This window comes from Phymastichus coffea, unplaced genomic scaffold (genome assembly GCF_024137745.1).
Source record: "Phymastichus coffea isolate CEN01 unplaced genomic scaffold, Cenicafe_Pcof_1.1 PCOF00002, whole genome shotgun sequence".
In the NCBI taxonomy this organism is placed as follows: Eukaryota; Metazoa; Arthropoda; class Insecta; order Hymenoptera; family Eulophidae; genus Phymastichus; species Phymastichus coffea.
The window spans coordinates 12,889,514-14,042,946 of record NW_026706813.1 but is presented as its reverse complement, the minus strand read 5'-3'; the positions used below and the strand labels follow the sequence as shown (position 1 = coordinate 14,042,946).

The window sequence follows — 1,153,433 nt, the reverse complement described above, 5'->3', positions numbered from 1 at the left end:
TATGAGGAGGAGGTTGAAGTGAGTATTCATAAATTCATAAATAGTCAGCCGGAGACCACTGACGCCAGGTATTTGCAACAATACCAGGAAGTATGCCAAGACTCACACTCTCACCCTACTTGGAAGGTAGTGGGAGGGAGGCTGTATCAGTATCAGCCTGTTGAGGACGGTGAAAGGTCCATCCCACCGAGGCGTCTGATTTACCGGTATCTGCCCCAATCAAGAGAGGTCGAGGTGTCGCCTGTCGATTCGCCCAAGATCTCAAGTCTCAGGTGCAGGAGCACCTGAGACGATTCATGAACCGCCAGGGCGCAGAAGAACTGCTCGGGGAGTGGGCAGAGTTGGCTCAGCGCCAGAGGGCCTACGGAGAGGCCCTGCTGGGACAATGGACAGGAGTCCCCCGCAGCGCTCCCGGCGCCGGCTCAGGAGAAGAGAGCCCCGGGAGCTACTGGCGCTGGACTAATGCTCACGGTCCATGAGGACGGGCGTATGGCTCCTGATACCACAATCATGGTCATGTTGCAAGATGGACGTGCGACCACCACGGTGGGAGGCGTTACCATCACCGCCTCCCAGGGAGTCAACGCCCAGCAGTCTCCTCGGTCTACCGAGCAGACCACTCAAGATAGGGAGTCTGCTCAACCCCGATCGCAACTGGGGGGCTGCTACATATGTGGGGAACCTGGGGTGACCAACTCCTAGCGGTGCCCGAAGAAAGCAACACACTGGTGCTACCCGAAACATCGAGCGCCAGGTATAGCTAAAAAATGATGTAGGCCCTGGAGGGCAAATAAATTAGCCATGTTGAAGAAGGAAAGTTTGGGTTTATTTGGTTCCTTTCCTTCTTTTCTTTCAGGTTCCTGATGGCAGCGAATCGCGGGTATTCGTCCTGCCCGGGTAGTCAGGACTTGGAGGGGGCTGCAACGGTAGTCGATTCAATTAATCGATCCGTTCGCGATCCGTTCGCGTACGAAGAATTAAGAGAGAGAGGGGGTGCGTGATCATTTGAATAAACAGTTACACCTCAGCTAGTTACGCGAGTTTACCGCCGATATTGTTTTGCATCCTGTTTCGCCGTTATTAAAGATTTTCTGGGACATTTACGTACGTGAGTGCAACGACGGTATTGCAGCAGATTAAAGGCAGACTGAGGCAGCGCAGCTGATAAATAGGAGGGCAGCGGCAGTTGATATATTTCATGAACAATTACGCTTGAAAACCGTAATTGCACCGCAGTGTAGGTGCACCTCCCGTCATTATTGCGTGACAAAATACATTCGGTATTTTGTCAATCGTGATAGCGATTTTTTTGTATTCGCGCCGAGCGTTAGTCCGCGGTAAAATTCGAATCTTCTCTCTCTCTCTTTCATCGAATAATATTCATTGTAAAATCCTATTCGCGTGCGTTAGTCTTTCAGCCCAACAAAGACTGTAGTTATTTTTATTAATTAAAGTTAGTCAAATCTATTCGCCGATTATGTAATTTAATTTTCCCAGTAGCTTAAGCAATTTGTAAAAGGCTTATGTTTTAATCCGGTTACATCTAGGGGATTAAGCGGATTAGGCGTAAAGTCGCCCACACCTAAGATTCATCGAGTGTCACAAGGCATGTGACTTAAGCTGAGTTCAACTCCGTTTGATAGAAGACAATTAAGCAAAATCATCTAACATAAAGGCGAATACACGTACGATCATACGTGTTTAACGGAGCGGCGATTAGGCTCTGCATCGTGGGAGTTTGTTCTTAAATAAATTTTCCATTTTTTAGATCACCTCCCCCGTTACAGAGAGTATAAATTATATTGATTACAATACCTCTTTCTTTGCACTTTTACTTTTACTACTAGGCTACATATCGAATTGTACTTGAAAATATATAATCAGTACTTCCCGAGGCTAACATCAATTTAATATGCTGATGACCAAACAACAGCTATATATTGTACGATTGAGAATTTTCTTATTTTCCCTCTTTATAACAAAACTAATTTGAAACGCGGAATTCGGACACGGTATAATTATAAAATCGCCACAAGGTACAACACACCTAGATGCGTTACGAATAGGAGAAAAAGAAGTTTGGGATGGGTGACCGAATGCTCATCGCTGCGTTAGTACATACCTGACGGTTTTTATTATTAAACTTTTTTAATCATTTTTTTCATTAAAAAGAAAATATAATATTTTTAAATAATTTTCAATTTTTTAAATATTTTTCTCGTAAAATATGATTTAAAAAAAATTTTAATTATATATTAAATACTAAATTATTTAAATTAAGGAAAATTATTCTTTATCTTACGATAAAAGATTAAGTCAAGAATTTTTTAAAAATAATATCACACATTTTGTTAAATCTATAAATTGAATAAATTATTTAAAATTTAATAATTTTTATTATGCAACAGTAATCGATTAAAGGAATCGTACCGTTCGCAATCGGTAGCAATCGAGGCGCGCGAGTTAACTAATTGGCGAGAGGGGGGGGCGGTATTTAGATGTAGTATCGTCTAAGCCAGTGTCCAGTACGCATAGCATAGTTTTTGAGTGTCGATTAGAAAAGTTTTCGTGCAGATTTCAATGAGTAGCGACAAATGGCAATAGAAAAAATGTCCAGGGTAAACCGCAGCAGAGGCAGATAAGCGATGTCGGCGCAAATAAGTGCTAGCGGAAAATACACTTGCAACAGTGTGAGGCAGTTCAACGGCCGGTGTCAGCTACAACTGCAGCGCCTAAAGTGACCGGGAGCACGTGCATTAGATCTCCACTTCGGTTACGGCTGATTACCGTAACCGCAATAAAGGGTAGATCCACCTACTTTATTCGCGTCTTTATTTAGAATAGTTTTGCGTAATAGGTAGAGTAAGCAACTGCATTAGTTCGCACCGACTTAGTTTTGTTTTTTCTTTCTCTCTTACTCCCCGATAACATTTGTAAACCTAAGCGCGCACGAAAGATTTTTGGCCCGCTTTCTGTATAACGAGTATTAATTAGATTAAAAGGATTGTCGATTAACTCACCGCATTACATAGTCTATTCACCTTCACATTTAGTAAGCTCGTGTCCCGGAAATATTTGAACGATTTAGTGTAGGGAATTGTAGCAGATCAACATTAACATCTACACACGATATGGAAGACAAGTATCGCAAGTCAGGTAACTAAAAGTGAGTTCAACTAGGAAAGATCTGTAAGGTGGGAGTATGTATCAATCCCAACGGCGAGATCACGTATACTCTATACGTGCTTAACGGAGTGGCGGTTAGTTCTGCATCGAGGGACATTATACAAATATTTTCGCTGTTTGCATGATCTATTCCCCCCCTGTTATAATTAAATTAATTAATTTATCAACTCTAATAATTGTACAATTTAAATAGTTTATAGAAAATATAATATTGAAGATATTAAGAAAATTTTTTATTATATATTGTAACGGTAGTCGATTCGATTAATCGATACGTTCGCGATTCAGTAGCACTCGCGATGCTAGAGCGAACGTCTAAGAGAGAGAGGGAGCGCGCGAGAGTTCAATTTTTCAGTTAAGCCTTAGCTGTTGTTGAGAGTACCGCCAAAAAGTTTTCCACTGTGTTTCGCTATTTGACAATCAAAAGGTTTCTGGTTTTTTGATACGTACGTGAGTGATCGCATGTGGATAATAAAGCAGCATCAATCTCCGTAGCAGCAAGCGAAGCAGCAACATTTATTGGAGCTACAGCCGATTTGGTCGCAAGGAGAATTGGCGCAGAAATTCCAGGGAGGAATTCGTTGGCCAATAATAATTTTCTTCAACAATTACGGCTGATCACCGTAACTGCGGCGTAGGGTAGGTGCACCTCTATTTTTCTGCGCAACAAAATACTTACGGTAGTATTTTGTCTACCGCGACAGTTTGTGTATTCGCGCCGAGAGTTAGTTTTCGGGGTAGAATTTTGAATTCTCTCTCTCTCTATCTCTCTCTCCTCCCGTATTATCGTAACAAGTTGTTAATCCTATTTGCGTGCGTAAGTCTTTCAACCCATCGATGACCATAATTTATTAGTCATAAATGATTTTGATTTTATTCGCCGAATTACGTTATTTCGTTGCCTTTTGGTTTAACGGATTCGTCACCGGTTAATTTTTTTAACCGATTTCATCTAGGGGATAGTTGGAGTAAACATTAGGTCGCTCACATCTAAGATAGATCGAGTGTTACAAGTTAGGTGACTTAACCCATTAAGTGGCAAACGTCCATGACTGCAATGCTTCGATTTGACATTATGCCATTCGTACAATTCTCAATAGATTTGGATGAAATTTGGTTTCCTTATGTTTTAGTGTATGCTCTTTCGAAAAATCACCAAGTTTCTTTGAAAATCTTGACAGAAAAAAAAATATAGCCGATTTTTTCGAAAAAATTCCAAATTTTTTTCAATTTTTCTCCGAATTTCGCTCTGCTGAAAAGAAATGGACCCTAAAATAGGCTCCCTAAATAATTTTTTTCGCGACATGGGACAATTATCTTTCAAGCGCATTCGACTTTATTAAAAAATGTTGATTCGAAAAAAAAATATGGCGGTTTTTGTATCGTAGTGTAATTTAGAAATTCATGATTTTTTTACTCGAAAAATATCAACTTTTGAAAAAAATATTATAGAACAAAAAGTGCTTAGAAGTGATCAAGAAATATGTGAGAATTTTTGAAAAAATTGAAAATTTTTGAAAAATTTTATAATAATTAAGTTTCTCTCTAAACATGTTTTTTTGACAATTCTTAGTGATTTTATGGCTGGTATGTATTTGAATTCAACCGAAAATGTAGCGGAAATACAATCCATGTTTTGCGAATTTACGCAGCTAAATAAAATTTTTTAAATTAAAAAATCTCCACTTTAATAGTTTTTTTTGTTGTATTTTTGTTTGTATTTTTGTATATTGTAATTTTTGTATTTTTGTATTTTTTTGTATTGAATTTTTATGTTTTTAGAAATATTTCTTTTTGACAATCATTTGTTACCAATTAATTATTTACTTGTGTAAATTAGCAAAGCATTGACTACAATAATACTTTTTACACTCTTTGCACATGTAAAACGTACGAGTAGCACATCCTTGTCCATTGCAAGCTTTTCTTCTGATAGTTAGGCTCAAATTGTGGTTTTTCAAATCACCTAATTTAGCATTTTTGACATAACTATCTACAAAACTCAAAGCGAATTTCTTTGCGCTTACTTTTTTTTGCCTGAACAAGCATTATAGAGTATTACTGCATTTGCAATAGAAGACTGGATAATTCTCATCAATGTTGGCCAAGTCCATCTCTTACTTCTAATAATAGGTAATAAAGCACTACAGTACTGATTGTGTAGGTCAACACCTCCCATAAATAAGTTGTAAAGTGAAAACACAAGTGGCATAGAAATGTCAGTTCTCATTTTTTTTTCTTTGGAGTAGCGTTTCACTTCTTTTGTTGGGGTAACACCAGCTGCAGTTGAAATAATCGAAATTTGTTTAGAATCTACCACGGTTACGAAGTTCATTCCGCTATTTTTTTCATATTGAACTTTAAAAGTTCCACGAGGAGCTTTTTTATCAATTTCATTTTTTACTGGTATACGATCTTTCCTAATTACACCAGTAGCTCGTAAGCCAAGCTTTTTTAAATGAACAAGTAAGTCTGGATTTGTGTAGTAATTATCAAACCAAAGACGGTATTCTTCAATTTTCTTTCTAGAAATTGATGAAAGTAAAGCTTCGCTCATAGATCAAACAGCTTGGCTTCCTAGAGCAATACTTGACAGTTCATCATTATGAGTGCCTTTGCCACAGTATATGTCACAGTCAAAGAGGTATCCATCAGCACCACAAATTTCAAACTCTTTTATTCCCCATCGAGTTGGTTTATTTTTTATAAATTGTTTGATCAACAGTCTACCAAAAAATTTAATCATCATTTCGTCTATGGATAATCCTGTCTGAAAAAACCAAACTGTTTTATATTTTTCCTAAAAATTTCTAATATAGCTCTAACTCTCCCAGCACGATCTTTTTTATTTTTATCTGTAGGTTTGGAGCATTTGATTTTTGATTTGATTTTCAAAAACTTTTTCAACGACATCAATGATCTAACTACTGGGGACTCGAGTAACTCATTTTTGGACCAATAATCCTTTTCAGATGTTCTTTTGTTGAACGCAGAAAGAATAATAATGGCAACAAATTTATTTAGTTCTTCTATTGTTATATCTAAACCGTTAAATTTTGAAGCTTCAATGATATATTCCTTTATATTTTTTCAAAAGAACATTTCATATAATTCAACAGGGGTACTATTAGCAATCATTTTACGATCTTTATATTTTAACAAATATTTATTAGATGGAATTTCATCATACTTTTTCTCTCCATCTGTTCAATCGTATACATGATCTTCTTGCAAACGTTTCTGAGTGTTAGAGTAACTTTTTTTAACTTCATGGTACGATAACAATTTTTCAACAATTCCTTGAACATCGTTTTCATCATCAGCGTCGTCATTTTCATCAGCATTATCTTCATTTTCGTCATCATTATCTTCATCACTAACATCTTTAGAATTGTTAGATTCGTTTTCAGATTCTGAATCTGAACTCTCAGGATGTGGTAGCATAACAACATCTACCGTGTCATCATTTTCAGACACTTCACAAGATTCACTTGAAAATGCAATTTGTTTTTTATTTTTATTACACCTTCTGTAAGGTAAAATGCGTTTTTTTCCAGACATAATACCAGCAATTATTTGAGAAAAACAAAATGAAAAAGAAAAAACTAAATTACAAGTAATTGCCTTTTAAGGTTTACAAAATATTTGAATGAAATGGTTGGATATCACACGACCTCAAACTAAAAATGTTAAGTTGATAAACTACAGGGCATACGACAATAATAAAATCCTAAATTTTTTGAAAATATACTTTCACACAAAAAGAAATTTTGTTTGAAATAAATCCCTTCTAAAAGGCTTTCAAAATATTGCTGTAGTAAAATTGCAGGGGTAACTCGAATTACATTTTTCAAAATAGCAAATGCTACAAAAAAATATCGACAATAGATATAAGATTATGATATTTTTGTAATTGATTTTTATAAATTAAAACTGAAGTTTATTATTATTATTTTATAAAGCTTGCTTAGTAAATTAGTAAATTGAAGTAAATAAATATTTCTAAAAATGAACTATTATAGAACTCTTCTGCTCAAAATAATGAAAAATACTTATTAAAAAATGTTATAACACATACATTTACTTAAAATTGGCAAAAATAAGCACTTCCAAAAAAAAGTATAAATATTTTTGGATTTTCGGGAAATTCAAATTTTCAATTTTCCAAAAATTTTCCAAATTATTTAGTAAAAATTCACACGTGTTCCTCGACCAATTCTAAGCACTTTTTGTTCTACAACAATTTTTCAAAAAAAGTTGACATTTTTTGAGTAAAAAAATCATGAATTTCTAAATTACACTACGATACAAAAACCGCCATATTTTTTTTTCTAATCAACATTTTTTAATAAAGTCGACTGCGCTTGAAAGATAATTGTCCCATGTTGCGAAAAATATTATTTAGGGAGCCTATTTTAGGGTCCATTTCTTTTCAGCAGAGCGAATATTGGAGAAAAATTGAAAAAAATTTGGAATTTTTTCGAAAAAATCGGCCATATTTTTTTCCTGTCAAGTTATTGAAAAAGCTTGGTGATTTTTAGATAGAGCATACACAAAAACATAAGGAAACCAAATTTCATCCAAATCTATTGAGAATTGTACGAATGGCATAATGTTAAATCGAAGTATTGCAGCCATAGACGTTTGCCACTTAATGGGTTAAGGTGAGTTCAACTCTGTTGGAAACGAGGCATCGGAACGAAAGTATCAAACGTAAAGGCGAATACATGTACGAGGGTGGTCCGATAAGTACTTAGCCTCACCGCCTGATGGCGCCACTCTCGCAAAAAAAAAATATTTAATCACGTAGTACAACCATCTCGATGGTTACTGTCAAGATTTCAGACGGATCAGAGTTGTAGTCTATTTTTGAGAGCGTGTGAAAGCAAGTGTGTCCGTTGATTTTTGAAAAATGAAAAAAGAGCAGTATTGGTCGGTGATTCGATTCTTGTTTTTGGAAGGGAAATCACGCAGCGAAATCAAAAAGCGCTGGGATGCTGTGTACAGTGACTCTTCTCCTTCGGTGGCGACCGTCAAAAATTGGTTTAACGAGTTTCAACGTGGTCGCACGTCGATTTTTGAAGAGCCACGTCCAGGTGCTCCGAAAACGACTACCACGGAGGATAACGTGACAAAAATTCACGATCTCGTATTGGCAGATCAACGATTGAAGGTGCGCGAGATAGCTAAGATCGTAGGCATCTCAAAAGACGGCGTGGGTCATGTCCTGCATGAAATTTTGAGCATGAGAAAGCTGTCGGCGCGACGGGTGCCGCGTTTGCTCACTCCGGACAACAAGCACAACCGTAAGACAACTTCAGAGCAATGTCTGACGCTGTTTAAGCGCAATCCGAAGGAGTTTCTGCGTCGTTTCGTGACAGTCGACGAAACATGGATCCACTGGTATACACCAGAGAGCAAGGAACAATCGCAACAGTGGACTTTACCCGGCGAAAGTGCTCCGAAGAAGGCGAAGACTGCTCCATCGGCCGGAAAGGTGATAGCCACCGTTTTCTGGGATTCACAAGGTGTGATCTACATCGACTACCTGGAGAGGGGCAAAACGGTCACAGGGCTGTACTATGCCGAATTATTGGGCTGATTCGACGTCGAATTGCAGAAAAAATGGCCCCATTTGGCGAAGAAAAAAGTGCTCTTCCACCATGACAACGCACCGGCTCTCACCTCCGCCGTCGCCAAATTGGTCGAATTATTCTACGAACTACTGCTCTACCCACCGTATTCTCCAGATTTAGCCCCGTGCGACTTCTTTTTGTTTCCAAACTTGAAAAAGTCACTCGCCGGGCAGAAATTTGAGTCGAATGAGGAGATAATCTCTGCCACGGAAGCCTACTTTTCAGACCTCGAGGAAACGTATTTTTCAAACGGGTTAAAGAAGTTGGAGCATCGCTGGGCCAAATGTATCGAACTAAAAGGAGACTATGTTGAAAAATAAAACGCCACTTTTCCAAAATTTTCGTTTTTCTTTTGTAGGCTAAGTACTTATCGGACCACCCTCGTATACGTGTTTAACGGAGCGGCGGTTAGCTCTGCATTGTGGGAGTCTATTCTTTAATAAACCCTTTTTGTACCAGCTAATCCTCCTCTTTACAATATATATATATATATATATATATAATACATTCTTTAATTGATTAGTAATTTTTTAACGAATTAAAAATAAATTTATTGATGTTCTCTCAAATACAATGGGTATAAATCTACGATTTACACCACAAATATTTAACACAAAACATTGTCCAAAATATATTCCAGGTCGACTAACTAATAAATTAATTTGATTAAATGCGACCTGGAATAGCATTAACTTTAATTCCTATGGAAGGTATGGCAAAAGAATGAATTATATGCAAGGATGTAATTAATAATCGAATTTGTCTATTAATTGCTAAAATTAAATTATTATCAACATCTAATAATCGAAATATTCCTTTTTCTATAATCTTTAATTATAAATAATGTAACGGGGGAGGTTATCTGAAAAATGGAAAATTTATTTAAGAATAAACTCCCACGATGCAGAGCAAACCGCCGCTCCGTTAAATACGTATGATAGTATGTGTATTCGCCTTAACGCCAGATGATTTATCCTAGTTGTCTTCTATTAAACGGAGTTGATTTCACCTTAAGTCACGTGTCTTGTGATACTCGTTGAGTTTTAAGTGTGAGCGACTTTACTCCTAATCTTCTTAATCCCCTAGATGTAATCGGATTAAAACCTAAGCCTTTTCCAATTACTTAAGCTACTAGGAAAATTAATAGGATTTTACAATTAACTATGTTCGGTGAGAAAGAGAGAGAGAGAGAGAAGATTCGAATTCTACCGCAAACTAACGTTCGACGCGAATATAAAAAATAACGCTAACATGAATAGACAAAATACCGAATGTATTTTGTATCGCATATAATGACGGAAGGTGCACCTACCGTGCGGTGCAATTACGGTGATCAGCCGTAATTGTTGATGCAAAATTATCAACTGCCGCTGCCCCTCGATTAATCAGCTGCGCTGCCTTGATCTGCCTTTATCTGCTGTAATCTGCTGCTTCTGCACCGCTGCTTTTTACCTCGGGAATACCGTTGCACTCACGCACGAAATTGTCCCAGAAAACTAATTATTCGGCAAAAACAAAGTGCGACACAAATCGGCGGTAAATTCGCGTTCACAGCTGAGGCGTAACTGCTTATTCAAAAGATCGCGCGCCCCCTCTCTCTCTTAACTGTTAGAACTAACGCGCGAGAAGCAGAATCGCGAACGGTTCGATTAATTAAATCGACTACCGTTGCAATAAATTAAAATTAATATTATAAAAATTAATATATTCATATCTTCAATATCATTGATGTCCAATACAATTAATAGAAAATTAAGGATTGTTAATTTCATCTGTTAAATATAAAATTTTTAAAGAAGGCATGGCACAAAAATTAAAGAAATTATAGGAATAATAGTTCAAACTATTTAAATTATTTGTTCTTCAAATAAAAGTTGTTTAAGAAAATTATTATTTAGTATATTATATAATATATAAATATAATTCAAGTAACAATAATAATTAGAACTAATATTGCATGATAATAATTATGCAAAAATCAACGAAACAGACCACGACACGACGGGATATACGCCGACAAAATTACACTTCAACAAAAATCCAACTAGAGTATAGGAAAAATATATAAAAATCAACAACCCCGATGACATGTCATACGAAAAGAAGATATTTTTAGTAAGATCACGAATACATAACAAATAATTAGAAGAGCTAAGCGAAAAAACACAAAAAGAACACACAAAACATACAAATGAAATGAGAAAGTGATGGTAAAAGTAGAGAATGCATCGAGAGACGAATACGATTATGTATTGAAAATAACGGTGGAAACTTTGAACAGTTTATCCGTGGCTAATAAAAGAAAACGAAATAAATAACCTCTCAATAATACTTCAATAACCCCTCGATATGTTTTAAAAGCTACTATTACTGCGACTGCTTCGTCAGAAACCTTGAAAAAATTATTATCCAACTTTTTAAAATTTTGCCCTTGAATTGACCCTCAGAAGGTCATGAAAATAAACTTTTAAATATTATTCCGGACGAATAATTTCCCGCGTTTTCCAAATCCGATGTGAGAAATAGAGGTTTCCATTAAAAAAGTAAGGTTGACCTTGAAAATACTTTAGGGTGGGGTGGGGGTCATTTAGACTCCACACACATATTACACAATTTAATCGTAGATTTGTAGAGATGAAAAGTATGGGTTCTTATTTAAAAGAAACATTGACCTTGGAATTACCTTCACCCATCACGTTCAAGATCAAATTTAAGGTAACCAAAATATGACTCCCTTAGTATTGAGCAACTTTTGTCTGAATTATTTTTCTGTACTCTGCATAGAAATTGAGATATGGGGGTCCATAGATTAAAATGACTCACCCTTTTATAAAAGCGGACGAGCTTGGTACACTCTTATTCTGATTATGGCCGAATGCATTGTTACTCTGTGCGATGGCGTACAGAGTTACCCTGTCGCTAAACGTCGAATTTTATCATCTACTTCGTTCCTTATGGCCAGAAAAGAGGTAGCTAGGAATTAGTGCTCCGTCATCTTAGTCTGACCACTAGAGAGAACGAGCCTAATAATAAATAACAATAAATCATGCCTCCCGAACCCTTTGCGGAACCCGGAACACAGCAACAAGGCTGTTCGCTTGAATGACGGAAACTCAGTAGGTTTTCCATTTACATTTTAATATCGACCCACGCGCGCGTGCCGGGTCTAACCAGCTCGACCTGTTTGATAGGTCACAATAGTGAATAATGAAAGGTACATTAAGACTCTTGGTTTAATGGAACTTTTTTTTTGTAAAGAATCTAATCCTAAATTAATTAGCTCATTAGATAAAAAAAATTATATGAAAATTGTTGAAAACACTAACGCTCATCGGAAGCGGCTTAACTCAAACGGAGAATATGGAAATAAGCATATAAAAAATTTCAAAACCTCTATTGGTCCTAATTTACCTCTCGGCAATGGTGGTGGTAGTACTAAGAATTCTATTGATCTATTGGTGGAAGTGGTCTTTCACCTCGTTACAAAGTCGCAAGAAAAGAAACATCGTTTGACTATGTCTACTGGGATGACACGAAAGAACTTGTTGATCGACTAAGATTATTTATAGCCGAGCAAGTAGCTGGTAATCCTAGTCATATTAATAAAATTTACTCATTGATTGAAGAATTACGTGAGTCAGGTTATATATTATGAGAGAAAACTTTAACTATCACTATTAAAATGATTGTTGACGTGTTAAATTGAACGGTCGTGAATTGAACAAAGAAAAGGGCTCCCGGTATAGCGTATAAAACACCTGTACACGGTCACTTGGATGCAGACGGAATAACAATGGCATAAATAAATGATTTGGTATTTTACTATTAACATTTTGAAAATGAAACTCTTTCCGCGTCTTTTAAAAAAAGAATCATGTTTATATCTTTATTAGTCTCCGAGAAATCGAATTAATAAAAAAAAGTCCAATATTTTTTCAACAGTTGATGTCGGCCTCTTATCAATATTTTGATCTAAAACCCTGCACACATGTTAACCTCTGTATAGGTAATAAGTCTACCAACTTTGAACAAAATTGGTGATTTCATGTTTTAAACTGTTTAAAATGATAAATTTCTATTGATTTATAAAAAACAGAAGTAAATATTAAAGCTAAATACATGTAAAATTGTAAGAGTTCATAGGCAAAACGGCGCTCTATAATTTTCGATGTGAGAAAACAAAGACACTTGTAACTGAAGAGGTGGAGTAAGATTCGCACTCCGGTACTATGTATAAATAGACCAGTGTGCGTCGCTTTGAACAGCATTGACCTGAGCACCACGGAAGCACAATCTTGCCCTTCATCTTAGTTTAGATCATCTCCGAATAGTTATTTCTATCCGAGAGACAGTAGTATCTTTCTAAGATTATTATTAAACAATTATATTCGCATAATTAACAATGTGGAGAGTGACCTTATATTAATGTCCTGATGCTGTGTGGTCTATTTTCCTACGGTGAGGATAGAAATAATTGGTCATACGGTTCACTTAACAAGTTATTGCTCCAAAATAATATTTTGGAGCAACTGCTAATTACTTTTCATTATTCACACAATCATCATCATCAACACATTCGCGAGTTTATATAAAGATTTATTTTTTTAATTTTCGAATAACAATTAATCGATTGTATATGACTGAGTTCAATATCTCTTTAAATGCAGGTTAAGAACAAATTAAATAAATATTGTACACGTTTGATAATATAATTTGAAGCATTACAGTAGAAAAAAGCTTGAGCACCGCTATAATAAATGTATAAAGTTAAAAAGGGACTATGTTGAAAAATAAATTGGGATTATTTAAATAAATAGGGGCTTTTAATTTAAAATCACGGACTTATTGAATGACCCTCATATACAGGATGTCCCATTTTAACTTACCCAGGCCGATTTCTTAAAAAATGATCGGGGTTAACGAAAAATGTTTCAGACAAGGGTTATCCAACTTGAAGGGAGGCATATCATCGTAACTTTTGGTGTGACCTTATGTAATAAGTTTAGGGTCATTTCAAGGTCAACTTTGTTTTTTAAATAGGTCCCCCCTATTTTTGACCCCAGATTCGCAAAGAGCGGTAAATACTATATCAGATGATGTAACATACGTCGGGTGTGGATAACCCTCCAAGGTCATTTCAAGGTCAACGTACTTTCCTATCACTCGAAATGCCCGACGAAGGTAAGATTCAACTATCAGCGTTTAAAATTGAAAGTAATACGACTTTGAAAGGAAGTTATGATATACTCCTTTTAAGGGCTTTTCATAGACAACTTTGTGTTAGAAAAGACCGGGAGTTCTAATATCATAGTACGTATTATTAAACAATCGGTTCAAAGCTTCGAAGTCATGTAGAAGTTGAGAGTGTTCGAGTCGAACGAAATATCTGCTTCGCGACAGACTGGTGCAACTGAGAAAATTCTTGCTTGATACCATTCTCGAAAATATAGGGGTGAATGAAATCGTAAGTTTAAAAAATTACTAAAGTATAAAAAATTCAAATATAAAAAATAATTTACAAATTAATGAAAACTTGTACTAACAATGAAATGCTACAATTCTCATATTTTTTTACACAATGGCTAATTATCCAGCAAATGAACTGGTTGAAATACTGTTGACACTTGGTATATGTCAGTGGAACTATAAAGTTGCTGCTCGGCTCATATGCTGAACATTTTTCTGGCCACCGACGTCCAAGCCATAAACAAAAGGAAAATATTGTAAGACGCAATTGTATAAATAATTTACATCGGCAGCGACGTCCAAACAAAAATATGAATAATAAAGATGCAAGACTCATTGCAGTATTAGTTATAGTTCGTTTGGACCCTCATGTGAGTATGAGGACTATTCAATGCCAATTAGGAATTCCCCGTTTTACTACGTATCGTATGTTACAATCGATGCGTTACCAACCATATCATATAACACTGCACCAAGAGTTGAATGAAAATAATCAACTTAGAATGGAGTTATGTAAATGGGCTTTCAACCAATCTAATCGTGATCCATATTGCAATCAAAGCACCGATGGAGCGTTAATGTTTGGGCCAGAATTTGTAATAGACACATCATTGATCCATACTTTTTTGATCGTACAGTCAACAGTCCCCGATATCTTGACTTTCTAGAAAATCATCTACCTAAATATTTCAAGGACGTCCACTGAATATTAGACAGCGTATGTGGTTGCAACAAGATGATGCTCCAGCTCACTTTGCGATAAATGTTAGAACATTTTTGAATAACAGGTTTAGAAACCATTGGATAAGTCGTGCTAGTTCAGTTCCTTGCCCTTGAGTTCGTTTTCTTGTCACATATAAAATTAGGTTATCATAACATGTCTTACTTGAAGTCAAATTACTTTTATTTGAAACGTTAATAGTTAAAACTTATCTTCGTCGGGCCCATCGAGTGAAAAAAACAAAGTTCATCTTGAAATGACCTTGAACCTGGTCTCCAAGGTCACACGCAAGGTCAGGAGAATATGCCCCTACAAGTTGGACAACTCTTGTCTGAAACATTTTTCGGTAACCCCGACCACTTCTGTGAAACCAGCCTGGGTAAGTTAAATTGGGATACCCTGTATATAGTTTTAAAAAGACGATCTATTTATGTTTGTATGCCTGTGTTATTCATAACAGTAGTCGGTAATGTCCTCCAACAACTCCATCATTCTATTCTGATTTAAAAAGATTGTAGAACCTGACGATGAAGATCGGGTTGATGAATATTAGCTTCTTGAAGTATTCGGTGTCTTAATTCATCGAAATTTTAACGATAAACATATCTTCAAATATATGCAAAAGAATGCACGATCTTTTAAATACTGCCGCAGGCATTATTCTAACAGTGTTATTCCAGAGGATCTTCGAAGCCATTCAATTTTTATTTCGACCTATCCATTTATCGGGAAAATTGGTAACAAGAAACTTATATTTTTTTGTGTGCCTTTGTAATCAATATTTATAACAAAAAAACATCTGATATCGTGAAATGCAAAGGGATCCTATATAAAGGAAGGAAGAATAGCCTAGATCACAAAAGAAGTATTACTAGAGTAATTAAAACAAGATATTATTTAGTTTTGAAAATGTTTACTTAATATTATTAAATATATGCTATCATGAAATGTCATTAATAACATGTTTCCTCAACATTCTTAAGTTTGATCAAACTTTAACCTATTTATCGTATTAGGCTAAAAATCTAAACCATTTGTTTTAAAAATGGTAAATATTACAAAGGAAACAGTAGGAAAATTTATTATCATTTTAGAATGTCCGTAATTTTCAATATTTCTAACCTATTTTTAGACTCAATAAATATTTCAATTTTAAGTAATATCTAATCCGAACGTATAATTTCCAGTAGAATCCAAATCTATAATACAAGTAGGAGTTTCCATTAGAAATTTACCGTTGGATCTGATTTAGAATAAACATTGCAGTCCAAAGAACTTTGTATTATTGTATTATTATTGTATTGTACGTATATGTATGTATTGTATGTTACTGTATTATTAATTCTTGATTATAATATATTTCATTATTGACATAATAAGTGTTCATTCTTAATCTGAAAGTACAAGACACCTTGTCTACAATAATAAAAATATGCTAAATATATATGTTTTTAAATTTGTTATGCATTTATAAATACGAGGTCTGTTCGGAAAGTATCGGGCCTACCTTTATATTGTCGTGCTAGCGTTATTCTTTATCGTCTGATGGGTGGCATCCTTCAAAGTAACCCCCACTTGATTGAATAACACGGTTCCATCGATGTTTCCACTTTTCAAAACAGTCCCGGAACTCACTTTTAGGGATAACCTTAAGTACACTCGTCGCATTGTTTTCAACCGTTGTTTTGTCATCGAATCGGTGTCCTTTGAGTGGTTTTTTTAGTTTTGGAAACAGCCAAAAGTTACTAGGGGCTATGTCGGGACTATATGGAGGTTGTCGAAGCAATGCGATATTGTGTTTGCTCAAAAACTGCTGTACAAGATTGGATGAATGCGCTGGCGCATTATCGTGATGGAGAAGCCAGTCACCTCTTTCCCAAAAGTGCGGCCGTTTTCTTCTTACTGCATCACGCAAACGTTATAAAATTTGAACGTAGTATTCTTTATTGATTGTCTGACCTGTTGGTGCCTATTCGTGATGTACAACACCTGCACAATCGAAAAAAACAATCAACATTGACTTAATATTGCTCCGACTTTGACGTGCTTTTTTTGGTCTTTGCGATTCAGAATGCTTCCACTGTGAAGATTGTTGTTTTGTTTCAGGGTCATAACTATAAACCCATGATTCATCACCTGTAATAACTTTTCTAAGCACATTATCATCATTATTGACCATTTCCAGATTGTCCAGAGCGATTTCTAAGTGAATTTTCTTCTGCTCTGCTGTGAGTAATTTTGGGATGGATTTCGCACACACGCGTTTCATTCTTAAATTTTCGGTTAAAATTTCTGAAATGATAGTTTTTTGTATCCCAAGGTCTTCTTCTAGATCTCGCACAGTCATACGACGATCTTGTTCGATTGCAAGTCGCACTCGCTCAAATATTATCTACGGTTTTTGTCGTCGAAGGTCGGCCGGAACGAGAATCACTATCGACAGAAGTGCGACCATCCTTGAACCGTTTATACCACTCTTTTATTCGTGTTTTGCTCATACACTCGCTTCCGAAGACCTTTTGCATCATTTCAATAGTTTCCGAACTCGTTTTTCCGAATTGAAAGCAAAATTTGATGCAAATTCGTTGATCTTGTTTTTCAGTCATTTTTGACAATATCGAAATCCGACGAACGCGAAAAAGGCACTGTAAACAAAGTCACGCTGCGCATGAACTATACATCCGGCAGGTGTCAGTAAGTAACCAACAGATTCGCGAGGCTTTACTGTTGACGTTTCTGTCCGGTAGAGATCGCTCGAACACTATGGCGCGAAGATATAAATGTAGGCCCGATACTTTCCGGACAGACCTCGTATATGTGTGTGTGTGTGTGTGTCAGTGTGTGTGTCTATTAATGAATTTAAAAATATCAATTTATGTAAATTGAATTTTTTACTTACTCCTTTCGAATTTTTGTCGCAACGAATGTTGGTTGCAGTATTTTCTAGATTATCCGGTATATACTCTTCCATTTCTGTACAAGGAACAACCCTTGATAATTCAGCGCTGTCGAATTCTTTTCCAGATAATATTATATTTTTATCTAATGTAATATCGAATTTGGTTGCTGTATTAATTTTATCCGTTGTTGGATCCGAACACTTTTGATCCTTTTCGTTATCACTCCATTTATGTTTATATAATGCACGTCTCTTATTGCTGTTCATCGTACCTGTAGATCTAGTTTTAAAAATACTACCTTTTCTTATACCAGTTGGTTTTTCTAATTTTTTATCGGTAGGTTCCGGAGGTCTTTCCAACTTTGTAATATGACAGTGAGACTCTTTATGAATTTTACTATTCAAATTAGTACTGGCATTTTCACTGTCATCATCACTAGAACCCCAATCTTGATCTAAATTTTTTGTTGAAGTTCTACCATCTACTACCAATTTTAATAAGTGAGATTTATCGGTTGAAATTATTTTATCAGTATAGTCATTATTTAAATTAATTTGCACTAATGTTTCACATTCTTTAGATAAATTCACTTCGCTTTTGATATTTGACTCAGATTTCTCTACTACTAAAATACTTTCGTCATAGTTTGATCCTTTTATGTCTTTTTTTAATTCATTGTTTTTTGTCAATGGAAGTTTGTTATCACGAAAATCTCCAGTTAATGTATAGATAGTTTTCTCTGCTACAGTAACAAAATCTAATTTTTTCTTATTTATATTTGATGATTTTTTACATGTAATGTCATTTTCGGTCTTAACTATGTCGTAGTTAGAAACCTCTCTATCAATAGAACCTGTTAAAGATTTTCTAAAAGTTAACGATATATCAGTATTCTGTGGAGTGGCAGATAACATTGACTCATTTGATGATACATCTGATCGTAAATATTTAGCTTTACTACGTGTAGTTCTCACATCGAAAGATTCTACTGTTTGAGGAATCGATGGTATCGTGAATGAATCGTTACGAAATATGTGATCTTTCTTGTTATCGAATTTTACATTATGTTGATATATACTTTGTTCAGAATTCGATGTATTTTGCAAATTACTTTTTGAAATCCGATAAGTACCAGAAGCATTATCCTCCGAAGAAACGAATTTAGCAGTGCCCTTGCATATCCTTAATACAATTGGAGGTTTACTTTCATCTTTGCAAGAAGTCTCAGAATACGATTTTAAAATATTATCATTTTTCAGGATTTTTCCATTAATGCTAGCGCCAGTACCGTGCTTTTCATTACAAAGTTGACCTCTTTCAGAATTAGAAAATGAAGTACGTACTTCATTTAGTCGTAAATCTTCAGAAAAGGGCAGAATATTTCTACTTTTGAAAAATTTTTTTGGCTTATACGATTCTGATTTTGAGTCTTCCTTCTTGAGTAGAAGTACCTTTTTTTCTTGGACATTTTGATTTCCATTATCCGATTTCATGCGTTTTACTCCGTGGTTAAAACGTCCATCAAGCAAACATCTCCCTAAAAAACATTAAATATCAAAATTCAATAAATAAATATTAATAAAGGTTAGTAATTAAAATTTGAAAATAACGTTATTTCCAATTAATTTCTACCTCATTATATTAATAAAAAAAATTAACATTTTCGTTGAATACTATTTTCTATAAATAATGATATTGGCCCTTTAATGAATAGTGCTGAATAAAGCAAAAATACTCAAAAATGGCAAGTTTCATAACAAAATTTATTATTGAATATAAGTTCTATTGTCAATTTTACAGAAATTTATAACTCTATTAACCCAACCCTTTCAGAAGTAATAAAGAGTATACTCGCAACCAAAATTTATTAAGTTTTTCGGTACAAATAAAGTTTATTACAAGTGATTAATAAAAGATATCTTCTTCCATACTCACAAATGATTCATTTGAATACTGCTGTATTAATTTTTCCAATATTACGCATTAAAAACTCCTTGTTAACCTATTAACACCCATAACAGAGAAATCGCAACTCTGTTTTCAGGCCTAAATCTATCACATATTCTACAGACAAATTCAAACTAAACGATATTTTTGCCTACTTTCCATTTCTGGTCTCAGAATTGCGAATTTCCCACCTAAAAATTAATTATGGCGATATTTATAAGAAAAGTGTAAAATTTCGATGCCTTTTTTTTAATACAATTTTTAATTGCATTATCGTTAAGGACGGAACTTCTGCTTTCAACTATGGATGCATAAATTAATTGTACTTGAAAGTCAGTCGATTCCCGAATCTTGAAATTCAATATGGCGGCTAGAAAATGGTGCCTCTAGTGCAAAATTTTTGCCATATATTGACGAATTTTTTCTTTGGAAATAATGCATTTGATGAAAAAATTAATAAGAACAAAAATGCGTAGAATCATCCGAAGAATACGTCTGAATTTTTTCAGCGAGCTTTGAGCAACTTTTTTACTTTTGCAAATTAACAATTTATGATAAATTGCAAAAATTCATCGAATCGTCTTGAAAAAATTCAAGTGCACTCTTTGCTCAATTCTAAGCAAATTTACTTCCAATTAGTGACCGAGTATCTGTCACATTTCAGAAAATATAATTTTCTCATTGAAGAATTTTCATTTCTTAGCCGTTGATGTACGTACAACATTGCCCGACACTTATCGCGTGAAGGTGAATGAGTCAAAGCCTCTTGTTTTGTCATTTTTTTTGCTTTGATTTTCTATTTTTTAATATCTTTTATTTTATTTCATTTATGGTTTTATAATTTTTAATTGTCTTTCATTTATTATTTTTTGTAAAACATGATTTACAATAAAAATTGTTACATGTTTTGCAAAATTTATTTGTCCTGATAACACATGGATTGCAACAGCATTTCTTCTATTGTTTGAGGGATATCGTTTTGTGTAGGATATCATTATCAATATTACATCCAGTACAATAATGTAACGCAATATCGTAAAGAAATTCTTTTGTACTTTTTTTGCAATTCGAATTATCACACTTAAAAGGTACTACTGCATTGGTAATAACCGCCTGAATTAATCTAACGCAAACAACCCACGTCCACTTTTTTGATCGGATGCTTCGCACAATATTGTAATGAACATCATGAACGTCAACCCCTCTCATAAACCTATTATAAAATGAAATAAATTAGGGAAAGCTAAGTAAGTAAGAGTGGTGTTACACCAGATGCTGCAAAAATTATTGAAATCGGTTTAGAATCAATAATAGTACTGAAAATCATTCTGCTATTTTGATCTTACTTTGCAGCAAATGCGCCTCTTTTTGATTTTTTATCAATATCATTTTTTTCTTTTATCCCATTTTATCCAAAGTAGCGATGCTACGCAAACCCAGCTTTCTTAAATGTACCAAAAGGTCTAAGCTTGTAAAATAATTGTTCGTGTAAAGATAGTAAAGACTTACTTTACGAACAGTTAGTGTTAAAAAGAAATTCTCTAATAAGTTTATTACTACTCGAGTCCCTAAAGCACATTTGGCTAATTTATCCCTAACAGTTGAATTTATGCCACAGTACAGATCGAAATCTAGTAAAAGGCCATTTAATGTACACAGACCCCAAAATTTCAGACCGAATCTAATTGGTTTGCAACGAATGAACTGTTTCATAATACTTGTAGTTCTAGTGTAGCATTTGGCTATCATTTCATCTAGTGATAACGTGGTTTGAAATTACCCGAACAATTTTATGTTTTTACGGAACAGATTCATGACATGACGAACATTCCAAGCTTTATCATTGCGGTCTTCATTCCCTGGCTTTGATAATTGCAATTTAGATTTCAAATTTTCAAATATATTGCGTCCCACAGCATATATTTCACAACATAACTGGATAAAAAAAGGATCATTAGACTACGAGGGTCGTTTGAAAAGTCCGTGCAAAGTCAGAGAGATGGCGCTACTAGTGCGTATCAAGGTTATTTTTAGTTAGTGGCATATCTTGGAAGAGCACACACCAAGTTTCAGCCAGATCGGCCAATTACTTTGCGTTTTACATTCGTTTCAATCAAAGAAATCGAGTAGAAAAAAATTTCGTGTATTGATTAAACATTACTTTTTCAAAGGCAAAACGCCTCAGGAGATTAAACAGAAGCTTGATAAACATTATGGTGATTGTGCACCTTCGATTAGAATGGTTTATAAGTGGTTTCAAAATTTTCGGAGTGGCTATATAAGCACAAAAGACAATGAACGTTCTGGACGCCCTGTTGAGGTTACCACTTCAGAAATCATTGATAAAATCCATGATATGGTGATGGCTGACAAAAGAGTGAAGGTGCATGAGATTGCTAGTACTGTAGGCATCTCGAGCGAACGGATACATAATATTTTGCACCAACATTTGGACATGAAAAAGCAATCCGCTAGATGGGTGTCGCGATTGCTCACGATTGACCAAAAACGAGATCGTGCAAAGTGTTGCAAGAATGGTTTGCAGCTGTTCCAGCAAAATCTGCAAGACTTTAAGCGTCGTTTCATCACTGTAGATGAAACATGGATACATCACTGCACTCCTGAGACCAAAGAATAGTCTAAACAATGGGTTACCAAGGGGGAATCTGCTCCGAAAAAGGCGAAGACAATTCCTTCGGCCGGGAAGGTTATGGCGACTGTCTTTTGGGATTCGCAAGGAATAATCTTTATCAACTATCTGGAAAAGGGTAAAACCATTACAGGCGAATATTATTCATCGTTACTGGATCGTGTGAAAACCGAGTTGCTAGAGAAACGTCCACGATTGGCCCACAAAAAAGTCCTCTTCCACCACGACAATGCGCCAGCTCATGCCTCAGCTGTTGTGGCCGCAAAACTGATGGAGATAGGGTTCCAACTCGTTTCACATCCCCCCTATTCTCCAAACATGGCTCCGTCGGACTACTATTTGTTCCTTAATATGAAAAAATGGCTGGCGGGGAAAAGATTTTATTCAAACGAGGAGGTGATTGCAGAAACGAATGCCTATTTTATAGACTTGAACAAATCCTATTATTTGGAAGGGATTAACAAACTAGAGCAGCGTTGGATGAAGTGTATAAGTATAAAAGGAGACTATGATGAAAAATAAAAAAGATTTATTAAAAAAAATCAAGCAGTTTTGGTTTTTGCATGGACTTTTCAAACGACCCTCGTAATAATATCTTTGATATTTCTTTTTGTTGAATGCTGAAAAAAGTATTATTCCTATAAATGTATCCAATTCTGACATTTTTAGATGGCAACTACTGATCTTAGTATATTCAATAATATAATTTTTAATTTCTTTGCAAAAAAATCTTACAAATAGGTTAACTGGACTAATATTCCTAATTTCTTTCTAAAACTTGAAAAGCTAATTGAATAAGTAAAAATGAATACTAATACGTACTTGGGGGGTCAATAAGTCTTTAGAAAATCGAAGAGATGGCCCTCGTCACGCTTAAATTATGATGTTTTTGGCAAGCAATACTACTAACTAGATATCGTACAAAGTTTCAGCTCGATTCATTAAGTCGTTTTTTTGTGAGCGTTGATTGAACAAATAGTTACTGGTTTATTTGAAAAATATAAAAAACAGACTTTGAGCGGTGATAAAACATTTTCATTTGAAAGGCCTTACACCGAAAGAAATTACAGTAGAGTTGAACGCCGTTCATGGCAAGTCTGCCCCTGTGTTTAAGACTGCTTCTTTAACTGGGTAAATGAATTTAAACGCGGTTGTACAACAACAAAAGATGAACCTCGTTCAGGACGCCCCGTAGAAGTGAGTACGCCCGAAATGGTCAACAAAATCCACGATATGGTGTTAAGTGATAGAAGATTAAAATTGTGAGAATTTGTTGAGGCTACAGGGGTATCAAAGGGTACAATCATTTCAATTTTGCATGAAAAATTGGGGATGAAAAAAATACCAGCAAGATGGGTGCCACGTTTGCTCAGTGTTGAAAACAAACGAACCAGCGTGGTCACCTCTGAAGCTCTTTTGGCACGCATACGTCGTAATCCGGAAGACTTTTGGCGTCGACTAGTAACTGTAGACGAAACATGGGTACACCACTACACTCCTGAAATCATGGAACAGGCAAAACAATGGATCACCGCAGGAGAACCAGCCCCAAAGAAGGCAAAGACAGTAAAGTCAGTTGGCAAGATTATGGCCACGGTTTTCTGGGATGCGTATGGAATCATCTACATTGACTACTTGGAAAAGGGCCAGACGATCACTGGGCAGTATTATGCGTCATGATTAGGTTAGCTGAAAGAAAAAATCAGAGAAAAACGTCCTCACTTGAACAAAAAAAATGCCTCTTTCTTCAAGACAATGCTCGAATACTCACGTGTACAGTTTCGATTGCAAAAATTAACGATTTAAAGTTCGAATTAATTCACCATTCACCATATTCGCCTGATTTGGCTCCCAGTGACTTTTTCTTATTTCCTAACCTCAAAAAATGGCTTGCCGAACAACGATTCACATCGAATGAAGAAGTCATCACCGAAACAAATGCCTAATTTGAGAGTTTTCAGAAATCATATTTTTCTGATGGCTTAAAAAAACTGGAAGGCCGTTTAATAAAATGTATCGACCTTTAAGGAGATTAAGTTTAAAAATTCAAAAAAAATACATACGCAAAACTTTTTTTTCCTTCTTTTTGCAAACACTTATTGACCCTCGTAGTACACTAATAGTATAGTAGATAAAGTGTAAAAATGCTATAAATTCTCCAAAATACAATCGATTCAACAATTTTTAACTATGGAAATTTAATTTGAATTTGAATTTCAATACAATTTTGAAATTCAAATGAAAACATACGAAAAATTTTTATATATTCGGTTACTTGTAAATCAAAAATAAATTTTATACTCATCTAAATATTAAAATTTTATGACTCATGTGTATTGCGATGTACATGTGATTTTGAATTAGGCGAATTCAACTTTGTAACAAAATTCAGATTTTTTCAACTGAGAATACAATATAGTGTAAGGAGCAATTCCAAAAAGTGCATAATTCAAAATTTTTTAGGTATTTAATTTTTCATTTTATGTATTTAAATTTTTTACGTTATGTAAGAAACAGTGAAAAAATAGAAAACGCTCAGAATAGACGATTTGACTAATTCACCTCCACGCGGTAGGTGTCGGGTAACGTTGTGTAATGACGGGTAACGACTAAGAAATGAAAATTCATGAATATTTAGCAAAAATTTTGGGCTTCAGGCGCCATTTTCTAGCCGCAATATTCTATTTCAAGATTTGGGAATCAACTTACTTTCAAGTAAAATTAATTTATGCACCCATTGTTGTATTTAAAAAAAAGGCATCAAAATTTTGCACTTTTCTTATAAATATTGCCATAATTAATTTTTAGGTGGGAAATTCGCAATTCTGAGACCAGAAATGGAAAGTAGGCAAAAACATACATTAGAAAAATATTGTTGAGTTTGAATTTATCCGTGGAGTATGTGATAGATTTAGGCTTGAAAATAGAGTTGCGATTTCTCTTTTTCGGGCGTTAATGGGTTAAGTAGATAATATCGAAAGATTCTTTTCTACCGTCAATTCACTTTTTGCGTCCGTGTAACGTAAATGAACTCTTAAGTCATGTTATCAAAGCCTAGAGATGATACTCCACCGATAGCCAATAAAAATTTTAAAATATTTTAAATGGCCTTATTTGCATTTCTGATAGTAAAATAAAAAACTATTGTAACTGTAGATTAATACGTTGTATTTTACTTTGAAGTTGGCGCTAGTCAGTTGATAAGTTTATTTTAAGATGACAAGACGATATTAAAACTGTTGAAATGTACTAATGTTTCTGATTAAACTTACAAATTTGGTCAACGAAGCGTCAAAACAAAGTATAACGTATTAGCCTACAACGATCGAATATAATATTTAATTTCCAAACATTCACGAGAGACAATGAGATAAAGTTTCAACAATAAAAACTTTGGATCATACAAAATAGTGGATTCGAATCGAAATAAACTATTATCAGACAAAAGGTTGACGTATTATCTTATTTGAAATGCTAATTACACATAATTTTGGATAGGATTGGCGTTTACAGTCTATCATATTTTAGCAAGGACTGATAGAGCAGTAGCAAAGATGATCATTTGCTTGTCATTAAGTGACTAGACAAAACGGACCGATAGATCTACTAAGTGTATTTTTTTGGCCAACTCTTTCTCATCGTGACATATAACTTAAATCATGGTACAAAGAGATACGAGGGTGGTCCGATAAGTACTTAGCCTCATCACCCGATGGCGTCACTCTTGCAAAAGAAATATTCTATCACGTAGTACAACCTTCTCGATGGCTACTGTCAAGATTTCAGCCGGATCGGAGTTATAGTTTATTTTTGACAGCGTGTGAAAGCAAGTGTGTCCGTTGATTTTTGAAAAATGGAAAAAGAGCAGTATCGGTCGGTGATTCGATTCTTGTTTTTGGAAGGGAAATCGCACAGCGAAATCAAAAAGCGCTTGGATGCTGTGTACGGTGACTCTTCTCCTTCGATGGCGACCGTCAAAAATTGGTTTAACGAGTTTCAACGTGGTCGCACGTCGATTTTTGAAGAGCCACGTCCAGGTGCTCCGAAAACAGCTACCACGGAGTATAACAAAAGTTCACGATCTCGTATTGGCAGATCGACGATTGAAGGGGCGCGAGATAGCTAAGATCGTAGGCATCTCAAAAGACCGCGTGGGTCATGTCCTGCATGAAATTTTGGGCATGAGAAAGCTGTCGGCGCGATGAGTGCCGCGTCTGCTCACTCCGGACAACAAGCGCAACCATGAGACAACTTCAGAGCAATGTCTGACGCTGTTTAAGCGCAATCCGAAGGAGTTTCTGCGTCGTTTCGTGACAGTCGACGAAACATGGATCCACTGGTATACACCAGAGACCAAGGAACAGTCGAAACAGTGGACTTTACCCGGCGAAAATGCTCTGAAGAAGGCGAAGACTGCCCCATCGGTTGGAAAGGTGATGGCCACCGTTTTCTGGGATTCACAAGGTGTGATCTACATCGACTACCTGGAGAGGGGCAAAACGGTCACAGGGCTGTGCTATGCCGAATTATTGGGCCGATTCGACGTCGAATTGCAGAAAAAATGGCCCCATTTGGCGAAGAAAAAAGTGCTCTTCCACCATGACAACGCACCGGCTCTCACCTCCGCCGTCGCCAAATTGGTCGAATTATTCTACGAACTACTGCTCTACCCACCGTATTCTCCAGATTTAGCCCGGTGCGACTTCTTTTTGTTTCCAAACTTGAAAAAGTCACTCGCCGGGCAGAAATTTGAGTCGAATGAGGAGGTAATCGCTACCATGGAAGCCTACTTTTCAGACCTCGAGGAAACGTATTTTTCAGACGGGTTAAAGAAGTTGGAACATCGCTAGGCCAAGTGAACTAAAAGGAGACTATGTTGAAAAATAAAACGCCACTTTTCCAAAATTTTCGTTTTTATTTTGTAGGCTTAGTACTTATCGGACCACCCTTTTCCTTAACGGTCTTTTTTAACATAGAATACGCCTACAAAATTTGAAAAAGTCCGCACCCAGAGACGAGACGAGATATTTCCGAAGAAATTTAATGCGCTGAATCTGAATTTGACCTTAGAATTGCTCTATCACCTGCAGTTTTCAAGATATCCTAACTAAAAAACGTCAAAAATACGTTTTTTTACTGTTTTTCAACCCCTATAATTTTATTTTTTTTTGAAAATTTTACGTCGGCACCTTAAAGAACAAATCTTGCCCTTCAAAAGACATTCGTTATTTTTTTTAATGACAATCAGCGTTTGATCACTGAGGTGAGCACAGCGCTCTATCCGGAAAGCTAAAATATTAGCCAATTAATGACGTGATAGTTAAATTCAATATTTTATTTAATAAACTCCATAAAAAGAAAACAACAGCCGAAATGGCCACTCATTTAGGAAATGACCAGACACTCCTAATAAAAATAACGAAAACTGGAAAATCGAAAACGACAAAAAGCAAAGAAACAGCCCAGGAAACCAAACTCAAAACAAAAAACGATAAACACAATTATCAGATTACTGGCTAAGTAATACAAGAAACAGGTTTGAAATACTTCAAGAAAATAAAGAAAATAAAGAAAATCATATTGAAGAACAAAACAACAAAGCAAATAAGTTAAAAAGCAAATTCTCTCCGATCTTAGTTTATAATGTAAAGAATATCAAACCGTTATAAAATCTACTGAACATAACAGCCAATGAAAATTACACTCTAAAAGTTATAGGATTAAACAAAATTAAAATTCAACCAACAACTTCCGAAAAATATTGACCAATTATTACTATATTGAAAGAAAACTACACGTAATTTTACACCTACCAGTGCAAAGAAAAAAAAGATTTCAAAGTGATATTAAGAAGTAACCACCCGTTAGTTGATATGTATGAATTAAAAACAGTCATAGAAGAACATGGATGTAAAGTATTAATTATTCATAATATAAGGGATCACGTCGCAAAACTACCATTGCCACTATTTACAGTTGAAATTGAACATGATTATAAAAGCCTAAAAATTTATAAATATACCGAATATTAAACACGGTAATCAAATTCGAGTCACCAAACGTTAAAAGAGAAGTTCCTTGAGGTCAAAACTGCCAAGAATACGGGCATACCGAAAAATCTATTTTGCTAATCAAGTTCAATAAAAGTCAAATTAAAATTCAACGTCAACGCCAATCGAGTTAAATCAAATTAACATATGCACAGGTAATATCAAAACAAAACGACCAAAGTGAGATAGAGATATTAAAACCAACAGTTGTTCAAGCAGAGCTACGTAGACATATCGAAGTAAATACAAATAATAAACTAGAACATATGATAGAGCAGCTGGTGCAAAGAACGGATATAATGTTAAATTTTTTAACTATACTAGTAAACAAAATAGAATAATGAGCAGTCTAAAACTCGCTACCTGGAACGTAAATGGCCTTATACAGAGGCACATGGAATTAAAAGCTATTTTAATCTATGAAAATATAGACATCATGTTGATACCGAAAATACATTTTACAAGTAAAATCTTAATATACTAAACTACACTGTCAAAATACCAATCATCGGCTTAATAAAGCACACGTAGATACTGCGATTATAATTAAAACAAAAATAATCGACTACATCCACACTTACACTTGTTAAATCTATTTCCAAGCAACCAGTAGTGTAATCGTCAAGGATAAAGAGGGACTGATAACAATATCAGATGGTTACTGTCTTTAAACAAATTAACCTGTTAACCGGGGAAATCCCTTTCTAATTACGCAACATATAACGGGCGCGTCCTTTTCCACTAAGACGTGTATGAGTGACGTATTACCATAGTAGTAGTAAAATATACGGCCCGCCCGTTCCAGGGCGCAATATAAATATCGAGGACGTATTCATATGTCCTACCTGTACTTATTGTTGTTTACTTTGGACGTATTTATACGTCCCGCTCAGTTAACAGGTTAATTACAAAAGAAAACTTGAAGACTTTTTTAACACACTAGGAAATCGCTTTACAGTAGGAAACGATTATATTGCCAAACTTCCAAAGTTAAAGTAAAGTTAAAATAAAGTGGGGATCAAGATTGTCAACTCCAACATACAGAGGATCCATGAAATACTACAAAAAATAACTATATTCCGATATCTACTGGAGAACCAACATACTAACCTACAGATAGAAACAAGCTTCCGGATTTGATTGACTTTGTTATAGTAAAAGTTGAAAACAAAAATTAATTTGAACGGTCCTCATGCTTAGATTTATCTTCAGATCATTCGCCGGTACTGATTACTCTACACCACGAAATATTTAATAAAAAAAACAATAACATAAAAATCAACCGGAAAAAATATACTCTTTACATAGAGAAACGCATTACATGCAATGTTCCTTTTAAAATAACTAATAATGTAATAAAATTCTCTACTACAAATAGAAATAAAATACGGCAAATCACATCCACTAAAATAACCGAAAAATCAAAGAAAAGAGATTATTATAAAAAAGGTATCAGATAACTGGATTAAATCAAGACAAAACTAAAATAAATAAAGCATTCAAAGGTCTAAAGAAAATGTTACATGAAGAAAAAAACACAAACGCAGAATTATCTCAAATATTAGTCTTACAGAAGGCTACTCATTATAGAAAACTACTAAAGGACTTAAAAGACCAACTTTATATATACCGCCTATCAGAAAACCTGAACGAAGAAATCTTAATAAAAGGGTCTGACATCTAAGAGAGTACATAATCAAATCGATTAAATTAAAGGAAGTATTACAAATTATTAATAATATTAAAAATAGAAAAGTTTCTAGTTCTCAGAATATCGCAGGAAAAATGATTAAAATGTTATCCTCAATTACAATAAGATACCTAACTATTACTTTCAATGCATGCTTGCGTCTCTGGTATTTTCCTTCCCAGTGGAAAGTAGCAGAGATTGTTTTAATACCTTAACTCTATAAAGAACCAGAACTGGTAATATCATATAAACTAATTAACCTTTTATCAGCACTTTCTAAGATCTTTGAAAAACAAATTCTAGTTAAAATTAACCCATTAATACGAGACAGAAAACTTATTCCTGACTATCATGTGATTTCAAGCGCAACCATTTCACGATTGAATAAGTAAATAGAACAGTATTTGTTGCGAGGAAAGCCATCAAAGGTAAACAATACTGTACAGGTATATTCCTAGATGTTGCCCAGGCTTTTGACAAGGTTTGGCATAAAGGGCTACTCTGCACAAACTCAAGAGATTTTTTCCTCTGCGCCACTACGAATTGTTATAGTCTTATTTACACAATAAAACCTATCAAGGTAAAATAAATAAAAACGTTTCAAAACGTTAGTTAATAAAAACAGTGGTACCGCAGGACAGTGTTCTAGGTCCAACATTATATCTGTTATATTCCTTGAACCTACCAAAGTCTATTAATATCTTGACAGCAACATATGCAGATGATATAGCAATTTTAACAATACACCCAGAAATACAATAGCAACAAAAACGTTACAAAACTAAATCAAAAAATGACTTTCAAAATTGGTTTAACTTCTGGAAAATAACAGTAAATAAAAGCAAATCAATACATACGACATTCATACTTTGAAAATATACTTGTCCTCTAATAATATACGATAAAAATATTCCGCACAGCAATCAAGTAAAATATCTAGGTATTCACCTAGACCAAAGACTTACACAAGAAAAACATTTACTTAACACAAACAGTTGGGTCTAAAATGGAGAAAAATATACAGGCTCATCAAAATAAAATCGGAGCTGTCGATTAAAAACAAACTGTTATTATACGAGTATAAAGCTGTACTTAAACAGTCTGGACATATGGCATTTAACTATAGGGTACTGCTTTTATTTCGAATATCGAAATTCTGGAAAGATTTTAATCTAAAGTCCTACGCAATATAGTACTGGAGTATCTGCTATTTATTATATATATATATCTTTAATTGCAACAACATTTGCTTATTGTTTCAATACGTGAAACAGACTATAAATAAACTTGGAGTTTTTTCCAATATAATTTTTCAATATCATTTTTTTCAATAGAGATATGACACATTGAAGTATGATAAATTTGCGTTTTCACAAATGTCCTTAAAGCACAAAAAATTGAAAAAGTTAGTGGAAAAATGAACAGTGTAATTTAAGTTTTTCTTTAAAGTACCGTCGTCAAATATACAGAAAAATATTTTTTTCACAAAATTATAGGGATTGAAAAACAGCAAAAAACGTGTTTTTGGTACTTTTAAGTTAAAATGATTTGAAAGCTAACGGTGATCGAGAATTATATTAGTCACCTTCGCCTCCTAGAAGATCATCCACCAAGGTCAGGTCACCTCTCTCTCTCTCTCTCTCTCTCTCTCTCTCTCTCTCTCTCTCTCTCTCTCTCTCTCTCTCTCGGTCAATTTCTCTCTATCGGTGATATGCGGCTACGCAAACAATTAGGTAGCCACATGAGTGCTCGCCCGCTATCTTTATTTTGAGTACCGGTTGCGCCGGTAAAATGTAAAGAGGCTCCGACTGTCAAGACGATTCCATCGCCGGGCAGTTCACCTCCTGGTACATAGGTAATTAGGTTTAAGATTTCTATGTTAAGTTGGGAGTTACTGAAATACAAGCTTAAGTACGGATATTGGTGTATTGCGCATTTAAGTGTATTGCGAGTTTAAGTACGAATAATGTTAGTATGTTGCGGGTTAAATAAATAATGGTTACATTGGTTTTAAGGTAAAACATGATATTTTTCTGACCTTTTCCCCTCGATATTCTTGACTATTAAGAGTGAATGTGCCTCTCTTACACCCCTTCAAAAAATTGGTGACAAAGCGGGAAGGTAACGCGGCAACTTTGTTATATGGCATCTCTTGTCGGAAATAGTAGTCAGGATTAGTCGAGTAATAGATAAAGGATTTGTTAGCTAAGGGCAAAACGCGCGTGTAACGAAAATTTTTTCTAAAAGGAATTTCGTTGCATTCTTTTCGAGTTGCTTTGTTGTCCTCTGCCAGGGATCTTTTCTCGAGGAGTCGGATGACCGCGTGTGCGTCATTGAGCCGCTTAGATGCTATGTTGTTGTTATATGTGCGCGAAGCGTAGATTTTCGTAGAGCTTGGCACTACTTTTTTTGCACTCTTGCCGGCTGGGTTGCAGCACAAGCAAGGACAGGCGGCGCCGGTAACGAGTACGGTCGTTCCTCATGGGCAAACCCAACCGCCGGGCAGAAGCATGATTGCGCCCAATGAAAATGTTTTGCTGCCGACGGTTCATCTGCCATCAGATCACGCAGATGGACGCACGAGATCACGGTGAGCATAGTACTAGTGCGCTAAGCCAGATCTGAGGAGCTCTTACAGGCGTTCCTCGTTGGATTTATAGGCGAGAAGTCAGATAGGGCATCTCGGATGGTGCGAATACGGTTTTTAGAGTGAAAAGTGGGGCGGTACACAGAAGGGTGGTTCAGGTCGAGCAGCAGGCTTCATTGCCACCTCAGACGACCGTGCGACGCTAAACTTGTCCGCAGCTGCAACTGAGTAACCGGCGTATGCGAGCGCACCGATAACTTGATACGCAGATAGTCCGCGTATCAACGCTGATTTAAGCAGGTCAGCGAGCACGAGGTACGTAGCGCTAAAGGTCAACTCTTGGGTTGAAGATTAGAAACGCTAGGTAGAGGCAGACACTAGAGATGGAACGTGAACACCGGCTTCGTTAGGTAAAGCCTCGGTTGTGGATAAGGAAAGCATAGTTAGTATAAGCGGCCTAGACAAACACAAGTAGGAAAAGTAGGGACTTAAACAATACGAGTACGTGACCATCGGATACCGACAGTTACAATATGTGGAAAGAAAAATCGTTAAAAAGAGATTAGGTAAAAAAGGTAGGGAGGCTGAGCGGAGAGAGAGCAGCCCTCCGTGACTAAAGTATATTAATGGTATACCTGCAAACGGAGTAAGCGTACTCGATGCCTGGTCTCTCCGCTTTTCAGGTAAAGACGGTATGAACGCGTTGAGTTTTCTGTCGAGTTTAAGCGTTTGCTAGCGTTATTATAGCATTTCTGACGAAGAGATACTGATAGCGATAAGTACCGCGTTCTGCGACAAAGCACATTCGTGGTACGAGGTAAATTGCGGACTTTGAAAAATATTGAAAAACTTTAAGAAGTTTTTAGAGTGAATTCTGCCGTCGAGTGAATAGAGAACAGTTGTACAGTGAGTTGCGGCAGAGAACGCAGGGCAAGAACGAAAGATAATTGATTAGGTCAAAGCAGAAATCGGTAGGAGTTATTGAAGGTCTTAACGATGCAGTAGAAGAAATTTCAGTAATAGAGTCATAAAAAAAGAAAGCGCTGCCAAAGAAAAAGCAGGGTAAAAAGCGCGGAAACCAGGAAAGTGAGGTTGCTGTGGCTGTGGCCGGCAGGCAGCAGCTGCCAGCGACGAGCTAACTTGCCAAAGAAGCCGCGATTACTCAGCAGAACCCGCAAGCTTCGCTAGCCCTGGCTACAGGTTCGGCCCCTAGCTTAATTCCGCAGTAACGCGATCAAAGAGGTGGTAATTGTAACATGTGCAAGGGGATACGATTTCGCAACGTATTGCGCTAATGTTGCGCCCCGCGATTTATTTTTAGTGGGTCCTTTTTCGGTAATGGAAGTCGACGCGTACTCTCACGAGCGTGAATCCGACACGATGACGGGGAAATTCGAAGGAAATGAGCAACCACAGTTATTATTAAAACAACATAATTATAAATGGCGATCTCATTAAACCACGCCACCGCAAATACAGAATGAAATCTTAATTCTACAAACAAGCAGGGCGAGAAAATTCGCTCACGCAAGAAGGCGACAGAATAGCACTTTCCGACGCCGGTGATCTATTTCGACAGCGTTGTACCGGGCGAGAGCTCGTGCGTGAGAGAAAGAGCACCTTAAAACTCTCCATACATGTACTACCAGTCGATTCTGTTTGATTTAACTCTATTTAGCTAGGTTTTTCTAAAATTCGGTACTATATTAGATCCGCCATTGTAAATTTTGAAAATCTAACCTCAAATTTACATTCCCCACGTGCATAATTGCAGTCAAGTTGATCGATTTTTTCGCTATTTTTGAGATTTTGGTCTGATATATTGGATCGGGCATTTTTAATAGTGAATATCCGAAAATTGATTCGAATTCAGTGACCAAAATACCCAACAAAGTAGTACATATTTGTAATTAAAAAGCGATAAAAATGTGAGTGTTGTAATCAAAAGCACAAAACATTAATCCAACTTATAGACATAAACTTTCGAAAATATTCTTATTCCAAACGTCGAAGATTTAAGTTTCAAACTTAAATCTATATTATCAAAACACAAATCCAACGTTATTGGAAAACCCATTAATACAATTTATGATTTCATGAAGTATAAGTAAATGAAATAAGAGTGGTACTGTCTATAAAATAGATTATGGCGATTTCAAAATGGCTTATATTGGTCAAACAAGTAGAATGTTGCGCGTACGATCACAAGAACATAAACCAAGTATAAAAAAAATGATAAAAAAGTGGGCTTTAGTAGAACATGTTTCAATAAATAACCATAATATCTATTTCTAGAATATTCTAATTTAAGACTACGAAATTTTTAGAAACAAGACTTTTTTAGAAATAATGTACCTTCGGGGTGTTTCAACAGTCCCGGGACAGCCGGATAACTCGCAAGGTACATTATTTTTTCAAGGGGTTGGGTGTATAGTAATTTTCAACGTGGAATCCACTACTGACCTTTATTTCGATCTTGAAAATAACCTTCAAGGTGATTTCAAGGTCAACTTTTTTTCGAATTGGAACCTCCCTTTTTGTCTCGAGTATATAAATTTCGGAAAAAAATTTGTAAGCATCTACGAACAATAATAAGTTGCTTTAAACTTAAACAGATCATCTCCATTCTTCCTAGTTACCTCCACAACCCTCTCAATTTTAAAAATACTATCATTTGCTAACAGCTTCTCTAATGAGATTTTGGGCATACAAATTTGTATAGTTTAATTAAATAATTCATAAAATACTTTGTCAACTCCCTATCAATTATATCTACGTTTATTTGTAATTTCTCACCATTCTATCTCGTTTAATCAGAGGTTATAGGCATGGACTTATTGTTCTTTGGTTTCAAGAGTATGTCAATACAAAATACAAAATATTTAAGATAAGCGTACCCGACGAGGGTATTTTAAGGTTTTCGACGTTGCTGATTCCAAATTTAGGACTCGTTAACCTGGGTCACGTAACGTTCAAAATGATTTAAAAGTTAAATGACAAAAGTTGATAAAAAAATACCGGCAAAATAGGTCATATAAATATACAGATTTTTGGGGTCGCTGAATCCGACTTCAAGATCGTTTAAATTGTATCACATCTATCTACATTACTACATAGTTAAATAATTAAATATAACAACCAATAATTATTTATAACAAAAAAAATTTTAATACTTCATAAATATCCGCCCAAAATTTATAACAGTATTTACTAATCGGGAAATAATGTGTTTCGCTCCGTGTGATATGTAAACATTGAGTAAGATATTTATTATGTATTATCCGATCAGTTATCATTCACCAAGATTCCAAAACGGACGTCATTAGACGAACGTAAATTGGTTTTGAAACTACACAATGAAGGTAAAACTTCATGTAATATCAGCAACTTTGGCTATGGGAAAATCAACAATTAATGATATACTCAAAAAACTTGAGACAATTGGTACTGTAGAAGCTAAACATAAACCTGGGCGACCTAGAAAAATGACTCAACGTATTGATAAAGTGATAAAATCAAAGGCTGTCTCAGATGTGAAGAAAAATGCTATATTGCACGTGAATTACGTGAAGAAAATATAGCTGACATTAGTCAAAGTACCGTGTCTCGAAAACTAAACGAAGTAGGACTTTTTGGACGCGTTGATGTTAAGAATCCATTGATCAGTAAGAAAAATAAGAAGGATAGATTAGAATTCGCAAAAAAAACAGAAGTTCTGAACTATTGACGATTGGAAAAAGGTTCTATCTCAGACGAAACTAAAATAAATTTATTTGGAAACGATGGGAAAAGACATATTCGACGACCTAAAGGTACTAGAAATGATTAACGATATCAAACACCAACTGTGAAACAGAGTAGCGGAAACATCATGCTATGGAAAGTTTTCTCTTGGAAAGGCGTTGGTCCAATTTTCAAAATTAACGGCATTATGGACTCTACCAAGTATAGGGACATTATATTAGATATAATGCTACTTTATTCACGTAAAAATATGGCAAGAGCATGGATCTTTCAACAGGATGATGATCCAAAACATCGATCACAGCTCCTTCCACAAGTTTTACTCAGAAAAAAGTCCGAGTTTTAGAGTAGCCAAGTCAATCTCCAGATCTAAATCCTATAGAACACTTATGGCAAGAATTAAAATTAAGAATAGGGATTGAAACTTGTCCAAATAAAGCTAATTTGTGGGAAAAAGTTCACGAAGAGTGGCATAATGTCTCTTAAGAACGAATTATAAAATTGATTGAATCGATGCCTCACCGATGTGCTGCCGTGATAGCTGCAAAGGGTATGGCTACTAAATATTGATGAACGACGTGAATCCTTTTATTCAATTGTGAATTTTTGGTACATATACTGAATAATTTCTGTTTGGCCGGATATTTATGAATTATTGATTGTTATTAATTGATTTAATTATCTAACTATGTAATAATGTGACACAATAAATGTACTTTATAATGGTATATGAAAGTTATTATTTTATACTATTTCAACTACATACAGTTAATTATAAAATTATGATTGGCTGGATAATTTTGCACGCAACTGTAGCTATAGCTTTATTTGTACATAGCGAAGATGTGGCTATTATAGTAACTGATGGTACATATGTATATAGTCAAAAGAATAGAATAAAAAGAACTTTTCAACATTGTAGCCTTTCCGTTATAAAGATAGTTCATTGGTCAAACCTATAATTTTCGTTATTACTGTAGGCTATATTTTGGAAATATAAAGATTTCATTGCCGAAGGTAAATAGAATGCTGCTAGTATCAGAGATTAGAAGGGAGATTGCTTACTGCAATGCTTTAGCCGGTGCCAGGTCGGAGCCGCTAGTACGAACGCCCCGTGTTGGCCAAAGACCAAAGCGGTCGCACGAATTCAGTGACGCTATAGAGGGAGCATGCTGTCCACGAGATCACACGCCGAGAGGAGAATATGTCCATGCGATTACACAGACAGAGGGGAATATGTCTCAGTGGAGCAACAGCGTACATCAACTCGCTGACTGGAAAGTATTTTTGAATTTCAGAGCTTGGCTAGTTTGTCGTGCTCGGATTTTTTATGCATATGACCGTATTTTTTCTTTGCATTATCAGGTTCGTTGCGGATTAATTAAGCGATTTATTATGAAATCTAAGCTTAAATACTAAATCCTAATAAATAATAAATAAATAAAAAATCAACATTGACTAATGATAATGTTGCTTCGACTTTGATAGGCTTTTCTCAGCCGAGACTCGGATAGAAGCTTCCACTGTGAAAATTGTTTTGTTTCAGGATCATAACCAAACTTTTACCAAGATTAAAGCAAACTTTTATGCAAATTCGCTATTTGGTTCGTTCTGCTATTTTTACCGACAAACGCAAAAAAGTCATTGTAAATAAATATACGTTGTACCGGAACAAAGGAGTTTCATTTGTATCTCGAGCTACTGAAAAGGAGTTGTTGGTAACATTTATACCCTGCAGACGTTACCTGAGTCTCTCCGCGCGAAAATATGAACGTAGGTCGGATACATTTAGGACAGATCTCGTATATATGCAATATAGATTCCAATGCTAGCAAATGTTACAGATATACAGGGTGTCCAAAAAGTAACGATACACCTGAGAAATTTTCTAAGCCGGTTATTTTTTTAACCGGGTGAAGGTTGTTCTTGAAGTAACTTTTTACGAGGAATCCGATGGTAACCTTGGATTTGACCTTGAACCTCATTTTCAAGGTTATTTTGAGGTCAACCTCATTTTTTTAAATGGAAACCCCTATTTTTTATGGCGGAATCGGAAAGAGCGGAAAATTTTACGTCCAGATATGTATTGAGGTATGAGGTTGAGGTAACCCCTAGAGGTCAACTGGAGGTCAAAGTATGAATTCTTAAAAATCTCGCGAATTCAGTGGTTAACCAAACAAACAAAAGGATAACCCCAGGTAACTTTCAACGGTGCTCTTTAATTTGTCCATGAACCTCATTTTCAAGGTTATTTTGAGGTCAACCTCATTTTTTTTAATGGTTACCCCTATTTTTTATGGCGGAATCGAAAAAAGTGAAGACTCTCACGTATGGATGAGTTGAGGTTTGAGGTTAATGTGACCTCTAGGGGTCAGATGAAGGTCGAACTGTGGCTTTGTAATAGTACCGGGATTTTAATGGTACAAGGAAGCAAATAAAAGTCATGGAAACCCCCATTTTCGACACCGGCAATCGAAAGAGCGGAAAATTTCACATCCAAATATCTACTTAGATCATAAGTCAAGGGCGAACTTAAAGTTTAAGGTCAGTCGAAGGTCATCCAAACTTACAGACGCCCTAAAATTTTTTAAAGTTTTTTTCATAATGGAGAAGGGTATTTATTTAGTTTGCCCATCGGAGAGGTTTTTTCAAGATCAATTTTTTTTACTTTTAGCGTTACCCAGGAACAACGATGTGGACGTAGTAAAATTTGTCCCCTTGGGGTGCTTTATTTTCGTGAGTTCCCCTCGCCTCTCACGATCGGGGTGCTTGATTTTCGTGAGTTCCCCTCGCCTATCAACAATGATTTTTTACGCTTATTTTCTTAATAACTTGATTAGCCGGTTAAACTTTTTAAGGTTACTATCCCATACCTATTCATTGAAAATCCACTAACAATTTCACTTGGTTCTATCCTTAGGAAATGTACTATGCCTAACTTTATCGTTTTGAGCTTATTCTTCGGGACAATTGCATTTTCAAAAATTAATATTTAAAAAAGCAACATATTTGAAAAGATTTTACCATTCGAAAATCTCCATAAAGCATAAGTGCATTAGTCGGACTGTAGTAGAACTTTTTTGTAAAAGTACTAAATTATAATTTTCATTTTTTTTAAACATTTATTTGGGTTGCAAACTTTTTGTTTTTAATTCTGATTGATTTTTGAGTAAATTTCGATTCGCTGACTTAAAATGGAACGCCTCACTGAACGAGAAAGAATATCACTTCTTATGATGAGATGCTGGGGTGAAGTAGAAAGATCTTACAGGGTAGTGAGAAATCTTTATAATGAGACATTTCGGGTTAATAGAACTCCACTTGCTGTGTCTACTGTTCAGATTACTATTTCAAGGTTTGTAAATTTTGGCCATGTCAGAAATCTACCTAAGTCAGGCAGACCACGCTCAGCAACAAATGAAGAGAATTTATTAAATGTTCTATTATCATTCACTGAAAATCCACATAATTCCATCCGCAGAGTTGCTCAAGAGCATGACATAAGTACATTGTCCGTACATATCATTTTAAAAACAGCAAAATTCCATCCGTTTAAAGTACACCTGGTTCACAAGTTGAATGAAGACGATTTCGATCGTCGTGTTGAGTTTTGTGAAGATATGATGGCACGCATAATTGAAAATCCAAATCTTCCATCAAACATAGTTTTCTCTGAAGAAGCAACTTTTCAACTTGACGGAACATTAAATCGACATAATTGCAGGTACTGGGCTGCGGAAAATCCACACTGGATGCGAGAAGATAAATCGCAATATCCGCAGAAGTTGAATGTTTGGGCTGGAATAGTGAATAATCGAATCATAGGGCCATTCTTTATTGATGGTAACTTAAACGCTCAAAATTATGAAGAGATGCTTCGTAATCAAATAGTTCCAGCAATTAGAGAAATAGTCGGAGACAACTTCGAAAATACATGGTATCAGCAGGATGGTGCTGCAGCTCACTATGGACGAGACGTTCGAATTTACTTAGATGAGGTGTTTGATAATCGGTGGATAGGAAGGAGAGGCACAATTGAATGGCCAGCTAGGTCCCCCGATTTGACGCCTTTAGAATATTTCTATTGGGGTTATCTAAAGGATCGGGTATACAAAACTAAACCCCAAAACTTGGACGAATTACGTCAAAGGATCATAGACGAATCAGCTCTCATTCCCACTGAAATGATCCAAAATGCTGTTGATGCTTTTTACCACCGATTAGCTTACTGTCAAGAAGTGAACGGTGAACAATTCGAGCACTTAAAATAAGATGTGCTGATGTAAGATAAATCATACGTGAGAGGCCAGGGGAACTCACGAAAATTAAGCACCCCGATCGTGAGAGGCGAGGGGAACTCACGAAAATCAAGCACCCCGATCGTGAGAGGCGAGGAGAACTCACGAAAATCAAGCACCCTGATCGTGAGAGGCGAGGGGAACTCACGAAAATAAAGCACCCCAAGGGGACAGATTTTACTACGTCAACGTCGTTGTTCCTGGGTAACGCTAAAAGTAAAAAAAATTGATCTTGAAAAAACCTTGATAATGAGGTTGAAGGTTAAATTCAAGGTTACGGATCTCCGATGGGCAATTACTAAATAAATACCCTTCTTCATTATGAAGAAAACTTTAAAAAATTTTAGGGCGTCTTTAAGCTTGGATGACCTTCGACTGACCTTAAACTTTAAGTTCGCCCTTGACTTATGATCTAAGTAGATATTTGGATGTGAAATTTTCCGCTCTTTCGATTGCCGCTGTCAAAAATGGGGGTTTCCATGACCTTTATTTGCTTCCTTGTACCACTAAAATCCCGTCAAAGCCACAGTTTGACCTTCATCTGACCCCTAGAGGTCACATTAACCTCAAACCTCAACTCATCCATACGTGAGAGTCTTCACTTTTTTCGATTCCGCCATAAAAAATAGGGGTACCCATTAAAAAAAATGAGGTTGATCTCAAAATAACCTTGAAAATGAGGTTCAAGGACAAATTAAAGAGCACCGTTGAAAGTTACTTGGGGTTATCCTTTTGTTTGTTTTGTTTAACCACTGAATTCGCGAGATTTTTAAGAATTCATACTTTGACCACCAGTTGACCTCTAGGGGTTACCTCAACCTCATACCTCAATACATATCTGAACGTAAAATTTTCCGCTCTTTCCGATTCCGCCATAAAAAATAGGGGTTTCCATTTAAAAAAATGAGGTTGACCTCAAAATAACCTTGGAAATGAGGTTCAAGGTTAAATCCAAGGTTACCATCGGATTCCTCGTAAAAAGTTACTTGAAGAACAACCTTCACCCGGTTAAAAAAATAACCGGCTTAGAAAATTTCTCAGGTGTATCGTTACTTTTTGGACACCCTGAATATGACTCCATTTGGCATATAAATGATGTCTACTTGCATGAAAATGTGTTATGGTTACTTGGAGGATTGTTCACAAATGGTATCGGTATCATCCTCGATGTGTCTGAATGAATATTTGGTTGACATTCCTCTTAAAAGCTCCGCCTCAATATCAACCGTTGAAATATTCAATTTATTGTTGACGCTTTCAAGGTTCCGTATAGTATCGGTTATTCCCATCGCTGTTCTTCTTTCAAAGATTTTTAGTGGAAGAAATCCGAATCTGTCAATTTCCGTAAAAAGTGATTATAGCTACCGGTCTTCTTATCGTACTTTCTGATGTTACAGCAGAAGGAGTTACGGACATTATTCCCCTCATGGCATGAAATGTTTCAAAGCCATCGAAGAAAATTGTATGAAAGAATTATCAGACACTTTGAATTGCTCGGGATAAATTACACAGGCACACAAAAAATAAAAAGTGGTCTTTATCAAAAACAACACACATATATTTCCATGTATTTTGCCACGCTGAATCCGAATCCGCAGTCAGTTTGACCCCAGCACGTCAGGATCAAGGTCATGTGAAGGTCAAACTTGAATAAAAGTAGTATAAAAAAATGTAACTAGTATTTCTATGGTTTCGAGGGTCGCTGAACATAAATCCGACATCCCCTTGACCCAAGCACGCCAGGTTCAAGGTCATTTCAAGGTCAAACATAGACATTGCACGAAAAGTTGAATTCTGACTACAGATTTTGAAAGTACGGAAAAAATTACGTTCAGAGACAATTTTTTCAATTTTTATCGTGAATCCAGCGGTCATGTCGAGGTCATTGTATTTTGATCCCATGAAAATCAGTATGACCATTTTGAAAAAACAGAAGTACGTCTTCAATGAATAAAAAAACCCTTTCCATACGTTTTGACGGTTGCTGAATCCAAATCCGTGATCTCCGTGACCCAAGCACATCAGATTCAAGGTCATCTGGAGGTCACACTCAAGAAAACGTAGTTTAAAAAAATGTAACTAGTATTTCTATGGTTTTGAGGGTCGCTGACTCCAAATCCAAAATTAGAATTGCTCCGACTACTCGAGTTTGGTGTGCAAAGTGATAGAATTTATACTTCTCTTCTCTTGTAACGGACCCTTTTATCTTCAAAAGATCTATGCAGCGGTTTTCTTTTTCTTTTTTCCGTTTCTGACTCGTTTTCCCTTTTAAGCATCCAGCAAAAATCTGCCATCATATTTACATCCCATCTTCCTTGATACCGGCGTTCCATCTCTTTGATATCTTGATGAAACCGTTCACCCTGTTCTTCGCTATAGTCTCCGAGATTTTCTGGGAAGTAATCAAGATGAGAATGTAGAAAGTGCAATTTTAAATTCATTAAGCATCCTAATTCTTTGTAGCTATTTAATAAATTTTCCACCAAAGTTTCGTAATCTTCACTTCTCTGATTCCCGAAGAAATTTTCTGCTACTTTCTTGAAACTTGACCATGCAGCCAATTCTACAGGGGTCATCTTTGTGATAAAGTCGTTATCTCTGAATAAAGTGCGGATTTGGGGACCATCAAAAACACCTTCTTTTAGTTTGGCATCACTTATGCCTGGAAACTTCTGTCCTAAGTATTCAAAACATTTTCCACCCTTGTTCAGAGTTTTGACGAATTGCTTCATAAGACCAAGTTTGATATGAAGGGGTGGGAGCAAAATTTTTGAAGGATCTATTAAAGGATCCCGGAGAACGTTTTGTACGCCTGGATTGAAATCAGTTCTTTTTGGCCACTCTTTCTGTACATAGTGATGCTTTCTATCTCTACTATCCCACAGACACAAGAAACAGGGATATTTTGTAAAACCTGACTGCTGACCCAGAATCAGAGTTGAAATTTTAAGGTCACCGCACACTTTCCATTTGTGATCCGAGTAATTGATTTTTTCTAATACAACTTCCAAATTCTGGTATGTTCCCTTCAACTTCGTTGAATGAGCTATCGGAATAGGCGCAAAAGAGTTTCTATTGTTCAAAAGTACAGCTTTGAGGCTTCGTTTAGAAGAGTCAATAAATAACCTCCACTCTTCATCTTTATAAATATTAGGTTTCAATTCATTCATTAATCCTCTCACATCTGTACAGAATGTCATCGAGTTCTCTGAATCTTTGGCAAAGAACTTACGAAACTTCTCTTCTCTATTCCGATAAACATAAGCCTTGGTCCCCTTGGACAACAAATTCTTCTTTTCAATACTGCGGCCAGATACTCGGCTCCATCTTTGGGTAATCCCAAATCTCTTACGAGATCATTCAACTCTTTTTGATTGAAAGTTTCGGGGGTATTATTCGAGACAACGCTTGGTAAATATTCATCTTCTTTGCTATCACTTTGACTGTCACTTTCCTCATCTGAGGATTCAACAACTTCCATTTCCTTTGGTGCAAGTGATGTATCAACTTCCACAGGATAAAAAAAATTGAAAAAATTGTCTCTGAACGTAATTTTTTCCGTACTTTCAAAATCTGTAGTCAGAATTCAACTTTTCGTGCAATATCTATGTTTGACCTTGAAATGACCTTGAACCTGGCGTGCTTGGGTCAAGGGGATGACGGATTTATGTTCAGCGACCCTCGAAACCATAGAAATACTAGTTACATTTTTTTATACTACTTTTATTCGAGTTTGACCTTCAAATGACCTTGATCCTGACGTGCTGGGGTCAAACTGACTGCGGATTCGGATTCAGCGTGGCAAAATACATGGGAATATATGTGTGTTGTTTTTGATACAGACCACTTTTTATTTTTTGTGTGCCTGTGTTATTAACTATCGATGATTCGAATAGTAAAGTTTCGCGATAATATGCAGAAAATCCCAAATATGACAATGCATCTAAATGATTTCTCGCAGAAAATATTTTATCAATAAATAATGACAAACTAAGTAAATCGACGACAAAAATGTTTTAGGTAAGACGTAAGATATTAAAATACGAGTATGTGTAACATCGGAAATCGGTTTTGACCATTTATCTTGCTGGGTCTGTTCTGAGCGTTTGTTGGTTTTTACGAGCGTATCTAAAAATATTAGCAAACTTCTGTGTACATTTCTCTGAATATCATATAGGAAGGAGCTTGGTGCGTTCTAAATTTCCATATCGTAATGTTTTATTCGGAACATGTGAAAAAATTCTTGAATCGATTCGTACATTCAAAATCATCTTCAGGAAGCTCTAACCAGAGCAATTGAACAATTTCAATCGTAAATTGGTGATTAGCGCATGCGCAATGACAACATGGCAAGATCGCATGTCTCTCGCGTGCTGTCAGCTACGCGCGAATTTTCAAACGACGTGCGCGCTTGTACTTTACATTTCTGTGGTAGTTTTGATATAAAAAATCGTGTTGTTTGCATCTGAGACCGTAAAATTTTTTGGTCACTCTCTTCTTACCCCAAAACCATTTTTCAACTTTTTTTCTCGTTGTTATTGTCACTCATATCCGACCGTGATCGAGCTATAATTTAGGTTAGAGCGTACATCGTAAACAACACGCGGTAATAGTGGAGAGCGGAGCATTTATACAACGTTGCCAAACTTATGATTGCTCCTACGCGAGTCAAACGAAACTCGATCAGTTCCCTCAACTAACTAGCTACGTACGTACCATACTCCCTTAATGAAAGATGGTACAACAATTGAATGTGTGACGTCGAAGTCACTCTCAGGTACGCTTGGAGTAAGCGTAGACTCAGGGTTACTCTGATTTGGCTTGTGCGTAACACTTTAGCCGGGACGAGCAATATTGTTGCTCCAGAAATTCCTAATTATGGGGATAATAATAACCAAATGTTATTATGACCACACCAGACTTCTAGCTTAATGTGCTCTTAAGGGGGCTTGAATCAAAATCCACCAGACTCAGGTTTAATGGATCTCCGAAAAGTGAGAACTATTACAGAAGGAAAAGATAGCCAAATAAATTTTGTAACTTACTCCTTTTTATTTATTTCGAAGTAAGGAAGATTTCTTTCCTAAAAGTCACTCTTGCTTTCTCTATCTTGCTCTCGCTTTCTCTAAATCCGGCTAGTTTTCTTCGGGCTGACGATGTTTCTTAAAGTAGTTTTGGCTCCTTGAACTTGAAGTTGACTTTATTAAATTTCACTGGACTTCTCAAATAACTTGAACTTGAATCTGACTTTATTCATTTTCACTAGACTCCTTATCGCGGCCTTGTGCGGGGCTTTATATAACCTGGGGGCAGTTGGGTGGAAATCCCCTTCTTCAGGCCCATGGAGTGATAAACTCAAAGTTTTCCGTATTGGCCGAAGGATTTTCTTGATCGAACCGGAATACATAATTGGTCGGAGATCGTGAGTTTTCAGAGAGAGAGGGCGGTTCTTTTCTAAACTTGGGCCCTTTTCTCCAGAGATGGCTCTTAGAGTTTCATTTTTGAGAGCAAGAGTGACGCTATTATTTTTAATTAATTAACGCAAACGAATGTTAATCAGAGTACATAATTGTAATTTTACATTATCACTTAATACTAGGGAATCGATTACAAGTTGAAATAATACTAAAAATGTAAAAATTCTATGATTAATTATTATAAACGAATTTATAATATTTGTAAATTTGTCTGAGCTTAATGTTACGTTATTAGTTACTATAGACTATTGTTGCTTATGATCCTATTATTTAACTTAAATTATATGTTTTGATGTTTGAAAATGGTGAGTCGATAAAAGAATGAGGAGAGCCATACATAATTATTTATAATAGAAGGTGAAAGGTGAAATTTTATAATTTCAATATTTCTATTTCATTCTCTTTGAATGGTACAAAATTTTTTGCCTACTTGAAAGAGAAGAATTCGGTGGGAAAAATTAGAACGGGAAACAGATTGCAGTTTTATGGCCCTCTTGTCTCATCGGCATCTCAGCGCTCACGTGTTCGGAGACTGCATGCACTTCATATGTAAGTGTGAAGGTACGAAGGACAGAATAGCGTATTGAAAAAAATAAATGCACGCTTATATAAATTTAGACTATAGATTTTATTGCTTGGAGACTATCAAGAAGAATTTCCCTGCGACACTCGGCTCGGTTCCCACAGCTCATGGGAAGCGGTCTCAGCTCTGCCGTTGGTCTTAGAAAAATTATTCTTGTGAAATTTAAAAATTTTAATCATATATGGCCCGCCGTCACAAATGCATTGGAACCCATGACCAAATAGAAGATATCACCAACCAAGAACCTATTGAAATTGATTTTGAAACTGTTGGAAAATCTGAACGATTAGTTTATAAGTAATAAATCATTTTTTATTTTTCGGTTCTTCAAAAATCATTTCCTTTGTATAAAATTCTTAAAATTATTTTTTCTAGGCATCAAGGGCATCTCAAGGTAAAATTTTTCAAAGCAAATAACAAATTTGTGAGCAAATAACAAGTTGTGGAGCAATTACTGATGGCACTTATAAGATTAACGTTTGTATCAACAATTTTACAAATCTAGTCTTTGAAAAGAGAGTTCAAGTAAGAGTTGTTGGTGAAGTTGATATATCCAGTAAGTAATAAAAAATAATTTAAACTTCTCTCCATTTCTTATCATGAGATAAAAGAAAATTGATAATTAATCAGTCACAGTCATGACGCTGAGCGGAACGGAGCCGCTAGACGGCTAACTCCTTAAGCACTACAAATGTCACCCTAATGTAAAAGTTATAACGAGCGGCCAGACCCTCGTTATATCTCTCTCTCCCCATACATAATTATAATTATTCTTATATATATAATTGTCTTATAATTATCCCACATGTATGGCAGCCAAAGGTAAGTCAGAGAGAGCGCTAATAGAGGGCGTGCTAGAGAGAGAGAATTCGGGAGGCCGGCGCGACGCGCGCGAGTAGGAGAGTGGGGCAGGACAAAGCCCCGCGATAAGGACTCGCTCTTGTACCGGCGACTTCGAAGCACGTGAACGTGTGACGAGCGGCTATACACGTGATTGCGATCTTTTGCTGTCCGACTTTCCGTGACTAATTTTTGTGACTGACTTTTCGGTTGTCTGCGAATACGCGAGTGTCCACTCGGTGTAAGATATCGGTGCCGAGATTGCCCCTAGTGCCTTTGGCGGGCTAGCTCCTGCGACCACGCGTGCGAGCCTTTAAGGCCGCCCGCCTTTTGACTGCACCCGAGCTGTACATTGTGCGTCTTCGCGAGCCACGTGCGAGGCTGAGGATATCGCCTGCAGGGCTAACGCCGAGACATTAATGTAAGTACCTTCTCGAATACGTGTCTCTCTCGCTAGCTTTTCGCCACTCTCTCTCCCGCTTACGCTGCGTATTAATTTTATATTACTTCCCGTAGTAAACTCGATGTTACTCGTATATCTGTTTTCTTCTTTTGCGCTTCCTTTTACCTATCGTAAACCATCCCGTTCCGTCCGGCTTTCGCACCTGAATTTCGTGATTGTTCCAAAGCGCCCATAGGACTACACGACGCTCTCCGCGGGCCAAGGTAACAGACGCTGCACCACAACGTTCCTGTTGCTGCTGGGATAGGCTTTGCGCAGCCTATTACGAGGCCCACCCCGAGTTGTTTTAATCCCCTCGTAATTTATATAACGAGTGACCCGCGCTGGGTCAAAAATCCGTTATAATGTAGGTGCGGTAATTTGCATAGTTTGTGGAAATTTCTATCACACATCAGAAATAGTAGCAAAAATAAATGCTGGCAGCTTAATTAAAATAATAAGCAACTCTTTTGTGATATGTCAAGACCATACAGACCTGGTACTAACCTCCCAGCTACCATATGGCACACTGACAAAAGAAGCAGAAAATTCGTAGCACAAATAAAAACTGTAAGTAGAGAACAAATCAGACAAGAAATACTAAAAAAAATAGGACATGAAAAACAAGATTCACCTGGTCAAATAATGGAAACAACTACTTTCGGAAATTATGATGAATTACATGCATTAAAACTAGAAAATAACTTATTAAAAGAACTATACAAAGAAACTAAAGAAAAGAACGAATTACTACAAGAATTGCTTACTAAAGAAAGACAAAATAAAACGAGTAACAATTTAAAAAACACATATGCAGAGACTATTGCAAAAAATAAACCTAAAAATAAAAGAGAACCTGGATTAGTTATAAAAAAAAAAATAATGATGATAATTTGAATTAAGAAAATACAATAGCTCATTATCTGATCAAAGATAAAACAATACAAACTAAAAAAGTAATTTCTAAAAACAAAGATATAATTAATAACTATAATTAATAACTGTATGAATGAAGAAAATATTAACAAATTAGAAGATACTTTAACTAAAAAACTCTCCAAATCATGCAAAGTAGAAAAAGAACAAATCAAAAAATCGACAGTCAAGTCACAGGTATAAGTAAATCAATTATAACTAATGAAAAAGATGTTGAAATAGATATAAACCAAAAAAAATGCTGCTCATTATGAGGAGAAATGTAAAGTTTAACATATCTACATTTAACATATTGTAACGGGGTGTGAATTCCGTTTTAATTTCTTTGTCTCGCCCGATGCGCATTCGTACCGGAATGCGCGCGGCGAGATCGAAATAATCAATTCTATTACTAACCGGAGAGCAAGAGAGGAGAGGTGTCAGTCAACCAACTTACTAATAGAAAAGACAACAATAGATTATCGTTTCAATCATACATAGACTAGTTTATTCATCACGTAATCTACAACGCACTTGGACATTTACAATCAGTCGATTGAGTTATTCGTTTGCATGCTCGCTCGCTACCGATTTTCCTGTATTAGCAGATGTGAGGGCAAAGCTAAGATGTTACGCGCGGTCGCTTATCGAAAACAATAACGCGAAGTTGGCCAGCTTACCTTATGCCATTAGCCGCGCTGTCAAGGGAAGCAGTTCAATGTTTCATTGATTTCAATAGTTCAACGTGTGGCTCAGGTTGCCACTATTCTACTCAAACACGAGGCTCTCGCTGTCGTCGTGCTGCTGACGGCAAACGGATTCAGCGATCTCTTGGCTGGCCTCCGATGGCGTTTCAGCTAACCACTTGAACTCGCAGTAACAACAAAGAACCATAGGCCGTCTAACGTTCGCGCTCCTTGTGGCGTTCATACGCACGCACGTAGTTGTCGATGCTAAAGGTACTCCTGGGTTCGGACACGCTATTCGCGATTTCCAGATAGCTGCATAACTCTAGCATTAGTATTCCCGGACTCCTGCACGTTGTTACCGGTATCAAAGGCGCTCTCCCACTGGTCCTTTTCTCTTCCCGCGCGTTCCTTCCCATTTCGGACCGAGTTCCCGTTTTCATCTTACCCGGGCCGGTAAGTGTCTCCCTCGCAGGCAGCCGCGCGATCAAGGCGGTAGCGCAAACCGGACGTTTCCCGTCACAATATATATTTGAGTTTTACATATCTACAGAAATGAAAAAACAATAACGAGTACAGCAATACTTGAAGTACCAGCCAACTTATACAAATACATAAGTGAAAACAAAAATTGAATTTACATAGGCTATCAGAACTGCAGAGTTTTGGACATCATTAACAGAATACCATGTTACAAATACTCCAGAATTGGACATAGTGCAAATAAATACAGAAACGACGCCACCTATATGAAATGCACTAGCAAACACTCAACAGATAAGTGCAGTTGTGACACAGCCAAGTGTCCGAATTGCACTTTTTACAATATCAAATTTCATTATGATGTTACGCACTGTACGAATGACAGGAGTAACTGTGAGATTCTTAAAAACAAAATTAAAAAATTTATAGAAATGACAGATTACCCAATGCAACCTGCTTATCAAAGAATTTTTGGTAAAGTAGAGCGCAATAATTCACAACACGAGGTAACGAATTATGCGACTCAGAATTAACAGCAGTACGACAGTCGACTCTTGTTTTACACCAAGCTCAACTGGTAACTCAATAGAATAATAAAAACGAAATAATGGAATCCGACAATGTAATACTATGTGTAAATATACGTAGTTTAAATGCTTATTATAATAAATTATTAACTTTCATTAATAGCTTAGAAATAAAACCCAATATTATAGTATGCACAGAATCATGGAATCTTGATTATCATGAGCTTTTCAATATAAATGGTTATGTTACACACTATAATAATAGTAAATTGAATAAATCAGATGGAGTTGTAATCTATATAAACAATGAAATTATAGAAACCACTGAAACCATCCAAATTATCAACTGTAAATACTACAACTAAGCTTGAAAATAAAAAAGAACTAGTATTATTAGCTATCTGCAGATCACACGACATACACAAAATCGAATTTCTAACAAACATAAAAAACCTTTTGCTAATACATAAAAATAAGAAAAATTTTATATTAGTTGGCAATTTTAATTGTGGCACACTAAGTCAAGAATTACTAGACCAAGAATATCTACAACTTTTACTAGAAAATGGTTATTACCCAGGATACAACTCCATAACCCGACCTTCTATTGATGATAATAATAAGGGCTCACGTATAGAAAATTTTTTTATAAAACTAGAAGATATTAAATACAATACTTACCTACTCAACATACCTTTTAATGATCATTATCCAATTTTAATGACATTAAAATCCATTAAAAAATATATAACAATTCAAAAATAAATTTCCACAAATTAATAAATTTTGCAAAAACAATAGTTTGGTCAGAAATAATAATTGTAACAGATCCTAACCAAGCTATCACAAAACTAATAAGAAACATTCAATTATGTATAAATGCAGCAAATTACAGTACAAAAAACAATAATAATAGTAACCAATCGAGAAATGCCCGGATAACTAAGATAACTGGATAATTCATTCATGTAAGACAAAAAGATCCCAATAACCTAGTAAAAAAAGAAAATTATAAGTAATATGTTAAAACGTTATACTAGGTAAGTAATAAAGCAAAAGAAAACTTTGACAGAATAAAAATCTATGGACAATACTAAACACTAAATTAGGTAAAATCACTAAAAAGAAACTAATAATATCAATTTCATTTCTGGGAACAATATTAAAATTACAGACACACAAAAACTAGCCGATAAAATGAGCGAATTCTTCTGCAACGTGGGAAAAGACTTAAGTAATAAAATCAATACACCCAACAACAAAAACATAGAAATGCCAGCGATGAACAACAAAACTATATTTTTGAAGACAACAAATATATATGAAAAACAAGAAATAATCCATAAAATGAAAAACAAAAAAGGTGGTGTTGACGGAATAAACTCAAAAGTACTTAAAATTTTAACAAGTTTCATCTCAGCATCCTTGATCCACATAGTAAACACTAGCATAGATAAAGAAAAATGGCCAGATGCACTTAAAGAAGCGGAGATAATTTCCATTCACAAAGCCAAAGAAAAACATTTACCAACGAATTACAGGTCTTATAATAAAAGAAATATATCATCTTATATAATTTATATCGAACTTAACTAAAGTTTTTGGAAAACTAATGCACAAAAGAATAACAAGTTTTGTAAATGATTGCGATCTAATTTCTAACAAACAATATGGTTTTCAGAAAAATAAAAGTACAAAAGATGCACTCTAACACATAACGAATATAATATACAATCAACTTGATCAAGGAGATCCTATCATTATCACCTTCCTTGACTTAGCAAAAGTTTTTGATACCGTAGATCACACCATACCGATAAATAAATTATACCGCTACGGAGTACGAGAAAAAGCTTATCTTATAAAAAGTTGCCTAACCAACAGAAAACAAATTGTGAAAGTAAATAACCACATTAGTAAACCTGAAACAATATACATGGGAGTACCATAAGGAACGATCCTAGGACCCCTCTTTTCCTACTCTACATAAGTGATATTATTTCGAATATGTCAGAAAATTAAATCCTATCTTTTGCAGATAATACAGCAGTCATCGCATTTGGTAGGAATTGGATAGAAGTTGGAAGAAAGATGAATAATCAATTACAAAAAGTAGGTGACTGGTTAGCCTTCAATATACTATCATTAAACATTGACAAAACAGCATATCTCCAATTTGGAAATAACTGTAATAGCACACACAAAAACTTGAATACTCGTATTTCTATACAAGGTAAAACAATTCACAGACAAGACTACATAAAGTACCTAGGTGTAACTTTTGATAGCAATATGAGATGGGACCTTCACTTACATAATTTATACAAAATAATCAAGTATTTAATCTTTATCTTTTACAAATTATCGAGAATAATGAGTACGGAAGTGATCAGGATAATCTATTACGCCATATTCCACAGCATTGCATTTTACGGAACTATTGCATGAGGAGGAACTTATTCTGGCAGATTTAAAGGACTACCAAAATTTACAAAATAGATTACTTAAAACAGTTAATAAAAATAAATTCATCATTTAGAAACAATCTCTTGATGTAGGAAAAACCTTCTCATTAGAATCACTACTGTACCATTACGATGAACTTTTTATAACATACAATAATAAAAACAAGAAAATAAAAAACAACAGTCTACAAGTACCAAGAAGATTGAAACAAATTAGTATCAAAAACAGTTATATTAGGGCTATTATATTATTTAATAAATTACCTAAAAAACTTAAATCAATTGAAAATTTAAGTACATAGAAAAACAAAACTCAAATTATAGATACAACAGAACCTATAAAACTTATTACACCGAGTAAGAAAACTAAGAAACATAAATACAACTGCAAGAATTTACTCATATCATTGGAAAAATGGCAAAATGGAATTATACTCAGAACCGGAATCATCACCTGATAAAAACATTACAAAATATAATACTATAGAAACGGTTTTTGATATAATAGACCAAATGACTGAAGTTAACACATTAAAACAATAACAAACAAAGTTAAGTCAGCCCCAGGCAAGGCAATAGAACAACCAAATTGCATTAGAATGACTTATGTTTACATCAACTCTCTAGACAATAATCAAGCTATTCTTTACTTCTGCAAGGAGTACAAGGTACCCAAATTTATACCAATTCAGTTTACGTACTAATATTCCAACCTAAGCATAAAGATACAATAGTTGTTAATGACAGTCTTCACATCAAACTGTAAGTGCTACTCTTCTCAACAACATCAAAGCATGTTTCCCCATTATAGAGTTACATGTGCAGTAAGACTTACATGTCCGGCCAGACTTTATCACATAGAGAAAATCTGCTACGCTGTAACGTGGTTTTCGGAGACACGTTACACATCGACGAGCGGATAAGGAAGCGTCAGGAGCCGCGCACACGAGCGATTGGTAGCGCGACAAATGTAAGGACAGAGAGAGAGAGCTAAACACAAACGACGCGAGAGAGGGAGTAGCGCGACGCCGAAATCACGAGCGCGACCTCGAGGAAAACCGCTTTCGGACTCCGGCTACGGGACGCATCGTACGCGAACAGCGACAACCGACCTGTTCTAAGGGCGCCTGAGCAACTCTGTAACCCGACGAGTAGCACGCGGTCCAAGCCCTTCCTGGCAGCGCACACGAGGAAGTAAAGCCTGGAGACGAGATCGAGATTCAGCGTAATTCGACGCGCGATGTGAGTCTGTTAGACCGATTACTCTCTCTCTCTCTCCCGAATATTAAAGCTGTAAATACGCTGCTCGGCGGAGCAGCAGAGATTGTGATAATCCACGGCGAAACGAGCGATCAACTGGCGCGAGACAATCTCAGATTTTGTATCATCGCACTACAATAAAGATATTGATAATCGCTACCAAAATCTTTGTCATTGACGACCGCTAATCTAGGCCACGGATCCCTCATCAGTCGACGCATCAGCAGGAGCTCTTCGGACCACGCCTCTCCGCGGGCAATCGCGTGCAGACGCGACTGCATACTATCTGAACGAGCCAGGCAAATATCCTCCTGCAGGGAGACTTTCGCGGATAAATCTAACATCGATTTATTAGGTTCTAGGGGATCCCGCACGCGAAAAGTACCTCCTCACAACGCAAGTGACAGAAAAGTAACTTACAGCAATAGAACGACCGCCAGAACAATGATCATTCAATTTTGGTGATAAGTGTGTAATATTGTGAAGTACATGAAATGAATTATAATAGTTTACTTGACTTGATAGTTTTTGATTATCAAATTTCAAGCTGACTATACAAATATATTTTTTATTTCATTACTTTTATTTTTATTTTATTAATTTTAAATTTAAGTATGTCCAGAACGGCAAACAGGAAATTATTTCCTCTGCTGGATTACACAATTTATTAATTGTGTAATGTATGTATGTTTCCAGCGACTAAGTAATTAATGTATATGGCCCATTCTCGCTTACGGCGAATGCCTCCAGACCTATATGTCATCGATTTTCATGAAACTTGGTAGGATGATTGTTTATATGAAGAACAATATCCGTACAAATTTTTAGGTCAATATATTAATTATTTAAAAAGTTATTAACAATTAAAAAATTTCAACGAAATTTTTTTTTCTATTCATATCTCGCTAACCGCAAAAGCTATCGACACGAATGTTTTTTTAAAATACGCACAAAACTACATACTTTGAAGATAATAATATAGAAAACCATGTTTTTTATTTTTTCAAATGTTATTAACTTTTGAATATAAAAAGTAAATTTTTTTCGATGACGGTAGTTTTGGATTTAAAAAATTCTTTTTCCATTGTATTCCTTGGCCCTTTTTCTATGAAAAACTGTTTTAACATTTTTGTAATCGGCACTTCCAGCCTCGTAATAAATAATAAACTAGTTACGGCGCCGACGCGCCGTTCGGACGGCCGCAGACGCTCGAGCGGCACACTAACCGATTGTAGCTTTCTTGTTGTATTTGTATTTTTTTTTACTACAATTTGGTCTTTATTACCTCTATTTTATTATACTATTGTTAACCTAATATCAAATAAATTCAACTTTTGTATTAGTGATACAAATCTATAATAATTAAGGGCCCTAAGACGCGCCGGTTGGACAGCTTCTTGGCGTCAGGCTTAAGCACCTGGCAATTAGCTGATGTCGCACTAATGACAGTTCTGATTTATGGCCTCATAGATAGTGTAGGTGAGAGTGACAATATTTATTATTAAGAAAATTTGTAGGTGTGAGGTAGGCTGGCCGAAATATAAGTCTCTGAGGTTCGTCCTCCAAATTTAGTTTTCTCGTGAACGTTCACGTAGAAGGTTGTGTCTGCCATTCCAGTAAAGTTTTGTGCTTTCAAAATGGTAAGAAAGAGCCCCATAAGCATTAAATATTGCAAAAATATTTTTGATAAACATGAAAAAGCCCGTAGAGGGAATTTCAAAAAATTGTCAGATGGGATCTATGCTGACTTTTCTTCATTTTTGCAAAGTGGTGAATTTTTGTGTGAAAGTTGCCGAGTAGTATGTTATCGGATCATGAAAGAACGAAAAAATCTGATCAATAATAATCAGACTCCACGTTCGATAGAAGATTATGTGAGAAATATACAGCAAGAAAAGAAGAGCAAAATTGAATCAGAAATTAATAGATCTGTTTCTCCAGTAGGCCAGGAAGGTGAGCCGATGGAGATAGACTCGTGCGATTCGGAATCATTTCAAAATCCATTCATTGATACTGAAGGCACTAGATTTTAGTTTAAGTTTGTGTCAGCAACAAAATGAAGTGCTTGAAACAGTGAATAAATTGTGCAAACAATTGAACATAGATATTATAAGCACAGCCGATAAGAAAAATTCTGAAGCTATACAGAAAAAGCTACATACTGTCACATTAAGTCTCAGTAAGTTATTCCTCAAAGACTCCAAAAATGCCATTACAGATAATCAAAGTGATTTTGAAACAAAATTTACGCAGGATTTAAAATTAAAGTACCATAAAACTGAAAATTATTCAGAAAAAATTAACATTTTGTTATTTGCACCTTCTACTTGGAATCTATCTGAAATGCAGAAAAAAATAGGTTGTACAATGTATGCTGCTCGTGAGTCAAAAAAAATTCGTGAAACTGAAACTATATTTTATCAGCCCGTGCAACGCAATAGGTCATCAGCTCTAACAGATGTTTAAATCAAGATGGTAATAGATTTTTTCTTCAATTTTGAAATAAGTAGAGAATGTCCTGGTATGAGGGATACCAAAACTCTAAAACTAGGACAGTCATCAGAAAAGCTCCAAAAACGTTTACTGCTACACAGTATGAAAGAAATTTTTGCTCTTTTTACTGAGGAACACGGTAAGTTCCTTGGGTTTTCTACATTTTGTCGATATCGCCCTCCGCAATGTATTTTAGTAGACGAATCGAAACGTTTTCATAATGTTTGTGTTTGCATCAGTCATCAAAATATTAAACTGCTACTAGAACCTATACTTAAAATATGTAGAAAATTCAAATTGCAAGACCACATTCCTTTCAATTATCGACAAATTTTAGATGAAGCATTATGTTCAGAGACAACGGAAGCATGTCACTATGATGAATGTTTTGACTGTCCTGGTGTAAACAATATACTAAGTAAGATCCTCGATGTACTTCAATCACATTCAATAGAGACACTTGAATTTAAGCAATGGGCTACTACTGACAATAGATGTCAATTAATTGATGTGCAGTATACAAAAAATGAATTCATTCAACATTTCCGACAAAAATTTATGAAAGAGTTTAGACTGCATAATTATATCGCTAAAAGTCAGGGTGACTTTGTAAGAAAAACAATAGAAAATTTGAGTGAAGATGAAATAGTTGTGATGTCAGACTTTGCAGAAAATTATGTTTGCACCCATCAAGATGAAGTCCAAGCTGCTCACTGGCGTTACACTCAAGTAACGGTACATCCATTTTTTATTTATAGAAAAGTAAATGGTAAGGTAGAGAAGGAATCATTTGTGATAATTTCCGAAAACCTTCAACACAACGTACAAGCAGTGTCGTTGTTTCAAGAAAAACTTATTAATTATATCAAAAGTAAGAACTACAATGTACACAAAATTTTTTATGTGTCTGATGGAGCTGCGAGTCAGTACAAGAATCGATACAATTTTTTTAATTTAGCCCATCATCATCAAAAGTATTGTATCCATGCAGAGTGGCACTTTTTTGCAAGTTACCACGGAAAAAGTCCGTGTGATGGAGTAGGCGGAACTGTGAAAAGATTAGCCCGCCGAGCTAGTTTAAGAGGCAAATATATAAGCAGTGCTGTAGAATTGTACGAGTGAGTAGTGTCAGCATTACCGAATATGACTTTTGCATATTGTACAAACGAAGAGCACGCAAAAATAACAGAAGAACTAAAACTAGATTTCGCAAAAGCTAAGACTATTAGTGGAACACAAATGTCTCATGCTTTTATTCCGCTTAATGAAAAACAGATAAAAATTAAGAAAGTATCATATTCTAATGAATTTATTGTACAGAACGTGTTGCAGTTATTTAATTATAATTCCATTGTTATATCTATAATAAACGTACAAATGTATTTATTCAAAATAAAACAAAAATTAAAGTGAATATTTTATTTAGAGCTTTCCCCATTTTCAATATTAATATAAAAGCTGAATTTGATATTAGGTTAACAATAGTATAATAAAATAGAGGTAATAAAGACTAAATTGTAGTAAAAAAAAAAATACAAATACAACAAGAAAGCTACAATCGGTTAGTGTGCCGCTCGAGCGTCTGCGGTCGTCCGAACGGCGTGTTGGCGCCGTCACTAGTTTATTGTTTATTACGAGGCTGAAAGTGCCGATTACAAAAATGTTAAAACGGTTTTTCATAGAAAAAAGGCCAAGGAATACAATGGAAAAAAAATTTTTGAAATCCAAGACTACCGTCATCGAAAAAAATTTACTTTTTATATTCAAAAGTTAATAACATTTGAAAAAACAAAAAAAATGGTTTTCTATATTATTATCTTCAAAGTATGTAGTTTTGTGCGTATTTTAAAAAAACATTCGTGTCGATAGCTTTTACGGTTAGCGAGATATGAATAGAAAAAAAAAATTCGTTGAAATTTTTTAATTGTTAATAACTTTTTAAATAATTAATATATTGACCTAAAAATTTGTACGGATATTGTTCTTCATATAAACAATCATCCTACCAAGTTTCATGAAAATCGATGACATATAGATCTGGAGGCATTCGCCGTAAGCGAGAATGGGCCATATACACTCTGGTAATAAATAAATAAAATAAATAAATTTATTTTTATGATTTTCAGAATGAGGACCTGTTACTATTGTTTGCAGAGATGAAAGGGCTATCATTCCAGTTGCTGACAGTGAAATTATGCCAGCTGCACAATTAGCTAATGGTATGAAAACGCCTAAAAAAGGATGGGAGATTTAATAACTTTTGTCTAATGGTATTTCAATTATCTTTTTTTTAATTTTTCCATTACAAATTCATGTTTCATTTTATTTTAATCTTATATTAATCTTATATTAATATTATATTAATCTTATATAACTTCTAAATTCAGCTTATTTAAAAAGTTTAATTTTTCAAAAGTATAAAAATACTTACTATTTAAGGATATACTTAATTCTCGATTTTCTCTTAATCATTAAATGATTATGCAAATATTATTTATTATAATTGAAATATAATAGTTAATTTTACGTTTAATATTGACCGATAGGTAACTATTTCAATTAGTATCAAACTGAAAATTGATAATGTACCGAATAATATGCATAATTTATTTGTTTTAAGAAAAGTAGACGCTAAACATAATGTAATTTATAGGTAATTTTTGTAAGAAAAATTAGAATCTGAAATGTAAAAACTGGACGTATTTGAGTACTTTTTAGCACGTAAAAATATTCGTAAGTTTATAATGCTTTTGTACTGTACTGCGTAAACATAACTGTCCTTTTTAATAATTATGTAGTAACATTATGACGTTAGCTTAAAATAGTTCTATAATCGAAAAATATTTGAATAATACACACAGAACACGATGTATAAATTATTTATTTTCATTGTAAAAACATTAAATTTTAAGGTTAAATAATATGGACTTTTTATTATTTATTAACATTTGTCCCAGGAATGAGTTTACGCATGTAACTTTGAACAAATTCAATGGTGACATTTTGAAAATATATTTGTAAGTATATAACAATTTCCATAATAATAATGATTGTAAATGTACTTTTTTATATGAATGTACTTCATAATATAAAGCCAAAAAAATAAACATTACATAAATTTCATGAATTTTTAAAGAATACAGGGTGTTTCATTTTAATCCGACCACGCGCATAACCTAGTAAAAACAAACGTTATCAAAAAATGACCTCTATAAAAGTTGTAGGAGACTGAGTGGGCTACTAAATGCTATCATCAACTTTGATCCTTAATTCGATTTTCAAGGTCATCTGAAGGTCGAAGTGCTGTTTTTAATTGGAACCCCTATTTTTGACCCCGGAATCGTGTAAAGCCGGAAAAATTACAACCAAAATGATATTTAAAGTTTGTATTTATAACTTGAGTTGATCAATTGAAGGTGAAATGCTCAAAAAACATCCTAATAACTGTTTTTTTAAATTTTTTGGTAGAATAAATATAGTAAAGATACCTTTTGAAAGTAATTGTGTAAAATAAAACTGCGTAATTACCAATTAATTGAAATTCTTGAAATGATAGTAGACAGTCCACGAATTTGTACAGCATAGCGTGCGAGATAACAAACGTCGCCTTATTTTTATTATATTTTATTACTACATAATTAATAATTAACTATACTTTCCGGCAGATTTAATTGTAACATTGTTCTTAGTATTAAGTAATATATAAGTTACGTACGGTTGATTAAATTTGTTCTGAATTCAATTATTAAATAATTACAAACTTTTTGAACAAATCTTCGCTGCAAACGGTACTCGAGGAGCCATCTCACGAGCCAAGGCCTGTACCCCTGCGTTCGCGCCTCCGATTTCCTCCACGTCCCCCCTCTAATCAGGGCTCGAAAACCCAGCGAGGAAAAATCAGATGAGACAAACCAGCCAAGTAGCGCACCATTGCATACTCCACCCCTCCTAAAACCGATAGGCTACGAGAGGGACTCACATCAGCAAATATAGAAAGGGTTGTACAAGACCCAAAAAGCAGAGAGTGATTTTTTCGTGCTACCAGCATGAAGTAATCCAAGACGAGAGTGATTTTTTTCGTGCTACCAGCAAGGAGCAAGCCAAGAAAATGAACCAAGTCAAAAGCCAAGTATCCAAGAAAAGTCAAGCAGCCAAGCAGTCAAACAGTCAAGCAATCAAGTAGTCAAACAGACAAGCAGCCAAGTAGCCAGTACGGAACGGAGTGCGCTTGTCCAGAAACTTGAAACTTTTAATAAAAAGTAAACGAACAAACCAAAAATTTTTTGCCTGATTTATCTATCTCTCTTCTATCGTAGAATCAGCTCGTGACTCAAAATTCTTTTGGAGACTACTTTTGATAGGCTCTAGGTACAATTTTGATAGAAAAACCGGGTACAACTATTTATAGGACCCTGGGTACTTCTCGCTTTCGGATTACAACATTTGATTGGAATCCAAGGACAGAGGTACAGGTTCAGTGGCACTATTTCCCTCGGTTAAAATAATTTTCGATTAGTGATCCCGCTAGTCTAGGTAAGAAATCGCACTTCTAGCAACAACGGAAACCTGAGACTGCGCCAAGCCTCAGGTGCACCTGAGATGTGTCGTTGCGACGACGTCATATATTTTTCTTTTTGTTTATAATTGTAGAAAACTTCATATTGTAGTTAAAGTTTCATTGCGTTATTTTAAATCAATCACAAATTATTATTATGAAACAAAACATATTACTTTTGTCATGTCGAAATGAATGAACTAACCTAAAGGGAAATTAAATCTTTACTACTAACCATTTATTCTACGTGGAATTATGATTATTTGAATAATAAAAATAACGTTAGTTGTGAAAATCAGTAAACAATATTCAATAATAGTGCATCATAATGTCAGTTATTGGAGTGGATAGGATCTACACTCTCCACACCCAAGATCATCGTTTTTTTCTCACTCTACGTTGTGCTTGCTCACTGGCTAGCTTCATATACTACGGGTACTGAAATTTATTTTTAATATTTTCGCAGTTTGCAGTTTGGTTAGTTAATATTTTGTTTTTACCATGATAAAATTTTTTCATAAAATGATTTTTCATTACTAATTTCTTTTTTCCGGTTCTCCATTTATTGACGCTAGAAATTGTAAGCTTACGTGCTTTACGACATACGTCACGTGAATATTGAATAAAAATTATAATTGTGATAAAAAGTTCAGCATTGAATTAATTAATTGTCGTTTATATCAGCAATTTTGAATTACATACTCATTGTATTATAAAAAAAAATAAAATTATTAAATTACATATATTTTTTACATATAAGATAATAAGTCAAACCAAACCCAACTAAGCCAAATTAACATAACCCAGCCAAAGCCAAATACCCAGCCAATACCAACTATCAAAAATTCAAATATATTTACTGCAAAATAAAATATAAAATAAAATATAAATTATTTATTCTACTATTACATCGCCATATTTAGGTATATTCAAAATTAGAACAACAAAGAGAAGTAGAATTGCAAAAAATTAATTCATTCATTGATAGAATAACAGATTTTAGTACTGCTATCAATTATATACTATGGGTTGACAAAAAAATACATGTGCTGATATTGAGATTGCTCAACAAAATAAGCGACGCAAAGACACAGAAAATCAACGACAAAATCAGAAATAGACGACAAAATTCACGACAACTCGACTTTCAGTAGTAATCGACTTTCACAAGAGAACATTAATGAAGTTCAAAAAGATTATTTGGGGTTAATGAATATATTATGTGAACAATCCCAAGCTAAACATTTAAAAGATGAGAAAGTTTCTAACAAAAAATTATCTTTCATTGATTGTTGTGGCCATGGATCTATACGAGTACAATTAGATGCATTTCTAGAATGACCTTCTACTCTTTTAAATTTATTCAATGGAGAACACGGTAAGTTGCCAAATTTTTACGAGCTTACGAGCGTATACGTAATTATAATAGCATAACAATAATAACAATAATAATAATTATTATATAGTCTTTCGCATCATTTAATGCTAATTTAGTTCATTTTCAAACGCGAAGAGCAAGTCCATACTGATTCAAAATTCAAGGACAAAATGCATCCAATTTATTGTCACAAGACTCAGAAAAGTCATTTTTCCTGCTAAAACTTTGATTATTCAAAGTTTAAAAGCGCATATTACTGTGATTTTGCAATAATTTCAGGCATTCAGGCGCCATTTTGGATTGGTTAACAATAAAAATTAAAGTTTGTCAAAGTATATTTTTGAAGTACAACTTTCGGGTCCCGCATCTTAATGGAAATTCATTAAAAAAGCATCGGAAATCTCCATTTTTTTTTTGTTTATTGTTAGAAATAAACAACTTGCGCTCATTTATTGATAAATCTGACGATGCCATTCGAAAAATGAGAATTTTATACACCCCAATATTTTTTCCACACGGGTTATAATTGAAAGGCACGAGCTTGAAGTTGACGTTAAAATTTTGGCTATTTGCACGTTGAAGGGTTAATGACAATTTTAGATAGCATCATGCGTGCTAATAACATTTATGCAAAATCTTATGAAATGATGAAAGATGAAATACAGATACAACAAATAATAACAGATGTGAAAAATGAATCAACATCTTCAGAATTGCATTTATTATTTTCATTAAATCCGGGACAAGACACTCGTAGATACAATTTTCAAATAAAGCTACAAAAAATTAGAAACAGTAAGTTCCTTAAATGTAGAAACGTTGATATATCCTCTTTTCTACCCCAAAATTACACGTTTAGATTACACTAAATATAGATTAGCTAAATATAGATTAGAGATGATGAATTCAATTCTATTATAAGAGGACGTAGACTAATAACAATGGGTTGTAGATAGTTAAGTAAAAATTGAAAGAGATAGAATCAAACATTGTAAGTCATCAACAAGAAATACGAGCTGATATGTACGAATATAATGGTTTCCGTGATCACATGAGGAATTGTGCAAATGATGTTAATGGTCAAGTAGGGAAGACTGTAATTCTTCCTTCATCATTCACTGGTTCTCCATATGTGCGACAATGTTATCAAGATGCTATGGCTATTCTAAATGAGACAGGAAAATCGGATATTTTCTTGACAATGACATGTAACCCAAATTTGCCAGAAATAACAAAAAATTTGTTGTCAATTCAACAGGCCGCTGACAGACCAGATATATACTAGCAAGAGTTTTTGATTTAAAAAAAAATAGTCTACTAGATATTGTAATTAAAAAAAGTTTCTTTAGAAAAGTATCATCTTATGTATATGTCATTGAATTCCAGAAAAGAGGATTGCCGCATATGCATTTATTAATTACATTAGAAGAAGAGTACAAACTTACTATACCTGATATAGATAATAAATTTATATAAGCTAAAATACCAATAAATCAGAACGACTCATGTTTATACGGTATAGTTATGAGAAATATGATTCATGGACCATCTGGAGAGTGGTGCAAAAAAAAGACAAATGTTCAAAAAAATTTTGAAAAGAGTTTAAGCCATATACGATTATGGATGAAAATTTTTATCAGCATTATCAAAGAAGAAATAACGGTACTTATGAATGTCATAATGGATATACGGTAGATAATAGATGGGTAGTTCCATATTGTGTTACATTATTACTAATTTTCGATTATCATATTAATGTGGAAATTGTTTCAAGTATTTCATCTGTTAAATATTTATACAAATAAGTCTATAAAGGACATGATGCTGCTACAGTTGTGTTTGGGCAAACAGAAAATGGTAACACTATTGAACACGATAAATGTCATAATTTCATTGAAACGCGTTACGTTGGACCAGTGGAAGAATGTTATGGAATTTTCACTAAAAAAATTCAAGATAAAAGTTACGTCGTCACAAGATTATCAATACATTTACCTAATGAACAAGCAGTGATTATTACACAAAATAAAGATGAAATATCATTGTTGGCCACTTTAAATAATTCGAGTAGTATGTTACTTGATTATTTTAATTTGAATATCAATAACAAAGCAGCAAGACAATATTATTATGCCGAAATTCCTTAACATTTTACTTACAAAAAATCTAAAGTTGATGTTTAAATGATTTCATCGTGAAAAGCTCGAAAAAAACATGTGAATTGTATAGGTCGCATCTACTCGTATTTAGTAAGTCCGACTTAAATTGAATTATTTCATTTCAAATTATTGTTACTTCATGTAAAAGGTGCTTCAAGTTTTAATGACTTAAAAAATAGATAATGTATTACATCAATCCTTCACAGCAGCATGTTTAGCATTAGCAATTATTGAAGATGATGATGAATGGAATAAAGCTATGAGGGAAGCTACAACTTGGATGATGCCTAGACGACTCAGACATTTATATGTTAATATGATTAACATATTGACTCAATGTCTGAAGATTTTTCGCGTAGCAATGAACTGAATATTAGTTATCAAATGGCTTATTCAAATATACATAGTATATTAATTAAGGAAGGAAAAAGTTTAGTTGACATTCCAAGAATGGATCAACACATCATTACTAATGTAGTCCATAATATCAATACCAATGAAATATATAATCTATTACGAATTGGCAATGAAAAACTAAATGCTGAACAAAAAAAAATAGTAGATAAAATTATTGAAGCAGCACGTTCAAACAATTATACTGACTCAAATAGCTTCTACATCGACGGACCTGGAGGATCTGGAAAAACTTTCGTCTACACTAGAATTTATAATCTTCTTATGTCAGAGAATATCAAGTGTTCGACAATGGCATACGCCGGAATTACTGCGACATTGCTGCCTGATGGAAAAACAGTACATAAACTTTTGGTTTACCAGTTCCAATGTTTCATATGATGATATAATTTAAAAAAATAGTAAAGTATATATTTGCGATGAGGCACCAATGGCCCCGAGATACGCATTAAAAATAGTGAACAGAACTTTACAATATATTATGAACAATGATTTACCATTCGATGGGAAAATAATGGTTTTAGGTGGTGATTTTAGATAATTACTTCCTATTACAGTCTGTGGAACACGTAACGAAATATTAAATTTGTCTATTAAAAATTCTCAATTGTTATCACTTTTTTCGAAATTTCAATTGAAAACTAACATGAGAGTTTTACCAAATGAAATTGAATTTGCGAAATATTTATTGAATGTCGGTAATAGAGCATTAAATAATAATTTACAGCTTCCACAGCAATGCATACTATCTGCCAATGAATGCATTGTTCGAAACATATTTGGCGAATACACAGGTAAAAGACAAAAAATATGATGAAATTCGTCATTGCGCTATTCTATCTGCCAGAAATATTGATGTAAATTATATCAATGACAAAATTACCGATCTATTAGATAAAAATATCGAACGTATATACACCAGCATATACAGCATCGACAATTGTGACAACGGAGACATGGAAGAAGTTCTTTTACCTGAATATTTTAATTCATTAAACCCATCTAACTTCCCACCTCATAAATTGCGGTTAAGAACATTTTTATGAACTTTTTAAGAACATAATTATGTTAATTAGAAAGATTAGTCTCAGTGAAGGATTATGTAATGGAACACGGTTATAAATAATGGATTTTTTCAAATCATTTACTAAAATGTAAAATATTAACTAGCGACAAACGAAATAACATAGTTTTTATTAATCAAATTATATTGTGAAAATCTATATTCCTTCATTTACATCCCTTTTAAAAGGCGACAATTTGCAATTCGATTAGCTTTTGCTATGATGATAAATAAATCACAAGGCTAAACTTAAGACAAAATTGGTATAGATCTCCGAAGAGAGGTTTTTAATCACGGTCAGCTTTATGTAGCACTATCTTCAGTAAGATCGTAGAATTCATTAAAAATATAATTAGAGAGCCAAAGATAAACTTCAGTTGTTAAAAGTTATGTTTAGACCGAATTATTTGACGCAATCAATTATTTAGATACATTACAACAATATAAATTTAAACATCACGTAAAAGATAAAATTTTTTAATCAAATTATTCATTTACATTTAAATAAATGACATTGACATCAACTGCGCGCGCGAAGCGCACTGTGATGTCCTAGTATCTGAAAATGACGCAAATAAAGCTACAATGCTTCTTCATATACTACAAATCTTTTTTTGATAGTTTGGCCCTAAAAGAAGAAACAATCGATTACAAGACGGCGATCTCACGCCTGTATGCTACGAGTGGCACAATAACAAACGCGAACGCGAAGGTGAATCGCTGGCTGGTCAGCCTGCCGATTCCCTTTTTTAAAACCAATTATTACAGTAATACCCGACAAACACTTTTTGCCGTTATTCCATCAACGGGGTAACCAGCAGATCTGCCGCGCTACCGCCCATCAGCTGGCGCCCAAACATGCAAGAGAGAGAAATAAGAGACAACACGGCACCGACCTTGACCTTCAGCCTCTCCGACGGCTAGAACGCTTTGCAGTGTGACGCCACTGGTGCGCTCCTTCTTGCTGACCGCCTTGCTGGACCGATGGGTAGCCGTGAACACAGCCGAGAATCGACCGTTGCTCGTGGTGACGATCTGCGGAAAGCCGTACAGTACCTTTTTTAATACAGGAGCGTAGGTAACGGTAGCAGGTCAGTGCATTACGCGAGAGTTCGGCTCGAGGATCCAGGGATCACCAGCGAGGGTTCAAGGATTCATGGGTAGTCCGGTGAGCATTATTGGCCTGCTGCAGTTGTCGATGCAGATCGCCACGGCTGTTTGTACGATTCAGATGTATATTTGCGATCGCCCTGTATTGCGACATCCTCCTTGGGCAGGATTTCATTCCAGCGTTCCGGATCTGCACAGATGCTGCGAACCATGGATGGAGGGTCGGTGAACGTGGACTACCGAACTGCAAAGCTATTGGTGGAAGTGGCAGGATTATCGGTCCTGCAAGGGCAGAAACGAAATCGGATTAAGGCATTAGTGGAGCGAACGGTACGGAAAGTATCCCCGGTGCAGACAAATTTGATTAAGCACATGATTGATGCCAAGGTGCGAGACCAGTGAAAACACTGATGCGTTGCTACACGCCACAGATGACGGAGTTTATAAAACAAGAATCAAGGATTGGTACTCGAAAGGTTTGATACGGCCTCGTAAAGCGAGAGGTATAGTGCACCGGTGGTGGTAAAAAAACACGACGGTACCTACCATTTGTGCATTGACCTGCGGCCTGTGAATAAGACAACACGCATTGATGCATATCCGACACTATCGACATAGGTGTATATTTGGTGCTCGGTCGGTTGCGTGTTGCGCGTTACATATCGAAGATCGATCAGAAAAGTGCATACTTACAGATACCCCTGGCTAAGGAGAGCAAGAAGTTACGGATTTTGCTGCACCGGAGTGTGGCCTGTGGGAGTGCAAATGGATAGTCTTCGCACTAGTGAATGCACCCGCAACTTTGATACGATTAATGGATGTGTTGTTTGATCCTGAATTCGAGCCACACGTGTATAAATACCTGACCGACGTAATTATGGTACTCAAGACGTTTGAGGAACACCTGGTTTGATTAGAGAAGGCTCTGTGACGTATGGTGAATGCTGGTTTGGAAATTAACATAGCTAAGAGTGAGTTTGGGTGTTCCAGCGTTACATTTTTGGGTGATCAGTTGGATAGCGAAGGTCTGCACTCAGTCATTGACAGGGTGAAACCAGTTTAGAAGTTCCCAGTACCTAGAAATGCCGAGCAACTGCGTCAGTTCTTAGGAATGTGTGGGTGTCATGCTCGATGCACCGAGTAGGAATCCGAATTAAAGGTACCACTTGTGAAGTTCCTGCATAAGTATGTGATTTGGAAATGGGGCCAAGACAAACAATGAGCGTTCGAGCTTTTAAAAGCTGCGCTAACAGAAGCTCCACTGTCTGTCTAACCAGACTTTAGTAAACCCGTCTACGTGCACTGCGATGCATCATCTTATGCGCTCAGCGCGTTTTTAATGCAGAAGGACGACGAAGATCATGATCACACAATGTGCTATGCTTGCCATATGCTGAATTAGCCTGAGCGGAATTATACTGTTTTAGAGCTGGAATGCCTAGGGTCGTTGTCCGGAATCAAGAAATTCCGAGCGTATATTGAAGGAGTTCATTTGATAATGGTTACTGATCATAGCGCACTGACTTGGCTCCGCAGCAAAAAGGAACCAACGGGGTACCTTGTCCGTTGGATACTCGAGTTGTAATAGTAGGTTTTTGAACTTGTATACCGATCCGTTGCATCACATCTCCGATGCTTTGTCTCGGGGATTTCAGAAAATAGAGGAAGTTGCGGCAGTCGAACTCATTGCAGATCGCTGGTATTGATAGTGATTGCAGAAGGTTGAACAGCGCTCATCAAAATTCCGGAATTAGAAGATTGATGATGGGATGCTGTACCGCTATTGTCACGACAAACTTCTAGACCCAGTGATGCAGATGAATGCTGGTACTTAGTAGTTCCGCAGGAGCACCGAAGGCATGTGATGCGTGATACGCACCTGAAACGTTTAAGCAAACATTACGGTCAGGAAAAGACATATGATAGGATAGTCCGTGAATAGGTTTGGCACGGAATGTGGTATGATGTACAGAAATTTATGCGGTCATGTCCACAGTGCCAATACAAATTGGAGCAGCGTGCGCCGCAGGGTTGATGAATAAACGCTTGGTTGAGCGGCCGTGGGCAGTTATTCCAATGGGCATCATTGAACTGCCGCACAGTAAAAACCGCTTCAAGTATGATATTGTATTCTAAGACTTGTACACGAAATGGGTAAAACTAAAACCTCTGGTTTCGGCAACTGAGCAGGCAATGGCACGGGCATTGGAAGAGTTGCTTTTGTTTCGGTGAGAAGTTCCGTTACCAATTTACCCGGTGAGTGACAACGGAAAAAATTACTGCGGAGCTGAATTCATCCAGGTTTTGAAGGAATATGGGATTGAGCACGTTCTTTGTCCGCCGTACCGTCAACCTGTGAACTTTTGTGAGCGTGCAATCAAAATCTTAAAAACGATGATAACGATCTTTGCAGATTATGACCATCGTCACTAGAATAAGCACCTTCATGAATTCTGCCATGCCATTAACACCGCGAGCCAGTCGAATACCAACATGCCCCCCCGCGTTCCTGAATTTTGGTCGTGAGCCAGAACCCGCCAAGAGCTTGCGCCGTGAAGTGGAGAAGCACGGCTCTATGCTCCGACTTTAGCTAGAGGTATGGAAAGATCGGATGCAACGATTTAACGCTTTACATAACTTGGTCGTTCGTCACATCGAGCAAGCGCAAGAAACGCAGAAGCGCCATTTCGACAAGGGTCAACGCTACGTTCTGTTATACGAGGGTGACCTTGTATGGCGCCGGTTGCATTCGTTGTTAAACGCTACTGCTGACAGAAATGCGAAGCTTGATCCTGCTACATCGGTCCATATAAGATTCTGGAAGTGATCTCTCCGAAAGTTTATATTTTAATGACCGATAGCAAGAAGCAGGTTGCTCCAGTTTACCTAAAGGAACTGAAACGATATGTGCCTCCGCGCAAAGGACGAGTACATGTTCCGAGAAGCCGCAGAGCAAGTTAGTGGATTCATGTGGTGATTGTTTCGTATTCGTGATGTCTGGGTGATGGTGTGTTTATTATTGAATATTTTATTTGTAGCCCGATCAGCGATGGTGTTCGGGACTGATAAGGAGAAATAAAGCTCCGATCCTATTGTTAAAGGATCGGATGTATGACAAGGAAAACCACTTAGTAGTAATTTTCCCATCGTCCATGGACTCTCGCTATCTGCGCGCGCTATCGTTAAGCCGGGCATTGGTGTAATTCCGTTGGCACATTACTAATGCTCGGTTTATATGATTTGAGGTGACGGTTTAGCAACTTATGGAGAATTAGAGCTGCATAGCTTCTGGCTTCTTTCAGTGTGGCTTCGACCAGCAACGAGCTTATTAGCTGGATTAATCTCGCGACTAACGTGAGTGTGAGCCGCGCGATCACCAGCTCTCTTGCAGAAACTAAGCCAGACATCAGAGGAGAGGACCGACTGCGCTGTGACAAACTCACATTCTTCGAGGACATCAGTCGAAAACGGACGTGGACTTCCTCTACGGCGCTCCCTCCTAAGGTCAGGTACCCTTGTTTTTCCTTGGTGCGCGCTTCAGTTTCTCTCTCTCTCTCTCTCTCTCTCTGGGCATCGTATCGGCCGGACGCGGACGAGTGGTTGTGCGTGCGTAGAATTTGCACCGCATCCACGGGGACTTGTGGGATAATTTTGTAAGGCGATGCTTTGTCTCCGGTGCGTTAATTCGCCCGGAACAGACTAGCCCGGACTTTGCCCGACGCACAAGTCAAAACGTGCTGGATGTGTAAATAGGAAAATTTGAATAAAAAGTATAACTGACTATAGAAGAAAGGATTTCATATAACCCTGTCTCCTCTTATAATTAGATCAAATCGGGACTATTGAGATTTCCCGGTGACAAAAGCCTATCATTAATTTTTCGCGACGAAGCGATTATGCCTTCCACTTAAAATAATTTGTGACGCGACGTTACTTGGGCTCATTTCTGACACGCAAATAAGAAAATATAAACGAACGTGTTACATGGCATGTCTTGTGGGGAAATCACGGAAATCGGGAATTAAATAGTAGCGTGAAAAGAGAGATAGGACGTGATATTATAGTCAGGAATTCTAAAGGAGAAAATTAATTAGAGGAAACAAAAGAATTTGAAAAAGACAGTTGAGGCTGACAGAAGGTGTAATCGAACAATCGGCCGAGCTGCATTGAGTCGTAGCTTGGACGGTGTTTGTTTGCGCTTCTCATCTCGGGTTCAGAGAGCGCGCTGAGCGAGAGAGATACGCGGTCAGATACGTAGCATGGTTGTATTGCCGTTGCTGCGCTCAGGCACGGGTGAGTGACTCATCGACCTAACGTGTTGAAGACTCACCATATTTACAGCATACGGCCAGTATAAGGACGGTCAAGCGTTGGGATTTAAGAAACTGTTGTTGTTAGTTCGACTTGATCTTCACGGCCGTTGAATGGCAATCTGTTTAGATCGACAGATTATCTAAGGTGCGTCCTTGCCTTGGATCCGCGACGAGTGTAAGTAGTTAGAATATTGGTGATTCTATTGTGAGATTAAAACTTCATAAGGGAACCACCCCAACCCTCCGCCTCCGATTTTTCTGCAATTGCCATAGTCAGGTCCTCCTTCGCTCATCTTGAAGGTACCCGACAGATGTGATGTTCGACGGCGGCGCTTGCCGGCGGAAGCTGAACCCGGGGTCCAGCTGATGTTGGTGCAAGGGCACACATGCTATGGCCTCATGCATATGCCGCACCACCGCCATCGTCCTTGCCGAGTTCACCTTAACCCTCGGGGTCTCCTCTTCGGCTAACTCCATTAGTCCATTCGTAAGGCCCATTTTACGGGACTCGTCCGTGACTGCCGTCGTATAACGTACGAGCGCCTCGTCCCCAGCTCATACGGCTGCTCTGGAGAACTCCTTAACAGGAATTTCATCTCCGCAGCATTACTGTCGACCACCAACATGCGCTACTCGAGTTCCCTGAAGCTACCTGTCATGCTTAGGACATAGGTTTTAAGGAGACTCATTAACTCCACGGGCGGCGTCTCATTCATTTGCCGCTTGAGAGCCCGCACCGATCTGTCTTTTAAAATTTCGCGCATAATCGCGTTCACCGTCCCGCTCGGTGGCATCTTGACAAGTCATTTGCTTCTCGCGCAGCGCGAACTTCCGGTCAACCGTTACGCTCGCGATGTGGACACTACCGACGACCGCGTCGCGCAACTGTTACAATTATAAAAATAAAATTAAAACAAAGAGCACTAATAACGAACACTAACTCGTCTTAAATCACAGTCCGACCTACTCCCTCTGTCCACGAATGCGGCTTCTGCGCATTCGTTTCGAATCTCATCTGTCCGTTAGCACTCCAATATCAATAGAATAAAATAATCTTTCAGGCAGTACAGATTATACGCACTCCTCGGATAAGGGACCACAACTCTCCGCCTCCGATTTTTCTGTAATTGAGATATGTTATAGTTCGAAAAAAAATAAAAGACCCGTATTTTTTTTTATCGGCGAAAAAAGCTATCTAAGGGATGAAACCCACCCCCAAAAAACATCCCCAAAAGCAGTTCTATAGCAATATCTTTAGTTTTAATGAATATTTTTTTATGAAACAAAAAAACAAAAGATACTTATAAAAAAAGTAACAGACACACATCAATTTAGTCCCCGGGGGGTTGCACCCCCTAAGTTGTATAGAGAAAAAACTGTATTTATAGTGTATTTTTACTTTACTAAATCAAAAAATTATGTTAAAAAAATTTTTAAAATGATCATCTAGTAGAAAATGAGAAACAAAATTGACGTGTTTCGGGGTTTTCCTATTATCTATTATCTCGAGGGTGAACTAGCCCTTAATGTTATTAATACAATATAAGCAGTTGTTAATCGCAGATTATGCTGGTTATTTCATATTCTATGACACTCAAAAAAGCCAAACACATGTATACTTTTGTTCTGCAGAATAAACTATTTAGAGGGTGAAAGCTCCCCACGAAAGTTACCCCTCAACACCATTTTATGGCGAAATTTTCGTATTTTATGAACAATTTTCGACGAAACAAACTCTAAAGAATTCTTTTAAAAAATTTCAGTTACAGGGGTTCCAACCCCTAAGTCGCCTGAAAAAGAAAGGTAAATTTTCAAATATTTTCTTGCAAAATTTTTTCAGAAGAAATGAACTTTATGAAATTCCCTTTAAAATCTAACTCAAAAGTATACAGTATCCGTCACCAGGGGCTGCTACCCCTTCATTGGAGAGTGAACAGAGCATTCATTTGTTACCCTGATCTCCTACCGACCCCGAAACCAATTTCCTTAAACCTCGAGCTGGTTACCCTGCCACGCTCTAACCCTGAACTCCTACACCAGAAATTTCATCAACCCTCGAGCTTATTACCCTGCAACGATGTAACCCCACATTCATAACCCCAATTCCCTTAACTCTCGAGCTGGTTACCCTGCCACGCTGAAACCCAAAACTGTTGGCCCAATTTCCTTAACATTCAAGCTGGTTTATCTGCCACGGTCTAACCCTGAACTCCTACACGCGAATTTGATAGCTTGTTACCCAGCCACGCTGAAACCCCAAACGGTAGGCCCAATTTCCTTAACTCTCGAGCTGGTTATCCTGCCACGCTCTAACCCCGAACTCCTATTTCTGAATTTCAATAATCCTCGAGCTAGGTTCCCTGCCACGCTCTAACCCCGAACTCCTAAACCCGAATTTCATAAACCATCGAGCTGGCTACCCTGCCACGCTCTAACCCCGAACTCCTACTCCAGGATTATGATCTACCCTCAAGCTGATTACCCTGTCAAGCTGTAACACCAAACTCTTAACCTCAATTTCTTTCACCTGCGAGCTGGTTACGCTGCGTGCTCTAACCCCGAACTCCTACACCCGAATTTCATCAGCCCGCGATCTGGTTACCCTGCCACGCTGTAACCCCAAACTCTTATCGCAAATTTCATAAACCATCGAGCTGGTTACCCTACCACGCTCCAACCCCAAACTCCTACACCCGAATTTCCTTAACTCTCGAGCTGGTTTCCCTGCCACGTTCTAACCCCTAACTGCTATTCCAGAATTTTGATCAACCCTCGAGCTGGTCACCCTGCCAAGCTGTAACCCCTAACACCTACTCCTGAATTTCCTTAATCCTCAATCTGGTTACCCTGCCACGCTGAAACCCCAAGCAGTAGGACCAATTTCCTTAACATTCAAGCTGGTTACCCTGCCACGGTCTAACCCCGGAATCCTACACGCGAATTCGATAGCTTGTTACCCTGAAACGTTGTAACCCCAAACTCTTAACCCCAATTTCATTAACTCTCGAGCTGGTTTCCCTGCAACGCTCTAACCCCTAACCCCTACTCCTGAATTTTGTTCAACCCTCGAGCTGGTAACTCTGCCAAGTTGTAACCCAACCCCAAACTCTTAACCTCAATTTCTTCAACCTTCGAGCTGGTTACCCTGCCACGCTCTAACCCCGAACTGCTACACCACAATTTCATCAAACCTTAGGCTGGTTACTCTGCCAAGCTGTAACCCCAAATTCTTAACCTCAATTTCCAGCACCTGCGAGCTGGTTACCCTGCACGCTCTAACCCCGAACTCCTACACCCGAATTTCATCAATCCTCGAGCTTGTTACCCTGAAACGCTGTAACCCCGAACTCTCATCCCAAATTTCCTTAATCCTCGATCTGGTTACCCTGCCACGCTGAAACCTCAAACTGTTGGCCCAATTTCCTTAACATTAAAGCTGGTTACCCTGTCACGCTCTAATCCCTAACTCCTACTGCCGGATATTGATCTACCCTCGAGCTGATTACAATGTCACACTGTAACCTCGAGCTGGGTATCCTGCCACGTTGTAACCCCAAACTCCTATTCCAAATTTCCTTATCCCTTGAGCTGCTTACCCGGACACGCTCTAACCTCGAACTTCTACACCCGATTTTTATCAATCCTCGAGCTTCTTAGCCTGCCACGCTGTAACCCCAAACTCTTATCCCAAATTTCCTTAACCTTCGAGCTGGTTACCCTGACATGCTCTAACCCCGAACTCCTACACACGAATTTCATCAATCCTCGAACTGGTTATTCTGCCCAGCCATAACCTGGAACTCATACACCTGAATTTCAACAATCCTCGAGCTTGGTAACCTACCACACTGTAACCCCAAACTCTTAACCCAAATTTCGTTACCCTCGAGCTGGTTACCCTGACAAGCTCCAACCCCGAACTCCTACACCCTAATTTCACCTATCCTCGAGCTGGTTATCCTGCCACGCTGTAACCCCGAACTCTCATCCCAAATTTCCTTAATCCTCGATCTGGTTACCCTGCCACGCTGAAACCTCAAACTGTTGGCCCAATTTCCTTAACATTAAAGCTGGTTACCCTGTCACGCTCTAATCCCTAACTCCTACTGCCGGATATTGATCTACCCTCGAGCTGATTACAATGTCACACTGTAACCTCGAGCTGGGTATCCTGCCACGTTGTAACCCCAAACTCCTATTCCTAATTTCCTTATCCCTTGAGCTGCTTACCCGGACACGCTCTAACCTCGAACTTCTACACCCGATTTTCATCAATCCTCGAGCTTCTTAGCCTGCCACGCTGTAACCCCAAACTCTTATCCCAAATTTCGTTACCCTCGAGCTGGTTACCCTGACAAGCTCCAACCCCGAACTCCTACACCCTAATTTCACCAATCCTCCAGCTGGTTATCCTGCCACGCTGTAACCCCAAACACTTATCCGAAATTTCCTTATGCCTCGAGCTGGTTTCCCTGCCACGTTGTAACCCCAAACTCCTATTCCAAATTTCCTTATCCCTTGAGCTGCTTACCCGGACACGCTCTAACTTCGAACTTCTACACCCGATTTTCATCAATCCTCGAGCTTCTTAGCCTGCCACGCTGTAACTCAACCCCAAACTCTTATCCCAAATTTCATCAATCTTCGAGGCTGTTACCCTGGCAAGCCATAACCATGAACTCCTACATCCTAATTTCATCAATCCTCGAGCTGGTTATCCTGCCACGTTCTAACGTCGAACTTCTACACCCGAATTACATCGATCCTCGAGATTGTTTACCTGCCTCGCTGTAACCCCGAACTCTTATCCCAAATTTCTTTAACCCTCGAGCTGGTTACCCTGACAAATTCTAACCTCGAACTCCTACACCCTAATTTCATCATCCCTAGAGCTGGTTACCATGACACGCTGTAACCCCGAACTCTTATACCAAATTTCCTCATCCCACGAGCTGGTTTCCCTGACATGCTCTATCCTCGAAATTCTACACCCGAATTTTCTCATCCCACGAGCTGGTTTCCCTGACACGCTCTAACCTCGAAATTCTACACCCGAATTTCATCGATCCTCGAGCTTGTTTACCTGCCACGCTATAACCCCGAACTCCTACACCCAAATTTCATCAACCCTCGAACTGGTTACCCTGCCACGATGTAACGCCGAAATCCTGCATTCCAATTTTCTGAAATCCGGAACCCAGCTCCCTATCATTCACAATTCCGATTTCATAAAATATTTATAGTATCTTCAAATAAAAGGACATATGCACATTTTTTGTCGAAGATAACGTTTAATTAATTACGTATATTTATGTATAGGTAGGAAATAGCAAATGCAACTACGAAATCATGCAAATTTTTGAAGTTCGAAATAGCTACGGGAATTTCATTTTTAAATCATTATGTTCAACAAATATTACTACTATTCCTGAGGAAATTCGATTATTATGTTATTACAAAAAATTCATTAGACAAACTGATTTTACCATACTAATATGTCTACGTATTTTGTGAGGCGGTTTTAGCCAATATAAAAATACTGACATGAGATAATGTTAGTCTTATTTTCCACCCTAAACACACTCGAGTATGTGCGTGGCAAAACAAAATCAAACTGTGGCATGACGTGGAAACCACAATCAACGAATGTGGTTCATGTCGTTCAAATAGCTAGATTGGATCTGCAACTGTTTTTTTTTCTTGATAGAAACCACAATGAACGAATGCGGTTCATGTGGTTCAAATAGCAAGATTGGAACTGCAACTGTTTTTTTCCTTGACAGAAACCACAACCAACGAATGCGGTTCATGTGGTTCAAATAGCAAGATTGTAACTGCAACTGTTTTTTTCCTTGATAAAAATCGCAATCGTTGACGTATGTGATAAGCCAAGATCTAACAGTGGAAGAACCTCGGGCACCTTGATTTGATATCGGTTTGTTTGGTGCCAACTTCAAAACATGTTTTGTTCACTTACAGTATATATAAGCATATTCGATCAGCATACTTCAGTAAATTAGTAATAGAACTTTGCTTTACATCTACGTTTTTGAATATTAAAATTGTGTTTGAATGGCAATTGAAATTCATAACGTCATTCAAAAATTACTGAAAACATTCCACATAAGTGCGGTTGTAGAATGCATACCTATATTAAACGATGCAGAGAAGCAGCTACACGATTATGTTGAAGATATATTGAGAAAAAGCATTGAAACGGATTCAGGTATTGAATGTGAGACAAGTGAGAACTTATGTTTCCTGGATGATGATTTTGATATTAATCCAGAAGTAATTGACGATCAATTTGAAGAAATACACGGTGTAGACTATGCCGAGGTACCTACTTGTACGGTAACAAATACGGTACTCGACGATGGATATAAAAGAAAAGCTGTTGATTACTGAAAAAGTGGTAAGAAAAAGAAACTGTCTTCAAGTTCCGTCCACAGTAAATATAAACAATTTTCGTCAGAACGTCATTGAGAACATGGAAACAGCAAATTTTGACAGGCGGTACCTAATGAGAGAATCTGTTTAATGTTTCAGAATAAACTTTACAACAACTCAAAGATGCTTTAGATCGAAGTTAACAGTGCATGATTTAGATCTTAAAAGATGGGCTTTACAAAAAAAGTATGAGTTAGATATAGCTTGGTTTAAAGCTTAACCCAATTGGATATTACTATTTTGAAAAAAAGCATAAAATTGTATCTTGTAAAATAACTAAATATGTGACTAAAGTATCTGTGGAAAATGAAGCTAGTTTAAAGTTAGATTGTCAAAATTTTATCAACCTTATAAAAACAGAATTATCAACCAAATGTGCAAGTAAAATATATAATTCCGATCAAAATGGATTCAATTTAGAAAGGCATACTGGCAGAACATTGAATGAAAAAGGTAAGAATATAGTCGAATCAGTAGTACAATCAGTATCATCGACTACGTATAGTTATACGATTCAACCGACAATATCTGCAGAAGGTACATCGCTATCACCCCTTTTTATGTAATTAAAAGAAACAAACGGAGAGTTTGGGCCCATTGTTTCAAAAAAACTATTCAATATACCTAATATATTTTTGCGAGCAAGTGCATCAGGAAAGCCGTCGAGTGAATTACTTCAAACATGGTTGCAACATGTATATTTTCCTAACTATGGGAAAACAGCAGTTTTATTACTAGACTCATGGAGTGGACAGTGTGAACGAACTGTAAGAGAAGTGACACCAGCAGATACAAATTTTCGATTGATGACAATTCCTAAGGATACGACAGGCAAGATTCAACCACTAGATGTATTCGGTTTTCGATTTTGGAAAAACTTTGTAAGAATATCTGATGCCATTATTTTATTCGGATCAGACATTAATTTACATGAGAGGAATAATATTATAAAATTACATTATATCACATAATCAATTATCTTCACCTAGATTCAAAAGGGTATTTAAATATGCTTGGTACAAAAGTGAGTACTTGGATAAAAAACCTGATTCTTTCGACAATCCCGTTGAATATTGCTTCGAAGTTTCAGAACAGCCCATCTGCGAGATTTGTGAGAAAATAGCAATTATAAAATGTGCATGGTGCAAAAATCTAATATGTCTACAGTATTTATTTATAGAGTATCATTATTGTTCACAATATTAACAGTGATAATGAGCGCGGATCGTATTTTTATGTTCAAAAAATGCAATCTCAATATCAGATGAAATGACGAATTAAAATAACGTAAATATAGCATAAAAATAAAATAAATTTAACGATATCTTCTACAATTCTTTCGCCTATGTTCTTTTCTTCAGATATATTAAAAATATTTCGAAATTGGGATTATGAATAACTGACAACCGGGTTTCGGACTAGAAAATTGGAAAGGGCAGGGTAACCAGCTTAAGGGTTGATGAAATTCGGGAGTAGGAGTTCAGGGATAGAGCTTGTCAGGGTAACCAGCTCGAGAGTTAACGTAATTTGGGATAAGAGTTTGGAGTTACAGCGTGGCAGGATAACCAGTTCGAGGGTTGATGAAATTTGGGTTTAGGAGTTCGGGGTTAGAGCGTGGCAGGGTAACTAGCTCGAGAGTTAAGAAAATTGCGGTTAGGAATTTCGGGTTAGAGCGTGACAGGGTAATAAGTTCGAGGATTGATGAAATTCGGGTGTAGAACTTCGGGGTTAGAGCGTGGCAGGTTAACAAGCTCGAGGATTGATGGAATTCGGTTGTGGGATTCCAGGTTAGAGCGTGTCAGGGTAAGCAGCTCGAAGGATCAGAAAATTTGGGATAAGAGTTCGGGGTTATGGCTTGGCCGAATAACAAGTTCGATTGTTGATGAATATGGGTTTTAAGAGTCAGGGTTTAAGGTATCGCAGGGTAATCAGCTAGAGTGTTAAGGAAATTTGGGATAAGAGGTTGGGGATACAGCGTGGCAGGTTTACAAGCTCGAGGATTGATGAAGTTCGGGTGTAGATGTTCGAGGTTAGAGCGTGTCATGGAAACCAGCTCGAGGATTGGTGAAATTAGGGTGTAGGAGTTCGGGGTTGGAGCTTGCCAGGGTAACCAGCTCGAGGGTAACGAAATTTGGGTTAAGAGTTTGGGGTTACAGTGTGGTAGGTTACCAAGCTCGAGGATTGTTGAAATTCAGGTGTATGAGTTTCGGGTTATGGCTGGGCAGAATAACCAGTTCGAGGATTGATGAAATTCGTGTGTAGGAGTTCGGGGTTAGAGCATGTCAGGGTAACCAGCTCGAAGGTTAAGGAAAGGGTCTAGCCGGGTAAGATGGTTAAAAGTGCCGTCGAGCCTCCTGAAAAAGTAAATAGGGCATTTTGTTGGGATTGTTTAGAAACTCCTTTCCCTAAATTTTCAGACCCCTAGACCAATCTGGGGCAGTATGGGACCACATTTTATGTTTTACAGTTATTCGACGATATCTCGGTCAATTTTCGAGCTAGAAAAAATTTTTTTTCTCATTTTGTAGGGTTTTTTAAGCCCTACAAGACCGTTATATCGGAAAAAATTTTGGCGCCAAATTCAAATTTTTATTACGTTCTAAAATATTCAAAAATTTTTTTTTCAAAAATGATAGATACCTCAACGCTGGAAAAAATATATATTGTGTAGTTTTACTCTAGAAACACGCCCATATTTTTTTTAGATTTTTAAAATGTGGAGAACGTCCTTTAAAAAAATAAAAACCCTTAATAACATGGATTTTCGCTTCTAGCGCCGTTCTACGTCAAAAAATACATCGAAAATATATGTCATACTTTTGAAATAGAGTGTCTCTTTCATTAGTTTTTACGAATAACATCATTTTCTACGCCGTTCGTCCCGGCTGACTGCGCCGACACTCAATTTTTTCGACTACAACGTCAACCCAACATTAATTCTACACATAAAATACATGTTTTCGATGTATTTTTTCATGTGGAATACGATGCTGTCATCTATTTTGCCGTATAACTTACTCGCAAATTGCTAATAGCAATAACTACTAATAAAACTACTAATAAACTTCTATCTCAGGATTCATAAAGTCCAATATATGTTAAAATAAAGATCTTTTTACTCATGGAAAATGGTTCATAAATGATGAGGCAACTTATATAATATTAAATAAACAATCTATTCAATTATGATATATTTTATCAATTTTGACAACATAAAAAAATGCATTAATTTATATCAATCCTCATCACTGTCTTCTTCGATAACAGGAATGGTATTATCTTGTTCATAAATCTTCGTAAGTTGTTCTGCAGGTTTTATAATATAGGATTGCATTCTAGCATATGATAAATAGTAGATAACGGTGGCTACGTGAGAACAACACCCGATTGTTCTCTCGCCATTAGGGCACTCGCAGTAATAGCGTAGAATGCCAGCACAGCCCAGAGTTTCTGGTTTATAATGTATATAACATTTGTACACTGTATTTTCTCTATGTCTCGACTTCACTTCTACCTTGAGAAGATCAGATGATATTTTACAATAACCTACATTAAACTCATTTGTCTCACCCATCATTTCAGCCAAGTATGATATCACCTGCTTCATCTGATATGTTCCAGTGAATAATCTTATTAGATCCTTCATTGTCATTTCGGGAAAATCCTGTATATCAGCTGATGTTAATCTTACAAATAAACTGGATTTACGGCTATATTTTCCGGCTCTGACTTCTGTAGCTAAGCTATTTTCTTTAGAGTTTTTGTCAAGTATATAACGTAATACTTCATTATCTGAACAAGCAGTGGTAATAAGTCGTTTTCCAAATTGATTTATTAGAAAACAAACTATCCTACAGTAAAGACCAGCTGCAGGCAGATAGCGGTTGTCCAGTTGATGGTGAAAAAATTTATATTTTTGAGCTACATTACCATGTACAGCTTCCACTACCCAACGCAGTATTGTAACAAGTCGCGATTTGTTTGCATCTTCCGCTGACAGTTGTTTCTCATTTTTGCCTTTCAATGCTGGCATAAGAACCTGATATCCATCGTTTTCTAATTGCGACTTTACATCCCGGAAGCCGCGATCAAGTATGAAAACATCGCCTTCTTTACACATCAACTCCTTCAGACCACTCTCATTGTCATCCAAAATCTTTTTTAAAATCCTAGCGTCATTTTCTTTGGCATAATATGGTCCCAAGATACCAACAACAAGACCATTTGTAGTGCATATAGTGAATGGCTTACATAATGGAAGTTTCTTGTGCCCTGAATAAGATTTTCTTTGATATTCGTTATTGGAGCTCTTTTGATGCTTTAAGTAGGTGCCATCAGCAACAAGAGCAAGATTATTATCACTTATGCCATGAAGTTTTTGGAGAAGATTTGATGAATGATTAAGAATCAAATCTTCGCGATTGACGGCATGTAAACCAAAACGCGAAGGCAAAACATCCTTTTCAAAAGAATTCAAAATAGAGTTTGAAAACTCAGAAACTTGTTGGTGACGTTCAAGTCCGAGAATAGAGCAGATCATTTCATTTGAATTACCTGTTCGCAGTCTGAATAGAAACACAACCAGAGCTTGCGTAACAGTTCGATTTGCTGTACTTCTTAAAGAGACCATCATTTCTTTCAATTCTATTATCTGTTCCCACGACAATCCTGTGAATGCGCGAATTCTGTCTTTAGAGATAGAAAAGTCACCGATTCGGTCATGTAATTCTCTATCGGACGTGATACTTATAGCTTTGAGTAATTTGGTAATATCTTCAGCTGTTGTAGTAAATGAATGCGCCTGTATTTTTAAATTATCCAACTCTTCAACGTAAAACCGTTTCTTTATCAAATGTCTGTGACAACATCGGTTACCTTGTGGGATAAATATTTCCTTCTCAACAAATGCTTGCTGTCGTGCTTCAAAAGGAATATTGACGATTCCTGTTCTAGTTCGACACAGACAGCAATAGTTATGAGCAGAAACAACTCTTTTGAAAGGTAATTCAATAGTTTCTTTAACAGCAGGTTGAACTTGCTGTGGACTATAAACTGGATCATTTTTAGAAGTCTGTGATGATGGATCTGAAGATGATGTGGATTCTTGGCTGTCGGACTGTGGTGTATTAACCACGTTTTTTGATTCTTCAAGTTTACGTTTTTTTGACCTTGCTAAACGTGCAATGCCGCTGCATTTACGACACAGAATATCTCCAAGTACAACAGTTGTAGTTAAATAGTCGGACAAAGAAGAAACTTCACCATCTGTTTCAATTATTTGTTTGTATCCGACCATTCTGTTTTCTGGTAACCCGCAAACAGGACATTTTTTATAAACTTTTGAATTAGCCATAATGATTGATACCTGAAAGATAAAGATTTTAACGATTATTTTACGAATTCAGATCAAGAAAAATCTAAAATATTCAACATAGCTATAAAGTACAATGAAAAAAACAATATTTTTCTTTTCAACAAATGTATCTATTGTAGTGTTGTCAAATAATAAGAAAAGAATTCGATTTACGAGATGAATTAAAAAAATAATCGTTTCTAGAAAATCTATTTGCCTTTGAAATAATTGAAGGATCATATTGATTATTAAAAGGATCATAATGAATCTCCACCTTCAAACTGTATAGAACTTACAGTTTCTGCAGGGCGTAATTGAATTCAAAGGAAACCGTACCCTATTGAAAAATTTCATATGATTAATGATATAATTTTTCGGTCGGCATTATCATAAGATTTATCATATGATTATCGCTAAATTATATGATTAATTATATAACAAATCATGTGATAAATCATATACAATGAATCATATGTTATTGAATTTTTCAGAGAAAACTTGGTTCATTATATGATTTATCATATGATTAATTATGTGATTTATCATATGATGGAAGAGAAAGTGCTTAATATTGCATTTTCTAGACATCATGTGATTTATCATAATTAATTGTATGATTTATCATGTAATTTATCATATGAATTATCGATAAATTATAAGATAAATCATATGATAAATCATATGATGCCAAAAAATGCAATATTAGGCTTTTTTTTTTCTTTCATCAAATGACAAACCAAGTTTATTTCTCTGAAAAATTCAATATCATATGGTTGATCGTATGATAAATCATTTGATCAATCATATGATTTATCACAGATATTTCATACAATTGATCATATGATTGAGCATTGATCATATGATTAATCATATGAAATTTTCAAACCAGGTAAAAATTGTTGTAAACCCCATGAAAATTCTGAGATTCAAAATATTTACGTTATTTATTATAGGTTTTAATCGCAGATCATTGTGCATCAAACCAAACAATGCATCAAAACAAACAGCAAACTAACATACTCTCAATATTCAATAACATGATTATCTGATAGCTTTTTAAACTCAATGTTTTTATGAAAGGATTTGCATTCAATAGAAAATAAGCGGTGAATAACTATGCATAATTATATTTTTTTTTTCAAATCATTTTCCATGTTATTTAAACTAATGGAAATTCAACTACTTCTGACAGTAAAATTATTGAGAATCAAAAAAATGGTATTTTTTTAGCTTTTCAACGATAGCTTTGAAAACTTTCTAATTTACCAAACAATAGGTGTTAATAAGGCGGCATTACCAGTTACAATAATTGACCAATCACTTTTAAGGTGGCTTTCTACTTCAATTTAGGGAAAAATTAATTTTTTTTTCTAATTCACAAAGGTATTCTATATGTATTATAGAATACGGTACAAAGATAGATTGTATTTGTATACTAGATTTTGTTTCAAAGAAAATGTTATTAAATATAGATTACGGTCCAAGTTCAATGATTTCCAGCTTTTTCATTTTTTTTCATCAATAACTAAGTGCTGTGTGGATATTATAGTTTCATAGGAAGGCGAATATAATGTAAATACAATAACTGGAGAAGCAAAGGAGAATCATTAGTTTTCACGAAAAGAAATTTTTATTTCCGTCTGGCAGGAAATCAAATTATTGATTGCTGACACCTCAAGAATATTTATTTTCATCATACAGTATTAAGTGTCGAGGTGCAAAAGAAAATATTACTGAATATAGACTACTGTTCTACTTGCAGTTATTATATACAGTTATATCTAAACATGTGTATAAAACTATATCAATAATATAAGTTTTTATATTATATAACCACCAACTTATAATAAAAAATTAAATAATAGTATATCCAGAATTCAATTTGCATAGAAAGGTTTATTTATAAGGTCGAAGTTTTTATCAGTTTATAACTACAATCAAGGTTAACAAATTTTAAAATTGCCTAAGATTTTCACTTACATATCAAGATTTTTTTATTCATAAAAATCACATAATTTATATTTTCAAGCTTTCAAGGCTTGAAAAAAGTTTTTCTTTCATCATACAAATATTAACCTTAGAAAAGTAATTAAATTAATTTACCTTGTATCGAATGTCTTCAGAATTTCTCCTAAGTCATGATCACTGACTGTTTCAAGCGACTAAATTTCGTTTTTTACTGATTGGTACAATTGATTACTAAGTATGTAAGAAGAAGATTATTTGAAGATTTATTGAAGATTTTTATTTGGAAATTACATGGAAAATCAATCACCATCAACTCTCTAACAAGCAAGCAATCCTTCTCATTCATAGACTATAATTTGCTGTAACATTTCCATGAAATAAAATTAATAACTTATTGCTAGAAGTATACCTAGTTTAACCTTAGATATTAGTACTGCTTACCTTTTTAAACGTTAAGCAACTGTTAAATATATTGCTGTACCATTAAGTGACAACAATAATATATCGAAATAAAACCGAAATATTTTCGAATCTATTTGATAGTCGCTAAAACCTTGCAACAATGCTAATACTCAGTACAAAGTTTTTTCATAACATTATCACTGGATATTCAATTTAAAATGATATTGTAGAATAAAATAAATATTTGCATAACCTCCACAATGAACAGATGTTGATTGTTCCACTTTTTAAGGCAATGCAATTTATATACCGACTACAAGAAAAAAATAAATAGATTTATTGTATGAATAACAATAAAAAATTGAATATTTAGCCATTAATATTTTTTAACAGAGGATTTTTGGTAAGTCCGTTGAGCATTGGTACTGAGCTAACTGAGCGGAACAACTGAACCAAACAATCTTGGCTAGTGTTGGCCAGTACCGCATGAATATCTGTATCCGCCATTTCTAGGCATAGGGTCCACGAAAATAGAGCGCGAGAATTCAAAAACTAAACTAGTAGTTATTGCTATTAGCAATTTGCGAGTAAGTTATACGGCAAAATAGATGACAGCATCGTATTCCACATGAAAAAATACATCGAAAACATGTATTTTATGTGTAGAATTAATGTTGGGTTGACGTTGTAGTCGAAAAAATTGAGTGTCGGCGCAGTCAGCCGGGACGAACGGCGTAGAAAATGATGTTATTCGTAAAAACTAATGAAAGAGACACTCTATTTCAAAAGTATGACATATATTTTCGATGTATTTTTTGACGTAGAACGGCGCTAGAAGCGAAAATCCATGTTATTAAGGGTTTTTATTTTTTTAAAGGACGTTCTCCACATTTTAAAAATCTAAAAAAAATATGGGCGTGTTTCTAGAGTAAAACTACACAATATATATTTTTTCCAGCGTTGAGGTATCTATCATTTTTGAAAAAAAAATTTTTGAATATTTTAGAACGTAATAAAAATTTGAATTTGGCGCCAAAATTTTTTCCGATATAACGGTCTTGTAGGGCTTAAAAAACCCTACAAAATGAGAAAAAAAATTTTTTCTAGCTCGAAAATTGACCGAGATATCGTCGAATAACTGTAAAACATAAAATGTGGTCCCATACTGCCCCAGATTGGTCTAGGGGTCTGAAAATTTAGGGAAAGGAGTTTCTAAACAATCCCAACAAAATGCCCTATTTACTTTTTCAGGAGGCTCGACGGCACTTTTAACCATCTTACCCGGCTAGACCCTTTCCTTAACCTTCGAGCTGGTTACCCTGACATGCTCTAACCCCGAACTCCTACACACGAATTTCATCAATCCTCGAACTGGTTATTCTGCCCAGCCATAACCCGAAACTCATACACCTGAATTTCAACAATCCTCGAGCTTGGTAACCTACCACACTGTAACCCCAAACTCTTAACCCAAATTTCGTTACCCTCGAGCTGGTTACCCTGGCAAGCTCCAACCCCGAACTCCTACACCCTAATTTCACCAATCCTCGAGCTGGTTTCCATGACACGCTCTAACCTCGAACATCTACACCCGAACTTCATCAATCCTCGAGCTTGTAAACCTGCCACGCTGTATCCCCAACCTCTTATCCCAAATTTCCTTAACACTCTAGCTGATTACCCTGCGATACCTTAAACCCTGACTCTTAAAACCCATATTCATCAACAATCGAACTTGTTATTCGGCCAAGCCATAACCCCGAACTCTTATCCCAAATTTTCTGATCCTTCGAGCTGCTTACCCTGACACGCTCTAACCTGGAATCCCACAACCGAATTCCATCAATCCTCGAGCTTGTTAACCTGCCACGCTCTAACCCCGAAGTTCTACACCCGAATTTCATCAATCCTCGAACTTATTACCCTGTCACGCTCTAACCCGAAATTCCTAACCGCAATTTTCTTAACTCTCGAGCTAGTTACCCTGCCACGCTCTAACCCCGAACTCCTAAACCCAAATTTCATCAACCCTCGAACTGGTTATCCTGCCACGCTGTAACTCCAAACTCTTATCCCAAATTACGTTAACTCTCGAGCTGGTTACCCTGACAAGCTCTATCCCTGAACTCCTACTCCCGAATTTCATCAACCCTTAAGCTGGTTACCCTGCCCTTTCCAATTTTCTAGTCCGAAACCCGGTTGTCAGTTATTCATAATCCCAATTTCGAAATATTTTTAATATATCTGAAGAAAAGAACATAGGCGAAAGAATTGTAGAAGATATCGTTAAATTTATTTTATTTTTATGCTATATTTACGTTATATTAATTCGTCATTTCATCTGATATTGAGATTGCATTTTTTGAACATAAAAATACGATCCGCGCTCATTATCACTGTTAATATTGTGAACAATAATGATACTCTATAAATAAATACTGTAGACATATTAGATTTTTGCACCATGCACATTTTATAATTGCTATTTTCTCACAAATCTCGCAGATGGGCTGTTCTGAAACTTCGAAGCAATATTCAACGGGATTGTCGAAAGAATCAGGTTTTTTATCCAAGTACTCACTTTTGTACCAAGCATATTTAAATACCCTTTTGAATCTAGGTGAAGATAATTGATTATGTGATATAATGTAATTTTATAATATTATTCCTCTCATGTAAATTAATGTCTGATCCGAATAAAATAATGGCATCAGATATTCTTACAAAGTTTTTCCAAAATCGAAAACCGAATACATCTAGTGGTTGAATCTTGCCTGTCGTATCCTTAGGAATTGTCATCAATCGAAAATTTGTATCTGCTGGTGTCACTTCTCTTACAGTTCGTTCACACTGTCCACTCCATGAGTCTAGTAATAAAACTGCTGTTTTCCCATAGTTAGGAAAATATACATGTTGCAACCATGTTTGAAGTAATTCACTCGACGGCTTTCCTGATGCACTTGCTCGCAAAAATATATTAGGTATATTGAATAGTTTTTTTGAAACAATGGGCCCAAACTCTCCGTTTGTTTCTTTTAATTACATAAAAAGGGGTGATAGCGATGTACCTTCTGCAGATATTGTCGGTTGAATCGTATAACTATACGTAGTCGATGATACTGATTGTACTACTGATTCGACTATATTCTTACCTTTTTCATTCAATGTTCTGCCAGTATGCCTTTCTAAATTGAATCCATTTTGATCGGAATTATATATTTTACTTGCACATTTGGTTGATAATTCTGTTTTTATAAGGTTGATAAAATTTTGACAATCTAACTTTAAACTAGCTTCATTTTCCACAGATACTTTAGTCACATATTTAGTTATTTTACAAGATACAATTTTATGCTTTTTTTCAAAATAGTAATATCCAATTGGGTTAAGCTTTAAACCAAGCTATATCTAACTCATACTTTTTTTGTAAAGCCCATCTTTTAAGATCTAAATCATGCACTGTTAACTTCGATCTAAAGCATCTTTGAGTTGTTGTAAAGTTTATTCTGAAACATTAAACAGATTCTCTCATTAGGTACCGCCTGTCAAAATTTGCTGTTTCCATGTTCTCAATGACGTTCTGACGAAAATTGTTTATATTTACTGTGGACGGAACTTGAAGACAGTTTCTTTTTCTTACCACTTTTTCAGTAATCAACAGCTTTTCTTTTATATCCATCGTCGAGTACCGTATTTGTTACCGTACAAGTAGGTACCTCGGCATAGTCTACACCGTGTATTTCTTCAAATTGATCGTCAATTACTTCTGGATTAATATCAAAATCATCATCCAGGAAACATAAGTTCTCACTTGTCTCACATTCAATACCTGAATCCGTTTCAATGCTTTTTCTCAATATATCTTCAACATAATCGTGTAGCTGCTTCTCTGCATCGTTTAATATAGGTATGCATTCTACAACCGCACTTATGTGGAATGTTTTCAGTAATTTTTGAATGACGTTATGAATTTCAATTGCCATTCAAACACAATTTTAATATTCAAAAACGTAGATGTAAAGCAAAGTTCTATTACTAATTTACTGAAGTATGCTGATCGAATATGCTTATATATACTGTAAGTGAACAAAACATGTTTTGAAGTTGGCACCAAACAAACCGATATCAAATCAAGGTGCCCGAGGTTCTTCCACTGTTAGATCTTGGCTTATCACATACGTCAACGATTGCGATTTTTATCAAGGAAAAAAACAGTTGCAGTTACAATCTTGCTATTTGAACCACATGAACCGCATTCGTTGGTTGTGGTTTCTGTCAAGGAAAAAAACAGTTGCAGTTCCAATCTTGCTATTTGAACCACATGAACCGCATTCGTTCATTGTGGTTTCTATCAAGAAAAAAAAACAGTTGCAGATCCAATCTAGCTATTTGAACGACATGAACCACATTCGTTGATTGTGGTTTCCACGTCATGCCACAGTTTGATTTTGTTTTGCCACGCACATACTCGAGTGTGTTTAGGGTGGAAAATAAGACTAACATTATCTCATGTCAGTATTTTTATATTGGCTAAAACCGCCTCACAAAATACGTAGACATATTAGTATGGTAAAATCAGTTTGTCTAATGAATTTTTTCGTAATAACATAATAATCGAATTTCCTCAGGAATAGTAGTAATATTTGTTGAACATAATGATTTAAAAATGAAATTCCCGTAGCTATTTCGAACTTCAAAAATTTGCATGATTTCGTAGTTGCATTTGCTATTTCCTACCTATACATAAATATACGTAATTAATTAAACGTTATCTTCGACAAAAAATGTGCATATGTCCTTTTATTTGAAGATACTATAAATATTTTATGAAATCGGAATTGTGAATGACAGGGAGCTGGGTTCCGGATTTCAGAAAATTGGAATGCAGGATTTCGGCGTTACATCGTGGCAGGGTAACCAGTTCGAGGGTTGATGAAATTTGGGTGTAGGAGTTCGGGGTTAGAGCATGGTAGGGTAACCAGCTCGAGGGTTAAGGAAATTTGGGTTAAGAGTTTGGGGTTACAGCGTGGCAGGGTAACCAGCTCAAGGGTTGATGAAATTCTGGTGTAGGAGTTCGGGGTTAGAGCGTGGCAGGGTAACCAGCTCGAGGTTTAAGGAAATTGGGTTCGGGGTCGGTAGGAGATCAGGGTAACAAATGAATGCTCTGTTCACTCTCCAATGAAGGGGTAGCAGCCCCTGGTGATGGATACTGTATACTTTTGAGTTAGATTTTAAAGGGAATTTCATAAAATTCATTTCTTCTGAAAAAATTTTGCAAGAAAATATTTAAAAACATAGCTTTTTTTTCAGGCGACTTAGGGGTTGGAACCCCTGTAACTGAAATTTTTTAAAAGAATTTTTTAGAGTTTGTTTCGTCGAAAATTGTTCATAAAATACGAAAATTTCGCCATAAAATGGTGTTGAAGGGTAACTTTCGTGGGGAGCTTTCACCCTCTAAATAGTTTATTCGGCAGAACAAAAGTATACATGTGTTTGGCTTTTTTGAGTGTCATAAAACATGAAATAACCAGCATAATCTGCGATTAACAACTGCTTCTATTGTATTAATAACATTAAGGGCTAGTTCACCCTCGAGATAATAGATAATAGGAAAACCCCGAAACACGTCAATTTTGTTTTATCATTTTCTACTAGATGATCATTTTAAAAATTTTTTTAACATAATTTTTTGATTTTGTAAAGTAAAAATACACTATAAATACAGTTTTTCCTCTATACACCGTAGGGGTTGCAACCCCCCGGGGACTAAATTGATGTGTGTCTGTTACTTTTTTTATAAGTATCTTTTGTTTTTTTGTTTCATAAAAAAATATTCATTAAAACTAAAGATATTGCTATAGAACTGCTTTTGGGGATGTTTTTTTGGGGTGGGTTTCATCCCTTAGATAGAAAAAATCCCGCCGATAAAAAAAATACTGGTCTTTTATTTTTGTTCGAACTATAACATATCTAAATTACAGAAAAATCGGAGGCGGAGAGTTGGGATCCCTTATCAGACGAGTGCGTATAAGCTGCACTGCCTGAAATATTATTTTATTCTATTGATATTGGAGTGCTAACGGACAGATGAGATTCGAAACGAATGCGCAGAAGCCGCATTCGTGGACAGAGGGAGTAGGTCGGACTGTGATTTAAGACGAGTTAGTGTTCGTTATTAGTGCTCTTTGTTTTAATTTTGTTTTTATAATTGTAACAGTTGCGCGACGCGGTCGTCGGTTGTGCCCACATCGCGAGCGTAACGGTTGACCGGGAGTTCGGGCTGCGCGAGAAGAGAATGACTTGTCAAGATGTCACCAAGCGGGACGGTGAACGCGATTATGCGCGAAATTTTAAAAGACAGATCGGTGTGGGCTCTTAAGCGGCAAATGAATGAGACGCCGCCCGCGGAGTTAATGAGTCTCCTTAAAACCTATGGCCTCAGCGTGACAGGTAGCTTCAGGGAACTCCAGGAGCGGATGTTGGTGGTCGACAGCAATGCTGCGGAGATGGAATTCCTGTTAAGGAGTCCTCCAGAGCAGCCGTGTGAGCTGGGGGCGAGGCGCTCGTGCGTTATACGACGACAGTCACGGACGAGTCCCGTAAAATGGGCCTTACGAATGGAATAATGGAGTTAGCCGAAGAGGAGACCCCGAGGGTTAAGGTGAACTCGGCAAGGACGACGGCGGTGGTGCGGCATATGCATGAGGCCATAGCATGTGTGCCCTTGCACCAACATCAGCTGGACCCCAGGTTCAACTTCCGCCGGCAAGCGCCGCCGTCGAACATCACATCTGTCGGGTACCTTCAAGATGAGCGAAGGAGGACCTGACTATGATAATTGCAGAAAAATCGGAGGCGGAGGGTTGGGGTGGTTCCCTTGTGAAGTCTTAATCTCACAATAGAAACACCAATATTCTAACTACTTACACTCGTCGCGGATCCCAAGCAAGGACGCACCTTAGATAATCTGTCGATCTAAACAGATTGCCATTCAACGGCCGTGAAGATCAAGTCGAACTAACAACAACAGTTTCTTAAATCTCAACGCTTGACCGTCCTTTTACTGGCCGTATGCTGTAAATATGGTGAGTTTTCAACACGTTAGGTCGATGAGTCACTCACCCGTGCCTGAGCGCAGCAACGGCAATACAACCATGCTACGTATCTGACCGCGTATCTCTCTCGCTCAGCGCGCTCTCTGAACCCGAGATGAGAAGCGCAAACAAACACCGTCCAAGCTACGACTCAATGCAGCTCGGCCGATTGTTCGATTACACCTTCTGTCAGCCTCAACTGTCTTTTTCAAATTCTTTTGTTTCCTCGAATTAATTTTCTCCTTTAGAATTCCTGACTATAATATCACGCCCTATCTCTCTTTTCACACTACTATTTAATTCCCGATTTCCGTGATTTCCCCACAAGACATGCCGTGTAACACGTTCGTTTATATTTTCTTATTTGCGTGTCAGAAATGAGCCCAAGTAACGTTGCGTCACAAATTATTTTAAGTGGAAGGCGTAATCGCTTCGTCGCGAAAAATTAATGATAGGCTTTTGTCACCGGGAAATCTCAATAGTCCCGATTTTATCTAATTATAAGAGGAGACAGGGTTATATGAAATCCTTTCTTCTATAGTCAGTTATACTTTTTATTCAAATTTTCCTATTTACACATCCAGCACGTTTTGACTTGTGCGTCGGGCAAAGTCCGGGCTAGTCTGTTCCGGGCGAATTAACGCACCGGAGACAAAGCATCGCCTTACAAAATTATCCCACAAGTCCCCGTGGATGCGGTGCAAATTCTACGCACGCACAACCACTCGTCCGCGTCCGGCCGATACGATGCCCAGAGAGAGAGAGAAACCGAAGCGCGCACCAAGGAATTGGGTCTCGCCCCTAAGTGAAGCTGACGCGGTGGATCGAGAGCAGCCTTCCACAAGTGGAACGGAGACCAGCATCAGCTGCCGCCCCGAGCACGCTGGGTAGGGAAATGCGAGCGTAAATTCGCACCATTTTCGCGACGAAGTGTCCCCGGAGGTGATGGTCTTGGGAAGGCGCCCGCGTCGGCTGGAAATCGGGCGAGCCCGCGGACTGGCGTGCCCCCGCCGCTCTTGGGAAGTGCGTGTCTCGCCTCCGCGTCCTACTGAGACGGCAGTTGCAAGTACCCGGTACGACCGCGCTGGCAAAGACTCCGTGATGTCCGCCCCGGAGCCTCATGAGTCGGCCAGTCGGCCATCAGTGGTCGATTCACCACGATTGGTGTTCCGGGCGAGAAGGTGGGTCCAAGAAACGGATGGAACCCAGCCGGTTTTGGGAATTTTTCCCTATCACCGGCAGATAACGTGGGAGACAGGCGAGAAGAGATCGTCTCCGCCAAGGATCCCGCGCCTGCCGAGTTCGATCCAGCCCGGACCTGGACGAAGAGAGACGATGGTGCTGAGTATGCCGGGAGAGAACTTGCCGGAAGAGAGCCCCCGCTGCAGCATATCTCTCCCGTCAGGACTCCTGTCGCAAGAGCCGAGGAAGGAGATGTCGGAGTCCATCGTTCAACGGGTACTTTCTTGGCCGGTATGGACTCGGTACCGTTTGACCCGGTGTTGGACGTGAAGCCGTTTTTATGCTTCACCTGCCAAACTGGGGTGCATCGCCGTTCGAGGTGCCCGGAGCCACCGAGCCCGAGAGAATGCTGCAGGAATAGCGGACGCTTGGACGTGACGGTCGGCCGGTGTGTGCGATGCGCTGCCGTTTACGCCAGATATCTGCAGGCTCAGGCGGGAACTTGTCGGGTTGCGAAGGCGCCTCTGGAGCAACAATCTGAAGAGGTGGTGAGGCCCCGACAACAGGTGGAGGAGGTTGATAAGCCCCAGAAGGACAAGGCCAAAGACGGGACTACAACGGAGCCGCGCAAGAAGAAGCAGCGACGTGGTGGCCGCCTTCGACGAGAGCAAATCGAGGCGAAGAGAGCTCTAGAAGCCTAGAAGACCGATCCGAACGGCGCGATTGAGAGACTGGAGGGAGGATGCGCGGCAAGAGCACCAAGCCGCTAGCTCTAGATCCTAGCCATCCAACTCCGGCCGAATACATTAGGAGGGTACGGCTGCGACGCTTTGCGTTGCAAGGCTGCACTCCTGATGTCCTGGATACAAAGTAGTGGTGTAGGTTGAGAATTTTTTTCTTTTTGTTATCAGTATGAATGACATGAATTCGAATATTGTCATGTGTGAATGTTGCACTTCAGTTTCTTTGCTTGTCCCTGCGAGTACACAGGACCGTTGGCGGTGATGCTGGGGGAGTGATCAAGGTGGTCGTCCACCGATGATCATGAGGGTATCGTTGGACTTGGGAGGAGGTGTGACGGGCGGAGCGATCGTTGAGTTCGCTCGCTCTGTTCGCCTCTCTCTCTCTCTCTCTCTCTCTCTCTCTCTCTTCCATGTGCTTTCCCCTTCGCCGCTGCCACATCGATCTTGATTGATTCAAACCGAGTATCAACGCACAATGTGGCTCTGTTCCAGGTCTGATTCCTGATCGGCGTTGATGTTTGGCACGAGAGGGATGGAACAAGAGCAGGAAACGAGAGAAGAAGAGAGAGAAATAGTGTCATTGGCATGAGTCGCACATGTGTGTGTAGCCGGCGGCACACGGCCATTTAGGTACCTGTAGGGAGGGGCGCGGAAGACGCCGTGGAAAAAGCGAGATCGCGGGGGCAGTGTGGCTTTGACCAGCAACGGGCCTATTAGCTGGATTAACCTCGCAACTAAAGTGAGTGTGAACCGCGCGAATACCAGCTCTCTTGCAGAAATTACATCAGACATCAAAGGAAAGGACCGACTGCGCCGTGACAAATCCACATTCTTCGAGGACATCAATCGCACCGATGAACGTGAACTTCCTCTACGGCGCTCCCTCCTAAGATCAGGTTGTTTTTCCTTGGTGCGCGCTTCGGTTTCTGTCTGTCTGTCTGTCTCTCTCTCTCTCTCTCTCTCTCTCTCTCTCTCTGGGCATCGTGTCGGCCGGACGCGGACGAGTGGTTGTGCGTGCGTAGAATTCGCACCGCATCCACGGGGACTCGTGGGATAATTTTGTAAGGCGACGCTTTGTCTCCGGTGCGATAATTCGCACGGAACAGACTAGCCCGGATTTTGCCCGACGTACAAGTCAAAACGTGTTGCATGTGTAAATAGGAAAATTTGAATAAAAAGTATAACTGACTATAGAAGAAAGGACTTCATATAACCCTGTCTCCTCTTATAATTAGATAAAATCGGGACTATTGAGATTACCGGGTGACGAAAGCCCATCATTAATTTTTCGCGACGAAGCGATTACGCCTTCCGGACTTTTCCCCTTAAAATAATTTGTGACGCAACGTTACTTGGGCTCATTTTCGACGCGAAAATAGGAAAATATAAACGAACGTGTTACATATTAAAGTGAATGAATATGGTTTTTTCAGGAGCTAAACGTAGATTGATATTAGAGAGATTAATTTTTATCTGCTGAATAGCTTTTACTAAAGCTTTTAGATTGGTGGCATATATCGCGATATCGTCTGCAAATTGAGATATTGAAACTCTACAAGATATGTTTTTCACGATGTCGGCTACAAAGATTATGTATAAAAGTAGACTAAGCACACTCCCTTGATGCCCACCCTTGCACGATAATCTAGGTTCATTAATTTCATTGGCATAGTCTTTCCATTGCAATGAACTTTATAAATTTAATCAAAGATAACAGACATCCAATATTTCCTAACTTATCAAGCAGCATTTTAACATCGACATTATCGAAAGCTCCCTTAACGTCAAGAAATACTGCAAACATATTCTTTTGATTACGAAGAGCCGATTGAACAGAGATTGTTAGGTTGAGCAGATTATCATAACATGACTGGCCTTTATGAAAACCACTTTGACTTTCCGGAAGTATGTTCTCTGACTCTATCCACCATTGAAATTTATTTTTAATCATTGTTTCGAACAATTTGCATAGCGCTGATGTAAGTGCGATCGGTCTGTAACCTTTATTATCAGGTTTTGGAATGACATGGACATGAGATTTTATCCAATCTGTTGGAAAATCGCTTGTGCTATACATTTCGTTATAAATGTCAAGAAGGAAAAGTTTATATTTAATAGGTAGTTTTTGATATGGAGTCTAAGGCATGATTAAATTCGGCGAAATTGAAGGAACTGTCAACAAAGTCGTTTTGTTGGCACTTTAGTAAGTAATTCGGATCAGGCTGTTTGGTAATCGAAGAGCAAAGTTTATTAAGAGCTTCTATTTTTTTGTCTAGCTGTAAATTTTTAGGGACGTGAGAAACGTTAACTTTGATCCATTTATTTTTAAGAATTTTACTAGTATTCCAAATGTACCGACCGTCTATTAAGAAGCTGATGGTATTCGTAAACTTAACGTAACTTTCTTACTTTTTTCTTTTAAAAGTTCTTCTCGATACAGCAAACAGTCTCTTATATTCTGTAAAATCATCGAGATTCTTAGTCCTTTCCCATTTTTTGAACGCCAATTGCCTCTGCTTTTTTACCTCTGAGTACTCTTCATCCCACCATCTTACAGGGTTACGGTGAATTTTAATATTTATAAATTTCTTTTTAGGCGTGTTGCCAGTGACGGCGGTCGTAATTGAATTAACGAAGTAATCATATTTATCGCTTGCGCTTAAGTGTTCGTATTCGCTGGTTAGAAAATGTATGTAAGAGTCCAAAAGAATTTGAACAACGTTGTCTTAGTTAGTTTGAGTAGATCTGATTTTGTGACTTTTTTTATGGTAAATGTTTTTCCGCGCTAAAGTTAACATTGATTGTGTGACGAGAGCAAGCAGTACGCTTGCTCCTCGTCTGCCCTCCTTCTCTCTCTCCCTCTTATCGCTCGGCATGGCGACGTGGTCAGCGTTGGGCGCATATATTTATTGCGCCTAACCACTGGCCTTTATGTTTTCCAGCCGCCGAAGATTGCCGAGCAAGATTGAGAGCGCCCGAAGAAGCAAGAGCGCTGCGACTATGAGGTAGAGAGAGACAGAGAGAGACAGAGAGAGACAGAGAGAGAGAGAGAGAGAGAGAGAGAGAGTTAGCGAGCATGCTAGAGTGCGCGTCTATGCACGCACTATGCAGGTTTGGGCCGGCGTGTGACACGCGACCTATTAGCGCTTTTGTCGCACGCCGCCTAATAAGTGGGCTTGGTGGGAGAGCCCGGCGAGAGCGCGAACGCTGACCATGCGTCAAGGCGCGTGAGGCAGTTCCCGGAAGAAAGTTAAGGAGAGAAGTTGGAAGTAGCAGCGCAATGAGAGAAGAAGAAGTACACGTGCAGCAGTGACCAGACCAGGGCGAGCCGAGGCAACGTGTGGCGGCAACACCTGCAGCAGGGCATTCAGTGTCGCCCTCGCCGCCATGCACGGCATGACTTCCAGTGGGTTCACCACGGGCTACGCCGAGGAAGACGTCCAGCCAGCGGCCAGGTCAACTCCCCGTTGCCGGCTTATCGCCAAGGACAAAGGTCAGGTTATCTCTCTCTCCCGGTATTTCTCTCTCTCATGGTGATGCGCGGCCTCGTAGGAACGATAGGTAGCCAGGCAATCCCTTACCGGCTACGCTTATCGTAACGCGGTAGTGAGGTTTCGGTGTATCTTTTCTTTTTTTACTTGTAAGGAGGCGAATGGTCAAGGCGATTTAGTCGCCGGGCAATTCGTCCTCCCGCGTTAGTTTAAGTTGTTCTGTACATGTGCACGTGATGTAAACTTTATTATAACCGATTTTGTATTTGTTTGTCTGAATAAATTTAAGTTGTATGTTCTAATTAAGGAAAATTATTTATTCATTCGACCTATCCTCTCGTTCCCCGATTGTTAAAGAGCGAAAGTGCCTCTCTTACTCTCCCCTTAATAAATTGGTGACGTCAGTGCCGAATAAGGCGCTGCCCTCGTTACAATTGGATAATGATCAGATCCCCAAGTCTCGTCATTTACTTGAACATCAACTTTTTCAGCTATATTTTTGCTCAACAAAATTAAATCAATATTAGAAGTAGATATAGAATCAATGTGAGAGTACGTATCATTGTTATGAACGAAAAAATTAATGATACACTCGAGTAAATTTTCTCCGTTAGTATCGATTTTATTGCAATTCCAATCGACGTGATGAGCGTTAAAGTCACCGACAACTAAGCAGTTTTCTTCATTTTTAAAGTTCATAAAAATTTTATTCCATTCTTCAAGTGAAATGACGAGACCTGGAGCTCTGTAGCATACGATTAAGCTTACAGCCGGTTCGACGTTATTGATTACAATTCCGCATATTTCGAAAGCACTGTCAGGAAGTCAAAATTTTTTATTTCACGGTGAGCCAACTTAAATCGAATTAATAAAATAATACCACATCCTGATGAGTGTGCTCTGTTAAGCCTGTAACTAACAAAGGCTGGGAAGTTAATATTTTTGCAGTTTTCGTTCAGCCAGTTTTCTACGCAAATGAAGTTGTCCACATCAGAAAGAGCTACTTCTATGTCTTCTTTGTGCTTGCGAAAACTTCTTGCATCCAGTAGAGAATTTTAATCGGTCTTTTAATTGCGTGAACCATTTTAAAGAGCTACTTCAGAATCCGAATCGTTGGGTTCCGATTCTACATTTGAACTAATATTCTCTGTGCTGTTTGAAATTTCAAGTTTTTTAATAATCCTAGTGATGCGATTTTTTAGATTACGATCAACATGTAGATAGGCGTCTCTGAGCATTCGAATGAGTCCGGGAGTATCGCTAGTAAACTTCTGAGCTACGTCTAACGTTTTTGGATTAACAAACGTTTCCTTGACAAAAGAAGCCAAACTGTCAAATTCAAGAGGGTAGTTATTGCTATTTACTAAAAAGAAATTTTTCACCGTAGCCAATTGTTCATCAATCTCTACTTGTGTGCAGCTTTTATCTGATATTTTTTTGATTCGCTTTCTTTATTGCACCTTTTCAGATCGGTTATATTGCGGAGAGAGGTCTTTTTTCTCCGTCCGATTTTGTTCCTTTGCAAACATGGTAGAGCTGGAAAAATTGCTGGCCGATCTCTTAATTGCGGTGTTGACAGGTGTAGTTGAGGGGGGGGGGGGCATCGCTTGAGTTGTTGGAGCATGGCTTTGCTCCTCCATTACTATATCCGTGATTACGGTGTCGATTTGTTTTGGTGACTTTGTAGTTGATTTTTCTATGCTATTCAAGTTATCGTTTTGAACACGTTTTGTGTTATTAAGTTTGTATATTGTTGCGTTATTGACAGTACCTTGTGCTGCACAGTGTTTAGCAAGGTGACCTTCTTCTTTGCATAAAAAGCAACAAACTTTTTCACTCGAGAAGTAGACCCAATACGTTGTATTATCATAGTCTATTTCCATGCTTTCCGGGAGTTTATTAATGTCATCAGGGTTTATATAAACTTAGCGCCTGAAGCTCATGACATGTGCGTATTCAGGGTCGTTGATACTTGCTCTTATGCAAGAGATTTGCGGGGCTGGGGTGATATCAGAGCTTTTATTTTTTCTTCAATTACATAGTGAGGAATAATTCGACACACGTTAGATACAATAATTGTCTTGACTTTACGAGGGTCGTTTGAAAAGTCCGTGCAAAGTCAGAGAGTTGGCGCTACTAGTGCGTATCAAGGTTATTTTCAGTTAGTGGCATATCTTGGAAGAGCACACACCAAGTTTCAGCCAGATCGGCCAATTACTTTGCGTTTTACATTCGTTTCAATCAAAGAAATCGAGTGGTTGTAAAAAAATGGACAAAAAAGAATTTCGTGTATTGATTAAACATTACTTTTTCAAAGACAAAACGCCTCAGGAGATTAAACAGAAGCTTGATAAACATTACGGTGATTGTGCACCTTCGATTAGAATGATTTATAAATGGTTTCAAAATTTTCGGAGTGGCCATATGAGCACAAAAGACAATTCCTTCGTCCGGGAAGGTTATGGCGACTGTCTTTTGAGATTCGCAAGGAATAATCTTCATCAACTATCTGGAAAAGAGTAAAACCATTACAGGCGAATATTATTCATCGTTATTGGATCGTTTGAAAACCGAGTTGCTAGAGAAACGTTCATGATTGGCCCACAAAAAAGTCCTCTTCCACCACGACAATGCGCCAGCTCACGCCTCAGCAGTTATGGCCGCAAAACTGATGAAGATAGGGTTCCAACTCGTTTCACATCCCCCCTATTCTCCAGACTTGGCTCCGTTGGACTACTATTTGTTCCCTAATATGAAAAAATGGCTGGCGGGGAAAAGATTTTATTTAAACGAGGTGATTGCAGAAACGAATGTCTATTTTACAGACTTGGACAAATCCTATTATTTGGAAGGGATTAACAAACTAGAGCAGCGTTGGATGAAGTGTATAAGCCTAAAAGGTGACTATGTTGAAAAATAAAAAAGATTTATTAAAAAAAATCAAGCAGTTTTTATTTTTGCACGGACTTTTCAAACGACCCTCGTAGATATCAGAGGTCGAAGCGTGAGAGAGTACTGCTCAATGTTTATTTTCATGTCAGGCTCTGTGAGCTTGTCGACAAGCTCTTGACTGCTAACGTAAATACATATTCTGCCATTCGAAATTCTTGAGACGAACAACACATTAATTGGTTTAAAGATTTTACGTATAGCAAGTGTGTAGTCTCTAATTGTTAGACCCTCAATTACTTCTGTAACAACTGCTTAATCTCTTTTTGGAAACTGAGTCTTTTGTGTCGTTCTAGCGTACGATTCTTTAGGGTGACTTTGGTACTGTGAGGATTTGGATGCTTCTTGCGTGAGATTACTTTGTAAGACACCGCCCCTGTAGTCAGAGGTTGTCCCCATGGTTATATGGTGCATGATCGAGATAATGCACTTGCACTATTAAACCGTTATGCACTATTACGGCACTGAATAAATTCAGACGCACTCGCGGAGAAAGTATAACTCTATACCATGCGACAGTCAATACACTCGTTCGCGCTCCTATTTATATAAACACGTCAAGGTTCAGACGGGACTCTAACTGATAGATTATTTCATAAATAAAATACTGTGAACTAACTTTGGCTCATCTTGTGAATTAATTTATTCAAAAATTTGTTTTAAATTAAACTTATACATGGAAATATAACCTCACAATGGTTATGGATTAATAGGTAAAAAAAAATCTTGATGAAAGTTAACATGTTGAAATAAAGTTTACGAAAAGTACTACTCCAAACAAGTTTTTATAACTGAATTCTAATATTTTTTTTTTAATTATCAAATTTATTTAGAAACAGAAGGAGAAAGGATTTATAGCTTAGCTAACACCTAAAGATCTACTGCGTTATTAGGTTTGAAATAATTAATAGATCTGTAAATATCAATATAATTAGATTTTTCTTTGTTAATTAATATCGACAGATGTTAAAAATATCAAAGCATAAAACTGTTTTATATATACACTACATTTTAGAATAGTTTTGATTTGATTCAAGCACAAAATTAAGTATTTATACAAACGAAAGATTATCGCGCAAAGCGTACTTGATACTAGTACTACGTATCACATATTACCTATATAATACGCTGGAGTAACGCAGTATTCATAACCTGCATATCAATTACATATTTTGTTTATCAAACTGCAAAATCAGTCTAAATTATTTAAAATGATACTATGGCCTGAATACTAAAAATGTTAGTACATATAATAATAAAATATAAGTCATAGCTTAATGACGATAATGTAGATATATGTACAACCTACAAATATGTGTCTTGAGACACGGACTCAATTAACGGTTCGTATCAAAGATCTATCAATTTCTAATTATAAATGTCATTTAAAAATTTATCTGAAACGACCATCGATGATTTACTAGATACTCAATCATTAGCACTCATATTGATGGATTTCATTTTATATGATCTGGGTACAGTTAACGAAATATCTCCCGTCTCCTTTGTAACACTTTTCAAAAAATAAAACTTACATGTGAGTAGGCTGCTGCTAATGCCTAGAAAATAGAGACTAATTTAAAATAAATTTTGTAATTTTAAATAAGTAAAAATAGTAATTCAATAATTTTTATTATAATTATATTTCTGCAATTTTGGCATGTTATCCGATCAAGATCAAAATTACCATTTCATAATTATAAAAAAAATTGTTAAATAACTATTTTAACTTGGTTCCAATTGTAAAATTAATCGTAAAATAGTCCCCAAGTTCTAAGTAATAGTGGCAGTTTACTGTTACATGTAAGTTTTACTTTTGGAGAAAAGTGTGGAAGGCAGGGGAAAGGAGGCCAAAATATGTAGAAAGATTTGTACTAGCATTTTGGTAGAAATTATTTAACTTTTATATTAATTGTATACAAGATTTGTATATGGTTTGTATAAACATTGTAAACTTTCACACAAAATTTGCACCATTATTTCTTGCAGAAATATAGGCTATTTTTTGGTAGATGACTATATTTTATAACAACTGCCTTGAATGGACTCTAGCAGTCCTTTCTAATAAGTATGTACAATTTTTGTCAATTACATAGGTTATCTAATGTTAGAGTCAATTTTAGACAAGTGATATAACTATCTATGATGAATGTAAATGGACCCAGCTTTTTCAGTAGATAGTTGAAAACCTATTAGGGATACTGAAAATTTTATTTGATTGTATAAAACTTTATTTCTAAACTTATAGCCTTATTTTATATAAATCAAGAGACTGTCTTACATATATTTTTTTACAAATCATCTGTAAGAAATAAAGCAAGAACCTGAAATCCAGTAGCTCTTTAGAGAGCCACTAATTTCATGATTATTCTTTCAAAAAACAATAATCACTCATAAACTTTTCCTTATATCAATATAAATTTGTATTATCCTATTCCAAACTATGCTGGTCTATTTGTGCATTGTTTCACTTGTTAACCCTTTTCCTCCCAAATAACACAAATTTTTTCTTAACTTTCATCCTCATATCTTTATGATCGTATGAAAAATTTATCAAGCATCATATCTTGTAGATTTTGACCTCCTCTTTCGAATGCCGTTGACAAAATTTACCTAAATTGTAAGCCGGAAACGTTATAGGCCGGTTCTCCGGAAAATTCACAAATTTTTCGCGTTTTTTTTTCTAAAAAAAGTATATTTTGAAATGGAAAAAGTTTTCACACACCATTGGAAACACTGTTATCGGTGTTATAGATGTCTTTTCTTTCAAATACCGTTGGATTTTTTCCGCAATTCAAAATGGCGAACACAAAATGGCGTTCGAAAGGAAAAATTTTTTTTTTAAACTTGACGAATTTTTTCCTCCAAAACTATCAAGTTTAGTGAAAAATTTCTAAGAACAAAAATGTCTTAAAATTAGTCAAGAAATACTCTCAAATTTTTTCAGATTTTTTTACAGCGAATTTGGAAATTTCGATTTTCCGATTTTCCACGAATTCGAAAATTTACTCGAAAAATTCTGAAAAAAATTGAGAGTACTCCTTGGTAAATTTTAAGACTCTTTTGTTATTATGAATTTTTTTATTGAGTCAATAGTTTTTGAGTAAAAAATTAATCATTTTTATTCCTATACATATTTTTCAAATTAGTTTCATAAAATTTTAAAAAATTTCAAGTCTAACAATTATTTTTTTTTGCTACCCTCGCTAAAAGTCGATTTTCCTGATCGCGACGCGATAGGACTTTAGGCGAGAGAGTTAATTTTCGAATTCGTGGAAAATCGGAAAATCTAAATTTCCAAATTCGCTGTAAAAAAATCTGAAAAAATTTGAGAGTATTTCTTGACTAATTTTAAGACATTTTTGTTCTTAGAAATTATTCACTAAACTTGATAGTTTTGGAGAAAAAAATTCGTCAAGTTTAAAAAAAAAATTTTTCCTTTCGAACGCCATTTTGTGTTCGCCATTTTAAATTTCGGAAAAAATCCAACGGCATTTGAAAGAAAAGACATCTATAACACCGATAACAGTGTTTCCAATGGTGTGTGCAAACTTTTTCCATTTCAAAATATACTTTTTTTAGAAAAAAAAACGCGAAAAATTTGTGAATTTTCCGGAAAACCGGCCTATAACGTTTCCGGCTTACAATTTAGGTAAATTTTGTCAACGGCATTCGAAAAAGGAGGTCAAAATCTACAAGATGTGATGCTTGATAAATTTTTCATACGATTTTTTCATTAAAAGATATAAGGATGAAAGTTAAGAAAAAATTTGTGTTATTTGGGAGGAAAAGGGTTAAGGCAGAATGAAAGAGATTATTTGAAAGAGACTAAATTCAACGATTATCTAAAACTGATTGCTTAAAATAATTAATTTTATTTTTTTCTGCATTTATTAGACAAACATATTTTGACAATTTGCAATTGATATAAAAAAATTTTTCCACCATGATATTTCCGGAAGTAATATTATTTCTGCATTACTTAGAAAATATAGAAACATAGATCATCATGACTACTAAACTTATATAACCATCATAATGTTGAGAAAGAATAATGTTGAAAATAATGTTGAGAAAAATGATGAATTAATGAAAGTATAGCATATATCATCTCCAACTGAGTGTTATACTTTTTGAAATAAAATGTGCACTTCAAAGTAAACGTATCTTAAGGGTAATAGTTCACAAATAAAAATAATTTGAAGCTTAATTTGAAAATTATTTTAAAGTAAAGTATTACACCAAATGAACTACAATCGATTCATAGTACTTATGTTTACATACTTAAGTTTGCCATAGTTAAGTCACACTTAAGTTGACCACTTAAGTTACATTAAATTACTGGTACTTAAGTTACATTAAATTTCTGGTACTTAAGTTACATTAAATTTCTGGTACTTAAGTTTACTTAAATTTCTGGTACTTAAGTTTACTTACCTAAGTTTCTAGTACTTAAGTTTACTTACTTAAGTATACCAATATGTAGGAAGGGTCTTAAAAATATATTTTTTAATATTTGGATATGTTTAATGGAGAATAAATACTAATTACTTTAGATAAATTACGGATAAACATGAAATAAATTGATCCATAAACTATTAGACAAAATATATAAATACCATTGATATTTGTACTTCTGATAGATGTAAAAGATGTGATTCCCCACTTTCCAACTGTACCAGCAGATTTAGCTGCAGATGGACGGTTGCTATTTTCCTTGAATAATTTATCAAATTGAATATTTCCTGATGCCACACTATTATTCACTTTACGATGGCAAGATTTTGTACAGTTTTTAGATGTCATTTTTCAATTTTTGGCTCTATTCACAATTTTATTATTACACCAAATATGACCATAATATATATGTATTAAAAACTGATTTATTTTTTTCACATTGTGCTGAAAGCTGAAATATTATAAAACATAATTTTAAAACTGTATGCAATTTTAAACCTAACAAGTATAATGAATATTTATGATTATCCTTTATACAGCTTGTATTTAATAACCATGAAAATTTATGGTTATTACACGCAAGGTGTGAAACATGTTTAATTTCAAAATAACTATTCCTGCAATACATCAATTAACTGACACATAGTACAGAATAATAGAGTAAAAGCTTCAATAGTCAGACAAAGATAAGTATCAAACTAATTATTTTGATAAGTTAATTATTTTGACTGACCAACTATTAATGCCTCTACCGTATATAATGAAGAAAAGCGTAAATATTAAAGAAACTTTAAACTTTAAATCCAGCTTTAAAAAAATTATAGTTGGATGAATAATTTTTACATAATATATCTTAATAAGCTGTATCCAATATCTAAATTTAATATAAAAAAAAATTTTGTTTTTATATTTAAAAATGCATTGCCTGAAAAATGTTATTTTTTTTATATAAAAGCTTACCATTACTTCTCACATATACCATTAAAAAGAGCCATTTTTGAATAGTTTCAAAGCAATGAAAAAAATAAGAGATATTAGAAAAACAAGCAAGAAATATAATAAAAATAACAGGACTATGTTTTAAAATAAATCTCATACCACCAAGTTTACTTAAAATTTTCTGAATAAAAACATAAACAGCAAAATAAAAAGTAGGACCTTTTTAATTTTAAGCATTTAATCAAACTTTTATCGTAAATAATTTGCACAATATCTAGTAACTAAATTCAAAATAAATTCTAATTTTTTTCAATAAAAATTAAAAAGTGATAAATAAAAACTTTTTTTCAATTAAAAACCATGGCCTTTTTTCAATTAATAACCTTACAAATTTAAAGCATTATGAATAAAAATTCAGCTCTCTATGATTTTCTGTAATCTAGATTTTAACTTTAGTTCAGCCAGAATCCTTACATAGGTTATTATGTTGTAATTAACAATATAATAAGTAAAAATTAAGATTTATTAAAAATAGTCCATTATAGAATTGCGGGTGATATAAACAATCAGAAGCTCTTTCACAACCAGGTTAATTTCATATAAATTCAAAACATGATAAAAATATAGCTTAATTTCATTTCAACACTGTGATGAAATACTTCTATAATTACAAAAAGAATATCTTTTATATTTGTTTACTCTATACAATTTTTTATTAATTTGCAGTATATTATTTAGTGTAATAAACCTAATAATAATCTAAGCTATGGTATTTGAATTATCGACAACAAATATTAAAACTGATAAAAATATACTAAATTGTTTGGATAATTTATAAATAAATTAAAAAATATATATATATATATATACACACACATAAATTTGGTTAGTTTCTTGAATCCACGAAATATTCAGTTTTTCTTTTATTATGATTACTGACATTACACATCCTAGTAAATATTATTTTATTTATATCGAGGTTACTTAATATCAAAAGAATATTAAGAATATCTGACGACCAAGATAAATCGAAATTTATACAGGATACGTATAGGTACGTTCAACCATACTTTCAATTTCAACAATATGTAACTTTATGATAAATATATAGTTTACACAGGCCTTAAAAGCTAGCACCCAATTATTTAAATATCAATAATATTGATAAACTAATCATACCGTTCAATTGCGCGTTCCTTAATTACTAAAACCTCAATTGTACGTCGTTGAAAATTATAACTATTTTGTAAAAATTAAATAATATAAGTTACGGATGATGGTGTCAGCAATCAAAGTTGATTCTCTAAATTCGGTGGTTTATATCGCGAAAAAAATGTTTTAAAACAGACCAATGTGTCTCACTCATTATTAACACCCGATATAAAATCATTAAAAATTTTTCCACTTAATTAATTAAAATAAAATAATGCCGTTGCGTAATTTGGTACGTTATCATCACATCGTTTTGCGCATGTGCTGTTCCGCGTACCAGGCTTTGTCCCCTGGCTTCGACTGGTTTATTGCACTAACCTCAGCCTTCGTGGGCTCAAAAGCGCGTGATAACGCATCGGGCAATACGTTATAGGCCCACTTTCGATACTCGATCTCAAAAGTATGGCCTCTGAGTTGCAAGGCCCATCGGGCTAGCCGTCCTATCGGGTTCTTCAGATTGTATAGCCATTTCAGACTGTTATGGTCCGTTACCACCTAGAATCGGTACGCCTCTATGTACGGGCGGAACTTCTGTATAGCCCATACGACCGTCAAGTACTCGCACTTCGTGGCAGAGTAATTTTGCTTCGCCGGGTTAAGGAATCTGCTAGCGTACTCGATGATCCGGTCTCTGTCTCCTACTCTTTGAATCAGGACGGCACCGATTCCCGTAGCGCTAGCATCTGTTTCCAGCACGTACTGCCCGTCGGGTTCCGGTAACCCGAGGCACGGTGCGGATATCATGAGTGCCTTAAGTTTGTCGAAGGCTTGTTCTTGGTCTGATCCCTACACATGTTCGCATTTTTTCCCCGTCAATTTCGTTAACAGTTGAGCGTGTGTGGCGAAGTCACTCAAGAATCGGCGGTACCATGAAGCAACCCCCAGGAAGGTGCGCATCTGGCCCGCGTTTCCTGGTCGTGGGTACTCCACGATAGAGCGCACCTTTTCAGGGTCGGGCCTGATACCCTCGCGGTTAATCAGCAAACCCAGATATTTGGCCTCAGGCTTGCAGAAGATGCTCTTCTCTCGATTAATCGAGAGTCCGGCTTAGCATAACCTATCGAATACGGTTTTAAGATGTTGAAGGTGATCTTCGACTTTGGATGATACTACGATGATATCATCCAAATAGGTGAAGGCGAAATCGCCAAGCTCAGGTCCGATCACGCTATCTATTAACCGTTGGAAGGTGGCGCCGACGTACGAGAGGCCGAATGGCATTCGTACGAACTGGAAATGCCCCAATCCGGGCACGGTGAAGGCAGTGATAGGTCGAGATTCGGGTTTGAGTGGTATTTGGTGATATGCACTACTGAGGTCGAGTGTGGAGATATAGCGTGCATTACGTAAGCGCCTCAATATATCTTGCACAAAAGGCAGGGGATACGCGTTTGGCTCGGTGACCTTGTTGACCTTCCTGAAGTCTATACAGAATCGATACGAGCCATCCTTCTTGCGTATCATAACCACTGGGCTCGACCAGCCGGTGTCCACTGGCTCGATCACCCCTTTATCTAACATCTCCCTATCTATGCATTTCTTGCTCGACCTTGTGTGACACCGGATAGTAGCGCTGCTTGATCAGCTTCGTATCACCGACCCGAATGTCGTGTTCAATGCCTGCCGCACATCCCAGTCCCACGGCGGCCTGCGATAAGGCCTCACCGATGGTCCTCTGCAATATCGCCTGTTGAGAGGCTATTACCTCGGCTAGTCTGATCGTAGCTAATCTCGGACCAGCCTCTAAGCTAGCTACCTCTAGCTTCATCTTGGTTCGTGATTTCTTGAGTAGTAACGTATAATCGTCCGGATCAAGTACCACTGTGAACAACCTAACGAAATTCACTCCTAGGATACATTCATCGACGAGAGTTGGGAGGATAGCTACTCTCGTCGGCATCGTCGTATCCCCCACAGTAGATAAGCAATGTATGTTCTGGGAAACAAAGGAGCCGACAAAGGATGCCGCCAATGTATAAGGGATACGTGTATGGTCTGGGACACAAAGGAGCCGCCCGATAAAGGTGTCACGGCAGTGACACCTTTTAATTTATGGTCAGACCCCGTGCTGAGTGTCTAAAAGGCATTTGATGTACCTTTGACACCTTCCGCGTGCCAATGGGCCATCATGCTAAGTGCTTAAAGGGCATTTGATGTTCGTTTGACACCTCCCGCGTGCCGTCAATGTATAAGGGATATGTGTATGTTCTGGGACACAAAGAGGCCGCCCGATGAAGGTGTCGCGGTAGTGATACCTTTTACTTTAAGGTGAGACCCCATGCTGAGTGTTTAAAGGGCGTTTGATGTTCGTTTGACACCTCCCGCGGCCCCTTCCACAGAGCCCCCACCCCCCCGCCCCTCACCCACCCGCCCAACTAAGAGGTTGTTAAGGTAGGATGCTGTAGAAGACGGTAGGTTGTTTGGTAAACTATATGATGGTCTCTCTCTCTTTATCCCTCGCTCTCTCTATCCCCCTCTCTCTCTATCCCTCTCTCTCTCTATCCCTCTCTCTCTCTATCCCTCTCTCTCTCTATCCCTCTCTCTCGCTCTCCTTCGATAGTAGGGCGCTTATGCTGGCTGAGTGTGGACCCTCGGAGAGGGGGTAGCGTCTTTAACTTGCTAGGCGCGTACACCGTAAAGTACGGATGCTGTTTTCTCTCTCTCTCTCACTCTCTCTCTCTCTCTCTTTATCCCTCTCTCTCGCTCTCCCTCGATAATAGGGCGCTTATGCTGGCTGAGTGTGGACCCTCGGAGAGGGGGTAGCGTCTCTAGCTTACTAGGCGCGTACACCGTATAGTACGGATGCTGTATTCTCTCTCTCTCGTTCTCCTTAGTAAGCTTATGCTGATGAGTGTGGGCCCTCGGAGAGGGAGTAGCGTCTCTAGCTTGCTAGACGCGTACGTCGTATAGTGTGGATGCCGTTCTCTCTCTCTCTCTCTCTCTCTCTCTCTCTCTCGCTCTCCTTCGATAGTAGGGCACTTAGTAAGCTTATGCTAGCTGAGTGTGGGCCCTCGGAGAGGGGGTAGCGTCTCTAGCTTGCTAGGCGCAGCCACCACCCACCCACCCACCCACCTCCTACCTTTCGTCTGACTACCCCCTATTCAATCTACAGCGCCGAAACCGCTGCTTTCAGCGCCACCATAGTGCTTAAATCCGTGCTCGATTGGAAAAGAGCGCAGTCTTACGAGACAGCCCGTTTCACTAGCTTTCTTAGCAGTGACAAGCAGTAGTAGTAGTAGTAGTAGTACTAGTAGTAGTAGTAGTAGTATTACTAGTTATCCTACGCGCATTTTCATTAGAATGGCTTCTATTTCTTATTTTGAAAATACAGTACGCGATTTATGGAAAGCCTATTACAACTCAGACGCTAATAAGGATGATTTTATTAGATGGAAAAATATTATAATTACCGCTTTGAATTCTCTTGAAGAATATATGTTATGGCCTAACTTAAGTAGAGCAATACGACAGAGATGTCAAACATGCGCTACTCATTTGAATTCAATCGAAATTAATTTAAATAATTGCATAAAAGTCGGAGGAAATATTAATTCCGTTTGAGTCATTCCAAACTAAATTAAAGGGGACGGAGTTATTTGGCGTGAAATAAATTCAGCATTTGAAAAACGTATCATTACTGCATTCATAGCCAATCAAGAACATACAGATATAAAGTCATACTTAAAAGCAGCAAATAAGCTATTACAACTACAAATACCAAAATATCTTTCAATTCATAATACTCTAAAAATAAATATAGAAATGTCAGCTCAATTTACCGTAATAAAAGATAATGTAGAGGACATTCAAGTAAAGTATTTGAACACCGAAAATGTTTCTATTTATAGAACGAGAGATCTTAAATTATGGTTTACAAAAAATATTGAAGATGTTATACTTAAAAATTTTGAAGAATTTGAAGAAAAAGATTCCGGTTGGACATTAAAAACTGTCATCGGTATTACTGTTAATATAAATAAATTTAATCCTTTCAAACCTGGCTCATATATTCAACTACTAATGAATGTTTTAAATGGGCTGTGCTTGCCTGTCTTCATCCAGCTAGATTTCATAGCGAAAGAGTTCAAAATTATATGCCCTTTGCGAATGAATTGAAATTCGATGATATAAACTTTCCTGTTGAGGTAAAGAATATTCCTAAATTTAAAAAATTAAATAGTATTTCAATAAATCTATGCATACTAAAAAAATACGGTTTTAAATTCGAAGTCTCACTATATTATATATCAACTTTAAATCAAGATAAGCATGTAAATCTTTTGTTACTACAAAGCGATTATATTGATGAGAATGAAACAGAAATATCTAATAGATCAAATAACAATGATAATTTAAAATTAAAATTCCACTATGTATGAATTAAAAACTTATCTGCTCTTGTTAGAAGTCGAATAACGAAACATACTGCACAAATTTATCTATGTGAACGCTGTCTCCACTATTTTAATAATAAAGAAAAATTGAATATTCATGAGACAGATTGTTAAAAATTTAATAAATATAGAGTTAATCTACCTAATTTTCATCTTCTGAAATTTAATCATTATGATCAAAAAGAAATGGTTTCGTTTATTATCTATGCTGATTTAGAGTGCTTATTGAAACCAGTAAATAATAGACGATCCTTCCAAGATCATGAAGTCTTTAGTGTGGGGCTTTATATAAAATGTAGTTATGATGATTCCAAATCAGTCTCTAAGATGTATAGAAAAAAACTGAATGAAGAACAATCACCCGCACAATGGATTATCAAACAATTTCAGATTTTGTTAGATGAAATGAATCAAATATATAACAATGCAATAGAAATGAATCTTTCATGGCGTAATCAAATGGATTTCAAGATGAGCAAAGTATGTCATATTTGTAGAAAATATTTTGAACGTGATGAAAAAAGAGTTAGAGATCATTGTCATTTGACGGGCCGATTTAGAGGTGCTGCTCACGCATCCTGTAATTTAAATTATAAGAATCCTTATTTTATACCAGTCATCTTCCATAACCTTACTGGATATGATTCTTATTTTATAATAAAAGAAATAGCTACTAGCTCTGATCTTGAGGGAAATGTGACTGTTTTAGCTGAAAACAAGGAAAGATATATAGCTTTCACAAAGCACGTGGACGGTAGTACTATACATTTTCGATTTATTGATTCGTTTCGTTTTATGCCATCATCTCTCGAAAAACTGGCTTCATATTTAACCAAACTAAATATCGTAGAGCATGAATTCAAGATAGATAAATATACAAAAACACAAATAGAATTATTGAAGAGAAAAGGCGTTTTTCCATATGAGTATGTTAACAGTTTTAAAAGATTAAAACAGATTCAATTACCACAAGAATTTTTTGTACTCTCCATTTTTATATATCAATTATATTGATAACAAGTTTGGCAGAGCAATCCCTTAAATCCCTTTGGTAATTAAAAACAAACACACCACATCAATTATCGATAACGTTTCGTCAGCATGGTTACTGACCTCCTCAGATCTTTATTGTGTAACGGAGAATTCCGGCCGTACCCGTCTGGGTTGCTCGCGACCGTCCGCACAAATTATTTATTCGGGGATTCGGGAAGCAAAAGACGTTCCCACGACTGAATAACGCGTCGAGCATAAACACGTTAAACGCACAGATTCGAAGTCGAGATGAGGGGTGATACAGCGGCGAATAAACACCACAGCGGATTAATACGCTAGTCTTTAATTGTCAACAAACGATTACAATACGGCAACCTCGGACTTACACACTACGAGCGGTACAATAACAAGCGCGAACGTGAAGGTGAATCGGTGGCTGGTCAGCCTGCCGATTCCCTTATAAAAACTAGATATTATAACAAATGCCCGACAATCACTTTTCGCTGATAGGCTATCAACGGGTAGCCAGCAGGTCTGCTGTGCTACCAGCCATAGACTAACGCCCAAACATGCAAGAGAGAGAGAGAGAATCAAGAGAAAAATACGACACCGACCTCGACCTTCAGCCTCTCGGCGCTGCAGCACGTCAAATTCTTCGCGCGCTCATCCGCGCACCTCGCCGGTTACCCACACGCACCGGTGCCGGGTATCTTTCGGGACACGGCTGGGCGCGACCCAGCCTCACGCTCTATCACTCGTCCGCACACCGGGCGTGTCTCCGAAACGAACAAACGTCGTCGAGGTCGCGAGGCCAACTCGAAAAAACCGTGACCTTTCGGTTTATCCGCGCGCGCGACTTTCTCTGCTCATTGCTTAGCAGAGACTCCCCGAATTTTCCGCGGCGATCGGCAATTCGAGCGCTCTCTCTCTCTCTCTTTCTCTCTTCTTCTGCGCCATCTGCGTCGCTCCAGTCGTCAGCTCAGCCCGTGTTCAGCACCTCGCAAACAAAAGGTCCAAGCATGAGTGTGTGTGCCAAACGTACACACTCTCAGCCTGGCACGGCGCACGGACATTTGCGAGAGCCAAACGGACGAGATCGGCCTAGCTGAGATTCTCCGTCACAATTGAAAAACATTATATAATAATGAAATACAAATAAATACGGTCAATACACATACAATTAAAAGCTTATTTTCCCTACCAAATAAATATTTTCATTTCTCTTCAGTACATCTTCAATCAGTCACATAATCTGTGTAACAAAAATTCGTTAAAGTCAATTACCACCTATCGAAGATTTTCATAGTTAATTGATAGATAGCAACATCTCTGAAGCTGACTATGAGCATGCTCAAAAAGTGTGGAATGCATTTGACATCATTGATTTAGGACAGTATTCTGATTTATATTTAAAAACTGACGTATTACTCTTGGCCGATATTTTTGAAAATTTTCGTAAAACTTGTATGGATGCGTATCAACTCGACCCAGCACACTATTATACTACTCCTGGATTAACATGGGATGCTACGTTAAAGTATACGAAAATTGAGCTAGAACTTTTAACCGATATAGACATGGTCTTATTCATCCAAAAAGGTATTCGAGGAGGTATTAGTCAATGCTGTAATAGATATTCAAAAGCTAATAATCGATATATGGGCTCAGAATATAATGAAAAAGAACCTAGCAAGACTTTGATGTACTTTGATGTTAACAATTTATAGGGATGGGCGATGACGTAATCATTACCATATAAAAATTTTAAGTGGGTCTCTAATATCGATGAGCCTCATTTTTTCAATGTTTCCGATAATAATGAGGTTGGATATATTTTAGAAGTTGATCTAGACTATCCAAAAGAATTACACGACGAACATAAGGACCTTCCACTTTGTCCTGAACATAACACACCACCCGGATCAAGACAAAAAAAACTTTTAACAACACTGTATAATAAAGAACGGTATGTCATTCATTATAGAGCGTTAAAGCAGGCTATTAAATACCGACTCAAAATAAAACAAATACACAGAGCACTTCAGTTTAATCAAAATCCGTGGCTTGAAACTTATGTAGATTTGAATACGGAAAAAAGAAGACAAGCTAAAACTGAATTTGAAAATTTATTCTATAAACTCATGATTAATGCAGTATACGGAAAGACTATGGAGGATGAAAGGAAACGAAAAGACGTTAAATTAAATAGTGCATAGAGTGGCATATATGGAGCAGAACCACGGATCGCCCAACCCAACTTTTATAGTAGTTCAATCTTTGATGAAAATTTAGTAGCAATACAGTTATCATGGACGTCTATTAGTATTAACAAACCAATATATATTGGACTTTGTGTGCTAGATCTCTCAAAAACATTAGTATATGACTTCCACTATGGCTACATAAAAAGAAAAACATATAAAGAAAGACTACCTCATAAAGCAAAATTACTTTATACTGTTACAGATAGTCTCGTATATGAATTTCAAGATGTTGATATATATGATATAATGAAAGAAGATATCAATAAATGTGATACATTAGATTACTCAGAAAATAATCAGTTTAATATGCCGTTAGTTAATAAAAAAGTTCTCGGTATTATGAAAGATGAATGCAATGGTAATATTATAAGAGAGTTCATTGGACTTCGAAGTAAAATGTATAGTATACTAATAGAAAACCATCAAGCAATAAAGAAAGCGAAACGTTTCTTTATTCTAAGCATTCGTTTGACTGGGACAACACAACAATTTTAGATAAAGAGTCTAATTATTGTAAGAGACTAATTTCTGAAATGATATATATTAATTTGTTTAATAACACTATAAATAGACAGGAGGACACTAGTTTATTAAGTAAACAATATAAAGGTTTATTTGACGTTTTATCTGATTATTTTCACAATTTTGCAGTTATAGTTTGGAAGAATGTTTTTGAAAATTTGTTTTGATATGCAGTGATACTGACTGTACCGGTCTTTCCCGGCATATGAGAGGGGATACATTTAATTGTATATCTATATGTGATTTGTTTTGATATAAAAGGCAACAGACACCGGTTGGCTTGCATTATTTCATAGTTGTTGTTTGAGATGAATTTTAAGTATTTGTATGATGGAAAGTTAGAAGATGAGTTTAATATTGTATTTTTGGTTTTACTGTAATGGTTAATTTGATTGTGATTATTGAATTGAGGTAAATGTTCGTTAGCGTGACTTTTATTCATTCTATATGTATTAGTTATTGTAACCATTTTTTCATTTGTCTTTAATAAAGATCTGATGAGGTTGGATATCTACCAACGAACAACCTGAGATGATTGTTTGATTATTAATTTTTGACAACGGGTTGGCTCTCAAAATTGGATTCGAAAATTTTGTTTAAAGAAAGCGAAAGGCGTAAAAACATATACTGTCATAAAAACAATAGATCATGAAGATTTTCGAAACTGTTTATTGGATTTAGAAATTATTAGGCGTGAGCAATGCAATATACGAAGTGTACAGAAAGGGTGCAGAAAGTAGCACTAAGTCCATATGATGATAAACGATGTATATTCGATAAAAATCCTGATACATTTCCATGGGGTCATTACAAAACTATTGAAACGTCAAAGCTTAAAATCAAGAGTGCGGAACAACGCAGGAAAAGAAAGATCAAAGAAATGGAAGAAAATCCTCAAGAAAGTTGTAAGCTTCCTCCAACCTCCGATAGAAGTCGCTCAGAACAGAGTAGTAATAGTGGGGAGGAAGAAGGCTTAGTTAGAAAAAGACTAAGGACAGAATAGTGAGAGAGTGGGGACAACGGTAAAGTGGGGGACAACGGCAGACATGGCGACTGAAGTCGGAAGAGTATGGGCAATGGAATCATATGAGAAATTACTCATGTGGGGATAAGGCGAAAAGAGAGGGAAATTACGGTGGCTCGAGTTCACAGAGAGGGGACGTATGGTACAAAACGGAGAACACACCTCAGTCCGTCGTAGTTATTCAGCAGTAGGTTGAAGCAACACCAGTAGTCTCTCTTCCTAGTTCTCCTATTCGACTTCTAGATTTTCTCTTAAAAGTAAGTTTCTTGTATACGAGTAGCTCTCTAACTATATCCTACTAGTATTAATTATTGATTCATTTTTTTTATTGTAGAATGGATTTTTCATCAATTAACAAAATAGCCAAATCGGCATTCTTACCTAGAAAAACAATGTCGCAATTAGCAAATAACTGCACCTATATGATAACGAAATTAAGATAGCTGAATAATCGTTATGGATTCAGTGTTGTTATAACCGTAGACGACGAATTCGAAATTTTTCTACCTAAGCGAGTAAGCTTAGCGTTAGAAAAAGATGAAGATATGCTGAAAAAATTATTCGAGACTATGGAAAAAAAGGAGTTGTTAATTTACCATCGAGAAGGCTCGAATTTTGAATTTAAAAATTAATCTAGCATAATATGTAAATGTATAAATAGTAAATAAATTAATATTTAAAATTTTAATTATCTCTTTAATCCTAATTTAATTATTCCTTCAAATTCTTTTTTTTTTTGGAGAGGTTGAAGTAATTACTTATACGGTCTTTCTGCTGAGTTTCGACTTAGTGTAAAGGTCTCATAAGCAATGTTAGTAGTGGAAGCACCTCACAGGTGAGAGCGATGGTTGGGGCTCTCATCATTCCCTAACAAAAAAAAATTAAGAAAGAGAGAAGGGGGCGATTTCGGCGGCTCGAAAAGCGAAGTAGTGGGGTTATATTCTAAAATAGCGATAAGATGTTAATAGGAAGCCCATTCTGTTCGAAGTAGTGGTAAGAAGAAGAAGTAGTAGTAGAAGTTTAGCCATGCCAGCTATAAGAGACAACAGGAGATCTCACTCCTCTTCTAAGCATGTATGGTTTGCGAAGAAAGTTAAAATACATCATCTTCCATACGAAGAAAAAGACTCTAGAAAAGGTATTTCGGAGCAGATAGCACGAGATAACGAACGTTTCCAAAGACGTATTGCTGAATTGAATAAAGTTATATCACGAGTATTACTCAAGAAACGTATATTGATGATGAATAGAATGCTTGGTCCTATATTAGAAAATCATCACACTATATATATGTTAAATAAAATGGAAATCTAATTTAAAATAGAGGGAGGCGATTGTGGCGGCTCGAAAACTAAAGTAGTGGGGAAAGGTTTTAAAAGAGCTGTGAGCCTCGAAGAGCTTCATTCTGCCTCAAGAATCGAGTAGTAGTAGTAGTAGCAGCAGCAGCAGCAGCAGCAGCAGCAGCAGCAGCAGCATCAGTACAAACAGCAGTGAGAGCAGTAGTAGAAGTAGTAGTAGATGTAGTATTAGAAGAAGAATACGTAACATTCTAGATCTCTTTACCTACCGCAAGATAAATTTTGAAATGTTGAATAACATTGGAATGAAGCTTTTCGAAATACTTCCTGAAAAAAGTCATTATGAATTGCATGAAGATGAGAATTATCTAATAACATTCATGAGACAAGATGAATCTCGAATTATTCTTGAACTCGATTGTGAGTTCGAAATTGTTATACCGGATTGAATGTCAAGAGCGATAATTCATTATTTGGATCTTTTTATTTATCTTTCTGATAGAGTACAAAAATATGCATTATTTATTCAATATCATGGATGTAATCGAATTTAATTTAATATTAAGTAAATGTATTTGTATATCTTATTATATCTCAATAAAGATTGTATTATATAAATTTATTTTCTGGAGAGGTAAATGAGTCATTAGTGTTTCTATTAAAGCAGGTTTCGACTTGTCTTAATGAACTCACTAGTGTTGAATATAAAAAATGGAAGTACCTCACAGGTAAGAGCGAAGGTTGGGGCTCTTATCCTTAAAATAAAAAAAAAACAATGTAATATTTATAAATGAAAACAATTATTTATTTAAATACAAGCTAGATACACATAAATTTATATTTGTAATTCATTGTTGTATAGTCTCCTTATTTATCCAAGAATTGTGAGTATTATCAAAGCCAAGCCATTTTACAAAGACTTCATTACCCCGTCTTCTGAGAATTTTTTCTACAAGATAAATACCAGGATACATAGCTTTCTGTAGTTCTTGCTCATAAAAACCACCAACAATGGGATTTTCTTGATAATCTAGTAGGTGATATGTTACAGGTTTAGTTCTCGAAATACGATGAATAGTAAAAATTTCTGTAGACCAATTAGGCGTATATCCTTTTTCAAAAACGTGTTTAGACTTGCTTACTCGCACTTTATCTCCTACCTGCAGTTTCGGTTTTTTGAAAAGACGATGATCGTAAGAGAATCGTGTCCAGACCTGCATTTCATTTTCTTTAGTCACGTCTTTAGGCTTCATATTTATTATACGATGTTTTCGATTATTATAAGATTCTATTAAACTGGGGAGAAAGTCAATCCACTTATAATTTCCTATTAAACTGAATTTTTTCCACATAATATTTTTTAGTGTTCGATTGAAACGTTCACAAATTGATGCTTTAAGATTGCTATAAGTAGAATAAAGGTTTATTTTACATTTTTTCATTAAACTTTGAAAATTTGTATTGTAGAACTCTTTGCCTCTATCCACTTGGAGATTTTTAGGAATGCGTCCCTTTTTTAATACAGACTCCATTGCGTTAGTGACATCTGTAGTAGTTTTCTGTTTTACTGGAACTCCCCAAGCATATTTAGAGAACGTATCTATAATAGTTAATAGATAGCGAAAACCTTTATTCTCTCTAGAATAGCTTTGCATCTCAACAAGATCAGCTTGCCACGTCTCATTTATTCCGCGTATATTGACTTTTCGACGAGGATAGTTTCGACGTGCTGGTTTATGTAACTCATCCACCACTCTTTGATGTTTCATTTTAATCTATTTTTTAATTGTTTTAAAAAGTTAAACTGTCCAATAGTTTTTTCTTTCTTCTTATTATTATTAATATTATCTTCTTCTAACTGATTAATAACTACTCGATGCTTTACTAATTCTAATTTTATTGTATCCATTGATTTTATAAGATCATTTATCATACTCATAAGCGTAGTAAGGTTAGCTTCACTAGTTTTTCGCAACGTCCGTAAGTTTACAGCATCGTTACTCTCCTGAGGATCGGCTACATAACAAATTCTTTTGTCATTCGCGTCGTATTGTCCGTCTTTAGTGATATTATACCCTACACCAGGAGGACCTCGATTTCCCTCCTTTTTTTTATTCAATATACGTCCAAACCAATCAACGCTCATTTTATTACTGAGGAATATTTAGGATTCTCTTAATATATATAGCCAGCTTCACGTAATTCTTCAATGATTGATGAATGAATTTCATTAATATGACTGGGATTACCAGCGGTTTGTTCGGCGATAAGCAATCTCAATCGATCAACGAGCTCGTTTGGATCATCCCAATATACATAATCAAATAATGTTCCTTTTCTTGCTATTTTATAGTTGTGAAAAAGACCTCTTCCATCAATAGTCAATTTTCGCTTTTTAGCACTACCACTCAAAGATAAATTTGGACCAATATACTTTTTGAATTTATATACACGCTTATTGCGATATTCTCCATTTGTTTCATATCTCTTACGATGAGTGTTAGTGATTTCAAGAATTTTTATATAATTTTCAATATCCGATGAACTGATTAATTTAGAATTAGGTTCTTTACGAAAGAGAAGTTCCATTAATCCAGGCGTCTTGCTGAATGCTTTATCATTCACAGTCACATTATCGTTTTGGAAAGAAATTGGAGAATTGCCTATGACATATGTATTTTCATGCAAGCGAACGCCAAATGTCATATCTAAATTACTTTTCTGTTGCGGTTCATGCAATAGTCGAATATGGTTTCTCCATCTAAATCGAATCGAGTCATCCAATAGCTGTTTTTGTTGTTTTATAGTTACATTTGAACTAACATTGTCTAAATTTATGCAGTTGTATCAAGTGTTGATTCACTAGTCTTACTAAATTCGTCTTCATCACCATCATCAGTAGCATCAGCAATAGACATAGCAGATTCAAATGTAGAATCAAGCTGATGTAATGTAGAATTTAAGTCATTAACAGTACTATTGAAATATCGAGATTTATAGGGAGTGTCAGCTGATGTTTTTGACTTGAAAACTTTATCGAACGTAATTTTCTTCTCCTTGTTCGTTTCCTGTTCAGTATTATCGTTAGTTTTATCAATAGCTACCTCCACAAGTTTCTTCAATGGATCAACCATAGGTTTAAAAGTTTCATTAAATGTATTTTCTAAATCAGCTTTGTCACGTTTTATTAGTTGATACTTACGTCTGATGGTATCACGAGCCTCAGATAATTCGTATAATATTATTATTCATTATAATACCTCGAACATCTTCTTTTTTTTTTCAAAATTAGTCATGTTGACGCTTGTAATTTCTAAAGTTAAATAATCTTCATTCGTTCATTCCGCTATATTTATAGCAAAAGATTCGAATCCTTTTCTATACGGTCCATGATTGATTGGTCTATCTCTATCAATAACTATAAATCCATGATTATCGTCTCTCCAACATTTTGAACAAATTGCTTTAAACTTCTCAAAAGTCATATCTGAGTTAACATGATCGTTGTAAATATGTTTAATATTCACGTCATCTTTTCGTAACAAAACTAGTAAATTCACATTATCCCGAATGAGATGCTTCAGTATGCGAGCGTATGATTGACAGAGATAGAAACTATCTACTTTTTTATGTCTTCCCATACAGAAGAATGCTCTCACGTTGTCCTGCTTTTCAGTGGCTATATCGTCAAAAATCATGATGGAATTTGGATTAGCTTTATCCGGTGAAACAACTGCCTCATGCTCGCTGAGTGCACAATGCTGTATACCATCAATCGTTTCCAAAAAATCTTTTCAAAACTTATACTTTGGTTCATTGAGGGACTTTGAATAAACATAAACGTTTTCGAATCTAAGTCCATTAGGATGTGTGATTAGTGTTAGCAAACAGTTAGTTTTCCCACAGTTACTAGGACCACAGAAAACTGCTCGTATACTGTCAGGCAGTAGTTCACCATGTCTTTTTTCTCGTTTTTCCGTCTCAACCACATTATCAAAATTTATGACTTGTAACTTAAGTGGTTGCTCTTTGAAGTCCTTATTGTTTTCTAGTCACCGCTCGAACGACGAATGAGACTACTAACTATAAAAAGATTGTTTATATATTTTTTAGTTTCATTAAGACTTTGTCTTCTGATGAGGTATGATCTTTTGTCACAAAAGAAAGACTGGTGGTGCTAGCTTAGTGAATAAGATCATTAATAACTTACCATTCGAAGCTCATTTGCCTGGTTATCACTATTGCGGGCCGGGAACTAAATTGAAAAAACGACTTGCTCGTGGTGATCCTGGAAAAAATCCGCTAGACGCTGCTTATAAAGATCACGATATTGCTTATTCTCAGAATCGAGAGAATATTGAGGCGAGAAACAAAGCCGACAAAATTCTAGCTAAACAGGCCTGGGATAGAGTGCAAGCGAAAGATAGTAGTTTTGGTGAGAAAGTTGCTGCGTTTGCTGTAGCCAACATAATGAAAGTTAAAAGTAAACTTGGTATGGGTGTTAAAATTTTAAAACGAGGAAAGAAACGAGGTAAGGGATTAAAAAATCGCCAACAACAACGACAGCGACGAAAGACACATGTAAAAAGTAAAAATCTATCAATTGCATTGAAAAAAATTATTAAGGCTGCCTCAAGAAGTGTTGTACCTAGTAATAAATCACTCTTTGTCATTCGTTCGGCTATAAAAGGCGCTAAAAAAGCCGTGAAGAAGGCTGGAGGAAGAAGAAAAATAAATATGCCTCGTATTCTACCAATTCCTTGTAAAGTGGGTGGAGCTCTTCCTTTTTTAATTCCATTATTTGCCGCTTTGAGCGCTACTGGAGCTTTAGCTGGAGGAGCTGCTGCAATAGCAAAAGCCATTAACAGTGCTAAGGCCGCTCAAAATTAATTGAAAGAAGCTCATAGACACAATAAAACTATGGAAGCTATTGCTATTGGTAAAGGACTTTATTTGAAACCACATCGTAAAGATTATGGTCTTCATCTGAAACCACATTCAAGTGGAAAAGGTTTAGAAAAAAAAAAGCTCGAAGTAACTTTACCTAATCGAGCACTGACAGATCATGATATAAGAAAATATGCTAAAATACTAAAAATTGCAAATTTTCGAGGTGTTTTTATGCGTGATGCTCTACCGACCGATGGACCTCGATATCAAGAGACAGCTATTGTAAATTTAGATAATAAACGAGGACCAGGTACTCATTGGGTAGCATATAAAAAGAAAGGTGACGAGGTTATATATTTTGATAGTTTTGTTAATCTACAGCCGCCTATAGATCTATTGCTTTATCTCAAAGTTAATAGAATCGTGTATAATTATATTAGATATCAAGATTTTAATACATATAATTGCGGTCATCTTTGTCTCAAATTTCTTTTAAACAAACTATAGAAAAGATAACTAGTATAAAAAATACTCATTTGACGAATGACTATCATTTGATATGAATCTGTCATGGAGAATACACTGACATTAAGTCTCTCGGGAACATCATCCGTACTTGAATCATATTATTTTCCACCGATCGAATTGATACCAAACAAAAAATACGTTCTTGGTCTAGCTGAGCTATTAACATTTAATTCAATACCAAACATTGACGTTGGTTATAATAAATTTTACATTGAAGGTCAAGAAGCTATCACTTTACTGGTAGCTACGAATTAGAAGATATTGAAAGCTTTCTCAAAGAAGCATTAGCACCTAAAGGTATATCATTTAGCCTGAAACCAAATAATAGTACTTTACGTAATGTCATTCAGTGCAGTCAAAAAATACATTTTGAACCAGAAGATTCTATTGGATCAATTTTAGGCTTTGTGACGAGAGCAAGCAGTACGCTTGCTCCTCGTCTGCCCTCCTTCTCTCTCTCCCTCTTATCGCTCGGCATGGCGATGTGGTCAGCATTCGGCGCATATATTTATTGCGCCTAACCACTGGCCTTTATGTTTTTCCAGCCGCCGAAGATTGCCGAGCAAGATTGAGAGCGCCCGAAGAAGCAAGAGCGCAGCGACTATGAGACAGAGAGAGACGGAGAGAGAGAGAGAGAGAGAGAGAGAGAGAGAGAGAGAGAGAGAAAGTTAGCGAGCATGCTAGAGTGCGCGTCTATGCACGCACTATGCAGGTTTGGGCCGGCGTGTGACGCGCGACCTATTAGCGCTTTTGTCGCACGCCGCCTAATAAGTGGGCTTGGTGGGAGAGCCCGGCGAGAGCGCGAACGCTGACCATGCGTCAAGGCACGTGAGGCAGTTCCCGGAAGAAAGTTAAGGAGAGAAGTTGGAAGTAGCAGCGCATTGAGAGAAGAAGAAGTACACGTGCAGCAGTGACCAGACCAGGGCGAGCCGAGGCAACGTGTGGCGGCAACACCTGCAGCAGGGCATTCAGTGTCGCCCTCGCCGCCATGCACGGTATGACTTCCAGTGGGTTCACCACGGGCTACGCCGAGGAAGACGTCCAGCCAGCGGCCAGGTCAACTCCCCGTTGCCGGCTCATCGCCAAGGACAAAGGTCAGGTTATCTCTCTCTCCCGGTATTTCTCTCTCTCATGGTGATGCGCGGCCGCGTAGGAACGATAGGTAGCCAGGCGATCACTTGCCGGCTACGCTCATCGTAATGCGGTAGAGAGGTTTCGACGTATTCTTTCCTTTGTAAGGAGGCAAATGGTCAAGGCGATTTAGTCGCCGGGCCATTCGTCCTCCCGCGTTAGTTTAAGTTGTTCTGTATATGTGCGCGTGATGTAAACTTTATTGTAACCGATTTTGTATTTGTTTATCTGAATAGATTTAAGTTGTATGTTCCAAGTAAGGAAATTTATTTGTTCGTTCGACCTATCCTCTCGTTCCCCGATTGTTAAAGAGCGCAAGTGCCTCTCTTACTCTCCCCTTAATAAATTGGTGACGTCAGTAACGAATAAGGCGCTGCCCCCGTTACAGCTTCACTAAACGCACGCTCGTTGAAAACGAAACACATAGTTCTGACTTACCAGTCACTATACTCAAAGTCAACGCTTTACGTGTAGAGTGCAATATTACTACAGGCTCTTACATAAACGATCGCAAAGTACATACTATATATGAATTTTTCCCAGCAGTCCCACCTGGATATAAGATTATAGAAGTTCCCTCTCACGTCATTTACCTTCCAGTCGCTGTGAGGAGCATTGATCATTTTCAAATTCATATAGTTGATCAAGACAGAAACCTAGTTAACTTTCGAGTAGAAGTCATCATGGTGCGAGTACATATAAAGACCATATCTTAGTAATGGGTATCATTTACAATATAAAGAGCGGCTGAGGCTATATTAAAAGACAAAAATGTCAAACAGCAGCCAGTCAACAGTGAGCTATCAGATCGCTCACACCTCAGAACATTCAATTCCTGAAAAGCTTGAGACTAAAAGACGTCGAAAATCGTGGAAGAAAATATTGTGCATATTAGTGTGTTGTCTAAAACATCAACAACAACAACAACAACAACAATATGGAGGGAATTCTAGACATTCATTCAGCTGTCGCTTTCGATGAGTCTATAGCTCATTATGAAGTTCATGCGCATCAGCCCTATTCATTATCATATTTCAATAATAGCGATGAAATTTATATAGCAATTCAACATCAAGATTTATCTCTGCTTCCATCGCGCAGTATGATTCATATTTGTGGTAGGTTGGCCAAGCCGGACGGTCCTACGCCAGTGGAGAACACTTTATTAGTCAACAACGCCCTCTGTCATTTGTTCGAGGAAATACGATATGAAATAAATGCTATTGAAATTGATAAAGTGATAAATGTAGGCTTAACAACTCTCATGAAAAATTGGCTTTCACTCAATCCATGTCAGAGCTCTATCGCTGAAAATGCCGGATTTTTTGATGTTACTATACCTCTCAGTATGTTGATCGGCTTTGCTGAAGATGATCGGAAAATTGTAGTCAATGTCAAGCATGAACTTATTCTCACAAGATCAAGAGATGATTTGAATGCTATTTTGTGTACTCCTATAAGGAATCCTGCTACTACAGAAAAAACAAAAATTACTTTAACTAAGGTTGAATGGTTGATGCCATATGTGATGGTTGCAGACAAAGAAAAAATCAAATTACTCAATCAGATTGGACGAGATCGTGCAATTACAATGAGTTTTCGTACTTTGGGAAATGTATGAGTATCCAAAATTACCACGTACCTCAAAGCATGTTTAGAGTGTTAAGACTTCCAATCAATTGGAAAAGCCTCGCTTTGTTATTTTAGCTTTTCAAACTAAACGTAAAAGTTCGGCGAGTGTTAATTCTGGTAACTTTGATCATTGTAATATTAGTAATGTGAAGCTATTCCTCAATTCACAATGCTATCCGTATGGAAATCTCAATTTGAATATCAATCAAAATCAGTATGCTGTTCTCTACGATATGTATACTAATTTTCGAAACGCTTATTATGGTAAAGAAAACGAGCCGTTACTCAATAAAAAAGATTTCATTAATAAAGTGCCGCTAATAGTTATAGACTGCTCCAAAAAAAATGAAACATTAAAAAGCGCGCCAGTCGATGTTCGCCTAGAATTTGAAACTCGGACTGATTTTCCTGAAGATACTGCAGCCTACTGCTTAATATTACACGACCGTATTGTACAATATAACTCAATTAGTGGTGATGTTAAAAAATTAGTTTGAAATTAACAAGACATTATGTAATCAATGTATACAATGCTTTTCAATAAAAAAGAAAATAAATTATATATATTGTTGGAATTTAATAAAAACTACCTATAATCATACTATATAGTGACTATGACAACCTATACTTTCGATTGGTGAGGTATGGTGACTATGGCACCCTCTACTTTCGAATAGTGAGGTATAGGCTTTATATAGAACAAACACGTGCCTCTACTCTCATAACGGTTTTGGGAACTAGTAGAGTTCACATTAACTTCAGCATCTTTTCAAATGGATTTCGTAATAGATTTTCAAGGCTTTGAAAGTTTAAACGAGACTTTTGTTTTTAAAGAACTCGCATATCTACCATTAGATGTAGATACTATTCCAACTGTGTTTTTCTTCTAACCACCATATCATTGGTTTCAACTTTCTTTCAAGTGTCGAAAAGTGAATCATTTTTTCCTTTTTTAGAAAAATTTTAGAACTTAAAAGCGAGACAAGATGTCCACGCAGATGAGCGCATTACCTTACCCATTAGAAACAATATGAACATATTATTACAATAAACCAGCTAACTTTGTATGTGCCGTTATGGATGCACAAAGGTTGTTTTTATGGATACAAGCAAGACGGAAGCAATCTGAAATGGAAGGTATTGATGAAGTTGACAATATTACATATAAAAATTCAAATCAATATTTCAATATAGCGATGTCAACTACTGAAAATAAAGATTATAGACAGACTGTATTATATTCAATGTATAGTTGAATGAACAATAAATTAATAATTAAACGAAAATTCTATAAGTTTTATTAATTAATATTCAAACAAAATCAACTGTGAGGTTGTAAGGTTCCCGAAATCTAGTGAAACTACTATAGCGCTTGCTTAGAGAAAGAGAGAGAGAGAGAGCAGCATATACCAAGCGATATGCTACCCTCTCTCCAAGGGCCCACATGCCCTACTATTAAAGGAGAGCGAGAGAGAGAGAGAGAGAGAGAGAGAGAGAGAGAGAGAGAGAGAGAGCAGCATCCACACTATACAGCGTATGCGTCTAGCAAGCTAGAGACGCTATCCCCCTCTTCAAGGGCTATACGGCGCACGCTCCTAGCAGGCAGCTAGAGACGCTACCCCCTCTCCAAGGGCTATACGGTATACGTTCCTAACAAGCAGCTTGAGACGCTACCCCCTCTCCTAGGACTTGCATCTAGTCAGCATATTTACTGTGTACTCTACTGTTGAAGGAGAGTGAGAGAGGAAGGAAGGAGGGAGAGAGAGAGAAAGATATTTTTTTTTTAATTTAAATCAATTTATTTAATTTAATATCAATACATTTTATTAAATGTACAATTTCATTAAATTAAAAAATTTTTAAAATTTTTTAATTGTTTTTCCTACGATATGGTTTGGTAGATCGTGTAGGTTTCCTATTAAAACAAGAAAATACACTAGGGTCCGTGATGCTTTCAATAGATTTTACCTTACGTACCACTTTCTGCGTGCTCGTGGTATTAGCGGTAAGTAAAATCATGTTGCTGCTGCTGCTGCTGGTAGCGATGATTGCTGGTGGAAGGGCATTTTCGATGCTACTCATAGGATGTCTATCCACAGCATCAGTAGCAACATTCATCTAAAAAATAATATTCATTTTTAAAAATTTAGTTATTAAATAAAAAAATATATTTATCTATAATAATAAATAATCTTACCTTAAGAAATTTCTTCTTTGGTGGAAGAGATGTAAACGCTGCTAACGGAACAGCGTTTACACATCTTTTTTTGGCTGCTTTTACGGCGGTTGTTTCGGTCGCAGCCCTCGCAGCCTTTTCGGTTGCAGACTTTGCAGCCCTCGCCGTCTTCTCGGCCGCAGCTTTAGCAGCCCTTTCAGACCTTTCAGCTGTATATTTTGCAGCCTTTGCTGTCCTTTCAGCCGCGGCCATTTCGAGCTCAGCGGCCCTCTCGCTTGCGGCCCTTTCAGCTGCAGCTTTTTCGGATGCAGCTCTTTCGGCTGCAGCTCTTTCGGCCGCAGCTCTTTTGGCCGCAGCTCTTTCGGTCGCAGTCTTTTCTATTCTCTCAACATCGCTCTGTAACTAAGAAAAAATATATATATACTTATTTAAATATACTTATTTAAATATAATTATTTATATATACATACCTTTATAACTACTTCTAATAAATGTTGAATATGTCGCCTATGCGACGGCTCCGTCACGATTATATTTAGCTGAAAAGAAAAAATAAAAAGATTAAAAATAAATATATTTGATATTATATAAAAAATGCTTACCACTCTTAAAATCGCAATCAATAAATAATAAAATATGCTAGTCGGTAAACTAGCTAGTAGCATCGGCGGAGTCTAAAAAAATAAAAAATTTAGTATAAAAACTATCTTGAATAATTAATAGAATATTGTGACGGTAAACGTCAAATTAGCGCTGATTATTTAGCTTAATTGCTGTCTGTGAGGGCAGCACCTGCCGGAAGGATGAAATTCGTAACTAGGGAATTCGGCACACGAGCAGACGGAATGCGCGCGACAGAATTCGAACCAGTGAAGCATTGACCATTATTGTGTCCGCCCGCTTTCGCTATTACCGCCGCCGATTCACGTGCCCTTGACCACCATACGCTGAGACAGTGATACCCAGCTGAGAGCCAGTTATCCAGGACTGTAGCCGCCAAGGAGCCATCCAGCTACCAGTTTGAGGCCAAGCCGAGTGTGTGTGTGTGAGGTTTCGCCATCGAGGGCGAAACCATTCCGTGCGCGCATTCGTGACCCGCGAACTAAACATTATAAACTGTTCCGTGCTGTGCGATTTATCGTTGTGTTCTCCAATCGCCTGCAAATATAAGGTAAGCTGGCCAGCTTCATTTCGCGATCGCGGTTGCGTGATTAATAATCAATTTCTAATATTCGATGCGTGCATGTGACGGCTCTAATAACAAAGAGCAGCGAGCGTACCGGCAAAGCGTGTTGTCGATGAGCGAGCGTCAACGTAAACAAACGCGCGGGCCGACCTTCTGTAGTTTATGAGGAATAATAAATGATCTAGTCCGTATTACTAACAAGTGCTTTTCGATTCACTTATACCTCATAGCTTCCACTCACTTTCCTTCGATAAGAGAACTTACTGGTTGACTGGCGCCTGTCTTTGCATGCTCTCCGATTTACGTATTGAGCATAATTAACTACGCGCGTCCTTTTAGTGTATTTGCGCGCATAAAATAATTAAACGGTTTTACCCCGTTACAATATATACATAAAATACTTACATTAACCATGAAAATAATCATGGCATTTATTGTACTAATTATTTGTGTACTATCCATTTCTTTAATTTTTTTTTTATAAAAACCAAAGAACAGTTACTAAAAAATACTAAATGCTTCGTCGATGTATTCTTCTTGAGCACTACCGAACGATTGACTCCGGAGAAGATTTTCGGAAGAATCAGGATGATTTCTACTCTCCAAAAGAAACTCTAGTCAAATTAATAAAAATCTTTAAAGGAAGAAGAACATTGATTTCGCTTTAGACGCTCAGCATGTGGGGGATGTTAATGCAACTAAACAAGGCTAACTCAAAAACCTTATCTCTAAGGCAAAAAGCAATAAAATGACTAACAGACAATTCGTCATTAAGATTACTCTATCTCCAATCACCTGCAGCGTAATACATACTTTCGAACGCATCTTTATTGAAAAAGGAACATCGAATGCGTTTTAACTCTCAGCATGAGGTCTGACCATAAATTAAAAGGTGTCACTACCGTGACACCTTCATCGGGCGGCTCCTTTGTGTCCCAGAACATACATTCCTTATCTACTCCCCACGGTGAACGGCAACATGGCGTGACCAACAATCGTTAGCTTACGACCATCTGGTAGTCCTGCCGTACCCGCGTGGGTGGTATCTAACCTGATGCCTAGCACAGACGCTATCTACAGAGCATTACTATCCATTGCTGTGGTGGAAGCTCCCGAATCATAGAGAGCCCGTATCTGGAAGTCTCCTATTTTCACCGGTAGCCACCAGCGCGTTTCCTGTTCCGGGGAATATATCGAAACAGATTCGGCGGCTCCACAGCCTTGCACTTTGCACACCATAGCGCCAGCCACTGTGCTCTCGCGTGGTAAAGTGACGCCACTTGTCGTCCGAACCACCTTGGCACCCCCCGAGGGCGTGTGCGATCCATTCGCCACCACCTCGGTTGGTCTAGGGTCTTGGGCTTTACTAACGTCAATATCCCCTCTCTCCGCGTTCACTTTACCTCCGCGTTCATCGTTGGCGCCACCAGGGGAATCCTCGCTCTCGTCGCTCAACACGCTCGCTACTATCGGTACCGACTGTGTTGGCGAAGGCCGCGAGACCTCGTTTACGGGGTTTGTTTTAGGGGATGAAGGAAGGGGGTCAACCCCACCTAACCACTCCTTTCCTCGTTTTCCTTGTTGCATTGGGGACAGTACTTTTTGCTGTACCTCAGTAATCCGCACTCGATGCACTTGAGTGGCTTGGAGAAGTCTCTCTCCCGTCTTCGAGGAGCTTCCGGCTTCTTTTGTTAGTGCGGTCCTCCGAGGTCAAGTTTTTTCCGGCGAAGTTGTGCTTCATCCTTTCCGATATCTCTTTGAGAGATAATAGCACTTGGCTCAGTATGTCAGTGGGTGGAGCCTTCTTCTCGCCATCAACTGCCTCTAGGCTCGGACTAGGTGTCGCCCCCGAGGGCGTCGGTGTGTAGACGACCTGGTGCGTCACCTTCTCGAGCACTTTCTCCATACGATCCAACCTGTCGCTGACCTCCGGCTTATCGCTGGACATCGATGCCACTTTGCCCTTGCGGCCCTTGCTTCCATCGGTGCGAGGGTGGTACGATAACTCCGGGTACAAGGTTGATTATGGATCAGGTACCACCCATTCTGTCTTTCTCTGGTGCGAGCTGTTCTGTGCCGCCGTGCCCAACGCGTTCAGTGTTCGTATGGAGCTCACTTCGAATCTACGCACCTGGCCCTGAATGTCCGGGAGAAGGTTGGCGTGCAGCAGGTCCAATTGTCAATCAGGCGTCATTTGGGAGTTTAACCGCTTCATCAGGCCCATCATGTTGGCGACGTAAACATTAACGGGTTCATCGGGACCCTGATATCGGCTCTTAATTTCTCTCATCAGACGCTGTTGCTGTTGTACGCTGGTCCCGAACCATTCCCTTGCGTCCATCTCGAATTCAGCGTAGGAGAGCCATTCCTCCTTCATCGCTTCGAACCAGGTAAGGGTGGGACCGACGAGTAGCTCCGATACCGTTATGAGCATCTTGTCTTCTGTGAGTTCGGCGCCATTCCTCAAGTTTTCCAGCCTAGATAGAAAGGTGTCAATACTCGCATTGCCCTCTCCTGAAAACTTTAGTTTCCAACCTCGAACAATGCGACCAACATCCCTTGTAGTTGACCAAGGGTTTGTTGTCTGCTGAGATGACCACGTGCTCGGCGGGTGGTTATTCACTTCATCATTAACTCCACTGAGTTAATACTGTCCACCCTCTCCGAAAGGGAGCGTCTGGCGGGGGTCTTGCTGGTGGCCCTCATGGACCTCTGTCCGGATCCAGCTGGAGTACTATGAAGTAACCTGGTGTCGCAATGGTAGGTAAAGGTATCTTGGAATGCGACGCTCCTACGAGTGTTTTCTTGTTGTCGCACTTCATTAAAATTGTTCGCATTATTTTGCCGTAAATTCCTGTTTTCAGCATTTTCCAATGCGCTCATTCTGGCAGATAAGTCATCCAGTTGGCTCTTAACGTTGCTGCAATTGTTGTACTACTGTGGGCAAAAAGTAAGGTGAATTTGTTTGTAAAATGAAAAATCTTTATTTATTCTTCTACATCAATGACATCCCCTTCGAAGTAATCCCCTCCCGATAAAATACACTTATGCCAACGTTTTTTCCAATCCTCGAAACATGCCAAATAGTCCCTTTCTGGTATAGCCATCAGCGCCTTCTTCGATTCAGCTCTTATCTCCTCAATCGACTCGAAACGCGTTCCCCGGAGTGGTCTCTTGAGTTTTGGGAATAGCCAGAAGTCACACGGAGCCAAATCAGGCGAATACGGTGTTTGCGGAACGATATGCGTCGAATTTTTGGCGAAATGGTCACGAAGAACGAGTGCAGTGTGAGATGGTGCATTATCGTGATGCAAAAACCAAGAGTTGTTGGCCCATAATTCTGGTCTTTTTAGACGAATTGCTTCACGCAAACGACGCATAACGCTCAAATAATATTCCTTATTAACAGTTTGGCCGGGTGGAAGGAATTCATAGTGCACCACACCACGAAAATCGAAGAAAACTGTCATCATGACCTTGATTTTTGAACGACTTTGACGTGCTCTTTTCGGTCTGGCCTCGCCTTTAGCACGATATTCGCTTGATTGGTCGGTTGTTTCAGGGTCGTAAGCATAAATCCAAGTCTCATCTCCCGTAATCATGCATTTGAGCTTGTCCTGATAGTCAGAAAGCATTGTTTCACACACATCAACGCGGCGACTTTTTTGCAAGAAATTGAGCGTTTTCGGTACCAAACGAGATTTAAATTTTCGTAGGCCCAAATGGTCTTTCAAAATTGTTTTCACAGATCCTTCTGATATTCCGATCATATCAGTAAGGTCTCTAACAGTCAACCGACGATTTTCGAGCACTAATTCCTTCACTTTATTGACGTGTTGGTCATCTGTTGACGTCGATGGTCGTCCGGAGCGCTCCAAGTCATCAACACGTTCTAGACCCTCTTTGAAGTCTTTGTACCACTTATAAACATTTTTCTACGACATGGTAGAATCACCAAAGGCCTTCCGCAATATCCTCAACGTTTCCGCAGCCGAAATTTCATTCCGCAAACAAAATTTGATGGCACTTCTTTGCTCAATTAAATCAGACATTGTAAAAATCGAAACATGCACTCTTGGTCGTTTGGTAAACACAAGCGTAAATATATTATTGATGATGACATTGACATGAAATTTGTCCCAGATGTCATTCGCAGTCCTACCAACTCAAGAAAAAAAGAACTAGCCCGAAATGTTAAGCCCGCGAAGTTTAAATTGAAAATTCACCTTACTTTTTGCCCACAGTAGTATATCTGGTTTAATACTTTCGTTAGACTCGACACATTTACTCTTAACGAGTCTAGCAACTCGAGCTTCTTCTCATTTTCTCTGGACCGGAAAATGAGGTCTTGGATCATCACAGCGAATGCAGGCGGGAGTTGGAATTGGCTACCATCATTAGCCGTTATAGTAATATTTTTATATACTACTAGTACTCTCGCCGTCGTCCAGTACGATTGTGATGTTTATCGCTGTCTTCTGAATGCGCGATATCACCTCTGCACTTTGCATTAGCTGGGCTAGCAGGTGTTCTCCTTCTTCTTCGGATGCTGTGTGTTCCGCGCAGATGGATACGATCAGCTCCGAGCGTAGGGCTGCCCTTCTTCCTGGATTGCTGTGTTGGTTGTCGACTTCTACGAAATCCGCCGCAGAGTAGTCGCCTAACAACCAATTTTGCAATCGCCCAGCTCTCGAGAGTTTATTCCCGCTTTTCTTGAGCTCCAAGTGTTCGAGGTATTCGTTTATTTCTTCGTCTTGGAGCGTCAACACCCAGTTTTCGACTTCTTTCTGAGTGCAGTCCATTGTCCTCTGTTAGTTATGTCACGACTAATTTTTACACAAATTTACCCGCTTGTTTGACGAATGATGCGAGTGCGAGTGCTAGATTTAATATTTACAAGCAAACAAGCAAAAATTTAGACTTTATTAGCCGACAACAGGCTCAACAAAGGGCATTTAATGTTGTGTTTACCGTAAGACTCTGCTCGCTATTGCGCAATATAATGATCCTGACTATCAGGCGCACTAACTGTTTGTTAGCGCGGCTGTGTTGGTTAGTATCTAAAATATTATAGCGAGCGGCTATATGCGTAGACACCAATAACCGCAGTTGGTAATATTTGAAAAATACATTTACGTTAAGACAATAAGTTACCAAAGAAAACTGTTGATTTGAGTTTCTTTTGTTTGAATGTTGCTGGTGTTAGTTTTCCCCGGGCCAACGGGTACAATATTGTTGATTTGCGGCAACTTTCAAAACCTATTGGTGTTTACGCTATGGCTAAGAGTCGTTCGGTCGCACTCGCACGCGCTTACAACGACTGTTTACAAATTATCTTGGCGACGCGCCTTCGCAAGCTAACTAATAGAGAGGCGATGTCTATTATTTGGCTTTTAAATCAAAGTGTGCACAACAACACTTTGATTGCCACCTAATTTGCTGGTTGACTTAGTGCAAGGTCAATGTTTAGAACCGGCGTTTCGAACAATCATAAACGCTGTAGGTTCTTTTACGTTGGGCGTCATGTAACGGGGTTGATATCCGTCTATTTATTTATGCGCGCGTTCGCATCGAAGAGCTCGTCAACCGGACAGCAGGAGGGAAAGGGCGTCAGTCAACCAACCTTCTACTAGCGAGAAATAAATACATCAAAATTACAGTCAATATCAGATGCTGGTTAGTTTATTTGTCTGTTCTCTATAACATTCTTGGCCTGCGTGTTTACGTTTACGAAACGCGCACAACAATAACACGCAATGTCGGAGCATTCGCCACTCTTTGTTCGCCGCGTTAATACATGCACGCTTCTTAATGAGTACGAGAGATTAATTGTTAACAAGCTTATAGGAAATCGCGATATTAAGCTGGCCAGCTTACCTTATTAGCACGTGCTCCCAGTAGAATTTAATAAATTTAGCCCGAAGCATTTTGTAAATATTTCGCAAATAATATTGGATCTAAATTTCACATGACCTTAGCGATGAACATCGTGAATCAATCGAAACTCAACATAATACCTTATCCAAACGTCGGATTTCGCACTATGTGCGAATCCGGGGTCAAAAAGAGGGGTTTCCATTACAAAAAACACTTCGACCTTGAAATGATCTTCAAAATGAGGTTAAAAGTCAAAGGTTTTTGGTGCATTGGGTGGCCCACTCTGTTCTGAACAAATTTTGTAGAGGTCATTTTTCGATATCTTAAAAATTAAAAAAACGCTTTTAGGCAGTTTTTCAAGCATTTGACCTTAAATCGACCTTCTCAAGGCCATGAAAAAAAATTTTTAAATATCTATGTGGACGTAAAATTTCCCGCTCTTTTCGAATCCGATGTCAAAAATAGGAGTTCCCATTTAAAAAAAACAATTCGACCTTCAAATGACCTTGAAAACGATGTTCAAGGTCAAAACTAATTATACAGATAGATGGCCCCCTTTGTCGTAAACAACTTTCATCTGAAACATTTTTCACAAAAACACGAATTTTCGATTTTAGAATATCTGTACGGATGGTCTAGAATACCCGGTATATATATTTCATACGTACCGTTTTCTATCAATAGTTTATGAAACATTTCAAACTCACTTGGAAAATATATTCTTCAAATAGTTTATTTTCACTCTGAATAGTTTTTCAAATATTCTCAGCATATTACCAACATCTTTAACATTTTCGCAATCATGGAAAAAAACTCAACGGCGTGTATTCTTTTCACGTTATCTTTATTATTTAATGATAAAGTATCATTTCATACCCATATATTCACTGAAAATGAACATGCGAACGTTACGGAAAGTTAAAGTGATTTCCGAAAATGAATTTTCCGTAAATTTTCCAAACATATTTATTTACAATAAATATTTGATACTTAGTTTTACATAGGGTGTATTATCATACCGTATTACAATGGGTAGACTGAAACAATACGAGAATTTTGTTTTTTTTTATAAATTCATGCGATTTTCCGAAGAAAATAATGGATAATAAAAGTAGGAGCGACGTAACGTCTTTTTCTATGTTCTAAAACTATAGACGAAGACGAAAATTAAGGATCTAACAAAGATGCCAATTCTAAAGCTACTTTAATCTGATGCGCGAACTTTTCTCAACATCGAAAACACACATGATTACTGGCAGTCAGTGTCATTACAGTATCAAGAGTGCGTTAATTACCTACTTGATAATTTTATTAAAAATGAAATATTATAACAGATTGTGTTTCATTGACTGCTGATCTGGATAGTGCGAAATTTGTTAATTCTATAGAGTAAGGCTTATGTTTTATGGCAACGTCAAAAACTTTTTTGGGTAAAAAGTCATTAGTCATCATGATGATGAACAGAAACCCAAAGACAACGACGAGATATATGACAATACCACTGAATAATTTGATTTTTGAAGTATTTTTTAGATTTACAAGTACTACAAAAATGAAATTATTCAGTGGTTCAGACGAGAAAGCCAGCAATGAGAGGAATTCCGACATTTCGACGTCGTCTTAAATTATATGGATCTACTTTATTTTGGAGTTACTGTTAAATTACTAGAATTGAGGGTTTAGTGCAGCAAACAGTGAGCTAGTTAATCCAAATTTATGTAAATTTGTGCAATATGATAATTATGCGTTGTTGATTCATTTTGTGCGAAATTGAATGGTTTGATTTAGTATTGCATCCTGTGGGAGTCTAATGTCGATGCCTCGAAAATGCAATAGACAAATCGTCTCATAGAAATCAGAGCAGCTAAAGAATAGAATATTGAATGTTGAAAAATCTAATGCAACGCTTCCGTACGAATCTAATTCAGCAAAAGTATTTTTATCGTAAATTTAAAATTAAAATTAGTTAATGAATTGAATTTGAAATGGTCTGTGAATGTTTAATTGATTGGTTAAGGAAAAAAATTAATGAATACCGAGATAGAATCACAGAAAGCTACGGTTGCTTGTACGTATGAATGAGTGGAATAGTGACGAAATTGTCGTTAAAAGGATACCTACAAATTTTATAACGAGCCGAGGCTCGTTATGTCTCTCTCTCCCCTTAAGTTAATCATAATCCGTTGATAACCCATGTATTCTTTTCCTTATGTATTTTTGCCTTGCCGTAGCTGTGGACGCGGCACGAGGTAAGTCAGGGAGCACCGAGTAGAGAGAGAGAGAGACCCGCGTGTACGCGTGTAAGCGTGGACGCCCGAGTGTCGCGCACGTTGCCTAATTGGCTGAGACGCGCCGCTGCCGAATAGCTAGCGCGAGAGAGGGGGACTACGTCCGCGTGCGAGGCAGAATCGGCGGCCCGTCTTCGCGAGAGGAAGCAAGTTCGGCGAGCGACGCAAGGAAGAAGTACTTTGTGCTACACAGCTCGGGTTTTTCTTACCGAAAAGGACGAAGGGTGCAGCGTACGTGCGTGCGTGCGTGGGTGCGTGTTTGCTGATCTCAGCCGGTCAGCCCGAGAGAGCTGCCTCGTGGCCGAACACCTGCGCATGTCAAGTCTAAAGCCGAGGCCACTGCGAATTTGTCATGTAAGTGCCCGTTCGATCTTAAGACTCTCTCTCTCGCTTGCTTCTCGCTTGCCTCTCTCACTGCGAATGCTATTTGTAGGCTTTCTTTGTTATCTTAGTCTTAATAAATATTCATCCTGCTAATCACTGCGTCTTTTCTCTCGGCACTTCCTCCCTCCCGTGTTACGCCGGCTTGCACGGTCCGCTGCTACCTGACCTACGACGCTCTCCGCGGGCCGAAGGCAAGAGTGTCTTCGAGGGGCATGTCTGAGCCGCTGGGCTGAATCCCGCGTGTTCCCCGTACGAGTTACCCGCAGGCCGAGTAGCCATTTAGCATCACCCTTAACGGGGTAGCAGTAACCCCGTTATAATTTTAGCTAGGATTGATTCGTATGGAAATATTTCAAGATATTTCGTAGTTTTTTCAATGATGTTGATATTCAGGATATCAGATTTTTTAGGACTTTCGTAAAAATCTTGAACTGTTCCAAGTGGATGTTCTTCAACGCGTAATATTCCATCATTGTCTCTAAAAAATAAGTGGCATTCTATATACAGTGCCGGTCAGCCACTTTTACCCCCCCACGGGCAAAATCAGTCTAACTTCAAAGTTTTATATCTCTGGAAGAAATTAACGTACAGAGACGCGCGTGGGTGCGTTTGAAAGGTCTTTCGGAGAGCTTTCAAATGATGTGACTCACGGTTGCCATCGATTGTTTTTTTAAATTTTGCAACAATTATGCAAAATTGAAAATTCTGAAATTTTTTTATTATTTTTGACAATTAGCCAATTTTGGAAAAAAAATCGTACGAAAATTTGAAGTACACCATTTTTTAGCTATTACCAAGCCCTATCTGAATCACTCATCAAAAATTTATTTTCGTCAAATATGACGCGCGCACGGGCATTTTTTCCTGGAAGTGACAGTTTTTTTCAACATTTTTTATCTCCGTCAAATTGTAACAATCGAAAAAAATTTATAGGAGAAAAAATGTTTGTTTTTTCACGTAGAATACTGCAATAATTTTTTTTTCGGTTTTTTGAAAAATTTTTTTTTTCGGTTTAAATTATTTTTCAAGGTCGAAAAAAAAAAGATTTGTTTTTTGATGTAATTTACGATACTTGTTATGTAGTATCATTTAATGGGTGGAAAGAAATTTTTTTTTGTGGTTTCTCATCTTTTTAGCGTACCGACTGTGAGAAAAAAAAATTGAAAAAAACCGAAAAAAAAATTTTTCGAAAAACCGAAAAAAAAATTATTGCAGTATTCTACGTGAAAAAACAAACATTTTTTCTCCTATAACATTTTTTTCGATTGTTACAATTTGACGGAGATAAAAAATGTTGAAAAAAACTGTCACTTCCACGAAAAAATGCCCGTGCGCGCGTCATATTTGACGAAAATAAATTTTTGATGAGTGATTCAGATAGGGCTTGGTAATAGCTAAAAAATGGTGTACTTCAAATTTTCGTACGATTTTTTTTCCAAAATTGGCTAATTGTCAAAAATAATAAAAAAATTTCAGAATTTTCAATTTTGCATAATTGTCGCAAAATTTAAAAAAACAATCGATGGCAACCGTGAGTCATATCATTTGAAAGCTCTCCGAAAGACCTTTCAAACGCACCTACGCGGGTCTCTGTACGTTAATTTCTACCAGAGATATAAAACTTTGAAATTAGACTGATTTTGCCCGTGGGAGGGTACACACCTGTCACCTGTCACCAAGCTACTCCAAAGTATTTTTTTATTGTTCTAGGTTAAAAATAAGAGGACCCGTATTTTTTCTTTTTTCTCTCAGATGCATAGTTCCGTCAATAATGCAATCGGAAAATGCACTGCTGAAAAGGGAAAATTGAGAAAATTTTTCCAATTAAATTTGGTTTCCTCAATATTTTTTTTATTTTTCGATACAATTAAATAATTTTGATGTCATCTATAGTAGAAACGAAGTTCTTCAAGTCTAATTTATCAAAAATATGAATGTATGCATTTTTCGGGAGAAAATGCATGTTTTCGAAAAAGTGCATCTTGGAGAAAAAATTGTGTATCTCAAAAAGGCCATAATTTTTTGCACTCAAATTTTTTTTATATATTCTTAGTACCAATACCTTCAAATCCATTCGATCAAAATTTGCTGTTTTTTCGTTATATCGCTTAAAAAAATTAAAAAAAAAAGTTTTACATTTTCAAGTCAAACGCGATAAATACATAGGTACAGCGAATGGAAATCAAAGCTGAGAAAGAAAGGGTGACGTTAAATTATCAACATTTGCTGATGCATATAGATTTTGCTGAGAATTGATCTGTAATTTTGAAAAATCCAGTTCAAGGGAATCATTGGGTGAATAAACAGATTTCAATTTTCACTGCTGTTTGCTACATAGGCGGAATTACAAAGAGTTATACTGTAATTAGTGAATACTTAAAACATGATTATTCTCATGCATTGGCAGCAATACAAATAATTCTTGAACATATAACTAGATACACACAAGAAACGTATTGAAACTCGATTGATTCTATAACTTTAGTATCTGATGGCGCTGCAAGTCATTTCAAAAATAGATTCCAGTTAAATGAATTTTTAAATGCAAGTATGAGTAAAAAATGGATATTCTCTGCTACTGGTCATGGAAAGGGTGCTGTAGATGGTATAGGTGGTTTAGTAAAGCATTATGCAACAGTGCATAATTTACGCAGTACTGAATCTGATGCTATTCAAACTGCTAAAAGTTTTGTTGAAAATGTATCAAAATACACAACTTCTATAGAGCTGATTTTGATGGAAACTGCAGAGATAAACAATTTTCGTAGTAGTCAAATGGAGCAAAGACACAAATGCCAGAAATATCAGGGTATTCAACGTTGCCACATGTGGAAATCTCTTGTCTCGGAAGGGAGGAGCGAATGTATTATAGCTCGAACGGCTGCGCATCCATGGATTGAAGTGAAAAAAGATGAAAAAAAAAAGAAAAGTACTCATAAGAAGAAAAACGAAAATGTAAACAAGGGCAAGAAAGTGAAAGTTGTATCTAAAAAAGTGAAGAGAGTTGTAAAAGTAATCAACTCAAACAGAAAAAAATGATCGTGTAATTTTACATTTCTTGCAGACATGATTGAATAAAAGTGAGCTTTTTCTTTGAGTTACATGTTATTGTAGTTCAGTTATTAACCTACATAGTCGTTAACATGAATTCCTGAATGTATTTATCGCGTTTGACTTGAAAATGTAAAACTTTTTTTTTTAATTTTTTTAAGCGATATAACGAAAAAACAGCAAATTTCGATCGAATGGATTTGAAGGTATTGGTACTAAGAATATATAAAAAAAATTTGAGCGCAAAAAATTATGGCCTTTTTGAGATACACAATTTTTTCTCCAAGATGCACTTTTTCGAAAACATGCATTTTCTCCCGAAAAATGCATACATTCATATTTTTGATAAATTAGACTTGAAGAACTTCGTTTCTACTATAGATGACATAAAAATTATTTAATTGTATCGAAAAATAAAAAAAATATTGAGGAAACCAAATTTAATTGGAAAAATTTTCTCAATTTTCCCTTTTCAGCAGTGCATTTTCCGATTGCATTATTGACGGAACTATGCATCTGAGAGAAAAAAGAAAAAATACGGGTCCTCTTATTTTTGATCTAGAACAATAAAAAAATACTTTGGAGTAGCTTGGTGACAGGTGTGTGGGGAGCTCTGCATGATCTGAGATGGAATTGGCCAGCTCATGTTTGCATAAAACGGGATTAACTAGTATCGAAATTACTACGTGTAAAGTTAAAAAATGTGTGTATAATTCCTCCGGTAGAATTTCGAAGAGAGCAATTGGACCCGTGTATAACAAAAACGTGCGTAATTCGTGAGCCTTCCAAAGGCGTTTTACGTTTTTAAAATTTTGTGGGCTGCGACTAAAATCGGAAGGATGGTATTCTTTAAAACGACATAAGTTTTCTGAAATTTTGAGACTTTCATACTCTGACAAAACGCACTTGCTATTTTGAATCCATAATTCTATCAGTCTCGTCAAAACACCTAAACTTAAATGCAAGTAATCTAAAACTACATCCGATATAGGGCTAAATTTTTGAATTTTCTTTAAGATAGGTTCCCCTTGTTCGTATTGGTCATTATTGCCCTTAATAGGTTCGTAAACATATTCTTGATTTCGGAATTTTTCGTCAGTTCGCAAAACAGCATTATCCATTTGCCATATAGGAAAATGGAGTTTAGTTTCGTGCTCACCTTTTATGGTACATTTTGAGCAACTAAAGTATCCAGTATGCTGTTTCGTTTTCATAATGTACGATTTAGCTGGGGCATCAAACACGAAACAATGAAAAATGACATTGTATTTTTTACTGTCAAATACAATGCCATCATTAATAAAATTTATCAATTCTTCAATAAACATTTTTACTAAATCGTCGCTATCTTTGGGCTTATACTCTCTTTTGTAAATGCCAATAACTTCAACTAAATTTAACATTGTCTCGGAAACCGATATAATCCAGGTACCGACCTCTGATGAATTAGCAAAGCGCGCGCCATCAATATTTGCAATCAATCGTACACAGTCTACGTCAAGTTCTTTGCGATTGTATGTTATGTTAAAAAATTTGTCAACGTACTCTCGATACCATAATGGCAGTACTCGCTATCACCAACTTTGTGTGTTATTGCTGTTCTCGGTGTTTTCAAAAAAGTTCGAGCATCTTTTGGAAATAGATACCCGGTCCCTTCCCTCAATTTTTCCAAGAGTCGATTGATAAATGTGTGAGGGACAGTGTGAATGTAATCTACACATAAATTTCGTATGTCATTCATGTAAATATACTTAGAATCTTTTTCATCGAGCGACATTAAGACATCGAAAAAATTATCTCTATTGGAATCTACTTCATCACACTCTAATTCGTTATAATCTTCATGTAATGTTTTAATTAGATTAAAAAAATCAAAAGAAGGTTCAACTCGAATGTCAAACATTTCGTTACTGGCATCGGTACTATAAACTGGTTTATGAGTAATTGAGATTTCAAATTCTTTTGATGATTCATTACATTCACCATATGATTTCTCTGAAAATAAATAATCTAGAAGTGAAGCGCAACAAAGACGACTTTCTTGGACAGTTTGATCAACGACAGTTTCATCTTTATTTCCAGTCAATGACGCGGTAACCTTCGTACTCTGACGTTCTTTACGGGATTTCTCAAATGCACTTGTTCTTTTTTCAACTATTTTACAAAACACATCGATGTCACGTGATATTCTCCGACGTTTTTGTCGGTCAGACAATTCGCTTGTAAGTTTTCTTTGGTTCATTTTTGTGATTTACCAAACAAGCTGGAAAATAAATAAGTATTTATCATCGCAATTCATAGAAAACGTTACGTTAAATCTTTGAAAAATTATTGCATACATAGTATGTAATTTACTTAGTATACTTAGTATGTAATTGTGTATTTTTCATACATAGTATTATTGAGGATTGCAGAGGTAGCCTACCAAAAAAAAAGAAGATAATAGGACACAAATTTTGATACATGAGTCAAAGTTTTCTATTTGTCCAGTTAACCTGATGTCGCATGTGCTGACCCACAGAACGAAATTATTGATATGTTGGCGCGTGATCACTACGATATGCGCCAATCTTGCATCCTCACTGAGCTGTAAGCGGTCACACATCGTAAGTTACTCATTCAATATTATAAAACCTGTGGATAGACACACACAAACCACTCATACAACCTCACTACACTGCACCTGACGACGATCACACTGGATAGCCCATCCACTCAACGCGTCATATCACGTCACTCGCTTATTAGGATACCATTCATTTAAACTGTAGCTTAAGAGTAACTTGCGCACCTTACTGTTACAGCTATCCCGATTTACTCTGTCTGGAAGAGACCCTTTGCGTGCGCCGTGCATGTAGGATTTTATAAACAGCAGGGCCATCCTGGATAACCCCATAGTCAAGAGCTTTCGTAAAAGATTGCAAAGTGAGATTGTGCCAAAAGCTTTGCTGATGTTAAATACAAGTAGTAATCTCACCTTCCCCTTGTTAACGACCATACACTTATCATCAGTCAGTCTATAATCCTTTCTGAATCCAGCCTGGAGAGGATCGTATAAATATTCCGCGGTCAAAAATTTCGCGGTCATTTCCCGTGATTAGATCATGGGCGAGCTTCTCCAAGATTTTTGATAGAAAACACCGCAGTGCGATTGAACGAAAATCCAATACGTTGGATGGTGTTGTTTAGTATCGTGCATCAACTACGAATGGTCAAACGAATGAGACTTTCCAATATGTTTAATACTGGTTGATTAAGGCTCACAATTAATATACTTTTATATGTTTTTAAATATGTCTTTAGATAATACAATCATGTCGTGACTATGGCGCTGAGCAGAGCGAAGCCTCCCGACGCAACATTGCATAAACATTACATGTGTCATCCGAATACAAAAGTTGGTGCACTGGTTTGCTTAATTTGTGCAAATTTTTATCATACAGGTAAAATAGTGACTAGATACAATATATACGGGACAGCCGATCAAAATTATAAATAACTCATTCGTGATATGTCAAGAATACCTGAACGTTGCCCTAACCTCAAAGCTCCCGTACGATGAGTTGAGCCAAGAAGCCAAAGAATTCATAACATTAATTAAACTAGAAACAAGAGAGCAAATAAAAAATGAGATACTGAATGAAATCGTTCATGAAAAAATAAATAAAAATGGGCAAGATATCGAAACATCATCCTATGAAAAATTTGACATGATACAAGCACTAAAGATAGAAAATAATTTATTAAAAAAATTATATAATGAAACCAAAAAAAAAATTAACTACTAAATGAATTATTAATGAAAAAAAGACAATCCAAAGCTCTTTTTACTAAACATAACTTTTATTGAAATAGTTATAATGCCTAAACCTAAAAACAAAAGAGTACCAAGATTAATTATAAAGAAAAACAATAGTAATCATAACACACATTTAGAAAACACAGATACTCGCTATTTGATTAAAGACAGAACTTTACAGACTAAGAAATTAATAAACAAGAATAATAATACAATAATGATTAACTCCACGAATGAGAAGAACATAAACAATATCGAAAAAACTCTGAGCAAGAAATTACCGAACACGATAATCATTGAAAGACAACAGATCAAAAAACCAATTGTCAAAATAATAGGCAAAACAAAGTATTTACAACAAATCTTAAAGATATTGAGAGTGATATAAATGTCAGAAATTTTAATAATTATAAAGAAAAAGGAAAAGTAATTCATTGCTACACAAATGAAAGAACAAAAATAGTTCCTGTGGTTTTTGAAGTAACATCACATTTATACAAGTATATCATAGATAACAAAATAAGCTTTTTGTGGGATGTCAAAACTGCAGAGTCTTTGACGTAATAAACACGTATCCATGTTTCAAATGCGCAAGATTTAATCACAGCGGCATCAAATAACAACAGCTCCCACATGTACAAAATACGCAGGCAATCACACAACTGATAAGTGCATGAGTGACATTAATAAATGTCCAAATTGTACTTATCACAACACAAACTACAACAAAAATATGATGTGAATCACTGGAAAAATGATAGTGAATCATGATAAATATTTTAATCCAAAATATATAAATATATCGAAACGACAGACTGTCAAATACAGCCCACCTTCCAAAGATATTTTAACATAAAAGAGCGTGCCCCTGTACGTAAACAAGTATCTAGCCTGAGGTCAAGAATATCATGCAGTAATTCAATAACATCTGTAACGACTCTGAACATAACAAGTAAAACCACATACAACAACATTAGAAATGAATGAAATTAAGGTAATGTAACGGTCCAGTCCGATTCATATATGCCAGCTTTACTCTCCAACTTTTCGATGTGAATTGAGTACCATGGTCGCAAATGATGAATTTTGGCTTTCCATATTTGGGCACACAACGATTAAAAAGATTTTTGAAGACTATGTGCCCAAATATGGAAAGCCAAAATCCATCATTTGCGACCATTGTACTCAATTCACATCGAAAAGTTGGAGAGTAAAGCTGGCATATATGAACATCAATTTGATATTCTCTAGCATACGCCATCCGCAACGTAACACAGTAGAGAGTATACGTAGAGAGCTGAAACGTTTTTTAAGAGCGTATGTTCATGAAAACCAAAAAAGTTGGGCTTCGCTAATACCAAAAATACAAGATATAATGAATTCTATTTATCATGATACAACCGAAATCACTCCTATGGAACTCCACCTAGGACGGAAGCCAGATCGTTTTGGCATCGCTGGTTTTCCCCAAATGATTCGATTGTATCTAACAGAATCACGGATCTTCGTAAAAAGGTCCATGAAAAACTAAACAAAAGAGCTCTAGCGCATAACATCAATTCAAAGCATAAGTCATATAAAATCAACGTCATTGTATTACTAAAAAGCCACAATTCAACGGACAAATCGGAAGAACGATTTAAAAAATTTATGAAACTGTACGAAGGACCATACGTAATACAATCGATTATAGGTATACAGGGTGTTCCAGACCACCCGTACACCCCCTCTAAAATCCAAAATAATGGATTAATCAAAAACTGCTTCAGACAAAAGTTGCTGGGCTTCGAGGGGGACATATCCGTACGACCTTGGCTTTGACCTTGGAGGTCATGTTCAAAGGTCATTTCAAGGTCAACTTTGTTTTTTTAAATAGGAACTCCCATTTTTGACCCCGGATTCGGAAAGAGCGGGAAATTTTACGTCCAAAACGGTATTGTTAAATTTTTTTTCATGGCCTTGAGAAGGTCGATTTAAGGTCAAATGCTTGAAAAACTGCCTAAAAGCGTTTTTTTAATTTTTAAGATATCGAAAAATGACCTCTACAAAATTTGTTCAGAATAGAGTGGGCCACCCAATGCACCAAAAACCTTTGACCTTTAACCTCATTTTGAAGGTCATTTCAAGGTCGGAGTGTTTTTTGTAATGGAAACCCCTCTTTTTGACCCCGGATTCGCACATAGCGCGAAACTCAACACAATACCTTATCCAAACGTCGGATTTCGCGCTATGTGCGTATCCGGGGTTAAAAAGAGGGATTACCATTACAAAAAACACTCCGACCTTGAAATGACCTTCAAAATGAGGTTAAAGGTCAAAGGTTTTTGGTGCATTGGGTGGCCCACTCTATTCTGAACAAATTTTGTAGAGGTCATTTTTCGATATCTTAAAAATTAAACAACGCTTTTAGGCAGTTTTTCAAGCATTTGACCTTAAATCGACCTTCTAAAGGCCATGAAAAAAAATTTAAAAATACCGTTTTGGACGTAAAATTTCCCGCTCTTTCCGAATCCGGGGTCAAAAATGGGAGTTCCTATTTAAAATACAAAGTTGACCTTGAAATGACCTTTGAACATGACCTCCAAGGTCAAAGCCAAGGTCCTACGGATATGTCCCCCTCGAAGCCCAGCAACTTTTGTCTGAAGCAGTTTTTGATTAATCCATTATTTTGGATTCTAGAGGGGGTGTACGGGTGGTCTGGAACACCCTGTAGATACATATTTGCTCCGTTACAAGAATGGAAAAATTCGAGGAAAATTTCATTCCTCGTAATTAAAGCCTTATCACAGTTAGTCGCTAGAGGTCGATTTATTATATGTAATTGAATTCTCAAAACTTGTGCCTATATACTGGTACTCTCGGAGAATAAGTCTAGACAATTTTTGGCTATGGCCTCTTTAATTAAAAATAAAGCCGCCCAGACCGACCTCTCGGATTTGAGGGATTTTATCCCACATCCGCAGGGTCGGCCTTTCGTGCCGTTTTGTAACCTGGTGCCTTGGCTGGAGTGCAAAAGAATGTAAACTCCAGCCAGGTTTCCCCAGGTGGATTTCCTACTAGCCAAACCTGCCAAACCAATGGTGAGGGAGGCACCCCTCAACTTTCTGCCCTCCAGCGTTCCACGACCTGCTAACCCTGAGCCTGTTGCGGAGGAAAAGAAGATTTCCAAACAACAAAAAGAAATAAAAAGAAGTAAACAACAAACAGAGTAAGGAAGCGGATCGCTAAACTGGGGGCAAGGATAACTGAAAGGAAAGAGGAAATTAAGAGACTAAAAGAGGAGACAAACACCAGCACCAAGATTAAAAAAAAATAAAACGTAAATAAAAGAAAAAAAAAAAAAAAAAACACAACAACAAATCAGACACCATTTGTCACATTAGAATGGCTCGTTTTATTCGCCATTTTAATGGGGGCTATGTAACGGTCCAGTCTGATTTGTCCCTTTTTCCCTTTGCAAAATAGCAACCCGTCGTGCACGATAAAACCAAAAAAAAGCGGTGATTGAGCGAAGGCGCCCTTCTCACATATATGTAAATGTGTTAGGGCAATTTAGCGAAAATAAGACCATATAAGGAGCGTGACGTCACGGCCGTGGGAAATTTATTATTTACAATGCAAAATTGACAATTGCAAAGTTTTTCAAATGAACAAAAGAATTTTTTAGTCAATTTTGATGCGCTGATCTTGAATTTCATGTTGTTGTAGTGATCAAATATGTATTTATTAGTTTAATTTAATTTACAAGTTAATAGTGTTAGTTATTTTACAACAAATAATTATATTGTTAATTCGAATATGCAATTGCATTCGTAACGTATTGAGACAGAGAAACAAGAATTTGACACTTTGGTAACTAATTTTTCACTGAAATATCAATAAATAAAAAATTTATAATTTATTTAAACAATTAAAATTGCGTTGTTAGATAGCGATTCGATTGTATATATCTGTAAAATTAATGAGAATGATTGTCACTAATTTGCTGATTTTTAAATGGCTAAAAAAGAAATTTGCAAACTCGTTTTTAAATTATTATTCAAAATTGGATAGTTATATTAATCGTTTTTAATTTAAATAATGTTCCACTAATCACAAGCGATTTTTTTATGTAAAAATTTTCCGTAAATTTATTGTAAAATTGGTGTTATTTGATTATCAAATTGTATCACTTATAACTCTAAAAGGCGATTTTTCCTCGAGAAACGATTTATGTTAAAAAATTCGTTATTTCATACTTTATTTTTGGCAAAACGACTCATCGAAATAGAAAAATTTGTGTTTGCTATTCGATGAATTTTGATATTTCATTTCTTGTAGAATATATGCGTGTCAACTTCTTGCTACTCTCGGAAACGCGATTACAAATATAATAGAAAGAGTCCGCACTATTTATTTGATAAGGCGAGATAGACTCAAACGTTACAGTAAATATATTTATAATGAAACAGCTGCTGATGACACTAATACTTTGAAAGAGTATTTAAATTCAGAAAAAGAAATATTGTTATGTGTAAACATAAGAAGTATAAACGTAAACATAAACAAACTTATTGTTTTTATAAACAGCCTCCAAATAAAACCTGCTATAATAGTGTGTACTGAATCCTAGAACATAGAATATCAACAAATTGTTAACATTCACGGCTATATGTATTACAATAACAGCAGAATAAATAAATCTGACGGTGCAGTCATATACATCAGAACAGATACTCAGAGACGTTTGGCTTACCGAGACCCCAGTTTGAGAAGACTCAAGACGTTTAACCTTGAGTCCATTCCGCACGTACACTCTCCATTTACATTTCTGTCATTCCTTGCTATGGTAAACCCTTCAATTTTAATAAGGTGATCGTCAATAATGGATCCCAAACATGTTTCGGTCAAACCGAATACATGGTAAGAAGAATTTTCTGCCAGAATAAACAAAGTTTCTCAATCCTCGCTCTTATCGAATTTACATTGAGAAACCCAGCCCCGCCCTCAGCGCAGCAGCCCATTCCCGTTTCCACGGAACCGAAGCTAATCAGCACGCCGATTGCTGACCCTCCCCACACACCGCATTTTTCATTTGTTTTACGGTCGCTCTCGGAGCGGAAGTTTGTACCCCGGCCCGAGATAACCCCCCACGAGAGCCATCAGTGCATGCAGGTCTAATGTTCTACAAATCAGCTACAGAATCGAAAATATCATGCGCACGTTCACCAGTGCGACGCCGGACTTGAAACTTGACACATGCCAAATATATTTCAAACCAAGCTCCCATGCAGCGGACTTCAAACTATTGAAAAGCTGGAATTTACTGTAAGGCAACATTTCATTAATTAATATCTTCCTTTGTGGCATAAGAGCGGCAACGCGCCACGCGTGATAGTCACGACACACCTTCGCGAAGTAACTTCTTGTCTACGCTCATGTAGATCTGTAGATCATCAGTATAGAAAATGTGGCTAATATCTCGATCACCGAGGGCGTACTGCAGGTCGTAAACGAAATGGCAAAAAAGTAAAGGTCCCAAAACGGACCCATGTGGGATACCTGGATTGGTCTCCAACCATTCCGAGTTGCTCACCTTAGAGGTTATCTGTTGGGTAAGGCCCTGCAAGTATGACTTGAGCCACAAGAGAGCCGATCTAGAGAAGCCCATTGACCTGAGCTTGCGCAAAAGCTTAGACGGGGAAATGGTATCAAAGGCCTTGCTAGAGTCAAATAGTAATAGTAGCGTTACTTTATCCCTGTCAATGGACATACGTGTTACGTCTCGTGCACTAGTTACGAATAACTAGACGTGACATACGTATGTCACCCATCAAGCTCAGCAGAGCCCTCTGTGTACTATCATGCCTTCAGAAACCAGTCTGTTAAGGGTCAAGAATGTTATTGGAATTAAAGTGCTCCTTGATTTGATCGTGAGCAATTAGCTTCTCGAGAACCTTTGACATGAACCGATTTTCGTCTTACGTCTACACACTGCTTCAAGTTTAGTGTTTATAAGAATGTCTATTTTGTGTTGGGAAGCGAGTGCCATAGTGACGTCGGGTGACGACCTGCAGGTCATCGGATCAGCCTGCTCCTCTACTGAGGATGGGCTTTTCTAGGTCAGCCGTCTTGTGGCTCGAGTTGTACTTGCAGGGTCGCACTCAATGGGTAACCTCCAAGGCGGGTTAAAGCGATATGGTTGGAGACGAGTTTGGGGGTCCCGCAAGGGTCCGTTTTGGGACCTTTACTGATTCGTCTACTCGTCAACAACCTGCAGTATGTACTTGAAGACCATGATATTAGGCACATTTTCTATGCCGATGACGGACAGATTTAGACGAGCGTCGAAAAGAAATTGTTTTATGAAGGTGTATCGCGATTATCTCGCATGGCGCGTTTGGTATTTAGCTGGGCTGAGGACTTCGGCTTGCGACTCAATGTGGGCAAGACGAAAACATTATAATGTGGTTTAAGACCAAACATTAATTCTATGAATAGGGAGTGCTCGCCGGGCGTAGAGGTGCAAGATGAGATCTTCATTGCATTTTGTAAGGTGTTTAGGTGTCACACTGGACAGCAAACTGTCCTGGAGGTTGCATATTGATCAGCAGGCCAAGAAAGTGAACAAAGCCCTGTACAGCTTGCGCTTTAATCAGGTCTTGCATAACACTGTCACTTGGGCCGAGATTGGTCGAGTTCCTGGTTTAGCCGCATCTGGATTACTACGCGGTTGTGTGCCTAGATGCTACTAAGGAGCATTTAAAGCGACTGCAGAGACTGCGTAACTCTTGCATTTTTGGTGTTAAGAGGGACGAGCACATAACTCCCTTTAGAAAAAAACCGGATTGGATTCTTTCGGACTCGCGTAGAAACTTCACAGCAGTACTAATTTCTTGCAAATAAAATCTTGCGAACAAAGAAGCTGAAATACTTGCTAAATCTATTTGTGTCTAAGTATCCCGATAGGGGCGGCAACAAAGAGACTGAGCTGGTGGTGCTCTCGATGAGCACCGAGGCTAAGCTGAGGTCTTTCGGGGTCGCGGGGGTGCTTTACTGAAACTCTCTTCCTTAATTCCTTCGGCAGCTCCTAACGCTTGCCTTGCTTAAGGTATCAGTACGAGAACACACCCTGAACCTGGATAATATGGCCTTCAAGGGCAAAGGAGAGTCGTCGATAATTGGGCTGAATAGACCAACTGAAACGATATTAGATTCGGCAAACTTAAACATTTATACATTTAGCTTCTGACTGTACAACAAGCAATTTGACATTGAGTTTACATACCTTGCGATAGTAAGAATATTAATTGACAAATTGATTTTGACTGAACTATTGTTGTCAATTGTTAAAATAGGTAAATTATAAGTTATTACCATGCTGTAACTGTTAATAGATATACTAGATATGTATTATTATCTAAATTGTAATTTTGACCCTAAAGTAAAATAAATATTTTTCTATCTATCTATCTATCTCTAGCTTGTGTCGCATGCTTGTTATCTCTGTACCATATCCAGTGATGCATGATTATATGTTTCATTAGCAGAAAGTAGTCGATTATATTCATGAAAGGATGATTGAAAATGAACCAAACCCATGCACTGTAGATCGTTGATGAACTGATAAATACTTAATATTTATCGTTTTGGAGGAACTTATTTTTTATTAATGTTAACTTTTTGGAGTTGAAATTAGATTTTCGCAATAAAAAATTGTTGGTTGTGCTTTTTTAAGGACTCATATAATTGCATACATTTATTATTTAGACATTGACTTAAAATTATATCTCAATTATTCGATTATTTAGTTAATCTCGCGAGCGCGGTTTACTTGTAATAATTAATTAATTTAAGCTTTTGCGAATTGTGAAAAAAGTGTAAAACTGGCTATCAAGCGTAAAATAGCGCGCCAAATTTCTGTATAAATAAGCGTCCAAGCGTGGCAGTCGAGGTGATAAACGATGGAGATGAAAAATGTCCCTACTCTCCATGCTCTGGGCGCCCTAAAAAAACAATAAAGAAATAATCGTTATACCTTACTTTTTGAGTTGTTCTTTGTATAGGGAATACAGTAGCAATCATCCTTTCTCAAAATCGAGCATAGACGTTCAACTCTCGGGACTAAGAACAAAAGAACATTTCCAAGAAAAGAAGTGTCCAATATCCTTTTATTAATTTAATTTTAATTTCCTTCAATCATCATCCCACTGATCCAGCACCTTCAAGTGATGCGTCGGTGATCGTTTGATTCATTTATCTTTATAAAAAATTACCTTATTTATCGGTATTCTTTTTTCTTTTTTAATGTCTATAAAATTATTCAGTTTCTATTTTCAACGTGAATAAGAAAAGAATCCAACTTTAGAAATATAAAATTAGTATAATGGAAAATGGCATTAATTTCGTGATCTAATTGTCACTTATATCGGTGAAAATTTTCCCTTACTGATCCTTGAACGGCAAATCGGCAAAATATCGATTTTCAGCATACCCCGTGGATGGTTATTATCTCGATAATTCGTTTTTGGATATTTACGGGGAAGGTTTCAAAAAAAAGTGTATGATATCCCTCGTCATCACCCCCTCGCTTTTTCGATTAATTGCTCGAATTTTAAATAAAAAATAATAACAATTTTCGCCGCCTCGGATGGTGGAAAAAAAGCTCAGTCCTCGTTTCACCGTTCGAAAAAGGATTTTTAAGGAGTGAAAATGGGTTAACCAATTAGGCCCTGCTCACATAGGTACATACGGATGCGGACGGATACGGACGCGAATCGCAACTCTAGTAATGTCATTAAAAGTATCTAGTTCTATTATTTAGTACCAACACTACCGGTAGTGAGCAAAAGTGACTTTTGTTTAAAACTGTAGCGCCGAACGTACCAGATTACATGAGTAAATAGTCCTGTATTTTGAGAGAAATGGGTCATGAATTTTGGACAGTAATTTTCATTTTATTTATTTGTGCTGGAAATATAATTTTTAGATTAGATCTCATAGCGAATTCAATATTCGTATTTGGAAAATAAATTATCAACTTTTATTGGAATTGTGAATCTGATTTTGAATCTTTTCCCAGTTGCTTCTGAACTTCTGAATCATAGTTGTGGTGGCAAATTAATAAAGACTTCTCATATTCTTTGCAAATTATAAGATATATACAGAATTTGATCAAATGACAAGTGGTTATTTAAAAATTGAAAAGACAGTGAAACAAAACGTGACTTGTTAAAACGATATCACCTACTTGAATTTTTTTTTAATTTCAGTATCAAAGATTTTTTTTAAGATAAATATATGAATGTATATAATGTACACTACATATTTTACAGTTCCCCATTCAACATATTATTTTCAAGAGTGAAATTCATTAGAAATAAATATTTTTGTTTGCATACCAATTAAATTATAATCTTCGTTGGGACAAAAGTGATTAATATGACACTATATTGACTTATTTTGAACAGTTCCACGGTGTCAGAAAATTTCATTCGATTGGTCTCAAAATAAAAAAATAATAACAAACTGAACCTAGTCGACAGAAAAGAATGAATCTATATATATACACGGATAAGTATGATGTAAATAAAATTAAATAATGCAGTGTCTCTAAAACTTTGAAAGGGATCAAGTTTGACAGGATCAATCTACAGGAATGTATAGGTATCCTAGTTGGAAGTATATACAGTAAGCTGTCTTACAAATACATTATGGTTGGATATAGGATAATTTTTACAGAAGGTAGTAAGGAATACTCACAAGGAAAGTTTGTACATTAAGGCAAGGCATGGAAATAGGCAAATTAGTGTGAGGAAATGGATATCATATTTTTAATTGATATCATTATGCTGATAATTCAACCTTATATATGCAATAATTCAGTAAACTGTGGTAGTCATAAATTTAAATTAGTGGAAACTTGAGAATCTTGCACTATCCACGTACTGAAATTGTGTATTTGACGATCTGAAAGAACAGAAAAATTTATATTAGTCAAATTGAACAAATAAGGTACTGTATAATCCTTTATATCAAGCCTTGAAGGTGTCAAATCCAAATGTGCTGCATATGCTCTGGTAATATTTTCCGATCATTAGAGTGAAGAAATCAAGGAAGTGGTCTTTTTTTTTTGAAGAAATCAAGTGTAATAATAGCTTACTTATATTTAAAAAATGCTTAGGCTCTGTAAAAAATTAAATTAAATTTAGATTATTGATATCAGATTTATTTTTAACTCTAATTTACAATAATTTAATTAAAAAGTACTTCATTATAAAATACTTCAGTTTAAATTAAGATAGAGTACGTTCAATAAGTTAAGATCGAAGTAGGTTTTTATCAAAATTTGTCTTGTCAATATTATGATGACATTTTACCATTATAATTATAAGGAGAAAAAGTTTTGAAAAATAGTAACGTCTTTTCAAATTATTAGCATTGTACTGTACATGCCTCGTGCAAATTATACTGATGACTCCTATATACTTATCGAATTTTTTTAGCAATTGCCATTTCACATTGAACAGGAGAAAATGAAAAAAAATTTGAAACTTTTTTGTTGTTTACAATTATTCAACGTCCTTGTCACTGATATATAATTGAATATAAACAAAGGATATATTGCAAATTTGTTTGTCGACAAATTTTGGGAAACTTTGTGTAGCTCACTACGTTTAGTTTATTAGGCAGTAATAATCAATATGGTTTGTTTCCAACATCCAAAGTAAAATTGCAATTACCTTATGCTTCTTGCTTTAATTGATTTATATAAAATTATAATCGTGGTCTGCTCTTCATTACTTGTGACTGATTCTTGTCTTCTATCAGAACTAATGTGCAAGACTGCTATATCATTTTATAAATATTAAAAGCACCTGAAAATAAAATTGAGTTAATAAGAATTAATAGTTTATAAAAACTTGATATTCACTTTTCTATTGCAAGCCCATACACTGTATTTTCTTTCAATTGTGATGCAAAATAAAATCTCATTTACCTCATGCTTCTTGCTTTAATTGCCCCTATTGAAAAAATCCAGCTGGATTGATATGGATTCCATATGGATTTGACCTGGATTTCCAGGATGGATATCCAGCTGGAATCCAGCTAGATTTCTCGGCAAATCCAGGTGAATTTCTCGGCAAATCCAGTTGGATTTCTCGTCAAATCCAGGTGGATTTCTCGGCAAATCCAGGTGGATTTCCCAACAAATCCATGTGGATTTTTTGGTAATTACAGATGGATTTTAAATATGCACTTTTTAAATATGTAAAATTTCTGAAAAAAATACACATATTTCGACAGTAAAAGTGCATTCTTTGCATTTACTACAGTTCAATTATCTTGTTTATTGCAAATAAAAAAAATTATTGAAAAAGTAGTAATTTTTATCGGTTTTTTGATAATAACTAATTACCTTGTTGACCGATTTTGACGAACGACATCTCATTCGACGAGGATTTTCAAGACAAAAAAATGACTGAAAATACATATTTCCACATTGAAATGCCGCCAAGATATGGCAAAAAAACCGATTTTAAACTCTAAAAACTTTGTTTAAACAAATTGCCCATATGCCAGCGTCTGGCATTTACTAAAAGTTCGTTCTACGACGATATTCGAACAGTTTCATGAAAAAAAAAAGCCATGTTCAATTTAGTGTGGCATCGTATCTAGATTGCCTAGACTAACATAGTTACATGAAATTTTTACTTTGTATCTGTCCAATTGCTACATTAAATAAATGCTACATTAAAAACAGAAGTGGCAAAGTTCAAGGTGCACAAGTACATTCTTGCAGCTTAGTCATCATTATGTATTGATTTCCACTTTGACAGCCCTATTAAAAAAATCCATGAAGAAATCGAGGCTGGATTTCTATATAGATATCTAGCTAGATTTCCATGTAGATTTGTATAGATTCTATATGGATTCTACATAGATTTCCAGAATAGAATTCTTGCATGGATTTCCATGATAGAATCCTCCCAAATTCCAGTACGATTTCTCCGCAGATCCAGGTGGATTTCTCGGCCAATCTAGATGGATTTCTCGGCCAATCTAGATGGATTTCTCGACATGCCTAGATGGATTTCTCGACAAATCTAGGTGGATTTCTCGGCATGTCTACATGGATTTTTCGGTAAATCTAGATGGATTTCTCGACATGCCTAGATGGATTTCTCGACATGCCTAGATGGATTTCTCGACATGCCTAGATGGATTTCTCGGTAAATCTAGGTGGATTTCTCGGCAGATCCAGCTGGATTTTCCGACATAATTTTTTGATTTTTTAGTTACTTTCTAGTAAGATTCTGTCGGGTAGATTTCCTACAGTATATATGTATATTTTATGATTTTCATTAGCAGAGGTTATGAGTCTTAATAATTACATTTAATAATGAAAAAAACATTAATTTTTTTAATAATATTATATTTATTATATCACATAAGTAGAACAAGGTTTTTTAGCGCGATAGTATCGGCCGTAGATAACATAGATCGACAAATTTCTCACCTACAAATGGGATCTTGTGACCTTAGAATTTACCCTATACGTCAGATTTTCAAGACATTCTAACATAAAGAGCGAAAAAAATAATTTTATGTGACGGCATTCAACCGAAAAAATGTACACAAGTTCTTGGGTTGCTGATCACGAATACAATAAAATACAATACTATAAAATTATACGTATCTCAATTTTTTCTAGTTGCAAATTAGTATTAGTTATTATTACATAATACGTTTTACGTATTTATGTAAATAAATAAATACTTTAATTGAGTTACATTGGGTTAAATAAATACTTATTATACTGACTCGTATGAATTATTAAGGAATATTACTTTAGCATATCAACGTCATTAAAAATAAAAATCAATATACTCAATATTTAATAAAATAACGGCATTATCTATGTTAAACCACTTTTGACGTTTTTGATGCAGTCGTTAATTTCGCCAGTTAAGAAAGCATTTTTCTTATTAACGATTAGTTTCATTTGTTCTCCAGATTTTCCGGACTTATGCAAGTAATATTTCAGACACCCTAAAATGAAATGAAGACATGTAATAATGCAAAAAAATTAGCAAGAAGTTAAAAATCACCAATTTAAAATAGAAACGTACGTACTTTTTATCGTTTCATGTTCATATGCATTGACCGGAACACAGCGATTTTGACCATTAGGAGTGTAACATGGTTTGTCAACCTGTACGCACCTTTTGCTTACATTTAGTCGCCATTGTCCATTTTCATCCTTGTGCATCATTCTAAAGAGGTTAATCGTAAACTTTCGCTCGTCTTTTAATTTCAATAACACTTTCCAATCGTCTAGAAGAATTTTTTTTTCTTTATTTAGCCAGATGAAAGACACCTGAAAGAAAGAAAAACTTTTGTAATAATTAATGTAAACAGTGAAGGAATGAACATTCATATGCCAAAAATAGAATACAGACCGTCACATTTTCAGAGTTCGTTAAAGTTTCCTTATGTAAAAAATTGGCAAAGTATGATTCTTCAAGAACTCCACTGCATGACTCTTCACCATTCGAAATAACAGGTTCAGGATCACTGGGTTTTTTAGCAACAAAAGGAGGTTGTTTTGATTGTTTTGCCGAAGGTGTTGACTCATTATCAAATATCAATTTTCCTACAGTTATAAAAAATTATGTTTATATATCATAATAAAATACATTTTTTTATTTACTTTCTATATGAAATGTTTTTATGTATACCTTGTTAACACAGTAATGTATACATATCTGAAATTGAATTTTAGTGTCGAAACAGAGTTTTCAAAATACATAATTTTACTTTAAGGCGACGTCGAACGACTGAATCGACCCGAGTGTAAAAAAAAGATTTCGCGGGTTTTTCCGATTTCGGTTTTTCAAGGTTTCCTCGAGGAAAAATGAATTTTTTGAAGAAACATCGAAAGTATGATTCCAATGGGTGCTCAGAACCCATTTTTTCAAAAATCGACGAAATATAAAAAAGTTTCAGGTTTTTTTCGACTCGCGGATTATTTGGGTTTTTTCCGGAAAAACTTGATAATTTGTAGTGGAACTTGCAAAAAGCATATCATACTTTCGATGTCCCCTCAAAGTTTCAGCCCAAACAAATCATTTTTTTCGCGAGAAAACTTTAAAAACCCGATATCGGAAAAAACCCTTCGTTATAATCTCCTGGACGTCCCTACCAACTTTCAGCGCAATTGGGTAATCATTTACTCGTAAAGTTGGAATAACTGGGGATCCGCTCGGGTCGATATAGTCGTCAGACGTCGCGTTAAAATGAGAATAACCTCCATCTTCAAAGCATTCAGATCTTTACATTACTGTATTCAAATTTTACTTACTTTTTCTCTTTGGTTTTGGCGTGCTTGATTTTATTTCTTCGGTGCACAAAATGCTGTCATCGTTTTCCAAATTTTCCTCTGTATTTGGACTCAATGCAAGACAGTCAGGACTTTGCTTCGTATGAGAAACAATTGAAGTGTCATCATCAAAGTCTTCATTAAAAGAACCATCTATTTTCTGGTTTTCAATTTCCATTAAATCCATTGGAGCTGATGATTTTATACGATTTGCCAAAGGACTCTAAAAATACATTTTACATGTTCATTATATTACTTTTACATACTTAATAATGATGTACTTATAGAAATACTTTAGTTATGGGGACAATAGCAGAACATAGAAATTTATGTGACGCTCTTTCTTTGCGTTTATGTTAAAAAAAATCCATATAGAAATTAATCTAGAGAAACAACGTCGAAATCTATCCGGAATTTACTAATCTACATTCATTTTTAAAATTAAAAAAACTATATCCGTGTAGAAGTTAGTGTAAGAATCCATATGAAACTAGAAATTGTAAAAATCCATTTCAATCGCTGGTATTTTGGATTAGAATCTGTATGGGAATTAGTGTAAAAATATATATGCTATATTAAAACGGTAATGTTTTATTTGGATACTTGCGGGAATCAGCGTAGAAATCCACATTATTTAAAAACAAACCATAACGTAAAATTAAATCCTTGTAGGAATCAATGTTGATGTCTATATAATTAGTGATAACTATTTTACCTGTAACTTGTTTTCAAAAACCACACATTGATTTTTACAAAGATGTTATTATACTTTCTGTTTTTCTGTAAATTATACGGATTTCTGCCTTGACTCCTGCGAGGATTTACATAGAAAATTCCAGTTTTAAAATAGCATCTGATTTCTTAAAATTATTTTCACGTTAATTTGATTCTACACGTTCTGTAAATTTTGGAAATCCATAGATTCAGCACACCCAAAAATATAAGGTATGGTACCCTGGATCAATTTATTGTTCAGTTTTACAAATGAATTTTGTAAATCAAAAATATGTCCAAAAACTGACCTCTTTGGTCGTTAATGGGTTAACTTAAATAACTCGAAGCTTTAATATTCTCCATCGCAAGTCTAAATATGTTAATGAAGGGTCCCAAAAAGTCTCACTAACAGTAACACCTTATTTATTTAAAAATCGCAATCCGCTGCATGATTCCGAAGCTTAGAGTAACCTAGCTGAATAAAAGTTTTTTTTAGTTATTAAGAAACTTAAGAAGAAAAAAGGAATTAAAGTTATTGAGCAGAATGACTATTTTCGTGGAATCTAATTATTTGTAGAAAATTCACGTAGATTGAATGTATTTAAAAAAAATATCAGACTCTTGAAATTTTTGGTTATTCTAGAATGTTAATAAATAAAATACAAAGTTAATTGTAACTGCTAGTAAAGCAGAAGGCCCGTTAAATAGCTTTTATTCTCTCCAATATTATACAGTTTAGTTTCCAATATTGCATAAAGCATTATAAAAGTTCATATGTAATGAAATGCCGCGGAACCTACGACTCGTTTTTTTTTTAATCTACTTGGATTTTTCTAAAACCCATATAGATTTTTAAAAACTGGGTTTCAGATAATTCAGACGATGTTAAGATGTACATTTCGAAAAAGCCTAGGTCGAGAATTTTTTAAACACACATGGACTTCCATGTCGATTTTTCGATGCCTGGAATCCCACATGATAATTTATGCAAACCCATGGAAACCCATGCCAAATATATGTGGATTCCTAGGTAGAAATCTACGTGGATTTCGATATGGGTTTTTTTAACAGGGTCACGTTCGGAATCTTGCAGCGCATTGACATTTTTCAGAAAAGAAGGTGTTACAGTTATAGGGACTTTCTGGGGCTTTTAATTGAGATTTTAAGGCTCCCAACAAAGAAAATAAAAGCTTATTTTGAGAATTTGAAGTTGATATTTTTATTAGGATGATTTTCACTTCACAATGAAGGAAATTGATAGTTTTGCAAGTTACGCTCTCTGGAGCCCTTCAGTAAATGAGTTTTCATCTATTATAATGAAATGGGGGAAATCGGCGCATTACCGAGTGAATGGATTTATATCCTTACCTTGGCATCCAACTTTTTTTTCTCTATTTCAGTTTGAACTAGTTCCAATTCTGTCTCGTATCGAAGGACTTTGATTTGATGTTTTTCATTTATGATTTTATATGTTTCTAATCTTTCATTCAGTATATCCATGTTATGTTTTAATTTTGCGTTCTCGTTATTTATCTTTTCCAAATCTCTTTCTAATGTTTTTATTGTAAAGAGCATGTGCTGCTTTGTATGTTTGGGCAGATCATTATTAATGTCAGTAGTTGTAGTACTGCCACCCTCAAGAACCTCATTTAGTGGTTTTTGAAGTAATAAAGTGTTAGTTTGTACAAATGTCTTTTTTTTTTCAATTAACTTTCTTTGTGCTTCGCGATCGATTTCCTGAAAGCGGTGCATATATGATAATTGAGTTGACAAGTTGCAGTTTTACACGGAGATAATTTATGGGCAGCAAATCTATAAAACCACAGTATTGGTTTTTGCACGACTGCGATGTGTGAGCCTCGTAACTTTCATAGGAGAAACACACCGCCTTGTGTTTTGCATAATACACTCGAACTTTAATAAGGAATATAATATAATAATAATGGCGACTATGTTGAAAAGGAGACTATGTTGAAACATAAATCGGCACTTTTATAAAATTTTCGTTTTTCTCTTGCAAGTCAAGTACTTCTCGGACCACCCTCATATTTTTACTACTCGCACGCAAAACAAATTCTTCGCGCTCGCTGCGCGGATTCGCACGCCAAATCGTTATAACAATCAAAAGGGGAAGGTGCACCTACCGCGAGGATGATGTGGATACGGTGGCCAACCGTATCCGGACGACGAATCGTTAAAACGCCGCTACGCTGCTCGCTGCACCGCCTCTATGCTGTTATTGCTGTTGCTGCTGTCGCCACTGATGTTGTTGCTGTTGATGCTGCTGCTATAGCTGCTATTGCAGTTGCTGCTACTGCTATTCCTGCTGCTGCTGCTGCTGCTGCACCTCACCGAAGCCCGCACTCTCACCAGGATCAAACAGCGCACGAAAAACTGAACGGCTCGGAAAAATACGGAGGTTAGGCGCACGAACTGACTGAGTGGCACAGTCATACTAGCGCTCGGAGCCTCCCCTCCCGGTCATTGCCCCTTACGCGCTCTCTCTCTCTCGCGAACCGAACGCGGCTCACCTCGCTTAGCCGCTTATTACCTCGCGCGAGTCCTACGATTTTCGGCAATCGTTGCAAAGCAATATTACATTATTCAATACTGCTGATGGGTAACTATTTATAAAAATTCTAATTTTCAGCAACAGATAATATGCAAAGGACTGTACAAGATAGCCTTGGTATCTCAATGACAAATAGTAATTTTAATGCTGTTTCAAATACTTCAAATTCTAATCAGGATGTTCGATTAGATTCAAATGGTATTATAAATTATTGATACATAGAAAAAATATTTATTACGCATAATTAACTTAATATTGTAGCATATTTTTTCGGCTGATAATAATATGTTTTATGTTATTTTATATCAAGTGAATGGATCTTTCATTAATGGCGATGAATCTGCTCCTGAAAATATTGTAAGTTACCTTCTACTTATGAATGTTTTATGAGCATGTAGAATATCATTTAATAGTGATTTATATATAAAAATATCATATGCTTTATAACTGCATCTACATTTACACAATTAATTTATTAAACACAAGAAAATTGTTTTCATATTTTGGTTGTCAAATCTGGGAGAGATTTTATGTGGATCAATAGAGCTGCGATAAAAATTCAGTTGTAAGATTTGATTTTCTTTGTTCAAATAAGATTGGTCAAGTGTTATATTTGAGAATATCAAGTTTCAAATAAAGATTCAATAAAAATGAAATTTATGGGATTTTATAAAATAGATAAAGATTTTTAAGTATTAAAATATATAAGAATTTCATAAGTAACAAGTAGACGCACGTAGCTCATTCAAAGGGGAACAATTGCAGTCAGAGTGTACAATACATGACTACATGTAACTGATTTCACAAAAGTCACCAAGTTATAGTTTTGCAATGCCTATTCGCCTGTCAGTTTACCTCCGTAAGGAGGTATGAGGGAAAAAGATGGTCTTTTATTTAGCATCTGCACAGGTAATATGATGTAATCTGTCTTCTGCTTCAGTCAACATAACCAAATGTTTACGTATATACACATTGTCGAACCTCTTTTGTGCTGTCTTGTGCTCTTCTTTCTGTGTATAAAAGTCTTTGATTGTTACTGGTGATTTTGAGGAGACCAATTTTGCCATCATTGAACAAAGTCACAGCCATATCTACCCCAAGTTCTAGTACAGGGCATTCATTGAATGAAGTTTTTGGTAATAGTTTCCAGATACAGTTGGTGAAACTTTCATTATTGTTTTGAGTAAAACCTCCTAAACATCTCTCAAGCAATTCATTGTCTGTCAAAGCCTTATACACTGGTTTCATGGCATCCATCACAGCACTTGGAAGTGATTTTTTGTAATTGAAGCTTTTTTTGTTTTTTCAGCCTTGGCTTTTTGATATCTGCACCAGCTGTTTTACCCATACCCACTGGGCAAAAGTGATGCTGTAGGTTTCCATCAGTGGAACTCTTATGGTAGTACGTGGTCTAAATGGAATTTTTCATTTCTTGCACTGTTGTTGAAGATTTGTCTTGGATAGCATTCCCATAGTAAATTATAAATTGATCAATCACCTTCAAAGTAAGCCTACCTCTTTCATCGATAGTTTTTCCATCTGACAACTTTTGGTTTCCAAGACTTTTTTTCAGATTCCTGAGCCGAGTACCCATTCTCTTGTGCACATGGCACATTCTTTCTTGCTAGTTGTTAATTCATTTCCATATAGATTCCTGTTTTGGATTGCCAATGAAATTTTGCAATCACCATCTCCAATATAGAATTCAAGCATGAAACAATACTTCAAGTATTTCCAAGATGTCATTGACTTCCATTTTGCCAGCACAACCAACATGATTAGCTTGACACTTAGACTGATGCTCTTCTCACCACTCGTTATACTCAGCAGTACCTTTTTTGTTTTCCATCTGTTTACAGTCCAAACAGTAGTTATGTTTAACACATGTGGCAATCACTTTATCAGTTTCAACTCCAATTAAACTGGTCACTCCTTGGAGAGAATTGAATCCTTTCTTGCGCCAAGTCCCAATGAAAATATTTTATAATATATATTTATGTCATATGTAATTATGTAATATATGATGATTGTATCATACACAATTATATAATATACAATATATATTTGAAAATGAATTTTCACTATAACTGATTTAAGCTGACACGGAAAATATTTGAATGCAAAGAAACTTGTAATTTTGTTGATTTTTAAAAAGTTGCGTAAAAAACTGTTTTGGAATGTAACGTATAACTTATGAACGGATTAAAATTTTTGAAAACGGAGAACGGCATTTTATTCTACGTTAAATTTCCTAAAAGAAAGGCCAATAAAAAAATCGAATTCAGACTGTAAAATATTATTCCATGGTTTTATTAATTAATACAAAAATGCTTTATGAATAAATTATATGTTTTGGATATTTGGTTTGTCGCAAATTCATAAATCTCAATCAAAAGAACCCCTAAAATTTCCTTTAAACCAATAACGACCAAAGACGTCATTTTTTGGACATGTTTTTGATCGCAAAACATATATATATAAAACGAAATAATAAATTAATCCAAGATATTGTCTCTTATGTCTTCGGATGTGCTGAATCCGAGTCCGAGCTCAGAATTCAAAAATTTGGCTTAGAAAATTAATTATAACAGGGTTTTTATAAAAAAGAATAGGGAAAGATTCAACAATTCTTTTTTTCACCAATTTTTTTCTAGCATAAATCGCGTCAACATCAAAATCGCTCTTCAACCATAGGTGCACAAAATTGTTGAACAAAATTGTTGAAAAAAATTGGCAAAAAAAAGAATTGTCGAATCTTTCCCTATTTTTTTTTATAAAAACCCTGTTATAATTAATTTTGTTAGCAAAATTTTTGAATTCTGAGCTCGGATTCAGATTCAGCACATCCGAAGACATAAGGGACAATATCTTGGATCAATTTATTGTTTCGTTTTATACATATGTTTTGCGATCAAAAACATGTCCAAAAAATGACGTCTTTGGTCGTTAATGAGTTAACTAAAGGACTTTATTTTTTTGAAAAAAGAAAATGAAGTCAATATAAAACATTTTTTAAGTGCTCATTTTCTTCGTTTGAATTGTTATTTGAAAATGAGAAAAGCCCTTTTTGAAAAAGTCAATTTTTCAAATTATTTATCCATTTACATTAACAAAAATTCTTTAAATAATTATTTCCTAATTTGTCAGAGTCAAAGGAAATGTGCTATCCCAAAATGATTTTTGTTCATTCTATCGTTCGTAATCGTACGACGCTCAAAGATTTTTCAAAAAATAAGATTTCACAGTTAGAAGGGCTTTCTAGGTCCCTTAAGGGGACCAGAGCGGGTCTCACAGTAAAAATTTAAGACTTTGTTTATTGCCGTATAGATATCATTCTACTAAAGATATGGATGTGGGAATTTTTTCATTTGAAGTACTCTTAATAACCTTTAATATTCTTTAAAAATATCGATTGTACACCTAATATGGACACAGTAAACACCAAGCTCTATTTTTCAAAAAATTTGGCTTTGACACGCTTTTCTGAATACCAGAGTGGACAAAAATCGTTTTATGAGAGCTCTTTTTTTTGTCATGAATCGGACTACAGAATGAGCGGAGCACTTTTCTAAAAAAGCCGATTCTTCCTATTCTTTTAGACCAATATATGAAATTTTATTTTTTTTTTAAATTTGTTTTTTTGAAATTTATCTCAAAAAAATAGGAATTATCAACGTTTTATAGAAATGCGCTCCGCTCATTCTGTAGTCCGATTGATGACAAAAAAAATGAGCTCTCAAAAACGATTTTTGTCCACTCTGGCATTCAGAAAAGCGTGGTATAGCCCAATTTTTTGAAAAATAGAGCTTGGTGTTTGTTGTGTCTATATTAGGTGTAAAATGGATATATCGGAACTTATAACAAAGAAAATCAAAGCTTACTAAGAGTAATTTAAGATGAAATAATTCCCACATCCATATCTTTAATAGAATGATTTCTATACGGCAATAAACAAAGTCTTAAATTTTTACTGCGAGACCCCCTCTGGTCCCCTTAAGGAGACCAGACGGGGTTTAACGGGCAAAATTGAGTGTGATCTTTACTTGTGTATTAAAATAGTCCTAATAAAGATACTGGAATGAATCTTTTTTATCTTGAAGTACTCTCTAGAATCTTTAGTTTTCTGCCTTGTAGACTCCAAAATCCTAATTAGAAGACTATCTAAACTAAATAATCCTAATTTTTTATTGAAAAATGATTTACGGTTGAGAGGACTTGCCGGGTCTACTAATTAGGATTTTGGAGTTTATAAGGCAGAAAACTAAAGCTTATAGAGAGTACTTCAAGATAAAAAAAGATTCATTCCGACATCTTTATTAGGGCTATTTTAATGTGCGAGTAAAGATCACACCCAATTTTTCATGTTAAATCCTATCTGGTCTCCTTAATTGATATTTTTGGGTTTGCAACAAAGAAAACTCGAGTTCAATTCAAGTAATGATACGATATATTAACAATTCTATTAAACACCCTTAATAACATAGATTTCCACCTATAAGTCCACCTTGATTTCCAGGTGGGTTTCTATTAATTTGCATTGATTTCCATGTGGGATTCCAGGTATCGAAAAATCCAGGCGGAAATCCATGTGAGTTTAAAGAATTCTTCGATCTAAGTTTTCTCGAAATCCATGTCTTAGAATCGGCTGAATTTTCTATAATCCACCTGACTTTATGAAAATCTTCATGGATTTGAGAAAATCAAAGTGGAATCAGAAAAAAGAAGGCATGGGTCCTGCGCAATTTCATTATCACCTGTCTTTTCAAATTATAGATTTCATATATTTATTTTGATTATTAAAAGAGAAAGAATAATTAATAACTTTAAAAAATTACAAGTTGTTGAGCAGCATGAATATTTGTGTGGAATGTAATTATTTCTTGAAAACTCACGTATAATCTGGCATTGGATTTATTTACAAAAGTTATCCGCCTTTCTAAAATTTTGGGTCATTCTTTATTTTTCAACATTGTAGATCAAACATTTTTAAAGCCCGATAACTTTTGTAACTGCATCCAATGTAGAACTGTATGTGAGTTTTCAAGAAATATTAACATTCCACAAAAATATCCGTGCTACTCAACAACTTTTAACTCCTTGAAGTTTTTGATAATGCTCTCTCGGATAACAATTAAAATGATTATATGAAATCTGTAATTTAAAAACATCCATGTCTCCTTTTTTTCTAAATCCTCCTGGATTTTCTAAAATCCATATTATCAAATTATATGAGTCAGTTAGGTTAGTAAATGAAATGTTCCTTCGCGTCATTCACAAATACACACACATACACACAAACACACGCACGCGCGCGCGCGCATACACACAAATAGCTGTGTATTTGAGCTCATCTAAACACATATCAATTTTTGTTAACTCAGGTGGATTATAGGAAATCGATGTTAAGATTCAGAATTACTATTGTTGAAAATAAATATTTAATAAATTTTTATATTTATTTGTATTTTCATAGATTAAGTTTGATTTCTGTATTTGTAATATAATTAATAAATTTCAGGCCTGATGATGCCAACAAAATAATTAGCGAAACATCGTCTTTAAATGTTTAATAGCATTTTGTTGATTAGTTATAACTGAAATTCTTTAAAAATATTGATAGATAATTCAGCCTATTTTACGACATGGATTTCGAGAAAACCTAGATCGAGGATTTTTTTGGAACCTATATGGATTTCCATGTGGATTTTTCGATGTCTGAAATTCCATCTGGATTCCATGCAGATCTATAGGAACTCACCTGGAAAACCATGTGGATTTATAGGTGGAAAGCAATGTGCATTTCCATATAGATTTTTTCGATAGATTTGTTAAGACAACAGGCAACTCTGTAAACGCTGCGAAAAATTCACATCTGAGTTGAAAAGTTAGAAAAGAAGTCACAGGTAGTGTGTAGTTGCAGTAATAAAATGGAACTATTAAAAAAAATAAATAATAATTTTGATCCGCTGTCTTCACCTCTTATTGCTAATATATATGCATTTTCCAAAAAAAAAACTTCTTCAATTAGGTACCATTTTGCCGAAATTTTTAAATAGGTACACATTCCTAAATCTTGCATTTTTTCATTCTACATTTTTTTATTCTTCCATGCTATCAGAAATAAGGAAATAAATTTGCCTACATCAAGAAAAGCTTGTGAAACACTTTTTTCGTTCGCAAAGTGCTAAAATCATAGAAAAATAGTGTTATTTTGTGTCTTTCTTATGTTTTACAAAAAAATGAGAGACGATAGCGAGAATGTGATTTTAGATTCGGATTCCTTAGATAAATTTCGTGCAAAATTAATGAAGTTTTTTTGTGAAAAAACACGCGGACACACACACACACACACACATACACACACGCACACACACACTCACACACATATATTTGTTATTCTCAATTATTCAAACAAAAATTGTTTACATAGAAAACTAATGTTGATTAATTTATTTAATCTAGGATATAGATCCGCTTCCACTCGACAATGGAGACTATATTGACGATAGCAGTGACGAAAAAGAAGATTTTAATGATTTGTCAACCGATGACAATGAAATTGTTAATAATAGGCTACATGATTTAGAAGAAATGATAAATGATGAAGAATGTAATGAGTGTCTAAATTCGCAGATAACTGTTAGCAAAATAGAGATGATACTAGCTATGATGAAATTTTGCAACAAATATCATATTCCTACGACGGGAGTTGTAGATATGTTCAAGATGCAAAATATGTTTCTCAATCAAAAAATTTTTCCTGAGAATTCTTATCAAGTAAATAAGCTGTTCAATCCAGAAGGAGGTAGAGAGTATCACGCTGTGTGCCCTGTGTGTGAAGGCTATCTAAGTACGTTTGGTAAGGGGCAGCAAATAATATTTTGTAAGACGTGCGATGATAATATAAACTTGAAAGATCCTACATATAGTGATTATTTTGTCACTTTCGATGTGGTGAGGGATGTAAGAAGTCTGATAGAAGCGAATGAAGACTACTGTATTAATGTTATTTCCCGGCGAAACAAAGAATATAATACTATATTTCGAGATTTTTATGATGGGCAAAAATATAAGCAATTTGTGGCATCATTGCCGGCCGATCGTAAGGAGAATTATTGCACTGTGACATTTAATAGCGATGGAAGTCCTACTTTCAAAAGTTCCAAATATTCGATATGGCCTATACAAATTGTAGTGAATGAAATTCCGCAAAATGTTCGTTCAATGAAAACTATTATTTGCGCGCTTTGGTTTGGGCGTGACAAACCAAAAATGACCTATTTTCTACGTCCTTTTGTCGACCATATGAATGAACTTTCCGAAAATGGAATAACGTGTCAGTTAAAAAATTCACCAAGAAAATTATATTTGTATGCATTATGTTGTTGCGTAGATGCTGTTGCACGAGCGCCTATGCAAGGTACCGTTCAGTTTAACGGCTATTATGGGTGCAACTGGTGTTTGCATCCAGGTTTGCGAGTTCGCCACAACACTGGGTATACTATCAAGTATTCTATACTGGATGAAGTTCCTGAAAGACGAACGGCAGAAATTACATTTAATTTAATGCAAAGATTAGTTGAATCAAATATTCCGATGTTTGGTATAAAAGCGGTTACTCCCCTGCTCCTTTTAAATTATTACGATATCATTGATGGATTCGTTCCATGTTCACTTCACTGCGTTGATCGAGGTGTAGGCAGTCAATTTACCAACTATTGGTTAACTCCAAATAAGCCCTATTCTATTCCTCCGAATAAAAAAAAAGCCATTGATCAATTGTTGAAAAATATCAAAGTGCCAACTCAATTAACACGATTGTCACGTTCTTTGAGTGATCGAGCGTACTGGAAAGCAGTAGAGTGGTGTAATTGGATTCTTTTTTATAGTATACCGATATTAAAATTTATATCTCAAGAAATCCCAGCGTTTGAAGTGTATATGAATCACTGGTCGTTGTTAGTTGAAGTCTATTATATACTATTACAAACTGAAATAACTGTAACAGAATTACATAGAGCAGATTTGCTTCTAAAACAATTTGTATTTGATGTAGAAATTTTGTATACAGTTGATGCAATGACTTACAACGTACATCAGTTACTACACTTAGTACAGAGTGTTGCTGACTGGGGCCCATTGTATACACATAGCGGATACGTATTTGAATCAGGTAATGGAAAAATTAAGAAAACTATTTATGCAGCTAACGGTGTCTTAAGGGAGTACCGTCGCTACGTAACTAGTCAGTTGAGAGGGCGCTCAGATTCGTCTTTGACTCACGTTGTTACAGTTGAAAGTTTGGCAACGACGCGCTTCTGCTACGCTTTGTATTCATAACGATAACCTCAATATCGACACCACACATATCAGCGGTTACTGTTCGTCAATATTTAATTTCGAGTGAGACTTAATTGAACCAAAATGTATCGTTGCATTAATGCCATATTTTTAATGTTGTTGTTACTATAATTTAACAATATTTACGTAAAAAATCTGCGAAGATGTTAAATGTTATTATAATAAATATCAATTTTATTTGAATAATTTTTTCTCAATTCAATTTCTATCTTAACAAATATATCAATGACGAGCGGTGTGAATATTTTGAAACATGCGCACACGAGAGAGCACGTGGCGAAAATGCGACGTTGCCATATCTCCAACTCGCTGTTCTCAGTTTCATATTTTGGACAGAAATTATTTATTTATTATTCTCACAGCTTCTGAATGATATTTTTTCGAACGGATATCGTTTTGAGATTATTTTTTGCATACCTCAGAATTTTTTTATAACATTCTCATTTTTAAAAGCTTAAATATTCAGTAAAAAGTGCATTTTCCCATAAGACTACATGTTATTTTTAATCGTTAATTTCTCGTCTCACAGCTTCTGAAGGCTCACGAAATTTGAATCACAGTTTCTTAGCACTATAATACACCTACCATCCAAGTTTCAAACGATTCTCATTTTTAAATCACTTTCCGACGGTACTCCCTTAAGCCAAGTGTGTCGTTATCTTTCATTTGAAGAATGTGTAAAAAAACTAGAAAAACGCGTAGAAATGAAAGACGATTCATTATGTATGGACTTTATAAGATATTTAGATGATAATTATACTGAAAAAAGTGTTAAGTTTGCGTATAGATATTTCGGAAGGACGGAAACAAATGAAAACGTTCTAAGGCAGCACGGACTTTCAATAGAAACAGTCAGAGCTTATAAAAAAATTGTTAAAAACGGGTGTCCATTTAAGTCATGTGAAAAAATATTGTACAGATCAGACAATTCATTTGCTAGTTTACAAAATGGAGATTATATAGAAATTCAATAATTTCTTGTAAATATGGCGGATGGAAAAGAGTACGTTACATTTAAAAAGGTCGAAGTGATAGGTGATGATAATCTAGTCAGTGATGAGTTACGCAACATAAAGCAAGTTACAGAAATACAGCAAAATATTGATATAACATTGACAAAAAATATTGATAAAACGTGTGTTTACATGGAAATTGAATGCGGTAAATTTATATCAAGTGTTCCGAATATGTATTGGAAATAAAGTGATTTACCAATGTCATGTATATATTTTTCTACTTCTACTTTATATTATTTAAATAAATATACCTTTAGTTTTTGCATAATTAATTTTGATTTTATATTTTGCGTTACTAAATTAACAATTTATTGTAGTTAGATATGATTACTTGATTTTATGTACTTTTTTATAATACTATTAACTTATCGTTGAAAGTATTAAGTTTAGCTAAAACTAAATATGTATTTGAAAATTTTTCATAAATTGTCCATATTACTATTCATGTTCATTATGTAATGGACAAAAAAGAAAAAGACCATCTAGTGTTAAATTCTCCATCAATTTTTTGAACATCTCCATTTTCATTGATAAATGCCGATGGATTTCTGTAAAATCTGTATGCGTTCGTGAAAATCTATACTTAAAATTAAAATTAAGAATCTGGATTTGACATCAAATCTACTTGGAACCCTTAGTAGTCTCAAAGTATTTATCAAAGTATTTATAAGGTTCAGTACCTACAATTTTGTAAAAGATTATAAGTTATTATTGATATAACAGTCAGTATTTCACGTACAATTTACCGGAAGTGATAAAATCTATCTAAATATATTAAATACCTACCTAGATTTGTTACGAAATTCAAAAGTTTGTTCAAAGAATTCACCTACAGTTATCAGCGAATCCACCCGAGTTAAAAAAAAAAGTTCTCCTTAATCCACGTATATTTCTCTAGAAATTCATCTTAATATGCCAATAAATGAACCTGAATTTTCGAAAAAAATATACCTAGAACTATTGAGGAATCTACCCGGATTTAAAGGGAAATCTGTCGAGATTTGCCGAGAAATCCATCTAGGCACACCGAGAAATCCATCTAGATTTGCCGAAAAATCCATCTAGGCATGTCGAGAAATCTATCTAGATTTGCCGAGAAATCCACCTAGATTTGCCGAGAAATCCAGCTAGTCATGTCAAGAAATCCATCTAGATTTGCCGAGAAATCCATCTAGATTTGCCGAGAAATCCATCTAGATTTGCCGAGAAATCCATCTAGGCATGTCGAGAAATCCATCTAGATTTGCCGAAAAATCCATGTAGGCATGCCGAGAAATCCACCTAGATTTGTCGAGAAATCCATCTAGGCATGTCGAGAAATCCATCTGGATCTACCGAGAAATCCATCTAGATTTGCCTAGAAATCCATCTAGATTGGCCGAGAAATCCACCTGGATCTGCGGAGAAATCGAGCTGGAATTTGGGAGGATTCTATCAGGGAAATCCATGCAAGAATCCGATTCTGGAAATCTATGTAGAATCCATATAGAATCTATACAAATCTACATGGAAATCTAGCTAGATATCTATATAGAAATCTAGCCTTGATTTCTTGATGGATTTTTTTAATAGGGAGAGTGCACATAATTCATGTACCTGTCAGTGAATCATTTATTTATCAATATTTACAAATATAATTATCAAAATTCAAAAAAACTGCATGTTTTTTAAGTTTTTCGATACACACCGGAAAGATGTTATTATTTCTTGGATTATCTTAAAATTTCTCTTGAGAGATTTTGATAAAAATTCATTTTGCGTAATTAATTACTATAAATTAAAGTAATGAAAGTAATTTTAGTAATTAATTAATTACTATTAATTTAAAGTTTTCTATGAGATCATTTAATTATACGATGTGCTTTCAATTAATTTTAACAGTTCTTATAAAAGATCTCAGAAAGAGAAGTCATCGCCCTGAATCAACCAAGCTTTATGAGATTCCTTATGAAATTCATTATGACAACTCCTATGTGATGGAGGCCAATAAGGATGCATTACGTCTCATAAGAGTTCTCAAAACCCCACATTAAACAGGAATTTTTAATCATAAACTTTCCATAAGCGTGGTGCTTACAGTATACTTACAGTAGAGATACCAAGTCGAGATTCCATAGATACTGGCATGTCATCGTCGCTCAAATCAAATTGATCATCTTCTGATGTACTTATAAACTGGACTGTTGAATGGCTGGCTTCATCACTATTTATAAACTGGCCTGCTGAATGTGTGTACAATTCCTTGCTGCTGTCTGGAATGATTGCCTCTTTATATATTGGTAGAGCACCAAATGACGTTTCATCGTCATAGTAGGTAGAATTACTTTTTCTGTCTGGAGATAAGTTGTTTCCAACTTCACGCAGTTTGATTTTCTGGTGGCGTCTACTATAGATCTCCTATCAAAACATTAATGACAATAAAATTATATAATTGCCTTTTGAAATATGACTATTATGTAAAACAAATTTCTGATATTTTCAGTTTTTGAATAGATTCAAATTGCATTTCATGTACACATAATTTACTATATCGATGAAGTAATTTGAGCAATGCTAATTATTATGTATTAGTTTGGTGAGAGAAGACATTTAGTGAAACCAACCTCCATATCATCTGTATCAGAACTACTGCTACTTGACATCCGCCTTTTTTTCGCTGCATGATCATATTTTGTAGATCTTGGATGACTATCTCCTGTATCTAGATATCGTTTATACTTTTTTGGCCTATTAGCCATGTTCTTATATCAATATGATAAAAATCAGTTTGATATGGCTGCTTCGTCAAAACCAGAGACAATGAGATTATTTTAAAAGCAATGTGAAAATCACAAGCTTCTTATGCCGACTGTACCTACAACGTGAATGAAGTTTTGATAATTCAATTTATTGTTATCGCTTTATAACTCAAATACTCAATCTATCACAACAGTACCTTTCGTATTCAGGACGTTAGATGAATTAATTTTTCGAAAATTCGAATGGCGTCATTGCGTCTAATTTTAATAGCATTGGCCGTTAGCGAGCAGCGAATTGTTGGCCTGAGGTGGCCCTAGTGCGTATATAGAGGTTGCGTTCGATTATCGCTCGGTGTACTGTTCGGTTCGCTCGTTTCAACTGTTCGCTCGTTCGAAAGTCATTTCGAGTCATCGTTCCAACCCATTAATAATGTAATTAATAAATATTTTGACACATGTACCTTGTCCTATGCACTTATTGTCGAAGCAGAATGACAGCAAGGGGTTAAATTACAGTGAAAAATGTCAAGTTCTCAAAAATAACCTGCCAAAATTGTAACCGGAATGAGCGAAAGGAGCGAACCGAAAAGTACACCGAGCAATCGAACGCAACCTCTATCTCTCTCTTTCTCACTCGTCTGTGCTGCTGTGGTCTCTCTCGAGTCTCAAGACTCAAGACTCAAGTCCCGAACAAAGAATAAAAACAAAGAGGGAAGCCGAAGAGAAAGTCAAAAATTGCCGATGGTTGCCGGTGCTGGTGCGTGTATGTATTATGTACGCAAGTTTGTTTATAAATACAAGGTGATTAATAAATAACTTGTTCGTGAATCAACAGTATCTGTGGAAATAAGTGTTGTTTTACACAAACATGGCTCAAACAGTATCGCATGCTTTCGTGTGGATCACAAAGGAGAAAATTCTTCAAGTGGTCACTGTTGAAGAGTTATGCGATTTTCTAGTACCGGAAAATAAGAATGATCTTTTAAGAAACAAATTTGTTCAAATGCGTGCAAGAAAAAAATCAACTAAGGACGCTATCCTTTTAGATTTAGGAAGTAAGTAGGTTATGGTCAGAACTTGCAGAATTTCTTATGAACACATCAAATCGGGTATCTTTAAACAAAATGAATAAAATGAACGTGATCTTATAATCTGATATAAACTTCCCGTGTGTGCAGCATTTTTAAATTAACAATAGCAGTAATTTGTAAGATCATCTTTTCTTATTATTTTCCAGGTCAAGATGAAATGATAGCTGCATCTATTGATAGCGAGTTATCCACAATTAGACATGCTGTAGTTAATTTCTTGAATAAGAAACAAATAGCAGTTATCGATGTTCAAAATGTTCAGCATTTTTGTGATACCCCACCAAAGCATGCACTTCAATTTTTAGAGTATACTACTTACCATGGTAAAGAAAAGGATGAAGATGATTATGAAAAAATATACATCTTTGCGTTAGGAGGTAAGATCTTGGAAAATTGAATTTTATTTAGTGCAATGAAATTACAATATTGTTATTCAATTTACAGATGATGAGAAAGTATCGATAGCATTCAATGAATTCAAGCACAACATTCATCATGCACTTGTACGTGTCATTGATGATGATTCAGTACAAGTAGCGTCCATTGAAAAAATTGAGGGTCTTGAACCAGAGAATAGATCAGATTACAATCAGTGGGAAGTTTATGCTGGACTAGAAATTACCGCTGAAGAATATACCAATTATCAAATCTTAAGATTAGGATGTAAGTTACAATTATTTATATTTCAGTAACCTTTTTTAATAGTTTTTTCTTATTTGTTTCTTAAAGGTTTTCTAGAATGTTCAAGTTTTATTGATATGTATAATGGCTTCGCACATGCTTTGGTTATTTTCAAACCAAGTAATCAGAAGGAAGTCATTCCAATTGATTTTGTGTACGAGTTCAAAAAAAGCCCTCCTGAAACGGCACAAGACTTTGATAAGAATAAACCTTATTCAGGTCGTTTAACTTCTTCTAGCAGATACAGCGCTATACAAATATTTGAATTGGGCCGTAAGTACTGTTGTAGAAGTATGAATTTATAAAATAAACTTATATAATAAATAATTATATTTTAGATGAACAAATATTGAATTTCAAGAAAATGAACGAGTAAAAAAGATTGAACATGAAAAAGTTCAATTCTAGTGATCTTCGAAAATGTGACAGAACTGTATCAGACTACAGTAGTGACAAAGAAGATTTAGAATATGACAGCGAGCAAAGTATCTTTGAACCTGCACCAAAACGAACTCGGCAGACAGTAAGAAAATTAAAATTATGTCTATAACTGTATCTAAAAATCTGAATTTTTTAATTTTTTTAGAAGCATAAGAAAAAACTTAGTTCATCTGAAGAAAGTGATGCAAAACATCAACGGAGGGCAGATATTTTGTTAAGTTCAGGATCAAGGAACATGCCTCAACAAAAAGAGTCTCACGCACATTACGACATGGATGATAATGAAGTTCTGAACAACAGAATTGCGAATCATGTGCATGCAGTTATTCCACCTACTTCCTTAACAATGCCACGTAAAAGAACTCCTTTGGGGCCTAACAATTCATCATACCATATAACAGCAAAGAGTAAAAAATATAAATAATTTACTGGATCATTTTGATATTTTTATTTGATTTAATGTACATGTAAATGAATTTTCGAAACTTCATAATCGTAAAGCACAAAACAAAGTTATCGATCACAGCTCCAATGATGAGAACAATCTTCCAAGTTCAGCAGTGAGACAAACACAAAGATATAGAAAAAAAAACAGAAATTTGGCAAGATTCAAACGTCAAACAAACTCTACCAGGACAGTTTACCGTGAAAAATATTACACAAACGATGGAAATCGATTTCATCTATCATCACAGGATTCTGACTCTGATGATGGGACCACGGAAGAGCGTGAAGTCTTCAAGCGTTTTGATGTCCAAAATCCAAATTCTGAAGAGGTTAGTTTCAAATCAAACGTTAAACCTTGAGTTTAAAAGTAAGAAATAATAATTAACTGTTCTACAGGCTGTGGGATACATTCATTTAGGTTGGAATATCAACATACTGTATTCTGATTGGAAAAGATGTAAAGTAGAGTCTACAGATGAGTATTCTTTTATATCAAATCTATCAGACACGATGTTTGGTAAAGGAATCCTCCAATTATTTTTACAAATCAAACCTTATATGAAAGTGGCTGATGGAAAGCCTAGAAGAGAAGTCACTGAAACTGAGTTGAAAGTTATAAAACGTAAGTAAGTTTCGCTCTTAATATTCGGTACTTTCTATTATTTATCGCACATCAAATAAATTTTTTTGTAGATTGTCTTAGATACTGGATAAATACTAAATGCCCAGTATTATTGACTGAAAGACCAATGGACATTATACTAAGTACCACAAGGGTGATATTATCAAACAAGATATCAGCTGAATTCAAGAAGTATGAGCAAAAAAAACCAAAGAATGTTTCTTACATGAAATCTACAAATTTTATTAGAAATCCAATCACGTCGAAGTATACTGAAGACTGAGTCAATCTACTTTTATAAAAATAGTCAATTCTTGTCAATCCTTGTAGCTAATATTGACGTAATATTATACTAGTTGGAAAAGAAATTCAAGATTATTACAACTAATTCTATTTAAAAGTAAAAAAATAATGTTAGTTTTGATGAAAAATATGTTTTCAGTGCGACTTCTTAATCATTTTATTAGATATGTATTTTCATTATTTTAACAATCATTTTAACTTTATTGAAAAACTCAAATAGAAAACGAACCTGCAATCATATGTCTTGCATCAAATTCTAGTTGTGGAATTAAAACAGACCATACTTTAGCCGTTTATATTGTGTCGAGAATGGAATGGAATCCTAGTGAAATAAAAAATTGAAAAAAAAATTTTTTGCGAGATAGTACGTGAGACTGAATAAGGCATTCATATTCACTTTTTCTTACTGTTGCGATTAGAGTAAACGTTGCATAACTTTTAATAATAATATCGTTTATGTTAAATGACGACGACTGTTTAACTTATCATTGTTAGCGATGTAGGACATGTTTTTACAGACATGCAAAATTTATCACAATATATGTACAACTTAACATAAGTAAAATAAATAAAATATGACTAGTGTTGTTGATTATGAAATATTCATTCTATTATTTTGACACTACCTTATCGATATAAAAAAAAAATTAAAATTTACAATTAAATTATTTTTTTTCTAAAATTTGTATTAATCCGTGCGAAATCCGTCCATTTTCCGTATGTTTTCCGTGCGTTTTCCGTACGGAAACCGTATGGAATTCGTACGGAAAACGCACGAAAAACGTACGGTTTTTTTCGGACAAACACCGTACGGAATCCGTGCGTAAAACGCACGGAAGACGTACGGATTAAGTAGGGAAATCCGTACGGTTTCCGTACGGTTTCCGTACGGTTTCCGTACGGTTTCCGTACGTATATTTGTGGCGGGGTGGTATATACAGAAACAGACAGTGATAACAATTTTTCTATCAGATATAAATTGATAGCTGCAATGAAAGCTCGAATAAAAACTTGTGTGAATAATCAAGTGCTTGTCGTAACTTGACCATGGGCATTCCTTGATTCAGGGAAAAGCCATCGTTCAAGATATTATTCTCTTGAAAATAAAATAATTATAAATACATTTGGTTTTACGCAGTACTTGTTAGTTAAGCAACAATTACAGCTCTTAATTATTTTTGTAGAATATGTATAAATTGGAAATTTGAAGCACTTAATGTCAGACAAGTTGTTCGAGTTTTTGTTATAGCAATCAATTTATATCTAATATAGACACATGAGTTATTGTTATCACTCTGTCTTTGAATCTTGCTATTTCCTCTTCTTAATTCATCTTCTGTAGACAAATCATGACTAGTGTTGTTGATTATGAAATATTCATTCTATTATTTTGACACTATATTATCGATATAAAAAAAAATAAAAATTTACAATTAAATTATTTTTTTTCTAAAATTTGTATTAATCCGTGCGAAATCCGTACATTTTCCGTATGTTTTCCGTGCGTTTTCCGTACGGAATCTGTACGGAATTCGTACGTAAAACACACGGAAGACGTACGGATTATGTAGAGAAATCCGTACGGTTTCCGTACGGTTTCCGTACGTATATTTCTGGCGGGGCATATATATAGCTTGAAATGCAAATACAATCTCATACCTATTCTTCCTATCCAATATACGGACAATTATAATTTGATACCAGCAATAAAAGTTCAAATAATGACTTCTATGAAATGTCAAGTACTTTTCATAACATGATCCTGGGCATTCCTTGGTCCAATGCAAGGCCATCCTTGAAAGATATTATTCTCATGTAAAAAATTCATATATATCCATACAGCAGTGATTGGTCGAGTACCAATTACAGCAATCAATTATATTTGTACTCATACACCTGTGTTGTAAAAGACAGGCATGAAAATAAGTTGCTTTAAAAAAAGGCATTGATTAATGGAGAATATTTCAATCCAAACCTTGTCGTACTTCAAGTTTTTGGTAAATATGTATTAATATAAAGTTGAGTACTTTTACCAATTAATGATAGATTCTGAAACTATAGCAAATGTAGATGTTATTCCATATATATATATCCCTAAAATGAGTCCTTCATGGCCAAAATTCTGCTAAAAAGTTGGACATTTTCTAAAATTTTAAACGTAAATTTTGAACCGTTGAACTGATATGAAGTTGTCCGTATAAATGAATAAATAAATTAATATATAATAAGTCTCATGAAAATTCCAATGTGGAAAAAGCTCAAGTGATATTCTTTTATAGAGCCATCATAGTGTATCTATTTATCAACTGTTCACCCTATGAAAATGTTATCATCAATTGCAAACTTACATTATTTTGTACACTGATTTCATCTCTATTTATATCACATTGATTGCTTATATCTGAATATGCACAGGATTGATTGTTAACATCTGAATGGGTTTGAGATTGATTAACATCTGAATGTATGTGAGATTGATTGAAACCTAAATAAACTATTTGATTTTAATATTTTTCAATTATTTGAGTATAATTTTAAGGAATTATCCAATCATTTTTTATCCAATATTATTTACAAAATGTTAATACTTTTCTATGGCATGTATAACTGAATAATTTTGAATTAAATTGATTCAAACGTAGTTCTGTAGTTTTCAAAAGATTAAAGATTATAAAGTCAATGTTATTTTATCATAAACTTTTCAATATTTTCAATTATACAAGCAGAAAGTAAATCTATGAAAAAAATAGAAATCAGTGATAACTTGATTGTATTACCTTCTGAATTGGATAGGACGTCCACATTGAAACCTGATTGTTCATTATTATCTGTAAATGATAGTTGATCAGACTGCCTTAATTTTATAAATAAACTATTGTGACGTCGGGGTCACTCTCAGGTACGCTTGGAGTAAGCGTAAACTCAGGGTTGCTCTGATTTGGCTATCGTGTAACACATAAGCCGGGACAAGCAATATTGTTGCGTTAAGAAAACTGTATGCTAACGCGGAATGTAATAACCAAATGTTATTACGAACACACCAGACTCACGCTTAATGTGTTCTTAAAGGACTTTAATGAAAATTCACCAGACTCACGCTTAATAAATTTCCAAAAAAAAGGGCGGATTGCGTAAAGAAAGAAAAGGATAGCCAGATATAAGATTTTACTTACTGTTATTTTTTCTAATTACTTATTATTAAGGCTGCGTTCTCTCTGCTCTTTGGCCTCTTTCTCTCTCTATATATTCTGAATATATTTGGGTGGCTTCTTAATTGAATTTTGGCTGACTTTTTCTTCTTTGATGCTTCCTCCAGCACTCACTCACTGGTAATCACTTCTTGTTAGGCACTTCCTGGTGCCCACTCCACTCTGCCCTCCAGTCTTGTACAGAGCTTTTTATAAGCAGTGGGTGGTTGGGTGGAAATCCCTCTCCACAGGCCCATGAAGCGATAACGGCCAAATTTTGTATTGGTGGGAAATTTTCTAATCATATCTAGGATTTCTTTATTGGTCTGTGGGCGTGAATTTTCAGAGAGAGAAATGGCGGTCCCCTTTTAACTTGGGCCCTTTTCTCCAGAGATGGCTCTCGGAGTGCCACTTTTAAGAGCAAGAGTAACGCTATAGTTTATAATTACTTACACAAAAGCGTACTAAACTTAATTAATTTTAAGGATACATAGTGATTATTATAAACATTCAGATAAATCCAAACCTTTTACGATTTATTATAAAATACATTATTGTTCTAATATAAAATTATTTATTGGTTATTCGGTGACAAAAAGATGCGCATTATAATAATTTACAAAATTGATGAAAATCTATTTAATATTACGGATATTTTCTTAAAATTCGGTGGAAAAAAAGATAGATTGCATTTTTATGGTCCCCTTCCATTATCAGCGTGATAGCACTTCATGATGTATACGCGATGATCGTAGGCTCCTGTCAACACATGCGCGTGGGACAAAGTAGGATAGAGCGTTGATTGTAAGGCCGAGTACGCAGGCTCGGGCCACTATAAACACTTTATCTCGAACGCGTTTTCATCGTGGGACATCAGGAAGGTTCCCACTCCGTTCGTCATATTTAATAATTAAATTAAAAAAAGCTAAGTTACGGCTAGCCGTCACACCCCCCACACTTAAACGATTGCTAGAGGAGTGCAACGAGGAAGAGCAATCGAAATTTTTATTCTAATTATAAAGATCTTGCTGTAATCATGCTGTAATCAAGGTTTTATCATTTTATTTGATAGTTTATTAATCTCAAAGATCTTGCCCTAACATGGGAGGAACCCAAACGATGGTTTAACTGCTTGAGATTGTAATGCTGGAATCGAATTACTCTGGTTGTGTTGTGTTATTTCATTTTCTGTTGTACGTAGAGTTGGATATAATTCCTGTCCAGGAGTGGCGGCAATATTTGCTGGTGATTCTACATCCCTTTTCGCTTCTGTAGGTTTCGGTGCTAAATGTATCAGAAACGTAGTTAAACTATTCCATATGGCCCCAATCAGATGAAAAGACTATCCATAAATGCTATGTAGAGTTATTCCATTGATGAGGACTTCTATTAATTTTTTTGTAGTTTGGATAATTAGTATAATTACAAGTATACCGACACTGAAAGTACCAAAGGTCATAAATTTCATCCACATTTTGTTCCAGGTATTGACTACTAACTGCTCCATTACATTCTCGTTCATTAACCTTCCACTTATTCCGTTATTGTCTTTTATGGCGTGTCCACGAATTTCTCGGGTTACATCATTTATTACTGCAGATTGCTCCAAGGGGAACAGGATTCTGTTCATTTAATCTTGTAGATCCTTTTCTGTATATATTCCGCTGGTGGCTAGTGAGGGAATATTCTGGTACTTCCAGGTTAATCCAGAAAAAGGCCTAAGAGTGGTGGGTGGTTTTGCTTCTACTGCTCTTGGTAAAAACTTATACCAGTCATCATTGAAATAAAAGAATGTGGGTAGGAGAGCATTACAATCAACTACTGTCCCATAAGCCTTCAAAATATGTGTTTTGGGAGATAAGAATTTGGTATGGTTGTTATGGATTACTTTTAGTTCAGCATAACATTCGTCTCCTTGCGATACTTTCACATCAACGGGTATACACTTAATGATGTGCACTACCTCTCCTGCTGTCACAGTCATGTATCCGGGTCCTTTCATGAGATTATAGGCAAACTAATCGGGAGATTGACTAGCAATTGCAAGTGCATTTCTCATAATTTCTCTTTCTTGCTTACAGCGATGTACGACAACATCCTTGTACATAAGACTTAATTGTACTTTTATGTGACGTTCTACATATACAAACTTAGAATTTACATACGCAAATATATCTCGGTTGTTCATTGATATTTTCTTACTTAGAAAAAATGCATTATTTTCGACAATATAGACAAATAATTTTGGGTGTTCAGTAACTAAAATTTCGTCACCACATAGATTACGTTTAGATTTGGGTATTAACACAAAAGCAATGTCTTGTGTTACTAACGAGTATAAAGTTTGTTCTATTTCACCTTCAATTTTATTAGCTGTTCCTTCATACAATATTTGATACCGATTAAATTTGCATACATCTTTAGGTATACTTTCCCAAAAAGTGTATCCTCCTTCAGAATCTATACAATGTTCACTACCTAAAATACATCTAACGCCACTACGTAATATTATTTGGTTATTATCTAAATCGACAGAAGCGGTATATTCTTGTAAAGTTACTTTTATTGGGTGGTTGGGTGGAAATCCCTTTCCTCAGGCCCATGAAGCGATAACGGCCAAATTTTGTATTGGTGGGAAATTTTCTAATCATATCTAGGATTTCTTTATTGGTCTGTGGGCGTGAATTTTCAGAGAGAGAAAGGGCGGGCCCCTTTTAACTTGAGCCCTTTTCTCCAGAGATGGCTCTCGGAGTGCCACTTTTAAGAGCAAGAGTAACGCTATAGTTTATAATTACTTACACAAAAGCGTATTAAACTTAATTAATTTTAACGATACATAATGATTATTATAAACATTCAGAAAAATCCAAACCTCTTACGGTTTATTATAAAATACATTATTGTTCTAATATAAAATTATTTATTGGTTATTCGGTGACAAAAAGATGCGCATTATAATAATTTACAAAATTGATGAAAATCTATTTAATATTACGGATATTTTCTTAAAATTCGGTGGAAAAAAAGATAGATTGCATTTTTATGGTCCCCTTCCATTATCAGCGTGATAGCACTTCATGATGTATACGCGATGATCGTAGGCTCCTGTCAACACATGCGCGTGGGACAAAGTAGGATAGAGCGTTGATTGTAAGGCCGAGTACGCAGGCTCGGGCCACTATAAACACTTTATCTCGAACGCGTTTTCATCGTGGGAAATCAGGAAGGTTCCCACTCCGTTCGTCATATTTAATAATTAAATTAAAAAAAACTAAGTTACGGCTAGCCGTCACAATAGAAAAGAGCCTTTTCGAAATTCTCATAAGAACACTTTCATTTTATAGTGATTTTTCTTTTCTATCAATTGCGTAAAGCTTTTCAGTTAGTTTTAAAGTAGTCATTTATTAGACCTACTATGTAAATAAGGCACTAATTTTATTTACAGAATTTATTGTTCGTGCGATCATATACTCTAACTATTATCAGAACAAACCTCCCAATTTCTTTGCGTGGGAATTTCCCTAATAGTTTTAGATACATTTCCAGAAACTGGTAGATCCAAAACTTGCGAAGTCGAAGGTTGTCTCCATAATGCCGTATCAGCTTCACCTTTCACTCTATAATGCATTGCGGCAGCATTTTCCCATAAACACGTTCGAAACTCGTTCAATTTGACGCCGCTACTTTCATAGAATTGAAGAATCTAAAACATAAAAATATATACACATGCTTATTATATTATACTATAATAAAATTATACTATATTATACTATAATATGGCTTTGTACCAATCTCAAAACTAAAAATATTTACTACTTACACTAAATATTAATTGATCACTTTAAGCCAACGTAGCATTGTATGCTGCCAAGTAAAGCGGAATTTGAGTTGTTGATATTAGTGAATGGTTTTTTCTGACTAAAATCCATAACAATTTAATAAGATCGCCTAAAAAATACATGTAAAAAATTAACAGTTTCGCACGTGTTTTTAATAAATAAAAATCTTTGTTTGTTCTCACTTTTGATCTCATTAGATGTTGTCATTTCAAAAATAGTTTTAGTATATTCTTCATTTCCATTGTTTCTATATGCAATGTTCTGTCAGTATCTGATTCCAGCCAGTAACTGAATTTTTATTCGTTGATCACCAAAATAAACAGTATAAGTGGTGATGTTGTTGCACTTTCACCTTACATATAATAAGTTGTTTTAGTGTTTTACTTCCAACCTTCACCATAGGGTCTCTATGAGCTTGATATTCTATCTGATTTTTCAGAGTGATCCCCAACCTCTCCTTCAATTTACGTCTAAAACATGAATATATTGTTTAATGTTACTGCGCTTTACAAATATTATAATTTACTTTTGTTTGAATCTAGTTAAAAGGCGATCCTTCTGATATAAGATTAACAAACGCAAGCTTGAAATAAACAATTGTCTACCCAATCTCCATAACGCTAGCAGAAGTGCCAGTATCTGCAGTCCAAACAGCAATTTCCAAACACAAATATCATCAGAATATTAATTGAAACCTTCACCAATCATACAGAGCAGAATCTCTAGCCAAAAGCAGTCCAGCTTGGTTGATATTTGTTTTTTGTTGACAGCATCTTTCCACACGGACCGTTATTCCTTGCTTAAACATAATGTCATCTCATCCTTGTCTCAGTTATGTTGCTTGTTTGATGTGATTCATGTAAATAAATGTGACAAAAGCAAAAGTTTATTACCTCGAAAAGTCTTCAGCTGCATCAAAGCTGGTAATCTCTCACTGGCTCTCTTCCCATGTCTTGGTCTTGTCCTGCTCATAGTACCAGAGAGTCCAAGTATTTTGCAAGGGATGCTTGAACTCTGGTGGGTAATCTTCTAAAGTAATTTTTAAATAAAACTATTAATTGTTCCATTCACTCACTAGACACTGCAATTATATACAATATATTTTAGTTATATATATCACTGTTTACCAAGTGTTCAGAATGTTGAAGTAAATTCAAATAATTCAACTTGAGTTAAATAATTCATTTCAATAAACTAACTCAGGGAGCTCAGGCACTGAACACTGTACATTTAGCCTCAAATAATACTCTCCACCAACCAAAACAAACTTGAAACGCGGAATTCGGACACGGGATGAAGAGTGAACGGCCATAAGTACACGTTAGACCTAGATGCACTACGAATGGGGAAAAACAATTTTTTGGATGGGTGACCGGATTCGGAATAGTTAACTAACGAAGGTCTGGTCTGTTCCTGTTCTTCTATTAGAGTCTATATTCGTTGATATTAGCTATTTAGCTATAAAGTATAAGCAAGAGTTGGTACATATGTATGTGCAATCAGCACCACCCGGCTTTCTTTATATTCATGGAATCCGCGACCAGTAAGCCTTTGTCTTTGTTAATTCAATTAATGTTCTTACATTATTCTTGTGCCATTAATATTACTATTGCAGTATTATTAATTATTATTACGTATTGATCTTAAAACTTTTTGTATTAATTTGCACCAACAGTATTCGAGTGTGTCATTCATTAATTTCAAATTTATTTGGAAGAAATTACTTATCTACTTTACATATAATAAGCATTGCAACATTTTTCAAGAAACCATGAAGCCTGGGTATTATGCCAAAATTAAATATATAGACGACCATATCTGAGGAGTACTGCCAGTAACACAAATATTGGAATTGCAATCAAACCCCGAAAATGTTAACTTTGATAAAGATGGCATATATACAGTTATGTGGCAAGATAATAGAATGCCAAAAGCCATTGAAGTAAGCATCCAAATTGCTGAAATAAAATGTAAGTAACTTTTGTATCAATAATTTTGTAGTAGAATAAAAACTCGATAACAAAATATTCCATGAAAAAATTTGACAATTAGGGGGCCAATTAATCAGCCAGTGTTAATACTAAAAAAATGTAAATATTGCACTAAAATTGAATGAAGGACATTACACCACGTACAGCTAGGAAAAATCAAATGATAAGTGTATGCAATTGAGTAAAATTCAGATGTATGAAAAATCAAATGACACTAAATTAAATTTGACGAATGCTTCCTTTTTGATATAGTCAGTCCACCAATCTATTAAAAAAATTTTTCACTATTCAAGCATGTATTTATTTGTAATAAATTTTGCCTTTAACTTGTGATAACTTTTTTAATTTTGCTGCGCTTTTTAATAAATTCTGTGATGTTCGTATCACTTATAAATAAAAATAATTCGAACTCTCGTAATTTAGCTAATGAGTAAGAATTTGTTTCCGATGATTTTACTCTAATTTCAAGAAAATAGCTAAGTGAGACAAATACAATAATTAAGTAAATCAAATATATATAAGTAATGATAAAATATCGAGGAAAGTCAGACAATGCCCTAGTTTCTTATGGTGCGAGTTGTCCCATAAGCAGAGCTAAAGTCTTTCTTGGATAGGATATAATTCGGCCCAAGTTTCTTATAGCGCGAGATGTTCTATAAGTCGAGCTCAAATTATAAGGAAAGGTTAGTCTTGCTTAGTGAATCACAATGAGAGAAAGAACTTAGGTGTTGATCCAAGTTTATTCAAACTCATGCGCTCACTTTGCAAGGCTAGAAGTGAATGAATCTAGCCTGTGCAAAGGTGGGCCTATTTATACACAGATTTTCCCGCTTATTATTGCAGGAGAGATTTCATCGAAAATTCGAGAAACATTCCCGAATTTTGAGAAATGATTTTTCTTCATTTACAAGTAAATAACCATTAATATTAAGTTTTTTACACATGTAAATTTTACAGAACTAGTTATTTGTTGATTTTATACAATATATAATTATCGCCAATAGTGTCGTCAAAAGTTATTAACTAATAAAGTTAATTAACGTGATATTACATTATTTACAATAGAAAATTATTAAAATTTCATATAACTTTATAGTTAATTAATTTTGGAAGTATTTTCCAAAATTAATTATTTAAATTAATTAATAACATTTGAATTATGACTAATTTTTCATATTTGTAACGGTTTTCTTTTAATCTTAATATGCGATTATTAGGTTAATTATCTAAGATTTCTAAATCATAAAATTGTCATTATCAAGTATTAACTTAATGTTTTCGTTCTATATATCGCTTATTGTTTAAATAAATTATTAGTTGTTTATTTATTAATAACAGTTGTTATTTAGCTGTTATTAATGAAACCAATTCTTACTCATGTTCTATGCTTATTCATTTTACATATAAATTATTTATATTTTTCTAATATTTCATATGTTAATAAATAAATTAACTTTACATATCGATATTCGTTATAAATTTATGATTGAATAAGATATTGTGAATCTGTATGTTAAAATCTATATAATTGATACTTTGTTATATTCAAATTATCTATAATTAACATATTTTTCTCAATGTTATGATTCATTATATCTATGTCTATTATTTGTGACGTCACGCTATTTGTTTTGACTCGACTCTTATTTGTATACAGTCGCGTAAACAGTGAGGTAGCGCCGCTTAATGTATTGTTTTGACTAAACAGATTAATACGTTAGACTAGTTGCAGTGATTTAATAACAGCTCATAAATAGGACCGTTACAATTCATTAAATATATTCTGCAGTTTATGATCAAAATTTCAGCTCAATCATTTATATGTATAATATATTATAATATATTATAATAAGTCACTTTAACATTTAGTTTTCTTGAAAAATAGACCATTTCTGAACATTCAGATGACTTGGGATTTCAGAAATTTTAATTCTTTTAAAAGATATGTTTGATATTTTGAGTCATTATAATTACTAAAAATGATGCTTCAATTCTCTGATGAATTGCTTTAGTTGTATTTGCGATCATCCTTATGTTACGTCCCGAGACGTAACTATTTCTTCATTTTGATTTCATCAGCAATCAATTGAAAAACGAAATAATGTATAAACAACGAACGGCATTTTTACAAAATATAAACTCAGCGAAATTAAAAGATGAGTAGTCCGAAAATCTGGGGCGCCCGACATTTTGATTTTTTGATTACTCAACACATTAATATAGGCCGAAGAGTCAATATAAAAACAGAAGACTCGACTATTCGGCAGTTGATTCGCGACGCGCGACTACTCAATAACATTAAAATTTGTTAAAGTTCTTACGGGCTGATTCGCGACGCGCGACAGCCGAATAAAGTATAATTCACCTATTGTTATTTTTGAGAAACCATTTCTGTCTTTGAATAAATAAATAATTACTTGAATCGAGTGTTCGTGCATCATTACCGACCGACCTCATATATACTTTATCAAGATAGAGCTAAACAGCCAACTTAACTCGAAATAATAAGCCAGGTAAGTTCCTGTCACTATAATAATTACTAATAAATGAATGATCATACATATTTTAAAACTACACGTCACGGCTACGTAGTCGCGACATAACAAATTGGTTCCGGTACTAAATGGGTGTTTGTTTTATATAAAATAACATCCTAAATGAAATCACATTTTAATGAGTAACAAAAACCTCTCCAGCCCTATTGAAGCAAAACGACTGACGCGGCTTCAGGTAAAAAATAAACCAGAGTTGGAAAGTGATATAGTGCAACCGAGAACATCCGTTATAGATCCTTTTAAACGATCAAGGAAATTAGTACACTCTCCTCCTAAAGGAATTAGTAGGGAAAATACGGAAAAAGCATTAAATAATATAGTAACACCTAACGAAAACACGGTACAAGAAGTACAAGTATTTAATACATTGGACGTAAACAACTCTGTAGAAAATCCACTTAAACGATTAACACAAAATTTTTAACACTCAAATTCATTATTAGATTTGGACTTTACTCTTGATCAGAATTACGAATTTTCATTTAATAATAACGAATACACAGATATTAGTGGTATTTGTAACGAAGAGAGTATTTGCAAAGACGCGAAACGTACAATAGATACGAACGGAACGACCAGACAAGTAGTACTCTATAATCCAATCATCCAAACAAATAACTTTGAACAAGTCGATAACGACGGTATAAAAACAGGCAACAAAATGACGCAACCGTTACGTTTACCACTTAAATACGTTGCAGATTTAGTTCCAAAGTTCAATGGAAAAAATATGACAACTAATGAATATATTGAAAAATTGAAACACGTAAAAACAATTGTTTCTGAGTTAGATGATCCAAGTTTAATATCAATTCTGAAAATTAAATTGGGCGGAGAAGTTTATAAAGCATTAGTAAACATCAAAATAGATAAGATAAATGATTATATCAAAGTGATAAGGCAGCTATTTCCCTCCTTTGACAATATTCATAGTTTATATGGGAAATTTACGGAAATCATCCAAAAATCAAATGAACCCGTCTTAGCATATGCAAACCGTTTACAGGAAATAGTTTTGCAAATTAAAGAAATGAAAAAGTTAGAAGCAGATGTAACTGACGAAGATTTCAAAACGTATGAAACAGTATTAAATGCTGACGCGTTAAAAATTTTTAAACAAGGTTTACAACAAGACATTCGTCTGGAATTAGTAAATCACATTAATTTGGGCACTGCTTTACAAGACGCTATTGAAATTGAAACAAATTTAAAAAAACAAAGATTATTGAGAGGTGATATCGCTAGTCCCTTTCATAGTAATGTAGACTCGGTTACTGCTTCAACAAATATTACTCACATATATAATTGTCAAATTTGTCAGGACTATAATCATGAAGCTTTATTTTGTTACAAAGCAGCTTGTGTATATTGTAAGAACAAAGATCACCTGTCAAACAATTGTAAGATTGTAAATAAAAAGATCGAATTGATATGTAAATTTTGTAATGCTCAGGGGCATTCTATAGACGGTTGCAAATTTAACAGAGTTAAAGGAAATCATTGTCAATATTGTCAGGTGATGGGTCATATAGTTACACAATGCCCATTTATTATAGAATTTGAAGTATGTTGGAAATGTAAGGAAAGCGGACACGCCCCGCACAACTGTTCAAAATCTTTCAAATCAACGAACTTTTGCGCTGTTTGCGACAGCAGCGACCATACGATACGCAATTGCCCAAATGTGACATGCAGACGTTGCAATGAAATCGGTCACTCAGTAAAATATTGCCCAAACGCGGACGAAACGAAAGAATGTAGATTTGCAATGTGTACAATCTGTAAAGAAAAAGGTCATGAAGCCAATAATTGTGAATTGGCAAGAATCCTGGTTAGCTATAGTAAGAACAATAGAAGTAACGATAATAAAATCAGTTCAAATACAAATTCTAGTGACAATAAACGCAGAAATGGAAATTTTAATCACGATAACGGACCTTCACGATTCAATAATTTTGGGAAAAGAAATAATGACACTAAGTGTGATTATTGCCACATGAATAATCATGTAATTGACAATTTTTTGAAATTGAGAGCTTTAGAAAGAAACGCAAAAACCACTAGTATTTGTACTTATTGCAAGGAATCAGGTCATAAAGTCGAATCATGTCCAATTATAAAATCACTAGAAAATAACCAAGAAAAATTTTGTACAATTTGTAAACGTACCGATCATACAGAGTCGACTTGTTTCAGACGTAATAATCAGGGAAACGAATAGATTCTTCCGAACATGAGTGCACGGAGGAAACAAATAAAAAGTCACTCGCTGCAGAATTAAGAGACGAAATAACGACAACACGAAAAATGGACATTGATGACCAAAATGAAACTCACGCATTAAATTCAACAAGACAATATGAGTCGCAAACCAAAACGGAAAAAAATAATAAAGTATGCCTCCGAAATGACAAACAAAAGAAACTCTATAATGAATGTAATGGCAATATAGAACTTACAAGTATCATTGAAACTAAAATGCCAATGTATTTCCAAAGTTAAAAAATTTGTTACAATACATACAGGTACCGAATCCGTTTTCGGGTGTTAATTTTAATTTACTTATAGATAGCGGAGCTCAAATCAATATCATAAAAAACGATTGTATACCATCAAACGCTATTTTGGACTCAGAAAAAATTTCATTATCTGGTATTACTGATAAAACAATTCAAACATTAGGTATGATAAAAATAACAATTAATGGGTTGTTAATTGATTTTTATATTGTACCAAGAGAATTTTCAATCCCTTATGATGGCATTCTTGGCATACCTGTTCTGAAAGAAAATAAGTTAAAATTAGATAAAGGTTATTTGGAAATAAATAGTAGGAAAATAAAACTTGTATCAATACCGTTAACTCAAATGAACTCAATCGTTTTTACCGAAAACAAAAAGAAAGAGGAATCAAGGATAACAGAAGAACAAAAGGGATTTTTAAGTAAAATTTTACATGGCATTAATAAGGAAAATAAAACAAAAAACGAAAAAGAAAAACACTACGAAGAATCGAAAATCTTTGAGGAAATAACAAATTTCATTCACTAGAAAGAGAAAATATACTAGAGGACCCCGAATCTGTTACATTTCCTTGCACAACAACAACGGATAAAATAAATAATGAAATAATGACTGCCAAAGATTTAAAAGTAGAACGCGAGATCGAAAATTGTAAAAACTCATTACTAATACCTTTTTCTTCCAACGGAATAACGAACTTGGAAGCTGAATTAGAGAAAGACCCTTCCAAAATAGAACACATGATTACCGATATAAATGTAGCAATGAGTACTGATGAAATGACTAACACAAAGGATGATTATGCAGACAATTACGATTATAAACAATTTATATCGGTTATAAAAGAAAATATAGGAATAGAATTCCCTTCGGAAAATACTGTTTCAGAAGAAATCCAAACATATCAATATTTATCTTTCGACTTAGAAAACTTTCCAAACAGTATTGAACTAACGGAAAATATAGATTTCAACGTCAATGAAAATGAAATTGTATACGCGGGGAGCATAAATTTTTTAGGAGAGGAACAAGAAAAAATTGAAGGAAATCAATTAAGCCACAAGGAAAGAGTATTAGAAAAAACAAATTTGAGAGATTTAGTCGGAAACAACTATAAGATAATGAAAGAACTTATTGAGGAAAACGAAGATGTATTTTGGGCCGATGGCGACAGATTAGGTACATGTAATATAGAACAACATGAAATTAATTTAACAGACAACAAACCGGTTTACGTCAAACAATTTCCCTTGCCACACAAATTACGGGACATTGCTATTGAAGAAGTAAAATCATTGATATCTAATAATTTAATAAGGAAATCGAAAAGTGCTTTCAATGCACCAACATGGGTAGTGAAGAAAAAAAGCTTAGCAGACGGGAAAGCTAGATGGCGATTAGTAATTGACTACAGGAAATTGAATGAAAAAACTGTTCCTGACCCATATCTAATTCCAAACATAACAGAAATATTTGATCAACTCGGGAAAGCCAAATTTTATCATGTTGTCGATCTAAAATCCGGTTTCCATCAGGTAGCAATGCACCCGAAAGATATCTTCAAAACAACATTTAGCATACATCCATTAGGAAGATTTGAATTTCTCGTTCTACCATTCGGATTAGTAAACTCGCCTAGAACATTTCAAAGAATTCTTAATACAATTTTGGGGGACTTAATCGCCAATACATGCTTTGTTTTTATTGACGATATAATCATCTTTGGAGAAACAGTGGATGAGGTCAATAAACGTTTTTCTGAAATAGCTCAAAAACTAAGAGAAGCTAACCTAAAACTTGAACCTCAAAAATGCGATTGGCTCAAAACAGAAGTATCCTTTTTGGGACATATTATCAGTGAATATGGGATTAAACCAGATAAAAAAAAAGTACAAGCTGTTGAAGCTTTTCCAACACCGACAATTACGAAAAACGTTAGAGAGTTCTTAGGGCTATGCAATTATTATAGACGTTTTATTCCAAATTTTGCAGAAGTAACAAAACCATTAACTCTACTCTTACATAAAAATACAAAATTTTTCTGGAACAATGAACAACAGGAAGCTTTAAATAAATTAAAAAAACTACTATGCGAAGCACCTATCCTACAATATCCACAATTTAACAAACCTTACATCGTTAGAACAGACGCGTCGAATCATAGTTTGGGCGCGGTCCTTTCCCAGGGAGAATTAGGGTACGATAGACCCATCGCATACGCTTCAAGGGTTTTGAACAAAACAGAACAAAATTATATGACTTATGAAAGAGAGGCTCTTGCAATAATTTTCGCTATTAAAACATTTAGAACATACTTATTCGGAAATAAATTTACGGTAGTAACAGACCACAAACCTTTACTTTCATTAAAGTCGGCTGATAATAATAGTAGAGTACATAAATGGCGACTAAAACTAGTTGATTACGACTTTGACATAATTTATCGTCCAGGCAAAGAAAACGGTCCAGCTGACTGTTTATCGCGGATTGCGGTAGAACCAAAAATTTGTGTTATGACACGAGCACAAAGAAAAAGAACCGAGAACTTAGAGGCGGTAGTACAGACAAAATCATTAAATGTTGACAAAAAGGAACAAATTACAAATCACGCATGCATTCAAAAAAAGAGCAAACAGAAACATACATACAAATCCAACAATATAGATAAAAAATGTATAAAAAATAATAGCATTAATAATGATTATAATAGAGGTCATGTCATTTATAGCAAAAGTTCCATACAACTTCGTAATGATAACATTATCCATTTAATCTCTGAAAAACATGAAGGGCTAGACAAAAATACGAGTAACATACTTGTAGAGAAAAATTTGAAAATAAACAAAAATTTATCCAGTAATAATTTAGAAACATTAAACTACGGTAAACGAAAAATATTTATTTTGTGCCTGAACACTGCCGCAGCGACGGAAACAGTAAAACAAGATTTAGCCGAATTGTTCAAAAATTTGAAAAGACTTCTATTACAAAATAAGATCTCTATGCTGAGTATTTCAAAAAATATTGACATAAGAAACATACAATGGTCAGAAATAGAAGAAATCATAAATGATACTTTCATAGGAACTAACATCAAGACTATTGTTTGTATGAATCATGTAGAATATATATGTGAGTTAGACCAGAGAAATAAAATTTTTGAAATATATCATTCTTCGAGATTAGGAGGTCATTCGGGAGTGAATCGAACTTACAATAGAATTAAAGATAAATACTGTTGGGAAAACCTAAAGAACGACATACAAAAAAGAATTTCCATGTGTATAGAATGTCAAAGAAACAAATTAAAACGTAAACCTACACGACAACCAATGATTATAACAGATACACCTTTCAAAACTTTTGATAAAGTTGCCATGGATATAATGGGGCCATTCGATATTACAAAAAGTAATAATCGGTACATACTTTCAATTCACGACCAACTTTCAAAATTTATCACATTAGTAGCATTAAAAGACCAAACAGCGGAAGCTGTAAGCGAAGCTTTTATAAAAAGGTTTATTTGTACTTTCGGAACTCCAAAAATAGTACTAACGGACAGAGCACAAAACTTCAGAAGCAAAATGTTAAAGCAAATTGCCAAAAGATTTCATTTCGAAAAAATTGAAACAACGTCATTTTCACTTCAATCTAATGGATCTGTCGAAAGGGCTAACCATCCGCTTTGCGAATACATCAAACAATTTACATCAAAAAAATGTGATTGGGATGAACTCCTAGAGTTGGCCCAATTCAATTACAACACCAGCATACACACTAGTCACAATTTCACACCACATGAATTAGTTTTTGCTTTTCCAGCTAAATTACCATCTAGCGTACCATTAAAAAAATCCGAACAATTACCAACTTTTAATGGATACCTAGAGAATTTAATAAAAAACATGAATATAATATCACACATGGCTAGAGAAAATCTAATAATCTCAAAACAAAAATCAAAAAATTATTATGACCGATTTACAAATCCAGTAAATTTAAAAATTGGAGATAAAGTATGGTTCATGAAAGAACCAAAACCAGGGAAATTAGAGAAAAATAAATATTTAGGACCTTTTGAAGTATTAAAAATAACTGAAAAAGGCAGTGTTATAATCGATTACAATGGAAAACCAAAAACAATTCATGCCAATAAATTAAGCGTAGCAAAACAAGCATAGTAATCTTATTCTATTTCCAGGAAACACAATGGCGCAACAATCAATGACTATCTTAATCATAATCACCTTCTTTTCAACAAGCAAAGGACTTATTGGCTTCAATTGCGGCTCAACGAACCCTACCATTACAAGATACTCACTCTTGGATGCAGGGGAATGCAATTTTCAAGAAATTCAAGTAAATAATACACAAGCCACTATCGAACTATTACAAAAAACGGAATTCAAATCAATGAAAATTATACAATGTAAAATAGAAATAAGGCGAACAATTTTTCATTGCGGTATGTTTAGTCATTTAGGCCCAACCGAAAATGCAATCCAAGAATACATTTACGAAATATCACACGACAACTGTAAAGCTATACATGATACGGGTATTTTTAAATATGATAACGCACACACAATAGCCGACCTAAGGATTAACTCGACAAAAAGTGTAGGTTTATATCTAGCAGGAAACGTTAAGGGTAAAACTTGTTCAGGGGCAACCTACGCCGACCGATTTGGTACGTGGAGCGATGTTCTCGTACAGGGACTTATAAAAATAACCTTGTTAGAAAGCTATGCAGCAGTCGAATTAAAAAATGATAGATTAAGATTAAATTCGGGTACAGTATGTAAGTTTTCGGACCAACATTGTATCGATATGGAAGGAGGTTACACCTTTTGGTCATTACTAGCGCACGAAGACTGTTTCAAAAATCAATATGATATACTGTATAGGGGAACGGTTACTAAAATAAGCTCACCCGATCATGAAACCATTTTTAGCATAAGTACGAACGAAGTATCCTTTGCATTGTCAACTAGAGGGAACATGAGTTTTTGCAACAGAATGTTAATAACAACTGAACATCCAAAACTTTTTATATATGAACGAACCCAATTCAATATTTTGTACGACAATGATATTCAAACGAAGCAAGGGATACTTAGCTATGATCTATTCACGTACTTCAATAGCAAATTTGTGTATGTAGAAAAGCATTTCAGGGTCGAAATAAAAAGCCTCTATATAGATATATTGCAACAAAAATGTGAATTGGAAAGGAAAGTCCTATATAACTCCTTATCCCTGGCATCCCTCTCACCAGATGAATTTGCGTACAACATCATGGAGAAGCCCGGGTACATAGCTCGCCTGGCAGGGGAAGCCGTACATATTATACAATGTACGCCTACAGAAGTTCAACTACTTCATACAGACAAATGTTTCTCGCAACTTCCAGTCATTTCAAGAAACGAAACATTTTACCTCACACCAAAAACACACATCTTAATGAAAACAGGAACAGAAATAAACTGCAACACAATCATTCCCCAATACTACAAAATAGGAAACGAATGGATAAATTTGACACCAACTCCGAGAAGAACAACCAACGCAGTTCTAACCTTGAAACCGACCACCAAAATAACATGGAAACCGACGGAACTAGAATCATTGGCAACCAGTGGGATCTACTCCCAAGAAGACCTACAAAAACTACAAAATCACATCCTCTTTCCCATGGAGAAAGCATCACTCCTCAACGTAATCGCGAGAAGTATGCGAGGCGACGAAAGTGTAGAGGGAGGATTAGTATCAAACCTAATACTGACAGAACAAACATTAACCAACATCGCTGGAAGCACATGGAATAAGTTCATCACCAAACTAACTAAATTTGGTTCTATAAGTTCTGCCATCATAATGACCGCCATTATATTTCAATGCGGTAAAAGTCTAATCAATGTAATAATCAGAGGCTATACTCTACACTCTATATATGGAATTTCTGCATACTTGCTAGGAGCCATATTTAGTTCAATAACACAATTACTGGTGGCACTGAACAAACCGCTGCTCAAACAGAGAAACCAAACTCCGTCAAAAGAGGAAGAATATGCATTGGATGAAATAGTAATAGACAAACAAAAAAATGAGAACCCACAAGCAATAACCCCATTCACGAATCAGACCTTAAACACCACATCCCCCGTCCCTACTCCTAAAGAAATTTCCACCAGAAAGAAGCAACATATCCCAATTTTCACATTAGAATCACATTAGTTAAAAACACAAATCTGTTATATATATACATATCGAACCCTGAAATGAAGCTCTACTATACCGTGATACGGAGTATTATTGTCCGCGTAACATTAAAAGTACTATTAAGGTAAAATTAAAGCGTATTCAATCGATTGCCGAATAACTAAGAGTAACGCACATTTATTTACTTATTTATTTATTTATTTATTTATTTCTCTCTCTCATTTCTCTCTGTTTATTTTGCGTTGATATCACACCGATATACAACGATCTAGCCACGGAGGTGTTACGTCCCGAGACGTAACTATTTCTTCATTTTGATTTCATCAGCAATCAATTGAAAAACGAAATAATGTATAAACAATGAACGGCATTTTTACATAATACAAACTCAGCGAAATTAAAAGATGAGTAGTCCGAAAATCTGGGGCGCCCGACATTTTGATTTTTTGATTACTCAACACATTAATATGGGCCGAAGAGTCAATATAAAAACAGAAGACTCGACTATTCGGCAGTTGATTCGCGACGCGCGACAGCCGAATAAAGTATAATTCACCTATTGTTATTTATGAGAAACCATTTCTGTCTTTGAATAAATAAATAATTACTTGAATCGAGTGTTCGTGCATCATTACCGACCGACCTCACATATACTTTATCAAGATAGAGCTAAACAGCCAACTTAACTCGAAATAATAACCCAGGTAAGTTCCTGTCACTATAATAATTACTAATAAATGAATGATCATACATATTTTAAAACTACACGTCACGGCTACGTAGTCGCGACATAACATTTAACTCAATTAATAATTTAATAATATATGGCTGATTATGTTGCGATTAATTCTTTCCTGCGAGACATTGATTGGGATTCTCTATCGACAGACCATGATACTGAATCATCTTGGTCCTCTTTCTACAATGTTATTAATACATCCATTTCAAAATTTGTTCCATGTTCAACTTTTACTACCAATAAATATCCTCCCTGGTTTGATTCCAACCTAATCACTCTTATTTTTAAGAAATAAGATCACCACTGTAAATGGAAACGTAGTAGATCCCTTGATGATTATATCATGTTTAAAAAATTGCGTGCGGAATGTCTTAGATCCTCGCGGCGACTGCGTGCCGAGTATATAACTAAAGTTGAATCTGGTATTACGGATAATCCTAAAGAATTCTGGAGTTTTGTTAATAAAATGAAAACAAGTTGTAGTATACCGGATAAAATTTTTCTAAATAAAAATAATTCTAAGCGTTTCTCGACTGATAAACTAAGCATTGTTAATTTATTCGCCGAAAATTTCAGTTCAGTTTACAAAATGCCAAATAGAAGTATCGACCAATTTATTTTTGAATGTGATGAAGATCAATTAATTGATCCTAATGTTAATGAATTGATTATCACCTCGACTTCCTTGAAGCGAGTATTTGATCGCTTCGAAGCTAGTGTTGGTTGCGGTCCTGATGGGATTCCGCAATATTTTTTTAATAAATGCTGGTCTTTTCTTGAAGCCCCTCTTGTCTCCCTGTTTAACTTGTCGCTCTCTAGAGGAATTTTCCCGAGTCAGCTTAAACTCGCTTATGTATCGCTACACATATCTTTAAAAAGGACGACAGACGAGATGTTGGTAATTATCGACCTATTTCCGTTTTGAGCACAATTTCAAAATTGTTTGATGCTATTGTTGCTGACCATTTCAGTGTAATTTTTTCTTCAATTATTGTGTCTCAGCAATATGGTTTCGTTAAAAATAGGTCGACGATTAATTGCAAAAGTCTAAAATGTTCAAATCGTTGTACATTGATCAATTTTTCAAATATCGTGTCAATATTCTCAGAATCAGTACATCTTTTTGAAGTCAATAATATAAAACAAACCCGGTTTCTTGATAGTCAATTGTTTACAAGCTAGAGCGCTGCAAAGTTTCAACTTTGGCGGTGCACCCACTCCATCCTGATTTTTCTTCGACCAAAATAACCATTGAAACACACGAAGAACTATATTATCTATTAATTGTAACTTTTTCAGAATTTTTCTATCAATATTTTGCAATATAGTTTTGCAATGTATAACTCCTCTTGTTATGTACTTATCGGAAAAATCATTGCAGGGTTCGATTTGGGAAATATTTATTTACATACTGAATTTTTTTCAAAGCGTCAGCGGCTTCAGTTCAAGTCGAAAAGATCAGTTTAACAAATTACAAGCGCGGCGTGGCCGCGTCGACCGTCCGCCGCGCTGGTGGGAGTAAGGGGAAGGCGCTTCCCCTACCGCCTCTCGGCGGCTGAGCTCTCTTACTTACAATGCCACCATCAGATTTGACTTAGATATTGCCCTTAATGCTCTAATAACTATTTAACCATGTAAATCACGATAATTTTAATTTATTTTTTGTATTGAACAATTTTTATCTATATTTCAATTATAATTCACTTTCCAAAATTACTATCGGATTAATGGACTCGAATTAATTACTCATTTTATAATTCTCATGTATCCTAAATTATTTTGGGAAAAGATAATAATTTGATAATATTTTACTATAGGTAATATCTGTATTAAATGTATTATTATTTATTATATTATTATATATCATATTATTATCATTTATCATTATTATTAATAGTAAATAGTAATGAAAAAAAAACAAGCTGTTACCAAAAAATATAGATTGAATTATTTTTTCGTACCAGAATGACTGGACTATTACTCATGAATCGATTCACTCAATGTCCTCCTAAATATAGTTGAAATATTCACAGAATAATTTTAGGTTGAAAAATTTTTTTTTATCATTTTCTAAGAACTTACTAGTCCACTCTCGTAGTAATAAATATTTATTTATATTGTTATTATGAAAATATAATATAAATTTGTTAGTATCATACTTCATTTTCAGTGTTGAGAACTGAAGACGATTTAAAGGAGTTCGAAAATAAAAGAGGTGTTTTTAGTGTCCTTAACCAGTCTATTATAGATAGATATTATGACTCTGAAGATAAAGATTCATGTGACAGTGACAATGACAATGAAAATAATATAAACCAAAAGAAATCTCCATCAAAATTAAATGTAAAAAAAGGAGTGAAGAAAGATACCAAAGAGCGAGAATTGAATGTGCGAAGAAAAGTGAATTTTCATATCTGATAATTTAATATTTGTTAGAAATTTATTATTACTATTGATATGATTATGATGATGATCATGATTATTATTATTTATTATTATTATTAAATTATTTAAATCGTCTACAATATTTTTCTCCTATCTATTTCTTGGCCTACCTAGAGGCCTCATGCTAGTTAGTTTTCCCCTCTAAACTTAACCTCAAGGGTGTTCAATCTCAAAGGACTTCAACCTTAGTGACTGTTTCTTCTATCCGCAACCTGAGGATGCGCTACGTAGTGGTGATAGGAATCCACAGAGTAGTTTAGAGATCTATTAATGTTTTCATCTTCCATTATTATTAATATCTATCATTTTTGAACACCATTGTTATTTAGTTTATAATATTATTATGAACTATTAATTATAATAAAATAAAATAACAAAAATAAAAATAATGTAGCTTTTGTGAAATGATATAATGAACTAATTTTAATTTGTAGATGTACGACAAAGAGCTTCAAGATAGCCTTTTAAAAATTAAAGAACAACAATTTACAAATGCACCAACTTTGTTACTAAATAATGAAGAAATAGAACATGATGATAATGTAGATGAAAAGTAACACAGTGCTGTATAAGGGAATTCATGTAGAGATTTCAATATAGAAAATACAAAATATTCTGAAAGAAATAGCTTAGAAGATACGATTAAAAACTTGAGAAAAGAACAATCCGATTTAAAAATGCAGCAAAGCAGATTACTAAATACAATTGATCTACTTAACGAGCGCTTAGAAACCTACAGAATAATTAATCAAAGGTTACAGATAAGAAACCTTAATTTAGAAGAAAAATTGAAATCAATTCATGAAACAAAAAAAAATAACTGTCAACAAAAACCATATGAGGTAATGGTATTTCTGATTCGTAGTAAATTTTACTAATATTATTTTGAATAATTCTAAAAGATAAACAAAAAGTAGATTTGTGCAACCTGAAACACTGACTAAGACCCTTATGGTCAATGCTGAAATCAAATCTCACTAATATGGTTTACTTTGGTAAAGAAGTCATGTTATCAATTTGGCGCATTCTAATAATCGAAATAACTAATTTTTATGCATTTACCTGCAGCTGTACGACTGACGTATCCAAAAATATACTTTGAAATATTTTTTATATTCATTTGCCAGTTTGTGCACTCAGTTTATCTTCTAGGATAACTAATTCCCCACTCACCCCACTTCCCCTATAATGTTACTGAATTGTCGTGGCTACTTTGGGGGCGACACCAAAGCGCCTTGTTTGAATTTTGAAAACTTTGCTGGCTCGGTTTTAAATTCTTCTGACTGGAATGCGTCGCTTCCTTTTGTCGTCTTGAATGCTGAATTCCGAATCCACTGTTTTCAGTTTACTGGTTCTAGGAATTTTGTCGCAAATAATTGAACTTACAGTTTAGGGAAAAAGCCGATCAACGACATAAAAAACCCTTTTATTTAACAAGATACATGAATAGAAATGCAATGAATTAATAATTAGATATAGAAGAATAAGATGAATTAATAATTAAATATAAAAGAATAAGCTAAAACTCTAGACTAAAAGAGTAGAAAGAGAATTACATGGATGGAATTTGATAATTGAAACGAGCAAAGAGAATTGATAAGCTAAAAGGAAAAGGCGAAAGATACAAAATGAACATCCACTCACTTTCACACGTTTAACAACAGATTATTTTACTTTGACTAGTGCAAGTATGCACGCCGTGCACAGAGAACGGCAGGTCGCGAGGGAGCTCCGCACGCTGGACGAATTAGTCGACTACTGCCGGCTCGGCCGGAAGAGAGCAACGTGCTCAGCGATAGCGTCGAAGTACCGCCGTACGGTGCTGTCACCACACTAGGTGTTGTGGGTCCTAGCACCCATTGCGCACACTCACTCCCACATACAATATGGCGAGCGCAGGCGCAAATTTAAATAATTCCGCTGTAATTGCGTACAAACTGTAGCAACGCTACAGTTACCATTATTTGTTTAATTGATAAAGATTTTTTTAAATAATTTTTTTAAGATTGAGATGACGCCAATCAGTAACACGTCGACTCCGACAAAAATGTTGCATATAGACACTATAAAGGAAAATCAAAATCATAAATATGTTACGTCGAATATAGATGGTTCTTATGCAGCTTCAGACGAGAGTAATATAAAAATATTCTCAGATGATGAACCTGAAGTTGTCGATGAATTGAAGGACTCACAATTAAATGACTCAATTGATCACACCCCCCAGATCAGCCCCGAAAAATACTCAAAATTAAAAAAAAAAATTATTTTCAGTAAAGTTGAATTTGCTTAGTGTATCTATGTTGGCCAAATAATTTGCTAAATTTACATTCAAAAGAAAAAAAATATATTAGTCTTTTGATTTAATTCAAACTTTAAATCATTATATCTTGCCGAAATATCAATCTTTTTTTTTCCTAAAATCTTAAAAAATTGCTCACTACTACAAGAAATTTGCTCCGTTATAAAATGCTTCAAAACTAATTTTTTTTCTTATAAAAAAATTAAAATATCGTAATTTATATCGTAAGCAAATCAAATGGTCAGCGCACGCATGCGTCAGCTTACGGATTCTGCGCAATCGGCGCTGCTGATTACTTGTGTGTGTGTGTGTGTGTGTGTGTGTGACGCTGAGTGTGCAAATATATCAGCTGATACTCAGTATACTCAATAAGTCGAGAGCGCAAGTTGGTTTACAGAGATTAAGTAGTTCATTTTTGTTTACCAGTTGTAGAGTTGTAGCGACAAAAGTAGGCAAGTTAAACATGCTTTTAATATTTTTATTTTCAAAAAATTTACAGTTTATATTTCACATAAAAAATAGCACTTAATTTTATAAAAATTTGAGCCTTCATGCTATGTGTTTTACAGTACTTGAGAAGATCATTCCTCTCTTTCCACATACCATTCAATTGTCTACAAAAGGCTATGTAGTGGCCTATTCCTTGGGATGTAAGAGGTGGGACATATTTCACTGCTCCACATAAAATGTACGTCTCATTTTTTATTATTAATTTTTGTGGAATGTCATTTAAGTTTGACACAAGATTTACATTTTCCATTCCTAGTTCTTTAGCATAACTAGAATGGGTATATGCATCATCTATGTCTATCCATAGATAAGGACCTAAATCATAGCGACAACAGGCACTTATGCAGTTACAATTACTACAGGTAAACACTTTATTTGACACATATTCATTTAATTCAGCTTGTAAATTAGTAAAATTATGTTTCCACACTATATCTAAATTTGGCAAGGGAATAATGAGTGAGTTGCTTTCATCTACGATGTTACACAAACTACACTGCATAATTGTTTTAGAGCAATTGTACTGGCTCATCAATTTTGTAAACATTGTAGCTACGTTAATGTTACAGTTAATGATACTGTCATTCACATCAAAATGTGAATACAGTAAGTGCACTCTGGTTGAATAGAGTGATGCTCTGATTCCTGACACTTTATATTCGTTTATCATTGTTGCAAAACATAAATGATCACTATGTAATTTTGGATTTTTATTGTCAATAATAAAATCTTTAAACATTTGGGATATACTGCAGCCATTACCAACAATCTCTGCAATACAGTCATAAGCACATGTGTTCATTAAAAAGATTTTCTTTTTCTTAACCAAAATAGGTTTTAATTTATTTCCATTTTGAATGTTTGAGTGATCATTTTTGTTTTTGCTATGAGGCATTTGGAGACGAATATTAATTTCTGCATCAGGAGAAACAAAAAAACCTCGACTCATTGGATAATTTTTTTTATCTGACTGCTTGTCTAAATTAACCAAGTCTTTTGTAAGATGTGCTGGAATACCTGAATCAGCTTCTTTTGAAAAACTTGACGATGCTTTAATACTTGTTGTGAACTTTGAATAGCTATGATCAGTCAAGGATGCAATTGATTCTTTTGATATTTCCAGGTTTATCTCCTCTTTTTACATTTGAGCTTCATCAGATTTGATTTCTTTCTCCTTACTGTTTCGCATGATCAATTCAACATCATTCATTGGTAAATCTTCAACGTCACTAAGTATAAGGTAATCAGAAATATCTTGCGTATGTTGATTATGCCAAATTTCTATGGCTTTCAGATGATCTTTCATGTTATGTTTTTTTTCTATTTTCTTTTTCAGTTCATTCTTTTTTTGGAAGTTCTCTAATGCGGCTCGACCTAAAATGATGTCTGATTCAATTGCATCACAATGTTCAATGAGAAATTTATCTACTCTTTGGAGGACTTTTTGTGAATCTCTTTTAATTTGGCCAAAAAAAGTTTCAGATCGAGCTGAACAAGCGACACTTCTTGAATTATCAAAATAATGATTCACAACATTTGTCCAGCATGGAAATTCTTTACATAAATCTATGAGAGATTTGGCAAATGATGGAAGGTAATAGTCGTTTTCTTGAACACCAATAAAAGATTTGCTTTCATTTTCAATTACTTTTAGTACTGACATTTCAATTCTTTTTACAAAAGCATACGTTAGTCTATCTTCTTCATTTTCTATATATTTTAAATTGTTGAAATGATCATCATTATTTGAGTCAGATTCTGGACAACTATCAATAAAACTATAAGTTTGTAATGTACATCTAATTTCATTCATTGCTTTGACGTAAATGTTTGTGCAGTATTGACTATGTGCTATAATAAGAATCTTTTTTAAACAAGTCGTAAATTGCGTTAAGTTGTCAATAGTTGTCATGTAACCAACCCATTTTTTAAATAATAATGCCACTGTACTTTTTTTGTTATTAAAACAGGTCCATCTTGTCACTGCTCTAATCAGATGGGCTATATCTGTTTTTAACTGGGTATGTAATACTATACTTAATTTTTCTCCTGTTGACATTCGTAAGCACAAATCATTGTATGTACTAAAACTAACTGAATTGAATGCTTCTGTTACAGAGTTTTGTAATGCTTTTCCCATGTCTGTTACAACTTGTGTTGGGATCTTTGCACCAGCCTGTAGCCAGCAATGCAACCAAAAAATGTAAAAATTGGTATCATTTTTTTCAGACACACATTGAGCTACTGGAATGATTGAATTTTCAATATAGGTACTTAAAATGGTTAAAAATATATTACTTGAGTCTCCATCAGGTCGTTTTATCTTGCATGCTATTGATCCTGTCGCATCTAAAGAAAAAAGGTTACCTATTGTTTCAAGTAGATCATTGTGAATGTCAATCTGTTCTGGAGAAAAATACATGACAAAAAATTTGTTTAATCCAATGTTTCTTATAAATTTGTTATTCAACACTGGCTTTAATTTTCTCTAATGAATCAAACAAGCTAATGCCAGATTTTATCCCCAACTTTTTATTTTTGCCATCTTGTTTTGCAGTTTGCAATTGCTTTAAGCTATATAGTTGAGGGGATTCCACATCTCCATGATTCATCAACTTCTTTGCATTTTCTCTTCTCCATTGCTTTGATGACTGGTTTATTAATTCTTTTTCTACCGTATTCTTAACATTCTTTTTTAATTTTGTTTTTTTCGTATGGGGTAGATGTCTACAATCAAGTGTATTCACTTCAAATTCAATAACGTCAGTGCCTTGCAGAGTATTATTTGGTTTTTCTTTGAGAATTATGTTGATTGGATACAGACTAGTTGTACAAATTCCTTCTGCTTTTAAATAAACATTCATCTTATTCATTTTATGTCTTTGGAAACTATATGCACAAGGTAATTTTTCAGTCTCCCGTATAATTTTTCTAAATAAATCTGTCCATCCTTCTCTCAGGCATTCTTCATCTTTTGACTCAATTTCAAGTGGGCTTATCGTATCCCATTCAGCCTTTGTCAAAGAAATGTTAAAATTTAGCCTTGTACCTTTCCTTGGAACAATTCTTCTTCTTTTAGCTGATGATTCATCTATTTCATTTTCATCTTCATCAATATCAAAATAATAACTCCCATCATTCGGTTCACTTTTAAAATTGTCAATGACTGTATTTTCTATATTTTTATACTTGCAATACTGAGTTAATACGTTATGTCTATCTTGACGTACAAAGTTATATAAATTGACTGGATTTATTTCATTATTTAATGAAGCACATATTTCTGCCCATATTTTGTGGCTTCTACATTTGAGCTGTTCATTTTCAAATAAACTGGAATCAAAATTGATTAATTTATCTAATATGTCTGTAGATGAAACTGCTGCTGGTCTTCCCCTTTTCTTTGGATGCATTTTTATTCAATCTATAAAAAGGCAGATTAATTACTTTAATCTAAAATTTTTTTCTAACTATTACTCTTACAATATATATATTGAATAATAATATTGAATTGTTTTTATTTTTATGGATTTCTTATTTAAAAAAAAAGAACTTGAGCTTTTAAAATTGAATATATACATATGATTATTAATTAAATTTCATTGTATTAAAAAATGAAAAACTATTTGACTTGTTACAAAACATCGAAGGGTCAAATCTATGCAAATATCATTGGAACGGATCGCGAAATATCAAATCTAATTTTATATAGTTATATGACATTTATATGACGTCTTATTTATTGATATGAATTATAACATTAATAGTGTTTGATTTTTTGTATAAAAATAAATATTTATTGCAATATAAATATGCAAACTATAAATATAATTTCTTTTACTTGATTTACCTTTTATCGCTCCATACACAAAGAAAGTTTATACAGCCATATTAAGAAAAACAAAAGACGATCGGCTACAATCGCTGACGCATACTACGTGCAAAGTGGTAGACGTATATTCGATTTCGTTAGTTTAAATTTTAAAAATGGATTCTATACATACATTTTTATTTAATAGAGAAATAGGAAATTTCTACAATCTTAGATGGAAAATAAAAAATAAGATTCCAAAAATAATACAAACTGATATGTGTAGTGTACAAATGAAGGAAAGAATAAAAGCTGCTCATACAACAAACTCAAGAGATCAATGTATCATTTTTTTACATATTCGTCGATTGAAATATTATTCCTCTACATACAATTTGCTTTTTTGGACAACAAATCAGAAAAGTTTGAATGGAGTTATAGACATTGATGATTTTAATGGAATATGCTTTACTTTTTATTTACAACATTTTATAATGTGGGATATAAGCAAGTATTTTCAAGACAACCAAATGGATTTTCCATTATATTATTTTTTTATTCATGAAGACACATTATTGTCAAGAAGTACAGAATTCAAAAATTTTTTTAATCAGATATTTTATATTCAAATCACTTTGCCTAAACATAGTATATCATATGATATCATAAACATGTTCGTAAACAAGTTTGAAAATATATATGAATGCAAAAAAATGGAAGATTTCGACTTGGATACGATCAGGATGTGTTGGTCAATTAGTTCCTTAAAAACACTGGAGAATAATATTGGTGTTATCACAGATTTTATGCAGACTTATTTATCATTAGGTAAATGCATTACATATAACAAAAAACTATTCGATTAATAAAATCTTAATAACTGTTCCGTTTGTAGGGCATGGTCCGTTGAATGTTTCAAAACAGGTTTTTGAATAAATGTTGGCATAGTTCCACTTGTCCAATCATCCAAACGAGACATGCATTCACATTCAAGTCATATTATGTTATTCAATCTTCTCTTTCCGCATAAGAAAAATATCAATGCTGTCTTCTAATTATTTATGATTGGTATACTTCAATGTCGATATTCGATAGCCCAAGTGCTTTTAAATTCATAGTTGCATGAAAAGCTGTTAATAATTTTTGACGAACTTCCTTGGGCACAAAACGATAACTGATGTTCATGTACACAACAAATAACTGAAAATAAATGAATAAAAAATACATGACACATTTCTTAATTGAAAAAAGCTCATGCCTTGTGATTTTCAAAAACCATATTGATTGATAGAATACAAGTATGTACAATACCTGTTCTCCTAGGTATAGGGCGATCAACATAGGCAATTATTTCATTGTTTTCTAATTTTATCAGCACTGTATTAAGACAATAGCTGTGGTTAAAAAGACTGCAGAAAGGGACAGCAACAAAACCCAATACACCTAGTTCAAAATCACTGCAATTACTAGAAAATTGAAAAGAAAAAGTTGAATAATTGTAAAAGAAAAATATCAAATAGATTTTTTTTCCATAAACGGATATAATTATTATTGTCTTATGTTAATACCCCTGGAAAATTACATGGTATTTGGAAATGTAGTCTTGCAATAAGCCAACTAAAAAATAGAGTATCATTTATTAAAAGCAATTCATCTGGATCTTTAGGTAACTTTATTCCAAATAATCTAGTACGTGTAGCTAAATAATACATTAGTGCTACAGCATATAATGGTGTTACTGATCTATCTTCTGGATTCAAATTTGATATTCTATGTACAAAAAATAATAATAAACAATGACGCATAAACAAACTAGCAATATACTTGTTACTCAGCCACTCAGCGTCACACATACACACAAGTAATCAGCAGCGCCGATTGCGCAGAATCCGTAAGCTGACGCATACGTGCGATGACCATTTGACTTGCTTACGATATAAATTACGATATTTTAATTTTTGTATAAGAAAAAAATTAGTTTTGAAGCATTTTATAACGGGGCAAATTTCTTGTAGTAGTGAGCAATTTTTTAAGATTTTAGGAAAAAAAAAGATTGATATTTCGGCAAGATATAATGATTTAAAGTTTGAATTAAATCAAAAGATTAATATATTTTTTTTCTTTGGAATGTAAATTTAGCAAATTATTTGGCCAACATAGGTACACTGAGCAAATTCAACTTTACTGAAAATAATTTTTTTTTTTAATTTTGAGTATTTTTCGGGGCTGATCTGGGGGTGGTCAATTGATCTTGCATAGGTGAAAAAGCCACATTTGGAAGTGAAACGTAATAACAATATATTATGTATTAATTAATAGATAAATTGTCATTAACAATTTTTATAAAGTTGCAAACATATTGTCCAACCTATAAATTTCTAGAAACTATTGTACTCGATTTAATTCAAGTAGTCATTAATAGCATAAATTTTTATTATTCTTCACATGACTATTCAGGCTAGAAAGCTTGAAATATTGAAAAAACATACGAGGTCTGTACAAAAAGTATTGCGAATTGTGTATTTTTTCAAAAAGTATTTATTTAATCATGAATATCCATTTTGTTCCCTTTATAGTAATGCCTATCATATATAACATACTTGTGCCGGAGTTTTTTCAATCTCTTCGAAAATTATTTTTTTTAATTTTCTTGTATAATATAATAAAATAAACTTTTTTAGGAAAATTAGATTTCAAAGGTCAAATATCTCCAGAAAAAATGATACCAGAGAAAAGGTCAAAAGATATGAATGTCTCAAAATCCATAGAAAATGAAGAATCTCTCGATTCGGGTATCTTAGATTATGAAAATATTGATTTATACCAAGCAGGCTCAAGTAACTCTTCTGATAGGACTGAGCTGTCCAAGCGTGAATTTGATATGTTATCACGAAATTTATTAAAAAAAAAACAAAAGCCAAAAAAGATTTTTCATAAAAATACTAGTAAAAAATCTAATGACAACAATATAAATGATTCAAGTAACCTTGACATAGCAACCAATAATGATGAGGACAGTGAGACTAGTATTCTCGATCAAAAGTCATATTTTTCCAACTTTGGTCACAAAGAAAACATTACCAATAATGGTGGCGTTACGGTTAGTATACACTATCTTGTCGTTGATTGCGTTCTAAAAATTAATTTTAAAGTCTACTCGCATGCCAGTTTTAAGTTTTTTGATAATAATATTGCAAAAAGAAATGCTAAAAGGACTACTTGTATTTTAAGACAACGTACATATGGTTCAATGAAAGTTTCAAAATGTTATACGACGACTGGAAGAATTTCCTTAACGTAAAAGATGCTAGTAAATTTACGAAGAACCTGTTAAGAGTAATGAACACAAGAGATGATGGATCTTACGTAGAGGAGCTGAGCAGAAGATGCATAGCTGCAGACAAACCTTCGCTCACGCCAAGAGGAGTGAATCGAAGGATTCCAATTACGTCGTTAGAACACATGACAATAGATAGTAAGAGCATCAGATTATTATTAAGGTATTGAGTTGAGTTGTCTTTTCTGTTTTAAATGTAAATTTTTTGTGTTACAGAATGTTTATCTTATTTTTGCCAAAAGAAACTGAAACTTAATAAAGAAGCGACAAGGAAGGTAATAGCGAAGAAAAATAGCTTCATAACGGAAGACATCAATGCATGTATAAAAAAAATGAAAAAGATGAATGAATCATAATTATTCTAAGTAATACTTTCTTATTTACTGATCTTACTAAATGGATTCCAGATGAATTTTTCAGAAAATCCAGGTGAATTTTATTTGTGTCTTTGATTATAAATATGTACTAAAATGTCTCCTGTTAAATTATTGTTTTAAATATCTTCTACTCCGACAAATATCAATATTAAAAAAAAAAAAAAAAATACTTTCCCTTAGCGGGGCTTCAACTGACGACCTCTTGCACTTTAGCCTGACACTTTACCACCTGAGCCATTGTATCATCTTGATTTCAGTAGTATGATTCACTTACATAGCTTATTCTTGTTGGAGACAACACTCTTCCAGTCATGGATTTTTTTCGAACTTCTCCTACGGCCCTGATTTGTATAGAAATATAATAACGTTGAAGGATTCTGTTCATGGATTATTAAAAAATTGAAAAAATAATTGCTTCGAAAGGAAATAAGGCTACAGACCCCGCCTGAGCAAAATCCATGACCAGAAGATCTGGTTACTGCTTGTCAGTTTACACGTACAAAGAATCATTATTAAATGTAACTAGATTATCATTATTAAATGTAAGTAAATTATAACTAATTTTCATTCAATCCATTCTCCCTTTTTTTTGCAAATTTTAAACTACCTGAGTTTTCTGGAAGAACCAATTGGAAAATCCACATAAATTTTCTAGAAAAACCACCTGGATTTTGGTAGAAAATACACCTGGGATTGCCGATAACAATCCACCTAGATTTTAGGAGAAATCCACCCGGATTTGATGAGAAATCCATATGGATTTGAGGAGAAATCCACCTGGATTTGCCGAGAAATTCACCTGGATTTGACGAGAAATCTACCTGGATTTGTCGAAAGATCCACCTGTATTTGTCGAGAAATCCACCCGGATTTGTCGAGAAATCCAGCTGGATATCCATCCTGGAAATCCAGTTCAAATCCATATGGAATCCATATTAATCAAGCTAGATATCTAGCTGGATTTTTTCAATAGGGTGGTTTATATGAAATGATAAACGTGGCCTGCTCTTCATTACATGCGATATGCGACTGATTCTTGCCTTCTGTCAGAATTAATGTGCAAGGAAACTACTATATTATTTAATAAATATTAAAAGCACCAAAAATAAAATTGAGTTAATATGAAATAAGTTTATAAAAACTTGATATTCACTTTTCTATTGCAAGCCCATACACTGTATTTCTTTTTAATTGTGAATTTCGAAATATAGAATAACAACAAAGTCGTATTAAGAAACGTTAAGATGGTCGTAACAAAAAGGCTCCCAATATGCAGCCAACTTTTCGATCCTCCAAGAACTCCTCCCTATTCCACTTATTCCACGTGTCCAGTTTTCAATGCGGTTTCGCGCGCAATGTAACGCTTCGTACCTCGATATGTCGAACTTCGTACAAATAATTTTAAAGATTTTAACAAAATAATCTGTTTTTTAAAGTTTAAACCCAATAACTAATTACAATAAAAAAAAATAAAAATAAATACACAACCATCCATTTTTCATGACGTTTCGCTGGTCTAGTGCCCAGACTAAATATGGTTGGAGAAGTGCTAATATTTTGCAAAAGTAGAAAAAATTCAAATAATAGTAATTAACGATACAAGGGCGATAAGTGACACTTAATGGCCCGGCGAGTTTGAGCCCGAGCGCCAGCAAGTCAAAAATAAAATTAAAAGAAAAATCATGAAAAAACGTGGTTGCGGTTAGATCCATGAAAACACGCTCTCCTGGAACCATCTGTGTTCATGTTTATATAGATACATATACATGACTTATATCTTCACTCTTCCAAGCAGTAAAGTTGGAAGCTGGTTCATACAAGTCAATTATTTTAAATAACTGTGTAATTCACAAATAGTAATATTTTAAAGTAGTTTTATGATTTCAATAAGATTTTTAAAAACTTGTAGATGTCTTTATGAAATAGCATATATGAAGATTTGATATATCTATATTGTTTTTAGAAAAAAGTTTTATATTTTTGTATAAGTTTTGTAAGTTTTATAGTTTTATATTTTTGCATGTTAAAGGCATGTTTAATAAAAGTAAATTTTGAAAGATAAGCTTTCTTTTCTAATATCACAAAATGAAAACTTTAATGCAATAGGTTTTTGAGATTGTAAATTTATTATTTCAAATTATTTCAAACTACTAAAAAATTTTTTTTTAATTGTTTAATAATTATAAATATTTCAATATTATTAAAAATTAGAATTATACTACACTGCTGTTATTTAAAATCAAAATTTGTTATTACCTTGAAATGAATGAATTTTGCTTGAAAAATTTTATTAGTCAATATAACATACATAAGCTGTTATAAACTAACCTAAAACTATCGATACGGTTGCGCGTTCGTGATTGAAAAAAAGACCGTCATTCTATCGGGCCGTAAGTGTAAGACCGTCAGTGTACCGGGCCCTTATGTTGTACTTATCGCCCGAAAAAGTGGGCTATAGATGCGGATTGATGGCCCGCAGGGCTATAAAAGAATTTTTTTAATTAATATGTGATTTGTAAAATATTGGTAAGGTTTCAATTTATTAAGTCTCGTAGTTTATTAATGTCGAACAGCCGGTATGTTGGTTCGCCCGTCGATATTGGTATTAAATTTTCGGTTTTCATTACTGTGTATAAAATTGCTCCTTTGGGATTTGGAATCTTTTTGGATTAATATTAATCCCCACCATGGATGTTTAGCATTGTGATTACCTCCTGCGAGAAATTTTTCAAGCTGTCAAAATATTTATTGTATTGCTCTTTGGTTATTTTGTGTCTAGGGAAGGCAGTACAACGCTGAGAATATTATTTGTCTGTGATTGTCCGTTATTTGCTTATAATATAGTCGTTATTATGTTCTTTCATTTCATGATGTTTTATGGTGCTTATGATTAGTATTGCTGTCCCTCCGTATACTTTGCCATCAGGATGGTTCGTACTATATATCATGTATCATAGAATTAAAAAAAAACTTTTGAGTGTGAAGTGAGTTTCAAATATTAACTGTAACCGGTGAATTAATTCGAGCTTCAGCCCGCGCGGGCCCTCGCACTTATTACCGTCGCTATGAATTCGCCCGATCGCTGTGAAACAAACAAAAAAAAAGAAATACGCAAAAGGTGCTGGCCAGTCTTCCGTAGGTTTTCTCTCGCCGTTAACTGCGAACGATTGCGGTGGCTTTCGTGTACGCTGTAACGTCCTTCATGCCGCTTTGGCTCACGCGAGCTTCGTAGCTCGTTTTAGTGCACTGGAGTTTCTGTCACCTTGCACGCACAGCTCAGATAATGCGCTCTGATTATCAAGGGCTCGGCATTCGCACGAATTAGATCTCAGGTTTTTACGATGCGGTTTTTGGTTAACTTAAACACAGCTATTTCACCACGTAGCTTACGCAATTATACTAACTTTCCTCTGCCGATTGTAGTTGCGCGTGCATGCATCGCGTGAAGGACCGAGTCTAATAGGTGCTGCCCTTGTAGGCAGCCGCTGTTATCGATAACATGCGCGAATGTAACGAATACTCGTTACATAACATTATATCAATATTATTTTCTATGAGAAAATGTTTTACATCTATGCTTCTAAATTGTTTTGCGCTAAATCGTTACTATTCCAAGTAGGTATTTTTATTTTTATATTTATTTGATCTTGTTTATAAGCGTAGTAAGTATATTTAGCATTTTGTCCATTCTATTCATTAGATGCGTCATCATGTTTACGAGTTGACTGTCGTTGGTGTCCACAACATCCATCAAACGTGTTTTTGCAGCGTGGTATCTCTATCAGGCCTTTTTTTATTTCATTTACTTCGTACGTGCTCGATGCATTTTTTTTAACGTTTCTCTAGGTATTGATAATTCCTGATACCCTGAAATCACAAAATTCATTGTCTTTTCCATTAGAGGTACTGTTTGTCATTGTTTCCCTCTATTTTCGTTTTAAATATACGAGGTGTGTTCAGAAAGTAAGGTGACTTTTCAAATTTCACGGGCAACGTACTTTCGATTATCGATTTTTTTGTTTTGTTATGTTGGTACACTCTTCCCGAACATCTGTACCAAATTTCAAGTGTATAGCATTTTTTTGCTTGGTTGTGAGAGGCGTAAAGGTTATAAGTGTTTTGCGTGCTCGGCGATTTCTTGCTAACGAAAAATGTGGATCAAAGGATTTGCATCAAATTTTGTGTAAAAAATAAAATAAAGTGCTCCGAAACACTTGAAATGTTGACGGTGGCATACGGTGAAACTGTTTTGAGTAAAAAAAATGTTTACAAGTGGTACGCTTCCAAGATGGCTGGGAAGATGCCAATGACGAGCCTCGCTCTGGACGCCCAAGCACGTCAACAACTGATGGAAACGTTCAAGCAGTGAAGAAAATTGTTCTGGAAAATTGTCGAATCACTATCAGAGAAGTTGCTAAGGATGTTGGTATATCGCTTGGCTCGTGCCATGAAATTTTTTCTAACGTTTTGGGCATGAGACGTGTGTCAGCGAAGTTTATTCCGAAATTGCTAAATTTTGACCAAAAGAACCGTCGCATGAGCATCGCTCAAGAACTGTTGAATGACGTCAACGATGACCCAGATTTACTCAAAAGGGTCATAACTGGTGACGAATCATGGGTATATGGTTATGATATCGAAACCAAAGTTCAATCGTCCCTATGGAAGAGCCCAGATGAGCCAAGACCGAAAAAAGCACGCCAAGTTGGATCAAATGTCAAAGTTTTGCTCACTGTTTTCTTCGATTACCATGGCGTGGTGCATCAGGAGTTTTTACCATATGGACGTACGGTCAATAAACAGTATTATCTTGAATTTATGCGTCGTTTGCGAGAAGCAATAAGAAGAAAACGCCCAGAATTGTGGAAAAACAATTCATGGCTTTTGCATCACGATAATGCCCCTGCTCACTCATCTTTGCTTGTGAGAGATTTTTTGGCCAAAAACAATACCACAATCATGCCTCAGCCACCATATTCACCGGATTTGGCCCCGTGTGACTTTTTCTTGTTCCCAAAACTAAAGAGACCTATGAAAGGACGGAGATTTGCAACGATTGAAGAGATAAAGACTGCATCGCTGGTAAAGCTCAAGGCTATACCGAAAAGTGCTTATGAGAAGTGCTTTGAGGATTGGAAAAACCGTTGACATAAGTGTATTATATCTGAGGGGGATTACTTTGAAGGGGACAACATAAATATTGATAAATAAATAAATATTTTTTCTTAAAAATACAGTCACCTTACTTTTTGAACACACCTCGTATAATAAAATATCCACAATTTACTTCGAAACTTTTTCCTATTCTTTTGATCAGCCATCCTACCGCTTAGTAACACATTGAAAATTGGTGGTTTTCGTGGTTGCCGAGAGAGTTAGATTTATATTACGTAATATACATACAACACAACTGGACCGTCATCCGTTTTTATTACTTGATGATTAATAGATATTCTATAAATGAGTTCTTGAATAAATTGAGAACTGATAATGATAAGGAACATCAATCTCAAACAGACGACTAAGTACGAATTTTGAATGTTTACATTAACATTTACATTTTGAATGTTTTTAAGGATTTGGTGTCAAAGCTAGTTAAGTACGAGTTATGGAATAACTATGATCAAGTTTTCACGAATTTGTTGACAAATATATCCACCACATATTCTTCAACCCTACATCTAATACGTCAGTATTCAATTCAACACTAACTTGGACGTTAAATAAGTATATATGAAAAAAATTCCGGCTTTTATCTACTGGAAGTGCTTCTATTACTTGTTTATTCCAAGATTTATAAGATTTTGAATAGATTATATTCACAAGTCATTATTGCTAACGTGCACGCATGCAAATTTTTCAATTTCATTTATTTAATAACTTGTTATTTGCATGAAAGTTTCTTGAAAATTTCTTCGCACGCCTTATTTTTGTTATCGTGTTTTTCCGATCTACTAAAATTGCTAACAAAATATTTTTTTCAATTATATTGAAATGTTTTAGACCAATATGGTATTACTCTAATGGAGTGAGTGCAATATCAGTTAACGCCTTTGTGTGCTTTTTTAATACATTGTATGCGTACTTGTTTCGAATCGTTCTATATCTGAAAGTAACTGAAACTATATATACTGATAGGAAAATATGTCACTTTCAATGATGTATTGCTTAAACAAAATTCTTGATATTCTCAGCATCTACAGATTACTATACCGTAAAGGACTTGCTAGATTATTGCAAAGATAATTCTTCCGGCGCGGAAGAAGTTTTGGAAGCTTTAAAAGATAAATCAAAAAGGAAATTGAGAACAAAAAATCGTAAATTTCTCGAAGATTATTATAATTTGTCACAAGTTCAAAAGGGAAAGAAAAAAAATGACTATAAAAAGATTACAAACTTCCTTTCCGCAACTCCTCGGGTTTTGAGACCTGTATCTTCAGGTTTGTTTCATATTTTGTTTTACTCGAGATAAAATTCAACTGAGACAATTAATGTTAAACATCTTCCGAGCAACAATGTAGGAAAAACTTTATTTTAAACCAATTTTTTTGGTGCAGGTTTAATATTGCTTAACAATTTATTAGAAGAAAATCCTTATAATTATAGGCATATCAAATTACAAGTAAAATAATTGGAAAATATTTTTCAGCCTAAACTACTCATTCTGCTAAAAAATCAGGTAAAAAACTACCAAGAAATCAAATCAAAGATATTAAAAATAAAGTACTGTCAATAAAAGAGAAACCCTGTATAATTGAGTCAGTAATACTTAATCCAGAAAGAAAAATCGAGATTAAGAAAATGCCATTGAAAGAGAAGAATTTAGATATTCAGAACAGAACAAGTGAGTTTAAAAAATGTGACACTAATGATTTCATTTACCAGCGCGTTTTAGGGAATTATACTTTTTTAATAATTCCCACGAGTCAGGCAAGGACCCGTTCCCAAGCGCCGTGTCATAAATTATTTAAAAGGGAAAGGTAAGGGAGGCTTTTTCGCTCCTTTGAACGGTGACGATGGGCCTCGTTACTAAATCGGCGTTTTGGGCTTTGAGAGGAAGGGAATGACGGGCGCACGTAATGATCACTCCCGATATTCTTTAATAATATTTATTCTCCAATGTTCAACAATGAAAAGAGCGACGACGCGGGTTTACGCGTCGTCCTCTGCGGCCGCGTGCCTTCGCTCGTACGGATAAACGCACGGGGGCACGTTACAATAATTGAGAGGACTTCAAAGGAGGGACTTGTCTTGTTCTCCGATTTCGCTGTGCTCGTGGATGATCGCGAGCACCTCGTCGACGCGTCGACGACCTGACCTGGTGAAGGCTGCTGGCAGGAAATGTTGCCGATGCTCCTGGTAGAAAATGCTGCTGATGCTGCAGGCAGGAAATGCTGCTGGAGCTGCAGGCAGGAAATGCTGCTGGAGTTGCAGGCAGGCTTGCGACAGGTTCAATTCAATTCCACGATGCCTCGGGCGTCGCTGGAAATTCTCTCCGGGCTGTACTCTGCTCGGCGTCGTTTCGCTTTTTTGTCTCCGCTTGGCTATTCGGATTTCTAGTGTGCGCATGCTCGGCTGTCACAATCGATCTTTCTGACTCAAGATCTCTGCTTGAGCTCTCTCCCCAACTGTTCGCGCGTCGGCTTGAGCAACGCCGGTGGCTTCGCTCTCGCGAGCGGATCGCCACGGGTCGCTCGGGCTCACTTACTCTCTACGCGCAATGCGTCAATCTCTCTCTCTTCTTCTTGACGCAGCCGCTCTCGCTCCTAATTGGCTCCTAATGACGATGCACTGCTCAGGTATTGGCCCTTAAATAAAGCGGTGCGAGCATCGGTATCGGTTCGTAATTTTTACCACGCTCGCCAGGGCAAAGTGAAGGGAGCGAGCTGCGAGAGAGAGAGAGAGAGAAAGAGAGAGAGCCAGATAGGACCAGCTATTCTAGCCAGGGCCCCGTCAAAAAGATTTTAAATATAGTAAGGAAAGGGGAGTAGTAAAGGTAATTCAATGATTGAGATATTCTGTATTACGAGGGTGGTCCGATAAGTACTTAGTCTACAAAAGAAAAACGAAAATTTTGGAAAAGTGGCGTTTTATTTTTCAACATAGTCTCCTTTTAGTTCGATACACTTGGCCCAACGATGCTCCATCTTCTTTAACCCGTCTGAAAAATACGTTTCCTCAAGGTCTGAAAAGTAGGCTTCCGTGGCAGCGATTACCTCCTCATTCGACTCAAATTTTTGCCCGTCAAGTGACTTTTTCAAGTTTGGAACCAAAAAGAAGTCGCTCGGGGCTAAATCTGGAGTATACGGTGGATAGAGCAGCAGTTCGTAGCCTAATTCGACCGATTTGGCCAAGGCGACGGCGGAGGTGTGAGCCGGTGCCTAGTCATGGTGGAAGAGCACTTTTTTTTTCGCCAAATGGAGTCGTTTTTTCTGCAATTCGACGTCGAATCGGCCCAATAATTCGGCATAGTACAGTCCTGTGACCGTTTTGCCCTTCCCCAGGTAGTCGATGTAGATCACACCTTGTGAATCCCAGAAAAAGATAGCCATCATCTTTCCGGCCGATGGGGCAGTCTTCGCCTTCTTCGGAGCACTTTCGCCGGGTAAAGTCCACTGTTTCGACTGTTCCATAGTCTCTGGTGTATACCAGTGGATCTATGTTTCGTCGACTGTCACGAAACGATGCAGAAACTCCTTCGGATTGCGCTTAAACAGCGTCAGACATTGCTCTGAAGTTGTCTCACGGTTGCGCTTGTTGTCCGGAGTGAGCAAACGCGGCACCCGTCGCGCCGACAGCTTTCTCATGCCCAAAATTTCATGCAGGACATGACCCACGCGGTCTTTTGAGATGCCTACGATTTTAGTTATCTCGCGCACCTTCAATCGTCGATCTGCCAATACGAGATCGTGAATTTTTGTCACGTTATCCTCCGTGGTAGCCGTTTTCGGAGCACCTGGACGTGGCTCTTCAAAAATCGATGTGCGACCACGTTGAAACTCGTTAAACCAATTTTTGACGGTCGCCATCAAAGGAGAAGAGTCACCGTACACAGCATCCAAGCGCTTTTTGATTTCGCTGCGCGATTTCCCTTCCAAAAACAAGGACCGAATCACCGACCGATACTGCTCTTTTTCCATTTTTCAAAAATCAACCGACATACTGGCTTTCACACGCTCTCAAAAATAAACTACAACTCCGATCCGGCTAAAATCTTGACAGTAACCATCGAGAAAGTTGTACTACATGATAGAATATTTCTTTTGCGAGAGTGGCGCCATCGGGCGGTGAGGCTAAGTACTTATCGGACCACCCTCGTATTTAACAAATACAAACTTTGAATCATCTCAGACGAAGCACACCACTGTCTCTGCTTCTTACATCGGTGGTATCTTTTTTGAACTAATCGTAAACGCGCTCTTTCACATATTCGTCGCTCGAGCGTCCATAGATTTTAGAAAAAATATCAGCATATTTTGACAAATTAACATTTCTCACAAAAGAAGCAAAGAATCTTCTACGAGACCGAAATTAGGTTTTTTTCCATCCACATCCCCTAGATTTCTCCCAGGTTATCCATCTTTCTTTCTCCATTATATAGTCTATTCTCATGCACCCTTTCCGGTAGGGCATTCCTACCTCCTATTTTGGGTGCACGCCTGTCTCCACACCCCGCTTGGCCAATTTATCCGTGCTCTCATTACCTTTATACCCTAAGTGCCCAGATACCAATTATACCAGTTATGGTAATGGAGTTTCTCGTAACCAACTTATTCAGCACTTCTTTGGTCTCAATAACCACTGCTGAGATCGTGCCGGACTCTCAAGTGCCTTAATTGACGCTTGGCTACTATACTATTCGGTCCTGGGGTATTATAAGGTTCGAATGTATTTCTTGTCCATTTCATCTTTTTCGGAGTTACTATTTTTGCCGCGGTCTCCCAGTCTCTTGATGCACGATAATAACCATTGAAATGTACTAGTCTATTTTCTAATTCTTGCTTATACTCTCCCTAATTAGTATTCTTGGGTTTGCTCTTAGGCATTTTTATCGGTTTGAGGGCCTCAATTCCGAAAATTATGGTTCTAATATCCGACATGGAGGGTTCGTTTTCCATTCTCCATCCATGTAATTTACCTTTGATGCTCATTGAAACCAGAGTGAGGTCCAAAACCTCCCTTCTATTTGAAGTAATGAAATTTGTCTCCTTCCCTCTGTTTACAATGTCCATTTGTGTATATGTAAGGTATTCCAGTAAGTTTGCGCCCCTTTCATATCGGTTCTTCTCCCCCACACTCAAAGTATGATATGCATTGGCGTCGTAGCCAATAGCCCTTGGTCGAGGCATAAGGGATCGTTACTCCTTCACTCCTTTTCCTCAATTTTCTATCTAAGCCAAACTTTGGAATAGACCGACCCTCCGATACAGCCTGTTGCTTTATAAGCCTTCTATTCTGCACCCCACTCAGGTGTCGATTCAAGCCCGTCCCTTCGTGGTTCGGAGGTCTTGTGATTCAGGGGAGAAAAATGTCTCTAAGGGGTTAAAGTCCAATTCAAAGTCCCGGTCCTCCTTTCCTTCATTGGGGTTTTCAAAATTTTTACTACTTATGATCATTTTGGCCCCACAAGTAATGCGGATTCAAAGTGTCCCCCTGGTTGGTCCATTACACCGGATAAAGCTTATATCTCACACATTGAATTGGGGTGGTGTAATACCCAACCGTATCCATCTTTTTAATTGCGGGTTGTTTGTTGGTACTTCCAAACTTGTGGGTCATCCTTGCCCACTCCTTAGAGTATACAAGGCATCTCTGTCCACAACCACAACCGCCAAAGAGCCGGTTTATAAGGTGTAACGGGGTGGATACCGTTTAATTACTTTTATTCGCGTAACTTTATTGAAAGGCGAATGTAATCATCTATGCTCAATACGTAATCCGGAGAGCATCGGGAAACAGGCGTCAGTCAACCAATAGATCTATTTATCTACGAGAAAGTGAGTAGAAGCAATATGGAATGAGCGAGTCGAAAGCACTTGTTAATGTCACGAATAGAATCTTTTATTATCTATCAAATGCTACATAAGGTCGGCCCGCGTGTTTGTTTACATCGACGCTCGCACGACGACAACATGCAGTGTCGGAACGCTCGCTGCTCTTTGTTGGAAGTGCTATTACATGCACGCTTGAGATGTCGGAAAAATTAATTGTTACTCATGCTATTGTATCGCGACCGCGAGATTAAGCTGGCCAGCTTACCTTAATATCGCAGGCGTACGAAGATGACACGAATAAATCACACTGCGAGGGAACTGTTTCGTGTTTGTGTCGCGGATCGCGAGTTCGCGCACACGTGGTTTCGCCCTCGATGGCGAAACCTCACACACACTCTCTCGATCTCTTCGCGGGCGACGCTTCTCCGTCGGCTCGGGTCTCTCCCCTTGGCAGTTATACGGCACCTTGGCAACAGCGATCACTGCTAGCTGGCACTGATCTGGGCGTTCTTCTCTCGGTTTTTGGTCTTAACGGCACACGGATCGGCAATAGCGAAAAAGAAAAGCGGGCGAACGTGATGGTGGTCAATGCTTCACTCTATGACTCGATCCCTAGCTCACGTATCAGTAATCGGCGTCGTAGTTGCGGGTGAGCGTGACGATGACCAGTGCTTCACTGGTTCAATTTCAATCGCGCGCGTTCTGTCTGCTCGCGCGCCGAATTCCTTCGTTACGTTTTTCGTCTCGCCGGTAGGTGCTGCCTTCGCGAGCAGCAATTAGGTTACCTCATTAGCGCTAATTCGACGTTTACCGTCACAAAGGATTTGGCAGCCTCGCATGGTTCATCCAAGTCCCGGTAGCTGAGATATTATGACTCACGTTCAAAGGTAAGCCCCCCCCCCACCGGCCTGTTAGAGCTCACCTCAAGATCATAAAATTTATAGAGAAGGATGAGGAGGTAGCGATAAATAAGCGAATTTGAGCCCTCCGGGAAAATTAATTTTTTTTGCATTCTGATGCCTTAAATAACTATGACCCCTTTACTAGAATTGAAAGTCTAGAACATGATCTTATTTGAAAAAAATTCTTATGTACTCAATGCTTTACTAACAAAGTTATTTGAGTTATGGCTTATCTTATAGATAAAAGTACCAGATTCATCTCTCTATCCCAAAACTTTATGAAGATTTTATAGGAAAAAAGATGCCAATTAACCTACATAACAACGTGCGCGAAGTTGACCTAGCGACGCGTAGGGGCCGCGCTACTGTTTGAAGATAGTATTGATAGTATAATTTGAACTCCAACCAAGTCACGGATGTAAAGATATACGGGGATGGTCCGATAAGTACTTAGCCTCACCGTCCAATGGCGCCACTCTCGCAAAAGAAATATTCTATCACGTAATACAACCTTCTTAATGGTTACTGTCGAGATTTCAGCCGGATCGGAGTTGTAGTTTATTTTTGAGAGCGTGTGAAAGCAAATGTGTCCGTTGATTTTTGAAAAATGGAAAAAGAGCAGTATCGGTCGGTGATTCGATTCTTGTTTTTGGAAGGGAAATCACGCAGCGAAATCAAAAAGCGCTTGGATGCTGTGTACGGTGACTCTTCTCCTTCGATGGCAACCGTCAAAAATTGGTTTAACGAGTTTCAACGTGGTCGCACGTCGATTTTTGAAGAGCCACGTCCAGGTGCTCCGAAAACGGCTACCACGGAGGATAACGTGACAAAAATTCACGATCTCGTATTGGCAGATCGACGATTGAAGGTGCGCGAGATAACTAAAATCGTAGGCATCTCAAAAGACCGCGTGGGTCATGTCCTGCATGAAATTTTGGGCATGAGAAAGCTGTCGGCGCGACGGGTGCCGCGTTTGCTCACTCCGGACAACAAGCGCAACCGTGAGACAACTTCAGAGCAATGTCTGACGCTGTTTAAGCGCAATCCGAAGGAGTTTCTGCATCGTTTCGTGACAGTCGACGAAACATAGATCCACTGGTATACACCAGAGACTATGGAACAGTCGAAACAGTGGACTTTACCCGGCGAAAGTGCTCCGAAGAAGGCGAAGACTGCCCCATCGGCCGGAAAGATGATGGCTATCTTTTTCTGGGATTCACAAGGTGTGATCTACATCGACTACCTGGGGAAGGGCAAAACGGTCACAGGACTGTACTATGCCGAATTATTGGGCCGATTCGACGTCGAATTGCAGAAAAAACGACTCCATTTGGCGAAAAAAAAAGTGCTCTTCCACCATGACTAGGCACCGGCTCACACCTCCGCCGTCGCCTTGGCCAAATCGGTCGAATTAGGCTACGAACTGCTGCTCTATCCACCGTATACTCCAGATTTAGCCCCGAGCGACTTCTTTTTGGTTCCAAACTTGAAAAAGTCACTTGACGGGCAAAAATTTGAGTCGAATGAGGAGGTAATCGCTGCCACGGAAGCCTACTTTTCAGACCTTGAGGAAACGTATTTTTCAGACGGGTTAAAGAAGATGGAGCATCGTTGGGCCAAGTGTATCGAACTAAAAGGAGACTATGTTGAAAAATAAACCGCCACTTTTCCAAAATTTTCGTTTTTCTTTTGTAGACTAAGTACTTATGGGACCACCCTCGTATGTATGGCAGTTTCGACTCTGCTATGTTCACATATTGCAGTTCACAATGCTTAAATTTTTTTGGTTCTTCCATGCTATATAGCATTTAAGTTACTTATATCTATTAACTATAATTAAAAAAAAAGTAACTATTTGTATAGTTACAAATCGGAATCAATATTAAAAATTAAATGAATTAGTGTTACTAACTGCCTAACAAGTTATTCGGCGCATATCACAATTATTACGCCATACTACTAAACGATACAAACTCAGTTAGGTGCACCTACTGTTGTGATTGAGCTGCGGTTACGGTGATCAGTTGTAACCGTACGTACCAATAAACGTACCGGGAGCTCCTGGTCGATTCGAATGTTGCTGCTGCCGTCGCTGCTGCACGCTAGTTACTAATGGCCAGTGTTGCTGCTGGTTGCTGCTGGTTGCTGCTAGTTGCTGCTAATTACTGTTGGTTGCTCCTGGTGTGATGGTGGCTCAAAAACCAGACACTACACGCATACAAATTTCTAGCGATGCCCTACAACAATTTTCACATGGGGACACTTAGCAAATATCAACACCCGTTTCTCTTGCCAACTCTAACGATACTAATTCTACGTCTCGCGCGCGCCCCCTCTCTCTCCAAATCGCTAGCTCGCGCACCTCGAGTACTACCGAATAGCGAACGAATCGATACTTTCAATTGATTACCGTTGTAAATAATATTGAAATAATTATAATAATATAATAAAAAATAAAATAATATAATTATAAAATTATATAATAATAAAATAAAATAATATTAAAATAATAATTACTTTTTTCGAATCCAATAGTTTTATTCTGTTTTATACTGTTTTAAACAGTAAGAGAAATTATGGCAACTAGAATAGGCGATTGGATATTATAATAAGGGAACATACAACAAAAGAAATAAGGGACATAAGGACATAAATATAGAAACATATTTCAAAGTAATTAATCAATTTTTTTAAATATTAGGTCTGAGTACGTGAAGTATCTTTTCCAACCATTGACTTTGATGCAAAATTGTTTGCATTTGCGCTAGTCGCCCTATAGACAGACCGATTTTAGACTTACCTTTAATATTACATGTTTTACAGGAGTGGAAATGTCGATGCACTACATTGAAGTTACGAAAGAAGAAAAACAGAAAAAATAATAATGCTCTTCAGTCTGCTAATCATGACAAGTATAACCCAAGTACAACAAATTTTGATCCTTTTATCAAAAGACTGAATTTATCTGTTGAAATTATTGATAAAGAATATATTTTCATTTTTAATTATAAGACTATTGGTTCTGGTAGTAGCAGTACAGTTAATTAGGTGTAGTTGACTAAATACTGATATAGCCATAAAATTGATGAAGTTGAATAAATTTAATGAATATAATGTGAGAAATAAAATTGCCATTATGAATAGTATTAGACATTCATGTATCATTTCAATTATGGATGTAGCTACTCAACTTAATCATTGTTTCGTAGTAATGGAATTCTTTGATAGCATAAATTTAAGGTAGTTGATTTTTAATGATGTTTACAGAAACGAATTTGCTTTTACTTATTATGTTGGTATAATAAAAGATATATGTAGTGCTATAGCATATTTATATGATTCTAAACATACAAAAGTATATAAAGACTTGAAACCCGAAATTATTCTAATAAATTCTTCATGTGTAGTAAAAATATGTGATTTTGGCTTTAGTCGTTCATCACTAATGTCACATAATAAATAGGAAAAGACAACTCTTAAAGGCAAAATCCGTGGAATAGTTACATACATGGTCCCAGAATTTATACTTAATAATGAACGTGCAACATGTTTTTCTGATATTTGGAGTTTGTCCTCAACATTATATGAACTTTTTAGTGAGAAGCCCATTTGGCCACAATATATTGATTTTACTGAAATTAAGCTACTTTATCAAAAACTTACAAAACCTATACTAACAGGATTGGAAAAATGTACTAATGTCTATACGATACAATTAGAAAAATGTTTTAACTATTATTCTGTTGAGCGACTAAATATCCACTCCTTATATAATTTCTTCTTACAGGCATGTCAAACTCCTACTTCTGATTTTTCAAATTCAGTTACAGAATAGTTTTTCAAATTTTTGAGTTATATATTGTATTTTTTAAAGTAATTCATTCTTATATCTATAATTGAACTAATTTTATAGCATAAATACAGCATAAATATAGCATACTAATTTTATAGCATAAATATTTATATTACAAAAGTTTGAACCACTGCAATACGGTGGTGATGTCTATGATCAATAGGAGAACTACTATTTTGAAGACGAGCATGAATATGTTCTTGGTCTTGCAGAAAGACAAACAATAATAGATAATTATTTTAACATAATTAAGCAGAATAAAAATGTTTAAAGAGTTTGAGAGTTAAGGAGAAAATAAATCAGCAATCATAATCAATTAATTAATTCTTAATTTTATTAAATCCCTATGAATTTATTTATATAAAATAATTTTTTATTAACAATAAATATTTATTGATTTTTAAGTTCCATTTATAGAAACAAAATTTACAATATGGACAATATAATAAAATAATCTACTCTATGTACTACAACGGTAGTCGATTCGATCAATCGATACGTTCGCGATTCGGTAGCACTCGCGATGCTAGAGCAAATGTCTAAGAGAGAGGGAGCGCGCGAGAGTTCAAAGTTTCAGTTAAGCTTCAGCTGTTGTGCAGTAGAGTACTGCCAAATAAATTTCCACTGCGTTTTTCCTGTTGATATCAAAAGTTTTATGGGTCTTTTGATTCGTGTGCGAATGGTCGCAAGCAGCAAATACAGTAGCAGAATCTATAGCAGCAGCAAGCGAGCAGCAGCATTACGTGCAGCAACATCAGATCTTTCGAGTGAGGCAGCGCAGCTGGTCCCGAAGGAGCACCTTTTATTTCGCGGAAAAATAAAGCAACGAATCTCTCTCTCCCAAAGCAACGAATTGATTGTTTGAGAACTCTCAATTCTCTGTCAAGGAAGACAATCATACTGATAAATGAATTTTCATTTTCAAACAATCACTGTTGTTTATTAAAATTTATATATGTAATATACATATTCAAAATAAATGGAATTTCGTTTTAAATATTTTAAAGTAGTTTTATCGAAAATAGAAAACTGTTATGAAATTTAGATCGACGTTCGACAATAAAATATAAAAAATAATCTCCTTTAAATAACAGTTTTCCAAAAAATTATTTTTGCTATGCGAATTAAGACATATCACATCACAGAAATTTAATTTTAACGAACTAGAAAATACATGAAAATAAAAATTTATTACACCTCATAAAATTATACATTTATACATACTGCAACGGTAGTCGATTCAATTAATCGATCCGTTCGCGATTCTGCTTCTCGCGCGTTAGTTCGAACAATTAAGAGAGAGAGAGAGGGGGCGCGCGATCTTTTGAATAAGCAATTACGCCTCAGCTGTTCACGCGAGTTTATCGCCGATTTGTGTTTTGCACTTTGTTTCGCCAATATAAAGTTTTCCTTGGGACAATTACGTACGTGAGTGCAACGGCATTTCCGTGACAGTTAATAACAGCAGTACAGAAGCAGCATCAAAGTTATATTGAGGCAGATCGAGGCAGCGCAGTTGATAATTAGGAGGGAAGCGGCAGTTGATTCATCATCATCAACAATTACGGCTAATCACCGTAATTGCACCGCAGGGTAGGTGCACCTTCCTTCATTATCGCGTGACAAAATACATTTAGTATTTTGTCAATGGTAATAGCGATATTTATTTTGTAATTGCGCCGAACGTTAGTTCGCGGTTAAAATTCGATTCTTCTCTCTCTCTCTCTCTCTCACCGAACATTATTCATTGTAAAATCCTATTCGCGTGCGTTAGTCTTTCGCCCCAACAAAGACTGTAGTTATTTTTTATTAATTAAAGTCAGTAAATCTTATTCGCCAATTACGTCATTTAATTTTCCCATTAGCTTAAGTAATTTTAAACGGCTTAGGTTTTAATCCGATTACATCTAGCGGATTAAGCGGATTAGGCGTAAAGTCGCCCACACCTAAGGTTCATCGAGTGTTACAAGGCACGTGACTTAAGGTGAGTTATACTCTGTTCGATAGAAGACAATTAAGCATAATCATCTGACGCAAAGGCGAATACACGTACTATCATACGTGTTTAACGGAGTGGCGGTTAGCTTTGCATCGTGGTAGTTTATTCTCAAATAAATTTTCCATTTTTCAGATAACCTCCCCCGTTACAATACTTAGTATTTTATATAAGTAACTTATCTAGACATATTCTTTAATTTTCCTATGTTATGTAATATTAGAAATTATCATCAATGGTCTGAGGAATATTCAAAAAATAAATCCAACTACAAAACATCCAAACTAATTCTTCAACGTTTCGCTAAATGGCGAAACCTTTTGTAGTTGTGATTTATTTTTGGGATATTCCTCACACCATTGATTATAATTTCTAATAAAACTAATCTAGACAATTTTTGTTTTTCGTTAACATTAATTTTCTGTAATCCTTGCTGGAAAAGTTCCATTGGTCACCATTCAAAACCATTCATATTGAATGGTAATCAATTATATTTAATTAAATTAATGGATCAATGTCTAAATGTCGATTCAAATTGAATTTCTTTTAATAGAATTTAATGGCAGTCGTAATGAATGGTGAAGATGACCATTAACTTCAATCGTAATAAATAGTTTTTAATAAGACTTCCAAAAAAAATGAATTCAATAGTATTTTATTGAATGATATTTTATAAATTCTAATAATTTTGTCAGGAAATGATTGACTAATCGTACTTAACTGAACTTTTTTTAATGAATTTCAATAAGTATTAAATAGAAATAGTATTCAATTGTATTTAGTTGAATCATACCTAATAATTTTTAACGATTATTCAAAAAATAATTTCGTAATCGTATTTAATTGAATAGTTTTCAATAAATTTCAATTGATGACGAATGAAGGCAGTACGCAATCGTATTTAGTTGAATCATATTAAATAATTTTTAATGATTATTCCAAAAATAATCTCCTAATCATATTTAATTGAATTGTTTTCAATAAATTTCAATTGATGACGAATGCAGGCAGTAATCAATCGTATTTAGTTGAATCATATTTAATAATTTTTTATGATTATTCAAAAATAATAATTTGCTAATCATAAATAATCGAACAGTTTTTAATCAATTTCAATGGATGACCAATGAAGGCAGTATCCAATCATATTTAACTGAATCATATTAAATAATTTTTAATGATTAATCCGAAAATGATCTTCTTGTTAACATGAAGATGGCGTGAGCTGCGCCACTTCCAACCGAGCGCCTGCCCCCTTCCTTCTTTCTTAGCCCTTAACCCACTCGCCGCCGTCTCCGCCAGCCGCCTCTCTTCACGAAGTATCGACCTACCGAGCACACCTTTTTTTTGCACCAGCGACTTTCAATAACGACTAGTTTCCTTGTTTCAATAAAGCCTTCTTCTTTCTTTCACCATAAACCGTTTTATATTATTGGCGTTACCACAATACCTCTGACAGGTTATGGGCGCAGCACGCTTCCACTGCGCGAGTGAAAAGTGAAATTAAAAAAAAAAAAAAAGGAAAAGAAAAAAAAAAAGAAAGGGGTGGTTAATCAAGAACGAGGGCACGAGAGAGAACGAAAGGGAAAAGAAGAAAAGCAGCCATGGCAGAGGGACAGGAAGAATTGTCTACGTCATCGATACGTAAGTAACAGACCATTGTTTGACCACGGACGCGAGTGTCGTGTTAGAGAGTGTTTTGGCAAAATAGACGCGCGAACGAATTTATATACGGCACGATTGCCGTTTTCGTTTCGTATATAAAACACGTGGCGAATCGACTCAGGAAAAGAAAGGCGAAAACGCGCGGCAATTTTTGCGTGTCGTTTGTGTGGAAGGATGCGGCGCGGCATTGTGGCTTTTAGTACATGGCAATTTCCGGGAATTTTGGCACCAACGCTAATTGGCAAGATGGTCGCCACACTTGCAGCAACCTGTTGCCGATAGGAAAAAGAAATAGCGACCAGTTCTGGCACGCGCGTCGCGCGCGCACACACACCCCTTTTCTTTGTGTGAACAAGCAAAGAAGACGTGCGCGCGCAGGTTGTCAAGTCGAGAGGAGCCGAGCGAGTACGAAAGAGAAAGAGAGCGAGCGTTCGTCATGAAGTAGAGCAGAGTCGAACGCAGCGAGCGGAAATATAAGAGAGAGAGAGAGAGAGATAGAAGCATACACGCTCGTGGGGATAAAAAAAAAGTATACCTGCAAATATGTATATATGTATGTGTATGTATGGATACACATGTGAAATGACTAACGATTAAGACGAGTGCGCGCAAGAGAGATAGGGCGTAATATACGAAGATATTTTAACAAAATTGTTTTATAGAAATACTGGACTCCGTAAAAGCAAAACTCGCTGAGGCTATCAAGTTGTGGGAACAACATCCGTATGAGGGAGCATATACTCGTATAATGAAAAACCCTATGAATGCCACAGAACTGATTGTGGCATATACTAACCGAGAGATCACGAAAATCGGTAAGTTTTTCATTTTATTAACGAGTGCAACGAAGGGTCAATTTATAATGTAAATTGATGGTTTTTCTTATTATATTGAAAAACACGAGAGTGACCGGTCTCAGAGTAAGCGTCTCTGCAACGAAGAGAGCTTACCCGTGTGAAGGGTTCTGGGTGCTCTGGCTCACAGCTGTGCGTGGGTATAAAGACACCCAGTCCTAGGGTGATTGAGAACACGACTAAGCCGTGCTAGTCGTGCGATCAATCGCCTGTTACAGACAGTGCAAGTTGTACTGCACTAGTCTAGTAACACTGATTCCTCTACTTACGAGTGTCGACTGCTTTAAGGTGATGATGTCCTCTCAGCTATGGAACACGGATGGCTGCTAGGATGCCTAGAGAACATGAAGGAGCCTCAACGTCTGGAAATAAGAAAGAAGACGACGGCGACGACAACAACGGACGAAGGGATGACAGCTGCTGTCTCTGAACAGCTCAGGCTGTTGTACGACCAGTGCCAGGAAAACAACAAGGCGGTTAAGGAAAATACGACGGCTATAAACAGCCTCTGCAGCAAGTTGGAAACGCTGCTCGCCGCCATAGTTGGATCAACAGCCACACCTAGCCAACCAACGGAGAATACACAGGCTAAGACGACCGCAGCCACTGCCTTGAAGACTGTCGCCGCAGCTCAAAAACAGCCGGAGCCTCCACGAGAGATTCCGATGTTCGGACAGAGAGGTTTCGGTACTAGTCCAGGTACACACAGCAGCAGGCTCCGCATAATTGACGATAGGAGAGTCAGGGCGGGAGAAAATCAAGGCAACAGGAGGAGCTACGAAGCTCTGGCACCTCTGGCCAACAGTACCGAAAGAGAGACAGCAGAAGGTGACGACAGCCAGGTAACAGAGTCTAATCTCAATAATAACGACCAAGACGAGAGAAACACGAAAGGTATAGTAGAATTCAAAAATATCAATGACTTGACTAAAGCTATTACAGAAAAAATTAGCAATGACTTGTTAGAGAAAATGAATTTGACTAATAGACAAAACAACGCGACAGACTTTAGCAGAGTTAGCGTAGAATTCTCAAATACGGATAGTAGCACAAATCGGAAATACTCATTAACAAAAGATATGAGATTCGACGTTTTTGAAAAATTGCTCTTCACAGAATTAAAAACGCGTAAAACGTTCTACATAATTGATAAAAACGACGAGACGCGAAACAACACCGATCCGGCTAAATTAAAAAACGACGAAACTCGCGTGTTAGACACCATCATGAACCACTTGAGCAAAGACTATCTTGACATATCAACTAAACACAACGACCCTAGACTGCTTCTCGACGAAATTAAACAGATTAAAATTTCAGAATCAGGAATGACAGAGCATGACACTTACCGTAAACTGATCAATATTAAATTTAACCCGATGAAAGAGAATATTATACAATTTTGCTCGCGTTTCGAAGACTATGTAAAACAATACGAAAATCAATCAGGCGCGGACGAATTTTCAGACAAAAACAAAAAGAATCTGTTGTACCATGCAGTAAAGAAATTTATTCCATCGGTAGCAACAGCCGATTGCGTTAACGAACTGGCTAAAGGAGAGAAATTGAAATACAATGAACTAAAAAGAGTCTTATTACAGATAGGACCAACTGATCGAGTGCAAAGCTCACCTAAAGTCAACTTAGTGCAACCACAACGAACAACAACGACTGAACGAGAGAGATGTTTCGGATGTGGAGACGAAGGCCACCATCAAGATAAATGCCCAAACCCTGGGAAATACAAATGTTATAATTGCGGCAAAATCTGCAACCATAAAGCTGACGAGTGTCGAGCCAAGGGTCTGGGAGCACCAGCTGGCAATGACAGGAAGAGGCGATTCGAGGCAGATCGCAAAAACACAGACAACAAACGGACAAGGGTAGACCAGCGAGGAAATCACGAGAGAACGAGAGACAGAGAAACGTCGTCTGCAAACCAAAGAAACGACAGAAGCAGACAGCGTTATCTCGGTAAGAAAAAGAAATATAACAAAACGAGTGCAAAGGCGAATATAGCAAACAAAGTATCGAGCGATAGCGAGAGTAACGAGTCAAACGAGAGCGAGCCCGATAGTAGCGAAAATGAAAAAAGTAGTGCGAACGTTGATAACTTTATAGCAGACACGGGCGCGTCAGATCATATATCTAATAGCTGACTTATTTTCTCTACTCTTGATAAAACGAAAAACGGTTACATACAGTGCGCGAATAAATCACCAACAGCTAAACTAAAATACGAAGGCAAAGGTACAATCAAAGGACAAAATTCCGAAGGTAAAACCGTCTACTTAAACAACGTGATCTACGCAAAAGATTTAACTCAAAACTTGATTTCGTTACGTAAATTTGTAGACCGTGGATTAAGTGTATATTTAGACAATAAAATCATCAATGTATTCGATCCCAAAACCGAACAAATTTTTCTATCCGGAAAATACGAACGACCATTTTGGATAATCTCGATTAAAACGAACGACTGTAATCACAAAGTAAATACGAATAAATTCCGCGCGAATGTAAAATCAAAATGCGCGTATGTAACAACTAGAAGCAACTTAAAAAACAATGCGAATCAGCTCGAAATTCAATCAATTAAAGAAAAATCAACAAAACAAACTAAAGCGATAGGTATAAACAAAGTCAAGGACTTGCTGAGTACAATTCGTGACAGACAAATCGAAAATCTAGATAAGGACGGAGATCCAACAAATATATATACCGAACTTGACGAATTCGTAAAACTCGATAAAATCAGTACCGTCAAAATCTGGCACATACGAATGGGCCACGCGTCAGTTGATTATATTCGAAAGTTAAGCATAGAATACCCCGAAATTAAAAACCTAAAACTAAGCGAAATTGACGAGAGTATTAAAGAGTGCGAGGCCTGTATTCAATCTAAATTAAAGAAACTCCCATTTAGCAAAGCCAGACATCGTGAAAATAAACCATTACTGCGATTACACGCGGATTTAATGGGACCTATCACACCGACATCACATCCGAAAGGCTACAGGTATATTGCGTCGTTTATTGATACTAATTCGCGATATGCAGGAACCTACCTAATAAAACACAAAAACGAAGTACCGAAATGCTTAAAAGACTTTATAATCTCCGCGAGAAATCTCCGAAGAGAAGACTCAAAATTCTGTTATCTAGAATGTGATCAAGGAACAGAATATACGGGTAAACGAACTACAGACGTGCTAAAAGAATTCGGAGCCGAATTATTGGTTGTATGTCCGGGCACTCCACAACACAATGGAGTTGCAGAGAGATTCAATCAAACAATTAAAAGAAAAATATGCTCAGCATTACTAGACTCCGGATTACCGACTGTTATGTGGGATGTAGCATTGGGTGCAATGACGTACGTGTACAACTTAACCCCACATAGAACTTTAAATTTCAAACCTCCTCTAAAATTATTTGCTCCAGAATATAACGTAGATATTAATCAGATCAAAAGATTTGGGTGTGTAGCCTATATAACGAAAGATCCCTCGAGAAAATTTGACAAAATAACGATTAAAACCATACACGTGGGTTATATGCGCATTGGCTATGTTCTGTATGACCCTGTAAATAAGAAAATGTACGAAAGTCGAAATATTAGATTCGCCGAGAGACTTACTTACGGTAAACTCTATAAAAGGCAAGACGAGGTATACGAAGAATTAAGATTCAATCAAGCAGAGAGCTTAGAAACGGAGGGAGAAAAACACAAATCTGATGACGAACGAGAGTTGTGTAGATCGGAGGGAGTAGAATCAGAAAAGACAGAAAAACGAAATCGAGGCAGACCCAAAAAGAACAAAATTGTGTTATTTACGATGACTGAAACGATTGACGATGACGAGGGCGAAGAATATCACGCGTTACTTGCAGAAATTAACAAGGACCCGAAAACGTATAGAGAAGCGATAAGTAGACCTGATAAGCTTGAATGGAAACGAGCGATAGATGACGAACTTGAATCCTTCAATAACCAAAAGGTATATGAAGTCGTAACTAGACCGAAAACTAATCAAAACGGGCAAAAACCGAACATTCTAGACGCTAGGTGGGTACTTAAAACCAAATCGGATAACTCCAAAAGAGCCCGACTCGTAATACGTGTTTATTAAATAATAAAAAACAGCACTAATACCAGCAGGTCCCATAGACCCGGTGTGGCGGTCAGAGAATGGGGGACATTGTAGACATAGCCGTAATAATACAGCCTTGCGTACCGGGCATCGGCGTTCAGCCTGCATTGTTGACTTGAGTGAATTAATAGTGCAGCAACCGTACAGATTAGGCATGCAGTTAAAGCTTTCAAATTTGCGAGAGAAAATCTAACTGTGCTCGCGAAAAATTGTTTAAATTAAACACGTGATCGTGTACATATTAGCTGGCACGACATTTTGCTTTTTGTCCTACTTAGCCTGAAAACTAACCTGCATAACCAACGTGCAACAAGTGCTCGCGCCAAAATCGACTTTTTTTGTAGCGTGTAGGAGTAATAAAAATGTCTAGTTTAACTGATAATCATGATGCTGCTAAAGTCAGGTACATTCGTGTGAAACATCTAAATGGTCAACGAAAGTCGTCTGAGGACAATATCACTACTGACATGATCTATGGCAATCACAGCTTTGCAAACAATGAGTTCTTAAAAAACCATAAGTACAAACTCATAGACAAAGATAATTCTACCAAGAACCCAAAGTTACTGACAAGAGTATTAATTTTAAGCATTGCAGGTATGTAAATAATAAACAGTAAATCAATCATTTTCAAGTAAAAAAATTTATATTGATAAATTTTTATTAAATTAAATCAAACTACATTTTGTTGTCAAATTCTATAATTTATATAAATAACATCTCATTAGTTGATAAAAAAAATATATAATATCAAAACTATATTCACAATATAATATTTATATTTACATCATCAGAAACTATATTATCTTGCGTCATAAACTTTTATTAGTAAATTTGTATATTATAGATACACTAGAAGAACTGGAGCAAAATTTGTCTACTATGTTATCTGTGCGTATACCTTGTCTGAAAAATATAGACACAGCTACAGACTCAGAAGTCGACTGCACTGCCCAAGCTCATGCACCCTTGACCAGCAAAAAGAAATTTCAGGTAATTTTGTAATAAATATAAACAATTTATCTGAAAGAAGAAAAGTGTGAAGGACATGCATAATTTTTTGGCACATAACAGTAATTTTTTCAAATTAGTCTGACATAAATCTTAAATTATAATAATTGTATAACTTACTAGTCTATATTGCACAAAAGAACATGTTATAAAATGTTATCAATTGAAGTAGATTTGACAATCAGTTGTTTATACTTGTATTGAAAGATCCAATGAAAGTTGTAGAATTGCTTTGTGAATGGAACCATACAAAGTACGTATGCACAAGTTGAATTTAATTTTCTAGTGTATCCTTGTAAAAATCCTTGTAAATATTAACGTGTATAAAATTAGAATATATATAGTAATATATCTTTGCACATTACACTATGAAATCAAAATGAACAAGTAATTCTAAAGCTAATGACTTACGAATAGAATTTGGTAAATTTTCATTTACTAAAAACAAAAAATTATGTACATCTTCTCAAGTTCTAATTTTATTTGTAATAAATTTGTAATGCAATGAAATATTTTTTCAATTCAAATCATTACTAAACTATAGAATAAGCATATCTTTTCATAACAAAATGATATTTCTAGAAGAGGATATTTTGATTTTACCAGTATATATAGCTGAATTTGTTTAACAATGTATAAATTTTTATTAACAAATAAAATAATCTGATAAGAAAAACTTGTCAATCTAAATTTCATATAATTTCTTAGAATATCATTTACACTGTTAGATTATTAAAATACATCTTTAAAAAAATTTCTTTCTAAGATAGTTATATACTAAGTTATATATACTAAGGGGATAGTATACCCTTCAGCTCTTTTCCATAAACTCTGCTCAAAATACTAGAAAATTTGAACAACATAATTTTTGTTAGCGCACAGGATCCTGTTACCAAAAACCAACTAAACTACTTTTGCCGAGGCTTAAAATTGTCCTTAAAACTTAAACAATGTAATGATGCTATGGAACTCGATTGTTTCATCCCTCAAGTACTGTATTTCATCAGTTTAAGGCAAAAAACGTGCATCAAAAAGCTAAATTATGAGATTTCTGTACTATTTGATGTATTATTGATCATTAACATATTCTGGGCATAATATAAATAGCTTCACATTAAAGAAAATTAAAACGCACAAAAACTGAGCCCTTGTAAAAGTTGTTTCATTATAAAATCACTCTGGGAGACTGTGCGCAAGACATTAAAATCACAATTCCCAAAAACAAAATGAAAATAAAAGAACTGAATTCATCAAAGCTTTATATTTCAGCTGTGGAGTCAAATTCTCAAATTTTTATTGACAATATATTGCACATTTTTTACACAATAAACAAATTAGTAATACTGATTATATGAAATTTGACTAGAAAACTGGTATATACAGAATATCCCTTGCAGTACCGTTCCCTTGCAGATGTTACTTTCAACTCATACACACTGCATCATTATTTAGTTATAACATTTACTTTTATGTTATGTAGTTGTTTTTCTCTGAATTTCATACAATAGCCCACATAAAAATCACATAAGCTTCTTGATTGTAGTAACTGATCAAATTTTGTATATTTTATTCGCTAATTCTTGTCAATAATTAGTTTCAACTTAATTCAAATTTCAAAAAGTACTGTAAGCTTATTGTGTACCTGAATCAACAGCGTGATTATACTTAATATTCCTTATATTTAATATAATATAAGTTTTATTGACAGGACATATAACTATTTCTAATTTCCCTCAATTTTGAGATTAGGTTCTGTCATTGGCTGCTCAAATTTTATTTAAGCCAATTAGATGGGCTTTTTCTAAAGGCGCTAAACACATGATTTTTTTCAATAAAATTCAATATTTTTCAATCAAATTTAATATTTTTTTAAATAAAATTCAATATTTTTCAATAAAATTTAATATTTTTTAAATAAAATTCAATATTTTTCAATAAAATTTAATATTTTTTCAATAAAATTCAATATTTGTTAATAAAATATGTCTAATTCATCCCGTTACTTATACTTATTCTATTGTAATAGTACACAGAGAGAATTTCGGAACCAAGATGGCATCGAAATTTGATATATTTTTTTACTTTTTTGTTAAAAGTTGTTATAAAGGTGTCTCTGGAGTCACTAATGATGAATGTAATCCGAAATTTTGAGAATTCAAAATGACGATACAAAAAATGAATCAACAGCGACTGTTTTGAAGCTATAATTCGTTGTATGAAGATAGAGGTCAGTGTATTGTTCAAATTTGTCATCAGCGACCTCAAAAACACCTGCATATCAACTTTCAATTCCAAACAAAAAAATTAATCAAATTTCAACCGCCATATTGTATCCAACATTTTGAATTTTTAAAATCTGAGTTCAGATTCGCAATCAGCCACCCTAAAAACTCCTTTACACTATATTTTATCGTAATAGAAAAATATCAGATTTGGTCCACCATCTTGTATCCCTCATTTCGAATCTTAAAAAGCTTCCAGTTCAGATTCATCATTAGCATCTTCAAAAGACCTTATGTATTAATTAATAAAAACAATAATACAAACAATGTAAATGATTGGTCCCCATCTTGAATCCGTCATTCTAAATTTTTTAAATTTGAATTTAGATTCGTAAAGTATTGTCTATAAATTTTGATAATAAAAGTTCCTATATAAAACTACGAAAAATTTCTATTCGATCAATAAAAAACGACTGTATAATCGCAAAAAATGTTATGAAAATTGCTAGGAAAGCGTATTCCTGCTGTGCCAGAAAGGGTTAAGTACGAACTCGAATACTAGCACAGGGGTGTAGCTGTATATCTCCAAATCTTTGCTTTCTGCACTGATAGCTACTTTCGCACCTTCGCCGCCAGAGAGCGCAAGCGACTCCATAGCAAAGCACAAAAGTGCCGCATTCCGAAGCAAAATCCAATCAGAAAGCACGCACTGTCGACCAAAGGATACAGAAAATTATATTACTGTTGCATATATTCATTGCTGACCAAGCAATATTTCAATTATAAAAAATAAAAATGGACTTATTTGAAAAAAAATACTATTTTTTTTTAATTACTTACAGAAAAATAATTTACAATTTTCTATAGGTCAAAGAATCTTCTAAGTACTGTAAAATTAAGATAGAGAGACTCATGGAGAAGAAATTAGTTGCAAAAAGAGGACTCGAGGATGAACAAACAGCCAGAAATGTTAACAAAAAGAGAAAAACTGCTTCTGAATCTGAAAGTAACTTTTCTGATAACGAAAATCCACGTGAAAAAGGATTAGAGAAAAAGAGAGATGAAAACGAAAAGGTTGAAATATATTACTATACACATAATAGATTATTTATGCATCTTAATCCTCTGTCACAACATAACCTAACTTTGTGGTTAGAATAATAAGTGCGATGCACAGAGCGTACGACCGAACTTAGGCTGATTACAGAACGATTCCGACACTTTCAAACAGATACTAATTCTGACACAAAGCCTATACTAAGTCTATGGAGCTTCAGTATCAGAATCTTTCTGTAAAAATTAGCCTTACACATTTTAATCTCGCGCATGGCTGTTTATTTACCATTTCGTTTCGCTAATAGGTGCCCCTCCGTGCATATCCGAAATACCGACCGAGAATCTGAGCATATCCAAGGATTAATTACCCTGTTTTGTTCTGAACTCAATACCGCCCAGGAGCTATCCTCTCCTCTGCCTACTATAGTCCGAACAGCCCAGGCGTTCCTCGCTCGTAAACGATCTAGTCACCGATTGAGCGTCCTCGTGAAATTATATATACATATCTGATGATATACATCTATATTTATCGCGTGCATGTATTTCAAAATTGTAGGATGGAGCATCTCAAACGAATGCGAACGCCAATCTTGATACCAATCTTAAAGAAAGTCCAGAAGAAATTATAGTTGTTGATGAAGAAATTTCAGATTCCAAAAACCAGGCAAAACCAAAGCAGAACAGAAATGATACTGCATTGCCTGTTATTAAAGTAAGATTTGACATGTATGATATCTAAGAGTCGCGGTCGCAGCTCGCAGACTAGTAGGCACAAAATAGCTTCGAAGCTGCGATAGTAGATCGGATTTTCGTCTCAGATTTTGTAATATACGTTAAGTATCCCGCGTCTTTTGTAGGTATAATACCTAAGTCCACATAGAATCGGACTTCGAGCCGCGTAATGTCGGTATGTATATAACCTGCAAATACGCGCCTAAATGTAGAGTGCAGACTGATCAGCTGTTTCTATTGTATATTGATTTAAGTACATATGTACCGTGACCGCGACTCTTGATCTAGAAGGTTCATAATTCTGATACGTTGAGTTAAATCTGCCTTCCTCCGTCATACCTTTTGAAAGAGGTCAGACTTAGCAGGAAAGTAGGCTGTACACGGTGGGTCTGAGCGACATTTAAATAAAAGTGAAAGCAGGTTCCAATTTTTTTGCATATTTCGGTAAAAATACTAATAATTAGAAGATCCCAGAAAGAATTTAAAAAAATCCCTGAGCCCTTTTTGAAAAAATCGATTTTTAAAAATTTTTATCAAACAAAAAAAATAAAAAAATAATTTTGGTTGTGGTTAATGGTATTAATAAATAAATCAATATTTTTTCGATATTTCCACAGATGCACATTTATTAATAAAAAATTCAACACCAGCATTTTGAAAATTAATTTTTTTTTATTTATTGACTGTTTTTACTAATTTTTATCCCTCTATTCTCCCATACACAATCATATTAATGGAGAAACACATGTATATATAAATATCAGTGTTTATTAATAGTATACATACGATAAGGACATAGCAGTATTGTAAACATGTGTGTTTACAGCGCGCACCTGTATCTAAGGAAGTAGTAGCTAGAATAGCGTGCTCAAAAGTTTTCACAGTTGTCCCAGCTTGATTGACCGATCAACAATGAAATCTGCCAGTAATAGTGTTTTCGTGATAAGAAATACAATAAGAATTTTGTTGTAGTTAACGTTCTGTGTTTCTTCAAAATAATTGAATTAGCTGAAAAAAATTTCTCGAGAAATTGGAGAATTTAGTGAGTTACAACATGTTGTAACTCACTAAAGTCTAACTAACTTTCCACACATTTTTTTCAGTTTAGCCTTCTTTTTCTGACAAACCAAACAAATTTTCGAACGATTCTCAGAGTGCGTTAGTGCACGTCGCTTCATGTTGCTAATTCAATTATTTTGAAGAAACACAGAACGTTAACTACAACAAAATTCTTATTGTATTTCTTATCACGAGAACACTATTACTGGCAGATTTCATTATTGATCGGTCAATCAAGCTGGGACAACTGTGAAAACTTTTGAGCACGCTACTCTAGCTACTACTTCCTTAGATACAGGTGCGCGCTGTAAACACACATGTTTACAATACTGCTATGTCCTTATCGTATGTATACTATTAATAAACACTGATATTTATATATACATGTGTTTCTCCATTAATATGATTGTGTATGGGAGAATAGAGAGATAAAAATTAGTAAAAACAGTCAATAAATAAAAAAAAATTAATTTTCAAAATGCTGGTGTTGAATTTTTTATTATTAAATGTGCATCTGTGGAAATATCGAAAAAATATTGATTTATTTATTAATACCATCAACCACAACCAAAATTACTTTTTTATTTTTTTTGTTTGATAAAAATTTTTAAAAATCGATTTTTTCAAAAAGGGCTCAGGGATTTTTTTAAATTCTTTCTGGGATCTTCTAATTATTAGTATTTTTACCGAAATATGCAAAAAAATTGGAACCTGCTTTCACTTTTATTTAAATGTCGCTCAGACCCACCGTGTGTAGATATACCTTAAAACTGTTTTTAAATGAAATATTTCTGAGTGAAAGCAAGTGCATGAAAATTAAAATTTTTAATGATTATGAAGTTTTGAATTTGAATTTTACAAGATAAAAATCGATTGATTTAATTCAATAGCAGTCTTTAAGTATCTACACCATAGTTGCCTACTAAGTTTTACCTTTTTTAAAAGATATGTGATAGGTGACAACTCGCGCGAGGCGAGTTTGTCCCGTTGGAAGGCTCTTTTAACAGCCGAGCGGCCTTGGACTCGGGCGGTAGTCAGGCTTTCGAGCACCCTGGCCCATTCGCGTTTCAATAATAAATTTACGTTAATTATAAGTTGACACTCAATATCGTTCTTGTAAAACAAATAATTAAACGTTTATAACGTTTTTTGGTTATTTGTTTTAAGCAAATTCGTAATGGCTACTCTCTCCGATATAGCGGGGAAGCATATGAATACACTTAAACTTGTTTTACAATCATAATATTTATTCTAATTTCTTTCGCAACATAAGTAGGTTGAACAAAATAGTAGTAGCATATAAATTCGCAGACGCGTAATTTTTGTCTCGCGCTGTCTAGGATTTTTCCCGTTACATAAAATTATAATAGTATTACTTACTATATATTAGTACAATCAATGCAATTTGGTTCAAGTTATTATTTGGTTTGTGATATGGCCAATCACCTTTCCGTTTTATCTGGTCAAATTCAATCGGTCCAATGAGTTTTTACTATGGTGTAGTAATGTGCAGGACAATGATAGTCGCTATAACTTTATTTCTCTAGTATCCTCCTGATCCGACAATGTAACAACACGCAGGAAAAAAATGATTCCCGTAATTTTCTATTTATACAAAATTATTAAAACAATCGTGCTTGATACTTCTAATACACTCAGACTTCTATTACAGTTTTAATTTCCGTAGAAAAATATGCGGCCTTCTTAATTGAGCGCTCGCTTCTAACTGACTGATTCCGCCTGCTCTGCCTTCGCTGGTTTATTATATAGCCTTTGTCCTTACCATGCCGTCTCTCTCCGAAGCGTATACGCTTCGGATGTTTTCGCTTCTCGTGGCGGGTCGTCTTACCTAGCTAAGCACGCGGACTGCAGCGTGCAGTCCCAGCATGCCGGCTCAGCGTGAATCAGCCTCCGCCGCACATTCCCACCAAGTCGCGCACATGAGTAGCGTCAGCTATACTATGTCCGAACGGAAATCTCGGGTCCGAAATATTATTAAGCAAAATACAATTATAATCCAATGAAGTGTCACGTAACAATATGTGACAGTGGAGGACAGATTTTCCTTTATATTTATTCTGAATATTTTCTTAATATTGTAAATATTTCTTACATATTCAGGATGTTACATATGTAGCTTCTGACATTAATACAAAATTGAAAGACCGCCAGATTAGGAATTTAGCTGCAGACAAGAAGGAATTAGAAAAAAAAACAAAAGCTTGAAGGAAGAAAATAAGAAATTAAAAAGTAAAATATTGGAGTTGCAATCTAAAAATGAGAAATGGGAAGAAAATACTCAAGCAGATATAAAAAAAATTCTTGGTATGTAAATTTAAAAATTTTAATAGTTCTTTTGATGGTCCTTTGCGGCATACGTTTTTTCCTACAATTACTTCTTTTACAATCGTTATACTGGTGTTTTCAAATTCCTTAATTACGAATCTTAACTCAAATTTTCAAAATTCAAAATCTCGGAACGATCACGCACTGAAAAGTTGCAGATTAGATTTGTAATTAACGACCCTCGTAAATCTTAAGAATATTTCTGGAATCTTCCTTTATCACAAAAAACGCTATTTTTTGGACGTTGTTCATAATTATCAACAAAGTATTGAAATTTTGAGAGGCATTGTATACACATTTTAATTTCATATCATCCCACGGCTATTAAACTCTAAGAAATATATCGGAGAAATTCATTTAATATTACTTTGATATCGCAAAAAACAGTATGGAAAAATGTGTCATGCAGGAAATACCACACTATGCCGCAAAGGGTTAAATATAATAAATTCCAAGTGAAGTCAACATAATATTTTGATAGCTTAGATTATCAAAATAAATATCTAAAACATTTCAGCGTCAGACGGAATGCTGGACGTTCCAGTGCCATTTGATGCATTTCAATATGATTGGTAATTAACATAAGATAAATCACATTGCTCTTGGTTGTGGCAATTACATTTTCATGTGCTTGTGCATGTTTGAAAAGCGCAATTTTTGTATTTTCTTTAATACATTACAATTTTATTTTAATTTCGATCACTGTATGTCCTTCCTCCAGTGTCATTTCATATTCATACAGCTTAATATTTACTTCGTTAGATATTATTCTAGTTATAAGAATAGAAACACGCTTGAAAAGAATTAAGTCCTATGAAAAAAAAAGTTCAAATCCATTAAATTTTATTAATTATTATTTAATTATCAAGCATTACAAAATACTGCTGATAATCCAGTATTATCAGCAGTATAATATATGTATATAATATAGTAGTAATAAAGTCGATTCAAAGTTAGTTTGATAATATGATGATACATTATTCTCCGAAAATCTTCCGCTTTTGTATATAATCGTATTAATTTTAAACTTTTTGATAAATTTTTTAATTTTTTCTAACACTTCCATTATTACTTCTTTATCAGAATTTCATTTGGTTTTCTCGTCATTCCTCATGGACCATCTTAATTTATCACGGTAAGGTAGCCCAATCATGTGCAACAACTAGATTGCTAAATTAATTTTTGTATTATAAAAAGATATTTTCTATGATTTCATAGTTGGGTTACCGCATAACTAATTTCCCTTGAAAATATCCATTTTGGACATAAACTTTTGACTACGTATCAATTTCCATTTTCACCCGCCCGAAAAACTGCTAGAGCAATAGAAGCTATTTTCAAGGTTGCTCTAGCTACCAATGCTATTTAGAAAACGAAAAACAGTCTTGAAATTTGGCAATAATTCAAAAAATCAAAATTGCTTTATTTCCAAAATACTGTCAACAATCTAATTTAAAAACCTGACCTTAATAATATGAGATTATGGCTCTAATAAGTTTTTTGTTAAGGAAAGGGTGGGAGGAAATGGACATTGATACGTGATGGAAAGTTGATGTCGAAAATGGACATTTTGTGGAGGAATAGGTTAAGCTCTTTTATAACATTGAATATGGATGAGGGTTATTCAAAGAATTGAGCTGTTAATGACTTTTCTACTGGTGGATTTTTCCATTAGAAAGAATTATCTGGTCGAATGTACTAATGCAGTGTAAATTTTCAGTACTTTTAGAACAAAAGAAAGCTATTGCAGATTATGGACAATCAATGGATCCAAAGCTCAACCACATGCCCTGTGGTTATGTAGAAAAAGATAGAGTGAGCAAATAAAAAATAATTTACGCGATTTTCTCTATTTTATTACAAAGAAAAAACATATTTTTTATGACCTCATAGCAAATTCCAACTCTCCTTCTACATTTGTTGGCAGTGTATTGTTGGTAGTTTTTGGGTCTGAGGTTCTGAAAAAAAGTACGATCACAGGTCGAATAAGTAACAGAACTATTGGAAAAAACAGCAAGAAAGAAAAGAATGAAGAACAAAATGAAAAGAATGCTGATTCTGCAGAAGGACCATCAAAGTTAGATGCAAAATTATTGAATGCTTGCAAAGGTATGTATAGTATGACAGAAAAATATTAGAAAGTGTTAAAATATAAGAATTTTGATTAATTATTAAAATAAATCAAAAACTGTTGAAAAATATTCAAAAGTATTGGAAAAAATTTAACACTATTGAAAAATATTTAAAAGTATTGGAAAACATTTAACACTATTGAAAAAATTTTAAAACTATTGAAAAAAATAAAAACTTACTATAAAAGTGAATGATTGAGGAGTGCCTTGATTAATTCTGATTACAATATCTGCATTTTTTAGAGTATTATGATCATTGGCTAGAATTCCATTACGAAAAACAGTTATCAAAAACCAAATTAAGAGAGTATGATAGAGCATGCGAAATTAGGAATTTTCGAGACTATGCGACGCACAAAATTTCTAGTTTGAAGAAATCTTCTTCAAAAAAATTGAAGAATATTAACGATGACATTGATCCATTGGCTTTGGGTGAATTAGAGGGAATGGAGAATCATAATACCAGCCAGAGTAATGACTTGCATCAATTAGACACTGATGTGCAGGCCTCGAACGATACCGATGAAACCTTTTTTGATGAGTCGATTTTAGAATCGTCTTCTGATGAAGATATATTTAATTAGAGTATTAATATTTATATTATCTTAATTGAAGTTTAATTTTAGTTTATTTAATTATTTAGTTAAGTATTCATGGTATATTCATATATCATCACAATTGAAGTTTTTGTAAAGGTGAAAAATTCCTAAACGTTTCGTTCATATCTTACTAATATTTATTTAATATTTATTTAGAAATTTCATTTGAAAAAGAAATTTTACAAAAGAGAATATTATAATTTTTTTTAGTGATCTGACGATTATAAACTAATATTTATTTCATATTTATTTGAAAAATCTATTTGAAAAATCAATGTAAGAATGAAAAAAATGCAAATTTGAATAAACAAGATTTTCGTCAATATTTAACTCTTATCTTTTATATCTATAATATTAGTTTTATTGTTTTATTTAAATTTACATTTATTATATAAATATCACAAATAATGCAGGTAAGTGTAGCATCATGAAAAAATAAAGTCTATCGAGAACACATATAATTACTATGTTATTTTTTTAACATACTAACGATTATTTTGCAATAACATCGAAGATTTACACGAAATCAATAACTTTTAATTCAAATAAAGACTGCTAGTTACGTTACATGCTATTTTAATTCCGAACTTATTCAAGACGGAGTCTTGATTAAAAAAGAATCATTATATTATTCGTATAAGTCTACGATTTTATACTGTATATTTCGATCGTGACTGTTAGTATTAAAATGTATTATAAAGGATTCGTTATAATGATATTAAAAATACACCTGATGAGAGTAGGACTTGTGATTCGATTTTATTGAAAGTGATTCGTAGGTAAATTTTATAATCCATTAAAAAGTATTAATCAAATGCATATCAAAATATTGAATGTCATTGAAAATAATTCTCATTTAATTTATTAGAGTATATTAAAAAGTATATGATAGAGGAATGTGATTGCACGATTTAGTGCTAGATAGCTTATTGGAGTATATTCAAAGTTATTGAATTAAACGTGATTCAATATTGTGCCTAATCAAAGATCATTGAAAAATATAAAAAAGTATTATTTTAAACATGACCAATCGTCCGTTTTTAGAAATGTTTTTAAAAGTGATTAAAAATTATTAAGTTTAATCGTAAATGTGGATATTAGTTATGATTCTTATTGAATATCGTTAAATATGATTCAATTTTAATCGCGCTTTCAATTACGAATCATCAATTTTATTGAAAGCGATTGCATTTTATTATAAGTCAATCAATATTAATGATTCCTAATGCTACTTGAATTGCGGGGAAACATTGAATAGTTTTTAATCATAAATCTGAATACCTAATAGTACTATTGATATCAATAGAATGTAATCTAAATAATTATTAATTGAATTTCATTAAATATTATTGATTTATCACTATATTTCTTATTAAAACCCAAAGAATGTTATTAGATTCCTAATAAATTTTAATGAAATTTTATGTTATCCATTTCAATAGTTTTTAATCAACTTGGTTCACTGGCACGGGAGAAATCGTTTTGAATAGAATTTTAATTGGCATATGAGGGATTCAGATTTATGATTAAAAATTATTCACTTTTTTTAAATAATTTTCAATGGATTATTTTTAGCAGGGTATATTATTGGCATCATCGTCATCATCAGCATGATCAGATGAAGAAAATTGCTCTTCAATTTCGTTTTTACCATTTGAAGTTAATATTTCTTGAGATGGATAATAATCTATTATGGAACCAGTACCATTTTTTGGAGTTCCAAATGGAGCAATATTGAAACTTTGATTTTGTTGATCAAATACATTGAAAGGTGCAACATCCTGGTAAGAGCATTGATTGGTTGTAAAAGCATTGTTATATTCTGTCTTTGTTGTTACTACATTCTTATGATCATGGTCACTATATGCTGATGCTTCACTTGATTTTTCTGTGTCAGAGTTACTCATTTCGTGACAATCATCCGTCTTATGTTGAGGCAGAGCAGCTGCGTCAGTAGACGGTGCCATTGAGCTACCTGTTATATAAATTGTAATCAATGAAAGTGAATATATAGATGCATATTTATATTAGTATTATTCAAAATGGTACTGTACTATTAAATGCTATTCATTATCATTCAAATATTGTTGAGTACTATTAAATGCTATTCATTATCATTCAAATATTGTACAGTACTATTAAATGCTATTCGTAACTATTTAAATATTTTATAGAGGTGAAAATAGCAATCGGAAGAATAGTTTCAATAAGACTATCACAAGCATTATTATTTGAAAATTTATTGTAAAATGATCCAAAACTTGTAACGACGTAGACATGATAACAAAAGTTTTAACCCGTAAAGGCCCAAAACGCCATTCGTGGCATACCATTTTTCGAGGGCTTATATCTAGTGATAATCGCATTGAAAAAAAATCGTTAGGGACATATTTTTATAGTTCAAGATGCGCTCTTTCCAACGGTGTAATCAGAATTTCGCTAAAAAATTATTAACTAAGAAAAAGTTCAGTTTAAAAAAAAAAACGCGATTTTTTCATACTCATTTTTTTTTTTATCGAATTTCCAAGGTGTTTGTCGTCTGGAATGCATCTGGAATATCTCTAACCGGTAGTATAAAAATGCTTGAACTTTGAGAAAACATGATTTTTGAATCGATTTTCCCTTTAGTGTTTTCAAAATGGCGCCTGGAATGCAATTTTTTTTGGCTTAAGTTCACGAATTTTTTCTTTGAAAAATATCAACTTTATGCATAAATCACCAAGAATAAAAAGTTCTTAAAATCGTTCAAAGAATGCACCTGAATTTTTTCAAAACATTCGAAGCAACTTTTTTAATTTTGCAAATTGCAAAAATTCTCCAAGCGCTTTGAAAAAAATCACACATATTCTATGAAATATTTTAAGAACTTTATTCTTGATAATTTTCCACGCAAATACTCCTTTTCCAAGAAAAAAAATCCTCAAGTTCAGTGGTACGATTTATTCGCACATTTTTTTCTTGGAAAAGGAGTATTTGCGTGGAAAATTATCAAGAATAAAAAGTTCTTAAAATATTTCATAGAATATGTGTGATTTTTTTCAAAGCGCTTGGAGAATTTTTGCAATTTGCAAAATTAAAAAAGTTGCTTCGAATGTTTTGAAATAATTTAGGTGCATTCTTTGAACGATTTTAAGAACTTTTTATTCTTAGTGATTTATGCATAAAGTTGATATTTTTCAAGGAAAAAATTCGTGAACTTAAGCCAAAAAAAATTGCATTCCAGGCGCCATTTTGAAAACACTAAGGGGAAAATCGATTCACAAATCATGTTTTCTCAAAGTTCGAGCATTTTTATACCACCGGTTAGAGATATTCCAGATGCATTTCAGACGAGAAACACCTTGGAAATTCGATTCGAAAAAAAAAGAGTATGAAAAAATCGCGTTTTTTTTTGTTTAAACTGAACTTTTTCTTAGTTAATAATTTTTTAGCGAAATTCTGATTACACCGTTGGAAAGAGCGCATCTCGAACTATAAAAATATGTCCCTACCCTGCTAAAAAAGTTCGATTCAAAATTATTAAAAATAAGTTAATAACTTTTAATCGTGAATCTGTCCTCCGAAAAGTCCATTTAAAATCTATTAAAATTGTACGCGGAAGCAAAACGATTAAAAATTATTCAAATTGATTGGATCAAAAACTATTCAAAATGATACGATTATTCATAATACATTAAGCGAAAATTAGCATAAAAAATTTTTTGACATATAATTTATATCCGAATGACGCGATTCAAAATTATAAAAATAAAAAAAAGATATTTGACTTTCTTTCTTAGTCTCAATTTTTAGCGTATGAACCGGGATTCGAACCCCCGATCTTTTGCATATGAAGCTGAAATTCTACCACTAGACGATCGATGACTTACCGAATCTGTTCTCCGGATCGGAATCATGAAGTACATCAAGACTACAAAAATAATAGACTGCATTATCTCTCATATACACTTTTCAATATTTTTCAATATATATATTCTAATCGCTGTTAATAAAATCGTTGATTTTCAATCGACAAGTCGATTAAAGTTAAATCGTTTTTAATAGTTTTTAATCGAAATCACAACCAATAAGGAAATTCACTATTAATTTTAATACTATTCAATCACTTTTAATAATACTTCCAATAGTGAGTAAATCAATGTCATCTTATTTAATATTTCTTAACGTAATTTAATAATGTTTAATAGAACACTCTTTTTAATAGCATTTATAGTAATAGTTTCAAATATTTTTAAATAAATACCACTCGAATTTCCAATCATGTTTAATCTAATAATGTTTATCAATACTTTTCAATATTTTTTTGTCAAAGACACTATTAAATCATTGTTATTGTAATAGATTTAAATATGATCCAATAAGCTGTACATGATGGGTCTATTAAATTGCATGTAATCTAAAATTTTTCAATTTTTTCAGATAGAGATTTAGACCTTCAATTCCCAATCACGTTTTATCCACTTTTCAAAATGCTTTTCAACGTTTTCTTTTTTGTGAAATGCAAAGTGCATTTATAAAAATGAGTTTTATTAAACTTATTAAATTGAATTGACTTTACTTGATTGAATTTACATAATTAAATGTGATTGAATAATATATTCTATGAAAAACTATTGCAAATAGCTAAAAAACGTTTGACAAAAAGTGATTGCTTAATAACAATTTCAATTGGGATTAAAATTTTTTTTAATAAATTGAAATTAATCATATTTTATGGCAAAATATGATTAAAATAAAAAGGGATTAAAAAATATTACATGGGCACATATACAAGCAATATACTACATTACACTTTCCAAAGGGTTAATTTAATTGAAAACTATCAATGACAATTTATCTCGATATCATTGTTATTTAAGCTTATACAAATCTGTAAGATTCTATTTATAACCATTTTAACATATTTATTTAATTTCTTAGATAATTAAAATGTAATTTAATGTGCAGAGTGTTTTAAATACAAATTTTAGGGAATTCATTTTAATTAAGCTTTTTTAATTAGCTAATTCAAAAATGAGTCTCATTTTTTGCTTATAGTTTTTTTGTTAAACAAATACATAAAGAGAAATGAGAATGATCAATTTAAAAAATAATCATATCCAAATAAAAAGTATAGAACAATTTTTCAAGATTTCATAAGTGGGAGAGAAGTGCAAAGCCAAATATCCAAGCCAAGGTTGTTGCAAAACTGAATAAAAAAAGCATTTGATGAAGAACTGTTAATCATTGAAATTTACAAAAATTAATTCGATACTACTTATTACCACTATTACATTTTATTTTTAAAATGAAAATAATGAAATAACAATCAAATATTCAAAAGAATGAATATGGTTGAAACTCTTTTCTTTAATTCTCCTAATATATATCAATTAATTTGCGAAACTTAAGACTGCACATATGTATATAACAACTATTATTGTATCTTAATGCTGTATGGAACATCCAAAGAAAAATATATGTTCTATATTCAACATTGTTTGCAAAAATTATGATTCATAAAAAAGGTGTTATTTGGTCGATTTTGCTATGTCACTGGTTGCAAGAGCTGATATAAAAGTCTATAAGTTTTCAACAAGGATTGAATGGGAATGTATGATACATCAACAATATTTGAACTAAATATAGCTGATAATAAACTCACCGAAAGATTTAAGATAATCTTCTGATTTTTGCTTCCACGTCGCTTGTGTCTGCCGACTGACATCACTTTCTTTATAGTCTGAGTATAGAGGCAGCTTGTAACGCTTTGGTAATTGATTATAGGTGCTATCCTCATTGCTGCTGCTACTACTACTAGTTGACTCATAATGGATTGAGTTACTATCATCTGCATTTGAAGTAATTGTTTCATCCTCATTAGATAGATTGCTATTTGTTTCCATTATACGTGTATACTTTTGATTTATTTGATGTGGTTGTAAGCCCACGAGCAAAAACACTCTGGACTTGGACGGCCAAATGACATATACTTTGTTTACACACAGATTATTTAGTCTCTTGAATAGTCAAAGCATGCACTTACGAGGTCGTGATCAAAAAGTAAGGTGAATTTTGATATTTAGCGGGCTACGTCCGTTCGATCTTCGACTTTTTTATTTGGTTATGTCGGTACACTCGTCTAGAACATACGTTCCAAATTTCAGCTTTGTAGTATGTTTGGTTTGTTTGTGAGAGGCATCAAGGTTAGAAGTGTTTTGCGTGCTCCACGATTTGCTGCTGTCTAAAAACATGGATCAAAGAGTTTGCATTAAATTTTGTGTGAAAAATGGAATCAAATGTTCCAAAACACTTGAAATGCTGAAAGTGGCATACGGTGAGTCTACTTTAAGCCAAAAAAATGTTTACAAGTGGTATAAACTCTTCCAAGAAGGCCGAGAAGACACCGACGACGAACCTCGTTCTGGACTCCCCAGCATATCAACAACTGATGAGGATGTTGAAGAAGTGAAGAAAATAGTGTTGGGAAATCGTCGAATTACCATTAGAGAAATTGCTGATGATATTGGCATCTCATTTGGTTCGTGCCAATCAATTTTGACGAGTGTTTTAGACATGAGACGTGTGTCAGCTAAGTTTGTTCTGAAATTGCTCAATTTCGACCAAAAGAAACGTCGCATGAGCATCGCCCAAGAGCTACTGAATGACGTCAACGATGATCCAGATTTACTCAACAGGGTTATAACAGGTGACGAAACATGGGTATACGGTTATGACGTCGAGACTAAGACTCAATCGTCCCAGTGGAGGCATTCTGGATCACAAAGACCAAAAAAAGCATGCCAAGTTCGATCAAATGTAAAGGTTTTGCTTACAGTTTTCTTTGACTGCAAGGGCGTGGTGCATCATGAGTTCTTGCCACAGGGTAGAACAGTAAATAAGGAATATTACCTGCAAGTTATGCGCAAGTTGCGCGAAGCAATCTGCCAGAAACGTCCGAATTTGTAGAAAAATAAAAATTGGCTTTTGCACCATGATAACGCCCCTGCTCACACATCGTTGCTTGTGCGCGAATTTTTGGCTAAAACCAACTCAGTAACGATGCCACAGGCACCGTATTCCCCAGATCTGGCCCCCTGTGACTTCTTCTTGTTCCCAAAATTGAAGAGGCCCATGAAAGGACGGCGTTTTGCCACGATTGAGGAGATAAAGACGACATCGAAGGATGAACTAAACAAGATCACAAAAAATGATTTTTTGAAATGCTTTGAGGATTGGAAAAAGCGTTGGCACAAGTGCATTATATCCGAGGGGGATCACTTTGAAGGAGATAAAATAAAAATTGATGAATAAATAAATATTTTTTGAGAAAAATAAAAATTCACTTTACTTTTTGATCACACCTCGTATATACTGGAGGATCTCGAATAGTCAAAGCACTTATACACAATAGTCTGGAGTTGTTATTGTAATTGATCAGCATAAGTTCCCTTCTGAAAATAATCAGGCAATTATATAATAATTTATTATTTTTTATAAAAGTGTGGAGAGTATTACACGTTCAGCTAAAGTATTTATGACTTGGATCAATAAAAGTGCATATATTTTAGGAGTACAAATTTTGGATTTTACATTTCAAGTTTCAATTATTCAGATTGTAATTTCACATTATTCTTATAACAAGAAAATATAAAAGAAATTAAGTTATATCAAAATTTCATTTTATTTCATAATATATTATTGGTGTATGGTGTATATTATACTTATAAATTGAAAATAATATACTTATAAATTGAAAATAATTAACCTAAAAGATATATAACATATAACGTTAAAAACTTATTTTATAAGGTATTATGCACATTGTCTGCACTAATTTCTTTTCATAGTTTATACATAATGTATTTTTCTATAATACTTACTGGGCATGAAAATGATCAATATATATTATATCGAGCACTAGTTTTAGTATATCAATAATATCAGCACTAGTATATTATGGTTGCGTTCGATTATCGCTCCGTGAATTCGCTCGTTTGCTCATTCCAAGTCATTGTTCCAACCAATTATTTATGCAGTTATTACAAATTTTCACCTCTACACCTTTTTATTGTATTTATTAAAGCAACAAAATAAAAGAAAGAGCTTGAACAACCATTAAATACATCAAATTTTCAAAAGTAATTGCTCAATCCGTAACCGCGGAACTCAACCAATATTTTTTTCGATGTCCACTGTCCATGGTTCTCTCTCACGCGCGATCCGAAGTCCATTAAATTGGAAGTTGGAATTGGAACACTTTGAATTTTTGTACTGTTAAATTATTCAAGTTAAAATAAGATCCTTAAGAATTATTATTTTGTTGGAGTGAATCTGTTTTCAAATTTAGAAATTTCATTGTGAATTTAATTTGTTAGTGAAGAAAAGGTTCCAATTCCGTGCAATCCAATTCCGTTGTATGCATTTGATTTGAACTATTCGTTGATGGTAAAGAAGAGAGTAGGGGGAGGGGAGCACTCCGAACGCCGAAACCAGAATGCGCATGCATCGCGCAGCCATTTTATCCTAACGGTTTTCTGAGTTTTCTCTTTCTAAAAGCGAACAAATAAGACAACAAATTGCACCAGTTTATTTGCTGCAATAATTGCATATTATCCTGTCGCATTTACGTTTTTATAACACGTTACATTTCTTTTCAAATTCGTGTCTTTATCATAAAGTTTTGTGAATTCAATTTTATTGCCTTTTCACTGAAACAATCAAGGAGGATCGACGAATAAATTATTTGCACGTGCGATTATTTTAATTTTTGCATTTACATCATTACGTTTATAACGAGCGGCCAGACCCTCGTTATGTCTCTCTCTCCCCATACATAATTATAATTATTCTTATATATATAATTGTCTTATAATTATCACACATGTATGGCAGCCAAAGGTAAGTCAGAGAGAGCGCTAATAGAGGGCGAGCTAGAGAGAGAGAGAATTTGGGAGGCCGGCGCGACGCGCGCGAGTAGGAGAGTGAGGAGAGGCGCGCGAAAAGGACTCGCTCTTGTACCGGCGACTTCGAAGCACGTGGACGTGTGACGAGCGGCTATACTTGTGCTTACGATCTTTTGTTATCCGACTTTTCGCGACTAACTTTTGTGACTGACTTTTCGGTTGTCTGCGAGTACGCGAGTGTCCACTCGGTGTGAAGTATCGGTGCCGAGGTTGCCCTTAGTGCCTTCGGTGGGCTAGTTCCTGCGACCGAGCATGCGAGCCTTTAAGGCCGCCCGCTTCTTGATTACACCCGAGCTGCACACTGCGCGTCATCGCGAGCCACGTGCGAGGCTGAGGACATCGCCTGCAGGGCTAACGCCGAGATATTATTGTAAGTACCTTCTCGAATACATGTCTCTCTCGCTAGCTTTCGCCACTCTCTCTCCCGCTTACGCTGCGTATTAATTTTGTATTACTTTCCGTAGTAAACTCGATGTTATCCGTATGTCTGTTTTCTTCTTTTGCGCTTCCCCTTTACCTATCGTAAGCAATCCCTTTCCGTCCGGCTTTCGCGCCTGAATTTCGTGATCGCTCCAAAGCGCCCATAGGACTACATGACGCTCTCCGCGGGCCAAGGTAACAGACGCTGCACCACGACGTTCCTGTTGCTGCTGGGCTAGGCTTTGCGCAGCCCATTACGAGGCCCACACCGAGCTGTTTTAATCCCCTCGTAATTTATATAACGAGTGACCCGCGCTGGATCAAAACCCCGTTATATTATGGCGCCCAACAACACATGGGTTTAATAGCTTTGTGAAAATTCCGAAATTTGAATTATAATTGTATAGCGAAAGCGCGTGTTCGTAGAATCCATCGAGGAATGCGACGCGCGCGACGAGAGAAGAATTGTTTACGCTTAGAAGCTATCCACAGCGCACAACCAAAACAAGGCGCTCGGTTTTCAGCACCTTAAAATTTTATCATAGCGTGCGAGCGAGAGTCGTAATTCTTCGTATTTAGAAACGTATGCGTACAAGCGTAACAACATTTATTTTCCGCTGTGCGTGCTGGCAACAATCGGGCGTATTTGCTTAAAAATTGTTACGCGACCTACAATTAAAATCCACTATTTCAGGATATTCCAAAACTATTGTTTTTCGTTATCAGTTTTATAAAAATTAAAAATGGCCGAAAAAGATATAACCGACTTAACAATTATAAAAGAAAAAATTGACAATCACATTAAAGAATGGATTAAAAGTTTGCCAAGTGATAGAATAGATAACGTTTTGGAAAATCTTGAACTCGTGGTAGACGGCACAATGTACGAACGCGCGAACCGCTTATATAGACAACTGCAAGGTGACTATGAAGAAAAAGACTTCATACAAACCATAGACGCGTGGGACCACGAAACGATAACGCGGCGTAATAACCTCTGTCTCACTTTTATAAAATCAGACGCACTACCGCGAGAATTGCGTGAAGATCTCGTTAACGCCGTTAATCAAGACATAGAAGAAGACATGATAAATAGTCAAGAAATAGAAGAAACGAATAACGGCGACATGTCACTCACAACAACAACTAATACACACGAGACACTTATGCGAGACACGGTACGCACACACACACCGATGTTCGCGGTAATTACGAGCGCCCACGTGCCGACATCGCAGTCAACACCGCCGTGCACAGTATCAGCAGCAAACGTAGGCTCAAGCGAACAACGTCATGCCAACACGAACACAACATGTGCGCACGAGGCGTCGATACCTACAATAGGCACCCCAAGTACGATAAATTATCGGGAAGACCTCATATGGGTTAATCTGCCTTGCGGTGAACCTAAACAAATGCCACGTTTAGCAGCCGAGGAGCTAAAACGAGCAGTGATAGCGGAACGTTCACAGGCTCAACAAATTCTCGATCTTCAAAACTGTTTAGAAGCTATGTCAAACGAACACGACAAACTTATAAGACAAAATGAAGATCTGAAGACCACGAACAATAACCTCCTCGCCAGACTACAAGCAGCTGAAGCAAGAGTTCAACAACAAAACGAGCGCACACGGTTTAACGCGACGCGCGCAGATAAAGCTGTCAACTTTCGCGACACATACAGCCTCATCGATCCGGACTTCGATCTAACTATAACCAGCCCGAACGTAAATCCCCATGCACGAATCTTCTGCTCGACAACGAAGCAGCAGACAACACAATACGCGACAGGGCCAACAATTTATTCAGCCGCACCAGTTAGACCGGCCGACAGGATGCAAGCGGCCACGCGATTAAGGGAAGCTGAGTTTCCCAACGCGATCCCTCACATCCCCGCAAGCTCGAGCTGGGGAATAGGGGTCACATCTTCAAGCCGTCCGCTTTCGCAAGCGACGGGCGTGCAACAAACGGCCGCTGCGCAAGCCCAAATCCCTTCGAGCTTCGGTGTCCCCAATTGGCGATCGAGCCCACTTCTCGTAACCTCCCGTTCGATGAGTTCAACCAGGAATTTAGGGAAAACCATCAGGGAATGGAAGATTTCTTTTGCGGGAGACGGCACCATCAGCATCGAGGAATTTTTGGAGCGTGTTGAAGAAAACTGCTGCCTAGACCGAATAGCGGAAGACGAGCTTTTAGACTCGTTGTCCACCCTGTTTCGCGGATCTGCATTTCGATGGTATCGCTTGCTACGGCCCACATGGTCGTCGTATGAGCAGTCCAGAGATGCCGCGCTATCCGCCTATAGTAAATCCAGGAAGTACAACCGTAACCTATCGGTTGAAGCACACCTGCGGACACAGGGCCCCGATGAACCGGTCCGCGATTACCTTGCAGCGCTGAATACTATTTTTAGCCGCTTCGAAAGGCCGTGGAGCGTCGCAGACCAGGTCAACTTGGCGATCGATAATATGCTGCCTAAACTGAAGAAAGAGCTGAAAAAGACTCAGAACTACTTCGCGTCGTTACCGTAGTTGTTAGCCAAAGCTATGGAAGTGGAGATCGCGGAGTCCGACGAACACTGGAAAGCCCCCCCTCCGCAGAACAGAGCATGCTGCCCGACGCGGCATACCAGCCTAGAGCCAAAGCACCGGCGAGGGCTAAAGCGAGCATCGCGTCTGTGGTAGAAAAGTCTTCTTTCTCTGAGGCCGACTTCGAAAGATCTTTCCAAAAGTTTTTCGATAAAAAGTGGCAGCAACTTGCGGCGGCTAAGAAAGGGCTTCCCGTTCCCCTTAAGGACGTAGCACAGGAACCGACCACCGTCGGCTCTCCGAAAGATGGCAAACCTCCGGCCTACCTGCGTCAACGCGAGGGAAGACGGAGCGGGGCAAGCGGCCGTGGCCGCCCGGCAAGAAACGGTCGGGCCCAAGTCATCACTCCCAAGTCGGATAAAAACAAGGGCAAGCCTCCCGGCCCCGATGCTGAGAGATTACTCTGTTGGGACTGCAGCTGGCCTGGGTACACCAAAGCCACCTGTCCCGAGTGCTCAAAAATCGAGGCACCAAAAAACGTGGAGAGGAACGCGTAGATGAGGTCCCTACCGTTCCGATGGCGACCCGGACCTACGCTACAGATGCCCCCGCGAGAGAAGCGCCAACGCGTTCCGATAGTTTTGCGACGAGCGCGTTGGTAGAGAAGTACCCCAGATGGTGGCTGACGCTTAGCATCGGTCCATTTACCTGCAGGGCTCTGTACGACACTGGAGCCTTGCGCACCGTTCTGAGTCCCATCGCCCTTCAGATTGCTGCCGCGATGAACAAGCGCGTCAACATGTATGTCGGGCCCGGCGCGAAAGCAGTCGATGGTCATTATGTCCCTATCATCGGTAATGTACAGTTACCCTTTACGATAGGTGGTGTTACCCACTCGATCGACGTACTCATTTTGAGCGAGGCTGATGCTGATTGCACCCTCGGAAGTGACTTCGTTCGAGCCTTTTCCGCGTGTTTGGATCCCGAGACCAACACGATAAGGATTAAAGGTTGCGATCAGGAAGTCCCAACCACCGTCTCCTCACTTCGTGCGGAGGAGGCGATGTCGCTGGCGGCCTTGGGTATCGAAGAGATCTCGAAGGAGCAGCGACAAGAAATCGATCGAGTGATGGATGACCTCCTGCCCGAACCTTCCTGCGAGCAGCTCGGCTGTACCGGATGGATCGAGCACGACATCGACATCGGCAGCGCGCGCCCGATTAAACAGAAATACTATCCGGTGTCGCATAAGATCGAAGAGGAGATGCACGTGCAAGTGCATAAAATGCTGCAGATGGGAATTATTCGTAAGTCCCGCAGCGAGTGGTCTAGCCCGGTGGTGATGATTCGGAAACCCGACGGCGAATACCGATTTTGTGTGGACTACCGGAAGGTGAATAGCGTTACTCGCGTGAGCGCATATCCGCTGCCCTTTATGGACGCGATACTGCGAAAGCTTCAGCACGCCAGATTCGTGAGCGCAATTGATCTCGCGAGCGGATTTTGGCAGGTCCCTCTTTCGGAGAGGGCCATCCCGATAACTGCTTTCACCGTCCCAGGACTCGGGCTATTCGAATTTGTTCGGATGCCCTTCAGATTGGCTGGTGCCCCGGCAACATTTCAGATGTTGGCCGACAGGCTCATCTCGCCCGAGATGGAGCCTTATGCCTTCGCGTATCTTGACGACGTGATCATCGCTACTGAAACGTTCTCAGAGCATGTCCGCTGGCTCACGCATATTCTAAAAAGAATACGTGAAGCTAGCCTTACGATCAACCGCAAGAAGTCCAGGATTTGCATGACCAAGGTGCGTCATCTCGGCGTGCTGGTAAATCGCGATGGTACACGCCCCGATCCTGAACGAGTCGCACCGATACTCGAGTACCCAGCCCCGAAAAATCTTCGTGCTTTGCGCAGATTCTTAGGCATGGCCTCGTGGTATCGAAAATTTCTAAGCGATTACGCCACGATTTGTGAGCCGCTTAACGCGCTCACCCGCAAGGACGCCGAATTTGAATGGCAGGAGGCGTAACGGCAAGCTTTCGAGCAAGTCAAAGCCCTTTTGGCAACAGCCCCTGTCCTAGCCAGGCCCAATTTCACTGCGCCGTTCATCATCGAATGTGACGCGAGCGATACTGGCCTTGGAAGCGTTCTGCTGCAGCGTATCGACGGCGAAGATCGAGTTCTGTGCTTCGCGAGCCGCGCTCTGACGGCTTGCGAACGTCGCTTGTCGGTTACCGAGCGTGAGTGCCTCGCTGTCGTATGGTCGACCGAAAAGTTCCGACCCTACGTGGAGGGGTATCACTTTACAGTTGTAACCGACCACCAGAGCCTTAAATGGCTCACTAATCTGAAACACCCAAACGGTAAGCTTGGTCGCTGGTCCCTCGCGTTCCAATCGTATGATTTCGATATTATACATCGCAGGGGTAAGGACAACGTCGTGCCTGACGCGCTTTCACGCATGTTTGAGGCCGACGAAGACGCGCTCGCGGCTACCGCTTCGTTGACACTCGACGAGAGCATTAACGACCCGTGGTACCGCAAGAGGATGCAGGAGGTCCTCGAGCGGCCCACAGATAACCCCTATTGGAAGGTTTTAGGCGACCGGTTATATATTTATAAGCCTGATCCCATCGTCGACGACCTCTTCCGAACCGATGACGATGCTTGGAAGCTCGTTATCCCAAAGGAAGACCGGGCACGAGTCTTATCCGAATGCCACGAGGAGCCGACGGCAGGACATCTTGGCCGCTACAAAACCCACAAGCGCGCGAGCCTCCGCTATTATTGGTCGAAAATCCATCACGACGTAGGACACTATGTTAAGAATTGCCAAATCTGCCATGAGGTCAAAGCCTTACAAGTCACACCAGCAGGATTGATGGGACGACACCTCGTCACGCGACCGTGGGAAATTGTGTCCGGCGATACCATGGGCCCCTTCCCGCGATCCGCGCAGGGCTACGAGCACTTGCTTGTCTTTCTCGATCTCTTCACTCGCTGGATCGAATGTGTCCCTCTCCGTAAGATTACTGGGAAAATCATCCGATGCCAACTGAAAGAACGTGTGTTTCTGCGTTTCGGGATCCCTAAAAAGTTCTTGTCTGACAACGGTACTCCGTTCAAGAATAAAGTTGTCGACGACTTTTTGGACTCGTTCGGCGTGATACACGCGACATGCGCCCCGTACTCGCCTAAGAGCAACCCGACCGAACGCGTAAATCGCACAATCAAAACCATGATTCGAGCGTTTATCGAGGAAAAGCACTCGACGTGGGATGCGCACATAGCAGAGTTCGCGTTTGCCTACAACACGGCAATACACGAAGCGGTGCGCACGAGCCCCGCTTTTCTAAATTACGGACGTCATCCCGAGCTGCCAAACTCGAAGAAACGAGAGGAAGAACGCGCCGTGTCTCGGAACCTCGAGACGGCCGCGGTCAGCGACTGGCACGCTCGAATTAACAAGCTTGACGACTTCCGAGCCGTTGCACTGCAACACTTGCGAGAAGCCCAAGATAGACAGGAGATATACTACAACGCTAAGCATCGCGACGTCAAGTATAATGTCGGTGATAGAGTCTGGGCGAAGAATCGTGTGCTGTCCTCCGCCGCTAACCAGACGACCACGAAACTCAGCCCGAAGTACGCGGGCCCGTTCATCGTTACCGCACGCCTCGGTCCCAACTCATACCAACTTCAGAACGAAGAAGGTTGTGACGTTGGTAAAGTCGCCGTTTGCGACTTGCGCCCGTGTTTCGACGGAGCCCAGTGCCCGATGATGCAGCTGACAGTCCTCTCCTTGAAGGAAACGAAAACGACGAGACGATGTCGTTGAAAGGAATTTTCTCGCCCGATCGCACGCAAGAAAGCGACGAGCGCGATACCTCGAACAACGACGTCTCGGTCACGAAGGTTATAGGGCCAGAGGCCTCAGCAAGCCCACGACAGTACCTTGCGCAAGGCGAAGTACCGACCGCCCCAAGGAGAAGAGGTCGTCCTCGCAAGCAGAAAATGCATGCTCACGTCGACGTATCCCCTCGGCGCTTGCGTTCCAGGAACTAACACCCTACGACTTTGCTTGTTTCCTCATTTTCTTTCTGCTTATCTCACCTTCTATGCTAATAAAACTCTGTTACTGCTTCAAAGCTTCTCGCTTCCCTAGCAGACGCTATCGCTCGATGCAGCTAATTGAGTTCGTTTTCTTGCCTAACATTACGTATGCTTCGCCCTGTAGAAGATGCTGACCAACGCCGAAATAGCTCCCCTCGCCAAGTGGATGGAGGACGTGCTGCATGAAGCACTCACGGCGGCCGTAGCGATCGCATCGTGCCGAAACGCTGCGCCGTCGACGCGAAGGGACGCTTCTCCAGCTCCAGCCCTGGCCTACTCCAATGTGGTAGGGGACGACCCCGCTAACGAGTCGCGGGCCTCGTCAGATGATGACAGCAGCGCAAGTTCCGCAGAAACTACCCTAGACTTCCCCCAGAGGATGCTACGCAGGCCGAGACGACCAGAGGGCAACACAGACCGTAAAGGCGAGGATTCGCCGGACCGCAGCCTGAAGCACGCCAACGAGTCTCCTTGTTCCGCCATGGCGGCCGCAGAACGCTTGGAGGCCACCCTGCGGCAGCGCGGCTACGGCCCCGAGGAACGTAACGTCGCTACGAGCCTCAAGGCCAAGGTAGACCCAGCGCCTGCGACGAAAGAGCCAACTACCCTCGAAGAGGAGTGGAAGGTCCTCCAGGCTCATTTCACCGCCTGCAGAAAGGCGCGGCTAGCCGCGGAAAAAGAGGAGGAGAAGGCCTACCGAGACGGACTCGCCTTCATCGACCGTCATGGGTCCCGCGGTCTCGCTATCGCGGGAACCTACGCGACCCGGCTGCGGGAGGCAATAGAGCTCAAGGCCTACACCCAGGAGGCGACCGCAGAATGGCGAAAGGAACGCGAGGCTCGCAAACAACGCGAGGAGACGCGACAACGCTTACGAGAGGAGCAACGTCGAGCCCAAGAGCACCTCGAGACGGTGAAACGGCAGCTCGCAGCCTTGGGCGACCCACCGACGTCACACTCTCGTCGAGCATCCAACCAGGCCATCCCGAACGACCGGACGCGCCGCACGCCAGGCTACTTTGCCCTGCAAGGAGCCGCAGGAGACGAGCCGTGCAACCGCTGGGCTGGTCCCCGTCCCGACCTCTTCGGCAAGCGGGCTTGCTCCACTTGCGGCCTCACAGGAGTACTTCGAACCTCCGACTGCCCGAATTGGTCGAGGCACGAGCTTTGGAGGAGCGGCAGACAGCAACCGTACTCGTACAGCACGGTCGAAACGCGTCAACGCAGGGAAGCCTTCCTTCGAGATCGAGAAGAGTCGTCGGTCACCCACGCGGACGACGGCGACAGACGAGTTGTATCCGGACACTAGATCTAAACCTAAGTGCTACGACCATCCTCGCGACCTCGCCCTCGAAGTTTTCCCCCAAGGATCAGGCATTGACGCCCATGTTTTTCTTTTCTCTTCTTGTTTTCTTTTTCTTATCACGCGTTATTATTAGATTTGCGATCCGCGCGAGTAGAGAGAGTCGCGGTAAGCTACATTCCACCTAGAGCTTCTAGTGTATAGATAAGTAAATAAAACATATTTTTTTACCACTACGATGTCTTGATTTTTCTTTATCAATTAATTTTCCTTGCTTGGTGGAGAGAGACAGGTTTTTTCGACCTGGTACGCCCTGCTACCCAGTCTGGGGAAGGGGCATATAACGAGCGGCCAGACCCTCGTTATGTCTCTCTCTCCCCATACATAATTATAATTATTCTTATATATATAATTGTCTTATAATTATCACACATGTATGGCAGCCAAAGGTAAGTCAGAGAGAGCGCTAATAGAGGGCGAGCTAGAGAGAGAGAGAATTTGGGAGGCCGGCGCGACGCGCGCGAGTAGGAGAGTGAGGAGAGGCGCGCGAAAAGGACTCGCTCTTGTACCGGCGACTTCGAAGCACGTGGACGTGTGACGAGCGGCTATACTTGTGCTTACGATCTTTTGTTATCCGACTTTTCGCGACTAACTTTTGTGACTGACTTTTCGGTTGTCTGCGAGTACGCGAGTGTCCACTCGGTGTGAAGTATCGGTGCCGAGGTTGCCCTTAGTGCCTTCGGTGGGCTAGTTCCTGCGACCGAGCATGCGAGCCTTTAAGGCCGCCCGCTTCTTGATTACACCCGAGCTGCACACTGCGCGTCATCGCGAGCCACGTGCGAGGCTGAGGACATCGCCTGCAGGGCTAACGCCGAGATATTATTGTAAGTACCTTCTCGAATACATGTCTCTCTCGCTAGCTTTCGCCACTCTCTCTCCCGCTTACGCTGCGTATTAATTTTGTATTACTTTCCATAGTAAACTCGATGTTATCCGTATGTCTGTTTTCTTCTTTTGCGCTTCCCCTTTACCTATTGTAAGCAATCCCTTTCCGTCCGGCTTTCGCGCCTGAATTTCGTGATCGCTCCAAAGCGCCCATAGGACTACACGACGCTCTCCGCGGGCCAAGGTAACAGACGCTGCACCACGACGTTCCTGTTGCTGCTGGGCTAGGCTTTGCGCAGCCCATTACGAGGCCCACACCGAGCTGTTTTAATCCCCTCGTAATTTATATAACGAGTGACCCGCGCTGGGTCAAAACCCCGTTATACGTTACATTTGCGTTACAATTAATCTGTAACAAAATGAATGTGGAAAAAGGAGCAGATGAGCTATCATCAGATGATGATACTGTAATAAGTGCAGATGGTAGTATTATTTTCAAATTTGCTAGAATCAGATATTTAGAAACCAGTAAAATTAGACAGGATGAAACTGTAGATGTGAAGAGACTTAATAAAACGTTTACGTCATACAACTTTAACAAAAAAGTGAAGTACCTCCTTGATGAAAAAATCAAAGTCCAACTGCTTCATTTTGCTAGTAAGTATCCGCATGTTATTATATTTATATATATATATATTATGGCGTGTGTAGTTCAATAATGTATATATTTATTATATATTTTGTTCGGCCAGTTTTTATTAAAATGACATGTACGTTATTTCCTATATTTATATATTTTACAGAAAGCAACAAAGAAATGGACGAAAAACTTGGAAAAAAATCTCATCATTTGCCAATCAAGCAATTGAGCACAGCCAGTGAGTGCGACTCTCCTATTAAAGCAAAATCTAAAAATCCACAAAAGAAAAAATCTAACAGAACAGATAACAATGGTCGTGCCAGTAATGTATGTATTAATTGCATCATTTCATTTTTGAAACTATCATATTCTACATAATGAATTTTTTGGCCTTATGCTCATTGCTTAATTATATATGTTCCAGGAGGAAAGACTAGACTTTTATGCTACACTGTTAAATATGAAGAAAGAAAAATATACAGGAAATGCTTTAGAACGACAGGTAAAATAATTAACTGTTTTATATTTGTGTACATTGTACGGCTTTCTTTTTAAATTGAAAATGTATATATAGCAATACTTTAGCTCAGTGAAGAAGTTACATTGATAGTCAACGACTTATGTTTTTATTTATTTTATTCAGTGATCTTGAAACTTCCACGTTATACTGCTTGCTGCATTTTAAAATATTTATCTGCACAAATAATCAGTACTACTTGTAATTGTTTTTATATGCTTTTCTATATATATGTATATGAAATATGGAGAGTGTATTAACAAGTTGGTTTAAATAGTTGATACAAAAACTTAATATTTCTCGAATTTTATTTCAAAATAATAATTGTACATTTTTGGTAAATTTTTTATATACTTTTCAGAAGACTACTAAGAGTATTGGAATTAAGAAACAGATTTCTAACAAGGATGAAGAGAATGAAAATAAGTCTTCTGCAACTAAAAGAGCTTCAGATCATTCAACAGACGAGAAAGATACGCTTAAGAGATCAAAAATGACTAATAATGATGACGTGAACGAAATAGGTAATGATGTTTTTAACACAGAATTGCAAGAGGAAAAAACATCTGAAAAATCAATAGAAAGTGTATGTATCTGTATGATTATTATGTATTTCCTATTATATATATATATATATATATATATATATATATAATAGGACAAGATTCCTATTATATATATATATATATATATATATATATATATATATATATATATATATATATATATATATATATATATATATATATATATATATATATATATAGACATATATATATATATATATATATATATATATATATATGTCTTGTACATCTTTGTAATTTTTATTTCTATAACAATTAATTTTTCTAGCATGTGGAAGAAACCAATATTTCTCAGTCATCTTCCAATAACGTACAACCAAATGTGAGATAAGAATTGATCATCACTTTATTTTCTTAATAATATTAAGTTTATCTCGGCACTAACAAAAATTAATAAAACAATCAATTTTGTGAACATTTTCAGGAAGATAATAATAAGCCTAGTTCTTCTTCAAAAAGTGGTCAACTGAAGGTGAGATAATTATATTACTTCTTTAATAACAGCAACTTTTTGCCGATACTAAAAAACGTATTTTTTTTACTTTATAGGTAACCTATGAAGGTATAGTAAACTCTAACAATATGTTTGAAAAAGTGACAGAAATTGTACGATTGAAAAAAGAAATAGATAAATATAAAGAAAATATTGGAAAACTTAAGAAAGATATTGGGAAATGTGAGAAAAAATATTCTTCATTGAAAAAAGACATGAATGATATATCAGCAGAGAGAGATAAGTTGAAAGAATTTAATTACGACCTGCAAACAAAAGTTATTGAAGCAGCCGAAGAGCGCAAAACTAAGTAAAACATTAAAAAATCGATTAACTGAACTTTTTTACGAAGTTTAATCAATGATTATGACCACATCAATAGCTATGCGGATAAAAACATATAAAAAGTCAAGTAACGATAGTCTTAGTGAGATATCTATCCGCAATATTTTCATAATTCTTAGTTTTGTATAGAAACAAATATTGATAGAATAATTCAATATACTTCCAGCTATCAATGTGATGCTGAACAAGTTGGGTGTATTTTTTACTGATACAATATCCAATGGTAAACGATATATGGTAAATGAAACGGATTTTTTTTGTTGTATTTATTTTTTGTTCATTCTCTAGTATCTACGCTTCATTATCATTATCAAATGTATTAGTTGATTTTTATTATCAAATGAAAGGATGGGAAATTAAATAATATATGTACTCAATGGGAACAGTAATAAGAAAATGCTAAATATTTTAATACTTAATTATTGTTATTCATTTTATTATTAAACGAAATAAATGTCCGAGATACACAGTATTCTCAAAATCATCACTGTATTGAAATATAAAAAGATTTGTTTCAGATCAAATTTTATGTATAACAGTAAAGTTGTTGTAAAGTATTTAGCATTAACGTTACGTATATTTTACCAAAAATATATTTATGCATGCTGGTTATATAACTTTTCTATACTTTGCGAACCCGTGAATCATTACGTGATTAATTGACTTTGAAAAATAGTACATTGTGTACCTATAGGGCGGAAAGTGGGGGTTTTGCGACTGAGTGTGAGATTGCAGTACGAACCAAGGTGAGCTAGCATGAGCTGCAGGGCGTTTGTGACCCGAAGACGAGTACTGCAAGCACACGAGGGCGAAACCCCACTTTTTGCTCACGGTGCACACTATATTTTTTATGACGCATGTATTGAAATTCGTGTTTTTTCGTTTTTTCGTCTTTAACAAGTGGATCGGAGTCCACGGATTTTCAACGCAGCAACTATCCTATAAAATTATATCATTGTAATAACTATATATATATATATATAAAGCGAAAAAAATATGTATATTTGTATGAATCAAACTGAGCGGGCGCAAAGTATTTTTCTGCTCGTAAATTTTTTTCGGCTGCTCGTCGGAAATACGAGGGTTTCAGCCCGCTTTTTAAGGCGGAAAAAGGTGAATTTCGTGCATGTGTTACAAAAAATTTTTTTATAATACATCAATAGCTAACAAACATTGTTCAATTGACATTTGAAACCATAACTTTTTGAAATCAATAATTAACGGGGGGGGTTATTTTATTATATTATTTTAATATTGCGCTTTGCTTCTATTATTTTTTTCACAAATACAGAAATATAACATTTAATATGCCTATAAGTACGTTGAAAATAATGTAACATCAAATTTTCTTACAGTATATTTTCTTTCTGAGTACAAAAACATGTCTAAGTAATCTTTGATTGTGCATATATAGACAACTTGATAACGAAATTATCCTTCCGCTTTATATACAGTCATGAAAATAGAATCAAATGATTTCAGTATTTGTGATAATTAATAAAGTATATAACACGCAAAGGGCGTTATTGGTCTACGTAGGGGCGGCATTTTATAACTTTTGTCTGTACGCGGTTACCAATTTGTCTATCGACCTATGATAGAAAGAAAATAACTATAAATCAAGGAGTATGAACATCCACTGTAACTCAATCGCCGCGAGGCCAAAACTTATAAAATTTCGTTGTTTATAATGATATTGAATACTTAATTGTCTTCATCCCGTATACCTCACCATGCTCTTATCATTTCGCACTTATATTCATTATTATTATGTGCTATAATATGCTGATTCCTTTGCTACTTAATTCATTTTCATTTTTGTTTATCGTGATAAAAAATATCCGGATTCGAGGTTTCATGATACATATCAAGTAATAGTATTTAATAGTATTTAATAGTTTACTAATTGATTCCAATTATATAAATGATATCCAATGGTTTATAATGGTTTGCTGCTGTTAATAAATTATACAGTTTTAGTGAATAATTCGGTTTGGTTTTCTCATATACTCCTTATTTAGCATGCATACCCTGTTTCTTCATTATTTTGCAATCTTTGCAAGCTTTTTTGTAATTTTTTTAAAATTTTATAGTTATTGACAAACAAATGAACGAAGCTAAAGATGCACCAATGGCATATCCTCAAGATCTCCCTGTAGGCCATAAAAGAAAAAATGGCGACGTACGTATATTTTTTTTATATAAATTAAAGATATTTTGCAGTATATATACACGTATATAAATCAATATTTTAATAGGTTCATTTGGGTCATGATATTTTTATCTCAGAAACCTCCTTAAATAATATTCTCTGCTGTTCAATTACTCCATCCCAATTTGTCGGAAACTTGATTCTCGCAAAGTTTTCTGAAACAGTCTTGATTAACAGTACGCGCACTGGGCGCATAAGTAATAAAACATTAGGCAGAAATAAAACTCAGGACTCAAAAAAGAATGAAAATCCTGTGGATACAGATAGTATTGACCAGTCGAACAAGAAAACTTTACCTGCTCCAAACAAATTGCATGCAACAACCTTAAATGCTTGTCAAAGTAAGCACGCAAAATAAATCTGCCATTCTAGTTTATAGTAAATTATGTTTGTTACGCAAAATCTGCTATTATACTTTTCAGTGTACTACAACTTTTGGTTGCAAACGCATTACATGGAGTCGTTAAGCGATAAAGAAAAAAAAATTTCGATTACTCGACCGAATACAAGCAGTTTAATCATCATGTGATAACGAAAATTTCAAATCTAAAAAAACCAAAAGAAAAACCGAAACTAAAAGGTAATTTAAAAAAAAATCATAAAAAATTAGTGTAATTTAACAAATTTATTTAACAAATATTTTATATGGTAGGTAAAAAGAACGAGTCCGATCTCAATGATGAGATAGCAACTAATATTGTTGTTGAAGCAGAAATGCATGAATTGTCTAGACTGGATTCAATGATTTTTGTACGTGCCAATAAGGATGTTTCAGATTCAGAGGTAAGCGCGTCTGAATTGGTATCTGAGGAAGAATTAGATGATCAAGACCCTTTGAAAATACTGACATCAGCGCCTCAAGAAGAAAAAGATATAGATGATTCTGCAAAAGTGTCTAGCGAATTGGAAGAAGAATCATTTGAAAAGCAAGTTGATAAAAGTGCAGAATAAAGCTCTGCATAAGTCATCAACATTGATACTAAATACGATCTCAGCAACACATCTATAAAGTATTCAATAAATTTCGATTTTTAGTTACCATTAAAATTAGTTTTTGACGTACAAAAAAGTACTTACTCTATTAAAAGATGTATTTATATTTATAATTATTTATATTTATCTTATTTAATCTTCCTTATAACTCATGTGTTTAGATATCATTAAAAATGATGCATTTAGATAGCTTTGTTACCATTAAAAAACATTAACTCAAAAGTTGAACATGTATATTGAGAATTATTTAAATCCATTAATACTACTTGTACTAATTAATATTAAAAATCATTAAAAATTATTTATTTTAGAGTCTAATATTCTATTACAAACCATTCAATACCCGAAACATGGCTATACCATAAAAGCTTATTGGTACTCATTCATTTAGATGGATTTGTTACCATCAAAAAACATTCATCTCATAAAAGTTGAACATGCATATTGAGAATTATTAAAATCCATTAATACTACTACAATTAGTATTAAAAATCATTAAAAATGATTTATTTTGGAGTCTAACATTCTATTACAAACCATTCAATACCCGAAACATGGCTATACCATAAAATCTTATTGTTACTCATTCATTTAGATGAATTTGTTACCATTAAAAAACATTAATCATAAAAGTTGAACATGTATATTGAAAATTATTAAAAGCCAATAATACTACTACTATTAATATTAAAAATTATTAAAAATGATTTATTTTGGATTCTATCTCATATATATTCCATTACTAATCATTCAATACCGATACTACTATATTATTACAACAATTTATTAAAGGCTATTCATTTAATGGAATTTTTTACTGTTAAGTATTATTCAATAATAGTTTCTATACTTGAATGAATTTTAATCCTCGATCTTAATACTAAAAATTACGATTTATAACGATTGAACAGTTATATAGTCAAAAAAATATTTAAAACCATTAAATATTTTTTATTGAATGATCACATTTTATATTAAGTATCATTCAGAATGATTGTACTTCAATGAACACTAATCGTAATCTATCGGTTAATTATTAATAGAATTTAATAGATTCCAAAAATCAAATCCTGGTCAGATTATGAAATGGATTCAATGGTCATATGCACGTTTAAGATCGAGGATTAAAAATCATTGATCTTTTTTTAATAGTTTTTAATGGAACTTTTTCAGTAGGGTATGTTGGTGCTGCGGAAAAAACAACCACATGAAAGATGATTGTAGATTCTGTGACGGAGAATTTCGGCTCGCCGACTTCTCTTTCGTCTCTCTCTCGTCCGTTCGCTACGCCCGGGCTGAGAGTGTGTTGGTATGCACTCTCATGCCTGGTTTTTCTCTGTTTGAGGTGCGGCGAACGGGCGTTGGCGGAGCTGGATGCGGCCGACGAGCTGGCGATCCGTTGCCAGGATCGTCATGCGGGGGAGCGAGCGGAATGGGGAGAGCGCGGCCGAGGGGGAAAATCGGCAGTTTCGTTTGGGCTGGCCGATCGCGTGCGCGCGTTTTGTTTTCGTCGCCGTTTTGGATTTTCGGTTGGTTTTTTTTTGGAAGCGGTGCGGTGCTTCGCCACGTTTTCTTTTGTTTTGTGGATGCGCACCCGGTGTGTGGGCGCGCATCAGTGGTTCATTTTTTTTGTTGTGATTGAGGAGTGAGTGGCTGGGTCGCGCCCAGCCAAGCCTTGCCGCCCAGCACCGGTGTGCGTGGGTAAGGGCGAAGCCCGTACCGCCGGCGCGCGCGTGTTCGGCGAGCGAATCCGGCGAGCGGCTGAGCAACGGGACCAGCAGCAACCGCAGCAGCAGCAACAGTAACAGCAACAACATCAGCAGCAGCAGCAGCAGCAAGCCGCATCCGTTGACCGGGAGCGGCCATCTCCACCTGGGGTCGCCGTTGGCAAGGTCGGTGCCGGTTCTCTCTCTCTCTCTCTCTCTCTCTCGCTCTCTTGCATGTCCCGGGGTGTTCGCGGGTGCAACGGTGCAGGTCGGGCAGTGATGCCGGCCCCCGTTGCCGGGTTTTGAGTTCGCGGGCGCTTAGGCTTGAGCGGATTATCGGGCAGCGATTGCCGATAATCCGATTAAGCGGATTAGCGTTTTCTTGTATTAGGCCGATTTGCGAGACGGAGTGTGCGTGCTCCGTCTAATTATTAATTTGTGTGTCTTTCTTTATTTTTCACTTATTGTGTCGTATTAATAAATTTGTAATATTAATATATTTGTGTCATATATTATTGCGTTAACCCGTTCGTTTTCCCGATTTTCCTTTAATTCGCGCGCGATTGACACACACGCTCGGTGTGCCATTCAGTCGTGGGAGCATTCGTGCCTCCCGAACCCTCCTTTGATAAATATTGTGCGGACGGCCGCGAGCAAATATTCTTCAGTGAATAGTCGGCTTATTTAACTCCGTTACATGGCATCCCTTGTGGGGAGGGCGCGACGCGTGCGCGAGTAGGATGATCGCGAATCGGTAGCGGTGACGGAGGATCTGCAGTGAGACCGACAATCGTTGCACCGGTAAGTGCGCGCGCAGCAGTTTTTCCGTTTCGTTTTCGTTTTTTTTTTTTTCTAGGATCGCTGGGCAGCGATCGCGTCGCGTCTGTCGCTCGGTCCCGTTAAGATGCCGCCCCCCGCAGCCGACGCGAATTTGTTTATGCGCCGATTATCTAGGCAGCCGGAGTTACAGCACCTGAGGGCCAGCATCACCAGGGTTCCGCGTGAGGAACTGGTGAGGTATATGCGGACTCAGGGGCTGACCACAGAGGGTGGGCTCCTAATACTTCAGGACCGCGTTTTCCGCGTGTTCTTAGCGAATACGCGATCCGGAGCTGAGGTGCCCCTTTTCCCCTCTGACTTTATGTCGGGGCGCATCCCCGATCCCTCCTCTAGCGAAGCGCGCGACGTAGTGCCGGACCAGAGTTTGCGCGCACGGTTTGAGGATACTCTGGCCCGGAATCCCTTTTTCGCTCGCACGGAAACGGGTGATGTGTCCTTGCTCAGCTCAACGGTCCAGGGGAAGGTGAAGCACTCCCCTCCTGGAGTTGGGCCGGTCTTGAGCGAGGACCAGGGCAACCGTACCCTGCTTGAGGAGGAAGTCCGGAGCGCCTCGACAGGCTCCGACTCCGGTGATACCGCGAGAGAGGCTGCGGTAGCTGCGGCGTTGCCACGGGGGGCCCACCTGGAGCAGGCTGAGGGCCCGGGGGATGTGGCTGCCGGACCCATCCCGGTTCCAGCGGTGCCAGTGCCGCCTCTTGACCCGCTATTTTTGCAGCAGGTGTTGGCGGCCTTGCAGGTTCTGGGTTATGGGCCTGCTGGTACGGCCCCGCTGGTGTCCGGGATGCCGACGGTACAGCCCTCCCCGCTGCGGCCCCGGCCCCCGATGGGCCCGGGTGGCCCCGCAGCTGACCCCCAGCGGGGGGAGAGGTTAACGGGTCTGGACTCTCCCAAACGCAGGTGCCCTCGCAAGCTCGCACGCGAGTGGCGACAGCACTTCGCCGCCTCGAGTGGATTCGAGGAGGAGCGACGACCTGTCCTGACGGGGCCCCCGCTGCTGCTGTCCTCAGCGTCAGACTCGCCTAGTGAGGCGAGCAAGGCGCATTTGAGGCCCAGGAGACGGCCGCGCAGAGGGCGGCACAGCCGGGAAGCCACGAGTTCCTCCGAATCCGAGCCCTCCATCGCTGGAAGTTCTTCCAGCGATGACGTGAGCGCGTGCCACCGGCGACGCCATCACCGGTGTCGTCGGGGGCGCGTACATTCGGGCCATCGAGGCGCGCGCAGGGAGAGGTCGCGCGGCCGTTTGAATGGCAGGCCCGCCGATGCGATTTCGGCGTTTAGGGCCTGGAACGTGCGGTTCAACGGCGCCGCGGGATCGGGTGCGGAACGCTTCCTGGAGAAGTTGAAGCGCTGCGTGAGGTTATATAACCTCCCCGATTGTGAGGTGCTCCCGGCCCTGGATGCGATCTTCTCCGATCGCGCGGAGGTTTGGTTGGCGAACAACCTTGGAGGGTGGCGCACCTTCCACGATTTTGCGGTTGATTTCCGCCACCAGTACTGCCGGACGTTGGACCGTGAGGAGCTCTACTGTGAGTTGAGCCGCCGGATGCAGGGTGAGGATGAGTCGATCGCTGACTACCTCACCGCATTCCAAAGTATCGTGCGGCGGATGCGGCCTCCTCCGTCCGACAGACGGCAAGTGCGATTGGCGATGGCCGGGTTGAACCCGGAGTATGGGCGCTACCTCCGAGATAGACCCGTACACGACCTCCGCGATCTCCGTTATTATGGAGACAGGTTGGAGAGGCACCAGGATCGCGAGAGGAGATGGCACCCACCTTCTGCCAAGGATAACTTGCTGGTGGAGGATGCTGCGTACCGAGGGAAGGCGAGGAAGACCCACGTTGCAGAGATTGCCGTCGAGGTCTCCCAAACCTCCAAGGAGCAGCCGGCCAGCAAGCCGAAGCAGAAGAAGAAGAAGAGCAAGGGTGCCAAGTCCTCGGGAGCACCGGTTTCGGGGCGTTCGTCGTGTGGCGGTTCGGGGGCTGAGGGGTGCATGGCGAGTGCAGTGATGCACTCAGCACCCGGGCGTTATCCCAACGCCCAGGCCCAAGGGAAGGTTGCCGGTGGGGGCACGAACCCGCGAGCAGCGCCGTCCCTGCAGGCTCCAGCGCGAGCTGTAGTCCTGCAGCAGGGACAAGGTGGCGCAAGTTCTGGAGGCGGCCAGGGTCCATCCCCGTTTCGAGGTCGTTGTTTTGGTTGCAACGGGGAGGGACATAGACGGTCACAGTGTCCGCATAATACTGGCCGCCAGAACGACCAGGCTCGCGGAGCACCTGTGTGCTACCGATGCAACCGGGTGGGCCATTATGCCCCCAGCTGCCCCTTTGGAGCCCCGGTCGAGTCGTGCCAAAACTGCCAGGCGCCCAACTGCACGTTTCGCACGTGCATCAACTGCGAGCCGATTCGTCGGATGGCGGAAAACAGGCCAGCGGGGAACGGTGGCCCTACGCTCTCCGCCATAACTCGCAGAGGGCAGCCGGCGTGGAGCACAGCGGATGGGACATACGCGTAAGACCCCAAGAAGATCCGGGGCCTGAGACGTATGAATACTGGCGACAACTGAGCCGGCGACTCGAGAGCCGTTGGCAGGTGGCTGACGGAAGCGAGTCCCAGGAAGCGCGAGGTGAGCAGGGGAGCCCAAGGTCGCAACTGTGTGTGAGGCGACTTGCGAGCGAGCAATCGCAGCAAGTTGCCCCCGGTTGTCAGACCTTGCAGGGGTTCTTAGAGCGGACAGGTCAACTGCGTGGACGCGAGGTGCCGGGTACAGAGGCTTCCCCGTGCGTGGGAAACGCGACGAGAGAGCTGAAGGCTTCGTCGGTTCCGGCGGGGGTGGGCGTTGTGAGTGACACAACGGGTTGCCCGGGCGCCTCTGACAACGGAGATCCCGCAGTTGACATGGTAACGGAGAACCGTCCTCTGCTCATATTGCTCATCAATGGCGAGCCTTACAGTGCGCTGTTTGACACCGGAGCGCAAGTGTCAGTGGTAGGCTGCCGAGTCACGCAAGACTTCCAGGCTCAGGTGAGGAAAACTCCGGGAGCAGTAAATGGTTTCTCGGGTACATCAGTCAGCATGGTAGGAAAACTGAGGCTGGTGATCGAGATCGACACTGTGGTCCGGTCCATTGAGGCGTATGCGTGCGAGCAGGGATTGCAGTACGATATGCTCCTTGGACAGGACTTCATCCGTGCGTTTGGTTTCCGTATGGATGCCGAACATAATGCATGGAGTGTCGCAGGTCGGGAGAGTTGGCATGATTTTGCCCAATGGCAAGATGGCCGGGTGTACTTTCCCGACCAACCAGGAAAGCTCCAATTGACCGCGGAGGTAGGAGGACTTTCGGCACTGCAGGAGCCCCAACGACTCCAGGTTGAGACGTTGGTGCGGCGAGTGGTGCCGGAGAGGTCCCCTGCGCAAACGGACCTTATCGAGCACGTCATTGATGTGCAAGGTGCCAGGCCAATTAAGACGCCGATGCGCAGGTACTCTCCGCAGGTCACGGAGTTTATTCGCCAGGAGATTCAGGACTGGTATCAGAAAGGAGTGATACGTCCGTCTCAGAGCGAGTGGTGCAGTGCACCGGTGGTCGTGAAAAAGCACGATGGTAGCTACCGTTTGTGCATCGACCTGAGGCCGGTGAACAAGACCACTCGGATCGATGCTTACCCCATGCCGGGGGTAGATGTGATTCTCGATAGGTTGCGAGGAGCCCGGTACATTTCTAAGATCGACCTCAAGAGTGCCTATTTACAGGTGCCCTTGCAGGAAGATAGTAGAAAGTACACGGCGTTTGGTGCGCCGGGTTGCGGGCTCTGGGAGTGTAACCGGATGATTTTTGGTCTGGTCAACGCTCCCGCAACCTTCATGCGCTTGATGGACGCACTGTTCGGACCAGATTTCGAGCCGCATGTATTCAAGTACCTCGACGATGTGATCGTAGTCACGGAAACGTTCGAGGATCACTTGGTGTGGCTCGAGAAGGCGCTGGAGCGCATGGTCCGGGCGGGGCTGGAGATCAACGTCGAGAAGAGTGAATTTGGTTGCTCCAGGGTCACGTTCCTGGGATATCTTCTCGACGAGGGTGGGCTGCGGCCTGACTCTGATCGAGTTCAGCCTGTGCTGGACTTTCCAGCCCCGCAGAACATCAAACAGCTGCGTCGTTTCCTGGGGATGTGTGGATGGTACTCCAGGTTCATCGAGCATGAGTCACATCTGAAAGTACCCTTAACGAAGCTGTTGCACAAGGGCGAAGCATGGCACTGGGACTCCGAGCAGCAACGAGCGTTCGATGCGCTCAAGCGAGCTCTTACGGAAGCTCCCGTGCTTGTGCGACCGGATTTTTGCCGGCCGTTCTACGTGCACTGCGACGCGTCGTCTTATGCACTGGGTGCTTGCCTGATGCAAAAGGACGACGAAGGGTACGATCACCCGATATGTTACGCGAGTCGCATGCTTAATGAGCACGAGAAAAATTACACCGTGTCCGAGCTCGAGTGCCTAGGGCTGCTGTTCGGAATCCAGAAGTTCAGACCGTACATCGAGGGCGCGCATTTTATTGCAGTCACCGATCATACGGCTCTGACCTGGTTGAAGAACAAGAAGGATCCGACGGGACGTCTGGCCCGCTGGATCCTCGAGTTGCAGCAATGGGACTTCGAGCTGGTGTATCGCAAGGGGACACTTCACCATGTCCCTGATGCGTTGTCTCGTGGGTTTGGGAGCGACGTGGAGGCTGCAGCATTCGAAGTCATCAACGACCCGTGGTACCTTCAGCGGATGAAGGACGTGGAAGCGCGTCCACTTAAGTACCGCGGGTGGAAGGTTGAGGACGGAATGCTGTACAAGTACGGCACGAATGAACTCCTAGATCCAGTGACTCATAAGGAGCAGTGTTGGCGACTCGTAGTTCCGGGTGAGCATCGAGAACGTGTGATGCGGGATGCTCATTGCGAACCGTCGACCGGACATTTCGGACGCGAGAAAACGTACGATCGCATAGCGCGCGAGTACTTCTGGCCTGGCATGTGGTTTGACGTGCAGGGTTTTGTGCAGTCTTGCCCGGCCTGCCAGAGGTACAAACTAGAACAACGCGCGCCACAAGGTCTGATGAGCAAGCGTGTGGTGGAGCGTCCGTGGGCAGTGATTGCCACGGATGTTGTCGAACTGCCCCGCAGCAAAAATCGTTACAAGTACCTGGTGGTTTTCCAGGACTTGTTTACGAAATGGGTGGAGTTCAAACCACTGACAGTCGCGACCGGTAAGATGTTAGGATGTGCGCTCGAGGAACTTATTTTGTTCCGGTGGGAAGTTCCGGAGTATTTGGTCAGCGACAGTGGTAAGAACTATTGCGGGGCGGACTTCATGACCGTACTCAAAGAGTATGGGATTGAACACGTGCCCTGCCCACCCTACCATCAACAGGCAGACTTTTGTGAACGTGCGATCAAGACGTTGAAGACCATGATCTCCATTTTTGTAGATCATGATCATCGCGACTGGGACAAGCACCTGCACGAGTTTCGGCATGCTATAAATACGGCGGTACAGGCGAGTACAAAGGTGTCACCGGCGTTCCTCAATTTTGGTCGGGAACCGCGTCAAGCGAAGAGCCTGCGTAGGGAAGTAGAGGTGCGGGGCCCTTTTATTCGGTTGTCTCCTGAGGAGTGGGCGGACCGGCTGAAGCGCCTCAATGCTCTGAGGAGCTTGGTGGTCAGGCATATTGAGCAGGCGCAGGACAGGCAGAAGCGCCACTATGATCGTGGCCGCCGGTTCGTCCAGTTCCAAGAGGGAGATTTGGTCTTGCGACGCTCCCACACTTTGTCCAACGCAGCGCTAGGTAGGAACGCCAAACTTGACCCTTTGTATATCGGTCCGTATAAGGTGCTGGAGGTGCTGTCCCCAGAATTGTATATTCTGACGACGGATAGCAAGAAGCAGGTGGACCGCGTACACGTGAAGGAGTTAAAGCGATATGTCCCTCCGCGTTCGAACCGAGCGACAGCGTGTGTGTAGAAACGGCCAATGGTTTGTAAGTCGGCGAATGGTGGGTCGAGTTTTGCGTTTTCCAGTCGTGCGAATCGTGAGTGTTTTTGTCGTCACTCTTGTTTATGGTGTGTTGGTGTTGCATGCGGTCATTGTGGTGTCCCGACAGAGTATTATTGGGTAGGCTCTAGATTGGGTTGATTGGTTGGTTACAGGTCCAGCAGCATGTCACTGGCGGACGAGATCCGCAAACTGGGAGCCCTCGTCGGGACGGACAGCGGGTCTGGAGGTGAGGGGTCGACCCCGACCTCGACACCGGAGCCATTGGAGGGCTCCGCGGCGGGCAGTGATGCCGCGGCGGAAGTCAGACCGGTGGCCAACTCGGTCGTTGAGGTGAGTTCTGCGCGGTTCGGAGGGAGTGTGGCCTCGGTGGCCGCCGTGATGCCCTCCGAGCCCCGGGGCAGTGGGCCTTTCCCCGTTCGTGGGTCTGGCGGGCCATGTCCGGAGGTGGAGGACGCCTCCATGTCCGCGTCTGCTGGGGACGCGTTGGAGATCGGCAGCGGAGCCGCGCAATTGGAGCTCGCGGCGTACCTGGGGGAGGAGCCAATTCCCTTGGCGACTCCTTCCGGGGCGCCGTTTTCCGCTGTCCGATCTCTGCTGCGTGCTGAGCGGCTGGCGCGGGAACGCCGGGCCAGTGAGGCCTTGGTGGCCAGGATGGTCCCGGTGGAGGCCTCTCCACTGAGGGGTAGGTCGGAGTGGGACAATAGTCTCAACTCCGGCCCGGCTCGCCAGGCACTGCCGTTGCAGAGGGCGCTGGCCAACCTGGCCGCCCGCGGGCCGCGGCAGGAAAAACTGGTGGAGCGCCTGTACGCGGGCTCGCCCATGGGGCTCCGGACGGCACGGACCCGGGGTCTGCAGGCTCTCGTTGAGCCACGTAACCCCGGTCTGAGCACCGAGTTACGGTGTCCAGGAGCCCGGAACGTGCTCCCGGCGATTCGGGAGAAGCCGCGTCCATCTCGCGGCCACTCGAGAAGGGATGAAATCCCTCTCGAGTATCGTTTCCTCCCGGCGTCGGGGGTACAAGCGGAGCAGCCGAAGCGTGTGGCGCTCCCAACTGTCGCGACCAGGGGCCGGGGCCTCTACCCTCCCGCGGGATACAGGGAGGAGGCGACCCCTCAACCGTCTCGTAAGAAGAGGTCTGGGCGGCTGCCCGATTTCACCAGGGACGTAGAGTTCCGCTACATCGGTGAGGAGCCAGCTCCTCGACAGGAGGAGTTTCCTCAGTGCCGATCGTCGGCGGAGCCGGACGCGTCCGGTGAGGTTGGGTGCCCCCAGAAGGAGACGGTGAGGGCCGGTTCCCCACCTGTGGGGAACTCGGACTCGTCTCCACCCGCGGGACTGGTGGGGAAGGTCCCGTCGACGTCTCCATCCGAGGCTCAGGTTGGTCTGGTGCCGGAAGCCGCGACGACCGCGACACCTTCACCCACCCTGGAGACGGGTTTGTCCGTCCCCGCCTCGGCGTCGTCTTTGCGTCGGGTCGTGGGTGATGATGGTATCGTCTACCGCCTTTGCGGTGACGGCCATTTTCGCCCTGTGACCCGAGCGGGGGGGCGGCGCACGAGGAAGGGGATTGAGGCCAAGCGGGTCTCTCCGGCGTGCACCGCGGTCGACCATCAGACCGCCGATGGCGCGCTGGCGAGCCGGTGTCAGCTGCCTCGGCCCAGGGCCGGAGCCGCCGCCGCCAAGCAGGGCGCGCCATCGCCCACCTCAGTGGCGGCTAGGCGTCGGGCTCGACGCCGGCTTCTGGCTGAGGTCCGAGCTCGGGCCGAGCGGGGCTCACCAACCACGGAGCCGCCAGTGCTCCCGACGGCACAAGCGGCGCCATCAACATCTTTGGCGCCGGAGACGCCACTACCACCTGTGGCGTCGGTGACGCCCTCACCACCATCGGTGTCACCAGTGCCGTCGGCGCCGAGGCCGGCCTCTCGTGTGAGGGTCCTGGCTTACCTTGCCGGGCTGTCCCGAGAGGATCGCCTGCGCCTTGTGGAGGAGGCTGATCAGGTCTCGCAGCCTCCCGCCCGTGAGGGTGGCCAGTAGGTGAGGCCACGCGGGACCCAAGGTAAGTGGCGCTCTAAACCCCGCAATGACGCATGGATTCGGTTTCGTTTTTTCTCTTTCTGTTTTGTTGTCCCGTTTCGTAGTGATGACCCACCATTCCATTCCATTCTTGTTCGCTCGTGGTCAGCGAGATGCGAGGCTCCCCGGGCAGAATTGCCGTCGGGCCGAGTTTGCACTCGGGACCCAGCCCGGGTGTGACACACGGACGATGAGAGCGGGGGATAGCTCCCGATCCTGGTGCAGGATCGGTTGCTACGGGGGGGCTGTGACGGAGAATTTCGGCTCGCCGACTTCTCTTTCGTCTCTCTCTCGTCCGTTCGCTACGCCCGGGCTGAGAGTGTGTTGGTATGCACTCTCATGCCTGGTTTTTCTCTGTTTGAGGTGCGGCGAACGGGCGTTGGCGGAGCTGGATGCGGCCGACGAGCTGGCGATCCGTTGCCAGGATCGTCATGCGGGGGAGCGAGCGGAATGGGGAGAGCGCGGCCGAGGGGGAAAATCGGCAGTTTCGTTTGGGCTGGCCGATCGCGTGCGCGCGTTTTGTTTTCGTCGCCGTTTTGGATTTTCGGTTGGTTTTTTTTTGGAAGCGGTGCGGTGCTTCGCCACGTTTTCTTTTGTTTTGTGGATGCGCACCCGGTGTGTGGGCGCGCATCAGTGGTTCATTTTTTTTGTTGTGATTGAGGAGTGAGTGGCTGGGTCGCGCCCAGCCAAGCCTTGCCGCCCAGCACCGGTGTGCGTGGGTAAGGGCGAAGCCCGTACCGCCGGCGCGCGCGTGTTCGGCGAGCGAATCCGGCGAGCGGCTGAGCAACGGGACCAGCAGCAACCGCAGCAGCAGCAACAGTAACAGCAACAACATCAGCAGCAGCAGCAGCAGCAAGCCGCATCCGTTGACCGGGAGCGGCCATCTCCACCTGGGGTCGCCGTTGGCAAGGTCGGTGCCGGTTCTCTCTCTCTCTCTCTCTCTCTCTCGCTCTCTTGCATGTCCCGGGGTGTTCGCGGGTGCAACGGTGCAGGTCGGGCAGTGATGCCGGCCCCCGTTGCCGGGTTTTGAGTTCGCGGGCGCTTAGGCTTGAGCGGATTATCGGGCAGCGATTGCCGATAATCCGATTAAGCGGATTAGCGTTTTCTTGTATTAGGCCGATTTGCGAGACGGAGTGTGCGTGCTCCGTCTAATTATTAATTTGTGTGTCTTTCTTTATTTTTCACTTATTGTGTCGTATTAATAAATTTGTAATATTAATATATTTGTGTCATATATTATTGCGTTAACCCGTTCGTTTTCCCGATTTTCCTTTAATTCGCGCGCGATTGACACACACGCTCGGTGTGCCATTCAGTCGTGGGAGCATTCGTGCCTCCCGAACCCTCCTTTGATAAATATTGTGCGGACGGCCGCGAGCAAATATTCTTCAGTGAATAGTCGGCTTATTTAACTCCGTTACAATTCAAAGACTATAAATGTAAAATTTGTAATAAAGTAGGTCACTTAGCGAAAGTTTGTAAATCAAAAGAGAAAAATTCTAACTATAACAATGAAAATGCTCAAAGTTCAAAAGAAAAAATTGATAAATCTTCAAAGAAAAAAATTTTTGAAAAAAATAGCAAACATAATTATGTACAAGAAAATAGTGAAAGCGATGACAATGTCGATGATTTTAGTAATGAAATTCATAGCATGTATCATATTAAAAATTTTGAATCGATAAAGTCAGTAAAACCAATTGAAATTGATTTAATAGTAGAAAATAAAAATTTAAAATTTGAAATGGATACAGGTTCTCCCATTTCAGCTGTATCAATTAAAGAATATAAGAATAATAGTACATTGTCAAAATTGAAATTATTACAAACGAGTAGAAAATTCAAAACGTATCAAGGTGATATAATTGTACCGAATGGAATTTTAAAAGTAAAAGTTAAAAACAAACAAATAGAAAAAAATTTAGAATTATTTGTTATCAATGGGAACAGTGAACCTATTGTGGGAAGGGATTGGTTAAGTATATTGGGCATAGTTAAATTCAATAATGAAAAGAATGAATTAAAGATAAATTCCGTAAATTCAGTAACTGACACAAATGGAAGTAACTATCTTGAAATAATTGAAGAATTTAGTGAAGTATTTTCAAATAAATTAGGGAAATACAATGGTCAACCAGTTAAGTTACATTTAAAACCGAATGCTAAACCCATATACTGTAAACTATACCCTGTCGCATATGCTATGAAAGAAAAGATTGAAAAAGAAATAGAGAGATTAATAAAAAATGATGTCGTCGAACCCGTTGAAAGTAGTGAATGGGCTACCCCTGTAGTCCCAATTGTTAAACCAAATGGCGAAATTAGGTTATGTGGAAATTATAAAATTACGGTAAATCCTCATTTGAAAGTAGATAGACATCCTGTTTCTAGAGTAAATAACATAGCACAAAAACTACATAAAGGTAAAATTTACAGTAAAATTGACTTAAGACACGCATACCAGCAGTTGAGTTTAGCAGAAGAATCTAGAGAGCTTGTAACACTCAATACTCATAAAGGTTTATTTAGACCTAAACGATTAAAAGATGGTATTGCATCAGCTCCTGGTTTATTTATAAGAGTAATGGATAACTTGTTTTAGGGTAATTCCAGGTACTGCTGCATTCTTCGATGATATCTATATATCAGGACAAACAATATCTGAACATGACCAAAATCTAAGAAAAGTGTTGTCCACTCTTAAGGAAAAAGGGATTACTGCAAATAAAAATAAATGCGAGTTTGCAAAAACAGAAGTTAGTTTCTTAGGATATGTACTAGATAGTAAAGGACTACACGTTTCAAATAAAAAGATAGAATTAGTTCTAAATATGGAATTGCCTGGTAATGAAAAAGAATTGTTAGCTTTTTTAGGAATGATTAATTATTTTTCGATGTTTGTAAAGAATTATTCAGATATTGTTGCTCCGTTATATGAATTATTAAGAGATGAAGTTAAATGGGAATGGACATCTAGACGAAAAAAAGCTTTTAAAGAAGCTAAAGAAATGTTATGCTCCAAGCAAGTATTAACTCATTATGATGAAAAATTACCGATTAAAGTAGGCGCTGATGCCTCACCCTATGGCATAGGCGGATATACTATATATCACATATATTTCCTGACGGAATTGAAAGACCAATAGCATTTGGTTCTAGATTATTAACAAAAGCTGAACGTAATTATGCACAAATTGATAAGGAAGCATTAGCTTTAACTTTTATAGTCACACATTTTCATCAGTATCTATATGGTAGGCAGTTCATATTCTAGAAACCGACCACAAACCATTAATACATATATTTGGTCCAAAGAAAGGAATCCCTCAAATGGCAGCTAGTAAATTACAACGCTATGCTTTGATATTAGCTGCATATGATTTTATTATTAAATATATAAAAGGAAAAGATAATTGTGTTGCTGATAGCTTGTCTAGAAATTTAATAAGTAAGGCTAGAGAAATTTCGAAAGAAGATAATAAAGTTGATTATTCTTTTTTAAATTTTGTAACTGATATAATGTTAAAACATTTAACATAATAATGTTAAAACCTTGGACACTAATGCTATTGCAGTCGAAACACAGAATGATTTAGTTTTAAGTAAAGTAAAAGAATATGTACTACAAGGTTGGCCAAAATCGGCAGAAAATGATGAACATTTAAAACCATATAAAAATAGAAAATTAGAAATAACTATTGAACAAGATGTATTGATGTGGGGACACAGAATTATTATTCCGAAGAAAATACAAAATTATATATTAAATGAGTTACACTGTACTCATCTTGGAATTGTAAAAATGAAAGGGTTAGCCAGGTCTTATATTTGGTGGCCGAACATAGATAAAGATATTGAGAACATAGGAAAATCTTGTAAGCTCTGTTTAGAAAATGCAAACAATCCTGTTAAATCTAGTTTACATGTATGGAAATGGCCTGAATGTCCTAACTACCGAATTCATGTGGATTTCTGTGGTCCAATCAATAATTTCATGTACTTAGTTTTTACTGACGCTCACTCAAAATGGGTAGATGTCAAAGAAATGAAGGATATTACGGCAGACAGTACTATTGATATGTTCAGAGAATACTTTTGTGTTTGGGGAGTACCAAACGAACTTGTTACTGATAATGGCCCTTCATTCACCTCTGAAAAATTTAGTAAATTTCTTGAACAAAATTATGTTAAGCACATCAGGACTGCACCGTATCATCCTCCGTCAAATGGTGCTGCAGAAAATGCTATCAAAACCTTCAAGTATAAATTTAAATTGTTAATGAAATCTGGTCTATCGAGGCATGAAGCTTTATGTAAATATCTATTTAGTTATAGAAGTACACCTCATTGTACAACAGGTTGTACTCCGGCTGAGTTACAATTAGGTCATAAATTAAGAACTAGATTTGATGCTTTAAAACCATTTGTTAAAGAAACTGTATTAAAGAAGCAAGAAAGTCAACGGTATTATTATAGAGGACATAGAAATGTCACTTTTGATGAGGCTGATCCTGTTATGGTTAAAGACTACAGTAAAAACAATTGGCGCTCTGCCAATATCCTCGAGAAGTTAAGTCCTGTTACGTACTCTGTCAAGACTAATGACAATAGAGTTTGGAAACGTCACATTGATCAAATACATAACAGGAATGCTAATTTCAATGAAAGTAACAGTTCTAATCATCCCAAAGATTCGACTGACTCAAATATAGATTTAAGTTTTGTTCCTTCAGTTCTTGATAATGGTATTAGCAATAATACTGATTCAATTAAAATTACTAATCATAATGTGAATACCAAAGAGTCTCCCATGTTAAGTGATGTTTATACTGAATCTATCGATATAGAAAATATGTTGAATAAATCAAAAATTATAGATTCTCCCATGAAAGTTGTACCGTTGCGCAGATCTAAGAGAACAATAAAACCAAGGAAAATTTTAGATTTATAAACTCAACTTATGAGGGAGGAATTGTTGTATCGATACCATGTTAGATGGCGCTACGATGCACTCTCTCATAAGTTGTCCGGCCGTCCGGCTCCCAAGATATCAGAAATAAGTATGGCCGCTGGGAGGTGTGAGCATGAAAGTAGTCACGCCGTTTCGTTCTTTTGTGCAGCCTACAAGTGTTCATGTATAATGGTCCTTATAAATAAAATCTGTCATTTTATTTAAATGTGTTTATTCATTGACTATAATATCCATAACATATATTACATTAATTTAAAAATGAGACTCATTTTTAAATTAGCTAATTAAAAAAGCTTAATTAAAATGAATTCCCTAAAATTTGTATTTAAAACACTCTGCACATTAAATTACATTTTAATTATCTAAGAAATTAAATAAATATGTTAAAATGGTTATAAATAGAATCTTACAGATTTGTATAAGCTTAAATAACAATGATATCGAGATAAATTGTCATTGATAGTTTTCAATTAAATTAACCCTTTGGAAAGTGTAATGTAGTATATTGCTTGTATATGTGCCCATGTAATATTTTTTAATCCCTTTTTATTTTAATCATATTTTGCCATAAAATATGATTAATTTCAATTTATTAAAATAAATTTTAATCCCAATTAAAATTGTTATTAAGCATTCACTTTTTGTCAAACGTTTTTTAGCTATTTGTAATAGTTTTTCATAGAATATATTATTCAATCACATTTAATTATGTAAATTCAATCAAGTAAAGTCAATTCAATTTAATAAGTTTAATAAAACTCATTTTTATAAATGCACTTTGCATTTCACAAAAAAGAAAACGTTGAAAAGCATTTTGAAAAGTGGATAAAACGTGATTGGGAATTGAAGGTCTAAATCTCTATCTGAAAAAATTGAAAAATTTTAGATTACATGCAATTTAATAGACCCATCATGTACAGCTTATTGGATCATATTTAAATCTATTACAATAACAATGATTTAATAGTGTCTTTGACAAAAAAATATTGAAAAGTATTGATAAACATTATTAGATTAAACATGATTGGAAATTCGAGTGGTATTTATTTAAAAATATTTGAAACTATTACTATAAATGCTATTAAAAAGAGTGTTCTATTAAACATTATTAAATTACGTTAAGAAATATTAAATAAGATGACATTGATTTACTCACTATTGGAAGTATTATTAAAAGTGATTGAATAGTATTAAAATTAATAGTGAATTTCCTTATTGGTTGTGATTTCGATTAAAAACTATTAAAAACGATTTAACTTTAATCGACTTGTCGATTGAAAATCAACGATTTTACTAACAGCGATTAGAATATATATATTGAAAAATATTGAAAAGTGTATATGAGAGATAATATAGTCTATTATTTTTGTAGTCTTGATGTACTTCATGATTCCGATCCGGAGAACAGATTCGGTAAGTCATCGATCGTCTAGTGGTAGAATTTCAGCTTCATATGCAAAAGATCGGGGGTTCGAATCCCGGTTCATACGCTAAAAATTAAGACTAAGAAAGAAAGTCAAATATCTTTTTTTTATTTTTATAATTTTGAATCGCGTCATTCGGATATAAATTATATGTCAAAAAATTTTTTATGCTAATTTTCGCTTAATGTATTATGAATAATCGTATCATTTTGAATAGTTTTTGATCCAATCAATTTGAATAATTTTTAATCGTTTTGCTTCCGCGTACAATTTTAATAGATTTTAAATGGACTTTTCGGAGGACAGATTCACGATTAAAAGTTATTAACTTATTTTTAATAATTTTGAATCGAACTTTTTTAGCACGGTAGGGACATATTTTTATAGTTCGAGATGCGCTCTTTCCAACGGTGTAACCAGAATTTCGCTAAAAAATTATTAACTAAGAAAAAGTTCAGTTTAAACAAAAAAAAACGCGATTTTTTCATACTCTTTTTTTTTCGAATCGAATTTCCAAGGTGTTTCTCGTCTGGAATGCATCTGGAATATCTCTAACCGGTGGTATAAAAATGCTCGAACTTTGAGAAAACATGATTTGTGAATCGATTTTCCCCTTAGTGTTTTCAAAATGGCGCCTGGAATGCAATTTTTTTTGGCTTAAGTTCACGAATTTATTCCTTGAAAAATATCAACTTTATGCATAAATCACTAAGAATAAAAAGTTCTTAAAATCGTTCAAAGAATGCACCTGAATTTTTTCAAAACATTCGAAGCAACTTTTTTAATTTTGCAAATTGCAAAAATTCTCCAAGCGCTTTGAAAAAAATCACACATATTCTATGAAATATTTTAAGAACTTTTTATTCTTGATAATTTTCCACGCAAATACTCCTTTTCCAAGAAAAAAATGTGCGAATAAATCGTACCACTGAACTTGAGGATTTTTTTTCTTGGAAAAGGGGTATTTGCGTGGAAAATTATCAAGAATAAAGTTCTTAAAATATTTCATAGAATATGTGTGATTTTTTTCAAAGCGCTTGGAGAATTTTTACAATTTGCAAAATTAAAAAAGTTACTTCGAATGTTTTGAAAAAATTCAGGTGCATTCTTTGAATGATTTTAAGAACTTTTTATTCTTGGTGATTTATGCATAAAGTTGATATTTTTCAAAGAAAAAATTCGTGAACTTAAGCCAAAAAAAATTGCATTCCAGGCGCCATTTTGAAAACACTAAGGGGAAAATCGATTCACAAATCATGTTTTCTAAAAGTTCAAGCATTTTTATACCACCGGTTAGAGATATTCCAGATGCATTCCAGACGACAAACACCTTGGAAATTCGATTCGAAAAAAAAATGAGTATGAAAAAATCGCGTTTTTTTTTTTAAACTGAACTTTTTCTTAGTTAATAATTTTTTAGCGAAATTCTGATTACACCGTTGGAAAGAGCGCATCTCGAACTATAAAAATATGTCCATAACGATTTTTTTTCAATGCGATTACCACTAGATATAAGCCGTCGAAAAATGGTATGCCACGAATGGCGTTTTGGGCCATTACGGGTTAAAACTTTTGTTATCATGTCTACGTCGTTACAAGTTTTGGATCATTTTACAATAAATTTTCAAATAATAATGCTTGTGATAGTCTTATTGAAACTATTCTTCCGATTGCTATTTTCACCTCTATAATCAGAGTTTGAATCTGAAGATGAAAGTCTTGAAGGTAATGATGAAGAGATATTAAAAAATTCGAATTATTTTAGTAAAGTAATGTTTGCTGAGTCAAATCTGACAGTTGGAGATGTAATAATGTTCATTACTTCATTTTCATTAAAAGTCAGCTTGCATGATGAAGGTAAATTGAAATTAGCTGAAATGTTAAAAATTCTAGCCGGTAAACGATTTAGTAATCTTAATCTTTCTAAACATATGATGAACAAATGTTTTTCATAAGAAGAAGAAAATGTTACCTATCATTTTTATTGTAATGATTGTACAAAAGTTATTCTTTATGAAGTAAAAGCAAGCGAACAAAAACGATACAAAGAAAGTTTTTGCAAAGATTGTCAAAAAAAGCTGCGAATATCGAAATCATCGTCAAATTACTTTTTATCGCTTAATTTAAGATATCAAATGGAACAATTGCTGTCAAATCCTAACCTAAAAAATGATATTTTTAATAATTTAAAAACTCGGAATGTTGATGATAGTACAATTTATAAAGATGTGTGCAGTGGATCTATACATAAAAATATTATACGAAATGAAAATAGTAAATCTGAATATATATTAACCGTTAATGTTAGCACAGATGGTGCTCCATTGACGAAAAGTGGTAAAACGGGATTTTGGCCAATGCAAATTGTTTTGAACGATTTATCGAAAAAATTGAGATTTCAAAATGTCTTAATAAGTGGTTTATTTCTTACTTCTACAGAACCGAAAAGTGATATACTCAATTTGTATTTGAAAGAAGTATACGTAAAACAGATTGTCAACTTATTTGTAGAAGGGCTAGAAGTAGAATATGAGGAACAAACAATAATTCTGAAATTTTGTACTCATGCTTTTATTGCCGACGCTATTGCACGTGCAATTATACAAAATCGCGTTCAATTCAATGGGTACTACGGTTGTAGTTTTTGTTATCAGTTAGGAAAATATTTGGCTAGTGTACGTGGAATTCGATATCCTGTAGATCAAGATGGCAACGATCGAACGAAGGAGAGTCACAAGGAAGATGTTAAAATGGCTAATAACTCCGGTTACATTTGTAATGGAGTCAAAGGTCCGTGCGCACTCGACGATCATTCACCGTACTTTGACATGGTTTGGTCTTTTCCATATGAATACCTTCATGCGATGCTTGCGGGAGTAACGTTAACGTCGTGGAAGGAGAAGAAAAATGGCGATTCTAAATTTAAATTAAGCAAAGTTCAGGTAGATGCTATCGAAAAAAGGTTTTTGAACATCACACCGACTAATGAAATACATAGATTACCAAGAAGTGGTATTTTGAAAGGTACAGCAAAGCCAAAGGCCTCTGAATTAAAATCGTGGTTATTGTACTACAGCCTTCCTTGCTTATCAAACATTTTAGATGAAGAAGCTTTAAACCATTTTAGTTTACTTGTGAAATCCTGTTATACGTTATTAACCACAACAGCATCTGATGACGACTTGCATGAGTGTAGAATCGATTTGCTAACCTTTGTTGTTAATTACGAAAAATATTATGGGAACGATAAAATAACGTATAATATACATATGCTACTTCATATAATTGATTCTATTCGCAAAACTGGACCTATTAGTTGTAACTCAGCGTTTCCGTTTGAAAGTAATATTCATACGCTAAAAATGTTGGACCTAATTGTATGGACAGGCAAATTGCAAGAAACCATTTACAGAGTCTAGTTTATAAAACAGGAAATATTAAAAAGTTTACATCATCAAAGGAAATAATCATGTTTTGTTCCAATTTATTTAGATTCAGCAAATCTTTTCGTGATGAACTAGAAATTTTATATTGTGGTAAAAAGCAAATGAAGAATATAGCTGGTTTTGGAATATGTTCTGTGTATAAAAAATGTATCTACAAAGGTACAGTTTATCAAAGCGAAGAATATAAACAATAAAAAAAAACCAATAATTCTATTGTACAACTTCAATCTGGTCATTATGGGCAAATCGTGCAAATCATAGATTATAATAATGAAACATTTTTTGAATTACGTTTTTTCAAACTGTTTCCAAATAATCCTTTCAATGTGCACCATATTAAAATAATTGAATCTGAATATAATGAAACATTTTTAAGAATCATCACTGACGTGAAATGCAAAGTGATGTTGATAGACGTCAAGAATGGTCGTTACTTTTCTCATTTACCAAATACATTTGAAATCCAATAATGTATTAGACGTTTTACAAATACATTCCTCTATAAAATTTTTATAAGCATGTGCTAAAGTTTATTCTTCCTGTAAAAATGTATATATTGTGTATAAAATTGTATATATTGAATATTCTGTATATAAAATTGTATAATAAATAATTCCGATCATCTGAATGTATTCATATGACGTGATATCTTTTCTCCTATCTATTTCAATATTATTAATTCTCATTCAATATTATTTATTCTGATTGAATATTATTAAATTTTGTTTAATATCATTAATTCTCATTCAATTCTCACCGGAAGTATCAATATGTTTCGTATATGTCGATCTACACTATTTTTTTATTTTATTCGTAATCTATTCAAATTTATTAAAAACTAATTAATTTATTATGATTAGGAAGTCATTTTTCGAATACTCATTAAAAATTATTAAATATGATTCAACTACATATTACGATTGGGTGTACTGCCTTCATTCATCATATATTGAAATTTATTAAAACATATTCGATTTAATACGATGAGAAGATCATTTTCGGATTAATCATTAAAAATTATTTAATATAATTCAGTTAAATATGATTGGATACTGTCTTCATTGGTCATCCATTGAAATTGATTAAAAACTGTTCGATTATTTATGATTAGCAAATTATTATTTTTGAATAATCATAAAAAATTATTAAATATGATTCAACTAAATACGATTGATTACTGCCTTCATTCGTCATCAATTGAAATTTATTGAAAACAATTCAATTAAATTTGATTAGGAGATTATTTTTGGAATAATCATTAAAAATTATTTAATATGATTCAACTAAATACGATTGCGTACTGCCTTCATTCGTCATCAATTGAAATTTATTGAAAACTTTTCAATTAAATACGATTACGAAATTATTTTTTGAATAATCGTTAAAAATTATTAGGTATGATTCAACTAAATACAATTGGATACTATTTCTATTTAATACTTATTGAAATTCATTAAAAAAAGTTCGATTAAGTACGATTAGTCAATCATTTCCTGACAAAATTATTAGAATTTATAAAATATCATTCAATAAAATACTATTGAATTCATTTTTTTTGGAAGTCTTATTAAAAACTATTTATTACGATTGAAGTTAATGGTCATCTTCACCATTCATTACGACTGCCATTAAATTCTATTAAAAAAAATTCAATTTCAATCGACATTTAGACATTGATCCATTAATTTAATTAAATATAATTGATTACCATTCAATATGAATGGTTTTGAATGGTGACCAATGGAACTTTTCCAGCAGGAAGAGATACGTGTATGTTCTGGGACACAAAGGAGCCGCCTGATGAAGGTGTCACGGTAGTGACACCTTTTAATTTATGGTCAGGCCCCATGCTGAGTGTCTAAAAGGCATTTGATGTACCTTTGACACCTCCCGCGTGCCAATGGGCCCCATGCTGAGTGTTTAAAGGGCATTTGATGTTCGTTTGACATCTCCCGCGTGCCAGTGAGCCCCTTCGACAGAATGCCCCCCCCCCCCCCCCTCGCCTACCCACCCACCTACAGAGGTTGTTAAGGTAAGATGCTGTAGAAGTCGGTAGGGTGTTTGGTAAACTATATGATGGTCTCTCTCTCTCTCTCTATCCCTCTCTCTCGCTCTCCTTCGATGGTAGGGCGCTTATGCTGGCTGAGTGTGGCCCCTTGGAGAGGGGGTAGCGTCTCTAGCTTGCTAGGCGCGTACACCGTATAGTGCGGATGCTGTTTTATCCCTCTATCTCTCTTTCTCTCTCGCTCTTCTTCGATAGTAGGGCGCTTAGTAAGCTTATGCTGGCTGAGTGTGGGCCCTCGGAGATGGGGTAGCGTCTCTAGCTTGCTAGACGCGTACGTCGTATAGTATGGATGCCGTTCTCTCTCTCTCTCTCTCTCTCTCACTCTCGCTCTCCTTTGATAGTAGGATGCTTAGTAAGCTTATGCTAGCTGAGTGTGGGCCGTCGGAGAGGGGGTAGCGTCTCCAGCTTACTAGGCGCAGCCACCACCCACCCACCCACCTCCCACCTTTCGTCTGACTACCCCCTCTTCAACCTACACCGCCGAAACCACTGCTTTCAGCGCCACCATAGTGCTTAAAAGCCGTGCTCGATTGGAAAAGAGCGCAGTCTTTCGAGACAGCCCGCTTCACGAGCTTTCTTAGTAGTGAGAAGCAGTAATAGTAGTAGTATTACTAGTTATCCTACGCGCATTTTCATCACAATGGCTTCTATTTCTCATTTTGAAAATACAGTACGCGATTTATGGAAAGCCTATTACAACTCAGATGCTAATAAGGATGATTTTATGAGATGGAAACATATAATAATTACCGCTTTGAATTCTCTTGAAGAATATATGTTATGGCCTAACTTAAGTAGAGCAATACGACAGATATGTCAAACATGCGCTACTCATTTGAATTCAATCGAAATTAATTTAAATAATTCCATAAAAGTTGGAGGAAATGTTAATTCATTACGAGTCATTCCAAACTAAATTGAATTGGGACGGAGTTATTTGGCGTGAAATAAATTCAGCATTTGAAAAATGTATCATTACTGCATTCATAGCCAATCAAAAATATACAGATATAACGTCATTCTTAAAAGCAGCAAATAAACTATTACAATTACAAATATCAAAATATCTTTCAAATCATAATACTCTAAAAATAAATATAGAAATGTCAGCTTAATTTACCATAATAAAAGATAATGTAGAGGACATTCAAGTAAAGTATTTCAACACCGAAAATGTTTCTATTTATAGAACGACGGATCTTAAATTATGGTTTACAGAAAATATTGAGGATGTTATACTTAAAAATTTAGAAGAATTTCAAGAAAAAGATTCCGGTTGGACATTAAAAACTATCATCGGTATTACTGTTAATATAAATAAATTTAATCCTTTCAAACCTGGCTCATATATTCAATTACCAAAACAAATAGCAGATAAAAAAGCAATTATCAACGTTCAAATACAGATAATGAATGTTTTAAATGGGCTGTACTTGCTTGTCTTCATCCAGGTAGATTTCATAGCGAAAGAGTTCAAAATTATATGCCCTTTGCGAATGAATTGAAATTCGATGATATAAACTTTCCTGTTGAGGTAAAGAATATTCCTAAATTTGAAAAATTAAATAGTATTTCAATAAATCTATATATACTAAAAAAATACGGTTTTAAATTCGAAGTCTCACCATATTATATATCAACTTTAAAACAAGATAAGCATGTAAATCTTTTGTTACTACAAAGCGATTATATTGATGAGAATGAAACAGAAAAATCTAATAGATCAAATAATAATGATAATTTCAAATTAAAATTCCACTATGTATGGATTAAAAACTTATCTGCTCTTGTTAGAAGTCAAGTAACGAAACATACTGCACAAATTTATTGTTAAGGCGCTGGCGTAGGGGGATGAGGCGGTAATCCCGTCGGAAATGAAGTGACACAGACACAAGACACTTTCACTTAAACACTTTATTGGCCACCACTTGGGGTAACAGAATAGGCAGAGATTACAATAAGGTCGCGTTAAAGATAGTTCTGGCGGTGGAGAACGCAGGTCGATGCTGGCCGAAGGCTCAAGGCAAACTGAGCTTGGAAGCGGCGGTGGCGTCATCTGGCGGGGGGGGGGGGCTCTAGTCTCGCCCCTACTTCAGGGCCCGCGTCGTTGTCCCCTCGTCGGGGGGATAGAAGGGGGAAGCTTGGGCTCGAGCCGCGCGAGGCCAGGCAACTCGACCAAACATCCCGCCCGCCTCGTTCTCAGAATGACCCGCTGGTGTTGTAGTCGCCGTGCGCCCTAGGGTGGCTGCTCGATGAGACCGAGGGCTGGCAGGGGCGCCAAATTGACGACTGGCCGGACATACTCCACGGCGGCGGTTCCGATCTTGGCGGAGCGGACGAGGCCATCCGGTCCTGGGTGGGTGCCGACTATACGGCCAAGAGGCCATCGCCCATCTGGGCGCAGAAGAGTAGGGTCGGTTATGACCACAAGGTCGTCGACCTGGAGGTTAGGTCGAATGGTCCTTCACTTGGGGCGCTGGCGCAGGGTATTCAGGTACTCGCGGACCCAGCGGTCCCAGAACAGCCCGCGCATGGCTCGGACGAGCTCCCAGTGCTGTGTGCTCTCCAGGTTGGTGGTTGCGGGGAGCGGCTGTGGAATTGAGGTGGCAGAGGTTCCGAGGAGAAAGTGGCTCGGTGTCAGAGCGTCCAGATCGTCGAGATCTCCGGTGGGCGGCGCGAGCGGTCGGCTGTTCAGGGTGGCCTCGATGGAGACGAGGAGTGTGGTAAACTCCTCGTAGGTGAGTCTTCTGGGGGCGGCGATGCGGTGAAGGTGGGCCTTCATGCTCTTCACGCCGGCCTCCCAGAGTCCGCCGAAGTGAGGGGCAGCGGGGGGGATGAACCTCCACGAGACGCCGTCCTGTGCTAGCGTCCCTTCGACCAGCCCCCAGTTGATTTCGGCCTCCTGCAGCAGTCGTCGAAGCTCCAGGCTGGCATCGCGGAAGTTGGTGCCATTGTCGCTCCAGATCTCGTTGGGGCGTTCTCTCCTCCCGATGAATCGGGTGGGAGCTCCGAGGAAGCTGGCCGTCGTCAGGTCGCCGACGAGCTCTAGGTGGATCGCTTTCGTGCTCATGCACACGAAAAGTGCCACGTATCCCTTGATGGTAGCGAGTCCCCGTCCGCGGCTTTGGCAGAGTGGAAACGGGCCGGCATAGTCCACGCCACAGTGACTGAAGGGCCGCGAGGGGTCACCCTGACCGCGGGGAGGGGGACCATACCTTGGGCGGTGGTCCTTGCAGAGATCCGGGCGCAGATCAGGCACTGGCGAAGGTGGCGCTTGACACGCGACTTGCCGCCGGTGATCCACGCCTTCTGCAGGACTCTCGCGTAGGTAGAGCGAAAGCCTCCATGCAGGCTGCGAGCGTGGGCCCATCGGAGGACGAGCTCTGCCAGGTGCAAGCGTCCGTCCAGGAGGACGAGGTGGCGCTCGTCGTAGGGCAGTGGAGATTGGGAGAGGCGTCCGCCCACTCTCAGGAGTCCGTCTTCGTCTAGGAAGGGTTCCAGCGCTCTGAGTGAGGCCTGGTGCCGGGGCGCGGGTCCTTGGAGAAGCTTGATCTCATCCGCGAAGGTTTGACGTTGCGAGAGGCGGGCGCAGGTGAGAAAGGCCCAGCAGAGGTCAGCGGCTCGGACAGGCCCCAATGGTCTGGGCGGGTTGGGCGTTGACCTGGTCAGCAGCCGATGGGCCCTCACGGTGCCACGGAGGAGACTCCCTAGCGTGGAGAAATTCTCTATTGGGGGTTGGTCTGTATTGGGCTTGGTCCTCCGTGGCGGCAGGGCTTCGGCGACGAGCGAGCGAGATCAGGCAGGCGGTGGTGGTGTCGTCCGGGCCTGTAGACAATGGGTCGTCGGCGAGGGCGGTCTGGGGCCAGGCGGATTCGGGGCTGGACAGCCACTTCGGCCCGGTCCACCAAAGGTGGTGGTCCTTGAGGGCGTCCGAACGGACCCCCCTAGAGGCGATGTCCGCGGGATTGTCGGTGGTGGACACGTGGTGAAGGGTTGCTCCGGCAACCAATTCCTGGACGTGGGCGATGTAGTTGTCCACGAGGTCGTTCCCCACCGATTCGTCGGACTGCAGCCAATGCAGTGCGACGCGAGAGTCGCTCCAGAGCTGGCAGGCCGAGATCGGGACCTTGAGGGCGGAGGCGGTGGTGGTGAGAAGCTGCGAGGCGATGAGAACCGCGCGTAGTTCCAGTCGCAGGATTGTCATGCGCAGGCGTCCGGTTGATGCTGGCTGGAGACTCTTGATGGTGGAGAGCTTCGTCCGAGCGTTGAGTAGGGCGGTGGTGACGCTTCCGTCCTTGTCGGTGACCCGCGAGTAGACTGCGGCGGCGAAAGCGTGGAGCTGGAGGTTCTTGTCGGGTGCGAGCCCGATCCATCGAGGGATGTCGATCTCGGTGGCCGCGAGGATCGTGGAGCGGAATGCGGACCACTTGTCCTGCCACGCCTGTGGGAGGATCTCGTCCCAGCTCAGCTTCGCTCTCCACAGGTCCTGCACGATCATCTTAGCCACGAGGGTGATTGGCGCCAGCCATCCCGCCGGGTCGAAGATACTGGAGAGCTCGGCGAGGGCCTTGCGCTTAGTCAGCTGAAGCCCGGGATGAGGCGAGGCGGGAGGCTTGAACCAGAATCGGTCGGTGGTCGGGCTCCAGCCTACTCCAAGCTCGGTAATGGTCCGTCCGCCGAGAGATGGACCCAGCTGGGTCGAAGGCGATCGTCCACGGCGATGTCCTCAAGCAAGGCGGGGTCGCTGGCCACCCACTTCCGCAGGTGGAAGCCGCCCGCCGTGAGGCGTCGGGTTGTCTCCAAACTGTGGCCGCCGCTGAGGAAGTCGTCCATGTAGAGGTTGTTCTCAGCGGCCTCTCGGGCGAGTGGAAAGCGGGCGCCCTCGTCGGCGCAGAGCTGTCTGATGATCCGGAGGGCCAGGTAAGGTGCGCAGGCCTCGCCGTAAGTGACGGTTTGCAGTGCGTAGTGGTGGGCGGGGGAGTCTGCGTCCTGGCGCCACAGCACTCTCTGGAGGTGGACGTCCTCTGACCTCACGCGGATCTGGCGGAACATCATCTGGATGTCCGCGCAAAAGGCGTAACGGTGCAGCGTCCACCTAGTGAGCACGGTGGCCACGTGCCCTTGTAGATTCGGCCCGACGTGCAGCGCGTCGTTCAGGCTGTATCCCGAGGATGTGGGTCCAAGGTGTTGAAGACGACGCGCAGTTTCCGTCCTCGATCGTGATGTTGCCAGATTCCGTGATGCGGGATGTAGAGGGCCGGTCCCTGATGTGCGGTGAGCTCCTCGGCAGTGAGACGCCGCATGTGCCCGAGGTACTCATACTCGTGGTAGCGGCCCGACAGTTCCTGGTCCCGCTGCATCCGGCGGTGCATCGAGGCGAGGGCAGAACGAGCCTGGCTCAGGCTCTCCCCGAGGAGAACGACGCGTTCCGGTCGTAGCGGGAGGGCCACGGTGGAGCGCCCTGTGGGGTCTCGGCTGCATCCTCGAGCGAACGCTGCCTCGCACTCGACGTCGGCGGCAGAGATCCTTCTCGCCTGGGGTACCTCCTCCAGAGACCAGAATTTCTGGACGAGACCGAGGAGGCGCTCGTGGCCGGTCGCTGGGCCCGGGATGGACAAGATGGCGCAGGACAGGACGACGCCCTGGTCGGCCTGTCGAGCGGCGGCCACGCGCCCGGTGAGCGTCCAGCCGAATACAGTGTTCTGGGCCAGAAGCGGGCCGTAGCTCCGGACACCCGATTGGATGATCCGGCTGTAGGCGTCCGCACCGATGACGATGTCAATTCCGGCCGGACGGTCGAATTGAGAGTCGGCGAGGGGCAACTCTCCCCGCGGGTCCGGGCGGGGCTTCTTGATGGCTCCGGAGGGGGCGACGATCCCGACATCTCTCAGGACGAGCGCCTTAACGCGGAGGGAGATCCGAGGTGCAGCATCGTCTGGTGTCTCGCCGAGTCCATGGCAGGGCCGGCGACTCCGACAACGTCGACTCGGACGCGGCGCAGCCTGCAGCCGAGTCTGGGGGCGAGGGTGAGGCTCAGAAGGGTTGCCTCGGAGCAGGGGTCCAAGAGTGCTCTGCCCGGCACCGGCGGTGAGCCATCGCTGCTGGTCTGGACGACGGCAATGGGAAGGAGGGACAGTCATAACCGTTCCTCTTCCTTCGCCGCGACCTCTGGACAGGCTCGGGTGACGGCGGCTTGGACGCGGGGGGCCTTTGGCGCGGGATCCATGTCCTCGTCGCGGTCGGCGGGACGTCTGGCCGGCCTGCCTGCTTCCTCGTGGATGAGGGTGTGGTGGGCCCCGGAGCAGCTTCTGCAAGTCCCATTTGACGGGCAGGTCCTGGCCGAGTACGAGCCACTCAAGCAGTTGAAGCAGAGGCCGCGGTCCGAGACGAATTTCCTCCTTTCCTCAGGCGTCAGGCCGCGGAAGGTCAGACAGTGGCCGATATAGTAGGCCTCCTTGCAGGCCGGGCATCCGCTCCGCTTGAGGCCAGTGGTGTGGGCCCGCACTTGTCGGCCGCTCGGCTGACGCCCCTGGCTCTGGTCGGCCTTGCGGGATGCGTCGGATGCGCTGGCCGATTGAGGGTGGGCGGAGGTCGGGGGGTAGAGACCGCAACGTCCGGAACCGCCGCTAGAGGAACTCCCCCAGCTGTTCGAAGGTCGGCTCGCTGGTTTTCTCCTCTCTCTCCTCCTCCCAGACTCTTCGGGAGGCAGGGTCCATGGCTCGGCTGCCGAGATGGGCGAACCAATCGTCCCAACTACCGACTGGCCGGCCGAGCTTCTCCAGCTGGGTGCGGTGACGTCTTATCGTGCAGCAAAGCTCCTGGATCTTCTCCGGCGATTCCTTGGCGAGCGGCGTGGAGTATTACCGTCCAGGTTCGTCTTGAGGAACAACATCTTCGTGGCGTCTCCCAGGCTGGTGTTGGAGTGCACGACATCGACGAACATGTCCTTAAATGACTCCCACTCTTCGTTGAGGCCTCCGAACCGAGGTAGAGTGATGCGGGGAAGCCGGGCCAAGGCGACGTTTCCTCCGTCGTGAACGTCGAGGCCTCCGGCAGCGCTGGATGAGGAGGTCGAGGCGGGACCTGCTGACCCGATCTCCGATGCGATCAGACGATCCCGGAGGTCGATGAGGTTCCCCTTGATTAAGGAGTACAGGTTCTCGACGATGAAGTAGCGGTTGCTGCCGCGGTAGGCATCTGCGTCGTCCTCGGTCGAGGTCAGGAGGCGGACGTGATTGTCGCAGAAGTTGGCCCAGTATCCCTCCACGAGCTGGAGCCGCGTCTGGAGTAGCTCCATCGTCCATTGATCGGCCGGGGAGCCGCGGACCCTATCCGCCGTCTGTCGCTGCACTTCCCATAGTGCTTCCTGGATGGCAGTGAGACTTATCTGGAAGATGATGAGGGTTTAGAGGCCGCGTGGCGCGGAGGAGGGGGACGGAGTCGCCGTCTGTCGGCGGTCGGTTCACCATGAGCTTAAAAGTTCGGCCAATTTTCCTGGAAGAATACGATATATTTCTTAGTATTTTTTGGATAATGATTCTAGAATCATTATAAATGGATAATACGATATTCCTGGAAGAATACGATATATTTCTTATTTTTTTTTTTATAATGATTCTAGAATCATTATCCATTTATAATGATTCTAGAATCATTATCCAAAAAATACTAAGAAATATATCGTATTCTTCCAGGACAATTGGCCGAAATTTTAAGCTCATGGTGAAACCTCAAAAATGGCAAATTTCCATTGATGATATCTTGATGAAAAAAAATGATATCTTAAATTTGAAAAATGGGTTTTGAAGGGTAAGAGTGCTTCTTTAAGATGCCGTCAACCGTTTTTGAAAAGAATATAAACTCACGATGTAATCAAGCCTTGAATATGGCCAAAAAACGTGTTTTTTCGACCTTTAGGGGACGATTACTCAAAAACCTGACGTGATGGAGAAATTCTGATGACGGATTCGAATTCTACGCCAAAAATTACTTCGGAAATGACCCTCAGTTGCAAAAGAACAAAACCTTGCAGGCCTGTGTAATTGTTTATAATTTTTGAGGAAGGTTTCTAGGGCACCTAGTCCCTAGGGCTCCTAGTCCCTAGGGACCCTATACCTAGTGCTTTCAGTCTAATTAAATTTAAATGTTTTTTTTTTTAAAGTTATAAATATATATTATTAACAATTTACTTGCTACATTGAGAATGAAACGAATAGAAAATAGCGACGATTTTTAAAAAAAAATGAAGAGACAGACCGGAGAATCGAACCGGAGTCCTCTGGGTTGGCAGGCTAGCGTTCTACCACTAGAGCCAATGCCACATGTACCTTAGAGGATGCATATTGTGTATATTAGCTACACACGTATACATTTGGTATAGGGCCCGAGCGTGCGGAGGAGGAGGGGAGCGCATGCCGTCTATAGTTCTGGCCTGATGGGGATGCGCTACTATAGTAGTATTAAATGTATGCTCTCTCTCTAGCTCTGACTCAGCGTGGACCACAGTGCGAGGAGGAGGGGAGCGCATGATCAGCTATGCTTACTAACTACCCTATTATCTTAAGTTGATTATGTCTATCATAAATGTAGATCACAGCTGGTTTGAGGGTGATCAAGCTTCTCCACTACTTTCAGAAAGAGAGAGCATCTATGCTTACTACGTTCCCTCTTATCTTATGTTGCCTATGACTATCGCAAATGCAGATCATAGACGGTTTAAGGATGGTCAAACAAAAATCATTAGCGCGGACGCGTGACCTTTTGCGTTTAATGTGTTTTTTGCGGATGACCATAAAGTCAGCGGGACGTCAAGATTTATAGTTTTTAGAAAGTGACAAACTTTCTATCCTACATGGGGTGGAAAAGGGTACACTAAACGTCCTATCTCACTCAAAGAATGTCTACGTTTGTGTGTAGCGTTACATATATTGTAGAAAATTCGTACCTGATAATAGTGTGAGTGTTCAGTAGGATTTTCGTTGGTCAGTCTTAAAGGAAACTTCTAGCTGTTCACAGTGAAATGCTGATTGTTTATTATTTAAACATTAGTAAGTTATTATATTTTTTATAAAGTTTATTAATAAAAAATAAAAACAACAACAATGGAAAATATCATCAAAGCGTGTGAGTTTTTAGAAACTGTAAGTATAATTTTAAATAATTTAAAAATAATTAAAATAACTTTTAGAATTTTTTAATAATATTATTATTCAATTTCAGCTTACTATTCCTACCATGCAGAACGTAGCAAAAGAGCCGTTATATCGGCTTTTAATTTTAATATTAATAACTGTAAGTATTTTTTTCTCATATATTTATTTATTTATTTATTTATTTATTATCATTTATTTTCAGTTGCAACGATTTGTGGAGGAGAGCAGTCCTCAAGGACTGCAAATCAGAGAAATAAAAGCTACTGTTCAACAAGTAAGTATTATTATAAAATTATAACAATTTATATTTTTTATTAATATTTAATTGTCTTATCTCTTTTCAGTGGATCAAGGAATCTATGGCGGCCAGAATGATGGCGCATCAAGTCGCGTATCAAATTGACAAGATTGTCAATGATCGCGTCAAGGCAAAGTTAGAGCAACATAAGCGTGCGGACGCTATGAGGAGGCAGCAAGAATCCGCTCGATTGGAGCGGAAACGGAAAGCCGACTTAGCTAAAGCGGAGCAAGACGAACTTGCTGCGAAAGTTAAGCGAAGGCTTTCCAGCATAAACAAGATTGCTGCACCATCAACAACAGCCATGGTGAATCAAGGTAATGTGCCATCTTCGAGGATGTCAACGTCATCTGCGTCGATGACATTATCATCATCATCAGCAACGTCGAGGTCAACATCACCAGCGACGTCAACAGCAACCTCATCTACAGCAACATCCGCAGGCTGTCAAAGAGGAAATGATACCCAAATCGATAAACTACTCGATTTAATTACTAATGTAAGTAATTACGTTATAGAAAGAGTTAATAAATTTAAATTAAAAATAATAGTTAAAAAATTTTTTTACAGAAAAAAATTCCGTTGGTAAAAAACGTTAAGTGTGTTCGACGGGAAGTAATTTTGATTCCGGCTCAACCAACAATGAGGAAGCCGACTCGCCCCTCTAAGGTCATCGGATAAAAAAAAATTAAATAATAATAATATTCAAAAGAAAAAAAAATTGTATTTTTAATTTTATAAAAAAAGTAATAAATTAAACTAAAATAAGACATTAATAATGTTTTAATTTACTTAGGATCTACCAGTGTCCCCACCCCCATTCACCTATTCCACCCACCTACCTACTCTCACACACTCACCCACCAACATTCACCTACATAGGTTGGTAAGGTAGGATGCTGTAGAAGTTGGTAGGGTATTTAGTAAGCTGTATGATGGTCTCTCTCATTCTCCTTCTATAGTAGGGAGGATAGTAAGCTTATGCTGGCTAAGTTTGGGCTCTCAGAGCGGGGGTAGCGTCTCTAGCTTGCTAGGTGCGTACGCCGTTTAGTGTGGATGCTTCTCTCTCTCTCTATGATTATAGGTAGTTTGTATTAAATTCTAGCAATATATATATTTTATTTTCTTTTTATTGAAAAGCATCGTGTACATTGATGTCTTGTTAATTTTAAACTAATTTTTTAACATCACCACTAATTGGATTATATTGTACAATACGATCGTGTAATATTAAGCAGTAGGCTGCAGTATCTTCAGGAAAATCGGTCCGAGTTTCAAATTCTAGGCGAACATCGACTGGTGTGCTTTTTAATGATTCATTTTGTTTGGAGCAGTCTATAACTATTAACGGCACTTTATTAATAAAATCCTTTTTATTGAGTAACGGCTCGTTTTCTTTACCATAGTAAGCGTTTTGAAAATTATTATACATATCGTAGAGAACAGCAAACTGATTTTGATTGATATTTAAATTGAGATTTCCATACGGATAACATTGTGAATTGAGAAATAGCTTCACATTACTAATATTACAATGATCAAAATTACTAGAATTAACACTTGCTGAACTTTTACGTTTAGTTTGAAAAGCTAAAATAACAAAGCGAGACTTTTCCAATTGATTGGAAGTCTTAACACTCCAACCATGCTTTGATGTACGAGGTAATTTTGGATACTTATACATTTCCCAAATACGATAACTCATACTAATTGCACGATCTCGTCCAATCTGATTGAGTAATTTGATTTTTTCTTTGTCTGCGACCATCACATATGGCATCAACCATTCAACCTTAGTTAAAGTAATTTTTGATTTTTCTGAAGTATCAGGACTCCTTACTGGAATACTTAAAATAGCATTCAAATCATCTTTTGATCTTGTGAGAATAAGTTCATGCTTGACATTGACTACAATATTCCGATAATCTTCAGCAAAGCCCAGCAACATACTGAGAGGGATAGTCACATCAAAAAAACCTTGAGCGTTACATATTAAAACTTCATTGTTATCACCATTCCATCCGGCATTTTCAACGATAGAGCTTTGACATGGATTGAGTGCAAGCCAATTTTTCACGAGGCTCGTTAAGCTTACATTTTTAACTTTATCAATTTCAATAGCATTTATTTCATATCGTATTTCCTCGAACAAATGACAGAGGGCGTTGTTGACTAATAAAGTGTTCTCCACTGGCGTAGTACCGTCCGGCTGGGTCAACCGACCACAAATATGAATCATACTGCGTGATGGAAGCAGAGATAAATCTTGATGTTGAATTGCTATATGGATTTCATCACTATTATTGAAATATGATAATGAATAAGGCTGATGCGTATGAACTTCATAATGAGCTATAGACTCATCGAAAGCGACACCTGAATGAATGTCTAGAATTCCCTCTATATTGTTGTTGTTGTTTTATACAGCACACTAATATGCACAATATTTTCTTACACGATTTTCGACGATTTTCAGTCTCAAGCTTTTCAGGAATTGACTGTTCTGAGAAGTGAGCGGTCTGATAGCTCGCTGTTGACTGATTGTTGATTGACATTTTTGTCTCTTAATATAGCCTCGACCGGACTTTATATTGTAAATGATACCCATTACTATGATATGGTCTTTATATGTACTCGCACTGTGATGACTTCTCCTCGAAAGTTAACTAGGTTTCCGTCTTGATCAACTATACGAATTTGAAAATGATCAATGCTCCTCACAGCGACTAGAAGGTAAATGACTTGAGAGGGAACTTCTATAATCTTATATCCAGGTGGAACTGCTGGGAAAAATTCATGTATAGTATGTACTTTGCGATCGTTTATGTAAGAGCCTGTAGTAATATTACACTCTACACGTAAAGCGTTGACTTTGAGAATAGTGACGGGTAAGTTAGAACTATGTGTTTTGTTTTCAACGAGCGTACGTCTAGTGAAGCCTAAAATTGTTCCAATAGAATCTTCTGGTTCAAAATGTACTTTTTGACTACACTGAATGACACTACGTAAAGTATTATTATTTGGTTTCAGGCTAAACGATATACCTTTAGATGCTAATGCTTGTTGGAGAAAGCTTTCAATATCTTCTATTTCGTAGCTACCAGTTGATAAAGTGATAGCTTCTTTACCTTCAATGTAAAACTTATTATAACCAACGTCAATGTTTGGTATTGAATTAAATGTTAATAGCTCAACTAGACCAAGAACGTATTTTTTGTTTGGTATCAATTCGATCGGTGGAAAATAATATGTTTCGAGTACGGATGATGTTCCTGAAAGACTCAATGTCAGTGTATTCTCCATGACAGATTCATGTCAAATGATAGTCATTCTTTGAATGAGTATTTTATATACTAATCGTCTTTTCTATAGTTTGTTTAAAAGAAATTTGAGACAAAGATGGCCGCAATTATATCTATTAAAATCTTGATATCTAATATAATTATACAAGATTCTATTAACTTTGAGATAAAGCAATAGATCTATAGGTGGTTGTAGATTACCAAAACTATCAAAATACATAACCTCATCACCTTTCTTTTTGAATGCCACCCAATGAGTACCTGGTCCACGTTTATCATCGAAATTTACAATAGCTGCCTCTTTATATCGTGGTCCATCAGCTGGCAGAGCATTACGCATGAAAACACCTCGAAAATTTGCAATTTTTAGTATTTTAGCATATTTTCTTATATCATGATCTGTCAGTGCTTAATTAGGTAAAGTTATTTCGAGCTTTTTTTTTAAACCTTTTCCACTTGAATATGGTTTCAGATGAAGACCATAACCTTTACGATATGGTTTCAAATAAAGTCCTTTACCAATAGTAATAGCTTCCATAGTTTTATTATGTCTATGAGCTTCTTTCAATTGATTTTGAGCGGCCTTAGCACTGTTAACGGCTTTTGCTATTGAAGCAGCTCCTCCAGCTAGAGCTCCAGTGGCGCTAAAAGCAGCAAATAATGGAATTAAAAAAGGAATCGCTCCACCAACTTTACTGGGAATAGGTAAAATACGGGGTATATTTATTTTACTTCTACCGCCAGCCTTTTTCACAGCTTCATTGGCTCCTTTTATAGCCGAACGAATAACTACAAGAGCTCTATTGTTAGGCACACTACTTTTTGAGACCGTCTTAATAATTTTATTCAATGTAACTGACGGCTTTTTGATTTTTCTACATTTCTTTCTTGCTTGGCGTTTTTTAAATCCTCTACCTTGTTTCTTACTACCTTTCTTCATAGCAACACCCATACCAAGCTTACTTTTAACTTTCATAATGTTGGCTACAGTGAAGGCAGCTGCTTTCTCACCAAAACTGCTATCTTTAGCTTGCACTCTTTCCCAAGCTTTGTTAGCTAGAATTTCGTCAGCTTCATTTCTTGTCGCAATATCCTCCAGATTTTGCGCATAAGCAATATCGTGTTCTTTAAAAGCAACGTCTAGTGGATTTTTACCAGGATCTCCACGTGCCAATCATTTGTTCAATTTTGTACCAGGACCACAATACTGATATCCAGGTAAGTGAGCTTCAATAGGCAAGTTATTTATAATCTCGTTCACTAGATCACCACCAGTCTTTCTTTTATAGTACGTGATCGTACTTCTTCGAAAGACAGCATGTTAATGAAATAAAAGATATATAAGCAGACTTTTTATACCTAACAACTCATTCATTGAGGTGTCAATGATGAGTAAACAACATTGATTTCAAAGAACAACCTCTTAAGCTTCAAGTCATTAATTTCGATAGAGTGGTGGAGACGGAAAAACAAGAAAAAAGATATGGTGAACTATTGCCTAATAGTATCCGTGCCGTTTTCTGCGGACCTAGTAATTGTGGAAAAACTAATTGTTTATTAACATTAATCACTCATCCTAATGGTCTTAGATTCGAAAACGTATATGTCTACTCAAAATCCCTTAATCAGCCTAAATATACATTTTTGAAAGATTTATTAGAGCCTATTAATGATATAGAGTATCATGCTTTCAGCGAGCATGAGACAGTTGTTTCACCAGATAAAACACGATCAAATTTTATCATGATTTTTGACGATATAGCCACTGAGAAGCAAGATAACGTAAGAGCATTCTTCTGTATGGGTAGACATAAAAAAGTAGATAGTTTCTATCTCTGTCAATCGTACGCTCGCATTCCGAAGCATCTTATTCGAGATAATGTGAATTTACTTGTTTTGTTTCGACAAGATGGCGTGAATATGAAGCACATTTACAATGATCATGTTAACTCAGATATGTCTTTTGAGAAGTTTAAAGCAATTTGTTTAAAATGTTGGAGAGACGATAATCATGGGTTTTTGGTTATCGACAAAGACAGACCAATAAATCATGGACGATATAGAAAGGGATTTGATTCTTTTGCTATAAATATAGATGAGTGAGTGAATGAAGATTATTTAACTTCAGAAATTAGAAGCGCAAACATGGCTGACTTCAAAAGAGAAAAGAAGGTGCTCGAGCAATTATCCATGGCTCGTGATGCCATAAGACGCAAGTATCAACTAATAAAACGCGGTAAAGCTGGTTTGGAAAAGACATTGCATGAAACTTTTAAACCTATGGTTGATCCATTGAAGAAACTCGTAGAGGCAACTACTGATAAAAGTAAAGCTACTACTGCTGAACAGCCAACGAAAAAGAAAAAGAAAATCGAGTTCGATAATGTTTTCAAGTCAGAAGAAGCAACTGACACTCCCTACAAATCTAGATATTTCAATAGTACTGCTAATGAATTAAATTCTACATTACAACCGCTTGATACTACATTTGAGTCTGCTATTTCTATTGATGATAATGATGATGATCATGATGAATCATGACTTGATAAAACTGCTATAAATTTGAACAAAAGTAGTTCAAATGTAACTACAGAACAGAGACAACAGCTATTGGATGATTCGATTATAGGAAACTATGTTCGACTATTGCATGAACCTGAGCAGAAAAGTAATTTAGACAAGACATTTTGTGTTCGCTTACATGAAAATACATATGTCATAGGCAATTCTCCAATTTCCTTCCAAAACGATAACGTGACTGTGAATGATAAAGCATACAGCAAGACGCTTGGTTTAATGGAACTTCTCTTTCGTAAAGAACCTGATTCTAAATTAATCAGTTCATTGGATATTGAAAATTATATAAAAATTCTCGAAATCACTAACGCTCATCGAAAGAGATACGAAACAAATGGAGAATATCGCAATAAGCATGTAAATAAATTCAAAAAGTATATTGGTCCAAATTTATCTTTGAGCAGTAGCGCTAAGAAGCGAAAATCGACTATTGATGGAAGAGGTCTTTTTCCTAACTATAAAATAGCTAGAAAAGGAACGTTATTTGATTATGTATATTGGAATGATCCAAACGAGCTCGTTGATCGATTGAGATTGCTTATTGCCGAACAAATCGCCGGTAATTCTAGTCATGTTAATGAAATTCATTCAATTATTGATGTGTTTGAACGTATATTGAATAAAAAAAAGGAGGATAATAGAGGTCCTCCTGGTATAGGGTATAATATCACTGAAGACGGACAATACGACGCGAATGACAAAAGAATTTGTTATATAGCCGACCCTCAGGAGAGTAACGATGCTGTAAACTTACGAACTTGGCGAAAAACTAGTGAAGCTAACGTCGCTACGCTTACGACTATAATAAATAATCTACAAAAAACTAGTGAAGCTAACGTCGATACGCTTACGACTACAATAAATAATCTTAAAAAATCTTTAAATATAATAAGAATAGAATTACGATCGTATGGAGAAGCGATTCAATATTTACCAGCAAATAATAATGATAATAATAAGGAGAAAGAAATAAGGATTAGGCCGTCTGACTTTTCATTCATTCAATTATAATAAATAGATTGAAATAATGAAACATCAAAGAGTGGTGGATGAGTTACATAGACCAGCACGTCGAAACTATCCCCGTAGAATAGTTGATGTACGCGGAATAGATGAGACATGGCAAGCTGATCTTGTAGAGATGCAAGGCTACTCGAGAGAGAACAAAGGCTTTCGATATCTATTAACTGTCATTGATATATTTTCAAAGTACGCTTGGGCAGTTTCTGTGAAACAAAAAACTGGTGTAGATGTTGCTTATGCAATGAAGTCTATATTAAAAAAAGGACGCACTCCTAGAAATCTACATGTGGATTATGGCGAAGAATTCTACAATTCAAATTTTCAAAGACTAATGACAAAGTATAAAATAAATCTATATTCAACCTATAGCAATCTTAAAGCAACTATTTGTGAACATTTCAATCGCACGCTAAAAAATGTCATGTGGAAAAAATTCAGTCTTCAAGGAAATTACAAATGGATCAACATTCTAGCTGATTTATTGAAATCTTTTTTTCGAAAAAACACGTTTTCGAAAAAGGATACACTCCTAACTGGTCTACTGAGATTTTTACTATTCAACGAGTTGGGAAGACAAAACCTATCACTTATCATTTAAGAGATTATAAGGGCAATCCAATTATTGGAGGTTTTTACGAGCAAGAACTACAGAAAGCTATGTATCCTGATGTATATCTCATTGAAAAAGTTTTAAGGAAACGTGGTAATCAAGTATACGTTAAATGGTTGGGATTCGACAATTCGCACAATTCATGGATAGATAAGACTTTATACGTATGAAAGAATAAAGACGTTTATGTAAAGTAACTTTTATTCAAATAAATATCATAATAATAATAAATAATTTTTGTTTTATTTTAATGGTAAGAGCCCCAACCTTCGCTCTCACCTGTGAGGTACTTCCATTTGAGCATCATCACTTGTGAGTCCATTAGAACAAGTCGAAACCTGCTTTAGTAGAAACACCTGTGACTCATTTACCTCTCCACAATATATTTTATAATAAATTTATTGTATATACTTTATTGAAATAAAGATACATTGATGTTACATTAAATAATAAATTGAAATCTACCAGCGCTATGATATTCAATCTGTAAACAATATTTTTGTACATGATCTTAAAGTAATATATAAAGATCATAATGTTTCATGATGGCTCTTGAAATTCGATCTGGTAAAATAAGTTGGAATTCACAATCGAGCTCGAGAATGATTCGATTGTTATCTTCTTCCTTAAAGTTTGTTACTAAATAACAATGATTTTCTTCAAGTTCATAATGATTTATCTCCGGTAGTGGATCAAAGGGCTTCATAGCTATTTTATTTAACATTTCTAAGTCCATCTTGCTATCGAAGACTTGAGAATAGTTGAGAAGGAAGTGGATACTACTGGTAATGATTCTTCTAACAGAATGACGTTTTCCGAGCTCTTCTCTCTCTCTTAAGACCTTTACCCCACCTACACTTTTTCTAACCGGCACGGCCGCCTCCCTCCACTTGCTACTTCTTCCACCTCCACTTGCTGCTTCTTCCACCTCCACTTAGATTTTTAGTTTGTTAAGTGTATATACTATATGAATATGATTCATCATTATTATACGTTTTTTAAATAGTGCTAGCGATATTATACTACTTAGTTGCATAATACGACGTTGGAAGCGTTCTCGATCTCGTGCAAGCTGCTCCCACACTCCTTTTCTCGAGTCTTTGTCTTCAATAGGAAGATGATGAATTTGAATATTATCTGAGAACCATACATACTTCGAAGCGCGAATGCTCTTCTTGTTTCTTCTAATAGGCGCCATGATGAACCACAAGAGGATAGTCTTGCTATAGCTATTTCTTCTCACTGAATGATGGTAAAGCAAACTATGCATCCTTCTTATAAATATATTAGAACTCGAATGACTGACCTCTATCGGAACTTAAGGTTAATTATAGGAATAGTGAGAGCCCCAACCTTCGCTCTCACCTGTGAGGTACTTCCTTTCGAATCAACGCTCATGAGTCGCCTTTACATTGAGATAAAATTTAATGGAAATGGCTACATTAAGAACTTTTTTTTTTACCTCTCCACAAAAGGAAATAAGAGGATAGTTAAATAAAGGAAAAAAGACTATTTAATTAGATATATTTTTTTTTATTATTCATAGTGTAGCTATTTACATTAGTATTATAATACATTTAATTATACTATTCGTTGAAAATACAATTATGTTTAAATTCGAAGATTGAACCGACAATATGGTAAATAAATAACTCATTCTTCTCACTAGTCTGATTTAGGTTGTTCAACATTTCTTCATCTTTTACGAGTACTCTGTTAACCCTTTTAGGCAGGAACACATCAAATTCATCGTCAATTGTAATAACAACGCTAAATCCATATTTCGTTGTTAATGATCTAACTTTAGTAACTTGATATAATGTGTTCGATGTTAGTTGGGACATCGCCTTCCGAGGAAGGAAAGTCGTCTTGGAAATTTTATTTATTGCTGAGAAATCCATTCTGTAAAATAAAAAATCGAAGAATTAATTATTTATTTATTTATTACTAAGGTATTAATAAACTAAAATTATTTAAATATCTTACTTGTTTCAATAGTTAGTGGAAGACGTATTAGAGGTAAGACTGTTACTTGAGTGAGAGCTGAGCAACTATTTCGAACAAGAGTGAGCTCTTAGTTTTATAAGTGGCATCCCCACTCTTAAAGCTCAAGCCGCCGTCGCCGCTTCCTTCTCTTTCAGTCTCCCCTCTCTCATGATTCTTCATCTAAAACCATTCTCCCACTCTGTAGACTCAGATATCCATTGTTTCTCCCTCTCCATTACTAGTCATCAGCGCCATCTAGTAACTGTCGAAGAAGTAAAATTCTTTCGCTAGTGCTGCCCTCTAGAATTATTTTCTTCAATTCTGGATCTTTTCATATTACTATTTTCTTCTATCACTTCGTCTTCTTCTCTATACCTCTTTCTTCATAGCTGTTCAACTCTTTCTTTCATTTCAGCAATTTCGAGAGTTTTATAATGCCCCCATGGAAGTGTGTCCGGATTATTATCAAAAATACATCGTTTATCATCATGAGGGCTTAGTGCTGTCTTTTCCTCTCTCTCTCTGTTAATACTTGATGTAATTTAGATCGAATATTACATTGAGTACGTTTAATAATTTCCATTTCGTTTAAACACTTTCGATAATCTGAGTGAGTTATTGTATTTTTTACTGTATGTTTTTTCACTCCTTTTGCCTTTTTCAAGGGATCCTTATTTATTATTTCAATACTGTATAGTTTACTTCGTAACCCAATGTACTCCCTCATAATAGCAGCATTGCACTCATCCTTCATAATACCAAGAACTGTTTTGTTAGCTAGAGGCATTCCAAATTGATTATCAGCTGGATAGTCCGATGTGTCAAATTTATCAATGTCTACTTTCATGATCTCATACATATCGACATCTTGAATTTCATAAATGAGGCTGTCAGTATCAGTATAAAGTAATTTACATTTTTCACCAATTCGTTGCTTCATGTAACCATAATGAAAGTCATAGATTAATGTTTTTGAAAGATCTAATACACATAGACCGATGTATATAGGTTTTTTAATACTGATATTTGTCCACGATAATTGAATAGCAGCTAAATTTTCATGAAAGATGGAACTACTATGGAAATTTGGTTGGGCAATTCGAGCTTCAGCGCCATATCTACCACCCCATTGATTGATCAGTTTGACATCTTTTCGTTTTCTTTCGTCTTCCATTGTTTTTCCATATACTGCATTAATCATAAGCTTGTAAAATAATTTTTCAAACTCATTTTTAGCTTGCTTTCTTTTTTCAGTATTTAAATCAACATATGGTTTCAGCCATTGTTTTTGTTTGAATTCTAGCGCTCTATATATCTTTTTGAGTTTTAGTCCATATTTGAGAGCTTGTTTTAACGCTCTATAATGAATAACGTATCGTTCTTTATCATAAAGCGTTGTCAAAAGTTTTTTCTGTTTTGATCCGGGTCGTTTAGTATGTTCAGAACAAAGAGGTAGGTCTTTATGTTCATCATGCAGCTCTTGTGGATACTCTAGATCTACTGCTAAAATATAGCCTACGTCGCTATCATCAGAGATATTGAAAAAATTTGACATATTCACATTTGAAACCCATTTGAAGCCCTCAAATGGTAGTGATTGAGTCATAGCCCAACCATAAAGGTTGTTTACGTCATAATACATTAAAAATTTGTTTTGCTCATCCTTATTGAATTCTTCACCCATATATTTATTGTTTGCTTTTGAAAATCTATTGGAACATTGACTAATACCTCCACGAATAACTTTTTGAATGAATAAAACCATATCTATATCTATTAATAGTTCAAGCTTCATATTTCTTATAGGTTGATCGAAAATTCTCAAAAATATCAGGTAGTAAAAGTACATCAGTTTTCAGATAGAGATCAGAATACATTCCTAAATCTATTTTCTTCCAAATAGTACCGAAAATATTCCATACGTTTTGAGCATGCTTATATTCTTCAGTAGGAATATCACTATCTGTCAATTGACTATGAAATTTTTCAATAGATGGTAACTCTGTCTCAGTTAGTCTATTTAAATTTTGTATGTATTCATATGGGAAAACTCCTTTTCTTTTGAGTAAATTAATCTGTTCTAAAGTGTAATTATCTTTCTGAAATTCTTTCTGTACAATATCTAGCTGAGGTAAATAATATGCTAATTTATCTCGAGATGTAGGCATAAATTGAATGGAATCAATGAAACGAAAGCTAATTCGACTGTTTGCAACTTCTTTTGTGAAGGATATGTATCGCTCCTTGTTTTCAGCGAGAACAGAGATCTTTCCTTCAAATTCTGAGTTAGTAGCAATTTCTGTTATAATAAAATGTGAGTCATAGCCTGTAAAGTTATGAAATACGACTGGTATGAAAGCAGCATTTTTATAATTCAAATTGCAATGACTGTGAGCTGCACCTCTAAATTTTCCTGTTAAATGACAATGATCACGAACTCGTTTTTGGTTATCTTGAAAATATTGGTTGCAAATATGACATCTTCTTGCCGTTTTGAATGTCTGTTCATTAATAAATGATAAATCCATTTTTATTGCATTATTATATATCTTTTCTAACTCAATCACTAGGGACTTCAATTGCTTCATAAACCATAATGCTGGTGATTCGTCTTCATTGAATTTTTTTTTATATGACTTATATATCGACTTACTATCATCATAACGGCATTTTACATATAATCCAATGCTATAGGCTTCATGTTCTTGGAAACTATGTCTCTTAACATTGAGATTTCTATTCGGATCTTCTATAGGTTTTAACAGACATTCAAAATCCGCGTATATAATAAATGGAACTTCCTCTTTATGTTTAAAATTTTTAAATTCTAAAGTAGCATCGTCAGGTAAATTTATCCGACACTTATTTATTTTGGAACAGTCAACTTCATGAGATTTCAAATTTTCCTTGTTAGTAAAATAATGAAGGCAACGTTCGCAAAGATAAATTTTTTCAGTATGTTGAGTAACTTGTCTACGAAGGAGAGCAGATAAAGTTTTAATCCATACGTAGTGAGTTTCTAATTTGAATTTTTCATCATGTATTGATATTCCTGGTCTATTAGTCTCATTTTCATCAATATATTCGTTTTGTATTAAGAGTAAGTTCACATGTTCAGTTTGTTTTAATTTCGTTATATAGCACGGTGAGACTTCATATTTCGATCCATATTTTTTTAGTATATATAAATTTACACTTATATTATTCAACTTTTCAAATTTAGGAATACTTTTTATTTTTACAGGGAAGCTTATACCATCAAAATTCAGTTCATTCTCATAGGGCTTGTACTTAATTACTCTGTTTGGATTTCTTGCAACTGGATGAAGGCATGAAAGTATAGCCCATTTAAAACATTCATTGTCTTCATTTTTTACATTAACACAGGCTCTTTTATTATCTATGCTTGATGGTAATGGTATATACGAGCGTGGTTTAAATGGATTATACTTATTTATATTAATAGTGAGACCGACAATAGTTTTTAACGACCAGCCTGAGTCTCTTTCTTGAAATTCTTCGATTTGTTTAAGTATAATATCTTTAACGTTATTTTGAAACCATCTATCAAGATCAGTAGTCTTATAAATGCAAACATTTTCTGTATTGAAATACTTGATTTGAATATCTTATTCTTGATTTTTCTTTATGATAAATTGTGATGCCATTTCTGTATTTATTTTAAGTTATTATGGATAGCAAGAAATTGAGGTATTTTAATTTGTAATAGTTGATTTGCGGCAACTAGAAATGTTTTTATATCTAAATTATGTTGATTAACTATACAGACTGTACTAATTCGATTTTCAAAGGCTGAATGAATTGGTCTCCAAACAACTCCATCTCCTAGAATTTCATCCTGAATAGCTGTTAATGGTTGTATACTTCCACCAACTTTTATAGTTTTACTTAAATTGACTTCAATAGAATTCAAATGACAAGCACAAGTTTGACACCTTTGTCGAATTGCTCTACTTAAATCAGATCGTTTCATAAATTCATTAATTGAAATTATAGCATTAACTGTTAGATTTCTCCATCTAATACAATCGTCTATATCTAAATCGTTCGAATGGTTATAAGCTTTCCATAAATTTTTAATTGTTTCTTCAAAATAGGCGATAGAAGTCATGTTGTTAGTTATCTAGTTTTTATTGTCTTGTACAGTCACTTGTCTATAGTTGTATAAAGGATTATTATGATGAAAGGATGGAAAAGGTAGTGAACAGCTCTAAAATGAACTTGTTCTCAGTTGGTAATGAATATTGATTTGTTTAACAAATCAATAAGGATTCAACTAACTACTGAGGAACTACTTGCAAATGGCGTAAGGTAAGGCAAGCTTAGCTCGCAGGCTGTCTCGAGAGTCTGCGCTCTTTTGCTAGGCCAAAGCGGCTTTTAAAGGTTAAGTGAGGGCGCTGTCAGCAAACTGAGGGCGCTGCCAGTAAACTGAGGGCGCTGCCTACAAAGTGTGGGCGCTGTAGGCAGTATATGGAAGGGTTAGCTCAAACGAAAGAGTGGGGGTGAACCGACTGTAGCACCATCTAACTTATTAATTTAGTATTAAAGGGTTTATATATAGATCTTCAGAATAAAAATATAGTCATTATTGCTTTGAGATACGATTCATCTCACATATTATAGAGAATAATGGGATTTATACTCTAAGATGGACTGTATTTTAGATATTCAAGGCTTTCAGAGTCTTAATAATACTTTTATTTGTAAGGAGTTTGCCTATTTACCAGTATGTTCTAATACTTCACCTACAGTACTACTTTTTAGACCTCCATATCATTGGCTCAAACTGTCTATTGAATATCAAAGTGTTAATAAGTGGTTGGAATTACATCATCATGGTATTTATTTTTTGTATCGTTAATTAACATTGATTTTATTTGAAATATTTAATATAATTAATTTTATAGGTATATTATGGAGAAATGGTATTTTACCATATAATTTTTTAAATTGCACTATACGCAGTTATTTACATAATTGTAGAAATATTTATGTGAAAGGATTATAAAAGAAGCAATGGCTCAAAAAAATTATTCCTGAAAAGTAGGTTCAAATAATATACAATATTACAAAATTCTAAATTCGAATTTAATTAGTTTTTTTTTTAATTACAGAAATATTTTAGATATCGAAACTGAAATGAGATGTCCGCGATTGGAAGATTTAAGTCTTAAATTTAAACCATCATGCATATATCATAGTCAAAATCGCGAGAATATAGTATGTGCTGCAGTAAATACACAAAAGATACAAGATTGGATGATGGAAAGACAAAAACAAGCAAAATCAAAAGGGATCGACACAGTCGAAAGATTTGCAGATGACTATAATTCATATAAAAATTCAACTGAATATTTAAAAATAGCTATGTCAGACACTGAACATAAAGATTATAGACAAAGTGTACTCTATTCAATGTATAATTAAAAATAATAAATATTAAATAAATAATAAATGTGTGCTTATTTAAATAGTAAAATAATCATAACGATTGTAAGAAAGGGTGAACGGATCGGAATAAGGTTCTCTCCTAGCAGAGATGTTTAGGAGGAACATCTCAAGGAGGTGTCAGTCGAGCGACTGCATTCGTAGTCTCTAGCATTCTCACGAAAACAGTTCCATTCGTGGAGAGAGCACGTATTAACTATAGACAGCATACGCTTCCCTCCGCGCACCATGGTCCACGCTTAGCTAGAGCGTAGGAGAGAGAGAGAAAGAGAGCGCACGTTTACTACTACTGTAGTAGCGCATCCCCATCAGGTCAGAACTATAGAGAGCATGCGCTCCCCTTCTCCTCCACGCACACACTGTGGTCCACGCTGAGTCAGAGCGAAGGAGAGAGAGAGAGAGAGCATACGTTTACTACTATAGTAGCGCATCCCCATCAGGCCAGAACCGTAGACAGCATGCGCTCCCCTCCTCCTCCGCACGCTCGGGCCCTATACCAAATGTATGCGTGTGTAGCTAATATACACAATATGCATCCTCTAAGGTACATGTGGCATTGGCTCTAGTGGTAGAACGCTAGCCTGCCAACCCAGAGGACTCCGGGTCGATTCTCCGGTCTGTCTCTTCATTTTTTTTTAAAAATCGTCGCTATTTTCTATTCGTTTCATTCTCAATGTAGCAAGTAAATTGTTAATAATATATATTTATAACTTTAAAAAAAAAAACATTTAAATTTAATTAGACTGAAAGCACTAGGTATAGGGTCCCTGGGGACTAGGAGCCCTAGGGACTAGGAGCCGTAGAAACCTTCCTCAAAAACAGTTTACTTACAAACAGTTATTAACATTAATAATAATAATTAACATGGAAGGGATAGAGGCCAGGGAATCATAGGGTTAAACCAAGGGACCCCCCACGAATATTGTTAATAATAATTGTTAACAATAATAATTATTATTAACATGAAAGGGTTAAGCCAGGGGGGGCCAAGGGGTTAAGCCCGGTGGGGTCAAAGGGTTACAGACCCCCCGCAGGTGTGCTGGAACATACATTGCTATACTACTTACCGTGTTAAAATTATGGCTGATGGTGGGCAAGGCTTTTTTAAAATTTGCATGTCCGTGATATCTGGTGTATCTACAGATCCTCCATTAGAAAAAAGAAGAAAAGTAGTTTATAATGAAATAAATCCGATCAATAACTGGACTAGTGTTAAAAAGTTGATAATAGTTTGTACTGGGCCAGAGATAAAAGAATCACATGCAAATATTAAAATTCTTTTCGATTTAATAAAAATAAATGATATTTCGTTCAAATTCACATCAGATTTCAAAGTATTATTGATGGTAAATGGCCAACAAACAGCGACATTTCCGTGTCCTTATTGTTTTATTATGTCCGTTGTCCGTAATTCCGTGTCCTTATTGAGAGCCAATAAAGAAAGAATTAATAATACTGATAGAGACAAACGTTATGCTCTGAAAACATATGGAGATTTGAAAAGAGATAGAAAGAAATATGTTACTACTTTAGGTTGTGAAATTAAATTCTCAAAAGATTGCCACAGTACAGTAAATGAGCCACTGTTTGTAGAGGAAAATGATTTATGTATACTGGAAAAATGCATTATACCTGAGCTACATATTCTGCAAGGGTTTGTCAACCATCTTTTTTGGGACGGTCTAGTACCGTTACTTGGTCGAGAAAAAGCACTACTCTGGCCAATGAAACTGAAATTAGTATCCAAAAATTATCACGGTGAAGTTTTTGGAGGTAATGCAGGCAGAAAATTACTAAAAGAACCCGATGAATTACTGGATCCTAATATTTATAGAGATGTAGGTCAATTTGTTTTGATGCCTTACGTAAGTGCATTCAAGGCCATGAATAAAATAGTCGATTTTTGCTTTTCTACAAGAAAAATTGGGAATATAAATGAGCTAGACAAATTACTTAAAGAACTAGCAAACGCAGTAATGGCAACAGATGTCTCGATCACTTTGAAACTACATGTTTTGTTTGAGCATCTTAAAGATTGTTTAACATTTTTCGAACATTCAGAAGGTTTAGGACTATAGTCAGAACAAGCTGTCGAATCTGCACACAGAGAATTTTTGCGATTTTGGGAGAAAAGGAAAATAAATTAGATAAGTGACTTGTCCTACCCTCAAAGATTGAAAGATGATGTTGTAGAATTTTCTTCGTTTCATTTATAAAACACTGAATTGTACGAGAATAATAAAAATGTTTACTATTTGTATCAAAATTAAGTAGTGTACTTCATTTTCCTCTGTCAAATGTACAATTTTTGATCAAAAATAAGAAAAAATGATATTTTTGAATATTTCTTTGAAAGGGGAGCAGATGCGATTTCGGAACATTTATTTTTGGATTCTACGGGTCAATTACCATAGAATACCATACTCAAAATTTTTCGTCATTTCAGGTAAACCTAAAGTCTTTAAACGATCACCGTGTGGAGTGGCAGATATGGAGCAGAAGCACGGATCGCCCAACCCAACTTTCATAGTAATTCAATCTTTGATGAAAATTTAGTAGCAATACAGTTATCATGGACGTCTATTAGTATTAAAAAACCAATATATATTGGACTTTGTGTGCTAGATCTCTCAAAAACATTAGTATATGACTTCCACTATGGCTACATAAAAGAAAGACTACCTCATAAAGCAAAATTACTTTATACTGATTCAGATAGCCTCGTATATGAATTTCAAGATGTTGATATACTCGTATATGAAATAATGAAAGAAGATGTCAATAAATTTGATACATCAGATTACTCAGAAAATAATCAGTTTAATATGCCGTTAGTTAATAAAAAAGTTCTCGGTATTATGAAAGATGAATGCAATGGTAATATTATGAGAGAATTCATTGGACTTCGAAGTAAAATGTATAGTATACTAATAGAAAACCATGAAGCAATAAAGAAAGCAAAAAGCGTAAAAATACATACTGTCATAAAAACAATAGATCATGAAGATTTTAGAAATTGTTTATTGGATTTAGAAATTATTAGGCGTGAGCAATGCAATATACGAAGTGTATTGCACCAAGTAAGAACAGAAAGAGTGCAGAAAGTAGCACTAAGTCCATATGATGATAAACGATGTATATTCGATAAAAATCCTGATACACTTCCATGGGGTCATTACAAAACTATTGAAACGTCAAAGCTTAAAATCAAGAGTGCGGAACAACGAAGGAAAAGAAAGATCACAGAAATAGAAGAAAATCCTCAAGAAAGTTGTAAGCTTCCTCCAACCTCCGATAGAAGTCGCTTAGAATAGAGTATTAATAGTGGGGAGGAAGAAGGCTTAGTTAGGAAAAGACTGATAGAATAGTGAGAGAGTGGGGATAACGGTAGAGTGGGGGACAACGGCAGACATGGCGACTGAAGTCGGAGGAGTATGGGCAATGGAATCATATGAGAAATTTATATTTAAAATTTTAATTATGTCTTTAATCCTAATTTAATTATTCCATCAAATCCTTATTTTTTGGAGAGGTTGAAGTAATTACTTATGCGTTCTTTCTGCTGAGTTTCGACTTAGTGTAAAGGTCTCATAAGCAATGTTAGTAGTGGAAGCACCTCACAGGTGAGAGCGATGGTTGGGGCTCTCACCATTCCCTAACAAAAAAAAAACTAAAAAAGAGAGAAGGGGACGATTTCGGCGGCTCGTAAAGCGAAGTAGTGGGGTTATATTCTAAAATAGCGATAAGATGTTAATAGGAAGCCCATTCTGTTCGAAGCAGTGGTAAGAAGAAGAAGTAGTAGTAGAAGCTTAGCCATGCCAGCTATAAGAGACAACAGGAGATCTCACTCCTGTTCTAAGCATGTATGGTTTGAGAAGAAAGTTAAAACACATCATCTTCCATACGAAGAAAATGATTCTATAAAAGGTACTCGTATTTGGGAGCAGATAGCACGAGATCACGAATGTTTCCAAAGACGTATTGCTGAATTGAATAAAGTTATATCACGAGTATTACTCAAGAAACGTATATTGATGATGAATCGAATGCTTGGTCCTATATTAGAAAATCATCACACTATATATATGTTAAATAAAATGGAAATCTAATTTAAAGTAGAGGGAGACGGTTGTGGCGGCTCGAAAACCAAAGTAGTGGGGAAAGGTTTTAAAGGAGCTGTGAGTCTCGAAGAGCTTCATTCTGTCTCAAGAATCGAGTAGTAGCTGTTATAGCAACAGCAGCAGTGACAGTAGTAGTAGAGGTAGTAGTAGTAGAAGTAGAAGACGTAACATTCTAGATTTCTTTACCTACAGCAAGATAAATTTTGAAACGTTGAATAACATTGGAATGAAGCTCTTCGACGTACTTCCTGACAAGAGTCATCATGAATTACATGAAGATCAGAATTACCTAATAACAAACATGAGGCAAGATGAATCTCGAGTTATTCTTGAATTCGATTATGAGTTCGAAATTGTTCTACCAGACCGAATTTCAAGAGCAATAATTTATCACCATGATCTTATTATTGATATATCCGACAGAGTTCAAAAATATGCATCATTTATTCAATATCATGGATGTAATCGATTTCAATTTATTATTTAAATGTATTTTTATATCTTCTTATATATCAATAAAGAATGTATTATATAAATTTATTTTCTGGAGAGGTAAATAAGTCATTAGTGTTTCTATTAAAGCAGGTTTCGACTTGTCTTAATGAACTCACTAGTGACGAAGATAAAATGGAAATACCTCACAGGTAAGACAGAAGGTTGGGGCTCTTATCCTTGAAATAAAAAAAAGAATGTAATATTTATAAATGAAAACAACACTATTTATTTTAATAAAAGCTAGGTACATATAAATTTATATTTATAATTCATTTATTTATAGTCTCCTTATTTATCCAAGAATTGTGAGTATTATCGAAGCCGAGCCATTTTACAAAGACTTCATTACCTCGTCTTTTGAGAATTTTTTCTACAAGATAGATATCAGGATACATAGCTTTCTGTAGTTCTTGCTCGTAAAAACCACCAACATTGGAATTTTCTTGGTAATCTAGCAGGTGATACATTACAAGTTTAGTTCTCAAAATACGATGAATAGTAAAAATTTCTGTAGACCAATTAGGCGTATATCCTTTTTCAAAAACTTGTTTAGACTTGTTCACTCGCACTTTATCTCCTACCTGAAATTTCGGTTTTTTGAAAAGACGTTGACCGTAAGAGAATCGTATCAAGACATGCATGTCATATTCTTTTGTCACGTCTTTAGGCTTCATATTTATTGTACGATTTTTTTTGATTATTATAAGATTCTATTAAATTGAAGAAAAAGTCAATCTACCTATAACTTTCTATTAAACTGAATTTTTTCGAGATTGTATTTTTGAATGTTCAATTGAAACGTTCACAAATTGATGGTTTAAGATTGCTATAAGTAGAATATAGGTTTATGTTATATTTTTTCATTAGACTTTGAAAATTTGTATTGTAAAACTCTTTGCCTCTATTCACTTGGAGATTTTCAGGAATGTGCCTCTTTTTTAATACAGACTCCATTGCATTAGTGACATCTGTAGCATATTTCTTTTTTACTGGAACTCCTCAAGCATATTTAGAAAACGTATCTATTATAGTTAATAGACCGACGGTTTGTTCATGGATAAGCAATCTCAATCGATTAACGAGCTCGTTTGGATCATCCCAATATACATAATCAAATAATGTTCTTTTTCTTGCTATTTTATAGTTAGGAAAAAGACCTCTTCCATTAATAGTCGATTTTCGCTTCTCAGTACTAGCGCTCAAAGATAAATTTGGACCAATATACTTTTTGAATTTGTTTACATGATTATTGTGATATTCTCCATTTATTTCGTATCTCTTACGATGAGCGTTAGTGATTTCAATATAATTTTCAATATCCGATTAACGGATTAATTTAGAATCAGGTTCTTTACGAAGAAGAAGTTCCATTAAACCAGGCGTCTTGCTGTATGCTTTATCATTCACAGTCACGTTATCGTTTTGGAATGAAACTTAAGAATTGCTTATGACATATGTATTTTCTTGCAAGCGAACACCAAATGTCTTGTCTAAATTACTATTCTGTTCAGGTTTATGCAATAGTCGAATATAGTTTTCTATAATTGAATCATCCAATAGCTATTTTTGTTGTTTTGTATTTACAACTAGCTTTCTCTAAATTTATTGCAGTTGTATCAAGAGATGATTCAGTAGTCTTATTAAATACGTCTTCATCAGCATCATCATCGTCAATAGAAATAGCGGGTTCAAATGTAGTATCAAGCCGTTGCAATGTAGAATTTAATTCCTTGACAGTAATATTGAAATATCGAGATTTATAGGGAATGTCAGCTGTTGTTGTTGAAAACTTTATCGAACGTAATTTTTTTCTCCATGTTCCTTTCCCGTTCAGTATTAGCATTAGTTTTATCAATAGCTTCCTCCTCAAGTTTCTTCAATGAATCAACCATAGGTTTAAAACTTTCATTCAATGTATTTTCTAAATCTGCTTTCTCACGTTTTATTAATTGATACTTACGTCTGATGGCATCAAGAGCCTCAGATAATTGCTCGAGCACCTTCTTTTCTTTTTCAAAATCAGTCATGTTGACGCTTGTAATATCTAAAAGTACATAATCTTCATTCGTTCGATCCACTATATTTATAGGAAAAGAATCAATCAATCCCTATACCGTCCATGATTGATGGGTCTATCTCTATTGATAACTAAAAATCCATGATTATTGTCTCATTTTGAACAAATTGCTTTAAACTTCTCGAAAGTCATATCTAAGTTAACATGATCATTGTAAATTAGTTTAATATTCACGTCATCTTATCGACACAAAACTAGTAAATTCACATTATCTCGAAGGACATGCTTCGGTATGCGAGCGTATAATTGACAGAGATTGCAGCTATCTACTCTTTTATGTCTTGCCATACAAAAGAAGGCTCTCACGTTGTCCTGCTTTTAAGTAGCTTTATGTCGTCAAAAATCATGATGGAATTTGGATGAGCTTTATCTGGTGAAATAACTGTCTTATGCTCGCTGAATACATGATCCTGTACACCATCAATCGGTTCCAATAAATCTTTTAAAAATTTATACTTTCGTTGATTGAGGGACTTTGAATAAACATAAATGTTTTTAAATCTGAGTCCATTAGGATGTGTAATTAGTGTTAGCAAACAGTTAGTTTTCCCATAGTTACTAGGACCATAGAAAACTGCTTGTATACTGTCAGGTAGTAGTTCGCCATGTCATTTTTCTCGTTTTTCCATCTTAACCATACTATCAAAGTTTTCTGACTTGTAACTTAAATGATTGCTTTTTAAAGTCCATATTGTTTTCTAGTCACCGATCTAACGACGAATGAGACTAATAACTATAAAAAGACTGCTATATATTTTTTAATTTTATTAAGACTTTATCTTCTGATGAGGTATCATCATTTGTCGCAAAAGAAAGACTGATGGTGCTGGCTTAGTGAATAAGATCATTAATTACTTACCATTCAATGCTTATTTGACTGGTTATCAGTATTGCGGACCGGGAATTAAATTGAAAAAACGACTTGCTCGAGGTGATCCTGGTAAAAATCCGCTAAACGCTGCTTGCAAAGATCACGATATTGCTTATTCTCAAAATCGAGAGAACATTGACGCGAGAAACGAAGCCGACAAAATTCTAGCTAAACAAACCTGGGATAAAGTGCAAGCTTAAGATACTAATGTTGGTGAGAAAGTTGCTGCGTTTGTTATAGCCAACATAATGAAAGTTAAAAATAAACTTGGTATGAGTGTTCAAATTTTAAAACGATGAAAGAAACGAGGCAAGCGATCAAAAAATCGTTAACAACAACGACGACGACTAAAGACACATTGTGGCAGGGAATTTCGGGGGTGTTGACCGCGCTCCGAGTTCTTCCGCCACAAGGCCTGTTTGACTCTACCCCCGATTATTTAGGGCGCCAGACCGTCGGCTGATTACGGCGATCGTCGGGGGTAAGGCCAGTCGGGTTGTCGCGTATCCCGGTCTGCCTAACGGCGACTGCGCAGAGTGGGCAAACGGGGGATACGCGTTGTATCCTTACTGCAGGCCTTGGTGTCCAACTCTCGATTCCAATTTTCCTCCTTAATTAGGGTATGCCGGCAGCTCAGGTGATGGCTCCTTGATTCAGGTCGTGAATACGTTCGAAATCGCGCGTATGTTACCTATCGAGTGACCCGAAAATATAGCGAATTAGTGATACCCGATTACGACCGCTCGCGGCTGAAAATCACTAACATACAGTCGAGGCGGGATATCAAAGTAAATTATATATATTTAGATAATTAATCACTTTATTGATATATTAATAATTTACAATTAAGAGGTCGGAGTGAATAGGGTCGGTAAAAATCTGAATAACTATAAACCCGTAAGGATACAATTTAATTGGAACGTTAATGATTTTCCGGTCGGTTTTCGATTAACAAGGAGAGAGGATCAGCGTAAATAACTCAGTCGCGAATTTCCTTTGTCTGATCTTACCGCTCACACTCGGTTTGTAAAATGGCGGAAAGGTCAGCGCGATTATCCTCGATCTTAATTTTCATGGGTTAATCCTAACGCTCACATTCGGTTTGCGACATGGCGGGAAGGTCAACACAAATAGCTAATCAAGACAATTTTATTCGATTAAACCTACGTTCGTAATAAATAACTAACGAAAGGTCAGCGCGAATCCTAAATCGCAATTTTCTTTCGTAAAATCGAACACTTAATAAAAGTTGACGAAAGGTCAGCGCGAATACTAAATCGTAATTTTCTTTCGTAAAACGAACACTTAATAAAAGTTGACGAAAGGTCAGCGCGAATACTAAATCGCAATTTTCTTTCGTAAACCGAACACTCACTTTATATCTACGGAATGGCGGACAGGTCAGCACGATCCGATAGGCACCAGCGTCAACGGATCCACGAGTCGCGACGACCTACGGCACTGAACGATTTATTCCCGCACTCCGCGATTAGATAAAAATGAGTGGCACTTTGCCTACTTACAATTTCTTTCCTGTGGTATTTGCAAACAAAATTGGCAAAATATCTGAAAAGGAGTCTAGCGCTAATAATTCGGCAGCGAGATTAGCTGATAGAGAGGCTCCTTCTATCTAGATATCCAGTGGCAAAATGGACGAGAATCGGCTTCTCGCGGTCAAAGATCGCTTTTCTTCTTCTCTTTCCAAGAAGAAATGTTATTATTGGTCGGTATGCTAATTCGGATATCGGTAGCGCCCTCCGAATATTTTATTATTGGTTCGTATGTAAATTAGAAGGATACAGCGCCCTCTTTAACTCTCCTACTTTCGTCGTTATTTACCCTCTCTCACCCCCCACTAAGGTAGCTATCGTTAGTTGTTGGAAAAGATCTACCCCTACTCTTATCTATTTATCTATCCGGACGGAAATCAAATTTTATTCTAATTTGCTCATTGGTCGTGACGTCACTAGCGAATTTTGTCAGAAGTTCGAATTCGGTCAGTTAAATTATTATTTAAATCTAAAGGGGGTAGTTGTCGCTCGCTATCATAATAGGGGTGTCAGCCGCGTGCGAAATTTACAATTCGATATTTGTTCTACGCTCATTATTTTCCAATTTATAATTTTAATTTATTGTCAGAGATACGTATATAATATACGCCGTTTCATTTGTAGCTCCCTCATCTTCGCATTTGCATATTATTCTATCTATTATTTTATATCGTCTGTCTCGCTCGCTCTTGTTTCGTCTATTTCGCTCGCTCTGTCTCGCTCGCTCTTGTTTAGTCTGCTTCGCTCGCTCTGTCTCGCTCGCTCTGTCTCAGTCTGTCTCGCTCGCTCGCTCTCAATCTGTCTCGCTTGCTCGCTCGCTCTCAGTCTATATCGGCGCTTCAAGATAGCCGCTCAGTTCATAGCGCGTACGTCTCGTGTCCTTGCGCCAGTTGTTGGAGCGCCTCCTGGGGCGCTCCCGTGTCGGTTCTGTGATGTTCCTCCGGGTGTTTCTGTGTGTGGTTGCTAATTTTCGTGTGTGTGGCGCTCAGGATGTCGCCGATGGTGTTCGGCAGCCCGACACAGCTGATTGCCGGCTGCCACTTCATCGGCGATTTTCTGCTCGCCCCAGGAGTGTCAGTGCCTCGGGAGTGTTAGTGTTGGTGTCTGGGAGTGTAACGGATCTGCATGTGTCATCAACATGCATTTCCGTTAACCTCAGTCGTTTTCACAATGTCTGCATTTTCGTTACTCATTTAACACACCAACACTTATAACCGGCAAGTATTACTGGTTCATCCTCGTCGCCACTGTTACATATGCCTGGCAAGGCTATGTTCACGTTAGTTGCTCGGCTTCGTCATTAGGAGGTATTGAATCAGGAGTAAGGTGAATGTTGTATTTTCTAAGTCTACCTTTATTTCATAGTTAACATAGGAGTACAATTAGTTGAGTGTATGCAAGTATGCCAGCGAGGCTCGCTGTGATAGCCATGAGCGCCTGGTGATGACTCCCCGTTTCGGCGACTCGCCTCGGCTCGCACGATAATATGCCCGACTCACGTGGGCAGCGCATTTATACATGCGCGTTATTCGGCGCTCGTGTACACATACATCTGTGTACATCACAGTTTCCTCCGCTTATTAATTTAGCGGCTATGCGCGCGGAAAGCCTGGGATTGCCCACGTCCGTACTGATCAGCTGGTTCTTATGTCGTTTACAGGTATTTCCCGGCGCGACATTCACACGATACGTCGAGGGTGAGACTTGTTTTTCAATCACGCCTGGTATACGCTTTTTTCCGTCGACACTGTAGTTTGAAACAGTGACAGGTTGACCTGGTTCAAATTTGGTTTTTCGTGAGCCATGGTACGATTTGACTTGATCACGCTGGCTTTTTTCTACGACCGATTTGGTGTGAGCCGGACGCAACAAATCAAATCTAGTGCGCAACTCTCGATTGTAAATCAGTTTTGCTGGACTTTTTCCGGTTGAGCAATGTTTACAAACACGATAGTCAAAAAGGAAAATATTAACCGCGTCATTCACGCTCTCTCCCCCTTTCACGATCTTTTCGACTTTGTCCTTAAATGTATGGACAAAATTTTCGGCTGCGCCGTTTGTGGCAGGGTGGTGTGGAGGTGAAAATGTGTGTGTAATTTTGTAATTTTTTAAAAAATCATGAAACTTGGAGCTTCTAAATTGCGGCCCATTATCAGATACAACATGTAAGGGAAATCCAAATCTCGCAAACAGGTTTTTACATTCTTCGATCACGCGATATGTTTTTGTATTATTTTTAAAATTGATTACTTCGGGCCATTTAGAATGAGCATCAATGACAACCAGAAACATATGACCCAAGAAGGGACCCAAGAAATCAAGGTGTATGCGCGACCAAGCTTTTTCTGGCCAAGGCCATGGCGTTAAAATTCCTTTGGGTGGATTTTTTTGCATTTCGTTGCAAATTTTGCACGACTTGACTAAATTTTCGATGTCGTCGTCGATGTTTGGCCACCAGACGTACGACCTGGCGAGGATTTTAATTTTAACCATGCCCATATGTGACATGTGTAATTCACGTAAGAGTGTTGCCCTAAGTTTCTCTGGAATAATAATTCTTATTCCCCAAAATAAACATCCACTTTCGAGAGAAAGTTCGTCTTTTTTGTTTTTGAATTTTTTTACTGACTCTGGAGTCACATTAGGCCAACCATCTTTTACATATAACATTATTTTCTTAAGAGTTTCATCGCGTTGCGTTTCTGTTTGTATAGTTTTACAATCGATTGTCGCGAACCCTTTATCAATGTAATATATAGGTGAAAGGTCAGAGCACAGCGTGTCTGTGTCGTCTTCAATAGGTAATCGCGATAAAGCATCACAGTTTCGATTATCCTTTGATTTAATATATTCAATTTTGTAATTAAATCCGGACAGAAAACACGCTGCTCTCTGTAGCCTTCCGGCCGCTGTCAAGGGAATGCCTTTTTTAGGGCTGAAAATATACTGTAGAGGCTTGTGATCGGTTCGTAATATAATTTCCTTGCCGTAGATGAAATTGTAAAAGCGTTTGAACCCGAGCACAATTGCGCTTGCCTCTTTTTTTTTTTTTTTTTATTTATTTGCCATTAGAAAATACATATAATGTATTATCTCTTACAGAGGTACAGTAGATACCTATACGTAAGTAGACATAAAACAAAAGAAAACAAAAATAAAAGATAACAATACAACAATAACATAATTTATGTACAAAATTAACTATGTGTAAATTAAAATAAGAGGACAATAAAATTAAAGCTTCTCATTTCTTATTTAATAATTCTACATTTTTCAGTAGATTATTGTTCACGAGCAGATTTGAGTTTGTCTTGATCCATTCCTTTATCATCTGTATATTACTTTTCTTGTTGATGTTTAGGCTTTTTAATCGAACTTCCAATATTCTGAACAATTTGACCGCAACGAAACGGTGGCTCCGGAGTGTCAAGGATTTATTTGCTTCAGGCATTATAATTTTATTCCTGGTTTTGCTTGTTGACGAATTGGATTCCATAGATAGCTGCATGTAGTTTTCTTTTATTGTTTCAAATAGATAAGCTTCTTTTATAGAGAGTGGTAAAACAATGCTATTGTCTTTAGTTTTTAAGATCCTTACTAATTTTAATTGAACCTTTTGCAATGAATAAAGTGCGTTACCATAGTCACCACCCCAAGCAATGATTCCATACGTAGCTATGCTATGAAATAATGCATTGTATATTGTTTTGAGAATCTCCAAATCCATGGAATAACGAAATTTTGACATAACATAGACCAAATACTTAGTCCTTTTTGTGATGTAAGAGATATGATGGTTCCACTTAAGGCATGAATCCATCACTATTCCCAGATACTTGTGTAGAAAAACTCTTTTAATTGGGTTATTATTAATATATATATGGAGATCCGTCGGATTACTGGTGTAATAGCATCCAAAGGTCATATATACCGTCTTTAATACGTTTAGTGATAGTCGATTAGAAGTCAGCCAAGTATTAGCTTCTTTAAGACGCCTGTTTGTTTTTTCTTCTGCTTTTTCCCAAGTATCATCAATACTAACTATTACGGTATCATCAGCATAGGCTGCAATTGAAGACTCAGCAAAACTTGTCAGAAAGTCATTCAGATATATTATAAACAATAGCGGCCCAAGTATGGTTCATTGTGGAACACTAAGTTTCACAGTAGCTAAGCCACTGTGATGCTCTTTAATCTTGACATATTGCCTCCTATCCGTTAAGTAACTTTTAAGTAGATCATTGGGAAGACCACGTATTCCATATCTTTCTAATTTTTGTAATAAAATTTCATGGTTTACGGTATCGAAGGCTTTAGCTAAATCAAGGAAAACTGCAATAACCCTTTTATTGTCATCGAGTCCTTCTGTTATTATGTTAGATACATAAGTCAGTGCGTCTTTGGTGCCCATATTTTTCCTAAATCCATACTGTTTGACATCAATTATTTGATGTTTCTCTAAAAAATTACAAAGTCTATTATGCAATAGTTTTTCAAAAATTTTTGCTATGTTTGATATTAAAGAAATTGGCCTGTAATTATTTGGCAGCGATTTCATTCCAGATTTGTATATTGGGATTACTTCAGCTGTTTTAAGTGCGATTGGCCAGCGGGCTTTGAATATACATCCATTGAAAAGATTAACCAATGGTGTGCAAATGTAAGGTTGTAGGACCTTTAGTATTTTGGTATTTATACCGTCAACTCCACCAGCTTTTAGTTTAAAAGATTGTATAATCTTAGATATCTCTGTAGTGTTTGTATATTGTATAAAAAAACAGCTTTCCATTCTATTCGGTAATTGCATACAGTGTCTATCATTTCCCTTGATTTTCTCAGCCAGTTTAATGGCCATATCTCCAAAGAAGTCATTAAAAATACCAGCAACTGTTTCCGGTTCCGTGTAAATAGTACCATCATTCTCTATCGAAAATTGCGAATCATTCGCTTTTCTATTTCTGTTCAGTTTGTTGTTGATGTATTTCCATATACTCTTACTGTCTTGACCGATCTTTTTGAATTGTTTTGCATCATGTATATTTTTAGCAACTTGTATAACTCTTCGAAGTATTTTGGTATAATGTGTATACTTCTGCTTTAATTCTATCGAATTCGGTGCTCTTTTCCAGATTGAATATAAATGTTCTTTTGTTTTGCATGAGTTAATAATTCCCTTGGTAATCCAAGATTTGTGACGCCTAACTTTGTTTGACGTTTTCTTATTATGAATTGTGGCTTTGTTTACAATAATTTTAATTGAATCAATTAACCAATCACAAGCAATATCCGGGTTGTCAAAACTGTCTATGTTCCAGTTGAAGTTTTCAGCAATAGCTTTAAGGCGTTTGTAGTCAATGTAACTGCTATTGTAAATATTATTCTGTTGTTCATTCTTGCCATTTCCTATCTCTAGCATTAAAGGGTAGTGATCTGTGAAAGGAGTATTCACAATAATTGGAAAAATTCTTGTTTCCGTTTTTGCAAAAATATTATCAACACAGGTTCCAATGTTGACATTGTCATGTCCAGGCCTAGTTATAACATTATATAGTGGAATATATTTTTGCTCAAGAGCATTCAACATAAAATCCGTCGCATCACAGTCTTGCTTTAATAGGTCAATATTGAAGTCTCCGACAACAAAGTGATTATTAATTTTACTATTATGTGTGAGATACTCGTTCAAGTTTTTAATGAAAACTTTTTTATTATAATCATGACATCTGTATATACCTGTTATTTTAATTTTTCTGTAATCATGAATAAATATCTCACAGCTTATTGCGTTTAATAGGTGATATTGCTCCTGAAAAACATGGTAATTTAAATTTTCTTTAACATATAGTACGACGCCATCTGCTTTATTTAGATTGCCGCCATTGTAATATATCTTATAATTAATAATCTTAAAAATATTATGGTATTCAATATTCCACGATTCCGTGCAGACTATGACGTGAGGCTTCAGTATTAATCTATCAACAAATATTGCTAAACTATTATGATTAGCATTCAAGCTTCTTACATTCAAGTGTAGAACACATATATTGTCACTCCTTGTTAGTCGATTAAGTTCATCAATATCACTTGCTTCGTAAACTTTAATAGTATCAAATTCAGATTTACTTACGGACATTAGTAGTTTTCTTAACTTGTAATTTCTTCTTGCCTAATCTTAGTGACTTACTCTTCGCTGCTATGTTAGTCTCATCAATGTTATTTGTAATCTGCTTAGTACTTAAATTATTTTTATCTAAGATCAATTCCTTGTTGTTTTCAATTGTTTGTTTATTGTATGTGTAGCTAGGTTCTTTTCCATTATAGCCAAGGAATTTGGGAATAATTGGTTTAATGCCATAATTGGTTTTATTAATTTTCCTGGTGATAATGTATTTTAGGTAATCACATTTGTCTGTGTCCGTTGCCAAGTGGTCAGTTGGTAGATTTTTTCCATATTTTTTGTTGTTAAATATACAATTAGCACATTGGAAAGTCACAGTCTCCTTACATTCTTTTATGCAGTGTGGCCCTGCACATTTAATACATATCTTTTCATTTCTACATTTGGCACCGCTATGTCCAGCTCTGCAACAATTGTAGCACGGTGTAACATTTAGATCATCAACCACCTTACAGCATTGATATCCAACATATAGTTTATTATTATTTTGTCTGATATAACTGTAGGCCTCTCGTGATACACTAATGATCGCAGTTTGTGTGCCTAATTTGCCATTAGTAAAAGTATGTATTACCTCACATGCATAGCGTGTATCAACGAAATTTCTATCATTAATATCTTTTTCGATTTCGTCTTTTGATAGGCTATTATTTATATTTAAAATTTTTAGTCTTGGTTCCTGTAACTTCTCTGTTAGTATCTCATACTCACTACCACTTTCACTATTTAACTGTTTGTGCACAATGTTTATATCCTCTTTATTTAAGCAATTAACAACCACCGAACCATTTTTTGTTTCAACTAGTTTATCTATTGGTACTATTATATCTTTTAGTAATTTATTCGCTACCGTTTTTAGTGTTTGTTCCTTGTGTTGTTCTTTTTTGGGTTTTATAACTATTGAGGGCTTATGGTGAACTTTAATTATTTTTTCCATCCCGCGAAAACTTGGCTGCAAGAACTGTACTCTCGAGCGCCCTTTTCCTTTTCTTTTTTTAACTGTCTTTATCTATGATTGCACGGTTCATCTCGTTCGATGGAATTCTTTTTGACGCGTAAGCTATAGGCCTCTCAGTGCCATCGTCGAAGATATGCGAGAGGATAGCTAACAACCCATATGCCGACGCATCGCAAGCTAGAACAATTTTCTTGTTTGGGTCGTAGTGTGCTAATACACGGGGCGATATCAATTCTAATTTGACTCAGTTAAATGCTTCTTCGCATTTTTCATTCCATTTAAACTTGTCTTTGTTCGCGCAATCATATAATGCTTGTAATTTTATAGCCCTATCTTTGAGGAAACGCGAGTAGAAATTGATCAAGCCTAAAAATGAGTTTGCTTCCTTAAGCGAAGTTGGCCTTGGCGCTTCCATAATTGCTTTAACTTTTGATTTTGATTTGTGGAGGCCGTCACGGTTAATAACAAAACCCAATACGTCTATTTGTTCTTTTAGGAATTCGCTCTTTACTTTATTTACACGCAAGTTACAATCAGATAGACGCTTGCATGTTTGCTCAAGTCGCTGTATATGCTCGGCTGTATTTCGGCCCGTTATAACCCCGGGTATTCCTGCGAGACACTCGTCCATCTTTTGTTGACAAATTCCCGGCCCTGAAGCTACATCTTCTCCCATTTTCGTGTAACGCAACAAGCCTACGTGAGTGGTTATTGTTAGATAATCACGGCAACTCTCTGCGATTCCGAATTGCATATACGCATGCGATAAATCTAACTGCGAAAATAAATCACCGCCTTGTAGCGTTGCGAAAATGTCGTCAATTTGATAGAGAGGATATTTATTGATTATCATAAACGGATTAATCGTAAATTTGAAGTCCCCGCAAATTCGAATTTTTCCGTTCCCTTTTACGATCGGTACAATTGGAGTACCCCATTCACTTGTTTCGACGCGTTCCAAATGCTTTAATTCCAGCAACCGTTTAATTTCCTCCTCAACTGCACTTTTCAACGCATGTGGCACGTGTCGGGCCTTGAGTGCAACCGGTTTCGCATTATCTTTCAGATATAGTTTTACTTCACTTTTATTGTAAAGTCTCGGTGTTGTATTAAACAATAAATCATATTTATTTGTTATACGAGTATATTCTTTGACATTGAGTTTGTCTATTTTGAAAACATTATGATTATTTATTTTGCGTACTAACTTATTTAGAGGCCAGCACTCGAGCAACATGAGTCACTGACGTCCTATAAGCATCGGACCCGATCCTGGCATGATATAACAACGCAGAGAGCGTGTTGTATCGAAGAGCTCGACTTGTACTTCCAATTCTCCCTTTATTACGAACGAGCGATTGTCGTAACCGCGCAATACATTGTTTGTACGCATTAGACTGACTGTCGGAAAATAAGCATTTTTATCTCTCTCGCCAATAATCGTATAATAAGTACCCGTGTCAATTTTCATTGACAGTATTTTACCGTTAACACTTACATCTAAAAACGCTAGGTCTGCTTGTTGCGTCATCATCGTTGTTGTCTCGATGCTTTCTTTGATCTTGTAGAAGTTGTTGTGGTAATAAATATCGTCGTACGCGTTCACTGGTTCGTCGTTTGTTGTCTCACTGATGTGACTGCTACAGTGGCAGCATTTGTTTACATTGCTGACTTCTCCGTCTTCCATGAATTTGATGCTTGGTTATGCCTTAACCCGGCATGCTGCCTCGATGTGGCCTAATTTGTTACAAAATCGACATTTCGCATTTTTGAAACGGCATTCGGGTGCACTGTGATTGCTTCGATTGCACCGGTAGCACTTTCTCCCACTCTGATCAGTGTTGCCGTGTATTCCTGGCGCTTGCATATCCTTTATCCTGCTTTTGTCTTTTTGCGAGTTGAACTTGTATACTTCCGCATTTCTCATTGCGCTTTCCAGAGTCTTGCTTGATGGTACTACATTTTTAACTGCCTGTTCCCGTGCTTGAGCTTCTTTGAAAGCAAGGTCAAAGGTGAGTTTAACAGTTTTGAATAAGGCTATATGTGTTTGTTCATCGCGTATGCCGCATACAAATTGATCTCTGCAAGCAGTTGCCAAGTCTGGGTAATTGCAGTGAAGCGACAGTTTCTTTAATCTCGCCGCGAAGTCCGACAACTTTCGTCGCTTCCTTGACGTGCCCGGTTGAAAATACAATGTTCCATTACTTCTGACGGTGCTGGAGCAAGATGTTTGTCATAAGTTCTGTCAGCTCTTCGTACTTTTTTGTTGACGGTTTGTCTGGCGCGCCAAAGTGTTTAATTAACTTGAACGCGTCTTCATCGAAGCGGGTTAGCATTGTAGCCACTTTTTTGTCATCTTTTGTGTCCTTGGCCGTGAATAAAATTTCCAGCCTATCTTTGAAGGTCTCTCAATCGTCTTTACCTAACACAAATTCCAACTTTATTGAGTCCGAGTGAGCCATGTTTTCGTTTCCTGATTCGTTGCTACTATCCTCGGACTGTGAGTCTTGTGTTTGTTTTTGTTCCTGCTCGTTTGATTTAGGCGGAACTATCTGTTCACGTATGGTCTTCGCGAGTAATTTTCTCAAGTCGTCTAACTTTGCTCCCTCGTCGAATTCTACGTTTCTTGATTTTAATTCTTCAATAGCTTTATTTTTATTTAAATTGTACACCCAGCCCACTTTACCCTCAGTCGATTTCACAATGTCTGCATTTTCGTTACTCATTTAACACACCAACACTTATAACCGGCAAGTATTACTGGTTCGTCCTCGTCGCCACTGTTACATATGCCTGGCAAGGCTATGTTCACGTTAGTTGCTCGGCTTCGTCATTAGGAGGTATTGAATCAGGAGTAAGGTGAATGTTGTATTTTCTAAGTCTACCTTTATTTCATAGTGAACATAGGAGTACAATTAGTTGAGTGTATGCAAGTATGCCGGTGAGGCTCGCTGTGATAGCCATAAGCGCCTGGCGATGACTCCCCGCTTCGGCGACTCGCCTCGGCTCGCAAGATAACATGCCGCGACTCACGTGGGCAGCGCACTTATACATGCGCGTTATTCGGCGCTCGTGTACACATACATTTGTGTATATCACATCAAGATTTTAATACGTACAATTGCGGCCATCTTTGTCCCAAATTTCTTTTGAACAAACTTTAGAAGAGATGACTAGTATAAAAAATACTCATTCAAAGAATGACTATCATTTTATATGAATCTGTCATGCAGAATACACTGACGTTGAGTCTCTCGGGAACATCATTTGTACTCGAAACACATCATTTTTCACTGATCGAACTGATACCAAACAAAAAATACATTCTTGGTCTAGTTGAGCAATTAACATTTAATTCAATACCAAACATTGACGTTGGTTATAATAAATTTTACATTAAAGGTGAAGAAACTATCACTTTACCGACTGGTAGCTACGAAATAGAAGATATTGAAAGCTTTCTCAAAGAAGCATTAGCATTTAAAGGTATATCGCTTAGCCTGAAGCAAAATAATAATACTTTACGTAGTGTCATTCAGTACAGTCAAAAGATACATTTTGAACCAGCAGATTCTATTGGGTCAATTTTAGGCTTCACTAGACGCACGCTCGTTGAAAACGATACTCATAGTTCTGACGTACCCGTGACTATTCTCAAAGTCAACGTGTAAAGTGTAATATTACTACAGCCTTTTACATAAACGATGACAAAGTACGTACTATACATGAATTTTTCCCAGCAATGCTACCTGGATATACGATTATAGAAGTTCCCTCTCACGTTATTTATCTTCCAGTCGCTGTGAGAAGCATTGATCATTTTCAAATTCGTATAGTTAATCAAGACGGAAACCTAGTAAACTTTCGAGGAGAAGTCATCACAGTGCGAATATATATAAAAGACATATCTTAGTAATGGGCATCATTTACAATATAAAGACTAGTCGAGGTTATATTAAAAGACAAAAATGTGAATCAGCGACCAGTCAACAGCGATTTATCAGACCGTTCACACCTCCGAACATTCAGTTTCTGAAAAGCTTGAGACTAAAAGTCGTTGAAAATCGTGGAATAAAGTATTGTGCATATTAGTGTGCTGTATAAAACAACAACAACAATGTGGGCGTAATCCTATACGTTTATTCAGGTATCGCTTTCGATGAGTCTATAGCTCATTAAGTATTTCATACGTAATATATAGTTATTATATTAGCCTTATTCATTATCATATTTCAATAATAGCAATGAAATCCATATATCAATGCAACATCAAGATTTATCTCTGCTTCCATCACGCAGTATGATTCATATTTGTGGCCGGTTGACCAAGCCAATGGACGATACTACGCCAGTGGAGAATACTTTATTAGTCAACAGCGCCCTCTGTCTTTTGTTCGAGGAAATACGATATGAAATAAATGCTATTGAAATTGATAGAGTGAAAAACGTGGGCTTAACGAGCCTCATGAAAAATTGGCTTTCACTCAATCCATGTCAAAGCTCTATCGCTGAAAATGCGGGATGGAATGTTGATAACGATGAAGTTTTGATATGTAATGCTCTAAGTTATTTTGATGTGACTATCCCTCTCAATATGTTAATGGGCTTTGCTGAAGATTATTGGAAAATTGTAGTCAATGTCAAGCATGAATTTATTCTCACAAGATCAAGAGATGATTTGAATGTTATTTTAAGTACTCTAGTAGGAAATCCTGCTGCTGTAGAAAAATCAAAAATTACTTTAACTAAGGTTTAATGGTTGATGCCATAAGTGATGGTTGCGGACAAAGAAAAAATCTAATTACTCAATCAGATTGGAAGAGATCGTGCAATTACAATGAGTTATCGTACTTAGGAAATGTATGAGTATCGAAAATTACCACGTACATCAAAGCATCGTACATCAAGTGTTAAGACTTCCAATCAATTGGAAAAGCCTCGCTTTGTTATTTTAGCTTTTCAAACTAAACGTAAAAGTTCAGCGAGTGTTAATTCTAGTAATTTTGATGATTGTAATATTAGTAATGTAAAGCTATTTCTCAATTCAAATGCTATCCATATAGAAATCTCAATTTGAATATCAATCAAAATCAGTATGCTGTTCTCTACGATATGTATACTAATTTTCAAAACGCTTACTATGGTAAAGAAAACGAGCCGTTACTCATTAAAAAAGATTTCATTAATAAAGTACCGCTGATAGTTGTAGACTGCTCCAAACAAAATGAAACATTAAAAAGCACACCAGTTGATGTTCGCCTAGAATTTGAAACTCAGACTGACTTTCTTGATGATACTACGGCCTACTGCTTAATATTATATGATCGTATTGTACAATATAATCCAATGAGTGGTGTTATTAAAAAATTAGTTTGAAATTAACAAGACATTATGTAATCAATGTATACAATGCTTTTCAATAAAAAAGAAAATAAAATATATATATATATATATATTGTTGAAATTTAATACAAACTACTGTAACAGGCTGTCGCCTAGCCTATAATCTCTAAAAAAAGTGCCCTTATTATAACTAGACGAAGCCTTGTTATCTATGTGCTCAAAGCACAGTAACCTACCTCGCCTCGGAGTGCGCCTGCGCAGAGTCTCTTCACTGTTCCGAGTTGAGTTCCCCCAACTCACCGCTTGGCGGCGCTGTCGCCCCTTGCTAGTAGCGCTCGTGCGGCCGCCGCTGGAACCTAAGTCGTCGACTCGCGTCTATCGATAATCGCACGATTCGTGCTACGCAACCGGCGAATTCGAATCCCCTGAAAATAAACACTGGCGCGACCTCCGGACAAAGGAAAGACTAAATAACGACTATTTAACTCGAAAGTAACGATCAACATGCACTTTATTGATGCAATTTAACTACACGGGAGTTTTGCCGAGAGACTTTCGCACGCTCGCGTGAATGACAAGACACGCTGTTTGAGAGAGAGAGAAAAAAAACCGCGATTACCGCGAACTACCTGCTCGCACGCAACAACAGATTCTTCGCGCTCGCTGCGCGGATTCGCACGCAAATTATAATAATAATTGAAAAGGGAAGAAGGTGCACCTACCGCGATATCGATAAGGATACGGTGGCCAACCGTATCCGACTAACACGCTGTTGATCGACTGTTTCGCTGCTTGCTGCACCGCTTCGATTGCTATTGCTGCTGTTGTTGTTGTTGCCACAGATGTTGCTGCTATTGCTGCTGCTGCTGTTGCTGCTACTGCAGTCGCTGCTACTGCTACTGCTACTGCTGCTGTTAGCACACCCACCCACGCACTCAGGTTCGCAATGTCAATGGCAAAACACGGGAGACTCGGGAAGATTGGAGGTTAGCGCGACGCTGACAGACTGAGTAACACAGTCATACTGCCGGTCGGAGCCTCCCCTCCCGGTCATTGCCCCTTACGCGCTCTCTCTCTCTCTCGCGAACCGAACGCGGCTCCTCTCGCTTAACCGCTCGTTAACCTCGCGCGAGTCTTACGATTTTCGGTAATCGTTGCACTACCTATAATCATACTATATAGTGACTATGACGCCCTCTACTTTCGAATGGTGAGGTATGGACTTTATATAGAACAAACACATGCACGTACTCTCAAAACGGCTTTGGTATCTCGTAGAGTTCACATTATCTTCTTCATCTTTTCAAATGGATTACGTATTAGATATTCAAGACTTTCAAGATTCAAACGAGTCTTTTGTATGTAAAGAATTCGCCTATTTACCTTTATATTGATACTTTTCCAACTGTGCTTCTATTGGAACCACCGCATCATTGGTGTAAACTTCCTATCATATGTCATAAAGTAAATAAATTCTTAGAAATGTTTTATCATAGTATATTATGGAGATCTGGCATTATACCATGTAACATTTTACCACATGTATTAAGCAATCATTTATATATTTCTAGAAATATTTATGTAAAGTATTGCAAAAGAAACAATGGTTACAAAAAATATTACCTAAAAAGTAAGTATAAAAATTATTTTTTGTCAGAAATTAAAATCATTATTAATTATAAAGGGGTCGTCCCTCTACTCTATAGGTATAGTCCGTTCAAGGAGAGAGACAGAGAAGTATCTATACTGTTAGGAACGCACCTAGCCATCATATAGCTTAGCAAGCTAGAGACGCTCCCCCCTCTGAGGGCTCACTATGTCGAGCCAGCATATAGCTTACCTAAGCGCCTTACCAACTTCTTTATGACGAAGGAAACAGAAAGAAAGAGACCGATATTTTTTATTTAAAATGATTTATTTATTTATTAAATTATAGAAAATGTTATTATGCTAATTTTTTTTATTTAATATTTTTTTCCTACCACATGGTTTGGTAGGTCGTGTTGGTGTCCTAATAAAATAGGAATATATGGTGGAGTTCCTTATATTTTCTATATACTTTACTCTAGGTACCACTTTGTGCGTGTTAGTGGTAGCGGTGTCGGTGGTAATCGTGCTGCTGGTGGTAACGGTGTTTGCTTTTGGAAGGGCATTTTCATTGCTACTCATTAAACGTCTAGCTGCAGCATCATTAGTGATCTAAAAATAATATAAATTTACAATTTAATTATAAAATAAAAATTTATTTATATAATAATAATAATAAATAAACTTACCTTCATAATTAATTTTTTTGGTAGTAGATTTGCAAACGATTTTAATGGTCTAGCGTGTTACGTCCGGAATTTACAAATATTTAATTTAATTTACCTGAAAAATCAATCTAGAGCAAGCCAAGCTTGGCAAATATATCGAAAGGAAAAAAGAACCTGTCGTAGCGAGTTACCCTTCGCTACCTTTTCGCCTGTTATTTTTTTTTGCGATTTGTCGATCTCCAGTCCGACGTTTGACAAGTAGTGGAATGTGCCTAAATCACCGCTCACAGCCAGTCACACTTAACAAGTCGAGAGGGATTAACGGAATGTTTCGGTTTGAGTTGAACTTCACTGATTTTAAGAGGTATCGTTTCCTTTATTAGATTTACACCTTTTTACTTCGACGTTTCGCGCAGCTTGTTACCGTCCCCAGTCCTCTCTACAATCGAGGAAAAAGTCCCCTATGGCCCGCCCACTGGCGTACTAACTAATGTCATCGGCCAATAGGTTAATTGCTCAATCAGCTTCGCGAGTCGTTCCTTATCCTATTCAACAATTTTTGCGAAAGCGTGAGAAAAGAGAACTGTCTCTCCCACTTTCGCGACGTGCTTTTGACAAAAGCGCATATTAAACGGAAAGCTATACGTGACTTTCATTCTCCGCGGAAAACGGCATCGGCTTACATGTACATTCCATTTAAAGGTCGATTCGTACCGAAGTTGCTGATCGCGAGGAACCGCGAGAGGGAGGTAATAGAAGGAAATACTAGAGGGAACCTGGAGAGGGAGTGTCTCTCGGTTTTGAATTTGCATTTGTTGGAGAGTAATTTTTAACGGTTTAATTTCTATGTCTAAAGCAACGGTTTTTTTATTTTCTTCTGCGAGGGTAGTGGATACTTGTTCTGCAATTTTCTTAGCCTCTATCTTGATCTGTTGTTCTTCAGCTAGAATAGCCGCTTCTCGTTCTTCAAGTTCTTGTTGTTTTTCAAAAAGTCGAAATTGTAGTTCCTCCAGTTGTTTTTTTATTAATATCACTACCTCTAATTCTTTCAAGTAAGTTTTTGTTTGTTTCTTCGTTATATTGTTCTAAGGGTGACGATCTTCCGCTGCCATTTTCTGACATTGCTATTTTTCCTAAACTGTTTCTGTGAAAATAAAAGTTATTCTTTTGCAAAATGAGGTGTTTGTTTGATTTTTTTGATCAGTGAAAAAAAAATGTTGTAAAATTGCGAGGTGAAAGATAAAGATAAAGTATTAAAATAAAACGAAAGAGAAATAAAACTTCTTTAAGTTTGTAAAATGTCACGCTCTGATAAGCATTATTTCGATTTTTTCTGTTAGTTAATTAATTATTGATTAATTAATTGTTTAATTTTGTACGACAGTAATTATGAGCATCGAATACCTTTGTAAGAAAGGTATTCCACCGCGTGTGTCACCAAATGTTACGTACGAAATTTACAAATATTTAATTAAATTTACTTGGAAAATCTGCCTAGAGTAAGCGAAATGATCGAAAGGAAAAAAAGAAATAAAAGGAGAACCTGTTGTAGCCGGTACCCTTCGCTATCTTTCGAATTGTTGTTTCCTTGTGATTAGTTGATCTGCAGTCCGTCGCTTGCCAAGGAAATGATTGTGCCTAACGCACCGCTCACGACCAGTCACACTTCACAAGACGAGAGGGAATATCGAAGTTTCGGTTAAGTTGAATTTACGAATTTTCAGAAGTATCGACACCTTTATTGGATTAATACTTATACTTTGACGTTTACAAGAAGATTAAATGTTTCGATTTAAAATGTACTTTTCTAATTTAAGAGATTCGACACCCTTTACTTAGACTTTACGCGCACGTTCTTGTTGCTTCACTGCCGGTTACTTAATGTCGCGAGTCCTCCTGCAATCGAGAAAAAAACTTCGCGATGACCCGCCCATTGACGTATTAACCAATGTCACCGGCCAATGGGCTAATTGCTTAATCAACTTCGCGAGTCGTTGTATATTCCATTCAGCAATTCTTGCGAAAGTGTGAAAGAAGAGAACTGTCTCTTCCGCCTTCGCGACGTGCTTTTGTTAAAGCGCATATTAGACGGAAAGCTATACGCGATTTCCATTCTTTGCAGGAAACGGCATCGGCTTACATGTACATTCCATTTAAAGGTCGATCCGTACCGAAGCTGCCGAAAGCGAGGAACTGCGCAGTTAGCCGTTTGCGTGAGAAAAATTAAAAGACACACGCAAACTGCTATTTCGACGACATATCAGCGTCTGATGTCTAGCTTGCTTGGGACGTAAGATAGCGTTTGCAAATCTTTTTTTGGCTACTTCAACTACTGCCTTTTTGGCCGCAACCTTCGCAACTCTTTCGGCCGCAGACCTTACGGCAGTTGCAGTCTTTTCGGCTGCAGCTCTAGTAGCTCTTTCGGCCCTTATGTTCGCAGCTTCAGCGGCCTTTTCAGCCCTTTCAGCCGCAGACCTTTCGACCGCACCCCTCTCAGCCGCAGTCCTCTCGACCGCAGATCTTTCAGCCGAAACCCTTGCCTTCTCTAAATTTTCAACGTCGTGATGTAACCAAAACAGAAAAATATATTCATAAGTGTGTGTGTGTGGGTGTAAAACATACCTGAATAACAAACTGCAAAATATGTTGAAGACAACGCTTGTGAATTGGATCCAATACGATTATATTTATCTGAATAGACAAAATTTAAACGAATAAAAATAAATATATTTTTTATATTTGTATTATATTTAAATCATTATTTTACTTACCATATTCAATATAGAAATTAGTAAATTATAAAATATTGTTGTTGACAAACTTGCCAACAGGACCGGTAGAGTCAATACAAATTATAAAAATTAATTATTAATACGCGAGCTTTCCTAATTAGTAGAATATATATAAATATATAGAAATATATAGAAATACTTACGTTTATCATGAATATAATCATGATATTCACGGTACTTATTCTTTGGAAATAGTTCATTTTTTTGTATTTTTTTAACACAAAAAAGGACACAATAAAAATTCACTTCTACCAAATAGAACGCGGCTTACTCTCATTGAAAACTAGCGAACGATTGACTCTGGAAAAGATTTTCCTATAAAATCAGGATGTTTCCTAATCTCTAAAAGAAACTCTAGTCATACTACAAAAAATTTTTAAAGGAAGAGGAACATCTATTTCGTTTTCGATGGTTTTCATGTGGGGGATTGTTAGCGCAACTCAACAAGAGGCTAACTTAAAAACTTCATTTCTAAGTAAACAGTACGCTCTGTCGAAGGGCCCACTGGCAGATAAACATATGTCAAATTATCGCGATACCACGACACCTTCATCGGGCGGTCTTTTTGTGTCCCAGGACAAACATACGAGGTGTGATCAAAAAGTAAGGTGAATTTTGAAATTTAGCGGGCTACGTCCGTTTGATCTTCGACTTTTTTATTTGGTTATGTCGGTACACTCGTCTAGAACATACGTTCCAAATTTCAGCTTTGTAGTATGTTTGGTTTGTTTGTGAGAGGCATCAAGGTTAGAAGTGTTTTGCGTGCTCCACGATTTGCTGCTGTCTAAAAACATGGATCAAAGAGTTTGCATTAAATTTTGTGTGAAAAATGGAATCAAATGTTCCAAAACACTTGAAATGCTGAAAGTGGCATACGGTGAGTCTACTTTAAGCCAAAAAAATGTTTACAAGTGGTATAAACTCTTCCAAGAAGGCCGAGAAGACACCGACGACGAACCTCGTTCTGGATGCCCCAGCACATCAACAACTGATGAGAATGTTGAAGAAGTGAAGAAAATAGTGTTGGGAAATCGTCGAATTACCATTAGAGAAATTGCTGATGATATTGGCATCTCATTTGGTTCGTGCCAATCAATTTTGACGAGTGTTTTAGACATGAGACGTGTGTCAGCGAAGTTTGTTCCGAAATTGCTCAATTTCGACCAAAAGAAACGTCGCATGAGCATCGCCCAAGAGCTACTGAATGACGTCAACGATGATCCAGATTTACTCAACAGGGTTATAACAGGTGACGAAACATGGGTATACGGTTATGACGTCGAGACTAAGACTCAATCGTCCCAGTGGAGGCATTCTGGATCACCAAGACCAAAAAAAGCATGCCAAGTTCGATCAAATGTAAAGGTTTTGCTTACAGTTTTCTTTGACTGCAGGGGCGTGGTGCATCTTGAGTTCTTGCCACAGGGTAGAACAGTAAATAAGGAATATTACCTGCAAGTTATGCGCAAGTTGCGCGAAGCAATCCGCCAGAAACGTCCGTATTTGTGGAAAAATAAAAATTGGCTTTTGCACCATGATAACGCCCCTGCTCACACATCGTTGCTTGTGCGCGAATTTTTGGCTAAAACCAACACAGTAACGATGCCACAGGCACCGTATTCCCCAGATCTGGCCTCCTGTGACTTCTTCTTGTTCCCAAAACTGAAGAGGCCCATGAAAGGACGGCGTTTTGCCACGATTAAGGAGATAAAGACGGCATCGAAGGATGAACTAAACAAGATCACAAAAAATGATTTTCTGAAATGCTTTGAGGATTGGAAAAAGCGTTGGCACAAGTGCATTATATCCGAGGGGGATTACTTTGAAGGAGATAAAATAAAAATTGATGATTAAATAAATATTTTTTGAGAAAAATAAAAATTCACCTTACTTTTTGATCACACCTCGTATATCTCTTATACATTAGCGGCATCCTTTGTGTTCCAGGATATACATATATCCCTTATACATTGGCGACTCCTTTGTGTTCCAGGACATACAGTGCTTATCTACTTCAATGAAAAGAAGGCTGGTGCACCAGTTTTGAATTTGAACGGTGAACGGCAAAATTGATATAGTCCAGACTTGCATTTAGAGGCTCTTTTGTGACTATGTTTTCTTTTAATTTATATTTAATAGTATGAGAATATATATCAAAAGACGAAAAATAGTTGCACGCCTGTCATTCGTTCGAATAAATCAACTGCTAGCAGTTTTTTGCACGATGAATATGGTTCAAATATGGTAAAACTCCTGGGATGTATCTAATTTAGTATGGGTGAAGAAGGCATAATTGTTATTTCTTATGAAATTTTTTAGGTAATTAATTTGAAATTAAACTTTCTTAGCGCATTGTTTCCTATTAGACTATCTTCTTAAGTAGAAAAGTCATTCGTTCGTCAGCCACTGTACGGATCGGACGTGTTTATGTTTGCTCCGGTATTATAGGCTGAAGGATTAGTGAAAGTGAGACCCAAGTAAATACGGGTATTAGTAATACAGTGCTAGACAGAATTTAAATATCGATAACATTATACGTAAATTAAAAAGCAGTGAAATTGATATCCTTGAAACTGATATCATAAACAAACAAATTATAAGTTGAATACCTAAGTCAAACTAAAACTAAAATGGAGAGAACTCCAGATAAACTAGTCAATGAAAAGTGGAAAACAGTGAGTGGAAAAAGATCAAGGCATAGCCCTCAATCAAGTGAGAGAATAAACAAGTGTCCTGCACATACACTGGACAATTGGCTAAGCGCGAAAGCAAATGTAACTGAAACTTCAAACCGTTTCACACCGCTGAATTCTACGGAAAATTGTACAGACAAGGATGTCAACAAACAGGTATTCAAATCACCGCCAATATACATAGAAAATGTAGAGGATATTAAGCCTCTAGAAGAGCTGTTAAATAGTATAGCAAAGAATAGCTATACTATCAAAGTACTGAGCAAAAACAAAGTACGTATACAGCCTGCTAACTCAGAAAAATACTTGCCAATTGTTAGTGCATTGAAAGAAAAGAAAACTCAATTCTACACATTTCAACGCAAGCAAGGTAAAGGCTTTAAGGTCGTACTGAGGGGATTGCACCCTTCAATCAATACCGAAGAAGTGATAAGCGAACTCGAAGAAAGTGGACATAAAATCATGAAAATCGACAACATCCACAGTAGAATCACCAAGGCACCAACTCCGCTATTCACAATTGAATTGGAGGTAAGAAGTAATAACAAAAATATTTTCGAAATCAACAGGCTGCTCAATTCGGTAGTAACATTCGAGCCACTGAGAAAAAGGCGAGAAATTCCACAGTGTCTAAACTGTCAAGAGTTTGGTCACACTAAAAACTACTGTAGTAAGGCAATAGTGTGTGTCAAATGCGCCGAACATCACAGCTCTAAATACTGTCCAAAGAAAAAAAAAATGACATGTGCAAACTGCAATGGAAACCATCCTGCCAGCTACAGAGGCTGCCCGGTTCATAAACAGCTCCAGCAAAAGTTATTCCCAGCCTTAAGGGATAAAACGGCAACATCACTCAACAGCAAAGTAGCAAATCAAAGAAAGGAAACTTTAGCAACACAAACAACTAATCCAAACATCACGTATGCACAAGCGACAGCTGGCACTCTAAGGACAGATTCCACCAACACAATAGACTTAACTACCACGAACTATCAATCTGAACCAGACAATAAAAACCGCGAATCAAAAACAGAAGCACTATTTGAAAAATACATGGATGTAAATAAAAACAGCGAATCAAAAATAGAAGCACTATTTCAGAAATGCATGGATAGAATGGATACGATGATCAATCTACTGACAACACTGATTGATAAATTAGTAAAATGAATCATGACAAAGATAAAAAATTGAAAATAGTCATCTGGAATGCAAATGGACTAAGTAGAAGGAAATTAGAACTGGAAAATTTCCTCATTCGCGAAGACATAGACGTCACTCTCATTTCTGAAACTCACTTCACAAGTAAGCATTATTTTAAGATACTAAAATATACAATTTATCAAGCAGACCACCCGGATAACAAAGCACATGGGGGCGCAGCAATAATAGTTAAAAACTTTATAAAACATCATGCAATTGTCAATCATCAAGACATAAATATGCAAGCAGCAAGCATAGTGATTGAGGACAATTCAGGGCCGATTACACTATCAGCCATTTACTGTCCTCCCAACCACACAATAGACAAAGGTGACTTCAACTCCTTCTTTAACTCATTAGGACGAAGGTTCATATCTGGTGGTGATTTCAACGCCAAACACCCCTGGTGGGGCTCCAGATCAACCACTCCAACTCCGAGAGGTAAACAATTATACGAGTCTATGAAGGAAAATAACTGCTCTCCCATTTCAACCGGGAAACCTACCTACTGGCCAACAGATTTAAACAAGCTCCCGGACCTCATAGATTTTGCAATAGTTAAAGGAATAAATACTTACTACTTTACGGCGAACACAAGCTTAGAATTAACATCGGATCACACACCAATAATAATAGTATTGCATACCAAGATAGTAAGGAAAGAATCAACAATTCAAACCACTAACTGGAACAAATAGAAACAATTCATTAAAGACAATATAAATAGTAATATACCGTTAAAGTCCAATAGCGATATAGAGAAAAGCATTGAAAAATTTAATACTCTAATTAAAATAGCTTACAACAAATTCACTACCAAAGCAAAGAGGAAAAGTGAGCAACACACATCAACCAATATAACAAAGAAAATTCAAGAAAAAAGAAAGCTCAAGAAAAACTGGCAGATTTCTAGGCTCTGGAAAGATAAGGCAAAGCTAAATACGGCAATAAAAGAACTAAAAAATTTGCTCCAACTTGAAAAAAACAGAGAAGTAGAAAAATTCCTGAGCGATCTTACACCCACAGCATCCACAGATTATTCACTATGGAAAGCCACACGTAATCTCAGGAATCCAACACAATTCATTCCACCTATTCGTCAGTCCTCAGGAAGTTGGGCAAAGAGCAATAAAGAGAAAGCTCAAGCATTTGCAAACCATCTTAGCAAAATATTTACACCAAACAAAAGAATTATTACAGAGTCAGAAGAAAGACAGTTGCTAAATAACTCAAGAAATGAGGAGAATGGTCAGACGAAATCAGTCAAATTAACAGAAGTAACCAAGTTAATAAGTAAAATTAAAAATAAAAAAGCCCCAGGAATAGACAATATAACAGGAAAGATGATTAAGGAACTACCCATTGAAGCACTGAGGCACATAACAATCATCTTTAATGCTTGTCTCCGAATTTGCTATTTCCCATCCACATGGAAAAAGGCTCAAGTTATCGTCATTTCTAAACCAGGGAAAATATTGGAACAAGTTACTTCTTATAGACCTATTAGTCTACTGCCAGTTTTCTCTAAAATCTTTGAGAAAGTCATCCTTGCCAGAATGAATGGGTTTATAGATGAAAAAAATCTGATCCCTGATCACCAATTTGGATTTCGACGCAAACATTCAACAATAGAACAAGTTAATCGCATAGTAGTTCAGATCCGGAAAGCGCTTGAGGACAGAAAATTTTGCTCAGCAGTGTTTCTCGACATAAAGCAAGCTTTCGATAGAGTCTGGCATAAAGGACTAGTCTACAAGATTGGAGAAGTATTTCCAACCAACTTAGCAAAGTTGCTGCATTCATATCTATCAAATAGATATTTTAGAGTCAAGGTGGATGATGTAATCACGGATGAGTTCCCAATCAATGCAGGTGTTCCACAAAGAAGTGTACTAGGGCCTGTACTCTACACAATCTACACAGCGGATATCCCAGTCACGCAAAACATCACAACAGGAACGTATGCAGATGATACGGCACTACTGACCACTCATGAAGACTGCGAGGAGGTATCGCATATTCTACAGAGATATCTCAACGAGATTCAAACCTTGTTGAATAATTGGAGAATAAGAGTGAATGAGGACAAATGTAACCATGTCACATTCACTCTTAAAAGGAAAACTTGCCCACCAGTCCTACTGAATGGTAAAAATATTCCACAAAGCGAGCATGCAAAATATCTGGGACTACCTAGACCGAAGATTGAATTGGAGAGTGCACATCTGGACGAAAAGAAAACAGCTTAACTTGAAACTAAGGAAAATGTACTGGCTGATAGGAAGAAAATCTCAGCTAGCCCTTGATAACAAACTACTTCTATACAAGTCTATTCTCAAACCTGTGTGGACATATGGAATTCAACTGTGGGGAACAGCATCCAACTCCAACATCGAAATACTAGAAAGATTTCAATCAAAGACATTAAGGGCTATTGTGGATGCACCTTGGTTCATTCCAAATGATATTATAAGAAAGGACACAATGATACCAACAGTGAAGGAAGAAATTAGCACATTTTTCAACAATTACAAAGAGAGATTACAAACCCATCCTAACCCACTAGCAGCTCGCATTGTTCAGGATTACATCAGAAATTCTCGTCTCAAAAAACATAAACAACTTATAACAACTTAATTATTTATTTTCATTTATTTTCATTTCTAATGTAACGTAATTATAATCTTTGTTTGATATTATAAAATCAAAGTAACGTAACCATCTAATCCAGGACCGAGTATTCCACTGGGAAGCTCACCTTGTCAAAATGCTTTATTATAATACGTTATAAAATTTACCAAATGTTGAATTGCAGATTGTAAATTTAAATAGGAGAAAAAAAAAAAAAAAAAAAAAAAAAAAAAAAGTAGAAAAGTTATCGGGTAATAGGTATAAAGCTAAATGAAAGTTGTAAAACTGTAATCTTCTTTTACTTAGGGTTTGTATGCTTTTATAGGCATTTCTTCTTAACAGTAATTGTAAGAGATCGTTTGCGTGAATGATAGTATGATAGGTTTTCTTGATATTTCTAATAATGAAACTGCTATATCTGTGTCTAGTAAAAGGCGTAGTGTTTCTAAATAAATAGTCGGTGATTGATTATTGAGAAGTAACAGGATGGTTTTTTATGTCTGGTGATTTATTGTCTGTTTTCCCTGTGCTAACTTTACTGCCATTCTCTGGTCACATTGTTTACTAGAAAATCTATCCCTTTTCCCGTTAATTATAATTTTTCATTGCGTAGCTTACTTTTTTTCGCAATCTCCTTTCCAATAGCCTGATCTTTTGCAGTAATCATAAATAGATTAGTTTATGGTGGTCTTTATTGTATATTATTACTTCTAATTCTTAGATTTGTACTGATACTCTGTATATACCCAAGATAATATAATCTCTAATATATTTTCATACGTTTATTACTCTGTTGATTCGTATTTACCATAGTTTGTAAGTTGTTACTATTGTTACGTCGATACAAAAGAAAAAGTACGTGACGAATTATGATAAGTACGAGGGTGGTCGGATAAGTACTTAGCCTCACCGCCTGATGGCGCTATTCTCGCAAAAGAAATATTCTATCACGTAGTACAATCTTCTCGATAGTTACTGTCAAGATTTTAGCCGGATCGGAGTTGTAGTTTATTTTTGAGAGCGTATGAAAGCAAGTGTGTCCGTTGATTTTTGAAAAATGGAAAAAGAGCAGTATCGGTCGGTGATTCGATTCTTGTTTTTGGAAGGGAAATCGTGCAGCGAAATCAAAAAGCGCTTGGATGCTGTGTACGGTGACTCTTCTCCTTTGATGGCGACCGTCAAAAATTGGTTTAACGAGTTTCAACGTGGTCGCACGCCGATTTTTGAAGAGCCACGTCCAGGTGCTCCGAAAACGGCTACCACGGAGGATAACGTGACAAAAATTCACGATCTCGTATTGGCAGATCGACGATTGAAGGTGCGCGAGATAGCTAAGATCGTAGGCATCTCAAAAGACCGCGTGGGTCATGTCCTGCATGAAATTTTGGGCATCAGAAAGCTGTCGGCACGATGGGTGCCGCGTTTGCTCACTCCGGACAACAAGCGCAACCGTGAGACAACTTCAGAGCAATGTCTGACGCTGTTTAAGCGCAATCCGAAGGAGTTTCTGCGTCGTTTCGTGACAGTCGACGAAACATGGATCCACTGGTATACACCAGAGACCAAGGAACAGTCGAAACAGTGGACTTTACCCGGCGATAGTGCTCCGAAGAAGGCGAAGACTGCCCCATCGGCCGGAAAGGTGATGGCCACCGTTTTCTGGGATTCACGATTTGTGATCTACATCGACTACCTGGAGAGGAGCAAAACGGTCACAGGGTTGTACTATGCCGAATTATTGGGCTGATTCGACGTCGAATTGCAGAAAAAACTGCCCCATTTGGCGAAGAAAAAAGTGCTCTTTGACCACGACAACGCACCGGCTCACACCTCCGCCGTCGCCATGGCCAAATTGATCGAATTAGGCTACTAACTGCTGCACCATCCACGGTATTCTCAAGATTTAGCCCCGTGCGACTTCTTTTTGTTTCCAAACTTGAAAAAGTCACTCGCCGGGCAGAAATTTGAGTCGAATGAGGAGGTAATCGCTGCCGCGGAAGCCTACTTTTCAGACCTCGAGGAAACGTATTTTTCAGACGGGTTAAAGAATTTGGAGCATCGCTGGGCCAAGTGTATCGAACTAAAAGGAGACTATGTTGAAAAATAAAACGCCACTTTTTCAAAATTTTCGTTTTTCTTTTGTAGGCTAAGTACTTATCGGACCACCCTCGTAAATAACGGGTCATGGTAACAAACCAGATATCGGTAATTTAATTTCCTATCGTATCAACCCTCCCAGGAACATTTGTAAATCTATCTAGCAGGATAGATTAGTCTAAGCACGTTCTCCATAATATTTCCACAAATATATTACTCACCGCATATTAATTCGGCGAAAACACAGGAAGGAGCACATCAGCCTATGGTATAAAAAGGCCGGATCGGGATCCGCAAAAGGCACTTCAGCAGTTCAGAGCAGTTCAGTTCGCACAGCATACGTTTCGCGCAGTACTAATTGAGTTATTTTTAAGTCTCGCTATCCGGCTACTCAGAACCGGAATGATACTCTGCTAAGCATTATAAAAATTTTCTTTAAACAACAAATCTTAAATCAAGGGCAAACACCTGAAACTGTTTGTAAAAACCTCTTCTGAAATCCAATCCTAATAAGGTAAGAAACTAAGTTATCTACCTAAACACGCTACATATAATAAAAGCGCTATCCCTTTAACCAACCTCTGCTTAACTCTTGACTAAAATCCGACTTTTACCAACGTGGCAGTATTTTATACATTATTACGTCTAGCAGTAACATCTCCTCGCCTAGACATAACACTATTAAGTTCTGCTTGTATGTTACTTATAGAGAATTTTTTGTATATTTTTTACAAACTCACGTATTTATAGCCGTAGTCATACTTTTCTTTTGTTAGCACCTCTTGTATGAGGCTATATAAAGATAATACATCCAATGCTGTATCTTACTGTTTCTGATTTGTTTTTCATGTTATCTGAATAGCTGAATATATTTTATACCAATAAATAAATTTTACACACAAAAAATAACGTTATTACGAGAGTAAAATATTTATGTTAAGCATTATTAAACGAAGCGTTATGAAATAAAAAGCCAAAAGATGGAGAATTAAAAAAGTTTCTATAATATTAAAAAATTAATTGTTTAAAACATATTTTTGTACTTTAAAACTCTTTTCTTGTTCATGTATTTCTGCAAGAGTTTCAGCACAATGGTTTACAGAATTCTATATTATTTCCTACACAAATACATATATAATTATTTACACAAAGTTTTGTATAATTTTTTGTAAAAATTTATACAAAAATTTCATCATAATATCCATCTACATTTTTCTATATAAATATGCATAAATCAATAAATTGTGTATATAAGTTTGTATAGCATATAACGTATCGATCTATAAAAACAAAATGTAAAATCTCAAGCACTATCCTCATACAAAACGGTGCAGAACACTCACATAGTTGTTTACATAAAATTAGATATAACTATATACACGAAGAATTCAGACAATCTTGCAAATATTGTGTACGAAAATATGTGAAATACCCATTGAAAAATAATTTTTCTACGAAATTTCGTACATGATTTTCTACAAAAGCTAATGCATATGTGCGGATAATGCAGTCTACATTACATCGAAAAATACCAAGTATGTTTAGTATAAATCAAAATAACTAATGAATCACTTTTGTCTTTTGTATGGCGATATTTCAAAGATGACAGGACACAATTGTAATGCTTAACAATCTTAACAACACCGATCTATAATTACAGGTACTTACTAATATACCTTATGTATATGTTTTTACATGTATAATAATTGCGTGGGTAAGAAATAAATAACTAGTTTTGCTATTTTTCAGTTGCGTGTGTATGCGTAGTGTGCATCAACGTATGTGCACATATGTGAATATGAATATTTGTAAATATACACAAATGTAAGTTTATGATTCACAAGGTAAGGCACCTGGGAATTGATTACCGTCGTTGTTACTAATCAAGCAACGGCCGGAAAAATTCTATTTTCCGGACGCTACGCAAAAAATAGAAATTAAACTTGATAAACGGTCTAGTGAATCAAATGAACGGACACACGTTTCATCATTTTGATATAGAAGATATGTAGAAATTTTTAGTAACATCATTGAGTCACCGGTTAAAATCTCTTTTTGTCAGTTTTCGTTCAACGTTAATATTTTGGCAACTAAAATTGAAATAATCAATAAATGTTAAAAAAGTAAAGACGAAGTTTCCATTTATTTTACTTCAATTATTCTTCTAAATACCTGTAAAATATTTTACTCAACAAATCTGTTTGAAAACAAGTTTTCTACTTACAGCTGAATAAAGATTCATAAAAACCGTTGAATAGTAAAGTTGTGTCGATTGACAGATCTCACTGTTAGATATTATAATCTCTAATAATAATTACATAAAAACACTTTATTGAATATCTCTGTATATTTCTAAACTTAATATATGATCGTGGATAAATACATGAAATTAAAATGTTGAAATATGATAATTTTAGACGTTTTTATCATAAAAGTATGAAATAAAATAAAAATGAATTATTTAAATAGTTCTTTAAGAAAACAATGCGTTAAACTAGATAGCGGCTACATTTGTTCATTTATTCCGTAAAAATTTATTAATATTTTAAAAAATATATCAACTGACTTATCGATATATTTTCGTTTAACATGATATAGATTTTTTTATAATTATTTATACTAGCAGAAAGTAGAGTTTTTTACTTAACAAACTATTAAATATTAGATTTTTCATAAGATGAAATTTTTAGTTTGTAAATGCGTTCATATATATTATTCACATCATATTTATTATATTATATACCATGATCATTTCGTTGTGAATTGTATTGAGATTCTTCTTTGATGAATCGTGAGTGAACAAAGTTGTTAACACTATACACAGTTAGTACACATACATATATCAAAGTGAATGGTGGGAGGTCTCAATAAACAACAGTTGTAACGTGATTGTGAGTCAGTGTATTATAAGTGAGCGTCGAGCTGAAGTGTTTGGAGACATTGGATTATGAATAATATTTTTCAGCTAAATTGATAGATACAATTTAAAGTTATAATCGAAAATGGGAATCAAACGTTCAAAAAAAGTAGTGTTCCGCGACTACGCGTATTGAAATTTAATGAGAAAGTGAATGTAATAACATAACTAGTGCGACCGATGATTTAAATTTATCATTTTGGTGGATGGTGTATATGATAACATAAATAAAAAATATTTAGATAAATATCGGAAATATGTTGTATATATTGACGTTTTTTCCGTACATTTTATTTTACAAGTCAACAGAATATCTAATTATATCTATTTTTGCGGTTAATTTTATTCATAGAACTTTTGGTCTTTCCTTAGAACTATCTCCAACGAGTGCAATGGTAAGTACTCTCCTTTGTCAATATATTCAAATTCAACTAAATTTAGTAAATATTTCAATTTAATATGTTTGATTGAACTGGACGGAAAACTGGATTTACTTTGAATAATCACACATACGCGTCTACATGCAACACTCACACACAGACACACATGGATGTGTTAACGAATCTTCATTATGTACGACTTATCTTTTTCGAAATCATCTTATTATAATATTAATTTAAAAAATTATTGTCGAACGAATTATATCCACCACCAGTAATCTTGTGTAATACTCGTACAGAATTCATACACATTTTTAGGGAAAAAATGTATAGAAAATTTGCACAAATTTGGTACAAGTCTTGTATAAGTTTCGTGTACATTTTATACAAAATTTGAACAAAAATTGTACAAAAGTTATTCTCAATAATTGACTTTTTCATAAAAATTGAATATATAAATAATATATGTATATTATGGATAAAATCAAATGGGTAGCTTCTATAGAAGATTAACTATGCATGGAAATTGAAAAAATGAAAGAAAATAATCGACTGGACCGAGATTTGAAATCGAGATCTTCATGTTACCAGATTTTTACTTTATCACTTTGCTACCTATAACTGTTATGGTATTGCTAATTTTATCTATTTTATACGTGATCTGAAAATTTTTCAATTTTTCAATCATATTCATTGAACAAAAATAGATTTGCTGATAATAGCAATGAAACTAAAATTACCTTTTAAATTAATTAAGTTTCTTAATTAGTAATTTTAAAATTAGTATTGAATATTAAATTAACTTTTAAATTAATTTAATTTTTTAATTATTAAGTGTTTTTTTGTTCATTATTTTGTTAAATTTAAATTCATTTATATTAAAAGTAAAAATATAATTCATTGCATACGATCGAATAATTCATAAACAATTTTTAGATGGCATGTAATACAGAATAAAAAATCATATGTATCGTAATAGTTATTAGTAGCTAAGTGGTAATGTATAATTCTTCTAACATGAAGGTCTTAGGTTAAAGTCTCGTTCAGATCAATATGTTATTTTTATTTTTTTAACTTGTCGTATGTAGTTCATCTTTTATGGAAGCTACCGACATTATTTTATAAATAGTGTGTATTATTTATCTATTTAATTTTTAGGAATACGTCGATTATTGATGATAAAATTTGTAAAAACTTCATGCAAATTTTATTTAAAATTTATACAAGACTTGTAACGAACTGCCGTAAATTTTTTTCGGAATATATATTTATAAAATTGATACAAATTTTTTATGAATATTGTACAAGTTTTGTACAAATTTTCTATATATTCTTATGCAAATTTCACATAGAAAATTCGTATACGTATTTTTAAAAGTTTTGGTATGTTTAGAATTGTATTTCTTTACGCGAGCGCCGTAGTAATTTCTGTTTAGCGGGTCTACATTATTCGAATAGTAGGAAAGAGCGTACAAAAATTTTTTATTTTAAAGGGAATACAGAAAAATTTAGGCATTTTATAGTTTGGCACCTAGAATATAATTCATTAAGTACATTAATATATCATATTTGTAGTCATACTTACTAATTTACTGGGATTGATAATTACTACAGTAAACATATTTCTTGATTAGATTAATCGTTGAGTATCATTAAATTTGAAAAAAAGTTATAGCTACACTTCCCATTACATACTTTTACCAACCTTAGGAAAAAATCTGGAAAGCACAAAAGTGTTATATATTGGCAAAAAATTATCACAGCATTAAAATTCAAACGTGATCGTCTTTTGTGAGCCCAAAGCTTTAAAAAAAAATATTACGGACTAAAAAAAATTAAAAAATATGTTTTATTAATAACAAAAGAATGATGAGAAAATCAAAATAATTAACTTTCATGAAACTCTGTATAGTTTTTGAACCTGTTATTGCATTTTAAAAATATCAACAACATTTAAATGTTTATGCATTTAGTTTGAAAATACGTGATCAACCAAGTTTATTCGTTAATTTTCACCCGATTTATAAGTATATTAGTAAAAAATGTATTGTTTTCTGCAAGTTCAAATATCTCAAAAATGAATAAAGATAAAAAAAAGTTGTAAATATAAAGATGTTTTAGATGAAACGAATAAATTCTAAGTAAATTAAGAAATTTGGAAAAAAATTTATTCTCTGCTTTTCTGATAGAGTTAAAGAAAATGAAAATTCTGTTGAAAAAATGTTTCAATTGTATTAAATAATCTAAATAATCAAAATATGCGAATTATTTATTTACAACTAACAATACATCAAATAAATAAAAATCATTATACATTGATCCAGAATACATAGCTATACTACTGATAGATAATACGGTAAATAAATAAGTTTTTATAATAGAACAAGAATATGTACAATTATTTTTATAAACAAATGAAGCAAAAATATGAATACCTACATTTTTATATAAATTATAGCTTTTTTTCATTAAAGTGATTGCCTTCGCTTTTGATTACGGCTTTGTAAATTATAAACAATCTTTCGAACTACACGATCTAGCTCTTTCCAAAGCAATTCAATAGGGGTAAAGTCTTGTCTCTGAGGTAGCGATTCCATAACAGTAAGTTTCTTTTTTTTTTTTAAGATTCACTTAGTAATTTTTACAAATTTTTGAGGTGTCATTGTCGTGCTGAAAAATAAAAGGAGTACCGATAAGCCGAGTGCCTAATGATAAAATGTTCTGTTGTAAAATTTGGTTGTATCCTTTTTTCTTTAAATCTCATCGATTTTTATAAGATCACCAACTTGTGACCCTGTAAAACAGCCCCAAACCATTACGGATCCTCCTCCTTGTTTAACGTTTGCAACTAAACATGTACTTAAGAACTTTTCTTTCACTCTTCTTCTTACATAAACTTTTCTTTTACTTCCAAAAATCTCAAATTTGGACTTATTACTTTAAAGAACTTTTTTCCAGTGATTAATTGTCCAATGTTTATGTTGTTTTGCAAATTTTAATCTTTTTTTAACGTTTGCAGGTCTTAGAAGTGGATTTTTAACAGCCACTCGACCACCAAATCCTTTTCTACTGTCTTCAGCGTACAGTACATTCGATGATTATTTGTTATGTTTTCATTAACGAAAGCAATTATTTCAGGCACTATCAAACGTCTATTCCGTAAAGACATTTGGATAATATACACTGCCCGTCAATCACTTTTGCCATGCTTACCTCATAATTAGGCAAACTTGAAAGTTTTGTATCTCGGTCGGAAATCATCGTATCACAAAAAACAGCATGGCATTTTAAAGGTAATTGCAAAAGCTTCTATTTAAGATGTGCAGAGACTTAAAAATGAAAATATGTGTTTTTTACAGTAAAAAAACTGATTAAAAAAATTTCAATTTTTTTAACCTCGACTTAAATCAATGCCAATTTAGAACCAGGCGGTGGAGGGCAAATCGACCGGAGGGGTTCGGAGGGTAATGTCTTTCCCTTTCAAATTAGCCCCCGCGGGCTTCTATCCGATGTTTTTTAACCGAGTTACGGCGGTTTTTTAAAAAAATAACCTTTTTTTTCAATCCTCAATTACTTCGATTTGCGTACGTTTTGGAAAAAAATGCCAAGGAGAAAAAAGTTTCATTTTGTGCCCAAGAATACGAAAATAAAGTCAAAATAAAGAAATAGAGAAAAAAATTTTTGTTCGGTTTTTTAGAGCATTAAAAAAATAAAGAAATTTAACTTTTTTTTACGCTTCGTTTTAAAATGTCTAGGGACGTAGTAAATCACAAAAAAACTAAAACTAAGCGTAAAAAAAAGTTAAATTCCTTTATTTTTTTAATGCTCTAAAAAACCGAAAAAAATTTTTTTCTCTATTTCTTTATTTTGACTTTATTTTCGTATTCTTGGGCACAAAATGAAACTTTTTTCTCCTTGGCATTTTTTTCCAAAACGTACGCAAGTCGAAGTAATTGAGGATTGAAAAAAAAGGTTATTTTTTTAAAAAACCGCCGTAACTCGGTTAAAAAACATCGGATAGAAGCCCGCGGGGGCTAATTTGAAAGGGAAAGACATTACCCTCCGAACCCCTCCGGTCGATTTGCCCTCCTCCGCCTGGTTCTAAATTGGCATTGATTTAAGTCGAGGTTAAAAAAATTGAAATTTTTTTAATCAGTTTTTTTACTGTAAAAAACACATATTTTTATTTTTAAGTCTCTGCACGTCTTAAATGGAAGCTTTTGCAATTACCTTTAAAATGCCCTGCGGTTTTTTGTGATACGATGATTTCCGACCGAGATACAAAACTTTCAAGTTTGCCTAATTTTGAGGTAAGCATGGCAAAAGTGATTGACGGGCAGTGTACTTATCTTCGCTGGCATTTGTTTTCCTCGAATACTTTATATTACATTTGTTTTCGACTCTATCCGTTTCTATAAATTTTTTAACATTGTAATCTACTTCATGCTTACTAATTTTCAATGTCTTGGCAAAGTATTATTTGATAATTTGAGTTTATGAAGAACAGTGATTTCGGTACGCTTATTATACGATAAATTTTTTTATTTAGTCCTGCTTGCTACACAAGACAAAATTTCATAATATACTAAATCTTATAGAATATGAATTTTCTGTAACTCGTTAATTTTCCTCAAATATGTATAACATTTTTTAAATTATGTAAAGGTTAATCAGAATATTTATTTATTGGTATACAAACAAATATATATTACGTAATGTACATATAACAGCATGTTCACATATAATTTAACATGCATACGAGCGAGTGTTTATAAGAAACATTAATGTAAACACACACACGTACACATATTTATTAATGGAAACTGCAATATTTCTATTTTTAGGATTTTAGGATCCATGAAAAAAGAAGAAAAAATTTCTTTCCGAATTCCTTATTTTACTTAAATTTTATATTTTTCATATAAAATAACATCTTTTTCCTAGTTATAACTTTATCGTATCTTTGTTAATTTTTTAGATTTTTGAACTTGAAAAAAACAATCTATTTTTTACTAATATACTTTCCACACAGCATGAAATGTTGCTACTAATTTTTAATATGGTCTCATGAAAAGTACGAAACATGTTAGCAATATTTCATTCAAATTTTTCAGAAATATTTATATATCCGTGCAGAACGCACTGCAGCAATGTTTTGAAAAAGTTTGCTGGCTGCAGCATGTTCTAAAATGCCTCTAAAATATTTTAAGCAACATTGCGGAAACTTTTATTGAAATATTTCTGTAGCCTCTCTTGCATGGACATATAAATATATACTCCCGGTCAAAAGTTTTTGTCCACCGAAATACAAAATTACTAAGATTTTTAAGTTTTATATCTCAGTTGGAAATCAACTTACAGAGCTCAGCAGGAGCTTTCTTGAAAGATCTTTCCAAATTCTTTCAAAATATGTATGTAACAATCACCTTAAATAATTTTTCTTTAACCCTATCAAAAACAAGTGAAATTTTTTTTTGCTTATCTTCAAGTACTTGTCGTTTTGAAAAAAAAAAATCATAGAAAATTAAAAAAAAAGCAATACGTAGCTATTTTGAATACTTAAGAAAGTGCTGTTGCAAAATTTTGTTTTGTTCAAATTCAGCGATTTTATAAGCATTTTCTTCCAAAACAACATTAAATTTCAACTCTCTGTATCTTTGAATATTCGAATGATACAAAAATATTTATTTGAAAGATAATACAAAAATGTAGCATAAACGAAAGTGGTAAAAGTAATCGCGATATTTATAAAATTTTGAACATTCCGTGACGTACTGTAGACTACCACATAAAAAATTAAAAACTACTGGCAGTGTTGAAGTTAAAATATGCTGCGATAGACCAAGGAAAACCGCAAAGTCTAATAATAAATACATTGTAAATTTAAGTTTACGCAATAGACGTTTTACAGCTAAACAAATCGCTACTGATGTGAATCGTCAAACGAAGAAACTTGTAAGTGGAACATTCGTAAAGTGCAGACTATGTGAAAACAATTTGTTCGGTAGAATTAGAATAAAGAAACCGCTATGGAGAAAGCAAAATGTCATGAAGAGATTAAAATGGGCTAAAGAACGTGAAAATTGGATAATAGTAAATCGGAAACGAGTGCTGTGGACCAATGAGTCTACATTTAAGATTTTTAATTTTAAAAGATCAGTTTATATTCGAAGATGTACAGAACAAAAATTTGCAAAAAGTTGTATTGTATCAACGGCGAAACATGGTGGCGGTTATATAATAGTTTGAAAATGTTTCAGTGAATCACAAGTAGGAGATATTGTAAAACTTGAAGGAAGCTTGAACAAGGAAAAGTACAAACAAATCATTCGGAGACATGTGGTTCCTTCGCGCACGAGTCTAATTGGCTCTCCATTCATTTTCCAGGAAGATGAAGATCCGAAATATTCTTTAAACACATGCAAAAATTATATAGTAAATTTAGAGAAGTAGGGCAAATTAAAAATGATGATGTGGTACCCTTAATCGCCAGACCTTAATCCAATTAAGTTGTTATGGGAGAAATAGATTAGGCTGTAAGAAGGACGAACCTAACTTCTGTATTAGATTTATGGACTGTACTACAAGAAGAATGGAAGCAGATATCTGCAGTAACATTAAATAAACTACCAGAGAATGTCCCAACTGTGCAAGGCTGTTATCCAAAGTAAGGGTCATTATTTTGATGAAAATAAAGTTTGATTTGATTGTATAGTAAAATTAAAATTAATCAGCATTGTGAAATATATTTATTAAAATTTAATTTACTAGGATTTTTTTATTAACAATCTGTGATAATCATAAATATCATTTATAATTATTACTACTTTATTTTAAATGTATTGTTGATTAAGTTTGTTGTCCATCACTTTGTGTAACAATATAAAAATTATGTTTAGTTATAAAATATTTTTTGAAGTACATACATGTCAATTCTATTTTATATGTTTTACCACGTATAAATACAATATTTTGAATCTTTTCTATTAATTTGCTTAAATTAAATTTAAAAATATATAAAAAATTGAAATTTGGTTGCTTTCACTCCCACCGCGACTATAACTTGTGTTGTATAAACACCAAAAATATACACCTTATATCTCCCACTTACTTTGATACGTGTAAAACAAACTAACCAATAAACAAAGTACTGCCGTCGAAACAGTCATCTATTCAAGTGCTAGTCGCGCTCGATGCTGCTTAATTTTGCTGATCGGCCGAGTGTGCATTTTCGCCATACTCCAAAATGTCAGTTAAAAAAAAAAGAAACGGCACAAAGATTTCTTTTGAAATTCTTAAAAAATTTCTGTATTTTCTGCTTATTTTCCATATAAAATAAAGCATTTTTTTCAGACAAGAATTTTTGTATGAAAATAAATTTTCTAAAAATCAAATATTAAAATTTTAAAAAATGCTCTATATTTTCTAATTTTTTTACTTAATATGTTATTTATAGCTTATTTTACTGTATTTCTTATACTCTTTCGAATGCGCCATGCAGAATAAAAAAATATTGAAAAATGGCGGGAAAAACTCAATTTGTCGAAAAAATTTCAAACTCAATTTTCTCAAAAAAGCCATCGTTTTTTTTCAAATTTTTATGATAGATTAAGCATTACAAGACCTTTAAATTGGTATAGGAGTGATCGCGTACTTTTACGTTTTAGTGATAAAATATCGATTTTTGGTTTTTTTTTCCCAAAACATTGATAATTATAGTTTTAACATGTGAAACGTGTTTTTATATATATATATATATATATATATATAGATATTTATATATACATCCATATATACTTATACAAGAATTGTACGTTTGATAGTAGTCTTGCGATTTTGATAGAATTACATTCCTTCTTCTATAAATAGCTTATAAATATACACGTGCTCGCATTGCTGATAGCACATAGTTCAGTTTCTATCAGTCGTAAATTGTGTACACACAGAGAAGCATGCATGCTTTCTAAGTGTGTATTATATATTAAAGCAAGTGTACGTTATAACAAAAATCACTTTAGATCATAACTGAGTGTTTTATTTCTGTGTTTATAATTATGACTCCACATAGTACATATTCAGATAAGAGAGTTAAGTGTTGTGACTTTTTAAAAAGGCATAAATCATGTGTATATAAAACTAAAAACAAGCGATTTAAAAGCCTTGGTGACTTAGCTAATAAATTGAAATTGAAGTTTGGCAGAAAAAAATTTGAACCGTTTGATAATGTGTGTATAACTTATGTGGGGACTGCACAGTCGCGTCCGGATGACGCATCGCGGCAGCATCGGCGAAAGCAACAGCTAGCGCCACGGACGTGCTCGTCGTCGTTCAGTTCGAGCAAGATGGACGCAACACTCGCCCGCCAAGAACTTGCGTCCCGCTCGAGTCTTCCGATAGTTAGACGATACTAATCAGATTAATAAAATAATTATTTATTGCTACGCCGCTGGTTGTCGCCTTCATTTTTTCCCCCGAACACGTCGCGAAAGTGGTGACCCCGACGTGATCTGGGCGGATTACCCTCGCGACACGCGGCTAGGAGAATCACCACGCCGCCGCCATTACAAGGAACGGCGTTGCCGGCGAAAAAACTTTCTCGAGCTTCACGCTTGCCACTACCCCGGGTAGCGGTGCCACGGCCGCAACGCGTATCGCCCGACCGACCGAGGCCTGTCACGCGCGCTTTCGCAAAGCAGCAAGAAGCGGAAGCGAAGAAAGGAAGTGAGGTTATAAGTGCGAGTGCGGTGCTAAAAAAAGAGGTCAACGACATGGACGACATGCCGCCGGCCGGCGCCGGAGGTACAGTCGACGCCACGGCTCTAGCGCAACAGGTCCAGCACCTGCAGCTGCAGCAGCAGCAACTCATGGCCAACAGTCAAAAGCACACCAACTTCAAGATGCCGGAGTTCTGGGAATTCTCGCCGGAAGCCTGGTTCGTGCAGGTGGAGTCGTTATTCGATTGCCACGAGGTGGAGGACGATGCGAAACGCTACAACCTCGTCATCACGGCGCTAAAGTCGGCCCACCTCAAGGAGCTCCTCGACGTCACCCGGCAGCCGCCAACCGACGGGAAGTACCTTAACCTGAAAACAAAAATCCTCGAGCGCTTCGCCAAGTCGCCAGAGCAGCAGCTCCGCATCCTTTTCACCGGCCTCACGTGTGAAGGCAAGAAGCCCTCGCAACTTCTGCGCGAGATGCAAAATCTTGCAGGTGCCCACATCGGCGACAACGGCCTCAAGGTCAAATGGCTCGACCTGCTGCCGGAGAACACGCGAGGCGTTCTGAGCGTCCTGGGCAACAACACATCGCTGGACGAGATGGCAAGGGCCGCCGATCGCATGGCTGACCTCGCTCCAGCCGCTTCAGCGACACCGCCAGCCACGGTCGCAGCGCTCCGCACAGCGAACTCGCGCAGCGGCTCACCGCGTCGCTCGGAGTCCAGCACGTCCAGGGACATTGACGGTCTGACAGCTGCGGTCACGCAGCTGGTCGCAACGACGAGGCTGCTTGTGGACGCCGTCACGCAGGGCAACGGCGGAGGAGGCCGCAGTCGCAGCCGCGGCCGAGGACGTGGCGAGAGCCGAGGACCATCGCCAGCGGCACGGGACGGGTACTGCTACTACCATCATCGATTTGGAACCAGTGCAGAGAAGTGCCGACAGCCGTGCACTTTCAACGAGACAAGAAAAAACTAGCCTCGCTGCCGACAATCCAGGCGGCCAGCGGCAGCGGGCTACCTTCAGAGAACCGCCTGTACATCGTTGACAGGAACTCAGGCCTGTCGTTCCTGATCGACTCTGGCTCAGTGGTCTCGTTGCTACCCCGCTCAGCGACGTGCATAACCTCAGAGTCCCTAGCGAAGCATAACCTCTGCCTCACCGCGGCGAACACGTCGTCGATCGCCACCTACGGCCGCAGGATGCTGAGCCTCGACCTGGGACTCCGTCGAGATTTCTCCTGGCCGTTCATCATAGCCGACGTTCAGACTGCCATCATCGGTGCGGACTTCCTAGCGCATGCCGGACTCCTCGTCGACGTGCAGCGCCTTCGCCTCGTTGACACGGTCACCACTCTCAGCGTGCAGGCTCGCCCCTGCGCCGCCGCCGGACACTCCGTGGCCATCCTCGAGAGCCCCTCAGACGACCCCGGGATCAGGAGGCAGTACGACGCTTTGCTCGCCGAGTTCGCACACTTGACCAAGCCCAACAAGCGACGGGCTAACCTCAACGGCACTACCGTGAGGCACCACATACATACGACGGGACCACCGGTGTACGAGCGCCCACAGCAACTGCACGGTGAGCGTCTTAGGGGAGCCAAGCTAGCCGTACAGGAGCTGCTGGATCGTGGAATCGTTCGACCCTCATCCAGCCAGTACGCTAGCCCGATGCACTTGGTCAAGAAGGCGGACGGCAACTACCGTGTGACGGGCGACTACCGACGCCTCAACGCCAACAGCGAGCCCGACCGCTACCCCCTACCGGTAATCGAGGACCTGCTGCACGAATGCCAGGGCGGCATCGTGTTCTCCGTCGTCGACCTGGAGAAGGCATTCTACCAAGTCCCAATGGCAGAGGAAGACATCGCTAAAACAGCCATAACTAGCTCCTTTGGACTAGTGGAGTTCTTGGTCATGCCGCTTGGTCTGCGCAACTCCGCTCAAACATTCCAGCGGTTCCTGGACTCGCTGCTCAGAGACATGCCTTTCATCCGGTGGTACCTCGACGACATTATCGTCTACTCCAAAACATATGAGGAACACCAGAACCACCTGCGCTCGTTGTTCGGGCGCCTCGACGCGGCGGGACTTTCTGTCAACCTGAGTAAGTGCCAGATCGCTCTTGCAGAGGTCACTTTCCTGGGCTACCGAGTCTCTCGAAACGGATTCCGACCCCCGCCGAAGAAGGTCGATGCCATTGAGCGCATCCCCAGGCCAACGACATTCCAAGAGCTGCGTAGTTTCCTCGGAACCATCAACTATTACAGGCGCTGCATCCCTAACGCCGCGCATCTGCAGGTCCCACTGGACAACATCCTCGTCGGAGCCCCCAAGCGCAAGAGGGCCAAGCTGCCACCATGGACCCCAGAGCAGGAAGCTGCCTTTCTCGCGTGCAAGCGAGCCCTCCACGACGCTGTGACCAATGCGTTCCTGGACCCGGACGCACCGCTCACGTTGTTCACGGATGCTTCGGATTTGGCCATCGGCGCAGCACTGGAGCAGTCCATCGGAGGAGTCCAAATACCCGTAGCTTTCTTTTCCAGAAAACTAACCACCACCGAGAGGAACTACAGCGCCTACGACAGGGAGCTGCTCGCCGCCTACGCGGCCGTGAAGTATTTCCAGCGCTACCTGGAGGGTCGTACGTTCGAGCTCCGGACGGACCACAAGCCGCTGATTTTTGCCAGCAAGCAGTCGTCACACAAAGCTTCGCCGCGGCAGCAGAGACACCTCGACTTCTTGCTACAATTCAACGTCAGCTTCGGCCACGTCAAGGGCGAGGACAACACTGTAGCCGACAACTTGTCGCGCGCCTGTATTGTCGATGCGTCGCCAACCCCACTAGGCCAAAACAGTGAGCACCCGCCTTACGCCTGCGTCATCGGCATGCCGTCCGGCCTGCTCGCGCAGGACATCGCAGCAGCGCAACAGGAGGACAGCGAGCTTCCACAGCTCCTCAATAACGGCATGTTGGAGCTCCAAACGCTGGAGGTCGACGGGGTTACATTAGCCTGCAACGTCACTGCTGGCGTAGTGAAGCCGTTCCTGCCGTACCCGCTGCGGCGCAAGGCTTTCAACGTGCTGCACTCTCCGGCCCACCCCAGTGCACGAGGTACAGTGCGACTCCTCACCGACAAATTCGTGTGGCCGGGCATCAAGAAGGATGCCCATCGTTGGGCCCGTACATGCGTCGCGTGTCAGCGAGCCAAGGTCGGGCGTCACAACAGGGCGAAGCTCGGATCGTTCGCTGTACCGGACAACCGCTTCGAGCATGTGCACCTGGACCTCATCACGCTCCCGCAGGTGGGAAGCCTCCGTTACTGTCTTACCATCGTGGACCGTTTCAGCCGATGGCCGGTGGCCGTACCCCTGTCGGATATTGCCGCCGAGACGGTAGCGTCGGCCTTCGTGAGGGACTGGATCGCCCACTACGGCTGCCCACTGACCATCACCTCGGACCAGGGCACGCAATTCGAGTCGGCGCTCTTCACGGCGTTGGCTCACTTGACCGGCTCGCAGCGCATACACACGACGCCCTACCACCCACAGGCCAACGGCCTGGTGGAGAGATTCCATCGCACGCTCAAGGCCGCGCTCATGTGCGAGCCACAGACCCCCTGGCCTGCCCGTCTGCCGATCGTCCTGCTAGGCCTTCGCACCTGCTACAAGGAGGACCTTGAAGCCTCGCCAGCAGAGCTACTGTACGGGACCACGCTTCGCCTGCCAGGAGAATTCTTCGTTCCCGAGAGCGTTCCTGGTAGCCAGCCAGCCTTCGTTGCCGGGCTCAGAAACCTGATGCGGGATCTGCGAGCCGTACCAGCTTCACGCCACTCGAACTACAAGGCCTTTCAGCACAAGGATCTGCGCACGTGCTCACACGTTTTCCAGCGGATCGACTCGGTGCGCAAGCCTCTGCAACCGCCGTACTCCGGCCCTCACGAAGTATGCCGTCGCATAAATGAGAAGGTCTACGTGATAAAGGTCAACGATCAGGAGAAAACTGTGTCGACCGACGCTCTCAAGCCCGCCTTTCTCGACGCAGCCGACGTCGAGCTCACAGCTACGAACGCAGCCGACGTCGAGCTTTCAGCTACGAACGCAGCCGATCCTTCGCTACTCGCTGACGAGATCCATGTCGACGATACCCCACAACAGCAACCCGCTCCGCAGTCAGCACCCCGCGCTCGCGCCGAGCAACAACAACCTAACGCATCGCAACACACTTCCCCGCATAACCCGACGGAGTCAACGCAGCAGAGCTCGCCCCAGTCCAGGACAAGGCCGTCCATCCTGAAGAAGAGGGTATCGTTCCCTTCGTGTCCAGCGGATCCTACGAAGCTCTCTAAAGGGGGAGTACCTGTGGGGACTGCACAGTCGCGTCCGGATGACGCATCGCGGCAGCATCGGCGAAAGCAACAGCTAGCGCCACGGACGTGCTCGTCGTCGTTCAGTTCGAGCAAGATGGACGCAACACTCGCCCGCCAAGAACTTGCGTCCCGCTCGAGTCTTCCGATAGTTAGACGATACTAATCAGATTAATAAAATAATTATTTATTGCTACGCCGCTGGTTGTCGCCTTCATTTTTTCCCCCGAACACGTCGCGAAACTTGTTACAATCTTTTATGTTTAAAATATGAAAGTAGCAAAACAGGTGATCCTTTTTCAAGCGATGAGCAAGATGATACTGGTAAGATACCCACACAATTAATAATTTATCTTTGTAAAGTAATACATTTTCGTTTTAAAAATATTATATTATGAATAGAGTTTTCAAAAACATATATTTATTAAAATCATATTTTGCAATATCAGCAATACGAGCACGTGTATATTTATAAGCTATTTATAGAAGAAGGAATGTAATTCTATCAAAATCGCAAGACTACTATCAAACGTACAATTCTTGTATATGTATATATGGATGTATATATAAATATCTATATATACATATCTAACTATATATATATAGTCGTAAGGGGGCCTCGGAATCTGATCCCTCCCCCCCCCCCTCCCCATAATTTTGTCCCCTCCCCGTCCCCTCCTCAATTGATATTTTTGAGATTGCATAAAAATCAGAGAAATTCACCGTGTTTTCACCGTGTTTTTGAGTGATTTGATGAAATTTTTAATTTTTCATGGCTCCTCCCCACATCAAAAAATAAAAAATGACCCCTCCCCCCCTCCCCACAATTTTGGCCCCTCCCCGTCCCCCCCCCATTTGTTCATTTACATGTTTTTATGCGAATTTTAACAAAATATATTTATGTTTGCATTTTTTTTAATGAATGTCATGTATTTACTTCTAATATTGATAGCATATCAATAGTAGAAGTTCAAAGAAAGCTTTAGCTCACGTATTGAAACCTCGCCATGCATACAGAAAGGATGAGTAAACTAAAAGTTAATCTAAAAATTTTCAAGAAGTAAAGTTTTATATAAAAATGGCTTTGCCTCCCGATATGCTTAGCTTGATCGACCGAACCGTTCAATCGAATGTAAACTGACTGGGATTTTATTAAGCAGTTGCATTTTTTTTTATTAGTATATATACATAGAACGTTTCGATTACCTTTTGATTCAACTGACATAAAATCAGTATTTTTGAAATATGATAGTGATAAAAGAAAATTACGAGAAGCTGAATTAATAATTTGGGATGAAGCTTCTATGATACCAAAAAATGCTTTAGAAATCGTTAATAAGACTTTGTGTGATGTATGTGATAATGAAGAACCATTTGGAGGAAAATTAGTTTTGTTAGGCGGAGATTTCAGACAAATTTTACCAGTTATGAAATATTCATTCAAAAACACCATAATAATTAATACTATAAAACATTCTTCTTTATGGCCTTTGTTTACCATATTAAAATTACACAAAAATATGCGTTGCAGTAATGAAAAATTTGCTAAGTTTCTATTGGATATTGGGGAAGGAAAAATTGAAAATTTTATAATACCTAAAGAAATGAAAACTGATAATGTTTGTTCAAAAATATATAGAAATTCTAATATTTCTCATTGGTATGACCGAGTGATTTTTGCGGCTCATAATGATGATATCAATAAGTTGAATACTAAAATTTTAAAATATTTGAATGGTAAAATGGAAAGTTATTATAGTATTGATTATGCTACACATAAAGGGGTTGATCAAACAGATCATAATATATATCTCAAATATCCTATAGAAACATTAAATAAAGTAAGAGAAGGTCTCCCACCACATAAATTAGATTTGAAAATAAATGCAACAGTAATGTTGATTAGAAATTTAAATATACATGAAGGATTATGTAATGGGACTAGATTAAAAATTATACAGTTATATAAGTATAATATTGAAGTTCAAATATTAACAGGTGAAAATATGGGGAAGAAAGTTTTTATACCAAAAATAACATTGAACACTGGAGAAAATTCTACGTTACCATTTATTTTATACCGTAAACAGTTCCCTATCGTTTTAGCATTTTGTATGACAATTAATAAGGCACAAGGACAAAGTTTTGACTCAGTAGGATTGTATATTGATAAACCATTGTTTTCACATGGTCAATTATATTTTGCATTAAGTAGATGTCGAAACCGTGAAAAAATTCATATTCAAAATAATTCAAATGATGATAACTGTATTCAAAACGTTGTATGGGAAGAAATATTTTTTGATATTTGAAATTATCAAATGATGAAATGTTAATATAATTAATTAATTAATCCACAAGTAGTACTGTATCGATACTATATGATAAAAGAAAATATGTCAAAATATTGACACTATATGACAAATAAAAAAATTATATTATCATATTATGTATACGCAATAAGCAAATATAGTGAGTTATCGACTTAAAAAAAGGTTTTATAAATCGAGGTATTCAATATAGAACAGTTTATATGTTGAAAAATATTTTCAGTGGATTAGGCCTACGGGGGATACCACTATAAAAATAAACGCGCCATGATATTTACCTCCATGGTGGTGTGGAAATAATATCATTCATTGAATATAATATTATCAGTTCCTATTTTTTAAATTGCAACATGTAACTTAATCTTACTCAACTCTTCTTTGGAGGGTTGACGAGCGGAGCGAGTAGGGAGGCGAAGCCCCACTAGTATATATATATATATATATACACACACACACACACACATATATATATATATATATATATATATATATATATATAAACACGTTTCACATGTTAAAACTGTAATTATCAATGTTTTGGGCAAAAACAAAACGAAAAATCGATATTTTATCACTAAAACGTAAAAGTACGCGATCACTCCTATACCAATTTAAAGGTCTTGTAATGCTTAATCTATCATAAAAATTTGAAAAAAAAAAAAACGATGGCTTTTTTGAGAAAATTGAGTTTGAAATTTTTTCGACAAATTGAGTTTTTACCGCCAATTTTCAATATTTTTTTATTCTGCATGGCGCATTCGAAAGAGTATAAGAAATACAGTAAAATAAGCTATAAATAACATATTAAGTAAAAAAATTAGAAAATATAGAGCATTTTTTAAAATTTTAATATTTGATTTTTAGAAAATTTATTTTTTAACCACTTTTTTAAAATACTCGTAAAAAATGATGTAGAGGTCTAATCGAAAAAAAAAATACGTGTCGGCTTATTTTTGAAGTAGAATAACATACTCCACAGCCTAGTCAATCGGAGATATCATTGCCGTAGGCCTGTCCGATCTGAAATGGATCCGGTCATAACAAAAACTTTCCAGCAGCAATTTAAAAATACTTGAGAAAAGCTACGAAATGCTTTCTTTAAAATGTTTCTATGATATTTTTTGCAAAACGGCAAGTACTTGAAGATAAGCAAAAATTTTCTTTTTATTATAATAGCGTTAAGGGAAAATTATTTAAGGCGATGGCGACATACATATAGTTGTACTCTCACGAATAATAAAATAACTCAATTACTATTTATATAAAAGAACACAAAATATGTATTTATTAAACATAAATACACGAACTTATCAGAATCAGGATAATCGTGATGATAATCGTTTACTCGTGGTTCGGATTTTCTAGAAAGTCGATATCAACATCAACAATGTTACCTAGCAACGCTTTCGTTTTTACTGTGTTTAATATTGTAGAGCGGATCATAACATTATTCTACCATTTTTTAGACCGTCGTTTCGACAATCGAAGAACGAAGCTATGTTCTTAAAGCGGGTTGAACCTTGACCGCGGGCGCAACGACTCGTTTCATTTGTGACGTCCGGGTCACTCTCTCAGGTACGCCTAAGGCGGACGTTATCTCTGGTGCTCTTTTTGGTTTGCGTAACGACGCCTGAACCGGAATGAGCAAATTTGAGAGAAAAATGCTTCTAACTTTGCGAATCCCGATTGTTTGTTTATTCTACTGCAAGACTTCCAGCGAGCACCTTTATTCAATGGTATCGTGTCTTGCGCATGAATATCTTAGATCTCCCTGATATATTCGCATTCAAAGAAAAAGCGAGCCGTGATTCTCCGTTACAATACAGAAAACGACATCGTTGATTTTCTTAACGATCTTATAGGGTTCTTTCCAATCACCTTGTAGCTTTGGTGTTTTATCCTTGATTCGTCGAAGATTATAGAACTAAACCTTTGAACTGTCCCGAAAATCAGCATGATGAGCTGTTCGGGTGAAGCATTTCTTTATTTCTAGGGAAGATATTTTGATATTTTCTCTGACGAAGTTATATATTGTGTTGAGTATTGTCTTGTTTGTGGATGTACTTTCTAACGTCTACTGGTTCAACAGCCGTAGAAGGAACTCCATGCGAAAAATCAAGCGAAAGTCGTAAATCGTTACCAGTCATCATCTCGGCTGACTATTAGTAACTACTGTTGTCAAGTGTATCTAGAATCTGAAAGCTAGACATAGTGGAACCCAAGGAGCTCTATCGTTTTGATTGTTTGATACGTATTTGGATAAGTAATTGAGTATTGTTTAATTCTGTTTTCTACCTGTTTATTTGCCGTGGGGATGTAGTGGTGTTATTCTAGTTTTTTGAATACCTAAAAACCATGATAACTCCTTAACTAATTTTGTATCGAAATTATGTCCCTGATCAGTATGAACTTCTGAAGGAACTCCATATCTACATACAATTTCACGTGCAAATACTTCAGCAACAGTTTAGTCCTCATGTTAGTGATATCATGTCCTCATGATAGTGGAAAGCTTCGACCCATTTAGTAAAATAATCTGTTTTTACGAGGAAGCATTTATTTCCTAAAGAAGATTTTGGGAAAAAGCGTATAATATCGATTTGGATTCTCTCAAAAGGTAACCCGAACCCAAAATTGTAGATCTACATCGCGGTATGACCTTTATCCAAAGGTCCCTTTCTTGCTACGTACGAGGTGTATTCAAAAAATACCCGGAATTTTTCAATTTCACGGGTCGGGAGAGTCCGATTGTCAAAATTTTTTTTTATTGTGTTGGTATACATGCCCCTGAACTATGATAAAATTTTCAGCTATATTCACTGTTTACTTTGTCTGCGGTAGTCGCTAAGGTTTGACGTGTTTTTATGAGCTCGGCGATTTTCGTTTTTTAAAAGAAATGGATCAAAGAACTTGTATTAAATTTTGCGTAAAAAATGAAATAAAGTGTAACAAAGCGTGTGAAATGTTACAAAAAGCCTATGGTGAGTCTGCTATGAAAAAAACAAGTGTTTACGAGTGGTATAAGCGTTTCCAAGATGGCCGCGAAGACGTTGAAGATGACGAACGCTCCGGTCGACCCAGCACGTCAACAATCGATGAAAATGTGAAAAAAGTGGAAAAAATGGTTCTGAATGATCGCCGAATTACAATTAGAGAAGTTGCTGATGAAGTTGGCATATCAATTGCCTCATGTCATAACATTTTTTCAAATGTTTTGGGCACGAAACGGGTGGCAGCAAAATTCATTCCAAAACTGCTGAACTTTGACCAAAAATACGAGGGTGGTCCGATAAGTACTTAGCCTCACCGCCCGATGGCGCCACTCTCGCGAAAGAAATATTCTATCACGTAGTACAACCTTCTCGATGGTTACTGTCGAGATTTCAGCCGGATCGGAGTTGTAGTTTATTTTTGAGAGCGTGTGAAAGTAAGTGTGTCCGTTGATTTTTCAAAAATGGATAAAGAGCAGTATCGGTCGGTGATTCGATTTTTGTTTTTGGAAGGGAAATCGCGCAGCGAAATCAAAAAGCGCTTGGATGCTGTATACGGTCACTCTTCTCCTTCGATGGCGACCGTCAAAAATTGGTTTAACGAATTTCAACGTGGTCGCACGTCGATTTTTGAAGAGCCACGTCCAGGTGCTCCGAAAACGGCTACCACGGAGGATAACGTGACAAAACTTCACGATCTCGTATTGGCAGATCGACGATTGATGGTGCGCGAGATAGCTAAGATCGTAGGCATCTCAAAAGACCGCATGCGTCATGTCCTGCATGAAATTTTGGGCATGAGAAAGCTGTCGGCGCGATGGGTGCCGCATTTGCTCACTCCGAACAACAAGCGCAATAGTGAGACAACTTCAGAACAATGTCTGACGCTGTTTAAGCGCAATCCGAAGGAGTTTCTGCGTCGTTTCGTGACAGTCGACGAAACATGGATCCACTGGTGTACACCAGAGACCAAGAAACAGTCGAAACAGTGGACTTTACCCGGCGAAAGTGCTCCGAAGAAGGCGAAGACTGTCCCATCGGCCGGAAAGATGATGGCCACCGTTTTCTGGGATTCACAAGGTGTGATCTACATCGACTACCTGGAGAGGGGCAAAACGGTCACAGGCCTGTACTATGACGAATTATTGGGCCGACTCGACGTCGAATTGTAGAAAAAATGGCACCATTTGGCGAAGAAAAAAGTGCTTTTCTACCATGATAACGCACCGGCCCACATCTCAGCCGTCGCCATGGTCAAATTCGTCGAATTAGGCTACGAACTGCTGCCCCATCCACCGTATTCTCCAGATTTAGCTTCGTGCGACTTCTTTTTGTTTCCAAACTTGAAAAAGTCACTCGCCGGGCAGAAATTTGAGTCGAATGAGGAGGTAATCGCTGCCACGGAAGCCTACTTTTCAGACCTCGAGGAAACGTATTTTTCAGACGGGTTGAAGAAGTTGGATCATCGCTGGGCCAAATGTATCGAACTAAAAGGAGACTATGTTGAAAAATAAATCACCACTTTTCCGAAATTTTCGTTTCTCTTTTGTAGGCTAAGTACTTATCGGACCACCCTCGTACAATCGCATGATCATCGCTCAGGAGCTGTTAAATGACGTCAACGACGATCCAAGTTTGCTTGAAAGGGTCATAACTGGTGATGAAACATAGGTGTACGGTAATGATGTCCAAACCAAAGCACAATCGTCCACCTGGAAGCATTCAACGTCACCAAGAGCGAAAGAAGCACGTCAAGTTCGATCAAATGTGAAGGTTTTGCTTACAGTTTTCTTTGACTGCAGGGCCGTGGTTCATCATGAGTTCTTATCACAAGGTCGTATGGTTAATAAGGAGTATTACCTTGAAGTTATGCGATATTTGCGTGAAGCAATCCGAAAAAAACGCCCCGATTTATGGAAAAACAATTCATGGCTTTTGCATCACGATAACGCACCTGCTCACTCGTCGTTGCTTGTTCGTAATTTTTTGGCCAAAAACAATACCGTAGTCGTGCCCCAACCTCCATATTCACCAGATATGGCTCTGTGTGACTTTTTCCTGTTCCCAAAGTTGAAGAGACCCATGAAAGGACGGCGTTTTTCCTCGATTGAAGAAATAAAGGCCGAATTGCTGAGAGTGCTCAAGGACATATCAAAAAGTGAATATCAAGAGTGCTTCGAAGATTGGAAAAAACGCTGGCTTAAGTGTATTATATCTGGGGTGGATTACTTTGAAGGGGACCACATTGATGTAAACGAATAAATAAATATTTTTTTGGAAAAACGATAATTCCGGGTACTTTTTGAACACACCTCGTAGTTATGAACTTAAATATGATATTCTGTATATTTCTTTATTGAAATATTGTGAAGCAGTTTTTTGAGCATCAATAAAACAATTCGACTTCCTATAGAAACGTTAGACAAAAGTGGATTTTCCCATTTTCCGGTAAAAGTTTTTTCCACAATATACATCGCAGAAACCGTATATGAGACCGTTAGCGCCACATAGAGACACATTTGGAGTCCAAATCTTATTGCTTTAGTACAAATTTACCATAAAATTTTAGCATCATTTCGTCCACGGACAATGAAATTTAAAAAAATCTAAACTGCATAATACTTTACTGACCATCATTTTTTGTACTCACCAGATCCTATCGTTGCTATTTTGATTTTCAGGTTTCCAAAATTTCGAATGAGCATTTATGCTGTCAAATTCATTTCTAGATATTACTGATAAATTTGGTTTACATTCTAGATGCGGATCGGGTGACTAGTAATCACTTTGAGAATGTCTTTGATTGAATATTGACATTATTATGACCCCTATCAATATTCTAAGTTAATCGGGCGAAAGGTTGAAACCGTGCGAGTTGATATAATATAACTTTTCAATTGTGATGAAAGAAATAGTTTAAGGAGGTCTATGCTAAAATAAGATGATACTTTACTCTTTTCACTGAGTAACAATTCATTTATCAAATCATCTTTATATTTATATTCACCATAAACCGAGGAATATTTATGATCATCTTCTAATTTTTTTTTGTGATTCGTTATAGGTTTCAAAAATGTTGCTGTATGATCTAGCTTGAAAGAGTTCGAGTTCAGAATCTTCTTCATCATTATCAACGTCATTCTCAAAATTATCAATCAAAATCTGAGTCACTAGAATCATCAGCATCTGGGATATAAACCATTTTTATTTCATTACCTTTTTCACAGTTCTCGATGAAACCTTTCTCTTTTTTATTTTCCCTACCCGATAAATTATTACCACTTCATCTTTTCGGTATTTGGATGTTCAAATGAAAGTTGAAAAACAATTGTTTCTATTAGCATAGGAAACAACTCAAATTATTATTGAACACTATATGTATAGGTAGAAGTACGTACAAGGAATACGAGGTATCGGAATACTAAAAGACTATATTCACAATTTGAAACTCAATTATAATGTATTTTTAGAGTATTTTGAAGCGTACGATGATTTTTTTAATGTAATAGATATTACAGCCATTAAAGACAGTAACTTACAAATGAGAATACAAAATTTTAAAATGTCGGTTTTTAGAAGTTTTTCGTCAGAAATAAAGCACTTTACAAAAAAATTACTAAGTATAAAAAATGCTTAGAATTGGTTGAGGAATACACATGAATTTTTTTAAAGCAATAAAAGGGATTTTTTTTAATTTATGAAAAATTGATAATTTGTTAAATTAAGAAAGTTGCACTTAACTTCTCGGAAAAATTCGGGCATATTTTTTCACTAATTCTAAAGACTTTTTCTTCTGAGAAATATTTTTGTAAAGTTCTTCGTTTCCAAGAAAAAAATGCATGAATGTTTTAACGAAAATTTTGTACTTTGAGCGTCATTTAGAAATTTTTAACTGGTCAAACTGACTTCGGCATCTTATATTCTTGAGATTCAGATATCGCGTCTACGCTATATGTCGGTTCTAAGTCGACTCCAAACCGATAGCTCTTTGAAAGCTCGATTTGAAATAAAAAATTATCTTTGAAATTCGTGATATTGTTGTTTTAAACAACATTTTTCGATAGAAAATGAAATTTGGCGATAATTTGAATGGTACCATCGAAAAAAGCACACTCCAAGCAATAAGAGTGCAAGTATTGTGATTTTTTTTACTTCGAAATGCAATAGCTGTGAGAGCGAAAAGCTGATAGACAAAACGTGTCCGGCTAGGCGTTAATGGTTTAAGTCGGACATTACTAATGTCCGGATTGTATGATTTGAGGTGACGGATTAGCGGCTTAGAGAGTATGAGTTGCACAGCTCTCAGCAGGCCCTGGAGGTAAAGGGGCGCGCGGGAAGGGAGGAGAGAGAATATACAGGGTGATTTAGAAGGATTATAGTTCCCGAAAATAGGCTGTAGAAAAAAATTTTATGAATCGATTGCCGTTTTCAAAAAATTTTTATCATCAATACTTTCCGAGAAAATTAATTTCAAAAATTAATAATTTCGACCAATCAGAGCGCCGTTTCAGTCGACTACCAAATATCTCCTCTTTTGCTGTTTTCCCCTCCACTTGGCCATAGCAACCGAAGCGGTGATTGAGACGACGCGGTAACTAATATTGCAAAATATCATTGGTTGCTTAACAACGCATCGAAGAAAGAACCGCCTTGTAAAGACGTCATTTTCTTAGAATAAATGGTCTAACAATGTCTTATAATTTATTTTTTTATAACTTTATAACAAACATACGAGGTGTGTTCAAAAAGTAAGGTGACTTCAAATTTCACGGGCAACTGACTTTCGATTATCGATTTTTTTGTTTTGGTTACGTTGGTACACTCTTCCCGAACATCTGTACCAAGTTTCAAGTGTATAGCATTTTTTGTTTGGTTGTGAGAGGCGTAAAGATTATAAGTGTTTTGCGTGCTCGGCGATTTCTTGCTATCGAAAAATATGGATCAAAGGATTTGCATCAAATTTTGCGTAAAAAATAAAATAAAGTGCTCCAAAACACTTGAAATATTGAGGGTGGCATACGGTGAAACTGTTCTGAGTAAAAAAAATGTTTACAAGTGGTACAAACTCTTCCAAGATGGCCGGGAAGATGCCAATGACGAGCCTCGCTCTGGACGCCCAAGCACGTCAACAACTGATGGAAACGTTCAAGCAGTGAAGAAAATTGTTCTGGAAAATTGTCGAATCACTATCAGAGAAGTTTCTGAGGATGTTGGTATATCGCTTGGCTCGTGCCATGAAATTTTTTCTAACGTTTTGGGCATGAGACGTGTGTCAGCGAAGTTTGTTCCGAAATTGCTAAATTTTGACAAAAAGAACCGTCGCATGAGCATCGCTCAAGAACTGTTGAATGACGTCAACGACGACCCAGATTTACTCAAAAGGGTCATAACTGGTGACGAATCATGGGTATATGGTTATGATATCGAAACCAAAGTCCAATCGTCCCAATGGAAGAGCCCAGATGAGCCAAGACCGAAAAAAGCACGCCAATCAAATGTCAAAATTTTGCTCACTGTTTTCTTCGATTACCATGGCGTGGTGCATCAGGAGTTCCTACCATATGGATGTACGGTCAATAAACAGTATTATCTTGAAGTTATGCGCCGTTTGCGAGAAGCAATACGAAGAAAACGCCCAGAATTGTGGAAAAACAATTCATGGCTTTTGCATCACGATAATGCACCTGCTCACTCATCTTTGCTTGTGAGAGATTTTTTAGCCAAAAACAACACCACAATCATGCCTCAGCCACCATATTCACCGGATTTGGTACAAAATAAAACATAAACTTCATAAATTAAAATCTTGAATTTGACGGAAACTTTTGTATTTAAAATTAAATATCAGAACATGTTTATTGAAAACTTTGATGCGTTTTTGTTGTCAAAGTTTTTTTTTTACAAACATGTGGTGGCGCTATCCTTTACAATAAGTTTCATCATAGTGTGCAACCAATTTTGTTTAAGTTGCGTTCGGTGCGAATAAAAGTGGCAATTTCTAAACTACATTCCCGCATTAATTATAGGTGATCGCGGGGGTTATGGCGGTAGAGGTGGAGGTCGAGCTGGAGGTCGTGCGGGTGGCCGAGAAAGGCCTGTCGGTCGTGGTGCACCGTGTACGGGAGCCGAGTATACGGAGATGATTAATTTTTACGGAGAGGTCGGGCGCAATGCTAACGAAGCCGCGCGTTTGTACGCGGCTGCGTTGGACCGCAGGAACCCGCCTGATTTAAGGCGTCCGGATGCAAATGTTATTTTGGGAGCGGTATATCGTGGTCGAGAGGACGGTAACCTCATTCCCCTTGCTCATCGAGGTGCTGGACAAGGAGTAGTCGGTGCTCCACGTGTTGTACGCAACGTGGAAAATGAAGAAAATGTATTAGAGTGTTTAGAAGAAGATCCGACTAGGAGCATTAGAAACGTGGTAGGCATGCTGAATCTAACCTACTCCACGGTAAGTAACATAAATTATGTTCAGGTGAGGTGGGTGAAAATAATCGAAACATGATTCAATTTTTATAACACTCTAGATTTATTTAATTTCATAAATACAAGGAACCGTTTAACGATGAATATTACGAAAAACAAGCAATTTCAAACTACGAGAATATTACAGATATAAAAAGAAAAAGAACGCTTATACAAGAAAATACGCAAACTTTGAATTACTCAAAAATCGCGGAATCGAGAAAAGATCCATAAAACGTTTGGAAGGTATCCGGCCATCCCTCGCTAAATTTACGTGAAGTCGCCTCCAAAATCGTTAAAGCCCGTTTATTGTTTTTGTCTCTCGATTCGGTTTTAACTACTCCGAAATTTTCCATTTCTATATAGTCATGAACTAATTTTTCTAATTCCGCGAGCTTTTGTTGTTCCGTCATCTCCTCCTCGGTAGCGATAAAACATTTCGCGAGTATTTGCGAATCTCTGTTCGAATTCTGCCTGTTTTCGATGTATCCGCATACCGACCAGCCCAATCGCGTGTGTGAAACAACGAGCCCGCTATCACCAATCCGCCGCGATTCGTCACACAAAATCAACGGCCAATTGTCCTATCCTATCAAGATGCTCAACTTAGCGTCTTTGTACGAGTATATCGGGATATCGTGTTCCTTTTTAACGTCCTGTACGAGCTCTATCGACAACGTTTGCAGAGGCAGATCTAGCTTTGGTACAATTAGCGTATGAGAGATCTTTTCTTGGCCAAACGGCCCGCTGACTAAAAAACTAACTCTCTCGCATCGAACCACACTCATACCATACAAACCGCGTATGCTTGTCCTAAAGGACTCCCCCGTCAAACCGACATGATCCGCGAATCCCCTGTTGATTAGCGTAGCCGTTGCTCCACAGTCCAACAATGCGCACGTCGTCGCTTCCCTTTTTGGCCCGTCGATGTTTAGCGGTCCGGTACGTAAAAGGCCTGAGCGAGCCGCTAGTCAATTTCTTCGAGAAGTTGACTTGCGATCTCGGGTGCGTGATTCGTCGCGACGCCTTCTCTCGTCGCGGTCTCTCTTGTCGCCACGGTCTCTCTCATTGTCGCGACCCCTCTTGTCGCGATCTTCTCTTCGATCAGCATTATCACGTCGGCCTCCGCAGTCAGAATTATTCCGGCTGTCGTGGCTACCGAAAGAATGCAAGAGAGTGTGATGGCGTTTACGGCAAGTTTCGCAAGTTTCCTTCGCGTCGCAGTCCCTTCGCGAGTGCCTGTCGCCCAGACACTTGAAGCAGAGTCGCCACTGCATGACCAAAAACCACCTGCGCCTAGTACTTTCATTTTTAAACTCGCGGCAGTTTCTTAATTCACGGTTCCCGCGGCGACAATGCAGACATCTGTTCCCCGCAGGTGGTCTTTCTTCATCGTCACCTTGTCCCTCCGCTGCAGCGTATATCACGGCAGCTCTCGGCCTCCTCGCTGAACCGTCGCTGCTCCTTGATGACGCGATCTGGATGTCGAATATCCCAACACGCACTGCCATATCCGACTCCCTGCTCATAAATTTCGCGAGCTTTTCCAGAGACAATGCGTCGGACAGCAAGTTGCTCGCATTTTTGACGTATCGATAGATTGTCGATTTCAATTCGTCCGGGATCTTACTAGCCACGCTTAATAGCAAATCCATGCTATGCAAATATTCGTTCAGTTTCAGCAACTTCAGCCCATCAATACTGCATTTCAGCTGAGTCGCGAACGAAACCAATTTGCCTTTGCCAGATTTCAGACACGGCAGCGCATACAGGTCACAAACGAGATTCTGAGCTATCATAAACCTATTCCCGAAGTGTTTTTCTAACTCGGTTATGACATCTTTCGGATCCTCGGTTGTTGCCAAAAGTGTCTTCACGAGGTCGTAGGCTCGTCCTTTCAACGCTTTTTCTAAGCGCCCGATGTTACGACGATCGCTAAAATTACTCGCGGACTCGGCGTATGTCCTATGAAAATGAATCCATTGCAGAGGCTTTCCGGAAAACTCCGGTAATCGCTTGTCATAATCTAATTGATCGCTCGCCAGAACATTATTTGCTGCGCTCTCGCGGATTACATTGGCTGTACTGATTAAACTACCGGATAACAATGATACCGCTCTTTCAAGTAAATTTACGCCTTGAAAATCGCTAACACTTGCGCTACCTTGATCGTGAAGTTGACGATTCGCCTCGCTGGTGATCACGTAACTCGTTGATGCTGCTGTTGAAGACTCTGTACTAGTGACGTTGACCTCCGGCTCGAGCGAAGGACTCAGATACGGTCGTTGCCGTTCATCAGATGGAGTCGATTCTGTCGGTGACACTACAGGTGGCTCGGTTGTTCGCTTCCGTTGACGGCGGGTGGGCTTTAGTGCCCTTTGCACACCACCTCGCCCTGACCTCGTGCGGGTGACTTCCCTTGGCGGAGCTGCTACAGGAGTTGCAGGTGCCGCAGGTGCAGCTACTGGCACAGCTGCGACAACCTCTGGCTGGACTTGCTTCGCAGGTGGCCCCTGCTTGTTGGCCGGCGCGCGTCGTTTTCTCATCACCATCGTAAAGACACAGATGAACTTCACGAACACCAGAAACCGCACAACAAACCACTATAGCAGCAATCTCGACTTCGCACAATTTAAACGATGTTCCTCACCCGGGGCACCAATTTGTTAGGGGTGAGCAATTGTGCGGGAGAGATTGAATAAAGGAGTACACTGAGTTTAATATTTCTTTTTTTTTAATAAACTAAGTTACAATTAAATTAGAACTAAATAGTCGGCGTAAAAAACCTCACCGTGTGAGGAAAAAGCCGCTATTTTACAAATTAAAGATCTTGACTAGGATCGAGTTAACGCGCACGAGTCCAAAGAGAGGCACAACTCGTCTCGTTAGAATCTGGACGTAAAGTGACTCGCATCTCAGTTTCACGTCGCATGTTGCCGAATTTTCTCGCCAGCCTCTGCGTCAACGCTGCCACGCCGCGTGCACATGTTTACTTTTGGGCCTTGCATGCGCGCTTTGGCACGCTGGCACGCTTATCGCGTTCCCGCTCTCTCGCCCTCCGACTCTCTCGCTCGCTCTCACTCGCCAGCCTGCCGGTCCTAGGAGCAATCTCAACATTGCCCTATCCGTAAAATTCATCAAGTAAGATAAGGTGACACACACAACCAAGAGTAAAACTCCAAATGGGGTCTGCAGCCTTCGGGGAGCAAGCTCCGCGAATCTAAAAATTCTAGCTTCACGGCCACGTAACGCATCCCGCGCTCGTGCACGTCCATGTCCCGGTGTACATCCTGGCGACATTCGTTCTCATTTGTCCTTTCACACTCAACATCGACGATCGCACTTGTACGTCCACTTCTATCAAGCAAACGATTACAATAAATTGTCGTAAGCCGCTCGATCCTGAGTTCGTTACAGGCTTATCTTCTAACCGCAAGCTAAACTAACTATCATAATTAAAGTAACTTATCAATTACACAGTCGTGGATTCATTTTTCTACTTGTCGCGCCGCGTGATAATACCCAGACCCGAGAGCAGCAGTTAATTTTTTATGGCGCGTCTTCGGATTTCGGCCGAAGGTTCGAAGTCGAGCAGTTTGTGCGGTGACTATGATTCACACTTCTCGTGAACGTGCATGTCTCATCTCACGCAACCCATTTCGTCCATTCTTTGATTTTTAATGCCTTCCTCGACGTTTTTTACAAGTATTATTAATTTCCTAAATTGTTCTTCGGTGGCTTTAAAGCAATTTCTCTTTTGAGGAAACAGGCGACAACGAACACAACCCTTGCGCTTTCTCTTTAAAAAAAACAGGTGAAAGCTAATACAATCCTTACACTTTCTCTTTAAAAAAAAAACAGCCGAAATTGAACACAACCATTACACGCGTGCCTAACCCGCTCGGGCGCGTTAATTTCCCTATTTCCCAATGTGCTACGCTTTCATTTTCAAAGGCCCGTCCTGCACACCACGTGTACAACTCAAAAACTCTTTCTCGTCTGCATAATCCCTTGCTCGATATTTGGAACGCCAGGAACAAATAATGAATTTGAAGTTCGTAATATTAATTTGCACGTAAAACATTATTTTGAAATTAATTTTTAATTATTTTAGTCGACTCGTGTGACCTTAGTAGTGATATAAAACTACATATTAATCAATAATAACCCTTAATAACAGCCCTGAAATAACTAACCCTAAGAGCCTAGTTCGCTCTATGAAGATATCGGAGTAGACGACTGCGATGGCATTTTTGGCAATGTGTTGCCACTTTTGTTGCAATGAAATCTTTTTCATTCCAAAGATCATAGTGGAAAGAGGCTGTAAAACTTTTGCTGGTACTCGGAAAAGCCTCTGTCTCTTGCAACATAGAAGGGAAAGCGCGCGGCCGAGAATACGAAATTACGCGAATTCGATGGCGTTTTTGGCAGACGTGTGACACTTTTATTGGAATGGCACCTTCTTCATTCGGACATAAAGTATTTGTGAAACTTTTGCCGATGCTCGGAAAAGCCTCTGATATTAACCAGAGATGAGTGGGAGAAAACGTATCCATCTTCAATTTACTCAGTGAATAATGGTAGTGGTATGGTTGTTATGCGATGCCGAATATTCCAAATGCTTAAGACTTTATATCCACGTTCCGTATGGCAGATTTCAAATCGTCAATGATGACCGACGGATGCATAGACTTCTCAATATAACTTTAAATACTTTCTATTCTTTACGCTATTATGTTTTTTTTTTCTTTTAATCCATTTATTATTGGTAGATATTTTTCAGATGCTGTTGGTTGTATATTTATTTTGTTTTGTCCCAATATTTTCAAAAGATAGTTTTCTTTGGCTATTCTGTTTAGTAGTTTTTCCAATGTTCAACGAGAAACTTAGTAATAAAACAATTAAGAGAAAGTGGCCGGCTGCTTAAATAATTTTATTTTGTAGAGCCTTTGTGTATTACATTTACAGCATCATCGTTAAATGGTTTCATTTGTAATACATTAGTAATAGCAGTAAATGTAAATACACAAAACATGTTTTATTTGTCGTTAGATTAATCTAATTTATATTCGATAATTTATATTTAATCACTATTCTATATTTTTAACTTAGGTACAACGGATCATTAAGGACAACTTCCTCCATGCGTATCACTTTCGCAAAGTTCAACAACTGAACGAAGTAGATTACCATGTGCGGGTTAAATTTTGCCAAAGGTTATTACGTAGAATCGAAAACGATGAACATTTTTTAAAAAACATTTTATTTACCGATGAATCGACGTTTGGGAGAGACGGAACGTTCAACATGCATAATAACCATTATTATGCTGTAGAAAATCCCAGATTAGCTATTGTAAATAGACACCAGAATCGATTTTCCTTGAATTATTGGTATGGAATAGTGAAAAATGAAGTTGTAAGTACATACAAATATATTTCTACACAAATATATATATTTTTTATTGATTTAAAAAATTTATTTACAATCTGTGAACCTTAAATAAAAAGGACAATCAGTAAATTACTTTACGATATAGACAATTTTACATGTTATCAGCAGAGTACTCCAGTAAGTATTCTATCTTGATCTTGTAATGCGAAGGTACTGCTTTTCATCTTGAGTTATATTGTGTCTTCTTTATTTTACGTTTCTTAAATCTTGTATTGGTAATCGCTTCCGAAAGAAGTTTGCTAATACGTTTGTTTGAATGGTTTCCTAGTTTTGTGTAGTATTTTGCGAATAAAGTTTGAATTTCTTCTTTCTCTGTTGCGATCTGTACATCATTTGGAATAATTTCGCTTGGAACGAATCACGGCGCGTGTGTTATGCTGTGTAGGACTTTCGATTGGAATCTTTCTAGGATTTTAATGTTCGAGTTTGAAGCGGCTCCCCATAGTTGAATGGCGTAGGTCCAGACTTGCTTGAATACTGCTTTATATAGCAGAAGTTTATTTTCAATTGTTAGCTCCGATTTTTCCTCAATAAGCTAGTACATTTTCCTCCATTTCAATCCTAGTTGTTTCCTCTTTATGAATATATGTTTTTTCCATGTCAACCTTCTATCCAGATGTACGAGGTGTGATCAAAAAGTAAAGTGAATTTTTATTTTTCTCAAAAAATATTTATTTATTCATCAATTTTTATTTTATCTCCTTCAAAGTAATCCCCCTCGGATATAATGCACTTGTGCCAACGCTTTTTCCAATCCTCAAAGCATTTCAAAAAATCATTTTTTGTGATCTTGTTTAGTTCATCCTTCGATGCCGTCTTTATCTCCTCAATCGTGGCAAAACGCCGTCCTTTCATGGGCCTCTTCAGTTTTGGGAACAAGAAGAAGTCACAGGGGGCCAGATCTGGGGAATACGGTGCCTGTGGCATCGTTACTGTGTTGGTTTTAGCCAAAAATTCGCGCACAAGCAACGATGTGTGAGCAGGGGCGTTATCATGGTGCAAAAGCCAATTTTTATTTTTCCACAAATTCGGACGTTTCTGGCGGATTACTTCGCGCAAATTGCGCATAACTTGCAGGTAATATTCCTTATTTACTGTTCTACCCTGTGGCAAGAACTCATGATGCACCACGCCCCTGCAGTCAAAGAAAACTATAAGCAAAACCTTTACATTTGATCGAACTTGGCGTGCTTTTTTTGGTCTTGGTGATCCAGAATGTCTCCAATGGGACGATTGAGTCTTAGTCTCGACGTCATAACCGTATACCCATGTTTCGTCACCTGTTATAACCCTGTTGAGTAAATCTGGATCATCGTTGACGTCATTCAGTAGCTCTTGGGCGATGCTCATGCGACGTTTCTTTTGGTCGAAATTGAGCAATTTCGGAACAAACTTCGCTGACACACGTCTCATGTCTAAAACACTCGTCAAAATTGATTGGCACGAACCAAATGAGATGTCAATATCATCAGCAATTTCTCTAATGGTAATTCGACGATTTCCCAACACTATTTTCTTCACTTCTTCAACATTCTCATCAGTTGTTGATGTGCTGGGGCGTCCAGAACGAGGTTCGTCGTTGGTGTCTTCTCGGCCTTCTTGGAAGAGTTTATACCACTTGTAAACAGTTTTTTGGCTTAAAGTAGACTCACCGTATGCCACTTTCAGCATTTCAAGTGTTTTGGAACATTTGATTCCATTTTTCACACAAAATTTAATGCAAACTCTTTGATCCATGTTTTTAGACAGCAGCAAATCGTGGAGCACGCAAAACACTTCTAACCTTGGTGCCTCTCACAAACAAACCAAACATACTACAAAGCTGAAATTTGGAACGTATGTTCTAGACGAGTGTCCCGACATAACCAAATAAAAAAGTCGAAGATCAAACGGACGTAGCCCGCTAAATTTCAAAATTCACCTTACTTTTCGATCACACCTCGTATACCTAAGGATTTGACATGGTCTTTCTGCGTATGTATTTGTCATTCAACGAAATATGTGGACACGTATTTTTACGGAGAGTAAATGTGGTGTGAATTGATTTACTCTCGTTTACTATTATTCTACACGTATTTAGCCAGTTTTGGAGATAGTTATTAACGTAATTTTATAGTGTTTCCCATGCTATTGTTGTTTCTTCATGTGTTGTTAATATTGCTGTATCGTCTGCATATGTTACTGTTAGAATATTTGGAGACTTTGATAAGTCCGATGTGTATAGCAGGTATAGCGTTGGTCCTAAAACACTGCCCTGTTGTACACCTGCCTTTATTACTTGCCATGTTGATACTTTTATACTGATTTTTACCTGAAATGTTCTGTCTTGCAGGTAAGATTGTAGTAAATCACTGTAACATTTGGGAAAAAATCCCCCTATGTTGAGAAATATGCCTGTATAGTACAGTTTGTTTTCTATGGATTTCCTCGCTGTTGATACTATTCTTTTCACTTGTTCGATCGTGGAATGATGACTTCTGAATCCGAATTGGTGGTCCGGGATAAGTTTTCTATCTATTACGATTTGATTTTTTCTTGCTGGTATGTTTTTTTCATAGACTTTTCAGAGTACAGGCAGTAGACTAATTAATCTGTATGAGGTCACAAGTTCATTTTCTTTACCAGGTCTAGGTATTAAGATAATCTCTGCTACTTTCCATTGAGAAAGTAAATAGCAACGAGGAAGCATGCATTAAATATTATTGTTATATATCGAATTGCTATCGTAGGAAGCTTTTTAATCATTTTTTCTGTAACGATATCTTAACCGAGTGCTTTTTTGTTATTTATGTTATTAATGATTTTGAGTACTTCCTTTAGTTTAACTGGTTTCGATGGAGTGTTATCTTGTGCATTATGATCTTCTAGTAAGATTTCTTTTTCTTTTTTAGTTATTATACGTTGATGTGGTTTGAACACTTCGCTTAGATGATTTGCAAAAGTTGCCATTTTTTCCTCGTCCGATCTGGCCCATTTTCCACAGTTTTTACGTATGGGTGGAAGGAATGAGGTTGGTCTATTTAATCTTTTTGTCGCTTTTCATAGTGAGTAATTCGTTGCTTCGATTGGACAAAATGTTTCTTATGTATTACTGCATTTTTCTGTACGAACAATATTTTCTTCAGTTCTTTAACTGCTCTATTCTAGATTCGTTTTATCCTTGCTCAATATTGTAATCTAATACCTTTTTCTAAGTAGTCGTTTTTCTTTGATTTTTTGTTCTACTACTACTATAAAGATGATTTGTTGATATTTTGTCTTCATTACAGTAGTGGAGCACTGGTTAATAGCTACAGTTAGGAGTGAGTTTAATGTTTGTATACTGTTTTCTATGACAGTAGTTGATTTGAGAGGTACATTACATTTATACGTTCCTCTAGGAAGCTTGTATATTTTTTCCAGTCTGTTATTGTGAGGTTGTTTACAGTTTTGTGCACAGTAGAGTTTAGAGTGACTATTATCGGTGAATGATCTAATGTAAGGTCAAAGCATGAGGAAGCTTACATATGTGTTTTATTCATACCTTCAACTATTGCGAAGTCAATCAAATCTGGTTTCTTGAACATGTCCGTTGGCTAAAATGTTGGTTCTCTAGTGGATGTTGGAATGTATTTGTTTAATTGTAATATTTTGTATAGTACTTTGTTTATCCTCGATTATTACATTGGTTGCTTGAAGGTAAATTTCGCTGGTGTGTGTGTGTGTGAACGTAGTGGATTATTTTTGTTTAGATTCTAGTTCCTCCGTATGCTTTATTGAGTCGATGATTCGTTTTATATAAGGTGTAGTTTGGTATACTAAGATAGTTCTTGCTTGTAAAGTGTATTTCTGATATCAACATGATGTTTATATTTTCATAGTTTAAGAATTACTTTAATTCCAAGTACCATTGCATTAGACCACTTGCGTTACAGATATCGAGTTTTAAACTACTCATTTTGATAGTTTGTTTACTAATGCGGTTAAGGGATTGAGCATAGTGTTCATTCTTTGCATCAGCTGCTGCATGATATGTTCAAGTTTATTTGTGTTATTATTGTTGGAGTGTTTACTGGGCTTTTGTGTAACACTTGTAAATCAGCCTGATAAATAAATACAATAATGAATAATAATAATTAAACTTAAATCTTATTACGTTTGATGTATATACAATTTTTTTTTAAATCAGTCTCTGTATCTCAAGTATATTGAAAATACAATTTTCTTATTATATTCATGTGACGGTGTAGGCCCGTCATGGCCGGCACTCTAGGTAGTGCGTTGCAATAAACGGTTTGTCAACGAGTTGTGTGTGTGAAATCATTTTGCCCGCTGTTCTCCTTCCTGCTTTGCCTGGAGCGATACACCGCCTCCCTTGCCTTCCCCCTTTATAAATAATTGGTAATAGTAGTGAATATATCGGCATTGCACGCCGACGCTATTACATTCACATTCAGATTGGTCCAGTACAAATGCCCAATTATTTGGGTGCTGATAATTACGTAGACTTCTTGCAAAATCAGCTTCCGAGATTGTTGCGCTATTTACCTAATGAAGATCGGCAAAACATATGGTATCAACATGATGGAGCTCCCGCTCATCGAGCTGCTGGAGTGATTAATCTGCTGAACCATATGTTTTCGCACAGATGGATTGGTCAAGATGGAGAAATCCATTGGCCTCCACGATCACCGGATTTAAACCCACTTGATTTTTTTATGGGGTTATTTTAAAGATTGTATATACGGAACAGAGATAGAAAATTTAGAAGATCTGGAAAACAAAATAACAATGGCGTTTGAAAGCGTAACGCCTGAAATGTTAGCAGCAGTAAGACGGAATTTTGTACGCCGATTGCAGTGCTGCATTGAAAACGGAGGAAGACAATTTGAAAACTGTCTCTAAGTTAGTTATTATAATTTTTAAAGTAATATAATAACAAATTTGAGATTATAAACGTGTCGTATTATTTCAGATCAGCATACTCAAGCACTTGTATATATTTTGTTTTTCGAGCTTTGTTCGCGATAAGAGTAGTGTAAATAAAAAGAATTATTACTGAACAAATTGGATAATTCTTTAGTAGAAATTCCAAGTTAAATATAATCAACACAGAAATTCGAATCACCTATAAGAAAGAATTTATAAGTCTCATGTATATCAAGTTCTTTGAAAATTAATACGGATATGGTGCGTGAATATAGAATAAATAAAGGATATGGATTTAATTTTATTATATTTTTATCAAGTATAATTAGGCTCGTATTTATCCGGCATAAAAACCCCAGTCATAAGTAGGGAAAAGCCATCTAAATATGAGCAAATACAATCGACAAATGTACAAAGAGTTATACTACTTATTTACAATTAATAGATTTCGTCAGGTTCGCTTTGCCTGTGAATGGCCATTCAAGTTAAAACTACTCGCTTACCACACGACGCTAATTGCACCTTGTGCGAGAAGGAAGGTCGTCTCCTAGAGCAGCACAGTGCCAACGTCTTGGTCACGGGTACGTCCCGTACTATGCTGCCCCTAAGAGTAGGGTCGAGTTGCTGCTGTTTGAGCTGGCTAGGGTCGGAGACGCCTCAGAGGATATCACGCATATCCTCAGCTAGGCCAACGGTGCCGGTAGCCCTTTTTGGGATCGTGGGTTCGCCAAGTCACAGGATAAAAGGCACGACACTGTGCTCGCACGCAACTGTTGTCCACAGAACGTGATGTAAGACCAGGAACTCGCACTCACATTCAGCACACAGGTTACCAGTGAAGGCTATTACAATAAACTATCACAACGACGTTAACAACTGAAAGCAGCAAGTTAACTGAGAGAGCAACTAGGTAACTGAAAGAGAGTGCAACGAGGTGCCGAGAGAGAGAGATACGAGGTGCAAGGATCGAGTTCTCGAGAACTACTGACTGCTTCCTTCTTCCTGAAGAAGGATCAGAGAATTTTCTCCAGCATTGGGCCTGTTCGTGGGGCCAATTAGAGATGCCAGGGTTATAGTGCCGAATTTCCCTCCAAACGATTACCTGCGCGACAATTACTGGACGACCATACCTTTTTTTTTGCATCGCGCGCGCACCGTTGGAAATGCCGCACATGTTCATATTTTGGGTTTTCCCCATCCGCAAAAAAAAAATATTAAGCGACAAAGGACCGCATCTCCAAATAAACTTTCACTTTTACAACAACCAAAAAAAATGTTATAAATTATTACTCTCTACTTTCGTGCTACGCACATGGAGCGCAGATGCCGCGAACAATTACAAAATTATATCTAATTTATTATTATGACAAAAAATTATTAGTATTTATTAATTATAAATAAACAAATGAAATCAAATTGTAAAAATAAATAATGTCTTTAGACGATCGGAAATTATAAGTGTGTTTGAATCGAGTTAATAGCGAATAGACAACTTGCCTCGCTGATAGCTTTCTGACTAATACTTGAATGATGCCTGCCGAATGAGCCGAGAAACCAAAGCATTATTCTCCTCCATCCTTTTCTTCCCCTCAAAGGGATCTAGAGGTTGAAGGCGTCAGTTTTCGTTTTCAGCTTATCATTTGGACTATACGCGTAGCTATGCACACCATACTGCTCGCTCTATCAATTGATCGTGTGTCTTTGCACGGATTTTCAAATGTTCAAATAATGGTGTAATATTACACGCTAAAAATGCTTAAATGAGAATGTGCCTTTGCACGATAAACATTCAGCAATGATGTGCGTTTGCACGATAAATATTCGAAGGTGGTGTGCCTTTGCACGATAAATGTTCGAGGTTGGTGTGCCTTTGCACGATAAATGTTCGAGGTTGCATATATTGCGGTATGCACAGCTCCCATCCGATCTATGGATGTGCATGCGATTCGAGTTGCAAACTTGAGAGCAGGTGGCAGTAGCTTTCGTATTTTTTGTTTTAACATGATATGTGGCAATTGTACGGTTCTACTTTCGATCAAATTCTACTCAATGTTTGTTATAATTCAACTCGCCTCGGCTGGCATCATTCTGCATAGTTTTAATCGCTCAGTTTACAATAATTTTCGCCAATAAATTATGATTGCGCTCACTCATTCAGCTTATGTCTAGGTGATTAATACTACGGAGGTTACAAGTTATAATCGCAGAGGAAACGTGAAACGGTTTAAAATTAAACAAAACTTAAATACATGGCCGGCATAAAAAACCTCACCGTCTGAGAGGAAAAAACCTGCCATTTTACAAGCCAAACTTAATCTAAAAAGGCGCAGAGACAATATTAAAAGATGGCATAATCGCGTACATTTCGTTGCAATTTATTTTTCTTCTCCGAAGAATTTTTCGAGTGTCGGCTCGGCGACACTTGATTGTACAATCGTAGATTCGAGAGCGAAGGCTTTATCGGATTTTGTATGCGTATACAAGTTGTATCGTATATCGGCTATGAATCATGAGACAACGAGAGAAATTTGAAATAGAAACACACCATTACAATTATCAAAATAGTTAGGATTATTGTAGAACCCATTAGAACTTGAAGTCGTAGTCTGGGAAGCGAAACGCTTTTCATAAAGTGCGTAAATGTGTGTACATCAATTTTTCTAAGTTGAATTAAGAATTATAAATAATAAAAAACTGAAAATTATAAAAGTCGTCGCCACTTTTCGGTGAAAAGAAATTCTAAAAACAAATTTCCATAATTTCTTTTAAAATCAATCTCTCGTTGCCGCTGTTCCGTATGGTAACTTCATCGTTTAAAAAACCGAAATACGAAAGAAGATCCGTAATGAGTCAAAGGTACCAGGCTGCTCGGAAAGAGTAGTGGATGTGGCGAAGGTGCGGATTTTCAGAAGAATAAACGGAACGGAGGATGAGACTGGGGGGCATGAGGACAGACGAACGCAGTGCGACCTAAGAGAATTGCGGACGCCGACGGGGCGGCCCATTGAGGTTTATTTTGAATTTAAAATGAGCAAAAATCTTATCACCGTCGATTTAAGCTCTGAAAAAATTTTGAAAGCAGCAAGTTGTATCTTGAAGGGTCTAGAATGAAAAAGGATACCGATTTTTGCGATTACTAAGTTCGGTGTGATACTTTTTCTCGAGCTCACAGTCAAAAACTGGGAAATTCAGTTTTTCGCTTTCAGCAAGGTCGCGCTGGCAATTGTTTTTCGATCTCTAAAATGTGTTTCCCATTGTATTTTTCATCGCTAAACACGAATCTGAAATTAAATTGTTTCGACAACTTAAAAGTTCGACAAAATTTGATACGCGGAAACAGAAAAAGTCACCCTACTGTTTTCGCGTTTCCTGGACGCAAGTTTGAAGTCAATTGTCATCACAGCTGTCATGACAACTGCTAACTGTCAAACTGGCAATTTGACTTTAGATTTGGGGTCAACGACAAAAAATACAATGGAAAAAACTTTTTTCGGGAAATACTTGATGCTTTCAAAATTTTTTTAGAGCCGAAATCGACAGTCATAAGAGTTTTGCTCTTTCATGATCATAATAAACAACAGTGCGGCCTCAGAAAAGCTGCGAACGAAGCGAGGCTCAAGTAAAAATTCTGATGGCGCCGAGGTTTAGGCGAAGAGGGTAGACGTGCGCTAAGCTGCTCTGAGAAAAAGGTCATACATAGCCGAGGCTCGGGGAGGAAAAGAAGACGAGCACGACGCGGCCTTAGAAATAGGCAGGAGGAAGCTGGGACTTGATTAAGCAGTGATGACTGAAAATACGACAAGCGAAGCAACGGCGCTGGGAAGATAGCAGACGAGCCCAGTGCTGTTCGGGAAAAGTTAAAGGAGCCGAGTGCTGATCTGATGAGGGCGGACGAGCCCAGTGCTGCTCTAAAAAGGAACGGTCGAGCCTAGTGTTGCTACGATAAAGGGGTTTGAGTCCAGTGCGGATCTGTAAAAAGGCAGATTAGCGAGGGCAAGTTAAAAAGTGTAGACGAACGGAAGGCTGCGTCTAGAAGGGCAGAGGGGCAGAAGGCTACGTCAGAATAGGACGGCCGAGAGGAGGGCTCTGTGATGTAGGGCAGACGTGCAGAGACCTAGGTCACAATATGACGAACGAGTGGAGGGCTGCATCCAAAAGGGCAGACGATGAGAGGGCTATGTTAAAACAAGACTGACGAGCAGAGGGCTGTGTAAAATAAGACGGACGAGGGAGGGCTGCGTCCAAAAGGGCAGACGATCAGAGGGTTATGTTAAAATAGGACAGACAAGCGGAGGGCTGTGTAAAATGGGGAAGACGGGCGGAGGGCTGCGTCATAAAGGGCAGATGAGCAGAGGGCTGCGTCGAAATTAGATGGACGGTGGGAGGGATTCGTCAAAATAAGACGGACGAGCGGAGGGCAGAGTATAAAAAGAGGGACGAGCGGAGGACTGAGTGAAATAAAATGGACGAGCTGGGCGCTACGTCGAAATGTGACGGACGTGCTGAGGGCGGGTCGCAATACAACGGAGGGCTATGTCGGAATGGGCAAACGAGCTGTGGGCTTGATGAAATAGGGCAGACGAGCGGAGGGCAGAGTAAAATGAGACGGACGGGTGTGGGGGCCGTGTGAAACAAGGCGAACGCGCGAAGGGCTGCGTCTAAAAGGGCTTGCGAGCCGAGGGTTACGTCGAAGTTAGACGGGCGGCGAAAGGGAGACTTCGAAATAAGACGGACGGGCAGAGGGCAGCGTCATGAGAGGCAGACGAGCAAAGGGCTACGTCGAAAAGGGCAGACGAGCTGGGGGCTGGGCGAAATAGGGCGGACGAGCGGGAGTCAAGGTGAAATAAGACGGACGAGCGGAGGGCTGCATCCAAAAGGGCAGACGATCAGAGGGCTATGTTAAAACAGGACGGACGAGCGGAGGGCGGTGTAAAATGGGGCAGACAGGTGGAGGACTGCGTCGAAATTAGACAGACGGTGGGAAGTATTCGTCTAAATAAGACGGACGAGCGGAGGGCTACGTCATAAAGGGCAGACGAGCTGGGGGCTGGGCGGAATAGGGCGGACGAGCGGAAGTCAAGGCGAAAAAGACGGACGAGCTGTGTGCTACGCCGAAATGTGACGGGCGAGCTTGGGGCTACGTCGAAATGTGACGGACGTGCTGAGGGCGGGTCGCAATACAACGGAGGGCTATGTCGGAATGGGCAAACGAGCTGTGGGCTTGATGAAATAGGGCAGACGAGCGGAGGGCAGAGTAAAATGAGACGGACGGGTGTGGGGGCCGTGTGAAACAAGGCGAACGCGCGAAGGGCTGCGTCTAAAAGGGCTTGCGAGCCGAGGGTTACGTCGAAGTTAGACGGGCGGCGAGGGGGAGACGTCGAAATAAGACGGACGGGCAGAGGGCTGGGTGAAATAGGACACACGAACGGAGGGCTGTGTGAAATAGGACGGACGAGCAGACAGCTGCATCCTCAAGGGTAGACGAGCAGAGCGCTATGTTAAAAAGGGCAGACAAGCTGAGGGCTGGGTGAAAATGGACAAACGTGCGGGGGGTTGCGTTCAGAAGGGTAGACGAGCACAGGGCTATGTCCGTGTCCGAGTCCGCAGAAAAGAGTGCAGATGCGTTGTGCTGAATGGAAAAAACGGCAGAAGAAGCGGTTGCATAGATTGTCGACAGTCGAACATTGGGAGGCCTAGCAAAAGATTCAAGCAGTGCGGACTCGAAAAAATTGGCGAAAGAGCCCAGTGCTGCTTTAGTAAGGGGTCAGTGGGAGTAAAGGTGCGGAAAAACGCTTAGGCAAACGCAGTGCTGACTGGGAATAACGGCACATCAAAGCGAGGGCGCTAGTTGTAGGCTAGACGAGCAGAGAGTGGCCTTAGAAAAGGGTCAGACTAAGTGGGGCTCGAATAAGAAGGTGGTCGAGCCCATTTCTTCTCTGGAAAAGGCTAATTGAGCATAGTATTAACTTGGATTAACAGTTAACGACGAGCAATAATAGCAGGCGACTTGGGGACAAGATAAGGCGGTCATAGAAGGGTCTTAGGAATGGGTCCCCAAACGGAGTGGGTTCTCGAAAAAAGAGGATGGGTGCAGGTTTGAAATAGAGTTAGACGAAGTTGGGTTTGGAAAAGAGAGCGGACGAGGCCATTCTGACTTGGAGAAAGAGTTAGTCGAAGCGGAGTCTCAAAAAATAGGGCGGAGCGAGCATAGTTTAAGAAGATGGGAAGGTAGAGCAACGATTCGGAAGAAAAAGCGGTCAACCTCAGGGCGTTCTCAGAAGTGTGTCAGACATAGAGAGATTTGTGTGAAGGGCAGATGTGCTCAGTGCTGCTTGATAGAAGAGTCAGAGTCAAACATGGACTTTGGTAGAAAGGCAAAGGTGCACAGTGTGGCCTGGTTTAGCCGTAGAAGACGTGAAGATAATATTGAAAAGACAAAAGCAACGGGCGGAACAGGTAATGCAATAGACCAAAGGTAAGCTGTGGTATAAGTGTGAATGATCAAGAGTTAGACGTAGTCGATGTTTTGGGAAATATGGGAAAAGAAGAACGAGAGCGGAAAGAAAGGTAGAATAACGAGAACGGTCTCACCACCCTACGCTTATTTGACCTTTCGTCAGTTGACATTCTCTCACCTCACCCACAATTATTTGTCTTGATTCCAGTTTTAGAAGTTGAACGAGTAAATTATCATTCTTCTTTTTAATTATTTATCTAATTACCTCAATTCTAGAAAAAATTTTTCATAAGTCCACTTATCCATAACTGTTTGTGATGAACTCAGTGGTGTATGAAAATTTAAATAATTGACGCCCGTATTGAGAATAACCAAAACAGCTAAGGGAAATGATTGAAAAAACAGATTTATTTAACAAATCATCTTTATTTACACAGAGTATAACGTTTTATCGAATTATTCGAATTTCGTCTACTATTAGGCTGACTAGTTTTTAGTAAAACCTTAGTAGAAAAGAAAAAATATAAAAAACATGTAAATTCATATCTCCCAATCTGGATCATTGCCAACATCGTCATCATTTTCATCCATCCTAACATCAGCCTCACCGTCTTCGCTGCCATCATTTTCACCATCGTTGTTCATATTATCATCATCATCTTCTCCATTTTCATCATTGCCATCAACATCAACATCATCACCATTCTCGTCCTCCTCCTCAACAATATCATTATCACCATTACCACCATCATCATCATCCAAGCATTGTTCGAAATGCCCCCGTGTTGCTGAATACACAAAATAGCTCTACGTCTTATCTGATGTGTAGCTGCATGTATTTTTTCGGGTTCTAGATGCTGGGCATGATGTTGGATTCTTTGAATCGTTTCATTTGGGTCATTGAGACCGCCATTGTGATAAACTGCTTCTTTGGATGTCCCCCAGTAAAAGTAGTCCAATGGGTTCAAATCAGGAGATCTTGCTGGCCAGCGTACTGGACCATTATTGGATAGCCAATGGATGCCATATACCTTGAAGAATTAAAATATTTTATAAGCGTTTTCAATATACCTGCGTAAAATTTGTTATGAAACCAATAATTTTTCTAGCCGACAGTTGTACATGCAGGTGCATGTACAGACATATACATATTTGATTTCTAGCGCTGTACTGTGAATGCACTCTCACATGCTCCCCGAAGTATACTAATGAAGCCGTGTTGGTTTGAAAACTTCTGTAGACTAAAATAGTACGAGTAATCAAAATACTGGCAGCATTCGTAGAGATTAAAAAATTTTATATTCAAAGTAGAGTTGAAATAAAAGGGAAAGAGAAGGAGAGCGGATTTTAATTGAGATTTGAGAATCTTTGAGCGACGGAAATAAAAATCGTCAAGTATGATACAAAGTAGAACATTTTCATAAGGCTATCTGTCCTAGAACGACTTTTATATTTTTATAAAGAATAATATAAAAGTAATTAAATTTCCTTTCAAGTCTGAGCAATATTCCCTTCAGCAAATAATTGGCATAAAGCCACGACAAAATTATCCTACATGAAATTTCAGAGCGTTAAGACTTTCATTAGGAGAAATCGCGTAATACAATTTTTGGCAAGGAAGGGTAAAGCAGGCAGAATAAGTGAATAAACAGTTGTAGAAAAGAAATACTTTATTCGAGAGAAAGCCTTTGGCATTCGCGTCACGGAAGAGACTAGAACGAATTGAGCGGCAACGCCGCTAGCCGCCAAGAGACAGCGAGACGTGCAGTCACACACATGCGCAGAGCAAAATAGGCGAGACGCCTTTACATATTTCCAACACTCCCTCACGTCGAGTCTATTTTATTAATAATCTTTGGTTCTTTCTCACATTAATGTCTAAAGTCTTCCTTACATTAGTAATCCTTCTAATATTAATATTTTAAATGAATTAAAGTGAACGAAAAGAAAATAGTTATATCTAATGATACCTTAGATTTAAATAAAGTGAATGAAATGAAAGTAGTTATATCCAATGAACACTTAGATTTAAATGTAGTACACGAATACTAAATTACCTATTTCGCAAAATAAACACAAAAGTTTTCACGTGCATCATTGTTATTAGTCAATCGGTATTGAACCGTTCTTATTATTGATAAGCGTTTAATCAATGAATAGGTATATCAGTATGTAGACATGGGAGCTCCGTGTTGCACGACTGGGTTAAGCACCGCGTGCAATCAACGGCAGCGCGCGCCGCTGGCCCCCCCTCACTGCTCTTCGCTCGCCGCCAAACGCCCATTCTTCTAAATCTGTGCGCTGATTGGCCGATCTTTGAAGCTAATTATCTAATTACCTAATTATTTAATCGAAAAACTAAGAACACAATTCTAAATTAATTTTTCGAGACGAATCGAATCGAATTATTAGTTACATATGTTTTTGAATCACGGTGTATGTTTTATTAATTTGGTTCAGTGTTTCATTGTTTTACTTGTTTACTTATATTATTGTTCCTTATTTACACATTCACTTTTTTTTGTTATAAAATATAATGTGTTACAAATAATGTGTACAAATAATATGTTAATTATTTGCATAAAAAATTGCATAAAAAGTTGTAACTGTTTAATTTATTATTGTATACTGTATATTATAATTAATGGAAAATTATTCGTTACTTTTTTTTTTCTTTATTTAACGTCGGAGGCTTACAATGTGTTTGAGAACAAAGCACATGAAACTTTTTTCAGTGGTGCTTATATCAATCAGCAGGCCTCTATTCGTTACTTAAATCTGATACCATTGTTACCTTCTTATCATCTATGGAAACGTGGGTGTCTGATGAACCACAATTATTCAAAAAAGGCATAAGTGCAGCAAACTCCATGAAAAATAACTCGAAAAAGCTATCAAAAAAGTCCAGGGGAAAATCGTTGAAAAACTCCCCAGGCAATTCGTCAGAACAATCCCCAAAAAAGTTCTGAAAAGTCCTCAAAAAAGTCGCCAAAAGTCCTCAAAAAATTCCTCAATAAAGTCTTTAAAAAAGTACTCAATAGAAACCTGGGAAAAGTCCTCAAAAAAAGTCCTCAATAAAGTTCTCGGAAAAGTCCTTAAAACAGTCCTCAAAAAAGTCCTCGAAACAAAATTCTCAATAAAGTCCTCAAAAAAAGTCCTCAATACAGTCGTGGAAAAAGTCCTCAATAAAGTTCTCAGAAAAGTCTACGAATTAGCCCTTGAAAAAGTTCTCAGAAAAGTTCTTAAAACAGTCCTCAACAAAGTCTTCAAAAAAGTCCTTTTTTTATTAATCGACTTTAAAAGAAAAAGAACAACTAATGCAAGTGGATTAGGTTTTCGGCAGGGACTGAGAAAAATAATTTATATTTCCACCAAACGAATAAAGAGATTGACTCAAAAATGTTCTTAAAACTCCAACCGATTATAGTTTGTTAAACAGTCATTAATCAATCGACAATTATATCTATGATGTTATAAAAGCTGAACAATTTTCAATTAAGCGATCTAAGATTTACATCATGCTTGAAAGAATAATTTTTTACTGTTTGGTCAGAATAGTGAAGTTTAGACTTTCTAGACGACTGAAAGACCCTTCGGAGTTTTTCTTGATGACTAAGAATACCTCTGGAGCCCTTTCGATAACTGAAAAAACTTTCGGAGTATCACTCGACAACTGGGGATACCTCCGGAGTATTTTTCGAATTTTCAGACGGTTGTTAAGACCTTCGGAACCTTCCTCGACAACGAAAAGATTTCCGGAGTATCTCTCTAGGACACAAAAGGCCTCCGGACTATTTTTCAAGGTCTGAAAAAATCTCTGGGGTATTTTTAAAATTTCCTGACGGCTGTTAATACGTACGGAGCCTTTCTCGATAGCGAAAAGTATTCTTTGAAGACTGTAATACCTCCGAAATATCTCTCAACGACTAAGAATACCTCTATAGTATTTTTCGAGGGCTGAAAAGCCCTTTGGAACTATTTCTCGAATCTTTAGACTATTGAGTATACCTCTGGGGCCCGTATCGACAACTGGGGATACCTCCGGAGTATTTTTCGAACTTCCCCAGGGGTTTAAAGACCTATGAAGCCTTTCTCGACAACGAAAGATCTAGTAATAATGAAAATATATATTTAAAACATTGAGCAATAAGTTTTATTTATGATCATCGAAAATGTCTTTGAGGCAATGCTTCTAGTATTTAAAAAAAGCGTCTTTCAAAATATTGCAACTTGCATCTCTCAATATAATTCCGAGTACTTATCGATCATCATTTAATTATGTTTTGCAACCAAAAATAGTAATGAAGACTTGCTATAGTCTGGTTATGCAGGGGCACGTCTTCGACGAATGTGACGAGGTATTTTCAGTCGTCGAAAGGTTCAAGAAATACTGCAGCGGTTTTTTCAATCGTCGAGAGGTACTCTGGAGGTTTTTTCTGTCGTCGAGACAGGCTTCAGAGGTATTCTCAGTCGTCGAGAAATACTTTAGGGTCTAAAAGAACACTTGCACTAGTTGTTCTTTCTCTTTTAAAGTCAAATTTATATTTAAGATGAAAAGTGTGAGGAGGACGGAGAAATAGAGAGTAAGTAATTTCTTTTCCTCCAATTAGACAATTTGTTTAGGGCGTGAGGGCCTGAGGAAGGAACTTCTTGCCCTTGTCTATAAAAGTCGAGTTTTTTCATAATGCAGGCAGATCAGTTTTTTTGGGCGTTGAAGGGCCGAGAAAGGGGCTTTAAGTCCTTACTTATAAAAGAGATCAATTAAGTTTTCGAATTAATAAGCAGTACAATTCAATTTCATTTGATTAGTAGTGCAATTGCAGTTGCAGTTTAGTTTGGTTAGTGAGTCAGTTGTACTTTTCATCAAGGATCTTAGAGCAAGAGCAACCTAGGCTATATTTCAAACCATTTATAAGTAAGTCAAAGAATAAATACAAATTAAAATTAAATTACTTTTACTTTTCTCTTCTTCACTTTTCTATTAGCTAAAACGCGAGTTATGATCTTTTCAGTCAACCTTTATAGTCACGAAAAGCCTTATAGAAAACCATTCCAATTATATCCTTGTTGGGTCCTTTTTTATTTTCATTCAATTTTGATGATTTCTACAATAAGCGAGATAAATATGAATGTAAAAATATTTAATTATTGAACCAGTAATTGTTTAGGGCAATGACTTGGAGTAAATTTTATACGCAGTAAACAGGCTAATACAGCGAATCAAATAGTCATTTGAGTCATAAGTTGCAAATATTTTTAATAAATTCATAATAAAATACTTTATTTTTGCAATTATAGAAAATTTATCTGAAGACAAAGACCATTTGGTTTATAAAAACTTGTAACAGGCTGTCGTTTAGTCGGTAATCTCCTAAAAGTGCCCGTGCTTCAACTATACGAAGCCTTGTTATCTATGCGCTCGATGCGCATTAACCTACCTTGCCTCGGAGTGCGCCTGCGCAGAGTCTCTTCAATGTTCCGAGTTGGGTTCCCCCAACTCGCCACTTGGCGGCGCTGTTGCTCCTGCTAGTAGCGCTCGTGCGGCCGCTATCGGAACCTAGATTGAGGATTCCCGCCTAACGTCTCGCACACTTCGTGTTGCGTTACCGGCGAATTCGAATACAATGTAAACAAAGCTAGGCGCGACCTTCGGACAAGGGAATGACAAAATAACGACTAATAAACTCGTTTAAACGAAACAAAGGATGATTTATTTAATCAAACCAATTACACGGAGGGTATGCCGAGAGTCTCACGCACGCACGCGTGAATGACAATACACGCTATTCGAGAGAGAGAGAAAAAACCGCGATTGCCGCGAACTACCTGCTCGCACGCAAAACAATAAACTCTTCGCGCTCGCTGCGCGGATTCGCACGCTAAATTAACACAACGCTAAACGAGTGAGAAAGAAGGTGCACCTACCGCAACGACGGCGTGGATACGGTGGCCAACCGTATCCAAATGACACGTAGTTATTAAACTGCTCCGCTGCTCTGCCTCTAATGCTGTTACCGCTGTTGTTGTTGCCGCTACTGTTGCTGCTGTTATTGCTGTTGCTGCTGCTGCAGTTACTGTTGCCGCTGTTGCTGCTGCTGCTGCAGATGCTGCTGTCGCCCGCACTCACCCGCGCAAATCACAGTGTCAGTCAGTGGCAAAACAAAACGAGAAAACTCGGGACGGATGGAGGTTAGGCGCACAGATCGACTGAGTAACACAGTCATACTGCCGGTTGCTACCTCCCCTCCCGGTCAGTGCCCCTTACGCGCTCTCTCTCTCTCGCGAACCGAACGCGGCTCACCTCGCTTAACCGCTAATTACCTCGCGCGAGTCAAACGATTTTCGGCAATCGTTGCAGCCCCCTCCTAGCTTCGAACTACCGGATCGAACTACCCTATTGACTCGCGACCCCAAGGATAGGATTGGGAAAGGAGAGAAACCAACACATCCTATTCTCAACATATACACTTTATTGGCCCATCCCGGGCCACCGATGCCCCCCCGTCACCAGCCGGAGCCCCCTGGCGCCTTGTGCCTGGGGTAGCGCCAGTGCTCCGCTTTGTTGGGGCATTTTGACGTGGTGGTGATGCCGAGATGGCCGCAAATGTAGCAGCCCCGGCCCGGTCTCCTAGTGAGGCTGGGCTCCGCCCCGTGGACCTGGCTTCCGGACGGTTGTTGGGGCGGCGTGGCTGCTGACGCCGGGGCGGCGATGAAGGTAACGCCGCCCACCGTGGCGGATGTGCGTCCCCCTACGGTTCGCACCACCACGGTCGGGTCGGAAACCGACCCGTCCACTCGGACCACAAATTCCTGCCCGGCACCGGGGGCCCCCGAGACCTTCTTGGGTTGGGTCTTGGTCGGGGGCTTGGCCGGAGTCCTGGCCGCATCTCTATTTGTCGGGGCCGCCGGTGGCAACACTGCCGGCGGGCCCGCGGCCTCTGGGGACTCCAACCCCCGGTCTACGCGCAGGAGGGCCTCACCGTAGGCCCTCTGCCGCCGGACTACAGAAGCCCACTCCCCCAGCATTTCCTGGGCGCCTCGGAAGTCGAGGAACTCCCCCAGGTGCGCGTGCACCTGGCGCTGGAGTTCCCCGACGAATTCCCAGGCATTCTCGAGCTCCTGGAGGCCCAACCTCACGTGCCTCCAGGTGTTCTCGAGACCTACCTGCTGGGGGACTCGTGGGTGGGTGCAGACCCAGTGCTGTCGGCCGCAGGCCTCCCTTGGCCCGGGGCACTGGGTCGAGCTCTCCACTGTTACCGCGCTCGACCCTTGGGTCTGCACACCCTGGTCCGTAGTGGACTGAGACCGACGGCCCTCTTCGGATGGACCGTCGGTCTGGGTGGATGCTTCCCGGGTCGCAGGCCTAGAGGTTTGGGCCCTCATGCCTTCCCGGAGGAAGTCATCCACCCGCTGACGTGAGCGGCCCTCTCGAGCGGTCGCCTCGACCTGGGCCCGGACGAATCTTCTCAAGTCGCCGATCAGCCGATCGGCGCCCGGGCCCAATCCCAGGTCGAGCAGCAGCTGAGTGGCCGTCTCGAGGGCCTCCTCACTGATGACCAGCTTCCTCTCCATCTGTAAAAGAGAAGAAGTGGGGTCAAGGGGTTTCTCAGGTTCAGCCCTTAACCTACCCGTCGCCGTGTACCGCTCGGCGCTATTGTTTACGAGGACGCCCCGGTCCCCGGCGCTTTCCTCGCGAACATGGCCCATTTGCGGGGGTAGCTGGCAGTATCGCCTTCCGCACGTGCTGAGCGGTTCTACGTGGTCTGCCCCTTCCCCTTACCGCATTGCCATCCAGGTCGTCTCCACCTGGTTCCCGAGGTTCGCGCGCGGGGTTCTTGCGCGGCCTTCCTCGACCTCGCTTAACCGGCGCCTCGATCGGTACTTCTGGAGCCGCCGCGGGTTTCTCACGCTCGTTCGAGGGGGCTGCATTCGCGACGCGCTCGCATATCGGATCCTCGCTGGATTCCTCGATCTTCGCTGGCGGGTCGCCTACGCCCTCCTCTTCGTCCAACGGTGCTGAGCCCCCGCCTCCTGGTTCCTCGTCGTCCTCATCAGAGTATGGGCCGAAATAGGGCTTGAGGTCCTTGGCGTGGATCAGCTCGGGCAACTCTTCCTGCTGGTTACCTAGGCGGTAGGTATTTGTCCCGCATACCTCTAGAATCACGTAGGGACCAGCATACTTCGGTGCCAACTTCGCCGAAATGCCCTGAGCTGCGGAAGACAAGATGCGGTTCCGCTTCCACACCCAGTCCCCAACCCTAAAGTCGGCCTGACGTCTTCTCCGATTGTAGTAGACCGCCTGACGAGCCGCCTCCTCCCTAGACTTAGAGCCAGCGCGTTCCCACAAGTTTGGTAACTGGCGCATGTGCTCGCCCCATTCGGTCAGTTCTTGGCCCTCGGACGCTTCCCGAGCCAACTGATCCTGGGCCCTTCTAAAGGTCGAGGGGGGAGTGGGCTGTCTACCGAAGACCAGCATGGCCGGGCTATACCCTGTCGCGCTGTGAGTTGCCGAGTTCAACGCAAAGTTGAACTCAGGCAGGTGCTCGTCCCAGTTCTTATGGTCCCGCTCCACATACGATATGAGCATGGCCTTGAGGGTTCGGTTCACTCGCTCCGTGGGGTTTGCCTGTGGGTGGTAAACTGGGGTAAGGGCGCGCTGGATGCCGTTCCTCGACAGGTAGGCATCGACCTCTTGATTTTTAAATTCGGTCCCGTTGTCCGAAAGAAAAATCTCCGGCGCCCCAAACCTGGTGACCACCCTCTCGTGCAATTCCCGTACGATGGTCCTTCCGTTGGCCTTGCGTACGGGCACGCACTCCACCCACCGAGTGAACAGGTCTAAAAAGACCAAAATATACTCGAACCCTCGTGAGCTCTTTGGGAAGGGGCCAGTGATGTCACTGGCCACCACCTGCCAGGGTCGCGAGACCTCTCGACGACCCATCAGCCCGCAAGGCGGCCTTTGCTCTGCCTTGCATTGCTGACATACCGGGCAACTCCGCACGTACTCTCTGACCTGACCGTACATCTTTGGCCAGAAATACAGGTGCCTAGCCCGGGAGAACGTTCGTTCTCTCCCCTGGTGTCCCGCTGCTGGCGCATCGTGCACCTCCTCAAGTACTTGATGCCTCTTCTCGGCAGGAACCACTAGCTTCCAGGCTTCCTCGTTGTCGATGGATCCTTCGCTCTCCTCAGACGGATGGTAATGGTACAGTCTCCCACCCACTACCTTCCAGGTAGGCTGAGAATGTGGGTCCTGGCATACCTCCCTGTACCTCTGAAGGTACCAGGCATCGGCAGTTTCCGGCTGATGAGTCATGGCACCCACTTCTACCACCCCCTCCTCATAGGCCCTAGATAAAGCGTCTGGCACCACGTTGAGGTCTCCTTTTCGATACTCTATATCGAACACGTGTCCTTGTAGGGCTAGCGCCCAACGCGCTAGCCTTCCTGTAGGATTCCTCATACTGTGGAGCCACTTAAGGCAACTATGATCGGTGATGACTTTGAAGTGGTGCCCCTCAACATAGGGCCGGAACTTCCCGATAGCCCATACAACTGCCAGGCATTCTCGTTCGGAGACTGTATAATTCCTCTCCGCACTGTTTAAGGAGCGACTGGCGTACTCGATTACGCGCTCCTGTCCATCGACTTCTTGCGTCAATACCGCGCTTATCCCACTATCGCTCGCGTCCGTTTGTAACACGAACTGCGCGCTGGGATCCGGCGACTGCAAGATCGGTGCCGAGACCATTGCGTCTCGCAACCGTTCGAAAGCCTGTTCCTGTTCCTGCTGCCAAGCGAACGGGATGCTCTTCTTCGTCAGGCGGTTTATCGGTTCAGCGATTGTTGCGAAGTCGGGTATGAAGCGACGATACCACGACATCATCCCCATGAATCGCTTCACCTGTCTGATCGTCCGTGGTACTGGGTACTCCATGATGGGCTTGATCTTCTCTGGATCTGGCCTTACCCCTTCACGGTTCACCAGGACCCCCAGGTACTTGACTTCCGACTTACAGAAGTGGCTTTTGGTCTTATTCACAGTGAGGCCCGCACCCAAGATTCGTTGTAAAACCAATCCCAGGTGTCGCTTATGCTCCTCAAAAGACGGCGAGATAATAATCACGTCGTCGAGGTACGCAAAAGCGAAAGGATCTAAATCCGGGCCAATCACTCTGTCCATCAACCTCTGGAAAGTCGCGCCGGCGTAGGACAATCCGAAGGGCATTCTCTTGAACTGAAAATGCCCCAGGCCGGGGACTGTAAACGCCGTAATTGGGCGCGACTCCTTTTTAAGAGGTATCTGGTGGTACGCGCTACTCAAGTCCAGTGTCGAGATGAACTTAGCATCCCTGATCCTTCGCAGGATGTCGCTCATGAAGGGTAATGGGTAGGCGTCCGGCTTGGTTACTGCGTTTACCTTCTGGTAATTTACGCAGAACCGATATTTGCCGTCTGCCTTCTTAACCATCACCACTGGACTTGACCACCCGCTGGTTGCTGGTTCAATGACGTCGTTGTCCAGCATGGCCTTGACGAGCGCGTGCATTTCGTCTCGCACCCTGTCGGAGACCGGGTAGTATTTCTGTTTACAGGGTCGAGCGTCTCCGATGTCTATCTCATGCTCGACCCCCACAGCACAGCCTAAACACTCGCCTCCGTCTGGAATTAATCCATCGACGAGGCTAGCCACTTCTTGACGCTGTGCTTCCGTGGCTTCTACCAGGCCTACGGGTGCGAGGCACGACGTACCAGTGACGCTTGCCACTTCCAACGGTACCGCCACTTTGGCTTTCGCCAAGTACAGCTGGTCCGTGTCAGGGTTCAGGTTGGCGCTGAATTCCCTCACGAAATTCGCGCCGACGTAGCAGTCATCAGACAGCAGTGGCGTTATAGCGACCCTTACATCTTTTGTGATTCCCCCTACTGTGAAGGGGAAAATCACATGACCCAAGATGGGACATGGACGGCCGTCAGCGAGCTTCGCCTCTCCCGCTCGAGTGACGTCCAGGCCCAGTCCCATATCCGATGCCAACCTAAGCCCGAGTTGACCCATTACCGTTGATGAGGCCCCGGTGTCGTAGAGTGCCCTTAATTTATAGGCACCTATTCCCACCTGAAGCCACCACCTGGTCTCATCCTCGGGTCTGTACCTGCGGGGAGCTTTCGCCGTCCCTCTCCCCTCTGTGGATGGGAGGCTTTCACGGCTCTTCTTGCCTTGGGCAGCCGCTACTCGCGTCGACGTGCTCTCGCCCGCAGGTGTCTGGGTCGCCGGCGTATCCTCCGGAGCGTCAGGTGGTCTCCTGGAGCTTTTGGGTCCGGTGGTCTCCTCTCCGGCCCACTCAAACCCCTGCTCCACCACCTGAATCCGGCCTCCGTACCCTTCGAGGATACAAAATGCCCGGTTACCCAGGTCTGGCATCTGTTCGGTCGCTGCCGCTTCTAACGCCGCTGCACTGCTGGGTCTCGTGGGGTCCGGTACCCCTGTCGAGACCTCCCTGAACCCTGAGGTCGTTGACGGGCCCCTGCCACGTTCAATGACCTGCGACGAGAGGTCACCTTTACTGGGGACGCGGAGGGGACCTCCGTCCTCCGCTTCCCTGCCCGTTTCCCTTGTTGCAATCCGGGCAGTACCTTCTGGTAAAGCCCAGTTTGCCACAAGACGAGCACTTGATGGGTTGGGAGTAATCTATTTTCCTCCGCTGACCCTCTCGTCGCTGGCCAGGAGACCCTGGCGGGGGTTCTATTCCTCCCCTTTTCTTGCGGCCGACCCCTCGGCCGCCTGGGAGAGTTAGCCTTCCTCTCCTTAAAGTACCGGTCCATATCGCGCCGCAGGGTCGCAATTTGCGACGACAGATCCTCAATGGGGTCTGTTGCCTGCGCTGCAGCGATTGTGGGCCGGTCCTCGGGTCTCTTGGCCGGGGTTTTAACCGGCGACTCGGGTTGCCGCTGCTCCCTACCCCGAGGCTTGTTGAACATGGCCGCCGTACGGGGTCCTGCCCGGGGCGGTGGTGCCTTAGCTGACACCCCCATGTGCTCGGGGTACAACGTGGACGTTGGCTCCAGCCTGGTCCTCGGGCGCTCGTCGTCCCGCAAAGCGGTTTCGATTTCGGTCGCCCGGGCGTGAAATTCGTCCACGTTGGAAAACGCATTCCTTCGCAGCTGCATCCGGATGGCGGGTAGGAGATTTGCATACAGCAAATCTAACTGCCTCTGCTCTGGTAACGGCGGACGCAACTGGGCTAACATGAAGAGGAGGTGGCAGGCATATTCTCGTACCAGCTCTCCTTTCTCCTGGTACCGAGCTTGGGCCTCTTGCAGCAACCTCTGTTGCTGAAGCTCACTCGACCCAAACCAACGTCGAGCGCCTGCCACGAAGTCGGCGTAATTCCTCCACTTCAGCTTGTTAAGCTCGTACCAGGTCCTCGCAACGCCTTCGAGGAGCTCTGATACCGAGCACAAGATTTCGCCATCTGTTAGCCCAGAACCCGCGCGTAGGTCTTCTAATCTCGATAAGAAGGTGTCTACGCACTCTGAAGCCGTGCCAGAGTATCGCAGCTTCCACCCTCTCACAATCCTACCCGCGTCCCGAGTCGCGTAGTACCCCGACGCCGCATTGGCGTCGTACCAGGCGGATCCTTCTGGGATCATCTGCCCTTCACCACTGTCGGAGTCTCTTGGTCCTCTTGTCGGTGGCTGTTCCGTCCTTGGAGGTATCTGCCGTTGGGGAGCTTCTCGAGGTTCGCCAGGGGTCGATCGCTGGGGCTCCGGGGTACTACCTGGTACCCTTGGGTCGTAGTGGCACGTATACGTGGACTGGAAGTCCACGGTCCTCCGGGGCCGCTCTGGTATGACTGTTCGTCGATTGGTGGGGTCCCTGTTTCTCAACTGCTGGACCTCCACCTGCAGAGCGGTCACCTGGTCGCTCCACCGTGCGCATACCTGGTCGTGTCTTTCTAACATCTCCAGTATACGGTTGATCCCGACTCGGTTGCGCTCGATTTCTTCTTTCAATCGTTCAGTTACGCACCGTTCCTCTTCTTCTTCTTGAGGCTGTAGCTCCTCATTTTCGAAGCGTCGGGCTCTTCGCCTGTCCGGCGATCCGGTGGAACCCTTGTGCTCACTACCGACCCCCTCCGTGGGCCCCTTGACCTCGCCGGTCCCCCCTTCCTCTGCGGGCTCTCGCTCCCCCATCTCGCTTTGGCTCTCCTCTTCCAAGTTCTCGTAGACGGCGAGAGTCCGCGTCAGGTTCGCCTCCACCGCCTCATCCCTATATAGCAGCATAAGTGGGTGGGCGACAAGATCCTCTGGTTTGGCTGCTTCCAACTCGCGTCGCTTGGTCTCCAACCACCTCTCTCGGCTCCGTCGCCTGCGTTGTGTGGCCTCCCTATCCAACGCCGCTCCTTGGAAGTCTAGGTCGATGTACTCGCCTAGCAACCAATATGCTAATCGGACTGCCTGCATCAGCCTGGGACCATCTGTGCGCAACTCCAGTTGCGTCAGGTATCTGTCCAGCTGTGTCGAAGGCAGTTCCGAAGCCCACCGGGTTATCGCGTCGGCGGTATCCTCCATAACGCTTATGTTGGGGCGTAGGTGACGGTTGAGGTTAGTTTTCCTATTCGACCACTACCGCCTCCTATCGCCCAAGGCGCGAGCGGGGTGTTGCGATTTTTATCGCCAACTACCCAGTTACGCCTTTATTTACAAGGCAACGATACGCGTGGCTTGTGGGTGTGTGCAGGTATCGCGTAGTCTAAGGAAGTACGAACTTCCGCTTCGCAGCTACCTGCCTATAGGTGGAGGCTAACTGTTTGTTAGCTCCACCGGGTTAGTTAGTCTAACCCTACACACACCCTAATTGCGCGCTCTGCTGGTACTGTCGCTCGGTGACTAACCCCCACTTAACTACTTTAATGTGTAATGAAACACTTAAAAAAGCAAAAAGTTAACCTAAATACGATTAGTCACCTTTTGTTTTCACGTTAGAGCGACTACGGACGTCTCTTCGACCCCTGGGGTTAGTGTGCTCTCGGCTCACAAAAGCAGTTATTATTGGGTCGGAGAGGCGTCTTTCCCCTACCGCAGAGCACGTACCGGACGAGCCACGCGTTATTTTACCCGCTCGCACCTTATTACGCACGCGCGCCAACGTCTCTCTCTCGCGCGCGTTGCTCTCTTTTTTTTTTTTTTTTTGTATAATTTTCCCCGTGTGTGAGTCCTAAATTAGTTGGGCGCCATGTAACAGGCTGTCGTTTAGTCGGTAATCTCCTAAAAGTGCCCGTGCTTCAACTATACGAAGCCTTGTTATCTATGCGCTCGATGCGCATTAACCTACCTTGCCTCGGAGTGCGCCTGCGCAGAGTCTCTTCAATGTTCCGAGTTGGGTTCCCCCAACTCGCCACTTGGCGGCGCTGTTGCTCCTGCTAGTAGCGCTCGTGCGGCCGCTATCGGAACCTAGATTGAGGATTCCCGCCTAACGTCTCGCACACTTCGTGTTGCGTTACCGGCGAATTCGAATACAATGTAAACAAAGCTAGGCGCGACCTTCGGACAAGGGAATGACAAAATAACGACTAATAAACTCGTTTAAACGAAACAAAGGATGATTTATTTAATCAAACCAATTACACGGAGGGTATGCCGAGAGTCTCACGCACGCACGCGTGAATGACAATACACGCTATTCGAGAGAGAGAGAAAAAACCGCGATTGCCGCGAACTACCTGCTCGCACGCAAAACAATAAACTCTTCGCGCTCGCTGCGCGGATTCGCACGCTAAATTAACACAACGCTAAACGAGTGAGAAAGAAGGTGCACCTACCGCAACGACGGCGTGGATACGGTGGCCAACCGTATCCAAATGACACGTAGTTATTAAACTGCTCCGCTGCTCTGCCTCTAATGCTGTTACCGCTGTTGTTGTTGCCGCTACTGTTGCTGCTGTTATTGCTGTTGCTGCTGCTGCAGTTACTGTTGCCGCTGTTGCTGCTGCTGCTGCAGATGCTGCTGTCGCCCGCACTCACCCGCGCAAATCACAGTGTCAGTCAGTGGCAAAACAAAACGAGAAAACTCGGGACGGATGGAGGTTAGGCGCACAGATCGACTGAGTAACACAGTCATACTGCCGGTTGCTACCTCCCCTCCCGGTCAGTGCCCCTTACGCGCTCTCTCTCTCTCGCGAACCGAACGCGGCTCACCTCGCTTAACCGCTAATTACCTCGCGCGAGTCAAACGATTTTCGGCAATCGTTGCAAACTATGTACTGGTGAAAATGAATTCATGAATTTGAGATTAAAAGATGAAATAGACGAAGGTAAATTCAATTTTTTTTCGTTTGTATTAGCTTATAATAATTTATTTAAAATTATAAACACATTTATTGATATTGAATAAAATAATGATAGAATGTTTCAAATTTTCTAATTCGAGAACTCATTCGAGGACTGTTTTGAGGACTTTTCTGAGAATTTTACGAAGACTCATTCGAAGCTTTTCTTACGGACTTTTTCGAGGACTAATTTGAGGACTTTTTTGAGGACTTTTCTGAGGACTTTTTTAAGGACTTTTTTGAGGGCTTTATTTACGATTTTATTGACGTCTTTATTGTGGACTTTTTTGAGGACTTATTTCAAGATTTATTTGAGGACTAATTCGAGGACTTTTTAGAGAATTTTTTTGAGGAGTTTTCCGTGGACTTTATTGAGAACTTTTCGGTTGATTTTGTTGGTGACTTTTTTGAGAATATTACTAGGACTAATTACAGGATTAATAAATTATCCAAATGCTGTAGAGTTTTTCTTATAATAAAACAAAAACATAAATTTACTAATTTAATTATTACATCATTTTAATTCTAACGATATCGCAAGTTATTGCAAAATTTAGTGAGCAGGATCCTGTATTTATTTCTTGAAATTCTCTGGTCCTCTCCGACTACGTCATTTACAAACTCTAGAAGAATATAATATTTTCAGATTTCATTTCGGATTTCATTTAGTTGAATACAATAAATTATGATAAGTGGTATGAGTGCTTACCAAGAACTCCTTCAAATATCGACGTTGGGATTGGTTTACTATCTCCATTGCCAGTTGGCGTCATCTTGATTAAATATATTCGTTTTATCAAGGAATTCATCAGTTTGCTGACCATACGGTCGCTATTTTTCATAAACTTTGACTTAATTTCTTCAATTTCCACCTTCGAAACGTAAATTTCTAGGCTTTGCGTTAATCTTATCTGAATATAGTAATAGAAATTTAGTAATTTTCAGTGTAATAGGACTATAATCGTTTATGATTGGGTGAGTTTTTGTTTACACTACCGTCCATAAAGATTTGCCATCCCCTTGCTGAAATTATCAAAACTTTAGAGTTTTATGGCTCAGTTTCTATAAGAGCTAGAAAATCCTGCGGGGTCTCATTTGAAAGGTCTTGCCAAGACCTTTCAAATGTTGTAAAACATAATTGATTTTATTTGTTTTTTGTCCAAACTTGTGACGTCATAAACAAATTGTTTTTTTTTTTATTCTTTCACATCAATTTCGACCCCGATTTATTTATATAACGGATTCTACGATGGAAAAACTGTATAAGCCATTCGATAGAGCTTTCAAAAAGCTACAAAATCCATATTCGAAAAATTTTTTTACCTTTATTTTTTATGAGCTATATGGTGTTTTATACAAAAACAAAGATTTTCAAAAAATGGGCTGTATTTTTTTTATTTTCAACTCTAAAGAAAAAACTCTCAGAAGAAAAAATGTAGTATTTTGCAAGAGCTATCAAATGCGCCACTCAGAATTTAAAAAAAAATTTTCTTTTTCACATTTTTTAGAATTGAAATTTTTCTAGAAAAAAAACTGCAATTATATATATTTAATAAAATTAGTAAGTAACTAGTATTTATAACTGAATGGGCTTACAAACAATGATAACAAGATACATTTATTGTATTCGACGTTTGTAACAGAGGAATTTGCATTGTTTTCATTTTTAATGACTTTCTACAGTATTGTGCTCACCGATAATCACTGTGATAATCACTGAGTGTTTACGTGGTTTGATTTACTTGACTTTCATAAATGTATACATATAGCAGAGAATACGTATGAAATTCAGTCTCTTATCAGCTTTAATGAGTGAAATATCAATGTGTCCAATCTAGTTAGTAAATTATGCATGTATTTTTTGTTCATTAAAAATGACGAAAAAAAGAAACTTAAGCATTGAAGAGCGATCTGAGATAGTAGCCTTGCATAAAGTGAATAAAAGTAATAATGAAATTTCCAAAATTTTGAATATTCCAAGAAGAACAGTTGATTATAACATTAAAAAATTCATAACTCAAGGAAATATCAAAAACAAAAAAATTTCAGGAAGGCCTAGGAAAACTACGAGCGCTACTGATAAGCACATTTGTAGTACAAGTACACATAATCCGAGACTCATGGCACCCGAACTTGCTGTTGAAACTCAAAAAGCGTATGATGTTAAACTTAGTGATACTACGATAAAGAGACGACTTCATGAAGATGGACTATACGGTCGAATAGCAATTAAAAAGCCTTTACTAAAACCGATTAATAAAAAGAAACGATTGGCTTGGGCCAGAAAACTTATATTCTTCAGTAGGAATATCACTATCTGTCAATTGACTATGAAATTTTTCAATAGATGGTAACTCTGTCTCAATTAGTCTATTTAAATTTTGTATGTATTCATACGGGAAAACTCCTTTTTTTTTGAGTAAGTTAATCTGTTCTAAAGTGTAATTATCTTTCTGAAATTCTCTCTGTACAATATCTAGCTGAGGTAAATAATAAGCTAATTTATCTAGAGATGTAGGCATAAATCGAAAGGAATCAATGAAACGAAAGCTAATTCGACTGTTTGAAACTTCTTTTGTGAAGGATATGTATCGCTCCTTGTTTTCAGCGAGAACAGAGATCTTTCCTTGAAATTCTGAGTTAGTAGCAATTTCTGTTATAATAAAATGTGAGTCATAGCCTGTAAAGTTATGAAATACGACTGGTATGAAAGCAGCATTTTTATAATTCAAATTGCAATGAATGTGAGCTGCACCTCTAAATTTTCCTGTTAAATGACAATGATCACGAACTCGTTTTTGGTTATCTTGAAAATATTGGTTGCAAATATGACATCTTCTTGCCGTTTTGAATGTCTGTTCATTAATAAATGATAAATCCATTTTTATTGCATTATTATACATCTTTTCTAACTCAATCACTAGGGACTTCAATTGCTTTATAAACCATAATGCTGGTGATTCGTCTTCATTTAATTTTTTTCTATATGACTTATATATCGACTTACAATCATCATAACGGCATTTTACATATAATCCAATGCTATAGGCTTCATGTTCTTGGAAACTATGTCTCTTAACATTGAGATTTCTATTCGGATCTTCTATAGGTTTTAACAGACATTCAAAATCCGCGTATATAATAAATGGAACTTCCTCTTTATGTTTAAAATTTTTAAATTCTAAAGTAGCATCGTCAGGTAAATTTATCCGACACTTATTTATTTTGGAACAGTCAACTTCATGAGATTTCAAATTTTCCTTGTTAGTAAAATAATGAAGGCAAAGTTCGCAAAGATAAATTTTTTCAGTATGTTGAGTAACTTGTCTACGAAGGAGAGCAGATAAAGTTTTAATCCATACGTAGTGAGTTTCTAATTTGAATTTTTCATCATCTATTGATATTCGGTGGTCTATTAGTCTCATTTTCATCAATATATTCGTTTTGTATTAAGAGTAAGTTCACATGTTTAGTTTGTTTTAATTTCGTTATATAGTACGGTGAGACTTCATATTTCGATCCATATTTTTTTAGTATATATAATTTTACACTTATATTATTCAACTTTTCAAATTTAGGAATACTTTTTATTTTTACAGGGAAGCTTATACCATCAAAATTCAGATCATTCTCATAGGGCTTGTACTTAATTACTCTGTTTGGATTTCTTGCAACTGGATGAAGGCATGAAAGTATAGCCCATTTAAAACATTCATTGTTTTCATTTTTTACATTAACATAGGCTCTTTTATTATCTATGCTTGACGGTAATGGTATATACGAACATGGTTTAAATGGATTATACTTATTTATATTAATAGTGAGACCGAGAATAGTTTTTAACGACCAGCCTGAGTCTCTTTCTTGAAATTCTTCGATTTGTTTAAGTATAATATCTTTAACGTTATTTTGAAACCATCTATCAAGATCAGTAGTCTTATAAATGCAACCATTTTCTGTATTGAAATACTTGATTTGAATATCTTTTTCTTGATTTTTCTTTATGATAAATTGTGATGCCATTTCTGTATTTATTTTTAAGTTATTATGGATAGCAAGAAATTGAGGTATTTTAATTTGTAATAGTTGATTTGCGGCAACTAGAAATGTTTTTATATCTAAATGATGTTGATTAACTATAGAGACTGTACTAATTCAATTTTCAAAGGCTGAATGAATTGGTCTCCAAACAACTGCATCTCCTAGAATTTCATCCTGAATAGCTGTTAAGGGAACGTCCATAAACCACGTGGCTCCATTTTCGACGTATTTCAACCCCTCCTAGGTCCATGAAGCCTACCGTAGTTTTCCTGAAGACCGCCCCCCCCGTGGCACGTGGTTTTTATGTATAATGATTCGACCCCCCCCCGTTCTATAAAGCCTTATCGTAGTTTTTCGAAAGACCGCCCCCCGTGGCACGTGGGTTTTATAAATAATTATTGGTGGGTTTTATAAATAAATATTTATATTTTTATCAGCATTAGTGTACTAATATCAACAAGTATATATTAACTTTATATATAAACATGCTTATACGAATGATATGTCTTATGATTTTTCAAATCCACTTCAAGATAATTCAAGTTTCAAATCCATCTACATCAGCGAATGGTGAAAGTAGCCACTCATGCAAATCATGAATTAATATTGTAGATTCGTTATTATTGGTTTCAATATCAGCAAAATCAGGAATATCAATGTCAACTTCACTTCCTTCAATCCATTCTATTATTGGTTCCAAAGCGTCTATTTCACAAAGTAACTCTTCATCTCTTTTAGCTAACACTTTCTTCACGCGTTGTTTCTCTGAGCTATTTTTGCCATGCATTGCTTTACAGTGTGTATTTTTCTGTTTTTTCGATGCATAATATTTACCACAGCTATCGCAAGTTCTACCTAAAAATATTTAATATTAATTTATTATATAACAATCGATAAAGAAATAGAATTATTGGATATCTAACAACCTTTTATTTCACTACTTTGTGAAGGGCAGTAAAAGTCATAAGGTACTGGGAATCCAGTTTTTGTCACAGGTTTTAAACCTATAGCTTGTCTTGTAAATAGATCAAGAAAGGAATCATTTTCTTTTGTCTCTTCTGTGCTGGGAATCGTCAATAAACCATTATTAGACCTGCGAAGTGGGAGAGGAGGTGGAAGAAAACCATTGCTCATTGGTAAAATATTTTTCAAATCACTTCGCGATTCTCCACAACAATCTTTATCGTTGCATTTAACGACCTGTGAATAAATAAATCGTCGAATTTTAGTTTATGATAAAGTATAGTTTTGTTCTATACTCATATGTTTTCTCTTTGACATTGTAATATTGCTCGGTAAACAAACGTTTCATTTAAGATAAAGTTAGTACCTGCAGAAGATATTGACTTTCTTGCACATGAACGTCGTACCATTCTGCTGATACTTCTGGTACATCTTCAGCAGGATGGTCCTCAGTAATATACTCGGCGTCCACCGAGTATCCATCGATAATCATTTTACTCCAAATTTCGGCGAGTGCTTGCCCTGCGTACGCAAACTTTTCTTTTTCGAGTTCCTGATCCACTGTTTTGTCCGAATTGTCTAAATGTGAACCGTAATGATCGTGAGGTAAAATAACTCCCGCTAGTTCATTGCTGAACTTTGCCATTCTTCGCTCTACGCGATTGTAAGCACTCCTACCAGGAGCATTGGTTACGATGAAAATAGCATCCAAATTGTATGTTTTAAAGTGATGTATTGCATATGAAATAACTTTTTTGTAGCGCGGATTTTCATCCGGGCCACCATCACTCATTATAATAACAACAGGTTTTATTTGATCACCGTCTTTAAAAAAGTATATAATAACATTTTTAGGAAAAACAATTTTCAAAATCATAATGATATGAAAATTTATGTATAAAATCTTTAATAATTACCATAGAGTATGTCTTTGAATGACTCTAATTCGAGGAGTCTAGCAAAATCGTAAGCGTGAGACGCTGCTGTACTCGAGCAATGCTTAGCGCTCCGAATCGAAACATATGTGGGCCCTGAATTTGTTACACTTTTTGGGTCGCCTATTTTTCCATCTTCAATTACTATACCTGCGTAGACACTGGGAGTAAGTTTATGGCGAGGTGCTACCACCCAATCATGGTCAGGTAGTATAATTCGATATTCGAGATGCATAAGTAAAGGTGCTTGTTTATTTGCCGCCGCGAGACCAAGAGGCACTTTACTTTTATCGTCCTGTGAAATTATTGCCACCTGTTTACTACCCAAAGTTGAAGCTACTTGTTCTAACGATCTATGACATTTAAAATAAGATTTATTAGATTAAAATTTGATAGAAAATTAATCATGTTAAATATAAAAACAATTGAATTCCGTTTTTTATTTAAAAATAAAATAGGTTCCAAATAAATCACCTGATGGATGCTGTGCTAAATTTACTGTCTGCGTGATTCTTTCTTGCATTATTTTGAGCACAGCAGAACTTGACTGGCACTGTATTTACGTGCCTCTTTCCTTCAGCTGTGTGTGAATTTCTAGGAAGAACGCGAAGATAAGTAGCACTTTTAGATATTTTAAAGCCAACATTTTCAAGTTCATTATGCAAATCCTTCAATGTTGTACAACTTCTAATCAAATCCGAACGTCGACGGTCATGGGCTGCTCCACCAAACATTGCAATATCAGCAATTGTTTTTAAAAGCTCTGGTTGGCTTAACTCTAATCTGGGCCATCCTGATTCTTCATGAATCTAAAATATAAAATAGAATAGGTGAATATTCAAATCATCGTTTCGAAACATTATTTTTCAATGTTTCATTGATACTAAAATTTTTACTAATGTTGATAAAACAATAACATAATGTTTTCAAACGTTAAAATTATTTTATTAAAATATAAACTTACTTTCGAAGCGTCTGCTGATTGAGGATTTTCACTTTTAAAATCAAGCAAAATTCGTCTGGTATTGTCCCTATATTTTTTTTGGCGTTTTGCTTTACCAATTTTTGCTTCTAATTGATTTTTTTTATCCTCAAGATCCTTTTTCAAACCAGCGATTCTCTGATCAGCTCCGGGTAGACCAAGAGTACGTCCTTCAATTTCCGCTATTAATTTTTTTTCTAGGAAACTTATTTCCGTTTTAAGCAATTCTTGAGCTGGTTGAGTATATTGACGATTAGTTTTTGGACTAGTATCAGCACTACTCATTTCACTCTCTTCCAATATCATCACAGAATGTGAACGTTTACGGACGTTCTTTGAAAAAATATATCATCATCATCAGAAAAGTTGTCACAAAATATTTTTACTAGCTTGAATAAATAAACATCTGTAAAATACTTGTTTCTAAGGCAGATGACTTTTGTGCAGAATCGTTCGTACTAGATTCACTAGCTAGATTCTTCGATTTACAATGTGAATGTGATACTGACGACGACGTAGCGTCACTGCATATAGCCGATGAAACTTTCGACGATGAGGCATTGTTTCCAGAAGACGTCTTAAAAATATAAACCAGTCGATTATTTTTTAACAATAATACATAATGATTACGTGATGAAACTGTAAATAATTGAAAGAGGCATTGGAAAACGTCAGTCATATTTGTATCCCATGTAGAAGCAGTGAAGTAATGAGTATTTAAGAGGCGTAAAAACGCATTCTCCTAACGTAACCAATATTTTTTTAATAATGTAAATTCCTACCTGCACTACGAAATAATTGAGATAAGCAGTGTTCTTCTTTGTCTTTTTCTCCAATAGTTCTTTGAGTTTAGCCTCAGCGTTTTGAGGGAATGCACTGGTATCTTCTTTAAAAGCTCGCCACATTTCATTAACTTTGCATTGCACTTTTAGTCCCGAAAACTTATCCGAATATAATTCACGATATGCATCGAATAGCTTATGATATAATGATGCCATTATGAATAATATTGCACTAAACACTATAAAACTAACGTTAATATATTAACTCCGTCGACGTGAAAAATCAAGTTAGCTGCTCGTTAACACATTCCCGGGTACGACGTGTTTTGACAGGAAAACAATAGGTACACTACCGCGTGTAGTGACGCAGCAAGCGCATGCGCTGCGCAAAAGTTCACGCGCCGTCTGTCAATTCGGCGCGGTTTTTCAAATTTTGAATGAATATGCATAAAAAAATATTTAATAAAAACTACGTGGTCTCCTATTGAAGCCCCCCTCCCTCTCATGTAGTCTTGACGTAGCTTTTCGTCAACCCCCCCGTCCGTCCTACTTGAGCCATGTGGTTTATGGACGTTCCCTTAATGGTTGTATACTTCCACCAACTTTTATAGTTTTACTTAAATTGACTTCAATAGAATTCAAATGACAAGCACAAGTTTGACACCTTTGTCGAATTGCTCTACTTAAATCAGATCGTTTCATAAATTCATTAATTGAAATTATAGCATTAACTGTTAGATTTCGCCATCTAATACAATCGTCTATATCTAAATCGTTCGAATGGTTATAAGCTTTCCATGAATTTTTAATTGTTTCTTCAAAATAGGCGATAGAAGTCATGTTGTTAGTTATCTAGTTTTTATTGTCTTGTACAGTCACTTGTCTATAGTTGTATAAAGGATTATTATGATGAAAGGATGGAAAAGGTAGTGAACAGCTCTAAAATGAACTTGTTCTCAGTTGGTAATGAATATTGATTTGTTTAACAAATCAATAAGGATTCAACTAACTACTGAGGAACTACTTGCAAATGGCGTAAGGTAAGGCAAGCTTAGCTCGCAGGCTGTCTCGAGAGACTGCGCTCTTTTGCTAGGCCAAAGCGGTTTTTAAAGGTTAAGTGAGGGCGCTGTCAGCAAACTGAGCGCGCTGCCAGCAAACTGAGGGCGCTGCCTACAAAGTGTGGGCGCTGTAGGCAGTATATGGAAGGGTTAGCTCAAACGAAAGAGTGGGGGTGAACCGACTGTAGCACCATCTAACTTATTAATTTAGTATTAAAGGGTTTATATATAGATCTTCAGAACAAAAATATAGTCATTATTGCTTTGAGATACGATTCAGCTCACATATTATAGAGAATAATGGGATTTATACTCTAAGATGGACTATATTTTAGATATTCAAGGCTTTCAGAGTCTTAATAATACTTTTATTTGTTAGGAGTTTGCCTATTTACCAGTATGTTCTAATACTTCACCTACAGTACTACTTTTTAAACCTCCATATCATTGGCTCAAACTGTCTATTGAATATCAAAGTGTTAATAAGTGGTTGGAATTACATCATCATGATATTTATTTTTATTATCGTTAATTAACATTGATTTTATTTGAAATATTTAATATAATCAATTTTATAGGTATATTATGGAGAAATGGTATTTTACCATATAATTTTTTAAATTGCACTATACGCAGTTATTTACATAATTGTAGAAATATTTATGTGAAAGGATTATAAAAGAAGCAATGGCTCAAAAAAATTATTCCTGAAAAGTAGGTTCAAATAATATCCAATAGTACAAAATTCTAAATTCGAATTTAATTAGTTTTTTTTTTAATTACAGAAATATTCTAGATATCGAAACTGAAATGAGATGTCCGCGATTGACAGATTTAAGTCTTAAATTTAAACCATCATGCTTATATCATAGTCCAAATCGTGAGAATATAGTATGTGCTGCGGTAAATACACAAAAGATACAAGATTGGATGATGGAAAGACAAAAACAAGCAAAATCAAAAGGGATCGACACAGTCGAAAGATTTGCAGATGACTATAATTCATATAAAAATTCAACTGAATATTTAAAAATAGCTATGTCAGACACTGAACATAAAGATTATAGACAAAGTGTACTCTATTCAATGTATAATTAAAAATAATAAATATTAAATAAATAATAAATGTGTGCTTATTTAAATAGTAAAATAATCATAACGATTGTAAGAAAGGGTGAACGGATAGGAATAAGGTTCTCTCCTAGCAGAGATGTTTAGGAGGAACATCTCAAGGAGGTGTCAGTCGAGCGACTGCATTCGTAGTCTCTAGCATTCTCACGAAAACAGTTCCCTTCGTGGAGAGAGCACGTATTGACTATAGACAGCATACGCTCCCCTCCGCGCACCATGGTCCACGCTTAGCTAGAGCGTAGGAGAGAGAGAGAAAGAGAGAGAGCGCACGTTTACTACTACTATAGTAGCGCATCCCCATCAGGTCAGAACTATAGACAGCATGCGCTCCCCTCCTCTTCCACGCACACACTGTGGTCCACGCTGAGTCAGAGCGAAGGAGAGAGAGAGAGCATACGTTTACTACTATAGTAGCGCATCCCCATCAGGCCAGAACTATAGACAGCATGCGCTCCCCTCCTCCTCCGCACGCTCGGGCCCTATACCAAATGTATGCGTGTGTAGCTAATATACACAATATGCATCCTCTAAGGTACATGTGGCATTGGCTCTAGTGGTAGAACGCTAGCCTGCCAACCCAGAGGACTCCGGTTCGATTCTCCGGTCTGTCTCTTCATTTTTTTCAAAAAATCGTCGCTATTTTCTATTCGTTTCATTCTCAATGTAGCAAGTAAATTGTTAATATATATTTATAACTTTAAAAAAAAAACATTTAAATTTAATTAGACTGAAAGCACTAGGTATAGGGTCCCTAGGGACTAGGAGCCCTAGGGACTAGGAGCCCTAGAAACCTTCCTCAAAAATTATAAACAATTATTAACATTAATAATAATAATTAACATGGAAGGGATAGATGCCAGGGAATCAAAGAGTTAAACCAAGGGACCCCCCACGAATATTGTTAATAATAATTGTTAACAATAAAATTATTATTAACATGAAAGGGTTAAGCCAGGGTGGCCAAAGGGTAAGCCCGGTAGGGTCAAAGGGTTACAGACCCCCCGCAGGTGTGCTGGAACATACATAGCTATACTACTCAGATTTACTATTAATTTTAAAAAATGTCAATTCTTATTAAGCAAAATCCTTTTTATTAGTTTCGTTTTATGATTTCACGGGATCAAAGCTAACCCGGATCGTATTCAGGTAATAGTGAATTTTTTAATTCCAAGAAACAAATAACGGCTGCAACATATTTTTGACGTATGCAACTACTACAGACGTTTTGCGATAAGATATAACGACTTCATTACCCCTTTTCGTGTTCTATTGAAGGATAATAGTGGCTGGTTTTATACAAAGAAGCATACCAACGCATTTGACGTTTTCAAGCAAAACTTTATAACGCCGTTTGTTTGAGTCATGTCATGCCGAATGTGTAGTTGGAAGTCTTTTTTCAGATTGACGAAAACGGGGATAGATGCATAGTTTCCCTCGGGAGCAGATGTTTGACAGATACAAAAACAAGGTGTACGACCACAGAGCTGGAACTTTTAGCAATCATTTACAGTATATCAAAATTTAGTATGTATCTGATCGGACACAACTTTGAAATCGTGACCGATCACAAATCATTGGAATTTTTGAATTCTACGATTTTTCACAATTCTCGTTTGATCAAGTAGTCGCTTTGCCTTCAACAATTTACATACACAATTGTACATTCCCGGGGAAAGGACAACACAATAGTTCATTTTTTTAGTAGGAACCCCGACGTAAAATTACATTACATGAACACACCAAGGAAACAATCGTTATTTCATCGCTACATAATTACAGCAAACTAATCATAAAAATCATTGGCAAAATGCAAAAAAATGATGTTGCCCGTCAAAAGATTCTAGAGATAATAGAAAGTAAAGGAAATGGAAATAACTGTTTGCAGTTATACAACGAGTACAATGTCATACCACTTATAAAAGAGAATAAAAACAACTGTTGGCTCATAATAGTCCCAAACGAATTAGAAAAAGATTTAATAGAGATAAGGCATTTGCAACTAGAACACCCCGGAGATGGCTTGTTATTTATAAAATAACATGCTATCTGAAACGGTATTACTATTGGCAAGCTATGTCAAAAGACGTACGTCGAACGAAGACCATTTCCCTTATCAACATCTCAAACATCGCATCATCACCAGAAACGCAGCGAACCCGATTAACTTGGGTAAAAGAGGACTCAACATGTCCATGCCATGTAAGCATCTAATCGTCTTTCCGATACGGGGTTTTGATAATGTCTGAAAATTAGCAATGTTTGCGAATTAATGCGCCACGGAAATCCGAATATGATGATAAAGACTCGACTCTAAGATTAATATAATTGTCACGCGATTTTAATGAAAATGAAATGTTTTGTTTGCCGAAATAAAATTCAAGTTGGAAAAGAAAAGTGCTCGCTGATTATCTTTTATAATTGACTTTAAATCCCGTCACCGCACACTCTCTGGCGTCGACTTGCTTTGTGATCATCGAGTCTAATCGCAAATAAAATTTACAGATTGCAAAGACGTAAAATCATCAAAGCGCTGATCGGGTTTAATCTCATACACATCGAAGTTATAAAGTATGTAACGGGGAATGCTCGCTCACGAGCTTGCCCAGTTTCTCGCTCTACCGTGCCTGTCCATATCGTCGCCACAAGGTCATGAGCAAGGAGAATTCTTGATGATGCGTTGTGTTTTCATTTAGGAGATGTGACGTGGCAATGTGGCAACGGACCAACGGCAACGACAACGGCGACGAGGAGAGTAGAGCCAAGACATGAGAGAAAAAGAGAAAAGCATGTGTGGTGCATTCGCATACAGCGGGGTCCGCGCGTTGGGGGCGACTTTACGCGTGTCCGCGCTGCGAGCGGAGATGTTCTTCTCCATCCGGCGGTAGTGGCAAGCAGACGCATCCCGCAGCAACAAGCGAACAACACAAGATTTATGTACGACGACGACGAAGTATCGTGGGCGATACATCTGAAAGGGCAACTAGACCTGAGTGCCGCAGCTCAGCAACAAAAACTCAGCAACAGCTTAGCAACAACAGTATTAACAGCCTCAACTACGGTGAGTCTCTTCGGTCGCTCTCTCTCTCTCTTTCGCTCACGCGCGAACACTAGCAGTCGCCGGATCGCGCCATTATTGCGACATGGTGTGCAGTTCTTGCGGCCACGCGCAGTATTTAACGTTTTCGTCACAGGCTTTCCTCGGGGCAGCCGTCGCAGCGGTACATTAGAACGGGCTGCGATTCGGTATTCTCGGGTGAATCACGACAGCGAAGCAATTGTCGGGTCATCTGCTAGTTCGTAGGGCAGAGTGAATATTTTTATACGGATAATGTCACCAAATAATAATATAATTGTTTTTTTTTATACGATGCAGAAGATACCAAATTAAACCAAGTAACTTGTACATACTGCGCCGCAAAAAGCATAAAGCTCCAGTTTCAGCATAATTTTATTTAATAAAATAATAACTTTAATTACTCACTACTACTTTCTATTATTTCCACTTCAAACCATTTCTTCCCAAATTTTACTTCGATTCTATTCCTATTCTGTCTCACGTTTTTGCTTTGCACAACACTATACTCTTTCGGGTCACCTTTCCACAGAACCAAAATATACTTATTTTCCGCCATAGCTAAAGAAAATACAATTGCCAACTAACCACTTCGCTATCAGCAATTTGGTTATAAACATTTAACAGTTACTAAGACATCGATTTGTTCGAATATTCCCAACAACAAAAGAAAAAATAATTTTTCAATATGATTGAATATATTTCAATATGATATTTTTCAATGTGATTAAATTAAATAGCATAGTATATTTAACGCTATGTAGCATACATTTTCAATTTAATGATCATTCGAATGAAAAAAGTTTCATTCCGATAGAAATGGCAAAGCATTGCCTAAATCAACATCGAAGTCGCGTTCTTTCGTACGCTTGTCCGCGCGCCATTCAGCTTCTCCTCTGTAGCTAATGTCGAAGGCTTTTCTGAGCGTCGGAAAAAGATTGTCGGACACATCTTATCATGACCTTTCTAATGAAAAAGGTTTCATTCGAATAAAAGTGGCAAAATATTGCCAAGATCGACATCGAAGTCGCGTACTTTCGTACGCTTGTCCGCGCGTATTTCCCCTCTGCTCTGTAGCTATCGTGAGAGGCTTTTCCGAGTGTCGACAAAAGTGTCTGTAGAAGTTTCACGAATAATAATGTCACCGTTAGTAATACCGAATGGTGAGCGAGAAACAATTAATCTCATTCAATAAAAAGTTTTATTATTAAATTTTTACTTAAATGTTCATAATTTGTACGAGTATTTCTAAAAATAACTAAAAGAGTCACTTTTCTATTGATTAGAAAAATTACTTTAAATTTATATGTTTATTATAAAGTTATAAGAAAAATAAATTATAAGACATTGTTAGATGGTTTAATCTAAGAAAATAGCGTCTTTACAAGGCGGTTCTTTCTTCGATGCGTTGTTAAGCAACCAATGATATTTTGCAATATTAGTTACCGCGTCGTCTCAATCACCGCTTCGGTTGCTATGGCCAAGTGGAGGGGAAAACAGCAAAAGAGGAGATATTTGGTTGTCGACCGAAACGACACTCTGATTGGTTGAAATTATTAATTTTTGAAATTAATTTTCTCGGAAAGTATTGATGATAAAAATTTTTTGAAAACGGCAATCCATTCAGAAAATTTTTTTCTATAGCCCATTTTCAGGAACTATAATCCTTCTGAATCACCCTGTATAAGAGAGCGAAAGATGAGGAACGTTATTGCACGTGAAGATTCGGCTCGGAATGTTACCGTTGGTAGTAGCACAGAGGAGTTTGGTGTGAATTCGGTGTACACCTCAGATTGCTGCTACTTATCTAAATACGTATCAAACAATCAAAACGATAGAGCTCCTTGTGTTCCGCTATGTCTAGCTTTCAGATTCTAGATACACTTGACAACAGTAGTTACTAGTAGTCAGCCGAGATGATGACTGGTAAAGATTTACGACTTTCGCTTGATTTTTTACATGGAGTTCCTTCTACGACAGTTATTGTACGGGAAGATTCAACTCGGGAAGTGCCCTTTTGGTAGCAGCACAGAGGAGTTTGGTGTGAATTCGGTGAGCGCTACGGATTGCGCAGGACTCTTCGTTTTGGTTTTACTGGCCGGTGATTTAGTGAGCCAGATCGTCCCCGGTCTCTGCAGCATAACCATCGCCATTTTCTCCGTCATCTGCGACGCTCGAGCCCATTGGAAGGAAAAGTCTGGCAGCTGAGACAACCGATACAGTATGAACTCTTCTCTCTCTTTCAGCTCATCAAAAATTAGTTCGAGTACGTGCATGACAGTTGTGATGTCATGGACTCCTGTCAATGGAATACTGCGTGGTGCGCAAGATTGCTTATAAACTAATAGTATTTTCAATCGTGTAAGATGGCTTACAATCTTCGACGTCGCACGATTCGGCAAGAGCTCGTCGAAGAGATGCAGCAAGATCTTTCCGAGGACGAAGATACTCAAGAGAGCGAAGGAAGTGAGAGTGAAAGAGTTTCTAAGAATGGATCTAACTATTCTGACGCTACGGATGCCTCAGAAATGGATGTGGACATGGAAGACGCCAGTTTGGAGCAGCGACTTTTGGAATCACGTGCCCGAGGACGGCCATGCTCTGTTTTGAAGGGAAAAGATGGCTTCAAATGGACGAAGAATGCTCCTCAGCGTCGATCAGCTTAGTACTATAGATACTATATACAGTGCGTACTATAGATATGCATAGTATGGACGGAGAGAAGGACGACACAGGTAGCGGGGGTATACAAGCGCCTGAAAGGAAGAGCGAACGAGCGAGCGAGAGATAATAAAAGAGAAAGCTGGCTAGTGAGAGCAGAAGGCGAAGGGGATCACGAAAGGGGCGAAAGAAAGCAAGAGTGAGAAAGAGGGAACTAGAGCGCAGTTTGAAAATTGAATTTTTTTTTGCAGATCGAGTAAATGATGTTTCAACTGTGTATGTGTCTGGACCAACTGGAGCCGCTAAAGACCTAGACACAATTGAAAAGTTTTGGGAAATACTTTTTAACGATGAGATCATCAATCTCATTGTTGAACATACAAATAATAAGATAGAAGAAGTTTGCGTACCGTTGATTGCCGAGGATAAAGTTGAAAGCTATCAGTATACGACTGATAGTGACGAGATTAGAGCTTATATTGGTGTTTTATATTACCAAAGACTATGGAAATCGGCAGATGTTGATAATAATAGACTTTGGGATAAGTAAAACGGAATTACGCTCTACAGATGTGTTTTCTCGAGACAGAGATTTACATTTCTAACATCTTGCTTGCGTTTTGACGACAAGAACTTGAGAGATGAGAACGATAGATTTTCAGCAATTCGTCAAATCTGGGATATTTTCATGAATAACTGTCGCCAGTATTATACACCTAGTAAGAAGTGCACTGTTGACGAATAATTATTGAGTTATAGAGGCAGATGTATTTTTAGGATGTACATGAAAGATAAACCAGATAAATACGGATTGAAAATCGTCATGCTAAACGATGCTGAGACCTCATACTTGGTAAATATGCTTTCATAATTCGTCTTCGTTTTGTGACTTAAATTTAGCAATTTTTATCAATTTAATTTATTTCAGATTTATGGAGTACCGTATTTAGGCAAGGGATCTGCTATCGTTCGAGATGAGAAGATCCACGAGTATTTTTTCCGTATAGTGACTACTTCTATTCATGGCTCAGATCGTACAGTTACATGTGATAATTGGTTTATGTCTGTACTTCTACTGCAACTTATGATGCCTGCGCCCTACAATATGACAATTACTGGTTCGCTGAGAAAAAATAAGAGAGAGGTGCCAGCAGAAATGAAAGTTGCTTCCAAATTACCGCTAGAGACTAAGTTCTGCCATACAGATACTTTGACGCTGGTGAGCTTCACACCAAAAAAAAAATAAAATAGTACTTCTACTTTCTTCATACATGCACACAACCGAGATTACGGATGATAAGCCAAATATTATTCATCGCTATAATGCAATTAAAGGAGGAACAGATTGTTTTGACCAGCTATGTAATTCCTATTCGGTGACGCGAAGGACGAACCGCTGGCCAGCAAGGATTTTTTACGGAATGCTTGACCAGGCTGCAGTGAACTCTCGAATTCTTCTGAAATGTAAACTGAAAGCCGATAACTCCAAAGATAAGTGTTCTGCGATCGAGTGCCTTGAAAAACTTTCACTGCACCTGATTAGACCGTATCTGGTGAAGAAATACAACGAGACGGTCACTTTGCGTCGTGACATAAAAATCAGCATTGCTGGAATTCTGGGCCTCGATGTTCACAAAGAAAAAGAATACGGACGGGTTAAATTTCCTAAAAGGCTGAGGTGTACTGAATGCTCGCGAAAAAGCGACAAGAAAACAAATGAAGGTTGCGCAAGTTGTGAGCGACCGATTTTTGATGATCACTGTTTGATATTCTGTAGAACCTGTGCTGGAATGTAATAAATAATTTTTTTTCGGCTGAGTTATGATAAAGCATGTTTTTCGATTAACTTGACTATTTTTCTTCATTCCTTGATTTTTTTTATGAATTTTCAGTATTAAATGACGTTTTTAATGGAAAAATGCGGTTTTGAAAAATCACTAAAATTCTAACATTCATTCTTCAAAATAAATACCTTTTTTTCAGCGGGCATTATCACACTATTTTTTTATCTAAAGTAATATGTTTCGACAAAATGCTGTTAAAATTTGAACGTCCAATTCGCAAAATTGAAAAAGTTATGAATTTTTGAGTAAAATTAGTCATTTTTCGAATTTTTCTACAAATTATATTTTTTTTAACAAATTAAATTTACCAATTTTTGCATAGCACATATAGTGCCTTAAAAAGGGATAGTCAATGTACAACTGCGAATTTTTCCACGATGAAAAACAGCTTAGTTCACTCAGAATAAACGATTGTGTTGCTGGGATCAAAAACGCCCTAGTGTGGCAGCTATGATTGGGGTCAGAAGTGTGGCAGCTAAGGGTTAAAGTGGGCAACCACCAACGGCTCCGGCTCAACGGCTAGTCAATATGTCGGGGCAAGGGCCTTTGTTTCAGCAGCGGGTAATCGGAGCGGCGTCTCAGGACGCCACGCTAACGATCCAGGGTAGTAGAAGATTCGGATCGACCGGTCACATAGACTGAAGCGGCGTCGAGGCGTCGACGCGTTAGTTTGTTTCACGCACCCGATTGCGATAGCTACGGGGGATGTGGAAAAATCAAACGGGGTTGAGTCAATGACAACAAGCGTTTAAGCTAGGATTCATTTTTATTAATAATCAAGATTCATTCTACCCGAGTCAGCCCAAGGTCAGTCATATCGTATTTCTTTCTACGCTCAATCTTAAGTGACAATTCGCGGCAGTCTGCCTCGCCTAAATTTTCCTAAAAACGCGAATGACGTACCGCGACGCGATTGCGATCCGCTCTCGTGGCGATCGAGCGGAGATCAGGTAGCATGGGCTAATGCGCAGACGATTTCAGGGATTACGTGACGATCATGTGGTAGTCTATCGATGCGCAAGTATTTACAACAACACAAAAGCATCGGTGGCAATGTAATGCTTGTGCGGAGAATTTGGCGATCGTGAAGGTTAAACGATACTTCTGTTTACGCGAGGGCTTAAGCGATCATACAAAGAAATTCGACGGCAATCTAGCGCGCGCAAGGAATTCGTCGGTCGCGCGAAGGTCCGACGACACTTTTCAATGCGCGAAAACTTAATTGATCGTACAAAGAAAATTCTGTGGCAATCTAATGCGCGTGCGAGGAATTCGTCGGTCGACGGACGTCGCGAAGGTCAGACGGCACTTTTCAATGCGCTAAGACTCAAAAGATCGCACAAAGAGAATTCGGTGGCAATCTAATACGTGTGCGAGGAATTCGTGGGTCGCGCGAAGGTCGGACCGCACTTCCGTTAATGCGCGAGGTCTAAACGATCGCATATAATAAAGAAAAGGTGAGAGAAAGAAGTACTCACTTTTTCGCTTATTCGATGCTGCCGGCTTTTGAATATTGCTACTGCTGAATGTCTGCTCTGCTGCTACTGTCCTTTGTTCTGCACTCTCACTCACTTACGTTCTCTGGGCTTCCGCACGGCTTCAGAGTCTGGCGGCTACTGGTGCGGCTTTTCGCGGCATCGTGTCGCTTCTCCTCATTTACTTCCCCTTACAATCGCGGGATTTTATCTTATTGGTCAATTTTGTTGCTAGGGCGGTTGTCAGCGCCGTTTATTTTAGTATTTCAGCCCGCGCAATTTTACAACTGGTCAGTTTTTGGCGTCTAACTTTCCTATTTGTTAATCAGATAGCGTCGGTTTTGTCCTATTTGTTAACCCACCCTTATCCTATTACCGATTGGTTGGTTAAGTAGTGTCGTTTTAGTTTATTTGTCGATCTACCCCTATCCTATTACAGTTTCGCGTCGTTATCAGTTGTCTCTTTCTCACACGCGCTACCGATTTCCCCTCGCTTGCGTCCGATCGTTCTCGTATCGGTTATCTCGCTCGCTCTCACGCGCTTGGTTGCCCCTCTCTTGGTCTAGCCAGGTCTAACGCGAGCTATTGCTATAATCAGCTGATCTCAGATGCCATCTTCTCCGTCGTCTAGCTTCCTGGGGGAGTATCGGTCCTGGTTGTGAATGCGCGAGTGGTTGTACGCGGGCATAAGGGTTGTGCGCATCAGTTTGATAGACCCTGATATGTATTAAATTGCGAGGTCTCAGATATCCGCAAGTAGGCCATACGGCATCAGCTGATCGGTCACATCCTCTTGTCGAGGGAGGATTGCGCGCGAGCTTAATAAATAATTTGAGTGATGATGCATCATCACAATACATATTTTTATTGTTATTATTAATAAAAACATGGTTCCGCATTCTTTATAAGCTATGTAATTAAATTTTAAGTTACTACTTCTTCCCGTCTAAGGTTCTCTCACGCGTGAAGGTCGCAACCTACTTGTCCGGCAGGTTTTTAATAGCTGAAGCATTTTGCCTTCCAAATTATTAAATAGAGTCGCAGGCAAATTTTATTGTAAAAATCGACTGTTCCTTTACAAAATAATAATATCAATATTAATAAAAATTAAAAAAAATATTACAAAAATTAAGAAATTTTAATAAGTCTTTCTAAGATATTTAATAAAATATTTCCAGAAGAACAGACTAACGTACAGGAAGAGAATTTCTCTGCAAAGTTTCCGAAATCTTTCAAAAATATTTTGGGAAATGTTATGCAAAATATTATTATAATTTGTCTGAAATGTTGTACGGTAACATGGCACGAATCACTACTTTTATGTTTTTCCGATGTTTTGCGGGATGTTTCTATAATAATTGCCAAAGCATTTCATTTCTCTGAAATATGTTTCATAATGTTTCTACAAGGTTTGTATAAAGTTTAATCGAAGTTCTTTAATGCAAATTTCATAATAATTTTGTAAAATATTTACGCATTTTTTTCTAGAAATTATTTCTACATTATATCGGGAAATTCCCATAAAGGATTTTTATGGGAATATTGCGACAATGTTTTTGAAATATTTTTACTCAATATTGCAGATAAATGCTTGGGCTTAAAAATTTAATTAATTAAAAAATCTTAAATTAATAAATTGCAGATAAATGATGATTTGCGCTAATGTTTCACAAAACATTTGTATCGATATTCAAAAAATTTTTTACAATATAATTCTTGCATGTTTCTGAAAAGTTTAAGCAATATTTGAGTTAAACTTTTTGCAATACTTAAGATAATTTACATGAAACATTTTTGCAGTATTTTTTGGTATATTATATGAAACATTTTAATGGATCTTTTATAATTTATTTCATAAATATTTCTACAATATCTTTGCAAGGTTTTTCTATAATATTTCAGTGAGTTTTTCATTGTAATACTTCATGCTATCTGAGTTATAAGTCAGATAAAAATTAACATATCAACTTACTTGATCACGCATTCTCAAGCTAGAAGCTTTTGAATGACGTCGATATTTTTAAGATGCGATAGCCGGTTCAAAAACTATACAGAGTTTTATGAAGGTTGCAACGATTACCGAAATCGTTCGACTCGCGCGAGGTTAATGAGCGGCTGAACGAGAGAAGCCGCGATCGGTTCGCGAGAGAGAGAGGGCGCGTAGGGGCAATGACCGGGAGGGGAGCGTTCAACAGGCAGTATGACTGTGTCACTCAGTCCGCCTGTATCGTAGAGCTAACCCCTTTTTCCAAGCCGTTATCGTGTTTTCTTGTGGTGGTACGAGAGTAGAGGCGAGGACAGTAGTGCGGTGTGCTGGGTGCAGCAACAGCAGCAATAGCAGTAACAGCAGTAGCAGCGACAGCAGCAACAGCAACAGCAGTAACAGCGGCAACAGCAACAGCAGCAATCGTAGCAGCGGCAACAACAGCAGTAATAACAGCGGAGTGCGGCGAGTGGCGGAGCAACAAGTTAGCGACGCGTATATCGGATACGGTTGGCCACCGTATCCTCATCGTTCTCGCGGTAGGTGCACCTTCCCTTTATTATTGTTAATAGCGTGCGATCCCGCGCAGCGTGCGCGAGGCAATTAATTGTTGCGTGCGAGCGGTTAGTTCGCGGCGATCGCGGATTTCTCTCTCTCCTATTTAGCGTGTGTTGTCATTCGCGCTAGCGTGCGCAAGTCTCTCGGCAAAACCCCCGTGTAATAGAATCGGTTAAATAAAGTGAACGATAGTCTTTACTTAATCTAGTCATCGTTATTTAGTCTTTCCTTTGTCCGGAGGTCGCGTCTGTTTACATTCGGTTCGAATTAGCCGGTAGTCTGTCACGGATCGCGCGGAGGTGATTAGAGGCGCCCTGCAAACATAGTTTCCAGCAGCGGCTGCGCGAGCGCTACTAAGCAAGGGCGACAGCGCCGCCAAGCGGCGAGTTGGGGGAACCCAACTCGGAGTAGCGAGGAGACCCTGCGCAGGCGCACTCCAAGACAAGGTAGGTTGATGTGCTTCGAGCACATAGATAACTAGGCGTGGTTTAGTCATTATATAGGTACGTTCAAGAGATATTATAGGCTAAACGGCAGCCTGTTACAAGGTTAAATATGATGAATTCGGAATTTTTGAAAACTGCGATAATTTTTCACCAAGATATAAAATTTTTGTGCTTTCCATATATTTTCCGAAGGTTGGTCAAAGCATGTGACGGGAAGTGTTTAATTTATTTATAATTATTCTAAGTTTACTGCTTATGTTGTAATGAATAAAATTAGCATAATATACCATGTTGTACCGAAAAATAAAATTTTGATAGTGTACTATAAACTATTGGCAACCGTTAAACAGAACATTGTATATAATATTTCCTAGTTTTTGCTTAAAATATCGAGTTAGAAATATACTAAAACTTTTGAAACCAAGAACTCGCATTAAAAAAAAAAAAGATTCTATCTTGTTATTTTTGAGTTCAATTAATGATATTAATCTAAAATCATTGGTTTTTCTAAGTGTCAATGAAAATACTAAGAAGTGTAACAGGCTACCGTTCAGTCGCAAATCCCCGGTAAACGTAATTATCACTACGGCTAAACGGTGCTTTGTTAGCTGTGTGCTTCGAGCACACTAACTCACCTTGCCCCGGTGTACGTATGCGCCGAGTCCTCTCAGCGATCCAACCTTGATGTGCGAACTCTCCGCAAGGGGCGCTGATGCGCTTGCTTACCAGCGCTCCGTGGGCCACTGCAGACAACTCGGTTGACGAACAGCTCCTTCTATAGCTTTCGCGATCTGTGTTGGACTACCGGCGCGTTCGAATCAAAATGTAAACAGAAACACCGACACCGGACAAGGAGAGACGAAATAATAAGATCGTCTCTTATTAATATTTGACCACTTTCTTGGACGAAATTAATCCTGTACAAGGGACGATTTGCCAAGAGTCGAAACGCACGCTGTATCAACAAAATACACCGAATGGGAAGAGAGAAAGATGATTTCGCGGCCGTCGCGGACTAGTCGCACGCACGCTACCTAAAAACTCACCGCGCACGCTGCGCGGGATCGCACGCAAAAGGAATTACAGAGTACAGCGCACTTACCACTGATCTGATGAGGATACGGTGACCAACCGTATCCGATTACACTAAAAACGCGCTGCCCCCGCAACCGCCTTTCGTCGCCGATGTTACGCTGCGCAGTGGATGCTGCCGAGGTTCTGGTCGCTGCTGCCGATGCTGCACACGTTATGCAGTGTGCGCACTCGCCTCACCACTCACAAATTATCTATTTGATCTCCCTGTATATCACTCGGCACGGCTTAACACGTTGTTGCTTCGAATGGAAAAAACTGCGATGTCGCCGGACTAAAGAACACAGTCATACTAACTCGCTAGCTCTCCCCTCCCGGTCATTGCTCCTAACGCGCCCTCTCTCTCTAACCTAAGCCGATCACGACTATTACACTTAGCCACGCTCGACAGTCCACGCGAGGCCTAACGATTTTCGGCAATCGTTGCAGAAGGTAAATTTTCTCATTTTATAAAAGACTGTTTAATATGATGTGTTGATCAATTGTTCTAATCATTTAAACTTCCTTAATTAGAATCGCATTAGAATTAGATACTATGGCCTCTGAATTATATACCGCTAGGCAAAAAAAAAAAAATGAATTGGAACACAAATCATCGTAACGAATTCCCGCTTTTATTCTTTTATATATTCCTTAATATATTACTTACGGTAAGGTGGGGTATATCTGACCGGGTGGGTAAATCTGCCCTTCCTCTATTTGTGAGAAATTACAAAGCGGAGAAATTTCGCATTAGTGCTACCGTATACGAGGTGTGTTCAAAAAGTAAGGTGACTTTTCAAATTTCACGGGCAACGTACTTTCGATTATTGATTTTTTTGTTTTGTTATGTTGGTACACTCTTCCCGAACATCTGGACCAAGTTTCAAGTGTATAGCATTTTTTGTTTGGTTGTAAGAGGCGTAAAGGTTAGAAGTGTTATGCGTGCTCGGCGATTTCTTGCTATCGAAAAATATCGATCAAAGGATTTGCATCAAATTTTGTGTAAAAAATAAAATAAAGTGCTCCGAAACACTTGAAATGTTGACGGTGGCATATGGTGAAACTGTTCTGAGTAAAAAAAATGTTTACAAGTGGTACAAACTCTTCCAAGATGGCCGGGAAGATGCCAATGACGAGCCTCGCTCTGGACGCCCAAGCACGTCAACAACTGATGAAAACGTTCAAGCAGTGAAGAAAATTGTTCTGGAAAATCGTCGAATCACTATCAGAGAAGTTGCTGAGGATGTTAGTATATCGCTTGGCTCGTGTCATGAAATTTTTTCTAACGTTTTGGGCATGAGACGTGTGTCAGCGAAGTTTGTTCCGAAATTGCTAAATTTTGACCAAAAGAACCGTCGCATGAGCATCGCTCAAGAACTGTTGAATGACGTCAACGACGACCCAGATTTACTCAAAAGGGTCGTAACTGGTGACGAATCATGGGTATATGGTTATGATATCGAAACCAAAGTCCAATCGTCCAAATGGAAGAGCCCAGATGAGCCAAGACCGAAAAAAGCACGCCAAGTTCGATCAAATGTCAAAGTTTTGCTTACTATTTTCTTTGATTACCATGGCGTGGTGCATCAGGAGTTCTTACCATATGGACGTACGGTCAACAAAACAGTATTATCTTGAAGTTATGCGTCGTTTGCGAGAAGCAATACGAAGAAAACGCCCAGAATTGAGGAAAAACAATTCATGGCTTTTGCATCACGATAATGCTCCTGCTCACTCATCTTTGCTTGTGAGAGATTTTTTGGCCAAAAACAACACCACAATCATGCCTCAGCTACCATATTCACCAGATTTGGCCCCATGTAACTTTTTCTTGTTCCCAAAACTAAAGAGACCTATGGAAGGACGGAGATTTGCAACGATTGAAGAGATAAAGACTGCATCGCTGCAAGAGCTCAAGGCTATACCGAAAAGTGCTTATGAGAAGTGCTTTGAGGATTGGAAAAACCATTGGCATAAGTGTATTGTATCTGAGGGGTAATTACTTTGAAGGGGACAACATAAATATTGATAAATAAATTAATATTTTTTCTTAAAAATACAAAGTCACCTTACTTTTTGAACACACCTCGTAGAACATTCAAAATAATAAATATGTCACCTTAACAGCTTTTCCGCATTTGACATTGAGACGATAAAAGAGCAACAAATGTGTTCTCGATTTTTTCAATTTAATTTCTATGCAAATTTCATCACTAGTTTAACCTCATTGCATAAAACGAACGCAAAAAGCGGTAAGTGAATTTTGTAATGTATTTAGTGACTTATTCAGTGCGTGTATCGTTTTTGTTGGAAATTTCGTGTAAATTGTTTCTATGTGTGTTAAATGAAAAATGGCATAATGGGGTAAATCCAACTGCATATTTTTTATCGCTTACGTGTATGGAATTATTTATTCACGTAAACAAAGTGAATTTTCATTTATTTTTAGGAAAATGATACGAAATTACAAACGAAAAACGATACAACGCAATCAAAACGATATTTGCCGAGCAGTTGCTGCAATGCAAACGGTTAGTTATTTTTTGAAAACATTTTTTCATTAATTAAAAAATATAATTGCTTATAATTATTCCCCAAAAAACCGTTCATTTAAAACTATTTCTAAGCAAAATCAGCTAAATAAACAGGGGGTCGGATTTACCTCACCATTTTTGAAAATGTCAATAACTGACTTTCTTGAAAATTCCGATATCTTAAAAATTATTAATGGTATAAAAAAATACTTTGCAAAAAGTTGCTCCTTTATATTACCTTTAATTTAACATATATGAAGTTAAGATCCAACCTAGGATAAGCTTTTTATAGCCAAAAGAAATTACTAGGTCGGATCTACCTCGCCCTACTTTATAGTCATGTATATATTAGAAATCTTCTATACTAGTATTAAAGTATACAGTAATATAATAAATGTTATATTTATGAAATATAAACTTTTTATAAAAGTAGGTAAATAAATACAAATATTCTTTAAAATTTTTGTATATATACAAAACATATTATTTAAAAACTATAAATATGACTATAATTATGTATGAATTTTAAAAACTGGAAATATTTCACATAATATTTTACATTAATATCAAATTTAAAAACACGATGAGTGACATTATAAATCACATAATTTGTAATTTCTTAATTGTAATATTGTAAAAATGTATAGTATTAGGTGACTTGTTTTGGTCATGTGATTAATTATATGACATTAGAAGCCTACAAAAAAAAGTTGAGCTGAGTGAACCAGATCAGTATAGCCCAATATAAAATATGAAAATTTCTGTTCAATGTAATTGATGGATCCTACAATTTATATGCCATTCATGTTGATTATCATTAAGTCGATGGAATAAAAATAAAATAATAAAAAATATTAAATTTAAAAGCCAAATGTAATTCGAAAACAACAATCGAATCACTCAAATTGCTATTTCTGCTATTTAAATATAAGTTGTATTAATAAGAAATATAGTGAAAAAGCAATCTATGTAGATGTCAATAGTATAATTAAATCAAATTATATTAACGTACTCGTAAATTAAGAATGGAGTGAAAGAAACATCAAAGCTTAAGAAAGATAATCTAGTCGAAAAGAGTACTAAAGTATCATTTTACCGCATGAAAAAGATGAAATCCTTAAAATACTTTAATGGAAAAATTATTTATATTTTGCTGAACATCAAAGAACTAATGAAAGAAATGATCAATGAAGAATAAGGAACTAGAATATTTTGAACATGATTGGCGAATCTTAGTGGTGATATTAAAATATTTATTATTCTCTTGGGTAAATGAAAGATACATAAAGTACCTATGTTTTCTGAGGCATTGGGATATTAATACTTAAGTATTAGATCATTAAAAACTGGTAAAAACGCGTACGACTTGAATCTGGAAAGAATAACACAGGCACACAAAAAAAAGTAGGCTATTCCAAAGATGGTAACTATGTACCCTTATGTTTTTTGGTAGGCTGAATACGAATCCACCGTCAGAATTGGCCCTATATTCTTCAGTTACTCGTCATCGGGGTGAATTACCCCTAAAATTCAGAAAATTCCTTCTAAATTTGGATTCTTCCATTTATAATACATTTTCGTAGATAACCCCGGTGTAGTATTTACAACTACAATTCTGTATTTTAATGGGCTGGAGTTGACTTTCGGGGTGTCGGAGCCATGCAATCCCCTAAGTCTGCATAAAACCATCCCTATTACGATATAATTCTTGTCACGGCAGAGCATTGTGGGGATTGACGGAATCGGAGTATACAGTGCCAAGCTTAGAGAATAAAGTTGCACGTACACTTAGGCATAGTGCATCTTTTATAGGTTTTCGAAATTCGCAACACCCTAAGTCTGTAGAAAACCACCCTAAATCTGGAAAATTTCCTATCTAAACAAAAAACTGCGGTAATGGTATCAGAGTATCAAATGCTGAATTAAAAGAGTAAAATAGTACGTCCTCTCAGAGGCAGAATAGGATTTAGAAATTTTTGAAACTCGCAGGTTTCTAAGTTTGAAAAAACTGTCCCTTCATCCGAAAAATAATATAGAAATTTCAATTCGAAGAAAAAAGAATTTCCTTTGTAATGTAACGGTAAGAAAAATTTTGATAGTCAAAAAATTACTTTGTGTCTGCATGAAATGATTCTCTATCAAAATAGCCGTAAACTTATTTCAGAAATTCGTCATTTTCTTCGTTTGTACTGAACCCTTGTTTTTACAAACGATCTGTATAGTGGATTTATTTTTCTCTTCTTTCCTTTAGTTTAGTATCCCTCTTTAACATCCAACAGAAATCTGCCATCATATTTATGTCTCATCTTCCTTGGTATCTACTATACGTTCCATTTCCTGCATATCCTGATGAAATCGTTCACCTTGTTTTTCACTGTAGTCCCCGAGATTAGCGAGAAAATAGTCCAAATGAGAATGTAGGAAATGTAATTTCTAATTCATCAAACAACCCAATATCCGGTAATTCTCCAGCAGTTCATTAACTAGAATCTGATACTGATCACTTTTTTAATTTCCCAGGAAGTTTCGCGCTACTGCTTTGAAGCTGATCCATGCTTTCTTCTCGGTATCGTTCATTCTCGTAACAAAGTACTGATCTGCCAATAAGATTCGAATCTGTGGTCCGTCGAAGATTCCTTCTTTTAACTGTGCATCGTTCATTACCGGAAATTTCGTTCCCAAAGTATACTAAACAATCACCATCTTTGTTCAGAGCTTTGACAAACTGTTTCATAAGACCAAGTTTAATGTAAAGTGGAGGCAGGAGGATTCTTGTAGGCTCAACCAGAGATTTGTGAATAGTATTGTTAGAGCCTGCTTCCATTTCTTCTCTCCTAGTCCATTCGTTTTTTTGATAATGGTTAATTCGATCTGTACTATCCCACAAACAGATGAAGCAGGGATATTTAGTGAATCGTGACTGTTGACCAAGAATAAGTGTTGCAATCTTCAAATCACCGCATATTTTCTATTTGTGCTCTGTGTATTTGATCTTTTCTAGAACTATTTCCAAATTCTCATACGTCTCTGTGAGCTTGGTGGAATGTGCTATTGGAAGAGGTGCGAAAATATTTCTATTGTGAAGAAGAACAGCTTTGAGGCTTCGCTTCGAGGAGTCGATAAACAGTTGCCATTCCTCGTCTCTATAAACATTTGGTTTATTTTCATCTACCAAACCTTTCACGTACAAACAATATACCAATGACTTTCCATCATCTTTCGTGAAAAATTTCCTGGAACTTTCTTCTCTGTTTCGGTAAGTATAAGCACTTGTTTCTTTCGATAGCAAGTTTTTCTTCTTTAGTGCTGCCGCTAAATGTTCAGCTCCATCCGAAGGCAGTCCTAATTCACGAATGAGATTGTTCAATTCCTGTTGAGTGAAAGTCTGAGGGGTAGCCGTTTTCGATATGATATATTCCTCATTTCCATCATCTTCTTCACTATCCTCCTCGGAGCTTACCTTATTACGACCATCATCTTCCTCTACTAAAATGTCTATTTTCATAGGTTCATGAACCGTTCCTTTCTCTGTTTCTGTTTTAATCGGCTTTTGCCCTGTTTTTATAAGCTTAAATTCACAAAACCCAAGATATAGTCAAAACCGATTTGTAAAGACGATTGCTATTTCTGCATGATAAACATCGCAGGCTTCAGTGTCAACAACAAATCAAATATCAAGTACGCAACGGTTTCCTAGGTGCAAAAGCCAATTAAAACAGAAACGGTTATCATTACCGCAGTTTTTCGTTTAAACCGGGAATTTTCCAGATTAAGGGTGGTTTTCTACAGACTTAGAGGGTTGTGAATTTCGAAAACCTATAAAAGATGCTCTGCACTTGAGTGTACGTGCAACTCTATTCTCTAAGCTTTATTCTCTTGATACCGGATACTTCTATTCCGTCAATCCCCACAATTTTTTACCATGACAGGAATTTTACCGTATTAGGGGTGATTTTATGTAGACTTAGGGGTTTCCATGGCTCTGACAATGGAAAATTCAACTTTAGCCCATTAAAATACTGAACTGTAGTTGTAAATATTACTCCAGGGTCCAACTTATCTATAAAAATGTATTATTAACGAAATAATCCAAGTTTAGAAGGGATTTTCCTAATTTTAGGGGTAGTTTACCCCGATTACGAGTAACTGAAAGGTGTGGGGCCAATTCGGACGGTGAATTCGCATTCAGCGTATTAAAAACATAAGGATACATTGGTGCCATCTTTGGAACAGCCTACTTTTTTTTGTGTGTGCCTGTGTAATATTATTCGAGAGAAACTGGTAAAGTTTATAAAAATATTTCTTTCACCTCTCCATATAAAGCTTGAAGTTATGAAATAATTCATGAAAGTAATATAAGGAGAGTGAATGTTTTGGAGACGATAATGTCAAGAAATTGCTGATGCTAAGTTGAATAAAAGAATTTTCGGTGGATCATAGATTAGAAAAATAATAAAGAATGACGCTTTCATGAATAAAATGGACAAGAAAAAGACAAAAAACTAGCTAAGTTGTGACGGGCGGAGTGACCGTTGAGTTCGCTCGCCCTGTTCGCCTCTCTCTCTCTCTCTCTTCCGCGTGCCTTCCTCTTCGCCGCTGCCACATCGGTCTTGGTTGATACAAACCAAGTATCGACGCACGATGTGGCTCTGTTTCAGGTCTGATTCCTGATCGGCTTTGATGTTTGGCATAAGAAGGACGGAACGAGCAGAAAACGAGAGAAGAAGAGAGAGAGAGATAGTGTCGCCGACCTGAGTCACACATGTGTGCGTAGCCGACGGCGCTCGGCCGTTTTGAGTACCTGTAGGGAGGGGTACGGAAAGTACGAGATCGCGAACGCAGTGTGGCTTTGATCAGCAACGCACCTTTAGCTGGATTAGCCTCGCGACTAGAAAGTGATTGTGAGACTCGCGATTAGCAGTTTTCTCGCAGAAACTACGTCAGACATCAGAGGAGAGGACCGACTGCGCCGTGACAAATCCACCTTCTTCAAGGACAGAGGTCGAGCCGACGGAGGTGGATTTCCTCTACGGCGCTCCTTCCTAAGGTCAGGTACCCCTTGTTTCCTTGGTGGTTAATTCGCACGGGACAGGCTAGCCCGGACTTTGCCCGACGCACAATTCAAAACGTACCGGATATGTAAATAGGGGAAAATTTGAATAAAGTGTGTAACTGATAATAGAAGAACGGATTTCATATAACCCTGTCTCCTCTCATAATTAGATATAATCGCGACTATTGAAATTCCCGGGTGACGAAAACCCATCATTAATTTTTCGCGACGAAGCAAATACGCCTTCCGGACCTTTCCCCTTGAAATAATTTGTGATGCAACGTTACTTGGGCTCATTTCCGACATGAAAATAGCAAAATAGAAACGATCGTGTCACAAAGTTTTAAAGCATTCATTCAAAATTTCCTAGGAAATAAAAAAGGACTAAAACAGGAAGTAAATTGTCATAAATATGATAAGTAATTTGCAAATGTTAGGTTACAACAATATTTATATTCTTCGACTATAGATTAACAAATTTTTTAATATGCTGAAATTATCTATCATTTTGAGGTCTAGAGTTCATTTGATCGTCTATTGCATGATTTGACGAGACTACGGAATTACAGTTCTTTTTTTTTAATTGTAAAAATGTCAGCAGTTTTGGAATTATTAAGATGATTTATTAAAAATATATTAGACAAATAAGCTGGGTACTACATCTATCCAGACGGAAAATTTTAGAACATGAAAGATATGGTTTTTACGTAATTATTTAACCCACAACAATAAATTTTTCAATAGTTATTTTATCTCACTTTTAAAATTTAAATATTTAAATATTTAATTTTTTAATATTCTTCAAAAAAGTCAGAATCCTTTAACAACTATGTTGAAAATAATATTTTCTCATTGGTCTGAATATATTTTAAACTAAAAATGAAATTTCGTACATTTCCTTTCATTTAAAATGCTTAGTTTGTTTAATTGCATTGTAACTTAAATTTCGTAACTTTCTTGTCATTTAACAAGTTTAGTTTGATTAATTAATAAATTCTGTCTTGCTCACAGTTTGTCTGTTGACTTCTGGGTAAAGCATAAGTTTTTGTCTTTCAATTGGAATCATCTTTATACTCTTAAATCATAAAATATATCGAGTTAATCGGATAAAATAATTTAATTTATCATAAATACTTTATAATATTGTTCCTTCAAAATTCAAATGACAACTATGTTACAATATTCTGAAAAACTTCGATTAGATAGATATTGTAATCCTTTCAATAAAAGTGATCATAAAGGAAAAGATCTACGCCGGGTCTCAAATTCATTTTTGTCCAAACATCCTAATGTTTTGGAAAAATCAATGATTTGCACAAATTGTAGAAAGGAAAGCTACGATTCTTCATAATCATCAAATATTTCGTTAGATGAAGAAATCTTTAGACAACAAGATGTTGATGAACCTCAGCCAATTAAAAAAATGCGTTTATCGAGAGAAGATAAATTGGAACAATTGATGGATGGACTAAAAGAAAAATTGTTTTCTCTTCTCGAAAATGATCCATTAAGAGTATCCATTCTAACTATTTTATCTGATTGTTGGACATTGCGAGATACTATAGAGAAGTTCAATGTTACCATGAGAATGGCTAAAAAGGCAAAGAATTGGAGACACGAAGCGGATATTTTAGCAACTCCTGATCTAAAAAAGGGTAAAACATTACCTGATAGTACTCAGCGAAGTTTTGAAATAGTCGCGTTATGCCAAACAAAAAAGATATGTTAAAAATCAAAGAAAATAGTAAAATAATAACTGTACCAAAAAGATTGCTTTTATTTGACGTAAAGATTTTATTCAGAAATTGTAAAGAATAACACCCAAGAAAACAAATTAGTTTTAGTATGTTTGCAGAGCTACGATCTAGATGGTTTGTTTTAGCTGGGGAAAGAGGCATACACAGCGTTTGTGTGTGTGTAATTCATCAAAATTTTAAGGCAATGTTTGATGCTTCCAACTTAGTTAATCTATCATTAGAATTGCGCAACTAATTACAAGATTTTACGGATTGTATTAAATTTATTCTCTGCAGAAATCATAAACCCGATTGCTTCTTAGATACATGCAAAAACTGCCGAAAACTATTCGATTTCCAAGAGTTTGTAAAATCTTTGCTAATTGAAAATGATATTGGAGACATTATTTATAGCGTCTGGGTGTCAATTGATAAGTGCATTTTAAAAAAAGAGTGCGTCAACATACATGACTTTGAGCCGGAACTATCTCAAAGCCTAGAAAAATTAATCCCACATCATTTCATCTCGAACAAGCAGTCGCAATTTATAAGCAATTTAAAAAACTATTTGAAACCTAATGAAGGTCTCTTGAAGATGGACTATTCTAAAAATTATAAATAAATCGTTCAGAATGCCGCCAACAATTCTACTACAATAACGACTAGTGTATAGTATTCACGTTGTTTTCCTCTATTACAAGGAAGGACTAAAAGACGAGAACTAAAACACTACAGCTTTGTACTGTTTTCTGATTGCACAACTTACGACACGAAAACTGTGTATTGTAACGGGGGAGATAAATCTGAAAATGGGATATTTATTTAAGAACAAACTCCCACGATGCAGAGCAAACCGCCGCTCCGTTAAACACGTATGATAATACGTGTATTTGCCTTAATGTCAGATGATTTATCCTAGTTGTCTTCTATCAATCGGAGTTGAACTCACCTTAAGTCACGTGTCTTGTTACACTTGATGAGTTTTAAGTGTGAGCGACTTTACTCCTAATCTTCTCAATCCCCTAGATGTAATTGGATTAAAACCTAAGCCTGTTTCAAATACTTAAGCTACCAGGAAAATCAAATGACGAAAACGGCGAATTAATTTAACAGACTTTAATTAATAAAAAATCACTACAGTCTTTGTTGGGCCGAAAGACTGACGCACGCGAATAGGATTTTACAATTTAATTATGTTCGGTGATAAAGAGAGAGAGAGAGAGAGTAGATTTGAATTTTACCGCGAACTAACGCACGACGCGAATACAAAAAAAAATAACGCTATCACGAATAGACAAAATACCGAATGTATTTTGTTTCGCTTAATATGACGGAAGGTGCACCTACCATGCGGTGCAATTACGGTGATCAGCCGTAATTATTGTTGCAAAATTATCAACTGCCGCTGCACCTCGATTAATCAGCTGTACTGCCTCAATTCGCCTTTATATGCTGTAAATCTGCTGCTTCTCCACCGCTGTTTGCTGCTGCAATACTATTGTTGCACTCGCACACGTATTTGATCAGAAAACTAATTATTTTTGCGAATCAAAATGCAAAACACAAATCGGCGGTAAACTCGCGTAAACAGCTGAGGCGTAACTGCTTATTCAAAAGATCGCGCGCCCCCTCTCTCTTTCAATAGTTTGAACTAACGCGCGAGAAGAAGAATCGCGAACGAGTCGATTAATTAAATCGACTACCGTTGCAGCCCCCTCCAAGTCCTGACTACCCGGGCAGGACGAATACCCGCGATTCTCCGCCATCAGGAACCTGAAAAAAATAAAGAAGGAAAGGGACCAAATAACAAACTCCCTTCGTTATTTTGGCTAAGCTTATTGCCCTCCAGGGTCTACATCATCGTTTGGCTACACCTGGCGCTCGATGTTTCGGGTAGCGCCAGTATGTAGCCTTCTTCGGGCACCGCTGGGAGTTGGTCACCCCAGGCTCCCCACAAATGTAGCAGCCCCTCAACTACGATCGAGATTGAGCAGCCTCCCGATCTTGTGTAGGCTGCTCAGCAGTAGGAGGGGACTGCTGGACGTTGGCTCCTTGGGAGGCGGTTATAGTAACGCCTCCCACCGTAGCGGTCTCACGACCATCTTGGGACCTGACGACGTTTGTGGTATCTGGAGCCATATGCCCGTCCACATGAACCGTGAGCATTGGTCCAGCGTCAGTAGCTCCCGGGACTCTCTTCTCCTGAGCCGACGCCGGGAGCGCTGCGGGGAACTCCTGTCCTTTGTCTACCCGCAGCAGAGCCTCTCTGTAGGCCCTCTGACGCTGAGCCATCTCTGCCCACTCCCCGAGCAGTTCTTCTGCGCCCTGGCGGCTCATGAAGCGTCTCAGGTACTCCTGCACCTGAGACTGGAGTTCTTGAGCGAACCGCCAGGCACTCTCCACCTCGTTGATCCCCAGACTACGTGTCTGAAGTTGAGGAGGAGAGTAGGCTGCTCCGGGATGCGGGGGTGGTTGCAGACCCAGTGCGATGCCTCACAGGTTTCCCTGGGTCCTGGGCACTGGCTCGAGAGCTTTTAGGAAATGGACCAGTGATATCACCGGTCACCACCTGCCAGGGTCGTGACACTTGTCTACGACCCATCAGCCCGCATGGTGCTTTTTGTTCCATCTTGCATTGCTGACATACCGGGCAACTCTTTACGTACTCCCTGACCTGATCATACATCTTAGGCCAGTTGTACAAGCGCCTAGCCCTGGAGAACGTACGCTCACGTCCCTGATGCCCTGCTGTAGGAGCATCATGGATCTCCTGGAACACCTGGTGACTTTTCTCCCTAGGCACCGCAAGCTTCCACCCTTCATCGTTGTCGATGGACCCTTCACCGTCCTCATCAGGCTGATAATTGACACAGCCTCCCTCCCACTATCTTCCATGTGGGGTGAGAGTGTGGGTCTTGGCATACTTCCTGGTATTGTTGCAAATACCAGGCGTCAGTTGTCTCCGGCTGACTATTTATGGCACTCACTTCAATCCCCTCCTCCTCATAGGCCCTAAATAATGCGTTAGGCACCACATTGAGATACCCTTTTCGATATTTAATATCGAAGACATTGCCTTGCAATGCTAGCGCCCTTCGCGCTAGTCTTCCCGTGGGATTTCTCATATTGTGGTGCCATTTCAGGCAACTATGATCAGTGATGACCCTGAAGTGATGCCCTTCAATGTACGGCCGGAATTTTCCAATAGCCCATACCACTGCCAAGCACTCTTTTTCGGAGACCGTATAATTTCTCTCAGCGCTGTTGAGTGATCGGCTAGCGTATTCTATCACACGCTTTTCTCCATCGACATCTTGCGTGAGGACTGCCCCGATCCCACTGTCACTAGCATCAGTTTGTAGTATAAACTGACCGTTGGGATCGGGAGATTGCAGTATTGGGGCGGAAGTCATCGCCTTCTGCAACCTCGTGAAAGCTCGCTCTTGCTCCTCCTCCCAAGAGAAACGTACATTCTTCTTTGTAAGGCGGTTTATAGATTCAGCGATCATGACAAAGTCGGGTATAAAACGTCTATACCACGAGGTCATTCCCATGAATCGCTTCACCTGTTTGACAGTCCGGGGTGTTGGATATTCCAATATCGGTCGTATCTTCTCTGGATCTGGTCTTACTCCGTCCTGGTTTACAAGAACTCCCAATCACCTGACTTCCGACTTGCAGAAGTGACTTTTGGCTTTGTTGATGGTTAAGCCCGCACCTAGAATTCTCTTTAATACCATGTCTAGGTGCCGCTTATGCTCCTCAAAGGACGACGAAACCACAATTACGTCGTCAAGGTAAGCAAAAGGGAATGGATCCATATCCGGGCTTATCACCTTGTCCATCAACCTCTGGAATGTCGCTCCTGCGTATGACAGTCCGAAGGGCATTCTCTTGAATTGAAAGTGCCCTAATCCAGGTACTGTAAACGCGGATATCGGACGCGATTCTTCTTTTAGGGGAATTTGATGGTATGCACTTCTCAAGTCCAGAGTAGATATGAACTTTGTATCCCTTATCCGTCTAAGGATATCATTCATATATGGTAAAGGGTAGGCATCAGGTTTGGTAATCGCATTTACCTTTTGGTAATTCACGCAAAACCTATATTTTCCATCAGCCTTCTTTACCATTACTATTGGACCATCCGCTGGTCGCTGATTCGATTAAATCTTTTTCCAGAATATCTTTGACCAGCGCGTCCATTTCCTCTCGCACTCTATCAGAGACTGGGTAGTATTTCTGTTTGATTGGTCAAGCATTTCCAACATCTATTTCGTGCTCAACCCCCACGGCACAGCCTAAAGCCTGACCTCCATCAGGAATCAATCCATTAACGTGACCAATTATAGAGCATGGGCGCCCATCAGCAAGCCTTCCATCGCCCGCTCTGGTCACATTCAATCCGAGTCCCATTTCCGATGCCAATCTCAGCCCTAATTGACTCATGACCGTGGATGAGGCGCCGGTATCATAGAGTGCTCTAATTTTAAAGTCACCTATATCTACCCGCAACCACCACCTGGTCTCATCCTCAGGGTAATATCCACAAGTCGCATCTTTGCCTCCCGTCGTCGTGTTTTTCAGCGGCTTTTTCCCTTCCGCTGCTGCGGCGATGGTGGGCTTGTTTCTACTCGTGGATTCCATCGGCAGAGGAGCTTTTTGTGTGGAGAGGCTCTCCCTGGAGTCTTCCCCCTCCTCCACAATTTGTATGTGGCCATCTGGTCCCTCCAGAATGACCATTCCTCTATTCTGCCGAGGGCTGGCATTAGGTTCGATCGCCTTCTGCTCCAACATACCGCTAGGCCCCGGGCTCTTTTGATGCCCTTCTAGTAGGACCTGTTTGGATCCCTAGGTCGCCGACAACTTGCTGTTTCCCATCGGCGATCCGCAGCGAGAGGTCGAATCTACTGGAGGCGCGAAGATGACCTCTTTTATTCGCTCTCCTTGCCGTTTCCCTTGTTACAATCTGGGCAGAATTTACGACTAAATCCCAATTTGCCACAAGCGGAACACTGGAGAGGCTTGGTGAAGTCGATCTTCTGCCTCTGTCCTTCTCGCTGCTCGACAGGAGATCTGGGAGAAGAAGAATTTTTCCTTCCTCCACGCCATCGGCTCTTACGCTGTTCTGGAGGGCTGCCTTGCTTCTCATTGGCCAACTTGCGCAACATCCGCTCGATGCCCTCCAGACACTGTTCCATCTTCTTATAAGAAGTGGAAGCTTGCGTAGCCGATACCGATGCTTGTTCGGTAGGCCTCCTGGCAGGGTTCTCCACGCGCTGTCCGCGCTGCGGATCTCCCTCCTTCTTCGCACGTGCCTTCCCTTCGCTAGCCATTGCAGCGGTTTGGGATGTATTACCAGCCGTTGTTTTACTCAGCTGGTAGGCGTGCTGAGGGAAGATCGTCGAGTTGGGGTCGGCGAACACACGTGGACGACAATCGTAAGATAAGGTGTTCTGTACCTCGGTCGCCCTCCTGTTGAATTCGCGTATCGACTTTTTCTCGCTCCTACGCAGCTGAATTTGGATATTTGGAAGGAGGTTTGCATGGAGTAGGTCTAATAACCTCTCCAAGGGCATCGGTGGTTCCAGTCTATTGACAAGAGCCACCAGGTTGGACACGTGGTCTCGCACTGGTTCGTCCTCACCCTGGAACCGGTTCTGGGCTTCGTGCAACAGCCTTTGTTGCTGTTGCGTACTAGTGCCGAACCAATCCCGGGCGTCAGCGACGAACTCTGCGTAACTGATACGGAACAAAGAACTTCGTCATCAGTTAGCCCTGCGCCCACGCGCAGATCTTCCAACCTTGACAGAAACGTATCTCCGCTCTGTGACCTACTGCCCGCAAACCTCAATTTCCATCCGCGGACAATTTTTCCAACATCTCGGGTTGTGGAGAGTCCTGAGGATAGTTGAGGACCGGTACCAGATGATCCGCTTCGACTCCTCTGTCGAACAGGTGCGGATCTCCTATATTCTTCCGGATCCTCTTCACCTCCTCTTCTTCGGAGGGCTTCCGGTGGGGTGACGTCCCTTCTTCTGGGTAGTGGTCTTGGAGGAGCCGGTGTGCTTCTCGGAATCCCAGAATCGTAGTGACAGGTGAATGTGTCCTGAAAGTCCACATTACGTCCGGAGCGCGGTTGAACTGAGTCGCGCTGAGAAGAACGGCTAGCATTGGCCATCTCATGCATTGTGTCTTCCAGCTCTCGTATTCGTAGGCGCATGTCCTGTGCCTCGCGCTCCGCACACACCTATATTCCCTGCAGAGTCTGAAGGGTTTCTAGGATTCGACCAACCAGCTTGCGGTTGCGGTCGACTCCCTCCTTCAGGTACTCTATTTCCCGGAAAGCTTCACTCAAGGATAATTCTTTCTGAGGTTCCTTCCGGGTGCAGGATTCTTACGACCTGAGAACCGGATTGCTCCGTCTCCTCTCCCCCTCCTCCTGCTCCTGGGTGCGTAGGGCCTTCTGGATGAGCTCATCCTCTTCTTGGCGGCTGGCTTCACCCTCAGAGTCTTCATCCGGGCAGGCGAATGTCCTTGACATATCTGTCAAGGATATTCCCCCCTATTGATGATCCTCAGGGGATGGTCGCTGTTCTCGTCTGCGCTGTGGGTTTCCAACTCGTCACAGACTATGTCGAGCCACTTCTTTACTGTGCGTGGTCTCCTCGAAATCTGTGACGGTGTACTCTCCTAGCAACCATCTCCCAAGCCTAGCCGCCTGCTAGATGATACTTCCATCCTTGCGCAGCTCTAAATCCGCCAAGTAGCGTTCGTGCTGTGCGGAGGTCAGCTTTAATGCCCAATTGTCGATCTGAGCTGACAACAGAGCTATCTTGCCTCCGCACGGGTGTAGGATGCGGTCGAGGTTTGAAATTATCGGCCTAATCGACCACTACCGCTTCCTATCACCCAAGGTATGAGCGGGGTATACAGTATTTAGTGTACCTACCCTTAATGCCTCCTTTTTATAAGGCACAAACTCGCGAGATTATGATTGCGTGCAGTCTCCGCAAACTATCTATAATATTATAAAATTATCCTACCTAAGGTCGGAGTCTGCTGTTTGCTTGCTCCGCCTGGCTAATACTTTCTGGACTCCACGCTTGGGTCGCACTCTCTGCTTTTATCGTCGATCAGGTGCTTCCAACCCCCCTTTATCCACCAAACTATGGCTGGAATGGGTTAACATCCGATTACTCCGAAAGACCTGAAATCACTTCGACCTACTTATAATTATCGCTTTCGGCCCTTTTTACAATCAACTTAACAATTTTAATCAAAAGGTTCGAAGTGGTTTCGTTTTTTTTTCCGACAGAGGGCGTACCACTCACGATCTCGCGCTACCACCCGCTCAAACCTTCCTAAGCGCTCGCGCAATCGTCTCTCTCTCTCTCTCGTGCGTCGATTACCTTCGACGCGCAATCCTATTCGCACGAAACGGGTTTTAATACCAGTTGGGTGCCATGTAACGGGGGAGATAAATCTGAAAATGGGAAATTTATTTAAGAACAAACTCCCACGATGCAGAGCAAACCGCCGCTCCGTTAAACACGTATGATAATACGTGTATTCGCCTTAACGTCAGATGATTTATCCTAGTTGTCTTCTATCAATCGGAGTTGAACTCACCTTAAATCACGTGTCTTGTTACACTTGATGAGTTTTAAGTGTGAGCGACTTTACTCCTAATCTTCTTAATCCCCTAGATGTAATTGGATTAAAACCTAAGCCTGTTTCAAACACTTAAGCTACCAGGAAAATCAAATGCCGAAAACGGCGAATTAATTTAACAGACTTTAATTAATAAAAAATCACTACAGTCTTTGTTGGGTCGAAAGACTGACGCACGCGAATAGGATTTTACAATTTAATTATGTTCGGTGATAAAGAGAGAGAGAGAGAGTAGATTTGAATTTTACCGCGAACTAATGCACGACGCAAATACAAAAAAAAATAACGCTATCACGACTAGACAAAATACCGAATGTATATTGTTTCGCTTAATATAACGGAAGGTGCACCTACCATGCGGTGCATTTACGGTGATCAGCCGTAATTGTTGTTGTAAAATTATCAACTGCCGCTGCACCTCGATTAATTAGCTGCACTGCCTTAATTCGCCTTTATATGCTGCAAATCTGCTGTTTCTGCACCGCTGCTTGCTGCTGCAGTACTATTGTTGCACCCACGTACGTATTTGTTCAGAAAACTAATTATTTTTGCGAATCAAAGTGTAAAACACAAATCGGCGGTAAACTCGCGTAAACAACTGAGGCGTAACTGCTTATTCAGAAGATCACGCGCTCCCTCTCTCTCTCAATAGTTCGAACTAACGCGCAAGAAGCAGAATCGCGAACGAGTCGATTAATTAAATCGCCTACCGTTGCAGTATTTATAACAAGCTTATTGAATTCCTGCTATTTTAACTAAATGTCCACAGTTAACAAAAATTTTTTATACGGCAGACGGAGCAGTTCAACACTTTAAAAATCGTTTTTTAAAAATGGTTACATTAGTTCACCATGAAGAAGATTTCTCTAGTAAGGCAGAGTGGTATTATAATGCTACAGCTCATGGCAAGGGGTCATGTGATGAACTAGGGGCAATGTTGAAGAGTGAAGCCACACGAACAGGCTTATAAGATAAAGGGAATGAGGCAATCCTAATTCTGTTGAACTATATAACTGGGCTAAAAATAAATTTCCAAAAATGACATTTATCTACTACACTTAACAAGACTATGACAAAGTTTCTAGAAAACTTGTAAAAAGGTTTGATACCGCACCTAAAGTACTGAAGATGTCTAAAGCTCATGCCGTTAAAATTTCAAACAATAAGACCCTTAACGCCTTTGGATATTCTAATGCAATTGAATTATTATTTATCAACAACGAAATATTAAAAAATTTTAAATATGAAATAAAAAATTAAAAAACAAAAACAAAAAATAAAATTAAAAAAAAATAAACAAATAAAAAAAATGAAAAAATGTAATGCGGGCTTCACTTATAAGAAGACATTCTCAACCCTGTTAAGCCCTGTTTACAAGCTCTACTTAATGTAGCATTCACTCGGGTTTCCTATACAGGTGTAGGGCAGTTTTCCAGACTACGGAGAGCGTCCCCGAGTTGCGGATAGAGGTGAGCCCACGAGCAATCTTGGTTAGCTGTGAATATACTGAATGAGCAGTTGCGGATAATGGAATCCCATCCCCTGAGCCTCGATTTTGACAGCCTTTCAAAAACACAGCCTAACTAAACTCTGGGAAAATACTTGAGAGACAACTTAGTGATTTCAGTTGCTACTAGCGCCAGTTAAATCAGACGGAAGAAGGATACGCCAATTTTAAGATCTCGTTCTCTCAGCTACGTGGTCATCGCCTTAGTCCAGCTGGCTCGGGTGATAGCATTCCATTAGCATAATAGTTCGGGATAATAGTTAAGGATGGGTCCCCTGCAACAACCCGAACAAAAAAGAGAAGTTAAAGCAAAAGCCATACGGCCAAGGTACAAGAATCAAAAGAGGTCCCGCAAAAGTGTAAGGGCCTCAGCTGAAGCAATGCTTATGTGGACTCAGGTATTGAAGCCTTCCACCAAGACCAGTAAATTTCGAACGAAAGGTTTGCGTTCCATTAGGGTACGGCCAGATAGCTGATAGGCATGCGGAATGAATCGAGATCACGAGGTGCGGTTGGAAACCAACCCATGGCCTGTCTTTGATATAAATCATTGTCTTTTGGAGATTCCTGTTATGTGAGATCATTATAAGGAGTATAATTGTAAAAATTTAAAGTCACAATTTTGATTTACTTCATTCACAAAGATTTTTGAGTTTATGACGCCATCTTAAAGATCCACCATGATAACTTTATGAAATCAAAATCATGGTATAAAACAAAAACAAACATTTTCTGATGAGTTAACCATTAATATATTCGTCCGAGACTATTTACCCAAAATTTTACTATTTTTCTCTGTTTTAATGAAATTTTTGGGTCGATTCGAGCCGTCATTTTACATTTTCCATTTCTGAAAACCTGAATATGAAATTTGTGACCAAATTGTAGCAATTAAGATCAATTTAAAGAGTGTAAGTATCAAAATCTTATGTCACAATCTCGATTTATATCAAAATTTGGCAGTTTTTGGGTTTTTAAACGCCATCTTGAATCCGCCATGTTAGATTTCGAAAACTTGTCTATTCAACTTTTTAAGCATGCTAATAACAGTCTTCTTTCATTTAAATCCGATTAAATTGGGCATCTTATTTGTTTATTTAGCCAATGTTAAACTGCAAAACCTTGATTTTTCCTGATTTCCGGAAGCCATATTGAGCCACCATTATGAATTTTTAAAAAAGGTAACACTAGCCCATGAAGAGGGTATAATTAATAAATACTTTAAGCTCAAGATCCTTAATTAAATATAAATGTAATATAAAGAATATATTAAATTCTCTATATTAAAAAGAATGAGAGTGCATGAAGCGACCGTTCATTATGTTGATAACGACGAAACCGAGGTGTCAAGTAGCGTGACAAGAATACGATAGAACAAAGAACAAAATAATAATTGTACATGAGAGAGAGAATTTAAATTTGAATTAGAGTATACGAGGTGTGATCAAAAAGTAAGGTGAATTTTTATTTTTCTCAAAAAATATTTATTTATTCATCAATTTTTATTTTATCTCCTTCAAAGTAATCCCCCTCGGATATAATGCACTTGTTCCAACGCTTTTTCCAATCCTCAAAGCATTTCAAAAAATCAATTTTTTGATCTTGTTTAGTTCATCCTTCGATGCCGTCTTTATCTCCTCAATCGTGGCAAAACGCCGTCCTTTCATGGGCCTCTTCAGTTTTGGGAACAAGAAGAAGTCACAGGGGGCCAGATCTGGGGAATACGGTGCCTGTGTCATCGTTACTGTGTTGGTTTTAGCCAAAATTTCGCGCACAAGCAACGATGTGTGAGCAGGGGCGTTATCATGGTGCAAAAGCCAATTTTTATTTTTCCACAAATTCGGACGTTTCTGGCGGATTGCTTCGCGCAAATTGCGCATAACTTGCAGGTAATATTCCTTATTTACTGTTCTACCCTGTGGCAAGAACTTATGATGCACCACGCCCCTGCAGTCAAAGAAAACTGTAAGCAAAACCTTTACATTTGATCGAACTTGGCGTGCTTTTTTTGGTCTTGGTGATCCAGAATGCCTCCACTGGGACGATTGAGTTTTAGTCTCGACGTCATAACCGTATACCCATGTTTCGTCACCTGTTATAACCCTGTTGAGTAAATCTGGATCATCGTTGACATCATTCAGTAGCTCTTGGGCGATGCTCATGCGACGTTTCTTTTGGTCAAAATTGAGCAATTTCGGAACAAACTTAGCTGACACACGTCTCATGTCTAAAACACTCGTCAAAATTGATTGGCACGAACCAAATGAGATGCCAATATCATCAGCAATTTCTCTAATGGTAATTCAACGATTTCCCAACACTATTTTCTTCACTTCTTCAACATTCTCATTAGTTGTTGATATGCTGGGGCGTCCAGAACGAGGTTCGTCGTCGGTGTCTTCTCGGCCTTCTTGGAAGAGTTTATACCACTTGTAAACATTTTTTTGGCTTAAAGTAGACTCACCGTATGCCACTTTCAGCATTTCAAGTGTTTTGGAACATTTGATTCCATTTTTCACACAAAATTTAATGCAAACTCTTTGATCCATGTTTTTAGACAGCAGCAAATCGTGGAGCATGCAAAACACTTCTAACCTTGATGCCTCTCACAAACAAACCAAACATACTATAAAGCTGAAATTTGGAACGTATGTTCTAGACGATTGTACCGACATAACCAAATAAAAAAGTCGAAGATCGAACGGACGTAGCCCGCTAAATTTCAAAATTCACCTTACTTTTTGATCACACCTCGTATACTCGTATACTTTCTCTCATATATACGAAAGGTTTTTGATGATATTTTTGGCAAGCAAATCTATTAACTAGATATCGTACAAAGTTTCAGCTCGATTCGTTAAGTCGTTTTTTTGTGAGCGATGGTTGAAGAAAAAGTTATTGGTTTATTTGAAAAATGGAAAAAACAGAGTTTCGAGCGGTGATAAAACATTTTCATTTGAAAGGCCTTACACCAAAAAAAATCACAGTTGAGTTGAATGCTGTTAATGGCAAGTCTGTCCCTGTGTTTAAGACTGTTTATAACTGGGTAAATGAATTTAAACCCGGCCGTACAACAACAAAAGATGAACCTCGCTCAGGACGCCCCGTAGAAGTGAGTACGCCCGAAATGGTCAACACAATCCACGATATGGTGTTGAGTGATAAAAGATTAAAATTGAGAGAATTAGTTGATACCACAGGGGTATTAAAGGGTACAATCATTTCAATTTTGCATGAAAAATTCGGGATGAAAAAAAAATCAGCAAGATGAGTGCCGCGTTTGCTCACTGTTGAAAACAAACGAACCCGCGTGGTCACCTCTGAGGCTCTTTTGGCACTTATACGTCGTAATCCGGAAGACTTTTGGTGTCAACTTGTAACTGTAGACGAAACATGGTACATCACTACGCTCCTGATACCTCGCAGGAGAACTAGCCCCAAAGAAGGCAAAGACAGTAAGGTCAGCTGGCAAGATTATGGCCATGATTTTCTGGGATGCGTATGGAATCATCTACATCGATTACTTGGAAAAGAGCCAGACGATCACTGGACAATATTATGCGTCATTATTAGGTTAGCTAAAAGAAAAAATCAGAGAAAAACGTTCTCACTTGAACAAAAAAAAATGCCTCTTTTTTCAAAATAACGTTCGAGTTCACACGTGTGCAGTTTCTATGGCAGAAATTAAAGATTTAAAGTTCGAATCAATTAACCATCCACCATATTCGCCTGATTTGGCTCCCAGTGACTTTTTCTTATTTCCTAATTTCCAAAAATGGCTTGCCAGATAAGATTCACGTCGAATAAAGAAGTCATCGCCGAAACAAAAGCCTATTTTGAGGGATTTCATAAATCATATTTTTCTGATGGCTTAAAAAAACTAAAAGGCGTTTCATAAAATATATCGACCTTCAAGGAGATTATGTTGAAAAATAAAAAAAATTATATACGCAAAATTTTTTTTTCCTCCTTTTTGTAAAGACTTAATAACCCCCCTCGTACATGTCCCTCACATATGCTCACAGTTTTAACTAGTTTGTATGTTTATTTTTTCTTTTTTTTTGCGAGACAGAAACGTCAAACGTGTTTGTTCTGCTCGGCGATTTTGTGCTGTCGAAAACAATGGATCAGAGTTTGCATAAAATTTGGTGTAAAAAATGGAAATAAGTGCTCTAAAATACTTAAAATATTGACAGTAGCATACAGTAAGTCTACTTCAAGTTAAGAAAATGTTTACAAGTGGTATAAGCTTTTTTAAAATGGCCGAGAAGACACCGACGACGAACCTCGCTCTGGACCTCCCAGCACTTCAATTACTGATGAAAGTATTGAAGGAGTGAAACGTGTGGCAGCAAAATTTGTTCTGAAACTAATTAATTTTAAACAAAAGGACCGTCGAAGGAGCATCGCTCAAGAGTTATAACTGATGACAAATCATGGGCTTATGACTTCGAAACTGTAGCCCAATCGTTTCAATAGAAGACTCCAGAATAGCCAAGACCGAACAAAAGTACGACTAGTTCGATCAGATGTCAAAGTTTTGCTTACTGTTTTCTTTGATTATCTTGGCGTAGTACATAAAGAGTTTTTACCACAAGATCGTACGGTTAATAAAGATTTGTACCTTGTAGTCATGCGCCATTTACGAGAAGCAATACGAAAAAAACCTCCGGAAATATAGGAAAATAATTCATAGATTTTACATCACGATAATGCACCTGCTCACTCATCGTTGATTATGTCAATGATATTAGATATTATACAAGTAAATAATAATAACTTTTCTTCTTGTACTATTCTTACTTACGACCTAAATATCATTCGAATTTGTAACATAGAATGATAGTAGTAACTACAACAATAGTAGGTAAACGAGGCAGGCCACAGATCAGGGGGGCCTCAGATCATGGGCAGGCCACAGATCAGGAGGGCCTCAGATCAGTGATCTGCAGTGCATGATCTATGAGATCAGCACTCTCACACCAGGCGCCCTCTCTCCTCCTGCAGCACTATCAGAACAGGCGCCCCCTCTCCATCAGGCGCACCCGCCGCCGCTCCCTCTGTGATCTGTATAAGCTTTCAGATCAGCACTGTTAGATCAGGCGTCCCCCCCAACGCCCGCCGAATATGAAATGCGTTTTAAATATTAAAATAAATTTATGTAATTAATTGCATTTAATTAATTTGACGCAATTGATTTACGTGTAATGCATAGATTTAGTGAAAAAAATTATATACTCATTATTAATTCATGAAATAGTTGAGTAGAGGGGGGGTTATCATAAATATACACATTGTTTTTTCTTAAATAAAATTTTTTTTATTGATAAAAAATAAATATTTTCTACAACTCATTTAAATTAAAAGAATATTCATAGGAATTCTTCAATAATTTCATCACTCTCTTCCGAATCCATGCAGCAACGATTTAAGTAAAACTTTTTCATAAATTTGACATTTAGATGTACGCACGACGTTACGTATTTACCGTTATGATTAGGACACACAGTAACTGATTTCATATTTTCAAAAGGGGTATATCCCCAATCGTTCAAATCGAAAACTTTGAGGCCATACCGTTATAACCACTCTTTTTTCAGATCTCCGGAAACAAAAATTTTTATGGCATCTTTCAGCATGTCTGTGATGATGAATTTATGCTCTTCGTACTTGAAATCACCAGAGTCCTGTTCTAATCCATGGTAGTAGATTTTCATCCAAAGATTATAACGCTTACATTTTTCAGTTAGTCTTCGCCAAGGAAAGGGAGGTTTGAATAATCGTACGAGTGGTTCTTCGTCGCAGTTAAGTGGAAGTATCGCTAGCTCCTTTAAGACATATGTATTGCCAGGAATCATGAAACCTTGCATATCCACTACGTCCTCCATTCTGGCTTCTACTGAGCTGCTTGAGGGAAGAGTCATCTCTTTAATACATCGATCTCCACTCCCTAAGTAAGTTTCATTACATCCCCACTTATTGGATTCTATTGAACGATACGATCATGTAAAATGAGACAATACGCTGAAGTTCCTTCAGGAATATTTTCCCTTGTTTCAAACTCCAAGCGTATATCCACTGCAGAGTTCTCCATTGTCTCATTTTGTTTAGAGCAATCAATGACAATGACTTGTTTTATGAAGGTAGATTTTTTAGCATCGGTTCAGAGTCCTTACCATAATATTCCTTCTGGAAATTGGCATACATGTCGTATAACATTGCAAAGTGATGCTTATTTATGTCAATATTAAGATTACCATACGGATAACACTGATAGTTGAGGAAAAGTTTTACGTTACTAATGTTGCAATAATCGAATACGCTTGCATTAACTGTTGAAATATTTTTTCGCTTAGTTTGAAAAGGTAAGATGACATAACGTGGTTTTTCCAGTTGATTTGCAGTTTTGACTGTCCATACATGACTTGTGTTCATTGGTAGCATTGGATACTCATATAATTCCCAACTACGAAAACTCATTGAAATGCTTCTTTCTCTTTTCAGAAAATCAAGTAGATGAATTTTTTGAGTATTCGATGCAGTAACGTTTGGCATAAGCCATTCGATGCGTGTTATATCAATCTTGAACTATGTGATGATTGTTTCTAGTTCCACTGATTTTGTTGTTTGGATAACTGCATTTAAATCACTGCTTGATCGTGTGAGAATTAGTTCATTTTTCATGTTTACTAATACTTTGCGATAATCTTCAACGAATCCGAGAATTAAGTTTAAAGGAATAGTGACATCGAAATATCCTTCGTCGTTAATCATTTTCTTATCATTTTCTGTTAACCATCCGGCATTTTCAGCAATCCAATTTCGACTAAATTTGGATTAAGTGATAGCCAATTTTTCATAATAGTTGTTAGACCAACGTTTTGACATTTATCGATTTCTATCGCATTTAGCTCATACCTAATTTCCTCAAACAAGTGACAGATAGCGTTGTTTACAAATAGAGTATTCGTTAAGACTCCATTCTTATCATAGCACAATCTACTGTTACGTCTTACGACGCATCCTTTTTATAAAATGAACATTTGCGAAATTCAAAGCTACTAAACTATTCGCACGTCAGCAAAAAGCTAATTAAACGCGAGGTAAATGACTCTCCGAAATTAAGCCTGACGACGCATCCTTTTTGTAACATATGCACATTCAAAATTGCTAAGCTATTCACACGACAGCAAAAAGCTGTCGAAACACACTCCGAAACTAAGTCACCAAAACGCAAGAATTTATAATCAGCGAAAACAAAATGTCACACATTATCGCAATACTGACCTGAAAAGAACTATAAAAGATATAAAAAGCAACGAACAAATTACTCTCGGCAGTTGATCAGTAGTCCGTCAGTCAGTCAATAAGTACCTGTAAGACTCAACTCCGTACACACCGGTCCGACAATTGGTGATCATTTTACTTAATAAACTCGCGATTGTTACAAAGTAATATCGTGCAAGTATTATTCAACAACCTATCCTATTCAATTCAACAAGCAGTTAGAGCCTGCTACATTCATACAATCCAACAAGCAGTTAGAGCCTGCTACATTTTATCAACAATTAAAGGCTACGATTATCAAGGTAGTACAATTATCAGACATACATTTCCACATATATTTATTATAAGTGAGACATATCCGACCACTAGTCAACATATTGGAACGTCTCATTCATTAGCTATTCGTAGTTGATGCACGAAACGTAACAATTGGTTTCGGTACGAAAAATACATTCGATTGAGATAAAGAAAATTATTTTGATAGTTCTTATTAATGAATTAACGCATCAAACGGAAAAGAGAGAGTTCAAAAACCGCGGATATACGAGTAGGTGTTGTATTACAGAAGTAAACAGCACACGTCACTTTCTTTCATAGTGACCGAATTTCAAAAATTGCTGTTTTGTAAAATTGTGAAACTAAGACAACAGCAGAAATAAGTGACCGAGAAATAATTTTCAGCTAGTAGGTCAAATACCATACGTAGATAGAATTTCCTTTTTTGTTTTCTTTTTCCCCTTTTATTTTTGCCATCTCAATAAGCAATTGTGTTTCCATATACTTCTACCATAATTTTTTGCTAACAATAATTTTTCTTATTTTATATATTTTGCCTGTTTCACTCTATTTTAATTTTGTCGAATTACCTTTGTTTATTCCGTTTATTACGAAAGTGCGTTAAATGAGCAAGAAGTCCAGCACAACGAAGGACACATCATCCATAATTAGTAAACTTACGCGATCACAAATCGACAAGAATCCAAAATTAGAAGACCTTTTAGAAAAAGGACTGGATGAGATAGCTTTCAAAAAGAGTAACAAGCTACAAAGATCGCCGATTAAGACCAAAACCCAAGAAGAAATCGTAAGAAAAGAGAAAAACACAGGAGCAATAAAGAAAATCATACCAACAGTTGACCAATTAGTTGATTTAACAGAAAAACAAACAAATAAAACCGACTACACTGATTCAGACAAATATTCACTATTAGACCAGACGTTTGACACATTTACCTCAGAAAAACACGATAGATACTCAGACATTGGAGGATTTTTAGGTGAACAAAGCCTAATATTAGGGACACCAAAAGATATATTATTCAGCATAAACACAAACGAAGAATCTGTCTACACAAAATACGCATTACCAAAAAACTCTGACGAACCTATTAACCAACAACAGAACATCGAAGATTCAAAAAAAGACATTAGAAAAATAAACAAAACACAATACATAAACGAAAAAGAGAGTGAAAGAAACACTCAGCAAATTCAAAGACAAATTCAAGAAAACCAACGTATCACAAGTCCAGCAACAAACCCAATAAACATGGCAAATTCACACCCAGTCAAATTATCAGTCAAAGAATTGGTAAATTATGTTCCGGACTTCGATGGCAAAAATATGCCACCCGCAAAGTACATCAGAAGACTACGACGAGTAAAAAATTTAGTAGATGACCAAGATGAACACAATGTAGTAGAATTATTGAAAGTGAGAATGAAGGGAGAGGCAGAAGAAGCTTTAGGAAACAGCTGTGTAGAAACAATAGACGAATTAATTACAGCAATACAAAGTCTATACCCAATTCCAGAAGACATACACGAACTACGTGCTAGGATACGCAAAATAACACAAGGAACTACAGAATCAGTTATCCAATACACAAATAGATTATGTCAATTAGTATTAGAAATAAAAGATATATATAGAATACAAGAAACAAATGAAATAGCCAGGAAGAATTTCTACGAAGAATTAGATGCGGACGCAGCAAAATGTTTTAAAAAAGGAATGCGAACGGAAATAAAATACGAACTGGGCAACGAGACAACATTACAAGAAATGTCCAAAAAAGCCATAGAAATTGAAAATGACATAAATATTAGAAAAGCAACAGACAATGTAACAATTAATAACACATATGTCGAATACAATGATTATTATAGACCTGAATTACCAAAAAAAAATCATGATATGTCAAATTTGCCATGACTCCCAACATGAAGCGCTATTTTGCCATTCTGCAGCATGCGTCTATTGTAAAGGATCAGATCACTTTTCTAATAATTGTAAAAATTCATTAGACAAAATCAATTTGATATGCAAATACTGCAGCCAAAAAGGACACTCAATAAGCGCTTGCCCACTGAATAAACGAAGAAATATCCATTGCCAATACTGTCAAGAATTAGGACATGAGGTAGGTCAATGCCCCTACATTGCCGACTACATAAAATGCTGGAAATGTGGAGAAACAGGACATGAAGCCATTAAGTATAAAAATAAGATCACACAAAAGGTAAAAAAATGCGATATTTGTGACGAAGGAAGTCATTCAACGCAAGAATGCCCTGAGGTCTTTTGTAAAAAATGCAATAAAAAAGGTCACTCTATCAAATTTTGCACAACAGGTAAAAATAGATCACCTTATAGAATATGCACCCTATGTCAAGAACAGGGACACGAAGAACAAGATTGTGAAGAAGCGCGAATATATTTCACAGAACAAAGAAATAAATCAAGTTACAAATGCCAATTATGTGATCAATTAGGTCACACAGCAAAGTTCTGCAGAAAAATCGCGAATACACAACAATCTGCAAACCCTCAGCAAAATCAGCAAAACTATAACACCTACAATAGAAACCACAACAACGGCTACAGAAACAATTTTAACAATGATCAAAGAAAAACATTCTGCGCTTATTGCAAAAATATAGGTCATATAGCAAGTGAATGTAGGAAACTACAAGCACTAAAAAATTATCCACCTCAAAATATTTCAATCACATGCGAAGGTTGCAACGAAACTGGACATAACATAGATAACTGTCAAAAAATTAAAAGATTACAAGAAGAAAGAATATTTTGCAGAATCTGTAAAGGTGTCGGTCATACAATAGAACAATGTCGCAAACATGGGACAAACTCGGAAAACTCTGGAGCTCCTTTGGGAAGGAACGCCTAAAGAATGAGCAGACAATAAAAACGTTCCACGACAAAACACTCACTCTCCCAACACAAACAAAACATCACATAGATACATGCAGCAAATTCAAAGAAAATATAAAGGAAATAGAGAGTACCATGCTACAGACAGATATAGCTAAAAATAGTACTGATATTAACCAACAAATTACAAATGACTGTACCAAAATATACATTATCAAACTAAAAAACCTGCTCAAGTACATAGAAATAGTCGAACCAAATTCGAATAATAAACTGCAACTACTAGTAGACAGTGGAGTACAACTAAATATTATCAAAAATAGCAGTATTCCACAAAAGCAGTTAAATAGAAATGAACAAATATCTATATCAGGAATCACAGAAGACGCAATAAGAACAATAGGTTCAACACAAATGTATATTGCAGATGAACCATTTGATTTCCATGTAGCACCAGATAACTTCCCTATTCCTTACGATGGAATAATAGGAATAAATGCCTTATCCAAACACAAATTAAGATTAGACAGAGGATACTTGGAAATAAATAATCAAAAAGTGCCATTAAAAGAAATCACTAGCAGAAATCAAACAAACACATTTACAGTACAAACCTCAAAAGAAATTAATAAACATCATGACACATGGAAACCCATAGCATTTGATAAAAGATACATAGTAAGCAAAAATGATATCGAAACAAATACGATTACACACAGCAAAGAAGTATCAATACATAAAGATGTAATTCAAATCTTAAATATAATAAACGACATACAAAAAGAAACGAAAAATAGTACGAATGATCAAATATATGGGAATCCAGAAACAAAAATATCTCAACCTAACTATAACTCAAGCTTGACACAATTTATTGGAAACATTAATAAAGCCCTGGAAGACGAATCCAATGAAACCAAGGAGAACTATACTATTAATGATTATTCAAATTTTTGCGACACATTGAGAGATAACGTTGCAGGAGAGATCGACAGAAAATATGACAAAATGACGAACCTTTACATTATAAATGATATAGAAAATAACTTCAAAAACATTAATGAAAAATTCACACCTAAAGAAACTAATTTAAAACCGACACATATATTTACAACTACGCACAACGAAATTACACAAAAAGAGACACAAGAACATGAAATAACAATACGACGAAAACAACTGATAGATATAATAAATTTAGAACACCTGACTCAACGAAAAAAAGAAAACATAAAAAATTTAATACTGTCATTTGAAGACATATGCTGGTTAGAAGGAGATAAACTTGGCCAATGCAGCATAGAAGAACACGAAATTAATTTAACTGATGATAAACCAGTATATGTTAAACAATTTCCTCTGCCATATACACTCAAGCAAATCGCATGTGATGAGACAAAGAAGCTAATTACAAATAACTTAATTAGACCCTCAACAAGTGCATTTAACGCGCCGGTATGGATTGTACCAAAAAAGGGATTAATAAAAGACGGAAAGAAAAAATGGAGAATGGTGATAGATTATCGAAAATTGAATGCAAAAACTATTCCAGATCCATATCTTATACCCAATATAGTGGAAATTTTTGACTGCATAGGAAAAAACAAAGTTTTTACCACCATCGATATGGTTTCCGGATTTCATCAACTAAAAATGAAAGAGTCAGATATACTGTGACGAGAGCAAGCCGTCTGCCCGTCTCTCGTCCGCGTTTCTCCCTCCCCCACTCGGCTAAGCGTGGTGGCCAACGTTGGGCGCATTTAAGTATGCGCCTAACACTTGGTCTTTTGTTTCAGCGCCAAGGACGAGCCAGCACAGTTGAGCGCAAGAAAAGTTGAAGAGCGCGGAGAGAGAGTGAGAGAAAGAGAGAGAGAGAAAGAGAGTATTAGGCCTATGCAGGGATTGGCAGGCGCGTAACGCGTGACCGATAAGCAACGCGTCGTATGCCGCCTAACTAATAGGTCAAGGTAGGGAGAGGAGCGAGCGCCGCTGAGCGACTGCAAGATGCGCGCAAGAATTAGTGCGTGAGAGAGTCGCAGCCGAGCCTTACTAGAGTGAGGGAGTAGAAGCCTAGTCCTACTACAGTGCGGTAGTCCGAGCCCAGCAGAGAGAGCAGTTTGGGATAGCCGGAAGGAAGCACGATCAACCCTACCGGCAACGGCCTTGCCAGCGAGGTCAAGCAAAGGTCAAGCCTTCCTTTTCTTCTTTCTCTCTACACTCTCTCTCTCTGTTGATGCGACGACCGGTGCGCATTGAAAGAGATAGCCTGGCACTCACGTGCCGGCTATCTGAAGGTTCGCGCTAAGATTAATTTATAGTGACGTAAGTTGCGACCGGTGAATTGTCCAGGCGCCCACGTGCCGGGCAATTTACCCGGTATTAGCTCGCGTAGTTTTTAAGTAAGTTTGTAATAGGTTAAGTACGCGATTAAGTATTAGTGAAATGCGAAATGTTCATTTGTGATTATCTTAAGTGGTTTATTGTTCTATTTGCAGTTTGTTAGTCGGTAATTTAGATTATGTTATGCGCGCGTTTGTTCAGTGTGTATGATTATTAATAATAATAGGTTGTAAGTGAGATTTGATTCTTGTCTGTGTATAATTTATTTATCAACCTCCCCTCGTTCTTCTCTCTCAATTGTCATGAGCGAAAGTGCCTCACTTACCCCGCAAAAGATTTGGTAACAAAGGATTAAGTTTTGTTACAATACATAAAACGGCATTTAGTATCCCTGGCTTGGGACGTTTTGAATTCAAAGTATTACCTTTCGGACTAATAAACTCACCTAGAGTCTTCCAAAGAGCACTAACAAAAGTACTCGGAGACCTATTGGAAAAAGGGTTCTGCTACCTGTACATCGCTGATATAATTATCGTTGCAAATACGGTTGAAGAACATAATGAAAGATTCAAACTCATAGCAGAAAAATTAAGAATAGCAGGATTAAAAATTGAAACGAGTAAATGCAAATTTTTCCAAAAGGAAGTAGAATTCTTAGGCCACATTATAAGTGAAGAAGGTTTCAAAACAGACCCAAAGAAAATAGAAGCAATAAAGAAATTTCCTATCCCGAAAACTATCAAAAATATCAGAGAATTTTTAGGCCTAACAAGCTATTACAGACGCTTTATTGGACACTTCTCACAAATAGCAAAACCTATCATAGATTTACTGCAAAAAGAACAACCATTTATTTGGACTGAAGAAAGACAAGAAGCTTTTGAAAAATTAAAAAACGCTCTATGCACAACTCCGGTTCTTCAATACCCAGATATGGAAAAACCATTCATCATTACAACAGACGCTTCAAACTACGCCCTGGGTTGTGTACTCTCTCAAGGAGAGATCGGCGACGACAGACCAATAGCATTCGCATCAAGAATCTTAAAATCAGCAGAAAAAAATACTATACATACGAAAAAGAAGCACTTGGCATAGTATTCGCAATAAAAACATTTAAGAATTATATATATGGAAACAAATTTACTGTCGTTAGTGATCACAAACCATTGTTATCCTTCAAATCAGCAGACAACAATTCAAGAGTACAAAAGTGGAGACTATAACTGGCAGATTATGATTATGACATTATCTACAAACCTGGCAAAATAAATACAAATGCCGATGCACTATCACGAAATCCGATAGAAGATATAAAAATAAACTCAGTTACCAGAGCACAAAAAGCAAAACAAGAATCAAAAGAAATAGTAACAAATGAACAAGAAAAACAAGAGGAACAAATCAAAATAATAAGAAAACAAGACAAAGAAAAAGGAAATAGAAATAAAAATATGACACAAACACAAGTACATATGGAAAATGACGAAAATACAACACAGAAACAACATAACATTCGATTTACGAAAAAACCCATCGAATCAAGAAAAGACAACATTATACATTTTATCGACAACAAACATCAATCATTAGATAACGCAACAGAAAGACTAATAAAAATCAAACAGATACAACCAGACAGAAACCTACAACCCCAGGAAATTGAAATAATACAGTCTAGAACAAAAAACATCTTCATAGCCTGTCTTGACATAAGACAGTCCGCTATGAGGATAAAGGAAAATCTCAAAAGTCTCTTCAAATTATTAAGAACATTAATAATTCGCAAGAAAATAAAAACATTCAGCATCTCAAAAGACCTACAATTAAAAAACATATACTGGACCGAAATAAAAAACATTCTAGCAACAACATTCGAAACTTCTAAAACTAAAATTATTATTTGCCTAAATTACATCGACTACGTAAAACTCACAGACCGAGATAATATATTCGACCAATATCACTCAAGCGCACTAGGAGGACATTCGGGAATCAACAGAACATGGAACCGAATAAAGAACAAATACTATTGGGAAAATCTGAAAACTGATATAGAGAACCGTATTAAAAATTGTGAAATTTGTCAAAGAAACAAACTAAAAAGAATAAAAACTAGACAACCAATGATAATAACGGATACTTCCATAAAAACATTCGACAAAATCGCAATGGACATAGTAGGACCTCTACACGTTACTAATAATCAAAACAAATACATTCTTTCTATACAAGACCTCCTCTCAAAATTCATTATAGTTGTTCCACTCAGTGATCAAACGGCAGAAACAATAGCAGATGCCCTAATTAAAAGATTTATATGTATTTTCAGTTCACCAAAAGTAGTCCTCACCGACAGAGGAGCAAACTTTACAAGTAAAATTTTAAAAGCCATTGCTCGTAGATTTAAATTTGCAAAAATAGAAACCATCGCATTTTCACCACAATCAAACGGCTCCCTAAAAAGAGCACATCACCCCCTTTGTGAATATTTAAAAAATTTTTCTAGTAAAAAAATCGAATGGGACAATTTATTAGAATTAGCCCAATTTCATTACAATACAAGCGTTCACAGCGCACATAGATTTACTCCGCATGAACTGGTCTTCGCTTATCCACCACGATTACCATCTAGTGAACCGTTAAAAACTTTAGAAAAATTGCCAACATTTAATAATTATCTATCCACACTTATAAAAAACATGCAGGTTATTGCATGCTTAGCGCGGGAAAACCTCATAATAGCAAAAGAAAAATCAAAAAAATATTAGAGAGGGGAATCAAGTGTGGCTCATTAAAGAACCTAAACCAGGAAAATTAGAAAAGAATCAAAACCTGGGACCATTTGAAATCTTAAAGGTTACAGACAAAAATAATGTTATCATAAATAAAGGTGGAAAAGCAAATACAGTCCATGCAAATAAATTAATTATGCACAAGGAAAAAATCTAACAATAATTTATGTTCTAGGACCATTTCAATATGTATCAACAATTCTTAATAATAATTACAATTATCAAAACAACATCAGCCATCATTGGATACGACTGCGGGACAACAACGCTAAACATCACGACGTACTCCTTAGTAGACACGGGAGAATGCGACTTTCCCAACACTCCCGTAAATAAATCAAATGTATATATAGAATTAATACAAACCGCGGAATTCCGCGAAATTTCCGTACTACAATGTAAAATAGAAATACATAGAACTGTCTCCACATGTGGAATATTCGGGCACTTAATACCCACACCAACTGGAGAACAGGAATACATTTACGAAATAAGTCATGAACAATGTAAATTTATCCATGAAACGGGAACTTTCGTATATGACAATATTCATAAAATTGTTAATCTAAAAATAAACGCAACTACTACAAAAAGTATCGATTTCGCGGGTAGCGCAGAAGGAAACTCCTGCTATGGAGCAGCCTACGCTGATAGCTTCGGATCATGGAATAAGGTATTTGTTCATGGCTTTATCAAAATAACATTAATACAAAGTAGAGCTAAAGTAAACTTAGATAACGATAAATTAAGACTAAACACAGGGACCGTATGCAAGTTCTCTGACAAAACATGTATAGACATGGAAGCAGGCTATATCTTCTGGGATATTTTACCAGGAGAAGAATGCTTCAAAAATGAATTCGATATACTATTTAAAGGCATAGCAACGAAATATTCTAGTGACTACGATCACGAAATAATTTACGCATTAAATCATAGTGAAATAACATTTGCTCTAAGCGCCAGAAACAAAATACAACGCTGCAACAGAGAACTTGTAAGAACGGAACACTCGAAACTATTCATCGTAGAAAAAGACAATTACATAAACGCATACCAACTAGAAAATGACTTAGTAAGCACAAGAAGCACCGTAAACCTAGACCTATTTACATACTATATGTCAATTCAAAATTTGTATACGTAGAAAAACATTTAAGGAGTCAATTGAACAAACTATACTTGAATTTAATAACAGAAAGATGCGAAGTTGAAAGAAAGGTAATACAAAATGCCCTATCCATTGCCACCCTCTCCCCTGACGAATTTGCATACGACATCATGAAAAAACCAGGATACATCGCAAGAGTTGCAGGAGAAGCAGTACACATAATAAAATGTGTACCAAAGACAGTAAAAATAATTAAATTAGAAGAATGTTACAACGAACTCCCAGTAACCTCTGGAAACGAAACATGGTTCCTGACACCAAAAACACACATCCTCAAAAAGAAAGGGGAACAGATAAATTGTAACGCACTCGTCCCAACGTACTACAAACTCGAAGAAGAATGGGTAAGACTCACACCCAAACCTCAACCATGCGCAGCACCAAACACACTTAGACCTAACACAAAAATAGGATGGAACTTCAAATCAATAAATTCATTAGCAACAAGTGGAGTATACTCTCAAGACGAACTAGACGAACTACAACAACAAATAATGTTCCCTATGGAGAGAACATCAATACTCAATGACATAGCAAGAGAAATAACGGGAGACGTGACAACGAGTGGAAGTATCTTCTCAGAAAATACCATAAAAAACATTGCAGTCAGCACCTGGAATATAATCATAAACAAAATGATCACTTGCGGATCAATCTCTTCAGTTATAATTATGACATTGATCTTAATAAACACAATAAAATTAATAATATATACAATAATTAAAAGATACGCACTACACGCAATCTACGGCTGGTCGCTCCACCTACTCGGAGCCATCTTCAGCTCTATTCCACACCTCCTTATCAAACTCGAGAAACCAAGCAAAAACAGAACAGACAACGACAAAGAAAAACACATAGAACTGCAAGAAATCAAGATTATCCCCACAATACCTATCTCAACACCTAAATGCATAACGCCACCTCCTCTACCAAACAGACCACCTTTTACCTTCAACAATCAAACCACTCTTTCAACTACAAATAAACATTTGTTTTCACTAGAATTAAACTAATACAAACATGACACTCCTCAAATGTGGCCACATTTTAAGCGGGGAGGGAAGCGAGATATTCGCTTTAGGAATCTAAATTAAAAACAAATTCCTTATCTACAAAACAAAAGAAAAATATATTTTTACAAAATTACAATTATGTTTACAAATATAATTACACTCATATACAATTACAATTATATCGATGGTCTACACTTGGACCTATGATTACATTGTAAAACTGACTAAAAACCTCCACACATACTCGACGAAAACCATTACAATACACTAACAAATCATAAAAAAAATAATTCGCGAAGATTCCAAGTATCTTCATCTGGACCATACTCCCCCAAGAAGAAGGCCGTCTGCGTCACTCGATCGCAATGCCTCAGAGTACGCACTAACTTCCATCTCTGAAACTAACAAGCAAATAGGAAACAAATTAATCAGACATATCAATATACCAATATACAAACATACATTGTAAAACACTTACATCTATTCTCACATATTTTCGGGTCCCGGGCTTAGGCGCGACTGGTAAAGGCAAGCCCTCCCGTCTGGCTTTCTTTGTCGCACGGGAATACTGCCAATCCGCAAACTAGAATAAAGAAATATAATGATAATAATAACAATGAATAAGAAATCAATTTGTAAAATACTTACGCAGACCATCGAATGACGCTTCCTTGGAAATCCAAACATTGTAAAAATTGAACTGTACAAAGTCGAGCAACCGCGCTCCTCATATACTAAATAAATGCACACACCGCAAAAATTTCTGTATAAACCGCTAGTAGCTTTGAATTTCAGAAGTATTGTTATGCAAACATTGCAATATCTTAGGCCCTGGGGTGTTACGTCTTACGACGCATCCTTTTTATAAAATGAACATTTGCGAAATTCAAAGCTACTAAACTATTCGTACGTCAGCAAAAAGCTAATTAAACGCGAGGTAAATGACTCTCCGAAATTAAGCCTTACGACGCATCCTTTTTGTAACATATGCACATTCAAAACTGCTAAGCTATTCACACGACAGCAAAAAGCTGTCGAAACACACTCCGAAACTAAGTCACCAAAACGCAAGAATTTATAATCAGCGAAAACAAAATGTCACACAATATCGCAATACTGACCTGAAAAGAACTATAAAAGATATAAAAAGCAATGAACAAATTACTCTCGGCAGTTGATCAGTAGTCCGTCAGTCAGTCAATAAGTACCTGTAAGACTCAACTCCGTACACACCGGTCCGACAATTGGTGATCATTTTACTTAATAAACTCGCGATTGTTACAAAGTAATATCGTGCAAGTATTATTCAACAACCTATCCTATTCAATTCAACAAGCAGTTAGAGCCTGCTACATTCATACAATCCAACAAGCAGTTAGAGCCTGCTACATTTTATCAACAATTAAAGGCTACGATTATCAAGGTAGTACAATTATCAGACATACATTTCCACATATATTTATTATAAGTGAGACATATCCGACCACTAGTCAACATATTGGAACGTCTCATTCATTAGCTATTCGTAGTTGATGCACGAGACGTAACACTACCACAAATATGCAATGAGCTGCGAAATGGTAAAAGACACAAGTCTTGATGTTGGATTGATATGCGAATTGCATCGCTATATTTGAAAGATGTATTGACGTACTGTTGATGAGTATGAATCTCATAATGAGCCAAGGATTCATCAAAGGTGACGGGTGACTGTATTTCTAGAACGTTCTCCATTATTTCGTTGAAAGCAGCAAAAAATAATGCAATTTAATTTCCACCACAAATTACTTTTAATCCGAGACTTTTTACGAACTTTATGCTTTGATATATCAATCCTTTTGCTTTTCGATGACGATTGAAACTCAGAATTCGCCGTGTTGTCACTTTTACTTTCCATCGACGACTGATGGTAGGTTTGTATATTTTACTGCTTATATAGCCGACACTACTGTTTAAATTTTAAGCGATTCCCATCACGTACTTTTCAGGTGTAATCTAATTGTTATCACTTCACCTCGAAAGTTTATTAAGTTTCCATCTTGATCAACGATGCGTAATTGTAAATTATCTATACACTTTACGGTAACTGGGAGATAAATCACATTTGAAGGAACTTCGATAATTTTACTCGTATATCCAGGTGGTATTGCAGGAAAAAATTCATGAATATCGTGAACCTTACTCCCATTCATATCGTATATGCACCTGAGGTAATGTTATACTCGACTTTTAGAGCATTTACTTTGAGAATTTTTACTGGAAGATCCGAATGGTGAGAGTTGTTTTTTTCTAGTTTAGACCGTGCAAATCTCAGTACTCGACCAATGGAATTTTGTGGACGGAAATCAATATCTTCTGAACTTTCAATTACACAACATAAAGTATTATCGTTAGGTTTCAAACTCACTGTTATTTCAGGCTCTAAGGTTTTCCGAAAAAGTTTATCAATATCTTCAATTTCATAACTACCCACAGGTAATATTACAGGTGTTTTATCACCAACATAAAATTTTATCTTATTTATATCTATATTGGGTATAGAGTTGAATGTCAAAAATTCTACTAAACCCAAAACGTATCTTTTGTTTGCTGATAGTTCAATGGGTGGAAAATATTGCACTTCAAGTAGAGAAGAATTACCCGAGAGAGTAAAAGTGAATGATTCTTCCACGACTGTTTGAATACGACTGATAGCTTTTTACGGTGTCTTTATTTATATAGCCCTACACAAAAACTGCAAACAAAGATGACCGCAATGATAGGTATCGAAATTTTGATATCTTTTTGGATTGTATTTGACTTCATCTACTCCACGATATGTCATGAGATCAAATGGAGGTCTAAGATCTCCAAAATTATCAATATATGTAACGTTATTTCCAATTTTCCGATAACCAACCCAGTGTGTGCCTATTACGTTAACGTCATCGAGATTAATTATAGATGATTCTCGATAATGTGGTCCAGACTTTGGTAAGTCAATTCTTATAAACACTCCTCGGAAATTTGGTATACGAGGGTCGTTTGAAAAGTCCGTGCAAAAATAAAAACTGCTTGATTTTTTTAATAAATCTTTTTTTATATTTCAACATAGTCTCCTTTTAGGCTTATACACTTCATCCAACGTTGCTCCAGTTTGTTCATCCCTTCCAAATAATAGGATTTGTCCAAGTCTGTAAAATAGGCATTCGTTTCTGCAATCACCTCCTCGTTTGAATAAAATCTTTTCCCCGCCAACCATTTTTTCATATTAGGGAACAAATTGTAGTTCGACGGAGCCAAGTCTGGAGAATAGGGGGGTTGTGAAACGAGTTGGAACCCTATCTCCATCAGTTTTGCGGCCACAACTGCTGAGACGTGAGCTGGCGCATTGTTGTGGTGGAAGAGGACTTTTTTGTGGGCCATCGTGGACCTTTCTCTAGCAACTCGGTTTTCAAACGATCCAACAACGATGAATAATATTCGCCTGTAATGATTTTACCCTTTTCCAGATAGTCGATGAAGATTATTCCTTGCGAATCCCAAAAGACAGTCGCCATAACCTTCTCGGCCGAAAGAATTGTCTTCGCCTTTTTCGGAGCAGATTCCCCCTTGGTAACCCATTGTTTAGACTGTTCTTTGGTCTCAGGAGGGTAGTGATGTGTCCATGTTTCATCTACAGTGATGAAATGATGCTTAAAGTCTTGCGGATTTTTCTGGAACAGCTGCAAACCATTCTTGCAAAACTTCACACGATCTCGTTTTTGGTCAATCGTGAGCAATCGCGGCTCCCATCTAGCGGATAGCTTTTTCATGTCCAAATGTTGGTATAAAAAATTATGTACCCGTTTGCTCGAGATGCCTACAGTACTAGCAATCTCACGCACCATCACTCTTCTGTCAGCTATCATTATATCACGGATTTTATCAATGATTTCTGAAGTGGTAACCTCAACAGGGCGTCCAGAATGTTCAGCGTCTTTTGTGCTCATATGGCCACTCTGAAAATTTTAAAACAACTTATAAACCATTCTAATCGAAGGTGAACAAACACTATAATGTTTATCAAGCTTCTTTTTAATCTCCTGAAGCGTTTTGCCTTTGAAAAAGTAATGTTTAATCAATACACGAAATTCTTTTTCGTCCATTTTTTTACAACAACTCGATTTCTTTGATTGAAACAAATGTAAAACGCAAAGTAATTAGCCGATCGGGCTGAAACTTGGTGTGTGCTCTTCCAAGATATGCCACTAACTAAAAATAACCTTGATACGCACCAGTAACGCCACCTCTCTGTTTTTGCACGGACTTTTCAAACGACCTTCGTACTTAAAATTTTGGCATACTTCATTAAGTCGATATTTGTGAGAGCTCTATTAGGTAAATTTACTTTAAATTTTTTTTTTTTTAAAGCTGATCCCAAGTAAGGTTTGAGATATAGTCCATAGCCTGTTTAAGATATGATTTAAGATCCATCCCTTTACCCAGTGTAATGGCCTCCATCGTTTTGTTGTGTCTTTTGCTTTCTTATAATTGTCGTTTTACAGACTTTGCATTATTTACAGTTTTTGCGATTCCTGCAGCTCCGCCAACTAGAGCACCAGTTGCGCTTAGACCAGCAAAAAGAGGAATGAGAAAGGGTAAAGCTCCACCTATCTTTTTGGAAATTCGTGGAGTTTTGATGTTAGTTTTTCCACCATCTTTTTAACAGCTGCATGAGCTCTTTTTAGAGCAGTGCCAATGATCGTTCGAGCATATTTATTTTTTAGCCATTTGAAATTGGCAGCTTTAATTATGTTTTTCAAGTCTACGAACTTTTGGTTTTTTTTTTGCGACCCTTTGACTTGAGTTTTTTTTGTTTTTTTCTTTTATTCTTGAATCCCATACCAAATTTAGATTTTAATTTCATAGCGTTAGCTACAGCGTAAGCAGCTACTTTTTCACTGATGTTAGAATTTTTATCGAACACCCGCTTCCAAGCTTTCTCAGCTAAAATTCTGTCTGCAATATTTCTATACTCTACACTTTCTCCATTTTTTGAATAAGCTATATCATGTTCTCTACAAGCTGCGTCAAGAGGATTGATGCCTGGATCACCTCTAGCAATTCATTCCTGCAATTTAGTTTCCGGGCCACAATACTGTTAACCTGGAATATGAAGTTCAAAGGGAAGCTTATTGACTTTGTTTATTAATCCACGTCCTTTCTTCACGCTTTGATATTTATATGTGATCATCACTCTATGAAGTTCAACACACGACTAACTTTAAAAACTATAAAAGTGAATATATATATAGCCATTAGCTTAGTTACTGTTTGAACATTGTCTCGCGAGCATGGATTTTAAAGAGCAAACTGTAATACTTCCTGTCGAAAATTTCGACGTCATCGTACGGGAAGATAAACTACCAAAGCTTCATGGGGATTTACTTACAAATAGTATCAAAGCAATTTCTTGTGATACATCTAATTGTGATAAAACCAATAGTCTTTTGGCGTTAATTACTCATCCCAATGGCGTTAGATTTAAAAGCGTTTACGTTTACTCGATATCTCTCAATCAACCAAAATATAAATTACTAGAAGAGATGCTGAAGCCTTTAGACTGAGTGAAGTATTTTCCCTGCAAAGAGCATGAGTCAGTAATTGATCCCGAGCATGCATTACCCAATTTCATAACGATATTCGATGACATCGCGTGCGAGAAGCAAGACTATTCACTTTTACTCTCTCGGGTAATTCTTCTCTACTGTAAACGCAATATTTTCCACCAATTGAACTATCAGCAAACGAAAGATAAGTTTTGGGTTTAGTAGAATTTTTGACATTTATGTCTATACCCAATATAGATATAAATAACAATAAATTTTACGTTGGTGATAAACCACCTGTGATCTTACGTGTGAGTAGTTATGAAATTGAAGATATTGATGAATTTCCTCGTAAAACCTTAAAGCCTGAAATAACAGTGAGTCTGAAACCGAACGATAATACTTTACGTTGTCTAATTGAAAGATCAGAAGATATTGATTTCCGTCTACAAAATTCTATTGGTCGAGTACTGGGATATGCACAGCGTAAACTAGAAAAAAACAACACTCACCATTCGGATCTTCCAGTAAAAATTCTCAAAATAAATAAGAGTCGAGTGTAACATTACCTCAGGTGCATATATGAATGGGAGTAAGGTTCACGATATTCATGAATTTTTTCTTGCAATACCACCTGGATATAAAATTATCAAAGTTCCTTCAAATGTGATTTATCTCCCAGTTACCGTAAAGTGTATAGATAATTTACAATTACGCATCGTTGACCAAGACGAAAATTAATAAACTTTCGAGTTGAAGTGATAACAATTAGATTACACCTGAAAAGTACATGATGAGAATCGTTTAAAATTTAAACAGTAGTGGTGGCTATATAAGTAGTAAATATACAAACCAACCATCAGTCGTCGATTGAAAGTAAAAGTGACAACACGGCGAATTCTGAGTTTCAATCGTGATCAAAAAGCAAAAGAATTGACACATCAAAGCATAAAGTTCTTAAAAAGTCTCGGCTAAAAAGTAATTTCTGGTGGAAAGTAAATTGCATTATTTTTTGCTGCTTTCAATGAAATAATGGAGAACGTTCTAGAAATACAGTCATCCGTCACCTTTGATGAATCCTTAGCTCATTATGAGATTCATACTCATCAATAGTACATCAATACATCTTTTAAATATAGCGATGAAATTCGCATATCTATCCAACATCAAGACTTGTGTCTTTTACCATTTCGCAGCTCATTGCATATTTGTGGTAGATTGTGTTATGATAAGAATGGAGTCTTAACGAATACTCTATTTGTAAAGAACGCTATCTGTCACTTGTTTGAGGAAATTAGGTATGAGCTAAATGCGATAGAAATCGATAAATGTTGAAACGTTGGTCTAACAACTATTATGAAAAATTGGCTATCACTTAATCCAAGTCGAAATTGGATTGCTGAAAATGCCGGATGGTTAACAGAAAATGATCAGAAAATGATTACCGACGAAGGATATTTCGATGTCACTATTCCTTTAAACTTAATTCTAGGATTCGCTGAAGATTATCGCAAAATATTAGTAAACATGAAACATGAACTAATTCTCACACGATCAAGCAATGATTTAAATGCAGTTATCCAAACAACAAAATCAGTGGAACTAGAAACAATCATCGCATAGTTCAAGATTGATATAACACGCATCGAATGGCTTATGCCATACGTTACTGCATCGAATACTCAAAAAATTCGTCTACTCGATTTTCTGAAAAGAGAAAGAAGCATTTTAATGAATTTTCGTAGTTGGGAATTATATGAGTATCCAATGCTACTTATGAAAATAAGTCACGTATAGACAATCAAAACTGCAAATCAACTGGAAAAACCACGTTATGTCATCTTATCTTTACATCCCCAATAAAGAAACTTATTTAGGGAGTGGAGATCGATGTATTAAAGAGATGACTCTTCCCTCAAGCAACTCAGTAGAAGCCAGAATGGAGTATGTAGTGGATATGTAAGGTTCAAAAAGTAAGGTGACTTTTCAAATTTCACGGGCAACGCACTTTCGATTATCGATTTTTTTGTTTTGTTATGTTTGTACACTCTTCCCGAATATCTGTACCAAGTTTCAAGTGTATAGCATTTTTTGTTTGGTTGTGAGAGGCGTAAAGGTTATAAATGTTTTGCGTGCTCGGCGATTTCTTGCTATCGAAAAATATGGATCAAAGGATTTGCATCAAATTTTGTGTAAAAAATAAAATAAAATGCTCCGAAACACTTGAAATGTTGTCGGTGGCATGCGGTGAAACTGTTCTGAGTAAAAAAAATGTTTACAAGTGGTACAAACTCTTCCAAGATGGCCGAGAAGATGCCAATGACGAGCCTCGCTCTGAACGCCCAAGCACGTCAACAACTGATGAAAACGTTCAAGCAGTGAAGAAAATTGTTCTGAAAAATCGTCGAATCACTATCAGAGAAGTTGCTGAGGATGTTGGTATATCGATTGGCTCGTACCATGAAATTTTTTCTAACGTTTTGGTCATGAGACTTGTGTCAGCGAAGTTTGTTCCGAAATTGCTAAATTTTGACCAAAAGAACCGTCGCATGAGCATCGGTCAAGAACTGTTGAATGACGTCAACGACGACCCAGATTTACTCAAAAGGGTCATAACTGGTGACGAATCATAGGTATATGGTTATGATATCGAAACCAAAGTCCAATCGTCCCAATGGAAGAGCCCAGATGAGCCAAGACCGAAAAAAGCACGCCAAGTTCGATCAAATGTCAAAGTTTTGCTCATTGTTTTCTTCGATTACCATGGCGTGGTGCATCAGGAGTTCTTACCTGCATCAGGAGGACGTACGGTTAATAAACAGTATTATCTTGAAGTTATGCGACGTTTGCGAGAAGCAATACGAAGAAAACGCCCAGAATTGTGGAAAAACAATTCATGGCTTTTACATCACGATAATGCCCCTGCTCACTCATCTTTGCTTGTGAGAGATTTTTTGGACAAAAACGACACCACAATCATGCCTCAGCCACCATATTCACCGGATTTGGCCCCATGTGACTTTTTCTTGTTCCTAAAACTAAAGAGACCTATGAAAGGACGGAGATTTGCAACGATTGAAGAGATAAATACTGCATCGCTGGAAGAGCTCAAGGCTATACCGAAAAGTGATTATGAGAAGTGCTTTGAGGATTGGAAAAACCGTTGGCATAAGTGTATTGTATCTGAGGGGGATTACTTTGAAGGGAACAACATAAATATTAATAAATAAATAAATATTTTTTCTTAAAAATACAAAGTCACCTTACTTTTTGAACACACCTCGTACATATGCCTTAAAGGAGCTAGCGATACTTCCACTTAACTGCGACGAAGAACCACTCGTACGATTATTCACACCTCCATTTCCATGGCGAAGACTAACTGAATAATGTAAGCGTTATAATCTTTGGATTGGAATCTACTACCATGGATTAGAACAGGACTCTGGTGATTTCAAGTACGAAGAGCATAAATTCATCATCACAGACACGCTCAAAGATGCCACAAAAATGTTTGTTTCCGGAGATCTGAAAAAAGAGTTGTTAGAACGGTATGGCCTCAAAGTTTTCTACTTGAATGATTGGGGATATACCCCTTTTAAAAATATAAAATCAGTTACTGTGTGTCTTAATCATAACGGTAAATACGTAACGACGTGCGTACATCTAAATGTCAAATTTATGAAAAAGTTTTACTTAAATGGTTGCTGCATGGATTGGGAAGAGAGCAATGAAATTATTGAAGAATTTCTATGAATATTCTTTTAATTTAAATGAGTTGTAGAAAATATTTATTTTTTCTCAATAAAAAAAATTTTATTTAAGAAAAAACAATGTGTATATTTATGAGAACCCCCCCTTTACTCAACTATTTCATGAATTAATAATGAGTATATTAATTTTTTTCATTAAATCTATGCATTAGACGAAAATCAATTGCGTCAAATAAATTAAATGCAATTATTTACATATATTTTTATTTTAATATTTAAAACGCATTTCACATTCGGCGGGCCGGCGGTGGGGGGGGGATGCCTTATCTAACAGTGCTGATCTGAAAGCTTATATAGATTACAGAGGGAGCGGCGGTGGGGGCGTCTGGTCTGAGAGTGCTGCAGGAGGAGAGGGGGCGCCAGATCTGAGATTGTTGATCTCATAGATTATGCACTTCAAATGACTGATCTGACGCCCCCCCCCCATGATCTAAGGCCCCCCTGATCTGTAGCCTGCCTAGTTTACCTACTAACAATAATATTAATATTTTACTCGTATAAAAATAGTAACAGTATCAGTATCATTAATGATCTGTCTCATTACTATCGTTTATTATTTGTCTATAAATTCAACATTGGATCACTATATAGAGGGATATTACTCCTAATATTAGTTAGCTTGATAAGAAAAGAGATGTTACGTTAAGGGAGTAGTGGACATCGTACTATACTCGTAACTTCTAATTCTTGATTACGCAGACCGGCAGCTTTTTGACCCAGAGATCAGACATAACATGTCCGAAGGAATTTGATTCGCTGAATTCGAATTTGGCCGCAGAATTGATTCTTCACACTCAGTTTCTAAGACATCCTAACCTAAAAGTGCAAAAGAGACTATTTTTCACTGTTTTTGAACTCTTTTTACGTCGCTAATTTACATTTTAGTTAAAAAATGAAAAAAGCCTCCGAAACGGTAAGTTATCTAATTTAAAAAACGCTACCTAATTTTTTCAATTAAAATTTTTGAAGCAGAAATATCGTTCTTTGAAATAGAGAATATTTGAGTTTTCAGTGGTACTATAAATAACATGAAAAATGATCTCTAGTGTGTAATAATAGATTTCATAATTCATATTTAATCTGTAAATTTTAGTTAATAATGCAATCTTCTTAAACAACACTTACAATCTTCAATAATTAATAAATTCAAAATGTCTTCAAATTTCAAAGAACGTTATCTCCGCTTTAATTGAATTGAAATTTTAGTTGAAAAAATTAGGAAGTGTTTTTTCAGTTTTTCACTAAAATAGAAGTTAGCGACGTGAGAAGAGTTCAAAAACAGCAAAAAACAATCTTTTTTACATCTAAGGTTAGGATATCTCAGAAACTAAGGTTGATGAATCAATTCTGAGACGAGATTCAGATTCATCGCATAAAATTCCTTGGGGTATTATAGGTCTGGTGTCTGGGTCTGGAATTTTATTTAATTGTTGATACAGCGCAAGGACAAAATGATCGACCGTTTGTTATCTCGGACAGGTGCTTCTATGCGCCTTGTGCGACTAACTTCATACACGTCGGGGTTGGGATATCAATATAGAAATATTATCGATAAATGTTTGCTCATAGACAGCACAGGCACACAAAAAGAAAGTCGACTGTTCCAAAAACGCACTTGTGTAACCTTATGTTTTTTGGTGTAATGAATCCGAATCCATCGTCAGAGATGGCCCTACACCCTTCAGTTACTCGAAATCGGGGTAAACTACACCTAAAATTCGGAAAATCTCTTCTAAACTTAGATTCTTTCATTTATAATACATATTCATTGATAAGTTGAACCTCGGTGTAATATTACAAGTACAGTTCTATATTTAATGGGCTGAAGTTGAATTTTAGGGTGTCAGAGCCATGCAACCCTCTAAGTCTGTACAAAACCATCCTCAATATAATCATTGTGGGGATTGACGGAATCTGAGTATCTGGTGCCAAGCTTAGAGAATAAAGTTGCACGTACACTCAGGTGCAGAGCATCTTTTATAGGTTTCAAAATTCGCAATTCTCTAAGTGTGCAGAAAACCACCCCTAATCTAGAAAATTCCCTGTTTAAACCAAAATTTGCGGTAATGGTATCACGGTATCAAATGCTCAATTAAAAAAGTTAAATTGTACGTACTCTTACAGGCAGCTTTATCTTCCAGGCATCTGCTCTAAGAACCTCTCAGACTTTCTTAGTGACTATGATTGGGCAACTGTTATAGTAAGTCTGTTGAGTCGAATTTGGAGGGAATTATTCGAGATCTCAGTGATAACACAGGCCTGTAAAATAGAGAGTCGTCACTGTTCTTTTACAACTTACGGTCATTTCCGAAGTAATTTTTGGCGTAGAATTAGAATCCGTCGTCAGAATTGCTTCATCACGTCAGGTTTTTGAGTAATCGTCCCCTAAAGGTCGAAAAAACACGTTTTTTGGCCATATTCAAGGCTTGATTACATCGTGAGTTTATATTCTTTTCAAAAACGGTTGACGGCATCTTAAAGAAGCACTCTTACCCTTCAAAACCCATTTTTCAAATTTAAGATATCATTTTTTTTCATCATGATATCATCAATTGAAGTTTGCCATTTTTGAGGTTTCACCATGAGCTTAAAAGTTCGGGCAAATTTTCCTGGAAGAATACGATATATTTCTTAGTTTTTTTTTTTATAATGATTCTAGAATCATTATCCAAAAAATACTACAGTTTAATATAGTCTTCTAGCTATACGTTAGTATTATGTTGCGCAATATAATGACTCTAAATTTTAATAATTGAGAAAATCTCTATATCAATTGTTAAACTGTGATACCTCGATCAAACTATAACTAATGTAATATATATAACATACATCTTACTGTGAATGTTGCGACCTTTTTCTCTCGAATTTTTTGCCTGGTTAAATTCCGTCAACTCCGCTCTTACCGGTTTCTTCACCCATTCACTGACCTCCTCTCCTTTTCACATTTTGGTCCTTTTGTTCGGATGAGCACCACCTCACTCCAATTCTGCTGCTTTATTTTCTTAAGTCCTATTCCATGCCTAATTTCCTCTTTTTTGTATCACCTTTTGCCTTTTTCTTCTTGCTATCTTATCTCTCTACTTCATCCTCCTCTTATTTTCCCTTATCCTCTAACATCCTTGATTTGATTTCCTGAATATTCCACGTTTTTCCATCTTCTTCTTCCACTCTTCTAGCTCTTCAATATTTATACTTAGTTCCTCTTTTTTTTTTCTCTTTTCCAATTTCCTCGTCCTAGTCTTTCTCTATCCTCTCGACTATCCTCTCCAATCTTTCTATATCCATATCTCATGTCTATTTACCTTTGCACTGCTCTCACTTTTATTATCTATTTCCGCTTACATTCGCCTCTCACCTTTCTTCAACTGCAGCCCATATATCCTTCATTTTCCTTGCATTTCACGTAGCCTACTATTCTCTGTTCCGTTTATTATTTTTTTCCATTCTCCTAGATCCTTTGATTCTTCTATTTTCTTATCTATTTTTTATTTATCCACTTTTTTAGAACTTCCTTTACCTCATCTTAGAATTCTTTTGATCTTCTTCCTTTTCTTTCCTTTCTCTGAATCTCGTATTTTTTTCTAGTCTTCTCCTTCTTTCTCCCTTTATTCCCATCTCACGCCTCACTCATTTCATTAGATCTCTCCATAATTCCTTTACTATCGTTCCATCTTCAGCTTCATTTGCTTTTTACTCATACTGCATTACTCTTTTTAGTGCCGTATCTGTTAGCTCCCTCATTCCCGTTTCGCATTTTATTAAGTAATTTAGCGTCATCCTGTCTAATTTTAAAACCTATTTTATACATTTTACCTGCATTGTTTCCACTTCTTCGTATTTTTTCGATCCCCATACTTTCACTCCATATACCATGATACTTTTCATCAGGGCATCAAATAATCCTATTGTTATCATCCAATTTTCTTTGAAAAGCCTTTCTTCTATTACCTAAAGTCTTCCTATCCCTGTGTTTAAAGTCTCCCTATCCCTTTTCTTCCGTCCTTTCGGTGTGCTTTTTGTTTCCATTGTTCTTTCACACCAAGTCTCCTAGGTTATTATATTTCTTTACCGTTTCTATTGTCTCTCCTTTCCACTCAAATTTTTCCTCTGTTCCTCTTTGTTTACCCTTCCTGCTTCTGATCATTTTTGATTTTTCCATATTTAGATCCAGTCCTCTCTCTATCAGATATTTTCCTAATTTTACCAGCAATCAGCCGCTTTATTTATTTTGATCTTGCACTCTGTTTTGATGTATTACTTCCCTTAAGTTTCCTGCTTATTTTTCCCTTTCCATCAAACCCCATATGTTTCTTCTTCTTATCTTATCGAAAGCCGCTTTCATATCTGCAAAGAATATGAATACTTTTATTTCCTTCTTCTTCTTTTATTTCTTTTTCTGTTACGTTCTTTAGTACATATATCGCATTTATTACTCCTCTTTTTCTTTTGAATCCTATTTGCGTATTGCTAACATCCTATTTTCTTCCATTTCTTTATCGAATCTTTTTCTCAAAATTTCCGCATATATCTTGTATCCGTAGTCCATTAATGTTATTCCTCTGTAGTTTCGTACTTTTTTCTTGCTCCTCTTCTTGTAGACTAGCATTATAGTCCTACTCCTCCATTATTCTCGGTATCCTTTTCCATCCTATATCTAGTTCAAACAAACCATAAGATTCCTTGTAAGCTTTGTTTTTTGATTCTTCCACGTTTCATTTGGAATACCATCTCACACTGGAGCGTTTTTCCTTTTCATATCATTAGTTATCTCTATACTTCATTTCTTCTATCTTCGTTTTCTCTTCTTCAATTTCTGTTCTTCCTTGTTCTTCTTTCTCTACCTTCCTCTCTTTCTCTCTCAAATTATTCTCAAAGTATTCTAAACACTACTCTATTTCTATACTTTCATCTATCCTTTCCCTCTTCTTTCTATAGTTGCTTACTTGCTTTCAGAGTACTGTCGTTTTTTGTTTGGTCTTATTTCCTTTACCACTTATAACGAAAGCTCGTTCGTTAACCATTTTTTTAGGTGGGCAAGTGAGGCGCACTCGCTCATAGTAATTGAGGCGAGAAGGGGGAGAAGGCAAAGAAATGAAAGTGGTTAGGGAATTATATACAAAACACAAATTCGCATTTAAATAAATCTAATTCTAATCAACTCAAAATCAATTTACACTTATATTTCAAAACCGTACATGAATAGCCGCATAATAATAAACCGCATTATAAAATAAACTCTTGAAATCAGCTTTTACAAACTCTTAATCTAATAAACACAACGGTGTTGCGAATACATCTTAACACTAAAGAACAATGGAGAACAAGTTAACTAACTAATCGCGCTTACAAATCTATACGAAACACAACGCGCGTCACCCGGCAGATGATCGCCTTGATGACAAACCGACTTAGGCTACTTAGCTAAAAGAGAAAGTCGTCCGACGAGAGATCGCCTGGATAATTTCTATTTGAGAGATTTATGACACCGACCGTAATTAAGGCAGGTAGCCAACGTGTACATGCCTTGCTACCTACCTAATGCTTACGATTACGCTCTGTGCCGTCGTCGAAGAGAGAGAGAGAGAGAGAGAGAGAGAGAGAAAGATTAACTTGCGTGACTTGACCTTGATACTGGAATGGAAGGCCTGGCTGCGCCCTGCGCACGATGTTGCTGGTTGTCGCTGGGCAACTTCTGCCGGCTTCTCCCAGTAGCGTTCCGAGCAGATGCCGGAACAAGGCAGTCATCCTCTGTCCTCTCGGACCTCCTCGGCCCTTGGTGGTGTGTGCGTTCGGCTGGCCCTTTGTCCTCAGCTGCACTTTGACTTCGCACCGCTGACCATCTGATCGACTGGGAACCTTCTTACTGACTGCTCGACTCACTACCGTCTGTGTCCCTCATTTTTCTCTTCCGCGATCGACAGCTTCTTCTTCATTCTTTTTCTCTCCCCACTTGACCTACTTATTAGGCGGCGCGCGACCAATGCGCTAATTGGTTCGTTATACGCCCCTGCCTAATCTTGCATAGGGTACGCACGCCTCCCAACTATCTCTTTCTCCTTCTAACACCTCTATACTCTTGTCGCCAGCGTAACAGCTTCGGGCCGGCTCGGCTTCGCTCGGCAATTTTCGTCGGCTAAAACAAAGACCATGCATTAGGCGCATTCTTAAATGCGCATAACGCTGATCACCATGCCTTGCCGGGAAAGAGGGGGAATTGGGTTATTGCGCACGCTTGCTCTCGTCACACACTTTTCTCCGCCTTTCTTCTTTTGTTTTCCGTATTGTTATTCTGTACTCTTTCTTCGCTTTTATGTAGCCTTCTCTATCGCTTTCTCCTCTTCTTATCTCCTGTAACTTTCCTATTACATTCTGTCGTTTTATGCTGCACTCATCTATCTCATCATTTCACTATCTTTTTCTCCATCCTCTTCTTTTTATTACCAGTGCAGTTGTTATTCTAAATTTCATATCTTTCTATATTTCTGTTCCTTCTACTACCGTTATCTACATTTAAATTCTTTTATCCCTTCTGCACCCTAGTTTATTATCTTCTTTTCTTCATCTTTTTCCTCCAGTTCTTTTCATTTGATTTTACCTGATCCAACTCTACCTATACTAGCATATAATCAGATTTGTGTCTTTCCCCTATCTTCATTTTTTTAATCTTTTTCACTTCCTCCTTGTTTTCTATTACGTAGTCCATCTTAGACATTCCTCTTGCTCTTATATATGTAACACGTTTCGTTTCTTAACTCGATTTGCAATTCGCTCTTCCAGTTAACAGCCTAAAATAAAGTCGAGCTACTAATTATTCAATAAAAAGGTGAAGTACGGAAGGCACATTCGCTTCGTCACGGAAGGCGTCGATAGGCTTTTATCGTTCGGCGGTTCGAATGGTGTAATTGAAAGACAGGAAAGACGCAGGAATAATTCGACTCGATTATCGTTAACAATCTTATTTATTAATTATACAAGGCTATATGCGACTTCGCATAAAAAAGAAGGCCGTGCAAGCCTATCTCCCTGCAGGTGAACCCAGTGGAGACAAAGCTTCGCTTCACACTCACTCGTCCCGTTGTCCAGCAGATGCGATGCGGGTTAACGCATGCACCTCCTGTCCGCGTCCCGATGATTTATTCGAGAGAGAGAGAGAGAGAGAGAGAGAGAGAGAGAGAGAGAAAGAAAGGAAATGAAATCGAGTGGCGCACCGATAATATAAAGAGTACCTGACTTAGGAATTGGTGCCGTCGAAAATCCGGCTTCTCTGGGAAGCCTATCTCTTGCTGAGATGGCTCGTGCTCTTGGACTTCCAGGAGAGTCCAGGAAGAGCTGGTTGCCTCCCGTAGTCCTTTTTTTGCTGCTTCTCGTCGTCAAAGAAGGAACGATGATTGCTTTAATCACTTTCTCACGTGGTTTTCACTCTTTTCCGTCGCTCGCGTCGCTGGTCAGGCCAGTACTGCCCGCGCGCTCTCATGCTTCGCGATATTCCCACCCCTTCCCACAGCACCCAAAATCGACCGAGCGCCGCCGGCTATGTACATACGTGCAAATCACGCCAGCGACACTATCTCTCTCTCTATATATCTCTCTCTCCTTTCCTCACACGGCTTCAACCACCGACACCGGTCAGGAATTAAACCTGAAACAAAGCCACATCGAGCATCGATACATGGTCTGAATCACCAAGACATTGATGTGGCAGAGACCAAGGGAAGGGCACGCGGAAGAGAGAGAGAGAGAGAGAGGCAAACCGGGCGAGTAATCTTAACGATTGCCTCATCCGTCACATATATATTAGCTTGCCCTCCTTATGCCTCTCTTTTTTTCCGTTCATTATTGTCATTCCATTCTCTCCTAGCCATCTTATCATTTCCTCCCCTTCCGCGTTCATTTTTTCATTTTATTCATTTTCATTTTTACATCTGCTTCATCCTTTCCTTTCTCTTGTTCTCACCTTCTGCTTTCTTTTCCCGTTCTTACGTTGAAGTTCTTTTCTATTATCATTATCCCGTCTCTAATTTCTTCCGCATCTTTCTTTAATATTTCATAGTTTTCTTTTTTTATACCTCATATGCACTGTTGCCACTGTAATTGCCTTTTTCTCAATCTCTATTTTCCCTATCACTAACTTTTTCGACTTTCCTTTCCTCCATTTCACCCTCATGCTTCCTTTCTTCTGTCTCAGTGCCATTATACAACTTCCTATTTCTCTTCCTATTTTACTTTCTCTTATTGAGTCTCTGCACTCTATATTATTCCTCTTTAGCCGATTTTCTATCATTTTATACACTCTTTCTTGCTTTATCCATGTTTCTGTGAGTCCCATTACCTCGTGCTGTCTGTCTTTCTTGTTCTATCTCTTTCTGCCCCTCTCGTCGCATTATCTCACTTTTTTATTTGTGAAACCCTCTTCTCCTTTCAAAATCATTTTTTTTCTTTTTCATCTCAACACTATTCTTTCTTTCCCGCTTTTATTCCCTTACGTCATACTTTCACTTCTTCCTCTTTTTCTCTTCTTTTCTTCGTCATCCTCCGCACTGCTTCCTTTATTCTTATGTGCTTCCACATCCAATCGTGATTTAGGTAGACTTTTACTCGCTTAACCGATTCATTTTTTTCATTGTACCCATATACTACGTATCTTGCTTGCCACATTTTTTTTCCTCTTCTTTCTTCTTGCATATCTGCCTCCCCTCTCCGTAGCTTTTTCAGCTATTTCTCTATTTCCCCTTTCCTTTCTTATTCCAACACTTCTTCTACGTCCACTATTATTATATTATTCTTCCTGCTTTCCCTTTCCATTTTTTCTGCCAACAATTCTACCTTTTATCTTGTTTTCATATTTCTTCCTCTTCCACCATTCTGTCCTCTGCTCATTCCGTTTTTTATTTTCTTCGTTTTTTTCCACCTTTTCCAATTTGCTCTTCCAGCCCTCCTCTTTTACCTCTTCTTTAGTTTTAACCGCTATTTTTTTTATTTTCTCTTGTATTTCTCTCACCTCTTCTCTCCAATTCTCTCTCTCTCTCTCTTCTTTTTATTTCCTTTTCAATTCCTCTATCATTCTTTTCCATCTTTCTTCTCTTCTTTTATTTTCCTTTATTAATCTTTCTATTACTTCTTTTATAGTTTCCTCGATTTCCTTTATGCCTTCTTCTGCCTCTCTCAGTACCTTCATTACTTCCATTAGCACTTTTCCTATATTATCCTTTTTCTTTCTTCCTGCCTCCTCTTCTCTTGTCGTTACGTCCATTTTTTTCAACATATTCGATTCCCCTCCGCTCTCTTCGCTCTCACTTCTACTTTTTTTTCTTGACTAATTATCCCCTTTACCTATCTTCTCCTCTCTTTTACCTTCTTTCACTTCATCCCTTCATCCCCCCATTTTTCCCTGTCTTTTTTCGCTCTTTTTTTACCTCTTTTTTCTTGTCTCTTTTTTTTTGTTTATTTTCTTCTCTTCCCAACTCTCTTTCTCCCCCCTCAACACAATCTCATTTCCTACTCTCACGCCATCCACTTTCTCTCACACTTTTCTTAACGCGCGCTAGACACACCTCTCTTTAATTCTCAAGTCAAAAATGTAATTGAAATATATAAATAAATTATCTTTAGTTTATAATTAATTGTATTATTTATTTATAAAACCATAACCACTTGTTACTCAAACACTGAAACGTCATAATATGAATAAATTCTATAAAATGTCGATAAAAAACTTTAAATTAACAAAAAAACAACAGCTGAATTCTAGATTATGATTTCACCTAGGATATTTTTCTTAAGGGTCCTACACTCATATTCAGGAATAAAATCCATAGATATTTACCATTTGATTAAAATTTTTTTAAACTCACCGTGCATACGGTGTATTTAAAAAGCGAATAAATAAGCATCTATCTATTTATCTATCTATCTCTTTTTCTCTTTCATCCGACTATCAACAAAAAAATCTGTTCAACCTCAGGCTGATATATTGCATGTACTTTTCGAAAGTATAAAGCGTAAGAGTAAGACATCAATTCACATTACTAAAACACAGTTGCAATTAATTACTTTTCTCTTTTGTTAAAAAAATTACATGAAATAAAATACAAAAAAAAAAAAGAAATCTTCACGAAATACCAAATCGACTACACACCATAACTCTTGTATACACAGTTATCAGTTGACAAATAAATCTATTTTATAATTAATTTGGTGTTGTGTTTTTCTTTCACGATTGAACTGATTTCTTTTGCTAAATTTGTCTCTTGGCGCGAACAGATGTCCTACTTCTATTATGCTTTTCACGACTTTTTTCTCCCTCACCATACTCTTACCTTCTGTACATACTTATTGTAGTCGTATATTATACAATATGCAAAAAATATTATAGTAATATACATATGTATATTACTTTCTTGCATATAGTCATTCGTTCATATATTGTTAGAAAGCTCATGCACTCTTTCTGCTGTCAATCATAAGAGAAAATTTATATGCATATGCATATGTCACCGTAGAGTTAAATGACAGTTAAATGCGAAAGGTAAAATAAAACGATATTGAATAAAAACATTGTACTGTGGATTAGTGAAATTTGAATGTGCGACTATTAGTGAAGAATTTATATGAAAATAATAATAATAAATAGCTCGGTACACAATTTTAATGAAATGATGAATAAATCAACTACATCACGGTAACAGATCAGCTAGTGAAAGAGTTATTTTCGTCTGTGCACTTTTGTCCAGTATAGAATGATTGTGACGAAAAAATTTACCCGTCACAATATATGAATGCGTGTATAAAATAATATATATAATATAATTAGACACGAAATAGGAAAATTGTAACAGAGAATATACGACCGTTCCCGTCTGGGTATCTCGCGGCCGTCCGCACAAATTATTTATTTGAGAAAGTAAAATACGTTCCCACGACTGAATAACGCGTTCAGCACAACCACATCAAACGCACAGATTCCAGGTCGGGATGAGGAGTGATACAGCGGTGAATAAACACAACAGCAAATTAACGCACTAATCCTTTAATTATCAACAATCGTCTACAAGACGGCGATGTCACACTTATATATTACGAGCGGCACAATAATAAATGCGAATGCGAAGGTGAGTCGGTGACTGGTCAGCCAGCCGATTCCCTTTTTAAAACTAATTATTATAACAAAAGCCTGACAAACACTTTCCGCCGTTATTTCATCAACGGGGTAGCCAGCAGATCTGCCGTGCTACCACCCATCAGCTGCCGCCCAAACACACAAGAGAGAGAAACAAAAAAAAAACACAGCACCGACCTCGACCTTCAGCCTCTCTGACCGCTATAACGCTTTGCAGTGTGACGTCACTGGTGCGCTCCTTCTCGCTGAGCATCTCGCTGGTGTTAATAGCGTCGCTATTTGTTCTCTTGCTCGTCCTCTCGTTCATTCTATCAATCTTGATGCCTTAATCTGTTGTTTCCCTCGTTGATTTCTATTGTTGTTGCTTTTACTGCCCCTTGGTTGTTCGGTACTGCAGCAGCGTCGAAAAAACCCGCGCAACTTGCTGGTTACCCACACGCACCGATGCCGGGTATCCTTCGGGACACGGCTGGGCGCAACCCAGCCTCATACTCTACTACTCGTCCGAGCACCGGGCGTGTCTCCCAAAACGAAAACATTGAAGAGGTGGTGGGGCCAACTCCGGAAAACCGTTGACTTCGATTTCCGTGGTGATACGCAACTAGAGCGTTCTCTCTCTCTTTTCTTCTTTTTCTTCCGCGCCATCTCGATCGCTCCAGCCGTCAGCTCAGCCCGTACGCAGCATCTCAAAACAAAAACCAAGCATGAGTGTGCGTGTCACACGCACACACTCTCAGCTTGGCGCGGCGCGCGGACATTTGCGAGAGCCAAACGGATGAAATCGGCCTAGCCAAGATTCTCCGTTACAAAATTATAAAACAAGTAATTAAGGTATCGTTAATTCCTTCGAAAACTGGTTTGCAATGAGTTAAACTAATATCGAAAAAAAATCAACGAAACCGAACCCAACCCAACCCAACCCTTAGATTCCTTCCAATGCTACGCCAGTAAAGCTAGGAATTTTTTTATTCAATTTAATATATACACAGAAGAAATTGTAAAAATAATGTTACAAAAAATAAAAAAAATTTGTATTAATGTTATATTATGAGAATATAATATAATGAGAAAACGAAAATAAATTTATCATTTAAGTAATACATGTTTTACAAATTTAAGTGCTTTATAAATACGTTTAACACAATTGAATATTTCAGCATTACTTATCTCACTATGGCTATTTACCTTTGTCAAGTCCAGCGACTGGAGGCATTATATCTGAGAAGGCGCTACATCGTGCACTTGCTGAATTTCAGTCGTTTGCCGGTATTAATGTTACAGGTAAGCTAATATTATTAATATATTCATTCATATTTATTTTGTATTTCTAATGTATTTGATTTTCAAGGGTTAATTTCTTTTCAACTTATATATCAACGAATTGCTGCAATTACACTATACTTTTGTATTTATCTCTATTTTATCAGTTCTAATTTACCTAAAATGAATTTTCTTTATTATTTGCAATAAATATAAGTGAAGTCGCTAGAAGAAAATTGCATCAATTTTTCTAAATATAATTTGTTTAGTTTTTCAAAACTTTCCTGTTAAGCTTTATTTATGATCGCTTTCTTTAGTTTTAAATTTTATTCAAAATTAAAAAATTACGAAGTCTGTCCGGAAAGTATCGGGCCTACCTTTATATTTTCGTGCTAGCGTTATTCTTTATCATCTGGTGGGTGGCATCCTTCAAAGTAATCCCCACTTGATGGAATAACATGGTTATCGATGTTTCCACTTTTCAAACCAGTCCTGAAACTCACTTTTAGGGATAGCCTTAAGTACACTCGTCGCATTTTTTTATTATTTTATTTATTATTTATTTACCATTATTTTTTTATTATTTTATTATTTTATTATTTTCATAGTGAGATAAGTAATTTTCAACCGTTGTTTTATCATCGAATCGGTGTCCTTTTAGTGTTTTTTTTTTAGTTTTGGAAACAGCCAAAAGTCACAAGGGGCTATGTCGGGACTATATGGAGGTTGTCGAAGCAATACGATATTGTGTTTGCTCAAAAACTACTGCACAAGATTGGATGAATGCGCTGGCGCATTATCGTGAGGGAGAAGCCAGTCACTACTTTTCCAAAAGTGCGGCCGTTTTCTCCTTACTGCATCACGCAAACGTTTCAAAATTTGAACATAGTATTCTTTATTGATTGTCTGACCTGTTGGTGCATATTCGTGATGTACAACACCTTCACAATCGAAAAAAACAATCAACATTGACTTAACATTGCTCCGACTTTAACCTGCCTTTTTTTGGTCTTAGCGATTCAGAATGCTTCCACTGTGAAGATTGTTGTTTTGTTTCAGGATCATAACCATAAACCCATGATTCATCACCTGTAATAACTTTTCTAAGCACATTATCATCATTATTGACCATTTCCAGATTGTCCAGAGCGATTTCTAAGTGAATGTTCTTCTGCTCTGCTGTAAGAAATTTTGGAATGAATTTCGCACACACGCGTTTCATTCCTAAATTTTCGGTTAAAATTTCTGAAATGATAGTTTTTGGTATCTCAAGGTCTTCTTCTAGTTCTCGGACAGTCATACGACGATCTTGTTCGATTGCAAGTCGCACCCGCTCAATATTATATGCGGTTTTCGTTGTCGAAGATCGGCCGGAACGAGAATCACTATCCACAGAAGTGCGACCATCCTTGAACCGTTTATACCACTCTTTTATTCGTGTTTTGCTCATACACTCGCTCCCGAAGGCCTTTTGCACCATTTCAATAGTTTCCGAACTCGTTTCTCCGAGTTAAAATCAAAATTCGACGAACGCGAAAAAGGCACTGTAAACAAAGACACGCTACGCATGAACTATACGTCCGGCAGGTGTCGGTAAGTAACCAATAGATTCGTGAGGCTTTACTGTTGACGTTTCTGTCCGGTAGAGGTATCTCGAACACTATGGCGCGAAGATATAAACGTAGGCCCGATACTTTCTGGACAGACCTCGTACTTGTGAGTAATGACGTAGCTTTGTTGTTATTAGAATTGTAGTCATCAGAATACTACAAAAACTCCGTACTCGGCTTTTCTCATGATTCAGTTGTTTTCTAAACAGGTTATGTATGTAGCTTTACTACAACATTCAGTGGCAACAATATCTTACCATCGAAAGTCAATTCAAGTTGTTACTTTAAAAGTTACATTCAAAACTCATTACTGCAAATAATTGTAATAGAATAAATGAGATAGTTGAGTTTTATTATTAATAAAAGTGTTTATTGAAGAAAGACTTTTATTTTCCTACTGTCAAAAACTTTTACAGTCAAATGAAATGATTTTTGGCAGTATCTACTAGGTATTAGCAGAGGTCGTCACATGGCAACTTTTTCAAGTCTTTTCTACGAGTTTTTTTGGGTCACTCCTACCCATCTTTAGCAGATACTCAGCATCGGTACGTGTTTGTTACCGGCAAGGCTTCATGGCGCGCGTAAGTGACCATTGCTGCCAGCAGTGCTGTTGAGCAACGGCTACAGCAGCAGTGAGAGCGGCAATAATATCCAAAACAGCAACAACAACAGCAACACTACAGGGAGCGTAGACGAAGGATAGCGAGGCAATCCCTCCTGAAAATAAAGCATTAGATCTTGGATAAGTATTTACGTACGAAATAGAATAAGAAATATCATGAGAACTTATGTAAGTTCTTATTCAAGACCTATCGGTGGGTTTTCTACGTGTGAACTTATATAAGAAATTGCATAAGAACTTGACTACTATTTAATTAAAAAAATGATTGTGATTATTATTTGGCCATAATTAACCTTTTTATTTATTATTCTAATGTTATAAACATGAGTCAATAATAAAGAATAATAGCTATACAACAATAATAGCTATTAATCATATTAATAATGCCAACGACTTCTCTCTCATTTTCTCTCACTTTCTGTTTCTATCGCATGTTCCCAGCGATAGCTTACTGCGAGTATCGTGACAGACCTGCCAGCTACACTGTCGGCTATAATCGTCGATCGTGATACGGTAGGTATCTTGATCAAATATAAGGGTTGTAAAGGAAATCAGTAAGCAGATCTGTCACCTATCCGTCCTCGTAATCCCGTTTTCCTTATGACGTGTGCAAGAGCAGGCATTTTATTCATCGAATATATATATAAATTTTGTTTTTATCGAGTAAAGGTCTCAAGTTTAAATCGTTAGTTATTGCCTAAGTTTCTCCTCATCCTGAATTCTGACCCGTACGATTGACACGTTTGCTCGGCGCGTTATTCAGTCGTGGAGTGTACGCGCCTCCTGAATCTCCCTTTTAAATAATTTGTATGGACGGTCACGAGCTATCCGAATGGGAATGGTTGACATCTGCGTTATATGGCATTCTTTGTGGGAAATTTCGCAACGCGCTTATGATTTGGTTGAAATAAATGAGGAATGACGGTTGCTCGGGCCGCAATCGAGTCGGCGGGTTGTGACAGCGAATGATCGCGATTCAAGCGTACGTTCGCGGAGGCTCAGTGAGTTCCAGCAATTACTCTGAGTACAGAGGCTGACCTTAGCACACGCGATTTGGGTAAATCGATGCGCTGTAACTGGGGTGCTGGTAAACAAGATCAAACAGATACTGCTGAAGTCAAAGGGCTATACTCCACGTAATTAGGTTTGTTGTCGGATATTTTTATTTTCTTTGATATTTTGGTTGTGACTGCCGATCGTAGAAGGATCCATACGGAAAAAGACGGTCTACACTGTGCGTGACATCGAGTATTACGGAGATAAGCTGAAAAAGCATCGTGAGTATAAGATGAGGTGACACCCCTCTTCTGCTAAGAACAATTTGCCATTCGAGAATGCCGCCTACGGTGGTAAGAGCAAGAAGAGCCACGTGGCAGCCAAAGCCATGGCTGTTTATGTAGACGTATCTACTTCGGAAAAGTCGAAGGCGAAGACAAAGAAGGGAAAGGGAAAAATTTCTGATATCGTCACAATCGGACATTTATTAGGCATCGTCTCGGGAATGTAATGGTGCATAGCCGACAGTTCCATCATGTAGCCCAGACTAAAAGAACACTCCAACTCTAGGATCCAAGGGAAACACAGAATATTAGGCGAGAAGCTATGGCAGCCACATCCTTGCAGATACCGGTGCTAATTGATAAACACCAGCAAAGAACGGGCAAATTCGGGCTGCCGTTCATAAGAGGTGCTATGGTTGTAATAGAAAGGGCCATAAAATCTCGGAGTGCTCCAACATTAACCGGCGTCAAAGCAATCAAGCACAGGGAAACCCAGTCTACTTTCTATGTCACAAAGTGGGTCATTATATCCTAGGTTGTGGGTAGGTTGAATGAATTGTAGCAGGTGTGCTACGCTCCGAATTGCACTTTCAGTATGTGCTTGAACTGCGAGTCAATCCGCAGGTGGGCGAAATATTGATCAGCAGAGAACGGATGCTCTCTAATATAGCTCGCGGTGGGTTGTCGACTTCGAAAACGATGAGTTCAACTTAAGAGTGAGAGTCTAGGAAACATGAGGGATGGAGACGGATAAGAAGTATTGGCAGAAGCTCACTAGGCGACTCGAGAGCCATTGGCAGGTGAGTACGACGAGGAGTGCCTGGAAGTGCGTGATGGACAGGAGTACCATAGGCACCAGTCATGTGTGGCAGCTCCCGCAAGTGAGTCCTTGCATTGAATTACCCATTGAGTGAGTTTATGCATTGGATTGCCCTATTGAGAGAGTCTTTGCATTGGATTGCTCTATCGAATGAGGCATTGGGCAGGTCCAAGGAGCTTACGAATGGGACGATAGGATTCTCTGGGTTATTGTTAGAGATGACCTCATATGTTGGAAATATAACATGGGAGTTGAAGGCTTCGTCGGTTCCATTGGGGCAAAGATCGTGGAGGACACGAATAGTTGTTTGGCCAACTCTGGTAGTGAAAATCCTATTGTGAACATGTAACAGGAAAACGTTCACGGCTCATATTATTCATCAGCGGCAAACCGTACAGTGCGCTATTCGACACGAGTCCATAGGTATTGGTAGTAGGCTGCCGAATCATAGACTTCCGAGTTCAGGTTAAGAGGATCCCTGGTGTGGTGAATGGTTTCTCCGGGACACCAGTTAGCATTCTGAAGAAGCTGCGGTTGGTGATTAAGATCGCCACGGTAGTCCAGTCAATCAAGGCATATGCTTGCGAACAGAAATTGCAGTACATGTTCTCGGACAGGGCTTTATCCGGATGTTCAGCTTCCGGATGGACGTCGCGGAAAACGCATGGAGTGTTAAAGGTCAAGAAATAAGGTATAATTTTGCGTGCAGAGTCAAAGATCGCATGTACTTTTTTGACCGGTAAAGGGAACTTAATCTCACTGCAGCAGTGGAAAGACTTTCGTTACTCCAGGAGCCCCAGGGACTCCTGATCGAGGTACTTGTGCGACGAGTGGTGTCGAAAGAGTCACCTACACAAACTGACTTGATGAAGCACATCATTGACGTGCAGGATGCGAGAAGGATCAAGATGCTTAGGCGTAGATACTCCTTGGATGTTACAGAATTCATCCATCACGAGTTTCAGGATTAAAACAAGAAAGGATTGATGCCTCCATCTTAGAACGAGTAGTGTAGTACACCGGTGGTCGTCAAGGAGAACGATGGGAGTTATCATGTGTGCATCAACGTGCGACCGGTGAACAAGACCATTAGTATTGATGCTTATCCAATGCCGATCGTGGATGTGGTACTCGATAGGTTCTGAAAAGCTCATTACCTTTCCAAGATCGATCTCAAGAGTGCCGATTTTCAGGTGTCCTTGCAAGTAAATTGCAAGAAGTATACGACGTTCGAAACGTTCGGATATGGTTTTTGGAAATGTAAAGACGATCTTTGGCCTTGTTAATGCTCCTGAAACCTTTATGTGCTTGATGGACGCGCTGTTTAGACCATATTTTGAGCCATTCGAGATGTCTAAGGATCTTGGACGTTTGGATCTTGAGGACGTTTGGTGTGGCTTTAGAAGGCGCTGAAGCGCATGGTCCAAGCAGAGCTGGAGATCAATGTTGAGAAGAGCGAGTTTGGTTGTTTCAGCGTTACGTTCCTGGAATATCTTCTCGATGAAAACGGGCTACAACTAGATCTCAACCGCATGTAGTCCGTTTTAGATTTTTCAACTCTGTGAAACATCAAACAGTCACGTCGCTTTCTGGGGCTATGTGATTGATAAATCAAGCATAAGTCACATTTAGAGCTATCCCTAACAAAGCTGCTACACAAGAACGAAGCATCATATTGGGATTTCGATCAATAATAGGCACTCGAGTCGCTGAAGCGAGCCCTAACGGAAGCTCCAGTGCTGGGATGCCTAGATTTCACCAGAGTTTTCTATGTGCACTGTGATACATCGTTCTAAGCACTTGAAGATTGCTTACTATAAGAACGCAGAGGGGTACGATTATCCGGTGTGAATATGCAAGACGTACCTTTAATGAGCCCGAGAGAAATTACACCGTGGTGGACTTGAATATCTAGGACTGCTATTTGGCATTCAGAGGTTCAGGCCGTATATCAAAAGTGCTCACTTCATCGTATCAGGGATGTGTTATCTCGTGGAATCGGAAACCAGTAGAAAGTTACAGCATTCCAATTGAGTTGATACCGCTGAAGAATCGGAACTGGAAGGTCGAAGATGGGATACTTTATAATTACGGTACCGATGAAGCCTCTTTCTTTCGGCAGACTATGTAGACAAGGATTTTCCGCCGCCCTCGAGAATAAAGAAGGTTGGATACTTCCCTGATTTCTCCTATGACGTAGGGTTTCGCTACTCAACGACAGTCTTCTTCTGCAGTTAATATCTGATGCGGAAATGGAGCCTATGGACCGATGTGAAGTGGACTAAGAGAGATTGGGTAGGTCCAGAGCTTGGGGGCGGATCCGGTTTCTTTCGAGAAGAAAAACCTAGGACAGTCCGAGCTGTCTTCGTGGGATGCGACTATTTGCAAGGTGCCTGCGACGGACGAGGCTGCAGAAGTACTTGTTTCAAGCTTTGGTTCTAGAGACTTTATAGGAGAATATAGCTGGTGGATTTGGTCGGATCTAGTCGATCGGGTATCAGGATTTACTAAGGAAAAATGTGTCATGAGCTAGGAATGGGTGAACGTAACAAAGGTTTTGTAGACTAGTGTGCCTAGAGACAGTAAGCGCTTGCTACTCAGCGAGAGACAGTTCAATGATGAAGTATAAGTACAAGTTCGAGCAGTATAAGTGTATTTTTTTTGGGTTTGAAAATCGGGCCGAGCTCTGTGAATTACATCGCTGATCACGATTCCACGCGTGTTCAAGAAGCAAATCGCCACAGCTTGAATACTTCCAAAGAGTCTAGAACAGCGAGAAAAAAGGCTAGATTGGAAGAAAATCAAGGTTTCGATCAATCAGAAGGTACTTCATACGGTGCAGGCAATTCAGATTAAATTTTTGTAAGATATTTTTTATATTTTTTGTTTAAAAAAACTTTAAAGACGCGTTTTTCTCAAAACAACGTTTTTTCGGACCTGCAACACGATTTCTCCGGAACCAGTGGACCGATCCTTTTGAAATTTAGACCACATATTCTATACATAATTATCCACAAAGTGGACCACTTACAAGTTATAATTTTCATTTTTACTATTTTTTTTTCCAAAAAATGCCAAAAAAAAAGCCCTTTTTTCAACTTTTCACATTTTATTAAGTAAAATCCACAAAATTAGCCCAAACTTAATAATTATGGTCCATTCTGTAGCTATTATCATACCAAATCTAAAACACTTTGACTTTTTTGTTTCAGATAAGCCGTTGCTGAGAAATCATGTTGCGACTAAACTGTCTTGAAATTACCGCTCAATATTCAACTACGTATTTCGTACAATAAACTTGAACAAAATGAATAAAAAAAAATTTTTTTTTGGAATTTAAGATCTCATTTATTATACCTATGTATTTTTATATCCATATCTTTCATAATCTACTCAAAAAAAAATTCCAAAAAATAGCAATTTTTTTACCCCGCCGACTAGGCAACACCCTTAACTATGCAATGCATTCTGCTGCTAACTAAAAATGACTATAATTCATCAACCGCTTGTCGTATATCTATAGGTGGGAGCTTAAGAGATTTGCATCACGATGAAAAATATTTATAAGTGATTGATTTTACGATTTTTCTGAGCTCTTATTGCTTGAGGGGCTTACAAACAACTAATTTTCGTATTTTTCAATGAAAATTTAGCATTTGAACCGTTATAAACTGCTCGCAAGCAGATAAAATTGTATGTATGTGATCTCGTTTAAAAGCGACCGGTATTGTTTTTAAAATAAAGCATTCAATGTCTTATTATCTCTAATATAAACTGAGACGTTTGTTCAAATAAAAAAAAATCATATATGAGTAATTCCTCAGATTTTTGAAGATTCGAGCGTCGTAAAAATTAAAAAAAAAATTAATGGCACATCTACGAAACATGATTTTTCATATTATAGGCTGTATAAGTACCCTAAAAAATTCAGTGTACATGATTTTTTTTACATGTTATTTTTTCTACTATACAAAATTAATTTACAAGTATGATTAACGAAAAAACTTTATTTATTAAATCAATTATTTTTTTTAAAATATAACAAAATATTTTATATATAAATATATTACAATCACAAACAAATGATCACAATTTTGGTCCAAATTTGAGTATACGCTAATTTTTTGTCGCAATAACTTTATTCTTCCTAGCCTTTTTCAATTTACTATTTGTTTTCGCACCTTTTTTTAATGTATTAACTTTTTTGGTTTGAACAACTTTTTTCGTTTTGCTTTTTGTTTTTTTGTTTGGTTTGTTTTTTTTGTTTGGTTTGTTTTTTGCAACAATAACTTTTTCTGTACGACTTGTTTGTTTTTTAACGCATAAATTCCATCCGTTTTCAATTAATAAATAATGCTTACATGGTGGATTTTTAATGCAGTGTAAACATGACAGATAATTGAGAAATAATTTTTCTGGCTCCTTTTTAGTCCACATAAGTTGGAAAATTTGAGTTGATTTAGGTGCTGTTTTGATATTCGGATTTACTAATTTATCAATTTTTTCCACGCCAGATAAATAAACAGGGAAAATTTCAATTTTACCATCAGGTACACGTTTGACTGCATCTATCATGTCATTAACTGATAACACAGGCCTGCAAGGTTTTGTTCTTTTGCAATTGAGGGTCATTTCCGAAGTAATTTTTGGCGTAGAATTCGAATCCGTCATCAGAATTTCTCCATCACGTCAGGTTTTTGAGTAATCGTCCCCTAAAGGTCGAAAAAACACGTTTTTTGGCCATATTCAAGGCTTGATTACATCGTGAGTTTATATTCTTTTCAAAAACGGTTGACGGCATCTTAAAGAAGCACTCTTACCCTTCAAAACCCATTTTTCAAATTTAAGATATCATTTTTTTTCATCAAGATATCATCAATGGAAATTTGCCATTTTTAAGGTTTCACCATGAGCTTAAAAGTTCGGCCAATTGTCCTGGAAGAATACGATATATTTCTTAGTATTTTTTGGATAATGATTCTAGAATCTAAGCTCATTAATTTAATTTAAGCTCATGGTGAAACCTCAAAAATGGCAAATTTCCATTGATGATATCTTGATGAAAAAAAATGATATCTTAAATTTGAAAAATGGGTTTTGAAAGGTAAGAGTGCTTCTTTAAGATGCCGTCAACCGTTTTTGAAAAGAATATAAACTCACGATGTAATCAAGCCTTGAATATGGCCAAAAAACGTGTTTTTTCGACCTTTAGGGGACGATTACTCAAAAACCTGACGTGATGAAGCAATTCTGACGACGAATTCTTATTCTACGCCAAAAATTACTTCGGAAATGACCGTAAGTTGTAAAAGAACAGTGACGACTCTCTATTTTGCAGGCCTGTGTAATATATCAGTACCTGATAGCACGGCTTGGTCACAGATTCTTTTTACTGTACCTCCTGTTGCATCAGCCGAACTTTTGCCGTGTCCAGAAGTTGAAAAATTCCACGTCGCATGATGAAGGCCTAGTTTTTTACAATGGTATTGGAATAACTGAAAATTAGTCTTATTTTTGTATTGAGTCGATGGGCCATCGCTCTGAAAATGAATAGTATTTACTGATGGCAAAATCCTTTTTATTAATTCTAAAACTGGCTGTAAGTGAGCCCAAATTGCCGCTGCATCATGCCGCAAACATTCTGAGGTAGTACAAAAAGATTTACATTTTAGTTTACCATCCGCAAGATCTATATAATAGAAAACCCCAGTGTGTAGAGAAATTTGTTTTCTAGACGCCCCGAAATGGACTGCTTGAATTTCCTTACAGTATTTGCTGTTGTAGTTTTCAGAAAACTCAATAATAATTTTGACTTCATTCCGTTTTAATCGCAAAGTGTTTTTTTCATGGAATGAAAATTGATGGTTAGTGTCATAGACATGTTCAAAAAATGATGAAGTTTGAGAATTTACTTCATTAATCAATTCAGACACCGTACACATTATTTTCTTTTTCAACGTCACAGTTACATTGAAAATTTTATTTTTCGCGCCAACTCTTGTTTCTTTCTCAGATACCCATTTATAATAGAACGTATCAACATCATCCTTACAATTACTAACTTTTTTATCTTTACATTTACTACATGCTCGATACATACAATCTTTATTTTTCACGTCACAAACAAGAGTCTTAATAAACTTCTGGACATTCTTATACGGCAATAGTTTCAAATAAGCTAATTTGTTTACCAGAAATTCAAAGTTTGCATGAGGTTTGCACAAACAAGTATCTCGAGATGAAAATTTTTTTTTCAAAATCCAAAATGGTCTGTATTTATAAAATAGCGATTTGGATATTTTGAAAGTTTCTTCACTTTTGTATTTTCTGTATAAATTAAACCATGAATCAGCTACATATCTTTTTCTCATAGTCACACCCTTTTTCGTTATTGTTTCTCCTATACCTGCAGCTACAGAAGAATTGTCATCTTTTTCTAAATAATTACAAACATCACTTTCGACTTTTTTCCTAAACGCTTCTTGCTTCTTTCTTTGCCTAGCAGCCATGATTTCATCTACGTCGATCAGTTTTCTTTGATGATACTCACTAGCGATTGATTTCATATTTCCCATTAATTTATATTTTTTAACTATTTTTCCGGATACTAATCGAGCTAACGTGGATTTTTCTGATTGCGTTTTTGTTAACTTTTTATTGTTTTTTAACTGAGTTTCTAAGACTTCGCAATGTATTAACTGTTTCCTAACCGCTTCTGAACCTTTCATTTCAATTTTCTCAACGCGATCAATTATATCATCTTTTTTCAGTGTTCTGTGTTTAGCTAACAGTATATAATATTTTGATTTGTATCGATTGGTTTGTTTACTTGTATGTTTACGCTGAGCAATTATCTTACGCTCTAATTTGGCATTTTGTCTGCGCAGTCGCGTTTCTCTCCTACGCGAAAACAAGAGAGCTCGTCTCAAACGAGTGACTGTCTTTGATTCTTTTTTTTCTGTCGAACTTCCTTTGTACAAGGCACATCAATACTATCTTCGTTGAGTAAACATTCATCTCGGCCGTCATTGAAACACTTATTAGTTTTACTTTTTTTAACAGGAACAATTTCATCGCACATAAAGTCACTTTCAACAGAAATAGACGAGTCATTCACACATGTTTGAAAATTAGAATTTACTTCTATGGTATTATCATCACTTGAATGTTTTCGCTTACGACGAACAACACTTTCACTAATTTTGCACTTTGCGTTCAATTTCGCAGGCCTTGTTGTGATTTGACTACAATTGTTTTCGACAATTACTTCCACTTTATCACAGGCAGTTTTTTGTTGACATTTAAGATCATTTATACTGGTGACTGAACTTACTAATTTTGTTTGATTAAAGATATGCAAACGTTGCTTTTCTTTTATTTTTTTTTCCTCTGCATTTTTTCTTTTCACAGCAATTGCTTCTCTTTTCAATCGTAATTTCTTTTCTTGAGCAGTTTCTTGCTCACTTTCAGTCTGATTTTGAGTCACTGTCATAACGGTATGCTATAATATAATATGAATCAATGAAACGTAAAATCTCGCTTTAGAATAGGCAAAAAATATTAACTTACTCATTTAGAAAATTACGGGTGTTATTCGTACAAAATACCGACAGTAACTGAAGACATAGATTCAAAATATGAGATTGATTTGCTGTGTTTACATTATACACGACCGGTATAATACGCAGCAACATAACTAGTTCATACGAACTTCTGTTATCAATTGCGTCAGATAAATATCAAAAATAATGGTTATTAGTTGTATACTATATATAAAGTTTCATTATCCACTGTGTACGCAATCAATTTCCATAGTTTTAAAAAATTGAGAAAATATAAATTTTTACTAAATTTATTGAATATCACTTTCTCAGAAGAAAAAAATATTTCTGACATAGCAATGCTATTTTTAATTAATATATACTAAAAGCTAACGTTCACAGTTATAATAAAATATTTATGTATATTTTTTTAGATGTGCCCTTTGTTTATGTGTTTTTTTGAAACCGTGTACGTTTGATCATATAGACTTTTCCATGATATATATATGTTATTTATTGAGGCACAGTATTTGGCAAATAAAATTTGCTATTGTTACTGCAGAAGCAACTTTTTCCATATTTTTAAAATTAATTACCATAAATGTTACTTTCATAAAATAGCTAAATAAAAAAAAATAAATTTATTAATAAACGTTAGTACCTGGAAAATTTCGGTCATATCTTTTTTTTAAAAATAGGCACATCGATCTAACCAATATAATATGAAAGTACAATCACTAAATAAGTTTCTATATGATTTTCAGGATATCAGAAACAAAGTTATTTTTTTTATTGCCTTAAGAATTACAATAATTCGAAAGAGTACCCTCAAAAATTGCAAAATTTTGTCCATATTTTCGTGGATTATGGCTTTTTATCATTGGTAACATGTACAAAACTTACAAACCTATGTTTGTGACCATATTTCAATGAAAATACATCATTACTCAAGACTAAAAATACTCAGGTTATAGCTCAAATCACTAGTACCAGCAATCTTAAAAAATGTGGGGAATTACTCATATATTATATTTTTGCGCAAATTAACATTTTTTAGAAAATATAAATAGTAAATGTTTCTTCTTAAATTTAATATAGGTCTGTGAAATTAAAAATACAATAGATTTGTTAAATTCTAAATTATAAACATTGAAACAATTAAATTAAAAAAAAAATAAAACTGACAGATTTTAAGGTTAGATCCCCAGAAAAATCGATTCTCTGTATTAAAAAAAATGAAAATAAACCAAGTTTTCGTGGAAAAATCAAAATGTTTGTAGGTCCCCCTTCCCAGCGCTTGGACGGTAGACGCTATAATCTAGAGGTAGCGCCTTTAGCGGGCCAATTTGGTCTCACGTGGTTAATCTAGTCAGTCTGTGCTGTTCTAAAATCAATTTTCGAAAAAATGATTGATTATGATAAAAAATTGTAATAAAATACACGTACTTCAATCGGCGGATAAAAAAAACTATTTTTAATATAGTATCTGGCGATCAGCGGCAGATGTTAAAGTACAGCTATTGATTAGTAAATGCTGTTGATGAAGATTTTAGAGCGAATTTTATGGATAGATGAGTCTTTTTTTAGACGAGTGGGATAGTGAGCTCATGAAAATCCATTTGCGATGAGACAAGGTAAATAACAATATTGTATTTATGCTCGTATACTCGAAGTACCATATTATATTGTACTTCGAGCTAAATACAATATTAGATCACTAGATATACTTCGAGCTTATATTTAGCTCGAAACTGCGAAAAAAATTGTTTACGCATTTGTCTTATCGTTAAAAAATCTTTCATAGTATTCTAATATTTTTATCAAAATTTAAACCGTTCGCGACATCGGTATGCCGTAAACGTATGGGCTGGCATCATTCATAACCAAATTGTACGGCTATTTCGTTTACCAGGATATCTTAATGCCGATATGTAGTTTAATTTTCTAACTTTCTGCAAAATGATTTGTCAGGATATTTAGATGATGTTTTACCCCTAGAAGAGCAACAAAACAGCATTTTTCATAAAAAGTATGCTTATTCCGATATTTTGACAGTCATATCTTAAGTGGATTGATTGCGACGGTACCATTGAATGGTCAGCACGTTTTCTAGATCATGATACTTTTGATTTGATGTCTGGGAAACGATTAAAGAAGACATTTACCATAATACTCGTAGTGTATCGTCCACTGCTAACAATTATTGGGAATGTATTAGAGAATGGGCACTAAACCTACCACCCGAAGAAATACATTCGGGGACACTTCAAGTGCTGCGGAGAGCATGATTTTCTATAATAATAGAAGGAGGGGGGGTATTTTTATGAGTGCTTAAAAATGGATTATAAGAAAGACAGGCGCCGCAGAGAATACGCCAGTGGATGAAAAGAACAGCGACGACGATGACCATGATAATAACCAAAAGTCAGACAATGCAATTGATCTGGACTTGGATATGGCCAAAAGTTTTGGAAAAGTCGTAAAAACTAATTCAATAACGGAATATCATAAAAAGTCATTTGTTCCATGCCTTTTCTACGATTTTTTATCATATCATCTTCCGTTATTAGGTAATTATATGACGTGGTAGATAGGTTATTGAGTTATTAGGTAAAAAACATGTATAATTGAACATAGCCTAATTACATAACAAACCAATAACGAATAGTTACAGAATATTATTTACAACCTTTTTTTTACATGAATAATTGACTTTTGTAGTGCTTCAAAAATCAAGGATACACGCGAAGATTGAACAATATTGTTTTTTGTTGTTTCGTATTTTTTTTTATTCAAATTTATATATTTTTATATATTTTTTATTCAAATTTACAATTTTAACAACAAAAAAAAGCTAAAAGAAAAAAATAAATAAAACAAATACAACATGAAATAAACTATTTCTCATTCCTACGCGCATTGTCAAAAACTTCGGTCAGCGCCAATCTTTATTTTTCTGTCACTGATCTTCTTGATTTATTGACGATGTTGAGTAAAAACTCTGAAAAAGGAAATAATGAACGTTTGTCTCTGTTAAATTCATTATTTTTATAATACTTACCTAGTACAATGTTGTAAATTTATTCGGGAGTGGTCGCCGAACCGGTTTTCCATGTCGGCGTCATGCGTCGGAGCTCTTTATATTCAGAAGATGGATCACCTTCGTTAAAATATTCTGGTTGCTCTTTCTGTATTTCATTGTTATGTTATGAAAAATCTCAATTTTTACAACATAAACCGCGGAACCTTGGCAAAGTTATACCTATAAAAAAAGTTCATTTGACTATTGCATCAATTAGTTGACATGTATATAGATAAATATAACGATATTTAATCAATCAATTTTTATTAAATAATAAGTGACGTTTTTTCTTTATTGATTAATACATCACTGAACCGCTTAAGGTTATAACAATTGTTATAACTTGAAAAAAGATGGCGCTGTATGTCTCAATACAGTGGATGCGTCGCTTAATGGTTAATAAATTTGATTATAATGTCTTTAGATTTATTCATACTCATATGTTCAATTGTATGAGTGTGCGGGCGTACATGGTTGTGCGTGTGTACAAGCTTGCAAGTGTGGGTGAGTGCATGTGACAATGTGTAAGTATGCAAGCATGAATGGCTATGCGAGCTTGCAAGCAAATGCACGCGTGTGTGTATAAGCGCGCTAGCCTTCGGGTTCAATTATCAGCGGATAATCGGCGTCCGCGTTTCTATGTCGCGATGCAGACTTTTTACCTGCTGCGGTTCGCGACCGAAATTTAAAAACGCTGGGGAGACCTTCGATTCGCCTGAACCGTTGTATTCAGCGCCTGCCTAAATTCATGCAAATATTTATCCTAATTTTTGTGATCCTGATCTACGAAAATTGCCACCATCAGCTTCAGGGTCTTGATCGCTCGCTCGGCGAAATTTGCCTGCTGATGGTACGGTGGGCAGAGTATCTGCTCGATCTTATACTCGTTTATCGTCGCTTGGAACTCATTCCTACAGAAATTTTTACTATTGTCCGTCACAATATACCCCGGTATCTCCCACCAATATAAGATAAGCTCTTCAAGAGCCTGCGCGAGCGCTTTCCCCATAGCCGACGCAAGAGGCTTAAATTCCACGTATTTGGTAAACAAATCCTGAAACACGACCAAATACTTGAATTGATTCTTACTTCTCGGAAGCTCAATCACATCTGCCGCTACTATCAGCCATGGACGCTCGACTACCCGCTTGCTCATAAGGCCCATCGGTAATTGCTGTTCGATTTTATACCGTTGGCACTTTTTGCACCATCGCACGAATTCCGTAATATCATAATACATCCCAGGCCATGAATACTCCCGCGTGACCCTATCATAGGTTTTATCTCTTCCGAAGTGTCCCGCCGACGCACATTGGAGCTATAGAGGCGGGTTCGTTCAAAACCACCTAGATGAAACAATGTTTAATGGAATTAAAAATTTCTTGAACGAGATTATTGGTAATTCAATTCGTCAGAGATCTACGAAGCGTTATTTTTGTAAATCATAAACCTTAAGCCCTGAAACCATGAATTCTAAACCCCAAATCCATAACCCCTTAGCTATATAGTCGAACATATACGAGGTGTGATCAAAAAGTAAGGTGAATTTTTATTTTTCTCAAAAAATATTTATTTATTCATCAATTTTTATTTTATCTCCTTCAAAGTAATCCCCCTCGGATATAATGCACTTGTGCCAACGCTTTTTCCAATCCTCAAAGCATTTCAAAAAATCATTTTTTGTGATCTTGTTTAGTTCATCCTTCGATGCCGTCTTTATCTCCTCAATCGTGGAAAACGCCGTCCTTTCATGGGCCTCTTCAGTTTTGGGAACAAGAAGAAGTCACAGGGGGCCAGATCTGGGGAATACGGTGCCTGTGGCATCGTTACAGTGTTGGTTCTAGCCAAAAATTCGCGCACAAGCAACGATGTGTGAGCAGGGGCGTTATCATGGTGCAAAAGCCAATTTTTATTTTTCCACAAATTCGGACGTTTCTGGCGGATTGCTTCGCGCAAATTGCGCATAACTTGCAGGTAATATTCCTTATTTACTGTTCTACCCTGTGGCAAGAACTCACGATGCACCACGCCCCTGCAGTCAAAGAAAACTGTAAGCAAAACCTTTACATTTGATCGAACTTGGCGTGCTTTTTTTGGTCTTGGTGATCCAGAATGCCTCCACTGGGACGATTGAGTCTTAGTCTCGACGTCATAACCGTATACCCATGTTTCGTCACCTGTTATAACCCTGTTGAATAAATCTGGATCATCGTTGACGTCATTCAGTAGCTCTTGGGCGATGCTCATGCGACGTTTCTTTTGGTCGAAATTGAGCAATTTCGGAACAAACTTAGCTGACACACGTCTCATGTCTAAAACACTCGTCAAAATTGATTGGCACGAACCAAATGAGATGCCAATATCATCAGCAATTTCTCTAATGGTAATTCGACGATTTCCCAACACTATTTTCTTCACTTCTTCAACATTCTCATCAGTTGTTGATGTGCTAGGGCGTCCAGAACGAGGTTCGTCGTCGGTGTCTTCTCGGCCTTCTTGGAAGAGTTTATACCACTTGTAAACATTTTCTTGGCTTAAAGTAGACTCACCGTATGCCACTTTCAGCATTTCAAGTGTTTTGGAACATTTGATTCCATTTTTCACACAAAATTTAATGCAAACTCTTTGATCCATGTTTTTAGACAGCAAATCGTGGAGCACGCAAAACACTTCTAACCTTGATGCCTCTCACAAACAAACCAAACATACTACAAAGCTGAAATTTGGAGCGTATGTTCTAGACGAGTGTACCGACATAACCAAATAAAAAAGTCGAAGATCGAACGGACGTAGCCCGCTAAATTTCAAAATTCACCTTACTTTTTGATCACACCTCGTATATATCCACTTCATATCCGTTCCTAAGCATGGTTCCAGAACATGTTTTAGGCAAAATAAATTCAGGATAATCAGAGTCATCTATTTTGATACCGAATTCGAAAAAAGCGACAAATTTTAAGTCTGAAATTGTACTTTAAAATTTCATTTTTCACAAGTGATCAGAAGCTGTTGCTTTAAATGAGCTAATCTTACTTTTAGCGCTACCCAGAAACAACGACGTGGACGTAGTAAGGACTGTTTCCTTTGGGGTGCTTGATTAAAGTGAGTCCCCTTGCCTCTCACTATTCGGGGTGCTTGATTAAAACTAAAAAGGTTCTTCTTGTAATCATAATTTACCATTATTCCAATATTAACATATTTTTTGCAGCCTTATCTATTTCAAGTTTAGTGTTTTTCATTTTGTATCTCAAACTAGAGATGTATGGATCAGATGAAATAAGTAATTTATGAATCAAATCGGTATTAGTAGCGATTCTACTACACTTTCTTGTATTGAACTTTCGGTAATGCTTCACGTCCGTGTTTCGAGATTCCTGAGATTCTTCAGATAATAAACCTATTGGAATTAGTGCAAAATGGTCAATGATTTTATCTCCATGATAAAGTATCTTATGCACAGATGCTGGCATATAGTACCAATTATATAAATTTATATATAATTGTAAAGTTTCTTTTGCATAAAACTTGAATTTCATGGTGTCAATTTTTATACCACATGCAATAGTTTGTAATATGATTCCAAATCTGACGATTAATTGTTTGTCGACACCTGTTATTTGGGATACCAAGTCAGGATCATGAAAATATCTTCTTGTAGTATTACCGTCATTGGAAGATCCTGTCCCTTGTTTTGGGTAATCTATAAGTAAACCTGTTTTATCTTTGAACATTTTTTGGATCCTAGTTTTAGCTAATTTCATTTGTTCTTTTTCTTTAATCGATTTTGCAGCCCACTTGCAGAAATCTAATCTATATGCTATATGAAGAATACATTCCATAAATCGTATCCATGCATGCAAACTTGATAAGCCATATTTAAAATTATCAAGTATCTCAGTTTTTTTCGATAACTCATTCAAATTATTCATTTGTGATGGTGTTACTTTACATATTACACAAGATGCGGATGAAGGTGTATCTGTTAATGTCTGTACGACTTTTCCATCTATCATAGTTAGATGCAGCGAGTGCTTTACATCTAGTGGCGTTGGTGATAGAGCGTTGATTTCAGATTTTATTCAAACTACTTTATCACGAGTGTTCTCTGGTGTTTCTTTGATATATTCGAAACTGATAACTCGGCAATATCTAGTCGAGCCAGATTGTGGATTAGACCAAATTTTTTTTCTTGGTAAAAATAAAATAAAATTTGGTATATTTTCTTCTAATGTAAGCGGTACCATAGAGATCATAAAAATACTACTGTCTGATGTAGTGCCATCAGTAAATTTTTGTTTATATTCACTCTGATCAGAAGCACCATCACATCCCGATTTACAAGTCATTATAAAAGATACTTTAGTTACATTTTTAGGTATGAGAGAAATAACAGTAGGTATTTGTAGTAACCGCTTACGTGTATGATCTAATAAAGCTTGCAAATCAATGGAAATGTGTTTCTCAGTTATTAATATACTTGAAGGTACAGGATAGCATTCTGCTTTTGCTTCTGCAAGCTTTATATAAGGTATAAAAATATTTGCATTCTTTTCTTTAGATCGTTTTCGAATCGTATCATACTGCCACCGAGATAACTTTGTATCCTTAATAAGAGCTAATGATTCAGTTTCGGTAAATGTAAGTAAGTTGCATTCTTCATTGTTTAAGAGGCCACGGTGGGTCTGAGCGACATTTAAATAAAAGTGAAAGCAGGTTCCAATTTTTTTGCATATTTCGGTAAAAATACTAATAATTAGAAGATCCCAGAAAGAATTAAAAAAAATCCCTGAGCCCTTTATGAAAAAATCGATTTTTAAAATTTTTGATCAAAAAAAAAATAAAAAAATAATTTTGGTTGTGGTTGATGGTATTAATAAATAAATCAGTATTTTTTCGATACTTACACAAATGCACATTTAATAAAAAAAAAACGTTAACACGAGTCATACTTATATATTATAAAAAATTAACAACATAACATTACATAACACAAGAAAATAATCAATCGCCTGAGGCTACAAGACTATGGAAACTCATAAAAAATAACTTTTCTATTCACCAACAAATAAAAATTATAAATGTTTGCTGTTATATTCTTGCACAGCTTTGAGCAAATTATTTGCATAATTAATATGGGTCTTTTTAAGCTTGTATTTATTCCAAATTTGCTTGAAATCTGAATGAACAGACTTCATAGCCTGTTCACTGTAATATCCTAGCCCTTTTTGAGTCTTTTTACAAAAATATTCTACATGGAAAAATACTGCATGCACCTTCGGTGTAATACTAATCCCTAAGTCAGAATAACTTCTTCGAAAATCAGCAATATATAATTATATATTGCTTTATAATATATAATTATATATAATATAATATATAATTATAATTATATATTGCTGATTTTTGAAGAAGTTATTCTGACTTAGGGATTAGTATTACACCGAAGGTGCATGCAGTATTTTTCCATGTAGAATATTTTTGTAAAAAGACTCTACAAATACTAATCCCTAAGTCAGAATAACTTCTTCGAAAATCAGCAATATATAATTATAATTATATATTATATTATATATAATTATATATTATAAAGCAATTGTAACAGGCTGCCGTTTAGTCTATAATACCTTTGGAACGTATCTATATAACTACTAAACGACGCCTAGTTATCTCTGTGCTCAAAGCACAGCAACCTACCTTGTCTCGGAGTGCGCCTGCGCAGAGTCTCTTCGATACTCCGAGTTGGGTTCCCCCAACTCACCGCTTGGCGGCGCTGTCGCCCTTACCTAGTAGCGCTCGCGCGGCCGCTGCTGGAAACTAAGTTGACGATTCCAGTCTACCGGTATCCGCGTGATCCGTGCTACGCTACCAGCGAATTCGAATGAAATGTAAACACTAGCGACCTCCGGACAAAGGAAAGAACAAATAACGATGACTCGTTTATTTAAAACTATTAATCGGTTTATTCGATTAGATCAAATACACGGGGAATCTGCCGAGAGTCTTGCGCACGCTTGCGCGAATGACAATCTACGCAATATGAGAGAGAGAGAGAAAACCGCGATCACCGCGAACTAACCGCTCGCACGCAACAATTAACTTCCTCGCGCACGCTGCGCGGGATCGCTTGCTATAACAATAATAGGGGAAGGTGCACCTACCGCAAGGACGATGAGGATACGGTGGCCAACCGTATCCAATCAACACGCTGCTAATAAGCTGCTTCGCTGCTTGCCGCACCGCCTCAATTACTGTTGCTGTTGTTGCTGTCGCTGCTACTGCTGTTGCTGCTATTGCTGCTGCTGCTGTTGCTGCTACTATCGCTGCTGCTACTATTGCTGCTGCTACCACACCGCACGCAAGTTCGCACCTCTGACCTCGCACTTCGCACCACCAAAACGAAAACGCGATAACGACACGGGAAAGGGTTAGCTACGATGCAGGCCGACTGAGTGACACAGTCATACTGCCTGTTGAACGCTCCCCTCCCGGTCATTGCCCCTACGCGTCCTCTCTCTCTCGCGAACCGATCGCGGCTTTTCTCGATCAGCCGCTCATTAACCTCGCGCGAGTCTAACGATTTACGCTAATCGTTGCACAATATATAATTATATATTGCTGATTTTCGAAGAAGTTATTCTGACTTAGGGATTAGTATTACACCGAAGGTGCATGCAATATTTTTCCATGTAGAATATTTTTGTAAAAAGACTCAAAAAGGACTAGATATTACAGTGAACAGGCTATGGAGTCTGTTCATTCAGATTTCAAGCAAATTTGGAATAAATACAAGCTTAAAAAGACCCATATTAATTATGCAAATAATTTGCTCAAAGCTGTGCAAGAATATAACAACAAACATTTATAATTTTTATTTGTTGGTGAATAGAAAAGTTATTTTTTATGATTTTCCATAGTCTTGTAGCCTCAGACGATTGATTATTTTCTTGTGTTATGTAATGTTATGTTGTTAATTTTTTATAATATATAAGTATGACTCGTGTTAACGTTTTTTTTTATTAAATGTGCATTTGTGTAAATATCGAAAAAATACTGATTTATTTATTAATACCATCAACCACAACCAAAATTATTTTTTTATTTTTTTTTTGATCAAAAATTTTAAAAATCGATTTTTTCATAAAGGGCTCAGGGATTTTTTTTAATTCTTTCTGGGATCTTCTAATTACACAGCCACACAAAAAAAAAAGTGGCAAAACCCACAGACCAGACCATGCAGACTTTATGTTTTTGGGGTCGCTGAGTCCGAATCCGGGGTCAGTTTTGCCCCACCACGTCACAGTCAAGGGCAAATGAAGGTCAAATTTGCAAAAATGGAGAAAATCAATTTTCTCCAGTCTATATATACGTTTTTGGGGTCGCTGAATTCAAATCTGGGGTGACTTTTGTCCCACCCCCGCGGGGTCAAGGGCAAATGAAGGTAAAAAAAATAGTAAAAAAAATAACATAAAGTTATGACCTCAAGGTAAACTGAACGACCTTGTTAGAGAGCCTAGTTTGAAAGATATGAATCAGTTGGCAAGTTCTACTAGAGTATCTTTTTACAGAAAAAGAAGCAAAAGTTTCGAACCATACTTTGAAGATATGAATCGTGATGGTGATAAAATAGTATATTGTAAAGACGTAAAAGGTTTAATGAATGAAATTAAACCTAATGTGTATAAAGAGAAGAATGGAGATTGTTCATAGATTCATCAAACAGAAGTTTGAAAGCTGTATTACTGCACAATAGCAACTATTATGCCTCAGTTCCTATAGCGCACTCCACCACAATGAAGGAAACATACGGTAATCTCAAAATTATACTGCAAAAAATTAAATATGACAAGGATCAATGGCGTATTTGTGGTGATTTGAAAGTTTCAGGAATATTGTTAGGACAGCAGTCTGGTTTTACGAAGACGCCATGTTTCTTGTGCTTATGGGATAGTCAAGATCGAACAAGGCACTATACTGATCATAAATGGCCTGAGAGAAAATCTCTAACTGTTGGAGAACACAACGTTAAAGCTACCCCATTGGTTGACCCTAAAAAAGTTCTCATTCCACCATTGCACATAAAACTTGGTATCATGAAACAATTCGTCAAGGCTTTAGATAAAGATGCTCAGAGCTTCAAGTACTTAGAAAGCAAATTTCCAAGTAAATCGGATGCGAAATTAAAAGAAGGTATCTTTGATAGTCCAGAGATTAGAAAAATGATGGCTGATGATAAGTTTATTAGTTCTATGACCAGCATCGAACAAACTGCATGGCTTAGCTTCAAGGACGTTACCGCAAACTTTTTGGGTAATCGTAGAAGCCCCAATTACAAAGAAATTGTATCTCAAATGGTGGAGAGCTTTAGGGTGATGGGTTGTCTCATGAATTACAAATTACATTTTCTACGCAATCATTTGGATAGTTTCCCTGAAAACTGTGGTGATTATAGTGAAGAACAAGGTGAACGTTTCCATCAAGATGTGAAAGTGATGGAAAAGCGTTATCAAGGAAGATGGGATACATGCATGTTGGCTGACTACTGTTGGATGTTGAAAAGAGATTGTAAAACGGCAAAAAAACGTAAAAGAAAACCTTTGCACCGTTCATTCGATGAGAAACGCGTAAGGTATAGCAGAAAAAATTAGATGGCATGACTTTCTGTTTGTTTTTGATGAATACTACACTACCAAGGTGGTGTGACAAAAGTAACCCCAGATTTGAATTCAGCGACCCCAAAAACGTATATATCGACTGGAGAAAATTGATTTTCTCCATTTTTGCAAATTTGACCTTCATTTGCCCTTGACCCCGTGGGGGTGGGACAAAAGTCACCCCAGATTTGAATTCAGCGACCCCAAAAACGTATATATAGACTGGAGAAAATTGATTTTCTCCATTTTTGCAAATTTGACCTTCATTTGCCCTTGACTGTGACGTGGTGGGGCAAAACTGACCCCGGATTCGGATTCAGCGACCCCAAAAACATAAAGTCTGCATGGTCTGGTCTGTGGGTTTTGCCACTTTTTTTTTTTTGTGTGGCTGTGTTATTAGTATTTTTACCGAAATATGCAAAAAAATTGGAACCTGCTTTCACTTTTATTTAAATGTCGCTCAGACCCACCGTGAGGCATTCAATAATATGTATCAAATGTTTCTTTCCAGAATCTCTTAAGTTTTTATAAAAAGCCTGTTTTATTTCTTCTTCTGAATAACTTTCAGACAGAAGTAGTATTTTTCTGCGCTTAGTAGATGTAGAACTACCTTCGTAATTATCTAATGATGGTCTGCCACCACTTGGGGCATCCTCTTTAAGATCAATAATAACATTTTCTGATAACCACTGGCAATTTTTATTTCTTAATACATTTTCTTTGTAAAATGCAGAAGATAATTTCATTTTGAAGATGCGCAGAAAACTAATACTGAGTTTTTTTTTCACGCGCGATAACTGTTCTTTATCTAAGTCAGGATAAATCGTATTAAAATAACTGATTAAGCAATCAACATTTTGTTCATTTTTATCGACTTTGAACAATACGTCACATAAGTTTGAGTGGGGTAGAGTAAGAGATTCCATTTTAAAATATTAACTGTGATGTAAGTCTGATGTAAGAATACTAATAATACTGCAAGTATGCACAAGTCTTTATTTTTTTAAAAATTAAAAAAAATGGGCTCTCAAATGATTGTGATGAATGAATGTGATGTGAATGATTATAGATAATACAATACAAATATGACTTATAAGTATTACTAATGAATATTACTAATATTAAAGGAAATTATTTAGCAAATTTTAACTTAAACGTTGTTAAATTTTTTATACATCTTATTCTTATTGATAACGACTACTGTTATTCCATTTCATTTACAATTTGAGTTACTTGAATTTGACATATTCAATTTTGCTTGTTCTAATTATAAAAATATTATTTTATCTATAGTTTTTTCTTGGATTATAACTGATTTAGGTTTGTAAATCGATCTACTCGCAAGACATTATAATAAGTTGCATACTATAGAAAGGAAAATAGACAGCCATACATAGTTGTTTTAGATTTTCACCATAAACATAAAACAGTAACTTTCAAACTTTCACCATTATAAGCTTTCAATGATGTAGAATAAATTGGGATTACAATTTACTGTATAAGTATTTAAAATTACACGATTAAGAAATTTAAATTTATAATTGACACAGAGCTTACATATTGAAATCTGTTATTAAAAAAAAAAAAAATGATGAAGTCAGGATAAAAAGACATAATGAAGTGCAATGTGTTAAATGAATTCTACGAGAGAGAGAGGTTTGTTGGTTTGGAGTATTGGGTTTGTGGGTTAGAGGTTTGTGGGTTTGGGAGTTTGGGGTTTTGGGTTTGTGGGTTTGGAGTATTGGGTTTCTAGGTTTGGGGTTTGTGGGTTTGGGGTTTGTGGGTTTGGGGTTTGTGGGTTTGGGGTTTGTGGGTTTGGGCGTTTGGGGTTTTGGGTTTGTGGGTTTTATTGAGTTTACGGGTTTTGGGTTTGTGGATTTGTGGGTTTGGGGGTTTGAGTTTGTGGGTTTGGGTTTGTGGGTTTGGGGTTTTGGGTTTGTGGGTTTGGGGGTTTGGGATTTTGGGATTGTGGGTTTTATTGTGTTTGTGGTTTGGGGTTTGGTGGTTGTGGGTTTGGGGTTTGGTGTTTGTGGGTTTGGGGTTTTGGATTTGTGAGTTTGGAAAATGGGCTTCGTAGCTCTCCTCCATATAGTATAAAAAAGATCCTCACCAAAAATTATAAAATTTAAAATTATAATTTTAAACAAGATTTCTGGCCTCTAGGTGGTTTTGAACCTATTGACCACAATGTGCGACGGTTCACAGTGTGCGTCTCGCATCACTCGAACTCGGTATTCCACCCGTACTACTATGCACCAACACTGCTCATGATTTGTTACCGGGTCTAACAATCTATCCGTCGTAAAGCGATCGAGCATACAGTCTTCTACCCTCCAGTTTCTAAATTTGTCCTAGAACCCATCGCGCCAGTCGACCTGTAGGCTCCATCTTATTGCGTAGCCAAGTGAGTGCCGTATGACCCGTGACTACCACGAAATGCACCCCCTCAATATATGGACGAAACTTTTTAATTTCCATTATTATTGCTGCACATTCCAACTCCGACACTGTGTAATTGCGTTCATGTACATTCAACATCCTGCTCGCGTAGTATATCGGATGCTCAAACCCATCCGCGTCTTTCTGAATTAAACACGCGCTTAACGCATATGACGACGCATCATAGTGTGTAACGTAATTATTTAAGCCGACTATTCAAGGGAATATTTTGCTCGCGGCCGTCCGCACAGTATTTATCAAAAGGAGGGCTCGGGAGGCACGAATTCTCCCACGACTGAATGGCACACCGAGCGTGTGTGCCAATCGCGCACGAATTAAAGGAAAGTCGGAAAACGAACGGGTTGACGCAATAACATATGACACACATATATATAACAAAATTTATTAATACGACACAATAAAAGAAAGTAAAAGAAAAGAAACACAAATTAATAAGTAGACGGAGCACGCACGCTTCGTCTCACAAATCGGCAAAATTCGCTAATCCGCTTAATCCGCTCAATCGGATTATCGGCAATCACTGCCCGATAATTCGACTAAGACCTATTCGCTCGCGAATGCACCCGCGACCTCAAAACCCGGCAACGGGGGCCGGCATCACTGCCCGACCTGCACCGTTGCACCCGCGAACACTCCCGGACATGAAAGAGAGCGAGAGAAAGAGAGGGAGAGAGAGAAAAAACCGGCACCGACCTCGCCGACGGATACTGCTCGCTACTGCTACCACCGCTGCCACTCGCTGTTGTTGCTGTTGCTGACAACCGGCTGCTGCTACTCGCTGTTGTTGCTGTTGGTAACAACCGGCTGCTGCCACTCCTGGTTGCTGCCGCCGTCGACCGCTGTTGCCAACCGGCCGCTCGCCGAACGCGCGCGCGCCGGCGGTACGGGTTTCGCTATTATCCGCGCACACCGGTGCTGGGCGGCAAGGCTTGGCTGGGCGCGACCCAGCCACTCACTCCACGCACGAGAAAAATTACTACCGATGCGCGCCCACACACCGGATGCGCATCCACAAACAAAACGACGACGAAGCACCGCACCGCTTCCAAAACCAACGGAAAAAACAACAAAATCGGCGACGAATGAAAACAACGCGCGCACGCGATCGGCCAGCCCAAACGATACTGCCGATCTTCCCCCCCCCGGCCGCGCACGCGTCGGATGCGTGCGTAGCCCGCGCTCTCCCCATCCCGCTCGCTCTCCCGTATGACGATCCTGGCAACGGATCGTCGCCTCGTCGGCCGCCTCCAGCTCCGCCAATGCCCGTTCGCCGCACCTCAAACAGAGAAAATGTAGGCATGAGAGTGTATACAAATACACCCTCAGCCCGGGCGCAACGAACGGACGAGAGAGAGACAAAGGAGAAGCCGGCAAGCCGAAATTCTCCGTCACAGCCCCCCCGTAGCAACCGATCCTGTACCAAGATCGGGAGCTATCCCCCGCTCTCATTGTCCGTGTGTCACACCCGGGCTGGGTCCCGAGTGCAAGCTCGGCCCGACGGCAATTCTTCCCGGGGAGTCTCGCGTCTCGTTGACCACGAGCGAACAGGAATGGTGGGTCATCACTACCTATAACGGGACAACAAAAGAAACTACAAATGCAGGGGATCGCACGACATTCCCTATCGATACTCCCGAAATATAACTAACAAACAAAAAAAACGAAAACGAGACATGCGTCATTGCGGGGTTCAGAGCGCCACTCACCTTGGGTCCCGCGTGGCCTCACCTACTGGCCACCCTCGCGGGCGGGAGGCTGCGATATTAGGCCAGCCTCCTCCACAAGGCGCAGGCGATCCTCTCGGGACAGCCCTGCAAGGTAGGCCAGGGCCCCCACACGAGAGAACGGCCTCGACGCCGACGGCACGGGTGGTAGTGGCGTCTCCGGCGCCACAGATGTTGATGGCGCCGCTCGTGCCATCGGGAGCATTGGCGGCTCCCTGGTTGGTGAGCCCCGCTCGGCCCGAGCTCGGATCTCAGCCTGAATCCGGCGTCGAGCCCGACGCTTAGCCGCCACTGAGGTGGGCGATGGCGTGCCCTGCTTGGCGGCGGCGGCTCCGGACCCGGGCCGAGGCAGCTGACACCGGCTTGCCAGCGCGCCATCGGCGGTCTGATGGTCGACCGCGGTGCGCGCTGGAGAGACCCGCTTGGCCTCAATCCCCATCCTCGTGCGTCGCCCCCCCGCTCGGGTCACAGGGCGAAAACGACCGTCACCGCAAAAGCGGTAGACGATGCCATCGTCACCCACGACCCGACGCGAAGACGACGCCGAGGCGGGGACGGACAAACCCGTCTCCAGGGTGGGTGAAGGTGTCGCGGTTGCCGCGGCTTCCGGTACCAGACCAACCTGAGCCTCGGATGGAGGCGTCGACGGGACCTCCTCCACCAGTCCCGCGGGTAGAGACGAATCCGAGTTTCCCACAAGTGGGGAACCGGCCCTCACCGTCTCCTTCTGGGGGCACCCAATCTCACCGGACGCGTCCGGCCCCGCCGATGATCGGTATTGAGGAACCCCCTCCTGTCGAGGAGTTGGTTTCTCACCGATGTGGCGAAACTCTACGTCCCTGGTGAAATCGGGCAGCCGCCCAGACCTCTTCTTACGAGACGGTTGAGGGGTCGCCTCCTCCTCGTATCCCGCGGGAGGGTAGAGGCTCCGGCCCCCGATCGCGACAGTTGGGAGCGCCACACGCTTCGGCTGCTCCGCTTGTACCCTTGACGCCGGGAGGAAACGATACTCGAGAGGGATTTCATCCCTTCTCGAGTGGCCGCGAGATGGGCGCGGCTCCTCCCGAATCGCCGGGATCACGTTCCGGGCTCCCGGACACCGTAACTCGGTGCTCAGACCAAGGTTGCGCGGCTCAACGAGAGCCTGCAGACCCCGGGTCCGTGCCGTCCGGAGCCCCATGGGCGAGCCCGCGTACAGGCGCTCCACCATTTTTCCCTGCCGCGGCCCGCGGGCGGCCAGGTTGGCCAGCGCCCTCTGCAACGGCAGTGCCTGGCGAGCCGGGCCGGAGTTGAGACTATTGTCCCACTCCGACCTACCCCTCAGTGGAGAGGCCTCCACCGGGACCATCTTGGCCACCAAGGCCTCACTGGCCCGGCGTTCCCGCGCCAGCCGCTCAGCACGCGGCAGAGATCGGACAGCGGAAAACGGCGCCCCGGAAGGAGTCACCAAGGGAATTGGCTCCTCCCCCAGGTACGCCGCGAGCTCCAGTTGCGCGGCTCCGCTGCCGAGCTCCAGCGCGTCCCCAGCAGACGCGGACATGGAGGCGTCCTCCACCTCCGGACATGGCTCGCCAGACCCACGAACGGGGAAAGGCCCACTGCCCCGGGGCTCGGAGGGCATCACGGCGGCCACCGAGGCCACACTCCCCCCGAACCGCGCAGAACTCACCTCAGCGACCGAGTTGGCCACCGGTCTGGCTTCCGCCGCGGCATCACTGCCCGCCGCGGAGCCTTCCAATGGCTCCGGTGTCGAGGTCGGGGCCGACCCCTCACCTCCAGACCTGCTGTCCGTCCCGACGAGGGCTCCCAGTTTGCGGATCTCGTCCGCCAGTGACATGCTGCTGGACCTGTAACCAACCAAATCAACCCAATCTAGAGCCCATCCAATAATCCTCTGCCTGGACACCACAATGACCACTGCAATACCAGCTCACCATAAACAAGAGTGACGACAAAAAGAAAACACTCACGATTCGCACGACTGAAAAACGCAAAACTCGACCCACCATTCGCCGACTTACAAACTATTGGCCGTTTCTACACACACGCTGTCGCTCGGTTCGACCGCAGAGGGACATATCGCTTTAACTCCTTCACGTGTACGCGGTCCACCTGCTTCTTGCTATCCGTCGTCAGAATATACAATTCTGGGGACAGCACCTCCAGCACCTTATACGGACCGATATACAAAGGGTCAAGTTTGGCGTTCCTACCTAGCGCTGCGTTGGACAGAGTGTGGGAGCGTCGCAAGACCAAATCTCCCTCTTGGAACTGGACGAACCGGCGGCCACGATCATAGTGGCGCTTCTGCCTGTCCTGCGCCTGCTCAATATCCGTGACCACCAGGCTCCTCAGAGCATTGAGGCGCTTCAGCCGGTCCGCCCACTCCTCAGGAGACAACCGAACAAAAGGGCCCCGCACCTCTACTTCCCTACGCAGGCTCTTCGCTTGACGCGGTTCCCGACCAAAATTGAGGAACACCGGTGACACCTTTGTACTCGCCTGTACCGCTGTATTTATAGCGTGCCGAAACTCGTGCAGGTGCTTATCCCAGTCGCGATGATCATGATCTACAAAAATGGAGATCATGGTCTTCAACGTCTTGATCGCACGTTCACAAAAATCTGCCTGTTGATGGTAGGGTGGGCAGGGCACGTGTTCAATCCCATACTCTTTGAGTACGGTCATGAAGTCCGCCCCGCAATAGTTCTTACCACTGTCGCTGACCAAATACTCCGGAACTTCCCACCGGAATAAAATAAGTTCCTCGAGCGCACATCCTAACATCTTACCGATCGCGTCTGTCAGTGGTTTGAACTCCACCCATTTCGTAAACAAGTCCTGGAAAACCACCAGGTACTTGTAACGATTTTTGCTGCGGGGCAGTTCGACAACATCCGTGGCAATCTCTGCCCACGGACGTTCCACCACACGCTTGCTCATCAGACCTTGTGGCGCGCGTTGTTCTAGTTTATACCTCTGGCAGGCCGGGCAAGACCGCACAAAACCCTGCACGTCAAACCACATGCCAGGCCAGAAGTACTCGCGCGCTATGCGATCGTACGTTTTCTCGCGTCCGAAATGTCCGGTCGACGGTTCGCAATGAGCATCCCGCATCACACGTTCTCGATGCTCACCCGGAACTACGAGTCGCCAGCACTGCTCCTTATGAGTCACTGGATCTAGGAGTTCATTCGTGCCGTACTTGTACAGCATTCCGTCCTCAACCTTCCACCCGCGGTACTTAAGTGGACGCGCTTCCACGTCCTTCATCCGCTGAAGGTACCACGGGTCGTTGATAACTTCGAATGCTGCAGCCTCCACGTCGCTCCCAAACCCACGAGACAACGCATCAGGGACATGGTGGAGTATCCCCTTGCGATACACCAGCTCGAAGTCCCATTGCTGCAACTCGAGGATCCAGCGGGCCAGACGTCCCGTCGGATCCTTCTTGTTCTTCAGCCAGGTCAGAGCCGTATGGTCGGTGACTGCAATAAAATGCGAGCCCTCGATGTATGGTCTGAACTTCTGGATTCCGAACAGCAGCCCTAGGCATTCGAGCTCAGACACGGTGTAATTTTTCTCGTGCTCATTAAGCATGCGACTCGCGTAACATATCGGGTGATCGTACCCCTCGTCATCTTTTTGCATCAGGCAAGCACCCAGTGCATAAGACGACGCGTCGCAGTGCACATAAAACGGCCGGCAAAAATCCGGTCGCACAAGCACGGGAGCTTCCGTAAGAGCTCGCTTGAGCGCATCGAACGCTCGTTGCTGCTCGGAGTCCCAGTGCCAAGCTTCGTCCTTGTGCAACAGCTTCGTTAAGGGCACTTTCAGATGTGACTCATGCTCAATGAACCTGGAGTACCATCCACACATCCCCAGGAAACGACGCAGCTGTTTGATGTTCTGCGGGGCTGGAAAGTCCAGCACAGGCTGAATTCGATCAGAGTCAGGCCGCAGCCCACCCTCGTCGAGAAGATATCCCAGGAACGTGACCCTGGAGCAACCAAATTCACTCTTCTCGACGTTGATCTCCAGCCCCGCCCGGACCATACGCTCCAGCGCCTTCTCGAGCCACACCAAGTGATCCTCGAACGTTTCCGTGACTACGATCACATCGTCGAGGTACTTGAATACATGCGGCTCGAAATCTGGTCCGAACAGCGCGTCCATCAAGCGCATGAAGGTTGCGGGAGCGTTGACCAGACCAAAAATCATCCGGTTACACTCCCAGAGCCCGCAACCCGGCGCACCAAACGCCGTGTACTTTCTACTATCTTCCTGCAAGGGCACCTGTAAATAGGCACTCTTGAGGTCGATCTTAGAAATGTACCGGGCTCCTCGCAACCTATCGAGAATCACATCTACCTCCGGCATGGGGTAAGCATCGATCCGAGTGGTCTTGTTCACCGGCCTCAGGTCGATGCACAAACGGTAGCTACCATCGTGCTTTTTCACGACCACCGGTGCACTGCACCACTCGCCCTGAGACGGACGTATCACTCCTTTCTGATACCAGTCCTGAATCTCCTGGCGAATAAACTCCGTGACCTGCGGAGAGTACCTGCACATCAGCGTCTTAATTGGCCTGGCACCTTGCACATCAATGACGTGCTCGATAAGGTCCATTTGCGCAGGGGACCTCTCCGGCACCACTCGCCGCACCAACGTCTCAACCTGGAGTCGTTGGGGCTCCTGTAGTGCCGAAAGTCCTCCTACCTCCGCGGTCAATTGGAGCTTTCCTGGTTGGTCGGGAAAGTACACCCGGCCATCTTGCCATTGGGCAAAATCATGCCAACTCTCTCGACCTGCGACACTCCATGCATTGTGTTCGGCATCCATACGGAAACCAAACGCACGGATGAAGTCCTGTCCAAGGAGCATATCGTACTACAATCCCTGCTCGCACGCATACGCCTCAATGGACCGGACCACAGTGTCCATCTCGATCACCAGCCTCAGTTTTCCTACCATACTGACTGATGTACCCGAGAAACCATTTACTGCTCCCGGAGTTTTCCTCACCTGAGCCTGGAAGTCTTGCGTGACTCGGCAGCCTACCACTGACACTTGCGCTCCGGTGTCAAACAGCGCACTGTAAGGCTCGCCATTGATGAGCAGTATGAGCAGAGGACGGTTCTCCGTTACCATGTCAACTGCGGGATCTCCGTTGTCAGAGGCGCCCGGGCAACCCGTTGTGCCACTCACAACGCCCACCCACGCCGGAACCGACGAAGCTTTCAGCTCTCTCGTCGCGTTTCTCACGCACGAGGAAGCCTCTGTACCCGGCACCTCGCGTCCACGCAGTTGACTTGTCCGCTCTAAGAACCCCTGCAAGGTCTGACAACCAGGGGCAACTTGCTGCGATTGCTCGCTCGCAAGTCGCCTCACACACAGTTGCAACCTTGGGCTCCCCTGCTCACCTCGCACTTCCTGGGACTCGCTTCCGTCAGCCACCTGCCAACGGCTCTCGAGTCGCCGGCTCAGTTGTCGCCAGTATTCATACGTCTCAGGCCCCGAATCTTCTTGGGGTCTTACTCGTATGTCCCATCCGCTGTGCTCCACGCCGGCTGCCCTCTGCGAGTTATGGCGGAGAGCGTAGGGCCACCGTTCCCCGCTGGCCTGTTTTCCGCCATCCGACGAATCGGCTCGCAGTTGATGCAGGTGCGAAACGTGCAGTTGGGCGCCTGGCAGTTTTGTCACGACTCGGCCGGGGCTCCAAAGGGGCAGCTGGGGGTATAATGGCCCACCCGGTTGCATCGGTAGCACACAGGTGCTCCGCGAGCCTGGTCGTTCTGGCGGCCAGTATTATGCGGGCACTGTGACCGTCTATGTCCCTCCCCGTTGCAACCAAAACAACGACCTCGAAACGGGGATGGACCCTGGCCGCCGCCAGAACTTGCGCCACCTTGTCCCTGCTGCAGGACTACAGCTCGCGCTGGAGCCTGCAGGGACGGCGCTGCTCGCGGGTTCGTGCCCCCACCGGCAACCTTCCCTTGGGCCTGGGCGTTGGGATAACGCCCGGGTGCTGGGTGCATCACTGCACTCGCCATGCACCCCTCAGCCCCCGAACCGCCACACTACGAACGCCCCGAAATCTGTGCTCCCGAGGACTTGGCACCCTTGCCCTTCTTCTTCTTCTTCTGCTTCGGCTTGCTGGTCGGCTGCTCCTTGGAGGCTTGGGAGACCTCGACGGCAATCTCTGCAACGTGGGTCTTCCTCGCCTTCCCTCGGTACGCAGCATCCTCCACCAGCAAGTTATCCTTGGCAGAAGGTGGGTGCCATCTCCTCTCACGATCCTGGTGCCTCTCCAATCTATCTCTATAATAACGGAGATCGCGGAGGTCGCGTACGGGTCTATCTCGGAGGTAGCGCCCATACTCCGGGTTCAACCCGGCCATCGCCAACCGCACTTGCCGTCTGTCGGACGGAGGAGGCCGCATCCGCCGCACGATACTCTGTAATGCGGTGAGGTAGTCAGCGATCGACTCGTCCTCACCCTGCATCCGGCGGCTCAGCTCACAGTAGAGCTCACGGTCCAACGTTCGGCAGTACTGGTGACGGAAATCAAAAGCAAAATCATGGAAGGTGCGCCACCCTCCGAGGTTGTTCGCCAACCAAACCTCCGCGCGATCGGAGAAGATCGCATCCAGGGTCGGGAGCACCTCACGATCGGGGAGGTTATATAACCTCACGCAGCGCTTCAACTTCTCCAGGAAGCGTTCTGCACCCGATCCTGCGGCGCCGTTGAACCGCACGTTCCAGGCCCTAAACGCCGAAATCGCATCGGCGGGCCTGCCATTCAAACGGCCGCGCGACCTCTCCCTGCGCGCGCCTCGATGGCCCAAACGTGCGCGCCTCCGACGACACTGGTGATGGCGCCGCCGGTGGCACGCGCTCGCGTCATCGCTGGAAGAACTTCCAGCGATGGAGGGCTCGGATTCGGAGGAGCTCGTGGCTTCCCGGCTGTGCCGCCCTCTGCGCGGCCGTCTCTTGGGCCTCAAATGCGCCTTGCTCGCCTTACTAGACGAGTCTGACGTTGAGGACAGCAGCAGCGGGGGCCTCGTCAGGACAGGTCGTTGCTCCTCCTCGAATCCACTCGAGGCGGCGAAGTGCTGTCGCCACTCGCGTGCGAGCTTGCGAGGGCACCTGCGTTTGGGAGAGTCCAAACCCGTTAACCGCTCCCCCCGCTGGGGGTCAGCTGCGGGGCCGCCCGGGCCCATTGGGGGCCGGGGCCGCAGCGGGGAGGGCTGTACCGTCGGTATCCCGGCCACCAGCGGGGCCGTACCAACAGGCCCATAACCCAAGACCTGTAATGCCGCCAGCACCTGCTGCAAAAATAGCGGGTCAAGAGGCGGCACTGGCACCGCTGGAACCGGGATAGGTCCGGCAGCCACGTCCCCCGGGCTCTCAGCCTGCTCCAGGTGGGCCCCCCGTGGCAACGCCGCAGCTACCGCAGCCTCTCTCGCGGTATCGCCAGAGTCGGAGTCTGTCGAAGCGCTCCGGACCTCCTCCTCGAGCAGGGTACGGTTGACCCGGTCCTCGCTCAAGACCGGCCCAACTCCAGGAGGGGAGTGCTTCACTTTCCCCTGGACCGTTGAGCTGAGCAAGGACACGTCACCCACTCACGTGCGAGCGAAAAGGGGATCCTGGGCCAGAGTATCCTCAAACCGTGCGCGCAAACTCTGGTCCGGCACTACGTCGCGCGCTTCGCTAGAGGAGGGATCGGGGATGCGCCCCGACATGAAGTCAGAGGGGAAAAGGGGCACCTCAGTTCCGGATCGCGTATTCGCCAAGAACACGCGGAAAACGCGGTCCTGGAGTACGAGGAGCCCACCCTCTGTGGTCAGCCCCTGAGTCTGCATATACCTCACCAGTTCCTCACGCGGAACCCTGGTGATGCTGGCCCTCAGGTGCTGTAACTCCGGCTGCCTAGATAACCGGCGCATGTATAAATTCGCGTCAGCTGCGGGGGGCGGCATCTTAACGGGACCGAGCGACGGACGCGACGCGATCGCTGCCCGGCGATCCTAAAAAAAACGAAACGGAAAAAAAACAACAACAATCGCGACAACGACCTCGGCAACCAAAAGGGGGACAAGAAAAGGGGGGGGGAAACAGTGCTTGTCCTACGGGTGCAATGATTGTCGGTCTCGCTGCCGATCCTCCTCCCCCCTATGCCGCGTCGTTAAGCACTTGTCACCGCTACCGATTCGCGATCGTCCTACTCGCGTACGCGTCGCGCCCTCCCCACAAGGGATGCCATGTAACGGAATTATTTAAGCCGACTATTCAAGGGAATATTTTGCTCGCGGCCGTCCGCACAGTATTTATCAAAAGGAGGGCTCGGGAGGCACGAATGCTCCCACGACGGAATGGCACACCGAGCGTGTGTGCCAATCGCGCACGAATTAAAGGAAAGTCGGAAAACGAACGGGTTGACGCAATAACATATGACACATATATGTATAACAAAATTTATTAATACGACACAATAAAAGAAAGTAAAAGAAAAGAAACACAAATTAATAAGTTGACGGAGCACGCACGCTCCGTCTCACAAATCGGCAAAATTCGCTAATCCGCTTAATCCGCTCAATCGGATTATCGGCAATCACTGCCCGATAATTCGACTAAGCCTATTCGCTCGCGAATGCACCCGCGACCTCAAAACCCGGCAACGGGGGCCGGCATCACTGCCCGACCTGCACCGTTGCACTCGCGAACACCCCCGGACATGCAAGATAGCGAGAGAAAGAGAGGGAGAGAGAAAAAACCGGCACCGACCTCGCCGACGGATACTGCTCGCTACTGCTACCACCGCTGCCACTCGCTGTTGTTGCTGTTGCTGACAACCGGCTGCTGCTACTCGCTGTTGTTGCTGTTGGTGACAACCGGCTGCTGCCACTCTTGGTTGCTGCCGCCGTCGACCACTGTTGCCAACCGGCCGCTCGCCGAACGCGCGCGCGCCAGCGGTACGGGCTTCGCCGTTACCCGCGCACACCGGTGCTGGGCGGCAAGGCTTGGCTGGGCGCGACCCAGCCACTCACTCCACGCACGAGAAAAATTACTACCGATGCGCGCCCACACACCGGATGCGCATCCACAAACAAAACGACGACGAAGCACCGCACCGCTTCCAAAACCAACGGAAAAAACAACAAAATCGGCGACGAATGAAAACAACGCGCGCACGCGATCGGCCAGCCCAAACGATACTGCCGATCTTCCCCCCCCCCGGCCGCGCACGCGTCGGATGCGTGCGTAGCCCGCGCTCTCCCCATCCCGCTCGCTCTCCCGTATGACGATCCTGGCAACGGATCGTCGCCTCGTCGGCCGCCTCCAGCTCCGCCAATGCCCGTTCGCCGCACCTCAAACAGAGAAAATGTAGGCATGAGAGTGTATACAAATACACCCTCAGCCCGGGCGCAACGAACGGACGAGAGAGAGACAAAGGAGAAGCCGGCAAGCCGAAATTCTCCGTCACAAGTGAATAAAGAACGTCTTCGCAAAATCGGGTCTCGACAAAACCGGCGCCTCCGTCAGCGCTTTCTTGAGCTTCTTGAAAGCCTCGGTTTGCTCCTGTCTCCAGTACCAGCGTCCGCTTTTGCACGTGAGTTTCGTGAGTGGTACTCTCATCTCGCTCTCGTGCTCAATGAATCGCGCATACCATCCGCACATACCGAGAAAGCGTCGCAATCGTTTGACATTTCTAGGTTGAGGAAACTCAATCACCGGCTTGATCCGGTTTGAGTCAGGTCGCAGCCCTTGGCTATCTAATCGGTATCCCAGAAACGTCACCTCGGCGTAACCAAATTCGCATTTCTTCACGTTAACGTCGAGTCCTGCATCTACCAACTTCTCTAGCGCTCGCTCAAGTCATACTAAGTGCTCATCAAAAGATTCCGTCACCACTATCACGTCATCCAGATATTTAAAAACATACTGTTTGAATTCAGGTCCAAAAAGCGCGTCCATCAGACGCACGAACGTCGCCGGTGCATTTACCAATCCAAAGATCATATAATTGCACTCGAATAACCCCAATCCCGGGACCGCGAATGCTGTATATTTCTTGCTCTCCTCACTTAACGGTACTTGCAAGTATGCGTTCTTTAGGTCGATCTTAGAAATATAACGCACCCCACGCAGTCGATCGAGGACAGAGTTTAGTCGGTATCGGATATGCATCTGTTTTCATCGCTTTATTCACCGACCTCAAATCTATACACATTCCATTCGTGCCGTCCTATTTCCTAACTATTAATGGCCCACTACTCCAATCGCTTGTCGATTTCCGGATTAGTCCCGACTCTAGCCATTTCATTGTCTCGCTTCCCATAAACTCCATCACCTGTGGCGAATATCGCCTTAACCCATTTCTTCCCAATCAACCATGAGACTACCGATTGGTTTATCGTCTTGTAAAATGGGTAGGATCACTTGAAATCAACATGCAAAATACCATTTCCGAAGCAAAAAGACTTGCTCTTTCCGAATCTGCAAACAGATTTTCAAAATTTTGCGATCCAAAAACAATATGGCGGCTCAAACTTAGTGAAAATTTCATTTTTTATTTTAACTGAATTTCCTTTTTTTTCGAGTAAAGTATGTAACGTATACCTAATAAACAATTTTATTTCACTATCAGTATGGTTGTAGAACTTCTGTTATCGATTATTGATATTTTTGAAAATCCAAAATTTAAAATAGCGGACGAAAAGTTGAAAAATTCTGAAAAATGAAGGAAAATGAGAAAATATATATTTCTTGTGTTTTTGAGGGTGCTGATTTGATATTTTATGTTACTTTTTAAAAATTCTTGCATCGAAAATCAATATCGAGCATTCGAAATGGCTGATAAACTTAATTTTTTTTTACTTGAGTTTTTTTTTTATAAAGTACACATTTTTATATTCTTTTGAAGCTAATAAATTGATATTTCATTATATATAGTTATAAATCATTTTCAGTGTAAAAATTATGTTTAGTGAATAGTGGTAGTAAATAATTGAGTTACTGAGATGTTGAAAAAGTTGTTGTAACATTTACAACATATGTATTTATCGCATTTTTCGCAAAAGTTGTTAGTACGTTGGTTATCACACTTTTCTCCTGATTTACATGTTTGTTGTGTATATCTTTCAGAACTTTGATGCAAACCATGGTAGGATCTGAAACATTGAACACAATAATGTTCTTTACAATCATAACAATAATAAGTAGCTCGATCTTTACATACCTTACATACTTTGCGTGCCTTAGGAATCATGACGAGTGAATGTTGAGATAGTGATTCTTCGCTTCGTTTCAAGTATACTCTTATGACATTCGAGACAAACTCTTTAGCTGATATTTTCTTACTATGCACTAAATTATATAAGACCATACCATTAGTTAGTGATGATTGTATAAACCTACAAAACATAGGCCATGGCCACTTTTTACCATGAAAAGTTGGTCGAAAATCACTGCAATGTTGATCGTGAAGTTCAACACCTCCCATAAACTATAATGGGGAAGGTTATCTAAAAAATGGGAAATTTATTTAAGAACAAACTCCCACGATGCAGAGCAAACCGCCGCTCCGTTAAACACGTATGATAATACGTGTATTCGCCTTAATGTCGGATGATTTATCCTAGTTGTCTTCTATCAAATGGAGTTGAACTCACCTTAAGTCACGTGTCTTGTTACACTTGTAGAGTTTTAAGTGTGAGCGACTTTACTCCTAATCTTCTTAATCCCCTAGATGTAATTGGATTAGAACCTAAGCCTTTTTCAATTACTTAAGCTACTAGGAAAATTAAATGACGAAAACGGCGAATAAATTTAACAGACTTTAATTAATAAAAAATCACTACAGTCTTTGTTGGGTCGAAAGACTGACGCACGCGAATAGGATTTTACAATTTAATTATGTTCGGTGATAAAGAGAGAGAGAGAGAGTAGATTCGAATTATACCGCGAACTAACGCTCGACGCGAATACAAAAAATAACGCTATCTCGAATATACAAAATATCGAATATATTTTGTATCTCTTAATATGACGGAAGGTGCACCTACCATGCGGTGCAATTACGGTGATCAGCCGTAATTGTTGTTGCAAAAATTTCAACTGCCGCTGCCCCTCTATTATCAGCTGCGCTGCCTCAATTCGCTTTTCTCTGCTGCAATCTGCTGCTTCTGCACCTCTGCTTACTGCTGCAATACTGTCATTATACAGACGCACGTAATTGTCCCAAGGAAACTTTATTCGGCGAAAACAAAGTGCAGAAAAACAAATCGGCAAAAAACAACAATAGTTCGAACTATCGTGCGAGAAGCAGAATCGCGAACGAGTCGATTAATTAAATCTACCGTTGCAAAACATTATAAATTATAAAAACCAAAGGAAACTCTAGTGGAATTTTTTTTATACTTTTATCAGTTCTTTCCACTTCAGATCGTGGTGTAACACAGCTTGCAGTTGAAATGATAGAAACATTTTTAAAATCCTTTACTGTAACATAGTTTATGCCACTATTTACTTCGTGAGTTACTACATAAGTACCACGCTCAGATTTTTTATCGATGGTATGTTTTTTTTTTAAAGTTGTTTTTTAGCTGTTTGTTTTTTAGCTGATTGTTTTTTAGCTGTTTGTTTGTTAGTCAATCTTTTAACAGTTTTAACTTTATTTGAAGTTAGAGACTTTGTTTTTCTTTTATTTTTCTCTTGATTAGAAGCTAATAATTCATTGAACATATCTTTAGTAAAAACTCGCTCGTCTCTTACTATCCCAGTTGCTCTGAGACCATGTTTTTTCAATCGTACGAGTAAATCAGGTGAACTAAAATAATTGTTAAAACTGACGTGGTATTTCAAAATTTCATCTGCCGACTTTCTCTGAAAAAATTCTTTTAACATTTTTATCACTACTCTAGAACCCAAAGCACATTTTTCTTCGCTACTTGAACGTGACCACAGTAAACATCAAAATCTAATAAACATCCCTGAATTGTACAAAGCGCCCATAGCTTTATTCTAAATCGTACAGGTTTATTTCTTATAAATTGTTTGAGTATGGTACGACCAAAAAATTTAACCATCATCTCATCGATCGAAAGGGCAGAACAAAAAAAATCAAATTGCTGAATATTTTATCGAAAAATGTTTATTATTATTTTGACTCTCCATACTCTATCTACATCATTTCTATCTTCTTTTTTATTCATTTTAAATTTATTTTTTATATTTTCAAATTTATTACGCGACATGGTTTCAGAAACTGTATCGGAATGGTACAAAGAATCGTTAGACCAATAATCCCTATAACATTTACGACTGTTGATAATAGAAAACATAACTATCCCAATGAATTTATTCAAATCATCAGTATCAATATCTAAATCATTTTCAGCACTTGCTTCAGTTATATAATCTTTTATTTCATCTGAAAAAAATAACTCAAACAACTCATCGCATGTTTTTTCACGCAAATTATTTTTTATCTCATCATCCAAAAATATTTCTGATTTTGGTATCGAATCATAAAATTTTTCTCCATCTTTCCATACAAACTCATGTGAAGGTTCTAGTTTTTTATTTGAAGAAATGAGGGATTCGTCAACTATTTGATACCCTTCTGGACAATTGCGTCCTTCAATAATCTGAACACTGTCAGCTGAATCGTTTTCATTGTTTGATTCATCTCCACTTCCAATATCATCAGGAATCACAGCAACGTTTCTAAATAAACTTTCGGGTAAATTAGAAAACGTTTTATTTGTTCCGTCAACATGATCGGAATCTAAATTCATAAGCTCAGTAGTTTCAACAGTAATGCTACTGTCGGATTGCTTTGCGTTTTTCTTTGGCATACTTTACACCAGATGTTATTTTGTAAAGTTATTCAAAATTATAATATTATGAGGTTCAAAAATATTATAATAAATCAATCGCAGTAGTAGTCGAAGTTTTTATATAAATTATTATTATTGTAATACAATAGTAATATAAATTTTGTAGTTTATTTTTTTTAAGTATACAAATTTGCGGAAAATATCGGGTACCTATATGGATTTAGGATTGCAGATTTTACTGCAAGTACAAAAAAATGACTGTTCGCCACCTAGCGGCCGTGTTATAAGTGAAATATGATTTGAAATAATTTTATTGTAACTTTTATTATTTAGAAAATTAATGAATGCTAAACCTGTGGATTTTCGCTAGAAAAAATATATTTATAAAATAAATTAAGTTTATCAGCCATTTCGAATGCTCGATATTGATTTTCGATGCAAGAATTTTCAAAAATCAACACCAGATATCAAATTAGCACCCTCAAAAACACAAGAAATATATATTTTCTCATTTTCCTTCATTTTTCAGAATTTTTCAATTTTTCGTCCGCTATTTTAAATTTTGGATTTTGAAACATATCAATAATCGATAACAGAAGTCCTACAACCATACTAATAGTGAAATAAAATTGTTTAGTAGGTATACGTTACATACTTTTACTCGAAAAAAAGGAAACTCAGTTAAAATAAAAAATGAAATTTTCACTAAGTTTGAGCAGCCATATTGTTTTTGGATCGCAAAATTTTGAAAATTTGTTTGCAGATTCGGAAAGAGCAAGTCTTTTTGCTTCGGAAATGGTATTTTGCATGTCGATTTCAAGCGATTATACCCATTTTACAAGACGATAAACTAATCGGTAGTCTCATGGTCGATTGGGAAGAAATGGGTTAAGGGAGTTTTTACTGGACGCGCGCCCTGCACATCAATCTCATGTTTAATTAAATGTGTACGCGCGGGCGACTTCTCGGGTACCATCCGCCGCACAAGATGTTCCATTAATTCACGCTGCGATGATCGCTGTTGGTATTTATAGCAGCGCACTGGGTCCTTTCCTCGGTTGCGACTCGCACTTTGGTTAGAAGCCCCTCTACCACTCGCGCCCACAGCCCTTAACGACTCCACGCCTGCTCGTGGTTGCAAGTTCTCTAGGCTTAGGTACTTGGCCTTCCGATGCCCCAGCCCCCTGCATTTGTGGCATACGCCCTGAAAAGTTACGCGACCTGCTACATTTCTCGCCGCAAAGCTCGCATTTCCCCTGGGCGCGCCATTCTGCGTTTGAGCTAGCTGCGATAACACGGCTACCATGTCCTTCGGCAACTCTTTCGATGAGTCCGCGGCCTCTCGTCGAGCTACACCTTCCTCGTCCGAATTGCGGCTCCTGCCTGCTGATTTTGTTGTCGATGTACCTTTCTTTCTTTGATGGTCTTTTTTATTCTCGATAAAACTGATGCTGGAACTCATCTAAAAATTCTACAGTGTATCCCAGTTTCCTACCATAAAGCCATTTCCACACTGGTGAACGACAACATTAGCGCCAACTCTCCACGTCATCGAATCTGTAAAATGATTGCATCTCATGCAATCGCCTCAAAAACTGCTCCGCCGTCAGTCCACCCTTCTTCGAGAATGATAATGACCAGCTTTTTCCTGCCGTAACCGCGTCTACTTATCGTCCGTTAATAAATCGGGCCTTCGTCTTACTAGCGCGCTCCTCATTTGACGTGCTTTCCTACCACGTTTCGTCGTCATCGAGTGCCGAGTCATAATCCGTGTCCTCAGCTTCTGTTTCCTCATAATCTCTAATGGTTTCTCGGTTGCCTATCCGCGTACTCGCGGTGTTGTCCACGCGTTTCCGATCGCAATTCCATCGATCCGTCTCGAAAGGTCGATATTTCATCCCAGGCTGCGCGCCATCACACACCGGCATGCTGGTGCTTCCAGGGCCACGCGCTGTCGCTACTCACGATACGCCCTCGCGTGCGCCCCGGCTCTCAACGTTATTCGCCCTACGTGTTGCCGGGGTCAACCATGCTGGCCGAAACGTTCTTACTGCGCGCTGCCAAACTAATGGCTCCTGTCCGTAGAAGCTTTCCGGTTGCCGCCCCGGGCGCGCTCGCACAATTTCTGTTTGCGTATTCGCAACACCCATCGCTGGCGCGAAGTCCGCCGGTACTGAACGATACAATTCCGCTCTTCTATCCTTTCCGTACACCTCCTCAAATGTAATCGCACCATATGTGGCGCGAACTCACGTCTCAGATGGCAGCGCATATGGCACATTCCAGACTATAATGATCAACTTTTCAAGGGTAGCTTTCGGATTTTCTTGAAACTTGGTCTACGTATTGTTTATATGGTAGTGTATTTAAGTATGGATTATTAGATCATTATAATAATTATATTAAAAGTTATAATCAATTGAAAATTTTTGACGAAAAATTTTCAAAAATTTATATCTCCGCAACCATTTAAGTTATTGAAACGAATTTTCTTTTATATTACGCAGAAAAGGATGTACTTTAATGATATTATGTCAACAATATTTTAATATCAATTTTTCCATAAGTTATTTACATTTTTTTTAAACAATTGTCCATATCTCAAAAAGTGTTATTTTTATTTTAAAAATTCTTTTTTTATTGCATTCCTTGACGCCAATAAGTCGGTAAGTTTGATAGCAGTGTCGACGCGCCGTCGAGCGAGCGTCGTAGGGCCTGTGAGCGTCCACTATTATCGCTCACTGTGTCGCATCTAATGATCGCTCGATGAATTTTAAAACTGATTCTTAAAGACAAAATGTCAAGGAATGCAATAAAAAAAGAATTTTTAAAATAAAAATAACACTTTTTGAGATATAGACAATTGTTTAAAAAAAATGTTAATAACTTATGGAAAAATTGATATTAAAGTATTGTTCCCATAATATCATTAAAGTACACCTTTTTATGCGTAATATAAAAGAAAATTCGTTTCGATAACTTCATTGGTTGCGGAGATAGAAATTTTTGAAAATTTATAACTTTTGATATGATTATTATAATGATCTAATAATCCATACTTGAATACAGTACCATATAAGCAATATGTAGACTAAGTTTCAAGAAAATCCAAAACCTACCCCTGAAAAGACAGGAAATCGTCAGCTCTCACTAGCGGTGCCGATTCATGACGCACGCTATACAAGAATGCGCGAAATGCCCTATCTTGCACGATCGGAGTCGTGCCATCCGTGACTAATCCGTTTGAAGTCATCCATATTAGCAGTTCTTGGATTTGCATTGTCTGAATGCGCTCCCATATCGACTTTACTACGGGAATTTTCTTTACTCTTCTCCTAAAAGTTTCCGGCCGCGGCCGTGATTCTGTTGCTTTCCGATGCTTGGGCGATCTCGTCACCGGCATCGTATTATACACGACGACGCGGGATAAATACAGGCACCAAACAAATCCAAGCTTTCCCGACCTATTTCACCTTGAACAGGCCTAAACACGTTTGTCCTCTTTGTTTTCGAGAACAGCTTAGCGTGCTCGAACAATACCTAACAGCAAGAACGCCTTTGGTGCGAACGCGCAACACAAAGACTTAACGTAGCCTATAAACAAACTTAACCTTGAGCTCTAGTTTAACGGAAACTTATACAGCCGAGAATAATCGTTGCGATTCTCGAATTACTCAATTACTTAATTACTCAATTACTCAACTCACAATTACAAAATCAAACATACAAATTTCATAAATCGCCTAAACACCAAGCTCGAGCAGTCGCTATCTGTGTAATAACAGCACGCTCAAATTTACAGCGTATTCGCTTGATCTCCACACCACGATACTCGCTTCAGCCCATTTCACTAGCTCCGAGCTTCCGCGTAACCCGAGCCGAATGTGTTGACGACACAATAATCACGAAAAATAAAATGTCGCGTGCAAATAAAATTTTCAACTTCTAATCTATTTCAACGGCTCTCGTTCGCAACTCCGCGAATCCACCGAAAAGCACTGATTGGCCGAGACACCGCATTGCTCAATACTCAACACAAAGGGAATCCTCGCGATCACCTTTTTTCCAACCAGAACAAAGCGATACGAACACCCAAACCCGCCGAGATTACACAAAGGATGCCATGCGAGTGGGTGCAGCCACCTTGCGCCTTGGCTGAGCTCTGCTAATTGTTAACGGGTTCAATCACGGTAAAGAAAGCCGGTACTGACTTTCACGGGCCGACGTTCGCTATGGTTGGGTGAGGATTCAATAAATAAACTCGTCGATGATAAATTAATACACTTGGCGATCTCATTTATTAACGCCTTTTACATACGTACGCTACAAAGTTTACTTCGCCGTGGTGAGCGCGTTCGCTCACCTTTTTCGCGACCAGAGTTTGCGGGATCATGCGAGCGAAATCGCTCAGCGTGCGCGATAAAGTTCGCTTAAAATCCGGGGATCCCTAACTGTTAATTTTGTAAACGGAAAAATGAAAACTCGGTGGGAAACGCATAAGAGGAGTTTTCTTTTTTTTTTCTTCGTTTTTTATAGGGTTTGGGCATCGGCAGCCCATGCTGTTAGTGCAAGAACATCCTAAGCATATGGACGCATATAACAAAGTCGTAAATTTTTTTATACCTATTTTCTAATCGCAGACTATTTGGTCAGCTTATCTTCTCTTGGAATTTGAAGAAACCATGAGAAGAGAAACTTTCCAACGTATTACGAAATATACAGTTTGATGCATTGAAGTTGTAAGACAAAAAAAAATTAAAAAAATAAAATAAAATGGTATTATTAATTATCCGACGTTACACGTTTAATTACTAAATTATATTGAATTTTAATATGCAAAGTTAATTTATTTATTACATTGAAAATATTAATTATCAGAATAATGTGGATACTCTAAATTCGTGATGATTATCTAAGTAACATGATTAAGAAGTTGTTTCATGGATAACAGCTTAATTATTACTGTTATCAATAAATAAACAATTAATAATTTATTTAAACATTTAATTGTATATAGATCGAAAGCGTTAATTTTGTACACAATAATGACAACTTTATAATTTATTGATCTTAATTAGCTAATCTAGTATTTACATTATAAGATTTTACAAAAAACCGTTACAAATACGAAAATTGATTATAATTCAAATATTATTAAATAATTTAAATATTTCTTTTTAGAAATTACTTCTACTAGTAATAAACTATTAATCTATATAAAATTTTATCATTGTTGTATTGTAAATAATGCGCTATCACATTAATTAATTTTATTAGTTTATAATTTTAGACGATACTTTTTGCGATAATTGTAAATTATACTAAATTGATCAATATTTACTTCTGCAAAGTTAACATGTTTGAAAATTTCATTATTACTGTTTATTCTCTTGTAAATTTAAAAAAATATTTCGCACAATTGCGTAAACAACTCGAAGAGAGCTGTCCTGCGAAAATAGACGGGAAAATCTGCGTAAATACGCTGATATTTGCACAGGCTAGCAGTCACTCCTAGCCTTGCAAAGTGAGCGCATGAGATTGAATAAACTTTGCTAATAACTAAGTTCTTTCTTTTAAGTGATTAACTGAGCAAATTCGCTCTTTGCTATTGTAATTTGTGCTCGACTCATAGAACACTTCGCGCTATGAGAACTTGGGCTAAATTACATCCTTTTATAAGAAAGACTTAAGCTCTGCTTATGAGACACATCGCACCATAAGAAACTAGGATAAAGTCTATCTTTCCTTAAAATCTTGCTCATACAATCATATATACTATTTATTATTTTATTTCAAAGTTAATATTTAGAAGAATTTTGAAAATCGATACAAATACTTACTCATTAACGTGACAAACCACGAAAGTACGAAAAATAATATTATAAATAATATAAATAAATAATAAAAATAATATAAATAAATAATAAAAATAATATAAATAAATAATAAAAATAATATAAATAAATAATAAAAATAATATAAATAAATAATAAAAATAATATAAATAAATAATAAAAATAATATAAATAAAAGGTGATACGAATATCACAAAATTATTAGAATTTGGAATCAAATCACCCTATATATGCATATGTATGTATGCAGGAGGGTTCGTGCGTTATAATAATAGCTATGCACGCAATATCCATGACACATGTAGTTGCAATATGAGTGCCTATGCAACTATTCGTATAGTTCAATAATTTAGTAGGTAGCGACTACGCGACAATGTGCAGTAATTACGTGCGTAATTGCATTATTACATTGCTACTCATTTTTTTAAAACTGATATTGATATTACTATTTCTCTGCACATGCATACGTACATATCGCTGCAGTATTAATTTTATTATTATCGAAATGCTCCAATATAACGGTTGCTAGCGGTAACATATCAAGAATTGAGCACCGCTATCACTTGTTGATTGGCGTGTGCCAGACATATTCCTCCTCCTCCTGCGTAGCTAACATCTGTACGTGTGACTCTTTGGACGTAGCCGGTCACTCATTGTTTGACATTCAATCGTTATTATTCTATTACCTAATTATAAAGAAAAAAAATTTTAATTTTGTCATTTTATTTAATTTTTCAAGGTACGCAACAATATCAAACTAGTCATATGTTTCAGAATATCCCTGTATATTTAAATCGAATCTAATTTTAAATTTAATAAATTTGTATTACCTCGAGGAAATCGATATAGAAACGAAAAAATCTGAAACTTATACAACTCATGAGAACACGCTAAATGATATACGTAATAAGCAGATATGATAAACCGACATAAGAAAATTACCACGTATTATTTGGAATAAACATATGGAGGCTTAAACATCAATGCTATCATAACGATGCTGACATCTATAATTGCTTATAAATAATGCACATCTCGCGAACGGACTTCTCGTAACAGTCATGCGCACAAGAGCCATGAAGATAATTCAAATTCCAATCGTCGTTCATCTACCACATTACGTACTTCTAACCACATTCGCAATAATACTTTAGAAAAACCCTCTTAAAAAAACATATAATAAGAGACTAAATACCTACGCTACTACGAGGGGGGGTCAATAAGTCTTTACAAAATCCAAGAGATGGCACTCACCACGCTTAAATTATGATGTTATTGGCAAGCAATACTACTAACTAGATATTGCACAAAGTTTCAACTCGATTTGTTAAGTCGTTTTTTTGTGAGCGATGGTTGAACAAAAAGTTAATGGTTTATTTGAAAAATGGAAAAAACAGAGTTTCGAGCGGTGATAAAACATTTTCATTTGAAAGGCCTTACACCAAAAGAAATCACAGTTGAGTTGAACGCCGTTCATGACAAGTCTGCTCCTGTGTTTAAGACTGTTTATAACTGGGTAAATGAATTTAAACGCGGCCGTACAACAACAAAAGATGAACCTCGTTCAGGACGTCCCGTAGAAGTGAGTACGCCCGAAATGGTCAACAAAATCCACGATATGGTGTTGAGCGATGAAAGATTAAAATTGCGAGAATTAGTTGAGGCCACAGGGGTATCACAGGGTTCAATCATTTCAATTTTTCGTGAAAAATTGGGGAGGAAAAAAATATCAGCAAGATGGGTGCCGCGTTTGCTCACTGTTCAAAACATATGAACCCGCGTGGTCACCTCTGAGGCTTTTTTGGCACGCATACGTCGTAATCCGGAAGACTTTTAGCGTCGACTCGTAACTGTAGACAAAACATGGGTACACCACTATACTCCTGAAACCAGAGAACAGTCCAAACAATGGATTACCGCAGGAGAATCAGCCCCAAAGAAGGCAAAGATAGTAAAGTCAGCTGGCAAGATTATGGCCACGGTTTTCTGGGATGCTTATGGAATCATCTACATGGATTACTTGGAAAAGGGCTAGATGATCACTACACAATATTATGCGTCATTATTAGGTTAGTTGAAAGAAAAAATAAGACAAAAACGCCCTCACTTGAACAAAAAAAAATGCCTCTTTCTTCAAGACAATGCTCGAGTTCACACGTGTTCAGTTTCAATGTCAAAAATTAACGATTTAAAGTTCGAATTAATTGACCATCCACCATATTCGCCTGATTTGGCTCCCAGTAACTTTTTCTTATTTCCTAACTTCAAAAAATGGCTTACCGGACAATGATTCACGTCGAATGAAGAAGTCATTGCCGAAACAAATGCCTACATATTTTGAGGGTTTTCAGAAATCATATTTTTCTGATGGCTTAGAAAAACTGAAATGCCGTTTAATAAAATGTATCGATCGTCAAGGAGATTATGTTGAAAAATAAAAAGAAATTACATACGCAAAACTTTTTTTTCTTTCTTTTTGTAAAGACTTATTGCTCCCCCCCCCCCTTATACGTTGTGACACGACAAGTTAATTCAATTAATGATAGGTAACTTTTGCTGATCGATGGAGTTATCGTTGTGGGTTCTCATCGTAATTTACTCCTCCGCAAACCAACACAGGCATGGTTAGTTGTCAGGAAATCGTTGTACCCATACTTCTGAATAATATGTTAATATAGTATTGTAATTGGAGAGCTAGCTACGTAAAAGAGTACCGATCAGGTACATAACTTGCAAGTGTCAATAAATTAAGAAAAATAGTAATATCTTAACGAGTTTTGGTCGTAACAAAATAATTTTTCTTAATTTAGTCAAGTTCAATAGTTTGTGATAACAATTAAATAAAAATACATTAATTAAAGAAAAGAACAATAAATAATTATTACCTTAGCCGCCATTTGCGATCGAGACAAATACGTGTTCAACGTTATTGCCGAAACATGTTGATAACATTTTCTCGTGCAAAAGAATTATAAATATCACAATGATGTAATATTTTTCAAAATCATTGCGATGTAGGTTTGAGAAACATGAGTTTGTTTACAATAAATGTTAACGTTGTTCATAATGATAAGGCAATAATTTAAATCACCCAACATTTTACCATATTAACCAAATGGTAGAATTTTTATTCGGACTAAGCGACGTTGTTACGTCGCGCAAGTTCGGTTGAAAAATTCAAATTGGTTGAAAGAATCTGCTCTGACTACAAAGAGTTTGCGTATTTAATTATTTGATTCAACAAAAAACATGTAGATTAATAAGAATAAACACGCTTGATGAATGCATGAACATTCATTTATTCGACCTTTTCATATTTACCGAATTATCAAAATTCAGTTTTTCATTATATGATATTCACAGCGTTTTTAATATGAAAATATGAGCAATTACACGAAAAAGACATCCGGAATTCGGCATAGTTTTCGAGAATTTTCATATTGGTGGTACGCGTTCATTTTTATAAATTAGATTGTCAAAATCCATAAAAAAATTTGACAATATTTTTGGAAGATATCTATTTATTTTTATTCGCTCCTACAGTTCTGAAACGTATGACATTTTGTTTGTGATTTTCACGATAATCAAATGCAACAATATCATAGCTTATAATCAAGATTTTTTATTTGTAAGTGCTCATTTTAAAGAACAAAGTGTACTCTATATTTTGATGTGAAAAAAATAGTTTATATTCACCTATAAGCAAATTTGCGTTAAAATGTAAATTGTTTTTTTCTAATTTTTCGCTATTTTATTTGTTTACGAGGGTATAATTATCTAGCTTTCAAATTCATAATCTGTAACTTAAAATATATAAAACAAGCTTGGGTGGTGCAAACTAACCCAATCAAACACGAAATTTTATGTGTTAATTGACAAATATATTTAGTTAACGAATCAGCGCGGTGATTGTTTAAAAGTCAATAGCTCCAATTGTTTTTTTTTTTTACAAATTTTTTTACAAAAATAAAAGTGCTTATTAATCTTTAAGTAAATGTATATCATGTCGTATCACTTTAAGGTGATAGTTACATTTGAAATGATGATACTCTTGCAAACAAATAAAATAGCGAACATTATAAAAAAATTTTATATTTTAGCGCTCGAATTTGTTTATAAGGGAATATCAAATATATATTTTTTGATATCAAATTGTAGGGAACACTTTGTTCTTTAAAATGAGCCCTTATAAGTGAAAAAAAATTGATTTATAGGCTGAGATATGGTTGAATTTGATTATCGCGAAAATCGCAAAAAAAATGTCGTAACTTTCAGAATTATAGGAGCGAATAAAAAAAAATAGAAATCTGCTAAAAATGTGGTTACATTTTTTTGTCGATTTATACATAATATATTTTATAAAAATGATTTTCGTAGACGGCTGCTCCTAATATGAAAATTTGTGAAAATTGTGCAGAATTATGAACGTTTTTCTGTGGAATTGCTCATATTTCAGTTTTAATAAGTATTGCAACGGTCGATTCAATTAATCGATCCATTCGCGATTCAGTAACTCGCGCGTTAGTACGAACAATTAAGAGAGAGAGGGGGCGCGCGAGCATTTAAATTAAACAGTTACGCCTCAGCTGTTCACACGACTTTACCATCGATTTGTGTTTTGCACTTTGCTTCGCCGATATAAAGTTTTCTTGGGACAATTACGTGCGTGAGTGCAACGGCATTTCCGTGACAATTAACAGCAGCAGTGCAGAAGCAGTATAAAAGCTGATAGAGGCAGATCGAGGCAGCGCAGCTGATAAATAGGAGGGCAGCGGCAGTTGATATATTTCATCAACAACTACGGCTGATCACCGTAATTGCACCATAGGGTAGGTGCACCTCCCGTCATTATTGCGTGACAAAATACATTCGGTATTTTGTCAATTGTAATAGCGATTTTTTTTGTATTCGCGCTGAGCGTTAGTTCGCGATAAAATTCGAATCTCCTCTCTCACTCTCTCTCACCGAATAATATTCATTGTAAAATCCTGTTCGCAAGCGTTAGTCTTTCTACCCAATAAAGACTGTAGTTATTATTATTAATTAAAGTTAGTCAAATTTATTCGCCGATTACGTCATTTAATTTTCCCAGTAGCTTAAACGATTTGTAAAAGGCATAGGTTTTAATCCGAATACATCTAGGGGATTAGGCGTAAAGTCGCCCACACCTACGATTCATCGAGTGTCACAAGTCACGTGACTTAAGGCGAGTTCAACTCCGTTCGATAGAAGATACTTGAGCTAAATCATCTGACGTAAAGGCGAATACACGTACAATCATACGTGTTTAACGAAGCGGCGGTTAGCTCTGCATCGTGGGAGTTTTGTTCTTAAATAAATTTCCCATTTTTTTTAGATAACCTCCCCCGTTACAGTATAAAATCGATCTTTCCCCCGCTCTTCCCTCGCCCAGCCCCTACAGCTTTCAGGAAAGGTAAACTTCTGCAGGCAAGTAGGCATGATAATCATACAAATTTTTTTATTATACTCCAACTTGTTTTTCTATCTTCAATAGTTTTGCATGCTATATTAGTTTCCTTGAACAATTTTATTCCAGCGTTCTTTGTGTCATGTAATGTTGGAATCATAAAAACAATCAAATTCATAGCTACTTATTTATGTTTTTTATCAAAAATATATGTTATACTTGCGAATAACCCTACTTATTATAGCAACAACGTCGAAATAGTATACTAAAAAAATATATATGTTAGTTTGTACCTGCAATGAACTAGAGAACGATGTGAAATCACTTATCTACATTAGGCGAAGGGATTGATGTGATTAATAAGTAACTGTTATATATACTGTACATTGTCAAGAGACTACAATACTGGTTTCCATATTTCCACTATCAATGATTTTTTAGTAGTAGAAAAAATGTAAGGTACATAAATAGTTTTATGCGTGTTACACCATCTCTTATGTAACTTATTTCTAAGAGATTGTACTTTCGTTCAATTTCCTTTCTTAACATTAACAATGTTATTTCTAGGCAAGGAGATGTTACGGCTAGACGTAATAATATATAAAATACTGTCGCGTTGATAAAAGTTGCATGTTAGTCAGGAGTTAAGCAGAGGTTGGTTAAAGGGATAGCGCCTTTATTATATGTAGCGTGTTTAGGTAGATAACTTAGTTTCTTACCTTGTTAGGATTGGATTTCAGAAGAGGTTTTTATAAACAGTCTCAGGTGTTTGCGCTTGATTTAAGATTTACTGTTTAAAGACAGGTTTATAATGCCTAGCAGAGTATAATTCCGGTTCTGAGTAGCCGGATAGCGAGACATAGAAATAACTAAATCACTATAAGTACGAGTACTAGGGTATGAGTGCTAATATAAGCGCTAATGTAAACTGATATATGAACTGCGCGAACTGTGTATTGTGTGAACTGAACTGCTTTTCGCGGATCCCGATCCAGCCTTTTTATACCATAGGCTGATGTGCCCCCTCCGGTGTTTTCGCCGAATTAATATGCGGTGAGTAATGTTCGCGGAAATATTATGGAGAACGTGCTTACTAGGGAACCACCCCAACCCTCCGCCTCCGATTTTTCTGCAATTCAGATATGTTATAGGTCGCAAAAAAATAAAAGACCCGCATTTTTTTTTATCGGCGGAGAAGGCTATCTAAGGGATGAAACCCACCCCCCAAAAAACAGCCCCAAACGCAGTTCTATAGCAATATCTTTAGTTGTAATGAATATTTTTTTATGAAACAAAAAAACACAAGATACTTATAAAAAAAGTAACAGACACACATCAATTTGGTATCCGGGGGTTGTAACCCCTACGTTGTATAGAGGAAAAACTGTATTTTTAAGTGTATTTTCACCTTACACAATAAAAAATATAAGTTTTTAGAATGATATACTAGTAGAAAAAGATAAAACAAAATTGACGTGTTTCGAGGTTTTCCTATTATCTATTATTTCGAGGGTAAACTACCCCTTAATGTTATTAATACAATATAAGCAGTTGTTAATCGCAGATTATGCTGGTTATTTCATGTTCTATGACGCTCAAAAAAGCCAAACACATGTATACTTTTATTCTGCCGAATAAACTATTTAGACGGTAAAAGCTACCCCCGAAAGTTGCCCCTTAACACCATTTTATAGCGAAATTTTCGTATTTTCTGCATAGTTCTCGACGAAACAAAGTCTAAAAAATTTCAAAAAATTACAGCTACAGGGGTTGCAACCCCCTAAGTCGCATGAAAGAAAAGCTATGTTTTCAAATATTTTCTTGCAAAATTTTTTCTGAAGAACGGAAGTTTATGAAATCCGTTTAAAATCTAACACAAAAGTGTACAGTATCCGTGACCAGGGGCTTCTACCCCTTCATTGGAGAGTGAACAGAGCATTCATTTATTACCCTGATCCCCTACCACCCCGAACCCAATTACCTTAAACATCGAGTTAGTGACCCTACCACGATGTAACCCGTAACTCCTACACCCCAATTTCATCAACCCTAGAGCTGGTTAACCTGCCACGCTGTAACCCCGAACTCCTACACGTGAATTTCATCAATCCTCGAGCTGGTTACCTTGCCACGCTTTAACGCCGAACTCCTACACCCGAATTTAATCAATCCTCGAGCTGGTTACCCTGCCACGCTTTAACCCCGAACTCCTACACCCGAATTTAATCAATCCTCGAGCTTGTTACCCTGCCACGCTTTAACGCCGAACTCCTACACCCGAATTTAATCAATCCTCGAGCTGGTTACCCTGCCACGCTTTAACCCCGAACTTCTACACCCGAATTTAATCAATCCTCGAGCTTGTTACCCTGCCACGCTTTAACCCCGAACTCCTACACCCGAATTTCATCAATCCTCGAGCTGGTTACCCTGCCACGCTGTAACCCGTAACTCCTACATCCCAGTTTCATTAACCCTCGAGCTGGTTACCCTGCCACGCTGTAACCTTCAACTCCTGCATTCCAATTTTCTGAAATCCGGAACCCAGCTTCCTGTCATTCATAATCCCGATTTCGAAATATTTATAGTATCTTCAAATAAAAGGACATATGCACATTTTTTGTAGATGATAACGTTAAATTAATTATGTATACTTATGTATAGGTAGGAAATAGCAAATGCAACTACGAAATCATGCAAATTTTTGAAGTTCGAAATAGCTACGGAGAATGTCATTTTTAATCATTATCTTCAACAAATATTACTACTATCCCTGAGGGAATTCGATTATTATGTTATTACGAAAAAATTCATAAGACAAACTGATTTTACTATACTAATAGGTATATATACGTATTTCGTGAGGCGGTTTTAGCCAATATAAAAATACTGACTTGAGATAATGTTACTATTATTTTGCTCTTTAAACACACTCGAGTATGTGCGTGGCAAAACAAAATCAAACTGTGGCATGACGTGGAAACCACAATCAACGAATGCGGTTTATATGGTTCAAATAGCAAGATTGGAACTGCAACTGTTTTTTTCCTAGACAGAAATCGCAATCGTTGACGTCTGTGATAAGCCAAGATCTAACTGTGGAGGAACCTGGGGCACCTTGATTTCATATCGGTTTGTGTGGTGCCAACTGCAAAACATGTTTTGTTCACTTACAGTATTTATAAGCATATTCGATCAGCATACTTCAGTAAATTAGTAATAGAAATTGGTTTAAAGCTTCACCCAATTGGATATTACTATTCAAAAGAAGCATAAAATTGTATCGCATAAAATAACTAAATATGTGACTAAAGTATCTGTTGAAAATGAGGCTAGTTTAAAGTTAGATGGTTTTTATCAACCTCATCAATATCAGAATTATCAACCAAAAGTGCAAGTAACATATATAATTCCGATCAAAGTGGATTCAATTTAGAAATGCATACTGTAACGTTTGAATCTCTCCCACATTATCAAAACAATAGTTCGGACACTTTCTGTTGTATTCGTAATCGCGTTTCCGAGAGTAGCAGGATGTTGATACGTATATGTTCTAAATGAAATATGAAAATTTTTCGAGTAGTAAACCCAAAGTTTTCTAACTTGATGAATCGTCTTGAAATGCAATTGAGCGAGATTGCATCTATCGGGGAGAGGCCCGACAGCGCCGCAACCAATACTCAATTTAATTTCTCAATAATTATTATATTTGAGGTAGGGAGATATCTAAGGTTACTTTTTTCTCATAAGAGAGATGGTCTTATGAGTTGAGCACTTAGATATCGAAAGGAGAGGAATTAGCAGGCTAACCACTGAATAAAGAAATTTATCTCAGGAAATTGCTGAGGCTTTATTTCTAAACAGTGCTCGCGCTACTAAGCAAGGTAGGATAGTGAATCCTCTTACCGCAGCGACGAGCGAATTTATACTTGCGAAATGGGCTCCTTTCTACGCTTGGTAGCCCCTACAACGCTATTTTTAAAATTGATACAAACTTTGCATATATTTTGTTGCAAAATGGCAGCATCGAAATTGCAATTTTATGATTTAAAAAATTAAATATGAAATAACGAATTTTTTAACATAAATCGCTTCTCGAGGAAAAATCGCCTTTTAGAGTTATAAGTAATAAATACCGGCTTGAGAATTATAACGACATGAAATTCAGGATCAGCGCATCAAAATTGACTAAAAATGTGCTTTTGTTCATTCGAAAAACTTTGTAATCGTCGATTTTGCATTGTAAACAATATATTTCCCACGGTCGTGACGTCACGCTCCTTATATGGTAATGTTTTCGCAGAGTTGTCCTAACACATTTGCATATGTGTGAGAAAAGCGCCTTCGCTCAATTACCGCTTTTCTTTGATTGTCACGTGCACGACGGGTTGCTATTTTGCAGAGGAAATAAAGGGACAAATTAGACTGGACCTTTACAATACTGGCAGAACATTGAGCGAAAAAGGTAAGAAGACAGTCGAATCAGTAGTACAAACAGTATCATCGACTACGTATAGTTATACGATTTAACCAACAATATCTGCAGAAGGTACATTGCTATCACCCTTTTTTATGGTATTAAAAGAAACAAACGGAGAGTTTGGACTCATTGTTTCAAAAAAACTATTCAATGCACCTAATATATTTTTGCGAACAAGGGCATCAGGAAAGCTGTTGAGTGAATTACTTCAAACATGGTTGCAACATGTATTTTTTCCTAACTATGGGAAAACAGCAGTTTTATTACTAGACTCATGAAGTGGATAGTGTGAACGAACTGTAAGAGAACTGACACCAGCAGATACAAATTTTCGATTGATGACAATTCCTAAGAGTACGACAGGCAAAATTCAACCACTGGATGTATTCGGTTTTCGATTTTGGAAAAACTTTGTAAGAAAAATATCTGATGCCATTATTTTATTCCGATCAGTATCAGTTTTGCATCAGAGGAATAATATTATAAAATTATAATCTATCACATATAATAAATTATCTTCAACTAGATTGAAAAGCGTATTTAAATATGCGTGGTACAAAAGTAGGTACTTGGATACAAAACCTTATTAGATCAACAATCCTGTTGAATATTGCTTCGAAATTTCAGAACAGCCTATCTGAAAGATTTATGAGAAAATAGCAATTATAAGATGTGCATGGTGCATGAAATTAATATGTCTACGGCATTTATTTATAGAGTATCATTATTGTTCACAATATGTACAGTGATAATGAGATCGGATCCTCTTTCTATATTCAAAAAATGTAATCACAATAACAGATGAAATGACAAATTAATATAACGTAAATATAACATGTGACGGGCGAATCGATCATTAGATTCGATCGCCCTGTTCGCCTCTCTCTCTCTTTCGCGTGCCTTCCCCTGAGCCGCTGCCACATCGGTCTTGGTTGAGTAAAACCGAGTATCGACGCACGATGTGGCTTTGTTACAGGTCTGATTCCTGATCGGCGGAGATGCCTGGCGCTGGAGGGATAGGCATAGGCGGAGAGCAGAGGAGGAGAGAGAGAAATAGTGTCGCCGGCATGAGCCGCACATGTGTGCGTAGCCGGCGGCGCTCGGCCGTTGAGTACCTATAGGGAGGGGCGCGTAAGAAAGAGCGGAAGCCGCGAGATCGCGGGCAGTAGAGTTCTGACCGGCAATTAATTGCCAGCTAGTCGAACTTCGCGACGATAACGGGTGTTTGTGCGGTTAAGTACTGTTTGGAGACCATCAGCAAGAGGGAAGATCGGCTACATCGAGAATCCTGCCTTGCGAGGACTACATCGCTCGCTCAGAGGACGTGGACTTCCACAACAGCGCTCCCTCTCAAGGTCAGGTACCCTTTTTAGTTTATCGGTGCGCGCCTCGATTTTTCTCTCTCTCCGAGCATCACATAGGCCGGACGCGGACGAGTGGTTAGATGCGTAAATTCGCATCGCCCTCGCGGAATTCGCGGGACGAATTGTAAGGTGACGTTCTGTTTCCTGTGCGTTCACTCGCACGGAGCGAACTTAGCCCGGGCTCGGCCGACGCACAGGTCAAGGCCGAATGTATAAAATTGTTGTAATAAAGAGAAAAATATTAGAATTGATGAGTTCATTCTGTTAAACCTGTCTCTCTGTAATTGATTAAATTGCGATTATCGATATTGCCGGACGACATAGCCCTCGTTAAATTTTCGCGACGAAGCGAATGTGCCTTCCGAGCCTTTCCCCCTTAAATAATTTGTGACGCAACGTTGTTCGGGCTTAAATCATTAACGTACGTGTTACATGGCATCCCTTGTGGGGAAATCGCGGAAATCGGGATTGAGATGATCGCGAGAAAGAGAGACAGGACGCGAAATTCTAAAACAGAAAAGTAATTCGCGTAGACAAAAGAATTTGAAAAGGTCGGTTGACGCCGAGAGGGGAGGTGATCGAACGATCGGCCGAGCTGCGTTGAGCCGCGGCTCGAGCGGTGTTTGTTTACATTCCTCATCTCGGGTTCACAGAGAGCGCCGATCGAGAGAGAGATACGAGGCCGAAATTGTAGCATAGTTGTGTTGCCGTTGCTATACTCAGGCACGGGCGAGTGAGTCATCGACCTAACGTGTCGAAGGCCACTACTCATCATACCCACGGTATACGGCCAGTAAAAGGACGGATAGACAAGTCCATTTAAGAAGCGGGTGTTGTTAGCGTAGTTAGATACGTATGCGAGATGGCCATCGGGTACTAATCTGTTTAGATCAGCGGATTAGAAAGGTGCGCCCGTGCCTGGGAGCCGCGACGAGAGTGAGAGTAGTTAGTATTTGTGTTTTTATTTTGAGTTTTATTTTGAAATTAAGGACGCAGAGCAGTGCGTATAATTCGCACTGCCTGAAAGTTTATTTTATATTGTTGATTGAGTAACGGCCGAACGAAAGAAAGCGAATGCGTAGAAGTCGCATCCGCCGTTGATGAGAATTGGCCGGACGATAATTTAGGGCAAGTTAGTGTTGGTCGCTAGTGTTTTTTTTTGTTTGTTTAATTTCATTTTATTATTTGGACAGTTGCGCGACGCGGTCGTCGGTTGTGCCCACATCGCGAGCGTGATATTGGATCGAGCGTTCGGGCGGTGTGAGAAGCAGAGGGGCTTGTAAGGATGCCGCCAAGCGGGACGGCAGGCGCGATTATGCGCGAAATATTAAAAGATAGGTCGGTGCGGGCTCTTAAGCGGCGAATCAACGAAACGCCGCCCGCGGAGTTGCTGAGTCTCCTTAAGAGCTATGGCCTTAGCGTGACGGGTAGCTTCGGGGTACTTCAGGAGCGCATGCTGCGCTACATGATCTCGCGTGAAAGGCCGGAGCTTAATCCGCCCCTGAGTCCGGGTGACTTTGAGTCGGGCGTTATGCCGGGCCCGCCGGAGGCTATTCTGCGGGAGGAGTCGCGCGAGGTCAACATGGACCTGCAGCCTGATAGAGGCGAGGTGAGCCGCGGACGTCTGGAGGGCCAGATCGAGCCTGCGTTAATTCGCAGGCGAGAAAGCTTGGCATCCTCAAACGAGCGGCTGCCGCCGGTAGCAGCGCAGAGAAGCGGGCCAGAGCATAGGAGCGAGGACGGGCAGGATAACGCCCGGGTTGCATCACATGAGGGGGCGACGGCGCTCGCCGATGCCAGGAGAGAGTTGGCGTCTCACGGAGAGGTGGCGTTCCAGGATGCCGCGGGAGGGCCGAACGTTTTCGGACAGGCGTGGAACATCGTCGCAAGCCTGCCTGGCTTAGTTATGCGGAGGGAAGTACGTGCAGCATTATCGGAAAGCGCGAATAACTTATATCGCGTAGAAGAGGCCGCGTTGGAGATGCAGGCGGGTAGGCGGGATGCGCCGCGCGCCGAGGACATAACGACGACTCGGACACCACATAGACGGGCGCGAGAGAAGCGACGATCTCGCTCGGAGTCGCGCCGGCGGAGGGAAAGTAGCTCGCGGGAGCCGGTTTCGGAAGACGAATTTTTCTCCGAAGTAGAAAGCGACGCCACCGAGGAGAGAGTATTGGGGTCGTTCGACCGGAGAACGAGTACCCCGGCACTGCCACGCGAGGTTGGAGAGGCCATGAAGAATTGGGAGGATTTAGTTAGGAAACTGTTGAAGGACGGCGCGCGAGAAAATTACGCTGTGAAAACCGAGGGAACGTCGCCGCGGGCCAGGCCACGGTTTGCCCACCCAGGGGAATTTAGGGTGAGGTATAGGCCGAGGTGCCCATCGGCAAGCGAATGGGAAGATAGTTGGAGCGAGTCCCTGAGTTCGGATGAGGACGGGCCGGATGGGGCGGGGTTGGTCAGTCGCAGACCGAAGCGCCGGAGTACTTGCAAGCGCTCAGGTCTGCGTCAGCCCCGACGTTATAAACCGGTGGACGCGGTGAAGGCCTTTCGTTCTTGGTCGCTGAAGTTTTCGGGTGACGGGGGAGCGGATGTGGACGGTTTCGTAAGTGATATTAGGAAATGCCAGGATTTTTACAGGTTGAGAAATGAGGAAGTACTCCGGGCGGTAGGCATAATATTAACAGGGAAGGCGGCGCTCTGGTACCGTAACAATGAAAATACTTGGTGAACCCTCGGGGAGTTTCTTACCGATTTAAAGGAGGAATTCGGAAGGCATTATAAGCGGGAGGATTTATATCAGGAGTTACGATTAAGGACGCAGGCAGAGGGAGAGACGCTGGGTAACTACCTAACCGCCTTCCAATGTATCGTTCGCCGTTTTGATAGGCCTCCTTCGGAGAGAAGGCAGGTGGCGATTTGCAAAGAAGGTTTGCATCCCACCTTCGCGAGGTACTTGTACGGGAAGTCGTTTGCTACGCTCAAGGAACTGAAGAGGGTAGGCTGCGTATTCGAGCGTCAGCGGGCAAGGGAGAAGAGGTGGCGGCCACCTCCGGCGGCCGACAGCATGCTGGTTCAGGACGCGGCGTATCGGAGCTCGGTGGGACCAGCGAGAAAGGTGGCAAGGACCGCTGTGTTAGAGGCGGAAAAGGGCGCCGAGGTGACACCAGAGGACGGATCGGGTACGCGACGTTCTAAGAGGCGGTCAAAGGGAAAGAGTGGCGACGCGTCCAAGAGCGAGGTACTCACGGCTGCCGCGCAGCCCGGCGGGGGCGGGGGGCCGACCTCGGGTTCCGGAACCGGCGGGGGAATCAGTGCGAATAATTCCGCAACCTCGGCCGTCCCGGCGGATCCAGGTGCGGCGCGGACACAGACCCCGGTTCCGCCAAGTTTAGTTCCCCAGCAGAGGGGCGCGCAGCGAGGCGGTGATGGCGCTGGCGCGAGTTCGCGCGCGTTCGGAGGTAATTGTTTTACGTGTGGAGGTAAGGGACATAGGAGTTCGCAGTGTCCGAATCGCGTTAATCGCGACGGAGGTAGGCCGCCCCCCACTTGTTATCGGTGTAGGCAGGCCGGACACTTTGCTAATGCGTGTCCGGGGGCCGTGGTTAGTTGCCAGGTTTGCGGGACCGCGGGGGCGGTCTTCCAGAACTGCCCCACGTGTGCGGCTGGTCTGGCGCAACAGGGAAACTCGCAGGCGGGGGCCGAAACTCGCTCGTCGACCCCTGCTTGAGTCTGCTCGGGCGAGCGCGGTTGGCGCTTGAGTTGCACCGGAACAGGGTGACTCGCGCAACGAGAACCGGTAACGGGAAAATCAATGGGGGTGAGAAGGTCGGGCCCGGGGAGGCGGCGTTGTTATTCGCGGCCGAGGAACCGGACCAGAATAAGAGTGCCGCGATTGAGGGAACGACGCGCGGGGTTGGAGGCGTATATCCGGAAATAGCTAAGAGTAGGTCAGAGGAATTTTGGGATAGTCTGTCGCGCCGTTATGAGCGGTTGAACGTGTCGGATCTCGAAGATGTCCAGTTCGGGAAAGCGATAGGAAGCGAAAGAAAGGAAGATTGCACCGTCGGGAAAGGGAAGTTAGGAGTAGTGAGAGAGCGATCCGATCGAGCGCAGGATGAGCGCGTGGCTGACGAGTCACCACGACGCTCCCCGCTGCTCTCGGATGCGCTAAAGATGAGTGAGCGATCCGAGCGAGCGCAGGTTGAGCGCGTGGCCGACGAGCCGCCGCGACGCTCCCTGGAGCCCTCGGGTGCGCCTCAGGTAGGAGAGGGGTCCGATGGAGCGCGAGGGGGGCACGGAGAAGCGGAACCACCGCGAGCCTCGCCAAGGCTCTCGGACACCGGTGAGCGGTACAGTGGAGTGATGCGACAGGGATCGGTGGGCGAGGATCCGGCGAGCCGTGCGAGGGTGGCGGAGACGCCTTCCGTAGTAACGGAGGGAAGAGCCGAGCCAGGCTCGGATGATCGGTTAGCGAGCCCGCGCGAGGATGATGACGTGGCCCAGGTGGCCGTGGTAGAGAACAGATTTTTTCTAGCTATCAAAATAAATGGGAAAAATTATCTCGCGTTGTTGGATTCAGGTGCGCAGGTTACGGTGGTGGGCCCAGGATTGGCAAATAGGTTTAGGTCACGGTTGAGGCCGCCAACGATATTTGTAAGAGGAGTGTCGGGTGAGGAACCGGACCCGTTGGGCGATCTGAAATTGTACCTCGAGATAGGGGGAAAGAGCGGGACGCTGATCGCATGTGCCGTGGCGCAGTGCGCGCATGACCTAATCTTGGGCGCGAATTTTTGGAATGCGTGGATGCAGGATATCAGCATCGAGAGACGGGAATGGCGACCGAGGGGCTCGCGAGAATGGATTCCTTTCGTGAATAATGAGGACGGGACGGCGCACGTATTCGCTGAGTGTGCGGGACTCGTGAGTTACGTGAGCGCGCAACGTGAGCGAGTGTTGGCGTTGGTGCACCGCATCGTACCGGAACTCGGAATTGCTCCGGCTGTGACGAATTTGATTAGGCACGTAATAGATGTGGGGGATGCGAGACCGATCAAAACGCCTATACGCCGGATGTCGCCGCCGATCTTAAAGTTTACCCAGGAGGAGACGACAAGAATGTGGCATGCAGGGGTAATCCGGCCGTCAGATAGTCAGTGGAGTAGCGCGCCGGTCGTGGTGAAAAAGGCAGACGGGACGTATCGATTTTGTCTGGACTTCCGTCCGGTAAACAAAGTGACAAAGATCGATGCGTACCCGATGCCCAGTCTCGACTCGATTCTGGATCGATTGCGTGGCGCCGTATTTTTGTCAAAGGTTGATCTTAGGTCGGCGTTTTGGCAGATCCCTTTGGACGACAACAGTAAACAATTTACGGCATTTGCGGTTCCCGGGTTGGGGCTGTGGGAGTTCGAAAGAATGCCCTTCGGCCTGGTAAACGCGCCCGCGACGTTCATGCGCTTCATGGACGCTCTATTCGGACCGGAGTTCGCGCATAACGTTTTCTGGTATATGGATGACTTATTGGTGGTGAGCGCGAATTTCGAGGACCACATGCAGTGGTTAGAAAGAGTACTGCGGCGTTTAGTTGAGGTAGGGTTGGAGATCAACCTCGAAAAGTCGGACTTCTTTTGTACGCAGGTGACCTATCTTGGCTATAGGTTGGACGGCGAGGGCCTGCGCCCGGACCCGGATCGGATTCAGCCGATTATGGACTACCCGGCGCCTCGTTCGATAGAACAGCTTCGCAGATTCCTGGGTATGGTGGGTTGGTACGCGCGATTTATCGAAAACGAGAGCGATATAAAGGTACCGCTCACGAAGTTATTGAGGAAAGATCAGTCGTGGATTTGGGGCGAGGAGCAACAGGAAGCCTTTGAGCGACTGAAAAGGGCGCTCACTGAGGCTCCTGTGCTGGCGAGGCCGGACTTCGAGCGGACGTTTTATCTGCATTGCGATGGTTCGTCATACGCGGTGGGAGCGTGTTTAGTGCAGATTTTTGAGGATGGGGAACACCCAATTTGCTATGCGAGTCGTATGTTAAACGCGCATGAGAAACGATATACGGTGAGTGAGATTGAATTTTTGGCGGTTCGATTCGCAGTTCAGAAGTTTAGGCCGTATATCGAGGGATTTCACTTCGTAGTAGTGACGGATCATAGCGCATTGATGAGGCTTTTAAGCAAGCGAGATTTGACCGGCCGACTCGAGCGGTGGGTGCTGGATTTTCAACAGCTCGATTGCGAGATAGTGCATAGGAAGGGTGCCTTGCATCATGTCCCGGATGCACTCTCGCGCGAGTTTGAGGACGAGGCAGAGGTCGGCGAATTTACGGCAATCAAGGACTCTTGGTACCAGCGAAGGCGCCAAGAAGTCCAGGAGCGGCCGGAGAAATATAAAAATTGGAAGGTAGAGGACGGCCTGTTGTATCGCTACATGACAGACTATCTGCTTGATCCAGTTACCAATCGTGAGGAGTGCTGGCGAATGGTTGTTCCGCTCGAGTATCGGGAAAGGGTTTTGCAGGACGCCCATTGTGCGCCTTCGGCCGGACATTTTGGACAGGATAAGACGTGCGATCGGGTCATAAGGGAATATTATTGGCCAGGGGTGCGATATGACGTACGGACGTTCGTAAATCAGTGTCAGGTTTGCCAAAAATATAAAGTCGAGCAGAAAGTACCGAAAGGGTTGATGGGAAGGCGGATGATAGAGCGCCCGTGGGTGGTGGTTGCGACGGACGTGATAGAGTTGCCGCGAAGTAAAAATCGATTTCGGTACATGGTAGTATTCCAGGATCTCTTTACTAAATGGGTCGAGCTCAAACCGTTGAGCTCCGCGGACGGAAAGTCGCTCTCGCACGCGTTTGAGGAAATGATCCTGTTCCGATGGGAAACACCCGAGTATTTGGTTAGTGATAACGCGAAAGCTTATCAGAGCAAGGCGTTTCAGGATACGCTCCGAGAATACGGCGTTGAGCATGTGTTCTGTCCCCCGTACCATCAGCAGGGTGACCCAGTAGAGAGAGTTAACCGGACGCTGAAGACGATGATAGCTATGTTCGTGGACAACGATCACCGGACTTGGGACCGCTACCTGCATGAATTCAGGCACGCGATTAACACCGCGACTCAGTCTTCTACGAGGGTTACGCCGGCGTTCCTGAACTTCGGTCGGAATCCTCGGCCGGTGAAAAGTTTAAGGAGGGAAATGGAGCGGCGTTCTCCCGTGATCAGGATCAAACCCGAAATTTGGCAGGACCGATTAGAAAGACTTAATGCTTTGCGAGACTTGGTGGGACGTCATATCGAGAAGGCGCAGGAAAGACAGAAGAGAGAGTATGACAAGAGGCGAAGGGACGTAGTCTTTAGCGTAGGCGATTTAGTTTGGCGGAGGAACTACTCGTTGTCGTGTGCCGCGACGGGCAGGAACGCGAAACTGGACCCCGAATACACCGGACCGTATAAAATAGTGAAGAAAGTCTCGAACCTAATATACGAGTTGGAGACTGACAATAACTATCGGATCCCGATGGTCCACGTGAAGGACTTGAAGCGTTACGTTCCGCCGCGCGGTGTGGGCAACGGACGGCGACCGACCGCCGTCGGGTAACGAAGTAGACGGGTTGGATCGTGTTTTCGTTTTTCTTCTTTTAATTGTTTTTTTTATTACTGATTTTGACCGAAGAAAGACCAAATGACTAATACGCCTTAAATTTACAGATGGAAGATGAAATTAGCCGAAATAGGCGTCAGGAGCGAGCCTTCCCCAGGACGAGACCGGACGGTGGACCCAGAACCCGAGAAAACGGAGGCAAGCGTGGCCGAGCCCTCGTCATCTTTGGCTCGGCCCGAGCAGTCGCTTGCCGGCTCCACGGAGGGTGATGGAGAAGAAGAGCTCCCGGATCCGTACGGCTTGGAAAGCACGACCGAAGAGGCGACTCCCGGGACTCTTGAAACCCGGGGTACGCGAGTGCTGAGGCGAGCCGTGGCTATGGTCGCGGAGCTTTCGGCCTATCGCGTCCTGAGCGTCGGCCCGGGATTTCCTGAAGAGAAACCGGGCGCCGAGGGAGGAGAAGCGGCTGGAACACCAGGCTGCAAGTTCTCTTCAGCGAGACGCCGAGGTTGCCCTGCGGCGCACTCCGCCAGGATCCGGCGACGACGCAGAGAGGGCTGATCCTGCCCCTGGTCCCTCTGGGGAGCCTCTTCAGCCCCGAGCGGAGATGGTGGGGTCGACGCCTGAGGAGCCGTGGACGGACGAACAGGCCCGGGAATTGGGTAGATTGGCTGGGGCGGTTAATCCTAGCCACCCCACCACGGCCGAATACATCAGGATGGTGCGGCTGCGACGCTTCGCGTTGCAAGCCAGCACACCTGATGCCCGGAGTGCCGATTAAGGCAAATGGGTGAGTAGTGGTGAAGGTTATTTAATTGGAATGAATGTTGAGTATGATTGTTGGCGTGTGCGAGTGTTGCCCTTGTATTATTTCCGTTTTTGTCCCTCTGAGTTTCCGAGGCCGATGGCGGCGGTGCTAGGGAGGTCGAGGTGGTCGTCCACCGATGATCGGGGGTATCGTTGGACTTGGGAGGGGGTGTGACGGGCGAATCGATCATTAGATTCGATCGCCCTGTTCGCCTCTCTCTCTCTTCCGCGTGCCTTCCCCTGAGCCGCTGCCACATCGGTCTTGGTTGAGTAAAACCGAGTATCGACGCACGATGTGGCTTTGTTACAGGTCTGATTCCTGATCGGCGGAGATGCCTGGCGCTGGAGGGATAGGCATAGGCGGAGAGCAGAGGAGGAGAGAGAGAAATAGTGTCGCCGGCATGAGCCGCACATGTGTGCGTAGCCGGCGGCGCTCGGCCGTTGAGTACCTATAGGGAGGGGCGCGTAAGAAAGAGCGGAAGCCGCGAGATCGCGGGCAGTAGAGTTCTGACCGGCAATTAATTGCCAGCTAGTCGAACTTCGCGACGATAACGGGTGTTTGTGCGGTTAAGTACTGTTTGGAGACCATCAGCAAGAGGGAAGATCGGCTACATCGAGAATCCTGCCTTGCGAGGACTACATCGCTCGCTCAGAGGACGTGGACTTCCACAACAGCGCTCCCTCTCAAGGTCAGGTACCCTTTTTAGTTTATCGGTGCGCGCCTCGATTTTTCTCTCTCTCCGAGCATCACATAGGCCGGACGCGGACGAGTGGTTAGATGCGTAAATTCGCATCGCCCTCGCGGAATTCGCGGGACGAATTGTAAGGTGACGTTCTGTTTCCTGTGCGTTCACTCGCACGGAGCGAACTTAGCCCGGGCTCGGCCGACGCACACGTCAAGGCCGAATGTATAAAATTGTTGTAATAAAGAGAAAAATATTAGAATTGATGAGTTCATTCTGTTAAACCTGTCTCTCTGTAATTGATTAAATTGCGATTATCGATATTGCCGGACGACATAGCCCTCGTTAAATTTTCGCGACGAAGCGAATGTGCCTTCCGAGCCTTTCCCCCTTAAATAATTTGTGACGCAACGTTGTTCGGGCTTAAATCATTAACGTACGTGTTACAAACATAAGAATGAAATAAATTTAATGTTACATTCTACAATTAATTCGCCAATGTTCTTTTCTTCAGAGATATTACAAATAAGTCGAAATTGTCATTATGAATAACAGAGAACCACGTTGCGGACTAGAAATATGGAAATGGCAGGGTAACCAGCACGAGGGTTCATGAAATTGTGCTGTAGGTTTTACGGGTTCCAACGTGGCAGGGTACCCAGCGGGAGGATTGATGAAATTCGGGAGTAGGATTTACGGTTTACAATGAGGCAAGGTAATTAGCTCGAGGATTGATGAAATCAAGTGTAGGAGTTACGGGTTACAGCATGGCAGGGTAATAAGCTAGAGTGTAAATGAAATTCGAGTGTTGGGTTTAAGGTTACTGCGTCAGAAGATAACCAGCTCGAGTGTAAGGGAAATTGGGGTTAAGAATTTGGGGTTACTGCGTGAGAGGGTAGCCAGCTCGAGGATTGATGAAATTCGGGTATAGGAGTTCGGAGTTACATCGTGGCAGGGTAACGAGCTCGAGGATTGATGAAATTCGGGTATAGGAGTTACAGGTTACAGCGTGGCAGGGTAACCAGCTCGAGGATTGTTGAAATTCGTGTGTAGGATTTACGGGTTACAGCATGGCAGGACAACGAACTCGAGGATTGTTGAAATTCGGGATTAGGATTTACGGGTTACAGCATGGCAGGGTAACCAGTTGCAGTGTGATGAAATTGGTGTTTAGGAGTTACGAGTGACAGCTTTGCAGAGTAACCAGCTCGAGGGTTGATGAAACTGGTGTTTAGAAGTTACGGGTTACAGCGTGGCAGGGTAACCATCTCGAGGATTGTTGAAATTCGGGAGTAGGATTTAAGGGTTACAGCATGGCAGGGTAACTAGTTGGAGGATGATGAAATTGGTGTTTAGGAATTACGGGACACAGCGTGGCAGGGTATCCAGCTCGAGGGGTGATGAAATTTGTGTTTAGGAGTTACGGGTTACAGCGTGGCAGGGTAACCAGCTAGAGGGTTGGTGAAATTGTGGTGTAGGATTTACTGGGACAGCGGAGCAAGGTAACCAGCTTTAGGGTTGATGAAATTGGTGTTTAGGAGTTACGGTTTACAGCGTGGCAGTGTAACGAGCTCGAAGATTAATGAAATTCGTGAGTAGTTCTTGCGGGATACAGCGTGGTAGGGTAACCATATATAGGGATAAGGATATTCGGGTTAAAAATTAGCGGTTACTGCATGACAGGGTAACCTGCTCGAGTGTTGATGAAATTGGTATTGAGGAGTTACGAGTGACCGCTTTGCAGGGTCACCAGCTCGAGGGTTGAATAAATTGGTGTTTAGGAGGTACGGGTTACAGCGTGGCAGGGTAACCATCTCGAGGATTGTTGAAATTCGGGAGTAGGATTTAAGGGTTACAGCATGGCAGGGTAACTAGTTGGAGGGTGATGAAATTGGTGTTTAGGAATTACGGGATACAGCGTGGCAGGGTAACGAGCTCGAGGGATAAGGACATCCTGTTGAAAAATTTGTGGTTACTGCGTGAGAGGTTAACCAGCTCGAAGGTTGATGAAATTGGGGTGTAGTTCTTGCGGGTCACAGCGTGGCAGATTAACCAGCTCGAGGGATAAGAATATTCGGGTTAAAAATTTGCGGTTACTGCGTGACAGGGTAACCTGCTCGTGTGTTGATGAAATTTTTATTGAGGAGTTACGAGTGACCGCTTTGCAGAGTAACCAGCTCGAGGGTTGATGAAATTGATGTTTAGGATTTGCTGGTTACAGCATGGCAGGGTAACCATCTCGAGGATTGTTTAAATTCGGGAGTAGGATTTAAGGGTTACAGCATGGCAGGGTAACTAGTTCGAGGGTGATGAAATTGGTGTTTAGGAATTACGGGATACAGCGTGGCAGGATAACCATATCTAGGGATAAGGATATTCGGAGGAAAAATTTGCGGTTACTGCGTGCCCGGGTAACCAGCTTGAGGGTTGTTGAAATTCGGGTGTAGCAGTTACGAGTTACAGTGTGGCAGGGTAACCAGCTTGAGTATTCATGAAATTCGCGTGTAGGAGTTCGGGGTTACGTCGTGGCCTGGGTAACGAGCTCGTGGATTGATGAAATTGGTGTTCAGAAATTACGGGATACAGCGTGGCAGGGTAACCAGCTCGAGTGGTGATGAAATTGGTGTTTAGGAGTTACGGGTTACAGCGTGGCCGGGTAACCAGCTAGAGGGTTGATGAAATTGGGGTGTAGGATTTAGTGGGACAGCGGAGCAAGGTAACCAGCTCCAGGGCTGATGAAATTGGTGTTTAGGAGTTACGAGTGACAGCTTTGCAGAGTAACCAGCTCGAGGGTTGATGAAACTGGTGTTTAGGAGTTACGGGTTACAGCGTGGTAGGGTAACCATCTCGAGGATTGTTGAAATTCGGGAGTAGGATTTAAGGGTTAGAGCATGGCAGGGTAACTAGTTCGAGGGTTATGAAATTGGTGTTTAGGAATTACGGGATACAGCGTGGCAGGGTAACAAGCTCGAGGATCAATAAAATTCGAGTTTAGAATTTATGGGTTACAGCGTGGCAGCGCAACCAGTGTTTTTAAGCATCATAGAACATGAAATAACCAGCATAATCTGCGATTAACAACTGCTTATATTGTATTAGTAACATGAAGGGGTAGTTTACCCTCGAAATAATAGATAATAGGAAAACCCAGAAATACATTAATTTTGTACTACAATATCATTTTTTAATTTTTTTTAACATATATTTTTGATTTTGTAAGGTTAAAATACACTTAAAAATACAGTTTTTTCTCTATACAACGTAGGGGTTGCACCCCCCCCGGGGACCAAATTAATGTGTCTTTTACTTTTTTTATAAGTATCTTGTGTTTTTTTGTTTCATGAAAAAATATTTATGACAACTAAAGATATTGCTATAGAACTGACTTTGGGGCTGTTTTTTAGGCGTGGGTTTCATCCCTTAGATAGCTTTTTCCGCCGATAAAAAAAGACGGGTCTTTTAATTTTTTACGAACTATACATATCTCAATTGCAGAAAAATCGGAGGCGGTGGGTTGGGGTGGTTCTCTAGTTAGACTAATTTATCCCGCTAGATAGATTTACAAATGTTCCCGGGAGGGTTGTTACGATAGGATATTAAATTACCCATACCCGGTTAGTTACCATAACCCGTTGTGTGACATTTACTTGTACATTGACATTTACTGTACGTTTTCTTTGTATCGACGCGACATGCCGATCCCTCGGAGTCCTTTGCTGATAAAGCAAGGGACTAGCGCTCTCCAAGCGCTATTGTAACTATTTTGTTGATGAGTATATATATTTTTTTAATCTTTTTTTGTGTCTTATCATTCTACATACATATTTGTATTGTGTCGTATTATATATATATATTTTTTTTTTGAGATAGTTTCGTTATATATTTTTTGTGTTGGTTTATCTTTGTTATATACTATATGTTTATATATATTTTTTTGGTGTTGTGTTTCGTTATATATTCTTTGTTATATATATTTATATTTTTTTTTCTGTTGATATATATATATATATTTTTTTTTTGTTGTTGTCTTTTTTTTATTATTATTATTATTTTTATTATTATTATTATTTTTTTATCTTATTATTCTAAGAATAGGAAGGACTTGGGATAGAATTACAGCAACTCCAAACAATGAACCTGCAAATTCCTCTGGAACCTAAATAAAACCCCTTGCCGATACATCTGTCGCAATGAGCATTACTGAGCATAGAATGCTCCGGGCGGACACATTCGGCTTCCATGGCCAGTTGTTAATCTTTTGAAGCGGCTGCGACGCGTGCCTGGTAGAAGAAACACCCCTCCCAATATGCGGTGTCTTGTCCGCACACACGGCATGGATAGAAAGGGGCTCGTCCGAACCCCTCTCCTCCATCGGGTTCCTCGAAGAGGAATCTTAGGTGCAGGTGTCCGTGATGTGCCTCCTGGAAAATATACTGCCTCAGCTGGTGGTGGCTCCAGTCTCCATCATAGTCCAATTGTGGCAGCTCAGTATGTTGCATGCTCATCTGAGCCTCCCGATTCTTCCATCTTGTAATTAATCGTTCCATAGTTGCTGCCGACGTCCGGTTGTTTAATACCTGTTCAGTTGTCCAGGATCTATTGGCCTTTTTGTGCGGCGGGCCGAGTGTGGTAGTTGCCGTGCGTTTCATTGTGCTGGTTTATGGTGTATCTGACATGACAGGGGGTATGTTAGTGCTGTTATACCTTTTTTTATTTTAGAAAGTGGGAAGAGGTGGAGGAGTATCTGTTGTTTCGGATTATTGGAGTGGGACTGCTTGCACGGCCATGGGTGGGGAGTGAGGAGTGTCGTAGTTGATTGGTAGCCTAAAATATTTTCCGTCAAGTAATGTTTGTGTAGATTTGCAGATCATTCTTTTTTGAGGGTTTAAGGGCTGATTTAGTTCTTGTATTGGTATATTTCCGAACCTGTGGCCTTTGTCACTGCACACTCTATATGCGTAGAGTACGCAACTTACCGTGATTACGGATGCGATAACGATTACAATGGTTACTCCAAACGCTAAATACTCGTGTAATAATTTCACTCTGTTCCAGTGTTCGTATCTGTTCTGATTATTATTTATTTTTGGGCTTTTTATTACTATTTCGTTTGTAGTTATCAGAGAGATTTTCGGAATTACAAAATTTTCCGCCTTTAGTTTTTTCTTAGCCCCCAAATTAATATGGTGGTTCGTGCTAAGTTCGTACAGCTGGGGAATCTGTATTAATCCAGTGCTATTCAAAAGAAAGGGTTGTACTACGCCGTTACAATTCACATCAAAGGAAGTATTGAGAGTCACTGAGTATAGCAAAACATTATTTTGTAACGTCGGTATAAGATAGTAGTCAGTTTCTGAGCTAGTTTCAAGTTGGCAAAATACAAGATTTGACTCTTCCGGTGATGTTAACAGATTAAACTCGCAGGAATTATTGTTTGGCTTGCGTATAGTCGGGCGCGGGCACAGATAGAAGAAAAAAATACGTTTACACTTGTTATCAATTAAATTCTTGCTTACAAAGGCATGGGTAGTTTCTCCCTCTGTCACAGTCAGGTAATCACTTTGTGGTCTAATGAACTTAGCGATTCGGTTAGTTTTGTTAGGATACTGAAATACTGGTAGTGAATATAATTTGAAACTCTGTGTATTGCTGCTTGTGACAAGGGGAAAAATTACTTCGACAATGATGTTCTTACGAAAGTAAACTACGTTAACTTCTGCAATTTATTGTAGTGTTATGATATTGATTTTTGACATATGTACTGACAACTTTGAATTAGTAATTGCCTTGATAGTTTTTATCCCGTTTAGCAAAAATTGCGGATTGAAAGAAAATTGTTTATTTTGCAGGAGTTAACGTACTTCAGTTGATATGTAAATAAAGGCTATAGCGGGTTAACAATGTTAAATTTGCCTAAGAATGAATCGTTATCGGGGATCAGCCATCTGAAAGAGTATATTTTGAGGCTCTCTCACCTAAATTTTCAGACCCCTAGGTGGCAATAGAGTGCCACAATCGTAAAAAACTGGTTTTTATGAAAATAATTTCTCCTGCTTTACTGTTTGCTCAAAAAATTCTGAAAAAATTCGTGGATATTAAATTTTTTACTAAAAAATAGCCCGATTTTTTTCAGATTTTTTGAATAAAAATCGAAGTCAGAAAAAATTATTGAAATTTTCAATGATTTTTTTAGGTTATGAAGGTCATATTTGGTTAACATCTACATAATCATTTTTTATGTATTTTTTCCCGTACTTTCGAATGCATTTATTCAAATTATCATATTTTGACCGGAACATGCTCAAAAACTGAAAAAAAACCGTTATTTTCTGCGTTTTTCCCATGTTTTTAGCATATAACCTCAAAATTAGATACTTCACTAGGTACTAAAACACCTAAAAATACTCCAGGACTCTTTTTCTGTATGCAAGAATACCAAAAAGTAGTTTAGAAAAATTTTCCAACGCCTAAAAATTCATAAAGTCAAATATTACTTCCCTGGAACTGCAAAGAGCAAGACTAATCATTTATGATTGAGACATTTTTGTTGCTTCAAATTAATTCAAACCTTAGAGCTATAAAACATTTTGAATTAAAATAGTTTGAACAATTTAAGCTAGGCATTTTTTTAACGAGCCTATTATTATATTGACAATCTTGTGATCCACAAGTTATAATTATCGTACTTAGTCATACGAATTTGGTACAACCCTTTATTCATAGTTTCATTGAATAAAACTTGTGAGATTGCATACTTGGATTACACATTAATATAATAACACATTATATTACACATTAATGATTAAAAAAACATTGAATTTACTTCTGTGAGGTTATGAGAACGTTTTAGCACAATAACATAAGTTGTCTTCTGCTACGTCAAATTATCTCGACGACCTGCTAAGTCGCCCGAAAAAATGCTCAGTATCACGCGGTGAGCTAACAGGTCGGCCTCAGAAAAAGTACTTTTTGGTTAGTGACCTACCCACTCACTCGATGGCACTACCGGGCTTCCGTACTCCCCCCCCCTCTCAGAAGAGCCTACGTCAACCTACTGCGCATGACAACGAATCGTTGGTCATCTAGCCCAATCATGGCCGACGATTCTAACGGTTCGTTTCTAACTATTTAAATGGAACAAAAATGTACCTTAAATCTGAACGTGGATCCATTTCAAGTTTGTATTTTCATGACATTCAAGGCAAAAATTGAAGAATTCCGTTAGGCGTTTTTCAAAAAAAGTGAAAAAACAAAAATTGAAAAATGTTATATTTTGATAACATTTCATAAATAAATATCCTTATAGATATTTAAAATCTAAATAAAATGAGATATTCAGTTAAATTACTGAGGATAGATGTTTCACGAATCATGTATGATGGTATAATATAAATTATTATAATTATGATTAATATTTCTATTATTATCTAAAGAAATTATGATTATAATATTAAAAATGATTCCAATAAATTACGATATTTGACGGTTTTTTCATGCTGAGTTTTTCTCTGAGGTCCGTACTCGCTCTTTGCGAAAATTCTGTGGGTACGTTCGACTATAGACTATAGTCCGACGATTCATCCGCCATCCGTTTGACATGTACGATGACCGTTGAGTGACCGCAGCACTCGCAGCAGCAAAAGCTAGCTCCGCAACAGATTATTCTCGTATTAACACCTTTAAGTACTTGGTGGTAACGATTGCATTTCAAATAGAAAACGAAGTCAGTAACAGTATATACATACCGACCTTAATGGATAAAAATTTTTGTTTTGTATTATTATAATCAGTATTATTAGTAACGTTACAATTGTTACAGAGCATTATATTAATTTAGAAAACGGAGTCATTTTGCAGTATATAAGTAAGTATTTGAATCTATTGAAATTTTTGTAAATTAAAAGTATCTTAAAAACTAAAAATTCATCGTATGATTCAAGGTTAATTTTTTTCAAATACCTCCATTATTTTTAAATGTCGTGTACATAAATTGCAGCAAAATACATTTTCTATTCATTTTACACTAATTTGTTTTGAAAGAAAGAAAAGGGATATTCCAAGATTTTTTCAACATTTTCATAATATTTTTATAATCTTTGGGTATCAAGAAGGGCAAACGTCATTTTTGATGAAGTTTATTGAAGGAAATATAATATTGCATTTGTAGTTATCATTTATATCTATATAATGATATGATAATTTACTTTTTTCGATGGAAGCATGTAGTTTACCATAATATTGATATATTTATCACTATTCATTGTACCTTCTACAAAATGCAGATCATCTGTTTCTTTTCTCGACAAACAACCCCAAATTATTACAGATCCACCACTTTTCTATACTTTTGCGGACTGAAAATTACTCTTGAATTTTTCGCCAAACGTCTCACTCGTTTGGGTCATAAAAGTGTAAAAAAAATCTTGGAATATCCCAAATATTTTTGTTTTTAAAACAAATTAGTTTAAAACTGATAGAAAACGTATTTTTCTGCAATTTATGTATTCAAAAATAATAGAGGTATTTGAAAAAATTGACCTTAAATGCAGTAAATGAAAGATTTTCGGATGATAAAAATTAGACGGTATTTATGTGCGGTTTGAACAATTTTATAGCTATTTGAAATTTTTGTTAATTGAACTTGAAAGTTGAAAAAATATAAGGAAGAAAGAATTATGCCATGATATATTGATACAACATTTGTAGAATGTTTCTAGTATAACGAAATCGACGATATTACGTGGTTATAAAAAATATTACTTTTTAAATTCAAATCTGCAAAAAAATTCTGTAGTGAATCAAACCTACATCGGATTAAGGTTTTTTTGTTTATAAAGACATTAATTTTGAATAAAAAAAATATTGGGAACGACTACTAAAAAATTCGAATCTCCAAGGCTCTGTAAAGTTTAAAAATCGTAAATAAAATGAAGCGGAATGGAGCGGCCTCATAATTTTGAGTAGCTTGTCTGACTACATTAAAATTTTTTTCTTTTTATGTGGTAAATCCACTCGTCCATTTTTTTACAATAACATCTATGTCAATTCTGTGATTTTTTTATAGACATAGATCTTATATAAATGCTTAAAATATTTACCAAGGATGACTCTTTAATAGATTTTTTCACCTTTTTCTTTAAAAATTAGCAATGAATTTTTTAATAATATGCATAATCCCATAATAACTTACAATTTTTAATGTCTTACAATTTTTTCATTTCAGTTTTTCCATAAAATATGGATAATTTTGATGCAAATGACCAATGTTGCAATTGCTCCAAAAAAAATCTAAGTAAGACAGCCACACAATTAAAGAATATTAATTTAAAAAGTGAAGTTGAAACTGTTCTTCAACAATGAAATATAGATAATGTCAGTGTTGGATCTAAACTTTGTGATAAATGTAGAAGATTTGTTTTTTTTGGTACAAAAAAATCTAAAGTTGATGAGCAACCATCAAGTAGTGATCAAAGTCAGCCAACGAGTTCTCAGGAAGTACCTAGCTCACAGATTTCGGAAAGTGTCTTCGAGTTAAAATTAAATAATCCTAAAGAAATAAAACCTACTGTTGAGCTACCCCTTAAAAGAACTTTTGCCTGTCATAGCGTGTGTTGTGTCTGTAAAGATACAAATAAATTGATTCTTGTGCCATTGAATGCAAGATTACAATGTTTCAATGAATTGAAAATTTTTATTTCAGATGGCAATCGCGTTTGTTCTAAACATTTAATCAAAAAACGATTTTTCCAAGATGAATTAAAATTAATACAAGTCTACTGTAACGCAAGTTTTTTAACTGCAGATGAAATTTGTTTATTTCTGTATGAAATATCAGACTTAACGTCGCAAACATTCTTAGATAAAATTAAATCATCAGAGCTTAGCGAGAAACAATTATTTTCTTTTACAAGTCTCTCTGATAATCAATTACAAGAGTTGAGTAAATTGTTAGTTTCCATGAGATCATCACATTCTAGGGACGTTACACAAGCTTTGGTCATATTTTTATTCAAACTACGGACTGGATCAACGAATAATTTTATTTCGTCTATTTTTGGAATAGACAATGAAATAAAAGTCTCAGATTTTTGCGAATCGGTAATTAATTCATTTGAAAAAGACATCTTGCCCATATTCTTTGGAGTAAAAAGTATCTCAAGGGAAGAATTAATTCATGATCATACTTCTATTTTTCTGAAAAAATTGTTTAGTTTAGCGAACATGCTTGCTTTGGTATTTGACGGTACTTATTTACGTCATCAAAAAAGTAAAAATAATGACTATCAACGGAAATCATATTCAGGTCGTAAGAAATATCCTTTGATTAAGCCATTTACTATTTGCACCACAAACGGGTTCGTCGTAGATGTTCCTGGTCCGTTCTTAGCTACGGAAAACGATGCAAGTATTATGAAAAAAGTGATGGAAGATCCGAATGGTGTAAGAACTATCATGAGAGAAGGTGATGTTTGTATTGTGGATAGAGGTTTCAGGGATGTGGTACCTTATTTAGAAAGTCTTGGATATATGGTTCTTATGCCCGCCTTGAAAGAGAAAAGGCCCAACTTGACAACATCTGAATCAAATGAATCTCGTTATGTTACAAAATTGAGATGAGTAGTCGAGGCCGTTCACGGTATTCAAGGGAAAAAATATAAACTTCTCCACCAGCAGTTGGATAACAAGCTTCTACCAAAAGCTGGCGCATATTGTAGAATCGCTTGTTTTCTCAACAACCGTTTTAGAAAGCGTTTGAACAGCCATAAAGTTGAAGATGGATTGCAAGACATAATCATTGAAAGAATGCTGAAATGTAATCAAGATGAAAATACTTTGGCATCAGAAGTTGCGACAGCCAGATAGTCTAGACGATCTACTACTATGACTAAACTAACGTTAAATAAAATAACTGACTTTCCGGAGATGACTGAACGGGATCTTAAGATTTTTTTTTCAGGTACCTGTCAAATAGGTCAAGCCGTCTGTTATCTGGCTGAATTAATGGATGATAATCAAAATATCAATTTGGAGTATGTTAAGTTGAAACCAAATATTATTAAAGTATTAGTAAGATCCAGGCATATAAATAGTAAGACCTATAAGTGCTACGTTGAATACAAGCCTAATTTAATCGGCTATAGCGGTATTCTACGACACGCATGCGACTGTGCGAATGGATTACGAACTGTAGGCTCTTGCTCACATATCGCAGCAGTTATATACTATCTCAGTAATGCTAGATATCAATCGAAAATTATTAGACCAGCAAAAATTCTTTCTGACTTATTTTCCTCCATAGATATTAATCCAGTTATAAATGAAGATAGTGATGAAGATTAAGAATAATATTGTAATTAATATTGATAATGTTAAAGTTCTTGTAAATTTTAATTGATATGGATTTATCACATTTATATTGCCAATACATTTCATGAACAAATTGAATGCACATATTTATATTTTTTATAAACATTATTCTAATTTCTACTATAATTATATACTTACTTACTCAAGGATATTATTTCATTATAGTTAGTTTATTTATTTACAATGTAACAGCCTGCCGCCTAGCCGCCAATCCCGGGTAATTGTAGTCCTCAATACGGCCAGACGGTGCTCTGTTAGCTGTATGCTTCTAGCATACTTACTCACCTCGATCCGGTGTACGCATGCGCCGTGTCCACACAGCGATCCAACTTGGGTGCGCGATCTCTCCGCAAAGTGGCGTTGGTGCGCTAGCTTACTAGCGCTCCGTCGGACACCGCAAACACCTCGGTCGACGAACAGCTCCTACTATGCTCGCGCGATTCGTGCTAGATTACCGGCGCAATCGAAACGAATGTAAACAATAACACCAATGCCGGACAAAGGGAAGACGAAATAATAAGATCGTTTCCCGTTGATCTCTAACCACTTTATTTAATCAACACTAAACCAGTATAAGGCACGATTTACCGAGAGTCTTACGCACGCTATTTCGACACAATAATTTGAATGGGGAGAGAGAGAGAGTAGATCTCGCGGACGTCGCGGACTATTCGCACGCACGCTACCTGTAAATTCACCGCGCACGCTGCGCGGGATCGCACGCTAAACGCAATTGAAAAGTGCTGTGCACCTACCGCTAAATCGACGGGGATACGGTGGCCAACCGTATCCGACTATTTTTAAAGATGAAGAACTGCCTCAGCGACTGCTTCTCCGTTGAGGCTGTTGCGGTGCTGTTGAAGCTGCTCGAGTTGTCTTCGTCGGTGTCGGTGTCACACACGTTGTGCAGTGTGTGCACCCGTCCCACCACTCTGATTGTTGTTGCCGGTTGTGGGTGTCACACACGTTACGCAGTGTGCACAACCGCCTCACAACTCACTCACTATCTGTTCTAACTCACGGTATGTCACTCGGCTGGAAAAGAACACGTTATTGCTTCCAATGCAAAGAGATGCGAGGTCGCCTGACTGAAGGACACAGTCATACTGGCTCGCTAGCTCTCCCCTCCCGGTCATTGCCCCTAACGCGCCCTCTCTCTCTCTCTCTCTCTAACCCAAACCGATCACGGCTATTACGCTCAGCCACGCTTAGTAGTTCACGCGAGTCCAAACGATTTTCGGCAATCGTTGCAACAACTTATATGTTACATTTGTTATTTCATTATAGTAATTAATAATTTCAAATTGATACGGAGTTTTTCTGTACTTGGAGTTGGCTGAATAGGCTCTTTGCAGTTCCAGGGAAGTAATATTTGACTTTATGAATTTTTAGGCGTTGGAAAATTTTTCTAAACTACTTTTTGGTATTCTTGCATACAGAAAAAGAGTCCTGGAGTATTTTTAGGTGTTTTAGTACCTAGTGAAGTATCTAATTTTGAGGTTATATGCTAAAAACATGGGAAAAACGCAGAAAATAACGGTTTTTTTCAGTTTTTGAGCATGTTCCGGTCAAAATATGATAATTTGAATAAATGCATTCGAAAGTACGGGAAAAAATACATAAAAAATGATTATGTAGATGTTAACCAAATATGACCTTCATAACCTAAAAAAATCATTGAAAATTTCAATAATTTTTTCTGACTTCGATTTTTATTCAAAAAATCTGAAAAAAATCGGGCTATTTTTTAGTAAAAAATTTAATATCCACGAATTTTTTCAGAATTTTTTGAGCAAACAGTAAAGCAGGAGAAATTATTTTCATAAAAACCAGTTTTTTACGATTGTGGCACTCTATTGCCACCTAGGGGTCTGAAAATTTAGGTGAGAGAGCCTCAAAATATACTCTTTCAGATGGCTGATCCCCGATAACGATTCATTCTTAGGCAAATTTAACATTGTTAACCCGCTATAGCCTTTATTTACATATCAACTGAAGTACGTTAACTCCTGCAAAATAAACAATTTTCTTTCAATCCGCAATTTTTGCTAAACGGGATAAAAACTATCAAGGCAATTACTAATTCAAAGTTGTCAGTACATATGTCAAAAATCAATATCATAACACTACAATAAATTGCAGAAGTTAACGTAGTTTACTTTCGTAAGAACATCATTGTCGAAGTAATTTTTCCCCTTGTCACAAGCAGCAATACACAGAGTTTCAAATTATATTCACTACCAGTATTTCAGTATCCTAACAAAACTAACCGAATCGCTAAGTTCATTAGACCACAAAGTGATTACCTGACTGTGACAGAGGGAGAAACTACCCATGCCTTTGTAAGCAAGAATTTAATTGATAACAAGTGTAAACGTATTTTTTTCTTCTATCTGTGCCCGCGCCCGACTATACGCAAGCCAAACAATAATTCCTGCGAGTTTAATCTGTTAACATCACCGGAAGAGTCAAATCTTGTATTTTGCCAACTTGAAACTAGCTCAGAAACTGACTACTATCTTATACCGACGTTACAAAATAATGTTTTGCTATACTCAGTGACTCTCAATACTTCCTTTGATGTGAATTGTAACGGCGTAGTACAACCCTTTCTTTTGAATAGCACTGGATTAATACAGATTCCCCAGCTGTACGAACTTAGCACGAACCACCATATTAATTTGGGGGCTAAGAAAAAACTAAAGGCGGAAAATTTTGTAATTCCGAAAATCTCTCTGATAACTACAAACGAAATAGTAATAAAAAGCCCAAAAATAAATAATAATCAGAACAGATACGAACACTGGAACAGAGTGAAATTATTACACGAGTATTTAGCGTTTGGAGTAACCATTGTAATCGTTATCGCATCCGTAATCACGGTAAGTTGCGTACTCTACGCATATAGAGTGTGCAGTGACAAAGGCCACAGGTTCGGAAATATACCAATACAAGAACTAAATCAGCCCTTAAACCCTCAAAAAAGAATGATCTGCAAATCTACACAAACATTACTTGACGGAAAATATTTTAGGCTACCAATCAACTACGACACTCCTCACTCCCCACCCATGGCCGTGCAAGCAGTCCCACTCCAATAATCCGAAACAACAGATACTCCTCCACCTCTTCCCACTTTCTAAAATAAAAAAAGGTATAACAGCACTAACATACCCCCTGTCATGTCAGATACACCATAAACCAGCACAATGAAACGCACGGCAACTACCACACTCGGCCCGCCGCACAAAAAGGCCAATAGATCCTGGACAACTGAACAGGTATTAAACAACCGGACGTCGGCAGCAACTATGGAACGATTAATTACAAGATGGAAGAATCGGGAGGCTCAGATGAGCATGCAACATACTGAGCTGCCACAATTGGACTATGATGGAGACTGGAGCCACCACCAGCTGAGGCAGTATATTTTCCAGGAGGCACATCACGGACACCTGCACCTAAGATTCCTCTTCGAGGAACCCGATGGAGGAGAGGGGTTCGGACGAGCCCCTTTCTATCCATGCCGTGTGTGCGGACAAGACACCGCATATTGGGAGGGGTGTTTCTTCTACCAGGCACGCGTCGCAGCCGCTTCAAAAGATTAACAACTGGCCATGGAAGCCGAATGTGTCCGCCCGGAGCATTCTATGCTCAGTAATGCTCATTGCGACAGATGTATCGGCAAGGGGTTTTATTTAGGTTCCAGAGGAATTTGCAGGCATTTTCTATTGCCACCTAGGGGTCTGAAAATTTAGGTGAGAGAGCCTCAAAATATGCTCTTTCAGATGGCTGATCCCCGATAACGATTCATTCTTAGGCAAATTTAACATTGTTAACCCGCTGTAGCCTTTGCAATAAAATAGGCCATATAGCGAAAACCTGTACATATCGCGCACAAGTTAATACAATCAACGAAATAGTCTGTCAACTGTGTAATCGAGTCGGACATACTGGTAAACAATGCAAAAATAATTCAGGAAGAGAATCTGCCACTAATAAGAACCCCACATTTGATAAGTCAAATATTATATGCTTTTATTGTAAGAAACCTGGACATATGATATCCGAATGCATAAAAAGAAAGGTCAATGAAGCCTGGAATCAGAATCAGGGAAACGAATCATGGTCCCCGCAGCCGAGCGCAATGCAGAGGACCAATACACCACAAATGAGCTAATTGAACGAAATCAACGAAATGTTGCTCAGCCTAGTCCCTTAAGTTCAAGACTTTTTGCAAAAGTTCCTATAATAAGTGCTAACTTTTTAGGAAATAAACGAATGAAAATAATGATTGATACTGGATCAGAAGCTAACATACTTAAAATGACCCTTTTACAAGACCATATAAAACACATTAATAATTCAAAACGTACCTTTTTGAAAGGAATTGGCTTAGAAACCATACCCACACTTGGCGTAATTACCTTGTCTATTTTCGGAAAAGCCACTGAATTTCAAATTGTTCCAAGCAATTTCCCAATACCCTATGAAGTGGTTCTTGGAGCCGAATATTCGCTGGAAAATGAGGCAATTATCGATTTTTCTACCCGCCAATTCATTGTTGGCAGTCATAGACTCTATTTTGAAGAAATCAACTATCCCGTTTATTTCTGTTTTGTTCACAATGCCAATATGAAGGATATAGATAAAGTATCACCTAAAATCAGAATAATTAACCCCCCTACTGACTCAAAAGAATACTTCTTATTAGATACAGGGTCAGAAGTTAATCTTGTAAAACAACACCTATTGCCTCCTGGAAATGAGATAGATACCACGAAAATAATTTGTATAAGAGGTATTGGAAACAACTTGCAAATGACATTAGGAAAATCAGAAATAAAGTTATTCGGGACTAATACAGTTTTTCATATAGTTGATGATAATTTTAGCATGATAAGTGAAGGTATATTAAGAGCTCTATTTTTTGAAGACTCAAATGCTGTACTTGATTTTAATCACAAAACATTCAAAGCAAGAAACGTTGTAGTACCTATGATACTCGACGAACATGAAGTAAAAACCATAAAGAATGATAAAATGACTAGTGATGAATTTGATAGACTTCTTCAAGAACTAGTGCCGCTCGATCTGCCCAATAGTATGGCCGTTAAACATGTTTTAACTATAACAACGAATGAAGCGTATGAAGATCTGGACATTCAACAAACAGATGATTTGGATGATTTCCATATAGCGGATTTATTTTTTGAAGACGAAAGTAAGGGGTCTAATACCAAAATAGAAGAACATTTGGATTTAGATCATATGAACAAAGAGGAGAAAGAATACGTTGTAGAATTAGTAAATAAGTTCAGAGACGTATTCTACCTAACTGGTGATGATTTTCCTGGCACTGATTTAGTTATGCATGAAATTAATACTGTGGATGAAATACCAATTAATTGTAAATAATATCAGTTTCCACATAAACTAAATTATCATGTTAATAAGTTGTTGAAAGCCGGAATAATTCCTGAGTCAAATTCATCTTATAATACACCTATTTGGATAGTGCCAAAAGCTAATGAAAATGGCAGGATGGTACTTGATATGAGAGAACTCAACGAGAAAACAATCGCTGATTCTTATCCAATACCAAATATCTGTAATATTTTTTATCACGTTGGTGGCGCTAAATGGTATACAGTTTTAGACTTCGCCATGGGCTTTTTTCAAATTCGAATGCATCCTAAGTATGCACATAAGACTGCTTTTAGTACTCCGTTTGGCCATTATAAGTTTGTTTGTATGCCGTTCGGGTTGAAGAATGCACCCGCAACTTTTCAACGTCTAATGGATACGCTGCTTCGCGGCTTACAAGGACTAGACCTATTTGTATACTTGGATGATATCGTGATTTATGCTAACACTATTGATGAACATGATCGCTAATTTGGATTATTAGCAGATAGATTAAGAAAAGCAGGATTAAAATTACAAATTACTAAATGTAAGTTTCTTAGACATAAGGTTACATATTTATGATATGTTATTAGTGCAGAAGGTCTGGAAGTTGACCCAAAGAAAGTCATAGCCGTTAAAGAGTTTCCCAGGCCAAGAAACGTTAAAAATATTCGCCAATTTCTAGGTTTAGCTGGATATTATAGACGATTCATCAAAGACTTCGCCAAAATATCTAAACGTCTTACCAAACTTTTAAGTAAAGATGTCCCATTTGAATGGAACGAAAAGACTGAAAAAGCATTTTGTGAATTAAAAGAGATACTTTGTAATGTTCCTCTTCTACAATTCCCAGATTTATCTACAGGATATAATATCAGAACTGATGCTTCCGGTTTTGCCATTGCAGGGATCCCCTCGCAAGGATCAATTGGCACTGATCGACCTATCGCATACTTCTCACGGGTTTTGCGCGGGCCCGAATTGAATTATGAAGTATATGAAAAGGAAGCCTTAGCAGTAGTACAAAGTGTTAATGCTTTCAAGTCTTATGTCTACGGTAGACCGATAATTATTATTACCGACCATCAGCCCTTAGTTTGGTTTAAAACCGCCGATCTTAACACTAAAATACTTAAATGGAGATTTAAATTATCTGAATACGATTACCAAATCATTTATCAACCAGGAACCGCTAATGCAACTACGGATGCCTTATCGAGGAACCCGCATGAACTAGCGAGCCAGGATAATATGATTTTTTATGCAAACGTTACTACTAGGAGACAGAGTAAATTAAATAAACAACTAGAATCACCCGATAAACCAGATCTCCAACCTGAACCACCGCCTCGAAATAACTAAATCAAGAGATCACGTGGTAGACCTAACAAGGTCCCTTCAGATCAAGCCTTAAAGTTAACTTCTAACCTTGATCCTGTGATAAAAGAATCGTTTCACAACGATGGAAATGCCGTCACCGCCAGAAGATATCCACAAAGAACTAGGAAAAAATTACTTAATTATGAAAAAGGTGATAATGATGAAAATGAAGACAAAATACAAGGAAAAACAAAAGCAGCATCCGAGATACCTATTCATCAAAAGTCCCCTATTCTTGAAGATAATAAGCTCGAGAATGATTCTGAAATTAGCGATTCCGATGAATCAAGTAATTTAGATAAGATTAGCGAAAATATTATAGAGATTAAAGAATCTCTCCATACACAAAAAAATAATGTAGCTTATTTTATAAGTACTACAGGTGAACCTTGCGATGAAGGTGCTCGCAAGCTTATAGACAATAATAAGATAATCAGTAAGCAATTAGTTAATTTAGAAGAAGTCACGAGAGAAAAGAAAAATAAGAAGTACTCTCAATTATGACTTTGCATTCGAGGTGAAACCTCCGAATCGATGAGCTATGTTAAAGATCGAATTTATTCGATTTTGTTAATTCTAAGAAACTTATTACTTAATGTGAATCAGACCGAAGTTTGTATAGCTAAAAGCAAATGTATAGAAAATTTAGAGTGGATAGAAATAAAATATATAATTAATAAAATATTTAAGAATTTTAGTATTAAAGTAATAATTTGTAAATATACTTTAAGATATGTACCTTTGGAGCAACGTGATACAATATTTTACGAGCTTCATAAATCTCCTATTGGAGGACATCGCGACGTTTCCAAAACTTTTCACCGGATTAGACAAAACTATTACTGGGAAAATCTGAAAGATGATATTCAACGACGAATACAGCAGTGTCTAGAGTGTCAGCTAAAGAAACTCACTCGCCTACAAACGAAACAACCAATGATAATCACTGATACCTCCGTAACTACATTTGATAAGATAGCTATGGACATTGTAGGTCCACTCAAGAAAACCCCTAAAGGATACGAGTACGTCTTAACTCTACAAGATCAGTTAAGCAAGTTTTGTCTAGCTGCCCCGTTAGCAGATACACTATCATCCACTATAGCTGATGCCTTTATTAAAAAATTCATTTGCGTCTTCGGTTGTCCCAAAGCCGTACTTACAGATCAAGGAAAGAACTTCTTGAGTTCACTGATGACCAGAATTGCTAAACGTTTCAAGATAAAGAAATTGAGGATCACTGCCTTTTGACCGCAGTCTAATAGTTCTTTAGAGAGATCACATCACACTCTTGCTGAGTACTTAAAGCAATACACAGAAATAGACAATAATTGGGACGAATGGCTCGACTTAGCCATGTTAAACTATAACACCTGCGTTCAAGAAAGCACTAAACATACCCCATTCGAAGTTGTTTTCGGTCGATTAGCCCGATTGCCATCTAGTAACCCCTTACGTGAAGCCGACATGTTACCGACTTATAAGGGATATATAACTGACTTAGTAACGCGACTCACAGGAATTCAAAAATTGGCATACGAGAACTTAGTCGCTTCCAAATTCAAATCAAAGAAATATTATGATAAACATATAAATCCAGTTAATTTTAAGTTAGGTGATTATGTATTTTTGAAACCTGGACCCAAGCCCGGGAAATTTGGTGATCATTATTCGGGTCTTTTTAAAATTATAGCCATATTACCGAGAAATAATGTTAAAATAGAAATGAAAAAAGGTAGTAAAGTTGTACACGCGAATAGACTTCGGGTTTCGCATATTGATAAAACGTGAATAATAAAAAGAAGGAACATATAATAAAATATTTTTCTGATTACAGACAAAATGATGCATTCATTCTTTTTCTTACTGCTATCCCTTACAATAACTATTCCAGTAACGGCCATTATAGGATACGACTGTGGAGGAAGATCACTTAACATAACAGCTGTATCCTTATTAGATGTAGAAGAGTGTGAAGTGCCTTCCACTAATATTAACATAACGAGACAACATATTCAATTGTTACAATTAAACAACTTCGAAGACACACACGTAATTCAATGTAAAATTTAAATAGATAGAACGGTTTATTATTGTGGAATGAACTCACACAATTCGATTATAGGAAATGGTGCGATCGAATACTCACATTGTAATGGATGTAAGCCGACAAAATTGTTACGATTTATATAAAAGCGGTATTTTGTATTTCGATAATGTACATATATTTCGTGACATAAAGATTAATCAAACTACGATTAGACCAGCAATACTTGTCGGCACTGTAAATCAAGATGGGAAGTGTACCTCCGGTAGTTACTCCGATGTTTACGGAACTTGGAGAAGCGTGTTAGTCCAAGCCAAGATCAAAATAACTATCCAAGAATATACCGCTTCCGTTGATTTAAATAACGATCAAATAATTTTGCGTAGCGGTGTTAGATATAAATTTGGGAATGAACAATGTATCGATTCGGAAGGAGGATATACATTTTGGGAAAAGACACCACGCGATCTTTGTTCCATTAATCGATATAATGTGTTATATAACGGTGTAGCTAATGAAGTTACAAGTGAAACTGGACAATCTCTGTTCTCTTTAACTACGCAAGATATCACTTTTGCATTAATAACTAAGTCTAAGAGATATACATGCGGTTATGAGATTAGTGATACCGAACATCCAAAATTGTTCCTACATAAGGTTAAGAACGATATGTTATTTCCCAGTAAGAAAATTTCTTTAAGTAATTTAGATATATTTGCTTATATAATATCAAAGTTTGTATTTGTGGAGCGTTATATTAAGTTACGAATAACAAATTTGTATAGGGATGTTGTTGTACAACGTTGTAGTCAAGAAAGAGATATTTTGAAAAATGCACTTGCTATTGCCACGCAATCTCCTGATCAATTTGCTTATAATCTCATGAAGAGACCTGGATATATGGCCGTGACGCCAGGTGAAGTAGTACATATAGTTAAATGCATACCTGTTGATGTGAAAGTCCCGCAAAGTGAAGAGTGTTGTGCTGAACTGAAAGTGATTCATAACAATCATACAAAATTTTTATCTCCGAAAACTCACATTTTGAAAGCACATGGAACAATAGTTGATTGCAACGTTTTGCTACCCATATTTTTTTATTTTAATGAACATTGGTATAAGTTTTTACCTAGAGCAGTAGAGGCTAAAGCACCTACCACTCTCAAACTTTTTTCTGGATTAACGTGGAAATACCAGAATATCCCCGCATTTGCTACAAGTGGAATATACAAAAAAAAGAAAAAGACCTACAAGATTTGATAAACCGTATCATGTTTCCTATGGAACGACCCACAAGAGTGAATGACGTAGTTCGAGTAATTCGTGAACATGCTGTTAAGGATCTGAATGAATAATTGAAGGACTCTTGAATGAAAATGTGACGGACAAGTTAGTGACCAATATTATTTATATCCATTTTTGCATCCTACAGAAAATGAAGCAACTAAGAATAAGCAAAATAATCCTACTTCACCAACTCAATCTACTTCTCTCAAGCCATCATTTGGGTTTCTTTCATGTTGAAGCCAAGAGATCTTTTTTTTATTACATATATACAGGGAGTCCCATTTTAAAGGAACCACCCCAAAATTTTCGACGGTTGGCGTTGTACAAAAAAATTGTTCAGACAACAGTTGTTTGGGACAATGGGGGAAAACTTTCTGTGATATCCGATTTGACCTTAAGATTTATTTTCAAGATCATTTAAAGGTCAAATATTTTTGATCCCAGATTCGGAAAGAGCGGAAAATTCTACGTTTAGATAACGTATTATGTGTGGGGTGCGGTTAACCCCCCCCCCACCGCCTAAGGTCATGTAGGGGTCAAATTTATGATTTTCTTCATCTATGCACAGGGATGATCGGGCAAGGGTAAGGTTAATTGTAATAACCCAATAACTCGATAACCCCAATAACCCCAATAATCCAATAATCAAGAGATATTTTGAATAAGGACCCCCATTTTTTTTCCCGGATTCGAAAAGAGCGGGAAATTCTACGTTTAGATAAAGTATTATGTTGGGGAAGCGGTTCACCCCCCCCCCCCCCCACATCCCACCGGGGCAAGGGTGAGGTTAATACAGGCTTAATATTAGGCTTTGAATACATGAAGTCGACTTTGAAAATCAACCTGAAGTTTAAGCTCGAGGTCACTATTGTTTGACCCTAAAATTTTTTTGGGATATTGGGGTTATAATCCAATAATCAAGAGATATTTTGAATAAGGACCCCCATTTTTTTTCCCGGATTCGAAAAGAGCGGGAAATTCTACGTTTAGATAAAGTATTATGTTGGGGAAGCGGTTCACCCCCCCCCCCCCCCCACATCCCACCGGGGCAAGGGTGAGGTTAATACAGGCTTAATATTAGGCTTTGAATACATGAAGTCGACTTTGAAAATCAACCTGAAGTTTAAGCTCGAGGTCACTATTGTTTGACCCTAAAATTTTTTTGGGATATTGGGGTTATTGAATTATTGGGGTTATCGGGTTATTGGATTATTGGGTTATGTGGGTTATCGTGTTATTGGGTTATTACAATTAACCTTTCTCTTGCCCGATCATCCCTGTGCATAGATGAAGAAAATCATAAATTTGACCCCTACATGACCTTAGGCGGGGCGGGGGGTGAACCGCACCCCACACATAATACGTTATCTGAACGTAGAATTTTCCGCTCTTTCCGAATCCGGAATCAAAAATATGGTTTCCTATTCAAAAAATGAGTTTGACCTTCAAATGACCTTGAAAATGAATCTTAAGGTCAAATTGGATTTCACAGAACGGGTGCCCCCATTGTCCCAAACAACTATTGTCTGAACAATTTTTTTGTACAACGCCAACCGTCGAAATTTTCGGGGTGGTTCTTTTAAAATGGGACACCCTGTATATCTTTAATTTCGTTCTCTTCACGTCTATAATTCTGTATGACAAAATCCTTAGAACCACATCTTAAGTTTCAATTGCTTTTCCTCGCTTCACTCCTTAAGCAACCGTTTAAGTGTGGGGATGTAACGGCGGCTCAAAAAAAAAAAAATAAGACAAAAAAATACCGACCACACACTTAGCTCGTAAATTAAGATGAAAAACTGCGTACAGCTAAATAAAGACAATTTTTCCTGTGAACGGCAGTTTTCGGCTCGCACATCTGGCAATTTTCGGATGTTGGAGACAATCAGAGCGATTTTACGATCTCGTCATCCGGAGTAGCCAGATTGCGAGGATCTTTAGAAAGTAGAGATCTGCAGCGCACATGTGCATCCTTCCGATAGTACTATTATTTTATCTTAAATAATTTATTCTCAATATTACTAATTACTTTTACATTGAAGGAAGCGCATTTGCTTGCAAGTCTCTAAAAAATTTGCGAAATTTATCTATTGTAAGTAACATTCGAGTAATCAACAAGGACTATTTTAATTAATGGTTATCGTTTGTTGCTCGGATATGTTTTAATTTTATACCTAAATATAAATATGGGAATAATTCATTATCTTTCCGTATTTATTAAGATTTTCTTTTTACGAATTTCGTATGTTTAATTATTGAATGCGCTCAACTTTGCTTTAGAAAATTTAAGAATGGCTTGAACGAAAGTTAATGACTATATTTATTATAATTAACTCTGATTTTTCAGCATCTCCTAAGGCATTCTAATTAATTAATAGTTAAAACTATTAATATCTTGGTTGTTTTCAGATAAATATAATTCTTAACTTTTGTTCTGTACTTTAGTTTTATTATAAATTAAGAGATATTTTTGTAAAATTAGATTACCACACACACAATTGAATTTAAATAAAATTAGTTTAAATAATTAAAGGTCAAAATAGTACATGGCCCATTCTCGCTTACGGCGAATGCCTCCAGACCTATATGTCATCGATTTTCATGAAACTTGGATGATTGCTTATATGAAGAACAATATCCATACAAATTTTTAGGTCAATATATTGATTATTTAAAAAGTTATTAACAATTAAAAAATTTCAACGAATTTTTTTATTCTATTCATATCTCGCTAACCGCAAAAGCTATCGACACGAATGTTTTTTTAAAATACGCACAAAACTACATACTTTTAAGATAATAATATAGAAAACCATTTTTTTTATTTTTTCAAATGTTATTAACATTTGAATATAAAAAGTAAATTTTTTTCGATGACGGTAGTCTTGGATTTCAAAAATTCTTTTTCCATTGTATTCCTTGGCCCTTTTTCTATGAAAAACTGTTTTAACATTTTTGTAATCGACACTTCCAGCCTCGTAATAAACAATAAACTAGTGACGGCGCCGACGCGCCGTTCGGACGGCCGCAGACGCTCGAGCGGCGTTTATTATAGATATAACAATGGAATTATAATTAAATAACTACAACACGTTCTGTACAATAAATTCATTAGAATATGATACTTTCTTAATTTTTATCTGTTTTTCATTAAGCGGAATAAAAGCAAGAGACATTTGTGTTCCACTAATAGTCTTAGCTTTTGCGAAATCTAGTTTTAGTTCTTCTGTTATTTTTGCGTGCTCTTCGTTTGTACAATACGCAAAAGTCATATTCGGTAATGCTGACACTACCCACTCGTACAATACTACAGTATTGCTTATATATTTGCCTCTTAAACTAGCTCGGCGGGCTAATCTTTTCACAGTTCCGCCCACTCCATCACACGGACTTTTTCCGTGGTAACTTGCAAAAAAGTGCCACTCTGCATGGATACAATACTTTTGATGATGATGGGCTAAATTAAAAAAATTGTATCGTTTCTTGTACTGACTCGCAGCTCCATCAGACACATAAAAAATTTTGTGTACATTGTAGTTCTTACTTTTGATATAATTAATAAGTTTTTCTTGAAACAACGACACTGCTTGTACGTTGTGTTGAAAGTTTTCGGAAATTATCACAAATGATTCCTTCTCTACCTTACCATTTACTTTTCTATAAATAAAAAATGGATGTACCGTTACTTGAGTGTAACGCCAGTGAGCAGCTTGGACTTCATCTTTATGGGTGCAAATATAATTTTCTGCAAAGTCTGACATCACAACTATTTCATCTTCACTCAAATTTTCTATTGTTTTTCTTACAAAGTCACCCTGACTTTTAGCGATATAATTATGCAGTCTAAACTCTTTCATAAATTTTTGTCGGAAATGTTGAATGAATTCATTTTTTTGTATACTGCACATCAATTAATTGACATCTATTGTCAGTAGTAGCCCATTGCTTAAATTCAAGTGTCTCTATTGAATGTGATTGAAGTACATCGAGGATCTTACTTAGTATATTATTTACACCAAGACAGTCAAAACATTCATCACAGTGACATGCTTCCGTTGTCTCTGAATATAATGCTTCATCTAAAATTTGTCGATAATTGAAAGGAATGTGGTCTTGCAATTTGAATTTTCTACATATTTTAAGTATAGGTTCTAGTAGCAGTTTAATATTTTGATGACTGATGCAAACACAAACATTATGAAAACGTTTTGATTCGTCTACTAAAATACATTGCGTAGGGCGATATCGACAAAATGTAGAAAACCCAAGGAACTTACCGTGTTCCTCAGTAAAAAGAGCAAAAATTTCTTTCATACTGTGTAGCAGTAAACGTTTTTGGAGCTTTTCTGATGACTGTCCTAGTTTTACAGTTTTGGTATCCCTCATACCAGGACATTCTCTACTTATTTCAAAATTAAAGAAAAAATCTATTACCATCTTGATTTAAACATCTATTAGAGCTGATGACCTATTGCGTTGCACGGGCTGATAAAATATAGTTTCAGTTTCACGAATTTTTTTTGACTCACGAGCAGCATACATTGTACAACCTATTTTTTTCTGCATTTCAGATAGATTCCAAGTAGAAGGTGCGAATAACAAAATGTTAATTTTTTCTGAATAATTTTCAGCTTTATGGTACTTTAATTTTAAATCCTGCGTAAATTTTGTTTCAAAATCACTTTGATTATCTGTAATGGCATTTTTGGAGTCTTTGAGGAATAACTTACTGAGACTTAATGTGACTGTATGTAGCTTTTTCTGTATAACTTCAGAATTTTTCTTATCGGCTGTGCTTATAATATTTATGTTCAATTGTTTGCACAATTTATTCACTGTTTCAAGCACTTCATTTTGTTGCTGACACAAACTTAAACTAAAATCTTCGTCTCTAGTGCCATCAGTATCAATGAATGGATTTTGAAATGATTCCGAATCGCACGAGTCTATCTCCATCGGCTCACCTTCCTGGCCTACTGGAGAAACAGATCTATTAATTTCTGATTCAATTTTGCTCTGCTTTTCTTGCTGTATATTTCTCACATAATCTTCTATCGAACGTGAAGTCTGATTATTATTGATCAGATTTTTTCGTTCTTTCATGATCCGATAACATACTACTCGGCAACTTTCACACAAAAATTCACCACTTTGCAAAAATGAAGAAAAGGCAGCATAGATCCCATCTGACAATTTTTTGAAATTCCCTCTACGGGCTTTTTCATGTTTATCAAAAATATTTTTGCAATATTTAATGCTTATGGGGCTCTTTCTTACCATTTTGAAAGCACAAAACTTCACTGGAATGGCAGACACAACCCTCTACGTGAACGTTCACGAGAAAACTAAATTTGGAGGACGAACCTCAGAGACTTATATTTCGGCCAGCCTACCACACACCTACAAGTTTTCTTAATAATAAATATTGTCACTCTCACCTACACTATCTATGAGGCCATAAATTAGAACTATCATTAGTGCGGCATCAGCTAATTGCCAGGTGCTTAAGCCTGACGCCAATAAGCTGTCCAAGCGGCGCGTCTTAGGGCCCCTAATTATTATAGATTTGTATCACTAATACAAAAGCTGAATTTATTTGATATTAGATTAACAATAGTATAATAAAATAGAGGTAATAAAGACCAAATTGTAGTAAAAAAAAAATACAAATACAACAAGAAAGCTACAATCGGTTAGTGTGCCGCTCGAGCGTCTGCGGCCGTCCGAACGGCGCGTCGGCGCCGTCACTAGTTTATTGTTTATTACGAGGCTGGAAGTGCCAATTACAAAAATGTTAAAACAGTTTTTCATAGAAAAAGGGCCAAGGAATACAATGGAAAAAGAATTTTTGAAATCCAAGACTACCGCCATAGAAAAAAATTTACTTTTTATATTCAAAAGTTAATAACATTTGAAAAAATGAAAAAAATGGTTTTCTATATTATTATCTTAAAAGTATGTAGTTTTGTGCGTATTTTAAAAAAACAATCGTGTCGATAGCTTTTGCGGTTAGCGAGATATGAATAGAAAAAAAAAAATTCGTTGAAATTTTTTAATTGTTAATAACTTTTTAAATAATTAATATATTGACCTAAAAATTTGTACGGATATTGCTCTTCATATAAACAATCATCCTACTAAGTTTCATGAAAATCGATGACATATAGGTCTGGAGGCATTCGCTGTAAGCGAGAATGGGCCACATAGAGGACAATCTATGTGAAGAAGGCCCAAAGCACTTAAATGAGGCCACTCCCGCACACGCCGTCCCCGGTCAATTAGGGTTCGAATTTTGCTTACGCTTGAGACACTCCCCAAATTTTCCAACCAATTAAGAGAAAATTTGAGATCTTCCTGCCCAAAAATGACAAAGATTTTCGAGTGGGAGTCTCTTGCGAAAAGTATAAAAGAGAGCTTTTCAAGAAAATTAGGCAGTTATTTTTCTAATTTAGTTCGTGCAACTATTTCAAATTCGCTAGCTATTTTTCAAGTTCGTCCAGTTTAGTTAGTCCCAGTTATTCTTTCCAGTGTATGTGTGGGAAACTAAGATAAAAGTGAGTAAGGAAAATCAAATAAAATTTCTTTTATTCTAACTTCTTTCTACATTCCTTACTCTCCGTATTCTTTCCTATTTTAGTTTCGCGTACGGTTTGTCATTTTAGATAATTAAACTCGATTGCCAAGCGTGTGGTCGAGTGCATATTAGATAGGACCCCCCTTTACGTTATTTTATTGCCAAGAGTGTGGTAAAATAACGCGAAGCATTGCTATATTGCCTAGCGTGTGGTATAGTAAAGCTTCGATCCTCCGTCGCCGAAAAAAGAATTTCCCGTGATAGTGGTGACGCACGTCCCGGTTATTTTCCGTAAGGATAGACCAAAAAAAGTGCGCCTGAGAATTGTTTCGTCAACCGACGTTACAGATTACAATTAAAATAAATAGAGTAGGTATTGGGATGAGATAGAAACACGCCAAGTTACTTAATACGATAGGAAACAGGAAGACAAAAAATGAAAAAAAACAGCATTAGAAAGGGCTATGAGGTATGAAAACAAAATAACAGAAAAAAGAGATGGCTCAATGAAAAAAGAAGCATAGAGAGAAATAAAGAAAAGGGAAAGAAATGAAAAAGATAAAAAGGGTAAGAAAGAGGAGAAAGGGAAAAGGCTAGAAAAAAGTAAAATATATAGAGAGAGGGAAGAGGGAGACGAAATGAGAGAAGAGTTTTTGGAAGAAATAAGAAAAGAGCTAAAGAAAAAAGAAGAAAAAGAACTAGAAGAAAAGCTAGAGAAGTCAAGATACATAAAGGAGTGGAAAGAACTGAAAGAAGAAATGAAAAAGTATAGATGAAAAGAATTCAAGAAGAGGGAAGAATAAAAGGCCTACAAATTAGGGAAAGGTTTAGGTTAGGTAATGAAACGAGAGAAAGCAGGTATTGGGAAAAAGAAGAAAATAAGAGATGCAGAATGTGTATGAAGAAGAAAATTGGAAGTACATAGTAGAAAAATGTGAAAAAAGCAAAAAGAAAGGGGAAGAATTGGAAAAAATAATAATAGGAAGCAAAGAATAGATAGCGTGGATGATGGAGCTACGATTACAATGGAAAAGAAAAAGAAACGAAGAGGAGATAGAAAAAGAAAAACAATAAGATGAAATTAAAAGACCCTAAGTACAGACGGAAACAGAAGACAGAGTCACAAGACTCGTAGACACATCTACATACACACACATACAAGGGTGGTCCGATAAGTACTTAGCCTATAATAGAAAAACGAAAATTTTGGAAAAGTGGCGTTTTATTTTTCAACATCGTCTCCTTTTAGTTCGATACACTTGGCCTAGCTATGCTCCGACTTCTTTAACCCGTCTGAAAAATACGTTTCCTCGAGATCTGAAAAGTAGGCTTCCGTGGCAGCGATTACCTCCTCATTCGACTCAAATTTCTACCCGACGAGTGACTTTTTCAAGTTTGGAAACAAAAAGAAGTCACACGGGGACAGATCTGGAGAATACGGTGGATGGGGCAGCAGTTCGTAGCCTAATTCGACCAATTTGGCCATGGCGACGGCGGAGGTGTGAGTCGGTGCGTTGTCATGGTGGAAGAGCACTTTTTTCTCCGCCAAATGGGGCCATTTTTTCTGCAATCCGACGTCGAATCGGCCCAATAATTCGGCATAGTACAGCCCTGTGACCGTTTTGCTCCTCTCCAGGTAGTCGATGTAGATCACACGTTATGAATCCCAGAAAACGGTGGCCATCACCTTTCCGGCCGATAGGGCAGTCTTCGCCTTCTTCGGAGCACTTTCGCCGGGTAAAGTCCACTGTTTCGACTTTCCCTTGGTCTCTGGTTTATACCAGTGGATCCATGTTTCGTCGACTGTCACAAAACGACGCAGAAACTCCTTCTGATTGCGCTTAAACATCGTCAGACATTGCTCTGAAGTTGTTTCACGGTTGCGCTTGTTGTCTGGAGTGAGCAAACGTGACACCCATCACGCCGATAATTTATTATTCTTTCTTTTGGTCGTCACGTGCATCGCTCCTCTCCCCACTCTTTCTAGACCAAACTTCTTTGTCGTTATCTCTCTCTCTTTCGCTCTCGCTTGCAACGTCACTCTGCCTGTCACTACTCGCCCCTCTTCCGACCCTGCAATGACATCAGCATGCATGACTTGTCATCATACGCGCTCGCTCGCCAATTCCTGCGAGTAGAGTGCCGCACACAGGGTCAGCGAACTTGCTATAGCCCTGTCACAACAGAAACATGTTAGATTTAAATTTATAAAATAAAAGTAATACATTTTTTTTCACAATTCTGTATAGAAATACAAATTTTATATTTATATATAAATTTTAAATATCAAATATTAATAATTCATAATCATTCCAGGCGTATTAGATCACGAAACTGTTTTTTTAATGTCTTTGCCAAGATGTGGGGTAAAAGATAAAATTAGCAGGATCTACGAAAATCGTTCCAAGCGTTATGCGCTTCAAGGTACGTTTTATATTTCTTAATTTTGAAGACATTTTATATCTTTTAATTTTATCTTTTCCATTTCTTTCCTAAAACTCTTTTAAATTTTCATTATTAATAACTTAACTTAATACGCGCATAACCTAGTAAAAACAAACGTTATCAAAAAATGACCTCTTTAAAAGTTGCAGGGGACCAAACCTTACCCTTTCATATGATTTTCCAGATAGAGTCCTGGCATGCTATGAGAAAGAGAGAAAGAGAGAGTGGTCCCGAGTCACGCTGAGAAAAATTTTTTTTATAAATTTCGTTTTTAGAAAAACTTTTTATATGTTATTACATTTTTACTACATTTTCGTTATGATATATATTTTCCATTTAACCAGGTGTACTACATAAACTTCCTTCCAAAAGATTTCTTATTTTTTCGAGCGGAGAGCACGCTCCCAATTCATTTAGAATCAGAACGAAAGAGAGAGAGAGAGAGCCCACACTTAGGCCCTATACCAAATACATAGCTAGCATGTATACGCACTGGGAACTGTACAAGTTATGCCTCGTAGTGGCTCAAATGGTAGAGCGCTGGCATGTGGACCCAGAGAATGCGGGTTCGATTGCCCAACATGTCCGTTCCTATTTTGAAAATTACTAGCTCAGTCAATTAATTGTTTTATTAATTTATTTTGTGACGAGAGCAGGCCGTGTGCCAGTCTCCCGTCTGCGTTTCTCCCTCCTCCACTCGGCAAGGCGTGTTGGCCAACGTAAGGCGCATTAAAGTATGCGCCTAACACTTGGTCTTTTTGTTTCAGCGCCAAGGACGGGCCAGCGCAGTTGGGCGCAGGAAAAAGTTGAGGAGCGCGGAGAGAGTGAAAAAAAGAGAGAGAGAGAGAGAGAGTACTAGGCCCATGCAGGGATAGGCAGGCGCGCGACGCGTGACCGATAAGCGGTGCGTCGCGTGCCGCCTAACTAATAGGTCAAGGTAGGGAGAGGAGCGAGCGCCGCTGAGCGGCTGCGAAACGAGCGCGAGAATAAGTGCGTGCGAGAGTCCAAGCCTAGTCCTGCTAGAGTGCAGAGAGTGCAGTTTGGGATAGCTGAAAGGAAAGCCAACCCCACCGGCAACAACTTATCTGCGACTACAGCCAGCCCCACCTGCAAGGAGAATCAACGTCGCCTGCAGATACTTGGTCAGCGACAGTAACCAGCAGCTAGCAACGATCTCACCAGCAGCGACGACCGGTACTTCCTGCAGCAGCACATCGCTCGAAATTCTCGACGTTGCGAGGAGTAGTGAATAAAGGTTAAGCCTTCTTTTCTTCTTTCTCTCTATACTCACTGTCTCTGGTGATGCGACGATCGGTGCGCGTTGAATAAGATAGCCAGGCATTCACGTGCCGACTATCTAAAGGTTCGCGCTTAAGTTTAATTTATGGTAGTGTAAGTCGCGACCGGCGAATTGTCCAGGCGCCCATGTGCCGGGCAATTTATCCGGTATTGGTTCGCATAATTTTTAAGTAAGTTTGTAATAGGTTAAGTATGCGAATAGGTATTAGGACGAAATGCGAAATATTTATCTGTAATTATCTTAAGTAGTTTACTGTTCTATTTGTAGTTAGTTGGTCGATAATTTAGATTATGTTATGCGCGCGTATGTTTAATGCGAATAATTATTAATAATAATGGGTTAAGTTTAATATGATTTCTGTCATTGTATAATTTATTTATGACCTATCCTTTCTTTTCTCCCTCAATTGCCTTGAGCGAAAGTGCCTCACTTACCCCGCAAAATAATTGGTGACAAGAATGAGAGATTTTTATCACATGGCATCCCTTGTGAGTCTGGTAATTGAGAGACAAATGAGAGAAACGGTTTGATGGTGAATTTTTGAAATAACGATTGACTGATTTTCTTTGTCAACTAAGGGAAGAGAGTGCGCGTAAAAGAATTTCGAGTTTCAGTATTTTGAATTCTTTGTTAGTGCTTGCCAGTGACCTTTCTTAATAGCGGTGTCGGATGACAACGGTGCGTCATTGAGTCGCTCTGACGCTAGACGACTACGTTCTTTCCTCGCTTTCGTTTTTCTTTGTTTTAAGAATTTTACTAAACTGCCTATTAAAAAATTACGGTAAGTAAATTTTGATAAATTATAATTTCTTTCTATAGGCGTAAGCAAGGCGATTTCTTGCCGGCTTATAGCTTGGAAAGAAATTAATCAGTAAGGTATCAGGTTACACGGACCAGTCGAGACTTGCTTAGCCCCCATAAGCTCGCGTCGTAGTCAAGTTACGGATTTTCATTTTTAGAAATAACAATGTCGCTAGCGTGTAGAGATAAAATAGTCATGCACTGAATATTACGCGATGCGCATGCGAAAAAACTAAAACGCCAAATTGATTCCACAGAACCGGCTGTTCTGTTGGAATTAATGCGCTGTCGCGAACTTAGCTTACACGGTGATCTTGAGGAGTTACAAATCCGGTATTCCGATATATGCTGTTAAAAGAGCGGCCAGATTTGCAGCCATCGTTTGCCAGATTTGCAGCCAGGCGATTTTGCGTCAGGCCGAATCCCGGAAAAGCTGTACGACGAACAGCAAGAAACAACGGTAAGCAGCGCGCAGAACGCGAACCTGGGCGATGAATTCGCGGTAGCTGCAGCACCTTTGGCGGCCGAATTATTATGTGAACAAGAGCAGGCGACACAGGCAAGAGCAGGTGTTGCCGCTCCTTGTGAACAAATTCGACCGCCGGGCGAAAATGCAGTCGCGCTCGGTAATAACAACGTGTTACCGATGACGGCTCGCTCGCCGTCGGACAGCAGGACCTAACGCGCACGCGAACAGGTCGCGCAAAACCAAGGCGAGCGTAGCACTAGCGCAATAAGCCAGATTTAGGGGGCCCTCACAGCAGTACCGCGTTGGATATATAGACGAGAAATGCGGCAAGGTGTTACAGACGGCGCGAATACAGTATTTAGAGTTGAAAGAGAGGCGATGCACAGTAGAACGGCTCAAGCCGAACAGCAGACTTCATTGCCGCATCAGGCCAAGCCGCTCGGCGACCGCGAGGCGCTAAACGCGCCAGCGGTTGCGACTGAGCCACCGGCCCACGCGAACGCATCAAACAATAGAGCAAGTAGTACATTCATGGGTTGAAGACTGGGAGCGCGAGGTACGGGTAGCCACTAGAGAGGAAACGCAAATACCAGCTCCATTAGGTGAAGATTCAATTATTAGCGAGAAAAGCGTAATTAGCATAAGGCAACCTAAACAGAAGCAGACGAGACAGGTAGAAAATATCAGTGGAAGCGACACTAGCTCGAGCTTATCGGATACTGATAGTTGCAACACTTATAAAGTTAAATCGCCGCGGAAAACTAAGCAAGTAAGAGCAGAAAGACCAAGCAAAAAGAGTGCTCCTCCAAGAATCAAGTATATAAATGGTATACCTGCGGGTGGAGTAAGCGCACTCAATGCCTGGTCTCTCTGTTTTTCCGGTAAGGATAGTTCAAACGCACTAAGTTTGCTATCAGGTTTGAGTGATTGCCAGAGCTATTATGGCACCTCGGACGAAGAGATGCTGATAGCAATAGGCACTGCATTCCGCGATAAGGCGCGTCCATGGTACGAGGTTAATCGCAATATGTGGAGGACGCTGAAAGATTTTAAAAAGAGTTTTTCTAGTGAATTCTGTCGACGATTGAACAGAGAACAACTTTACGGCGAATTGCGTCAAAGGACACAGGGCGAGAATGAGAACATTACGGACTATGTCGCGGCCGTTTTACGCCTATTTTACGCCGTTTTGATCCGCCTGTTTCGGTGAGACGCCAGTTAGCTATGATTATAGAGGGATTACATCCAAGATATAAACAATACCTTGAAACTAAGACCTTCTCCGATCTAACTAGTTTTAAAGAAGCGGGTATGGCGCTCGAAGATCGCATGGCCGATTGGAAATGGTGGCAAAAGCCGCCCACGGCTGACGTAACGCTAATTCCGGAATCGGCGTACACAGAGACGAAGAAGTCACCTGGTAAGCAAAAATCGGTCGAAACTATTGACGGTTTAAACAACGCGATTGACGAGGTCTTAACAGTCGAATCTCCTAAAAAGAAAGCGCAGCAGCAAAACAAAAAACTAGGTAAAAAGGGCATGAAGCAGAACGGTGAAATTGCCGTGGATATTGCCGATAGGCAACAGCCACAGGCAAGAAACCAGCCTGCTTACCAAGCCGCGCCTGCTCGTCAGAGCGCCCGGCAGGTCTCGCCAGAGGCCCCGGCTACAGGTGTAGCCCCTAGTCTGGTCCCGCAGCAGCGCAATCAGGGAGGTAGCAACTTAAATAGGCCATTTACGGAGGCTTGCTTCAATTGTAACGCGGTGGAACACAGGAGGGCGCAATGCCCGATAGCTCAGGTTAATCCGCGGGTAGTTTGTTATAAATGCCGACAACCGGGGCATTACGCTAATAACTGTCCAATGCGAACTTCAGAGCCAACATTATATTTCCAGGTTTGTTGGACAATCGGTTACGTGTTTAGAGAATGCCCTACTTTTAATCAGGTGAAGCAGGGAAACCTCAGCGCGGGAGCCGCCGACCGCTCGACGACTCCTGCTTAAGATGGATTGAGCGGACCATTGAGGTAGAGAAAGTGCTTCGCGCAAAGAGCAAAGACACCGTAGAAGAAAGGAATAAAGTTGAGGCAAAATGGGATGGCGAGAACAAGGCAGAAACTGCCAGTTCTGCCCCTCCTTTCGTGAATTTGGTAAAAGAGGAAGGCGAGAACAAGGCAGGAACTGCCAGTTCTGCGCCACCTCTCTTAGGCGAAGTAATAGGGGAATATTTGAAAGTCAAGGCTAAGATCAAGCGTGCAGTATTTGTAGAATATAAGGATCCGGAAAAAGGGAGTAAGGAAATCGTTGAGTTTAAAAACATGTTTAAAGGCGAGTTTAGTCGTTCGACATTGAAAGAAGCTCGGGCGCAGAATGACGAGGGCGTAAGTTTCCCTAGTAGGATCAGCAATGAATCCGAAGAGGTAAATAAACGTGACTCGTTACAGCAGGACGCGGAAAGTCTTCGAAAAGATCGACACACTAACACGCAAGAAATTTTGCCTGATAAGGATACGCATGATGCGATCGGGTTTAATAAATTTTGCGCGATAATTAGCTCGCCGAGAAGTGCCCAGCGAGGCAAAATGAGTTGCCATCGTCGCGCACGAACACGAATGAGGCAGGTTCGAGTATTTCGCCCACGGTTGGACAGGCTTCGGAAAAGGTCGTTGCTTTAAGAAATCAGGGCAAACCTGTGGTAGAATTTGCTGGTAAGAATACGAGCTCAGGAGCTGCGCTCCCATCGGAGCGGGCTGCGACAAAGGTCATGGTCACGCGCGATAGAAGTGAACTTGTTGATAGTAGGGTTTTGTTGTTTGGACGTTCGGTCGTCGGTGCCGACGCACCTTCCGTTTTGGTGAGGGGAGGGTCTGAGTGGAACTCAGAAATCCCGAAGAAAACGGCAGATGAATCAGATTCAGCGTTAGTCGGAGTTATAGAGAACAGGTTCTTTATTAAGGTCGACATAGGCGGGAAAGTCTATATAGCACTGCTAGATTCAGGTGCTCAGGTATCAGTTGTAGGACCGAATCTCGGCTTACGGTTTAGGGATCGTTTAAAGCCGCCTACAATATTCGCACAGGGCATCTCGGGTGAGAAGCCGCGAACTTGGGGCGACTTAAAGCTGAGTTTTGAAATTGGCGGCAGGACGGATTGGTTATTTGCGACGGTAGTATCTATGCTTAAGCACGACTTGATTTTAGGAGCAGACTTTTGAATAGCGTGGAATATAAATATTAGCTACGGTAATCGCGCTTGGCGGGCAGGTGACCAAGGCGATTGGTATCTGTTAGCAGAGCAGAGTAATAACGAGATAGTTGTTTTTGCGGAATTCGCAGGTTTAAGTAAATACGAGGAGGCTCAACGAGAGACAATCTTGACACTCGTTCGCCGGATTGTCCCGGAGCCTGGTGAATCTCCGGCGGTTACAAAAGTTATCGAGCACGTCATAGATGTAGGTGATGGGCGCTCGATAAAAACGCCGTTGCGCCGAATGTCGCCTCCTATATTAGCATTCACGCAGGAAGAAACCATGCGGCTATGGAAGGCGAAAATAATTAGACCATCGAATAGTCAATGGAGTAGCGCGCCGGTAATAGTACGTAAACAGGACGGTGGTTATAAATTTTGCCTTGATTTCAGGCCGGTAAATAAGGTTACGAAAGTGGACACGTATCGGATGCCTAGCATGGATGCTATCTTGGACAGGTTGCGCGGAGCAGTCTACCTGTCGAAAATAGATCTGCGAGCGGCGTTTTGGCAAATTCCGCTTTCAGAGAATAGCAAACAATATAAGGCGTTCGCGGTCCCAGGTCTTCGTTTATGGGATTTTGAGCGAATGCCGTTCAGTTTGGTAAATGCGCCGGCTACTTTCATGCGCCTCATGGATGCACTCTTCGTTCCAGAGTATGAGCCGCATGTTTTCTGGTATCTTGACGATCTGCTAGTAATTAGCGCAGATTTTAATAGCCACGTGATCTGGCTAGAGAAAGTTTTGAAGCGTTTAGTAAGCGTTGGCTTAGAAATCAACGTAGAGAAGTCCGATTTCTTCTGTACCGAGGTAACTTACTTAGGGTACAGATTAGATAGTGAGGGTCTGCATCCGGACGATGACAAGGTGAAGCCGATAGTAGATTATCCTGCGCCGAATAACGTAGCTCAATTACGCCGATTCCTAGGTATGGTAGGGTGGTATACGCGTTTTATCGAACACGAGAGTGAGATAAAGGTCCCGTTAACCAAACTCATCCGAAAGGACTAGCCATGGGAATGGAAGGTATAACAGCAAGTTGCATTAGAGAGGTTAAAGCGCGCATTAACGGAGGCGCCGGTACTCGCGCGCCCTGATTTTACGCGCCACTTTTACTTGCACTGCGATGGCTCTTCCTTCGCGGTTGGCGCGGGTTTGGTTCAGGTATTCGCCGACAGCGAGCATCCTATTTGCTACGCCAGTCGGATGCTTAACGCGCATGAGCGAAATTACACGGTGAGCGAAATCGAGTTTTTGGCAGTACTTTTTGCGGTTAAAAAGTTTAGGCCTTATATAGAAGGCTCACACTTTGTCATCGTTACGGATCATAGTGCGCTCACTAGGATTCTTAATAAACGCGAACTTACAGGTCGATTGGAAAGATGGGTATTAGAATTTCAGCAGTTAGATTGCGAAATAGTACATAGAAAGGGAGCGCTGCACCATGTGCCAGACGCACTTTCGCGAGAATTTGAGAACGAACTCGAGATTTGCGCATTTGATAAGATACAGGATGCTTGGTATCTACAACGCGTGAAAGACGTTCTTCAAAGACCGAAGAAATTCGAGAATTGGAGAGTAGAGAATAACATCCTGTATCGGTTCATGCGCGATCACTTGCTCGATCCGATAACTAATCGCGAGTAATGCTAGCGCATTGTGGTGCCACTGGAGTACCGAGAAAGGGTGTTGAGAGACGCTCATTGCGAACCATTCTCTGGACATTTCGGCCGTGAAAAGACATACGATCGAATTGTTCGTGAGTATTACTGGCCAGGAGTGTGGTATGATGTGAGGACGTTCGTAAATGAGTGCTCTCAATGTCAGAAGTACAAGGTAGTCCAGCAGGCACCCCAAGGCCTAATGGGTAAACGCGTGGTAGAAAGACCATGGGCCGTGGTAGCGACTGACGTCGTAGAGCTGCCCCGTAGCAAAAATAGGTTTAAATACATGGTGGTTTTTCAAGACTTATTTACTAAGTGGGTCGACCTAAGACCGCTACGATCGGCGGACGGCCCTGCTCTTGTTGCCGCGCTTGAGGAGTTAATCCTGTTCAGGTGGGAAACTCCGGAATATAACATTAGTGATAATGCGAAGGCATATAGGAGCAAAGTATTTCAAGATAAGTTGCGAGAATACGGTATCGAACATATATTTTGTCCTGCGTATCATCAGCAAAGTGACCGGGTCGAGCGCGTAAATCGTACGTTAAAACAATGATAGCGATGTTTGTAGATGACGATCACAGGAGCTGGGATAGGTATTTGCATGAATTTCGTCATGCTATCAATACGGCGACTCACGCATCTACAAAAGTATCGCCAGCGTTTCTAAACTTTGGTAGGGATCCGCGTCCGGTAAAGAGTTTAAGGCGCGAGATCGAGGCAAAGGCCACTATTGTTAAGATAGATACGAAGGCGTGGGAAGATAGGCTATCACGTTTCAATGCATTACGCGACTTGGTAGCTAGGCACATTGATGAAGCTCAGGAAAAGCATAAGAAACACTACGATAAGGGTAGGCGTCAGGTACTTTTTCAGGTAAGTGATTTGGTTTTGCGCAAAGTGCATGTGCTTTCGAGCGCGGCGGATGGTAAAAACGCGAAACTTGATCCGAAATTTGACGTACCGTTTGAAATTATTTCAGTAATTTCGCCCGAGATCTACGAGCTAGCGACGAATAGTAAGCATCGTACAGCTAGGGTACACGCCTCGGAAATTAAGAGATATATACCACCTCGTAACGTAAATAAATTGTTTGCGAAATAGTACAGGTGTAATAACTGAATTGTTTTATTTTAACCCATTAATACCCAAGCCGAATCTGGTAGAGATAGCCTTGAAATAACTATTGAGTTCATGTTATAGCTCAAAAATAATTTACACGTATTTTTTCTTTTTGCATTTCTAATTGTTTATAAAAAGTTATTTAAACAGATTGACAAAAGTTTTAGTTTTTTGAAAAACTATTTACGGCAATCGATTCTACGGGAAAAACCAAGGCGAAAACCTCTGTAGCGTTTTTTCATCAGACTCGATTTTATTGGTGTATATTTGTTATAAACAATTTGAAACTGAGAAGTGATGCTGACAAAAACCTCTCTAACATTATTTTTTTCGACCCAACTGTTTTTGTTAATCATTATGGGTAAAAGAACTACTTTCTTCAAAACAAATCCTTAAAAACAATTACGAATGATTTTCTCTGTGAGTTTTGCAAAAATAAATATCACTTTTTGAACAACAATATTCAGTCAATACTGAACAATTTTCGTTGTCACACTTTCTACGTTTCCCAACCTTTATCTGATGTTCCTCTATCGGAGTTTCAACTTTTTTCTGTCGTTTGGGTCGATGAGTATTTTCGAGCTTTTGAATATAATATTCACAAACTTCCTCCACAATATTTTTTGAACCTTTTTTCTCATCTGGATGGAGTTTATTGTAAATAACAGTAGCATTAGCTAATGAAGCTTGAATAAGTCTCATGAAGAGACACCACGTCCATTTTTTGCTTCGGATTGTAGGAATAAGTGCATTACAATGCTGGTCGTGTAAGTCTACTCCACCCATGTGCCTATTATACTCGTACATTGAGAAAGCTTGAGGAAAGAGAATTTTTTGTTTAGTTTTATTATGCCATCTTTTCATTTCAACTTTCGGTTCATCTCCGTATTTAGTTGAGAGAACTGATACGGGTTTTGAGTCCATCACCGTTATGTAATTCAGTTTTGAATTGGCTTCATGAACTGAGATAGTGGTTCCTCTATCAGCTTTCTTTGAGATATCGATTTTTGCTTTGACGCGATTTTGACGAATAGTTCCTGTAGCCGATAATCCAATATTTCTTAAGTGAATCATGAGATCTGGAGATGTAAAGAAGTTATCAAAAAACAAATGATATTTTGCCAGATTTTCATTTTTAACCGTCTCCAGGAACCTTTGAAGTAATTTGATAACCACTCTCGATCCCAAACAAACAGAAGCTAGAGGATTTTCAGATTCAGTACCAAACTTGCCCGTATATATATCTAAATCATATATATATCCATCTGTTGGCCGCTTGCCTGTTGTGAATCGTTGGAACGAGTGTGACGGTTGGGGGAGAGGAAGATATATGATCCGCTGTATTGAGACGCGGGATAGAGTGCGTGTTGAGATGCGAGAGGTGTGTGTGTTGAGACGAATGAGAGAGAATGGTTGAGGCGATTGACGATCAGCGACTGTAGTATAATTGTAATACGAAGGAAATACACGAGGTCTTTAATAAGCTGAACAATTTATATTTTCCACCGCCACCTCCTCGTCCCAGACGCTCTCAGTTCAGAAATGGGATCTGATTATCGCCGGAGTAGCACGGACAATTGGAAGGAAAATGGAGGAGTATATACGAAGCATGATTGCGGTACAACAGGAGGGGCACGCGCAATTTCGCCAGACGTTGGACACCATGGTTTCGCAGCTCTCTCAAATGATGCAGCTGTTGGAAGCGAGAGACCGTGAGATTGTCCAGTTGAGGGAGGCAGCGCAACGTACCAATGACATAGTACCCAACCAAATTCAGCGAACGGAAAATCAGCCTAGCAATGGAAAACTACCGTACACAGAAATTGCATCTTAAATTCCAATTCTTAGTTTCGGAGAGGATTCGGTGACGGTGGAGATGTGGCTGAAAAGAACTGAAAGTGTTCAGATAGCGTATGGCGTTCAGAATGATGTCATGAAGATGTTGGCAACAAACAAGTTTTCCGGACGAGTACGTAAGTGGTACGAGATGCAGGAAGGATTATGGAAATTGCCGTGGGAGGAATTAAGGATTAAGCTGAAGGAGGTTTTCAGTGAAATAAAGGATGTGGCGAAAGTTATGGAGAAGATGCGAGCCCGGAGATGGAATCGACACGAGCGGTTGGAAGACTACTGCATTGACAAACTTAACTTGGCTAAGCATGCTGACTTAATGGATGCCGAAATTGTCTCGCACATTATACGCGGCATTGATAATTTCACCATCAGAACGCAGCTCGTGGCTGGCCATTACCAAACCCTAGATCAATTGTTTGCAGCCATCAAGCACATCTCAGTTGCTGTTTCGACTGAGAGCACGGAACGATCGAGAACCGACGAAAGGTCCCGATTGCCGTCGACCTGTAATGTTTACAAGAGGGAAGGCCACCGAAGTGAGCGATGCTTGAGCAGCGATACAAACAATTCCCCGCAAGATACTGTCAATAAGCAAGCGGCCTTATCCCTCCATAAACAAACAGTTAGGTGCTATAAATGTGGTTCGGAGGGACATATTGCGCGGCTTTGTACGAGTGGAAACAACCACAACCAACCGGGCGGGATTAGCGAGCCGAGTGTAAATAAATAAATCGATACGCTATCGGCCCCGACGCGCACATCAACCTTTCATAAAACTGTCAGAACACCCAGAGCTACATTGCGAGCTCTACTGGATACCGGAAGTACATATAATCTAATTAAGGAAAAATTGCTTCCTCTTGTAGAATATCAGGATCAAATCGGCGAAAGTCGCCTTTTAAGAGGTTTTGGCAATAGCCAGGTTTTGTGCGACCGCCTGGTGACATTCGAGGCCTCGATCGATGCGGAAAGCTACAACATACCGGCCCTGGTTGTTCCCGACGACGCCATGAAGGTTGACATCATCCTTGGGCAGGCTTTCATTGGCTCTGTCCCTTGGGGGAGGAATCGCGCCACGTTCGCGTTCAGGAACGAAGATGACGGCGACTCGTTCATTAGCGCATTGATGAATATCGACGCCTCTTCGGAAGAACTTTCGAACACTACCAATCCGATGCTTACTTTCGAGCAGAGGAAGATCGTGTTGGATGCGATTGTCTCCTGCGTGGGATGCCGAAATCAGAGTCCTGAGGGCTGCCCGGTGAGGCTGCGGATTCGATTGAAGTCGGATCATATCGTACGGGCGCGGCCGAGAAGGTTCCCCATACACGAGGTGAGCATCATAGAGGACATCGTGCAGGATTGGCTGGGTAGAGGATATATTCGTCCCAGCAACTCCGAGTTTGCTAGCCTCGTCGTACTGATGCGTAAGAGCAATGGAGAGAGCCGATTGTGTGTGGACTATCGTGATCTTAATAACCTCGTTGTGCCGATGGTTCGTCCGATTCCACACATAGAGGACTTACTTTTGCAGTCGGGCCGGAATCGTTATTTTACGAAGATTGATTTAAAGGACGCGTTTTTTCATGTATTCGTGGAGGAAAGTTCGATCAAGTATTTAGCATTTGTAACGGCGAGCGGCCAATATGAATTCATCGTCGCGCCTTTTGGTTTTAGGAATTCGCCGTTAATTTTCGCCGAATTCATTAATTATGTTTTCCGTGATTTGATTCATGACCGGAAAATTTCAATATTCTTCGATGATATTTTGATCGCGACAAGGACCATCGAGGAAAATGTTGACATTGTTCTGGAAGTCACACGACTCATGCGGGAATTTGGGCTGGAAGCGCGGCTCGATAAATGCTCTATAGTGATGACCGAGCTCGAATACCTCGGATATACTCTAAGTGAAAACCAGATAAGACCCGGAACGCTAAAAACAAAGGCTGTTGACAATTTTCCGATTCCGCAGACGCCCAGGCAGCTAAGGGGATTCATAGGGCTCACTGGCTATTTTCGAAAATTTATCCTTAATTATGCGAGTATAACTGCGCCGTTGACGGAGCTCTTGCGTAAGGACGCTCATTTCGTTATTACTGACAAACATATCAGGATAATCGAGTGGCTAAAATCAATGCTTGTTCGCGAGCCGATTCTAAGAATTTTTGATTTTTATAAAGAAACTGAACTACACACGGATGCAAGTTCACATGGGTTCGGAGCCATATTATTGCAAAAACAGGACGACGGGAATTTTCACCCGGTTTTCTTTTACAGCTCGAGAACCAATGACGCGGAGCGCAAGCTCCATAGTTTTGAACTTGAAATGTTGGCTATAGTCAGGGCCTTGGAACGATTTCGAGTCTATTTGAGAGGTAAAGAATTTACACTTGTTACCGATTGTAAAGCGCTGAAACAAACACTGGAGAAAAAGGATATTAATGCCAAGATCTGTAGATGGAGTTTGAGACTGCAGGAATTCAATTTTAAGATTCAGCATCGCCGTGGCGTACAACTACCGCACGTTGATTCACTTCGCCGATGCTTCGATATCAATTTGATATCGTCCGACGATCTGGATGACCGACTAGCGGTGTCGCAGTTAACTGACGCCGAAATTCAGGATCTAAAAACACGTATTAGTAAGGACGACGAGAAGCTGGGGCGTGATTATGTTATTGTTAACGATAAATTGTTTAGGGTCCTTGACGGCGAGAAGCGATTCGTTGTTCCTCGCAGCATGCGTCGGGAGCTTATTTTAAGAATCCACGCCGATATCGCTCATTTAGGCGTCGATAAAACATGTAGCGAACTGAGGAAAAATTACTACTTTGTAAATATGCGGAAGTTTGTAAAAAAATGTTTGGCTAATTGCGTGAGGTGTCTTTAATATAATGGGAAGGCGAGCGTTAATGAAGGACTGCTTCACATGATCGATAAGGGTAGCGCGCCATGGGACACGCTGCACTCGGACCATGTGGGACCTTTTGCAAGGTCATCAAAGGGTCATAGGCACGTCTTCGAAATTATTGACGCCTTTACTAAATTCATTGTATTGGAGCCGACTAGATCCACAGCCACTCGTGAGGTAATCAGAATTCTTGAGAGTTTGTTTGGCCTTTTCGGAGTGCCTAAGCGTGTCATTTCGGATCGGGGAACGGCCTTCACTAGCCGCGAATTCGAGGAGTATTGTGTCGTTAGGGGAATCGAACACGTCAGGATTGCTGTGAGAACGCCCAGGGCGAATGGACAAATTGAGCGCTACAACAGGACGATCGTGCCAGCCATGTGTAAGTTGAGCTCTTCTCCTACTAAGTGGCACGAGACCTTGAAAAGAGTGCAGGTAGCTTTGAATAGTACTGTTCAAAAGATTACTAAGAGAACTCCGGCCGAGGTGTTCTTCGGGATGACCTTGCGGCGCGGGGGCGTGGACGTTGTGGCTGAGCCGATAAACGAGGAGCTGTTGTATGATCAGCGGGGCCGTGACCGGGCGGAGATTCGGGCGTGGGTCAGCAAGCAGATCTCTCGCACCCAGGCTGAGACTGCGAAGCGTTACAATTCGAATCGTCAGCCCTACCCATCGTATGAACCAGGGGACTATGTAATGATTCAGCCGACTGTGTTTGATGTCATGGGAAGTGCTAAGTTAAGCAAAAGATTCGTCGGGCCTTATGTAATAAAGCAAAAATTGGACCACGATCGGTACGTTGTAAGTGATATCCCCGGCTATCCCATGAAGCAAAAACTGTACGAATCTATACTGTCACCCGAGCGACTGAAGCCCTGGATCGCCCTTGGTGATGAATGGGAGGACAATGAGCATTTGGAGGATGAGTGCGATGACGGTGGTGACCATGATGCGGGGGAATCGCGTCAGGAGAGGCTGAGCTGTTGGCCGCTTGCCTGTTGTGAATCGTTGGAACGAGTGTGACGGTTGGGGGAGAGGAAGATATATAATCCGCTGTATTGAGACGCGGGACAGAGTGCGTGTTGAGACGCGAGAGGTGTGTGTGTTGAGACGATAGAGAGAGAATGGTTGAGGCGATTGACGATCAGCGACTGTAGTATAATTGTAATACGAAGGAAATACATGAGGTCTTTAATAAGCTGAACAATTTATATTTTCCACCGCCACCTCCTTGTCCCAGACGCTCTCACATCTGAAGAACATAGTGCCTATAGCTTTATCCCAAATCTTATAGGTTTGTTCCTCATGCATTGCTTGATGCTGAATCTTCCAAAATATTTGACCATAACTTCGTCAATTGACAAATTATAATCAAAAAATCCATATCTCATACAATTTTCACTAAATAATTCAAATAAATATCTGACTTTCCAGACATTATCTTTTTCATCTTTGTCTTGAAGTTTATAAAACCTAATGTTTTTTTTTTATTTTTACAAATTTTTCCCTTGGCATAAGTTCTTTTATTATTGGACACTGCAAAAATCGTTTGTTGGATCAATAGTCAGACTGCTTTTTCCTAGAATTGACTATAGTAATCATAACGATCACGATGAATCGGTCTAAATCATCATTGGTTAATTCAAAGTGGTTTTCCGAAGTAGCTTCTATAATAAAGTTTTTCATTGATTGAGAAAAAAAGAGTTCAAACACTTCCAAAGAACTTTTTGAGTAAAATGATGAACACGGTGATCAGAAAGGCCGAACAATTCGACCTAAATTGACGACAAAAACGGCTGACGGCATCTTATTTCTGAGTACCTATAGGTTGAAAATCTGGCTCAACCAAAATCGAAGCTGCTTCCGTTCGTGAAATATCGTCAATTAAAATTTCCGCCTGATTTTTCCTAGTTGTAACTGAACTATCAAATGTCACGCATTTAATTAAGATAAGAAATATTATTGTTATAGCAATAACGTAATTTTCTATTGTTATTACATTATTATTTGGAATATAAAAACATTACATTGTATTATATTTATATTAATATATTGTTTGGATTATTAAAATATCAAATATGAAATTTGTATTGTTACCTTATTCATTGAGATATTTTATTTGAATAACAGTCATACTTCAGTACTACGTGCAGAATTTCAATTTCGCGTGTTCTCTCTCCGAGGTCCGTGCTCAGTTGCCGATGCATTTTTGACAACTACTGTATTCACCGGTCAATCCTTCTACTTCGTTTAAAAATGTAACGTTCACTTTTGGTGAATAAATTTGCATTTTTTTCTTACAAAAATATAAGTTGATCAATTCCCACTACCTTTTCATTATCAGTAAATCGAATACCATGTAAGTTATTACGGACACTAAATCGTTTCAATGTATACTTCATTCGGAAAGTTCAAAGATTCTTCCATTCTCCATATAATCTTAAAAAAAATTATAAGATAATAATCTGTTTCTAGACTGTAGGAACTTATTCTGATATCCATAAATGTTGGTAATATTAACAGTTATGAATTATTTAATTATCAATTAATTAGTATTAAGTAGTTTTTCTTTTATCATTAGAACGAAAAACATTGCATCGGCTCAAATATATCACGCCTGGTATATCATCAAACATCCAAACTTCTTTTCATTCATCAATATCACTTTTGATCAGGTGATTCTACAGTGTTTTATTATTTCATAAGTACATTTTGAATTTAGTGCTGTGATATAAATCGATCAAAATGAGTTATACGTGTACTCATGAAGAAAACAGAATAAAACTTTGTGCGCCGTGTGGGAAAAAAATTATTGTTCATGGTAAAAAACTGAGTTTTTTTCAAGTAACAAGTACACACGAAAAACGTATCCAAGACCATGTGAATTCTGACTACAATAAGTCAAATCCAAAATTTCCAACAAGCATTTGCAATTCATGCCGCATAACACTCTCAGAGTATGATAATGGTGAATGTCAGCGGCCTTTACCGAAAATGTCAAACTATTCCATGATCCAACTGCCAAAAAGTACAAGATCTACAGGTAATATATGCTATTGCTACATTTGTAGAACGGCAAGAGCTACAAATCATTCAAAAGCAAAAGTTGGACGAGGTAATACTAGACAATTTAGCACGAAGATTAATAAATTGAATGGGTTGTATGGACATGTTAGCGTGGCGTCAATTTCTAGTGTTGATTCGAAAGATAGCGAGTCGAGTTCAGATTCGATTTTACGGTGTAAGATATGTTTGAGTGAAATTGGTAAAGGTAGTTCACATAATTGCAATAGCCGTGCTACTCTTCGTGAAAATGCTTTGGAACTCGTCGAAAATCTTCCTATAAAGATGCAAGGGCAAATTGCTAATAATATTTTTAAACGAAAAGTCGACGAACTAGATGACTCTAACGAATTGAGTCTGAGTTCGTTTGCAGGACGTGAAATGAGAATTGCTCTAAATCCAACCAAAAAAGTTAAAACTGTTGAAATTTCTATTGATAAATTAGATGATTTTAGAGTAAATACACGGGCCTCGATGAATCACATGAAAAAAGTAACAAGTCTCATAAGATCTAATATCGGAAGAAGCACTTTACCACCAAATTATGTTGAACATATGTCGAAAAACAACAAAAAAATGGAACATTTGTATAATCTTGACGAATTATATTTCGATACTGATTGTAAAGAGAGCAAAGAAAAAAGACCTGTTGTATGGGCAAATGCTGAAGAGCTATTAGATTACGTTGTAAATTATCGAGAAATAATTGGGCATACAAACATAAAAGTTATGATGGATGGTGGCCAAGGTTTTTTGAAAATTTGCTTATCTGTCTTTTCAGAAATTGATCGATTCAATGGTGAAACTAATAAAACTCCTCAACAAACCAGCGTGCAAAAATTATTAATTTTAGGTATGGTGCCAATGGTCAAAGAAACGTATGATAACGCTAAATTACTTTTCGATTTGATAAAACTCAATGATATATCATTCAAATTCGTGTCCGATTTCAAATTATTATTGATTGTAAATGGCCAACAGACTGCGTCAGCATCGTTTCCATGCCCATACTGTTTTGTAAGATTGTGTGATCTACGACTTCATAAGGAAAATATTGATTCGTATGCTCTCAAAACATATGGTGATTTAAATCGTGACTACAATAGATATTGTGAACTCAGTAAACTAGAAGAATATGAAAATAAAAATATTGCTAAAGAGTGCCATAGTACCGTTAACCGACCTCTATTCGTTGAACTCGATGATACTTTTGTATTACAAAAATGTCTGATTCCAGAGCTGCATATATTGCAAGGGTTCGTCAACCATTTATTCTGGAAAGGTATAGTACCTCTAGTCAGTCGTGGAAAAGCTTTATTGTGGCCTATGAAGCTGAATCTTATCTCACGAAATTATTTTGGCGAATGCTTTGAAGGTAATGCTTGCCGAACGCTTTTGAAAGAAGCTGACAAATTGAACGACTACGAAATTTACAAAGAAGTCGGCTATTCTGCATTAGTACCTTATATTTCTGCATTTAAGGTGATGAACAAAATTGTTCACGGTTATTTTAGAGCTCAAACTGTAAATTCTGAATATAATTTACAAACTCTCTTGAAAGAATTGAATTTTGCATTAGGAAGTACTGAAACATCTGAAACTTTGAAAATTCACGTATTATTGCAGCACTTGTCAGACTGTCTAAAATTTCTTGATAACAATGGCCTAGGTCTTTGGTCAGAGCAAGCAGGGGAATCGGTTCATAGAGAATTTTGTAAAACTTGGGAAAGCTTTAAAATTAATTCTATTGCAAATCCAAGGTATGCTGAGAATTTGAAAAGAGCCGTAGTGCAATTTTCATCGCTAAACCTCTAATAATGTCTTTTCGTATATAATGAAAACCTACTGTTTAATTAACTAATTACTCATGTTTTTGGAACTTCAACTGTAATTGTCATTAAAAATAAATATATTTTTATAGCTGGAATCTTTATTTTATTATATTTTCTCATCCTTTCAACGAATATGAAGAAGAGTAATTTGATACTTCATATTTACAATAGTAAATCAGCTGGAAACTTCAATCGACGATATTTCACGAACGGAAGCAGCTTTGATTTCGGTTGAGCCAGATTTTCAACCTATAGGTACTCAGAAATAAGATGCCGTCAGCCGTTTTTGTCGTCAATTTAGGTCGAATTGTTCGGCCTTTCTGATCACCGTGTGAAATAGATGAAAGATCATAGTCTTCATCTGGAAGATCGTCATAATTCAAAGCATTATCACGCCAATCATACTTATGATTCGGTTCTAGTAACTTCTGGTCACTAGTATAAGAACTCTTTATATGTTCATACGATCATATAGGAAGCGGCCGAAGTGAAATATATACTTCTTCTTCATTACTTGAACCTTCATCTGAGCTCTCATGCTCTGTTGGAAGAAATCCAATATCAACATGATGATCACCATCTATATCATCACCGTCAACCATCTCATTCAAATCAGCAATTCTTCGCCTCGTCATGGTATTACAGTTTTATATTCAAGTATATAAAAAGAACAAAATCAGTAATTTATTCAATATAATAGAATGGTCTTCTATTTCACTGAGTGACAAGCTATCGTCGAAATAGTATATGACACCGAACTATTTAGTCGATTTACATTTGAAATGAAGATAGGAATGAAAATTAGAAAGAATTATAAAATTATGAGGAATTTCTACTGATGGTGTGATTATTTCAGTACAACCGTAGAAAATCTTTTTCAAGTTATTTTTAGTCCACATTCGGTTCGTAAAATTCAAATGATGGAAATTGCTTTATGATTTCTAATTACAATTGTATGATAAAAGGTGAAAGAGGTTTGCGCCGTGGTTTTTCCCGTATTATCAATTGCCGTAAATAGTTTTTCAAAAAGCCAAAACTTTTGTCAATTTATTTAAATAACTTTTTATAAACAATTGAAACATTAAAGTATGCGCCTAACACTTGGTCTTTTTGTTTCAGCGCCAAGGACGGGCCAGCGTAGTTGAGCGCAGGAAAAAGTTGAGGAGCACGGAGAGAGTGAGAAAAAGAGAGAGAGAGAGAGAGAGAGAATACTAGGCCCATGCAGGGATAGGAAGGCGCGCGACGCGTGACCGATAAGCGGTGCGTCACGTGCCGCCTAACTAATAGGTCAAGGTAGGGAGAGGAGCGAGCGCCGCTGAGCAGCTGCGAGACGAGCGCGAGAATAAGTGCGTGCGAGAGTCCAAGCCTAGTCCTGCTAGAGTGCAGAGAGTGCAGTTTGGGATAGCTGAAAGGAAAGCCAACCCTACCGGCAACAACTTATCTGCGACTACAGCCAGCCCCACCTGCAAGGAGAGTCAACGTCGCCTGCAGATACTTGGTCAGCGACAATAACCAGCAGCTAGCAACAATCTGACCAGCAGCGACGACTGGTACTTCCTGCAGCAGCACATCGCTCGAAATTCTCGACGTTGCGAGGAGCAGTGAATAAAGGTTAAGCCTTCTTTTCTTCTTTCTCTCTATACTCTCTGTCTCTGGTGATGCGACGACCGGTGCGCGTTGAATAAGATAGCCAGGCATTCACGTGCCGGCTATCTAAAGGTTCGCGCTTAAGTTTAATTTATGGTAGGGTAAGTCGCGACCGGCGAATTGTCCAGGCGCCCACGTGCCGGGCAATTCATCCGGTATTGGTTCGCATAACTTTTAAGTAAGTTTCTAATAGATTAAGTATGCGAATAGGTATTAGGACGAAATGCGAAATATTTATCTGTAATTATCTTAAGTAGTTTACTGTTCTATTTGTAGTTAGTTGGTCGATAATTTAGATTATGTTATGCGCGCGTATGTTCAATGCGAATAATTATTAATAATAATGGATTAAGTTTAATATGATTTCTATCATTGTATAATTTATTTATGACCTATCCTCTCTTTTCTCCCTCAATTACCTTGAGCGAAAGTGCCTCACTTACCCCGCAAAATAATTGGTGACAAGGAAGAGAGATTTTTGTCACAATTTATTTAATTGTGCAATAATTAAAATCAAATTAATCTACCTATAAATTAATTCTACTCACCAAAAACTACCAGAACGAGAGTACTAGAAACGTATATACGAGGGGGAGTCAATAAGTCTTTACAAAAAGAAGGAAAAAAAATTTTTGCGTATGTATTTTTTTTTTTATTATTCAACATAATCTCCTTAAAGTTCGATACAGTTTATTAAACGGCCTTCCAGATTTTTAAACCATCAGAAAAATATGATTTCTGAAAACCCTCAAAATAGGCATTTGTTTCGGCGATGACTTCTTCATTCGACGTGAATCTTTGTCCGGCTAGTTATTTTTTGAAGTTAGGATATAAGAAAAATTCACTGGGAGGAAAATCAGGCGAATATGGTGGATGGTCAATTAATTCAAACTTTAAATCGTTAATTTTTGCCATCGAAATAGCACACGTGTGAACTCGAGCATGGTCTTGAAGAAAGAGGCATTTTTTTGTTCAAGTGAGGACGTTTTTCTCTGATTTTTTCTTTCAACTAACCTAATAATGACGCATAATATTGTCTAGTGATCGTATGGCAGATTTCCAAGTAATCGATGTAGATGATTCCATAAGCATCCCAGAAAACCGTGGCCATAATCTTGCCAGTTGACTTTACTGTCTTTACCTTCTTTGGGGCTGGTTCTTCTGAGGTAATCCATTGTTTGGACTGTTCTTTGGTTTCAGAAGTGTAGTAGTGTACCCATGTTTCATCTACAGTTACGAGTCGATGCCAAAAGTCTTCCGGATTATGACGTCTGCGTACCAAAAGAGCCTCACAGGTGACAACGCGGGTTCGTTTGTTTTGAACAGTGAGCAAACGCGGCACCCATCTTGCTGATATTTTTTTCATCCTCAATTTTTCATGCAAAATTGAAATGATTGTACCCTTTGATACCCCTGTGGCCTCAACTAATTCTCGCAATTTTAATCTTCTATCACTCAACACCATATCGTGGATTTTGTTGACCATTTCGGGCGTACTCACATCTACGGGGCGTCCTGAATGAGGTTCATCTTTTCTTGTTGTAAGGCCGCGTTTAAATTCATTTATCCAGTTATAAACAGTCTTAAACACAGGGCAGACTTGCCATGAACAGCATTCAACTCAACTGTGATTTCTTTTGGTGTAATGTCTTTCAAATGAAAATGTTTTATCACCGCTCGAAACTCTGTTTTCTCCATTTTCCAAATAAACCAATAACTTTTTGTTCAACCAACGCTCACAAAAAGACGATTGATTGAATTGAGCCGAAACTTTGTACTATATCTAGTTAGTAGTATAGCTTGCGAAATACATCATAATTTAAGCGTGACGAGCGCCATCACTTTAATTTTGTAAAGACTTATTAACCCCCCCTCGTATATGCCTAAGCATAGGACCTAATTTCTAGTGACAAATCTGTCCTGAAACATATGTATATATAGGCAGGGTGTTTCATTTTACTGCGACCACGCGCATAACCTAGTAAAACCAAACGTCATCAAAAAATGACCTCTACAAAAGTTGCAGGGGACAGAGGGGGCCACCAAATGCTATCGTCAACTTTGACCTTTAATAAGTTTTTCAAGGTCATCTGAAGATTAAAGTGCTTTTTTTAATGGGAATCCTTATCTTTGACCCCGGAATCGTGGAGAGCGGGAAAAATTTCATCCAAAATGATATTTTAAGTTTGTATTTGTGAAGGTCAATTACAGATCAAATGCTCAAAATACTGTATTTTTTTCATACCAATGTCTCTGTACAATTTATTAATTAAATTAATTAATTCTCTGTTTCGCCATTGTGAATTTGTCCCCTATTTATTATTGAAGTACATAATTTTTTCAGTTAAAAATAATTTTTCATATTGACTTTGACCCCTGCATATTGTTACATAGAGTTTATATTTAATATATCACTCATAAAATTTCTTTTGTCTAAAATTGTTTTCTTTTTAAATTTAATAGTCGTAGAAAAATTATCTCGTTTTTTCTTACTTTGTTATTATCAAAATTTTTACTATGGCTGAAAAAGTTGATATTCTATTGTTCTTGGTGAATGTAGACGTAATTACCGACAAACTGTTGCTCTTTATCGAACTCGACATCCCGACAGGAGACATCCAAGTCATACGTCAATTCCTGAAATTTACCGTAGAGCTCAACAAAGGCAACTAGCACGGGTTAGAGAACGTCGTAATTACAATGAAGAAGATATTCGTGTAATAGTGGTTCTGGTAATGGTTCATTTAAATATTAACATCAATATCCGTGACATTCAAAGACAAACTGTTACTACCAATATTACTTAATAATATTACTTAATAAACTGTTAATACCAATGGTTACTGTTACGAGAATACTAAGAAATCATCGTTATCATCCATATCATATCACTTTAACTCAAGCCATTACACCTGCTGATATGAGATTACGTCTACAGTTTTGCCAATAATCCAAACTTTTTTTTCGATACGTAATGTTTTCAGACGAAGCAAAAATTCAAGGCAATGGCCAGCTTAATCGACATAATTGTCATTATTGGTCGGATGTTAATCAAAATCAATCGAACCTTAACGTATGGTGTGGAATTGTTAATGGATACCTTATAGGCCCGTACTTTTTCGATGAAAATACAAACATGCATAATTTTTTACAGTTTCTGAGAGACTATCTTCTAGTTCTTTTCGAAGAAGTAGATTTGTACACAAGATTAAGAATATGGATTTAATTAGATGGAGCTCCTGTACACTACACTCGAATAATTAGACAATATCTCAATCAATATTATCGTCACAGGTGGATTGGACGCACCGAGCGTGGAGATTTTGGTGTTCGATGGCCACCAAGAAAATCTCCAGATTTAACATCACCTAATTTTTATTTCCAGGGATATTTAAAAGATATTGTTTATGAACACGAACCAACAACAAGAGAAGACATGATGCAAAGAATTCGAACCGCTTATGAAAACATCGCAAGGGCTGTATTAGTCAGAAAAGCAGAACAATTTCTGCAGCGAATACAATTATGTATTCAAGAAAATGGTGGTATCTTTGAAAACCTACGGTGAATTCTAAAGAAAAGTGAGCGGCAAGGGGACTCACTCTAATCAAGCACCCCAAAGGGAACACAATCCTATCACGTCCACGTCGTTGTTCTCTGGTGGTACTAATAGTAGGATAAAAAATTGACGTTCAAATAACCTTGAATATCGACAATAGAGTATAGGAAATTGTCATATTCAAATTGTATATTTCTCCATATTCGGATCCTTGATAAAAAAAATTTTCAGTTAAAACAAGCATTGTGACTGTTAAATGACCTTGCAAAATGGTTTCAAAGACAGCATAGCATTTTACACAATTACTTTCAAAAGATATCTTTACAATATTTATTCTATCAAAAAATTTGAAAAACTAGTTATTAAAAAGTTTTTTGAGCCTTTGGTCTTCAATTGACCTTCTCAGATCACAAATACAAACTTGAAATATCATTTGGGATATAATTTTTCCCGCTCTACACGATTCCGGGGTCAAAAATAAGGGTTCCCATTAAAAAAAGCACTTTGATTCTCAGATGACCTTGAAAAACGTATTAAAGTTCAAAGTTGATGGTAGCATTTGGTGGCCCCCTCTGTTCCCTGCACCTTTTGTAGAGGTTATTTTTTGATGACGTTTGTTTTTACTAGGTTATGCGCATAGTCGGATTAAAATGAAACACCCTGTATGTATGTTTCAGGACAGGATTTTCACTAGGAACTGGAGAATCTAGTATTTTGATCAGTAAAATTTATAGACCTATTAATTTCTTTTGATAGAAACTAAAGGTTTGGGTCTGATGCTTCCCTATGCTGAAGCATATACATACTCGTATATGCTTAAACATATGTATGTTTTAGGACAGAATAGTCACTAGGAACTAGGCCCTATGCTTAGGCATATATATACGTTTCTAGTACTCTCGTTCTGGTAGTTTTTGATGAGTAGAATTAATTTATAGGTAGATTGATTTGATTTTAATTATTGCGCAATTACATAAATAAATTAATAAATCAATTAATAAAAAATTATTTAATAAATTAATAAATCAATTAATTGGCTGAGCTAGTAATTTTCAAAATAGGAACGGTCGTGTCGGGCAATCGAACCCGCATTCTCTGGGTCTTCAGGCTGGCGCTCTACCATTTGAGCCACTGCGAGGCATAACTTGTACAATTCCCAGTGCGTATACATGCCAGCTATGTATTTGGTATAGGGCCTGAGTGTAGGCTCTCTCTCCCTTCTTCTCTCTCTCTTTCGTTCTGATTCTAAATGGGTTGAGAGCGTGCTGTCCGCTCGAAGAAATAAGAAATCTTTTGGAAGGAAATTTATGTAGTACACCTGGTGAGATGGAAAGTATCTTTTCTCGTAAATTTTTTAATGTATTGACGAGCTCTATTCATAAAGAGTATTCTCATTTGCCGAGAAAAGGATTTTCTATGTCGAAAGGGTAAAGGTTTTCCTATTTAAGGTTTCCCGTTGAAACTGGTTCATCAATAATTCCAAAGAATTTTTTATCATTTTTCAAATTTGTAAGTATATCTACGATTTATGTACAATAATTTAGTGTATATTGAAATAACTTTTAATAAAAAATATTTGGCATGCAGCTTGATGCATACCACTGGAAATCCTATGCGAAATCAACATACTCGCGGTGGTTAGTATTTTTTATTTTATTTTATTTTTTTCAATGTTAGGTATTACTCATCAGGTAAATTAGTTATATATTTGAAATATATTTTAATTGTTAATGATTTATTTTCTTTCTTTCAGTAGCAGCAGGATTTAATCAATTTCAAAAGACAAGCTCAACTAATAGCTAATAATATAGAACAGCGTATATCGGATGCTATACACTCTAGGATGAATCTAGAGCGTCGCGCACGATTAATGCGCGAGTGGCAAGCTACAGCTCAGGTAGAAAGAAAGAAAAAAACTGTGAAGGAGCAGTAAAAACTAAAATCTTTAATATAAATCGCCAAGCGCCGAAAGCTTGGACGAAAAACAGCGTCTGTATAACGCCACCACCATTAACGAGCGCTACCACCATCCACGATATTAGAAAGGTTTACACCGGATTTTATTTGTCGACCTGATGGAGTAATACTAGGTAATAATGATATGTATTTCATTTATTTAAAATAAATACTTCAAATATTAAATTAACACTTTTTTCAGAACAACCTAGCCAGATCAAGTAAATCTCTAATAACTAGTAAAAACAAAGCTAAACAGCCGAAAAGAAAAAAAATAGAAGCAGTGAAGAGGACAAGCGTATTGACTTGCAAACAATGCAGATACCAACAAGACCACGAAGAGTAGTTGGTAAAATAAAAAATAATATTAAAAAAATGTAATAAAAAATATATATCATAAGGAAAATGTAATAAAAAATATATATCATAAGTAAAATGTAATAAAAATGTAATAACAAATAAAAAATTTTTGTAAACTAGAAATTTATATAAAAAATTTTTTTCAGCGTGGCTCGGGACCACTCTCTCTCTCTCATAGCATGCTAGGACCTTATCTGGAAAATCAAATGAAAGGGTAGGGTTTTGACAGTTAACAAAACTGTTATATATGATATTTAAAAGAAAACAAACTTTATACTATATACTATAAATAAATGTAAAAAAGAGAGTTTATAGTATTATTCTAGGTAGTTTGTATTAAACCCCAACAATGTTTATATTTTTTATTTTTATTAAAAATTATTGTATATATTGATTACGTCATGTCTTACTGACACCTGCCGGACGTATAGTTCATGCGCAGCGTGTCTTTGTTTACAGTGCCTTTTTCGCGTTCGTCGGATTTTGATATTGTCAAAAATGACTGAAAAACAAGATCAACGATTTGCATCAAATTTTGCTTTCAACTCGGAAAAACGAGTTCGGAAACTATTGAAATGATGCAAAAGGTCTTCGGAAGCGAGTATATGAGCAAAACACGAATAAAAGAGTGGTATAAACGGTTCAAGGATGGTCGCACTTCTATCGATAGTGATTCTCACTTCGGCCGACCTTCGACGACAAAAACGGCAGATAATATTGAGCGGGTGCGACTTGCAGTCGAACAAGATCGTCGTATGACTGTGCGAGAACTAGAAGAAGACTTTGGTATACGAAAAACTATCATTTCAGAAATTTTAACCGAAAATTTAGGAATGAAACGCGTGTGTGCGAAATTCATCCCAAAATTGCTCACAGCAGAGCAGAAGAACATTCCCTTAGAAATCGCTCTGGACAATCTGGAAATGATCAATAATAATAATAATAATGATGATAATGTGCTTAGCAAAGTTATTACAGGTCATGAATCATGAGTTTATGATTATGATCCTGAAACAAAACAACAATCTTCACAGTGGAAGCATTCTGAATCGCCAAGACCAAAAAAAGCACGTCAAAGTCGGAACAATGTTAAGTCAATGTTGATTGTTTTTTTCAATTGTGAAGGTGTTGTACATCACGAATATGCACCAATAGGTCAGACAATCAATAAAGAATACTACGTTCAAATTTTGAAACGTTTACCTGATGCAGTAAGAAAAAAACGGCCACACTTTTGGGAAAGTGGTGACTGGCTTCTCAATCACGATAATGCGTCAGCGCATTCATCCAATCTTGTGCAGCAGTTTTTGAGCAAACACAATATCGCATTGCTTTGACAACCTCCATACAGTCCTGACATAGCCCCTTATGACTTTTGGCTGTTTCCAAAACTAAAAAAACCACTCAAAGGACACCAATTCGATGTCAAAACAAGGGTTGAAAACAATGCGACGAGTGTACTTAAGGCTATCCCTAAAAGTGAGTTCCAGGACTGTTTTGAAAAGTGGAAACATCGATGGAACCGTGTTATTCAATCAAATGGAGATTACTTTGAAGGATGCCACCCACCAGATGATAAAGAATAACGCTAGCACAAAAATATAAAGGTAGGCCCGATACTTTCCGGACGAACCTCGTACAAACGAGATTGATACTACTCAACAACCGTTGGATCTGACAACATTTGAATCTGCTATTGGTTACGACGATGACACTGATAAGTCTACTAATGATGAATCTACAGATACTACTACAATAAATGTAGACAAAACGTATTCCTAGCAGCCGTTCGATGACTCAATTTCAGGAAGCTATATTCGACTGTTGCACAAGCCTGATGTAAAAAGTAATCTAGATGAAACATTTGTTGTCCATCTAAAGAAAAATGAGTACATAATCAGTAATTATTCTATTTATTTTGAAAGTAATAAAGCGATAGTGAATGACGAAAGATACATAAAAATTCTTTGTTTAATTGAACTTCTTTTTCGTAAAGAATCTCATCCTAAATTAATTAGCTATTGGATAAAGAAAATTATATGATAATTCTTGAAAACACTAACGGTCATCCGAAGCAATTCGTCTAAAATGGAGAATATCGAAATAAGCATGTAAAAAAATTCAAAACCTACATTGGTCCTAATTTATCTCTCCGCAACGGTGGTGGTAGTGCCAAGAAATGGAAGTCTCTTGGTGAAAGTGGTCTTTTATCTTGCTACGAAGTCGCAAGAAAAGAAACATCGTTTGACTATGTCTACTGGAATGACCGTAATGAGCTTGTTGATTGAGTAAGATTACTTATAGCTGAACAAACAGCTGGTAATCCTAGTCATATTAATAAAAATTACTGAATCATTGAATTACGTAAATCAGGTATACGTACATCGTATATTGAGAGAGAACTCTAACTATCTATTAGTAATAGAATAAGTGTTGTCGTGTTTGGTCGTAAATTGAAAAAAAGAAGGCTCTCGAAGTTCTCCCGTTATAGGGTATAAAATCACTGTAGATGATCACTTGAATGCAGACTACAAAACGATCTGTAATATTGCTCACCCTCAGTAAGCTAAAGACGCAGTGAATTTAGACTTCGTATCTTAATTAATTGAGGCTGAGTTTAGAAATATTAACGAAAAAATTGCTCAAGTACGATTTGAATTTGAGAATGAGTTTACAAAAGTAAACCGTGTTATCTCATGATAAAATGTAATGAAATTCTAGAAAAGATAAAATAATATCTCAAGAAACAATAAAACATCGAACATCAAGGAGTCGTTGATGAGCTACAGAAACCAGCACGTCATATTTATTCGCGTCGAAAAGTTGATATAGGTGGAATAAATGATACATAGCAAGCTGATCTTGTAGACATTCAAGACTACTCGAGAGAGAAAAAAGTCTTTCGATATATATTAACTGTCATTGATACGTATATTTTCAAAGTACGCTTGGGCAGTTCTTGTGAAACAAAAAACTGATGCAGATGTTGCTAATGCAATGGAGTCAATATGGAAAAAAGGACGCATTGCTAGAAATCTTCACGTAGACCAAGGCAAAGAGTTCTACATTTCAAGTTTTCAGAATATAATAACAAAATATAAAATAAATCTATATTCGACCTATAGCAATCTTGAGGCATCTATTTGTAAACGTTTCCATCGCACACCAAAAAATATCATGTGGAAATAATTTCGTTTACAAATAAATTGCAAATGGATCGACATTCTAACTCATTTATTGAAATCTTATAATAATTGAAAACACCGTACAATAGATATGAAGCCTAAAGATGTGCCTAAAAAGAATAAAATAGAAGTGCTGAGACGATTCTCTTAAAATCAACGTCTTTTCAAGAAGCAGAAATTCCGAGTAGGTGATAAAGTACAAGTGAGCAAGTCTAAGTACCATCTTGAAAAAGGATATACCCCCAATAGGTCTATAAAAATTTTTACTGTTCCACGTACTTAGAAATAAAACCCATAACATACCACTCATTAGATTACTAAAAAAATTCGATTGTTGGAGGTTTCTACGAAAAAGAACTGCAGAAAACTATGTACCCAAATATCTATCTCATAAAAAAAGTTTTACATAAACGTGACAATAAAGTCTACGTGAAATGATTAGGATTTGACAACTCATACAATTCATGAGTTGATAAAGCAAGTATGAATGAATTAATGAAAGGAAAAATTGTATTTTATCATATGTAAAAAAATTTTATTGAAATAAAAAATTGTTTTTACATTATTCAACGATTATTAATTTTCATATCGAGAAAAGAAAAATTTTTTTTTAATGGAGAGAGCTCTAACCTTTCCTGTTACCTGTGATGTACGTCCATTTAACGTCACTTGTGAGTTCATTGAAAACAGTCGAAATCTGCTTTAGTAAAACTACCCATGACTCATTTACCTCTCCACAAAGACAAATTTAAGGTTGGATTGTTTTAAAAGGGAGAAGGTATATAAGGCGGTGTATTGCTCCCAGCAGAGATAAATAGGAAAGATAAATGGACGCAATAGACTAGAACAATTTATGAAACTCACTTTGTATTACATACGCACTTTCCTAAGTGCCGAAGGAACATACAGGCACACTTAACCTAAATGACAATTCAAACTTATTCTAAGACGAGAGGATCGGCACGTGAGCGCCTTGTTCTCTCGTTGATCAGCCCAAACAAATCGCAATTAATCCGTAAATAGTAGCTGCACCAGCTTGGTGATAGAGGAGCCTTGCGCAGTACACGAGTTGCAAGATGCCAGAGAGAGTTATTGAAAAAGAGAAAATGATCTGATGAGTAAGGTAGTGAAGATAGCAGTTTGGTAGGAAGACTTATCTTTGACTAGCACCAGAAATCGCTCTCCCACGACGGTGGTGACTTCTATTCTCTTGTCAAGGTCAGCGACTTGCAACGATCGTGCGGCTGATAGATTGTGTCTTACCTTCTTGTTCATGATGCCAAAAGTGTCCGCCACGGCTCCTCAAGCTTTTTCTTCTTACTCTATTGCCTAATCAGCGGCACACGACACCGCCGAGCGCGGCATTTGCCTCACCTACTGCTCTAATTGCGACGCACTCTCGCTCTTCTTACTCTTGAGTAATACTTTCTCTCTTTCTCTCTCTCTCTCTCTTCTTACTCTTGAGCAATACTTTCTCTCTCTCTCTCTCTCTCTCCCTCTCTCTCCCATTCGTATCTTCCATATTTTCGCTGCTGCACTCTCTCTCCCTCTTGTTGGTGTTGTAGCTGGCTCTAATGTTGAAAACAAAAGCAGGCACCAGGCACACGATCACAAATATGCATCTGAGGTCGGCTGTGAACCTTCACCTGAGGTTAAAGAGAGAGAAGGATACAGAGATCAGCCTACACCGTCACAAGTTCGGAGAGATTTTGGAAACTTTTCCAATAAATATTTTTTTTTGCTTTCACGAAACATTCCATCTAGCATTTTAGAAATATTTCGGAAAGCATAATATTTTAGAAATATTTCTAAAAATAGAGCTGAAAGCTTTAAAGAAGCAAGTTTTGAAGAATTTTTGAATCATTTACAGGAAAATTCCACTAAAAGATTTCTGAATGATTATAGCAACGTTTCCACGAAATATTATTTTTTACTTTTATGAAATGTTTCACGTAAAATTTTCGAAGGGATTAGTTGTAACGGAATGGATTAGCTGGTGCAAATTGGGTTTATTAAAGAACAAACTCCCACGATGCAGAGCTAACCGCCACTCCGTTAATCACGTATGAGTATACGTGTATTCGTCTTTACGTTTGATACTTTCGTTCCACTGTCTCCTTTTCCAACAGAGTTGAACTCACCTTAAGTCACCTGACTTGTGACAATTGTTTACTTTTAGGTGTACGGAGACTAATGTTCCTTTCCAATATTCTCTAGATGAAATCGGATTAAAAAAAATAACTGGTCACGGATTAGTTAAAGTAAAGGGAATGAAATAATGTAATGCGGCGAATAAAATCAAAACGTTTATCACAAAAAAACCACAGTCTTCATTGGGCCGAAAGACTTGCGTACGCATATCTGATTTACAATTTTACAGTAATTCGGGGAGAAAGAGAGAGAATTCAAAATTCTACTGCGAATTCTAACGCTCGGCGCGAATGCATAAACAGTCGCGATTGAAAAAATACTTTCGCAAGTCTTTTGTTGCGCAGAAAAAGGGAGGTGTACCTACCCTGCGGTGCAATTACGGTGATCAGCCGTAATTGTTGTTGACAAATGAATTTTTCACCCTGGAAAGGCTGCGCTAGTTTTTCTCGCTATCAAATCGGCTGTTGCTGTACAATGCTGCTGATTCGCTGGTGCTGTGATACGCTGCAGCTTTTATCACACCAAGCTATCACTCACGCACGAATAAAAACCAGAAAAACTTTTGATCGGCAAACGGCGGAAACACAACAGAAAACTTTTGGCGGTATTCTGATCAACAGCTGAGGCTTAACTGAAAATTGAACTCTCGCGCGCTCCCTCTCTCTCTTAAACGTTCACTCTAGCATCGCGAGTGCTACCGAATCACAAACGTATCGATTGATCGAATCGACTCAGTTGCATAATGTAATATTTCAGATAATATGCCAAAAATATTTCTAGAAAAATGGCTGAAGGCTTTCCTGAAATATTTCTGAAAGATTTTAGAAACGTTTCTACAAAACATTTCTACAAACATACTTATTATTTGTTATTCATATAAATTAAAATTGAAATATTATTAAGAGTTATTACCATATAAAATATTTATTTATGTGAAATATACATTTGAGTTTGATAAAAAAATTTTTTTTAATAATACAAAGATATTTAAAAACATTCAGTGGCTTCATATTTCTTCGGTAATTTCAGTATTTCATGTTAATATAATTATTTATAAAGTTATAATTAATAATTTTTCTAATTATTAATTTTTATTAATAATATAATATTATTAAAAATTGATAATAATATAATAATTTTTCAATATTCGATTCTCTTTTCTAACGTTGTAAATTTTTTTTCTGAATCTTCAATGTTAAAAGTTGCCTACTAATTCTAAGTATTGCGTTAGCGTAGTTGATAACTGCAAACTACTCCTTGCGATTGTAAATGTTTAATTTAATAAATTGATTTAGTTGAAAGAATAAGAATGAATAAATGTTGTAACGGGGCTGTGGCGGGAAATTTCGGGGGTTTTCACCTCGATACGAGTTTCTTCCGCCATAAGGCCTGTTTGACTCACTACCCCCGATTATTTAGGGCGCCAGACCGCCGGCTAATTAGGGCGATCGTCGGGGGTAGGGCCAAAATGGAGTTTCGTCGCGGGTATCCCGGCTTGCCTTCACGGCGACTGCGCAGGGTAGACAAGCGGGTGAGTACTCGCGATTTCTTCAGTTCAGGCCTCGGTGTCCAACTATTCGATTCCAATTTTTCCTCCCCAAGTATGGTAAGCCGGCAGCTCAGATGATGGCTCCTTAATTCAGGTCGTAAGTCCGTTCGAATTCGCGCGTATGTTACCTATCGTGGGACCCGAAAATATAGCGAATCAGCGTTACCCGATCATAACCGCCCGCGGCTGAAAATCACCAGCATACAATTGAGGCAGAGTAACAGAAGTAAATTATATGTAAAAGAACAATTAATCACTTTATTGACGTATTTATTAATTTATAAGCAAAAAGTCGGAGTGATTAGGGACAGTACAGCTCTGAATAATTATGAAATAGCAAGGGTACAAATTAATCGAAATTGAATCATTTTCCGGTCGGTCATCGATTAACAAAGATGGTGGAATGGTCAGCGCAAATAACTAAATCACGAATTTTTTTTGTCTGATCTTAGCGCTCATGTTCGGTTTGCGAAATGGCGGGAAGGTCAGCACAATTAAATAAGCACGGTAAGTTTATTTGACTAATTCTACGTTCACAATAAATCGTTAGTGAAAGGTTAGCGCGAATATCCTAAATCACAAATTTCTTTGTTTGATCTTAACGCTCATGTTCGGTTTGCGAAATGGCGGGAAGGTCAGTTCAATTAAATAAGTGCGGTAAGTTCATTCGGCTAATTCTGTGTTCGCAATAAATTATTAGCGAAAGGTCAGCGCGAATCTCCTAAATCACGAATTTTCTTTGGTTGATCTTAACGCTCACGTTCGGTTTGCGAAATGGCGGTAAGATCAGCACAATTAAATAAGCACGACAATTCTATTCGGCTAAATGGCGAGCAGGTCAGCGCGAATAAATTAATTCAATAATGTTATTCGCCTACTCCTGCGTATGCAATAAAATTCTATACGGCAAAAGGTCAGCGCGGATAATTAATCACGACCTCTAATTCGTATAAACCTAACACTTACTTTAGATTTAGGAAATGGCGGAAAGGTCAGCGCGATTCGATAGGCACCGGCATCGACGGATCCACGCGTCGCGACGACCTACGGCACTGATAATTTTATTCCCGTACTCCGCGATTAATATAAATGAGTGGCACTTTGCCTACTTACGATTCTTCCTTACTGTTTCGGCGAACAAAATTAGCTAATTTCGGATTGCTGCGTTCAGATCACAGAATATCTGCGTAATTAATCCTGTGACGAAATTATCTGGCTCAATCACTCCTTCTAGCTAGAAGACCGGTGGCAAAATGGACGAGAATCGGCTTTTCGCGGTCAAAATCGCTTTTCTTCTCCTCTTTCCGAGAAGAAATGTTATTATTGGTCGGTATGCTAATTCGGATATCGGTAGCGCCCTTCGAATATTTTATCATTGGTCCGTATGTAAATTAGAAGGATACAGCGCCCTCCTTAACTCTCCTACTTTCGTCGTTATTTACCCTCTCTCACCCCCCACTAAGGTAGCTATCATTAATTGTCGGAAAAGATCTACCCCTACTCTTATCTATTTTTCTATCAGGACGGAAATCAAATTTTATTCTAATTCGCTGATTGGTCGTGACGTCACTAGCGAATTTCGTCAGAGGTTCGAATTCTGTCGGTTAATTTATTGCTTAAACCTAACGGTGTAGTTGTCGCTCGCTATCATAATAGGGGTGTCGGTCGCATGCGAATTTTACAATTCGGTATCTATTCTATTTTCATTCTTTTTCAATTATAATTTTAATTTGTCATGAATACGTATATAATATACGTCGTTTCATTTGTAGCGCCCTCATCCTCGCATTTGCATATTATTCCTGTTATCATTTCATATCATCTGTCTTGCTCGCTCTTGTTTAGTCTATTCCGCTCGCTTTGTCTCAGTCTGTCTCGCTCGCTCTGTCTCAGACTGTCTCGCTCGCTCTTGTCTAGTCTACTTCGCTCGCTCTGTCTCGCTCGCTCGCTCTCAGTCTGTCTCGGCGTTTCTGCGCCTGCTGGGGCGCTCCCGTGTCGGTTGAGTGACGTCTTCCCGGGTGTTTGTGTGGTCGCTGTTGTGCTTGTGTGTGGCGCTCAGGATGTCGCCAATGGTGTTCGGCAGCCCGACACAGCTGATTGCCGGCTGCCACTTCATCGGCGATTTTCTGCTCGCCCCAGGAGTATCAGTGCTTTGTGAGTGTTGGTGTTGATGTCTGGGAGTGTAACGGATCTGCATGTGTCATCAACATGCATTTCCGTTGCACTTCCCAGTCAAGTTTTTCCGTTTTCTTTTGCCGGTCGGCCACGTGGTCGGGAGTGAGTGTGTGCGTGCGCTCTCTTTTTCCGTGGTGCGCTCCTTTTTTTTCTCTCTTCTCTTTGAGTATCCGTCGGATCGCGTTTGTCAAGTTTGTTTTGCCAATATCTCCGGTGTGGTTGTTCGGACATGAAAAGAGGTAATTGTTTTATATAGGGCGCGTTTGTTTTTATTTTATTCAACCGGTTACGGGGCGGCAAGGGACGGGGATGGCCTTTCTGAGGTGTTGCAAATAATGCAGCACTCAGGAAAGGCCTTGTAATGTAACGCATTACAGGGCTTTCAACGGTTTACCGATTACCTATGTGACGGTGCAGGCCTGTCATGGCCTGCACCGTGAGCTTATCTCCCTCTCCTTCCTAGGCAAAGGCGCACGGCCGGCATCAAGCGCACGTTGTTATCACGTGCCTGATGCCTGCTCTTTTCATTTTCAGCAACGCACGAGAGTGGAGGACGAGGACAGGGACGCGACGACGCTACCGAGTATTGAGAGTGCGAGAGAGAGAGAGAGAGAGAGAGAGAGAAACTATAGTCTAGTAGTTGGGCTTGGCGCGCGGCACTTGTCGCGACCGGCATTGCCGCGTGCCGCCGATTAGGAGGCGAGTGGTGGGACAAGGCGTGAGAAGCCGACTCTCATGCACTCGCGACAGTGAGTTACGCGACGCACGCGAGAGGGATCGGCCATATCAATTGGTGACCTTCGCTGTGAAGCCTGCCCATCCCTTTGTGCGGAAGAAGTCGGCATTCTTCGTCAGATTGGCGGACGGGATCTTCTCCACCAGCGACGTGACAGTCAGGAGGTTTCCTGCAAGAAGTCGCCATCAAGATACCCAACAGCTTCTTCTGCCAGATCGTCAGTCACACAACGGCCTAGGATCCTCCTGCTGAGCCGCCGGTGGGACACCTTCGAGGCTGCCAGCAACAGCGACGTCCGCCGAAATTGGTCAGGTCATCGATTCTTCTCTCTCTTTATATCTCTCCCTTTCCTCAGCGATTCTCACGGTTCGCGTTGCGACGCCAGGCTTCCCCGAACTGGCGTAGTTTTCGACAGTGCGTAATTCAAGTAATTGTTTGAGCCGGTTAACGAGGTGACATGGCGCTAACGTGCCGGTCATCTCGTTTAGATTAAGTTTGTGCGTTATTGTTAATAAGTGTTTGTACTTTCGCCGGCACTCTAGGTAGTGCATTGTAAAAAACGGTTTGTCAACGGATTGAGTGTGTGAAATTATTCTGCCCGCTGTTCTCCTTCCTGCTTAGCCTGGAGCGATATACCGCCTCCCTTGCCTTCCCCCTTTATAAATAATTGGTAATAGTAGTGAACATATCGGCATTGCACGCCGACGCTATTACATGGCATCCCTTGTGGGGAAGGGCAAAGCAGAATTGAGAACAGTGCTTGCATGTGTGTGCGCGAATAGCTAATAAGTAGCATCAGTAATTACATTTTCCTTTTTTTTACGGTTAATTCGGTAGTATGGTTTGTGAAAGTGATTTTGTCGCGTTTTGTTAGCAAGGGCAAAGCGTGTTAAAAACAACGCGCCTTTGTTTGAGAGAAAACGTAGAAATTTGAAGCACCGGTATCAGGTCGCGACGCGCAAAGGTCGCTCGCGCCAACACGTGTTCGCTTCCGAGAATTTGAGCGTCCGAGTGTGTTTACGTTCGAACGCTGCATTCCTTTCTGGTTCTAGGCAAGGCGATAACTTGCCGGCCTAGCACACTGAAGGAACATAGTTTTCCTATTATTCTATTCATTTATTATTTATTTCTTTTTTTTGGTTGGTTACATATAGTATAGTTTTTCCGTTTATATTTTTCTTTTAACGTGTTAGCTGTCTGTTGGCAACTCGCGCGCGTCGTAGGATTTGAAAATAATTCTTTTAAGTATTTATTTCATTTGAATTTTTTTTAGCTAACGATTCGATCGCACCATGCCGCTTGCATGTAAGGATCGCGTAACCATGCGTAGAATTCTCCGCGATGCTCGCGTCAAGGAAGTCAAGCGCCGTATCGACTCAACAGAGCCGGTCGCATTGTTACGGTTAATGCGACATAGGAGACTTTCTTTACACGGCGAAATCGAAGAGTTGAGGGAACGCTACTTGCGCTTTACGCTTGCGATAGAAAGGCCAGAGTTAGGAGCGCCGCTTCAACCGAGCGATTTTAAAGAAGGTCGCGTGCCTGATCTTTCGCAGCGCGAACCCACACACGCGGCGGTTAGCAGCGACGAAAGCCAGACTGGTCCGGTCGAATACGTTAGAATCGCGTCACCAAGGGCAGTAAAGCCAGACTTGCCAGGGCAGGCGACTTTGACTCCACAAAGTGTTGCCGCTCTGCATCGGTCAGCTCAGCTGCAGGGCGCTAGGATTACGACTCCTGATCGCGGAAAGGTAATTTTGCCAGCAACTGGCGCTGTCAGTACGGCTCAACCTCAGGGTGCTAGAGCGATGACGCCTATTGGCGAGGAGGTTATCTCGCCGGTAACCAGTCCAGTAAGAATTACTTCCCCTGAGCGAGGCGCGCGTGCGACGAATGCGCCCGAGACAGAGAGACGTAGTGCCGGCACCTTGAGGCAGGTATGGAATGCAATAACAGCTGTTCCGCGATGGATATACTGACGGGAAGTGCAACAAGGCATCACTGACGGTACAAATACCGTGTATAGGGTAGAGAGAGAGAGGCAATGCAGGGTGGTGCGGATCAGGCTGCGCAACAGGCTCAACAGCCGTTGCAAGCCAATTCGACGATCGGCTGCGCGGCGCTTAACGTGCCAGCGGCCGCCGGCCCTGCTTACCAGATTCGCTCAAGCGCCCAGCCAGTGAATCAGGTCCTTTTTCCTGAGTGCCCACCATCGGACAGAGAGTCGTGGATCTCTGAATGGGAAAGAGCTGTGCGAGCGCCTGTTAGCGTAGGCGCGCGAGTGTTTAGGCGAGAAAAGGAAGACTCGGACTCGGAGTCCAGAGCTTCAACGAGAGCGTCGGAGTATAAGCCGGTCAAGGCGAAAACTTTGTCGGACCATGGCAGCACAGTAGACCTCTCGAGCTCCTCCGAGTCAGAGATCGGAGAACAAAGGAAAGACGCGTCTCGTAAAAGCGACAAGAGGACGAAAGCTGAAAAGAAAAAGAAAAGTCCAAAGCACGTTAAATATATCAATGGCGTGCCAGCCGATGGTGTTAGTGCACTAAATGCCTGGTCGCTTCGTTTTTCGGATGATGGTAATACGAGCGCGATTAGCTATTTATCACGACTAGAGGACTGTCAACGCTTTTATAGAATTCCGGATAAAGAGTTGCTAAACGCAGTAGGCACTAGTTTGCGTGGTAAGTCGCGTACTTGGTACGAGCTTAATCGAAAGCAATGGGCGACTTTATCGGAATTCAGGAAGAGTTTTTCAGCCAATTTTTGTCGTCGGCTTAGTAGGCAGCAGTTATATAAGGAATTGATGCAGAGGTCGCAAGGAGAACGCGAACGCATCTCTGAATATGTAGCGGCCTTCCAGTCGATCTTGAGACGTTTCGATCCGCCGGTTTCTGACAAAAAGCAAGTAGCTATTATTGTGGAAGGGTTACATCCGCAGTATAGGCGATACCTTGAAACGAAAGCGTTTAAAGACCTAAACCAATTCAAGGAAGCCGGCCTAGCGTTAGAAGATCGTATGATAGGTTGGAGAAGGTGGCAACGTCCACCGAGCGCGGACGTTACGCTCGTACCAGAGTCTGCTTATACCGAGCCTAAGAAACTGGCCGGAAAGAAAGCAGTCGTCGCGGTAGAACAGGTCGCGAGCGAATTAGATGAGGTTTTAACAGTAGAACCGGCTAAAGATACGCGCGCTAGCAGAAAAAAGGCAAAGGCCAAGGGCAAAGGGCCGAAGAGCGAAGTTGCCGAGGCTAATGCCCAAGGCACGAAGCCGCAGGTGACGAACCGCCCTTCGCAGCAGGCCGCGCAACCGAACGTTGCAGCGCAACCGAACATTGCAGCTCAGCCGAACGTTGCGACGTAGCCGCCTGCTGCCCAGGTGCCGATGTTCTCCGCGCCGAGTTTGATTCCACAACAGCGTGGATAAGCTAATGGCGCTCAAACAGGTGCTGCGAGAGGAAAACGTCCTTATGCAGGCGCGTGTTTCGCGTGTGGTCTGGTTGGCCATCAGAAGTCTCAGTGCCCGGCTGCGCAGAATTCGCAGCCGATTGTTTGCTATAAGTGCCGGCAATCAGGGCACTATGCGAACAATTGCCCGCCGAGACCGACGGAGGCCAAGCCAGAGTGTCAGGTTTGCGGGACCGTTGGCTTTGTTTTCCGAAATTGTCCGACTTGTAGTCAAGTAAGACAGGGAAACTCGGGTGCAGGAGCCGCTGACCGCTCAGCGACTCCTGCTTAAAGCAAATCGAACGGGCGGTTTGGATAGACGAGTTGCTAAGAAAGAAGAGCAACTCGGTTGTTGCGTCGGAAATAAGGAATTCCGATCGCATCATACAGGCGAAAGAAAGCAAGTCGTCTATAGGCTAGTAGTTTTAGATGTAGGTGAGAAGTTAGAATCGGATGCAAACGAAAGAAAGCAAGTCGTTTGTAGGCCGGGTAGTGAGGTCGTTTACGATGTAGCTGACGAGAAGCTGGAGAGACCAGATCTCGTAGTCAGTGGAGAGTCTATTTCCTCGGCGTTGGACGGGCCCCTAAAGCCAGAGAACCAAAAATCGAGCATTTCGCGCGGCGGAAAAGCCTCGGTTCAACGTGTTAGTACTAGGGCCGGTCATGAACAACGGGACGAGGCGACAAGCGGAACTTTGTTTAAGTACGTCAATATGATAGAGGTAGAAAGCAAGTACTTTTCCAACTAGGCGATCTAGTCTGACGGAAAGTCCATACGCTTTCTAACGCTGCCGCGGGTAAGAACGCGAAATTAGATCCGAAGTATGACGGTCCGTTTAACCCTTTGTTGCACTGTGGTAACGTGGGTTACCACCAACTTGACTTCACATTTTCGCTATTTAATCAATTGTTAACGTATTTACATCCGGTTTTTTTTTGTTCATATTCTAATTTATTAGTAAGAGAACATAGAAAAGTGGTTTATTTGGCAAAATTGTTTATTATAATTGTTATATACATAAACAAACATGAAAAAATGTCATTTTTTTCGGAGAAATTCATTATTGAAAAACATAATCAGTGTATTAACTTGAAAATCTGTACTCAGGGGTTTTTGAGATCGCTGATTACGAATATGAAGTCCAAATCCCAAAATTTTCAATTCAAAATGGAGTATTCAAGATGGCGGTTCCAAAATTTTGAAATAAAGAGATATATCAGCTTGAAAATCTCTACTTGGGGGTTTTTAAGATTGACGATCATAAATCTAACATCAAAATTGTCAAATTTTCAATTCAAAATCGCGGATCTAAGATGGTAGTATCAAAATTTTAAAAACAGCTCATAAATCATTACTTGTTGTTGAATCCAATTCGAAATCACTTTATAAAAATCGAGATAAAAATTATATGTAGTTTAGGTTTACATCTAAATCGTTCAAATCGTACATGAGGTGATATCTTTCGAGGTAATTTTTTGTTTTTATCAGAACTCTTTTTTATTATGAATAGTAAATAAACATAACTTTTTTTTACAATCCTGAAATATTTTCAAAAATTCTGACTTTTCATTGCAAATGCTATTGATCAAAACTAATACTAATTTTATATTTTTACATGACTTCGTGAGCTTATATTTTTTTTGTAAAAGTTACTTTTTGCACATTGAAAGTATTCAAAGTTACAAAAAGTTATAAATATGGGGAGAAAAAAAAATGTTGTTACAACCGAAATTCCTAGCGATTCTGAATCGGTTGATGGGCTTCCAGATTCTGACAACGAAGAAGACGTTGTGAACTCAAGATCTTTTTTAGATGAAAATGTTTCTACTGTAAATAATAACGATGACGAAGAAGAATCAATGGACGCAGAAGACATTGATGATTCAAATCAATCTGATATTTGGGAGTCTGTTAGTCGGCCAAGATCGGATTTTATGTTTTCTAAAAGCTTTGGTCCAAACATTCCAGATACAGCGAAATCACCATTAGACATATTCTCTTGTTTATTTTCTTCTGATCTATTGGATCATATTGTACATCAAACTAATCTGTACATTTCTCAAAAAAAGGGTAAGCAAGATACCATCACAAAAGAAGAATTAAAAATATTTTTAGGCATTAACATTCTGATGGTTATAAAAAAATTGCTATTTTACCGAGATTATTGGAGTGAAAACCCTCAGCTACGTGATTCTTACATATCATCTCTCATGACTGTTAATCGTTTTAGTTTTTTTCTGTCTCATATGCATGTCAACGACAACTCTAAAGAACCAAAAAAAGGTGATCCAAATTACGATAAACTGTATAAGGTAAGACCACTTTTAGACGAGCTTTCTCGAACCTTCAAAGAAAGTTTCAATCCTGGTAAGCACCAATCTGTAGATGAGTCTATGATAAAATTCAAGGGAAGAAGTACTATGAAACAATACATGCCAGCTAAACCTATAAAGCGCGGATATAAGTGCTGGACTCGCGCAGATGAGTCTGGTTACGTATGCCAGTTTTAAATCTATACTAGAAAAGCAGACAACACTGAAAAACAATTGGGAACAAGAGTTGTAAAAGACCTTACACGAGAACTTGTTGATAGCAATCATCACGTATATTTCGATAATTTTTGTACTGGTGGAACTTCTTTCATCACTGAAAGAAGATAAAATAAACGCATGTGGCACGGTTCGGCAGAATCGTTCTGGTCTACCAACGAATATCAATGATAAAAAATTAAAAAAAAAAATGGACATAGGAGAATATGAATTTATGACTACCAAGACAGGTCTTACCTGGATCAAGTGGATGGATAAGAAACCAGTTTATTTTCTATGCAACTTTCACGATGCATTTGAAGTTACTACCGTGAATCGTAGACAAAAAGATGGCTCTCTAAAATGTGTCAATTGTCCTGTTGTTTCTTCAGATTATAATAAGCACATGGGTTATGTAGATTAAGCTGATCGACTTATTTCAGTTTATAAAATTGATCGTAAATTTAAAAAGTGGTGGTTTAGAATATTTTGGCATTTTCTCGATCTAACAATAAGTAATGCATATGTTTTGTACAGAGAAAAACATATAAAACCAACGTTAAATTTGAAAAAATTTCGATTAAATTTAATAGAACAAATGGTGGGACACAAAATTCCAACTGCCAAAGGTTGAAAGCACAAATCTGACCATTCGGAAGATTTTCGTTACCAGAAACCACAAGTTTCTTTAGAGAAAAGACGCAATCAAGCAGCTCATATGCCTGTTTTTATTCAAAGCGCACAACGATGTATTCATTGCAGTACAAGAAAGGATCAAAAGAGAACGAAATGGAAATGTATGACTAGCGATGTACCATTGTGTCTTTTGCAAGATAGAAATTGTTTCCAAAATTACCACACTTAGGTAAAGAATAACGCTTACTTTTTCATAACTTCATGGGCAAAATCGAAAGAGAATACATAAAAAATAGTTTAAATAATTATAAAAAACTGAATAAAATACTAAAAGATTTACTAAATTACTACTAAAATACTAAAAAAAGAATAAAAAAACAAAAAAAAAAACAAAAAAAAAACAAAAAAAAAAAAAATGGAGCTAGTACTCTTGTACGTCCTCGTCGTTAGCACTGGGTTACGCAAAAAAAGAGTAAATTTTCGAAAGTCCCAAATATTGTAACCACTGTTTATGTCGTAGTATTCGTCATATTAGATCTACAATGATGAACTATAAAAAAAATTAACAGATTCATAATCAGCAACCGCAAAAACCCTTGGATAGTGATTTTTAAGCTTGCACATCTAATTTATCGAAAATTCCCGAGCCACCATCTTGAATCCGTCATTTTAAATCAATAATTTCTGCATTCTGACTTCATATTCGTGATCAGCGACCCCGAAAACCCCTTAGTAACGATTTTTAAGTAGATACATCTATTTTTTGGAAATTTTGGTACCGCCATTTTGAATTCGCCATCTTGAATTAAAAATTTCGAAATTATGACTTCAGATTCGTGATCAGCGAACCCAAAACCCCCCGCGTAGGAATTTTTAAGTAAAACCACTGAACAGAAAAATATGTGCAACAAAGGGTTAAGATCATTAGCGTGGTTTCACCCGAGATTTATGAGTTGCAAACAGATAGCAAACACCGTAGCACGAGAGTACATGTATCGGAATTGAAGCGATACATACCACCTCGTAGAGTTAAAGGTTGTGAGTAGACTGTATATCTGTTTATTTTAATTGTTTAACGTATGTGCTGTTTTATTTTGTTTGTAGGTTTTATATTATTAGTATTATGGAAGATACGCCGATGGAGTCAGGAGCAGCTGCACCCGTTGAGCCTGATCGCTCTGCGCAATCCGATGCCGCGATCGAGTTGAGCGCCGCGCTTTGCGCCGAACAGTCGATCGCGCTGCAGCAGGTGGAATCGAGCCAGGTTGAGAAACCTGCCGCTCTTCCTTTGCAGGAAGAGCAGGCGGCCTCTCAAGCCGAGGCTCAACCACTACCTCCAAGTGCCTCGACTGTCCAGCTTGGCAGTGCCGATTCGGGCCACGACGTGCCGATTCCTCCCCCGTTGCCGGCGGGACCGGTCCCGGCCGAAGTGGGTAGCCAGGTACACCTCGCTAGGAAAGGCAAGGCTCCGCAAACGGTACTCCGTTTAGCTAAGCCGGTGCAGACCTGGTCGGAGGCAGTGAGGAAGTGCGCTTCCTTCCGACTCACGACTCTCGCGATACGCGAAGCCGCGGAGAGATCTCGCGTGATGTCCGCCTCGGCAGATTTGTTCCAGCCACCGGCTGGAGAGAACTCCCGGAGTGATTCGTCGCCGGACCGACTCCCCGCGGCCAGTTGCGCCGTTAGACCGGTAATAGGGAGAGCCGCTAAGACGCGCGCGAATTCGCGAAGACGAGTTAGCCGTACGCCGTTGCCATCTCTGTCGGCACGTTCCACGGGCACGAACGGGGTACTCGAAATGCTCGACGACGACGGTAGTTCGGCCGAGAAGAGTGCGCGGGCAGCTGATGCGCCTAAGGTGGCGCCTCAGAGGCACGTACACGAACCTATGCCGTGGAAGCCTCTCGAGCTTCAGAGGCTCGACCCGGCCTACCAGTTCGTAAGAACTGGTGGCCCGGGTGGCTTCGCACCGGCGGGTTACTCGGCCGACGAGAGAAGGCGCGAGCACGAGGAGCGCGTGAACGCGGGACGGAGGCGAAATCGAGGCCGGCTCAACCTATCCTCGTGTAACATAGAGTCGCCGTTGCACTCGCGGGACCCAATGCCGCCGTCTTCGGCTCGCCTGGTCGCGGACGTTGCGTCAATTGACCCCGACCAACGTACCGGGGCTTCGGCGAGTCGAGCGGCGAGTCACGTTGTGGCTCGAAGGCTTGGGCCCTGCGGGAGTGGTGTCGGTGCTCTGGAGGTGGACGGGCCGTCGGTGCCCTCGCCGTCTCCTCCGTCACCGTTGCCGGTCCTCCCCGTGCCGACTGTTGAGCGCGCCTCGACACCATCAGAGGCGTGCCCACCAGTAAGGCGCGAGGGTGCACGCGCGGAAAGGTCGTTACCGATGAATACGCCGGCTAGAGTAGGCGCCTCGAACCCTGAGGTCAGGCTTGCGAGGGGAGTCTTTCTTTGCGGGTTGGCTTCGGTGCCGTGGGACGATCAATTAGATCTCCCACCGTACCGGTGCTTCAACTGTCGGACGGGCTCCCACCGCAGGGCTGACTGCACGAGGCCGCCACTCAGACGCGACTTTTGTCGGAATTGTGGCCGTTTGGACTCGATTGTCGACAACTGTCCGCGTTGTAGCCAAGCGTATTCACGGGAGCAAACACAGTTGCGAGCGATTCGGGACGCCCCGGCCTCGGTCTCGAGTGAGCCGCTAGCGAGTGTGGTGTCTGTCCCACCAGACAGGCCCACGCCACAGCAGGCTCCTCGAGAACCGGAGCCCCAGGTTTCGGTTCCACCGACAGTCGCGACGGCCACCTCGGCAGTGGCTAGGAAGAAACGTCACCGCTCGGGAAAGGCGTACCGCGAAAGGCTGGCCCAAAAAAGCGCTCGGCAGCAGACGAGCGACGTTGAGTCTCGGTCGCCCAACGGGTCGGGCTCGCTCCCGGCAGAAGTTGCCCCGATGGAAACATCGGAGGCGAGCCCGCCGGTAGCAGCTGTCGCGGGCGGTCAGCGGCTCAGTGGTGCTGGCTCCCTTACCCCGGTGGCGGAGGAATTAAGAGCCCTCCGCCTTAAGTATTTGGAGAGGAGAGATTAGTCTCCGAATGAAAGGTATGGTATTCTTTATGAGGCGGATACCTGCGTGTGGCGTCCTGGTGCGCCGTTGATTCGATCAGGTTGTGCGTTAATTAAAAGTTCTTTTTTTTTGGATTCATTTTTTTTGTTTTAGAATAATCGTTTAAGTCACGCATTGCTCTTGTGCTTGATGTTGTAAGACTTAGCTTGTATAGATCAGTCATTAATTCGAATCTTCGTTTAAATAATGAGACTTAGATTAAGCTAGTTTAAGTATTATAAGTTTACGTATAAGCTATTTTTAGTTTGTAGCGTTTGACCGAGCCGTGAGCCATTTGCCGGAAAGAGAGAGAGAGCTTAAAGAGAGCTTAAAGAGAGGTAAGGCCTTGTCTCCAAGGGAGAGCTTCGGCCTTCGGAGGGGCTGTGACGGTGTAGGCCTGTCATGGCCTGCACCGTGTGCTTATCTCCCTCTCCTTCCTAGGCAAAGGCGCACGGCCGGCATCAAGCGCACGTTTTTACTACGTGCCTGATGCCTGCCCTTTTTATTTTCAGCAACGCACGAGAGCGGAGGACGAGGACAGGGACGCGACGACGCTACCGAATATTGAGAGTGCGAGAGAGAGAGAGAGAGAAACTATAGTCTAGTAGTTGGGCTTGGCGCGCGGCACTTGTAGCGACCGGCATTGCCGCGTGCCGCCGATTAGGAGGCGAGTGGTGGGAGAAGGCGTGAGAAGCCGGCTCTCATGCACTCGTGACAGTGAGTTACGCGACGCACGCGAGAGAGATCGGCCATATCAATTGGTGACCTTCGCTGTGAAGCCTGCCCATCCCTTTGTGTGGAAGAAGTCGGCATTCTTCGTCAGATTGGCGGACGGGATCTTCTCCACCAGCGACGTGACAGTCAGGAGGTTTCCTGCAAGAAGCCGCCATCAAGATACCCAACAGCTTCTTCTGCTAGATCGTCGGTCGCACAACGGCCTAGGATCCTCCTGGTGAGCCGCCGGTGGGACACCTTCGAGGCTGCCAGCAACAGCGACGTCCGCCGAAATTGGTCAGGTCATCGATTCCTCTCTCTCTTTATATCTCTCCCTTTCCTCGGCGATTCTCACGGTTCGCGTTGCGACGCCATGCTTCCCCGAGCCGGCGTAGTTTTCGACAGTGCGTAATTCAAGTAATTGTTTGAGCCGGTTAACGAGGTGACATGGCGCTAACGTGCCGGTCATCTCGTTTAGATTAAGTTTTTGCGTTATTGTTAATAAGTGTTTGTACTTTCGCCGGCACTCTAGGTAGTGCGTTGTAATAAACGGTTTGTCAACGGATTGAGTGTGTGAAATTATTCTGCCCGCTGTTCTCCTTCCTGCTTAGCCTGGAGCGATACACCGCCTCCCTTGCCTTCCCCCTTTATAAATAATTGGTAATAGTAGTGAACATATCGGCATTGCACGCCGACGCTATTACACCTATTAGCAAAAACTTTGAGGGATTCTTCGGTTTGCAGAAGGCACTTAAAGGAACTGCATTTGACTCAGATCTACTCAGTGTTTCACATGGAGCTTCTGCCCACGTGGCCGATCTACAGCATGATACTGTCGAATGCAGTTGCCGTGATGTAGTGTTTGTTCTATCGCGTTAATGAAAAAACGATGGGAAGACGGTACGCAGAATAAATAACTCTAAACTAGACTAGACTAGAGATTTAGGTTTTAATATTTTAATATTCTTATCAAATTTCCTTAATTTTCCTTCACATCATATGCGATGAAGTTTGGTTAGGATCACCCACGTATAATTTTACCCTTTTCTAAGTTGTAAACATAATGAAAGAGTGAATGAGCGGTTTAATCATTATCAACGAGAAAGAAAGTTATTACAAAATAAGCAGCCGCAAGGCAGAGAGAGAGAATGAGCGTTAGAGTTTGAGAGAGAAAATGTGACCGGCACTTACAGTAGGCTAGGCCTTTACTGTTGCTGAACTCGCTCCAGGCGACTTTGATTTGCAGTTCAGGCGGCTACAAGGTTAACTCAAGCAAATCAGCTAATTCGGATTAAGTTGCTTCTCTGACATAAGTCGGAGGTCGTCGCTAATTTGCGGGACATACGGTCGGCGAGGAAAAAAAAGATTACGAGTAGAGTATAATAGTTACAGTCGATGAACACCAATCGGATCTCGCAATACGAACTATAATACGATCTATAGCGTGTGTACACGTACATGTCTCTCTTTCTTACCATTCTCTCTGATTTACTGCGAGTGCCATTTGCTGGAAAAATACAATATATTAAAATTTACACATTTACGTTATTCTAATTCAATAATCACAAGGTGGAAGAGAGAGAAAGAGAGAGAGAGAGAGAGAGAGAGAGAGATAACAAAAAACATGTTACTCATTATAATGTAATAATATAACACTACCGTAAATAATATATAAATGTTTATTTCTATAGAAACTTCTAGAAGAAAAAATGGTATACAAAATTTTTGATAAATTTTGAAAAACTTTATAGAAATGTTTCGTAAAATCTTTCTGAAAAGTTCAGTAAAATTTATCAAAAATATATATTTAAACATTTGAGAAATATTACTTGAAATATTTTAGAACGGTTTTGATCTGAAACATTTCCAGAAATAAACGTTTGAATATTTCAGAAATATTTCTGACATTTCATGAAATATTTCAGAAATATTTAATGCCCTGTGGAATACTCTGCAGCCTCGCATTGGCGCTCAAATACGCAACGCTTCACCCTGACCATAAGGAAGATGAGTTCTTGCGTGTTGCAGAGTTGTACCATATCAAGCCTTGTTGAACCCACGACAACGATCTATAACGAATGACCGTCTATTTCTCTTTTTTTTTGAAACCCTTAATATTTACTTCAGCGGACTCTGTCCACGACAGAAAACTCCGTTACAACCGTACTCTATAAATAATGTGTAGAATAGTTTTTTTTACTTATATAAAAATATATTTTTAAACAGGTTCTAAATGGCGCATCAAGAATCTAACATATAAAATATCTAAATATCCCCGAGCTTTAGATAGAAAAGCTGTAGATGCAGAAATTGCTAAGGCTTTTTTTGTTTGGTCAGAATATACGGATTTAACTTTTACACCAAAAAAGTCTGGTCACGTGAGTAAAACCATTTAACAAATTTTTAAACTACCATGATTTTAACATGCATAACACGAATAAAATATTGTATTCAAAACGGGTCATGCAATTGGATTCAAGCAATATACATATCAACTGCTTTGATTTTTTGAGACTTGAGTATCAATTATTCTGACAGTGATCTTCGATATTAATGAAAAAGATCTACTTATACGTGACGGTTTTATGTATGAAGATATTCAATATTGACTATATGTTTTCCAAATATACAGTTAAAAATTAGTGGTATATTCAGAGACGCGAGGTCGCCTTAGAAATGGTCTGGCATACGAGAGATCGAGCTAGGGGTGCTAGAGCTTGGTTTTATCTTTCAGCGCCTGTTAACTTCGATGGGGGAACGCGCAGTTCAAATGACTTGACCGAAATGGTTGGCCCCAGCAACGCCTAGGACGGACAATGTAGAGGCCTAAGACTGGCAGGAGATTACACTGGAGTCAGCAATAATACGCGGACTCAGAAACACCAGTATACTGGTGAATAAAAGCAATACTGTGTAGTCCGAGCCGAAATACGAACCGCTCGACGTAGGCTGTTATAGATGCAACTATGAACGCATAGTGGTGACCAAAGTTACCGCCGTGAGGTTGCTAAGTGTAAAAATGTAAAAACAAATAAGCATATGCTGTGTCGGAGGCCAATGATACAGACTATGACTCAGCGCTCGACGATGATGAAATGTGGTATCTTAAGATACTCCGACGACGATTGCTCAAAATATTCGAAGGTGTGATTTATTGACGAACGATTGCGGTGATTTTAAAGAATTGATCGATAACTTTTACAAGAAAGAGCTGACTGATGGCAGAGAAATTCTTAAAACAATTGCCTGAGAAATGATGTGATAGGAAAATAAATCACCCGAGTTAGAGTAAACTACAACAATTCAAGTTCCAGAGATAGTTTTATCCATGACGATCACGTGAGAATATTTATGACGTATTGCATCACCACATGCAAGGTGAGCGCGAACTGTTGAGCAAAATATCTCACGGCTTTCTTATGTTTTGCGAATACCTCATTTACGGAACGCGGAACTCAAGGAACGAAGATGACTTGAATGAACATGTATCTGAAACTAAATAAATATATTAGGTCTAAGAAAATGAAAACTCTGAAAGATTTATGTGAATAGGGAGAAAAATTCCAACGTCGTCGCGATATTGATGATCTTTATCGCCTGCCATTAATATTGTAAGAAGAAAAATTTGTTGTTGTTCTTAAAAAAAGATTTATAGTTTATCTATTATCTTATTCGAGATATCATAAAAGAAAATCTGCAGTTAATGAAGATGACTCCATTCAAAAAAAGATCTTTTGCTTTACAGAGAAATCTTCCCTAAAAATAAAGAAAAGGTGATTAGATCAAATCAATGATGGTACTGTATCTATTGAAAAATACCCAGGAAAACTAAATGAAAGATTACATACCAAAAAAAGATTGGTCATCCATCTCTATCCTATGATACAATAGTGAAGGCAAAACGCACAAGTTTTTCTGAAAATATGGAATGGTCAGAAACTGGGGGCAGCATTAATCTTCAGATTTTCAGCATTAATCAGATCTTCAGCATTAATCAGAATATTTTGATTCAAATGCTGAGATCGATTGTGACAAAGATAATGATGAAGATATAAATCTTTCCAATATAGTACTATCAGCTAGCTCTGTTTTTATTGTGTCATTCTATCCACTTCAGTTAAAAAGTAATAAGAAGGCCATTTGGACTGATGAGACTCCAAATTCCGAGTTTTCTTGTCATGTTATCAGCTTCGAATTTATTAAAGAAAATATCTCAATCGTGAGAAAAATGTATAAAAAATACACTAAACTTTTTAAAACGTTAAAATCTTCTGTTTTGACTGTGAAGGGTTTTCGTTTAAAATTATATTTAATTTAGAGTGTACCATGATTTATGGTAAAACGTGCAATAAATTAACGGAACAAAAATCTACTAGCTGCAATATTTGTAAAATTGGATGAAAATTAATAAATAATTTAGAAAAGTTAAAGACTTTATCTTGTTGTAAAAAGTATTTGAAATTAGGTTTATCGACTATGCATTATTGGATAAGGTTTATGGAATATTTGTTGCATATTGATTACAATAATAAATAGAAACCCGTATGCAAGAACACTAGAGTAAAAAGCCTTTAAAGAAAAGAGAAAACATAAGGTGCAACAAGCGAAATACAGTGCCAAATACACTGGTTTAGATGAAACCGTTATTATGATATTTCATAATATTCGACAAGTATTAACTTCTAGTAAAAAGATTAATAGTCAAAAATTGAACAAATGCGGCATCGAAACGGAAAAACTTTGTATAAGCCAGTGGCTGGTATAGAATGCCACCAACTTTACATAAGGTACTTATGCATGGAATGACATAGTTAGTTTTTCTGATGATTTGGTTAGCTTTCGGAAGAGCCGCAAGAAGCGAACAACAAAGTTTTCTGTTAGGCTCGAGTGTTATTATTATTATCATAATAATAATTATTATATTATTATCATAATTACAGTAAAATAGTGTCAAGAAAATTGACGAATAAAGATATACTTCAGTACGTACTAATAATTACGATCCATTAATAAAATCATTAAGGCTTACTGAAGAAAAAAGAAATGATGTCATTTATCAACCGAAGCACTAAAGTTGTTGGCAAAATCATATAATTCTGGGCTTCAAGGGTCTAAGGTTTGAAAGTTTAGGGTTTTTTGGATATTAGGTTATTAGGTCCAAAGGTCTAAAATTAACTGTGCTGCATCCATACGTTATTATTTAACGTCTGTAAAGTACTCAAAAAAAATTTACAGATATTGTTGCAGTTAGGTTTCTCTCGACAGAATTTTGTCTCAAATCTCACACTCTGCGTTTCCGGATAAACTTGAGCATTGTATGCGAATGCATCGTTTTCCAGATTGCGAGTTGCTTCTGGCTTTGGTTGTAATTTTCTCTGATCGGAGTGTAATAGCGTCGGCGTGCAATGCCGACATATTCACTACTATTACCAATTATTTATAAAGGGGGAAGGCAAGGGAGGCGGTGTATCGCTCCAGGCAAAGCAGGAAGGAGAACAGCGGGCAAATGATTTCACACACACAACTCGTTGACAAACCGTTTATTACAACGCACTACCTAGAGTGCCGGCGAAAGTACAAACACTTATTAACAATAACGCGCAAACTTAATCTAAGCGAGATGACCGGCACGTTAGCGCCATGTCACCTCGTTAACCGGCTCAAACAATTACTTAAATTACACACTGCCGAAAACTACGCCGGCTCGGAAAAGCCTGGCGTAGCAACGCGAACCGTGAGAATCGCCGAGGAAAGGAAGAGATACAAAGAGAGAGAGGAATCGGTGACCTGACCAATTTTGGTGGACGTCGCTGTTGCTGGCAGCCTCGAAGGTGTCCCACCGGCGGCTAGGCTGGAAAACCCCTGGCTGCTGCGTGGCCGGCGACCTGGCAGGAAAAGGCTGTCGGATGTTGCCCCGATGACGGCTTCTTGCAGGGCAACTGCTGCGTCGCTGGCAGAGGAAGTCCCGTCCGGCCAATCTGCTGAGGAATGCTGACTTCTTCCCGAACAAAGGACAGGCAGCGATGGTCACCAACTAGCTCGTACGACTGATTGCTGTCGCGCGCGTCGCGTAACCCACTGTCGCGAGTGCATGAGAGCCGGCTTCTCACGCCTTCTCCCACCACTCGCCTCCTAATCGGCGGCACGCGGCAATGCCGGTCGCGACAAGTGCCGCGCGCCAATCCCAACTTAGACTATAGCTTTTCTCTCTCTCTCTCTCTCTCTCTCGCACTCTCAATACTCGATCGCGTCGTCGCGTCCACGGCTTCTCCTTCCACTCTCGTGCGTTGCTGAAAAATAAAAGGGCAGGCATCAGGCACGTAGTAAAAACGTGCGCTTGATGCCGGCCGTGCGCCTTTCTAGGAAGGAGAGGGAGACAAGCGAACGGTGCAGGCCATGACGGGCCTACACCGTCACAGGAGGGGCAACAATGTCGGAACGTGGCGTACGTTCCGAGAGTTCACAACAAGTTTCCACTATCATTCTTGTCTGTGCTGTTGAAGAAGGACCTGTACAATATGTTGGCTTGTCGAACGCAAGGCGTTGATGAATCGATTGAAGATTACCTTACTACGTTAGAGAGCGTGGTAAAGCGAATGAGACCTCATCAGTCAGAGAGAAAACAGGTCTGACTGACGAAGGTGGGACTGAACCCTGACTACAGGAGGTACATATGAGAAAAGTTAGTCTACTCCCTGTGCGATATAGAGTATTATGGAGAGAAGCTAGAGAAGCACTGCGAGAAAATTTATCTTATTGGCTTTATTAAAAATATCTATATTAAGATCCCCTTCAATGCAATGATTCTTTCCATTATTTTGTTCTATGATAAATTTTTTCAGGCTATTAACAAACTCAGTTTTTGATATATCATGACATTTGTAGATGGCTGAAATTTTGAGTTACTTTTCATCTATTATTTTTATTTTTAAACTTACCCTGTTGAAAATAATGACGTTAATATAAGACGTGATCGAACAATATTATGAAATGATGTTATTTATAACGTCAGGATTGAGAACCAAAAATGATGTCATTTAATGATATTATTTATATAAATGACATCATTTTTCACAAATTTTGTAGCCATTCCCTATTGGAAATAATGACGTTAGAATATTATGTTATAAAATTATGTTATAAAACGACGTTATTCTCTGACGTTATTGGACATGGCAGGATTTGGAACAGAAAATAACGACATTTTTCTTGACCAATAACGTTATTTGTAGAAACTGTGGGCTCAAGGGTTCGTGGATGCGGGTAACGAAAGGGTACACGTGTACGTGTACATGTGTGAACGGGCGACCATAGTTACGTACAGGGTGTGAGCGTGTATGTGTGCGTAAGAGTAAGTGTATCTATGTGCGTGCGTTCGTACGTGCATGCACAATGCATGGATAGGCATACAAGGATTTGTAACACAAAATAACGTCAATATTCTTGACCAATAACGTTATTCGAAAGAATTTACGTTATATGCTTCAATATAGGCTACGCGTGTATGTGCATGTGCCCGAGCCTGGGTGCGTTGGTACGTACATGTAGAGGCGCGAGCTTCGGACGCTCGGTACGCGGACGAGTATTTAAGTGTGAGGCTGGGTCGCGCCCAGCCGTGTCCTGAAAGATACCCGGCACCGGTGCGTGTGGGTAACTGGCGAGGTGCGCGGGTGTGCGTGCGTGCAGTTTTGACGTGCTGCAGTACCGATCAACAGAGGTGCGACGAAGACGACGACAACAGCAATCATCGAGCGAAACAACGGATTGGGGCAGTAATATTGTGGAGCGAGCGAGAGGACGAGTAAGAAGACAAACAGCTACGACAACAAACATCAGCAAGATGGTCAGCGAGGAGCACACCAGTGACGTCATACTGCGGAGCGCTCTAGCCGTCAGAGAGCTTGAAGGTCGAGGTCGGTGCCGCGTTTTTCCTCTTGTTTCTCTGTCTCTTGCATGTTTGGGCGCCAACTTATGGCTGGTAGCACGGCAGACCTGCTGGCTACCCGTTGGTAGTCTATCGGCGGAAAGTGTTTGTCGGGCATATATTATAACATTTAGTTTTCACAAAGGAATCGGCAGGCTGACCAGCCACCGATTCACCTTCGCGTTCGCGTTTGTTATTGTGCCGCTCGTAATGTATAAGTCCGAGGTCGCCGTATTGTAATCGATTGTTGACAATTAAACGACTAGTGTGTTAATCCGCTGTTGTGTTTCTTCGCCGCTATATCACTTCTCATCCCGTTCTTGAATCTGTGCGTTTAACGTAGTTGTGCTCGACACGTTATTCAGTCGTGGGAACGTCTTTTGCTTCCCGAATCCCCGAATAAATAATTTGTGCGGTTGGTCCCGAGCAACCCAGACGGGTACGGTCGGAATTCTCCGTTACAGGTTATGATCCTGAAACAAAACAACAATCTTCACAGTGGAAGCATTCTGAATCGCCAAGACCAAAAAAAGCACGTCAAAGTCGGAACAATATTAAGTCAATGTTGATTGTTTTTTTTCGATTGTGAAGGTGTTGTACATCACGAATATGCACCAACAGGTCAGACAATCAATAAAGAATACTACGTTCAAATTTTGAAACGTTTGCGTGATGCAGTAAGAAGAAAACGGCCGCACTTTTGGGAAAGTGGTGACTGGTTTCTCCATCACGATAATGCGCCAACGCATTCATCCAATCTTGTGCAGCAGTTTTTGAGCAAACACATTGAGCTCTCACATTACCAAGGACCAACCACCTTCAGGCGTCACTGTCGCACGGGTAGATGCGCCGGAAGCTGCTGAGATGATGAAGGTTAACCAGGCATCGAGGTCTGCAGCCCCGCTTTCGGGCTTAGGGCAGGCGGCCTATTACGACGCCAATATAATGTCAATATAATTTTTCTACCAATATAATGTCGTGATGACCCTAAGGAAGTGTATCGGTGGTTCCAGATATAAGAAGCGTTTATCGTCATGCGCGCTGAGTGCGATCTTTGTTTGTCTCTCGCTGTACAACTGATGTTGACGTGATGTGATACACTTTTGCTGTCGGTTTAGAATTACATTTGCTTGGAGATATTTGATGCAGTCGTCAAATGTAATCGTAGCATTCAACATAGAATTCTTTACCCCTTTTGCCTTCTTTATTGGATTTTTATTCTAAACTCTCACGCTGTATATTTTGCTTCTGAGTCCAACAAACTCGAGCATGAGCATTCCGGCGTTTCTTCTTTCATCTTACCAACCACTTTCTTATTGGCTCTGGAAATATTGACCCGATTTGGTTCTGGAAAATCCGATGTATCGAATTCGCGAATATCTCGACGCATGACGTCGTACATGTCTACATTGGAGATCTCGTACACCAGACTGTCCGTGTCGGTGTACAGAAGCTTGCAACGTTCACCAACAGCACTGGTCATGTAGTCGTAGTGGAATCAATATACGAGAATCTTGGAGAAGTCCAGAACAGCAAGACCTATTTAAATGGATTTTCTCACTGTGATTTCCGTCCGCAATAGTTGAATCATCACCAGTTCGTTGTCGAAAATGTTACTACTGTGGCAATTTGGTCGAGCTATTAAAGCTTCGACAGCGTATCACCCTCCCACTTATTCACCAAGTTGACATCGATGCGTTTCTTTTCGTTTTCCATAGTCTTGCCGTACATTGTTGAACAGTTTGTATAGCATTTTTTCAAATTCGCTTTTAGCTTGTTAAGGCATTTCATTGTTCAGATCAATGTATGTCTTTAGCCATGAGCTCTGATTAAACTTCAAAACCCGATATATCTTCGCGAGGTGCAAGCCATGCCTTATTTCTTGTTTCAGAGCTCTATAGTGGATTACGTAACAGTTCTTATCATCGAGAGTTGTCATGAGCTTTTTCTGTTTAGATTTAGGAGCAGCTTTGTACTCCGGACATAATGGCATATCTTTGTGCGCATCGTGAATTTCTTTCGGATTCTCCAAATCTACCTTGAGTATGTAACCAAAGGGTGAATCATCGGGAATATCGGAAGAAAAGTTTGAGTCAATGTCGCACCATTCAAAATCACCGAGTGGAAGGGGCTCGGTCATACTCCATCCGTAAAGGTTATTGACGTCAAAATACATTAAATCTTTGTCAACTTTCTGTGGATTATAATCGTTCCCCATGTATGCATTGTTCGCAGCAGCGTATCTCTTGCAACCCAGGTTGATTCCACCGCGAATGCCGCGCTCGATAAACATGAGCATGTCGATATCCGTCAAAAGCTCCAACCTTACACCCGTATACGTTAACATAGCATCCCAACTTAATCCGGGCGTTGTATAGTACTCGGCAGGATCTAAACGATATGCCGTTCAACATTGTCCTCTGAAGTATTCAAAAACTTCGGCCAACAAGAGAACGTCCGTTTTGATACAAATCCAAATAGTTGCCCAAATAGGTGATATCGAACGTTCTCCAAACAATTTCCACGTAACTCTTCGTCACTGATATATTAATCATACAGACTGCTGTAAAAGTCTTGTTTTCGTCGAAGAATCATCTCCGCGAGTTTCGTAAACGATAAATTTTCCATAGACTGTGGGCTTTTGTACAACTCATACAGATACTTGACCAAATCATAAAGATTGTGAATAAACTACTTGGCTGGACCAACGTCATCGACGGTATTCTGTCTGTAGCTTTGATAACACGAAAGAGAGTCATCATACCTACACTTGACAAAACAACCAAGATTGTACGGTTTGTGATGTTAATAGATCCGTTTATCGTTATACACCGCTTCCAAGAGATTCTCAAAACCAGTGTTCACAACAAACAGTACTGCGCACTCATTTACAAAGTTTTCAAATTGTAAAAATTTATCTTTCTCACTAAGAAGCATAATTTTACACATATTCACATTTTTACAGTCGATTTTGTGCGTTTTGAACCTCTTTTCAGTTCGAAAATAGTGTAAGCAACGATCGCATATGTACGACTTATATCTGCGAAATGTCAACTGTCGATACATCCATCAAGATAACTCTTTTATCTTAACATAATGCACTTTGTAAGGTATACTGGGATATTCCATTTGCTCTTCGTTAACATCGGCATTAACATCGATATAATAATTTTCCACTAGAAGAAGATTCACGTGCTTTTCTTTTTTTTTATCTGTCAAATGTTGCGGTAATACCTCGTAGGACCCATTATTCAAATTTAAAATGTACACATTCACTGAAACGTCGTTTTGTTTTTTAAATTTCATGACTTCTTTCAAGTGTACTGGAAATGATAGATTTTTGAAATTATATTTATCTTGATGAGCATTATAGGTAGTGACACGGCATGTATTCTTTGTGACTGGATGTAACGCCGAAAGGATGGCCCATGTGAAACATTCATTGTCGTTGCTCTGCACATTCACATAAGCTCTCTTTCTTCTAATACGCTTGAACAATTCAACGTAAGAACCAGCCCTCATAGGATTGTACTTGCTGATATTTACGGTTAAGTTTAATATAACACGATGAGACCAGCCCGAGTCTTTCTCTTGAAATTCTTCTGTGCTCGTACTAATTGGTTCTAAAACGTTTTAAATGAACCACTATCTATGTCTGTAGGTAGGTACATCGGTGCCATCTTCGTATTGAAATGCGAGCGTTTCATCGCAATTATTATTCTTTTCGACTGCATATTTAACATCTGATATAGCATTCACTTTTAAAGAACTATGTTCCTTCAAGGTCTCCTTAATTTGATCATGGAATAATGATTTAGTATGCCTCAAAATAGTATTTAAATCCAGATGTTTCAGATTAGTTATTACATCGGTTTTTATTCTGCCTTTGAACCCACTATTAATGTCGTTTCAGCGAACTGTTAAGGCTTGAGCTGGATTGACAACAGTCGATGTAGTAGTAGTAGTAGTAGTAGTAGTAGTAGTAGTAGTAGCAGCATCCAAATAACGAGAGGTTCATATATCAATTGTTCGTTATGCTTGCTCATAATAAATTCGGCAATCAATGAAGCGGCAATAGGGAACTATGCCAACAGCGTACTCTTGTATTCATTTAGCAGATGTAAAACGCTTCTAATCATGCACATAGCTGCCTGCAGCTTCTGTCTGCCAGCCACGGTCAAGTTAGGCGAATGAGAAAGCTCATCAGTCTTGCGCAAAGCCAGTGAACCCAGTATCAGCCATCTTTTGATGTCCTCGACACTAGCATGACCAGCATTCGCCAGACGATGTGCGCGCAAAAGCAACAAAGCTATGTTCTTGAAATACTGAGCCATGATGATAATTACTTAACTGAGCAGATTTGACAAATCCATCACGTTATATTCACTACTCGTTAATGCTGATAGGTTGGCAAAAGTATGGAGGGGGTGAATCATTGTAATTGATCGAAAAATTATAGTGGTGGTAAAAAATAAAGTTATTTTAAGAAAAGAAAATCTAATTGGTTAAAAATAAAAATTGGCGAGGAATCAACAAGTGCAAGATCAACATAAAAAGGCATTCATTCGACTATATTGACGCAATCGTCGATTCATCAGTTATTATGATGGATTTTGTTGTAGACGTACAGGGCTTCAAAACTTCCTTGTGATATTTATTATCACTTATTATTTATACTATTATTCGTACTCTCGAGGTCTGTCGCGTTAATGAGTGAGAATTCGTTTTAACTTTGAAAAATGCTTATGAATATTAAATTTTAAATAAAATTATTAATGAATATCTATGATTATATGAATTGGATTTAAAGAAAGATAGACTTTACCCTAGTTTCTTATGGTGTGAAGTGTCCCATAAGCAGAGCTTAAGTCTTTCTTATAAAAGGTTACAATTCAGCCCAAGTTTCTCGTAGTCTGAAATGTTCTATGAGTCGAGCGTAAATTACAATAGGAAAGAAAGGATTTACTCAGTTAATCACTCGAGAGAAAGAACTTGGATATAAGTCAAGTTTTTTCAATCTCGAGCGCTCACTTTGCAAGGCTAGGAGTGAATGCTAGCCTGTGCTAAAATCAGCGTATTTATACACAGATTTTCCCGCCTATTTTTGCAGGACAGCCCTCTTCGAGTTATTAACGCAATTGTGGGAAATCATTTTTTCTAGTATAAAAGAGAATAGACAGTAATAATTAAATTCTAAAGCATGTAAAATTTTTGACACTAATGATTAATTTAATGTGTTTGGAGAATTCTCTTTTTGATCACTCCCACGAGCCATGTAATGGGCCCGCGTCTAAGCGCCGTGTCACTAATTATTTTAAAGGGGAAGATACTGGAGGCTTTTTCGCTCAACTGCAGCGGTGAAGATGGGCCTCGTCATGAAGTTGGCGTTCCGGGTGCTCAATCGGGAGGAAGGGAATAGCGGGTACACACAATGATCACTCTCAATATTCTTGAACTATATTTATTACTCAAACGTTTTACAATTTCAAAGAGGCGACGCGGATTTACGCGTCGTCCTCGGCGGCCGCGTGCTTTCGCTCGTGCGGACAAACAGACGGGGGCACGGTACAATAAATTGAGAGGCACTCAAAGGAGGGTCTCGCCTTTCTCGCCTTTTTTCGCTGTGCTTGTGGATGATCCGGAGCACCTCGCTGACGCGTCGCGCACTCGTGAATAGAGAGAGAGAGAGAAAGAGAGAGAGACGACCTGACCTGACGAAGGTTGCTGGCAGGAAATTCTGCTGATACTGCAGGCAGGTTGACGGCAGGTCGAGATGAAGTCCTAAAAGCCTTCATTCGAGTTTCATAGCGCGCGTGCTCTCGGCCGTCACAGTTGATATTTTTCTCTCAAGATTTCGGCTCAAACTCTCTCCCCAACCGCTCGAGTACCGGCTCGAGCAACACCGGCGGCTTCGCTCTTACGAGCGGATCGCCGCGGATCACTTGCGCTTGCTTACTTGCTACGCACGACGCATCAACCTCTCTTTTTTCTTTTTGTCGCAGCCGCCTTCGTTTTTAATTGACTCCCAATGATGATGCCCGGCACAGGTATTGGCGCTGAAATAAAGCGGTGCGAGCATCGGTATCGGTTCTTGATTTTCATATTCCACATTTTTTATTTTGACAAGGCTGGTTATTCAGGCCAGGGCCTTGTCACAGCCCCCCTCCCCAAGTCATCGATCTCTCCTTGACGATTGACTGACGATCATCTCACTCTTCCCCGCGAGTGCCCAAAGCGAGCATTCGCATGTGGATAGGAAATAGTAAAATGGAACGAAAGGATTCTCCATCTCACCAGCACGCGTCGAAGTCTCTGCTGTTCTTATGGCAACTGACGACTTCTACCGATTGTTGCCCACCACCTCAGTTGACTTGCTTTTGATGGCCGATTTTTTAGGCTTAGCTTTTGGTACTGAAGACCAAACCGATGTTTTCTCCCTCGGAGGCCGATGAGCTCGTCATAGTGCTGTCTGAATTATCTCGCTCGAGAACATCCGAGCTGGGGCCGAAACTAGTACTAGCTTTATCCACAGCTCCAGTTAAGACGGAGGTTGGCCGGGTGTCGGTCTCTTTCATTCCTCCGGCCGAGTTAGGATACGATTAAACCCAACCCAGACGGAATCGAGGAAGCACTCGCCATCAGTCTCTCTTTTGCAGCCGTTCTTCTTTCTTTAGTCGTCTTTTTCTCGTTCAGTGGAGAGAACAAATTCTCCAAAGAAAAATCCGAACCTCTGCGACGTCGTCTTCTTCGGCCCGTACCTCTCCAGGCCTCTGCCAATCATCGGCGCTCATCCTCTAAGAATCCAGCTGGTGGGACATTTGAAACTGCAGGTGACCGCTAGAAGGAAAACCGCCGGTCCAAAGCTTGCAGATGGAGGGGCTTCCACTCCAATGAACTGGGAACATGTTCCGCAGGTTTCAACGGGGCCAAAATTTTAGCCACCTCCGCGGACCTTTCCGGGTCCTCTTCCGCCTCAATAACTACCAAGAGCCCATTAGTAAATCCTCCCTCCGGGATCTTCGCCGTTCTTCGGTCAGTTGCTTTTTGCACGGGAGCATTCTTAAGGTCTTCCACTTGTGGGACAGCCCCAGCGGAAGGAGCCACTGGACTTCGTAATAGAAGCTCTTCCAGCTCGACCTCCGCTGCTACGCTGTCTACTTCCATAGCGATACATTCCTCAGTATTCTGAACTCTACCGGGGGGTCAACAGCTCCAGCTCAATGTGGAAAACGCAAAGCGCAGAAAACTCGCTCACCACGGCGGTCAATACCGGCGAAATAGGGGGTTCTAACACTTCATCGTTCCCCTCCCGGGGCTCTCCTCTGTGGCGCTACACCAGGATGCTGCCTTACTGGGGCAATCCCCCAGGGTCGGAGGGAGCGAATTCGCGGGTTCAGCCCCGCTCGCCTTTACTCCGAGCTCGAGCGTGTCCGCCTGACCGTCCGAGACCAAACCGGTTGGACTTGCGTCCTCGGTCGCGACCTAGAGTGTCGGCGACATCGGCTCTCTCGTTCGCTGTTCCATCTGCAAAGGAAAACCAACACCGTTACTAACAATCACATCACATACGCATTAAGGAAAGAGAAGAAAGCCAAGAAATAAAACCAAAGAAATAAAACATGCACTAATAAATAACATAACTCGACATTTCGCTCTAAACGGTACCATATCCACTGGATCCGGCCCATGACTCGCGGCGGAACGTATCTTTTTAAATCTTTAACGTGCGCCGTCGGGATCTGTCGCTCATCTTTTACCTCCAACTCGTATATGACGTTCGAAATTTTTTTAAATATCTTATACGTACCTCCAAATTCAGGCTTTAGGCTGGCGTTTCGACCCACTGCCGCACTTGACAACGGATGGAGCTTGCACCAAACCAAATCCCCTTTGCTGCTACGTTTACCGGTGCTTCCTATCGTACGCACTCTTCTGTCGTTCTTCAGCGCTCTCAATATGCCTACTCACTAAATCACGTAGCGCGTATAATTACTGCAAACGATCTTGCCAAATCTCAAGACTCATCCGAATCACGGGTACCTTCTTCTCTACTTCTCGCCTTAGGCTTTTTGTCGGTCGATGATTATGTACGAAGTTCCAAAATGCCGGGGAAACCTTCGTAGAGGACTGAATCGCGGTGTTGCTCGCATGCCTAATCTCATGAAGATATTTATCCCAACCTCTGTGATCGTTATCACGTCGTACCAGATGCCTTGCCAGTAGTACTCGCGAGCCCCGCGATCGTGAGTTTTCTCCTGTCCAAAATACCCTGAAGGCTGCGCACAGTATGCATCCCGCATCATTCTTTCTCTATACTCGAGCGGAACTACAAATCGCCAACACTCTTCGCGATTGGTAACTAGGTCGAGCAGATGGTCTGTCATGTACCGGTACAGTAAATTATTCTCCACTTTCCAATTTCTATACTTCTCAGGCCGTTCGAGATCCTCCTGGCGCCTTTGCAGGTATCAAGAATCTTTGATAGCCGAGATCTCGCAGACCTCTGCCGCGTCCTCGAACTCGTGCGAGAGTGCATCTGGGACATGGTGCAAAGTACTTTTCCTGTGCACGATCTCGTAATCGAGCTGTTGGAACTTCAGCATCTATCAGTCGAGTCGCCACACGAGATCTCGCTTAGCCAAAAACCGGGTAAACGCGCTGTGGTCCATCACCACCACGAAATGAAACCCCGCGATATACGGTCTAAACTTCTTGACTGCAAAGCGAACTGCTAAAAACTCGATCTCGCTAACCGTATACCGACGCTCATGCGGGTTCAGCATGCGACTGTCATAATAAATCAGGTGCTCGCCGTCCACAAATATCTGGACCAAGCACGTCCCCACCGCGTAGGAGGAACCATCGCAGTGCAGATAAAACTTTCGCTCAAGATCCGGCCGTGCGAGCACAGAAGTCTCCGTGAGCTCTCGTTTCAACCGCTCGAACGCCTCCTGCTGCTTGTCGCCCCTCACCCACGGTTGATTCTTTATGATAAATCGGAATGCCGCGGGTGGCTCGCGCTCGCTTACTCGTTACGCACGACGCATCAATCTCTTTCTCTTCTTTTTGCCGCAGCCACTCTCGCTCCTAATTGACTCCCAATAATAATAATAATAATAATAATAATAATAATAATTCCTCCGGTTCGTGGCTCGTCTACGGCCGGAGATACTTCTCGACCTGTACAATACGTGCTTGACGACAGGAACGTTCAGCGATCGGTGGAAGGAGGCGAGGCTCGTTCTTATTCCAAAAGGTAAGGGCGTCCCTGGTACTCCTTCGGCTTACCGACCGTTGAGTTTACTTGACACTACTGGTAAACTCTTTGAACAATTACTCAGACCGAGACTGACGGACGCGATACAGGCCGGAGGGGGTCTCTCAGATTTGCAATTCGGCTTCAGGAGGGGTCGGTCGACGATTGGAGCGATCCAAAAGGTGATTGATTCTTTCCTGGAACTAGACAGACACTGCCATGCGGCGCGACCCATTGTGCTGCTAGCGACGCTCGACATCAGAAATGCTTTTAACTCAGCCAGGTCGGTGGATATCTTGGAGGCGCTGAAAAGCAACTTTCGGATTCCACCGTACCTGGTTCGGGTTGTGAAGGATTATCTGAGAAACAGACGAATAACGTACGAGACGATCGAAGGACAGGTAACGAGACAGGTCACCGCTGGGGTGGCTCAGGGGTCGATACTGGGACCCGACTTTTGGAATGGTCTATACGATAGTCTGCTTCGGCGTGGGATGCCACTCGGAGTGACCTTCGTCGCCTACGCTGATGACGTGGCGGCGGTGATCACGGAGAGATCTCCCGAGCTGGCGCAGCTGACGTTGAACCAGACCATGAGACGAGTTGGACGATGGATGACAGAACACGGACTGCAACTCGCAACAGAAAAGACGGAACTTATGCTTCTCACGAGAAGACGCATACAGACGATACTACCCATGAGAGTGGGTACATACGAAACGGAGACCAAGGGGGAAGTCAAGTACCTCGGGGTAACCCTCGATACGAAGATGACCTTCTGGCCTCACATACAGAAGACAGCCCGAAAAGCGGCAGAGAGGATAGCATCCTTGAGCCGCCTGATGGCAAACACGACGGGACCGAGACCAGGAAAGCGGCGACTGCTAATGGCGACAGCTCACTCGATCCTCTTATACGGCGCGGAAATATGGGCAGATTCCTTGAAGACAAAGAAGTACTGTAAGACAATGACGATGGTACAGAGACAGGGCGCTCTGCGAATCGCTTGCTCCTACCGAACAGTCTCTGCGCAGGCTGTCCTGATGGTGGCGAGCGTAATACCCGTGGATCTTCTTGCCTCTGAACGCAAAAGGATCTATGGGAGCAGCGCAGACATAGGACGAAAGAACGCGGCAATCGTTGAACGCGAAAGGACGATCGACATGTGGCAAGACCGATGGACAGAAGAACGAAGTAGCAAATGGACGAGACGACTGATACGGGACGTGAGACTGTGGCTTGGAAGGAATTTTGGTGATGTGAATTTTCACGTCACCCAGCTCTTGTCGGGCCACGGGTACTTTCGACGGTATCTCCACAATATGAACAGAGTACGAACACCCGACTGCAAGTATTGTGGACACGAACGAGACGACGCGGAACACACGTTTTTCGGGTGCGACCGCTGGACAAGACTCAGACGAGAACTAGAGACAACAGTTGGCAACATCACCCCCGATAACATTGTAGAGGTGATGCTGCATAAACCCGAATGGTGGCGTTTAGTCGCTACATATACGGAAACCATACTAAGACGTAAGAACGCGGAAGACTGTCTGAAGGACGACTGAGCAGACGGATTGACGCGACGTAACGACGCACGGTAAAACGATACGAAGGAACACAGACAGAACCCCCAGTCAGAAGTAATATCAACATAGTCCCTGGCTGGGGGAAGGACAACAAGGAGATGGCGGTTTAGTGGGTAGGCCTGTCTTTTTTTTTTTGGGGAGTCCCACATACCTCCTTAGATCAAGACTAAGGGGAATCCGCAAAAAGGATTCCGCAACTCCTTGTAAAAAAAAAAATAATAATAAAAATAATAATAATAATAATAATAATAATAAAAATAATAATAATAATAATAATAATAATAATAAAAATAATAATAATAATAATAATAATAATAATGATGCCCGGCACAGGTATTGGCCTTGAATTAAAACGGTGCCAACATCGGTATCGAATCTTGATTTCCATTATGCTCGTAACGGCAACAGCAAAGAAGCGAGCTACGAGAGAGAGAGAGAGAGAGAGAGAGAGCGGGACTAGCCAGACATGGCCAGCCATTCCGGCCAGGTCCCTGTCACAAATTTACAGAATTAGATGTAGATCATTTAAGTATAATTTACAATTATCGCAAAAAGTATAGTCGAAAGGTATTAACTAATAAAGTTAGTTAATATAATAGCGCAATATTTACAATAAAATAATAAAAAATTTTAACATATAATAATAGTTTATCGTTTGTAGATGTAATTCCAAAAAAGAACTACTTAAATTTGTTAATAATATATGAATTATAATCAGTTTTCGAATTTGCAACGGTTTTTTGTATATATAATACAAATATCAAATTGGTTAATTAAAATTAATAAATTATAACAATGCAGTCATTATGTTCAGAATCAACGCTTTCGATTCATATACTATTATTTGTTTAAATAAATTATTAATTGTTTATTTATCGACAACAGTAATAACTAAGTTGTTATCAATGAAATGAATTATTACTCATATTTCTTAGATAGTTATCTTAAGTTCAGAGTATCCGCTTTATTATAATAATTAACATTTAAAAAGTTATAATTAAATTAAGTTTGCACATTAAAATTCAATACGATTATTAGTTAAAAGTAATTAAATATATTATAATCTTAATCTGTGCCCTAAAATCTATATAACAATACTTTGTTTCATTGAAATTACTCTTAATAACGCATTTTAATTAAACAACAGAAACTATTATATCTACGTATAGCTATAAGTAGGTGGCGTCACGCTCCTTATATGGTCATGAAATTTGAATCTAGTACTGAGTAGTATAGTATATACTATAGTATATAGTGTATACTATATGAGATGGCGCTGTTTATTATGCTAATTGATGTAAGTAGATTAACGAGTTTAGCGGGTTGCAGTAATCCAGTGAAAATAAGAGAAGAGCTCATAGATAGGACCGTTACATCCTTGAACGTATTCGTATTCAAGGAGATTGTTGTTTATTCTCTGGAAGAAGATCCAATTCCATCGGTGCTTCTGTTTCGGTCCCACCTTACCCATAGGAGTGGTTATTAAAGAAAAATCCGTGCGAAACCCGGTGGTTAACGAGAAATTTTCATGGTATTCCGCGAGAATCTCGCGATTTACCGTACGATGATCTTGGAAAAATAATGAAAAAAATACTTTATGGAGCAACTATGTTTGTGAAAAGTCTTGAAAAAACAAAATGGATCAGAAATTCGTTGACCAATGCAAACTAAGTTTTTTTTTGTCGCGTATCATAAAAATAAAAAAATATGATATCTAATGATTATTTTTGCTTCTTTTATTTTTACAGAACGACTGCGGTTAACGTTGAAGACTTGAGTTGTCCATCACTCAAGAATCTTTTAAACGATAGCATTTTCGTATGCAGTAACCACAACGCGTATATATCAAATCCACCATGTGCCTTTAAAAACGCGCTGGCTTTTAGTAGATAGATGCTCGCTCGCAAAAGTCGTGATGAAATGTAATTTGGTGTTTGTATCTATATATGAACTAAATAAAAAATTAACGTATATTATAAATGTATGTATATTATATGTATATTATAAAGTAATGATTTTTTTGTTTACATATACACGGAGACCCATTTTAATTGCCACAGCCGGATTAATCCGAACCTAAGCCAGATAGAGCAAAATGGTTCTGACAAAAGTGGTAGAAGGCAAAGGAGGCAACACAATAGGGCTAACGCTTTTGACCTTTAACTTAACCTTCAAGGTTATTTCAAGATCAAAGTGTTTTTTTATATGGGAACCTCTATTTTTGACATCGGATTCGGAAAAAGCGGGACATTTTACGTCCTAAATAGTATTTAGGAAATTTTTTTCATGAACTTGAGAAGGGGATTTCAAGGTCAAATGCTACAAAATCCTATGATTGCTATTTGCTACCCTTTTCTCATAAATAGCAACCCCAATATTACAACGAAATTAAAAATGTTGACCTTGACAAGGTTTTCCTTAATTTTAGCGTTACTCAGAAACAACGACGTGGACGTAGTAAGGTTTGTTCCCCTTGCCTCTCACCAACCTCGAAGCGAGTATTCGAAATGACGACTATTTGCTTGAAGACACATTGTCAAATGCGTTCGAAAATGGCGGACGGTGTTCAACAAAGTTTGTCTCGGAATAGCAGCGCATGCTCTACGAATCCTTTCCTGCATATCTGCTCTTGTAGTGGGTTGTTGTTCAAAAACAGCATTTTTTAAGTACCCCCATAAATAAAAATCTGGTGATGTATGATCAGGTGAGCAAGCAGGCCAGTTAACCGGACCTCCTCGCCCAATCTATCTGATACCTTAGTACTCATTCAAAAAAGCCCTTAAGATTCGAGCAAAATGTGGTGTTGCGCCATCCTGCTGGAACCATATTCTTCGTCGCGTTTCTGAGTCAACATCTTCCAGCAATCCAGGCAGTTCATCTCTTATTAGCCGCAAGTAACTATGTTGATTTACATTTCCTTCAAAAAAATAAGGACCAATCAAGTGTCCATTGACAATCCCGCACCATACCATAACACTCCAACGTCTTTGATGGTTTACAGTTCGGTACCAATAAGGATTTACATCAGACCAGTAATGGCAATCATGCCTATTCAGTTCCCCATCACTTTAAAATTTGGCCTCATCGGAAAACAAAACAAAGTTGAAAAAGTCTGGATCATTTTGTATCATTTGTAAAGCCCATTGGCAAAATACAATCCGATGTTGGAAATGCTCAAACTGCATCTCTTAAACCAAAGTGATATGATAGGCGTGATATCGAAGCCTTGTCATAATTCTTAAAAAAGTACTTCTTGAAATATCAATTTCCCTTTCCACTCGATAAGCGCTAATTTGTGGATCAAGATGAATTACTGTAAGGATAGCTACAATTCGACTATCATTTTCATCATACTTATGACGCCTACGTTGACGAACCATATGTCCACCAATAGCTCTTTAGGCTAAACGTCTGATAGCTCTATCATCAGGGTTTCGTTTGCCAGGATAGCGTTCAGCATAAAGTCATGCCGCAGCACGATAATTATTTTGGCTTGCTCCTAAAACCAAAATCTCGTTGGGTGTAAGTTTGAAATAAATAAAAAAATTAACGTATCGATCAATCCTTGTTTTTTTACTCATCTATTATATATAAATTTTAGAAATCTGTATTATTGATTTTGTTTGCTTCTTATATATGGTACATATACGAAATATAAAAAAAATCATATTTGCAAACTTTTTAATTAACTTGAACAGATTTTTTTATCAAAATTAAATTAAACATTAAAATACAAAATAGTAGATTAAAAGAGAAAAAAAAGTAAAAAAACATTTTTTTTCAATAATAGGCACTTTATTAAAAAAAAAGAACAAATTTACGCAAAATAAGCATGAATACGCTTGGTAATATTTTGACGAGATATTGGACAATCATGAATTCTTGATGCACAATCCATGCATACAGCGATATGTCTACAAGATAAAAAGAGTACAGCAATCCTAGAATCCAAACATATCTTATAAGTTGACGCAAAATATTGACTATCTCGCTGCGACTGTTTAACCCTTTCGTTAATTTTATTCATTTTTTCATTCTGTTTGTCAATACTCTTTTTATAATCGCGTAAAAGCTCTTTATAAACAGATATCTTGATGGCTGCATTTAATTCGTATTCCGATGCAAGTTAAATGTAAGTCAGAAAAAAGTTTTGTAATAAGACTCTTCATCGACTCTTCATGCCACACTTGTCATACATTCTATAAAAGAATTCATTTAATTTGTCATGAGCTATACATACACGGGCGCACGCCTATGTATGTGTATGTAAAGCTTACAACTCGTGGAGAGTCGACTCAACGGTCTATACAAGTCTCTACAAAATTCTTGCATATACTCACTGATTTTAGACACATTTTTTTATTGTTGTTGTTTTTAATAATGATATTTCAATTATTCTAATTGAGAAGAACTTACCTGTTCTTGCTGTTGAATTTAATTGTTGACATATGTACATATAAATAATTAATTGTCTACTTTTAATACTCTATAAAAAAAAAATTAGTAACATTATTTATCGTTTTTTCTCCTAATAATCTTTTAGTAAAAAATATGTGACTCGTCGATAAAATTCATTTTAGAACAAAAATATAAAAACAAATAGACATACAGGACCATCGAACTTAGCCTCCTTTGCGTCTACACGACAGTGCTCTACCGTTTGAGCAATTGTCGCTCTTTCTAAAGATAGTACGTAATAAATATTGTAACGGGGTAAGACCGTTTAATTATATTTTTATTCGCGCGATTTTCTTGAATGTAATTATTTATGCTCAAAACACAATGAGGAGAGCATGGGGAGACAGGCGTCAGTCAACCAGTAAATCTATTAACCTATAAGAAAGTGAGTGGAAGCAAAAAGAAGGAAGCGAGTCGAAAACACTTGTTAGTAACACGAACAGAACCTTTTATTATCACTCAAATGCTACATAAGGTCGGCCCGCGCGTTTGTTTACATCGACGCTCGCTCATCGACAACACGTATTGTCGGGACGCTCGCTGCTCTTTGTTACTGGAGTCGTTACATGCACGCTTCGGATTTCAGAAATTAATTATTAGACATGCAACCGCGATCGCGAGATTAAGCTGGCCAGCTTACCTTAATATCGCGGACGTACGAATGTGACACAGACGAGTCGCACAGCGAGAAAATTGTCCTATTGTTTATGTCGCGGATCGCGAGTTCGCGCACACGTGGTTTCGCCCTCGATGGCGAAACCTCACGCACACCCTCTCGATCTCTTCGCGGGCGACGTTTCTCCATCGGCTCGGGTCTCTCCCCTTGGTGGTTGTATGGCACCTTGGTGACAGCGATCACTGCTAGTTGGTACTGATCTGGGCGTTCTTCTCTTGATTTTCGATTCTAGCGGCTCACGAATCGGTGTTAGCAAAACGACAAAAGCGGGCGAGCGGGACGGTGGTCAAAGCTTCACTGTCGGTTTCAATCGCGCGCGTTCCGTCTGCTCGCGCGCCGAATTCCTTCGTTACGTATTTCGTCCCCCCGGTAGGTGCTGCCCTCCCAGGCAGCAATCAGGTTAGGTTATCAGCGCTAATTTGACGTTTACCGTCACAATATATATTACTTTATGATTTAGGAAAAAATTATCTTTTTCAGTATTATTTTGTACACTAAATTAAACGAACTATTTTAATATAGTATATTTTTTAACTAATTAAAAAATACTTACCTTATACTTACCTGCTCGTTTTACTGAAAATAGGGTAGGAATAAAGAAAAACTCAATGTTGAATTTATTTGTAATTGGGAATTTTGTTGTTGTTATTGAAACGTTTGTTTTTTTTTAGAACTTACCTTTGCGGTTACGATATATTTGCACATACGTTTGAATAGCACTTAAGAGTGCGGATTTATAAAAATTATATAAGTTTTTTTATTGAACAAATCGTTCATCTATAATTGAAATTTAGCACTGCAAAGTGCTGTTTTCAATTTATATTAATCGATGATATCAATTAACTGTCCGGATTGTATAGCTTCGCCAACTGGAAAAAGGTGGTCTTGAAATGGGTCGATCGTTCGCTGCAAGTTGTCATTATCAACGGCTTGCTACCACCTACGATTCGTCCGTTGCATGAAGAAAAGCGCACGCACTATCACGATCCTGTATTAAGGGAGTACGGTGGGAGATAAAACCAAAAATGAGAATCGTTTGAAACTTTAACTATATCTACTAAAATGCTTTAGAGCTATGGTTCAAATTTCGTGATCGTTCAGAGTTTCAAAGCCGATAAATTAATTATTGAATTTAACATGTGATCTTATGGGGAAATGTACTTTTTATCGTTTATTAAAGCTTTCGAAAATGAAAAAATTCTGAAAATATTCTGAGTTGTGTAAAAAATGATTCTACATCCATATCCGTTTTCAAAATTATCAATCAGAACCTGGTTTGATCGTAATTAAATAATTTCTACCGCAAAATGATGAGTGACGTCATTGAATAGGAGATACGGCAACGTCGTATCTAACCTGCGCTCCCCGATTCAAATGTGTGTGCTTGAGTGACGCATATGCTTTAAAATATACAACTGTTTGGCTTGATTACAATTACTTAGAAAAAGACTATTAATAAAAAAACAGTAACAAATTGAATAAAATCTGTATTTATTGCAACAATTCTTATAAAAAAAAATTAGAAACAGTAATTAAAAAATATTTTCCGAAGTAACAGTCTCCAAGTAATCATTCAACTTGCGAATTATTTTCTTATTCTTAGTGACTTGTCCATTCGATAATAGCTGATACAAACCATCAAATTTGTTTGCTTTATAAGCTTCTTCTATCATAGTGCAAGTAATATCAGCAGCTATTATTTTTTTTATCATAATAAGAGACAAACAATTCTCATAAATTTTAAAAGATTGTAATTTAGGTAAATTAATTTTTTTATCAGCTTGTAGTTTATTTTTCTCTTCTTCTTTTTTTGTTATGGCAGCCCAAGTTAGAATTGATTTTTTCAGTTGTTTGGCAATAACTTTGAAATGTGATAAAATATTGTCCAATATTTTAACATCTTCAACAGCATTATGTGCATTTTTAAAACTAATTTTACAACTCTCAGCAAGTTTTTCCAATTTGTTTATTCCTTTACCTTTTTCTTTATTACATCTTGACAATATCGGTAAAGTATCACAGAACCCCTCAACAACCGACATAAGACGATCCAACATAAATACTTTATTAATAGCGAGAATAAGTCTTGGATAATCAAATTTACAATTGTGTGCTGTTAGTACACACTTTTTTTTCAACTTATACAGGAACTCATAGAATGCAATGATACCTTTTGTAAGTGAAACTGTTTTAACTACTTGACCGTTCAGTTCCAAATGATTATTTATGAGACGTAATCCATTTACAGCACTTGCTGCTTCTATTAAAGCTTGTGTTGGTTGTATGTATATCGAGAATTCAAACTCATGATATTTTGCCGCTATCTGCAAAATGTCCGCAGTTTTACTAAAGCCATTTGTTTCTAAATCAAACAAAACTATTATAGATTCACAATCATCAGCAAGATTGGCAATAGGTACATATGTATCAAGGTGTCTCAAGAAGCTGGCCATCAGTTTCATAGGTAGATTATTCGCTGAGTTCCGTTTTCTTTTTCAATTGTAATTTTCGCTTTTTAAAAAATAGTCTTCGCCTCTTAAATTCAGTAGTTTGCGACTTCATGTATCTTTTTCTTTTAATTCTATCACAGTTTATTCCATAGTTTCCTGTATTTTTGCCCGGCGAATAGTTCAGTTTTTCATTCAGAGCACAGACATAGTTTTCGCCTTCATTCCTTTGTAGAACAGCACATGCGACTCTCGCATGAGCCGATGCAGACATACCATAAACTTTTTGGAGCCTTACTGACTATTGAAGCATTCATACTTTCGTTTGGATTCGTAGATGCACCTGCAGAATATTGGTAGTCACCAATAATAATAATAGTCATTATTAGCTAAATTATCGAAGAGTTCTTCAAGTTTATCAAAGAGATTAGAATTAGTGAAACCTTCTCCAATTACTGTATGTCTATATTTACTGGGGTTTTTACTATACTGACACCACGAACCACAATTTCTATGCATATTAAAAATATGGTACGGGATGTTTCGTATAGCATCAGCCATACGTTCAGACTCGCCCTCATTTTGTGAAATACAATAATTGAAACATTTTTGAATATACTTAATACTTTCAGTATTAAGTTCTTTGAAGTTTTTTTCTAATTTATAAAGTGCACTTACGACTCCCTTACTTGTATGATTTTTATCAGCTCGCTTCACTATTTCATAGTCTAAAGAATTGCCCATAGCGGCGATCGCGCTGCTATCGTTATCTGTGATAATTATTCCTATTTCTACATTGCAACTAGACAGTATACTATTTTCTTTGGTAAGCTGGACTGCAGCATAAAGCTTCATAGCCTTGGCTGTACCATAAAAATTTAATCTACAATAATGATCATCTTTACTTATTCCTAAATCACACTGTCTGCATTTTCTATTCAACACTGCAGTAGAAATAACTTTCTTGGAAAACCTTCCTAACATTGTCGCGGTTCCTGATAAACTATGATATGATCTCCCTGAACTTTTAGTGAACCTGCCCATATCTAATGATGCACCTATACGTACTACATGTGAATAATTAATTGAATATATAGGAATGGTAGTAGGAGCATCAGGAAATATGAATGATTGATCTAGGTGTGGAGGCCTGAAAAAAATCATTATATTCTTTCAATTTATTTCTGTTTTTTATTATTCACATTATTTCAATTATTTATACTATCAATTAGAAGTAACATATTACAAAACTGATTATATATACAATTCATTATTTTAACATTATGTTGCATGATTCACGTTGACTCATAAACCTCCATGAGAAAATTCATAAAAAGTTTATCAAAATTTATTAGCAATTTGATTGTCTTATAAAGAAAAAAAAAGTGTAAAAAATCTAAAACTAATTACGAAAAATCATAAAAAATAGATCAAAATATATCTCAGCAATTTGATTGTTGCATTAAAAAAATGTAAAACTTCATTAGCAATTATGTACAATTTGAGAGATAAATATTGCAGTTAAATACTCCATTCGTTGAAATACATCTGTGCGTAAATGAAGTATTATTGATAATTGATAATGTCAAAAAAACCTACAGAGTTTTTTTACTATTTCAATATTATCAATAGTCATTTGCCTCTCTACAGCAACTGCTCGTAAGCAACTTTCATATGGCTCTTGTTCAGCACCTAACCCAACTTCATTTTCGTGGACTTTGAACGATTGCCAATTGCATGATGGAATATTTGATTCGGCAAATAATTTTGTCATATGTGTGTGACCCATACTAGCATTTAAACAGCCTGAAAAAAAATTATTTTAATAACCAATACACTACATACTTTGAATTTTATTTACATGTAAAGTACTGTACAAACCTGCAACAGCTTTTGTGTTTACATCATAATGATGTACTTTACCAGGTACTTCATGTGTTTTATCAGTACTAACTGCAGTAATAAATTCACACGATCGACATTTTACAAAGAATGTTGAGGCTAAACTAATTTTTTTTTCATGTACACAGTCTAGTAAAGATAAAATGGAATTACACTGTGAACAAAACAACTGGCGTGCCATAGTTTCACAATGAATAATTCTACGACCATCAATTTGATAACCTGTCGTTGATAATTTGGATTCTGTAGTACATTCATGAAGCTTGTTTTTCTGCACTTTTTTTATATTTTTTGCATGTTTGCTTCGTTGGTCATAAACTTTCTTTGAGACCCTTTTACCTTTCCAAAACCATTTGTTTGAATTATTAGCATCATTTGCACTCATTTTCTCTGGCTTCAACAATAACACACTATCTTAGGGCAACATATGAGAGCCAGCATATGTGCGACGCTGCCAAACTTACGCTTGCTACTATGTGAGTCAGTGAAAAGTCAAGGCGTTCTCTCAACTAACTAGTTACGTACCCAGCGTACTCCCTTAATTCGCGTCTCTTCTCCGCACTAATTGTTACATTGTTTTAGCTACTCCCACCATTAATTATAATCGTCTTATGCACGCGACAAAATCAGAGTAGTCGCGTAGTATTCCTCTCCCAAATCTTCGACCAATGACCGATGTGCGGCCAGTGTTTTTGGAAATGAATAAAAACTCGATCGCCTCGAAACGAGACACGCACACGCGTACACTCATGCGCACACACGTTGAACTGCAAAAAGTTCATTTTAAACTAATTATAATAAATATATATTAATACTGTTACGTCCGGAATTTACCAATATTTAATTAAATTTATTTGAAAAATCCACCTAGAGTAAGCGTAATTATCGAAAAGAAAAAAAGAAATAAAAGGAGAACCTGTTGTAGCGGGCACCCTTCACTACCTTTCGAATTGTTGTTTCCTTGTGATTAATTGATCTGCAGTCCGTCACTTGCCAAGGAAATGATTGTGCCTAAAGCACCGCTTATGGCCAGTCACACTTCACAAGACGAGAGGAAATTTCGGAAGTTTCGGTTAAGTTGAATTTCTGAATTTTCAGAAGTATCTACACCTTTATTGGATTAATACTTATACTTTGACGTTTACAAGAAGATTAAATGTTTCGGTTTAAAATGTACTTTTCTAATTTAAGAGATTCGACACCCTTTACTTAGACTTTACGCGCACGTTCTTACTGCTTTCACTGCCGGTTACTGAATGTCGCGAGTCCTCCTGCAACCGAGGATAAAGCTTCGCGATGACCCGCCCATTGACGTATTAACCAATGTCACCGGTCAATGGGCTAATTGCTTAATCAGCTTCGCGAGTCGTTGCATATTCCATTCAGTAATTCTTGCGAAAGCATAAAAGAAGAGAACTGTCTCTCCCACCTTCGCGACATGCTTTTGTCAAAGCGCATATTAGACGGAAAGCTATACGCGATTTCCATTCTCCGCAGGAAACGGCATCGGCTTACATGTACATTCCATTTAGAGGTCGATTCGTACCGCAGTTGCTGATCGCGAGAAACCGCGCAGTTAGCCGTTTGCGTGAGAAAGACTAAAGGTCACTCGCAAACTGCTACTTTGGCAACATATCAGTGTCTGGTGTCTGGCTTGCTTGGGACGTAACACCTCCTCTGTTATTTAAAAAAGTGTGGAGCTTGTTAAAGAAGATTCCACTTTTGATGTAATGAACAATGCAAGGTGCAACCTCAGACACTGACTTGTGCATACTTACATAAGATAGGATAACATAACGTATCTAATAGTCTCGTGACTTTATTAATAATCCGAGTCAAGTATCATCCGAATTCGCTATCTTTTATTCAGCTAACGACAGTGATGTTCTGACTTTCTTGATGATATTAGACTAATTGTAAGTAGTACATTCTTGAATATAATTTAAATTTAAATTAGCGATATGTGGACGCCTTGTTTTTTGCGGCTTCTATTTTGGCGTGTAACGCCCGTAGTTGGTTGCTTGGTTTCTTCTCTTCTTCATTTTAGAAAGTAATTTTAGTCGGTGTGCTTTTGTAATGGACGGTTTGCCTATCAAACGCCGTCCGCTCTCTTCGTGGCGGGGTTGGTGGTGTCTCTACGTCAGTTGTAGGTTTCGCCAGATACATGAACAAGTGAGCCAATGATGACAATATAGCGGCCAATAGGTGTGCGCTCCATCTATAAATCCTGTATAGAGCGTAGCCGTTGATGCAGGCGTCTAAAATGCCTTTGAGAAATTGTACGACTAATATTATCATAAGGATTCCTGCTGAAATAGTGCCGAACTTCATAAAATTTCCCCAGGTTTTCTGTATTACCGATTCGGTAAAGTCTTCTATTACTTTTTTGTTTAGTAGATTTTGAAGGTTTGATACATCTGCAGGTGTTGTCATGCCATTACGCCTTCTTGCAATATTTTCTAACAATGCTGGTCGTTTGATGGGGAAATTCGTATGATGGTGTATCATCACTAATAAGATTGCTTATATCACTGTAATGTCAAGTCAGTTTTTTCATTGGTTGAATTATAATTGGGTTGATAAGCAGTGACTGACTTTTTAACGGAGAATACCACATGTTGTTGAATTTGAATGCTGCGGGTAATATTGAATTACAATCTCTCGCGGTACCGTGTGATTGTATCCACGGGTTGGCATTGATTAATGTATGCGATTTCACCTACTGCGACTGCTGTGTGTCCTGGCTGTCGCATGATAATCGTAGCGAATTCATCAGATTCAGTGTATGCCAGTGAAAGAGAATTTTGAATTACTTGTCGTTCAAGTTCACATCTGTTTTACTATATCCTTGTATACTTGGGAAAATTGAAGTTTAACGTGCCGTGCAAAGTAAGTCATTTTTGTAAAAGTTCATTTTATACTAATTATAATAAATATATATTAATAGTGTCATGTCCGGAATTTACCAATATTTAATTAAATTTACTTGGAAAATCCGCCTAGAGTAAGCGTAATTATCGAAAGGAAAAAAAAGGCTTCTTTTTTTTCCTTTCGATAATTACGCTTACTTAAAATATGCCGACAGAAGTATATCTTCGACATCAATTCTCTGTTTTGCTGGAAAGGAATGGCCTGGTTGTGTTTCTTCTATGAAAAGTCTGGCTTGTTCAGTGGAGATGAGGCGATATACGCATAGATCAAATGAATTTTCAGTGGCTAATCCGAATTGTATCTTTCCAGTTGAGTTGGTAAAATACAATTCTGGAGCATGTGTGATGTTATCGGATACTTTAGTTCCATAACCTTGATACAGCACTTCATACATATTGTAATTGCACTGAGGTTCCGAGTTTATTTGCCAAAATGCAAGGTATATTTCGTTTCTCTCTCTTTTTGCACTCACATAAAATTCCTGAACTGTGATTGTAAGTTCTGAATACTCGTATGCATTTCCGTACTCGATACCGTTTATTACTAAACGAACGCCTTGGCATTTTCCTTTGTTGAACAACGACCGTGGCTGGTGACAGTTTCACGAGTCCTTGCGTTTACTTTGATGTTTCTGATGATGGCTTCTTCAAGTTTGAACGCACCGTATCGTGCTATGTCAAAGCATTCATCAGATGTTTTGTGTAGTTTTCAACGCCGTGTTCAACGTCAGAATTATGTGAAAACATGCCACAATGACGTGCTATACGTTTAACTTGAATTTTGCACTGTCTTACAAAGATCTTTTCATATTCAACTAGTTGAATGTATACTGATGTTTGCATTGGCTTGATGTCTTCGAGATCATACGACCCGACATCGACGAGAGAGACGGTCGTTATGTTAGGTTTTCTGATCCCACACCTGTAGGCGGTGAGTGTGGCAGTGGTGCTGATAATTGTGAGGAAGATGAATGCTGAAAGGATTTTCATTTCGTATTGTTTTTCGTATTCTGTTTTAACTCTAGATGGAAAAAAAACGGTAAAGAAAAAAGAAAAATATTAGAAAAATATATATTTCTTATATTATGTGGCGTATTAAGTTCCCACTTTAAGTTTTCTTTTCGATTCATCTCGCTTTGCTTCGTATTATTGTAATAGTGATTTGAAATGCTAACTTTATAATTTATTTCTAGTGGTTACTAATAATGCTCACATTTACAAGTCGTTCTCTGTTTCTCCGCTTATTGTAGTGCTGTTATTTGTATTATTCTCGCTATTATAATTTTCGGTGGTCAGTATGTTTGAGTTTTCCTCATGGCTGGGCAATGTATAAGAACTACTTGGTACTGCAGTAATGATCTCGCTACATCTTAAGCGAGTTAAGTGCAATTTATTTGGGTGAACCAAACGGGTGCTATTTTTATACGCGATTTCGACATTATCTGTTTCATTTTCTATTTCTAAAACTCTAAAAGGGCCTCGATATTGGAGCACATGTTTTCCAGATCTTGGTTCTAATAGTAACATAACATAATCTCCTACTTTAAAAATGCAGGGGTTACATCTTCTATCGTGAAATCTTTTTGAGCGTATTTTAGTATTTATTAAATTTTTCCGAGCCAGTTCTTGTACATCGGCCAATCGTTCCTTAAGTAGATACGTAATCACAGTACGTATCGACAGTGTCTTCCTCGAGCGAAGTTTTTGGACCGGGCACGCGGGCTAGTTTATCGTATACGCATTCGTGTAGTGTTAGTTTCGTGTCCTCATGAACGCTTGTGTTATAAGAAAAAACAGCGTATTCGCACCACGTATCCCATTCCCTTAGACTATTAGTGTAGTTCATTAACCATTCAGTCATTGAATGGTGCATGCGTTCGATACTACCGTTCGATTGTGGTCGGTATGCTGTTGTGTTACAGGTTTTCATGCGACAAAGTTTAGCCATGTTCCTTATTAATGAGCTAGTAAAATTTGTTTCCTGATCTGTTAGGATTATTTTTGGACAACCGTGAATAAAAATGAATTTTCTTAAAAATTCATTTGCTATTGCTTTTGAGTTTGTTTTTGAAAGCGGTACTAACGTAATGTGTTTTATTAATAAGCATTAAATTGTTAAGATATATCTGTTGTTTTTTCTAGTTTTTTCTAACGGTCCGACCATATCCTACACTACTTTTTCGAAGCAAGTACCGGGCCTATCCGTTAAAATCATTGGTTGTTTTATTTTTTGTATGCGAAGCTTATTGATCTCACAAGTTTTACAGAGACCAATGAACTCCTGTATTTGTCTTTTCATATTCGGCCAGTAATAATCCTGTCGAATACGCTTATAAGTTTTTGTGACACCCTTGGGTTCATTTATCGAGGACTCATGAATGTCAGTGATTATTTTTTTTCTAATAGCACTGTTTGGTAGCTGTATTAAATTTTTACAATTTTTACAAATCAAGATTTTAGTTTGGCTTCCCTTGAAATAAATTTTGAGAAGATCGACGATCTCGTTCCACTCGGTATCGTGAATTCTGCTCGTTTTTGATATTCTAACGGCAGTCAAACTAAGTGAGAGGCATACATCTAAGAGAGATTCTATTGTGCTTTTCAAAATTTCTGGGTCTATTGTGATTCTCATATTTTCCTTTCTCGGCAGTACTATTAGATATTTGTTTTTATTCTGATGGACTTTTGCCTTACAAAGTGATAATTCATGGTGAGACGGAAGTTCATCTGCATTTTGAAGGGCAATGGCTCCAGAATCTATTGTTTGGTTTTTGAGTGTTACAATGTAGATGAGGTTATCCTTCACAAGTAAGAAATTATTTCTGATTTCTATGATATTAGGCACTGGCCTCGGTCTGGTTACTTCACTACGGCCAAATTCATATTCTACTTCGGATAGATTTTCATCATCCAACTCGTCTTCAGAGACATTTTCTAATTTATCTTGCCTTTTACTGCTTTCTTTTTGGAACTTGTATTACTCGTTGAGGGTTCATCTTGATTCTGAAGCTCATTTCCCATCATAGAGTCGTCTTCTACATTTGCTAAATCGTCAGGGCTAACTAATGTTTCTCTGTTTACGGGGAAATTCATTAAGTCATTCCTATGTATGCCGTTTCTATTTGCTTCTAAATCGGTGAGAGAGTCTATAGGGGTATTTACTATGTCCGATGATGTTCTGTTTCTTGTGGGTATTTCTGTCGATTGAGTATTTGTCGGGTTTCGTGGAGAATTAATATCGTTAGTTTTCTTGTGTAATTCCATGTTAATGGAGTCCTTCAGAATTTATTCTATTTTCTTTCTTTCTTAATTTGAAAGACGGTATGTCGTTCCTGGAACTTTTTGGAGATACACGTCTGTCAAAATGCAGTTAAAATCGATCTTGTCATCATAGCTTGTATTGAAGAGCGTCTTGTCGATTTCATCCTGAGTCAGTCATCGGATCTTGATTCTGTGTGAGTGTTTATATATATCCTGCATGGCCTTGCATAAGTAAAACGAATCCTCAACCGTCCTTACGGCAATAATTCGTCTTATTCGTATATCAGTTTCTGTTTTTGTTTATCATATTTTGGACGTTTTACTGGTAACTCTGCGCTTGCCGTTTTTGATTCCATTTCTTCTCGTTTCCTGATCGCAAGTACATCTTGAGATAACGGTTGATATCTAGATAATGGATCAGCGACGCGATTGTCCTTACCAGGGCTATAGATAATAGTAAAGTCGTATTCTGATTACTTATACTCCTACCTTTTTAAGCGAGAGTTTCGATTTTTGAGATTTCGTAGCCACACTAGTGGCTGGTGGTCCGTAATATCAGTGAATTCTCGAGCGAAAATGTAGTATCTGAATTGCTCTATACATTATACTATTGCGAGTAATTTACTTCAGCTTTGGTGAGTATTCTAGAGGCAAAGCAAACTGGTAACTGTAGATGTTCCCGTCTCTGGCTCAGAAATCCTCCTTAGCGTATTTTGAGGCGTCAGTGGTTACAAAAAATCGTTCTTCAAAATTTGGATGAATTAAGATTGGTGCAGACCTCAAACAATGTTTTAGGTAATCGAAGGAATTTTGTTGGAGCTCTCCGCAGGTAAATGGGATGTCTTTCTTAAGTAGATCTGTTAAAGGTTTTGCTATTTTAGAAAAGTTTGGAATAAATGGTCGGTAGTATCCGACCAACCCGTGAAATGATTTTACGGCAGTTGGATTTTCTGGTAATGGAAACTTCTTTATTGCTTCTGTTTTTTTAGCATCCAGTTTTATTCCTTTAGGAGTCAGCCCATGCCCAAGATAGTTTGCTTCCTCGCAATAGGGCCTGCACTTTTTGGGGTTGAATTTTAAGTTTGCCTTTATAAATATTTCTGCTGTCAAAAGAAATTTCTGATCATGCTCATCGATGTTTCTTGCAAAGATGTTAAGATCATCGATATATGCGAATACAATTTTTCCTTGAATACCTCTTAGTACATTATCTATTATGCGTTGGAATGTACTGGGCGCATTTTTCAATCCAAAGGGCATTCGGACAAATTGAGATCGGCCAAAAAGAGTGGAAAATGCAGTTTTATGGCGGTCACGGGGGTCTAATTCAATTTGATGAAATCCACTTTGCATGTCAAGAATCGATAAAATGTTAGAACCATTTCATTGCGTTAGATTGTTGATTAAATTCGGGATCGGGTAAGGATCGGATTTAGTTTTTTTGTTTAATTCTTGGAAGTCGACTACAACTCTCCATTCATTTCCTTGTTTGGGTACGACAATAAGAGGGGCCTTATAATCGCTTTCCGATGGTTCTATAATTCCAGCTGCTAAGAGTTTAACAATTTCATTTTCAACTATTTCTTGCATCTTTTGTGGAATTGGATATTGGCGTATATGTACAGGGACGTCATCTGTCGTTATTATTCTGTGTCTTGCCACGTTGGTGGACGTTAAGTTTTCAGTAGGTAAATGAAAAGCTTTTTCCGTTTTTTCGACTAAGTTTCGAAATCTCTGTATTTTATCGTTAGGTAACTCACCGAAGTTAATCAGTTCCATAATCTGATCGACTCGACTGCGATCTGAACCCGAATGATTTTGAGGTTTTGAAATGCTGGGAGCTGATGGAAAATTTTCCGTAACTGGGTAACCTGATGTTTCGTCAAACATTTTGTTTATATTGCTTTCTGAGTCGAGCTTAAATGTAGCAAGCACATGGGTTTGATTGATTTCTGTTTCGCTGTTTTTATTTAATATTTCTTTCTTAGTTTCAACATATTCTTGAACTGAAATGTTTAAGTTCTATATCACATTATCTATTATGATAGAGGCGATTTCTTTGACGTAATTTTGAACCAATAAATGAGGCCTGTTCTGTGCTTTTTCAGCCTGTGGTGCCTCGTTAATAGGTAATTTGTTTCTGTTTACGTTATTATTTTTGTTAGGGTTTAGTTTAAGATTAATAAGTTTCTTTAAAATTCTTGTAAAATCATTAATTTCATAAGTGGTTTTTATCGAGCTGTTCTCGTTTTCGCTTACGCTTTCCGGGTCGCTCATATCATCAGTTAATATGTGTGTCGGAAAAGAGGAAACCGATTCCTGTTTGTGATCATAACTTGATTCGTGATCTTCTGGATTTTTTAGAAAGCCTGTCGTTACGTTCATTTGGTAATACATTGCTTTCGGACAAAGAGTGAGTTTTGAAAAACGCAATTTGACTAAAAACGAATTATTATTGGTGACTGGGAGATCTACTAAACCATCGAAATTATCGACTAATACATTTCCTGCTTTAATATTTGAGTCACCGAACTCTAATTCAAGTACGTAACCTCTGTAAAAAGAAATCGGATTTACAAGGGGTAGTCTGAGAACTAAAGTTGTATATGCCGGAATTTCGTGTATTAATTTGTTTAGGAAGGGATAAATTTTTGCGGGGGTGAACATTGTTTCTAACGCGAAATCAACGCATGCTCTATTACTTTTTAGACAATGGGCTCCTAACAAAGCGGTTGTAGCTACGGGAAAATCATCAGTTACAACGATAAAGTCAGTTTGAGAATCTGCCAGACAGATTAGTGTGGTACCTAAAGCGCAGATGTCTCCGCCTGTTACTTCACGGATCAAGGGTGCGTTTTGTAATATTATATAGTGGTCGCGGGATAAAGCAGATATTTTAATTATATTTGGCTCTGCTCCTGAATCTAACATAGCGTCGACTTGTTTTGTATAAAAATCGTCGGATGTAAGTTCAATAACTGGTATTACCTCTGAGCATCCTAAATTTATATGGTAGATTGGTTTTTTTCTATTGTTGTAAGAATTGCATTCACTGGGCGCTGGTTCATGGCAGGCCCCGGTGCGCCCTATATTTGCGGGGCTGCCTGTACGTTTCCCGCTAGTTTTCTTTCTTGTTTTTCACACCATGCTTTATACTTGAGACTTAAGCAGTCATTTACATGATGTCCGGTTCTTTTGCAATGCGTGCAATTGGCTTCTGCGTCGTATGGTTTTTTCTCGAATTCAGGTGGCGGTGGTAAGTTTGGATTTCTAGGCCTCCTTTGTGGACTGGGATGCGCCGATGATGACGTTGATTGCATTTGTGTTCGTGGGGCTGGTCGTTCCATTTGTTGATGGGCTTCAGTTGGTTGTCCTGCTTGTGAGGTGGCCTACCGCTTTTCGGTAATGGTTTTCGTGACTCATTTACGCCATGTTTTTGCCTGTCTCTCTGAATCTGTTTTTCTACCTTTATTGCGTCGTTGAAGACTTCTTGCAGCATCATACCTTTCCGGTTTTCCGGAACCATAGAAATCCTTCTATGGTTTCGTTGTCCAATTTTGCCTTCTCTATTAACGACAATTTTGTTCTTGTTTCATTTCTAATTGCACCTTCTATGTAGTCTCTAATGTTGGTTATTCTATTAATATAATCTAATATGGGCTCGCCGCGTTTTTTTACTATCCCCGCAAGCTCGCCGCGATAAGTGTTTCCACTGGTGCTTGGTGAAAAGACTTGTCTTAACTGTGTCGAAAAATCTTCGAAGTTAATGAATCTAAGGCCCTCGATAGCCACATAGGCCCTGTCATGTAACTTGTTCGTCAGGAGCTTTATTAATTCTGTTTGAGCTTCCGACGGCACCAGTCTCCGAGCACGGCGACATGCGCGTAGGAATTGAGGCAAGTTCGTGCAATCGAAAAAAGGGACCTTTGTAAGGGCTTCTTTAATTGTAACTGAGACGGGTACTGTTAAATTTTGTTCAGCAGTAGTCTGGCTAGGCGTTTCATCCTGTCTTGAATAATTTACTAATGTTGCTCGTATATCAGCAAAAGGATCCGAAATTTTTGTTCTTGTTTGTTCAGCTAATGGAGTACTAAAGGGAACCTGGAGAGGGAGTGTCTCTCGGTTTTGAATTTGTATTTGTTGGAGAGTAGTGTTTAACCGTTTAATTTCTATGTCTAAAGCAACGATTTTTTTTATTTTCTTCTGCGAAGGCAGTGGATGCTTGTTCTGCAATTTTCTTAGCCTCTATCTTGATCTGTTGTTCTTCGGCTATAATAGCCGCTTCTCGTTCTTCAAGTTCTTCTTGTTTTTTAAATAGTCGAAATTGTAGTTCCTCCAGTTGTTTTTTATTAATATCACTACCTCTAATTCTTTCAAGTAAGTTTTTGTTTGTTTCTTCGTTATATTGTTCAAAGGGTGACGATCTTCCGCTACCCTTTTCTGACATTGCTATTTTTCCTAAACTGGTTCTGTGAAAATAAAAGTTACTCTTTTGCAAAATGAGGTTGTTTGTTTGATTTTTTTGATCAGTGAGCAAAAAATTTCGTAAAATCGCGAGCTGAAAGATAAAATATTAAAATAAAATGAAAGAGAAATAAAGCCGATGATACAAGGGACAGATTTTTAATTTCTTCCTAGCAAAAGGTAGAATTTCTTTTGCAAACTTAGGTTTTCGTTTAATTTTTTGATCAGTGAAAAAAAAATCTTCGTAAAATCGCGAGCTGAAAGATAAATAATATGAAAGAGAAATAAAACTTCTTTGAGTTTGTAAAATGTCACGCTCTGATAAGCATTATTTCGATTTTTTCTATTAGTTAATTAATTATTGATCAATTAATTGTTTAATTTTCTACGACTATAATTATAAACATCGAATACCTTTGTAAGAAAGGTATCCCACCGCGTGTGTCATCAAATGTTACGTCCGGAATTCACCAATATTTAATTAAATTTACTTGGAAAATCCACCTAGAGTAAGCGAAATTATCGAAAGGAAAAAAAGAAATAAAAGGAGAACCTGTTGTAGCAGGTACCCTTCGCTACCTTTTGAATTGTTGTTTCCTTGTGATTAGTTGATCTGCAGTCCGTCGCTTGCCAAGGAAATGATTGTGCCTAAAGCACCGCTCACGGCCAGTTACACTTCACAAGACGAGAGGGAATATCGAAGTTTCGGTTAAGTTGAACTTACGAATTTTCAGAAGTATCTACACCTTTATTGGATTAATACTTATACTTTGACGTTTACAAGAAGATTAAATGTTTCGGTTTAAAATGTACTTTTCTAATTTAAGAGATTCGACACCCTTTACTTAGACTTTACGCGCACGTTCTTACTGCTTCACTGCCGGTTACTGAATGTCGCGAGTCCTCCTGCAACCGAGGATAAAGCTTCGCGATGACCCGCCCATTGACGTATTAACCAATGTCACCGGTCAATGGGCTAATTGCTTAATCAGCTTCGCGAGTCGTTGCATATTCCATTCAGTAATTCTTGCGAAAGCATAAAAGAAGAGAACTGTCTCTCCCACCTTCGCGACATGCTTTTGTCAAAGCGCATATTAGACGGAAAGCTATACGCGATTTCCATTCTCCGCAGGAAACGGCATCGGCTTACATGTACATTCCATTTAAAGGTCGATCCGTACCGAAGTTGCTGATCGCGAGGAACTGCGCAGTTAGCCGTTTGCGCGAGAAAGACGAAAGGTCACTCGCAAACTGTTACTTCGGCAACATATCAGTGTCTGGTGTCTGACTTGCTCGGGACGTAATAAATAGCATTATTAGTTCTATATATTAGCGCTGTTGGGCCCTATTCCAATCGTGTAGCTAATATATACGATGAGAATTATCTGGGGTCTAGCGGTAGAGCATCGGCCTGCGGATCCAGAGGACGCTGGATCTGTCCATTGGTTTTTTTCGATAAAAATTTACCTTATTATGCCTAAAAAATTTAACGCGCACATACACACACGCGCACGCACACACGCACACACACACATACACACACACACGATGAACGGAAAGCATGCGAACGCACGGGCATCGGCTCAGAGAGCATATCAGATCAGTTCATTAAGGGGGAAGGGAGAGTGGGAGCTGAGTCGACAGTGCCGAAGATAGAACGCATTGTCATCTCAGTAAAGGGGGGAGGGGAGCGAGGAAGGTGAGTTGTCTGTACCGAAGCACGTAAGAGGAGGGGAGGTGAGTTGACAGTGCTGAGCTGAAGATGCACGGGCATCAGCTCAGGGAAATCAGCTTAGTGAGGTGATACTCTCCTAAGTTAATTCTTTCCTTGTTTACCTACTTTTGTATTTAAGCTTCTAATATTTATATATATGCGTAATCTTTTTTAACTCGAGAGTGTAACGGTCCTATCTATGAATTCTTATTTTCACTGGATTACTGCAACCCGCTAAACTCATGAATCTAATATATCAGTTAGTATATTAAACGGCGGCACCTCACATATTATATGATTGTATTAGTGCTAGAGTTAAATTTCATGACAATATAAGGAGAGCGACGTCACTCTACTTATAGATATAGATATGATAGCTTTTATTGTTAAATTAAAATGCGTTATTAAGGGTAATTTCAATGAAACAAAGTATTATTGTATAGATTTTAGGGCATAGATTAAGATTATAATATTTTTAATTACTTTTAACTACTAAATTGTATTGAATTTTAATTTGTAAACTTAATTTATTTATAACTTTTTAAATGTTAATTATTATAATAAAGCGGATATTCTAAACTCAAGATGACTATCTGAGAAATATGAGTAAGAATTCATATCATTGATAACAATTAAGTTATTACTGTTGTCGATAAATTATATAAAGAATTAATAAAGAATTAATAATTTATTTAAACAAATAATAGTATTTGAATCGAAAGCGTTGATTCTGTTAATAATGACAACATTTTTATAATTTATTAATTTTAATTAACCGATTTTATATTTGCATTATAATATTTTACAAAAAACCGTTGCAAATATGAAAACTGATTAAAATTCAAATATTATCAACTAATTTAAGTAGTTCTTTTTTGGAATTACATCTACAAGCGATAAACTATTTTTATATGTACGCATACAGTTAAGAAAATAATTTTATATGAAGATTACAGCAGTTATTTAATAGACTTGAAAATTATAACTCGAGGGCAGTGTAATATTCGAAGTAGATTGCATCTAGTACGAACTGAAACGGAGCAGAAGATAGCTTTCAGTCCCTTTGACGATAATAGATGTATACTAGATGGGAAATCTGATAAGCTTCCATGGGGACATTAGAAAACATTAGAAATCTCAAAACTGAAAGATAAAAGTGTAGTGCTACGCCGAAAAAGAGGTGGAAAAGAAGTGGAAGATAAAAAAAATGATCATAAAGGGAAGCATAAAAATTCTGTTTCAGCAATAGTCAATAGATGTCGCTCAGTAGGACGTAGTAGTGGGGAAGAACTTTTAGGAAAAGGAAAATTCTATGATTATCGCTCAGGACGGAGTAGTGGGTGAAAAAAGAGGGAAGTAACAAGCTCTAAGAGAGGGGATGCTTGTTATAAAACAGAGAACACGCTCCAGTTGAATACAGTTGTTCAGCATTCACTTGAAGCAGTAGTCTCTTCTTAATCCCTCTCTTCCTCCACTAGTAGAAGCTCTCCAGTAAATTTAATAGAAGTAAGTTTATTGTATAGTTCTCTAACTTTAACTGTAACTCCAACTCTAGTAGTAATGAAAATGTTATAGTCAATTAATGATTGAATTTTTTGATTGTAGAATGGATTTTTCATCAATCAGTAAAATTGTACAGGCAGCTTTTTTACCTAGAAAGACCATGTCACAATTAGATAACCATTGTACGTATATGGTAATTAAATTGAGATGGCTAAACACTCACTATGAATTTAGCGTTGCATTGACAGTAGATGATGAATTTGAAGTATTTCTATTGAAGCGAGTAAACTTAGCATTAGAAAAAGATGAGAACACGCTACAGAAGCTGTACGAAGCCCTGCTCTAACAAGGATTGGTTCTACTCCATCAAGAAAGCATCAACTTTAAATTTAAAATTCAATTTAGGATAATGAATAAATGTATATAATGAATATGTAATAAATTTATATTTTTAAATTTTAACCAAGTCTTTAATCCTAACTTTATTATTCTCTCAGATCCTTTTTTTGGAGAAGTACGTATAAGTAATTACTATTCCGTTGAGTTTCGACTTAGTAGTGTAAAAGTCTTATAAGGAATGTTAGTCGTGGAAGTACGTCACAAATAAGAGCGATAGTTAGGGCTCGCACAATTCCTTGATAAAAAAAAATAAATAAAAAAGAAAGAGTGAAGGAGGCGAATTCGGTGGCTCGAAAAGAGTAGTTGTGCGATCAGATCCTCAAATAGCGATAAGAAGTTAATAGTATTCCATTCTGTTCGAAGCAGCAGTACGAAGAAGTAGTAGAAGCTTAGCCATGTCAGCTATAAGAGGCAACAGGAGATCTCGCTCCTCTTCTAAGCATGTATGGTTTGTGAAAAAAGTTAGAATTTATCATCTTCCATAGAAGAAAAACACTCTAGAAAAGGCATTTGGGAGCAGGTAGCGCGAGATCGCATGCGCTTCCAAAGACGTATCGTCGAATTAAATAAATTTATATCAGGAGTATTGTTCAAAAAAAGCATACTAATGATAAATCGAATACTTGATCCTATATTACAAAATCACCACACTATATATATGTTAAATAAAATAACATTCTAATTTAAAGGAGAGGGGGGTAGTTATGGCGGCTCAAAACCAAAGTATTAGGGATAGGTTTTAAAAGAGCAGTGAGCCTCGAAAAGCTTCATTATGTATCAAGAATCCAGTAGTAGCTATTATAGCAGTAATAGTAGAAGATGTAACATTCTCTATCTCTTAACCTGTACCAAATAAATTTTGAAATATTGCATAACATTGGAATGAAACTCTTCGAATTACTTCCTGAAAAGAATTACGATATGACGAATTGTATGAAGATCAGAATTACCTAATAACATGTATGAGGCAAGATGACTCTCGAATTATTCTTGAACTCGATTGTGAGTTCCAAATTATTCTACCAGATCGAATTTCAAATTCATCATTATAATCTTTTAATTCATCTATCCAAAAGAGTTCTAAGATAAAAATTATTTATACAATATCATGAATGTGATCGATTTTAATTTATTATTTTAATATATTTTTTATATCTTTTTATATGACAATAAAGATTATATTACATAAATTTATTTTATGAAGAGGTAAATGAGTCATGAGTGTTTCTATTAAAGCAGGTTTCAACTTGTTTTAATGGACTCACAAGTGACGAAGATAAAATGGAAGTATTTCAAGGTAAGAGCGAAGGTTGGGGCTCTTATTCTTAAAATAAAAAAAAATGTAATACATAAATGAAGAAAAGAACACTATATATTTCAATATAGGCTAGATACATAAATAAATTTCTATTTGTAATTCATTGATTTATCTTTTGTTATTTATTCAAAAATTGCTTTCTGTAATTCTTGATCGTAAAAACCATCAATAATGGAATTTTCGTGGTTTTCTAGCAGGTGATATATTACAGGTTTAGTTCTCGAAATACAATGAATAGTAAAAATTTCTGTAGACCAATTAGGTGTATATTCTTTTTCAAAAACGTGTTTAGATTTGCTCACTCGCACTTTATCTTCTATTTGGAATTTCGGTTTTTTGAAAAGACGTTGGTCGTAAGAGAATCGTGTTAAGACATACATTTCATTTTCTTTTGTCAAGTCTTTAGGCTTCATATTTATTGTGCGATGTTTTCGATTATTATAAGATACTATTAAATCGGAGAAAAAGTCAATCCACTTATAATTTCCTTTTAAACTAAATTTTTTCCACATAATATTTTTGAGTGTTCAATTGGAACTTTCACAAATTGATGCTTTAAAATTGTTATAAGTAGAATATAGGTTTATTTTGTATTTTTTTATCAGTCTTTGAAAATTTTCATTATAGAACTCTTTGCCTCTATCCACTTGGAGCTTTTTAGGAATGCGCCCCTTTTTTAATACAGAGTCTATTGCATTAGTGACATCTGAAGTAGTTTTCCGTTTTACTGAAAATCCCCAAGCATAATTTGAGAATATATCTATTGTTAATAGATAGCGGAAACCTTTGCTCTCTCTGAAATATCCTTCATCTCAACAAGATCAGCTTGACAGGTCTCGTCTATTCCACGTATATCAATTTTTCGACATGAATAGTTTCAACGTGCAGGTTGGTGTAACTCATCAACTACTCTTTGACGTTTCATTTTCAATCTACGAGGGTGGTCCGATAAGTACTTAGCCTCACCATCCGATGGCGCCACTCTCGCAAAAGAAATATTCTGTCACGTAGTATAACCTTCTCGATGGTTACTGTCAAGATTTCAGCCGGATCGGAGTTGTAGTTTATTTTTAAGAGCGTGTGAAAGCAAGTGTGTCCGTTGATTTTTGAAAAATGGAAAAAGATCAGTATCGGTCGGTGATTCGATTCTTGTTTTTGGAAGGGAAATCGCGCAGCGAAATCAAAAAGCGCTTGGATGCTGTGTACGGTGACTCTTCTCCTTCGATGGCGACCGTCAAAAATTGTTTTTACGAGTTTCAACGTAGTCGCACGTCGATTTTTGAAGAGCCACGTTCAGGTGCTCCGAAAACGGCTACCACGGAGGATAACGTGACAAAAATTCACGATCTCGTATTGGCAGATCGACGATTGAAGGTGCGCGAGATAGCTAAGATCGTAAGCATCTCAAAAGACCGCGTGGGTCACGTCCTGCATGAAATTTTGGGCATGAGAAAGTTGTCGGCGCGATGGGTGCCGCGTTTGCTTACTCCGGACAACAATCGAAACCGTGAGACAACTTCAGAGCAATGTCTGAGGCTGTTTAAGCGCAATCCCAAGGAGTTTCTGCGTCGTTTCGTGACAGTCCACGAAACATGGATCCACTGGTATACGCCAGAGACTAAGGAACAGTCGAAACAGTGGACTTTACCCGGCGAAAGTGCTCCGAAGAAGGCGAAGACTGCCCTATCGGCCGGAAAGGTGATGGCCACCGTTTTCTGGGATTCACTAGGTGTGATCTACATCGACTATCTGGAGAGGGTCAAAACGGTCACAGGGCTGTACTATGCCGAATTATTGGGCCGATTCGACGTCGAATTGCAGAAAAAACGGTCCGATTTGGCGAAGAAAAAAGTGCTCTTCCACCATGACAACGCAACGGCTCACGCCTCCGCCGTCGCCATGGCCAAATTGGTCGAATTAGGCTACGAACTGCTGCCTCATCCACCGTATTCTCCAGATTTAGCCCCGTGCGACTTCTTTTTGTTTCGAAACTTGAAAAAGTCACTCGCCGGGCAGAAATTTGAGTCGAATGAGGAGGTAATCGCCACCACGGAAGTCTACTTTTCAGACCTCGAGGAAACGTATTTTTCAGACGGGTTAAAGAAGTTGGAGCATCGCTGGGCCAAGTGTATCGAACTAAAAGGAGACTATGTAGAAAAATAAAACGCCACTTTTCCAAAATTTTCGTTTTTCTTTTGTAGGCTAAGTACTTATCGGACCACCCTCGTATTTCTTATTATTGAAGCACAAAGTCAAACGATATATTCTCTAAAACTTTATTTTTATTACGATTTTCTTGTAAATGTATAATTGCTTCTCGATACACTTGTATCGTCAGCTTCACTAGTTTTTCGCAACGGTCGTAAATTTACAGCATCTGTACTCTCTTGAGGATCGGCTATATGGGTTATTCTTGGCTATTTCGATTCACTTATAATCCTTAGGTTACGGACTTTTTTTTAATTTGGCACAATTGTTGTACACATGAAAGTGAGATTTTTCCCAAATTTTTATTTCAATACATTAATTATATCAAAAGTTATTAACAATTAAAGAAAAATGATACAAATTTTCAAACGGCTATATTATAAAAACTAATAAAGATACAGAAGTCGGATTTTTTCCAAAATACTTATAATACCTTGAACTTTCGAAATAATTACAATAGTAAACAATAAAAAATTTTTTTCGAAAGTTATTAACTTTTTGTTTAAACATTTGCTAATATCTCAAAAAGTATATTCCTTTTTGAAAAATTCTTGCTCCTGCATGTTCCTGAGAATTTTTGCTATCGAAATCAATCATAAAATTCAAGGGCCCGACATATCGGAAGGCGTAGCCCTAATCAAAAGAAGATGCCTCGGTGTACGTCGCAACGGTAGCGGGACGTCTTCGTGGTCTTACGCTAAGGCGTTTTCTTCTAGTTAGGGCTACACCTTCCGGTATGTCGGGTCCTTGAATTTTATGATTGATTTCGATAGCAAAAATCCTCAGGAACATGCAGGAGAAAGGATTTTTCAAAAAAAGAATATACTTTTTGAGATATTAGCAAATAATTAAACAAAAAGTTAATAACTTTCGAAAAAAATTTTTTATTGTTTACTATTGTAATTGTTTCGAAAGTTCAAGGTATTATAAGTATTTTGGAAGAAAATCCGACTTCGGTATCTTTATTAGTTTTTATAATATAGCCGTTTGAAAATTTTTATAATTTTTCTTTAATTGTTAATAACTTTTGATATAATAAATGTATCGACATCAAAATTTGGGAAAAATCTCACTTTCATGTGTACAACAATTGTGCCAAATTAAAAAATAATTCGTAACCTAAGGGTTATAACTCAATAGAAATAGTCAAGAATAACCCATATTACAAATTCATTTATCATCCACATCGTATTGTTTGTCTTTAGTGATTTTATACCCTATATCAGGAAGACCTCGATTATCCTACTTTTTATTCAATTTACGTCCAAACACATCAACACTCATTTTATTACTAAGGAATATTTAGGATTTTCTTAATATATATAGCCACCTTTACGTAATTCTTCAATAATTGAATTAATTTTATTAATATGGCTAGGATTACCAGCGGTTTGTTCGGCGCTAAGCAATCTTAATCAGCTCATATGGATCATCCAATATACATAATGTTTCTTATTTCTTATGTCAAATAATGTTTCTTTTCTTGCTATTTTATAGTTAGAAAAAAGACCTCTTCCAACAATAGTCGATTTAGAACTTTGAATAAACATAAACGTTTTCAAATCTAAGTCCATTTGGATGTATGATTAGTGTTCGCAAACAGTTAGTTTTTATGCAGTCACTAAGGCCACAGAAAACTGCCTGTATACTGTCAGGTAGTAGTTCACCATGTCTTTTTTCTCGTTTTTCCATCTCAACCACACTATCAAAATTTATGACTTGCAATTTAAGTGGTTGTTCTTTGAAGTCCATATTGTTTATAAGTCACCGATCGAACAATGAATGAGTCTACTAACTATAAAAAGACTGCTTACATATTTTTAGTTTCATTAAGATTTTGTCTTTTATAGATGTATGGTCATTCGTCGTAAAGGAAAGACTTGTGTCGGCTTAGTGAATATAATCATCCGTAACTTACCATTCGAAGTTCATTTGCCTGGTTATTAGTATTACGGACTGGAAACTAAATTAATGAAACGACTTGTTGCGGATGATCCTGGAAAAAATCCGCTAGACGTTACTTGTAAAGATCACGATATTGCTTATTCTCAGAATCGAAAGAACATTGACGGGAAAAACGAAGCCGACAAAATTCTAACTAAACAGGCATGGGATAGAGTGCGAACGATAGATAGTAGTTTTGGTGAGGAAATTGCTGCGTTTGTTGTAGCCGACATAATGAAAGTTAAAAGTAAACTTGATATGTGTGTTAAAATTGTAAAACGAGAAAAGAAACGAGGCAAAGAATTAAAAATTGTCACCAAGGACGACGAGACACATAAAAAGTAATAATCTATCAATTGCATGAAAAAAAATATTAATGCTGCCTCGAGGAGTGTTGTGCCTAGAAATAGATCACTCTTCGTCATTCGTTTGACTATAAAAGGCGTTAAAGAAGTTTTAAAGAAGGCTGGAGGTAGAAAAAAAATAAATATGTAGCGTATGTTACCGATTCCTAGTAAAGTAAGTGGAGTTCTCCCTTTTTTAATTACATTATTTCACGCTTTGAGCGCAACTGAAGCTCAAGCTGGAGGAGCTGCTTCAATAGCAAAAGTCGTTAACAGTGCTAAAGCTGCTCAAAATCAATTTAAAGAAACTCATCGACACATTAAAACTATGGAAACTATTGCTATTGGTAAAGGACTTTATTTGAAACCACACCGTAAAAGTTACGGAAAAGGTTTGAAAAAAAGCACGAAGTAACTTTACTTAATCGAGCACTGACAAATTGCGATATAAAAAAATATGCTAAATTACTAAAAATTGCAAATTTTCGAGGTGTGTTATATATTTTTTTTTTTTTTTGAGAAGAGTCTGAATCAATTTACGTACAACTGACGGAAGCCCGCCACGTGTGGGACTCAGTAGCTTAGGCCACCAATACCCACCAAACATATCTCTTCTTGTTCGCACCGCAACCAGCTCAGAACTGTTTATCACATTACTTCAGACTGGGCGGCTGTCATTGCGTGTCCAAGCACACATTCATCCCTTTAATATTCATTCATTCCCAAATAGGCTCTGAAATTTTCTCATTCATTCAATTTTTCAAGCATCTATCCGTCTTTTTGTTTCGTAACAAATTCGTAACACACAGCGTGATCTTACGCCATGCGTCGGCTGTTGTCAATATACGTTCGTCACGTTTTCCGGCGTAATCGGCCCTAATTCTGTCTCCAGTCTCAATCTTTGCTCGGCCTAACGGTCGCACACGAAAAACGTGTGCTCGGCGTTGTCCCAAGACCCCCTACAGTACACATAGTCTGGGGAAGTTACCTTGCCCATTCTGTGTAGGTACTTTCGGAAGTATCCGTGTCCGGTCAGAAACTAGGTGAGATAGAAATCCATCTCCCCGTGTTTTCTGTCTTTCCACGGACCAAAGTCTGGTATCAGTTTGCGGGTCCATCTTCCTTGAACGTCTGTCATCCATCTTGCCTGCCATTGTTCTGTCGTTTTCGTTCGTTCCTCTGTTGCAGCGTCGGCCCTCCCTACGGTCGCATTTCGGTCGTAAATGCTTTTCCTCTCGCCTGCCAAGAGGTGATCGGGATAATGCCCGCGATCGCGAATATTGCGTTTTCCGAAACTGTTCGGTACGCGCACGCGAATCTTAGCACTCCCTTTCTTTGTATTCGTCATAGTCTTTGCGCGTTCTCCTCACCTCTAACGAGTCGGCCCATACCTCTGCTCCGTAAAGCATGATGGAGTGAGTTACGCCCATCAGCAGTCTTCGTATACTCGGTCTCGGTCCTTTCGCTGGCTATGGCGGTCGCGTTTCGTATGTGGGGCCGAAAGTTCAGTATCGTATCTAGAGTCACATCTTTCACCCACCCCGGTCGTCTAAATGTCGCCGTATTTCCCTCGTTCACCACTACTAGTTCCAGCCTCGTGGCCATCTCTAATAGTAGTCGTCCGCGTCTGTTTGTCGTGGGCATACCCCACTCAATTGCCCGCGCGTTAAAATCGCCCGCCACGATCGTATTTCCGGGTATATCCCTCACGGCGTCTTCGATATCTACGAGTCTGTTGTCATACTCCGACGCGGAATAGTTCGGTGACAGGTATACACTGACGATAACGACAGTGCCCACCCTCACCCAAACATAGTCTGCTCCGGATCCGCTTGCCGAGACTCGCATTGCTTCGTTTCCGCGTACCCACACCGCCGTCGTGTTCGATGGCTCAGGTCTGTTCCTGTATTGTTCGCTTATAACAAGCACGTCTACGTTCGTCTCCGTTGCAATTTGAGGGAGGAGCATGTGTGTTACGCTACCCCTGTTCACATTGCATTGTAGTATCGTCAGGATTATTTTTTCTGTTTCGTCTTCAGTTCCATCAGTGCTGCTCTGTATACGGCGCACCCGCCTGATCCAGGCACGTGGGCCAGGTTATGTCCTTCTATTTACTTACAGAGGAAGTAGTCAGTAGTATTTTTACACTCCTTACCCACGTAACCCGTCTGTCCGTATTTCATGCAGCAGTTCGTTCTGTCTTTTACACTCCCTCCGCGTATGTCCGTACCCGAGGCAGTTGAAGCATCTTTGAAGATGAATGCGGAGTCGAACGCGACAATTCACCCATCCTATTTTGATGCGTTCTTTGCCTATAAGTCTCGTTGCTTCCGTCGTGTGGAACTCGCAAACGGCTCGCGCATTCCCATATGCATTGACGCAAAGAGATGCACTTTCCGTTCGGAGTCCGTATTTAGTTCACGATTTATCGCGCTCGCGATGTTCTGTACCGTCGTGACGCAGTCCAAGTAAGCAAACTCCAGCGTCACCCATGGAAGTTAAGTCTTTTACTGTCGCAGTCTGTCCTAATACTTTCTGAAGTGTCCTTTGGAAGTCATGTCCTTGCGACTCTTCCAGCCGCATCAATATAGCACCGTCCTTGGTTTTTCTAATCGTCCGAACGTCAACCTTCTCTGTCTTGGGGTCTATCTTCTGTCTGATAGTCCGCAAAACATCGGCGTACAGTTGTCCTTCTGCCGGCTTGATCAGAATGGTTTTCAGGTTGGGACACTCGGATCCTCGGCTTCTGTGTCCGTCTGTCCTCCTTTGTACCGTCTCGTCGTCGGTCTTTTTCTTGTTCCTTTTCTTTTTCTTTTTTATGATGGTGACCCGGTCCTCTGACACGTCCGCTCGCACCTCAACATCCTCCGAAGGAGTCTGTTGAGTGGTATACATGGTATTCCCCTCGTCAGGTGTCTGTCGGTTTCCGGCATTCAACCCCGGCGTTTGCTGTGTGGTAACAATGTCTAGGAGCGTTTTCCGTCTTTCGTCATCTACCTGGTCTGGGCTTGGGGTCTGTTTTAGCTGTCACCTTTTATGTCCTAGAGTACCCTCCATTACATTCGCTCGTCTTTCCGTTACGTTCGTCTTTTGTCTGATCTGTCGCATTCGCTTTAGTTCATAATCGGGGTATTGGATTATTATTATCATTATGATTATTATTATTATTATTAACCTCATCTTTGCCCCGGTGGGATACGAGGGGGGGGGGGGAGTTGACCACACAACACTCATAATACCTTACCTGAACGTAGAATTTCCCGCTCTTTCCGAATCCATGATAAAAAATAGGGGTTCTTATTATAAAAACCACTTGGTTATTTGGGTTATAGGGGTTGGTTTATTGGGTTATTTGAGTTTTTGGGTTATTAAAATTAATCTTACCCTTGCCAGATCATCCCTGTGCATAGATGAAGAAAATAATAAATTTGACCTCTACATGACGCTACGCGGGAAGGGGATTTAACCGCATCCCACACATAATACATTATCTGAACGTAGAATTTCTCACTCTTTCCGAATCCGGGATCACAATTATAGATTCCTATTCAAAAAATGACTTTGACCTTCAAGTGACCTTGAAAATAAATCTCAAGTTCAAATCCGATTTTTGGGAAAGGCGTCTCTCATTGTCCCAAACAACTTTTGTTTGAACAATGTTTTTGTAGAATGCCAACAGTAGAAAATTTCGGGGTGGTTCCTTTAAAATGGGTCACCCTGTATACTCATACTGTGATGATTTTTTCTTGAAAGTTAACTAGGTTTCCAACTTCATCAAATATGCGAATTTGAAAATTATGAATGCTCCTCACAGCGACTGGAAGGGAAATGATGTGAGAGGGTACTTTAATAATCTTATATCCAAGTGGTACTGCTGGAAAAAATTAGTATATAGTATGTACTTTGCAATCGTTTATGTAAGAATCCGTAGTAATATTAGATTCTACACGTAAAGAGTTGACTTTGAGAATAGACACGGGTAAATCAAAGCTATGCGTTTCTTTTTCAACAAGTGTGCGTCTAGTGAAGTCCAAAATTGATCGAGTAGAATCCTCTGGTTCAAAATTTATTTTATGACTACACAGAATGACGCTATGCCAAGTATTACACAGGCCCACAAAAAAAAATGAACTTGGATGTCCCTCGACAAAACCCATGTACTCCTACGTATTTTTGCGCGCTGAGTCCGAATCTGGCATTCGTTTAACCTCAGCACGTCGGGTTCAAGGGCATTTGAAGGTCACATTGCAGAAATCAGCAATAACTAATACAAGACATCTGTCTGTTAAGTTTTTGGGGTCGCTGAGTTTAAATCCGGTATTTGTTTTTCTCCATGAGGTAAGTTTGAAGGTTAGTTCAAGGTCAAAGCTGTTTACTCTAGGAAAAATGAATTTTTGACTGCAGATTCTGAAAGAGCGGGAAATTTTACGTCCAGATACATATTCAATTTTTTTTAATATAACCCTCAAGGTCATGTGAAGGTCACTTAATCTTGTTGGATGGAGGATTCGTATGACAATAAGATAATGGAATTTCATGGGGCAAACTACCATGTCGTTATGTTTTCAGGGTCGCCGAATCCAAATCCGCGGTGTTCGTTTGTCTCCATCAGGCCGCATTGAAAGTCGTTTGAAGGTCAAATCCTCGACAATTAGTGAAATCGAGTCAAGTCATCATTCTAACATATTTTTTGAGCATCTGAACCCAAATATAAAGACCGCTTAATACCTCAGGGTCAAAATCAAGGTCATCCCAAGGTCAAATATACATTTTTTCATTAAAAAAAGAAAATTTTGACCACAGTTGCATGAAAAATAGAAAATTTCACATATTAGTGAATTATGTGCCATAAATTAGTATTTGAGAAAAATACTGAAGCTGACTAATCGTCGCATGACAAACAGCCACATATGGAGACATGGGTATCATGTATTACAAAACTCATGATTTTCTTTTTTTTCTTGTTCTTTTATCTTCGAATGATCTATGTAGGGGATTCCGCTTTCGTTTCTTTCCGTCGATAATATGTTCTCTTTTCAATGTCCAACAAAAGTCCGCTATCATATTTATGTCCCACCGGCCCTGGTATCGCTGTTCCATTACTTTAATATCTTGGTGAAACCGTTCCCCTTGTTCTTCGCTATAATCTCCAAGATTTTGTGGAAAGTAGTCTAAGTGTGAATGAATAAAGTGTAGCTTGTAATTCATCAAGCAACCCAAACTATTGTAATTTTTAAGTAAGTCTTCAACTAGTTTTTTGTAGTTCTCGCTCTTGTGATTCCCTAAGAAATTTTCCACTACATCCTTGAAGCTAATCCATGCTGCTTTCTCTTTATCGTCCATCTTGTCTATGAATGCTTCATCCTTTAACAATGTGCGGATTTGGGGACCGTCAAATATACCTTCTTTCAATTTAGCGTCAGATACTCTTGGAAATTTTGTTCCCAGGTACGAGAAACATAGCCCTTCTTTATTCAACGCTTTAACGAATTGTTTTATTAAACCAAGTTTAATATGGAGAGGAGGAAGAAGGACCTTGGATGGCTCTACTAATGGCTTGTTAATGATGTTATCCTTACGGGGTTCGAACGTTGATCTATCAGGCCATTCTGCTTTTACATAATGATTCTTACGATCCCTGCTATCCCACATACATAAGAAACATGGAAACTTTGTGAAGCCTGATTGCTGACCTAGCATGATGGTAAGAATCTTGAGATCACCACAGATTAGCCAGTTGTGTTTCTTGTACTGTATTTTATTTAATACCAACTCAACATTTTTGTAATCTTCTTTCAGGGTAACCGAATGGGCCAGAGGTATTGCAGAATATTTATTAGTGTTATGTAATAATACAGCCTTCAGGCTTCGCTTAGAAGAATCCAGAAATAATCTCCATTCCTCAGATTTATAAACATCCTTCTTAAATTCGTTCATCAGATCCTTAACATTGTTGCAAAATACGAGATCATTCTCCGTAGAGAAATATTTTCTGAAGTCTTTTTCTCTATTCCGATAGTAAGAACATTTAGTACCTTTCGCCAGTAAATTTTTTTCCTTCAACCTCGAAGCAAGCAACTCTGCTCCCTCCTTTGATAAGCCTAACTCTCTAACTAGGTCATTAAGTTCTTTCTGATCAAATTCTCCTTTTATCTTTGTTTGTGATCCAGATGGCACATACTCGTCATTACTCTCGTCCGTTTCTTCTCTTTCACTCTCGGCCTCATCAGAACTAGAAATCTCTAATTCAGTAAGTGCAGAAGAAAGGTCACTTTCTACATCTGTATCTCTTTCTTCTGTTGGAGCTATAAATGGCTTGATTACACTAGACACACTCGCGTATACAATTTTGTGGACATTAGATGAGTTAAAACCTATAGTTTTTGTCATACAAAAATAACAATTCTCTACATTTTCTGGCTCACTCCAAACCATAGGTTTGACAAATTTTAATGGAGTTTTGTCCTTTTTGTACCGGCTAAACATCAGCCTACAGCTATTGCATATCAATTGTGGCAGCCAATCTTGCTCACCATCAGTGACTTTACAACCGAAACACTCATCGTATACTAGTTTCAAATCATCTGTGAATTTGCGAAGATCCGACTTTTTCAAAAAGTATTTGCCACACACATAGCAAAAGGAATTCACTTTTTGCTTACAACTATGAGAATTAGAGCGTATTCTTGTATTGTTGTACTCTACAGAGACCAAGTTTCCAACCACTGTAGAGCTGCAGTCGCATGATGACGACGATTGCGGACCTGCTTGCTCATCCTGACCAATCGCCGATACTGGGCATCCGAAACCCTGCATCGTACCTCTTCGTGTGCCAACCATGACGGCATCATGCCTTCACCCCAGGGTTTTGCCGGAAAACAAAAAGCCAAAAAAAAAGCCGTTTTCCGCCGTCACCACGTGGAGGTACCCTGGGTTGCGGCACACGATTATTTCGGGAGTGTGATCAAAAAAATAAGTAACGATCACAGCTAGATGTAAGATTTTCCATTTTCTCTGAATCTGTGGTCAAAATTTTCTTTTTTTAATGAAAAAATGTATATTTGACCTTGGGATGACCTTGATTTTGACCCTGAGGTATTAAGCGGTCTTTATATTTGGGTTCAGATGCTCAAAAAATATGTTAGAATGATGACTTGACTCGATTTCACTAATTGTCGAGGATTTGACCTTCAAACGACTTTCAATGCGGCCTGATGGAGACAAACGAACACCGCGGATTTGGATTCGGCGACCCTGAAAACATAACGACATGGTAGTTTGCCCCATGAAATTCCATTATCTTATTGTCATACGAATCCTCCATCCAACAAGATTAAGTGACCTTCACATGACCTTGAGGGTTATATTAAAAAAAATTGAATATGTATCTGGACGTAAAATTTCCCGCTCTTTCAGAATCTGCAGTCAAAAATTCATTTTTCCTAGAGTAAACAGCTTTGACCTTGAACTAACCTTCAAACTTACCTCATGGAGAAAAACAAATACCGGATTTAAACTCAGCGACCCCAAAAACTTAACAGACAGATGTCTTGTATTAGTTATTGCTGATTTCTGCAATGTGACCTTCAAATGCCCTTGAACCCGACGTGCTGAGGTTAAACGAATGCCAGATTCGGACTCAGCGCGCAAAAATACGTAGGAGTACATGGGTTTTGTCGATGGACATCCAAGTTCATTTTTTTTTGTGGGCCTGTGTTATTATTTGGTTTCAGACTAAACGATATACCTGAGTGTTAATGCTTAAGTTGGTGAAGTGATAGTTTCTTCACCTTCGATGTATAATTTATTATTACCAACGTCAATGTTTCGTATTAAATTGAATGTTATAACTCAACTAGACCAAGAACGTATTTTTTATTTGGTGTCAGTTCAATCGATGGAATATAATATATTTCGAGTACAGATGATGTTCTTGAGAGACTCAGTGTCAGGGTATTCTTCATGACAGATTCATACAAAATTATTTAAACGAGTATTTTAAATATAGATTCAATTGATTAGACATAAATTTAATTTAATTGACTAGAAAACATAGTTGAATAGAACATACTTTATAAATTTTAGTTAAGATGATTGGAGACTATTCAACGAAAAGAAGAGACTGTTGTTTCGAGCTGATGCTGAACAACTGTGCTCATTTGAGAAATGCTCTCGGTCATATTGTGGACATCCGCACTCTTCGAATTCAAGCCTCCGTTTTCATTTCCTCCTCTATGGTTCCCCTTTTTCAAACTCTTTCCCATTGACAAGCATTACCCCACTTCTAGATCTCGAGTCATCACCGTCACCGCTGTTCCTCCCACCATATCTAGTCTTTGTTTCTAACGTACAGGGCTTTCTCCCCCACTACAGAAACTTTTTTCTGAATGAGATCTATCGATATCTTGAAGAAATTCTTGACTTTCTGGTTGCTTTTCGTCTCTGTCAATAGTTGATTATGTTTTCCTTCGTTTTGTTTTTATCTTTTTCATATCTATTTTCTTCCACTATTTTTCTTTTTTTCGTTGCTTCTTCGTGTTTTTTTCTTCTTCTTTCGCTGTTCTTTTTTACGTTACTTCATCATGTTAAGAAGCTTTTTAAAGTTCAGATTTCACTGCTATTTATATGTTACATTTCACCACTTTTTTTTACTATCACTTTTTTTTAATATTTCTTTTGATGGAAGAGTATTCTTCTGATTATCTGTAGTGTTGATAGGATAAGGTTTTCCAAAAAATAATCTCTGTTCATCTGTGAAAATAAAAAATAGACATAAGTGTTTCAATAAACACACACACACACACATATTTAAATTTAATTAATATTTAAAATATATTTACCGTCATGGTTAGTAAGCATAATAAATAAAATCCTATACTTCTGACAATTCTTTGAAAAACTGATTTATATATTATCAAGAACACAACACTGCACTACGGTTAAAATGATGTTTTCACTAGTAAAGTTTTATAATAACTGATGGAAATGATTCTGCGGAAAACTGTACTCCTTTAACTGCACTCACTCCATCTCAAGTAGAAAACGCTCTCGACGTATAGAGATGGAACTTACCATTTTCAGGAACCACCCTCTTTTGATAATAGAGGTAGGATGAGCCTCTTTGAATTTTGTCTCAAGGCTTTCGAAGATAGATAAAATTCATTCATATCAATCTCGAATACACCGAAGTTCTAATAGGAATCTCTAAAATACATAGTTGTAAAGTATACTGAATCATCAAAGATTGCGAACATATAGATGATTGTGATAAGAAGCGAAATCGTATACCGACTTAGCATCAGTTATGACTTGTCGAAAAAAGGTGCACACTACATTTGATACTAGATATAGCAGAACTGTCAGCTTTTTCATAGTATATGAAATAATCTGAAATCCTCAAAAACACTTAGCTATAGATATATGAATTGTATAGCAACGCATTAACTGAATTATCAAAGGTTGGGCTATATAGATTATAGATATATACATTTTATAGCAACTAATTAACGGTTTCATTTTGCCTAGATAAATGTGATAAGAAGGGTTTTGCTATTCGTATGGAAACTCCAGATATTGCTATAGAGTCTCAAAGCGGTCTCGCCTAGTCAAACAATAGTCAAACGACCACGCTTCTCTCTCTTTATTTCTCTCTATAGGGCCTCCCCCGTCTGCCACATACTACAGGCCGCGGTGTCTTTGTTGTAGTACTACTACAACAGAGACAATACTAGCATTGTCCTCCCCTCTCTAAACCATATGCTAGCTTCTCTAGACTTATAGGCTCCTATACACTCATACTACGCAATGCCATCGCATACGTCACCCAGACATTATTAATTGTTAGATTAACATCCGCTATCAATTTATCGCCAGCTCCCATCATCGAATCCTAACGTAATCGCTATCGTATCCTCACATCATCATCCACCTCCCCTCCCGCATCAAAGTCGTAGCAATCACATCATCCACCAAGTTCCACCGTATCCTCATGTTGCCAACACTTATCACACGTACCAGTTGCCTCATGGGCCGTATCATGACGATTATTAATAGACAGATTAATTCCTCACTATCAATTTATTGTCAGCTCTCATCGTATTATGACGTCATGGGGCCAGCTCCCATTCTGATGATTCATTTTCGGTGTTAGAAAGAGCATAACTACACTGCTTATGTGTGAACTGCCTTAATTATTTTCAACAAAAAGAAAGATAAAAAATTCATTAACTGGTCTGCTCAAAATTGAAAAAATGTAAAATCAGTCTACCAGAATATACTACTCTTAAATTCAAACATTATATACGAAAATAAGTATTACCATTTATAATTTATACTGACTTTGAATGTTTGTGAAATAATATAGAAAATGGATGTCTCTTTTAAGAACATGAAGCTTTCAGCGTAGGCATTTATATAAAATGTAGTTAAGATGATAGCAAATCAATTTATAAATCTTATATAAACAAGACAAATGATGAATCATGCCCACTGAATGGCTTGTGGAATAATTATAAATTTTATTTGTCGTGATAGAAGTACTCGTATATAATAATGCTGTTGAAATGAATTTTCATTGGCTTCAAGAATTTGAATTTAATATGGCTAAAAAGTATCACATATGTAGTGATATCTTTCGTGAAGGACAGAAAAAAGTTAGAGATCATTGGCATCTCACTAGTACGAGGGAGGGTCAATAAGTCTTTACAAAATCCAAGAGATGGCGCTCGTCACGCTTAAATTATCATGTTTTTGGCAAGCAATACTACTAATTAGATATCGTACAAAGTTTTAGCTCGATTCATTAAGTCGTTTTTTTGTGAGCGTTGGTTGAACAAAAAGTTATTGGTTTATTTGAAAAATGGAAAAAACAGAGTTTCGAGCGGTAATAAAACATTTTCATTTGAAAGGGCTTACACTAAAAGAAATCACAGTTGAGTTGAACGCCGTCCATGGCAAGTCTGCCCCTTTGTTTAAGGCTGTTTATAACTGGGTAAATGAATTTAAACGTGGCCGTACAACAATAAAAGATGATGCGTATGGAATCATCTATATCGACTACTTGGAAAAGGACAAGACGATAACTGGACAATATTATGCGTCATTAGTAGGGCAGCTAAAAGAAAAAATCAGAGAAAAACGTTCTCACTTGAACAAAAAAAAAAAAATGCCTCTTTCTTCAAGACATTGCTCGAGTTCACACGTGTGCAGTTTCGATGGTAAAATTAACGATTTAAAGTTCGAATTAATTGACCATCCACCATATTTGTCTGATTTGGCTTCCAGTAACTTTTTGTTATTTCTTAACCCTAAGAAATAACTTGTCGGACAACGATTCACGTCGAATGAAGAAGTCATTGCCGAAACAAATGCCTATTTTGAGGGTTTTCAGAAATCATATTTTTCTGATGGCTTACAAAAACTGCAAGGCCGTTTAATAAAATATATCGACCTTCAAGGAGATTAAGTTGAAAAAAAAATTACATACGCAAAACTTTTTTTCCCTTCTTTTTGAAAAGATTTATTGACCCTTCCCCCCTCGTAAATTCAGAAGTGCAATTCATAATTATTGTAATTTAATTTATAAAAATGCTAGCTTTATTTCTGTAGTTTTTCATAACTTTACAAGCTATGATTCACATTTTATTTTAAACGAAGTCGCTATTAATCTAATCTTTAAGGGTTGGGTAATACGAGGGTGATTCAATGAGTTCTCAGAAAAAGATAGCAAAACAATTTTTTTTGTAGATATTTTTCAACATAATTCCTTTTAGTTCGATACATTTTTCCAGGCGTCCTTCAAGTTTTTTTAAGCCATCAGAAAAAAATAATTTTGAAAGGTCCTAAAAATAGCCATTTGTTTGTGTTATGACCTCCCCGTTTGAGATGAATCGTTTTCCGGCAAGCCACTTTTTTAGGTTTGAGAATAAAAAAAATCACTAGGGGCCAAATCTGGTGAATACAGTGGATAGTCTACTAATTCGAATTTCAATTCCATAATTTTAGCCATTGGAACTAAGGAAGTGTGCACTCGTGCATTGTCTTCATGAAACAGAATTTTTTTTGTTGAAATGAGGATGTTTTTCCTTTATTTTCTCGCTTAACCAGTCCAACAACGGCGTACGTATATCTTTCTTCGGTGATTGTTTGTCCTTTTTCTAAATAGTCGACGAAGACAATTCCACGTGCAACCCAAAAAACAGTGACTATAACCTTGCTGGCCGATTTCACTGTCATCACCTTCTTTGGAGCTGGTTGACCTTTCACAATCCACTGTTTTGACTCTTCCTTCGTCTCAGGAGTGTAGTGGTATATCCACGTTTCGTCTACATTTATGAATCGACACAGAAAGTCGTCTGGATTACGGTGGATGCGCGCCAAGAGGGCCTAAGCGGCCACCACTCGACTGCATCCGTTCTCGACTGAGAATAAATGCGGCACCCATCTTGCCAAAATTGTTCTCATGTCCAATTTCTCATGCAAAATCGAAATAACTGTAGCTTTTGAAACCCCTGTGGCCTCAACTATTTCGCGCATTTTTATTTTTCGGTCACTTAACACCATGTCGTGGATTTTATTGATAATTTCTGGAGTGCTTACGTCTGCAGGATGGCCTGAACGATGTTCATCTGCTGTCGATGTACGATCACATTTAAATTCATTTACTCAATTGTAATCAGTTGCAAACACAAAGGCAGATACAACATGAACTGCATCTAACTCAGCTTTGATTTCTTTCAGTGTAAGGCCTTTTAAATAGAAACTTTAATCATCGCTCGGAACTCACTTTTGTCCATTGTTAACAGAAAATAAAAGTTGTTCACTTTGATCAACGATAAAAACGGAACTGCTGAATGGATCTGGTTGAAACTTCAGCAGCATTTTATTTAATAGTGATGCTTGCTGGTGCAACATAAATTGTGATGCTTTGAGCGCCATCTCTTGGATTTCCTAAGGACTTATTGACCCATCCTTGTATCTCTGTTCTAGCTGAAAATGGGCAATTCTTGGCTATTTCAAACAGTTTAAAACTTCAAATCACCAATTTTGTTCAAAGTTGGTAGACTTGTTATCTATACAGAGATCAACATCTGTGCAGAGTTTTAGATCAAAATATTGATAAGGGGCCGACTTATCAACTGTTGAAAAAATATTGGACTTTTTTTTATTAATTCGATTTCTCGGAGACTAATAAAGATATGGACATGATTCTTTTTTTAAAAGACGCGGAAAGAGTTTCACTTTTAAAATATAAATAATAAAATATCAAATCATTTATTTATGCCATTGTTATAAACAATTTTTTCACTAAATCGACGATATCTCAAAAAACGATAATTTTTTTTTTTAATTTTTGCACCATCGTGTTCCTTGTCATTTTTTACATAAGAAACCTGTGAGAAAATCGAGTGCCCGCTATTAGGATTAAGATAGCACTAAAATGAAACGAACCGCGCGCTAGCCGCTCGGCCGTCTGCTACTCGTGCGGTTCCAACGTTGTGTTAAGTGAGAACTTTTAAAAAATTCATCCTGATATATGTAATGTAAAACTTATATGTACTAGTATTATGTATAATCGCGCCGCGCGTATTAATTGTACACGTTAAGCACGCGTAAGCAGTTCGGCGGCCGCGTAGTAATGCGATGACGGTAGTAACACTCTCGCGTGGGATGACTGTATCGCCCACGCCTGACAAAGGTAGTCTAGCGCCAGAGCTAATCCCGAGCAGACGTATTCCGTTCAGATTTACATACAGTTTTTATTCAGTTGCTTTCGTATAGTTTTGATCTCAGATTTCTTTTTGTCAATCAGTTTTTATTTATTGTTAAATTCACCAAATCAGTATATTCATATCCTTGCTATCAGCTATTAACGCATTATTATAAAATACACACATATATATATATATATATATATATACGTATACGGCGTACGTTCAGATCGATTACAGCATAATTACTTGTACAAGGATAACAGTTATTATAAGGACCAGCAAAATAATAAAAGGATTATATATTACTGGACGAATATTTTGACGATATATATACAATTATAACTATATAATTTCGAGGACAAACCTACTAATAATAATAATAAATAAACTTCTAACAAGTAAGTAACTCAAGGTTCATTAGTGTAAACTTATTTTCTTCTTACTTATTTTTTTTCTATAATAATAACAGTATTTGGATTAATTACCATTTGGCAAATTTCCGCATATTCATTTTGTGTATAACTACATATATATATATATATATACATATGTATGTATGTAGACGTGTATGCGTTCGTTAAATTTTTAATTATATTGGCTTCGGTATTTTGCTTTCGCGACTCTTTCCGTTTATTATCATAAATACCGGTCGCGCCAGAGTAACGCGATCTTCTCAATTACATAGCGTTATAGCCTACGCTGACTAAGTATTTAGAAATTAAGCACGTCCCCGGATAACATGATATGCATGTGTACGGGATAAACCGTACGTCTACGAAATTTCGACAAGCTCGGTTCCAAGCTGCTAAAATTTCCGAGTATACTTTAATTCGAACTTTATAAAGAACCCCTATATACACATATATATATATTCCAGTTATTTGATTTTTTTTCCATAAATATACTTATACGATTAAAATATATCTAATAATTAACTAGCGAGCGTTAAGTGAGCGGGGTCTCATGTATGCAGCAATACACCACATCGAGTTATAGTGTCGCTCGTTTGCTAGAAAGACACTAACAACATGTGTGTCTATTACGATACACATAACACGTTGCTTGCTGCAATTGCCTTCTTTAAAGAATAAATATTTTCATATTCTAACAGTTTATATGTATTTATTTAAATAATATATAAATTAATTAATTAAATAAGTAATTAAATTTAAATTAAATTTTGATGACTTATTTACTTAATATAACGTAATATAAAGTAATATAAGTAAAGTAATATAAGTAATATAAATCTGAAACAACATTGAATGAAACATTTGCTCTGTGCGTTAGATCGGGCGTGAGAATGACGTATATGCAAAAATATATGGTAGAAAATATAAACACCAATTTGTAATAGCTTCTAGAAGTCTTTAAAAGTCTTTGAATTTCTTACGAAAAAGAATTTATGCTAAATATCAAAAAAATTTAAATGAATTCGTCAAAAATAGATTTCAAAATACTGTAAAAAAAATTATTTATTTTAGTGATGGTGCCGGAAGCCAATATAAAAATAGAATGAATTTTCTAAACTTAGTTCGATATTACGGCATTTATTCTATTTAGAGCAGAGTGGCATTTTTTTGCAAGTTATCATGTTAAAAATCCATGTGATGGAATTGGTGGAGGTATAAAAAGATTAGCTCGACGAGAAAGCTTGCTCGGTAAAATCATAAGTAATTCTGCAGAATTTTACAAATGGGCGAAGCAAGTTATGCCTAAAATAACGTTTATTTACTGTAGTCAAGAAGAATATGAAATTTTTGAAAGTAGCATGTATAGTCAATTAAAAGATGCTCTTACTATACAAGGAACACAATCACTGCATGCATTCATTCCAGTTAGTGATGACAATACAACGGAAATTAAAGTAAAAAAAACTTCATACTCTTCTGAATTTAAAATAAGACGCATAATTTAAAGGGTTTTTTTTTTGTAAAATTACTTGTAAATAACTTATTAAGAGTATTATGGTGTAGTTCCCATAAAAAAACATTTTTAATGCGGCCGCATCCTAAATATGCGTTGGTCTCAAGCCCGCTCAAACGTAGAGAGCGAATGTTTAATTTCAATATTATATCAGATTGTATAAAAAAATAGTTCATTTACATTACTTACTTAATTAATACATCTATATATTATTTAAATAAATACATATAGACTGTTAGAATATGAAATTATTTATTCTTTAAAGAAGGCAATTGCAGCAAACAACGTTGGAACCGCACGAGTAGCAGACGGCCGAGCGGCTAGCGCGTGGTTCGTTTCATTTTATTGCTATCTTAATCCTAATAGCGGGCACTCGATTTTCTCAACGGTTTCTTGTGTAAAAAATGACAAGGAACACGATGGTACAAAAATTAAAAAAAAAAATATCGTTTTTTGAGATATCGTCGATTTTTTGAAAAAATTGTTTATAACAGTGGCATAAATAAATTATTTGGTATTTTATTATTTATATTTTAAAAGTGAAACTCTATCCGCGTCTTTTAAAAAAAGAATCATGTCCATATCTTTATTAGTCTCAGAGAAATCGAATTAATAAAAAAAAGTCCAATATTTTTTCAACAGTTGATAAGTCGGCCCCTTATCAATATTTTGATCTAAAACTCTGCACAGATGTTGACCTCTGTATAGGTAACAAGTCTACCAACTTTGAACAAAATTGGTGATTTGAAGTTTTAATCTGTTTGAAATAGCCAAGAATTGCCCAAATAAAGAACGATATATTTCATTCACAAAACACATTAAAGACAGTCGTATTTGTTTTCGTTTTATTAATTCATTCAGTTTTATGCCATCATCTTTAAATAAGTTTGATATCATACTTAACTGAGCTAGATATTCTTCAACATTGATTCGAAAAAGATAGTTATTCATTTACATAAACTACTTAAAAAGGAAGATATTTTTCCATATGAATGTGTTAATAGTTTTAATAGATTAACCCATTAATACCCAAGCCGAATCTAGTCGAGATGGCCTTGAAATAACTATTGGGTTCATGTTATAGCTCAAAAATAATTTACACGTGTTTTTTCTTTTTGCATTTCCAATTGTTTATAAAAAGTTATTTAAACAAATTGACAAAAGTTTTAGTTTTTTGAAAAACTATTTACGGCAATAGATTCTACGGGAAAAACCAAGGCGAAAACCTCTGTAAGATTTTTCTGTTAGATTCGATTTTGTTGGTGTATATTCGTTATAAACAATTTGAAACTGAGAAGTGATGCTGACAAAAACCTCTTTAACATTATTTTTTCGACCCAACTGTTTTTGTTAATCATTATGGGTAAAAGAACTACTTTCTTCAAAACAGATCCTTAAAAACAATTACTAATGATTTTCTCTGTGAGTTTTGCAAAAATAAATATCACATTTTGAACAACAATATTCAGTTAATACTGAACAATTTTCGTTGTCACACTTTCTACGTTTCCCAACCTTTATCTGATGTTCCTCTGTCGGAGTTTCAACTTTTTTCTGTCGTTTGGGTTGATGAGTATTTTCGAGTTTTTGAATATAATATTCACAAACTTCCTCCACAATATCTTTTGAACCTTTCTTCTCATCTGGATGGAGTTTATTGTAAATAACAGTAGCATTGGCTAATGAAGCTTGAATAAGTCTCATGAAGAGACACCACGTCCATTTTTTACTTCGGATTGTTGGCATAAGTGCATTACAATGCTGGTCGTGTAAGTCTACTCCACCCATGTGCCTATTATACATTGAGAAAGCTTGAGGAAAGAGAATTTTTTGTTTAGTTTTATTATGCTATCTTTTCATTTTAACTTTCGGTTCATCTCCGTATTTAGTTGAGAGAACTGATACGGGTTTTGAGACCATCACCGTTATGTAATTCAGTTTTGAATTGGCTTCATGAACTGAGATAGTGGTTCCTCTATCAGCTTTCTTTGACATATAGATTTTTGCTTTTACACGATTTTGACGAACAGTTCCTGTAGCCGATAATCCAATATTTCTTAAGTGAATCATGAGATCTGGAGATGTAAAGAAGTTATCAAAAAACAAATGATATTTTGCCAGATTTTCATTTTTAACCGTCTCCAGGAATCTTTGAAGTGATTTGATAACCACTCTCGATCCCAAATAAACAGAAGCTAAAGGATTTTCAGATTCAGTACCAAACTTGCCCGTATATATATCTAAATCATATATATATCCATCTGAAGAACATAGTGCCCATAGCTTTATCCCAAATCTTATGGGTTTGTTCCTAATGCATTGCTTGATGCTGAATCTTCCAAAATATTTGACCATAACTTCGTCAATTGACAAATTATAATCAAAAAATCCATATCTCATACAATTTTCCCTAAATAATTCAAATAAATATCTGACTTTCCAGACTTTATCTTTTTCATCTTTGTCTTGAAGTTTATAAAACCTAATGTTTTTTTTTATTTTTGCAAATTTTTCCCTTGGCATAAGTTCTTTTATTATGGGACACTGCAAAAGTCGTTTGTTGGATCAATAGTCAGACTGCTTTTTCCTAGAATTGACTATAGTAATCATAATGATCACGATGAATCGGTCTAAATCATCATTGGTTAATTCAAAGTGGTTTTCGGAAGTAGCTTCTATAATAAAGTTTTTCATTGATTGAGAAAAAAAGAGTTCAAACAATTCCAAAGAACTTTTTGAGTAAAATGATGAAATAGATGAAAGATCATAGTCATCATCTGGAAGATCGTCATAATTCAAAGCATTATCACGCCTATCATACTTATGATTCGGTTCTAGTAACTTCTGGTCACTAGTATAAGAACTCTTTATATGTTCATACGATCCTGTAGGAAGAGGCTGAGAAGTGAAGTATATTCTTCTTCTTCATTACTTGAACCTTCATCTGAGCTCTCATGCTCTGTTGGAAGAAATGCAATATCAACATGATGGTCACCATCTATATCATCACCGTCAACCATCTCATTCAAATCAGTAATTCTTCGCCTCGTTATGGTATTATAGTTTTATATTGAAGTATATAAAAAGAACAAAATCAGTAATTTATTCAATATAATAGAATGGTCTTCTATTTCACTGAGTGACCAGCTATCGTCGTAATAGTATATGACACCGAAATATTTAGTCGATTTACATTTGAAATGAAGATAGATTAGAAATAATTATAAAATTATGAGGAATTTCTACTGATGGTGTGATTATTTCAGTACAACCGTAGAAAATCTTTTTCACGTTATTTTTAGTTCACATTCGGTTCGTAAAATTCAAATGATGGAAACTGCTTTATGATTTCTAATTAAAATTGTATGATAAAAGACTAAAGAGGTTTTCGCCTTGGTTTTTCCCGTAGAATCGATTGCCGTAAATAGTTTTTCAAAAAACTAAAACTTTTGTCAATTTGTTTCAATAACTTTTTATAAACAATTGGAAATGCAAAAAGAAAAAACACGTGTAAATTATTTTTGAGCTATAACATGAACCCAATAGTTATTTTAAGGCTATCTTGACTAGATTCGGCTTGGGTATTAATGGGTTAATGCAATAGAGAAGTGATAGAAAATAATCGCGAGAGAGGCGTCAAGATACCATACAAAAGAGGGACGTTAGTGAACACCTGCCTTTTTCTTGCTGGGAAACGTAGAAGCGTCGAGAAAGGCTTTAACGAACAACGACCCCTTTGCTACCAGGAGTCACGGACGGCGATCGAGAAATCAACTACAAAGACGCCTATGAGCGGCAGGGCAACAACAGCAGCTCGCCAGGTCTTCAGCGATGCCCCTACCTCAGGACAAGTACCCTTTCACCTTTCGTGCGTCCTTTGTTTTCTCTCTCAACGAAAACGAACGGAACGCGAACGTGTGGATATGAGTACGATTGAATCGTATCGCGTCCGTTAGGACGCTTTAGCGAGTGATTGTGAGGCGATGCTTTGTCTTAGGTGCGTTTACTTGCACGGAGACAAGTTCGCACAGCTTTTCTTTCCAATATGTAAAGCCGCATCGGCATTGTACATTGGAAATCGAATGTGAATAGAGAAACGATAGAAAGAGGCATTATGTTCGATAATTCTTGTCCTCTCTTCCTGTCTTAATTAATCGCAGTAATCGAGATTGTCGGGTTACGAAAGCCCACCGGTGCCTTCGGCGGTGGAGCGAATGCACCTTCCGTATCTTCCCCTTAAACTAACTAATGACACAATATTATCTAGGCTGATTTCTGATGCATGCCGTGAAGTCGCTCAAAAAATAAAAACGCGAGTGTCATAGTATTTTTAAAGGATCAACTATAGGTTTGTAAGTTTCATTAAGAGTCTTCTCTAAATTAGCTTTTCCACATTTTATCAACTGATGTTTGCATTTGATTGCATCACGAGCTATGTCAACTACTCTAGTACATTTTTCTCTCGTACAAAGTCAGCCATGTTGATACTTAAGCTAATCGGAGTGTAATAATGTTTATCCTACTCATAATGTCTACCCTACTGGATCGATGATATTTATAGCAATAGAATCGAATCCCTTCCTGTACCGACCATTATTTATTGGTTTATCTTTATCGATAACTAAAAATCCGTGATTATCGTCGCGCAAACATTTTGTAGAAATTTCCTTCAATTTTTCAAAAGGTATATCTGAATTTACGTGATCGTTATAGACATGTTTTATGTTAACATCGTTTTGTTAAAATAATACCAATAAATTAACATTATCTCTGATGAGCTGTTTTAGAATGCGTGCATATAATTGACAAAGATAAAAGCTATCTACTTTTTTATGTTTTCCCGTACAGACAAATGCTCTTACGTTGTTTTGTTTTTCAGTAGCTATATTGTCAAAAATCAGGATCGAATTTAGGTGAGCTTCTTCGGGAGAGTTGACTGATTCATGCTCCCTGAATGCAAAGTACTAAACTTCATCGATAGGTTCCAACAAATCCTTCAAAAATTTTAATTTAGGTTGGTTAAGTGACTTCGAATAGACCTATATATTTTCAAATCTAAGACCGGTGGTATGAGTGATCACCGTAAGTAAATAGTTAGTTTTCTTACAATTGCTTGATCCGCAGAGGACTACTCGAATGGTATCAGGCAGTAGTTGACCATATCTCTTTTCACGTTTTCTCGTCTCGACCACCCCATCAAAATTTATAACTTGAGGCTTATGTGTTTATCGATCAAAGAACAACCATTGAATGAGCTCTCAAAGTATAAATAGGTTGCTTATTGAGGTCTCATTAGCTTCCATTCTTTCAAAGGAGATTGATCGAACATTCTCGTCGCCAGCAGCAGCAGCAACGAAAGAAAAAGATTGGTCGAGGTTTAGTGAATAAGATCATTAACAGTTTTCCTTTTGAGGTTCATCTTTCGAATTATCAGTATTGTGGTCCTGGAACTAAATTAGAAAAGCAATTGCCTCGAGGTGATCCTGGCATAAATCAACTAGACGCCGCTTATAAAGATCACGATATTGTTTATTCTCAAAATCGAGATAATATAGTAGCAAAAAACGAGGCGGACAACATTCTAGCTGAAAAAGCTTGGAATAGAGTGCATACTAAAGATAGTTTAATAGGTGAAAAATCAGTTACTTTTGATAAAGCCAACATTATAAAAGTTAATAGTGAATTTAGAATGGGTCTTGCGATGACTAGGAAAATTTAAAATTAAAAGAGAAAGAAACGAGGTAAGAGTTCAAATAAACATATGAAATGTAAAAAAAGTAAATAATCAACTATTTCATTGAAAAAAATTATTAAGGCTACTTCTAAAAACGCAGTATCTAGCAACAGTGCACTTAAATTTGTCCGATCGGTTTTGAATGGAGCTAAAGATACTGTGTAGAAGGCTTGAGGGAAGTAGAAAATAAGTGTGTTATGTATTTTACCAATTCCAAGCGCAGTAGGTGGTGCTCTTCCTTTTTTAAACACTTTGTTCACCGGTTTGGATGTGACTGGAGCTCTAGTTGGTGGTGTTACTTCGTTAGTTAAAGCGGTAAATAGTGCAAAGGCCGCTCAAAATGAATTGAAAGAGGCTAAAAGATATAATAAAACTATGAAAGCCATTGTTATGGATAAAGGTCTTGAACCCTACAGTAAAGGTTATGGAATGCTCACATCTACAGAACGGCCTGAATGATGTTCATCTGCAGTCGATGCACGGCCACGTTTAAATTCATTTATCTAATTGTATACAGTTGCAAAATACAGGGGCCGATACACCATGAACTGCATCTAACTCAGCTTTAATTTCTTTCCTTGTAAGACCTTTTAAATAGAAATATTTTATCACCGCTCGTAACTCACTTTTTTCCATTGATAACGAGAAACAAAAGTTGTTCACTTTGATCGACGATGAAAACGAAACAAATAAAAACGCTAACAACAAATTATAATAAGAGTTAGGAGGTAGCAAAGCAAAATACAGAATCTAAAATCAGAGGGCTACACAACGCAACTTATTGTTAGACTAAACTTCAAATATAAAACATAATTTACATTATAATTTAAATACCGCTTATAAAATTTATGGAAAATAGCTAAGTAAGATTTAATAGGCAATCGATCAAAGATTAGCGTTATTACAGCATGAATGGAAATTAGCTGTTTCACGATATAACCATCGCTTGCATCCTGTCAGCCAAGTAACTAAAGAGCCAATCGAAGCAGGTTTCATCAAGGTTCAGTTTTATTAGCTTTTGGATATATATGTTATGTGATATGGAATTGAAAGCTTTCGAGAAGTCGAAGAGAATCATTATTGTGAGCCTTCTATCATAAATAGTCTGTCTAATGTCATCGAGTACAGCAGACAAGGCAGTCTGAGTACTAAAACCTCGACGGAAGTGAGATTGACGAGGGTTGAGAACATTATTTATGGTGAGATGTGAAAAAAGCTGCATGTGTACTATGCGTTCGAGGGCTTTTGAAAAATTGCATAATTGTGTAATAGGTCGTATCAGATGGGCTGACAAGATTTTTAAGTATAGACAAAGAATGAATGAGAGAATTTTCCCGAAGGTGGAAAATTTACCGGAGAGTAGGGACTTATATTAAAATCGCAGGTTAAGTAAGGAACGATCGGCTGAGAAATGAGTTTAACCATTTTTGTGGTAATACCATCTGGGCTAATTGAAGAGGAGGCGAACAATACCTTATTAACGTCATTCTCCGAAACTTGACGAAGTGAGAAACGCGAAATAGAGATATCATAAGGGATAGAATCAGCAAAAATGTATGCGAAATCAGTAACGGTAACAGAAGAAAATTTAGAGGCAAAATATTTATTTTATGTATAAACATCAAGAGAGAAGGGAAGTAGTTGGCTTGATGGTTTTGATAACCCAAGTGTATGGAGCTCATGCCATTTGGATTTAGAGTTTGTGACTATTTTCAGTCGTTCCTTTATGAAAACATTCTTTCTAGAATCAAGCTTGTTTGAAACTTAGTAACGGAGTGTTTTACATCGGGCTATGCGAGTGGGTTCCTTGGTAGCGAGAGCCAGTTTGTAGTGTGAGTCGCGCAGTTTCATGATGGATCTGATAGCTGGTGAAATCCATGGTTTATGTTTGGAAGATAGTTTGACTAGGCGTAATGGGGCTATTGAGTTAAACGTGGTTATAATATATGACTTGAGGGAATTCGCAAGCTCATCTACATCAATGAGATCTAATGAGTTCGGTTGCAAATTCAGGGAAGGAAGAGTGAGTAAGGCATGAATGGACGAGTATTGAAATTAAAATGATTAGGAATTCAGGTTGGTATAGAGGGTGCGAGATAGTTCGTCATTCTTAATTTTGGATAGCTGTTGGGACAGGATTGTTTTTGTGAAGTTGCGTGGGATGTCACAAAAGAGTGACATTTCCATCTAATCGTGGCGTGCAACAAAAGGAGAGTCATATTTAGTTAATTTGAGAAATGAGATGAGGTCTTTTACGAGGAAGAGATCAAGTGTAGTGTGGGATTCAGAGTCAAAATTGATGCACTGATGAGTGGGTAAAAGGGAAACAACTGAAAGTGCATTGCTGATCAGATTTCAAAGGGTATTTGCATCGTTTGATGTGGTAAAAGAGAGGTCGGTGTTAAAATCACTGGTTAAAATTATATTATGGTAGTGAGGGAGATATGTGAATAAGAAACTGAAGAAATAGAAAGAAGAGGAGGCAGCAGATCTGCGATACACCACAGCTAGTAGAAATTTTGCGACGTTATAATTGATTTCGGCTAGTATAAATTCGGGTGTGTTATCGAATTATGGATCAGATGTTACCAGAGCATTTACAATATAGTGCTCATGCACTTAAAGAGCTACACCTCTGCCTTCCATATTTTCATGCTCCAATCGGATCAACTTGAAGCTCTCAAGGGTAAGGTCTGATATGGTACTATTTAAAAAGATTTTGGTAATTGCAATGGCATCATAATAGTTGGAAGTTATTTGCCATTGTAATAGTGGGAAATGAGAGGAATGGAGCTGATTTATATCGATATACGCCACGTTGAATTCACCCGTTGATATATGATTTGATTGAAGATGCGAGGGTCATAAAGTCATGCGATCCTGAGAATGATTGTAAACAAGTTTTTGTAATATACATTTGTCATTATATGCAAAATTGAAAGCTAGTGAAAGCAAATGAGCATAGATTAAGTTAGCGCCGTAGTAATACAATAGTTAAATGAAGTTCAATCAAAAAATAAAATCAGAATGGAGCAATATTATAGACAAATTGCTTAGTTAACAGCAGTAATTATATAACACAGGCCAACAAAATTTGACAAAAGTCAAGAACCTGAAACCAGACAAAGTATACTTAATAGATTTTCATGTGCTGATTCCGAATCTAGCTTAAAATTGCTCAATCACCTTTGGTTTTTAAGGTGTCTTAACCTAAAAGCGTCAAAAATACGCTTTATTGCTACATTTGACCATCTGTAACAAGACTAAGGGTTTTTTCTGCGCAATTTTTACCGCAGTTCCTAAAAGAGCAGCTCTTAGGCTACAAAGAGCACTATTCAAAATTAATTTTGTAATTTTTTCAACGGAGATATAGTCGTTTGAAAAATGTTAGATTAGAACATTCTACTAAAGGCTTATAATAACAGGAAACTCAATATTCATTTCTCATGCCTATAAATGCACACGCATAATAGCATGAGAGTCTGCGTATAGCTTAATGTTTAGTCTGCTGAAATCCCATAATCACAAACTCGATATTTCCTAAGCCAATAGGAATTCATATGTCATTTCTTGAGTAATCCTTAAACCAGAACAAAAATTACTGTGAGCATAAATTTAAATGATGATAAAGTGCATCTGCGATCAGGATTTCGTTGCGCATAGTATCCGAAGAACCAGGTACAGATAATAAGGGGGGTAATACTTATTGAAAAAAGATGCCTCGTGATTTATGTAACTTCCATAGATATGGATTCTTATTCGAAGGGCATATAAATCGAATTGTAGACGAGAATAGACAGATAATTTATTTCTTAGCTATTGGAGATATGTTAGACTTAATTTCGAAAGGAACACGCCAAGATATAGCTATCATTTATTTAGTACTCAACGTCCAAAGCTAATTTTAAATTGGTTTTTGTAGAACTGTTACGTCTCGTGCATCAACTACGAATAGCTAATGAATGAGACGTTCCAATATGTTGACTAGTGGTCGGATATGTCTCACTTATAAATATGTGTGGAAATGTATGTCTGATGATTGTACTACCTTGATAATTGTAGCTTTTAATTGTTGATAAAATGTAGCAGGCTCTAACTGCTTGTTGGATTGTATGAGTGCAGCAGTGTGTACGGAGTTGAGTCTTACAGGTACTTATTGACTGATATACATTCTTGTGCTCGGTGGCTTTATTTCGGAGTGCTATTTGTTTTGCGTTTTGTCAGCTTTCTGCTGACGTGTAAATATTTTAGCAGTTTTGAATTTCCTGAATATGCATTTGTTACAAAAGAGGATGTGTCGCAAGGTGTAACAACTTTATTTCGGAGTGTCATTTACCTCGCGTTTCGTCAGCTTTCTGCTGACGTGCGAATAGTTTTAGAAGCTTTGAATTTCACGAGTGTGCAGTTGTTACAAAAAGGATGAGTCGTAAGACGTAACAGAACATTATATTAAAACGCAAAGGAAATAAAGATTGTATAACATACCTGTTATCGTCGGCCAATGCTACTAAAACCGTTTGATTACTGTGGTCACGACGTAAACTAGTCTAACGGACGTTCAAAATATATAGAATATATATATAGGAAGCTAGGCATGTATCAGGAATTCTAATGTTTTTAAGGCAATGCAGAAATAAAATACTAGGCGAGTGTTAGATGGCTAAAAGGAGTTGCAGATCTTTAACAGAGGGAAAATTTTTGTCTTTTTTGCAGAATGAAGAAGAAGTGTTTTATCTTGTAACTACTGAGCTATCATGCCTCAGGTAGCATGATGCCCTTATTTTTCTTTTTTTTTGAATGTAAATGCTAATTATTAATATTGATGGAAGGTGTTAAATTAATTACACTTAAGTAATGGGAAAAAGCCTTAACTGGCATAAAAAACGCATGAGTTCATTGATTAGAAAATTACAATACACTGACACGCAACACGACGACTGAATACAAAGTTTTAAATTCGACAAAGAAATGAAACAAAGAATAACAGAATGATGTCGCTTGCACGCACACACACACATACACAGTACTGCATACTAATAAAATGAATGACGTGGTCGAGAGAAATCTCAGACACACAAGTTTTTTATTGAGACAAAACGCGTACTCAAAACACTTGATAAAAACTTTAAGAAATTACTAGTAATGAATGCCGTGAATTAGAATGGCTTCTCTAACGCCGGACGGTCAGTGAGTATATTGCACCACGTGATGCAATATCTTGACTATCACCAATAATTCACCTTTGGTTTACTTGATTTAATTGATAATCAAATAACGGTGCGCAATACGTTGTTTTGCGTCTTCACTTAAACTTGGAGAACGAATGCCTAAAAAATGAAACGTAATTTTGAGAACACGGTACTAAGCACGTGCTCACGACTGGAAGCCGGAACAGTCTTAGTAGACAATGACTGGCAACCACGTGGCGAGCAAGTAATTAGCCGCGTCCGGCATGTGCTGCCACCACGAGGCGCCCTAATCACTCTCTAAACCACATACTTACCAACTAACGAATTAACGTGTGACGACGGAACAAGAAGTATCTCCTTCGAAGTATTAAAGATATTAGTCAGATAACGGATAACTTCATGGAAAACTAGCTTTAATATTTTTGACGAGACTCCGTCGAGACCTCGGCCAGTTAATGCCTATAGTAAGGGCTTTCTTAGTAATAGTAGTATAAGAAAACTTAGGTCATTTTAGAGGTAAACTTTGGTCTGAATGGTCTGCGTTATTGAAATACAAATTGTCATAAGTAAGGGGTGGTTGTCAATTTGAAAAAGAAGCATAATACCTATTTAGAGCGTCGTTGTCAAAGAATAGAAATGGAGAACCAAGAGTTGTTTCGCTGAATTTAATAGTATGAATGTGTCCCTGTTTAAATCTAATATCACGTGCATTGTCAAATTTATTTTCTATCTACTTATTATTAGACTGATGCATGTCGCTCAATTCAGACTTTTATAGTTAGCAAAGTCATTCCCGTCATTATAACTGAGGATACATATATGTATGAAGCATACATATGATGAAGCATCTATTTCAAAATAAGAAATTTACAGACATATGCAAGGAAAAAAAGATAAAAAAATTTTACTAAAGTATAGCAGATAACTTCATTGTGTCGATAGAATTTAGTTAACGAGTGAAAAATAATTTCGTGATTAACCTAGTAATAGAGAAATCAAACCGAATATTAATAACATTTGGTCCTTCGATGAACAGCGTATGTGATTTACAAAAATTATTTGCTAAATCAGAATCTTTTACAATAAGTAGGTCCATGATTCTGTGGGACGGACGTCGAGAAAGTGATGGGTAGGCTCAAGAAAAATATTAAAAAGAAATTTACTGTCCATCAGAATACGCAGCGTAAGAAACGATAGCGTTGAAGTAACCAGTGATTATGACATCATGATAAAACAGCAAGAAAGCAAAAATACTATTGAAGAAATGAAAAAGAGAGGATGCAGATAGGCGGTGATAGGCAACAAATAATAGTTTCAATTTTTCATGTCTAATTTCTGCAAAAATATATTCAGTAGGGTTAACACTAAGAATTTAACTACGTTAATAAAACTATGTAATCACGCATATAGATGGCTACACTTCCACCTTCTTTTTTAGCACTCTTGAGATGGAAAAAGTTAAAACCGGTTATAGATAAATGATTATCTGGAACTGTTTTGGTCAAAAATGTTTCAATAACAGCAAAAATATCATAATATTTCTCATCCACTTGTGCTTGTACAAGTGTGAAGTAAGTAAATAAATCAAACCTATTCATATTAATATAACCAACGCTTAGCGATCTCACATTGTGATGATTTGACTGATCATTATCCTGTTATTGTTTATTCTCAAACAAATCAAGTATGCTAGCGTCATCGATAACACTAGGAACGTTAGAAAGGTTTATACTATTGCTATAACTAACAAGGGAACCACCTCAACCCGACATCACCGATTTAAATGATTTTGGGATATGTTGTAGTACTTGAAAAAAAATTAGATACGTGTTTTTTTTTTATCGGCACATAAGGGCTTTCAAGGGGTGAAATCTACCCTGAAAATAATCCCCTAATATTTCTTAGCATCAAATGAATATTTTTCAGTAAACTCAACGTTAAAATATTACTTATAAAAAGGCGCTTTTAAGGACATAACATTTATACCGAAGGGTTGCAACCCGCTTTTTAATAGGGGTAAATACACTATTTTTTGTACTGATTTACGACATGTAATATAGTAAATCAGCTCGAGTGATTTAAAAATCGCACTGATAATGAGAAAATACCAAAATTAAATTAACGTGTTTCCGGATTTAAAAAAAAAAATGTTTAAGGGATGTTTCACCTCCTAAAAACCACCCCCGTCAAACTATCAGCAGGTTAATCCACCTAACCGCGGGATAAACAAGTTTAGTGGTTTGTTATTTCTTGAAATAATTTAATCCTATGCATGAGCGAGCTACTTCAACTAACCAACCTACCTCTAACCCACCAAATCTCCATAAACCACCCTTACCGAACCACATGCAGGGTAACCCACCTAATCCTGGGAAAAGCAACTTTAGTCGTTTCTTATTTCTTCAAATAATTAAATTTTACACCATAAGCTGTTTTATATAGCTGGATTTATAAATAAACTTATTTCTATATTTACATACTGTGACGGTAAACGTCTTATTAGCGCTATCACCTCAACCATGCGGCTGTCTGCAAGGGCAGCACCTACCGGTTGGGGAAAATGTGTGAAATAAGGGAACTCGGTACGAGACGTGACGGAACGCGCGCGAATATAAATGAACCAGTCGAGGATTAGCTATCTGAACATTCAGCCGCTTAACAACAAGCCAGGATTTTTCCCCAAAGTTTTCAACGAAAATAAGGAGTGAGCCAGCCGATTTTTCGAACAAGAAGTGACATCTCAGCGTTCGCGAGAACTGAGTGTATGTGAGTGATCGTGAGTGAGGAGTTTTGCCATCGAGGGCGAAACCGCGAGTCAACTATTTCCGACAAGAGACGGCTGACGAACCCTCTTCCTTCTCGCTCATTATACGACCATTAATAAGGTAAGCTGGCCAGCTTAATATCGCGACTTTTTGTGCGACTGTACGGAATGAATTACTAATCCCTCGTACTCTATGAAAATCGGTAGCGTGCATGTATAGACTCTGCGAATAAAGAATACAGCCGCTCCGACATTGCATATTATTGACGCGCTCGCTCCTCGTAAACATAAACACGCGGGCTAAATATATTGTAGAGGATAGACTAACAAAATAACTCGCATGCGATTCAAATCATATTTTTACTGTTATTATTTCCAACGAATAGCAAGTTGGTTGACTGACTCCCGTCTCCTCCTGCTCTCCAACTATTGAATCGATAATACCGTGCGCATCTTGACACGCCTGCGTGCCGAACGAATAATCGGATTGAAACGGAGCAATCACACCGTTACAATACAAATTTCCCGAACACGAAAATATAGTACATAACAAGAAGAAAAATTTTTGTCTACTACGTAAGTATTTATGTTACTTATCATATATAATTTTATTCAAATATTTTGATTTGTAAACATGTGAAATATAACTGTTAAAAACGTATAATCGAATTCTATCTATAGACTAGGTTTTCTTTTGTCTTTTGTAAAATTATTCAACTGCAAAAAAGAGTATTTATATCTTGATTTGGTTTTAGATTAAAACATGAAGATCAATCCTTTGAACGTAGTCAATTTATTATCAGCATATTTTCAAAGTTTACAAATAACAGATGGCGAGATTAATTTCAAAGAAATTAAATTGTCAGAAAAGTTGAAAGAAATATTAATAGATTCCGTGTATGAGTTTAATGATATTGATATGATTTTTGAAGAGACGTTAGATTTTCATGAAGATTATAAAGATACTGATGCTAAAATAATCGAAGATGAAGTTCAACATCACTTTCCTGATCTTGATTTTGCACCAACAAATCAGTGCACAAATGATGATGAAGAAATCCCATTTGATTATAAACAAAGAGCCGTAGAATTTTGGAGGAGCGGAAAAAACAAAAACTTAAAACTAGATATTGTACAATATAGATTCAAATAAGTTTCATCTATAAGTCAACTTAAACGTTGGGCGAAAACAATTAATAAAAATGGAACTTACCGAGAAAAAATTGCGCAAATTTTCCAATACACGATTGATAATTTAAAAGCCGCTATTGCAGCTGGTACGATAGTGCATGATCGAGATATACGGAAATGGGCATTGCAAACTTTTATAATTCGGATCAGAGTGGTTTCCAATTAGAAATGCACTCGGGAAGAACATTAGCAGTTGAAGGAGAAAAGCAGGTGCAATGTCTGGTACAGTCGGTTTCATCGACAACGCACAGTTATACAGTTTAATCAACTATATCAGCAACCGGGAAACTTTTATCACCACTTTTTATAGTATTAAAAGAAAAAAGTGGTTAATTCGGTCCCATAGTGGAATCTTCATTATTTATACCAGAAAATGTGCATGTGGAAGCATCTAAATCTGGAAAATTAACAACAAGTTAGTATATTTTTGTTTATTATAATGCAATGACATAAAAAAAATTTGAAATTTTTTATTTTAGAACATTTTAAAATTTGGTTGAAAGAAGTTTTTTACCCAAATGTTGGACCTCAATCTGTACTTTTACTCGACTCTTGGAGTGGACATTGCGATAAAGCTGTAAGGGAAACGATGTCGACAAACAAAATTGTTAATATAAAAAAAATTCCCACAGGAACGACAGGGAACATCGAACCACTCGATGTTTATGGATTTCGTATCTGGAAAAACTTCGTTCGACGTTTATCAGATCAAGTAATTTTGATGGACTATGAAATGAATCTACATTTAAGAAATAACATCATAAAAATGCAGTCTCTTGTCCATAACCAGCTTTCTTCAGAAATAGAGGTGAAAAGAGCGTGGAGGTGGAGGAGGAGTGGAGAGGAGAGAGAGAGGCCAGGAGAGGAGCAGGAAAAAGCAGAGAGAAAGGAATAAAGCAAAAAATAAAAGTTGAGGTTAAGAGAGAAAATCAGAAAGCGAAAAAGACAGGCAGAGAGGAGGGGCGGTAAGAAGTAAAGGCAGAGACAGAAAAGGTAAGACAGGGAATAAAGGTGGGATCACGGATAGTTATAGAGAATTGAATTAAGGCATACGAGATAGGATGGAAAGATTTGTGACAACAGAAAAATTAAGAGATAAAGGTGGAAGGTTGGATAAGAAAGGCACAGAGGAGGAAAAGAAGAAAAGAGTAAAGGTGGTGAGGGGGAGAGAGAGCGGAGAGGGAATGAGGGAGAATAATAGAGGAGAAATAAGAGAGGCAAAGAGATGCAAGAGTGAGAGCGAGGGAAGCGAGATGGATGGGGAGGGGGAAGAAGGATTGAACAACACGATAAGAGAAGTGGGAAAAAGTAGTGGTGCAGAAGATATAATGGAAAAGATACGGATAGATATAAGGGAATCAAGAGAGGTATGGGAGGAGGAAAGGAAAGAATGGACAGAAATGTTTAAAGAAATAATGGGAAAAATGGAAAGAATGGAGGCAGAGGGGAAAAGAAGAGAAGAAAGATGGGAGAAGGAAATAGGAAAAGTTAGGAAAGAACAAGAGAGAGAGAGAGAGAGAGAGAGAGAGAGAGAGAGAGAGAGAGAGAGAGAGAGAGAGAGAGAAGAAAGAAAGAAAGAGACGAAAGAAGAAAGAGAAAAAGCAGAACGTAGAGAAAAGAAACTGCAGGAAAAATGGGGAGAGAGGATGGACCAGCTGGAAGAGGAGTGCGTGAAACTAAAAGAAAGCATAGAAGGAGGAAACAAGAAGCAAAGAGGAACAGAAGTAGGCAATAAGGAAGAATTAGAGCATATGAGAAAAAAAATGGATAGAGAAAGTAGGATAAACAATATAATAGTGACAGACTTAGAGGGTGAGTTAAGATGGGAAAAGAAAGGAGAGGCAGAGGTCTGGTTAAGGGAGGTACTAGAAATGAAAGGAGAGATAGTGAATCTGAGAAGAATAGGAGGAACAGCGGAGAGGGATGATCGGAGAGAAAGAAGAAAAAACATGTGGCAAATTAGATGAGCTTCATGGGAACAAAAAGAAGGAATTATGAAGAAGAAAAAGAATCTGGCACAGAAAAAGATATACATAGATCAGGACTGGACGTGCAAGCAGAGAAGGGTAAGAGAGGCAGTAATAAGGAAAGCGAAAGAAATAAAAAGTAAAGGTAAAGAGGTAAAGATGTGGCATAACGGGGTGAAGTCAAAGGAAGAAGAATGGTGGTGGAGAGAGAGAGAGGGAAAAATGGTAGGAAAGGGGGTGGAAGGGTTTCGAAAACAATAGGGATAAAAGAGAGAGAGAGGAGAGAAAGGATAGAGAGGGGAGAAAGGCAGTAAAAATACTATTCTGGAATGTGGCGGGGGTGAGGAGCATGGAGGAAGACGACTGGGAATATGTTAGGGAATTCGACATAATAGGGCTAAGGGAAACCTAGGTGAAGAAGCAAGGAGCAAGAACTGGTGTGAAGAACCAACTGAAAGGGTACAGCATAGAGTGGAGGGACTCAAGAAGGGAAGGAAGAAGGGGGAGAGAAATAGGGGGAGGAATAATGGCGGTAAGAGAGAGGAAAGGGATGAGTAAGGTTGAATGGAAGAAAGAAAGGACAAGTGAGGTAATAGTAGGAGAAATAAAGATCCGAAGGAGGGAATACATGATAACATCGGTGTATATGCAACATGAGAAGAAGGAAAACTATGAATACCTAAGCGAAGAGATAGAGGAGAACAGAGGAAAAACAGTAATTATAGGAGGAGACTTCAACGCAAGAACAGGAAACGAAGGTAGAGAATGGGAGACAGAAGAAAACCTAGAAGAAATAAAGGCCAAGGATAAAGTGTTAATCGCAGAGGGAGAAGAACTGATAAAATGGCTAGGAGAAATGGGCTTAGTGATAACGAATGAGAGAAAAGAAGGAGATGAAGAGGGAGAAATAACATATATAGGAGCGAGAGGAATGTCAACGATAGACTATGTAGTAGGTAACGAGAAAGGTGATGAGGCGATAAAAAGGATTCAAATAAAGGAGAGGGTAAAGTCGGACCACTTACCAATAGAGGTGGAATTGGGAGACGAAATAGTGGAAGAAAGAAAAGAAGAGGAAGAAAGAATGATCGACGACTGGAGCGAAGAAGGTATAAGGGAGTATCAGAGATGGATAGATGAAATAGAGGGAACAGAAAAATGGAAAGATATAAAAAATAGAGTGAAGAACATAGTTGTAAAAAAGAAGATAAGGAACAAAAATGATCAAAAAAAAGCTGGTGGAGAAAAGAATGTAAGGCAAAAAGCGATAGGGTGATGGCAGAGTTAAATAAGGTAAGAAAAGGGGAAGGAGACAGAGGCAAATACTTAGAAGCAAAGAGAGAATACAGAGAGGAAATAAGAAAAGTAAAAGAAGATGAGGGGAAATGTGTGGCAGAAGAAATAAGAAAAGATAAGACAAGAAGAAAATTCTGAGATAAAGTGAATGGTAATAGGAAGAAAAGAATTGGATTAGATGAAAATATAGGAAAAGAAAAATGGATAAAGCACTTCAAGGAACAATTGGGAGAGAAAGAAAAGGAAGAAAGCAAAGGGGAAGAAACCGAAGACAGCGAAGGAGAGGAAGGTGAAGAAATCAAAGAAAGAGAAGTAAAAGAGGTAATAAAAAAAAATGAAAAAGAAAAAGGCGACAGGAGAAGATGGTATAGCAAATGAAGCGTGGGTGGAAGGCACGGAAGGCTTGATAAAAGATATGACAAAATGCTTAAACGGAATATGGAACGGATAAGGATATCCGGAAGAATGGAGGAAGGGAATAATAATACTAATATATAATAAGGGAGGAAAGAAGAAGTAGGAAACTATAGAGGAATAACGCAGATGGATACGGGATATAAAATATATGCGAATATACTGAGGAAAAAGCTGGAAAGAGAACTAGAAGCTAAATAAGCGCTAAGCGATACGCAGATGGGATTTAGGAAGAAAAGAGGAACAATGGACGCAATATATATATTAAAAACAATAATAGGGAAGGAAATAAGGGAAAAAGGAGGAAAACTGGTCGTATTCTTTGCAGACATGAAGGCCGATTTTGATAAAATAAAGAGGAATAAAATATGGGAAACAATGAAAGAGAAAGGGATAAATAGAAAGATTAGGAAAAGAATAGAAGAAATATACAAGAAAACAGGGAGTAAGGTAAAAGTTGGAGGAGAAATAATTGGGGAGATTGAGACTTGCAAAGGCGTAAGGCAAGGGTGCCCTTTGAGCACCACGCTATTTAATCTTGCCTTCGCCGACCTGGAAGTGAAGATCAAGCAGGTTCAGGAAGGAGGGGTAGTGATAGGAAGGAAGAAAATATGGACATTAGGATATGCAGATGATATAGTGATGATGGCAAAGAGTGAAAGTGGAATGAAAGCAATGCTGAAAAAATTAAAAAGATACCTGGAAGAAAGGGGATTAGAGTTAAATGTAGGAAAATCAAAGATGATGAAATGCAGGAGAGGAGGAGGAAGGGGAAAGGAAGAAGAATTCGAATGGGAAGATGAGAAGATAGAGATGGTGAAAGAGTACAACTACTTAGGATATGTGATAAGCAGAAATAACGGAAACAAAAAGCAGATAAAGAAAGTAGAAGGGAAAATAAATATGGGACTCGGAAAGTTATGGGGGCTAGGAGAAAAGCTATTTAGAGAAAACTGGGAGCAAAGGATGAACCTGTTCGATGCTCTGGCGAAAAGCGTGATTATGTATGAAGCAGAAATCCGGGGATGGAAGAGATATGAGGAAATAGAAAGACTACAACTAAAATACATAAAGTGGATTTTAGGATTAGATAGAAACACGCCAAGTTACCTAATACGATGGGAAACAGAAAGACAAGAAATGAAAGAAACAGCATTAGAAAGAGCAATGAAGTATGAAAACAAAATAAGAGAAGAAATTGATGGCTCAATAAAAAAAGAAGCATGGAGAGAATTAAAGAAAAGGGAAAGAAATGAAAAAGATAAAAAGAGTAAGAAGGAGGAGAGAGAGGAAAGGATGGAAAAAAGTAAAATATACAGAGAGAGGAAAGAGGAAGATGAAATGTGGGAAGAGTTTTGGGAAGAAATAAGAGATGAGGTAAAGAAAAAAGATGAAAAAGAACTAGAAGAAAAGCTAGAAAAGTCAAGATACATGAAAGAGTAGAAAGAACTATAAAGTAGAATTGAAAAAGTATAGATTAAAGGAAATTCAAGGAGAGGGAAGAATAAAAGGCCTACAAATAAGGGAAATATTTAGGTTAGGTAATGAAACGAGAGGAAGCAAGTATTGGGAAAAAGAAGAAAATAAGAGATGTAGAATGTGTATGAAAGAGGAAGAAAATTGGAAGCACCTGGTAGAAAAATGTGAAAAAAGCAGAAAGGAAGGGGAACAATGGGAAAAAATAATAATAGGAAGCAAAGAAAAGATAGCGTGGATGATGGAGATATAATGGAAAAGAAGAAAAAACGAAGAGAAGAAAGAAAAAGAAAAGCAAGAAGACGAAGCTGCAAGACTCTAAGGAGAGACGGAAACAGAAGACAGAGATGCAAGACTCGCAGACACATCGTGTAGATAGACACACATACACACAAAACACGAACATACGCGCAAACATAAGCATACACATGCACACACACACACAAGACACAAGTAACAGCAACTACACAAGCGAGAGGAAGAAGGTATTGGAGGATGGAGCAAAATGGAAAAGAAGAAGAATCGAAGAAGAGAAAGATAAAGGTAAACTAGAAGACAAAGCATAAGATACTAAGGAAAAATAAGTGAGGTTGAGGAAAGGAAAGGCAGAGGGAGCAATAGGAAACAAGAAAAAGGTGTCAAAGCCTTAATAAGGAGAAAGATAGATGAAATGATTAGCAAGAAGGAGAGCAAAAGCAAAGGAAAGGCAAAGATGAAAAGGCAAAAGAAAGTAATAAAGGAAAAGCTGAAAAGAAAATATGCAAGAAAGAGAAAAAAAAACAGAAGAGCGGAAAAGGCAGATCTTGGAGCGAGAAAGAGGAAGAGAAGATTAATCAAAAAAAAAAATGAGAAGAAAAGAGGAACAGACAGGCGCAGAAGACAGGGACACAAGAGTTGCAGACACACCTACAAATGCACACATTTATACAACACACACACACACACGCACGCGCGCACTCACACACACACACACACACACAAAACACATACACAATCAACTACACAAACTGGATACGAGACACAAATAGCAATATAAGAAATGTAAACCAAATGTAACATATAAGTTGTAAATAAATAAACTAAACTATATATGTATAGATCTATAAATGATAATTAGACCTCGTGTTATTCTCGTATTTATTTTTAAGAGATATTTCTCGCCATTTTAGTACTATTAAAATAAAATGTATTAAACATATTTTTATTTGTCATAAATTATGTTTGAGCTATAGATATATTTTATCAAAAAAAAAATGGGATACCCCACGTACGGTGTAGAAACCAATTATTTTAAGAAAAAGCAACTCATAAACTCAATTCTTCCAAAGTTAGGTCTATTAGCCTACATTTGGTTGGGTAAGGGTGGCTTATGGGGGTTTGGTGGGTTAGAGTCAGGTTGGTTAGTTGAGGTAGCTCGCTCAGGCGTAGGATTAAATTATTTCAGGAAATAACAAACGACTTAACTCGTGTTTCCCAGGGTTCGGAGGTTTAGCCTGCTTGTGTTTCCGTAACGGTGGTTTATAAGGGTGGGGGTTAGATAGGTTTGGGGTAGGTGGATAAGAGGTATGTGATTCAGCTGGAATAACTCGCTTATGGTGTAAAATTCAATTATTTGAAGAAATAACAAACGACTAAAGTTGCTTTTCCCAGGATTCGGTGGGTTAGCCTGCATGTGGTTCGGTAAGGGTGGTTTATGGGGGTTTGGTGGGTTAGAGGCAGATTGGTTAGTTGAGGTAGCTCGCTAATGCATAGGATTAAATTATTTCAAGAAAAAACAAACGACTAAACTTGTTTATCCCAGCTTTAGGTGAATTAACCTGCTGATAGTTTGACGGGGGTGGTTTTTAGGGGGTGAAACACCTCTTAAACGTATTTTTTTTTAATCCGAAAACACATCAATTTAATTTTGGTATTTTTTCATTATCAGTGCGATTTTTAAGTCACTCGAGCTGATTTACAATATTACATGTCGTAAAACAGTACAAAAAATAGTGTATTTACCTGTATAGCGGATACAGGTAACTATGTATAGCGGATTGAATATTCGTAAACTTTAAAAAAAAAAGCTTTTATGCAAAGTAAAAGCATTAATATTTGAATGGCAGTGCTGTTTAATTACTCTTAAATTCGATAATTGTAACCTACAACATCGATATCCTTGCACATGCCATATGCGCATACTTTGGAAGTTAGCTATTTCAAATTTGCTTAAATACTTGATTTCAATCAACGATATGTCAATGAAAAAACAAGATATCTCAAACCCTAAAAATGAATTTTAAAGGGTAAAAGTTGACCTTTCAGATGGTTTTTCCTATTTTCAGTAAAAAATTTTCCACGATATTACGGGACTTTTAATTATACTAAAAAACCGACTTTTTTGCCTCTTTGGGTTAAGGTATCCAAAAAAACCTGACATAACGGGCAAATTCTAACTCTAGAGTCGAATTCTACCTGAAAAATTACTTCAGAAATGACCTTCAGTTGGCCAACAATAAACCATGCAGATCTGTGTAATTAACCACACAAAACAATGTTGCTTTTAATAATATTTAGCACTTTTGCACACTGTATGCTAAAAATGAGGTATCACGGAAGCTAGATTGATCAGTCCGGTTAACAACTACCGAACTTCAAAATACCTGAGATAACAGTAAAAATCGTAAATTTGGCAGATGAAGACGGTCTTCCACCGTCTAAAAAAATGAGTCTAAAAAGCTAAAGATGAATTTGATGATGAAAAGCCAATCATGTCTATAGTTGTTTCCTTAAAATCGCCACTCAATGATGGTAGCTAGTATGTTGATTTCAGCGTTCTTTTTGAACATAGGGTTATGGTTTAGTTCAAATGTCTAGTAACCAAACGTGACGGCAGTATCGATAGGAGAGCAGCAAGAAAAGCCGTAACCAGGAGGCTGTCACCGGATTGCGAAGGTTTCTATAAGCCCGTATTTATCTCTCTTTACCTCTCTCTAACATGTGTGTGGTCAAGCAATTTTGCTCGTCTCCACGTCGATCGTAACAGCTGGTCACGTGTTCGTTGGACTAAGAGGAAAAAGTTTCACCCAGAAACCTGCCGTTAATTCTATTAATGCGATTGGATACCCAAATTACGTCTAATCCATTATTGAATTTTATATTCGTGTCTTTCATTTTTTTTGTACTTTTTTTTCTTATTGAAAGTAAGTGTTATTTAACGAAATAATTATTAAAATTACATCGGATAGCCAATATCATAATCCAAAGGAAGTTCGGCAGTTATTTGTCTATGTAAATGTCATTAGTTCTAGATACTTATTTTTTTGATTTAATCAATTATGTTATAAAACGGTTTATAATACATTATTATTTATAATACACTAAAGATTATATAAAAAAATATTTTCCAGGAATAACTACATTAACAATAATTTTACCTCAATGAAGCAAAAGTACAAAACGCACAATGTTACAGAAATGTAATAAATTACATAACTTTTTCATTAACAATTCAATTGTATGCAAATTAATTATATTACATCTGTGGAAAAATGTGTCATGTTTCATAAAAATATTTTAAAAATTGTAGAAATACCAGATGCTAAGATATACTCGTATGCAAACAAATTATCATTTTTCATAATTCCTTATTAACTTGAACAAAGTAATACATTAAAATATTTTACTAGATATAAACCATTTAAATACAATAAATTGAAAAAATAGACAAATTATATACGTAATATCTGAATTATTGAATTTTAAAATCACCCAAATTCAGAACAATGACGCACGTAGAAAAAGACAATAGATTGGCAATTAATAAAAATATAATAAACTTTTTACTAAATATTTCCTATCTATACGATTGAAATGCCTCACATATATTACTAGGCAGACTAAATAGGTATACCAAATTAAAACAGGTGACTACAAAACATACAATTTCCAGGCGCTAAGGTATTTGCAGAAAATTATGTGCAAATATATTTTATTAGTAATTACTCAAAACCGAATAAAAATTCAACTATAACATAATTATTAACGAAAACAATGCTTTCTCTTCCTAAGTTAAAAAAAACAAACAAGAATACACACGCATACACATTCACGTTTGCTTTATTTATATATTTATTTATCATCAATAGGTACATATAGAGGTTCGATTTGAAAGAGGCGAACATGGAGATGGTGATCCTTTCGATGGCCCTGGAGGTACCTTGGCTCATGCTTACTTTCCCGTTTACGGTGGAGATGCACATTTTGATGATTCCGAGCACTGGACGATAAATAGTTTTAGAGGAACAAATTTATTTCAAGTAGCAGCACACGAGTTTGGACATTCTCTCGGTCTTAGTCACAGCGATGTTAGATCAGCATTAATGGCGCCTTTTTATAGAGGATATGATCCAAACTTCATGTTGGATAGTGATGATATTCAAGGCATACAGGTATGTATATACATATATATACATATACATAGACATAAAAAAATTTACAACTAACCCTCTCATTTCTTTTTTTTTAAATATAAGTTCTTTCTATGTTATTATTTCTATGTTATTTATTATTTCTCAATGTTTAAATCTGTTTTCTTCTCACTTAATTATACTTCACTGTACTATCTTGCTCCATTACCTTCCACTATTCTCTACTCTTGAAATTAGAATTAACGTTTTTTTTTGACTGTATGCTTTATTTTATTTTAAGCAAGGGATAATGTCTGTCTATGATATTTATTGCTGGTGACAAATATTTAGTAATAAATAAGCGAGATTAATCAGCTTGAAACTTTATTTAAGTTTTGGAAGCAATGCTGAACATAGTTGACTGTAGTATTCATATTTAAATTTAAACTCTTTATTGACCAAACAAACGGTGATAAACTTTTAAATTCGCATTAAGAACTAAATAATAGAAAGGAGAGAGATTAACAAGGAACTAATTCGTTCCACATGTACTTATTAGAAAACTTTATTTACGAGATCGTTTTTATTACACTATGTTTATTTAGAATTTATTTTATGTTTTAAGATAATAAGTCAATCTTATTGCTATATAAAATATGTACATGAGATTTGAAAGTATACTCCAGTAAGTATTCTATCTTTAAAAAATGGGTTAAGATTTATTCATGTATTCATTAATGCATGTTTTTTGAGTCTGCTGGATCTGATAGTTATTTTAGCAAGATTTTTGATAAGTTTTTTTAGGTGGTTTTGTAGTCTGGTAGTATATTTGTTGTAAAATTTTTTTATTTTATTTTTAACTATTGAAACTTTTAGATCATATAGCATCATAAAGAATTAAAAACAATAAATAAGTTCTAAACTGATTTCTCAAGTAGTCAAGTTATTAAAGGCTAAGGAAAAGTACTCCTTGTCCATCAAATTATTATTAAGAAATCAGACAATGTTCATATACGGAAATCGTTCATTTATAGTTCCTTTTCATTGAAATCAATAGTGGTTTATATATATGGCTGAAAAATTGTAGATCCGCTTTCCTATTTTAGCTATTGTCATGTAAATGGATATATAGCATTTCAAATTGTTATGTTAATATCACCTATTATTTATTATTTTGTTCGTACTCTCATGGTCTGTCGCGTTAATGAGTAAGAATTCGTTTTAACTTTGAAAATATTCATGAATATTGAGTTTGAAATAAAATTATAAATGAAATATCTATGATTGTTTGAATTAGGCTTAAGGAAAGATAGACTTTACCCTAGTTTCTTATGGTGCGAAGTGTCCCATAAGCAGAGCTTAAGTCTCTCTTGTAAAAAAGGATGTAATTCAGCCCAAGTTTCTCATAGCGCGAAATATTCTATGTGTCGAGCGTAAATTACAATAGGAAAGGAAAGAATTGCTTAATTAATCACTTGAGAGTGTGACGGGTGAGGCAATCGTTGAGATTGCTCACCCTGTTTGCCTCTCTCTCTCTTCCGCTTGCCTTTCCCTTCGCCTTTGTCACATCGATATCTTGTTGATTCGGACCAAGTATCGACGCTCGATGTGGCTTTGTTTCAGGTTTAGTTCCTGATCGGCGTCTGTGGTTGGAGCCGTGTGAGAAAAGGAGATATATATATATATAGAGAGAGAGAAATAGTGTCGCCGGCGTGACTCGCACGTGTGTACGTAGCCGGCGGCGCTCGGCTGATTTTTGATGTTGAAGAAAGGGGCGGGAATACCGCGAGGAATGAGAGCGCACGGGCAGTACTGGTCAGGCTAGCGTCGTGAGCTATAAGAAGGAGTGATCCAAGCATTCATCGGTCTTCCTTTGTTGTCGAAAAGAAGCGAGAGGGCTACGAGAGGCAACCAGCCCTTCCTAGACTCTCCTGAAAGTCCGAGAGGACGTGCAGTCACAGCGAAAGGGACGTCGAGGAGCGGCAGAGCGACACCGGCTGAAGCTGATCGCCGGGTTTCCGACAACGCCCCTTTCCTAGGTCAGATAAGTAGTATAGCAATGTATGTTCCAGCACACCTGCGGGGGGTCCGTAACTCTTTGGCCCCCCCTGACTTAACCCTTTTTGTTAATAATTATTATTATTATTATTTTTAACAATTATTATTAACAATATTCGTGGGGGGTCCCTGGTTTAACCCATTGATTGGCCTAACCCTTCCATGTTGATTATTATTAATGTTAATAATTGTTTATAATTTTTGAGGATGATTTCTAGGGCTCCTAGTCCCTAGTGCTCCTAGTCCCTAGGGATCCTATACCTAGTGCTTTCAGTCTAATTAAATTTAAATTTATTTTTTTTAAAGTTACAAATATATATTATTGACAATTTACTTGCTACATTGAAAATGAAACGAGTAGAAAATAGCTACGATTTTTGAAAAAAATGAAGAGACAGACCGGAGAATCGAACCGGAGTCCTCTGGGTTGGCAGGCTAGCGCTCTACCACTAGAGCCAATGCCACATATACCTTAGAGGATGCATATTGTGTATATTAGCTACACACGCATACATTTGGTATAGGGCCTGAGCGTGCGGGGGGGAGGCATGCTGTCTATAGTTCTAACTTCAGGATGCTCTAGCTCTGACTCAGCGTGGACCACAGCGTGTGGAGGAGGACGGGAGCGCATACTGTCTCTAGTTTTTGCCTGATGGGGATGCGCTACTATAGTAGTAGTAAACGTATGCTCTCTCTCTCTAGCTCTGACTCAGCGTGGACTACAGAGCGAGGAGAAGGGGAGCGCACGAGCAGCTATGCTTACTAACTACCCTCTTATCTTAAGTTAATTATGTCTATCATAAATGTAGATCACAGCTGGTTTGAGGGTGATCAAGCTTCTCCACTACTTTCAGAAAGAGAGGGCATCTATGCTTACTACCTTCCCTCTTATCTTATGTTGCCTATGACTATCACAAATGCAGATTATAGACAGTTTAAGGATGATCAAACAAACTCATTAGCATGGACGCGTGACCATCTGCGTTAAATACGTTTTTTGCGGATGACCATAAAGTCACCGGCACGTCGCTCAAGATTTATGAAGTTTTTTAGAAATTGGCAAACTTTCTAGCACACATGGGAAGGGAAAGGGCACACCAAACGTCCTATCTCATTCAAAGAAAGTCTACGTTTGTCTGTAGCGTTACGTATATTGTAGAAAAATTGTACCTAATAATAGTGTACGAGGGTGGTCCGATAAGTACTTAGCCTCACTGCCCGATGGCGCCACTCTCGCAAAAGAAATATTCTGTCACGTAGTAAAACCTTTTCAATAGTTACTATCAAGATTTTAGCCGGATCGGAGTTGTAGTTTATTTTTGAGAGCGCGTGAAAGCAAGTGTGTCCGTTGATTTTTGAAAAATGTAAAAAGAGCAGTATCGGTCGGTGATTCGGTTCTTGTTTTTGGAAGGGAAATCGCGCAGCGAAATCAAAAAGCGCTTGGATGCGGTGTACGGTGACGCTTCTCCTTCGATGGCAACCGTCAAAAATTGGTTTAACAAGTTTCAACGTGGTCGCACGTCGATTTTTGAAGAGCCACGTCCAGGTGCTCCGAAAACGGCTACCACGGAGAATAACGTGACAAAAATTCACCATCTTGTATTGGCAGATCGACGATTGAAGGTGCGCAAGATAGCTAAGATCGTAGGCATCTCAAAAGACCGCGTGGGTCATGTCCTGCATGAAATTTTAGGCATGAGAAAGCTGTCGGCGCGATGGGTGCCGCGTTTGCTTACTCCGGACAACAAGCGCAACCGTGAAACAACTTCAGAGCAATGTCTGACGCTGTTTAAGCGCAATCAGAAGGAGTTTCTGCGTCGTTTCGTGACAGTCGACGAAACATGGATCCACTGGTATACACCAGAGACCAAGGAACAGTCGAAACAGTGGACTTTACCCGGCGAAAGTGCTCTGAAGAAGGCGAAGACTGCCCCATTGGCCGGAAAGGTGATGGACACCGTTTTCTGGGATTCACAAGGTGTGATCTACATCGACTACCTGGAGAGGGGCAAAACGGTCACAGGGCTGTACTATGCCAAATTATTGGGCCGCAATTGCAGAAAAAGCGGCCCCATTTGGCAAAGAAAAAAGTGCTCTTCCACCATGACAACGCACCGGCTCACACCTCTGCCGTCGCCATGGCCAAATTGGTCAAATTAGGCTACGAACTGCTGCTCCATCCACCGTATTCTCCAGATTTAGCCCCGTGCGACTTCTTTTTGTTTCGAAACTTGAAAAAGTCATTCACTGGGCAGAAATTTGAGTCGAATGAGGAGGTAATAGCTGCCACGGAAGCCTACTTTTCAGACCTCGAGGAAACGTATTTTTCAGACGGGTTAAAGAAGTTGAAGCATCGCTGGGCCAAGTATATCGAACTAAAAGGAGACTATGTTGAAAAATAAAACGCCACTTTTCCAAAATTTTCATTTTTCTTTTGTAGGCTAAGTACTTATCGGACCACCCTCGTAAGTGTTCGGTAGGATTTTCGTTGTTCAGTCTTAAAGGAAACTTCGAGCTGTTCACAGTAAAGTGCTGATTGTTTATTATTTAAACATTAGTAAGTTTTCATATTTTTATAAAATTTATTTAATAATAAAGATAAAACAAACTATGGAGAATATTATTAAAGCGTGCGAGTTTTTAGAAACTGTGAGAATAATTTTTAAATAATTTAAAAATAATTAAAATAACTTTTAGAATTTTTTTTAATAATAATATTATTATTCATATTCAGCTTACTAATCCTACCGTTCAGGCTGTAGTAAGAGAGCCGTTATATCGGCTATTAATTCTAATATTAATAACTATAAGTATTTTTTCTCATTATATATTTATTTATTTATCTATTTATTTATTATCATTTATTTTTCAGTTGCAAAGATTTGTAGATAAGAGCAGTCCTCAAGCACTGCAAATCCGGGAGATAAAGGCGATTATCCAACAAGTAAGTATTATTATAAAATTATATCAATTTATATTTTTTATTAATATTTAATTCTCTTTTTCAGTGGATCAAGGAAATCATTGCAGCCAGAATGATAGCGCACCAAGTCGCGTATCAAATTGACAAGATTGTTAATGATTGCGTGAATGCGAAGTCGGAACAACGTAAACGTGCGGACGCTAAGAGGAACTAGCAAAAATCCGCTCGATTGGAAGGGAAACGGAAAGCCGACTTAGCTAAAGCGGAACAAGACGAACTTGCTGCGCAAGTTAAGCGAAGGCTTTTCAGCATAAACGAGATTGCTGCACCATCAACAACCGCCATGGTGTATCAAGATAATGTACCATCTTCGAGGATGTTAACATCATCTGCGTCGGTGACATTATCATCATCGTGAGCAACGTCGAGGTCAACATCACCAGCGACGTCAATAGCAACCTCATCTACAGCAACATCCGCAGGCTGTCAAAGAGACGATGCACAAATCGATATACCACTCGATTGAACTACTACTGTAAGTAATTACATTATAGAAATAATTAATAAATATAAATTAAAAATAATAATTAAAAAATTTTTTTTACAGAAAAAAATTCCGTTGGTGAAGAACGTCGAGTGTGTTCGACGGAAAGTGATTTTGATTCCGGCCCAACCAACAGTGAGGAAGTCGACTCACCCCTCGAAGGTCGTCGGATCAAGAAAATTTAAATAATAATAATAATAATATTAAAAAAGAAAAAAAACTGTATTTTTAATTTTGTAAAATTTATAAAAAAAAAGTAATTAAATAAACTAAATTAAAAAATTAATAATGTATTAATTTACTTAGGATCTACCAGTGGGCCCTTCGACAAACTGCCCCACCCCCTTTTCATTCATCTACTCCACGCACCTACCCATACACCTACTCCACCCACCTCCCATTCACCTACTCCACCCACCTACCTATCTTCACCAACCCACCCACCAACATTCGCCTACAGAGGTTGGTAAGGTAGGATGCTGTAGAAGTTGGTAGGGTATTTAGTAAGCTATATGATGGTCTCTCTCATTCTGCTTCTATAGTAGGGAGCATAGTAAGCTTATGCTGGCTAAGTTTTGGCCGTCGGAGAGGGGTAGCTTGCTAGGTGCGTACGCCGTTTAGTGTGGATGCTTCTCTCTCTCTCTCTCTCTCTCCCTATGATTATAGGTAGTTTGTATTAAATTCTAACAATATATATATATATTTTATTTTCTTTTATTATTGAACAGCATCGTGTACATTGATGTCTTGTTAATTTCAAACTAATTTTTTAACATCACCACTAATTGGATTATATTGTACAATACGATCGTGTAATATTAAACAGTAGGCTGCAGTATCTTCAGGAACATCGGTTCGATTTTCAAATTCTAGGCGAATATCGACTGGGGCGCTTTTTAATGTTTCATTTTGTTTGGTACAGTCTATAACTATTAACGCCACTTTATTAATGAAATCCTTTTTATTGAGTAACGGCTCATTTTCTTTACCATAGTAAGCATTTTGGAAATTAGTATACATATCGTAGCGAACAGCAAACTGATTTTGATTGATATTTAAATTGAGATTTTCATACGGATAGCATTGAGAATTGAGGAATAGCTTCATATTACTAATATTACAATGATTAAAATTACTAGAATTAACACTCGCTGAACTTTTACGTTTAGTTTGAAAAGCTAAAATAATAAAGCGAGGCTTTTCCAATTGATTAGAAGTCTTAACACTCCAAATATGCTTTGATGTACGAGGTAATTTTGGATACTCATACATTTCCCAAGTACGATAACTCATAGTAATTGCACGATCTCGTCCAATCTGATTAAGTAATTTGATTTTTTCTTTGTCTCTAACCATCACATATGTCATCAACCATTCAACCTTAGTTAAAGTAATTTTTTATATTTCTGAACCAGTAGGATTCTTAAAATAGCATTCAAATTATCTTTTGATCTTGAAAGAATAAGTTCATGCTTGACATTGACTACAATTTTTCGATAATCTTTAGCAAAGCCCAGTAACATACTGAGAGGGATAGTCACATCAAAAAAACCTAGAGCGTTATATATTAAAACTTGATTGTTATCGCCATTCCATCCGGTATTTTCAGTGATAGAGCTTTGATATGGATTGAGTGAAAGCCAATTTTTCATGAGGCTCGTTAATCCTACATTTTTCACTTTATCCCTTTCAATAGCATTTATTTCATATCAAATTACTCGATTAAATAACAAAAAGAGTTGTTGACTAATAACGTTTTCTCCACTGGCGTTTTACCGTCCGACTTGGTCATCCGACCACAAATATGAATCATAATGCGTGATGAAAACAGAGATAAATCTTGATGTTGAATTGGTATATGAATTTCATCGCTATTATTGAAATATGATAATGAATAAGACTGATGCGCACGAACTTCATAATGCGTTATAGACTCATCGAAAGCGATACCTGAATAAATGTCTAGAATTCCGTCCATTTTGTTGTTGTACATAGCACACTAATATGCAAAATATTTTGTTCCGTGATTTTCGACGACATTTAGTCTCAGATTTATCAAGAACTGAATGTTCTGAGGTGTGAGCGGTCTGATAGCTCGCTGTTGACTGGTTGTTGATTGATATTTTTGTCTCTTAATATAACCTCGACCGGTCTTTATATTGTAAATGATACCCATTACTAAGATATGGTCTTTATATGTACTCGCACTGTGATGACTTCTCTTCGAAAGTTAACTAGGTTTCCGTCTTGATCAACTATACGAATTTGAAAATGATCAATGCTCCTCACAGCGACTTGAAGGTAAATGACTTGAGAGAGAACTTCTATAATCTTATATCCAGGTGGGACTGCTAGGAAAAATTCATATATAGTATGTACTTTGCGATCGTTTATGTAAGAGTCTGTAGTAATATTACACTCTACACGTAAAGCGTTGACTTTGAGAATAGTGACGGGTAAGTCAGAACTATGTGTTTCGTTTTCAACGAGCGTACGTCTAGTGAAGCCTAAAATTGATCCAATAAAATCTTCTGGTTCAAAATGTATTTTTTGACTGCACTGAATGACACTACGTAAAGTATTATTATTTGGTTTCAGGCTTATATAGTATACCTTTAGATGCTAATGTTTCTTTGAGAAAGCTTTCAATATCTTCTATTTCGTAGCTACAGTCGGTAAAGTGATAGCTTCTTGACCTTTAATGTAAAACTTATTATAACCAACGTCAACGTTTCGTATTGAGATAAATGTTAATAGCTCAACTAGATTAAGAACGTATTTTTTGTTTGGTTTCAATTCGATCGGTGTAAAATAATATGTTTCGAGTACGGATGATGTTCCCGAGAGATTCAATGTCAGTGTATTCTCCATGACAGATTCATGTTAAATGATAGTCATTCTTTGAATGAGTATTTTATATACTAGTCGTCTTTTCTATAGTTTGTTTAAAAGAAATTTGAGTCAAAGATGGCCGCAATTATATGTATTAAAATCTTGATATCTAATATAATTATACATAATTCTATTAACTTTGAGATAAAGCAATAGATCTATAGGTGGTTGTAGATTACCAAAACTATCAAAATACATAACCTCATCACCTTTCTTTTTGTATGTTACTCAATGAGTACCTGGTCCACGTTTATCATCTAAATTTACAATAGCTGCCTCTTTATATCGTGGTCCATCAGCTGGCAGAGCATTACGCATGAAAACACCTCGAAAATTTGTAATTTTTAGTATTTTAGCATATTTTCTTATATCATGATCTGTCAGTGCTCGATTAGGTAAAGTTATTTCGAGCTTTTTTTTTTAAACCTTTTCCACTTGAATATGGTTTCAAATGAAGACCATAACCTTTTACGATATGGTTTCAAATAAAGTCCTTTACCAATAGCAATAGCTTCCATAGTTTTATTATGTCTATGAGCTTCGTTCAATTGATTTTGAGCGGCCTTAGCACTGTTAACGGCTTTTGCTATTGAAGCAGCTCCTCCAGCTAGAGCTCCAGTGGCGCTTAAAGAAGCAAATAATGGAATTAAAAAAGGAATCGCTCCACCAACTTTACTGGGAATAGGTAAAATACGGGGTATATTTATTTTACTTCTACCGCCAGCCTTTTTCACAGCTTCATTGGCTCCTTTTTTAGCCGAACGAATAACTACAAGAGCTCTATTGTTAGGCACACTACTTTTCGAGACCGTCTTAATAATTTTATTCAATGTAACTGACGGCTTTTTGATTTTTCTACATTTCTTTCGTGCTTGACATTTTTTAAATCCTCTACCTTGTTTCTTACTACCTTTCTTCATAGCAACACCCATACCAAGCTTACTTTTAACTTTCATAATGTTGGCTACAGTGAAGGCAGCTGCTTTCTCACCAAAACTGCTATCTTTACGAGGGTGGTCCGATAAGTACTTAGCCTCACCGCCCGATGGTGCCACTCTCGCAAAAAAAAAATATTCTATGACGTATTACAACCTTTTCGATGGTTACTGTCAAGATTTCAGCCAGATCGGAGTTGTATTTTATTTTTGAGAGCGTGTGAAAGCAAGTGTGTCCGTTGACTAGTGAAGCTAATGTTACTACGCTTACAAGTATGATAAATGATCTTATAAAATCATTGGATACAATAAGATTAGAATTAGCAAAGCATCAAGTAGTTATTAATTAGTTAGAAGAAGATAATATTAATAATAATAATAATAAGGAGAAAGAAAGAAATATTGGACCGTCTGACTTTTGTAAATCAATTCTAAAAATAGATTAAAATGAAACATCAAATAGTGGAGAAGGAAGTGGATACTACTGGTGATGATTCTTCTAACAGAATGACGTTTTCCGAGCTCTTCTCTCTCTCTTATGACCTTTACCCAACTACTACCCTTTTTTCTAGCCGCCACAACCGCCTCCCTCGACTTGCTACTTCTTCCACCTCCACTTGCTGCTTTTTCCACCTCCACTTAGATTTTTAGTTTGTTAAGTGTATATACTATACAATGATTTTTTAGTATAGGTTCAAGAATATGATTCATCATTATTATACGTTTTTTAAATAGTGCTCGCGATATTATACTACTTAGTTGCATAATACGACGTTGGAAGCGTTCTCGATCTCGTACAAGCTGCTCCCACACTCCTTTCCTTGAGTCTTTGTCTTTAATAGGAAAATGATGAATTTGAATATTATACGAGAACCATACGTACTTCGAAGCACGAATGCTCTTCTTGTTTCTTCTAATAGGCGCCATGATGAATCACAAGAGGATAGTCTTGCTATAGCTATTTCTTCTCACTGAATGATGGTAAAGCAATCTATGCATCCTTCTTATAAATATATTAAAACTCGAATGACTGCCCTCTATCGGAAGTTAAGGTTAATTATAGGAATAGTGAGAGCCTCAACCTTCGCTCTCACCTGTGAGGTACTTCCTTTCGAATCGTCGCTCATGAGTCACCTTTACATTGAGATAAAATTCATTGGAAAGGGCTACATTATGAACTTTTTTTTTACCTTTCCACAAAAGGAAATAAGAGGATAATTAAATAAAGGAAAAAAAGACTATTTAATTAGATATATTTTTTTTATTATTCATAGTGCAGCTATTTACATTAGTATTATAATACATTTAATTATTATTCGTTGAAGATACAATTATGTTTAAATTCGAAGTTTGAACCGACAATATGGTAAATAAATAACTCCTCCTTCTCACTAGTCTGATATAGGTTTTTCAACATTTCTTTATCTTTTTCGAGTACTATATTAACCCTTCTGGGCAGGAACACATCAAATTCCTCATCTATTGTAATAACAACGCTAAATCCATATTTCGTTGTTAATGATCTAACTTTAGTAAATTGATATAATGTATTCGATGTAAGTTGGAACATCGCCTTCCGAGGAAGGGAAGTCGTCTTGGAAATTTTATTTATTGCTGAGAAATCCATTCTGTAAAATAAAAAATCAAAGAATTAATTTTTTATTTATTTATTACTAAGGTATTAATAAACTAAAATTATTTAAATATCTTACTTGTTTCAATAGTTAGTGGAAGATGTATTAGAGGTTGAGGTAAGACTGTTGCTTGAGTGAGAGCTGAGCAACTGTTTCGAACAAGAGTGAGCTCTTAGTTTTATAAGTGGCATCCCCACTCTTAAAACTCAAGCCGCCGTCGCCGCTTCCCTCTCTTTCAGTCTCCCCTCTCTCATGATTCTTCATCTAAAACCATTCTCCCACTCTGTAGACTCAGGTATCCATTGTTTCTCCCTCTCCATTACTAGTCATCAGCGCCATCTAGTAACTGTCGAAGGAGTAGAATTCTTTCGTTAGTGCTGTCGTCTAGAATTATTTTCTTCAATTCTGGATCTTTTCATATTACTATTTTCTTCTATCACTTCGTCTTCTTCTCTATACCTCTTTCTTCGTAGCTGTTCAACTCTTTCTTTCATTTCAGCAATTTCGAGAGTTTTATAATGCCCCCATGGAAATGTGTCCGGATTATTATCAAAAATACCACGTTTATCATCATGAGGGCTTAGTGCTATCTTTTCCTCTCTCTCTCTGTTATTACTTGATGTAATTTAGATCGAATATTACATTGAGCACGTTTAATAATTTCCATTTCGTTTAAACACTTTCGATAATCTTAGTGAGTTATTGTATTTTTTACTGTATGTTTTTTCACTTCTTTTGCCTTTATCAAGGAATCCTTATTTATTATTTCGATACTGTATAGTTTACTTTGTAACCCACTGTACTCCCTCATAATAGCAGCATTGCACTCATCCTTCATAACACCAAGAACTTTTTTGGTAACTAGAGGCATTCAAAATTGATTATCAGCAGGATAGTCCGATGTGTCAAATTTATCAATGTCTACTTTCACGATCTCATACATATCGACATCTTGAATTTCATAAATGAGGCTGTCAGTATCAGTATAAAGTAATTTACATTTTTCACCAATTCGTTGCTTCATGTAACCATAATGAAAGTCAAAGACTAATGTTTTTGAAAGACCTAATACACATAGACCGATGTATATAGGTTTTTTAATACTGATAGTTGTCCTAGATAATTGAATAGCAGCTAAATTTTCATGAAAGATGGAACTACTATGGAAATTTGGTTGGGAAATTCGAGCTTCAGCGCCATATCTACCACCCCATTAATTGATCAGTTTGACATCTTTTCGTTTTCTTTCGTCTTCCGTCGTTTTTCCATATACTGCATTAATCATAAGCTTGTAAAATAATTTTTCAAACTCATTTTTAGCTTGCTTTCTTTTTTTAGTATTTAAATTAACATATGGTTTGAGCCTTTGTTTTTGTTTGAATTTTAGCGCTCTATAGTATATATCTTTTTGAATTTTAGTCCATATTTGAGAGCTTGTTTTAACGCTGTATAATGAATAACGTATCGTTCTTTAACATAAAGCGTTGTCAAAAGTTTTTTTTTTTATCCGGGTGGTTTAGATTGTTCGGGACAAAGAGGTAGATTTTTATGATCATCATGCAGCTCTTGTGGATACTCTAGATCTACTTCTAAAATATAGCCTACGTCGCTATCATCAGAGATATTGAAAAAATTTGACATATCCACATGTGAAACCCATTTAAAGCCCTTAAATGGTAGTGATTGAGTCATAGCTCAACCATAAAGGTTGTTTACGTCATAATACATTAAAATTTTGTTTGGCTCATCCTTATTGAATTCTTCACCCATATATTTATTGTTTGCTTTTGAAAATCTATTGCAGCATTGACTAATACCTCCACGAATACCTTTTTGAATGAATAAAACCATATCTATATCTTTTAATAGTTCAAGCTTCATATTTGTATATTTTAACATCGCGCCCGATGTTAATCCAGGGGTAGTGTAATAATGAGCAGGATCGAGATCATATGCATTCTTACAGGTTGATCGAAAATTTTCAAAAATATCAGCTAGTAAAAGTACATCAGTTTTTAGATAGAGATCAGAATACATTCCTAAATCTATTTTCTTCCAAATCCTACCGAAAATATTCCGTGCGTTTTAAGCATGATTATATTCTTCAGTAGGAATATCACTATCTGTCAATCGACTATGAAATTTTTCAGTAGACGGTAACTCTGTCTTAGTTAGTCTATTTAAATTTTGGATGTATTCATATGGGAAAACTCCTTTTCTTTTGAGTAAATTAATCTGTTTTAAAGTGTACTTATCTTTCTGAAATTCTCTCTGTACAATATCTAGCTAAGGTAAATAATATGCTAATTTATCTAGTGATGTAGGCATAAATCAAAAGGAATCAATGAAACGAAAGCTAATTCGACTGTTTGCAAATTCTTTTGTGAAGGATATGTATCGCTCCTTGTTTTCAGCGAGAACAGAGATCTTTCCTTCAAATTCTGAGTTAGTAGCAATTTCTGTTATAATAAAATGTGAGTCATAGCCTGTAAAGTTATGAAATACGACTGGTATGAAAGCAGCATTTTTATAATTCAAATTGCAATGATTGTGAGCTGCACCTCTAAATTTTCCTGCTAAATGACAATGATCACGAACTCGTTTTTGGTTATCTTGAAAATAATGGTTGCAAATATGACGTCTTCTTGCCGTTTTGAATGCCTGTTCATTAATAAATGATAAATCCATTTTTATTGCATTATTATATATCTTTTCGAACTCAATCACTAGGGACTTCAATTGCTTTATAAACCATAATGCTGGTGATTCGTCTTCATTTAATTTATTTCTATATGACTTATATATCGACTTACTATCATCATAACGGCATTTTACATATGATCCAATGCTATAGGCTTTATGTTCTTGGGAACTATATCTCTTAACATTGAGATTTCTATTCAGATCTTCTATAGGTTTTAACAGACATTCAAAATCGACGTATATAATAATTGGATCATCCTCTTTATGCTTAAAATTTTCAAATTCTAAAGAAGCATTGTCAGGTAAATTAATCCGACACTTATTTATTTTGGAACAGTCAACTTCATGAGATTTCAAATTTTCCTCGTTAGTAAAATAATGAAGGCAACGTTCGCAAAGATAAATTTTTTCATTATATAGAGTAACTTGTCTGTGAAGGAGAGCAGAAAAATTTTTAATCCATACGTAGTGAGTTTCTAATTTGAATTTTTCATCATCTATTGATATTCATGATCTATTAGTATCATTTTCATCAAAATATTCGTTTTGTATTAATAGTAAGTTCACATGTTTAGTTTGTTTTAATTTCGTTACATAGAACGGTGAGACTTCATATTTCGATTCATATTTTTTAAGTATATATAAATTTACACGTATATATATTATTCAAGTTGCAAAGTGCGCCACTGCTATGCCCCCTGCGAGTTAATAAAGGGTCCTTTTCCGGTGAAGGAAGCCGGCGCTGACTTCCACGGGAGCGAACCTACCGCGATGCCGGGTAAGGTGAACAGAAAGAATCGGTATGAATACAATGAGGCGATCCCTTTAATTTACGCCAACGAAAGTACATCTACGAATATAAGTACAAAGGGAATAAGTAAGGAGCGCGTTCGCTCAATCCTCCAAACGCAACAGCAGGCGGCGGCTAGGAGCGCGATCGCTCAACTATCATACGCGGCTAATATATAATATTTAGGAGCGGATTCGCTCAACTAATGATCGCGACAAGTCAATTCGCGGCGTCGTACCGGGCGAGAGCTGGTACGTGAGAGAGAGTCGCGGAATAGAGATGTAACAAACCCACCGGGTGGCTCCTCCCGCGGCTCGCTGGTGGAGAGCCGGCGACGGCGGAATCGCAGTCCAGCCGGCAGTGGGGCTCGCTGGATCACCGGCGGCGGCTGGTTGGCAGCTGACGGCCGGGATCGGCTCCTCGATCGTCTTATGGTGATCGCCGGGAAGGCTGCTCAAACCGCAGCCGGATACTTGCCACACAAAGACGTACTCTTGTCCTCGGGTTTCTCTCTCCTGGCGCGTGTTCTAACTTCTCTCGCGCCGTGACCTCATTAGCGTACGGTCACTCTCCAACTGTCCTCAATCTCTCCCGCTCTCTTAATTCTCGCGGCGCGAGCCGCGCTTTCCGCGTTCTCGCCCATTCCTCTTCCTCTCTCGCTCTCTCTCACGCTCTTCGCGCTCTCGCTCCTTCTCGCACCGTCTTCTCCGCCGGCCGCGCTCTCCCCTCTCCAGGCCCTGCAACGATACGAGCGCGTGAATGCTATGTCAACCATAGCCATACTCGGCCGCTACATCCGTGCGAGGAGAGTGCCGCGCACAGGGCTAGCGAACATCGCTATCAGCCCTGTCACAAAGTTTTCAAATTTAGGTATACTTTTTGTTTTTACAGGGAAGCTTATACCGTGAAAATTCAGTTCATTCTCATAGGGCTTATACTTAATTACTCTGTTTGGATTTTTTTCAACTGGATGAAGGCATGAAAGTATAGCCCATTTAACACATTCATTGTCTTTATTTTTAACATTAATACAGGCTCTTTTATTATATATGCTTGACGGTAATGGTATATATGAGCATGGTTTAAATGGATTATACTTATTTATATTAATAGTGAGACCAACAATAGTTTTTAACGACCAGCCTGAGTCTCTTTCTTGAAATTCTTCAATTTGTTTAAGTATAATATCTTTAACGTTATTTGAAAACCATCTATCAAGATCAGTAGTCTTATAAATGCAAACATTTTCTGTACTGAAATACTTGATTTGAATATCTTCTTCTTGATTTTTCTTTATGATAAATTGTGATTCCATTTCTGTATTTAGTTTTAAGTTATTATTATTTATATTAAGTTATTATTATTATGGATAGCAAGAAATTGAGGTATTTTAATTTGTAAAAGTTGATTTGCTTCAACTAGAAATGTTTTTATATCTAAATGATGTTGATTAACTATACAGACTGTACTAATTCGATTTTCAAAGGCTGAATGAATTGGCCTCCAAACAACTCCATCTCCTAGAATTTCATCCTGAATAGCTGTTAATGGATGTATACTTCCACCAACTTTTATAGTTTTACTTAAATTGACTTCGATAGAATTTAAATGACAAGCCCAAGTTTGACATCTTTGTCGAATTGCTCTACTTAAATCAGATCGTTTCATAAATTCATTAATTGTAATTATTTCAGTAATTGTTAGATTTCTCTATCTTATACAATCGTCTATATCTAAATCGACCGAATGATTATAAGCTTTCCATAAATTTTTAATTGTTTCTTCAAAATAGGAGATAGAAGTCATGTTGTTAGTTATCTAATTTTTATTGTCTTGTAGAGTCACTTGTCTATAGTTGTATAAAGGATTATTATCATAAAAGGATGGAAAAGGTAGTGAACAGCTCTAAAATGAACTTGTTCTCAGTTGGTAATTAATATTGATTTGTTTAAAAAATCAATAAAGATTCAACTAACCACTGAGGAACTACTTGTAAATGGAGTAAGGTAAGGCAAGCTTAGCTGGCAGGCTGTTTCAAGAGACTGCGCTCTTTTGCTAGGCCGAAGCGATTTTAAAGGTTAAGTGAGGCCACTGCCAGCAAACTGAGGGCCTATAAAGTGAGGGCGCTGTAGGTAGTATATGGAAGGGATAACTCAAACGAAAGAGTGTCGGTGAATCGACTGTAGCACCATCTAACTTATTAATTTAGTATTAAAGGGTTTATATATAGATCTTCAGAATAAAAATATAGTCATTATTGTTTTGAGATACGATTCAGCTCACATATCATAGAGAATAATTGGATTTATACTCTAAGATGGACTATATTTTAGATATTTAAGGCTTTCAGAGTCCTAATAATATTTTTATTTGTAAAGAGTTTGCCTATTTACCAGTATGTTCTAATACTTCACCTACAGTACTACTTTTTAAACCTCCATATCATTAGCTCAAACTGCCTATTGAATATCAAAGTGTTAATAAGTGGTTGGAATTACATCATCATGGTATTTATTTTTTATTATCGTTAATTAACATTGATTTTATTTGAAATATTTAATATAATTAATTTTATAGGTATATTATGGAGAAATGGAATACCAAAAATAGAAAAAAATATTTACCATATAATTTTTTAAATTGTACTATTCGTAGTTATTTACATAATTGTAGAAATATTTATGTGAAAGGTTTACAAAAGAAACAATGGCTCAAAAAAATTATTCCTGAAAAGTAGGTTCAAATAATATACAATAGTACAAAATTCTAAATTCGAATTTAATTAGTTTTTTTTTAATTACAGAAATATTCTAGATATCGAAACTAAAATGAGATGTCCGCGATTGACAGATTTAAGTCTTAAATTTAAACCATCATGCTTATATCATAGTCCAAATCGTGAGAATATAGTATGTGCTGCGGTAAATACCCAAAAGATACACGATTGGATAATGGAAAGACAAAAACAAGCAAAATCAAAAGGGATCGATACAGTCGAAAGATTTACAGATGACTATAATTCATATAAAAATCCAACTGAATATTTAAAAATAGCTATGTCAGACACTGAACATAAAGATTATAGACAGAGTGTACTCTACTCAATGTATAATTGAAAATAATAAATATTCAATAAATAATAAAATGTGTACTTATTTAAATAATAAAATAATCATAAGGATTGCAAGAAAGGACGAACGGATGGGAATAATTTCTCTCCTAGCAGAGATGTTTAGGAGGAACATCTCAAGGAGTTGTCAGTCGAGCGACTGCACTCGTAGTCTCTAGCATTCTCACGAAAACAGTTCCCTTCGTGGAGAGAGCACGCATTGACTATAGATAGCATACGCTCCCCTCCGCGCACCATGGTCCACGCTTACCTAGAGCGTAAGAGAGACAGAGAGAGAGAGAGAGCGCGCACGTTTACTACTACGATAATAGCGCATCCCCATCAGTCCAGAACTATAGTCAAAATGCGTTCCCCTCCTCCTCCGCATGCTGTAGTCCACGCTGAGTTAGAGCTAGAGAGAGGGAGAGAGAGAGAGAGAGAGAGAGAGCACGCGTCCTCAAGTTAGAACTATAGACAGCATGCTCCCCCCCCCGCACGCTCAGGCCCTATACCAAATATATGCGTGTGTAGCTAATATACACAATATGCATCCTCTAAGGTATATGCGGCATTAGCTCTAGTGGTAGAGCGCTAGCCTGCCAACCCAGAGGACTCCGGTTCGAAATCCCAAATCGAATTCAAGGAGATGGAGTTAATTATCGAGAAATTAATTCTGTCTTTCGAATACGCATTATTACTGCAGTCATCGTTAATCAATAACACAGAGGCATAAAATCTTTCTTAAAATCAGTAAATGAACTTTTGCAAACTCAAATACCAAAATATCTTGCTATGCATAATTCTCTAAAGATAAATATAAAAATATCAGCTCATTTTATTATTAAAAAAGACAATGTAGAAATTATTTAAATCAAGTATTTCAATACAAAGAATGTTTCCATTCATAAAATGTCCAATCTAAAAGTATGGTTTAGGAACCGTATCGAAGATGTTATATTCAAGTATATTCAAAAATTTCAAAATAGAGAATTAGGTTGTTCAATCAAAAATATCATTGGAATTGATATTAATATAAATAAATATAATTCTCTCAAAGCTGGCTTATACATTCCATTAACAAATCAAATAGCTGATAAAAGAGCATGTGTTAAAGTTTATAATACTGACAATGAATTTTTCAAATGCTTGCCATCTTCATTCAGTTAAATGTCATAGTGAAAGAATTAGCAATTATCTATCTTATGCAGATGAATTGAAATTCGATGGCATAAGTTTTCCTGTACAGATTAAAAGTATTCCTAAATTTGAACGAATGAATTGTATTTCTATAAATTTATATATACTTAAAAAATATGGATAAAAATTCGAAATCTCACCTTGTTATATAACAAAGGCAAAGCAAACTAAGCATGTAAATTTTCTTTTACTGTAAAGGGATTACATTGATAAAAATTTTTATAGTCCAACTGACAATGAAAATTTCAAATTAAAATTTAACTATGTGTGGATTAAAAATTTATCTGCTCTAGTTCGTAGTCAATTAACAAAACATACTAAAAGAATTTATTTATATGAACGTTGCCTCTACTATTTCAATGATGAGGAAAAACTAAAAATCCATAACATAGACTGCTTGAATATAAATAAATGTAGAGTTGATTTACCTGTTCATTCTATTCTTAAATTTAAACATAACAATCGACAAGAAATGATACCATTTATTATATACATTGATTTTGCTTCTTAAAATCATTAGAAAATGGGCAAGCCTTTAAAAAGTAAAAAAGTGCTTTTAGTGTTGATATTTATGTAAAATAAACTTATGATTCTAAGTTTATATTGAAGTCATACAGAAAAATTACAAAAGATGGAGAATCACCAGCACAATGGCTAATAAAACAATTCAAGATATTGCAAGTTCAGACGCAAGAAGTATATAAAAATGCTATAGAAATGAATTAATAAAATTTTTCAAAATGGCTAAAGTATATCACAGAATATTTTCAATGTAGACAAAAAAGAGATTGCTGTTATTTGACAGGTAGATTCAGAGGGGTAACCTACAGTTATTGTAATTTGAACTACAAGATCCCTCATTATATACCTGTTATCTTTTATAATCTTGCTGGCTATGACTCTGATTTTATTGTAACTGAAATTACTACTAACCCATACATTGAAGGACAAGTATGTGTTATAGATGAAAATAAGTAGGGATGTATATAATTTACAGAAGAATTTCAGAAAAGTACTATTAGTTTTTGCTTTATTAATTCGTTTCATTTTCTGCCATCATCTTATAACGAATTTAATTCATTCGTTATGTCTCTCTCTTCCCACGCATGCATGTACACAATTCATATACTTATACTATATTTGAATTCACATTATATTATACAGCAGCCTGCAGCTGCCGACAACGTCGAAGTGTAAGGTAAGAGAGAGAGCCCGGCATGTCTATTAACGAGCCTATAAGCAGGGAGAGTCGCGTTCGCATGTATGCGTGTATGCGTGTGGTCGCGCTGCCGAAAAGCGCGATGAAAGAGTGAGGACGCCTCCCGCGGTAATTGACTGGCGGACGTAACACGGGCGACACGTGCTTGAGCGCGCGCTAAAGGATTTGCCTTTTTGGCGGATTCGGACTTCCGACCCGGCATTGCCTTAGATTATTCGCGAGTGCGTGCAGTGGTGCGACACCTTGACACGACGGTGTGTGCGTGCAAGGACGTAGTGCTAGGTAGCCCACATTTCGTCACCACTGCAACAGGCGTCCGGGAACGCTGTTCAGCGAGCGAGCGTTTACCGCACGGAGGGCCTGGCCATTGACGCCTCATTGTAAGTACCGGCTCGATTAGCTCTCTCTCGCTTGCCTGCTCGCTTCTCTCTCTCTCGTTACCGATTTACTACTGTACGCTTTCTCCTAAATAATTTATATAAATTATCTTTATCCTTCGTATTCTCTGCGTTTCTTTGACCGTGGCATTAGTAACTGATTAAGCCGAGCTGTCAATCAATTTATCCTCTCGATTATAACGACGAGTTAGTTAAAACCCCGTTATAATCTCTAGAAAAGTTAGCTTCATACTCATCCAAGTTTAATATTTTAGAGTATGGATTTGATAAAGACGAATATAGCAAATAGACTTGCCCGAAAGAAAAGGCGTTTTTTCATATGAGTATATTAATAGTTTAGGTAGATTAAAGTAGACAGTGCTACCTTCTATTAAAGATTTTTTATAGCCAATTTTTATAGCATCTCTGAGGCTGACTATCAGCATGCGCAAAATGTGTAGAATGCTTTTAATATTAAATATTTAGAATAGTATTCTAATTTATATCTTAATAAAGATGTACTACTCTTAGCTCATATCTTCGAGAATTTCCGTAAAGCTTGTATGGATACATATCATCTTGATGCAACACACTATTACACAATACCGGGATTATCATGGGATGCTTATGTTAATGTGCACAAGTATTGAATTAGAACTTTTAACTGATATTGATATGGTATTATTCATTCAAAAAGAAATGCGAAGAGGTAATAACCAATGTTGTAATCGATATTCGAAAGCTAATCAGAATATAATAAGAAAGAAGATAATAAGGAAGAGCAGAATAAGATATTGATGTATTTTAATGCCAATAACCTACACAAGCTCTACTATATGAAAAGTTCCAGTGAGTCTCTGAAGTCAAAGAGTTAGATTTTTATATTTCTAATAATAATGAGGTTAATTTATATAATATTTCTAATGATAATGATAATGATATAATATTTTTAATAATAATTTTAGAAATAGATCTAGAGTATTCCGTAGAACTACATGACGAAACATAAAGACTTTCCTTATCCTGAGCATGGTACACCTTGCGGATCAAAACAGAAAAAATTTCTAATAACGCTTTACAATAAAGAATGTTACATAATTTATTACAGAGCGTTAAAGAAAGCTCTGAAATAAGGACTCAAACTGAAAAAGATAAGTAAAGCTTTAGAATTTCATCAAAAATCATGGCGCAAAACTTACGTTGATCTAAATACTGAAAAAAGAAAAAAGGCTAAAAATGAGTTTGAAAAATTATTCTACAAGCTCATGGTTAATTCAGTATATGGAAAAACTATGGAGGATGAAAGCAAGCGGAAAGATGTTAAATTAATTAACAAATGGGGTGGTAGATATGGAGCAGAAGCAAAGATTGCACAACTCAACTTTCATAGTAGCTCCATCTTTTATGAAAATTAAGAAGCAATACAATTAACATGTAGATCTAATTATATTAAAAAATTTATATATATCGCACTTTGTCTGCTTGATCTTTCAAAAACTATACTGTACGACTTCCACTATGGATATATAAAAGAAAGGGTAGATGATAAAGTTAAATTACTCTATTGAATGGAATCCAAAATTATAAGGCGTGAGTATTGCTCTATACGTAATGTACTACACCAATATCGTGATTGTGGCAAAACCCTGTCCCCAAAAAAAGGTTTAACATTTTGAATAAATCTGTTATTGCCGATTGGGGTAACTTATAATCTAATGAATACGTCAAAACAGCTAAAAGTATTTCACCTTTCGTTATATTTACTTGAGTATTGATAATATTTGTTGCATCGTTGTTTAATACGTCCTGTAATGGGTTTGGTGGAGCGATGGGATCCCGTTCTATTACAGGTTTTTCCAAAATGTACTGATAGTCGAGAAAATCATTATCGCTCGTGTACTCGTCATCTTGCTTCTGGAGGAACTATTCGCGTAAAATGTTTCCTTGACCCTTTAATATTATCATTACTATAAAATAGTAGTAAGGCATCTGGGCCTAATATACGAGGTATGGTCAATAAAAAGTATTACCATGAAGTTATGTACCGTTTACGAGAAGCAATACGAAAAAACGTCCGGAATTGTGGGAAAACAATTCATAAATTTTGCATCACGATAATGCACCTGCTCACTCATCTTTGCTTGTGTCGAACTTTTTGGCAAAAAACAAAACCCCAATTATGTCTCAGGCACCATATTCACCGAATATGGTCCCCTACGACTTTTTTCTGTTCCCAAAACTCAAGAACCCTATTAAAAGACAGAGATTTGGAATGATTGAGGAGATAAAGAACAAATCGCTGGAAGAACTCAAGGCTATACCAGAAAGTGCTTACCAGAAGTGCTTCGAGGATTTAGAAAAACGTTGATACTAGTGTATTACATTTGAAGGGGATTACTTTCAAGGGGACGCCATTTTAAAGGTAATAGCAAAAGCGTTGAGTAACGTGAAGATAACATTGTTTGTACTAGAATTAAGTTTTTTATGGTTAAAAAATGAACATAAAAAATTTCTTTTTTTTTTGCCCATATACAAATTTATTTATTTGCTACGCAAATTAGCAGATCATTAAAAATCCAAGCAAAATTAAAAGGTGGAATATTCCTCTTTAAAAAAAAAACGACAGAACTTATTTTCGATTTTTTTATACAGAGATATAGTTTAAAAAAAAAACATTTTTTTCATCAGCTCATATGTCGATTGCTATGCATTAAATAAAAAAAACTTTAAAGACAAGAGTTGTTTCTCTTTTGTCAAAAAATACAAAAATAAAGTGAAAACTAAGATCTGGAACAAATTTTATTTTTCATTTTGTCACGCTAGCCATTTTTTTATTTTTCATATTCTTTATTTTTTTTTATATTTAATTATGTTTAGTTTAGTTTAGTTTATTTATTTACAACTTATATGTTACATTACTTTACATCTCTTATATTACTATTTGTGTCTCGTATCCAGTTTGTGTAGATGATTATGTGTGTGTGTGTGTGTGTGCGCGCGCGTGCGCGTGTGTGTGTGTGTATATGTTGTGTAAATATGTGCCTTTGTAGGTGTGTCTGCAACTCTTGTGGCCCCGTCTTCTACGCCTGCCTGTTCCTCTTTTCTTCTCATTTTTCTTCTGATTACTCTTCTCTTCCTCTTTCTCTCTCCAAGATCTGCCTTTTTCTCTCTTCTGTTTTTCTCTTTCTTGCATATTTTCTTTTGCCTTTTCACCTTTGCCTTTCCTTTGCTCTCATTCTTGCTAATCATTTCCTCTATCTTTCTCCTTATTAAGGCATTGACACCTTTTTCTTGTTTCCTATTGCTCCCTCTGCCTTTCCTTTCCTCAACATCACTTATTTTTCCTTAGTATCTTGTAATTTGCCTTTTTCTTTCTCTTCGTCGAATCTTCTTCTTTTCCATTTTGCTCCGTCCTCCAATACTGCTTTCTCTCGCTTATGTAGTTGCTGTTACTTGTGTCTTGTGTGTGTGTGTGTGTGTGCATGAGTATGTTTATGATTGCGCGTATGTTTGTGTTTTGTGTGTGTGTGTATGTGTGTGTGTGTGTAGATGTGTCTGCGAGTCTTGCTTCTCTGTCTTCTGTTTCCGTCTCTCCTTAGGGTCTTGTAGCTTCGTCTTCTTGCTTTTCTTTTTCTTTCTTCTCTTCATTTCTTCTTCTTTTCCATTTCAACTCCATCATCCACGCTATCTTTTCTTTGCTTCCTATTATTATTTTTTCCCATTCTTCCTCTTCCATTCTGCTTTTTTCACATTTTTCTACCATGTGCTTCCAATTTTCTTCCTCTTTCATATACATTCTGCATCTCTTATTTTCTTCTTTTTCCCAATACTTGCTTCCTCTCGTTTCATTACCTAGCCTAAACCTTTCCCTTATTTGCAGGCCTTTTATTCTTCCCTCTCCTTGAATTTCCTTTAACCTATACCTTTTCATTTCTTCTTTCAGCTCTTTCCACTCGTTTATGTACATTGATTTTTCTAGCTTTTCTTCTAGTTCTTTTTCATCTTTTTTCTTCAGCTCATCTCTTATTTCTTCCCAAAACTCTTCCCTCATTTCATCTCCCTCTTCTCTCTCTCTGTAAATTTTACTTTTTTCCAGCCTTCCCTCTCTCTCCTCCTTCTTACCCTTTTTATATTTTTCATTTCTTTCCCTTTTCTTTAATTCTCTCCATGCTTCTTTTCTTATTGAGCCATCTATTTCTTCTCTTATTTTGTTTTCATACTTCATTGCTCTTTCTAATGCTGTTTCTTTCATTTCTTGTCTTCCTGTTTCCCATCGTATTAGGTAACTTGGCGTGTTTCTATCTAATCCTAAAATCCACTTTATGTATTTTAGTTGTCGTCTTTCTATTTCCTCATATCTCTTCCATCCCCAGATTTCTGCTTCATACATAATCACGCTTTTCGCCAGAGCATCGAACAGGTTCATCCTTAGCTCCCAGTTTTCTCTAAATAGCTTTTCTCCTAGCCCCCATAACTTTCCGAGTCCCATATTTATTTTCCCTTCTACCTTCTTTATCTGCTTTTTGTTTCCGTTATTTCTGCTTATCACATATCCTAAGTAGTTGTACTCTTTCACCATCTCTATCTTCTCATCTTCCCATTCGAATTCTTCTTCCTTCCCCCTTCCTTCTCCGCTCCTGCATTTCATCATCTTTGATTTTCCTACATTTAACTCTAATCCCCTTTCTTCCAGGTATCTTTTTAATTTTTTCAGCATTACTTTCATTCCACTTTGCCATCATCACTATATCATCTGCGTATCCTAATGTCCATATTTTCTTCCTTCCTATCACTACCCCTCCTCCCTGCACCTGCTTTATCTTCCCTTCCAGATCGGCGAAGGCAAGATTAAATAGCGTGGTGCTCAAAGGGCACCCTTGCCTTACGCCTTTGTAAGTCTCAAACTCCCCAATTATTTCTCCTCCAACTTTTACCTTACTCCCTGTTTTCTTGTATATTTCTTCTATTCTTTTCCTAATTTTTCTATTTATACCTTTCTCTTTCATTGTTTCCCATATTTTCTTCCTCTTTATTTTATCAAAAGCGGCCTTCATGTCTGCAAAGAATACGAACAGTTTTCCTCCTTTTTCCCTTATTTCCTTCCCTATTATTGTTTTTAATATAAATATCGAGTCCATTGTTCCTTTTTTCTTCCTAAATCCCATCTGCGTATCACTTAGCATTTCTTTAGCTTCTAGTTCTCTTTCCAGCTTTTTTCTCAGTATTTCCGCTTATATTTTATATCCCGTGTCCATCAGCGTTATTCCTCTATAGTTTCCTACTTCTTCTTTCCTCCCTTTCTTATATATTGGTACTATTATTCCCTTTCTCCATTCTTCCGGATATCCTTCTCCGTTCCATATTCCATTTAAGCATTTTGTCATATCTTTTATCAAGCCTTCCGTGCCTTCCACCCAAGATTTATTTGCTATAGGATCTTCTCCTGTCGCCTTTTTCTTTTTCATTTTTCTTATTACCTCTTTTACTTCTCATTCTTTGATTTCTTCACCTTCCTCTCCTTCGCTGTCTGTTCAGTTGTTCCTTGAAGTGCTTTATCCATTCTTCTTTTCCTATATTTAATCTAATCCAATTCTTTTCTTCCTATTGCTATTCACTTTATCCCAGAATTTTCTTCTCGTCTTATCTGTTCTTATTTCTTCTGCCAATCTTTTCCCTTCCTCTTCTTTTGCTTTTCTTATTTTCTCTCTGTATTCTCTCTTTGCTTCTAAATATTTGCTTCTGTCTCCTTCCCCCTTTCTTACCTTATTTAACTCTGCCATCACCCTATCCCTTATTGCCTTACATTCTTTTCTCAACCAGCTTTTTTTTGATCCTTTTTTTTTCCTTATCTTCTTTTTTCCAACTGCGTTCTTCACTCTATTTTTTATATCTTTCCATTTATCTGTTCCCTCTATTGCATCTATCCATCTCTGATACTCCCTTATACCTTCTTCACTCCAGTCGTCTATCATTCTTTCTTCCGCTATTTTGTCTCCCAATTCCACCTCTATTGGTGAGTGGTCCGACTTTACCCTCTCCTTTATTTGAACCTTTTTTATCGCCTCATCACCTTCCTCGTTACCTACTACATAGTCTATCGTTGACATTCCTCTCGCTCCTATATATGTTATTTCTCCCTCTTCATCTCCTTCTTTTCTCCCATTCGTTATCACTAAGCCCATTTCTCCTAGCCATTTTATCATTTCTTCTCCCTCTGCGTTTAACACTTTATCCTAGGCCTTAATTTCTTCTAGTTTTTCTTCTGTCTCCCATTCCCTTCCTTCGGTTCCTGTTCTTGCGTTGAAGTCTCCTCCTATAATTATTGTTTTTCCTCTGTTCTCCTCTATCTCTTCACTTAGGTATTCATAGTTTTCCTTCTTCTCATGTTGCATATACACCGATGCTATTATGTATTCCTTCCCTCCGATCTTTATTTCTCCTACTATTACCTCACTTGTCCTTTCTTCCTTCCATTCAACCTTATTCATCCCTTTCCTCTCTCTTACCGCCATTATTCCTACCTCTATTTCTCTCCGCCTTCTTCCTTCTCTTCTTGAATCCCTCCACTCTATACTGTACCCTTTCAGTTGTTTCTCCACACCAGTTCTTGCCCCTTGCCTCTTCACCCAGGTTTCCGTTAGCCCTATTATGTCGAATTCCCTAACATATTCCCAGTCGTCTTCCTCCATGCTCCTCACCCCCGCCACGTTCCAGAATAGTATTTTTACTGCCTTCCTCCCCCCTCTCTCCCTTCTCTTCTCTCTCTCTCCTTTATCCCTATTGCTTTCGAAACCCTTCCACCCCTTTTCCTACCATTTTTCCCTCTCTCTCGCTCCACCACCATTCTTCTTCCTCTGATTTCACCCCGTTATGCCACATCTTTACCTCTTTACCTTTACTTCTTATTTCTTTCGCTTTCCTTCTTACTTCCTCTCTTATCCTTCTCTGCTTCCACGTCCAGTCCTGATCTATGTATATCTTTTTCTGTGCCAAATTCTTTTTCTTCTTCATAATTCCTTCTTTTTGTTCCCATGACGCGCATTTAATTTGCCACATGTTTTTTCTTCTTTCTCTCCGCTCATCTCTCTCCGTTGTTCCTCCTATTCTTCTCAGATTCACTATCTCTCCTTTCATTTCTAGTACCTCCCTTAACCAGACCTCTGCCTCCTCCTTCTTTTCCCATCTTAACTCACCCTCTAGGTCTGTCACTATTATATTGTTTATCCTACTTTCTCTATCCATTTTTTCTCTCATATGCTCTAATTCTTCCTTATTGCCTACTTCTGTTCCTCTTTGCTTCTTGTTTCCTCCTTCTATGCTTTCTTTTAGTTTCACGCATTCCTCTTCCAACTCGTCCATCTTCTCTCCCCATTTTTCCTGCAGTTTCTTTTCTCTACGTTCTGCTTTTTCTCTTTCTTCTTTCAACTCTTTCTTTTTTTCTTCTCTCTCTCTCTCTCCTGTTCCTTCCCAACTTTTCCTATTTCCTTCTCTCACCTTTCTTCTCTTCTTTTCCCCTCTGCCTCCATTCTTTCCATTTTTCCCATTATTTCTTTAAACATTTCTGTCCATTCTTTCCTTTCCTCCTCCCATACCTCTCTTAATTCCCTTATGTCTGTCCGTATCTTTTCCATTATTTCTTCTGCACCACTATTTTTTCCCCCTTCTCTTATCGTGTTGTCCAGTCCTTCTCCCCCCTCCCCGTCCATCTCGCTTCCCTCACTCTCACTCTTGCATCTCTTTGCCTCCCTCATTTCTCCTCTAATATTCTCCCTCAACCCCTCCCCGCTCTCTCTCCCCCTCGCCACCTTTACTCTTTTCTTCTTTTCCTCCTCTGGGCCTTTCTTATCCAACCTTCCACCTTTATCTCTTAATTTTTCTGTTGTCACAAATCTTTCCATCCTATCTCGTATGCCTTAATTCGATTCTCTATAACTATCCGTGATCCCACCTTTATTCCCTGTCTTACCTTTTCTGTCTCTGCCTTTACTTCTTACCGCCCCTCCTCTCTGCCTGTCTTTTTCGCTTTCTGATTTTCTCTCTTAACCTCAACTTTTATTTTTTGCTTTATTCTTTTCTCTCTGCTTTTTCCTGCTCCTCTCCTGGCCTCTCTCTCTCCTCTCCACTCCTCCTCCACCTCCACGCTCTTTTCACCTCTATTTCTCTCCTCAAACACTTTTCCTCTTTGACTTTCTCGCCAAAACTCGCGCTCACATCCAAGACACGTCCACACTTCCCTCAAGTGAAATCTAACCTCTTATATTTAATTATGATCAAAAGTCTCAAACAAATTTTCAATAATAAATTTTTAGTTAAGTTTGCAACGGTAGTCGATTCGACTAATCGATCCATTCGCGAATCGTGCACTCGCGATGTTATTACAAACGAAAGAGAGAGAGGGGGCGCGCGAAGGTTTGAATATTCAGTTAAGCCTCAGCTGCTTTCGCGAGAATACCGCCAGCTTAGTTTTTGCACTGTTTCACCATTATTTGTTGAAAGTTTCCTGGATTTATTAATACGTGTGAGTGCAATGACGAAATTAAGCAGCAGCAGCCTTATAACAGCAGCAGCAGTAGAATTTTAGCAGCAGCAAACAGCAGCAGATATTAGTATCGAGGCAGCGCAGCTGATTGATCCAAGAAGTACCGTTGATTATCTTCAATAATTACGGTTGATCACAGTAACAGCACCGCAGGGTAGGTGCACCTCCCTTTATCATTGCGCGACAAAATACTTTCGACAGTATTTTGTCAATCGCGGGCATAATTTTTGTATTCGCGCCGAGCGTTAGATTTCGTGGCAATTTTCGAATTCTCTCTCTCTCTCTCTCTCTCTCTCTCTCACCGAATTATAATTAATAATTGTAAATCCTGTTTGCGTGCGTTAGTCTTTCGGCCCATAAAAGACTGTAGATTTTATTAATTAAACTTTGTTAATTTTATTCGCGGTTTACGTCATTTCGTTTCCTATTAGCTTAATAGATCTATAAAGGCTTAAGTCTTAATCCGATTTCGTCTAGGGGTTTAGGCGGATTAAGCATTAAGTCATTCATACTGATGATACGAGTAGATCGAGTGTTACAAGTCAAGTGACTTAAGGTGAGTTCAACTCGGTTGGAAAGAAGACACTGAAACGAATTCATCAAACGTAAAGGCGAATACACGTATAACCATACGTGTTTAACGGAGCGGCGATTAACTCTGCATCATGGGAGTTTGTACGTTAATAAATTTCTCATTTTGTAGAATAACCACCCCGTAACAAGTTTAACAATAAATAAATAATTAAATAAATAAATAGAAATAAATAATTTCTACTTATTATTTATTATCATATTATTTTTATATAATGCAACGGTAGTCGATTCGAGCAATCGATACGTTCGCGATTCGTGAACGTTTAGGAGAGAGAGGGAGCGCGCGCGAGTTTAATTTTTAGTATAGCCTCAGCTGTTGATTAGTTAACCGCCAAATATCTCTTGTGTTTTCTGCCGTTTACCGAGCGAAAGTTTTTTTAATTTTGGTACGTGCGATATTGATATTGATATTTGATATTGAGGAGCGAGGAAAAAGCAACTGAGCCAAGAAGAGTGAGGAGATGGACGAGCAGCAACCGATCCGATAGCTAAGGCAGCGTCATCGTAGCATTACCAGGGAGCAAGAATTGTTTACCGACATCAATTACGGTTGATCACCGTAATTGCACCGTGGTAGAATCGATTTCGAATTCTCTCTTTCTCTCTCTCTCTCTCTCTCTCTTTCCCCGGATAAATGTAAATTTTATACGCGTGCGCAAGTCTTTCGGACCACAGAAGACTGTAACTTTTATTCTTATAAAAGGCTAGATTTTTATTCGCGCGCATTACGTTCTTTTGTTTCCCTTTAATTTAACGAATCCATTTCCTGAAATTTTTTTAGCCGATTTTGTCTAGGGAATAGTGGGAATAAATATTAGTCTACGTACACTTAAGATAAAGCAAGTATCACAAGTTAGGTGACTTAAGGTGAGTTCAACTCTATTGGAAAGTAGACATTGGAGCGAAAGTATCAATCGGAAAGGCGAATACATGTATGCTCATACATGATTAACGGAGCGACGGTTAGCTCTGTATCGTGTGAGATTGTTCTTAGACAAACCTTAATTGCATCAGTTAATCCACCTCGTTAAATATAATTGAACTTTTTTTGAAATAAAAAAAAATTTTACAAAAATAATATAATACTTTCAAAGTAAAATATAATTTTTTATAACAAAAGGGTAGCGTGAAAAAAATGAAAAAAAAAGATTAGTTCCAGATCTTAGTTTTCACTTTATTTTTGTATTCTTTACCAAAAAAGAAATAACTTTTGACTTTAAAGATTTTTTATTCAATGCATAGTGTTTGAGATATGACCTGATGAAAAATACGATTTTTTTTTTAAAAACTATATCTCTGTATAAAAAAATCAAAAATGAGTTCGGTCGTTTTTATTTTAAAGAGGAATATTCCACTTTTTAATTTTACTTGGATTTTTGATGATCTGCTGATTTGCGTAGCAAATAAATAAATTTGTATATGGGCAAAAAAAAGAAATTTTTTATGTTTATTTTTTAAACATAAAAAACTTAATTCTAGTACAAACAATATTATCTTCACGTTACTTAAAGCTTTTACTATTACCTTTAAAATGGCGTCAATTTTTTTATTCTACGACTCTTTTTCGCTGAGATATAAAACTTTAAAGTTTGGCAAATTTCGCCTCAGGGTGGACAAAAGTACGTGCCGGTCACTCTATATTCCTTGCAGTTACTAACGGAAACCTGACCTATCTAACTTCCGTCTGTTCTGGCCTGTGACCATGTATTTATCAGTCTTTTCACTTCTGCTTTCTGCTCTGCTGTATTTTCAACAGATATCTGTACTTTATCAGTGTCCATTAAACAATTTAAACAAGTTGACTAAAGAGATCTTAAAAAAAGAAAAGGAGTTTTTCAGTGGCCCTTTCATCAGATAAGTCAACTATTTATTACTACCATTCAGAACGTGGATACATGATACTTTATGTGTATTGTGTTTTTTTTTTACAGAATTATGCCAAGTTTACTCTACACTAGAAATCCTGGATCTTGACATATTGATGTATAGACTAAGAAATATTAAAGAGATCGAAATTTTGAAGCAGGTATGTATTTATGATGTTTGGATTTAGTAAAATAATCAAAATTATTATTAGCATATATATTAGCATGTATATACACATTAGTTGTAACGGGGTGAATACCGTTTAATTAATTTATCCGCATAATCGTATCGAAAAGCGCACGTAATTACCTATGTTAAATACGAAAATCGGAGAGCAGGAGGGAACGGGTGTCAGTCAACCAACTATCTACAAATACGAAATGAACACTTCGAAAGTACTGTTAATATCACATACGAGAACTTTTATTACCTCTTAACATTACATCGTATTCGGCCCGCGTGTTTATGTTTACATGCCACGCGCACGACAACAACATGCAGTGTCGGATCGCTCACCGCTCTTTGTTTGCCGAGATGTTACATGCACGCTTTTTCTCGAGTCGAGGAATTAGTTATTTGGCAATTATATCGCGATCGCGAAATTAAGCTGGCCTTACCTTTTTTTTTGCAGTCGTACGAAGAACGAAAGAAACGGTTCGCACTCGCGTTGCGGGAAAGTCTGTCTTTATTACGAGGAAGCTCGCGTTTTCGGTTTCGCCCTCGCTGGCGAAACTCCTTACACGCGCACTCTCACACACACGCTTTTCAGGCAGGCGGAGGCACCACTGTCGCAGCTCCGACTCGGCTCGTATCGGCACTCGAGAAAAGCTCGGGAAACGTTAAGAATCTTGGTAGCGCAGCTCTGCGATCGGGTTCTAATCCTCGACTTTTGGCTCACGTATCGGTAGCTGATTCTGCACTTTCGGCTAAGCGTGTCGATGGCTGATTCTTCACTGGTTCGTTTTCAATCGCGCGCGTTCCGCCTCGTCGCGTGCCAAATTCCCTCATTACATTTTTCGTCTACCGGTAAGTGCTGCCCCCGCAGGCAGCCACTAGGTTAGGCTATTAGCGCAAATTCGACGTTTACCGTCACAGCCCCCTTCTAGTCTGGATCTACGAAGTCCTCGACGATAACAATATTAGCGCTGTCCCTTCTGAGGTGGAGAGGAGAAAGGATAATATGAGGTCATAGTCCATGTGATATTTCGAGCAATTTTTATTTGGTGAAAGTGTGTGTGCGGCCCTGCCCACAGAGGCAGGGATCGTTCACCTGGCTGGTCTTGTCGGTTCTTCCCGGCCTTCTTCGTCTAATGGGGGCGCCCGCGTGCCTCCCATCCCAGCCTCTCCTGGACCAGGTCAACGTGTTGCCGCACACGGAGACAGCGGTCTGTGCGGGTCACGCCGGAGTAATGGCACACGTTGTACCCTTCCTACTGAGCGCGGCAGAGGGTGCCACGTTGGAGGCCTCGCTCTCTGGGGGTCAATGGCAACCCGTCCTGCCGATTTAGGGTGGACCACAACGGCTTTTCGACAGATTTATGTGGATGGGTCCCGTTGCTTGGCCCACATTGCTGCCGTCCACATTGACCACCAGGTTTACCCCGCACGTCCACGAACCCTGGTGTGTCGGGGCCCTTGACCCGGTCTCCGGAGCCGTTGGTTTGGCTCCGACGGCTGGAGGCTGGGAGAGGCCAATAGTTGTGTCACCCGCCGGGCCCACGAGGGCCTGGCGGTGACGGCGCTGGACCTCTTTTAGTGCCTGCGTGAACTGGCGCCGGGGGACACCACCTTACTCCAATGATCCATATCATCGGGGCGGTATCCCGCAGCCGTGTACGCGTCGTACTCCACATATACGACTCGTTGGAGGGTGTTGAGGGTCGTCCAGCCTTGCTCGACCTCCCTCAACCCCTCCACCATCTTCTCCCAGGTTTGTTTGCCAGGCGAGGATGCCTGGCTGGTGAACCTGGGGCGCCAGGTCGCGTCGACGAAGCCCCGCTCCATTTGGGTGCCAACGGAGGTTGATGGGGTCTTCAGCGGGATGGCTTCCCCTGTGGGTCCAGGTAGCGGCACGGTCTCGATGCGCGTGATGTCGGGCGTCATCGACGCGCGCGTGGTGGTCTCTTCTGTGGGGAACTCCTCTATAAGCACGGATGACGAGCTCTCGTGAGTTCGCACCCGTGCTTGCTCCTCCTCCTCCTTCATGATGCTGAGGAGGTGTAGAGCGGCGTGGACCACCCCTTCTACGGCGGGGCCCAAATCTAGCCCGATGAGGGCAGCCGCCGCCTGCTCGAATTGCTCGAGCGTGAACTGCATCCTGTAATAATCCCACTCATCAGTATTTATAATCTTTCCTCGGGTATCGGAGGTGGGCGCCTGTTCGGCTGCCCAGGGCCTTCGTCGCCGGGGTTGAAGGTGGGGTCCTTGGCGTCGGTCTCCCAGGTCCTTCGTTCGCTGGGCCTCATGCATCCACGGTCGGTGTTCTCGGCGGTCTACCCCTCTTCCTTTTCTCGATGATGGGAGGGGGAACCCGTGGATTCTGTCGATGTGGTGTAGTGTGTGTGGTTAGTGCGTACTTGCGAGGTCTCCCTCGTGGGCGCTTCACCGCGTTAGTTGAAGAGGTGGTTATTGGGATCTTGTCGGAGGGATCGGGACGGGAGTGACAAGGTGAGCTCGGAGTTGTCGATCATTATTCCGGAGTGTGTTATCCGTAATCTCGGCGCGCCCGTTTCCGCGTATCGTCGAATCGCTCGCATTAGGCGGGACGCTCGTCGCCTTAGTTCCCTCGGTGGTAGAGATGTCGTCGTCATCTCGTCGTCGGATCCTATCTTCCGGTAAGTCGTCCTCTTGTCCATAGTAGGGCTTGAGGTCCTTGGTGTGTATTAATTCCGTGACCTCTTCCTGTTGGTTGGCAAGGCGATACGAGTTGGCACCGAGTACATTCGTGACAATAAAGGGACCTATGAACTTGGGCGCTAACTTCGCGGAAATACCCTGCGCCGCACAGGACAATATGCGATTCTTCTTCCATACCCAGTCCCCTTCCTTTAATCTGGGGGCCCTGTGCTTGGCGTTATAATATCTCGCCTGCCTCAGGGACTCATCCGAAGCGCTCTCGTGAGCTTGCTGAATAACGAAGCGGTTATTCTGCATATGCTCGTTCTATTGCCCGATTCGGAGCAATTTTTCCTCTCGAGCTACAAGCACGTCCATTCGTCTCCGAAGAGTGTTTGGGGTTCCGGTTGCCTGCCCTAGTTGAGCATGGCAGGGCTGGTCCCCGTAGAACTATGGACGGCAGTGTTCAACGCGAACATGAGTTCGGGTAACGCTCGGTCCAATTCCTTGTGATTCCCTCAGAGGTACGAGGTTATCATTGTCTTCAACGTTCGGTTAACCCTTTCCGTAGGGTTAGTCTGCGGGGTATAGGTTGGGGTAAAGGTCCGTTTTATTCCTTGGTCTCTCAGGTATCCGTCTACCAGCTGGTTGCGGAACCCGGTGCCATTATCGGACAGGAAGATCTTCGGCGCACCGAAGCGCAGGATTACCCGTTCCCGGAGTTCCTTCGCGATCGTCTTGCCGTTGGCACTACATATGGGTATGCACTCGACCCATCGTGTGAACAAATCGATGAATACCAACACGTATTCGTGCCCTCGAGGGCTCCTCGGAAAGGGTCCGACGATGTCGCCCGCTACTACTTGCCAAGGCGTAGACAACATCCGATTCTGCATGAGCCCGCGCAGTAGTCGCTGTTCAGCCTTACACTGCTGACAGATCTGACACTTTTGGACGTAACCCTTGACGTCTGCGTACATCCCTGGCCTTTAGTAGGACTGGGCGACGCGGGCGAAGGTCTTCTCGCGTCCCAAATGTCCTGCAGTCTCAAGGTCGTGGCTCTCAAATAATACCGCCTTGCGTTCCTCCAGTGGCACGATAAGTTTCCATACGTCCTCGTACCCATCTTCGTCTTGGCAGTCCCAGCTCGATTTATGGTGATACATCGCCTTGCCGACTATTTTCCAGTCCGGGTAGTCTTCTGGGTGGTTCTCGACGCGCCGGAACTGTACTGCGTACCAGGCGTCGTCCCCTGACTTCGGTTGATCCATTGCTCCAACCTCAGCCTTCGTGGGCTCAAAAGCGCGTGATGACACGTCGGGCAACACGTTGTCTGCCGCCTTTCGATATTCAATCTCGAAAGTATGGCCTTGGAGTTGCAAGGCCCATCGGGCTAGACGTCGAATCGGGTTCTTCAGGTTATATAGCCATTTCAGACTGTTATGGTACGTTACCACCCTGAATCGGTACGCCTCTATGTATGGGCGGAACTTCTGTATGGCCCATACGACCGCCAAGCACTCACGCTCCGTGGCAGAATAATTTTGCTCCACTGGGTTAAGGACTCTGCTAGCGTACTCGATGATCCGGTCTCCGTCTCCTACTCTTTGAATCAGGACGGCCCCGATTCCCGTAGCGCTAGCATCTGTTTCCAATACGTACTGCCCGTCGGGTTCTGGTAACCCGAGGCATGGAGCGGATATCATGAGTGCCTTGAGTTTAGCGAAGGCTTGTTCTTGGTCCTGTCCCCACACATATTCGCACTTCTTCCCCGTCAACTTCGTTAACGGTTGAGTGTGTGTGGCGAAATCACTCAAGAATCGGCGGTACCATGAAGCAACCCCCAGGAAGGTGCGCAGCTGTCGCACGTTTCCTGGTCGTGGGTACTCCACGATAGAGCGTATACTCCACGATTCCTTGAACAGCAACGTATTATCGTCGGGGTCAAGTACCGCTCTAAACAATCTGACAAAATTCACTCCTAAGATACATTCATACCCTCAGGGTTGGGAGGATAGCTACCCTCGTCGGCATTGTCATCTCCCCCACGGTAAACGGTAACCAGGCATGGCCCACGATCGTCAACTTACGACCATCGGGTTGCCCTGCCGTACCCGCGTGGGTGGTATCTAACCTGATGCCTAACACAGACGCTGTCTGCAGGGCATTACTACCCATCGCTGTGGTGGAAGCTCCCGGATCATAGAGAGCCCGTAAGTGGAAATCTCCTATTTTCATCGGTAGCCATCAGCGCGTTTCCTGTTCCGGGGAATATTGGGAAACAGATTCGGCGGCTCCACAGCTCTGCTTCTTGCATACCATAGCGCTAGTCACTGTGCTCTCGTGTGGTAAAGTAACGTCACTTGTCGTTCGAACCACCTTGGTTCGGACGATCGGAGTTTCCATAGGGTTAGCTTTCGACAGTTTATTTGCCACTATCCGCGCCCCCGAGGGCGTGTGCGATCTATTCGCCACCACCTCGGCCGGTCCAGGATCTTGGGCTTTTCTAACGTCGATACCCTCTCTCTCCGCGTTCACTCTACCGCCATGTTCGTCGTTGGCGTCACGAGGGGAGTTCTCGCTCTCATCGCTCAACACGCTCGCTACTAACGGTGCGGACTGTGTTGACGAAGGCCGCGAGATCTTGTCAACGGTGATTAGGTTAGGGGATGAAGGAGTGGGGTCAACCCCACCTAACCACTCCTTTCCTCGTTTCCCTTATTGCATTGGGGACAGTACTTCCTGCTGTACCCCAGTAAACCACACTCGATGCATTTGAGTGGCTTAGAGAAATCCCTCTCTCGTCTGCGAGGAACTTCCGGCTTCTTAGCTCGGTCCTCGGAGGTCAGGTTTTTGCCGGCGAAGTTATTCTTCATTCTTTCCGATATCTCCTTGAGAGATAGCATCACTTCGTTTAATATATCGGTGGGTGGAGCCTTCTTCTCGCCATCAACCACTCTCTCGCGTCCATCTCGAACTCAGCGTAAAAGAGCCATTCCTCCCTCATCGCCTCGTACCAGGTGAGGGCAGGACCGACGAGAAGCTCGGATACGGCTAGGAGCATCTCGTCTTCCGTGAGTTCCGCGCCATTCCTCAAGTTTTCCAGCCTAGATAGAAAGGTGTCAATACTCGCATTGCCCTCTCCTGAAAACTTTAGTTTCCAACCTCGAACAATGCGACCAACATCCCTTGTAGTCGACCAAGGGTTTGTTGTATGCTGAGATAACCACGTGCTCGGCGGGTGGTTATTCATTTCATCATTAACTCCACTGAGTTAATACTGTTCACCCTCTCCGAAAGGGAGCGTCTGGCGGGGGTCTTGCCGGTGGCCCTCATGGACCTCTGTCCGGATCCAGCTGGAGTACTATGAAGTTACCTGGTGTCGCAATGGTAGGTAAAGGTATCTTGGAATTCGACGATCCTACGCGTGTTTTCTTGGTGACGTATTTCGCTGGAATTATTCGCGTGGTCTTGCTGTACATTTCTGTTTTCGGCGTTTTCCAATGCGTTCATCCTGGCAGATAGGTCGTCCAGTTGGCTCTTGACATTGTTGCTGTTGTTTTATATCCGGTCTAATACCTTCGTTAGACTGGAGACATTCACTCTCAATGAATCTAGCAGCTCTAATTTCTTCTCATTTTCTCTGGACCGGAAAATGAGATCTTGAATCATCACAGCGAATGCCGGGGGGAGTCGAAATTGGATACCATCATCAGCCGTTATCGTTATATATTTATTACTGCTCGTACTCTCGCCGTCGTCCAGGATATTTGTGATGTTTATCGCCGTTTCTTGTATGCACGATATCACTTCCGCACTCTGCATTAGCTGGGCTAGCGGGTGTTCTCCTTCTTGCTCGGATGCTGTGTGTTCCGCGAATAAGGATACTATCAGTTCCAAGCGTAGGGCTGCCCTTTTTGCCGGATTGCTGTGATGGTTGTCGACTTCTGCAAAATCTGCCGCGGAGTAGTCGCCTAGCAACCAGTTTTGCAGTCGTTCAGCTCTCGAGAGCTTGTTTTAAGCTCCAGGTGTTCGAGATACTCGTTGATTTCCTCCTCCTGGAGCATCAACACCCAGTTTTCTACCTCTTTTTGAGTGCGGTCCATCTTCTTCTATTAGTTGTCTTGCCGCTAATTTCACGCAAAATTTATACGTTTGCTACGCGTGGTGTGAGTGCGAGTGCTGTTCTAAAAATCCGTACGCAAGTAAAAATTTAGATTTTATTAGCCGACACTAGGCTCGATCAAGGGCGTTTGATAGTGTATTTGCCGAAAGACTCTTCGCTCGTTATTGCGCAATATAATGATCCTGCCCATCAGGCGCACTAACTGTTTGTTAGCGTGTAACACGTACGTTAATAATTTAAGCCCGAACAACGTTGCGTCACAAATTATTTAAGGGAAAAGGCTCGGAAGGCGCACTCGCTTCGTCGCGGAAAATTAACGAAGTCTATGTCGTCCAGTAATATCGATAATCGCGGTTTGACTAGTTACGAGAGAGACAGGTTGCATAAATAAACTTATCGGTTCGGATATTTTATACTTTATTAAAATAACAATATACATATGTATGCCACCGGCTACGCACACATGTGCGACTCATGCTGGCGACACTACTTCTCTCTCTCCTCCTCTGCTCTCCGCTCTTGCCCTATCCCTCCAACGCCAGGCATCTCCGCCGATCAGGAATTAAACCTGCAACAAAGCCACATCGTGCGTCGATACTCGGTTTTAATCAACCAAGACCGATGTGGCAGCGGCTCAGGGGAAGGCACGCGGAAGAGAGAGAGAGGCGAACAGGGCGATCGAACTCAACGATCGATTCGCCCGTCACACCCCCTCCCAAGTCCAACGATACCCCCAATCATCGGTGGACGACCACCTCGACCTCCCCAGCACCGCCGCCATCGGTCTCGGGAATTCAGAGGGTCATTAAACGGAAATAACAAAAGGGTAACACTCGCACACGTCAACCATCAGACTCAACATTTACTCTAATTAAAATTAACTTTCACCACTACTCACCCCATTTGCCTTAGTCGGTACTCCGGGCATCAGGTGTGCTGGCTTGCCTCGCAAAGCGTCGCAGCCGCACGATCCTGATGTACTCGGCCGTGGTGGGGTGGCTAGGATTAACCGCCCCAGCCAGTCTACCTAACTCTTCGGTCTGTTCGTCTGTCCTTGGCTCCCCAAGCGTCGACCCTACCACCTCCGCTCGGGGTTGAAAAGGCTCCTCAGGGGGACCAGGATCAGCCCTCTCCGCATCATCGCCGGATCCTGGCGGAGTGTGCAGGGCAATCTCGACGTCTCGCTGAAGAGAACTCGCAGCCTGGTGTTCTTGCCGCGCGTCCTCTCGCAGCCTTAAGACTGCAGCTTCGGACCGGCCTGCTCAGCTTCGAGAGCTCGTTTCCTCTCTATTCTCTCTCGTCGGAGACGGCCACCACGCCGCTGCTTCTTCCTACGCGGTTCGGTTGCAGTCCCATCTTTGGCCTCCTCGCCACGAGCCCCTCCACTCTTCTCACTCGGCAGTCGACGTCCATCTGCCTCCCTGGGCTGCTGCTCCCCAGACGCCCTCGCTACACCGTCGGCCCCCGCCTAAGTCCGCAAATACTTGGCGTAAGCGGCAGCGCATCGCACGCAATGGGCGACCGTCACATCCAGGTGCCCACAATTCCGACAGCAATCTCTCGGGCTCGGCGGCTCCGGGCACCTCGAGCGGCGATGCTCCCCAGTCCTACAGTTAAGGCAGGTGAACGGCCGCACGTCCAACTCCCGGTCGAACAGCACCGAGCTAAAGCCGGCCAGATAAGTGCCCGTCAATCGGCCCATCACCACGTCCTCTTCCTCGGTCCTTAAAGCTGGAGTTCCGATGGAAAAGGCGTCCCGCAATGGGGGCCGCGAGCTCGCCCCCGAAGCAATCAGCCTCTCTTCCCCGCTTCACCCAGGCTCGGGCCGGACAGCAGCGGGGAAACACGGAAGAGGCGACCTCTCCTCATACGTCTTCCAAATCAGTCGGCGGTGATGGGGAAAAACCCCCAACATCGGCTGGGCCCCGTCCGTCTCTCGGATCCACCGTCCAGCCCGGAACACCAGACGCGGCGGCTCGGCCACCGACACCTGACCGGCCAATCCGCGAGGCTCCAGGGCAGGCTCCGCGGAGACCCCTCCATCACGGCCACCACGGCCATCCGCCACCAGCGTCTCAACGGAACGTGGAGGCGAAACGCGCACCTCCCTGGGGCGACGGGGGCAGGGCAGTCCACGGGCTCGTCCTATCTCCAGCTGACGTGGGCGCCTCCCCAACGCCATCGCTTCCGCGGACGCCTCGTCATGGAAATGGTGCGAATTTACGCACACATCTCCCGGCCTAGCGTCCTCGGTACGGTGGTGGCCGATCCTAGCCTCCGGGCTACTTGTTAACGGCCGCTCCGCTCCCTCCACGTCGGCCTCAGTCAGAGGCGAGACCCAGTTGCTCGCCGAGAAATCCGGGCCCTTACTCTTCTTCTTCTTCTTCTTGCTGCTGCCTCGTTGCTCCTCCGCGGTCCTCCTCCGCTCGTCCTCCAGGTATTCGGCAGGCGAGATGTTCGACGGCGGCCCTTGCTGGCGGAAGCCGAATCTAGGGTCCAGCTGTTGCTGGTGCACCGGCACCCACTCCATAGGCTCATGGACATGCCTCTCCGGTCGCACCACCGCCGTCGCCGTTGCTGAGCTTGCTCCAATTCCCGGAGCCGGCTCTCCCACCAACTGCAGCCGTCCGTTGGTAAAACCCAACTCCTGAGGCCGGTCCGTCGCTGCTGCCGATGGTAGGCTAGGCAGGTCCGCAGAGCCTCCGGGGCTCGACGGACGTGCGAATTCACGCACAGGCGTCTCGCCCCCCCAGCTCCTGCGGCTGCGCCGGAGGGCTCCTTAGCAGGAGCTCCTCTAGTTCCATTTCCGCAGCGTTACTATCGACGACCAAGCCGGTAGCCTCTCTTCTCTCGGTATCCGGTTTCTCAGACATCCCCGGACCCACGCTCAGGACGCGATAGGCCGAGAGCTCCGCGAACATGGCTACGGCCCGCTTCAGCACCCGCGTACTCCGCGTTTCTCGGGTCCTGGGAGCCACCTCTCCGATCGTGCGCTCCAAGTCGCACGGATCCGGGAGCACTTCTTCTTCGCCACCCTCCGTGAGACCGGCAAGCGACTGCTCGGGCCGAGCCAAAGGCAACGAAGACTCGGCCACGCTTGCCTCCATATTCTCGGGTTCCGGGTTCGCCGTCCTGTCTCGTCCGGGGGTAGGCTCGCTCCTGACGCCTATTTCGGCCGTCAGAGCGGCCAATGCCGTGATTTCGTTCTCCATCTGTAAATTTAAGGCTTATTAGTTATTTGGTCTTTCTTCGTTTCTCTTCTTCGGTCAAAATCAGTAATAAAAAAAAACAATTAAAAGAAAAAAAAAACGAAAATACAATCTAACCTGTCCACTTCATTACCCGACGGCGGTCGGTCGCCGTTCGTTGTCCACACCGCGCGGCAGAACGTAACGCTTCAAGTCCTTCACATGGACCATCGGGATCCGATAGTTATTATCAGTCTCCAACTCGTATATTACGTTCGAGACTTTCCTTAGTATTTTATACGGTCCGGTGTATTCGGGGTCCAGTTTCGCGTTCCTGCTCATCGCAGCACACGACAACGAGTAGTTCCTCCGCCAAACTAAATCACCTACGCTAAATACTACGTCCCGTCGCCTCTTGTCATACTCTCTCTTCTGTTTTTCCTGCGCTTTCTCGATATGACGTCCCACCAAGTCTCGCAAAGCATTGAGTCTTTCTAATCGGTCCTGCCAAATTTCGGGTTTGATCCTCATCACGGGAGAACGCCGCTCTACTTCCCTCCTTAAACTTTTCACCGGCCGAGGATTCCGACCGAAGTTCAGGAACGCCGGCGTAACCCTCGTAGAAGACTGGGTCGCCGTGTTAAGCGCGTGCCTGAATTCGTGCAGGTAGCGGTCCCAAGTTCGGTGATCGTTGTCCACGAACATAGCTATCATAGTCTTCAGCGTCCGATTAACTCTCTCTACTGGATCACTCTGCTGATGGTAAGGGGGACAGAACACATGTTCAACGCCGTATTCTCGGAGCGTATCCTGAAACGCCTTGCTCTGATAAGCTTTCGCGTTATCACTAACCAAGTACTCGGGCGTTTCCCATCGGAACAGGATCATTTCCTCAAACGCGTGCGAGAGCGACTTTCCGTCCGCAGAGCTCAACGGTTTGAGCTCGACCCATTTAGCAAAGAGATCCTGGAATACTACTATGTACCGAAATCGGTTTTTACTTCGCGGCAACTCTATCACGTCTGTCGCAACTACCACCCACGGGCGCTCAATCATCCGTCTTCCCATCAACCCCTTCGGTACTTCCTGCTCGACCTTATATTTTTGGCAAACCTGACACTGATTTACGAACGTCCGCACGTCATATCGCACCCCTGGCCAATAATATTCCCTTATTACCCGATCGCACGTCTTGTCCTGTCCAAAATGTCCGGCCGAAGGCGCACAATGGGCATCCTGCAAAGCCCTTTCCCGATACTCGAGCGGAACAACCATTCGCCAGCACTCCTCACGATTGGTAACTGGATCAAGCAGATAGTCTGTCATATAGCGATACAACAGGCCATCCTCTACCTTCCAATTTTTATATTTCTCCGGCCGCTCCTGGACTTCTTGGCATCTTCGCTGGTACCAAGAATACTTGATTGTCGTAAATTCGCCGACCTCTGCCTCGTCCTCAAACTCGCGCGAGAGTGCATCCGGGACATGGTGCAAGGCACCCTTCCTATGCACTATCTCGCAATCGAGCTGTTGAAAATCCAGCACCCAACGCTCGAGTCGGCCGGTTAAATCTCGCTTGCTTAAAAGCCTCGTCAACGCGCTATGATCCGTTACTACTACAAAGTGAAATCTCTCGATATACGGCCTAAACTTCTTAACTACGAATCGAACCGCCAAGAATTTAATCTCGCTTACCGTATATCGTTTCTCATGTGCGTTTAACATACAACTCGCGTAGCAAATCGGGTGCTCCTCATCCTCAAAAATCTGCACTAAACACGCCCCCACCGCGTATGACGAACCATCGCAATGCAGATAAAATGTCCGCTCAAAGTCCGGTCTTGCCAGCACAGGAGCCTCAGTGAGCGCTCTTTTCAGTCGCTCAAAGGCCTCCTGTTGCTCCTCGCCCCAAACCCACGACTAATCTTTCCTCAATAACTTCGTGAGCGGTACCTTTATATCGCTTTCGTTTTCGATCGCGCGTACCAACCCAGGAATCTACGAAGCTGCTCTATCGAACGAGGCGCCGGGTAGTCCATAATCGGCTGAATCTGATCCGGGTCCGGGCGCAGGCCTTCATTGTCCAACCTATAGCCAAGATAGGTCACCTGCGTACAAAAGAAGTTCGACTTTTCAAGGTTGATCTCCAAACCTACCTCAACTAAACGACGCAGTACTCTTTCTAACCACTGCATGTGGTCCTCGAAATTCGCGCTCACCACCAATAAGTCATCCATATACCAGAAAACGAATCACCAGCAATCGATCCAGAATTGAGTCGAGACTAGGCATCGGGTACGCATCGATCTTTGTCACTTTATTCACCGGACGGAAGTCCAGACAAAATCGATACGCCTCGTCTGCCTTTTTCATCACGACCGGAGCGCTACTCCACTGACTATCTGACGGCCGGATTATCCCTGCACGCCACATTCTTGTCGTCTCTTCCTGGGTAAACTTTAAGATCGGTGGCGACATCCGGCGTATAGGTGTTTTATTCGGTCTCGCATCCCCCACATCTATCACGTGTTTGATCAAATTCGTCACAGCCGGAGCAATTCCGGGTTCCGGCACGATGCGGTGCACCAACGCCAACACCCACTCCGTCCTCATTATTTGCGAAGGGAATCCATTCTCGCGAGCCCCTAGGTCGCCATTCCCGTCTCTCGATGCTGATATCCTGCATCCACGCATTACAAAAATCCTCTCTCACTTTTAGCGCATCCGAGAGCAGCGGGGAGCGTCGTGGTGACTCCTCAGCCTCGTGCTCAACCTGCGCTCGATCGGATCGCTCTCTCACTTTTAGCGCATCCGAGAGCAGCGGGGAGCGTCGTGGTGACTCCTCAGCCACGTGCTCAACCTACGCTCGATCGGATCGCTCACTCACTACTCCGAACTTCCCTTTTCCGACAGTGCGATCTTCCCTTCCTTCGCTTCCTACCGCTTTCCTGAACTGAACATCCTCGAGATCCGACACATTCAACCGCTCATAATGGCGCGACAGACTATCCCAAAATTCCTCTTACCTACCCTTAGCTATTTCTGGATGTGCGCCTCCAGCTCCGCGCGCCGGCCTCTCAATCGCGCCATTCTTATTCTGGTCTGGTGCCTCGGCCGCGAACAACAACGCAGCCTCCCCGGGCTCGACCTCCAAACTACCATTAATTTCCCCGTTACCGGTTCTCGTTGCGCGAGCCACCCTGTTCCAGTGCAACTCAAGCGCCAGCCGCGCTCGCCCGAGCAGACTCAAGCAGGGGTCGACGAGCGAGTTTCGGCCCCCGCCTGCAAGTTTCCCTGTTGCGCCAGACCATCCGCACACGTGGGGCAGTTCTGGAAGAACACCCCCGCGGTCCCGCAAACCTGGCAGCTAACAACGGCCCCCGGACACGCATTAGCAAAGTGTCCGGCCTGCCTACACCGATAACAGGTGGGGGGGCGGCCTACCTCCCTCGCGATTAACGCGATTCGGACACTGCGAACTCCTATGTCCCCTGCCTCCACACGAGAAGCAATTACCTCCGAACGCGCGCGAACTCACGCCAGCGCCCTCACCGCCTCTCTGCGCGCCCCTCTGCTAGGGAACCAAACTTGGCGGAACCGAGGTCTGTATCCGTCCTGCACCTGGATCCACTGGAACGGCCGAGGGTGAGGAATTATTCGCACTGATTCCCCCGCCGGCTCCGGCACCCGAGGTCGGCCCCCCACCTTCGCCGGGTTGCGCTGCAGCCGTGAGCACCTTGCTCTTGGACACGTCGCTACTCTCCCCTTTTAACCGCCTCCTAGAACGTCGCGCACCCGATCCGTCCTCCGATGTCACCTCGGCGCCCTTTTCCGCCTCTAACACAGCGGTCCTTGCCACCTTTCTCGCTGGTCCCACCGAGCTTCGATACGCCGCGTCCTGAACCAGCATGCTGTCGGCCGCCGGAGGTGGCCGCCACCTCTTCTCCCTTGCCCGCTGACGCTCGAATTCGCAGCCTACCCTTTTCAGTTCCTTGAGCGTAGCGAACGACTTCCCGTACAAGTACCTCGCGAAGGTGGGATGCAAACCTTCTTGGCAAATCGCCACCTGCCTTCTCTCCGAAGGAGGCCTATCAAAACGGCGAACGATACATTGGAAGGCGGTCAGGTAATCACCCAGCGTCTCTTCCTCTGCCTGTGTCCTTAACCGTAATTCCTGGTATAAATCCTCCCGTCTATAATGCCTTCCTAATTCCTCCTTTAAATCGGCGAGAAACTCTCCGAGGGTTCGCCAAGTATTTTCATTATTCCGTTACCAGAGCGCCGCCTTTCCCGTTAATATTATGCCCACCGCCCGGAGTTTTTCCTCTTTTCTCAACCTGTAAAAATCCTGACATTTCCTAATATCGCTTGCGAAACCGTCCACATCCGCTCCCCCGTCGCCCGAAAATTTCAGCGACCAAGAGCGAAAGGCCTCCACCGCGTCCACCGGTTTATAACGTCGGGGCTGACGCAGGCCTGAGCGCCTGCAAGTACTCCGGCGCTTCGGTCTGCGACTGACCAACCCCGCCTCATCCGGCCCGTCCTCATCCGAACTCGGGGACTCGCTCCAACTATCTTCCCATTCGCTTGCCGATGGGCAGCTCGGCCTGTACTTCTTCCTTGATTCCCCTGGGTCGGCAAACCGTGGCCTGGCCCGCGGCGACGTTCCCTCGGTTTTCACAGCGTGATTCTCTCGCGCGCCGCCCTTCAACAGTTTCCTAACTAAGTCTTCCCAATTCTTCAAGGCCTTCCCAACCTCGCGCGGCAATGCCGGGGTGCTCGTTCTCCGGTCGAACGACCCCAATACTCCCTCCTCGGTGGCGTCGCTTTCCACTTCGGAGAAAAATTCGTCCTCCGAAACCGGCTCACGCGAGCTACCTTCCCACCGCCGGCGCGACGCAGAGCGAGACCGTCGCTCCTCTCGCGGCCATCTACGTGGCGTCCAAGTCGCCGTCATATTCTCGGCACGCGGCGCATCCCGCCTACCCGCCTGCATCCCGCCTACCCGCCTGCATCCTCAACGCGGCCTCTTCTACGCGATATAAATTATTCGCGCTCTCCGATAATGCTGCACGCACTTCCCTTCGCATAACTAAGCCAGGCAGGCTCACGACGATGTTCCACGCCTGTCCGAAAACGTTCGGCCCTCCCACGGCACCCTGGAACGCCACCTATCCGTGAGACGCCAACTCTTTCCTCGCATCGGCGAGAGCCGTCGCCCCATCATGTGACGCAATTTGGGCATTATCCTGCCCGTCCTCGCTCCTATACTCTGGCCCGCTTCTCTGCGCCGCTACTGGTGGCGGCCGCTCGTCCGAGGATGCCAAGCTCTTTCGCCTGCGAATTAACGCAGGCTCGATCTGGCCTTCCAGACGTCCGTTACTCCCCTCGCCTCTATCAGGCTACATGTCCATGTTGACCTCACGCGATTCCTCCCGCAAAATGGCCTCCGGCGGGCCCGGCATAACGCCCGACTCAAAGTCACTAGGACCCAGGGGCGGATTAAATTTCGGCCGTTCACGCGAGATCATGTTGCGCAGCATGCGCTCCTGAAGTTCCCCGAAGCTACCCGTCACGCTAAGGCCATAGCTCTTAAGAAGACTCAGTAACTCCGCGGGCGGCGTTTCATTGATTCGCCGCTTAAGAGCCCGAACCGATCTATCCTTTAATATTTCGCGCATAATCGCGCCCGCCGTCCCGCTTGACGGCATCCTGACAAGCCCCCTGCTTCTCACACCGCCCGAACACCCAATCCACTATCACGCTCGCGATGTGGGCACAACCAACGACCGCGTCGCGCAACTGTCCAATTATAAAACGAAATTAAACAAAAAGAAACACTAATAACCAACACTAACTTACCCCAAATTATCGTCCGGCCTACTCTCATCAACGGCGGATACGACTTCTACGCATTCGTTTTCTCTCGTTTGTCCGTTACACTCGATCAATAATATAAAATAATTTTTCAGGCAGTGCGAATTATACGCATTAGTACCCAATGGCCATACCGTTCAAGTATCTAACTAACCGCGCTGGCAACAACCGCTTCTTAAATGGACTCGTCTATCCGTCCTTTTACCGGCCGTATACTATGGGTATGTGAGTAGTGGCCTTCGACAGATTAGGTCGATGACTCACTCGCCCGTGCCTGAGTGTAGCGTCGACAACACAACCATGCTACAATTTCGACCTCGTATCTCTCTCTCGATCGGCGCTCTCTGTGAACCCGAGATGGGGAATGTAAACATACACCGCTCGAGCCGCGACTCAACGCAGCTCCGCCGATCGTTCGGTCACCTCTCCTCTCGGCCTCAACCGACCTTTTCAAATTCCTTTGTCTCCGCGAATTACTTTTCTACTTTATAAATTCACGTCCTGTCTCTCATTCTCGCGATCATCTCAATCCCGATTTCCGCGCTCTCCCCACAAGGGATGCCATGTAACACGTACGTTAATAATTTAAGCCCGAACAACGTTGCGTCACAATTTATTTAAGGGGAAAGGCTCGGAAGGCGCACTCGCTTCGTCGCGGAAAATTAACGAGGGCTATGTCGTCCAGTAATATCGATAATCGCGGTTTGACTAGTTACGAGAGAGACAGGTTGCATAAATAAACTTATCGGTTCGGATATTTTACACTTTATTAAAACAACAATATACATATGGTGTTTGACTTGTGCGTCGGCCAAGTCTGGGCTAAGGCCATTCCGTGCGAATTATCGCACAGGAAACAGACCGTCGCCTTACAACTATCCCGCGAATTCCGCGAGGGTGATGCGAATTCACGCATACAGCCACTCGTCCGCGTCCGGCCGATACGATGCTTGGAGAGAGAGAAATCGAGGCGCGCACCGAAAAACAAAAAGGGTACCTGACCTTGGGAGGGAGCGCTACTGCGAAAGTCCGCGTCCACTGGGCGAACGATGTCGTCCTCAAAGGCGGATTTAGATGGATGCAGCTGATCTCCCTCCTTGATGCTGGTCGCTCGATGGCAATCAACTACACACACTGGTTTTTGTCGCGAGGCTCAACTAGCTAGTAATTAGTTGCCGGTCAAAACCCTACTACTGTCCGATCTCGCGCCTTCCGCGACGTCTTACGCTCCCCTCCCCACAGGCACCCAAAACGGCCGAGCGCCGCCGGATACGCACACATGTGCGACTCATGCCGGCGACACTACTTCTCTCTCTCCTCATTTGCTCTCCGCTCTTGCCCTATCCCTCCAACGCCAGGCATCTCCGCCGGTCAGGAATCAAACCTGCAACAAAGCCACATCGTGCGTCGATACTCGGTTTTAATCAACCAAGACCGATATGGCAGCGGCTCAGGGGAAGGCACGCGGAAGAGAGAGAGAGACGAACAGGGCGATCGAACTCAACGATCGATTCGCCCGTCACAAGCGCGGCTGTGTTGGTTAGTATCTAAAATATTATAATGAGCGTTGCGCGTAATCACCAATAACCGCAGCTAATAATATTTAAAAAAACACATTTACGTTGAGGCAACACGATATCAAATAAAATTATCAATTTGAGTTTCTTATGTTTGAAAGTTGCCGGTGTTAGTTTTCCCCGGGCCAACGGGTATAATATTATTGATTTGCGGCAACTTTCAAAACTTATTGGTGTTTACGCTTATCTAAGAGTTGTTCGGTCGCACTCGCACGCGCTTACAGCTACTGTTTACAATTTTTCGCCGCGGCGGGCCTTCGCAAGCTAACTAACAGGCTATGTTTACTATTGTGGCCTTCAATACAAAGTGTGCACAACAACACTTGATTGCCACTTCAGTCGCTGGTTGACTGAGCGCAAGGTTAATGTTAAGAGCTGGTGTTTTGAATAATCATAAACACCATAGGTTCTTTTACGTTGGGCGCCATGTAACGGGGTGGGTATTCCGTTTAATTAATTTATCCTCGTAATCGTATCGAAAAGCGCACGTAATGACCTATGTTAAATACGAAAATCGGAGAGCAGGAAGGAACGGGTGTCAGTCAACCAACTATCTACAAATACGAAATGAACACTTCGAAAGTACTGTTAATATCACATACGAGAACTTTTATTACCTCTTAACATTACATCGTATTCGGCCTGCGTGTTTATGTTTACATGCCGCGCGCACGACAACAACATGCAGTGTCGGATCGCTCGCCGCTCTTTATTTGCCGAGATGTTGCATGCACGCTTTTTCTCGAGTCGAGGAATTAGTTATTTGGCAATTATATCGCGATCGCGAAATTAAGCTGGCCAGCTTACCTTTTTTTTGCAGTCGTACGAAGAACGAAAGAAACGTTTCGCTCTCTCGTTGCGGGAAAATCTGTCTTTATTACGAGGAAGCTCGCGTTTTCGGTTTCGCCCTCGCTGGCGAAACTCCTCACACGCGCACTCTCACACACACGCTTTTCAGGCAGGCGGAGGCACCACTGTCGCAGGTCCGACTCGGTTCGTATCGGCACTCGGGCAAACCTCGGGAAACGTTAAGAATCTTGGTAGCGCAGCTCTGCGATCGGGCTCTAATCCTCGACTTTTGGCTCACGTATCGGTAGCTGATTCTGCACTTTCGGCTAAGCGTGTCGATGGCTGATTCTTCACTGGTTCGTTTTCAATCGCGCGCCATCCGCCTCGTCACGTGCCAAATTCCCTCATTACATTTTTCGTCTACCGGTAAGTGCTGCCCCCGCAGGCAGCCACTAGGTTAGGCTATTAGCGCTAATTCGACGTTTACCGTCACATAGTATATTGGTAAACTTTAAACTTGATTTTTTTTATTCTAGATTCTAAGTTAATACCTTTGCCGCATGATTGCAAAGACTGGCTGACCCTCTTAAAAAAATGTTGTTACACCCAGCAACTAATATAATACTACGCATAAAATTTCTGTGTGTCCAAAAAAATAAGTAATGTGAACATGTGAACCATTACAGCAGTAGAACTATGAAAATGTTTACATGGTATTAATCTGACAAAAAAATACGTTACATTTTGGAAATTTTCAATTACTATATGTAATTATTTTAAATTACCTTTAACTGAATATTCAATGAAAGGTAACTAAATATTTGAAGATAAATTCAAATGTATGTTTAGTTGAAGGAAATTTACAATTATTTACACATAGTAAAAGAAAATTTTCAATAATGTAACATCACATATTGTACTTGTACCTATGGCCATTAAGTTTTTAAATAAATAAATAAATAAAAATAAATATCTTCTTGTAAGATTAATGTCATATAAATATTATTTTCACAGTTGCATTGCTGTAGTGATTCACATTATTTATTTTTTTTTATAAAGAGAACTTTCATGAATAGTATCGTATATATTAGTTATTAGGTGTGAAAACATTTTTTTTTAATAACACAGGTCTACAAAATAAAAAAAGTTGATGCCTATTTGACCAGACCATATAACTTTTATGTATTTCGATGCGCTGAACACGAATCCGAGGTCCGTTGATCTCCATCACGTCAGGTTCAAGGTCTTTTGAAGGTCAAATGTATTTAATACAACGGAATTTAAAATTTGACTACGGATTCGGAAAGAGCGGGAAATTTTACGTTCAAATACATATTGCTGGTTTTTCCAACATGACCTTTAAAGGACATCTAGAGCTCAAACAAATAATAAATAGACCTTATTTGCTTTTTATCCATATAAACTTGTTTTTGAGACGTCCGATGGGCTTCTATTGTATACTGTCATGTATCTTTGTATTCTGAATACAAACCTGGAATCCATTTGACCTCATCCAGTTAGGATCAAGGTCATTTCAAGGTTAATTCGTTAATTTTGCATGTGACGAGAGCAAGCAGTACGCTTGCTCCTCGTTTGCCCTCCTTCTCTCTCTCCCTCTTATCGCTCGGCATGGCGACGTGGTCAGCGTTCGGCACATATATTTATTGCGCCTAACCACTGGCCTTTATGTTTTTCCAGCCGCCGAAGATTGCCGAACAAGATTGAGAGCGCCCGAAGAAGCAAGAGCGCAGCGACTATGAGGTAGAGAGAGACAGAGAGAGAGAGAGAGAGAGAGAGAGACAGAGAGAGAGAGAGACAGATAGATAGATAGATAAAAATTTATTCACCCTGATGGCAAAACATAAAATACAATAATATATAAATATATACAGTAATTGTCACAGCTTTAGTTTACATTATGCCGTACCGGCATCACATTTCATCACAGTTCGATTACAATTTTAGTTCCTCAGTCAATAAATAAAATTATGATAGTAGTTATTACATTAAAATAAATAGACTAGGATTTGACTAGTTCACAGTTCGATATTCCAGAGGAAACAATAATTCTTATCACTACAGTCTAGCTTGCTTATAACTAGTAATGCAGTCAAAAGTTTAGGCTAGTTTTCGTCATACAGACACAAAACAGCACAAAAAATAAATAAATAAATATAATTCACTACAACACGAAAATAAATAACTGTACAAACATTTATACAGTAATCTAATACAAATAAAAATACTCCAGAGGTACCACCCTACGCCCTCAATGACGCAAAGTATCCGCGCGCCCCCCTCTCAAAGCTGCTAAGCGACGGCGCGTGCCGCAGGTCAGATGGAAGAGTGTTCCAGAGATGGGCACCCATCACCTGGAAAGACCTGCGAGCCGTCTCCGTTCTAACCTTAGCAACTCTAAGCTCAGCCTGCCCCGCCCTACCCGGATACCTTGACTTGTGCCCTATGAAGAGCTCAGCCAGGTAGCCAGGCTCACGCATGGTCAAGCACCTGTACATTAGCAGGGACATGAAATATTCCCTGCGTACGTCCACGCGAAGCCAACCTAACCGCGACCTATATGAAGAGACCGAGACATTACGCGGGATACCATAGATGTATCTTACGCACGCGTTGCTCAGTCTCTGCAGCCGCTCCCTCTCCTCCGCCGAGGCCCCCAGACACACCACGGTGCAGTAGTCCAGGTGAGGCTGGACCATGGACTCCACCAGTCTGCGCCGGAGCAGCTCCGTAGTACACGGCCTAACAAAACGCAGGCCGTACAGAGCTCTCCAAACCTTCGCCGCGACCCGGTCAATGTGCGATCTCCACGACAGCTTGCTATCGAGAACGACCCCGAGACTGGTCACTTCATTACTAAAGGGAATAAATACTCCCTCTTGCACCTCAACACCAGGCAAGACCTCAGCGCAAATGTCATTGACATGTTTGTTAGTACCAAACATGATAGCTTTGGTCTTGCCCGCGTTCAGGCGCAGATCCGAATCCCGGGCCCAGTTCGCCACCAATCTCGCAGCCTCCGTTAACATTCGGATGCCCTTTGTCAATTCATTTTTATGTATATGCAGATAAATCTTCAAGTCATCCGCATAGAAAAGGTATGAAACCTCATGTCCACGGAGCACATCTTTCAGATCGCTGACATATAGGCAAAACAAGAGCGGTCCCAGCACCGAGCCCTGTGGAACCCCCAGATTCGTCTCCCGCCACTCCGAGCCCCCACCCCCAGCGGTAACCCTTTGCGAACGACCACCGAGGTAGGACCTCAGCCACTGGAGAGCAGAACCAGAGAAACCAAGAGCACGGAGCCTGCGCAAAAGTCTCGAGGGTGATATGGTGTCGAACGCCTTGCTGAAATCGAATAACAGCAAGAGCGTCATCATCCTTTTGTCAACGCCCATTCGTATGTCATCCGTCAACTTTAATAACGCTGTCTGAGTACTGTGGCCCCGCCTAAAGCCGGCCTGGAGGGGATCAAAAAGATTTTCTCTATTCAGATACTCCGTGATCTGGTCATGGGCAAGCTTCTCGAGAACCTTTGAAAGAAAGCAAAGCAAAGCTATCGGACGAAAGTCCGAGGCCGAGGAAGGGGTGTTGTTCTTCCTCAAGGCAATCAGCTGCGCCCGCTTCCAGGCTCCCGGGAATTCCCCCTTAGCAAATGAGGAATTAAATATTAACCTCAGGTGCTCACCTATGACTGGAAGAGCCTTCACCACCACCCCATGGGGAATCCCGTCCACGCCGCTCGCCTGCGATGTAAAATGGGAGACAGCTAAGATGACGTCATCGATGCCAACAGGTTTGAAGGTAAAACCTCGCTTATCCGCGACATCAACCCCAATCATCCCACTATCTATATCCTCAAGCGGCGAGGCCGAAACCCCAGCGAAGTGGTCATTCAGCTCGTTCAAGGTAAACCCATGAAGGCCATCCCCACCCGCCCCTGGCAAGAGGCCGAGGTTCCGCATTTCCTTCCAAATATTTTTACCTTCATCAAGAGCGCTAGACAGATGATTTTGAAGGAAATTAAGGCGCTCCTGTTCCAAACGAACCTCGACCTCCCTGCTAAGCCTAAGAGACTCCTCCAAGACATCCGCCCGCCCAGTACGCTTATAGCGTCTCCGCGAGGCATCACGTCTGTCGACAAGCCTCCTCAGCTCTGGACCAAACCAAGGAGCATACTTTTTCCTAAGGCATATTGTCTTCTTAGGTGCAAATTTATTTATGGCCTCAGTTAAATTATGGTTGAGGCATTCCAGCGCTCCCTCCAAATCCGACTCAGCAGCACCAACAGATGCCCAATCGCAGCGTGTCAAGAAGTATAAAAGCATATTCGGGCGAATGTCACGAAAGCTGCGATAGGTAAAGCTACCCGCCGAAGGAGAAGGCACACGGATGTCAATCATGACCTCAATAATCGCGTGCTTACCGAATTCGGGGAGCAATTCGTTCTTCTGGTCCGTGATCGTGTCGCATGCGTCGGTCAGCATGACATCAATCCATGTGTGGGAATTACCCACGTGATGAGTCGGGCCATGCCGAACCAAACTCAGCGACAACTCCCCACCCAAACGCGCGATAGAGAGAGCATCATCCGAGCCCGAACTCATATCGGCATTGAGATCACCCATGATGATTTTATGACTGAAATCACCACAGAGATCCCTCAACACCTCAAAAAGATCCGAGCCCTGCTGCAAGGGCACCTTAGGCGGACGATAGATGACGCCTATAAGCACCGGAGGAGAATTGCCCGTCTCAATACTGCAAAACAGGTACTCTGGTATTCCCGGTTTGCCAGGCTCTTGGGTGGCGGATGAAGCCAGCCTTGTAATTTTAAATTCTTCACGTATGAAGAGGGCAACACCGCCCCCATTAATGTTGCGATCGCTTCTTATCACCGAGTACCCCGGAACCCGTATGATGTGATAATCAACCACAGGTCCCAGCCAGGTCTCAGCAACCCCAAAAACATGATAGATGGCATCCCCAGCCAGGAACAGACGAAGCCTCTCAACACGCGCTCTAAGCGAGTTAATGTTGAGAAACCCAGCCCTGAGGAAACCACCGCGACATGCAACATCTCTGGTGCTCACCGTCCCGAGTCATGCCATTGGCGAGTTGACATCAGTGCCCTCTCTGATCCGCTGCATGCTCTCTCCTCCCGATAGCGTAGCGCCCCTCGAGTCGGTGCTCAACTCCGCTGACGACTGTGACCCGCCAGTCGACTCCCACGCCGACCTAATCGCCTGCAGATCCGCTGCCGTCTCGAACGCGTACGCCCTATCTCCTGTTCCTCGTCGGACCAGTAATCTCCCACCACTGTGCCACACATACTTGAAGCCAAGCCCCTTTGCTACCGGCTTCAGGGTCAGGAATGTTTTAAATTGAGCTTGGGGCAGGAGTTCATTAATAAATAATTTCCTCCGTGGCACCTTGGCAGACAACTCCGGCCCGAGAAGGTCCTTGTCTAGGTCCTCAGTCGTAATGCAAGCACGGGGCATGCCACGCTTCGCCTTCATTATATCGCGCAAGAGTCCCTCGTCTCTAACCCCTACAATGCAGGAGGGCTGGGATAACCCTGCTCTCCGTTGTCCCTCCTGACTCACCGCTCCCGCACCCACAGCGCCCTCAGCTGGCCGGCGACGAGGCCGCGAGACCCTAACCCTCGTCACGCCCTCTGGCGTCACCGAAGGCAGAACGACCTTCAGGGCCGCAAGAGCCAGCCCACGCAAGTCATCAGGGGAAACGTTGGACGCTTCGTCCAGAAGGCCATGTATTATGACCTCATGGCCTTCAGCGCCTCCACTTTGTGGTAACGAAACCCCCTCCAGCACACCAGACCGCACTGCGTCCCCTTCCAGGTTCAAAGCGGCACCTCTGGAGCTTGAAGCGGGTGTTACATTGATAACCCCTTTGTCAATGCTGGCTTTGGCCTTGTCATGATTAACGTTCTTTGGGCTGCATTTTATGTTGGTGACCCGGCAAGCACACCGGACATCACCAGACCTGGTACAAGCTTGTATTAATCTTTCTTCTAGAGAGCGGTTGCTCTCCAGAAGAGTACCGCATAATTTTTGCAGGTCTTTGACCATCGAGGACTGATCTGGGATCATGCCCTCTAGTGTTGCAATGCGCCCTTCACCGGTAATTTCTCCTTCAGTCACAGGTAATGTGGTGACCATAGGAGGATTTTCCAGTTCCGGATGCCGCTTCACAAGGGCCTTTACTTCATCGACTTGTCGCTCGATGGTATCGAAACGCTGGAATAATAATTCCAGGGTGCTTACCGGAATCAGTATATTATTAATACTTGGCAGCTCCGGCGTCCCTAGGAAGTGCTCATCTACACTTTTGTGCGCATCGTTCTTGTTTGTCACTTCCGCGTTAACACTCTGGTCAAATTCAGGCGCCTGAATAGCGGCAACAGGTTCAGACACACCTTGAATTTCGGTAGGCGCCCTCTCACCTGCAACCAGCCGAACTGTCGTCTGCTTATCGCCAGCCGGCCGACTCGGCGGGCGAGGTGTTCGTTTCGGCGATAGGCCACGCCCCATCGTAGGTGAGGGCATAGATAGAGCGCACGAGCGACGATGGATTGGTACGCTCATGTTGGTGTTTGCACGCAACTTGCTCACCTGATTTTTCGCTGACGATGGGATTGGCGCGGCACTCATGTTTCCATCCGCTGATTTTCGAGTAGCCGATTTGCGCGCTGCGATGCTCGACGTTGCTGTTGTTGTTGCTGGCTTCGACGGGTCAGTTCGGCAGTTGTCACAGGGGCCATCCTTTTTGTTGCCAGAACACTTGCTGTGCCGTGGCTTCTGGCACACCGTGCAATTTTTCAGCCTCCGGTTTGACGTTTCCCCGCAGACAACACACTTGAATTCGCTCATGTTGCTTGAGCGATTCAAATTTTGGCGGGTATCAGCGAGGTGGAGCTGTTATGGTCGATCGGCGCAGGCATGAAGATGCGAAATTTTTGCGCCAAAAATTCGCCAAGAATCGCACGGCCTTCCTTAACCTCTCTCTCCGGTAGCACTTTAAATAACGGGCTCCCTGGTTCCTCCAATGGAACCTAGCAGATAACGCTTCCGGCACGTGGAGCCTGCGGGAGACCGGAATGTCCGCAAAACACACACACCCACAGGAGTGAGACGAGTAGCCGATTCCAGCCGCCAGCCGACGGAGCAAAGCCGCACACCTCCGCACACCAAGAGAGAGAGCGAAAGAGAGAGAGAGAGAGAGAGAGAGAGAGAGAGAGAGAAAGGTAGCGAGCATGCTAGAGTGCGCGTCTATGCACGCACTATGCAAGTTTGGGCCGGCGTGTGACGCGCGACCAATTAGCGCTTTTGTCGCACGCCGCCTAATGAGTGGGCTTGGTGGGAGAGCCCGGCGAGAGCGCGAACGTTGACCATGCGTCAAGTCGCGTGAGCCAGTTCCCGGAAGAAAGTTAAGGAGAGAAGTTGGAAGTAGCAGCGCAAAGAGAGAAGAAGAAGTACACGTGCAGGAGTGACCAGACCAGGGCGAGCCGAAGCAACGTGTAGCGGCAACACCTGCAGCAGGGCATTCAGTGTCGCCCTCGCCGCCATGCACGGCATGACTTCCAGGGGGTTCACCACGGGCTACGCCGAGGAAGACGTCCAGCCAGCGGCCAGGTCAACTCCCCGTTGCCGGCTCATCGCCAAGGACAAAGGTCAGGTTATCTCTCTCTCCCGGTATTTCTCTCTCTCATGGTGATGCGCGGCCGCGTAGGAACGATAGGTAGCCAGGCGATCACTTGCCGGCTACGCTCATCGTAATGAGGTAGAGAGGTTTCGACGTATTCTTTCCTTTGTAAGGAGGCAAATGGTCAAGGCGATCTAGTCGCCGGGCCATTCATCCTCCCGCGTTAGTTTAAGTTGTTCTGTACATGTGCGCGTGATGTAAACTTTATTATAACCGATTTTGTATTTGTTTGTCTGAATAGATTTAAGTTGTATGTTCCAAGTAAGGAAAATTATTTATTCGTTCGACCTATCCTCTCGTTCCCCGATTGTTAAAGAGCGAAAGTGCCTCTCTTACTCTCCCGTTAATAAATTGGTGACGTCAGTACCGAATTAGGCGCTGCCCCCGTTACATGCACAAAAAAACAAATATAACCCTAGTCTTTGAACCCTGATTGCTTTAACCCTCGAGCCCTGCAACTCTCTATGACCTTCGACCTCCGCATCCTAATTTCCTTAAACCCCGAGAACTTGACCTTAAAACGCCTTGAACCAATCCCTTATACCCCCAATTCCATAACCACCGAGCACTTAATCCTATGACCCGATTCCCCATACTCCAATGTTCTTAACTTCCCAGCACTTAACTCTGAGACATCTTACACCCAATCCCTAATACTACATTTTCCTTAATAACCGAGTCATATAAACTATAAGCGTGCACCAGCGGCTCCGTCCGACGGTCCTTTTCAGGATAGTTGGATATCCGGTGCAGCAGCGGCTCCGTCCGACGGTCCTTTTCAGGATAGTTGGATATCCGGTGCAGCAGCGGCTCCGTCCCACGGTCCTTTTCAGGATAGTTGGATATCCGGTGCAGCAGTGGTTCCGTCCAACGGTCCTTTTCAGGATAGTTCGATATCCGGTGCAGCAGTGGTTCCGGCCAAAGGTCCTTTTCAGGATAGTTGGATATCCGGTGCAGCAGTGGTTCCGTCCAAAGGTCCTTTTCAGGATAGTTGGATATCCGGTGCAGCAGTGGTTCCGTCCAACGGTCCTTTTCAGGATAATTCGATATCCGGAGCAGCAGTGGTTCCGTCCAAAGGTCCTTTTCAGGATAGTTCTGCATTGATTTATTATCTGCAAAAATGGATGAGTGCTCAAAAAGTTTCTGTGTTCTGTGCAGCAAATACGACGTTCATAGAAACTTAATTTCTTTCTCTAAGAAACTTCGCATGATCTACGACGAGTGTTTTAAAACCACTGATGTGGATCTAAACCAACCCTGGATTCCAAAACTCATCTGTCGAGTTTGCGATTCGCGTTTAAGACGTTGGAAAAGTGGAGAGCGACAAATGATATTTTCATCGCCTATGATTTGGCGCGCACCTCGAGATCATGATAATGATTGCTATTTTTGTATAAACACCAAATTTGGATTTAATTCAAGAAACATTCAATCTGTGCCTTACACAACTACTTTGTCTGTCACAATGCCAGTCTTAGTAAGCGATACCAGTCATGATGAAGATGAAGCAATGGAAATCGATATAAGTGATGAAAACATTACAGAATCTTTGGGGAACACGGACCAAGAAAATGACAAAGAAGATAAAGAAGAAGATGACGCAGAACATGATGAAATGAATGACCGAGAATGTTACGAAGAAGATGACGAAGAAACTGATTATGATGTTAGTACAACGGGTAACGAGACAACCCCTTCAAAGTTCAATCAGAGTGAACTCAACGATTTGGTAAGAGATTTAGGGCTATCTAAAGCGCAATCGGAACTATTGGCATCACGGCTGAAAGAAAAAGGTTGTTTACACAAAAAAAAAAAAAAGTAACATACTACAGAAACAGAGATGAGCCTTTTCGAAAATATTTTGTTCAAGGTGGTTTTTTGGTATATTGTAGTGATATAGACGGGTTGTTTAGAACATTTGGAGTTGAACATGATCCTAAAGAATGGCGGTTATTTATTGATTCTTCTAAGAGAAGCCTTATAGTTGTATTACTAAACAATGGGAATAAACTAGCTTCTGTTCCATTGGCTCACTCTACGACAATGGATGAAAATTACGTGAATATGGAATATTTACTTGATAAAATTAATTACGAGTTGTATAAATGGAAAATCTGCACGGATTTAAAAGTTGTCACAATCATTTTGGGACAACAATCTGGTTTTACGAAATACCCATGTTTTCTATGTGAATGGGACAGCAGAGCTCGTGAAAAGCATTATGATGTAAAGGAGTGGCCAGCAAGGGATAGTTTTATTGTAGGGAACAAAAATCTCAAATACAATAAATTGGTTGATCCTGATAAAATAATACTGCATCCTCTTCATATAAAATTAGGCTTGATTAAACAGCTGGTAAAAGCTTTAAAGAAAAGAGATAGTAAAGAGAGTATAAGAGAACTCATAAAAGATCTCGAATTCCCGAATAGAATGTCAGAAGATGAACGAAAAGCTTGGCATAGCTTTATTGACATTTGTACGAAATTTTTTGGTAACAACAGAGATCAAAATTATAAAGAAATAGTCAACGACTTGGTCGTAAACTACAAAGCTGTTCAATGTCTTATGAGTCTGAAGCTCCACTTTTTAGATTCTCATTTAGACAAATTTCCAGAAAATCTAGGAGATTATAGTGAAGAGCAAGGTGAAAGATTTCATCAAGACATTAAAGAGATGGAAAGGCGCTATCAAGGATTTTGGGATGTCAATATGATGTCAGATTACTGCTGGAACCTTAAGAGGTACTTCAGTTAAGCACAAGAGAAAAGCGCTGAAAAGAACATTCGATGAAAGATGTAGACCTAGCAAGAAAGCACGTTTACATTGAAGAGTGGTGGCTTAACAGAGTAAGAGACATAAACCTCGATGTTAAGAAGTACCCTCCATGAGATTATAATAAAAAATGATGGTTTCACCATGACATTGAAATACTTAATATAAATTTCAGAGATTTCCTGATTTTCATACCTTTAACTAACTTTAGAAAGTTAGAAGATCTTAAATTTCGATTGGATTTCAATTCGATTTCGAGAATATCAAGGTCGGGGCGTGTAGAATTTGCTATGCCGTGTTTGGGATTTTTTATGCGGTGGTAAAAAGTAAGCGAATCCTCCTATCTAGAACCCTGTTCTCTACTTTACTATTCGGAGAATCCCGGTAGCATTTGAAGTACCCATAGCACGTAAGCATCTGCGTAAGCTAGAAGTTCACTTCTCCGAAGCTCCTCTCCATCCACGGCCCAATGTCGGGAATTAAGCTTCTCGTCCATGCGCCTTTACCATCTCTCGACCACCGTTCTCGCCATACCTCTATTATTCTATCACTCTCCTCCTTGGCTACTTCTACTTTATTTTCGTTTAACCTTCTGTCATAGATCCTCTTGCGCTCCCTAGCAAGAAGATCTACGGGGATTACACCATCGACAACCAGAATAGCTTCCCTCGAGACCGTCCAGTATGCGCTAGATGTCCTCAAGGCCCCTCGCCTCTGTATGCTAAAAAGCCTTTCGCGATATAGATCAAAGTTGATCGCATCAGGGGTTCATGAAATTAGGATGTGAAGGTCGGGGTTGTAGAGTTGCAGGTTACCGGGTTCGGAGTTGAGAAAATTAAGATATGGAGATCGGAGGTTGAGAGTCCAGGGTTATAGTCACGCAGAGATGCAGGGCTCGAGGGTTAAAGCAACCAGGGTTCAAAGACTAGGGTTATATTTGTTTTTTTTATGCAAAATTAACGAATTAACCTTGAAGTGACCTTGATCCTAACTGGATGAGGTCAAATGGATTCCAGGTTTGTATTCAGAATACAAAGATACATGACAGTATACAATAGAAGCCCATCGGAGGTCTCAAAAACAAGTTCATATGGATAAAAAGCAAATAAGGTCTATTTATTATTTGTTTGAGCTCTAGATGTCCTTCAATGGTCATGTTAGAAAAAACCAACAATATGTATTTGAACGTAAAATTTCCCGCTCTGTCCGAATCCGTAGTCAAATTTTAAATTCCGTTGTATTAAATACATTTGACCTTCGAAAGACCTTGAACCTGACGTGATGGAGATCAACGGACCTCGGATTCGTGTTCAGCGCATCGAAATACATCAAAGTTATATGGTCTGGTCAAATAGGCATCAACTTTTTTTATTTTGTAAACCTGTGTAATCCAACAGCTTTTTGATTGTACGTAGGAAAATTCATGCATATCTCTCTTCCATCAATAGATTCAGGAGATGAAGTATTGTGATGTTAATATCACTTATTATTTATTATTTTGTTCGTACTTTCGTGATTTGTTGCATTAATGAGTAAGAATTCATTTGAAATTGAAGTAGTGATATTGATATTGAATTTGAAAATCAAATTTATACAATCAAATATATATGATTATTTGGTATAAAATTTAGGAAAGATAGACGTTGCCCTAGTTTCTTATGGTGTGAAGTGTCCTATAAACAGAGCCTAAGTCTCTCTTTGAAAAAAGGATGTGATTCAGCCCAATTTCTCATAGTGCGAGTGTTCTATACGTCCAGCATAAATCACAATATGAGAGGGAAGGCTTGCTTAGCTAATCACAAGAGAGAAGCAACTTAGGTATAAGCAAAGTATATTCAATCTCAAGCACTCACTTTACAAGACTAGGAGAGAATAGCCCTCACCTGTGCAAAGTTCAGTCTATTTATATACAAATTTTAGAGCCCCATTTACGCAAGATAGCCCTTTTCACGCTGTTTCTGCAAATGTGCAAAATCATTTTCTATTGTTTACAATAAAATGGATAGCGCTTAAGAAAATTTAAATAGCGTGAAAAATACAGAAAGCAATATAGATAATTTAAGCATAATTAACACTTATCGCAAAAATCGTAGTAAAAAGCTATTTACTAACAAAGTTAGTTAATTCAATAGCCCAAATTTTACAATAAAATAATTAAAATGTTTTGATATAGAAAAATAACTTATCGCTTGTAAACATCATTACTAATAAGAAATACTTAAATTGTTTAATAATATTTGAATAATAATTAATTTATGTTTTTGGCCAAATCGCTTTATTACAATAATTAATATTTGTAAAGTTATAAATATATTAAGTTTATACATAAAAATTCAATGAAAGTACTTGAAAATATGATAATTTTAATATATGCCCTAAAATCTATATAAAAAGACTTTAGTTAATTGAAATAACGCATTTTACTTGAACAATAAACATTGGCATATCTATATCTATAAATAGAGGGACGTCACGCTCTTTAAATGGTCATGAAATTTGACTCTTGTTCTAATACAATCATACAATGAGAGGTGGCGTCGTTTAATATACATATATAAATTGATATATGTCGATTCATGAGTTTAACGGTTTGCAGTAATCCAGTGAAAATAAAAGAAGAGCTCATAGATAGGGCCGTTACAGTATTATTAATCGCATTAACAGCAATAACAGATGGTAAGCTTGATTTCTACAAAGTATATATAGAATTAATTATAAAATAGCATTGATTTAATATAATAACATAAATTTTTAGTTACTCACTTGAGATAATCTTTTTGATACATGACTACCTTCTCTGCTGAAAAAAATTCATTGGTTCCTATTAAGAATGATTTATATTGAATGGTAATCAATTGAGCTCAATGGAATGTATGCATCAATGTCTAAGTGGCGATTGAAAATGATTCATTTTCAATGCTAATTAATGTCATTAGTAATGAAAAGTAAATATTCTAATGAATTTCAATCGTAAAAAATATAATAAACAATACTTTTAATAAATATCAATTTAATGGAATTTTATTGATTCGCATTTAATGAGTTTCAAAATACTTATGTCGAAAAAATTCCCTAATCTTACTTAATCGAGCAGTTTTCTATAGATTTGAATGTATGATGAAAGGGTTCTGTAACCAATCGTATCTAATGGAACCATATTCTATAGATACTAATGATCGTTTAAAAAATAATTTCCCAATTAGACTCAACCAAAAAGTTTTCAATAGGTTTCAATGTATGATGAATGGCTACTATATCTAATCATACTTAATGTAACTATATACTATAAATTGTAACGATTATTTGAAAAATAAATGCTCAATTGACCTCAATCTAACAATTTTCAGTCGGTTTCAATGTATGATGAACGGGTGATAGATATAAGCGTATTCATTGTTATGATTTTCTTTATATTTTAATAATAGTTTCAAGAATAAATTCGAAATTGTACTCAATGGAATAGTTTATTGTCGATTCCAATGTATAACAAATGGGTACTGTATAGATTTTTTTATTTTTGATATATTTCATACATTCTAATGATTGTTTTAAAAATAATGTTCTCATTGAATCTATTGTAATGATTTTTTTATATAATACAATAAATGACAATTGTAGAGAATAAACAATCATAATGATGGAATTAATTCATTCTTTCCGAATCTCAATGTTATACTTACGAGGGTGGTCCGATAAGTACTTAGCCTACAAAAGAAAAACGAAAATTTTGGAAAAGTGGCGTTTTATTTTTCAATATAGTCTCCTTTTAGTTCGATACACTTGGCCCAGCGATGCTCCAACTTCTTTAACCCGTCTGAAAAATACGTTTCCTCGAGGTCTGAAAAGTAGGATTCCGTGGCAGCGATTACCTCCTCATTCGACTCAAATTTCTGCCCGGCGAGTGACTTTTTCAAGTTTGGAAACAAAAAGAAGTCGCACGGGGCTAAATCTGGAGAATACGGTGGATGGAGCAGCAGTTCATAGCCTAATTCAACCAATTTAGCCATGGCGACGGCGGAGGTGTGGGCCGGTGCGTTATCATGGTGGAAGAGCACTTTTTTCTTCGCCAAATGGGGCCGTTTTTTCTGCAATTCGACGTCGAATCGGTCCAATAATTCGGCATAGTACAGCCCGGTGACCGTTTTGCCCCTCTCCAAGTAGTCGATGTAGATCACACCTTGTGAATTCCAGAAAACGGTGGCCATCATATTTTTGGCCGATGGGGCAGTCTTCGTCTTCGTCGGAGCACTTTCGCCGGGTAAAGTCCACTTTCGACTGTTCCTTGGGCTCTGGCGTATACCAGTGGATCCATGTTTCGTCGACTGTCACGAAACGACGCAGAAACTCCTTGGGATTGCGCTTAAACAGCGTCAGACATTGCTCTGAAGTTGTCTCACGGTTTCGCTTGTTGTCCGGAGTGAGCAATCGCGGCACCCATCGCGCCGACAGCTTTCTCATGCCCAAAATTTCATGCAGAACATGACCCACGCGGTCTTTTGAGATGCCTACGATCTTAGCTATCTCGCACACCTTCAATCGTCGATCTGCCAATACGAGATCGTGAATTTTTGTCACGTTATCCTCCGTGGTAACCGTTTTAGGAGAACCTGGACGTGGCTCTTCAAAAATCGACGTGCGACCACGTTGAAACTCGTTAAACCAATTTTTGACGGTCGCCATCGAAGGAGAAGAGTCACCGTACACAGCATCCAAGCGCTTCTTGATTTCGCTGTGCGATTTCCCTTCCAAAAACAAGAATCCAATCACCAACCGAGACTGCTCTTTTTCCATTTTTCAAAAATCAACGGACACACTTACTTTCACACGCTCTCAAAAATAAACTACAACTCCGATCCGGCTGAAATCTTGACAGTAACCATCGAGAAGGTTGTACTACGTGATAGAATATTTCTTTTGCGAGAGTGGCGCCATCGGGCGGTGAGACTAAGTACTTATCGGACCACCCTCGTACGATATACCAGTTAGAAAAGTTGCATCATTTGAATCTATTCAATAGTGATTACATAATAGTAAAATAAATTGTTAAATATTTTTTCAATTGATTCAAACCTGGCAATTAGTACAGAACTGTTAAGTACCATAGAATCTCATTCATTCCAATAGTCATCAAATATTCAAAGTTATTAAAAACTATTCAACGATAAAAATCTATTGATTCAATTGACTCATTTACCATTGAATATTATTCACCATTCATTTCTATAGTCAAATAAACTTCAATCCTCGATCTTGTTCGTAAAATTTACAATTAAAGACAAATCGGTATGAAAAAGATATCGATATCATTCAATCTTATTAAGAATGTTACCGTGAATGGTATAATTTCCTATTGAAAACAATTCAACATAACAGTTTTGAATGGAAATCAATAGTAACGTATCGTTTCACACCTAATAAATTTCAATAGATTCCAATAATACAGTATCTTCTCGTTTACTTCCGAACGATTTCAATGGTTATTTTGACGAACAAGATCGAGGATTGAAATCCATTGACTTTTTTTTAATAGTTTCCAATGGATTTTTTTCAGCATGGTTCTCTTTCATTATGAATCACAACCAATATTGAACTAGAGGATGTGGATTTTGATTTGGTTAAGTCATTACTATTAGAACAGGTTTTGATTTCGTTGCATTAAAAAAATGATCGATGTGCTGTAAAAATTAAAAACAAAGTGTTCATATGAAATATTTCCAAAACATTTTTTAAATATTTGTAGTTATTATTTAATAAGAAAGTTGAATCATACTCACTGTATAATTATCTTGCCATCTCTCTATTTCTGTGCTTAAATCCGAAGAATCATCTCTATTAATTGGCAGATCAAATATTTCCAAATTATTTTGATCCATTGTAAATAACTGAAAGTATAATTTAATTTTCATTATTCTGAACTTGTTTATTTCTGAGAATTGATAGTTTTTTTGAATTTAAGTATACACATGAATTACAATTATGATAAACAAAAACTAGATTATCTTTTTTTATTTATTTTTTATTCTTTTATCTTATTAGTGTGTGCATGTAATTCTAATGATTAAGTAACTTTTAAGTGTTTAGTTTTCACAAATTAGGTTTAATGCATAGGTGTTTTTAATGTATTCCTGTAGAAATTACTTTTGGTAATTTTATATTTATTCGTTATAAATTTATATTTACTCTATAATAATCCATTAGTTTAAATAAATAAGATTAGTTTGCTACTCACGTCTTTTGCTTGTGCACTGTCCTCGTAATAATTCAATCAACAATTACTCAACAATTATTCATTCCCTTAAATAACAATTAAAAATTGCAGTGGATATTAGTTTTGTGTATGTTGCTGCTGCTGTAAAATATAAAACCGTTATAATATATTCGTTGGCGATCCGCGGTCCGTAAATATTCTGTCATGCGTTCACTTGTCCGCATTGTTCATATCATTTAAATATTTCGTTCAACTTTGCATATACTTTTCAAATATTATATATTATGTAAATGTTTCTAAAATACGTATATAATAATTACTATCGTCATTACAATTTAGTTATTAATGATAACTAATCTATATCGATAACATAACTCTAAACAAAGCTGTTTTTGCGTGCCTTAGCCTTAATTGACCGTGGTGACCGGATTCCGTAGTTCGGTTTAAAAATATATCACTGACCTACGTAAAACGTTTGATTCAGACAAAGACATTGTAGTCTCTGACAATTGCTTGCTGGCATACACATTCTCTTTTTATATGATCTTTTTATATGATACGGTCGTATGTATGATATTTAGTTAATTTTATAGTTTAAAGTTTCTCAGTGTATATTGCGGTGTCACGTGAGATATTATTATAAATCAATTTTTAAATAATATTCATGCAACAAGTTATCCTATTTTTATCGTTTGGAATTAAGTAGTTATTTTATTCATACATACTACAAATATTAGTTATTCAATTATCTAATATAATTATTACAGCATATTTTATACAACATAATATGTGTGTGTGTGTGTGTATATAATTTACTGTATTATTATAAAGTACTATATCATGTACTAATATGCATTTTATAATCTAATTAATCATGTAACTAAAAGATGCACATTACAGCCAAGGATATTTAAAAACAAATGTAGTTATTTCATTTTTACTTTTTCAGAAATAAGAAAAAGGTGTCCTTCTCAAATAAAGACAGTATTTCGTCTGAATCCGAAGATTCCAATTACCAGTATACTGCAGTACGTTTTTATGTAGAAAACTCAACAGTGAAATTTGTCACTACAGATATGATCAAAGATTTCGACAACTCAATTGATACTTTTCCTTACAATGCATTAGTTGTGAATGGTGTTGACGAAAAAGGACAATCTGTTTTGGAACCAACTGCCGTTTTAGCCGTACCTAGTAGTAAGACTAAATTAATAAACCATCAAAAGAGGTGGCCTAAATATTAGAAGTACAGTACTACTTGAACTTGTCAAAAGGGCTGAAGCACAGAAATTATGGAAAGCTGACAATAAAATTAAAAAGAAAGTGCCTTCACAAACAACAAGGCATTCGGGTATGTACATGACAATTTGTTATGGTATTAAGTTAAATTAGTTTTATTTTCAAAAAATATAATACAAACTTTAAAAGCTTGATATAAAGTTTCATATGTTTCTATTAATGTATTAAGTATACTAGTCGTACTTGAAATGAAATACTCGTATATTCATAACAAATTTTCATCAATGAAACTGTAATGTGAATGTTTAATATATATTTTATTTCAAGTACCACTAGTATACTTAATACAATAATACAAACATATATATACAAACATATATTTATGTAGATACATGTATGTATGTATGTATGTATGTATGTATGTATGTATGTATGTATGTATGTATGTATGTATGTATGTATGTATGTATGTATGTATGTATGTATGTATGTATGTATGTATGTATGTATGTATGTATGTATGTATGTATGTATGTATGTATGTATGTATGTATGTATGTATGTATGTATGTATGTATGTATGTATGTATGTATGTATGTATGTATGTATGTATGTATGTATGTATGTATGTATGTATGTATGTATGTATGTATGTATGTATGTATGTATGTATGTATGTATGTATGTATGTATGTATGTATGTATGTATGTATGTATGTATGTACGTATGTATGTATGTTTTTTTTTTTTTTTTTATTAAAGAGAGTTGGAGAATGCTGTATGCACGTTACGGCCTTCCGGCTCGTCCTGTGTGGGAATCCCTAAGCATGGTATAACCACTAAACTCCCATCTCTCTATGTCCTGCCTGTATCCCCCGCGGGAACCGCCGCTAGGCATTACTTCGCGGGGGGGCTTCTGCTATATTAGCCTTGTCTTCTTCATTACCTTTCGGCTGTGTCGTTTTCTTCGATCTTCATCGTCTTCGGCTATGTTAGCCTCGTCTTCTTCCAACGGCATCGTCCGGTCATCCTCTGGACAGACTCCACCTCGACACCTACGTTCCTCTGCATCGGGTGAGGGAGTGTGAGCTCAACCCAATGTCCTTTACTCTCCCGCAAAGGCAGGGGAGCGCTTAGGATAGGCTGGCGCCTTATTATCCTATGGACATAGGTGACTCCAGATCCTACGTTCCTCTGCATTGGATGGGGTGACCGCGCTCTACCAACTACTCTGTGGTAGATTAGGAGCGCTTTTTAGTCCCATAGTCTGGCACCTCGCTCTATCTATGCATGATAGACCTGTCGCGTCTTCTCTCTTCCTCCTTTCTCACTTCGGTCAGCCGGTTTACCACTGACGTGGCAAAGGTCACTACCGTTTCCCATCCCTCTGGTGAGCCGAGCAGGCAAGCTCCGAGCCCTTCGGGACTCATTGGGTTATTCCACTCCGTGCGGAAATGCATCCGTTCTTCAGCGAAGCGGGGACACACAAATAGGACATGTTCTACGTCCTCGTCAGTGCCTGGACAGGCTGGGCATTCGGCACTCGCATAGACACCGATGCATTGGAGATAACTGCAGAAGCAGCCATGACCGGTGAGCACCTGTGTCAGTTAGAAGGTGAGGTGTCCGTGGAGCCTGCCTGTCCACTTGTCAATGTTCGGGATGATGCGATGAGTCCAGCGACCTTTCACTGCGTTGTCCCATTTTCTCTGCCATTCTGGCATTAAATTTTGCGTCCACCGTTTGCTGTGGACATGTCTATCAGCATTGTTCTCTTCGTTACGACCTCCTTCACGGTATATTTCTGCTCTGTCGCATGCTAGTAGGTCGATAGGCGCTATTCCAGCGATTACCGAGACTGCTATGTCCGATACAGTTCGGTATGCACGGGCAACTCGTAGCGCTGCTACTCTGCAGGCTCTTCGACACGTCCTTCCGTAGCTTGCATTATTTCTTAGCGTATCTGCCCATATAGGAGCTCCGTAGAGAATTACCGAGCTTACGACCGACGATAGGAGGGTTCTGCGTGGTTGCTTTGGCCCCCCGACGTTTGGCATGATACCTGCCAACGCCCTAGCAACGTTAGTGGCTTTGACACCTGTTTTCGTGAGGTGTTCCTTAAACGATAGCCGCGCATCTAGTATAACTCCCAGGTACCTCACCGTGTCAGTCAACTGTACTCGCTTATTTTCCACCGTGAATGTGGCATACTTCCGAGCTTTCGTGCGGAAGATGAGCACCGCTTCCGTCTTTTCCGCAGCGAGACTGAGCCCATGCTCTTTTAGCCATCGGGCCACCACCTCGATGGAGGCGTTTCCTATGTATTCTATTTCCTCAACGCTCTTTGCCGTGACCACTAGTGCTACATCATCGGCAAAAGCTATTATCTCTGTTCCCCTTGGGAACTGCTGTCTTATTAGACCGTCATATAGGACGTTCCATAGCAAGGGGCCAAGCACCAATCCCTGCGGTACTCCTCCCGATGTATGTATGTATGTATGTATGTATGTATGTATGTATGTATGTATGTATGTATGTATGTGAAACTTTATATCGTTTTTTGCTTAGATTTCAGACCTGTTACTCACACCTCCACAAGGCTTTCCTAGAAACACAAATAACACGAGAAGGTACTTAGAAAAACCATTTGATCAATCAATTTCTTCAAGTGAAAATCAAGAGACCTTAAAAAAAAAGTTCAAGTTATACAACAAAAATTATAGGACCAAAATGGAACAAAAAAGAAATGAAAATCATGTTATAAAAAATATCCCTAAGAGAAAAAAACCGGTCAAGAAGTATGAAAAGAAATTGAAAACATGCTTATACGATTCTGAAGACTATGCAAATTCTGATTCTGACAAAAGGCAGAAGCTCAATACATTTAAAGCTATCGTAAAAGATAAAATTACTGGAGCACTTACAGAGGTAAGAAATTCGTCTATTAATAATTTATTGCTTCAATAATTTAATAATATGTTATAAATTCATTAATACATCATTTACAGAAAACTATGTTTCATATAAATTACGGTGTATCAGTGTCATTAAAATACTGGAAACGAGCATCGCGGGAAAAAACTGGATACGGATTCTTTCGTGAATTGGACCCATGTTTGTGGGAAATAAACGAATTCATCACTTTAGCTGTCCAAATAAAAAGGACACAGGATTCCGAAATACGGGTTCCTGTGAATTCAAAAATATTGAAAATATTGATTATCCAAAAATTTGAGGCTCTTAAAAGAGCAATTTTTTATACGAGGTGTGTTCAACAAGGTTGGTACATTTTTAAATTGGGCGGGCTACCTAGATTCGATCATCGATATTTTTTTTATTATATCCGTGTACATGTCCCTCACATATGCATATAGTTTCAGCCAGTTTGTATGTTTACTTTTTTTTTGTGAGACAGAAAAGTTAGACGTGTCCTTTGTGCTCGGCGGTTTTTTGCTGTAGAAAACAATGAATCAAAGAGTTTGTATAAAATGTTGTGTAAAAAATGGAATTAAGTGCTCCAAAACACTTGAAATGATGACAGTGGCATACGATAAGTCTATTTTAAGTTAAAAAAATGTTTACAAGTGGTATAAGCTCTTTCAAGATGTCCGAGAATATACTGACGATGAACCTCGCTCTGGACGTCCCAGCACTTCAATAACTGATGAAAACGTTAAAGAAGTGAAACAAATGGCGTTAAAAAATCGTCGAATCACTATTAAAAAAGTGAATGAAGACTTCCACATCTCTGTTGACTCGTGCCATGCAATTTTTTCTGAAGTTTTGGGCATGAAACGTGTAGTAGCAAAATTTGTTCCGAAACTGCTTAATTCTAAACAAAAGGACCGTCGAAGAGCTGTTAAACGACGTCAATGATGAACCTGATATGCTCAAATGAGTCATAACTGGTGACGAATCATGGGTTTATGGTTATGACGTCGAAGCTAATGTCCAATTGTCCCAATAGAAGACTCCAGAAGAGCCAAGACCGAAAAATGTACGTCAAGTTCGATCAAATGTCAAGGTTTTGCTCACTGTTTTCTTTGATTATCGTGGCGTAGTATATGAAAAGTTCTTACCACAAGGTCGTACGGTCAATAAAGAGTATTACCTTGAAATTATGCGCCGTTTGCGAGAAGCAATACGAAAAAATTGTGGGAAAAGAATTCATGGATTTTGCATCACGATAATGCACTTGCTCACTTATCTTTGGTTATGTCGAACTTTTTGGCCAAAAACAAAACTAATGTCATGTCTCAGGCACCATATTCACCGGATATGGTTTCCTACGACTTTTTCCTGTTCCCAAAACTTAAGAAACCTATGAAAAGACGGAGGTTTGGAACGATTGAGGAGATAAAGAAAAAATCGCTGGAAGAACTCAAGGCTATACCAGAAAGTGCTTACGAGAAGTGCTTTGAGGATTGGAATAAACGTTGGTACAAGTGTATTATATCTGAAGGGTATTACTTTGAAGGGGACAACATAAATATTGATGAATAAATAAATATTATTTCATAAAAATAAAAATTCACCTTACTTTTGAACACACCTTGTATACTTTTGTACATCTTTCAACTTATTTATTTTTTTTATTTGCAGAAGGATATATTATATCTTTAATGGAAAAAAACGTGATCCCCAACCAAATTGATAGTCTCTATAAGAAAGATTTGAAAGCCAGAAATGCTCACATGAATAAATTTGGTTGTATTTCCGACCAAGTTATAGCCCAAGAGAGATCAATATTTTTTAGTTCCTCCACTGAAGTACGAGGAGAAAGATACGCAGCAAGAGCCCAAAGATATGAAAGTGAAAATGACGAGGATGTTAATCAAGAGGAGGACATGAATGAAGACGTTAACATAAGTGAAAATAGTCCACCTGGAAGTTTCTACAGTGAGCAGGGCGAATAACAATTTTCAAATAGCGGAAAACAGATTTTTACATACTTTGTAGTGCGATGCATTACAAGGTTTTGTCTAAGAGTGTTGCAACTATTTGTAACACCTCCGAGAAGCCATCTCCGTCCCTTGCCGCCTCGAAACCGACCCGTAATTATACCCGACTCGTGCTCTAACTGGTATACTGTTTTATTTCCATTTTAGCCTACCCACAACCGAGAAAATGACGCTACAAGTTAAAGAACGCGATCTGACGGACGAGAGAAAAATGGAGCGCACGACGAGAAAAAGAGAGCGCACGCACACACACACTCCCGACGACATGTTGCCGGCTGGATGAAAAAACACGGGAAAACTTGACGATGAAGCGGCAGCCGACAATCAGCTATGTCAGACTGCTGCGCACCATTGGCGACATCCTGAACGCCACACACACACACTGATGCTGACCACTAGTAACACCGGAGACACACACACAACACCTGGATACACACATACACCACACGATCGAGGAGCAGAGCTCCAGGAGGCACTCTGGAGACCGGCTAGAGCACGAGGTTTCCACGTGGGAGCGAGGGCGGCCATTTTGAAGCGCCGAGATAGACTAAGCGGGAGTGAGCTAGATAGACTGTACGTGAGCGAGCGAGACAGATCATATGAAAGCAATTGAACTAGAATAAATAATACTAATTCAAACGCAAACTCGATGATGAGGGCGTTACAAAAATGAAACCGACATACAACTATTGTATTATATTGCAAAATATCTAGCGATATAATTTAAAATGTGAAACGTACTAATAAAAAAAAGTTGGAAAATATTTGTATGTGGCCGCTACAATTCCTTAAACGTACTAATAAGCGACAATTAATCTGACAAATTAATTGATAATTGATTGATGAAATTTGAACCTCTGACGAAACTAGCCGGTGACGTCACGACCAATAAGCGAATTAGAATAAAATTTGATTTCCGTCCGCACCGAAAAATAAATAGGAGTAGGGGTAGATCTTTCTCATAAATCAATACTGACCGACTTAGTGGCGGGGTGGAGAGAGTAAATAGCGACGAAGTAGGAGATGAAATGAGGGCGTTGTTACTTTTCTGATTTGCATATTGACCAATGACAAAATATTCGGAGGGCGTTACTGATATCCGAATTAGCATATCGGCCAATAAAATGGTTTCTCCTCTGAAAGAGGAGAAGTAAAACGATCTTTGACCGCGAAGAGCCGTTTCTCATTCATTTTGCCGCTGATGGCTAACGCTGATAGAAGCGATTTCCGAATTAGCTGAGGTCATCGAAAGACTTTGTGTTTCGCCGTGTGTGTCTACAGCTGTAATCTGTAAGTTGGCAAAGTGCCACTCAGTATTGATAGTTGCGGAGTGCTGTGCCTGATTTTTCGTGCCAATAATCCCGTCGTGACGCGTAGATTTTTCAACAATGGGAATAGAGTGCTCCGACCGAGTCGCGCTGACTAACCGCCATTTCTCGAACTAGCATGAGTGTAAGAAGTGTGGGGGATTTAGATATCTAGGTGAAGTTCGAATCGCCATTATGAATTGGAGATCGAGCATATAGTTTTTCACATGCTTGATTCACCGGAACGCATGAATACGTTTCCGCAATGTATGAAGTGGCGTCCCTAGCCATCGAATAAAGGAAAGTGAAGTGTAACTGATCTTTATTATTTACGCCTTGTTGACCCTTCCCTCCCTGCATGCTGATTTTATTTTCAGCAGCGACCGGTCTGTAGCGAGGATTCTTTTTATTTCATTACTGGTTTTGAGCGTTAGGTAACCTACGCACTAGATCTAATGAATCTCCAACCAGAGACGAGGAGTCGTATCCTGAGCTGTTGGCATTTTCAGGACGCGAGAGGACGGAGAAGATCAACGATTGGATACCGTCGGCCTGAGAAAAGGATATCGTGAGGTCACCAACTTTCCCACTCTGCATAGTGTTACAATGGGCAAATAGACCTACGCTGCGATTTTCCGACCCTATTCCCGACGATTGCCGTAAATTAGGAACGGTGTTCTGGCGCCCTTATTATTATTATTAGCCTTATTGAAAAGATTATTATTAGCCTTATTATTAACCTTATTATTACTGTACTATATAATACGTAATACTTATCGTATTTATGTAATATATTATATAGAAAAGAACATATTACATTATCATAATAATATTCTTCTTTTTAACAATAATATTATTTGTTATTTCATACTATTATTACTATTTATTACAGTATTCATAATAATATGCATTTCGTAATTTAAATAATGATATAATGAATTAAAATGAATAGCTTTTCTTTCGTTCACTGAATTCTAATTTAAGTTCATTGTACATATGTGTAAATAAATGTATACTAATGTATAATAAAAACTAATAAATATTTTCCAATTATTCTCCAAATATGACTGCGTTAACACTAAACCTACCGACATATTATATATACCTATTTCTACAGAATGGCGATCAAATGACCGCTTTTGAAATAAATAATTATAGATTTTTCTAGTTGATTGTAATTAATGCGAAATTTCACATAAACAATAAACACAAAATAAATATCATATAGTAATTAAAAAACATTAATTTTTCGGGCTTTAGGAGCGGTCATTTGACCGTTTTGGTAAATTTGGTGTTAAGTAGCAACAATCAAATTTTTTTAAACTAACGTCATTTATAATAAAAATAACGTTATTTACTTTCATAAGCAATAGTTTTAATTAGTAATGAACTTTATTTTCTTTGAGAATAATGTTATTAGCGAGCAAAATAATGTTATTTCCTCTAAGGCATGAATATTTTACAACAAAAATTAGGTTATTTTCTTTTTAATAACGCTATTGGCTAGGAAAAAACGTTATTTACTTACAAAAGCAAAAAATTTTTTTAAATAACGTTATTTGAAATAAATGACGTTATTCAATAACGTCATTTTTAACACAAAATGACGTTAAAAAATAACGTTATTAAATAACGTTATGAAATAACGTTGTGGAATGACGTCATTTTTTTCAACAGGGAGTGCAAATGCGGCATGGGCGCAACAAAGGGAAGAGCGTCCCGTATCGCGGGCCATCTGATCGGCTCTTGCGTTATGGGCCTTTCCCTTTTTCCGATATCGAAGGATCTTTTCCTATCCTATTTTCGCATCACAAAAGGGTGGCTATCACTCCTGCACTAAATGTTCCAAATGTCATGAACTTGTTCCACATGTGACTCCAGGTGGTGTGGATTAAACGCTCCAAAGTATTTTCTTTCAGAAATTTACCGATCTGATCCCTTCTTGATCTCTTATCGTATGTCTTTTAATTTCTCAAGCAACATCGTTGATGACGGCCGGTTGTTCGACAATATACATAATCCGATTTAAAAGATCCTTTAGATCTTGCTCGGTATAGATGTCACTGGTAACGAGAGTTAGAATATCTTGATATTTCCACGTTATTTTGGTGAAAGGTTTCAGGATTTCTGGTGTTCTGACGTTTACTGGACGTGGTATAAACGTATACCAATTCTCGTTCACATAAAAGTGAGTGGACAATAAAGCGTTACAGTCCACAAGCGTTTCTTGAGTCTTGAGAATGTGCCTTTTAGGAGTCATGAATCTGGTAACATTACTATGAATCACTTTCAATTCTTCATAACATTCGGTTCCAAACACAATTTTTGCATCTACAGGGATGCATGTTACGACGTGAACCACCTCACTGGCCGTTACCGCCATATATTCAGGTCCCTTCATCAAGTTATATGCAAACTGATCAGGTGTATACGCAGCTATTGCTAAGGCATTCTTCAAAATTTCGCGCTCATATCTACAACGCATGTAGCATGTGAATATGTGTCTGCGCGTGTGCGTGTGACTGTGTATATGTTTAGTGAATGTGAGTGCAAATGCGTACCTGTGGAAATGCAATAATTCAATAAGAGCATCGTATTGCATTTATATATATTTTTTTCAATTTATCATAGTAATTTTATTTTAAAATATTTAATTATAACAATATTATGGTTCCTCTTAAATTTCTTAATTTTGAAAATAAATATATTTATTTTATATTAAAATAATTCAATTAAAAATATTAATTAGTAGGTTTAAAATTATATGAATTCATATTTTAAATAATTAGTATTAAATTTTACCAAGTTTCTGAACACGCCTATAAGGATAAGGATAATGTCCGTTGTCTTTCATGATCCACTGTACCGTACTGTCCCGCTTTTCACGGGCAACGTTGCACAAGCTATTGTTTGGATACCAGTCAAAAGCTTCGACTACCGGATCGTGAAGGGCATCGCGTAGCTCTCTTGCACATCCACCGTCAGGATTTTGCTCGGCCGTACTACCTGTCTCGCGTAACCTCCGTTCCATCACCGTAATACTTTCAGGTGTGGGCATATTTTCTCTTGTACCCTCGAAACGACGATGGTTTTCCTGAGCTGCTTCTTCGCGTTTACCTTTCGCCTAACCAAAATATAATACCATATCGGTATACTTCGCAGCGGTATATTGTACGCAAACAATGACGACGGATGTTAACTGGTTCACGTGATAAAAGCAATCTATGACAATAAAAAAAGGTTCAAACAAATGAATAATAAGGAGAGAACTGAACTCTATTTCTCTGTGAGTTCTAGCACGCATTATTCCATTATTTTTTTAAGTAATAAATGTTTCTCGAATTTTATCATATTAGTATTTATATTAGTATTGATTAGTATTGATTCTAACTTAGATAAGAATAAAAAAAGGTAATATAAATAATATAGTTTATGTAAAATCTAACTAAGCTATCTTTTCCAGAGTAATTTTTACTTAAAAAAATGTTTTACTAACCTTTAATCCTGGAATTGTGCTTATTAACACACCCGTATCAAGAATAAAGCGAGTTATGATTTTAGTTAGCCATGCACAATTCACATTATAGAATTTACACTGTAACAGGCTGCCGTTTAGTCTAAAATCACGCAAACGTACCTTTAAATGTGACTAAACGACGCCTTGTTATCTATGTGCTCAAAGCACAATAACCTACCTTGCCCCGAAGTGCGCCTGCGCAGAGTCTTCTACTTCTCCGAGTTGGGTTCCCCCAACTCGCCGCTCGGCGGCGCTGTCGCTCTTACTAGTAGCGCTCGTGCGGCCGCCACTGGAACCTAGGTTATTGACTCGCGTCTAGTGATACTCGCACGATTCGTGCTTCGTAACCGGCGAATTCGAATCTCCTGAAAATAAACACTGGCGCGACCTCCGGACAAAGGAATGACAAAATAACGACTATTTAACTCGAATATAACGATTAAGATGCTCTTTATTTAGCTAATTAAATTACACGGGGAATTGGCCGGGAGACTCACGCACGCACGCGTGAATGACAACACACGCTAATCGAGAGAGAGAGAAAAAACCGCGATTGCCGCGAACTACCTGCTCGCACGCGATAAACAAACTCTTCGCGCTCGCTGCGCGGATTCGCACGCAAAATTAATACAATGATTAACAACAAAGGAAGAAGGTGCACCTACCGCAATATCAATGAGGATACGGTGGCCAACCGTATCCGACAATCAAACAGTTGATCGACTGACCCGCTGCTCGCTGCACTGCTTCCAACACTTTTGCTGCTGTTGTTGTTGCCGCTACTAATGCTGCTGTTATTGCTGTTGCTGTTGTTGCTACCGCAGTTGTTGCTGCTGCTACTGCTGCTGCTGCTGCTGCTAGCACTCACCCACGCAAGTCGCAACGTCAATGGCAAACAAACACAAAATTCGAACGGCTCGGGAAAATGGAGGTTATCGGCACGAACGGACTGAGTGGCACAGTCATACTACCGGTCGGACCCTCCCCTCCCGGTCATTGCCCCTACGCTCTCTCTCTCTCTCGCGAACCGAGCGCGGCTACTCTCGTTTAGCCGCTCGCTAACCTCGCGCGAGTCTACGATTTTCGGTAATCGTTGCAACACGTGAATCATATACATGAATAAAGTATAGTGTGCTCTACTTGTACTGTTGTACTTGTTATATTTTCGTATTGCTAGTTAAATATGATGTTCTTTAACAATACTGCTTTTCTATTTTTTCGATATTCCGTGCGCAAAGACTCGATTCACGTACGCTCGAAAAGGCAAGCTTGTAATCTTCATAATTGAAACGCATGCATTTAATTTAATTTCATTCATTAACTTGTGCTTTTTAGTTTATTTTTGTGCATTATTTTATTATTAGAACATTATGATAAAAAATACCACAAATATTTTTAGAAATAAATAACAAATTTTTGAATAATTAAATATTTTTATACTTTCCACCATTATAGACTCAATAAACTAAATTACAAAGTTATTAAAATTTAAGTTACTAAATATTCATATACAATTAATTATGACAACGTATCGCTGGTTTACTTTCCAGCCTCCTCAGGTCATTTTATTAAATTGTCAACTGATACAAAAACATATATTATGACAACTCAAATAAATAAACACTAAAAATCAATAGAACAGTAAAATTAACATACCAACGCAACATGCAGAAATTCAAATTTTTTAAATTCATACGAGGTCTGTCCGGAAAGTATCGGGCCTACCTTTATATTTTCGTGCTAGCGTTATTCTTTATCATCTGGCGGGTGGTATCCTTCAAAGTAATCCCCACTTGATTGAATAACACGGTTCCATCGATGTTTCCACTTTTCAAAACAGTCCTGGAACTCACTTTTAGGGATAGCCTTAAGTACACTCGTCGCATTGTTTTCAACCGTTGTTTTGTCATCGAATCAGTGTCCTTTGAGTGGTTTTTTTAGTTTTGGAAACAGCCAAAAGTCACAAGGGGCTATGTTGGGACAATATGGAGGTTTTCGAAGCAATGCGATATTGTGTTTGCTCAAAAACTGCTGCACAAGATTGGATGAATGCGCTGGCGCATTATCGTGATGGAGAAGCCAGTCACCACTTTTCCAAAAGTGCGGCCGTTTTCTTCTTACTGCATCACGCAAACGTTTTAAAATTTGAACGTAGTATTCTTTATTGATTTTCTGACTTGGTTGGTGCATATTCGTGATGTACAACACCTTCTCAATCGAAAAAAACAATCAACATTGACTTAACATTGCTCCGATTTTGACGTGCTTTTTTTAGTCTTGGCGACTCAGAATGCTTCCACTGTGAAGATTGTTGTTTTGTTTCAGGATCATAATCATAAACCCATGATTCATCACCTGTAATAACTTTTCTAAGCATATTATCATCATTATTGATCATTTCCAAATTGTCCAGAGCGATTTCTAAGCAAATGTTCTTTTGCTCTGCTGTGAACAATTTTGGGATGAATTTCGCACACACGCGTTACATTCCTAAATTTTCGGTTAAAATTTCTGAAATGATAGTTTTTGGTATCCCAAGGTCTTGTTCTAGTTCTCGCACAGTCATACGACGATCTTGTTCGATTGCAAATCGCACCTGCTCAATATTATCTGCGGTTTTTGTCGTCGAAGGTCGGCCGGAACGAGAATCACTATCGACAGAAGTGCGACCATCCTTGAACCGTTTAACGACTCCTTTATTCGTGCTTTGCTCATACACTCGCTTCCAAAGGCCTTTTACACCATTTCAATAGTTTCCGAACTCGTTTTTCCGAGTTGAAAGCAAAATTTGATGCAAATTCGTTGATCTTGTTTTTCAGTCATTTTTGACAATATCAAAATCTGACGAATGCGAAAAAGGCACTGTAAACAAAGACACGCTGCGCATGAACTATACGTCCGGCAGGTGTCAGTAAGTAACCAATAAATTCGTGAGGCTTTACTGTTGACGTTTCTGTCCGGTAGTGGTCGCTCAAACACTATGGCGCTAAGACATAAACGTAGGCCCGATACTTTCCGGACAGACCTCGTATTATCATTGCTAATAGTCCAAACTTTAAAGTAATTATTGTCATTAAATTTTAAATTTATAGACATGTCGAACATCATAGTGTCAAACATTATACTTAGCAATAAGACAATATAAACTTATTCAACAACCAAGGGATTCAAAGTCAAAAATCATATTGAGAATTTTAATATATCACGCACATAATATTTCTGAACTAGACAGAGAATATTTTAATAAAAACAGAGTAATAGGGATCACATCACAAGGAAACATATATTGAAAAGATATATGGAATTAGTAATAAGTATATTAAGTTATTAATAGTGTAAAGTTATTTAAGAAATTAAAAAATGCTATTGTATTGTTTGCTAAGCATTTGAGTATCTTTTTGTCTGTTAATAGTATTATCATGTGGATTGTTACGTGACGTCTTATTATGTTACATCGAATAATATTTTGCTCTCGGGATTTCCTTTCGGACATAGTATAGCTAGCAGTATTCGTGTGCGCGACTCGGTGGGAATGAGCGGCAGAGGCTGATTCACGCTGCGTCAGCATGCTGGGACAGCATGCTGCAGTCAGCGTGCTTAGCTAGGTAAGACGAGCCGCTACGAGAAGCGTAAACGTCTAAAGCATATGCGCGAGAGAGAGACGGTATGCAAGGGATAAAGGCTATATAATAAACCGGCAAAAACAACACGAGAGAGAATATGTCAGTTAGGAGCGAGCGCTCAATTAAGAAGGCCGCATATTTTTGCTACTGAAGTTAAAACCATAATAAGAGTTTGATAATATAATTGTTTGAATTGCGATTAAATATTAGAAGTGTCGAGTACAATTGTTTTAATAATTTTGTGTAAACGAAAATCATAGGAATTATCATTTTCTTGCGTGTTGCTAAAGTATTGTATAAAAAAATATATTGGACCAGTTGATCTGATCAGATTCAAAGAAAAAGTGATTGGCCACATCACGAAGCGAATAATATTTTGGACCTATTTATATTTACAATATTAATACAGAGTGAGTAATACTTTTTATGTAACCAAAAAAATAATAGACATCGCGAGGCGAAAATTACGCGTCTGAGAATTTATATATATATATATATATATATATATATATATATATATTCTGCTTAACTTATTTATTTTGTGAAAGAGACTAGAATAAATATTATAATTATAAACGCCTATAAGTGTATCCATATGCTTCCCCACTATATTAAAGAAAATCGCTATTACATTTTTCCTTTTTATAAATGAGCGAAACACGTTATAAACGTTCAATTATTTATTTTACAAAAACGATATCGAGTGTTGAATTATAATTAACGGGGATTTCATTATTGACGCGCGAACGGGCCGGGGTTCCCGAAAGCCTGACTGCCGCCCGAGTCTAAGGCCGCTCGGTTGTTAAAAAGAGCCTTCGCACGGGACAAACTCGCCTCGCGCGAGTTGTCACCTATCATGGACTTATGAATCCACTATCTCTTTTTTTCTTTTCTTGTTAATCTTTTTTTTTCTTGTTAATCTCTTTGTCTAACATTTTTACATTATTAAAATCAAAACTATGGGTCGGATTATTAACAAGGTGTTTTAGAATTGGTAACGTTTTTTCTATAGAGGTATTTTCATGCTCGCTAATTCTCTGCTTTAATTTTCTTTTCGTCTGTCCTATGTAAATAGCCAGGCACTGATTACATTGGAATATGTATACAATTCAGACCATTTGTCATTACGATCGTTACCGAATTTTACAATATTATTCAATATTTTGCTCATAAGTGGAACTACATGTATATTATATTTTTTAGAGTAAATTTACAAGAATTGAAAAATAGCTTATTACACGGTATTGAAATTGTGAATGTAAAACTATAGTTCTTATTATCTAACGAATTTTATAAATATATGCTCTTAAATTTTAATTTTTGAATGCGCTGCGAGATTGTTAAATAAACAAAATCCTGCGGATAATTATTATGAATTAAAATGTTATCAACTATCTTGATATTAATTGTGTGAAATTCTTTTTGAGACAATATTATTGCTCTGTCAATTATATTATGTACAGTATTACATTTTTACTGTACAATATGATTGGAATTAAAATTCAATACTCTACCAGAACTAGTTGGTTTTTGATACCAGTTATTTACAATCTGTTATTTACAATCGTATTACCAGTTATCTACAATTCTGTTATTTACAATCGACATTGATACATCTAAAAACGCAATTTTATTGTTTACTGCTATTTCATATGTGAAATTAAGATTTTTATCATACTCATTAAAAACATCTGAAACAACTTGTAGATGTTCTTCTTTTATACACATAATTGTATCGTCTACATATCTGAAGTAAAAACCAGGGTTACAGTGATAATTCACTTTTAACCTTTCAAGACAATAAATTTCTAAATCTTCCATCACTATGTCAGCAAATAAGAGAGAAATTGAAGAGCCCATAGGTGTTCCAAAAATTTGTTGGTACATGACATTATTAAATTGAAAAAATGTATTTCGAAACAAAAACTTCACACCATCAACAATATCAGTAAATGAAATATTAGAGTTAAAATAGATTTGGTTAAATTGTTTATCTAAACTTTTGATAGTCAGACTTTCTGAAATATTAGAAAACAAGGATGAAACATCAATAGAAACCAAAATGTGAATATTTGGAACAAATAGAGATTTTAGTTTATCTATTAATTGCAAACTAATGCTGATATACGAATGAGGCCTCGAAACACATTTTTTCAGTTTACCATTTAAGGTGGTTTTATCACAAATCAAAATCCATGCTAGAGGGCTGAATCGTTCAGCAAAACTTTATCAAGTACCTACGAGTATACATAAAAAGTTTTAGGCAGCTTGACCATCTAGTTCTCGAGATATTATTAATCAAAGTTTGTTATTTTTGTTTCAATTTTGTATTGCGGTAATGGCGACGGCACACCAGTAAAAGTTTCATTCGATCACTATGTATCTGAAACCCATGCCACATGTCTAAAAAACTATCGTAAGCTTCTTCGAGTATTGAAAAAGATCTGTGAATTTTTTGAGGATTTTTTACCACACGATAAGTTTACATAATCCTGACAAAAATAACTCGTACTAATTCAGCCGGCAGCCATAAACGATAGAGGCATCTTCCAAGATGTGGCAACGTCGCAGGCAGCAGGTTCTTGAACAGTATATATATATACATATATTTTCCTAAATAAGGTTATGGCGCGTAAAAATTTGAAATAGATAATGTTTGATTGAATGAGTAACAAACTTTGAAATATAGAATAAATTCATTTTTATTCTAAAAAATACAATTACAAAAATTATTTTCGGCCAGCGCTTGAATATTTACTATTCTATTACCAGAGCACACACTACTAGCTGCGGCACGATTTTTCTCAAATACTCGTTCACGATTTTTCTTCGTTCTATCGATGTTTGCTTTGCGAACATTTTTTCTACGAATCAATTCTGCCTTTTTTATAAATCTACCTTTGTGCCTCACTTCGCCTGACATTTTTTCATTGAAAAAAACTTTTGCAAAACAGATACTGTTTTATGTGAAAGAGGTTAGGTTACTTGTTTATTTCGTTTTTACGAACACGACATGGCCGACCATCGAGATACGGAGAGAGAAGCGTTGTGCGGTGTTGCCACATTGCTCTTGACGAAATACATAAGCTTACGAATACGTGAGTCATTGAGAAATTATTTTTTACTGAAATGTTTATTATTGATTTTTTAAACAAATAATGGTGAGGAATCTTTACCTTAAATACTAATAAGATTTATCAATATAAAAATATTAGCAGTCAATCAAATATATTATCTAGTCTCTAACATGACTCACTCAGTCGTGATAAAACCACCTTAACACTCTTGATAAGAAATTTGTAGGACTATTAATAGTAGAAATTATCGGTCTAAGGGGAATTTCTTCTTTGTGAATTTTAGGTAGTGCATAAGCCTATGCGATGACTGTGTGATTGAGTGAGATATTCATTATTATATTTTTATCCAAATAATCATTGTCATTAAATTCCCGTAAAATTATATAAACTTTTGTTTGTAACGATTGTATTGGATTTTTCTTAGTAATTTTATATGTATTATGGTCTTGAAGTAATCTATTCATTTTTGCAATTTAATCATCTTCATTAAGGCATACTGTGATGATATGTTTGTCTACACGTGTGAAAAATATATTTGGATTAGATTTATGAAACTGTTTTATGTACTTTAAATCTCTTGAGAACTGTTTTTCTTGTTTTATTAACACTAAAGGGCGTTTTATCGTCTTTTGTATATTTTCAACCATTTATTGAAAGTATTTTTATACTCATTAGCAAATAACAAAAAAAATATGGTATTTTTCCAAATTGTCTATGAATAGCATAGTTTGTATTCCGCTATATAGTATAATTTTGAAAAACACTAATATTTTCGAGTCACTTAAATTCATCGTCTTAATTCGTCACTTGATGTCGATTAAAATAATTCAAGTACATACAAGTAATTGTTGAATTTCTAAAAATTGCAGTTAGCAAGCAAAATTCATTACGCGTATATATGTATTGGGTGTACAAGTAAGTTTCCAGCGTTTTTTTTTCTAAGTTTGAGGCTTTATTATGAAAATATGGTTACATATCCTTCATTCAAAATATTGTCCATCAGAAGTTACAACTTTTTCCCATCTTTCAGGCAATTTGTGAATTCCGGACCAAAAAAATTTTTCATCTTTCGAGCCCAAGAATGTATCAAGCCAATTTTTGATTTTCTCTGCTGAAGTGAAGCGTATTCCCGTAAGAGCGTTCTGCATCGACCGAAACAAGTGAAAGTCCGATGGTGCCAGGTCTGGGCTGTAAGGCGGGTGAGGCAGAATTTCCCATCCACTATTCTCCAAATAGTTCTTCACCGAAGTCGCAACATGTGGCCTAGCGTTGTCGTGCTGCAAAATGACGGACTCATGCCTAGTCTCATATTCTGGCCGTTTCTCCTGTAACGCCCGCTTCAGACGAATTAATTGGGTTCGATACAATGGTCCTTTGATGGTTTGACCACTCGGAAGCAGTTCGTAGTATATGACACCCTTTTGATCCCACCATATGCAGAGCATGACCTTATTCACGTGAATATTTCGTTTCGGCGTCGGTTGGGCGAGCTCGCCGGGCTTTGTATACGAATGTCTCCGTTTAGGATTGTCGTAATAAATCCATTTTTCATCGCCAGTGACAATACGATGCAAAAATGATTTATTTTTGTACCTCTGCAGCAACATTTCGGACATGCAAAATCGCCGTTCGACGTCCCTTGGCTTCAATTCGTAGGGCACCCAGTTTCCAACCTTTTGGATGAATCCCAATGTTTTTAGGCGCAGGGAAATGGCTTGTTGTGTGACGCCCAATGCTGCAGAAAGTTCTTTTTGAGTCTGACACGAATCCTCACTCAGCAAAGCGTCCAATTCCTCGTCTTCGAAAGTTTTCGGCTTTCCGGAGCGATCCTTGTCTTCAACTTCAAAATCACCAGTTTTGAACCGTTTGAACCACTCGCGGCACGTTGATTCACCAATACATTCCGTACCATAAGTTTCCGAAAGCAAACGAAAGGCCTCAGCAGCACTTTTCCCCATATTAAAGAATAGAAGCAGCGCTTCCCGCAAATGACGTTTATTTGGCTGGAAACTTGCCATTGTTTTGCTCGATAGAATATACGATACTGATAGAAATGCTCAAATGTCATGCTGCATAGTTGTTTACAGATGCACAACCTACAAACATAACACATGGTGTCTGACATTTCTGCCCGAGATCCACTGGTGTCGCCTTCTTTTGACAAACGCTGGAAACTTACTTGTACACCCAATAGTTGAGCACCGTTTCAGTTAACTACAGCGCTTGCATGTCAGCTCTCACGTTGCGCTCGCCAAGCTGCGTTTTACATTCTAAAGTCGGCCGCTAATTGACTACTCTTAGAAGTTGATTATATGATTACTTAATTACCAAAAAATTTTTTGAATAATTTTGTCTTAAATAATTTTTAAAGACGAATCCAGTGATATAAGTTTAATTCAATGTTTTAGAATGTCGTGTATATATACATACATATATACATACATACATATATATATGTACATACAGACATTCAGTGTGGAAAGTTCCTGGTTTTATTCCCATCTCGCTCCTCCCCATGTTGCGGATAGGGGAAACTCACCACGTGGGGGGCTACCGTAAAAATAAAATATGCGGGGCGCAGCTAAAACCAGATAGAGGAAGAAACCCTGATAATAAAACAAAAAAATACACACGATACTGCCACAAAATCCTCGGCACCCCGGCATTGCAAGAAGAAAAACAAGGGTGGCAAGAACAACTCGCTGAAGTATACTAAAAATATGAAAAATACCCGAGCAGTTAAATCGTTAAAGTTAAAATTAGATCGCTCTAGTTACATGAATCTGGGAGAGACGAAGATACGCTTTCACAACATCAATCCAGCCCACTCGTAGGTAACATAACAAGACGTGCAATGGCAGAAGCTACAAGAGAGCTACGGAACAGGAGCCAGTATAAAACTCCCAAAGAATGGTGACAGAGGGCAGCCGAGAAATGACTGCGAATGGTAAACCCCTGTTTACCACTCGTACCATTTACTAAATCTGAGGTGAGCCTCTGGACACATATGATAGAGATAGAAGCAGCACAGGAGAGGTACTTACAGTCTTTGGAGGTATAGATGTCATCAGTAGAGGAAGTCCTCAACAAAGCCATAAATATCCACAAGTCGGTGAAAGACGATAATAAAGCCGCAATGTTCTTCCTGAGAAGACTACAGTCAAGTAGAGAAAGCTACAAGAAGATTAAAGCGGCTTTCTACGCAGAGCTGGATAAGATGATGAAGCAAACAGACGAAAAGATCCCCAAAAAATGGAAAGAAGAAGAGACCGGTATCCAGCCCTTCAATCTAGCAGAGGCACACAAAAGTGAGCATTGCAGGAGAAGGCTAAACGATTGTATAGGGAGGTGAGGTGTGCTGCACATTCTCCATTCCTTCGCAACACGAAAGGCTAATACTGGTATCCCATGACATCAGAGATACGACACCGCACGCCCAAAAGGACAAGGACTAGGAGATGTTACGGAAGTCTTGAAAAAAGGAAAGGAAAAAAAGGAGAGATTGATTGATTGATATCACTTTATTTGTCATCATGGCAAAATATAAAATACAGAATGTATACAGATTTGTCATTACATCCAATAATTACTCCATTTCCAAATCATACCGTATCACAAGTTATCACAAGAATATCACAAGTATATGAAAGTTTCTGTAGTCAATAATTCTAAAGTCTGCAACAAGTAACAATAAATAGACTAAACAAATGAACTAGATATTGACTAGCGTTATATAATTAAAATTCCAGACGAAAAACATTAATTTGTCACTATAGACTAGGTTGCACATTGCTTAAAACTCGTAATGCAGCCAAAAGTTTATTTACGACTAGTTTACGTCATTAAACACTAATAGTGTAATAAAAAGTAACACAAATAAATAAATAAACGCGCTCTTCTCTTAAAGCTGCCAAACGACGCCGGATGCCTCAGGTCTAAGGGAAGGGTATTTCAAAGGCACCCATCACCCGAAAAGACTTGCGCGCCGTATCCGTTCTTGCTTTGGCAACTCTTAGTTCGGCCTGTCCCGTCCTACCCGGATACCTTGACTTATGCTCAATGAAGAGCTCAGTCAGGTAGCCAGGCTCCCGCATACGCAGGCACTTGTATATGAGCAGGGCCACAAAATATTCCCTGCGCACGTGCGCGGGAAGTCAACCCAACCTCTGTCTAAATGAAGAGACCGAGACATCGCGCGGGATACCAAAGATGTATCTCACACATACGCGGTGTGTTCAAAAAATAAGGTGACTTTGTATTTTTAAGAAAAAATATTCATTTATTTATCAATATTTATGTTGTCCCCTTCAAAGTAATCCCCCTCAGATACAATACACTTATGCCAACGGTTTTTCCAATCCTCAAAGCACTTCTCATAAGCACTTTTCGGTATAGCCTTGAGCTCTTCCAGCGATGCAGTCTTTATCTCTTCAACCGTTGCAAATCTCCATCCTTTCATAGGTCTCTTTAGTTTTGGGAACAAGAAAAATTCACATCGGGCCAAATCCAGTGAATATGGTGGCTGAGGCATGATTGTGGTGTTGTTTTTGGCCAAAAAATCTCTCACAAGCACAGATGAGTGAGCAGGGGCATTATCGTGATGCAAAAGCCATGAATTGTTTTTCCACAATTCTCGGCGTTTTCTTCGTATTGCTTCTCGCAAACGGCGCATAACTTCAAGATAATACTGTTTATTGACCGTACGTCCATATGGTAAAAACTCCTGATGCACCACGCCATGGTAATCGAAGAAAACAGTGAGCAAAACTTTGACATTTGATCGAACTTGGCGTACTTTTTTCGGTCTTGGCTCATCTGGGCTCTTCCATTGGGACGATTGGACTTTGGTTTCGATATCATAACCATATACCCATGATTCGTCACCAGTTATGACCCTTTTGAGTAAATCTGGGTCGTCGTTAACGTCATTCAACAGTTCTTGAGCGATGCTCATGCGACGGTTCTTTTGGTCAAAATTTGGCAATTTCGGAACAAACTTCGCTGACACACGTCTCATGCCCGAAACGTTAGAAAAAATTTCATGGCACGAGCCAAGCGATATACCAACATCCTTAGCAACTTCTTTGATAGTGATTCGACGATTTTCCAGAACAATTTTCTTCACTGCTTGAACGTTTTCATCAGTTGTTGACGTGCTTGGGCGTCCAGAGCGAGGCTCGTCATTGGCATCTTCCCGGCCATCTTGGAAGAGTTTGTACCACTTGTAAACATTTTTTTTACTCAGAACAGTTTCACCGTATACCACCGTCAACATTTCAAGTGTTTCGGAGCACTTTATTTTATTTTTTACACAAAATTTGATGCAAATCCTTTGATCCATATTTTTCGATAGCAAGAAATCGCCGAGCACGCAAAACACTTATAACCTTTACACCTCTCACAACCAAACAAAAAATGCTATACACTTGAAACTTGGTACAGATGTTCGGGAAGAGTGTACCAACATGACAAAATAAAAAAATCGATAATCGAAAGTACGTTGCCCGTGAAATTTGAAAAGTCACCTTACTTTTTGAACACACCTTGTACATTGTTCAGTCTCTGCAACCTTTCTCTCTGCTCTACCGAGGCCCCCAGACACACAATAGTGCTGTAGTCCAGGTGAGGCTGGATCATCGATTCCACTAGTTTACGCGAGAGTAATTCTGTAGTACACGGTCTAATTAAGCGCAGGCCGTACAGAGCCCTCCTGACCTTCGCCGTAACCCGGTCAACGTGTGATCTCCAGAGAGAATGAGAAGAGGCCCGAAAAGAGTCAGCGATAAGAATGCTGTTAAGGTTCAAGCTAGAAGCTGTTCTGGTCAGGTAGGTTGACAATTGGCTGATCTACTCAGCACTACCAAAAGTGGTAAAGCAAAAGGCAATTGCAACTGAGGTCTTATCCAAAGTAGCTCGCATGCTAGAAACTAAGAGTGGCGACTTACTAATTAAACTGCAGAAAGCAGCAAACTTAGAATAAATAAGCAGAGTAATCTGCACTACGGTAGGCAGTTAACTGCAGGTAAAAGCTCTGATATCCATGGTCACAATGGAGCTCAGAGAGCTAGAAGATGGAACGACGATAAAATAAATAGAAGAAGCAGTAGAAGCAACCCTCGGAGAACTTAATCTGGAGAATGTCGTGGTTAGCACCCTCAGAAAAGGTCCTAGAGACACCCAGATAGCAATAGTCCTGGCTTCAAGGTTTTAAGTTACCTTAAAGATACTCAAGCTGGGCAAAGTGCGAATAGGATGGGTATATGCCAAAGCTCGTGAGAAGAGGCAAGTATTAAGATGCTTTAAATGTTTTGAGTTGAAACACGTCGCGGTAAAGTGCCCACTGGACATCCAAGAGAAGTTGTGCTACAGATGTGGAGAACCAAGACATATAGCGACAGGATGCAACAAGTCGTATAAGTACTTGTCTTGCGCAACAGCTGGGTAACCACATGCTCACAGTACAGGGGATAATACCTGCAGCGTTCTTCGGACAGCTAGGGGGAAACTCAACCATAGAAACGGAAATGGTTAATTTCCCCCAACACCTACATATTGCAGATAAATCTCAATCACTGAAAGGTAGCACAAGATCTTGCATATCTTGCCATCCAGACCGCGGGAGATAAAGTAGCTGGCATAGTCATCATCTCTGAACAAAATCAATATCTGCAAGATGCTATGTGGTTCACAGACTAAAGAGGAGATGATGAATATACCCATGGAAGGACGAATATTACGATGCTAGGCAATTAGCAACAGGGAATGGCTTCATAGAAGTGTCCATTGGGCAGCTGGACATATACAGCTGCTATTTCTCCCCTAATGCTGCAGACGCGGTGGTGAAACAGGACTTCTTTGTACTAATCCAGGAGTTAAGGATGTGGAAAGGCCCACTCATAGTGGTAGGCGACTTCAACGCCAAAGCTAGATCGTGGATGGGAGGTCCCCAGGATCACAGAGAGAACCTACTTGAAGAGCTGATGGCAACACTTAATCTGAAGACGGTGAATATACCGGGAGTACGCACCTTCGAGAGAGGTTCTATCCTGGATTTGTCCTTCGCATCACCAGTAATAATGAAAACTATATCATCCTGCTAGGTTATCGAGGAGGAAACACTTAGTGACCACTGATACATATTCATCCAGATAAAGAGGAACCAAAAGCAACGAAGATACCGTAACATAGAAGGATGATGGTGTCTCCGAAAGATAAACCAGAGACCTTTTTGCAGAAGATCGTAGCATCAACCGATCTGGACAGCTATCAAACAGCAGAAAAGGCAAAAGATGCCCTTATGCAGCTTTTAACAGATGCTTGCAATGCGTCCATGACACGGAACCAACTTATCACAGGAAAAGAATGTACTGGTGGAACGATAAGATAGCGAATTTAAGGAAAGAGTGCAATAAGCAAGGGCGACTGTTCCAGAGGGGAAAAAAGCCAATCGGCCAAATAAGATGAATATGATAGCGACCTACAAAGCAGCGAGAAGAATGTGTCCGATAATAATTCAGCAGAGCATTAACGACAGCTAAAAGAACCTAATTGAATTGATAAATCGGGACCCGTGGGGCCTGATACAAGATAATGATGGGCGAATTACGCAATACGTACGGGGCAAGCGCGTCAAGCTATAATTCAAGCTTACTCAGAATAGTGCAATTGCTATTTCTAGCAAGGCAACCTCGAGTCAGTTTTCCAAGCGAAGACAGCATCCAATTACCGGAAGAACTCTTCAGACTGCAGGAATTAAAAGTTACAGCAAGCAGACTGAACGTCGGGAAGAGCCCTGGGCTTGATGATATCCCAAATGAGATTTTACGACTAGTGATATTAAGAATCCGCAAATGCTGCTGAGAGCATATAACAAATTCATGGCTGAAGGGATATTCCCAAAGAAATGAAAGAGACAACGGTTGGTTCTTATACCGAAAGGTAAAAAAGAATTGGCGATAAATCTGTCATCGTACAGAGCGCTGGGAATGATAGATACGGCGGGGAAATTATTCGAAAGGCTTTTTCTCAACAGGATAGAGAAAGTGATTGATGGACCTAACAATGAGAAAATTTCTCCAAAGCAATTCGGCTTCCGCAAAAGCATGTCTACGCACCATAGCTTAAAGAAAGTAGAAGAATAGGTCTCAGAGACACTGTGTAAACTACCGGGGAGAGGCGGATTCTGTGCAATTATTGCTCTGGATGTAGAAAACGCTTTTAATACAACTAGCAAAGAGTGTATCTTCCAATCTCTCTCATGGGACGAGAAGATGCCTTACTACCATCTGAGAATATTGAGCAATTATCTGAAGGATGGGAAATTAGTTATAGTTCCCAGTGATGGTAGAACAATAGAAATAGATTTTACTGCAGGCCTACCATAAGGATCCGTAAAAGGTGCTTTCCTACGGATCTGCATGTACGACGGACTGTTGCGGCTCAAATTGCCGAACAGAACGTCACTGGTGGGTTTCGTGGATGACCTGGTACTGATGGTTGTGGCGGAAACCGCAGATCTGATAAAGACCATTGCCAATGAAGCCTTGGAGTCTATTGCTGAGTAGTTGTCTGGCAGGTTGTTACAACAAACAGTGCACAAATGTGAAGCACTCTTAGTAACACGAAGAAGGAAATTTAATCCCTCTGACAATGAGTTCATTATGAATGGGGAAATAATTTCTCTAAAGATTGAGTACCTGGGAGTCTGGCTGGATAACAAAGGTCATTTAAGCATTATATAAGGGAATCAGCAGCGAAGGCGGCAATGGTCTGCGCATCGCTGTCACGACTCATGCCTAATATAGGAGGCCCGTGGACAGTGCGCAGACAGATATTATCCACGGTTGCATCTAGCTGGGATGAATGTATTCCTTCATACGTGGTGGTAAAGCACATGAGCGCAGTACAACGTGAGATGAATTTACGCATAATTAGCGCATGGCAATCGCTGTCAAGAGATGCGGCTAACGTACTGGCGGGCATACCACCTATGAGACTCTTGCGAGGTTTGGCACGAGCAACAAGAATGACGACAGTTTAAAGAAGACCTACGCAAAGGAGAGATGAGGGATATATGAGACAGAGAAAGAGACATGCTATTGGAAAGATGGCAAGATGAATGGAATTCAAAAGATGGACGATGGACGCACACGTTAATTATACAGATTATAAGGTTGATACTTTGAAAGCACGGACCTATGAATTACCGACTGACGGAAGCACTGAGCCACCATGGTTGTTTCGGGACTTATCTAGACAAGAGAGAACACCGGACTGTTAATAATTGCCGCAAGGAAGGAGACAATGCGAACCATACCCTCTTTGAATGTCCTGCATATGAATCCAATAGAAGAAAACTGGCAAAAGAAGTAGGATTAACTAGGCTATCGAAAAATAACCTCATTCAGACAATGCTAACATCAGTGAATAAATGGAATCTCATAGCTACCTTCGTGAGGGAAGTTATTCGAACCAAAGAATACAAGGAGAGAGAAATGAGAAGAGAAGATTGATGAAACTATAAGACTGATAGGCTAAGAATTGCAGCTGAAAAAGAGGGATTCCACAGGATCAGGACAGGCCCCACCGAAGTAATACTGAAAAGGAGTGCCGATGGGTTAGATGTCGTCAGAGGAATTTCGGGTTCCGGTTTATTTAATACAGCCGGAAAATGAAAGGGTTCTAGTCCAAGTAACACACAGCTCGTCATGGATGTTGCGATCGCTTCGACGGTCTCAACAACAAGGCAGGTTATGGTCGTAGCAGATTTGTCCCTGTAACCCCCTAAAAATAACATACGTACATACATACATACAATTGGTTCGGCTAAAATTTTAATTTTTGTGATAAACAAATATCAATCCTACGTTGGTTAATAAAATTGTTTTATCGAGGATGGAGATGATACATACAGGAAATCTCGGTTAACACATCGCTTCACATACTTGACACATATTTCACATAATAAATCAATTCGTATCTCCATAATAATACTTTTTTACGATAAAGTTGATCATTATAATAATGTCATCAGTCGGATATAATATAATGAGTTTTACAGCATACGGCTCGTATTTAAATTGTTATCGTATATTCATACCTTCATATTGCGATAAATAACTTTCATTTATTGAAAGAGTTACGAAGTTTCGTTATTGGGATATTGGATTTTTGCGTTATTTAGGAATTTAAAAAGTAGGAAATTACAAGTATAAAATTCGAAAAAATTATTCTTCGACTTTTTTTCTAATTTTTCCACGACTTCTTAATGATATTTTGTTATTATATTATATACCACTATAGCTGTTATTTGATTACGTAATATTGTACAACCACTGTAAAATCAAGTGAAAAATAAAATCTGACAATTATTATAAGCATAATGTCTTAATAAATCATTGATCAATCCAACCTACGCTTTCCTCTGTTAACATTATGTGTAAATATATTAAACTTATCATGAGTTTTCTCCCGTTGCCGAAGAATACGACGAATTCTTTAGAAATTAGGGCCCGGAAGGCCAAGCTGCTTCGCGGGGGACGCGGAAGGCAACGTTTCGACGCGCGCAGGAAGGAATAGACAGGAATGGTCAACACCATTATCCCTCACAAATTCGTTTAATACATATATTTATCTATACAGCCTAATAAGTCTAATCAGTAATTCGACATAACAACAATCGCGCTCTCGCACCACCGCAGCCGCGAGTTCCTGCGGAAAATCGCACGGAACCTGGCTGGCACAACGGTTACGAGCTATTCTCTACGTTTCTACATAGGCCCTCGAGCGAAACAACCGCTGAGCCTCCCTATCCTCCGCGGGTTGCCGGCGACGCGATCTTACGAGAGAGAGAAAAACTTGACCAACCTTGAGGAAAAACTGCTTGATGTCCCCGGGTTGTACCGATGTTGGCAGCTCGTTCATTTCTTCTCGAAAATAACAGGTCACGTGATAAACACCTGCACTAAGTTACACATGTGTCGCAGAATAAATCTCGCTCGCTTTCACAAAGGCCAAAAACCAAGTACTAAGACGGCGCGGACAAAGCGTGTCGCACTCAATCGTTGTCGCAGTCTCCTGCCGGGCACAGAGCGCCTCCCACCAAAAACCCTTGAGTAACGGGCAATCGGCGGCAACTCACGCGTGCCAACCCTGCCGGCGTCCAAATCATACTCTTGGTCCTCTCTCTCTCTCGCTCTCTCTCTCTCTCTTTCTGTTACTGGGAAGGGAGAAACGTTGACGGAGCCAACGGCGCCAGCCGTGACTCTCATCATAAATTAATCTGAACAATTTAATTCGTTACCTTTATTTTATTGATGAATAGACTTATTTAAAGATAGTAGTAATATTTACAACGATTGTCGATTGCCACATTACATTAGATGAAATTGTATTTGATGTTATACTTGCTATTTGAATGGAATTAAAAATGTTATAATCAAACTATAAATTTGATTATGTGATGATTGATAATTCCTCACTAACATTGCTATTGATTAATTTTCTCAAATAGTATTAAACAGACATTATCAACTTTGGTTCGATTGTTACAAAGGAATTATCGAATCTGATTCAATCTCAAATATTGTCAATCAAAATAATAAAATGACCTTCTTGTATTGAGTTTTCCTTATATACAATCACCTTTAAAATTTGATAATGATTATTTCCTATGTATAAATACTGTTTGACATTGTATAAATTGAATTTAGTTAATTTTTCTATTTCTTTCTTTTCCTAATACAAATATTTTAGAATCGGCATAGGCTTTTTATGAATCATCCAACCGTGATACATAAAAATTTCTTATTGAAAAATAGATAAACATATACAAACTATAATAATAAAAAAAACAATATATCCTTGATTAAATAATATAAAAAATGAAATAAAATAATAAATATAAAATAAATAATAAAATAAAAAAATTATAAAATAAGAAGAAATAAAAAATTTATATACCGCCACTTTTCACTGACGGTATTTCTTCGGCCTCTTTGCCTTCGACTATCAGTTGCTGTCGTCGACTCGAGGCCTTCTTTCAGATGCTGGTGATGATGATGATGAACGTCCATCCTTGTCGGAGGTAGTTACTACCTTCTTAAGCAGCTCAATAGCAGTACGAGGAGGTAGGTAATTCTCCTCATTGATCTCGGCAGGACTGAGGTATGGAAGAACGCATCTGTTCAAGTCTATAACAAGACTCATCCTCCCTACTTTTTGGTGCTGCTGAGCTATCTGTTCTGCTGTTGCAGCAAGAAAAAAGTGTTCAATCTTCTCCTCATCTTTAAGGATTTCTTAATAGCTAGAGAAGAGCTTTAAGCGGTGGAACAATGCTTGCGCAATCACTCAACCGACTTCTTTAACAGCTTCTTTTTGTTGCGCGTGGTGAGCTGCTCCTCCTTGCGTACGGCAGCAATCTTGCTATAGCACGTAAACAGCGGGATTTAACTTATCATCGAACTATATTCTAAGGATAGGACAGATGGCAAAACATTTATATTTATTATTTGCCGAACAGTGACGTCACACATTCCTTGCTTTTGGCAAAATGGTTTGGCAAGAAAACGGCCAAATTAGAAATTTATGGCGACAAGAGCAAGAGGCTGACTCAGAAAAATGTCTATCAGCTGAGAATCTTTTTTTGAAAATTTTGAGTATTACTGACTGATAAAAATATTACTGACGCAATTAAAATTCAAATTAGGAATAATATTTGATTTAAGGTAATTATATTTGATTTAATTCAAAATTGACATACTCTACATCTGAAAAGTAATATTGTTCAAAACTTGGTAGATGGAGCAATACTTTTGCCTCATACAAATTTTCATACAGAAAATATCAAGATAGTGGAAAACATTTTAATTAATAATAATTATTATTCTTGTGACTTTATTGATTCAGAGATTTTAGAACGTATTCGAAAACTAAAATTTGGTAACTTTAATTCATAGCATGCCTTAAATAATAGTTCTATCCTTAAATTTACAATTTCATTACCACACCATAAACAATTTTTAACTCTTGCAAAATTGTCTTGAAAAAGTACAACATACGTGTTCTATACATGAGTTGTAAATTAAAAAACATATAAATACTGCATAATAAACAGATACATAATAGACAGATTACTACAAATATGTAAATATCTTATTGAAAATCAAATACAACGTTTTGACTTTAACAATGTTCAATTTTTAGATAAAGAGATTAGTAAGAATAAAAGATTAATTCCTGAAATCATATTTATTAATATATATATATATATATATATATATATATATGTGTGTGTGTGTGTGTGTGTATAGTAATACTATTTTAACAGAGAAGAGGATACGCAATATTTTAGCAAATAATACAATAGTATTTTTAAACTTCTTAAATAGATTTAAAGTTATTGATTATACAATACCATATTATTTCGTAAACTATTGTTCCATTAAAAAATTTTCCTATTCTTGTTTTATTATAAATGGTCTTTGCTATTAAATCCATATATCGATAGTATTAATTTTGTATTCTACTCGTGTTTTTCTTATTGTTTCTGAGTTAGACTTGTGTCGTTAACTTCTCGCTCCTATTTTGTATTCTGTTTCTGATTACTATGTATTATATTATGACTAGTAACTTGACTATATTGCTTATTTTACTTAACAAAATTTACAATAAATATTTTGTTGACTTATAGCAATCGATAATGTAATCTTGAAAAATTCTTCAGTTGCATTGGTATGTTTTTTGTCATTCAATATGATACCACTTTTATTGTAAAATTGTCATCATACTTGTACAACCGATTGAATTGTTTTTTGAATAAAGGACCTGATGATGCTGAAAGACAAACCAGAGGAACAATAAATTGAATTGAGATAGTTTTATTTATAGTATTTAGGTGTCATTCTTTTATTTCATTACTTAATAATTTCGCAAGATTTTTAAATTGATATTAGAAATCACGTATCATTTTTAACGCACAAAATTCGAAATTCATTATCAAAAATATGTTTGATTTTCGGTGCGGAATTTTAAATGCGATTTTAAAATACAGTTTTGTTTTAGTCACGCAAATTTTATTGATCGCTCTTGTTGAGAATTGACTTTTTTTCGTGACATTAGTCCTGGTACTGCTTGCTTTAACCAGTTTTCCCGAAGAATCAATGATCGGCTTGAAAGTATCGCAGTGTCTTCTCAAAATTTGTTTTTTCACTGTTACATGGACCATAAAACATTTCACATATATTATTTGGTAGCAATTTCCCATGTCGCATATCACGGTTCTATTTTTCCGTTAAAATTCGCAACTGAAAGTCTCAGAGGCTGCTCCTCGAAATCCATTTATAGCGTTCCACATCTCAATTAATACTAAGCTCAAAGCATAAATATGAGCGTTCATATAACCCAGAGCTCAGTCATACAGCAATTGACCACCGATGCCACAGAATGTGATAGTAGGGTGTTTCTTAATTTTTTTTTTCTTAGTAGACCTTAGGTCCGGGTTAAAATGGCTTCTAGGTACTTTAAAAACTCTGCGCAAATAGTTTTTAATTTTTTTTTTATTGTATTAACATGTGCCTCAAAGCACCTCAAGTTTCCTATTGATTTTATATGGGAAAAACGAGTTAAACGGTTTACCCTTCCAAAACCTAGTCTAATTTTCGGATTTTTAATTTTGAAATCACATAATCTTGTGTATTTTGAGTCGCCAAATCGAATGGCACTATTAGTTTTTGTCTAAAATGCGATTAAAAAATTTTATAAGCGAAAATTGTCAAAAAAATGGAAAAATCAGTGAAAAAAAGACAATTAACTGGCTTGTAATGTTTGTAACCAGTCAGTTATGTTTTTAGAAATACATATTTTCATGTATTTTGAGCTGCCAAATCGAATGGTATCATTAATTTCCTGATAGCTAAGCGGAATATTAAAGTTATAGGCCAATATCTGTGAAAAACTTGGAAAATCACCGGAAAACGGCAAATAACTTGCATACAATGTTTATATCCGGCAATATGTCAGAAATTTTTTCGCGCTCACGTCAATTTCTATATATTTAAAGCCGCTAAAATGAAGAGTACGAGTATGTTTTTGTCAGTATAGCTACACTATTTAGTTGTAAACCAAAATCCTTAAAAAACCTGCGCAAAGAAAAGGAATTAGAATCGTATACTTTTGATGAACATAATTATCAAATTTTACCAGAGTAGTTCATATATTTTTTGACACAAGAAGAAAAAACAACGACTTATTTCTGACATTTTTTAACTATAAAATTCAAATTGTAGTAAGTACACGTATAAATTTGCTGAAAGCTGAAACTATGATGAACTGTAGAGCGTCAACTCGATGCCTAATGCATGGCATTCCAGTTCGAGCTATAGCGCCCCCGTCGGTCGAAACCATGAATTATAAAGCAGCTTCAATTTTGAAATAGTAACTTTTTAGGATTTCACCTCATGTGTTTTATTTTTTACGACAGTGAAAATTTATACGTGTACTTACTACAATTTGAATTTTATAGTTAAAAAATCTCAGAAATAAGTCGTTGTTTTTTCTTCTTGTGTCAAAAAATATATGAACTACTCTGGTAAAATTTGATAATTATGTTCATCAAAAGTATACGATTCTTATTCCTTTTCTTTGCGCGGGTTTTTTTAAGGATTTTGGTTTACAACTAAATAGTGTGGCTATACTGACAAAAACATACTCGTACTCTTCATTTTAGCGGCTTTAAATATATAGAAATTGACGTGAGTGCGAAGAAATTTCTGATATATTGCCGGATATAAACATTGTATGCAAGTTATTTGCCGTTTTCCGGTGATTTTCCAAGTTTTTCACCGATATTAGCCTATAACTTTAATATTCCGCTTAGCTATCAGGAAATTAATAATACCATTCGATTTGGCAGCTCAAAATACATGGAAATATGTATTTCTAAAAACATAACTGACTGGTTACAAACATTACAAGCCAGTTAATTGTCTTTTTTTCACTGATTTTTCCATTTTTTTGACAATTTTCGCTTATAACATTTTTTAATCGCATTTTAGACAAAAACTAATAGTGCCATTCGATTTGGCGACTCAAAATACACAAGATTATGTAGTTTCAAAATTAAAAATCCGAAAATTAGACTAGGTTTTGGAAGGGTAAACCGTTTAACACGTTTTTCCCATATAAAATCAATAAGAAACTTGAGGTGCTTTGAGGCACGTGTTAATACAATAAAAAAAAATTAAAAACTATTTGCGCAGAGTTTTTAGAGTACCTAGAAGCCATTTTAACCAAGACCTAAAGTCTACTAAGAAAAAAAAAATTAAGAACCACCTTAATGTGATAGGCACCATTTTATCTCATATAAGATAGACGGAAGTGATCATGCGGTAGCTTATCTATTGCGATTACTTAATAAAGCTGAACGAAATTATACTACCATCAAAAAAGAATGTCTAGCAGTGGTTATACACCATGAATCAGTTGCCATGAAGTAATACAAACTATTGTACACGAAAATGGATAATCTAATATAATTAACAACATACGAGGTGTGATCAAAAAGTAAGGTGAATTTTTATTTTTCTCAAAAAATATTTATTTATTCATCAATTTTTATTTTATCTCCTTCAAAGTAATCCCCCTCGGATATAATGCACTTGTGCCAACGCTTTTTTCCAATCCTCAAAGCATTTCATAAAATCATTTTTTGTGATCTTGTTTAGTTCATCCTTCGATGCCGTCTTTATCTCCTCAATCGTGGCAAAACGCCGTCCTTTCATGGACCTCTTCAGTTTTGGGAACAAGAATAAGTCACAGGGGGCCAGATCTGGGGAATACGGTGCCTGTGGCATCGTTACTGTGTTGGTTTTAGCCAAAAATTCGCGCACAAGCAACGATGTGTGAGCAGGGGCGTTATCATGGTGCAAAAGCCAATTTTTATTTTTCCACAAATTCGGACGTTTCTGGCGGATTGCTTCGGGCAAATTGCGCATAACTTGCAGGTAATATTCCTTATTTACTGTCTACTCTGTGGCAAGAACTCATGATGCACCATGCCCCTGCAGTCAAAGAAAACTGTAAGCAAAACCTTTACATTTGATCCAACTTGGCGTGCTTTTTTTGGTCTTGGTGATCCAGAATGCCTCCACTGGGACGATTGAGTCTTAGTCTCGACGTCATAACCGTATACCCATGTTTCGTCGCCTGTTATAACCCTGCTGAGTAAATCTGGATCATCATTGACGTCATTCAGTAGCTCTTGGGCGATGCTCATGCGACGTTTCTTTTGGTCGAAATTGAGCAATTTCGGAACAAACTTCGCTGACACACGTCTCATGTCTAAAACACTCGTCAAAATTGATTGGCACGAACCAAATGAGATGCCAATATCATCAGCAATTTCTCTAATGGTAATTCGACGATTTCCCAACACTATTTTCTTCACTTCTTCAACATTCTCATTAGTTGTTGATATGCTGGGGCGTCCAGAACGAGGTTCGTCGTCGGTGTCTTCTCGGCCTTCTTGGAAGAGTTTATACCACTTGTAAACATTTTTTTGGCTTAAAGTAGACTCACCGTATGCCACTTTCAGCATTTCAAGTGTTTTGGAACATTTGATTCCATTTTTCACACAAAATTTAATGCAAACTCTTTGATCCATGTTTTTAGACAGCAGCAAATCGTGTAGCACGCAAAACACTTCTAACCTTGATACCTCTCACAAACAAACCAAACATACTACAAAGCTGAAATTTGGAACGTATGTTCTAGATGAGTGTACCGACATAACCAAATAAAAAAGTCGAAGATCGAACGGAGGTAGCCCGCTAAATTTCAAAATTCACCTTACTTTTTGATCACACCTCGTACATGATGTAATGCGATCAGATGTGTATGAATTTAAAACCTATTGTTTGGGCTATTGAGGAAATCAATATTATATTACAAATGCATGAGCCATTAGTTTGTTTGCTATTGGTAGGTACAGATCTTTTTATACACAATAGCCCAAAGAAAATTGATTACTTTACGTATATTCAAATCATAGCACTGCAAAAAATTAATTTGTCTAATCGAGCTATAACAACGAAGTTGATATATAGTAATCGAACTGTTGATTATAATGAACAAAAATGTAAAGAAAGTAGAAATGTAGAAAATAAATGAAATAGAAAGTATACAAAAACAATAACTGCTTCAGATGACAAGTATATTATAAATATAAGTTTATAAGATAGAAAATGAAAGCAACGCTATATCATCTGGAACGTATTTGATTGGTTCTTCTTCCACTTTTTAATAAGACGACCCGAAACATACCTATAAATTGTGTGCATAATATTTGGTTTTACTTGAAAAGAAAAAAAAATATAAAAGTAATAGAACGGCCATTCCAAAGTCTTGATTTGAGACCTGATCGAATATCTACGAAAAGAGCTTGATCGTCGTATAAGAAAAATACGTCCACGTTTGCACCAACTTCATGGAACGTTTTGCAGAAACAGTGGACGAAAAATTGAAAGTAATACTTTAAAGTTTCAAATTGGTTATAAGAATGTCGAAGTCTTGTTGAAGTGTTATGAAAACCAAAAGATATCCTTTTGATACCAGTAGGTAAACTAGAGGGCCCTCAACTCAGAGCGGTATCAGCTCACTAAGTTGAAGCGTGTGAGTTGAGGTGTGTGCATGTTCACCTCACCCCCCCCCCCCCCGCTGATCGGCGTTATCGACTCACCTCCCCCTCCTCCTACTGTGTTATACCGGTGCGTCCTACGCACTCCCCCTCCCCTACTAAGTTGATCTGATGTGGCTTGATCTGATGTGGCGTGCGTTCTCTGCACTTCCCCCTCTCCCAGCCTAGCCTACTAATTTGATTCCTATGCACTGCACGCGTTCTATGTTACGCGTTTTGATTTTTTTATTGTGTGTATGTGTGTGTGCGCGCGTGTGTTAAATTTTGAGATTTATCTGAAAAAAAACGGACGGATCGGGGGATCGAACGCGCGTTCTCCGGATCCGCAGGCCGATGCTCTACCGCGAGAGCTACAGCCACTGTTACCATGGGCAATACCGTATTGTGCATATTAGCTAAACGATTGATATGTGGGAGGCGGCGGCGGCGCCGGCGGCTGCTGCTGCTGGGGAGGGCCTAAGCGCTAATACATACAAATGATAATAAATTTTAATAAATATACTAATTATAATAAATATTATACATAAATATTTATTATAATATTATAAATAATATTATACATAAATATTTATTATAAATGGTCTATAACGAATAATTTTTTTGCTATTCAATGTGCGCGTGCGTGTGTGTGTGTGTCTGATCGCTGAAATAAAAAGACATATTATTATTAATAATCATTTATTATTATATAAAAAATACAAAAAAATATAAAAATGCAGAAAAATTTATAAAAAAAACTGACGCTTAGTCATCATCGTCGTCGTCCTCGTCTTCGTCGTCGTCGTCGTGATCAGCGGAGAATAATTTGGCAACTTTATAGCGCGGGGCGCCATCGACCGTTTCGTCCATGACGCACAGGCGCTTTTTTCCCGTGATGCGGAGATCCTGCATGAGCGCCGTTACAGATGATCTCGCGGGCCTACTCAAGGGAGCTGGCGACGGCGATCAAGAAGGCTGGCGCACAGCGGGGGAACTTTCGGGACGGCACGACCTCGATGTAAATAATCTGCGCACCACGTGTCTGACCGGCCCATTTCGATCAACGTGCCGCCTGCTGCCGCGCTGCGGTGGTGATTCCACCCACTGCGGCTGCCGACTGCAGCGACCAGCGGCGCAGTATACGCACTCCCAGCCCTCGCATACTGGCATGGTGTTGTTGTTGTTGTTGTTTTTGTTGTCGTCGACCTGCAACAAAAAAATGAAAAAAAACTTAGAACATACTACCGCCGATTAGAAAAAAAGAAAAGAGAAAAAAATCATACCTGTTCTCGTCGACGGCAGGACGTCTCTTGTATCTCTTGCGAAACCAAGTTCATCAAGAACGGCTGTTGTGGCGTTGTGATGTCGATGATCACGGGTGCTGCTCGAGGCGTCACCAGGTCGACGTATGTGACGTGTTGTGATGGTGGTGGTGGTGGTCAACGCGAGACAATCACCTCACAGACCATATCCATGTCGTCGTCATCGTCATCAGACCTGCAAAAAAAAAAAAAAGATTCTTTATTTGAAAAAAATCAATTCATATATCTATCTATATATATATAACAATATTCAACGTACACATTCACCGTTGGAAGAAACAATCGCGAGCATGGAGACGGCGGCGGTAATTCAATTGGTGACCGGTGCCTGCTGTAATAGGAAACACTTGTATTTATGCTGAAATTCCCTGTATAATAAAACTGTGATAGTAACAGTATACTATGCCGATAACGACTACGACGACGAAAACCAGACATCGTAAAAAAAGAATGCGATCCAAAAACAAAACAAGAAATTTTAAGTACGTGAGAGAATAGAACGTTAAATTTAAAATTGGATTATATACTCTCTCTCTCTCTCTCATATACACACGTACATACATATTATATAACGAATAATACTTTTACATTAATAAATTGATAAATTATCTATATAAAATTTTATCAATTTATTAATACAATATTATTAGATATATAATTGTGTTATTAGTATAATAGTATTAATTATACATATAAAATTTTATAATAATAAGAACATATCATTAATCATACTCTCACATTCCTTATTCAATGAAAAAAAGAACAGAACCTCTTTTTAATGTAAAGAACATATATGCTCTGTAACGAGTAGGCTCGTTAAGGGATAGATGAGCGGAATTTGAAATAGCGCGCCATGCGCAAAAGACCCGCGCAGCGAGAAAGAGAGAGAGAGAGAGATAGCTACGACACGCGGATTCGACAGAGTACACGTGAGACCGGCAAGCGGGTAGCACGCGTTCGAGGATCCATTGTCTTCTATCTTTTCTGTCGTTTCTGGTGTGTGAAGAAGTCGAGTGAGGTGGAACAATTATCGCGAAGAGGGAGTGCGGTGATTGAGGTTGGTGTCCAGCGGTGGCTATCGTGTCAGAGTGATCGGATTGGGAGACACCATCCGAGCAAGGGGATCCGGCTCGTCGCGGCTCGTCGCCCACAATAAATAAGGAACAAATCATAGTCCGCCCGACTTCGACAATCCTGGGCGACGACCTTCGCGAAATTAAGTTTGGATTATAAGGCGAAGCTGTCTGCAGCAGCGTTCGCTCGCGTAAGTCCACCTGGATATAGTAATATTTGCGTGCGGAAGACTGCGCAGGCTACGCGCCACCCGAAATCGTATCACCTGTCTCTCTCTCGCGCGTACGTTTAAGGAGACCATGCGCCGCGAATCTCTCGGTCAATGCGGAATGGGCGCTAGTATGTAAACCAATAACGAATAAAATCCGCTCTGATTGTACTGAGTAAGACGGCGAATTTATTCGACAATACCAGATTTTCTCTACGTTCCCTTCTCCTTCGCAACGTTTTCTGAGAACCTACAACCATCGCTCTTCTTTGTTGTTTCGTGCTTTCGCGCTCATTTTCAGGCTGAGCGTCCAGCACAAAGCTAGCCAAAAGAGGGAAAGAGCGGTGACAGAAATTTTGTTAACGGACGGCGATTCATCTACGAAGAAATCAACTACCGTTACAGCTCTTATTATTATAAATAAAATTTATGTATAACTAATACCATTATATTGATAAATTAATAAAATTTAAATATAATTGTGTTATTAGGATAATGGTATTTATTATATATAAAATTTTATAATAATAAGAACATATCTATTTACATTTAAATAATTTTGTTATTTATATTATAAAAATAGAATGAGAGAGAGAGTAAAAGAGAATGAAAAAAAATAGGTACTTACAATATTATTGTAGGTGGAGGTGTCAGCGGCATCCGAATTGTTGCCGCTTTGTGGATGTCGTTGTCGTCGTTTCTCCTCGGCGAAGGTGTTCGCGGCTGCTCGACGACTTCGTCCACCGCTGCTTCATGTGCTGGTAAATTTATCACTCCATCATCTTCGGAAAGATCGACGTCCTCGCCAAATGCTTCGATGGCTTGATTTAATGCGTCTTGCCACGACACATCGTCCGACGAAAACAATTGTTCCAACAATTCATCACTCACTGCACTATCGTTTTCACGTGGCATTTTTTCTTCACTAAACTTAACTTCACGACAAAAAAAATCACAATGACGTATCGTTGCAAGGCGTTCGAATTTTATTCAATTTTGAAACACCAGCCGCGTTTCGGTCATTGGTCGAAGATTTGGGAGTAGGGACGCGAGACTACGCGACAGTACTGATTTTGTCGCACGCATAAGACGATCAGAATAAGTGGTGGGAGTAGCTAAAGAAAATGTGATTAGTGCGGAGAAGAGACGCCAATGTGTATTAATATAGGATCGCTATAGCGCGTACGCTCTTTTTTCTCACGCAACGGACGAAGAGTAGGTGGTGGCAAGCTGTTGGTAGTGACAAGTTGCAGCGAACGAAAGATCGGCCATTTCTGGGCCACTTTTTTCTTCAAGTTGACGAAGCTGTACAATCCCGACAGTTAATCGATATCATGATCAGATCAGATAAATTTAAAACAGCACTTTTCAGTGCTAAATTTTCAATAAAAAACTTATTATTTTTCTATAAATCAGCACTTTTAAGTGCTATTCAAACGTATGTGCAAATATATCGTAGCCGCAAAGGTAAGTACTAAAAACAATAACAATTTGAAATTACGAATAAATTCAACCTTGTGTTTTTTTTTTATTCTTACCCCCTCCATTTTCAGCGAAACGAGCAGGTAAGTATAAGGTAAGTATTTTTTTAATTAGTTAAAAAATATACAAAATTAAAATAGTTCGTTTAATTCAGTGTACAAAATAATACTAAAAAATGATAATTTTTTTCCTAAATCATAAAGTAATATACAGTTAGTATGCACTATCTTTAGAAAGAGCGACAATGACTTAGACGGTAGAGCACTGTCGTATAGATGCAAAGGAGGCTAGGTTCGATTCTCCTGTATGTCTATTACCGAAAGATTATTACGAGAAAAAAATTCGATAAATAATGTTACTAATTATTTATATGTAAATTGTCAACAATTAAATTCAACAGAAAGGACAGGTAATTTCTTCTTAATTAAAAAATAATTGAAATATCGTTATTAAAAATAACAACAACAAAAATGTCTCTAAAAATCAGTGCGTATATGCGACAGTTTTAATATTACCGAAAGATTATTACGAGAAAAAAATTCGATAAATAATGTTACTAAATTTTTCTTATAGAGTATTAGATGTAGACAATTAATTATTTATATGTAAATTGTCAACAATTAAATTTAACAGAAAAGACAGGTAAATTCTTCTTAATTAAAAATAATTGAAATATCGTTATTAAAAATAACAACACAAAAATGTCTCTAAAAATCAGTGCGTATATGCGACAGTTTTAAATGACGTCACTCGCATAGGCCGTTGAGTCAATTCCCCACAAGTTGTATACTTTACATACGCATAGGCGCGAGCACGTGTATGTATAACTCATAAAAATTAAATAAATTTTTTTTTATGCAATGTATGGCATGTATGGAATGAATGGAATGTATGGTACGTATGGCATGTATGGAATTTTTTTAATGGAGGATGGAGGGGGGAAATCTCAATTGTCCGTTATAAAAATGAGCTGCATCTCATCAGCAGTCGCATTCGCATCCAGCGTGAATTAGTGTAAAGTGTGAAAGAAAAAAGGTTATACGAACATTCTACAACGAGCTTCAACAAGATTGACTATAGGTAATTATTTGTTTTATTGTTTATAGAACATACTTTATATATTTTTTTAATATTTTTTTTTTATTTGTGCAGATTTGAGCAAGCGAGGCTGGATAGCTTCACGTTTCAATGGACATGCGTACACGTACGACCAGCAGATCTTGCTGCGGCCGGTTTTTATTATACGGGCCAGATCGATCAAGTGCGCTGTTTTGAATGTGGTATGGAAGTCTGTCGTTGGGAAGAAGGTGACGACCCTATGACGGAACATAAGCGCTGGGATGGCGGCTGCCTTTTCATTCGTAACAGAAGTTGCGGCAATGTGCCAATCGGATCGAGCCCCGTACCGGTACCTCCTCCTCCTCCTCGAAGAAAAAGTAAAGATGTTTGTGGACCGTATAAGCTCGAGTATCGAGCAGCAACAGCGTGCGCAACAACTAGCCCACCTTCGAGTACAGACGAGCCTGCGTTATCGTTATCGATTGAGAGTCTTGTTACAAAGCTTTTTTCCGATTTACATTTGACGGAGAAATGTGCTTCGAAAACCATAGCAAATGCAACTGTTAGTATGGTATCTGTTTGCGAAGAATTTGTACGCGGTTATAAGAAGAGTATCGATAAACAAAATGAAAAAATGAATAAAATTCGCGAAAGGGTCGAAAAGTCGCAGCGAGATATAGGCAATATTTTTCGTCAACTTGAAATTACCAGATGTAAGATATGTTTGGATGCTAGGATCGCTGTATTTTTTTTACCTTGTGGACATATCACTGTATGCATGGAATGTGCATCAAGAATTGACGATTGTCCAATATGTCGTCAAACTATTACTAAACGAGTTCATGCTTATTTTGCGTAAATTTGTTCTTGTTTGGTTTTAATAAAGTTCCTATTATTTAAAAAAATGTTTGTGTACTTTTTTTCTCTTTTAATCTAATATTTTTTTGTATTTTAATGTTAAATTTTTTTTGTTTCTAAAATTTATATATTATAAGTGAGTAAAAAACAAGGATTGATCGATACGTTAATTTTTTAAATTTATTGTCAAACTTAGATATAAAAAAAATAAAATTACATATCACGACTTTTGCGAGTGAGCATCCATCTACTGATAGCCAGCGCATTTTTAAAGGCACACGGTGGATTTGATAGATACGCGTTGTGGTTACTGCATACGGAAATGCTATCGTTTGAAAGATTCTTGAGTGATGGACAACCCAAATCTTCAACGTTAACCACAATCGTTCTGTAAAAAAAATCATAAGATATCATTTTTTTCTCTTTAAGATGATACGCGACGAAAAGACACTTACTGTGCATTGGTCAACAAATTTCTCAGCCATTTTGTTTCCTCAAGATCTTTGACAAAAATAGTTGCTCCAAAAAGTGTTTTTTTCATTATTTTTCCAAGATCGTCGTACGGTAAATCGCCAGATTCCCACGGAATACCATGAAAATTTCTCGCTAACCACCGGTTTTCACACTGATTTTTCTTTAATAACCACTCCAATGGATAAGATGGTTTAAACAGAAGCACCGATGGAGTTGGATCTTCTTCCAGAGGACAAACAGCAATCTCCTTGAATACGAATTCGTTTAAGGTAGTTTTGAAGCCCTGTACGTCTACAACAAAATCCATCGTAGTAACTGAGGAATCGACGTCGACGACTGCGTCAATACAGACGAATGAATGTCTTTTTATACTGATCTTGCACTTGTTGATGCCCCACTATAATTTTTCGATCAGTCACAATCGTTCACCCCCCCCCCTCTATACTTTTTCCAACCAATCATGATTGACGAGTAATGAATATAACGCGATGGATTTGTCAAATCTGCTCAGTTGAGTAACTAGCATCATGGCTGAGTATTTCAAGAATACAGCTTTATTGCTCTTGCGCGGACATCGTCTGGCGAATGCAGGTTATGCTAGTGTCGAAGACATCGAAAGATGGTTGACACTGGGTTCATTGGCTTTGCGCAAAGCCGATGAACTTTCTCGTTCGCCTAGCTTGATCGTGTCTGGCAAACAGAAGCTGCAGGCAGCTATGTGCATGATTAGAAGCGTTTTATATCTGCTAAACGAATACAAGAGTAGGCTGTTGGCACAGCCCCCCATTACCACCTCATCGATTGCCGAACCTGTGGTGAGCAAGCATAGCGAACAATCCATATACGAACCTCTCGTTATTTTAGATGTAGTTGATGACGGTCTCGAACCAGCTAGTACTACTACTACTACTACTACTACTTCTACTACTACTACTACCATTACACCGGCTGTTGTTAATTCAGCTCAAGACTCAACAGTTCACTGGAACGACATCAATAGTGCGTTCAAAGGCAGAATAAAGACTGGTGTGATAACCAATCTGAAACATCTGGATTTAAATGCGTTTTTGAGGCATGCCAAACCATTATTCCATGCTTAAATTAAGGAGACCTTGAAGAAACATAGTTCTTTAAAAGTTAATGTCGTACTGGATGCCGAGTATGCAGTCGAAAAGAATAATTGCGATGAAAAGCTCGATGTGAAGCATTTCAATACGAAGATGGCGCCGATATACCTAACCACAGACATAGACGAGTGGTTCGTCGAAAACGTTTTACAACTAATTAGTAAGAGCACGGAAGAATTTCAAGAGCAAGACTCAGGCTGGTCTCTTCGCGTTATATTAAACTTAACCGTAAATATCAGCAAGTACAATCCTATGAGAGCTGGTTCTTACGTTGAATTGCCCAAGCCTATTTATTAAAAGAAAGAGAGCCTGTGTGAACGTGCGGAACAACGACAACGAATGCTTCAAATGGGCCATCCTTTCGGCGTTACATCCAGTCGCAAGGAATGCATGCCGTGTCACTGCCTATACTGCTCATCAAGATAAATATAATTTCAAAGGTCTATCATTTCCGGTACACCCGAATGAAATCGTGAAATTTGAAAAGCAAGCGTTTCAGTGAACGTGTACTTTTTAAATTTGAATAATGGATCCTATGATGTGTTGCCGCATCATTTGACCGATGAGAAAAAAGACAGGCACGTGAATCTTCTTCTAGTGGAAAATTATTATATCGATGTGAACGAAAAGCAGCAGCAGCAGCAGCAAATGGAACGTCCCGATATACCATACAAAGTGCATTACGTTTGGATAAAAGACTTATCTCGATTGATGTATCGACAGTTGTCATTTCGCAAATGTAAGTCGTACATATGCGATCATTGCTTGCACTATTTTCTAACTGAAGAGAGATTGAAAATGCACGAGATCGACTGTAAAAATGTGAAAATGTGTAAAATTGTGCTTCCCAGTGTCAAGGATAAATATTTACAATTTGAAAACTTTAAAAATGAGTGCGCGGTACCGTTCGTCGTGTACGCCGGTTTTGAGAGTCTCTTGGAAGCGGTGTCCAACGACGAGCGGATCTATCAACGTCACAAACCGTACAGCGTTGGCTTTTTCGTCAAGTGTAGCTACGATGACTCTCTTTCGCGTTATCGAAGCTACAGACAGAAAACCGTCGATGACGTTGGTCAGGCCAAGTGGTTCGTTCGTAATCTTCACGATTTGGCCAAGTATCTGCACGAGTTGTACAGAAGCCTGCAACATATGGAAAATTTAACGTTCCAAGAAGCATTTAGCTTTCTTCGTGCTACGCTATGTCATATACGTAATAGGCCTTTTGTCGAGAAAAAAAAAAGACAGAAAAGTTCGCGATCATTGTCACTTTACGGGAAAGTATCGTGGAGCTGCTCACAGCACGTGTAACATTGCTTATCAAGAATCGCGAACTATACCCGTTTTTTTCACAATCTCAGCGGATACGATGCGTATCTATTTATCCGGGAAATCGCGAACAAATTTCCCGGTCGAGTTAGCCTCATTCCTCCAACCAAGGAAAAATACATATCTTTTACGAAGTACGTGGAAGGTACCAATATAAAGCTGTGTTTCGTCGATTCGTTTCGATTTGTGGCGCCTTCGCTCAACAAACTATCGTCGTACTTGAAAAAACACGATATTCTAGAGCGACATTTTCAGCAAGATGACGGATATACACTGCCGCAGATTGCCCTACTCAAGAGAAAAGGTGTATTTCCGTATCCGAACGGCGTATCGTTTGGATCCGGCCCACTACTATACGACGCCCGGATTGAGTTGGGACGCCATGTTGAAGTATACGGGTGTAAGGTTGGAGCTCTTGACGGATATCGACATGCTCATGTTTGTCGAGCGCGGTGGAGTTAGCCAGTGTTGCAATAGGTACGCTGCCGCGAACAATCCATACATGGGCGACGATGACGACGACAACTACGATCCACAGAAAGATGACAAAGATTTGATGTATTTTGACGTCAATAACCTTTACGGTTGGAGTATGACCGAGCCACTTCCACTCGGTGATTTCGAATGGTGCGACATTGACGCCGCCGCCGCCAATTTTTCCTTCGATATTCCCGGTGACTCAGCCTTCGGTTACATACTCGAGGTGGATTTGGAGTATCCAGAAGAAATTCACGATGCACACAGAGATATGCCATTTTGTCCGGAGCACAAAGCCGCTCCGGGATCCAACCAGAAAAAGCTCATGACGACTCTCGATAATAAGGAGCGTTACGTAATCCACTACAGAGCTCTAAAACAAGCAATAAGGCATGGCTTGCACTTCGCGAAGATACATCGGGTTTTAAAGTTTAAGCAGAGCCCATGGCTCAAGACGTACATCGATTTGAATAGCGAGTTGCGTAAGCGAGCGGCAAACAAATTCGAAAAAATGCTGTACAAACTGTTTAACAATTGTTCAACGGTGTACGGCAAGACCATGGAATACGAGAAGAAACACATCCACGTGAAGTTGGTGAACAAGTGGGAGGGACGATACGGTGCGGAGGCTCTGATAGCTCGACCAAATTTCCACAGTAGCAACATTTTCGACGACGAACTGGTGACGATTCAACTGTTGCGTACGGAAATCACCGTGAGAAAACCCATTTCCATAGGTCTCGCTTTTCTCGACTTGTTCAAGACGCTCGTGTATCTATTCCACTACGACTACCTGCGCGGTGCCGCCGTTGGCGAGGAGCGTTGCAAGCTTCTGTACACCGACACGGACAGTCTCGTGTACGAGATCACCACTGTAGACATGTACGAGGTCATGCGTCGTGATATTCGCGAATTCGATACGTCGAATTTTCCAGAGTCGAATCGCTTCGCGATTCCCAGAGCCATAAGAAGGTGGTTGGCAAGATGAAGGACGAGAACGCCGGAATGCTCATGCTCGAGTTCATGGGACTCAGAAGCAAAATGTACAGCGTGAGAGTTCGGAATAGAGATGCAATAAAGAAGGCAAAGGGGATCAAGAAATCGGTGCTGAATACCACGATTTCGTTCGTTGACTACGTCAAATGTCTCCGAGAAAATGTGATTTTGAGCCTACAGCAAAAGTCCATCATATCGCGTTATCATCAATTGTACAGCGAGAGACAAACAAAGATCGCGCTCAGCGCGCACGACGATAAACGCTTCTTGCTGCCCGGAACCACCGATACGCTTCCTTGGAGCCAATATGGCATTCCATTGGTGGAGAGGGAGGGGCGGATAAAGGCGTTGGGAATGATCGCAGTCGAGCCAACGGTCGCTGCTGCTGCCGCCGACGCCGCCGCCGCCACCACCACCATCGAGACGCCAGCCGACGCCGTCGAGCCGCCAACCACCGCCGTCGAGCCGCCGGCTGCCGCCGCCGCTGTCGAGCCGCCGTCGCCGAAAAAGAGCGGAGTGGGGGACGGGTTATATCAATCGACACCCGAGGCTTCGCAGCTCATTCTCATCGAGACAAAGTTACCAACAACGTTGACGACGAGTAGCGAGCAGCAGCAGCAGTCTTCCAATTTCATTCTTAGTCAACTTGCACTGAGGAAAAGAAAGTTACTGGAAGCTCGGTTTGTCGATAAAATTAGAAAAAAATAAAATTTCCGTGATTAAAAAAATTACACGAGGTAATTATGATTTTGTGTGTGTGTTTTGTTTCAAGTCAACTGAGTTTAAATATCATTGTTTTTTTTCTACAGATGGATCTCGCGCAGCTGAATAATTTAGCTTGAACTATGAAGATTCGTGAATTGGACACAGAATCCAAGTATATGATCACCAGACTCAAACAAGTTGAAACAAGATACGGTGCAAAAATCGTAGCTGAAGTGAACGAGGAGTTTCAGCTGTTTCTACCAAACAAGATATCGAGTGTACTGATCGTGAATGAAAAGCTGTCTAACGATATGTCGGATTACGCTAATAAACTTAAATTATTTCTCAGCCATAAGGGTAATGGTTGTATAGAATTTACAACTGCATAAATATATGTATATCAATGTACGCATAACAAGAAAAAAGAAGAGAATAAACTTCCTTTATATTTTTTTCAAATCAAAATATGTGTGTGTGTGTTTATTTATTAATTCGTCAATCTACATAGTTTTTCTTTTTTTTTTTTCTCTACAATTCGGTTCTATTTATCGAATTATTGTGCGAATCATCAAATCCTAACCACTTTACGAAAACTCGATTATCACGCCTCTTAATAACCTTTTCTACTAGATAGATGTCGGGATATTTGGTTTTCTGAAGTTCCTGTTCGTAGAAGCCACCTAGGATAGGCTTATTTTGATAATCTTTCAAATGATAAGTAGTTGGATTTGTTGGTGCCACGCGCACAATTGTAAATATTTCCGTTGACCAATTTGGTATATATCCCTTTTCAAATATTTGCTTCGCTTTGCTCACTCTGACTTTGTCGCCAACTTTGAACTTTGGCTTTCTTTTTTCTCTTCTTCTTCCCACGTATTGTATAAATTTTTTTAATACTTGAGCTTGATTCGTTGCTGTAACTTGGATAGGTTTTATACCAATAGTTTTGTGTTTGCGATTATTGTAAGCAGCTGTGAGCTCCGGTAGTACGTCGAACCATTTGTAGTTCCCACGGAGACTAAACTTTTTCCACATAGCGTTCTTCAACGTGCGATTAAATCGGTAGAATACAGATTGATATTATATTTTTTCACGAGAGCTTGAAAATCTGCATTGTAGAATTCCTTGCCTCTATCTGTATAAAGATTCTTTGGCCGTCTACCTTTCGCTAAAATAGATTTCATGGCCGCTCTCACATCGCGACCGGTTTTCCTTTTCACTTCCACAGTCCACGCGTGCTTGGAAAAATTATCAATTATCGTGAGAAGCCAATTATAGCCGCGATTTTGTCTAGAATAGGCCTGCATATCAACGAGATCGGCTTGCCACGTCTCATCGATACCTCGAACGTCGTACTTTCGTCTTGGATAATTACGTCTCGTTGGTTTGTGCAACTCCTCCACCACCGCTTCCATCTAATCGACTGTTTTCTAAATTTTCAGCACTTGACTTTATTCGTGGTAATTCCACTTTGATAATTGCATCAAAATCCTCAAGACCACTCCTTAATCGTGCGATCACGTCTCTCGTAGATTTGATTGCCATCTGAATGATGTTTTCCACAGTTTTCCAATTTATAGCATCTTTAGCCTGCCGCGGAGGAGCAAGATTTTCCAATCTTTTATTCTCTAGATCGTAATGGTACTCGCTCGTGAGCTTGAACCCAATACCGGGCGGACCGCGGACTCCTTGCTCATTATATTTACGTCCGAATACGTCGACGTTCATTTTGATAATGCTCGAACGATAGGTGTGCTCTTAGTATATATATATCCATCCTCGCGTAATTTTTCGATTATCGAATGAATTTCGTTGATGTGATTATTGTTACCAGCTGATTGCTCAGCCAATAACAATCGAAGACGATCAACGAGCTCATTCGGATCATCCCAGTATACGTAATCCATAGAAGTATTGTTTCGCGCAATCTTCTAGATAGGCAAAGACATACCAGTCGTCTGTAGCAGCCCCTCGCCTCATTTTGTATTTTTTTTAGTCAAACCAAATAACGGACCAATTATGTTATTGAATTTATTACTATTGTGCGCTCGTATAGCCTCGTTTGGATTATTTTTCTTCCTATGAATATTAGAAATCTCCAAGATTTCTTTGTAGCTCTTGAGATCATTGGAAGTGATTAAACTTTGATCAGGTTGCTTTGCAACCAGTAACTCCATCAAACCCTGTGTTTTTGGATACTTGAAATCATCGACGTCTACGTTGTCTTTGTCAAAAATCACCGTAGATTTACCAAGCATGTATGATCCACTTCGTTCATTACGTACTCCATAAATCAAGTCCACAAAATTCGAATCACTTTTATCCAATGCATTCCTGTACTTGTCACCAGCTAAATGCTCATCCTCGCTCCGTTCATCGGATAAACTGTTATGCATGACAGTAGCATCGCTATCTCCGCCACTAGACTGAGCAGTTTCGTACTTGTCGACATTATCAGCCGAATTGATTTCGTATTTTAATTTTTTTTTGTTTAGAAATTTCGGCTTTTTAATAACTGTAACGGGAGTTTCGGGGGGAAGATTTTTTTTTGTTCCTTCTCACTTATTATGATTTTAAGAGGATCGACTATTGGTTTGAATGTCTTATTCAAGACTTCGTCGGTATACTCTCGGTTATACTTCAATAAACTATATTTTCGTCTTATCGCGTCTTGCGCTTTTACGAGTTGAGAAAGCACATGTTTTTCCCTTTGATGATCAGCCATGTTAACGCTTCGACGATCATCGAGAGACTGTGTACCGCATTACTATGGTGATATATTTATAACAAAACAATCAAAGCCCTTTCGATATCTTCCACAGTTTATAGCTCTGTCTTTGTCCATCACTAAAAACCCATATTTATCATCCAACCAGTATTTTGCACAAAGTTCTTTAAATTGATTGTAAGTCATATCTGAATTCACATGATCGTCGTATATATGTTTCATATTTGCTTCGTCTTGTCGAAAAATTGTCAATAAATTGACGTTATCTCTCACGAGATGCTTAGGAATACGCGCGTACGTTTGCGAGAGATAGAAACAGTCGATGCTCCTATGTCTGCCCATACAAAAGAAAGCGCGTACATTATCCTGTATCTCACAGGCGATGTCGTTGAATATCATAATTGAATTAGGCAATGCATGCTCGGGATCGATCACGGATTCGTGTTCCTTGAACGGAAAATACTTCACTCCGTCTATCGGCTTTAACATCTCTTCCAATAATTTATACTTTGGCTGATCGAGCGATTTCGAGTACACGTAAACGTTTTCGAATCTAACGCCATTGGGGTGAGTGATAAGCGCCAAAAGACTGTTGGTCTTGCCACAGTTGGACGGACCACAAAAAATAGCTCTGATGCTATTCGGCAGTAAATATCCATGACGCTTTGGTTGCTTATCCTCCCGCACGATGACGTCAAAATTTTCTACGGGAAGTTTCACAGTTTGTTTCTTGAAATTCATACTCACGAGACAGAGTTCGAACGATAACTGACCACATGGCTATATATATACCTGTTTTTATAGTTTAAAACGTTAGTCGTGTGTTGGAGTTGGTCGAGGGATGATCATATGCAAACGTCAAAGAGCAAAGAAAGGACGAAGATTCGTCAATGATATCATTAATAAACTTCCATTTGAACTCCATATTCCAGGCTATCAATATTGCGGACCAGGAATTAAGTTAAAGACACGTTTAGCTCGCGGCGATCCAGGAATCAATCCTCTCGACGCAGCTTAAACGTACTCGCTTAGCGTACTCGAAAAATCGAGAAAATGTCCAGGCTAGAAATATCGCAGACAAAATTTTAGCTGAAAAAGCGATCAAATGAGTCTTCGCTAAGGATTCTAGTTCTGATGAGTAAGCAGCTGCTTACGCTATATCTAACACCATGAAATTAAAATCAAAGTTTGGTATGGGTCTCGCGAAGAGAAGAAAGAAAACCAAGACGAAAGTACGCAAGAAAACGAAAAAGTTAGTTAATAACGCCATGAAATTAAAATCAAAGTTTGGTATGAGTCTCGCCAAGAAAACCAAGACGAAAGGACGCAAGAAAACGAAAAAGTTAGTTAATTTGAAAAGAGTGATCAAAGCGGCCACATTCAAATGGTTCAAGGGTAAATTTGTGCGCAAAGTCATCGGTTCTGCGTTGGAAAAAGCTCGTACAACCGTTAAAAAAGCTGATGGAAAAGCAAACATCAATGTTTCACGAATTCTGCCAATATCAACTAAGATGGGTGGAGCTTTGCCCTTCCTCATACCACTTTTTGTAGGCTTGAGTGCAACTAGCGCTCTATCTGGTGGCGCCGCGGGAATCGCAAAAGCCGTGAACGATGCAAAGTCTGCAAAACAGCAATTGGAAGAGAACAAGAGACACAACAAAACGATGGAGACCATTACTCTGGGAAAAGGCCTGTATCTCAAACCTTATAAAAAAGGCTATGGACTTTATCTCAAACCTTATCTGGGATCAGGTTTGAAAAAAAAAGTTCGAAATAAATTTACCGGATAGAGCCCTCACAAATGCCGACTTGATGAAGTATGCTAAAGTTTTGAGTATACCAAATTTTCGCGGATTCTTCATGAGAAATGACTTACCGAGTTCTGGACCATATTATCACGAATCAGCTATAGTCAATCTTGATGGCGTCGAAGAAACAGGAACGCACTGGGTGGCTTATCGCAAAATCGGAAAAAACGTCACATATTTCGATAGCTTTGGAGATCTTAGACCACCTATTGATTTAATGATGTATCTTGGCGATATCGAGATCAAATATAATACGAAAAGATATCAAGATTTCAATTCTCACGTATGCGGTCATTTTTGCTTACAGTTTTTGTGTGAGGGTATAAAAGTAAAGGCAACGTGAAAATATCGGTAGTCATGTTCACACAGTCATGGAGGATTCATTAACTCTGACGCTCTCGGGTAATTCTTCACTGTTGGAAGCGCACTATTTTCCACCAATCGAACTATCACAGCATAAACATTACAAGTTGGGCTTAGTGGAGTTTTTAACGTTCAACTCGATACCTAATATCGACGTACATAATAATAAATTTTACGTCGCAAATCAAATTATCGACATACCTATCGGGACCTACGAGATCGACGACATTGATAAATTTTTTCGCAAAGCTGTGCAGTCTCTCCGTACTGATAATAATAATAATATAATATTTAGTTTGAAACCAAACAACAACACCTTGCATTGTACAATCAAGTGTTCCGAACCTATCGATTTTCGTCCGCAGAATTCTATCGGACGATTGTTGGGTTTTTCACAACGTACATTAGAGGCAAACGTTTCTCACAACTCTGATCTTCCCGTCAGTATTCTCAGAGTGAACGCTGTGAGAGTCGAGTGTAATATAACCGCTGGAGCTTACTTGAACGAAAACACCGTTCACGATATTCACGAATTTTTTCCAGCAGTACCGCCTGGATATAAAATTATTGAAATTCCCTCTCGCGTGATGTATCTTCCAGTTACGAAAAAGTCTATAGATTATTTACAATTACGCATCGTCGATCAAGACGAAAATTTAATTAATTTTCGCGGTGAAGTCATAACCATCAGATTACACTACAAAAGCGTATAATGGGAATTGTTTACGATTCAAAGAGTGGTAGGGACTATATAAGCATTAAAAAATGCAAACCCATCATCAGTCGTCGACTGAAATTGAAAACGTCAACACGACGAACTCCAGTCATCAACCGTCATCGGAAAGCGAAAGCTTTAACACGTCAAAGCATAAAATTCCTAAAAGGTCTTAGGTTAAGAGTAGTTCCATGTGGAAAATAAATTGCCTAATTTTTTCTTTTTGCTGCTGCTTTCATCGAAACAATGGAGAACATTCTAGAAATACAGTCACCTATCGTTGTCGATTAATCTTTGGCTCATTACGAGATCCACGCTCATCAACCTTACACCAATTCATCGTTCAAAAATAGTGACGAGATTCGTATACCAATTCAACATCAAGACTTGTGCCTTTTACCATCTCGCAGCTCGTTACACATTTGTGGACGATTACGCAGCAACAATAACACTTTGTTAACGAATACTGATTTTGTTAATAATGCCATTTGTCACATGTTTGAAGAAATTAGGTATGAGCTGAATGCTATAGAAATAGATAAATGTAAGAACGTTGGTCTCACAACCGTTATGAAGAACTGGTATCTCTCACTCCAACTCAAACCTTTATTGCCGAAAATGCCGGATGGATAAATACCTTAGAACAAGAGGACCGTAAAATAACTAATGCGAATGGTGACTTTGACATTTTGATTCCTTTGAGCTTCATACTTGGATTCGCTGAGGACTATCGCAAAGTGCTAGTGAATATGAAACATGAATTAATTCTCGTAAGATCGAGTACTGATTTAAATGCAGTTTATCAAACGAAGAAGACCGTGGCCGACGTTGAAGCTTACGAAGAATTCAAGATTAATGTAAGACGTCTCGAATGGCTTATGCCCTATGTGACTGCCTCGAATGCAAAGAAAATACATCTACTCGACTTTCTAAAAAGCGAACGAAGTATTTTAATGAGTTTTCGTAGTTGGGAACTGTAATATCCAGCGCTGCCTGCAAACACAAATCACGTTTGGACAGTTAAAAAGACAAATCAGTTGGAGAAATCACGCTACGTCATCTTAGCCTTTCAAACCAATCGAAAAAATGAACCAAACTCTAACGCTAGTATATTTGATCATTGTAACATCAGAAATATAAAACTGTACCTGAACTCTCGGTGCTATCCATACGGTAATCTCAACATTGATTTCAGTAAAAACCAGTACGCAATGTTGGACGATATGTATGCCAATTTTCAAAACGTATACTACGGTAAGGATGCCGAACCGATACTCAAAAAACTCGAATATAAAAATTACATGCCACTCGTAGTGATTGACTGTTCGAAACAAAACGAATCATTAAAGACTGCTCCAGTAGATGTGCGCTTGGAGTTCGAAACCAGAGAAAATATTCCCGAAGGAACTACACCGTATTGTCTTATTCTACACGATCGCATCGTTCAGTATAATCCGATAGAGATGTGAAGAAACTTATTTAGGAGTCGGGGGGGGGGAAGGGTATTAAAGAATTGACTCTTTCCTTAAGCAGCTCAGTATCAGCTTTCTATCGCAATGGAGTACGTAGTGGATATGCAAGGCTTCATGATGCCTGGCAAAACTTATGCTGTGAAAGAGTTAGCGATACTTCCACTTAACTACAACGAAGAACCGCTCGTACGCTTGTTCAAACCTCCCTTTCCACGGCGAAGACTAACGGAGAAATATAAGCGAAAAAATCTCTGGTTAGAACTCTACTGTCATGGATTAACATGGAACTCTGACGATTATAAATACGAAGAGCATAAATTCATCATCACAGATACACTCAAAGATGCCACAAAAATTTTGTTTCCGGAGATTTGAAAAAAGAGTGGTTAGAACGATATGTCCTCCAAGTTTTCGCTGACTCTGACGATGACAGCAGCAGCAGCAGTTCATCTTTTTATAATAAATTTTGTATTTTTTTTATCAACAAAAAAAATTTATACAACATAGAATTTAGATGAAAAAAAATGTTTATTTATTAGTTGAGGTGGTGTATAATGATGACATGTATAAATATGATTATTATTTCTTCTTTTCGTTATTGAACTGCTGATAGCCTTTTTGTTCAGGAAAATTTTTAGTATTGACGGAAAATTTGGAAATACTTTGTTTCCATGTTGATGATTCTTTGTTCTTCTTTTCGTCCGGGTCTTCCTGTGGAAGACGGGAGTACTTTACTTTAGAGTAGCGATCCATTTTATTGGAATGCTGGTTGATGAAAGATTCGATAATTCTTACACTGTGCTATTTATAGTAGCTTACAATCACGAAGTCTACAAATAAAAGAAAGTAAGCAGGTACTTGCACGTTTTTTCTATTAAACCATCTTCGGTAGATGAGACACGCATGCACACACACACGCGCGCACGCGCACATTGAATAGCAAAAAAAATTATTCGTTATAGACCATTTATAATAAATATTTATGTATAATATTTATTATAATTAGTATATTAAAATTTATTATCATTTGTATGTATTAGTGCTTGGGCCCTCCCCAGCAGCAGCCGCCGGCGCCGCCCCCCTATCAATCGTGTAGCTAGTATACACAATACGGTATTGCCCGTAGTAACAGTGGCTGTAGCTCTAGCGGTAGAGCATCGGCCTGCGGATCCGGAGGACGCGCGTTCGATCCCCCGATCCGTCCGTTTTTTTTCAGATAAATCTAAAAATTTAACACACACACACACACAATAAAAAAATCAAAACGCGTAACACAGAACGCGCGCAGTGCACAGAAATCAAATCAGTAGGCTAGGCTGGGAGAGGGTGAAGTGCAGAGAACGCACACCACATCAGATCAAGCCACATTAGATCAACTTAGTAGGGGAGGGGGAGTGCGTAGAACACACCGGTATAACTCAGTAGGAGGCGGGGGAGGTGACGCGCGCAGTGCATAGGAATCAAATCAGTAGGCTGGGAGAGGGGGAAGAACGCACGCCACATCTGATCAACTTAGTAGGGAAGGGGGGAGTGCGTAGAACGTACCAGTATAACTCAGTAGGAGGAGGGGAGGTGAGTCGATAACGCACGGGCCGATCAGCGGGGGGGGGGGGGGGGGGTGAGGTAAACATGCACACACCTCAACTCACACGCTTCAAGTCAGTGAGCTGATACCCCTCTGAGTTGAGGCCCCTCTAGTTTACCTACTGATACCATTAAAATCTAACAAGTAGACAGATTTTCAGAATATTTTTTAATATGAAAATTCTATTGTAATATTTGTGCTTTGCTAGAAAGACGATCTATTCTTATTATGTGAAACATTACAATTTTTGTTTGAATACCAATAATCTGGAATAAACATGAGTGAGAATCAAATATTTTACAAATAAAATATATCCTAATTATTATTGCGTAATGTAAATAATTATAAAATATGGAAATCCATAGTTTATTAGTTTTTACGGAAATACTCCAATTTAGTTGGTAGCACTTCAAATATATGTTTATTATTTTTTATTAGGTGAATGGTTCATTTCTTGTAGTATTTCGTGTCAATATATTGTGTCTTAAAATTTGTTTTAAATATCTTTATTCTTTTTCAGGCTCTTTACGGTTTAAAATCAGAAGCTATCGAAATAGGAACAAAACATCAACAACTTACCACAAATATACCTCCCACAAAAGAAGAAGATGCTCAATTATGTCTAGATTCAAAAATCGATACAATCTTTGATTCAGCGGAAAGTGAAACATACATTTTTAAAGGTAAATATGGATAATTTCAATTATTTCTGACGTTAAATGTAACAACACTTACAGCGATTGATAGTATTCCACAGTATCAACAATTTCCATTTAGTCATTATTCTGATCATAAGAGTAATTAGGACCTTAGCCTCTTTCCTAGATTTTGAAACCACTAAACCTATATAGGACCTTATACGGCATAGTTTTGTGATTTTGGATTGTTTACGATCTCTCAGTCAATTTTTGAGCTAGAAGAAAAATGAAAAAACCAAATTGTATGATTTTTTGAGCCCTATAAAGTTAGATAGATCAAGAAATTGTTGGCACGAAATTTGAAATTTGAGAGCGATTTAAAAACATTGCAATTCGATTAAAAAAACTAAGATATTGTAATGTTATTTAACATCTATTATTTGTATTTAGTTCGTTCTTTCGTAGTCTGTCGCGTTATTGAGTAAGAATTTAGTTGAAATTGAAGTAGTGATATTGATATTGAATTTAGAATTAAACTTATACAATGAAATATATATGATTGTTTGGTATGAAATTAAGAAAAGATAGACTTTGCTCTAGTTTCTTATGGTCTGAAGTGTCCTATAAGCAGAACCTAAGTCTCTCTTTGAAAAAAGAATGTGATTCAGCCCAAGTGTCTCATAGCGCAAGTGTTCTATATGTCGAGCATAAATCACAATATGAAAGGGAACGCTTGCTTAGATAATCACAAAAGAGAAACAACTTAGGTATAAGCAAAGTTTATTCAATCTTAAGCACTCACTTTACAAGACTAGGGGAGAATATCTCTCACCTGTGCAAAGTTGAGCCTATTTATGAGGTCTGTCTGGAAAGTATCGGGCCTACCTTTATATTTTCGTGCTAGCGTTATTCTTTATCATCTGGTGGGTGGCATCCTTCAAAGTAATCTCCACTTGATTGAATAACACGGTTCCATCGATGTTTCCACTTTTTAAAACAGTCCTGGAACTCACTTTTAGGGATAGCCTTAAGTACACTCGTCGCATTGTTTTCAACCGTTGTTTTGTCATCGAATCGGTGTCCTTTGAGTGTTTTTTTAGTTTTGGAAATAGCCAAAAGTCACAAGGGGCTATATCGGAACTGTATGAAGGTTAATGCGATATTGTGTTTGCTCAAAAACTGCTGCACAAGATTGGATGAATGCGCTGGCGCATTATCGTGATGGAGAAGTCTTTTCTTCTTATTGCATCACGCAAACGTTTTAAAATTTCAACGTAGTATTCTTTATTGATTGTCTGACCTATTGGTGTATATTCGTGATGTACAACACCTTCACAATCGAAAAAAACAATCAACATTGACTTAACATTGCTCCGATTTTGACATGCTTTTATTGGTCTTAGCGATTCAGAATGCTTCCACTGTGAATATTGTTGTTTTGTAGCAGGATCATAACCATAAACCCATTATTCATCACCTGTAATAACTTTTCTAAGCACATTATCATCATTATTGACCATTTCCAGATTGTTCAGAGCGATTTCTAAGCGATGGTTCTTCTGCTCTGCTGTGAGCAATTTTGGGATGAATTTCGCACACACGCGTTTCATTCATAAATTTTCGGTTAAAATTTCTGAAATGATAGTTTTTGGTATCCCAAGGTCTTCTTCTAGTTCTCGCACAGTCATACGACGATCTTGTTCGATTGCAAGTCGCACCCGCTCAATATTATCTGCGGTTTTTGTCGTGGAAGGTCGGCCGAAACGAGAATCACTATCGACAGAAGTGCGACCATCCTTGAACCGTTTATACCACTCTTTTATTCCTGTTTTACTCATACACTCGCTTTCAAAGACCTTTTGCATTATTTCAATAGTTTCCTAACTCGTTTTTCCGAGTTGAAAGCAAAATTTGATGCAAATTCGTTGATCTTGTTTTTCAGTCATTTTTGACAATATCAAAATCCGACGAACGCGAAAAAGGCACTGTAAACAAAGACACGCTGCGCATGAACTATACGTCCGGTAGGTGTCAGTAAGTAACCAATAGATTCGTTAGACTTTACTGTTGACGTTTCTGTCCGGTAGAGGTTGCTCGAACACTATGGCGCGAAGATATAAACGTAGGCCCGATACTTTCCGGACAGACTTCGTACACACAAATTTTAGAGCCCCAGATTGCCCTTTTCACGCTGTTTCTGCAAATATGTAAAATCATTTTCTCTTGTTTACAATATAATAGATAGCGCTAAAGAATATTCAAATAGCGTAAAAATACAGAAGGCAATATTTAATCATAATTTACACTTATCGCAAAAATCGGAGAAAAATGCTATTTACTAACAAAGATATTAATTCCATAGTCTAAATTTTACAATAAAATAATTAAAATTTTTTATATTTGAAAAATAATTTATCGCTTATACACATCATTACAAATAAGAAATATTTAAATTGTTTAATAGAATTTTAATAATAATTAATTTATTTTTTTGGCCAAATCGCTTTATTACAATAATTAATATTTGTAAAGTTATAAATAAATTAAATTTATACATGAAAATTCAATAAAAGTACTTGAAAATATGATAATCTTAATATATGCCTTAAAATCTATATAAAAAAACCTTTAGTTAATTGAAATAACGCATTTTACTTTGTAATGCGGTACATTATAAGGCTTTGCCTGAGAGTGTTGCATTATTTGCAACACCTCAGGAAAGCCATCCCCGTCCCTTGCCGCCCCGTAACCAGCTGTATAATAACGCTCAGACGCTCGCTAACCAAACACTTATTTCTTTTCATGTCCGTACACCAACACCGGAGAAATTAACGAAGCAAGCCGATGAATGCGATCCAACGGATATTCGAAAATGAAGCGCACTACATAAAATAAGAAAGCGCACGCGCACACACTCACGACCACGTGTTGCCGACCAGAAAAAAAACACGGGAAACTTAATTGGAAAATCCAACGGAAATGCATATTGATGACACATGCAGGTCCGTTACACTCCCAGACACTAGCAGTAACACCCGTAGAATGCTGGCACACCTGGGGCTAGCAGAAAATCGTCGATGAAGTGGCAGCCGGCAATCAACTGTATCAGGCTGCTGCGCACCATCGGCGACATCCTGAGCGCCACACAGTCACACTGATGCTGACCACTAGTGACACCCGGAGACACGAACACAACACTCGAACACACACATCACAATACCGAAACAGAAACGCTCTAGGAGGCACTCCAAAGACCGGTATCAAGACACAAGATGCACGCGAGAGAGCGAGCGGACATTTTGAAGCGCCGAGACAGACTGAACACGAGCGAGCGAGACAAACTAAACAAGAGCGAGCGAGATAGACTATATGAAGCGAGCGAAATGATAAATACTATAGAATTAAATGTAAATGCGAAGATGAGGGCGCTACGAATGAAACAACTTTAATTATTTTATTATGCACAATTAATTAAAGTTGAATTTAAGTATGAAAAATGGAAAAATACAGAAGTAGGAAAATTTGTATGCGACCAACACACTCTTTTATGGTAATGATAACCGACAAACATTCCGACAAATTAAACTGATAAATTGACTGACAAAATTCGAACTTCTGCCGAAACTCGCTGGTGACGTCACGGCCATAAGGGAATTAAATGATACTGAGATGGGTGATTCGAGAAAAAAGACTCTCAGCTAATCCTTCCATGACTCGCAGCCAAAGAATTGACACTTTTCCACCGTTTGCAAGAACGTTATGAAATGAAGATCATGAAACTGACTCTAACAAAACAGTCAACCAGTCTCCAAAAAAAAATACGACAGATGCAACGTCAACAGCAGGCAAAGAGTTAGAAACAGACAAGCGACTGACAATAGATACAAATCAATTAATTGATCTACCACTCGACGTAGATATCGTTCGTCGACAAGCTACGCCACCATAACAACTCTACACAACTTCGCCAACATGGACATGGAATCAGACGAATGAAACAGAACCAGGTAATACCAATAGACAAACAACCAGAAATAGAGAGACGGACATAGCACAAATCACTTCAGATGACGACTATTCCCGAGCTCAGGCACCACGTTCGCCGTTATACAGCAGACCTCGAAATATGCGTATTAGACAGTCAAATTGGTCAGACAGCAACTCTGAATCAACGTCAGAAATTGAATAAAAGACTCGCAGACGACCGAAACCACTACTCAAGAAGCGAGTAACTTGCGGTATAACCCTGTAAACAAAAAGACGTCTAAAAGATGACTTCCAGACGTCTTTTTTGAGATATCAGATGTCTTCCCAGACGTCAGAAATGACATCATAAAGTCATCCTGTAGACATCGAATGTCCATCCATTTCGATGTCTTAAACGATGTCTGTCTGGATGTCTCTTAGACGCCTTGAAGACTTTTCATAAAGTCAACATCAAGACGTCTTATTCATTGATTTATTTCAGGCTTTTTAATAGGAATTAAAAAAATAAAATTATTTAATTCATTTCAAATTATAAAATTTTTTTATTCAATAGAGTAGAAATGCACGTCGATATTACAAATTATTGTACAGATCAATCACAATTTAATTGTGCTTTGCAATTTTTGGCTCGGTTTTAGTTTTATACATATGATATGAGTATCTTATACATGTACAACAATACTTTTCTTTTTCATTGAATATCTTATAAAAGTACGCAGCTAATTATCAGTCAGTGTTCATATCACATTAATTAATATCACGTTATTGATACAGATTGTGACGGTAAACGTCAAGTGAGCGCTAACCATTTAACTTCATTGCTGTCTGTGAGGGCAGCACCTCCCGGGGGGGACAAAATACGTAACGAAGGAATTCGGCACGCGAGCAGACGGAACGCACGCGGTAGAATTCGAACCAGTGAAGCCTAGATCATCCTAGCGTCCGCCCGCTTTCGTTACCGCTATCGACAATTCACGTGCCCTTGACATCCACACGCTTCAAAACAGCAGTAATTGGTGATCCCGGATTGCAGCCGCCAAGGAGCTACCCAGCTACGAGCCAGAGGCCAGATCGAGAGAGAGAGAGAGAGTGTGTGAGGTTTCGCCATCGAGGGCGAAACCAGTGTGTGCGCGCTTTCGCGTCCCGCGAACAAAACAATAAGCGACTGTTCCGTGTTGTGCGATTTGCTGTGATTTTCTCCGATCGCCCGCAACTATAAGGTAAGCTAGCCAGCTTAATTTCGCGATCGCGATATTACGAATAACGATTTAATTCTAACATTCGATGCGTGCATGTAACGGCTCTAATAACAAGGAGCAGCGAGCGTACCGGCAAAGCGTGTTGTCGACGAGCGAGCGTGCATGTAAACAAACGCGCGGGCCGACCTTTTGTGAGTTTTGAGGGACAATAAAAGATCCGATTTATATTACTAACAAGTGTTTTCATTGATTCTCTCATCTCGCATAGCTTCCACTCAATTTAGTATAGGTTATTAATGATAATCGGTTGACTGGCGCATACTTTCTCGTGCTCTCCCGGAATAGTAGCGAGCATCGACGGTTTACGCGCGTCCCTTAACGTAATTGCGCGATATAAATTTATTAAACGGTTTTACCCCGTTACAAGATATATTAATTTTTTTCATAAGAACAGACTACTGCTCATATTAATGACTATTTTTTTCCATAAGATATCAAACATTGAGTTATCTATCAATGACTAATTGTTCAAATTAAAAAAAAAAAAACGCTTGTTTCGATTGGATTTTGATTCTTAAAACGTTGGCTCATATTTTTTATGCATTAGTTAAGAAACTGAAAAAGCACTAAGAGAATGCTTATCTACTAATAAATAATTTTTTTTTAAAAGAAAACGCTTTTTTCAATCAGACTTTCTCGGCTCGAAAAACTTTGGCACATATTTTTTATGCAACAATAAAGTAACTTAAAACAATATAAAATAATTGTACGCGGGGTTCACATAGGAGTTTGACTCAAACTATTATTGCTCAATAACTTCTTCTTTTTGCTACTGATGCGATCAGAAGATCTTCTGACCCATTCCTTCATAACATCACGGATCTTTTCGTCGTTTTTATAATCAGCTTCAGGGTTTGATTGCAGGGTATCTAGAATAACAATAAAAATTATCAGCTTTTCAATTTTCTTCTTTCGTCATACAAGTTTATAATAGCCAGGATAACATACCTACGATAACTTTTACTATATCAAAGTCGCAAATTTTAAGCATGTTTGGTTTTTTTATGGACCAAGTTAATCCATTAGCTAATTCATCGGTAATCAGTGATTGCAGGATTCTGCTAAACGTGGTTTGTAGTGTGTTATTTTTTATCATTGATACTTTCATAACCTACAACTATTATTATAAAAACCATAGTTAAAGAAATAATAGTACACAAAACTTATCAACTCAATTCACATGTGAATAACTTACAAATTCTCTTTTAACATCTTCTTGCGTTTCCAAACTCGCATTGAAAACTTCCAATTCTGCAACATCATCAAGTGGAAAATCTGGTAAGAGATGGAATTTTTGGATGGCTTGAACAGTCTCTCTGCTACATATGCAGCCGCGAATATTCTTTTGTTTAATGTTTTTGAGAATGTTGTTATTTTCTTCGACGACTAATATCAATTCATTAACTTTTGATAGCAGCAACATATTTTCATTTTTGCATTGAACTGGAATATACGAGGTGTGTTCAAAAAGTAACGAGAATTTTTAAATTTCGCGGGTTTGGAGAGTCCGCTTGTATAAAATTTTTTTTATTATGTTGGTACACATGCCCCTGAAGTACGATAAAATTTTCAGCAATATTCATTGCTTACTTTTTAAGTGGCAGCCGCTAACGTTAGACGTGTTTTTCGAGCTCGGCGATTTTCGTTTGTGAAAAAAAATGGATCAAAGAATTTGTATTAAATTTTGCGTAAAAAATGAAATAAAGTGTAGTAAAGTTTGTCAAATGTTAACAAAGGCATATAGTGAGTCTGCTATGAGTAAAGCAAGGATTTATGAGTGGTATAAGCGTTTCCAAGATGGCCACGAAAACGTTGAAGATGACGAACGACCCGGACGCCCAAGCACATCAACAACCGATGAAAACGTGAAAAAAGTGAAAGAAATGGTTATGAACGATCGCCGAATCACAATCAGAGAAGTCGCTGATGATGTTGGCATATCAGTTGGCTCATGCCATCAAATTTTTTCGAATGTTTTGGGTATGAAACGTGTGGCAGCAAAATTCGTTCCAAAATTGTTGAATTTCGAACAAAAACAGCGGCGAATAGAAGTTGCTCAGGAGTCGCTAAATGAAGTCAATAACGATGCAGAACTACTAAAACGTGTTATAACAGGTGACGAAACATGGGTTTACGGATATGATGTCGAAACTAAGGCTCAATCGTCCCAGTGGAGGCATTCTGGATCGCCAAGACCGAAAAAGGCTCGATAAGTACGGTCGAATGTGAAGGTTATGCTCACTGTGTTCTTCGATTTTAATGGCATAGTGCATTATGAATTCTTGCCACAAGGTCAAACAATCAATAAGCAGTACTACCTACAAGTTCAACGTCGTTTGCGTGAAGCAATCCGAAAAAAGCGCCCGGATTTGTGGCAAAACAATTCATGGCTTTTGCACCACGATAATGCGCCTGCTCACACTTCATTGCTTGTTCGTGAATTTTTGGCCAAAAACGAAACTGTAACGATGCCTCAGCCTCCATATTCGCCAGATATGACTCCATGTGACTTTTTTCTATTTTCAAAAATAAAGAGAACATTAAAAGGCCGTCGTTTTACAAGCATAGATGACATTAAAAGCGAATCGCTGAAAGAGCTAAAAGCTATTACAAAGATCGAGTTTCAAAAGTGTTTCGAGGATTGGAAAAAGCGTTGGCATAAGTGTATTGTATCCGAAGGGGACTACTTTGAAGGCGACAACATTAATGTAGATGAATAAATAAATATTTTTTTCATAAAACGAAAATTCTCGTTATTTTTTGAACACACCTCGTATAACAAATTTGATCAGCTTGAAAATTTATTTAGTGATGATAAATAAGAAAAATAATTATCAATTCATTCACCGCAGCATTTTTCGCCATCATGGAGTTGGTCGCGTTCTTTTGTTAGCCAAGACATGTTATCACGGCGTTGCAGATCCTCAAAATTCTTTCTACTAGATTCACCGTCATCGCTATCTCTTGCATTTGCAATTATAACATGTGCATCTACGTGTGCGTTTTCGTCTTGCTCATTTGCTGTTGCAAGATTTGAAGTTTCGTTGCCGTGATGATGGCGTGTAATTCCTACCGCTTCGGCTTCCTCTTGACAAGTTTCGACATTACAGGCACTGTCATCTTCAGAATCCACTTTCGTGTCATCTTTATCATCCATCCATCCTAGACTATCATTTGGCGACGACTTATGTAATATCTGTGGTTGATCAGCATTTCTTCAGTGATATCCTCAGAATGATTGGTTTCTATGAAATAAAAAATTGTAAATGTTATTTACAAATCCAAGTGTGCAATGCATCAGGTTTTTAACTTTTTACATACCTATTACATGAGAACCTGAAAAACTAACAGTGGAGACGAGATCTTCGTCCACATTTTCTTTCCCTAGTAATTGTAAGCTGGCAGAGGCAGAAAGTTTGACGCGATTATCAGTAGCTGAAAATGCGGGGTACCGATGGACGTAATGTTCACTGGAAAAATTAAGAGAAACAAAATGAATCTTTAAAAAAATCTACGAGTACTAATAACTACATGAACAAAAAAAATGATTTTCTCACATGCGTTTTGTGGTCGCAACTTGATATTTTGATGAATAAGATTGACTACAGATGGTCGTTGCACAGTACAATTCGGAACATCGATAGAGGGATGCAGGATTTCTACATTCTTGATGTATGGAGCTGTCTTTTTCGGTGTTATTGAATATTGGATTTTCTGATTTCCTTTTGTTGTTGAGTAAAGGCTTGTTCTACCTGAAAAAAAATGAAATTATTAAGTGATTCATCGAAGCCACAATTTAATCACTACTAATGGAAAGTGTTTGTTTATTCGTGTATGTGTGTGTGATTACGATACCTTTCGAAGTTGTTTGGGTTTTAGGTTGTTTCGACATTTTCTGGGTTTTGTTGACGGGTTTCATGATCTTGAGCAAGTTTTTGTATTCGTAATAAACTTCGCGCTGTTTTGGAGTTAATTTGGATAGTTTAGAATCAAAGTTTTCTTGCGAAACAGTCATGTTTCTGTAAAAAAAAAATCACATGTGTAAATAGTACTTCTAGAATTCTTGCGTATGAATTACAGGGAACAGATAAAAATTACCCTTGAAAAACATACGGAAGAATTTACATTTTATATTTTTGATTGAATATTCATCTAGATCGTTACTTAAAGTTTTTGCTTTATAAATACCTAATATTTTAGAGTCTATTCGAGAATTTTCTACAGAAGTGCAATCAAGATATTTATAACCTAAGATGACAGCCTCATTATCAGAATTCTTACAAATATGTTTAATCACGAATACGCTATTGTCTTTCAAATAACAACAATTATCGGGTTTTTTACAAGATAAATTATAAGTTGAAAATGTAATAATCGCATGAGCATGAGAGTAACTTTCGGGAAGACCAGTATTATCTATTGATCTCAAAACAGCAAATTCAAAAGAAGATAGTTTTTTGTAACTTGACATTGTTTTGGCTACAAGTTTATTTTCTGCTCTTTCACTCACTCTATTCAATACCTGTACTAAAACATTTCTACCGTTCCGAATCATTTTTCTGATAAGACCTAGATAATTCTCAAATTCCGCTGCACTAAATTCATCGAGACTACCAAATTGCATGGAATCATCTGGCAAATGAACTAAATTATGAACATTATAAATGACATTCGTTTCACCGTACAGACGAATCATTTCGTCAATGTAGAATATGAATTCCCTCTTAGCGACTTCATTGAACTGAATACATTTTTCCTGGTCGCTCAAAATGCAATATGTAAAGAATTGAAATGAGTCATTGCCTCTTTGCTAAGATACTTTGAAAAAATAACAGGGCCAGTATATAAAACCAACAATCTCATTTCAACGAATTTATAATATTGTAAATCATCAAAACTTCTAGGTTTTCGAACAAAATCATTTGGCACCCACTCTCGTAAGTTACAATAATCATTGTTCATCATAATTTTCGATTGACCATTATTGACTTTGCTTACTTCTCCTACAATTAATTTAGTATATTTCAAACCAACACCTGAATATAAATGATGCATTGGATCTAGAGGCAAATCTTCTAGAGGTGAAATCACATTTTTAAATTTATCTGGAACATTTTCTCTGAAATTTTCATCAGTTCGCGGAAGAGCGAAATTATCTAAAAAAATTCTCCTCCTATTTACTGTCTTACCTACTTGAACACATTTTCCACACCTGGAATTATGTGCTGGAAAACACATTATAAAGTTCCTAGCAACTATATCGGCTATAACAGCATTTATATAAACATAATACCGACGATTTTCAAAAACGAATCCTTTTTGGTTTAAGTTCAAATATTCTTCGATAAAAGATTGCAAAAAAGTATTCGCATTTTTTGGTTTACCTATCCCATGATACGCACCTATGACTAACGGTTCACTAAACACGTTGGAATTGACTATTATACCTAAAATAGGCCACACCTGACTGTTCGAACTTTTTGCAACAGATAAACCATCTACATGAATATTTAACAGAATTTCTGCTGGAATATTTTTCCTATCAACACAATCAAAATAAATTTTCAACGCTTTTTCTAGGCCATAATGTGCATAAGCACCCGAAGCTAATTTTTTAACATTAAAAATATTGAGTTTTTTTGCAGTTGACTTCAAAGTCCTGGCATCTGCAGGCCAAATTTCTTCATGGCCAAATTTTTTCAAACCTTTTAATAAACAAGTTGCAGCATTTTCTGCTATATTATAGTGACTATTCCAAAAAGTTGAAAACGATTTCAAATCTTTAAATGAATCAAATATATTATCACTTTTTCCAAAGTTTACTTCATATAAATCATCGTCCGCAGAATTACTATCAAAACTCAGACTCGAATCTAAAGAGAGATCACTTGCATCACTTAATATCGATTGAGAATCACTTAGACTGTCATTATCATCGGAAAAATCAAAACGTACATCTGCTATTTCACGACTTTCATTACCTTCATTGCAAATTGAATTAGGAGATCTTTCTGTTATGAATTCTGTAACGGAGACACTGGGGATATTTATGTCAAAATTTTCAAGATTACGTTGATGATGATTTTGATTCGAGTTCAAATTTGAAAAATCTTTATTAGTAGCATGAAGTGAACTGAAAGTTTTACTGCTATAATGAGCTTTGGAGATCAACTTTTCACAATCTTTTATTAAAAGAGCATCTAATCTATGTTTTTTTTGTTTATTAGAGAGGTTAGAAAAGTCTTTTCGCGTACTCATTGTAGTCAGCTACGTGAATTATTGATGAAACTATGAATACCGTATGAATAGTAATATTAATATATTATACTTAGCTGTTGCTGGAGGCGAAGCACTGGATTATTAATTCTTTCCTGATTACATTGTGAACGAGGTGCATTCGATGCGATGCACGCGTGTACTGTTGTCGCGCGCGCAAATGAATTGTCTTTGACAGTGTGAGATGTCTTCAAGATATCCACGAGATGACCCACAGGGGAAACAATAAAAATCTTAATAGCGAAATCTTGAAGACGTCTTGATTAAGATATCAAATCAACAACTTTTGCAGACGTCTATAAGAGGTCTTTGTGACGACATTTCGTAATGAGACGTCTCAGAGTCAACTAGAAGACATCTTATGACTTGTCATAAAGACATCTTTCACAAGACAAGACAAAGATGTCTGTCAAGACGTCTTATGTTTACAGGGTAACCAGAGAAATACACGGCCCTTCAAAGATTGACCAGAGCGGATACAGACCAGACTTTGTCACAGTTAAACCGACCAAAGATAAGCTTGCGACGACAGATGAGCCTGTAAAAAGGAGCAGACCAAACAATACAATAAAAACAAGTTTAGACAAAAATTACACTTTTGCTGCAAAACCCTTAAAGGACACTGCAGGAATAAACAGAGTTCAACCAGTTCGACACAAGAAACAGTATTCAGACGAAAAAGAATTTTCTGACGACGTTGAGAAAGACAATGGAACTCATAATCAACAACGGAAAATAGTACGACCAGACAGAGTGAGTGAGGAACATAAAATAAAAAGAAATGAAAAAGTAAGAGAACCTCATAGAAGCTATTCACGCCGACCATCCAGTTCCTTCAGCTCATCAAAGGAAACTCATAGTGATAAGAATAACCACAGACGAGCTAAACAGCTAGTGTATGCGTTGGTTCACACTTTTCCGTTTTGAAGGTGGCATAGCGTAATCAAACATTACCACCCCTCTCTCTGGGCGCCAATAGGTTGGCATAGCCCACTGTCTTTCACTCCTTCGCTTTCAAACACTTTGGAGATCCGAAAGTCAAGTTTGCTACGATATCCCTGACGCACACAGCGAGTCGGAGCCTTTTTGATCTAAGGCGGCGACCTCCTCGAAAGGAGTACCAATCTTTTCACGGTTCGACGCTCAAGGAGAGCGGAACTAAAGGCTTGACCCTCGGTTTGGGCGCGACGGGACTCTAGTTGCCCCAACGTCTACCGCGTCGAAAGCACGCGGCATACAAATCTTACGAGATTTGCTTGACCTGGTACCACTACCCCGCAGAGGCTAACCAAAATTGGGATGTCAGAAGAGAGACTCAGCTAGGACAGCCAGAGGAAATTCCTAAGACGATCAACCAGCTAAGCCTCCCCTCCTGGGCTCTCGTTCAAAACATCCCAACCTGCCTACCTGTATTAAGGGATTGCTCCCACGACTCAAAGGTCCATCGTTTCGACGTGCCATGGCGCGTCTCCTCATTGCGTTTCGGTCATCCCCGCTCACGCTGGTGGGTATCCGTTATTCGAAAGGAAAGTTGTATCCTGATTTTCGCCTGAGTCTTGGATTTCGCTTTCTATGGAAGGCTTTTATGACTCGCTGATATTGATCTCTGCTCTTTCGATTAATATTTTCTGACTTGGGTCAGGGGCGGGGTCTCGCCTAGCCGACAAGGCGATTCCCCAGGCAGTTTTCAATATTCGTGCCAGTCATGCCACTCATTCGAATCAATTTCCGATATTAGGCTAAATCGGGTATTCTAGTTCGCGTTCAAAACATCGAACTTTGGAGTTTAATTCCGAAGTTCGATGCTCAAATAGGGACAAGCGTTGTGTGTTTTGCCTACTGTTTCTTTACAGAGACAGCGTTTTCAGCCCCATCACGCGAAGGTACACACATCCGCACTTGTGATTGCAAGTCTTCGTTCAAATACACATTGCATTCACTTCGGGTCGACTAGTATTAGTTGCTTGTCGAGGACAATCGGTGACGCATTTTATACTTCAGCATTTGCATTTGCATATGCCCGTACAGGAAAGAGAAGTTTACGACGTCCTCTCTCAAAACAACGAATTGTTTGTTTGAGAAGTCTGTGTTCTCTGTTGAGGATGACAATTACTGTCCGCCGCTTTAACAGAAGAGTTTTGCACAAAGTGACCTGGCCAGCCGCGAGGCTGGCCATATGGTGCACTATGTGCATCATCTATGTTTTTGCTAAGCGGACCATAATCGAGCTTCCTGCGAGCGTCGTGAATGCAACCGCCAGACGAGCTAAACAATCAGAAAGGAGAAAACACGTAAATAAATATTCAGATTCGTACAGTGAAGACGATACATCTGACGGCAGTCGTTACACTAGAGCGCCACAACAATCAGGCCATTCAGACGGTAGCCGATCACGACATATCCGTCGACATAGAAAAAAAACAAATTGACCTTAAACAAGCTGTTGGGGACAGGTGAGCAAGAATAAGCAACTACCTTATTGTTTTTTTGTTAATTTTATTTCACAAAGTCAGCTACAAGGTTTTTGAATTAATCGCACGCGTGAACAAGACTGCACTGCTCGAGAGGTCAGGATAGAGTGTCGTCGCTTTTTTTCCACTTCCCGCTTCATTCACTCGGCTTTCCCTCTCTTTGTCATTTTTTGCATAGGCGTAGATAAATGAGGCCTGAAGGAGGCCAGTGTCGCACTTCCCTCCGCTTCGCTCGTGGTTCGCCGGGCGGCCCCGGGAATAACCCTTATGTTAATGCCGGGCCGTAAGACCAAAAAAAAATCATCTGCAGCAGGTCATGGCAGCCTCGGGAAGTGGCACGGCCCGTATCTCCTTCCCGAGCTGTAGCGTACGGCCCTGGATCTGCCCAATAGCAGCCATGCTCGTCAAACGAGCGAAACCATGGAGGGTGGCCGTTTCAATCAATTTCCGACATGTATTTACGGAGGAGGCGGATAATCGCGACGACACACCTTCCCACCATCGCGCGCAAAGACTTGATTTTTTTTTTGTTTGTCGCAACGCACGATGTATATGTTTTGACGTATCGAGTCGCTAGCGCTTCGCATATACTTTACTGTCTACGGCCTCTTACCGAAGAGGAAAATTCGGGTTTTCTCCGGCTCGCCGCGTCATGAATCACGGTTTATCGCACGTTGTTCAACGCGTAACCGAGATAGAAAGATTGCTGGTGTCTTCCGAGTAGACGTTCAACAGCTGTGGACGTCTACTTTTTTCGATCCGTAACACAAGCCTACTTCCAAGTAGCCCTAGATGAAAATAGTTGCGAATATACGGCTTTTGCAAGCCCAGAAAAAGGATTGTGGGAGTTCATAGTTATGCCATTTGGACTTTTCCATGTCCCAGCGACTTTTGAACGATTAGCTGATGCATTATTTGGTCCTGACTGGGAATCTCAAGTATTTCCCTACCTTGACGACATCATCATAGCAACTGAGACCTTCGATGAACATACAAAATATTTAGAATTAGTATTACGGTGAGTTAATGAAGCTGGAATGCAGATAAATGCAAAGAAATGTGAATTCGGCTGTACTTGTCTAAACTATTTAGGTTTTCTAGTAGACCAAGAAGGATTACGACCTGACCCAGACCGGACTAAAACGGTACTAGAATTTCCAGTTCCTAAAACGGTAAAGCAACTACGTAGCTTTCTGGGAATAGTCGAATGGTACTTTAGATTCATAAAGAATTGTTCGGAAATAAAGGTACCGTTGCAAAAACTTCTGAAGAAACATCAAGTACTTAACTGTGAAGCTGACCAACAAGAAGCATTTGACAAGCTGAAACGATCATTACCAGAAGCTCCAGTATTAGCAAGACCAAACTTTGCCCGGCCATTTACGATTTAAAAAGACGCGAGCGATTTTGCAATTGGAGCCGAACTGACTCAAAACTTTGACGATGGCGAACACTCAATAGCATATATTAGCAAAACACTGACCGGACCAGAAAGTAATTACTCTGTGACAGAGAAAGAATTATTGTCAATTGTATGTCATCAAGAAACTAAGACCGTACCTTGAGGAATATGACTATACAGTTATTACTGATCACTCAGCACTAGTATACCTGTTTAACATTAAAGAACCGAAAAGTAGATTAGGAAGATGGATATGAGACCTAATGCAAGAACGTGTGACCTTTAAACACCGTAAAGGCATAAAGTACCAGACGCCCTGTCACGAATCGACGAAGAGACTAATAAAATCGCAGCCTTCAGAACATTACAAGAAAATTGGTATCTGGAAAGACGTAAAGACCTAAAAGAAAAACCAGACAAATACCCCGACTAAAAAATCGAAGACAACATACTATATTATAATAGACCAGACTCAATTACACAGGCCAACAAGGTTTCAGAACTAGAGACTAGACATAGTACACCTGAAGGATTTTAGTGCGCTGAATCCAAATCCGAGCTCAGAATTGCGCCAGCACATCAGGATTTTGAGATACCCTAACCTAAAAGTACGAAAATCACGTTTTTTTGGCTACGAGTATATTCGGTGCCTTATAACATTGTGAATAAATTTTTTCATGCAAAACTGACAACGGCATCTGAAAGAGCAACTCTTGGCCGACAAAATGCATTACCGATTTTTTTATGTCTTTTTCCAGCAGAGATACCGTCAATTGAAATGTGCCATTCATCAATTGATTTATACTGGCGTATGAAAAATCTTGATTTTTTTTGCAATCTTCAGTAGTAGGAAAAACTTACACTGTCATATAAAGGTCTACCATTGTACTAATTTACGGCGAATCTAGCTGAATTTATTAGATGCACTATAAAATGGCAGCTATAAATTTAGGGCAGGCTAAGGCAGATGGTTATGACCTAAATGCACTGAAAATCCTATAACTCTAGAACCAGCGACAGATTAACTTAAGTGCGCTATAACCTGCAAGCTCAAAACCATGACAGGATTGCCTAAGTGCGCTATAACCTACAGTCAGCTTAAAACCACGACAAGTTAACCTAAATTCGCTATAACCTGCTACAGGTTGATTTAAGCGCGCTATAATCCGCAACAGGTATATTGAGTACGATATAACTTGCAAACTAGAATCCACGACAGTATAACCTATATACGCAGTAACCTTCGAGCTCTAGACCACTACAGGTGAACTTACGTTCGCTATGATCTGCGAGCGCTAAACTCACAACAGGTTAAACTAAATGCAGTGAACAGTGAGGGTCAAGCACAGGACCAATTAATTTAAGTGGACTGTAATCCATAGCATTTTAACCTAAGCTCTAATGTAGTTATAGAGGTTACACTAAGAAGCTGACAATCTTTAGAATGTATATTCTTAAACCTATAACCGCCAATTCTGTGATGTTATGCTTTCTTTTTGTGAAAACGTTGGCGTTTCATTTCAAACGATTGTTGAAGAGATTTACGTTTGTGACTAGTAGGGTTATTATCATCCCTTTTCAATGACCAGCAGTAGTCGGCCATCATTTTTTCGTCCCACCTTCCTTGGTAGTGTTGTTCCTTTTGTTTAAAGTCTTGGTGAAATCGTTCACCCATCTCCTCACTATATAGTATGCTCCAAGATTTTCTGGGAAATCGTTCAAATGAGAATGAAGGAAGTGTATTTTAAGGCTCATTAGACAACCCATTTTTCGGAAATTCTGTAACATGTTGGACACAATAGTTTCAAACTGCGGGTCTCGATTATTGCTTAAAAATTTTTCTGTAACATCTTTGAAGCTCAATCAAGCATTCTTTTCAACGAGAGTCATGGTTTCAATAAATGTATCATCTTTCATGAGTTTTCGTATATCAGGCCCGACGAAAATGCCTTCCTTAATTTTTGCATCACTCAATTTCGGAAATGTGGCTTTCAAATAATTGAAACATTTACCTTCTTTATTCAAGGTTTTCACAAACTGTTTCATTAAACCTAATTTGATGTGAAGTGGTGGCAGTAATACTCTCTCTCTATCAACAAGACCTACGTAGGCGACATTATGAGAACCTATTTTCCATTCTGATCTTGTGGGTCATTTTTTTGTTACCCAATGCTTATCTCTTGCACGGCTATCCCAAAGGCAGAGGAAACACGGAAATTTGGTATTTCCCGACTGCAAGCCAACTATAAGATTTATCATCTTAAAGTCACCACGAACAAGCCAATTGTTAGTCTTGTAATTTATTTTTTCCAGTAAAAATTGAAAACTATTGTATGATTCTTTTAGTGCAGTTGAGTGATTTACAGGAAGTACCGCATACTCATTTCCGTTGTGTAGTAACACACCTTTGAGACTTTGTGTGGAAGAATCAATGAAGAGACGCTAGTTTTCTGGCTTGTACAAATCTTGGATATACAAGTTAACCAATTCTTCGATGTTATTACAGTACACCATCACATCATCCATTGTAAAGTATTTTATGAACGCCTCTTCTCGGTTTCTGTAAATTGACACTTTTGTTCCAGGTAATAATAGCTTCCTTTCTTGGAGTCTTGAAGCACAGAGTTCAGCTTTATCCTTTGAAAGATTGAGGTCTCGAATAAAATTATCTAACGAACTTTGGTCAAAAAGCTTAGGACTCTCGTCATCAGAACTATCTTCAAAAGAGACATCTTCAGTTGTATCAATATCCATCGGTTCAACTTTTGCCGAACCAACTTCTTTTCCTACTTTGGCTGGTGTTACATTCGCTACCGCAGGGTAGATAATTTTAATTGAATTTTGTTTATTGAAACCCGTTGTATTACATAAGCAGAAGTAACAATCAGTTTCATGGTCCTTGGGCTCACGCCAGATGGTCGGTTCAATAACAGTCATATAGCTGCTATTATCATCCCACTTCAACATAGCAAGTCTGCAAGAATTACAAATTAAAGAAGATACCCATGTCTTATCTAAATTGTCGATCGGAACCTTATAACATTTCATATATAGAGTTTTGATTGAATCATTAATCGATCGTCGATAAGAAGTTGTTTCAAACTTTCCACAAACATAACAAAATGTATCAATTTTTCTTGCACAAGGGCTTCTGGAACTCATTTTTCTTATAATAAATAACAAAGAGGATAAAAAATGTTCTTATGATAAATATTCTTATAATAAATAAAGTAGAAGAAAATAAGATAATAGCATTTACAGGAAATTCAATCGTTAGCCCACCACTCAAACGTGATCTCTAACACGGAAGGTGATCTCTAAGCATGTCACAAAATCAGTTATCTCAGCTTTCACCTATCTCAGCTTCAGCATACAATCATACATTTCAAGTTACGTAATATTCTACATCATCTATCTACAGAATTTCAAAAACGAATGAAAGATTTCACGGTTTTTGATTCCGCTGATCGTATCGGATATCAGATTTTCAAAACTTATTCAAGCAATTTGTTTAAACAAACTTTTGCACAATTGAATATTTTTGCAAGCTGCACCATATTTCCATGGTTTTGGGGGTTTGGTCACGAGTTTGATGTCAGATTTGTACATTTAAATTTATTTAAACAAATTATTTAAATTTTTAATTCTAATATTAGTATATTTTAATCTACTATTCACAGGCCGACAAACTTCAGAACCAAAAACTATACATAACGCACTCGAAGAATTTCGATGCGCTAAATCTAAATCCCAGCTTAGAATTGCGCTAGCACGTCAGAATTCCGAGATATTCTAGAAGGCTATAATCTGCGTGGCCATAACCCAAAAACCCTCGACCCCTTAACCTTTAACTGCCCCCTTAACCTTAAATCCGTTAACCCTGTAGCCCTGAAACCTGAGATGTTATAACCTTCGATGCCGTTACGCAAATCCCTTAATGCCCGAGCCCAGTAATTTGCACCACAAGGAATCTAGGGCTATTGTATCGCAGGTTACAGGATTCTGAGGTGAAGAAATTCGGGGTGAAGTTGGCAGGTTTTATTGCCGCGCTTGTTATAACCTTCTTGGGTTAAAATATTTGGGGTTAAGGGGACGGGGATTATTGCATCCAAGGTCACAGGGCTCGGGGGTTAAGGAATTTAGGGTTAAGTGGGCAAGGTTTATTGCCCCGCAGGTTACAATGCTCCAAGATCAGAGATTTGAGTTATAATAGTCGAAATTCATTGCGTTGCCGTATAAACCAATTGATAAGTAGTACATTTCAATTGACGATAAAAGAAGACATAAACTAAAGATTGTTAGTGCTTTCGTACGATAAGAATTGCTTTAAGGTACCGAATTACGATAAGGTACCGTATATAGCCAAAAATACGTGATTTTCGCACATTTAGTTTAGGATATCTCAAAATCCTGACGTGCTTGCGCAATTCTGAGCTCGGATTTGGATTCAGCGCATCAAAATCCTTAGAATATATTATGTCTGGTCTCTGGTTCTGAATCTTTGTCAAATTTTGTTGGCCTGTGTTATCGACCCGGTAACAAACGGAGAAACGGAATGGAAACTAGTAGTACCTGACGAATACCGAATAGGAATCATGAAAAATGCACACTGCCTTCCTGTAGCGGGACATCTAGGTATAAAAAAGACATATATGAGAATCAGTACCGAATATTATTTTCGAAGAATGTATACTGACATTTACGACACAAAGTGCCTGTTATGTCAAAGATTTAAAATCAACCAACTAGGTTAACAAGGCCTGATGGGACGATCATGGGCAATAGTAGCGGCTGACACTATGGAATTTCCTCGAAGCAAAACGCAGAATAAATATCTTTTAGTTTTCCAAGATCTCTTCACACATTGGATAGAATTGAAACCAGTACGCTCTGCTGACGGAAAGACCGTTGCGAAAGCATTAGAAGAACTCATCATATTCAGATGGGAAACACTTGACTATTTACTGACCGCCAACGGGAAAGAATACGTTAATAAACACTTAGACAGCATGTTACAGGAATATGGCATCAAACATAACACGACGGTACCATATCACCCACAGGTCAATCCCGTAAACAGCAGTACAATCAGCCACACAAGCGTCCCCAGCATTCCTAAATTACGGCAGACAACCGAGACTAATAAGAAGTTTACGGAAAAAAGTAGAATCAACCGAACTAGAATTGATACTGAAACTAGAGGAGTGGACGGAAAGGCTGAAAAGATTAAAAGACCTATATGAAATGGTTGAAAGGAACCTAGAGAAAACACACGAGAAAATTGCTAACCGATTCAATGTAGGGAAAAAAGAGAACGAATATAAAACCTGGTATTGATAAAAACGCATTACCTATCAAATGCAGCAAATAAATTTTCGACCAAATTAGGTGAAAAATATAAAGGACCTTTAAAATTGCTAGATAAACTGTCAAACACAGTATTCACCATTGAGACAGTGACAAAGAAAAAAGTTGGTAAAGTTCATGTTGAACAAGTGAAACCATTTAGAAGCTCCGACAAGAATACGAGGGTCGTTTGAAAAGTCCGTGCAAAAATAAAAACTGCTTGATTTTTTTAATAAATCTTTTTTATTTTTCAACATAGTCTCCTTTTTGGATTATACACTTCATCCAACGCTGCTCTAGTATTTTAATCCCTTCCAAATAATAGGATTTGTCCAAGTCTGTAAAATAGGCATTCGTTTCTGCAATCACCTCCTCGTTTGAATAAAATCTTTCCCCGCCAGCCATTTTTTCATATTAGGGAACAAATAGTAGTCCGACGAAGCTAAGTCTGGAGAATAGGGGAATGTGAAACGAGTTGGAACCTTATCTCCATCAGTTTTGCGGCCACAACTGCTGAGGCGTAAGCTGGCGCATTGTCGTGGTGGAAGAGGATCTTTGTGGGTCAATCGTTGACGTTTCTCTAGCAACTCGGTTTTCAAACGATCCAATGACGATGAATAATATTTGCCTGTAATGGTTTTACCCTTTTCCAGATAGTCGATGAAGATTATTCCTAGCGAATCCTATAAAAGTCGAGTTTTTTCACAATGCAGGCAGATCAGTTCAATCCCAAAAGACAGTCGCCATAACTTTCCCGGCCGAAGGAATTGTCTTCGCCTTTTTCGGAGCAGATTCCCCCTTGGTAACCCATTGTTTAGACTGTTCTTTGGTCTCAGGAGGGTAGTGATGTATCCATGTTTCATCTACAGTGATGAAACGACGCTTAAAGTCTTGCAGATTTTGCTGGAACAGCTGCAAACCATTCTTGCAACACTTCACACGATCTCGTTTTTGGTCAATCGTGAGCAATCGCGGCACCCATCTAGCGGATAGCTTTTTCATGTCCAAATGGTGGTGCAAAATATTATATACCCATTCGCTCGAGATGCCTACAGTACTAGCAATCTCATGCACCTTCACTCTTCTGTCAGCCATCACCATATCATGGATTTTATCAATGATTTCTGAAGTGGTTACCTCAACAGGGCGTCCAGAACGTTCAGTGTCTTTTGTGCTCATATGTTGTCCGAAAATTTTGAAACCACTGATAAACCATTCTAATCGAAGGTGCACAATCACCATAATGTTTATCAAGCTTCTGTTTAATGTCCTCAGGCGTTTTGCCTTTGAAAAAGTAATGTTTAATCAATACACAAAATTCTTTTTCGTCCATTTTTTTACAACCACTCGATTTCTTTGATTAAAACAAATGTAAAACGCAAAGTAATTGTCCGATCTTGCTGAAACTTGGTGTGTGCTCTTCCAAGATATGCCACTAACTAAAAATAACCTTGATACACACTAGTAGCGCCATCTCTCTGACTTTGCACGGACTTTTCAAACGACCCTCGTAACTATGACCTTAGATCGGACCAAGAAAATAAACAAGTAACCAAGATCAAACTAAATAAATAGGAACTGACACGTACAACCCTAAAACAAGGGGAAGTACAAAAACAAGAAGAAAATAGATAATCTGACCAATCTAACCATACCCTGTGTTGTCCGATTCATGGGGTTTAACTCACGTACTAACAAGGTTGCGGCGTTGGGATTAATTACGCGCATGTCGATGACTGTCACTCACTATTAGTAATTGCGGAGTGCGGGCGTGAATTTCTCGGTTTAATCGGTCGCCGCGACGCGTGGATCGGTCAACGCCGATCTCTCTAGTACGAAAGTGATTCGCACTGACCATTCCGCCATTTCCCTGAACTGACGGGATAAGAAAAAGGTGATCGAAGAGGAAATCAGTGATCCAGATAATTCGTGTTGACCTTCGTTATCTCCCCGAATCAGAACGTGAGTGTTAGAATCGAGGATATAAAAAATCAGTGCTTAGTTCATCCACGCTGACCTTTCGCCGTTATTCGAATTTAACGCGCGTGTTGGAGTTAGGCGTAAAGAAGATTAGTGTTTAGTTCATTCGCGCTGACCTTTCGCTTTTATCCGAATTTAATGCGAGTGTTAGATTAATCGAAAGGAAGTTATTGTTTGAGTTAAGTCGCGTTAACCAATTTCTCGGTTATTAGGACGTAACTTGAATGTTAAACCTAATCAAACAAGATATTGATTTTTCGATTACGTCGCGCTGACCATTTTGCCATTTTCTTTTAATTGAAGACCGAACGAAAAGAATTTTAGTCTCTATTAATTCGCATTCTTACCATTGCGTAGAGTCGTGTTGAATTATACTGACCTTTCGCTAATTAGACCATTTGTATATATATATGTAGGTTGAAATAAAATTAATAAAGAGTGATCAATTTTTTTATAATTTTTGCGTCTTGTTACCCTACCTTCTTTGCATGCTGATTATTTTCAGCCGCGGATGGTTGTAATCGGGAAACACTAGCTCGTCATTTTTCGGTTCCAACGATAGGTGACACACGCAAATTCGAACGAATCTCCGACCCGAAGTAAAGTGTCACTACCTGAGCTGCCAGCATATTACGGACAAGAGGACAGAAAGAAAACAAATTGTTGCATATCATAGGCCTGAAATAAAGGAAATTGCGGGTCCACGTACGTTTGCCCACACTACGCAGTCGCATTGGAAGCAAACAGGAGTGAGTTGCGAATCATTGACCCTATCCCTGACGATCGCCCTAATCACACACGGCCGTCTGGCGCCCTAATCAATAATCGGGGATACAGGGCCAATCAGGCTTTGTGTCGGAAAATCTTCGAGAGCGAGGCTAAGACCCTCGAAATAAATGATCTTAGTCGATCAACAAGATTGCTTGGATCCTAATATATGTACATAATCAATATGTATATTCCTTTTTCTTGCCATTGTATAGTTAGGTAACAGATCTCTTCCGTCAATAGTCGATTTTCGTTTCTTAGCATTACCACTCAAATAAATTTGGATCAACGTATTTTTTGAATTTATTTAGGTGCTCATTGCATTATTCTTCATTCACTTTATGTCTCTTACGATGAGTTAGTGATATCAAGAATTTTTAAATAATTTTCCAATTTACTTCGAAAAGTAGTATGAAACTATAAAAGTAAAGTATAAAGTAGTATAAAACATGCAATAGTCGGACATAGTTTCCCACAATCAAATCTTCTAATAGCTCATGTCTCTGTTCTGTAGTTACATTTAAACTAATTTCGTTCAAATTTATAGCAGTTGTGTCGAGTGTTGATTCTGCAGTCTTATCAAATTCGTTATCATCATCATCACCAATAGAAATAGCTGATTCAAATGTAGTATGAAGCTGCTGTAATGTAGAATTTAATTCATTAACAGTACTAATGAAATATCGAGATTTATAGAGAGTGTCATCTGTTATATTTGACTTGAAAACTTTATCGAACATAATTTTTTTTTCTTGATCGTTGTCTGTTCAGCTGTAGCATTAGTTTTATCAGCAGCTACCTCTACAAGTTTCTTCAATCGATGAACCATAGGTTTAAGAGTTTCATTCAATGTATTTTATAAGTCAAATTTGTCACATTTTATTAATTAGTACTTACGTCTGACGGCATCGCGAGCCTCAGATAATTGCTCGAGAAGCTTTTTTCGTAAGAATCAAATCCCTTTCTATACTGTCCATGATTCAATGATCTATCTCTATCGATAACTAATATTCCATGATTATCATCTCTCTAATATTTAAAAAAAATTGCTTTAAACTTGTCAAAAGACATAATCGAGTTAACATGATCATTGTAAATATATTTAATATTCACTAGTAAATTCACATTATCTCGAATGAGATGCTTCGGTATATGAGCGTACAACTATCTACTTCTTTATTCCTTCCCATATAGAAGAATGCTCTCATGTTATTCTGCTTTTCAGTAGCTATGTCGTCAAAATTCATGATGAAATGAGCTTTATCTGGTGAGACAATTGTCTCATGCTCGCTGAATGCATGATACTGTATACCATCAATCGATTCCAATATATCTTTTAAAAATTTATACTTTGGTTGATTAAAGAACTTTGAATAAATATAAACGTTTTCAAATCTAAGTCCATTAGGATATGTGATTAGTGTTAACAAACAGTTAGTTTTCTCATAGTTACTAGATCCACAGAAAACTGCTCGTATACTGTCAGGTAGTAGTTCACCATATCTTTTTTCTCGTTTTTCCATCACCACTACACCATCAAAATTTATGAATTGTAACTTAACTTGTAAAGATCAGGATATTGCTTATTCTCATAATCGAGAGGACATTGACGCAAGAAACGAAACCGATAAAATTCTAGCTAAACAGGCTTGAAATAGATTGTGAGCGAAAGATAGTAGTTTTAGTGAGAAATTGCTGAGTTTGCTGTAGCCAACATAATGAAAGTTAAAAGTAAACTTGGTATAGGTGAGAAAATTTTGAAATGAAGAAAGATGCGACGCAAGTGATTCAAAAATCGCTAGCAATAATGACTACGAAAATCATATGTAAAAGTAAAAATCTATCAATTGCATTAAAAAAAATTATTAACGCTGCCTCGGGAAGTATCGTGCCTAGTAATAGATCACTCTTCCTCATTCGTTCGGCTATAAAATGCGCCAAGGAGCTGTGAAGAAGGCTTTAGGTAGAAGAAAGATAAATATGCCCGTCATTCTATCTATTCCTAGTAAAGTAGGTGGAGCTCTCCCTTTTTTAATTCCATTATTTGCCGCTTTGAGGGCCACTGTAGCTCTAGCTGGAGCAGGTGCTTCAATAGCAAAAGTCGTTAACAGTGCTAGACTGCTCAAAATCGATTGAAAGAAATTCATAGACACAATAAAACTATAGAAGATATTGCTAATGATGAAGAACTTTATTTGAAACCAGATCGTAAAGGTTACGGCCTTCACCTGAAACCACATTCAAGTGGAAAAAGTTATGTGACGGACCATTTTCTCTTTTTTTATACAGGGTGTCCCAGACTACCCATCCACCCTTTCTAGTTTTTCAAAAACGCATTTTCAGAAAATATGAAACATACAAAATTTCAGTAAATCAGTCAAGGATTTCAGCGATGACCTTTAATTTGACCTTGGAAATAATTTTCAAAGGCATCTCAAAATGGACTTGGTTTTTTTTGACATTGAATTCTTAAAGAGCACGAAATTTTGAGTCAAAAGTGTTTTTACAATTTTTTTTTATTAGGGGCACAGTTTCCGAGAAAAAAATTCATTAACATGTGCAATTTAACATGTGAAGCCTTTCATATAATTGCAAGTCATCAGTTTCACGAGTTAAATTATAAATTTAATGAACTTTTTTTTCGGAAACTATAAAACTTGAATATTCATTCGAATGATGGCTTGAAGTCGATAGCTTAATGAAGAAAAAAATGTCCATTAATTTAAGTTTGCATTACTTTTCATTACTTGGTTCAATTAATTACTTGGTTGCCACAATTGCTCAGCTGCAGAAAGAACATTCCCACACTCTACCAGTATTTGAATCATCTTAACAGCTTCGTCGTTGGAATAAACCCTATCTGGAATTAAGAACCAGTACAAATACTAATACACTTGTGTGGATCAGTATGTAAGTAGCCGAAGTGACGACTTCTCATTAAGAAAAAAAAGTTGAAAAATAATTTGGTATTAAATTAATTAAATCTTACCTGCAGGTATAAAATCACAATGGGTCAATGACGTTTCAGATACTACACAATTGAAATTCACTCCGTTAATTTTACTCCGTCAATTCATTATTCACTCCGTGACTAATAACCACTGAACCAAGTATCGAAAAGTAATGCAAACTTAAATTAATGGATATTTTTTTCTTTATTAAAGTATCGACTTCAAGCCTCGTCATTCGAATGGATGTTCAAGTTTCATAATTTCCGGAAAAAAAAGTTTATTAACATTTGTAATTCAACTCGTGAAACCGATGGCTTGCAATTATCTCAAAGGCTTCACATATTAAATTGCAAATGTTAATGAATTTTTTCATTAACATTTATGCAGTTTGCTGCGATAGCATACTGCAGTCAGCGTGTTTATCGAGAACTAAGGCAGCGTTAGAAACGCGTAAATCAGAGAGAGAAAGTGCGAAGGAAAGGGAGTAGATAATAAAGTGTCAGGGGTAATAGCGTGGACCAGAGTAGTCAGTCAGAAGTGAGCGCCCAAATAGTAAGGCTGAATTTATTTTCTCTGATACTAATTTTGTTACTAATAATTACTTATATACATTTATATTGGGAGTGTGTTTCGACTCGTGGAAGGGAGTGGACGTGTCTTAGCTGTGAGTGCGAGTTTTTATGAGGAAGTTAAAGAGGAAAAGTGTTTGAGGAGAGAAATAGAGGTGAAAAGAGCGTAGAGGCGAAAGAGAAGTGGAGTAGAGAGAGAGAGGCTTGGAGAAGAGCAGGAAAAAGCAGAGAGAGAGGAATAAAAAAAAAAGAAAAGTTGAGGTTAAGTGAGAAAATCAGGAAGCGGGAATGGCAGGCAGAGAGGAGGGGCGGTAAAAAATAAAGGCGGAGACAGAAAAAGTAAGACAGCGAATAAAGGTAGGATCATGAGCAGAAGAAGGGAGTCGAATTAAGGCGTACGGGATAGTGATGGAAAGATTTGTGACAACAGAAAAATTAAGAGATAACGGTGGAAGGATGGATAAGAAAGGCCCAGAGGAGGAACCGAAGAAAAGAGTAACGGTGGTGAGGGGGTGAGAGAGCGGAGAGGGGCTGAGGGAGAATATTAGAGGAGAAATGAGAGAGGTGAAAAGATGCAAGAGTGAAAATGAGGGGAGCGAGATGGAAGGGGTGGGGGGAGAGGGATTGGACAACATGATAAGAGAAGTGGGAAGAAGTAGTGGTACAGAAGATATAATGGAAAAAATACTTGCGGATATAAGGGATTTAAGAGAAGGATGGAAGGAAGAAAGGAGAGAATGGACAGAAATGTTTAAAGAAATAATAGAAGAAAATGGAAAGAATGGAGGCAGAGGGGAAAAGAAAAGAAGAAAGATAGGAGAAAGAAATAGGAAAAGTTAGGAGAGAACGAGAGACAGAGAAAGAGAGAAGAAAGAAAAAAAGAGACAAAAGAAGAAAGGGAAAAAGCAGAACTTAGAGAAGAGAAACTACAGGAAAAATTGGGAGAGAGGATGAACTAGTTGAAAGAAGAGTGCATGAAATTAAAAGTAAGTATAGAAGGAGGAAACGGTAAGCAAAGAGAAACAGAAGTAGGAAGAAATAGAGTGTATTAGAGTAAAAATGGATAGAGAAAGTAGAATAAACAATATAATAGTGACAGACTTAGAAGGTGGATCAAGATGGGAAAAGAAGAGAGAGGCAGAGGACTGGTTAAGGGAGGAACTAGAAATGAAAGGGGAGATAGTGAATCTGAGAAGAATAGGAGGGACAGCGGGGAGGGATGATCGGAGAGAAATAGGAAAAAAGATGTGTCAAATTAGAAGCGCTTCTGGGAACAAAAAGAAGGAATTATGAAGAAGACAAAGAAGCTGGGACAGCAAAAGATATACATAGATCAGGACTGGACGTGGAAGCAGAGAAAGATATGAGAGGAAGTAAGAAGGAAAGCTAGAGAATTAAAAAGTAATGGTAAAGAGGTAAAGACGTGGTATAACGAGGTGAAGTCAGAGGAAGAAGAATGGTGACGGAGCGAGAAGAGAGAAAAATGGTAGGAAAAAGGGCGGATGGGTTTCGAAAACAATCGGGAAAAAAGAGAGAAAAAGAAGAAGGAAGGGAGAGAGAGGGAAGAAAGGCAATAAAGATGCTACTCTGGAATGTGGCGGGGATTAGGAGCATGGAGGAAGACGACTGGGAATATGTTAGGGAATTCGATATAATAGGGCTAACGCAAACTTAGGTGGAGAGGCAAGAGGCAAATTCTAGGGTGGAGAAGCAACTAAAAGGATATAACATAGAGTGGAGAGACTCAAGAAGGGAAGGAAGGGGGGGAGAAATAGGGGGAGGAATAATGGCGGTAAGAGAGAGGAAAGGGATGGGTAAGGTTGAATGGAAGAAAGAAAGGACAAATGAGGAAATAGCGGGAGAAATAAAGATCGGAGGGAGGAAATACATGATAGCAACGGTGTATATGGAACATGAAAAAAAGGAAAACTATGAATACCTAAGCGAAGAGATAGAGGAGAATAGAGGAAAAACAATAATTATAGAAGGAGACTTCAACGCAAGAACAGGAAATGAAGGGAGAGAATGGGAGACAGAAGAAAAGCTAGAAGAAATGAAGGCGAAGAATAAAGTGTGAAACGCAGAGGGAGAAGAAATAATAAAATGGCTAGGAGAAATGGGCTTAGTGATAAGGAATGGGAGAAAAGAAGGAGATAAAGGGGGAGAAATCACATATATAGGACCGAGAGGAATGTCAACGATAGACTATGTAGTAGGTAACGAGGAAGGTGATGAGGCGATAAAAAGGATTCAAATAAAGGAGAGGGTAAAGTCGAACCACTTACCAATAGAGGTGGAATTGGGAGACAAAATAGCGGAAGAAAGAAAAGAAGAGGGAGAGAGAATAATAGACGACTGGAGCGAAGAAGGTATAAGAAAGTATCAGAGATGGATAGACGCAATAAAGGTAACAGAAAAATGGAAAGAGATAAAAAATTGAGTGAGGAACGCAGTCGTAAAAAAGAAGAGAAGGAAAAAAAAAGGATCGAAAAAAACCTGGTGGAGAGAAGAATGTAGGATAAAAAGTGCTAAGGTGATGGCAGAGTTAAATAAGGTAAGAAAAGCGGAAGGAGACAGAGGCAAATATCTAGAAGCAAAGAGAGAATACAGAGAGGAAATACAAGGGTGATCCAATAATTACTTAGCCTCACCGCCCGATGGCGCCACTCTCGTAAAAGAAATATTCTATCACGTAGTACAATCTCCTTGATGGTTACTGTCAAGATTTTAGCCGGATCGGAGTTGTAGTTTATTTTTGAGAGCGTGTGAAAGCAAGTGTGTCCGTTGATTTTTGAAAAATGGAAAAAAAGCAGTATCGGTCGGTGATTCGATTCTTGTTTTTGGAAGGAAAATTGTGCAACGAAATCAAAAAGCGCTTGGATGCTGTGTACAGTGACTCTTCTCCTTCGATGGCGACCGTCAAAAATTGGTTTAACGAGTTTCAGGTGCTCCGAAAACGGCTACTACGGAGGATAACGTGACAAAAATTCACGATCTCGTATTGGCAGATCGACGATTGAAGGTGCGCGAGATAGATAAGATCGTAGGCATCTCAAAAGACCGCGTGGGTCATGTCCTGCATGAAATTTTGAGCATGAGAAAGCTGTCGGCGCGATGGGTGCCGCGTTTGCTCACTCCGGACAACAAGCGCAACCGTGAGATAACTTCAGAGCAATGTCTGACGCTGTTTAAGCGCAATCCGAAGGAGTTTCTGCGTCGTTTCGTGACAGTCGATGAAACATGGATCCACTGGTATACACCAGAGACCAAGGAACAGTCGAAACAGTGAACTTTACCCGGCGAAAGTGCTTTGAAGAAGGCGAAGACTGCCCCATCGGCCAAGGTGATGGCCACCGTTTTCTGGGATTCACAAGGTGTGATCTACATCGACTACTTGGAGAGGGGCAAAACGGTCACCGGGCTGTACTATGCCGAATTATTGGACCGATTTGACGTCGAATTGCAGAAAAAACGACCCCATTTGGCGAAGAAAAAAGTGCTCTTCCACCATGACAACGCACCGGCCCACACCTCCGCCGTCGCCATGGCCAAATTGGTCGAATTAGGCTACGAACTGCTGCCCCATCCACCGTATTCTCCAGATTTAGCCCCGTGCGACTTCTTTTTATTTCCAAACTTGAAAAAGTCACTCGCTGGGCAGAAATTTGAGTCGAATGAGAAGGTAATCGCTGCCACGGAAGCCTACTTTTCAGACCTCGAGGAAACGTATTTTTCAGACTGGTTAAAGAAGTTGGAGCATCGCTGGGCCAAGTGTATCGAACTAAAAGGAGACTATGTTGAAAAATAAAATGCCATTTTTCTAAAATTTTCGTTTTTCTTTTGTAGGCTAAGTACTTATCAGACCAGCCTCGTAAGAAAAGCGAAATAAGCTGAGGGGAAAAGAGTGGCAAACGAAATAAGAAAAGATAAGGCGAGAAGAAAATTCTGGAATAAAGTGAATAGCAATAGGAAGAAAAGAATTGGATTAGATGAAATTATTGGAAAAGAATAGTGGTTGAAGCACTTCAAGGGGCAACTGGGAGAGAAAGAAAAGGAGGAAAGCAAAGGGGAAGAAACCGAAGACAGCGAAGGAGAGAAAGGTGAAGAGATCAAAGTAAAAAAAGTAAAAGAGGTAATAAGAAAAATGAAAAAGAAAAAGGCGACAGGAGAAGATGGTATAGCAAATGAAGCGTGGATGGAAGGTATGGAAGGCTTGTTAAAAAATATGACAAAATGCTTAAACGGAATATAGAACGGAGAAGGATATCCGAAAGAATAGAGGAAGGGAATAATAGTACCAATACATAAGAAAGGGAGGAAAGAAGAAGTAGAAAACTATAGAGGAATAACGCTGATGGATACGGGATATAAAATATACGAGGTGTGTTCAAAAAGTAAGATGACTTTGTATTTTTAAGAAAAAATATTTATTTATTTATCAATATTTATGTTGTCCCCTTCAAAGTAATCCCCCTCAGATACAATACACTTATGCCAACGCTTTTTCCAATCCTCAAAGCACTTCTCATAAGCACTTTTCGATATAGCCTTGAGCTCTTTCAGCGATGCAGTCTTTATGTCTTCAATCGTTGCAAATCTCCGTCCTTTCATAGGTCTCTTTAGTTTTGGGAACAAGAAAAAGTCACATGGGGCCAAATCCGGTGAATATGGTGGCTGAGGCATGATTGTGGTGTTGTTTTTGACCAAAAAATCTCTCACAAGCAAAGATGAGTGAGCAGGGGCATTATCGTGATGCAAAAGCCATGAATTGTTTTTCCACAATTCTGGGCGTTTTCTTCGTATTGCTTTTCGCAAATGGCACATAACTTCAAGATAATACTGTTTATTGACCGTACGTCCATATGGTAAAAACTCCTGATGCACCACGCCATGGTAATCGAAGAAAACAGTGAGCAAAACTTTGACATTTGATCGAACTTGGCGTACTTTTTTCGGTCTTGGCTCATCTGGGCTCTTCCATTGGGACGATTGGACTTTGGTTTCGATATCATAACCATATACCCATGATTCGTTACTAGTTATGACCCTTTTGAGTAAATCTGGGTCGTCGTTGACGTCATTCAACAGTTCTTGAGCGATGCTCATGCGACGGTTCTTTTGGTCAAAATTTAGCAATTTCGGAACAAACTTCACTGATACACGTCTCATGCCCAAAACGTTAGAAAAAATGGCACGATCCAAGCCATATACCAACATCCTCAGCAACTTCTCTGATAGTGATTCGATGATTTTCTAGAACAATTTTCTTCACTGCTTGAACGTTTTCATCGGTTGTTGACGTGCTTGGGCGTCCAGAGCGAGGCTCGTCATTGGCATCTTCCCGGCCATCTTGGAAGAGTTTGTACCACTTGTAAACATTTTTTTTACTCAGAACAGTTTCACCGTATGCCACCGTCAACATTTCAAGTGTTTCGGAGCACTTTATTTTATTTTTTACACTAAATTTGATGCAAATCCTTTGATCCATATTTTTCGATAGCAAGAAATCGCCGAGCACGCAAAACACTTATAACCTTTACGCCTCTCACAACCAAACAAAAAATGCTATACACTTGAAACTTGGTACAGATGTTCGGGAAGAGTTTACCAACATAACAAAAGAAAAAATCGATAATCGAAAGTACGTTGTCCGTGAAATTTGAAAAGTCACCTTACTATTTGAACACACCTCGTATGCGGAAATACAGAGGAAAAAGCTGGAAAGAGACTAGAAGCTAAAGAAACGCTAAGCGATACGCAGATGGGATTCAGGAAGAAAAGAAGAACAATGGACACAATATATGTATTAAAAACAATAATAGGAAAGGAAATAAGGGAAAAATGAGGAAAACTGTACGTATTCTTTGCCGAAATGAAGGTCGCTTTTGACAAGATAAAGCACGGTGGGTCTGAGCGACATTTAAATAAAAGTGAAAGCAGGTTCCATTTTTTTTGCATATTTCGGTAAAAATACTAATAATTAGAAGATCCCAGAAAGAATTAAAAAAAATCCCTGAGCCCTTTTTGAAAAAATCGATTTTTAAAAATTTTTATCAAACAAAAAAAATAAAAAAATAATTTTGGTTGTGGTTGATGGTATTAATAAATAAATCAATATTTTTTCGATATTTCCACAGATGCACAATTAATAATAAAAAATTCAACACCAGCATTTTGAAAATTAAGAAACATGGTGTAACTCACTAAATTCTCCAATTTCTCGAGAAACTTTCCACAAATTTTTTTCAGTTTAGCCTTCTTTTTCTGACAAACCAAACAAATTTTCGAACGATTCTCAGAGTGCGTTAGTGCACGTCGCTTCATGTTGCTAATTCAATTATTTTGAAGAAACACAGAACGTTAACTACAACAAAATTCTTATTGTATTTCTTATCACGAGAACACTATTACTGGCAGATTTCATTGTTGATCGGTCAATCAAGCTGGGACAACTGTGAAAACTTTTGAGCACGCTATTCTAGCTACTACTTCCTTAGATACAGGTGCGCGCTGTAAACACACATGTTTACAATACTGCTATGTCCTTATCGTATGTATACTATTAATAAACACTGATATTTATATATACATGTGTTTCTCCATTAATATGATTGTGTATGGGAGAATAGAGAGATAAAAATTAGTAAAAACAGTCAATAAATAAAAAAAAATTAATTTTCAAAATGCTGGTGTTGAATTTTTTATTATTAAATGTGCATCTGTGGAAATATCGAAAAAATATTGATTTATTTATTAATACCATCAACCACAACCAAAATTATTTTTTTATTTTTTTTGTTTGATAAAAATTTTTAAAAATCGATTTTTTCAAAAAGGGCTCAGGGATTTTTTTTAATTATTTCTGGGATCTTCTAATTATTAGTATTTTTACCGAAATATGTAAAAAAATTGGAACCTGCTTTCACTTTTATTTAAATGTCGCTCAGACCCACCGTGAAAGAGGAAGAAAATATGGAAATCACGAAAGAGAAAGGGATAAATAGAAAAATTAGGAAAAGAGTAGAAGAAATATATAAGAAAACAGGGAGTAAGGTAAAAGTTGGACGAGAAATAATTGGGAAGTTTGAGACTTACAAAGGCGTAAGGCAAGGTTCCCCTTTGAGCACCAAGCTATTTAATTTTGCCTTCGCCGACCTGGAAGTGAAGATCAAACAGGTACAAGAAGGAGGGGTAGTGATAGGAAGGAAGAAAATATGGACATTAGGATATGCAGATGATATAGTGATGATGGCAGATAGTGAAAGTGGAATGAAAGCAATTTTGAAAAAATTAAAAAGGTACCTGGAAGAAAGGGAATTAGAGCTAAATGTGGGAAAATCGAAGATGATGAATTGCAGGAGAGGAGGAGGAAGGGGAAAGGGAGAAGAATTCGAATGGGAAGGTTAGAAGATAGAGATGGTTAAAGAGTACAACTACTTAGGATATGTGATAATCAGAAAAAAACGGAAATAAAAAGCAGATAAAAAAGATAGAAGGGAAAATAAATATGGAACTCGGAAGACTATGGGGGCTAGGAGAAAAGCTATTTAGAGAAAATTGGGAGTTATGTATGAGTTATGTATGTATGGAGTGATTATGTATGGAGCAGAAATCTGGGGTTGGAAGAGATATGAAGAAATAGAGAGATTGCAACTAAAATACATAAAGTGGATATTGGGATTAGATGGAAACACGCCAAGTTACTTAATACGATGGGAAACAGGGAGACAAAAAATGAAAGAAACAGCATTAGAAAGAGCAATGAGGTATGAAAACAAAATAAGAGAAGAAAGAGATGGCTCAATAAAAAAAAAAGCATGGAGAGAACTAATGAAAGGGAAAGAAATAAAAAAGATAAAAAGGGTAAGAAGGAGGAGAAAGGAAAGGCTAGAAAAAAGAAGAAAAAGAACTAGAAGCCAAGCTAAAAACTTCAAGATACATAAATGAGTGGAAAGAACTGAAAGTAGAAATGAAAAATTACAGATTAAAGGAAATTCAAGAAGAGGGAAGAATAAAAGGCCTACAAATAAGAGAAAGGTTTAGGTTAGGTAATGAAACGAGAAGAAGCAGATATTGGGAAAAAGAAGAAAATAAGAGATGCAGAATGTGTATGAAAGAGGAAGAAAATTAGAAGCACATAGTAGAAAAATGTGAAAAAAGCAAAAAGGAAGGGAAAGAATGGGAAAAAATAATAATAGGAAGCAAGAACAAGATAACGTGGATGATGGACCTAAAATGGAAAATAAGAAGAATCGAAGAAGAGAAAGAAAAAGGAAAACAAGAAGACAAATTATAAGATACTAAAGAAAATAAGTGAGGTTGAGGAAAGGAAAGGCAGAGGGAGAAATAGGAAATGTGAAAAAGGTGTCAAAGCCCTAATAAGGAAAAATACAAATGAAATGATTAGCAAGTAAGAGATCAAAAGCAAAGGTGAAAAGGAGAAAAAAGTAACAAAGGAAGAAGTCGAAAAGAAAATAAACAAGAAACAGAAAAACAGAAGAGGGGAAAAGGCAGATATCGGAGAAGAGAGAGAGAGAGAGAGAGAGAGAGAGAGAGAGAGAGAGAGAGAAGATTAATTAACAGAAAAATGGAAAGAAAAGCTGAACAGACAGGCGCAGAAGACAGAGACGCTAGCTAGACATCTAGCCGACAAGGCGATTCCCCAGGCAGCTTTCAGCATTCGTACCGGTCATGCTACTCATTCGAATCAAACTCCGACAATTAGGCTAAATCGGGTCTTATAGTTCGCGTTCAAATTATCGAACTTCAGAGTTCAATTCTGAAGCTCGATGTTCAAAAATTATCGCTCAAATTTCAAGCTTTATAAGCTTGTCTACATTCAAAATTATTCAAAAATTAGATTATTGTGCGAGTTTTTGTCCTTTGGTTAGGGACCTCGTAAGAGGCGGCGTCTTTCTACCGTAGTTGGTAACTACTTTTCTGCGCTTTCTCTTTGTTAAAGGTGCTCCTTCCCTGGGCTCTATGATGCTTCTAGCAAAGTCTTCAAAGACTTGTAGATTTTCCTGCTGGATACTAGGGCCGTTTCCGGGCAGGGCCATATGTGGCCCTCTTCTTCAACGGCCTCTATTAATGGCTTTCTTAGTTCCCTTAATTCTTCGCAGTTAAAGAGAATATGACTTTCGCTTTCTATTTCTCCACAGCTACACAGTTAGTCTTCGCATAATCCTCTTTTATGCAGGTATGACTTAAAAGCACATGTCCAGTCATAAACTGTACTGCGTAGTGATTGGGATTTAGCCACCTCTTCTTTAATCAATCCCTGATTACTGGGAAGTAGCAGTACGTTCTCCTGCCATTTATGGCTGACTTCCATCTCTCCTGCCATACCCTTTCGATTTCATCGTTGATGAGTTGTGTGGCTTACGAGATTTTTAGTCTGCCCGATCGAAGTTCCTCCGATTTTATTCGGATGCCGTGCATTCTTATCGATTTCCCTTTTCTGACGCAGTACTTTGCAACTCTCGCGTCAAGCTCGAGAGCTATTGGTCGGGAGGCTGCAAGCACTTGCGCCGCTTCATGAGAGATCGATTTGTAGGCTTTGAGTGTTTTGCAAAGAACCAATCGCTGCAATCCTTCTAAAGCAGATTGCTGTTTGATGTTGGTCCTTTGCCACCAGCCCGCAGCGGCATATATAACTTTCGATAGAAGGAAGCCATGATATATCTCTTTCATAGAATTGAATTTTAGGGTCCAGTTTGCTCTTGCTATTTTACTTAACTCGAAATAGGTGCTATTGCAGTCTTGAATCACGTTTTGAGTATGTTCTTCCAATCGGAAGCCTTTCGAGATTGTGATTTCTAGGTACTTGACTGTTTTGTGCGTTCTAATGTTGTCTTTCCCAATTTTGACTGTAGGGTTCCTATTCTCGCTTAGTTGGCTTTTCAGCCATATTAGTGCTGACTTTTATACTGCCAAATTCATTTTGTCAGACTTACACCAGTCCATCATTATATTAATGATTTCTAGGGCTTGTCTTTCAAAATCGATGCGTGTCGTTGCCTTAATGATGGGAAGTACATCGTCTGCGTAGGCTAGTACTTCGTATCCTGCGTCTCTAATTGCCCGGAGTGGTTTGTCAAAGATGACGTTCCAACCTACTGGTCCAAATACTGAACCCTGAGGGCACCCCTTCGTCACTGTCTTTAGTATTTCTTCGAAGTGAGCATATATGCCTACTTCTCGATCACTGAAGTAACTCTGGAGGAGCTTGTAGATGTTCTTCGGGCAATTTCTTTGTTTCAATTAGGAGAGCAGGCTTGGCCACCATAAGGCATCGAATGCTCCTGAGATGTCCAGTGGACTAGCGGCTACGTACTTGGTCGACGGATCAGATTCTGCCTCTTCTACTATTTCATATATAGTCCGGAAAAGTAAGGAAATAAAATTCAAAGTTTCCCATAATTGATTTTTCATTTTTAAATCAAAATATATTGACCCAGCATCACTCTCCTAGATTGTCTAATAATTTCCGCTGGAGCATGCGACGCAGCTTGCAAGCACAGCTCAGACCACCTAAAATTCAAGAGATTTATGCTCGTGTCATTTCTGGATATGTTCTTACAAAAAAATCGTAGAGATGAAAATTGAAGCAAATCTTATGCTCTTGAAGGTGACGTAAATACTTTTTTTAAAAAAAAATTTTCCGATCTTAAATTTTCCAAAAATTGAAAAAATTTTCGAAAATTATATTTTGGGCTGGTAATTATAAATAAAATATTAATATCAAGGTCAAAACATAGATAAACATAGAGAGAAAACTTCTAAAAATTTACAGTTTTTTAGATTTGGAAAATTTAAAATGGCGGCTGCGCAAATTGGAAACAAATTTTTTTTTTTTCAATCGCGTATAAATTTATGAACATTAACAATATTTAGAAACGGTTTAATGCAATCGGCAGAGTGAAAGTTATATTTTTATAGATAACATAAACAAAATTAAAAAAAATTTTTTTACATAATTTTTTAGAACATTTACCAAAAATAAAAATTTTTCCATCTAGTTTTTTCTCATTTTGGCGTTGAAAAATTTATTTAAAATATGTTCTAACATTATAACTATGTGTGTCTTTGAAAGACGAGTATTTTGAAAAAAAATCTCTTAGATGGGACTTTTACAAGCTGACATAAACAAATTCAAAGTCTGTCAGATTCTGTGATAATATCGATTGAAATTTTCAAATTTTAAACACTTCGCTAGGTTTTCGAATCCCAACTCAACTTAAACACAAATTTTCATTTTTCTACCGTCAATTGGTCGATTTAAAAGAGAATAGTAATCCTAGCTCGCTCGGCCAAACAGTGCGGCGGCAGCTGCTTGGCGTTGTGGTGGGGGGTCAGCGCTCGTTCGTAGTTGAACGAAGCTCAAGCTTTTATTTTAGTTTTCTTTGTAAAAATTTTGCATTTGTGGTTTGCTAATAGTATGGTTATTATTAACCATTACATATTGCTAGAAATAAGGTACAATGATATTTATAATTTATATCTATAAATCCATTTATTATATATATTATACATAGTTCGAAACGTAGATACTAAGAATAATATTTATTTAGAAATTTACATCTATTTTCTACAAATTCTCGCCCTTTTTGGTCTCTGAGGAAGTGGCTCTGTACAATTTTCCTCGTCATTATCATTAGCAAACAAATCCTCATCCATATTATTGCTACTATCATTTGCAAGTTCACAATTGAGTAATTGACTCGTATCAAAATTCGGCTCATCACTCAGAGTTTCATTATCATCCTTGTCATTGTCAAGTACCGTACTTACAATTTGGATGTTACAACAGTTTTTGCCTTCGCAATTTTTACATAATATCGTGCAATGTATGCCAACTTTTTTACAACCACACCTGGAAATAGTGGTACCTGTGGTACAAGAACACGAAATAATTTTCAATAATTCGTCGGGTACAAGTACATCATCAGTCATTTCTGGTGCAAGGCCATAATTATCAATGAATTTCCAACCCCAGTCGGTAGGCTTTATTTTGTCAATAATGGTTTTATCTTTATCCCACAACCGGAGTTGATAAAACACTCTAAAAGAATGAAATTTCATTGCAGCTTCCGTTGGTAGCAAAGTTGCTAAATTAAAAGTTGTTTAGCTGAAGATTTTAAAAAACATGCAAATCGTAGCATGTTTAACGATTCATTGTGATTTGGTTTCGACATATATGCATATTTTATAAATTCTGTGCCAGCTTTTTCGACTTCAAATTTCGTTGCTGTACTGTTGTAAAATATTTTTAGTTGATCGAGCAGTTGCATATTGTTCCTAAGAAGATCTACGAATTTGAGTTTACCTTGGTTATAAAAAGCAGACGTGGTATCACAGCCACTAAAGGCATGTAATATTGACATGTAATTTTGAAGCATTGGATATTTGAAGCTATCGCATCGATAAAATTTTTTCGCATCTTTACCTTTGCCTAGTTGTAGAAAGTAAATGTTAGTTTTTTCATGAGCCAGCTAACTTAATATGACTATAACGTCTACATCCTCAGCAACGATGCAAGCAAATGGATAGTTATTGAAATAGTTTATAGCCGACCGAACAAGCTCTGCATCGACATCTTCTGCTTGGTTTACCAAAAATCCAGCATTGGCAAGTTTTCTTTTCAATAACTGTATAAAATTGTTCTTATTCGTATCATTGCTTAAAAAGTTCAGGATAACCATCAAAATATATCATGCAAGTGTTACCATTTTTAGCATAATTTTTCTGGATATAATTAACGTTCTGATCACCTACTTTTCCATACGTCGGATTCCTATTCCAAACCACTCGATGTAACAAAAAACCACCATCTATAATAAATATTGAGTATTTGAATGTCGGAGGTTTGACTTCTGGCGTAAAACAATCATAAAAATCTGATTTCTTGTTTTTACGCATACCAGTTTCATCAAAAATCGACAGTGGGTATGGGGCCAACTCGTGTTTTAAATACTTTTGCATATCTTCGTCGTTTCTTTTCCACACGCAAATTCTTTGGAATAGTAAAGCAGGAACTATTGCCAGCTCATCTTTCTTCTTGTCAGTGTTGTAGCCTTGCAAAGTCACGACTCAATTTTTCCGTTGTAATTTAATATCTTTACAATTGTTGACGTATGTTTCTTTCATTAATTCAGAGCCTATTTCAATAGCAATGTGGCAATGCACTTGTTCCTTATCTGCGATCAAGCCAGTGCTTATACACATAATTTCTTGTGTCGAAGTAAAAGGACACAACGCCAAGCAGCAGCCGCCGCACCGTTTGGCCGGGCGAGCTATAGGATTACTGTTCTCTTTTGAATGGACCCATTGACGGGAGAAAAATTAAAAATTGTGTTTACGTTGAGTTGAGATTCGACAACCTAGCGAAGTGATCAAAATTTGAAAATTTCAATCAATATTATCACAGTATCTAACAGACTTTGAATTTGTTTATCTCAGCTTGTAAAAGTCGTATCTAAAAAATTTTTTTTCCAAAATACTCATCTTTCGAAGACAAACAAATATATATTGTGAAAAGATATTTTAAACAAATTTTTCAACGCCAAAATGAGAAAAAACTGGATGGAAAAATTTTTATTTTCGGTAAATGTTTTAAAAAATTATGTAAAAAAAATTTTTTTAATTTTGTTTATATTATTTATAAAAATATAACTTTCACTCTGCCGATCGCAACAAACCATTTCTCAATATCGTTAATGTTCATAAATTTATACGCGATTGAAAAAAAAAATTTGTTTCCAATTTGCGCAGCCGCCATTTTAAATTTTCCAAATCTGAAAAAATGTAAATTTTTAGAAGTTTTCTCTCTATGTTTATCTGTTTTAACCTCGATATTAATATTTTATTTATAATTACCAGCCAAAAATATAATTTTCGAAAATTTTTTCAATTTTTGGAAAATTTAAGATTGGAAAATTTTTTTTTGAAAAATTTATTTACGTCACCTTCAAGAGCATAAGATTTGCTTCAATTTTTATCTCTACGATTTTTTTGTAAAAACATATCCAGAAATGACACGAGCATAAATCACTTTAATTTTAGGTGGTCTGAGCTGTGCTTGCAAGCTGCGTCGGAAGCTCCAGTGAAAATTATTAGATAATCGAGGAGAGTGATACTGGATCAATATATTTTCATTTAAAAATGAAAAATCAGTTATGGGAAAGTTTTGATAGTTAACAGATTTTTCGACCTTACTTTCCCAGACTAATAGTCTTCTAATGGCATCCTCTGTGGATCTATTTGCTTTAAAGCCAAATTGATCCTCCGAAGACCAGTCCGAGCTGTTTAGAATGTTGGATTTTCTTTGAATCACAAGCCTCTCGAGTGTCTTCCCAGCTATGGGGAGTAGACATACGGATCTATATGATTTAATCTCGTTCTCGGGTTTTTCAACCCCTTTGAGCAACGTAATTAGCATTCCACTTTTCCATCTTCTGGGGAACACTCCGCATTCTAAGCAGGCGTTGAAAAGTCGCGTCAGTTCTTGGTGTAATGGTTTTGCATTAACAAGCATTTCTGACTCTATTCTATCTTTGCCTGGTGCTTTCCCTGCCTGTTCGCTTTAAGGGCCATTTCAACTTCCCTTATTAGGAAAGGCTCTGCGTCACCGGTTACTGGAACCTCCCGCATATCTCTACGAATCTTTGCATATGCATCGTTTTCGCAGCTTGGGTCGTCATCAGGCATTAGTCCTTCTAGTATAGTCATGCTTGTTTCTTTCCAGTCTTTTGTAACTGAACCATTACGGTTAACCGTGCACATAGCCTTTGAGATTCTGACTTTATTGGATGCTCGTTTGTATGAATACAACCAAGCATTCGTTTCGCTTTCAATAGTGCAGAAATCTCGCCAGCCGTTGTTTTTGGCTCTTTTAATAGCCGTTGCATATTCAGAATTCATTTGACTCAATTTTTCAAGTGATCTCTGTAGGGTTTTCCTTTGTTTTTTATTCGGTCCTTCTTCGTCTTTCAGAGTGACGATTTTGCGTTGTCTTTGTATCGCTCGCCTCTTACTTCGCAATTCAGGGTTCCACCAAGTTTGAGAGCGCGTTCTTCTCGTTTTTGATGGAATAGAGTCCTTTGCTGCCCTTACCTCTTTAAATTTTAAAACGTATGTTTCAATGTCTTCAGAGGTTTCTAAAGGGAGCTTAGTTAGGCTCTCTTTCTCGAATTTACAAAGTCTGCCGAATTTCTCTCAATCAGCTTTTCTCATATTGAACTTTGGTTCTAATGTAGTACGTGTGAGTCTGGCTGGTTGTGAGGCAAAATCCAGTTCGATCACTATGGGCCTGTGGTCACTGGTGGTCCATTCTTTCACCGCCCAGCTAGCCAAGAGGTTTAACAGATTTGATGTATGTAAAGTTATATCAATATCCGTCTCACCTCTCGTGCTACGACACGTTGGAACCTGGTTCCTCCTGTTGGCCACTATTAGCCCGTATCGGTCTATGAATTCTTCAATGACTATTCCATTCTTATCCTGTGTATTAGACCAGATCTTTGACTTGACGTTAGCATCCATTCCAACTAAGACTCCTTTGCCTTTCAGTTGCTTTAGAGTCTCAGATAGTTTGTCAAGATAGGTCTTCCTGCTGTGGCTGAACTGGCAGTAGACGCTTATGAAGTAAGCTTCACCAAAGGCTCCGACTACTTGTGCACAAACACAGTAGGAGTCACACAGATTAGAAATCTTGGTAGCAGTGACCTTGTGCGGGTTATAGAGTATTGCAGCTTGAATCATTTCGCCTTTTTTGGCTCCGTGAATGGCTGCGACACTGCCCATACCTGAAATCGCGTTATTCCAGTGATAAGGTTCTTGCACCAGTGCCACCCGTATGTCAAGATTTGTCTGTCATGATTTCTCCGAGCTCATTGTTGGCTACTTGCCTTTTGTTGAGGTTCAATTGTATGATCCTCAGTTTCGGGTCCAGTTCAGGGTTTTGTTATGCGTTCAAGTTAAACCTCTTAACTGGGGGGCAATCATCTTTGCTTTCTTCAAAATTGTTTGGTTGCAAAGGAAACTGAGTTGACGCCGGAGTATTAGAGCAGTGCTCTTATTTCTCAACGGTCGCTTCCTGCTTACGTTTCCTCGCCTTTCTAAACCTAGAATGGTTGACCATATAGCTTTCGAGGTACAACGCAATGTTTAGTTATATATTTTCTCCTTTGGGATCGCTGCTGACGATTCTGGAGTGTGACTTTCGATTATTTTAGTTTCAGCGTTAATGTGCGCCTTCAAATTAAGCGAGTGGCGTTCGAGTGCAAGCAGTGAGTATGTTTGTGCGTGTTGACTTGAGCTTCGATTGTTACCTTGTCGAGTTTCTCCATGGTTTTCCATGGCTCTTATATTTACAATTAATTGAGCTAGTTATTTTCCTAGCCTTCTAACTTTTGTTAGATCATTTAATTATTTTGATTTTATTTATTTGATTTGATTTGATTTGATTTAATTTGATAATTTTTAAATCTGTGATTTTTTCTTATTTTTAATTTCTGATTTTTGATTGATAACTTTTCGTAATCTTATTCTTAATCTTATTCTTAATACTACTGCTTAATTTACTGCTTAAATTATAAGTAACTGCTTAAAACTAATTTGATTATAATATAACTTAATACTACTTACGAATGTACCGGGGTGTTTAACTTCACGCTAGGTTTGATATTAATCAAACCTCGTCTTGGTCAGGGTTAGGTGTTTGACGAATTGCAACCAAAGTAGCACTTGAGTGAGCATGTCGGGTTTTCACCTTTTCTATCGTCTTAGCCAGTGTTCACCTTTAGCAGCACTGGATTTGATGGACATTTAGTGCATGGTTTTCGCTTTCAAAGAGAGCTGACAGCCACTAATTTTGCTTTCAATTGTGACGGTGTAGGCTGGTCAAGGCCTGCACCGTGTGCTTGCTTCCCTCTCCATCCTAGGCAAAGGCGCACGGCTGGCACCGGATGCACGTCATTTTACGTGTCTGATGCCTTTCTTTATTCTTTCCAGTATTGTAGCTAGAGAGAGAGAGAGAAGGCAGCGAGCAAGCGAAATGGGAAGGAAACATCAAGAGTTAGAGAAAGAGAGAGAGAGAGAGAGAGAAATATATGTAGTTCGGTGAGGCTCGGCGCGCGGCACTTGTCGCGCTGGGCAGTGCCGCGTGCCGCCGATTAGGAGGACAGTGGTGGGAAAGGCGTGAGAAGCCGACTCGCACGCACTTTACTAGATCGACGCACGCGAAGGAGATCGGCCGCACTACGGGGAGTCACCATTTTTGCTGACAAAAATTAGAGAGTGTGAGAACCGTGACAGCGTTAAAAACTGGGCCACGTCTTGCGCTAGCCACCTCACCTGTAGCCCACCTGTCAACCAGCGATCACCTTTTGATCAGGTTTAGTTTTCTCTCCTCTCTTTTCTCTCTCTCTATTTTCCTCGGCATTGTCTTGCGATTTGTGTGCGGCGCCAGGCTTCCACGACCCGGCGCAACGTATCTTGTCATTTAGATTAATTTGAGCCGGTTAATGAGGTGACTTGGCACTAACGTGCTACAAACGTCATCTCGTTTAGTTTAAGTTTCGTATATTGTTAGTGATAAGCAACTTTGTATTTTCATCGGCACTCAAGGCAGTGCATTTATAATAAATAGACAATTACTGAAGCTGTGTATGCGTGAAGATCATTGAATCTACACCTTCTCTTTCCTGCTTTGCTAGGAGCGACACACCGCCTCCCTTGCCCTCCCCTTAAATGATTTGGTAATAGTAGCGAAATTGTTGGCATTGAAGGCTGACACTATTACGCAATTGTAAAATTGCTTTAGCTATTAGGGCTTAAGCAATTCCTTAGCAGGAAGGATGCTGCCCTTCTGTGGAAATATTTTTCCTAAGGGTTTTGGCATCCGTAGTGCGTTCTAGTCATCGAGAGTTACTCGGCCCCATGGACTGTTCTCTCGCACAAAGGTGTCGGGCCTTACTCCAGGAGCTCGAGGCAAAGAACTTTAGGTGGCTGCTATGACCACGGCCGCGACTCTTTACCCACAGTAGTGGCACCTACCGACTGCCAGTCGATAGGGAGTAATTTATTATCTACCCAAATTAAATTCGGATTGCCGGGACCATTGGTCCTCTGCAACTAGCTCCCGGAGCGGTCTCCCGTCCTCTAAGGGGGCGCGCGGTACCACAATCCCGAGAGATTTCCCCTCAAGTGAATCCCGGATTTTGGCTTTTCTGGACTCAAGTTGAGCTCTTGGGGTGTGGTAGACTCCGCGTTGAATGTTTGGACGTTTACAGGCCGCACCTCACCCCGTGCTGTCATGGTCCGTGTTGCTTATTTTTGTTTGGCCGATTGGCCTTTTGCTCTAGGGGCAAGAGTTGTGTGTTTTGCCTACTGTTTCTTTACAGAGACAGCGTTTTCAGCCTCACCACGTGAAGGTACACACATCCGCACTTGTGATTGCAAGTCTACGGTCAAATACACGTTGCATTCACTTCAGGTCGACTAGCATTAGTTGCTTGTCGAGGGCAATCGGTGACGCATTTTGTACTTCAGCATTTGCATTTGCATATGCCCATACAGGAAAGAGAAGTTTACGATGTCCTCTCCTAAAACAACGAATTGTGTGTTTGAGAAGTCTCCGTTCTCTGTTGAGGAAGACAATTACTGTCCGCCGCTTTGACAAAAAATTTTTGCACAAAGTGACCTAGCCAGCCTCGCGGCTGGCCATATGGTGCACTATGTGCATCGTCTATGTTTTTGCTAAGCGGACCATAATCGAGCTTCCTGAGAGCGTCGTGATTGCAACCGCCGCACACACCACACAGTTCCCAGGATGCACCTCGCAGGCTACGTAGCACAAAGGAATCTACCGATCGCAGGTTGACAGCTAGGCATGCGTACGTCGTGAAGGCGGGCAGCCAATTCCTCCTCGCACGTGGAAGACGTCCGCCTCTCTCTCCTTGGCTATTCGGCAGCGGCGCATCTTAGCCAATTAGGCAAACGCGCTGCGACACTCATGCGTCCACACACTCACGCATACACACGGTTCTCTCTCTCTCTCTCTCTGCTCGGCGCTCTCTCACTTACCTCGTGCAGCGTCAGCAGCTGCGGCTAGATAGGAAAATACATAAGAGAGTTATTAATAAATTATAATTGACTTAAGAAAAGAGAGAGACATAACGAGACTCAACTCGTTATATTCCTCTCCCCCAGACGCTGGTAGCGAGGTCGGTACCAGCTCGACCCACTATCTCTCTCGAAATAAACACAACTAATATGTGGAAAAATACATTTTTAATGGAAAAATAAGATAAACTACAAAATAAAAGTACATTTAAGGAAAGTTAGCTTCAAGGCATTGTCTCTCTTTACAATCTAGAAATCAAAAATGAAACACAAGAAAAAGGAAAAGGGGCGTCAATGCCGATACAAAAAAAAAACGTAATCGAGCTTCGTGATGCTCCGAAGCGGTAGTAAAGAGAGGAAGGAACAGAAGCGACGAAGGGGCCAACGGGCCGGCGAGCGAATCGCGCAGTGGTTCTTCAGTCCCTGGTGAAGCTTCCGCGCCGTCCAGGGGTCGGTACCGGGCTGAGGGCCTCCGGGTACTCGTATTTCGGGTACTTCCCGTTCTTGAACAGCTGGTGCATGGTGTATTTGGGACAGTTGTCCGTCCTCGATATCTGGGTCAAGTTACACACCCAGCAGTACCTCTTGTAGCGGAGGTCGACTCTCGGGCCGTCGCACATTGGAGCTATAGAGGCGGGTTGGTTCAAAACCACCTAGATGAAACAATATTTGGTGGGATTAAAAATTTCTCGAACGAGATTATTGGTAATTCAATTCGTCAGAGATCTACGAAGCGTTATTTTTGTAAATCATAAACCTTAAGCCCTGAAACCATGAATTCTAAACCCCAAATCTATAACCCCTTAGCTATATAGTCGAACATATATATGTCCACTTCATATCCGTTCTTAAGCATGGTTCCAGAATATATTTTAGGCAAAATAAATTCAGGATAATCAGAGTCATCTATTTTGATACCGAATTCGAAAAGAGCGAGAAATTTTAAGTCTGAAATTGTACTTTAAAATTTCATTTTTCACAAATGCTCAGAAGCTGTTGCTTTAAATGAGCTAATCTTACTTTTAGCGCTACCCAGAAACAACGACGTGGACATAGTAAGGACTGTTTCCTTTGGGGTGCTTGATTAAAGTGAGTCCCCTTGCCTCTCACTGTTTGGGGTGCTTGATTAAAACTAAAAAGGTTCTTCTTGTAATCATAATTTACCATTATTCCAATATTAACATATTTTTTGCAGCCTTATCTATTTCAAGTTTAGTGTTTTTCATTTTGTATCTCAAACTAGAGATGTATGGATCAGATGAAATAAGTAATTTATGAATCAAATCGGTATTAGTAACGATTCTACTACACTTTCTTGTATTGAACTTTCGGTAATGCTTCACGTCCTTGTTTCGAGGTTCCTGAAATTCTTCAGATAATAAACCTATTGGAATTAGTGCAAAATGGTCAATAATTTTATCTCCATGATAAAGTATCTTATGCACTGATGACGGCATATAGTACCAATTATATAAATTTATATATAATTGTAAAGTTTCTTTTGCATAAAACTTCAATTTCATCGTGTCAATTTTTATACCACATGCAATAGATTGTAATATGATTCCAAATCTGACGATTAATTGTTTGTCGACACCTGTTATTTGGGATGCCAAGTCAGGATCACGAAAAAATCTTCTTGCAGTATTACCGTCATTGGAAGATCCTGTCCCTTGTTTTGGATAATCTATAAGTAAACCTGTTATATCTTTGAACATTTTTTGGATGCTAGTTTTAGCTAATTTCATTTGTTCTTTTTCTTCAATCGATTTTGCAGCCCACTTGCAGAAATCTAATCTATATGTTATATGAAGAATACATTCCATAAATCGTATCGATGCATGCAAACTTGATAAGCCATATTTAAAATTATCAAGTATCGCAGTTTTTTTCGATAACTCATTCAAATTATTCATTTGTGATGGTGTTGCTTTACATATTACACAAGATGCGGATGAAGGTGTATATGTTAATGTCTGTACGACTTTTCCATCTATCATAGTTCGATGCAGCGAGTGCTTTACGTGAATTTTTATACCAGCAATCTCTAGTGACGTTGGTGATAGAGCGTTGATTTCAGATTTTATTCGAGCTACTTTATCATGAGTTTTCTCTGGTGTTTCTTTGATATATTCGAAACTGATAGCTCGGCAATATCTAGTCGAGCCAGATTGTGGATTAGACCAAATTTTTTTTCTTAAATTTGGTATATTTTCTTCTAATGTAAGCGGTACCATAGAGATTATAAAAATACTACTGTCTGATGTAGTGCCATCAGTAAATTTTTGTTTATATTCACTCTTATCAGAAGCACCATCACATCCCCATTTACAAGTCATTATAAAAGGTACTTTAGTTACATTTTTAGGTATGAGAGAAATAACAGTAGATATTTGTAGTAACCACTTACATGTATGATCTAATAAAGCTTGTAAATCAATGAAAACGTGTTTCTCAGTTATTAATATACTTGAAGGTACAGGATAGCATTCTGCTTTTGCTTCTGCAAACTTTTTATAAGGTATAAAAATATCTGCATTCTTTTCTTTAGATCGTTTTCGAATCGTATCATACTCCAACGAGATAACTTTGTATCCTCAATAAGAGCTAATGATTCAGTTTCGGTAAATGTAAGTTGCATTCTTCATTGTTTAAAAGGCATTTAATATCATGTATCAAATGTTTCTTTCCAGAATCTCTTAAGTTTTTATAAAAAGCCTGTTTTATTTCTTCTCCTGAATAACTTTCAGACAGAAGTAGTATTTTCTGCGCTTAGTAGATTTAGAACTATCTTCGTAATTATCTAATGATGGTCTGCCACCACTTGGGGTATCCTCTTTAAGATCAATAATAACATTTTCTGATAACCACTGGCAATTTTTATTTCTAAATACATTTTCTTTGTAAAATGCAGAAGATAATTTCATTTTGAAGATGCGCAGAAAACTAAAACTAAGTTTTTTTTTTCATGCGCGATAACTGTTCTTCGTCTAAGTCAGGATAAATCGTATTAACATAACTGAATAAGCAATCAACATTTTGTTCATTTTTATCGACTTTGAACAATACGTCACGTAAGTTTAAGTGGGGTAGATTAGAGATTCCATTTTAAAATATCAAGTGTGATGTAAGTGTGATGTAAGAATACATAATACTGCAAGTATACACAAGTCTTTATTTTTTTAAAATACACTAAAATTTAAAAAAATGGGCTCTCGAATGATTGTGATGAATGAATGTGATGTGAATAATTATAGATAATACAATACAAATATGACTTATAAGTATTACTAATGAATATTACTAATATTAAAGGAAATTATTTAGCAAATATTAACTTAAACGTTATATGTGGTGAAATTTTTTATACATCTTATTCTTATTGATAACGACTACTGTTATTCCATTTTATTTACAATTTGAGTTACTTGAATTTGACATATTCAATTTTGCTTGTTCTAATTATAAAAATATTATTTTATCTATAGTTTTTTCTTGTACTATAACTAATTTAGGTTTGTAAATCGATCTACTCGCAATACATTATAATAAGTTGCATACTATAGAAAGGAAAATAGACAGCCATACATAGTTGTTTTAGATTTTCACCATAAATATAAAACAGTAACTTTCAAACTTTCACCATTATAAGTTTTCAATGATGTAGAATAAATTGGGATTTCAATTTACTGTATAAGTATTTGAAATTACACGATTAAGAAATTTAAATTTATAATTGACACAGAGCTTACATATTGAAATCTGTTATTTAAAAAAAAAATGATGAAGTCAGGATAAAAAGACATAATGAAGTGTAATGTGTTAAATGAATTCTACGAAAGAGAGAGGTTTGTGGGTTTGGAGTATTGGGGTTTTGGGTTAGTGGGTTTTATTGGGTTTGTGGGTTTGGGGGATTGGTTTTTGTGGGTTTGGGGTTTTGGGTTTGTGACTTTGGAGAATGGGCTTCGTAGCTCTCTTCCATATAGTATAAAAAAGATTCTCACCAAAAATTATAAAGTTTGAACAAGATTTCTGGACTCTAGGTGGTTTTGAACCTATTGACCACAATGTGCGTCGAATCGGGCGCACAGCACGGTGGCACCTTGGTACTGCAGCGCAGTTGGTCCTGGCTCGCGGTGGGGCAGCTCCGCCGAAAGCAGCCTCGGGGCGTTTTGGCGTTCCTGCTCCACAGCAGACAGTTCCGCTCGGAGGGCCTCCAGCTCTTGGAGCTTTTGTCGTTGAAGGGCCATCAGGTCCGCCCTTATCTTGTCGGCCTCTTCATTGGTCACGAATTGAGCCTCTGCCGCGTCCAGGTAGCTACGCAGCTTAGTGGCTCTCTTCACTTGTCCCAGGAACTTCTGAGGCACTAAGGCTCTGGCACGAGCATTGGTATGGTCGGCGAAGGCCAGCACCTCCCGGTAGGCCTCCTGTTCTTCTTTAGCGGCCTCTTGGCGAGCCTTGCGCCGCTGCTTAGCTCGGCTTTCGAGCTGTACCCACTGGGTTTCTAAGGAGAGACCGGACAGTCCCGAGTCCTTGACCCGCTGGGCGGAGGGCTCGGCGGGCGGCGCCGTTGAGGCTTCGCAAGTTTCGCAGCCAAACCAGGCTATGGTGGTCTGTCACCACGATGAAATGGTAGCCCTCGATGTAAGGTCGGAACTTCTCGATGGACCAAATTACAGCGAGGCACTCCCTCTCTGCCACTGACAGCCGTCGCTCTGGAGCAGTTAAAACCCGACTCGCAAAACAGAGTACGCGGTCTACTCCTTCGACGTGCTGTAAAAGAACACTGCCCAGTCCCGTATTGCTAGCATCACATTTAACGATCAATGGAGCGGCGAAGTCGGGCCTTGAGAGCACTGGGGCGGAGGCCAACAGAGCTTTCACTTGCTTAAAAGCTGTTTCCTGTTTTTCTGTCCATACATACTTACAATCTTTGCGAGTGAGTGCGGTGAGCGGCTCGCACAGGAAAGCGTAGCCCTCGAGGAACTTCCTGTACCAAGAAGCCATTCCTAGGAAACGTCTCAGCTGCTTCAGGTTTCTCGGCGCGGGGTACTCGAGGATCGGGCGAACTCGCTCTGAATCGGGCCGGCAACTATCGCGATTCATCAACAAGCCGAGGTATCGCACTTTGGTAATGCAAATCTTCGACTTTTTCCAGTTTATCGTTAGGCCCGCTTCGTTTAGCCGCTTCACGACGCACGTCAACCACTTAATGTGCTTCGAGAAGGTTTCCGTTGCGATGAGGAGGTCATCTAAATACGCAAAAGCGTAGGGCTCCATTTCAGGTGTTATAATTTTGTCAGCTAACATCTGAAATGTTGTGGGACCCCCCGCTAGGCCATAGGACATTCTAACGAACTCAAACAGACCGAGTCCTGGCACGGTGAACGCAGTGATTGGTACAGACCTCTCTGTAAGAGGAATCTGCCAAAAAGCTCCGGAGCAATCTAACGCGCTTATGAACTTGGCGTGTTGAATCTTTCGCAGTATCACGTCCATATAAGGCAATGGATACGCGGTCACTCTCGTCTGCGCATTCACCTTCCTGTAGTCTATACAGAAACGATAGATGTCGTCTTGCTTCAGGATCATAACGACGGGGCTCGACCACTCACTTTTCGACTTACGGATGATTCCCGTGCGCAGCATCTTATGCACCTGCTCGTGCATCTCGTCCTTAATTTTCTTTGATACGGGATAGTATCGTTGCTTGATAGGACGTGCGCATTTCAAGTCGATGTCATGCACGATCCAGCCCGTACAGCCTAGCTGTTCACAGGAGGGATCAGGCAGCAAACTGTGCATTAGCTCGTCGATTTCTCTGCGCTGACTTTCGGTAATTTCCTCTATACCGAGTGAGGTTAGTGACATAAGCTCCTCAGCCCACATTGACGAAAGTGCGGCCGGGATTTGCTCGTCACAGCCCTTAACCTTCAGCGTGTTCGTCTCTGGGTCGACTATCGCTGAGAAAGCGCGGGTGAAGTCGGCACCTAAAGTGCACTCTGTGTCGACTTCAGACAGAATCAAAACATCGAGCCAATGCGTTACCCCCCCCCCTAAAGTGAAGGGTAGCTTTACGTTGCCCATCACTGGCACGTAGTGTCCATCGACTGCTTTTACCCCCGGGCCTACGTATGAGTGCACTCGGCGATTAAGCGCCGAGGCGATTTGCAACGCGTTTGGACCAAGGACAGTGCGGGAACCTCCGGTATCGTACAACCCTCGAAACGAATAGCCGCCGACGTCTACCGTCAGCCACCACCGGGGCGACTTCTCTACGACAGCGCTGGCTACAGTACCTCCATCGCATGACGACTACGCGTCGGTCGGATTACTCGGGGCTAGCATAGTCATCCGCCGTGCTGCGAAGCGTCTGCGCTACTCCTGTAACGCTGTCGGTACTGAAGGTCCGGTTTTCCTGAGGAGCGGTAGGGATCTTTTCTACGCACTCCCCGTCTTGTTTTTTGGCTCTGCTAGTTTGGCGGAGCACTCCGGGTAGGTGAACCTGGTATGACCGGGCCAACTGCAATTCCAGCAGAGTACTTTGTCGCCACTTGGACCAATTTCTTTGTCCTTGTTTTTGTCGGACTTTGGAGTGACGATCTGAGTCTGATTACCTCCGGAACGGCCATTTCTGCCTCCACGGCTTCCACCTTTCCCACCTCGGCGACCGCCTGGTGAGCCGCGGGGTGCCGCGCCGGCGTCGGACTTTGCCGCCACCTGAGTACCCTGCTCAGGCTTTACTACAGCACTTTGACTTTGAGCCGACGACGTCTGGGCCTTCGCTCCATCGGCCGACTTGAGTTTTTGCTCCAAAAACTCCCTGAGGCATTTTTCCCAGTTCGGCTCCGCAGCTTGTTCGCTGACTGAGGCGATGCCGGCCGGCTTTATCTTGGCCGCCCTCGACTTGGGCTTGTAAGCTGCTTCCGGCAGCATACTTTGTTCTGCCGGAAGAGGAGGCCTCCATTGGCCTACCTCATCGTCCTCTGCTTCTTAAGCTCTTTCCAACAGCTCTTGGAAGTCGGTCAAGTTATCCTTGCACCGCTTCAGTCGTCGCTCCAGTCGTGGAAGCATATTATCTATGACTAGGTTCACTTGGTCCTGCGCCTCCCAAGGCTCCTCGAACCGCCCAAGAATGGTGAGGAGAAAGACGACGTAGTCTCTCACAAGCTCGTCTTCCCCCTGAGTGCGCAGTTGAGCTTCCACGATCAGGCTCCTCCTGTTCCTCTTTGACTTGCTATACGTCTTGAGTGCCGCGTCCTTCAATTCTTGGTACGTTTTCCATGCGGGCCTCAAAGCTCGAAACCAGAACAGCGCAGGCTTCTCGAACAGCGGCGTCATCGAGTCCAGCAGTTCGTCCTCTGCAACTCGGTCTAGCCGGCGATTCTCCTCTACTTGCTCCAAGAATTCCTCAATACTGACTCCTTTTTCGCCCGAGAATTTAGTTTTCCACTCTCGGACCGTTCTTCCGAGGTGCTTGCTCCGAAAACGCGACATTTCCATCGTGTTGAGTGTGTGAGGTGAGGGCCTCCCTGTGCTGTGGCTTGCTGCCTGCCTCGTCACTGGCAGCGCGAGCGAATCGTCCGCCGTCTTCGGCACAACCCTCCTCCCCCAGCTTGAGCTTGCGGAGACAAAAGGGCTGAACAGCTGAGCACCCAAGCCAGCAGCATACTGTGGCTTCGGAGTGGCCCCCCTTCCCACGATTGTACCTGCGGAAGGAAGCTGTGGAGCGTAGTTTGTTACTGGGATCGCCGAGTGCGTACCTGCCGCTGTAATCGCCATTCGCGGCGCTTCGTGCTGATTTTGCACTGACGGTTTCGTGGTCGAGTGAAACATCGGCGCTTGCGGGTTCAGTGTTGAGGGCGACAGTCGTATTGAGCCATCGAACTGGCTTGACAGCTCGTAGTAATTTAAATCGAACGTGTCTTGGAAATGAATCCCTTTGCCTGTCCGCGTCGCGTTCAAGCGCACTTGATTTTCGGCCGTCTGCTGCTGAGCATTAGCGACTACACTTTTCATTTGCGCCTGTAGATCGCTGTTTATTCGCTCTACATTGCTTTTTTCGGACCGCAATGAGGCGATGGCTTGCAGCAGTTCCTCTATTCGTTTTCCCTGTTTTAAGCTACGCAACACTAACTCTTGCATTCCTGCTTGCTGAGCAGCCCATAAATTGTTCAAGTTTTCTTTTAAAACGCGCGCCTGGAACTCTGCTTGCCACGCCCTTTTCAGCTCTGCAGCTGCCGTCGCACTCAGCCAGTGTTCGCTTTGATCGGAGAACATTACGCGCACTGTTCGCTCTGTAGCTAGAAAGGTGACCGGTTCGACTGCCGGCGCGACGTGATTTTGTGCAGTATACGCCCCTCTGCTGTGCGTTAAGCTCGTTGCGCTTGACGTAACTTGGGGCACCGACTGCATGCTGGAGGTCACGACCGGCTCGCTATGCGTAACATTCGGCGTGTCTATAAAGGGATTAGAGTTCCAGCTTTCGTTAACCGGCGTCAGCACGTGATCTCTCCCCTCTGTATTCGGTATTACTTGCGGGTTCGCTCCTAACGTGAGCGACATGTCGATCGGCTCTGCGGCTCCTTACGGCGAGCTTGCCGCGAAGCCTAATTGCTCTTCGTCGTCTTCATTTTCGTCGTTGGCACCTAACGTCGTTTCTGCGTCTAACGCCGTACAAATATCGTTAAGTATATCGTTCGGCAAGAGTTCCGACCGGAAGAAGGTGCGCTAAATCGTTTCGCCTTTCTTCCGCTAACGTAGGATTATCGAAACGCGTTTGTATAAAGTCGCTCTTGGTGTAGTCGCCGTTCAATCGTCGGTACAATCTGTTACCTCTCTTGTATATCGAACCATCGTTTCGCAGCTCTAAACGGTTTAACGCATCTGCCATTATATCGCTTGGCAGCCCTTGAACCCATGGCTTCAAACAAGTATTAATGTTGCTCTTGAAAATTGTCAAGTTTTCAATTGTCCAGCTGCCGGTTGCCATTTCGTCTGCTCGTGGAGTTTGTAAAAAAACAGCAAAATAACAGAAAGAAAAATTTTATACGGACCACGAGCAAGAGAGAAGAGAAAGAAAAATAAATAAATAACTGAATTTAGCGATTAATAGAACTCCATAAATCGTCGAAAATTCTCAACCGACGCTGGGCAATTACGCCGTCTAACTACAAATACGAATCGTAAATACTATATCTAGTGAGCCGCGTAACGCACGTTTCGTCAACGCTTACAAGTTTTGCATGGCGAATATACAATCTTTAATGTTGCGCGTAATATTTGTATACGAACGCTTGAATTAGTTACCGCTGTTGCCTTTACTCGCAATACGGCCTTTTTCGTAAGTTGCGACGCTGCTTATGTCGCTCCTTTGTACGTACGCTTGCTCTGTAGCCACCGCTTTGTTTACGTCGCGCGCTCGCACTCGGAATGTAAACACGGTGGCTCGTGTGCCTGTTCTTACATACTTTCGCTCTCTAACACGCGCGTTTGCGCTTGAATCTTTTTGATTCGCGAATTTTACCTAGCTAACAATAGACTCAATACCGGTTGGGCGCCAAAATGTAACGGGGGTTCAGACTACCTCGTGGTGGGTGATGCTAGATAGCTACTCGACTCGTTGCAGGCTTGGTATGGAGTTACGCGGAACCCAGCCCAGTGGCTCAGCTATGCCACTTGAAGGCGTCCTCGCCTTCGGCCCGCGGAGAGCGTCGCAGGTCAGGTAATTGCTGGCGGTGCGAGTCAGCACGTGTGTAGCGCGGGAGGGGAGAACGCCGAAAGGAAAGACACCGTGGTTAAGAGAAATAGCATTTACTAAAATGAAGAAAATAAAGGAGGCATACGAGTACAAATGATATGCGCCGTGAGAGAGACAAGCAGGAAGCGAGCGAAAGAGAGAGATAGATAATCGAGCAAGTACTTACACGTCGGCTTCGCAGTAGCCTAGAGCTCGCTTCCGAAACACATGAGTATTCGGCCTCGGGGCAGCCTTCTTGACACGATCAACAGTTCGTCAGTACGCACGCACACACCACACAGTTCCCAGGATGCACCTCGGTTCGATGGTCTTCCACGCGATCACGCACACTCTGCACTCTCGGTACCTAACGACAAAAACGCAGGCTATGTAGCACAAAGGAATCTACCGATCGCGCGTTGACAGCTAGGCGTGCGTACGTCGCGAAGGCGGGCAGCCAATTCCTTCTCGTACGCGGAAAAGGTCCCCCTCTCTCTCCTTGGCTATTCGGCAGCGGCGCGTCTCAGCCAATTAGGCAAACGCGCGTGACACTCATGCGTCCACACACTCACGCATACACGCGGTTCTCTCTCTCTGCTCGGCGCTGTCTCACTTACCTCATGCAGCGTCAGTAGCTGCGGCTAGATAGGAAAATATATAAGAGAGGTATTAATAAATTGTAACTGACTTAAGGGAAGAGAGAGACATAACGAGACTCAATTCGTTATAGTATACATACGCAGTACTGGAATAAAATACATTGGACTTACAGTGCCGGTCAGCCACTTTTACCCCCCCACGGGCAAAATCAGTCTAACTTCAAAGTTTTATATCTCTGGTAGAAATTAACGTACAGAGACGCGCGTAGGTGCGTTTGAAAGGTCTTTCGGAGAGCTTTCAAATGATATGACTCACGGTTGCCATCGATTGTTTTTTTAAATTTTGCGACAATTATGCAAAATTGAAAATTCTGAAATTTTTTTATTATTTTTGACAATTAGCCAATTTTGGAAAAAAAATCGTACGAAAATTTGAAGTACACCATTTTTTAGCTATTACCAAATCCTATCTGAATCACTCATCAAAAATTTATTTTCGTCAAATATGACGCGCGCACGGGCATTTTTTCCTGGAAGTGACAGTTTTTTTCAACATTTTTTATCTCCGTCAAATTGTAACAATCGAAAAAAATTTTATAGGAGAAAAAATGTTTGTTTTTTCACGTAGAATACTGCAATAATTTTTTTTTCGGTTTTTCGAAAAATTTTTTTTTTTCGGTTTTTTTCAATTTTTTTTTCTCACAGTCGATACGCTAAAAAGATGAGAAACCACAAAAAAAAATTTTTTTCCACCCATTAAATAATACTACATAACAAGTATCGTAAATTACATCAAAAAAAAAATCTTTTTTTTCGACCTTGAAAAATAATTTAAACCGAAAAAAAAAATTTTTCAAAAAACCGAAAAAAAAATTATTGCAGTATTCTACGTGAAAAAACAAACATTTTTTCTCCTATAAATTTTTTTTGATTGTTACAATTTGACGGAGATCAAAAATGTTGAAAAAAACTGTCACTTCCAGGAAAAAATGCCCGTGCGCGCGTCATATTTGACGAAAATAAATTTTTGATGAGTGATTCAGATAGGGCTTGGTAATAGCTAAAAAATGGTGTACTTCAAATTTTCGTACGATTTTTTTTCCAAAATTGGCTAATTGTCAAAAATACTAAAAAAATTTCAGAATTTTCAATTTTGCATAATTGTTGCAAAATTTAAAAAAACAATCGATGGCAATCGTGAGTCACATCATTTGAAAGCTCTCCGAAAGACCTTTCAAACGCACCCACGCGCGTCTCTGTACGTTAATTTCTTCCAGAGATATAAAACTTTGAAGTTAGACTGATTTTGCCCGTGGGGGGGTAAAAGTGGCTGACCGGCACTGTATGTACTATTTACCATCAAAATTATTACTAAAAGCAGTGAGTACTTTTATTTTTTTTTTATGTAATAGACACTACTAGGCGAAATGATACACATCTTTCTTTCTTTCTCTTTAACTATTCTATTACATATAGCTATGAGTATAAGTTATATTCACGTGTTTGCACACTTACTTGATGATTAGTAGTTAATACGGACCATGTACTTTTCGACTACTAAATCGAAAAATCCCGATTTCTATATACTATTGATGAGTAATAATACGACAAATTCAGATAGATCCATATGTGTTTCTCCGTTCACCGTGCCTGTACTCGAAATCCCCCTCGTTGCTAGTGATTTCGATGTTCATTGTTTAAATGAATAATAAAGTCAAAGTATCTGAATCGCGATATTATGCGGTCTCTTTATAACTAAATATTCTACAATCAAAGCGCGGGTGGGTTAGGGTTCCTGTAGAGCTTCGCTACCGCCCGAGTCCGAGGCTGCTCGTCAGGTAAAAAGGGCCTACACTTTATAGGGCGAATTCGCTTCATACGAATTTGTACCTATATATCGTGTATTTGATCTACTTTAAATTTATTAATATAAAACAATTTTTAACATTTTTGATTGATTCATATTCTTTAAGCCTTCTTACAATTTGTTGCAACGGTTTTTTACCTTTTCTGATTAGTGTTTTTATAGAACATATGTAATTTTCAAAGGGGCAAGCACTGAAAGTTTCTGCTGCGCCAAATTTTTGAATATCTTTGCATAAATGCAATAAGTTATAAACTTTATAGGTGATATATTCTACACCGTGAAATTTTTGAAAATGATGTATAAATTCTATAATTACAGATTCAAAAAATTTGATATTTTTTATTTGACGTATTAATACTTGATTATTAATGATCAACATACTTAGGAAAATTGTTGTAAACAGAAGGATGTAATTTATCTTTTATAAGAAAAGCTGTAAAATATAATAAAAAACCTTAGAAACTACAAGGGGTGTCCAAAACATAAGGTGACTTGAATTTTCGCGAGCTACGTACATTCATGTTTTGAATTTTTGTTGTTGTTGTATTGATACACTCGCGACGATCATATATTCATAGTTTTGACTGTATAGCCCGTGTTGTTTTTATAGCAAAGGGTCAGAGGTTAGAAGTGTTTGGTGTTCTCGGCGATTTTTTTCTATCGAAAAGAATGGAGCAAAGCGTTTACATTAAATTTTGTGTGAAAAATGGAATCCAGTGTCTTAAAGCTCTTGAAATATTAACAATTGCATTTTGTGAGTCAACTCTGAGTAAGAAAAATGTGTATAAGTGGTATTAGCTATTCCAAGAAGGCCGAGGGATTGTCGAAGGAACCTCCATAACGTCCCAGCACATCAACAACAGATGAAAACATTGAAGCAGTGAAAGAAATTGAATTAAAAAATCGTCGAATCACCACCATCCATAAAAACCTTGAAAAGTTGCAGAAGATGTTGGTATATCGGTTGGCTCATACCATGATGTTATTTCGGATGTTTTGGCATGAGTCAGCGAAATTTGTTCCAAAATTGCTTAATTTTTATCAAAAGAACCGTCGCATGATCATTGCTCAGGAAATGTGGAATGAAGTCAATGAAGATTCTGATTTGCTCAAAAGGGTTATAAATGATGATGAATCGTAAGTATATGGTTATGATGTCGAAACTAAAGTCTAATCATCCCAATGGATAGAAGACCTCGACGAGCCAACACGCGAAAAAGCACGCCAAGTTCGATCTAATGTCAAGGTTTTGCTCACTGTCTTCATTGATTACCGTAGCGTAGTTTATCAAGAATTTTCACCGCAAGATCGTACGGTCAATAACGAGTATTAGCTTGAAGTTATGCGTCGTTTGCGAGAGGCAATACACAAAAAACGTCTGGAACTTTGGAAAAATAATTCGTGGGTTTTGTATCACAATAATGCACCTTCTCATTCATTGTTGCTAGTGAGAGATTTTTTGATCAAAACCAACACCATAGTCATGCCTCAGTCTCCATTTTCACCGGATTGGGCTCCTAGTGACTTTTTTCTTTTCCTAAAACTTAAGAAACCCATGCAAGGATATCGAATTTCAACGATTGAGAAGATAAGAACTACATCGCTGAAAGAACTCAAGGCTATACCTCGAAATGATTATCAAAAGTTCTTCGATGATTGGAAAAAGCGCTGGCACAAGTATATTCTATCTAACGAAGATTTCTTTGAAGGTGACAATATAAATATAGACCAATAAATAAATATTTTTTAAGAAAACCAATAAGTCACCATACTTTTTAAACACACCTCGTATTCTAAATTATCAAACTTAATATAGCTATTATAACTAATCAGCATAAGATTTAAAAGTTTGAAGTTAATTATATTTGTTTCTTCCAACCAAAAAATATATGACCGGATCCAATTCAGATCGGGCAGGCCTACGGCAATGATATCTCCGATTGACTCGGCTGTGGAGTATATTATTCTACTTCAAAAATAAACCGACACGTATTTTTTTTTTTCGATTAGACCTCTACATCATTTTTCACGAGTATTTTAAAAAAGTGGTTAAAAAATAAATTTTCTAAAAATCAAATATTAAAATTTAAAAAAATGCTCTATATTTTCTAATTTTTTTACTTCATATGTTATTTATAGCTTATTTTACTGTATTTCTTATACTCTTTCGAATGCGCCATGCAGAATAAAAAAATATTGAAAATTGGCGGGATAAACTCAATTTTTCGAAAAAATTTCAAACTCAATTTTCTCAAAAAAGCCATCGTTTTTTTTTTTCAAATTTTTATGATAGATTAAGCATTACAAGACCTTTAAATTGGTATAGGAGTGATCGTGTACTTTTACGTTTTAGTGATAAAATATCGATTTTTCGTTTTCTTTTTTTTTTGCCCAAAACATTGATAATTATAGTTTTAACATGTGAAACGTGTTTATATATATATATATATATATATATATATTTATATATACATCCATATATACATATACAAGAATTGTACGTTTGATAGTAGTCTTGCGATTTTGATAGAATTACATTCCTTCTTCTATAAATAGCTTATAAATATACACGTGCTCGCATTGCTGATAGCACATAGTTCAGTTTCTATCAGTCGTAAATTGTGTACACACAGAGAAGCATGCATGCTTTCTAGGTGTATATTATATATGAAAGCAAGTGTACGTTATAACAAAAATCACTTTAGATCATAACTGAGTGTTTTATTTCTGTGTTTATAATTATGACTCCACATAGTACATATTCAGATAAGAGAGTTAAGTGTTGTGACTTTTTAAAAAGGCATTAAGAGGCCTGCAATGGCTCGGTCGGTAGGGCGACGGACTCGCACCCGATAGGCCTGGGTTCGATTCCCAGTCCCTGCTGATTGATACAAGCACCACTGAAAAAAGTTTCATGTGCTTTGTTCTCAAACACATTGCAAGCCTCCGTCGCTGATTAGCACTGATGGAGCATAAATAGAGTGACGTTAAAAAAAAAAAAAAAAAAAAAAAAAAGGCATAAATCATGTGTATATAAAACTAAAAACAAGCGGTTTGAAAGCCTTGGTGACTTAGCTAATAAATTGAAATTGAAGTTTGGCAGAAAAAAATTTGAACCGTTTGATAATGTGTGTATAACTTGTTACAATCTTTTATGTTTAAAATATGAAAGTAGCAAAACAGGTGATCCTTTTTCAAGCGATGAGCAAGATGATACTGGTAAGATACCCACACAATTAATAATTTATCTTTGTAAAGTAATACATTTTCGGTTTAAAAATATTATATTATGAATAGAGTTTTCAAAAACATATATTTATTAAAATCATATTTTGCAATATCAGCAATGCGAGCACGTGTATATTTATAAGCTATTTATAGAAGAAGGAATGTAATTCTATCAAAATCGCAAGACTACTATCAAACGTACAATTCTTGTATATGTATATATGGATGTATATATATATATATATATATATATATATATATATATATATATATATATATATATATATATATATATACCGGGTGTCCACAACCACCCGTCCACCCCTTTTATTTCTTTAGCAACACGTTTTTAGGAAATATGATATATACGAAAGTTTTAGCAAATCAATCAAGGATTTTAGCGGTGTCCTTTAGTTTGACCTTGAAGTTGATTTTCAAGGTCATTTCAAGGTCAAATTTCGTTTTTTAAATAGGAACCCCTATTTTTTATACTGGATTCTGAAAGAACACGAAATTTTGAGTAAAAAGTGTTTCCAGTATTTTTTTTATTAGACGCATATTTAGCGAGAAAAAAATTCAGAAAGAATCTTGCTATTGGTTTATTTTTATTTTATTTTTATAATTTATTTTATAAAAAATTTTTATTTTTATAACAAATCAAATAAATAAACTGTAATCTGAATAAACATAATAAACTAGCTTTTTTATGAAAACATAAATAATGTCCATTCTTGTTTCCCTAAATAAACTTTTTTTTTATTGGGTTATTTATTTTAGTGTTCGAAATGCGCTCCACCTTGCAAAATGCATGCCTGCACTCTAGCTTCAAAATTATCAACAGCTCTTCTAATTTCTGCTACTTCAAGCGAGCGGATTGCTTCTGTGATTCTGCGAATCATGTTAGCCCGCGTAGTTGGACGCTCACGGTAAACTAAATCTTTTACTCTTCCCCATAAATAATAATCTAATACTGAAAGGTCCGGGGATCGAGGTGGATAATTGACAGGACCGTACTTTCCAATCCACTTATTCGGAAATAAACGATTCAAAGCTCTTCGAATGATAAGCGCAGTGTGCGAAGGACATGCATCTTGCTGGAACCACATGTCACGACGTATCTCAAGATTAACATTTTCTAATAAAGGGGCTAATTCTCTTTCTACAAGATGGAGATATCTAAAGCTATTAAGGTTTCCTTCGAAAAAAATTGGGCCTATGATTTGGTTATCGATAATGCCGCACCATACATTAACTTTCCAAACCCGTTGGTGGTCTTCCATTCTCAGCCAGTGCGGATTTTGCGCTGCCCAATAACGAAAATTCTGCGTATTAACTTCACCATCACTTTTGAAAGTACATTCATCCGAAAAGAGTACGATTCGATGAAAATTTTCTCTTTGGCCACTCGCCCAGTTGCAGAATGCAAGACGTTGTTCAATATCAACATTATTCAGATCTTGATGTAATTCCATTTTGTAGGGATGAAATTTATTGCTCCGAAGAATAACACTGATAGTGGATTTGCTTATACCAGAATCACGTTCCCGGCGCCTTACAGAATCATTTGGCTCAATCATTTGGCTGATGCGACGATATCCACAGACCGTTCATCTCTAATTCGTCGGCGAATTTTCCTTCCCTTATTGTGATGAGGTTGGACAAGTCCTTCATTCTTGATTCTTCTAGATAGACGCGAAAATACTTTACGAGAATGAGGAAATCTGTTGGGATAACGCTCTTGCCACAACCTTTCAGCAGCAAGGAATGACCCAGCTTCAAATAAAACTTGCAACATGTCGTGCGCTTCTTCTTTGGAATACACCATAGGTACCTATTTGAAAAGAAAATAAATCTAATTTGTCATTTAGTAAGAGAAACGCAATAAAATGGTTCAAATTCTTTCCGAGTTAAAACTTACCTCTGAAAATGATGAATTTATAATTTATTTCTTTAATGATAGATAATTTCCAACGTCGGGTTTAATTACGAAATCACCTCTGACAAAGTAAACTTAATTTTGCATAGTATTCGTACCGAACATTGCATTTTGACTACTCGAATTTAAAAAGAAAATTTTCATTTTCTTTTATTTACTACTGTGGGCAAAAAGTAAGGTGAATTTGTTTGTAAAATGAAAAATCTTTATTTATTCTTCTACATCAATGTCATCCCCTTCGAAGTAATCCCCTCCCGATAAAATACACTTATGCCAACGTTTTTTCCAATCCTCGAAACATGCCAAATAGTCCCTTTCCGGTATAGCCATCAGCGCCTTCTTCGATTCAGCTCTTATCTCCTCAATCGACTCGAAACGCGTTCCCCGGAGTGGTCTCTTGAGTTTTGGGAATAGCCAGAAGTCACACGGAGCCAAATCAGGCGAATACGGTGGTTGCGGAACGATATGCGTCGAATTTTTGGCGAAATGGTCACGAAGAACGAGTGCAGTGTGAGATGGTGCATTATCGTGATGCAAAAACCAAGAGTTGTTGGCCCATAATTCTGGTCATTTTAGACGAATTGCTTCACGCAAACGACGCATAACGCTCAAATAATATTCCTTATTAACAGTTTGGCCGGGTGGAAGGAATTCATAGTGCACCACACCACGAAAATCGAAGAAAACTGTCATCATGACCTTGATTTTTGAACGACTTTGACGTGCTCTTTTCGGTCTGGCCTCGCCTTTAGCACGATATTCGCTTGATTGGTCGGTTGTTTCAGGGTCGTAAGCATAAATCCAAGTCTCATCTCCCGTAATCATGCATTTGAGCTTGTCCTGATAGTCAGAAAGCATTGTTTCACACACATCAACGCGGCGACTTTTTTGCAAGAAATTGAGCGTTTTCGGTACCAAACGAGATTTGACTTTTCGTAGGCCCAAATGGTCTTTCAAAATTGTTTTCACAGATCCTTCTGATATTCCGATCATATCAGTAAGGTCTCTAACAGTCAACCGACGATTTTCGAGTACTAATTCCTTCACTTTATTGACGTGTTGGTCATCTGTTGACGTCGGTGGTCGTCCGGAGCGCTCCAAGTCATCAACACGTTCTCGACCCTCTTTGAAGTCTTTGTACCACTTATAAACATTTTTCTGCGACATGGTAGAATCACCAAAGGCCTTCCGCAACATCCTCAACGTTTCCGCAGCCGAAATTTCATTCCGCAAACAAAATTTGATGGCACTTCTTTGCTCAATTAAATCAGACATTGTAAAAATCGAAATATGCACTCTTGGTCGTTTGGTAAACACAAGCCTAAATATATTACTGATGATGACATTGACATGAAATTTGTCCCAGATGTCATTCGCAGTCCTACCAACTCAAGAAAAAAAGAACTAGCCCGAAATGTTAAGCCCGCGAAGTTTAAATTGAAAATTCACCTTACTTTTTGCCCACAGTAGTATAATTACTACTAGGTGGTACATTTTTACAATAAAGATTTTTAAACAAAAGTTTCATACCTAGATATTTTTTTATGTGGAATCGATGTAAAATCAAAATCCACGATAAAAAAGTACTACACCATTTAAAAAATACTGACTTCCTGTCCCAGTAGGCTACTTTCGGCCGGAAGTGAATGTTAAAAGCATCACCAATCAATAGGCACAATGCACTTACTAGCACAAGACTTCGAATTTTACTATTCGCTGAATAGGTATTCTACCTAGATTTTAGAAGAATTAGATGGATGGTATGGACACCGGTATCACTGAATTTTTTTCTCGCTAAATATGCGTCTAATAAAAAAAATACTAAAAACACTTTTTACTCAAAATTTCGTGTTCTTTCAGAATCCAGTATAAAAAATAGGGGTTCCTATTTAATAACGAAATTTGACCTTGAAATGACCTTGAAAATCAACTTCAAGGTCAAACTAAAGGACACCGCTAAAATCCTTGATTGATTTGCTAAAACTTTCGTATATATCATATTTCCTAAAAACGTGTTGCTAAAGAAATAAAAGGGGTGGACGGGTGGTTGTGGACACCCGGTATAACTGAGTGTTTTATTATATATATAAAAACACGTTTCATATGTTAAAACTATAATTATCAATGTTTTGGGCAAAAAAAAAAAACGAAAAATCGATATTTTATCACTAAAACGTTAAAGTACGCGATCACTCCTATACCAATTTAAAGGTCTTGTAATGCTTAATCTATCATAAAAATTTGAAAAAAAAAACGATGGCTTTTTTGAGAAAATTGAGTTTGAAATTTTTTCGAAAAATTGAGTTTTTCCCGCCAATTTTCAATATTTTTTTATTCTGCATGGCGCATTCGAAAGAGTATAAGAAATACAGTAAAATAAGCTATAAATAACATATGAAGTAAAAAAATTAGAAAATATAGAGCATTTTTTTAAATTTTAAAATTTGATTTTTAGAAAAAATATTTTTTAACCACTTTTTTAAAATACTCGTGAAAAATGATGTAGAGGTCTAATCGAAAAAAAAAAATACGTGTCGGCTTATTTTTGAAGTAGAATAACATACTCCACTGCCGAGTCAATCGGAGATATCATTGCCGTAGGCCTGCTCGATCTGAAATGGATCCGGTCATATCTAATTGCCATTCGATTAACACAATCAGTGTTTGATCCTTGAGTGAAGCGGATGTGTTTGAACTGCTCTCTACTTGGAAATCAAAAATTTTACCCATTCGAGGGAATATATTATTTTATTTAAATTAATTCCTGAAGTGGTAATAACAGCAGAATAAAGGCCAAATGGCCGCACAGGAAGGAGACACGATGGCTATACCTACAAAAAGAAACAGAATAATGAACAACTTGTGGCGGGGAATTTCGGGGGGTCTTAGCCGCACTCTCAAAGCTCTTCTGCCACTAGGCCTGATTGGCCCTTTATCCCCGATTAATTATTAGGGTGCTAGACCGCCGTGTGTGATTAGGGCGATCGTCGGGGATAGGGCCTAGATATCACGATGTATTCCCGTGTTACGTCTCAAGACGTATCTTTACTCATTTACATTCTTCAAAAGTGCAATCCCGAATTTCGTAAAATCAAAATTATATACACGTCCACCAGAAAACGATACGGCAGCAAAACACAAAGACCATACTCAGCATTACACAACACACAATGAACTCAAAAAGAAAATTACTCAACTACACAAGAAACATCAGCGATTTATTGAGCTCAAATTTATGTATATAAGATGAACCACCCGAAAGGTGAGCAGCAATTATCGTTACTCCGTACACGTCAGTTCGACAATTGACGCATAAACTCTACATATCGACGCTACAGTCGCGTGCAAGCCTGTTCGACAATTTGGCTAATTATTCAACTATTACCTGTCAAACTACATTATTTGATCTCAATAAATACGCGATCCATTAAAAGTGAGAACGTGCAAATTCATTATTGAACCTATCCAAATATCGAGATCTACGATACTGAAAGTACTCTAGAAACTGTAAGTACAACATAATAAATAAATACATTCATTCTTATTCATACATCGTATATTATTCATTACTTGTGAGCCTCAATCAGCCACTAGTACTATATTGGTACGTTTCGCACATTTGCTATTCGTAGTTTATGCACGAGACGTAACAATTGGTTCCGGTACGAAAAATACATTCGATTGAGATAAAGGAAATTATTTTTATACATATTAAAACTTAGTTCTTATTAATGAATTAACGCATCAAACATAAAAGAAAGAGTTCGAAAAACGCGGATATACGAGTAGGCGTCGTATTACAGAAGTAAGCAGCACATGTCACTTTCTTTCATAGTGACCGAATTTCAAAATTGCAATTTTGCAAAATTATGAAACTAAGACAACAGCAGACCGAGAAATAATTTTCAGCCAGTAGGTCAAATACCGTACGTAGATAGAATTTCCTTTTTTCTTTTCTTTTTTCCCCTTTTATTTTTGTCATCTCAATAAGCAATTGTGTTTCCATATACTTCTACCATAATTTTTTGCTAACAATAATTTATCTTATTTTATATATTTTTCCTACTTCATCTATTTTGATTTTGTCGAATTCCCTTTGTTTATCCCGTTTATTACGAAAGTGCAATAAATGAGCAAGAAGTCCAGCACAACGAAGGACACATCATCCATAATTAGGAAACTTACGCGATCACAAATCGACAAGAATCCAAAATTAGAAGACCTTTTAGAAAAAGGACTGGATGAGATAGCTTTCAAAAAGAGTAACAAGCTACAAAGATCGCCTATTAAGACCAAGACCCAAGAAGAAATCGTAAGAAAAGAAAAAAACACAGGAGCACTAAAGAAAATCATACCAACAGTTGACCAATTAGTTGATTTAACAGAAAAACAAACAAATAAAACCGACTGCACTGATTCAGATAAATATTCACTATTAGACCAGACGTTTGACACATTTGACTCAGAAAAACACGATAGATATTCAGACATTGGAGGATTTTTAAGTGAACAAAGCCTAATATTAGGGACACCAAAAGATATATTATTCAGCATAAACACAAACGAAGAATCTGTCTACACAAAATACTCATTACCAAATAACTCTGACGAACCTATTAACCAACAACAGAATATCGAAGATTCAAAAAAAGACATTAGAAAAATAAACAAAACACAATACATAAACGAAAAGGAGAGTGAAAGAAACACTCAGCAAATTCAAAGACAAATTCAAGAAAACCAACGTATCACAAGTCCAGCAACAAACCCAATAAACATGGCAAATTCACACCCAATCAAATTATCACTTAAAGAATTGGTAAATTATGTTCCGGACTTCGATGGCAAAAATATACCACCCGCAAAGTACATCAGAAGATTACGACGAGTAAAAAATTTAGTAGAAGATCAAGATGAACATAATGTAGTAGAATTATTGAAAGTGAGAATGAAGGGAGAGGCAGAAGAAGCTTTAGGAAACAGCTGTGTAGAAACAATAGACGAATTAATTACAGCAATACGAAGTCTATACCCAATTCAAGAAGACATACACGAACTGCGTGCTAGGATACGCAAAATAACACAAGGAACTACAGAATCAGTTATCCAATACACAAATAGATTATGTCAATTGGTATTAGAAATAAAAGAAATATATAGAATACAAGAAACAAATGAAATAGCCAGGAAGAATTTCTGCGAAGAATTAGATGCGGACGCAGCAAAATGTTTCAAAAAAGGAATGCGAACGGAAATAAAATACGAACTGGGCAATGAGACAACATTACAAGAAATGTCCAAAAAAGCCATAGAAATTGAAAATGACATAAATATTAGAAAAACAACAGATAGTATAACAATTAATAACACATATGCAGTATACAATGATTATTATAGACCTGAATTACCAAAAAAAATCATGATATGTCAAATTTGCCATGACCCCCAACACGAAGCACTATTTTGCCATTCTGCAGCATGCGTCTATTGTAAAGGATCAGATCACTTTTCTAATAATTGTAAAAATTCATTAGACAAAATCAATTTGATATGCAAATACTGCAGCCAAAAAGGACACTCAATAAGCGCTTGCCCACTGAATAAACGAAGAAATATCCATTGCCAATACTGTCAAGAATTAGGACATGAGGTAGGTCAATGCCCCTACATTGCCGACTACATAAAATGCTGGAAATGTGGAGAAACAGGACATGAAGCCATTAAGTGTAAAAATAAGATCACACAAAAGGTAAATAAATGCGATATTTGTGACGAAGGAAGTCATTCAACGCAAGAATGCCCTGAGGTCTTTTGTAAAAAATGCAATAAAAAAGGTCACTCTATCAAATTTTGCACAACAGGTAAAAATAGATCACCTTATAGAATATGCACCCTATGCCAAGAACAGGGACACGAAGAACAAGATTGTGAAGAAGCGCGAATATATTTCACAGAACAAAGAAATAAATCAAGTTACAAATGCCAATTATGTGATCAATTAGGTCACACAGCAAAGTACTGCAGAAAAATCGCGAATACACAACAATCTGCAAACCCTCAGCAAAATCAGCAAAACTATAACACTTACAATAGAAACCACAACAACGGATACAGAAACAATTTTAACAATGATCAAAGAAAAAAATTCTGCGCTTATTGCAAAAATATAGGTCACATAGCAAGTGAATGTAGGAAATTACAAGCACTAAAAAATTATCCAACTCAAAATATTTCAATCACATGCGAAGGTTGCAACGAAACTGGACATAACGTAGATAACTGTGAAAAAATTAAAAGATTACAAGAAGAAAGAATATTTTGTAGAATCTGTAAAGGTGTCGGTCATACAACAGAACAATGTCGCAAACATGGGACAAACTCGGAAAACTCTGGAGCTCCTTTGGGAAGGAACGCCTAAAGAAAGAGCAGACAAAAACGTTCCACGACAAAACACTCACTCTCCCAACACAAACAAAACATCACATAGATACATACAGCAAATTCAAAGAAAATATAAAGGAAATAGAGAGTACCATGCTACAGACAGATATAGCTAAAAATAGTACTGATATTAATCAACAAATTACAAATGATTATACCAAAATATACATTATCAAATTAAAAAATCTGCTCAAGTACATAGAAATAGTCGAACCAAATTCGAATAATAAACTGCAACTACTAGTAGACAGTGTAGCACAACTAAATATTATCAAAAATAGTAGCATTCCACAAAAGCAGTTAAATAGAAATGAACAAATATCTATATCAGGAATCACAGAAGACGCAATAAGAACAATAGGTTCAACACAAATGTATATTGCAGATGAACCATTTGATTTCCATGTAGCACCAGATAACTTCTCTATTCCTTACGATGGAATAATAGGAATAAATGCCTTATCCAAACACAAATTAAGATTAGACAGAGGATACTTGGAAATAAATAATCAAAAAGTGCCATTAAAAGAAATCACTAGCAGAAATCAAACAAACACATTTACAATACAAACCTCAAAAGAAATTAATGAACATCATGACACATGGAAACCTATAGCATTTGATAAGAGACACATAGTAAACAAAAATGATATTGAAACAAATACGATTACACACAGCAAAGAAGTATCAATACATAAAGATGTAATTCAAATCTTAAATATAATAAGCGACATACAAGAAGAAACGAAAAATAGTACGAATGATCAAATATATGGGAATCCAGAAACAAAAATATCTCAACCTAACTATAACTCAAGCTTGATACAATTTATTGGAAATATTAATAAAGCCCTGGAAGACGAATCTAATGAAACCAAGGAGCACTATACCATTAACGATTATTCAAACTTTTGCGACACATTGAGAGATAACGTTGCAGGAGAGATCGATAGAAAATATGACAAAATGACGAACCTTCACATTATAAATGATATAGAAAATAACTTCAAAAATATCAATGAAAAATTCACACCTAAAGAAACTAATTTAAAACCGACACATATATTTACAACTACGCACAACGAAATTACACAAAAAGAGACACAAGAACATGAAATAACAATACGACGAAAGCAACTGATAGATACAATAAATTTAGAACACCTGACTCAACGAAAAAAAGAAAACATAAAAAATTTAATACTGTCATTTGAAGACATATGCTGGTTAGAAGGAGATAAACTTGGCCAATGCAACATAGAAGAACACGAAATTAATTTAACTGATGATAAACCAGTATATGTTAAACAATTTCCTCTGCCATATACACTCAAGCAAATCGCATGTGATGAGACAAAAAAACTAATTACAAATAACTTAATTAGACCTTCAACAAGTGCATATAACGCGCCAGTATGGATTGTGCCAAAAAAGGGATTAACAAAAGACGGAAAGAAAAAATGGAGAATGGTGATAGATTATCGAAAATTGAATGCAAAAACTATTCCAGATCCATATCTTATACCCAATATATTGGAAATTTTCGACTGCATAGGAAAAAACAAAGTTTTTACCACCATCGATATGGTTTCCGGATTTCATCAACTAAAAATGAAAGAGTTAGATATACATAAAACGGCATTTAGTATCCCTGGCATGGGACGTTTTGAATTCAAAGTATTACCTTTCGGACTAATAAACTCACCTAGAGTCTTCCAAAGAGCACTAACAAAAGTACTCGGAGACCTATTGGAAAAAGGGTTCTGCTACTTGTACATCGATGATATAATTATCGTTGCAAATACAGTTGAAGAACATAATGAAAGATTCAAATTCATAGCAGAAAAATTAAGAATAGCAGGATTAAAAATTGAAACGAGTAAATGCAAATTTTTCCAAAAGGAAGTAGAATTCTTAGGCCACATTATAAGTGAAGAAGGTATCAAAACAGACCCAAAGAAAATAGAAGCAATAAAGAAATTTCCTATCCCGAAAACTATCAAAAATATCAGAGAATTTTTAGGCCTAACAAGCTATTATAGACGCTTTATTGGACACTTTTCACAAATAGCAAAACCTATCATAGATTTACTACAAAAAGAACAACCATTTATTTGGACTGAAGAAAGACAAGAAGCTTTTGAAAAATTAAAAAATGCCCTATGCACAACTCCAGTTCTTCAATACCCAGATATGGAAAAACCATTCATCATTACAACAGACGCTTCAAACTATGCGCTGGGTTGTGTACTCTCTCAAGGAGAGATCGGTGACGACAAACCAATAGCATTCGCATCAAGAATCTTAAAATCAGCAGAGAAAAAATACCATACATACGAAAAAGAAGCACTTGGCATAGTATTCGCAATAAAAACATTTAAGAATTACATATATGGAAACAAATTTACCGTCGTTAGTGATCATAAACCATTGTTATCCTTTAAATCAGCAGACAACAATTCAAGAGTACAAAAATGGAGACTAAAACTGGCAGATTATGATTATGACATTATCTACAAACCTGGCAAAATAAATACAAATGCCGATGCACTCTCACGAAATCCGATAGAAAATATAAAAATAAACGCAGTTACCAGAGCACAAAAAGCAAAACAAGAATCAAAAGAAATAGTAACAAATGAACAAGAAAAACAAGAGGAACAAATCAAAATAATAAGAAAACAAGACAAAGAAAAAAGAAATAGAAATAAAAAGATTACACAAACACAAGTACATATAGATGACGAAAATACAACACAGAAACAACATAACATAAGATTTACGAAAAAACCCATCGAATCAAGAAAAGACAACATTATACATTTTATCGATTACAAACATCAATCATTAGATAACACAACAAAAAGTCTAATGAAAATCAAACATATACAAGCAGACAAAAATCTACAGCCCCAAGAAATTGAAATAATACAGTCAAGAACAAAAAACATCTTCATAGCCTGTCTTGATACAAGACAGTCCGCTATAAGGATAAAGGAAAATCTCAAAAGTCTCTTCAAATTATTAAGAACATTAATAATTCGCAAGAGAATAAAAACATTCAGCATCTCAAAAGACCTAATATTAAAAAACATACACTGGATCGAAATAGAAAACATTCTAGCAACAACATTCAAAAATTCTAAAACTAAAATTATCATTTGCCTAAATTACATCGACTACGTAAAACTCACAGACCGAGACAATATATTCGACCAATATCACTCAAGCGCACTAGGAGGACATTCGGGAATCAACAGAACATGAAACAGAATAAAGAACAAATACTATTGGGAAAATCTGAAAACTGATATAGAGAACCGTATTAAAAATTGTGAAATTTGTCAAAGAAACAAACTAAAAAGAATAAAAACTAGACAACCAATGATAATAACGGATACTCCCATGAAAACATTCGACAAAATCGCAATGGACATAGTAGGACCTCTAAACGTTACTAATAATCAAAACAAATACATTCTTTCTATCCAAGACCTCCTCTCAAAATTCATAATAGTTGTTCCACTCAGTGATCAAACGGCAGAAACAATTGCAGATGCCCTAATTAAAAGATTTATATGTATTTTCAGTTCACCAAAAGTAGTCCTCACCGACAGAGGAGCAAACTTTACAAGTAAAATTTTAAAAGCCATTGCTCGTAGATTTAAATTTGCAAAAATAGAAACCACCGCATTTTCACCACAATCAAACGGCTCCCTAGAAAGAGCACATCACCCCCTTTGTGAATATTTAAAAAATTTTTCTAGTAAAAAAATTGAATGGGATAATTTATTAGAATTAGCCCAATTTCATTACAATACAAGCATTCACAACGCACATAGATTTACTCCGCATGAACTGGTCTTCGCTTATCCACCACGATTACCATCTAGTGAACCATTAAAAACTTCAGAACAATTGCCAACATTTAACAATTATCTATCCACACTTATACAAAACATGCAGGATATTGCATGCTTAGCGCGGGAAAACCTCATAATAGCAAAAGAAAGATCAAAAAAATATTATGATCGCCACATAAACCCTTGCAATTTCAAAATAGGAGATCAAGAGAGAACCTAAACCAGGAAAATTAGAAAAGAATCAAAACCTGGGTCCTTTTGAAATATTAAACATCACAGACAAATATAATGTAACAATAAATAAGGGTGGAAAACCGAATACAGTTCATGCAAATAAATTAATATTACACAAAAGTATATAAAATAATAAACCTTTCTCTGTTTTAGGACAAACAAATCATGTATTCAAAAATAACGTTATTCATTACATTCTTTCAAATTACTTATGCATACATTGGATATCACTGCGGCACCACAAACACAAACATCACAACATTCTCCCTACTGGACGCTGACGAATGCGACTTTAACACAAAAACCATAAATTCAACAATAGTAAATGTAGAACTTATCCAAGCAGCCGAATTTAGAAATATTCCAGTACATCAATGCAAAATTAAAATCCATCGGACAGTATACCAATGCGGATTATTCGGACGCCTCGAACCTGAACAAAATGGAGAACAGGAATACTTGTATGAATTGAGCCATGAACAATGCCAAACTATCCACGAAACAAGAATTTTTAAGTATGACAATTTTCATACGATTGCCGATTTAAAAATAAACGCCACAACAACCAAGGGCATAGACTTCGCTGGCGATGCAGGAAGCTGCAGCGGCGTAGCCTACGCAGACAGGTTCGGATCATGGAGTAAGGTACTTGTTCAAGGCACAATTAAAATCACATTAATACAAGCATATGCGAAAATTTGTCTGAGTAATGACAAATTACATTTAAGCTCAGGAACGATATGTAAATTTTCAGACACAACTTGCGTAGACTCTGACGGGGGTTATACATTTTGGGACATTTTACCTCAGGAAGAATGTTTTACTAACACTTACGATATTTTATATAAAGGTCCAGTAACAAAATACTTTAACACACACAATGACGATATAATATACATGGTAAACACTAGCGACACGACCTTTGCTTTAACAGCTAAAGATAAAATACTGAAATGCTACAGAGAATTCATAAGAACAGAACACCCAAAACTCTTTATCGCGGAAGAAAACAATAACTTCAACAAATACAAATTCGATAAAGATACTGTTACTAGCAAAAGCAAGGTCAACATAGATTTATTCACATATGTAAATTCTAAATTTGTATATGTCGAAAAGCATTTGGGCAGACAGCTGAACGACCTTTATAGAAAAATCATTACAGATAGGTGTGAAGTAGAGAGGAAAACAATACAAAACTCCCTATCCCTTGCAACCCTCTCCCCTGACGAATTCGCATACAACATCATGAAGAAACCTGGATACATTGCCAGGATCGCAGGAGAAGCAGTTCATGTCATAAAATGCACCCCTACTGTAGTGAAGGCACAGCACCTTAACGAATGCTACAGCGAATTACCAGTAATTTCAGGCAATGAAACCTGGTTTCTTACTCCAAAAACGCATATCCTCAAAAGAAGAGGTACTCCAATGAACTGCAACTCCATCATACCTACATACTACAAAGTAAATAACAAATGGATAAAACTAACACCGAAACCAATGGAAACAATATCACCACAAACACTCAAACCAAACACAAACATAAATTGGAAATTTGAATCCATAGAGTCATTAGCAACTAGCGGCATATACTCACAACAAGAATTAGATCAACTACAACTACAAAAATAATGTTCCCCATGGAAAAAGCATCTCTGCTAAATATTATAGCTAAAGAGATATCAGGAGAAGGAACAACAGGGAATATTTTTACAGAAAATACACTTGCAAAATTGGCAGAAAGCACATGGAATCACATGTTCAACAAGCTAGTCATGTGCGGATCAATCTCATCAGTAATCATCATGATATTAATAATACTGCAAATAACAAAATTGACAATTGACACCATCATCAGAGGATATACGCTGCATATGGTTTATGGCTGGTCTATGAACCTACTATGGGCCTTCTTTAGCTCAATAACCCACCTGTTAGTGACACTAGAACGACAAAACCATGGTAACACGACAGAAAATAACGAACAAAATGCAGACATACAACTGGAAACATTACATACAAAAACACTGAATGACACAGACATCAAGATACAAATTCACCCAGATATACACTGTCCTATTCCTCAACAAAATTTACCCCTCGAATCAACAATAATCAAATACAAACATGACCTATTTTCAACAAAAATCTAATTGTCATGTCGTTCAGTACCCCAAATGCTTTACGTCATGGCCACATTTTAAGCGGGGAGGGAAGCGAGATATTCGCTTTAGGATATTAGGCTAAGATGACAAAGGAATTGAAATAAAAAACAAAGATTTGTTCTTTTTATCTAAAAACAGAAAAAAATATAAATTTATTTTTACAAAATTACAAGCATATTTGCAAATACTACTGTGGGCAAAAAGTAAGGTGAATTTGTTTGTAAAATGAAAAATCTTTATTTATTCTTCTACATCAATGTCATCCCCTTCGAAGTAATCCCCTCCCGATAAAATACTTATGCCAACGTTTTTTCCAGTCCTCGAAACATGCCAAATAGTCCCTTTCCGATATAGCCATCAGCGCCTTCTTCGATTCAGCTCTTATCTCCTCAATCGACTCGAAACGCGTTCCCTGGAGTGGTCTCTTGAGTTTTGGGAATAGCCAGAAGTCACACGAAGCCAAATCAGGCGAATACGGTGGTTGCGGAACGATATGCGTCGAATTTTTGGCGAAATGGTCACGAAGAACGAGTGCAGTGTGAGATGGTGCATTATCGTGATGCAAAAACCAAGAGTTGTTGGCCCATAATTCTGGTCTTTTTAGACGAATTGCTTCACGCAAACGATGCATAACGCTCAAATAATATTCCTTATTAACAGTTTGGCCGGGTGGAAGGAATTCATAGTGCATCACACCACGAAAATCGAAGAAAACTGTCATCATGACCTTGATTTTTGAACGACTTTGACGTGCTCTTTTCGGTCTGGCCTCGCCTTTAGCACGATATTCGCTTGATTGGTCGGTTGTTTCAGGGTCGTAAGCATAAATCCAAGTCTCATCTCCCGTAATCATGCATTTGAGCTTGTCCTGATAGTCAGAAAGCATTGTTTCACACACATCAACGCGGTGACTTTTTTGCAAGAAATTGAGCGTTTTCGGTACCAAACGAGATTTGACTTTTCGTAGGCCCAAATGGTCTTTCAAAATTGTTTTCTCAGATCCTTCTGATATTCCTATCATATCAGTAAGGTCTCTAACAGTCAACCGACGATTTTCGAGCACTAATTCCTTCACTTTATTGACGTGTTGGTCATCTGTTGACGTCGATGGTCGTCCGGAGCGCTCCAAGTCATCAACACGTTCTCGACCCTCTTTGAAGTCTTTGTACCACTTATAAACATTTTTCTGCGACATGGTAGAATCACCAAAGGCCTTCCGCAACATCCTCAACGTTTCCGCAGCCGAAATTTCATTCCGCAAACAAAATTTGATGGCACTTCTTTGCTCAATTAAATCAGACATTGTAAAAATCGAAACATGCACTCTTGGTCGTTTGGTAAACACAAGCGTAAATATATTACTGATGATGACATTGACATGAAATTTGTCCCAGATGTCATTCGCAGTCCTACCAACTCAAGAAAAAAAGAACTAGCCCGAAATGTTAAGCCCGCGAAGTTTAAATTGAAAATTCATCTTACTTTTTGCCCACAGTAGTATAATCACACTCAGGTACAATTGCAATTATACCGGTGGTCCACACTTGGACCTACAATCACATTATAAAAATCACTAAACACTTCTACGCATACCCTACGGAAACCATTGCAATAAACTAACAAACCATAAAAAAATAAGTCACGAAGACCCCAAGTATCTTCGTCTGGCCCATACTCCCCCAGGAAGAAGGCCGTGCGCGTCACTCGGTCGCAATGCCGTAGAGTCCGCACCAATTGCCATCTCTGAAACTAACAAAGCAAACAGGAAACAAATTAATCCATATATATATAAATACCAATATACATTGCAAAATACTTACATCTATCCTCACATACTTCCGGGTTCCGGGTTTCGGCCCGGCAGGAAGGGGCAAGCCCTCTCGTCTGGCTTTCTTCACAGCACGTGAATGCTGCCAATCCGCAAACTAAAAAAGAAAAAAATATATAATGAAAATAATAACAACAAATAAAAAAAAAATAATAATAATAAAAAAAAAAAAAAAAAAAAAAAAAGCATGACAACAAGAATTACAATCAATCTCTAATACTTACACAGACCATGAAATAACGTTTCCTTAGGAACCCGAACATCGTAAACTGAAAAACTTGAACTGTACAAAGTCGAGCAATTGCACTCCTTATATACTAAATAAAATGTACATACCACAAAATCTCTGTATAAACGGCAAACTAGTAGCTTTGAATTTCAGAAGTATTTTTATGCAAAACATTGCAATTATATTGCAATGTCTTAGGCCCTGGGGTGTTACGTCTTACGACGCATCCTTTTTGTAACAACTGCACACTCGTGAAATTCAAAGCTTCTAAAACTATTCGCACGTCAGCAGAAAGCTGACGAAACGCGAGGTAAATGATACTCCGAAATAAAGTTGTTACACCTTACGACACATCCTCTTTTGTAACAAATGCATATTCAGGAAATTCAAAACTGCTAAAATATTCACACGTCAGCAGAAAGCTGACAAAACGCGAAACAAATAGCACTCCGAAATAAAGCCACCGAGCACAAGAATGTATATTCAGCAAAAAACGAAATGTCACAATTCGATACTGACCTGAAAATTAACATATAAAAAGCAATGAACATCATTACGAGTAGAGTTGATCAGTAGTCCGTCAGTCTGTCAATAAGTACCTGTAAGACTCAACCCCGTACACACCGGTCCGACAATTGGTGATCATTTTAATTAATAAACTCGCGACTGTCACAAAGTAATATTCGTGCAAGTATTATTCTACCTATTCAATTCAACAAGCAGTTAGAGCCTGCTACATTCATACAATTCAACAAGCAGTTAGAGCCTGCTACATTTTATCAACAATTAAAGGCTACGGTTATCAAGGTAGTACACTTATCAAACATACATTTCCACATATATTTATTATAAGTATATTTATTATAAGTATATATTTATTATCTATCCTATTCAATTCAACAAGCAGTTAGAGCCTGCTACATTCATACAATTCAACAAGCAGTTAGAGCCTGCTACATTTTATCAACAATTAAAGGCTACGGTTATCAAGGTAGTACACTTATCAAACATACATTTCCACATATATTTATTATAAGTGAGACATATCCGACCACTAGTCAACATATTGGAACGTCTCATTCATTAGCTATTCGTAGTTGATGCACGAGACGTAACAATTCAACACTTCCGAAACTCGGATATGCACATAACGAAATAAACTTTTCCACCGAAAACCAACCATTGCAATCAATACATATTAATTGCAATATCTTATGCCCCGAGGTGTTACGTCTCAAGACGTATCTTTACTCATTTACATTCTTTAAAAGTGCAATCCCGAATTTCGTAAAATCAAAATTATATACACGTCCACCAGAAAACGATACGGCAGCAAAACACAAAGACCATACTCAGCATTACACAACACACAATGAACTCAAAAAGAAAATTACTCAACTACACAAGAAACATCAGCGATTTATTGAGCACAAATTTATGTATATAAGATGAACCACCCGAAAGGTGAGCAGCAATTATCGTTACTCCGTACACGTCAGTTCGACAATTGACGAATAAACTCTACATATCGACGCTACAGTCGCGTGCAAGCCTGTTCGACAATTTGGCTAATTATTCAACTATTACCTGTCAAGCTACATTATTTGATCTCAATAAATACGCGATCCATTAAAAGTGAGAACGTGCAAATTCATTATTGAACCTATCCAAATATCGAGATCTACGATACTGAAAGTACTCTAGAAACTGTAAGTACAACATAATAAATAAATACATTCATTCTTATTCATACATCGTATATTATTCATTACTTGTGAGCCTCAATCAGCCACTAGTACTATATTGGTACGTTTCGCACATTTGCTATTCGTAGTTTATGCACGAGACGTAACACCCGTTTGTTCACAATGCGACTGCGCAATGTGGTCAGGTGTACGTTGATCCGCGATTTCCTCTAATTCAGGCCGTTAATATCCAACAATTTGTTTTCCTTCCATCCTCTCGTCCGTAAAATGCCGGCAGCTCAAGTTGTGACGCTTTACCTCAGGTCGGAGATTCGTTCGAATTCACGCGTATGTTACCTAACGTTGGAACCGAAAATGGCGAACAAGTGTTTCCCAATTATAACCGTCCGCGGCTGAAAATAATCAGCATACAAAGAAGGGAGGGTAACGAGACGCAAAATTATAAAAAATTGTTCATTCTTAATTATATTTATTTCAACCTACATGTACAAAGGTGGTCTAATTAGCGAATAGTCAGTATAACCCAACACGACTCTACACGCAGTGGTACGGATCTACACGTCCCGGCGAGTTATATCGGTGACGGTCTATACTGTCGATTCCTGCCTTGGAAACCGTGATCCCCTAGTCCATTATCTAAATCCTGTTACTCTCATTTAACACTCACTACAAATTTGGAAGAAACGGCAAATGGTCAGCGTGACTTAACTGAGACTAAAATTCTCTTCGTTTGATCTTCAATTAAAAGAAAATGGCGAAATGATCAGCGCGACGTAGTCGAAGCACTAATATACTTTCCGATTAAATTTAGCACTCAGGTTAAATTCTAATAAACAGGTAAATGGTCAACGCGATTTAACTCAAGCATTAACTTTTTTTCGATTAATCTAATCACTCACGTTAAATTAGAATAACAGCGAATAGTCAGCGCGAAAAAACTAAGCCCTAATCTTCTTTTCGCTTAACTCTAACTCTCACGTTTAATTCGGGGAGATAACAAAAGGTCAGCACGAATTATCTAAACTCTAATTTGCTTTCGGTCACTCTTTGCTACTCCCGTTGGAGTAGCAAAGAGTGACCGAATGGCGAGATTTCAGGGGACGGGGAAATTCAGAGAATGCAGAGAAATGGCTTCAATCACTTGAAGCTCTAAAGTATATCGGCGTCGACGGATCCACGCGTCGCGACGACCTATTAGACCGAGAAATTCACGCCCGCCCTCCGCAATTACTATTAGTGAGTGGCACTTTACCTACTTACGATTTTCTGCTGAAGATTCTGCGAGTGAAAATTGTAATGGAAGATTTCTGGCACAGATTATACTTTCCAGCTTGAAGAATAGCGGCAAAATGGACGAGAATCGGCTTTTCGCGGTCAAAGGTCACCCTTCTTCTCTTTCAGAGAAGAAAACCTATTATTGGCCGATATGTTAATTCGGATATCGGTATCGCCCTCCGAATATTTCATCATTGGTCAGTATGTAAATTAGAAAGATACTTTCGTCGCTATTTGCCCTCTCTCACCCCCCGCTAAGTCGGCTAACATTGATCGATGGGAAAAATTTACCCCTACTTTTATCTATTTTTTGATGCGGACGGAAATCAAATTTTATTCTAATCCGCTTATTGGTCGTGACGTCACCAGCGAGTTTCGTAAGAGGTTCGAATTTTGTCAGTCAATTTATCAATTTAATTATTCGGATTGTTTGTCGCTTATAATTACATAAAAGGGTTGTATCGATCGCATACAAATTTTCCTAATTATGCATTTTTAATTTTTCCTACTTAAGTTATACCTTTAAATTAATTATAAATAATAAAATAATTAAAGTCATTTTATTCGTAGCACCCTCATCATCGCATTTACATTTAAATCTATAGTACTTATCATTTCTCTCGTTTTATATGGTCTATCTCGCTCGCTCTCGTTTAGTCTGTCTTACCCACTCTCTCGTGCGTGCACCTCATGTCTCGGTACCGGTCTTTGGAGCGCCTCTGGGGCGCTACCTTTTCAGTTTTTGTTATGTGTGTGCATGTGTCTCCGGGTGCCACTAGTGGTCAGCAGCAGTGTATGTGAGCGTGGCGTTCAGGGTGTCGCCGATGGTGCGCAGTAGCCTGATACAACTAATTGCCGGCTGCCGCTTCATCGGTGATTTTCTGCTCGCTCCAGTTGTGCCAGCATTCTCCAGGTGTTAGTGCTAGTGTCTGGGAGTGTAACGGACCTGCATGTGTCATCAACATGCATTTCTGCTGCATTTCCCAGTCAAGGTACCTTTCAAAACAGCTACTAATATAGAAAACAGTATACAAACATCGAACTCACTTATAACTGAGCCATTAACCAATGCTCTACTACAGTAATGAAAACAAAATCTCAACAAATTATCTCCTCTACAATAGAACAAAAAATCAAAGAAAAAAAGACTATTAAGAAAAGGACAATGGAAAATGAAAAGAAATGTATCGATGTGAACTTGGTGAGGAAGTGGGAGGGGCGAAATGGTACTAAAGCTCACAGAGCTCGGCCAAATTTCCATAGTAGAGATCTTTCTAACGATGAGCTAGCGGCGTTTCAACTCTTGCCACCGGTAATAACAGTGAGAAAATCCATACATCGATCATGCTGTCCTAGACTTGTCGTAAACTCTCCTGTATCGCTTTCACTATGACTATATGGCTAGTGTTGTGGGTGAGCATTGCAAATTGTTATATACTGACACGAATAGTCTGGTGTTTGAGATCACTAATACCAACGTATATGCCGTTATGCGTCGCGATATTCATGTATTTAAAACCTGACATTGACGAACAAAATCAGTTCAATATGCCAAAAGCCAATAAGAAAGTGGTTGGACTGATGAAAGATGAGAACAACGGTGAAATCACGTTGAAGTTTGTCGAACTCAGGAGTAAAATATAGAGCGTTGGATTTCAGAATAAAAATCCAGTAAAAAGGGCGAAAGGTCTAAACATTTCCATATTGAAAGCCACTATCGTATTTCGAAAAATATGTCAAGTGTCTTCGCGAAAATGCAAAGCAAAAGATCATCAGATCTCGCCCTCATGAGTTATACAGCGAGAGGTAGATAAAGGTCGCGCTCAGTCCACATGACGACAAATAGTTCTTGTTTCCTGGTACTGCCGATACGCTTCCTTGGGGTCCACTGCTGTGTATCATTGCTGGAAGGAGAGGGAATAAAAGCATTCGGAATGGTCTCGGTCGTACCCCCAGCTGCCGCTCCAGTCGCCACCGCCACCGCCGACGCTACCGCGGCTCTAGTATTGGTCACCGCCAACAAATTTGGAGAAGGAAGCAGAGAATGGGATGGGAGAAACATTACATTAATCGCAACCGCAGACTGTGGAGCTCATTCTCGTCGAGAACAAGTCCTCAACATTAGCAGCAATAACCAGGGAGCAGCAATAGTTTTCTGATTATCTTCTAAGTCAAATTTCATCAAGGAAAAGAAAATTACTAGAAGCTAGATTTATCGCTAAAATTTCAAAGTTTAGTGATTGAAAGAAAAAAAATTATTTCACCTTTGAGGTAAATACAAAATATTCTACAAGTCGTTTTTTCCTTTCTACAAGTTGAGTCATTATTACTAATTTGTTTCTTTTACAGATAGATCTTACTCAACGAAATATTACTGCGCGTGACGAATTTGAGCCCACCAAAAAAGTTAATGAATTGACGAAAGGATGCAAATATATGTGATCACCAAAGTAAAGTCAGTTGCAATACGATTTGATGACAAAATAATTGTTGAGATTCACGACAAATTTCAACAGTTTCTGTCATCCAAGCTGTCGAATGTAATTATACAAAATCAAAAATTGATGGACGATTTGACGGAAAACGCCAATAAACGCTAATTATTTATAAATTATCAAGGAGGAAACTGTATAGAATTTAGTAGTGCATATTATAAATAAAGAAATAAATAAATACTTCAATCATACTTTTACATCAAATGTTTATTTATTTATATTTAAATCTACATACATAAGTTTAGACTAACTCTCTTTTTCTTTTACAGTTCACTTTTATCTATCCAACTATTATGCGAATTATTGAATCCTAGCCATTTCACAAACACGCGATTATCATGCCTTTTAATAATATTTTCAACCAGATATATAGGGTGTCCCATTTTAACTTTCGGATGAAGATTACTCGGAGATTTCATGGGTATCGGAAAAAATGTTTCAGATGAATGTTTCTCAACTTTGAGGGGGCCATATTATGGTGACCTTTTTATGACCTTGAAGGCCATTTTTAAGGTCATTTCAAGGTGAATTTCATTTTTTTAAACGGCAACCCCTATTTTTGGCACCGGATTCGGATAGAGCGGGAAATTTTACGTCTAAAACGGTATTTTTAAATTTTTTTCATGACCCTTAGAAAGTCGATTTAAGGTCAATTACTTGATAAACTGGCTACGGGTGATTTTTTTTAATATTTGAGATATCGGAAAATGACCTCTACTAAATTTGTACATAACAGAGTCGGGCCCCTGAGGGTATCAACAACTTTGACCTTGAACTTTATCTACAAGGTCATTTCATGGTTAAAGTGTTTTTTTAGTGGGAACCCCTATTTTTTACATTGAATTTGAAAAAACTAAATTATTATTTTTAAATTGTAACAAAATAACGTAAAATTGAACATGAAATAATTGTCAAAAAATAATGATCTATGACTATTAATTAATATTACTAAACTAATATTTTAAAATTATAAATTTGACTCGAGTGTAGTTCAATGTGTTCACGACGGTACGTGTTTATTTTCACTGTCAGTGCTTTTCGTTAATAATAATTTTTACTCAATCAACTGTCAAGAATTGAGTTGGTATCCCTTATTAAAAAATTTACTATGACTAGTATTGTTATGTGCGCTTCATGCAATCTTTCTTAGGAAGCATGATTCTTTCGCTGTGTCTTAGTTTCTACGATACTATTTTGTTCCTCATTATTAAAATAATATAACTTCCGCAAGTTTTTGAATTTGCGATATTTTGAAAAAATATGGCAAATTATTCAGCAAATGAATGCGTTGAAATACTTCTGATTCTTGGAGAATGCCGTCGTTATTATACTGCTACCGCTCGGCTGTATGCCGAACGTTATCCTTACCAGCGTCATCCGAGCGATGTGCAAATAAAAAATATTGAAAGACGCTGTCGTATAAATGAGCTACATTGACAGAGACGTAGACAAAGAAATTTAAATAGTAATGATGGAAGACTTATTACCGTATTGACTATGGTTCATTCAAATCCTCATATAAGTACAAGAACAATTGAACGTCAAATCGGAATTCCTCATTCTACAGCTCATCGTATGTTAGCGTTACCACCCATATCATATTACACTGCATCAGGAGTTGAATGAAAATGACTATTTACTCAGAATGGATTTCTGTAGATGGGCGCTCAATCAACTAAATGAGGATCCAGATTTTTTTTGGAATGTTTGTTTTGGTGATGAGGCTACCTTTAAAAGTGATAGTACTCTTAATAGACATAATTCTCACTACTGGTCTCCTGTTAATCCTCATTGGCATCGAGAAGTAATTAATCAATATCGCTGGAACATTAATATTTGGGTCGGAATCTGTAATGGACAGATCGTTGGATTTTTTTAATGGCACTGTCAACGCTAATAGATATATCGACTTTCTGGAAAATGATCTGCCTGGATATTTGGAAAACATTCCGCTGAATGTTCGACAGCAAATGTGGTGGCTACAAGATGGTGCTCCAGCTCATTTTGAAAGAAACGTAAGAGCATTTATAAATAATCGATTCCCAAATCGTTGGATAGGTTGTGCTAGGTCAATTCCTTGGCCATCAAGGTCACCGGACCTTAATCTATTAGATAGTTATTTCTGGGGATATTGTAAAAATGTTGTTTACGAAGACGCGCCTACGACTAGATTAGATATGATCGCGAGGATCAGAAGAGCTTGAGCAGCAGTCACTCCCGAAATACTTGAAAATGTTATAAATAATTATCGACGCAGACTGGAAATTTGCTTGGCGAACAATGGAGGACCATTTGAGCATCTTATGTAATTAAATTTTTCAAATATTATTAGTTCATTTAATTCTAATTGAAAGTTTTTTTGTCGATTTGGAAAATATTGTTTAGTTAAATAATTATCATTATTCGTTAAATGAAATCGTTATCGTAATTTTAAGTTTTTTAAGAAACCAAAATTACTGTAAATTTAATAAAGTTACCTTATTCTAAAATCTCTATCAACATTTATTTTCTTCTACCCATCCAACATTTCCAATTACGAAATCAGAAATTAAAAAGATCGTTTTATGCAATAAGAACCTAATTGATAGTATTATGATTTGAAGAATTTTCACTCAAATAAAATAACCCAATAATTTACCTTAAAAGGTTAAATAGTCCCACAGTAAAATTTATAATTTTATAATATTAGTTTAGTAATATTAAAAGACCTTGGCCTTAAAATGACCTTTTAGATAAAGTTCAAGGTCAAAGTTGTTGATACCCTCAGGGGCCCGACTCTGTTATATACAAATTTTGTAGAGGTCATTTTCCGATATCTTAAATATTAAAAAAAATCACCCGTAGCCAGTTTATCAAGTAATTGACCTTAAATCGACCTTCTCAATGTCATGAAAAAAATTTTGAAATACCGTTTTAGACGTAAAATTTCCCGCTCTTTCCGAATCCGGTGTCAGAAATAGGGGTTGCCATTTAAAAAAATTAATTTAACCTTGAAATGACCTTAAAAATGGCCTTCAAGGTCACGAAAAGGTCACCATAATATGGCCTCCTCAAAGTTGAGAAACGTTCATCTGAAACATTTTTTCCGATACCCATGAAATCTCCGAGTAATCTTCATCCGAAAGTTAAAATGGGACACCCTGTATATCGGGATGTTTCGATTTTTGTAGTTCTTGCTCGTAAAAACCACCGAGAATGAGCTTATCTTGATAATTTTTTAAGTCATAAATAGTTGTATTTGATGAAACTACACGTACAATAGTAAATATTTCTGTAGACCAATTCGTTGTATATCCTTTCTCAAACATTTGCTTCACATTAATCACTCTAACTTTATCGCCAACTTCGAACTATAGCCTCCTTCTTATATATTCTTGAGTAAAATTGTGTAATAATTCACCGCTGTTACTTGAATAGGTTTCATATCAATCGTTCTGTGTTTATGATTGTTGTACGCAGGTAGTATATCTACCTTTTTGTGATTGCCGCGTAGACCAAATTTTATCCACATAGCATCTTTCAACATACGATTGAACTGTTCCCATATTAAAACTTTGAATGAACTATAAGTCGAATAGAGATTAATGTTATATTTTTTCACGAGAGCTTCAAAAGTTGCATTGTAAAATTCCTTTCCTCTGTCCGTGTGAAGATTATTTGGTACTTGACCTTACACCAAAACAGATTTCAGTGCCGCTGCCACATCACTACTGGTTTTCTTTTTCACTGGCGCGGTCCACACATGCTTTGAAAAATTATCAATTATAATGAGAGGCCAATTGTAGCAGCGATTTTCTTTAAAATAAGCCTGCATATCAACGAAATCGATTTGCTAGGTCTCGTCTATTCTTCGAATATCGTACTTGCGTCGTGGATAATTACGTCTGGCTGATTTCTGAAGCTCTTCCATCACCACCACTTTCTGATGCTCTGTAGGACGACACGTCTACTTCTGTATTTTGAGTATCTATTTTTATCACTGATTTATTTATTTCAACTAAGTTACTGAGATTGTTTTTCAAGTATGCTATGATGATGTCTGTAACAGTTTTGATTTCCAACTGAACGATACGTTGAACTGTTTGCAAGTGAAGAATTTAGTGGTAGAACAACATTCTCTAATCTTTTATTTTGCAGATCGAAATGACCTTCTGACGTGAGATTGAATCCAAGACTTGGTAGACCACAACGGTCATTAGCTTGATGTCTAAGTTCACGTCCGAATACGTCAACGCTCATTTTGATAATGAATGAAAGGTATTAATGCTCTCAATATATACATATATCCACCCTCGCCTAGTTCCTGAATTATCGAATGGATTTCGTTGATATACTATTGTTACTTGCTGATTGTTCAGCTACAAGTAATTGAAGACGATCAACGAGCTCATTTTGATAATCCCAATATACATAATCCATATTAATGTTGTTGTTGTTGTTGTTTCGTGCAACTTTATAACTAAATAAAGATGCACCAATTTTCAATTCCTTCTCTTCTATCTTAGGTTTTTTAGTTTTATTAGAATAATAGACTAATGATGTTATTAAATTTGTAACTATTATGTACTCGTATACATTTGGATTCTTGCTTTTTCTATGAACGATAGACTTTTCAAAAATTTCTCGATATCTCTTGAGATCATCTTGCGTTATTATACTTCTATCAGTCTGCTCTGTCACAAGTAACTCCATTAAACCATTTATTTTCGTATACTTGAAATCATCTACGCTCACGATATTCTCATCAAAAGTCACTGTGGAGTAACCAAGCATATAAACTCCATTTTTGTTTTTGAGCACACCATAAATCAAATAAAAAAAAACTAGAGTCACTTTTTTTCAAAACATTTATGTACTTATCGACAGGCAAGCTCTTATCTTTGCGTAGTTCAGATAAACTGTGATAAATTTGTGTATTGTTATGGTTAATTGTAGCATCAGTATCTTCACTGCTACACTGTAAGTTTTCCTACTTATCACTAACAGCACCGTACTTATTTTCAGGTTGTGGTATTTTCGTGGAAAACTCTGTCTTTTTCTCTAAAAAAACTTCAGGAGGAGGCGGAGGAGGAGGATTTTTACTCGCAAGATCCTTGATTGGTTCTTCTAAATTTTTGATTGGTAATCTCGAGCATGATTCAGTAGATTATACTTCTTTCTGATTGCATCTTGCGCTTTCACAAGTTGCGAAAGCACATGTTTTTCTTTTTGATGATCCTCCATATCGACGCTTCAACACGTACTATTAGACTGTGTATTATATTACTTCTGTGCTATATTTATAATAAAGCAGTCAAAACTCTTTCGATATTGTCCATTATTTATTGCTCTATCCTTATCAATTACAAAAAATCCATATTTATTATCTTGCCAACATTTCTCGCATAGTTCTGTAATTTGATTGTAAGTCATGTTCAAATTCACGTGATCGTCAAATATTTGTTTCATATTTGCTTCGTCTTGTCGAAAAACCGCCAACAAATTAACGTTATCTCCTACGAGATGTTTAGGAATACAAGCATACGTTTGTGAGAGATAGAAGCAGTCTACATTTCTATGTACCCATATAAGTAAAAGCACGCACATTGTCTTGCTTCTCGCATGCGATGTCATCATCGAATATCATTATCGAATTGGGTGATACATGCTCGAGATCAATCACTGACTCATGCTCTTTGAAGAAAAAATACTTCACTCCGTCTATAGGCTTCAGTATCTCTTCCAGTATTTATATTTTGGTTGATTAAGAGATTGCGAGTAAACGTTTACAAATCTAACGCCATTAGGATCAGTAATTAACGCCAAAAGACTGTTGGTTTTTGCAGAATTAGATAGATCGTGAAAAATTGCTCTAATACTATGTGGAAGTAAATTACCATGACGCTTTGGTAGTTTATCTTCCCATACAATGACGTCGAAATTTTCGACAGGAAGTTTTACAGTTTACTCTTTATAACCCATGCTCACGAGACAATGTTCAAACAGTAACTGATCCAATCGCTATATATATATCGACTTTTATAGTTTTTAAAGTTAGTTGTGTGCTGGACTTCATAAAGTGATGAACACATAAATATCAGAGAGTGAAGAAAGGACGAGGATTAGTTAACAAAGTTATCAATAAGCTTCCCTTTGAACTTGATATTCCAGGTTACTAGTATTGCGGTTCGGGAACTAAGTTGCAGGAATGAATTGTTCAAAGTGATTCAGGCATCAATCCTCTTGACGCAGCTTATAGAGAGCATGATATAGCTATATAGCTATATCATGCTCTCTATAGAATAAGCTATAGAGATATAGCTTATTCAAAAAATCGAGAAAGTGTAGAGTATAGAAATATCACAGACAGAATTTTAGCTGAAAAAGCTTGGAAGCGAGTGTTCAATAACAATTCTAGTATTGGTGAAAATGCAGCTGCTTACGCTGTAGCTAACGCCATGGAATTAAAATAAAAATGTAGTATGGGACTCAAGAATAAAAAAAACCAAAAAAAAAGAAATATCAAAAGTTAATTAATTTAAAAAACATAATCAAAGCTGCCAATTTTGAATGGTCAAAAAATAAATATGCTCGATCATCGGCACTGCTCTAAAAAGAGCTGGTGCAGCCGTTAAAAAGGTTGGTGGAAAAGCTAACATCAAAACTCCGCGAAATTCTGTCAATTTCCAAGATGGTTGGAGCTTTACCTTTTCTTATTCCTCTTTTTGCTGGTCTAAGCACGATTGGTGCTCTAGCTGGTAAAAAAATAATTAGAAGAAAGCAAAAGACACAACAAAATGATGGAGGCCATGGAATTAGGTAAAGGGATGTATCTTAAACCATATAAAACGCGCTATGGACTATACCTCAAACCTTACTTGGGATCAGCTTTACAAAAAAAAATATTTGAAGTAAATTTACCCGATAGAGCTCTCACAATCATCAATTTAATGAGGTATACCAAAATTTTAAGTATACGAAATTTCCGAGGGTGTTTATGAAAAATGACTTACCAAAGTCTGGACCACATTATCGAGAATCAGCTATAATTAATCTCGATAACGTTAACGGAATAGGCACACACTAAATAGCATACCGGAAAATTGGAAATAACGTCACATATTTTAATAGTTTTGAATATCTTAGACCTTCATTTAATCTAATGACATATCTCAGAGTAGATGAGGTCAAATACAATCCAGAAAAATATCAAAATTTTGATACCTATAATTGCGGTCATCTTTGTTTGCAGTTTTTGTATGGGGCTCTATAAATATAGATACCGTAAAAATTTACCAGTCGTATTTAAATAGTCATAGAAGAATAATTCACTTTTACTCTCTCGGGTAATTCTTCTCTACTGAAAGCGCAATATTATCCACCCATTTAACTATCAGCAAATAAAAGATACGTTTTGAGTATAGCAGAATTTTTGACATTCAATTTTATACCCAATATAGATATAAATAACAATAAATTTCACGTTGGCAATAAATCACCTGTAATCTTACCTATGGGTAGTTATGAAATTAAAGATATTGATAAATTTCAACGTAAAACCTTAGAGCCTGAAATAACGGTGAGTCTGAAACCGAACAATAATACTTTACATTGTGTACTATATTTAAAAATTCGAAAGATATCGATTTCTGTCCGCTAGGTTCCATTGGTCGAGTACATTGGATTGGCACGGCCTAAACTAGAATATAACAACTCTCACCATTCGGATCTTCCAGTACAAATTCTCACAGTAAATGCTCTGAGAGTCGAACGTAACATTACTTCAGGTGCATATATGAATGGGAGTAAGGTTCACGATACGCTTCGGATCACTGATCTGAGGTCCCCCTTGATCTGAGGCTCCCCTGATCTGTGGCCTCTCTAGTTTACACATTTACTCAAAATAGTACATAAAAACCATTTTGTAATAGAGAAATATCCACTTAATTTGGAACAGATTTTCTCACTAGAATCATTATTTTTCCATTATGAAGAATTACAACAGAAATACAATAAGAACGACAAAAAAACTAGATTTACCAAACTGCAACATCCGAAATGAGCAAAAAAAATTAATATAAAAAACAGTTACACAAAAGCCATAATGTTCTACAACAATCTACGAAACGTGCTCTAAACTATTGATAGTTTGAATAATAGAAAAAATAAGCTCAAAACAGCACTGAAGGCCGTGAGGATGCAAATAACTGCACCAAATTACTATTAGAAATAAAAACATATATCTGTGAAAACAAAGACTGTAACATATACTACAAAAGATCTCATACAAGATTGACCCATTTCAATTACTCAAAAATACTAGATAGAACTAAAGAAGCTAGAAACAAAATAATCAAGATGGCAATTGATGTTCTAAAACATTTAATTATAGAATCATATAACAAGAATATTAAAAATATACAATTTCGAAAAGCTACGTATCCAGATCAAAAGCTGAAATTAACTAACAAAACTCCTATTGTGAAAGTTTTTGATGAAATAGATAAAATGTTAGCCCCGAGAAAGCTTATACAGGATCAAAACTTTAGCAAGATGACCTACAAAGACATTAAATATTTGAGAAAGAACAAAGCCCTACTGTACTTCGACAGAGGTACACAAGGAAAACAAATATTCATTAACTCAACATTTTCACTAGTAGCTCAATCAAGCTACTGTGATATAGTTGTAGTTGATGACATTGTATTCAGATCACCTTGTAAATGTTCAATCATAATGCAATACAAAGAAATCTTCCAACATTACAGAGAAACATGTGCAATTGGACTTACATGCCCAGCAAGACTCAACAATTTTGAAAGACTTATATACATAAGAAATAAAGAATACGACCACGAGATACTATACAATAGCAAAACAAATGTTCAATAGAATTTGGTAATACAGAAACAATAAGTGCAATGAATATTGATCTGCTTTCTGAAGTAGTGCAACTTAAGCATAAGCGGACACGTCCAGACTATTGTAGTTAAGTTATGTATGTATTCCACGTAGTTTTAAATTTTTAGTTTTAATTTTACACCAGATCAGCAAACAGGAATAAAATTCCTCTGCTTGATTACATTTAATATTTAATGTATTTATGCATATTATGTCATTTATGTATATTACTCTAGAATAAATAAATAAATAAAATAAATAAATATTAATGACCTGAACGTCGTCTTAAATTATTTTACATCTCTTTTGTGCTACTAACTTACAAATTTATTTGTATATACTTAAAAAAGATCTAGAAAAGGATTTAGAATTAGACTTAGGATCGAGCAATCTTAGTCTGTCTGCCGGGCTAGTTCAGTGAGTGGTTACACCTCACTTGGTAAATGCTAGCCTTCAACGTCCACGATCGTGCCCAGTGGAAACGTCGTCCATCGCGTCAATGCTCTAAGCAGCAACTCGACAGCGGCCAAGAGGAAGATATGGCTCACAAATGACGCAAAAGATAATGGTATTCTGCCGATGTGCCCAACCATTAATCAATTACACACACCTACACTCACACATTACACAAACTCTTACACATACACGCTTCTTGGCAAATCGGGATAAATGAATGCTCGGCGATCCAATAAACGGGGCTTACCGAAAGTGCGAATGCCGGGGACTCCTATAAATGGAGCCGCCCGAAAGCGAATGAAGGAGATTCCTCTAATCGAACTCTCCCCCTGAACGAAGCTCGGTTTTACCACTATGGGCACTCACAATCACATACAATTTACAGGGGGAACACTGAACAAACAGGGTAGAGGAGGGGGGACCGTGCGTTGTTCTAGCGCGGTTCGTGGAGTCGCAACTAAGAGGGACCTTTAGCACAACGGGACGAAACAAAAATATGAACATGCACAAAAAAAATATAGATGTACCTCAAGTGGGGGTATCAGCGATCACCAGTACATTGTCTTTGAAGTGGTGGGACGGACGGGAACGAGATGAACGAGAACTCACCAATCCCCGCAGTGGAATCTACGTAAACTCGACGGACGAAAATTTTCGGAAGAGCTAATGGCAGCACCGGCTTCAGAAGAGAGAATTTCCCCCCGAACTGACGGGCCGGTAAAGAGCGGAAATACTGACAGATGAGATGGTCAAATTAATATACATTTTGTGCAGAAGCACAATGCCGAAACATTGACAGATACAACAAAGACAACCACAATACTAGTGGACGAACGAGATAGCCGAGCTACGCAGGATATGCCTGCAACGAGTGACAAGGGCAGGGGGCGGACCCGAAAGGGAAAACCTCCAAGCCATATACAAAACAGCACGAAAGATGATGACGAAAGCAATTCGAGACAGCAAGACGCGATACTGGAGGAAGCTCTGCGAGGAGGTGAACGAGGATCCCTGGGGAACCGGCTACATGATCGTGACCGGGAAACTAGGGGCCCGAGTCTCACCGGAACTTAAAGATGCCAAAACAGCAGGACGGATTGTTGACGGATTGTTTCCGACGGACCCGAATAGAACAAACGTGGTGGATGACTTGGACGCACAAATGCCCCCCGCCTTTGCCCCTGAGGAGCTCATTAGAGCAACGAATGCGATGAAGACGGGTAAGACACCGGGACCAGACGGAGTACCATGCGAGATCCTCCGGCTTGTGGCTTTTCTACGGCCGGAGATACACCTCGACCTTTACAACACGTGCTTGACGACAGAAACGTTCAGCGACCGGTGGAAGGTGGCAAGGCTCGTTCTTATCCCAAAAGGTAGGAGCGATCCTGGCATGGCTTCGGCTTACCGACCATTGAGTTTACTTGACACGACTGGTAAACTCTTTGAACAATTACTAAGACCGAAACTGATGGATGCGATACAGACTGGAGGTGGTTTATCAGATTTGCAGTTCGGTTTCAGGAGGGGCCGATCGACGATCGACGATTGGAGCGATCCAAAAGGTGGTCGACTCTTTCCTGGAACTAAACAGACACTGCCATGCAGCACGACCAATAGTGTTGTTAGCGACGCCCGACATTAGGAATGCTTTTAACTCGGACAGGTGGAAGGATATCTTGGAGGCGCTTAAAAGCAATTTCGGGATCTCGCCATACCTGCTTTAGGTTGTGGAGGATTATCTAAAAAACAGACGGATAACGTACGAGACAATTGAAGGACAAGTAACGAGACAGGTCACCGCTGAGGTGGCATAGGGGTCGATACTGGGACCTGACTTCTGGACTATAAGTACTGTGGACACAAACGAGACGACGCGGAACATACATTTTTCGCGTGTGACCGCTGGACAAGACTCAGACAGGAACTGGAAGAAATGGTCGGCAGCATCACTCCCGATAACATTGTGGCTGTGATGCTGCGTGAATCCGAATGGTAGCAGTTAATCGCTACCTATACGGAAACTATACTGAGACGTAAAAACACGAACAGCTGCCTGACAGATGACTGAGCAGACGAAGTGACGCGATGTAACGAGATACGGAGGAAAGACATGAACGGACGAACACAGACAGAACCTCCAGTCAGTGTAATATCAATGTCCAGTGTAATATCCAGTCAGAAGTAATATTAATGTAGTCCCTGGCTGGGAGAAGAACACTAAGGAGGTGGCGGTTTAGTGGGTAGGCCTGTTTTTTTTTCGGAGAGTCCCACATAACCTCTCAGTCAGAAAGACTAAGGGGAATCCGCCTTTCTCACCCAAAAAATCTACTGCAAGGTTCAACCTTATTTTTAAAGACAACAGCCTTTTCCGAAGACTACCTTACCGTGGGCGAAATATTCTGCGCAGCGACGGCAACTCACTTTGCCTGGCTAAGCACTTCTCGGGCGAATTATCTGAAACATTCGCGTACCGCTCTTTGTCGTTTGGTTAGTAATCGTGCGATGTGAAGTTCCGACATTTTGAGCTGTGTTCTGCGCTTCCCTGTACCGTATCGCGTTTATTTACCTGTTCATACCTATTACTAGCCTTACTGGGGAAATTTACACTTACCTTACTCTGCGCCCGAATCCTCTCTATTTTCAAAGTAGGAAGATCACCCTTGAACACGCTTTTAACAGCTTCATGCTGCTCATTACTCAGTTCTACATACTCTACATTACTTTTTTCCGAATCCTTAAACGCTAAAATAATCACACGCTTGACTTTGGCATTCCCATTCCTATCTAAGAGAGGAGGCGCCGAACCAGTACTTCTTGCGTTGCTCTCGCCTTCCTTTCTTACCTCAACTAGATTTTCTTCGCCTACCGTTTCCTTTGCTCTTAGAACAAAGAACTTTCTCTACCTCCATGGCCCGTTCAATCCATTTTAGGTAGGAGTCATCGAACGATCAACGATTTTTGCAAAGATGTTTCCCTGCCTTACCTGATTACAGGTAAGGCAATTCCTAAAAACGAATCCGACAATCCCACAAACCTGAAACATCGGCATGCGCTCGGTAGATCGTGCCGGGCAATTATTAATATAATGCCGTTTTTGCCGGCACTTGTAGCAAACATCAAGTGGATTGACTCGAGTTACCTGACATTGCGCTCTCCTATGTCTTACTGCTTTACAATTAAGACAGTCCCCGTAAACGGCCTATTTAAATTGCTTCTTAAGGCGCCACCTCTTGGTTCGCGCTGCTGCGCAATCAAACTAGGGGACATACCTGTAGCTGGGGATAGTGAACCCAGCACGTTCTGCTGAGCAAGCGTGGCCTTCGCATGTTGGTTGATCATCGGTGGCTGCTACCTATCGGACGCAGCCACGGCAACTTCATTATTCTGCTTTTCGCCCTTTTTACCTTGCTTCTTTTTCGGCTTCTGCACTTTATTTTTAGGTGATTCGATCACTAAAACGTCATCAATCGCGTCATTTAGGCCGTCAATAATATTTTATTCATTTACTATTCACACATCATCTTTATGAACATAGCTATTATGAGATTCATCAAATCCCAACCATTTAACATAATAATGATCACCACGTTTTCTTACAACTTTTTTTATCAAATAAATATCTGGATATTTTGTCCTGAGTAATTCTTCTTCATAAAATCCACCAGTAATAAGTTTGTCTTGATAATCTTTTAAACGGTAGGTGAATGGAATTGTTTTCATAACTCTATCAATTATGAAAATTTCTGTTAACCAATTGGGTGTATAACCTTTCTCAAAAATCTACTTACTTTTGCTAACTCGTACTTTATTACCAACTTTGAATTTTGCACGTTTTGTTAGAGGTCAATGTTTTTTCAAAGACAATCGATTCAATATATCTGGTACTTTGGCTGCAGTAACTTCACTGAGCTTCATTCCAATTGTTTGATGTTTAGAATTATTGTATTGTGAAACTAGATCAGGTTTATATCCAACCACTTATAATTACCATTTAGCGAGAACTTTTTCCACATCTTATTTTTTAGAGTTTTATTAAATCGTTTACAAATTAACGCTTTTAGTTTACTGTATGTAGAGTATATATGGATGTTATGTTTGGTCATTAAACTTTTGAAATCTTTATTATAAAATTCACGACCTCTGTCGAGACATATCTTCTTTGGCACTCGTCCTTTCACAAATGTAGCAACATCTTTTCGAGTTCTTTGTTTGACTGCAACACGCTAAGCATACTTAGAAAAACTGTCAATAGCACACAAGATGTACTTATAACTTTTATTCTTTCGTTCATATGGTATCATTTCAACAAGATCGATTTGCCATGTCTCATCAATATCACGAATGTTAAATGATCTACGTACATAATTACGACGAGCTGGCTTATAAAGCTCCTCGACAACTGTTTTACGTTTGTTCTCCATTTTTCTTCAAACTTAAAAGTTCTTGTTCAATAGCACTTAATCTTGAATTCAGTGTTGAAATATTCTTGTTGATACTTATCAATTTTTGTTCAATGTCACCATATAAAAACTGATTATTCGAACGTATTTCATCAACTTCACGCTTCTGAGCATTTATAATGATGAAAATTTTTTCCGACTCGTCACTGACAACTTTTCATAAAAATTTCACATTGACAGCGTCCTAATCTGTAGCATCAGTAACTACACAAAGTCTTTTATTTTCTATATGAAACTGACCATTATTTGTAAACTTGAATCCTAAGCCAAGTGAACCGTGAGTGATATCTGGGAATGATTTCAAATGACGTCCAAAAAGATCAATGTTCATAACGATAATGAGCTTGAAAGCTAACTAACACTACTAATATATTATTTCAGCCTCTTTCAATTCTTCGATTACAGACTGAATTTCATTCACATGATTTTGATTACCAGCTGATGTTTCAGCAATTAATAATCTAAGACGTTCTACAAGCTCATTGAGATCATCCTAATATACATAATCAGTATGATTATCAAGTCGTGCAATTTTGTACGGTGACTTCAAAGAAGATTCTCGGCCAAATGATGAGTTAACTGATGTGTCTTCAATCAACTTAGAAATATCTCGGTATGTGTCGCTTGTTTGATAATGTATATCCTCTTCAGGTTTATAATACTTTTTATGCGCATTCGTTTCCTTTATAATACGGCCATAGGTGTCTAATTCATCTTCAGTTATAATGGATGTATCAGGTTTTTTCTTGAACAATAGTTCAATTAATCCAGGACTTTTTTTATAAGTATCTCTACCTATGACAATTTTATCACCTTCAAAATTCAATGGTCTATCACCTATCATAAAAGAACCTTCTTTCCATTTACGTACTCCATAGATCGTATCCAATGATGTTACTTGATTCCTTTGCAACATTGAAATTCAACAATATCATTATTTTCCTTAAGTTCATAAGCATTCGATGCTTCATCCTATCCACCATCTTCATCTGATAACTTTTCTAAAGTTTTTTTTTCCTTTTCAAACAATTGTTCTACATCATAGCTAACTTTTTCATCGTCATCTTGTTTTTCTTCTTTTTTAAGTTGCAACAGTTTTGTATTTTTCGATTTTTTTTGCTGAGTTAGTTTTGTTCCATCAACCAACTTTTCAAGTAGTTCAATCATAGGCTTAAAAGTTTCTTTAACAAATTTTTCAGTTTCTAATCTGTCTGACTTCAATAAATTATATTTCTGTTGTATTGCTTCACGAGATTTTTCCACCTGACGAAGATCACCAAGCTGTTGACTTAAATCAACCACGTTGTTTACTTGTAATCCAGTTGATCACTACCAGTTTTATGTTGAGTTATTTGCATTTGTAATAAACTTATCAAAACCTTTTCTAAATCTACCAGCATCTATTTATCAATCTTTGTCTATTACAAGAAAGCAATAATCTTCTTTCCAACATGAAGAACAAATATCTTTGAAACTTTGATATGACATATCAGTATTTGCATAATCATTATAGATGTGTCTTAAATTCATATCATCTTGTCGAAAAACTATTAAAAACTTCACGTTGTCTCTCACTAAGTGTTTAGGTACTTGAACATATGATTGACACAAGTAAAAACAATCAACGTTTCTATGTCTTCTCATACAGTAAAACGCTTTCACATTATCTTGTTTCTCACATGCAATATCATAAAAAATCATGATAAAGTTTGGTCGTGCTTCCTCCGGCGATACAACAAGATCATGCTCGCTGAAAGGTAAGTATTCAACACCTTTGATGGGTTCAAGAAGTTGCTCAAGAAATTTATATTTCGTTTGGTTCAGTGACTTAGAATATATATAAATATTTTCAAACTTCAAACCATTGGGATAGGTTAAAAGAGATAGAAGCGCATTTGTCTTTCCACAATTAGACGCACCACAACATACGAGGGTGGTCCGATAAGTACTTAGCCTACAGAAGAAAAACGAAAATTTTGGAAAAGTGGCGGTTTATAATTCAACATAGTCTCCTTTTAATTCGATACACTTGGCCCAGCGATGCTCCAACTCCTTTAACCCGTCTGAAAAATACGTTTCCTCGAGGTCTGAAAAGTAGGCTTCCGTGGCAGCGATTACCTCCTCATTCGACTCAAATTTCTGCCTGGCGCGTGACTTTTTCAAGTTTGGAAACAAAAAGAAGTCGCACGGGGCTAAATCTGGAGAATACGGTAGATCGGGCAGCAGTTCGTAGCCTAATTCGACCAATTTGGCCATGGCGACGGCGGATGTGTGAGCCGGTGCTTTGTCGTGGTAGAAGAGCACATTTTTCTTCGCTAAATGGGGCCGTTTTTTTTGCAATTCGACGTCGAATCTGCCCAATAATTCGGCATAGTACAGCCCTGTGACCGCTTTGCCCCTTTCCAGATAGTCGATGTAGATCACACCTTGTGAATCCCAGAAAACGGTGGCCATCACCTTTCCGACCGATGGGGCAGTCTTCGCCTTCTTCGGAGCTTTTTCGCCGGGTAAAGTCCACTGTTTCGACTATTCCTTGGTCTCTGGTGTATACCAGTGGATCCATGTTTCGTCAACTGTCACGAAACAACGCAGAAACTCCTTCGGATTGCGCTTAAACAGTGTCAGACATTGCTCTTGAAGTTGTCTCACGGTTGGCTTGTTGTCCGGAGTGAGCAAACGCGGCACCCACCGCGCCGACAGCTTTCTCATGCCAAAAGTTTCATGCAGGACATGACCCACACAGTCTTTGAGATGCCTACGATCTTAGCTATCTCGCGCACCTTCAATCGTCGATCTGCCAATACGAGATCGTGAATTTGTGTCACGTTATCCTCAGTGGTAGCCGTTTTCGGAGCACCTGGACGTGGCTCTTCAAAAATCGACGTGCGACCACGTTGAAACTCTAAACCAATTTTTGACGGTCGCCATCGAAGGAGAAGAGTCACCGTATACAGCATCCAAGCGCTTTTTGATTTCACTGCGCGATTTCCCTTCCAAAAACAAGAATCGAATCACCGACCGATACTGCTCGTTTTCCATTTTTCAAAAATCAACGGACACACTTGCTTTCACACGCTCTCAAAAATAAACTACAACTCTAATCCAGCTGAAATCTTGACAGTAACCATCGAGAAGGTTGTACTACGTGATAGAATATTTCTTTTGCGAGAGTGGCGCCATCGGGCGGTGAGGCTAAGTACTTATCGGACCACCCTCGTACTGCACGGATGCTCTCTGGCAATAGATCTCCATGCTTTTTCGATTTCTTTTAATTTTTTTTCTGTCAAAGAGTCAAAATTTATCACGGGAAGTTTCTGAGACTGCTCCTTTATATCCATTTTACATCAAACTGTGAATTAAAACTAATAAATTTTACTATAAAAGAGTTTATATATATAAATTTTGTGCATTCATTATCAAACGCTCAAACAATGCTCGTCCATGAGAGAAAAAAGAAGAAGAAAACGGGTAGAGGGCTAGGGAACAACTTGATAAATAACTTACCTTTTGAAGTTCATATACCTGGTTATCAATATTGTGAACCTGGAACAAAGCTATATAAACGATTGGTTTGCGGAGACGCTGGCATTAATCCTTTAGACGCTGCATATAAAGATTACGACATTGCCTGCTCTAAAAATAAAGATTCAAGCATGAAACGCTGCAGATAGTATCAGCTAATAAAGCTTGGCAACGTGGACGTAGTTCTGACACTAGTTTAGGTGAAAAAGCTGCAGCATACGCTGTTACAAATATCATGAAAGCAAAATCAACCTTTGGAATGGAGCTCGGCAAGAAGCATCTCAAGAAAAGGAAAAAGATTTCTAAAAAACGTTCCAAGAAGAGAAAGACTTTAAGTATGAAAAGATCAATCAGTATGACAAAGAAATCCATAACACCTAGTAATGACTCAAAAATTGTTATTAAAAGTGCTTTGAACGCAGCACGTAATCCCAAAAGTAGGAGGTTTTCTACCTGCACTCGTTCCGGTTTTTGCAGGTCTCAGCGCTCTTGGATCTTTAGCAGGCGGTGCAGCGGGGATAGATCAAGCTGTTAACCGAGCGAGTTCTGCCAAAAAACAATTAGAAGATCAGGAGTGACACAACCAACGTGTTGAAGCTTTATCTATTGGTAAAGGTCTATATTTGAGACCATATAAACAAGGTTTTGGTGTAGTCTTCAATACAACAAGTAAAGTCAAGAAGACTAAAAAAAAAAACTTGAAGTAAAACTACCTCATTGTCTTCTTACAGATTGTGATATAAAGAAATATGCTCGCGAATTGCAAATTACGAACTTTCGCGGTGTTTTTATGAGGAACTCTCTGCCAACGCGTCCACGATTCAACGAGTGTGCTGTTGTAAATTTTGATGATAGTTCAGTATCTGGTACGCATTGGGTAGCATATCGAAAAAGTGGCAAAAATACAATTATAAAAAATATCAAAATTATAATACTTATACTTGTGGTCATTTATGTTTGAAATTTTTATGTGATTTGCTAGAGCATCATGACAATTACCATTTGTATAAACACTGAGAATTGTGAATAAATAATTCAGTTTTGAACGATCACTCCACATGGTTGAATCATTAACCCTCAGTTTGTCTGGTAGATCATCTACGAGGTGTGTTCAAAAAGTAAGGTGACTTTTCAAATTTCACGGGCAACTTTCGATTATCGATTTTTTTGTTTTGTTATGTTGGTACACTCTTCCCGAACATCTGTACCAAAATTCCAAGTGTATAGCATTTTTTGTTTGGTTGTGAGAGGCGTAAAGGTTATAAGTGTTTTGCGTGCTCGGCGATTTCTTGCTATCGAAAAATATGGATCAAAGGATTTGCATCAAATTTTGTGTAAAAAATAAAATAAAGTGCTCCGAAACACTTGAAATGTTGACGGTGGCATACGGTGAAACTGTTCTGAGTAAAAACAATGTTTACAAGTGGTACAAACTCTTCCAAGATGGCCAGGAATATGCCAATGACGAGCCTCGCTCTGGACGCCCAAGCACGTCAACAACTGATGAAAACGTTCAAGCAGTGAAGAAAATTGTTGTGAAAAATCATCGAATCACTATCAGAGAAGTTGCTGAGGATGTTGGTATATCGCTTGGCTCGTGCTATGAAATTTTTTCAACGTTTTGGGCATGAGACGTGTGTCAGCGAAGTTTGTTCCGAAATTGCTAAATTTTGACCAAAAGAACCGACACATGAGCATCACTCAAGAACTGTTGAATGACGTCAACGACGATCCAGATTTACTCAAAAGGGTCATAACTGGTGATGAATCATGGGTATATGGTTATGATATCGAAACCAAAGTCCAATCGTCCCAATGGAAGAGCCCAGATGAGTCAAGACCGAAAAAAGCACGCCAAGTTCGATCAAATGTCAAAGTTTTGCTCACTATTTTCTTCGATTACCATGGCGTGGTGCATCAGGAGTTCTTACCATATGGACGTACGGTCAATAAACAGTATTATCTTGAAGTTATGAGCCGTTTGCGAGAAGCAATACGAAGAAAACGCCCAGAATTGTGGAAAAACAATTCATGACTTTTGCATCACGATAATGCCCCTGCTCACTCATCTTTGCTTGTGAGAGATTTTTTGGCCAAAAACAACACGACAATCATGCCTCAGCCACCATATTCACCGGATTTGGCCCCATGTAACTTTTTCTTGTTCCCAAAACTAAAGAGACCTATGAAAGGACGGAGATTTGCAACGATTGAAGAGATAAATACTGCATCGCTGGAAGAGCTCAAGGCTATACCGAAAAGTGCTTATGAGAAGTGTTTTGAGGATTGGAAAAACCGTTGGCATAAGTGTATTGTATCTGAGGGGGATTACTTTGAAGGGGACAACATAAATATTGATAAATGAATAAATATTTTTTCTTAAAAATACAAAGTCACCTTACTTTTTGAACACACCTCGTATACTAGAAACATACTATTTTCCACCGTTAGAACTGGATAGAGATAAAACTTATGTTTTTGGTTTAGTATAATTAGTTACATTCAATTCGATACCAAATGTTGACGTTGGACCCAATAAGTTCAAAGTTGGTGATATTGAAATTGAACTACCAACAGGCAGTTATGAAATTGGTGACATAGATAAATATTTGAAAGGTTACTTGAAGTCAACAGGGATAAAACTTGAAATAAACCCCAACAACAATACTTTATGCAGTGAAATAACTTGTAATGAACAAATCGATTTTCAATCAAATAACTTTATTGGACGTTTGTTAGGTTTCACCAAACGGTTGTTGCCCGTAGATATAAATAATTTCTCTGACATCCCTGTTGCCATTGTCAAAGTGAGCGCTCTACGCGTCGAATGTAACATAACATCTGGAGCATATGTCAATAAAAATTCTTTCCAGCTGTACCACCAGGATATAAAAGCATTGAAGTTCCGAAACAGATCATATATTTGCCTGTAACTGTCAAAGTCATCGATCATTTACCGCTACGTCTAATTGATCAAGATGGAAATTTAATAAACTTTCGTGGTGAAACAATCACGATCCGTTTACACATAAAAAGAGTTTTATGATGGGAATAGGTTATAATTATAAAGTAGGCAACGGTTATATAATAACTCCATCGTGCGATCAGAAAGTCAGTCATTGACGGATCGCCAAAAGTCTAACATGTCGCAACATTTAGTTCCTGAAAAATCTCGGTCTGAACGTCGTCGGAAGCGCCGCAATAAAAAGAAAAAGAAACTTGAAAAATTTGAAAAACTAACTTGTATATTTGTCTGTTGTTGTCATCTCAAATATGGAAGAAATACTTAGTTTGCAAGCACCTGTCATTTTTGATGAATCCATAACTCACTATGAAGTTCACGCACATCAACCTTATAATTCACAAACATACAATAATAGCGATGAAATTCGCATATTGATACAACATCAAGATTTATGTTTTTTAACATCAAAAAGTTCTCTACACATCGTTGGAAAAGTAAGAAGACAAGATGGTACTATTGTTACTGAAACAAAGTTCGTCAATAATGCTATATGTCACCTATTCAAAGATATCCGATATGAAATTAATGCCATTGAGATAGACAAATATAGAAATGTTGGACTAACAAGTACGATGAAAGGTTTGGTTTCATTGAATCAAAATCAAAGTCGATTTCTGGAGAATGCTGTCTAGCTTGATATTAAAGAAACTAAAAAGATAACTGACAACAATGGTAACTTTGATGTATCAATACCTTTTTCAATGATATTAGGATTTGCTGAAGACTATCACAAAATTGTTGTGAATGTAAAGCATGAACTGATTCTTACTCGATCAAGAGATAATTTAAACGCAGTCATGCAAGATACTGTGAAAATTGATAATGTTGATACATATGAGCCTCTTATAATAGAACTCACAAGAATCGAATGGTTAAAGCCATATGAGTGGTTTTTTCAGTTTTGGAAACAGCCAAAAGTCACAATAGGCTATGTCGGGACTGTATGGAGGTTTTCGAAGCAATGCGATATTGTGTTTGCTCAATAACTGCTGCACAAGATTGGATGAATGCGCTGGCGCATTATCGTGATGGAGAAGCCAGTCACCACTTTCCTAAAAGTGCGGCCGTTTTCTTCTTACTGCATCACGCAAACGTTTCAAAATTTGAACGTAGTATTCTTTATTGATTGTCTGACCTGTTGGTGCATATTCGTGATGTACAACACCTTCACAATCGAAAAAAACAATCAACATTGAGTTAACATTGCTCCGACTTTGACGTGCTTTTTTTGGTCTTGGCGATTCAGAATGCTTCCACTGTGAAGATTGTTGTTTTGTTTCAGGATCATAACCATAAACCCATGATTCATCACTTGTAATAACTTTTCTAAGCACATTATCATCATTATTGTTTAATAGGTATGTTATATATGTTTAATAGGTAAATATATATGTTTAATATATATGTTTAATAGGTAAACGTCAAGCATGAGCTTATTCTTACAAGATCAGGAAATGATATGAATGCTGTTAAAGTTACCCCAACAACATGCGCTATACCTACTCTTGAATGATTTAAAATTAATTTGACTACAGTAGAATGGCTGATGCCTTATGTAATAGTGGCTGATAAAGAAGAAATCAAGCTACTCAATCATATTGGATGCAATAAAGCAATAACTATGAGTTATTACATATGGGAACTCTACGGGTACCTAAAATTACCTCTCACATCAAAGCACGTTTGGAATGTGAAAATGTTAAATCAGTTGGAAAAGCCTCTCTTTGTCATCTTAGCCTTTCAATTTAAATGAAAAAGTTCAGAGACTGCTGATGCTAATACATTTGATCACTGTGATATCAGTAATGTAAAACTATTTCTCAATTCTCAGTACTACCCATATGGAAATCTTAATCTGTATATTGAAAAAATCAGTATGCAGTACTTTTTGACATGTATGCTAATTTTTAAAACGCTTACTATTGTAAAGAAAATGAACCATTGCTAAACAAGAATAATTTTATCAATAACATTCCTCTAATAGTTATTTATTGTTCAAAACTAACTGAATCTATTAAAACTACACCTGTAGATATACGCCTTCAATTTGACACAAGATATAATTTTCCTGATAATAATGCTACCTACTATTTAATTCTACATAATCGAATCGTAGAGTACAATCCAACCAGTGGTGATATGAGAAAATTGATTCAATATACGAGGTCTGTCTGGAAAGTATCGGGCCTACGTTTATATCTTCGCGCCATAGTGTTCGAGCGACCTCTACCGGACAGAAACGTCAACAGTAAAGCCTCACGAATCTATTGGTTATTTACTGACACCTGCCGGACATATAGTTCATGCGCAGCGTGTCTTTGTTTACAGTGCTTTTTTCGCGTTCGTCGGATTTTGATATTATCAAAAATGACTGAAAAACAAGATCAACGAATTTTCATCAAATTTTGCTTTCAACTCGGAAAAACGAGTTTGGAAACTATTGGAATGATGCAAAAGACCTTCGGAAGCGAGTGTATGAGCAAAACACGAATAAAAGAGTGGTATAATCGGTTCAAGGATGGTCGCACTTCTGTCGATAGCGATTCTTGGTCCGGCCGACCTTCGACGACAAAAACCGCAGATAATATTGAGCGAGTGCGACTTGCAATTGACCAAGATCGTCGTATGACTAGATCATCGTATAACGTCGTGCGAGAACTAGAAGAAGACCTTGTGATACCAAAAACTATCATTGCAGAAATTTTAACCGAAAATTTAAGAATGAAACGCGCGTGTGCGAAATTCATCCCAAAATTGCTCACAGCAGAGCAGAAGAACATTCGCTTAGAAATCGCTCTGGACAATGTGGAAATGGTCAATAATGATGATAATGTGCTTAGAAAAGTTATTACAGGTGATGAATCATGGGTTTATGATTATGATCCGGAAACAAAACAACAATCTTCACAGTGGAAGCATTCTGAATCGCCAAGACCGAAAAAAGCACGTCAAAGTCGGAGCAATGTTAAGTCAATGTTGATGGTTTTTTTCGATTGAGAAGGTGTTGTACATCACGAATATGCACCAACAGGTCAGACAATCAATAAAGAATACTACGTTCAAATTTTGAAACGTTTGCGTGATGCAGTAAGAAGAAAACGGCCGCACTTTTGGAAAAGTGGTGACTGGCTTTTCCATCACGATAATGCGCCAGCGCATTCATCCAATCTTGTGCAGCAGTTTTTGAGCAAACACAATATCGCATTGCTTCGAAAACCTCCATATTGTCCCGACATAGCCTCTTGTGACTTTTGATTGTTTCCAAAACTAAAAAAACCACTCAAAGGACACCGATTCGATGACAAAACAACGGTTGAAAACAATGCGACGAGTGTACTTAAGGCTATCCCTAAAAGTGAGTTCCAGGACTGTTTTGAAAAGTGGAAACATCGATGGAACCGTGTTATTCAATCAAGTGAGAATTACTTTGAAGGATGCCATCCACCAGTTGATAAAGAATAACGCTAGCACGAAAATATAAAGGTAGGCCCGATACTTTCCGGACAGACCTCGTATTACTAATGAAAAAATCATTTCAAAACAAAATTTATAATGTAAGGTCAATTGCTATTTTTGTGTTAAATTATATTAATAAATCAAAGTTAAATTTAAAAAATGGCTTTTTTTTTTATTATAGCTACAATATCCCCTTTATCAGCTATTATTTAATATTTCTTAAGTAAGAGAACATTCATAGTATACGGTATGTGCATACTCCCTCTACTATACATAGCTATAGCTTATTGAAGAAGAGAAAGAGAAAGTGAAGCATCAACGCTACTAATAGGGGGGTGGAGCCTCCGGGAGGTCGCGACTAGGTCAGGGAAGGACGCTGGAGGTTGTCGAGAGGCACCACCCACTCTTTAACCACCCACGACGCGTGCGTAGAGCGCGCACGCGCATGCGCAAACTCTTATGTATATTTCAAGCCACCTGATCCTCCCACCAAATGGCTTGAAACATACATTGCTTATCGACTAATTGTTACTATCATTTATATAAAAAATAATCTCAACTCCTATTCTACCATAATTTTAATTGATAAGATCATGTCATTTTTGTAATCGTCATATGCACATTGTAGAACAGACGAAAATAGCAATTTCTTTGATTGTTGTTCTCACTTGCCATAGTTTTATGTAAGTTGCAGATATACTCGATGTATGTATTCGACTTGATGCATTTGTTCTAACTATAGTACTTTCAAGCTATTATTTGTCTTGAAGGTGTTAACAAATCTCTGAAGGAATCGCAAATATTGTTATTTCTTATATTACTTCCATAGATCGAATACAGCTTATTATACATGTGGTGAGCCTTCTTTGTAACTCACTGACGTTGCAATAAATTCGTGTCTATTTATGAAATTAAAAAGTATTTCTTTGATATCCCCGAAACGTCGACGAATATTACGAATGAAAAGTGCTCAAACGGATTAGTGTATCGATATAAGTGGATAATATATTGCTATTATACTTTTATATTTGTCAATAATGTTTTGCTATAAAATCAACTATATTTTTAAGGTCAATATTATTGGAGATTAACGAATGAAGGCATAGTAAGTGGTTACCCGAGGCTTATAAGTGAATCCTGGAAAGAATTACCAGGTAATATTGATGCTGCATTTACGTACAAAAATGGAAAAACGTATTTTTTTAAGGTGAGTAATAAAATAAAGTTTATTTTATTTTTCGAATTCTGTATGTAAAAAGATGTATCATAAAAGACTTATCTCATACACCTTTCAAAATTGGTAAAATAACATCTAAGTAGTCCGTGGAGAATTAGACATTATATGTAAATGAGTTTTTCAGCTATACACAAATACATACTTTTAAATATCAGCCGCTATTTCTCCATAGTCTATTTGTATGTCATTATCTTTTTTGAAAAGTGTGGCTGGAATAAGTTTCACTCAATGTACAAAGATAATTATTATGTATACATATAAATATTAATAATTTATTTGATTACTAGAGTAAAAAATTCTTCAACGATCATCCAATATCTTGCGCCGAACAATGATCAAATCCAGCGGGACTGGCCGTATTACCTAGCCGTACGCGTAATGGAATAACATCCAAAAATGTAAGAGAGATAGAGAGAGAGAAAGAGAAAGAGAGAAAGAGAGAAAGAGAGAATGTGGCACTAATCTAACTGAGAGCTAATGCTACTGGTGACGCTGTTCGTCGTCTCTCGTTGCTCCCTGCTGCTTACTTTTCGTTTGCCTCCATAAATTGTTCCTGCTGCTCACTCAGCTCCAAAACGTACTGGTACTTTCTTGCTGCTTCCAAACAATGATCCTATGCGCGCCGTTGATGCGCAAATCACCAATTTCCCACACGAATATGTGTCAGGGATAGACGCTGGCTAATGTGACTCAACCAAAATACTAATCCCATCCGGATCGGCTGCGCGCATAATTCGCATCTTTTTGTTTATTTTTTTCCCCTTTGCTCTTGGATCTCCGTTACTCCTCTTCGTTTCGTTGTTCTGTCATCACTTCATTGCTCCGTTCCGCTCCACAAATTGCATTATATCGCTTTTCAAACAGAGAAGAACAAGTATGAGAGTATGCACAGACTCACACACCCATAGCCTGGTAGGGCCTGCGGATGTTTCACCGGAGAACATCGGCAGAGCCTTAATTCTCCATTACATTGTATTAAATTTAATTACATTTGTCATTTAACTAATTTTCAGACATGATACTATGAAGCTGTATTGAATGAAATTCTCCTACAATTTTCTAAGTGAAATCATTAACAATAAAATAGTAGTTTATTTAAACATATCACAGCAGTTATTGAATAATCTCAAGTTTCTGTGAAGCTTAATATCAACTAAAAGCAAAGTTTCATATAAGAAATCACCAATGTTAGTTTTTTGAATGTTCTAATCTAATTTATTACTTTTTCTTTCTTGATGAAAAATCTTTGTTTCCACCTGTTTTGAGGGCAAATTCTTTGTTTTAGCTATATTTGTTTTGTTATTAGTGTGACGGCGGGCCATATATGATCAAAATTTCAAAAATTTCAAAAGAATAATTTTTCCTAATATTAAGACCAACGGCAGAATTGAAACCGTTTCCCATGAGCTTTGGGAACCGAGTCGAGTGTCGCAGAGAAATTTTCTTGATAGTCTCCAAATGGCAATAGAATCTATAGTTTAAATTTATGTAAGCGTGCATTCCTTTTTTTTATTACGCTCTTCTGCCCTTCGTACCCTCGCACTTGCATATGAAGTGCATGCAGCCTCCGGACACGTGAGCGCTGAGATGCCGATGAGAGAAGAGGGCCATGGGATCGCGTCTGCATTCTATTCACATCATAACTATCGAATTTTTCCCTTTCCAACTAGAAGTTAGGCATTGGAAATTATGAAATAATATTTTTTGAACTTGAATATTTTGACTTCAACAGTATATCAAAAATAATTTGGCCTCTCAAAACCTCTTATCGAGTTTTCGCTCTGGAGCTTAGATTAAGCAGAAAATAGAAAAAATAAAAAATATACGTTAATTTTAATGAATTCACTGTTATTTAGCGAACTATTAATAAGAAATTAATCTACGAATTTATACAACGTAGCGTGCGAGATAACAAGCATCGCTCTATTTTTATTATATTTTATTATTAGATAATTATTGATAACTGTATTTTGCGGCAAATTTAATTATAATATTGATTGTTAATATAAGTAGTGTATAAGTTATGTATTGGTCGATTATGCTTGTTCCGACTTCAATTAATTAATAATTACAAAATTTTAAGCTAATCTTAGCTGCGAATGATACTTGAAGAGCCATCTTACGAGCTAAGGCCTGTAACCTTGCGTCCGCGCCCCCGATTTTCACTATGCCCCCACTCCAATCAGGGCCCGAAAATCCAGCGAGGAAAGTCAGAAGAAACAAACGGACCAATTAACACATCATTGTCTGCTCCACTCCTCCCGAAACCGAGAGTCTGAGAGAGGGACTCGGCACCCAGCCACCCACCTAATATAAAAAGGGCTGCACAAGACCCAAAAGTCAGTTGCAATTGTTGTCAGTTGTGGTAGTTTGTGTGCAAAGCAGATATTGAGTACCAGTAAATGAGTGCTGAAGGAAGCACAGAAATCAGTAGTGTTAAGAAGTCAGCCAAGAAGTTAGCAAAGAAGTCAGCGAAGAACTCAATAAAACTCAGTCAAGAAGTCAGTCAAAGAGCCAAGCAGCCAAGCAACCAAGCAGCGGAACAAGATAAACAAGAAAAATCAGTTAATAAAATAAAGACGCGCAGGTCGAAAAGAGTGAATTATTCAATAAAATAAAATAGTAAGCAAACAAAAAAATTTTATTGGTAATTTATCTATCTCTCCACTTTCTTAGAAGTAGCTCGTGACGTAAAATACTTCCCTTTTTTTTGTATCTGGAGACTACTTTTGATAGGCTCTAGGTACGATTTTGATAGAAAAACCGAGTTCTACTATTGATAGGACCCAGAGTACTTCCCGCTCTCGGATTACAACTATTGATTGGAATCCTAGAGCAGAAGTGCAGGTTTAGTGGCACTGTCCCCTTCGGTATTATTAATTTTCGAATAGCGATCCCGTTAGTTTATGCGAGAAATCGCAGACTAGCAAAAACAGAACCCTGAGACTGCGCCAAGCCTTAGGTGCACCTGAGATGTGTCGTTGCCACGACGTCACATTAGTATTATATGATTATCTCCGGAACAGCTATACGTAAAACATACGAGGCTGTGAAATCAGTACCCACGACTGTTAGACACGCCAAAAATACAACAAGTTTAATAACAACATCATACAAAGTAAAGAAAGCAAAGGATAAAACGTTACAGAATAATACTTTTATATTCTTTATTAAACCTTTAACAATATTTTGAAACGACAACCTCAAAGCCCGACGGATTGAAATCGTTGCATTTTCATATACTTAAAGTGAACCACATAAAGTACAAAGACGGTAAATAAGAATACCTCCTTATATTTTCTCTCTAAAATAAAAATATCAGTGGCAGAAACGTTGTTCTACCATAGTTTTTCCATGAGACAAACTTATGACAAACAAATCCATAAGACAACTCCATTTTTTAAATCACAAGCTTTTCACTTCGCGTGCGCGATTTTGCAATGAAGCTTGTTTGAAGTTTGTCCAAATTTACGAAAACAGCGTTGTAGGGGCAATCTAATGTAAAAAGAAATCCTTCTCGCAAGTATAATTTCTCGTCGTTACGGTAAGTGGTTTTCCAATCCAACCTTACTTAGCAGCGCGAGCACTGTACATATGAGATAAAGTCCCAGCCATTTCCTGATACCCGTTTGATTATTCAGTAGTTAGCCGTGGTACTTTCCTCTCTCATGTGATAGTCTAAAAGACTAGACTTTTAGACTCTTTGACTATCTCCTCTAAGAATTATATTATAACAGCCTAGAAGTTTGACTAAGTTTTTATTGCAGCACTGTTTGGCTTTTCCTAGAGTGATGCGACAATACTTAGCAGAATTTTAATCAGTACATTAAAGTAGCAAACTATGTTAGTTGCTTGATAATGGAATTTTCTTACTGTTTTCGAAATCCACTTAATTTCTGTCGCAAGCCACTGAAGATTATTATCCTTGCAGCTTGACCTTATGTGGTGAAATTCCAAAAGTTTCAATATTTATTGTTGATATTCGTACAAGTACTCTACTTATAGTAATCTCAATTACTATAAATATGTTACTGACAACTATCATTTGTATTATTTCGAGTATACATTACTATATTTTAACTTTTTACTTATTCTCTGGATCCGCAGGCCGATGCTCTACCGCTGGAGTCACTGCCACTTGTACCTCGGATAGTTCTTATCGTGTATATATATATATATAATTAATTTATTTTGCTGATACTAATATAATTAGTTAATAATAATTTTATTATAATGTGTGTATGTATGTGTGTATGTGTGTGTCTAAAAATACAAAATTTATTACAAAAAAGATTAACTGCAGCGGCTGCTTCTGTCATTGTCAGAGTCAGGAAAGAATTTCGCTTTTTCTTGGATGGTTTAATAAAAAAAATAAAAGAATATTTTTTTTTGTATCAATTGAAAAGAATTTTTTATTGATAAAAAATATATTTTATTCTACATGTTCTTAAAAAAAACATGTTATTCTACAAATTATTTACTTAAAAAAACAAAATCACTATAGAAATACTTTAATGACTTCATCGTTCCCTTTCCAATCCGTCCAACAGCCATAGATGTATAACTTTTTCATTAATTTAACGTTTTGATCTACACATGTCGTTACGTATTTGCCGTTATGATTAGGATACACGGTAACTGATTTTAATTTTTAGAAAGGTAAATAGCCCCATTCATTCAAGTTAAAAACTTTGAGGCTATATCGTTCTAACCACTCTTTTTTCAAATTTCCGGAAACGAAAATTTTTGTGGCACTTTTGAGTGTATCTGTGATGATTAATTTATGCTCTTCGTATTTATAATCACCAGAGTTCCATGTTACGCCATGATAGTAGAGTTCTAACAAGAGATTATCTGGCTTATATTTCTCCGTTAGTCTTCGCCATGGAAAGGAAGGTTTGAACAAGCGTACGAGTGGTTTTTCGTTGTAGTTAAGTGGAAGTATCGCTAGCTCCTTTAAGGCATATGTACGAGGTGTGTTCAAAAAGTAAGGTGACTTTGTATTTTTAAGAAAAAATATTTATTTATTTATTAATATTTATGTTGTCCCCTTCAAAGTAATCCCCCTCAGATACAATACACTTATGCCAACGGTTTTTCCAATCCTCAAAGCACTTCTCATAAGCACTTTTCGGTATAGCCTTGAGCTCTTCCAGCGATGCAGTATTTATCTCTTCAATCGTTGTAAATCTCCGTCCTTTCATAGGTCTCTTTAGTTTTGGGATCAAGAAAAAGTCACATGGGACCAAATCCGGTGAATATGGTAGCTGAGGCATAATTGTGGTGTTGTTTTTGGCCAAAAAATCTCTCACAAGCAAAGATGAGTGAGCAGGGGCATTATCGTGATGCAAAAGCCATGAATTGTTTTTTCACAATTCTGGGCTATTGCTTCGTATTGCTTCTCGCAAACGGCGCATAACTTCAAGATAATACTGTTTATTGACCGTATGTCCATATGGTAAGAACTCCTGATGCACCACGCCATGGTAATCGAAGAAAATAGTTAGCAAAACTTTGACATTTGATCGAACTTGGCGTGCTTTTTTCGGTCTTGGCTCATCTGGGCCAAGACCGTCATAACCATATACCCATGATTCGTCATCAGTTATGATCCTTTTGAGTAAATCTGGGTCGTCGTTGACGTCATTCAACAGTTCTTGAGCGATGCTCATGCGACAGTTCTTTTGGTCAAAATTTAGCAATTTCGGAACAAACTTCGCTGACACACGTCTCATGCCCAAAACGTTAGAAAAAATTTCATGGCACGAGCCAAGCGATATACCAACATCCTCAGCAACTTCTCTGATAGTGATTTGACGATTTTCCAGAACAATTTTCTTCACTACTTGAACGTTTTTATCAGTTGTTGACGTGCTTGGGCGTCCAGAGCGAGGCTCGTCATTGGCATCTTCCCGGCCATCTTGGAAGAGTTTGTACCACTTGTAAACATTTTTTTTACTCAGAACAGTTTCACCGTATGCCACCGTCAAGATTTAAAGTGTTTCGGAACACTTTATTTTATTTTTTATACAAAATTTGATGCAAATCCTTTGATCCATATTTTTTGATAGCAAGAAATCGCCGAGCACGCAAAATACTTATAACCTTTACGCCTCTCACAACCAAACAAAAAATGCTATACATTTGAAACTTGGTACAGCTGTTCGGGAAGAGTGTACCATCACCTTACTTTTTGAACACACCTCGTATACTGAGTGCACACCTATCGTTAGAGCATTATCAAAATTAACATTGATATATTCGGACGTAAATTTGAAGAGCAAGGAGTCAACGGTCTTCGCGGTCCGCCCGGTATTGTATTCAAGCTCATAAGTGATTACCATTACGATCAAGACAATAAAAGATTGGAAAATCTTGCTCCTCCGCGATAGGCTAAAGAGGCTATAAATTGGAAAACTGCGGAAAACATCGTTCAGATGGCATTCAAATCTACGAGGGACGTGATCGCACGAGTGAGGAGTGATCTTGAGGATTTGGATGCAATCATCAAAGAAGAATTACCACGAATAAAGTCAAGTGTTCAAAATTTACAAAACAGTCGATTAAATCGAAGCGGTGGTGGAAAAGTTACACAAACCAATGAGACGTAATTATCCAAGACGGAACTCACAGCTACTTGCAATAATCGCAAACACAAAATTGGTATGAAACCTATCTAAGTTACAGCGGCGAATCAAGCTCAAGTTTAAAAAAAATTTATACAATACGTTGGAATAATAAGAAGAAAGTCAAAGTTCAAAGTTGGCGACAAAGTCAGAGTGAGCAAAGCGAAGCAAATATTTGAAAAAGGATATACTCGTACAATTGTGCACGTGGCACCAACAAATCCAACTACTGAAAATTTGGAAGATTATCAAAATAAGCCTATCCTAGGTGGCTTCGATGAACAGTGTTTAGTCGAAAACCAACTAAAATTCAATCTACTTACAAACGTACCGTCATTCCTTAATAGTACGATCATGCGAATCAACACTATGAGCTAGCGCGCCACGTCATTTCAAAATAGGACCTTATTTGATCTCTCTCTCTCTCTCTCTCTCTGCTTTCTCTGTTTTTCACACAAGAGGTCGCGTGTCGAAGGAATAAAAAGTTTTAGTTTAGATTCAGCATCGAACGTTTCCGGACGTACTAATTGCTCGCGAGGGAATTTGAATTTCAACCAGTAGTTTTTTCAATCTTGTCGCAAAAAAGAGTTTCTGTTCGCGAATCGTCCATGTGCGCGGTCGCGACAAGCATCCTTTCATTTTACGAAATCTACTTGAGTTTTTTCCAATTCTATTTTTTATTGTTATTTCCTGTATTTCAGTTTATTTTCTATTCTCGATTTCTGACGTGATGTGCACTCATAACATTCACTTATTCAACCGCTGCTTCGCAGTCCATTCGAACAAGCATCAATTGATCAACCGCTGCTTCGCAGCTTATACGAATAACACACCAATTGATTAACCGCTGCTTCGCAGTCTATTCAACCAGACACACAACTCACAACTTACACACACACATACACAACAATATCACACATCATTGTAATTTATTATTAGTTTCTGTTCGAGGGAGTTTTGCCTGGTAACAGGCTTTCTTCCTTAGAGCCAAAATTATACATCATTTGGCTCCTAAGTGTTTCATTTAATTTGACACCTCTCCTATTCCGAAATTTCCTATCAAATCCGAAATACGAGTGAGATATTAAAAAAAAAAAAGGAGGGGGGGAAATTAAGAGTTTTTTCTTCTTCGTGTTGAAGTGAAGGAACAACGGCTAGAGCTTTGCGTTGTAAGCATACAAACAGAAACTTCATAAAACCAAGTATCCTGACATCTATCTAGTAGAAAAGGTTATTAAGAAGCGTGGTAATCAAGTTTTGGTAAAGTGGTTAGGATTTGATGATTTGCATAATATTAGGATAAATAGAACCGAATTATAAAAAAAAAAGAAAACTATGTAGATTGAAGAATTAATAAATAAACACACATATTTTGATTTAAAAAATAATAAAGAAAGTTTTTTTTTTATACTGTAACGGAGAATATGCGACCGATCCCGACTGGGTAGCTCGCAGCCGTCCGCACAAATTATTTATTCGGAGATTCGGGAAGCAAAAGATGTTCCCACGACTGAATAACGCGTCGAGCATAAACACGTTGAACGCACAGATTCAAAATCGGGATGAGGAGTGATACAGCGGCGAATAAATACAAGAGCGGATTAACACACTAATCCTTTAATCGTCAACAATAGGTTACAAGACGGCGATCTTACGCTTATACCCTACGACCAATAATACATACGACCAATAATACGCACAATAATAAATCCGAATACGAAGGTGAATTGGTAGCTGGTCAGCCTGTCGATTCCCTTGTTAAAACTAAATGTTACAATAAATGCCCAACAAAACTTTTTCCGCCGTTCAACTATCAACGGAGTACCCAGTAGGTCTGCCGTGCTACCACCTATAAGCTGGCGCCCAAACATGCAAGAGAGAGAGAAACAAGAAAAAAACACGGCTCCGATCTCGACCTTCAGCATCTCTGACGGCTAGAGCGCTCTGCACTGTAACGTCACTGGTGTGCTCTTGGCTGACCATCTCGATGGTGTTTGCTATCGTCGCTGTTTATCTTCTTGCTCGTCCTCTCGTTCGCTCTACAATGCCACTGTCTCAATCTGTTGCTCGGTCGTTGATTGCTGTTGCTGTTGTTTTTGCTGCCTCGCGGATGCTCATTACTTCAGCAGTATCGAAGACGGCTTACGTGCGCGTCCGCGCACCTCGCCGGTTACCCACATGCACCGGCGCTGGATATCCTTCGGGACACGGCTAGGCGCGATCCAGCCTCACACTCCAATATTCGTCCGCGCACCGGGCATGTCCCCGAAAACGAAAAACGTCGACGAGGTCGCGAGGTCAACTTTGGGAAACCGTTACCTTCGGTTCAATCCGCGCGTGCGACTTTCTCTGCACATAGCCTAGCAGAGACTCTCGAGTTTTCCGCGATCATCCGTAATTCGAGCGCTGTCTCTCTCTTTCTCTCTCTATTTCTCCTTTCTTCTGCGCCATATCCATCGCTCCAGCCGTCTGCTGAGCCCGTTTACAGCACCTCGTAAATAGAAATCAAGCATGAGTGTGCGTACCACATGCACACATTCTCAGCTTGGCGCGGCGCACGGACATTTGCGAGAACTAAACGGACGAAATCGGCCTAGCCGAGATTCTCCGTTACAATACGTACATTGATATATATATATTAGTTATTTACGCATCTAGGGAGAGCCTCAGCGGATTACGTCAAGGCGCGTTGGTGATAGATGGGGGTAGAGTGCCGAGGCATTATGTACTCCCCACCTATCAACGCGCCAAGACGTATCCGAGGTTCTCCCTTGATACATAAAAAATTTTTCAGTTTAGGATCCCATAGCGCCTAATTTTTTAGACACCGTATTTTTGATACGACGTGTGGAAAGTGCGATTTTTAACGCACGTTTTTTGCCGAGCGTACGGGAACATCGCACTTTCCGCACGGAATGTCGAAAAGTATATACAGGCCATCATATGCCTGATAGTATCGTCGAGGAGCCTGCGGCTCCTCGATCATATGATGGTGGTATGGTCGAGGAACCGTAGGCTCCTCGATCATATGATGGTGGTATGGTCGAGGAACCGTAGGCTCCTCGATAATATGATGGTAGTATGGTCGAGGAACCGTAGGCTCCTCGACTATACTCATGATTATGGCTGAGGAGCGTAAGCGAGTGAAAGGGGAATCATGATTATGGTCGAGGAGAGACGCGCAGAGTATACTCAGCGCCCGTACCTACTGAGTAGCCTGTCTGCTCAGCCTTTCTTCTCATTTTTCAGTTGCTTAATCTTCTCCTCCTCTCTCTCTCTCCGAGATCTGCCTTTTCTACTCTTCTGTTTTTCTTTTTCTTGCTTATTTTCTTTTCGACTTCTTCCTTTGCTACTTTCTTTTGCCTTTTCACCCTTGTCTTTCTTTTGCTTTTGCTCTCTTTCTTGCTAATCGTCTCACCTGTCTTACTCCTTATTGGGGCTTTAACACCTTTTTCCTCATTTCCTATTGCTCCCTCTGCCTTTCATTTCTTCAGCCTCATTTATTTTCCTCAGTGTCTTATAATTTTGTCTTCTTGTTTTCCTTTTTCTTTCTCTTCTTCTTTTCCATTTTTGCTCCATAATCCTATACCTGCTTCCTCTCGCTTATGTAGTTGCGTGTGTTTTGTGTGTATGTGTATGTGTATGTTTGCGCCTGTGTGCGTGTTTTGTATGTATGTGTGCGTATGTAGATATGTCTACGAGTCTTGTGACTCTGTCTTCTGTTTCCGTCTGTCCTTAGAGACTTGTAATTTTATCTTATTGTTTTTCTTTTTTTATCTCCTCTTCGTTTCTTCTTCTTTTCCATTGTAGCTCCATCATCCACGCTATCTATCCTTTGCTTCCTATTATTATTTTTTCCCATTCTTCCCGATCTTTTTTGCTTTTTTCACATTTTTCTACTATGTGCTTCCAATTTTCTTCCTCTTTCATACACATTCTGCATCTCTTATTTTCTTCCTTTTCCCAATACCTGCTTTCTCTCGTTTCATTACCTAACCTAAACCTTTCCCTAATTTGTAGGCCTTTTATTCTTCCCTCTTCTTGAATTTCCTTTAATCTATAATTTTTCTTTCTACTTTCAGTTCTTTCCACTCATTTATGTATCTTGAAGTTTTTAGCTTGGCTTCTAGTTCTTTTTCTTCTTTTTTCTAACCTTTTCTCTCTCTCCTCCTTCTTACCCTTTTTATCTTTTTCATTTCTTTCCCTTTTCTTTAGTTCTCCCCATGCTTTTTTTTTTATTGAGCCATCTCTTTCTTCTCTTATTTTGTTTTCATACCTCATTGCTCTTTCTAATGCTGTTTCATTCATTTTTTGTCTCCCTGTTTCACATCGTATTAAGTAATTTGGCGTGTTTCCATCTAATCCCAATATCCACTTTATGTATTTTAGTTGTAATCTCTCTATTTCTTCATATCTCTTCCATGCCCAGATTTCTGCTCCATACATAATCACACTTTTCGCCAGTGCGTCGAACAGGTTCATCCTTAGCTCCCAATTTTCTCTAAATAGTTTTTCTCCTAGGCCCCCATAGTCTTCCGAATCCGATAGTTATGTTCCCTTCTACCTTCTTTATCTGCTTTTTATTTCCGTTACTTCTGTTTATCACATATCCCAAGTTATTGTACTCTTTAACCATCTCTATCTTCTCACCTTCCCATTCGAATTCTTCTTCCTTTCCCCTTTCTCCTCCTCTCCTGTATTTTATCATCTTTGATTTTACTACATTTAGCTCTAATCCCCTTTCTTCCAGGTACCTTTTAAATTTTGTCAGCATTGCTTTCATACCACTTTCACTCTTTGCCATCATCACTATATCATCTGCATATCCTAATGTCCATATTTTCTTTCGCATTGAAGGCATTGAAGTATGGGCCCCGTGAAGTGCACCAAAGGTATGAAGATGGACCTCAGGAAGATGATGCGCACTAAAGGAGCGCATCATCTTGATGATCAATTAAAGTATGGGCGTATACTCTATGGAGCTTGGGGCTAAATCATGAAGAAGCCCACTTAAGGGCAGAGAAAATTTCAATTTATGTAAAGAATAAAAAATCAGAATTTGATAGCAATAAGTCTATTTATTTTGTTTGTACGAGGGTGGTCCGATAAGTACTTAGCCTCACCGCCCGATGGCGTCACTCTCGCAAAAGAAATATTCTATCACGTAGTACAACCTTCTCGATGGTTACTGTCAAGATTTCAGCCAGATCGGAGTTGTAGTTTATTTTTGAGAGCGTGTGAAAGCAAGTGTGTCCGTTGATTTTTGAAAAATGGAAAAAGAACAGTATCGGTCGGTGATTCGATTCTTGTTTTCGAAAGGGAAATCGCGCAGCGAAATCAAAAAGCGGTTGGATGCTATGTACGGTGACTCTTCTCCTTCGATGGCGACCGTCAAAAATTGGTTTAACGAGTTTCAACGTGGTCGCACGTCGATTTATGAAGAGCCACGTCCAGGCTAGCTGGTAGCTAAGATCGTAGGTATCTCAAAAGACCGCATGCGTCATGTCCTGCACGAAATTTGGGCATGAGAAAGCTATCGGCGCGATGAGTGCCGCATTTGCTCACTCCGGACAACAAGCGCAACCGTGAGACAACTTCAGAACAATGTCTGACGTTGTTTAAGCGCAATCCGAAGGAGTTTCTGCGTCGTTTCGTGACAGTCGACGAAACATGGATCCACTGGTATACACCAGAGACCAAGGACCAGTCGAAACAGTGCACTTTACCCGACGAAAGTGCTCCGAAGAAGGCGAAGACTTCCCCATCGGCCGGAAAATTGATGGCCACCGTTTTCTGGGATTCGCAAAGTGTGATCTACATCGACTACCTGGAGAGGGGCAAAACGGTCACAGGGCTATACTATGCCGAATTATTGGGCCGATTCGACGTCGAATTGCAGAAAAAACGGCCCCATTTGGCGAAGAAAAAAGTGCTCTTTCATCATGACAACGCACCGGTTCACACCTCCGCCGTCGCCATGGCCAAATTGGTCGAATTAGGCTACGAACTGCTGCCCCATCCACCGTATTCTCCAGATTTAGCCCCGTGCGACTTCTTTTTATTTCCAAACTTGAAAAAGTCATTCGCCGGGCAGAAATTTGAGTCGAATGAGGAGGTAATCGCTGCCACGGAAACCTACTTTTCAGACCTCGAGGAAACGTATTTTTCAGACGGGTTAAAGAAGTTAAGGCATCGCTGGGCCAAGTGTATCGAACTAAAAGGAGACTATGTTGAAAAATAAAACGCCACTTTTCCAAAATTTTCGTTTTGCTTTTGTAGGCTAAGTACTTATAGGACCACCCTCGTATACATTTGTTTAAAATATACTAGTCCAAATTTTTGTTTCCTTGCTTTTTTAAAGCGTATTCTGCTATTATATCTTCGAAGTTTACTGATCTTTTAGTAATTTTACGCTTATTTGAGTCAGTATAGTCTTGTTCTACGTAAGTACTTAATCCCTTAGCTTTAATTTCAAGTTCAAAAAATTGTCTCACAAATTTTTAACAAACTCTACCATCGAGTATAGCATTTTTCTAGCAGTTATCAAATCTACGTCAACTTTTTGAAAATATTTGCTTGTCGCTCCAAATCGATCCAATACGCAATCTCAAAACACAGCCATTTCAAGCTTGATTATATGTTTCATTAAAGCAAAAGCTTCATTGGGCACTTCAGATTTCTGTTTTTTTGTCATTTCGACCTTATAAATTCCATTAAAATTATTTTTGAAGCTTAGCAGCATCTAATCGACGTGACCAACTTGTTTTTGACAAGTTTTTTTACAGTGAAATGTTTATTAACTAATATTTCCCATCAACCGGTTAACACAGAAAAGGCAACTTATAACTGTTGTAGTATACAAAAAAAATTTACGGCAATGAGGCACACTCCGGCGCTACACTCGCCTACTAAATTCAATGAGTATTCAGTACAAGGGCAATAAAATGGCAGTTTATTTTCCTTATAAATGTAAGCTTGAAGTCCATTATACACACGGGACATATTACGCGCATTGTCATAGATTTGTGCGCGGCTATCGCCGATTTCAATAGTGCGTGTTTTGAACAACTTTAATACTTCATTTGACATTGATTTAATTTTATGACTTTTAATGGATATAAAATCCAGAAAACGTTCGCAAACGCGACTATCCAGGTAATAGCGAATTACCATTGATAATTGGTCAACATGTGTGATATCAGGTGTTCAATCCAATACAAGTCCCCAATACTTTGCTTTCCTTATTTCTTGCATAATGTGCTGTAATACTTTGTTAGCCACATCTTTGATAAATTTCTCATAAATTATCTTTGATAAGTACGAGACATTTCCACGTCCTTTATTTGCATATAACTTTATATGCAAAATAGGATCATATTCAGCTAGTCACTCAATTATACCTATAAAGTTGCCGTTATCTAGTGAACCAATTTTTTCCGTCATTCTACGAACTGACAGGCCTCTTTCAGTGAGAAATCGCACGACCGACAGGACTCGTTTAAGTACTTGATACCAATAGCGCACTTCATTTTCGAATTTTTTTACCACACTTTTATCATTGCGAGTACTTTTTAACGGAAAAACCAAATACTCTACTATACGAGGGTCGTTTGAAAAGTCCGTGCAAAGTCAGAGAGATGGCGCTACTAGTGCGTATCAAGGTTATTTTCAGTTAGTGGCATATCTTGGAAGAGCACACGCCAAGTTTCAGCCAGATCGGCCAATTACTTTGCGTTTTCCATTCGTTTCAATCAAAGAAATCGAGTGGTTGTAAAAAAATGGACAAAAAAGAATTTCGTATATTGATTAAACATTACTTTTTCAAAGGCAAAACGCCTCAGGAGATTAAACAGAAGCTTGATAAACATTATGGTAATTGTGCACCTTCGATTAGAATGGTTTATAAGTGGTTTCAACATTTTCGGAGTCGCCATATGAGCACAAAAGACGCTGAACGTTCTGGACGCCCGGTTATCACTTCAGAAATCATTGATAAAATCCATGATATGGTGATGGCTGATAGAAGAGTGAAGGTGTGTGAGATTGCTAGTACTGTAGGCATTTCGAGCGAACGGGTACATAATATTTTGCACCAACATTTGGACATGAAAAAGCTATCCGCTAGATGGGTGCCGCGATTGCTCACGATTGACCAAAAACGAGATCGTGTGAAGTGTTGCAAGAATGGTTTGCAGCTGTTCCAGCAAAATCCGCAAGACTTTAAGCGTCGTTTCATCACTGTAGATGAGACATGGATACATCACTACACTCCTGACACCAAAGAATAGTTTAAACAATTGGTTACCAAGGGGGAATCTGCTCCGAAAAAGGCGAAGACAATTCCTTCGGCCGGGAAGGTTATGGCGACTGTCTTTTGGGATTGAACTGATCTGCCTGCATTGTGAAAAAACTCGACTTTTATAGACAAGGGCAAGAAGCCCCTTCCTCAGGCTCCCAAGCCATAAAAAAATTGTCTAATTGGAGGAAAAGAAATTACTCACTCTCTTTTCCTCCTTCCTACTTACACTTTTCATCTTAAATATAAATTCGACTTTAAAAGAAAAAGAACAACTAATGCAAGTGTTCTTTTAGACCCTCGCGTATTTATCGACGACTGAGAATACCGACATACTGACATACTAGTTAGAAGATTTAAGGTCGCTTGTTCAGTCGCCATTTTCTGTCGTTTCTTGGGGTCAGATGGTAAGAGACAAAAATACGCGAATGGGAAGAAAGAGAAATAAAGGGGAAAAAAAAAAAAAATAATATAACACGCGGTCACTAAATTGCGACCAAAATGATTATATAATATAAGAGTAAATAGTAATTATTATTATAGCTAAGGAAAAGCAAAATTCGATTAATAATGATAATAATACTCAAATAGGATTTACACCAGGTAAAAAGTAAACTCAAATTTGAATCGTTATTTTAGGTCTGACCTCCCTAACAGGAGAGAATAATATAAATTTCCTAGTAAGGCGTAAGACAATAAAGCGGTCTAAACTTGCAAATAAATTTCTATCGGTCGCTCCCCATTAGTTAAGACTGTTGACGTGTTACTAATCCCATCTAAATTTTTCGCTAATCCTTATTATTTAATAGAAATAAGAGAAGGGTGAAATTAATCATTACAAACCACTTATCAGCAAAAGAGAAAAATAGATAGAAAAAAAAACTTCACCTTCATAAAAGTATTAAAACAAAAGTACTTAGCGAAAGTAATTGTTTCAATTAAAATTGAACAATAGGCAGGTGACCGCAAAACCTCTAGCTCAATTTCGTTAATATTTGCAAGCTAATTAGAAAACACGAGGAATTTACTCGAACAGGAAGAATATAGAAGAAAAGAAAGAGAAAAATAAACTCAGTCAGCAAAAGAAATTCGAGCGCGTTCAAATTTCTCGTTGGTTTCAGCTAAATCAAACGCGTGAGAAAGAGCGAAAATTTCTTCCTCGCTAAACCTCAATTATACGCCGGAAGAAACGCTTCGGGTTTCAACTCCGCGTGCCGCTCCAAAAAGAAATTCCAGAGCCAATGTGTTAATTTATATATATATATAAAAGAAATCAATAGAATTAAAAGTAGACACAATGATTTTACGGCATTTAATCGAAGGCACTAACCACGCTCTGCTACCATTTGTTACGTGCCAGTTTTGATGTCTCTTCAAAACTGGCGCGTGTTAGACCGTTTTTAGCTCCGAGTGGTCCTAACTCGGGTGGACTAGACCTTCAGTACGGTACCCCGACCATGTCACCGAATGGATCGCGTCTTCACCGATAATATCCGAAGTTCGTCCTTGCGAGAGCCAGGCGGCAGTAATCAGGCGGGAAAAAGGGAGGGGGGCTTCGCCGATTGACTTAAATGAACTTACGCCGGTATGTTAGATAAGTTTATATATATATATTTTAATACGTCGGATAACACTTCTAATAATAATATCGCGCTACTATGTGGTTCGCGATTTATTAAAATAAATATTTTAGTTTACGCGGTCAGCGGTGTTTACACACTTGGTCCCGGTACGCAATCATGTGGATTCACCGAAAGGGGAACCTTGATTATGCTTAGTAATATTAGAGCGCAGAGGGGGAGAGATAATAAAGAAAAACAATAAGGAAGAGATTTCAGCTTATCGAAAATAGAGCCCAAAAGTACTCACTCTGTCGTCTAGGTCCAAAATATTGTTTGATTTGTGATATAGGTAATCACTGGTTTCGAACTCGTTCAATAAACTGGTCCAATATATTTTCTTTATCCAATAATATTCCAATAGTATTCCAATAGCAAATAAAGTGAGTCCTGGTATGACTGTTGTTCACGCAAGAAAAATCGTTAGAAATAACGATACTCGGTATTTCGATATAACTTTACTGTAATATTCTCAAACTCTTGCAGGCTTCTTAGTTGAGCGCTGACTTCTGACTGACAAAGGATTGGTTCGTTGTTTACGCCGGTTCGTTGTTTACGCCGGTTCGTTATATATCTTTTGTCCCTCGCTTTTCGTCCCTCTCTCGTACATATACTTTAAACGTTTACGCTTCTCGTATCGGATCGTCTTACCTAGCTAAGCACGCTGACCGAAGCATGCCGTCGCAGCATGCTGGCGCAGCGTGAATCAGCCTCTGCCGCACGTTCCCACCGAGTCGCGCACACGAATACTGCTGATTATACTATGTCCGAACGGAAGTCTCGGGTCCGAAATATTATTTGACAAAATAAAAAAAATAATACAATGAAGCGTCACGTAACAAAGACATTTTCGATGATCATAAATAAAACTAATTGCTCAATGTTTTAAATATATATTTTCATTATTGCTAGATCTTTCGTTGTCGAAAAAGACTTCATAGGTCTTTAAAACCCTGAGAAGGGTCGAAAAATACTTCGGAGGTATCCCTAGTTGTCAAGTGATACTCCGGAGGTTTCAGTTGTCGATACGGGCCCCAGAGGTATACTCAATAGTATAAAGATTCAAGAAATAGTTCCAGAGGGTTGTTCATCGAAAACTACTGCGGAGGTATTCTCAGTCGTCAAGAGATATTTCGGAGGTATTATCAGTCTTCGAAGAATACTTTTCGCTATCGAGAAAGGCTCCGTACGTGTTAACAGCCGTCAGGAAATTTTAAAAATACCTCAAAGATCTTTTCAGACCTTGAGAAATAGTCCGGAGGCCTTTTGTGTCTTAGAGAGATACTCCGGAACTCTTTTCGTTGTCGAGGAAGGCTCCGAAGATCTTAACAACCGTCTGAAAATTCGAAAAATACTCCGGAGGTATCCCCCGTTGTCGAGTGATACTCTGAAGGTTTTTTCAGTTATCGAAAAGGCTCCAGAGGTATTCTTAGTCATCAAGAGAAACTCCGAAGGGTCTTTCAGTCGTCTAGAAAATCTGAACTTCACTATACTGACTAAACAGAATAAACTTATTCTTTCAAGCATGATGTAAATCTTAGATCGCTTAATTGAAAATTTTTCAGCTTTTGTAACATAATTGATAAAATTGTCGATTGATTAATGACTGTTTAACAAACTATAATTAGTTGGAGTTTTAAGAAGAAAATTTTTAAGTCAACCTCTTTATTCGTTCAGTAGAAAAATAAATTATTTTTCTCAGTCCCTACCGAAAACCCCTAATCCATCTACATTAGTTGTTCTTTTTCTTTTAAAATCGAATAATGAATAAAAAGGACTTTTTTTGGGGACTTTTTCGAAGACGCTATTGAGTACTTTTTTAAAGACTTTATTGAGGAATTTTTTGTGGACTTTTGACGGCTTTTTTGGGGACTTTACAGGACTTTTTTGGGAATTATTCTGACGAATTGCCTGGGGAGTTTTTCAAGGTTTTTCCTATGAACTTTTTTGATGACTTTTTCGAGTGATTTTTCATGGATTTTGCTGCACTTATTTCTTTTTTGAATGATTGTGATGTAGTTCATCCGGCACCCACGTTTCCATAGATGATATCAGATTTAAGTGACGAATAATTTTCCATTAGTCACAATATACAGTATACAATAATAAATTAAATAGTTACAACTTTTTATGCAACTTTTTATGCAAATAAATAACACATTATATATTTTGTAACAAAAAATAGTGAATGTGTAATATAAAAAGCAATAATATAAGTAAACAACTAAAACAATGAAACACTAAACCAAATTAATAAAACATGTATAACAAAGAATAAAACATGAAATCATAGAATTAAAGAAAAAATTGAATCAAAGAGGAATAAAAAAACTGTAATTATAAATCTACAAAGCTTGCAAAACAAAATATATATACGAGTGCTTGAGTACGCTGATCTGAAATAATACGACACGTTTATAATCTCAAATTTGTTATTATATTACTTTGAAAATTATATTTATTAACTTAGAGACAGTTTTCAATATGTCCTCCGTTTTTAAAGCAGCACTGCAGCCGGCGTACAAAATTCCGTCTTACTGCAGCTAACATTTCAGGCGTGATGCTTTCAAACGCCATCGTTACTCTGTTTTCTAAATCCTTTAAATTTTCTATCTCTGTGCCGTAGATATAATCTTTCACATAACCCCATAGAAAAAAATCAAGTGGATTTAAATCTGGTGATCGTGGAGGCCAATGGATTTCTTCACCTTGACCAATCCATCTGCTTGGAAACATATGGTTCAGCATATTTGCTGAATTATTAAGCAGCTCGATAAGCAGGAGCTCCATCATGCTGATACCACATGTTTTGCCGAACTTCATCAGGCAAATGGCGCAACAATCTCGGAAGCTAGTTTTGCAGAAACGCTATGTAATTATCTCCACTCAAATAATTAGGCATTTGTACTAGACCAAACTGAATGTAAAGATAATAAATAAAATTGTATTTTTTATATTCAACGAATCATTATATCCGTAACACAGCATAACGTTTTCAATATACTTATGAGATACAAAGACTGAATAAAAAAAAAATTTTATATACATCAAACGTAGAACGTAATATGATTTAAGTTTAATTATTATTATTCATTATTGTATTTCTGTATCAGGCTGATTTAAAAGTGCTACACAAAATCCAAGTAAACACTCCAACAATAATAACACAAATAAACTTGAAAATGTCATGCAGCAGCTGATGCAAAGAATGTACACTATGCTCAATCTCTTAACCGTATTAGTAAACAAAGTATCAAAATGAGTAGTTTAAAACTCGATATCTGTAACACAAGCGGTCTAATGCAAAGGCACTTGGAATTAAAATCATTCTTAAACTATGAAAATATAAATATCATGTTGATATCAGAAACACACTTTACAAACGAAAACTATCTCAGTATACCAAATTACACCATATATAAAACAACTCATCCACTCAATAAAACATACAAAGAAACTGCAATAATAATCAAAACAAAAATAATCCACTACATTCACACACACACCAGCGAGATCTACCTTCAAGCAACCAATGTAATAATCAAGGATAAAGACGGCCCGATAACAATATCAGCAGTTTACTGTACTCCAAACAAAACAATAACAGAACAAAGTTAGACAGATTTCTTCCATTTACTAGGAAATCGCTTTATAGCAGGAGACTACTATAACGCTAAAAATTCGTGGTGGGGAAAAGACTTATGATACAGTAATACGTGAATACTACTGGCCGGGCGTTTGTTACGACGTTAGTACCTTCATGTCCGAGTGTAAGAAGTGCCAGGAGTACAAAACTGTACAACAGACGCCGCTCGGTTTAATGGAAAAACGTGCAGTAGAGCGCCCATGGGCCATAGTAGCCACGGATGTAGTCGAGCTACCACGTAGCAAGAATAGGTTTCGGTATATGGTCATGTTTCAAGATCTATTCACCAAGTGGATAGACTTGAAACCGCTAAGGTCGGCAGATGGGCCTGCTCTGGCCACTGCCTTAGAAGAATTAATTTTATATACGAGTAGATGGGAGACGCCCGAGTATTCAATTAGTGACAATGCGAAAGCATATAAGAGTGTGGTCTTTCAGGACGTGTTGCGGGAGCATGGCATCGAGCTCATGCTGTGCCCTGCCTATCAACAGCAGAGCGATCCAGTTGAACGTGTTAATAAGACACTGAAAACTATGATCGCAATATTTGTCAACAAAGGCCATAGAAGCTGGGAGCGTTAATCGCACGAGTTTAGGCACGCATTAAATACCGCGACGCAATCATCCACGAAAGTGTCGCCGGCGTTTTTAAACTTTGATAGGGATCCTCGGCCGGTTAAAAGTCTTAGGAGGGAGTTAGAAAAGAAAATGCTTATTACGAAAATTGATACGCAAGCATGGACGGACCGTTTAATTCGTCTCAATGCGCTTAGAGATCTAGTAGCGAAGCATACTGAGGAAGCTCAGGAAAAACAGAAGCGGCAATATGACCAAGGCAGGAAGCAAGTACTTTTCTAAGTAGGAGACTTAGTCTGGCGGAAAGTTCATTCGCTCTCTAACACTGCTGCGGGTAAGAACGTGAAACTAGACCATAAGTATAACGGCCCGTTCAAAATCATTAGAGTATTATCACCGGAAGTATACGATTTGCGACGGACAGCAAACATCGAAGTGCGCGAGTGCATGTATCGGAATTAAAATGATACCTTGCACCTCGAAAGATTAAGGGATATTAAATGAAGGCAAGGAGACATGTAGTCTATAAGTGTGATAACTTGGATGTCTGTTATTTTATTTTTAAGGTGTTGGTAACGACGATGGATAATAGAGCGACGGATTTGGAAGCCGCCGCACCCTTTGAGCCCGACTGTACCGCGCAGTCTGCCGCGATCGGGATGAGTGTCCCCAACGTATCGCAGCAGTCGAAGACGCCGGAAGCTGAGGGGTTGAGCCAGATCGAGGGGCTCGCCGCTATTCCCTCACAAGAAGAGCAGGCAGCCGCTCTGGTCGAGGCTCCATCACAGCTTCCTGGCATCTCGAACGAGACGTTTGATAGTGCCAGTCTCAGGTCGCGAGGAGTGCCGACTCCTCCACCGTTACCGGTGGGTCCGGTTGCCTACGAAACGTCGGGTTTGGTGAGCCTTAAAAAAGGCAAGGCCCCATCTGCGACGTTGCGTTTGACCGCTCCAGTACGGTACTGGGTAGAGGCCGTACGCAAGTGTGCGTCCTACCGTCTGACGTCTCTCGCAATACGCGAAGCGGCGAAGAAATCGCGTGTGGCTTCCACCGCGGAGGGCAAGAATCAGAATATATCAGCGAGAGTCACTAGGACGCGCGCGAAGTCGTGCGGACGGGGCGTTGATCGCGAAAGTACGGTATTGTCTTCCGCGGGTACCAACGGAGTGTTGGAGATCCTCGACGAAGACGGCGGTGTGGCGAAAGAAATTTGACAAGCTCCTGAAGTGCATCGAGTGGCGCCTCAGAGGCACGTACATGAACCTTTGCCGTGGAAGCATCTTCGACTCCGGAGGCTCGTTCCCGCTTATCAATTCATGTGGACTAGTGGACCGGGAAGTTACGCGTCGGCTGGCTACTTAGCTAACATGAAGAGCGCGTTAACGCAGGGCGGAGGCGGCGGCGATCGCGGCTTAACTTGTCCTCCAGCAAAATAGAGTCGCCGTTGCACTCTGGGGACCCGGAGCTGCCGCTATCGTTTAGGATGATTGCGGACGCTGCATCGGTGGAAACCGAACATCCTCCCGTGGCCACTACGGGTCAGGCGGCGAGTCAATCGTTAACTAGAAGGCCTGGGCCCGGTGAGCGCGTCGACGGACCTATGGAGGCGGAGGAGCCGCTGCTACGTCCGTCGTCTCCTCTGGCCTCGTTGCCCGTTCTCCCCGTACTAACAACGGGGCATACCTCGACATCATCTGAGGTAACTCAGGTTGTAAGGCGCGGGGAAAGGTCATCGGTTGGGTCAGCCCCAGCGAGTGTGCCAGTTAGGGCTGGCGCTTCAAATGCAGGGTTCGGGATCATCAGTTCGCGTCTGTTCAGTCGACCCATGGTAGCGGACCACCTAAAGAGAATTGCCTGCATGTGCTAGACAAAAACTTTGTACTGAAGAAATCGTTGAGAACATCAAGTGCCCACTATTAGGATTAAGTCAGCACTAAAATGAAACGAACTGCACGCTAGCCACTCGGCCGTCCGCTACTCGTGCGGTTCCAACGTTGCTTGCGGCAAATGCCTTTAACGAATAAATAGTTTCATATTGTATTCGTATTTATTTAAATAATATATAAATATAAAGTTAATTAAATAAGTAATTAAATTTAAATTATATTTAATGACTTATTTACTTAATATAACGTAATATAAAGTAATATAAGTAAAATAATATAAGTAATATAAATGGACTATTGTTTTGTACAATCTGAATCAACATTGAATGAAACATTTGCTCTGTGCGTTTGATCGGGCGTGAGAATGACGTATATTCAAAAATGTTTGGTAGAAAACAGGTTAGAACAAGTTACTTGAAAATAACTTATCAAGAGTATTATGATGTAGGTCCGATAAAAAAACATTTTTAATACGGCCACTTCGTAAATATGCGCCAGTCTCAAGCCCGGTCAAACGCAGAGAGCAAATGTTTAATTTCAATATTATATCAGATTGTATAAAAAAATAGTTCATTTACATTACTTATTTAATCAATTAATTTATATATTATCTAAATAAATATATATAGACTGATAGAATATGAAATTATTTATTCATTAAAGGCAATTGCAGCAAGCAACGTTGGAACCGCACGAGTAGCGGACGTTCGAGCGGCCGAGCGGCTAGCGGGCGGTTTGTTTCATTTTAGTGCTGTCTTAATTCTAATAGCGGGCACTTGATTTTCTCAACGGTTTCTTATGTAAAAAATGACAAGGAACACGATGGTGCAAAAACAAAAAAAAAATATCGTTTTTTGAGATATCGTCGATTTTTTGAAAAAATTGTTTATAACAATGACATAAATAAATGATTTGGTATTTTACTATTTACATTTTAAAAGTGAAACTCTTTCCGCGTCTTTTAAAAAAAGAATCATGTCCATATCTTTATTAGTCTCCGAGAAATCGAGTTAATAAAAAAAAGTCCAATATTTTTTCAACAGTTGATAAGTCGGTCCCTTATCAATATTTTGATCTAAAACTCTGCACAGATGTTGACCTCTGTATAGGTAAAAAGTCTACCAACTTTGAACAAAATTGGTGATTGGATGTTTTAAACTGTTTGAAATAGCCAAGAATTGCCCTTCAGTGTTGTCCCTACTTCCTCGCTCAGCTTTACGCTCACCACAGCCACTGCTTCTGAAGTTAACAGCTGCCAACCTATCAACCATAGCAACCTATGGCCATCGCATGCTGACGCTCAATCTTGGTCTTCGGAGAGCGTTCACTTGGCCTTTCTTGATCGCTGACGTGGAGAACGCTATCCTCGACGCAGACTTTCTTGTGCACGCAGGCCTACTCGTCGACATGCAGCATCGTTGACTCGGTGATATGCTAATTTCTCTGCATGTGATGGGATATATGCATGCTATGAATGTACATTCAGTCTCGCTACTCGGCACACCTGCTACTCAAGGTCAAGAACGTAACAGCTGCACGCAGTACCACAATCTACTGGCGGAATTTGCTGATATCACTCAGCCTCGTAGCCAGCAGGCCCTGCTCAACAGTATTCCTGTCACGCACCAGATTCACACTACTACACCTCCAGTTCGTGATCGTCCTCGCCGTTTGCACGGAGAACATCTCCAGGCTGCCAAGGACATCTTCAGGGATCTCCAGAACCGTGGCATTGTTCGTCCCTCCTCTAGTCAATGGGCCAGTCCGCTGCACCTAATAGTCAAGGAGGGCACACGAGAGTTCAGAGCCACTTGAGACTATCGTCGCTTGAATGCCTGCACGACGCCGGACCGTTATCCACTTCCAAAATTCCAGAATTTTAGAGGGGTTTGATGTTTAAATTTTTTTTTTAGGTTAGGTCCCGTAAGTCCGTAATCTTGAAAAAAATCACAGTGAAACTACATATTCCAGGAATATGAATGCCGGAAATCCGGTGTTGATATCATTTTTAGATCCGAAGAAAAAAAATAAAATGTGAAAAAACCAGTTTCTTGTATATATATATAGTATATCAGTAGGTAAACTAGAGGAGCATCAACTCAGAGGGGTACTAGCTCACTGAGTTGAAGCGTGTGAGTTGAGGTGTGTGCATGTTCACCTCACCCCCCCCCCCCCCCCTCCCGATCGGCCCGTGCGCTGTCGACTCACCTCCCCCCCCCTCCTACTGAGTTATACCGATGCGTTCTACGCACTCCCCCCCTCCCCTACTAAGTTGATCTGATGTGGCGTGCGTTCTTCCCCCTCTCCTACTGATTTGATTCCTATGCGCGCATCACCTCCTCCCCCTCCTCCTACTGAGTTATACCGGTGCGTTCTACGCACTCCCCCTCCCCTACTGAGTTGATCTGATGTGGCTTGATCTGATGTGGTGTGCGCGTTCTCTGCAGCATTTCCCCCTCTCCCACTGATTTGATTCCTATGCGCGCATCACCTCCTCCCCCTCCTCCTACTGAGTTATACCAGTGCGTTCTACGCACTCCCCCCCCCCCCTCCCTTACTGAGTTGATCTGATGTGGCTTGATCTGATGTGGCGTGCGCGTTCTCTGCAGCACTTCCCCCTCTCCCACTGATTTGATTTCCTATGCACTGCGCGCGCGCGCGCGTTCTGTGTTTCGCGTTTTGATTTTCTTATTGTGTGTGTGTGTGTGTGTGTGTGTGTGCGCGCGTGTGCGCGCGTGTGTTAAAATTTTTTAGATTTATCTGAAAAAAAACGGACGGATCGGGGGATCGAACGCGCGTCCTCCGGATCCGCAGGCCGATGCTCTACCGCTAGAGCTACAGCCACTGTTACCACGGGCAATACCGTATTGTGTATACTGGCTACACACGCGATTGATATGTGGGGGGGGGGGGGGGCGCCGGCGGCTGCTGTTGCTGCTGGGGAGGGCCCAAGCGCTAATACATAAAAATGATAATAAAGTTTAATAAATATACTAATTATAATAAATATTATACATAAATATTTATTATAATTGGTATATAATGAATAATAATTTTTTTTATGTTCGATGTGTGCGCGCGGGCTCGCGTGTGTGTGTGTGTGTGCGTGCATGCGTGTCTTATCTACCGAAGATGGTTTAATAGAAAAAACGTGCAAGTACCTGCTTACTTTCTTTTATTTGTAGACTTCGTGGTTGTAAGCTACTATAAATAGCACAGCGTAAGGATTATCGAATCTTTCATCAACCAGCATTCACATAAAATGGATCGCTACTCTAAAGTAAAGTACTCTCGTCTTCCACAGGAAGACCCGGACGAAAAGAAGAACAAAGAATCATCGACATGGAAACAAAGTATTTCGGAATTTTCGAGCAATACTAAAAATTTTCCTGAACAAAAAGGCTATCAGCAGTTCAATAACGAAAAGAAGAAATAATCATATTTATACATGTCATCATTGTACACCACCTCAACTAATAAATAAACATTTTTTTGTCTAAATTCTATGTTGTATAAATTTTTTTTGTTGATAAAAAAATACAAAATTTATTATAAAAAGATGAACTGCTGCTACTGCTGCTGTCATCGTCAGAGTCAGCGAAGAATTTCGCTTTTTTTTTTTGGATGGTTTAATAAAAAATAAAAGAATATTTTTTTTGTATCTATTGAAACAAAAATTTTTTTTATTGATAAAAAATATATCTTATTCTACATGTTCTTAAAAAAATACATATTATTCTACAAAGTATTTACTTAAAAAACAAAATCACTATAGAAATCCTTCAACGACTTCATCGCTCTCTTCCCAATCCATACAACAGCCATCGATATAAAACTTTTTCATTATTTTAACGTTTTGATGTGCACATGTCGTTACGTATGATTAGGGCACACGGTAACTAATTTTAATTTTTCGAAAGGCGAATAGCCCCAATCATTCAAATCGAAAACTTTGAGGCCATATCGTTTTAACCACTCTTTTTTCAAATCTCCGGAAACGAAAATTTTTGTGGCATCTTTGAGTGTATCTGTGATGATGAATTTATGCTCTTCGTATTTATAATCGCCAGAGTTCCATGTTAATCCATGATAGTAGAGTTCTAACCAGAGATTTCCTCGCTTATATTTCTCCGTTAGCCTTCGCCATGGAAAGGGAGGTTTGAACAAGCGTACGAGCGGTTCTTCGTTGTAGTTAAGTGGGAGTATCGCTAACTCTTTCACGGCATAAGTTTTGCCAGGCATCATGAAGCCTTGCATATCCACTACGTACTCCATTGCGATAGAAAGCTACTACTGAGCTGCTTAAGGAAAGAGTCACTTCTTTAATACCCCCCCCCCTCTCCTAAATAAGTTTCTTCACATCTCCATTTATCGGATGGTGAATTCTTCGTAAGCTTTAACGTTAGCCACGGTCTTCTTCGTTTGATAAACTGCATTTAAATCAGTACTCGATCTTACGAGAATTAATTCATGTTTCATATTCACTAGCACTTTGCGATAGTCCTCAGCGAATCCAAGTATGAAGCTCAGTGGAATTAAAATGTCAAAGTCGCCATTCGCATTAATTATTTTACGGTCCTCTTGTTCTAAGGTATTTATCCATCCGGCATTTTCGGCAATCAAGGTTTGACTTGGAGTGAGAGATAACCAGTTCTTCATAATGGTTGTGAGACCAACGTTCTTACATTTATCTATTTCTATAGCATTCAGCTCATACCTAATTTCTTCAAACATGTGACAAATGGCATTATTAACAAAATCAGTATTCGTTAACAAAGTGTTATTGTTGCTGCGTAATCGTCCACAAATGTGTAACGAGCTGCGAGATGGTAAAAGGCACAAGTCTTGATGTTGAATTGATATACGAATCTCGTCACTATTTTTGAACGATGAATTGGTGTAAGGTTGATGAGCGTGGATCTCGTAATGAGCCAAAGATTCATCGAAGACGACAGGTGACTGTATTTCGAGAATGTTCTCCATTGTTTCGTTGAAAGCAGAAGCAGCAAAAAGAAAAAATTAGGCAATTTATTTTCCACCTGGAACTACTCTTAGCCCAAGACTTTTTAGGAACTTTATGCTTTGACGTGTTAAAGCTTTCGCTTTCCGATGACGATTGATGACTGGAGTTCGTCGTGTTGACGTTTTCAATTTCAGTCGACGACTGATGATGGGTTTGCATTTTTCAATGCTTATATAGTCCCTACCACTCTTTGAATCGTAAACAATTCCCATTATACGCTTTTGAGGTGTAATCTGATGGTTATGACTTCACCGCGAAAATTAATTAAATTTCCGTCTTGATCGACGATGCGTAATTGTAAATAATCTATAGACTTTTTCGTAACTGGAAGATAAATCACGCGAGAGGGAATTTCAATAATTTTATATCCAGGCGGTACTGCTGGAAAAAATTCGTGAATATCGTGAACGGTGTTTCCGTTCAAGTAAGCTCCAGCGGTTATATTACACTCGACTCTCACAGCGTTCACTCTGAGAATACTGACGGGAAGATCAGAGTTGTGAGAAACGTTTGCCTCTAATGTACGTTGTGAAAAACCCAACAATCGTCCGATAGAATTCTGCGGACGAAAATCGATAGGTTCAGAACAGTCGATTGTGCAATGAAAAGTGTTGTAGTTGGGTTTCAAATTTAATGTTATATTATTATTATCAGTACGGAGAGGCTGCACAGCTTTGCGAAGAAATTTATCAATGTCGTCGATCTCGTAGGTCCCGACAGGTATGTCGATAATTTGATTTGCGACGTAAAATTTATTATTATGTACGTCGATATTAGGTATCGAGTTGAACGTTAGAAACTCGACTAAGCCCAACTTGTAATGTTTATGCTGTGATAGTTCGATTGGTGGGAAATAGTGCGCTTCCAACAGTGAAGAATTACCCGATAGCGTCAGAGTTAACGAATCCTCCATGACTGTGTGAACATGACTAGCGATATTTTCACGTTGCCTTTACTTTTATACCCTCGCACAAAAACTGTAAGCAAAGATGACCGCATACGTGAGAATTGAAATCTTGATATCTTTTCGTATTATATTTGATCTCGATATCGCCAAGATACATCATTAAATCAATAGGTGGTCTAAGATCTCCAAAGCTATCGAAATATGTGACGTTTTTTCCGATTTTGCGATAAGCCACCCAGTGCGTTCCTGTTCCTTCGACGCCGTCAAGATTGACTATAGCTGATTCGTGATAATATGGTCCAGAACTCGGTAAGTCATTTCTCATGAAGACTCCGCGAAAATTTGGTATACTCAAAACTTTTGCATACTTCATCAAGTCGGCATTTGTGAGGGCTCTATCCGGTAAATTTATTTCGAACTTTTTTTTTTTTCAAACCTGATCCCAGATAAGGTTTGAGATAAAGTCCATAGCCTTTTTTATAAGGTTTGAGATACAGGCCTTTTCCCAGAGTAATGGTCTCCATCGTTTTGTTGTGTCTCTTGTTCTCTTCCAATTGCTGTTTTGCAGACTTTGCATCGTTCACGGCTTTTGCGATTCCCGCGGCGCCACCAGCTAGAGCGCCAGTTGCACTCAAGCCAGCAAAAAGTGGTATGAGGAAGGGCAAAGCTCCACCCATCTTAGTTGATATTGGCAGAATTCGTGGAACATTGATGTTTGCTTTTCCACCAGCTTTTCTAACGGTTGTACGAGCTTTTTTCAAAGCAGAACCGATGACTTTGGGCGCACATTTACCCTTGGACCATTTGAATGCGACCGCTTTGATCACGCTTTTCAAATTAACTAACTTTTTCGTTTTCTTGCGTCCTTTCGTCTTGGTTTTCTTTCTTCTCTTCGCGAGACCCATACCAAACTTTGATTTTAATTTCATGGCGTTAGATATAGCGTAAGCAGCTGCTTTCTCATCAAAACTAGAATCCTTAGCGAAGACTCTTTTGATCGCTTTTTCAGCTAAAATGTTGTCTGCGATATTTCTAGCCTGGATATTTTCTCGATTTTTCGAGTACGCTATATCGTGTTGCTTGCAAGCTGCGTCGAGAGGATTGATTCCTGGATCACCGCGAGCTAAACGTGTCTGTAACTTAGTTCCTGGTCCGCAATATTGATAGCCTGGAATATGGAGTTCAAACGGAAGTTTATTAATGACATTATTGACGAATCCTCGTCCTTTCTTTGCTCTTTGACGTTTGCATATGATCATCCCTCGACCAAGTCCAACACTCGACTAACGTTTTAAACTATAAAAACAGGTATATATATAGCCATGTGGTCAGTTATCGTTCGAACTCTGTCTCGTGAGTATGAATTTCAAGAAACAAACTGTGAAACTTCCCGTAGAAAATTTTGACGTCATCGTGCGGGAGGATAAACAACCAAAGCGTCACGGAGATTTACTGCCGAATAGCATCAGAACTATTTTTTGTGGTCCGTCCAACTGTGGCAAGACCAACAGTCTTTTGGCGCTTATCACTCACCCCAATGGCGTTAGATTCGAAAATGTTTACGTGTACTCGAAATCGCTCGATCAGCCAAAGTATAAATTATTGGAAGAGATGTTAAAGCCGATAGACGGAGTGAAGTATTTTCCGTTCAAGGAGCACGAATCCGTGATCGATCCCGAGCATGCATTGCCTAATTGAATTATGATATTCGACGACATCGCCTGTGAGAAACAGGACAATGTACGCGCTTTCTTTTGTATGGGCAGACATAGGAGCGTCGACTGTTTCTATCTCTCGCAAACGTACGCGCGTATTCCTAAGCATCTCGTGAGAGATAACGTCAATTTATTGGCAATTTTTCGACAAGACGAAGCAAATATGAAACATATATACGACGATCATGTGAATTCAGATATGACTTACAATCAATTTAAAGAACTTTGTGCAAAATGCTGGTTGGATGATAAATATGGGTTTTTAGTGATCGACAAAGACAGAGCTATAAACTGTGGAAGATATCGAAAGGGCTTTGATTGTTTTGTTATAAATATATCACGATAGTAATGCGGTACACAGTCTCTCGATGATCGTCGAAGCGTTAACATGGCTGATCATCAAAGGGAAAAACATGTGCTTTCTCAACTCGTAAAAGCGCAAGACGCGATAAGACGAAAATATAGTTTATTGAAGCATAACCGAGAGTATACCGACGAAGTCTTGAATAAAACATTCAAACCAATAGTCGATCCTCTTAAAGTCATAATAAGTGAGAAGGAACAAAAAAAAAATCTTCCCCCCGAAACTCCCGTTACAGTTATTTAAAAGCCGAAATTTCTAAACAAAAAAAAATTAAAATACGAAATCAATTCGACTGATAATGTCGACAAGTACGAAACCGCTCAGTCTAGTGGCGGAGATAGCGATGCTACTGTCACGCACAATACTACACAATTTTATAACAGTTTATCCGACGAACCCAGCGAGGATGAGCATTTAGCTGGCGACAAGAACACGAATGCATTAGATAAAAGTGATTCGAATTTTGTGGACTTGATTTATGGAGTACGTAAAGAACGAAATGGATCATACACGCTTGGTAAATCTACGGTGATTTTTGACAAAGATAACGTAGACGTCGATGATTTTAAGTACCCAAAAACACAGGGTTTGATGGAGTTACTGGTTGCAAAGCAACCTGATCAAAGTTTAATCACTTCCAATGATCTCAAGAGCTACAAAGAAATCTTGGAGATTTCTAATATTCATAGGAAGAAAAATAATCCAAACGAGGCTATACGAGCGCACAATAGTGATAAATTCAATAACATAATTGGTCCGTTATTTGGTTTGCCTAAAAAAAATACAAAAGGAGGCGAGGGGCTGCTACAGACGATTGATACGTCTTTGCCTACCTACAAGATTGCTCGAAACAATACTTCTATGGATTACATATACTGGGATGATCCGAATGAGCTCGTTGATCGTCTTCGATTGTTATTGGCTGAGCAATCAGCTGGTAACAATAATCACATCAACGAAATTCATTCGATAATCGAAGAATTACGCGAGGGTGGATATATATATATATATACTAAGAGCACACCTATCGTTCGAGCATTATCAAAATGAACGTCGACGTATTCGGACGTAAATATAAAGAGCAAGGAGTTCCCGGTCTTCGCGGTCCGCCTGGTATTGGGTTCAAGCTCACGAGCGAGTACCATTACGATCTAGAGAATAAAAGATTGGAAAATCTTGCTCCTCCGCGGAAGGCTAAAGATGCTATAAATTGGGAAACTGCGGAAAACATCGTTCAGATGGCAATCAAATCTACGAGAGACGTGATCGCACGATTAAGGAGTGATCTTGAGGATTTGGATGCAATTATCAAAGAGGAATTACCACGAATAAAGTCAAGTGTTGAAAATTTAGAAAACAGTCGATTAGATGGAAGCGGTGGTGGAGGAGTTGCACAAACCAACGAGACGTAATTATCCAAGACGAAAGTACGACGTTCGAGGTATCGATGAGACGTGGCAAGCCGATCTCATCGATATGCAGGCCTATTCTAGACAAAATCGCGGCTATAATTGGCTTCTCACGATAATTGATAATTTTTCCAAGCACGCGTGGGCTGTGCCAGTGAAAAGGAAAACCGGTCGCGATATGACAGCGGCCATGAAATCTATTTTAGCGAAAGGTAGACGGCCAAAGAATCTTCATACGGATAGAGGCAAGGAATTCTACAATACAGATTTTCAAGCTCTCGTGAAAAAATATAATATCAATCTGTATTCTACGAATAGTTCGCTCAAAGCTTCGATATGCGAACGATTTAATCGCACGTTGAAGAACGCTATGTGGAAAAAGTTTAGTCTCCGTGGGAACTACAAATGGTTCGACGTACTACCGGAGCTCACAGCTGCTTACAATAATCGCAAACACAAAACTATTGGTATAAAACCTATCCAAGTTACAGCGGCGAATCAAGCTCAAGTATTAAAAAAATTTATACAATACGTGGGAAGAAGAAAGCCAAAGTTCAAAGTTGGCGACAAAGTCAGAGTGAGCAAAGCGAAGCAAGTATTTGAAAAGGGATATACACCAAATTGGTCAACGGAAATATTTACAATTGTGCGCGTGGCACCAACAAATCCAACTACTTATCATTTGAAAGATTATCAAAATAAGCCTATCCTAGGTGGCTTCTACGAACAGGAACTTCAGAAAACCAAATATCCCGACATCTATCTAGTGGAAAAGGTTATTAAGAGGCGTGGTAATCGAGTTTTCGTAAAGTGGTTAGGATTTGATGATTCGCACAATAGTTGGATAAATAGAACCGTATTGTAGAGAAAAAAAAGAAAAACTATGTAGATTGAAGAATTAATAAATAAACACACACACACACATATTTTGATTTGAAAAAAATATAAAGGAAGTTTATTCTCTTCTTTTTTTTTTTCTTGTTATGCGTACATTGATATACATATATTTATGCAGTTGTAAATTCTATACAACCATTACCCTTATGGCTGAGAAATTATTTAAGTTTATTAGCGTAATCCGACATATCGTTGTACAGCTTTTCATTCACGATCAGCGCACTCGATACCTTGTTTGGTAGAAACAGCTGAAACTCCTCGTTCACTTCGGCTACGATTTTTGCACCGTATCGTGTTTCAACTTGTTTGAGTCTGGTGATCATATACTTGGATTCTGTGTCCAATTCACGAATCTTCATAGTGGGTTTGAATTGATTACAAGCTAAATTATTCAGCTGCGCGAGATCCATCTGTAGAAAAAAACAATGATATTTAAACTCAGTCGACTTGAAACAAAACACACACACACACACACAAAATCACAATTACCTCGTGTAATTTTTTTATTTTTTTCTAATTTTATCGACGAACCGAGCTTCCAGTAACTTTCTTTTCCTCGGGGCAAGTTGACTAAGAATGAAATTCGAAGACTGCTGCTCGCTACTCGTCGTCGTCAACGTTGCTGGTAACTTTGTCTCGATGAGAATGAGCTGCGAAGCCTCGGGCGTCGATTGATATAACCCGTCCTCCACTCCGCTCTTTTTCGGCGACGGCGGCTCGACAGCGGCGGCGGCAGCAGCGACCGTTGGCTCGACTGCGATCATTCTCAACGCCTCTATCCGCCCCTCCTTCTCCACCAACGGAATGCCGTAATGGCCCCAAGGAAGCGTATCGGTGGTTCCGGGCAGCAAGAAGCGTGTATCGTCGTGCGCGCTGAGCGCGATCTTTGTTTGTCGCTCGCTGTACAATTGATGATGACGCGATCTGATGAACTTTTGCTGTCGGCTCAAAATCACATTTTCTCGGAGACATTTGACGTAGTCGGCGAACGTAATCGTGGTATTCAGCACCGAATTCTTGATCCCCTTTGCCTTCTTTATCGCATCTCTATTCCGAACTCTCACGCTGTACATTTTGCTTCTGAGTCCCACGAACTCGAGCATGAGCATTCCGGCGTTCTCGTCCTTCATCTTGCCGACCACCTTCTTATTGGCTCTGGGAATCGCGAAGCGATTCGGCTCTGGAAAATCCGACGTATCGAATTCGTGAATATCACGACGCATGACCTCGTACATGTCTACATTGGTGATCTCGTACACGAGACTGTCCGTGTCGGTGTACAGAAGCTTGCAACGCTCCTCGCCAATGGCGGCACCGAGCATGTAGTCGTAGTGGAATCGATACACGAGCGTCTTGGACAAGTCGAGAACAGCGAGACCTATGTAAATGGGTTTTCTCACGGTGATTTCCGTATGCAACAGTTGAATCGCCACCAGTTCGTCGTCGAAAATGTCGCTACTGTGGAAATTTGGTCGAGCTATCAGAGCCTCGGCACCGTATCGCCCCTCCCACTTGTTCACCAACTTCACGTCGATGTGTTTCTTCTCGTTTTCCATGGTCTTGCCGTACACCGCATTGTTGAACAGTTTGTACAGCATTTTTTCGAATTCGTTTGCCGCTCGCTTACGCAACTCGCTATTCAAATCGATGTACGTCTTGAGCCATGGGCTCTGCTTAAACTTTAAAACCCGATGTATCTTCGCGAGGTGCAAGCCATGCCCTATTGCTTGTTTCAGAGCTCTGTAGTGGATTACGTAACGCTCCTTATCATGGAGAGTCGTCATGAGCTTTTTCTGCTTGGATCCCGGAGCGGCTTTGTGCTCCGGACAAAATGGCATATCTCTGTGCGCATCGTGAATTTCTTCTGGATACTCCAAATCCACCTCGAGTATGTAACCGAAGGCTGAGTCATCGGGAATATCGAAGGAAAAGTTGGCGGTGGCGTCAATGTCGCACCATTCGAAATCACAGAGTGGAAGTGGCTCGGTCACACTCCAACCGTAAAGGTTATTGACGTCAAAATACATCAAATATTTGTCATCTTTCTGTGGATCGTAGTTGTCGTCGTCGTTGTCGTCCATGTATGGATTGTTCGCGGCAGCGTACCTATTACAACACTGGCTAACTCCACCGCGAATGCCGCGCTCGACAAACATGAGCATGTCGATATCCGTCAAGAGCTCCAACCTTACACCCGTATACTTCAACATGGCGTCCCAACTCAGTCCGGGCGTCGTATAGTAGTGGGCCGGATCCAAACGATACGCCGTTCGACACTTGGCTCTGAAATTTTCAAAAACTTCGGCCAACAAGAAAACGTCCGTCTTGAGATACAAATCCGAATAGTGGCCGAGATCGGCGATGTCGAACGTTCTCCAAACGTTCTCCGCGTGACTGTACTTCTCGTCGCTGATATCCGAATCGTACAGACTGCTGTAAAAATCTTGCTTTCGTGGAAGCGTCGTCGTGTCCTCGAGTTTTGTAAACGACGACACATAGTCATACGGAAATACACCTTTTCTCTTGAGTAGGGCAATCTGCGTCAGTGTGTATCCGTCATCTTGCTGAAAATGTCGCTCTAGAATATCGTGTTTTTCCAAGTACGACGATAGTTTGTCGAGCGAAGACGCCATAAATCGAAACGAATCGACGAAACGCAGCCTTATATCGGTACCTTCCACGTACTTCGTAAAAGATATGTATTTTTCCTTGGTTTGAGGAATGAGGCTCACTCGACCGGGAAATTCGTTCGCGATTTCCCGGATAAATAGATGCGCATCGTATCCGCTGAGATTGTGAAAAAAAACGGGTATAGTTCGCGATTCTTGATAAGCAATGTTACACGTGCTGTGAGCAGCTCCACGATACTTTCCCGTAAAGTGACAATGATCGCGAACTTTTCTGTCTTTTTTTTTTTCATTCTCGACAAAAGGCCTATTACATATATGACATAGCGTAGCACGAAGAAAGCTAATTGCCTCTTGGAACGTTAAATTTTCCATAGGCTGCGGGCTTCTGTACAACTCTTGCAGATACTTGGCCAAATCGTGAAGATTGCGAACGAACCACTTGGCCGGACCAACGTCATCGACGGTTTTCTGTCTGTAGCTTCGATAACGCGAAAGAGAGTCATCGTAGCTACACTTGACGAAAAAGCCAACGCTGTACGGTTTGTGACGTTGATAGATCCGCTCGTCGTTGGACACCGCTCCAAGAGACTCTCAAAATCGGCGTACACGACGAATGGTACCGCGCACTCATTTTTAAAGTTTTCAAATTGTAAATATTTATCCTTGACACTGGGAAGCACAATTTTACACATATTCACATTTTTACAGTTGATCTCGTGCGTTTTCAATCTCTCTTCAGTTAGAAAATAGTGCAAGCAACGATCGCATATATACGACTTACATTTGCGAAATGACAACTGTCGATACATCAATCGAGATAAGTCTTTTATCCAAATGTAGTGCACTTTGTATGGTATACCGGGACGTTCCATTTGCTGCTGCTGCTGCTGCTGCTGCTGCTTTTCGTTTACATCGATATAATAATTTTCCACTAGAAGAAGATTCACATGCCTGTCTTTTTTCTCATCGGTCAAATGTTGCGGCAACACATCGTAGGATCCATTATTCAAATTTAAAAAGTACACGTTCACTGAAACGTTGTTTTGCTTTTCAAATTTCACGATTTCTTTCGGGTGTACCGGAAATGATAGATTTTTGAAATTATATTTATATTGATGAGCAGTATAGGCAGTGACATGGCATGCATTCCTTGCGACTGGATGTAACGCCGAAAGAATGGCCCATTTGAAGCATTCGTTATCGTTGTTCCGCACGTTCACACAGGCTTTCTTATTTTTAACAGGCTTGGGCAATTCAACGTAAGAACCAACTCTCATAGGATTGTACTTGCTGATATTTACGGTTAAGTTTAATATAACGCGAAGAGACCAGCCTGAGTCTTGCTCTTGAAATTCTTCCGTGCTCTTACTAATTGGTTGTAAAACGTTTTCGACGAACCACTCGTCTATGTCTGTGGTTAGGTATATCGGCGCCATCTTCGTATTGAAATGCTTCACATCGAGCTTTTCATCGCAATTATTCTTTTCGACTGTATACTCGGCATCCAGTACGGCATTAACTTTTAAAGAACTATGTTTCTTCAAGGTCTCCTTAATTTGAGCATGGAATAATGGTTTGGCATGCCTCAAAAACGCATTCAAATCCAGATGTTTCAGATTGGTTATCACACCAGTCTTTATTCTGCCTTTGAACGCACTATTGATGTCGTTCCAGTGAACTGTTGAGTCTTGAGCTGGATTAACAACAGCCGGTGTAGTGGTAGTAGTAGTAGTAGTAGTAGTAGTAGTAGTAGTAGTAGTAGTAGTAGTAGTAGTAGTAGTAGTAGTAGTAGTAGTAGTAGTAGTAGTAGTAGTAGTAGTAGTAGTAGTAGTAGTAGTAGTAGTAGTAGTAGTAGTAGTAGTAGTACTAGCCGGTTCGAGACCTTCACCAACTACATCTAAAATAACGAGAGGTTCGTATATGGATTGTTCGCTATGCTTGCTCACCACAGGTTCGGCAATCGATGAGGTGGCAATGGGGGGCTGTGCCAACAGCCTACTCTTGTATTCGTTTAGCAGATGTAAAACGCTTCTAATCATGCACATAGCTGCCTGCAGCTTCTGTTTGCCAGACACGATCAAGCTAGGCGAACGAGAAAGCTCATCGGCTTTGCGCAAAGCCAATGAACCCAGTGTCAACCATCTTTCGATGTCTTCGACACTAGCATAACCTGCATTCGCCAGACGATGTGCGCGCAAGAGCAACAAAGCTGTGTTCTTGAAATACTCAGCCATGATGCTAGTTACTCAACTGAGCAGATTTGACAAATCCATCGCGTTATATTCATTACTCGTCAATGCTGATTGGTTGGAAAAAGTATAGAGGGGGGGGGGGGGGGTGAACGATTGTGATTGATCGAAAAATTATAGTGGGGCATCAACAAGTGCAAGCTCAGTATAAAAAGAAATCCATTCGTCTGTATTGACGCAGTCGTCGACGTCGATTCCTCAGTTACTACGATGGATTTTGTTGTAGACGTACAGGGCTTCAAAACTAGCTTAAACGAATTCGTATTCAAGGAGATTGCTGTTTGTCCTCTGGAAGAAGATCCAACTCCATCGGTGCTTCTGTTTAAACCACCTTACCCATGGGAGTGGTTATTAAAGAAAAATCAGTGTGAAAACCGGTGGTTAATGAGAAATTTTCATGGTATTCCGTGGGAATCTAGCGATTTACCGTACGACGATCTTGGAAAAATAATCAAAAAAACACTTTTTGGAGCAACTATTTTTGTCAAAGGTCTTGAAAAAACAAAATGGCTGAGAAATTTGTTGACCAATGCACAGTAAGTGTCTTTCCGTCGCGTATCATCTTAAAGAGAAAAAAATGATATCTAATGATTTTTTTTACAGAACGACTGTGGTTAACGTTGAAGATTTGGGTTGTCCATCACTCAAGAATATTTCAAACGATAGCATTTCCGTATGCAGTAACCACAACGCGTATCTATCAAATCCACCGTGTGCCTTTAAAAACGCGCTGGCTATCAGTAGATGGATGCTCGCTCGCAAAAGTCGTGATATGTAATTTGATTTTTTATATCTAAGTTTGAAAATAAATTTTAAAAATTAACGTGTCGATCAATCCTTGTTTTTACTCACTTATAATATATATATATATATATATATATTAAATTTTAGAAACAAAAAAAATATAACATTAAAATACAAAAAAATATTAGATTAAAAGAAAAAAAGTACACAAACATTTTTTAAAAATAATAGGAACTTTATTAAAACCAAACAAGAACTAATTTACGCAAAATAAGCACGAACGCGTTTGCTAATAGTTTGACGACATATTGGACAATCGTCAATTCTTGATGCACATTCCATGCATACAGTGATATGTCCACAAGGTAAAAAAAGTACAGCGACCCTAGCATCCAAACATATCTTACATCTGGTAATTTCAAGTTGACGCAAAATATTGCCTATATCTCGCTGAGACTTTTCAACCCTTTCGCGAATTTTATTCATTTTTTCATTTTGTTTATAGATACTCTTCTTATAACCGCGTACAAATTCTTCGCAAACAGATACCATACCAACAGTTGCATTTGCTATGGTTTTCGAAGCACATTTCTCCGTCAAATGTAAATCGGAAAAAAGCTTTGTAACAAGACTCTCAATCGATAACGATAACGCAGGCTCGTCTGTACTCGAAAGTGGGCTAGTTGTTGCGCACGCTGTTGCTGCCCGATACTCGAGCTTATACGGTCCACAAACATCTTTACTTTTTCTTCGAGGAGCAGGTACCGGTACGGGGCTCAATCCGATCGGCACATTGCCGCAACTTCTGTTACGAATGAAAAGGCAGCCGCCATCCCAGCGCTTATGTTCCGTCATAGGGTCGTCACCTTCTTCCCAACGACAGACTTCCATACCACATTCAAAACAGCGTACTTGATCGATCTGCCCCGTATAATAAAAGCCAGCCGCAGCAAGATCTGCTGGTCGTACGTGTGCGCATGTCCATTGAGACGTGAAGCTATCCAGCCTCGCTTGCTCAAATCTGCACAAATAAAAAAATATTTAAAAAATATATAAAGTATATTCTATAAACAATAAAACAAATAATTACCTATAGTCAATCTCGTTGGAGCTCATTGTAGAATGTTCGTATAACCTTTTCTCTTTCACACTTTACACTAGTTCACTCTGGATGCGAATGCGACTGCTGATGAGATGCAGCTCATTTTTATAACGGACGATTAAGATTTCCCCCCCCTCCATCCTCCATTAAAAAAAATTCCATACATGCCATACATTCCATTCATTCCATACATACCATACATTCCATAAAAAAAAAAAATTCATTTAATTTTTATGAGTTATACATACACGTGCGCGCGCGCGTGCGTGTATGTGTATGTAAAGCATACAACTTGTGGGGAATTGACTCAACGGCCTATGCGAGTGACGTCATTTAAAACTGTCGCATATACGCACTGATTTTTTAGAGACATTTGTTGTTGTTGTTTTTAATAATTAATTGTCTACATCTAATACTCTATAAGAAAAAATTAGTAACATTATTTATCGAATTTTTTTTCTCGTAATAATCTTTCGGTAATAGACATACAGGAGAATCGAACCTAGCCTCCTTTGCATCTATACGACAGTGGTCTACCGTCTGAGTCATTGTCGCTCTTTCTAAAGATAGTGCATACTAACTGTATATTACTTTATGATTTAGGAAAAAATTATCATTTTTTTAATATTATTTTGTACACTGATTTAAATGAACTATTTTTTAATTTTGTATATTTTAAATATTATATTGATTAACTAATTAAAAAAATACTTTTAACTAATTAAAAAAATAATTAAAAACTAATTTTTAACTAATTAAAAAAATACTTACCTTATACTTACCTGCTCGTTTCGCTGAAAATGGAGGGGGAAGAATAAAGAAAAACACAAGGTTAAATTTATTCGTAATTTCAAATTGTTATTGTTTTTAGTACTTACCTTTGCGGCTACGATATATTTGCACATACGTTTGAATAGCACTTAAAAGTGCTGATTTATTAAAAAATTATATAAGTTTTTTATTGAAAATTTAGCACTAATATATTTGCACATACGTTTGAATAGCACTTCAAAGTGCTGTTTTAAATTTATCTGATTTGATCATGATATCGATTTAACTGTCGGGATTGTACAGCTTCGTCAACTTGAAAAAAAAGTGGCCCAGAAAAGGGCCGATCGTTCGTTCGCTGCAACTTGTCACTACCAACGGCTTGCCACCACCTACTCTTCGTCCGTTGCGTGAGAAAAAAAGAGCGTATGCACTATCGCGATCCTATATTAATACACATTGGCGTCTTTTCTCCGCACTAATCACATTTTCTTTAGCTAGTCCCACCACTATTTATGATCGTCTTATGCGCGCGACAAAATCAGTGCTATCGCGTAGTCTCGCGTCCTTACTCCCAAATCTTCGACCAATGACCAAAACGCGGCAAGTGTTTCAAAAATGAATAAAATTCGAACGCCTTGCAACGATACGTCATTGTGATTTTTTTTGTCGTAAAGTTAAGTTCAGTGAAGAAAAATGCAGCGTGAAAACGTTAAAGCAGTGAGTGATGAATTGTTGGAACAATTGTTTTCGCCGGACAATGTGTCGTGGCAAGACGCACTGAATGAAGCAATCGAGGCGTTGGGCGAGGACATAGATCTTTCCGAAGATGAAGTCGTCGGATTGATTGATTTACCGGTACAAGAAGCAGCGGTGGACGAAGTCGTCGTTGAGGAGTCGCGAACACCTTCGCCGAGGAGGAACGGCGACGACATCCACGAAGCGGCAACAATACGGATGCCGCTGACACCTCCACCAACGATATTATTATTGTAAGTATCATTTTTTTTCATTCTCTTTTACTCTCTCTCATTCTGTTTTTTATAATATAAAGAACAAAATCATTAAAATGTAAATAGATATGTTCTTATTATTATAAAATTTTATATATAATTAATACCATTATACTAATAACACAATTATATTTAAATTTTATTAATTTATCAATATAATGGTATTAGTTACACATAAATTTTTTATAATAATAAGAGCATATATGTTCTTTACATTAAAAAAAGAGGTTCTGTTCTTTTTTTTCATTGAATAATATTGTATTATTCGTTATATAATATGTATGTACGTGTGTATATGAGAGAGAGTATTTCCAATTTTAAATTTAATGTCCCTTTCTCTCACGTAGTTAGAATTTCTTGTTTTGTTTTTGGATCCCTTTTTTTTTTTTTTTTACGATGTCTGGTTTTCGTCGTCGTAGTCGTTATCGCTGTTACTCTCATAGTTTTATTATACATGTGTTTCCTATTACAGCAGGCATCGGTCGCCACTTGAATCACTGCCACCGTCTCCAAGCTTGCGATTGCTACCAACGGTGAATGTGTAAGTTGAATATTGTTATATATAAATAGATATATGAATTAATTTTTTTCAATTAAAGAATATTTTTTTTTGCAGGTCTGATGACGATGACGACGACGACGTGGAGATGGTCTGCGAGGTGATTGTCGCGCGTCGACCACCACCACCACCATCATCACGACACGTGACACACGTCGACCTGGTGACGCCTCGAGCAGCACCTGTGATCATCGACATCACAACGCCACAGCAGCCGCTCTTGGTGAACTTAGTTTCACCAGAGATACAAGAGACGCCCTGCCGCCAACGAGAACAGGTATGATTTTTTTCTCTTTTCTTTTTTTTCTAATCGGCGGTAGTATGTTCAAAGTTTTTTTCATTTTTTAGTTGCAGGTCGACGACAACAACAACAACATGCCAGTATGCGAGGGCTGGGAGTGCGTATACTGCGCCGCTGGTCGCTGCAGTCGGCAGCCGCAGTGGGTGGAATCACCACCGCAGCGCGGCAGCAGGCGGCACGTAGATCGAAATGGGCCGGTCAGACACATGGTGCGCAGATTATTTACATCGAGGTCGTGCAGTCCCGAAGATTCCCCCGCTGTGCGCCAGCCTTCTAGATCGCCGTCGCCAGGTCCCTTGAGTAGACCTGCGAGATCGCCTGTAACGGCGCTCATGCAGGATCTCCACATCACGGGGAAAAAGCGCCTGTGCGTCATGGACGAAACGGTCGACGGCGCCCCGCGCTATAAAGTTGCCAAGTTATTTCCCGCTGATCACGACGACGACGAAGACGACGAAGACGACGAAGACGACGACGACGACGATGATGATGGTGACGATAACTAAGCGTCGGTTTTTTTTATAAATTTTTGTACATTTTTTATATTTTTTTTGGATTTTTTTGTACATTTTTTAATATTTTCTTGTATTTTTTTATATAATAAATAATTATTAATAATATGTCTTTTTTATTTCTCCGATCAGCCACACACACACACACACACACACGCGCGCGCCCGCGCGCACACATCGAACATAAAAATTATTATTCGTTATATACCAATTATAATAAATATTTATGTATAATATTTATTATAATTAGTATATTTATTAAACTTTATTATCATTTGTATGTATTAGCGCTTGGGCCCTCCCCAGCAGCAACAGCAGCCGCCGGCGCCCCCCCCCCCCCCACATATCAATCGCGTGTGTAGCCAGTATACACAATACGGTATTGCCCGTGGTAACAGTGGCTGTAGCTCTAGCGGTAGAGCATCGGCCTGCGGATCCGGAGGACGCGCGTTCGATCCCCCGATCCGTCCGTTTTTTTTCAGATAAATCTAAAAAATTTTAACACACGCGCGCACACGCGCGCACACACACACACACACACACACACACACACAATAAGAAAATCAAAACGCGAAACACAGAACGCGCGCGCGCGCGCAGTGCATAGGAAATCAAATCAGTGGGAGAGGGGGAAGTGCTGCAGAGAACGCGCACGCCACATCAGATCAAGCCACATCAGATCAACTCAGTAGGGGAGGGGGGGGGGAGTGCGTAGAACGCACTGGTATAACTCAGTAGGAGGAGGGGGAGGTGATGCGCGCATAGGAATCAAATCAGTGGGAGAGGGGGAAATGCTGCAGAGAACGCGCACACCACATCAGATCAAGCCACATCAGATCAACTCAGTAGGGGAGGGGGAGTGCGTAGAACGCACCGGTATAACTCAGTAGGAGGAGGGGGAGGAGGTGATGCGCGCATAGGAATCAAATCAGTAGGAGAGGGGGAAGAACGCACGCCACATCAGATCAACTTAGTAGGGGAGGGGGGAGTGCGTAGAACGCATCGGTATAACTCAGTAGGAGGGCAGGGGGGGAGGTGCGTCGACAGCGCACGGGCCGATCGGGAGGGGGGGGGGGGTGAGGTGAACATGCACACACCTCAACTCACACGCTTCAACTCAGTGAGCTAGTACCCCTCTGAGTTGATGCCCCTCTAGTTTACCTACTTATATCTATATATATATATACATAGGGAGGCTCTGGGAAGGTCCGGTTGGCGGCAAATCTAATCTTTTTCGACGTAAAATGCTACTGAAAACTTAGTTTCAAGATTTATTTCGGGTGTTTTTTTCACTATCTTAATGGAAAATACCCTTTAATATAAATTACACAGGTCTGCAAAAAAAAAGTTTTGAGTTATCGCAAGAACGCTATTCATGTATTCCGAAGGTTTTTGATGCGCTGAACACGAATCAGGCATCAGAAATGCTTTATCACGTCAATTTTTCAAGATATTCTAACCTAAAAGTGCGAAAAACACGTATTTTCGCTGTTTTAGAAGCTATATTACACCTCAAAACATTTTTTTTGCTAAAAATAAATCTAACCATCTCAAAGTATCGCTTCTGCCCTTTCTAACGCATTTTTCAAATTTAACAAATCTTTTTTTTTCGCGGAGATATCATCAAATGAAGTTCACCACTTTAACGATTTCATAATAACAGTACCAACAATACAAATATGATAGCCCCACGAAAAAAAGTCATATGTGAACAAAAGTGCAAAAGGTAATACCATTACATTTATGTTTTTGGGGTCGCTGAATCCGAATCCATGATTCATTTGACCCGATTAGCTCAGGGGTCAAAGTGAGATCAAGGTCAAATCAAGATTATCCCATTAATCTTGGTCCAGGTACTGTTTTTATAGGTTTTTGAGGTCGCTGAATTCGAATCTGGGGTGCGTTTGACCTGGTCGGTTCAGAGTCAAGGTTAGGTCAAGGTAAAATCCAAAAAATTGCATTGAATGAACCAGAATTTAAGGTTTATCTGACCAATAAACCCCTAATATTTCTATGGCAATGTTAGCAACCCCCTAATAACCCTCTAATAACCCCCCTAATATAAACTATGCTATGAACCCCCTAATAACCCAATGGCAATTCTATCAACCTCCAATAATGCAATGGCAGTGTCATCAACTCCTAATAACCTCCTAATAACCGCATTAATAAGAACTATGCTATGAACCCCTTAATAACCGCATTAATAAGAACTATGCTATGAACCCCTTAATAGTGCGATGGCAATCCTATCAACCCCTTAATAGTGCAAAGGCAAACGTTACTCCTTTCGATCAAGCGGGATTTTCACAACAGTATAGTTGTGAGTCCGGTTGATCATACGCACTTCTTTTCAACAGTTCTTTTCAGGATAGTTGAGAGTTCTGCTTTGGTCCACCTTACGCGCATCTTTTCAACAGTCTTTTTCATAATAGTTGAAAGGTTCGGGGTATTTCTTGCGATCGAGCGGCATTTTCTCGACAGTTCTTTTCGGGATAGTTGAGAACTCTGCTTTGGTCCACCTTACGCGCATCTTTTCAACAGTCCTTTTCAGAATAGTTGAAAGGTTCGGCGTATTTCTTGCGATCGAGCGGCATTTTATCGACAGTTCCTTTCAGGATAGTTGAGAATTCTGCTTTGGTCTACCTTACGCGCATCTTTTCAACAGTCCTTTTCAGAATAGTTGAAAGGTTCGGCGTATTTCTTGCGATCGAGCGGCATTTTATCGACAGTCCCTTGCAGGATAGTTAAGAATCCTAGTTGAAGTTTCTAGTAATTTTCATCGTCCTCGTGTTCCTGAGATCTATTTTATAATGTCTCCCCGAAGTTGCGTGAACGATCCTAACAAGTTCTGCAACGTATGTAGACTTTATGCTACTAAAAACCAAAGGAGAAACATTACGCCTTCAATCGAAACTGCTTACAAAATCTATTTCGGCTATTTTATTGTGAATGTAGACAAATCTTGGGTGCCAAACACAATTCGTGTAAGTTGCCATACAATATTAAGTCGTTGGAATAAAGACGACTCTTCGCAAAAATTGCCTTTCAGTTCTCCGATGATCTGGCGTGAGCTACGTGAACAGAATGACTGTTACTTTTGTTCTATTGACCTGAAAGGTTTCAACAAGAATAAATCTGCAATTTTGTATCCTAATGTCTCATCTGTTACTAAACCAGTTTTACAGGGGACTCTTGTCTGTGAGAAATCATCACCCCTAAAGAAAGCAGAATGTTTACCTACTACTTCCAGGAGCCCAGACGAAATAAATGATATCGAGGTGAACGACGAAGATCCGCAGTCAGATGATAGTGCACATTTCGGTACAACCGAAAGTCCTCAATTGTTTACACAAGCTCTTCTAAATAATTTGGTTAAAGATTTGGACCTGCCAAAAAATAAATCAGAATTGTTAGGTTCTAGGTTGAAAGAAATGAATCTGTTGGCTCCAAAAACAACTTTTTCTTGGTACAGAAACAGAGAGCAAGAATATATCAGATATTTCGCAGAGAAAGATGGATTGACTTACTGTCATGACGTGACTGGCTTAATGACAAAATTAGGCTTGATATATGTCGCTACTGAATGGCGTGTCTTCATCGATTCTTGTAAAAGAAGTTTAAGAGAATATGCAGATAGTTCTTGAGAAAATTAAATATGAAGATTATAAATGGCTCATATGTGGTGATTTGAAAGTAATAATATACTTCTTGGACAGCAGTCGGGGTATACCAAATACCCATGTTACATTTGTTTGTGGGATAGTAGAGTTACTACACGTCATTGGGAAGAATATAAGTGGCCATTTCGCACGTCTCTGAAGCCAGGATCACACAATGTTCTCAAAAAACCCTTGTGTGATCCAAAAAAAATACTTTTACCTCCCCTCCACATAAAATTAGGATTAATTAAATAATTCATCAAAGCCCTTGATCAGAATGGAAAATGCTTCCATTACTTATTGGATAAATTCCCAGGATTATCTGATACAAAAATAAAGGAAGGTATTTTCACAAGTCCGGATATAAGAAAGATGATGAAATCGGCTGATTTTCAACAAACGAAGACAAGAAAAGAGAAAGCTGCATGGGTGAATTTTGCAGCGGTTGTGTAAGGATTTTTGGGAAATAGAAAAGTAGAAAATTATCACGTAGTCGTTCAAAATATGCTTACCAGTTTCAAAGAGTTGGGTAGTAACATGAATTTAAAAGTATACTTCCTGTATTCTCATTTAGATTCTTTTCCTGTGAATCTTGGAGCCCTAAGTGAGAAGCAAGGAGAAAGATTTCACCAAGACATTCAAGAGATGGAAAGAAGGTATCAAGGTAGATGGAATGTTAATATGTTAGCTGACTACTGCTGGGCTCTTAGACGTGAAGATGATTATCTACAGCATAAGAGAAAGTCAGGAACCAGAAGCCTAGACGAAAAAAGGAAACGATTCCACAAATCAGAAAATTGATAACATTGAAGCATCTGACATAATGTGGTTAATAGCATTGCTATTGGGTAATTAGGGGGTTGCTAGCATTCTCATTGCGTTATTAGGGGCTTATTAGCTTAGTTTGTATTCGAGGATTATTAGGGGGGAAGTATATAGAGGACTATTAGGGGATTGATAGGATTGCCATTGAGTCATTAGGGGCATTTTAGCATTGCCATTACGCTATTAAGGGGTTCATAGAACCGTTTATATTAGGGGGTTACTAGGGGGAGCGGTGATAGCACTGTCATTGCGTCATCAGGGGGTTATTAGCATAGTTCTTATTAGGGGATTATTAGAGGGTTATTAGGGGTTGCTAATATTGCCATAGAAATATTAGGGGGTTATTGGTCAGATAAACCTTAAATTCGGGTTCATTGAATGCATTTTTTAGATTTTACCTTGACCTAACCTTGACTTTGAGCCGACCAGGTCAAACGCACCCCAGATTCGAATTCAGCGACCTCAAAAACCTATAGAAACAGTATCTGGACCAAGATTAATGGGATATTCTTGATTTGACCTTGATCTGAATTTGACCCCTGAGCTAATCGAGTCAAATGAATCGTGGATTCGGATTCAGCGACCCCAAAAACATAAATGTAATGGTATTACCTTTTGCACTTTTGTTCACATATGACTTTTTCGTGGGGCTGTCATATTTATATTGTTGGTACTGTTGTTATGAAATCGCTAAAGTGGTGAACTTCATTCGATGATATCTCCGCGAAAAAAAAAGATTTGTTAAATTTGAAAAATGCGTTAGAAAATCTTTAAATACAATAACAATACAATTACGATCGTATGGAGAAGCGATTCAATATTTACAAGCAAATAATAATAATGAAAATAATAATAAGGAGAAAGAAATAAAGATTACGCCGTTTGACTTTCTACATCAATTTTATAAAATAGATTGAAAATGAAACATCAAAGAGTGGTGGATGAGTTACACAAACCAGCACGTCGAAACTATCCTCGTCGAAATGTTGATATACGTGGAATAGATGAGACGTGACAAGCTGATCTTGTTGAGATGCAAAGCTATTCTAGAGAGAATAAAGGTTTTTGCTATCTCTTAACTATTATAGATACGCTCTCTAAATATGCTTGGGGAGTTCCAGTAAAACAGAAAACTGCTACAGATGTAACTAACGCAATGGAGTTTGTATTAAAAAAGAGACGCATTCCTGAAAATCTCCAAGTGGATAGAGGCAAAGAGTTCTACAAAACAAATTTTTATAGTCTAATGAAAAAATATAAAATAAACCTTTATTCTACTTATAGTCTTCTTAAAGCATCAATTTGTGAACGTTTCAATCGAACACTACGTGCGTTCAATCGAACACAACGTTTCAATATTAGGTGGAAAAAATTCAGTTTAATAGGAAATTATGAGTGGATTGACTTTCTTCCCGGTTTAATAGAATCTTATAATAATCAAAAACATCGCACAATAAATATGAAGCCTAAAGACGTGACTAAAGAAAAGGAAATGCAGGTCTTGACACGATTCTCTTACGATCATCGTCTTTTCAAAAAACCGAAATTTCAGGTAGGAGATAAAGTGCGAGTGAGCAAGTCTAAACACTTTTTTGAAAAAGGATATACGCCTGGTCTACAGAAATTTTTGCTATTCATTGTATTTTGAGAACTAAACCTGTAACATATCACCTACTAGATTATCAAGAAAATCCCATTATTGGGGGTTTTAACGAGCAAGAACTATAGAAAGCTATGTATCCTAATTTCTATCTTGTAGAAAAAATTCTCAAAAGTCTTCGTAAAATGGCTTGGCTTTGATAATACTCACAATTCTTGGATAAACAAGGAGACTATACATCAATGAATTCCAAATATAAATTTATATGTATCTAGTTTCTATTTAAATAAATACTGTTGTAAAAATTTATAAATATTACATTGTTTTTTTTTATTTAAAGGATAAGAGCCCCAACCTTCGCTCTTACTTGTGAGGTACTTCCATTTTTATATTCGACACTAGTGAGTTCATTAAGAGAAGTCGAAACCTGCTTTAATAGAAACACTAATGACTCATTTACCTTTCCAGAAAAGAAATTTATATAATAAAATCTTTACTGAGATATAATAAGATATATAAATACATTTAAATAATAAATTGAAATCGATCACATCCATGATATTGAATAATTAATGCATATTTTTGAACTCTATCAGGAAGATCAATAAAAAGATCAAAATAATGAATTATTGCTCTTGACATTCGGTCCGGTAGAACAATTTCGAACTCACATTCGATTTCAAGAATAGTTCGAGATTCTTGAAATCATCTTGCCTCATGTATGTTATTAGATAATTCTGATCTTCACGCAATTTATAATGACTCTTTTCAGGAAGTATATCAAAAAGCTTCATTCCAATGTTATTCGACATTTCAAAATTTATCTTGCTGTAGGTAAAGAGATCTAGAATGTTAAGTATTCTTCTTCTTCTTCTTCTAATATTACTTCTACTACTACTTCTACTACTATTGCTGTCACTGCTGCTGGTGCTGCTATATAAACAAATGATTGACATGCTTATCTTGTTTTAAAGTTGACATATAATAGGGTGAGACTTCGATTTGAATCTGTATTTTTTTAGTATGTATAGATTTATTGAAATACTATTCAATTTTACAAATTTAGGAATATTCTTTACCTTAACAGGAAAGTTTAGATCATGGAATTTCAATTCATTCGCAAAGGGCATATAATTTTAAACTCTTTCGCTATGAAATCTAGCTGGACGAAGATAGGCAAGCACAGCCCATTTAAAACATTCATTATCTGTATTTTGAACATTGATACATGCTTTTTTATCTGCTATTTGTTTTGGTAGTTGAATATATGAACCATATTTGAAAGGATTTAATTTATTTATATTAACAGTAATACCAATGGTAATATTTAAGGTCTAACCGGAATCTTTTTCTTGAAATTCTTCTAAATTTTTAAGTATAAAATCTTCAATATTTTCTGTAAACTATAATTTAAGATCTGTCGTTCTATAAATGGAAACATTTTCGGTGTTGAAATACTTTACTTGAATGTTCTCTACATTATCTTTTATTACGGTAAATTGAGCTGAAATTTCTATATTTATTTTTAGAGTATTATGAATTGAAAGATATTTTGGTATTTGTAATCATAAGAATTTATTTGCTGCTTTTAAGAATGACTTTATATCTGTATGTTCTTGATTGGCTATGAATGCAATAATGATACGTTTTTCAAATGCAGAATTTATTTAATGTCAAATAACTCCATCCCCTTCAATTCAGTTTAGAATGACTCGTAATGGGTTAACATTTCCTCCGAATTTTATTGAATTATTTAAATTGATTTCAATTGAATTTAAATGAGAAGCGCAAGTTTGACATCTCTGTCGTATTGCTCTACTTAAGTTAGGCTGTAACATATATTCTTCAAGAGAATTCAAAACAGTAATTAATATAGTTTCCCATCTAATAAAATCATCCTTATTAGCGTCTGAGTTGTAAAAGGCCTTCCAAAAATCGCGTAGTGTATTTTAAAAATAAGAAATAGAAGCCATTGTAATGAAAATGCGTGTAGGATAACTACTACTACTACTACTACTGGTTGTCACTGCTAAGAAAGCTAGTGAAACGAGCTGTCTCGAAGGACTGCGCTCTTTTCCGATCGAGCACGGCTTTTAAGCACTATAGTGACGCTGAAAGCAGCGGTTTCGGCGCTGTAGATTGAAGAGGGGGTAGTTATACGAAAGGTGGGGGTTGGGGGGGAGGACTCTATCGATGGGTCCACTGGCAGACAAACAGGTGTCAAATTATCGCGAAAACTCAAAACCATCATCCGGCGGCCTCTTTCTGTCCCAGAATATACACATATCCCATATGCATTGGCGACACATCTTCAATGCAAAAGGTACATCGATTACCTTTTAGATACTCAGCGGGAGATGTCAAAGGTACATCAAATGCATTTTAGATGCTCAGCATGGGGTCTCACTCTGTCGAAGGGGCCCACTGGTAGATAAACCGCGGGAGGTGTCAAAGGTAAATCAAATGCGTTTTAGACACTCGGCATGGGATCTCACCTTATCGTGATAAAAAGGTGTCGCGGTAGTGTGATACAGCGATACCTTCATCGGGCGACCTCTTTGTGTCCCAGAACATACACATATCCCTTATACATTGGCGGCAACCTTTGTCGGCTCCTTTAAGACCCAGAACATACATTGCTTATCTACTTATGTGGTCTATTTACCTGCAGTGAGGTTAGAAATAGTTGGTCATACGGCCTACTGTAACTAGTTATTGCTCCAAAATATTATTTGGAGCAACTGCTAGTTACTTTTCATTATTCACATAATCATCATCATCCTATTCGCGTGTTTATATAAAGATTAATTTCTTTCATTTCGAGTAACAATTAATTGATGATATATGACTGAGTTCAAATTCTCTTTAAATACAGGTTAAGGACAAATGTATTAAAAAGTTTTTACGCGTTTGAACAGTAATATAATTTGAATCGTTACAATTGGCGACCGTGACAGAATACTTGCTATGAGATATTGAAATTAGTTATTTAATTTATACTTTGTATTTCGTTGAAAAATAGCGTATAACGAATTACTCAAACTTTATTACTTTGAATTTGTATAATTGCGATCGTCATTAACTCTGCCCAGAATTTTTTCTCCACACAATAGTCATGCCGAGAAAAAATAAACAAATTAAAGCGCTTCAACGCAGAAACGCGTGCTTGGAAAAAGAAGTAAGTGAATTGCGTGATCTGTATGTTGAGTTATCGACTGCGTTTGTTAATCTGAGTAGAAATTATAAGAAAAATATGGCTCTATTCTAACAAAGCATGAGAAATATGAGTTCTGATATTGAGCATCTTGGAAACACTATTAAGTATTTGAGTGTTTCAAACCCAGCACCTAGGGCTTAATAAAAATTAAGTTAAATACATGAATGTCACAACCCATGATTTCTCCATTTAATGAACATAGCCTAGCTATTTTTTGATGCATTATTAATACTTTTAAAATAAGAACCCAGATTTGTGTGTGTTACTTGTTTATGAACATTATTTACTTTCTTTTCGTTTTCTTTTTATTACTTTAATATATTGCCTAAATATTCATGGGCTGGTCAGAAAGAAAATTATGGTATATCATTAAAAAATTACTTTAAATGAAAACTTGGCTGTCGAGCAACGAAGCTCGTGAATGCAAAATAGCATCCACAAAACACCTTATATTTCTAATAACAAGGTAAATAACCCTAACCGCGATTAATATAGTCTCTCTTTGTGTCATTTAATTACACGTAAGGTAAAATTCGGCAAAATGGCGAACCAAAAGCGATGTATTTATAATTCGACTCAGAAGACGATTTTTTACGAACTAAGCACTACAAAAGTCATCCTAGTGTAAATGTGGGTGCGGTAATTTGCATAGTTTGTAGAAATTTCTATCACACATCTGAAATAGTAGCAAAAATAAATGCTGGCAGTTTAATTAAAGTAACAAACAACTCTTGTGATAAGTCAAGAACATACAGACCTGGTACTAATCTCCCAGCTACCATATGGCACACCTTCAACACATATAATTATTTTATCCTCTCCCAATCAGAAAGTGAATATCTGTCCTTGAAAGTCAGCGGCGGTTTTCTTCACCGAGATCGAACTTAAAATTAAAATTTAGCAGAGCTTAGCCCAGGCGCGCAGTGGCTATTCCCTCTCGCAATTTTCACAAATTAATGAATTTTGCAAAAACAATAAATTAGTCAGAAATAATAACTATAGAAGATCGTAACCAAGCTATTACGAAACTAATAAGAAACATTCAATTATGTATAAATGCAGTAAATTACAGTACTAAAAATAATAATAATAGTAACCAACCGAGAAATCATTAGATAACTAAGGCAATTATTCATTCATGTCAAACAAAAGAAAAACTCTATGACATCTGGAAAAAAGATTCCAATAACCTAGTAAAAAAAGAAAATTATAAGAAATATGTTAAAACGTTATACCAGGTAATTAATAAAGCAAAAGAAAACTTGGACAGAATAAAAATTAACCTCAAGACCAACAACCGTCGAAATTTATGGACAATACCAAACAACAAATTAGGTAAAAACACTAAAAAAAGACCTGCAATGGCTCGGGCAGTAGGGCGACGGACTCGCTCCAGGTCGGCCCGGTTTCGATTCCCAGTTCCTACTGATTGATACAAGTACCACTGAAAAAAGTTTCATGTGCTTTGATCTCAAACACATTGCAAGCCTCCGTCGCTGATTAGAACTGATGGAGCATAAATAGAGCGACGTTAAACAAAATAAAAAAAAAATAAACGAATTCTTCTCCATAGTGGGAAAAGTCTTAAGTAATAAAATCAATACGCCCAACAACAAAAACAAAAATGCCAGACATGAACAACAAATCTATTTTTTTGAAGACAAAAAATATATATAACATACAAGAAATAATCTATAAAATGAAAAACAAAAAAGGTGATGTTGACGGAATAAACTCAAAAGTAATTAAAACTTTAACAAGTTTCATCTCAGCACCCCTGGTCCACATAATAAACACTAGCATTGACAAAAAAAAATGGCCAGATGCATTTAAAGAAGCGGAGATACTACCTATTCAAAAGGAATGTTCCTATTCCTAAAACCAAAGTAAAACATTTAACAACAAATTATAGATCTAAATCACTTATATCGAACTTAGCTAAAGTTATTGAAAAAACTAATACACAAAAGAATAACTAGTGTTAGAAGTAATTGCAATCTAATTTCTAACAAGCTATATGGTTTCCAAAAAAATAAAAGTACAAAAGATGCAATCTACTACATAACGAATATAATATATAATTAACTTAATCAAGGAGATCCTACCATTATAGGTAAGGCAATAGAACCAAGGCAAGGAAATAGAACAACCAAATTGCATTAGAATGACCTATGGTGACATCAATTATCTAGACAATAATAAAGCTATTCTTTACTTCTGCAGAGGAGTACAAGGTATCAAAATTTATACCAATTCCGTTTACGGACTAAAATTCCAACCTAAGCATAAAGATACAATAGTTGTTGATAACACAGTCTTTACATCAAACAGTAAGTGCTACTCTTCTCAACAACATCAAAGAATGTTTCCCCATTATAGGATCATATGTGCAGTAGGACTTACATGCCCGGTCAGACTTAATCACATAGAGAAAATCTGCTATGCAAGTGATAGAAAAGCAACTTACAGCAATACAACTACAGCCAGAACAATGCTCATTTGATTTTGGTGACAAGTGTATAATATTGTGAAGTACATTAACTAAATTATAATAGTTTGCTTGACTTGATAGTTTTTTGATTATCAAATTTCAAGCTGACAGTACATAAGCAATGTATGTTCTGGGACACAAAGGAGCCGACAAAGGATGCCGCCAATGTATAACGGATATGTGTATGTTCTGGGACATAAAGAGGCCGCCCGATGAAGGTGTCGCGGTATCACACTACCGCGACACCTTTTTATCGTGATTAGGTGAGATCCCATGCCGAGTGTCTAAAACGCATTTGATGTACCTTTGACATCTCCCGCTGAGTATCTAAAAGGTAATCGATGTACCTTTTGCATTGAAGATGTGTCGCCAATGTATAAGGGATATGTGTATGTCCTGAGACAGAAGCTAGTGGGCCCTTCAATAGAGTGCCGCCCCCCATCCACTCACCCATCGCCAGCCACTCACCCACCCATCCACCTACAGAGATTATTAAGGTAGGATGCTGTAGAAGTCGGTAGGGTGTTTGGTGAGCTATATGATGCTCTCTGTATTCCACTCTCTCACTCTCCTTCGATAGTAGGACGCTTAGTAAGCTTATGCTGGCTGAGTGTGGGCCCTCGGAGAGGGTAGAGTCTCTAGCTTGCTAGACGCGTACGTCGTATAGTATGGAGGCTGTTCTCTCTCTCTCTCTCTCTCTCTCTCTCTCTCTCTTGTGACGAGAGCAAGCGATGCACTTGTTCTTGTCGGAATTTTCCCAAATTCCCCTCTTTCTCGGCAAGGCACGTCAACCGGCGCTAGGCGCATTTAAAAATGCGTCTAATGCATCGTCTCTGTTTCAGCTGATGAAGATTGCTGAGCGAGGCCGAGCAGGCCCGAAGCGGCTGCACTGGCGACAGAGAGAGTATAGAGATGTTAGAGAGAGAGAGAAATAGTCGGGGGCGTGCGTGCCCTACGCAATATTAGGCAAACGCGCGTTTAGAACCAATTAGCGCGTTTGTCGAGTACCACCTAATAAGTAGGTCAAATAGGGAGAAAAAAGATCGGCGAAGAAGCTGGAGGTCGCGAGAAAAAAACGAGCGACACAGACGTTAGTAAGTCGAAGAGAGACTCAGAAGGTTTTCAGAGTCGACCAGAGCAGGACGGTGGACGGCCAGCGGCGAAGAAGTTCAGCCAAGGACAGAGGGCCGAAAGGAAGCCGACAGGAGTTGCCCAGCGACGACCTGCAACATCGTACGCAGGGTGCAGCCGGAGTTGCCCAGCGACGACCTGCAACACCGTGCGCAAAGTGCAGCCAGGATTCCCACTCCAGAACCAAGGTCTAGTTTTCAATTTAATCTCTCTCTCTCTTTCTCTCTCTTCATCGACGGCATTGTGCGCCAATTTTTGAACATTAGGTGGGTAGCAAGGTGTGCACATGCCGCCTACCTGTCCTAATGACGGTAGGGCAGTAAGTCGCGCAAAGAGAAATCGTCCAGGCGATCCGTCGCCTGACGACTTTCTCTTTTACCCAACTAGCTTAAGTCGATTCGTCGTCAAGGCGGTCATTTGCCAGGCGACGCGCGTTGTGTTTTCTATAGATTTGTAGGCGCGATAAGTTATTTAATTTGTTCTTTTTTTGTAATAGTTCTTAAGGACGTCGTTGTGTTTATTCGATTAAAGTGTGTGTAATGCGGCTTATCACTATGCGGTTTGTTAATGTGCGGTATTTGCGAAGTTTAAGTGTAATATAACTTTTGTTTGATTTAATTATATTTGTTTAAATGCGAATGTGTTTGTGTATATAAAGTGTTTAACCATGTTCATTGGTTTGCCTCATCCCCCTTCCCGCCTCAATATTGCTATGAGCGAGTGCGCCTCACTTGCCCACCTCTAAATAATAGTAACGAACGAGCCTTCCTTACATAGCATCCCTTGTGGGCCTAGCAATTGAGGTAACGGGATTGGGAATGACAGATTAATAAATGATTAATCAGGAATTTTCCGTTGTATACTAAGGGCAAAACGCGCGCACAAAGAAAAAAACCTCTAGCTCCGTGTTTACTTTTCTATGAGTGTTTTGCCTCGGATTACCAGTGACCTTTTCTCAGTGGGGGAGTCGACTGGCCGCGATTGCGTCATATGGTTGTTTTGACATTGGACCCAAACTTGAGCAGTGGAATTGGGCATCTGGCGAGTTTTCTTTATGAGGCTTATGCAAGGCGATCGCTCGCCGGCCAAAAGCCTGCAAGAAAATTCGAAAATAAATTCGAAAATAAGTCGAACAGCATAACACGTGATAAACACACGCTGCCTCGATATTTTGAATTTTAATTTCCTACGGAAAATGTCGCAGGCTTGTAGAGACAGGATTATAATGCGTAGAATATTACGCGACGCGCACGCGAAAAGTCTTAAACGCGAGATTGACTCAACAGAACCATGGCGAAAGTAGCACCAGTGCGCTAAGCCAAATCTGGGGGGCTCTTGCATCAGTACCGCGCTGGATTTATAAGCGTAAAGTAAGACAGGGTATCACGGATGGCGCAAATGCAGTTTTTAGGGTAGAGAGTGAGGCAGTGCACAGTGGAGCGACTCAGGCCGAGCAGCACGCTCCCTTGCCGCCTCAGGCCAAGCCGCTCAGCGATCGCGCGGCGCTAAACGCACCAGCGGTTGCGACTGAGCCATTGGCTCACGCAAGTGCGCGAAATAATTTAGCTGGTAGTGCGTTCATCTACGCCGATTCAGATAGATCGGCGAGTACGAAGTACCACGCGCCTAGAGTAAGTTCTTGGATAGAAGACTGGGAGCGCGGAGTACAGACAACTACGGCAAATGAATCGCGGATGCCAGCTTCATTAGGCAAAGGTAGCGTAGCTAGTGTGAAGCGGTCTAAGAGTAGATAAGCTAAAAAGATAGAAACTTTTGGGGTTAGCGATACAAGCACGTGCCCGTCGGATAGCGATAGTTGTGATACGCGGACAGAAAGATCGTTTAAAAAAAAGGTAGAGAAGCCAAGCAGAGAGAGCGGCCCTCCGTGAATAAAGTATATCAATGGTATACCTGCGGACGGGGTAAGCGCACTCAACGCATGGTCTCTTCGTTTTTCGAGTAAAGACGGTATGAGTGCGTTAAGTTTTCTATCGGGTTTAGGCGATTGTCAGCGCTATTACGAGATTCCTAACGAAGAGTTGCTTATCGCGATAGGCACTACGTTTCGCGATAAAGCGCGCTCGTAGTACGAGGTTAATCACGGTATGTGGAAGACGCTGAAAGACTTTAAAAAAAGTTTTTCTAGCGACTTCTGCCAGCGATTAAATAGAGAGCAACTTTACGGCGAGTTGTGTCAACGGACACAGGGTAAAAACGGGAAGATATCGGACAACGTCGCGGCTTTCCAGACGATTTTGCGTCATTTTGACCCACCGGTATCGGTAAAACGCCAGCTAGTGATGATCATAGAGGGTTTACACCCAAGATATAAGCGATATCTTGAAACCAAGACCTTCTCTGATCTGAATAGTTTTAAAGAGGCAGGTTTAGCGCTCGAGGGTCGTATGGCCGATTGGAAAAGGTGGCAAAAGCCGCCAACGGCCAACGTAACGTTAATTCATTATGTAATGTTAATTAATTAATATGTAATGCTCTAGGTTATTTTGATGTTACTATCCCTCTCAGTATGTTGATGGGCTTTGCTGAAGATTATCGGAAAATTTTAGTCAATGTCAAGCACGAACTTATTCTCACAAGATCAAGAGTTGATTTGAATGCTATTTTGAGAGCTCCAATAGGGAATCCTGCCGCTTCAGAAAAATTAAAAATTAATTTAACTAAGGTTGAATGGTTGATGCCATATGTTATGGTTGCAGAGAAAGAAAAAATCAAATTACTCAATCAGATTGGACGAGATCGTGCAATTACAATGAGTTATCGTACTTGGGAGATGTATGAGTATCCAAAATTACCACGCACATCAAAACATGTTTGGAGTGTTAAGACTTCTAATCATCTTTGTTATTATAGCTTTTCAAACTAAACGTAAAAGTTCAGGGAGTGTTAATTCTAGTAATTTTGATCATTGTAATATTAGTAGTGTGAAGCTATTCCTCAATTCACAATACTATCCGTATAGAAATCTCAATTTGAATATCAATCAAAATCAGTATGCTGTACTCTACGATATGTATACTAATTTTCAAAATGCTCACTATGGTAAAGAAAATGAGCCATTACTCAATAAAAAAAATTTCATTAATAAAATGCCGCTAATAGTTATAGACTTCTCCAAACAAAATGAAAAATTAAAAGGCGTACCAGTCGACGTTCGCCTAGAATTTAAAACTCGGACTGATTTTCCTAAAGATACTGTAGCCTACTGCTTAATATTACATGATCGTATTGTACAATATACTTAATTTAGTGGTGATGTTAAATAATTAGTTTGAAATTAACAAGACGTTATGTAATCAATGTATACAATGCTTTTCAATAAAAAAGAAAATAAAATATATATTTTGTTGGAATTTAATATAAACTACCTATAATCATACTATATAATGAGTATGACGCCCTATACTTTCGAACGGTGAGGTATAGGCTTTATATATAACAAACACGTGCCTCTACTCTCAAAACTGTTTTGGGATCTCGTAGAGTTCACATTAACTTCATCATCTTTTCAAATGGATTTCGTAATAAATTTTCAAGGCTTTCAAAGTTTAAACGAGACTTTTGTTTGTAAAGAACTCGCATATTGACCATTAGATGTAGATACTGTTCCAACTGTATTTTTCTTCGAACCACCATATCATTGGTTTCAACTTCCTTCACGGTGTTCTGTAGACAATTTAAATGAATCGGTCTCCCACCCCACCGATTCTTGCGTCATTATGTTTCTTATATCATAAACAATGAGAATTAAGTTGACTCAAAATCGCGAATGATACACTTTTTGAGAAAAACAAATAAAAGCGTTTTTTATCAAAAAAATGTAAAGTATCATTTTACGGATTCAAATTAATTAAAAAAAAACATGCTTACAATGACAAATGTAGGCGCATATTCATATAGATATGTACATCGTACACATATTTACGCATACACACAGATATATATATATATATATCTGTGTGTATGAAAATACAATTATAAATAGAAACCATTATAACAAGTTATAAATCTATTAACTTTGATTATATTTACGATCAATGTATATACATTATTCTTACATGTAACTACTATATAACAATGGAAGAGTACTTTCACAAATGACGAGCATTGAATTGCCGAATTGCTTTTAGTACAGAATTGGCATATCTAGGATTCTGTCGATTTTTTACTAAATAGTTTGACCATATTTTATTGAAATCGTGGTGAATGCTTTCGACAGCCTGTTCACTATAAAATCCAAGGCTACGATTATTATCTTTACAAAAGTCTAGAACATGAAAAAATATCGCATGAATTTTTGGTGTAATAGATAATCCTGTCGATAAATAATTTTTTTGGAATTTTTAATACTTATTTCGAATGTAGGTTTCAAATCGTTCCCGAAGCAGTCATTTATTACATCTTTTAAATCTTGCAGTATCTGTACATACTTTATGAGAAAAATATTTTTTTTAGATCGTAGAGTGTCAAGTGAAGTAAGTAATTTTTTACATGAATTTCCTTCTAAAGAACAACCATGATAAGTCACTTTTCTCTCTACAAAACATTCTTTCATCCATTCATCTATATAATTTTTGCATTGCTTATCATTATGAATATGATCAATGATACTATTAACCTCTCCTAGCATGAGATGTAATTCGGGAGGAGGTAATACATCCAAAATTTTTTTATCAGAAATATCATGAAAAATAGGCATATTGATGCAACTTTCAAAATCTTTAGCTTTTTTTGGATTCGAACCGGCAGCAGAGTAGTTTTTATCATTATTTATTATGTTACTAATTTTTCTCTGCATACCTTTCAAATGTAATTTATTTTTTTCAGCTGTACACCATGTACAAGGAAATTTACTGGCATGCGTTCCAATGCCTCAAAGCAAATTAGCTAGTTTTAAATCAGTGGAAATTGTTGCATCATTTTCCAATAATTTACTCAAGCTCAGTTTATTCCAAACTTTATTTAAATTACAATAATTTTCTTGTACAGGTGTAACAGCTAGTAGACACATTTTTTTTACGCCTGAGTCTTTAAATATTTCTTTTTTACATTTTTCTGTATTGTTCATTAATTGAATTGACTAACACACTTTAAAAAAGCCGCCACCGCCGTCTGTACCTATCATAAGATGAACTTTTTCATTGGTAATTCGTCGCTGTTTTTTAATATGATCAATGAAGCCCATCACGTCATTACAATACACCAAAGGTTCCATTACTGAAGTTTCAACTGTCGCTTTCGAATGAATAAATTCAATTTTTTCCATTTGAAAAAATTTATCCACATCGTGATTTTTAGATACGAGTTTATTTATGACATCTGTTTCAAAAATTTTTTTATCACTTGTGGCATTTTTGAAAAACGAAACAACGCCTTTTGTAGTTCTCAAACTGAAGTTATAGGTATTTTGTAAATTTGAAACATCTTTGACAGAGATTGTTTTATTTTTGGCTTTCACCGGTTTTATCAACACTTTTAACGGTTTACCATGAGTTTGCGAGAGAGAATTACTTCTGCTATCTGCATTGGTATTTTCTTCGACAAGATTCATTTTTTCTGTCAGTAACGAAGAAACGACATGATCTGATTCCTTGTTTTTAAGTTTTTGGGCTACTTTCAAAATATTTTTCACTTTACCAACACATTTATGTATAATACCTCAATGAATGACTGAAAAGCACCTTGTACACCTTTTTTCCAGATTGTTGCTTTTTATTTTGCTTTAACAACTTTGGTATGTTTTCGATTTCTAATTGTTTCACAAAGAAAACAGTTGCACGCACTATGACTCGATCTTGTAGAACGAAAATTAAATTTTGAAAAGTCAGACAGAATAATCTTCTCTTTTTTATAAACTTTAGTGTAGCATGTGGTGCAAACTACTACAGTTGGCGCAGATGCATCAATTTTGAAGCCCACTATGCCTTCAATTTTCACTTGAAGCTTGCCGTGAATTGTTTTCAATGTCTTACTTGAAGATAGACATAATAAACAGAGTCTTTTCCTGTTATCTTCATGAGATGGTGAAACGTAACACTTTTTCGAAACCGAAAGTGGTATTTTGTTGTAATTATTGGAAATACATTGATTTCCATACACAGTGAATAAAAAGCATCTTGTGCCTGACAATTCTTAATCAATACTAATTGGAAAAGCTACGAAAAGTCTCTGTAATGTGTTATGATATTGACCAAATATTACACCAGCTGTTCGCCTCATCCATGTATACATATATCTCAATGTACACAAAAGAATCAAAACAAAGTCGCCGGTAGCCAACCAAGCATTTTCAAGCATGATCATATTATAAGCTCTATTGCTACAGCGTATATCATTAAATGTAAAAATATTATCACTATCCAAGATGTACATTAGGGTGGTTCTTAATTTTTTTTTTTCTTAGTAGACCTTAGGTCCGGGTTAAAATGGCTTCTAGGTACTCTAAAAACTCTGCGCAAATAGTTTTTAATTTTTTTTTATTGTATTAACACGTGCCTCAAAGCACCTCAAGTTTCCTATTGATTTTATATGGGAAAAACGAGTTAAACGGTTTACCCTTCCAAAACCTAGTCTAATTTTCAGATTTTTAATTTTGAAACCACATAATCTTGTGTATTTTGAGTCGCCAAATCGAATGGCACTATTAGTTTTTGTCTAAAATGCGATTAAAAAATTTTATAAGCGAAAATTGTCAAACAAATGGAAAAATCAGTGAAAAAAAGACAATTAACTGGCTTGTAATGTTTGTAACCAGTCAGTTATGTTTTTAGAAATACATATTTCCATGTATTTTGAGCTGCCAAATCGAATGGTATCATTAATTTCCTGATAGCTAAGCGGAATATTAAAATTATAGGCCAATATCGGTGAAAAACTTGGAAAATCACCGGAAAACGGCAAATATCTTGCATACAATGTTTATATCCGGCAATATATTAGAAATTTCTTCGCGCTCACGTCAATTTCTATATATTTAAAGCCGCTAAAATGAAGAGTACGGGTATGTTTTTGTCAGTATAGCCACACTATTTAGTTGTAAACCAAAATCCTTAAAAAAGCCGCGCAAAGAAAAGGAATAAGAATCGTATACTTTTGATGAACATAATTATCAAATTTTTCCAGAGTAGTTCATATATTTTTTGACACAGGAAGAAAAAACAACGACTTATTTCTGACATTTTTTAACTATAAAATTCAAATTGTAGTAAGTACACGTAAAATTTTCACTGTCGTAAAAAATAAAACACATGAGGTGAAATCCTAAAAAGTTACTATTTCAAAATTGAAGCTGCTTTGTAATTCATGGTTTCGACCGACGGGGGCGCTATAGCTCGAACTGGAATGCCATGCATTAGGCATCGAGTTGACGCTCTACAGTTCATCATAGTTTCAGCTTTCAGCAAACGTATAACATTTGCCAGCATTTGTATACAATCTTCAAGTTTTATTGGTTTTATTAAGTCATGTGCAAGAAATCTGTTAATAACTTTTCAGGAGGATTATTAGTAGCATTTATAGTCACAAAGCTCAAATTATAATGAATTCTAGTGTAGGTCAATAGGTAACTAATTAGAATATGAAATTTTTTTAAATGGACAGTATACGAAAAGCTGAAATGCAATTGAACAAGAAACCTACGTGTAAATACTATTTAATAATACCTATATGAAAATTTATACGTGTACTTACTACAATTTGAATTTTATAGTTAAAAAATGTCAGAAAAAGGTGTTGTTTTTTCTTCTTGTGTCAAAAAATATATGAACTACTCTGGAAAAATTTGATAATTATGTTCATCAAAAGTATACGATTCTTATTCCTTTTCTTTGCGCGGGTTTTTTAAGGATTTTGGTTTACAACTAAATAGTGTGGCTATATTGACAAAAACATACTCGTACCCTTCATTTTAGCGGCTTTAAATATATAGAAATTGACGTGAATGCGAAGAAATTTCTGATATATTGCCGGATATAAACATTGTATGCAAGATATTTGCCGTTTTCCGGTGATTTTCCAAGTTTTTCACCGATATTGGCCTATAACTTTAATATTCCGCTTAGCTATCAGGAAATTAATGATACCATTAGATTTGGCAGCTCAAAATACATGGAAATATGTATTTCTAAAAACATAACTGACTGGTTACAAACATTACAAGCCAGTTAATTGTCTTTTTTTCACTGATTTTTCCATTTGTTTGACAATTTTTGCTTATAAAATTTTTTAATCGCATTTTAGACAAAAACTAATAGTGCCATTCGATTTGGCGACTCAAAATACACAAGATTATGTGGTTTCAAAATTAAAAATCCGAAAATTAGACTAGGTTTTGAAGGGTAAACCGTTTAACTCGTTTTTCCTATATAAAATCAATGGGAAACTTGAGGTGCTTTGAGGCACGTGTTAATACAATAAAAAAAAATTAAAAACTATTTGCGCAAAGTTTTTAGAGTACCTAGAAGCCATTTAAACCCGGACCTAAGGTCTACTAAGAAAAAAAAAATTAAGAACCACCCTAGTGTATATGTGCGTGTCTGTGTGTGTACGATGTACATATCTATATGAATATGCGCCTAAATTTGTCAGTGTAAGCATGTTTTTTTTAATTAATTTGAATCCGTAAAATGATAGTTTACATTTTTTTTGATAAAAAACGCTTTTATTTGTTTTTCTCAAAAAGTGTATCATTCGCGATTTTGAATCAACTTAATTCTCATTGTATATGATATAAGAAACATAATGACGCAAGAATCGGCGGGGTGGGAAACCGATTCATTTAAATTGTCTACAGAACACCATTCCTTTCAAGTATCAAAAAGTGAATCATTTCTTAGAAACGTGTCATCATGGTTTATTATGGAGATCCGGCATTATTCCATCTAAAAATTTAGCACGTTTACTGAACAATCATGTAGATAATTCTAGAAATATTTATGTAAAATAGATCGTAGTGGGGAACGGGTTATATAAATCAGCACCCGAGGCTTTGAAGCTCATTCTCATCAAGAAAAAGTTACCTGCAACGACAAGTAGTTAGCAGCAGCATCAGCAGTCATCTAATTTTATTCTTGGTCAACTTGCGCTAAGGAAAAGAAAGTTACTAGAAGCTGGGTTTGTCGATAAAATTATAAAAAAGAAAATTTCCGTGATTGAAATTACTCGAGGTAATTATGATTTTTGTGTGTGTAGGAGTTTTGTTTCAAGTCACCTGAGTTTAAATATCATTTTTTCTACAGATGGATCTTGAACAGCTGAATAATACAGCTTGTCATCAATTCAAACCTAATGTGACGGCTAGCCGTAACTTAGTTTTTTTTATTTAATTATTAAATATGACGAACGGAGTAGGAACCTTCCTGATTTCTCACGATGAAAACGCATTCGAAATATAAACTTTGATAGTGGCCCGAGCTTGCGTACTCAAGATTACAATCAACGCTCTATCCTGCTTTGTCCCACACTCATGTGTTGACAGGGGCCTACGATCATCGCGTATACATCGTGAAGTGTTATCACGCTGATAACACAGGCCGACAGAATTTGACAAAAATATTTTACCAAGAACCCGAGTATAGTTTTCCGAAGGTTTTTTGCGCGCTGAATCCGAATCCAAGGTCAGAATTACTCTGGTGGCTCCGGTTTTCGAGATTTCCTAACCTTAAAGTGCAAAAAACGCGATTTTTGCCTATATTTGAGGTTATGTAGCAAAGAAAAGAAATTTTTTTTCAAAAAACTGTATACATCAAATTAAAGTATGAGTTTTCTTCTTTCAAATGCCGTTGAGTATGCTCGGATATCTTTTTTTTTCACGAAGTTACACAAATTTGAAAATTTCAAATTTTATGAATTTAAAAAGCACCACACCATTCAGCCCAAGCTATCTAACAAGTAACCATATTAAAGAGCCACTCACCAATTTAAACCAAACTTGGAAATATGACAAAACACTAAAAAATATTGTGAGCATCGTGCTTCTATTTACAAAATGCTCTCTTACGGGTAGAAACCACCCCTGCCAACCCCTAAACAGGCTCACCCATATAACCCTGGGTAGAGCAAGTTTAATTAACTGCTTTTCGATAAAAAAAACTCATTTTCCAATCACAGGTATGCGTACTAATCTCGACCTAGATAAGCCTCATCCCCAAATACCTGCTGAACCCTTTAAAACCACCCCTACCAACTCCTAAGCAGGCACACCCACATGACCCTGGGTAAAGCAAGATTAATCAACTGCTTGTCGGTAAAAAAAACTCATTCTCGGGGGTTTTGGAAACCCTTCAAGTTACTATTTTTCGAGCGAAATATTGATTTCAAAAAAATATCCTCCACCATTTTGAATTCGCTATCTGGCGTTCGCCATCTTGGATTTTAAAAAACGAAATTTTGGTAGTATATTCGAACTCAGCGACCTCGAAAACCCCCGAGTACTAATTTCCAACCAAAAATATGCTAATTCTATGATTTTCATCCACCATCTTGAATCTGCCATCTTTTTTAGTGTTTTGTCATATTTCCAAGTTTGGTTTAAATTGGTGAGTGGCTCTTTAATATGGTTACTTGTTAGATAGCTTGGGCTGAATGGTGTGGTGCTTTTTAAATTCATAAAATTTGAAATTTTCAAATTTGTGTAACTTCGTGAAAAAAAAAGATATCCGAACATACTCAACGGCATTTGAAAGAAGAAAACTCATACTTTAATTTGATGTATACAGTTTTTTGAAAAAAAATTTCTTTTCTTTGCTACATAACCTCAAATATAGGCAAAAATCGCGTTTTTTGCACTTTAAGGTTAGGATATCTCGAAAACCGGAGCCACCAGAGTAATTCTGACCTCGGATTCGGATTCAGCGCGCAAAAAACCTTCGGAAAACTATACTCGGGTTCTTGGTAAAATTTTTTGTCAACCTGTGTAATAGAAGGGGACCATAAAAATGCAATCTATCCTTTTTTTTCCCACCGATTTTTAAGAAAATATCCGTAATATTAAATAAATTTTCATCAATTTTGTAAGCCATTATAATGCGCATCTTTTTGTCACCGAATAACCAATAAATAGAACAATAATGTATTTTATAATAAATCGTAAAAGGTTTGAATTTTTCTGAATGTTTATAATAGTCACTATGTATCGTCATAATTAATTAAGTTTAGTACAATTATGTTTAAGTAATTATAAGCTATAGCGTTACTCTTGCTCTCAAAAGTGGCACTCCGAGAGCCATCTCTGGAGAAAAGGGCCCAAGTTAAAAAGGGACCGCCCTTTCTCTCTCTGGAAATTCACGCCCACAGACCAATAAAGAAATTCTGGATATGATTAGAAAATTTCCCACCAATACAAAATTTGGCCGTTATCGCTTCATGGGCCTGAGGAAAGGGATTTCCACCCAACCACCCACGGCTTATAAAAAGCTCTGTACAAGGCTGGAGAGTAAGTTAGAGGAAGTTAGAGTAAGTGCGGAGTGAGCACCAGGAAGTCCCTAATAAGAAGTATTTACCAGTGAGTGAGTCCCGGAGGAAGCATCAAAGAAGAAAAATCACCCAAGTATATTCAGAGCATATAGAGAGAGAAAGAGGCCAAAGAGCAGAGAGAGAACGCAACTTTAATAATAAGTGATTTGATAAAATAAAAGTAAGTAAAACCTTAAATCTGGCTATCCTTTTCTTTCTTTAAGTAATCCGCCTTTCTTTTGGAAATTCATTAAGCGTGAGTCTGGTGAATTTCCATTAAAGTCCCTTAAGAACACATTAAGCGTGAGTCTGGTGTGTTCGTAATAACATTTGGTTATTACATTCCGCGTTAGCATACAGTTTTCTCAAAGCAACAATATTGCTCGTCCCGGCTTATGTGTTACACGATAGCCAAATTAGTTTATGATCACCAGACTCAAACAAGTTGAAACACGATTCGATGCAAAAATCGAAGTCGAAGTGAACGAGGAGTTCCAGCTGTTTCTACCAAACAAGGTATCGAGTGAATTGATCGTGAGTGAAAAGCTGCTGAACGATATAGAAGATTACGCTAATAAACTTAAATTATTTCTCACCCAGAAAGATCATGGTTTTATAGAATTTACTCCTGCATAAATAAATAAATAAATAAATAAATAAATAAATATATATATATATATATATATATATATATATATATATCAATGTACGTATAACAAAAAAAAGAAAAAAATAAACTTTCTTTATATTTTTTGAAATCAAAAATATGTGTGTTTATTTATTAATTCTTCAATCTACATAGTTTTCTTTTTTCTTACAATTCGGTTCTATTTATCCAACTATTATGTGAATCATCAAATCCTAACCACTTTACGAAAACTTGATTACCACGCCTCTTAATTAAACATTTTCTACTAGATAGATGTCAGGATATTTCGTTTTCTGAAGTTCCTGTTCATAGAAGCCATATACGATAGGCTTATTTTGATAATCTTTAAAATGATAAGTAGTTGGATTTGTTGGTGCCACCTGTACAATTGTAAATATTTACGTTGAACAATTTGGTGTATATCCTTTTTCAAATATTTGCTTCGCTTTGCTCATTCTGACTTTGTCACCAACTTTGAACTTTGACTTTCTTCTTCTTCCCATGTATTGTATAAATTTTCTTAATACTTGAGCTTGATTCGCCGCTGTACCTTGGATCGGTTTCATATCAATAGTTTTGTGTTTGCGATTATTTTAAGCAGCTGTGAGCTCCGGTTGTACGTCGAACCATTTGTAGTTCCTACGGAGACTAAACTTTTTCCACATAGCGTTCTTCAACGTGCGATTAAATAGTTGCTAGTAATATCGAAGCTTTGAGCGAACTATAGGCAGAGTTCAGATTGATATTATATTTTTTCCCGAGAACTTGAAAATCTGCATTGTACAGTTCCTTACCTCTATTCGTTTGAAGATTGTGTCGCCATCTACCTTTTGCTAAAATAGATTTCATGGCCGCTGTCACATCGCGACCGGTTTTCCTTTTCACCAGCACAGTCCTGGAGTAATTGGAAAAATTATCAATTATCGTAAGAAACCAATTGTAGCAGCGATTTTGTCTAGAATAGGCCTGCATATCGACGAGATCGGCTTGCCACGTCTCATCGATACCTCGAACGTCGTATTTTCTTCTTTGATATTTACATCTCATTAGTTTGTGCAACTCCTCACCACCGCTTCCATTTAATCGACTGTTTTGTAAATTTTGAACACTTGACTTTATTAGTGGTAATTCTTCTTTGATAATTGCATCCAAATCCTCAAGATTACTCCTCAATCGTGCGATCACGTCTTTCATAGATTTGATTGCCATCTGAACGATGTTTTCCGCAGTTTCCCATTTTATAGCGTCTTTAGCCTGCTGCGGAGGAGCAATATTTTTCAATCTTTTATTCTCTAGATCGTAATGGTACTCACTCGTGAGCTTGAACCCAATACCGAGCGGACCGAGAAGACCGTGGAAACCTTGCTCTTTAAATTTACGTTCGAATATGTCGACGTTCATTTTGATAATGCTCAAACGATAAGTGTGCTTTTAGTAATATATATCCAACCTCGCGTAATTCTTCGATTATCGAATGAATTTCGTTGCTGTGATTATTGTTACCAGCTGAATGCTCAGCCACTAACAATCGAAGACGATCAACCAGCTCATTCGGATCATCCCAATATACGTAATCCGTATAAGTATTGTTTCGCGCAACGTTCTAGATAAGCAAAGATGTACCAGTCTGTAGCCCCTCGCCTCCTTTTGTACTTTTTTTAGTCAAACTGAATAACGGACCACTTATGTTATTGAATTTGTTACTATTATGTGCTCGTATAGCCTCGTTTGAATTATTTTTCTTCCTATGAATACTAGATATTTCCAAAATTCCTTTGTAGCTCTTGAGATCATTGGAATTTATTAAACTTTGATCAGGTTGCTTTGTAACCAGTAACTCCATTAAACCCTGTTTTTGGATACTTGAAACCATCGACGTCTACGTTATCTTTGTCAAAAATCACCGTAGATTTACCAAGCGTGTATGATCCATTTCGTTCTTGACGTACTCCATAAATCAAGTCCACAAAATTCGAATCACTTTTATCGAGTACATTCGTGTACTCGTTACACGAAAGCTAACCGTTCATCCTCGCTCGACTCGGATAAACTGTTATAAAACTATGTAGTATTGTGCGTGACAGTAGCATCACTATCTTTACTACTAGACTGAGCGGTATCATACTTGTTGACTTTATCAGCAGAATAATTGATTTCGTATTTTGATTTTTTTTTGTTTAGAAATTTCAGCTTTTTAACTGTAACAGGAGTTTCGGGAGAAAGATTTATTTTTCTTTCTCACTTATTAAATTTTTGATTGGATCCATTTTGCTTATTATCGCTTTGAGAGGATCGACTATTGGTCTGAATGTCTCATTCAAGACTTCGTCGGTATACTCCCGGCTATGCTTCAATAAACTATGTTTGTCTTATTACGTCTTGCACTTTTACGAGTTGAAAAAGCATGTGTTTTTCCCGTTGATAATCAGCCACGTTGACACTTCAACAATTGTCGAGAGACTGAATACTGCATTACTATTGTGATATATTTATAGCAAAATAATCAAAGCCCTTTCGATATCTTCCACAGTTCATAACTCGGAACAGTTTATAACAGTTTATAGCTCGGTCTTTGTCGATCACTAAAAACCGATATTTATCATCCAACCAGCATTTTACACAAAGTCCTTTAAATTAATAGTAAGTCATATCTGAATTCACATGATCATCGTATATATGTTTCATATTTGCTTCGTCTTGTCGAAAAATTGCCAATCAATTGACGTTATCTCTCACGACATGATTAGGAATATGTGCGTACGTTTGCGAGAGATAGAAACAGTCAATGCTTCTATATCTGCTCATACAAAAGAAAGCGCGTACATTGTCCTGTTTCTTACAGGCGATGTAATCGAATATCATAATTGAATTAGGCAATGTATGCTCGAGATCGATCACGGATTCGTGCTCCTTGAACGGAAAATACTTCACTCTGTCTATCGGCTTTAACATCTCTTCCAATGGAGATGTGAAGAAACTTATTTAGAAAAGGGGGGAAGGGTATTAAAGAATTCACTCTTTCCTTCAGCATCTCAGTAGTGGCTTTCTATCGCAATGGAGTACGTAGTGGATATGCAAGGCTTCATGATGCCTGGTAAAACTTATGCTGTGAAAGTGTTAGCGATACTTCCACTTAACTACAACGAAGAATCACTCGTACGCTTGTTCAAACCTCCCTTACCATGGCGAAGGCTAACGAAAAAAATATAAACGAGAAAATCTCTGGTTAGAACTCTACTATCATGCATTAACATGGAACTCCAGCGATTATAAATATGAAGAGCATAAATTCATCATCACAGATACACTCAAAGATGCCACAAAAATTTTCGTTTCCGGAGATTTGAAAAAATAGTGCTTAGAACAATAAGCCCTCAAAGTTTTCGATTTGAATGATTGGGGCTATTCACCTTTCGATAGATTAAAATCAGATACTATGTGCCCTAATTATAACGGCAAATACGTAACGACATGTGCACATCTAAATGTTAAATTAATAATAAACTTTTACATCGATGGCTGTTGTATGGAATGGGTATAGAGCGATGAAGTCGTTGAAGGATTTATATAGTGATTTTGTTTTTGAAGTAAATAATTTATTGAACAACATGTATTTTTTAAGAACATGTAGTATAAGATATATTCTTTATCAATAAAAAAATTTTGTTTCAATTGGTACAAAAAAATATTCTTTTATTTTTTATTAAACCATCCAAAAAAAAGCGAAATTCTTCGCTGACTCGGACGATGACAGCAGCAGCAGAAACAGTTCATCTTTTTATAATAAATTTTGTATTTTTTTATCAACAAAAAAATATATACAACATAGGATTAAAATGAAAAAAAATGTTTATTTATTGTAGTTGAGGTGGAATACAATGATGACATGTGTACATATGATTATTAGTCCTTCTTTTCGTTATGGAACTGTTAATAGCCTTTTTGTCCAGGAAAATTATTAGTATTGTTCAAAAATTTGGAAATACTTTGTTTCCATGTCGATGATTCTTTGTTCTTTTCGTCCGGATCTTCCTGCGGAAGACGAGAGTACTTTACTTTAAAGTAGTGATCTATTTTATTGGAATGCTGGTTGATGAGTGATTCGATAATTCTTACACCGTGCTATTTATAGTAGCTTACAACCACGAAGGCTACAAATAAAAGAAAGTAAGCAGGATTTTGTGTTGCATTTTTTTCATCGTTGTCTTCACAGATACTTGCACTTTTTTTCAATTAAACCATTTTCGGAAGATGAGATATACGCACACACACTCACACACACAAAATAAAATCAAAGTTTGTAACACAAAACGCCCGGGCATCAAGAGCACATCAGCTCATTAAGGGAGAGGGCAATGCATAGAACGCACGGGCATCAGAGCACATCAGCTCAGTAGGGGAAGAGTGCATAGAACGCACGCGTATCAACGCAGTAAGGGGGGGGGTGATTCGACAGTGAAATGCACAAGCATCTCGGCTTAGTAGGGGGGGGGGGGGGGTGAGTTGACAATGCTGAGCTGAAGATGCACGGGCATCAGCTCAGTGAGCTGATACCCTTCTGATCTATAGCCTCTCTAATTTACCTACTAAACTTCGATTGCTTTCTAACATATTTTCAAGCGAGATTGTGTAATATTCGAGCTTGATTAACTGTTGTAACTTGAATGGATTTCATACTAATCATTTTGTGCTTACGATTGTTATAAACAGTAGTAAGCTCTGGTAGTACATCGACCCATTTGTGATTGTTGTGTAGATTAAATTTATCCGCACATCATCTTTTAACGTACTATTGAATCATTCACATATTGAACTATAAGTCGAGTAGAGAATAATTTTATATTTTTCACGAGAGCTTCAAAAATTGCATTGTAAAATTTCTTACCTCAGTTCATATGAAAATTATTTGGCGCTTGATTTTTCACTAAAACAGATTTTATTACCGCTGTCACGTTACTGCCGGTTTTCTTTTTCACCAGCACAGTCCACACATGCTTTAAACATTTATTAATTATTGTGAGAAGTAAATTGTAGCCGTGATTTTCTTTAGAGTAACCTTGCATTTCAATAAAATCAGCTTACGACGTCTCATCTATACCTCTAATGTCATACTTGCATTATAGATAATTATGTCTAGATGGCTTGTGAAGTTTCTCTTCATTCTTTCACCCTCCATCGGAATCGTCTACCTCCTCTATATTTTCAATATCTGTTTTTATTTTTGCTAATACTACTTTATTTACTTTTACTAATTCTGCTTTATTTCTTTCCACCAAATCATTGAGATTACTTTTCAAGTTTGCTGTGATAGTGTCCGTAATAGCTTTAACTTTCGATTGAATGATACATTACACAGTATTCAAATTAATACCATCGTCAGGATTGTATGGCAAACCAACATTTTCCAATCTTTTATTTTGCATATCAAAATGACCTTCTGACGTGAGCTTGAATGCGGGACTCGATGGATCGCTACGAGCGTTCGCTCTATGTCCAATTTTATGTACGAATACGTGAACACTCATTTTGATAATGAATTTATGCCAGTAATTTACTCAATTTATATATCTCCCCTCACGTAGTCCCTGAATTATCGAATGGATTTCGTTTACATGATCATTGTTGTTGGCTGATTGTTAAGCTATAAGAAAATGAAAATTATGTACGAGCTCACTTGGATTATCCCAATAAATATAATCAATATTAATATTGTTGCATGCAACTTTGTAACTAGGTAAAGATGTACCAATTTTCAATTTCTTCTCATCTACATTAAATTTTTTAGACATATTAAATGAACCAATAATATTATTAAATTTTTGGATATTATGAGCTCATATGGACTTATCTGGATTCATTCTTTTTCTATGAAAGCTAGACTTTCCCTAAATTTCTCGATATTTCTTGCGTTGTTTGACTTCTAGCAGACTGTTGTAACATAAGTAACTTCAATAAACCATATGTTTTTGAAAACTTGAAAGCACAAATAATCAAGCTATTCTTGTAGAAAGTCATTGTACAGTTAACTAGCATGTAACTTTCATTTGCTATTGGGGTTTGACCTGTAGAGTGACGCGACTTCTCGTGCCGATAATCAGAAACAAATGAAATTAAGGCTCAACATGGGCAGGAATGGGAACAAATAATAATTGTTGAAAATTATTGATATCAGACGAAATGTGAAAATTGGACGATGTCAATGATAAATAGGGCGATTTAGTGGAGATAGGTGAACACTAATTTTTCCAAAAAAAAATCGTAAATCATCGTTAAAGTGTCCCTATTACTTTTTTACATCAACCAATTTGCATATTTCATTACAAAATATCGATAATTTTGATAATTAATACTTATGTTGACAATGTTAAGCTTTACGTCTGTTTTTCCTTGCCGACGTGAGAGGTCGCATCAGTCTACAGGTCAGACCCCAATTAATTGAGTTGTAGGTTGTAGTCGACGTCAAGTAAAGAAGCCGAAAGCTAATAGATTTATTTTAAGAAATAAATAATTAATCCAATAATTTTACGCTGCCCTATCAATTGTTCATAAGCTTATTGATTGCTCAGTCTTTTCGTACATATTGACGAAAAATTAAATTTGTTTATTAAACTGTTACGTCTTACGACGCATCCTTTTTGTAACAACTGCACACTCGTGAAATTCAAAGCTTCTAAAACTATTCGCACGTCAGCAGAAAGCTGACGAAACGCGAGGTAAATGACACTCCGAAATAAAGTTGTTACACCTTGCGACACATCCTCTTTTGTAACAAATGCATATTCAGGAAATTCAAAACTGCTAAAATATTCACACGTCAGCAGAAAGCTGACAAAACGCAAAACAAATAGCACTCCGAAATAAAGCCACCGAGCACAAGAATGTATATTCAGCAAAAAACAAAATGTCACAATTCAATACTGACCTGAAAATTAACATATAAAAAGCAATGAACATCATTACGAGTCAGTTGATCAGTAGTCAGTCAGTCAATAAGTACCTGTAAGACTCAACTCCGTACACACTGGTCCGACAATTGGTGATCATTTTACTTAATAAACTCACGACTGTTACAAAGTAATATCGTGCAAGTATTATTCAACAACCTATCCTATTCAATTCAACAAGCAGTTAGAGCCTGCTACACTCATACAATCCAACAAGCAGTTAGAGCCTGCTACATTTTATCAACAATTAAAAGCTACAATTATCAAGATAGTACAATCATCAGACATACATTTCTACATATATTTATTATAAGTGAGACTCATCCGACCACTAGTCAACATATTGGAACGTCTCATTCATTAGCTATTCGTAGTTGATGCACGAGACGTAACAAAACCATTTGTTATTTCTTCTTTTACATATTCATGAGAAATCGAGCAAACCAAAAAAACCTATGAGCATTCGATTGGCGAGCTTAAGATTATTGAAAAAATCATTTTATTAGCAGAGCGGCTTGTGTTCGCTTCATTGCTTGCAGCTGATCGTAAGTATCAACGATAGTAAATCAAAAGTTCTAATGCAGCCCTGTATATCGTTGGAGACTGTTACCGAAATTTACAGATATAAATATTTTTTGTCATTATAATGTGAAAAATGTTATTTGAATAGTTTTATAAATCAATTATTCAAGTGTCAATGCACTGATTTTCGTTTTTTTGCAGGCTGCTCTCGTAAGTGTTTTTTAGTAATTTTATTTTTGAGTATCTGTGGCTTACTTAAAAAGGCCGGGTAGCCAAACAAATTTTTTTCTATGTGATCCATGAATCTAATCTTTATTTCTTACTAGTAAAATTGAAATATTTCTAGACTTTATATGTATACTTTTATACTTTTTATAAGATTACACGGAAAGAGTTCATATTGTATCAATTATACTAAAAACTGCCAATATTGACAAGAATATTCAAACAGTCTTTATTCGTCAATGCACTGCAATTTTCATTGCTGTGAAACTTCATTACTACGAAATGATTTGTTCAATAATAGTCGTAGTAATTGTAATGACTGTTTTAAATACTTTTTATTTTAGTATTTTTTAGAAAATAGAAGTTTAATGGTTTAAAGGTAACGTTTTAAAGAGATTGTGATGAAAAATAAATATTTAAGCATCGCAAGTACTGATTGTTATTGTTATGTGTATCAGAATTATTGATGATTCAAATGAAATGAAAAGGATATTTTTGAGATCGCAAACTGTTTTTGTCAGCTGATAACGTTTACTTGGTATTTTAATAAAAAATTCCACAAATTCTTAATTTTGCTTGTTGGTTAATTCTTTTGTTGCAACTTTAAAATATTTTTTTCAAGATTACGTGAAAGATTATGCACTAGCGTGGCATGAAAAATACTAAAATAAAAAGTATGTAAAACAGTCATTACATATACTACGACTATTATTGAACAAATCATTTCTTTAATTTCAAGCCCAAGTATTTATTACTTTTCTAATGAAATATAACTCAAAAAGACAAAATTGTGAGTGAGATCCCAAAAATTGAAACTTATAAAGATTCCTTGTAAGTTTTAATTTTCTCTAATGGGAATTTAACTCTCAAAGATTACATCATTATCCCGCTATAGTCGTTACTGTCTTTTTAGACATTTTATTGCTTATTTCAAGTAATTTTTGTGTTCATCAAAGAAAATCAGCCCTCGGACAACTATTTCAATCATTTTATAGTATGCATGCAACATTTTGTATTTAAACTCAAAAAACAATTTAAAAAGCTTACAACGTGAGTTTAAAAACTGAAAACAACTCTAAAAAGTTTCAAAATATTCTTTCAACCAATTAAGGAGCATATTTGTCTGGGGTATCTATTGGAAATGTAATATAAGGGTTTTTGACGTCACATATTACAAATCTGAAATCAGATTTCCAAAAATCAAAATTATTGATCCAATGTGACGAACAAAATCTCGAATATTAATGTTCCGATTCTTTCAAAAATTTTTTGAATAATAGTAATGTAAGAAAAATTCTAAACAAATAATATGTAATGAAACTCCGTGAAGGATACTTGAAAAAAATATTTCAGAGTCCTAGTTGTCCCTATCAAGAGAAAACCGATTTTTTTTTGTTAAACAAAAACGCCTTTATACACGTTACTTTTTTTTTATAAAGTTGTTAATGAATAAATTATTCAATCTTTTTTAAGTCGGGCTGTTGGATATATCCTTGATACATTTTCTAATAAATCAAAATTCCAAAGTAGTTCATAAACTCATCAAATATAATAAAAATTTTATTATCATAATTGAATTATTTTCATTTCTTTTCGATACAGAAAAAGTAGATAATTTGTTAGCATCCGTAGTCTCCAGCAATTTTCACTTTTTCAACATGAGTGAGACCGATTGTATAGTCGGTCGTTTGGATAACTCTAGATCTTGTAAAAGTCATATATTTTATAAGGAAAATTTAATTGCTTTTCAAGATTTAGATGCGCAAGATTTGAAATATCTCCGATATAGAGTACCAAACTTGCCTCTGATTCCCAATGGTTTTATTTGTGCAAATCATCGAAAACAATATTTAGTAGATTTTCCTGAACGTCAAGTAAACTGCTGCAACCTTTTTAATGAACATTCTGGAATTAAAAAAGGTTTTAGAACTCTTTCTTTAGAAAATTGTGATAGATTGTATAGTATTTGCAATATAATAGCTCCTTCTAGTGGGAAACTTTGTACTACGTGTCGAGCTTCTATGCTACAGAAATTTAACGATTGGGAATCAAAACAGAATATCTTAGCTGTTGAACAACATAGTTCTACAAACATTCAAGAAAAATCTGAGATAGAATTGCCTTCTTCAGCAAGTGCTGCAGTAACTGATCAAAGTCAATCTTCTGACCCAACAGTGTCTGATGGCAGCTTGGGGTTTGTTTCTGAAAGCCAAGAAAAAATTTTGAAAGAAGAAAGTTTAAAAATAATCTTGGATGTTTTTGAGCTTCCGATGCCAAAAAGAAAAAAATTATCTCAAGAACGACATCAACAAAATTTGGAAAAAGTAGTTCAGGGGATTTATGAAAGAAGTATTGAAAAAGTAAATGATGTTTTTCAATCTGACTTACATGTGAGCCAAATAACTGAATTGCAAAGAGATAGTCAAGTTCTAAGTCAAATAATTAACAATCTATGCATGGCATACAACTATCAATCCACCACCTCTGGAAAAATCAAGATTTTAACCTTGTTGCCTGTAGAACTCACTTATAAAGAAATCAGAAAGTATATCTGTTGTTCTAGATACATGATAACAAAAGCTAATCACATTAGGGAAACACATGATGAATTAATATTTAGATAAATATTCTTTAGCGATAAGATTTACAAGCGGGCTGAAATAAATTGTTTTCCGAATTTCCGATACTTCGTAATACATTTTAAAAATTTAATTATCATATGAGTGAATTTACAAAACTCATTTAAACTCATCAAATTCGCTCATTTACAATATTTATTCTAATAATGTTTATATTTTCCGTTCTCCATTCATAATACCTTTTTTTATATTGTCTCAGAATTATTTGTAATAATAAAAGTACTCATCTCGGTACTATTTTCTGATTTATAATTATTTATATTCCAATGGATAAGGTCTACAAATTTCAGGTGTACTAGCCGACCCACCTAGAAAAAAGTTTTCTTTTAACTCTGAAGAGCTTGTAGAATCTATAGGAAGTTATTACAACGATGGTAAGAATAGCCGAGCTTGTGCTGGTATCAAAGAATATATTGTTGTCAGGAACAAAAAGACGAAAGTGAAAGAAAAATTACAGAAGAGATTGCTTTTGTTCAGTCTCAGACATTTGTACCATAATTATCTAGACGATCATGCGGACGAATTAGAAAAAGTTCCCAGTTTGTCATATTTTGCTGAGCTACGACCAGACGAATGCTGTTTTGCTGGTGCTCCTGGTACAAATTCCGTTTGCATCTGTATGGAACATCAGAATGTAAAATTGAAAGCAAGAGCAATATCATTGTCATTGAATTACAGAGAATTATTAGATGTTTGTGTTTGTTCAGTAGATGACAAAAACAGTATGTTGAAAAACTGCTGTGAATGTCTCGGGCAAAAGCCATTCAGGACTTTTTGCAAACTAAAAACCTTGTAGAAAAAAATGGCTCTATCAGGTACTCAACTTGGTCATCCGTTCACTTTACAAGTAGTAATGAAGAAACAACTAGCAATACTCGCGTAACGCTTATTCAAAAGGTCGAGGATCTTAAAGTATTCTATGAAGAATTTGTGAAAGATGTTTTGAAATTAAAAGAACATCATTATGTCAATCAAACTCAGAAATATTGCTTTGCATTCATGAAGAATAATTTGAAGTATGACACTGGTTTAGTAGTAATGGATTTTTCTGAGAACTACTCATTTATAGCTCAGAATTCCGTTCAGGCTTCCTATTTTAACAATGTTCAAGCTACGGTACATCCTTTCGTCCTTTACTATGGAAGCAATGATGGAATGAAGATAGAATGTGCTAGCTTTTGTGTCATTAGCGATTACTTGAAGCATAATGCATACGTTGTAAATATCTTTCAAGAGAAGGTGATAGAAATTATTAAAGATCTCTTTCCGGAGTTGAAAAAATTGATATATTTTTCAAACAGAGTCCCAACAGAATACCAAATAAGTAAGTTTATTTTTTTAGCTTCACATATTTTTGCGAAGCTTGTTTAAAGAATAAAAAAAAATTACTGACAATTCTCATCATTTTTACAGAAATCATTTTACAAATATTTGTTATCATGAAGATGATTTTGGAATCAAAATAGAATCCTATAATTTCTTTGCCTCTAGCGACGGTAAAGGACCCTGTGATGGAATCGGAGCTGTAGCGAAACGCTTTGTCAGAGATGCATCTTTGCGATTGCCAGTAGAAAAGCAAATTTTGAATGCACGTGATATGTTCCTGTACCTGAATGAGCATATGGAAAAAATCAAGTAAGGCATTATTTATAAAACCGCTTTTTCATACAATAGACTTTCGAAAAACTGAATATTATTCAATTTTTTGTAAGGTTTCTACGGGTTAGCAGCGATGAATGTGAACGTCGACAAAAAAGGTTACAGAAACGATTTGATACAGCACAAACTGTCAAAAATACTAGAGGATATTTTTACATGAAACCGATTAATAAAGACAGTGCTGAGTTTAAAATTACAACTCTGTCTGACGAGAGTAGGCCTGAAAGTATAAGTAGAAACTGAACATGCAGAAAAATAAATATTTTTTATCATTTACCATAAACTAATATGATTTATCGCGCTTCATTTTTGTTCTTCTTCAAAAAGTAACTCAACCTGAACTTTGATATAACTTTGAATTTTCGCGCTACTTGTATGCTCCACCAATCACAATGCCGGATGTTGGCGAATCATTATTTCTTAGGGTAGGAATACTCGTATGTATTTATAGAAGATGCACACTATTTCGCCCTTAATATAATATTATCATAATGTTAATTACAATAGTAAACCGTAGATAACACAAGCCGACAAGGAAAAAAACCCAGAAACCAGACAGTACGTTCCCAAAGGTTTTTGGTGCGCTGAAACCGAATCTGACCTCAGAATTGCTCCATCACCCTAGGATTTCGAGAAATCCTAACCTAAAAGTTCAAAAAACACGATTTTTCACTATATTTCGCGTAGTATTACGTCGTAAGCCAATATTATTTTGAAAAACGAGTAATGCTATCTCAAACTACTACTCTTACCCTTCAAAACCTTTTTTCAGATTTAAAAAATCTTTTTTTTCCATCGAGATATCGTAGATTGAATTTGAGTGATTTAGCGATTTCGTTACAGCACGAAATAGTAGCGAATTTCCGAATAAAGAGTTATAGTGTAATTATATGTTTTTTGGGTCACTGAATCCAAATTTAACGTCAGAATGACTCAATATTCTCAATTCCATTAACCCTAGAGCCCCATAACCTGTGACGCTGTAACCTCTGACCGACATACTCCAAAGTCCTTAACTCTCGAGCCCTTTAACCTGCTGCGGTATAACCCCCAACCCTCACACGCCAATTTCCTTAACCCTCGAGCCTTTAACCTGCTGTGGTATAACCCCCGACCCTCATACCCCAATTTCCTCAACCCTCGAGCCTTTAACCTGCGAAGCTATAACCCTCGACCCTCATACCCCAATTTCCTCAACCCTCGAGCCTTTAACCTGCGAAGCTATAACCCCCGACCCTCACACCCCAATTTCCTCAACCCTCGAGCCCTATTACCGCGACGCTATTACCCCCAACCCTCATACCGAAATTCGCTACGCAGAATACCTCAAGCCTCCAAATTATATTCAACCCCCGAGCCCTGCAAGTCTGCAACCTCAGACTCCTTTGCCAGAATTTCTTCAATCAGTAGTTGAAGGTGCTATCGTATAACAGTATGTCTCTACATTTCAATCCCTTCAATATCCAAGCCTTGTATTCTACGCAGCTTTCAATTACGCGTTTTAAATCTCATTTATTCAGTTTGTGAGTGTTGCATCTGAATATCTGCAACCCTACAGTTTTTCACTTCTTTTTTTTATGAAAACGCTGTCGTTTATCTTGAAATGAACGTTTAAGAGATTTGCGTCTATGATGATCTGTCAATGTATCGTGTCGGTGTAGAGCCCAGCAATAGTCAGCCATCATGCTCTCATTCCATCTACCTTGATAATGTTCTTCTTTGTTTCTGAAATCTTGATGAAATCTTTCAGCCATTTCTTCACTGAACGCCCCAACATTGTCTGGAAAGTATTTCAAATGTGAAAACAAAAAGTGTATTTTCAGGCTTATCAAACACCCTAATTTTTGAAAATTCTGTAGTATTGTCGACACAATAGTTTTGTATTTAGGGTCCCGGTGGTTTCCGAGAAAATTCTCGGTGACACTTTTGAAACTTATCGAAGCAATTCTCTCATTAGTCGTCATTGTCAAGAGGAATTCATCATCTTTCATAAGTGCTCGAATGTCTGGCCCTACAAATATGCCTTCCTTAATTTTCACTTCAGACAATTTAGAAAATTTGCCCTGAAGATACTTGTAACATTCGCCTTCCTTATCTAGTGCCTTGACGAATTGCTTCATCAAGCCCAGTTTTATATGGTGTGGAGGTAACAAGATATGTTTAGTATCAACAAGGTTCTCATGGACGACATTGTGTGATCCAACAACCATTCCGATTCTTTTCGTCCATTCTTTCCGAACCCAATGTTCTTCTCGTGCACGACTGTCCCAGAGACACAAAAAACAGGGGTACTTCGTATTTCCAGATTGCAAGCCAACTAATATATTGATCATCTTCAAATCGCCACAAACGAGCCATTTGTGTTCATTGTAATTGATTTTCTCAAGAAGGAATCGAAAGTTATCGTGAGACTCTTTCATCACAGTGGAATGAGCAATGGGAATAGCGGCATACTTATTCCCATTGTGCAGAAGTACTGCCTTGAGACTTGTTTGTACAGATTTATCCATGAAGAGTCGCCAGTTCTCTGGATTATAATCTCCTTGCGCTCCATATAAACTGATGAGATGCTTTATATCGTTGCAGTAAACAAGGTTATCCACGCAAGTAAAATATGGCCGGAATTTAATATCTCTCTTCCTGTAAATAGAAACTTTTGTCTCAGGTAATAAAAGATTTCTTTCTTTTAGTCTTGAAGCTAAGAGTTCTGAAGAATCTTTCGGAAGATTCAAATCACGGATCAGATCATCCAAAGAATTTTGGTCAAAAAGTTTGGGCTTTTCTGAGTCAGAAAAATCTTCTTCATCACTACTGCTGCTTTTGTCTGTTACCGGAACTTCTATTGGTTGAAGTTTTTTTGGCTCAGAATCAGAATTTTTTTTTCTTTCTATTTTTCCATACTAAGCTGCTGTTACACTAGAAACGTTTGGATAAAGGAGAGAAGCTTTGTTATTATGATTAAAACCTAAAGTATCACATTTACAAAAGTAACAGTCATCATGGTGATTTTTAGGTTCACGCCATATTGGTTGGAGAACAACTTCGGTTTTAGTTTTATTCCAGTTTTTCAAACTTCGGCGACAGTCTTCACAAATATATTTGGGAACCCATGGTTTGTCTAAATTCTTCATAAGTGTCTCGTAACATTCTTCAAACTGATCTTTAATGATATCAGTGATTGATCGACGAACCTCAAATTTACCGCAGATATTACAAAAGGAATCGATTTTTTCTTTGCATGGAATTCTACATGCTGACATCTTCAATAACTTATAAGTTAATTGGAAATCACGAGTAATATTATAAACTTATTCTAATAACGAAATGGGTAAATATAATTAAATTTCTAGACGATAAAGTAATAATAAAGATCAGTAAAAGTACTGCACGCAGTGTTATATGAGAAATATCAGAAAGTACTTAATTCCAGTGATTTCTTCGTTAGCCTGCCGCTCAAACACGATCTCTAACACGGATGAAGAGTAGAACACAAAAACTTGGAGTTTTCGAGCAGTGTTAAAACAAGAATAATAATATAAACTTATTCTAATACCGGAATGGGGTAATGATAAAATTTCTGAAAAATGAAGTTATAATAAAAATCAATGAAAGTACTGCACGCAGTGTTGTACGAGAAATAATACCAAAAATTCAATTCCAGTGACTTATCCGTTAGCCTGCCGCTCAAACACGATCCCTAACACGGATGAAGAACAAAGTACAAAAATTTGTAGTTTTTGAGCAATATTATACAGGGTTATCCTCAAGTAAGGAAATGTAGGCCCTAAGTGAATCCGATATCTGTTAACGTAGATACTTTCTTCATCGTTAGTAGACCAGAAAAATGTAAGATTAAAAATCCTAGCTGATCGATTTCGCAAGTTATAGACACTTGTATGTAAACGTAAATTGTACTTGTATACGTAAGTTGGATATGAATTTTCCTATCACAGACACAAATTCTTCTACCTTCTTTTACCGCAGAAATGACGTCTATCGTTGTTCCATTGACCCAGCGGTATTCCCCGTCCACCAAACCCGAATTTCTTTAACCCTCGATAGGGCCGGGGGTTATAGCTTCGCAGGTTAAAGGCTCGAGGGTTAAGGAAATTGGGGTGTGAGGGTTGGGGGTTATACCGCAGCAGGTTAAAGGGCTCGAGGGTTAAGGAAATTGGTGTGTGAGGGTTGGGGGTTATACCGCAGCAGGTTAAAGAGCTCGAGAGTTAAGGACTTTGGAGTATGTCGGTCAGGGGTTACAGCGTCACAGGTTATGGGGCTCTAGGGTTAATGGAATTGAGAATATAGAGTCATTCTGACGTTAAATTTGGATTCAGTGACCCAAAAAACATATAATTACACTATAACTCCTTATTCGGAAATTCGCCACTATTTCGTGCTGTAACGAAATTGCTAAATCACTCGAATTCAATCTATGATATCTCGATGGAAAAAAAAGATTTTTTAAATCTGAAAAAAGGGTTTTGAAGGGTAAGAGTAGTAGTTTGAGATAGCATTACTCGTTTTTTAAAATAAAATTGGCTTACGACGTAATACTACGCGAAATATAGTGAAAAATCGTGTTTTTTGAACTTTTAGGTTAGGATTTCTCGAAATCCTAGGGTGATGGAGCAATTCTGAGGTCAGATTCGGTTTCAGCGCACCAAAAACGTTTGGAAACGTACTGTCTGGTTTTTGGGTTTTTCCATTTTTTAAATTTTGTCGGCCTGTGTAATTTTTCAAAATACCCGTAATTAGTGATTTTGCAAAGTCACATAAATCAACAAGGAAGCAAAATTCCATCGATGTTATTATAGAAATATATTTTACAATACTAGAGCTGCTTAGAAAAACCTTGTTTGATGAAAAAGATGATGTTCGTTTTTTGAAATGTACTTTCAAAATAGCAATAATTTGCTATTTTCGGAATAATAGTAAACTTTGAATACGCATATCTTTGGTTCTAATTAAGCTAGCGAGAGGACGGGCTCGCAAATTAAAGCTCTTTTCAAGGAAAACAAAAAAATATGTTCTAATTTTTCAAAAAGTGGCAAAATGACGGAACTATGAGCCCGTGAATATGATTCAAAATCAAGCAATTATGAGTGCAATGAACCAGCGGACACATCCAGTAGAGTGTATTTTCAAGTTTTGGACTACCATGTTTTCAAAAGTTGATGAAAAGACGAATCGAATGAGATGTTGCCCATCCTTCAAAACTCACGGAGTTATGAGTCTTCAAAAATGTCCAAAAAAAAGCTCATTTTTTCACCTATTTATATATATATCTCGGTATATATATATTTAAAAAAAACTGAGATAGCCTCTTGTTGCATGTACTACCATAGAAAAAATTGCCGCCAAGATCAGCTGACCCACCTGCGCAGCTTTTTTTAAAAATCTGTTGGACAGACCCATATATATATATATATATATATATATATATATATATATATATATATATATAAGATAGCCAATTTTAATCGCCCACTAAAATATCTCGATTAGTAAGCTTTTTCTCGAAAAAGTTTGAGACAAAAGTTGTTTAACTTTGAGGGTGTCCTGTCTTGGTGATATTACATTTGACCTTGAACATGTTTTTTCAAGGTTATTTCAAGGTCAATGTTATTTTTTAAATAGGAACACCTATTTTTGATGGCAGATTTGGACTCGTCGGCAAATTTTATGTTCAACTTATGTAACATATGTCGGGGTCCATGAGACCCTCATCCCATCCCCCAAGGTCATTTCTTGGTCAACCTTTTCTTCAACGGTAATGTTTATTCTTGATCAAATATTCGCATTCTACATTTATTTTTACGTTTAGACAAAGTCATGTCTGTGGGGTCAAAGTGACCCCAATCCCATTCCAAAGGTCATTTCGAGGTTAACCTAAAGTGGAAAATCCTATTCTAAAAACGGCTATATGCCAGCAATCCTACTTTCAAAATAAGTCTAAGAATAAATCTTCGAAAAGAACTCAGCAACTTTTGGTCGTAATCTTCGGTTTTTATGATTTGTGGTTCCTCCGTTGTATACCTTCCAAATTCTAAGCAATTGAATCCATTTGAAAGAAGGTAAAACTTACGCTGTAATTATATATTAAATCTAGCAATTGGTATCCTTCAAGGTGTTGAATAATAACATACTCGTACTTGAAAATTAATCATAGTAAATTTTAATACAGTGTTTTAAAGTGTTTTTTTTTTGACATACCACAATCTCCAATGTAATTCATATTTGTTGAAAATAAAAGATAATTCATCAAAATTCCCATCTGTAGTAGACTGCAGAAATTTGTATAAAAATCTCTTATTTCTTTTTCTACAATTTTTCTAGGTATCCCAGATTGTGAACTTTCAATATTACTATTTATCTCGTTGTTGTAGCATCTTTTTGGCATCTTCTTTTTGATCGTTTATCAAAAATTGTATTAATTGTCTAATTTAAAGTTAAAATTTTGAATATGGCCGACTATCCTTCCGAAGAAATTTACGATATGATTCTAGTTCTCGGAGAGTGTCGTAATTGTAACAGAGCAGCGACAAGATTTTATGCACAATGTTTTTCGAATAGAAGACATCCTGATCATACAACTTTACGGTGATTGACTCGACGAGCTTGAAATGGACATTTTATTCACCGATGCAGACACCGTGAATGTGATAAATTGGATGCTTGCTCATTAACTATTCTAACGGCTGTCCATTTGGATCCTCCTATCAGGAGCAGACAAATAGAAAGGGAAATCGGTATACATGCAACCTATAACAACAGCTTTGTCTATTCTTAATAGACTTCGAAATCATGCTTATCACATTTCCTTAGTCCAAGACTTAAGACAAAATCATATTGCTTTGCGTATCAACTTCCGTCAATGGGTTTTGAGAATGATACAAGAAAATCCTAATTTTATCAGATTTTTACTTTTTACTGATGAGGTGAAGTTCTGCAGCTATGGTCAAATTAACAGACATAACTGTCATTATTGATGAGATACAAATTCCCATTGGTACAAATCTGTCGATAGACAAAATTGGTGGAGTCTCATATATTGGTGTAGTATAGTAAACGGTTACTTGATCAGACCTTATTTCTTCAATGAAAAAATTAATGCGAACAGATATTTAGAGTTGACAAGGGATAGGTTACCAAAAATGTTAGAAAATGTTGATCTAGAAACAAGAAGAAGATTGTGATTTCAGCAGGACAGCGCGCCAGCTCATTTCGCATGAATTGTTCGTAATTTTTTATTTTTTTTATTATACATCGCCAGGTTTTTATTTGTGGAAATATTTCAAGAATGTTGTTTATGTAGAACGGCTAATAACGAAGGAGGTTATGATAGTTCGCATCCGCCAAGCTTGCAAAGCTATTCCAATGGCAACATTGTTAAGAACAGTTGAGAATTTCTAGAGGCGTTTGAATCTTTGTCTGGTAGCAAATGGCGGCCACTTTGAACAGGTAATTCGTGAATAAGCGATGAAAAGCACAAAAACTCACGGTAAACAAACACCTCTTACTGAAACTTATGAATATTCTCCTAGACTAACCTCGCAATAACTTTGGGAGAGGTCACTAGGACCCCACATGTATTACCTTGTCTAAATGCAAAAATGAATGTAGGTTGCGAATAACGTTTTCTTAGGTTGATCTCAAAATGATTTTGGGAATGAGGTGGGGGTCACTTAAACACCAGAGACATGACCTTGTCTAAACGTAGAAATGAACGTAAAATACGAATATTTGATCAAGAATAGGGATTCCCGTGGAAACAAACGGTTGACTAAGATATGACCATGGAAATAGAGTAGTGTATGCATGTCGATTCATTCGACTCTCGAGCTAGCTTTGAATAAGACAACGGGATCGGTATCACAACGTACTATCAGCTTTAGTGCCAAGCGAAAGAAGAAAGCAACTATTCTAGAAGCTACGACATGGTGGACGACAGGCACACCTGACAGGTCACACCTCTGACGATATCCGGTGCAGTAGTGGGTTTTATTTTAAGCGAAGTCATAGTAGCGAACGGATAATCTCACGAGAGATTAATGTACACGGCGATCGTGGCGCGAAGAGCTGACCCAATATAGCAACATCTGTACCCACCATGCGGAAAGTGGATAACGCTTTTTGATCGCAGTTTGGCGGCGTTAGTTGAAAGTATAATGATTCGAAAGCAAAATAAATCTCTTGCAAATCAACTACTGCAATATTAGAATCTATGTAATCTTACTGATTAACCCATCCCCAATCTCATCAGGCGCATGATTGAAGATATTTTTCAGCGCCGCGCTTCCGCGGCGTTCTTCTAGTAAGCGAGTTCAGACCCATTTCTCCTTCGTACGGAGAAGCTTGTGTCAAGCGATATTCGATATCGTTATGTTTTTGAAGAAGCCACACATTGATACGTTGTATCAGTGAGTGAGTCCTTCTTCTATTTTTCGACGCGTTTCATTCATGGAACTTTACTTGCCATCTCATGTAAAGCGCCTCTCTTGATCGTATCCTGATGCGATTTTTCTCTTCTTGGGGTAAGTTCCCATAACTCTGGCGATATCGCTCCTAGTCATCCTATATCTCTTTCCTTTCGAGCGTTCTCAGCTTTGTTGGAGATAGACTTCAGATAGCACGTTGGCCTCATCTCTTGATCTTGAGCACCAGCTTATGATGCAAAGATTCATCTTCCACTGAACGGCATCCATATGCTTATCTACCAGGAATTCGAGAATTCGATCCGCTCAGAAAGGCGCACCGTACAAGTGGATCGACTCAACGACTGTTGATAACAGTTGCCTCCGTGATGGTCAAGGTTCTCCTATGTCAGGTATGAGTCGCGATAACAATGTGCCTACGATTGAAGCTTTGGTTGTTTCTTCCTTCACGTGATGCTTGAATGACGTACTCTTATGCAGCCAGACTCTCAGGTACTTGTCCACAAATCGGATCAGGTATGCTCCTTCTGGAAGATGTAGTCTTAGCAGACCATCGTACCTGTAGATCCACAAAAATGGCCCTTTAATCAAATCTTGAGATACTTCTGAGATAAGTCGATTACTATTTTACCTTTTTCAGTAATTATAACTAGCATTCTATATATAGGATACTTATAAAAACGTTCAATACCCTTAGAAGGTGCTGCGGCATATTTTTCTCTTCGCCGTGAGTAATTAATAGATGCGTTCTCAGCTATCCAAGTTAACCGCATTCTTGATGTCTAGTGCTATTATTGCGCAAAAATCTCCTCGGTTTGGTAGCTTATAAGAACTTGTGTAACTCTTTCTTCCACTCTTTTCAAGGCGTGATGTGTCGAAAGTCTTTTACGGAAGTAGTATTGGTTTGGAGAAATTCCTTCACTAGTTCCTCCTTCGATAGCTTTCTCTATTCTCTTAAGTATCATCCTTTAAAACAGTTTTCCCATAGAATTAAGTAAGCCCAGAGGTCTGTACGATGAAGGGACGTTTATGAATGAATGACCTTCATAAGCTTCATGATGAATTACGGAGCCTGTTTTACCCTTGGGTATCAGTACGAATTTTTGCTTCGTCCACCTAGCCGGGAATATTCCTTGATCGAGGCTTTTACTCAAGACGCTCCACAACATCTAAGGATTCTTCTAGGCTACTATTTATACAACCTCTTTCGGAATTCCAATCAGACCTGGAATTTTCCCAGGGCTTAGTCTTCTCGTTGCTGTTTTAAGCTCTTGCAGGCTGAAGAGCTCGTTTACTAGTTCGTTATTTTCACTGGGAAAGCTGGTACGCAGCTTTCCTTTGGGAATTAAGTCGTCTACAGTTCTGCGCAAAATTAATTCGTCGCTTGGTACTACCGATACTTTAGCCCAGTTTTCCCATTACGATCTTGTATGATAAGCACCACGGGTGTCAGTTCATTGACTCTCTCTTGCTCTCCCAGATATGATGTACTAATTTTTCCCGCGAATTTTTCTCTATCCATCTTCCATCTTCCGGAATGACCATTCTTTTCTTGCCTTAAACTTCTCCTGTTATTTATTTTCTCCTCTGAGGCTTATCTGTATATATTGGTGATTGCTCAGGAATTCCTCTTCTAAAACTTCCCAGGACGAGATAGATCTCATCAACTGAGAAAATGGAAATGTCAAATTCAGAACCGATCTAGAGCTGGCTCTTTCGAAAATATGGACGTCTGGTTAGTTGACGACTAAAAAACTGCCATTATTGAATCTAGAATGTTTCTCCTTGAATATTGGAGCTCCGCGAAAAACCTCCCCTAAAGTTAACCCCCAAAAAGCGTTTTTTTAATATCTCGGCTTGAAATTAATATTTTTTAGTGAAATAAATTGGAGGTTATTTTTACAAAAGGAGTAAGTAGTTCATGGTGATTTAAAGAGTAAGGGTAGCATCCCCTATTTTTCAGGGGATGAAAACATATATTTTTTGGCATAATTTTATAATAAAAAAGTTTGAACCGACTAAAAAAATTGGAAAGATATTTAAACATCCATAATAACAAAATTTAGTTGACGTGTTTTTTCGGCGTTTTAATAAATATTAGCCGTAAGAGGGGTAAACCACCCTTAACACAAAATAACTGTAAATATGTAATTCAATACATAATATATTGTAGAAAGTTTGTATATAGGGGTTTTCGAGATCGCTCTTTACAAATCAAATATCAGATTTTGAAAATTTAAAATGGCGGAACCAATCTGGTGGATGAAAATGTCGAAAAAAAATTTTAACTTTCATAAAAACTTGTTTACAAATGTGTGATCTTTGTAGCTTGTACATGTGAACTAAAGAGCCTTAAACATTAAACCTAAAATTAAAAACTTTTTTATTCTATAAAATTTTTTTTCGATATTTCTGTCCGCCATATTAGTCCCGCCATTTAAAATTTTTAAAATCTGATAACAGATTTGTAATCAGCGACCTCGAAAACCTTTATATACAAACTTTCTACGAAATATTGTGTATTAAATTACATATTTACAGTTATTTTGTGTTAGGGTTGGTTTACCCTTCTTAGGGGTAATATTTATTAAAACACCGAAAGATGTCAACTAAATTTTGTTATTATGGTTGTTTAAGCATTTTTTCTAATTTTTTCAGTCGGTTTAAACTTTTTTATTATAAAATTATGCCAAAAAATATTTGTTTTCAACCCCTAAAAAATAGGAGATGCTACCCTTACTCTTCAAACCACCATAAAATACTTGCTTCTTTTGTAAGAAATAACCTCCAATTTGTTTCACTGAAAAATATTAATTTTAAACCGAGATATTAAAAAAGACTGTAAAGTTTTATCGACAGTTTATCGCATTCTCCACGTATTTACTGGTCGTTTCACTTCATATTTCTGCACCATTAATTGTATCCCTTTTACTTTAAGAGTGAAGTAATAAAGGTGGCCAGTAAGCATACGTCCTTGTAAATAGTCGGTAGCGATGATCCGATCCTCAGTTCTGTCGTACACTCGTAACTAGGCGTGTTTAATATTTACTTCTACTATTACTACTATTTTAGCAGACGGGCTGATCTGCGGTATTTTACCTTCATTGCAAAGGCGCAGCCAAGATTTTTATCAGCCCTCAGCCTTGACTATATAACCGTTTTTGATTTCTGTACATATTGATCAAAATATACATATTTGATTTGCTTTCTTTAAATGAAAGTATTCATTCACGGAATTCGAATCATCATATGGCAGGTTGACGATAGTTCAATTGTCTCACGGCTGTAAAGATTACTTCGCGCGTAGAGATATGTTTCATTAGATGTCATCTTAATGTTTGCTTACCTTTAACTCTACAATGTAAATCTTTTATACGTATTATATAAAATTATCCTGTTATGACGAGAGCAGGTCGTGTGCCGGTTTCTCGTCTGCGTTTCTCCCTCCTCCACTCGGCAAGGCGTGGTGGCCAACGTTGGGCGCATTAAAGTATGCGCCTAACACTTGACCTTTTTGTTTCAGCGCCGAGAACGGGCCAGCGAAATTGAGCGTAGAAAATTGAAGAGCGTGGAGAGAGTGAGAAAGAAAGAGAGAGAGAGAGAGCGAACATTAGGCCTATGCAGGGATAGGCAGGCGCGTGACGCATGACCGATAAGCGACGCGTTGCGAGCCGCCTAACTAACTGGTCAGGTAGGGAGAAGAGCGAGCGCCGCTGAGCGGCCGCGAGACGAGCGCGAGAAAAAGTGCGTGCGCGAGGGCAGTATAGTATGGTCGTGAGAGAGTGCAGAGAGTGCAGTTTTGGGGATAGCTGAAAAGAAAGCCAACTCCACCGGCAATAGCTTTATCTGCGACCACAGCCACCCCTACCTGCAAGGAGAGCCAACATCTCCTGTAGATACATCGGCTGCAGATCTTGGCCAGCATCGTTCGGCAGCAATCTGACCAGCAGCGACGACCGACACTCCCTGCAGCAGTGCTTCGTTGGGGGTTCTCTACATTGCGAGGAACATTAACAGGAAAGGTCAAACCTTCATTTCTTCTTTTTCTCTACGCTCTCTCTCTGGTGATGCGACGACCTGTACGCGTTGAATAAGATAGCCAGGCATTCACGTGCCGGCTATCTAAAGGTTGGCGCTTAAGTTTAATTCGTAGTAGTGTAAATGGCGACCGGCGAATTGTCCAGGCGCCCACGTGCCAGGCAATTCATCCGGTATAGGTTCGCGTAATTTTTAAGTAAATTTGTAATGGGTCAAGTGCGCGATTAGGTATTAGTTAGGATGAAATGCGGAATATTTATTTGTGATTATCTTAAGTAGTTACTGTTCTATTTTGTAGTTAGTTGGTCAATAATTTAGATTATGTTATGCGCACGTATGTTTATATAATTAGGTATTAATAATAATAGGTTGTAAGTTTAATTTGATTCTTGTTTTTGTATAATTTATTTATGACCTGTCCTCTCTTTTCTGTCTCAATTGCCTTGAGCGAAAGTGCCTCACTTACCCCAAAAGAATTAGTAACTAGGAGAAAATTTTGTCACAATTGCAAGAGTGGTCAGCCTCCATGCGCCTTGGGCTGATCTCTGCTAATTTTTCTGGGTTCTTTCTCGGTAAAGAAAGCCGGCGCTGACTTTCACAGGCCGAAGTTCGCGCTGGTTGGGGAAGGTTGATACAAAGAATCGGACACTTTAATTCAATTATATTACATATGGCGATCTCATTTATTGACGCCATTTCACAAATATCGCTACAAGATTAACTTCGCCGCGGCGAGCGCGCTCGCTCAGCCTTTCCGCGACCAGAGTTCGCGGGATCACGCGAGCGAGATCGCTCAGGATGCGCGATAAAAATCAAAATACGCTAATGTCCGTAATCAAGCGAGAGCTGGCGCGAGAGAGATAAACAGGCTTTGGACCCACCGGATGCCGACGGTCCGTCGACAGAGAGGCGACGCCGGCGAAAGCGTAGGCCCGCTGGAAACGGCGCCCTGGCGATGACCGAGGTTGCTGCAGGAAGGACCGCAACACGGTCTTTGCCCCGTGGACGGCGAATGGTCGCTGCTTGGAACTGCTGGCTTCCTCGCAAGTGTAGCAGTCGCACCGCTGACAGTCGTTCCTTTCCGGCCGAAATGTCGTCTCGTCCAGTCTCTCCTTAGGCGGCCCTAATTACTCGAAAGCTCGCGCCTAACTGCCCTTCCTCTCTCTTAATTTCTAAGCCTCGCGCCGCCGCGCTCCCACTTCTCTCGCCGTCAAAAATCAGTCAAAATCGCTCTCTATCTCTCTCGCTCTTCTCGCTCTCACTCGCACTCACGGCGACACCTCGCCGATCGTCGCGCTCCTCTCTCCAGATCCTGCAACGACACAAGTATGTAGTCGTTATATAGCGTACACTTGGTCGCTGCGTTCACGCGAGGAGAGTGCCGCACACAGGGCCAGCGAGCATCGCTATAACCCTGTCACACAATGTATAATACTCAGTATAAAAAATGTTAAGATTAAATCACTTTTTCATGACAGATTTCGGTTTCTAATTCCAAGTTCTACAAGAAAATTTATTAGGTTGCTTAAAAATTGACTTTACTCACAGAGAATTATGGAAAAAATTATGAAGTTTCGGAAAAACGTCTAGTTTGACTTTCATGTTCAACATCATTGGATCGGAAGAACGATCCAGGACAATTTTTCTGCTATTTTACATTATTTCTGATTTAGAATACCGTTAGATTCATTTCGTAATCACTATATGTTCGGAAGTTATTTGATTTTGTTAAAAAAAATATAAATAGCACACCGTGCATCGCCTATGCGAGAGTGAGCAAGACCGATCAATGCAATGCAAAGGCGAGCTGGATTGAACAAGGATAACGAGACACTTTACAGGTACATGTACAATAGTATCGCAATAGGCTAACTCTATGTTCAAAACAAGTGCTTGTTGAATTAAATGACCGGGATTTAGAAGAATATCGCGAACTATATCATAAGGTAGATCTGCGCTGCGAATCGACCATACCTGATAGTGTGCATAAGATATGGCTCATGTTATGTCTATGTAAATAAATGTAATCATAATGTAATTTACATTTACAATCGATGATGATAAACGTATGAAATAAGTGATACTATAAGAAATAAATCTATAAATGACATATGTGTATGATAAGTCATACTGGTACATGTAAATTGATTGTAAATAGCGTATTCGAGCATACTGACATCAATTCGACGAATTCAAATAAAAATAGGATGTCACCGGAGACGTAGGCCAAGAAAAGGGTAGATTCCTAGAATCAATTTCCATCCATATTACCGACTTGCTCTAAGGAGTAGCCTTAAATGAAAAATTAAATATGTTAATAAATCGAGCAAGGGGTAAAATTAAATAGTTTAACGTCCAATTGGCAGTAATTACAAAGTACACCTGATATTAGAGTTAACAATTTTGACCAGTGACGACTTTTCATGGTTACAGAGTTCAAAATAGTACAGTCGTTTCGTTTTCTCAGAGCCATACTGTTCGTGGTATTTGCGCTTCTGATGTACGGCATATGCGTCCCGAGTTTTTCTTACACTTACGGAGTTTCCAAAGGAAAACTATAATGAGGTCGTAAATTTCCTGGACTGGTGCATGCAGGCTGCCGATCGTCCATAGTTTGGGAAAAACCCAAAACTGCTCATGAGCCGCGTTGGGCCATAAATAAAAAACAGGGATGGCGTGCTCGACGTAGGTAGTCGACAGTGAAACCGCGCGGATCTTTTTCCTATTTTTCTTTTGTTTCTTGCCTACTGAAACTATCAGTTAATTTCAGTGGACTTATTTGTTGTTATCAGTTTTTGTTGTTTCTTCGGTGACTTGATCGGTAGTGTGTTCGGACGGTATGGGTACCTACAGTAAGACTATCTGTGTGTGTGTGTGTGTGCGCGCTACTGCGTGCTACAGTGCACCAACTGCGGAGCGGCTCACGATCAGTGACGCTGTCGAGGACTAAAGACAGGGTAACTTGCTGCCTAAGTTAAGGATCGACGCGATCTTCTGGGGTGTCTCCAACCGCACGGCTGCCTACCTGTACTCTCAGGCTTTGACGTAGTGAGAGCTGCCCCCATTTTCGAGATGTCGAGGTTGCGTCGTGTCTTTTACACCAAGGATACTCTCCTCAATCGAGTATTATATCTTTGTCGATCTGATAAGCAAGCAACTTTATGAATGGCCATTCATCACGTAATATAAGGTTTGTGCAGGCTATTCGAGCCCATATTGTTTAGTCGATGTAAGGATTATTGTGATTCTAGTCACATATGTGCTGTAAGCTTAGTTTTTTACTTGATTTCGCAATCCTTACTTTTCTTCCACTTATGACTGGAGTTTTTTATGCCGACTAGTGCGCATTGCTCTTTTTTTGTATTTTATTTTAGAATAAAACGTTGGTATTACTGCAATAGAGCTTGAGTTATTCCTTTACTTTTACCGGTAATCTCGTTCCTTAACGTTTGCTTTCGGCACATAGAAATAATAACACGTATATTACTCTTTCTTGTCTAAGTAAGTATTAGTGTGTCCAGTCTGCACTATTAATATTCAATGCATACGTTACTTATCATGCCATTCTTCTTGACAGAAGCCTACAGTATTAGAGAGACAAATTCTAACTATACAGTAACATCTAGTTAGTGAGATAGCCGGTTTTGACCTTCGATAATAATCAACCGTCATTTTCTGTCATGCGTTCGGGAGGCGTGTATATCCGCTAATCGCCGAATTGTAAAATATGTGAATCCATCGCGTGAACCTCTCGCCATTTTGAATAGGCATACTGTCCAGTATATTTCAACTGAAATAAATTCTAGAAGATTAATTGAATCTTTCCTGTGACCCCAGCCGTAACCTATCCTTTACCGCTACCTTAATTTTAGTCATGATCTTCATAATTTCAAACACTGACCTTGGATTTATTCAAGAATTAAAGGATTACCCGCCATTTTCTAAATAGTCTAGAATGTCAGAACAACTTGTTTGTGATCGGAGTTAAAGTAAAAATATAAAGGTTAATTAGTTTCCGCTTTCATTAAGATCCGCTCATACTATGCCCTGAAAGAAGAGTTGTCAACAACAGCTAAATACAGTCTGACTTTATTGCTGGACGAGAGGAGTAAGGATGAAGGATGGGAAATAGCTGAAAGTCATTGTGACCAACGTTCAATGCGAAACTCTTCGAAAACTGAGTTCGACATTTTTGTGTATCGATTTGAACCAGACAGCAGTGTCCGAGTGACTCTTCTTTAGACTCGATAATTCCAGGTTTCTCGACGCTCGCCCTCAGCTCGAAGGCACCAATAAGTCCATCGGAATTTCTAAAATATACTTTTCTAAAAGGCTAGCCGAGTCACTCACCAAAAGAAAACACTCGATATCTGACTTGTAGAACAGCTAAATTTACTTTACTGAAGCTATGGAAGAAAAGATAGTATTTCTTACCTTTCGGCTCGTACCATCTCACGATTCGGTTAGCATAATACACGTCTACCTATTCACTTCTACTCTCACTTAAGCATTTTTTAGCACATTCCAGACTATGACGATCAGCTTATCAGCGGTAAAATAAAAAATTCTTATGTTTTCACTCCTGATATTTGATGATTTTATTTTATTAAATTATCAGCGGTAAGTTTCGGATTTTCTTGAAACTTAGTTTAAGTGTTGCCTATATGGTAGTTTACTTAAGTATTGATTATTAGATCATTATAAGAATTATATCAAAAGGTATAAACAATTGCAAATTTTTGATGAAAATTTTCAAAAATTTATATGTTTGCAACTATTTAAGTTAGGAATTTTTTTTAATTACGCATAAAGGATGTACTTTGAAGATATTAAGCAAATGATACTTTAATATTAATTTTTCAAAAAGTTATTAACATTTCTTTTAAACAATTGGCCATATCTCAAAAACTATTATTTTTATTTTGACAATTCTTTTTTTTATTGAATTCCTTGACATTTTTTCTTTAAGAATCTGTTTTAAAATTCATCGAGGGATTATTAGATGCGATACAGTAAGCGATAATATATAAAAAAAATATATAATAATAGACGCTCACAGGTCCTACGACGCCGATAAGTCGGTAAGTTCAGTGATAGTGCCGACCTAGCGCCAAAGTGCGGCCGAGCAAACGTACATATACAAAAAGGCAATCACTTCTATCACGTCATCAGATTAGTACACCAACTTATGAAGACCAAGGAGTTACAATGAGAGAGAAAGCGTATCCGCTCAATCCGTGAAGTCGCGACAATACGAGTAGAAGCAGGAGCTACATGAGCGAAGTTGCTTAACGCTATCAGCGCGAATAACAGAAGATGATGGTGTTGTACCCGAACGAGAGCTGGCGTGAGAGAGGAAAATAAAGGCTCGTAAGAATAACACACCGGGATCCTATGTCGCTGATGAAGGTCCGCCTTCGACGGAAACGTGATCTGGTCAACAACGGCATCCGGGAAATGACAACGGTGGGCCTGTCTTTGTCAACCGTCCTCATCCTGATGGCTGAAGAATGGAAACGATCTGTGGTTAGCCGCAAGCGTTAGCCAAGTAACTCCTAAGGCAAGCCTCACTTTCAACAGCCGTCGGGTATTGACCGTAGACGTCGCCCAAGCAGCTCTGTTCGCCCTCACGTACACACTTTTTTCCACTCCTCAGTTCAGCCTTATCTCTCTCTTAGATGACCTCTTTCTACCGCTGTTGCTAGACGGGCTCTCTTTTTCTCCATTCTTTTTCCGTACCGCAGACTTCCAAAATCGTAGCGTATGTCGCGCTCTTCCCCCCCCCCCTTCTAATCGCTAATTACTCTCTCACTCTCTTTTCCACTCTCGTTCTTTGGCGGCTCACTCCTCTGGTCACATCCTCCAGGCTGCTCCCTCTCCAGGCTCTGCAGCGAAACAAGCGTGAATGTTATGTTATCATAGCCATGCTCGGTCGCCGCATCCGTTCGAGAATGCCGCACACAGGGTCAGTGAATATCGCTGTTAACCCAGTTAAAAGTACAATTTAAGTTTGACTTACTATTAATTTAACAAAAATAACCTATTCAATATTAAGAATATAATAATGAAATGATAATAATACTTTCTCTACTTTTCATCAAGCTTGATGTGAGATTTTCAAATTTTCGGCCGCATTAAAAATATTTTACATTTACATATATATCAAAATTATGTAATGGATATGAATTAATCATTTCATTTCTTTTAAGTTATTTATGAAATATTTTTATTTTACATTAGGAAAACCGTTAAGGTCTTTACAATTAAGTCATATTTTATTTTTTTATTAGAAGCATTCTACTCCAAGTTTCTTATGATATTATTTCAAATCAATTGAATTATTCTATTAAAAAATTCTTAAATATTCAAATTTAAATGTTCAAATAAGTATATTGAATTCAGGGTTCCAGATATTGGAGATACATTGACAAGATAATCGATGGAGACTACCCGAAAGACATCAGTGAAGGTTTCACAGGAATACCTGACAATATTGATGCCGCTTCAATATGGACTGGCAATGGCAAAATTTACTTTTTTAAAGGCACCAAGTTTTGGAAATTTGATCCATCACTGAAACCACCAGTCAAAAGTACTTACCCTAAATTAATTTCAATCTGGAAAGGAATTCCAGATAATATAGATGCATTGCACTCTCACAATGGTTATACATACTTTTTTAAAGACAAAGAATATTATAGATTTAATGATAGAACTTTTTCTGTAAGTATTTTATACCGAATACTTTTGAAGAACATAGCCATAAATTTTTTAATGTTACGTTGCTGTAGCATAAATGTAAATGTAATCGATCTCACGTAGTTTACATTAGTTTTCTCGTGGTATGGATACTTGAGAAAGCCTATGGCTACTTACATCAAACTCACGGTGTATTTATTTAAATTAATAATTATTGTACAAATTAAATTCTAGTTAATATAAGTTATTATTTCTTCATTATTAACCAGCATTTATAATGCAATATTATGTTCTATATCGAGCGCTCTCATTAAGTACTAGTTTTGAACACGAGAGAGCCACGAAGGAACAAATGAGCAGGCTTATTATAGATTGAGAGAAACCCGAGGGGAGAGAAGTGAGCTGGCACGAATGAGCAGTATAGACTGAACGACAAACAGTGAGCCGCACGATTTGTCCATTATCTTCCGCTTTCATTAGTAAGAAGCCTGATTATTTGACCGCATCTGTTAAGCTACTCATGCTTAAACAGTAACTTTGCTATGCTTCTTTATTAGATTTACTAGCGTCATTCTTAAATTCTTTGAACCAAAATTCAGAAATTGAAGTTCAAATACCATCCATCGTATTCAACAGATTTGATCTCTAGTGACTTTTTTTTATTTTCATACCTTTAAAAAAGTGGCTTACTGAACAGCGAATGTGAAGATTATGACACAATTAAATGGCTATTTTGAGGAATTTCTTAAATCATATTTTACTGATAATTATTTACTTAAAAAAACTCAAATAATATCTGAAAATGCATTAAACTCAAAGGAGATTATACCGAAAAATAAAAACAAATTTAGCAAAAAAATTGGTTATTCTATGTTTTCTAAAAAAATGTTGATCCACCCTCATATGTTTTAAATTATTTTACATGTTTATTATCATATTTTTCACGTTATTTATATTTCTTCTAACCAGCACTGCTGTATTCAAAAATTTTTTTCATTTTATGTTTTATCATTCACAGTCACTTTATCGTTTTTAAATAGAAAAGTTGTCAATTATTCTATTTTTGGATTACAATTTTTTTTATACGTTTTATTCATATTTATAGCAGTTTATACGTTTTATTCAAATTCATAAATAGATTCATTAGTAACAGATTTCTCGAATAGATTATCACTATCGTTGTATTTTAATAGTAGATTTAAATGTAGTATCTAGCGGTTGCATTGTAGTATTAAATTCATTCGCAGCACTATCAAAGTAACGAAATCTATTAAAACTGCATACTGCTCCTGAATTATATACTTTTTCAAACGTGTTTCTATTCTTTTTTATATACTTTTCAATCGCGAGAGTATAAGTTTTCTCACTAATTGACTCTATAAGCATGTTCAATTGATCAACAATCGGTTTGAATGTTCCATTTAAAGTTTTTCCTAAATCTGTTTTTCCTCTTTTTGAATGCTTAATATTCCTGTCTAATTGGGCAATGATATAATTGCTAAAGTATTATCTTTTCTCATTCAAAATCACCCATGTCGTTAACAGTTGTAATGAAAGAGAAATAACACTCGTTCACCCAGTCTACAATATTTATAGCAAATGAATCAAGTCCTTTATAATAAAAAATCTATGATTATGATTTTTTCAGTACTTTGAACAAATTTCTTTAATCTGTACAAAGGCTTGATTGAGTTAACATGATTGAGTTAACATGATTGCTTGTGCGATTTTCCGGATTGCTAACAGATCCACTTCAATGTTTGACTCGTGTCGCTAATGCCACACTAAGCACTGTTTCCGCCAAGCCGAGTTCTGCTTTCGTCTGACGTACTGTCTTCTACAACCTTGAGCTGAGCGCATCCAGCTCGTTTACCTATACACAGCAGCCTTTGATAGCAAAATAAAGCAGCAGACAGCCACAGCATTATGTGGCTCAAACATGAGCCCTTCTCATTATCAAGTTACCTCATATTTTCAGTGGACCTTCGAGCTAGACACAGAGAGATGAGCAGCAATGACGGAAAACATGAGCCAGGTAAGTATATTTACTTAAAAGTACTGAGCTCTTTCATAGAGATGAGCTACGGCAGGGCATAACCCATCATTACGTCAGGTATGAGACCAACCAAGATTAAATAAACCGCGCATCTCGGTGATAAAGGGACGCTGCCTCAAGCAAGATGATAGAGGTTTAGCACCGGCAACAAGGCCCTCAAATTCCTTCGTGGATGTGGAAAAATAAGACACAAGAGCGCTCTTGACAAATGTACGAGGGTGGTCCGATAAGTACTTAGCCTCACCGCTCGATGGCGCCACTCTCGCAAAAGAAATATTCTATCACGTAGTACAATCTTCTCGATGGTTACTGTCAAGATTTCAGCCGGATCGGAGTTGTAGTTTATTTTTGAGAGCGTGAGAAAGCAAGTGTGTCCGTTGATTTTTGAAAAATGGAAAAAGAGCAGTATCGGTCGGTGATTCGATTCTTGTTTTTGGAAGGGAAATCGCGCAGCGAAATCAAAAAGGGCTTGGATGCTGTGTATGGTGACTCTTCTCCTTCGATGGCCACCGTCAAAAATTGGTTTAACGAGTTTCGACGTGGTCGCACGTTGATTTTTGAAGAGCCACGTCCAGGTGCTCCGAAAAAGGCTACCACGGAGGATAACGTGACAAAAATTCACGATCTCATATTGGCAGATCGACGACTGAAGGTGCGTGAGATAGCTAAGATCGTAAGCATCTCAAAAGACCGCGTGGGTCATGTCCTGCATGAAATTTTGGGCATGAGAAAGCTGTCGGCGCGATGGGTGCCGCGTTTGCTCACTCCGGACAACAAGCGCAACCGTGAGACAACTTCAGAGCAATGTCTGGCGATGTTTAAGCGCAATCCGAAGGAGTTTCTGCGTCGTTTCGTGACAGTCGACGAAACATGGATCCACTGGTATACACCAGAGACCAAGGAACAGTCGAAACAGTGGACTTTACCCGGCGAAAAAGCTCCGAAGAAGGCGAAGACTGCCCCATCGGTCGGAAAGGTGATGGCCACCGTTTTCTGGGATTCACAAGGTGTGATCTACATCGACTATCTGGAAAGGGGCAAAGCGGTCACAGGGCTGTACTATGCCGAATTATTGGGCAGATTCGACGTCGAATTGCAAAAAAAACGGCCCCATTTAGCGAAGAAAAATGTGCTCTTCTACCACGACAAAGCACCGGCTCACACATCCGCCGTCGCCATGGCCAAATTGGTCGAATTAGGCTACGAACTGCTGCCCTATCTACCGTATTCTCCAGATTTAGCCCCGTGCGACTTCTTTTTGTTTTCAAACTTGAAAAAGTCACTCGCCAGGCAGAAATTTGAGTCGAATGAGGAGGTAATCGCTGCCACGGAAGCCTACTTTTCAGACCTCGAGGAAACGTATTTTTCAGACTGGTTAAAGAAGTTGGAACATCGCTGGGCCAAGTGTATCGAACTAAAAGGAGATTATGTTGAAAAATAAAACGCCACTTTTCCAAAATTTTTGTTTTTCTTTTGTAGGCTAAGTACTTATCAGACCACCCTCGTACTTCTAGCCGTTACCGACACTTGACAAAGTAACTCGACAAAAAGAAAACTGCCAACCAGCGTCTCGAGTGAGAGGACCATTGAAGGGCTCAGCGTCTTGAGTGAGGAAACTATTTAGGGGCTCAGTGTTTCGAACGAGAAAACTGTTGAGAGAATGGCTACGACAGCAACGTTTGGCTTAACATTGGTCGCACCAGGGATTGCTTCGACGACGGCTCTCGCTTGATAGTCATTGGATTCACGGGACCGCGCACGAGATTAGGGGCTAAGGTGGCTGGATAACTGAGGATTGCTGACAGTGCCAGATACACGTTAACTGTACTTCCGATGGCCGTCAGCGTTCGGCTTGGACTTAACTATACAGTGCTGAGATCCAGCCACCTGACGCTGGATACTAACACTGAATCCGGTGGGTGATTCAAGCTACGTACTAAGCTAGAGTTTGATCGATATTCTTTGATGCCGCTTAGAGTTACACCCATCACGACTCATGTAGCAACTCAAGCATCTTCCGGCTTCCAAAGGAACCTGGCGGTTACGTAAGCAGCCCTGCTCAACATCATCTGGTGGATGGCACGGATCATCGCTGAAATTAACGAGGATCAATGAAATATTAGACTCGTTAGGAGCCGGCTAAGGCTTTTTGAGGGCTATTGTCAGAATTTCTTATGCAAATATATGCGATTTCTGATCGTCGACACCCCGGAGGCAGTTGCTTATGCTGAAGGGCCTGGCTACAAAGAAGTCAAGGACTGCTACTATACCAGCGTGCAAAACACATTTTATCATGCAGAACATGCCGAATGGCCTGCCTCAGAGAATAACGCTGTCTCGTTGATGCGTCCGCCTCGCTTGGAAATTTCTCGATTCAACGGAAAGAGGGAGAACTAGAAAGCTTTTTGTCACTTGTTTTTGGACCTCGTTTACAACAAAAAGAAATTGTTTAACGCCACGAAGATACTCTACCAGATGACAAACGTCGATAATGATACAAAGAGAGGGTTGCGGTAATACTGCACCATAACCACCGACTACTACGAGCCTATTTGCAAACCAAGGGCTACATGGACGCACTCGCGCAGCTATCTTCTCGCAATATCGAATCCGCCACCTGCTTCCAAACGCTTCTTTTACATGATTAAATGTCATCGCCATCAGTTGCTTGTACTCAAGAAACCAGTTGACTAGACCGACTGGCTCATTTTTCTTGTCCGCAAGATCATAAACCACGTCATGAGTAAAGTCTAGAAGGATAAGTCCGAGGAGAAATCTCACGTGAACGGCAAGGTACAGCCAACATCTAAGAAGCTCGTCAACTGTCTATATCATTTCTGAAGGCTATCAAAATTAACAGCGATCACTACCCTGAGCACGCTAACCTCGGAGCAAAGGCCACATTCATACCCCAACCACGAAAACTATGCAAACTTATGTCAGTGCCCGACGAGAAAACGGCTGTTCAGTCTACAAGGAGGCGCACTATATCGAGCACTGTCTTACCTACGACAACTAAGCAGAGACTAAACGACCCAGACTTCAGACCGCAGTGACCTTGAATGAGCCGTAGCTCGACGTAACTCAAGCATGACTAATCATTTTACCCACTAATATCATCACAGTGAACGGCTGTACCACACGTTCGACGGTAGCACAAGCTCAGAGATAATTCCGAGCCCGCCCGTAAGATAGGCTGCAGGCTACGTCGGATAAACGTCGGTATTATAAGCGTCACTGGAGCAGTACTAGACTCTGCTCGTTTCCAGACCACCATCCACGACCCAACCAGTAGCCGCTGGCTATCATCGGAAGATTACGTACTGAAGATGATCGAGATCGTAATTCCATCAAGCGCCATTGGCCCGGATCTCATTCAAATCAAAGGACAGTTATATAATGATGAATCCATTTTATCTACAATAACGTAACGTCGTAAAAACTCTTTTGGATTAAGTTGAAATATGCTCACATATTGCTTAGATACAACAACACGAGCTCACTTGTTATCAGCTTCGAGCCAGCAAGGCACCCATCTTGCAAATAACTCTTTCATACCCAAAAATTAATGTAAAATGTCCTATATACATTTTATTGAAATGTTTAGATCCTCACTAATCTCATGCGCTTTTTTCTATGCGCATTATAGAACCTCACAAGCACCGCAATATGGTAGATTTGAAAAATTTTATGGACAAAATTAAATATCTTTTGATTTGAAAAAGATATCAACATAAATCTAACGGTGTTTTAAAGCTTAATTGATGTTGAACGAAGGAAAATTATAGGGTTCAACATTATATATACCTTTAACCTTTAAAAACAAGGTCAAAGTTGACATTGTTGGAAATAATGTCAAACATTCCAATTTTTAGCCTTTAAACGGATGATAATTTAATATATCTTATTTTATTAGGACTTCAAACGAGGTATCCGAATCCGTTATCAGAATTTCGATAAAATATGATGTCATAGAGAAAATCTCTTTCAAAGTCAAGGATAGCCCGATTTTCCTAGTCATCTGTGTGATTTATAATTTTATATTAATTTATAACAAAGAAAACTATTTTTCTAGAAATATTACAATTCCGGAATTTATTAAATTGCTTTAAACAAATTAATTTTGGAGAACTGATGGCAAATTCGAAATTAGCGTACCGAAAAATTCTTTAATTGATACACGTTGTATGCGTAAGTATATTCGTTTCCTTGTAGACATAAAGAGCTGTAATATAATTGTAAAATTAACTTTCATTTGATTTGTTAATACCAAAATAGAATTTAACAATTAAAAGTACTTTTAATTTATTCTATTTTATATCTATTTACAAAAGTCATATCGGACGTATTTTTTTCATGGAATCCGATTCTGGCATTAAATTAGCCAAAAAAACTTATTTTTGCAATAATTTATTTTAACAAATTGGTTAAACAAAGCTCTCTCGCACTTCTCATTAGCCCAAAATTTTTTCTTGTCACTCTCTCGCTCTTCTTGCTCTCGTTTTCATCTTCGCGGCACTACCCTCCTGGCTGCAACTCTATCTCTTTTCAGGTTCTGCAACGATACAAGCATGTATACTATGCTGACAAAGTCATATTTAATCACTGCATTCGTGTGAGAAGAGTTCCACTCACCGGACTAGCTAACTCGTTGTAATCACAATGTGGACAAACTTATTTTTACTGAGGAGACATATATATCATTATTCGACTTACCTTTTGTAAGACGGTGACAATTAAACTGTAGTACTTTACATTTATGTTTATTCAATTCAGTAAAGATATATTGTTATAACTGCGTTTAATTTTTTTTATTGCATTTGAGAGACAGAGAAAGAGATAGAGAAAGGGAGAGAGAGAGAGCGAAAGAAAGAGAGAAAGAGAGACTAAGATTTGACATCGATTCGTCCTGATTACGAATGACTGGAGTAGGGGCATATAATGGATAAGATTTCTGTCTCGTTATATCTCTTTCTCTCTCATATTAATGTCTATATGTATTATTTATTTTTTCTCTCTCGTCATAGCTGACTCTCAACGTAGGTGAGAAAGTAACCGTGAGAAAGTTACGTCGCGTCAAGTTCTGGTAGTTGACCACGTGATCCAAGACCTTTTTGTAGCTTGTCTCTGCTTTTATCTTTTTCTTTCGTGTTATCTCACATTCTTTTCATCTCGTATTATCTCAGGTCTTCTCCACGCGAAACAAAAGTCAATCATGAAATAAACGAAACTTTTCCTTGATTTTTTCTTCTTCCTACCTGCATGGCTTATTCATTTTTGCTCACGCATAAACTATCTCCACTCTCCTTATTATGAACATTCTTTCCATACAATTTTCAGTAGCTACTAAAAGACTTATAATATTTCTCTCTCTCTCTCTTTCTCTTTCTCTTTGTATGTGATAAGATTTTTGTTCCTATGATTAAGGCTACCAGTTTTGAAATCGTGGTAGATTTGAAGGTGACTTGAAGTTCTCATGTGGATTAACTCTCCAAAAAATCAAGAAAGCTCTTTATAGTTTGAGTTTTATTAGATATTAGTTTATTAGATGTTAGTTTTATTGAGTTTTATTATCATGCACTATAGACCTACTTGCAGTTTGGGCAGAATTTACAACTAAAGCCCAGTTTGCCACAAGCGGAACACTGGAGAGGCTTCGTGAAGTCGATCGTCCGCCTCTGTCCTTCTCGTCGCTCGCCAGGAGACCTGGGAGAAGGAGAATTCTTCCTTCCCCCACGCCATCGACTTTTACACTGTTCTGGAGGGATGTCTTTGGCCAATTTGTCTTTGGCAGGATACGCTCAATGCCCTCCAAACGCTTCTCGACCTTCTTATCAGAAGTGGAGGTTTGTGTAGTCGATACCGTCGCTTGCTTGGTAGACCTCCTGGCAGGGTTCTCCACGCCCTGTCCGCGCTGCGGATCTCCCTCCTTCTTCACTCGCGCCTTCACTTCGCTGGCCACTGCAGTGGTTTGGGATTTATTACCAGCCGTTCTTTTGCTCGGCTGGTAGGCATACTGAGGGAATATCGTCGAGTTGGGGTCGGCGAACACACGTGGACGACGACCGTAAGATAAGGTGTTCTGTACCTCAGTCGCCTTCCTGTTGAATTCGCTTATCGACTTCATCTCGCTCCGATGCAGCTGAATTTGGATGTTTGGAAGGAGGTTTGCATGGAGCAGGTCTAATAACCTCTCCAAAGGCATTGATGGTTCAAATTGATTGACAAGAGCTACCAGGTTGCACACATAATCTCTCACTAACTCGTCTTTGCCCTGGAACCGGTTCTGTGCTTCCTGCAACATCCTTTGTTGCTGTTGCCTACTTGTACCGAACCATTCTCGGGCGTAGGCAACGAATTCGGTATAACTGAGCCACTGGTACTTATTGTTGTCATACCAGGTCCTCGCGTTACCTTCGAGGATCTCTGATATGAAAAAAAGTACTTCGTCGTCAGTTAGCCGTGCGTCCACGCGCAGATCTTCCAACCTCGACAGAAACTTGTCCGCGCTCTGTGCCCTACTGCCCGCAAACCTCAATTTCCATCCGCGGACAATTTTTCCAACATCTTAGGTTGTGGAGAGCCCTGAGGATAATTGAGGACCGATACCAGACGATCTGCTTCGACTCCTCTGTCGAACTGGTGCGGATCACCCGTAATCATCTGGATCCTCTTCACCTCCTCTTCTTTGAAGAGCTTTCGGTGAGGTGACGTTCCTTCTTCTGGGTACGGATCTCGGAGGAGCCAGTGTACTTCCTGGAATCTCTGAGTCGTAGTGACAGGTGTATGTGTCCTGGAAGTCCACGTTGCGTCTGGGGCACGGTTGAATCAAGTCACTCTGGGACGTATGGACTGCATCGGCCATTTCCTGAATTCCGTCCTTCAGTTCTCGTATTCTCCCGCTCCGCACATACCTGTATACCCTGGAGAGTTTGATGGGTTTCTAAGATCCGGTCGACCAACTTGCGGTTGTGGTCGACTCCCTCCTTCAGACAATCTATTTCCTGGAAGGTTTCGCTCAAGGATAATTCTTCTTGAGGCTCCTTCCGGATGTAGGATTTCTGCGACCTGAGATCGGGATTGCTCCGCCTCATCTTCCCCTCCTCCTGCTCCATATTGCAGAGGACCTTTTCGATGATTTCATCCTCTTCTTGGCGGCTGGCTTCACCCTCCGAATCCTCATCCGGGTCGGCGAATCTCCTTGATATACTTGTCAAGGATATTCCCTCCCTGTTGATGAGTTTTTGGAGATTGTCGCTGCTCTCTTCTGCGCTGAGGTTTTCCAACTCGTCACAGATTGTATCGAGCCACGCTTAAAGGGTGCGCCTCCTGAGCCCCGCCACCTCTTTAACGGGATGGCTAAGTAGCAAAATGAAAAATTTATTAACGCACAAACTCCCACGATGCAGAGCTAACCACCGGTCCGTTAAACACGTATGGTTATACGTGTATTCGTCTTTACGTTTGATACTTTCGTTTCAGTGTCTTCTTTCCAACCGAGTTTAACTCACATTAAGTCACTTGACTTGTGACACTCGATCTATCTTCAGTAAGAGTGACTTAATGCCTGATCTGCCTAATCCCCTAGATGAAATCGGATTAAATCCTAAGCCTTTATAGATCAATTAAGCTAATAGGTAACGAAATGACGCAAACGGCGAATAAAATTAATAAAATCAATAAAAACTACAGTCTTTTATGGGCCGAAAGACTAATGCACGCGATATAGGATTTACAATTATTGTTAATAATTCGGTGAGAGAGAGAGAAAGAGAGAATTGGAAAATTGCCGCGCAAATACGAATAAAATACGCTCGCGATAGACAAAATACTGTCGGAAGTATTTCGTCGCGCAATAATAGGGAGGTGCACCTACCCTGCGGTGCAATAACGGTGATCAGCCGTAATTGTTGAAGTGAAATTTAAAGATGCTCCTCGGATCAGCTGCGCTTCCACGATTATAGATATCTGCTGCAGCTTACTGCTGTTGTAATGCTGCTGCTTAGCTTCCTCGTTACAGTCGCACGTATTAACAAATCCCAGGAAACTTTATAACTAATAACGGCGAAACACAGTGCAAACTAAATCCGGTGATATTCTCGCGAAAGCAGCTGAGGCTTAACTGCTTATTTTCAAAACGTCGCGCGCCCTTTCCCTCTCTTATTCGTTCGAACTAACATCGCGAGTAGACGAATAGCGAACGAATCGATTAATCGAATCGACTACCGTTGCAATATATATATATATATATATAAACAGAAACACCTAAACAGTCAAGTCACTCTTAATAACATAACATTATGAGAATCTCACAAAAAATTATCAATTTGAATTTGATTGATCTATAGAATTATAATACTATAATTAAATGTTTTTTTTATCAAAATGCCATCCTTTGTTTTTGATAACTGCTTTAAGATTCTTAGTATTCTCAGGATAAAATTTTCCAAGGTGAAAGTTAGAATATTTTTCCATTCTTCCCGCAGTATCGTCCATAAATCTAGACATAGGGCAAATTTTCCGTACTGCTCGGTCGAATTGTTCCCATAATAATTCAATAGGGTTCAGATCAGGTGATTGAGGAGGTCATGTCATGACTTGTAGTATTTTCGGGTTCTGCCAGTTCTTCAAATAATTTTTACAAATGTTCGATGTATGTTTCGGATCATTGGCCTGTTGGAAAATAAAGTTGGGACCGAACAGACGTGTTCCAAAAAGCACTAATTTCCTTTGAAATATACTTTTGTATTTTTCTTTATTTAATATTCCTTCAATTCCGATGCAGTTTCCTACTCCGAACACACAACCATCATAGATCCTCCACCGTATTTGACAGAAGGTACAATGCACTCCCGAGAATGACTCTCATTCTCGTTCCTCCTAATGTAAACTTTTATTTTCGAACCAAAAACTTCAAATTTTGATTCATCACTCCACAATACTTTTCTCGAGTCGTTCACAGTCCAATCTTTATGCTCTTTGGCCCATTTCAATTTCTTAACCAATTTTACTTTTCATAAAAGTAGTTTTTTGACTACTATTTTTCCATGAAGCCCTTTTTCTGCGAGCCTTCGTTTGACTGTAGTGACACTAATCGATTTACCAATACTTTTACTTACTTCTGATTATAATTCTACAGCTGTCATGCAGCATACTGAGTACTCAAGCAAACTATATTATCATCTTGTTTCTTCGACGTCTTCCACGGTCTGCCTGCATTTTTTCTTGTGGTCACTGTGCCAAATTTAAAAACCTTTTAACTTGATAATCAACAGTATGCCGTGATAACTTGAGCGTTTTAGCTATATCTCTAATGCTCTTACCGATTTTGTGAAGAGCCACGATCTCACTACGGCTCTCCATTGTTAAATTCGCAGTTTTTCGCATGCTGGTGACTAAAAAGGTTGTATGAATGAACTAGCAATTTATTAACTGAGTTTACCTAACGTATCACGGTGTCATCGTAAGTTTATAAACAAAGCTGATTTACGCTTGAAGTTTATCTTATTTTGATGATTCCGAAAGAACTCAATGTTGTTGATTCATTGAATATGACTTTATATTACTTATACTTTGTAATTCAGAGATGATGAAAACCTTTTGTAATAGTTTTTTTGCCGTATTTATGAAAATTCCTAGATTGATTTCAGCTTCAGAGAACTGAAAAACCATAGAAAATATAAATGACGATTTTTTCATTTATAGAATACTATAAAGCCGTAAAATAATTGACTCCTAAATGTAGGAAAAAAAATTTTCCGAAATAAATCTGCGAAAATTTAGGTTCATTCTACGCTATGCGAGGTGTGTTCAAAAAGTAAGGTGACTTTGTATTTTTAAGAAAAAATATTTATTTATTTATCAATATTTATGTTGTCCCCTTCAAAGTAATCCCCCTCAGATACAACACACTTATGCCAACGGTTTTTCCAATCCTCAAAGCACTTCTCATAAGCACTTTTCGGAATAACCTTGAGCTCTTCCAGCGATGCAGTCTTTATCCCTTCAATCGTTGCAAATCTCCGTCCTTTAATAGGTCTCTTTAGTTTTGGAAACAAGAAAAAGTCACATGGGCCCAAATCCGGTGAATATGGTGGCTGAGACATGATTGTGGTGTTGTTTTTGGCCAAAAAATCTCTCACAAGCAAAGATAAGTGAGCAGGGGCATTATCGTGATGCAAAAGCCATGAATTGTTTTTCCACAATTCTGGGAGTTTTCTTCGTATTGCTTCTCGCAAACGGCGCATAACTTCAAGATAATACTGTTTATTGACCGTACGTCCATATGGTAAGAACTCCTGATGCACCACGCCATGGTAATCGAAGAAAACAGTGAGCAAAACTTTGACATTTGATCGAACTTGGCGTGCTTTTTTCGGTCTTGGCTCATCTGGGCTCTTCCATTGGGACGATTGGACTTTGGTTTCGATATCATAACCATATACCCATGATTCGTCACCAGTTATGACCCTTTTGAGTAAATCTGGATCGTCGTTGACGTCATTCAACAGTTCTTCCGGAACAAACTTCGCTGACACACGTCTCATGCCCAAAACGTTAGAAAAAATTTCATGGCACGAGCCAAGCGATATACCAACATCCTCAGCAACTTCTCTGATAGTGATTCGACGATTTTCCAGAACAATTTTCTTCACTGCTTGAACGTTTTCATCAGTTGTTGACGTGCTTGGGCATCCAGAGGGAGGCTCGTCATTGGCATCTACCCGGCCATCTTGGAAGAGTTTGTACCACTTGTAAACATCTTTTTTACTCAGAACAGTTTCACCGTATGCCACCGTCAACATTCGAAGTGTTTCGGAGCACTTTATTTTATTTTTTACACAAAATTTGATGCAAATCCTTTGATCCATATTTTTCGATAGCAAGAAATCGCCGAGCACGCAAAATACTTATAACCTTTACGCCTCTCACAACCAAACAAAAAATGCTATACACTTGAAACTTGGTACAGATATTCGGGAAGAGTGTACCAACATAACAAAACAAAAAAATCGATAATCGAAAGTACGTTGCCCGTGAAATTTGAAAAGTCACCTTACTTTTTGAACACACCTCGTAAATTACACATTAATTTTTTACAAGTAAAATTTTCCCGTATGAGTAGATGATACCAAAATAATAATTCTTGAAAAACGGTTTTTTTCTTTCAACCGTCTGTAATTTTTAAGCTAATCATGGAAAATTATCCTACTTCCTTGCATTCGAAAGCTCTTTAAACAACCTTCCACATCTTCTTTTAGATTTATCGTGGAAATTTTTCGTATACAAATGTTCGGACTAAAAAGTGGGAAAAAAATTTTTCATTTTTTACTTACCTTTCTGTATTGATCAAACAAGGAAAAAAATTATTAATCGATTCGTAAGGAAATATACTTCCCAGGGGCTTTTATAAAATGAATACTTCCTTAGTAACAAAACTTTTAATTTTATGTAATTTTTTCTCTGAGTGGACAAATAAATATGGATGGCAGACTATATTACAAGACTTAGATCTTAAACTATTCAATCAAGATGATTTGGATGATCTTATCCGTGATCTAAGTCTTCTCAAAAGTAAAGCAGAATTACTGGTGCAAGACTCAGTGAAAGAAATCTGCTACTACCTAAAAATAAAATCACTACCTATAGGAAGAAAGAAAAGGAATTTCTACCATTTTTTTTTCAAAGAGATTCATTGTATTTTGTAATGATGTTAAAGGCCTAATTAGTTTGTATCCGATAGGAGAGTACAAGTCCGAGGACACTACAATTTTAAAAGAATCGTACGAAAGCTTCAAGTTTCTTTTAGAAAAATTGGATTATAAAAAAGATTTTCCAAATCAGGAAACAGAAATTTTGAAGTGTTAGAGTGTTAGTTTTAGAGGGTAATATTAGTTTTTAGAAAAAAATTCTTTTGCTTTGCAATATACGCTCAAACATAGAAAAAAAGTGTTTTTTGCACTTTTAGATTAGGACATCTTAGAAACCTAGAGTATAGAAGTGATTTTCACGTCGGATTCGGATTCAGCACATAAGAAGCCTTCGGGCAAGTGAGATCTAGTTTTTGGATATAATCAAATTTTGTTGCCCTGTGTAATTCTCATAAAAAAAAACATGTAAACCGCTCCAACGTGTGACCTCCTATAGACCAAGTAGTCTACTGCCTACATTATCAAAAACTTGCTAAAAAATTATGCTTAAAAGATTAAATAATATATTATGTGACGGATTTATAAATAAATTTATTTCTATATTCACATACAAATTCCCCGAACACGAAAATATAGTACATAACAAGAAGGAAATTTTTTGCCTACTACGTAAGTATTTATGTCACTTATAATATATTGCAACGATTACCGAAAATCGTCAGACTCGCGCGAGGTTAATGAGCGGCTAAACGAGAGGAGCCGCGTTCGGTTCGCGAGAGAGAGAGAGCGTGTAGGGGCAATGACCGGGAGGGGAGGCTCCGACCGGCAGTATGACTGTGCCACTCAGTCTGTCAGCGTCGAGCTAACCTGTTTCCGAGCCGTTCAAAGTGTTCCCGGTCCGAAGTGCGAAGCTGAAAATTGCGAACTTGAGTGCGTGGGTGTGCTGGGTACAGTAGCAGCAGCAATAGCAGCAGTAGCAACAGCAGCAACAGCAGTAGCAGTGACAGCAGCAACAACAACAGCAGCAACAGTATTCGAGGCGGTACAGCGAGCAGCGAAGCGGCGTTCCAGCAATTTGTTGTTCGGATACGGTTGGCCACCGTATCCTCATCGTTCTCGCGGTAGGTGCACCTTCCCCTTTTTACCGTTGTAATTTAAATGCGATCCCGCGCAGCGTGCGCGAGGAAAATTAGTTGTTGCGTGCGAGCGGTTAGTTCGCGGTAATCGCGGTTTTCTCTCTCAATCTGCGTGTGTTGTCATTCGCGCAAGCGTGCGTAAGTCTCTCGGCAAAACCCTCGTGTAACTAAGTTGCATAAATAAAGTGAATATTAATCGTCATCTTCAAGTTAAATAGTCGTTATTGTGTCATTCCTTTGTCCGGAGGTCGCGTCAGTATTTGTTTACAGTAGATTCGAATTCGCCGGTAGCGTAGCACGAATCACGAAAATAGCGATAGGCGGGTATCTTCAACGTGGGTTCCAGCGGCGGCCGCACTAGCGCTACTAGTAAGGGCGACAGCGCCGCCAAGCGGTGAATTGGGGGAACCCAGCTCGGAATAGTAAAGAGATTCTGCGCAGGCGCACTCCGAGACAAGGTAGGTTGCTGTGCTTTGAGCACAGAGATAACAAGGCGTCGTCTAGTCGTAAATAAAGGTACGTTTACAAGATTACAGACTAAACGGCAGCCTGTTACAATATAATTTTATTCAAATATTTTGATTTGTAAACATGTGAAATATAACTGATAAAAACGAATGATCGAATTCTATCTATAGACTAGGTTTTCTTTTGTCTTTTGTAAAATTATTCAACTGCCAAAAAGAGTATTTATATCTTGATTTTGTTTTAGATTAAAACATTAAGATCAATCCTTTAAACGTAGTCAATTTATTATTAGCATATTTTCAAAGTTTACAAATACCAGATAGCGAGATTAATTTCAAAGAAATTAAATTCTCAGAAAAGTTGAAAGAAATATTAATTAATGCCGTGTATGAGTTTAATGATATTGATATGATTGTTGAAGAGACGTTAGATTTTCATGAAGATTATAAAGATACTGATGCTAAAATAATCGAAGATGAAGTTCAACATCACTTTCCTGATCCTGATTTTGCACCAACAAATCAGTGCACAAATGATGATGAAGATATCACATTTGATTATAAACAAAGAGTCGTAGAATTTTGGAGGAGCGGAAAAACAAAAACTTAAAACTGGATACTGTACAACATAGATTCAAAAAAGTTTCAACTATAAGTTAACTTAAACGTTGGGCGAAAACAATTAATAAAAATGGAAGTTACCGAGAAAAAATTGCGCAAATTTGCCAATACACGTTTGATAATGTAATCGAGATGTACGAAAATGGGCATTGTAAGCTCAAAAAATTGTTGGCCATGAAGATATAAGATTTAAGGCTTCTCAAAATTGGTTACTAAAATTTAAAAAAGCTCATAGAATAGTATCTAGAACAATAAATAAATTTATCAAGAAAAAAACATTAGAAAGTAAAGAAGAACTACAAACTAATGCTGATGCTTTTGTAGCTGATGTTAAATCATGTATATCAGAAATCGGCATTACAAACTTTTATAATTCAGATCAGAGTGGTTTTCAATTAGAAATGCACTCGGGAAGAACATTAGTAGTTGAAAGAGAAAAGCAGGTGCAATGCCCGGTACAGTCGGTTTCATCGACAACGCATAGTTATACAATTCAGCCAACTATATCAGCAACCGGGAAACTTTTACCACCACTTTTTATAGTATTAAAAGAAAAAAGTGGTCAATTCGGTCCCATAGTGGAATCTTCATTATTTAGACCAGAAAATGTGCATGTGGAAGCATCGAAATCTGAAAAATTAACGACAAGTTAGTATATTTTTGTTTATTATAATGCAATAACAAAAAAATTTTGACATTTTTTATTTTAGATCATTTTAAAATTTGGTTGAAAGAAGTTTTTTACCCAAATTTTTGACCTCAACCTGTACTTTTACTCGACTCTTGGAGTGGACATTGCGATAAAGCTGTAAGGGAAACGATGCCGAGAAACAAAATTGTTAATATAAAAAAAATTCCCACAGGAACGACAGGGAACATCCAACCACTCGATGTTTATGGATTTCGTATTTGGAAAAACTTCGATCGACGTTTATCAAATCAAGTAAGTTTGATGGACTATGAAAAGAATTTACATTTAAGAAATAACATCATAAAAATGCAGTCTCTTGTCTATAACCAGCTTTCTTCACCAAGATATACAAATATTTTTAAATATGCTTGGTATAAAAGCGGCTACATTGCTGAAAAACCAGCTAAAACAGACAACCCTGTTGATTTTAGTTTTGGAGATTCTTGCAATATACGAGAGTGGTCCGATAAGTACTTAGTCTACAAAAGAAAAACGAAAATTTTGGAAAAGTGACGTTTTATTTTTCAACATAGTCTCCTTTTAGTTCGATACACTTGGCCCAGCGATGCTCCAACTTCTTTAACCAGTCTGAAAAATACGTTTCCTCGAGGTCTGAAAAGTAGGCTTCCGTGGCAGCGATTACCTCCTCATTCGACTCAAATTTCTGCCTGGCGAGTGACTTTTTCAAGTTTGGAAACAAAAAGAAGTCGCACGGGGCTAAATCTGGAGAAAACGGTAGATGGGGCAGCAGTTCGTAGCCTAATTCGACCGATTTGGCCAGGGCGACGGCGTAGATGTGAACCGGTGCGTTGTCACGGTGGAAGAGCACTTTTTTCTTCGCTAAATGGGGCCGTTTTTTCTGCAATTCGACGTCGAATCAGCCCAATAATTCGGCATAGTACAGCCCTGTGACCGTTTTGCCCCTCTCCAAGTAGTCGATGTAGATCACACCTTGTGAATCCCAGAAAACAGTGGCCATCACCTTTCCGGCCGATGGGTCAGTCTTCGCCTTCTTCGTAGCACTTTCGCCGGGTAAAGTCCACTGTTTCGACTGTTCCTTGGTCTTTGGTGTATACCAGTGGATCCATGTTTCGTCGACTGTCACGAAATGACGCAGAAACTCCTTCGAATTGCGCTTAAACAGAGTCAGACATTGCTCTGAAGTTGTCTCACGCTTGGGCTTGTTCTCCGGAGTGAGCAAACGCGACACCCATCGCGCCGACAGCTTTCTCATGCCCAAAATTTCATGCAGGACATGACCCACGCGGTCTTTTGAGATGCCTACGATCTTAGCTATTTCGCGCACGTTTAATCGTCGATCTGCCAATACGAAATCGAGAATTTTTGTCACGTTATCCTCCGTGGTAGCCGTTTTCGGAGCACCTGGACGTGGCTATTCAAAAATCGACGTGCGACCACGTTGAAACTCGTTAAACCAATTTTTGACGGTTGCCATCGAATGAGAAGATTCACCGTACACAGCATCCAGGCGCTTTTTGATTTCGATGCGCGATTTCCCTTCCAAAGATAAGAATCGAATCACCGACCGATACTGCTCTTTTTCCATTTTTCAAAAATCAACGGACACACTTGCTTTAACACGCTCTCAAAAATTAACTACAACTCCGATCCGGCTGAAATCTTGGCAGTAACCATCGAGAAGGTTGTACTACTTGATAGAATATTTCTTTTGCGAGAATGGCGCAACGAGCGGTGAGGCTAAGTACTTATCGGACCACCCTCGTACATTGCGAAGTAGAACCATGTAAAAATGTTGCTATAATACGGTGTAGATTACACCAACAAAAGATCATTATATTTCAAACACTGTTTCGATGATTAATTATCATTTCTGTAGGGATATCGTTGAATGATACATTTTAGTTTACCAATAAATAAAAAAAAGAAAAAGATGAAAATTATTATGAAAAATCAAAATATATGCAGTATCGCGTACGATGGCTCTTACGTAAATATATTTATGTATCTACATACGAATATAAATATATATGTATAGATCTATAAATGATAACACAGGTTTAAAAAATAAAAAAAGTTGATGCCTGTTTGACCAGACCATATAACTTTTATGTATTTCGATGCGCTGAACACGAATCCGAGGTCCGTTCACCTCCATCACGCCAGGTTCAAGGTCTTTTGAAGGTCAAATGTATTTAATACAACGGAATTTAAAATTTGACTACGGATTTGGAAAGAGCGAGAAATTTTACGTTCAAATACATATTGTTGGTTTTTTCCAACATGACCTTTGAAGAACATCTAGAGCTCAAACAAATAATAAATAGACCTTATTTGCATTTTATCCATATGAACTTGTTTTTGAGTTGTCCGATAGGCTTCTATTGTATACTGTCATGTATCTTTGTATTCTGAATACAAACCTGGAATCCATTTGACCTCATCCAGTTAGGATCAAGGTCATTTCAAGGTTAATTCGTTAATTTTGCACAAAAAAACAAATATAATCCTAGTCTTTAAACCCTGGTTGCTTTAACCCTCGAGCCCTGTAACTCTCTATGACCTTCGACCCCCGCATCCTAATTTCCTAAAACCCCGAGAACTTGACCTTAAAACGCCTTGAACCAATCCCTCATACCCTCAATTCCATAACCACCGAGCACTTAATCCTAAGACCCGATTCCCCATACTCCAATGTTCTTAACTCCCCAGTACTTAACTCTGAGACATCTTATACCCAATCCCTAATACTACATTTTCCTTAATAACCGAGTCCTATAAACTATAAACGTGCACCAGCGGCTCCGTCCGACGATCCTTTTCAGGATAGTTGGATATCCGGTGCAGCAGCGGCTCCGTCCGACGGTCCTTTTCAGGATAGTTGGATATCCGGTGCAGCAGTGGTTCCGTCCAACGGTCCTTTTCAGGATAGTTGGATATCCGGTGCAGCAGTGGTTCCGTCCAACGGTCCTTTTCAGGATAGTTGGATATCCGGTGCAGCAGCGATTTCTCCAGTTTTTATTTAGTTATTTTGTACAAATACAGCAGGACTTGATTTATGATCTGCAAAAATGGATGAGTGATCAAAAAGTTTCTGTGTTCTGTGCGGCAAATACAACGTTCATAGAAACTTAATTTCTTTCTCTAAGAAACTTCGCATGATCTACGACGAGTGTTTTAAAACCACTGATGTGGATCTAAACCAACCCTGGATTCCAAAACTCATCTGTCGAGTTTGCGATTCACATTAACCCATTAACGTCCAAAATGTCAAAATTTCTTGCACGTTTTCAAAGTGATTTTTTCCTATGTAATTGGCATTGAAAAAATTCTTGAACCACATATTCTGATGTAAGATTGCATGCTCTTTTAGAATCCGTTGCCAGAATCATGATAAAACTCACAGGAAAAGAGATATGCTCGATTGAAACATAAAAAACACCTAAATTTTTGAAAAAAAAAATTTTTAGGGTTTTTTTCCAAGTTTTACGGTGAAGATATCACCTTGCGACCGTGATCAAAGGTGATCATGGGATTTGAAGTTTAACAGGGAATTTTTTTGTTTACCTTGAACCATCGCTTCTTTACAAAATGGCGGAAAAAACGAATTTTTTTTTTTTCAATCTTCATCGACTTTTTTCTCAAAATCTATGGTCTTTAGAAAAAAATTCATAAAAACAAAAATGCTTTAGAATCGCTCGAGGAACATTCTCAAATTTTTTCAGAATTTTTTGAGACAATTTTTGATTTTCCGGGAAACTTGGGAAATGGAATTTTCAAAAATGTCTCCAAAAATTCTGAAAAAATTTTACGATGTTTCTCGAGTGATTCTAAGACATTTTTGTTCTTATGAATTTTTTTCTAAAGTCCATAGATTTCGAGAAAAAAATTGATAAAGTTGAAAAAATAAAAATTCGTTTCGGCCGCTATGTTCACTTTATCAATTTTTTTCACTTTATCGATTTTCATACCTTTAACTGACTTTAATACTTACGAAAGTATTTTGTCAATCGGGACCGCTTGTGCATTCGCGACAAGCGTTAGTTTCCGCGGAGGAATTTGGAATTCTCTCTTTCTCTCTCTCTCTCCTCGTATTATTGTTACACATTGTAAATCCTATTCGCGTGCGAAAATCTTTCGGCCCATCGAAGACTGTAGTTTATTAGAGATAAACGATCTTGATTTTATTTGCCGTATTACGATATTTCGCTCCCTTTTAGTTTAACGGATCCGTCACCAGTTATTTTTTTAAACCGATTACATCTAGGGGATAGTTGGAGTAAACATTAGGTCACTCACACCTAAGATAAATCGAGTGTCACAAGTCAGGTGTCTTAAGTTGAGTTCAAGTCTGTTGGAAAAGGAGACATTAAAACGAAAGTATCAAACGTAAAGGCGAATACACGTATATTCATACGTGATTGACGGAGTGGCTGTCAGCTCTGCATCTTGGGAGTTTGTTCTTTGATAAAGCCTATTTGTACAAGCTAATCCCCCCATTACATGGCGCGTGATGCGTAAAGGATTTTGCGTCGAAGGTAATTAACGCACAGGAGAGAGAGAGAGACGATTGCGCGAGCGCTTGGGAAGGTTTGAGCTGATGTTAACGCAAGTTTTTGAGCGGTGCGCATTCTGCAGGGGCAAAAGGGAATCACTTCGACGTTTTTTTTTATAAATTGTAACATTTAATTGTAAATAAGGGCCAAAAGCGGTAATACTCAATAGGTCGAAGCGATCCCAAATCGTTGTGAATTAACAGATGCTAGCCCGTTTGAGCCACAGTTTGATGGATAAGTGGGGACCGAAAGCACCTTAGCGACGATAAGAATAGAGAGCGCGTGCTAAGCGTGCAGCCCAGAAAATATTAGCCCAGCGGAGCAAGCTAACACCGGGGTCTAACTATAGGTAGGATAATATTGTCTAATAATTAAATAGTTTGCAGAGACTGCATGCGCTCATAATCTCGCGAGTTTGCGCCTTGAAAAGAAGGAAGTAAGGATAGTAACACTAATTAGTGTAATACTCCGCTTGTATTTTTCGCTGATATTTTAAACCTCGACCGCATCCTACGCTAGTGCGGAGGCAAGATGGTTCTGTTGTTAGCCCAAGTCGACACGTGGGCATTAAAGTTAACCTCCGCACAGCGCGAAAGCTATCTGGAAGAATTAGAGCTTCGCAGGGGCGAAAGCGTCTTCCAGTAGGCGGCTAGGTTAGGGAGATGGTTGCTGGGTGAGTACACCGTCACAAATTTTGAAGAAACAACGCGCAGTAAAGAGGTGGCGGGACGCAGGAGGCGCACCCTTCAAGCATGGCTCGATACAATATGTGACGAGTTGGAAAACCTTAGCGCAGAAGAAAACAGCGACAATCTCCGGAAACTCATCAACAGGGAGGAAATATCCGTGACAACTATATCAAGGAGATTCGCTGACCCGGATGAGGATTCGGAGGGTGAAACCAGCCGCCAAGAAGATGATGAAATCATCAAAAAGGTCCTCTGCACCATGGAACAGGAGGAGGGGGAGATGAGACGGAGCAATCCGGATCTCAGGTCACAGGAATCCTGCATCCGGAAGGAGCTTCAAGAGGAATTATCCTTGAGCGAAGCCTTCCGGGAAATAGAGTGTCTGAAGGAGGGAGTCGACCACAACCGCAAGTTGGTCGACTGAATCTTAGAAACCCTTCAAACTCTTCAGGGTATATAGGTGTGTACGGAGCGGGAGGCGCAGGACACGACCTCTCGCTGCGGGTCGCCGATGGGAAACAGCAAGTTGTCGGCGACCCAGGGATCCAAACAGGTCCTGGAAGGGCATCAACAGAGCTCGGGACCTAGCGGGATGTTGGAGCAGAAGGCGATCGAACCTGATGCCAGCCCTCGGCAGAATAGAGGAGTGGTCATTCTGGAGGGACCAGATGGCCACATACAAATTGTGGAGGAGGGGGAAGACTCCAGGAAGAGCCTGTCCATACAAAAAGCTCCTCTGCCGATGGGATCCACCAGTAGAAGCAAGCCCACCGTCGTCGCAGCAGCGGATGGGAAAAAGCCGCTGAAAAGCACGACGATGGGAGGCAAAGATGCGACTCGTGGATATGACCCTGAGGATGAGACCAGGTAGTGGTTGCGGGTAGACATAGGTGACTTTAAAATTAGAGCACTCTATGATACCGTCGCCTCATCCACGGTCATGGGTCAATTAGGTCTGAGATTGGCATCAGAGATGGGACTCGGATTGAATGTGACCAGAGTGGGCGATGCAAGGCTCGCTGATGGGCGACCATGCCCTATAATTGGTCACATGATGTTCCCCTTTAAAGTGGGAGGAATCACGAAGGAAATCAGAGTCGCCATTACGCCACTGCTCACGGACGACTGCTACGTAGGCGCGAACTTTATAAGAGAGTTCCGCGCAGTTTTGGATCCCGACGAGGATGAATTATGGCTTAAAGACGCTCATGTGAAAGTACCAATGGAAGTGGCTGAAATTGATGGTACGGCATTTCTCGCACCGGTAGGACTGTGGGAGGCCACGGAGACACAGCTGGAGGAAATAGAAGACCTCGTTAATGGATTGATTCCTGACGGAGGTCAGGCTTTAGGCTGTGCCGTGGGGGTTGAGCACGAAATAGATGTTGGAAATGCTTGATCCATCAAACAGAAATACTACCCAGTCTCTGATAGAGTGCAAGAGGAAATGCACGCGCTGATCAAAGATATGCTGGACAAATATTTAATCAAACCAGCGACCAGCGGATGGTCAAGTCCAATAGTAATGATAAAGAAGGCTGATGGAAAATATAGGTTTTGCGTGAATTACCAAAAGGTAAATACGATTACCAAACCTGATGCCTAGCCTTTACCATATATGAACGACATCCTAAGACGGATAAGGGATGCAAAGTTCATATCTACTCTGGACTTGAGCAATGCGTACCATCAAATTCCCCTAAAGGAAGAATCGCGTCCGATATCAGCGTTTACAGTACCTGGATTAGGGCACTTTCAATTCAAGAGAATGCCCTTCGGACTGTCATACGCAGGAGCGACATTCCGGAGGTTGATGGACAAGGTGATAAGCCCGGGTAAGGATCCATTCGCTTTTGTTTAAAATTAGCCGAACTAAAGAAGGGTGTTGATTATTTAGTTCCTTACCTTCTTTACTTTTTAGGTTCCTGATGGCGGCGAATCGCGGGTATTCGTCCTGACTACCCGGGTAGTCAGGACTTGGAGGGGGCTGCAACGGTAGTCGATTTAATTAATCGAACCGTTCGCGATTCTGCTTCTCGCGCGTTAGTTCGAACTATTGAGAGAGAGAGGGGGCGCGCGATCTTCTGAATAGGCAGTTACGCCTCAGCTGTGAACACGAGTTACCGCCGATTTATTTTTGCACTTTGTTTTCGCCGAATAAAGTTTTCTTTGGTCAATTACGTGCGTGTGTGCCACGACAGTATTGCAGCAGCAAGCAGCGGTGCAGAAGCAGCAGATAAAAGCAGATCAAGGCAGTGCAGCTGATAATAGAGGGACAGCGGCAGTTGAAATTTTTACAACAACAATTACGGCTGATCACCGTAATTGCACCGCATGGTAGGTGCACCTCCCGTCATATTAAGCGATACAAAATACTTTCGATATTTTGTATATTCGTGATAGTGTTATTTTTTGTATTCGCGCGGAGCGTTAGTTCGCGGTAATATTCGAATCTTCTCTCTCTCTCTTTCTAACGGAAAATAGTTAACTGTAAAATCCTATTCGCGAGCGTTAGTCTTTCGGTCCTACAAAGACTGTAGTGATTTTTTTATTAATTACAGTCTGTTAAATTTATTCGCCGTTTTCGTCATTTAATTTTCCTAGTAGCTTAAGTAATTGAAAAGGGCTTAGGTTTTACTCCAATTACATCTAAGGGATTAAAAAGATTAGGAGTAAAGTCGCTCACACTTAAAACTCATCAAGTGTAACAAGACACGTGACTTAAGGTGAGTTCAACTCCGTTCGATAGAAGACAACTAGGATAAAGCATCTGACGTTAAGGCGAATACACGTATTATCATACGTGTTTAACGGAGCGGCGGTTTGCTCTGCATCGTGGGAGTTTGTTCTTAAATAAATTTTCCATTTTCAGATTTATCTCCCCCGTTACATAGTATAATTGAAAACGTTCGAGATGCAGAAGAGATAGAATTGGATACTATAATACAAATTCCAAATTAAGATAAATAAATGATATATAACTAAAACTATATACCAGAAAAGTGATAAACGAATATGAATAATTCTCCTATTAGTTATTTAGTCTTTTTTTTCATGTAGTACGGGCTTAACTATCGCTTAACTATGTAAACTTACGTGAAAACATGACAGAATGTATCTTACATTATTGTGAGTTACTCTTATGTACAAAAAAGGGAGGAATAAATATGTTAGAAAAAAAAATGTTAAGCAATATTTTTTCGATATGACTTGATATTTTCTACTATGCCAGATCGTTATTCTTATTAGTGCATCATTTTACTATCGATGCAGTATCATAGCACCAACAGTATCCCTGTAAAACGAATTTATTTTTCCATCTTGTAAGATATCATTTCATATTGGTTTATAGTTCGTTGTAAGTCTTATTAACAGTGAGCGAGCATGTGTTATATTGATTAAACATGTGAGTTCGTATTTATCAAATCCTTCATATATCGTATACATCTGTGATACAAAGGTTAACAAAGAAGTTTAAAGCGTTTTTGTAGGAGTTTGAGGCAAGTAAATTAGATACCAATGAAAATGTCACTCTGCTAAGGTCTTACAAACAATATTGTATATCTTTGAGGTGTTAATATTTACTCTAAAAGATATTGGTTCGACCGAAAGAAAATATAGAAAGAAGACATGTGTTTTTATGCTAACCTATGAAGGCTTGATATATTTAAAATGGTTGCAGACATTAGGGAAAGTCTCACTTAATCTGGGAAATGAAAAAAATAATTTATTTTATTTTACAAACAATGTAGAAAAAAATTATTTAATGACTAAAAAATATTTTGCTAGAGATATTGCAGAATATTTTTCCAGCTAAAAAATAAGTTATAAAAATGTGATGTCTCGATAAGGCTTACACAGGTAAGGTCAACATAAGGATACCGTAAATTCATATATCTTTGTAGCTGACGCTGTGGGACAGCTCTTAATTTTTTTTTTTTTTTTTTTTTTTTTTTTTTATAGATGGAGAAATGCGTTTACGCATCTCAGCAGATGTTGGTGCTGGTATGTGGGACTCACCTCATAGAGGAATACCCACTAAAACTCCATCTGTCACCTGCACTGATGATGTTGGTTGTGCAGGCCGCGGCTTTATTTCCCAGTGCCGACTTAAGATGGTGGGGCCTGGGTTACCCAAACGCTGTAGCGTGTTGACCGTAACCGCCCTATCCTATCCCTTCTCGTGGAACAGGATTACTGGGATAAACACCAGTCATTCTTTTCCACCGTGTCCAATTCGTGTGCGAACCCTGCAAAGCTCTTGTTGTTATGCCTGGTAAGAGTTTTTGGAGTCCCAAGGAAGTCAGGTCATTAGCAGACCTCAACGACCAGATACCCTTCCATGAGAGGGTAATGGATGTGACCGAGATATTCTCGACCACAACCCCCAACTCATTTGCTATATGATGTTTAAGCTGAAGAGTATCATATTTTCTGCACTTGGTGTTATGTGCGTCGTCAAGTGATGCTGCTCCACTAACCACCTGTGCATCGATGATTTTGACGCTCCCATCCTTTACTGCAACGACATCAGGTTTCTGTAACCCTGATGGAAGACAGTAGTGCGGATTTTCGAACACGCGCCACCTCTTTTGCCTGAGCCCTGTCGCAGCTATGCGACAGATGGCATCATGCCTCAGAATTCAGCCACCATGAGTTCGGTGACAGCCCTGTACAATGTGCGCCGCAGTCTCCGCCACGTGACATCCGGCACGGCAAAGCACAGGAACACCTCCGTCACGGCGCCCTCTAGTTGTTCTTATTCTGGAGGGTAGAGCGTTAATTCGTGTCCTGTGGTACTGGATATAATCCCGACCAGGGACTCTCGCACTACCTGCATCTACCCAAAAGCTGCTAGCGGTGACTTTAGCAGCCTCACGCAACTCGCTTCCATCGTTGGATTGATGGAGCCGGGACGCCCAATAACGTCGCCGATCTTCTGGACCCGTAAGTGACTGTCCATTATATGTGAGCAGCCCCTCAGCCCATCGAACCAGCTTAACGTTATATAGATGTTGAGTGGCGTCCCGCACCGCAGGCAATGTGGAATGGGCCATTGCCAATAATCTAGCATGTATTTGTCCCGGCACAGATGTTATGAAAGCCGGGACTCCCAATCCACCATCCCTGCATTTGTTGTGGAAGTACCCTAACGGAGTATCCTTGGGCAAACGCAGCCACCTCCGAACTGCAATCCTCACCTGTCTATCTAGTGCCCTCAAGACCCTCGCAGTGGTCCGCGAAAGCACCAGACCATGATACAGGCGAGGAATAAGAAAGCAGCGAAGGATCTTAAGTCGCTGTTGAGGCTTGAGAGGAGCTCGAGTGATGTTATTTAGCTCTCTCTCTAAATATCCACCCTGCTTTTTGATACCTAATCGCGAGATGTTAATGCCTAGGTATCTAAACTGTTCCGTGGACCCAAGTTGTTTGACGGGTCCACCTTGAAGCTTAAATAACGGGGTGCTTATGACTTTATAAGTCTTAGCTTTCCCCGCTATTTGGATGGAGATGGCCTGACTTTTAGATGAATTGAATTGCAGGGCATACTTGCGGGCCTCTTTCTCAGCAGTCTTCAGTAGTGTTTCCATCCCAGCCTTAGAGGACGCGAATAATACTATATCATCCGCGTATGCCATAGCGTTAGTCCGATGTTTATGGACTCTAAACCCGATGTTGTTGGGTAGTGATCTCATGACTCTGTCCACAACCATGGCAAACAGGATGCTTGACATGGGATCTCCCTGCCTTACACCCCGCTTTACCACAATAGGTTGCGAACATTGTCCGGCCACTTGGAGCACCGTTCCACATTTCCGGTACATGTTGTCAATATACCGGACAAGGCTAGATGGTATGCCTTGTCCCCTCAATGCCGATGTAATGGCATAATGACTGACACTGTCAAATGCCTTTGCGACATCCAACGACACGGCATGCATTTCACGAAGTGATGTCTTCGCTACGTGCAATACCGTGTCAAGAACCATTGTGTTCTCAGCGCAGCCATCATGTAGACCTCTCTGTCGCTCGTCGATGATATTGGCTTTAACCAACCTCATCGCTATGATCTTATGTAATTGACGAACGACAACAGAGGCCACACTTATGGGACGGAATTCTGATGGAAGTGAACTCCCATCCTTCTTGGGGACAAACACCGTCCTGCTGAGTAGAAGTTGAGATGGAAATTCTCCAACAGCCAGGACGATGTTGTAGAACAGTGCCCTCAAACGCATTGGCACACTCCTCCACTGTCGGCTGGAAATGCCGTCTAAACCAGCAGCCGAGGCGAGCGGTATCTCACTGTCCCTGATGTTATTGGGACAAATCGGATCTGCAAGCCATTGCAAAGTCGGGTCCTCACGAACGACTATTCATTCTTCCAGATGTTGGGATGGAGCATTGAGAATTGGTTCCCAAAACTCAATAAATTGCTCCATAGAGGGCTGAATGGCGCGCACCTCGCCATCCAGGACTAACTTAGCCGCTCGTGACATGTCCTTGGTCCACAAACTTTGCATGGCAACATATTCCCGCCGCCTCTTACGCCAGTTTGAGATATGTGTAGTCGGCGTGTCCCTAGGTACTCTAGGGACACGATGTTCTATCTTGGGTGGAGGAAAGACCTTCATCACCCATTGATGACAATCATCAGGTGTAATGTGATTGCCATCCAGGAGGGCCTCTTAAGAAGACCGGGATTTGAACTGCTCTCTCCCCTATAAAAAACCTATAAAAAAGGTATCTTATATCATGGATTCATCATGGGTAAAGTGTCGAACATGGAATTGGCCAGTATACTGGCTTTCCGGTCCTCTAAAGGTTAAAAAAGTCTCACGAAGTCGAGTGGTAAAGACAGGTGAAATTAGTTAATACTGCAAAAGTCATAATTGATTCGCGAGAACGCGCTAGACGTATAATAAATCCGTTTGTACGAAAACGTCAGCATGTGCGGCGTGTATTATCTCCATGTGTCAAATATCAAAATTTTCGGACTTGAGGGTCTGCACCCCCTAATCCACTGTGGACATGGGACGCTCGACACTGTCCTGATCCTCGATCTGTGTCGAAGCGTTCCGGGAAGCCTTCTTCGGGGCGATCCACGATGAATCCCGGAGAACGTCTGCCACCGAAGCATTATGGCGCTCCCTTCAGGTGGTCCCCTACAACTGGACCCTGGCGAAGTTTCGTAGGTCTTCAATTAACTGAGTCGCATCAGGGCCCAGTTGCAGATTTAATAGCATCTGCGTGACCAACTCGAAGGTCTCCTCTTCGACGACGATTTTCCGGTCCATCTGTAACATCCAAAACAAAAATTCTCGGATAAAACTCCCTGTTGGAAGAAAAACCCTAATATACGCCGCATCTCACCGAGTTATACGTTCCCTCGCGATTCTTTGCGGGAATGTCATGGCCCTCGTCGGTTACCGTTCGGGTTTATCGGTCCAATCGTCCTTTGCACGACGGGCATGGTCTTTCGAGGCCTACCTCTCCCTCTTGTTTCCTTCATGGGAGAGTTGTTGCCTCTTACTGGATCGGTGACCGTCTCTGAGACAGTTCGATGTCGATCTCGACCTCTCTTGGTTGGGGCACATACCGGTAAATCCGACGTCTCGGTGGGATCCTTATCTACGGCTGTGGAGGCTGCTAATTCGATCCGCTCGCTTGGTAAATCCCTTCCCGGATCTTCGCACGCATTCGCGGAATCGTTCGCCTCCTCCGACTGTTCAACTTGAGGCTCACGAGGATCGATGACCTCCTCGCTTTCCTCATCCTCTGCCAGACCGTAGTACGGTTTAAGATCTTTGGCATGGAAGAGCTCAGACAGGATCTCCAGCTGATTGCCTAGTCTGTACGTGTAGGATCCACAAACCTCTTCAATCACGTACGGACCGGCATAATTCGGCGCCAATTTGGCTGAAATGCCTTGAGCAGCCGAAGAGAGAATCCTGTTCCTCTTCCAAACCCAATCTCCGACCTTAAACTCTGGTTGCCGTCTCTTCCGGTCATAATAAGCCGCCTGACGCGCAGCTTCCTTCTTTGACTTGGAGTTGACTCTCTCTCATAAATTAGGGAGCTTCTCCATATGTTCAACCCAATCCACCACAGCTTGACCCTTCGAACACTCAAGGGCCTGCTGATCTTGGGTTCTTCTGAACGACAAAGGAGGTACCGGCTGACGTCCAAACATGAGCATCGCAGGACTATATCCCGTGGCGCTATGAGTTGCTGAGTTCAACGCGAAGTTGAACTCTGACAGGTGTTCATCCCAGCTCCTATGATCACGGCTTACGTAAGACGTGATCATGGTTTTGAATGTCCTGTTTACTCGCTCGTGGGATTCGCTTGGGGATGATACACGGGAGTCAAGGCGCGCTGGATGCCGTTCGTCTGGAGGTATACGAGTTCCTGATTCTTGAATTCGGTTCCATTATCCAACAAGAATAGCTCTGGCGCGCCAAACCTAGTGACAATCCTCTCGTGTAATTCCCTTGCGATCGTCTTCCCATTAGCTTTGCGTATTGCAACACACTCTACCCAGCGAGTAAACAAGTCTACAAAGACTAAGATATACTCAAAACCTCGAGAGCTTTTGGGAAATGGACCAGTGATATCCCCGGCCACCATCTGCCAGGGTCATAACACTTATCTACGACCCATCAGCCCGCAAGGTGCTCTTTGTTCCACCTTGCATTGCTGACACACCGGGCAACTCTTACGTACTCCCTGACTTGATCATACATCTTAGGCCAGTAGTACAAGCGCCTAGCCCTGGAGAACGTACGCTCTTGTCCCTGATGCCATGCTGTAGGAGCATCATGGACCTCCTGGAGCACCTGGTGCCATTTCTCCCTAGGCACCGCAAGATTCCACGCTTCATCGTTGTCGATGGACCCTTCACCGTCCTCATCAGGCTGATAATGATACAGCCTCCCCCCACTATCTTCCAAGTAGGGTGAGAATGTGGGTCTTGGCATACTTCCTGGTATTGTTGCAAATACCAGGCGTCAGTGGTCTTCGGTCGACTATTTATGGCACTCGCTTCAATTCCCTCCTCCTCATAGGCCCTAGACAATGCGTCAGGCACCACATTGAGATCACCTCTTCGCTATTCAATATCGAAGACATTGCCTTGCAATGCTAGCGCCCATCGCGCTAGACTTCTCGTGGGATTTCTCATATTGTGGAGCCATTTCAGGCAACTATGATCAGTGATGACACTGAAGTGATGCCCTTCAATGTACGTCCGGAACTTTCCACTAGACCATACCACTGCCAAGCACTCTTTTTCGGAGACCGTATAATTTCTCTCAGCGCTGTTGAGGGATCGGCTGGCGTATTCTATTTCACGCTCCTCTCCATCGACATCTTGCGTGAGGACTGTTCCGATCCCACTGTCACTGGCATCAGTTTGAAGTATAAACTGACCATTAGGATCAGGAGATTGCAGTATTGGGGCGGAACTCAACGCCTCCTGCAACCTCGTGAAAGCTCGCTCTTGCTACTCCTCCCAAGAGAAACGTACATTCTTCATTGTTAGGCGGTTTATAGGTTCAGTGATCATGACAAAGTCAGGTATAAAATGTCTATACGACGAGGTTATTCCCATGAATCGCTTCACCTGTTTGACAGTCCGAGGTGTTGGATATTCCAATATCGGTCGTATTTTCTCTGGATCTGGTCTTATTCCGTCCTGGTTCACAAGTGCCTACTTCCGTCTTGCAGAAGTGACTTTTGGCTTTGTTGATGATTAGGCCCGCACCTAGAATTCTCTTTAATACCATTTCTAGGTGCCGCTTATGCTCCTCATTGACGACGAAACCATAATTACGTCGTCAAGGTAAGCAAAAGCGAATGGATCCTTACCCGGGCTTATCACCTTGTCCATCAACCCCTGGAATGTCGCTCCTGCGTATGACAGTCCGAAGGGCATTCTCTTGAATTGAAAGTGCCCTAATCCAGGTACTGTAAACGCTGATGTCGGACGCGATTCTTCCTTTAGGGGAATTTGATGGTACGCACTGCTCAAGTCCAGAGTAGATATGAACTTTGCATCCCTTATCCGTCTTAGGATGTCGTTCATATATGGTAAAGGCTAGGTATCAGGTTTGGTAATCGTATTTACCTTTTGGTAATTCACGCAAAACCTATATTTTCCATCAGCCTTCTTTATCATTACTATTGGACTTGACCATCCGCTGGTCGCTGGTTTGATTAAATAATTGCCCAGCATATCTTTGATCAGCGCGTACATTTCCTCTCACAGTCAATCAGAGACTGGGTAGTATTTCTGTTTGATGGGTCGAACATTTCCAACATCTATTTCGGGCTCAACCCCCACGGCACAGCCTAAAGCCTGACCTCCGTCAGGAATCAATCCATTAACGATGTCTTCTATTTCCTCCAGCTGTGTCTCCGTGGCCTCCCACAGTCCTATCGGTGAGAGAAATGCCGTACCATCAATACCGACGACTTCCATTGGTACTTTCACCAGGGCGTCCTTAAGCCATAATTCATCCTCGTCGGGATCCAAACCTGCGCTGAACTCTCTTATAAAGTTCGCGCCTACGTAACAGTCATCCGTGGGCAGTGGCGTAATGGCGACTCTGATTTCCATCGTGATTCCTCCTACTTTAAAGGGGAACATCACGTGACCAATTATAGGGCTTGGGCGCCCATCAGCGATCCTTGCATCGCCCGCTCTGGTCATATTCAATCCGAGTCGCATCTCCGATGCCAATCTTAACCCTCATTGACCCATGACCGTGGATGAGGCACCGGTATTATAGAGTGCTCTAATTTTAAAGTCACCTATGTCTACCCGCAACCATCACCTGGTCTCATCCTCAGGGTCATATTCACAAGTCGCATCTTTGCCTCCCTTCGTCGTGCTTTTCAGCAGCTTTTTCCGTTCCGCTGCTGCAACGACGGTGGGCCTGTTTCTACTCGTGGATTTCTTCGGCAGAGGAACTTTTTCTGTGGAGAGGCTTTTCCTGGAGTCTTCCCCCTCCTCCACAACCTGTATGTGGCCATCTCGTCCTTCCAGAATGACCACCCATCTATTCTGCCGAGGACTGGCATCGGGTTCGATCGCCTTCTGCTCCAACATACCGCTAGGCCCCGAGCTCTCTTGATGCCCTTCCAGGACCTGTTTGGATCTCTGGGTCGCCGACAACTTGCTGTTTCCCATCGACGACCCGCAGCGAGAGGTCGAATCTACTGAAGGCGCGGAGATTACCTCTTCTCTTCGCTCTCCTTGCCGTTTCCCTTGTTTTAATCTGGGCAGAATTTACGACTAAATCCCAGTTTGCCACAAGCGGGACACTGGAGGGTCTTGGTGAAGTTGATCTTCCGCCTCTGTCCTTCTCGCCGCTCGCCAGGAGACCTGGGAGAAGGAGAATTTTTCCTTCCCCCACGCCATCGGCTCTTACGCTGATCTGGAAGGCTGCCTTGCTTCTCATTGGCTAACTTGCACAACATCCGCTCGATGCCCTCCAGACGATCTTCCATCTTCTTTTTAGAAGTGGAAGCTTGCGTAGCCGATACCGATGCTTGTTCGGTAGGCCTCCTGGCTGGGTTCTCCACGCCCTGTCCGCGCTGCGGATCTCCCTCCTTCTTCGCACGCGCCTTCCCTTCACTGGCCATTGCAACGGTTTGGGGTTTATTACCAGCCGTTCTTTTGCTCGGCTGGTAGGCTTGCTGAGGGAAGATCGTCGAATTGGAGTCGGCGAATACATGTGGACGACGACCGTAAGATAAGGTGTTCTGTACCTCAGTTGCCTTCCTGTTGAATTCGCTTATCGACTTCATCTCGCTCCGATGCAGCTGAAATTGGATGTTTGGAAGGAGGTTTGCATGAAGTAGGTCTAATAACCTCTCCAAGGGCATTGGTGGTTCCAGTCTATTGACAAGAACCACCAGATTGAACGCGTAGTCTCGAACTAGTTCGTCCTCACTCTGGAACCGGTTCTGGGCTTCCTGCAACAGCCTTTGTTGCTGTTGCGTACTAGTGCCGAACCAATCCCGGGCGTCAGCGACGAAATCTACATAACTAAGCCACTGGTACTTTTTGTTATCTTACCAGGACCTCGCGTTAACTTTGAGGATCTCTGATACGGAACAAAGCACTGCTTCATCAGTTAGCCCTGCGCCCACGCGCAGATCTTCCAACCTTGACAGAAACGTATCTACGCTCTGTGCCCTACTGCCCGCAAACCTCAATTTTCATCCGCGGACAATTTTTCCAACATCTCAGGTTGTAGAGAGCCCCGAGGATAGTTGAGGACCGGTGCCAGATGATCCGCTTCGACTCCTCTGTCGAACAGGTGCGGATGTCCCATACTGTTGCGGATCCTCTTTACCTCCTCTTCTTTGGAGGGCTTCCGGTCGGGTGACGTCCCTTCTCCTGGGTAGTGGTCTTGGGGGAGCCGGTGTGCTTCCCGGAATCCCAGAATCGTAGTGACAGGTGAATGTGTCCTGAAAGTGTACATTACATCCGGATCGCGGTTGAACCGAGTCGCGCTGAGAAGAGCGGCTAGCATTGGTCATCTCATGCATTGTGTCTTATTCGTAAGCTGTCGTATTCGTAGGCGCATGTCCTGTGCCTCGCGCTCCGCACACACCTGTATTCCCTGCAGAGTCTGAAGGGTTTCTAGGATTCGACCTACCAGTTTGCGGTTGCGGTCGACTCCCTCCTTCAGGTACTATATTTCTCGGAAGGCTTCACTCAAGGATAATTCTTCCAGAGTTTCCTTCCGGGTGCAGGATTCTTACGACCTAAGAACCGGATTGCTCCATCTCCTCTCCCCCTCCTCCTGCTCCTGGGTGTGGAGGGCCTTCTGGATGAGTTCATCCTCGTCTTGGCGGCTGGCTTCACCCTCAGAATCCTCATCCGGGCACGCGAATGTCCTTGACATATCTGTCAAGGATATTCCCCCCCTATTGATGATTCTCAGGGAATGGTCGCTGTTCTCGTCTGCGCTGTGGTTTTCCAACTCGTCACAGACTGTGTCGTGCCACGCTTGTCGGGTGCGCCTCCTATGCCCCGCCACCTCTTTACTACGTGTGGTCTCTTCGAAATCTGTGACGGTATACTGTCCTAGCAACTATCTCCCAAGCCTAGCTACCTGCTGGATGACACTTCCATCCTTGCGCAGCTCTAAATCCACCAAGTAGCGTTCGCGCTGTGCGGAGGTCAGCTTTAATGCCCAATTGTCGATTAGAGCAGATAACAGAGCCATCTTGCCTCCGCACGGGTGTAGGATGCGGTCGAGGTTTGAAATTATCGACCTAATCGACCACTACCGCTTCCTATCATCCAAGGTATGAGCGGGGTGTACACCATTTAGTGTAACTACCCTTAATGCCTCCTTTTTATAAAGCACAAACTCGCGAGATTATGAGCGCGTGCAGTCTCCGCAAACTACTATATCTATTAATATTATAAAAATATCCTACCTAAGGTCGGAGCCTGCTGTTTGCTTGCTCCGCCTGGCTGATATTTTCTGGATTGCACGCTTACGTCTCGCTCTCTGCGTTTGTCGTCGATCAGATGCTTCCAACCCCCCTTTATCCACCAAACTTTAGGTGAAATGGGTTAACACCTGATTACTCCGAACGACCCGAAATCACTTCGACCTACTAATAATTATCGCTTTCAGCCCTTTTTACAATCAACTTAACAATTTTTAAGTAAAAAGTTCGAAGTGATTTCGTTTTTTCCCCAGCAGAGAGCGTACTGCTCACGATCTCACGCTATCACCCTCTCAAACCTTCCTAAGCCCTCGCGCAATCGTCTCTCTCTCTCGTGCGTCGATTACCTTCGACGGACAATCCTATTCGCACTAAACGGGTCTTAATACCAGTTGGGTGCCATGTAACGGGAAAGGTTATCTAAAAAAATGAGAAATTTATTTAAGAACAAACTCCCACGATGCAGAGCAAACCGCCGCTCCGTTAAACACGTATCATAGTACGTGTATTCGCCTTAACGTCAGATGATTTATCCTAGTTGTATTCTATCGATCGGAGTTGAACTCACCTTAAGTCACGTGTCTTGTTACACTTGATGAGTTTTAAGTGTGAGCGACTTTACTCTTAATCTTCTTAATCCCCTAGATGTAATTGGATTAAAACCTAAGCCTGTTTCAAATACTTAAGCTACCAGGAAAATCAAACGACGAAAATGGTGAATAAATTTAACAGACTTTATTTAATAAAAAATCACTACAGTCTTTGTAGGGCCGAAAGACTAACGCACACGAATAGGATTTTACAGTTAACTATTTTCTGTGAGAAAGAGAGAGAGAAGATTCGAATATTACCGCGAACCAACGCTCCGCGCGAATACATAAAATAACACTATCACGAATATACAAAATATCGAAAGTATTTTGTATCGCATATAATGACGGAAGGTGCACCTACCATGCGGTGCAATTACGGTGATCAGCCGTAATTGTTGATGCAAAATTATCAACTGCCGCTGCCCCTCGATAATCAGCTGCGCTGCCTTGTACTGCCTCCAATTAGCTGCAATACTTCTTCTGCATTGCTGCTGCTTTTTACCTCAGGAATACTGTTGCACTTACGGACGAAATTGTCCCAGAAAACTAATTATTTGGCGAAAATTAAGTGCGACTCAAATCGACGGTAAATTCGCGTTCACAGCTGAGGTGTAACTGCTTATTCAAAAGATCGCGCGCCCCCTCTCTCTCTTAATTGTTAGAACTAACGCGCGAGAAGCAGAATCGCAAACGGTTCGATTAATTAAATCGACTAACGTTGCAATATATAAAAACTAATAAGTACTGAAACAATCATCAGTAACAAAATAATAAAGTACAAATTTGATAACATGCAGGTCTCAGGTTTAAGTCTCCGTCAGGTGATCGGTTACTTTTTTTTCCATTTCTCCCGTGCAATTAATATTGTATGAAAGCTGCCCTATTATCCTACTGTCATGTCATATTGTCCAGAATATGCGTGTATTATTTATTTATTCAATATTTAGTAAAGAATCTATTATTGAGTACTAAATTTGAACATATGTCGTACAAATTAGGTTTACAATTTATATGTGTATGAATTTCGTACGAGTATTACTCAAGACTTGTACAGATTTTGTGAGTATTCTTCTATAAATTTCATACAGATTCTGTACAAAATTTAAATATATATTTCCAGTGAGATGGACTTATAAAATTAAAAATAAAAAACTTTTATTTCTATACAAAGTGAAAACTATTTATAGACTAATTACTATTAATGTAAACTATTTCAAAAATTATTTATGAATATAGAACGATGATTATAAGTACAATAATAAAAATAATATATGAATAAAATTTTGTTGCAGTATTCTTATAACCTCATTAATATGGTTGTTTTAGGTAGATACTGCTAATCCTTTATTTCCAAGGGCTACTGCTTATTGGTGGTTTGGTTGCAGATCTTCAAATAAAGAAACTTTGAATTATGTTCAGTGGCATTCTAGGAATAATTCAGAAAGATTAAATTCAAATTCTAAGGACTTGAAAGCAAATTATAATAGTATAATTGAAAACGTTCGAGATGCAGAAGAGATAGAATTGGATACTATAACACAAATTCCAAATTAAGATAAATAAATGATATATAACTAAATATATACCAGAAAAGTGATAAACGAATATGAATAATTCTCCTATTAGTTATTTAGTCTTTTTTTTCATGTAGTACGGGCTTAACTATCGCTTAACTATGTATTACGTAAAATCATGACAGAATGTATCTTACATTATTGTGAGTTACTCTTATGTACAAAAAAGGGAGGAATAAATATGTTAGAAAAAAAAAATGTTAAGCAATATTTTTTCGATATGACTTGATATTTTCTACTATGCCAGATCGTTATTCTTATTAGTGCATCATTTTACTATCGATGCAGTATCATAGCACCAACAGTATCCCTGTAAAACGAATTTATTTTTCCATCTTGTAAGATATCATTCCATATTGGTTTATAGTTCGTTGTAAGTCTTATTAACAGTGAGCGAGCATGTGTTATATTGATTAAACATGTGAGTTCGTATTTATCAAATCCTTCATATATCGTATACATCTGTGATACAAAGGTTAACAAAGAAGTTTAAAGCGTTTTTGTAGGAGTTTGAGGCAAGTAAATTAGATACCAATGAAAATGTCACTCTGCTAAGGTCTTACAAACAATATTGTATATCTTTGAGGTGTTAATATTTACTCTAAAAGATATTGGTTCGACCGAAAGAAAATATAGAAAGAAGACATGTGTTTTTATGCTAACCTATGAAGGCTTGATATATTTAAAATGGTTGCAGACATTAGGGAAAGTCTCACTTAATCTGGGAAATGAAAAAAATAATTTATTTTATTTTACAAACAATGTAGAAAAAAATTATTTAATGACTAAAAAATATTTTGCTAGAGATATTGCAGAATATTTTTCCAGCTAAAAAATAAGTTATAAAAATGTGATGTCTCGATAAGGCTTACACAGGTAAGGTCAACATAAGGATACCGTAAATTCCTATATCTTTGTAGCTGACGCTGTGGGACAGCTCTTAACCTTAAGAAGACCGGGATTTGAACTGCTCTCTCCCCTATAAAAAACCTATAAAAAAGGTATCTTATATCATGGATTCATCATGGGTAAAGTGTCGAACATGGAATTGGCCAGTATACTGGCTTTCCGGTCCTCTAAAGGTTAAAAAAGTCTCACGAAGTCGAGTGGTAAAGACAGGTGAAATTAGTTAATACTGCAAAAATCATAATTGATTCGCGAGAACGCGCTAGACGTATAATAAATCCGTTTGTACGAAAACGTCAGCATGTGCGGCGTGTATTATCTCCATGTGTCAAATATCAAATTTTTCTAACTTGCGGTGAGCCAAGGTGGGGAAATTAGCGCTTCTAAGATGCATTTTTTGTCAACGATAGTTACTCTAGCTAGAACATCAGGACTAAGTAGTACAACTTTCTTCTGATGAATGTTGTTAAGATACCGCTTAGTTCTAAATCTATTTTTTATCTTTTTTTAATTGATACTTTTTAGCTTGATTCCGCAGTAGTAGCGCCTTTAGAGGAAATTTAGATATACCATTGAAAGGAGCTTATTTCAATTGCAACGCTGTAGGACACAGAAGAGCGCAATGTCCGGTGGCTTGAATTAAACTGTTTGTTGTTTGCTACAAGTGTCAGTAATCAGGGCATTATGCTAATAATAACCGAGTTCGATTTACCGAATGCGCACCGGTATGTCAGGTATGTAGAACCAGTAAATACGTTTTCAGAGATCACTCAATCTGCAATCTAGTCGTCAACCGTTCGACGACACCTGCCTATAATAGATCAAGCGAGCAATTTTGGTAGAAGAAGTGCTTTGATTTAGGAGCAAACGCACGGTAGGGGAAGAAAGTCGAGCTGAGGAAAGAAAGGAATACAAGAACAAGGCAAGAATTACCGGTTCTGCACCTGCTCTCGTAGATGAATGAGCATGATGTATACTGCAGAAGGATATATATAAAAAAAGAGTTAAATGTGAGCTTGTAATTATATTAGAGAATGTGGATTGGGTTCGGAAAGGATAGCACGGGAATAGTAGTTTTGAGAAATGTGCAGGACGAAATTGTAAGAACCATGTTCAAGGCCAAGCTTCCTAGTTTGATACTCAAAGAAAATCGAGCGCAGAGCAGTGAAGATGTGAATTTCTCCAATAAGCCTAATGATGGTTCCGAACAAGCAAATAAACGCGACTCGGTACAGGGAGAAGCAAAGGATTTTCAAAAGTATTGCAATACCAATAGTGTTAAGAACGTTATAGATGAGCTCTGTTTAAAAGAAGAAAGAGAAGTAGAAGACAACCTGGAAAACACAGGTAGTCGAAACGTCAATGTGTAGAATGCGTGTTTGCTTTCGCTGGCGCCGGAGAAAACCTAACACATGGCAGAAAAAAGTATTTGATTACTTATGGATAGCGTAGTTGCTCTTGAAGGACAATCGGTTTTCGGCGTCAAGTTAACGAGTTATATTTCAAGTTGCGATCAAACGTCATACAAAATAAAAAATTCGTAAAGTGAATGCGAGCGAATTATAATTGTAAGAGTAATTGTTAGAATAAGTCTGCGTTACTTTAAGCTGCTTATCTGTTGTACTCGTGAAGAGTAAAGTGCGCGACGTGAACGTATTCATCTCCCTCAATCAGGTCCGTTTGACCTTGACGTGCAAAGGTGTTTCGTGGCCATGAAGCCAATTCCTGGCTCCATGAGTCTGACTCTTGCAAGCCGTTAGATCTTGTGGGACGTTCGACTTCCGGGAATTGTATGTCGCCTGAAGACGGTAAAGGAAAGCTGAGCATGGGTTTTGATCGGATGAAGGCGTATAAATTCTCCGGTACATAAGAGCCAATAAGGGAGGTGACCCTACCAGAAAGATTACGGCGGCTCAAATGAGATACGCCGTTAACAGTTTATTTTTAAGTCACTCTTCGGTTAGACTCGCGACGAAAAAGTTGCTTAATTTTCGAGTGAAAAATTTTTGTATTTCCGGCGTTCCCTATAGGGTTTTTGTACTTGACGTTCATTTGTTTCAATAAAATTCATTTGTGTTTATTTCCATCGAAATAAAAATCAGTATTTTGCTCACTCCGTCCCTTTGAAATATGCATAATTTTTTACTAGACGAGGATACACGGGAAGAGATCACTCTAGGTAATTCGTTTGTGAGAGTTAGTTTGCCCGGTAAATGCAAAACAAGGCAAAGAGAATTGCCGTCATTCCGCATGAACACGAGAGAAGCAGCTTCGAGTATTTCGCCAACGATAGGACAGGCTTCAGAAAAGACAGTTGCTTTTAGTTATAAGGATGAACCTATGGTCGATTTTTCGTATGAGAAAGCGACTTCAGGCGTTGCGCTTCTGTCGGAACGTTCTACGACAAGGGTCACAGTAACACGCAATAAGAGTGAGCTTGCCGATCATCATGTTTTGTTGTGTGAATGTTCCGTTGTTGGTACTGACGCCCGTTCGGTGAAGGGAGAGTTTGAGTGTAACTCATAATTTTCTAAATGAACGGCATAAAAATTAAATGTAGCGTTAGTTGCGGTAGTAGACAACAGGTATATTATTAAGGTCGACATATGCGAGTAGGTCTATAAAGAGCTGTTAGATTTAGGTACACAGATATCAGTAGCAGGGCCGAATCTTGTTACGGTTTAGGTACCTTAAGACTACCCACGATATTCGTACAGATTATCTCGGGAGAGAAGCTGCTAACATGGGGAGACTTGAAGCTAAATATGGAAATTGATGGTAAAACTGACTGACTGATTGCAGTGGTAGTATCTACTTTAAGACACCACTTGATTTTAGGTGCAGATTTATAAAATAAATGGAATATTAACATTAATTACGGGATTCGCTTTTGGTGGGCAGGAGGTTTCAATTGGTAACAGTTAGCAGAGAAAATTAGTGAAGCAGTAAATGTTTACGCAGATTGTACAGGGTTGAGCAATTAAGAGGAGGCTCATCGAAAAACAATTGTGGTGCTCGTCCGCTGGATTGTCCCGGTGCCCGGTGAATCGCCGGGGGTTACAAAAGTTATCGAGCAAGATATTGGTGTAGGTAATACGCTCCCAATAAAGACGCCGATGCGCCGTATGTCACCCCCGAATTTAGCATTTTCGGTGGAAGAAACTATGCGGTTATAGAAGGCGAAAATAATTAGGCCATCGAATAGTCAATGGTGTAACGGTCCGGTGATCGTGTGTAAACAAACGATAGTTACAGGATTTGTGTTAATTTTAGACCAGTAAATAAGGTAATAAAAGTAGAAGCGTATCGAATGCCTAGCATTGACGCTATTTTAGATAGATTGCGTGGAGCGGTCTATCTATCAAAAATAAACTTACGAGCGGCATTTTGGCAGATTATCCTGTCGAAAAATAGCAAACAGTATACGGCGTATGCGGTCCCTGACCTCGGTTTATGGGAATTCAAGCGAATACCGTTCGGTTTGGTTAACGCGTTGGCTATTTTTACGTACCTTACGGATATGCTTTTCGGCCCAGAGTATGAACCACATGTTTTCTAGTCTAAAAATCAACCTAGAGTAATCCAATTTCTTTTACATCTATTTTCTACTCATTGTAATCCATTTGCGCGATACTTTAATCGAAAAAAGTCTTACGAGCAAGTAACGAGTAGGGTATGATGTGAAGACGACGACGACGACGAAGAAGAATGCACTCAATGTTAGTTGTATCAAGTAGTTAAGCAAGCGCCTCAAGGTCTTATAAGTAAACACTTAGTAGAAAGGCCATGGACTGTGGTAGCGACTGATATGGTGGAGTTTCCACGTAGCAAAAACCGGTATAAATATACGGTGGTATTTCAGGATCTATTTACGAAATGGATCGAACTGAAACCGCTACGGTCGGCGTACGGTTCAGCCCTCGCTGCTGCACTCGAAGCATTAATTCTCTTCAGGTGGGAATATATTGTTAACGATGATGTAAAAGCGTATAAATGCAAGGTATTTCACGATAGGTAGCGATAATACGGTATTGAGCATTTGTTGTACACTACGTATCACCAACAAAGCAATCCGGTAGAGCATGTCAATCGGACTTTTAAAGCGATGATAGCGGTGTTTGTGACGCCGTTCATAGAAGCTGCGATAGGCATCTGCGTGAATTTCGTCATGCCATAAATACTGCTACCTAGGCTTCTACCAAGGTATCGCCAGAATTTTTGAATTTCGAAAGAAATCTGCGACTGATAAAGAGTTCAAGACGTGAAATAGAGGTAAAAGCACCAATAGTTAAGCTAGATACCAAGGCTTGGGAAAATTTGCGTTGAAATACGTTACGCGACTTGATAGCCAGACATATTGGCGAAGCACAGGTGAAGCAAAAGAAATACTACGACAAAGGTAGACGTCAGTCATTTTTCCAGGTATGAGATTTCGTTTGGCGTAAAGTACGTACATTTCCGAATACGGCAATAGGTAAAAACGAAAAACGTGATCCGAAGTTTGAAGTAACCATTTGAGATAATTTCGATGATTTCGCCCAAAATCCATGAGTCTGCTGTGACTAGTAAACATCGTACGACTAGGGTACATGTTTCTGAAATTCAGCATTACGGGCCACCACGGAAGTAATCAAATGATTTCAGATAAGACAGGTATATAGTGTTATATGTAATTTTTTTCAAGGTTTCAAGAGGTTTACTGACGCCGGAAATTGATGGCTAAGGAAACTGAAAAATCGAGCTGCATTTCACAGGTCGCTGCGGTTCAGGAGCTGACGGGTGTTTCAATGATGTCGATACATTCGCCGGATCATGCTGAGATTATAGAGATAGAACAGATGTTAAGGTCTACCACTTCGCTTTCGGATGCAGGACAGGTGACCTCTGATGAAACCGAGGTTGCTTCTTGAACCTCGGAGTTGGCTCGAGCAACGGTTAGCGGATTTGACGGCGAAAAGACAGATGGACAACCTTTGCCACTACCTCTGCTTTCGCCTCTAACGCTCTTTGCGAACGATCGGCGCGGAGTCCGTTTGCTAATGGGAGGTAGAAAAATAGGACTGACGATACGTTTGGTAGTGCCGACGCGTATGTGAGTACGTGAGTATGTAAGTGTCGATGAGGCCGTGCGTCGGAGTGCACCCTTCCTAATTACAACACTTTATATTCACGAGATGGCGGAAAAGTCAAAGTTGATGTCGGCTAGGAAAGGGATTGCCCTGCCGCTGATGAAAGAGAGTAGCCCAGACGAGAAATCACCGGGCTCTCATTCTATCGTGGTTGGGCGCCTCTTGGGAAGACCTACAAATAGAAGCCATAAGATACGGACGACGATCGGTAGGGGAGCCTGCAGTCACTCGTTGCAAGACGCTACTAACGATATCCTCGAGGTGGTGTTGAGCTCAAGCGACTCGATAGAGAAGAAGGTGTAGGCTTGGGAGCTGCCTTGAACTGCAGCCGCACATTCACTCTTCCCTTCCTTATACGCCACTTGAGTGGCAGAGACTAGACCCAGCGTACCAGTTTGTCCGACGAGGTGGGCCCGGGCATTTTCTATGGGCTAGATGTAGGGAGAACGAGAGGAGGGAAAAAGCTGAGTCCCGTGAGAATGCGAGCAGGAGGAAGCGCTCTATGCGTTTCAACCTGTCCGCGTGTAACTTTCAGAGGCCATCTTCCGGGCAGACATCATCGATGCCTCGGCCATCACAGGGGAAGCACCCTCATACCGCCGGTCGAGATACCCGAAGCTGTTCGTCCTGTCGCACCATAGGTGACTGAGTGCAGACTCTCCAGTAAAAATATCACCTCACCGTCGACGAAAGAATTTAGCGCGTTGACGCTTCGTTACTTCGAGGTCTTGGAGCAAAAGCAGTCATTGGTAAATTTTTTTTAGTTTTATTTGTTCTTTTACCGTTTTTATTATGAAATGTCTTGCATAGTTGCCGTTTCTTCAGCATGGAAGAATAATTTGAATGTATTCTGTTTTGAAGTAAAGTAAGTTACAGTCTGATACATTAAATTAATTAAAGGTAAATGTTTGAAATAGGGTTAAAAAGTTAGTCCTTAATTCTGATCTAGTTGCTACCTAATTAGATTTATGTTATTAATTTAAGTTAGGTTAAGTATTTCATATTCAGCTACTGGATTATTTTGCCTTATACGATGGTCAACAATTGCCGATCGAGAGAGAGAGAGAGAGAGAGAGAGAGAGAGAGTATGAGAGGGTCAGGCCGTCGTACGACTTTGGGCCTTGGGAAGGGGTGTGATCTATGCTTGCACTTCGTTTACCTGTCTCCTCCTCCTTTTTTTTCGATAAGGCGCAGTCGCCAGCGTTAGATGCATATTAGGATATGCTTGAAAGTTGGCTTTTTGTTTCAGCGTCGAAAATTGCCGAGAAGTGACTAAAAAGACTCGAGTGACTCTAGTAGTGGGAGCGAATAAGAATGAGAGAGAGAGAGAGAGAGAGAGAGAGAGAGAGAGAGCACTATGCAGATCTAGGCAGACGTTACATACGCATGATCAATAAGTGTTGCTTCGCATGCTGCCTAAAAATTGTAGGTCAAGTGGGAATAAAGGAGAGCACGAACCGGGGTGGCTGCCCTTTTCCAAGATATGGCTGATTGTAGAAGAGGTGCTACCCAACGTAGTTTATCTCGGATACCTACTTTACCACACTAACCACCTCGAAGAAGACAAGATCAGGTTTTCATTTTATCTCTCTCTATCTCTCTCGCCATGGCAGACTTATGATCGCGGTAGATTAACTGAAGTAACGCTTGGTAGCCATGTGATTACTCGCCGAGATTTCTTCGTGTTCCGAGCAGTGACTCGATAGGCTAAGTGCGGGCGACAGGCAGTGAGCTGCCAAGGCGTTCACCCGTCACGCAATTCACACCTATGTCATTCCGACGGCGTCGTAGTTTGTAAGTAGTCTTTCTGTTCTTTTCATAATTAGTATAAGAGGTTTATATTGAGTTTGTTCATTCATTGTTTGTTAATGAGTAGAAATAAAATTTTGCATTTAATGAACAGTGGATGTAATTATTTTTGGACCTATTTTCTCTCTTCACTCTTCTATTTCTGAGAGCGAAAATGCCTTTCTTATACCTCCCCCCCCCTTTAAACAACGTAGCTATTGTACTTTTTAATCTCGTAGATACTGCGTATACGTCGCTTCAATTCTCGATGCCACCCATGTGACGTTGATGTTGGTGATACTCCAGGTTTGCATCAGAAATCTATAGCTGGTAGCTAAGTTGATGGATGTGATGTTCATGCTATTAGTCAAGTGATTTTCCACGTTCAATAATTGCTCCGAGCACTTTCTTCTATTAAACTATTTAATTTGGTCATAGCCAAAGCGATAGACGAATTTCAACTTGACAATTGCCGTAGCTCTCAATTCAATGAGACCTTAGGCTTGATAGATTCAGACAACAATCTGCTCGTCTGACGAGGTTGCAGTAATCGGTAACACCTCTTACACCATCATGCATTTGGATTCTCTGGGTTCATAGGCTGCGCAATCGGTCTAGATGGCAGACAACAATAATTGATAATCGAAAAGTATTCACGTACAAATCGACAATGATTTATTTTTCAAAAATGGATGGAACTCTTCCAGTTTTTCAAGCGATTGAAATTTTGCTGAAGAATGATCGAATCAAATCGATCAATTCTATAAATAATGGTAGATTATATCATTATTTATGAGATAGATTATATCAATATTATACTAAATAGATATATATTTTATAGAAATTAAATAATCAAACGTAAATTAAGTATATGAACTAGTTTTCACATGTCAAACTCAATGAAAACCGTCAATCATTCATAGTCGAGATAAGATAGAAAATCTTGTAACACAAAAAAAATTTTTTTTTGTTAATTTGTAAAAGAATACGAATGCGTTTCACATAACAAGACATAAAATCTTCACATATAATATAACGTCATATTTTAGAATAGTCTTTAATCGTTCGCGATATACTTTTAAGTTATTTCCGAGATTGTGAACAGTATACGGTACATGGCAGATGGCCCACGGTATTAGGTACACGGACAACAGCACATGGTATACAATTCAGAGAAAACAGCACAAGGTATACGATGCACGGAAGACGGCACAAGGTATACGGTGCACTGAAGAAGAAATTCTATGTTCTTTTTAGTTGATAATACGAATGATACTATGTCAGTGCTTATACTAAATATTGTTTCCATATCAGATAATGTTATTTTGGTTACTAGCCCACCGTACAGTAAGCGTTTTGGAAGCAATCTTCCAGCAGTAACAATGACCAAAACGTGCACCTACCTTTAATATTGATACAGTGTTGATCGGAAAATTTGTAAACTGTGCCTAATTTCAAAATTAGTTTATTTTTACGTAAATGTACTACTCTATAACTTTAAAATAATGTTATCTTCATAAAAACTCGTACAAACGCGTTACTTCATACGCTGAATCCGTCTGTATATACAGTTCGCGAACAGGATTTCCCTTCTACTGTAACATACACTTAACCGAACTCGGTAACACAAATATAAGATTAAGAGAGCAACGACCCGCCGTAGTTCGCAGATTCACAACACGCTTGGGGAAAAATGTAAACAACAATCGCATACGAAGATAGGATATATAAGAGCGGACGAGCTTGGTGGGGCAATCTTACTTTGACCATCCCATCGAATTGACGTGACGATCTCTGCTAAAGTCCGATTAAACTTCGTCTTTAAACGAGAAGAATCATGTTTAAATAATTATAATACATCCTATCCTGTTGGGCCAAAGTGGAGGCAGTTAGAATATTGTTCGCCGATGCATTACTCTGACCGGTAATACGTACGAGCACAATAATAAAAAACACCTAAATTTTCTAAAATCTAGTTATTTGGTAATTCCCAAGGTGGTTCGTTTGCTCGATGGAAATCCATTTAACTGTCCTAGTCCATTATATTGAATCCGCGAGAACTTCGGGTCTCAAACAACCCTGACTTACCAATAATAAGTAACACTACTTTCCTGGCTAAGTCTAGTACTACCCTTCATGTTGAATTAATTTTTATGTCGACTATTGTGTGTACTGTAATATTTGAAAATTCCTGTTTCGTAAATGTTTTTAGAACGTGACAAATGTACAATGTCATCTTACAAATGTCATAAACGTATTCTTGAATCGCATTTGCTATAGGGTCTGAATAACTGAATTCCGCTGCTTCAAGAAGATCTATTGTAGCTTATGTTGAATTCATTCGTATCTCGTGATAATCGCAGTATCTTCTGTCTAAAAGAGAATAAGTCGTGATAGTAGGATTTATTGAGCCGCAGTGAAAACGCAGTATGTCGTGAGATATTTTACGGGTAGTTATTTCCCCGTTAAATATCCTAAAATAAAGATATGTTAATATACTTACAAAGAAACGTCCCAACCTTCCGCCACCAATTTATCTGCAGATGAGATATGTTATAGTTCATAAAAAAATAAAAGTCCCGTATTTTTTTTATCCATGAAAAAAGCAATTTTTTGCTACCCACCCCTAAAAGTCAGCCTTAAAAGCAGTATTATAAGAATATCATTAGTTTAAATGAATATTTTTCAATGACATTTGAAAGAACAAACTTCTTATAAAAAAGTAACAGAATCATATAAATTTTGTCTCTAGGGGTTGCAATTCCTACATTGCATAAAGTCAAAATGATATTTTTAAGTGTATTTTTCACCTACTAAAGTAATAAATTATGCTAAAAAAATGAAAAAACATCTTTTCTAATGGAAAATGATAAAACAAAATTTATGTGTTTCGGCATTTTTTCATTATCTATTATTCCGAGGATAAACTACCTCTAAATGTTGTTATCATAATATACGAGGTCTGGCTCTAAAGTATCCGACCTTCCTCGATTTCTCGGCGCTTGATTCATTTTTCCTCATCCGGAGGATGGTATCCTTTAAAGTAATATCCACTTGGTTGAATAAGACGCTCATATCGATGTTTCTACTTAATTAAATTAATTGTTAATTAAAGCACTCTTAAAAGTTAGACTTCGGAATCGCATTTAGTGCATTTATCGCATCAGTTTCAACAATCTCTTTACCGTCGAATCGATGTCCCTTAAGCGGCATTTTTAAGAGGAATCAGCCAAAAGTCGCAGGGAGCTATATAGGGACTGTATGGAGGCTGGCGAAGCTGCACAACACTGTGTTTCAATAAATACGGTTGCTCAAGATTTGATGCCTACTCTGGAGCATTGTTTTGATGAAGAAGCCAGTCACCGGTTTCCCAAAGTTACCATCGTTTTCTCCTGATTGCATCACGCAATCATTCAAAACTTTAACGTAGTACTCTTTGTTGATTATCTGGCTTGTAGGAGTATATTCGTGGTGCACAATGCACATATAATCGAAAAAATCAATCAACATTAATTTGATGTATCTTCGACTTAGACGGACTTTTCCAGCCTAGACTTGGATGGAAGCTTCCACTGTGAAGATTGTTGTTTTGATTCAAGATCCCATGATTCATCACTAGCAATAACTCTTCTTAAAAAGTTTTCATCTCTATTGATCATTTTCAGATTGTCATGAGTGATTTATAATCGTAGGTTTTCTACCTTATCCGAAAGCAGTTTCGGGATGCATATTGCACAAACATGAAGCATTTCCAAATTCTTGGTTAAAATTCGCCTAACAGTTTTTTTTCGTATTCCAACTTCATCTTCCAGCTTTCTCAACAAAGATCTTATTCAACTGCAACATCCACACTTTTGACATTATCCGACGGTGTTCCCGTCAAAAGTTGTCGTTGTCAATTTTGCACGAAAAAAATTATTCGCAATGTTATAAGGTACAGTATATAGCCAAAAAAACTTGATTTTCGCACTTTTAGGTTAGGATATCTCAAAATTCTGACGTACTAGCGCAATTCTGAGCTCGGATTTGGATTCAGCGCACCAAAATCCTTCGGGTGTACTATGTCTGGTCACTCGTTCTGGTGTGTCGCAGTATAAACAAATTCAAAGGTGTTAAATTTCAAACGACGATATCTACTCGTACATTACCAAAAGACATAAAAACAAAAATCGGTATTGCATTTTGTAGGCCAAGAGTTGATGTTTTAGATGCCGTTGTCAGTTTTGCATGAAAAAATTTATTCGCAATGTTATAAAGTACCGAATATAGCCAAAATACGTGATTTTCGCACTTTTAGGTTAGGATATCTCAAAATCCTGACGTGCTGACGCAATTCTGAGCCCGGATATGGATTTAGCGCATCAAAATTCTTCGAATATAGTATGTCTGGTCTCTGGTTCTGAACCTTTGTCAAATTTTGTTGGCCTGTGTTATTATTAATGTTAATAATCGTTTATAATTTTTTGAGGAAGGTTTCTAGGGCTCCTAGTCCCTAGGGACCCTATACTTAGTGCTCTCAGTCTAATTAAATTTAAATGTTTTTTTTTTAAAGTTGTAAATATATATTATTGACAATTTACTTGCTACATTGAAAATGAAACGAGTAGAAAATAGCGACGGTTTTTGAAAAAAATGAAGAGACAGACCGGAGAATCGAACCGGAGTCCTCTGGGTTGGCAGGCTAGCGCTCTACCGCTAGAGCCAATGCTACATGTACCTTAGAGGATGCATATTGTGTATATTAGCTACACGCGCATACATTTGGTATAGGGCCTGAGCGTGCGGAGGAAGGGGAGCGCATGCTATCTATAGTTCTGGCCCGATGGGGATGCGCTACTATAGTAGTAGTAAACGTGTGCTCTCTCTCGAACTCTGACTCAGCGTGAACCACAGAGCGAGGAGGAGGGGAGCGCATGAGCAGCTATGCTTACTACCTACCCTCTCATCTTAAGTTGTTTATGTCTATCATAAATGTAGATCACAGCTGGTTTGAGGGTGATCAAGCTTCTCCACTACTTTCAGAAAGAGAGAGCATCTATGCTTACTACCTTCCCTCTGATCTTATGTTGCCTAATATTATTATTCAATTTCAGCTTACTAATCCTACCGTTCAGGTTGTAGCAAGATAGCCGTTATATCGGCTATTAATTCTAATATTAATAACTGTAAGTATTTTTTCTCATTATATATTTATTTATTTATTTATTTATTTATTTATTTATTATTATTTATTTTTCAGTTGCAACGATTTGTAGATGAGAGCAGTCCTCAAGCACTGCAAATCCGGGAGATAAAGGCGATTGTCCAACAAGTAAGTATTATTATAAAATTATATCAATTTATATTATTTATTTATTTATTTATTTAAGTTTTTTATTAATATTTTTTATTAATATTTTTTATTAATATTTTTTATTAATATTTAATTGTCTTTCCTCTTTTCAGTTGATTAAGGAATCCATAGCGACCAGAATGATGGCGCACCAAGTCGCGTATCAAATTGACAAGATTGTCAATGATCGCGTGAAGGCAAAGTTGGAACAACGTAAGCGTGCGGACGCTATGAGGAAGCAACAAGAATCCGCTCGATTGGAGCGGAAACGGAAAGCCAACTTAGCTAAATTTTAGAAATAATTAATAAATATAAATTAAAAATAATAATTAAAAAATTTTTTTACAGAAAAAAATTCCGTTGGTGAAGAACGTGGAGTGTGTTTGACGGAAAGTGATTTTGATTCCGGCCCAACCAACAGTGAGGAAGCCGACTCGCCCCTCGAAGGTCGTCGAATCAAGAAAATTTAAATAATAATATTAAAAAAGAAAAAAAACTGTATTTTAATTTTGTAAAATTTATAAAAAAAAGTAATAGAGTAAACTAATTTAAAAAATTAATAATGTATTAATTTACTTAGGATCTACCAGTGGGCTCTCCGACAAAGTGCCCCCCCCCCCACACCCATTCACCTACTCCACCCACCTACCTACCCTCACCCACCCACCCACCAACATTCACCTACAGAGGTTGGTAAGGTAAGATGCTGTAGAAGTTGTTAGGGTATTTAGTAAGCTATATGATGGTTTCTCTCATTCTCCTTCTATAGTAGGGAGCATAGTAAGCTTATGCTAGCTAAGTTTGGGCCCTCGGAGATGGGGTAGCGTATCTAGCTTGCTAGGTGCGTACGCCGTTTAGTGTGCATGCTTCTCTCTCTCCCCCTCTCTCTCTCTCTCTCTCTCTCTCTCTCTCTCTATGATTATAGATAGTTTGTATTAAATTCTAACAATATATATATATTTTATTTTCTTTTTATATTGAAAAGTATCGTGTACATTGATGTCTTGTTAATTTTAAACTAATTTTTTAACATCACCACTAATTGGATTATATTGTACAATACGATCGTGTAATATTAAGCAGTAGGCTGCAGTATCTTCAGGAAAATCGGTCCGAGTTTCTAATTCTAGGCGAACATCGACCGGGGCGCTTTTTAATGTTTCATTTTGTTTGGAGCAGTATATTAACGGCACTTTATTAATGAAATCCTTTTTATTGAGTAACGGGTAGTTTTCTTTACCATAGTAAGCGTTTTGAAAATTGGTATATATATCGTAGAGAACAGCAAACTAATTTTGATTGATATTTAAATTGAGATTTCCATACGGATAGTATTGTGAATTGAGGAATAGCTTCTCATTACTAATATTACACTGATCAAAATTACTAGAATTAATACTCGCTGAACTTTTACGTTTAGTTTGAAAAGCTAAAATAACAAAGCGAGGCTTTTTTAATTGATTGGACGTGTTAACACTCCAAACATGCTTTGATGTACGAGGTAATTTTGGATACTCATACATTTTCCAAGTACGATAACTCATTGTCATTGCACGATCTCGTCCAATCTGATTGAGTAATTTGATTTTTTCTTTGTCTGCAACCATCACATATGGTATCGACCATTCTACCTTAGTTAAAGTAATTTTTGATTTTTCTGAAGCATCAGTATTCCTTACTGGAATACTTAAAATAGCATTCAAATCATCTTTTGATCTTGTGAGAATAAATTCATGCTTGACATTGACTACAATTTTCCGATAATCTTCAGCAAAGCCCAGCAAAAATACTGATAAGGATAGTCACATCAAAAATACCTAGAGCATTACATATTAAAACTTCATTCTTATCACCATTCCATTCGGTATTTTCAACGATAGAGCTTTGACATGGATTGAGTGCAAGCCAATTTTTCACGAGGCTCGTTAAGCCTACATTTTTCACTTTATCAATTTCAATAGCATTTATTTTATATCGTATTTCCTCGAACAAATAACAGAGGGCGTTGTTGACTAATATGGATTTCATCACTATTATTGAAATATGATAATGAATAAGGCTGATGCGCATAAACTTCATAATGAGCTATAGACTTATCGAAAGCGACACCTGAATGAATATTTAGAATTCCCTCCATATTGTTGTTGTTGTTTTATACAGCACACAAATATGCACAATATTTTCTTCCACGATTTTCGACGACTTTCAGTCTCAAGCTTTTCAGGAATTAACTGTTCTGAGGTGTGAGCGGTCTGATAGCTCGCTGTTGACTGGTTGTTGATTGACATTTTTGTCTCTTAATATAGCCTTGACCGGTCTTTATATTGTAAATGATACCCATTACTAAGATATGGTTTTTATATGTACTCGCACTGTGATGACTTCTCCTCGAAAGTTAACTAGGTTTCCGTCTTGATCAACTATACGAATTTGAAAATGATCAATGCTCCTCACAGCGACTGGAAGGTAAATGACTTGAGAGGGAACTTCTATAATCTTATATCCAGGTGGGACTGCTGGGAAAAATTCATATATAGTATGTACTTTGCGATTGTTTATGTAAGAGCCTGTAGTAATATTACACTCTACAAGTAAAGCGTTGACTTTGAGAAGAGTGACGGGTATGTCAGAACTATGTGTTTCGTTTTCAACAAGCGTGCGTTTAGTGAAGCCTAAAATTAATTCAATAGAATCTTCTGGTTCAAAATGTATTTTTTGACTGCACTGAATGACACTACCTAAAGTATTATTATTTGGTTTCAGACTAAACGATATACCTTTAGGTGCTAATGCTTCTTTGAGAAAGCTTTCAATATCTTCTATTTCGTAGCTACCAGTCGGTAAAGCGATAGCTTCTTGACCTTCAATGTTTGGTATTGAATTAAATGTTAATAGCTCAACTAGACCAAGAACATATTTTTTGTTTGGTATCAATTCGATCGGTGGAAAATATATGTTTGGAGTACGGATGATGTTCCCGAGAGACTCAATGTCAGTGTATTCTCCATGACAGATTCATGTCAAATGATAGTCATTCATTGAATGAGTATTTTATATACTAGTCGTCTTTTCTATAGTTTGTTTAAAAGAAATTTGAGTACAGATGGCCGCAATTATATGTATTAAAATCTTGATATCTAATATAATTATACATGATTCTATTAACTTTGAGATAAAGCATTAGATCTATAGGCGGTTGTAGATTACCAAAACTATCAAAATACATAACCTCATCACTTTTCTTTTTGTACTCGTATGCCACCCAATGAGTACCTGGTCCACGCTTATCATCTAAATTTAGAATAGCTGTCTCTTTATATCATGGTCCATCGGCTGGCAGAGCATTACGCATGAAAACACCTCGAAAATTTGCAATTTTTAGTATTTTAGCATATTTTCTTATATCATGATTTGTCAGTGCTCGATTAGGTAAAGTTACTTCGAGCTTTTTTTTTTAAACCTTTTCCACTTGAATATGGTTTCAGATGAAGACCATAACCTTTACGATATGGTGTGATGTTCGTATCACTTATAATAATAATTGGTACTCTCGTATCTAGCTAATGAGTAAAAATTTGTTTTTAATAATTTTACTCTACATGTCGGTAAAATAAATAGATAAATCAAATGTACTCTAATAATAATAAATAAATCAAATATATATAAATAAGTACAATGTTTTAGTCAGACGATGCCCTAGATTCTTATGGTGCGAATGCTCCCATAAGCAGAGCTAAAGTCTTTCTTGGATAGGATATAATTCGGCCCAAGTTTCTTATAGCGTGAGATGTTCTATAAGTTGAGCTGGAATTATAAGGAAGGAATAGTCTTGCTCAGCTAATCACAATGAGAGAAAGAACATAGGTATTAGCCAAGTTTATTCGGACTCATGCGCTCACCTTGCAAGGCTAGAAGTGAATGCTAGCCTGTGCAAAGGTGGGCGTATTCATACACAGATTTTCCCGCTTATTTTTGCAGGAGAGATGTCATCGAATATTCGAGAGACATTCGTGAATTTTGAGAAATGAGTTTTCTTAATTTACAAGTAAATAACCATTAATAGTAAGCTTTTAACGCGTGTAAACTTTACAGAATTTATTATTTGTTGATTTTATACAATATACAATTATCGCAAATAGTATCGTCAAAAGTTATTAACTAATAAAGTTAATTAACGTGATATTACAATATTTACAATAGAAAATTATTAAATTTTTATATAACTTTATAGTTGATTAATTTTGGAAGTATTTTCTGAAAAGAAATATTTAAATTAGTTAATAACATTTGAATTATAATTAATTTTTCATATTTGTAACGGTTTTTTTCTAATCTTATAACGCAATTATTAGAATAATTATCTAAGATTCATAATTCATAAAGTTATCATTATTAAGTATAAAATTAATGCTTTTGTTTTATATACAACTTATTGTTTAAATAAATTATTAATTGTTTATTTATTAATAACAGTTATTATTCAGCTGTTATTAATGAAAGCAATTCTTACTCATGTTCTATACTTATTCATTTTGCATATGGATTATTTACATTTTTCTAATAATTCATATTTTTAGCGTAATAAGTAAATCAACTTTGCATATTGAAATTCATTATTATTCAATAATTAAATACAATTTGTGTTATTATATTCTGAATCTACGTACTAAAATCTATATAATAAATGCTTTGTTATATTAAAATTATCTCTAATTAACATATTTTTCTTAATATCAAAAATCATTATATCTATATCTATTACTTTGTGATGTCACGCTATTTATTTTGATTATGAAATGAATACAATCGAGTAAACAGTGAGGTAGCGCCACTTAATGTATTGATTTGAATAAACAGATAAATGCGTTAGACTGGTTGCGGTAATTCAGTGAACTAATAAATAGCTCATAAATAGGACCGTTACAATGGTTTCAAATAAAGTCCTTTACCAATAGCAATAGCTTCCATAGTTTTATTATGTCTATGAGCTTCTTTCAATTAATTTTAAGCGGCCTTAGCTCTGTTAAAAGCTTTTGCTATTGAAGCAGCTCCTCCAACTAGAGCTCCAGTAGCGCTTAAAGCAGCAAATAATAGAATTAAAAAAGAAAGCGCTCCACCAACTTTACTGGGAATAGGTAAAATACCTGGTATATTTATTTTACTTCTACCACCAGCCATTTTTACAGCTTCTTTTGCTCCTTTTATAGCCGAACGAATAACTACAAGAGCTCGATTGTTAGGCACACTACTTTTCGAGACGGTCTTAATAATTTTATTCAATGTAACTGACGGCTTTTTGATTTTTCTACATTTCTTTCGTGCTTGGCGTTTTTTTAATCATCTATCTTGCTTCTTACTACCTTTCTTCATATCAACACCTATACCAAGCTTACTTTTAACTTTTATAAAGTTGGCTACAGTGAAGGCAGCTGCTTTCTCACCAAAACTGCTATCTTTAGCTTGCACTCTTTCCCAAGCTTTTTTAGCTAGAATTTCGTCAGCTTTCTTTCTTGTCGCAATATCCTCTAGATTTTGCGCAAAAGCAATATCGTGTTCTATACAAACAACGTCTAGTGAATTTTTACCAGGATCTCCACGTGCCAATCGTTTGTTCAATTTTGTACCAGGACTGCAATACTGATATCCAGGTAAGTGAGCTTCAATAGGTAAGTTATTTATAATCTTGTTCACTAGATCACTACCAGTTTTTCTTTTATAGTACGTGACCATACTTCTTCGAAAGACAGCATGTTAATGGAATAAAAGATATATAAGCAGACTTTTTATACCTAACAAACTCATTCATTGAGGTGTCGATGATGAGTAAACAACATGGATTTCAAAGAACAGCCTCTTTAGCTTCAAGTCATTAATTTCGATAGAATGGTGGAGACGGAAAAACAAAAAAAAAGAGATGGTGAACTATTGCCTAAGACGCAAGTATCAACTAATAAAACGCGGTAAAGCTGATTTAGAAAAGACATTGCATGAAACTTTTAAACCTATGGTTGATCCATTGAGAAACTCGTAGAGGCAACTACTGATAAAAGTAACGCTACTACTGCTAAACAGCCAACGAAAAAGAAAAAGAAAATCGCTTTCGATAATGTTTTCAAGTCAGAAATAGCAACGGACACTCCCTACAAATCTAGATATTTCAATAGTACCGCTAATGAATTAAATTCTACATTGCAACCGCTTGATACTACATTTGAGTCTGCTATTTCTATTGATGATGATGATGATGACCATGATGAATCATTACTTGATACAACTGCTATAAATTTGAAAAAAAGTAGTTCAAATGTAACTACAGAATAGACACAACAGCTATTGGATGATTCGATTGTAGGAAACTATGTTTGACTATTGCATGAACCTCAGCAGAAAAGTAATTTAGATAAGACATCTGGTGTTCGCTTGCATGAAAATATATATGTTATAGGCAATTCTCCAATTTCCTTCCAAAACGATAACGTGACTGTGAATGATAAGGCATACAAGAAGACGCTTGGTTTAATGAAACTTCTCTTTTGTAAAGAACCTGATTCTAGATTAATTAGTTCGTCGGATATTGAAAATTATATAAAAATTCTTGAAATCACTAACGCTCATCGAAAGAGAAACGTAACCAATGGAAAATATCGCATTAAGCATGTAAATAAATTCAAAAAGTATATTGGTCCAAATTTCTCTTTGAGCTGTAGCGCTAAGAAGCGAAATTCGACTATTGATGGAAGAGGTCTTTTTCCTAACTATAAAATAGCTAGAAAATGAACATTATTTGATTATGTATATTGGGATGATCCCAACGAGCTCGTTGATCGATTGAGATTGCTTATTGCCGAATAAACCACTGGTAATTCTAGTCATGTTAATGAAATTCATTCAATTATTGAAGAATTACGTGAAGCTGGCTATATATATTAAGAGAATCCTAAATATTACTCAGTAATAAAAAGAGTGTTGATGTGTTTGAACGTATATTGAATAAAAAAAGGAGGGTAATCGAGGTCCTCCTAATGTAGGGTATAAAATCACTAAAGACGGACAATACGACGCAAATGATAAAAGAATTCGTAATATAGCCGATCCTCAGGAGAGTAACGATGCTGTAAACTTACGAACGTTGCGAAAAACTAGTGAAGTTAACGTTACTACGCTTACGAGTATGATAAATGATCTTATAAAATTATTGAATACAATAAGATTAGAATTAGTAAAGTATCGAGTAGTTATTAATTAGTTAGAAGAAGATAATATTAATAATAATCATAATAATAAGGAGAAAGAAAGAAATATTGGACCGTTTGACTTTTTAAATCAATTTGAAAAATAGATTGAAATGAAATATCAAAGAGTGGTGGATAAGTTACATAAACCAGCACGCCGAAACTATCCCCGTAGAAAAGTTGATGTACGCGGAATAGATGAGACATGGGAAGCTGATCTTGTAGAGATGCAAGGCTACTCGAGAGAGAACAAAGGCTTTCGATATCTATTAACTGTCATTAATATATTTTCAAAGTACGCTTGAGCAGTTCCTGTGAAAAAAAAAATTGATGTAGATGTTGCTTATGCAATGAAGTCTATATTAAAAAAAGGACGCACTCCTAGAAATCTACATGTACACTGTGACAAAGAATTCTACAATTCCAATTTTCAAAGACTAATGACAAAGTATAAAATAAATCTATATTCAACCTATAGAAATCTTAAGGCATCTATTTGTGAATGTTTCAATCGCACGCTAAAAAATGTCATGTGGAAAAAATTTAGTCTACAAGGAAATTACAATGGATCGACATTCTAGCTGATTTATTGAAATCTTACAATAATCGAAAACATCGTACGATAGCTATGAAGCCTAAAGACGTAACTAAAGAGAATGAAATGCAGGTATTGAGACGATTCTCTTACGACCGACGTCTTTTCGTTAGGAGCCCTACATTCCAAGTAGGCGATGAAGTACGTGTGAGCAAGGCTAAACACGTTTTCAAAAAAGGATACACTCCTAACTGGTCTACTGAGATTTTTACTATTCAACGAGTTGCTAATACAAAGCCTATCACTTATCAATTAAGAGATTATAAAGGCAATCCAATTGTTGTAGGTTTTTACGAGCAAGAACTACAGAAAGCTATGTATCCTGATGTTTATCTCATTGAAAATGTTTTAAGGAAACGTGTTAACCAAGTATACGTTAAAGGGTTGGGATTCGACAACTCGCACAATTCAGGGATAGATAAGACTTTATACGTATGAAAGAATAAAGACGTTTATGTAAAGTAACTTTTATTCAAATAAATAGCATAATAATAGTAAATAATTTTTGTTTTATTTTAATGGTAAGAGCCCCAACCTTCGCTCTCACCTGTGAGGTACTTCCATGTGAGCATCATCACTTGTGAGTCTATTAGAAGAAGTCGAAACCTGCTTTAGTAGAAACACCTGTGACTCATTTACCTCTCCACAATATATTTTATAATAAATTTATTGTACATACTTTATTTCAATAAGATACATTTTTGTTACATTAAATAATAAATTGAAATGTACCAGCGCTATGAAATTCAATCTGTAAACATCTGTAAACCAGTAATGTATAAATATTATAATGTTTCATGATGGCTCTTGAAATTCGATCTGGTAAAATAAGTTGGAATTCAGTATCGTATGTTGTTATCTTCTTCCTTAAAGTTTGTTACTAAATAACAATGATTTTCTTCAAGTTCATAATGATTTTTCTCCGGTAGTGGATCAAAGGGCTTCATAGCTATTTTATTTAACATTTCTAAGTCCATCTTGCTATCGAAGACTTGAGAATAGTGGAGAAGGAAGTGGATACTACTGGTGATGATTCTTCTAACAGAATGACGTTTTCCCAGCTCTTCTCTCTCTCTCTCTCTCTCTCTCTTAAGACCTTTACCCAACTACTACACTTTTTTCTAGCCACCACGACCACCTCCCTTCACTTGCTGCTTCTTCCACCTCCACTTAGATTTTTAGTTTGTTAAGTGTATATACTATACAATGATTTTTTAGTATAGGTTCAAGAATATGATTCATCATTATTATATGTTTTTTAAATAGTGCTCGCGATATTATACTACTTAGTTGCATAATACGACGTTGGAAGCGTTCTCGATCTCGTGTAAGCTGCTCCCACACTCCTTTCCTTAAGTCTTTGTCTTCAATAGGAAGATGAATTTTAAAGAACAATGATAATTTCACATTAAAATTCCACTATGTATGTATTAAAAATTTATCTGCTCTTGTTAGAAGTCAAGTAACGAAACATACGGCACAAATTTATCTATGTGAACGCTGTCTCCACTATTTTAATAATAAAGAAAAATTGAATATTCTTGAGACAGATTGTTCAAAATTAAATAAATATAGAGTTAATCTATCTAATTTTCCTCTTCTGAAATTTAATCATTATGATCGAAAAGAAATGGTTCCGTTTAGATTTAGAATGCTTATTGAAACCAGTAAATAATGGACGATCCTTCCAAGATCATGAAGCCTTTAGTGTGGAGCTTTATATAAAATGTAGTTATGATGATTCCAAATCAGTCTTTAGATGTATAGAAAGAAACTGAATGAAGAACAATCACCCGCACAATTATCAAACAATTTCAGATTTTGTTAGATGAAATGGATCAAATATATAAGAGTGCAATAGAAATGAATCTTTCATGGCGTAATCAAATGGATTTCAAGATGAGCATTGATAGATAGCAACATCTCTGAAGCTGACTATGAGCATGCACAAAAAGTGTGGAATGCATTTGACATCATTGATTTAGGACAGTATTCTGATTTATATTTAAAAACTGACGTATTACTCTTGGCCAATATTTTTGAAAATTTTCGTAAAACTTGTATGGATGCTTATCAACTCGACCGAGCACACTATTATATTACTCCTGGATTAACATGGGATGCTATGTTAAAGTGTACAAAAATTGAGCTAGAACTTTTAACCGATATAGACATGGTTTTATTCATCCAAAAAGGTATTCGAGGAGGTATTAGTCAATGCTGTACTAGATATTCAAAAGCTAATAATCGATATGGGCTCAAAATATAATGAAATAGAGACTTTGATGTACTTTGATGTTAACAATTTATATGGATGGGCGATGACGCAATCATTACCATATTAAAATTTTAAGTGGGTCTCTAACATCGATGAGCCTAATTTTTTCAATGTTTCCGATAATATTGAGGTTGGATATATTTTAGAAGTTGATCTAGAATATCCAAAAGAACTGCACGACGAACATAAGGACCTTCCACTTTGTCTTGAACATAACACCTCACCCGGATCAAGACAAAAAAACTTTTAACAACACAGTATAATAAAGAACGGTATATCATTCATTGTAGAGCGCTAAAGCAGGCTATTAAATACCGACTCAAAATAAAACAAATACACAGAGCACTTCAGTTTAATCAAAAGCCGTAGCTTGAAACTTATGTAGATTTGAATACGGAAAAAAGAAAACAAGCTAAAAATGAATTTGAAAATTTATTCTATAAACTCATGATTAATGCAGTATACGGGAAGACTATGGAGGATGAAAGGAAACGAAAAGACGTTAAATTAATTAGTGCATGGAGTGGCAGATATGAAGCAGAAGCACGGATCGCCCAGCCCAACTTTCATAGTAGTTAAATCTTTGATGAAAATTTAGTAGCAATACAGTTATCATGGACGTCTATTAGTATTAAAAAACCAATATATATTGGACTTTGTGTGCTAGATCTCTCAAAAACATTAGTATATGACTTCCACTATGGCTACATAAAAGAAAGACTACCTCATAAAGCAAAATTACTTTATACTGATACAGATATCCTCGTATATGAATTTCAAGAAGTTGATATATATGAAATAATGAAAGAAGATATCAATAAATTTGATATATCAGATTACTCAGAAAATAATCAGTTTAATATGCCCTTAGTTAATAAAAAGGTTCTCGGTATTATGAAAGATGAATGCAATGGTAATATTATGAGAGAATTCATTGGACTTCGAAGTAAAATGTATAGTATACTAATAGAAAACCATCAAGCCATAAAGAAAGCAAAAGGCGTAAAAACACATACTGTCATAAAAACAATAGATCATGAATATTTTCGAAACTGTTTATTGGATTTAGAAATTATTAGGCGTGAGCAATGCAATATACGAAGAAATATTGCACCAAGTAAGAACAGAAAGAGTGCAGAAAGTAGCACTAAGTCTATATGATGATAAACGATGTATAATATATTCGATAAAAATCCTGATACACTTCCATGGGGTGATTACTAAATTGTTGAAACATCAATGCTTAAACTCAAGAGTGCGGAACAACGAAGGAAAAGAAAGATCATAGAAATGGAAGAAAATCCTCAAGCAAGTTGTAAGCTTCCTCCATCCTCCGATAGAAGTCGCTTAGAATAGAGTAGTAATAGGGGGAGGAAGAAGGCTTAGTTAGGATAGAATAGTGAGAGAGTGGGGATAACGGTAGAGTGGGGGACAACGGCAGACATGGTGACTGAAGTCGGAGGAGTATGGGCAATGGAATCATATGAGAAATTACTCAAGTGGGTATAAGGCGAAAAGAGAGGGAAATTACGGCGGCTCGAGTTCTCAGAGAGGGGACGCATGGTACAAAACGGAGAACACACCTCAGTCCGTCGCAGTTATTCACCAGTAGGTTGAAGCAACAGCAGTATATATTCGACATCTAGATTTTCTCTTAAAAGTAAGTATCTTGTATACGAGTAGCTCTCTAACTATATCCTAGTAGTATTAATTATTGATTGATTTTTTATTGTAGAATGGATTTTTCATCAATTAACATTGATTTTTACTCTTACCTAGAAAAACAATGTCGCAATTTGAAAATAACTGCACCTATATGATAACGAAATTAAGATGGCTGTGTTGTAATAACTGTAGACGACAAATTTGAAATTTTTCTACCTAAGCGAGTAAGCTTAGCGTTAGAAAAAGACGAAGATATGTTGAAGAAATTATTCGAGACTATGGAGGAAAAGGAGTTGTTTATTTACCGTCGAGAAGGCTCGAATTTTGAATTTAAAAATTAATCTAGTATAATGTGTAAATGTATACATAGTAAATAAATTTATATTTAAAATTTTAATTATGTCTTTAATCCTAATTTAATTATTCCTTTAAATCCTTTTTTTTTGGAGAGGTTGAAGTAATTACTTATGCGTTCTTTATGCTGAGTTACGACTTAGTGTAAAGGTCTCATAAGCAATGTTAGTAGTGAAAGCACCTCACAGGTGAGAGCGATGGTTGGGACTCTTACCATTCCCTAACAAAAAAAAATAAAGAGAGAAGGGGGTGATTTCGGCGGCTCAAAAAGCGAAGTAGTGGGGTTATATTCTAAAATAGCGATAAGATGTCAATAGGAAGCCCATTCTCTTCGAAGCAGTAGTAAAAAGAAGAAGTAGTAGTAGAAGCTTAGCTATGCCAGCTATAATAGACAACAGGAGATCTCACTCCTCTTCTAAGCATGTATGGTTTGCGAAGAAAGTTAAAATACATCATCTTCCATACGAAGAAAAGGTATTTGGGAGCAGATAGCACGAGATCACGTATGTTTCCAAAGACGTATTGCTGAATTGAATAAAGTTATATCACGCGTATTATTCAAGAAACGTATATTGATAATGCATCGAATGCTTGGCCCTTTATTAGAAAATCATCACACTATATATATGTTAAATAAAATGGAAATCTAATTTAAAGTAGAGGGAGGCGGTTGTGGCGGCTCGAACACCAAAGTAGTGGGGAAAAGTTTTAAAAGAGCCGTGAGCCTCGACGAGCTTCATTCTGTCTCAAGCATCGAGTAGTAGTAGCAGCATTAGCAGCAGTAGTAGCAACAGCATCAGCACCAACAGCAGTGAGAGCAGTAGTAGAAGTAGCAGTAGAAGTAGTATTAGAAGAAGAATACGTAACATTCTAGATCTGTTTACCTACAGCAAGATAAATTTTGAAATGTTGAATAACATTGGAATGAAGCTTTTCTATATACTTCCTGAAAAAAGTCATTATGAATTGCATGAAGATGAGAATTATCTAATAACATTCATAAGACAAGATGAATCTCGAATTATTCTTGAACTCGATTGTGAGTTCGAAATTGTTCTACCAGATCGAATGTCAAGAGCGATAATTCATCATTTGGATCTTTTTATTTATCTTCCTGATAGAGTACAAAAATATGCATTATTTATTCAATATCATGGATGTGATCGATTTCAATTTAATATTAAGTAAATGTATTTGTATATCTTATTATATCTCAATAAAGATTGTATTATATAAATTTATTTTCTGGAGAGGTAAATGAGTCATTAGTGTTTCTATTAAAACAGGTTTCGACTTGTCTTAATGGACTCACTAGTGTCGAATATAAAAAATGGAAGTACCTCACAAGTAAAAGCGAAGGTTGGGGCTCTTATCCTTAAAATAAAAAAAAACAATGTAATATTGTTACGTGACGTTCCATTATGTTATAATTATATTTTACGATTAAGATTTCGCTCTCGAGAATTCCGTTTGGACATAGTAATAAAACACTATAGCTAGCAGTATATTCGTGTGCGCGACTCGGTGGGAATGAGCGGCAGATGCTGATTCACGCTGCTGCAGCATGCTGCGACAGCATGCTGCAGTCAGTGTCCTTAGCTAGATAATACGAGCCGATACGAGAAGCGTAAACGTCTAAAGCATATCTGCGAGAGAGAGACGGAATGCGAAAGACAAAGAATATATAATAAACCGGTAAAAAGAACGAAGAGAGATTAGTCAGTCAGGACTGAGCGCTAGAGCAACTAGGCCGCAATATTTCCGAATTCAGAGTTTATCTCGCCAAATAAAATTTAAATTTAGTTTGATTTGTCCGAGTTATACGGCATTATTCTTTTACTTAATTAAAAGTTGAGTTCAGTTTGAGTGTTAATAAAAGGCAAAGAAACACAGCAACCATACAGGCAACTTGTACACGCCACTAGGACCAAGGAAATATATATTAATCCACAGTATTAATTGGATATACAAGGTGTCAAATAAGTAACGGAACAAGGCTGTAGCTTTTTAGGTACAGATTATTAGACCAAGGTCAAGGTCATTCCTTTAGTAACTTTCAACGCGGAATCCGATGTTGACCTTGGATTTGACCTTGAGATTGACCTTCAAGGTTTTTTAAAGGTCAACTTTGTTTTTTTAAATGGGAACCCCTATTTTTGACAACGGCAATCGAAAGAGCGGAAAATTTTACGTCCAAAACGGTATTTTTTAATTTTTTTTCATGGCCTTGAGAAGGTCGATTTAAGGTCAAATGCTTGAAAAACTGCCTAAAAGCGTTTTTTTTAATTTTTAAGATATCGAAAAATGACCTCTACAAAAGTTGTTTAGAACAGAGTAGGCCACCCAATGCACCAAAAACCTTTGACCTTTAACCTCATTTTGAAGGTCATTTCAAGGTCGAAGTGTTTTTTGTAATGGAAACCCCTCTTTTTGACCCCGGATTAGCACATAGCGCGAAATCCGACGTTTGGATAACGTATTATGTTGAGTTTCGATTGATCCACGACGTTCATCGCTAAGGTCATGTGAAATTTAGATCCAATATTATTCGCGAAACATTTACAAAATGTTTCGGGCTAATTTTATTAAAATCTACTGAGAGCATGTTACAGTGACCTTATCTTTGACCTTTGATTGTTTGAATAATAAAGTAACGGGTTATCCAAACCGAAAGTCAAGTTGTTTTAAATGAGGAGCAAGCAGAGACATAGGTACAGTTTTTTTGCCGGATAAGATTTTTCCACTCACTGCGTTTTGAATGTTTCTTTCTGATTTCGCGCTATGTGCTAATCCGGGGTCAAAAATAGGGGTTTCCATTACAAAAAACACTTCGACCTTGAAATGACCTTCAAAATGAGGTTAAAGGTCAAAGGTTTTTGGTGCATTGGGTGGCCTACTCTGTTCTGAACAACTTTTGTAGAGGTCATTTTTCGATATCTTAAAAATTAAAAAAAACGCTTTTAGGCAGTTTTTCAAGCATTTGACCTTAAATCGACCTTCTCAAGGCCATGAAAAAAAATTAAAAAATACCGTTTTGGACGTAAAATTTTCCGCTCTTTCGATTGCCGTTGTCAAAAATAGGGGTTCCCATTTAAAAAAACAAAGTTGACCTTTAAAAAACCTTGAAGGTCAATCTCAAGGTCAAATCCAAGGTCAACATCGGATTCCGTGTTGAAAGTTACTAAAGGAATGACCTTGACCTTGTTCTAATAATCTGTACCTAAAAAGCTACAGCCTTGTTCCGTTACTTATTTGACACTTTGTATACGAATATACGTGTACATTTGACGGACCTTACAATCCGTTTAAAAAGAAACAGAAAAGAGAGAGGACCAATAAATAGAAAATAATATATAAAGGACCAATTGTCAATAACTTTATTTTAAAAATAAGTGAGTACCATATTGTTTATAGATAATAGACAACGAGAGGCAAAGAACACGCATCCATATATATATATTGTAACGGGGGAGATAAATCTGAAAATGAGAAATTTATTTAAGAACAAACTCCCACGATGCAGAACAAACCGCCGCTCCGTTAAACGCGTATGATAATACGTGTATTCGCCTTAACGTCAGATGATTTATCCTAGTTGTCTTCTATCGATCGGAGTTGAACTCACCTTAAGTCACGTGTCTTGTTACACTTGATGAGTTTTAAGTGTGAGCGACTTTACTCTTAATCTTCTTAATCCCCTAGATGTAATTGGATTGAAACCTAAGCCTGTTTCAAATAATTAAGCTACCAGGAAAATCAAACGACGAAAACGGCGAATTAATTTCACAGACTTTATTTAATAAAAAATCACTACAGTCTTTGTTGGGCCGAAAGACTGACGCACGAAAATAGGATTTTACAGTTTAATTATGTTCGGTGAGAAAGTGAGAGAGAGTAGATTTGAATTCTACCGCGAACTAACGCACGACGCGAATACAAAAAATATAACGCCATCACGGATAGACAAAATACCGAATGTATTCGGTTTCGCTTAATATGACGGAAGATGCACCTACCATGCGGTGCAATTACGGTGATCAGCGTAATTGTTGTTGCAAAATTATCAACTGCCGCTGCACCTCGCTTAATCAGCTGCACTGCCTCAATTCGCCTTTATATGCTGCAAATCTGCTGCTTCTGTACCGCTGCTTGCTGCTGCAATATTACTGTTGCACCCACGCACGTATTTTATCGGAAAACTAATTATTTTTGCGAATCAAAGTGCAAAACACAAATCGGCGGTAAACTCGCGTAAAGAGCTGAGGCGTAACTACTTATTCAAATGATCGCGCGCCCTCTCTCTCTCTCTCAATAGTTCGAACTAACGCGCGAGAAGCAGAATCGCGAACGGTTCGATTAATTAAATCGACTACCGTTGCAATATATATATATATATATATATATATATATATATATATATATATATATATATATATCTTTTAATTTTCGCTCTATCATTTATTCGTGTACTTAAGCTTTACAAAATAAATTTTATAAGTACTATTAAACGCGTTTGAGTATATCCATATGCTTCCCCGTTATTGCTTCTTTTATATATAACCGATTACGGATAGATATATACGAATTCGTCCGATCGAATATCTCACGATCGCGGTATCGGGAGCCCGGATTCAAATCTACGAAGACTTCTTTATTGACGCGCGAACGGGACGGGGTGCCCGAGAGCCTGATTGCCGCCCGAGTCAAAGGCCGCGCGGCTATTGAAAGGCCTTCGTACGGGACGAACTCGCCTCGCGCGAGTTGTCACCCATAAAATATTTATAAATGAAAACAATTATTTATTTAAATACAAGATAGATACATGTAAATTTATATTTGTAATTCATTGTTATATAGTCTCCTTATTTATCCAAGAATTGTGAGTATTATCAAAGCCAAGCCATTTTACGAAGACTTCATTACCCCGTCTTCTGAGAATTTTTTATACAAGATAAATATCAGGATACATAGCTTTCTGTAGTTCTTGCTCATAAAAACCACCAACAATGGGATTTTCTTGATAATCTAGTAGGTAATATGTTACAGGTTTAGTTCTCGAAATACGATGAATAGTAAAAATTTCTGTAGACCAATTAGGCGTATATCCTTTTTCAAAAACGTGTTTAGACTTGCTTACTCGCACTTTATCTCCTACCTAGAATTTCGGATTTTTGAAAAGACGATGATCGTAAGAGAATCGTGTCAAGACATGCATTTCATTTTCTTTAGTCACGTCTTTAGGCTTCATATTTATTATGCGATGTTTTCGATTATTATAAGATTCTATTAAACTAGAGAGAAAATCAATCCATTTATAATTTCCTATTAAACTGAATTTTTTCCACATAATATTTTTTAGTGTTCGATTGAAACGTTCACAAATTGATGCTTTAAGATTGCTATAAGTAGAATAAAAGTTTATTTTATATTTTTTCATTAAACTTTAAAAGTTTGTATTGTAGAACTCTTTGCCTCTATCCACTTGGAGATTTTTAAGAATGCGTCCCTTTTTTAATACAGACTCCATTGCGTTAGTGATATCAGTAGCAGTGTAGCAGTTTTCTGTTTTACTGGAACTCCCCAAGCATATCTAGAGAACGTAGCTATAATAGTTAATAGATAGCGAAAACCTTTATTCTCTCTAGAATAGCTTTGCATCTCAATAAGATAAGCTTGCCACGTCTCATCTATTCCGCGTATATCGACTTTTCGACGAGGATAGGATATCATTATTATTATTTGTTTGTAAATATTGAATCGCTTCTCCATATGATCGTAATTGTATTCTTATTATATTTAAAGATTTTTAAGATTATTTATTGTAGTAGTAAGCGTATCGACGTTAGCTTCACTAGTTTTTTGCAGATTATTTATTGAAGTCGTAAGCGTAGTGACGTTAGCTTCACTAGTTTTTTGTAACGTTCATAAATTTACAGCATCGTTACTCTCCTGAGGATCAGCTATATTAGAAATTCTTTTGTTATCCACGTTGTATTGTCCGTCTTTAGTGATTTAATACCCTACACCACGAGTACCTCGATTACCCTCCTTTTTATTCAATATACGTCCAAACACATCAATACTCATTTTATTACTGAGGACTATTTAAGATTTTCTTAATATATATAGCCAGCTTCACGTAATTCTTCGATGATTGAATGAATTTCATTAACATGACTAGAATTACCAGCGTTTGTATAGCGATAAGCAATCTTAATCGATCAACGAGGTCGTTTCGATCATTCCAATATACATAATCAAATAATGTTCCTTTTCTTGCTATTTTATAGTTAGGAAAATGACCTCTTCCATCAATAGTCAATTTTCGCTTCTTAGCACTACCACTTAAAGATAAATTTGGAGTAATATACATTTTGAATTTATTTACACGCTTATTGCGATATTCTCCATTTGTTTCATATCTCTTTCGATGAGCGTTAGTGATTTCAAGAATTTTTATATAATTTTCAATATCCGATGAACTGATTAATTTAGAATTAGGTTCTTTACGAAAGAGAAGTTCCATTAATCCAGACGTCTTGCTGAATGCTTTATCATTTACAGTCACGTTATCGTTTTGGAAAGAAATTGGAGAATTGCCTATGACATATGTATTTCCATGCAAGCGAACGCCAAATGTCTTGCCTAAATTACTCTTCTGTTGCGGTTCATGCAATAGTCGAATATAGTTTCCTACAATCGAGTCATCCAATAGCTGTTTTTGTTATTTTGTAGTTTCATTTGAACTAACATTGTCTAAATTTATTACAGTTCTTTCAAGTGTTGATTCACTAGTCTTACTAAATTCGACTTCATCAGCATTATCAACACCATCATCAGTAGCATCAGCAATAAACATAGCGGAGTCAAATCTAGAATCAAGCCGATGTAATGTAAAATTCAAGTCATTAACAGTACTATTGATATATCGAGATTGATAGGGAGTGTCAGCTGTTGTTTTTGACTTGAAAACTTTATCGAACGTAATTTTCTTCTTTTTGTTCGGTTCCTGTTCAGTATTATCGTTAGTTTTATCAATAGCTACCTCCACAAGTTTCTTCAATGGATGAACCATAGGATTAAAAGTTTCATTCAATGTATTTTCTAAATTAGCTTTGTCACGTTTTATTAGTTGATACTTACGTCTGATGGTATCACGAGCCTCAAATAATTGCTCGAGATTCTTCTTTTCTTTTTCAAAATTAGCCACGTTGACGCTTGTAATTTCTAAAGTTAAATAATCTTTATTCGTTCACTCAGCTATATTTATAGCAAAAGAATCGAATCCTTTTCTATACCGTCCATGATTGATTAGTCTATCTCTATCAATAACTATAAATTCATGATTATCGTCTCTCCAACATTTTGAACAATGCTTTAAACTTCTCAAAAGTCATATCTGAGTTAACATGATCGTTGTAAATATGTTTAATATTCACATCATCTTGTCGAAACAAAACTAATAAATTCACATTATCTCGAATGAGATGCTTCGGTAAGCGAGCGTATGATTGACAGAGATAGAAATTATCTACTTTTTTATGTCTTCCTATACAGAAGAATACTCTCACGTTGTCCTGCTTTTCAGTGGCTATATCGTCAAAAATCCTCATGGAATTTGGATTAGCTTTATCCGGTGAAACAACTGCCTCATGCTCGCTGAATGCATAATACTGTATACCATCAATCGGTTCCAATAAATTTTTTAAAAACTTATACTTTGGTGGATTGAGGGAATTTGAATAAACATAAGCATTTTCGAATCTAAGTCCATTAGGATGTGTGATTAGCGTTAGCAAACGGTTAGTTTACCCATAGTTACGAGAACCACAGAAAACTGCTCGTATACTGTCAGGCAGTAGTTCACCATGTCTTTTTTCTCGTTTTTCCGTCTCAACCACATTATCAAAATTTATGACTTGCAACTTAAGTGGTTGTTCTTTGAAGTCCATATTGTTTTCTAGTCACCGATCGAACGAGGAATGAGACTACTAACTATAAAAAGACTGTTTATATATTTTTTAGTTTCATTAAGACTTTGTCTTCTGATGAGGTATGATCATTTGTCAGAAAAGAAAGACTGGTGGTGCTGACTTAGTGAATAAGATCATTAATAACTTACCATTCGAAGCTCATTTGCCTGGTTATCAGTATTGCGAGCCGGGATCTAAATTGAAAAAACGACTTGCTTGTGGTGATCCTGGAAAAAATCCGCTATACGCTGCTTGTAAAGATCACGATATTGCTTATTCTCAGAATCGAGAGAACATCGAGGCGAGAAATGAAGCCGACAAAATTCTAGCTAAACAGGCCTGGGATAGAGTGCAAGCGAAAGATAGTAGTTTTGGTGAGAAAGTTGCTGCGTTTGCTGTAGCCAACATAATGAAAGTAAAAAGGAAACTTGAAAATTTTAAAACGAGGAAAGAAGCGAGGTAAGGGATTAAAAAATCGCCAACAACGACAGCGACGAAAGATACACGTAAAATGTAAAAATCTATCAATTACATTGAAAAAAATTATTAATGCTGCCTCGAAAAGGTCTTATACCTAGTAATAAATCACTCTTTGTCATTCGTTCGGATATAAAAAGCGCTAAAGAAGATGTGAAGAAGGCTGGAGGAAGAAGAAAAATAAATATGCCTCGTATTCTACCAATTCCTAGTAAAGTGGGTGAAGCTCTTCCTTTTTTAATTCCATTATTTGCAGCTCTAAGCGCCACTGGAGCTTTAGCTGGAGGAACTGCTTCAATATCAAAAGCCGTTAACAGTGCTAAGGCCGCTTAAAATCACTTGAAAGAAGGTCATAGACATAATAAAACTATGGAAGCTTTTGCTATTGGTAAAGGACTTTATTTGAAACCACATCCTAAATTTTATGGTCTTCATCTGAAACCATATTCAAGTGGAAAAGGTTTAAAAAAAAAGCTCGAAGTAACTTTACCTAATCGAGCACTGACAGATCATGATATAAGAAAATATGCTAAAATACTAAAAATTGCAAATTTTCGAGGTGTTTTCATGCGTAATGCTCTGCCAGCCGATGAACCACGATATAAAGAGACAGCTATTCTAAATGTAGATGATAAACGGGGGCCAGGTACTCATTGGGTAACATATAAAAAGAAAGGCGACGAGGTTATGTATTTTGATAGTTTTGGTATTCTACAGCCGCCTATAGATCTACTGCTTTATCTCAAAGTTAATAGAATCATGTATAATTATATTAGATATCAAGATTTTAATACATATAATTGCGGCCATCTTTGTCTCAAATTTCTTTTAAACAAACTATAGAAAAGACAACTAATATAAAAAATACTCATTCGACAAATGACTATCATTTGATATAAATCCGTCATGGAGAATACACTGACATTGAGTCTCTCGGGAACATCATCCGTACTCGAATTATATTATTTTCCACCGATCGAATTGATATCAAACAAAAAATACGTTCTTGATTTAGTTGAGCTATTAACATTTAATTCAATACCAAACATTGACATTGGTTATAATAAATTTTACATTGAAGGTCAAGAAGCTATCGCTTTACCGACTGGTAGCTACGAAATAGAAGATATTGAAAGCTTTCTCAAAGAAGCATTAGCACCTAAAGGTATATCGTTTAGTCTGAAACCAAATAATAATACTTTACGTAGTGTCATTCAGTGCAGTCAAAAAATGCATTTTGAACCAGAAGATTCTATTGAATTAATTTTAGGCTTCACTAAACGCACGCTTGTTGAAAACGAAACACATAGTTCTGACTTACCCGTCACTATTCTCAAAGTCAACGCTTTACGTTGAGAGTGTAATATTACTACAGGCTCTTACATAAACGATCGCAAAGTACATACTATATATGAATTTTTCCCAGCAGCAGTATAGAACTTCCCTCTCACGTCATTTACCTTCCAGTCGCTGTGAGGAGCATTGATCATTTTCAAATTCGTATAGTTGATCAAGACGGAAACCTAGTTAACTTTCGAGGAGAAATCATCACAGTGCGAGTACATATAAAGACCATATATTAGTAATGGGTATCATTTACAATATAAAGAGCGGCCGAGGCTATATTAAAAGACAAAAATGTCAAACAGCAGCCAGTCAACAGCGAGCTACCAGACCGCTCACACCTCAGAATATTCAATTCCTGAAAAGCTTGAGACTAAAAGTCGTCGAAAATCGTGGAAGAAAATATTGTGCATATTAGTGTGTTGTATAAAACATCAACAACAACAATATGGAGGGAATTCTAGACATTCATTCAGCTGTCGCTTTCAATGAGTCTATAGCTTATTATGAAGTTCATGCGCATCAGCCTTATTCATTATCATATTTCAATAATAGCGATGAAATTCATATAGCAATTCAACATCAAGATTTATCTCTGCTTCCATCGCGCAGTATGATTCATATTTGCGGTAGGTTGACCAAGCCGGACGGTAATACACCAGTGGAGAACACTTTATTAGTTAACAACGACCTCTGTTATTTGTTCGAGGAAATACGATATAAAATAAATGCTATTGAAATTGATAAAGTGAAAAATGTAGGCTTAACGATCCTCATGAAAAATTGGTTTTCACTCAATCCATGTCAGAGCTCTATCGCTGAAAATGCCGGATGGAATGGTGATAACAATGAAGTTTTAATATGTAATGCTCTAGGTTTTTTTGATCTGACTATCCCTCTCAATATGTTGCTGGGCTTTGCTGAAAATTATCGGAAAATTGTAGTCAATGTCAAGCATGAACTTATTCTCGCAAGATCAAGAGATGATTTGAATGCTATTTTAAATATTCCAGTAAGGAATCCTGATGCTTCAGAAAACTCAAAAATTACTTTAACTAAGGTTGAATTGTTGATGCCATATGTGATGGTTGCAGACAAAGAAAAAATCAAATTACTCAATCAGATTGGACGGGATCGTGCAATTACAATGAGTTATCGTACTTGGGAAATGTATGAGTATCCAAAATTACCTCGTACATCAAAGCATGTTTGGAGTATTAAGACTTCCAATCAATTAGAAAAGCCTCGCTTTGTTATTTTAGCTTTTCAAACTAAACGTAAAAGTTCAGCGAGTACTCATTCTAGTAATTTTAATCATTGTAATATTAGTAATGAGAAGCTATTCCTCAATTCACAATGCTATCCGTATGGAAATCTCAATTTAAATATCAATCAAAGTCAGTTTGCTGTTCTCTACGATATGTAAACTAATTTTCAAAACGCTTATTATGGTAAAGAAAACCATAATAAGTTAATGATTTTGTCTGTACTACCTCCTATAAGTTCTCGGTTCTTTTTCTTTGTGCTCGTGTCATAACACAAATTTTTGGTTCTACCGCAATCCGCGATAAACAGTCAGCTGGACCGTTTTCTTTGCCTGGACGATAAATTATGTCAAAGTCGTAATCAACTAGTTTTAATCGCCATTTTTGTACCCTACTATTATTATCAGCCGACTTTAATGAAAGTAAAGGTTTGTGGTCTGTTACTACCGTAAATTTATTTCCGAATAAGTATGTTCTAAATGTTTTAATAGCGAAAATTATTGCAAGAGCCTCTCTTTCATAAGTCATATAATTTTGTTCTGTTTTGTTCAAAACCCTTGAAGCGTATGCGATGGGTCTATCGTACCCTAATTCTCCCTGGGAAAGGACCGCGCCCTAACTATGATTCGACGCGTCCGTTCTAACGATGTAAGGTTTGTTAAATTGTGGATATTGTAGGATAGGTGCTTCGCATAATAGTTTTTTTAATTTATTTAAAGCTTCCTGTTGTTCGTTGTTCCAGAAAAATTTTGTGTTTTTATGTAAGAGTATAGTTAATGGTTTTGTTACTTCTGCAAAATTTGGAATAAAACGTCTATAATAATTGCATAGCCCTAAGAACTCTCTAACGTTTTTCGTAATTGTCGGTGTTGGAAAAGCTTCAACAGCTTGTACTTTTTTTTTATCTGGTTTAATCCCATATTCACTGATAATATGTCCTAAAAAGGATACTTCTGTTTTGAGCCAATCGCATTTTTGAGGTTCAAGTTTTAGGTTAGCTTCTCTTAGTTTTTGAGCTATTTCGGAAAAACGTTTATTGACCTCATCCACTGTTTCTCCAAAGATGATTATATCGTCAATAAAAACAAAGCATGTATTGGCGATTAAGTCCCCCAAAATTGTATTAAGAATTCTTTGAAATGTTCTAGGCGAGTTTACTAATCCGAATGGTAAAACGAGAAATTCAAATCTTCCTAATGGATGTATGCTAAAAGCTGTTTTGAAGATATCTTTCGGGTGCATTGCTACCTGGTGGAAACCGGATTTTAGATCGACAACATGATAAAATTTGGCTTTCCCGAGTTGATCAAATATTTCTGTTATGTTTGGAATTAGATATGGGTCAGGAACAGTTTTTTCATTCAATTTCCTGTAGTCAATTACTAATCGCCATCTAGCTTTCCCGTCTGCTAAGCTCTTTTTCTTCACTACCCATGTTGGTGCATTGAAAGCACTTTTCGATTTCCTTATTAAATTATTAGATATCAATGATTTTACTTCTTCAATAGCAATGTCCCGTAATTTGTGTGGCAAGGGAAATTGTTTGACGTAAACCGGTTTGTTGTCTGTTAAATTAATTTCATGTTGTTCTATATTACATGTACCTAATCTGTCGCCATCGGCCCAAAATACATCTTCGTTTTCCTCAATAAGTTCTTTCATTATCTTATAGTTGTTTCCGACTAAATCTCTCAAATTTATTTTTTCTAATACTTTTTCCTTGTGGCTTAATTGATTTCCTTCAATTTTTTCTTGTTCCTCTCCTAAAAAATTTATGCTCCCCGCGTATACAATTTCATTTTCATTGACGTTGAAATCTATATTTTCCGTTAGTTCAATACTGTTTGGAAAGTTTTCTAAGTCGAAAGATAAATATTGATATGTTTGGATTTCTTCTGAAACTGTATTTTCCGAAGGGAATTCTATTCCTATATTTTCTTTTATAACCGATATAAATTGTTTATAATCGTAATTGTCTGCATAATCATCCTTTGTGTTAGTCATTTCATCAGTACTCATTGCTACATTTATATCGGTAATCATGTGTTCTATTTTGGAAGGGTCTTTCTCTAATTCAGCTTCCAAGTTCGTTATTCCGTTGGAAGAAAAAGGTATTAGTAATGAGTTTTTACAATTTTCGATCTCGCGTTCTACTTTTAAATCTTAGGCAGTCATTATTTCATTATTTATTTTATCCGTTGTTGTTGTGCAAGGAAATGTAACAGATTCGGGGTCCTCTAGTATATTTTCTCTTTCTAGTGGATGAAATTTGTTATTTTCCTCAAAGATTTTCGATTCTTCGTAGTGTTTTTCTTTTTCGTTTTTTGTTTTATTTTCCTTATTAATGCCATGTAAAATTTTACTTAAAAATCCCTTTTGTTCTTCTGTTATCCTTGATTCCTCTTTCTTTTTGTTTTCGGTAAAAACGATTGAGTTCATTTGAGTTAACGGTATTGTTACAAGTTTTATTTTCCTACTATTTATTTCCAAATAACCTTCATCTAATCTTAACTTATTTTCTTTCAGAACAGGTATGCCAAGAATGCCATCATAAGGGATTGAAAATTCTCTTGGTACAATATGAAAATCAATTAACAACCCATTAATTGTTATTTTTATCAAACCTAATGTTTGAATTGTTTTATCAGTAATACCGGATAATGAAATTTTTTCTGAGTCCAAAATAGCGTTTGATGGTATACAATCGCTTTTTATGTACCTATATGTATTGTAACAAATTTTTTAACTTTAGGAAATACATTGGCATTTTAGTTTCAATGATACTTGTAAGTTCTATATTGCCATTACATTCATTATAGAGTTTCTTTTGTTTGTCATTTCGGAGGCATGCTTTATTATTTTTTTCCGTTTTGGTTTGCGACTCATATTGTCTTGTTAAATTTAATGCGTGAGTTTCATTTTGATCATCAATGTCCATTTTTCGTGTTGTCGTTATTTCGTCTCTTAATTCTGCAGCGAGTGACTTTTTATTTGTTTCCTCCGTGCACTCATGTTCGGAAGAATCTATTCGTTTCCCTGATTATTACGTCTAAAACAAGGATACCTGGCTTTCACCCAGGAGGCTCGGGTTCGATTCCCGGTACCGGAACCAATTTGTTATGTCGCGACTACGTAGCCGTGACGTGTATTTTTAAAATATGTATGATCATTCATTTATTAGTAAATATTATAGTGACAGGAACTTACCTGGGTTATTATTTCGAGTTAAGTTGGCTGTTTAGTTTTATCTTGATAAAGTATATATGAGGTCGGTTGGTAATGATGCACGAACACTCGATTCAAGTAATTATTTATTTATTCAATGACAGAAATGATTTCTCAAAAATAACAGTAGGTGAATTATACGTTGTTCGGCTGTCGCGCGTCGCGAATCAGCCCGTAAGAACTTTAACAAATTTTAATGTTATTGAGTAGTCGCGCGTCGCGAATCAACTGCCGAATAGTCGAGTCTTCTGTTTTTATATTGACTCTTCGGCCCATATTAATCTGTTGAGTAATCAAAAAATCAAAATGTCGGGCGCCCCAGATTTTCGGACTACTCATCTTTTAATTTCGCTGAGTTTTTATTTTGTAAAAATGCCGTTCGTTGTTTATACATTATTTCGTTTTTCAATTGATTGCTTATGAAATCAAAATGATGAAATAGTTACGTCTCGGGACGTAACAGTACAATATAACCCTATTAGTGGTGATGTTAAAAAATTAGTTTGAAATTAACAAGACATTATGTAATCAATGTACACAATGCTTTTCAATAAAAAAGAAAGTAAATTATATATATTGTTGGAATTTAATAAAAACTAGCTATAATAATACTATGTAGTGACTATGACGTCCTATACTTTCGAATAGTGAGGTATGGTGACTATGACGCCCTCTACTTTCGAATAGTGAGGTATAGGCTTTATAAGAATAAACACGTGCCTCTACTCTCATAACGGTTTCAGGAACTAGTAGAGTTCACATTAACTTCAGCATCTTTTCAAATGAATTTCGTAATAGATTTTCAAGGCTTTCAAAGTTTAAACGAAACTTTTGTTTGTAAAGAACTCGCATATCTACCATTAGATGTAAATACTGTTCCAACTGCGTTTTTCTTCGAACCACCATATCATTGGTTTCAACTTCCTTTCAAGTGTCGAAAAGTGAATCATTTCTTAGAAACGTGTCATCATGGTTTATTATGGAGATCCGGTCTAATTCCATATAAAAATTTAGCAAGTGTACTAAACAATCATTTAAATAATTCTAGAAATATTTATGTGAAAGGACTAAAAAGGAATTGTAGGAGAAACAATGGTTACAAAAAATTTTACCTGAAAAGTAAGTATTTTTATTTTTTTTTGTTAGAAATTAAATTCATTATTAATTAAAAATTTTTTTCCTTTTTTAGAAAAATTTTAGAACTTGAAAGCGAGATGAGATGTCCACCAATGAGCGCACTACCTTACCCATTAGAAAAAATATGTGCATATCATTACAATAAACCAGCTAACTTTGTATGTGCCGTTACAGATGCCCAAAGATTGTTTTTATGGATAAAAGCTAGACGGAAGCAATCTAAAATGGAAGGTATTTATGAAGTTGAAAATATTACATATAAAAATTCAACTCAATATTTCAATATAGCGATGTCAACTACTGAAGATAAAGATTATAGACAGACTGTATTATATTCAATGTATAGTTGAATGAACAATAAATTAATAATTAAACGAAAATTCTATAAGTTTTATTAATTAATGTTTAAATAAAATCAACTGTGAGGTTGAAAGGTTCCCGAAATCTAATGAAACTACTATAGCGCTTGCTTAGAGAAAGAGAGAGAGATTAGATTAGATTAGATTAGTTCGTTTATGGCGCCAATGAGGTGGAACCCCGTCTGGCAGTTTGGAAAATGTACAAATCAAAATAATAACAAAATTTAAACATGACAAAAGAAGAGATGCAAGGATAAATAGTAACGCATTTAACTATTTGAAGAAGATGAATTACGTGAAAATGCGTGAGTAATATGTACGGTAAGCAGCGAATTTCCAATGGCATTAACAGTAAAACACTAAGAGTATATATGTAAAAATAAAAATAGAATAAAATATGTAAAATATAGTAAAATAAAATATACAGGGTGAGTCATTTTAATTTCCCCAGTCTAATAACTTTTGAAACAAGCAAATTACGCAAAAATGTTTCAGACCAAAGTTGTAGGGGTTCAAGGGGGACATCTAGGGGTGACTTTGAAATTGACCTTGACGGCTTTCTCAAGGTTAAGTCTATTTTTTTATTGGGAACCCCTATTTCTGACCTCGGAATCGGAAAGAGCGGGAAATTTTACATCCAGATAACATCTTTTAACATGAGTCAAAATAAACCCTTAAGGTCATGCTAAGGTCAAAACTATCCTGGAACAAGAATCGAACAATGTAAGCAAAATACGAAAAAATGACTCAGAAAAAAGTTGTAGGAGTTCAAGGGGGACGTCTAGGGGTGACTTTGAAATTGACCTTGAGCTTGACCTTGACGGCTTTCTCAAGGTCAAGTCTATTTTTTTATTGGGAACCCTTATTTCTGACCTCGGAATCGGAAAGAGCGGGAAATTTTACGTTCAAGTATCTATTTAGTTTTTTTTCATAAGAACATAAACAATATTTCAGTTTTTACTTAAGAAATTGAAGCCGCTTTCAAACATCAAAAGGTTTAACGAGCATCGAAGACCTTTGTCGTACTTCTATTCTCAATGTGAAGCAAAGGTCAAATTCTTGAAAATTCTCTTATTTTTGTTACATTTCGAGGCGAAGCTTTTATCGCATATGACCGTTGTTAAATAAACTTCCAAAGAATAAGGGACTGGCCATGTACTAACGATGCTGATGTTTAAGATCATAAACTTCCTATCTTTAGCACTACCCAGGAACAACGACGTGGACGTAATAGGATTATGTTCCCTCTGGGGTGCTTTATTAACGTGAGTCCCCTTGCCTCTCACGATTCGGGGTGCTTTATTAACGTGAATCCCCTTGCCTCTCACGATTTGGGGTGCTTTATTAATGTGAGTCCCCTTGCCTCTCACAATTCGTGATGAAACTAGAATAAACTTATTTCCTATCGGTTTTGCTCGAAATTATTACCATTTACGTCGATGCATTGCCTGAGCCTCTGTTCGAAGCTTTCAATAGTGCGCAGTAAGATATCTCTAGAGATTTGTCTACATGCAACTCTAATCCTTTCTATCATATTCTCCCTTGTTGTGGGCGCTTCGGCGAACACAGTATTTTTTAAGTATCCCCAAAGGAAGAAATCTGGGGAAGTTAAGTCCGGTGATCGTGCAGGCCAAGCAACTGGACCACCTCTTCCAATCCACCTTTGTTGGAAATTTCTATTTAAAAACTCTCGTACAATTAAAGCGAAATGCGGTCCTGCACCATCCAGTTGTATCCACATTCGACGTCTAGTCTCAAGATCTACGTCTTCAAGTAAAAGTGGGAGATGATCCCTTAAAAGTTCTAAAATAGCATTGCCGTTGACGTTTTCTTCAAAAAAGAATGGCCCGATGAGATGACCATTAACTATTCCACACCATACATTTACACTCCAACGATGTTGATTATCGACTGGTCTGTACCAGTGAGGATTCTGATCAGACCAATAATGACTGTTGTGACGATTCAATTGGCCAGTACTATGAAACGTAGCTTCATCAGAAAAAAGGACATAATTAAAAAAATTCGGATCCTGCAAAATCATCTGTAGAGCCCACCGACAGAAATTTACTCTGTTTCTCATATCATTAGCGTTTAATGCTTGCGTTAAGGTAATATGATACGGGTGATATCTATTACTTCTTAAAATTCTAATAACGGTTCTCTGAGATATTCCTGTTTCTCTCTCTATTTGTCGGCTGCTGATATGAGGATTTAGGTGAACCAATCCTAAGACAACCAAAACCCTAGCATCTCTATCATCATACTCATATCTTGGTCGACTTCTTCGTAGATGCCCTTGTCGAGCTCTTTCTTCAAGACGATGAATGGTACGGTGATCAGGATGGCGCCTTTGTGGGTATCGAATTCGATACAACCTTGACGCTTCACGGTAATTACCTCTACATTCTCCTAAAATCCAAATCATATCAACTATCTCTGTTGGGGTAAAATCAGCCATATTTAAAAGATTTTTTCAAAAAACCTCAATACAAATCAACAAAGGCAAAGATCATAGAAAGATGATACAAATTAAATATTACTGAAAACAGAGGCAATATTGTCCAAATTAGATTTCATATGATCGATGGCAATAAGAAAGGTCTCTTATTCAAATATGAAGAAATAATGATAGTGATACAATGAACACAAGCATGGTTAAAACAAAAGTAATATTTAAAGCTTTTTCAAAATTGAAATCACGACTGAACGTATTGCGATTACTTTCTAAACGACTTCCAAATGTAATAGATTCTTCATTGAACATGAAATTTATCCTTATGTATTTAACTTTTACTCTTATTTCTTTGCAGAACATCAGATTGATACTGAAATAGTTTCATTAATTTAATAGACTTGTAATAGCAAATTATTAGCAACAACTTCCAATATTTGAAATTTATTAATAATAATCATACAGTCCGGTGAAAAATAAAAAAGGATAGGGAACGGAAACAAGAATAGTCCCGTAAAATTTAAAAAAATTAAATTTAAAAAATTTAAATCCTGTAAAATTTCCTGCTCTTTCCGATTCAGAGGTCAGAAATAAGGGTTCCCAATAAAAAAATAGACTTGACCTTGAGAAAGCCGTCAAGGTCAAGCTCAAGGTCAATTTCAAAGTCACCCCTAGACGTCCCCCTTGAACTCCTACAACTTTTTTCTAAGTCATTTTTTCGTATTTTACTTACATTGTTCGATTCTTGTTCCAGGATAGTTTTGACCTTAGCATGACCTTAAGGGTTTATTTTGACCCATGTTAAAAGATGTTATCTGGATGTAAAATTTCCCGCTCTTTCCGATTCCGAGGTCAGAAATAGGGGTTCCCAATAAAAAAATAGACTTGACCTTGAGAAAGCCGTCAAGGTCAAGCTCAAGTTCAATTTCAAAGTCACCCCTAGATGTCCCCCTTGAACCCCTACAACTTTGGTCTGAAACATTTTTGCGTAATTTGCTTGTTTCAAAAGTTATTAGACTGGGGAAATTAAAATGACTCACCCTGTATAAAGAACAATATAAAAGAGTTAACAGATAAAACAACATAATTAACAATAATAAAAGATGAAAAATAATACGAAATAATAAAGACAATAAAAGTAATAAAGCATAATAAAAATTATAATAAGAAATTATAATAAGAAGAATAATAAAAAAATAATAATAAGAACAACAAAAATACCAAAAGTAGTAAGAAATAATAAAAGTAGTAAGAGTAGTAAAGGCGCGAATGGCACCTGTTTTACAGAAGGACGGTCTGAAAAGAGGAAAGGTATAAAGGTGGATCGACGTGTATTTGGCTAGAAAACAACCATTCAATTAGCTATTTCATGAATCATAGGTCGATAGAGGGGTAAGTGTGGGACGATGGATAATTTTGGGAGAACGCGACTGGATTGACCCTGTTTGGTATGCAAGTGTAATCAGAAGTGCCGGCACTGGCATTAATTTTTCGCGAGTCGCCCACTCAATCCATGCTCTAGCCTCATTACTTAAAAATAGATCACGAGTACAATCCTTGAAGTCAGGGATCCGACCGATGGAGAACAGGGTCACGCTCAGTGAGTTGAGTATTCTCTGAGTAAGGATAGCAAAGGAATGGTTCCAGGCCTCAGTTCGAGGGGCCTTATATTCAAACGCCGACGGCGGGTGGAGACCCGAGCGCCGGATAATGACACCATCGAGCAGGACGGACAGGTTTTTAGCCAGGTAGTGCGGCGATTTTCTGGACACAACAGAGTAGGGCAGAACGGCAAGGGCTCTATACCTATTTGGGGTAAGGGATAGCCAGCACAGGGCTAATCTATGGTGCGTGATGTAGCTGTTTAAGGATAGAGTAGGTATAAAAGGGATCCATCCTATTACGAAGCGTACGCAGGCGTTTTTGTACAACTTGAAGCTTAGACGAGCGCTCTCCATCAAGCTGAATACAAACCACTGAGAGGTAATTGAAATGTGGGAAAACGAGTTGCTCAACAAGAACTTTACTGAGGGTAGTCGAGAGAGATTTCCTATGGAAACGAAGTGAAGCCAGACAGCTGTATGCCCTCCTCGTCACGCTTCTCACATGTTTGGACTAATTTAACGTGGGAGTAAGTGTCACACCCAGGTTACGAGCACTGGTAACATAGTCGAGTGGAACCTCGTTAATGGTGATCTTCACGATGTCATTCAAGTTGATAGCCCTAACGTACTGTTGTGAGTCAGAGATATCAGGTGAGAGGAAAGTTTCAGTAATGGCTATGACGTCAAAATGTGTAGAAAGGGCTTGTGCTTTGAGAAGAGCAAAGTGACAGGGGGAATTTAGTCTGTTTATATTGATGTGGCCGACAACGAAGGAAGCTGAGGGTGGAGTATGGTCCCGGATTAGTTGGCATCATGGACCAGAAACTGGAGGAGATAAAATTGGGATGGCTTGAGATAGCTGGGCCGGAAAGACAGACACTGTTGCGGAGCCGGATTTTTTGGGATGGAGGCAGTAGGTCGCGATTTGACAAGCTGGGGCGCGAAGTTGAGGTTGAGTGGAGCGTGTCTACGAGTGCCGATCAGAGTAGCAGCCACTGACATGGCACCAGAGCGCGGAGCGGCCGGGGCAGAAGGCTGACCGGGAGGCAAAGGCGTGCAGGTGTCAAGGTCACTCTTCGACGTGATTGGGATCGGGGTGGAACGTGTATTCTCCCGCATATGGACGACCGTACCCAAGACGAAAGGGCGCGCGATACCTAGCTCACGCCTGCGCGCAAGCGCCTTTACAAAGAGATTGTGGATCGGCTGCGGTAACAGCTGGTAGATGAAGACGGGATTTCCGTGACCGCATTTAAAAATGTCCCTCGCCGTCTTCCCAGCGAGCTTGCCCGAGCGCTCCAATATGACATCACGCACCACCGTTGAGTCGATACGCACGGCGAAAGTGGACGTAGTATCGGTCGGATTTGGACGAGAACGAGTGGCAGTCCATCTTCTGGTGGCCACTATGCAACCACCAGCGTTTGGGCAGCCAATCGCCTCAAAAAGCATCTCAGCAGCATCCTCCAGCGAACCCTGGAACCCCTGCGGTAGACCCAGAATAAGGAGTTCGGAACGATCCTTGAGACCCACCACTGACTTGAGGCTTTTCACCTCGTCGGCAACACGATTGACTTTGGTTAGAATGGAAGTCTGGGTGGCTCTGATCTCGTTCGGAAATTCAGTGAATTCATTATTCACGAAGCCAGAAAACCATGCTGGTGGTTTGTCGCCCGTGGTAGATGCCATGCTATCCAGCAAGTGGATTTGGTCCGTACTGGAGGAAGAAACAGTGGGAAGGGCACCCGGTCGGTCAGCACTACAGAAGTCACTCCGGGATTCCACTCTCAACGTCTTCGATGGGAAAAGCTCGTAAGGTGATGCCTGTCTCGTACGGCCTAAGGTTTCGATGAAAGGCAAAGTGCCAGCTGAAGCAGAGTCAATTTGAGTGGAAGAAGGGGATTTCAAAAACACGCCACCGAACTAACGAGAGTTGACCAAAACCGCAGACTGAATAGAGAGCGCACGACAATAAAGGTCGAAAGGTCAGGGTTTGAGGTTACATGGAAACAATGCTGATGGAAAGATCTATCGCAGGACTTGCCCCGCAAGATATTAACACCCAGATAACTCAGCGCTTCACCACACTCGGCGCATGAAGACAAGACCATTTGATAAAAGTGAAAGGTTTGAAAATTTAAAAACTAGTTAAGACAAAAAATAAAAATTCATAGATTGTATCAAAAAGTTTCCCATATCTCTTCTCCGGATCTCAAAACTTCACAAGAAACTGTAACAAATGAGATAATTTAAAGGACCGATTGACACGACAAATTGAACAGTTTGAATTTCGCGCGAAAATTTCAGTCACTGACCAGTCATAAACGGTAGTTGTGAAAAGTCTGGATTTAAAAGATTTGAAAATTGGCGTCTCAGTGGCACCAACTCAGTTAGTTAAGGATCAAAAATTGGCAGGAGATACGGGAGTAAAATGATACCATTTACAAGAGACGGTAAGGGAATTCGCAAATTAACCTAGAGATGATTGAAACGCAAAAATAAATAAGTAACTTATACGCAAATATGAAATGAGAAAAAATGATTGATGAAGCGAACGCAGAAAAATTACATTGCAAATTTCGTGAAAAAGTAGGAGAGTAAACGCGATTTGACACAGTCGATAGAATAAAATTAATATTATGATTAAAATTAAAATTGTCTAGCGTGTAAATAGCGCTAGATGAAAATATAACAGTATTAAATTAAATAAAACAAAACAAGATGAAGTAAAAGAAATATAAATTAAAATAAAATTAAAATTAAAATAGCCATCGTGATGACTAAGCGCAAGAACAAATTAGGTTAAGAGTAGTGATGCGGCGAAGAAATAAAACCGGCTATGAGGAGTCTCACCGAGAAGATTCAAATATGTGGATTAACGGTAATAATTGTTGACACAGGTACTTAGCAGCAAAAATGTTGGAAGTATTGCATTCGGTGAAATGTGTAGTGTGTAGTGTGTAGAGTGTAGTGGTCCTGGTGTGGAGGCTGTGTTGTTGTTTGCGTTGTTTCCAGAAATGTATAGATCAAAACTCGTCAAAATTGGAGATTTGATGAAGGTTATGCTGTAACCAGGCAGGCGATTTATTCATCCACTGGCCAAAAAATTGACTAAAATCCAAGAATTTTTAGCAGGAAGCGCAGTGGCCAGCTGGACGAAATCGCCTACAAAAATATGCCGCTTGAGGAAGTGGCAAAATTGAGAAAATGTTTATTAAGGAAGAGAGCCTCAAAGACCACTGTGTCGTTACTCACCGAGAGAGAGATAGAGAGAGCAGCATACGAGCCTACCAAGCAATATGCTACCCTCTCTCCAAGGGCCCTACTATCAAAGGAGAAAGAGAGAGTGAGAGAGAGAGAGAGCAGCATCCTCACTAAATAGCATAAGTGCCTAGCAAGTTAGAGACGCTATCCCCTTTCCGCTGGCCCACACTCAGCCAGCTTAAGCGCCCTACTATCGAAGAAGAGAGGGATAGAGAGAGAGAGAGACCATCATACAGTTTACCAAACATCCTACCGACTTCTACAGCATCCTACCTTAATAACCTCTGTAGGTGGGTGGGTCGGCGAGGGGGGGGGGCACTCCGTCGAAGGGGCCCACTGGCACGCGGGAGGTGTCAAACGAAAAACAAATGCCTTTTAAACACTCAGCATGAGGTGTGACCATAAATTAAATGGTGTCATTACCGTGATACTTTCATCGGGCGGTTTCTTTGTGTCCCAGAACATACACATATCCCTTATACATTGGCGGCATCCTTTGTCGGCTTCTTTGTGTCCCAGAACATACATTGCTTATCTACTCATAGACCGATGTATATAGGTTTTTTAATACTGATAGTTGTCCAGGATAATTGTATAGCAACTAAATTTTCATGAAAGATGGAACTACTATGGAAATTTGGTTGGGTAATTCGAGCTTCAGCGCATATCTACCACCCCAATGATTGATGATTGATCAGTTTGACATCTTTTCGTTTTCTTTCGTCTTCCATCGTTTTTTCATATACTGCATTAATTATAAGTTTATAAAATAATTTTTCAAAATAATTTTTAGCTTGCTTTCTTTTTTCAGTATTTAAATCAACATATGGTTTCAGCCATAGTTTTTGTTTGAATTCTAGCGTTCTATATATCTTTTTGAGTTTTAGTCCATATTTAAGAGCTTGTTTTAACGCTTTGTAATGAATAATGTATCGTCCTTTATCATAAAGCGTTGTCAAAAGTTTTTCTGTTTTGATCCAGGTGGTTTAGTATGTTCGGGACAAAGAGATAGGTCTTTATGATCATCATGTAGCTCTTGTGGATACTCTAGATCTACTTCTAAAATATAGCCTACGTCGCTATCATCAGAGACATTCAAAAAATTTGACATATCCACATTTGAAACCCATTTGAAGCCCTCAAATGGTAGTGATTGAGTCATAGCCCAACCATAAAGGTTTTTAGATAGAGATCAGAATACATTCCTAAATCTAATTTCTTCCAAATACTACCGAAAATATTCCATACGTTTTGAGCATGCTTATATTCTCCAGTAGGAATATCACTATCTGTCAATCGACTATGAAATTTTTCAATAGATGGTAACTCTGTCTTAGTTAGTCTATTTAAATTTTTGATGTATTCATATGGGAAAACTCCTTTTCTTTTGAGTAAATTAATCTGTTCTAAAGTGTAATTATCTTTCTAAAATTCTCTCTGTACAATATCTAGTTGCGGTAAATAATATGCTAATTTATCTAGAGATGTAGGCATAAATCGAATGTTTGCAACTTCTTTTGTGATGGATATGTATCGCTGCTTGTTTTCAGCGAGAGCAGAGATGTTTCCTTCAAATACTGAGTTAGTAGCAATTTCTGTTATAATAAAATGTGAGTCATAGCCTGTAAAGTTATGAAATACGACTGGTATGAAAGCGGCATTTTTATAATTCCAATTGCAATGATTGTGAGCTGCACCTCTAAATTTTCCTGTTAAATGACAATGATTTCGAACTCGTTTTTGGTTATCTTGAAAATATTGGTTGTAAATATGACATCTTCTTGCCGTTTTGAATGCCTGTTCATTAATAAATGATAAATCCGTTTTTATTGCATTATTATATATCTATTCTAACTCAATCACTAGGGACTTCAATTGCTTTATAAACCATGATGCTGGTGATTTGTCTTCGTTTAATTTTTTTCTATATGACTTATATATCGACTTACTATCATCATAACGGCATATTACATATAATCTAATGCTATAAGCTTCATGTTCTTGGAAACTATGTCTCTTAACATTGAGATTTCTATTCGGATGTTCTATACGTATACAGACATTCAAAATCAGCGTATATAATAATCGGAACTTCCTCTTTATGCTTAAAATTTTTAAATTCTAAAGTAGCATCATCAGATAAATTAATCCGACACTTATTTATTTTGGAATAGTTAACTTCATGATATTTCAAATTTTCCTCGTTAGTAAAATACTGAAGGCAACGTTCGCAAAGATAAATTTTTTCAGTATGTTGAGTAACTTATCTACGAAGGAGAGGAAATAAAGTTTTAATACATACGTAGTGAGTTTCTAATTTGAATTTTTCATCATCTATTGATATTTGGGGTCTATTAGTATCATTTTCATCAATATATTCGTTCTGTATTAAGAGTAAGTTCACATGTTTAGTTTGTTTTAATTTCGTTATATAGCACGGTGAGACTTCATATTTCGATCCATATTTTTTTTAGTATATATAAATTTACACTTATATTATTCAACTTTTCAAATTTAGGTATACTTTTTATTTTTACAGAGAAGCTTATACCATCAAAATTCTGTTCATTCTCATAGGACTTGTACTTAATCACTCTGTTTGGATTTCTTTCAACTAGATGAAGGCATGAAAGTATAGTCCATTTATAACATTCATTGTTTTCAATTTTAACATTAACACAGGCTCTTTTATTATCTATGCTTGATGGTAATGGTATAAATGAGCATGGTTTAAATGGATATACTTATGTATATTAATAGTGAGATCAACAATAGTTTTTAACGACCAGCCTGAGTCTCTTTCTTGAAATTCTTGGATTTGTTTAAGTATAATATCTTTAACGTTATTTTGAAACCATCTATCAAGATCAGTAGTCTTATAAATGCAAACATTTTCTGTATTGAACTACTTGATTTGAATATCTTCTTCTTGATATTTCTTTATGATAAATTATGATGCCATTTCTATATATATTTTTAAGTTATTATGGATAGCAAGAAATTGAGGTATTTTAATTTGTAAAAGTTTATTTGCGGCAACTAGAAATGATTTTATATCTAAATGATGTTGATTAACTATACAGACTGTACTAATTCGATTTTCAAAAGCTGAACGAATTGGTCTCCACACAACTCCATCTCCTGGAATTTCATCCTGAATAGCTGTTAATGGACGTATGCTTCCACCAACTTTTATAGTTTTACTTAAATTGATATCAATAGAATTCAAATGACAAGCACAAGTTTGACACCTTTGTCGAATTGCTCTACTTAAATCAGATCGTTTCATAAATTCATTAATTGAAATTATAGCATTAATTGTTAGATTTCTCCATCTAATACAATCGTCTATATCTAAATCGTCTGAATGATTATAATCTTTCCACAAATTTTTAATTGTTTCTTAAAAATATGAGGTGTGTTCAAAAAGTAAGGTAACTTTTCAAATTTCACGGGCAACGTACTTTCGATTATCGATTTTTTTATTTTGTTATGTCCGTACACTCTTCCCGAACATCTGTACCAAGTTTCAAGTGTATAGCATTTTTTGTTTGGTTGTGAGAGGCGTAAAGGTTATAAGTGTTTTGCATGCTCGGCGATTTCTTGTTATCGAAAAATATGGATCAAAGGATTTGCATCAAATTTTGTGTAAAAAATAAAATAAAGTGCTCCGAAACACTTGAAATGTTGACGGTGGCATACGGTGAAACTGTTCTGAGTAAAAAAAATGTTTACAAGTGGTACAAACTCTTCCAAGATGGCCGGGAAGATGCCAATGGCGAGCCTCGCTCTGGACGCCCAAGCACGTCAACAACTGATGAAAACGTTCAAGTAGTGAAGAAAATTGTTCTGGAAAATCGTCAAATCACTATCAGAGAAGTTGCTGAGGATGTTGGTATATCGCTTGGCTCGTGCCATGAAATTTTTTCTAATGTTTTGGGCATGAGACGTGTGTTAGCGAAGTTTGTTCCGAAATTGCTAAATTTTGACCAAGAGAACCGTCGCATGAGCATCGCTCCAGAACTGTTGAATGACGTCAACGACGACCCAGATTTACTCAAAAGGGTCATAACTGGTGACGAATCATGGGTATATGGTTATGATATCGAAACCAAAGTCCAATCGTCCCAATGAAAGAGCCCAGATGAGCCAAGACCGAAAAAAGCACGCCAAGTTCGATCAAATGTCAAAGTTTTGCTCACTGTTTTCTTCGATTACCATGGCGTGGTGCATCAGGAGTTCTTACCATATGGACGTACGGTCAATAAATAGTATTATCTTGAATTTATGCGCCGTTTGCGAGAAGCAATACGAAGAAAACGTCCAGAATTGTGGAAAAACAATTCATGGCTTTTGCATCACGATAATGCCTCTGCTAACTCATCTTTGCTTGTGAGAGATTTTTTGGCCAAAAACAACACCATAATCATGCCTCAGCCACCATATTCACCGCATTTGGCTCCATGTGACTTTTTCTTGTTCCCAAAACTAAAGAGACCTATGAAAGGGCGGAGATTTGCAACGATTGAAGAGATAAAGACTGCATCGCTGGAAGAGCTCAAGGCTATACCGAAAAGTGCTTATGAGAAGTGCTTTGAGAATTGGAAAAACCGTTGGCATAAGTGTATTGTATCTGAGGGGGATTACTTTGAAGGGGACAACATAAATATTGATAAATAAATAAATATTTTTTCTTAAAAATACAAAGTCACCTTACTTTTTGAACACATCTCGTAGGAGATAGAAGTCATTTTGTTAGTTATCGAGTTTTTATTGTGTTGTAGAGTCACTTGTCTATAGTTGTATAAAGGGTTATTACGATGAAAGGATGGAAAAAGTAGTGAACAGCACTAAAATGAACTTGTTCTCAGTTCGTAATTAATATTGATCTGTTTAACAAATCAATAAAGATTCAACTAACTACTGAGGAACTACTTGCAATTGGAGTAAGGTAAGGCAAGCTTAGCTCGCAGGCTATCTCGAGAGACTGCGCTCTTTTGCTAGGCCAAAACGGTTTTTAAAGTTTAAGTGAGGGCGCTGCCAGCAAACTGAGGGCGCAGTCTACGAAGTGAGGGCGCTGTATGCAGTATATGGAAGGGATAGCTCAAACGAAAGAGTGGGGGTGAACCGACTGTAGCACCATCTAACTTGTGAATTTAGTATTAAAGAGTTTATACACGAGGTCTGTTCGGAAAGTATCGGGCCTACTTTTATATCTTCGTGCCATAGTGTTCGAGGGACCTCTATCGGACAGAAACGTCAACAGTAAAGCCTCACGAATCTATTGATTACTTACTGACACCTGCCGGACGTATAGTTCATGCGCAGCGTGTCTTTGTTTACAGTGCCTTTTTCGCGTTCGTCGGATTTTGATAGTGTCAAAAATGACTGAAAAACAAGATCAACGATTTGGATCAAATTTTGCTTTTAACTCGGAAAAACGAGTTAGGAAACTATTGAAATGATGCAAAAGGTCTTCGGAAGCGAGTGTATGAGCAAAACACGAATAAAAGAGTGGTATAAACGGTTCAAGGATGGTCGCACTTCTATCGATAGTGATTCTCGTTTCGGCCGACCTTCGACTACAAAAACGGCAGATAATATTGAGCGGGTGCGACTTGCAATCGAACAAGATCGTCGTATGACTGTGCGAGAACTAGAAGAAGACCTTGGGATAACAAAAACTATCATTTCAGAAATTTTAACCGAAAATGCTCACAGCAGAGCAGAAGAACATTCGCTTAGAAGAAATCGCTCTGGAAAATCTGGAAATGGTCAATAATGATGATAATGTGCTTAGAAAAGTTATTACAGGTGATGAATCATGGGTTTATTGTTATGATCCTGAAACAAAACAACAATCTTCACAGTGGAAGCATTCTGAATCGCCAAGACCAAAAAATGCAATGTTAAGTCAATGTTGATTGTTTTTTTCTATTGCGAAGGTGTTGTACAACATGAATATGCACCAACAGGTCAGACAATCAATAAAGAATACTACGTTCAAATTTTGAAACGTTTGCGTGATGCAGTAAGAAGAAAACGGCCGCACTTTTGGGAAAGTAGTGACTGGCTTCTCCATCACGATAATGCGCCAGCGCATTCATTCAATCTTGTGCAGCAGTTTTTGAGCAAACATAATATCGCATTGCTTCGACAACCTTTATACAGTCCCGACATAGCCCCTTGTGACTTTTGGCTGTTTCCAAAACTAAAAAAACCACTCAAAGGACACGGATTCGATGATAAAACAACGGTTGAGAACAATGTGACGAGTGTACTTAAGGTTATCCCTAAAAGTTAGTTCCAGGACTGTTTTGAAAACTGGAAACATCGATGGAACCGTGTTATTCAATCAAATGGGGATTGCTTTGAAGGATGCCTCCCACCAGATGATAAAGAATAACGCTAGCACGAAAATATAAAGGTAGGCCCGATACTTTCCGGACAGACCTCGTATAGATCTTCAGAATAAAAATATAGTCATTATTGCTTTGAGATACGATTCAGCTCACATATCATAGAGAATAATTGGATTTATAATCTAAGATGGACTATATTTGAGATATTCAAGGCTTTCAGAGTCCTAATAATATTTTTATTTGTAAGGAGTTTACCTATTTACCAGTATGTTCTAATACTTCACCTACAGTACTACTTTTAAAACCTCCATATCATCGGCTCAAACTGCTTATTGAATATCAAAGTGTTAATAAGTGGTTGGAATTACATCATCATGGTATTTATTTTTTATTTTCGTTAATTAACATTGATTTTATTTGAAATATTTGATATAATTAATTTTATAGGTATATTATGGAGAAATGATATTTTACCTGTAACAGGCTGCCGCCTAGCCGCGAATCCTGGGTAATAGTAGTCCTCAATACGGCCAGACGGTGCACTGTTAGCTGTATGCTTCTAGCACACTTACTCACTTCGATTCGATGTACGCATGCGCCGTGTCCACTCAGCGATCTAACTTGGGTGCGCGATCTCTCCGCAAAATGGCGCTGGTGCACTAGCTTACTAGCGCTCCGTCGGACACCGCAAGCACCTCGGTCGACGAACAGCTCCTACTATACTTTCGCGCGATCCGTGCTAGATTACCGGCGCATTCGAATCGAATGTAAACAATAACACCGATACCGGACAAAGGGAAGACGAAATAATAAGATCGTTTCTCGTTGATCTCTAACCACTTTATTTAGTCAACCCTAAACCAGTATAAGGGACGATTTGCCGAGAGTCTTATGCACGCTACTTCGACACAATACTTCGAATGGGGAGAGAGAGGGTAGATCTCGCGGACGTCGCGGACTATTCGCACGCACGCTGCATATAAATTCACCGCGCACGCTGCGCGGGATCGCACGCTAAACGCAATGGAAAAGTGCTGTGCACCTACCGCTAAATCGGCGAGGATACGGTGGCCAACCGTATCCGACTACTTTCAAAGACGAAGAAGAACTGCCTCTGCGACTGCTTCTCCGTTGGGGCTGTCGCGTTGCTGTTGAAGCTGCTGAGGTTGAGCTCGCTGCTGTCGAGGCTGCACACGTTGAGCAGTGTGCGCACTCAACACTTCACT

General features: G+C 38.3%; 4 protein-coding genes, 2 long non-coding RNA genes and 1 pseudogene across 11 annotated transcripts in view; 4 read left to right on the top strand and 3 right to left on the bottom strand.

Annotated features, from left to right (window-relative positions):
* LOC131663150 (protein wings apart-like) overlaps window positions 1-108,127 on the bottom strand; it is a 334,256-nt gene extending 226,129 nt beyond the window's left edge. The window contains exons 1-3 of the mRNA XM_058933320.1: window positions 107,942-108,127; window positions 106,290-106,579; window positions 17,909-19,446 (exon numbers count right to left, since the gene is read on the bottom strand). Coding sequence (XP_058789303.1) covers window positions 17,909-19,446; window positions 106,290-106,476 — 1,725 coding nt within the window. The 5' untranslated portion in view covers window positions 106,477-106,579; window positions 107,942-108,127. The remainder of the gene's footprint in view (window positions 1-17,908; window positions 19,447-106,289; window positions 106,580-107,941) is intronic.
* Window positions 108,128-163,446: 55,319 nt separating this feature from the next.
* Window positions 163,447-165,318, top strand: LOC131663317 (uncharacterized). The gene is made up of 4 exons (XR_009301841.1): window positions 163,447-163,562; window positions 163,675-163,721; window positions 164,674-164,869; window positions 164,938-165,318. It is a non-coding gene; the product is annotated as an uncharacterized LOC131663317 (long non-coding RNA).
* Window positions 165,319-175,886: 10,568 nt separating this feature from the next.
* LOC131663337 (uncharacterized) lies at window positions 175,887-179,588 on the top strand. 4 transcript variants are annotated; one of them, XM_058933712.1, is made up of 9 exons: window positions 175,887-176,236; window positions 176,315-176,534; window positions 176,717-176,947; window positions 177,015-177,233; window positions 177,300-177,524; window positions 177,590-177,774; window positions 177,838-178,468; window positions 178,536-178,761; window positions 178,833-179,588. In XM_058933712.1, the coding sequence occupies exons 2-6, from the start codon at window positions 176,348-176,350 to the stop codon at window positions 177,625-177,627; spliced, it is 900 nt and encodes a 299-aa protein (XP_058789695.1). In that variant the 5' UTR covers window positions 175,887-176,236; window positions 176,315-176,347; the 3' UTR covers window positions 177,628-177,774; window positions 177,838-178,468; window positions 178,536-178,761; window positions 178,833-179,588. The 4 variants fall into 4 exon arrangements, with proteins under 4 accessions (XP_058789695.1, XP_058789691.1, XP_058789682.1 ...); XM_058933708.1 differs by having other exon boundaries at window positions 175,887-176,242; XM_058933699.1 differs by having other exon boundaries at window positions 175,887-176,534.
* Window positions 179,589-185,724: 6,136 nt separating this feature from the next.
* LOC131663036 (eukaryotic translation initiation factor 4E-like) lies at window positions 185,725-187,321 on the bottom strand (annotated as a pseudogene).
* A 22,413-nt stretch (window positions 187,322-209,734) lies between these two features.
* On the bottom strand, window positions 209,735-211,044 carry LOC131663023 (uncharacterized). The gene is made up of 4 exons (XM_058933081.1): window positions 210,885-211,044; window positions 210,760-210,808; window positions 210,503-210,657; window positions 209,735-210,391 (listed from the first exon to the last, which is right to left on the bottom strand). Exons 1-4 carry the CDS (start codon window positions 211,042-211,044, stop codon window positions 210,267-210,269), a joined length of 489 nt encoding a protein of 162 aa, XP_058789064.1. The 3' UTR covers window positions 209,735-210,266.
* Window positions 211,045-237,520: 26,476 nt separating this feature from the next.
* On the top strand, window positions 237,521-1,097,653 carry LOC131663375 (matrix metalloproteinase-14). 3 transcript variants are annotated; one of them, XM_058933761.1, is made up of 11 exons: window positions 237,521-237,920; window positions 238,171-238,316; window positions 241,424-241,630; window positions 495,950-496,073; window positions 594,301-594,408; window positions 642,666-642,817; window positions 728,576-728,878; window positions 852,029-852,191; window positions 960,761-960,897; window positions 1,059,678-1,059,998; window positions 1,097,220-1,097,432. In XM_058933761.1, the coding sequence occupies exons 1-11, from the start codon at window positions 237,686-237,688 to the stop codon at window positions 1,097,295-1,097,297; spliced, it is 1,974 nt and encodes a 657-aa protein (XP_058789744.1). In that variant the 5' UTR covers window positions 237,521-237,685; the 3' UTR covers window positions 1,097,298-1,097,432. The 3 variants fall into 3 exon arrangements, with proteins under 3 accessions (XP_058789744.1, XP_058789735.1, XP_058789754.1); XM_058933752.1 differs by having other exon boundaries at window positions 237,524-237,920; window positions 1,097,216-1,097,653; XM_058933771.1 differs by lacking the exons at window positions 237,521-237,920; window positions 238,171-238,316; window positions 241,424-241,630 and adding exons at window positions 357,632-357,898; window positions 357,989-358,031 and having other exon boundaries at window positions 1,097,216-1,097,653.
* Window positions 244,336-248,579, top strand: LOC131663387 (uncharacterized). Its single transcript, XR_009301848.1, has 5 exons — window positions 244,336-245,728; window positions 246,267-246,321; window positions 247,470-247,564; window positions 247,643-247,858; window positions 248,125-248,579. It is a non-coding gene; the product is annotated as an uncharacterized LOC131663387 (long non-coding RNA).
* Window positions 1,097,654-1,153,433: the final 55,780 nt, after the last annotated feature.

What these genes read in the sequence shown, in the direction of transcription:
- LOC131663023 (XM_058933081.1), bottom strand. Translation starts at nt 211,044, where the DNA reads ATGTGTGACGCTGAGTGGCTGAGTAACAAGTATATTGCTAGTTTGTTT. An exon ending in AATGTATTATTTAGCTACAC is followed by an intron (nt 210,809 to 210,884) that starts GTACTAGATTAT and finishes TCTATTTTTTAG; the next exon opens with TTGGCTTATTGCAAGACTAC. An exon ending in TACCATGTAATTTTCCAGGG is followed by an intron (nt 210,658 to 210,759) that starts GTATTAACATAA and finishes TCAATTTTCTAG; the next exon opens with TAATTGCAGTGATTTTGAAC.
- LOC131663375 (XM_058933752.1), top strand. Translation starts at nt 237,686, where the DNA reads ATGTCTAGTTTAACTGATAATCATGATGCTGCTAAAGTCAGGTACATT. An exon ending in AGAGAGATGAAAACGAAAAG is followed by an intron (nt 241,631 to 495,949) that starts GTTGAAATATAT and finishes TGAATATTTCAG; the next exon opens with CATTACTTATCTCACTATGG. An exon ending in TGAAACATACATTTTTAAAG is followed by an intron (nt 852,192 to 960,760) that starts GTAAATATGGAT and finishes TATATTTTTAAG; the next exon opens with GTCAATATTATTGGAGATTA.
- LOC131663337 (XM_058933712.1), top strand. Translation starts at nt 176,348, where the DNA reads ATGGCTCAAACAGTATCGCATGCTTTCGTGTGGATCACAAAGGAGAAA. An exon ending in ATACATCTTTGCGTTAGGAG is followed by an intron (nt 176,948 to 177,014) that starts GTAAGATCTTGG and finishes TTCAATTTACAG; the next exon opens with ATGATGAGAAAGTATCGATA. An exon ending in ACAAATATTTGAATTGGGCC is followed by an intron (nt 177,525 to 177,589) that starts GTAAGTACTGTT and finishes ATTATATTTTAG; the next exon opens with ATGAACAAATATTGAATTTC.